Source organism: Scyliorhinus torazame, chromosome 8 (assembly GCF_047496885.1).
Source record: "Scyliorhinus torazame isolate Kashiwa2021f chromosome 8, sScyTor2.1, whole genome shotgun sequence".
NCBI lineage: Eukaryota > Metazoa > Chordata > Chondrichthyes > Carcharhiniformes > Scyliorhinidae > Scyliorhinus > Scyliorhinus torazame.
The window spans coordinates 162,496,311-163,540,996 of NC_092714.1; the positions used below are offsets into that span (position 1 = coordinate 162,496,311).

The window sequence follows — 1,044,686 nt, forward strand, 5'->3', positions numbered from 1 at the left end:
AATATCTTGCCCAATAAAGGAAAGCATTCCATATGCTTTCTTGACGACCTTGTCCCTCTGTCCTGCCACCTCCAAGGATCTGTGGACATTCACGACAAGGTCTCTCACTTCCTGAACCTCTCAATAATTTCCCTTTTCTTGAGTATTTCCTTACTTTGTTTGCTCTCCCCAAATGCATTACCTCACATTTTTCAGGATTGTATTCCATTTGTCACTTCTCTGCCCACTCAACCAACTTGCATGTAGTGGCTAGCCGTAAAAGAGACATGCGTTGGAAGGGTCATGAGACCTGAGCGCCCAATGGGGAACAAGCACGGGATCTCAGTGTAGAGTACGGCCATTTGCAGCCAGTTGTGACCCTAGTGCTGAGAAGGAAGACATTCAACGTATACTTTGAATCTATAATAAACCCATTATTGTTAGTTAGCTAATTGGTTATTGCCAATTGTTGCATTTACTACATTGGTGATGAGGAAAACAACGACACAGATTGTAATGAAAAAAAATGTTTTGAAGGAAAGTTTGGTTGCAGGAGTTGCAGAGTGTTTGGAATATTTTTTCCATTCTAATGTATTAAATCTGAACATTGGTTAGTGTATCTTATGTGTCGCCGCACGGTATACACTACTCGTCAGTTTATGAAACAGAGCTTCATGCATGAAGTAAATTGTCTTTATTCATTTAGCTTTGCAGATGTCCCTTATCAGATGTCAGTTTTCAAACAAACACAGAGTCTTTTTAAACTTTGTTTTGTCCAAGCAAATACAGAGTAGTGAGTTAAATTCAATACAAATTACAACTCTTGATATTTCGTCTAATTGAATACACGATACAGGAAAGTTGAAAATAAAAAACAGAATGGCTGTTCAAAGCGATAGCACAGAAGGGTAGCTTCAGAAGTTGTAGATAGGTGATCCCGGAATGAGATGTTCAAACCGGCACGTATTTTTTAAAGGTTATTGCTGTCACTAATGGTACCCCTTTTTCTGGCTGTGATTGGGTTAAAGTTATTACACAGTTAATTCAATTCGATCAAAATCTGTCCGTCAAATTTTAACATGAGGTGATGAAATGCTCGTTTCTTATGAATCCAATCCGTTTTCATGAAAACTGTTTCTGGGAGTGTTGCCCAGACACTGTGACTTGTCCAAATGTGTCCTTGGTAAGTCTAGCTTTCTTATCTGATGATTCCCATGGGAAACAGCATTTTTACTGTCTTGTTTGATGTTAACACTCTATTTTAAGAAGCCATTTTAAATCTTGGCCTATTTATTCCTTTAATTTGTCATATACTAAAAGGTAGATTCTATACTAAAAGGGTAGATTCTATCAGTCCCCCTTTTTGATTATTCGCAAGGTGAATAAAATGAATCGAAAATGAAATAGAATCAAAGAAGGAAAGGAATAAATGCAATAGGACAGCGATAGGCGTAGAGAGAGACTCATTCACATTGCCTTTAATGGTTCACTTATTTGAGAACAGCCTTTACAACAGAGTGGAAAAAACCTTGCAAGCGTTACAAACACCTTAACAATTCAATGAAACAAATCAAATGATAATATCGTAAAATATTAATACATTAATAATTGAACTTGATAATACATTGATTAAAGGACTTAGTAAAAATTGAAAAATTGCTTAAAACATTGATATACTGATTTCAAAAATTGATTACTGATTTCAAAAATTGATATACTGATTAAAAAATTAATTATTGATTAAAAAATTGATTGCTGATTAAAAATTGATTTCATGATTACATAATTCAGTAATAAAAGGTTAATAATAATTATTTCATGTTTACAAATAAAATGATTACACAGTAAAATAACTGAATTTGAGTATATGATTTAATAATAATTGGTATATGATTCAAAATTGATTATGTAATTCAGTAATAAAATTACGAATCATAATTGATTAATAAATAATTAATATGCGGTAATAATGCAGTAAATAATAGTTCAACAGAAACTTTCCATTTCAAAGTTATTGGGTGGTGGTGCACTGGGTGTGGACTGAATCACTTGAATCATTTGGGCGGTACGGGCTGCCATGCATTGGCATGCACATCTGATGAGCTTGATTTCCGTAAAGGATAAATCCAATGGCGCAAAAGAAGAAAATTCCTTGGATAACGGACCTTCCAGTGCTACCTAACCATCCAAAGAGCCAACCTCAAGTAGTGGAATCAGAGGGGTGTTCAAGTTTCTTAACTTCATTTTGGATGTGTATTGCCAAGTCTTTGGAATGTAGGTGCAACACTTTGCATCAATCAGGGCACAGGTGCCATCTTTTTTGGCTGACATATAGCCAAGTGCCATTTAATTCTGTAAGGTAACAGTTCTGATGGCAAACATTTTGTCAGAAATTCCAATTAAGTCGTTGGAGGTATCATTAGCTACTTGTTCTATTATGTCAGTTAGTTTGTTCAATTCACTGGCCACTCGTTTGTGCCAATGAAAAGGAATAAGGTAAGCAAGAAATTGATCTTTAATGGTGAGCGCACGTTTCTCTCTTTGAACTGGTGTTCCTGGAAGGGTAGAGAGATGACGGATGGGAGGTATGATGTACGCTAAATAACAGGCTCCAGACCAAAGTCTTGGAAGCCAGGGGTAGGCCTCGTTATTACAGACAAAATAAGTTCCATGACAAGGAGTATAACGGGTGATTTCTTCTAAGAGATCTCAAAATGTGGAATTACTCATGAGATTCAGTAAGCTTGTTCGTAAGGAGACACAAGCAATTTTTTGAGCTCGGAATCGAGTACAAGATGTACTTACATGAGAGTAATGGGAGCAATTGCTATATCCCATCCGCATTCCTGCAGGATCGTCACTGACTAAGCATATGGACCCTTTCTGGTCAGTAGACAGGAGGTGAATTTGGGGACAGTTTTTTTTGTGTCATAGTTATGTTGATACCATCCTTCAAAAGAATTCAATGAATATCCGACAGATTCGCAAATTTGGACATAATAATTAATATTAAATGCAATTCTGGTGTGCAAACATTTGTCTACTCCTGCACGGACATGGGAAGAGCGATCAGAGCTCTGAAAAATATACCATTCAGCGGTTTCTGAAATATTAAAAGGAATGGGTATAAAAGAGATTCCTCCCTCTGTGGGTAGGAATTGCAGTACACACCCAGGACCCGGAGATATTAATTTTTTGAGCACACCTGTGAGACATTTGAAGAAAGGTATTGTCATGTACCTGTTTAGTAAAGCTTGCTAAACAGACCAGGCAACTTAAAATTAATAATTTTGCAAAAACTTTAACGGATTACTATTATTCTGATGCGCGCGCTTCACATGTGATGTGTGAATCCAGTGTTTCTTTCCTTGGAGTTTCACAGCCTAATGTGTAGTCAGCAGAATCTGGAATGGGCCTTCCCACTTGGCCCAGAAACGTTCTTTCTGTAATTTGTTTACGTACACTGCCTCGCCGGGGCCAGGCAATGGCCTCTTTCTGGGGGTTCACCCCAGGCTGCGGAAACCTGTTGAGAAGCAGAACCAACAGCATTTGTTAGATTTTGACAATAGATAAGTAATGCATCACTCATTAAATGACAGTCTGCCTTTCGCAAGTCAATCGTTCCTGGCAGGGACATGGGTCTGCCTCTAATGACCTCAAATGGGCTGAGGACTGTTGTTCTGTTTGGTGTTGCTCTGATACTGCACAGTACGAGGGGCAAAGCTTGAATCCAGTTCATTCCTTCTTGGCTGTATTTGGACAGTCGTTCTTGTGTTGTTCCTTGTGTCTTAATAAAGCTCGTAGTCCTAAAGTTGAAGTAGATGCTTTATTGTGAGTTTGTTTCTCTTCAGTGTTTAAACCATGTTACACCTGTGCTGCCAGTCTGTGTCTTGCTACCAGCTCCCGTTCCTGTGAAGTGTGTCCTGACTTCCTGTTTGTCTGTATTTATACCTCTCCCGTGGTCCCTCTAGTGCTTGCTCAGTTGTATTGCATCTACACAGATATACAATCACCATATGTCCCCTTTTTTCTTTGTATATCTTCTGTACAGTGTTAAAAAAAATTGTATGAAACAGATGGATTACTTATGATATGTGTATCTGTACAAGTGATGATGATATTGGATATTTTACAAAGCCAATTAATATTTACGAGTCCAATCTTAATAAAAACATTTATGAGTCCAAACTTGATGAATTTGTTCGTTGAGTTTTTTCTTTTTTGTTGTTGACGTGGTGATATTGATATTGCAACTCCGTTGTGAATGTTGTCGGTGTTCTTGTTTTTAAGTAACCAACTAGCCATCCCGAGGTGTTTGAATGGTCGAACCTCTGATGTTGACTAACATGGGCTTTTTTCTGTGCTTGTGGTATCGATTTAGTGTGTCATCTGCCTTGAAAGCTGGTGTGCTTGCTTGGTCTGGAGCAGATGTGAATTCGTGAGATTCTTTGTCCTGCCATGGCATGTTTGTAGTCTTGTCATTGTTGTGCAGTGTGCTGTGGCATTGTCCTTCATGTGCAGAGTTGTACCATTTTGTACAGGTCGCTGTTTCATTCTTGTTGTTTCTGGCGTTTATGTCTTTGTTGTTTTCGTTGTCGTTCCTGGTGCTGTTTTTGTCGTATCTGTCTTTGTTGTTTTCATTGTCGTCCTTGTTGTTTTTGTCGTGCTTGTTGTTTCTGTTTCTGTTTTCGTCATTCTTGTCGTTTTTCTTATTGTGCTTGTTGTTTCTGCTTTTGTTGTTTTTGTCGTTGTTCTTGTCAAGCTTGTTGTCTTTATTATGCTTGTTGTTTTTGTATGCTTCTTGTTGCTCTTGTTGCGCTTCTTGTTGTTTTTGTTGTTGCTGTTGTTCTTGTTTCTGCAGTGCTTCTTGTGGTTTTTGTTTTTCTTGTTGCGCACAATGAGTGTTCAGTGTGGATAATTTGCGTGATTGTCACAGTTTGTCCTTTGTGGTATCTGTTACATTGAGCGTTTCGACTAGAGAATGGTGAGAATGATCTGATGTTGCATTGATGTTGGTGACATCAGTCATTTGTGGTGGATTTGATTTGTCTTCTTTGCTTCCTTGGTGCTCCTCGTCTGAAGTCATTTGTGGTGGATTTGATTCCTCTTTGCTTTCATGGTGCTCATCCTCTGGAGTCAAAATCTTCACGATTTCATTTTCTTTTTGATCTTGGTGTTCCTCTTCTGGAGTCAAAATCTTCAAGATTTCATTCTCTTGTGGGTCTTGGTGCTCCTCTTCTGGAGTCAAAATCTTCACAATTTCATTCTCTTGTTGGTCTTGGTGCTTCTCTTCTGGAGTCAAAATCTTCATGATTTAATTTTGTTATGGGTCGTGGTGCATCTCTTCTGGAGTCAAAATCTTCAAGATTTCTAATGACGTGGTCGCTCTGTACTCTTGGTGTACCTCTTCTGGAGTCAAAATCTTCAAGATTTCAATTGACGTCTCTCTGGACTCTTGGTGCTCCTCTTCTGGAGTCAAAATTTTCAAGATTTCAATTGACGTGGTCTCGCTGGACTCTTGGGTAGTTTTACGCTGATTGTTGAGTTCTTCTGTACCGACGAGCTGAGATCCGTCAGTCTCGCTGTGATCCTGCACATCCTGTATGTTGATTGTGATCACATTGTCACTGTTTTTGCATGCAGTGGGTAGACTTACATTGTCTTCTTCTTGATTATGTGAGCTTGGTAGACTTTCATAGTCTATTTCTGGTTGCTCTGATCCGGTGGGTAGACCTTCATAGTCTTGATCATGCATAGCGTTCGGTATGGAGTGTTTGCTTGCTTCCATTTTAGAGTCTGTCAACGAGCTGTCTGTGGAGGCTTGCATCGCTCCCTCTGTGAAGTCTTTCATCGCTCTCTCTGTGGAGTCATGCAGTGTTCTCTCTGTGGAGTCAATCTGTGCACTCTCAACGGAGTGGTTCTGTGCTCTTTGTGTGACGTTGTCTTCTTCTTGGGTATTGCTGTCATCCAATGTCTCGACGATTTGCCATGGCATCATGGCATTGGATTCATCTACCATGAGTAGAGTCGTGTTGAGCTTTGCAACTGTGATCAGCATATCCGAATAACTCAGCCAACTCAGCCATGTCTGAGTAGTATTAGAACATAGAACATAGAAAATACAGCACAGAATAGGCCCTTCGGCCCACGATGTTGTGCCGAACCTTTGTCCTAGATTAATCATAGATTATCATTGAATTTACAGTGCAGAAGGAGGCCATTCGGCCCTTTGAGTCTGCACCGGCTCTTGGAAAGAGCACCCTACCCAAACTCAACACCTCCACCCAACACCAAGGGCAATTTTGGACATCAAGGGCAATTTATCATTGGCCAATTCACCTAACCTGCATTGTATTGTTTGAAAAACAAATCAACTTTTTTTGTTTCGGATTTGTTTTCATTCACTTTACTTTGGATGGTGCAGACTGCTTGTTCCAGGGTGTTGTGAAAGTTAATTTCAACTGCTGGAGTTAATTCAGGCATTGTTCTGTCTTTTGAGGTAAGAAAACTGGGTTTTACAGCTTTAAGTGTCTTGCTTTTAATTTTCGGGCATTTCCCTATTAAGTGGGCGTGGTCCGGGTCCTCTGACGTCATGACACTCGTGACGTCATGCGTAGGGCTCGATTGTGCACACGCAAATCGATCTTCCTTTACTCTGCTGTTTTTTTGTACACCGCATGCGCGGCTTGCGCATACGCAGAACCATAGACATTTAACATAGAACAATACAGCGCAGTACAGGCCCTTCGGCCCACGATGTTGCACCGAAACAAAAGCCATCTAACCTACACTATGCCATTATCATCCATATGTTTATCCAATAAACTTTTAAATGCCCTCAATGTTCACTACTGTAGCAGGTAGGGCATTCCACGGCCTCACTACTCTTTGCGTAAAGAACCTACCTCTGACCTCTGTCCTATATCTATTACCCCTCAGTTTAAAGTTATGTCCCCTCGTGCCAGCCATATCCATCCGCGGGAGAAGGCTCTCACTGTCCACCCTATCCAACCCCCTGATCATTTTGTATGCCTCTATTAAGTCTCCTCTTAACCTTCTTCTCTCCAACGAAAACAACCTCAAGTTCGTCAGCCTTTCCTCATAAGATTTTCCCTCCATACCAGGCAACATCCTGGTAAATCTCCTCTGCACCCGCTCCAAAGCCTCCACGTCCTTCCTATAATGCGGTGACCAGAACTGTACGCAATACTCCAAATGCGGCCGGACCAGAGCTCTGTACAGCTGCAACATGACCTCCCGACTCCGGAACTCAATCCCTCTACCAATAAAGGCCAACACTCCATAGGCCTTCTTCACAACCCTATCAACCTGGGTGGCAACTTTCAGGGATCTATGTACATGGACACCTAGATCCCTCTGCTCAGCCACACTTTCAAGAACTTTACCATTAGCCAAATATTCCGCATTCCTGTTATTCCTTCCAAAGTGAATCACCTCACACTTCTCTACATTAAACTCCATTTGCCACCTCTCAGCCCAGCTCTGCAGCTTATCTATATCCCTCTGTAACCTGCTACATCCTTCCACACTATCGACAACACCACCGACTTTAGTATCATCTGCAAATTTACTCACCCACCCTTCTGCGCCTTCCTCTAGGTCATTGATAAAAATGACAAACAGCAACGGCCCCAGAACAGATCCTTGTGGTACTCCACTTGTGACTGTACTCCATTCTGAACATTTCCCATCAACCACCACCCTCTGTCTTCTTTCAGCTAGCCAATTTCTGATCCACATCTCTAAATCACCCTTAATCCCCAGCCTCCGTATTTTTTGCAATAGCCTACCGTGGGGAACCTTATCAAACGCTTTGCTGAAATCCATATACACCACATCAACTGCTCTACCCTCGTCTACCTGTTCAGTCACCTTCTCAAAGAACTCAATAAGGTTTGTGAGGCATGACCTACCCTTCACAAAGCCATGCTGACTATCCCTGATCATATCATTCCTATCTAGATGATTATAAATCTTGTCCCTTATAATCCCCTCCAAGACTTTACCCACTACAGACGTGAGGCTCACCGGTCTATAGTTGCCGGGGTTGTCTCTGCTCCCCTTTTTGAACAAAGGGACCACATTTGCTGTCCTCCAGTCCTCTGGCACTATTCCTGTAGCCAATGATGACATAAAAATCAAAGCCAAAGGTCCAGCAATCTCTTCCCTGGCCTCCCATAGAATCCTAGGATAAATCCCATCAGGTCCCGGGGACTTATCTATTTTCAGCCTGTCCAGAATTGCCAACACCTCTTCCCTACGTACCTCAATGCCATCTATTCTATTAGCCTGGGGCTCAGCATTCTCCTCCACAACATTATCTTTTTCCTGAGTGAATACTGACGAAAAATATTCATTTAGTATCTCGCCTATCTCTTCAGACTCCACACACAATTTCCCATCCCTGTCCTTGACTGGTCCTACTCTTTCCCTAGTCATTCGCTTATTCCTGACATACCTATAGAAAGCTTTTGGGTTTTCCTTGATCCTTCCTGCCAAATACTTCTCATGTCCCCTCCTTGCTCGTCTTAGCTCTCTCTTTAGATCCTTCCTCGCTACCTTGTAACTATCCATCGCCCCAACCGAAACTTCACACTTCATCTTCACATAGGCCTCCTTCTTCCTCTTAACAAGAGATTCCACTTCCCTGGTAAACCACGGTTCCCTCGCTCGACGCCTTCCTCCCTGTCTGACCGGTACATACTTATCAAGAACACGCAGTAGCTGATCCTTGAACAAGCCCCACTTATCCAGTGTGCCCAACACTTGCAGCCTACTTCTCCACCTTATCCCCCCCAAGTCACGTCTAATGGCATCATAATTGCCCTTCCCCCAGCTATAACTCTTGCCCTGCGGTGTATACTTATCCCTTTCCATCATTAACGTAAACGTCACTGAATTGTGGTCACTGTCCCCAAAGTGCTCTCCTACCTCCAAATCCAACACCTGGCCTGGTTCATTACCCAAAACCAAATCCAACGTGGCCTCGCCTCTTGTTGGCCTGTCAACATATTGTTTCAGGAAACCCTCCTGCACACACTGTACAAAAAACGACCCATCTATTGTACTCGAACTATATCTTTTCCAGTCAATATTTGGAAAGTTAAAGTCTCCCATAATAACTACCCTGTTACTTTCGCTCATATCCAGAATCATCTTCGCCATCCTTTCCTCTACATCCCTAGAACTATTAGGAGGCCTATAAAAAACTCCCAACAGGGTGACCTCTCCTTTCCTGTTTCTGACTTCAGCCAATACTACCTCGGAAGAAGAGTCCCCATCTAGCATCCTCTCCGCCACCGTAATACTGCTCTTGACTAGCAGCGCCACACCTCCCCCTCTTTTGCCTCCTTCTCTGAGCTTACTAAAACACCTAAACCCCGGAACCTGCAACATCCATTCCTGTCCCTGCTCTATCCATGTCTCCGAAATGGCCACAACATCGAAGTCCCAGGTACCAACCCACGCTGCCAGTTCCCCTACCTTGTTTCGTATACTCCTGGCATTGAAGTAGACACACTTCAAACCACCTACCTGAACGCTGGCCCCCTCCTGCGACGTCAAATCTGTGCTCCTGACCTCTATACTCTCATTCTCCCTTACCCTAAAACTACAATCCAGGTTCCCATGCCCCTGCTGCATTAGTTTAAACCCCCCCAAAGAGCACTAACAAATCTCCCCCCCAGGATATTTGTGCCCCTCAGGTTCAGATGTAGACCATCCTGTCTGTAGAGGTCCCACCTTCCCCAGAAAGAGCCCCAGTTATCCAAAAATCTGAAACCCTCCCGCCTGCACCATCCCTGTAGCCACGTGTTTAAATGCTCTCTCTCCCTATTCCTCATCTCACTATCACGTGGCACGGGCAACAACCCAGAGATAACAACTCTGTTTGTTCTAGTTCTGAGCTTCCATCCTAGCTCCCTGAAAGCCTGCCTGACATCCTTGTCCCCTTTCCTCCTATGTCGTTGGTGCCAATGTGGACCACGACTTGGGGCTGCTCCCCCTCCCCCCTAAGGACCCGGAAAACACGATCCGAGACATCACGTACCCTTGCACCTGGGAGGCAACATACCAAACGTGAGTCTCTCACGCTCCCACAAAATCTCCTATCTGTGCCCCTGACTATAGAGTCCCCAATTACTAATGCTCTGCTCCTCTCCCCCCTTCCCTTCTGAGCAACAGGGACAGACTCCGTGCCAGAGGCCCGTACCCCATGGCTTACCCCTGGTAAGTCCCCCCCCCCACAAGTATCCAAAGCGGTATACTTGTTTCTCAGGGGAACGACCGCAGGGGATCCCTGCACTGACTGTTTTTTCCCAGTCCCTCTTACAGTTACCCACCTATCTCCAACTAATTCCATCTTCGAATGGTGCGATCTTTTCTTTGAAGTGGGCATGCGCACATCGATCGTCCTTTACTGTGCGCTTTTTTGTCCACTGCGCATGTGCGGCTTCGGTTTCCTGTGCATGCGCAGGCGCAGATTTTCGTCTTTTGTTCCCCGGAGACTGAAATGTGCTCTGACACCATTTTACAGTGTTTTCGAGCGATTTTGCTTTGTAAAACATGAAAGTTATTTTTTTCTTTCGATTTAGACTTTTCACTCGCGATTTTCAGAGTTAGCCCTTTCTGTTCTGGTTTTGATTGTTTAAGTTTTGCATCTGTGCAATTTGGTCTCTGGGCATTGAATGCTTTAAAGCAGCATTGTTACTGATGTCACAGTAATCTTCAAATGTTTTCAGTATTACTTCTAATTTGGTGCTGTCTTCATCTTTCAAGTCTTTAAAGTAATTATAGATTTTTCTAGCTTCCTGTCCCGCTGTTGCGAGTAGCAGCGCTATTTTTGTTGCGTCAGAGACTGCGTTCATATCATTTGCTACGATACAAATCTCGAACATTTGTTTAAAGCTTTTCCAGTTGCTACTTAAATTACCGGTTGTTTCCAGCTGCGGTGGAGATCCAAATTGCAGTAAATCAGCGAAGTCTTCCAACGTCTTTCTTGCCATTTTGGTCTTTCTGTGTCTGCAACTTGTGTAATCTTATAGTAAGCGTTCCAAAGCCAACCCTGGTACCATGTGTTGTTCCTTGTATCTTAATAAAGCTCGTAGTCTTAAAGTTGAAGTAGATGCTTTATTGTGAGTTTGTTTCTCTTCAGTGCTTAAACCATGTTACATCTGTGCTGCCAGGCTGTGTGTTGCTACCAACTCCCGTTCCTGTGAAGTGTGTCCTGACTTCCTGTTCGTGTGTATTTATACCTCTCCCATGCTCCCTCTAGTGCTTGCTCAGTTGTATTGCATCTACACAGATGTACAATCACCACAGTTCTTTTAAGGTCCGGTTCCTGCGTTCCACTAGTCCTGATGATTCTGGATGATAAGGACAATCAAATTCCAATCAATGTTCAGTAATCTGCACACCTCCTGACATACAGCACCCCTAAAGTGGGTTCCATTATCTGAATCAATGATAGCTGATTCTCCCCATCTGGGAATATAGTCTTTGCATAGGATTTTGGCTGTATGTGTGGCTGTATCCTTTATGACTGGAGTAGCTTCTATCCATCTAGAAAATGTATCTACTATCACAAGGACCTCAGTGTATCTTTGGCACGGAGGGAGGGTGATATAATCGACCTGTATGTTCTGAAATGGTCCTGCAGGGGCAGGAGCTCTTAGCTGAGACATTTTCGTGATAGAACAAAGAACAAAGAAAATTACAGCACAGGAACAGGCTCTTTGGCCCTCCCCGCCTGCCCCGATCCAGATCCTTTATCTAAACCTGTCACCTATTTTCCAAGGATCTACTTCCCTTTGTTCCCCGCCCGTTCATATATCTGTCTAGATGCATCTTAAATGATGCTATGGTGCCCGCCTCTACCACCTCCGCTGGCAAAGCGTTCCAGGCACCCACCACCCTCTGCGTAAAAAACTTTCCACGCACATCTCCCTTAAACGTTCCCCCTCTCACATTGAAATCGTGACCCCTTGTAATTGACACCCCCACTCTTGGAAAAAGCTTGTTGCTATCCACCCTGTCCATACCTCTCATAATTTTGTAGACCTCAATCAGGTCCCCCTTCAACCTCCGTCTTTCCAACAAAAACAATCCTAATCTACTCAACCTTTCTTCATAACTAGCCCCCTCCATACCAGGCAACATCCTGGTGAACCTCCTCTGCACCCTCTCTTAAGCATCCACATCCTTCTGGTAATGTGGCAACCAGAACTGCACGCAGTATTCCAAATGTGGCCCAACCAATGTCCTATACAACTGTAACATGACCTGCCGACTCTTGTACTCAATACCCCGTCCGATGAAGGCAAGTATGCTGTATGCCTTCTTGACCACTCTATCGACCTGCGTTGCCACCTTCAGGGTACAATGGACCTGATCTCCCAGATCTCTCTGTACATTAATTTCCCCAGGACTCTTCCATTGACCGTATAGTCCGCTCTTGAATTAGATCTTCCAAAATGCATCACCTCGCATTTGCCTGGATTGAACTCCATCTGCCATTTCTCTGCCCAACTCTCCAATCTATTTATATGTTGCTGTATTCTCTGACAGTCGTCCTCGCTATCTGCAACTCCACCAATCTTAGTATCATCTGCAAACTTGCTAATCAGACCACCTATACCTTCGTCCAGATCATTTATGTATATCACAAACATCAGTGGTCCGAGCACGGATCCCTGTGGAACACCACTAGTCACCTTACTCCATTTTGAGACACTCCCTTCCACCACTACTCTCTGTCTCCTGTTGCCCAGCCAGTTCTTTATCTATCTAGCTAGTACACCCTGAACCCCATACGACTTCACTTTTTCCATCAACCTGCTATGGGAAACTTTATCAAACGCCTTACTGAAGTCCATGTATATGACATCTACAGCCCTTCCCTCATCAATTAACGTTGTCACTTCCTCGAAGAATTCTATTAGGTTTGTAAGACATGACCATCCCTGCACAAAACCATGCTGCCTATCACTGATAAATCTATTTTCTTCCAAATGTGAATAGATCCTATCCCTCAGTATCTTCTCCAACAGTTTGTCTACCACTGAAGTCAAGCTCACAGGTCTATAATTCCCTGGATTATCCCTGCTACCCTTCTTAAACAAAGGGACAACATTAGCAATTCTCCAGTCCTCCGGGACCTCACCCGTTCTCAAGGATGCTGCAAAGATATCTGTTAAGGCCCCAGCTATTTCTTCCCTCGCTTCCCTCAGTAACCTGGGATAGATCCCATCCGGACCTGGGGACTTGGCCACCTTAATGCTTTTTAGAATACCCAAAACTTCCCCCTTCCTTATGCCGACTTGACCTAGAGTATTTAAACATCCATCCTTAGCCTCAACATGTCCCTCTCGTTGGTGAATACCGATGCAAAGTACTCATTAAGAATCTCACCCATTTCCTCTGACTCCACGCATAAATTCCCTCTTTTGTCTTTAAGTTGGCCAATACTTTCTCTAGTTACCCTCTTGCTCCTTATATACGAATAAAAGGCTTTGGGATTTTCCTTTACCCTGTTAGCCAAAGATATTTCATGACCCCTTTTAGCCCTCTTTATTTTGCGTTTGAGATTTGTCCTACTTTCCCGATATGCCTCCAAAGCTTCATCAGACTTATGTCGCCTGAGAGCGGCGCCTCCTCTCCAGGTACCCCGTCCCCTCCCCAGGTACCCCGCCCGGGGGCAGAGTCCCTCCCCAGATACCCCGACCCGGGGGCAGTGTCCTTCCCCAGGTACCCCGACCCGGGGGCAGTGTCCCTCCCCAGGTACCCCGGCCCGGGGGCAGTGTCCCTCCCCAGGTACACCGGCCCGGGGGCAGTGTCCCTCCCCAGGTACCCCGCCCGGGGGCAGTGTCCCTCCCCAGGTACCCCGCCCGGGGGCAGTGTCCCTCCCCAGGTATCCCGCCCGGGGGCAGTGTCCCTGCCCAGGTACCCCGGCCCAGGGGCAGTGTCCCTGCCCAGGCACCCCGGCCCGGAGGCAGTGTCCCTGCCCAGGCACCCCGGCCCGGAGGCAGTGTCCCTGCCCAGGTACCCCGGTACCCCGGCCCGGGAGCAATGTCCCTGCCCAGGTACCCCGGTTCGGGGGCAGTGCCCCCCCCAGGTACCCTGGCCCGGGGGCAGTGTCCCTCCCCAGGTACTCCGGGGCGGGGGCAGAGTCCTTCCCCAGATACCCCGGCCCGGGGGCAGTGTCCCTCCCCAGGTACCCCGGCCGGGGGCAGTGACCCTCCCCAGGTAACCCGGCCCGGGGGCAGTGTCCCTCCCCAGGTACCCCGGCCCGGGGCAGAGTCCCCTTCCCACCCCCCGTCCCGTCCCACAGGGGCAGAGAGCGGGGGGCACAGTTCCTCCCCACGGGGGTGCAGTTTGTCCCGGGTAGGGGGGTGCAGTTTGTTCCGGGGGTAGGGGGGTGCAGTTGTCCCGGGGGTAGGGGGGTTCAGTTTGTCCGGAGGGGGTAGGGGTGTGCAGTTTGTCCCGGGGGGGTAGGGGGGTGCAGTTTGTCCCGGGGGGATAGGGGGGTGCAGTTTGTCCTGGGTGGTAGGGGGGTGCAGTTTGTCCCGGGGGGGTAGGGGGGTGCAGTTTGTCCCGGGGGGATAGGCGGGAGCAGTTTGTCCCGGGAGGGTAGGGGGGTGCAGTTTTTCCCGGGAGGGTAGGGGGTGCAGTTTGTCCCGGGGGTGTAGGGGGGTGCAGTTTGTCCCGGGGGTGGTAGCAGTTGTGTAGGGGTGTGCAGTTTGTCCTGGGGGGGTGCAGTTTGTCTCGGGGGATAGCAGTTTGTGTAGGGGGGTGCAGTTTGTCCCGGGGGGGTTAGCGGGGTGCAGTTTGTCCCGGGGGGGTAGGGGGTGCAGTTTGTCCCAGTGGGGTAGGGGGGTGCTGTTTGTCCCGGGGGTAGCGGGGGTGCAGTTTGTCCCGGGGGCAGGGGGCTGCAGTTTGTCCCGGGGGGGTAGGGGTGTGCAGTTTGTCCCGGGGGGGTAGGGCGGTGCAGTTTGTCCCTGGGGGGTAGGGGGTTGCAGTTTGTCCCGGGGGGGGGGTAGGGGGTGCAGTTTGTCCCGGGGGAGTAGGGGGGTGCAGTTTGTCCCGGGGGTGGTAGCAGTTTGTGTAGGGGGGTGCAGTTTGTCCCGGGGGGGTAGCGGTTTGTGTAAGGGGGTGCAGTTTGTCCCGGGGGGTGCAGGGGGTGCAGTTTGTCCTGGAGGTGTAGGGGGTGCAGTTTGTCCCGGGGGTGGTAGCAGTTTGTGTAGGGGGGTGCAGTTTGTCCTGGGGGGGTGCAGTTTGTCGCGGGGGGGTAGGGGGGTGCAGTTTGTCCCGGGGGGATAGGCGGGAGCAGTTTGTCCCGGGAGGGTAGGGGGGGTGCAGTTTTTCCCGGGAGGGTAGGGGGTGCAGTTTGTCCCGGGGGGGAAGGGGGTGCAGTTTGTCCCGGGGGTGTAGGGGGGTGCAGTTTGTCCCGGGGGTGGTAGCAGTTTGTGTAGGGGGGTGCAGTTTGTCCTGGCGGGGTGCAGTTTGTCCCGGGGGATAGCAGTTTGTGTAGGGGGGTGCAGTTTGTCCCGGGGGGTGCAGGGGGTGCAGTTTGTCCCGGGGGGGTTAGCGGGGTGCAGTTTGTCCCGGGGGGGTAGGGGGTGCAGTTTGTCCCAGTGGGGTAGGGGGGTGCTGTTTGTCCCGGGGGTAGCGGGGGTGCAGTTTGTCCCGGGGGCAGGGGGCTGCAGTTTGTCCCGGGGGGGTAGGGGTGTGCAGTTTGTCCCGGGGGGGTAGGGCGGTGCAGTTTGTCCCTGGGGGGTAGGGGGTTGCAGTTTGTCCCGGGGGGGGGTAGGGGGTGCAGTTTGTCCCGGGGGAGTAGGGGGGTGCAGTTTGTCCCGGGGGTGGTAGCAGTTTGTGTAGGGGGGTGCAGTTTGTCCCGGGGGGGTAGCGGTTTGTGTAAGGGGGTGCAGTTTGTCCCAGGGGGTGCAGGGGGTGCAGTTTGTCCTGGAGGTGTAAGGGGTGCAGTTTGTCCCGGGGGTGGTAGCAGTTTGTGTAGGGGGGTGCAGTTTGTCCTGGGGGGGTGCAGTTTGTCGCGGGGGGCTAGGGGGGTGCAGTTTGTCCCGGGGGGATAGGCGGGAGCAGTTTGTCCCGGGAGGGTAGGGGGGGGTGCAGTTTTTCCCGGGAGGGTAGGGGGTGCAGTTTGTCCCGGGGGGGAAGGAGGTGCAGTTTGTCCCGGGGGTGTAGGGGGGTGCAGTTTGTCCCGGGGGTGGTAGCAGTTTGTGTAGGGGGGTGCAGTTTGTCCTGGCGGGGTGCAGTTTGTCCCGGGGGATAGCAGTTTGTGTAGGGGGGTGCAGTTTTTCCCGGGGGGTGCAGTTTGTCCCGGGGGGGTTAGGGGGGTGCAGTTTGTCCCGGGGGGGTAGGGGGTGCAGTTTGTCCCAGTGGGGTAGGGGGGTGCTGTTTGTCCCGGGGTTAGGGGGGGTGCAGTTTGTCCCGGGGGCAGGGGGCTGCAGTTTGTCCCGGGGGGGTAGGGGTGTGCAGTTTGTCCCGGGGGGGTAGGGCGGTGCAGTTTGTCCCTGGGGGGTAGGGGGGTGCAGTTTGTCCCGGGGGGGTAGGGAGGTGCAGTTTGTCCCGGGGGAGTAGGGGGGTGCAGTTTGTCCCGGGGGTGGTAGCAGTTTGTGTAGGGGGGTGCGGTTTGTCCCGGGGGGGGTGCAGTTTGTCCCGGGGGGGTGCAGTTTGTCCCGGGGGGGTAGCGGTTTGTGTAGGGGGGTGCAGTTTGTCCCGGGGGGTGCAGGGGATGCAGTTTGTCCTGGGGGGGTAGGGGGTGCAGTTTGTCGCGGGGGGGGGGGGTAGGGTCTGCAGTTTGTCCCAGGGGGGTAGGGGGGTGCAGTTTGTCCTCGGCGGGTAGCAGTTTGTGTAGGGGGGTGCAGTTTGTCCAGGGTGGGTGCAGTTTGTCCCAAGGGGGGTAGCAGTTTGTGTAGGGGGTGCTGTTTTCCCGGGGGGTGCAGTTTGTTCCGGGGGGTGCAGGGGGTGCAGTTTGTCCCGGGGGTGGTAGGGGGGTGCAGTTTGTCCCGGGGGGGGGGGGTAGTTTGCCCCGGGTGGGGGGGGTAGGGGGGTGCAGTTTGTCCCAGGGTTGTAGGGGGGTGCAGTTTGTCCTGGGGGGGTGGGTAGGGGGGTGCAGTTTGTCCCGGGAGGGTAGGAGGGTGCAGTTTGTCCCGGGGGTGTAGGGGGTGCAGTTTGTCCCGGGGGGTAGGGCGGTGCAGTTTGTCCCAGGGTGGGGGGGAGGGTAGGGGGGCGCAGTTTGTCCCGGGGGGGGGCAGAGGGGTTGCAGTTTGTCCCGGGGGGGTAGGGGCGTGCAGTTTGTCCCGGGGGGGGTAGCGGTTTGTGTAGGGGGGTGCAGTTTGTCCTGGGTGGGTAGGGGGTGCAGTTTGTCCCGGGGGGGAAGGGGGGAGGGGTGGGTTGGGGGGTGCAGTTTGTCCCGGGGGGGGTAGGGGGGTGCAGTTTAAAAAAAAAAAGATTTAAGTCGCCTACATCTTATGTATGCTTCCTTTTTCATGGTTCCCTAATCTTGCCATTTGTATCCCTCATTTTCACAGGGACATGTCTGTCCTGCACTCTAATCAACCTTTCCTTAAAAGACTCCCACATTTCAAATATGGATTTACCCTTAACAGCTGCCCCCAATCCACATTCCCTAGCTCCTGCCGAATTTTGTTATACTTGGCCTTTCCCCAATTTAGCACTCTTTCTTTAGGACCACTCTCGATAGGTCCAAAGTTGTTCTTTTGACATGTCACACAACGATCCAATACCAATTGTGCAAGTTTTTTGAATCCTTTGCTACACCAACTTCTGTGGAATCGATCCATCTTCTGTTGAGGGGCCAGATGTCGCCACGAATGGATCTGTTGTGCCAGGAATGGCATCAGTGCCTGTGGTGCCACTGGTTTATCAGTCTGAACTTGTCTCCAGATATCATCATCACACTGATCAATACCTGAATCTCGCCATGACCATTTTACTTGTTGTGTCGAGTTTTGTTGCATTTCACGTAGATCTTGTAATAACTTGGTCATTCCTAATTTGTAGATGTTTCTTGGTGGTGCTGAAGGATGCCACTTAGAGGGGCAGCTTTCTTTGCTGCTTGATCTGCAAAACCATTTCCTTTAGCTTCCATCGTCTCTTCTTGAGTATGAGCCTTACATTTGAGAATAGATAGTTCTTTTGGTAAAGCCATTGCTTCCAGAAGGTCTTGTACTTCTTTCCCATTTCGTATAGGTGTCCCTGCTGTGGTAAGGTATCCTCTTTTCTTCCAGAAATAACCAAAATCATAGGCTACTCCAAAACCGTGTCTGGAGTCCAAATAGATGTTTGCTGATTGATCTTTTGCCATCTGACATGCTTCTGTTAGAGCTTTCAATTCGGCCTGTTGAGCTGATGTTCCTTGGGGCAAACTTCCTTCCGCCATTACTTTATAGAGGCTTGTGACTGCCCATCCAGGTTTTCTGACACCTTTATCAATAAAGGAGGAACCATCTGTAAATAGAATCAAATCTGCATTCTGTAGTGGTTGTTCTTCTGCCAGGCCTGCCTCTTCCATTTCTTTTGTTACTTCCACACAGCGATGTCCTTCTTCCTCTCCCCGCTTCTGCACCTCAGGAAGTGGGAGCAAAGTTGACGGATTGACTGGACTTGCTTGGTGGAAGTAAAGGTTAGCTGCTTCCAACACTGCTGTCCATTTGGCTGATAGAATATAGAACGATACAGCGCAGTACAGGCCCTTCGGCCCACAATGTTGCACCGACAAGGGAAGTCAAAAAACAAAAGCCATCTAACCTACACTATGCCATTATCATCCATATGCTTATCCAATAAACTTTTAAATGCCCTCAATGTTGGCGAGTTCACTACTGTTGCAGGTAGGGCATTCCACGGCCTCACCACTCTTTGCGTAAAGAACCTACCTCTGACCTCTGTCCTATATCTATTACCCCTCAGTTTAAGGCTATGTCCCCTCGTGCTAGCCATTTCCATCCGCGGGAGAAGGCTCTCACTGTCCACCCTATCTAACCCCCTGATCATTTTGTATGCCTCTATTAAGTCTCCTCTTAACCTTCTCTGACGAAAACAACCTCAAGTCCATCAGCCTTTCCTCATAAGATTTTCCTTCCCTACCAGGCAACATCCTGGTAAATCTCCTCTGCACCCGCTCCAAAGCTTCCAAGTCCTTCCTATAATGCGGTGACCAGAACTGTACGCAATACTCCAAATGCGGCCGTACCAGAGTTTTGTACAGCTGCAACATGACCTCATGACTCCGGAACTCAATCCCTCTACCAATAAAGGCCAATACTCCATAGGCCTTCTTCACAACCTTATCAACCTGGGTGGCAACTTTCAGGGATCTATGTACATGGACACCTAGATCCCTCTGCGCATCCACACTTCCAAGAACTTTACAATTAGCCAAATATTCCGCATTCCTGTTATTCCTTCCAAAGTGAATCACCTCACACTTCTCTACATTAAACTCCATTTGCCACCTCTCAGCCCAGCTCTGCAGCTTATCTATGTCCCTCTGTAACCTGCTACATCCTTCCGCACTGTCGACAACACCACCGACTTTAGTGTTGTCTGCAAATTTACTCACCTACACTCTGCGCCCTCCTCTAGGTCATTGATAAAAATGACAAACAGCAACGGCCCCATAACAGATCCTTGTGGTACGCCACTTGAACTCCATTCTGAACATTTCCCATCAACCACCACCCTCTGTCTTCTTTTAGCTAGCCAATTTCTGATCCACATCTCTAAATCACCCTCAATCCCCAGTATTTTCTGCAATAGCCTACCGTGGGGAACCTTATCAAACGCTTTACTGAAATCCATATACACCACATCAACTGCTCTACCCTCGTCTACCTGTCCTGTCACCTTCTCAAAGAACTCGATAAGGTTTGTGAGGCATGACCTACCCTTCACAAAGCCATGCTGACTATCCCTAATCATATTATTCCATAGAACATAGAACAATACAGCGCAGTACAGGCCCTTCGGCCCACGATGTTGCACCGAAACAAAAGCCATCAAACCTACACTATGCCATTATCATCCATATGTTTATCCAATAAACTTTTAAATGCCCTCAATGTTGGCGAGTTCACTACTGTAGCAGGTAGGGCATTCCACGGCCTCACTACTCTTTGCGTAAAGAACCTACCTCTGACCTCTGTCCTATATCTATTACCCCTCAGTTTAAAGTTATGTCCCCTCGTGCCAGCCATATCCATCCGCGGGAGAAGGCTCTCACTGTCCACCCTATCCAGCCCCCTGATCATTTTGTATGCCTCTATTAAGTCTCCTCTTAACCTTCTTCTCTCCAACGAAAACAACCTCAAGTCCATCAGCCTTTCCTCATAAGATTTTCCCTCCATACCAGGCAACATCCTGGTAAATCTCCTCTGCACCCGCTCCAAAGCCTCCACGTCCTTCCTATAATGCGGTGACCAGAACTGTACGCAATACTCCAAATGCGGCCGTACCAGAGTTCTGTACAGCTGCAACATGACCTCCCAACTCCGGAACTCAATCCCTCTACCAATAAAGGCCAACACTCCATAGGCCTTCTTCACAACCCTATCAACCTGGGTGGCAACTTTCAGGGATCTATGTACATGGACACCTAGACCCCTCTGCTCATCCACACTTTCAGGAACTTTACCATTAGCCAAATATTCCGCATTCCTGTTATTCCTTCCAAAGTGAATCACCTCACACTTCTCTACATTAAACTCCATTTGCCACCTCTCAGCCCAGCTCTGCAGCTTATCTATATCCCTCTGTAACCTGCTACATCCTTCCACACTTTCGACAACACCACCGACTTTAGTATCGTCTGCAAATTTACTCACCCACCCTTCTGCGCCTTCCTCTAGGTCATTGATAAAAATGACAAACAGCAACGGCCCCAGAACAGATCCTTGTGGTACTCCACTTGTAACTGAACTCCATTCTGAACATTTCCCATCAACCACCACCCTCTGTCTTCTTTCAGCTAGCCAATTTCTGATCCACATCTCTAAATCACCCTCAATCCCCAGCCTCCGTATTTTTTGCAATAGCCTACCGTGGGGAACCTTATCAAACGCTTTGCTGAAATCCATATACACCACATCAACTGCTCTACCCTTGTCTACCTGTTCAGTCACCTTCTCAAAGAACTCTATAAGGTTTGTGAGGCATGACCTACCCTTCACAAAGCCATGCTGACTATCCCTCATCATATTATTCCTATCTAGACGATTATAAATCTTGTCTCTTATAATTCCCTCCAAGACTTTACCCACTACAGACGTGAGGCTCACCGGTCTATAGTTGCCGGGGTTGTCTCTGCTCCCCTTTTTGAACAAAGGGACCACATTTGCTGTCCTCCAGTCCTCTGGCACTATTCCTGTAGCCAATGATGACATAAAAATCAAAGCCAAAGGTCCAGCAATCTCTTCCCTGGCCTCCCAGAGAATCCTAGGATAAATCCCATCAGGTCCCGGGGACTTATCTATTTTCAGCCTGTCCAGAATTGCCAACACCTCTTCCCTACGTACCTCAATGCCATCTATTCTATTAGCCTGGGGCTCAGCATTCTCCTCCACAACATTATCTTTTTCCTGAGTGAATACTGACGAAAAATATTCATTTAGTATCTCGCCTATCTCTTCAGACTCCACACACAATTTCCCATCCCTGTCCTTGACTGGTCCTACTCTTTCCCGAGTCATTCGCTTATTCCTGACATACCTATAGAAAGCTTTTGGGTTTTCCTTGATCCTTCCTGCCAAATACTTCTCATGTCCCCTCCTTGCTCGTCTTAGCTCTCTCTTTAGATCCTTCCTCGCTACCTTGTAACTATCCATCGCCCCAACCGAAACTTCACACTTCATCTTCACATAGGCCTCCTTCTTCCTCTTAACAAGAGATTCCACTTCCTTGGTAAACCACGGTTCCCTCGCTCGACCGTTTCCTCCCTGTCTGACCGGTACATACTTATCAAGAACACGCAGTAGCTGATCCTTTAACAAGCCCCACTTATCCAGTGTGCCCAACACTTGCAGCCTACTTCTCCACCTTATCCCCCCCCAAGTCACGTCTAATGGCATCATAATTGCCCTTCCCCCAGCTATAACTCTTGCCCTGCGATGTATACTTATCCCTTTCCATCATTAACGTAAACGTCACCGAATTGTGGTCACTGTCCCCAAAGTGCTCTCCTACCTCCAAATCCAACACCTGGCCTGGTTCATTACCCAAAACCAAATCCAACGTGGCCACGCCTCTTGTTGGCCTGTCAACATATTGTTTCAGGAAACCCTCCTGCACACACTGTACCAAAAACGACCCATCTATTGTACTCAAACTATATCTTTTCCAGTCAATATTTGGAAAGTTAAAGTCTCCCATAATAACTACCCTGTTACTTTCGCTCATATCCAGAATCATCTTCGCCATCCTTTCCTCTACATCCCTAGAACTATTAGGAGGCCTATAAAAAACTCCCAACAGGGTGACCTCTCCTTTCCTGTTTCTAACTTCAGCCCATACTACCTCGGAAGAAGAGTCCCCATCTAGCATCCTCTCCGCCACCGTAATACTGCTCTTGACTAGCAGCGCCACACCTCCCCCTCTTTTGCCTCCTTCTCTGAGCTTACTAAAACACCTAAACCCCGGAACCTGCAACATCCATTCCTGTCCCTGCTCTATCCATGTCTCCGAAATGGCCACAACATCGAAGTTCCAGGTACCAACCCATGCTGCCAGTTCCCCTACCTTGTTTCGTATACTCCTGGCATTGAAGTAGACACACTTCAAACCACCTACCTGAACACTGGCCCCCTCCTGCGACGTCAAATCTGTGCTCCTGACCTCTATACTCTCATTCTCCCTTACCCTAAAACTACAATCCAGGTTCCCATGCCCCTGCTGCATTAGTTTAAACCCCCCCAAAGAGCACTAACAAATCTCCCCCCCAGGATATTTGTGCCCCTCAGGTTCAGATGTAGACCATCCTGTCTGTAGAGGTCCCACCTTCCCCAGAAAGAGCCCCAGTTATCCAGAAATCTGAATCCCTCCCACCTGCACCATCCCTGTAGCCACGTGTTTAAATGCTCTCTCTCCCTATTCCTCATCTCACTATCACGTGGCACGGGCAACAACCCAGAGATAACAACTCTGTTTGTTCTAGTTCTGAGCTTCCATCCTAGCTCCCTGAAAGCCTGCCTGACATCCTTGTCCCCTTTCCTACCTATGTCGTTAGTGCCAATGTGGACCACGACTTGGGGCTGCTCCCCCTCCCCCCTAAGGACCCGGAAAACACGATCCGAGACATCACGTACCCTTGCACCTGGGAGGCAACATACCAAACGTGAGTCTCTCACGCTCCCACAAAATCTCCTATCTGTGCCCCTGACTATCGAGTCCCCAATTACTAATGCTCTGCTCCACTCCCCCCTTCCCTTCTGAGCAACAGGGACAGACTCCGTGCCAGAGGCCCGTACCCCATGGCTTACCCCTGGAAAGTCATCCCCCCCACAAGTATCCAAAGCGGTATACTTGTTTCTCAGGGGAACGACCGCAGGGGATCCCTGCACTGACTGCTTTTTCCCAGTCCCTCTTACAGTTACCCACCTATCTCCAATCTTTGGTGTAACTAATTCCCTGAAGCTGCTATCTATGACCCCTTCTGCCTCCCGAATGATCCGAAGTTCTTCCAACTCCAGCTCCAGTTCCCTAACTCGGTCTTGGAGGAGCTGGAGATGGCAGCACTTCCTGCAGGTAAAATCAGCAGGGACACGAACTCCTATCTAGATGATTATAAATCTTGTCTCTTATAATCCCCTCCAAGACTTTACCCACAACAGACGTGAGGCTCACCGGTCTATAGTTGCCGGGGTTGTCTCTACTCCCCTTCTTGAACAAAAGGACCACATTTGCTATCCTCCAGTCCTCTGGCACTATTCCTGTAGCCAATGATGACATAAAAATCAAAGCCAAAGGCCCAGCAATCTCTTCCCTGGCTTCCCAGAGAATCCTAGGATAAATCCCATCAGGCCCCGGGGACTTATCTATATTCAGCCTGTCCAGAATTGCCAACACCTCTTCCCTACGTACCTCAATGCCATCTATTCTAATAGCCTGGGTCTCAGCATTCTCCTCCACAACATTATCTTTTTCCTGAGTGAATACTGACGAAAAATATTCATTTAGTATCTCGCCCACCTCTTCAGACTCCACACACAACTTCCCATCCCTGTCCTTGACTGGCCCTACTCTTACCCTAGTCATTCTTTTATTCCTGACATACCTACAGAAAGCTTTTGGGTTTTCCTTGATCCTACCTGCCAAATACTTCTCATGTCCCCTCCTTGCTCGTCTTAGCTCTCTCTTTAGATCCTTCCTCGCTACCTTGTAACTATCAAGCGCCCCAACTGAAACTTCACTCCTCATCTTCACATCGGCCTCCTTCTTCCTCTTAACAAGAGATTCCACTTCTTTGGTAAACCACGGTTCCCTCGCTCGACGCCTTCCTCCCTGCCTGACCGGTACGTACTTATCAAGAACACACAGTAGCTGTTCCTTAAACCAGCTCCACATATCCAGTGTGCCCAACACTTGCAGCCTACTTCTCCAACCTATCCCCCCCAAGTCATGTCTAATGGCATCATAATTGCCCTTCCCCCAGCTATAACTCTTGCCCTGCGGGGTATACTTATCCCTTTCCATCACTAACGTAAACGTCACCGAATTGTGGTCACTGTCCCCAAAGTGCTCACCTACCTCCAAATCTAACACCTGGCCTGGTTGATTACCCAAAACCAAATCCAATGTGGCCTCTCCTCTTGTTGGCCTGTCAACATATTGTGTCAGGAAACCCTCCTGCACATATTGTACAAAAAACGACCCATTCTAATGTACTCGAACTGTATCTTTTCCAGTCAATATTTGGAAAGTTAAAGCCTCCCATAATAGCTACCCTGTTACTTTTGCTCTTATCCAGAATCATCTTCGCCATCCTTTCCTCTACATCCCTAGAACTATTTGGAGGCCTATAGAAAACTCCCAACAGGGTGACCTCTCCTTTCCAGTTGCTAACCTCAGCCCATACTACTTCGGAAGAAGAGTCCCCATCTAGCATCCTCTCCGCCACCGTAATACTGTTTTTGACTAGCAGCGCCACACCTCCCTCTCTTTTGCCTCCTTCTCTGAGCTTACTAAAACACCTAGACCCCGGAACCTGCAACAACCATTCCTGTCCCTGCTCTATCCATGTCTCCGAAATGGCCACAACATCGAAGTCCCAGGTACCAACCCATGCTGCCAGTTCCGCTACCTTATCTTGTATACTCCTGGCATTGAAGTAGACACACTTCAAACCACCTACCTGAACACTGGCCCCCTCCTGCAAAGTCAATTCTGTGCTCCTGACCTCTATACTCTCAATCTCTCGTACCCTAAAACTACAATCCAGGTTCCCATGCCCCTGCTGTATTAGTTTAAACCCCCCCCAAAGAGCACTAACAAATCTCCCCCCCCCAGGATATTTGTGCCCCTCAGGTTCAGATGTAGACCATCCTGTCTGTAGAGGTCCCACCTTCCCCAGAAAGAGCCCCAGTATCCAGAAATCTGAATCCCTCCCGCCTGCACCATCCCTGTAGCCACGTGTTTAATTGCTCTCTCTCCCTATTCCTCATCTCATTATCACGTGGCACGGGCAACAACCCAGAGATAACAACTCTTGTTTGTTCTCGTTCTGAGCTTCCATCCTAGCTCCCTGAAAGCCTGCCTGACATCCTTGTCCCCTTTCCTAACTATGTCGTTAGTGCCAATGTGGACCACGACTTGGGGCTGCTCCCCCTCCCCCTTAAGGACCCGGAAACACGATCCGAGACATCACGTACCCTTGCACCTGGGAGGCAATTTCCCAAACGTGAGTCTCTCTCGCTCCCACAAAATCTCCTATCTGTGCCCCTGACTATCGAGTCCCCAATTACTAATGCTCTGCTCCTCTCCCCCCTTCCCTTCTGAGCAACAGGGACAGACTCCGTGCCAGAGGCCCGTACCCCATGGCTTACCCCTGGTAAGTCCCCCCCCCCACAAGTATCCAAAGCGGTATACTTGTTACTCAGGGGAACGACCTGATGTGACTTGTGATACTCTGTTCGTGGAAAGTAGGGAATGGACTGCATGGGGACATTTAATAGTCAACTGCTGGTCTGAGAAAAGGCCTGCTGTAGTCATTACAGCTTGACAGGTTGCTTCCATGGCTCTGAGGCAGCTGCCATTTGCCAGTGCTACATTGTCAAGTTTGGCAGAGTAATATCCTACAGGTCTTTACTGGTCACCATGTTCTTGGGCTAGTATTGCTGTCATGTCTTTCTCATGAACAAACATAGTGAAAGGCCTTATATTGTGTGGAATGCCAAGTGCAGGTGCTGTGCACAATACACATTTCAGGTTCAAGAATGACTTTCTGGTCCAATGTGAGGATAACTGAGTCTTTTGATTTTCGGTTGGCTTTTAGGAGCCAGCTGAATAAAGGAATCAATCCAATTTCTGTTAAAATTGCAAAGTCCCCAAAATGATCTCACCTCCTGGACAGTTGCAGGTTCTCTGGCGTTTCTTATTGCTGCTGTCCTATCCTGGCTAAATTTTCTTTTACCGTTGGAGATTGTCTGACCTAAGGGAAAATTTGTGCTTTGGCAAGGCTCGCTTTGTGTCCATTGTGACAAAGGTGGTCTAAGAGGGAAGACATGTCTTTCTCATGATCATCCTCATTAATGGAGGCTAGCAGAACATCATCCATGTGTTGGATAATGGTGGAGGGCATATCAGGGAGTTCCCTCAGGTGGTCCTGTAAAGCCATGTGAAAAACAGTTGGGCTGTTGTGAAATCCTTGTGGATGTCTGGTCCATGTGTACTGTTGTTTGTTAACTGTGAAAGCAAACCATGGTTGCACTTCCTTAGCTCGTGGTACTGACCAAAAGCCATTTGCCATGTCTATAACTGAAAACCATTCAAGGTGTTAAGGCATCAAAGATTGTAGAAGGATTGGCTACCAAAGGAGCCTTTCTGTCAATACATTCATTGGCTTTCCGATAATCAATAGTCTGTACTACAGGCAGAATTCCCTCAATTGAGGAGGCATTAATGGGATATTGTAAGGTGGTGGTCCGCCAGTGAAGGATGCTGGCACCATTTTCAAAAGGCCACAGTCATTTTTGTCCTTTGCCCAAATTGGGTGTTGAGAAAGATCATTCCTTTCAAGGCGTCTGAGGGACCATGTAACTTTGCCATTATCTTTTTTAAAAAAAAATAATTTTTATTAAAAGTTGTCATAAAATATCAATAACAAAATGAGAAAGAAAAAAGAACCCAACAAGGTTAGATACAAAACACAATCTAAAAAAGCAACCCCCCAAACCCCTCCCCCCCGTACCTAAATAATAACTTAACATTAACACCCCGACTTAAGACAACAGGTGTGTACACCCCCTCAGACCCTTCCAGTGTAAATAACATAAACAAAAATAAAGTAACCCCACCCCCCGAGCTGCTGCTGCCATTGACCAATGTCTATCGTTCTGCCAGGAAGTCTAAGAACGGTTGTCACCGCCTAAAGAACCCTTGTACCGACCCTCTCAAGGCGAATTTCAACCTCTCCAATTTAATGAACCCTGCCATATCGCTGATCCAGGATTCCACGCTTGGGGGCCTCGTATCTTTCCACTGAAGGAGAATCCTTCGCCGGGCTACCAGGGACGCAAAGGCCAGAATTCCAGCCTCTTTCGCCTCCTGCACTCCCGCCTCCTCTGCCACCCCAAATATTGTGAGCCCCCAGCCCGGTTTGACCCTGGATCCTACCACCCTCGACACCGTCCTCGCTACACCCTTCCAAAATTCCTCCAGCGCTGGGCATGCCCAGAACATATGGGTGTGATTTGCTGGGCTCCCTGAGCACCTAACACACCTGTCCTCACCCCCAAAGAACCTGCTCATCCTTGTCCCGGTCATGTGTGCCCTGTGCAGCACCTTAAACTGTATGAGGCTGATCCTCGCGCACGAAGAGGAAGAGTTCACCCTCCCTAGGGCATCTGCCCACGTCCCCTCTTCGATCTCCTCTCCCAACTCCTCCTCCCACTTACCTTTCAACTCCACCACCGAGGCCTCCTCCTCCTCCTGCATCACCTGGTAAGTTTCCGCGATCTTACCCACTGCCACCCACCCCCCCGAAAGCACCCTGTCCTGTACTGTGTGTGGCAGTAGCCGTGGGAATTCCACCACCTGCCGTCTGGCAAACACCCTTACCTGTAAGTACCTGAAGGTGTTCCCCGGGGGGAGCCCATACTTTTCCTCCAGCTCACCCAAGCTCGCGAACTTCCCGTCCACAAACAGGTCCCCCAACTTTCGTATCCCTGCCCTGTGCCACCCCAAAAACCCTCCACCTGTTCTTCCTGGGGTGAACCGGTGGTTCCCCCGTAATGGGGTCCACGCCGAGGCCCTAACTTCCCCCCTATGCCGCCTCCACTGCCCCCAAATTTTGAGGGCCGCCACCACCACCGGGCTCATGGTATACCTCCTTGGAGGGAGCGGCAGCGGCGCCGTTGCCAGCGCCCCCAGACTCGTACCCACACAGGACGCCGTCTCCAGCCTCTTCCATGCAGCCCCCTCCCCCTCTATCACCCACTTGCGCATCATTGTTGCATTGGCGGCCCAGTAGTACCCACAGAGGTTGGGCAGCGCCAGCCCCCCCCTATCTCTACTCCGCTCCAGGAACACCCTTCTCACCCTCGGAGTCCCTCGCGCCCACACAAACCCCATTATACTCCTGTTAACCAGCCTGAAAAAAGCCTTCGGGATAAACACGGGGAGGCACTGGAACAGGAACAAAAACCTTGGGAGCACCGTCATTTTGATTGACTGCACCCTACCCGCCAGGGACAGCGGCAACACGTCCCACCTCTTGAACTCCTCCTCCATTTGCTCCACCAGCCTTGTAAAGTTAAGCCTATGCAGGGCCCCCCAGCCCCTGGCCACCTGGACCCCCAAATATCTGAAACTCCTCTCCGCCCTTTTTAGTGGGAGCTCGCCAATCCCCCTCTCCTGGTGCCCTAGCTGAACTACGAACAGCTCGCTCTTCCCCATATTGAGCTTGTACCCCGAAAAGTCTCCGAATTCCCTAAGCATCCTCATTACCTCTGGCATTCCTCCCACCGGGTCCGCCACATACAGCAGCAGGTCTTCCGCATAAAGCGACACCCTATGCTCCTCCCCACCCCGCACCAACCCCCTCCAGTTCCTCGACTCTCTCAGTGCCATAGCCAGGGGTTCAATCGCCAGTGCGAAGAGCAGGGGGGACAGGGGACAGCCCTGTCTCGTCCCTCGGTGCAACCGAAAGTACTCGGACCTCCTCCTATTTGTGGCCACACTCGCCATCGGGACCTCATTCAACAGCCTAACCGACCTGACAAACCCCTCCCCAAACCCGAACCTCTTCAACACCTCCCACAGGTACCCCCACTCTACCCTATCGAAGGCTTTCTCAGCGTCCATCGCCACCACTATCTCCGCCTCCCCCTCCCTCGCCGGCATCATGATAACGTTCAAAAGCCTCCGCACATTCGCGTTCAACTGTCTCCCCTTCACAAACCCAGTCTGGTCTTCATGGATGATCTGCGGCACACAATCCTCAATCCTCGTGGCTAAGACCTTCGCCAGTACCTTGGCATCTACATTTAGCAAGAAAATCGGTCTGTAAGACCCACATTGCAGGGGATCCTTCAGGATCAAGGAGATCAGTGCCCGGGACATCGTCGGGGGTACAACTCACCCCTCCCTTGCCTCATTGAAGGTCCTAACTAACAGCGGGCCCAACAGGTCCATATATTTATTGTAGAACTCGACCGGGAAACCATCCAGCCCCGGTGCCTTCCCCGCCTGCATGCTTCCTATCCTATCCCTATGATCAGCTCCTCCAGCCCAATCGGGGCCCCCAGTCCCGCCACCAGTCCCTCTTCCACCTTTGGAAACCTCAATTGGTCCAGGAAACGGCCCATCCCTCCCTCCTCCCGTGGGGGCTCGGATCGGTAGAATTCCTCGTAGAAGTCCCTGAAGACCCCATTGATGCCAACCCCACTCCGCACCACGCTCCCTCCCCTGTCTTTAACTCCCCCGACCTCCCTAGCTGCGTCCCGCTTCCGAAGCTGATGCGCCAGCATCCGGCTTGCCTTTTCCCCATACTCGTAGACCGCCCCCTGGGCCTTCCTCCACTGCACCTCCGCCTTCCTGGTGGTCACCAGGTCGAATTCGGCCTGGAGGCTGCGCCTCTTCCTCAACAATCCTTCCTCAGGTTCTTCCGCATACCTCCCGTCTACCCTCACCATCTCCCCCACCAGCCTCTCCCTCTCCCTCCGCTCCTTGTGGGCCCTGATGGAGATCAGCTCTCCCCTCACCACCGCCTTCAGTGCCTCCCATACCATCCCCACTCGGACCTCCCCGTTGTCGTTGGTCTCCAAGTACCTCTCTATACTTCCTCGGACCCGCTCGCTCACCTCCTCGTCCGCCAACAGCCCCACCTCCAAGCGCCACAGTGGGCGGTGGTCCCTCTCCTCCCCCATCTCCAAGTCCACCCAATGCGGCGTGGCTATTGCCGAATACTCGGTATCCTCTACTCTCGCTATCAGCGCCCTACTCAAAATGAAAAAGTCGATACGAGAATAAGCCTTATGGACATGTGAGAAGAATGAAAATTCCCTAGCCCCCGGCCTTGCAAATCTCCAAGGGTCCACCCCTCCCATTTGGTCCATAAATCCCCTCAACACTCTAGCCGCCGGCTTCCTACCCGTCCTAGACCTGGAGCGATCCAGTGCAGGATCCAACACCGTGTTAAAGTCTCCCCCCATTATCAGGCCCCCCACTTCCAAGTCTGGGATCCGACCCAACATACGCCGCATAAAACCCGCATCGTCCCAGTTCGGAGCATACACATTGACCAGTACCACCCTCTCTCCCTGCAACTTACCACTTACCATTATGTACCTACCGCCATTATCTGCCACAATGCTCGACGCCTCGAATAACACCTTCTTTCCCACCAAGATCGCCACCCCTCGATTTTTGGCATCTAGCCCCGAGTGAAACACCTGTCCTACCCACCCTTTCCTCAGTCTTACCTGGTCTGCCACCTTCAGGTGTGTCTCCTGGAGCATAACCACATCCGCCTTGAGCACCTTCAGGTGCGCGAACACGCGGGCCCGCTTTCCCGGCCAATTCTGTCCCCTTACATTCCAGGTTATCAGCCGGATCAGGTGGCTACCCGCCCCCCTCCCCCGCCGACTAGCCATGACCCCTCCTCGGCCAGCCACGCGCCCGCACCCCACACCCGGCCCGTTCCCCAGAGCGGCATACCCCCGTCTTGACCCACCCGACTCGCTCCAGCTCCTCCTTGATCTTAGCAGCAGCAACTCGATTCCCCCCCCCCCCCCAGCTAGGACCCATCCTAGCTGGTTTACTCCCCCCATTGCACTTCCGCAAGTCAGCTGACTCTTGCTGACCCCAGCCACTCCCCCCATTGTGTGGCACACCCTCCTCTTCCGCTCCCCATTCATAGGCTCGCCCCCTCTGTTCTAAGCGCGGGAAACAATCCTCGCTTCTCCGCCCCCACCTACCAGGCCCCGACATCAACCAAAACAGTGCCCAACCCGTCCCATCCACCCTCCCCAACCCGAAAGAGAAATACACAGAGAAAAAGAAACCTAAAACAATGCAAAGGCCCCTCCCCCGAACAAAAATAGGCATAGCATTCCCACCGCAGTCCCCAATCGCCCATCCCGAAGCTGTGTCCTGCTTCTCGGCCTGAACAAAGGCCCACGCCTCCTCCGGAGACTCAAAATAATGGTGCCGGTCCTTGTAGGTAACCCACAGTCGCTCCGGCTGCAACATGCCAAACTTCACCCCCTTCCTGTGCAGCACCGCCTTCGCTCGATTGTACCCGCCCCTCCTCTTCGCCACCTCCACACTCCAGTCCTGATATATCCGAACCTCCTCGTTCTCCCACCTGCTGCTCCTCTCCTTCTTGACCCACCTGAGCACACACTCCCGATCGACGAACCGATGGAACCGCACCAGCACCGCCCGCGGAGGCTTGTTAGCCTTGGGTCTCCTCGCCAACACTCTATGGGCCCCTTCCAGCTCCAGGGGCCCCTGGAAGGACCCCGCTCCCATCAGCGAGTTTAACATGGTGACCACATAGTCCCCCACGTCCGGCCCCTCCAGCCCCTCCGGGAGGCCCAGAATCCGCAGATTCTTCCGCCTCGACCTATTCTCCATCTCCTCGAACCGCTCCTGCCAATTCTTGTGGAGCGCCTCGTGCGCCTCCACCTTTACCGCCAGGACTAAGATCTCGTCCTCATTGTCAGAGATCTTTTGTTGAGCCTCTCGGATCGCCACCCCCTGGGCCGTCTGTGTCTCCAGCATCTTATCAATAGAAGCCTTCATCGGCTCTAGCAGGTCCGTTTTAATCTCTCTGAGGCAGCGGTGGATACCCTCCTGTTGCTCCTCCGCCCACTGCCTCCACGCTGCCTGGTCTCCGCCCGCCGCCATTTTGTCCTTCTTCCCTCCCTTCTTCTGTTCCACCACCACCTTTTTTGTCACCCCGCTCCTAGTTAAAGCCATATACTGACGGGGAGCTATTATTAACTCCGTCCCACACCGGGAAACGTCAAAAAAGTGCCCTTGGGGGCCCTGAAAAGAGCCCAAAAGTCTCGAGAGGGAATCCTTTTGGCAGTGTCGCTTCACCAATCTGCCCCAAAATGTCTGTGGAAACTCCTGAAAAAGGTCTAAGAGTCCGTTCCAGACGGGAGCTGCCGAATGCGCGACCTACTCCTCCATGGCCGCCACCGGAAGCCTCGTCCCCGCTTCTTCAGTGGCCTTGGTGAGATCTTTTCACAGTTGTTCCCTCTGCTGTTAGAATTCACTTTTGATAAAGGCCCTCAGGTCAGTTTGCAGCTTTAAGCTTGCCCTTCCCCCACCTGCATGCTGGAAGAGGCCCTGTTTATCCTGTTGCAGCCAAATCTTTTACTGTTTCTGCCGGGTCTGGTAGCCAAAAGACATAACATTCCTGGGGGACACTGTCAGGGGAATGTTGCAGTCTTCTTGCCACACCGGGAAATGTCAAACAAATGCCGTGGGGGCCCTGTAAAAGAGCCCAAAAATCCGTCCCAAGCGGGAGCTACCGAATATGCGAGCTAGCTCTGCATAGCCGCACCCGGAAGTCCTCACTTTGCCATTATCAAAGGGAAGGGATGAATTTAATGTACAGAGGATATCCATTAATGCGTTGATATGGGCCAAATTCAAGCAGTAAATGCTGTGTCCGTTGAAGGATTACTAGATCACCTCCCACTGCATATACTCTTTGTTTTTTAAAGGGAAAAATGTAGCATATTCATTCGGGACTCAGGTTAATTGTGCCCCAGTATCAAAAAGGAAATCAATGTCTTGTCCTCCCAGTGATATATACAATCCATCCAAATTGCTTTTAATTAAAGCGTGTAATGCTGTTTGAATGGACTTACTGAGAGTGGGGTCCACTAGTTTTTTGATCTCTCAAGTTGTGGTTGCCTGTGAAACCTGTCAAGTTGTCTGTGAAACCTGTCGTTATCATCATCATCATCATGTCTAGGTGGTGCCCGTGGGTGGGGTCTAGGTTGTTTCTTGTACGTATCGACATCATACTTATTCCTGGGCGGATCCCTATAGTAGTCATGGGGTGGGTCCCGATAGTATGAGTCATGGGGCGGTTCTCTATAGTTATCACGGGGTGTATCCCTGTGATGTGAGTGACGGGGTGTATCATTGTAGTCTTTTCCCTGTAACTCTAGTCGATAGCGACATGTTTGCCCAATGTACTGTTTTACCACAAAAATTGCTTTGACCCAGTTTTCTGGAATCCTTTAATGGAGCAATGAGAGGGCCTGTGGTAGATGCTGCAGTTCCAGCAGCCGGGGTGGATGCTGCAATTCCGGCAGGTGCTGCAGCTTGTGGGGCATCATGATTTCTAACTTCCAAATCTCGTTCAATTTGAATACAGCGTTCTACTAATGCCCTATACGTGGTGCCCACTAGTCCCCAGTCAGGGAACACCAGATTTAAAACGTTAGACAATTCTGGTTTTAAACCATTGACAAAAGCAGTTTTAAATGGTCCCAATGTACTCTGATCCCAAGTCAGTTCTCCTGCTTGAAGTGCGATTCCTGAATGTTCCACCCAAATTGCTCTCAACCTTTCATCATAACCTTGCAGATCTTCTGAAGCTTTCTGAACGCAGGAGGTAATCTTTGTCCAATCGGTTTTGGGTGGATTAAATGCTGTTAACCATTCTTTAATTGACAGCCAGCCCACGTCCAGATTTTGCAAATCATCTCCCAGGGCTCTGAGGATGCCTGTGGAGAGCCGTTTGCTATCTCTGGCACAAATCATTATTGACAAAATCTGAACACCATCCATTGGGTGTAAACTGTACGTGTGTTTTATCCGTTCTAACTCATTCCACATGGCTGAGACCCCCTTTTTGGATGTGGGAGGTCTTTCGACCATCTGTCCACCTTATCAGGGTCAGCTGGAGTCTGTAGCCAGTGCCATGTGCATCGAGATCTGTAGGTGTAAACATTATCAGTGTCTCTCGTTTCCAACGTTTCCACTTCAACTCTTTTAGTTCGTAAAAGTGCCAGTTTACGTATGACAGCTGTGCTGGCACTAGGAATGTCATTTCCATGGTAACCAGAAGCATCAGGGTGACCAGAAGCGTCATCCTCATTACTGTCCTCATCAGAGCTGAAAAGCTCCCTTTGTTCTTGACCACGTGGCGTGATAGCAATCTTTGGAACTGGGATAGATTGTTCAAATGCATTGCATTGTTCAAAAGCATTGCAGCTGCTTTTCGTTTTTGAAGCTTTTAGATCGTTTGTCAATGATGTGGAACGAATTTTCAGGTTGGAGATAGTATTTTCCATACTGGAAATTCTAGTGTCCAGAATACCATTTTCTTTTAAGAGTTGTGCAATTTCTGTTTGGAGGCTGTTATTTTTGGAGAGCAGCTGATTATTTTGTAATGTTAATAGTTGGACTGTGGACTTTGAATGAGAAAATAATTTTTGAATTTCAGTGATTTCACTTTCAAATTCGTATGTTTCCTTCTCTGCATTGGAATTAATGTTTTGAAGAGCTTGGTAATAACCATTAATGTTCTCAAGCTCTGTATTTTTATTTAGGATTTCAGCATTTATGGTTTGAAGGTCAGAGACAGGACTTTGAAGCTCGGCATTAGTGGCCTGAAGGCTGTCATTCTTCTGTTTGAGGTCCGCAATTTATTTTTGTAGCTCACAGTTTTGATGGTATAAATACGACCGAGATTGATGAGAGCACTCGAGTTTGTAATTTGAGTCTTGTAAAAGCGCAGAAGCTGTTTGACGCTCCTTTTTGGCAGCCGTAACAGCGTCAAAGAACAAAGAACACAGAAAAGTACAGCACAGGAACAGGCCCTTTGGCCCTCCAAGCCTGTGCCAACCATGCTGCCCGTGTAAACTAAAATCTTCCACACTTCCTGGGTCGGTATCCCTCTATTCCCATCCTATTCATGTATTTGTCAAGATGCCCCTTAAATGTCACTATCGTCCCTGCTTCCACCACCTCGTCTGGCAGTGAGTTCCAGACACCCACTCCCCTACATGTAAAAAACGTGCCTCGTACATCTCCTCTAAACCTTGCCTCTCGCACCTTAAACCTATGTCTAGTAATTGACCCCTCTACCCTGGGAAAAAGCCTCTGACTATCCACTCTGTCTATGCCCCTCATAATTTTGTAAACCTCTATCAGGTCGCCCCTCAACCTCCGTCGTCCCAGTGAGAACAAGCCGAGTTTATTCAACCGCTCCTCATAGCTAATGCCCTCCATACCAGGCAACATCCTGGTAAATCTCTTCTGCACCATCTCTAAAGCCTCCACATCCTTCTGGTAGTGTGGTGATCAGAATTGAACACTATACTCCAAGTGTGACCTAACTAAGGTTCTATACAGCTGCAACATGACTTGCCAATTCGTATACTCAATGCCCCGGCCAATGAAGGCAAGCATGCCGTATGCCTTCTTGACTACCTTCTTCACCTGTGTTGCCGCTTTCAGTGACCTGTGGACCTGTACACCTAGATCTCTCTGACTGTCAATACTCTTGAGAGTTCTACCATTCACTGTATATTCCCTACCTGCATTAGACCTCCCAAAATGCATTACCTCACATTTGTCCGGATTAGTTCTCATCGCTATCCGCAATTCCACCAACCTTTGTGTCGTCTGCAAAGTTACTAATCAGACCAGTTACATTTTCCTCCAAATCATTTATATATACTACGAACAGCAAAGGTCTCAGCACTGATCCCTGCAGAACACCACTAGTCACAGCCCTCCAATCAGAAAAGCACCCTTCCATTGCTACTCTCTGACTTCTATGACCTAGCCAGTTCTGTATCCACCTTGCCAGCTCACCCCTGATCCCATGTGACTTCACCTTTTGTACCAGTCTGCCATGAGGGACCTTGTCAAAGGCCTTACTGAAGTCCAAAGAGACAACATCCACTGCCCTACCTGCATCAATCATCTTTGTGACCTCTTCGAAAAACTCTGTCAAGTTAGTGAGACACGACCTCCCCTTCACAAAACCGTGCTGCCTCTCGGTAATATGTCCATTTTCTTCCAAATGGGAGTAGATCCTGTCTCGAAGAATTCTCTCCAGTAATTTCCCTGCCATTGATGTAAGGCTCACCGGCCTGTGGTCCCTGAATTATCCTTGCTACCCTTCAAAAACAGAGGAATAACATTGGCTATTCTCCAGTCCTCCGGATCATCACCTGACGACAGTGAAGATCCAAAGATATCCGTCAAGGCCTCAGCAATTTCCTCTCTAGCCTCCTTCAGTATTCTGAGGTAGATCCCATCAGGCCCTGGTGACTTATCTACCGTAATATTTTTCATGACACCCAACACCTCGTCTTTTTGGATCTCAATGTGCCCCAGGCTATCTACACACCCTTCTCCAGACTCAACATCCACCAATTCCTTCTCTTCGGTGAATACTGATGCAATGTATTCATTTAGTACCTCGCCCATTTCCTGTGGCTCCACACATAGATTATCTGGACCACTGGGAGCTCTTCCGGGGCAGGTGTGACCTATATAAGGAGGACGGATTGCATCTAAACTGGAGAGGCATAAATATCCTGGCCGCGAGGTTTGCTAGTGTCACACGGGAGGGTTTAAACTAGTATGGCAGGGGGGTGGGCACGGGAGCAATAGGTCAGAAGGTGAGAGCATTGAGGGAGAACTAGGGAATAGGGACAGTGGGGCTCTGAGGCAGAGCAGACAGGGAGATGTTGCTGAACACAGCGGGTCTGGTGGCCTGAAGTGCATATGTTTTAATGCAAGAAGTATTACGGGTAAGGCAGATGAACTTAGAGCTTGGATTAGTACTTGGAACTATGATGTTTTTGCCATTACAGAGACCTGGTTGAGGGAAGGGCAGGATTGGCAGCTAAACGTTCCAGGATTTAGATGTTTCAGGCGGGATAGAGGGGGATGTAAAAGGGGTGGCGGAGTTGCGCTACTGGTTAGGGAGAATATCACAGCTGTACTGCGGGAGGACACCTCAGAGGGCAGTGAGGCTATATGGGTAGAAATCAGGAATAAGAAGGGTGCAGTCACTACAGGCCTCCCAACAGCCAGCGGGAGATAGAGGAGCAGATAGGTAGACAGATTTTGGAAAAGAGTAAAAACAACAGGGTTGTGGTGATGGGAGACTTCAACTTCCCCAATATTGACTGGGACTCACTTAGTGCCAGGGGCTTAGACGGGGCGGAGTTTGTTAGGAGCATCCAGGAGGACTTCTGAAAACAATATGTAGACAGTCCAACTAGGGAAGGGGCGGTACTGGACCTGGTATTGGGGAATGAGCCCGGCCAGGTGGTAGATGTTTCAGTAGGGGAGCATTTCGGGAACAGTGACCACAATTCAGTAAGTTTTAAAGTGCTGGTGGACAAGGATAAGAGTGGTCCTAGGATGAATGTGCTAAATTGGGGGAAGGCTAATTATAACAATATTAGGCGGGAACTGAAGAACATAAATTGGGGGTGGATGTTTGAGGGCAAATCAACATCTGACATGTGGGAGGCTTTCAAGTGTCAGTTGAAAGGAATTCAGGACCAGCATGTTCCTGTGAGGAAGAAGGATAAATATGGCAATTTTCGGGAACCTTGGATAACGAGAGATATTGTAGGCTTCGTCAAAAAGAAAAAGGAGGAATTTGTCAGGGCTAAAAGGCTGGGAACAGACGAAGCCTGTGTGGAATATAAGGAAAGCAGGAAGGAACTTAAGCAAGGAGTCAGGAGGGCTAGAAGGGGTCACGAAAAGTAATTGGCAAATAGGGTTAAGGAAAATCTCAAGGCTTTTTACATGTACATAAAAAGCAAGAGGGTAGCCAGGGAAAGGGTTGGCCCACTGAAGGATAGGCAAGGGAATCTATGTATGGAGCCACAGGAAATGGGCGAGGTACTAAATGAATACTTTGCATCAGTATTCACCAAAGAGAAGAAATTGGTAGATGTTGAGTCTGGAGAAGGGTGTGTAGATAGCCTGGGTCACATTGAGATCCAAAAAGACGAGGTGTTGGGTGTATAAATATTAAGGTAGATAAGTCCCCAGGGCCTGATGGGATCTACCCCAGAATACTGAAGGAAGCTGGAGAGGAAATTGCTGAGGCCTTGACAGAAATCTTTGGATCCTCACTGTCTTTAGGGGATGTCCCGGAGGACTGGAGAATAGCCAATGTTGTTCCTCTGTTTAAGAAGGGTAGCAAGGATAATCCCGGGAACTACAGGCCGGTGAGCCTTACTTCAGGGGTAGGGAAATTACTGGAGAGAATTCTTCGAGACAGGATCTACTCCCATTTGGAAGCAAATGGACGTATTAGTGAGAGGCAGCGCGGTTTTGTGAAGGGAAGGTTGTGTCTCACTAACTTGATAGAGTTTTTCGAGGAGGTCACTAAGATGATTGATGCAGGTAGGGCAGTGGATGTTGTCTATATGGACTTCAGTAAGGCCTTTGACAAGGTCCCTCATGGTAGACTAGTACAAAAGGTGAAGTCACACGGGATCAGGGGTGAGCTGGCAAGGTGGATACAGAACTGGTAGATGTCATAGAAGGCAGAGAGTAGCAATGGAAGGATGCTTTTCTAATTGGAGGGCTGTGACCAGTGGTGTTCCACAGGGATCAGTGCTGGAACCTTTGCTCTTTGTAGTATATATAAATGATTTGGAGAAAAATGTAACTGGTCTGATTAGTAAGTTTGCAGACGACACAAAGGTTGGTGGAATTGCAGATAGCGATGAGGACTGTCAGAGGATACAGCAGGATTTAGATTGTTTGGAGACTTGGGCGGAGAGATGGCAGATGGAGTTTAATCCGGACAAATGTGAGGTAATGCATTTTGGAAGGTCTAATGCAGGTAGGGAATATACAGTGAATGGTAGAACCCTCAAGAGTATTGAAAGTCAAAGGGATCTAGGAGTACAGGTCCATAGGTCACTGAAAGGGGCAACACAGGTAGAGAAGGTAGTCAAGAAGGCATACGGCATGCTTGCCTTCATTGGCCGGCGCATTGAGTATAAGAATTCGCAAGTCATGTTGCAGCTGTATGGAACCTTAGTTAGGCCACACTTGGAGTATAGTGTTCTGGTCGCCACACTACCAGAAGGATGTGGAGGCTTTAAAGAGGGTGCAGAAGAGATTTACCAGAATGTTGCCTGGTATGGAGGGCATGAGCTATGAGGAGCGGTTGAATAAACTCGGTTTGTTCTCACTGGAACGAAGGAGGTTGAGGGGCGACCTGATAGAGGTCTACAAAATTATGAGGGGCATAGACAGAGTGGATGGTCAGAGGCTTTTCCCCGGGGTAGAGGGGTCAATTACTAGGGGGCATAGGTTTAAGGTGAGAGGGGCAAGGTTTAGAGTAGATGTACGACGCAAGTTTTTTACGCAGAGGGTAGTGGGTGCCTGGAACTCGCTACCGGAGGAGGTGGTGGAAGCAGGGACGATAGTGACATTTAAGGGCATCTTGACAAATACATGAAGAGGATGGGAATAGAGGGATACGGACCCAGGAAGTGTAGAAGATTGTAGTTTAGTCGGGCAGCATGGTCGGCACGGGCTTGGAGGGCCGAAGGGCCTGTTCCTGTGCTGTACATTTCTTTGTTGTTCCCTTGCCTGTCCTTCAGTGGGCCAGCCCTTTCCCTGGCTACCCTCTTGCTTTTTATGTACGTGTAAAAAGCCTTGGGATTTTCCTTAACCCTATTTGCCAATGACTTTTCGTGACCTCTTTTAGCCCTTCTGACTCCTTGCTTAAGGTCCTTCCTACTTCCCTTATATTCCACACAGGCTTCGTTTGTTCTCAGCCTTCAAGCGCTGACAAATGCCTCCTTTTTCTTTTTGATGAGGCCTCCAATATCTCTCGTTATCCAAGGTTCTCGAAATTTGCCGTATTTATCCTTCTTCCGCACAGGAACATGCCGGTCCTTGTCAGATCTTGATTTATCATCAAGCATTCGCTCCCAATCTACGTTATTCAGTTCCCGCCTAATATTGTTACAATTAGCCTTCCCCCAATTTAGCACATTCACCCAAGGACCAATCTTATCCTTGTCCACCAGCACTTTTAAACTAACTGAATTGTGGCCACTGTTCCTGAAATGCTCCCCTACTGAAACTTCTACCACCTGGCTGGGCTCATTCCCCAATACCAGGTCCAGTACAGCCCCTTCCCTAGTTGGACGAACTACATATTGTTTTAAAAAGCACTCCTGGATGCTCCTTACAAACTCTGCCCCGTCCAAGTGGTTAGCACTGAATGAGACCCAGTCAATATTGGGAAAGTTGAAGTCTCCCATCACAACAATCCTGTTGCTTTTACTCCTTTCCATAATCTGTCTACCTATCTGCTCCTCTTTCTCCCGCTGGCTGTTGGGTGGCCTGTAGTAAACCCCCAACATTGTGACTGCACCCTTCTTATTCCTTATCTCTACCCACATAGCCTCGCTGCCCTCTGAGGTGTCCTCACGTAGTACAGTGTGATATTCTCCCTAACCATAGCGCAACCCGTCCACCCCTTTTATATCCCCCTTTATCCTGCCTGAAACATCAAAATCCTGGAACGTTTAGCTGCCAATCCTGTCCTTCCCTCAACCTGGTCTCTGTAATGGCAACAACATCATAGTTCCAAGTACTAATCCAAGCTCTGAGTTCATCTGCCTTACCTGTTACACTTCTTGCATTAAAACATATGCACTTTCGGGCACCAGACCCGCTGTTTTCAGCAACATCTCCCTGTCTGCTCTTCCTCAGAGCCATACTGGCCCTATTCCCTAGTTCTCCCTCAATGTTTTCACCTTCTGACCTATTGCTCCGGTACCCACCCCCCTGCCATACTAGTTTAAACCCTACCGTGTGACACGAGCAAACCTCGCGGCCAGCATATTTATGCCTCTCCAGTTTAGATGCAACCCGTCCTTCTTATCATAGATTATCATAGAATTTACAGTGCAGAAGGAGGCCATTCGGCACATCGAGTCTGCACCGGCTCTTGGAAAGAGCACCCTACCCAAGGTCAACACCTCCACCCTATCCCAATAACCCAGTAACCACACCCAACACTAAGGGCAATTTTGGACACTAAGGGCAATTTATCATGGCCAATCCACCCAACCTGCACATCTTTGGACTGTGGGAGGAAACCGTAGCACCCGGAGGAAACCCATGCACACACGGGCAGAACGTGCAGACTCTGCACAGACAGTGACCCAAGCCGGAATTGAACCAGGGACCCTGGAGCTGTGAAGCAATTGTGCTATCCACAATGCTACCGTGCTGCCCGTAAGATTATACAGGTCACACCTGCCCCGGAAGAGCTCCCAGTGGTCCAGATAACGGAAACTCTCCCTCCTACACCAGTTGTTTAGCCACGTGTTTTGCTGCTCTATCTTCCTATTTCTAGCCTCACTGGCACGTGGCACAGAGAGTAATCCTGAGATTACAACCCTAGAGGTCCTGTCTTTTAACTTTCTGCCTAGCTCCCTGAACTCCTGCTGCAGGACCTCATGCCCCTCCCTGCCTATGTCGTTAGTACCAATATGTACAACGGCGTCTACCTGATTGCCCTCCCACTTCAGGATGCCCGCTACCCGTTCTGAGGCATCCTGGACCTTGGCACCAGGGAGGCAACATACCTTCCTGGAATCTCTTTCACGTCCATAATGTAGCCATCTAAAATGTCTGACTCCCGATTAGAATGGTCAAACCCCGATTTAAAATGGCGAACGGAAGAGGCTGATGGGAAAATCAGCCAACAGGACTCATACGGACAGCTGCTGGTAAAACAGTGTATTCGGATCTGGGGAAGTCAGTCCAGACCGATACCTGCAGCCATCAACATCACAACAACCCAGCCATCTGCATATTAAGCAGCCATCCCCGGGAACAATTGCTACAAATTAGCAACCCAGAAAGCCGACCCAGACCTATCGGCGCCAGCAGGAGCTGACACAAAGAAAGGTAAACGACCATCCCTCGATCAAGGAATCGCTCCAGTATTGGACCATATCGAACCAAGTGATTGGGACCAGGTCCAATCACTTGGAACCAGGTACAAGGTCCGCCCCGAGAGGCAGGAAGCCCCTGGGGACTATAAGAATAGGGGCCAAGTTCAAATCGACCCTTCTTCTCCTGCCCGCAACCTTCGAGACCCTTCTGCAAGAGAACGTAAGTTTTACTCCAGCGATCGCTACCAGATAGGCACTCCTGACTATCGACTTGTACCAGCTTTTGAATCCCGCAGGCTCAGAACCAATTCGAAAGGCCATTCGTCTCCCTGACCTGGTGGGCCATTCCCAAAGTTAGGTATTGGCCTGTTAGTGGTAGGTAGTAGTTTAGAAGTAGAATTACTGTATAAGTATTAATTGGTGTATATAATAAATGAGCGTTGATTTAACTCTTACTAAGCGGTGTGTTGCATTATTAATCATTACTTGGGCTTGAACCACGTGGCGGTATCAGAAACATACCTGGCGACTCATGAGCAAAGGTGACAGAATTAGAGCAAATAAACTAAGGCTAAAACGAGCAACAATAGAAGTGCCTACCTGTGCCCCTGACTATAGAGTCCCCGATGACTATTGCTCTTCTGCGCTTTGACCCTCCCTGCTGAATATCAGAGCCAGCCGTGGTGCCACTGCTCTGGCTGCTGCTGTTTTCCCCTGATAGGCTATTCCCCCCCAACAGTATCCAAAGCGGTGTACCTGTTCGAGAGGGGGACAACCACAGGGGATTCCTGCAGTGACTGCCTGCCCCTTCTGCTGGTCACCCATCTCTCTGCCGGCACCTTGGGTGTGGCCACGTCTCTATAACTCCTAACTATGACGCTTTCTGCCACCTGCATGCTCCTAAGTGCATCCAATTGCTGCTCCAACCGAACCACGCGGTCTGTGAGGAGCTGCCATTGGTTACACTTGCTGTAGATGAAGTCGACCCGAACGCTGGAAGCGTCACAGATCTGCCACATCTCACAGTTGGAGCACTGCACCCCATGAGTGACCAAGCACTAATTAATTAATTGAAAATAAACACTTGAATTATTGTTAGATTGAGTTACAATTAACGATGTGGCCCTTGCGCTAGATGATTTTTACTGTAAAATTAAATGCTAAATACCGATCACTACCCTCAGGTTTAGTTACTCCACTATCTCGTTAATCAATTAGATTTGTTTTGCAATATTTTTTTTTTTTTCAAATTTAACAGATTCCCAACCAGCCAATCAACTTTACTGTGATGTCGCTTCAGTTTCCCCCCCCCCCACACACAATTTGAAAAGGTAGTAAAAATCAGAGTAGCTTCAGAAGTTGTAGATAGGTGATCCCGGAATGAGTTGTTGAAACCGGCACGTATTTTTTAAAGATTATTGTTGTCACTAATGATACCCCCCTTTCTGGCTGTGATTGGGTTAAAGTTATTACACAGTTAATTCAATTCGATCAACATCTGTCCGTCAAATTTTAACATGAGGTGATGAAATGCGCCTTTCTTATGAATCCTATCCGTTGTCATGAAAACAGTTTCTGGGAGTGTTGCCCAGACTCTGTGACTTGTCCAAATGTGTCCTTGGTAAGTCTAGCTTTCTTATCTGATCATTCCCATGGAAACAGCATTTTTACTGTCTTGTTTGATTTTAACACTCTATTTCAAGGAAGCCATTTAAAATCTTGGGCCATTTATTCCTTTAATTTGTCATATACTAAAGGTAGATTCGATACTAAAAATGTAGATTCTATCATAATGGTAGAGCTCAGTAATAGGAAAGGTGCAATCGCAAAGTTGGGGGTTTACTACAGGCCTCCCAACAGCCAGCGGGAGATAGTGGAGCAGACATGCAGGCAGAGTGTGGAAAGGTGTAAAAGCAAAAGTTGTTGTGGTTGATTATAACTTCCCCCATATTGACTGGGGCTCACTTAATGCAAGGAGCTTGGACGGGGCAGAGTTGTAAGGAAGATGCAGAATGGCTTCTTGAAACAATATGTAGATCGTCTAACGAGGGAAGGGGTAGTACTGGATCTGGTATTGGGAAATAAACCCGGCCAAGTGGCTGAAGTTTCAGTAAGGGAGCATTTCGGAAACGGTGATCATAACTCAGTAAGTTTTAAGGTACTGTAGGATAAAGATAAGAGCAGTCCTCAGGTAAATGTGCTAAATTAGGGAAGGCTAATTATAATAATATTAGACAGGAACTTGAGAATCTAGATTGGGGGTGGATGTTTGAGGATAAATCAACATCTGGCATGGAGAGGCTTTCAAATGGGGAGGGTGGTGGTGGACAGACATTCTGGGTGGGATTGACCTGAGGACCGCGGTTCAGCCGCCGCTTATCGCTATGGTTTCCCTCTCCCACCGTCCCCACCTCAGGAATTTGGTGAGACTTTGTGACGGAATGACCAGCTCACATGTGGAAATCACCCAGGTGGACCACGGGAAGTGCTACCGTGGACAGGAGTCAGACGCTGTTAAACAACGCGGAGCACGAGAGCTCATCCTAGACCGTGTTGTCATCATCCTCCATACCATGGGCCTGACCCGCCTGAGGATTGGGAGCCGTTTAGAATTCAGCAAAGAAGGACGAAGGGATTGATTAAGAAGGGGAAAGTACAGTACGAAAGGAAGATTGCAGGGAACATAAAGATTGATACAAAGAGTTTCTACAGATAGAACATAGAACGATACAGCGCAGTACAGGCCCTTCGGCCCATGATGTTGCACCGAAACAAAAGCCATCTAACCTACACTATGCCATTATCATCCATATGTTTATCCAATAAACTTTTAAATGCCCTCAATGTTGGCGAGTTCACTACTGGAGCAGGTAGGGCATTCCACGGCCTCACTACTCTTTGCGTAAAGAACCTACCTCTGAACTCTGTCCTCTATCTATTACCCCTCAGTTTAAAGCTATGTCCCCTCGTGCCAGCCATTTCCATCCGCGGGAGAAGGCTCTCACTGTCCACCCTATCTAACCCCCTGATCATTTTGTATGCCTCTATTAAGTCTCCTCTTAATCTTCTTCTCTCCAATGAAAACAACCTCAAGTCCATCAGCCTTTCCTCATAAGATTTTCCCTCCATACCAGGCAACATCCTGGTAAATCTCCTCTGCACCCGCTCCAAAGCCTCCACGTCCTTCCTATAATACGGTGACCAGAACTGTACGCAATACTCCAAATGCGGCCGTACCAGAGTTCTGTACAGCTGCAACATGACCTCCTGACTCCGGAACTCAATCCCTCTACCAATAAAGGCCAACACTCCATAGGCCTTCACAACCCTATCAACCTGGGTGGCAACTTTCAGGGATCTATGTACATGGACACCTAGATCCCTCTGCTCATCCACACTTCCAAGAACTTTACCATTAGCCAAATATTCCGCATTCCTGTTATTCCTTCCAAAGTGAATCACCTCACACTTCTCTACATTCAACTCCATTTGCCACCTCTCAGCCCAGCTCTGCAGCTTATCTATATCCCTCTGTAACCTGCTACATCCTTCCACACTATCGACAACACCACCGACTTTAGTATCGTCTGCAAATTTACTCACCCACCCTTCTGCGCCTTCCTCTAGGTCATTGATAAAAATGACAAACAGCAACGGCCCCAGAACAGATCCTTGTGGTACTCCACTTGTAACTGAACTCCATTCTGAACATTTCCCATCAACCACTACCCTCTGTCTTCTTTCAGCTAGCCAATTTCTGATCCACATCTCTAAATCACCCTCAATCCCCAGCCTCCGTATTTTCTGCAATAGCCTACCGTGGGGAACCTTGTCAAATGCTGGGGAACCTTATCAAACGCCTTATCAAAAGATACGTGAAGAAAAAGAGATTGGTAAAGAGAAATGTAGGCCTCCTACAGACAGAAACAGGAGAATGCATAATAAGGGACAAAGAAATGGCTGAGCAATTGAATACATACTTTGGTTCTGTCTTCACAAATGAGGACACAAATCAGATCTCAGAAATGTTGGAGAATGAAAGGTTTAGTGAAAGGGAAGAACTGAGGGAGATCAACATTAGTCGAGAAATGGTGCTGGGAAAATTGATGGGACTGAAGGCGGATACATCCCCAGAGCCTGAGAATCTGCATCCCAGTGTGCTTAAGGAGGTGGCTCTGGAATAAGTGGATGCATTGGTGGTCATCTTCCGGGATTCTATAGACTCTGGAACTGTCCCTGCAGATTGAAGGGTAGCTCACGTCACTCCGATATTCAAAAAGGGAGGTAGAGAGAACGCAGGGAATTATAAGACTAACATTGGTCGTGGGGAAAATGCTTGAATCCATTATCAAGGACTTTATAGCGGAACATTGAGAAAGCAGTGGCAGGATCAGTCAGAGTCAGCATGGATTTATGAAGGGAAAATCATGCTTAACAAATCTGTTGGAATTCTTTGAAGAGGTAACCAGTACAGTTGGCAAGGGGGACCCAGTTGATGTATGTTTGGACTTTCAGAAGGGGTTTGACAAAGTCCCACGTAAGAGATTATTGTGCAAAATTAAAGTGCATGGGATTAGGGGAAATGTATTGAGGTTGTTCGAAAACTGGTTGGCAGAGAGGAAAAAAAGAGTAGGGATTAATGGTTCCATTTCAAATTGGCAGGCAGTAACTAGTGGGGTACCACAGGGATCGGTGCTGGAACCCCAACTATTCACAATATATATGAATGATTTCGATGAGGGAACAAAATGTAGCATCTCAAAGTTTACAGATGATACCAAATTAGGTGGGAGGGTGAATTCGAGGATGCAGGGATCCTACAGCAAGATCTGGACAGGTTGGGCGAGTGGACAAATCAATGGCAGATGCAGTATAATTTGGATAAGTGTGAGGTTATTCACTTTGGAAGCAAAAACAGGAAGGCAGATTACTACCTGAATGGTTGTACATTGGGAGAAGGGAATGTGCAAGCGGGACCTGGGTGTCCTTGTGCATCATTTGCTGAAGGTAAGCATGCAGGGGCAGCAGGCAGTAAAGAAGGCTAATGGTATGTTGGCCTTCATTGCGAGAGGTTTCGAGTATAGAAGCAGGGATGTGTTGCTGCAATTGTCGATTTCGGTGGCGTGAGAGCAGCTGGTTAGTCAGTTTCAGCAGGAGCATTGCGGAAGGAGGGTGCTGGGAGGTAAGTCAACCTTTAAAAGTACTTCTCTTTGCAGGGGCAGGCCAGTCGATTTCGGCGGCGTGAGAGCAGCTGGTGAGTGGTGAGTCAGTTTCAGCAGGAGCTGAGACTTTTTCTCTTTTCTTTAAATTAGTTTTTTAGGCGGGATCAGGAAGTCGACCCGCGGACGTCTGGGAAGACCCTCACCAATAAATTCTGGTGGAGAGGAAACCCGAGACACTACACGTGTAGTGTCTCCCACCCGCCCTCCTCCTCTAACCTAATAATAAAACCCATTGGTCTGAGGTAAGTACCATATTTTTATTATATTATTATTATTTTTTATAAAAATTTAATTTAGTTGTTAGCCAGATCTTGGTAGAAAGTTAGAGGAATGGCAGGGAAGGGAGTACAATGTTCCTCCTGCAGGATGTTTGAGGTGAGGGATGCAGTTAGTGTCCCTGCTGATTTTACCTGCAGGAAGTGCTGCCATCTCCAGCTCCTCCAAGACCGAGTTAGGGAACTGGAGCTGGAGTTGGAAGAACTTCGGATCATTCGGGAGGCAGAAGGGGTCATAGATAGCAGCTTCAGGGAATTAGTTACACCAAAGATTGGAGATAGGTGGGTAACTGTAAGAGGGACTGGGAAAAAACAGTCAGTGCAGGGATCCCCTGCGGTCGTTCCCCTGAGAAACAAGTATACCGCTTTGGATACTTGTGGGGGGGACGACTTACCAGGGGTAAGCCATGGGGTACGGGCCTCTGGCACGGAGTCTGTCCCTGTTGCTCAGAAGGGAAGGGGGGAGAGGAGCAGAGCATTAGTAATTGGGGACTCTATAGTCAGGGGCACAGATAGGAGATTTTGTGGGAGCGTGAGAGACTCACGTTTGGTATGTTGCCTCCCAGGTGCAAGGGTACGTGATGTCTCGGATCGTGTTTTCCGGGTCCTTAGGGGGGAGGGGGAGCAGCCCCAAGTCGTGGTCCACATTGGCACCAACGACATAGGTAGGAAAGGGGACAAGGATGTCAGGCAGGCTTTCAGGGAGCTAGGATGGAAGCTCAGAACTAGAACAAACAGAGTTGTTATCTCTGGGTTGTTGCCCGTGCCACGTGATAGTGAGATGAGGAATAGGGAGAGAGAGCATTTAAACACGTGGCTACAGGGATGGTGCAGGCGGGAGGGTTTCAGATTTTTGGATAACTGGGGCTCTTTCTGGGGAAGGTGGGACCTCTACAGACAGGATGGTCTACATCTGAACCTGAGGGGCACAAATATCCTGGGGGGGAGATTTGTTAGTGCTCTTTGGGGGGGTTTAAACTAATGCAGCAGGGGCATGGGAACCTGGATTGTAGTTTTAGGGTAAGAGAGAATGAGAGTATAGAGGTCAGGAGCACAGATTTGACGTCGCAGGAGGGGGCCAGCGTTCAGGTAGGTGGTTTGAAGTGTGTCTACTTCAATGCCAGGAGTATACGAAACAAGGTAGGGGAACTGGCAGCGTGGGTTGGTACCTGGGACTTCGATGTTGTGGCCATTTCGGAGACATGGATAGAGCAGGGACAGGAATGGATGTTGCAGGTTCCGGGGTTTAGGTGTTTTAGTAAGCTCAGAGAAGGAGGCAAAAGAGGGGGAGGTGTGGCGCTGCTAGTCAAGAGCAGTATTACGGTGGCGGAGAGGATGCTAGATGGGGACTCTTCTTCCGAGGTAGTATTGGCTGAAGTTAGAAACAGGAAAGGAGAGGTCACCCTGTTGGGAGTTTTTTATAGGCCTCCTAATAGTTCTAGGGATGTAGAGGAAAGGATGGCGAAGATGATTCTGGATATGAGCGAAAGTAACAGGGTAGTTATTATGGGAGACTTTAACTTTCCAAATATTGAATGGAAAAGATATAGTTCGAGTACAATAGATGGGTCGTTTTTTGTACAGTGTGTGCAGGAGGGTTTCCTGAAACAATATGTTGACAGGCCAACAAGAGGCGAGGCCACGTTGGATTTGGTTTTGGGTAATGAACCAGGCCAGGTGTTGGATTTGGAGGTAGAAGAGCACTTTGGGGACAGTGACCACAATTCGGTGACGTTTACGTTAATGATGGAAAGGGATAAGTATACACCGCAGGGCAAGAGTTATAGCTGGGGGAAGGGCAATTATGATGCCATTAGACGTGACTTGGGGGGGATAAGGCGGAGAAGTAGGCTGCAAGTGTTGGGCACACTGGATAAGTGGGGCTTGTTCAAGGATCAGCTACTGCGTGTTCTTGATAAGTATGTACCGGTCAGACAGGGAGGAAGGCGTCGAGCGAGGGAACCGTGGTTTACCAGGGAAGTGGAATCTCTTGTTAAGAGGAAGAAGGAGGCCTATGTGAAGATGAAGTGTGAAGTTTCGGTTGGGGCGATGGATAGTTACAAGGTAGCGAGGAAGGATCTAAAGAGAGAGCTAAGACGAGCAAGGAGGGGACATGAGAAGTATTTGGCAGGAAGGATCAAGGAAAACCCAAAAGCTTTCTATAGGTATGTCAGGAATAAGCGAATGACTAGGGAAAGAGTAGGACCAGTCAAGGACAGGGATGGGAAATTGTGTGTGGAGTCTGAAGAGATAGGCGAGATACTAAATGAATATTTTTCGTCAGTATTCACTCAGGAAAAAGATAATGTTGTGGAGGAGAATGCTGAGTCCCAGGCTAATAGAATAGATGGCATTGAGGTACGTAGGGAAGAGGTGTTGGCAATTCTGGACAGGCTGAAAATAGATAAGTCCCCGGGACCTGATGGGATTTATCCTAGGATTCTCTGGGAGGCCAGGGAAGAGATTGCTGGACCTTTGGCTTTGATTTTTATGTCATCATTGGCTACAGGAATAGTGCCAGAGGACTGGAGGACAGCAAATGTGGTCCCTTTGTTCAAAAAGGGGAGCAGAGACAACCCCGGCAACTATAGACCGGTGAGCCTCACGTCTGTAGTGGGTAAAGTCTTGGAGGGGATTATAAGGGACAAGATTTATAATCATCTAGAAAGGAATGATATGGTCAGGGATAGTCAGCATGGCTTTGTGAAGGGTAGGTCATGCCTCACAAACCTTATTGAGTTCTTTGAGAAGGTGACTGAACAGGTAGACGAGGGTAGAGCAGTTGATGTGGTGTATATGGATTTCAGCAAAGCGTTTGATAAGGTTCCCCACGGTAGGCTATTGCAAAAAATACGGAGGCTGGGGATTGAGGGTGATTTAGAGATGTGGATCAGAAATTGGCTAGCTGAAAGAAGACAGAGGGTGGTGGTTGATGGGAAATGTTCAGAATGGAGTACAGTCACAAGTGGAGTACCACAAGGATCTGTTCTGGGGCCGTTGCTGTTTGTCATTTTTATCAATGACCTAGAGGAAGGCACAGAAGGGTGGGTGAGTAAATTTGCAGATGATACTAAAGTCGGTGGTGTTGTCGATAGTGTGGAAGGATGTAGCAGGTTACAGAGGGATATAGATAAGCTGCAGAGCTGGGCTGAGAGGTGGCAAATGGAGTTGAATGTAGAGAAGTGTGAGGTGATTCACTTTGGAAGGAATAACAGGAATGCGGAATATTTGGCTAATGGTAAAGTTCTTGAAAGTGTGGCTGAGCAGAGGGATCTAGGTGTCCATGTACATAGATCCCTGAAAGTTGCCACCCAGGTTGATAGGGTTGTGAAGAAGGCCTATGGAGTGTTGGCCTTTATTGGTAGAGGGATTGAGTTCCGGAGTCGAGAGGTCATGTTGCAGCTGTACAGAACTCTGGTCCGGCCGCATTTGCAGTATTGCGTACAGTTCTGGTCACCGCATTATAGGAAGGACGTGGAGGCTTTGGAGCGGGTGCAGAGGAGATTTACCAGGATGTTGCCTGGTATGGAGGGAAAATCTTATGAGGAAAGGCTGACGGACTTGAGGTTGTTTTCGTTGGAGAGAAGAAGGTTAAGAGGAGACTTAATAGAGGCATACAAAATGATCAGGGGGTTGGATAGGGTGGACAGTGAGAGCCTTCTCCCGCGGATGGATATGGCTGGCACGAGGGGACATAACTTTAAACTGAGGGGTAATAGATATAGGACAGAGGTCAGAGGTAGGTTCTTTACGCAAAGAGTAGTGAGGCCGTGGAATGCCCTACCTGCTACAGTAGTGAACTCGCCAACATTGAGGGCATTTAAAAGTTTATTGGATAAACATATGGATGATAATGGCATAGTGTAGGTTAGATGGCTTTTGTTTCGGTGCAACATTGTGGGCCGAAGGGCCTGTACTGCGCTGTATTGTTCTATGTTCTATGTTCTATGTACAGGGCTTTGGTGAGACCACACTTGGAGTATTTGTACAGTTTTGGTCTCCTTCTCTGAGGAAGGGTGTTCTTGCACTCGAGGGAGTGCAGCGAAGGTTTACCAGATCGATTCCAGGGATGCCGGGACTATCATATGAAGAGAGATTGACTGGGTTGGGATTGTTCTCGCTGGAGTTCAGAAGAATGAGGGGGGATCTCATAGAGACTTATAAAATTCTAGCAGGGTAGATGCAGGGAAGATGTTACCAATGATGGGTGTGTCCAGAACGAGGGGTCACAGTCTGATGATTCAGGGTAAACCATTTCGGTCAGAGATAAGGAGACATTTCATCACCCAAAGAGTGGTGAGCCTCTGGAATTCATTAACACAGGAAATAGCTGATGCTAAAACTTTGAATATATTGAAGCGGCGGCTGGATATAGCACTTGAGAATGGGATCAAAGGCTATAGGGAGAAAGCAGGATTAGGTTATTGAGTTGGATGATCAGCCATCATCGTAATGAATGGCAGAGCAGGCGCGAAGGGCCAAAAGCCTCCTCCTACTCCTTTCTTCTATGTATCTATGTACTGCCTTCCCAGGGCACACACCCCGTAGTGAGGCAGGTAGAAATTACTGAGGAGGTTGAAAGAAGTCGGGGGGTTGATGTGAAGGGGGGATGTAGTGTCCGGGCCCCTGGCCAGCCGCTCCCCCAGTCGGTGAACCCAGGCGCACACAATGTCCAGCCTCCCGTGCCTGCCCAGCGCCATGTCCTGTGCATCCTCGCGCTCCCCCTCCCCCACATCGTCCTCGTCAGACGAGTACTGGTGTTCATACTTCTCCTCCAGCACCTCGCACCTCTTTTGCGTGATGTTGTGAATGATGCAGCAGGCCACCACTATGTGGGAGTCGTTCTCAGCATTATACTGGAGTGCGTCTCCAGAGCGGTCCAGGCACCTGAACTGCATTTTCAGGATGCCAAAGCACCACTTGATACATGCTCCTGGTTGCAGCATGAGTGTCGTTGTAGCGGGTCTTCGCATTGGCTTGCAGCCTCCGCAGTGCAGGAGTCAACTTCCCAGTCAGGGGTGCACCGTGAAGAGGCCAGGAACCATCGAGTCTGATAGAATGAAGGCATTGTGCACACTGCCCGGGCAACGAGCGCAGGCGTGCATGATTTACTAGGATGTTGCCGGGACTTGATGGTTTGAGTTATAAGGAGAGGCTGGATAGACTGTGACTTTTTTCCCTGGAGCGTAGGAGGCTTAGGGGTGATCTTATAGAGGTGTATAAAATAATGAGGGGCATAGATAAGGTAGATAGTCAACATCTTTTCCCAAAGGTAGGGGAGTCTAAAACTAGAGGGCATAGGTTTAAGGTGAGAGGGGAGAGATTCAGAAGGGCCCAGAGGGGCAATTTCTTCACTCAGAGGGTAGTGAGTGTCTGGAATGGGCTGCCAGAGGTAGCAGTAGAGGCGGGTACAATTGTGTCTTTTAAAAAGCATTTAGATAGTTACATGGGTAAGATGGGTATCGATGATTATGTGCCAAGTGCGGGCAACTGGGACTAGCTTAATGGTAAAAACTGGGCGGCATGGACTGGTTGGGCCGAAGGGCCTGTTTCCATGCTGTAAACTTCTATGATTCTATGCGCATCTGATTGTCACACACCAATTGCACGTTCATCGAGTGGAACCACTTTTGGTTCATGAAGAGTGGCCTGCCATCTGCAGGTGGACGTAGGGTGACATGCATCCCATCGATCACCCCCTGGACCCGGATGATCTCAGCGATGATGACGAAACTTGCTGCCTGGGCATCCTGGTGGGCTCGGTCCACATTGAACAAAGAACAAAGAAATGTACAGCACAGAAACAGGCCCTTCGGCACTCCAAGCCTGTGCCGACCATGCTGCCCGTCTATACTAAAATATTCTACATTTCCGGGGTCCGTATCCCTCTATTCCCATCCTATTCATGTATTTGTCAAGATGCCCCTTAAACGTCACTATTGTGACGTTTGAAATGAATATTCTGTGCTGACTGGGCTTATAGAGCCTCCGTAACACCCGTGATGCACCTATGAACCGGGTTCTGTGAGATTCCAGACAGGTCCCCTCTCGGTACCTGCAAGGACCCCGTGGCACATACGTTCAGGGTGACCGTCATCTTGACGGCCACTGTGAGCGGGTGCCCATCCCCATTTCCCCGCAGTGCCAGGTGAGTCATGATCTGGCAGATATGTTGCATTGTTCCCCTGCTCAGCCTGAGTCTTCGATGGCATGTCCGATCCGGCAGGTCCTCAAATGATGGGCGCTGTCGGTACATTCAAGGCCTCACTCGGCGCCGCCTCCTCCTCGGCCCATTGGGCAGCTGGCTCTACATACTCCCTGGCTACGTCCCCTTCCTCTGAGACAGGCTACGCTGCTGCATGGTCCTCCACATCGAGCAGCTCCAGTTTGTACAGCCACAGTGCTGCAGCGACTAGGAGAAAGGCCACCATTGCCGGTTGTATGAGGACCTAAGCTATGAGGAGCGATTGAATAAACTCGGTTTGTTCTCACTGGAACGAAGGAGGTTGAGGGGCGACCTGATAGAGGTATACAAAATTATGAGGGGCATAGACAGAGTGGATAGTCAGAGGCTTTTCCCCAGGGTAGAGGGGTCAATTACTAGGGGGCATAGGTTTAAGGTGAGAGGGGCAAGGTTTAGAGTAGATGTACGAGGCAAGTTTTTTACGCAGAGGGTAGTGGGTGCCTGGAACTCACTACCGGAGGAGGTAGTGGAAGCAGGGACGATAGGGACATTTAAGGGGCATCTTGACAAATATATGAATAGGATGGGAATAGAAGGATACGGACCCAGGAAGTGTAGAAGATTGTAGTTTAGTCGGGCAGTATGGTCGGCACGGGCTTGGAGGGCCGAAGGGCCTGTTCCTGTGCTGTACATTTCTTTGTTTGTCTTTGTTTGTATTCCAATATCCATTGTCTGCAGGGGCTGAAGGGCAGACAGGTTAGCATGGTGGGTAACCTGAGCCCAAGCAGGTCTAATGGGTGGCCCTGGATGACACTGCACACCCTGCCCTGCATCCCTGGCCTCCATCGGTGCCCAGCAGCGACCAAAACGCGAGAGAAAGAGAGGTACAGATCAGGGAAAAAGAAAAGGAGAGAGAGGGAAAAGAAAAAGAGAGAGACATTGAACTTCAGAAACTTGCCATCAAACATGACCGTCAGGTAAAATTGGCGAATGTAAAGAGAAAAGTACAGTCTGAGGATAGTGAGAGAGAGCAAGAGCTTCATAGTCGAAGGTTTGATGGGGATCTATTTTAATATGTTCAAGCATTGCCAAGGTTGTATGAGAAGGATGTAGAAGCCTTTTTCATTTCATTTGAGAAGGTGGCTAAACAAATGAAATGGCCACAGGATTCGTTGGTATTGCTGATTCAAACAAAATTGGTCGGTAGAGCTAGTGAAGCGTTTGCATCACTATCAGAGGATATATTTAGGCATATGAGGAGGTGAAAAAAATCCATTTTATGTGCATATGAACTAGTGCCTGAAGACAAAGGTTTAGAAATTTAAGGAAAGAACCTGGTCAGACATCCATAGAATTTGAAGGATCAAACAGAGTAATTTTGATAGGTGGCTAAGGGCTTTGAAAATAGACCAAACTATGAAGCTCTTAGAGAAATGATAATTTTGGAGGAGTTTAAAAATTCATTTCCAGATGTAGTGAGAACTCATTTGGAAGAGCAGAGGGTTAAAACTGTGAGATTAGCGGCAGAAATGGCAGATGATTATGAATTAGTTAATAAATCAAAGTTTGGTTTCCGACATCCAATTTCAGCCTGTGAGGGATAGAAACTGGGGAAAAGAGAAGTACTTAGGTGGTAAAGGAGATGTAATGGGAGATAATAAGGATAGTGTACCTCAGATTAAAAAATAAATCCAGGAGGGTGGAAGAGAAATGAAAAGTTTCAGATGTTTTTACTGCAATAATCTAGGCCATGCAAAGTCACAGTGTTGGGGTTGAAGAAAAGCACTGGGAAAGCTGATGTGGTAAAACAGGATAAGCCAATGGGGTTTGTTCAAGTAGTAAAGGAAAGCCCGATTGAAGCGAAGGAGGTGCAAAAGAATGTACAGCCTGATCAAGAGATGATTGATAAGAAGGTGCCAGATCTCTTTAAAGAATTTACTTGTGTGGGTAAAGTTTACTCATGTGTACCAGGAGGAGTAGGTAAAGAAGGAAGTCAAAATTTTAAGAGATAAGGGAGCTAGTCAATCTTTGATGCGAAGAGATGAGGAGTTATGTAGTTTGGGAGGAATATTGCCAAAAAGGTGGTAATATGTGGAATTCAGGATGAGAAGAATAGTGTTCCGTTACATAGGGTGAGGTTGGAGAGTCCAGTGAAGAGTGATGAAGTGGTAGTAGGAGTAATAGAGAAACTATCTTGTCCAGGAATACAGTTTATCTTGGGTAATGATATATCTTGGGTAATGATATAGCTGGATCACAGGTGGGAGTGATGCCTATTGTGGCTGATAAGCCAGTGGAAAATCAAACAACTGAATTATTGAAGGACGAATATCTTGGGATTTTTCCTGATTGTGTAGTAACATGGTCGCAATGTCACAGGTTTAAGACAAGAGGGGAAATCAAAGAGTGAAGATAAAGTTGAAGTTCAATTATCAGAAACGGTTTTCGGTCAGATGGTTGGAAAAGAACAAGAACAAGGATGAGGGGGATATTTTTGGTTCAGGAAAGTTGGCTGAGTTACAACAGAAAGATATAGAAATAAAACAGATGTTTCAGAAAGCATACATTGAAGAGGAATCTTGAGTGTATACCAGAATACCACGGTAGCATTGTGGATAGCACAATTGCTTCACAGCTCCAGGGTCCCAGGTTCAATTCCAGCTTGGGTCACTGTCTGTGCGGAGTCTGCACATCCTCCCTGTGTATGCGTGGGTTTCCTCCGGGTGCTCCGGTTTCCTCCCACAGTCCAAAGATGTGCAGGTTAGGTGGATTGGCCATGATAAATTGCCCTCAGTGTCCAAAATTGCCCTTAGTGTCCAAAATTGCCCTTAGTGTTGGGTGGGGTTACTGGGTTATGGGGATAGGGTGGAGGTGTTGACCTGGGTGGGGTGCTCTTTCCAAGAGCCGGTGCAGACTCGATGGGCTGAATGGCCTCCTTCTGCACTGTAAATTCTATGATCTATGATTAGAATGTTATTACCTTAAAACTGATGTCTTAATGAGAAAATGGAGACCTTTACATATGCAGGCGGATGAAAAGTGGGCATAAGTTCAAAAAGTGGTGTTGCCGGTTGGTTATAGCAAAGAAATGTCGCGAGTAGCACATGAAGTACCAGTAGGAGAGCATTTGGGAGTAAGGAAAACGCAAGCTAAACTACAAAAACATTTTTATTGGCCTGGACTACATAAAGATGTAGTTAAATTTTGTTGATCATGTCATGCATGTCAAGTGATAGGGAAACCTCAAGCGGTGATAAAACCAGCGCCCTTAATACCCATTCCAGCATTTGAGGAACTTTTTACAAAGGTCTTAATGATTGTGTAGGACCGCTTCCTAAAACAAAAACAAAGAACAAAGAAAATTACAGCACAGGAACAGACCCTTCGGCCCTCCCATCCTGCGCGATCCAGATCCTTTATCTAAACCTGTCTTCTATTTTCCAAGGATCTACTTCCCTCTGTTCCCCGCCCATTCATATATCTGTCTAGATGCATCTTAAATGATGCTATCATGCCCGCCTCTACCACCTCCGCTGGCAAAGTGTTCCAGGCACCCACCACCCTCTGCGTAAAAAGCTTTCCACGCACATCTCCCTTAAACTTTCCCCCTCCCACCTCGAAATCTTGACCCCTTGTAATTGGAAAAATTACTCTTGGAAAAAGCTTGTTGCTATCCACCCTGTCCATACCTCTCATAATTTTGTAGACCTCAATCAGGTCCCCCCTCAACCTCCGACTTTCCTGGTGAACCTCCTCTGCACCCTCCCTAAAGCATCCATATCCTTCTGGTAATGTGGCGACCAGAACTGCATGCAGTATTCCAAATGTGACCTAACCAAAGTCCTATACAACTGCAACATGACCTGCCGACTCTTGTACTCAATACCCCTTCCGATGAAGGCAAGCATGCTGTATGCCTTCTTGACCACTCTATCGACCTGCGTTGCCACCTTCAGGGTACAATGGACCTGAACTCCCAGATCTCTCTGTATATCAATTTTCCCCAGGACTCTTCCATTGACCGTATAGTCCGCTCTTGAATTAGATCTTCCAAAATGCATCACCTCGCATTTGCCTGGATTGAACTCCATCTGCCATTTCTCTGACCAACTCTCCAATCTATCTATAAAAGTGAGAATCAATATCTTTTGACTATAATGGATGTGTCTACTAGGTTTCCAAAAGCCATTCCAGTGTGCAATATTACAGCTAAAAAGATTGTGGAGGGGTTTCTTCAATTTTGTACCAGATATGGACTACCCCCAGAAATATTACATTTTACCTCTAGGTTATTCAAGGAGGTTATGGATAGCAGAGGAGTAAAATAATTTAAATCAACTGCGTACCATCCAGAATCACAGGGAGCATTAGAACGATGGCATCAGATATTAAAGACAATGTTGAGGGCTTATTGTCAAGATTTTCCAGAGGATTGGGATAAGGAATTCCATTTGTACCGTTTGCAATTAGGGATGCACCTAATGAGTCAACCAAATTCGGTCCTTTTGGTCATGAGGTAAGAGGACCACTTAAATTGATGAAGGAGAAATTGGTGAGTGAGCAGTCTGAAACTTTTTTATTGGATTACGTGTCAAATTTTAGGAAACGATTAAATAGATCAGGTGAATTGGCCAGACAACCTTTAAACGTTGCACAGCATGTGATGAAACAGGTAGTGGACAAGAAAGCAAGTTTTGCCAGTGGAGATAAAGTTTTAGTATTGTTACCAGTGTTTGGGGAACCTTTAAAAGCAAGGTTTTGTGGACCTTATCAGATTGAAAGGAAATTGAGTGAGGTGAATTATTTGGCAAGAATGCCAAATAGAAGAAAAACTCACCGAATGTGTCATGTAAAAATGCTTAAAAGGGATTTTGAAAGGGAAGGAGAGCAAAAGGAGGAGGTTTTAGTGATTCCAACTCAAAGTGAAGAACTGAATCCAGATGACTCTGAATTTGACATTCCTCAAATTAAATTGGATAACGAGGATGTTCTTAAAAATTGGGATAAATTATTGAGTGAGCTTCCAGAGGAAAACAAATTGACCTGAAAGAGTTCTTAATATCACATGGGTAATTTTGTGGAAATAAGTTGGGAAGTACTAAAGTGGTTATACATGATGACGATGTTGGAAATGCTGTTCCAATTAAATAACACCCATTTAGACTTAACCCTCCAAAATTGGCACAGGTTCAAAAAGAAATTTAAAGTGTGCCTAAAAATGGCATAAGTGACGTGGGTTACAGCGAGTGGAGCTCACCCATAATAATAATAATCTTTATTGTCACAAGTAGGCTTACATTAACACTGAATGGAGTTAGTGATGGTACCAAAACCGGATGGTTTGTGTGTGGACTATAGAAAGGTTAATGCAGTTACCAAAACAGACTATTATCCTATCCTACGGTTGGAGGACTGCATTGAGAAGGTGGGACAATCAGCTTTTATCTCCAAACTGGATTTACTCAAATGTTATTGGCACCTTAATCGAAAAGGGCGAAGGAGTTTTCGGCTTTTGTGAGTCCAGATGGTTTATACCAATTCAAAGTCATCTGGTAATTTTTAGTCATACATTCTTTATTCAGAGAGTAGTAAGGGCGTGGAACGCCCAGCTTCCAACAGTAGCAGACTCGCCAACACTAAGGGCATTCAAATGGTCATTGGATAGACATATGGATGATCAGGGAATAGTGTAGATGGGCTTTAGAGTGGTTTCACAGGTCGGCGCAACATCGAGGGCCAAAGGGCCTGTACTGCGCTGTAATGTTCTATGGAAAGAACATTTGAAGCATCTGATGGAGTTACTCGATCGAACTTCAGGAGGCGGGTTTGGCGGTAAACCTAGCCAAAAGTGAATTTGGAAAAGCCCAAGTTGCGTTCCTTGGTCATACAATTTGACATGGACGCATGGTCCCTAGGATGTGAAACCAAAAGTTATTGGGAAGTTCCAAATACCCTGACACGAAGGGAAAAAAATTAGATTTCTTGGTTTGAATGGTTTTTACCGTATATTTGTGCTGAATTTTAGCAACGTGGTTGCTTCACTGACGGACTTGCTGAAGCAGCGAAGCAAATTTCAATTGATGGCGGAGTGTCAACAGGCATTTGACGGCCTGAAGGCTGTGTTGACCACTGCTCCTGTGTTGGCCACCCCAAATTACACAAAACCATTCAAGGTGGCTATCAATGCGAGTGATGTAGGCATAGGTGCTGTGCTCTTGCAAGAAGATGACAAAGGAATAGAGCGGCCTATTGGGTATTTTTCCAAAAAATTAAATGATCACCAGAGGAGGTATTCAACAATTGAAAAGGGGACTTTGAGCTTGGTGCTGGCTTTGCAACATTTTAACGTTTATTTACTAGCAATTCAATCTGAAACAATTATATACATTGATCATAATCCATTGACGTTTTTGGAGAGATTCAAGAATAAAAATGCCAGACTGTTTCGATTGAGTTTATTATTACAGCCAATTAAGAGCAGCGCGGTAGCATTGTGGATAGCACAATTGCTTCACGGCTCCAGGGTCCCAGGTTCGATTCCGGCTTGGGTCACTGTCTGTGCGGAGTCTGCACATCCTCCCCGTGTGTGCGTGGGTTTCCTCCGGGTGCTCTGGTTTCCTCCCACAGTCCAAAGATGTGCAGGTTAGGTGGATTGGCCATGATAAATTGTCCTTAGTGTCAAAAATTGCCCTTAGTGTTGGGTGGGGTTACTGGGTTATGGGGATAGGGTGGAGGTGTTGACTTTGGGTAGGGTGCTCATTCCAAGAGCCGGTGCAGACTCGATGGGCTAAATGGCCTCCTTCTGCACTGTAAATTCTATGATAATTTAAAACGTATACATATGGCAGGATGAGAAAACGGGATAGCCGATCCTTTGTCACGAATGTGATGAAGGGAAGCAGGTGCGATGGTGGAAGGCAAAGAACTAAAATGGACTGTATTATTGCAAATGTTTGCCTGTTTTGATGTTTTAAAATATACATAGAACATAGAACATTACAGCGCAGTACAGGCCCTTCGGACCTCGATGTTGCGCCGACCTGTGAAACCACTCTAAAGCCCATCTACACTATTCCCTTATTGTCCATATGTCTATCCAATGACCATTTGAATGTCCTTAGTGTTGGCGAGTCCACTACTGTTGCAGGCAGGGCATTCCATGCCCTTACTACTCTCTGAGTAAAGAACCTACCTCTGACATCTGTCTTATATCTATCTCCCCTCAATTTAAAGGTATGTCCCCTCGTGCTAGACATCACCATCCGAGGAAAAAGGCTCTCACTGTCCACCCTATCCAATCCTCTGATCATCTTGTATTCCTCAATTAAGTCACCTCTTAACCTTCTTCTCTCTAACGAAAACAGCCTCAAGTCCCTCAGCCTTTCCTCATAAGATCTTCCCTCCATACCAGGCAACATTCTGGTAAATCTCCTCTGCCCCCTTTCCAATGCTTCCACATCCTTCCTATAATGCGGCGACCAGAATTGCACGCAATACTCCAAATGCGGCCGCACCAGAGTGTTGTATAGCTGCTACATGACCTCATGGCTCCTAAACTCAATCCCTCTACCAATAAAATCTAACACACCGTACGCCTTCTTAACAACCCTCTCAACCTGGGTGGCAACTTTCAGGGATCTATGTACATGGACACCGAGATCTCTCTACTCATCCACACTGCCAAGAATCTTACCATTAGTCCAGTACTCAAACTTCCTGTTATTCCTTCCAAAATGAATCACCTCACACTTTTCTGCATTAAACTCCATTTGCCACCTCTCAGCCCAGCGCTGCAGCTTCTCTATGTCCCTCTGTAACTTGTAACATCCTTCTGCACTGTCCACAACTCCACCGACTTTAGTGTCATCTGCAAATTTACTCACCCATCCTTCTACACCCTCCTCCAGGTCATTTATAAAAATGACAAACAGCAGTGGCCCCAAAACAGATCCTTGTGGTACACCACCAGTAACTGGACTCCAGTCTGAACATTTCCCACCAACCACCACCCTTTGTATTCTTCCAGCTAGCCAATTTCTGATCCAAACTGCTAAATCACCCTGAATCCCATGCCTCCGTATTTTCTGCAGTAGCCTACCATGGGGAACCTTATCAAACGCTTTACTGAAATCCATATACACCACATCAACCTCTTTACCCTCATCCACCTGTTTGGTCACCTTCTCAAAGAACTCTATAAGGTTTGTGAGGCACGACCTACCCTTCACAAAACCGTGTTGACTATCTCTAATCAAATTATTCCTTTCCAGATGATTATACATCCTATCTCTTATAAACCTTTCCAAGATTTTTCCCACAACAGAAGTAAGGCTCACTGGTCTATAGTTACCGGGGTTGTCTCTACTCCCCTTCTTGAACAAGGGGACAACATTTGCTATCCTCCAGTCTTCTGGCAATATTCCTGTCGACATAGATGACTTAAAGATCAAGGCCAAAGGCTCAGCAATCTCCTCCCTAGCTTCCCAGAGAATCCTAGGATAAATCCCATCCGGCCCAGGTGACTTATCTATTTTCACCCTTTCCAGAATTGCTAACACCTCCTCCTTATGAACCTCAAGCCCTTCTAGTCTAGTAGCCTGAATCTCAGTATTCTCCTCGACAACATTGTCTTTTTCCTGTGTGAATACTGACAAAAAATATTCATTTAGCACCTCCTATCTCCTCGGACTCCATGCACAACTTCCCACTACTGTCTTTGACTGGCCCTACTCTTACCCTAGTCATTCTTTTATTCCTGACATATCGATAGAAAGCTTTAGGGTTATCCTTGATCCTACCTGCCAAAGACTTCTCATGTCCCCTCCTGGCTCTTCATAGCTCTCTCTTGAGGTCCTTTCTAGCTAACTTGTAACTCTCGAGCGCCCTAACTGAACCTTCATGTCTCATATTTACATAAGTCTCCTTCTTCCTCTTGACAAGTGTTTATTGTATGTATGTTTATTGTCAAATGTTAGGAGAGGACAAGCGAAGAGGTGAAAAACGACACCATCTTTGAAGTTGATAGTTTATTTTTTTCTTGGGGGAAGTGTCTTGTGGGTTTCCCTTTGAAAAAGTCTTTTTATAGAATAGAATCATAGAAGTTTACAGCATGGAAACAGGCCCTTCGGCCCAACCAGTCCATGCCGCCCAGTTTTTACCATTAAGCTAGTCCCAGTTGCCCGCACTTGGCCCATAACCCTCTATACCCATCTTACCCATGTAACCATCTAAATGCTTTTTGAAAGACACAATTGTACCCGCTTCTACTACTACCTCTGGCAGCCCATTCCAGACACTCACTACCCTCTGAGTGAAGAAATTGCCCCTCTGGGCCCTTCTGAATCTCTCCCCTCTCACCTTAAACCTATGCCCTCTAGTTTTAGACTCCCCTACCTTTGGGAAAAGATGTTGACTATCTACCTTATCTAACAAAGAACAAAGAACAAAGAAATGTACAGCACAGGAACAGGCCCTTCGGCCCTCCAAGCCCGTGCCGACCATACTGCCCGACTAAACTACAATCTTCTACACTTCCTGGGTCCGTATCCTTCTATTCCCATCCTATTCATATATTTGTCAAGATGCCCCTTAAATGTCCCTATCGTCCCTGCCTCCACTACCTCCTCCGGTAGTGAGTTCCAGGCACCCACTACCCTCTGCGTAAAAAACTTGCCTCGTACATCTACTCTAAACTTTGCCCCTCTCACCTTAAACCTATGCCCCCTAGTAATTGACCCCTCTACCCTGGGGAAAAGCCTCTGACTATCCACTCTGTCTATGCCCCTCATAATTTTGTATACCTCTATCAGGTCGCCCCTCAACCTCCTTCGTTCCAGTGAGAACAAACCGAGTTTATTCAATCGCTCCTCATAGCTTATGCCCTCCATACCAGGCAACATTCTGGTAAATCTCTTCTGCACCCTCTCTAAAGCCTCCACATCCTTCTGGTAGTGTGGCGACCAGAATTGAACACTATACTCCAAGTGTGGCCTAACTAAGGTTCTATACAGCTGCAACATGACTTGCCAATTCTTATACTCAATGCCCCGGCCAATGAAGGCAAGCATGCCGTATGCCTTCTTGACTACCTTCTCCACCTGTGTAGCCCCTTTCAGTGATCTGTGGACCTGTACTCCTAGATCTCTTTGACTTTCAATACTCTTGAGGGTTCTACCATTCACTGTATATTCCCTACCTGCATTAGCCCTTCCAAAATGCATTACCTCACATTTGTCCAGGTTAAACTCCATCTGCCATCTCTCCGCCCAAGTCTCCAGACAATCTAAATCCTGCTGTATCCTCAGACAGTCCTCATCGCTATCCGCAATTCCACCAACCTTTGTGTCGTCTGCAAACTTACTAATCAGACCAGTTACATTTTCCTCCAAATCATTTATATATACTACAAAGAGCAAAGGTCCCAGCACTGATCCCTGTGGAACACCACTGGTCACAGCCCTCCAATTAGAAAAGCATCCCTCCATTGCTACCCTCTGCCTTCTATGGCCTAGCCAGTTCTGTATCCACCTTGCCAGTTCACCCCTGATCCCGTGTGACTTCACCTTTTGTACTAGTCTACCATGAGGGACCTTGTCAAAGGCCTTACTGAAGTCCATATAGACAACATCTACTGCCCTACCTGCATCAATCATCTTAGTGACCTCCTCGAAAAACTCTATCAAGTTAGTGAGACACGACCTCCCCTTCACAAAACCGTGCTGCCTCTCACTAATACGTCCATTTGCTTCCAAATGGGAGTAGATCCTGTCTCGAAGAATTCTCTCCAGTAATTTCCCTACCACTGAAGTAAGGCTCACCGGCCTGTAGTTCCCGGGATTATCCCTGCCACCCTTCTTAAACAGAGGAACAACATTGGCTATTCTCCAGTCCTCCGGGACATCCCCTGAAGACAGCGAGGATCCAAAGATTTCTGTCAAGGCCTCAGCAATTTCCTCTCCAGCCTCCTTCAGTATTCTGGGGTAGATCCCATCCGGCCCTGGGGACTTATCTACCTTAATATTTTTTAAGACACCCAACACCTCGTCTTTTTGGATCACAATGTGACCCAGGCTATCTACACCCCCTTCTCCAGACTCAACATCTACCAATTCCTTCTCTTTGGTGAATACTGATGCAAAGTATTCATTTAGTACCTCGCCCATTTCCTCTGGCTCCACACATAGATTCCCTTGCCTATCCTTCAGTGGGCCAACCCTTTCCCTGGCTACCCTCTTGCTTTTTATGTAAGTGTAAAAAGCCTTGGGATTTTCCTTAACCCTATTTGCCAATGACTTTTCATGACCCCTTCTAGCCCTCCTGACTCCTTGCTTAAGTTCCTTCCTACTTTCCTTATATGCCACACAGGCTTCGTCTGTTCCCAGCCTTTTAGCCCTGACAAATGCCTCCTTTTTCTTTTTGACGAGGCCTACAATATCACTCGTCATCCAAGGTTCCCGAAAATTGCCGTATTTATCTTTCTTCCTCACAGGAACATGCCTGTCCTGTATTCCTTTCAACTGACACTTGAAAGCCTCCCACATGTCAGATGTTGATTTGCCCTCAAACATCCGCCCCCAATCTATGTTCTTCAGTTCCTGCCTAATATTGTTATAATTAGCCTTCCCCCAATTTAGCACATTCATCCTCGGACCACTCTTATCCTTGTCCACCAGTACTTTAAAACTTACTGAATTGTGGTCACTGTTACCGAAATGCTCCCCTACTGAAACATCTACCACCTGGCCGGGCTCATTCCCAAATACCAGGTCCAGTACCGCCCCTTCCCTAGTTGGACTGTTTACATATTGTTTTAAGAAGCCCTCCTGGATGCTCCTTACAAACTCTGCCCCGTCTAAGCCCCTGGCACTAAGTGAGTCCCAGTCAATATTGGGGAAGTTGAAGTCTCCCATCACCACAACCCTGTTGTTTTTACTCTTTTCCAAAATCTGTCTACCTATCTGCTCCTCTATCTCCCGCTGGCTGTTGGGAGGCCTGTAGTATACCCCCAACATTGTGACTGCACCCTTCTTATTCCTGATCTCTACCCATATAGCCTCACTGCCCTCTGAGGTGTCCTCTCGCTGTATAGCTGTGATACTCTCCTGAACAAGTAGCGCAACTCCGCCTCCCCTTTTACATCCCCCTCTATCCCGCCTGAAACATCTAAATCCTGGAACGTTTAGCTGCCAATCCTGCCCTTCCCTCAACCAGGTCTCTGTAATGGCAACAACATCATAGTTCCAAGTAGTAATCCAAGCTCTAAGTTCATCTGCCTTACCCGTAATGCTCCTTGCATTAAAACATATGCACTTCAGGCCACCACTCTATGCCCCTCATTATTTTATAGACCTCTATAAGATCACCCCTAAGCCTCCTACGCTCCAGGGAAAAAAGTCCCAGTCTATCCAGCCTCTCCTTATAACTCAAACCATCAAGTCCCGGCAACATCTTTGTCTTATCACATGGCTTCAGTGATGTAATTTTGTGCGTGGAGCTGGGCTGTGGCTGTGAGGTGAGAAGGGGTTTCACTGCTGTGGACTGCAGAAAGGGAAGTATTTTCTCTGTCGATCTGTTCTCATTTTAAATGTTGTTCCAGTAAAAAGCTTATTGAGTGGTTAACTGCCTTGTTAACTTTAAAGATATAGTTGTTTTCCAGGAGGAGTTTGAATCAGTTGTTTGGAACTGGATCAGAATTTCAGGAAAAGACCAGTCCCATGCAAGTGAAAATACAGTATGCTGGGCCACGCCCTTGAAAAGGGGTTTTAGTTTAATTGGATTCTGTTATTGAATTGGAACAGCTAAGGTTAAGTGTTATACATAGATTACTGTAGCTATGTGGTGTCTTTATATTTGTCATTTATAAATTCTCGCTGTTTTATTTTTACATTTCGATAAATATATGTTAACTACATTCTTAGAATAAACCTTGTTTGGATTAAAGTGTCTAGGAAGTCTGATGAATCACACCTGTAGTGAAGGCTTTTGTGCTCATCATGGCCAAATTCAGGTTGTAGGTCAGATGAACTTCATAACACACTTTGAAATTTCGAAGCTCTGGCCCACAACAACCCTTCCTGCACCAAATAGATGTACCCACATTCATCACAGAGCTTCGGCGGAAAGAGGGAGCTTAGTTGTGAAGATGTTGTCATCTTTTGGGGGACGAGAGTGGTTCAAATGACCGGAGGTATTTGAAATGAGGTCCACAACTTCATACATCACAGCTGAGAAATTGCGGCAACCCACAGCATACCAGAATTACTTGCCTCGGACTATGGAATGGCGTTTACAATTACAGAAGTTCACGACATTTAATGCAATAAAGCATATTTGGACAGCACTATATAACCCCTCATCAAATGGGTTGGCTGAATGCGCAGTTCTACTTTCAAATATGTTATGAAGAAGCAACCACCTGCGTCACTAGGAATTAAGTCAGAAGTCTTACAACACCAGGTTAAAGTCCAACATGTTTGTTTCAAACACTAGCTTTCGGAGCACTGCTCCTTCCTCAGGTTTCTCAACTTCACTTGAGGAAGGAGCAGTGCTCCGAAAGCGAGTGTTTGAAACAAACATGTTGGACTTTAACCTGGTGTTGTAAGGCTTCTTACTGTGCTAACCCCAGTCCAACGCCGGCATCTCCACATCGTGACTAGGAATTAAGATAGCATGGTTCCTGTTAGCCTACAGAACCACCCCACTTTACCACTACTGGTATAGATCCAGCTGAGCTACTGGTTGATCGGTGCTCGTGAGCCATGTTGAGCCTGCTAGTTCCAAATTTGGAAGAGGGTGGAGACAAAGCAGAGTTGCCAGAAAATGTCCCGAGAGCCGTCGCAAGAGCCAGTGTTGCTGCCTCACCCAATTGTGATGTGGCGATGCTGTCGTTGGACTGGGGCGAGCACAGTAAGAAGTCTTACAACACCAGGTTAAAGTCCAACAGGTTTGTTTCGAGTCACTAGTTTCGGAGCACAGCTCCTTCTTCAGGTGAAGGCCCTTAGTGTTGGGTGAGGTTGCTGGGCTATGGGGATAGGGTGGAGGTGTGGGCTTGGGTAGGGTGCTCTTTCAATGAGCTGGTGCGGACTCGATGGGCCGAATGGCCTCCTTCTGCACTGTAAATTCTATGAATGAAGAGGTGGGTTTCAGAAACATATATCGACAAAGTCAAAGATGCGAGATGATACTTTGAATGCGAGTCTTTAAGTCTTTACAGGTCCACTCGGAGCAACTGGAGAGAGGGATAATCACAGGTTAAAGAGGTGTGAATTGTTTCAAGCCAGGGCAGTTGGTAGGATTTCGCAGACCCAGGCCAGATGGTGGGGGGTGAATGTAATGCAACATGAATCCAAGGTCCCGGTTGAGCCCGTATTCGTGTGCGGAATTTGGCTATAAGTTTCTGCTCGGCGATTCTGCATTGTCGCGCATCCTGATGACCGCCTTGGAGAACGCTTACCCGAAGATCAGAGGCTGAATGCCCTTGACTGCTGTGAAGTGTTCCCTGACTGGAAGGGAACATTCCTGCCTGGTAATTGTCACGCGATGTCCGTTCATTCGTTGTCGCAGCGTCTGCAGGGTCTCGCCAAAGTACCACGCTTCGGGACATCCTTTCCTGCAGCGTATGTGGTAGACAACGTTGGCCGAGTCGCACAAGTATGTACCACGTACCCAATTGTTTCAGCAACATGTATTATTGTTTGTCCGAAGAGTGAAGCGGCTGATCAGCTACTGGCAGACCATAAGGCCATAAGACACAGGAGCAGAATGAGGTAATTCGGCAGACTGAGCTGCGAGTCCAGAATTTAAAAAAAATAAAATAAATTGAGAGTGTCCAATTCATTTTTCCAATTAAGGGGCAATTTAATGTGGCCAATCCACCTAACCTGCACATCTTTGGGTTGTGGGGGCGAAACCCACGCAAACACGGGGAGAATGTGCAAACTCTACACGGACAGTGACCAAGAGCCGGGATCGAACCTGGGACCTCGGTGCCGTGAGGCAGCAGTGCTAGCCACTGCGCCACCGTGCTGCCCGCGAGTCCAGAAATAACGTGATGTCACCCATTCATGACTGTTGAAGGCTAACAATCAGTTTGTATGCCTCTGGTGAAAATCTGTTGTTTATCTTTGGATGTAAATGGTGGCTTTTAGTGCCACTGTAAGTACAACTAGTTTTGATGGCTTCCCCTTTATTTTAGGACCAGGCTGGGGAGACAGATCGTCTGCTGGTCCTTGGTTTAATTGATTGTAATGTGTCCTTACCTGCGAGATATGTGGCAGGAGTCTCAGTTCCTGCAGTTAAGTGCCGGCATGAACAGAGAATCCGCGGGAGGTTCACGTCCAGAAAACTGGCATGTACCCTTCCCCGATTCCGGTCCCAGTGAGGGGCTAGCACCAGCACCGTGTGAATCGTCCACGGATCGCGTCGAGAACGGCTGGAGAATGGCCAGGCCCAGGACCGTGCATGCGCACGGCTGATGACCTGCAGCAGTCGCGCCGTACAACATGGCGCCGGCCGTTCGCGGACCCAACCCGCTATCCGTGACCCCCCAGCCTTCGCAAAAACCCTCTCGGCCAGCGGCACGGATCCCGGCCGAGTGTGGACACAGTCCGCAGCCGCCACGCTGAGTTCACGATTTGTGTGACCACACGAGTCCTGCGCCATCAAGAACTCGGCCCATCGGGGACGGAGCATCGCAGGTGGGCCGGCCGATGAGACGCCAATGGCATTGCGACAGCACGCAGCGCAAGTCACGATGACACCGGTTTAGAGGGGGCGGAGATCACAAACCAGCGTGGGGCAACGGAGAATCCTGCCCTTTGTCTTTAAAGTGCTGTTGGAAATTTCCAGAAACTAGCCAACATAATAATAATAATAATTGCTTATTGTCACAAGTAGGCTTCAATGAAGTTACTGTGAAAAGCCCCTAGTCGCCACATTCCGGCGCCTGCTCGGGGAGGCTGGTACGGGAATTGAACCCGTGCTGCTGCCTTCGATCTTAGGTCATAGATCATAGAATTTACAGTGCAGAAGGAGGCCATTCAGCCCATCGAGTCTGCACCGGCTCTTGGAAAGAGCACCCTACCCAGGTCAACACCTCCACCCTATCCCCACAACCCAGTAACCCCACCCAACACTAAGGACAATTTTGGACACTAAGGGCAATTTATCATGGCCAATCCACCTAACCTGCACATCTTTGGACTGTGGGAGGAAACCGGAGCACCCGGAGGAAACCCACGCACACACGGGGAGGATGTGCAGACTCCGCACAGACAGTGACCCAAGCCAGAATTGAACCTGGGACCCTGGAGCTGTGAAGCAATTGTGCTATCCACAATGCTACTGAAAAGCCAGCTATTTAGCCCAGTGTGCCAGCATGTGGATCATGTGACCTGTAGCAGCCAACCACCTGTAGATCAGCAAGGGCCACTTTTTAAATAAACTAAAAGGTAAGGTTGATTAACAGTATATGACCTGTTTAATTGTCTTATATACATGAGGTATATAGAGAGGGTGCAGAAGAGATTTACCAGAATGTTGCCTGGTATGGAGGGCATAAGCTATGAGGAGCGATTGAATAAACTCGGTTTGTTCTCACTGGAACGAAGGAGGTTGAGGGGCGACCTGATAGAGGTATACAAAATTATGAGGGGCATAGACAGAGTGGATAGTCAGAGGCTTTTCCCCAGGGTAGAGGGGTCAATTACTAGGGGGCATAGGTTTAAGGTGAGAGGAGCAAAGTTTAGAGTAGATGTACGAGGCAAGTTTTTTACGCAGAGGGTAGTGGGTGCCTGGAACTCACTACCGGAGGAGGTAGTGGAAGCAGGGACGATAGGGACATTTAAGGGGCATCTTGACAAATATATGAATAGGATGGGAATAGAAGGATACGGACCCAGGAAGTGTAGAAGATTGTAGTTTAGTCGGGCAGTATGGTCGGCACGGGCTTGGAGGGCCGAAGGGCCTGTTCCTGTGCTGTACATTTCTTTGTTCTTTGTTCTTTGACACGAGGCAAAAGTCAGGAGTGTGTTGCAGTATTCACCATTGGATAGAGGCACTTGAAGTAACCAAAATCCATCTTAAATATCCGAATATGGCTGACTGGCTGCAATGTATACGATCTATAGGATGCGCCGCAGCATTCAGCCGAGGCTTTTTGTTCCCTTTCTTGAAAATCAAAGCCATATTAATTTTCATGATTAATGGAGAATGTAATCATTCTTAGATTTATGGGAATTTATTGGAGGCTGTTCCTGTGCTGTAATTTTTCTTTGTTTTTTGTTCTCTTATTTTATTTCGACTTTTAAAAATATGTTCTCTTCCACTTCTGAAGCCTGTCGTTCATGCACATCTATCGTTCTAACAGTAGCAGTGGCAGTTGAGTATGTTGTTCAAGTGTGAGCAGGTTAAAAAATTGTGGAATAGTGTTTTGTGTTACTAAGCTATCAGATATATCGTGAACAATGTGTGCATTGGAAAGAAAGTTTTAATGTGTCTAAACATTGATTACTATCCCTTATCTCTTTTAGGCAATTTTTAATACCAACAGAGAAGGTATGGAAGCATCTTAAAATGAACTCATGAATCTTACAATCTGAAAGTATGAAAAATCCTTTATGCAAACTTTATGTAATTTTTCATTGTAAATTTCACATTTTACTGAACTGCCTTTGTATGTGTGTCATAGAGGTTTACAGCTTGAAAACAGGCCCTTTGGCCCAACTTTTCCATGCCGCTCAGTTTTTAACCACTAAGCTAGTCTTAATTGCCCGCATTCAGCCCATATCCCTCTATAAGCAGCTTTCCCATAAAACTGTCAAAATGCTTTTTAAAAGACAAAATTTTACCTGTTTCTACTACTGCCTGTGGCAGCTCGTTCCAGACACTCACCTGCCTCTATGTGAAGAAATTGAGCCTCTGGACCCTTTTGTATCTCTCCCCTCTCCCCTTAAACCTATACAATCTAGTTTTAGAATCCCCTACTTTTTGGAAAAGATGTTATCTACGCCCCTCATTATTTTATAGACCTCTATAAGTTGACCCATAAGCCTCCTACGCTCCAAGAAAAAAAGTCCCGCCTATTTTGCACTGAGTGCAGAATTTGGTGCATTTTGAGTGCTACAGTAAGAGTTTGGTGACCGAGGGAGTATAAGGCTTCATTTTTATCTAAAGTTTAGTCTTTTATTTAGTTAATTAACTTAAAAGTTGCTGTTTGGTTTAGAAGAAGGTGAATTTTCAATCAGCTTTAAACAGGCTTCTACTTGTGGGCAATTGCAGCTGGAGCTTGTTAATTAGTTAATTGGATTAGGCCAGTTTTCAGAGGCTAGATTCACAGTATAAAAGTGATCCCCAACAGTGCAGACTTTGTTTGCACTGAATGCTGAATTTGGTGCATTTTGAGTGCTATAGTAAGAGTTTGGTGACCGAGGGAGTGCTGAATTTGGTGCATTTTGAGTGCTATAGTAAGAGTTTGGTGACCGAGGGAGTTAGGTGAGGAGGGAGTAAGGTGCTCCTTTCATTTTGTTTCCGACATTTCCGCAAAGAGTGAAAAGAGAGCCAGGAGTTTACAGGAAGTGTAGCTGACTGGGAGCAGAGTCGGAGGGCGGAGATCTAGTTAGTCCACAGGGCAGCTATATTCTGTCAGGTAAGAGGGGATGGAGGCTAGGCCAGTTGCATGCTCCTCCTGTAGGATGTGGGTGGTGAGGGATACCACCGGTGTCCCCGCTGACTATACCTGCGGGAAGTGCACCCAACTTCAGCTCCTCAAAGACCGTGTTAGGGAGCTGGAGCTGAAGATGGATGAACTTCGGATCATCCGGGAGGCAGAGTGGGTGATTGAGAAGAGTTACAGGGAGGTAACCACATCCAAGGTACAGGACAAGAATAGCTGGGTTACAGTCAGGGGGAAAAAAACAAACAGGCAGACAGTGCAGGGATCCCTCGTGGCCATTCCCCTTCAAAACAAGTATACCGTTTTGGATGCTGTTGGGGGGGATGACCTACCGGGGGAAGGCCCTAGCGGCCAGGTCTCTGGCAATGAGTCTGGCTCTGGGGCTCAGAAGGGAAGGGGGGAGAATAGAAAAGCAATAGTTGTAGGAGATTCAATGGTTAGGGGAATAGATAGGAGATTCTGTGGTCGCGAGCGAGACTCCGGAAGATATGTTGCCTCCCGGGTGCCAGGGCCAGGGATGTCTCGGATCGTGTCTTCAGGATCCTTAAGGGGGAGAGGGAGCAGCCAGAAGTCGTGGTGCACATTGGTACCAACGACAGGTAGGAAAAGGGGTGTGGAGGTAATAAACAAGTTTAGGGAGTTAGGCTGGAAGTTAAAAGCCAGGACAGACAGAGTTGTCATCTCTGGTTTGTTGCCGGTGCCACGTGATAGCGAGGCTAGGAAGAGGGAGAGAGTGCAGTTGAACACGTGGCTGCGGGAATGGTGTAGGAGGGAGGGCTTCAGGTATTTGGATAATTGGAGCGCATTCTGGGGAAGGTGGGACCTGTACAAGCAGGACGGGTTGCATCTGAACCAGAGGGACACCAATATCCTGGGAGGGAGTTTTGTAGTACTCTTCGGGAGGGTTTAAACTAATTTGGCAGGGGAATGGGAACCTGATTTGTAGTCCAGCAACTAAGGTAGCCGATATTCAGGACGCCAAAGCGTGTAATGAGGTAGTGGGGAAGGGAACACTAACAAAGGAGAGTACTTGCAGGCACGGAGATGGGTTGAAGTGTGTATACTTCAATGCAAGAAGCATCAGGAATAAGGTGGGTGAACTTAAGGCATGGAACGGTTCTTGGGACTACGATGTGGTGGCCATCACGGAAACTTGGATAGAAGAGGGGCAGAAATGGTTGTTGGAGGTCCCTGGTTATAGATGTTTCAATAAGATTAGGGAGGGGGGTATAAGAGGTGGGGGGGTGGCATTGTTAATTAGAGATAGTATAACAGCTGCAGAAAGGCAGTTCGAGGAGTATCACCCTAATGAGGTAGTATGGGTTGAAGTCAGAAATAGGAAAGGAGCAGTCACCTTGTTAGGAGTTTTCTATAGGCCCCCCAATAGTAGCAGAGATGTGGAGGAACAGATTGGGAAACAGATTTTGGAAAGGTGCAGAAGTCACAGGGTAGTAGTCATGGGTGACTTTAACTTCCCAAATATTGAGTGGAAACTCTTTAGATCAAATAGTTTGGATGGGGTGGTGTTAGTGCAGTGTGTCCAGGAAGCTTTTCTAACACAGTATGTAGATTGTCCGACCAGAGGAGGGGCAATATTGGATTTAGTACTGGGTAATGAACCAGGGCAAGTGATAGATTTGTTAGTGGGGGAGCATTTTGGAAATAGTGACCACAATTCTGTGACTTTCACTTTAGTAATGGAGAGGGATAGGTGCGTGCAACAGGGCAAGGTTTACAATTGGGCGAAGGGTAAATACGATGTTGTCAGACAAGAATTGAAGTGCATAAGTTGGGAACATAGGCTGTCAGGGAAGGACACAAGTGAAATGTGGAACTTGTTCAAGGAACAGGTACTACGTGTCCTTGATATGTATGTCCCTGTCAGGCAGGGAAGAGATGGTCGAGTGAGGGAACCATGGTTGACAAGAGAGGTTGAATGTCTTGTTAAGAGGAAAAAGGAGACTTATGTAAGGCTGAGGAAACAAGGTTCAGACAGGGCATTGGAGGGATACAAGATAGCCAGGAGGGAACTGAAGAAAGGGATTAGGAGAGCTAAGAGAGGGCATGAACAATCTTTGGCGGGTAGGATCAAGGAAAACCCCAAGGCCTTTTACACATATGTGAGAAATATGAGAATGACTGATCAAGGACAGTAGCGGGAGATTGTGTATTGAGTCTGAAGAGATAGCAGTGGTCTTGAACGAGTACTTTTCTTCTGTATTTACAAATGAGAGGGGCCATATTGTTGGAGAGGACAGTGTGAAACAGACTGGTAAGCTCGAGGAAATACTTGTTAGGAAGGAAGATGTGTTGGGCATTTTGAAAAACTTGAGGATAGACAAGTCCCCCGGGCCTGACGGGATATATGCAAGGATTCTATGGGAAGCAAGAGATGAAATTGCAGAGCCGTTGGCAATTATCTTTTCGTCCTCACTGTCAACAGGGGTGGTACCAGGGGATTGGAGAGTGGCGAATGTCGTGCCCCTGTTCAAAAAAGGGACTAGGGATAACCCTGGGAATTACAGGCCAGTTAGTCTTACTTCGGTGGTAGGCGAAGTAATGGAAAGGGTACTGAAAGATAGGATTTCTGAGCATCTGGAAAGACACTACTTGATTAGGGATAGTCAGCACGGATTTGTGAGGGGTAGGCCTTGCCTTACAAATCTTATTGAATTCTTTGAGGAGGTGACCAAGCATGTGGATGAAGGTAAAGCAGTGGATGTAGTGTACATGGATTTTAGTAAGGCATTTGATAAGGTTCCCCATGGTAGGCTTCTGCAGAAAGTAAGGAGGCATGGGATAATGGGAAATTTGGCCAGTTGGATAACAGACTGGCTAACCGATAGAAGTCAGAGTGGTGGTGGATGGCAAATCTTCAGCCTGGATTCCAGTTACCAGTGGTGTACCGCAGGGATCAGTTCTGGGTCCTCTGCTGTTTGTGATTTTCATTAATGACTTGGATGAGGGAGTTGAAGGGTGGGTCAGTAAATTTGCAGACGATACGAAGATTGGTGGAGTTGTGGATAGTAAGGAGGGCTGTTGTCGGCTGCAAAGAGACATAGATAGGATGCAGAGCTGGGCTGAGAAGTGGCAGATGGAGTTTAACCCTGAAAAATGTGAGGTTGTCCATTTTGGAAGGACAAATATGAATGCGGAATACAGGGTTAACGGTAGAGTTCTTGGCAATGTGGAGGAGCAGAGAGATCTTGGGGTCGACGTTCATACATCTTTGAAAGTTGCCACTCAAGTGGATAGAGCTGTGAAGAAGGCCTATGGTGTGCTCGCGTTCATTAACAGAGGGATTGAATTTAAGAGCCGTTAGGTGATGATGCAGCTGTACAAAACTTTGGTAAGGCCACATTTGGAGTACTGTGTACAGTTCTGGTCACCTCATTTTAGGAAGGATGTGGAAGCTTTGGAAAAGGTGCAAAGAAGATTTACCAGGATGTTGCCTGGAATGGAGAGTAGGTCTTACGAGGAAAGGTTGAGGGTGCTAGGCCTTTTCTCATTAGAATGGAGAAGGATGAGGGGCGACTTGATAGAGGTTTATAAGATGATCAGGGGAATAGATAGAGTAGACAGTCAGAGACTTTTTCCCCGGGTGGAACAAACCATTACAAGGGGACATAAATTTAAGGTGAAAGGTGGCAGATATAGGAGGGATATCAGAGGTAGGTTCTTTACCCAGAGAGTAGTGGGGGCATGGAATGCACTGCCTGTGGAAGTAGTTGTGTCGGAAACATTAGGGACCTTCAAGCAGCTATTGGATAGGTACATGGATTACGGTAAAATGATATAGTGTAGATTTATTTGTTCTTAAGGGCAGCACGGTAGCATTGTGGATAGCACAATTGCTTCACAGCTCCAGGGTCCCAGGTTCGATTCCGGCTTGGGTCACTGTCTGTGCGGAGTCTGCACGTCCTCCCCGTGTCTGCGTGGGTTTCCTCTGGGTGCTCCGGTTTCCTCCCACAGTCCAAAGATGTGCAGGGTAGGTGGATTGGCCATGATAAATTGCCCTTAGTGTCCAAAATTGCCCTTGGTGTTGGGTGGAGGTGTTGAGTTTGGGTGGGGTGCTCTTTCCAAGAGCCGGTGCAGACTCAAGGGGCCGAATGGCCTCCTTCTGCACTGTAAATTCAATGATAATCTATGATTAATCTAGGACAAGGGTTCGGCACAACATCGTGGGCCGAAGGGCCTGTTCTGTGCTGTATTTTCTATGTTCTATGTATATTCAGCCTCTCCTTATAACTCAAACCATCAAGTCCTGGCAGCATCCTAGTAAATCCTTTCTGCACTTTTTCTAGTTTAATAATATCTATATATTTTCTGTAATCTGGTGACCAGACTGTACACACTATTCTAAGTGTCGCCTTTCTAACATCTTGTGCAACTTCAGCAAGACGTCCCAACTCCTGTTTTCAGTGTTCTCACCGAAGAAACCAAGCATGCCGGTTGCCTTCTTCACCACCCTGTCCATCTGTGACTCCACTTTCAAGGAGCTATGAACCTGTGCTCCTAGATCTGTGTTCTGTAACTCTCCCCAACTCCTTACCATTAACTGAGTAGATCCAGCCCTGATTCGATCTATCAAAATGCATCACCTCACATTTATCTATATTAAACTTCATCTGCCATTCATCGGTCCATTGGCCTAATTGATCAAGGTCCCGTTGCAATCCTAGATCACCTTCTTAACTGTCCACTATGCCACCAATCTTGGTGTCATCTGCAAACTTACTAGCCATGCCTCCGAAATTCTCATCCAAATCATTAAGATGAATAACAAATAGTGGACCCAGCACTGATCCCTGAGGCACACCACTGGTCACAGGCCTGCAGTTTAATAAACAACCCTCTACAACCACCCTTTGTCTTCTGTCGCCAAGCCAATTTTGTATCCAATTAGATACTTCACCCTGGATCCCGTGAGATTTAATCTTATGCAACAGCCTACCATGCTTACCTTGTCAAAGGCCTTACTAAAGTCCATGTCAGACAATGTCGACTACACTGCTCTCATCTAACTTCTTGGTTACACCTTCAAAAAACTCAATCAAATTCGTGAGACATGATTTTCCACTCACAAAGCCATGCTGACGGTCCCTAATCAGTCACTGCCTCTCTAAATGCCTGTAGATCCTGTATCTCAGAATACCTTCGAACAACTTACCCATCACAGACGTTAGGCTCACCGGTCTGTAGTACCCAGGTTTTTCCCTGCGGTCCTTAAACAAAGTCACAATATTTGTTACCCTCCAATCTTCAGGCACCTCACTTGTGGCTGTCGACGATTCAAATATCTCTGCTCGGGGACCGGCAATTTCCTCCCACAACGTCCTGGGATACATTTCATCAGTTCCCAAGGATTTATCTACCTTGATGCGCTTTAAGACTTGCAGCACCTCTTTCTCTGTCATATATACACTCCTCAAGACATCACAATTTATTCCCCCAAGTTCCCTAACATCCATGCCTTTCTCAACAGTAAAATACCGATGAGAAATATTCATTTAGGATCTCCCCATCTCTTGTGGATTTGCACGTAGATGACCTTGGAGATCCTTAAGAGGCCCTACTCTCTTCCTCATTACTCTTTTCCAGTTTATGTATTTGTAGAAGCTCTTTGGATTCTCCTTTGCCTTATCTGCCAAAGCAATCTCATGTCCTTTTTTTGCTGTCCTGATTTCTCTCTCAATTTGACTCCAACAATCTCTATACTCTTCAAGGGATCCACTTGAACCCAGCTGCCTATGCAAGTCATATGCCTCCTTCTTTTTTCTGACCAGGGCCTCAATATCCCTAGTCATCCAGGATTCCCTACTTCTACTAGCCTTGCCCTTCACTCTAAAAGGAATGTGCTTACCCTGAACCCTGTTTAACACACCTTTGAAAGGCTCCCACGTCCCATCTGCCCCTTTGCCTGCCAACAGCCTTGCCCCAATTTAGAATTATTACTTTTGGGCCAGACCTATCATTCTCCATAGCTATCTTAAAACTAATGGAATTGTGGTCACTGGTCCCAAAGTGATCCCTCACGAACACTTCTGTCACCTTCCCTTCTTTATTTCCAAAGAGGAGGTAAAATTTTGCCCCCTCTCTAGTCGGAATACACCCACTGGTCTGAGCTGGCCGGGGAGGGGGAATGGAATGGTGACCTGGACTCCCCACCCGACTGGGATATGAGCGAAAGTAACAGGGTAGTTATTATGGGAGACTTTAACTTTCCAAATATTGACTGGAAAAGATATAGTTCGAGTACAATAGATGGGTCGTTTTTTTGTACAGTGTGTGCAGGAGGGTTTCCTGAAACAATATGTTGACAGGCCAACAAGAGGCGAGGCCACGTTGGATTTGGTTTTGGGTAATGAACCAGGCCAGGTGTTGGATTTGGAGGTAGGAGAGCACTTTGGGGACAGTGACCACAATTCGGTGACGTTTACGTTAATGATGGAAAGGGATAAGTATACACCGCAGGGCAAGAGTTATAGCTGGGGGAAGGGCAATTATGATGCCATTAGACGTGACTTGGGGGGGATAAGGTGGAGAAGTAGGCTGCAAGTGTTGGGCACACTGGATAAGTGGGGCTTGTTCAAGGATCAGCTACTGCGTGTTCTTGATAAGTATGTACCGGTCAGACAGGGAGGAAGGCGTCGAGCGAGGGAACCGTGGTTTACCAGGGAAGTGGAATCTCTTGTTAAGAGGAAGAAGGAGGCCTATGTGAAGATGAAGTGTGAAGTTTCGGTTGGGGCGATGGATAGTTACAAGGTAGCGAGGAAGGATCTAAAGAGAGAGCTAAGACGAGCAAGGAGGGGACATGAGAAGTATTTGGCAGGAAGGATCAAGGAAAACCCAAAAGCTTTCTATAGGTATGTCAGGAATAAGCGAATGACTAGGGAAAGAGTAGGACCAGTCAAGGACAGGGATGGGAAATTGTGTGTGGAGTCTGAAGAGATAGGCGAGATACTAAATGAATATTTTTCGTCAGTATTCACTCAGGAAAAAGGATAATGTTGTGGAGGAGAATGCTGAGCCCCAGGCTAATAGAATAGATGGCATTGAGGTACGTAGGGAAGAGGTGTTGGCAATTCTGGACAGGCTGAAAATAGATAAGTCCCCGGGACCTGATGGGATTTATCCTAGGATTCTATGGGAGGCCAGGGAAGAGATTGCTGGACCTTTGGCTTTGATTTTTATGTCATCATTGGCTACAGGAATAGTGCCAGAGGACTGGAGGACAGCAAATGTGGTCCCTTTGTTCAAAAAGGGGAGCAGAGACAACCCCGGCAACTATAGACCGGTGAGCCTCACGTCTGTAGTGGGTAAAGTCTTGGAGGGGATTATAAGGGACAAGATTTATAATCATCTAGATAGGAATGATATGATCAGGGATAGTCAGCATGGCTTTGTGAAGGGTAGGTCATGCCTCACAAACCTTATTGAGTTCTTTGAGAAGGTGACTGAACAGGTAGACGAGGGTAGAGCAGTTGATGTGGTGTATATGGATTTCAGCAAAGCGTTTGATAAGGTTCCCCACGGTAGGCTATTGCAAAAAATACGGAGGCTGGGGATTGAGGGTGATTTAGAGATGTGGATCAGAAATTGGCTAGCTGAAAGAAGACAGAGGGTGGTGGTTGATGGGAAATGTTCAGAATGGAGTACAGTCACAAGTGGAGTACCACAAGGATCTGTTCTGGGGCCGTTGCTGTTTGTCATTTTTATCAATGACCTAGAGGAAGGCACAGAAGGGTGGGTGAGTAAATTTGCAGATGATACTAAAGTCGGTGGTGTTGTCGATAGTGTGGAAGGATGTAGCAGGTTACAGAGGGATATAGATAAGCTGCAGAGCTGGGCTGAGAGGTGGCAAATGGAGTTTAATGTAGAGAAGTGTGAGGTGATTCACTTTGGAAGGAATAACAGGAATGCGGAATATTTGGCTAATGGTAAAGTTCTTGAAAGTGTGGCTGAGCAGAGGGATCTAGGTGTCCATGTACATAGATCCCTGAAAGTTGCCACCCAGGTTGATAGGGTTGTGAAGAAGGCCTATGGAGTGTTGGCCTTTATTGGTAGAGGGATTGAGTTCCGGAGTCGAGAGGTCATGTTGCAGCTGTACAGAACTCTGGTCCGGCCGCATTTGGAGTATTGCGTACAGTTCTGGTCACCGCATTATAGGAAGGACGTGGAGGCTTTGGAGCGGGTGCAGAGGAGATTTACCAGGATGTTGCCTGGTATGGAGGGAAAATCTTATGAGGAAAGGCTGACGGACTTGAGGTTGTTTTCGTTGGAGAGAAGAAGGCTAAGAGGAGACTTAATAGAGGCATACAAAATGATCAGGGGGTTGGATATGGTGGAAAGTGAGAGCCTTCTCCCGCGGATGGAAATGGCTGGCACGAGGGGACATAACTTTAAACTGAGGGGTAATAGATATAGGACAGAGGTCAGAGGTAGGTTCTTTACGCAAAGAGTAGTGAGGCCGTGGAATGCCCTACCTGCTTCAGTAGTGAACTCGCCAACATTGAGGGCATTTAAAAGTTTATTGGATAAACATATGGATGATAATGGCATAGTGTAGGTTAGATGGCTTTTGTTTCGGTGCAACATCGTGGGCCGAAGGGCCTGTACTGCGCTGTATTGTTCTATGTTCTATGTTCTATGTTCCCTGCTACCCCAGGGATCCGATTGAACTGTGTGATGGAATGGCCAGATCGCATGTAGGGATCACCCATGTGGATGGTGGAAAGTGCTATAGTGGGTAAGAGAGCACCAGAGCTCATCGCAAAGCGGGTTTGGCCATAATGCTCCATCCCATGGACCAGGCCCAATGTTACTGCCATCCCAGGGCCACCACACCATAGTGCAGCAGGTATGTATCACGGAGGAAGTTGTTGGGGGTGGGGTTGGGTGGACAGTGAGGAAATATGCGGTCGGGATGCGGTGTCCGTGCCCCTGGCCAGTGCCCACCCCCCTGGAGGTGTTCAGAGTGTCCGATGCGCGTTGGCCCAAGTGCACATTTCGTGAAGCTTCCTGTGTCTGCCTGGGCTCCATGACCTGCCCACTCACACCCTCCCCCACATACTCCTCATTGGACGAGGCCTGGTGTTCCTCATCCAACACATCGCCCCTCTGCTCTGCGATGTTGTGGAGGGTGCTGCAGACCGCCACAATGCAGGAGACCCTATCAGCATCGTACTGGAGGGCACCTCCAGAGAAGTCCAGGCACCTGAACTGCATTTTCAGGAGGCCGATGCACCCCTCGATCATGCACCTGGTCGTAGCATGGGTTGTAGCGGGTCTCCTCATCGGTTTGTGGCCTCCGTAAAGGCGTCATCAGCCACGACCGCAGTGGATAGCCCCTGTCGCACAGTAGCCAACCATTACCGCGGCCTGCAAGGCAGCCTCTTGCTGCGCACCCACTGACCACACACCCTGGCCCCTGGTCCTGCAGAGTGACACCGACCGTATGGGCGTGCCCCCAGGGCAACGGCCACAGTATTTCCTACAGGGACCACGGTGCCTACCCCCTGGCAGGGGCAGTGCCAGCCAACAGTACCCTTGGCATCAGGGACCGGTGTGTCACCGACACACAGGGTGTGTGTCACCGACAGGGCCAGGGGTGCCGGGGCGGATCCCGCAGTGCCAACTGGGGCCACCATGTAGCCCGGTGGGCACAGGGGTACTCACCATGATAACATGTTGGCCATTCACCCCCTGCAGACAATTGATATTGGAATTCAACCAGCAATGGTGGGGTTCCTGCTAGTCGCCACAGCCCTGGGGTGTGGTGCTCTGCATGTACACAAAGGGTGAATGTAGAATCAGTACAGCTGAGAGATCACTTGAGGGCAGCACCAACAGGGGTATAGAGGCAGACTGAGTTCCTGTCTCTTCGTGGGTATTGTGACTCGTGATCAGCAGTAGAAAGAGTTAACTCCGAGTGGCAGTGCAGATAATCATAGTGTAATAGTAATTCACCTTGTTTATTTCAGAACTAGTATAAGTATTGGAGATAGAAAGAACTCACAAAATTGTTTGTTACTCATTAAATTATTTGTTCTCATTCAACGACTTTGAGTGTTCATCATCATCAAGTTTAACAGCACATCAATGAGAAGTAAATGAGTTACATATATTATAGTGATATAATATAACATGGGGGATTCGCTGCAGCTGTACGAGCGGGCGCTGCTTGAGGAGGAGAAAGCTGCAGCAACAGAGCGGGCAGCAGAGGGGCAGGTAGCAGCCACCCAGGTTGGAGAACGGGCTGCCCAACAGGCCAAGGAGGAGGAGGTGCCAAGGAGGCACCGCATGAGGCCTCGCGTGTACCAGCACCGCCTGTCATTCGAGGACATGCGGGACCAGGCATGCCGTCGAAGACTCCGGCTGAGAAGAGAGACAGTGCGCCATGTCTGCCAGATGATGGAACACGTGGCACCTTGGGGAATAGGTGAAGAAACCCGCTTCCAGTGGTCGTCAAGGTGACGGTCACAGAATCACAGAGTCATAGATGTTTACAGTATGGAAACAGGCCCTTTGGTCCAACTTGTCCATGCCGCCCAAAACCTTTCAGGTCACCCTGAACCTTTACACAACGCCTTTACACTTCCAGGTGCCAAGTGGGAACCTGTCCGGGATCTCACAGACCTCAGTGCACAGGTGCATCCGTATATGCCCAGGCGGCTCAATACATCCACTTCAATGTGGACCGAGCCCACCTGGATGCCCGGGCAGCGGGGTTCGCCGCCATTAATGGAATGCCTCGGGTCCAGGGGGTAATCGACGGGATGCATTTCCCCCTACGAGCACCTGCGGATAACAGGCCACTGCACACAAACCGGAAGGTGTTCCAATCGATGAACGTGCAGCTAACGTGACCATCAGATGCGCTTCATACATGTCTGTGCCCAGTACCCCGGCAGTGTGTATAACGCTTTCATCCTGGCACACTCAACAATTCCTGACATGTTCGAGCGTGCGCCTCCCTCCCTGACCCGGCTGGGCGGTTGGCTATTAGGAATTGGTAATAAATGCTGGCCCAGCCAGCGATGCCCAAGTCCCATGAACAAATTAAAAAAACACACCTTTGGACTGTAGGAGGAAACCAGAGCAACCAGAGGAAATCCACGCGGACACGGGGAGAATGTGCAAATTCCACACAGACAGTTGCCTGAGGCTGGAATTGAACCTGGATCCCTGGTGCTGAGGCAGCAGTGCTAACCACCGTGCACTTTTATATTAACCAGGAGCTATTACATAGTCCCTTTACACTAGTCATCTTAGGTTTCTCTGCATCTTAATAGCTTGATCATTAGTGTAAGGGTCCTCCCGTTTATTCCCTGTTTATCAAACAGGTATACTGTTTTGATTTTGGAAAAGAGTAAAAACAACAGGGTTGTGGTGATGGGAGACTTCAACTTCCCCAATATTGACTGGGACTCACTTAGTGCCAGGGGCTTAGACGGGGCAGAGTTTGTAAGGAGCATCCAGGAGGGCTTCTTAAAACAATATGTAAACAGTCCAACTAGGGAAGGGGCGGTACTGGACCTGGTATTGGGGAATGAGCCCGGCCAGGTGGTAGATGTTTCAGTAGGGGAGCATTTCGGTAACAGTGACCACAATTCAGTAAGTTTTAAAGTACTGGTGGACAAGGATAAGAGTGGTCCGAGGATGAATGTGCTAAATTGGGGGAAGGCTAATTATGACAATATTAGGCGGGAACTGAAGAACATAGATTGGGGGCGGATGTTTGAGGGCAAATCAACATCTGACATGTGGGAGGCTTTCAAGTGTCAGTTGAAGGTAATACAGGACAGGCATGTTCCTGTGAGGAAGAAAGATAAATACGGCAATTTTCGGGAACCTTGGATGACGAGTGATATTGTAGGCCTCGTCAAAAAGAAAAAGGAGGCATTTGTCAGGGCTAAAAGGCTGCGTCCAGACGAAGCATGTGTGGCATATAAGGAAAGTAGGAAGGAACTTAAGCAAGGAGTCAGGAGGGCTAGAAGGGGTCATGAAAAGTCATTGGCAAATAGGGTTAAGGAAAATCCCAAGGCTTTTTACACTTACATAAAAAGCAAGAGGGTAGCCAGGGAAAGGGTTGGCCCACTGAAAGATAGGCAAGGGAATCTATGTGTGGAGCCAGAGGAAATGGGCGAGGTACTAAATGAATACTTTGCATCAGTATTCACCAAAGAGAAGGAATTGGTAGATGTTGAGTCTGGAGAAGGGGGTGTAGATAGCCTGGGTCACATTGTGATCCAAAAAGACGAGGTGTTGGGTGTCTTAAAAAATATTAAGGTAGATAAGTCCCCAGGGCCTGATGGGATCTACCCCAGAATACTGAAGGAGGCTGGAGAGGAAATTGCTGAGGCCTTGACAGAAATCTTTGGATCCTCAGGGGATGTCCCGGAGGACTGGAGAATAGCCAATGTTGTTCCTCTGTTTAAGAAGGGTAGCAAGGATAATCCCGGGAACTACAGGCCGGTGAGCCTTACTTCAGTGGTAGGGAAATTACTGGAGAGAATTCTTCGAGACAGGATCTACTCCCATTTGGAAGCAAATGGACGTATTAGTGAGAGGCAGCACGGTTTTGTGAAGGGGAGGTCGTGTCTCACTAACTTGATAGAGTTTTTCGAGGAGGTCACTAAGATGATTGATGCAGGTAGGGCAGTGGATGTTGTCTACATGGACTTCAGTAAGGCCTTTGACAAGGTCCCTCATGGTAGACTAGTACAAAAGGTGAAGTCACACGGGATCAGGGGTGAGCTGGCAAGGTGGATTCAGAACTGGCTAGGCCATAGAAGGCAGAGGGTAGCAATGGAGGGATGCTTTTCTAATTGGAGGGCTGTGACCAGTGGTGTTCCACAGGGATCAGTGCTGGGACCTTTGCTGTTTGTAGTATATATAAATGATTTGGAGGAAAATGTAACTGGTCTGATTAGTAAGTTTGCAGACGACACAAAGGTTGGTGGAATTGCGGATAGCGATGAGGACTGTCTGAGGATACAGCAGGATTTAGGTTGTCTGGAGACTTGGGCGGAGAGATGGCAGATGGAGTTTAATCCGGACAAATGTGAGGTAATGCATTTTGGAAGGGCTAATGCAGGTAGGGAATATACAGTGAATGGTAGAACCCTCAAGAGTATTGAAAGTCAAAGAGATCTAGGAGTGCAGGTCCACAGGTCATTGAAAGGGGCAACACAGGTGGAGAAGGTAGTCAAGAAGGCATACGGCATGCTTGCCTTCATTGGACGGGGCATTGAATATAAGAATTGGCAAGTCATGTTGCAGCTGTATAGAACCTTATTTAGGCCACACTTGGAGTATAGTGTTCAATTCTGGTCGCCACACTACCAGAAGGATGTGGAGGCTTTAGAGAGGGTGCAGAAGAGATTTACCAGAATGTTGCCTGGTATGGAGGGCATAAGCTATGAGGAGCGATTGAATAAACTCGGTTTGTTCTCTCTGGAACGAAGGAGGTTGAGGGGCGACCTGATTGAGGTCTACAAAATTATGAGGGGCATAGACAGAGTGGATAGTCAGAGGCTCTTCCCCAGGGTAGAGGGGTCAATTACTAGGGGGCATAGGTTTAAGGTGAGAGGGGCAAGGTTTAGAGTAGATGTACGAGGCAAGTTTTTTACGCAGAGGGTAGTGGGTGCCTGGAACTCGCTACCGGAGGAGGTAGTGGAAGCAGGGACGATAGGGACATTTAAGGGGCATCTTGACAAATATATGAATAGGATGGGAATAGAAGGATACGGACCCAGGAAGTGTAGAAGATTGTAGTTTAGTCGGGCAGTATGGTCGGCGCGGGCTTGGAGGGCCGAAGGGCCTGTTACTGTGCTGTACATTTCTTTGTTCTTTGTTCTTTGATACTGTTGGTGGGGGGGGTAGCCTCTCAGGAGAAGATACCAGCAGCAGCCAGGCCTGTGGCACCATAACTGGTTCTGCTGTAATGCAGGTTCGAGCTAAGTCCAAGCAAGTGATAGTAGGAGACTCAGTCAGGGGCACAGACAGGCATTTTGGTGGCTGCATATGGGCCTCCAGGATGGTGTGTTGCCTCCCTGGGGCCAAGGTCCTGGATGCCTTTAAACGGCCAAAGGGCATCCAGAAACGGGAGGGTAAACAGACAGATGTCATTGTCCACGTTGGTGCCAATGACATAGGCAGGAAAAGGGAAGAGATCCTGCAAAGACAACTTGGGGAGTTAGGTAGGGAGCTAAAAAGCAGGACCTCTCACGTAGTAATCTCGGGATTACTCCTCCGTGCCATGTGCTAGTGAGGCTTGGAACAGGGAGATAGTGCAGTCGAACACGTGGTTAAAGAGCCGGTGTAGGACGTCCGGTGGCGTGTGCGAGCAGGGCGGCCGCAGCAACAAGAGCTCCCGCCGGTGGCCACGATTTGCGGCGATTTCTGGGAAATCCCCGAGACTTCACGCACCCCCCGACTATCGGCGGCCTTTGGGGCCATCACGAGCAGCCAGCGAGGCCGGTTTAAAAACTGCGAAGAACCCCGCGCGGGTGTCGGGCAGCGGGGGCTGAGGCGCTGAGACTGGCGCGGCGTCGAGGTCAGAGCAGCGGGGGCGGAGCTACGAGGAGGCCGAGGCGGCAGGCCCGAGGCCAGGGCACCATAGAACATAGAACGATACAGCGCAGTACAGGCCCTTCGGCCCACGATGTTGCACCGAAACAAAAGCCATCTAACCTACACTATGCCATTATCATCCATATGTTTATCCAATAAACTTTTAAATGCCCTCAATGTTGGCGAGTTCACTACTGTAGCAGGTAGGGCATTCCACGGCCTCACTACTCTTTGCGTAAAGAACCTACCTCTGACCTCTGTCCTATATCTATTACCCCTCAGTTTAAAGCTATGTCCCCTCGTGCCAGCCATTTCCATCCGCGGGAGAAGGCTCTCACTGTCCACCCTATCTAACCCCCTGATCATTTTGTATGCCTCTATTAAGTCTCCTCTTAACCTTCTTCTCTCCAACGAAAACAACCTCAAGTCCATCAGCCTTTCCTCATAAGATTTTCCCTCCATACCAGGCAACATCCTGGTAAATCTCCTCTGCACCCGCTCCAAAGCCTCCACGTCCTTCCTATAATGCGGTGACCAGAACTGTACGCAATACTCCAAATGCGGCCGTACCAGAGTTTTGTACAGCTGCAACATGACCTCCTGACTCCGGAACTCAATCCCTCTACCAATAAAGGCCAACACTCCATAGGCCTTCTTCACAACCCTATCAACCTGGGTGGCAACTTTCAGGGATCTATGTACATGGACACCTAGATCCCTCTGCTCATCCACACTTCCAAGAACTTTACCATTAGCCAAATATTCCGTATTCCTGTTATTCCTTCCAAAGTGAATCACCTCACACTTCTCTACATTAAACTCCATTTGCCACCTCTCAGCCCAGCTCTGCAGCTTATCTATATCCCTCTGTAACCTGCTACATCCTTCCACACTATCGACAACACCACCGACTTTAGTATCGTCTGCAAATTTACTCACCCACCCTTCTGCGCCTTCCTCTAGGTCATTGATAAAAATGACAAACAGCAACGGCCCCAGAACAGATCCTTGTGGTACTCCACTTGTAACTGAACTCCATTCTGAACATTTCCCATCAACCGCCACCCTCTGTCTTCTTTCAGCTAGCCAATTTCTGATCCAAATCTCTAAATCACCCTCAATCCCCAGCCTCCGTATTTTCTGCAATAGCCTACCGTGGGGAACCTTATCAAACGCTTTGCTGAAATCCATATACACCACATCAACTGCTCTACCCTCGTCTACCTGTTCAGTCACCTTCTCAAAGAATTCGATAAGGTTTGTGAGGCATGACCTACCCTTCACAAAGCCATGCTGACTATCCCTGATCATATTATTCCTATCTAGATGATTATAAATCTTGTCTCTTATAATCCCCTCCAAGACTTTACCCACTACAGACGTGAGGCTCACCGGTCTATAGTTGCCGGGGTTGTCTCTGCTCCCCTTTTTGAACAAAGGGACCACATTTGCTATCCTCCAGTCCTCTGGCACTATTCCTATAGCCAATGATGACATAAAAATCTCATGTAGGGAGGGTGCTCCGCGTCGGATGGCTCCAACCTAGGAGGAAGAAAGAAGGCTGAAGCCTGGTCCCAGGGGAGCTCTGGGTGAATGCAGAGGGGAAAGAAAGAAGGTTTAAGGAAGTTTGGTAAAAGTTTTTTATTTCTCTCCCCTTTTTTTTCAAAAAATAATAAGTCAGATTGATGAAGGACAGGAGGGTGAAGGGGGAGAGAGGAGAAAAGAAAGAAGATAAAAACAATAAGCCGCTAAAGGATACGGAGAGCAGCGTCGAAGAAAGGAGGAAACGCGGGTTCGCCGCTGAAGGAGAAGACGAGCAAAAGTGTTGACAGAATGGCGGAAGCTGAACTGCAAGGCGGGAACGCACTACTTACGGTGGAGAAGATGACCAAGGTGATGCCGGTGGAACTGGAAAAACAGTGTGTGAGGCACATGGAGGCCTTGAGGAAGGAGACGGCGGTCGTGTTGAAGTCATTGGTGGAGGAGGCAATCGGCCCGATGAGGGTGGAGGTGGCAAAGGCATCGGCCGAGGTGAAAGAGCAGGGCGAGAAGATGAAGGAGGTGGAGGAAGCCGTGTCACGACACAGCGACCAGGTCACCTCGATGGGGGACGAGCTGCGGAGGGTGGTGGAGGTTAACAGAGGACTCCGAGCAAAGCTGGAAGACTTGGAAAACCGCTCAAGGCGGCACAATTTGAGAATTTAGGCTTGCCCGAAGGGACAGAGGGCCCAAGGCCAATTCAATACTTCGCTAAGAAGTTGGCGGAGCTGATGTGGGAGGGTGAGAGCCCCACCCTGTATGAGCTAGACCGAGCTCATCGGTCATTAAGGCCGAAGCCCAAAGTGAACGAGCCGCCAAGGGCAGTAATTATCTGCTTCCATAAGTTTTGCATGAAGGAGAAGGTATTAAGCTGGGCGAAGCAGAAGCGTGAGGTGCTGTGGGATGATACTGCGGTTCGGATCTACCAGGACTTGATGGTGGAGTTGGCAAAAAGACGAGCGGCGTTTGGGCGAGTGAAGGCGGCTTTGTACAAGAAGGGGGTGCGATTTGGTGTGGTGTACCCGGCGAAGTTTGTGGTGTACCCGGCGAAGTTGAGAGTAACATATAACGCCAAAGACCTTTATTTTGAGACAGCAGAGGCGGCTGAGGAGTTTGTGAGGGCAGAAGGCTTGGGACAGACGTGAAGAGTGGAACTGGAAGAGAGACTGTGGACTGTGTTTGAGCGGCTGGAAAATGTATAAATGTTGCAACTTTCTTTTTACTGATTTGTATTGAAATTTACTTCTCTTTGCATTGTTTACAGAGTTCAACTTAATGGTGTTCTGTGTTGCGACGGTTAAATGTTATGTTAGTGAATTCTAGAGGTTGGATTGTTGGGTTTGTTTTGGTGTTTATTTCTCTGGGACTGGGTGGAAGGGGGCGAGATGTCTTGGTGGGGGGAGCCACCCGCACTAGCTAACTAAAGTCAGTTAGTGAACGGGGGTGAGGTGAGAGGAGGGCTGCGGACGTTGGAGCCTGGATAGCAGGCTTCAATGGGCCTATGAGGCGAGTGAGAGGGGGGCGAAGGGATGGATGTTGGGGGATGTTTTTGTAGGGGGGGTTCTTGGGAGGGGGGAAGGGGTTCAATGTTAACAATGGACAGGGGCGGGCCAGGCTTATGGGGCAGGGCCCGGTGGTATGGTGATGGTGGATAAGAAAGTGGGGGGGTGGGGGGGTGAGAGACCCCAGTCAGGATAGTCACGTGGAACGTGAGAGGGCTAGGAGATCCGGTCAAGAGGTCAAGGGTGCTTGCACATCTTAAAAGTTTGAAAGCCGATGTAGCAACGCTGCAGGAGACTCACTTGAGGGTGAAGGACCAGATGAGACTTAAAAAGGGCTGGGTTAGCCAAGTGTTTCACTCTGGATTTGATGGAAGGGCTCGAGGGGTAGCGGTGTTGGTCAGCAAAAGGGTACGCTTCCAGATGGAGAAGGTGGTGGCAGATCAGGGGGGTAGATATGTGATTGTGGCAGGGGCGCTGGAGGGGAGATTAGTGGCGCTGTTAAGTGTATACGGTCCCAATTGGGACGATGTGGGATTCGCGAGGAACGTGTTTGGGACCATTGCCGACTTGGACACGCATGAGCTGATTGTGGGGGGGGGGGAACTGGAACTTGCTGCAGGAGCCAAGGTTGGACAGATCACGGCCGCGCTCGCTGGTCCCATCAGGGGGGGACGAAGGCGCTGGCTGGGCTAATGGTGGAAATGGGAGGGGTGGACCCTTGGAGGTTCCTGCACCCAAGGAACGGGAGTACTCGTTTTTCTCAGCGGTCCATAAGGTATACTCGCGGATCAACTTTTTTGTGGTGGGGAAGGCTTTGCTGGCTGGAGTCAAGGGGTCGGAATACTCTGCAATTGCAGTGTCAGATCACGCTCCACATTGGGTGGATATGGTGCTGGAGAAGGGGGTAGTGCAGAGACCCGGATGGAAACTGGATGTGGGGCTTTTGGGGAACCAAGTGTTCTGTGAAAAAATTGAAAAGGTAATTAAGGAATATGTAGGTTTCAATTGTACGGGTGAGGTGTCGAAGGCAGTCGTCTGGGAGGCTCTAAAGGCGGTGGTGAGGGGTGAGATAATTTTGTTTAACGCCAGGGTGGACAAAGAGGAGAGGTTGGAGCGGCAGAGGGTAATAGATGAGATGTTGGAGGTAGATAGGAGGTATGCAGAGGATGGGGACCCGGCGAAGCTGGAAAAGAGGAAGGAACTACAGGCGAGCTTCGACCGACTGTCCAGCAGGAAGGCGGTGCGCCAACTGAGACAAGCAAGTTTATGAACATGGAGATAAGGTCCATGTTAGCAAGTCAGCTCCGGACAGAGGCAGCGGCAAGGGAAATTCTTCAGGTGAGGGATCGGACAGGGAAGTTGGTGGTGGCTCCAGTGCTGATTAACAAGGTTTTTGAGGAGTTTTTTGAGAGGTACAAGTCAGAGCCACCCGGGGGAGACCGTGAGATGCAGGAATTTCTAGATGGGTTGGAGTACCCGAGGCTAGGGGAGGGGGACAGGGCTACATTAGAAGGAGCAATCGTGGAGCAGGAGATAAAGGATGCGATTGGGAGGATGCAGTTGGGGAAGGGGCAGGGCTAATGGGTTTCCGGTGGAATATTATAAAAAATTCAAGGATAGGTTGGCACCCCTTATGATGTTTGAGGAGGCGATAGGGAAGGGGGTGTTGCTGCAAACCTTGGGGCAGGCATCAATTTCACTGTTGCTAAAAAAAGATACGGATCCGACGGAGTGTGGGTCGTATCGGCCCATATCACTTCTGAATGTGGACGCAAAAGTGTTGGCGAAGGTACTGGCGGGTAGGCTGGAGGAGTGCCTCCCGAAGGTGATAGGGGAGGATCAGACGGGGTTCGTGAAAGGGAGGCAGCTGTTTTCGAACATTAGGAAGGTTTTGAACGTCGTAATGGCACCGGCGGAAGGGAAGGAAACAGAGGTAGTTGTTGCATTGGACGCTGAGAAGGCGTTTGATCGGGTAGAATGGGGGTACCTGATGGCAGTGCTGGAGCGGTTTGGGATTGGACCAAGATTTGTGAACTGGGTAAAGCTATTATATAAGGAGCCGAAGGCGAGTGTCCGCACAAATAATCTCAGTTCGAGATACTTTTCTCTCCACCGTGGGACGAGACAGGGATGTCCTATGTCCCCCCTGCTGTTTGCACTTGTAATTGAGCCGTTGGCCATCGCATTGAGAAGTTCGGGAGCATGGAAAGGAATAGTGCGGGGGGGGATAGAGCATAGGGTGTCCTTATATGCCGACGACTTGCTGCTGTATGTGTCGGAACCGAGTGCGTCGATAGGAATATTGGAGCTACCGCGGGTATTTGGGTCTTTCTCGGGGTACAAGCTCAACCTGGACAAGAGTGAGTATTTTGTGGTGTCTCGGCCGGGGGTGGGGGCAGGGGTAGGGGGGGGCGGGTGCCATTCCGTAGGGCAGGAACTCATTTTAGGTATCTGGGGTGCAGGTTGCCCGGGAGTGGGGGAGGCTTCGCAGGTGCAACATCACTAGTTTAGTGGGGAGAGTGAAAGCCGATCTGGCAAGGTGGGATGGCCTTCCTCTGTCACTGGCGGGTCGGGTACAGGCGGTTAAAATGAATGTGTTGCCGCGATTTCTGTTTATTTTTCAATGCCTACCGATTTTCCTGCCAAAGTCTTTTTTCAGGGAGATTGAGGGAAGGATTACCTCATTCATATGGGGAGGGAAGGTGGCCAGAGTGAGAAAGGTGCTGCTACAGAGGGGAAGGCAGGCAGAAGGTTTGGGTCTCCCGAACCTGTTGGACTACTACTGGGCGGTGAATGTGGAGAAGGTGCGGAGCTGGGTCAGAGGGGTTGATTCTCAGTGGGTCAGAATGGAGGAGAGTTTGTTCAGGGGGCTGAAGGCACTAGCAACAGCGCCGCTCCCGATAGCTCCGGGGAAATATTCAGGGAGTCCGGTAATAATAGCTTCATTGAAAATCTGGAGGCAGTTTCGCCAACACTTCGGGTTGGGGGTAGGGTCAAGGGAAATGCCGATTCGGGGGAACCACAGATTTGAGCCAGGGAGGTGGGATGGAAGTTTTCGGAAATGGGAAGAGAGGGGGATTAAGACGCTGAAAGATTTGTTTCCGCGGGGTCGGTTTGCAGGATTGAAGAAGCTGGAAGCGAAGTATGGGCTAGAGCAGGGAGAAGTGTTTAGGTACATGCAGGTTCGGAATTTTGCCAGGAAGGAGATACAGAGCTTCCCAGAGGAACTGGCCTCCACATTGCTGGAGGAGGTGTTGACGACAAGGGGACTGGAAAAGGGGGCAGCGTCAGCGGTGTACGGAGCTATTTTGGAAGAGGATAAGGCACCACTGGAAGGGATCAAAGCAAAGTGGGAGGAAGAGCTGGGAGAGGTTATAGAGGAAGGTGTCTTGTGTGAGGTGCTCCGGAGAGTGAATGCCTCCACCTCATGTGCGAGGTTCGGGCTGATACAGCTGAAGGTGGTATGTAGAGCGCACCTCACCAGGGCGAGGATGAGCCGATTTTTTGATGGAGTAGAGGATGTGTGTGAGCATTGCGGGGAGGGGCCCGCTAATCACATTCATATGTTTTGGTCCTGTCCAAAGCTAGGGGAGTACTGGAAGGAGGTGTTTAGGGTAATTTCCAAGGTGGTGCGTGTGAAATTGGACCCGGGTCCCCGGGAGGCCATATATTCGGGGTGTCGGACCAGCCAGGGTTGGAAACGGGTGCGGAGGCAGATATCATAGCCTTCGCCTCGTTGATCGCCCGAAGGCAGATCCTGCTGGGATGGAGAGCAGTCTCTCCACCCAGTGCCCTGGCGTGGCGGGGGGACCTGTTGGCATACTTGACCCTTGAGAAGGTTAAGTTCGAACTGAGGGGAAGCTCAGAGGGTTTCTACAAGTCACGGGCATTATTTATTATGCACTTTCAAGAAGTGGATAACATCGAACATTAATTGGGGGTGGGGGTGGGGGTGGGGTGGGGGGGGTTGGGGGGGGGGGGGGGGCTGTGTAGATGAAGGGTGACTATGGGTAATCCCTGATTCCTTTTTGTCATTTGTTTATGTAAACATGCGGGCTGATGTTTGGGGGTTGGTGGGTGGATGGGATCATTGTTATTGTTATGGGGATTGACATATCTTGCTGATTATTGTTTATTGTTGATGGGTGTAAATGCGGGAGAAAATGTGAAAATGGAGAATAAAAATATATTTAAAAAAAAAAAAAAGAGTTTTTAAAAAAGTAGGTGGGAGGGCTTTAGATATATGGGTCACAAGGATGTCATCTGGGGATGGTGGGACCTGGACAAGAAGGATGGGTTGCCAATGGGGCACCAATGTCCTGGGCGGGAGGTTTGACCGTGCTATTAGGGAGGGTTTGAACTAGTGTGGCAGGGGGTGGGAAACAGAACAGTAGGCTAGTAAGTGTCGAAACTAGGGAACTGAGATAAACATAGCACAGAGTAAGAGCAGGCAGAGGGAAGCCACAGGGCTCAGCGGGACTGTAGGTCTGGAATGCGTTTGCTTCAATGCAAAAAGTATAACAGGTAAGACAGATGAACAAAGAAAAAAGAAAATTACAGCGCAGGAACAGGCCCTTTTACCCTCCAAGCCTGCAACAACCATGCTGCCCGTCTGAACAAAAAACCCCTACTTTTCCAGGGACCATATACCTCCATTCCCATCCTATTCATGCATTTGTCAAGACGCCCCTTAAAAGTCACAATCATATCTGTTTCCACTAACTCCCCCATTTTTTTTTTAGAATATTGTTATTTGCCTTCCCCCAATTTTCACCTCAGGACTACACTTATGTGACTTCCGGTTGCGGCTATGCGGAGCTAAGCCGCACGATTCGGCAGCTCCCGCGAACACGGACTTTCGGGCTCGCTAAAGGAGCCCCAACGGAATTTTTTTTTTACAGCCAACCCGTGGGGAAGAGAGGTCCCCTACTAACCTGTATGGACCGGTCCCGCAGCGAAACGGCCAAAAAAATGCCATTGGAGCAGCTGGAGAAGAGAGGGAAAATAAGCAAAATGGCGGCAGCCGCGGACAAAGAGGAGATGCAGGAATTCATCAAGCGCTGCTTCGAGGAGCTGCGTAAGGAGATGGTGGCGCCTATGTTGGCAATAATTGAAGGACTTCGAGCAACCCAGAAAGCCCACGAGGTGAAGATCCAGGAGATCCAGGAAAAAGTGAGTGAGAATGAGGACGAGCTCTTGGGCCTGGCGGTGAGAGTGGAGCGGCACGAGGCGCTACACAAGGCGTGGGCGGGAAGACTCGAAGACCTGGAGAACAGGTCGAGGAGAAATAATCTGAGGATCCTGGGTCTCCCAGAAGGAGTGGAGGGGACCGATGCCGCGGCATATGCGGGCACAATGATCGGGGCGCTGATGGGCGCGGAGGCCCCCCCCGAGGTTGCTGGAGCTGGAAGGGGCGCACCGGGTGCTGGCGTGGAAGCCCAAGGCAAATGAGCCGCCAAGGGCGATGGTGGTGAGATTTCACCGGTTTACGGACACAGAGAGGGTCCTGAAATGGGCCAAGAAGGAGCGGAGCAGCAAGTGGGACAATGCAGAGATCAGAATATACCCAGACTGGAGCACGAAGGTCGCTAAGCGGAGAGCGGGTTTCAACCGGGCCAAAGCGGTCCTGCATCGGAAAGGAGTGAAATTTGGAATGTTGTAGCCAGCGCGACTGTGGGTTACACATAATGGCCAACACCACTACTTCGAAACGCTCGAAGAGGCGTGGACCTTTATACTAACTGAAAAGTTGGACTCTAATTGAGGGTTTGTGAGGGTGGGAGGTGTCTGAGGGTTGAAATATGATGGATGTCGTATATAGGGGGTCAATCACGCGCAGGAAATGTTATATGGGCTGGGGGAGAGAGACAAGGCCGCGACAGGAGCTGCGCCAGAGGGGGCGGGGCAGTCTTTGGAAAGCGCGGGGTTCTTTTCCGGCGCGCGGGAAGAAAGGCGGGAAGGAGAACGAAGGAACGTATATTGATTGGGAGACTCCCACACGGGGGGGGTCAAAGGGATGGCGGGGGAAGCCGGGGTCAGCAGGTGTCAGCTGACTTACGGGAATGATGTGGGGGGAGCAAAAAAGCTAGACAGGGATCTAGCGGGCGGGAGTGGAGGGGGGGGAGGGGGGGGGGGAAAGGGTTGCTGCTGCACTGGCCGAAAGGGAATGGGACACAGAAGAGGTGGTAGGGACGGAGGTCCCCCGGCTGGGGGACGAGGGTGAGGGAGACGCGGACACGGGATTGGCCCAGAAAAGGAGATGGCTAGTCGGCGGGGGTGGGGGGAGCCCCTCCAATCCGGCTGATAACGTGGAACGTGAGGGGCCTGAATGGGCCGGTGAAGAGGGCCCGAGTGTTCGCGCACTTGAAGGGACTGAAGGCAGACGTGGCAATGCTCCAAGAGACACACCTGAAGGTGGCGGACCAGGTTAGGTTAAGAAGGGGATGGGTAGGACAGGTATTTCACTCGGGACTGGACGCGAAAAATAGAGGGGTGGCAATTCTGGTGGGAAAGCATGTGTCATTTGAGGCCAAGACTATCGTAGCGGATAATGGAGGGAGATATGTGATGGTGAGCGGTAGGTTGCAAGGGACGTGGGTGGTGTTGGTAAATGTATACGCCCCGAACTGGGATGATGCTGGATTCATGAAGCGCATGTTGGGGCGCATTCCGGACCTGGAGGTAGGAGGACTGATAATGGGAGGGGACTTCAACACAGTGCTGGACCCAGCACTGGACCGCTCCAGATCAAGGACGGGAAAGCGGCCGGCGGCGGCCAAGGTGCTCAGGGGGTTTATGGATCAGATGGGGGGAGTGGACGCATGGAGGTTTGCAAGACCGCAGGCCAGGGAATTTTCTTTCTTTTCCCACGTGCACAAGGCTTATTCCCGGATAGATTTATTTGTTCTGGGCAGGGCGCTCATCCCGAGGGTGGAGGGGACGGAGTATTCGGCCATAGCCGTTTTGGACCATGCCCCGCACTGGGTGGAACTGGAGCTGGGAGAGGAGAAGGACCAACGCCCGCTGTGGCGGCTGAATGTGGGACTGATGGCAGATGAGGTGGTGTGTGGGAAGGTGAGGGGGTGTATCGAAAGGTACTTGGAGGCCAACGACAATGGGGAGGTGCGGGTGAGGGTGGTATGGGAGGCGTTGAAGGCGGTGATCAGGGGAGAGCTAATCTCCATCAGGGCTCACAGGGAGAAGACAGGGCATGGAAAGGGAGAGGTTAGTGGGGGAGATTTTGCGAGTGGACAGGAGATACGCAGAGGCCCCGGAGGAAAGATTACTTGGGGAAAGGCGATGGCTCCAGACGGAGTTTGACCTGTTGACCACGGGGAAGACAGAGGCACAGTGGAGGAAGGCGCAGGGGTGACCTACGAGTATGGGGAAAAGGCTAGTCGGATGCTGGCACACCAGCTCCGTAAGAGGATGGCAGCGAGGGAAATAGGGGGAGTCAAAGATGAAAGGGGAGCCACGGTTCGGAGTGCGACGAAAATAAACGAGGTATTCAAGGCCTTTTATGAACAGCTGCACAGATCCCAGCCCCCAGCGGGGGAAGAGGGGATGAGACGATTCCTAGATCAGCTGAGATTCCCGAGGGTGGAGGAGCAAGAGGTGGCTGGTTTGGGGGCACCAATTGGGTTGGAGGAGCTGAGCAAGGGTTTGGGGAGCATGCAGGCGGGGAAGGCCCCGGGACCGGACGGATTCCCGGTGGAGTTCTACAGGAAGTACGCAGACCTGTTGGCCCCGCTACTGGTGAGGACCTTTAATGAGGCAAGAGAGGAGGGGACCCTGCCCCCGACAATGTCGGAAGCGACAATTTCTTTGATCCAAAAGCGGGACAAGGACCCACTGCAATGTGGATCATACAGGCCGATCTCACTCCTGAATGTGGATGCAAAGTTGCTGGCAAAAGTGCTGGCCACGAGGATCGAGAACTGTGTCCCGGGGGTAATCCACGAGGACCAGACGCGATTTGTAAAGGGCAGGCATCTAAACACCAATGTGCGGCGGCTCTTAAACGTGAGAATGATGCCATCGGAGGAGGGAGAGGCGGAGATAGTGGCAGCTATGGACGTGGAGAAGGCCTTTGACCGAGTAGAGTGGGAGTACCTCTGGGAGGTGCTGCGCAGGTTCGGGGTAGGGTTTATCAATTGGGTTAAGCTCCTTTACAGAGCCCTGATGGCAAGTGTAGTGACGAACCGGCGGAGGTCGGAGTACTTTCGACTGTACCGAGGGACGAGGCAGGGGTGCCCCCTGTCCCCCCTGTTGTTCGCATTGGCGATCGAACCATTGGCCATGTTATTGAGGGAATCTAATAAATGGAAGGGGGTGGTCCGAGGGGGAGAAGAGCATCGGGTGTCGCTATATGCGGATGACCTGTTGCTGTACGTGGCGCATCCAATGGAGGGGATGGTGGAGGTCATGCAGACTCTAAGGGAGTTTGGGGAGTTTTCGGGCTATAAGCTCAATGTAGGGAAGAGTGAGCTCTTCAGGCGGGGGACCAAGAAAGAGGGATGGGGGACCTACCGCTGAGGAGGGCGGAGGGGAGCTTTCGGTATCTGGGGATCCAGATAGCCAGGAGTTGGGGGACCCTACATAAACTGAATCTGACGAGGTTAGTGGAGCAAATGGAGGAGGATTTCAAAAGATGGGACATGTTACCGCTCTCGCTGGCGGGTAGAGTGCAGTCGGTCAAAATGGTGGTCCTTCTGAGTTTCTGTTTGTGTTTCAGTGCCTTCCCATCGTGATCACTAAGGCCTTTTTTAAGAGAGTAGGCAGGAGTATTATGGGGTTTGTGTGGGCGAATAAGACCCCGAGAGTAAGGAGAGGGTTCCTGGAACGCAGTAGGGACCGAGGAGGGTTGGCGCTGCCAAACCTGGGGAGCTACTACTGGGCAACAAATGTGGCGATGATCCGCAAGTGGGTTATGGAGGGAGAGGGGGCGGCATGGAAGAGGATGGAGATGGCGTCCTGTAAAGGAACGAGCCTGGGGGCGTTGGTGACGGCACCGCTGCCGCTCTCGCCGACAAAGTATACCACGAGCCCGGTGGTGGCGGCAACGCTAAGGATCTGGGGCCAGTGGAGACGGCACCGGGGTGCAATGGGAGCATCGGTGTGGTCCCCGATCAGGGGTAACCACCGGTTTGTCCCGGGGAAGATGGACGGGGGGTTCCAGAGCTGGCATCGGGCGGGGATTGGAAGAATGGGGGACCTGTTCATCGACGGGACGTTTGCGAGCCTAGGGGCACTGGAGGAGAAGTTTGAGTTACCCCCGGGAAATGCCTTTAGATATATGCAGGTGAGGGCTTTTGTGAGGCGACAGATGAGGGAATTCCCGTTGCTCCGGGCACAAGAAGTTCAAGATAGAGTGATCTCGGGTGTATGGGTCGGGGAGGGCAAGGTGTCGGAAATACACCAGGAGTTGAAAGAAGAGGGGGAAGCGCTGGTAGAAGAGTTGAAGGGTAAATGGGGGGAGGAGCTGGGGGAGGAGATCGAGGAAGGTCTGTGGGCTGATGCCCTAGGTAGGGTTAATTCCTCCTCCTCGTGTGCCAGGCTCAGCCTGATACAATTTAAGGTGGTCCACAGAGCGCACTTGACGGGGGCGAGGTTGAGTAGGTTCTTTGGGGTAGAGGACAGATGTGGAAGGTGCTCAGGGAGCCCGGCGAACCATGTCCATATGTTTTGGTCATGCCCGGCACTGGAGGGGTTCTGGAGGAGTGGCGGGAGCAATATCTCAGGTGGTCCGGGTCAAGCCAAGCTGGGGGCTAGCAATATTTGGAGTAGTGGACGAACCGGGAGTGCAGGAGGCGAAAGAGGCCGGCATTCTGGCCTTTGCGTCCCTAGTAGCCCGGCGAAGGATCTTGCTAATGTGGAAGGAGGCGAAGCCCCCCAGCCTGGAGGCCTGGATAAATGATATGGCTGGGTTCATAAAGTTGGAGAGGATTAAGTTCGCCTTGAGAGGGTCTGCGCAGGGGTTTTACAGGCGGTGGCAACCGTTCCTAGACTATCTCGCGGAGCGTTAGAGGAAGGTCGGTCAGCAGCAGCAGCAACCTTGGGTGGGGGGGAGGGGGGGGAACGTCCTGGGAGTGGGGGGGGGGGGAGAGGGGGGACTACCTGGGAGGGCGGATGAGCAAGACATAACATGAAGGGTTGGGGAAACTGGCACGTACGGTTGAGGGCCAGTGTACAAAGCTGTGTAAATATATCATTTTGCCATGTATGTATCTTGCTCTGCGCGATTTCTCGTTTTTTTTTTGTTACGAGGGGGCGGGGGTGTTATTGTTTGTAAGGGAGAAAAATTGTGTTAAAAAATTTTAATAAATATATTTTTTTGAAAAAAATTATGCTGCCCACTTTCCCCAGGCAGTGGGAGGTGTAGATAGAGTCAATGGATGGTAGGCAGGTTTGTATGGTGAACTGATGCTGACAGGGGTGTGTACAGTACATTGCTTCCTGAAGTCAATGACCAGCTCTTTAGTTTTGCTGGCATTGAGGGATAGATTGTTGTCGCTGCACCACTCCACTAGGTTCTCTATCTCTTTCCTGTATTCCGACTCGTCGTTATTCGAGATCCGACCCACTATGGTTGTATCGCCAGCAAATTTAGATGGAGTTGGAACCAAATTTTGCCACGCAGTCGTGTGTGTACATGGAGTATAGTTGGGGGCTAAGTACGCAGCGTTGCGGGGCCCCAGTATTGAGGACTATTGTGGAGGAGGTGTTGTTGTTTATTCTTACTTATGTGGTCTGTGGGTCAGAAAGACGAGGATCCAGTTGCAGAGTGAGGAGCCAAGTCCTAGGTTTTGGAGCTTTGATATGAGCTTGGCTAGGATTATGGTGTTGAAGGCGGAGCTGTAGTCAATAAATAGGAGTCTGATGTAGGAGTCCTTGTTGTCGAAATGCTCTCTGGATGAGTATAGGGCCAGGGAGATGGGGTCTGCTGTGGACCGGTTGCGGCGGTATGCGAATGCAGTGGATCAAGGCGTTGTGGGAGTATGGAGGTGATGCTCTTCATGATCGACCTCTCAAAGCACTTCATTACGACCATTTATCCCAACCTTCTGCTTTCTGTCAGTCAGCCAATCCTCAATCCAATCTAGCACTCGACCCCAATACCCTGTGATCTCACTTTCTGTATCAATCTTTTATGCGGCATCTTGTCAACTACCTTCTGGAAGTCTAGAACTACCACGTCCATAGATTCTCCATTTTCTGGTTACGACCTAAAAGAACTCAAGCAAGTTTGTCAAGCGTGACTTACCTGTCAGAAAACCATGCTGACAATGGTGGACTGAGCTTTTTCTTTCCAAATGTACAGTCATCTCCTCCTTAATAATGGATTCCAGCATCTTCCACACGAGAGGTCAAGCTAACCGGTCTATAGTTTCCTACTTTTTGCTGTTGTGGGCCAGGGTTTAGAGAGCCCAAAGTGTATCGTGGAGTTCACCTGACCCACAACTGTGAATAGATTGTGGTTATGGAGAAACACACGGGCCTACACTACAGGTGTGATGCACCAGAAATCTACAGTACTTGTAAATTGAAACAATGTTTATTTATGAAACCAGTTAACACTTTATATACCCACAGTAAACATCTTAACAACTATCAAAACCAATAAATCCCCCAAAGAATACAGTACTCTCTAAGTAACTCTTAATCTTTCCTTCCAACATCCACAAGACAAAAATAATCCTCTTTACAGAAACACATCAGGTTTAAATTCTCTACTTAGAGCAGTTATCACTCTGAATTCACCGAATGATCTAGAGATAGTCTTTAGATGGAAAAGAGATCAAAATTACACCTTCTTTGGCTGACTGCAGCTCCAACACTAAAACAAAACTAAATAACAAAGACACACCCAAGCTTTTCCTCACAGCGAAACTAAAAAGCAGGGCCAGAGCTCAGCTCCACCCACACTCTGACATCACTGCAGCCACTTGAGCAGCCAAACATTTCTCAAAGTGACATTCCCATGACACCTCCCCACAAGAAAAATAAATAAACTATCAACTTCAAGATGGTTTCATTTTTCACCTTTTCACTATCCTTTAAGAAATGCAGACTGTAAATATACTTTTTCGTTTCAAAAAAATAACACACGCAAACAGGTCTAATAACACAGTCCATTTTAGTTCTTCTTCCTCCACCGAACTGGATTCTCTTCATCACATTTGAGACAAAGCATCAGCTATCACGTTTTCTCGTCCTGCCACATGTATTATTTTTAAATGAAATGGCTGTAACAATAAACTCCATCGAAACAGTCTGGCATTGTTATTCCGGAATCGCTCCAAAAACGTCAATGGATTATGATCAGTATAGATAATTGTGTCAGATGGATTGCTGGTCACATAAATTTGAAAATGTTGCAACGCAAACACCAAGCTCAAAGTCTCCTTCTCAATCGTAAAACGCTTCTGGTGAGAATTCAATTTCTTCAAAAAGTAACCAATAGGCCACTCTAGCCCTTCGTCGTTGTCTTGTAGAAGCACCGCACCTACACTCACTCACTTGCACCAACGGCCATTTTGAATGGTTTTGTGTAATTTGGGATGGCTAACAGAGGAGCAGTGGTTAACACAGCCTTCAGGCCATCAAATGCCTGTTGACACTGCGCTGTCCACTGGAATTTGTTACGGTTCTTGAGCAATTCCGTCAGTGGTGCGACCACACTGCTAATGTTCGGTCCAAATTTCCGGTAAAATCCACTCAGACCAAGAAATCACAATATTTCCCATTGTGTCGAGCGTATCGGAAACTCCCCAATAACTTTTGTTTTCACACCCTGTGGGACCATTCGACCCTGTCCAATTGTTGGCCAAGGAAAGTGACTTGGGCTTTTCCAAATTCACTTTTGGCTAGGTTTATCACCAAATCCGCCTCCTGAAGTCGATCGAATAACTCCATCAGATGCTTCAAATGTTCTGCCCATGTCTGGCTAAAAATTACCAAATCGTCAATGTATACAGCACAATTGGGTAATCATGGTTAACCGTTGAAATGTGGCTGGGGCATTTTTCATGCCAAATGGCATAACTTTGAATTGGTATATACCATCTGGAGTCACTAAAGCTGAGATCTCCTTCGCCCTTTCGGTTAAAAGTACCTGCCAGTAACCTTGTAAGTAAATCCAGTTTGGAAATAAAATCTGAATGTCCCACTTTCTCAATGCAATCCTCCAAACGTGGGATAGATAAGAGTCTGTTCTTGTGACTGCATTAACTTTTATCTCGTCCACACACAACCGTTGGGTACCGTCTGGTTTAGGTACCATCACGTGGGTGAGCTCCATTGGCTGCAACCCACTTCAATTATGCCATTTTTAAGCATATTCTCAATTTCTTTGTTAACCTGTGCCTATTTTAAAGGGTTAAGTCTATATGGATGTTGTTTGATTGGAACAGCATTTCCCATATCTGTATCATGTGCAGCCATTTTATTGCTTCCCAACTTATCTCCACAAACCTGCCCATGTGATACCAATAACTCTTTTCAGGTCAGTCCGTTTTTCCTCTGGAAGGTAACTCAACAATGTATCCCAATTTTTAAGAACATTATCGTTTTCCGCTTTAATTTGAGGTATGTCAAATTCAAAATCATCTGGATTTGGTTCGTCACTTTGAGGTACAATCATTTAAACCTCCCTCTTTTGCTCTTTCCTTTCAAAGTACCTTTTAAGCATATTCATATGACACACTCGGTGAGTCTTCCTTCTATCTGGCGTTCTTACCACATAATTCACCTCACTTAATTTCCTTTCAATCTGATAAGGTCCACAAAACCTTGCTTTTAAAGGTTCACCTACCACTGGTAACAATACTAAAACTTTATCTCCACTGGCAAAACTACGAACTTTGGATTTCTTGTCCGCTACCCGTTTCATCACATATTTTGTGCATCTTTTAAATGTTGTCTAGCCAGTTCCCCTGCTCTATTTAATTGTTCCCTAAAATTTATTTATTTCGTTATTTTTTTTCATTTTATAAATTTAGAGTACCCAATTATTTTTTTCCAATTAAGGGGCAATTTAGCGTGGCCAATTCACCTAACCTGCACATCTTTGGGTTGTGGGGGTGAAACCCACACAGACACGGGGAGAATGTGCAAACTCCACACAGACAGTGACCCAGGGCCGGGATTTGAACCCGGGTCCTCAGCGGCGTAGTCCCAGTGATAACCACTGTGCCACAGTGCCGCCACATGTTCCCTAAAATTTGACACGTAATCCAATAATGTAAGTTTCATTACTCACTCACCAATTTTTCCTCAATCAGTTTAAGTGGTCCTCTTACCTCATGACCAAACATTTTGCAACCCCGTTTCAGTAATCCCTACCAATTCATACTCATTAGCAGGGCCGGTTTAGCTCAGTGGGCTAGACAGCTGGTTTGTAATGCAGAACAAGGCCAGCAGCGCGGGTTCAATTCCTGTACCGGCTTACCCAAACAGGCGCCAGAATATGGCGACTAGGAGCTTTTCACAGTAACTTCATACTTGTGACAATAAAAGAATATTATTATTTGTCTCTATTTGTGCTGTCATCTCATTGACTTTATTGTGAATACTGCATGTATTTAGGTACAAGGTTTTTAAATATGCCCTACTGATTTGTCTTTCCCTTGCAGGATTTCCTTGTGCACTATGCTTTACACACATTCCAACCTTCTTTATTAATCTCTGATAACACTCAGCCTCATCTCCAACTTTCACTCCAACAGCCACCTTACATTTTGATTTTTTACATTTCTTTTTCCCTCCATAAACATTAGACTGGTCCTGCCTGTTCATTCTATTAACTTCTATCTTCTCACATACTAACCTGCTTTGCTTACCATTAACCATTATACGTCTTGTAGTTTTAATCTTCCCTTCCCCCTTCCTCCCCATTTGCATTTCTCCTGACAGAATATTCTCTGTAACTCCTGCAATGTTCTTTACCATGGCATGAGGAAGTCAGCACACCAAGAAGGACTCAGACAAATGCCTGTCTGCCCACCCACCCCTTCACCCCGTGAATATCAACATTTCAATGCTTTGCTGTTTCTCCCTTTACAGTCTCTTGTCTTTGTGCCATAATCTGGCACTAACTTGAAGTAGTAACTTGAAACATTTTGGAGAATGAAATGGGATAAACTTTAAAGTCAACAGTACAAGTACCTGGGAATAAAATGGAGCAATTATGGTACATAATGTTAAAATTGCCAGATAATGAATTTAACAATTAGAGATAACTACAGCTGCGGGACAATGACATTATACAGATATTAGAGAATGGAATTGAACAATGATTAGGCAAATAAAACTCTTGCTTGCCTGTAATATATTTTTTATGTCAACAGGGCGATGCCAAGTGCTTGATGCATTCCTCCATCGCATTGGCTCCATGGTCACCGATGACCATGTTAATATTTACATTCAAGAAGAGGTAAGACAAAACGTGAACAAATGTTGAATGCATTAAGGCAGATCTCACTAACTATTCTAAAACTGTTTGACCCAGATTCTTGATGATGCTAAGATGCCGTCTTGCTGAGGCATGCCGCCATTAGTTTCAGATGAAGTTTATTTGCAAGGGAAAGAACAAGAAGGAGGAAGAAAATGAATGCACAGACATGATCACTCTGGTGAATGACCTACAAAATGGAAATTAAGATACGGTTAACTGGTCGAAGTTCTATGTTCAGGAGAAAATATGAGGGATAATGATATCAATAGCATGGATTTAGCACTTTTAGCATAGTAGGAATATCTCAAGGTGCTTCAGAGGATTATCAGACAAAATTTGAAATGAGTCACAAAGAGATATTAGGCCAATGCTGCCGGAGACTCGCCTGAGGGTGAAGGACCAAGTGAGACTTAAAAGGGCTAGGTTAGTCAGGTGTTTCATTCTGGATTTCACGGAAGAGCTCGAGGGGTAATGGTCAGCAAAAGGGTACGGTTCCAGATAGAGAAGGTGGTTGCAGATCAGGGGGATAGGTATGTGATTGTGACAGGGGCACTGGAGTGGAGGCTAGTGGCGCTGGTAAGTGTATATGGTCCCAATTGGGATGATGTGTGATTCGCGAAGAAGGTGTGTGGGGCCATCCCTGACTTGGACACACACAAACTGATAGTGGGGGGGGGACTGGAACTTGGTGCAGGAGCCAAAATTGGACAGGTCACGGCCGCGCTCGATGGCCGCGTCAGGGGTGGCGAAGGCGCTGGCTGGGCTAATGGTGGAAATGGGAGGGGTGGACCCTTGGAGGTTTCTGCACCCGAGGGAGCGGGAGTACTCATTTTTCTCAGCGGTCCATAAGGTGTACTCGCGATTGACTTTTTCTTTTTTTAAAAAAATAATTTTTATTAAAGGTTTTCATAAAATATCAATAACAAAATGAGAAAGAAAAAAGAACCCAACAGGGTTAAGTACAAAACACAATCTAAAAAAGCAACCCCCCAAACCCCTCCCCCCGTACCTAAATAATAACTTAACATTAACACACCGACTTAAGACAACAGGTGTATACACCCCCTCAGACCCTTCCAGTGTAAATAACATAAACAAAAATAAAGTAAACCCCCCCCCCCCCACCCCCCGAGCTGCTGCTGCCATTGACCAATGTTTATCGTTCTGCCAGGAAGTCTAAGAACGGTTGCCACCGCCTAAAGAACCCTTGTACCGACCCTCTCAAGGTGAATTTCACCGTCTCCAATTTAATGAACCCTGCCAGGATTCCGCGCTTGGGGGCCTCGTATCTTTCCACTGAAGGAGAATCCTTCGCCAGGCTACCAGGGACGCAAAGGCCAGAATTCCAGCCTCTTTCGCCTCCTGCACTCCCGGCTCCTCTGCCACCCCAAATATTGCGAGCCCCCAGCCCGGTTTGACCCTGGATCCTACCACCCTCGACACCGTCCTCGCTACGCCCATCCAAAATTCCTCCAGCGCTGGGCATGCCCAGAACATATGGGTGTGATTTGCTGGGCTCCCTGAGCATCTAACACACCTGTCCTCACCCCCAAAGAACCTGCTCATCCTTGTCCCCCCGGTCATGTGTGCCCTGTGCAGCACCTTAAACTGTATGAGGCTGAGCCTCGCGCGCGAAGAGGAAGAGTTCACCGTCCCTCGGGCATCTGCCCACGTCCCCTCTTCGATCTCCTCTCCCAACTCCTCCTCCCACTTACCTTTCAACTCCACCACCGAGGCCTCCTCCTCCTCCTGCATCACCTGGTAAGTTTCCGCGATCTTACCCACTGCCACCCACCCCCCCGAGAGCACCCTGTCCTGTACTGTGTGTGGCAGTAGCCGTGGGAATTCCACCACCTGCCGCCTGGCAAACGCCCTTAACTGTAAGTACCTGAAGGTGTTCCCCGGGGGGAGCCCATACTTTTCCTCCAGCTCACCCAAGCTCGCGAACTTCCCGTCCACAAACAGGTCCCCCAACTTTCGTATCCCTGCCCTGTGCCACCCCGAAAACCATCCACCTGTTCTTCCTGGGGCGAACCGGTGGTTCCCCCGTAATGGGGTCCACGCCGAGGCCCTAACTTCCCCCCTATGCCGCCTCCACTGCCCCCACATTTTGAGGGCCGCCACCACCACCGGGCTCGTGGTATACCTCCTTGGAGGGAGCGGCAGCGGCGCCGTTGCCAGCGCCCCCAGACTCGTACCCACACAGGACGCCGTCTCCAGCCTCTTCCATGCAGCCCCCTCCCCCTCCATCACCCACTTGCGCACCATTGTCGCATTGGTGGCCCAGTAGTACCCACAGAGGTTGGGCAGCGCCAGCCCCCCCCTATCTCTACTCCGCTCCAGGAACACCCTTCTCACCCTCGGAGACCCTCGCGCCCACACAAACCCCATTATACTCCTGTTAACCCGCCTGAAAAAAGCCTTCGGGATAAACACGGGGAGGCACTGGAACAGGAACAAAACCTTGGGAGCACCGTCATTTTGATTGACTGCACCCTACCCGCCAGGGACAGCGGCAACACGGTAGTATTCTGCAGCACGGTAGTATTGTGGATAGCACAATTGCTTCACAGCTCCAGGGTCCCAAGTTCGATTCCGGCTTGGGTCACTGTCTGTGCGGAGTCTGCACATCCTCCCCGTGTGCGCGTAGGTTTCCTCCGGGTGCTCCGGTTTCCTCCCACAGTCCAAAGATGTGCAGGTTAGGTGGATTGGCCATGATAAATTGCCCTTAGTGTCCAAAATTGCCCTTAGTGTTGGGTGGGGTTACTGGGTTATGGGGATAGGGTGGAGCTGTTAACCTTGGGTAGGGTGCTCTTTCCAAGAGCCAGTGCAGACTCGATGGGCTGAATGGCCTCCTTCTGCACTGTAAATTCTATGATAAGCTATGAACACGTCCCACCTCTTGAACTCCTCCTCCATTTGCTCCACCAGCCTTGTAAAGTTAAGCCTATGCAGGGCCCCCCAGCTCCTGGCCACCTGGACCCCCAAATATCTGAAACTCCTCTCCGCCCTTTTTAGTGGGAGCTCGCCAATCCCCCTCTCCTGGTCCCCTAGCTGAACTACGAACAGCTCGCTCTTCCCCATATTGAGCTTGTACCCCGAAAAGTCCCCGAATTCCCTAAGCATCCTCATTACCTCTGGCATTCCTCCCACCGGGTCCGCCACATACAGCAGCAGGTCGTCCGCATAAAGCGACACCCTATGCTCCTCCCCACCCCAGTTCCTCGACTCTCTCAGTGCCATAGCCAGGGGTTCAATCGCCAGTGCGAAGAGCAGGGAGGACAGGGGACACCCCTCCTGTCTCGTCCCTCGGTGCAACCGAACGTAATCGGACCTCCTTCTATTTGTGGCCACACTCACCATCGGGACCTCATACAACAGCCTAACCCACCTGACAAACCCCTCCCCAAACCCGAACCTCTTCAGCACCTCCCACAGGTACCCCCACTCTACCCTATCGAAGGCTTTCTCAGCGTCCATCGCCACCACTATCTCCGCCTCCCTCTCCCTCGCCGGCATCATGATAACGTTCAAAAGCCTCCGCACATTCGCGTTCAACTGTCTCCCCTTCACAAACCCCGTCTGGTCTTCATGGATGATCTGCGGCACACAATCCTCAATCCCCGTGGCTAAGACCTTCGCCAGCACCTTGGCATCAACATTTAGCAAGGAAATCGGTCTGTCAGACCCACATTGCAGGGGATCCTTGTCCCGCTTCAGGATCAAGGAGATCAGTGCCCGGGACATCGTCGGGGGTAAAGCTCGCCCCTCCCTTGCCTCATTGAAGGTCCTAACTAACAGCGGGCCCAACAGGTCCATATATTTTTTATAGAACTCGACCGGGAAACCGTCCGGCCCCGGTGCCTTCCTTGCCTGCATGCTTCCTATCCTATCCCTATGATCAGCTCCTCCAGCCCAATCGGGGCCCCCAGTCCCGCCACCAGTCCCTCTTCCACCTTTGAAAACCTCAATTGGTCCAGGAAACGGCCCATCCCTCCCTCCTCCCGTGGGGGTTCGGATCGGTAGAATTCCTCGTAGAAGTCCCTGAAGACCCCATTGATGCCAAACCCACTCCGCACCACGCTCCCTCCCCTGTCCTTAACTCCCCCGATCTCCCTAGCTGCGTCCCGCTTCCGAAACTGATGCGCCAGCATCCGGCTTGCCTTTTCCCCATACTCGTAGACCGCCCCCTGGGCCTTCCTCCACTGCACCTCCGCCTTCCTGGTGGTCACCAGGTCGAATTCAGCCTGGAGGCTGCGCCTCTTCATCAACAATCCTTCCTCAGGTTCTTCCGCATACCTCCTGTCTACCCTCACCATCTCCCCCACCAGCCTCTCCCTCTACCCCCGCTCCCTCCGCTCCTTGTGGGCCCTGATGGAGATCAGCTCTCCCCTCACCACCGCCTTCAGTGCCTCCCATACCATCCCCACTCGGACCTCCCCGTTGTCGTTGGTCTCCAAGTACCTCTCTATACTTCCTTGGACCCGCTCGCTCACCTCCTCGTCCGCCAACAGCCCCACCTCCAAGCGCCACAGTGGGCGCTGGTCCCTCTCCTCCCCCATCTCCAAGTCCACCCAATGCGGGGCGTGGTCCGAAATGGCTATTGCCGAATACTCGGTATCCTCTACTCTCGCTATCAGCGCCCTACTCAAAATGAAAAAGTCGATACGAGAATAAGCCTTATGGACATGTGAGAAGAATGAAAATTCCCTAGCCCCCGGCCTTGCAAATCTCCAAGGGTCCACCCCTCCCATTTGGTCCATAAATCCCCTCAACACTCTAGCCGCCGGCTTCCTACCCGTCCTAGGCCTGGAGCGATCCAGTGCAGGATCCAACACCGTGTTAAAGTCTCCCCCCATTATCAGACCCCCCACTTCCAAGTCTGGGATCCGACCCAACATACGCCGCATAAAACCCGCATCGTCCCAGTTCGGAGCATATACATTGACCAGTACCACCCTCTCTCCCTGCAACTTACCACTTACCATTATGTACCTACCGCCATTATCTGCCACAATGCTCGACGCCTCGAATAACACCTTCTTTCCCACCAAGATCGCCACCCCTCGATTTTTGGCATCTAGCCCCGAGTGAAACACCTGTCCTACCCACCCTTTCCTCAGTCTTACCTGGTCTGCCACCTTCAGGTGTGTCTCCTGGAGCATAACCACATCCGCCTTGAGCCCCTTCAGGTGCGCGAACACGCGGGCCCGCTTAACCGGCCCTTTCAGTCCCCTTACATTCCAGGTTATCAGCCGGATCAGGGGGCTACCCGCCCCCCACCCCCGCCGACTAGCCATGACCCCTCCTCGGCCAGCCACGCGCCCGCACCCCACACCCGGCCCGTTCCCCACAGCGGCATACCCCCGTCTCGACCCACCCCACTCGCTCCAGCTCCTCCTTGATTTTAGCAGCAGCAACTCGATCCCCCCCGGGCTAGGACCCATCCTAGCTGGTTTACTCCCCCCATTGCACTTCCGCAAGTCAGCTGACTCCTGCTGACCCCGGCCACTCCCGCCTCCCCTTCGACTCCTCCCATTGTGTGGCACAACCTCCTCTCCCGCTCCCCATTCATAGGCTCTCCCTCTCCGTTCTAAGCGCGGGAAAAAATCCTCGCTTCCCCGCCCCCCCCAGTCTTCGGCGCGGGAAAGAATTCCGCGCTCTCCACCTACCATGCCCCGCCACCAACCAAAACAGTGCCCAACCCGCCCCATCCACCCTCCCCAACCCGAAAGAGAAAAACACAGAGAAAAAGAAACCCAAAACAATGCAAAGGCCCCCCCCCGAACCAAAAATAGGCATAACATATCCACCGCAGTCCCCAATCGCCCATCCCAACCCTCAGTCTGTGTACTGCTTCTCGGCCTGAACAAAGGCCCACGCCTCCTCCGGAGACTCAAAATAATGGTGCCGGTCCTTGTAGGTAACCCACAGTCGCGCCGGCTGCAACATGCCAAACTTCACCCCCTTCCTGTGCAGCACCGCCTTCGCTCAATTGTCCCCGGCCCTCCTCTTCGCCACCTCCGCACTCCAGTCCTGATATATCCGAACCTCCGCATTCTCCCACCTGCTGCTCCTCTCCTTCTTGGCCCACCTGAGCACACACTCCCGATCGGCGAACCGATGGAACCGCACTAGCACAGTCCGCGGAGGCTCGTTAGCCTTGGGCCTCCTCGCCAACACTCCATGGGCCCCTTCCAGCTCCAGGGGCCCCTGGAAGGACCCCGCTCCCATCAGCGAGTTTAACATGGTGACCACATAGGCCCCCACGTCCGGCCCCTCCAGCCCCTCCGGGAGGCCCAGAATCCGCAGATTCTTCCGCCTCGACCGATTCTCCATCTCCTTGAACCGCTCCTGCCATTTCTTGTGGAGCGCCTCGTGCGCCTCCACCTTTACCGCCAGGACTAAGATCTCGTCCTCATTGTCAGAGATCTTTTGTTGTGCCTCTCGGATCGCCACCCCCTGGGCCGTCTGTGTCTCCAGCAGCTTATCAATAGAAGCCTTCATCGGCTCTATCAGGTCCGTTTTAATCTCTCTGAGGCAGCGCTGTTGCTCCTCCGCCCACTGCCTCCACGCTGCCTGGTCTCCGCCCGCCGCCAGTTTGTCCTTCTTCCCTCCCTTCTTCTGGTCCACCACCACCTTTTTTGTCACCCCGTTCCTAGTTAAAGCCATATACTGACGGGGAGCTATTATTAACTCCTTCCCACACCGGGAAACGTCGAAAAAGTGCTCTTCGGGGCCAGAAAAGAGCCCAAAAGTCCGTTTTTGCGGGAGCCGCCAAATGTGCGACTTAGCTCCGCATAGCCGCAACCGGAATTCTCGAGAGGGAATCCTTTTGGCAGTGTTCGCTTCACCAATCTGCCCCAGAATGTCTGTGGAAACTCCTGAAAAAGGTCTAAGTGTCCGTTCCAGACGGGAGCTGCCGAATGCGCGACCTACTCCTCCATGGCCGCCACCGGAAGCCTCGTCCCTGCTTCTTCAGTGGCCTTGGTGAGATCTTTTCACAGTTGTTCCCTCTGCTGTTAGAATTCAACTTTGATAAAGGCCCTCAGGTCAGTTTGCAGCTTTAAGCTTGCCCTTCCCCCGCCTGCATGCTGGAAGAGGCTCTGTTTATCCTGCAGTTACAGCCAAATCTTTTACTGTTTATGCTGGGTCTGGTAGCCAAAAGACATAACATTCCTGGGGGACACTGTCAGGGGAATGTTGCAGTCTTCCTGCCACACCGGGAAATGTCAAACAAATGCCGTGGGGGCCCTGTAAAAGAGCCCAAAAGTCCGTTCCAAGCGGGAGCTACCGAATATGCGACCTAGCTCTGCATAGCCGCACCCGGAAGTCCGATTGACTTTTTCATGGTGGGGAAGGTGCTGCGGGCTGGGGTAAAAGGGTCAGAGTACTCTGCAATTGCAATATCAGATCATGCTCCGCATTTGGTGGATATGGTACTGGAGAAGGGGATGGTACAGAGACCAGGGTGGAAGTTAGATGCGGGACTGTTGGGGGACCGAGGGTTCTGTGACAAAATTGAAAATGTAATCGAGGAATATGTACGTTTTAATTGCACGGGTGGAGTGTCAAAGGTGGTTGTCTGGAGACTTTAAAGGTGGTGGTGAGGGGTGGAGGTGATCTCGTTCAAGGCTAGGCTAGACAAAGAGGAGAGGTTGGAACGTCAGAGGGTAATAGACGAGATGCTGGAGGTATGCAGTCGGAAAAGAGGAAGGAACTCCAGGCGAGCTTTGACCGACTATCTACCAGAAATGTGGTACGCCAATTGAGGCGAGCAAGGGGGGCAGTTTATGAGCATGGTGAGAAGGGTATGTTGGCGGGTCATCTCCGTAGAGAGGCTGCGGCAAAGGAAATTGTCCAGGTACGGGACAGGGCAGGTTAGTTGGTGGTAACTCCAGATCAGATTACCAAGGTCTTTAAGGAATTCTATGAGAGGTTGTACAGGTCAGAGCCACCTGGGGGAGGCCGGGAGATGCAGGAATTTCTAGATGGGCTGGAGTACCCGAGGTAAGGGGAGAGGGACAGGACTACATTAGAGGGGGCGATAGTGGAGCAGGAGATAAAAGATGCGATTGGCAGGATGCAATCGGGGAAGGTGGCAGGGCCTGATTGGTTTCCGGTGGAATATTATAAAAAATTCAAAAATAAGCTGGTACCGCTGATGGTGGGTGAGACACGATCGATCGGACAAAGACGATAGTTGAATCCAACTGAGGCTTTATTGCTATCAGATGTTAGGCCTCCCACATCAGCTGGTGAAATGGCTGCTGGCTGGAGGACACGCATATTTATACCCCGCCTCCTGGGCGGAGCCAGCAGGCAGGGACTACCGGCGAACCTGTAGTACAGGTCCTACCGTACATCACCAAATACAGGTGCAACAGTGGTTTACCCCTGCTAAAAATTGAGTCCGGCGGGGGTGGCGGATAACTATATACAACAATGAGTTAATATTTACAAGATTTGAGCAAACAAATGTCCTTTGATATCTGGTGGACAGGTCAGAGGTTTAGCCGGTCCGGGGCCTTGATGTTCCTCTGGGAGCGACGCAGTGGAGTCGGCGATGTTGGTGCTGATCTGGTCAATGGTGACTCCGGGAGCGTGCCAAAATCCTCTTCATCGTCGGGCGTGGGCAGGGGGGGGACGGATGGTCCTAGGGAGGGTGCTGTTGGGAGCGATGGGGGAGGGGAGGGTGGCGCCGGGGGCGGCGGGGATGTGGGGGTGGAACCTGCTGGTGCCAGGTCCCTGACGGAGACAGTATCCTGGCGGCCGTCGGGGAAAGCCACGTAGACTTACTGGGGGTTTGCGTGGAGCAAGTGCACCCTCTCCACCAACGGGTCCGCCTTGTGGAGTCGGATGTGCTTACGGAGAAGCACGGTTCCCGGAGCTGCGAGCCAAGTCGGGAGTGACACCCCGGATGTGCACTTCCTGGGGAAGGCAAAAAGACGTTCATGAGGTGTATTGTTAGTGGCAGTGCAGAGTAATGAGCGAATGGAGTGGAGTGCATTAGGGAGGACCTCCAGCGGGAGGCCGGGAGGTTTCTGGACCGTAGGGTCAGCTGGACGGCCCTTCATACCTTCCCATTCTCCCTTTCTACGTGTCCATTTCCCTGGGGGTTATAGCTTGTCATTTTGCTGGAGGCGATACCCCTGCTGAGCAGGAACTGACGTAGCTCATCACTCATGAATGAGGATCCCCTGTCACTGTGGATGTAGGGGGGGGAGGGGTGGGGGGTGGGGGGTGGGTGGGTGGGGGGGCGGGGGGGGGGGATCCATGGGGATTTTGGAGGCCAAGGAGTAAGGAGTTTTCATTATACTCCCATGTGCACAAGGTGTATTCCTGGATAGTCTTCTTTGTGTTGCACAAAAAGCTGCTGGCTGAGGTGGTAGATGTTGAATATTCAGCAATTGTGGTGTCAGACCACGCCCCTCTCTGGGTAGACCTGCAAGTTAACAAAGGAAAGGCCCAGCGCCCGCAATGGATATTAGATGTGGGGTTGTTAGCGGAGGAGGAGGTGTGTGAACGGGTGAGGGAGGCCATTCGGGGATATATAAAGATCAATGACACAGGTGAGGTTTCGGCTGGGGTGGTGTGGGAGGCACTGAAGGCGAATAGGGGGGAATTTACCTCAATTCGGACCCATAAGAAGAATGCTCACTGGGCGGAGTTGGACAGGCTGGTATTTTACAGGTGGACATGAGGTATGCGGAATCTCCAGATGATGTGCTTTTGAAGGAGCGTCAGAGACTGCAGTTGGAATTTGGGTTCCTGTCCACAGGTAAGGCGGAGGGACAGCTAAGGAGGGTAAAGGGCGCGGTCTATGAATATGGGGAAAAAGCCAGCAGGATGCTGGCGCATCAGCTGAGGAAACAGGAGGCGACGAGAGAGATTGGGAAGTAAGAGACACAGGGGGGAAGGTGGCTTTGGATCCGACGGGGGGTGAATGATATGTTTCAGTAATTTTACAGTGGATTGTATAAATCGGAACCCCCAGCTGGGGAGGAGGGTACGAAGCGATTCCTGGGGGGGCTGGAGTTTCTGAGGATATATGAGTTGGTGGAAGGTCTGGGAGCCCCAATTGGGCTTGGGGAGGTTATAGACGGGTTGGGAGCGATGCAATCGGGTAAGGCCCCGGGACCTGATGGATACCCGGTTGAATTTTATAAAACGTTTTCCGGGCTGCTGGGGCCGCTCCTGGTAAAGGCTTTTAATGAGTCCAAGGAGCTAGGAGTGCTCCCCGCAATGTTATCGCAGGCATCGATTTCCCTTATTTTGAAGCGCGATAAGGATCTGTGGCTCGTATCGACCAATCTCCCTGTTGAATGTAGATGCAAAATTGCTGGCAAAGATCTTGGCCATGCGCATAGAGGATTGTGTTTCGAGGGTAGTAGGGGAGGACCAGACGGTGGAAGTACCTGTGGGAGGTTCTGGGAAGGTTTGGGTTCGGACAGGGATTTGTGAATTGGACCCGGTTGCCATATCAGGCACTGGTGGCAAATGTCAGGACCAACCGGGTACGATCAGAGTATTTTAGCCTGTGCAGGGATACGAGACAGGGGTGTCCACTGTCCCCACTACTGTTTGCCCTCGCCATAGAGCCTTTGGCAATGGGGCTGAGGGCATCGAACATTTGGTGGGGGACAGTGAGAGGGAGGGTGGAATGCGGGTCATGCTCGACGCGGATGATTTACTCCTTTATACAACAGACCCATTGGGGGGAATTGCAGGAATTATGGGGATACTGGAGGAATTTGGCCGGTTCTCAGTTTACAAACTGAATATGGGCAAGAGCAAGGTCTTTGCGATCCTGGCAAGGGGGCAGGAGAGGAGACTGAGGGAGATGCCGTTCAAAGTGGTGGGAAGGAGTTTTAGGTAGCTGGGGATTCAGGTGGCAAGGGACTGGGGTCAGCTTCATACACTAAATTTGGGCAGGGTGATTGAGCAAACAAAAGGGGACTTCTGTAGGTAGGACGTTGAAAACAGCGCGAGAAGAGAAAGAGCCGGGACAGTGAAAACAGCGCGAGAAGAGAGAGAGCCGGGATAGTGAAAACAGTGCGAGAGGAGAGAGAGCCGGGACATTGAAAACAGCGCGAGAAGAGAGAGAGCCGGGACATTGAAAACAGCGTGAGAAGAGAGAGAGCCGGGATAGTGAAAACAGTGCGAGAGGAGAGAGAGCCGGGACATTGAAAACAGCGCGAGAAGAGAGAGCCGGGACATTGAAAACAGCGCGGGAGGAGAGAGAGCCGGGACATTGAAAACAGCGCGAGTGGAGAGAGAGCCGGGACATTGAAAACAGTGCGAGTGGAGAGAGAGCCGGGACATTGAAAACAGCGCGAGTGGCGAGAGAGCCGGGACATTGAAAACAGCGCGAGGAGAGAGAGAGCCAGGATAGTGAAAGCAGCGCGAGAGGAGAGTGAGTCGGGACATTGAAAACAGCGCGAGAATAGAGAGAGAGATCCGGGACATTGAAAACAGCGCGAGAAGAGAGAGAGCCGGGATAGTGAAAACAGCGCGAGGAGAGAGAGAGCCGGGATAGTGAAAACAGGGATAGAGAAAGCCGGGAGATTTAAAAAGCGCGGGAGGAGAGAGAGCCGGGAGATTTAAAAAGCGCGGGAGATTTTAAAAGCGTGGGAGGAAAGAGAGCCGGGACATTGAAAATAGCACGAGAGGAGAGAGAGCCGGGAGATTTAAAAAGGGCGGGAGATTTAAAAAGCGCAGGAGCTGCGAGTCAGAGCAGAGATTTAAAAAGATCGCGGCCTAGTTTCGGGAGCCGTTCGGAGGAGGAGGAGCAGTCTCTGTCAGGGAGAGAACCTGAGAACATCTAAGACACTCAGAAGGTAAGTAAGTGATTTTTACTCATTTTTACTTTTATACCTTTTCCAAATTGTGTGTGTCCGGGGGGAAACTGAAGTGACATCACAGAAAAGCTGTGACCTGAGTGGCTGGTTGGGAATCGACACTAAATTAAAAAAATTAAGCATTGGTAACTAATTAAACATAATTACTTAATTATAATATAGAGGGGTATCTAAGCTAGAGATCGGAGAGTACTATATTTAGCTTTTGCATTTCTATTAGAAATCTAGTGCTAGGAAACAGATAGTTAACAGTAACTTCAAAAAAAACCAAAACATTTTAAACTTTTAATTTTAATTAATTGATGCAATGTCAGTTAGAGGGGAGCAGTGCTCTGACTGTGAGATGTGGCAGGTCCGGGAGGCTTCCAGCGTCCCGGATGGCTTCATCTGCAGAAAGTGCACCCAACTGGAGCTCCTCACAGACCGCATGGTTCGGTTGGAGCAGCAATTGGATGCACTTAGGAGCATGCAGGTGGCGGAAAGCGTCATAGATCGCAGTTATATAAATGTGGTCACAACCAAGGTGCAGGCAGAGAAATGGGTGACCACCAGAAGGGGCAGGCAGTCAGTGCAGGAATCCCCTGTGGTTGTCCCCCTCTCGAACAGGTATACCCCTTTGGATACTTTGTTTGCACTGAGTGCTGAATTTGGTGCTTTTTGAGTGCGATAGTGAGAGTTTGGTGACCGAGGGAGTTAGGTGAGGAGGGAGTAAGGTGCTCCTTTCATTTTGTTTCCGACATTTCCGCAAAGTGTGCGAAGAGAGCCAGGAGTTCACAGGAAGTGTAGCTGACTGGGAGCAGAGTCGGAGGGCGGAGATCTAGTTAGTCCACACGGCAGCTATATTCTGTAAGGTAAGAGGGGATGGAGGCTAGGCCAGTTACATGCTCCTCCTGTAGGATGTGGGTGGTGAGGGATACCACCGGTGTCCCCACTGACTATTCCTGCGGGAAGTGCACCCAACTTCAGCTCCTCAAAGACCGTGTTAGGGAACTGGAGCTGAAGCTGGATGAACTTCGGATCATCCGGGAGGCAGAGGGGGTGATTGAGAAGAGTTACAGGGAGGTAACCACACTCAAGGTACAGGACAAGAATAGCTGGGTTACAGTCAGGGGGAAAAAAACAAACAGGCAGACAGTGCAGGGATCCCTCGTGGCCGTTCCCCTTCAAAACAAGTATACCGTTTTGGATGCTGTTGGGGGGGATGACCTACCGGGGGAAGGCCCTAGCGGCCAGGTCTCTGGCACTGAGTCTGGCTCTGGGGCTCAGAAGGGAAGGGGGGGAGAATAGAAAAGCAATAGTTGTAGGAGATTCAATGGTTAGGGGAATAGATAGGAGATTCTGTGGTCGCGAGCGAGCCTCCGGAAGATATGTTGCCTCCCGGGTGCCAGGGCCAGGGATGTCTCGGATCGTGTCTTCAGGATCCTTAAGGGGGAGGGGGAGCAGCCAGAAGTCGTGGTGCACATTGGTACCAACAACATAGGTAGGAAAAGAGGTGTGGAGGTAATAAACAAGTTTAGGGAGTTAGGCTGGAAGTTGAAAGCCAGGACAGAGAGAGTTGTCATCTCTGGTTTGTTGCCGGTGCCACGTGATAGCGAGGCTAGGAATAGGGAGAGAGTGCAGTTGAACACGTGGCTGCAGGAATGGTGTAGGAGGGAGGGCTTCAGGTATTTGGATAATTGGAGCGCATTCTGGGGAAGGTGGGACCTGTACAAGCAGGACGGGTTGCATCTGAACCAGAGGGGCACCAATATCCTGGGAGGGAGGTTTTCTAGTACTCTTCGGGAGGGTTTAAACTAATTTGGCTGGGGAATGGGAACCGGATTTGTAGTCCAGCAACTAAGGTAGCCGATATTCAGGACGCCAAAGCATGTAATGAGGCAGTGGGGAAGGGAACACTGACAAAGGAGAGTATTTGCAGGCACGGAGATGGGTTGAAGTGTGTATACTTCAACGCAAGAAGCATCAGGAATAAGGTGGGTGAACTTAAGGCATGGATCGGTACTTGGGACTACGATGTGGTGGCCATCACGGAAACTTGGATAGAAGAGGGGCAGAAATGGTTGTTGGAGGTCCCTGGTTATAGATGTTTTAATAAGATTAGGGAGGGTGGTAAAAGAGGTGGGGGGGTGGCATTATTAATTAGAGATAGTATAACAGCTGCAGAAAGGCAGTTCGAGGAGTATCACCCTATTGAGGTAGTATGGGTTGAAGTCAGAAATAGAAAAGGAGCAGTCACCTTGTTAGGAGTTTTCTATAGGCCCCCCAATAGTAACAGAGATGTGGAGGAACAGATTGGGAAACAGATTTTGGAAAGGTGCAGAAGTCATAGGGTAGTAGTCATGGGCGACTTTAACTTCCCAAATATTGAGTGGAAACTCTTTAGATCAAATAGTTTGGATGGGGTGGTGTTTGTGCAGTGTGTCCAGGAAGCTTTTCTAACACAGTATGTAGATTGTCCGACCAGAGGAGGGGCAATATTGGATTTAGTACTGGGTAATGAACCAGGGCAAGTGATAGATTTGTTAGTGGGGGAGCATTTTGGAGATGGTGACCACAATTCTGTGACTTTCACTTTAGTAATGGAGAGGGATAGGTACGTGCAACAGGGCAAGGTTTACAATTGGGGGAAGGGTAAATACGATGTTGTCAGACAAGAATTGAAGTGCATAAGTTGGGAACATAGGCTGGCAGGGAAGGACACAAGTGAAATGTGGAACTTGTTCAAGGAACAGGTGCTACGTGTCCTTGATATGATGGTCGAGTGAGGGAACCATGGTTGACAAGAGAGGTTGAATGTCTTGTTAAGAGGAAAAAGGTGACTTATGTAAGGCTGAGGAAACAAGGTTCAGACAGGGCTTTCGAGGGATACAAGATAGCCAGGAGGGAACTGAAGAAAGGGATTAGGAGAGCTAAGAGAGGGCATGAACAATCTTTGGCGGGTAGGATTAAGGAAAACCCCAAGGCCTTTTACACAAATGTGAGAAATATGAGAATGACTAGAGCGAGGGTAGGTCCGATCAAGGACAGTAGCGGGAAATTGTGTTTTGAGTCCGAAGAGATAGGAGAGGTCTTGAACTAGTACTTTTCTTCTGTATTTACAAACGAGAGTGGCCATATTGTTGGAGAGGACAGTGTGAAACAGATTGGTAAGCTCGAGGAAATACTTGTTAGGAAGGAAGATGTGTTGGGCATTTTGAAAAACTTGAGGATAGACAAGTCCCCCGGGCCTGACGGGATATATCCAAGGATTCTATGGGAAGCAAGAGATGAAATTGCAGAGCCGTTGGCAATTATCTTTTCGTCCTCACTGTCAACAGGGGTGGTACCAGGGGATTGGTGAGTGGCGAATGTCGTGCCCTGTTCAAAAAAGGAACTAGGGATAACCCTGGGAATTACAGGCCAGTTAGTCTTAATTCGGTGGTAGGCAAAGTAATGGAAAGGGTACTGAAGGATAGGGTTTCTGAGCATCTGGAAAGACACTGCTTGATTAGGGATAGTCAGCACGGATTTGTGAGGGGTAGGCCTTGCCTTACAAGTCTTATTGAATTCTTTGAGGAGGTGACCAAGCATGTGGATGAAGGTAAAGCAGTGGATGTAGTGTACATGGATTTTAGTAAGGCATTTGATAATTGGAGCGCATTCTGGGGAAGGTGGGACCTGTACAAGCAGGACGGGTTGCATCTTATGCAGAAAGTAAGGAGGCATGGGATAGTGGGAAATTTGGCCAGTTGGATAACGAACTGGCTAACTGATAGAAGTCAGAGAGTGGTGGTGGATGGCAAATATTCAGCCTGGATCCCAGTTACCAGTGGCGTACCGCAGGGATCAGTTCTGGGTCCTCTGCTGTTTGTGATTTTCATTAATGACTTGGATGAGGGAGTTGAAGGGTGGGTCAGTAAATTTGCAGACGATACGAAGATTGGTGGAGTTGTGGATAGTAAGGAGGGCTGTTGTCGGCTGCAAAGAGACATAGATAGGATGCAGAGCTGGGCTGAGAAGTGGCAGATGGAGTTTAATCCTGAAAAGTGTGAGGTTGTCCATTTTGGAAGGACAAATATGAATGCGGAATACAGGGTTAACGGTAGAGTTCTTGGCAATGTGGAGGAGCAGAGAGATCTTGGGGTCTATGTTCATACATCTTTGAAAGTTGCCACTCAAGTGGACAGAGCTGTGAAGTAGGCCTATGGTGTGCTCGCGTTCATTAACAGAGGGATTGAATTTAAGAGCCGTGAGGTGATGATGCAGCTGTACAAAACTTTGGTAAGGCCACATTTGGAGTACTGTGTACAGTTCTGGTCGCCTCATTTTAGGAAGGATGTGGAAGCTCTGGAAAAGATGCAAAGAAGATTTACCAGGATGTTGCCTGGAATGGAGAGTAGGTCTTACGAGGAAAGGTTGAGGGTGCTAGGCCTTTTCTCATTAGAGCGGAGAAGGATGAGGGGCGACTTGATGGAGGTTTATAAGATGATCAGGGGAATAGATAGAGTAGACAGTCAGAGACTTTTTCCCCGGGTGGAACAAACCATTACAAGGGGACATAAATTTAAGGTGAAAGGTGGAAGATATAGGAGGGATATCAGAGGTAGGTTCTTTACCCAGAGAGTAGTGGGGGCATGGAATGCACTGCCTGTGGAAGTAGTTGAGTCGGAAACATTAGGGACCTTCAAGCAGCTATTGGATAGGTACATGGATTACGGTAAAATGATATAGTGTAGATGTATTTGTTCTTAAGGGCAGCACGGTAGCATTGTGGATAGCACAATTGCTTCACAGCTCCATGGTCCCAGGTTCGATTCCGGCTTGGGTCATTGTCTGTGCGGAGTCTGCACGTCCTCCCCGTGTCTGCGTGGGTTTCCTCCGGGTGCTCCGGTTTCCTCCCACAGTCCAAAGATGTGCGGGTTAGGTGAATTGGCCAATGATAAATTGCCCTTAATGTCCAAATTGCCCTTGGTGTTGGGTGGAGGTGTTGAGTTTGGGTAGGGTGCTCTTTCCAAGAGCCGGTGCAGACTCAAAGGGCCGAATGGCCCCCTTCTGCACTGTAAATTCAATGATAATCTATGATTAATCTAGGACAAAGGTTCGGCACAACATCGTGGGCCGAAGGGCCTGTTCTGTGCTGTATTTTCTATGTTCTATGTTCTATGATACTGTCGGGGGGGATAGCCTATCAGGGGAAAACAGCAGCAGCCAGAGCAGTGGCACCACGGCTGGCTCTTATGGTCAGAAGGGAGGGTCAAAGCGCAGAAGAACAACAGTAATAGGGGACTGTATAGTCAGGGGCACAGATAGGCACTTCTGTGGACGTGAAAGAGACTCCAGGATGGTATGTTGCCTCCCTGGTGCCAGGGTCCAGGATGTCTCCGAACGGGTAGAGGGCATCCTGAAGGGGGAGGGCAAACAGGCAGAGGTTGTTGTACATATTGGTACTAACGACATAGGCAGGAAGGAGCATGAGGTCCTGCAGCAGGAGTTCAGGGAGCTAGGCAGAAAGTTAAAAGACAGGACCTCTCGGGTTGTAATCTCGGTATTACTCCCTGTGCCACGTGCCAGTGAGGCTAGAAATAGGAAGATAGAGCAGCTAAACACGTGGCTAAACAGCTGGTGTAGGAGGGAGGGTTTCCGTTATCTGGACCACTGGGAGCTCTTCCGGGGCAGGTGTGACCTATATAAGAAGGATGGGTTGCACCTCAACTGGAGAGGCATAAATATCCTGGCCGCGAGGTTTGCTAGTGTCACACGGGAGGGTTTAAACTAGTATGGCAGGGGGGTGCGCACGGGAGCAATAGGTCAGAAGGTGAGAGCATTGAGGGAGAACTAGGGAATAGGGACAGTGGGACTCTGAAGCAGAGCAGACAGTGAGAAGTTGCTGAACACAGCGGGTCTGGTGGCCTGAAGTGCATATGTTTTAATGCATGAAGTATTACGGGTAAGGCAGATGAACTTAGAGCTTGGATTAGTACTTTGAACTATGATGTTGTTGCCATTACAGAGACCTGGTTGGGGGAAGGACAGGATTGGCAGCTAAACGTTCCAGGATTTAGATGTTTCAGGCGGGATAGAGGGGGATGTAAAAGGGGTGGTGGAGTTGCGCTACTGGTTCGGGAGAATATCACAGCTGTACTGCGGGAGGACACCTCAGAGGCAGTGAGGCTATATGGGTAGAGATCAGGAATAAGAAGGGTGCAGTCACAATGTTGGGGGTTTACTGCAGGCCTCCCAACAGTCAGCGGGAGATAGAGGAGCAGATAGGTAGACAGATTTTGGAAAAGAGTAAAAACAACAGGGTTGTGGTGATGGGAGACTTCAACTTCCCCAATATTGACTGGGACTCACTTAGTGCCAGGGGCTTAGACGGGACGGAGTTTGTAAGGAGCATCCAGGAGGGCTTCTTAAAACAATATATAGACAGTTCAACTAGAGAAGGGGCGGTACTGGACCTGGTATTGGGGAATGAGCCCGGCCAGGTGGTAGAAGTTTCAGTAGGGGAGCATTTTGGTAACAGTGACCACAATTCAGTAAGTTTTAAAGTGCTGGTGGACAAGGATAAGATTGGTCCTAGGATGAATGTGCTAAATTGGGGGAAGGCTATTTATAACAATATTAGGCGGGAACTGAAGAACATAGATTGGGGGCAGATGTTTGAGGGCAAATCAACATCTGACATGTGGAAGACTTTCAAGTGTCTGTTGAAAGGAATTCAGGACCGGCATGTTCCTGTGAGGAAGAAGGATAAATACGGCAATTTCGGGAACCTTGGATAACAAGAGATATTGTAGGCCTCGTCAAAAAGAAAAAAGAGGCATTTGTCAGGGCTAAAAGGCTGGGAACAGACGAAGCCTGTGTGGAATATAAGGAAAGTAGGAAGGAACTTAAGCAAGGAGTCAGGAGGGCTTGAAGGGGTCACGAAAAGTCATTGGCAAATAGGGTTAAGGAAAATCCCAAGGTTTTTACACGTACATAAAAAGCAAGAGGGTAGCCAGGGAAAGGGTTGGCCCACTGAAGGAGAGGCAAGGGAATCTATGTGTGGAGCCAGAGGAAATGGGCGTGGTACTAAATGAATACTTTGCGTCAGTATTCACCAAAGAGAAGAAATTGGTAGATGTTGAGTCTGGAGAAGGGTGTGTAAATAGCCTGGGTCACATTGTGATCCAAAAAGACGAGGTGTTGGGTGTCTTAAACAATATTAAGGTAGATAGGTCCCCAGGGCCAGATGGGATCTACCCCAGAAAACTGAAGGAGGCTGGAGAGGAAATTGTTGAGGCCTCGACAGAAATCTTTGGATCCTCACTGTCTTCAGGTGATGTCCCGGAGGACTGGAGAATAGCCAATGTTGTTCCTCTGTTTAAGAAGGGTATCAAGGATAATCCAGGGAATTACAGGCCGGTGAGCCTTACTTCAGTGGTAGGGAAATTACAGGAGAGAATTCTTTGAAACAGTATCTACTCCCATTTGGAAGCAAATGGACGTAGTAGTGAGAGGCAGCAAGATTTTGTGAACATAAGAACATAAGAACTAGGAGCAGGAGTAGGCCATCTGGCCCCTCGAGCCTACTCCACCATTCAATGAGATCATGGCTGATCTTTTGTGGACTCAGCTCCACTTTCCGGCCCGAACACCATAACCCTTAATCCCTTTATTCTTCAAAAAACTTATCTATCTTTATCTTAAAAACATTTAATGAAGGAGCCTCTACTGCTTCACTGGGCAAGGAATTCCATAGATTCACAACCCTTTGGGTGAAGAAGTTCCTCCTAAACTCAGTCCTAAATCTACTTCCCCTTATTTTGAGGCTATGCCCCCTAGTTCTGCTTTCACCCGCCAGTGGAAACAACCTGCCCGCATCTATCCTATCTATACCCTTCATAATCTTATATGTTTCTATAAGATCCCCCCTCATCCTTCTAAATTCCAACGCGTACAGTCCCAGTCTACTCAACCTCTCCTCGTAATCCAACCCCTTCAGTTCTGGGATTAACCTAGTGAATCTCCTCTGCACACCCTCCAGTGCCAGTACGTCCTTTCTCAAGTAAGGAGACCAAAACTGAACACAATACTCCAGGTGTGGCCTCACTAACACCTTATACAATTGCAGCATAACCTCCCTAGTCTTAAACTCCATCCCTCTAGCAATGAAGGACAAAATTCCATTTGCCTTCTTAATCACCTGTTGCACCTGAAAACCAACTTTCTGCGACTCATGCACTAGCACACCCAGGTCTCTCTGCACAGCAGCATGTTTTAATATTTTATCATTTAAATAATAATCCCTTTTGCTGTTATTCCTACCAAAATGGATAACCTCACATTTGTCAACATTGTATTCCATCTGCCAGACCCTAGCCCATTCACTTAGCCTATCCAAATCCCTCTGCAGACTTCCAGTATCCTCTGAAGGGGAGGTTGTGTCTCACTAACTTGAGAGTTTTTCGAGGAGGTCACAAAGATGGTTGATGCAGGTAGGGCAGTGGATGTTGTCTATATGGACTTCAGTAAGGCCTTTGACAAGGTCCCTCATGGTAGACTAGTACAAAAGGTGAAGTCACACGGGATCAGGGGTGAGCTGGCACGGCGGATACAGAACTGGCTAGGTCATAGAAGGCAGAGAGTAGCAATGGAAGGATGCTTTTCTAATTGGAGGGCTGTGACCAGTGGTGTTCCAGAGATGTACCTTTGCTGTTTGTCGTATCTATAAATGATTTGGAGGAAAATGTAACTGGTCTGATTAGTAAGTTTGCAGATGACACAAAGGTTGGTGGAATTGCGGATAGCGATGAGGACTGTCAGAGGATACAGCAGGATTTAGATTGTTTGGAGACTTGGGAGGAGAGATGGCAGATGGAGTTTAATCCGGACAAATGTGAGGTAATGCATTTTGGAAGGTCTAATGCAGGTAGGGAATTTTCAGTGAATGGTAGAACCCTCAAGAGTATTGAAAGTCAAAGAGATCTACGAGTACAGGTCCACAGGTCACTGAAAGGGGCAACACAGGTGGAGAAGGTAGTCAAGAAGGCATACGGCATGCTTGCCTTCATTGGCCGGGGCATTGAGTATAAGAATTGGCAAGTCATGTTGCAGCTGTATAGAACCTTAGTTAGGCCACACTTGGAGTATAGTGTTCAATTCTGGTCGCCACACTACCAGAAGGATGTGGAGGCTTTAGAGAGGATGCAGAAGAGATTTACCAGAATGTTGCCTGGTATGGAGGGCATTAGCTACGAGGAGTGGTTGAATAAACTCGGTTTGTTCTCACTGGAACGAAGGAGGTTGAGGGGCGACCTGATAGAGGTCTACAAAATTATGAGGTGCATAGACAGAGTGGATAGTCAGAGGCTTTTCCCCGGGGTAGAGGGGGCAATTACTAGGGGGCATAGGTTTAAGGCGAGAGGGGCAAGGTTCAGAGTAGATGTACGAGGCAAGTTTTTTACACAGAGGGTAGTGGGTGCCCGGAACTCGCTACCGGAGGAGGTGGTGGAAGCAGGGACAATAGTGACATTTAAGGGGCATCTTGACAAATACATGAATAGGATGGGAATATAAGAACATAACATAAGAACTGGGAGCAGGAATAGGCCATCTGGCCCCTCGAGCCTGCTCCACCATTCAATGAGATCATGGCTGATCTTTTTTGGACTCAGCTCCACTTTCCTGCCCGAACACCATAGCCCTTAATCCCTTTATTCTTCAAAAAACTATCTATCTTTATCTTAAAAACATTTAATGAAGGAGCCCCAACTGCTTCACTGGGCAAGGAATTCCATAGATTCACAACCCTTTGGGTGAAGATGTTCCTCCTAAACTCAGTCCTAAATCTACTTCCCCTTATTTTGAAGCTATGCCCCCTAGTTCTGCTTTCACCCGCCAGTGGAAACAACCTGCCCGCATCTATCCTATCTATACCCTTCATAATCTTATATGTTTCAAAAAGATCCCCCCTCATCCTTCTAAATTCCAACGAGTACAGTCCCAGTCTACTCAGCCACTCCTCGTAATCCAACCCCTTCAGGTCTGGGATTAACCTAGTGAATCTCCTCTGCACACCCTCCAGTGCCAGTACGTCCTTTCTCAAGTATGGAGACCAAAACTGAACACAATACTCCAGGTGTGGCCTCACTAACACCTTATACAATTTCAGCCGAAACTCCCTAGTCTTAAACTCCATCCCTCGAACAATGAAGGACAAAATTCCATTTGCCTTCTTAATCACCTGTTGCACCTGTAAACCAACTTTTTGCGACTCATGCACTTGCACACCCAGGTCTCTCTGCACAGCAGCATGTTTTAATATTTTATCATTTAAATAATCCCTTTTGCTGTTATTCCTACCAAAATGGATAACCTCACATTTGTCAACATTGTATTCCATCTGCCAGACCCTAGCCCATTCACTTAGCCTATCCAAATCCCTCTGCAGACTTCCAGTATCCTCTGCACTTTTTGCTTTACCACTTATCTTAGTGTCGTCTGCAAACTTGGACACATTGCCCTTGGTCCCCAACTCCATATCATCTATGTAAATTGTGAACAGTTGTGGGCCCAACACTGATCCCTGAGGGACACCACTAGCTACTGATTGCCAACCAGAGAAACACCCACTAATCCCCACTCTTTACTTTCTATTAATTAACCAATCCTCTATCCATGCTACTACTTTCCCCTTAATGCCATGCATCTTTATCTTATGCAGTAACCTATTGTGTGGCACCTTGTCAAAGGCTTTATGGAAATCCAGATATACCACATCCATTGGCTCCCCGTTATCTACCGCACTGTTAATGTCCTCAAAAAATTCCACGAAATTAGTTAGGCACGATCTGCCCTTTATGAACCCATGCTGCGTCTGCCCAATGGGACAATTTCCATCCAGATGCCTCGCTATTTCTTCCTTGATGATAGATTCCAGCATCTTCCCTACTACCGAAGTTAAGCTCACTGGCCTATAATTACCCGCTTTCTGCCTACCGTCTTTTTTAAACGGTAGTGTCACGTTTGCTAATTTCCAATCCGCCGGGACCACCCCAGAGTCTAGTGAATTATGGTAAATTATCACTAGTGCATTTGCAATTTCCCTAGCCATCTCTTTTAGCACTCTGGGATGCATTCCATCAAGTCCAGGAGACTTGTCTACCTTTAGCCCCATTAGCTTGCCCATCAGTACCTCCTTGGTGATAACAATCCTCTCAAGGTCCTCACCTGTCATAGCCTCATTTCCATCAGTCACTGGCATGTTATTTGTGTCTTCCACTGTGAAGACCGACTAAAAAAACCTGTTCAGTTCCTCAGCCATTTCCTCATTTCCCGTTATTAAATCTCCCTTCTCATCCTCTAAAGGACCAATATTTACCTTAGCCGCTCTTTTTTGTTTTATATATTTGTAGAAACTTTTACTATCTGTTTTTATATTCTGAGCAAGCTTACTCTCATAATCTATCTTACTCTTCTTTATAGCTTTTTTAGTAGCTTTCTGTTGCCCCCTAAAGATTTCCCAGTCCTCTTGTCTTCCACTGATCTTTGCTACTTTGTATGTTTTTTCCTTCAATTTGATACTCTCCCTTATTTCCTTAGATATCCAAGGTCGATTTTTCCTCTTTTTACCGTCCTTCCTTTTTGTTGGTATGAACCTTTGCTGGGCACTGTGAAAAATCACTTGGCAGGTTCTCCACTGTTCCTCAACTGTTTCACCATAAAGTCTTTGCTCCCAGTCTACCTTAGCTAGTTCTTCTCTCATCCCATTGTAATCTCCTTTGTTTAAGCACAAAACACTAGTGCTTGATTTTACCTTCTCACCCTAGAGGGATACGGACCCAGGAAGTGTAGAAGATTGTAGTTTAGTCGGGCAGCATGATCGGCACGGGCTTGGAGCGCCGAAGGGCCTGTTCCTGTACTGCACATTTCTTTGTTCTTTGTTGACGTGCTATCGCTGTCATTGGCGGGTAGGGTACGGACTGAAGATGACAGTCCTCCCGAGATTGCTGTTTGTGTTTCAGTCTCCCAATCATCATCCCCAAGGCACTTTTTAGGATGATGAACATGGCGATCTCGGGTTTATATGGGCCAGGAAAGCCCCGAGGGTTAAGAAGATCCTTCTTGAGCGGGGGTGCAGGGAGGGGGCTTGGCCCTTCCGCATTTTATTAACTATTACTGGGCGGCCAATATTTCTCTGGTTAGGAAATGGGTTGTGGGGGAGGGGTCCGTGTGGGAGCGAGCGGAGGCGGCATCTTGCAAGGGCTCGAGTCTGAAGGCTCATTTAACGGCACCTCTGCCGTTCTCGCCGGCTCGGTACTCCACAAACCCAGTATTAGTGGCAGCTCTCTGAGGGTGTGGGCAATGTAGGCAGCACATGAGTCTGGAGGGGGCGTCGGTGTGGTCACCGGTTCGCTCTGGGTGGGGCTGGACGGGGGCTTTAGGAGGTGGCAGCGGGCAGGGATTTGGGGATCTCTTCATTGAGGAGGGCTTCCCAAGCTTGGAAGTGCGAGAGGAGGAATTTGAGTTACCGGGTGGGAATGGATTTCGGTACCTGCAGGTACGGGATTTTGTTCGGAGGCACTCGTCTCCGCTCTCTAAGAGGACAACAGGATAAGGTGATGTCCAAAACAGGGGAGAGGATGGGGAGGGTCTCGGAAATATATAAGGAACTGATGGAGTGGGAAAGGGTCCCAATCGGGGACGTGAAGAGGAAGTGGGCGGAAGAGCGGGGGGGGTGAGTTGGAAGTCGGTTTATGGGAGAAAGCCCTGAGGATAGTCAATACATCCTCGTCGTATGCCAGGCTTAGCCTGATCCAGTTCAAGGTGGTCCACAGGCTCATATGGCTGCTGCCCGGATGAATAGGTTTTTGAGGTGATGGAGGACAGATGTGGGAGGTGCGGGGGAAGTCCGGCAAACCATGTGCATTTGGTTTGGGCTTGTCCGATGCTGAGGGGATTTTGGTAGGGATTCTCAGATGTCATGTCAGAGGTCCTGGAAGGGAGGGTGACTCCGAGTCCAGAGGTGACAATATTTGGAGTGTTGGAAAATCCAGGAGCCGGGAGGGGGGTGGAGAAAGACCGACGTTTTGGCCTTTGCTTTTCTGGTGGCCCGGACACGGATTTTGCTGGGATGGAGGGACTCGGAGCCTACAAAATTGGGGGTGTGGGTCAGTGACATGGCAGTTTTTAAGTTAGCCTTTAGGGGTTCATTACAGGGGTTCGCTCAGAGGTGGCAGCCATTCATCGACTTCTTTAAGGAAAACTGACCGTCAGCAGGAGGGGGGGGGATGTGGGTGGGGGGGGGGTGGAGTTGGGGGGGGGGGGGGGGAGGTAGGAAGTGAACAATAAGGGCAGGTAATCTAATATATGGGTAGCTAGGAGTTAGGGTGGGGGAAGTTCGGTATGTTCTTGTGGGTTTTTTGCGTATGTTGGACAGCTCTGTTGTTTGTAATGTTAAAATGTTAAAATTATAAATGCCTCAATAAAATGTTTTCTAAAAACATTTTAAAAAGGGTGACAAGTGTGAGAAGGGAGATAGTCACTGCAGGACTAGGATGTTGTACCTAACAGTGCGCAGTATATGGAACAAGGTAAAAGAGCTTGTGCACATTGACATTGGCCGGTACGATGTTGTGGGCATCACAGAGACGTGGCTGCAAGGGGATTAGGTCTGGGATCTAAACATCCAAGGATATGTGTCCTCTCGAAAAGACAGGCTGATGGGCAAAGGGGGCGGGGTTGCATTGTTAGTAAGGAATGAAGTTAATCAATAGCAAGGAGCACTATAGGATCAGAAGGCAGAGGGCAGCAGAGCGGAGTTGTAGGGAGTGAATTGTGGAAAGCTGCTGTCGGGTGAGTTTCTAGAACTAATATATTTCAGGCAGTGGCTAAACCCAAGACATTACACAGGTACTGTCTCCCACCCATCCTCCTCCTCTAACCAAAAATAAAAGTCTGTGTGGTGATTTGGTGAGGTAAGCTTTTCTTTCTTTTTCCTCTCTCCACCCTTCCACCACCTCTAACCTGTGGGGAGTGTGAAAATCAGGTCAGCTATTTTTCTCTCTCTGTAATTGTCAAGTGGATAAATGGAAGGGATGGCAGAGAGGGCAGTGCAATGTTCCTCCTGCAGGATGTTTGAGGTGAGGGACACCGTCAGTGGCCCTGCTGAGTTCACCTGCGGGAAGTGCACCCATCTCCAGCTCCTCAAAGACCGTGATAGGGAGCTGGAGCTGGATGAACTGAGGATCATACGGGAGGCAGAGTCGGTTACAGATAGAAGCTACAGGGATGTAGATACTCCTAAGAATGAAGGTAGCTGGGTGACGTTTAAAAGGAGGGGGAAGAAGCAGGCAGTGCAGGGATCCCCTGAGGTTGTTCCCCTCAATAACAGGTATGTCATTTTGGATACTGTTGGGGGGGGGGACCTACCAGAGGTAAGCCATGGTGACCAGGTCTTCGGCACTGAGTTTGTCCCTGTGGCCCAGAAGGGAAGGGGGGAGAGCAGGAGAGCATTAGTTATTGGAAACTCTATAGTCAGAGGTACAGATAGGCGGTTCTGTGGCAACGATAGAGACTCACCGTTGGTGTGTTGCCTCCCGGGTGCCAAGGTCCGTGACGTCTCTGATCGTGTTTTCAGGATCCTTAAGGGGGAGGGGGAGCAGCCACAAGTCGTGGCACACACCGGTACCAACGGCATAGGTCGGAAAAGGGACGGGGATGTAAAACAGGAATTCAGGGAGCTAGGGTGGAAGCTCAGAACCAGGACAGACCGTATTGTCACCTCTGGTTTGCTGCCAGTGCCACGTGCTAGCGAGGTGAGGAACAGAGTGAGAGTGCAGTTAAACACGTGGCTACAGGGATGGTGTAGAAGGGAGATTTCAGTTACTTGGATAATTGGAGCGCATTCTGGGGAAGGTGGGACCTGTACAAACAGGATGGGTTATACCTGAACCAGAGGGGCACCAATATCCTGGGAGGGAAATTGGCTACAGCTCTTTGCGGGGGGGGGGGGGGTGTTAAACTAATTTGGCAGGGGGATGGGAAACTGATTTGTAGTCCAGGAGATAGCGTTGCTGGTGTTCAGGAAGTTGAGGGTAGTGCAGTACTGAGGAAAGTACCAAGGTCACAAAAATGGACCTGCAGGCATGAAGGTGGTTTGAAGTGTGTCTACAATGCGAGGAGCATCTGGAATAAGGTTGGTGAGCTTGAAGCATTGATTGGTACCTGGGACTACGATGTTGTGGCCATTACGGAGACGTGGATAGAACAGGGTCAGAAATGGTTGTTGGAGATTCCGGGGTTTAGATGTTTCAGTAAGATTAGGGAAGGTGGTAAAAGAGGTGGAGAAGGAGCATTGTTAATCAAGGATAGTATAATGGCTGCAGAAAGGCAGTTTGAGGTGTTAGTAGGAGGGTCCGTCTACTGGGTAGTGTGGGCTGAAGTTAGAACATAAGAACTAGGAGCAGGAGTAGGCCATATGGCTCCTCGAGCCTGCTCCGCCATTTAATGAGATCATGGCTGATCTTTTGTGGACTCAGCTCCACTTTCCGGCCTGAACACCATAACCCTTAATCCCTTTATTCTTCAAAAAACTATCTATCTTTATCTTAAAAACATTCAATGAAGGAGCCTCAACTGCTTCACTGGGCAAGGAATTCCATAGATTCACAACCCTTTGGGTGAAGAAGTTCCTCCTAAACTCAGTCCTAAATCTACCTCCCCTTATTTTGAGGCTATGCCCCCTAGTTCTGCTTTCATCCGCCAGTAGAAACAACCTGCCTGCATCTATCCTATCTATTCCCTTCATAATTTTATATGTTCCTATAAGATCCCCCCTTATCCTTCTAAAATCCAGCGAGTACAGTCCCAGTCTACTCAACCTCTCCTCGTAATCCAACACCTTCAACTCTGGGATTAACCTAGTGAACCTCCTCTGCACACTCTCCAGCGCCAGTACATCCTTTCTCAGGTAAGGAGACCAAAACTGAACACAATACTCCAGGTGTGGCCTACTAACACCTTATACAATTGCAGCATAACCTCCCTAGTCTTAAACTCCATCCCACGAACAATGAAGGACAAAATTCCATTCGCCTTCTTAATCACATGTTGTACCTGCAAACCAACTTTTTGCGACTCATGCACGAGCACACCCAGGTCTCTCTGCACAGCAGCATGTTTTAATATTTTATCATTTAAATAATCCCTTTTGCTGTTATTCCTACCAAAATGGATAACCTCACATTTGTCAACATTGTATTCCATCTGCCAGACCCTAGCCCATTCACTTAACCTATCCAAATCCTTCTGCAGAGTTCTGGTATCCTCTGCACTTTTTGCTTTACCACTCATCGTAGGGTCGTCTGCAAACTTGGACACATTGCCCTTGGTCCCCAACTCCAAATCATCTATGTAAATTGTGAACAATTGTGGGCCCAACACTGATCCCTGAGGGACACCACTAGCTACTGATTGCCAACCAGAGAAACACCCATTAATCCCCACTCTTTACTTTCTATTAATTAACCAATCCTCTGTCCATGCTGCTACTTTACCCTGAATGCTATGCATCTTTATTTTATGCAGCAACCTTTTGTGTGGCACCTTGTCAAAAGCTTTCTGGAAATCCATATATACCACATCCATTGGCTCCCCATTATCTACCGCACTGGTAATGTCCTCAAAAAATTCCACTAAATTAGTTAGGCGCGACCTGCCCTTTATGAACCCATGCTGCGCCTGCCCAATGGGACAATTTCCATCCAGATGCCTCGTTATTTCTTCCTTGGTGATAGACCCCAGCACCTTCCCTACTACTGAAGTTAAGCTCACTGGCCTATAATTACCTGCTTTCTGTCTACCTCCTTTTTTAAACAGTGGTGTCACGTTTGCTAATTTCCAATCCTCCGGGACCACCCCAGAGTCTAGTGAATTTTGGCAAATTATCACTAGTGCATTTGCAATTTCCCTAGCCATCTCTTTTAGCACTCTGGTATGCATTCCATCAGGTCCAGGAGACTTGTCTACCTTTAGCCCCATTAGCTTGCCCATCACTACCTCCTTCGTGATAACAATCATCTCAAGGTCCTCACCTGTCATAGCCTCATTGCTATCAATCACTGGCATGTTATTTGTGTCTTCCATTGAAGACCGACCCAAAAAACCTGTTCAGTTCCTCAGCCATTTCCTCATTTCCCATTATTAAATCTCCCTTCTCATCCTCTAAAGTACCAATATTTACCTTAGCCACTCTTTTTTGTTTTATATATTTGTAGAAACTTTTACTGTCTGTTTTTATATTCTGAGCAAGTTTACTCTCATAATCTATTTTACTCTTCTTTATAGCTTTTTTTAGTAGCTTTCTGTTGCCCCCTAAAGATTTCCCAGTCCTCTAGTCTCCCACTAATATTTGCCACTTTGTATGCTTTTTCCTTCAATTTGATACTCTCCCTTATTTCCTTCGATATCCACGGTCGATTTTCCCTCTTTCTACCATTCTTCCTTTTTGTTGGTATAAACCTTTGCTGAGCACTGTGAAAAATCGCTTGGAAGGTTCTCCACTGTTCCTCAACTGTTTCACTATAAAGTCTTTGCTCCCAGTCTACCTTAGCTAGCTCGTCTCTCATCCCATTGTAATCTCCTTTCTCTAAGCACAGAACACTAGTGTTTGATTTTACCTTCTCACCCTCCATCTGTATTTTAAATTCCACCATATTGTGATCGCTCCTTACGAGAGGATCCCTAACTATGAGATCATGAATCAATCCTGTCTCATTACACAGGACCAGATCTAGGACCGCTTGTTCCCTCGTAGGTTCCATTACATACTGTTCTCGGAAACTATCGCGGATATATTCGACAAACACCTCCTCAAGGCTGCCTTGACCGACCTGGTTAAACCAATCTACATGTAGATTAAAACCCCCATGATAACTGCTATACCATTTCTATATGCATCAGTTATTTCTTTGTTTATTGCCTGCCCCACCATAATGTTACTATTTGGTGGTCTATAGACTACTCCTATCAGTGACTTTTTCACCTTACTATTCCTGATTTCCACCCAAATGGATTCAACGTTATCCTCCATAGCACTGATGTCATCCCTTACTATTGCCTGGATGTCATCCTTAAATAACAGAGCAACACCACCTCCCTTACCATACCCTCGGATATTTAACTCCCAGTCGTGACCGTCCTTTAACCATCTGTCAGTAATGGCCACTAAATCATAGTCATTCAAGATGATTTGCGCCATCAACCCATTTGCCTTATTCCGAATACTACGAGCATTCAGGTAAAGTACACTTATGCTGGCTTTTATACCTCTGTTTTGAATCTTAACACCTCAATCAGTAACCTCTCCTCAGTTATATTTCCTCTTATATTTTCTCTTAATTTTCCTTGTCGTTGAACCCATATCTTCATGTAACAACCTGCCGCGTCACTTACTATTTATGTTTTTACTTCCCATTTTATTCCTTTTCGTATTACTGGGCCTATTCACTGAGCTCCCCTCAGTCACTGTACCTTGTACTGTCGCTCTTTTTGATTTTTGATTGTGGCTCCTCTGCCTTACACGTTCCCCCTTACTGCCTTTTGTTTCTGTCTCTGTTTTACTACCTACCAACTTCCTGAATTGGTTCCCATCCCCCTGCCACATTAGTTTAAACCCTCCCCAACAGCTCTAGCAAACCGCCCCCTCCCCTAGGACATCGGTTCCAGTCCTGCCCAGGTGCAGATCGTCCGGTTTGTACTGGTCCCACCTCCCCCAGAACCGGTTCCAATGCCCCAGGAATTTGAATCCCTCCCTCTTGCACCATCTCTCGAGCCACGCATTCATTCTATCTATACTGACATTCCTACTCTGACTAGCTCGTGGCACAGGGCGCAATCCTGAGATTACTACCTTTGAGGTCCTACTTTTTAGTTTAACTCCTAACTCCCTGAATTCAGCTTGTAGGACCTCGGCCCATTTTTTACCTATATCGTTGGTGCCTATGTGCACCACGACAGCTGGCTGTTCACCCACCCACCCCCCCCAGAATGTCCTGCAGCTGCTCAGAGACATCCTTGACCCTTGCACCAGGGAGGCAACATACCATCCTGGAGTCTCGATTGCGTCCGCAGAACCGCCTGTTTATTCCCCTTACAATTGAGTCCCCTATCACTATAGCCCTGCCTTTCTTCTTCCAGCCCTGCTGCTAAGCAGAGCCAGCCACGGTGGCATGAACCTGGCTGCTGCTGCCTTGCCCTGGTGAGCCATCTCCCTCAACAGTATCCAAAGCGGTATATCTGTTTTGCAGGGAGATGACCGCAGGGGACACCTGCACTGCCTTTCTACTCTTGCTCTGTCTTTTGGTCACCCATTTTCTATCTCCCTCAGTAACTTTCACCTGCGGTGTGACAAACACGCTAAACGTGCTATCCACAATGTCCTCAGCATCACGGATGCTGCAAAGTGAGTCCATCCGCAGCTCCAGAGCCGTTAAGCGGTCTAACAGGAGCTGCAACTGGACATACCTCTTGCACGTGAGGGAGCCAGGGACAGTGGCCGTGTCCCCGAGCTTCCACATCGCACACGCGGAGCATGACACAGGTCTAGGATCTCCTGCCATGTCTTAAACCTTCAGTTAACATCAACAACTACAATTCCCCCCAAAAAACATGAAGAAAAGATAAATAAATATACCAATGAAAAGAAAAGGAAAACAAAAAAACTACTTACCAGGGTTAAAAAGCACCTAATTCCCACCTAGCTTCAAATTCCCCAACTCACTCTTAGCTGTGTCTCACTCTGGCTGTGTGTTCTCTGGATCACTGGGAGAACTCACTGAGAGTGAGTTACAAGTTGCTCTTTTAAATTGGCCTGAGTTTACTCTCCTCCCCCACCTGCTTTTAGATCAAAGTAGATTAAGGTGACTGACACTTAACTGCCAACCAGTTATGTGAGTGGGTAGAAATAGGAAAGGAGCAGTCACTTTGTTCGGAGTTTTCTATAAGCCCCCGAACAGTAACAGAGATGTGGAGGAAAAGATTGCAATGCAGATTTTGGACAGGTGCGGTAGTCACAGGGTAGTTGTCATGGGTGACTTTAACTTTCCAAATATTGATTGGAACCACTATAATTCGAATAGTTTGGAAGGGGCTGTTTTTATCCAGTGTGTGCAGGAGGGTTTCCTCACACAATATGTGGATAGACTGACAAGAGGCGGGGCCACATTGTATTTGGTACTGGGTAATGACCCGGGCCAAGTGTTAGATTTGGGAGAGCACTTTGGAGATAGTGACCACAATTTGGTGACTTCCACTATAGCAATGGAGAGGGATAGGAACATACGGCAGGGCAAGGTTTATAACTGGGGGAAGGATAATTACGATGCGATTAGGCAAGAATTGGGGAGCATAAGATGGAAACAGGAACTGTCAGGGATAGGCACAATTGAGATGTGAAGCTTATTCAAGGAGCAAATACTGCGTGTCCTTGATATGTATGTCCCTGTCAGGCAGGGTGGAAATGGTCGAGTGAGGGAACCATGGTTTACAAAGGAGGTTGAATGTCTTGTCAAGAGGAAGAAGGGGGCTTATGTAACGATGATAATGGGGGCTTATGTAGCAAGGATAATCCAGGGAACTACAGGCCGGTGAGCCTTACTTCAGTGGTAGGGAAATTACAGGAGAGAATTCTTCGAAACAGGATCTACTCCCATTTGGAAGCAAATGGATCTATTAGTGAGAGGCAGCATGGTTTTGTGAAGGGGAGGTCGTGTCTCAGTAACTTGATAGAGTTTTTCGAGGAGGTCACTAAGATGATTGATGCAGGTAGGGCAGTGGATGTTGTCTATATGGACTTCAGTAAGGCCTTTGACAAGTACATGGTAGACTAGTACAAAAGGTGAAGTCACACGGGATCAGGGGTGAGCTGGCAAGGTGGATACAGAACTGGCTAGGTCATAGAAGGCAGAGAGTAGCAATGGAAGGATGCTTTTCTAATTGGAGGGCTGTGACCAGTGGTGTTCCACAGGGATCAGTGCTGGGACCTTTGATGTTTGTAGTGTATATAAATGATTTGGAGGAAAATGTAACTGGTCTGATTAGCAAGTTTGCAGACGACACAAAGGTTGGTGGAATTGCGGATAGCGATGAGGACTGTCAGAGGATACAGCAGGATTTAGATTGTTTGGAGACTTGGGCGGAGAGATGGCAGATGGAGTTTAATCCGGACAAATGTGAGGTAATGCATTTTGGAAGGTCTAATGCAGGTTGGGAATTTTCAGTGAATGGTAGAACCCTCAAGAGTATTGAAAGTCAAAGAGATCTAGGAGTACAGATCCACAGGTCACTGAAAGGGGCAACACAGGTGGAGAAGGTAGTCAAGAAGGCATACGGCATGCTTGCCTTCATTGGCCGGGACATTGAGTATAAGAATTGGCAAGTCATGTTGCAGCTGTATAGAACCTTAGTTAGGCCACACTTGGAGTATAGTGTTCAATTCTGGTTGCCACACTACCAGAAGGATGTGGAGGCTTTAGAGAGGGTGCAGAAGAGATTTACCAGAATGTTGCCTGGTATGGAGGGCATTAGCTATGAGGAGCGGTTGAATAAACTCGGTTTGTTCTCACTGGAACGAAGGATGTTGAGGGGCGACCTGATAGAGGTCTACAAAATTATGGGGGCATAGACAGAATGGATAGTCAGAGGCTTTTCCCTGGGGTAGAGGTGTCAATTATTAGGGAGCATAGGTTTAAGGTGAGAGGGGCAAGGTTTAGAGTAGATGTACGAGGCAAGTTTTTTACGCAGAGGGTAGTGGGTGCCTGGAACTCGCTACCGGAGGAGGTGGTGGAAGCAGGGACGATAGTGACATTTAAGGGGCATCTTGACAAATACATGATTAGGATGGGAATAGAGGGATACGGACCCAGGAAGTGTAGAAGATTGTAGTTTAGTCGGGCAGCATGGTCGGCACGCGCTTGGAGGGCCGAAGGGCCTGTTCTTGTGCTGTACATTTCTTTGTTCTTTGTTCCTTGATGAGAAAACAAGGTTCAGTTAGGGCACTTGAGGGATACAAGATAGCTCGGAAGGATCTCAAGAAAGGGCTTAGGAGAGCTAGGAGGGGGCATGAGAAGTCCTTGGTGGGTTGGATCAAGGAAAACCCCAAGGCTTTTTACACTTTTGTGAGGAATAAAAGAATGACCAAGGTGAAGTTAGGGCCAGTCAATGACAGTAGTGGGAACATGTGCATGGAGTCTGAAGATATAGGAGAGGCCCGAAATGAATACTTTTCTTCAGTGTTCACAAAGAAGAGGGGCCATGTTGTTGAGGAGGATAGCGCGATACAGGCTGGTAGGCTGGAGGAGGTAGAGATTCGGAAGGCAGATGTATTAGAAATTTTGAGAAGCCTGAGGATAGATAAGTACCCTGGGCCTAATGGGATATATCCTAGGATTCTTTGGGAGGCGAGGGATGAGATTGCAGAGCCTTTGGCTTTGATCTTTATGTCCTCACTGTCTATCGGAATAGTGCGAGAAGACTGGAGAGAGGTGAATGTTATCCCCTTGTTCAATGAAGGGAATAGGTATAACCCTGGGAATTATAGGCCGGTTAGTCTCACTTCGGTCATAGGTAAATTATTGGAAAGGGTCCTGAGGGGTAGGATTTATGATCATTTGGAAAGATACAGCTTAATCCAGGATAATCAGCACGGATTTGTGAGATACAAGTTTGAGATGCAAGAATACAAGTTTGATTGTATTCTTTGAGGAGGTAACTAAGTACATAGATGAAGGTAGAGCAGTTGATGTTGTATACATGGATTTTAGTAAGGCGTTTGATAAGGTGCCCCATGGTCGGCTCATGCAGAAAGTAAGGAGGCATGTCATAGAGGGAAATTTGGCCGATTGGATCAGTAACTGGCTGTCACATAGAAGACAGAGGGCGGTGGTAGATGATAAATTTTCATCCTGGAGCCCAGTCACCAGCGGTGCATCACAGGGATCAGTGCTGGGTCCTTTGCTATTTGTGGTTTTTATCAATGACTTGGATAATGGAGTTGAAGGTTGGGTTAGTAAATTTGCTGATGGCACCAAGATTGGTGGAGTAGTGGATAATGTGGAGGGCTGTTGTAGGCTGCAAAGAGACATTGATAGGATGCAGAGCTGGGCCGAAAAATGGCAGATGGAATTTAACCCTGATGAGTGTGAGGTGATTCATTTTGGTTGGATAAATTTGAATACGGATTACAGGGTTAACGGCAGGGTTCTGAAGAATGTGGAGGAGCTGAGAGATCTCGGTGTTCATGGCCATAGATCTCTGAAAGTTGCCACTGTTGCTCTCTTTGGTGTTGTCTCTTAATTTGGCTCTGTTTAATTACGTTTGCTCAAGAGTCGCCAAGTATCTTTCGACAGTGCCACAAGGTTCAGAACCAAATACTGACTCGATACACCAGTTAGTAAGTTCAAAAGCAATGCTCATTTATTTACACACAGTGAAATCTACTCATGCATAAAACTCTACAACCTAAACTATCACTATTACTAAAGCCTATACTTAGCTTCGGGTGCCCCCTCAGTCAGAGGAACAATGGCCGTTGCTCGGTTCTGAGGCTACTGGGTTGAGCTGTTTACAGGATAGCAACTAGGAGCGTCTATCTCGTAGCGTGCGTTGACTTGAAACTTACTTGGGCTGGCGTAGCTGCTAGGCTGGTCTCTCTTCGCTGAGAGCCAAGGCCAAAGAAGGGAGATTCTCTCTTGGGGAATACTTTTTATACCCGAAAGGGCTTTGTGCGCTTTTGGGCGGGCCTTGAACTTGGCTTCAATTAATTGGGCCTTTCCCAATCATTCTTATCGATCTTCCTCCAATAGAGGATTGGGTTCCCTGGTTGCTGGGTGTGTCCTAGGTGGCCGTTGGTTTGCTTTGTTTGAGTCTCCTCTGGTGCCGGGGTGTCTGCCTTTACATTGTTTATCTAAATGTTGCCTTTTGTTCCCGGAGATGGCTCATTAATATGTAGATGGCTTAGCAGTACCGGTCCTGTCTGAGAGCCACTGCTCTAATCAACAGACAGACCTTGCACCTGCTTGCTTTTCAGTATTGTCCAATTTTCCCTGCATTCTTTGCAAGTATCCATTTTGTAATCGGGACGTGGCCATCCCAGATGGCTACACTCCCTCCTTGTAATCCTCAACGCGAAGCGTGAAGGATCACATTACTGTGTCGTCTTCATCCTCTGACCAAACGGGGAACCCATACTTAGGCTCTACACTGTCCTATCCTATGCAACACAATTTTACCTAAACCATATGAGGGATGTCAGAGGTCGGTTCTTGACTCAGAGAGTGGTTGGGGCATGGAATGCCCTCCCAGCTATGGTAGTGGAGTTGGACACTTTAGGAACTTTCAAGCGGTTATTGGATAGGCATATGGAATTCACTAAAATGATTGGGAGTAGGTTGATTTAATCTTAGTTTCAGACTAGTTCAGCACAACATCGTGGGCCGAAGGGCCTGTACTGTGCTGTACAGTTCTATGTTCTATGTAAGGCATAGAATCTCTGTGGGTAGAGTTGGGGAATCGCAAAGGTAAAAATACCCTGGTGGGAGTTATGTACAGGCCTCCAGCCCTCAGGAAAATGGCAATGTTACAATAATCATGGGGACTTCAATGTGCAGGTGGACTGGGAAAATCAGGTTGGTCGTTGATGCCAAGAAAAGGAATTTATGGAATGTCTAAAATGTTTTTTTTGGAGCATCTTATGACGGAGCCAACTAGGGAACTGGATTTGATGATGTGTAATGAGGCAGACTTGATTAGGAAACTGAAGGTGAAGGAACCCTTAGGGGAGCTGTGACCACAATATGATAGAATTTACCCTGCAGTTTGAGTGGGAGAAGCTGCAACCAGATGTAACGGTATTCCAATTAAATAAGGGTAACTACAAAGACATGAGGGAGGAGCTGGCCAGAGTTGATTGGAAAAGGAGCCGAGCACGGAAGACAGTGGAACAGCAATGGCAGGAGTTTTGGGGGTATATTCGGGAGGCACAGCAGAAATCCATCCCAAGGAGGAGGAAATATGCTAAGGACAAGGCATCCATGGCTTACGAGGGAAGTCAAAGACAGCATAAAAGCAAAAGAAAAACATACAAAGTGGTGAGGATTAATGGGAAGCCAGAGCATTGGGAAGCCTTTAAAAGCGAGCAGAGAACAACTAAAAAAGCAATAAGGGGAGAGAAGATGAAAAATGAGTGCAAGCTTGCGAGTAATAAAATGGAAGATGGGAAGTTTTTTTTCAATATATAAAGGGTAAGAGATAGGCAAAAATAGACATTGGACCACTGGAAAATGTGGCTGGAGAAGTAAAAATAGGAAACAAATAAATGGCAGAGGAACTGAATAGTTACTTTGCATCAGTCTTCACGTTGGAAGACACCAGTTGGATGCCAGAGCTCCAGGAGAATCAGGGGACAGGTGAGTGCAGTGACCATCATTAAGGAGAAGGTTCTGGGGAAACTGAAAGGTCTGAAGGTGAACAAATCACCAGGACCGAATGGACTCCACCCCAGGGTTTTAAAAGAGATAGCTGAGGATATTGTGGAGGCATTGGTGGTGATCTTTCAGGAATCACTGGAGGCAAGAAGGGTCCCAGAGGACAGGAAAGTGGCTAATGTAACACCGCTGTTACATTAAGAAGGGAGGGAGCCAGAAGTTGGGAAATTGTAGTCGTTTAGCCTGACTTTTGTCATTGGTAAGATTCCATTATTGAAGATGAAATTGTGGAGTACTTGGAAGTGCATGATAAAATAGGACTGAGTCAGCACGGCTTCGTCATGGGGAGGTCATGTCTGACAAAGCTGTTAGAGTTCTTTGAGGAAGTAACAAGGAAGTTAGACAACGGAGAACCAGTGGACGTGATTTATTTAGATTTTCAGAAGGCCTTTTACAAGGTGCCGCATAGGAGACTATTAAATAAGTCAAGTGTTGTTCAGGATAAGATCTTGGCATGGATAGAGGATTGGCTGACTGGCAGAAGACAGAGAGTGGGGATCAAGGGGTCTTTTTCAAGATGGCAGCCGGTGACTAGTGGTGTGCCTCAGGGTCTGTGCTGGGACCACAGCTTTTCACAGTATACATGAATGATCTGACTGAAGGCACTGTTGCTAAGTTTGCAGATGATGGAAAGATCTGTAGAGGGACAGGTAGTATTGAGGAAGCAGGCGGGCTGCAGAAGGACCTGGACAGGCTAGGAGAGTGGGCAAAGAAGTGGTAGATGGAATACAATGTGGAAAAGTGTGAGGTTGTGCACTTTGGAAAGAGAAATGGAGGCATAGACTATTTTCTAAATGGGGAAATGCTTAGGAAATCAGAAGCACAAAGGGACTTGTGACTTGGGAGTCCTTGTTCACGATTCTCTTAAGGCAATTCGGAAGGTAAATGCAATGTTAGCATTCATGTCGAGCGGGCTAGAATACAAGACCAGGGATGTCCTTCTGAGGCTATATAAGGCTCTGGTCAGACCCCAAGTATTGTGAACAGTTTTGAGCCTGTATCTAAGGAAGGGTGTGCTGGCCTTGGAAAGGAAATTCACAAGAATGATCCCTGGAATGAAGAGCTTGTCATATGAGGAACGGTTACGGACTCTGGGTCTGTACTCATTGGCGTTTAGAAGGATGCCCCCTAATCTTGTTGAAGCATACAGGATACCGCGGGGCCTGGATAGAATGGACGCGGAGAGGATGTTTTCACTAGGAGGAAAAACCAGAAGCAGAGGACACGATCTCAGACTAAAGTGATGATCCTTTAAAACAGAGATGAGAAGGAATTTCTTCAGCCAGAGGGTGGTGATTCTGTGGGATGCTTAGCCACAGAAGGATATGGAGGCCAAATCATTGTCTTTAAGACAGAGATAGATCGGTTCTTGATTAATAAGGGGATCAGGGGTTATGGGGAGAAGGCAGGAGAATGGGGATGGGAAAAATATCAGCCATGATTGAATGGCGGAGCAGACTCGATAGGCAGTATGGTCTAATGGAGCGTGCATGACAGTTGCATCCTGAGACACTTGGAGATCCCCCAGGACCACCACTATATGACGGATTGGCTCTTGTGGGATATGGGGTACCCGCCGATGTCCTGGCTGGTGACTCCAGTGTGGAGGCCGGAGACCGAGGCGTAGACCTAATATAACCAGGCCATGTTGTCACCTGTGCTGTCATTGAGTGGTGCATCAAATTGCTCAAATTACAGTTCCGATACTTGGACTGCTCTGCTGGTGCGTGGCAGTACACCACCCAGATGATCTCCTGCTTTGTGGTGGTTTGCTGTGCCCTCCGCAACCTGGCACAGCAGCAGGGCGACATGCTGGAGGAGGAGGGACATGCACCCTTGTCTGCGGAGGGGGCGCCAGACCAGGAGGGGATGATGGACGAGCCCAGGGAGGAGCCGTAGGAGGAGATGGAGCATGGAGGACAGGTGCGGCAATGTTACGGAATGCCCAGAGTTCCAGAGACGCCCTAATCCTCGTCCGCTTCTCATAGGACGAGGTTTTGTCTGCCAGCTCACCCCTCCCCCTTCCCTCATTCCCCTCCTGTCCCCCACCATTCTCCTCCTTTCTCCCCATTCCCTCCTTCCCTCCCATTCCTCTCCTTCCCTGTATTGGCATTGCCAGCTGGTCAACATACAAGGCAGGAGGGTGATGAGCACAGGTAAACTCTGTTTTTGCCAAAGTCTGACTCCTGTCTTTTTGCTGACTGTGCGCTCACACCCATCCTCTGAACGCACTCTAATGATCATCTTAATTATTGTAATAATCTATATTGTCACAAGTAGACTTACATTAACACTGCAATGAAGCTACTGTGTCACATACCTGTTCGGGTACACAGAGGGAGAATTCAGAATGTCCAATTCACCTAACGGCACACCCAGCCCTATTCATCTTGAAAAATCTTCTTTCGTACACCTGGGTGCTTGTGCCAAAATTGGGAAAGCTGTCCCACAAATTAGCAATAAAATATCGTCATACTCATGGAATAATAACTTAAAGATAAGCGGGATTGTCCGCCGGCTGATGCCGGAATCAGGAAATGCGATTGGGCGGAGAATCAGTTCTGACACCAAAATTGTGGCGGGCGGCAGTTTCACGCCAAATCGCAATTGTCCCAGCACTGGTGGCCTTTTTCCTGAAAGTTGCCACCCAGGTTGATAGGGTTGTGAAGAAGGCCTATGGAGTGTTGGCCTTTATTGGTAGAGGGATTGAGTTCCGGAGTCAGGAGGTCATGTTGCAGCTGTACAGAACTCTGGTGCGGCCGCATTTGGAGTTCTGGTCACCGCATTATAGGAAGAATGTGGTGGCTTTGGAGCGGGTGCAGAGGAGATTTACCAGGATGTTGCCTGGTATGGAGGGAAAATCTTATGAGGAAAGGCTGATGGACTTGAGGTTGTTTTCGTTGGAGAGAAGAAGGTTAAGAGGAGACTTAATAGAGGCATACAAAATGATCAGGGGGTTGGATAGGGTGGACAGTGAGAGCCTTCTCCCGCGGATGGAAATGGCTGGCACGAGGGGACATAGCTTTAAACTGAGGGGTAATAGATATAGGACAGAGGTCAGAGGTAGGCTCTATACGCAAAGAGTAGTGAGGCCGTGGAATGCCCTACCTGTTACAGTAGTGAACTCGCCAACATTGAGGGCATTTAAAAGTCTATTGGATAAACATATGGATGATAATGGCATAGTGTAGGTTAGATGGCTTTTGTTTCGGTGCAACATCATGGGCCGAAGGGCCTGTACTGCGCTGTATCGTTCTATGTTCTATGTTCTAAAAGGGGTTCCACTCAATGAACGTGCAGCTGGTGTGTGACAATCTGATGAGCATCATGCACGCCTGCGCCCTATACACAGGCAATGTGCACAACGCCTTCATCCTGGCACACTCGACAATTCTCAGCCTCTTTGAGGCACACCCCTAGCTGGGCGACAGCGGTTATCCACTGTGGTCGTGGCTAATGATGCCTATCCAGAGGCTGCAGTCCGACGTGGAGACCTGCTAATGACGCCCACGAAGACATCATTAACGTGATTGTGCGGTGCTTCGGCATGCTGAAGATGCGATTCAGGTGCCTGGACCCTCTGGAGAGGCCTGCTAATATGGCACTGGGAGGGTTGCAGCAGAGGGGCGAGGTGCTGGAGCAGGAGGATGAACCGTCAGGCCTTGTCCAACGAGAAGGATGTGGGGGAGGCCGATGATGGGCAGGGCATGATACCCAGGCAGGCACGGGAGGCCGGGACCAATGCATATGGGACATTCTGATCGCCTCAAGGTTCACCGATTGGGTAGGGTGGGGGGGATCTGGTCAGGGGTACAGACACCACATTCCACCCCCCCCCAATCTCCGGCCAACCACCCACCCGCTCGCATCTTCCTCCGTGATACCTTCCCGCCGCACTATGGGGGCGGGCCCTGGTTTGGCAGTAACAGCGGGTATTGTCAATGGGATGGAGGATGAGGACGACCCGCTGTGCGATGAGCTCTGGTGCTCTGCTTCATTTGACAACGTCTGACTCCTGACTATGGTAGCACTTTCCACCGTCTACCTGGGTGATATCTGCACGTGAGATGGTCATTCTATCACATAGTCCCATAGATTCCCTGGAGTGGTGGAGGTGGGGATGTGGTGGTGGGGGAGGGGGTATGGGGATGGGGTTGGCTGAACCGTGTTCCCCGAGCCAAGCCCATATCCAACATCCGCCTATCCCCCTGCCTCCCCTCTGCGGCCAGCCCACCCCTCACACCCACCTGACAGAGCACCGAGGCAGGTTATAACATTGTGCACATATATACAGATCCGTGCCATAGCCCCTATCAATAAACTGTGCCCAGTACCCATGCCAATTTAATTGGTGTCTACTTTTCTGGCCTTATGGGCCCTAACGCTACATCTAGATGGATCTCCAGACGGTACATCAGGAGTGGAAGCGGCCTGCTGTGATTCCTGCCCTGCCACCTGGGTTCCCGTCTTCTGGGGCAACAGGGCTGCTGTTCGGGTTTCCCAGGCGACATGGTGCCGCCCTGTTCTGCCTGCTGCTCTCCAGATGCGCCAGGGACAGGAGGGGCGGGAGTGCGAGGTGCTTTGGCGTTCCACCAACTCCCTGCAGGAGTCAGTGACAAAGGCTGCATCACCTCCTCCTCCCTCGGGGTGCCCGATGGCTTCCGGGCCAGTTCATGGGACGGGAGTGCGAGCGGAGTTATCCCCTGAGGCTCTTCCGCCACCTGCGCTTCCAGTCCTGGTGGCCTGCTGCTGTATCAGCCTGGGTCAGAAACTCTTGGCATGGAGCACAGGATCTGGACCATCGCCATTTGGGACTGCGCCACATCGCGCTGCACTGTGCCATCACCTTCTGGGTCTGTACTACATCAGCCAGTGACTGTGTCATCTCCTTCTCGGACTGGGCCATCTCCCTCTGTGTCTGTGCCACGTCGGCCAGTACCTGGGCAATGCCGAAGCTCTCAACCATGGGTCACTGTGACTGGGCCCTGGTGAGGAGCGCCGCTGCAATGTCTAGGTCAATCTGGCTGTGAAAGGGCAGCCCTGTCCGGGCCTTTTCTACCGCCTGCACAGATTGCGCCAGGCCTTGGACATGCTGATCCATGGCCGAAACCCTTGCACCCCCTCCCAAGGCCTCCACCCCAGACCGTGCAGTTTTGGCTTGGGTGGCTCGCATTGCTGGCACCACCTCGTGGTTTTATCCCTGCACCTGCTGGATGCTCGCCAATAACCCCTCATGTAGTTCCTGGCTCTGCAACTGCAACTCCATGATCGATGGAACTATCTCTTGCAGTTGCCCGAAACTCGTTTGTACGGAAGCTAGTCGCTGGGGCCGGCCCGCCCTCCGACCGCCCGACCCTTTGGAAGTTTCTACCTCCATTTGCTGTACCGGAATATGTCTGTGGTGTGCAGCAAAGAGTGTCCCTGGAGCCTCTTCACTAAAGTGTCCAACTAGGGTGAGTGTCTCTGTGATTGTGGAGGGTGTTGTAGACAGCTGTGATGGGAAATCTGTGTCATCCCTGGACTCGACCTGCGGGGTCTCCAGGGACTCGGGTCTAGAGTTTGTGTCCATGTCGGTGTCCTCGTCGCTGGCCAGCACCTGGGGCACTGGCTGTGGCTGGGGGTGGGGGACAACAAAAGCGTTGTCTAACCACCAGCAGGTCTGCAAGACACAAGCCAAGCGCGGGCCGGGGGTTGTGGGGGTGGTGGGTGTGTGTTGGGAAGGAGGGTATGATTGGGACAGGTAGTAGGGGTGGTGTGCGGGTAAGGGGGTGGGTTGACACGAGTCACAGGGAACCATAACTCAGTGGTGTCTCACTTGTTTGACGCCGACCTCCACCCCAGTGACTGCCCTTTCCTCAGGGCCAGCTGCTCTGCTGCGGTGAGGGGCCGCAGGTCCAGCGGTCCTCCTCCAGTCTTTTCCCGCTCCTGGCAGTTGTGGGCGGCCTTCTCCTGGGGGGGAGGGGGAGGGGAGGTTCGGGAAACAGAAAACACCCAGTGCTAGTCAGTCCGACGCATGCTAGGGGTGGGTAGCCGGTGGCTTCAGTGGCCAGCCATCCAGTTATGGCGGCTGGTATGGGTGTCAGCATCTGATGCAAGGTCGTCCTCCGGGTGGAGGGGAGTAGGGTTACGGGTGTGTGGGGTGGGGTTGTTGCCAGGGGCACAGAGTTGCCAACTCTCCCTGGCTGCCCTGAGGAGACTGCTGACCGGTCAGTGTTGCTGATGGTGCTTACAGCCCCTGCCACCTGTGCCCATGAGTGGCGGCGGCTGGCAGCCTCCTTCCCAAGCTGGGGAGGAGACAACTCTCCTCCACAGCATCTAGCTGGGTCTCCAGCTTGGCATCTGGAAAATAGAATGCCACTCTCTTCACTGCCATCTTGTTGGCTGGAAGGTGTGTGTGGAGAGTGAAGTGTGCACACGCAGCTGCAACTTGTGGGGCAGCGCAATGGTTAGCACAGTTGCTTCACGGCACCAGGATCCCAGGTTCGATTCCCGGCTTGGGTCATTGTCTGTGCGGAGTCTGCACGTTCTCCCCGTGTCTGTGAGGTTTCCTCTGGGTGCTCCGGTTTCCTCCCACAGTCCAAAGATGTGCAGGTTTGGTGGATTGGCCATGATAAATTGCCCTTCGTGTCCAAAAAGGTTAAGTGGGGTTACGGGGATAGAACATAGAACAATACAGCGCAGTACAGGCCCTTCGGCCCACGATGTTGCACCGAAACAAAAGCCATCTAACCTACACTATACCATTATCATCCATATGTTTATCCAATAAACTTTTAAATGCCCTCAATGTTGGCGAGTTCACTACTGTAGCAGGTAGGGCATTCCACGGCCTCACTACTCTTTGCGTAAAGAACCTACCTCTGACCTCTGTCCTATATCTATTACCCCTCAGTTTAAAGTTATGTCCCCTCGTGCCAGCCATTTCCATCCGCGGGAGAAGGCTCTCACTGTCCACCCTATCCAACCCCCTAATCATTTTGTATCCACCGATAGGGTGGAGGCATGGCCTTAAGTAGGGTGCTCTTTCCAACAGCCGATGCAGACTCGATGGGCCGAATGGCCTCCTTCTGCACTGTTGATTCTATGATCCTCCTGAGTGTCAATTATGAATCCAGTGAATTCTGCACCGTTTGTTATTGCAATTGATTGTGGTCCACGTGGTGCCGGTGCCAGACCCTTAACGGTCATTGAATTGGTCCTGTTTTAATGTCGTAGCACTGCGCGAATCTTGCTCTGGCGTCAACACATAGTCTCCGGAATGGAGAATTCCACCAGACCCCGGCGTCTTGAAGTGTTTTGTCAGATTTCACAAGGCGTTCTGAGCGTTGCAAGTCGCGCAAGTTTAACGGCCATGTCGCATCACTGAGTCAGGTTCGATCACGCTCCAGGCCCCATAAACGACAATGGCGTACCCAACCGTGTCCACCCTGCTTGTGCCAAAATTGTGAAAACTGACCCACTAATTAGCAGCAACAAAATATTAACTTACTCATGGAATCATACGTTAGAGATGTTCGGCGGGAGTGGGAAGGAGGTTGGCATCAAGGTGCCCCCCCCCCCCACCCTGATGTCAATCACAACCCCAGGTGGAGAGCAGCGAGAAAGAGGATACGGACAGCGACGGGAGCCGCAGCCCAAGACACCATGGAGCACCAGTCCGGGGACGACACTGACTTTCTGGTCACAGCTGGTCACCCTCCACCATCCCAGAGACACTCATCTCGGTTGGGTACATTAGCGAAGAGGCTCCTGGGCACTATTTGATGCGCGCCACACATGCAGTGGTAGAGCAGGTGAAGATAGGAACCCCCGAGTGGGTGGACAGTCGGAGGGCAGCCCGAATCCAGGGTCTAGCTGCTGTCTGGATGGATTTTGGTCTTCTGGAAGGGGCGATCCAACCTACAGTGGAGATGCAATCGCAGAGCCAGGGCTACATGAGGGTGTTGGCAACCATCCAGTGCGTGCAGGTGCAGTTGGAGGAGTCGAACCACCTGCAAGAGCGGGCGGTGGAGCATACTATGTGTGCCATCCAGGCCAACACCGCACGGTCGGCGTCGTGGGTCATGATGTCCAAGGCATGGAGCATTCTGTGCGGGCGGTGGCCGAGGCCCAAGAGAAGGCTGCCCTTTCACAGGCAGCCATGTAATAGGGCTACCTGGACATTGAAGCGGCGCTCCAGAAAGTGGCCCGGTCACAGCAGACCATGGCTCAGGGTGTCGGCGGCATTGCCAGGGAGTTGGCCGACGTGACACAGACCCAGAGGGAGGTGGCGCAGTCACTGCCTGATTTGGCAAAGACCCGGAAGATGGTGGCACAGTCATAGCATGATGTGGCGCAATCCCAGAGGGAGGTGGTCCATGCCTGCAAGCATTGAGACTGGTCGGGACGGGAGCAGTCATCCAGGACTGGCAGCTCCAGGTGGTGGGGGAGCCTCAGAGGTTAGCTCCGCTCATGCCCCCGCCCCATGGAGCAGCATGAGGCCATCGGGCACCCCGAGGGGGGAGGAGGCAATGGGGTCCGGTGACACCCGCGGGGAAGGTGCCAGAACACCGCTGCGCTTTGGGCTACCCCGTCCTGTTCCTGCCGCATTCGATGAGCAGCATGCAGAACTGGGTGACACCACGCCACTTGGGACAGCTAAGCAGCTACCGGGCCCACCCAGACCTCGTCGCTCCAGCAGATAGCCGCCAAAGGGATCCAGGTCACAGGGTAGGAACTGCAGCAGGCCGCATCCATTCCTGATGTACCGCCTGGATATCCACCTAGATGCAGCTTCAGGGCCCAAAAGGCCAGAAAGGTAGACACTAGTTAAGCTGGTAGCGTTAGGGCTAGGGCACAAATGTGTGTATTTATAAATTCACTTGTTCACAATAAACTCATGTTCACAACGTTACAACCTGCCTCGACGCTCTGTCAGAAGATTGTGAGGGATGGGCTGGCCGCTGAGAAGGCCCTGGGGACAGGGTGCTGGGTGAGGGGGGGGGGAGGAATGAGCCAGGGCCCCGTGTTCAGCGTGCATTCACTGCTCCAGCGTCCCCACTCCGACTCCCTCCAACAACCCCATTGTCCCCACCTCCGCCACCCCATGTGATGAAATGACCAGCTCACATGCAGGGATCACCGAGGTGGATGGTGGAAAATGGCACCATGTTAAGGCGTCAGATGTTGTCAAACGGCGAGGAGCACCAGAGCAGATTCCAGATCGGGTCGTCATCATCCTTCACCCCATGGGCCAGACCTGCTGTTATTGCCAACCCAGCGCCCGCACCCTATAGTATGGCAGGTACAAACCACGGAGGGAGCTGCAAGGGTGGGAGGGTGGCACAGGGAGGCTGATCAGAGGACGGGGTGGGAGCACTATGGGGATGAGATGGGATGTTCGTGCCGCTGGCCAGGCCCTCTAGTCACAGAACCTGGAGATGATCAGAGCATGCTATCCATGCCGGTCCAGGCGCACATGTTGTGCGGCCTCTTGTGCCTGCCTGGGCCCAATGTCCTGCCCATCCCTACCCTTCCCCGTATGCTCCTCCTCGAGCATATTACCCCTCTGCTGCGCAATGTTGTAGTGGATGCAGCAGGCCACCACGATATTGGAAGCTCTCCAAGCGTTAACTAGAGGGCCCCTCCATTGCGGTCCAGGTACCTGAATCACATCTTCAGGATGCTGAAGCACTGCTTGATCATGCCCCTGGTCACGACATGGGCTCCGTTGTAGCGGGTGTCCGCGTCTGTCTGGCCTCCGGATAAGATTTTGTCTGCCACAACCACAGCGGAAAACCCCTGTCACCCAGGAACCAATCCCTCAGCCCGGGGTGTGCCTCAAAGAGGTCAGGAACCATCGAGTGTGACAGGATGAAGGCATCGTGCATACTACCCGGGTATCGGGCACAGATATGAATGATGCACATCTCATGGTCATACACCAGCTGCACGTTCATCGAGTGCAACCCTTTTCGGTTTGTGGAGGCCGGCTTGTCTTGGGCCAGTGATCATAGGACGACATGCATCAGTCGATCACGTCTTGGCCTTGGGCATCTTGGCGATGGCAGCGAACCCCGCTGCCCAGGCATCCTGGTGGGCTCGGTCCACATTGAATTTTATGTATTGTGCCGATCAAGCATTTGGGCCTCCGTGATAGTGCAGATGCACCTATGCACCAAAATCTGTGAGATTCTGGACAGGTCCCCACTCGATGCCTGGAAGGACCCAATGACGTAAATGTTCAGGCTGGCTGTCACGTTGATGGCAACCAGGATCGGGTGACCTCGCCCATACCCCCACAGTGCCAGATGTGCTATCATCTGGCAGATATGCCACGTTGTACCCCTGTTTAGCTGGAGTCTTCGATGGCATGCCTGGTCTGGCAGGTCCTCGAACGACAGGCGCTACTGGTTCACACAAGGCATGATGCAGCGTCTCCTTTCCAACTCCTCATCCTCCTTGGCCTCTTGGGCGTCCGGCTCTCCGTAATCACCTGCTGCCTCCGGTTCCTCTGGGGCATGCTCCGCTGTTGCATGCTTCTCCTCGAACAGCTCCATCTCGTACAGCCTCAATGTATCCCCAGGGATGCGGCGACTAGGATGAAGGCCACCATTCTTGGTTGAATTCCGAAGTTCATTACCTGCAGGGGGTGACTGTCTGACATGTTAATGTGCTGCATACCCCCTCCCCGCTGAAACAGGCCTACCGAGCTACACGGTGGCCCCGGTCTGCTCTGCAGACTCTGCCTCCACATGTCCTCCTATGTCTTCTGCTCTATGTCCCCGCTGACTCTGCCCCATCCCCACCTCTGGCCATTCTTACGGCCCGTGTGACTCAACCGTGGACCATGGTGGACGGTCAGTGGGGTGCTCAGCAAGGTGACTGCCTTGTAGGCCCCAGCAATGGCAGTCCATTCCTCGGCCCTGTTTGGGGGGGGGGGTGTCACCACGACCCACAGCCCATCACCTGTTCACCTCCCAATGCCTGTCAGAGGGCCCCCCCCCCCCGCCCCGGCAGGACCGGAAGTCCACAGTCGGGCCTTTTCATGTGTCACCTCCTCTCTTTCCCTCATAAGCCATAGAACATACAATGCAGAAGGAGGCCATTCGGCCCTTCGAGTCTGCATTGACCCACTTAAGACTCACTTCCACCCTATCCCCGTAACCCAATAACCCCCCCTAATCTTTTTGGACACTAGGGACAATTTAGCATGGCCAATCCACCTAACCTGCACGTCTTTGGACTGTGGGAGGAAACCGGAGCACCCGGTGGAAACCCACGCAGACACGGGCAGAAAGTGCAGACTCCTTACAGACAGTCACCCAGCGGGGAATTGAACCTGGAACCCTGGTGATGTGAAGCCACAGTGTTAGCCACTTATGCTACCGTGCTGACCATAGCCAGAAACCAGAAGTGGAACCCGTCGTCGATAAATCCCCCGGCGGAGGCGAAGCATAGAACATAGAACATTGTAGCGCAGTACAGGCCCTTCGGCCCTCGATGTTGCGCCGACCTGTGAAACCACTCTAAAGCCCATCTACACTATTCCCTTATTGTCCATATGTCTATCCAATGACCATTTGAATGCCCTTAGTGTTGGCAAGTCCACTACTGTTGCAGGCAGGGCATTCCACGCCCTTACTACTCTCTGAGTAAAGAACCTACCTCTGACATCTGTCTTATATCTATCTCCCCTCAATTTAAAGGTATGTCCCCTCGTGCTAAACATCACCATCCGAGGAAAAAGGCTCTCACTGTCCACCCTATCCAATCCTCTGATCATCACAGAGGCTCCGAAGAATAACGGATCAGGCCCGGACATGCGAACAGCATTTACTGTACGTGCAGAGTGGAACGCATTGACACCACTGTTGAGGCACAGGAGCCGGCCACGATTTTGGCCTCACGACCGATTCTCCGCCCAATCGCCTTTCCTGATTCTGGCATCGGCCAATGGAGAATCCCGCCCAATATGTCTGACACCACCATCGCCGTCACTGGATATGTTTTGTCCCACCGACAGGACAGACTCACCAAATGTGGAGCCACAGTGGTATACACTTGGGAGGATATTACCCTGGGACTTCTCAACGTTGACACTGGATCCCAATAAGTGACATGGCATCAGGTTAAACATCCGCAAGAAAACCTGCTGATTGCCAACCACCGTTCTCCCTCAACTGATCAATCCGTATTCTTCCATGACGGAAGTTCTGAGGGGCAATTGCACACAATGTTCTCTGAGTGGAGGACGTTTGTATCCATCATCAAGAGTGGTTCGGAGCACCGCTACTGATTGAGCTGGCTGAGTCCTAAAGGGCAGGTGGTGAGGGAACCAGTGAGAGGGAAAGATGTATTTGACCTTGGCAATTTACCTGTCGCAGATGTGTCTGCCTTTTATGTTATTGATAAGAATGATCACCGCGCAGCCCTTCTCACCGTTCTTTCATTGTTGCTGGGTACAAATCATGGAATTCCCTCCCGAACAGCACTGTTAGTGTACATACACCATATGGACTGCAGTGATTGAAGAAGGCAGCTCACCATCACATTCTCAAAGACAATTAGGGGTGGGCATTAAATGCTGGCCTAGTGGCGATGCCCACATACTGCCAATGAATAAATAAAATCTCAAAAGAGAGAGAAGATCAAATTTCCAGAGTTTAGGTTTGAAGGGCTATGGGAGGGTAATGGCATGGAGGGATTTGAGACCAGGATGAGAAATTTCAGTTCCAGGTGTTGCTGGATCCAATGTGGGTCATGATGGGAGAATGGGACTTCATGTGATTTGGGATATATGTGGAAAAGTTTTTGATAAGCTTAGGTTGATGGAGAGTGGAAGGTTTGAGGGCCTGTCTGGAGTCCGTTAGGGTACATAAGAACATAAGAACTAGGAGCAGGAGTAGGCCATCTGGCCCCTCGAGCCTGCTCCACCATTCAATGAGATCATGGCTGATCTTTTGTGGACTCAGCTCCACTTTCCGGCCCGAACACCGTAACCCTTAATCCCTTTATTCTTCAAAAAACTATCTATCTTTATCTTAAAAACATTTAATGAAGGAGCCTCTACTGCTTCACTGGGCAAGGAATTCCATAGATTCACAACCCTTTGGGTGAAGAAGTTCCTCCTAAACTCAGTCCTAAATCTACTTCCCCTTATTTTGAGGCTATGCCCCCTAGTTCTGCTTTTACCCGCCAGTGGAAACAACCTGCCCGCATCTATCCTATCTATTCCCTTCATAATCTTATATGTTTCTATAAGATCCCCCCTCATCCTTCTAAATTCCAACGAGTACAGTCCCAGTCTACTCAACCTCTCCTCGTAATCCAACCCCTTCAACTCTGGGATTAACCTAGTGAATCTCCTCTGCACACCCTCCAGTGCCAGTACGTCCTTTCTCAAGTAAGGAGACCAAAACTGAACACAATACTCCAGGTGTGGCCTCACTAACACCTTATACAATTGCAGCATAACCTCCCTAGTCTTAAACTCCATCCCTCTAGCAATGAAGGACAAAATTCCATTTGCCTTCTTAATCACCTGTTGCACCTGAAAACCAACTTTCTGTGACTCATGCACTAGCACACTCAGGTCTCTCTGCCCAGCAGCATGTTTTAATATTTTATCATTTAAATAATAATCCCTTTTGCTGTTATTCCTACCAAAATGGATAATCTCACATTTGTCAACATTGTATTCCATCTGCCAGACCCTAGCCCATTCACTTAGCCTATCCAAATCCCTCTGCAGACTTCCAGTATCCTCTGCACTTTTTGCTTTACCACTTATCTTAGTGTCGTCTGCAAACTTGGACACATTGCCCTTGGTCCCCAACTCCAAATCATCTATGTAAATTGTGAACAGTTGTGGGCCCAACACTGATCCCTGAGGGACACCACTAGCTACTGATTGCCAACCAGAGAAACACCCATTAATCCCCACTCTTTGCTTTCTATTAATTAACCAATCCTCGATCCATGCTACTACTTTCCCCTGAATGCCATGCATCTTTATCTTATGCAACAACCTTTTGTGTGGCACCTTGTCAAAGGCTTTCTGGAAATCCAGATATACCACATCCATTGGCTCCCCGTTATCTACCGCACTGTTAATGTCCTCAAAAACTCCACTAAATTAGTTAGGCACGATCTGCCCTTTATGAACCCATGCTGCGTCTGTCCAATGGGACAATTTCCATCCAGATGCCTCGCTATTTCATCCTTGATGACAGATTCCAGCATCTTCCCTACTACCGAAGTTAAGCTCACTGGCCTATAATTACCCACTTTCTGCCTACCTCCTTTTTTAAACAGTGGTGTCACGTTTGCTAATTTCCAATCCGCCGGGACCACCCCAGAGTCTAGTGAATTTTGGTAAATTATCACTAGTGCATTTGCAATTTCCCTAGCCATCTCTTTTAGCACTCTGGGATGCATTCCATCAGGGCCAGGAGACTTGTCTACCTTTAGCCCCATTAGCTTGCCCATCACTACCTCCTTGGTGATATCAATCCTCTCAAGGTCCTCACCTGTCATAGCCTCATTTCCATCAGTCACTGGCATGTTATTTGTGTCTTCCACTGTGAAGACCGACCCAAAAAACCTGTTCAGTTCCTCAGCCATTTCCTCATCTCCCATTATTAAATCTCCCTTCTCATCCTCTAAAGGACCAATATTTACCTTAGCCACTCTTTTTTGTTTTATGTATTTGTAGTCAGGCAATAACAGGAAGATTCCAGCAGCAGATGAGCTGAGGCCAGGGCAGCGACGGGTGTTGCTTCAGACGTTGAAATAGGTAGTTTTGCTGATTGAGATATTTTGAGGTTCAACACTTAGCTTAGAGTCTGCACCACACCAGGGATATGAATATTCTGTTTCCGCCTCTGACAGTGGCCAGGGAGAGATGGAATCATAGGGCTGGATTCTCCGATTTGCAGACTAAGTGCTGACGCTGGTGTGGGAACAGTTGGGTTTTAAGCCAGAGAAAACGGCGCAACAGCTGTACCAATCCTCCGTCCGGTGGGGGGCTAGCAGCCGTGCAGCGTAAAGCCCCTTTACCTGCGGATACGGCCGGAGAATTGCCGGGTCAATGGCTGCACAAATGCAGGCCGGCAGCCACGCCGTGCAACATTGCGCCGGCCGGGTGCGGACCCGGCCTGCCAAATAATTTCCCCCTTGCCACCCCCGGACCAGTCCCCCCAGCCCCTGCCGAAGCTCCCCCTGCCAGCAGAATGCCACCCCCCCTCCCTGATTGGCGGCGCTGGACACAGTCCGCAGCCGCTATGCGGGGTCCACAAACAAAGAAAACATAAGTGTTCCACGCGCTTTCGCCGTCGGCGACCGGAGAATCCTGCCCAAGATGTTTTTATATCCTAAGGAATATCTGGTCTTCTCTATGTATTGGAGGAAGTTTCCCCAAATCTATGTGAACAATCTCTTGAAAGATGAACAATTTGATAATACTTAAATTGTACCACATAGGATCATATACTTATCAAAAGAAAAATCCTACTTCACTTTTATTTCTATGAGTTTCTGTTCCAAAAACAGGCTATTAAGAAACTGAATATGATGCTTAATCAAATGTCACGCGAGGACAGGAAAAGGTTCCTATTATCAGCAGAAATGCAACTTCTAATGTGAGTAATTATACACAGCTTATGTTATCTAATCTGTAGATTTCATGTCAGCACAACCGAACATTCTTGAAATGCCAATGCCGTTTGTTTCCAATTTATTGCTTTCCTGTTGTACTTTGTACTTCTGTTGTAATGTCTGAAAATGAGAATGAAAACTGAACTGAGAATTCACAATTCCTTGTTCCGCATAATGAGATTGTACAATTTGCATTGTAGTTCAAATGAAAGTAAAAGGGAAAACACCACAGACAAAGACACTCTGAATGGGTAAGAGTTTCTTGTGGAATAAGAGCATAAGAAACAGAGGCAGGATCAGGCCATCTGGCCCTTGGCCCTGCTTCATCATTCAATAAAATCATGTATAATCTAATTGCGGTCTTAACTCCACTTTCCTGCCTGCTCTACACGCCCCCATAACCCTGGACTCTCTTGTCGAACAAAAATCTGTCTAATTAAGCCTTGAAAATATTCAATGACTCAGTCTCCAGTTTTATCCGTGTCAGAGAATTCTAAAGACTTCAGAGAAGAGTTCCTCCTCACCTACATCATTAAACAGCGGTTCTGAATTCTAAATGTCCTCTGCAAAGGGAATCAATGTCTCAGCATCTACCCTGCGAAACCCCCTCAGAATCAAAGATGCTTCAATAAGATCTCTGTCTTTCTTAAAAATTCCAATAAATATTGACCAAATCTGCTCAACTTTTCCTCATATGACAACCCCTTTATCCCAGGAATCAACCTACACAACCTTCTCTGAACTGCACTGAATGCAATTATGTCTCTCCTTAAGTAAGGAGACTAAAACTGTATGAAGTACTCTGGGTGTGGTCTCATCAATGCCCTGTACAATTGTAGCAAGATTTTATACTCCATTCAACTTGCAATAAAAGCCATTTAATTTGCCCTCCTTAACTTGTTATATCTGCATGTTAATTTTTTAAAAAATGATTCACGTAGGACACTCATCCCTCTACCAAAGCATTCTGCAGTCTCTCCATTTAAATAATATTCTGTTTTTTCTATTCTCTGCACCTAAGTGGACATCTTTCATGTGCAAAACCTTTGCCCATTCTCTTAAACAACCCTTTGTCGACTCTTTGTACCCTCCTCGTCAACTTGCTTTTCTAACCAATCTTTGTATTGTCAGCAAGTCTGCCTATAGTCCTTTCATCCAAGCAACTAATATGGCTTGTAAGTAATTGAAACCCTAGCACTGATTTCTTTGACATTCTATGAACTATAGTTTGCCAATCTGAAAATGAACCCATTTCTTCCAACTCTGTTTTTTCTTTCTGTGCCAAACCTCAATCCATGCGAGTGTATATCATTTCCAACATCATGAACTCTTATCTTGTGCAGTAACCTTTTTATGTGGCAAATTATCAAATTACTTCTTAAAATCTAAATACGCAGCATCTACTTGTTCTCTCCTTTATCTCTGCTCTTTTGTTCCTTTTGTGTCCTTGAATAACCATAATAAAGGAGTCAAAATGATTCCATTTCATAAAACCATGTTGATTCTGCTTGATTCAATTATGATTTTCTAAGTGTCTTGCCACTATGGTAGTGATATCCTTATGCTGCCTGTGCGTAACACAAATCAGATATACAAATATACAAAATAGGAGCAGAAGTATGCCATTTGGCCCTTTAGGTTTGTTCCACCATTCAATAAGATCATGACGGATTTGTTTGTGCTTCGAATTCCACGTTTCATCTGGCCCCTTGTTAGGGCAGGGGGATTCTTGTTAGGCAAGGGAATCAATCTACCTCCGCCTTAAAAATATCCACCGCCATCTAAGGCAGAGAGTTACAAAGTTGCACAGCCTTCTCAAAGAAAAAGAATGCCCCATAATTCTGGACTCACCTATAAGAGGAAACATCCTTTCTAAGTTCACCTTGTCGAGAGCATTCCGGATCATATGTACTTCAATTAAGTCACCCCACATCTTCAGAATTCCAGTGGAAACAAGCCCAGTTTGTCTAACCTTTCCTCATAACGCTGCTGCCTCACAACGCATTTCTGGCCTTGGGTGACTGCCTGTTTGCATGTTCTCCCATGTTCTCCCTTTGTCTGTGCGGGTGTTCTGGTGTTCAGGTGTTCTGGTTTCCTCCCACAGTCCAAAGATGTGCAGCTTAGGTGGATTGGCCAAGTGAATTGCCTTAGTGTCCAGGTATGCAAATTCGGTAGCACGGTAGCACAAGTGGCTAGCAGTGTGGCTTCACAGTGCCAGGGTCCCAGGTTCAATTCCCCGCTGGGTCACTGTCTGTGCGGAGTCTGCACGTTCTCCCCGTGTTTGCGTGGGTTTCCTCCGGGTGCTCCAGTTTCCTCCCACAATCCAAAGACGTGCAGGTTATGTGGATTGGCCAAGCTAAATTGCCCTTCGTGTCCAAAAAGGTTAAATGGGGTTATTGGGTTACGGGGATAGGGTGGAAGTGAGGGCTTAAATGGTCGGTGCAGACTCAATGGGCCGAATGGCCTCCTTCTGCACTGTGTGTTCTATAAGAGTCTATAAGGTTGAGGGGTTATGGGAATAGGGAGGGATGGTCGGAGGAGTGGACCTAGGAAGAGTGCTCTTTTGTAGGGTTGGTGTAGCCTCCTTCTGCAATATAGAGTTTCTATGATTTTATGAAGACAACCCGTTCATTCAGGTGTCAACCTGACCCACCTCCAATGCATTTACATCCTAATTTAAATTAGGAGACCAAAACTGCGCACAGTATTCGCAGTGTAGTCTCACCAATGCCCTGTGTAAATGACACATGACATCCTTACATTTATGTAAAATTTCTCTCATAATAAAGGATAGCATTCCATAAGCCTTATCGATTACTTGTTTATCTGCACACTAACATTTTCTGACTCATGCACTGGAACAGTAATTTTCAAACATTTATTCTGGGGTCCAGTTTTACCAACCGGCCGACCTTCGCAACCCATAAGACCATGAGACGTAGGAGCAGAATTAGGACACTCGGCCCATCGAGTCTGGTCGACCTTTGCGACACACCATTTTCGCATACAATCTCATTTGCTTTGTCATTCAATGTTACATTTCTGCCAAGGACTTAAGCTGATGACTTAAGTTCTCGCTGCATCCTTTGAAAAAGGAGGATATGTGGCGTTTTATGGCAGAAAAATCAGCGCAACACCTGTACCGATTCAGCTACTTTAAATGGGCTAGCACTGTCACCACATGGAACGCAATCAATTCCAGGAAAAACAGTGCCAGATTTGTCAGGTCCGTGATTGGCACTCATGAGATTCACACGCCGCAGGCGCACTTAAAAGGTCGTTCACTGTGCCTGGAAGCAGGTGGCAGAGGTGGTCAGCGCCATGGGCAATGTCGCCGGACTGGCATGCAGTGCGGCAAGAAACACCACAGCCTCCTCAGGGCGGCCAGGGTGAGTAGGCTGCAACCCCCACCCTGTCCCACATGCCAGCGTCCGTGCCATCCGCCATGGCCGCTCTGATGCCACCACCTACCCAACCCCTGGGCTGCATGCGTCGGACCGTCTTTAACGGTGTTGTATGTATTTCTGATAACTGTCTGTGCCCCTTTAAACCAGATGGTGCTGTACACAGGATGCTCAGATCGGTGCGTTCCCAATTGAGGGGCAATTTAGCGTGACCAATCCACCTAACCTGTCCATCTTTGGGTTGTGGGGGTGAAACCCATGCAGACACGGGAAGAATGTGAAAACTCCGGGGCCGGGATCAAACCCGGGTCCTCATTGCCGTAGGCAGCAGTGCTAACCACTGCACCATTGTGCCGCCCCCAGTCTGCCTGTGCAAAGTCAGGTTTTGTTTCCTTTGTCTGAACTCTACACCATAACCCTGGCCGTTGATTAAGGAATATTCTCAGTTTAAACTTCAATTTTGAGCTCAACTCAGCCCTGACACACAGAGTTCCACGTTTACTGACTTTTGAGAAAATGACTTGCTCTTTCACATTCAAGATTTCTTTTCCAGTTCTGATAGCTGTCTGTATTTGGCGTGAATGCCTCTTAAAATCATCTTGCGGTGAGAGAGAGCCTTCAGGGTCCTTACTAGCTGGTTGCTTCACAGAACTGAATAAAAGATTAAATTCTCCAGAAGACCCACCTTTCCTGAAAGTTTCTGACTGGCTTCACCAACCACAGGCTATGATAGGAGAAGGTTGAAAATTACCGATTGGCTGCTTGCCAAGTATATCAAACAACATCACCGGTTCTGCCACAGATGCCACAGTGCATGATTCGCAAAAAGTTGGTTTTCAGGTGCAACAGGTGATTAAGAAGGCGAATGGAATTTTGTCCTTCATTGCTAGAGGGATGGAGTTTAAGACTAGGGAGGTTATGCTGCAATTGTATAAGGTGTTAGTGGGGCCACACCTGGAGTATTGTGTTCAGTTTTGGTCTCCTTACCTGAGAAAGGACGTACTGGCGATGGAGGGTGTGCAGAGGAGATTCACTAGGTTAATCCCAGAGCTGAAGGGGTTGGATTACGAGGAGAGGTTGAGTAGACTGGGACAGTACTCGTTGGAATTTAGAAGAATGAGGGGGGACCTTATAGAAACATATAAAATTATGAAGGAAATAGATAGGATAGATGCGGGCAGGTTGTTTCCACTGGCGGGTGAAAGCAGAACTAGGGGGCATAGCCTCAAAATAAGGGGAAGTAGATTTAGGACTGAGTTTAGGAGGAACCTCTTCACCCAAAGGGTTGTGAATCTATGAAATTTCTTGCCCAGTGAAGCAGTTGAGGCTCCTTCATTAAATGTTTTTAAGATAAAGATAGATAATTTTTTGAAGAATAGAGGGATTAAGGGTTATGGTGTTCAGGCCGGAAAGTGGAGCTGAGTCCACAAAAGATCAGCCATGATCTCATTGAATGGCGGAGCAGGCTCGAGGGGCCAGATGGCCTACTCCTGCTCCCAGTTCTTATGTTCTTAGATCCTAAAGGCGATGAATTGGCCTGGTCCAGGAGGATAGGGAAATTCTTGCTCTGCTTAAAATCTGTAGTTTAACAGAAATCCCAAATGGTGCTGCAAGGTGGTAGCAGCTAACCAGAAGTCTGTAGATCAACGCAGGCAGCAGGACGAGATACAGAGGGGGACACAGGGCAGGCAAAAGGTTTTTACAGCGATATCCTAACACCTACAACAGTGCAGAACCAATGCCCACACCACTCACCTCAATTGACAGCTTGGCATATTTAGATTTTGCCAACAGTGGTGCGGTGGCCAGATTGTCAAAAGCGTCCTGACACGTTATTGTCCACTAAAATATCCTGTGCTTTTTCAGATGTTCTGTCAATGGAGCACAAAACTGCTCACATTTGGCATGAATTTCCAGTAGAAACCACTCCATGCCCATAAATCTCTGCTTCTCTCATGGATGGTATTGTAAACTCCCCAATAGCTTTTGTTTTCACATTCCGTGAGGCCATCTGACCGTGTCCAACTGTGTGGCCCAAGAATGTGGCTTTAGCTTTCGCAAATTCACTTTCAGCCACGTTTACCACCTATCCAACCTCCTATAGTTGCTCGAACAATTACATGTTTCAAATATTATTGTTTGACTGAACACCACCAAATTGTCAATGTACGCTGCACAATTGTTTAGTCCAGAAATGACCTTGTTCATTAATCTTTGGAATGTTGCTGGCGCATTCTTCATTCTAAACATCATGAGTGGGAGTCTCTGTCGGCGAAATCGGGAAAGGCTGAATGTTGGCGCTGTGGCTTAGTTGGTTAAAGCGCCTGTATAGTAAACAGGAGATCCTGATTTTGAATCTCAGCAGTGCCTTTATCAATTTGTGGGCGTCACGGTCGCACAGTTGCTTCACAGCTCCAGGGTCCCAGCTTCAATTTCCGGCTTGGATCACTATCTGTGTGGAGTCTGCCCGCTCTCCCTGTGTCAGCGTGGGTTTCTTCCGGGTGCTCCGGTTTCCTCCCAGAAGTCCCGAAAGACGTGCTGTCAAGTATTTTGGACATTCTGAATTCTCCCTTTGTGTACCCAAACAGGCACCGGAATGTGCTGACACGGGGGGTTTTCACAGTAACTTCATTGCAGTGTTAATGTTAGCCTACTTGTGACAATAAAGATTATTATAAAGCATTGGTTGTGAAGCCAAAATTGTGGCCGGCGCCTGCCAGAATGCCATGCTCCGGTGCCTCAACAGCAACGTCAATGCGTTCTACTCATGTACAGTAAATGTCATTCGCATATCATCAGCGGGACTGACCCGGTATTCTTCGGGGCCTCTGAAATGCTCCACCTCTGCTGGGTGGAATTACCGATGGTGTGTTTCACTTGGGTTTCAAAAATCGGAAACATGCACTGTGCCCGAAGAGGGCGGTAGGACATGCAGAGGCGCGCCCGTGGGCTGCAGAGGGGAACGTCTGCCTGTCTGGGCAGGGCAGTGGGGGGAAATCAGGGGATGGGCCATGGGGTTGGGGTGGACCCCCAAGGGACCGGGGTGTGCAGGCTCGGAACACCATTAATGTGGCCTGCGAGGATGCCATCTTGCTGCACTCACCACTGACTGCCCACCGTGGCCTGTGGTTGTGCAGAGTGACACCGGCTGTATGGGTGCATATACCACACCACTGCTGCATTCCACTCATCCCTCCACCCACCAACACCCCGATCTCCCCCCTCCTCCCAATTGGTCACCACCCGCTGGCGGGGCAGCAGGTGCTACAGGTAGCCCCTGTGAGAGGGCACTGAGGAATGTACCGTTGGCATGGGTAGAACCAGCCACCGGTACCCCTGGCAGCAGGGACGTGCGCCAGGGTCAGAGGCCTCCATGATGAAGGTCACCAATGGGGCAAGGGATGTGGAGGGAAGAGTGGAAGGGGATGGGCAGGAACCTGGTTGGGTATGGGGTACACACCATGGTAACATGTCTGACTTTCACCCCCCTCCAAGCAGTGGACTTCGGAATTCAACCACAAATGGTGGCCTTCATCCTACTTGCCGCAGCCCTGGGGGATGCACTGAGGCTGTATGAGCCAGAGTGGAGGCCCATGCAGCAATGGAACATACCCCAGAGGCACAGGAGCAAGCCGGTGAGGATGAAGAGCCGGCCCCATCAACAGGCCGAGGAAGAGATGGGATGGAGGCACCGTATGAGGGTTTGGATGTCCTGGCAGTGCCCATCATTCGAGGATCTGCCAGACCGGGCTCGCTATCGGAGACTCCGGCTGTGCAGGGGGACAGTGCGACATATCTGTCAGATCATGGTGCACCTGGCACCATGGGGGTATGGGGGAGGACACCTATTCCCAGTGGCCATCAAGGAGACAGTTGCCCTGAATGTTTTCACCACAGGTTACATCGATCTGTTGTTAAGGAAAAGATCTTGAAGTGGGCAAGGCAGACGAGGAGATGTACCTGGGAGGGTAATGAGCTCCGGTTATATCAGAACCTGGATGTGGGACTGGCCAAGAGGAGTGCGGGTTCCAACTGCCCATCTTTAAGAAGGCGGTGAAGTTCGGGATGTTGTACCCGGCCCGCCTCTGGGTGACCCACAATGGTTGTGAGTATTACTTTGTAACACTGGAGGAGGTAATGGAGTTTGCTAGAGACAATGGACTGGTAGGAGAAGGAGAACATTGAACTTTGGAGTAAGTGTTTGGGGATGGTGGTTCTCTCTGCCCCCCCTTGTTGGGAAGTTTTTTATCTACAGTTAGAACATAGAACATAGAACGATACAGCGCAGTACAGGCCCTTCGGGCCACGATGTTGCACCGAAACAAAAGCCATCTAACCTACACTATGCCATTATCATCCATATGTTTATCCAATAAACTTTTAAATGCCCTCAATGTTGGCGAGTTCACTACTGTAGCAGGTAGGGCATTCCACGGCCTCACTACTCTTTGCGTAAAGAACCTACCTCTGACCTCTGTCCTATATCTATTACCCCTCAGTTTAAAGTTATGTCCCCTCGTGCCAGCCATTTTCATCCGCGGGAGAAGGCTCTCATTGTCCACCCTATCCAACCCCCTGATCATTTTGTATGCCTCTATTAAGTCTCCTCTTAACCTTCTTCTCTCCAACGAAAACAACCTCAAGTCCATCAGCCTTTCCTCATAAGATTTTCCCTCCATACCAGGCAACATCCTGGTAAATCTCCTCTGCACCCGCTCCAAAGCTTCCACGTCCTTCCTATAATGCGGTGACCAGAACTGTACGCAATACTCCAAATGCGGCCGTACCAGAGTTCTGTACAGCTGCAACATGACCTCCTGACTCCAGAACTCAATCCCTCTACCAATAAAGGCCAACACTCCATAGGCCTTCTTCAAAACCCTATCAACCTGGGTGGCAACTTTCAGGGATCTATGTACATGGACACCTAGATCCCTCTGCTCATCCACACTTCCAAGAACTTTACCATTAGCCAAATATTCCGCATTCCTGTTATTCCTTCCAAAGTGAATCACCTCACACTTCTCTACATTAAGCTTCATTTGCCACCTCTCAGCCCAGCTCAGCAGCTTATCTATATCCCTCTGTAACCTGCTACATCCTTCCACACTGTCGACAACACCACCGACTTTAGTATCGTCTGCAAATTTACTCACCCACCCTTCTGCGCCTTCCTCTAGGTCATTGATAAAAATGACAAACAGCAACGGCCCCAGAACAGATCCTTGTGGTACTCCACTTGTAACTGAACTCCATTCTGAACATTTCCCATCAACCACCACCCTCTGTCTTCTTTCAGCTAGCCAATTTCTGATCCACATCTCGAAATCACCCTCAATCCCCAGCCTCCGTATTTTCTGCAATAGCCTACCGTGGGGAACCTTATCAAACGCTTTGCTGAAATCCATATACACCACATCAACTGCTCTACCCTCGTCTACCTGTTCAGTCACCTTCTCAAAGAACTCGATAAGGTTTGTGAGGCATGACCTACCCTTCACAAAGCCATGCTGTCTATTCCTGATCATATTATTCCTATCTAGATGATCATAAATCTTGTCTCTCATAATCCCCTCCAAGACTTTACCCACTACAGACGTGAGGCCCACCGGTCTATAGTTGCTGGGGTTGTCTCTGCTCCCCTTTTTGAACAAAGGGACCACATTTGCTCTCCTCCAGTCCTCTGGCACTATTCCTGTAGCCAATGATGACATAAAAATCAAAGCCAAAGGTCCAGCAATCTCTTCCCTGGCCTCCCAGAGAATCCTAGGATAAATCCCATCAGGACCCGGGGACTTATCTATTTTCAGCCTGTCCAGAATTGCCAACACCTCTTCCCTACGTACCTCAATGCCATCTATTCTATTAGCCTGGCTCTCAGCATTCTCCTCCACAACATTATCTTTTTCCTGAGTGAATACTGACGAAAAATATTCATTTAGTATCTCGCCTATCTCTTCAGCCTCCACACACAACTTCCCATCCCTGTCCTTGACTGGTCCTACTCTTTCCCTAGTCATTCGCTTATTCCTGACATACCTATAGAAAGCTTTTGGGTTTTCCTTGATCCTACCTGCCAAATACTTCTCATGTCCCCTCCTTGCTCGTCTTAGCTCTCTCTTTAGATCCTTCCTCACTACCTTGTAACTATCCATCGCCCCAACTGAAACTTCACACCTCATCTTCACATAGGCCTCCTTCTTCCTCTTAACAAGAGATTCCACTTCTTTGGTAAACCACGGTTCCCTCGCTCTACGCCTTCCTCCCTGCCTGACCGGTACATACTTATCAAGAACATGCAGCAGCTGATCCTTGAACAAGCTCCACTTATCCAGTGTTCCCAACACTTGCAGCCTACTTCTCCACCTTATCCCCCCCAAGTCACGTCTAATGGCATCATAATTGCCCTTCCCCCAGCTATAACTCTTGCCCTGCGATGTATACTTATCCCTTTCCATCATTAACGTAAACGTCACCAAATTGTGGTCACTGTCCCCAAAGTGCTCTCCTACCTCCAAATCCAACACCTGGCCTGGTTCATTACCCAAAACCAAATCCAACGTGACCTCGCCTCTTGTTGGCCTGACAACATATTGGGCAAAATTCTCCCCCAACGGCGCGATGTCCGCCGACTGGCGCCAAACACGGCGTCAATCAGAGGGGCATCGCGCCGGTCCAAAGGTGCGGAATGCTCCGCATCTTTGGCGGCCTAGCCCCAACATTGAGGGGCTAGGCCGACGCCGGAGGGATTTCCGCCCCGCCAGCTGGCGGAAATGGCGTTTGTTGCCCCGCCAGCTGGCGCGGAAATGCGGCGCATGCGCGGGAGCGTCAGCGGCCGCTGACAGTTTCCCGGCGCATGCGTGGGAGCGTCAGCGGCCGCTGTCAGTTTCCCGCGCATGCGCAGTGGGGAGAGTCTCTTCCGCCTCCGCCATGGAGGAGGCCGTAGCGGAGGCGGAAGGGAAAGAGTGCCCCCACGGCACAGGCCCGCCCGCGGATCGGTAGGCCCCGATCGCGGGCCAGCCATCGTGGGGGCACCCCCCGGGGTCAGATTGCCCCGTGCCCCCCCCCAGGACCCCGGAGCCCGCCCACGCCACCTGGTCCCGCCGGTAAATACCAGGTTTGATTTACGCCGGCGGGACAGGCAATTTCTGGGCGGGACTTCGGCCCATCCGGGCCGGAGAATCCAGCGGGGGGTCCCGCCAACCGGCGCGGCCCGATTCCCGCCCCCGCCCAACCTCCGGCACCGGAGACTTCGGCGGGGGTGGGATTCACGGCGGCCAACGGCCATTCTCCGTCCCGGCGGGGGGTCGGAGAATGACGCCATGGTGTCAGGAAACCCTCCTGCACACACTGTACAAAAAACGACCCATCTAATGTACTCGAACTATATCTTTTCCAGTCAAGATTTGGAAAGTTAAAGTCTCCCATGATAACTACCCTGTTACTTTCGCTCTTATCCAGGATCATCCTCGCCATCCTTTCCTCTACATCCCTAGAACTATTTGGAGGCCTATAGAAGACTCCCAACAGTGTGACCTCTCCTTTCATGTTTCTAACCTCAGCCCATACTACCTCGGAAGATGAGTCCCCATCTAGCATCCTCTCCGCCACCGTAATACTGCTCTTGACCAGCAGCGCCACACCTCTTCCTCTTTTGCCTCCTTCTCTGAGCTTACTAAAACACCTAAACCCCGGAACCTGCAACATCCATTCCTGTCCCGGCTCTATCCATGTCTCCGAAATGGCCACGACATCGAAGTCCCAGGTACCAACCCATGCTGCCAGTTCCCCTACCTTATTTCGTATACTCCTGGCATTGAAGTAGACACACTTCAAACCACCTACCTGAACACTGGCCCCCTCCTGCGACATAGAACATAGAACATAGAACATAGAAAATACAGCACAGAACAGGCCCTTCGGCCCACGATGTTGTGCCGAACCTTTGTCCTAGATTAATCATAGATTATCATTGAATTTACAGTGCAGAAGGAGGCCACTCGGCCCTTTGAGTCCACACCGGCTCTTGGAAAGAGCACCCTACCCAAACTCAACACCTTCACCCAACACCAAGGTCAATTTGGACATTAAGGGCAATTTATCATTGGCCAATTCACCTAACCTGCACATCTTTGGATTGTGGGAGGAAACCGGAGCACCCGGAGGAAACCCACGCAGACACGGGGAGGACGTGCAGACTCCGCACAGTCAGTGACCCAAGCCGGAATCGAACCTGGGACCCTGGAGCTGTGAAGCAATTGTGCTATCCACAATGCTACCGTGCTGCCCTTGAGAACAAATAAATCTACACTATATCATTTTACCGTAATCCATGTACCTATCCAATAGCTGCTTGAAGGTCCCTAATGTTTCCGACTCAACTACTTCCACAGGAAGTGCATTCCATGCCCCCACTACTCTCTGGGTAAAGAACCTACCTCTGATATCCCTCCTATATCTTCCACCTTTCACCTTAAACTTATGTCCCCTTGTAATGGTTTGTTCCACCCGGGGAAAAAGTCTCTGACTGTCTACTCTATCTATTCCCCTGATCATCTTATAAACCTCTATCAAGTCGCCCCTCATCCTTCTCCGTTCTAATGAGAAAAGGCCTAGCACCCTCAACCTTTCCTCGTAAGACCTACTCTCCATTCCAGGCAACATCCTGGTAAATCTTCTTTGCACCTTTTCCAAAGCTTCCACATCCTTCCTAAAATGAGGCGACCAGAACTGTACACAGTACTCCAAATGTGGCCTTACCAAAGTTTTGTACAGCTGCATCATCACCTCACGGCTCTTAAATTCAATCCCTCTGTTAATGAACGCGAGCACACCATAGGCCTTCTTCACAGCTCTATCCACTTGAGTGGCAACTTTCAAAGATGTATGAACATAGACCCCAAGATCTCTCTGCTCCTCCACATTGCCAAGAACTCTACCGTTAACCCTGTATTCCGCATTCATATTTGTCCTTCCAAAATGGACAACCTCACACTTTTCAGGGTTAAACTCCATCTGCCACTTCTCAGCCCAGCTCTGCATCCTATCTATGTCTCTTTGCAGCCGACAACAGCCCTCCTTACTATCCACAACTCCACCAATCTTCGTATCATCTGCAAATTTACTGACCCACCCTTCAACTCCCTCATCCAAGTCATTAATGAAAATCACAAACAGCAGAGGACCCAGCGGTACGCCACTGGTAACTGGGATCCAGGCTGAATATTTGCCATCCACCACCACTCTCTGACTTCTATCGGTTAGCCAGTTCGTTATCCAACTGGCCAAATTTCCCACTATCCCATGCCTCCTTACTTTCTGCATAAGCCTACCATGGGGAACTTTATCAAATGCCTTACTAAAATCCATGTACACTACATCCACTGCTTTACCTTCATCCACATGCTTGGTCACCTCCTCAAAGAATTCAATAAGATTTGTAAGGCAAGACCTACCCCTCACAAATCCGTGCTGACTATCCCTAATCAAGCAGTGTCTTTCCAGATGCTCAGAAATCCTATCCTTCAGTACCCTTTCCATTACTTTGCCTACCACCGAAGTAAGACTAACTGGCCTGTAATTCCCAGGGTTATCCCTAGTCCCTTTTTTGAACAGGGGCACGACATTCGCCACTCTCCAATCCCCTGGTACCACCCCTGTTGACAGTGAGGACGAAAAGATCATTGCCAACGGCTCTGCAATTTCATCTCTTGCTTCCCATAGAATCCTTGGATATATCCCGTCAGGCCCGGGGGACTTGTCTATCCTCAAGTTTTTCAAAATGCCCAACACATCTTCCTTCCTAACAAGTATTTCCTCGAGCTTACCAATCTGTTTCACACTGTCCTCTCCAACAATATCGCCCCTCTCATTTGTAAATACAGAAGAAAAGTACTCGTTCAAGACCTCTCCTATCTCTTCAGACTCAATACACAATCTCCCGCTACTGTCCTTGATCGGACCTACCCTCGCTCTAGTCATTCTCATATTTCTCACATATGTGTAAAAGGCCTTGGGGTTTTCCTTGATCCTACCCACCAAAGATTGTTCATGCCCTCTCTTAGCTCTCCTAATCCCTTTCTTCAGTTCCCTCCTGGCTATCTTGTATCCCTCCAATGCCCTGTCTGAACCTTGTTTCCTCAGCCTTACATAAGTCACCTTTTTCCTCTTAACAAGACATTCAACCTCTCTTGTCAACCATGGTTCCCTCACTCGACCATCTCTTCCCTGCCTGACAGGGACATACATATCAAGGACACGTAGCACCTGTTCCTTGAACAAGTTCCACATTTCATTTGTGTCCTTCCCTGCCAGCCTATGTTCCCAACTTATGCACTTCAATTCTTGTCTGACAACATCGTATTTACCCTTCCCCCAATTGTAAACCTTGCCCTGTTGCACGTACCTATCCCTCTCCATTACTAAAGTGAAAGTCACAGAATTGTGGTCACTATCTCCAAAATGCTCCCCCACTAACAAATCTATCACTTGCCCTGGCTCATTACCCAGTACTAAATCCAATATTGCCCCTCCTCTGGTCGGACAATCTACATACTGCGTTAGAAAAGCTTCCTGGACACACTGCACAAACACCACCCCATCCAAACTATTTGATCTAAAGAGTTTCCACTCAATATTTGGGAAGTTAAAGTCGCCCATGACTACTACCCTATGACTTCTGCACCTTTCCAAAATCTGTTTCCCAATCTGTTCCTCCACATCTCTGCTACTATTGGGGGGCCTATAGAAAACTCCTAACAAGGTGACTGCTCCTTTCCTATTTCTGACTTCAACCCATACTACCTCAGTAGGCTGATACTCCTCGAACTGCCTTTCTGCAGCTGTTATACTATCTCTAATTAATAATGCCACCCCCCACCTCTTTTACCACCCTCCCTAATCTTATTGAAACATCTATAACCAGGGACCTCCAACAACCATTTCTGCCCCTCTTCTATCCAAGTTTCCGTGATGGCCACCACATCGTAGTCCCAAGTACCGATCCATGCCTTAAGTTCACCCACCTTATTCCTGATGCTTCTTGCGTTGAAGTATACACACTTCAACCCCTCTCCGTGCCTGCAAGTACTCTCCTTTGTCAGTGTTCCCTTCCCCACTGCCTCATTTGAGACAGGCAAATGAGACCATCCTGTCTGTAGAGGTCCCACCTTCCCCAGAAAGAGCCCCAGTTATCCAGAAACCTGAATCCCTCCCGCCTGCTCCATCCCTGTAGCCACGTGTTTAATTGCTCTCTCTCCCTATTCCTCATCTCACTATCACGTGGCACGGGCAACAACCCAGTGATAACAACTCTGTTTGTTCTAGTTCTGAGCTTCTATCCTAGCTCCCTGAAAGCCTGCCTGACATCCTTGTCCCCTTTCCTACCTATGTCGTAAGTGCCAATGTGGACCACGACTTGTTATTTTCCTGTTCCTCTTTGAGGGCGGCTCGGAGGAGAACCCTTTTTCACTCTTTTTTTTTTGCGGGGTTCTCTCGCGAGATGCTGGGTGGGTGCACCCTTTTGTTCCCTGTGTGCTATTCTCCTTTTTCTCTTTCTTTCTTATTGTTATTATTGTTTGCACCATGGGAGAGTGTGAGCGGGGGGGGGAGGGGATTCAGTCGGATGTTCGGCACCATGAGCAGAGGCTGCCAGGCTAGCTGGGTCGGATAATTCATGGGAGCGCAGTGGAGGGTGAGCAGGTGATTAGTGTGTTGGGGGGGGGGTTGGAATTGTTGTTTTATTTGGGGAGGGAGACTGTTCTCAGGGAGCTGTTGAAGTATGATAAGAAGGGGGTGGATGACGGCCATCCGAGGGCGGGCCTGGAGGGTTGCAGAATGCGGGCCGGGGGCTCTCATGGAATGTGAGAGGACTGAATGGGAAGAGGTCCCGCATGTTTGCGCATTTGAGGAGCTTAAAGGCGGATGTGGCATTCTTGCAGGAAATACACCAGAAGATCGAGGATCAGACCCGGCTAAGGAAAGGTTGGATACGTCAAGTCTTCCACTCAGGATTAGATATGAAGATGCGTGGGGTGGTGATCCTAATAAATAAGCGGATAGAGTTTGAGGTGGGGAATATAGTAGCAGCCTTGGATGGAAAGTTCGTAATGGTGAGTAGGAAATTGGAGGGAATGCCAGTGGTCATGGTGAACCTTTATGCCCCAAATTGGGACGATATTGAATTCATGAGATGTGTGCTGGGGAAGATCCTGGGCCTGGACTCGCACTGGCTGATAATGGGAGGGGGTGATTTCATGATGATTATTGAGCCAAAATTGGATCAGTCGAGTCTGCGGTCGAGGAGGGTATTGGCGATGGCGAGGGAATTGGAAGGGTTTATGGAGTGCAAGGGAGGAGTGGACCCATGGGAGTTTGGAAGACCGAGGACGTAGGAATTTTCGTTCTTCTCCCATGTACATAGGGTGTACTCCCAGATCGACTACTTTGAGATGGATAAGATTTATGGCGGGATGGTCGGCTCGGAACACTTGGCGATTATAGTCTCGGACCATGCGCCCCATTGGGTGGATTTGCAACTGGATCGGGGAGTTGGGGCAGCGTGCAGTGGAAATAGACGTGGGATTATTAGCAGATGAAGTTTGTGAGGGGAACAATTCGGGGGTATGTGGAGCTGAATGATACGGGTGAGGTCTCGGCCGCCATGCTATGGGAGGCGCTGAAGGCAGTGGTCAGGGTGGATGTTATATCGATACGGGCGCATAGGGACAAGACGGAGCGGGCTGAGATGGCAAAGCTGGTGGATAAGGTCCAACAGGTTGATAGGAGGTATTCGGAGACCTCGGAGGCTGGGCTGTTGAAAGAGCGGCATAAACACCAGATGGAGTTTGGACCGGTGTCTACAGGTAAGGTAGTAGGGCAACTGAGGAATGCCAGGGGGACAATCTATGAATATGGGAAAAATGAGAGTAGGAGATTGAGGAAGCAGGAGGCGGCGGGCGAGATCGGAAAAGGGAAGGATAGGAGCGGAAATATGGTCTTAGACCGGTGGGAGTGAATGGGGTATTTGAGGACTTTTACAAGAGGCTATATGATTCAGATCCCCCAGCCAGGTGGAGGGAATGAGGCATTTTTTAGATGGGTTGGAGTTCCCCAAGGTGAAGGAAGACCTGGTAGAGGGGCTGAGAGCGCCTGTTGGATTCGTGGATTGGTGGAGGTGATGGAGGGTATGGGGGTGATGCGGACGGGGAAAGCTCTGGTAGAATTTTATAAAAGGTTTTTTAGGGTCCTGGGGCCCCTGTTGGTAAGGGCATTAAATTAGGCAAAGGAGGAGGGGGAGTTTGTTGTTCCTTTGCTCCAACGAGATAGATTCTACACCTAGATACTCACCTTGCAGCTGTCACTGTAATCACAATAATATTTTACCCGTGAAGGACTACTTCTGTTGTTAAATTCATCCGTGTTCGTGAGAATGCTCTGTGCATTCACTTCCTCTTTTTCTCAGCAGAACGCACTTTTGATGTGGTCATGAGCTGTCAATCATAGCTATATGCTTATAAACTTTGAGGTTAGTTTCACAGCAGGGTACTTCAGATCCATTCAAGTGTGAAAGGAAATTAAATTAAACAACCAGACATCTGGCTGTCTGGAAGCTGTCAATCACAGCCGAGTAAAAGTTATTTCTCTGTGATGTGAATAAAATCCTTGCAGATCAAAGGATCCGAGGGTGATTTAAACACTGGTGATGTGGTTTCCTCTTTCGAGGAAATTAGAGCTGCTGCTTTCTCTGCTTGAGGCAGCAGCTGTAAGGGACAAGTGAGTTTTAAAGTAGTGATTTTTTTTTCACTGTTTCTGTCTGGACTGGTCTTTAGCTTCCAGGCAATGTTTTCTGTTGTGGGGGGTTCTCTGTTATAAGGCTCCCTGGTCTCTGTTATAAGGCTGGTGGTCTCCGGTGGGGGCCTCTGGTTAGGGGGGGGTATTGGTGGGAGGGGGTGGATAGAATTTGCATTGTTGGGGAGGGGGGCCTTCTGATTGACTTTGGGGACACTTACCTTGAAGACTCACCCCCTTGGCCCACAGTAAGTCCACCTGCACAAATCCTGGCCCAGAGGACTGGAGAATCCAGTGCCCAGCCAATTAATAGAAAGCAAATGGGTCATTTTGACCCATTTGCATCCTCCCCTTCGCATGGGGTGCAGCCTTCGATACCGCTGTAAGCGGGGGACTGGAGCATCTGAAGTTCTTTTGACGACACTATATTCTTTGCACAATCGTGGATCTCTTGCCGGCATTGGGTAACAGGCAAACCCTGTTTTGTACAATGATCGTGTTTACGACCAGCACTCATTTCCTCTGCTTTTCAGTTTTGCTTTCTACTTTCCTATCTTTCATTTCTATCCCTTTTTCCTTCTCTTGTGTCTCCATGATCAGGTTCCCATCCTCCCTGCCACTCTGGTTTAAACCCTCCGTCACAGTACTAGCGAATGCTGCTGTGAGGATATTGGCCCCAGTCCTGCTGGAGTGCAGTGTGGAAACCTAACATGGCCGTTTTGCAGCCTCATGGGTTACATGACATAAAGTCTTAAAAGGTCCCATTGTGAATTGCTTTACTACCTCATTAATTCAGTCAACAGACAGATGGCCCCCTGTAACGTGATTACGTTGTCTGGAGTTTAATCGGTTTCTTCCAAGATCAATCCATTTTGTATTGAGACACACACACACACCATTGTTCTATAACAGCACCATCGAAACCAGTGACGTCAGTCGATTAGCACGGCCTTTGTATTCCTAATATGTATTCATCTCTAGTATTACTGCAGAGGACATTGACGCCACTGATCACCTCTCCTTTGTATTGGAATTGTACCTTTGTCTCTGTGTAAGCCAACTGAAAGGCTCAGCAATTATCAATGTATCACCTGTGAGGGGGATGGGCTTCTTTACGTCCCTTTTGTTCCTCAGTGTGCCTGCTGCGACCCTTGATTCCAACGGTCTCCTTGTGACAAGTAAAATCATTCAACTTTAACTGTGTGTTATCTGTTACACTTCTTTCAATTGAAACATCTTACTCAGATGTTAAAGATTTCGACAGCAATTTGGAGATTCCACTGAGATCACTTATTCTGACCCCAGTAGGAGCGGACGAAGGTAAGTGCTTGGTGGACGGCTGAGGGGAAAACCCTAAGTGGCTACAAGTATAATTTTATACTTTGGGATTTTCCTAGCGGTTGCCTAGGTCAAGCACATTCTACTCCTGCTGGCTCAGATACAGCGATCAGTAAGAACCAGGGCCTGGTTCCTTTTTTAAAACATTTTCTCTTGCAGATTAAAACAAAGAGAGCAGGGTTTTAGAAAACACAGGTCCTGAAAGTAACTCCACAGTTAAAAAGAGTAAAAGGCTTTGTCACGGACAGCCTACACGTCGAGGGCGTGAAAGAGAGAAAAATATAAAAGGTAACCGTGCGTACTGCAACACGTGTTGGGAACACATTCAAAGTTGGCAGTATTTGTACTGAGGGTTGTCGGGGACACCCAAGAAGGATTCGGCCATAAGTTTAGATAAGTTAGAATTGTATAAGTAAGGACTTGATCTGTAGTGGCGAACAACGTAGATTGTGAATTTATCGTGTAATTAGTGAAAGCATAAGTATTTGTAAGTTATATGTATGTTTAAGAACTGTTGTAACTCCTGTAAACTGCAACAGCCTGAACTAAGGAATAAGCAATACTAGAGTTTAAACTATGTATCACCCCAGGTTGAAATAATGGGAACCGGAGCAAGTAAAACCACCAAAGGGCACACCAGCCAGTTTTATGCTCCAGAATTGTGGCCAGTTATCTGTAGGCCATTTAAAACATTGGGTAAAATGGACAAAAGGGGGGAATAGGCCATTCCTGCCCGACGGATCATTTAACTTAGAAAGACTGGAAGGTCTAGAAGAATGCCTGATGGGTAGGGATCCAGGGCGTAAAGGAAAAAAGGTAAATTGGTCAGCATTTGGGGATTGGAAGAGAGAGGCAGAAAGACGCAGAGAAAAGAGTGTAGAAGATAGCCATAAGGCAACCCCGAATAAGGACAAAAAGGGACACAAAGTTCCAGGAAGATGGCTCAATGCCGAGCCACTGCGCCGCAATGGTCAAGTAGCGATGAGCAAGAAATGCAGCAATATGGTTAGAAGTCCCACCACCATACATGCCACCCCTGCTGCCACTGTCCCAACTGCCTTTAGTTGAGGAAAGCCTCCCAGTGTTACCGCTGCCAACCCCTCCCCCATCAGACAATGCTAGCTTACTAACAAGCGCGCCAAACGGAGCAGAAGGCAGGCAGGAATCATTACCATCCAGCACCACGAGGTTGGGTACACAGTATGGACTGCAAATGCCTTTACGATATTTTCCCAGTGGCCCAGACGGCCAACCAATGCCCTCGCATTGACCATGGACAAATGCAGAGTTGAGGCTTTTGGTGGAGGAAATGGGAAACCCTGAGACTGAGTTCGAGAAAGCACTGGACCAACTTAAAAACATTGTTCTCTGCCATTTTAGATGGAGAAATACTTATTAAGGCTCGGCTAAAGGCCGGTTCAAAGATTTTGAAATCAAATTCCAAGGTTTTAAAACCCATCGAGAGAGCCCAAATGCCTGACCAACCACGACACCATCTGTTAACTTTTGGACAGATTGCTATAAGGCCCTCCATGAAACCTTCCCCAAAATGACAAATTGGTCCAAGATAATGGAGGTGACACAGAGAAAGGACGAAAATGTCCAGGATTATGCCCAAAGGGTAGAGGGACTCATGGAACAATACTCTGGGCTAACTACACCCGCACCAGAAGGGCCCACTCTTAGTGCCATCGTCAACGGTCTGCAACCTGATTTAGGATCTTCCCTGAAATTAATCTGCCTCGGCTGAAAGCAAGAATCCCTAACTAAAGTAGTCACCATGCTCCGAAACATAGAAGAAAGGAGTAGGGAGTCTAAGAGTAAGAATACAGTCCTGTTTGAACGAACTACTGGACTTTTGCAGAAGGTAACGGGAGAATACGCCCAGTTTCCCCAAAACCCACACCACCAACCACAAAGGGGTCGAGGGAGATTTAAACAAAGGAGAGGATTTGGAGGTTACAGGGGACCACGTGGGACACACTGGGCCAGGGAATGCCCACAGACAAGCCATGAGGGTTGTCACAACTGCAGACAACTAGGCCATTGGGTGAATGATTGTCCCCAACTAAAACCCCATTACCAACAGAATTGGAACCAGCATAATGGAAGAGGCTGTGGGAGGGGTGGACACATACCAGCCGCCCGCAGGAGAACTATTCGGTCCAGGATCTCTGGGGCAGGGAGGGTCACCAGAATTGACAACGAGAACTGTCCCTGGTGTCTATAGATCCATATGATGAGCCAACATTAGTGATTAAGGTGAATAGTGCGGCATAAATCAGGATTCACCCAATCTGTGCTCACCCAGGATCATGGAGGCAAACAGAGACCAGTCGCATATTTTAGCACTCAATTAGACCCAGTGGCAAGAGGCTTGACGGGCTGCTTGCCAGCCCTATGCAGTACAACAAGCCCAGGCGATCACCCTGAATCACCAGACCACTCTCCATGTGCCCCACTCCGCCAAACTTCTCACTAAATGCGCAACCCCGCACCTGACCGGAATCCGGCACGGACAATTAGGTATGAGGTAGAACTTTTGACAATCACTAATCTAACTATTAAGCAAAGTACAACCCTCAACCCTGCTACCCTACTACCCAACACTGACGACGGCACACCTCACTGTTGTGAGGCGGTTACCCACCTAGTAACTAAGTCACGTGCAGACCTCGGCGAGGTACCCCTGACCAACCCAGAGTTAACATATTTTGTAGATGGGTCAGCACTCAGAAATCAGAAAGGAAAATGCTGCTCTGGCTATGCTATTGTGTCACCCCATGAAACCATAGAGGCAGCCACCCTTCCAGATACTAAAGATGCAAAATTTGTGACAGCCTTTTACGGGCAATTCAGACCCCAAAGCAATTGGCAACTTTAAAATGCCAGGCCCACAACAGGATATAAAGACAAAATTCCAATAGGAAATGGGAGGGCAGAAGAACCTGCAAAACAGGCAGCATGATCAGACACGTGTGCGCAAGTAACTGCCTATGTTTCAAGAGATACCAAGCCTGTTAATTCCCCACCTACAATTTAAAAAAAATTTAGTGTACCCAATTCATTTTTTCCAATTAAGGAATTTATTGTGGTCAATCCACCTAGCCTGCACATCTTTGGGTTGTGAGGGCGAAACCCGCGCAAACACGGGGAGAATGTGCAAACTCCACACGGACAGTGACCCAGAGCCGGGATCGAACCTGGGACCTCAGCGCCGTGAGGCTGGAGGGCTAACCCACTGCGCCACCGTGCTGCCCCTCCCCACCTATAATTGATGATGTTGTGACCTTCCAGTCCCAGGCAAATCCTGACGAGGTTACAACCTGGGAACAAAATCAATGTACAAAGACCCATGACGGAGTATGGGTTCATCATGACGGCCGCATGGTGGCACCCAAATCTTTACTCCCATGGATTGCCCGATGCGTTCATACATTCACACATGCGGGCAAAGGGGGGATGGCAGACTATATTGCAAAAAACATGGTATGCACTGTGGTGTTGGGTGCTCTGGTGCACAGATGAGCCAACACAGTTGTATGTGGTACAACTCTATTTTATTTTAACTCTTATAATACAGTTCGTTCTGGATACTCTGCACGTGCTGTCTCCCTGAGTGTGTCGTGTAGTAGGTCTGTCCTGGTCCTCCTCTGCAGCTAATACTGACCACCGGGGGTCGTGTCTGTGCTTTTATATCTTTCTGTCATTGGTTGTGGTGTTGTGTGTTCTGATTTGTCTGTTGGTGTGTCTATCATGATGTGTGTGTTTGAATATCATGACATCCCCCCTTTTTACAAAGATATGTGCCTACGTGGTTATAAATATAATCGTGTCGTGAGTGCATCTAAGAGTGTGTGCGTGTGTTGTGTACAGCGTGTGTATATGACGTAACTATTTACATGGGGCGATGTCGGGTGCGTCACACTAACAAGGTTGTACCATAACAAAACATGGATGCGAGAGAAAAAAAAACTTGAACAGTGGTCCGGTCAGACGATATCTGGAACAATAAACAACAACAGGTTATAATACAGAAGTGTTTGACTTTTTGAACGTCTGAACAGCGTTATAAGTCCAGTCTAATGGGTGACCGCCTCAAGAATGGGCTGGTCCTCAAGCCGGTTCAGCTGTGGAGATTTGGGGTCACACTGGTTCACCTTGGACTGTTGGAGGTGATGCTGTTGCCGAAGTCTCTACTTTACCATTTGTTGTACTTCGTGCAGTGCTTGGTTTTTCATTCATGCAAATATGACATTCAACATCTTTGTTAGTGTTGCCTTGGCTGTGGTTTGGTTCTGGTGGCGATGGAAGGGGCATGATCCGTGGCATCTCCACGAAGTCATCCTTGGGAACCAGTGGAGGATCCGGCGTGTGCGTACGGTTCAGTTGCGAGCGTGGAAGGCGGCGCAAAGCTCGCTGATTGCGCCTACGCACCAATCCATCCGCCCTGCATGCCAGGAACAAGGTGGAGTCTTTTTTCTTTTTATGTTTGTGGTGGACGGCATCTTGTAGCCGATGGGTCATTGCCATCGAAGTAGCACCATCACTAATATCATGCAAGGCGATGACTGTGCCAGATGTGGAAGTTGGCCGAGACCGTGCACGCTGGTTCCGACCACCTGCTGTGCCGGAAGGGCGACGCCGCAGAGAAACGTCGAAGCATGTCGCCTTGGAGAGAGAATTGTTGCTCGCATCAACGTCTGGCGATGGCGCGAATTGGTGTGTCCATCTTGGACCGCCGGTGCTGGTTGCCACTGCCGACCCAGTGGGACTGCCACGCGATCCATTCCCTGTCGCTGTGGCATCCGCCGTCACCCTGAGCGTGCCATCACCGAGGCCGCGACACCGCCCGTCCGGAGCAAGGTCTGGCGTGCGCGAATCAGAGTCGGCGCTTGGCTGCTCCCCATCTAGAGTCCGGTCTGCCTTCCGTCGATGCCCCCCGTCCGGAGTCCCAACAGGTTCACTGGAGGCAGCCGAGATTCCCTGAAGCTGCACTTCTGGAGTCGGAACATGCAGGAATGCACCAACCAGTGGAGAGGCTCGAGCCATCGAGGGTGGAAGCGGTGCGCCGCCACCGCAGTCGTCAGTGGTCCCACCGTGATCGTCGAGTGCCTCGGTATGCACTAGGCGAGGTCTGTCACCTTGCACCTTTTGCATGGGAAGTGGGATGCTGTCGTCACTCGTCTCACATCCCGTGGATAGATCCTCATTAGCAGCTTGCTGTTCGCTAGGGTTGGGTAAATTGTCAGAGTTTTCATCTGGTGGTGCACACCATGTCGGTGGACTGTCATTGTCTTGCCGTTGTCCTTCATTTGGGCGTTTCTTCTTTGGAATTGTAAATCTTCCCCCAGACATTGCAGAACCTTGTTTATTACCCCCAAATTCTCCCATATGTATGGTCTCGAATATAGGATCCAATGTTTCTATCGACATTGTACTATTTTCCAAAGAACATTCCGTTTCACTTTTCTTCTCAGGTACCTCATATGTATCTTTGTCTAATGTACATGCCTTCATGGTCTCTGGGTCTGATTTTGCTGGGACTGGCATGGTCACAGTCTCTCTTTTACTGTTCTCAATTGCCCACATTATACTCCCCATACATAACTGCTTAATCACTGGGGTTAGTGTGGTACAATGGATAATCGGGTCGACCTTATCTGCATCTTCACCATTAGTGGAAAGCACACTTGGTTCACTTGAAACTGCTGTGGGTTTTAAATTCGTTATCTGGCTACTCGATGTCGGTGTCCTCAGGATTCTTGCTCCAATGTTCTGCTCATTTATCAGTGGAGTGTGTATAGGTTCAATGCAATTAATGTTCCCCTCAAGGTTTGAAGAGTCATTACTGACTAACTGCTGGTCTCCGAAGTTGGGACTTTGCGGCGTTGTGTTGAAGGGAGACATTTGTCCCTGCTGTAGATATGATTCAGGTTGTGTTATTTCCATTACCTGAGGATCAATGTCTTGTCCATTTTTTCGATCCGTACTAAAACACTGGCAATTCTCAGTCTGCTCCTTGCAAGTTAAACATTCAATTAATTTCTTTAGCAAATCCTCAGCATCCTTCTGTGGCCGTGCAGCATTATTAATCTCTGTTCGGCTATAATGATCCTGAAGGTCAGCGCATAAACCTTTTTTCTTCGGGCTTGGACGAGGCGATTCCTTTGGCTTGACTTCAGTTGGGCTTGAACAGTCTTCAGCGCTGTGCCCTTCATTGTAGCATGAGAGACCGTCATGGTCATGCTGCTGTGTAGTGGAGCATGGTAGGCTGTTATAGCCTTCTTGCTGTTCACGTGAGCATGGCAGACTTGCATCGTCTGCCGCTGGTTGGTCAGGAGAGGTTGCTAGACCCTCATGGTCTTGTTCCTGCAAGGACTGCACATTGGAGTCTTGCGTTGCTTCTATCGTGGAGGCTGTCCACGAGCTCTCTGTGGAGGCTTGTGACACTGGAGTCACTTCTTGTTCGTGCAAGGACTGCGCTCTGGAGTCTTGCGTTGCTTCTATCGTGGAGGCTGTCCACGAGCTCCCTGTGGAGGCTTGTGACTCTGGAGTCACTTCTTGTTCGTGCAAGGACTGCGCTCTGGAGTCTTGCGTTGCTTCTGTCGTGGAGGCTGTCCACGAGCTCTCTGTGGAGGCTTGTGACACTGGAGTCACTTTCTGTTCGTGCAAGGACTGCGCTCTGGAGTCTTGCGTTTCTGCAATTGTGGAGTCTGTCCACGAGCTTGCTGTGGAGGCTTGTGACACTGGAGTCACTTCTGGTTCATGCGAGGACTGCGCTCTGGAGTCTTGCATGTCTTCTTTCATAGAGTCGGGAACGTTGAGCGGGACGTGGACCACGCTCTGTGTGGCAGCAGGGCGCTCTCCGTGTGCTTGTAGCGCTCCCTGTCTGTTAATGTCAGGCTGAAGCATCATCCGGTACTGATAAGTTGGGACGTCATATCTGCTGGATTGAAGATCCTCAAATCCGAAAAATGAATCCGCATCTGCGTCGGATTCAATGTGGGGGCCGCCAATGTGCAACACGAAAGGTTCGTCCGAGTCATAGTCATATAGGACCACGGAGCTATCATTGGGCTCGCGAGGTCCGGAAACACTGTAAAGATCATCATCGAAGTATTCGAGGTCGGAATCATCGGCTTGTGCGTAGGTAACTGCTTGTCGGAGGGTTCTTCAGAGGTCAAATACATCTCCTGGGTCAATTTGCGGCAATGTGCTGTCATTCCAGGTGAGGGAAGGTTGTTTTACAGCTTTAACAGATTTTTTCTTTTTTGATTTGGGACGTTTCCCTTTTAAATTGGATTTGGGACGTTGCCCCTTTAAATTGGTGCAGTCTGGGGCCTCTGACATCCTGACGCTCAGTATGTAGCACGTAGGAAGTGACTGCGCATGCTCAGATCGCTGTTCCTTTACCGATGGCCGTTTTCTTGACTGCGCATGCGCAGCATCTCGCGCATGCGCAAACGAAACTTCCGGTTCTGCGCACTGCTCGCGCAACTGTGTTAGCGTGATACCTTTAGCAAGATGGCCACCGACCTCGACCCAGCCCTCTCTCAGGCCCGGGGTTTCGGCCTCTGGGAATTCGGGCTCCGGGATCCCGGCCACGAGGTGAGTACTGCAGCTTTTCTTACCTTTACTTGCCGATTGGATTGCGTTTTCTTCACAGTACTTGGAGAATTTGTCCAGGACTGCCTGGTAATCGTACCTTTGCTGCCTCCTGAAGAACCTGAACCTTGTGAATATTTCTCTTGCCCTTGCACCGGCGATGGTGAGGAGAAATTCAATTTTTTCGCTATCATCCAGGTCTTGGAGTTCAGCTGCCACCAGGAACAATTCGAACACTTGCCGGAATCGCCGCCAGTTTTCGCGGAGATCGCCGTAGCACTGGAGCGGCTGCGGAACCGGGAGCTCTATCATTTTGCCTGGGTACTGCTGGTTGTCTGTGTACACTGAGGTATGCCGGCAGGTATCGATCCACTCCTGTACCATGTGGTGTTGGGTGCTCTGGTGCACAGATGAGCCAACACAGTTGTATGTGGTACAACTCTATTTTATTTTAACTCTTATAATACAGTTCGTTCTGGATACTCTGCACGTGCTGTCTCCCTGAGTGTGTCGTGTAGTAGGTCTGTCCTGGTCCTCCTCTGCAGCTAATACTGACCACCGGGGGTCGTGTCTGTGCTTTTATATCTTTCTGTCATTGGTTGTGGTGTTGTGTGTTCTGATTTGTCTGTTGGTGTGTCTATCATGATGTGTGTGTTTGAATATCATGACATGCACCAGATATTTCGGCAATTGCAAAACATATTAGTGAACAATGTGTCACTTGCCAAACCATAAATCTGGGAAAAACGAAAAACAGTCTGCCTCCCACCCAAATCCAACAGGACCTTTTGTAAGTTTACAAATGGATTTTATTGAACTACCCCCATGTATGGGTTTTAAATATGTTTTTGTAATTATAGATGTATTCTCTTGGTGGATAGAAGCTTTTCCATGTAAATAACAATGATGCAACTACGGTTGCTAAGCTTTGGTTAAAAGAAATTGTGCCGTGATTTGGCATCCCTGTATCAAGCGACAATGGGTAACATTTCACAGGAACTATTAGACGAGAAATATGTGAAGCTCTACAAATATTTTTTTAAAATGTTTTTATTAGGGTATTTGCAAGTTTTTATAGTAATAACAATAACAGCGACATAAACATGGTACAATAAACCTTTCCACCTCCATCACAATCTTCACACACCCCAACCATAAAACAACAGTGTGTGTCCTCCCCGGCGCCCCTTGGAATTATGCTTCTGCTGACATAATTTCCCCCGAGAAAGTCGACAAACAGCTGCCACCTTCGGGTGAACCCGACCATTGACCTTCGTAAGGCAAAGTTTATTTTCTCGAGGCTGAGAAGCCCAGCCATGTCGCTAACCCAGGTCTCTACACTCGGGGGCTTCGAGTCCCTCCATAGTAATAAGCTCCGTCTCTGGGCGACCAGGGAGGCAAATGCCAAGACGTCGGCCTCTTTCGCCCCCTGCACTCCCGGCTCTTCTGACACTCCAAAGACCGCCACCTCCGGACTTGGCACGCGGGTTTTGAGTACCTTGGACATTGCCTTAGCGAAACCCTGCCAAAACCCTCTATGCTTCGGGCATGCCTAAAACATGTGGACATGATTTGCTGGCTTCCCGCGCACCTCTCACACCTGTCCTTTGTCCCCAAAAACTTGCTCATCTGGGCCACCGAAATGTGTGCCTGGTGGACTACCTAAAATTGTATCAGGTTATGCCTAGCACATGATGAGGATGTATTAACCCTGCTTAGGGCATCCGCCCACAGACCCGCCTCTATCCTTCCTCCTAGCTCGTCCTCCCACTAACCCCTAAGCTCCTCCACCGGAGTTTCATCCGCATCCAAAAGTTCCTGGCAAATATCTGATACCTTCCCCTCTCCCACCCAGGTACTGGAGACTACTCTGTCCCGTATCCCCCATGGCGGCAGCAGCAGGAAGGCCAGAACCTGCCTTCTCAAGAAGTCTCGCACCTGCAAATACCTAAATCCATTCCCTGCTGGCAATTCAAATTTATCCTCCAAAGCTTTCAAGCTGGGGAAGCTCTCGTCTATAAATATATCCTCCAACCTCCTAATTCCTGCCTTTTGCCATCTCAGGAACGCACCATCCAGCCTACCCAGTGCAAACCGATGATTATTATAAATCGGGGTCCAAATCGATGCTCACTCCACTCTCTTATACCTCCTCCACTGACCCCAGATTCTCAGAGCCGCCGCCACCACCGGACTTGTGGAGTATTGGACTGGCGAGAACGGAAGCGATGCCGATATCAGTGCTCCCAAACTTGTGTCTTTACATGACGCCGCCTCCATTCGCTCCCAAACCGACCCCTCCCCCACTACCCACATCCTAATCATGGCTATATTAGCCGCCCAGTAGTAATTGCAAAAGTTCGGCAGCGCCAACCCACCCTCCCCCCGACTGCGCTCCAGCAACACTTTCTTCAATCGCGGGGATTTACCCGCCCACACAAAGCCCGCAATAACCTTATTCACCCACTTGAAAAAGCCCTTGGGATGAAGATGGGGAGGAAAATGGAAATGTGGAGCTTGTTCAAGGAACAGCTACTGCGTGTCCTTGATAAGTATGAACCTGTCAGGCAGGGAGGGAGTGGTCGAGGAGGGAACCGTGGTTTACTAAAGCAGTCGAAACACTTGGAAGAAGGAGGCTTGTGTAAAGATGAGGCATGAAGGTTCAGTTAGGGCGCTCTAGAGTTACAAGTTAGCAAGGAAGGACCTAAAGAGAGAGCTAAGAAGAGCCAGGAGGGGACATGAGAAGTCTTTGGCAGGTAGGATCAAGGATAACCCTAAAGCTTTCTATAGATATGTCAGGAATAAAAGAATGACAAGGGTAAGAGTAGGGCCAGTCAAGGACAGTAGTGGGAAGTTGTGCGTGGAGTCCGAGGAGATAGGAGAGGTGCTAGATGAATATTTTTCGTCAGTATTCACACAGGAAAAAGACAATGTTGTCGAGGAGAATACTGAGATTCAGACTACTAGACTAGAAGGGCTTGAGGTTCATAAGGACGAGGTGTTAGCAATTCTGGAAAGTGTGAAAATAGATAAGTCCCCTGGGCAGGATTGGATTTATCCTAGGATTCTCTGGGAAGCTAGGGAGGAGATTGCTGAGCCTTTGGCTTTGATATTTAAGTCATCTTTGTCTGCAGGAATAGTGCCAGAAGATGGAGGATAGCAAATGTTGTCCCCTTGTTCAAGAAGGGGAGTAGAGACAACCCCGGTAACTATAGACCAGTGAGCCTTACTTCTGTTGTGGGCAAAGGTTTATAAGAGATAGGATGTATAATCACCTGGAAAGGAATAATTTGATTAGAGATAGTCAACACGGTTTTGTGAAGGGTAGGTCATGCCTCACAAACCTTATAGAGTTCTTTGAGAAAGTGACCAAACAGGTGGATGAGGGTAAAGCAGTTAATGTAGTGTATATGGATTTCAGTAAAGCGTTTGATAAGGTTGCCCACGGTAGGCTACTGCAGAAAATACGGAGGCATGGGATTCAGGGTGATTTAGCAGTTTGGATCAGAAATTGGCTAGCTGGAAGAAGACAAAGGGTGGTGGTTGATGGGAAATGTTGAGACTGGAGTCCAGTTACTAGTGGTGTACCACAAGGGTCAGTTTTGGGGCCACTGCTGTTTGTCATTTTTATAAATGACCTGGAGGAGGGCGTTAAAGGATGGGTGAGGAAATTTGCAGATGACACGAAAGTCGGTGGAGTTGTGGACAGTGCAGAAGGATGTTACAAGTTACAGAGGGACATAGATAAGCTGCAGCGCTGGGCTGAGAGGTGGCAAATGGAGTTTAATGCAGAAAAGTGTGAGGTGATTCATTTTGGAAGCAATAACAGGAAGACAGAGTACTGGGCTAATGGTAAGATTCTTGGCAGTGTGGATGAGCAGAGAGGTCTCGGTGTCCATGTACATAGATCCCTGAAAGTTGCCACCCAGGTTGAGAGGGTAGTTAAGAAGGCGTACGGTGTGTTAGCTTGTATTGGTAGAGGGATTGGTAGAGCCATGAGGTCATGTTGCAGCTGTATAAAACTCTGGTGCGGCCGCATTTGGAGTATTGCGTGCAATTCTGGTCGCCGCATTATAGGAAGGATGTGGAAGCATTGGAAAGGGTGCAGAGGAGATTTACCAGAATGTTGCCTGGTATGGAGGGAAGATCTTTTGAGGAAAGGCTGAGGGACTTGAGGCTGTTTTCGTTAGAGAGAAGAAGGTTAAAAGGTGACTTAATTGAGGCATACAAGATGATCGGAGGATTAGATAGGGTGGACAGTGAGAGCCTTTTTCCTCGGATGGTGATGTCTAGCACGAGGGGACATATCTTTAAATTGAGGGGAGATAGATATAGGACAGATGTCAGAGGTAGGCTCTTTACTCAGAGAGTAGTAAGGGTGTGGAATGCCCTGCCTGCAACAGTAGTGGACTCGCCAACACTAAGGGAATTCAAATGGTTATTGGATAGACATATGGACGATAAGGGAATAGTGTAGATGGGCTTTAGAGTGGTTTCACAGGTCGGCGCAACATCGAGGGCCGAAGGGCCTTTACTGCGCTGTAACCAGGGGCTGGTTTAGCTCACTGGGCTAAATCGCTGGCTTTTAAAGCTGACCAAGGCAGGCCAGCTGCACAATTCAATTCCCGTAACAGCCTCCCCGAACAGGCGCCGGAATGTGGCGACTAGGGGCTTTTCACAGTAACTTCATTGAAGCCTACTCGTGACAATAAGCGATTTTCATTTCATTTCATGTTCTATGTTCTATGTTCACTGAAAGACATAGAACATAGAAAAATACAGCTCAGAACAGACCCTTCGGCCCACGATGTTGTGCCGAACCTTTGTCCTAGATTAATCATAGGTTATCATAGAATTTACAGTGCAGAAGGAGGCCATTCGGCCCATTGAGTCTGCACCGGCTCTTGGAAAGAGCACCCCATCCATGGTCAACACCTCCACCCAAGTAAGGGCAATTTGGACACTAAGGGCAATTTATCATGGCCAATCCACCTAACCTGCACATCTTTGGACTGTGGGAGGAAACCGGAGCACCCGGAGGAAACCCACGCACACACGGGGAGGATGTGCAGACTCAGCACAGACAGTGACCCAAGCCGGAATCGAACCTGGGACCCTGGAGCTGTGAAGCAATTGTGCTATCCACAATGCTACCGTGCTGCCCTTAAGAACAAATTAATCTACACAATATCATTCTACCGTAATCCATGTACTTATCCAATAGCTGCTTGAAGGTCCCTAATGTTTCCGACTCAACTACTTCCACAGGCAGTGCATTCCATGCCCCCACTACTATCGGGGTAAAGAACCTACCTCTGATATCCCCCCTATATCTTTCACCATTCACCTTAAATTTATGTCCCCTTGTAATGGTTTGTTCCACCTGGGGAAAAAGTCTCTGACTGTCTACTCTATCTATTCCCCTGATCATCTTATAAACCTCTATCAAGTCGCCCCTCATCCTTCTCCGTTCTAATGAGAAAAGGCCTAGCACCCTCAACCTTTCCTCGTAAGACCTACTTTCCATTCCAGGCAACATCCTGGTAAATCTCCTTTGCACCTTTTCCAAAGCTTCCACATCCTTCCTAAAATGAGGCGACCAGAACTGTACACAGTACTCCAAATGTGGCCTTACCAAAGTTTTGTACAGCTGCATCATCACCTCACGGCTCTTAAATTCAAACCCTCTGTTAATGTACGCTCGCACACCATAGGCCTTCTTCACAGCTCTATCCACTTGAGTGGCAACTTTCAAAGATGTATGAACATAGACCCCAAGATCTCTCTGCTCCTCCACATTGCCAAGAACTCTACCATTAACCCTGTATTCCGCATTCATATTTGTCCTTCCAAAATGGACAACCTCGCACTTTTCAGGGTTAAACTCCATCTGCCACTTCTCAGCCCAGCTCTGCATCCTATCTATATCTCTTTGCAGCCGACAACAGCCCTCCTCACTATCCACAACTCCACCAATCTTCGTATCGTCTGCAAATTTACTGACCCACCCTTCAACTCCCTCATCCAAGTCATTAATGAAAATCACAAACAGCAGAGGACCCAGAACTGATCCCTGCGGTACACCACTGGTAACTGGGATCCAGGCTGAATATTTGCCATCCACCACCACTCTCTTGACATCTATCGGTTAGCCAGTTCGTTATCCAACTGGCCAAATTTCCCACTATCCCATTACTTGCTGCATAAGCCTACCATGGGGAACCTTATCAAATGCCTTACTAAAATCCATGTACACTACATCCACTGCAATACCTTCATCCACACGCTTGGTCACCTCCTCAAAGAATTCAATAAGACTTGTAAGGCAAGACCTACCTCTCACAAATCCGTGCTGACTATCCCTAATCAAGCAGTGTCTTTCCAGATGCTCAGAAATCTGATCCTTCAGTACCCTTTCCATTACTTTGCCTACCACCGAAGTAAGACTAACTGGCCTGTAATTCCCAGGGTTATCCCTAGTCCCTTTTTTGAACGGGGGCACGACATTCGCCACTCTCCAATCCCCTGGTACACCCTGTTGACAGTGAGGACGAAAAGATCATTGCCAACGGCTCTGCAATTTCATCTCTTGCTTCCCATAAAATCCTTGGATATATCCCGTCAGGCCCGGGGGACTAAAGTATTTCCTCGAGCTTACCAGTCTGTTTCACACTGTCCTCTCCAACAATATCGCCCCTCTCATTTGTAAATACAGAAGAAAAGTACTCGTTCAAGACCTCTCCTATCTCTTCAGACTCAATACACAATCTCCCGCTCCTGTCCTTGATCGGACCTACCCTCGCTCTAGTCATTCTCATATTTCTCACATATGTGTAAAAGGCCTTGGGGTTTTCCTTGATCCTACCCGCCAAAGATTGTTCATGCCCTCTCTTAGCTCTCCTAATCCCTTTCTTCAGTTCCCTCCTGGCTATCTTGTATCCCTCCAATGCCCTGTCTGAACCTTGTTTCCTCAGCCTTACATAAGTCTCCTTTTTGCTCTTAAAAAGACATTCAACCTCTCTTGTCAACCATGGTTCCCTCACTCGACCATCTCTTCCCTGCCTGACAGGGACATACATATCAAGGACACGTAGCACCTGTTCCTTGAACAAGTTCCACATTTCACTTGTGTCCTTCCCTGACAGCCTATGTTCCCAACTTATGCACTTCAATTCTTGTCTGACAACATCGTATTTACCCTTCGCCCAATTGTAAACCTTGCCCTGTTGCACGCACCTATCCCTCTCCATTGCTAAAGTGAAAGTCACAGAATTGTGGTCACTATCTCCAAAATGCTCCCCCACTAACAAATCTATCACTTGCCCTGGTTCATTACCAAGTACCAAATCTAATATTGCCTCCCCTCTGGTCGGACAATCTACATACTGTGTTAGAAAAGCTTCCTGGACACACTGCACACACATCACCCCATCCAAACTATTTGATCTAAAGAGTTTCCACTCAATGTTTGGGAAGTTAAAGTCATCCATGACTACTACACTGTGACTTCTGCACCTTTCCAAAATCTGTTTCCCAATCTGTTCCTCCACATCTCTGCTACTATTGGGGGCCTATAGAAAATTCCTAACAAGGTGACTGCACCTTTCCTATTTCTGACTTCAACCCATATTACCTCAGTAGGCAGATACTCCTCGAACTGCCTTTCTGCAGCTGTTATACTATCTCTAATTAACAATGTCACCCCCCCCCCCACCTCTTTTACCACCCTCCCTAATCTTTTTGAAACATCTATAACCAGGCATCTCCAACAACCATTTCTGCCCCTCTTCTATCCAAGTTTACGTGATGGCCACCACATCGTAGTCCCAAGTACCGATCCATGCCTTCAGTTCACCCACCTTATTTCACCTTAAACAGAAATCTGGGGAGGACCGTCATTTTCACAGTCTGTACCCTCCCCGCCAGTGATAGCGGGAGCATGTCCCAATTCTTAAAGTCCTCTTTCATTTTTTCTATGAGCCGGAATAGGTTTAACCTGTGCAGTGCCTCCCATTTCCGGGCCACCTGGATTCCCAGATACTGAAAGCTCCTTCCTACCATTCTAAACGGCAGCTCTCCCAGTCTCTTCTCCTGCCCTCTTTCCTGGATCGCGAACATCTCGCTTTTCACCATGTTCAATTTATACCCCGAAAAATTACAAAATTCCCCTCAAACGGGTCTGAAATATACAAGAGCAGGTCATCTGTGCGCCGCCACCCCCCCCCCCTCCTCCCCTCTCCGAACCAGCACTTTCCAGTTCCTAGAGACTCTTAATGCCATGGCTCTATGGCCTACAAACAGTAACGGGGAGAGGGGACACCCTTGCCTCGTCTGTCGGTGTAGTTTAAAACACCCCGATCTCAGCCGGTTCATATGCACACGTTAGTGGTGCATGATAGAGCAACCGCATCCAGTCAATGAAGCCCTCACCAAACCCAAACCTTCCCAGCGCCTCCCACAGCTAATCCCACTCCACCCGATCAAAAACCTCCGCATCCATCGCGACCACCACCTCAATCTTCCCTCCTTCTGAGGACATCATAATAACATTTAAAAGCCTTCGAACATTGGCCTTGAGTTGCCTAGCTCCAACCCATGGCACCAAACAGCCTGTCTCCCCATTTTTCTATTCCCTCTCCCCCACTTGGACAAACATATTCAAAGCATCACATTCGCCAGTAAACAAACATAAAAAAAAACAGTGAAAAAACAGACACAGAAAAAACAACCACAGAAACCAACCAGTTCCCAGTAAAACAAAGTTAACTTTAGCCATTGAAACAGCCCCTTAATGCACATTGCCCCTTATTGCCCCTTCGGGCAGCACAGTAGCACGGTGGTTGGCACAATTGCTTCACAGCTCCAGAATCCCAGGTCCGATTCCCGGCTTGGGCCACTGTCTGTGCGGAGTCTGCACGTTCTCCCCGTGTGTGCTGGGTTTCCTCCGGGTGCTCCGGTTTCCTCCCACAGTCCAAAGATGTGCAGGTTAGGTGGATTGGCCGTGCTAAATTTCCCTTAGTGTCCAAAATTGCCCTTAGTGTTGGGTGGGGTTACTGGGGGATGGGGTGGAGGTGTGGGCTTGGGTAGGGTGCTCTTTCCAGGGGCCGGTGCAGACTCGATGGGCCGAATGGCCTCCTTCTGCACTGTAAATTCTATGAAATATAACACTACTTATTCAAATCAGCTCAAAAGTGATTTTCAACAAATCGCCACTACAGCGCTCTCCAATGATTCAGTGTCTTTAGTTCACCTCCAGTCTTTTTTTCTTGATGAAAGTCCATACGTCTGGTGTTTCAAAGTAAAAATCCCGTTCCTCATATGTGACCCACAGATGGGCTGGGTACAACATCCTGAACTTCACCCTCTTAAAGAGGGCAGTTTTTTGCCCGATTAAACCCTCTTGGCCAAATCCACGCCCAGGTCTTGATAAATGCGCAGCTCTCAATTCTCCCACTTCCTGCTCCGTTCTTTCTTGGCCCACCGCAGAACGTGTTCCTTGTCCAGGAACCGGTGTAAATGTACCACCATCACCCTCGGTGGCTCGTTCGCTCGGGGCTTCTTCGCGAGGGCTCTGTGGGCTCTCTATCCACTTCCAGGGGCCGAGGGAAAGCCTCAGCCTCCATCAACTTCTCCAGCATGTTTGTCACGTAGACCCTCGCATCGGATCCCTCACTGCCTTCAGGGAGGTCGACGATTCTCAGATTCTGCCTCCTGGACCTGTTCTCCAGGTCCTCCAGCTTCTCCTGCATTCTTTTCTGGCGGTCATTCATCATCTCTACTTTGGTCTCCAGCACAGTTATGTGCTCGGACACCATTTTCTCCACCCCCTGGATCGCATGTCCGTGGGTTTCTTGATTCTGCACCACCTGATCAATCGAAGCCTTGATCGGTTCCAGTATGTCCTTCTTAAGCTTGGTGAAGCAATCTTCAAAAAACTTCACCAGTTGCTCCATCGACCACTGTGTCGTCTCCCCTCGGCCCAGCCTTTCTGCCATGCTTTCCCACGTTGCCAGCTCTGCTCGCGTCTTTCTTGTAGGACTTTGTCTTCTCACACGACCACTTTTGGTCCAATTCCCCATACACCGGAGGGCGATTTCTCCTCAATGTCTCACTCTTCACCGAGTTATCCTATAAAATCCAGAAAAAAACGGGAAAAAAGGTCCAAAAGTCCGTCACAGGCGAGAGCTATCAAATGTGCAACCTACTCCACCATGGTCGTCTACGGAAGTCCGTAAAGCTCTACAAATTAACCAGCACTTTCACTGCAGCTACCATCCACAGTCAGCTGGACTGGTGGAATGATACAATGGAGGTTTAAAAAAATAAGCTAGCAAAGCTGTGCGATGAAACTGGACTAAAATGGGTTGAACTATTGCCTTTGGCACTAATGGTAATAAAGTCAGCAACCAACAGGGCAACAGGACTATCGCCCCATGGGATTGTTACGGGGAGACCTCAGAGACTACGGCAAAGCAAATGGACATTCACAAGATGGACGAAAGTATGCTGAACTACTGTGTTGCCCTAACAAAAAGCATTTCGAGATTTCATTCGCAGGTTAAGGAAGCCCAGGTGGATCCAGCAGAGGGAAAGGCTTTCAAGAGGAAGACCAACCTACACCCAAGGTTTGAGGGTCCATTCCAGATTTTACTGACGACCAACACCGCAGTGAAGGTTAAAGAGCGACCGACATGGATACACGCATCGCACTGCAAAAGAGCCCCCGACCTGGAAACTGGGGGACAGGATTGACAATGCTGGCAATTTTCTGCCTAATGGGACTAAATGGGACAATTACTGGACTACATATGAACACTTTCGTTCATATGTCATCTGTTTATGCAAGAGGAGCCACCCTACCTAACTGTTGGGTCTGTACCCATGTGCCCACACACAGTAAAGGGGGAATACCATCAGACCTATCCCTTTAAGCACCTCACAAATTATGGAGTGGTACCTAGTCCAACACGGCTCCCGCAGAAAGGGGCCAAGAGAAGGGGCCTCCACAAATGGGGATAGCTACAGTCCCGATAGTGAAGGGGACAAGATGATCTGGAGGTCTGCAGGGTACTCGATGGCAGCCTTTTCAGGCTGGTATTAGCCTCAGTACAACACATCCCAGAGGCCGCCTGTCCTCCTCCCCACTAACATCACTGGGCAACGGGCCCCCAAGGGCAGCATATGCCTATACAGGAGTCTGGCTGGTGGGGAAGAAGTTGGTAGTAGCTCTTGCACACGCTTTTTCAACATCTCCCAGAGCTCCTACTCCTCACTCCTTAAAAGACATGACAGGGAAAGGTAACTTGCTGTTCTCCTACAAGTAGAAGGGATAGTCCACTATACGTCATATAATGGGACATACTTTATCTGCAGGTACAGGGCCTACCCCTGGTTACCTATCAACTGGTCAGGATCATGTTATATAGTAATCGTGGTGCCCTATATCTATCACTCACCCTCACTTCCAAGAAAGCTTGCTCATTCCCGAGGCAGGAGAGCCATCACAGAAACAGAGCGTTTCTTTGCAATTTTGTTCCCACCATATGCAGCAGGAAAACTAGCCCGGGAATCAATAAACTTGCCAGCAGCTTTAGAGGTGATAGCAAATAACACTGCAGGGGCATTGGACAAAATCACGACCGAAATGGTTGCCACACGAATGATAGCCCTACAAAATAGGATGGCCTTAGATTTCCTGCTAGCAGAAAAAAGGAGGAATTTGCGCCCTAATAGGGTCAGAATGCTGCACGGATATACCAGACGACTCAGAAAACATTACAAACCTAGCTGCCTACATCAGGAAGGAGGCAGCCAAAATACATGATGGGTCTCCACGGGGAGGTTGGGACAATTGGCTGGAAGATTTGAAATTTGTTAGGTGGCCTGGGCAAGCCATATTGCAAGGCATTACCCTAATAGTGGGGCTATGCATTTGTGTCTACTTCCTTGGAATCGCCATAAAGGGTTGCTGCCACATGGCAACCAAGAGCATAGACCCCCCTGCCCACCACCTAACTGCTGAAATACCCCCAGAAAACCCGTACCTGACTGAACTGAAAAGGATGATACCAGAATAATGTTGTCATAAATATATGACAGAAGGAGGGAATGTGGAAACCTAACATAGCCGTTTTGCAGCCTCATGGGATACATGACATAAAATCTGTCCCATTGTGAATTGCTTTACGACCTCATTAATTCAGTCAGCAGACAGATGGCCCCCCCAATGTAATCTCCAGACAGATTACATTGTCTGGAGTTTAATCGATTTCTTCCAAGATCAATCCATTTTGTATTGATACACACACACCCCATTGTTCTATAACAGTACCATCGAAACCAATGACGTCAGTCGATTAGCACGGCCTTTGTATTCCTAATATGTATTCATCTCTAGTATTACTGCAGAGAACATTGACGTCACTGATCACCTCTCCTTTGTATCGGAATTGTACCTTTGTCTCTGTGTAAGCCAACTGAAAGGCTCAGCAATTATCAATGTATCACCTGTTGGGAGGGGGGTGGGTTTCTTATTGTGTATAAACATTTTTACGTCCCTTTTGTTCCTCAGCGTGTGCCTGCTGCGACCCTTGATTCCAGCGGCCTTTCTCCTTGTGACATGTAAAATCATTTAATTTTAACTGTTATCTGTTACACTTCAGTCTAAAAGCCTTACTCGGATGTTAAAGATTTCAACAGCAGCCAGTTCCATCTTCTCCAGAATTGATCTGAATATGTCAGGAATCTAAATCCCTCCCTCCTACACCATTTCTCCTGTCTACTTTCCTGATCTCACAAGCATAGGATCATAGGAATTAGGAGCACAATTAGGCAATTCAGCCCTTCGAGCCTTCTCTGCCATTCAATCAGATCATGGCTGATCTCTTCCTGGTCTCAAATCCACCATCCTACCTGTTCCCCATATCTCTTTAACCCGTTTAAAATCAGAAATATCTCCTCCTGGAAACCCTTCAATAACTCAGATTCCACCGTACTATGGGACATCAAACTTCACAAGTTCACGAGAAGTGGTCCCTCGTCATCTCAGTTCTAAATCTACTGCCTTTCAACCTAAATTTGTGACCTCTCATTCTAGATTGCCTTACAAGAGGGATCATTTGGGCTATGTTCACTTTGTCAACCTCTTTTAGTATTTTATATACCTCAATCGGTCCCCTCTCATCCTTCTAAACTTCAGCGAGTATAAGCTCCTCATACATCAACCCTTTCATCCCCGGAATCAATGATGAGCCTCCTCTGAATTGCCTCCATTGCCACCACATCCTTCCTCAAATAAGGCGGACAGAACTGGACACAATACTCCAGATATAGTCTCACCACACCCTGTACAAGTGCAATAACACTTCTCCACTTTTATACTCTAGTCCTTTTGCAATAAACGCCAAAATTCCATTTGCCTTTTGCATTACATGCTGTACCTGCATACCAACGTTCTGCGATTCATGAACAAAGACACCCAGATCATTGCTCAGACAGACACATTTTGAATCTGCTTTCCATTTAAGAATTTGCCTTTCCTTTCTATTTTTTTGCTGAATGCATAACCTCACACTTACCTACATTAAACTCCATCTGCCAAATTTTGGCCCAATCTCCTAGCCTATCTATATCCCTCTGTAAAATCTTTATCTCCTCTTCACTGCCTGCTTCCCCATCTATTTTAGTATTGATATGTTCCACTCTGTCCCTGCTTGTTGATCATTTTTATAGATTGCAAACAGTTGAGGTGCGAGGACTGACCCCTGCGACACCCCTCTAGTTACAGATTGTCAGCCAGAGAAGGACCCATTTATCCCAACCCTCTGCTTTCTGTCAGTCAAGTCAATCCTCAATCCAATCTAGTACTCTACCTTCAATCCCATGTGACCTCACCTTCTGTATCAGTCTTTTATGCAACACCTTGTCAAACGGTTTCTGGAAGTCCAGATATACCACATCCACAGGTTCCCTATTATCCACCTTGCTGGATACGTCCTCAAAGAACTCGAGCAAGTGCTGACAATGGTGGATTGAACTTTGTCTTTCCAAATGTTCAGTCATCCCCTGAATGCTGATTGATTCCAGCAACTTCCCCTCCACAGAGGTCAAGCTAACCGGTCTATAGTTTCCAATTTTTTGCCTCTCTCCCTTTTTCAATATGGGCGTCACATTAGCATGTTTCCAATCCACTAGGACCCCCTCCAGAATCCTGAGAATTCTGTAATACTATAACCAATCCATCCACTATCTCTGCTCCCATCTCCCTTAATACTGTGGGGCCGGGTGCAAATCATCAGGTCCCTTATCTCCCTTTAATCCCATTAGTTTATTCAGTACCACCTTTCTAGTGATGATTATTGCACCAAGTTCCTCTGCATTAACTATAGTTTTTGGTTCAGTGCCTCTGCCATCTCTGTGCTCCCCATTATTACCTCACCAGTATCGTCCTCTAAAGGGCCAACATTCACGTTAACTATTCTCTATATATACTCATAGAATCTTTTGGTATCAGTGTTTATGTTTTCGGCTAGTTTCCTTTCGTAGTTCATCTTAGCTCTTTTGATTTTATTTTTAGTTGCCTTTTGCTGAATCTTAAAGTTCTCCCAATCCTCCAGCTTACCACTAGCTTTTGCAGTATGGTATACCCTAGTCTTTGCCTTTGTGTCTTCCTTGACTTCCTTGTTTACCATGGAATGTTTTTCATCCTTTTACGATTCCTCTTCCTCTCAGGAATATACTTTAATTGCGAGGTATTTAATATCTCCCTGAACATCCGCCATTGTCCCTCAACTGTCCTACCCTCAATTATCTGTGCCAAATCGACTTGGGCCAACTCTTTCCTTAGGCCTGTATAATTTCCTTTGCCTAACGTTAAAAATCTAGTATGGCACTCGTGTCTTCTCTCGCTCAATCTGAATTTGAAATTCCAGTTTTAAAAAAATTATTTTACAGGATGTGGACTTTGCTGGTTAGGCCAGCATTTATTACCCATCCCTAGTTGCCCTTCAGAAGGTGGTGGTAATTGCCTTCTGGAACCGCTGGAATCCTTGAGGTGTAGGTAAAGTCACTGTGCTGTTAGGGCGGGTGTTCCAGGATTTTGCCCCAGCGACAGCGAAGGATCGGTAATATATTTCCAAGCCGGGGTGGTGTGTGACTTGGAGGGGAACCTCCAAATGGTGGGTTTCCCAGGTGTCAGCTGCTCTTGTCCTTCTAGATTGTAGTGGCCATGGGTTTGAAAGGTGCTGTCGAATGTTGGTGAGTTTCTGACGTGCATCTTGTAGATGGTACACATCGCTGCCACTGTTCGTCGGTGGTGGAGTAGAGTGGTGGAATGTTTGTGGAAGGGGGAGCAATCAAGCGGGCTGCTTTGTCCTGGATGGTGTTGAGTTTCTTGAGTGTTGTTGGAACTGCACTCATCCAGGCAAGTGGAGAGCATTCCATTACACTGCTGACTTGTGCCTTGTAGATGGTTGACAGGCTTTGGGGGGTCAGGAGATGAGTTCCTCATCGTCGGATTCCTAGCCTTTGACCTCCCTGGTAGCCTCAGTATTAATGTGGCTGGTCCAGTTTTGTTTCTGATCAGTGGAAATCCACAAGATGTTGATTGCGGGGGAATTCAGCAAATGGTAAGAATGTAACTTGCCACTTGTCAGCCCAAGCCTGGATATTGTCCAGGTCTTGCTGCATTTGGACATGGACTGCTTCATTATCTGAAGAGTCACGAATGGTGCTGAACATTGTGCAGGCATCCACAAGCATCCCTACTTCTGTCCTTATGATGGAAGGTAGATCATTTGTAGAAGGGACTTTAGTTGGCGGATTAGTTGCCTTAATACCCTGTATTCTTTCTTAACTGGCTGCTTGACTATATTTTATGGCAATAGGCACTTGGCAAAGCATGATGGGTCAAGAAGTTTTGCATGTAATAGGCAGAAGGTCAGACTATGTAAACAAGTGCACAGCTGCACATTGTTGCTGACAGTAGACAATTATTATTGTTCTTAGGCTAGGAATTCAAGGCCTGTTGTTTAACTCTGCTCGCACTTCTGTCTCTGGGCTTATCAAAGGAATGCCTCGTTTTTCTAAATATTGCTTATTGTACCATATGAAGTACTGCTGTACTCTTGTAAGGTGGGGACAATTAGAAGGACTGTGGTCACTCTAACTCCCTCCACGAACTTCGTATTAAATAAAGGACCTTTGCGAAAACTCGAAGTGCTGACTATTTTTTCCTCAACATCATTAATGGAGCAGCTGAAGATGGTTAGGCCTATTACACTACCTTGAGGAACTCCAGCTATGATGTCCTGGAGCTGAGATGATTGACCTCCAACCACCATAACCATCTTTCTTAGTGCCAGGTATGACTCTAACCCTGATCCCCATTGACTCCAGTTTAGCTCCTTCATGCCAGACTTTGTCAACTGCCTTGATGTCAAGCGCAGTCACTCTTACCTCACCTCTGGCATTCATCTCTTTTGTCCATGTTTGAATCAAGGCTGTAATGAGGTCCGGAGCTGAGTGACCCTGGCTGAACCCGAACGGAGCATCTGTGAGCACGATATTGCTGAGTAGATGCTGCTTGATAGCACTGTTGATGACTCCTTCCATCACTTTGTTTATGATGGAGAGTAGACTGATAGGGCATTAATTGGCTGAATTCGGTTTCTCCTGTATCTTGTGTACAGGACACACCTGGGCAATTTTCAACTTTGCAGGGTAGATGCCAGTGTTGTAGCTGTACAGCTTGGCCAGTTCTGGACCACAAGTCTTCAGTACTATTGCCGGGATATTGTCAGGGCCCATAGCCTTTGCAGCATCCATTGCCTTCAGCCGTTTCTTGATATCACGTGGATGAATCATATTGGCTGAAGACTGACATCTGTGAAGCCGGGGACCTCCAGAGGAGACCGAGATGGATCATCCACTCGGCACTTCTGGCTGAAGATTGTTACGAATGCCTCAGCCTTGTCTTTTGCACATCATTGAGGATGTGGATATTTGCGGAGCATCCTCCTCCAGTGAGTTGTTCAATTGTACACCACCATTTACGACTGGATGTAACAGGACTACAGAGCTTAGATCTGGTGCAATCACTTATCTGTCTTATTTGCTGCTTATGCTGTTTGGCACGCAGATAGTCCTGTGTTGTAGCTTCACCAGGTTGACACCTCATAAGAACTAGGAGCAGGAGTAGGCTCTCTGGCCCCTCAATCTTGCACTGCCATTCAATAAGATCATGACTGATGCCCACGTGGACTCAGCGGCACTTGTCTGCCTGCTCGCCGTAATCTTTTATTCCTTTACTGTTTAAAAATCTATCTACCTTTGCCTTAAAAACGTTTAATGAGGTATCCTCAACTGATTCACTGGGCAGGGAATTCCACAGATTCACACACGACCCTTTGGGTGAAGAAGTTCCTCCACAACTCAGTCGTAAATCTGGTCCCCCTTATTTTGAGGCTATGACCCCTAGTTCTAGTTTCACCCGCCAGTAGAAACAACCTCCCTGCTTCTATTCTATCTATTCCCTTCAGAATTTTATATGTTTCTATCAGATATCCCCTCATTCTTCTAAATTGCAATGAGTATAGTCCCAGTCTACTTAGTCTCTCCTCATAAGCTAATTCTCTCAACTCCGGAATCAACTAGTGAATCTCCTCTGCACACTCTCCAGTGCCAGTACATCCTTTCTCAAGTGAGGAGACCAAAACTGTATCCAGTACTCCAGTTGTGCCCTCACCAGCACGCTATACAGCTGCAACATAATCTCCCTACTTTTGAACTCTATCCCTCTAGCAGTGAAGGACAAAATTCCATTTGCCGCCTTAATTACTTGCTGCACCAATGTTTTACGATTCATGCACAAGGATACCCAGGTCCCTGTTAGAATCTTTAATTTGAAGGGAATTAACTTGCCGAACTACGCCAAGTTGGGGGAAGCTTAGTGATGAATCAAAGTCCTGGCGCAATACGACAAGTTGTAAGATTTGTAATATTTTTGGACTATGCCAAGTTATTGGATTCCTAGTATTATTCGACTGTAAAGTTGAAGGAATTTATATCATTTCCACTATTCGGTTACCAGTAGCACTTTGCGAATACTGGGACTCAGCACAAATTTAAGTTAAAACTTCTCTGGTGCCAAAAAGAATTGTTTTATTTGTAGTTGCTTGATTACAATTTGAAAGTCATTTAAAAAGCAATTCGTAGATAATTCGAAGCTTTCAGAGAATTACAGACATTAACTTTTTTTCTTCGGCAGACAGCTCAAAAGTAACTTTTAAAAGGTCAAAGTCTGGAAATGAAACATGAAGAGAGAGAGAGCTAATCTTCAGCTAAACTCAAACTCAAAGTACAAAACAGACTGACAGAATCAAAGACAGAACCCCCAAAAGACATCTCTAAAATGGCGGGCGGAAACTTTTCAGTTATACACTTTCATATCTGTCTTAAGTCATCTAATCACACCCCAATATAATCCTAATTGGTTTGGGTTAGACTCAAACACATTTGATTTGATGGCAAGCCGTCCATCTTCAATGTGCAACATCAGCTTTTAATTGTTTCATGTCGACATGTTATGGAATGTGATATTCTGCTCATCTTTACCAGCAATAGACTGGTTTTAAGCTAGCTTGGCTAATGTAACAATGGAGACTTCATATCGAGAAAGAATGAGTGAAATATATATATAATTCAATGCTCTTACAAACTGCATTGGACTCCTGCCACCTCGTTGCCATGGAACTCAGTCCTTGTCCTTGACAAGCAGTGTCAAATTGTCTTGCAACTGTGCTGTCATAATCTATGATGGAATTTTATGCTGTTTCATGTATCTATTGAAGACCTGAATTTATGTGTGCTAAAATTCTCATTTTTAAATGAGTATTTAAAACTAGGGCTTAATATTTATGCTTAAACAGCTATCTTTTACCTATACTAGTTGTATTCGAAATACCTGGCTTCTACATGCTGCAATTTTTTACGATTCAAATACCGTTTAGGTGGTACAGGCATAGGGCAGGAATTGGGTCTGTGTAGGGTGGTGTTTCAAATGGTCGGTGCAGACTTGATGGGCCGAATGACCTCCTTCTGCACTGCAGGAATTCTATGATTCTATTCTATGATTATAAGAGTCCATTTTGCTGTTATTCCTTACCAAAATGGACGACCTTACATTTATCCATGATTTGGAGATGCTGGCATTGGACTGCGGTGGGCACAGTAAGAAGTCTTACAACACCAGGTTAAAGTCCAACAGGTTTGTTTCGAATCACTAGCTTTCGGAGCGCAGCTCCTTCCTCAGGTTGAACTCCATCTGCCAGACACTTGGCCACTCACTTAAACTACCTCTATCGCTCTGCAGACTTTCAGTGTTCTCAGCACACTTGGCTCTACCACTCATCTTATTGTCATCTGCGAACTTGGACACATTACATAAGAACTAGGAACAGGAGTAGGCCACCTGGCCCCTCGAGCCTGCTCCGCCATTCAATGAGATCATGGCTGATCTTTGTGGACTCAGCTCCACTCTCCGGCCCGTGCACCATATCCCCGATATCCCACCAATTACACTTGGTCCACAACTCCAGATCATCTACGTAAATTGTAAACAATTGCGGACCCAACACTGATCCCTGAGACACACCACTAGCCACTGATCACAAACCAGAAAAACACCCATTTATTCCCACTCTTTGCTTTCTGTCAGTAAACTAATCCTCTACACCCGTAACGCCATGCACCTTTATCTGATGCAGCAGCCTTTTGTGTGGCACTTTGTCGAATGCCTTCTGGAAATCCAGATACACCACATCCACTGGTTCCCTGTTGTCCACCGCGCTCGTAATGTCCTCAAAGAATTCCACTAAACTAGTCAAACTCCCTTTCATGAATCAATGCTGCGTCTTCCCAATGGGACAATTTCTATCCAGATGCCTCACTATTTCTTCCTTAACAATAGATTCAAGCATTTTCCCCAATACAGAAATGAAATGAAAATCGCTTATTGTCACAAGTAGGCTTCAAATGAAGTTACTGTGAAAAGCCCCTAGTCGCCACATTCCAGCGCCTGTTCAGGGAGGCTGGTACGGGAATTGAATCGTGCTGCGGGCCTGCCTTGGTCTGCTTTAAAAGCCAGCTATTTAGCCCAGTGTCCTAAACCAGAAGTTAAGCTAACTGGCCTATGGTTACCCGCCTTTTGTCTACATTCTTTTTTAAAAAATATATATTTTATTCAAAATTTTTGGCCAACCATAACATAGAACATAGAACAATACAGCGCAGTACAGGCCCTTCGGCCCACGATGTTGCACCGAAACAAAAGCCATCTAACCTACACTATACCATTATCATCCATATGTTTATCCAATAAACTTTTAAATGCCCTCAATGTTAGCGAGTTCACTACTGTAGCAGGTAGGGCATTCCACGGCCTCACTACTCTTTGCGTAAAGAACCTACCTCTGACCTCTGTCCTATATCTATTACCCCTCAGTTTAAAGTTATGTCCCCTCGTGCCAGCCATTTCCATCCGCGGGAGAAGGCTCTCACTGTCCACCCTATCCAACCCCCTAATCATTTTGTATGCCTCTATTAAGTCTCCTCTTAACCTTCTTCTCTCCAACGAAAACAACCTCGAGTCCATCAGCCTTTCCTCATAAGATTTTCCCTCCATACCAGGCAACATCCTGGTAAATCTCCTCTGCACCCGCTCCAAAGCCTCCACGTCCTTCCTATAATGCGGTGACCAGAACTGTACGCAATACTCCAAATGCGGCCGTACCAGAGTTCTGTACAGCTGCAACATGACCTCCTGACTCCGGAACTCAATCCCTCTACCAATAAAGGCCAACACTCCATAGGCCTTCTTCACCACCCTACCAACCTGTGGCAACTTTCAGGGATCTATGTACATGGACACCTAGATCCCTCTGCTCATCCACACTTTCAAGAACTTTTCCATTAGCCAAATATTCCACATTCCTGTTATTCCTTCCAAAGTGAATCACCTCACACTTCTCTACATTAAACTCAATTTGCCACCTCTCAGCCCAGCTCTGCAGCTTATCTATATCCCTCTGTAACCTGCTACTTCCTTCCACCCTATCGGCAACACCACCGACTTTAGTATCGTCTGCAAATTTACTCACCCACCCTTCTGCGCCTTCCTCTAGGTCATTGATAAAAATGACAAACAGCAACGGCCCCAGAACAGATCCTTGTGGTACTCCACTTGTGACTGTACTCCATTCTGAACATTTCCCATCAACCACCACCCTCTGTCTTCTTTCAGCTAGCCAATTTCTGATCCACATCTCTAAATCACCCTCAATCCCCAGCCTCCGTATTTTCTGCAATAGCCTACCGTGGGGAACCTTATCAAACGCTTTGCTGAAATCCATATACACCACATCAACTGCTCTACCCTCGTCTACCTGTTCAGTCACCTTCTCAAAGAACTCGATAAGGTTTGTGAGGCATGACCTACCCTTCACAAAGCCATGCTGACTATCCCTGATCATATTATTCCTATCTAGATGATTATAAATCTTGTCTCTTATAATCCCCTCCAAGACTTTACCCACTACAGACGTGAGGCTCACCGGTCTATAGTTGCCGGGGTTGTCTCTGCTCCCCTTTTTGAACAAAGGGACCACATTTGCTATTCTCCAGTCCTCTGGCACTATTCCTGTAGCCAATGATGACATAAAAATCAAAGCCAATGGTCCAGCAATCTCTTCCCTGGCCTCCCAGAGAATCCTAGGATAAATCCCATCAGGTCCCGGGGACTTATCTATTTTCAGCCTGTCCAGAATTGCCAACACCTCTTCCCTACGTACCTCAATGTCATCTAACCTATTTACCTGGAGCTCAGCATTCTCCTCCACAACATTATCTTTTTCCTGAGTGAATACTGACGAAAAATATTCATTTAGTATCTCGCCTATCTCTTCAGACTCTACACACAACTTCCCATCCCTGTCCTTGACTGGTCCTACTCTTTCCCTAGTCATTCGCTTATTCCTGACATACCTATAGAAAGCTTTTGGGTTTTCCTTGATCCTTCCTGCCAAATACTTCTCATGTCCCCTCCTTGCTCGTCTTAGCTCTCTCTTTAGATCCTTCCTCGCTACCTTGTAACTATCCATCGCCCCAACTGAAACTTCACACCTCATCTTCACATAGGCCTCCTTCTTCCTCTTAACAAGAGATTCCACTTCTTTGGTAAACCATGGTTCCCTCGCTCGGCACCTTCCTCCCTGCCTGACCGGTACATACTTATCAAGAACACGCAGTAGCTGATCCTTGAACAAGAGTATCTTTGTGTACATTGTGTATCTTTTACACAGTAATATAACAATATAAATAACAATGGCCAGTTTTTTAAACAAGAAATAAATAATATATAAACAACATCAAAATTAAAAAACAAAACAAAACTAAATGGCAACTACCTTGTCCAAAATAAATACTCTCCAAAAATACAATTCAGCAGTCCAGTATACAATTACCTATAACAACAACCTATACATATTATACTTATACACTAACATCCCTGAGAGTCCTTCTGGTTCCTCTCCCACCCCCCCCCCCTCCCCCCCTGGGTTGCTGCTGCTGTCTTCTTCTTTTCCATTCCCTCTATCTTTCTGTGAGGTATTCGACGAACGGTTGCCACCGCCTGGTGAACCCTTGAGCCGATCCCCTTAGGGCGAACTTAATCCGTTCCAGCTTTATAAACCCTGCCATGTCATTTCTCCAGGTCTCCACACCCTTGGCTTCCTTCCACATCAACAGTATCCTGCGCCGGGCTACTAGGGACGCAAAGGCCAAAACATCAGCCTCTTTCGCCTCCTGCACTCCCGGCTCTTCTGCAACCCCGAATATAGCCAACCCCCAGCTTGGTTCGACCTGGACCCCCACCACCTTCGAAAGCACCTTTGTCACCCCCACCCAAAACCCCTGTAGTGCCGGACATGACCAGAACATGTGGGTGTGATTCGCTGGGCTTCTCGAGCATCTCGCACACCTATCCTCTACTCCAAAAAATTTACTGAGCCGTGCTCCAGTCATATGCGCCCTGTGTAACACCTTAAATTGTATCAGGCTTAGCCTGGCACACGAGGACGATGAGTTTACCCTACTTAGGGCATCGGCCCACAGCCCCTCCTCAATCTCCTCCCCCAGCTTTTCTTCCCATTTCCCTTTCAGCTCATCTACCATAATCTCCCCCTCGTCCCTCATTTCCCTATATATGTCTGATACCTTACCGTACCCCACCCATGTCTTCGAGATCACTCTATCCTGCACCTCCTGCGTCGGGAGCTGCGGGAATTCCCTCACCTGTTGCCTCGCAAAAGCCCTCAGTTGCATATACTGGAATGCATTCCCTTGGGGCAACCCATATTTTTCAGTCAGCGCTCCCAGACTTGCAAACGTCCCATCTACAAACAGATCTCTCAATTGTGTTACTCCTGCTCTTTGCCATGTTCCAAATCCCCCATCCATTCTCCCCGGAGCAAACCTATGGTTATTTCTTATCGGGGACCACACCGAGGCTCCCGTCTTTCCCCTATGCCGTCTCCACTGCCCCCAAATTTTCAGAGTAGCCACCACCACCGGGCTTGTGGTGTATTTCTTCGGTGAGAACGGCAACGGCGCCGTCACCATAGCTTGTAGGCTAGTCCCCCTGCAGGACGCCCTCTCCAATCTCTTCCACGCCGCTCCCTCCTCTTCTCCCATCCACTTACATACCATTGAGATGTTGGCGGCCCAGTAGTACTCACTCAGACTCGGTAGCGCCAGCACCCCCCCATCCCTACTACGCTGCAAAAATCCCTTCCTCACTCTCGGGGTCTTCCCGGCCCACACAAAACTCATGATACTCTTCTCAATCCTTTTGAAAAAAGCCTTCGTGATCACCACCGGAAGGCACTGAAACACAAAGAGGAATCTCGGGAGGACCACCATTTTAACCGCCTGCACCCTCCCTGCCAGTGACAGGGATACCATGTCCCATCTCTTGAAGTCCTCCTCCATCTGTTCCACCAACCGCGTTAAATTTAACCTATGCAATGTACCCCAATTCTTGGCTATCTGGATCCCCAAGTAGCGAAAGTCCCTTGTTACCTTCCTCAGCGGTAAGTCCTCTATTTCTCTGCTCTGCTCCCCTGGATGCACCACAAACAACTCACTTTTCCCCATGTTCAGTTTATATCCTGAAAATTCTCCAAACTCCCCAAGTATCCGCATTATCTCTGGCATCCCCTCCGCCGGGTCCGCCACATACAACAACAAATCGTCCGCATACAGAGATACCCGGTGTTCTTCTCCTCCCCTGAGTACTCCCCTCCACTTCCTGGAACCCCCTCAATGCTATTGCCAGGGGCTCAATCGCCAGTGCAAACAATAATGGGGACAGAGGACATCCCTGCCTCGTCCCTCTATGGAGCCGAAAATACGCAGACCCCCGTCCATTCGTGACCACGCTCGCCATCGGGGCCCTATACAGCAGCTGTACCCATCTAATATACTCATCTCCAAAGCCAAATCTCCTCAACACCTCCCACAAATAATCCCACTCCACTCTATCAAATGCTTTCTCGGCATCCATCGCCACCACTATCTCCGCTTCCCCCTCTGGTGGGGGCATCATCATTACCCCTAGCAGCCTCCGTATATTCGTATTCAGCTGTCTCCCCTTCACAAACCCAGTTTGGTCCTCATGGACCACCCCCGGGACACAATCCTCTATCCTCATTGCCAATTACCTTGGCCAGAATCTTAGCGTCTACGTTCAGGAGGGAAATAGGCCTATAGGACCCGCATTGCAGCGGGTCTTTTTCCTTCTTTAGGAGAAGCGATATCGTTGCCTCTGACATAGGGCAGCTGTCCCCTTTCCCTCGCCTCATTAAAGGTTCTCATCAGTAGGGGGGCGAGCAAGTCCACATATTTCCTGTAAAATTCAACTGGGAATCCATCCGGTCCCGGGGCCTTCCCCGCCTGCATGCTCCTAATTCCTTTCACTAGTTCCTCCATTTCGATCTGTGCTCCCAGTCCCACCCTCTCCTGCTCCTCCACCTTAGGAAATTCCAGCTGGTCCAGAAAACACATAATTCTCTCCTTCCCATCCGGGGGCTGAGCTTCATATAATCTTTCATAGAATGCCTTGAACACTCCATTCACTCTCTCCGCTCCCCGCTCCATCTCTCCCTCCTCATCCCTCACTCCCCCTATTTCCCTCGCTGCTCCCCTTTTCCTCAATTGGTGGGCCAGCAACCTGCTTGCCTTCTCCCCATATTCGTACTGTACACCCTGTGCCTTCCTCCGCTGTGCCTCTGCAGGACCCGTTGTCAGCAACTCAAATTCTACGTGTAGCCTTTGCCTTTCCCTGTACAGTCCCTCCTCCGGTGCCTCCGCATATTGCCTGTCCATCCTCAGAAGTTCTTGCAGCAACCGCTCCCGTTCCCTACTCTCCTGCTTTCCTTTATGTGCCCTTATTGATATCAGCTCCCCTCTAACCACTGCCTTCAGCGCCTCCCAGACCACTCCCACCTGGACCTCCCCATTATCATTGAGTTCCAAGTACTTTTCAATACACCCCCTCACCCTTAGACACACCCCCTCATCCGCCATTAGTCCCATGTCCATTCTCCAGGGTGGACGCCGTTCTTTTTCCTCCCCTATCTCCAAGTCCACCCAGTGTGGAGCGTGATCCGAAATAGCTATAGCCGTATACTCCGTCCCCCTCACCTTCGGGATCAACGCCCTTCCCAAAACAAAAAAGTCTATTCGCGAATAAACTTTGTGGACACAGGAGAAAAACAAAAACTCCTTACTCCTATGTCTGCTAAATCTCCATGGCTCTACTCCTCCCATCTGCTCCATAAAGTCTTTAAGCACCTTGGCTGCTGCCGGCCTCCTTCCAGTCCTGGACCTCGATCTGTCCAGCCCTGGTTCCAGCACCGTGTTAAAATCTCCACCCATTACCAACTTCCCCACCTCTCGGTCCGGGATACGTCCTAACATGCGCCTCATAAAGTTGGCATCATCCCAGTTCGGGGCATATACGTTCACTAAGACCACCGCCTCCCCCTGTAATTTGCCACTCACCATCACGTATCTGCCCCCACTATCCGCCACTATGGTCTTTGCCTCAAACATTACCCGCTTCCCCACTAGTATAGCCACCCCCCCTATTTTTCGCATCTAGCCCCGAATGAAACACCTGCCCCACCCATCCTTTGCGTCGTCTAACCTGGTCTATCAGTTTCAAATGCGTCTCCTGTAACATAACGACATCTGCCTTAAGTTTCTCAAGGTGTGCGAGTACCCGTGCCCTCTTTATCGGCCCGTTCAGCCCTCTCACATTCCACGTGATCAGCCGGGTTGGGGGGCTCTTTACCCCCCCCCCCCTTGTCGATTAGCCATCCCCTTTTATCCAGCTCCTCACCCGGTTCCCACGCAGCTGTGTCTTCCCCAGGCGGTGCCCTCCTGTCCCGCCCACCCCACCCCATACTAGCTCCCCCTTCTCCCCAGCAGCAGCAACCCAGTAAATCCCCCCTCCCACCCCCCCTGCTAGATCCCCCACTAGCGTAGTTACACCCCCCATGTTGCTCCCAGAAGTCAGCAAACTCTAGCCGACCTCGGCTTCCCCCCGTGACCTCGGCTCGCACCGTGCGACGCCCCCTCCTTCCTGCTTCCCTATTCCCGCCATAATTATCATAGCGCGGGAACAAAGCCCGCGCTTCCCTTTTGGCCCCGCCCCCAATGGCCAACGCCCCCAGCTCCTCCACCTCCCTTCCTCCCTCCCCCACAACCTGTGGAAGAGAGAAAAGTTACCGGGTCGCAGGATTAACAACATAAAAATCATCTCTCCCCCCTTTTTCCCCCCTCTTCGCCCCCCATATTCGCCCCACCACTTTGTCTCAAATGTTCTTTTTTAATAACCCGCTTATTCCAATTTCTCTTCAACAATAAATGTCCACGCCTCATCCGCCGTTTCAAAGTAGTGGTGCTTCCCTTGATATGTGACCCACAGTCTTGCCGGCTGCAGCATTCCAAATTTAATCTTTTTATGAAGCACCGCCTTGGCCCGATTAAAGCTCGCCCTTCTTCTCGCCACCTCCGCACTCCAGTCTTGATATACGCGGATCACCGCATTCTCCCACCTACTGCTCCGAGTTTTCTTTGCCCATCTGAGGACCATCTCTCTGTCCTTAAAACGGAGGAATCTCACCACTATGGCTCTGGGAATTTCTCCTGCTCTCGGTCCTCGCGCCATCACTCGGTATGCTCCCTCCACCTCCAACGGACCCGTCGGGGCCTCCGCTCCCATTAACGAGTGCAGTATCGTGCTCACATATGCCCCGACGTCCGCCCCTTTTGCACCTTCAGGAAGACCAAGAATCCTTACATTCTTCCTCCTCGCATTATTCTCCAGCACCTCCAGCCTTTCCACACATCGTTTATGGTGTGCCTCGTGCATCTCCGTCTTCACCACCAGGCCCTGTATATCGTCCTCGTTCTCGGCAGCCTTTGCCTTCACGACCCGAAGCTCCCGCTCCTGGGTCTTTTGCTCATCTTTTAGCCCTTCAATCGCCTGTAATATCGGGGCCAACAGCTCCTTCTTCATCTTTTTAAGCTCTTCCACGCAGCGTTTTAAAAACTCGTGTTGTTCAGGGCCCCATATTAAACTACCACCTTCCGACGCCATCTTGGTTTTTGCTTGCCTTCCTTGCCGCTGCTCTAAAGGATCCATCGCAATCCGGCCACTTTCCTCTCCTTTTTCCATCTGTATCCAGGGGGGATTCCCTTCTGGTTTACCGCACAGTGCTTTTAGCCGTTAAAATTGCTGTTGGGGCTCTTATTAAGAGCCCAAAAGTCCGTTCCACCGGGAGCTGCCGAAACGTGCGACTTAGCTGGTCATCGCCGCACCCGGAAGTCGTCTACATTCTTTTTTAAACAATTGTGTCACATTTGCTGTTTTACAATCTGTCAGAACCGCCCCTGAATCCAGCGAATTTTGGTAAATTACCACAAATGCATATGCTATTTCCCCCGTCACCTCTTTTAGTACCCTGGGGTGGATTTTCTTCAGGGCCAGAAGACTTGTCCAACTTTAGCCTCATTCGGTTGCCCAACATTACCTCTTTAGTGATAATGATCGCTTCCAGGTCCCCACCCGCCATCGCCTCCTTGCCAACAATTAATGGCATGTTATTTGTGTCTTCCCCTGTGAAGACCGACACAAAATACCTCAACCATTTCCTCATTTACCATTATTAAATCCCCCTTCTTATCCTCTAACGGATCAATGCTTACCTTAGCTACTGTTTAGCGTTTTATATATTTGTAGTAATGGTTGCTATCTTTTTATATTCTGAGCTAGTTTACTCTCATAATCTATCTTACTTTTCTTTATAGCATTTTTAGTGACTTTCTGTTGACTTTTAAAGATTTCCCAATCCTCTTGTTTCCCACTAATCTTTGCCATTTTGTATGCCTTTTCTTCCAATTGATACCCTACTTCATTTCCTCAGATATCCATGGCCGATTATCCTTTTTCCTACAGTTCTTCCTTTTCACTGGTATATACTTTTTCTGAGCACTGTGAAAAGTCTCTTTGAAAGATCTCCACTGTTCCTCAACTGTCCCACCGCAAAGTCTTGGCTCCCAATCTACCCTAGCCAACTCCTCCCTCATCCCATTGTAGTCTCCTTTGTTCAAGCACAAGACACTGGCATTGGGTTTTACTTTCTCACACTCCATCTGCATTTTAAATTCAGCCATACATAATCGCTCCTTCCGAGAGGATCCCTAACTATGAGACAGGAATAATTAACTATAATTATTCCTGTCTCATTACACAAGACCAGATATAGGATCGTTTGCTCCCTCGTAGGTTTCATTACCTACTGTTTGAGGAAACTATCGCGGATACATTCTATGAACTTTTCCTCAAGGCTGCCCTGACCGACCTGGTTTGACCAATCGACATGTAGATTAAAATCCCCCATGATAATTGCAGTACCATTTTTACATGCATTTTTCGGTATGCCTGATGCTGCTACTGGCACTCTTCATTGATGCTATGATTACTCCTTTCAACAGTTTTCTTAACAACAAAACTATTTGTTAACCTTTCTTCATTAGATAATATTAAAACTAAAATAGCCTGCTCCTTGGTTGGCTCCAAAATATATTTCTCTAAGAAATACATGCCATGAATTCGCCCTCAAGTTTGATTAGTCCAGTCAATATGCATATTACAATCACCCATGATTACCGTTTATGAGAAATTTATCTTTCTCATAAACCCTCATTATTTCTTGGTTTATACTATGCCCCACTTTGGAAGTATTGCTCGGAGACCTGTAAATGATTCCTGCCAAGGAGTTTTTTTCCCTTGTTTTCAATTTACACCCAGCTTAATTCAACATTTTGGCCCTCATAATTTCTTAATACAGCCTTGATGTCACCTTTAACCATTAATGCATCTCCACCTGTTCCATCGTGCCTATCCTTTTGGAATACTGAGTACCCTTGGACATTCAACTCTGGAACCATGTTTCAATAATCCCCATCAAATCATCTGTTTGTGCCGTCAGCTCTTTGACCTTATTCCGAACACTGAGTGCATTTGTGTACAAGGTTTTTAAACATGTGCTACTGATTTGTCTTTTCTTGTGCATTATGCTTTTCACACATTCCGACCTCCTTCATTAATCTCTGGTGACCTCCGCCTCATCCCCAACTTTCACTCCCACAGTCACCTTATATTTTGATTTTTTTTACATTTCTCTTCCCTCCGTAGTCGTTAGACTGGTCCTGCCTGTTCATTCTATTAACCTCTACCTTCGCCTCACATGCTGACTTGCTGCTTTGGTTCCCATTAACCATTATACTTCTTGTAGTTTTACCTTTCTCTTATCAACTTCATGTAACACTGGAAGTAATCCTGCGATCGCTATCCTCCAGAACCTGATTTTTAATTTATTTGTTAGCTTCCTATATTTTGCTTGCAGGATCTAATCAACCTCTTTACCTGTGTCACTGGTACCAACATGGACCATGACTTCTTGATGTTCATCCTCCCCCTTCAGAATGTCCTGTAGCTGCTCATTGACATTCTTGATCCTGGCACCAGGGAGGCAACATCCCAGCATAGGCCTACCTGTGCTCACTTTTTCTTTGAAAATCAGGAGCACCACAATTTAGGCAGGCTGATCATCACATTACACAACACGATACTCCTGTTGAGCTGGGAGCCTTGCCTCCCATTCCCATTTCCAGATTGTGCAAAGGTGAGAGCTGTGAAATTTACTCTTGAGCTTTTAATATATTCTGAATAACTTTGACGTATTTATTTTACAGGAATGATTTTGGGAAAAGGATTTTGGATGCTGGTGGTAAGAAATAACATTTTTATTGAAATTATTTTCAGTTAAAGTTGAGAGACAGAAGCAAAATATTTAGTTCCTCAACACTTTAATGAATTCAATATTTTCCAGTAATGCTGGCTGAATGATGTTTTATTTCAAATACTTGGTTTTGGATGTTCGTGTTTCATCAGTAAGCCCTTGAGAAGTCATATGCTGGAATACAGATTAAACCAACCTAAGTACACCAGATCAAGAATCCCTAAAATGTTGACATGCAAGTCTATTAAAGGTTTAGTGCCTTGTCTTAAATACATTAGCACAATTATTATCATTGCAAATCAGCTGCTTTCAAGCTGCTTTATGCAGCAATCCCCATGTGTTTAATCATCATTATTGGACAGAGTTTTCAGCTGTCACTAATTTTGCCCAGTTGTCTTGATGGAAAGCAGGCAACTGGGTATTTAAAGTCGCTTGTGGGATTCACTTGCTGTTGTGCAAAATTGTTGCGCTCATTTAGCAGGAAGAGAGGAATTGGACCCAGAAGAGGTGTTTTTACTTTTTTCATTTTGTACAACCAGAAAAATAGGCCTTGATTTTTTTCGGTGTTGGCAATGGGCGATCTGGATGGGAAAAGCATTGCTGAGGCCACCAACAATAATGACTGCTTTTTTTGCCATATATTCCGAAAAAACTTGCATTCATGTGTTCCATGGTATATCACTGGCGGGTGGCCTCTAATTCACCCACCCCACAATCAAATCAAACACAGGGGCCACCCCAGTGCACAGTTAGCAAACCAGGGAACAGTCTTAACCTAGGTGCATCCCCTGGCATTAAACTGGCAGTACCCTCTTCCCCGTTGATCACTGCACTCATCTTCAAGCTCCTGTGGGATTACTGTTCACAAGGTTCAAGCCTTCTGTGACTAGCTGTGCTTCATGTTGTTCTGACATCACACCGACGTGGATGGAATTTTGACGGGGGGTGGTGGGGGGGGGGGGGGGGATGATTCTGGTGTTTGGGCCTATCATCATATGTTAATTTATTCTATTGAGGTTACCATTGTTGAAAATCAGAAAACTCTGCCCGCCACTGATGAGAGAGGGCAGAATCGCTTCCTACTGAGAACTCATTGTGAAACATGACTTTGGCCTTCTGGCGATAATTTCCGCTCCTGTAGCTGTACCTGCCCGCATGAACGGGTGTGGAAAATCCAGGCCATAGATTCTGAATAAATCAATACTAAAAAGGGTCACATCTTCCAGGGTTCATTCAATTGAGTTCATAAAATCAGAAAAACTTACAGGACAGAAGGAACTTACCTGGCCTGTTATTTATGAGCTGGCTGGTTAAAGAAGCAGAGATGCTTAATTAACATTCCTGCTTTTTGCTTATAACCGGGTACGGTTCACATACGAGCACACACAGTAGGAACAAGATTTTATAACCCTACAGGAGGCCCAGGGATCTGCACCCTCAAAGTCCCTGGGGCCACACCTGAATATGATCTACCCAGATGAGGGGGGCAGAGCCACCCTCTTAAATCAGAGACTGCTGGGACATAAATACCCCAGGCCAAGTGTGCACCGGGAACGGGAGACCCTTCAGGCAGTAGTGGGTGTAAATATATGAGTAAATAATCTAACTTTTTCTACAGTTGTTGCTTCCCAGTGGTCGCTTGCCTGAGACTTTACACTGGCGATGAGGGTAAAGTGGAGTTGCAGGAGACACCACTTCCTCTGGACCAGGCCACCTCGATTTGGCCTCAGGAGGCCTCCTGTCAGGCTGCAGGAATGCCACTTATCGGTAAGCTAGAGGCGTTTGATGGCGAGACTAGGAATTGGAATGCGCTATTTTTTTCGACTGAACAATATTGTCTGGGACGACAGACAGATGGTGATCTTCTAGCGGTCTGCGATGCAGAGATGTACAGCACCATCAAAGGTTTTCCAGACTCGCCCGATACCCGCCGGTTTACGGACTTAGTTACCCTGGTAAGCAATCATTTTGATCCAAAAACATCGCAAATTGACCACTGTTTCCGCTCGACTGCCCAAAACCAAGGGGAATTCTGGCCCGTTTACGGAAACCTGCCGAGTTCTGTGAGTTCGGCCCAATCTTATCTGAGGCATCCGGGGATATGGCAACTCAATGCTTGTTGGGAGAGACGCATCTTGACCTGAAGAAAGCAACCCGGGAGGAGGCTGAATGTGGTGTCCAAGAACTTCGAGGAATGGCCATTCTAAATGGGATCTACTCCCATTTGGAAGCAAATGGACGTATTAGTGAGAGGCAGCATGGTTTTGTGAAGGGGAGGTCGTGTCTCACTAACTTGATAGAGTTTTTCGAAGAGGTCACAAAGATGATTGATGCAGGTAGGGCAGTGGATGTTGTCTATATGGACTTCAGTAAGGCCTTTGACAAGGTCCCTCATGGTAGACTGGTACAAAAGGTGAAGTCACACGGGATCAGAGTTGAGCTGGCAAGATGGACACAGAACTGACTAGGTCATAGAAGGCAGAGAGTAGCAATGGAAGGGTGCTTTTCTAATTGGAGGGCTGTGACTAGTGGTGTTCTGCAGGGATCAGTGCTGGGACCTTTGCTGTCCATAGTATATACAAATGATTTGGAGGAAAATGTAACTGGTCTGATTAGTAAGTTTGCAGACGACACAAAGGTTGGTGGAATTGCGGATAGCGATGAGGACTGTCAGAGGATACAGCAGAATTTAGATCGTTTGGAGACTTGTGTGAAGAGATGGCAGATGGAGTTTAATCCAGACAAATGTGAGGTAATGCATTTTGGAAGGTCTAATGCAGGCAGGGAATATACAGTGAATGGTAGAACCCTCAAGAGTATTGAAAGTCAGAGAGATCTAGGTGTACAGGTCCACAGGTCACTGAAAGGGGCAACACAGGTGGAGAAGGTAGTCAAGAAGGCATACGGCATGCTTGCCTTCATTGGCCGGGGCATTGAGTATAAGAATTGGCAAGTCATGTTGCAGCTGTATAGAATCTTAGTTAGGCCACACTTGGAGTATAGTGTTCAATTCTGGTCGCCACACTACCAGAAGGATGTGGAGGCTTTAGAGAGGATGCAGAAGAGATTTACCAGGATGTTGCCTGGTATGGAGGGCATTAACTATGAGGAGCGGTTGAATAATCTTAGTTTGTTCTCATTGAAACGATGGAGATTGAGGGGCGACTTGATAGAGGTCTACCAAATTGTGAGGGGCATAGACAGAGTGGATAGTCAGAGGCTTTTCCCCAGGGTAGAGGGGTCAATTACTCGGGGGCATAGGTTTAAGGTGCGAGGGGCAAGGTTTAGAGTAGACGTACGAGGCAAGTTTTTTACACAGAGGGTAGTGGGTGCCTGGAACTCGCTGCCGGAGGAGGTGGTGGAAGCAGGGACGATAGTGCCATTTAAGGGGCATCTTGACAAATACATGAATAGGATGGGAATAGAGGGATACGGACCCAGGAAGTGTAGAAGATTGTAGTTAAGTCAGGCAGCATGGTCGGCACGGGCTTGGAGTGCCGAAGGGCCTGTTCCTGTGCTGTACTTTTCTTTCTTTTTTGTTTGTAAACCGTTTGACATCCACCTGGGCATGGAACGCTCCTCTCTCATGCTGTAGTTCTAGACTCCTGCCATTGGAGACTCACTCCAGGAGACCAGGACCAAAGGAAACACTTTCCCAGTGAGAGACGTTGTGTGTCTCCCATACCGGAGACCCCTGACATACGGGACGAATGGACTGATACCAGGAGAAGCCGACGAAACGGTCACCAGTACGGAAGCCCGCCCACCCGCCACCCCGACCCCGATGACTGTTCCTGAGGGTGGAAACTTTCGTAGATGATCAGTTGGAGGAGCCCACCACCTTTATCTTGGCACCATGGGTGGCACCCATCCAAGAGATTGCCTGGATCAACGGTTTCCCAATACAGATGGAGCTTGATACCGGAGCGGCAGTTTCTGTGATCAACCGCCGCATTTATGACCAAATCTGCTCAGGCATATGCTATTTATTATATGACTATTTCTGATAGTAATGCATTGCCTTGTGCAATATCAGTTACACAGAATGATCCTTAACTCGATGTTGAATAACACTCGTAATCTTCCAATTGGAGCAAATACTTTATTGAGTAACGTTAATGAATTAACTGTGACTTTGTTCTCTCACCAATGCTTAAACTAGATGTTACATGATGTGGAGATGCCGGCGTTGGACTGGTTTGTTTCAAACACTAGCTTTCAGAGCACTGCTCCTTCCTCAGGTGGGAGCAGTGGACCTGAGGAAGTTGCAGTGCTCCGAAAGCTAGTGTTTGAAACAAACCTGTTGGACTTTAACCTGGTGTTGTAAGACTTCTCAGATGTTACATGAACAAGATTGACAAAGAAGTAATTCTGATTATTTACACCTGTGCTGAGCTGTCTGTGTCTGGTCACTCGCTACTGTTCCTGTGAAGAGAGTGATCCTTGCTTCCTAGTGCATATCTAGTGCATACATATCTAGTGCTGCCCTCTAGTGATTGCTTAGTTGCAGTGTCTTGCCATTAACCCCTTGTGTACATACAGATATACAGATTACTACAGTTTCTATGATCAACCGCCGCATTTATGACCAAATCTGCTCAGGCATATGTGTTTTGATGTTGCGAGACATCGATGCTCAGCTGGCGACATACACGGGGGAACCATTGAGATCACGGGCACCTTGGAAGTCCCCGTGTAATATGGGGCACTGTCGGCAAACCTCCCATTCGTGGTAGTGAAAGACTTGGGCCGACATTTCCTGAAACCCCTCTGGCAGCAGGTGTGCAGTATGTACCCCAATGGGCTAGACGAGGTATTGGCACACTTCTTCCAAGACGATCTCGGTACCATCCGGGGAGCCTCTGCCAAGATCCCAGTGGACCCAGCGGCACAGCCACGGTATTTTTGGGCCCGCCCCGTCCGCTATGCACTGAAACCAAAGGTTGATGCAGAATTGGACCATCTGGAACGTTTGGGAATCATCTGCCCGGTGCAATTTGTGGATTAGGCTGAGCTGGTCGTGCCGGTAATGAAGCCTGGCAGTTCTCATTGGGGTCTACGGGGGGGGCCTCATTGAGGTCTACAAAATCATGAGAGGTATAGATGGATAGCAACAAGCTTTTTCCCAGAGTGGGGGACTCAATTACTAGGGGTCACGAGTTCAAGGTGAGAGGGGAAACGTTTAAGGGAGATATGCGTGGAAAGTTCTTTACGCAGAGGGTGGTGGGTGCCTGGAACGCATTGCCGGCGGAGGTGGTAGAGGTGGGCACGAAGCGTCATTTAAGATTTATCTAGACAGATACATGAATGGGCAGGGAGCAGAGGGATACAGATCTGGATCGGCGCAGGCTTGGAGGGCCGAAGGGCCTGTTCCTGTGCTGTAATTTTTCTTTGTTCTTTGTTCTGTCCGCTTTTGTACAGATTATAAGATGGCAATCAATCATATATCCATTTTGAATCGTTATCCAGCAGCCAAATTGAGGATCTATACGTGAGGCTCAGCGAGGGGCGTACTTTCACCAAGCTTGACGTGAGCCATGCTTATCTTCATTAATTCTGGACCCGGCCTCGCGGAAATATGTAACCATCAACACACAGGGGTTTGTATGAGTACACCAGGCTGCAATTTGGCCTTTCTTCCGCATGTGCCATATTTCAACAAGTGATGGAGAATATTTACCGAGGATTACCACTGGTAATCAATACTGACCGGTTCCTCTGACTGGGAGCACATGAAAAACTTAAGAACGTACTGCATCGATTTGAGGCAGTCGTGTCCGCCTACAGCATGAAGAGTGCAAATGCTCAGACTATAACAGCTGGACAAGAACGGCTTACCCGATAAGGTATGGGCAATCCGGCAGGCACCCGTACGAAAGGATCAAACAGAACTCCACTTTTTCTTGGACCTGATAAACTATGACTGCAAGTTCATCCCAAACTTGGCAGCGGTGTTGGCCCCGCTGTACCAATTGTTAAAGACGGCCAACATTTTGGGACCCACCACAGCAGATAGAAGTAAAACAACGACTTCATCTTCGGACCTGTTGACTCACTTTGATGCTTCAAAACCTTTATTGCCAACCTGTGATGCTTCGCCCTCCGGCATCTGGGCTGTCTATGCACGCTGAATGGTCGATGGTACGGAGAGGCCATTACGTTTGCTTCTCGCACTTTGGCAGAGTGAAATTACGCTCAAATAGCGAAAGAAGGTTTGCCGCTGGTTTTCGGAGTAAAACGGTTCCATCAGTATCATTCACAGCTTATACGAGCCATTAGCCCGTATTAGGTTTGTTCAAAGAAGATAGGGAAATCTCTCCAGTGGCATCCACCCGCATTCAGCGTTGTGCTTTGCTCTTGACAGCGCACGAGTGCATCTTGGAACATCGACCAAGGATGAAGATTCTGCACGCGGATGCCCTCAGCTGCCCCCTCTCTGCCCACCAGTACGCCAACAGCGCCAGACGAGGTAATCGCTGCTCTACACTTTATAGACTCTGCCTGTGATGGCCGCCCAAACAAAGGCATCGGCACGGACAGACCAACTAATAGCCAGGTTCCGCCACATAGTGTTGTGTGGGGCCCAGCATTGCGCCCTACCACAGGATCCACCACAAAAGTGGCCAAATTCAGCATGGTGGATGGCATCCTACTGTGGGATTCCCAAGTGAGGCCAGGAGGCAATCTTGCAAGACCTCCACAGCGGACACCTGGGCATCTCTAAAATTACATTATGGTCTGAAGCTATGCGTGGTGGCCTGGAATAGACACAGATATTGAAAAGTTAGCAAAGCAATGTACGCGTGGTGGCCTGGAATAGACACAGATATTGAAAAGTTAGCAAAGCAATGTACACGTTAATTGGAACACCAAAAGCACCCCCAGCAGCTCCATTTCGTCCATGGTAATGGCCGGGCCACCTATAGTCCCGCCTCCATGTGGATATCGCGGGCCCTTTTCAAGGGGGCGATGTATCTAATTATCATGGATGCACATTCAAAATGGATGAATGTTCACCGAATGACTTTGATGACAGCATGAGCCACACCAAGCGGCTCTGGCAAACCTTTAGTGTTCAGGAACTCCCGAGCTACTGATATCGGACAATTAAACCGCTTTTACAAGTCCGGAGTTCACCAATTTTCTAAAACAAAATGGGGTCCATCATGTACTAACTGCACCTTACCAACCATTATCTGATGGGTTGGCGAATGAGCAGTGCAGATGTTTAAACTTGGGATGCGAAAACACACCTCAGGCGCCCCAGAAACTCGCCTTGCCTGTTTCCTTTTTTGCTATAGGACCACAGCGCATGCAACCACCGGGGTAGCGCCCGCAGAACATTTGATGGGACGACGGCTGAGCATACAGTTGAGCCTCATTTTGCTGAACATCGAAAGAGGATCCGCGACCAACAGGAACAAATCGAACCAGACCAATTTGGGAATTTTTAGCGGGTAATGCCGTTTACGTCCGGAAATATTCAGACAGAGCATTCTGGATCCAGGGAACGGTAATGAAGTGGTCTGGGCCAGTCTCATATTCTGTACGGTTGCAAGGAAAGGACTCCAACCGATATGTGGACCATCTCCGAAACCGAGCTGTACAGGTGCCCGAGGACTGGCCAAGGCTCCCAAGGCCAGTAGTGCCCCTTCCGCCAGAACAACTGCTGTTGATACCCAGCAAGGCGGCGGAACCCCTCGATTCAGAGATGCGGGAGGTCGACTCATCCGATCCAGAGTCAGATATGGAGACTTTACCCACAGAAGTCGAAACAGATCCGGTGGTGACCACTGGGCAAAGCACAGCAGCACCACTCAGATGTTTGGCCCAAAAACGATGCTCTCCGGTCCGCTATATCCCTCTGAACGGACAGCATGGCGGCGCAGTGGTTAGCACTGCTGCCTGCGGTGCTGAGGATTCGGGTTCGATCCCGGCCCTGTGTCACTGTCTGTGTCGAGTTTGCACATTCTCCCCATGTCTGTGTGCACAAAGATGTGCTGGCTATGTGGATTGGCTACACTAAATTGCCCCTTAATTGGGAAAAAAAATAATTGAAAAAGAAAAAAAAATCCCTCCGGACCTGGAACAGTGGACGCTGGATAGACGCTCCGGGCAAAGAGAGCAAAGGATTTCTCCCCTCCTGTTGTTGAAATGTAAGACGTATTGGACTTGAGGGAGATGGGGGAGGGTTGTATAACTTTACAGGAGGCCCGGGGATCTGCACCCTCGGAATCCCTGTGGCCACACCTGATTATGATCTAACCTGATGAGGGGGACGGAGCCACCCCATTAAACCAGAGACTGCTGGCACATAAATACCCCAAGTGTGGGCCGGCAGAAGTGACCCTTCGGGGATAGGAGTTGTAAATATATAAGGAAATAAATTTAAAATTTTCTACAGTCATCGTTTCCGAGTGGTCGCTTGCCTGAGACTTTACACAGGAGTAGGCTGTTCAATCCCTAGAGCCTGCTACACCACTCAACAAGATCATGGCTGATCTGATTGTGGCCTCAATACCACAATCCTAATCCTCATTCCTCCTCAAGTATTTGTCCAATTACCATTAAAAATTACAGTAAGAAGTCTTACAACACCAGGTTAGTCAACAGGTTTGTTTCGAATCACTAGCTTTCAGAGCACAGCACCTTCCTCAGGTGAATCCATTGTAAGACTGTGCTCACCCCAGTCCAATGCCGGCATCTCCACATCATTAAAAATTAGCAATGGAATGGACTTCCCTAGCTTTTCAGGGAGAGGGCCTGACAACTAAGTGAAAAAAATTCTCTTCATCTCTCCTTTAGATTATTTTCCAATTATTTTAAATCTATGACCCACTTGCAATGATTCTTCTCTATTGACTGTAATAAGATCTCCCAACATCTTGTGTGAGGTCACTCCATTGTTACAAGAACAGTCCTCACTTTCCCAATCCTCATAACTAAATCTGTTAAACATCCTCTATCCTTCCAATCTTCCTTACATTGTTCCTGAAACGTTGGTCCCAGTCTTGCCCATTATACTTCAGCTGAGACCCAACCACTGATTTGTAAAATATTAGCATGATCTCCTTTGATATTATGTTCTATTCTTGATTATTATTCCACTTCCAACTAATACAACTTTTACCAATGTGATCAGAGAAGGAAATGAGTCCTGACCCGGTCTGGGCTACATTGACTCCAAACTTACAGCACAGACACAACCCTTAACTGACCTCTGAAATAGCCCAGCAAACCACTCAGGTGCATTTAACTGTTCGAAAAAGGTGAAAGAAGTATAAAAATGGAAGGACCATCCTACATTGACATAGGCGTCAGAAACAATAAGTGATCCTACCTCTCACTAATATCTGAGGATTTGAGAGACAAAATTGGAAACGTCTCACAGACCAATCAAGCATCAGCCTTACATAGTCACACTCACCGATTCATAGCTTGTAGCCAATGTCCCAGACACCACCTTCACCATCTCTGGGTAAATCCTGTCCCACTGGCAGGACAGACCCACCAGAGGTGTTGACACAGTGGATAGAGTTGGGATGGAGTAACTCTAGGCATCTTCAGTGTTGACTCTAGCCCCCATGAAGTCTGATGTCTCAAGTCAAACATGGGCAAGAAAATCTCCTGCTGATTACCTCCTAGTGCCCTGACGCCACCACGGCCGCCTCACCCCATTGATCAGTACTCCTCCAGGCACATCATTTGGAGGAAATGCTGGCCGCCATTTAGCAGCCATGATAGCCATGGGCACAATTCTCGTGAGATGTTGAAACCGCAAATCTTGATGACTTGCAATCGTAACAGCCCCCCTCTGATGACGCGACTGGATTCACGACCAGGAAGAGTGCAAGCCTTATTTGCATGCATTATCATCAACATGCATCATGACGCAACGTCTGTCCTCTTTGTATCTCCCTACCCAGCTGGTGTGACACCATGTGAATTACTACCGCTATTTAAAAATGGGAACCAAGTGCCATGACCTTCAAAATGGAGGTTGGAGATGAGCACTTATGTCACCGTTATGCTTTAGGGCGTCCAAAGGGAGAGGTCACTGACAGTTCTGAATAAGGGGGGGGCTTATCAAGAAGAGGGTAGCTGTCGGTTCTGTGACTGACCTCATAGGGGTTAGTGAGTTTGATGTGGGGGTATGTGAGTCGGGAGATGGTGGTTGTCTAAGTGCTGGGGTGGTGGTATGGCTCTGTGCCATGGAGTGTGGCCAGCTTAGCTGGATGGGTGGCTACGCACAAGACAATGTTTGTTGGAGCCCCCTTTTTGGGGAGGGGGGAGGAGCAACTGACTGCAACTGAGAAATTACTATCCAGTGAGATTTATTATAGAAGGGTGACAACAATGAACTCCCTGATGGCTGTAGCTTAAGTTACCAGAGTACCTATTAATACAGCCTAACACTGAAGGAGGAACCAATTAAGCTAAGATTCATGCTTGTGACACTGGTTGGCCCTTGGGAGTTAACCCTTTACACCTAGAAGCATCAGCTCACACGGTGCTAAATCCAAGGCTGAGCATCAGCTTTCAATGAAAGGGCTGGCAGACCTAGTGCCACAGAAACAAGGGCCAAGGGGTTGACCTCCCCGCAGCAAACCCCTCCTGCCCCCCTCCCACCAGCCTTCAAAAAGCCCACTTCACTGTCCAGGCGCTACCAGAAAATTAAACTCCCTCCTGACAGAGCCTTCAGTGGCCCCATGTACAGGGAAAGGCATCCCTAGGCTGATGCCCACCTGCAAGGCTGAGTGGGCAAGGGCTCATTCACCGGCCAGTGATGGGAATTGATATCAGTGAGTGCACAAGTGCTGCAGGCGATATCCCTCAACTGGCCGCACCCGGGTAAGAATGGCCAATGGGTCAGGCGTGAGTGGTTAGTGGTAAATTAATCTCTCTCTGTCGAAACCTTTTCAACCATATCTCATATATTGTGATAGAGCCTCTGGCGCTGGCAGTGACACTTAAAGCTTATACTTATAACATGCTGATGGAGACTACTGTTGGTAAGTAAGACGGTGAGGCACCTTTGCCATGTCATTGAGGACTTGGTGCCACGTGGTGCAGGAGGACACCCTTTAGGGTTATTGCTGCACTCAATATTTATGCTCTATTCAGGGCTCCACCATTGCAGTATCTCCCAGACCTCCCCATGTAGGTGGATCAGGGAGGTGATGGAAGCGAGCTTTGCTAGGCGAGCTGCTACATCAACTTGGGGCATTACGGTGGCACAGTGGTTAGCACTGCTGCCTCATAGCGCCAGGGACCCGGGTTCAATGCCAGCTTGGGTCACTGTCTGTATGGAGTTTGTACGTTCTCCCCGTGTCTGCATAGGTTTCCCCCAGATGCTCCCACAATTCAAAGATATATAGGTCAGGTGGATTGGCCATGATAAATTGTCCCTTTGTGTCCACGGATGTGCAGGTTAGGGCACGGGACTAGGGGTGGGAAGTGCTTATGAATAGAGTGCTCATTTAAGGGGTCGGTGCAGACTCGATGGGCCGAATGACCTCCTCTTGCACCGTGAGGATTTTATGAAAAAGAATCTATGAAAATATGAAAATATAACTTTGACTGGCAAGCCAGAACAACACATCTGTGGAGTTCGGGCAGATGATGTGACACAGGTGCAGGACGCCATTGATTACACCCTTGTGTCTGTCCGTTCCCCATGACGCCAGGATGTTCCTTTCATTAATTGTAAGGGTTCCACTCCTTTAATGTTCAACTCACAACTCAGGGAGCTGGTGATGGGGAGTCCCCGAATGTTAGCTGCCAATTTAAAGTAGGAGGATCATGATGACTTGCAGTGAGGAAAGGGCTGCGATGTTCCTCAGAGACACCGACTCCTGTCTGCCTGATGGTAGTTTGCAAAATTCCCTTTGGCTTGAGTCATTTCAGAGTGATAATGCGCAGAGTCACTCAGCTTTCCTGGTGTTATCTCAGAGGGGGTTGAGGGTTTGGTTTGAGGATTCCCTGTAGCACGTCTGAGGCCTGTCAGTATGAAGGAAACACATGCATTGAGATGACATCATAGCATAGATGGAGGGGATGGAGGCAGCGCTGTAAGCTCGATTCCATCACTAACTTTATATATGCCATTGCATTTACCAATGTAGAGATCAGGCAGCCTAAAAATGGTGAACAAATGTGCATCTTAATAAATAGTGATGTAAAATATAAACATACGTCGGTGCCCAAGCTGTGAGATTACAATTCTGTATCCTCTTGCTACGACTTGGTGTCTCCCCAGGATCCACATATGAGCTTGAGGCAGTCTGATGTCTGCATGCCCCACTACCTGAGATGACCTTGGCGGGTGTGCTCTGGAAGGCCGGGACCTGGAGGGCCCCAGCCTACTTGCAGGTGCCACCGTCTGCTATCAGCTGGACTGGTTATGTCTCAGGAAGGGGGCACTCCGAGCTCGTGGGCCCCTAGGATAGAGGGACAGCTGGAGTTCTCTGGCATTGACACTCGTGGATGCCCACCAGTACCTGCACCATGCAGATGCTGCCCCCAACCATCAAAATCATGCCCTAAATCATCAAGTTCATGGCCTGCATTGTGAAACTCATGGCCTGAACCATGCATTGGATTTCTTCCGCCATGGAGTGAACGTCAAGTCCCAGGCTCGCCACTGTGAACACCACTCTTACAGTGTTGGCCTTGCATTGCTGGCACCATCTCCTGCAAAGCACAATTTTGCAATCCAGGGAGTGTCCTGGATATCCTTTCCTGGTATTCCCGAGTCTGCCTATGTACCTCCAGCAGCTGAAGGACGAATGATGCCAGCTGCCTGGGGCACAGCTGAGTCGTGGGATCCAGCAAACCTCCGACTGCCTGATTACTGCGATGTCCATATCTCCACCTGATGTGGATCTGCAGCAGTGATGTGCTCAGCGAGTTGTGATCCAGAAGCTTGTTTGTGTGTGTCTCTGCTGCGGGAGGGTGCAAGTGGCAGCTGTGATGCCTATTCAGTGCCCTCCAACGATATATCTTCTGAACTGGTGTCGAGGCTTGTCACAGGACCCCTGCTGGTAGACGGGAAAGGCTGATCAGGTGATTTTCCTGCAAGAGAAGGGACATAGTATTAGTGGTAAGGGCAAAGGTCTGGGAGGGACAGAACTTACACGAGTTTGTGGTGATGGATGCAAGTGCAGAGCTTTCTCACTTTTCTCGTTCAAGTCCACCTCTCGCCCTGACGAATGTGTGATATAAAATAGTTACTTTAGAGATATTAGTTACTATAATGTAGAGATAGGCCAGTCTCATTCTGGTGAGTTCACAGACAAAGGATTTCAGACCGCATGGCAAAGCAAGGAGGAGGTGTGTCCACCAAAGGAGGAGAAAAGGATGCTGGGTAATAGGGGCCAGAGGAAGGGATTGGAAGTGAGCCAATTAGAGTGTATGGATAGGTCAGGAGTGGTATAGGATGACCTATGGGAATCGTGTATGTGAAACTTGATGCCAGTTGTGTGAGTAGTAGAAATCCCTTTGTCCTACAGACTCACTTGATTCCAGAGGTGTACAGAGCAAGATGTGCTTTGTACTTGCTGTGAATTGAGAAAGGCTTGCAAGCCAAATAAAATAACTAATGCTGTACCTGCAAATCTATCTCGACTTTTATTGAGGCCAGACTGACGGGTAAAGAAATTTGGGATTTGTCATTTGGTGCCGAAAACCCGGGATTTCTCAAGACGGTTCTGACCAACTGCGAAATCAGAATTAGACTGATTATGAACAGGAGGATGGGAAAAAGGGGCCCACAATGTACAGCTGGAAAATGACCGCGCATTGATTTTTCCCCTCTTCTTATCGTCTGATTAGTCTGGTCATTAGTTGGTACGGAAAGATCGTCTCGACGAAATCAAAGGTCAGTCTGGGGATTAGAAATTTAATTGATGGGATTTCATATTGTTGATTCGGCTTGGGTCAGGTTTTGGGTTGATGGGTCATCTAAAACGATGATTCAATTCCAAGTGTAAGTGTTTTTAAGGCTGATGTGACTTCAGTAGATGGAGGTTCAGTTAAGTAAGTGTTTTTAAGGCTGATGTGACTTCAGTAGATGGAGGTTCAGTTAAGTAAGTGTTTTTAAGGCTGATGTGACTTCAGTAGATGGAGGTTCAGTTAAATAAGTGTTTTTAAGGCTGATGTGACTTCAGTAGATGAAGGTTCAGTTCAATAAGTGTTTTTAAATCTGAAGATGATTCAATTCCATGTGTGAGTGTTTTAAATCTATAGTTGATTAAGCTAAAATTGTACCCTTGGACTGTAGTGGCGAAAAACGCAGTTCTGATGACTAGTTGAGATTATGGGGAATTCCTTGGATAGCACAAATGATCCAGGCATGCCACTGCAAATATTATGCGATATGTATCCGGATAAAGCAAAAGATTTCAGGAAAATGTCAGCAACGTTAAGGAGTAAAATGGGGGATGAATGGCCACTAGGGGGCACCAAAGACCTAGATATTATTAAGAAAATTCAGGGACACATCTGGAAAAAGAGTCAAAGTATGAAAGCAAAAGAATTAATTGGATTATGGAGACAATATTGTCAAGAGGAAAGAGATAAGATCATGCTATCCAGTTGGCAGGACAATGCCCTTAAAATGGGAATTCCAATTAGTGAACAGGATAACCAAAAAACATTACAGGTCTTGAAAAAGGAATGTGCATTCAAAAAACGCGCAAGTAAAGACAGGAACGGCTCGGGTCAAACAAAAGATGGGCTACGTAGTTCAATGGCTGGCCTTGAATTGACAGAAAATGATCAATTCGATGATTTAAAAATGTCAGTAAAAGTTCCGACTGCACCTGTAGCATTGTCTACACTAATTCCGGGACCACCAGAGTATAATAATTTATATCCAGTCACTGCTCCCCAGATTCCAATCATGCCAGTAACTCCAGCCCTTTTGGTTGATAGCGTGGGTCCCGATTTACCATCTTCACGATCAGTAGGGGAAGAGGAGCTCTGTTCCGCAAGCCCAGTTAGCTCTAGGACCCGATCTCGGACAGCGAGAGAAGGGCTTGATCCTAACCAGAAACAATTAAGCATACCACCTAAATCCCTTCAGACCAAGGGGAAACCGCAAATTTCGAGAACAAAGGGAGATGCCAGGATTGAAAGAGAAAGAACTCCCTCTAGTGACAGGGAGGGACGTCGAAGTCTTGGAAGAACCAGAGGAAATAGCTAGAGTGCCCCCTGGTGAGACTCGGAGACAGTTGCCGATTAGGAAGATACCAAACCTTGACGCCGGGGCCCAGCCCACGATAGACGTTTATTTCCCATGGACACCCAGTGAGATGATGGCTATTATGGCTACAATCCCAGATAGAAAAGAATCTCCTGCTGCTTTCGTGGATTCCCTGAGAACTACCATCTCAATTTATCAAGCTGATTCTAGGGACCTCTGGGCCCTAGTCCAGCAGGTTTTAACCCCAGCAGAGTACCGCAATTATCTTAATCACTTGAATTATGCTAGCCACGCCGCACTTCAGCAAGCCCATGCGTTAGACGACGATAGACGGACACAAATCCTGAATGCGTTGAATAGCACATTTCAAAAGCCCATAAATATTTCTGCTATCTTAGACCTAAAACCTAAGAAGATTGAAGAGCCAGAGGAATTTCTGAAACGTTTTAATGAAATCTACCGTGGGCAGTCAGGCGACTTGCCATATCAAAATGGTCAGAATTCCCCTCAATATTGTGCTATGTTAATGCATTGCCTACCACCTTCCGTGGCTACTGCTGTGAAATGTAATAACATGAATTGGACAGAGAACGACCCTTCCCAGATGGCAAGGGCAGTCAGATTTTATTGGAAGGAGGGTGTAGGCCAGGAAGGAGGCTCAGTTACAAAGGTTAAGACTGAGTATGTAATGAAAAAGGATGGTCTGCGACCCCAACAAGTGGCAGAAATGGTAGCTTACCAGCTGGAGCCCCAATATTGTGACTTTGGGTGGGTGGATCAGCGAGGGGGAGGATATTAAACCCACCCAAAGGGACCCTCAGCTCCTTTTTATGGCCCACCGTATGCACCAACAGCTTTACAACCGCCGCCCCCTCTGAGGGGCCATTGGTCTACTGGGAGAAGAGGACGGGGCAGATATGGAGGGAGCAATGCATGTTATAATTGCGGCCGTGCAGATCACTGGCAACAGGAATGCCCCTTTAAAAGACAGGCAGCAGAAGGAGATTATCCGGCCCAAAGGAGGGGGTACCCACCAAGGGGAGGACAGACGAGATACACTGACTTCTCCCAGGCAAACCCTTTCCCAACACAGGATTGACTAGCTAATTTAGTCATAAGGACTCTCCAATCGGACAGGGAACCTATTATCTCTCTGCAGATAGGAGATCAACATCACTCATTTGTAATCGACACTGGAGCAGCCATGTCTTCTGTGCAATCAGAACTTCGACTACCATTATCCGACCACACGCAGCATTTGTCGGGGTTCCAAGGACAGGTGTGTGAGTATCCTATTTCTGAACCTGTGACAGTCACTTACGAGAATAAGTCTGCAGATCATCAGTTTGTAGTGACTACTGGATTGGACTGTAACTTGTTGGCCCGAGATTTACTGTGTATCTTCCAGCTACAGCTAGAGTACGGAGACGAAGGGGTAACGGTCCAATCATGGAGGATGAGACAACAGTGCTATATTCTATCACCCCCAGTGGTGGACGTTAGACATTGAACATTCACTGCATCACGTTACCCTGGCCTATGACAGAACCGGACAAAACAGGGAGTTGGAGGACAAATACCGGCCATTAATTTGGACCGAATGGCCAGTCAAAGTTACAGCCACAGTCACGGGAAAAGAAGGTACAGCCGATTTTGTTACAATACCACCACATTTATGGCCACAGTCAGCTTCGGTAAGCCCTCATATTACACGTCAGGTCCACGATCAGTACCATGCCAGGTATCTGGGACCTATGGTAAGGAGGGCAGTGGATCATTCAGTTCCAACAGAGTACGCACTTCAAGTCACGCCAGACGGCACTGCCATAAAATATTTTGAGGTCCCTGAAACGATTAACACTCGACTGCAGCCCCGTCTATGGACAAATTAATCCGAGAGCTGTTGCAACAGGGTATTTTGGTCCCTTGCCAATCAGAATGTAACACCCCCATACTTGCTGTGCCTAAACCAGCCAAGCCAGACCAGTACTGATTAGTACAGGATTTACGTTCAATCAATGCCATCGCACAGCCGTTACATGCTCTCACTCTCCAACAGGATATTACGGTGTATAGCTCCCACTCGGTCATCGCACGACTGAGGCAACAGCAAACTCAGCATCTTACCGCAGCTCGTCAGAATAGGTATGAGATATACCTTTTGAACAATCCACGTCTGACATTTAAACACTGTACCACTATCAATCCAGCCTGTTTTCTTAGTGGTCCCTCTGTCCATGAAGACGCACCTGGCCACGATTGTTTAGCCTTGATTCAGGAAACTACCACAATAAGGGACGATTTGAGTGATATTTCGTCAGAACAACCTGACATGATTGTGTGTGGTCAAATATCCCACCGGGGTTTAGTTAATGACTTACTGCAGGCCCTCCTTATGCCCGCGCAGATTTTCGTCATTAAATGCGCTGCCCACACAAATGGTAAGACCCCAGTTGACGTTGGTAATGAACAAGCAGATTGTGCAGCGCGGACAGCCTGTGGTGGTATGTATTGGGGTCATGTGGGACTGTGAAGCCGTGATGCTATTGGCTGACAGATCCCGGGTCCTGATTGGCTGTTGACTCCTGGCTCCGCCCTGAAGGCGGAGTATAAGAACCCGAGCTTCTCCCCGCCGCTTCATTCTGTTGCTGAACTGCTGGGGACAAGTCTCGCTTAATAAAGCCTCATCGACTTCATCACTTCTCGTCTCTCTCGTAAGTCATTGTGCGCTACACAGCCACGCAAATTCAGCAAGAGATGGTGCCTAAAATGTTAAGTTAGACGAAACGATCTACTATAAATATGTCTGCTTCTGACAAGTCAATGCCAACCATCCAAGACGTCATAAGGTTACAGGAGGACGCTCCTGAGAGTGATAAACAAATGTGGAAACAGTTAGGTTGTACATATGATTCTGTTTCCTCTTTATGGACCACGCCAGCACATCAGACTTGTATGTCTGATGTACTGGCTTTATGGATCACTGAATGTGTACACTTTGCAACTCATTGTGGGGCTCGAGGGACTAGTGATTTGTTGCTGGACACTTGGTGGCACCCTGAAATGCAGGGGTTGGCCCAGAGTATCAGTAATCGGTGTTTGATTTGTCAGCAATATAACACCGGCAAAGGTATCCCTTGTGGGATGGGGCAAACCCCGTTGCCCAGTGGTCCCTTTGAGACGCTACAAATGGATTACATTGAGTTGGAAAGGTGTCAATGTTATAAATATGTTTTGGTCATTGTGGATGGGTTCAGCTGATGGGTTGAGGCGTATCCGACTACCGATAATAAAGCTGCTACTGTGGTTAAAGTTCTGATGCGGGAAATCATTCCCCGGTACAGTATACCAGCTCAGTTGAGTTCTGATAACGGGCCTCATTTTCTTGGACAGATTAACCTGCCTCTCTTCCCCAGTGCTATTTTACAGGTGTGGAGCATGATGGGGTGGCTACGCACCGTCTGTGTGATATTCGGCCTCACCTCGCTTGGAGTGTTATTGGCGACGGACATGGAAAAGGGAAATATTATCTACATTTGTAACCCCAACCAAACTACAAGGACATTTTGTTTATGCAGAGGTGATGTTCTTCGCTGCCCCCATATACGAGGACATGGTATCGACTCATGGAAGGTCATCAGGATAACGGAAAATGCAGGAGTCATGAAGCAATTGCACCGGTCCCGGCGATGGGAAGGGAACATTATATGGACATTGCCTTGTTTTTGGAGTACATGTAAATTTGATTTTGGATGTGTTAAGATTGGTGCGATAAAGGTAACATCAGACCGTCAGGAGAAGGTAGGAAGAGGTTGTGAGAGAGAGAGGGGGACTAGAGAGAGGACGGAGCGTGTGAGAAGGGGAGTACAGCTAGAACGTAGGTTATCAGGAGATACACTTTATTTAGTTAAAGGCAACACTGAGGAAAACCCGGGTAGTATGAATCTCTTCTACCAGATTTACCACTGCTTGTATGGCCACGGACAGGTTGTCGGCTACCCGAACCCCGCAGCGGTGTCTAGGTTATTTTCTGTTTCACCGCTTTGGGGCACTCCCCAAACGGTGGTTCATTGTCAGCGTTCCGAGTCACCGCCCGAGCAAGTCACTCTTCCTTACGATCCGGGTTCAGCACCACCGGCTATTTGCCTTCCCCTTCCTCGGGATAATTCCCACTCACAGTATAATAGGCTGCAACGGTGGAGGGCGTATATGCCTAGCCACTTCACTCCCAATAGAAACTCCGAGTCGTACGAGAATTGTTTCAGCAGTGAAGGATACGGCTGTTTGCTGGTAGAGGTGGAAACGAATATAACATGTCTGTTCCCCACCTGTACGGACAGGAGGTGTCATATCACCCAGGCGTCTGGCCAATGCGTTTGTTACAACACCACTGGCGTTCTATTGAACGCCGGCATCCAGCTCCTTTGTGGCTGGGCGAATGTCTCTCATATCACTGTTGGGACTAGGGCTTTCCGCATTGCTAGGCTGCCCGAATGGGTGTTTCAAAGCTGGATAAACTGGGCTACTGGGGGATCCCTACGCAACTGATATACTGATTGTGATGCTCACCTGTACACGGAACAAGGATACTACTTTTTTTTTTAAAATGGTACAGCAACTAATGTTTTGTCACCCCCATTTCCCCGCCAAATTGCTATTGGTACTCTAGTCCCTACCACAGTCCCCTGCCCCTCGGCGTGGATGCTGCATAATCAGTTAGCATGCCGGGCAGTCTCAGCTGAATTCTGCGAGAACTGGAAAAAACCTCAGATACTCGCACCCAACCGGGGCCCCTCAGCCCGGTGGGGAATTCGGAGCGTCTTGACACTGGGAGGTGTGGGGGGTTCCTTGGCTGTCAGCAATAGGAATTATTTTATTTGTGGCCTTACCATCTTGGGAAATGAAACCTTGGGAGCCCTCGGGGCAATAACCAAGGAATTGTCTCAGCTGCGGTTGTTTGCAATGCAGAACCGGTATGCTCTTGACTATCTTCTGGCCTGTGAGGGTGGGGTATGCGCCATAGTACAGGGCAAGTGTATCATGGGAGTTCAAGACTTAACCGCTAACATCACTAAATTTATGGATCACATACGGGATCACCTGGACGGAATGCAGGATCCTGGCTCTTGGGGTAACTGGGGATTTGGAGGTTGGAAGGACTGGTTGATAAATATGGCCATGTATTTAGCAGTGGCTATTGGCTGCATCTTTGTGGGCCCAGCCATCCTTAAATGTGTGATGGGTAGAATGCGGGGTGCACTGGAACAGATCAACGCCCCTAAAATCTTAGCTGTCAAAATCCATGAGGGTGCAGCAGATGAAGGGGGGGCTACACCAGGAATTGGAAATGCAGCGACGGATCTTTTTACATGAGGGACCGTAGCTATGGATTGGATAGTTCGGTTATCATGGAATGATAAAAGGAGGGAATGACGAATGTGATATAAAATAGTTACTTTAGAGATATTAGTTACTGTAATGTAGAGATAGGCCAGTCTCATTCTGGTGAGTTCACAGACAAAGGATTTCAGACCGCATGGCAAAGCAAGGAGGAGGTGTGTCCACCAAAGGAGGAGAAAAGGATGCTGGGTAATAGGGGCCAGAGGAAGGGATTGGAAGTGAGCCAATTAGAGTGTATGGATAGGTCAGGAGGGGTATAGGATGACCTATGGGAATCGTGTATGTGAAACCTGATGCCAGTTGTGTGAGTAGTAGAGATCCCTTTGTCCTACAGACTCACTTGATTCCAGAGGTGTACGAAGCAAGATGTGCTTTGTACTTGCTGTGAATTGAGAAAGGCTTGCAAGCCAAATAAAATAACTAATGCTGTACCTGCAAATCCATCTCGACTTTTATTGAGGCCAGACTGACGAGGAAAGAAATTTGGGATTTGTCAGCCCCACACAGGCCCATTCTTGTTCCTTCCCTGCAAACCCCAGTGCACTCTCCTCAAAAGGTTTAAGGATCCTGACGTCCACCATCCCACTGTCCATTGTGACTCTTTAATGCTGGTTGTGAGCCAACGTCTTCTGCAGGGAAACAGAGGGGGAGGTTGTAAACAGGTCGTGTGCCAGGTCACATGGCATTGGTGCTTGGCATGTTAGGCACTGTGGGTGAGCAGGGATGAATGATGAGAGGCATCTCAGGGGAAATGATGAAGCGTGTGGGAGTTTGAGTAGTGGGGTCAGCGAAATGGCAGCAAGTTGAGTTCATGTGGCATAGTTAAGGGGTGTATGAATAGAAGAGTGTTGAGATAAAACAAGAAGCACTTACCCTGGCAGCACAGAAGAGGTTGTTCATGTTTTTCTGGCACTGCACCTCCGTTTATTCTGACGTGTGCTCACACACACCAACACACCGTTTCCCATGCAGGGTTGGTAAACTTCTGTAGGGTCTCTTGCCAGCCTTCGGTACAGCGTTGACCTCTCCTCCACAGCATCCAGGCAAGGGCACCCTCAGTGAATTTCTGTGCCAGATTTCTAGCAGCCATCTTCTTTGCTGGGCTGTGAACAAGTGCTGTGGAGCTGTTTCAATGCAGTACCCACTTGATTGAACTGTTCAGATAAAGCCGATTCAGACGCAAAATTCCAGCATCGAACATTACAGCACAGAACAGGCCCTTCGGCCCTCTATCTTGTGCCGAGCATTGTCCGAAACCAAGATCAAGCTATCCCACTCCCTGCCATTCTGGTGTGCTCCATGTGCCTATCCAATAACCGCTTGAAAGTTCCTAAAGTGTCCGACTCCACTATCACAGCAGGCAGTCCATTCCACACCCTAACCACTCTCTGAGTAAAGAACCTACCTCGGACATCCCTCCGATATCTCCCACCCTGAATCTTATAGTTATGCCCCCTTGTAACAGTTACATCCACCCGAGAAAATAGTCTCTGAACGTCCACTCTATCTATCCCCCTCATTATCTGATAAACCTCTATTAAGTCGCCTCTCATCCTCCTCCACTCCAAAGAGAAAAGCCCTAGCTCCCTCAACCTTTCCTCATAAGACCTATCCTGCAAATCAGGCAGCATCCTGGTAAATCGCCTTTGCACCCATTCCAATGCTTCCACATCCTTCCGATAATGAGGTGACCAGAACTGCACACAATACTCCAAATGTGGTCTCACCAGGATCATGTATAGTTGCAGCATAACCCCGTGGGTCTTAAACTCAAGCCCCTGTTAATAAAAGCTAACACACTATAGGCATTCTTCACGGCTCTATCCACTTGAGTGGCAACCTTCAGAGATCTGTGGACATGAACACCAAGACCTCTCTGTTCCTCCACATTCCTCAGAACCCTGCCGTTGACCCTGTAATCCACATTCAAATTTTTTCTACCAAAATGAATCACCTCGCACTTATCAGGGTTAAACTCCATCTGCCATTTTGCGGCCCAGCTCTGCATCCTATCAATGTCTCTTTGCAGCCTATAACAGCCCTCCACCTCATCCACTACTCCACCAATCTTGGTGTCATCAGCAAGTTTACTGACCCACTCTTCAGCTCCCTCCTCCAAGTCATTGATAAAAATCACAAATAGCAGAGGACCCAGCACTGATCCCTGTGGTACACCGCTGGTAACTGGTGTCCAGTCTGAAAATTTTCCATCCACCACCACCCTCTGTCTTCTATGTGATAGCCAGTTACTTATCCAATTGGCCAAATTTCCCTCTATCCCACACCTCCTTACTTTCTGCATGAGCCGACCATGGGGAACCTTATCAAACGCCTTACTAAAATCCATGTATACGATATCAACTGCTCTACCTTCATCTACACACTTAGTTACCTCCTCAAACAATTCAATAAAATTTGTGATGCAAGACCTACCCTTCACGAATCCGTGTTGACTATCCCGGATTAAGCTGCATTTTTCAAAATGGTCATAAATCCTATCCTTCAGGACCTTTTCCATTATCTTCCCGACCACCGAAGTAAGACTAACTGGCCTATAATTACCAGGGTCATTCCTAGTCCCTTTCTTGAACAGAGAAACAACATTCGCCAATCTCTAGTCCTCTGGCACTATCCCCGTTGTCAGCGAGGACCCAAAGATCAAAGCCAAAGGCTCTGCAATCTCATCCCTTGCCTCCCAAAGAATCCTTGGATATATCCCATCTGGCCCAGGGGACTTGTCGATCCTCAAGTTTTTCAAAATTGCTAATACATCCTTCCTCAGAACATCTACCTCCTCCAGCCTACCCGCCTGAATCACACTCTCATCCTCAAAAACCTGGCCCCTCTCCTTTGTGAACACTGAAGAAAAGTATTCATTCAACGTCTCTCCTATTTCTTCTGACTCCATGCACAAGTTCCCACTACTGTCCTTGACCGGCCCTCCCCTCACCCTGGTCATTCTTTTATTTCTCACATAAGAGTAAAAAGCCTTGGGGTTTTCCTTGATCCGACCCGCCAAGGACTTCTCATGCCCCCTCCTAGCTCTCCTACGCCTTTTTTTTCAGCTCATTCCATGCTACCTTGTAACCCTCAAGCAACCCTACTGATCCTTGTTTTCTCTTCCTTACATACTCTTCCTTTTTCCTCTTGACAAGACATTCAACCTCTTTTGTGAACCATGATTCCCTCACACGGCAATTCCTCCCTGCCTGACAGGGACATGCCTATCAAGGACACGCAGTATTTGTTCCTTGAACAAGCTCCACTTTTCATTTGTGCCTTTCCCTGACAGTTTCTGTTCCCATCTTATGCTCCCTAATTCTTGCCTAATCGCATCATAATTACCCCTCCCCCAATTATAAACCTTGCCCTGCCGTATGGCCCTATCCCTCTCCATTGCAATAATGAAAGACACCGAATTGTGGTCACTATCTCCAAAGTGCTCTCCCACAAACAAATCTAACACTTGGCCCGGTTCATTACCCAGTACCAAATCCAATGTGCCCCCCCACTCTTGTCGGCCTATCCACATATTGTGTCAGGAAACCCTCCTGCACACACTGTACAAAAACTGCCCCATCCAAACTATTCGACCTATAGAGGTTCCAATCAATATTTGGAAAGTTAAAGTCACCCATGACAACTACCCTGAGACCTCCACACCTATCCATAATCTGTTTTGCAATTTCTTCTTCCACATCTCTATTACTATTTGGGGGCCTATAGAAAACTCCGAACAATGTGACCGCTCCTTTCCTATTTCTAACTTCGGCCCATATTACCTCAGTCGGCAGATCCCCTTCAAACTGCCTTTCTGCAGCCGTTAAACTATCCTTGATTAACAATGCAACTCCTCCACCTCTTTTACCACCTTCCCTACTCTTACTGAAACATCTATACCCCGGAAATTCCAACAACCATTCATGTCCCGGTTCTAACCATGTCTCCGTAATGGCCACAACATTGTAGTCCCAAGTACCAATCCACGCTCCAAGTTCACCTACCTTATTCCGGATGCTCCTTGCATTGAAGTAGACACACTTCAACCCATCTTTCTGTCTGCCGGTACACTCCTGCGCCCTTGATACCCTCCTCAGTACCTCACTACTCTCGACACTGGCTTCTGGACTACAGCTCCTTTTCCCAGCCCCCTGACAAATTAGTTTAAAACCCCCGAAGAGCCGTAGCAAATTTCCCTCCCACGATATTGGTGCCTCTCTGGTTCAGGTGCAAACCGTCCTGCCTGTACAGGTCCCACCTTCCCCAGAATGTGCCCCAATTATCCACGAACCTGAAACCCTCCCTCCTACACCATCCCTGCAGCCACATGTTTTATGCACTCTCTCCCTGTTCCTCACCTCACTAGCACGTGGCACCAGCAACAAACCAGCGATGACAGCATGGTTTGTCCTGGCTCTGAGCTTCCACCCTAGCTCCCTAAATTCCTGTTTTAAATCCCCATCCCTTCTCTTACCTATGTCGTTGGTACCGATGTGTACCATAACCTGTGACTGTTCCCCCTCCCCTTTAAGGATTCTGAAAACACGGTCCGAGACGTCACGGACCCTGGCACCCGGGAGGCAACATACCATCCGTGAGTCTCTTTCGTTGCCTCAGAACCGTCTATCTGTCCCTCTAACTATCGAGTCCCCAATAACTATTGTTCTCCTGCTCTCCCTCCTTCCCTTCTGAGCCACAGGGACGGACTCAATGCTGGAGATCCGTTCACCGTGGCTTACCCCTGGTAGGTCGTCCCTCTCAACAGTATCCAACACGGTATACTTGTTACTGAGGGGAACGACCACAGAGGATCCCTGCACTGACTGCTTCCTCCCAGCCCCTCTCACCGTCATCCATCTATCTTGATTCTTCGGAGTAAAAGACATCCCTGAAGCTACTATCTATGACCACCTCTGCCTCCCGAATGATCCAAAGTGACCTTCTAGGACTCTTTGTCTCATCCCTCATACCATTATCTTGTCCTTTGATAGAACATTAAAAGGTCGGAGATGACTCATCCATTCCTGACCTTATCTTGTCTTATTCATACCGCCTTGGGTTATGATGAGTTAGCCTTATCAGAAGTTACGGAGGTCAGGCATTTTGTAATAGCTTGATCTTCTCTGATCTTATTCATGCTTTAAGTTAAGCGGAGTCGGCCTTATCGGCCTTACATGGGCCTGGTACATTGGAATGGTTAGAGCAGCATTCCTTACAAAGGGGTCTGATACATTGGAATGGCTAGGTCATCTTTTCTTACATTGTACCAAATAGTTGACCACTTTTCACCTCATGCCATTACTTAATTCGTACAACATCACACGAGTGTCCCAGGATGTAGCCACCATACCATTTTCCATCTTTACCGCCTGCTGTACCTACATGTTTATCTTCAGCAACTGTTGTAAGGGGACACCCAGGTCTCGTTGCACATTCCCCTCTCCAAATTTCTGGCCATTCAGATAATCACCTGTCTTCCCATTTTTACTACCAAAGTGGATAACCTCACATTTATCCAAAGTAAACTCCATGTGCCATTTATTTGCCTGCTCACTCAACTTGCCCGCTAATCACACTGAAAAATCTCTGTATCCTCCTCACAGTTCACTCTCCCAACCAGCTTTGTGCCACCTGCAAATTTGGAGATATTACATTTTGTTCCCTCATCTAAATCATTCATATATGTTATGAATAGCTGGGGTCCCAGCACCGATCCCCGCAGTACCCCACTAACCTCTCATGTGGGACTTTGTCAACTTCATCAACTCCAATAGTTACATCCTCGAAGAGTTCCAGTAGATTTGTCAAGTATGATTTCCCTTTCTTAAATCCATGCTCTCTCTGTCCGACACTGCCACTGTTTTCCAAGTCCTCTGCGAGAAATTCGTGATAATGGATTCTAGAATTTCCCCCATTATCAACGTCAAGCTGACTGGTCTATGATTCCCTGTTTTCTCTCTACCTTCCTTTTAAATAGTGGAGTTTATTGCCTCGCTGAACGGACTGATTTTGCATGTTCAATTCCTATCTATTCAGATGTTGGCGTTGGACTAGGGTGAGCACAGTAAGAAGTCTTGCAACACCAGGTTAAAGTCCAACAGGTTTGTTTCAAACACTAGCTTTCGGAGCACTGCTCCTTCCTCAGGTGAAGGAATTCAACCTGGTGTAAGACTTCTTCCTGTACCTATTCAGATACCTCTTGCAATTGTTTCTTTCCTATCCTGCACTGCTTACCTCTGATAGTCTCAAGGTTCTGTCTTTAGTCCCCCCTCCTATTTCTCATCTGCTTGGCAGCATCTGAAAACATACCATGTCAGCTCCACATCTACACTGACAACACCCAGCTCCATCTCATCACCTCTACCTTTCTTGACTCCAAATTGTCTTTAACTTGTTACACCTTTTATCCAACATACAGTATTTCAATAGATTCCTCCGCTGAAACCCTTGTTGGTGCCCTTGTTGGTCTTTGATACCTCCAGATTTGACAATTCGAAAGCTCTGCAGGCCAGCCGCACACTTACAGCCAATTTTGAAATGTCAAGGCTTAATCAATTAGTGAGGCTGCAAGAGCAGGTCAGTGGCTGGAATTCTGTGGAGAGTAACTGACCTCCTGACTTCCACCATCTATGAGGCACAAGTCAGGAGTGTGATGGAATACTCTCCACTTCCTTGGATTAGGCTAAGCCTGACACACGACGATGATGCATTGACTCCCCTCAGGGCTTTCTCCCAGAACCTGACCTCCAACTCCCCTCCCAACTCTTGCTCCCACTTCCTTTTCACCTCCCCTATTGGAACCCCTTGCCACTCCATCAGTTCCTTATATATTTCCGAGACCCTCCCCAACACCTGCTTTTGACAGCACCTTATCTTGTAGTCCCCTTAGTGGGAGGCGAGGAAAGCCTGGGACCTGTCTCCGGACAAAATCCCACACTTGGAAGGACCGGAACTCATTCCCCCCTGGCAACTCAAACTCCTCCTCAAGCTCTTCCAAACTCGTGAAGCCCTCCTAAATGAAGAGATCTCCAAATCTCTCAATCCCTGCCTGCTGCCACCTCCTTAAGCCCTCGTCCAAACCCCCCCGGAGCGAACTGGTGATTGTCACAGATTGGTGACCACACCGACGCCCCTTCCAGTCCCATGTACTGCCTCCATTGCCCCCACACTCACAGGGCTGCCACTACCACTGGGCGTGTGGAGTACCGAGCCGGCGAGAATGGCAGAGGTGCCGTTAAAGCCTTCAGACTCGTGCACTTGCAAGATGCCACCTCCACTCGCTCCCTCACCGACCCCTCTCCCACTACCCACTTTCTAACCATCGAAATATTAGCCGCCCATTAGGAATTAATAAAGTTTGGAATGTCCAAGCCCCCCTTCCCGCGCCGCTGCTCAAGAAGGACCTTCTTCACCCTCGGGGCTTTCCTGGCACATTTAAAACCCAAGATCGCCGCATTCAGCTTCCTAACAAATGCCTTGGGGATGAAAATTGGAACTCACTGAAACACGAACAGCAATCTCGGGAGGATTGTCATTTTCACAGTCTTTACCCTCCCCACCAATGACAGCGGGAGCACGTCCCACCTTCGGAGCTCGTCTTTCATTTGCTCTATCAACCTGCCCAAATTTAATTTATGAAGCTGACCCCAGTCCCTTGCCGCTTGAATCCCCAGGTACCTAAAACTCCCACCACCTTGAACGGCATTTCCCTCAATCTCCTCTCCTGCCTCCTTGCTTGGATCGTAAACACTTCGCTCTTGACCATATTCAATTTATACCCTGAGAACCGACCAAATTCCTCCAGTATCCCTATTATTCCTGCAAGGAGCAAATCGTCCGCATAACGCTCAACCCTATGTTCCACCCTTCCTCACACTATCCCCCGCCAAATGTTCGATGCTCGCAGCGCCATTGCCAAAGGCTATGTGGCCAGGGCAAACAGTATTAGGGAGAATGGGCACCCCTGTCCCGTCCCCCGACACAGATTAAAATATTCTGATCGAACCCGGTTTGTCTTTATATTCGCCACCGGTGCCTGATAGAGCAACCGGACCCAATCCACAAATCCTGCCCAAACCCAAATCTTCCCAGGACCTCCCACAAATACTTCCACTCCGCCCGATCAAAGGCCTTTTCTGCTTCCATGGCAACCACTACCTCGACCTCCTGCCCCACCGCAGGCATCATTATTACATTAAGGAGCCGCCTAATGTTGGATATCAGGCGTTGTCCCTTCACAAATCCCGTCTGGTCCTCCCATATTACCCCAGGAACACAATTCTCTAACGCGTGGCCAAGATCTTTGCCAGCAATTTCACATCCACATTTAACAGGGAGATTGGCCTAGATGACCCACATCTCTCCGTTTCAAAATAAGGGAAATCGATGCCTGCGATGCACTCCCTGCTCCTTTGACTCATTAAAAGCCTTACCAGAAGCGGCCCCACCAGACCGGAAAACTTTTTATAGAACTCAACTTTGTTTCCGTCTGGTCCTGGGGCTTTGCCCGATTGCATCGCCCCCAACACGTCTATAACCTCCCCAAGCCTGATTGGGGCTCCCATATCCTCCACCAACTCCTCATCTATCCTCCAGCCCCCACAGAAATCGCTTCATACCCTCCTCCCCGACTGGGGGTTTCGATTTATACAATTTACTTTCAAACTCCCGAAACACATCATTCACCACCGCCGGATCTAAAACAACCTTCCCCCTGTATCCCTCACTTTCCCAATCTCTTTTGCTGCTGCTGTTTCCTCAGCTGGTGCTCCAGCATCCTGCTAGCCTTTTCCCCCATATTCATATCCCGCCCCCTTTATCCTCCTCAGCTGTCCCACCGCCATACCTGTGGCCAGGGAAAGGGTTGGCCCACTGAAGGACAGGTGAGGGAATCTATGTGTGGAGCCAGAGGAAATGGGCGAGGTACTAAATGAACACTTTGCATCAGTATTCACCAAAGAGAAGGAATTGGTGGATGTTGAGTCTGAAGAAGGGTGTGTAGATAGCCTGGGTCATATTGAGATGCAAAAAGACGAGGTGTTGGGCGTCTTGAAAAATATGAAGGTAGATAAGTCCTCAGGGCCTGTTGGGATCTACCCCAGAATACTGAAGGAGCTAGAGAGAAAATTGCTGAGGCCTTGACAGAAATCTTTGGATCCTCACTCTCTTCAGGTGATGTCCCGGAGGACTGGAGAATTAGCCAATGTTGTTCCTTTGTTTAAGAAGGGTAGCAAGGATAATCCAGTGAACTACAGGCCAGTGAGCCTTACATCAGTGGTAGGGAAATTACTGGAGACAGGATCTACTCCCATTTGGAAGCAAATGAACGTATTAGTGAGAGGCAGCACGATTTTGTGAAGGGGAGGTCGTGTCTCACTAACTTGATGGAGTTTTTCGAGGAGGTCTCAAAGATGATTGATGCAAGTAGGGCAGTGGATGTTGTCTATATGGACTTCAGTAAGGCCTTTGACAAGGTCCCTCATGGCAAACTGGTACAAAAGGTGAAGTCACACGGGATCAGGGGTGAGCTGGCAAGATGGATACAAAGGTTGGTGGAATTGCGGATAGCGATGAGGACTGTCAGAGGATATAGCAGGATTTAGATTGTTTGGAGACTTGGGCGGAGAGATGGCAGATGGAGTTTAATCCAGACAAATGTGAGGTAATGCATTTTGGAAGGTCTAATGCAGGTAGGGAATATACAGTGAATGGTAGAACCCTCAAGAGTATTGAAAGTCAAAGAGATCTAGGAGTACAGGTCCACAGGTCACTGAAAGGGGCAACACAGGTGGAGAAGGTAGTCAAGAAGGCATACGGCATGCTTGCCTTCATTGGCCGGGGCATTGAGTATAAGAATTGGCAATCATGTTGCAGCTGTATAGAACCTTAGTTAGGCCACACTTGGAGAAGAGTGTTCAATTCTGATCGCCACACTACCAGAAGGATGTGGAGGCTTTAAAGAGGGTGCAGAAGAGATTTACCAGAATGTTGCCTGGTATGGAGGGCATTAGCTATGAGGAGCGGTTGAATAAACTCGGTTTGTTCTCACTGGAACAAAGGATGTTGAGAGGCGACCTGATAGAGGTCTACAAAATTATGAGGGGCATAGACAGAGTGGATAGTCAGAGGCTTTTCCCCGGGGTAGAGGGGTCAATTACTAGGGGGAATAGGTTTTCGGTGAGAGTGGCAAGGTTTAGAGTAGATGTATGAGGCAAGTTTTTTACGCAGAGGGTAGTGGGTGCCTGGAACTCGCTACCGGAGATGGTGGTGGAAGCAGGGACGATCGTGACATTTAAGGGGCATCTTGACAAATACATGAATAGGATGGGAATAGAGGGATACGGACCCAGGAAGTGTAGAAGATTGTAGTTTAGTTGGGCAGCATGGTCGGCACGGGCTTGGAGGGCCGAAGGGCCTGTTCCTGTGCTGTACATTTCTTTGTTCTTTGTTTGTAGAACAGGCTAGGTCATAGAAGGCAGAGAGTAGCAATGGATGGGTGCTTTTCTGATTGGAGGGCTGTGACTAGTGGTGTTCCGCTGGGATCAGTGCTGGGACCTTTGCTGTTCGTAGTATATATAAATGATTTGGAGGAAAATGTAACTGGTTTGATTAGAAAGTCTGCAGACGACACGAAGGTTGGTGGAATTGCAGATAGCGATGAGAACTGTTAGAGGATACAGCAGAATTTAGAGGTTTGGAGACTTGGGCGTAGAGATGGCAGATGGAGTTTAATCCGGACAAATGTGAGGTAATGCATTTTGGAAGGTCTAATGCAGGTAGGGAATATACAGTGAATGGTAGAACCCTCAAGAGTATTGACAGTCAGAAAGATCTAGGTGTGCAGGTGCATAGATCACTGAAAGGGGCAACACAGGTGGAGAAGGTAGTCAAGAAGGCATACGGCATGCTTGCCTTCGTTGACTGGGGCATTGAGTATAAAAATTAGGCCACACTTGGAGTGCAGTGTTCAATTATGGTCTCCACTCTACCAGAAGGATGTGGAGGCTTTACAGAGGGTGCAGAAGAGATTTACCAGGATGTTGCCTGGTTTGGAGGGCTTTAAATATGAGGAGAGGTTGAATAAACTCGGGTTGTTCTCACTGGAACGACAGAGGTTGAGAGGTGACCTGATAGAGGTTGAGAAAATTATGAGGGGCATAGACAGAGTGGATAGTCAGAGGCTTTTTCCCAGGGTAGAGGGGTCAATTACTGGGGGGGGTTAGTTTTTGACACAGGGTAGTGGGTGCCTGGAACTCGCTGCCGGAGGAGGTGGTGGAAGCAGGGATGATAGTGACATCTTGACAAATACATAAATAGGATGGGAATAGAGGGATACGGACCCCGGAAGTAGAAGATTTTAGTTTAGACTGGCAGCATGGTCGGCACAGGCTTAGAGGGCCGAAGAGCCTGTTCCTGTGCATCAGTCTGTACATCTCCACCCACTCAGCTTTCTCCTTATGGGCCCGAATTGAGATAAATTCCCCCCTGATAACCATCTTCAGTGCCTCCCAAATCACCCCCGCCAAAACCTCACCCGTGTCATTAATCCTAATATATCCCCGAATGGCCCCTTCACCACTCACACACCTCTTCCTCCACTAACAGCCCCACATCCAACCTCCATTGCGGTCGCTGGCCCTTTCCTTTGCTAACTTGCAAGTCCACCCAGTGCGGGCCGTGGTCTGACACCACTATTGCTGAATATTGAGCATCTACCACCTCAGCCAGCAGTGTCTTATCCATCACAAAATAGTCTATCCGGGAATACACCTTATGCACGTGGGAGTAGAATGAAAACTCCTTACTCCTCGGCCTCTCAAATCTCCATGGATCGACCCCCCCCCCTCCATGCATTCCATGAACCCCCAGAGCTCCTTCGCCATAGCAGCACGGTAGCATTGTGGATAGCACAAATGCTTCACAGCTCCAGGGTCCCAGGTTCGATTCCGGCTTGGGTCACTGTCTGTGCGGAGTCTGCACATCCTCCCCGTGTGTGCGTGGGTTTCCTCCGGGTGCTCCGGTTTCCTCCCACATTCCAAAGATGTGCGGGTTAGGTGGATTGGCCATGCTAAATTGCCCATAGTGTCCAAAATTGCCCTTAGTGTAGGGTGGGGTTACTGGGTTATGGGGATAGGGTGGAGGTGTGGACCTTGGGTAGGGTGCTCTTTCCAAGAGCCGGTGCAGACTCGATGGGCCGAATGGCCTTCTTCTGCACTGTAAATTCTATGATAATCTATGATAGCTGATACCTTCCCACACCTAGAACGTAACCCGTCCAACCTTGGATCCAAGACCGTATTGAATTCTCCCCCATAATCAGTTGATGTGAATCTAGGTCCGAGGTCTTCCCCAGTACCTGTCTCACAAACTCAGCGTCATCCCAGTTCGGGGCATATATATTCACTAATACCATGACCATTTCCTTGAGCTTCCCACTAACCATAGCATATCTATCCCCCTCTCCCCCCCCCGGGTCTGCTTCTATATTCCCTATCTCGAATGCCACCCTTGTATTAACCAAGATTGCCACCCCCCTCGTTTTAAAGTCTAACCCCGAATGGAACACCTGTCCAACCCATCCCTTCCTTCACCTAATCAGAACTCCCACCTTCAAATGTGTCTCCTGCAACATGGCCATGTCCACCTTCAGTTGCCTCCAGTGCGCAAACACATGGGCCCTTTTGACTGGCCTATTCAGTCCCCGAACATTCCACGTGACCAGCCTAGTCGGGGGGTACGCTTTCCCACTCTCCTGCCGATCAGCCATAACTTCTCCTAGGCTAATCTACGGCTCATGTCCCGCACCTCCCCTGGCCTGCCCTCGGGCAACTACTGTCATCAACCCTCCCCCTCCTCCACCTTGAAAGTCCCCTCCTCATCAGTAGTGTAATCGCCCCCATCCACACCCCCCCCCCCACTCCCACACCCCCTCCCAACATCCCCCCCATCGATCTTCAGCTCACCCCCCACTTTGCTTCCGTGAACTAGCCCGCCCAGCTATCCTGGCAGCTCCCGCCCATGGCGCTTAGCATCCTACCCCCCCACTGATTCCCCTCCCCCAGCTCTTAGTGCAAACCGTCAAAACAAAGGCAAGAAGTAAAAACAAACAAACAATCCCTCCCAAGGACCGAACACAGAGACCCACCTGATCCCTTAACAAAGAACTGTAAACCAGGCTAACTCCAGACGGAACAGAAAAACGGAAAAAATAACTCCGAAAGAAACCCAAACAACAAAAAAACAAAGTTTTTCACAGTGCAACATGCACTCCATTTCTCCTCCATCAAAGTTCAAGGTCCTCCTTCTCTTGCCAGTCCATTCTCCTTCATAAAGCCCACTGCCTTCTCCGCCGAGCCAAAGTATAGCTCCTGGCCCCCAGAGGTCACCCATAGGCGAGCTTTGTACAGGAAACAAAAGATTTAAAAAAATAAATTTAGAGTACCCAATTGATTTTTTTTCCAATTAAGTGGCAATTTAGCGTGGCCAATCCACTTAGACTGCACATCTTTGGGTTGTGGGGGCGAAATCCACGCAAATACGGTGAGAATGTGCAAACTCCACACGGACAGTGACCCAGAGCCGGGATCGAACCTGGGACCTTGGCGCCATGAGGCAGCAGGGCTAACCTACTGTACCACCGTGCTGCCCCTTGTACAGTAAACCAAACTTGATGCCCTTCTTGTACAGGGCCGACTTGACCTTATTAAAACTCGCCCTCCTCTTCGCGAGTTCTGCCCCCAGTTCCTGGTGCACCCGAATCCCGACGACTTCCCCGTTGCATCACCTCGTCTGCCTGGCACACCTCAAGATACGTTCCATATCCAGGAACCGATGCAATTGTACCACCATCGCCCTCAGCGGCTCGCCCCCCTGAGGCTTGCGCATCAGCGCCCTGTGGGCTCGATCCACCTCCAACGGCCGGTCATACGCACCTTCCCCAAGCAGCTTTTCTATCATCTTCCCAACATCCGCAGCCGTTGCTTCGCTTCCCTCCGGCAAGTCCACAATCCGAATGTTGTGCCTATGATAATGGTTCTCCAAGTCCTCCACTTTCTCCAGCAGTCGCTTCAGCTGGTCTTGCATCAGTCCCAGTCTCTGCTGCCATTGAGGTGGACTGTTTCTCAAGCTCCCCCGCCAGCTCCTCCAACCTCCGGATCAACTGTCCCTGGTGCCATATGAGAACACGTTTAAGAAATGGGTGTTCATAAAAATAGCTGTAGTGAATGTGCCTTCAAGAAATGGGTGTTTATCAGTGATGTTGGGTGGAGCTGGGCTATCTGTCTGCTTTTACTTTCGTTTTAGGCTGTTTGCTACAGGGTGTGTTTAGTTTAGTTTTGCAGATTGGAAGCTGCATCCAGCAAAACCAGGTGTAATTCTGATTTCTTTCTGCTGAAAGGAATGTCTTCAAATCACTTGCTAGTTTAAAAGTGATAACTGCTCTCAGTAGTGAATTTAAACTTGATCTCGGTGTTAAAAAGGGTCTTTTGTCTTATGGATGTTTACAAGGAAAGATTAAGGTTTACTTTGTTACGGGCAAGGGTTTAGAGAACCCCAAGTGTATCATAGAGTTCCCCTGACCCACAACTTTTAATAGATTATGGAATGGGGAGCACACGGCCCACTCTACAAGTGTGGTACAGCAGAAATGGAAAAGTATTTTTTTAAAGCAAAACAATGTTTATTCTATGAACAGAAGTTAACCTTTTTAAAACATACAGTGAACATCTCAGCGACCATCAATTCAAATACAACCCCCAAAGAATACAACACTAAGTAATCCTTAATAACTTCCCAAACAACATCCAGAAGACATAAGAAACACCTTTCAACAGAAGCACATGAGGTTTACATTCACTACTGAGAACATTTATAATTCTGAATTCACCAAATGATCAAGAGATAGTCTTTTGATGGCAGAGAGAACAGCAGTACACCTGCTTGGTCTGGCTTCAGCTCCAACACTGAAAACAAAATTGAAACACACCCTGCAGCAAACAGCCTAAAACGAAAGTAAAAAGCTGACAGACAGCCCAGCTCCACCCACACTCTGATATCACTGCAGTAGTAAACACCCATTTCTTGAAGGTACTCTCACTACAGATATTTATATACACACCCATTTAGAAACACCCATTTCTTAAAGGTACTCTTGCATGACAATTTATAGAATATTGTATCTGTGGGGAGGATTGGTGTTGATAGTTGTTAAGATGTTTACTGTGGGTTTATGAAGTGCTATCTGGTTTCATAAATAAACATTGTTTTAATTTAAAAATACTGTAGATTTCTGTTGCATCACGCCTGCAGAGTAAGCCCGTGTGTTCCCCATAACCACAATCTATTAAAAGTTGTGGGTCAGGTGAACTGCATGATACACTTCGGAGTTCTCTAAACCCTCGTCCATACAAAATTGGGGGCTCGACGGGGATAAAAGCCTATCTATTGGATTGGCTTAGTGAACTTAAAGACAGTGAGGGGTGAGCATACTGTGTTTGCTTTTCAAGTGTGGTATTCCAGTTTAAGTAGGGAGTGTGTTGTGGACAATGGCTCTTTCAGAGGCCCTGAAGTTTTTGGGAGTGGAGACGGTCACACTCAGTACCTCACAGACGGAGACACAAAACAGGCTTTTGGATTGGGCAAAATCATTGCAGTTAACATTACATGACAGAATGCAAAAAGATGAGGTACTTACGGCACTCGCTGAGCATTTAAAATTGCCTGAGATACAGTCTGACTCATTGGAAATGGCAAAAAATTTAGTTAAAAATTAAACAACTGGAACATGAGAACTTGAATACGAAAGAGAGAGAGAGGAAAAAGAAAGATAGAGAGAGAGTTTGAACTTCGGAAAAAGACCATGAAATATGACAGCCAGTTAAAATTGGCGGAGATAAAGGGAAACGTACAGTTTGAGGATAGAGAGAAGGACGTCAAAAGTCGAAGGCTTGGTGGGGATCTATTTAAATATGTCCACGCAGTGCCAAGGTTTGATGATAAGGAGATAGAAGCTTTTTTCATTTCATTTGAGAAGGTAGCTAAACAAATGAAATGGCCACAGGACATGTGGGTATTATTGATTCAAACAAAGCTGGTAGGAGGGCAGCACGGTTGCGCAGTGGTTAGCATTGCTGCCTCACGGCGCCGAGGTCCCAGGTTCAATCCCGGCTCTGGGTCACTGTCCGTGTGGAGTTTGCACATTCTCCCCGTGTTTGCGTGAGTTTCCCCCCCACAACCCAAAGATGTGCAGGGTAGGTGAATTGGCCATGCTAAGTTGTCCCTTAATTGGAAAAAAAATGAATTGGGTACTCTAAATTTATTTAAAAAAACAAAGCTGGTAGGTAGGGCTAGTGAAGTGTTTGCATCACTACCGGAGGTATCTGGGATGTCTGAGGAGGGTAAAAAATCCATCTTAGGTGCAATTGAACTAGTGCCTGAAGGCTACAAAAAAAGGTTTAGAAATTTAAGGAAAGAATTTGGTCAAACATACATGATCGGTGGACAAGGGCTTTGAAAATAGACCAAATGCTGACTTCCGGTGGCGGCCATGCACGGGTAGGTCGCGTTTCTGACAGCTCCCGCTGCTAATGGACTAATGGGCCCTTTCAAGGAGCTTTGACAGCCCCTTTTCGACGCAAGCCGGTGGGCAAACAGCGCTAGAAGGCTCCCCACAGCAGTTTATGGAGGGGACCAGACGTAGGACGGCCAAACAAACAACCAGTGAGAAGCAGCGGGAACGGGCGCGAGATCAGAAAATGGCAGCCGGCTTGGATCAGGCAGCGTGGGCCCAGTGGTCGCGGGAACAGCGGGAGTTTCTTAGAAGCTGCTTTGCTTGTCGTGTTGGGGGTTCTGGTCTACAAACAGGTCAACACGGCTGGAGATGGTGTGACTCTATTTTATTAACAACTTAACTGTAAGCTTGGGTACGTGCATTACCAGCTTATCTGTGGACCCTGTCCTATCACTATCTAGGTGAGGCACTCAGCACATGGTGAATGTCTGAGAGGCATGCTGTGAGCTCTGTGCTCTGAGCTGGCTGCTGCTAGAATGAGCGGGAACTCTGGTGTGCCCTGTCTTTATAGTGCGTGTGCTCTCACTGGTGATTGGCTGCGATGTTGTGTATGCTGGTTGGTCCTACTGTATGTCCATCAGTGTGTCAGTGTGTGTGTGATTGCACCATGATATGTTGATGTATATGATGACATCCCCCTTTTCGCAAAGAATATGCCTACATGAGAATAAATAAAGTGTAGTGAGTGTGTCTGATCATGTGTGTGCATTATTTACATCAATATATACATGTGGCGACTTCCGGGTGCGGCTATGCAGAGCTAGGTCGCATATTCGGTAGCTCCTGCTTGGAACGGACTTTTGGGCTCGTTACAGGGCCCGCACAGCATTTGTTTGCCATTTCCCGGTGTGGGAAGAAGGCTTCAACATTCCCCCGACAGTGTCCCCCAGGAAGGGTATGTCTCTTGGTTGCCAGACACGGCAGAAACAGTAAAAGATTTGGCTGCAACTGCAGGATAAACAGGGCCTCTTCCAGCATGCAGGCGGGGGAAGGGCAAGCTTAAAGCTGCAAGCTGACCCGAGGGCCTGTATCAAAGGTGAATTCTAGCAGCAGAGGGAACAACTGTGAAAAGATCTCATCAAGGCCACTGAAGGGACTTCCGGTTGCGGTGATGCCTAGCTAGCCGCACGCTTCGGCGGCTCCAGCTCCGACGGACCTTCGGGCTCTTTTAAGAGTCCCAACGGGGAATTTTTCGACGACGCAACCCGGTGTGGTGTGTGTGAGAAGGGAGTCCCCCCCAAACGAAGGAGGAAAAAACCGGCGGCGGCGGCTGCAGCGCGAGGAATCGTCGACCAAAGGGTCAGAAAGAGAGAAGTACAAGATGGCGGCGGAGAAAGCACAGGCGACATGGGGGCCTGAGCAGGATGAAATTGTGAGACGGTGCATGGAGCTGCTGAAGAGGGAGGTGCTGACCCCGATGCTACAGGCAATTGAGGGGCTCAAGGAGACACTGAAGACCCAGGAGACAGAGCTCCGCGTGGTGGAGCAGAAGGTGACAGATATTGAGGACGAGATCCTGGGCCTGGCGGTTAAGACACAGACGCACGAGGCACTTCATAAAAAGTGTACTGAAAGGATCGAGGCCCTAGAAAACAGAGCGCGAAGGAAGAACCTTCGGATACTGGGTCTCCCTGAGGGTATGGAAGGAGTGGACTGTGGAGCGTACGCAAGTACGATGCTGAGCTCACTGATGGGTGCTGAGGCCCCTACGGGCCCCTTGGAGGTGGAGTGGGCAAATCGGATTCCGGCGGGAAGACCAAAAGCGGGAGAACCACCCAGGGCGATAATCGTGCGATTTTACCGCCTTAAGGATAGAGAAGAGGTCCTGAGATGGGCTAAAAAGGTGCGGAGTAGCAGATGGGAGAATGCAGTGGTACGGGTATACCAGGATTGGAGTGCGGAGGTGGCGAGAAGGAGGGCGAGCTTCAACCGAGCCAAAGAGGTGTTGCATAAAAGGAAGGTGAAGTTCGGGATGCTGCAGCCGGCAAGACTATGGGTCACGTATCAGGAGAGACACCATTATTTCGAGACGGCGGAGGAAGCATGGACCTTCATCAAAGAAGACAAATTGGATCGGAACTGAGGGACTGATGCTGCAGGAAATGTTATTGTTAATGTTATGGTTGAAGTTAATTGAGAAGTAAATTGGGAAGGGGGGAGACATTGGGGAAATGTGGGCGCCGGTGAGGGGGGAAAGACGGGACATAGTTGGAGAATGGGGAAGGGGAGGGGAAAGGGAGCTGCGCCATAAGAGGCGGGTCAGCTAAAGGGATGTTCCCGCGCCAGAAAGAATAAGGCGGGAAGACAGGCGCAAGGCGGATGGGAGTTCCCCACACGGGGGGGTCGAGGAGTGAGCAGGAGTAGCCGGGGTCAGTTGAAGTCAGCTGACTTACGGAAGTAATATGGGGGGAGCAATCATGCTAGAAAGAGATCTAGCGGGGGCGGGGGGGTGGGGGGGAGGGGACAACTGGGTTGCTGCTGCTGAAATCCAAAAGGAAATGGCTAAAGAGTGGGTGGGCGGGGATGGTGTGCGACGCTGGGGGAGCGAGCGGGAGCGCGGAGGCGGGATATGGGACTGGCCTAGAGAAGGTAATGGCTAGTCGACACGGGAGGGGGGCAGGTAGCCCCCTAGTGAGGCTGATCACGTGGAACGTGAGAGGCCTGAACGGACCGATAAAAAGGGCCCGAGTGCTCGCGCATTTGAAAGGACTCAGGGCAGACGTGGTTATGCTCCAAGAGACGCACCTAAAGGTGGCGGACCAAGTTAGGGTAAGGAAAGGATGGGTGGGACAGGTGTTCCACTCAGGACTGGACGCAAAGAATAGAGGGGTGGCCATTTTGGTGGGGAAACGGGTAGCATTTGAAGCAAAGAACATCGTAGCAGATAGCGGAGGTAGATATGTAATGGTGAGTGGCAGGCTGGAGGGAATGGAGGTCGTGTTGGTTAATGTGTATGCCCCAAACTGGGACGATGCGGGATTTATGAGACGGATGCTGGGGCGTATACCGGACCTGGAGGTAGGAAACTTGATTTTAGGAGGGGACTTTAATACGGTACTGGACCCGGGGCTAGATAGATCCAGCTCAAGGACCGGAAGAAGGCCGGCAGCGGCCAAGGTACTTAAGGGGTTTATGGACCAAATGGGGGGAGTGGATCCATGGCGATTTCTTAGACCTAGGGCTAGGGAATTTTCCTTCTTCTCCCATGTCCATAAAGTGTACTCCCAGATAGATTTTTTTTGTTTTGGGAAGGTCGTTGATCTCTAGGGTGGAAGAAGCTGAGTACTCAGCCATAGCGGTTTCGGGTCATGCCCCACATTGGGTGGACCTGGAATTAGGAGAGGAAAGGGAGCAGAGAACACTCTGGCGATTAGATCTGGGACTGATGGCGGATGAGGGAGTGTGTGCAAGAGTGCGGGGGTGTATTAAGAGATACCTGGAGGTCAATGACGACGGCGAGGTCCCTGTGGGAGTGGTATGGGAAGCACTAAAAGCGGTGGTCAGAGGAGAGCTGATCTCCATTGGGGACCACAAAAGGAAAACAGAGGCCAAGGAAAGGGAAAGATTACTGGGGGAGATTTTAAGGGTGGATAGGGAATTTGCAGAGACCCCGGAGGAGGAATTGTACAGGGAGAGGAGACGACTCCAGACGGAATTTGACCTTCTGACCACCAGAAAGGCGGAGGTACTGTGGAGGAAGGCACAGGGGAGGAGGTATGAATATGGGGAAAAGGCTAGTCGCCTGTTGGCTCATCAATTGCGAAAGAGGGCAGCAGCGAGGGAGATAGGTGGAATTAGAGGCGAGAGGGGAGACACGGTGCGAAGGGCAGGAAAGATAAATGAGGTGTTCAAGACCTTCTATGAGGAACTGTATAGGTCTCAACCCCCAGAGGGAGAGGGGATGCGGCAGTTCCTGGACCAATTGAGGTTCCCGAAAGTGGAGGAGCGGGGGGTGGTAGGCCTGGGGGCACCGATTGGGGTGGATTAGGTTATTAAGGGACTGGGAAGCATGCAAGCAGAGAAGGCCCCGGGACCAGACGGGTTCCCGGTGGAATATTACAGAAAATATGTGGACTTGTTGGCCCCGTTGATGGTGAGGACGTTCAATGAGGCCAGGGAAGGGGGGACTCTACCCCCGATGATGTCGGAGGCGACGATACCGTTAATTTTGAAGAGGGATAAAGATCCGTTGCAGTGCGGGTCCTATAGACCCATTTCATTATTGAACGTGGACGCCAAATTGTTGGCAAAGGTACTGGCATCGAGGATAGAGGACTGTGTCCCGGGGGTGGTGCACGAAGACCAGACAGGGTTCGTAAAAGGGAGACAACTGAATGTTAACGTGCGACGACTATTAGGGGTGATAATGATGCCCCCAGTGGAGGGGGAGGCAGAGATAGTGGCGGCAATGGATGCAGAGAAGGCATTTGATAGGGTGGAGTGGGAGTATTTATGGGAAGTGTTAAGGAGGTTTGGGTTTGGGAACGGGTTTATTAGCTGGGTTAGACTTCTTTATGGGGCTCCAACGGCAAGCGTAGTTACAGGTCGACATAGATCGGAGTATTTCCGACTATATAGGGGAACAAGACAGGGATGCCCGCTGTCTCCATTGTTGTTTGCGTTGGCAATTGAACCTCTGGCCATGGCGTTGAGAGACTCCAGGAAATGGAGAGGGGTGATTAGAGGGGGAGAAGAACACCGAGTCTCGTTATACGCGGATGACCTATTATACGTGTCGGACCCAGCGGGGGGATGATAGAGGTTATGCGAATTTTGAGGGGGTTCGGGGATTTCTCGGGGTATAGGCTAAACATGGGGAAGAGTGAATTATTTGTGATACATCCAGGGGACCAGAGTAGAGAGATAGAAGGCTTGCCTCTAAGGAAAGTGGAAAGAAACTTCCGATACCTGGGGATTCAGATCGCTAGGAGCTGGGGAACCTTGCACAGACTTAATCTGACACGGTTGGTAGAACAAATGGAGGAGGACTTCAAGAGGTGGGACATGCAGCCTCTATCGCTGGCGGGCAGGGTGCAAGCAATTAAGATGATGGTCCTCCCGAGGTTCTTATTTGTATTTCAATGTCTCCCTATACTAATCACCAAGACCTTTTTTAATAAAATAGACAGGAGCATCACGAGCTTCGTGTGGGCAGGGAAAGTTCCGAGAGTAAGGAGGGGGTTCCTTCAGCGTAGTAGGGACAGAGGAGGATTGGCACTACCGAACTTGGGCGATTACTATTGGGCTGCCAATGTGACAATGATACGTAAATGGATGATGGAGGGTGAGGGAGCGGCGTGGAAAAGACTGGAGAGAAAGTCCTGTAAAGGGACGAGTTTAGACGGCGCCGCTACCGATCTCACCTAAAAAGTTTAGCACAAACCCGGTGGTGGCGGCAACATTGAATATCTGGGGACAGTGGAGGTGACAGAGGGGTGCAGGGAGCCCTGGTGGGGTCCCCAATCAGGAACAACCATAGGTTCGCCCCAGGAAGAATGGATAGAGGATTTCAGAGCTGGTACCAGTTGGGAATTAGGAGGGTGGGAGATTTATTTATAGATGGGACTTTTGTGAGCTTGGGAGCATTGGAGGAAAAGTATAAGTTGCCCCGGGGAAATTTCTTGAGATATATGCAGGTGAGGGCGTTTACTAGACAACAGGTGAGGGAATTTCCGTTGCTCCCGACACAGGGGATACAGGACAGGGTGCTTTCAGGGGTGTGGGTCGGAGAGGGCAAGGTGTCAGAGATTTACCGAGAGATGAGGGAAGAGGGAGAGGAGTCGGTGGGCGAACTAAAAGGAAAGTGGGAAGAAGAACTAGGGGAGGAGATAGAGGAGGGTATGTGGGCTGATGCCCTAAGCAGGGTAAATTCCTCTTCCTCATGCGCCAGCTTAGCCTGATTCAATTTAAGGTGCTACATAGAGCACACATAACGGGAGCAAGATTGAGCAGGTTCTTTGGAGTGGAGGACAAATGTGGGAGGTGTGGCGGGAGCCCGGCAAACCACGCACATATGTTTTGGGCATGCCCGGCACTGGAAGGGTATTGTAAGGGAGTGACGGGAGTGATTTCGCGGGTGGTGAAGGCCCGGGTCAAACCAGGCTGGGGGTTAGCTCTATTTGGAGTTGCGGAAGAGCCGGGAGTGCAGGAGGCGAAAGAGGCCGACGTTGTGGCCTTTGCGTCCCTAGTAGCCCGGCGCAGGATCCTACTCATGTGAAAGGAGGCGAAACCCCCCGGACTGGAAGGCCTGGGTAAATGATATGGCGGGGTTCATTAAACTGGAGCAGATAAAGTTTGCCCTGAGAGGATCGGCTCAAGGGTTCACCAGGCGGTGGCAGCCATTTCTCGACTACCTAGGGGAACGTTAGAGGGAAGACAGATGACCAGCAGCAGCAACCCAGGGGGAAGGGGGGGGGGTTTAGTTTAGTTTTGGTCAAAGATAATGGGGTTTTGTTACTTGTGTATTGTTAAAAATTTCTGTATTGTTATTGTTGCGTTTGCTTTGTAAGAGGGAAAAATTGTTGTTTGGGAAAAAAATTTCAATCAAACATAATTAAAAAAAAATATATATATATACATGTGGCTATGCTATATACACAGGAATGTGCCAGGTGCAGAGGAAAACTATGTTACACCAAGAACGAAACAAATGCTATTAACAAACGATGAAAAACTCTTAAACAGTACGGCAGAACAGATAAGTGTATGTTTACTGCTCGTCCGGATCAATGCTGTGCACCGACAGCGGCTGGTGCGTTCGACTCGGGGACAGCTTGTTCTTGTTGATGACAGCAATGCGGAAAGGCTCCCTGTCCTCAGTGTCACTGGTCTGTATGATGTCAGGATCGGACTCGGTGAACGTGGGTAGAATTGCCCGAACATTTCTGCGAGGCTGGTTAAACTGTTGCGAGTTGGCAGGCTGAGGTGCTCGACAGCAGGCAGCATAGTGGCCAATCCTGCCACAGCGTAGGCATTGTCGCGCTTTGGCCAGACATTGCCGCTTTAAATGAGCGGAGCCACAGTTGCTGCACGTCATGACGTCAGTGCGTTCGTTGCGCCACTGCGCATGCGCGGTGCGGTCTTGCGTAGTGCTGCGTTCCTCCCCGTCAACGTCCCCTCTTTTGGCGCGTACAAGCACGGGAGGCCTCGGAAAGCGCGCAAAACGGCCACCCTCCTCCGGGATGCGGGCCGGGAGGTACTCGATCGTCTGGATCCGCTCCGCCTCGTGGGGCCCCTGCCGTGCCGTTTCAGCTGCCTGGATGTGTGAGTACCGGCTGGTGGCGTTCTCATGCAGGATGCAGGTCTCGATGGCCGTCGCTAGGGTGAGGTGCTTGATTTTAAGGAGGTGCAGGGTGTCCGACATGAGCCCGAAAACTATCTGGTCGCGTATCATGGAGTCAGAGGTGGGCCCATAGCCGCAGAACTGCGCGAGGATGCGGAGGTGCGTTAAATAAGACTGGAAAGGCTTGTCCTTACCCTAAGTGTGTCAGTGTGTGTGTGATTGCACCATGATATGCTGATGTATATCATGACATTGCTGACCTGAAAACGGAGATGCTGGCCCCAATGTAGGCCTCTACCCAGAAAATGCGGGACAAGGCGATTAAGGCAATTGAGGAAAAGGTCTCCGATAACGAAGACGAGATATTGGGCCTGGCCGTCAGGGTGGATGCACACGACGCCCTACACGAGGTGGCAGGAGAGGCTGGAAGACTTTGAAAACAGGTCCAGGAGGCAGAACCTGTGAATTCTGGGCCTGTCTGAGGGTGCGGAGGGGTTGGACGCGAGCGCATTCGTGACCATGCTATTGGGGTCCCTGATGGGGCCAGAAGCATTCCCTCGGCCTCTGGAACTGGATGGGACAGAGTCCTTGCAAGGAAGCCCAAAACGAATGAACCGCCGATAGCCAATGGTGGTGCGGTTCTACCGCTTCTCAGATAAGGGACGAATCCTGCAATGGGCTAAAAAGGAGCGGAGCAGCAGGTGGGAGAACAGCATAATCCGCACATATATCAGGACCTGGGAGCAGAACTGGTCAAGAGGCGCGCTGGGTTCAACCGGGCTAAGGCGGCTCTCCACAGCAAAGGGGTGAAGTTCGGGCTGCTGCATCCGGCGAGGCTGTGGGTCACGTATCAAGATCGCCACCATTACTTTGATACACTGGATGATGCGTGGAATTTCATCAAGCAAGAAAAGTTGGACTCGAACTAAAGGACAGCCACACTGGGACGTTACTCTGGTGGGGATGGTAATTGCCGATTAGCCGGAGGCTGCGACATTATGTTGTTTGCTCTTACTTTGGTTTGTGACCTGTTTCTTCGGCCATGTTTTCGGCTTTTGCAGAACTCGGCCGCTGGGGGAGGAGGGGGGCTACACGTGGGGCCGCTCTCCTGGCAGCTAGGGCAGTATCTTTGATGGGGCCGGGTAGGGGGCGGAAAATGTTCTTGGGGGCCGTTGAAGCTGATATGTTGGGTTTCCATGGGGGTGAGGGGCCCGCAAAATGAGGCATCTGAGTAATCGGAGACAGAGGCGGGAGCGGCCGGGGTCAGCATGGGCCAGCTGACTCATGGAAGCGTAATGGGGGAGAGCCAGTGTCAAGCGGGTGCTTGACTTGGGAGTTTGGGATCACGGGGTTGCTGAGGGGGGGTGAGGGGGGGGTGGAGAGGGATGCTGCGTGGCTGACAGAAAAGGTGCCAACTTGGGGGAACAGAGGGAGAGTCAGGGGGGGCCTCCAATGGGAGGCTTGAGTAAGCGGGGGACGCGGGCTCGTGGCTGGCCGAAAAAGGGAGATGGCTAATCAGCAGGATTGGGGGGGGTAGGGGCTAGCCCCCCATCCAGACTGGTAGCCCCCCATCCAGACTGATCACGTGGAATGTGCGGGGCCTGAATGGGCCGGTCAAGAGGGCTCGCGTCTTCTCGCACTTAAAAGGGGCTAAAGGCAGATGTAGCCATGCTACAGGAGACGCACCTAAAACTTGCGGACCAAACAAGATTGAGAAAAGGATGGGTGGGCCAGTTGTTCCATTCGGGGCTGGATTCAAAGACCAGAGGAGTAGCAATCCTGGTCAGCAAACGGTCAGGCTTTTGAGGCAGTGAATATTGTAGCTGACAAGGGGGGCAGATACATAATGGTCTGTGGGAAAATGCAAGGGTGGTGGTGCTAGTGAACGTTTACTGGGACGACGTGGAATTTATGAGACGCATGCTGGATAAAGTTCCAGACTTAGACAATCTGATTATGGGGGGTGACCCTGTACTAGACCGGTCAAACCCCAGGTTGGGGAAGCGACCAGCGGCGGCTGAAGAACTGAGGGGATTCATGGAACAGGTGGGGGGCATAGACCCGTGGAGATTGGCCCGACCAAGGGCGAAAGAGTTCTCTTTCTTTTCCCATGTCCACAAAGTCTACTCCCGCATATATTTCTTTGTGATGAGCATGGCATTGATCCCCAGGGTAGAGGGGATAGAAAACCCGGCCATTGCAGTCTCCGATCATGCTCCTCATTGGGTGAATTTGCGTCTTGGGGCGGAGAGAGTTCAGCCCCCACTATGGAGGCTAGATGTGGGGCTGCTGGCAGACGACGAGGTTCATGGGCAGATAAGGAGGAACATCAAGAATTACCTGGAAACTAATGATACGGGAGAGGTAGTGGCGTCCATGGTGTGGGAGGCCCTGAAGGCAGTTATCAGAGGGGAGTTTATCACCATCACGTCTCACAGAGGAAAGAATGAAAGAGCGGAGGGAGAAAGACTAGTCAGGGAGATGCTCAGAGTAGACAAGAGTTAAGCGGAGACCCCCGAGACGGGGCTACTGAAAGAGCACCGGAGGCTGCAGTCGGATTCGACCTGCTGACCACTGGGAAGGCGGTAGCACAACTGAGGAAGGCCAAAGGGGCTGTCTACGAATACGGGGAGAAAGCGAGTAGAATGCTGGTGCACCAACTTCGCACGAGGCAGGCGGCCAGGAAAATTGGGGAAGAATGGGATAAGGAGGGCAACACGGTCATAGACCCAGAGAGGGTGACAAAAGTCTTTAGGGCGTTTTACGGTAAATTGTATGAGACCCTCCCCCCAACAATGTCACAGGCTTCGATTTCACTCATCCTCAAACGAGAGAAAGATCCACTACAGTGTGGATCTTATAGACCGATATCGCTCCTGAATGTCGACGCCAAACTGCTGGCCAAGATCTTAGCTGCTAGAATTGAGGACTGTGTCCCTGGGGTGATAGGGGAGGATAAGACAGGCTTCGTCAAGGGCAGGCAATTGAACTCCAATGTACGGAGGCTCCTAAATATCACCATGATACCCTCAGAGGGAGGGGCGGCAATGGATGCGGAGAAAGCCTTTGACTGGGTGGAATGGGAGTACCTGTGGGAAGTGGTAAGAAGGTTCGGATTTGGTAAGGCATAGGTTGGGTCCAGCTACTCTATCAGGCCCCAGTGGCAAGTGTGTGCACGAACAGGGCGAGGTCGGAACACTTTAGGCTCCACCGGGGGACAAGGCAGGAGTGCCCCCTCTCCCCGTTATTATTTGCCCTTGCGATAGAGCTGCTGGCTATCGCGTTGCAGACTTCAAAGAACTGGCGTGGGTTGGTTCGGCGGGGGGGGGGGGAAGGAACATCGGGTCTCGCTTTATGCGGATGATCTGCTCCTGTATATTTCGGACCCACTAGAGGGGATGGGGAGGTCATGCAGATTCTGAGGGACTTTGGCAATTTCTCGGTGTACACACTAAACGAGAAGAAAAGCAAGATGTTCGTGATCCAATCTAAGGGGCAGGAAAAGGGACTGGGAGAGCTTCCGCTGAAATTGGTCGAGAAGAGCTTTCTGTACCTAGGGATACAGGTGGCTCGAAAGTGGGATGCCCTCCACAAGCTTAATCTATTTCAGCTGGTAGAGCAGATGGAGGGGAATTTCAAAAGATGGGACATTCTCCCGCTATCTCTAGCGGGGAGGATACTGACCATTAAGATGATGGTCCTCCCTAGATTTCTGTTCGTCTTCCAATGCCTTTCCATCTTCATCCCTAAGTCCTTCTTTAAGCGAGTGAACAAGATCATCTCGGGATTCGTATGGGCAAATAAGACCATGCGAGTAAAGGGACTGTACTTGGAGCGCAGTTGAGGAGGTGGGGTGGGATGGCGCTGCCGAACCTTTGCAGTTACTATTGGGCGGCTAACATCGCCATGATTAGGAAATGGGTTTTGGGGGAGGGGTCGACGTGGGAGCGGTTAGATGCAGCCTCATGTAAAGGTACCAGCCTAGGGGCACTTGTAACGACACCTCTGCCGTTCTCGCCGGCCCGCTACTCCTCTAGTCCGGTGGTGGTGGCGGCATTAAAGATCTGGGGTCAGTGGAGAAGGCACAGGGGGCTGGAGGGAGCCTCAGTCTGGACCCCGATACGCAACAATTTGTCCCAGGCAGGATAGATGGAGGGTTTCAAAGCTGGCATAGGGCAGGCATTAAAAGGATGGGGGACCTGCTCATAGATGGGACCTTCCCCAGCCTGAAAACGCTGGAGGAGAAATTCAGCTTGCCCCCTGGAAACGCTTTTTGATACCTTCAGGTACGCTCCTTTCTAAAAAAGCAGGTGGTATCATTTCCGCTGCTACCCCCATGCAGGATACAGGATAGGGTGGTCTCCGGCACCTTGGTAGGGGAGTGGAAGGTTTCGGACATTTACCGGGAACTCCAGGAGGCGGAGGAAGCCCCAGCGGAGGAGCTTAAGGGCAAATGGGAGGAGGAGCTAGGAGGGAGCTGGATGCGGGCCTGTGAGCGGACACCCTAAACAGGGTCAATTCCTCCTCATCATGTGCCAGGCTTAGTTTAATCCAGTTTAAGGTGGTCCACCAGGCACACATGACGGCAACTAGGATAAGCAAGCTCTTTGGGGTTGAGGATAAAAGTGTGAGGTGTGCGGGAAGCCCTGCAGATCATGTCCACATGTTCTGGGCATGCCCGGCTCTTGAGGGAATCTGGCACGTATTTGCTGAGGCGAAGTCCAAGATCTTAGGCACGGGGGGGGGTGCCGAGTCCAGAGATACCGATCTTTGGTGTGTCAGACGATCCGGGAGTTCATGAAGCGAAAGAGGCCGACGTTTTGGCCTTTGCCCCCCTGGTAGCCCGGAGACAGATCCTTTTAATGTGGAGGAACTCAAAGCCTCCGAGTGTAGAGACCTGGGGTAGTGACATGGCTGGGTTTCTCAGTTTCGAGAAAATAAAGTTTGCCTTGACGGGTCCATGGCGGGGTTCTCTCGGAGGTGGCAGCCGTTCCTTGACTTTCTAGGAGACCAGTAAAGGTCAGAAGCAGCAGAATCCTGGGGGGAGGGGGGAATCGTTACTTTGTATTGTTCCTTTCTTTGTATATATGGTCAACATTTGTTTTTTTTCTTTTTTCTGTTATTTGTTGCATACAGTTATGCAAAAATTATGTTTTTTGACAAAAATTTGAATACAAATAATTTAAAAAATAAGAATAGACCAAATGTATGAAGCTCTCCGAGAAATTATACTTTTGAAGGAGTTTAAAAATTCAATTCCTGATGTCGCGAGAACTCATGTGGAAGAGCAGAGGGTTAAAACTGCGAGGTTAGCAGCAGAAATGGCAGATGATTCTGAATTAGTTCATAAATCAAAGATTGGTTTCCGACATCAGTTTCAGCCTGTGAGAGATAGAAATTGGGGACATGAGAAATATTCAAGTGGTAAAGGTAAAGGAGATCTGATGGGAGATAATAAGGAGAGTGTACCTCAGATTAAAAAAGAAATCCAGGAGGGTGGAAGAGAAATGAAAAGTTTCAAATGTTTTCACTATGATAAATTAGGCCATGTAAAATGTCACAGAGTTGGTGGTTGAAGAAAAGCACTGGGAAGGCTGATGTTGTAAAACAGGATAAGACAGTGGGGTTTGTCAAAGTGGTAAAGATACGCCCAAGTCACTTTCGTTGACCAATCAATCGGACAGGGACGAATGGTCTCACGGGTGTGAAAGCAAAAGTTATTGGGGAGTTTCAAATACCCTCAACACGAAGGGAAATAATGCGATTTCTTGGTATGAGTGGATTTGATCGAACATTTGTGCAAAATCTTTGTAGCGTGGTTGCTCCACTGGTGGACTTGCTGAAGAAACTTCGAAAATTTCAGTGGACAGCGGAGTTTCAACAGGCATTTGACTGCCTGAAATCTGTGATAACCAATGCTACTATGTTGGAGAATTACAAGGGACTCTGTAATCAGATTGAACTAAAGTATTTGACTTTAAAGAGAAATACCGAAGCGCAGGGAAATGGATGGATCGTGCAAAGACCTTCTTGTCCAAAGAGACTGTCAATCGTGAAGGATTCTAGTTGGAGGAAGAAGAACGAAAATTGACTCTGTTATTATTAAATGTTTGCGTGTTTTGTTTTGTTAAAAAAAACATATTCATTGTCCATATTTCTTAAAGGAAAATGAAAAGGTGAAAAATTAAACCATCTTGAAGTTGATGGTTTATTTTTTTTCTTGGGGGGAGGTGTCATGTGAGTCCTTTAGGAAATAGCTGTTTATAAAAATAACTAGTGGATGTGCCTTTAAGAAATGGGTGTTTATCAGTGATGTCAGAGTGGGTGGAGCTGGGCTGTCTGTCTGCTTTTACTTTCGCTTTAGGCTGTTTGCTACAGGGTGTGTTTAGTTTGGTTTTGCAGATTGGAAACTGTATCCAGCAAAACCAGGTGTAATTCTGATTTCTTTCTGCTGAAAGGAATGTCTTCAAATCACTTGCTAGTTCAAAAGTGATAACTGCTCTCAGTAGTGAATTTAAACTTGATCTCTCTGTTAAAAAGGGTTTTTTGTCTTATGGATGTTAATAAGGAAAGATTAAGATTTACTTATAAAATATTGTATCTATGGGGAAGATTGGTGTTGATAGTTGTTCAGATGTTTACTGTGGGTTTATAAAGTGTTACCTGGTTTCATAAATAAACATTGTTTTAATTTAAAAGTACTGTAGATTTCTGTTGCATCACACCTGCAGAGTAAGCCCGCGTGTTCCCCATAACCACAATCTATTAAACGTTGTGGGTCAGGTGGACTCCATGATACATTTTGGAGTTCTCTAAACCCTGGTCCATAACACTGGGCTGCCAGTCTCATTTCCAAGCGGTCACCCACCTCCTTGATCGAGTCCACCGCCCGGGCCAGGTCCTCCAAACTTTCCTCCTGCTGCTGGGTGAACTTCTCATTCTGGAAGCTCACCAACAGGCCCATTGACCACTGAGTTGGCACGGCCGGACCCTGCCCTTCCGCCATCTCCGCATCCGTTGTCCGCTCCGCACTTGCCTCAACCAACTGGTTCGCTTTTTTCCGAGCACTTCTGGACCACAGCTCCATAAACTAGGGATCTGTAACTTTGCGCACTGTAAGTTTCTATGATTTAATAAAAAGCAGCCAAAATGTATTCATACTCACAAATGGAACTGCAGAATTTCAACTCATTACATTTCCATTGAAACCTGATCTGCTTTTACTCAATTTCGAAAAGAAACTCCATAAATTAAACACTGAAACATTACAAAACTAAAAAAACTTAACAAAGTTGGAAACTAATGTATACAAATTAAAGTGCTCTGTTCAAGTTTTGAGAAATATTTGATCCAGTTTGTCAATTGACTTCATTCTTTATTACAGATTATAATTTGCAGGTTGCCATAACAGAAAGTCTGTGTAGAATGACATCCGAGACTCAGAGGCAAGAACTGGCTGACCGTTGGTTTTGCATGGATTTCATTGCTGATGCATTTAGAAGAATCAAGGATTCTGAATTTGAAACAGTAAGGACAAATATTTAATAAAATTAGCACATAACTTCAAATATTCAGCAGGCCAATCAACAAAACTGGTGAGAGAAACAAAGTCACCGTTTCAGTTTGATGATGCTTTCCCTATCCTGACTAGCCATATGTGCTGAAAATATCAGTTGCAGAAGATAGAGCTCTGGTTTTTTTGAACTTGAGCAATACTGAGACACATCTATTTAGTTGAGAGCACATTTATTGGTATCGTCACCACACAGGTCATTTATGTATAGAATGCTGGTCTGGAAGGTGGGATGAGGTGGCGGGGGGTGGACTTGCGGGTAGAAGGTGGATGACCTGTGATGACGCTGCTGCAACAATACATGTTGGAGCTGGCGGCCTCGTGAGCACTGAATCCTTTGTCTCTTGTCTCAGATGCAATGCATCTTCTAGCCCTCTCAGCAAATGCTGAAAGCAAACTTTGGAATTCACAGAATAGAGAACTTATGGAAAAGCTTAATTTGTAAGCGACATTCAGTGGCACGAACATACATCAGAATTAAGTAACTGGGCATAATTGGCTTGTCCATCAATGTTTGGGAATGTTTTTAAAAAAAATATATTTTATTAAAATTTTTCAAACAAAAATTTTTCCCGTTTTTACAACTCAACAAGGGATTATACATTAACTGGTAAATAACATTATTTAAATAATATAGTGAACTAACAACAAAAACTAAAAAGAAAAACTAATAGCAAAAACACAGAATAGTGCTCCCCCCCCCTCCCCCCTGGGTTGCTGCTGCTGTCATTTCTATCTTTTCCTTATCGTTCCGCGAGATAGTCAAGGAACGGTTGCCACCGCCAGGAGAACCCCTGAGCCGATCCTCTCAACGCAAATTTTATTCGTTCCAATCTTATGAACCCTGCCATGTCGTTTATCCAGGCCTCCACGCCTGGGGGTTTTGCTTCCTTCCACATGAGTAGAATCCTACGCCGGGCTACTAGGCCAAAATATCGGCCTCTTTCGCCTATAGCTAACCCCCAGCCTGGCTTGACCCGGACCTTCACCACCTTTGAGATTACCCTTGCCACGCCCCCCCAGAACTCATGCAGTGCTGGACACGACCAGAACATGTGTGTGTGGTTTGCCGAGCTTCCCGAGCACCTCCCACACCTGTCCTCCACCCCGAAAAACCTGCTCAGTCTTGCTCTATGTAGGACCTTAAATTGAATCAGGCTAAGCCTGGCACACGAGGACGAGGAATTTACCCGACTCAGGGCGTCCACCCATAGCCCCTCCTCGATCTCTTCCCTCAGCTCTTCTTCCCATTTTTCCTTCAGCTCCTCTATCATCGCCTCCCCCCTTGTCCCTCATCTCCCGGTATATTTCGGACACTTTGCCCTCTCCAACCCATGCCCCCGAAATCACTCTATCTTGGATCCCCTGCGTCGGGAGCTGCGGAAATTCCCTCACCTGTTGCCTCGCAAATGCCCTCACTTGCATATACCGGAAGGCGTTCCCCGGGGGCAACTTATATTTTTCTTTTAGCGCTCCCAGACTTGCAAACGTCCCGTCTATAAACAGGTCTCTCAGCTTCCTAATTCCTGTTCGCTGCCAACACTGGAACCCCCTATCCATCCTCCCTGGGACAAACCTGTGGTTATTCCTTATCGGGGACCACACCGAGGCACCTGTCACTCCCCTGTGTCGCCTCCACTGCCCCCAGATCCTCAAAGTTGCCACCACCACTGGGTTTGTAGTGTACCTTTTCGGGGAGAACAGCAGCGGTGCCGTCACCAGCGCTTTTAGGCTCGTTCCCTTACAGGACGCCATCACCAGCTTCTTCCACGTTGCTCACTCTTCCTCCCTCATCCACTTACAGACCATCGACATATTGGCGGCCCAATAGTAGTCGCTCAAACTCGGCAGCGCCAGTCCCCCTCTGTGCCTACTGCGCTGCAGGAACCCCCTCTTTACTCTTGGGGTCTTTCCTGCCCACACAAAGCTCGTAATGCTCCTGTCTATTTTTTTTTAAAAAGGCCTTTGTGATCAGAATGGGGAGGCACTGAAACACGAAAAGAAACCTCGGGAGAACCACCATTTTAACTGCCTGCACTCTGCCCGCCAGCGACAGCGGCACCATATCCCACCTCTTAAAGTCCTCCTCCATCTGCTCCACCAGTCGCGTCAGGTTAAGTCTATGCAGGGTTCCCCAGTTCCTGGCCACCTGGATCCCCAGGTATCGGAAGTTCCTTTCCACTCTCCTCAGCGGCAGAGCATCTATCCCCCTTCTCTGTTCCCCGGGGTGCATTACAAAAAGCTTGCTCTTCCCCATATTTAGTTTGTATCCCGAGAACTCTCCAAACTCCCTAAGTATCTGCATTACTTCTGGCATCCCCTCTACCGGGTCCGCAACGTATAGCAGTAGATCATCTGCATGGAGCGACACTCGGTATTCCCCTCCCCCTCTAAGCACCCCCCTCCATTTCTTAGAATCCCTCAGCGCTATGGCCAGTGGTTCAATTGCCAACGCGAACAGTAACGGGGACAGTGGACACCCTTGTCTTGTACCCCGATCTTTGCCGGTTTGTGACTACGCTTGCCACCGGGGCCCCATATAAGAGTCTGACCCATCTAATAAACCCCTCACCGAACCCAAACCTCTTCAGCACCTCCCACAGGTAGTCCCACTCCACCCTATCGAATGCCTTCTCTGCATCCATCGCCGCCACTATCTCTGCCTCCCCCTCCGGTGGGGGCGTCATCATCACCCCCAGCAGCCTTCGTACATTAATATTCAGTTGTCTCGGCTTCCGGTTGCGGCGATGACCAGCTAAGCCGCACGTTTCCGCGGCTCCAGCCCGAACGGACCTTCGGGCTCTTTTAAGAGCCCCAACGGGGAATTTTTTCGGGACGAAACCCGGTGTGGGGTGAGACAACAGGGAGTCCCCCCCAACGAAAAAGAAAAATATCGGCAGCGGCGGCCAGATCGCGAAGAATCCTCGAGGACAGGGGCAGAAGAAAAAAGGAGCAAGATGGTGGCAGAGAGAGCCCAGGCGACATGGGGGCCGGACCAAGACGAATTTTTGAGACGGTATGTGGAGCTGCTTAAGAAGGAGGTGCTGGCCCCGATGCTACAGGCAATTGAGGGGCTGAAGGAGACACAAAAGACCCAGGAGCTGGAGCTCCGCGTGGTGGAGCAGAAGGTGACGGACAGCGAAGACGAGATCCTGGGCCTGGCGGTCAAAACGCAGACGCACGAGGCGCTCCACAAAAAGTGCATTGAAAGGATTGAAGTCCTTGAAAACAGATCACGGAGGAAGAACCTTCGAATCCTGGGTCTCCCCGAGGGAGTGGAAGGAGCGGACGGCGGGGCTTACGTGAGCACGATGCTACGCTCGCTAATGGGAGCTGAGGCCCCCTCGGGCCCCTTGGAAGTGGAAGGGGCTCATCGGGTCCCTGCGAGGAGACCAAAGGCGGGAGAACCACCTAGGGCGACGATCGTGCGATTTCATCGCTTCAATGACAGAGAGGTGGTTCTGAGATGGGCCAAAAAGGTACAAAGTAGTAGATGGGAGAATGCGGTGGTATGGGTGTACCAGGATTGGAGTACGGAGGTGGCGAGAAGGAGGGCGAGTTTTAATCGAGCCAAGGAGGTGCTACACAAGAAGAAGGTGAAGTTCGGGATGCTGCAGCCGGCACGACTGTGGGTCACGCACCAGGAGAGGCATCACTACTTCGAAACGGCGGAAGAAGCATGGACCTTCATTAAAAACGAGAAACTGGATCCGAACTGAGGGACTGATGTTAGAGGGGAAATGACAATGCCGATGTATATAGATATGTAAATTGGGGAGGGGGGGACACTAAGAAATGTGGGTGCCGGTGGGGGGGGAAGAAGAGACATAGGCGGGGGATGGGGAATGGGAGTGGGGCGGCAGAGGGAGCTGCGCCACAAGGGGCGGGACAACTATAAAGAACACGGGGCTTACTGTTCTTGTTCCCGCGCCAGAAAGATGATGGCGGGAAGATAGGCGCAAGGTAGATGGGAGTTCCCCACACGGGGGGGTCAAGGAGAGAGCGGGAGAAGCCGGGGTCAGTTGAAGTCAGCTGACTTTCGGAAGCAATATGGGGGAGCCATCATGCTAGATGGGGATCTAGCGGGGGGGGGGGGGGGGGGGGGGGGGGAGGATAACTGGGTTGCTGCTGCAGAAATCAAAGAGGAACTGGTAAAAGAAAGGGTGGTCGGGGCTGGAATACGCCGCCTGGGGAACGGGTGGGTGCGCGGAACCGGGACGTGGGACTGGCCTAGAGAGGGTGATGGCTAGTCGACACGGGAAGGGGGCAGGTAGCCCCCCAGTTTGGCTGATCACGTGGAACGTGAGAGGCCTAAATGGGCCGATTAAAAGGGCCCGAGTGTTCGCGCACTTGAAAGGACTGAGGGCAGACGTGGCTATGCTTCAGGAGACGCACCTGAAGGTGGCGGACCAAGTTAGGTTAAGGAAAGGATGGGTGGGACAGGTGTTCCACTCAGGGCTGGATGCAAAGAACAGAGGGGTGGCCATACTGGTGGGGAAACGAGTGTCATTCGAAGCTAGAAACATTGTAGCAGACAGCGGAGGCAGATATGTGATGGTGAGTGGCAGACTGGAGGGAATGGAGGTCGTGTTGGTTAACGTATATGCCCCGAATTGGGATGATGCGGGATTTATGAAGCGGATGCTGGGACGTATCCCAGACCTGGAGGTAGGAAACCTGATAATGGGGGACTTCAACATCGTGTTGGACCCAGGGTTAGATAGATCTAGATCTAGGACCGGAAGAAGGCCGGCAGCGGCCAAGGTGCTTAGGGGGTTTATGGACCAAATGGGGGGAGTGGATCCGTGGCGATTTGTTAGGCCGAAGGCCAAAATGTTCTCCTTCTTCTCCCATGTTCACAAGGTGTATTCTCGGATAGATTTCTTTGTTTTGGGAAGGTCACTGATCTCGAGGGTGGAAGGAACTGAGTATTCAGCCATAGCTGTTTCAGATCATGCCCCACACTGGGTGGACCTGGAACTAGGAGAGGAGAGGGAGCAGCGTTCACTCTGGCGACTGGATGTGGGATTACTGGTGGATGAGGGAGTCTGCGGAAGGGTGCGGGGATGTATCGAAAGATACCTGGAGGCCAATAATGACGGGGAGATCCGAGTGGGAGTAGTATGGGAAGCACTAAAGGCGGTGGTCAGAGGAGAGCTGATCTCCATCAGGGCCCACAAGGGGAAAATAGAGGCCAAGGAAAGGGAAAGACTACTGGGGGAGATTTTGAGGGTAGATAAAGAATACGCGGAGGCCCCGGAGGAAGGACTATACAGGGAGAGGCGACGACTCCAGATGGAGTTTGACCTGTTGACCACAAGGAGGGCGGAGGCACAGTGGAGGAAGGCACAGGGGATGAGATATGAATATGGGGAAAAGGCGAGTCGCCTGTTGGCCCATCAGCTGCGAAAGAGGAACGCGGCGAGGTAGATAGGGGGAATTAGAGATGAAAAGGGAGCTACGGTGCGGAGAGCAGGGAAGATAAACGAGGTGTTTAAGACATTTTACGAGAGACTGTATAGGTCCCAACCCCCGGAGGGAAAAGAGGAGATGCGGCAGTTTTTGGAATAATTAAGGTTCCCGAGGGTGGAGGAGCAGGAGGTGGAAGGCCTGGGGGCGCCGATTGGGGTGGACGAGGTTACCAAGGGGCTGGGGAACATGCAGGCAGGGAAGGCCCCGGGACCAGATGGGTTCCCCGTGGAATTTTATAGAAAATATGTGGACTTGTTGGCCCCGCTGCTGGTAAGGACCTTTAACGAGGCCAGAGAAGAGGGGACCCTACCCCCGACAATGTCGGAGGCGACGATATCGCTAATCTTGAAGCGGGATAAAGATCCACTGCAGTGCGGGTCCTATAGGCCTATCTCACTGCTAAATGTGGACGCCAAGTTGCTAGCAAAGGTGCTGGCAATGAGGATAGAGGATTGTGTCCCGGGGGTGGTGCACGAAGACCAGACAGGGTTCGTAAAGGGGAGACAACTAAATGTCAACGTGCGACGGCTATTAGGGGTGATAATGATGCCGCCAGTAGAGGGGGAGGCAGAGATAGTGGCGGCAATGGATGCAGAGAAGGCATTTGATAGGGTGGAGTGGGAGTATCTATGGGAGGTGCTGAGGAGGTTCGGGTTCGGGGACGGGTTTGTTAGCTAGGTTAAACTCCTGTATGGGACCCCAACGGCAAGTGTGGTCACAGGTCGGCAAAGGTCGGAGTATTTTCGACTATACAGGGGAACAAGACAGGGATGCCCGTTGTCCCCGTTACTGTTCGCGTTGGCAATTGAACCACTGGCCATAGCGCTGAGAGACTCCAGAAAATGGAGAGGGGTGATTAGAGGGGGAGAGGAACACCGAGTGTCACTCTACGTGGATGACTTACTGCTGTATGTGACGGACCCAGTGGGGGGGATGACAGAGGTCATGCAGATATTGAGGGAGTTTGGAGATTTCTCGGGATATAGGCTTAACATGGGAAAGAGTGAGCTTTTTGTGATACACCCGGGGGACCAGAGTAGAGGGATCGATGGCCTACTGCTAAGGAGAGTGGAAAGAAACTTCCGATACCTGGGGATTCAGATAGCCAGGAGCTGGGGAACCTTACACAGACTTAATCTGACACGACTGGTGGAACAAATGGAAGAGGATTTCAAAAGGTGGGACATACAGCCGCTGTCACTGGCTCCCCGCACCCCTCTCTGTCGCCTCCACTGTCCCCATATGTTCAGTGTTGCCGCCACCACCGGGTTTGTGGTGTACTTTTTCGGTGAGAACGGTAGCGGCGCCGTCACCAGTGCCTCTAGACTCGTCCCTTTACAGGACCTACTCTCCAGCCTTTTCCACGCCGCTCCCTCACCCTCCATCATCCATCTACGTATCATTGCCACATTGGTGGCCCAATAATAATCTCCCAAGTTCGGTAGTGCCAGTCCTCCTCTGTCCCTACTGCGCTGAAGGAACGCCCTCCTTACTCTCGGAACTTTCCCTGCCCACACAAAGCTCGTAATGCTCCTATCTATTTTACTAAAAAAGGTCCTGGTGATTAAAATAGGGAGACATTGAAATACAAATAAGAACCTCGGGAGGACCATCATCTTAATTGCTTGCACCCTGCCCGCCAGCGATAAAGGCTGCATGTCCCACCTCTTAAAGTCCTCCTCCATTTGTTCTACCAGCTGTGTCAGATTAAGTCTGTGCAAGGTTCCCCAGCTCCTAGCGATCTGAATCCCCAAATATCGGAAGTTTCTTTCCACTATCCTTAGCGGTAAGCCTTCTATCTCTCTACTCTGGTCCCCTGGATGTATCACATATAATTCACTCTTCCCCATGTTTAACCTATACCCCGAAAATTCCCCAAACCTCCTCAAGATTCGTATAACCTCTATCATCCCCCCCGCTGGGTCCGACACGTATAGCAATAGGTCATCCGCGTATAACGAGACTCGGTGTTCTTCTCCCCCTCTAGTCACCCCTCTCCATTTCCTGGAGTCTCTCAGCGCCATGGCCAGAGGTTCAATTGCCAGCGCAAACAACAATGGAGACAGCGGGCATCCCTGTCTTGTTCCCCTATATAATCGGAAATACTCCGATATATGTCGACCTGTAACTACGCTTGCCGTTGGTGCCCCATAAAGTAGTCTAACCCAGCGAATAAATCCGTTCCCAAACCCAAATCTCCTTAACACTTCCCATAAATAGAACATAGAACATAGAACATAGAACAATACAGCGCAGTACAGGCCCTTCGGCCCACGATGTTGCACCGAAACAAAAGCCATCTAACCTACACTATGCCATTATCATCCATATGTTTATCCAATAAACTTTTAAATACTCCCACTCCACCCTATCAAATGCCTTCTCTGCGTCCATTGCCGCCACTATCTCTGCCTCCCCCTCCACTGAGGGCATCATTATCACCCCTAATAGCCGTCGCACGTTAACATTCAATTGTCTCCCTTTTACGAACCCTGTCTGGTCTTCGTGCACCACCCCTGGGACACAGTCCTCTATCCTCGATGCCAGCACCTTTGCTAGCAGTTTGGCATCCACGTTCAATAGTGAAATAGGTCTATAGGACCCACACTGCATCGGATCTTTGTCCCTCTTCAAAATTAGCGATATCGTCGCCTCCGACATTGTCGGGGGTAGTGTCCCCCTTCCCTGGCCTCATTGAACGTCCTCGCCAACAACGGGGCCAACAAGTCCACATATTTTCTGTAGAATTCCACCGGCCCCGGGGCCTTCCCTGCTTGCATACTTCCCAGTCCCTTAATAACCTCGTCCACCTCAAACGGCGCCCCCAGGCCTGCCACCGCCTGCTCCTCCACTTTCGGGAACCTCAACTGGTCCAGGAACTGCCGCATCCCCTCCTCTCCCTCTGGGGGCTGAGACCTATACAGTTCTTCATAAAAGGTCTTAAACACCTCATTTATCTTTCCTGCCCTTCGCACAGTGTCTCCCCTTTCATCCCTAATTCCTCCTATCTCCCTCGCTGCTGCCCTCTTTCGCAGTTGGTGCGCCAACAGGCGACTAGCCTTTTCCCCATATTCATACCTCCTCCCCTGTGCCTTCCTCCACAGTACCTCCGCCTTTCTGGTGGTCAGAAGGTCAAACTCGGTCTGCAGTCGTTTCCTCTCCCTGTACAGCTCCTCCTCCGGGGTCTCTGCAAATTCCCTGTCCACCCTTAAAATCTCCCCCAGTAATCTATCCCTTTCCTTGGCCTCTGTTTTCCTTTTGTGGGCCCCAATAGAAATCAGCTCTCCTCTGACCACCGCTTTTAGTGCTTCCCAGACCACTCCCACAGGGACCTCGCCGTCGTCATTGACCTCCAGGTATCTCTCGATACACCCCCTCACTCTTGCACACACTCTCTCATCCGCCATCAGTCCCACATCTATTCGCCAGAGTGTTCTCTGCTCCCTGTCCTCTCCTACTTCCAGGTCCACCCAATGTGGGGCATGATCCGAAACCGCTATGGCTGAGTATTCAGCTTCTTCCACCCTAGAGATCAACGACCTTCCTAAAACAAAAAAATCTATCCGGGAGTACACTTTATGGACGTGGGAGAAGAAGGAATACTCCCTAGCCCTGGGTCTAAGAAATCGCCATGGATCCACTCCCCCCATTTGGTCCATAAACCCCTTAAGTACCTTGGCCGCTGCCGGCCTTCTTCCAGTCCTTGAGCTGGATCTATCTAGCCCCGGGTCCAGCACCGTATTGAAGTCCCCTCCTAAAATCAAATTTCCTGCCTCCAGGTCCGGAATACGCCCCAGCATCCGTCTCATGAACCCCGCATCGTCCCAATTTGGGGCATACACATTAACCAACACGACCTCTATTCCCTCCAGCCTACCACTCACCATTACATATCTACCGCCACTATCTGCTACGATGTTCTTTGCTTCAAATGCTACCCGTTTCCCCACCAAAATGGCCACCCCTCTGTTCTTTGCGTCCAGTCCTGAGTGGAACACCTGTCCCACCCATCCTTTCCTTAGCCTAACTTGGTCCGCCACCTTTAGGTGCGTCTCTTGGAGCATAACCACGTCTGCCCTTAGTCCTTTCAAATGCGCGAGCGCTCGGGCCCTTTTTATCGGTCCATTCAGGCCTCTCACGTTCCACGTGATCAGCCTCACTGGGGGGCTACCTGCCCCCCTCCCGTGTCGACTAGCCATTACCTTCTCTAGGCCAGTCCCATATCCTGCCTCCGCGCTCCCGCTCGCTCCCCCAGCGTCGCATTCCGCCCCCGACCACCCTCTCTTTAGCCATTTCCTTTTGGATTTCCGCAGCAGCAACCCAGTTGTCCCCTCCCCCCCCCCCCCTCCCCCGCTAGATCCCTATCTAGCTTGATTGCTCCCCGCATATCACTTCCGTAATTCAGCTGACTTCAACTGACCCCGGCTACTCCTGCTCGCTCCTCGACCCCCCCGGTGTGAGGGAACTCCCATCCGCCTTGCGCCTGTTTTCCCGCCTTATTCTTTCTGGCGCGGGAACATCCCTTTACCTGACCTGCCTCTTATGGCGCAGCTCCCTTTCCCCTCCCCCTCTCCTTCCCCATTCTCCGACTATGTCCCGCCTCTCCCCCCTCACCGGCGCCCACATTTCCCCAGTGTCCCCCCCCTTCCCTGTTTACTTCTCGATTAACTTTCACCATCCCATTAACAAAAACAATAATAACAACAATAACAGTTCCCTGCAGCATCAGTCCCTCAGTCCCGGTCCAGTTTCTCTTCATTGATGAAGGACCATGCTTCCTCCGCCGTCTCAAAATAATAGTGTCTCTCCTGATGCGTGACCCATAGTCTTGCCGGCTGCAGCATCCCAAACTTCACCTTCCTTTTGTGCAAAACCTCTTTGGCTCGGTTGAAGCTCGCCCTCCTTCTCGCCACCTCCGCACTCCAATCCTGGTAGATCCTTACCACCGCATTCTCACATCTGCTACTCCGCACCTTTTTAGCCCATCTCAGGACCTCTTCTCTGTCCTTAAGGCGGTAGAATCGCACGATTATCGCCCTCGGTGGTTCTCCCGCTTTTGGTCTTCTCGCCGGGATCCGATTTGCCCACTCCACCTCCATGGGGCCCGCAGGGGCCTCAGCACCCATCAGTGAGCTCAGCATCTTACTTGCGTACGCTCCACAGTCCACTCCTTCCACACCCTCCGGGAGACCTAGTATCCTAAGGTTCTTCCTTCGCGCTCCATTTTCAAGGGCCTCAATCCTGTCAGCACACTTTTTATGAAGTGCCTCGTGCGTCTGAGTCTTGACCGCCAGGCCCAGGACCTCGTCCTCAATACCTGACACCTTCTGCTCCACCACGCCAAGTTCAGTCTCCTGGGTCTTTAAAGTCTCCTTAAGCCCCTCAATTGCCTGTAACAACGGGGTCATTACCTCCTTCTTCAGCAGGTCCACGCACCGTCTCACCACCTCGTCCTGCTCAGGCCCCCATGTCACCTGTGGTTTCTCCGCCGCCATTTTGTTCCACTCCCTCTGACCTTCTGGTTGCAGATTCTTCGGGCTGCAGCCGCCGCCGCCGGTTTTTCCCTCCGTCCTTCGGGGGGGACTCCCTTCCCTCGCGCCTCGCACCGGGTTTTTCGGCCGTCCAAGGGGCTTAAAAGAGCCCGAAGTTCCGTCGGAGCTGGAGCCGCCGAAACGTGCGGCTAGCTCATCCCTGCCGCAACCGGAAGCTCCGTGATCAACCATTCCTGATGTTCCCGATTTGCCTTTGTAGATCCCGCAACTGAGGGATGACCAAGTCATCTGGCTGGGGCTCAGCAGAGTCCGAGCCTCAGTAGTCCTCCAGGTGTCAGATCCCCAGGACGTACTGGCTATGAATGCTGTGGATCATCAGAAGTGAGCAGCTCACCAGTCAGTGACCCAGAAGCCTGTCTCCTACTCATTTCCACTAAGGTGTGAGTCTCTACACTGGTGAATGCTGCGGGTGGCAGCTCTGTTTCTCCTCAGTGGTAATGTCAGAATTCGGCAGAGTTGCTCTCCTGGCTGGTCTATAAAGCCGCACTGGCCTGTTGGACTTCCCTGCAAGGGAAGAGAGATGGTGGCACGGTGGCATCGTGGTCAGCACTGCTGCCTCACAGCACCAAGGATCCGGGTTCAATTCTGGCCTTGGATGACTGTCTGTGTGGAGTTTCACTTTGTCTCTGTCTGCGTGGGCTTCCCCAGGGTGCTCTGGGTTCCTGCCACAGTCAAAGACATGGGGCTGGATTCTCCGCACCCCCGCACCGAAATCGCGACCAGCGCGGGGGCGGAGAATCCACTTTCACGCCGTAATCGGACCCGGCGCCGGTTCGGCGATTCTCCGGGCCCCCAAAATCTGGTTCAGCAATTTTCTGGGCCCCGAAAATCGGTGTCACCGCGGAGTACACCGCGCAGCTGGGGAGCCATTGCCAGAGGTCCACCCAGCAATCCTCCGCTCCCGACCGGATAAGTTCCCGACAGTGTGGAACTAACCACCTATTGCCGGTCGGGATGCTGGCTTGGCGGCTGTGGACTCAATCCATGGCCGCCCTGGTTGGGGGCAGGCGAATCGGAGACCAGGAGTGGCCTTATAGGCTGCAAGGGATTCAATGTGCAGGGGTTGAGGCGCGTAGCCGATCGGGGGTTTATTTTTTTGTTTGGCTTCGCGGTCCGAGTCCGCCATGGAGCACAGCGCGCCTTCTGGAGGCCGCCGCCGTGGGCATGCGTGGACTCTGAACCGGAAATGCGAGGGCCCGTTTCTGCAGCAAAAGCTGCGAGATTCACTCCGGGTCCCTGTAGCCCCCTGCAAGGTAATGAATTCGTTGAACTGATTTGTAGGAATTTTTGGAGTAAAACTCCACCGTTTTTACGCCGGCGTGGGGACATAGTTTCATTTTGGTAGAATCCAACCCATGCAGGTTAAGTGGATTAGCCATGCTAAATTGCCCTTTGGTGTCCAAAGATGTGCACCTTAGGTAGGGTTACGTGAATAGGATGGGGGAGTGGGCCTAGGTAGGGTGCTCCTTCAGAGGGTCAGTGTAGACTTGAATGGCCAAATGGCCTCCTTCTGCACTGTAGGGATTCCATGGTATTGTGTATATGGCAGGGGCATGAGGATGGGAGAGTGAAAACTCATGTGAGGCTGGTCAGATGGATGTGTGCGTTGTGGGTCCTCACATGGTTAACTTAATCTGGCTGCAGGGAGGAGGTAATTTATCTTCTTCCTGCATTGTGCCGTGAGCTTGCACTTGCCAATGCTGCCACTGCTTCCCATGTGGGGTTCGTGAACTTGCTGGTTGGACTTCTGCCAAGCTTGAGGGTACAGGATATCCTGCCTCTGCTCCCACCCCATCTAGCATTCTGATGAGTGCTCTCTCTGAAATCCTCAGGGCAGCCATTCGCCGGACTGGACTTGGAAAAAGTGCTGGGATGCGTTTAAATGGGGGGTCGCCCTGACTGAAGATCTCAAGTCAGGGCGGGTGATTCAGTGTCAGCTCCACTGGTGCGGCGTGGAATTTGTGAATTTGTTTTTGCAATTAGGCATAATGCAGCGCGAAATGTCTCCACGATGCTGCTGGTAGGATACTTTGCGTTTTCCTCGTCCGATATGACACTGAGCCATAATAATGGAAAATTCCACCCACAGAGATCATGTTTCGAGTCCGTATGACTTTTCTTTCGAGCTGAAGAGAGCTAGAAATGTGATGAAAAGTCGCACTTCTTTTCTTCTCCAGACCAAATTCTCAACTGCACATCCTGTCAATGTCTCACTCTGCATTCCATTGCTCTGAAAGCTCATCACCACCTTTTTGAGAGCAATTAGGGATGGGCAAAACTGCAGGCCGGTGACACTTACATCCCATTTTGAAGAAAATGTGTGGCAAAATATTGAAAACAATTCTGCATGTGTGAAGGAGCGGGATTCTCCGGTCCTCCAGCTTTTCCGTGGACCTACGTTTTTCGTGGACGGCGCACCCTCGCTAGCAGCGGGATTCTCTGTTCCCACCACCTGCCAATGGGATTTCCCATTGTGGCCACCCCACACCACTGGGAAACCCGCAGGCGTGGGTGCACTGGCAGCGCAATGGAGAATCCCGCCGGGAGTGAATCCAGCCCCATGTTTTTCACAGTAAGTTGCAAAATGATGGAAACTTTCTGGGACGTTTCTCATTGGCAGAACACCATCCTTCGTTTATAAATTTATTCTGCATTCACTTATAAAAAGTACCAGTAACCTCAGCAAGAACATTTGACATTCTAGCTGTGAATGATTTTTTAAAAAAGTGTTGCCATGAATGACAGAATGGGATTGCAGTAATTGCAATGTATATTAAGTAGGGCTTAAGAAGGGTGCTCTTTCCAAGGGCTGGTAAGACTTGATGAGCCGAGTAGTCTCCTGCACTGCGGGGATTCTATGATATAATTTCCTAACGCCTTTATTCGCACTTAAAATTTAGTCGCTCTTATTTTTATAGACACTGAAAAGGTTTGGTATGTTTATGATGGCAGTCATTAGGCACATATCTGATAATTTTTTGTGCTCATTTTCTACTCTTAGTTTTGTCATAAATTGTTTTCCTGATTGGTGAAGTGAACATTTTGAATTATGTCTATATGAAATATTGTATGAATAGAATAAAATCTGGGGTGAGGTAAGGGCATCCAAACTTTACGAAAGGTAAGTCTGATTCTTTGAAAGAGGAAGAGGAAGAGATAACATTTTAAATTTACACTTATTTCTAGGATTGTCGAAGATTCCTAAATCAGGTTAATGGAATGCTTGGAGAAAGGACAAGGTAAAACTGTTTTGGATTTACATTCTTTGCGTGAGTTCTGATAAGCTGGAAATGTGTTTGCATATGTTGGTACACGCTAATTACTTAGGAAAACCTCTGCATTAAATTTTGGTTGTTACTTTACTTACTTCTTGCTCAGATTAAATACATTTTATGACATCTTCTTTGCCCGTTTGTTTAGGATACCTTGCATAGAAATGCAAATAGAAGCAGGAGGAGGCAATTCAGCCCTTCGAGCCTGCTCCGTCATTCATTAGGATTGTGGCTGATCGTCAAGTTCAATATCTTGATCCTGCCTTTCCCCCCATATCGCTTTATCCCTTGAGCCCCAAGAGCTATGTCTTTTGGGGAGAAAAGAGAGACCAAATGTATCCTGCACCCAAAGCTGAACCATGGTAAATTCGCAGCCTTGTTTTGATAGGTATTAATTTACAACTTATTTCCTTCTTGAAATTACACATTGGGCAAAATTCTCTGGGCTAAGGGCTGGATTCTCCAATTTTGAGACTAAGTGCCGACGCCGGTGTAGTAAACCACTGTGTTCTGATATTAGGGGTTGTACGGTAGAACCTGCACTACAGGTTCACCTGGGCCCCTGCATGCTAGCTCCGCCCAGGAGCTGGGTTATAAATATGCGTTGCCTCCAGCTTGCAGCCATTTCGTCAGCTGCTGTGGGAGGCCACACATCTGATACTAATAAAGCCTCAGTTTGGATTCAACTTCGTCTCCAGTCAAATTGATTGTAGCACCATCGATCACACACGAGGCGAGACGTAGAGAACTTCAATCGAGGCTTTATTGAGCAGACTTGTTCAGACTTGTTCCCCAGCAGCTCAGTCACAGAATGCAGCTGCGGGGAGTAAACCGGGTTCTTATACCCCACCTATCTGGGTGGAGCCCAGTAGGCGGCAGATCCAATCGGGACCCAGCATCTGTCCTCCAATAGCTCCTCGGCATTCACGGTGTACCGTATTACCCCTAATACATACCACCACATTCTCCCCTTGTTAAAAAGGAACCCGGCGGGGTGGTGGGTGGTATGGTGGTAGGGGTTTACAGGGTCGGTGCCTTAACCATTGAACTATAGACAACCATGTCGCTTTTACTGGGCCACTGAATTATTCACATTTTACCCGATTAGCAGCGTTAACTATTTACAACAATGCCGCTTTACTGGGCCACTGAATTATCTACATCTTAAGTCGACTCGATGAGTCGAGATGGTGCTCTGGTCGCCCTCTCCGATCGTTGCAGCCCGGGTGTTGGTGATGGTGGGGGTGGTGCTGGCTCGGGTCCGATCGACTCTGGGAGCATCGCGCTGTCCCTCTCTGTTTCCTTACTCCTGGGCGGGCCTGGGAGGAGAACCGATCCCCCCGGGAAGGGGGTGGCTGTGGGGTGCACCGGCGGGAGTGAGGGGGTGGTGATTGGTGTTAGGGGGGTGTGGGGAGCTCCGGCGGGCGCCAGGTCCCGCAGAGAGACCGTGTCCTGTCGGCCGTCTGGGAACACCACGTAGGCGTACTGCGGGTTGGCGTGGAGTAGATGTACCTTTTCCACCAGTGGGTCTGATTTGTGCGCCCGTACATGTTTCCGGAGCAGGATGGGTCCCGGGGCTGCCAGCCAGGTCGGAAGTGACGTTCCAGAAGCGGACTTCCTAGGGAAGACAAGGAGGCGCTCGTGCGGCGTTTGGTTCGTGGTGGTGCACAGCAGGGACCGGATAGAATTAAGGGCATCCGGGAGGACTTCCTGCCAGCGGGAAGTTGGGAGATTCATAGACCGTAGGGCCAGTAGGACGGTCTTCCAGACCGTTCCGTTCTCCCTCTCTACCTGCCCGTTCCCCCGGTGGTTGTAGCTGGTCGTCCTGCTCGAGGCTATGCCCTTGCTGAGCAGGGATTGACGCAGCTCGTCACTCATGAAGGAGGACCCCCTATCGCTATGGATGTAGGCGGGGAAACCGAACAGGGTAAAGATGGTGCTGAGGGCTTTAATGACCGTGGCCGCGGTCATGTCGGGGCAGGGGATGGCGAAGGGGAAACGGGAGTATTCGTCAACGGCGGAAAGAAAGTACGTGTTGCGATCGGTGGAGGGGAGGGGGCCTTTGAAATCCAGACTGAGGCGTTCAAAGGGACGGGAAGCCTTTATCAGGTGCGCTCTATCTGGCCTGAAAAAATGCGGTTTGCATTCTGCGCAGATTTGGCAGTTCCTGGTGACTGTTCGGACGTCCTCGACAGAGTACGGGAGGTTGCGGGCCTTCATAAAGTGGTAGAAGCGAGTGACCTCCGGGTGGCAGAGGTCCTCGTGGAGGGCTTGGAGGCGGTCCACTTGTGCATTGGCACATGTGCCGCGAGATAGGGCAACGGACGGCTCATTCAGCTTTCCGGGATGGTACAAGATCTCATAGTTGTAGGTGGAGAGTTCGATCCTCCACCGCAGGATCTTGTCGTTCTTTATCTTGCCCCGCTGTGCATTATCGAACATGAAGGCTACCGACCGTTGGTCATTGAGGAGAGTGAATCCCCTACCGGCCAGGTAATGCCTCCAATGTCGCACAGCTTCCACTATGGCCTGGGCCTCCTTTTCTACTGAGGAGTGGTGAATTTCTGAAGCGTGGAGGGTCCGGGAGAAAAAGGCCACTGGTCTGCCCGCTTGGTTGAGAGTGGCCGCCAGAGCTACGTCGGATGCGTCGCTCTCGACTTGGAAGGGGAGGGACTCGTCGATGGCGCGCATCGTGGCCTTCGCGATATCCGCTTTGATGCAGCTGAAGGCCTGGCGGGCCTCTGTCGACAGGGGAAAAGTAGTGGACTGGATTAGTGGGCGGGCCTTGTCTGCGTACTAGGGGACCCACTGGGCGTAATAAGAAAAGAAGCCCAGGCAGCGTTTCAGGGCTTTGGCACAGTGGGGAAGAGGGAACTCCATGCGTTCAGGGTCGGGGCCTATCACTCCATTACGCACTACGTAGCCCAAGATGGCTAGACGGTCGGTGCTGAACACGCATTTTTCCTCATTATAGGTGAGGTTGAGGGCGTTAGCGGTCTGGAGGAATTTGCGGAGGTTGGGGTCGTGGTCATGCTGGTCGTGGCCGCAGATGGTGACGTTGTCGAGGTACTGGAACGTGGCCCGTAAACCGTGCTGGTCAACCATTCGGTCCATCTCCCGTTGGAAGACCGAGACTCCGTTCGTGATGCCGAACGGAACCCTTAAGAAGTGGTGTAGCCGCCCGTCTGCTTCGAAGGCAGTATACTTGCGGTCACCGGGGCGAATGGGGAGCTGGTGGTAGGCGGACATACGATCCACGGTGGAGAAGGCCTTGTACTGTGCAATCCGATTGACCATGTCGGATATGCAGGGAAGAGCGTACGCATCTAGCTGCGTGTACCTGTTGATGGTCTGACTGTAGTCTACGACCATCCTTTGCTTCTCCCCTGTCTTCACTACTACCACCTGGGCTCTCCAGGGACTATTGCTGGCCTGGATTATGCCTTCCTTCAGCAGCCGCTGGACTTCGGACCTGATAAACGTCCAGTCCAGGGTGCTGTACCGTCTGCTCCTAGTGGCGACGGGTTTGCAATCCTGGGTGAGGTTTTCAAACAAGGAGGGCGGTTCGACCTTGAGTGTCGCGAGGCCGCAGATAGTCAGTGGGGGTATAGGGCCGCCAAATTTAAATGTTAAGCTCTGGAGGTTGCATTGGAAGTCCAAACCCAGGAGAGTGGGAGCGCAGAGATAGGGGAGGACATACAGCCGGTAATTTTTGAACTCTTTCCCCTGCACCGTTAGGTTTGCGATGCAGAACCCTTTGATTTCAACGGAGTGGGACCATGCCGCCAGGAACATTTTTTGGGTGCTTGGCCGAATTACCAGGGAACAGCGTCTTACCGTGTCCGGATGAATAAAACTCTCCGTGCTCCCCGAGTCGATCAAACACGGCATCTCGTGCCCATTCACCAGCACCTTTGTCGTTGTCGTCTGGAGCGTCCGGGGACGAGACTGGTCGAGGGTCACCGATGCCAAACGTGGTTGGTGCATCAGATTGTTGTCTTCAGGCAGTGTGGAGCCGTCCACGCTGGGGTCCTTGCCTGTCAGCCAAGATGGCGGCGTCCATGGATCGCACGCTGCCGGGGGTGGACAAAATGGCTGCTCCCATGGGTCGCACGCGGCCGGGGGTGGACAAAATAGCCGCTCCCATGGATCGCACGCGGCCCGTGGGTAGGAAGATGGCGGCCCCCGTCCCCCCCTCGTGGCCCCCCCAGGTGGTCTGGGATTCTGGCCGCGCACGCTTGCGGAGGGGTAGGGGTGCCGGGGGGTCGGTCGCGGCGGGGGTCCACGGAGCCCAAGGGGCTGTAGTGCGGTCGGGGGCATAGGCGCGGGCGTTTTGGGGGGCCACGTTGAGGGAGGCTGCAAGGGCCCGTGCCTCTGTCAGTCCGAGAGAGTCTTTCTCTAAAAGTCTCTGGCGAATTTGCGGCGATGCCAAACCTGTTACGTAAGCGTCTCTGATCAGGAGGTCCGTATGTTCATTCGCCGTTACCGCTGGGCAGTCGCAGTTTCTTCCCAGGATCGTCAGCGCATTGAAGAATTCGTCCAGCGATTCCCCGGGGATTTGTCGTCTCGTCGCGAGCTGGTAGCGTGCGTAGACCTGGTTGACGGGCCGAGTGTAGGTCTGTTTCAGCAAGTTGATCGCCGCTGGGAATTCTTCCGCGTCCTCCATGAGTGCGTAGATTTCGGGACTCGCTCTGGAATGCAGGACCTGCATCTTCTGGTCTTCCGTTGGTCTGCCGGGGGCCGTTCAGAGGTACCCCTCAAAGCACGCCAGCCAGTGTTCAAACGGCGATGTTGCGTTAGCTGCTTGAGGGCCGATTCGCAGGCACTCTGGGGCGATCAGGAGCTCCATATTCCTTTTTAAGTCTGCTCAATAAATTGTAGCACCATCGATCACACACGAGGCGAGACGTAGAGAACTTCAATCAAGGCTTTATTGAGCAGACTTGTTCAGACTTGTTCCCCAGCAGCTCAGTCACAGAATGCAGCTGCGGGGAGTAAACCGGGTTCTTATACCCCGTCTATCTGGGTGGAGCCCAGTAGGCGGCAGATCCAATCGGGACCCAGCATCTGTCCTCCAATAGCTCCTCGGCATTCATGGTGTACCGTATTACCCCTAGTACATACCACCACATTGATCGTGCCTCAATTTATTAGTATCAGATTCAGAAGATGGACCTCCGGATTAAACCAGATCACCTGCAGCTGGATCCACACCAAAGCGACGCCAGAAAGGACTTCCTGCACTGGCTGGCGTGTATTGAAGTGTATATCAACGCGGCGCCGACCCCTGTTCCAGAGGCTCAGAAGATTCAAATATTGTACTCCAGACTCAGCTCCAAAGCTGATCCAGGATGCGCCCAATTACGCTGATGCCATGACTCGACTCAAAGAAAATTATGAGCAGAAGACGAACACGTTCTTCGCCAGACACGCGCTCGCAACGTGTACTCAACTACCTGGTGGGTCAATCAAGGACTTCTGGAGGGCCATGATCTCACTAGTGCGGCACTGTGACTGCCACGACGTTACAGCTAAGGAGCACTCAGATGTCCTTATGCGGGACGCTTTTGTAACTGGGATTGGGTCTGATGTTATCAGGCAGCGGCTCCTAGAAGGGGCCATGCGCGACCTCGCAGAGACTAAAATACTAGCGCTTTCCATGACTGTCGCCCTGCGCAATATCCAGTCCTGTGCCCTCAACCGCGCGGCCCACTCCTTCATGGGCCCCACAGGCAGCCGTCCCAGCGGGGGCGCTACCCACCCAATACGCCTGCGCTACGCACCAGCCAGTGATCTCCGGGGGGCCCCAATGCTATTTTTGCGGCAAGCAAAGACACCCCTGCCAACGCTGCCCGGCCTTCCCTGCCCTTTGTAAGGCCTGCGGGAAGAAGGGCCACTACGCAGCGGTGTGCCAGGCCCGCTCAGCGGCCGCGGTCGGCCCCCCACCCCCCTCGGTCACGGACAATGGCCGCCGCTATCCTCTTCTCCTCCCAGGCCATGTGCGAGCAATGGGCACCGCCATCTTCTCTCCCGCACCACACGTACGTTTCATGGGTGCCGCCATCTTGCTCCACCCCCGCAACGTGCGTTCCATGGGCACTGACATTTTGTAATCCCCAGGACCTCCGGGCGCCGCCATCTTGTCCACCCCGCATGACATGGATACCAACAGTGTTTCAGGACCCCAACTCAACGGCTGCCTCACTACCCGACGATCAACCATGGCTCGCATCCATGGCAATCGACCAGTCCTGACCACATACTCGACCAACGCATCCACCAGCGTGAAAGTCAACGGCCATGTGACCTCCTGCCTACTGGACTCTGGGAGCACCGAGAGCTTTGTACACCCGAATACGGTAAGGCGCTGCTCCCTTAAGGTACACCCTACCAATCAAAGTATCTCCCTGGCCTCCGGATCCCATCGCGTAGCGATCCGGGGGTACTGCACGGTCACGCTCACAGTCCAAGGCGTAGAGTTCCACGGTTTTCGCCTCTACGCCTTGGACTCTGCGCTGCACTTATCCTCGGCCTGGACTTTCAGTGCAACCTCCAGAGCCTGACCCTTAAATTCGGCGGACCCTTACCACCCCTCACTGTGTGCGGCCTTGCGACCCTAAAGGTCGATCCTCCTTCCCTCTTTGTCAATCTAACTCCAGATTGCAAACCCGTCGCCACCAGGAGCCGACGGTACAGCACCCAGGATAAGGCCTTCATCAGGTCCGAGGTCCAGTGGTTGCTTTGGGAGGGAGTCATCGAGGCCAGCAACAGCCCCTGGAGAGCTCATGTGGTAGTGGTTAAGTCTGGGGAGAAAAACCGAATGGTCGTGGACTACAGCCAGACTATCAACAGGTACACGCAGCTCGACGCGTACTCCCTCCCACGTATATCTGACATGGTTAACCAGATTACACAGTACCGGGTCTTCTCAACGGTGGACTTGAAATCCGCTTACCACCAGCTCCCCATCCGTAAATCGGACCGGCCGTACACCGCCTTCGAGGCAGATGGCCGGCTATATCACTCCCTTAGGGTCCCCTTCGGCATCACCAATGGGGTTTCGGTCTTCCAAAGGGATATGGACCGAATGGTCGACCGGTATGGCTTGCAGGCCATGTTTCCGTATCTAGACAATGTGACCATCTGCGGCCATGATCAGCAGGACCACAACGCCAACCTCGCTAAATTTCTCCGCACCGCCACTCTCCTCAACTTCACGTATAACAAGGGGAAGTGTGTGTTCCGTACAAACCGCGTAGCCATCCTCGGCTACGTAGTCCAGAACGGCGTTCTGGGGCCCGACCCCGACCGCATGCGTCCCCTCATGGAGCTCCCTCTCCCCCACTGCCCCAAGGCCCTCAAACGCTGCCTGGGGTTCTTCTCGTATTACACACAGTGGGTCACAAACTATGCGGACAAGGCCCGCCCACTCATACAGTCCACTCATTTCCCCCTGACGGCCGAGGCCCAACAGGCTTTCGCCTGGATCAGAGCTGATATTGCCAAAGCCGGAATGCACGCTGTAGACAAAACACTTCCTTTCCAAGTAGAAAGCGACGCATCGGACATCGCCCTTGCCGCCACCCTCAACCAGGCAGGCAGGCCCATGGCATTCTTTTCCCGCACCCTCCATGCCTCTGAAATTCGGCACTCACCGGTCGAAAAGGAGGCCGAGGCTATCCTTGAGGCTGTGCGACATTGGAGGCATTACCTGGCCGGCAGGAGATTCACTCTCCTCACTGATCAACGGTCGGTAGCCTTCATGTTCAACAACACACAGCGGGGCAAGATCAAAAATGATAAAATCTTGCGGTGGAGAATCGAGCTCTCCACCTATAATTATGAGATTAAGTATCGCCCTGGCAAACTCAACGAGGCCCCAGACGCCCTATCCTGAGGTACATGTGCCAGCGCACAGGTAGACCGAGTCCGGGCCCTGCACGACATCCTTTGTCACCCAGGGGTCACTCGGTTGTACCACTTCATTAAGGCACGAAATTTGCCCTACTCCGTTGAGGAAGCAAGAACGATGACCAAGGACTGCCAAGTCTGTGCGGCGTGCAAGCCGCACTTCTACCGGCCGGACCGCGCGCACCTGGTGAAGGCCTCCCGCCCCTTTGAACGCCTCAGCGTGGATTTCAAAGGCCCCCCTCCCCTCCTCCGATCGACACACAGATTTCCTCAGTGTGACCGATGAATACTCCTGGTTTCCCTTCACCATCCCATGCCCCGACATGACGTCTGCCACCGTCATTAAAGCCCTTAATTCTATCTTTACTCTGTTCGGCTTCCCCGCCCACATCCACAGTGGCAGGGGGATCCTCATTCATGAGTGATGAGCTACGTCAGTTCCTGCTCAGCAGGGGTATCGCCTCCAGCAGAACGACGAGCTACAACCCCCGGGGAAACGGACAGGTAGAAAGGGAGAATGGGACGGTATGGAGGGCCGTCCAGCTGGCCCTATGGTCCAGAAATCTCTCGGCCCCCCGCTGGCAAGAGGTCCTCCCTGATGCACTACATTCCATTCGCTCATTACTCTGCACTACTACTAACAGTACACCGCATGAACGTCTTTTTGCCTTCACCAGGAAGTCCACATCCGGGGTATCCCTCCCAACTTGACTCACAGCTCCGGGAACCGTGCTTCTCCGTAAACATGTGCGGCTCCACAAGGTGGATCCATTGGTGGAAAGGGTGCACCTGCTCCATGCAAGCCCACAGTACGCCTATGTGGCGTTCCCCGACGGCCGCCAGGATACTGTCTCCCTCAAGGACCTGGCACCAGCAGGTTCCACCCCCACACCACCACCGTCGCTCCCGGCCCCACCCTCCCATCCCCCGCCGCCCCCATCACCCCCCCAGGACCGTCCGTCCTCCTCCTGCCCACCCCCGTTGATGAAGAGGATTTTGGAACGCTCCCGGAGTCAACTTCGACCACGACAGCACCAACATCGCCGGCTCCACTTCGTTGATCTCAAAGGACCATCAAGGCGCCGGACCGGCTGAACCTTTGACCGGCCCGCCGGAGGACCAGAGACAATTTTTTACTGCTCTGTAAAAATTAAAGATTGCTAATTGTATATAGTTATCCACCACTCCCGCCGGACTCAATTTTAACAGGGGGTGAATGTGGTAAACCACTGTGTTCTGATATTAGGGGTTGTACGGTAGAACCTGCACTACAGGTTCACCTGGGCCCCTGCATGCTAGCTCGGCCCAGGAGCAGGGTTATAAATATGCGTGGCCTCTAGCTCGCAACCATTTCGTCAGCTGCTGTGGGAGGCACACATCTGATACTAATAAAGCGTCAATTTGGATTCAACTTCGTCTCCAGTCAAATTGATCGTGCCTCAGCCGGCGTGGAAACAGTGGCGTTTTACGACAGAAAAAAAACGTGCAACAGCTGTACCGATTCAGCTACTTTCAATGGGCTAGCACCAAGGGGCCAGGTTGCGGGTTTGTGGGGGGAGGGCAGAGTTAGCACCAGGGGCACAGCCCTGCCGACTCACCCTGGTCATCCTGAGGATGTCATGGAGTTTCTTCTTGCACTGCATGCCAGTCCTGGCGGCGTTGCCCACGTCATTTCCCGCCACTGCCACCTGTGCCAGGCACGGCGAACGGCGGCACCTGTCGGCCTTCCTTTAGTGCCGGGGTACGGGGTCATCCATCTCTCCTCCACGATGTCCATGAGGGTGTCCAGCTCAGCGTCGCTGTTCCGTAGTTTTCTCCTTCCAGCCATCTATCAGCCTGGACTGGCATGCAGTGCAGGAAGGAACTCCACGACCTCCTCAGGATGACCAGGGTGAGTAGGCAGGGCTGTGCCCCTGGTGCTAACCCCACCCTCCCCCCACACACCCACAAACCGGACCCTCCCCCTCAGGGGACGGCCAAACCCCCACCCTGCCCCTACATGTCAGCACCCATGCAAGGCACCATGGTTGGGTGCTTTGGCCACTGAGGCCACCATCGACCCAACCCCTGGGCTGCTTGCATCGGAACGTCTAACAGTTGTGCTGTTTGTGTTCGCCCACCACCCTCCAGGAGAAGGCCGTGCACAACAGCCGGAAGCGGGAGAAGACCGTAGGGGGGACCACCAGACCTGCAGCCCCTCACCGTGTCCGAGCAGAGGGCACTGGACGTGGTCGGTGGCCCAGAGGAAAGGGAGGTCGCCGAGGTGGAATTCGGCAGCAGGAAAGCAAGTGAGATCCTGCTTGGTTGCGGATCCCCATGACCACATTTGTGTTTCCCCCACACCCACCCCCTCCCCTATCCCACACCCCCCTGACCCCACACACCCCAACCCCCTCAATGCATCCCACCACTCCCTCACCCCAAACACCCCCAGCCCTGCACCCCACGCACCTCCACCCTCCTCATCCCATGCCACCCCACCCACCTCAACCCGCACCCCCGTCACCGTTCACCTTCCCCACTCCCTCAACCTCGCCCCTACCCCACGACTCCCGGTCCGCTGTGCAATCATGCATGTCGTCTTGTGTCTTACAGGACCTGCTGGAGATGGGGCAGGTCCATCTGGAGCCCCTCCGCCCCCAGCCTGTGCCAGAGCCGGTGACCCCCAGACAGCCGAGCACTGACAGGGAGAGCAGCCCGAATATCAGCCCTCCGCCCAAGACTCCGAAAACCACAGACTTGGGTCGGAGGAGGACATGGACTTTCCATCACAGCTGCCTCCTACACCCTCCACCATCCCAGAGACTATCACCTCGGTTGGGCACATTAGTAAAGAGGCTCCTGGGACACTGTCTGGTGCGCACCAGATATCGCATCCAGTACAGCAGGTGAAGGTAGGAGCAGCCAAGGGGCCGGACGGTCGGAGGGCAGGCTAGCCCAGGAACCAGCTGCCTCCCAGATGGGTACCTGGCTTCTGGAACATCCAATCCCAGTCACTGTGCCGTTCCACCAGAGACCCAGGGACTACAAGAGGGAATGACGGTGGGCATCCAGCACCTGTGGGTGCAGGTGGAGGAGTCCATCCGTGGGCAGGAACTGAGGATGGTGCCGGTCATGCGTGCCGCTTCGGCTGACACCGCATGGGTGGCGTCCGCGGCATTGGGGGCGACGGTTTTGACTATGGATCAGCAAGTCCAAGTCCGGGGGCATTCTGGACATGCGGTGGCCGAGGCCAAGGACAGGGCATGCTAAGGTCCACCGCTGCAATGACCAGGTGGCTCTGGCACATGGCTGACTTGACATTGCAGCAGTGGACCTCAGCATGGCCCAGTCACAGAGGGCCATGGCGCGGAACTTTGGCGGCATTGCCCAGGCGCTGGCCAGCGTTGTGCGACACTGGGCGGGGTGGACCAGTCCCAGAGGGAGGTGGCTCAGACCCTCAGGGTGGTGGCACAGTCGCAGCTTGATGTGGTGTAGCCCCAGTCGTTGATGTCCACTCCCTGTGCTCCGTGGCCATGAGCGGCAGACCCTGGTTGAGACCAGAGTTGGCCTCCAGGACTGGCACGCCAGGTGGTGGGGGAGACTCAGGGGATGGCTCTGCTTGCACCCCTGTCCCATGGAGTAGCCCGGGGGCCATCGGGCACCCCAAAGGAAGAGGAGCTGATGGGGCCCGTGCTGGTGACTGCCACAGAACAGGGCGGCATCACACCACCCGGGACACCCGAGCAGCGGCCGGACCCATCTAGGCCCGGTCGACCCAGGAGCGCCAACAGGAATGCTTGTCACAGGACAGGAGCAGGCCGCTTCCACTCATGCTGTGCTCTCTGAGGAACCACCTAGACGTAGTGTTAGGGCGCGTACGGCCAGAAAGTTAGACACCAGTTAGGTTGGCACGGTGCAGGGCACGGTTCAGTCATAGGGGTTAGGGCACAGGCAGTATATATTTATCTACGATAATCACTTGTTAACACCATTGAATCCTGCCTCGGTGCTCTGTCTGATGGGTGTGGGGGTGGGCTGGCAGGTGGAGGTGGGGGACACAAGTGCAGGCTCTGTGCGGGGAACATGCTCCGATCGTCCCCAGCACCCCCAGCCCAGGAATCGACGGCACCGTTTGGTGGACTGGCCAGCTCGCATGCAGAGATCACCCAGGTGGAAGGTGCTACTGTGGCATCAGTCATTGTATGATATGGAGCACCGGAACTCATCGCATAGCGGGTTGCCATCATCCTCCATCCCATGGACCAGACCCGCTGTCACTGCCAACCCAAGGTCTCCAGCTCGTAGCACCGCAGGTATGTATAACGGAGGGGTGTGCAAGTGGGCGGGTGTGATGTGGTGTCCGTGCCCCTGGCCAGCACCCCACCCCCCACCCCTTCACCTCCACTCCCTCCCTCCTAGTCGGTGGCAAATCTGCAGAATCTGTGGATAGAGTTGATGTATCACAAAGGTAAAACGACCCTGATGGGAGTTATGTACAGGCCCCAAAGCAGTAGTCAGGATGTGGGGCGAAAAAATAAATCAGTCGATAGAAAAGGCATGTAAAAAAGGCAATATCACAATAATTAGGTGGACTGGGAAAATCAGGTGGTAGTGGATCCCAAGAAAAGGAATTTGTGGAATGTTTAAGAGATGTTTTTTTGGATCAGCTTGTGGTAGAGCCCACGAGGGAAGAGGCAATTCTGGATTTGGTGATATGTCATGAGGCAGACTTGATTAGGGAACTGAAGGTGAAGGAACCCTTAGGGAGCAGTGACCACAATATGATAGAATTTACCCTGCAGTTTGAGAGGGAGAAGCTGCAATCAGATGTAACGGTATTACAATTAAATAAGGGTAACTACAAAGACATGAGGGAGGAGCTGGCCAGAGTTGATTGGAGAAGGAGCCTAGCAGGGAAGACAGTGGAACAGCAATGGCAGGAGTTTTGGGGTATTATTCGGGAGGCACAGCAGAAATTCATCCCAAGGAGGAGGAAACGTGATAAGGGGAGGACAAGGCATCTATGGTTGGTGAGGGAAGTTAAGGACAGCATAAAAGCAAAAAAAAAGCATACAAAGTGGCAAGGATAGTGGGAAGCCAGAGGATTGGGAATCCTTTAAAAGCATGTAGAGGACAGCTAAAAAAGAAGTAAGGTGAGAGAATATGAAATATGAGTGCAAGCTGGCTAGTAATATAAAAGAAGATAAGAGTTTTTTTTCAACATATAAAAGGTAAGAGAGGCATTGGACCACTGGAAAACGTGGCTGGAGAAGCAATAATAGGAAAAAAAGAAATGGCAGACAAACTGAATAGTTACTTTGCATCAGTCTTCACGGTGGAAGGCACCAGTGGGATACCAGATCTCCAGGAGAATCGGGGCAGAGGTGAATGCAGTGGCCATCACTAAGGAGAAGGTTCTGGGGAAACTGAAAGGTCTGAAGGTGGATAAGTCACCTGAATCGGATGGACTTCACTCCTGGGTTCTAAAAGAGATAGCTGAGGAGATTGTGGAGGCATTGGTGGTGATCTTTCAGGAATCACTAGAGGCAGGAAGGGTCCAGAGGCCTGGAAAGTGGTTAATGTAACATCACTGTTTAAGAAGGGAGGAAGGCAGAAGGCGGGAAATTAATAGGTCGGTTAGCCTGACTTCGGTCATTGGTAAGATTTTAGAGTCCATTATTAAAGTTGAGATCGCGGAGTACTTGGAAGCGCATGATAAAATAGGACTGAGTCAGCATGGCTTTGTCAAAGGTAGGTCATGTCTGACAAATCTGTTATAGTTCTTTGAGGAGGTAACAAGGACGTTGAACAAAGGAGAATCAGTGGACGTGATGTATTTAGATTTTCAGAAGGCCTTTGACAAGGTGCCGCATAGGAGACTGTTAAATAAGTTAAGAGCCCATGGTGTTAAGGATAAGATCCTGGCATGGATAGAGGATTGGCTGACTGGCAGAAGTCAGAGAGTGGGGATAAATGGGTCTTTTTCAGGATGGCAGCCGGTGACTTGTGGTGTGCTTCAGGGGTCTGTGCTAGGACCACAACTTTTCCCAATATACATTAATGATCTGGAAGAAGGAACTGAAGTTTGCAGATGATACAAAGACCTGCAGAGGGACAGGTAGTATTGAGGAAGCGAGGGGGCTGCAGAAGGATTTGGACAGGCTCGGAGAGTGGGCAATGAAGAGGCAGATGAAGTACAATGTGGAAAAGTGTGAGGTTATGCACTTTGGAAGGAGGAATTTAGGCATAGACTATTTTCTAAATGGGGAAATGCTTAGGAAATCAGAAGCACAAAGGGACTTGGGAGTACTTGTTCACGGTTCTCTTAAGTTTAATGTGCAGGTTCAGTCGGCAGTTGGAAGGCAAATGCAATGTTAGCATTCATGTCAAGAGGGCTAGAATACAGGACCAAGGATGTATTTCTGTGGCTGTATAAGGCTCTGGTCAGACCACATTTGGGCAGTTTTGTGCCCCATATCTAAGGAAGGATGTGCTGGCTTTGGAAAGTATCCAGAGGAGATTCACAAGAATGATCCCTGGAATGAAGAGCTTGTCTTATGAGGAACGGTTGACGACTCTCGGTCTGTACTCGTTGGAGTTTAGAAAGATGAGGGGGTTTCTTATTGAGTTTCTTATTGAAACTTCAAGGATACTGTGAGGCCTGGATAGAGTGGACATGGAGAGGATGTTTCCACTTGTCGGAAAAACTAGAACCAGAGGACACCACCTCAGACAAAAGGAACGATCCTTTAAAACAGTGATGAGGAGGAATTTCTTCAGCCAGGGTGTGGTGAATCTGTGGAACTCTTTGCCGCAGAAGGCTGTGGAGGCCAAAACAATGAGTGTCTTTAAAACAGAGATAGATAGGTTGATTAATAAGGGGATCAGAGGTTGTGGGGAGAAGGCAGGAGAATGGGGATGAGAAAAATATCAGCCATGATTGAATGGCAGAGCAGGCTCGATGAGTCGAATAGCCTAATTATGCTCCAGTGTCTTATATCTCATTGTCTTATGGAGGCGATCAGAGCTTACCATGCGCGCTGGCCCTGGCGATAACGTTGTGCGGCCTCCCACGCCTGCCTGGGCCTCATGCCCTGCTCATCGTCCCCCATCACTGCATCCTCCTCATCGAACGAGGCCTGCCCTTCCTCCTCACCCTTCTCCTCCAGCACATCGCCCCTCTGCTGCGTGATGTTGTGGAGGATGCAGCAGACCACCATGATGTGGGTGACCTTCTCAGCCTCGTACAGGAGAGCCCCCCAGAGCGGTCCAGGCACCTGAAGCGCATTTTCAGGATGCCGATGCATCGCTCAATCACACCCCCAGTTGCTGTATGGCCTTCGTTGTAACAACAGAGCCGACATCTCAGCCGGGTGTGTTGGGGGGGTGTGCCCCTCTAACATGTCAGGAATCACCGAGTGTGCCAGGATTAAGGAGTTATGTGCACTGCCTGGGTATCGGGCGCAGAGGTGCACGATGTGTGGCTGATGGTCCCAGATCAGCTGGATGTTCATTGAGTGGTACCCCCTTCGCTTAGTGTTGAGCAGCCTGTTATCCGCAAGTGCCCGTAGGGGAACATGCATCTTGTCTATCGCCCACTAGACCCGGGGCATCCCGGCGATGGCAGCGAACCTCGCTGCCCGGAAATCCTGGTCCACATGGAACTGGATGTATGAGACGCCTGGGCATATAGGGCCTCCGTGATGGCACGGGTTGCTGCCAGCTCCGCTGCTTCAGCTTCTCCCTTCTCTCCGAGTGTCCTCCGCTCACGCAGCCGCAGGGCATCTTGCACTGCTGCGACCATCACCATGGCGGCAGCATTGCAGTTTGAACGCCAAAAGGCATTGTCTAGGACGTGAAAGGCCAACATGTTAGCATGGCGCACATTCCTGTGCCAAGCCTGCTTCCATGGGCTGGACAGTGGTCCCTGGTTGACATTGCGGGCCCTGCCTACGCATGTTCCACCTCCACGCCCGCACCCCTGCACCGTCGGTGTCCGGCACCTTGGCGCCTGTCTCTGCTGCCAGCGGCACTGTTGCCTGCCACTGCCCTAACTGGGGCTGTAGTGGGTGTTGTCCTGGATGGTCCGCTGACGGGTGACGTAAATGAGAAGGTGAGTTGGGTAAGGAGTTAGAGGCGGGCCTGTGGGAGGATGCTTTGAGTAGAGTCAACACATCCTCATCATGTGCCAGGCTCAGCAGGTTTTTATGGGTGGAGGACAGGTGTGTGATGTGCGCAGGAGGCCCCGCAAACCATGTCCACATGTTTTGGGCATGTCCGAAGCTCAGGGCATTCTGGCAGGGATTTGTGGATGTCAAGTCCACGTTATTAAAAACTAGGGTGGCGCTGATTCCAGAGGTGGCGATTTTTGGAGTGTCTGAAGACCCGGGAGTCCAGGGGGTAAGAGAGGCTGACGTTTTGGCCTTTGCCTCCTTGGTAGCCCTGAGATGGATATTACTAGCATGGAGGGACTCGGAGATCCTGAAATTAGGGGTATGGGTTAGCAACATGGCTGGGTTTCTCAGACTTGAGAAAATTAAGTTCGCCCTGAGAGGATCACCGTTAGGAGGTGGCAGCCGTTTATCGACTTCTTCGGAGAAAAGTAAACTGTCAGCAGATTCAATAAGCGGGGTGGGGGTTAGGGAGTATGCGGGGTAGGGGGAATTAGGCTATTTTTTGTCTAGCTTAGGCAGGAGCAGTGGGAGATGGAATGATGTGTTATGCACTAAACTGTGTTTACATTTGTATTTGTATCTTTTATTGTTATAAAACCACAAATGCCTTAATAAAATGTTTGTAAAATAAAAACTCAGTCCTAATTCTGCTCCCCCTTATTTTGAGGCTGTTCCCCTAGTTCTTGTTTCACCTGCCAGTGGATACAACCTCCTTGCTTCAATTCTATCTATTCCCTTCATAATTTTAGATATTTTTATGTCTCTCCTCATAAACTAATCCTCTTAACTCCGGAATTAACCGAGTGAATCTCCTCTGCAAACCCTCCATTGCCAGTACATCCTTTCTCAAGTAAGGAGACCAAAACTGTACACAGTACTCCAGCTGTGGCCTCACCAGCACCCTATACAGCTACAACATAATCTCCCTGCTTTTGGACTAAGTTATAAGTTGCTGCAACTTTTATGTTGAGAATTTCTTTTATTTTCATTTGCAGTGTTTCCACATTCCCGTGTTTGGAAGTGTTTCTTGGTAAACATGAGGTAAGATGGTCATATATTTCAATGAGCAAACCTACCAATATTATAGTACTTTTGCCAGTTACTAATGTGGATGTTATACCTTTCATGATATTGATACCCCTGCCTAACAGTACTGTCCGTGTGTATTTAAACTCCATCTATTGGCCCAAGACAGTAAAAAAATTACAGAGTCGTGAACACAGCCCAGTCCATCATGCGAACCTGCGTCCCATCCATTGACTCTGGCTACATCTCCCCTTGCCTTGGGAAAGCGGGCCGCATAATCAAAGACCCCTCCCACCCGGGTTATTCTCTCTCCCAGTCGGGCAGAAGATACAAAAGTCTGAGAACATGGACCAATAGATTCAAAAACAGCTTCCCCGCTGTTTCCAGACTCCTGAATGACCCTCTTATAAGCTGAACTGATCTCTCTACACATCTTCTCCACTGTTGTAGCACTATACTCTATGCTTCACCCGATGTCTATGTCTGTGTATTTACATTGTGTATTTATCGTGTGTCCTATGTTTTTTCAAGCATGGAATGATCTGCCTGAACTGTACGCAGAAGAATACTTTTCTCTGTACTTCGGTACATGTGACAAATCTAAATCTAAAAAATCTAAACCCCATGAACTGCAACAACTTTTTAAGGAAATTATGATGGACAATAAAATTTGGCAACATCTCATGAATTAATTAAATGAGAGAGCTTTCTTGTGTGGTACAAAAGGCTGTGCCTCTTCTGGGCATTGCCAAGTTTTTAACTATTGCCCCATTGGTCAGTTAGGCCATGCCTGCAACATTTGGTGGCATGATGATATTTGTTGTAAAGTTTTGAGTGACAATGATACTGTTCATGGAGACAGGCTGGGAAGCAGGAGGCCAATATTTTGAGGCAGGAATCTACAGGGTTGATAGTCAGTTGCCTTCCTAGTTCTCCTGGACAAAGTACGGGGAGACGAATGTCAAGAACGTCCCATCCAGAATGTAGAGAATGTCCCATTCAGAAACCAATTGCGGCCGTCAATGGATACCATTCCACCACCAGTGGTATTTAACCGGCAGCAGGCCGCTTGGACAGACCGACAGTAAAATCCTGGTTCGTGTGTCTGCACCCTGGTACAGGGTATACTTCTACTTGTGCAACCGATACCCAATGCTGGAAACCTCTGACTGCTGTTAAAAGTAATCCCACTTTCAATGTCGCCTCATTAACTGGCCTTTACTCCAGACTCCAAAGCTCTTACCTTTACAGGAGCAGCCCATTGGATTTCGGCGGCAGCGGTGCGCAGGGGCCTTCTGGGAGGTGAGTAGTGAGTTTAAAAGCACTTACCTTTACAGGAGCAGCCCTTTGGATTTCGGCGGCAGCGGTGCGCAGGGGCCTTCTGGGAGGTGAGTAGTTAGTTTAAAAGCTCTTACCTTTACAGGAGCAGCCCATTGGATTTCGGCGGCAGCGGTGCGCAGGGGCCTTCTTGGAGGTGAGTAGTGAGTTTAAAAGCACTTACCTTTACAGGAGCAGCCCTTTGGATTTCGGCGGCAGCGGTGCGCAGGGCCTTCTGGGAGGTGAGTAGTTAGTTTAAAAGCTCTTACCTTTACAGGAGCAGCCCATTGGATTTCGGCGGCAGCGGTGCGCAGGGGCCTTCTGGGAGGTGAGTAGTTAGTTTAAAAGCTCTTACCTTTACAGGAGCAGCCCATTGGATTTCGGCGGCAGCGGTGCGCAGGGGCCTTCTGGGAGGTGAGTAGTGAGTTTAAAAGCACTTACCTTTACAGGAGCAGCCCATTGGATTTCGGCGGCAGCGGTGCGCAGGGGCCTTCTGGGAGGTGAGTAGTGAGTTTAAAAGCACTTACCTTTACAGGAGCAGCCCTTTGGATTTCGGCGGCAGCGGTGCGCAGGGGCCTTCTGGGAGGTGAGTAGTTAGTTTAAAAGCTCTTACCTTTACAGGAGCAGCCCATTGGATTTCGGCGGCAGCGGTGCGCAGGGGCCTTCTGGGAGGTGAGTAGTTAGTTTAAAAGCTCTTACCTTTACAGGAGCAGCCCATTGGATTTCGGCGGCAGCGGTGCGCAGGGGCCTTCTGGGAGGTGAGTAGTGAGTTTAAAAGCACTTACCTTTACAGGAGCAGCCCTTTGGATTTCGGCGGCAGCGGTGCGCAGGGGCCTTCTGGGAGGTGAGTAGTTAGTTTAAAAGCTCTTACCTTTACAGGAGCAGCCCATTGGATTTCGGCGGCAGCGGTGCGCAGGGGCCTTCTGGGAGGTGAGTAGTGAGTTTAAAAGCACTTACCTTTACAGGAGCAGCCCTTTGGATTTCGGCGGCAGCGGTGCGCAGGGGCCTTCTGGGAGGTGAGTAGTTAGTTTAAAAGCTCTTACCTTTACAGGAGCAGCCCATTGGATTTCGGCGGCAGCGGTGCGCAGGGGCCTTCTGGGAGGTGAGTAGTGAGTTTAAAAGCACTTACCTTTACAGGAGCAGCCCATTGGATTTCGGCGGCAGCGGTGCGCAGGGGCCTTCTGGGAGGTGAGTAGTGAGTTTAAAAGCACTTACCTTTACAGGAGCAGCCCTTTGGATTTCGGCGGCAGCGGTGCGCAGGGGCCTTCTGGGAGGTGAGTAGTTAGTTTAAAAGCTCTTACCTTTACAGGAGCAGCCCATTGGATTTCGGCGGCAGCGGTGCGCAGGGGCCTTCTGGGAGGTGAGTAGTGAGTTTAAAAGCACTTACCTTTACAGGAGCAGCCCTTTGGATTTCGGCGGCAGCGGTGCGCAGGGGCCTTCTGGGAGGTGAGTAGTTAGTTTAAAAGCTCTTACCTTTACAGGAGCAGCCCATTGGATTTCGGCGGCAGCGGTGCGCAGGGGCCTTCTGGGAGGTGAGTAGTTAGTTTAAAAGCTCTTACCTTTACAGGAGCAGCCCATTGGATTTCGGCGGCAGCGGTGCGCAGGGGCCTTCTGGGAGGTGAGTAGTGAGTTTAAAAGCACTTACCTTTACAGGAGCAGCCCTTTGGATTTCGGCGGCAGCGGTGCGCAGGGGCCTTCTGGGAGGTGAGTAGTTAGTTTAAAAGCTCTTACCTTTACAGGAGCAGCCCATTGGATTTCGGCGGCAGCGGTGCGCAGGGGCCTTCTGGGAGGTGAGTAGTGAGTTTAAAAGCACTTACCTTTACAGGAGCAGCCCTTTGGATTTCGGCGGCAGCGGTGCGCAGGGGCCTTCTGGGAGGTGAGTAGTTAGTTTAAAAGCTCTTACCTTTACAGGAGCAGCCCATTGGATTTCGGCGGCAGCGGTGCGCAGGGGCCTTCTGGGAGGTGAGTAGTTAGTTTAAAAGCTCTTACCTTTACAGGAGCAGCCCATTGGATTTCGGCGGCAGCGGTGCGCAGGGGCCTTCTGGGAGGTGAGTAGTGAGTTTAAAAGCACTTACCTTTACAGGAGCAGCCCTTTGGATTTCGGCGGCAGCGGTGCGCAGGGGCCTTCTGGGAGGTGAGTAGTTAGTTTAAAAGCTCTTACCTTTACAGGAGCAGCCCATTGGATTTCGGCGGCAGCGGTGCGCAGGGGCCTTCTGGGAGGTGAGTAGTGAGTTTAAAAGCACTTACCTTTACAGGAGCAGCCCTTTGGATTTCGGCGGCAGCGGTGCGCAGGGGCCTTCTGGGAGGTGAGTAGTTAGTTTAAAAGCTCTTACCTTTACAGGAGCAGCCCATTGGATTTCGGCGGCAGCGGTGCGCAGGGGCCTTCTTGGAGGTGAGTAGTGAGTTTAAAAGCACTTACCTTTACAGGAGCAGCCCTTTGGATTTCGGCGGGAACCGGAAGTTCGACCTCTGGCAAGTCCCCCCCCCCCCAATAAATTCTGGTGGAGAGGAAACCCGAGACACTACACGTGTAGTGTCTCCCACCCACCCTCCTCCTCTAACCTAATAATAAGACCCATTGGTGTAAGGTAAGTGCCATATTATATTATATATTATTAGCATTGTGCAGGCCAAGGATTGGAGGTGGAGGAGCAGTCTCTGTCAGCGAGAGAACCTGAGAACATCTCAGAAGGTACGCAAGTGATTTTTACTTTTATACCTTTTTTCAAATTGTGTGTGTCGGGGGGGACAGAAAAGCTGTGACCTGAGTGGCTGGTTGGGATTCTAACCTAAATTTTTTTGACTATTTGGGAACTAATTAAACATAATAACTTAATTATAATTTAGAGGATATCTAAGCCAGAGATCGGAGGATATTAAAGTTAGCTATCGCATTTCTATTAGAAATCTAGTGCTAGGAAACAGATAGTTGACAGTAACTTTGTAATTTAAAAAAAAAAAGTATTTATAAAAAAAAAGACAAATTTTAATTTTAATTAATTGACGCAATGTCAGTTAGAGGGGTGCTGTGCTCTGACTGTGAGATGTGGCAGGTCCGGGAGGCTTCCAGCGTCCTGGATGGCTTCATCTGCAGAAAGTGCACCCAACTGCAGCTCCTCACAGACCGCATGGTTCGGTTGGAGCAGCAATTGGATGCACTTAGGAGCATGCAGGTGGCGGAAAGCGTCATAGATCGCAGTTATGTAAGTGTGGTCACACCCAAGGTGCAGGCAGAGAAATGGGTGACCACCAGAAAGGGCAGGCAGTCAGTGCAGGAATCCCCTGTGGTTGTCCCCCTCTCGAACAGATATACCCCTTTGGATACTGTCGGGGGGGATAGCCTATCAGGGGAAAACAGCAGCAGCCAGAGCAGTGGCACCACGGCTGGCTCTGATGTTCAGAAGGGAGGGTCAAAGCGCAGAAGAGTAATAGTTATAGGGGACTCTATAGTCAGGGGAACAGATAGGCGCTTCTGTGGACGTGAAAGAGACTCCAGGATGGTATGTTGCCTCCCTGGTGCCAGGGTCCAGGATGTCTCCGAACGGGTAGAGGGAATCCTGAAGGGGGAGGGCAAACAGGTAGAGGTCGTTGTACATATTGGTACTAACGACATAGGCAGGAAGAGGCATGAGGTCCTGCAGCAGGAGTTCAGGGAGCTAGGCAGAAAGTTAAAAGACAGGACCTCGAGGGTTGTAATCTCGGGATTACTCCCTGTGCCACGTGCCAGTGAGGCTAGAAATAGGAAGATAGAGCAGACAAACACGTGGCTAAACAGCTGGTGTAGGAGGGAGGGTTTCGGTTATCTGGACCACTGGGAGCTCTTCCGGGGCAGGTGTGACCTGTATAAGATGGACGGGTTGCATCTAAACCGGAGAGGCATAAATATCCTGGCCGCGAGATTTGCTAGTGTCACACGGGAGGGTTTAAACTAGTATGGCAGGGGGGTGGGCACGGGAGCAATAGGTCAGAAGGTGAGAGCGTTGAGGGAGAACTAGGGAATATGGACAGTGTGGCTCTGAGGCAGAGCAGACGGGGAGAAGTTGCTGAACACAGCGGGTCTGGTGGCCTGAAGTGCATATGTTTTAATGCAAGGAGCATTACGGGTAAGGCAGATGAACTTAGAGCTTGGATTAGTACTTGGAACTATGATGTTGTTGCCATTACAGAGACCTGGTTGAGGGAAGGGCAGGATTGGCAGCTAAACGTTCCAGGATTTAGATGTTTCAGGCGGGATAGAGGGGGATGTAAAAGGGGAGGCGGAGTTGCGCTACTTGTTCAGGAGAGTATCACAGCTATACAGCGAGAGGACACCTCAGAGGGCAGTGAGGCTATATGGGTAGAGATCAGGAATAAGAAGGGTGCAGTCACAATGTTGGGGGTATACTACAGGCCTCCCAACAGCCAGCGGGAGATAGAGGAGCAGATAGGTAGACAGATTTTGGAAAAGAGTAAAAACAACAGGGTTGTGGTGATGGGAGACTTCAACTTCCCCAATATTGACTGGGACTCACTTAGTGCCAGGGGCTTAGACGGGGCAGAGTTTGTAAGGAGCATCCAGGAGGGCTTCTTAAAACAATATGTAAACAGTCCAACTAGGGAAGAGGCGGTACTGGACCTGGTATTGGGGAATGAGCCCGGCCAGGTGGTAGATGTTTCAGTAGGGGAGCATTTCGGTAACAGTGACCACAATTCAGTAAGTTTTAAAGTACTGGTGGACAAGGATAAGAGTGGTCCGAGGATGAATGTGCTAAATTGGGGGAAGGCTAATTATAACAATATTAGGCGGGAACTGAAGAGCATAGATTGGGGGCGGATGTTTGAGGGCAAATCAACATCTGACATGTGGGAGGCTTTCAAGTGTCAGTTGATAGGAATACAGGACAGGCATGTTCCTGTGAGGAAGAAAGACAAATACGGCAATTTTCGGGAACCTTGGATGACGAATGATATTGTAGGCCTCGTCAAAAAGAAAAAGGAGGCATTTGTCAGGGCTAAAAGGCTGGGAACAGACGAAGCCTGTGTGGCATATAAGGAAAGTAGGAAGGAACTTAAGCAGGGAGTCAGGAGGGCTAGAAGGGGTCATGAAAAGTCATTGGCAAATAGGGTTAAGGAAAATCCCAAGGCTTTTTACACTTACATAAAAAGCAAGAGGGTAGCCAGGGAAAGGGTTGGCCCACTGAAGGATAGGCAAGGGAATCTATGTGTGGAGCCAGAGGAAATGGGCGAGGTACTAAATGAATACTTTGCATCAGTATTCACCAAAGAGAAGGAATTGGTAGATGTTGAGTCTGGAGAAGGGGGTGTAGATAGCCTGGGTCACATTGTGATCCAAAAAGACGAGGTGTTGGGTGTCTTAAAAAATATTAAGGTAGATAAGTCCCCAGGGCCGGATGGGATCTACCCCAGAATACTGAAGGAGGCTGGAGAGGAAATTGCTGAGGCCTTGACAGAAATCTTTGGATCCTCGCTGTCTTCAGGGGATGTCCCGGAGGACTGGAGAATAGCCAATGTTGTTCCTCTGTTTAAGAAGGGTGGCAGGGATAATCCCGGGAACTACAGGCCGGTGAGCCTTACTTCAGTGGTAGGGAAATTACTGGAGAGAATTCTTCGAGACAGGATCTACTCCCATTTGGAAGCAAATGGACGTATTAGTGAGAGGCAGCACGGTTTTGTGAAGGGGAGGTCGTGTCTCACTAACTTGATAGAGTTTTTCGAGGAGGTCACTAAGATGATTGATGCAGGTAGGGCAGTAGATGTTGTCTATATGGACTTCAGTAAGGCCTTTGACAAGGTCCCTCATGGTAGACTAGTACAAAAGGTGAAGTCACACGGGATCAGGGGTGAACTGGCAAGGTGGATACAGAACTGGCTAGGCCATAGAAGGCAGAGGGTAGCAATGGAGGGATGCTTTTCTAATTGGAGGGCTGTGACCAGTGGTGTTCCACAGGGATCAGTGCTGGGACCTTTGCTCTTTGTAGTATATATAAATGATTTGGAGGAAAATGTAACTGGTCTGATTAGTAAGTTTGCAGACGACACAAAGGTTGGTGGAATTGCGGATAGCGATGAGGACTGTCTGAGGATACAGCAGGATTTAGATTGTCTGGAGACTTAGGCGGAGAGATGGCAGATGGAGTTTAACCTGGACAAATGTGAGGTAATGCATTTTGGAAGGGCTAATGCAGGTAGGGAATATACAGTGAATGGTAGAACCCTCAAGAGTATTGAAAGTCAAAGAGATCTAGGAGTACAGGTCCACAGATCACTGAAAGGGGCTACACAGGTGGAGAAGGTAGTCAAGAAGGCATACGGCATGCTTGCCTTCATTGGCCGGGGCATTGAGTATAAGAATTGGCAAGTCATGTTGCAGCTGTACAGAACCTTAGTTAGGCCACACTTGGAGTATAGTGTTCAATTCTGGTCGCCACACTACCAGAAGGATGTGGAGGCTTTAGAGAGGGTGCAGAAGAGATTTACCAGAATGTTGCCTGGTATGGAGGGCATAAGCTATGAGGAGCGATTGAATAAACTCGGTTTGTTCTCACTGGAACGAAGGAGGTTGAGGGGCGACCTGATAGAGGTATACAAAATTATGAGGGGCATAGACAGAGTGGAAAGTCAGAGGCTTTTCCCCAGGGTAGAGGGGTCAATTACTAGGGGGCATAGGTTTAAGGTGAGAGGGGCAAAGTTTAGAGTAGATGTACGAGGCAAGTTTTTTACGCAGAGGGTAGTGGGTGCCTGGAACTCACTACCGGAGGAGGTAGTGGAGGCAGGGACGATAGGGACATTTAAGGGGCATCTTGACAAATATATGAATAGGATGGGAATAGAAGGATACGGACCCAGGAAGTGTAGAAGATTGTAGTTTAGTCGGGCAGTATGGTCGGCACGGGCTTGGAGGGCCGAAGGGCCTGTTCCTGTGCTGTACATTTCTTTGTTCTTTGTTCTTTGTTCTTTGTCCACAACAATCCTCAGCACAATGGTGCTGCCAGTACTGGAGAGCTGTTGGCCTGCCTTTGGAGATGGGAAATTCTCCCTAACCCTGACCCCAATCAGCTAAGTGACTAATTGCCACAAAATGATGGTGGGATGGGTGATGAGAACTACGGAGGGGTTGCCACCGTCTATCCAGCCAGTGGATGGGCTCAGTGCTGTGAACATTAAATTCCCCCTATCATCTCTGAGACAACTCTAATGCTTTACATTTTTGATTTTTTTAAAATTGAACTATATTTATTTATTAATCATATTATGATAAACAAATAAAATTATTGGATCCTGCAGTTCCAATTGCCAGTAGAATTTCTGTACTGGCAGTCACCATTCTTGTCACTAATTTTAGCTTTCATTGCAGAGCTACGTGGGCTCTACTCCACCTGAAGGGTTCTCCTGTACTGACCTTCATTTAGGCGAAGCTTTTTGTACTACAAAGGCTCCCCTTGCTATGGGGAAGCCCCGCCCAGTTAATGGGGACGTTCGTACTCAGCTGAGGTCGCGGAGAACCTGATGGCCCATACCCCATTACAGCCGCGAGGGTTGCAACACTTCCCAGTAAATTTTGCATTTGTTCACACCAATCCTGCTCCTGCTCCTGCTCAATTTACAGGTTTATTGCAGGTGATGTTTCAGTCCAGTAAATCGAAGCAGATGGAGTTGAAAATAATGAGGCACACAATAATGTGTAGCATTGAATGAGGCCATTCGGCCCATCAAGTCTCTTTTGGCTCTCTGTGGGACAGTCCTGTCAGTCATATTTCCCTACTCTATCCTTGTAGTCCTTTCGTTTATTGCCTTCAAATTTCCATCCATTTTCTTTCTGAAATCATTGATCATCTTTACTTCCACCAGTCTCATGGGCAGCAAATTCCAGGTCAATGCCATTCGCTACGCAGTTCTTCCTTACATTCTTTCTGCATCTCTTCCCCAAAATCTTAATTCTGTCCCCTTCCCAGTCTTTGTGCAATCAACTGATGTGAACAGCTTTTTGTTCGGCCTCATCTAAACCTGTCATGATCTGGTACATGCACCTCTGTCAAACGTCTGCTCAACTTCCTTTTCTTCAAGATGAATGATCACAGCTTCTCCAGGCTAACTTTGTAGCCAAAATGCCTTATTCTTTGAACCATTCTGATAAATCTCCTCTGTACCATCTCAAGGACCTCCGCATTCTTTGAAACTGAGTTGGTCAGAACTAGACACAATACTGTATATTTAGCCTAGACCGCAATCTGGAAAGCACCCTGCAGACCCCAACAGACGGATCCGGCCATCGCCTTAGCCGCAACCGCAACTTCAGAGACATCATCCACTTACTGACCTTCGATCCATCCACACCGTAGCGTGGTCTCGACACCCACCGATCTGTGAAGCCAAACCGCAGCCCGACCCGGAACATTCGACCGCGCAGACCCATCTACCGACGCAGGATCCGCAAGCAAGGCAACAAATCCTCCATCTGCACACCAACCAGAATGAAGAACCTCATTAGACACAACTATACCCATAACACCGCATACTCTCACCTTCTAGGCTCCAAAATAAGCATCACTCCAGGAAGCATGGAAAACGTGCAGGCCTGCAGGTGAGAGTGAAACAACAGGGCCCCAAAGGCCCTCTGCCTAGCTTACTTCTCGCAAATGTCCAAATAGACGAACTTAAAGCCAGACTCACTTTTAAAGAGAACTGAGGGACTGCTGTGTGGTCTGTTTCACGGAGACATGGCTCACTCCTGCTTCACCGGACTGTGCCCTACAACCAGAGGGCTTCTCAATTCACTGAATGGACCGTACGGTGGCCTCAGGCAAGGCGAGGGGAGGTGGGGTCTGCCTCCTAATCAACACCTCCTGGTGCCTAGATGTAGCAACACTGATGAATTTTTGCTCCTCGGACCGAGAATACCTGATGTTAAAATGCCACCCCAACTACCTTCCATGGGAGTTCAGCTCCGTTATCCTGACGGCAGTTTACATCCCATCACATGCGGATGTGAAAATTGCACTGGACGAAATATACACCACCACAAATCGTTGAAACGAAACATCCCGAGCCCATGTTCATCGTGGCTGGGGACTTCAATCAGGCCAAGCTCAAGTACTACAAAGTTACCACCAACACGTCACCTGTTCCACCAGAGGCCCAAACATCCTGGACCACTGCTACACAAATATCAAACATGCCAACCGCTCTATCGCCCGCCCCCATTTTGGCAAATCTGACCACAAGGCTGTGCTCCTGCTCCCGGCTTATAAGCAAAAAGTGAAGCGGGAGAATCCATCCAAGAAAGTTGTGAGTGTTGGTCTGAGGAATCGGATGATCTCCTGCAGGACTGCTTAGAATCAGTGGACTGATCAGTATTTAAAAACTCTGCGATCAGCCTGAACGAGTACGCCACTACAGTAACTGACTTCATTAGTAAGTATGTAGAAGACTGTGTGCCAAAGAAACAAATCCCCGTGTTTCCCAACCAGAAACCCTGGATGAACAGGGATATCCACTGCTTGCTGAAGCTGATCTGAGGCTTTCAAGTCAGGCAACCCTGACCTAAACAAGAAAGCCAGATATGATCTAAAGAGATCCATCAAAGATGCCAAAAGACAGTACCAGACTAAGCTCGAGTTCCAGGCTAGCCACACGGACCCCCGCCGACTATGGGAAGATCTGCAAGACATAACGGGCTACAAGATGAAGGCATGCAAAATCACCGGCTCCAACACACCCTCCCTGATGAGCTCAATGCATTCTATGCACGCTTTGAGCAAAAGGTCAGCGAGAGCACGCCCTCCACCCCAGAAGTCTCGGATGAACTTGTATCTGAGGTCATCATTGCAGATGTCAGAGCAGCCTTCTCGAAGGTCAACCCACGGAAAGTCATTGACCCGGATGGGGTACCCGGACGAGGTCTTAGGTCTTGCATGGATCAGCTGGTGGGGTATTCGCAGATATCTTCAGCCTCTCTTTACAACAATCTGAGGTCCCGATCTGCTTCAAGAAGACGACCAACATCCCTGTACCAAAGAAAAGTCAAGCAGCATGCCTTAATGACTATCATCCAGTAGCTCTGATATCCATCATTATGAAGTGCTTCGAAAGGCTAGTCATGGCACGAGTCAACTCCAGCCTCCCGGATTGCCTTGGTCCACTACAGTTCGCCTACCACTGCAACAAGTCCACAGCATACGCCATCTCCCTGGCCCTGCACTCAACCCTGGAACACCTAGATAACAAAGACGCCTATGTCAGACTCCTATTTATTGACGACAGCTCAGCCTTCAACATTACTATTCCTGCAAAACTCAACTCCAAACTCCATGGTCTGGGCCTCGGCTCCTCCCTTTGCGACTGGATCCTGAACTTCCTAACCCGCAGGCCATCAGTAAGGATAGGCAACAACTCCGCCACAATCATCCTCAACACCGGTGCCCCACAAGGCTGTGTCCTCAGCCCTCTACTATATTCCTCATAAACCTATGACTGTGGATAAATTCCCCTCCAACTCGATTTTCAAATTTGCTGATGACACCACTGTGGTGGGTCGGATCTCAAACAATGACGAGACAGAGTATAGGAATGAGATAGAGAATCTGGTGAACTGGTGTGACGACAATAATCTCTCCCTCAATGTCAACAAAGTGAAGGAGATTGTCATCGACTTCAGGAAGCGTAATGGAGAACATGCCCCTGTCTATATCAATGGGAACAAAGTAGAAAAGGTTGAGAACTTCAAGTTTTTATGTGTCCAGATCACCAACAACCTTTCCGTGTCCCCCATGCCGACACTAGTTCCGAAAGCCCACCAACAACTCTACTTTCTCAGAAGACTAAGGAAATTTGGCATGTCAGCTATGACTCTCACCAACTTTTACAGATGCACTATAGAAAGCATTCTTTCTGTTTGTATTACAGCTTGGTATGGATCCTGCTCTGCCCAAGACCGCAGGAAACTACAAAAGGTTGTGAATGTATCCCAATCCATCATGCAAACCATCCTCCCATCCATTGACTCTGTCTACAATTCCCCTGCCTTGGAAAGGCAGCCAGCATAATTAAGATCCCACACACTCCGGACATACTCTCTTCCACCTTCTTCCATCAGGAAAAAGATACAAAAGTTTGAGGTCACGTACCAACGGATTCGAGCAGCTTCTTTCCTGCTGCTATCAGACTTTTGAATTGACCTACCTCGTTTTAAGCTGATCTTTTCTCTACACACTAGCTATGACTGTAGCATTACATTCTGCAGTCTCTCCTTCCTTCCCTTTGTACGGTATGCATTGTCTGTACAGCATGCAAGAAACAATACTTTTCACAGTATACAAATACATGTGACAATAATAAATCAAATCACATCAGGTTCAGCATAACTTCCCTGCCTTTCTTCACAATACCTGTACTTATAAAGCTCACCAACCCACAGGCTTTGCTAACTATTCTCTAAATATGTTCTGCCACTTTCAAAGATAATACACATGAGAGGGGCAAGGTTTAGAGTAGATGTACGAGGCAAGTTTTTTACACAGAGGGCAGTGGGTGCCTGGAACTCGCTACCGGAGGAGGTGGTGGAAGCAGGGACGATAGTGACATTTAAGGGGCATCTTGACAAATACATGAATAGGATGGGAATAGAGGGATACGGACCCAGAAAGTGTAGAAGATTGTAGTTTAGTCGGGCAGCATGATCGGCACGGGCGTGGAGGGCCGAAGGGCCTGTTCCTGTGCTATACATTTCTTTGTTCTTTGTATGCCTTATTGACTACCTTCTCCACCTGTGTTGCCCCTTTCAGTGACCTGTGGACCTGTACACCTAGATCTCTCAATACTCTTGAGGGTTCTACCATTCACTATATATTCCCTACCTGCATTTGACCTTCCAAAATGCATTACCTCACATTTGTCCGGATTAAACTCCATCTGCCATCTCTCCGCCCAAGTCTCCAAACAATCTAAATCCTGCTGTATCCTCTGACAGTCCTCATCGCTATCCGCAATTCCACCAACCTTTGTGTCGTCTGCAAACTTACTAATCAGACCAGTTACATTTTCCTCCAAATCATTTATATATACTACAAAGAGCAAAGGTCCCAGCACTGATCCCTGCGGAACACCACTGGTCACAGCCCTCCAATTAGAAAAGCATCCTTCCATTGCTACTCTCTGCCTTCTATGACCTAGCCAGTTCTGTATCCACCTTGCCAGTTCACCCCTGATCCCGTGTGACTTCACCTTTTGTACTCGTCTACCATGAGGGACCTTGTCAAAGGCCTTACTGAAGTCCATGTAGACAACATCCACTGCCCTACCTGCATCAATCATCTTTGTGACCTCCTCGAAAAACTCTATCAAGTTAGTGAGACACAACCTCCCCTTCACAAAACCATGCTGCCAATCACTAATTCGTCCATTTGCTTCCAAATGGGAGTAGATCCTGTCTCGAAGAATTCTCTCCAGTAATTTCCCTACCACTGAAGTAAGGTTCACCGGCCTGTAGTTCCCTGGATTATCCTTGCTACCCTTCTTAAACAGAGGAACAACATTGGCTATTCTCCAGTCCTCCGGGACATCTCCTGAAGACAGTGAGGATCCAAAGGTTTCTGTCAAGGCCGCAGCAATTTCCTCTCCAGCCTCCTTCAGTATTCTGGGGTAGATCCCATCAGGCCCTGGGGACATATCTACCTTAATATTTTTTAAGACGCCCAACACCTCGTCTTTTTGGATCTCAATGTGACCCAGGCTATCTACACACCTTTCTCCAGACTCAACATCTACCAATTCCTTCTCTTTGGTGAATACTGATGCAAAGTATTCATTTAGTACCTCGCCCATTTCCTCTGGCTCCACACATAGATTGCCTTGCCTCTCCTTTGGGCCAACCCTTTCCCTGGCTACCCTCTTGCTTTTTATGTACGTGTAAAAAGCCTTGGGATGTTCCTTAACCCTATTTGCCAATGACTTTTCGTGACCCCTTCTAGCCCTCCTGACTCCTTGCTTAAGTTCCTTCCTACTTTCCTTATATTCCACACAGGCTTCGTCTGTTCCCAGCCTTTTAGCCCTGACAAATGCCTCCTTTTTTTTTTGACGAGGCCTACAATATCTCTCGTTATCCAGGGTTCCCGAAAATTGCCGTATTTATCCTTCTTCCTCACAGGAACATGCCGGTCCTGAATTCCTTTCAACTGACTCTTGAAAGCCTCCCACATGTCAGATGTTGATTTGCCCTCAAACATCCGCCCCAATCTAGGTTCTTCAGTTCCCGCCTAATATTGTTATAATTAGCCTTCCCCCAATTTAGCACATTCACCCTAGGACCACTCTTATGGGCGAGGACCACTCTTATCTAATGCAGCAGGGGCATGGGAACCTGGATTGTAGTTTTAGGGTAAGGGAGAATGAGAGTATAGAGGTCAGGAGCACAGATTTGATGTCGCAGGAGGGGGCCAGCGTTCAGGTAGGTGGTTTGAAGTGTGTCTACTTCAATGCCAGGAGTATACGAAACAAGGTAGGGGAACTGGCAGCGTGGGTTGGTACCTGGGACTTCGATGTTGTGGCCATTTCGGAGACATGGATAGAGCAGGGACAGGAATGGATGTTGCAGGTTCCGGAGTTTAGGTGTTTTAGTAAGCTCAGAGAAGGAGGCAAAAGAGGGGGAGGTGTGGCGCTGCTAGTCAAGAGCAGTATTACGGTGGCGGAGAGGATGCTAGATGGGGACTCTTCTTCCGAGGTAGTATTGGCTGAAGTTAGAAACAGGAAAGGAGAGGTCACCTTGTTGGGAGTTTTTTATAGGCCTCCTAATAGTTCTAGGGATGTAGAGGAAAGGATGGCGAAGATGATTCTGGATATGAGCGAAAGTAACAGGGTAGTTATTATGGGAGACTTTAACTTTCCAAATATTGACTGGAAAAGATATAGTTCGAGTACAATAGATGGGTCGTTTTTTGTACAGTGTGTGCAGGAGGGTTTCCTGAAACAATATGTTGACAGGCCAACAAGAGGCGAGGCCACGTTGGATTTGGTTTTGGGTAATGAACCAGGCCAGGTGTTGGATTTGGAGGTGGGAGAGCACTTTGGGGACAGTGACCACAATTCGGTGACGTTTACGTTAATGATGGAAAGGGATAAGTATACACCGCAGGGCAAGAGTTATAGCTGGGGGAAGGGCAATTATGATGCCATTAGACGTGACTTGGGGGGGATAAGGTGGAGAAGTAGGCTGCAAGTGTTGGGCACACTGGATAAGTGGGGCTTGTTCAAGGATCAGCTACTGCGTGTTCTTGATAAGTATGTACCGATCAGACAGGGAGGAAGGTGTCGAGCGAGGGAACCGTGGTTTACCAGGGAAGTGGAATCTCTTGTTAAGAGGAAGAAGGAGGCCTATGTGAAGATGAAGTGTGAAGTTTCGGTTGGGGCGATGGATAGTTACAAGGTAGCGAGGAAGGATCTAAAGAGAGAGCTAAGACGAGCAAGGAGGGGACATGAGAAGTATTTGGCAGGAAGGATCAAGGAAAACCCAAAAGCTTTCTATAGGTATGTCAGGAATAAGCGAATGACTAGGGAAAGAGTAGGACCAGTCAAGGACAGGGATGGGAAATTGTGTGTGGAGTCTGAAGAGATAGGCGAGATACTAAATGAATATTTTTCGTCAGTATTCACTCAGGAAAAAGAGAATGTTGTGGAGGAGAATGCTGAGCCCCAGGCTAATAGAATAGATGGCATTGAGGTACGTAGGGAAGAGGTGTTGGCAATTCTGGACAGGCTGAAAATAGATAAGTCCCCGGGACCTGATGGGATTTATCCTAGGATTCTATGGGAGGCCAGGGAAGAGATTGCTGGACCTTTGGCTTTGATTTTTATGTCATCATTGGCTACAGGAATAGTGCCAGAGGACTGGAGGACAGCAAATGTGGTCCCTTTGTTCAAAAAGGGGAGCAGAGACAACCCCGGCAACTATAGACCGGTGAGCCTCACGTCTGTAGTGGGTAAAGTCTTGGAGGGGATTATAAGGGACAAGATTTATAATCATCTAGATAGGAATGATATGATCAGGGATAGTCAGCATGGCTTTGTGAAGGGTAGGTCATGCCTCACAAACCTTATTGAGTTCTTTGAGAAGGTGACTGAACAGGTAGACGAGGGTAGAGCAGTTGATGTGGTGTATATGGATTTCAGCAAAGCGTTTGATAAGGTTCCCCACGGTAGGCTATTGCAAAAAATACGGAGGCTGGGGATTGAGGGCGATTTAGAGATGTGGATCAGAAATTGGCTAGCTGAAAGAAGACAGAGGGTGGTGGTTGATGGGAAATGTTCAGAATGGAGTACAGTCACAAGTGGAGTACCACAAGGATCTGTTCTGGGGCCGTTGCTGTTTGTCATTTTTATCAATGACCTAGAGGAAGGCACAGAAGGGTGGGTGAGTAAATTTGCAGATGATACTAAAGTCGGTGGTGTTGTCGATAGTGTGGAAGGATGTAGCAGGTTACAGAGGGATATAGATAAGCTGCAGAGCTGGGCTGAGAGGTGGCAAATGGAGTTTAATGTAGAGAAGTGTGAGGTGATTCACTTTGGAAGGAATAACAGGAATGCGGAATATTTGGCTAATGGTAAAGTTCTTGAAAGTGTGGCTGAGCAGAGGGATCTAGGTGTCCATGTACATAGATCCCTGAAAGTTGCCACCCAGGTTGATAGGGTTGTGAAGAAGGCCTATGGAGTGTTGGCCTTTATTGGTAGAGGGATTGAGTTCCGGAGTCGGGAGGTCATGTTGCAGCTGTACAGAACTCTGGTCCGGCCGCATTTGGAGTATTGCGTACAGTTCTGGTCACCGCATTATAGGAAGGACGTGGAGGCTTTGGAGCGGGTGCAGAGGAGATTTACCAGGATGTTGCCTGGTATGGAGGGAAAATCTTATGAGGAAAGGCTGACGGACTTGAGGTTGTTTTCGTTGGAGAGAAGAAGGTTAAGAGGAGACTTAATAGAGGCATACAAAATGATCAGGGGGTTGGATAGGGTGGACAGTGAGAGCCTTCTCCCGCGGATGGATATGGCTGGCACGAGGGGACATAACTTTAAACTGAGGGGTAATAGATATAGGACAGAGGTCAGAGGTAGGTTCTTTACGCAAAGAGTAGTGAGGCCGTGGAATGCCCTACCTGCTACAGTAGTGAACTCGCCAACATTGAGGGCATTTAAAAGTTTATTGGATAAACATATGGATGATAATGGCATAGTGTAGGTTAGATGGCTTTTGTTTCGGTGCAACATCGTGGGCCGAAGGGCCTGTACTGCGCTGTATTGTTCTATGTTCTATGTTCTATGTTCTATGTTATCCTTGTCCACCAGCACTTGAAAACTTACTGAATTGTGGTCACTGTTCCCAAAATGCTCCCCTACTGAAACTTCTACCACCTGGCCGGGCTCATTCCCCAATACCAGGTCCAGTACCGCCCCTTCCCTAGTTGGACTGTCTACATATTGTTTGAAGAAGCCCTCCTGGATGCTCCTTACAAACTCTGCCCCGTCTAAGCCCCTGGCACTAAGTGAGCCCCAATCAAAGTTGGGGAAGTTGAAGTCTCCCATCACCACAATCCTGTTGTTTTTACCCTTTTCCAAAATCTGTCTACCTATCTGCTCCTCTATCTCCCGCTGGCTGTTGGGAGGCCTGTAGTAAACCCCCAACAATGTGACTGCACCCTTCTTATTCCTGATCTCTACCCATATAGCCTCACTGCCCTCTGAGGTGTCCTCCCGTAGTACAGCTGTGATATCCTCCCTAACCAGTAGCGCAACTCCGCCACCCCTTTTACATCCCCCTCTATCCCGCTTGAAACATCTAAATCGTGGAACGTTTAGCTGCCAATCCTGCCCTTCCCTCAACCAGGTCTCTGTAATGGCAATAACATCCTAGTTCCAAGTACTAATCCAAGCTCTAAGTTCATCTGCCTTACCCGTAATACTTCTTGCATTAAAACATATGCACTTCAGGCCACCAGACCCGCTGTGTTCAGCAACTTCTCCCTGTCTGCTCTGCCTCAGAGCCACACTGTCCCTATTCCGTAGTTCTCCCTCAGTGCATGCCTTCATTGGCCGTGGCATTGAGTATAAGAATTGGCAAGTCATGTTGCAGCTGTATATAACCTTAGTTAGGCCACACTTGGAGTATAGTGTTCAATTCTGGCCGCCACACTACCTGAAGGATGTGGAGGCTTAGAGAGGGTGCAGAAGAGATTTACCAGGATGTTGACAGGCATGGAGGGCATTAGATATGAGGAGCGATTGAATAAACTCGGTTTGTTCTCACTGGAACGACGGAGGTTGAGGGGCAACCTGATAGAGGTCTACAAAATTATGAGGGGCATAGACAGAGTGGATAGTGAGAGACTTTTCCCCAGGGTAGAGGGGTCAATTACGAGGGGGCGAGGGGCAAGGTTTAGAGGAGATGTACGAGGCGAGTTTTATACATTGAGGGTAGTGGGTGCCTGGAACTCGCTGCCGGAGGAGGTGGTGGAAGCAGGGACGATAGTGACATTTAAGGGGCATCTGGGAATAGAGGGATACGGACCCAGGAAGTGTAGAAGATTTTAGTTTAGACGGGCAGCATGGTCAGCACGGGCTTGGAGGGCCGAAGGGCCTGTTCCTGTGCTGTACTTTTCTTTGTTCTTTGTTTGTCCCAGGTTCGATCCTGGCTCTGGGTCACTGTCCGTGTGCAGTTTTCACATTCTCCCCGTGTTTGCGTGGGTTTCACCCCCACAACCCAAAGATGTGCAGGCTAGGTGGATTGGCCATGCTAAATGACCCCTTAATTGGGTACTCTAAATTAAAAAAAAAAAAAAAATCCACTGCATTTCTTTCACGAACCTCCTCTCTTACTTCAAGAAATTTTAGTTCGGTTAGTTTAGCATTATCTGCCTTGGAAAAATCCATGCTGGATTTCATTAATTAACTTTCACTGGTAACTGTTTCTGAAACCTTCTAAACAACTGATGTTAAACTGACTGGTCTGTGGTTGTTTGCACCCAAGCCAGAATTCTCCAGCCCTTTGCTGGCAGCATAATTCACTGGCCCCACCAGCAGTGCACCCCTGCTCGCGGCGGCGTGGGATGGCTTTAATGGGTATTCCCATTAAGAAGTCTCACAACAACAGGTTTGTTTCGAACTTGAACATGGTGTTGTAAGACTTCTTGCTGTGCCCACCCTAGTCCAACTACGGCATCTCCACATCACAGGTATTTCCATTGACAGTGGTGGGAACAGAGAATCCGGCCACCAGAGAACGGAGCACTCCCTCCCACTGCTGAGAAACACACAACTGGGAAACCAGAGAATCACGCCCTGTTTCTTGAATAAGAGTCCAACAGAGTCCAAACCTCTAGGAAGATTATCATGAAAAGTAGAAGCTGGTGAATATCATTCAACCCCTCGAATCGGCTCTGCCGTTCATTATGATCATGGTTGACCCCCTATTTCAACGCCATACTCTTATCCTCTCCCCATACCCCTTGGTGCCTTTAGATTTCTGTTTATTTCCTATCTATTTCCTGCTTAGGCTATATTCAGTGACTTGGCCTCCACAGCCTTTTGTGGTAGGGAATTCCACAGGTTCATCATCCTCAGTGAATAAGTTTGTTTGTTTGTTATTTACAGCACACAAGGAGGCCATTCGGCCCATCGTGTCTGCACCGGCTTCAAAAGAGCAACGTAGCTGGCCCCATTCTTCAGCCCTTTCCCCGTAGCCCTCTAAATTCATCACTTTCCAATATATATCCAGCTCTCTTTTGAAACCTCCTATGGAATCCACCTCCATCACTCTCCCAGGCAGCACATTCTAAATCCCAACAACTCTCTGAGGAAATAAATTTCTCCTCATCTCACTCCCAGCTCTCTAGCTGACTATCTTGAAATTATGACCCCTATCACTGACATGCCAACTCGTGGAAACAGAATGTCCTTCTTTACCATGTGAAAATTGTTCTGAATTTTGAACACCTCAATAAGGTTGCCTCTTAATCTGCTCTGTTCCAAGGAGATCAAGCCCAATTTCTCCAATCTTTCCTTGTATCTAAAATTCCTTATTCCGGGTATAATTCCCGTAAATCTCCTCTGCACTCTCTCCAGGGTTTTAACATCCTTAAATAAGGTGCTCAGAACTGACACAATACTCCAAATGTGGTCTGACCATGATTTGTAGGGGTGCAGCATCATGTCCTTGCTTTTATACTCTATGCCTCTATTTATAAACCCAAGGATGCTATAAGCCTTCTTAACACCTGTTTCAACCTTCCTGTCCACCTTCAGAGAATTATGTACTTGAGCCCCGAGGTTCGCCTGCTCCTCTACTACCGTCAAAGTTGTACCATTGAGCCTATATTGTTTCCCCAAGTTTTTCTACCAAAATGCATTCCCTGACATTTTGTTGCATTGAAGTTCATCTGCCAGGTGTCTGCCCATTTGGCCAACTTGTCAATGTCCCTCTGAAGCCGCTCAGCATCATCCCCACAATTCACTATTCTCCCTAGCTTAGTACCATCTGCAAATTTAGAGATTTTGCCCTCAACACCCTCTTCTAAATCATTATTATAAATCAGAAAAAGCAAGGGTTCCAACACTGAGCGCTAGGGAACACCACTTTCAACTCGTCTCCAGTCTGAGAAATGACCATCTATGCCATTACCATCTCTGTTTCCTATCTCAAGCCAACTTCTAATCCATGCTGCCAAGGACCCATCAATCCCAAACATTTTTTATTTGCTAACCATTCTCCCATGCGGCACTGTATCAAATGCTTTCTGAAAGTCCAAATATACAATGTCCACAGCACACCTCGTCAAAGCACTCAATTAAATTTGTCAGACATGACTTGCCCTTGACAAAGCCATGTTGACTGTCTCGTGTTAACTTATTTTTCTTTTAAGTATATTTACCTCATCCCATACTATGGCCTCTGTCAGTTTTCCCACTCTTGATGTCAAGCTGTCGTTTCCTGGGTTATCCTTTGCCTCTTTCTGAAACAACTGCATCACATTTGAAATCCTTCAGTCTCCCGGGACTAATCCTGTGTTCAGAGAGACCTGGAAGATTTCCGGCAATGGCTCCACATCTCAGTCCTTAATAGCCTACCTGGTATCCTGAGACTGTGACCCTTTGTCCCTGATCCCCCAGCCAGAGGAAACATCACCTTGCATCCAGTCTGTCCAGTCCTGTCAGAATTTACAATGAGATCCCCCTCATTCTTCTAAACTCCAGTGAATACAGGCCTACTCCACCTAATCCCTCCTTGTGGGACAATCTTGCCATCCTAGGAATCAGTCTGGTGAACCTTTGTATGTAAATACTACCTCCAAGGCAAGTATTTACTTTGTTCTGTAAGAAGACCAAAACTGCACACAATACTCCAGGTATGATCTCACCAAGGCCCTGTACAGCTGCAGTATGTCCACATGTATGAAGAGGAGCTGAAAAAGGCTGCACTCAGATCCTCTTGCAATGAAGACAAGACCGTCATACCATTTACCTTCTTAATTGCTTGCTGTACCTGTATGCTTGCTTTCAGTGATTGGTGATTGACCCCTTTGTGTGTCAACATTTCCCAATCTATCACCACATAAATAATACACTGCCATTGTGTTTTTCCTACTGAAGTGGATAACATCACATTAATCCACATTATACTGCATCTGCCAATTAATTGCTCAGCCACTCAACTTGTCTAAATCATCTTAAAGTCTCTTAATATTCTCCTCACCACTCACACTTCCACCAACTTTCATGCTGACTTGGAAAAGACCCATTTATTTCTACTCTCTTTTACTCAATCTGTGTCTATATATTGCCCCCAATCCCATTTGCTTTAATTTTGTACACTAGCCACCAAGGTGGGACTTTATCAAAAGGTTTCTGAAAATTCAAATACTTCGCATCTACTGGTTCTTCCTTATCTATAGATACATAGAAGATAGGAGCAGGAACAGGCCTTTTGGCCCTTCCAGCCTGCTCTGCCATTTATCACGATCATCCAACTCAATAGCCTAATCCTGCTTTCTCCCCATAGCCTTTGATCCCATTCTTTCCAAGTTCTATATCTAGCCGCCTCTTGAATATGTTCAGTGTTTTAGCATCAACTACTTCCTGTGGTAATGAATTCCACAGGCTCACCATTCCTTGGGTGAACAAATGTCTCCTCATCTCTGTCCAAAATGGATAGCCCTGAATCCTCAGACTGTGACCCCTGGTTCTGGACACACCCACCATTGGGAACATCTTCCCTGTTTCTGCCTTGTCTAGTCCTGTTAGAATTTTATAAGTCTCTATGAGACCCCACCCCCCTCATTCTTCTGAACTCCAGCGAGAACAATCCTAGTCAATCTCTCCTCATATGACAGTCCCGCCATCCCTGGAATCAGTCTGGTAAACCTTTGCTGTACTCCTCAGAGAAGGAGACCAAAACTGCACACACTATTCTAGGTGTGGCCTCACCTCGGGAATGTATAATTGCAGCAACACATCCTTGCTTCTGTATTCGAAACCTCTCACAATGAAGGCAAACACACCATTAGCCTTCTTTTCTACCTGCTGTACCTGCATACTTACCTTCAACGACTGCCACAAAGGATACCCAGGTCCCATTGCACACTCCCTTCTCCCAATTTACAACCATTCAGGTAGTAATCCTGTTTTTGTGCTACGTACGTCCTCAAAAAACTCCAACAGATTTGTCAAACATGATGTCCCTCTCATAAATCCATGTTGACTTCAATGAGTCGCATTCTAAGTATCATCTTGCATCATTGACTTTGTCTATATATCGGGAATCCACCTCTTCATTCACCTGAGGAAGGAGCTGCGCTCCGAAAGCTAGTGATTCGAAACAAACCTATTAGACTTTAACCTGATGTTGTAAGACTTCTTACTGTGCCCACCCCAGCCCAACGCTGGCATCTCCACATCATAGATTATCAGGCCCTGGGGATTTATCGGCATTCAGTCCCATTAATTTCTTTGGCACTATTTTTTTGGGGAATAATAACTTCCTTTGATTCCTCCTTCTCATTCGACCCTTTGTTCCTTAGCATTCCTGAGAGCTTTTTTGTGTCTTCCTTCATGAAAACACAGTTATTGTTTAATTGTTCTGATATTGTTCTCTGGTATAAATTCTCCCATCTCAGACTGTAAGGGACGTACATTTGTCTTCACTAATTGTTTTCTTTCCATGTACTTACAGAAACGTTTACAGTACGCTTTTATGTTCCTTGCAAGTTTACTCTCATACGCTATTTTTCTCCTTTTAATCAATCTCTTGGTGCCGTGAAGAAGAGTTGGGTGGGAGGGTGAGCTGTGATGAGGATACAGAGATCCTTCAGTGTGATTTGGACAAGTTGAGTGAGTGGGCAAATTAATGGCAGATGCAGTATAATTTGGAGATCTCTCCTCATACGTCAGTCCCACCATCCTGGTAACTGGTGTACGAGGACACCCAGGTCTCATTATACATGCCGCTCTCCTAATTTATGGCCCTTCTCATTTTGCTACCAAAGTGGATAACCGCTCTCACTAATAGTTTCCTTGCTTTTATCCAGTATCATCTTCCCCATCCTTTCCCCCCAACTCACTCTTTCTCTCTCTCTCTCGCCCCCTCCTAAATTCTCTTCAGTTTGACTGACTGAATCTGCAGGTTTGCACAAAGCAACAACAGCTGCTTCTCCCTCTGTTGTCATATCTGGGACTTGACTTTGAATAGTTGCCGATAAATCTTTGTATTTAAAAAATAATAATTTTGTCATTTGTGAAGCATTTTCAAATTACATTTTCCAAAACATTTTGAAAAGTATAACAGGATTTCTGTGATATCATAAACCTATTTAGGTAAATATTTGGACACCCATTTATAGAAATAATCATACACCCATTTATATAGAATGTGGTTACTTAATTACCTGTACATGGCGCAGAGATAAAATCGTTCTCTATGATGTGCTGGTCAGTGCCAGGTATAAATAGATGCAGTGAAATGTAACATGGTAATTTTAAAGTCTAACTGCTGTTTGTTATTTGTTAAATAATTGCAGAGCTGAAGTTCAATTAATATGATTATATTTTAATTATTTTAGCTCAAGATGCCATCTGATGATAAACTGGAAGAATTTTGGATTGATTTCAATGTCGGCAGTCAAAGCATGTCATTTTATGTCATAACTGAGGAAGATGATGAGGTGAGGAGTGGTAAAAGTATTCAATTCGTAAGCACAGTAATTGGGATGAGGGTGCAGAGGAGGTTCACCAGGATGTTGCCTGGTATGGAGGGCGTTAGCTATGAAGGGAGGTTGAGTCGATTAGGATTATTTTCATTAGAAAGACGGAGGTTGAGGGGTTACCTCATTGAGGTCTATAAAATCATGAGAGGTATAGACAGGGTGGATAGCAAGAAGCTTTTTCCCAGAGTGGGGGACTCAATTACTAGGGGTCACGAGTTCAAGGTAAGAGGGGAAAAGTTTCAGGGAGATATACGTGGAAAGTTCTTTACGCAGAGGGTGGTGGTTCCCTGGAAAGCATTGACGGCAAAGGTGGTAGAGGCGGGCACGATAGCGTCATTTAAGATGTATCTAGACAGATACATGAATGGGCAGGGAGCAGAAGGATACAGATCCTTATAAAATAGGTGACAGTTTTAGATAGAGGATCTGGATTGGCGCAGGCTTGGAGAGCCGAAGGGCCAGTTCCTGTGCTGTAATTTTTCTTTGTTCTTCTTTGTTCTTTGTATAAGAAAATGAAAAATTGGGCTAAATAATGTAAAGCTCAAAAATTCTGTTTCTGGCAAAATTAAACAAAAGTACTGGATGTTGAAGTCTCAGGTTTGACCCCCAATAATAAAGATCTTAAATAGGTGAGGACTTGAAAATTCAATAGAATGGAAGGAATCAAGCCAGGGTAAAATAGAAGCAAAGTAAAAACTGTGGGCAGGATTCTCCATCGGACAACTCCGGAACCAAGAAACGTGATTGGGTGGAGAATCGGTCGGGACGGGCGCTGGGGGCACGCTAGAATTCCATGCTCTGTTGCTGACAGCGGCGCCAATGTGTTCTCCTCCGCATGTACAGTAAATGCCATGAGCATATCATTAGCAGGCCTGACTCAGTATTCTCTGGTGCAACCACGCTGCTCTGCCTCCGCTGGGGGGAATTACCAACGGTGTGGTTCACTGTGATTTAAAAAATCGGAAAACAGGCGTGTGATCAATGAGGGAGAGAGAGGAGGTAGGACATGCAGAGTCACGATTGTGGGCTGCCGCTCCTGCTTCTGGCAGGGCTGGCTTTGGGGGGTGCTTTTGCCAGTCCCAGGGGGCAAGGGATGGGCCGTGGGGTCAGGGTGACTCCACCACAGGACGGGGTGTCCAGGCACGGACGGCCATTGTCATGGCCTGCAAGGCAGCCGTCTTGCTGCACACCCCACTGACCACTGTGGCTCCTGGTTTTCCAGAGTGACACCGGCCACCACCCCCCCCAAACAACACCACCACCTCCACCACCACCACCACCACCACACACACACACACACCAACTTGTTTCCTGACCTCTTTGAGGTGCTGCCCCTGGTTGAAGGTTTGGCTCCTGGGAGACAAGGATTATCCATTGAGGTCGTGGCTAATGATACCTATCTGGAGCCCAGAGACCACCGTGGATGCCCGCTACAACAACACCCATGCAGTGACCAGCGGCGTGATCGAGCGGTGCTTCAGCATCCTGAGGACACGCTTCATGTGCCTGGACTGCTGTGGAAGGGCTCTCCAGTGTAGTGTGAGGAGGGTCTCTTACGTCGTGGTGGCCTACTGAGTCCTCCACAACATTGCATAACAGAAGCACAATGTGCTGCAGGAAGGTGATGCACGCTGGTCCTCGTCCAATGAGGAGGACAAGGATGGGCAAGACATGGGCCCGGGCAGGTATGGGAGGCCACATAACGTGTGCGCCAGCGTTTGGGTGCTAGGAGATGATGCAGGGTGGGGGTTCGGTTGACCCCCGTGAGGGGGGAATGTTACATGCGTGTGGGTCGTGTGTCAGTGCTAGGGACTCTGCTGCCTACTCACTCTGGCCTGTGCAGTTTCTTTGCAACACTGTTGACTGGGGCCCTGGCGGTGTTGCCCATGACGCCCAGGTCCGGTGCACGTCGACGGATGGTAACCTCTCCCCACCTGAGAGTATAGAGTGGCCCACCTCTCCTCCACCACATTCAACAAGGTCTCGAGTTCACCCTCTGTGAACTCTTTTTCTCTGTGCTGCTCTTTTTGTGCCATCTTGTTGGTTCGGAAGAGTGTGTGTGGGGAGTGGAGTGATTATATGCGGCTGCAGCTTGTAAGCCTCTCGAGTGTCAATTACTACTCTGGCAAATCGGACACCGTTTTTCATTGGAATCGGTTATGTTTCACGTGGTGCTGGTGCTCGTCCGTTTGCGGTCGATTAATTGCTCTGGTAATGGCGTCTATTTGCTGCACCTGGGTGCCATCCGGCGGCAGTCCACCCAGGGCAACGGCCACAATAGTCCCCATGGGGGCCGCAGTGCATACCCCTGGTGAGGGAAGTGGCATCAGGGATGGGCGCCAGGACCAAAGGTACACATGGTGCCAGCCACCGACGGGGCCAGGGGTGTGGGAATGGGGGGGGGGGGAGCCCGCCGTGCCAACTGGAGCCACCATGTGGCCCAGTGGACCTGGTTGAGCACAGAGTTACGCACTATGCCAACATGCCTTTCACCTCCTGCAGAGAAAGGATATTGGGATTCAACTGGCAATGGGGGCTTTCCTGCTAGTCACCGCAGCCCTGGGGGATGCCCTGCAGCTGTACGAGCTGGAGCTGCTCGAGGAGGAGGAAGCTGCAGCAGCAGAGCATGCAGCAACAGAGCAAGCAGCAGCAGAGCATGCCACGGAGGAGTAGGTGGCAGCTGCCCAGGATGTAGAGCGAGCCATCCAAAAGGTCGAGGAGGAGGAGGTGCTAAGGAGGCATGGCATGATGCCTTGTGTGTACCGGCACTGCTTGTCATTCGAGGACCTGCCGGACTGGGCATGCCATCGAAGACTCCAGCTGAGCAGAGAGAAAGTGTGACATACCTGACACCCGAGGGGGTATGGGGGAGAACACCCTCTCCCGGTTTGCCATCAAGGTGACGGTCGCCCTGAACCTTTTCGCCACGGGGCTTTTCCTTGTGCCGAGTGGGGACCTGTCCGGTTCCTCACAGATGCATCTGCGCCCTCACTGAGGCCCTATATGCCCAGGGGGCTCGATACATCCATTTCAATATGACCAAGCCCACCAGGCTGCCCAAGCAGCGGAGCTCGCCACTATCGTCGACATGTCCAGGGGGTGACCGACGGGATGCATGTGGCCCTACCAGCACCTGCAGATAACAGGCCCCTCCACACAAACCAAAAGGGTTAACACTCAATGAAAGATATGTGACCATCAACTGCGCATCATTTACCTCTGCGACCGATACGCAGGCAGTGTGCACGACGCCTTCATCCTGGAGGTTCCTGACATGTTCGAGATGCGCCCTGGCTGAGGGGTGGCTCCTGGGCGACATGGGTTATCCACTGCAGTCGTGGCGGATGACACCTAGCTGAAGGTCACAGACCGACGCGTAGACCCGCGACAGTGGCACCCATGCAGCGTCCAGGGGTGTGATTGAGTGGTGCTTCGGCCTCCTGAAGATGCGGTTCAGGTGCCTGGACTGCTCTGGAGGGCCCCTCCAGTATGATGCTGAGAGGGTCGCCCGCATTGTGGCGGCCTGCTGCGTCCTCATCCGACGGATGCGGGGGAGGCCTGTATGGCATGCATTGTCGGCGCCACCTCCTGCTCCTGCACACAGTTGGATTCCTCCAACTGCACTTGCAGGTTCTGGATGCTCGCTGATAACCCCTCATGTGGTCCCTGGCATTGCAATTACATCTCCACGATTGACAGGACTGCCCGTTCTAGAAGCTCGAAACTTATCTCGACGGCAGCTAGTCCCTGTGGTCGGCCTGCCCTCTGACCGTCCGTCCCCTCGCGTATTCCAACCTCCACCTGCTGTATCGGAGCAACTGTGTTGTGAGCACCAGGTAGTGTCCCAGGAGCCTCTTCACTAAAGTGCCCAACCAAGGTGAGAGTCTCTGGGGTGGTGGAGGGTGTTGGAGATAGCTGTGAAGGGAAATCACAGCCATCCTCCGAGCTCCTGTATCTCCAGAGTCTTAGGCGGAGGGCAGGTGGCCAAGATGCTCCCACCGCTGCTTGGCTCACAGGTGAACTCTGGCTGTGGCACTGGCTGGGGGCGGGGGATGCCAGGTTAACCCGCCCCGTGACCAGAAGTTCCTGTAAAACGCAAGACAAGAAGCATGATTAGACTCCGGGGTGGTGAGCATGAGGGTCGGGGTGGGGGTGGTGGAGGATGAGGGTGGTGCGGGGGTGAGGATAGTGCAGGGATGAGGGTGGTGTGGGGGTGAGGGTGGTGTGGGGATGAGGCTGGTTTGAGGTGAGGGTGAGGGTGGTGTGGGGGTGAGAGTGGTATGGGGTTGAGGGTGATGAGAGGGTGGTGTTGGAGGGGGGTCTGTTGACACACTTGACATGGGAAACCGCAACTAAGTGGGGTGTCACTTACTCGCCCGCGGCCGAACTCCAGCTCGGTGACCATCTTTCCTCTGGGCTGCTGACCATGTCCAGGGCGCTCTGCTTTGCCACAGCGAGGAGCCGCAGGTCTGGCGGTCCCCCTCCTGTCTTCTCCCATTTCCGGTGGTTGTGCGCGGCCTGGTCCTGGCGGCTGGGGGGAGAGAAGTGACACAGAAAACCACAGTGTTAGACATATGCATCAGAAGGGGTGGGTAGTTGGCGGCCTCAGTGGCCAGGGCACCCAGACTTGGTGGCCGGTATGGGTGCCGGCATTTGGTGCAGGGTGGGGATTTTGCCGCCCTCCAGGTTGGGGGAGTGGGGATAGGGCTACGGCTGTGTGGGAAGGGGGTTGGTGCCAGGGGCATAGTGCTGCCTATTCACCCTGGCAGCCCTGAGTAGGTCGTGCAGCTTTTTACGGTACTGTTGGCCGTTCCGGATGACGTTGCCCATGGCACTGACCGCCTCTAATACCTGCGCCCAGGCACAGCGAACGGCAGTGGCTAGCAGCCTTCTTCCCAGGCCGGGGTACAGAGTCATTCTCCTCTCCTCCGTGGTCTCCAGCAGGGTCTCAAGCTCTGCATCTGCGAAACGTGGGGTTGGCTGGGTTGATGTGTGTGGGAAGTGGAGTGTGTACATGCGACTGCAGCTTGTCAGCCTCCTGAGTGTCATTCGTGGAACCTGCCTATCCGGCATCGTTTCTCATTAGAATCGATTTTGTTCCACGCGGTGCAGGGTGGGGGTTGTGTGCTCTCCATGTTAAGGGGGTTAGGGTAGGGTTATAGCTGTGTGGAAAGAGGTTGGTGCCATGGGCATAGTGCTGCCTATTCACCTGGCGGCCCTGAGTAGGTCGTGCAGTTTTTTACGGCACTGCTGGCTGGTCTGGATGACGTTGCCCACGGCACTGACCGACTGTACCACCTGTGCCCAGGCACAGCAAATGGTGGTGGTTGGCAGCCTTCTTCCCGGGCTGGGGTACAGGGTCATCATCCTATCCTCCATGATGTCCAGAAGGGTCTCAAGCTCTTGTGTCTGCGAAATGTGGAGTTGGCTGAGATGATCTGTGTGGGGAGTGAAGTGTGTATATGCGGTTGCAGCTTGTCAGCCTCCTGAGTGTATATCACAAAATTGGCGAATCTGGCATCGTTTCTCATTAGAATCGATTGTGTTTCACGTGGCGCCTGTGCTAGATGCATAACAGCAGCAGAATCTGTCCAGGTGTGGTGCCAGTTTTGCTGTCGGGATAGGCCACAAATACTGCATTGGCGTCCACACTTAGGGCTGGATTCCCCAATTCTGCGGCTATATCTGCAGGATCCGTCTGGTCTTACAACCAAAAAGTCAACGATGCCCCCGCACCGATTCTCCGCCCGGTGGGGGGCTAGCAGCGGCGCCACGTAAAGCCCCCGGCTTTCCCTGCGGATACAGCCACAGAATGGCTTGGTCCGTGACCGCGCATGCGCACGGCGATGGCCTGAGGCGGTCGTGCCCTCCGGGCGCGGACCTGGCCTGCCAAAAATTGGCCCCCTGTAACCTCTCTCGTCACCCCCAGACCACCTCCCCCCAGCCCCCACCGAAGTCCCAACTGCCAGCTTTCGGCTTCCCCCGACTGTGGCGGCGTTGGACATAGTCTGCAAGCCGCCACGTGAGGCCCCTGAAAAGTGAGAGGACACATGACCAATGCCGTCGGGGACTCGGCCCATCGGGGGCGGAGCACGGGAAATGGGCCTCAGGTGACGTCCTGAGGCCGACCCGACGGCATGCGGCGTAATCCTTGAGTATACCTTGAGGAAACCAGAGCACCCGGAGGAAATCCACGCAGATACGGGGAGAACATGCAGACTCTGCACAGACAGTTACCCAAGTTGGGAATCGAACCTGGGACCCTGGAGCTGTGAAGCAACTGTGCTAACCACTGTCCTATTGTGCTGCCCCTAGTTCCAGAGTAAAAATGGATTCTCCGGCCGAACGCGATTTTGGCGTCGGCTACCGGAGAATTTAGCCCTTTGTCTCAGAAACGGAGAATCCCGCCCTTAGTTTCTGAAACGGAGAATTTCACCGTGTGGCTTTAAGGAAAAGGGGCGGGATTCTCAGTGGGCCGCCGACAAAATTGGGAAAGGCGATTGGGTGGAAAATCAGTCGTTAAGCCAACGTGTGCACCAGGTCCGCCGTGCACGGGAAGCTTCAATCTGTGCGGTGTTGACCTGGGTGGCATGCATGGTCGGCACCACCCCCAGCTCCTGCAGGTGATTCAACTCCTCCAACTGCCCTTGCAGTTGCTGGATGGTTGTTGACATCCATTCATGCAGTCCCTGGCTCTGTGATATCAACTCCACTATCGATGGGAACGCCCTTTCCAGAACCCTGAAACCTGTGTGGATGGCAGCTAGCCCTGTGGTCGGCAGTCCTCCGACCATCCGGCCCACTCCTGGGTTCCTACCTCCCAGCTGCTGTACCACTGCCACCCTACCCCAACAGCATTCTTCCTCTGCCCCTCACTTTCCTCCCCCCCCCCCGCCACACATACACACACATTGCCCCTCCACCCCCACCAAAAGCACACCACCCACTCCACTCCCACCACCACCACACTGCCCAGGCCACCACCACCCACAACTCCAATCCTCAGTCCAATCATGCGTAATGTGTGACAGGGTTACCTGTCGACATCCTTTTGGTGCCCCCTGACCTCAACCATAACCCCAACCCCAGTAGGCGAGCAGTAAGGAGGAGGAGGACATGGATGTGAGCCCTCGACCCGCAGCCGATGACACCCCGGAGCACCAGGGAGGATGCTGACTTCCTATCATAACTATCTCCCGGTTCCTATCTGTGGGACCTCACGTGGTGGCTTGCAGACTGTGTCCAGCGCCGCCACAGTTGGGGGGAGACAGCTGTGATAGGAACCGGGAGACAGCTATGATTGGAAGTCAATCTTGACCATCCCAGCGACACACATCTCTGTTGGGCACTTTAGTGAAGAAGCTGCTGTGGCACTATCTTATGTGCATCACACATGTGCTACAGTACAGCAGATGGAGGTAAGAACCCCCGAGGGGGCAGACGGTCGGAGGGCGGCCCAACCCAGTGTCTAGCTGTCGTTCGGATGGTTTCAGGCTTCTGGAATGGGCGGCCTCATCTACTGTAGAGGTGCAGTCTCAGAGCCAGGGACTACATGAGGGGATGTTGGCAACCATCCGGGGGCTGCAGGTGCAGTTGGAGGAGTCCAAATGCCTGTAGGACGAGCAGATCGTGCCGGCCATGTGTGCCACATGGCCAAACACCGCTTGGCTGCCATCCGCGCTGGAGTCCTTGGAAGCGAAGGTTTCGGCCATTGTTCAGAATGTCCAAGGCACTCGGTGCGGACGGTGGCTGAGGCCAAGGACAGCCATGTGCCAGGGCGCTCCTGAACGTGGCCCAGTCACAGCAGGCCATAGCTGAGGGCGCTTCGTGGCTTAATGTAATCCGTGGCTTTCATAGATTATCATAGAATTTACAGTGCAGAAGGAGGCCATTTGACGCATCGAGTCTGAACCGGCCTTTATAAAGAGCACCCGACTGACGCCCACGTATCTACCACGTAACCCAGTAACCCCCACTTAACATTTTTTGGACACTGAGGGCAATTTAGCATGGCCAATCCACCTAACCCGCACGCACATCTTTAGACCGTGGGAGGAAACCGGAGCACCCGGAGGAAACGCACACAGACTCGGGGAGAACGTGCAGATTCCGCCCAGACAGTGACCCAAGCCGGGAATCGAACCTGGGACCCTGGAGCTGTGAAGCAACTGTGCTAACCACTGTGCTACCGTGCTGCCCTATTGGGTGGTCCATGCCTCGACATTCCGATCCCATAATGCGTCATCCCAAAGCCCATCCCCTGGTCATCACGCCACCCCCTGCTGTCCCCAGTCCCTCACCCCTCCCCCCCCCCCACGCACCCCTCTGGGCCTCACAGAGGCCCCCGCCGGCAGCCTATGCATGACCGACCTTCTCTCTCCCTCATTTGTCATGGCACCTGTTTCCCGATTTTGAAAACCGCAAGTGAAACCCACCGCAGTAATTTCCCCCGACGGAGGCGGCACATTGAAGAGAACACTGGGTCAGGCTCGCTAATGCTCTGCAAATGTACGTGTGGAGTGTAACACGTTGATGCTGCTGTTGAGGGACCGGACGGCATGGCATTCTGCCGCGCACTTGGCGCCCTCCATGATTTTGGCTTCATGACCGATTCTCTGCCCAATTGCCGTCCCGATTTCTGCGTTGGCCCACATGAACCCTGCCCATGTTGTTTGTTCACGGTATGGGCGGCACGGTAGCACAGTGGTTAGCACTGTTGCTTCACAATGCCAGGGACCCGGGTTCGATTCCCGGCTTGGGTCATTATCTGAGCTGAGTCTACTCCCCGTGTCTTCGTGGGTTTCGTCCGGGTGCTCCGGTTTCCTCCTTCAAGTCCTGAATGACATGCTTGTAAGGTGAATTGGACATTCTGAATTCTCCCTCAGTGTACCCGAACAAGTACCGCAGTGTGGAGACTAGGGGATTTTCACAGTAACTTCATTGCAGTGTTAATGTAAGCCTACTTGTGACACTAATAAATATTATTGTTCATTTAACCCTGATAGATTATCAGTTGCAATGTTGAAAATATGTGTCATAACTCCCATGAGGACCATTGGGAAACCATCATTGATCTCCCCTTGGAACCCATGGAGTGCTCATGGAGCTCCTCAGGCAGGGGATAAGAACATAAGAAGAACATAAGAACTAGGTGCAGGAGTAGGCCATCTGGCCCCTCGAGCCTGCTCCGCCATTCAATGAGATCGTGGCTGATCTTTTGTGGACTCCACTCCACTTTCCAGCCCGAACACCATAACCCTTAATCCCTTTATTCTTCAAAAAACGATCTATCTTTATCTTAAAAACATTTGATTAAGGAGCCTCCACTGCTTCACTGGGCAAGGGATTCCATAGATTCACAACACTTTGGGTAAAGAAGTTCCTCCTAAACTCAGTTCTAAATCTACTTCCCCTTATTTTGAGGCTATGCCCCCTCGTTCTGCTTTCACCTGCCAGTGGAAACAACCTGCCCGCATCTATCCTATCTATTCCCTTCATAATTTTATATGTTTGTATGAGATCCCCCCTCATCCTTCTAAATTCCAAAGAGTGCAGTCCCAGTCTATTCAACCTCTTCTCATAATCCAACCCCGTCAGCTCTGGGATTAACCTAGTGAATCTCCTCTGCACACCCTCCAGCGCCAGTACGTCCTTTCTCAGGTAAGGAGACCAAAATTGAACACAATACTCCAGGTGTGGCCTCACTAACACCTTATACAATTGCAGCATAACCTCCCTCGTCTTAAACTCCATCCCTCCAGCAATGAAGGACAAAATTGCATTTGCCTTCTCAATCACCTGTTGCACCTGTAAACCAACTTTTTGCGACTCATGCACTAGCACACCCAGGTCTCTCTGCACAGCAGCATGTTTTCATATTTTATCATTTAAATAAAAATCCCTTTTGCTGTTATTCCTACCAAAATGGATAACCTCACATTTGTCAACATTGTATTGCATCTGCCAGACCCTAGCCCATTCACTTAGCCTATCCAAATACCTCTGCACACTCCCAGTATCCTCTGCACTTTTTGCTTTACCACTCATCTTAGTGTCGTCTGCAAACTTGGACACATTGCCCTTGGTCCCCAACTCCAAATCATCTATGTAAATTGTGAACACTTGTGGGCCCAACACTGATCCCTGAGGGACACCACTAGCTACTGATTGCCAACCAGAGAAACACCCATTAATCCCCACTCTTTGCTTTCTATTAATTAACCAATCCTCTGTCCATGCTACTACTTTCCCCTTAATGCCATGCATCTTTATCTTATGCAGCAATCTTTTGTGTGGCACCTGGTCAAAAGCTTTCTGGAAATCCAGATATACCGCATCCATTGGCTCCCCGTTATCTACCGCACTGGTAATGTCCTCAAATAATTCCACTAAATTAGTTAGGCACGACCTGCCCTTTATGAACCCATGTTGTGTCTGCCCAATGGGACAATTTCCATCCAGGTGCCTCGCTATTTCTTCCTTGATGATAGTTTCCAGCATCTTCCCTACGACCGAAGTTAAGCTCGCTGGCCTATAATTACCCGCTTTCTGCCTACCTCCTTTTTGAAACAGTGGTGTCAGGTTTGCTAATTTCCAATCCGCCGGGACCACCCCAGAGTCTAGTGAATTTTGGTAAATTATCACTGGTGCATTTGCAATTTCCCTAGCCATCTCTTTTAGCACTCTGGGATGCATTCCAGCAGGGCCAGGAGACTTGTCTACCTTTAGCCCCATTAGCTTGCCCATCACCACCCCCTTAGTGATGACAATCATCTCAAGGTCCTCACCTGTCATAGCCTCATTTCTATCAGTCACTGGCATGTTATTTGTGTCTTCCACTGTGAAGACCAACCCCCAAAACCTGTTCAGTTCCTCAGCCATTTCCTCATCTCCCATTATTAAATCTCTCTTCTCATCTTCTAAAGGACCAATATTTACCTTAGCCACTCTTTTTTGTTTTATATATTTGTAGAAACTTTTACTATCTGTTTTTATATTCTGAGCAAGTTTGCTCTCATAATCTATCTTACTCGTCTTTATAGCTTTTTTAGTAGCTTTCTGTTGCCCCCCAAAGATTTCCCAGTCCTCCAGTCTCCCACCAATTTTGCCACTTTTTATGCTTTTTCCTTCAATTTGATACTCTCCCTTATTTCCTTTGATATCCACGGTCGATTTTCCCTCTTTCTACCGTCCTTCCTTTTTGTTGGAGGCTTACCACCTGGGACCCGTTATGAGCAACGGTTAAAATCAGGCCCAGATCAGGGCCTGATGAGATATGTCCTCCCAGCTAGAATTGCACCTAGAGTGAGATGCTGTGCTATGCAGACCATTGTAAATAAATCTATCTTACTTTTACTGTCAGCCTCCTCTGCATCATTATAGAATGGTTGGATTCTGGGAATCAGGGGTTATGGGGGGAAGGCAGGAGAATGGGGATGATAAAAATATCAGCCATGATTAAATGGCGGAGCAGACTCGATGGGCCGAGTGGCCTAATTCTGCTCCTATGTCTTATGGTCTTATGTGCATCTTGCTGCAATCTGCTGCTGGATAACTGTTTCCTTAAAAATATGCTGGAGCTTCTTTTTCTGGTCACACTGTCGAGGCTATAACTGTTGAAAAGGAGATAGAACACAAAGTGAGGGAGCATCAATAAATATCACTTGCCACTTATAAACCTGAACAGGTTATTAAAGTGGAACATCATAGCAGGTTAGGTGAATTGGCCATGCTAAAAATTCCCCTTAGTGTTCAAAGATGTGCAGGTGAGGTGAGCTTATGGGGATCGGGCCAGGGGAGTGGGCCATGGTGGGGTTCTCTTTCAGAGGATTGATGCAGACTCAATGGGCCAAACGACCTCTTTCTGCACTGTAGGAATTCATTGTTTTATGAAACTACCGCTTAAGTTAGAGCAAACCGGTTTGAAGAGAAATGTGCCAAGCTCACTTAATTGTGGAGTAAAACTGACATCAATAATTGCTCATGCTGCGTGAAACTTATATCTCAAGGATTATAATGGTAAATATTGGTAAAGTTTAATATACTCAGCGAGAAGTTGAGAAGCAAAAAAAAGGCTGTTATCATTGGTAAGGGCAAGGGCGACTTTTGTAAAATTTAATGTAACCGAGCAGATTCAAAATGAGCAGCTGTAGTTTGTAAAGGGAGGCGGTTGGGGATGGGATTTTCATAGCTAGAATTAGGTGGAATATCTTTTGGAATAAAGTTATGGAATGATACATCTTTATTATATTCTAATGAACTTTGAGTAGGTCAGAACTGGACACTTGGAATAATTTTCTCCCTTTCATTCCAGGAACCAATGTGGGAGACTGTTTGTTTACCTGAAGAGGATGTAGAAAGTTACAGTGTTGAAGGTATAGATGAACAAAGATTGGGTATTAATCTAGTTCACGCATTCTAGTCATTTCCATGCCCTGGCAACCCTGCCCTTTTGGATGTTAGCAAGACCATGCAATGTATTAACATTTTCCCAGACCCGGATGGCTTCATCTGCAGAAAGTGCACCCAACTGGAGCTCCTCACAGACCGCATGGTTCGGTTGGAGCTGCAATTGGATGCACTTAGGAGCATGCAGGTGGCGGAAAGCGTCATAGATCGCAGTTATGTAAATGTGGTCACACCCAAGGTGCAGGCAAGAAATGGGTGACCACCAGAAAGGGCAGGCAGTCAGTGCAGGAATCCCCTGTGGTTGTCCCCCTCTCAAACAGGTATACCCCTTTGGATACTGTCGGGGGGGGATAGCCTATCAGGGGAAAACAGCAGCAGCCAGAGCAGTGGCACCACGGCTGGCTCTGATGTTCAGAAGGGAGGGTCAAAGCGCAGAAGAGCAATAGTAATAGGGGACTCTATAGTCAGGGGCACAGATAGGCGCTTCTGTGGACGTGAAAGAGACGCCAGGATGGTATGTTGCCTCCCTGGTGCCAGGGTCCAGGATGTCTCCGAACGGGTAGAGGGCATCCTGAAGGGGGAGGGCAAACAGGCAGAGGTTGTGTACATATTGGTACTAACGACATAGGCAGGAAGGGGCATGAGGTCCTGCAGCAGGAGTTCAGGGAGCTAGGCAGAAAGTTAAAAGACAGGACCTCTAGGGTTGTAATCTCGGGATTACTCCCTGTGCCACGTGCCAGTGAGGCTAGAAATAGGAAGATAGAGCAGCTAAACACGTGGCTAAACAGCTGGTGCAGGAGGGAGGGTTTCCGTTATCTGGACCACTGGGAGCTCTTCCGGGGCAGGTGTGACCCATATAAGGACGGGTTGCATCTAAACCGGAGAGGCATAAATATCCTGGCCGCGAGGTTTGCTAGTATCACACGGGAGGGTTTAAACTAGTATGGCAGGGGGGTGGGCACGGGAGCAATAGGTCAGAAGGTGAGAGCATTGAGGGAGAACTAGGGAATAGGGACAGTGTGGCTCTGAGGCAGAGCAGACAGGGAGAAGTTGCTGAACACAGCGGGTCTGGTGGCCTGAAGTGCATATGTTTTAATGCAAGAAGTATTACGGGTAAGGCAGATGAACTTAGAGCTTGGATTAGTACTTGGAACTATGATGTTGTTGCCATTATAGAGACCTGGTTGAGGGAAGGGCAGGATTGGCAGCTAAACGTTCCAGGATTTAGATGTTTCAGGCGGGATAGAGGGGGATGTAAAAGGGGAGGCGGAGTTGCGCTACTGGTTCGGGAGAATATCACAGCTGTACTGCGGGAGGACACCTCAGAGGGCAGTGAGGCTATATGGGTAGAGATCAGGAATAAGAAGGGTGCAGTCACAATGTTGGGGGTTTACTACAGGCCTCCCAAAAGCCAGCGGGAGATAGAGGAGCAGACAGGTAGACAGATTTTGGAAAAGAGTAAAAACAACAGGGTTGTGGTGATGGGAGACTTCAACTTTCCCAATATTGACTGGGACTCACTTAGTGCCAGGGGCTTAGACGGGGCGGAGTTTGTAAGGAGCATCCAGGAGAGCTTCTTAAAACAATATGTAGACAGTCCAACTAGGGAAGGGGCGGTGCTGGACCTGGTATTGGGGAATGAGCCCGGCCAGGTGGTAGATGTTGCACAAGGGGAGTATTTCGGTAACAGTGACCACAATTCAATACGTTTTAAAGTACTGGTGGACAAGGATAAGAGTGGTCCTAGGATGAATGTGCTAAATTGGGGGAAGGCTAATTATAACAATATTAGGTGGGAACTGAAGAACATAGATTGGGGGCGGATGTTTGAGGGCAAATCAACATCTGACGTGGGGGGCTTTCAAGTGTCAGTTGAAAGGAATTCAGGACCGGCATGTTCCTGTGAGGAAGAAGGATAAATACGGCAATTTTCGGGAACCTTGGATAACGAGAGATATTGTAGGCCTCGTCAAAAAGAAAAAGGAGGCATTTGTCAGGGCTAAAAGGCTGGGAACAGACGAAGCCTGTGTGGAATATAAGGAAAGTAGGAAGGAACTTAAGCAAGGAGTCAGGAGGGCTAGAAGGGGTCACGAAAAGTCATTGGCAAATAGGGTTAAGGAAAATCCCAAGGCTTTTTACACGTACATAAAAAGCAAGAGGGTAGCCAGGGATAGGGTTGGCCCACTGAAGGATAGGCAAGGGAATCTATGTGTGGAGCCAGAGGAAATGGGCGAGGTACTAAATGAATACTTTGCATCAGTATTCACCAAAGAGAAGAAATTGGTAGATGTTGAGTCTGGAGAAGGGTGTGTAGATAGCCTGGGTCACATTGAGATCCAAAAAGACGAGGTGTTAGGTGTCTTAAAAAATATTAAGGTAGATAAGTCCCCAGGGCCTGATGGGATCTACCCCAGAATACTGAAGGAGGCTGGAGAGGAAATTGCTGAGGCCTTGACAGAAATATTTGGATCCTCACTGTCTTCAGGGGATGTCCCGGAGGACTGGAGAATAGCCAATGTTGTTCCTCTGTTTCAGAAGGGTAGCAAGGATAATCCAGGGATCTACAGGCCGGTGAGCCTTTCTTCAGTGGTAGGGAAAATACTGGAGAGAATTTTTCGAGACAGGATCTACTCCCATTTGGAAGCAAATGGACGTATGAGTGAGAGGCAGCATGGTTTTGTGAAGGGGAGGTCGTGTCTCACTAACTTGATAGAGTTTTTCGAGGAGGTCACAAAGATGATTGATGCAGGTCGGGCAGTGGATGTTGTCTATATGGACTTCAGTAAGGCCTTTGACAAGGTCCCTCATGGCAGACTAGTACAAAAGGTGAAGTCACACGGGATCAGGGGTGAGCTGGCAAGGTGGATACAGAACTGGCTAGGTCATAGAAGGCAGAGGAGTAGCAATGGAAGGATGCTTTTCTAATTGGAGGGCTGTGACCAGTGGTGTTCCACAGGGATCAGTGCTGGGACCTTTGCTCTTTGTAGTATATGTAAATGATTTGGAGGAAAATGTAACTGGTCTGATTAGTAAGTTTGCAGACGACACAAAGGTTGGTGGAATTGCGGATAGCGATGAGGACTGTCAGAGGATACAGCAGGATTTAGATTGTTTGGAGACTTGGGCGGAGAGATGGCAGATGGAGTTTAATCCGGACAAATGTGAGGTAATGCATTTTGGAAGGTCTAATGCAGGTAGGGAATATACAGTGAATGGTAGAACCCTCAAGAGTATTGAAAGTTAAAGAGATCTAGGAGTACAGGTCCAAAGGTCATTGAAAGGGGCAACACAGGTGGAGAAGGTAGTCAAGAAGGCATACGGCATGCTTGCCTTCATTGGCCGGGGCATTGAGTATAAGAATTGGCAAGTCATGTTGCAGCTGTATAGAACCTTAGTTAGGCCACACTTGGAGTATAGTGTTCAATTCTGGTCGCCACACTACCAGAAGGATGTGGAGGCTTTAGAGAGGGTGCAGAAGAGATTTCCCAGAAGGTTGCCTGGTATGGAGGGCATTAGCTATGAGGAGCGGTTGAATAAACTCGGTTTGTTCTCACTGAAACGAAGGAGGTTGAGGGGCGACCTGATAGAGGTCTACAAAATTATGAGGGGCATAGACAGAATGGATAGTCAGAGGCTTTTCCCCAGGGTAGAGGGGTCAATTACTAGGGGGCATAGGTTTAAGGTGAGAGGGGCAAGGTTTAGAGTAGATGTACGAGGCAAGTTTTTTACGCAGAGGGTAGTGGGTGCCTGGAACTCGCAACCGGAGGAGGTGGTGGAAGCAGGGATGATAGTGACATTTCAGGGGCATCTTGACAAATACATGAATAGGATGGGAATAGAGGGATACGGACCCAGAAAGTGTAGAAGATTGTAGTTTAGTCGGGCAGCATGGTCGGCACGGGCTTGGAGGGCCGAAGGGCCTGTTCCTGTACTGTACATTTCTTTGTTCTTTGTTATTTGTTCAGACTGACCATAAACCTAACCATAAACCATAACACACCTAAGATCCCAACAGGAATTCGATGTTCAATGTAGGAAGAGGATCCTGTAAATGACACGGCAGAAGTGATTCCTCTTCAAAAAGTCCTTGTGTGCAAAGCACTTTGGGATGTCAAATTGTCATGAAAGTCATTTTTTTTCTTTGAAAAGAGCCATTCAAATTTGTTGGAGCAATGCCTTGTGAACTCGTTGAAATAAATTTAAAATGAGATTTCTTTGAAGTCGTTTTTCAATGTCTGTCTGTTTATTTGTATAGGATTAAGAGGCCTTAAGAGGATTAAAGGTTTCTTCTGTGGTTCTTTCATTGGCATGGGCGCATGGAAGATGTGAGGGGGCATGAGGTGGATGGAGAAGTCATAGGGTATGGATATTGGGCCGAATGATAAAATTTGGCTGATACCTGTATATGGAGCCAGGTCTTATAACATACCAGCCTCGCCAACGTGCCTCCTTAGTTGCTGCTTGGGAGGTGGAAGACCTGACTTAATCCTTCACCTGATTTCTGAAGACCAAAACACTGGGTGAATATTGTTTTTGTTTGTCCTGTGTCCTTTTTATCCCTGTCCTGCTGTCAGTCTTCTGGTTAAGATGCTACAACGCTGCTACACTATCTGGGATTTATGCTTAAACTACAGCTTTTAGGCAGAGTTGAAACCCCTATCGTGATGGACCCCTTTAGGTTCTGTGGTAGAACCGGTGATGATGATTTGATCAACTGGGCAAGCAGTCAGTCGGAAATACGCAAGTTCCGATTCGGGCCTGCGATGGTGGGGTCAGACAGAACATTCCAGAAGGAGGGGAGATCTTGTGAAGAGTGCCATATTATTTTGGGTGTGTGCTGTGAAGAGATTCAGACACAAAGCAGGTTTTAAATCTCTCTCTCTATCTCCCTGCCAGCTAATTTAGAGAGTGTTCTACAACCTACAGTTTCAGATTCGATACATGATTAGGAGATCAATGGCTACCAAGAACTCTGTCGGCAGCAAAGAACCATTTCAAAACTACTAATCCTTTTTCAGTTTAAACCTTTCCCTTTTGCTGGTGAGTGTATTTGCAGAGATCTTCACCACCTCACTCCTCCGCTCTGAGGTCCCCACCTCCTTCAAGAAGACCACCAAAATGCCAGTACCAAAGAAGAACAAGATAGCCTGTCTCAAAGGCTACCAACCGGTGGCCCTAACATCTATTATCATGAAATGCTTCAAGCGGCTAGTCATGAGACCGATCACTGCCAGCCTCCCAGATGGTCTTGATCCACTGCAGTTTGCCTATCACCGCAACCGGTCCATAGCAGATGCTACTCACTGGCTCTAAAATCAACACACGAACACCTTGACAACAAGGACACCTATGTAAGACTGCTGTTCATAGACTACAGCTCCGCCTTCAACGCCATTATCCCAACAAGATTAATAACCAAACTCCGCAATCGTGGACTTGACCCCTCCCTGTGCAGCTGGATCCTCGACTTCCTCACCAACAGACCGCAGTCTGTCAGGATAGGTAACAGCACCTCCTCCACAATAGTCCTCAACACTGGAGCCCACAAGGATGAGTGCTCAGTCCTCTACTGTACTCCCTATACACACATGACTGTGTGGCAAGATTTAACTCGTACTCAATCTATACGTTTGCGGATGATATGACTGTGGTTGACCGTATCTCAAACAAAGACAAATCAGACAACAGGAGGGAGATAAATCACTTGGTTGCATGGTGTAGCGACAACAACCTCTCTCTAAATGTTGGAAAGACCAAGGAACTGATCATCGACTTCAGGAAGCGTAGCATGACACACACTCCCGTCTACATCAATGGCTCGAAATGGAGATGGTCGATAGCTTTAAGTTCCTGGGGGTTACCATCACCAACAGTCTGTCCAGGTCCACTCACTTTGATGCAACAGTCAAGAAAGCCCAACAACATCTCTACTTCCTACGGAAGCTAAAGAAATTTGGCATGTCTGCATCGACTCTCACAAACTTCTGCAGATGTGCGACAGAGAGCATCCTATCCGGCTGCATCACAGCCTGGTTTGGCAACTGCTCGGTCCAAGACCGCAAGAAACTGCAGAGTATGGTAAACTCAGCCCAACGCATCAAACAAACTTGCCACCCCCAAATTGATTCTGTATACACCTCCCGCTGCCTCAGGAAGGCAGACAGCATTATCAGAGACTCCTCCCACCCAGGCATTTCCTTCTTCCAGACCCTTTCATCGGGCAGAAGGTACAGAAGTCTGAGGACTCGCACATCCAGACATAGGAACAGCTTCTTCTCCACAGCTACAAGACTCCTCAACGACTCCCCCTTGGACTGATCTGTTCCCTGTAAGAACACTATTCACGATGCCCTATGCTGCTCTTGCTCATGTATTTGCTTTGTTTGGCCCCTTGTTCTGCACTGTAACCAATCACTGTTTGTCGATGTACCATTTGTCAATGTTCTCTGTTGATTATTCTTTTGTCTACTATGTACGTACTGTGTACGTTCCCTCGGCCGCAGAAAAATACTTTTCACTGTACTTCGGTACATGACAATAAATCAAATCAAATCCCCCCATTCCCGCCGTGTGTGTGTCTGTCTTGTGGGTCTGGATGGAGAGTGGGTTTTGGGATTAGGTCGATTATTAGATTATTGTTCTGTTATTACTTTATATATTAATCTTTTCTCTTGTTATTAATAAATAGTTTGTTAACGTTTTTACTTATAAATCTGCAGCTGGATTCTCTGCCCCCGATACCAATTTTTTAATCCCCCGCCACCCGAAAATCGGGGTACTCGTGGACTATACCGCGCCGAGTATCCACCGCCTCAGGCCATTGCCTGAGGCCCGCCCCACGATGCTCCATCCCCGACTGACCAAATTCCCGACGGCGTGGGACTCTCATGTTCCCAGCCATACATGAACCTCGCGAGGCGGCTTCGGTCTCAGTCCAGGGCTGCCACAGACGGGGGAGGGCTGATTGGCGGGCAGGGAGTGCTTCATGCGGGTCGGAGCGGCCGATGTGGGGCACCATTTTGCCGGTCCAGGTCGCGGGCTGAGTCCACCATGCGCATGTGCGGCCTCTGACCTGGAAATGTGGGGGGCCGTATCGGCAGCTGGAACTGCGAGCTCCACGACGGCTCCATGCTAGCCCCCAGCATAACAGTGAAAATGTGGCCTTTCGCGGCAGTTTTCCTGGCGTAAAAGACCACAGTTTTCACGACAGCGTGGGGACTTAGTCCCCAAAACAGAGAAACCAGCCCCAGGTGTCTGCATCTCATTGGAGCAGTCTAGGGCCCAAATCTCGTTAAGTTAATAATAATTGGACTTCCGGTGGCGGCCATGGAGTAGGAGGTCGCCCATTTGGTAGCTCCCTCTCGTGATGAACCTTTTGGACCTTTCCCCCCAACTTTTTTTGAATTATATTTGAAAAATCAGGAGTGGATGGGACAGTGAGGAGGAATCCCACATCAGTATATCGACCACCAGAAGTGGTCATATAAGAAGGAAAAACCGAGTAGAGAAGGTACGTGTAAAACCCACAGCACAGAAAAACATGGCGGAGGTGCAGGTTACTGGCTCAGCGGCCCAGTGGTCAATGGAGCTGCTGGTGAAATTTATTCAGGAGGGTTTCGCCAAGCAAAAGGAGGAAGGTCTAGACCCGATCAAGTCATCGATCGACCGGGTGGAGTAGGGGCTGGAAGCCAAGGTAGGCGAACCAGAAGGTTGAGGACCTCATGGTCGAGCACGAGGAACACCTAACTGAGCTGGAGTTACAGGTGGGGCTGATGAGGGATCAACAGAAAAGGCTGCAGGAGAAGGTGGAGGACCTGGAGAACAGGTCCCATCGACAGAACCTGAGGATCGTCGGCCTCCCTGAGGGCTGCGAGGGAATGGACGCAAGGTCCTATGTGGAGAATATGCTCGAGAAATTAATGGGGGATGGGACTTTTGCTCGACCCTTGGAAGTGGATAGAGCCCACAGAACGCTTGTGAGGAGACCGCGTGTGAATGCACCGATTTCTGGATAAGCAAAAGATTTTGCAGTGGGCCAAGCGGACACGGAGCTGCAAGTGGGAGAGCAGCATCTACCAGGACCTGGGTGCGGATCTGGCCAAAAGAAGAGCGGCATTCAACCGAGTAAAATGGGCCCTTTTCAAGAAGAATGTGAAGTTTGGGCTGCTATATCCACCTTGTTTATGGGTCACTTTTGAAGATCAGGAACTCTATTTTGAGTCGCCGGACGAGGCGATGGATTTTATTAAAAGCAAAGGGCTGGCTGGTGACAGAGGACACAGCTCTTGGGACGGGTAATGCTGTATCAATTTTGTTAGACTTATTCTCGCTTTTGAACTGTATGTGAAATGTGTTTTATATTGATGTTTGGGTTGTTGCTCAGTTTTGTAAGTTAACCTGGCGCTGGTGGGGATCTTCTTTGTCTTTTCCTTGTGTTTGGCTGGAACTGTGTTTTTTGAATATGTATGTCCGAGCGGGAGGGGGGGGGGAACATTAGTGGGTAGGATGTTTAGCCCTATGGTGGGGGAGCTACCAGGCTAGCCGGACGGGCTAGCTCACGGGAGCGCAGTGCGGGGTGAGCAGATGATAAGTTTGCTAAATGGAGTTGGAATTGTTGTGCTGTGAATGAAGGCGGGGGGGGGGGGGGGGGTGCGAGATGGGAATTGCTCTGCTGTCAGGGGAGGGATTGTTGCTGGGAGACAAATGGGAGGTCAAGGACGGAGGGTGCTGAAGAGCGGGCCTGTGGGAGCTTGAGGCTGGTCTAAGAATGGTGATGACCGATCGGCAGGGGAGGTGGGGGCTCCTGGTCAGGCTGATCACGTGGAACTTTAGAGGGCTGAATGGGCCGGTTAAGAGGGCTCACGTATTCGTGCATTTGAGCGGATTGAAGGCGGGCGCGGCAATGCTACAGAAGACACACCTGAGGGTAACAGGTCAGACCAGATTGAAGAAGGGGTGGGTCGGCAGGTATTTTGCTTGGGTTGGACTCCAAGACACGAGGGGGATCGTGATCCTGATTAATAAACTGGTGTCATTTGAGGCGGGGAAAATAATTGCGGATATGGGGGGCAGGTATATCATGGTCAGCGAGAAGCTGGAGGGGACACCGGTGGTGCTCGTGAATGTCTACGCACCAAACTAGGATGATGCGGAGTTTATAAGACGGATGTTAGGAAGGATCCCGCACCTCGATTCACACAAGCCTGATCATTGGGGGGGGAGGACTTTAATATGGTCATTGATCCAAGGTTGGACCGGTCGAGTTCAAAGACAGGGAATCGCAAAGGAACTAAAGGGGTTCACGGAGCAGATGGGTGGGGTAGACCCATGGAGGTTTGGTCGGCCAAGAGCGAAGGAGTTTTCTTTCTTTTCGCATGTGCATAAAGTATACTCCCGGAACAATTTTTTTTTCCTGAACAAGGGGTGGTTGATACCGTATTCGGCGATTGCTGTGTCGGATCATGCCCCACATTGGGTGGATTTACAGGTGTGCAAAGAGGGGGGCCAGCGACCTCAATGGAAATTGGGCGTAGGACTGTTAGCGGATGAGGGAATGTGCGGGCGTGCAGACCAGCTAAGGAAAAGGGAAGTGGCCAGGGAGATAGTTAGAGTGAAGGACAGAGCCGGGAACACGGTCTTGGATCCAGCAGGGGTGAACCTGCTGATTTAAGGAGTTTTACAGCCGGCTATATGAATCGGAACCACAGCTGGGGTAGAAGGAATGAGGCAGTTTCTGGGAGGGCTAGAGTTTCCGAGGGTGGAGGAAGGGTTGGTGGATGGTCTGGGAGCCCCGATCGGGATTGAAGAAATAGCAGAGGGGCTAGAGGCCATGCAGTCGGGTAATGCCCCGGGACCGGAAGGCTACCCAGTGGAATATTACAAAAAGTTCTTTGAGATGCTGGGCTCACTGCTGATGAGGAGATTTAATGAGGTAAGGGAGCGGGAGTTCTTCCCCCAATGTCACAGGCCTCGATCTCGCTGATCCTGAAGTGGGAGAAGAACCTTTAGCTATGTGGGTCATACAGGCCAACCTCCCAATTGAATGTTGATGCCAAACTTGTGGCCTCAAGGATAGAAGATTGTGTCCCAGAGGTGATAGGGGAGGACCAGACGGGGTTTGTTAAGGGCAGACAGCTAACGGCCAGTGTTAGAAGGCTCTTAAACGTGATCATGATGTCCCTAGAGGGGAGGGAGTTGGAAATAGTGGTCGCGATGGACGCAGAAAAGGCCTTCGACTGGGTGGAATGGAACTATTTGTGGGAGGTGTTTGGGCAGTTCGGGTTTGGGCGGGGCTTTATTGATTGGTTCCGGTTGTTGTACCAGGCACTGGTGGCGAGTTTACGAACGAATCGGTTGACGTCGGACTATTTTAAATTGCACCGGGGGACTAGGCAGGGATGCCCCCTCTCCCCCTTTGGCCATAGAGTCACTGGCGATGGCGCTTAGAGCTTCAAGGGCTGGAAGGGGTTGGTCTGAGGGGGGTAGAACACAGGGTCTCGCTACACGCCGACGACCTGCTCCTGTATATTTCCGACCCATTAATGGGGATGGGAGAGATTATGAGGATTTATGGGGAATTTGGCCGGTTTTCTGGGTACAAATTGAATATGGGAAAAAGCGAGATGTTGCCGATCCAGGCAAGGGGGCAGGAGAGGAGATTGGGAGAGCTGCCGTTCCAAGTAGTGGGAGGGAGCTTTCATTATTTGGGAATGCAGTTGGCATGGGACTGGGGGCTGTTACATAAGCTAAATTTGACCCGGCTAGTAGAACCAGATGAAGGACATTCAAAGGTGGGACATGCTCCCGCTGTCACTGGCAGGGGGAGTGCAAACAGTGAAAATAACGGTCCTCCCGAGGTTTCTGTTTGTTTGTCAGTGCCTCCCCATCTTTATCCCAAGGGCCTTTTTTAAAGAGTAAACAAGGTGATTTTGGGTTTTGTGTGGGCGGGTAAAACCCTGTGAATGTTCCTGGAGTGTGGCCGAGGGGAGGGTGGATTGACGCTGCTGAACTTTAGCAACTATTACTGGGCGGCAAATATAGCCATGATTTGGAAATGAGTAGTGGGGGGGGGGGGGGGGGGGGGGTACTCTACAAGCCCGGTGGTAGTGGCGGCCCTGAGAGTCTGGGGGCAGTGGAGGAAGCATATGAGAGTGGAGGGAGCATCGGTCTGGGCTCCAATCGGCAATAACCATCGGTTTGTACCGGGAAGGCTGGATGGGTGGGTTTCGGAGATGTCAGAGAGCAGGGATTGAGAGGTTGGGAGATTTATTTATAGATGGGAGCTTCTCCTGTTTGAAGGATTTAGAGGAGAAATTTGACTGCTCAAGGAAATGGATTCAGATATCTGAAGGTACGGGATTTTTTGAGAAGGCAGGATTCGACCTTTACGCTCCTAACGCCACGGAGGATACAGGACAGAGTAGTTTCCAGAACGGGGGTGGGGGAAGGGAAGGTTTCGGATATTTATAAAGTACTCATGGAGTCATGGAGGAAACACAGACAAAGGAGCTAAACCGCAAATGGGAAGATGAGCTAGGGAGGGAGATAGAGTCAGGTCTTTGGGCGAATGTGTTAAGCAGAGTCTACACGTCCTCATCATGTGCCAGGCTCAGCCTGATTCAATTTAAGGTCGTTCACCGGGCACACATGGCGGTGGCCCGGATGAGCAAGTTTTTTGGGATAGAGGACAGGTGTACGAGATATGCGGGAGGGCCAGCAAACCACGTCCATATGTTTTAGGCATGTCCGAAGCTTAGGGGATTTTGGCAGGGTTTTACAGATTTCATGCCAACGGTCTTAAAAACAAGGGTAGTGCCGAGTCCAGAGGTGGCGATTTTTCAGAGTGTCAGAAGATGCAGGAGTCCAGGGGGTGAGAGAGGCTGACGTATTGGCCTTTGCCTCCTTGGTATCCCGGAGACGGATATTGTTAGCGTGGAGGGACTCGAAGCCCCCGAATTCAGAGATCTGGCTTAATGACATGGCTTGGTTTCTCAGACTCGAGAAAATAAAGTTTGCCCTAAGAGGGTCAATGCTAGGTGGCAGCCGTTTGTCTACTTCTTTGGAGAAAACTAACTGTCAGCAGAGGTGGGGCGGGGTGGGGGGGGGGGGGGGGTGGGGGGGTGGAGGAGAGAGAGAGAGAGAGTTAGATTATTGTTTAGAGGAGGTGGGACTTGTGAGGGAGGTGGTCTATGCACTTTGTTTATATTTGTATTTGTACTGTTTACTGTTATTATTATAAAATGTTTTTTAAAAAAAAAGGTAATAAGAATTATTTGTTAATTCACTTACAATGCCACCCCGGGTCGAGGGGGGCTAGAACTGACCGTGCACTCGCCCAGGGTGGCGTGACATAAATTGGTGTTCTGGTCCGGATTTTAAACTTTAGATGGCGAATTTGGGGTACAGAGTAAATTATACAGAGACAGCAGGTTTGTAATAAGGTAACATGATGGCGATGGAAACTGCAAAACATTGCCTTCAGGCCGAACACTTATCGCTAGTTTACTTATTGGAGCTTCATAAAGACAAGCTTGTCGAGTTGGCTTACAAATGGTGGTACTACTAAAGTTACAAAGGTAGAGGTAGTTGATGCGATTGCTAAGCATTTAAATTTGATACAGATGCCAGGAGCACAGGAAAGCAGGGTAGTGTCGCATAAGAGACTTCGGCAAATGGGGAAAGGGAGCTGGAGAGAACCCGGTTACAATTTGAGCATGAAAGGGAATTTTTAAAAATGGATATGAAGCAGTAAGAAATGGAAATGAGGAGAGAGGAAAGAGAAAGAGTTCCAGTTTGCGATAATGGCACAGAGTGGAAAGCTGCCAGAACGTAGAGGGGAACTTGTCCTAGAAAAGAACTGAGTGGTGATAAGTTTAAATTTATACAGGCTCTCCCAAAATTTGAACATGGAACATACACGTACAGCACGGAACAGGCCCTTCGGCCCTTGATGTTGTGCTGAGCATTGTCTGAAATCAAGATCAAGCTTTCCCACTCCCTGTCATTCTGGCGCACTCCATGTGCCTATCCATGGAACATGGATAGAGAAGGAAGCAGAAACGTCCTTTAGGGCTTTTGAGAAAATAGCAACCCAATTGGAGTGGCCCAGCAGAGTAAGTTGATAGGGAGGGCACAGAAAGTTTATGCCACCTTGTCAGAACAGGAGTCTAGAGATTATGACACAGTAAAAAAGGCCATTCTGGATGCATATGAATTGGTTCCCAAAGGATACAGACAAAAATTCCGGAATTTGAAGAGACTGTCGGGACAGACCTATGCAGAACTTGAGAGGTTAAACAGAACAATTTTGATAGATGAAAATGGTTTATTGTCACAAGTAGGCTTCAAATGAAGTTACTGTGAAAAGCCTCCCAGTCGCCACATTCTGGCGCCTGTTTGGGGAGGCTGGTACGGGAATTGAACCCGCGCTCCTGGCCTGCCTTGGTCTGCTTTCAAAGCCAGCGACTTAGCCCTGTGCTAAACCCTATGCTAAAGATGGGAGTTGCGACTACCTATGAGGCTCTGAGACAGCTTATTCTCTTGGAGGAGTTTAAGAATTCCTTACCCTCGATAATTAGAATCCATGTTGAAGACCAGAATATGCAAACTGCTAGGCTAACAGCAATTATAGCTGACGATTACAAACTAATCCATAAATTTAAACTTTTGTTCCATCACCACCATCATTTTCAAAAGGATAAGAAGTGGGAGAGTGAGAGGATGGCAGGTAGCCATGTTAGGGAATGGATAGCTGGGAAGGCGCCGAGATCTCCACTTCAGACCAGGAAGGAAGGTACTGGTGGTGTAAGTGAGAGTTGGAAGCCGAGGTGTTACCCTTCTAATAAGGCAGGACACAACTGGAAGTTGCAGGGAAAGTCCAGGGAAAGTCGTTGTTCGGAAGGAGGATTCTGAGAAAGGAATGAAAGTGGAGAACTCTTCAGTTGCGCTAGCTGGATGCAGGAGACCAAAGGTAAACACTGCTATGGGAGCCGGTGTATAGAATGAGGTAGATGTAAGTTATACTGGTTTTGTGTCTAAGGGAAAAGTAATGCCATTTTCCTCGACAGAGGTAGCCAAACATGTAACAATTTTAAGAGACACCGGGGCTTCTCAAACTCTTGTACTGGAGAAGGATTTGATTTTTCCTCAAGAGCACTCAGTGAAAGCTGAGGTATTGGTAAATGGGATGGGTGGAAGTTGTATCCCAGTTCCATTGTATAATGTGCAGTTGGAATGTGATTTTGTATCAGGTCAAGTAGTTATTGGAGTAGTTAAGGAATTCCCAGTGGAAGGAATAGACTTAGTTCTGGAGAATGAAGGTTGTAGCTTCACCAATGCTTAGAGAGTCTGAAGGAAGTACTGCAGTTAGCCCCTGAAATTCCTACTGAAGGGCATGCAGGAGCTAGGAGGACTCATTGGGCAGTAGAGGACTTGGAGAAAGTGATGTTTACAGACTATGCTACCAGCACAGTAGCATAGTGGTTAGCACTGTGGCTTCACAGTGCTAAGGTCCCAGGTTCGAATCCGCTGGGTCACTATCTGTGCGGAGTCTACACGTTCTCCTCGTGTCTGCCTGGGTTTCCTCCGGGTGTTCGGTGGATTGGCCATGCTAAATTGCCGTTAGTGTCCAAAAGGTTCAGGAGTGTTATGGGCCAGGGTTTAGAGAACCCCAAAATGTGTCATGGAGTTCACCTGACCCACAACTTTTCAGAGATGGTGGTATGGGGAGCACACGGCCCACTCTATAGGCATGGTACAGCAGAAATGGAAAAGTATTTTTTGAAGCAAAACAATGTTTATTCTATGAATTCAAGTTAACCTTTTTAAACCAAACAGTGAACATCTTAGCAACCATTAATTCAAATACAACCCCAAAGAATACAACACTAAGTAATCCTTTAAGCTTTCCATTTAACATCCATGCGACTTAAAAACAAAACCTTTAACAGAAGCACATCAGGTTAAAGTCACTACTGAAAACATTTATAACTCTGAATTCACCAAATGATCAAGAGGTAGTCATTTCATGGCAGAGAGATTAACAGTACACCTGCTCTGTCTGGCTTCAACTCCAACACTGAAAAAGAAACTAAAACACACCCTGCAGCAAACAGCCTAAAACGAAAGTAAAAAGCTGACTGACAGTCCAACTCCACCCCCTCTCTGACATCACTGCAGTAACAAACACCCATTTCTTAAAGGTACTCTCACGACAGATATTATACACACCCATTTATAAACACCCATTTCTTAGAGGTACTCTCACATGACACCTCCCCCAAGAAGAAAAAAATAAACTATCAACTTCCAAGATGGTTTCATTTTTCACCTTTTCACTATCCTTAAAAAATGCGCACAGTAAATATACATTTTTGTTTAAAAAAAACCACACGCAAACAGGTAGAATAATATAGTCCATTTTTGTTCTTCTATCTCCAACTGAAATCCTTCCTGATTGTCAGTCTGTTTGAACAAGAAGGTCTCTGCACGATCCATCCATTCCTCTACGCCTCAGCATGTCTCTTTAATGTCAGATACTTTAGTTCAATCTGATCACAGAATCCCTTGCAATTCTCCAACACATAAGCATTGGTTATCACAGCTTTCAGGCAGTCAAATGCCTGTTGAAACTCCGCTGTCCATTGAAATTTTTGACGTTTCTTCAGCGAGTCCATCAGTGGAGCAATCATGCTACAAAAACTTTGCACAAATGTTCGATCAAATCCATTCATGCCAAGAAATCGCATTATTTCCCTTTGTCTTGAGGGTATGAAAACGTTGTTCTTTGAAAACTCCTCAATAACTGTTGGTTTCACATCCCGTGTGACCATTTGACCCTGTCCGATTGTATGGCCAAGAAAAGTGACTTGGGGTTTTCGAAATTCACTTTCGGTTAGGTTTATCACCAAACTCGCCTCCTGAAGTCGATCGAATAACTCCATCAGATGTTTCAAATGTTCTGTCCATGTCTGGCTGAAAATTACCAGATGGTCGATGTGTACCACACAATTGGGTAATCCTGAAACAACTTTGTTTGTTAACGGTTGAAATGTGACTGGGACGTTTTTCATGCCAAATGGCATAACTTTGAATTGGTATATACCATCTGGAGTCAAAAGCTGAAATCTCCTTTGCCCTTTCGGATAAAGGTACCTGCCAGTAACCTTTAAGTAAACCCAGTTTAGAAATAAAAGCTGATTGTCCCACTTTCTCAATGCAATCCTCCAAACGCGAATAGGATAAGAGTCCGTTCTTGCAACTGCATTAACCTTTCTATAGTCTACACACAACCGTTGGGTACTGTCTGGTTTAGGTACCATCACTATGGGTGAGCTCCATTAGCTGCAACCGACTTCAATAATGCCATTTTTAAGCGTACTCTCAATCTCTTTGTTAACCTGTGCCAATTTTAAAGGGTTAGGTCTGTGTGGATGTTGTTTGATTGGAACAGCATTTCCCACATCTACATCATGTATAGCCATTTTAGTACTTCCCAATTTATCTCTACAAACATGCCCATGTGATATCAATAACTCTTTCACGTCAGTCCGTTTTTCCTCTGGAAGGTAACTTAACAATTTATCCCAATTTTTAAGAACATCCTCATTTTCCAATTTAATTTGAGGTATGTCAAATTCACAGTCATCTGTATTTGGTTCGTCACTTTGAGTTAGAATAATTAAAACCTCCTCCTTTTCCTCTCCTTCCCTTTCAAAGTACCTTTTAAGCATATTCACATGACAGACTTGATGAGTCTTCCTTCTATCTGGTGTTTTTACCACATAATTCACCTCACTTAATTTCCTTTCAATCTGATAAGGTCCACAAAATCTAGCTTTAAAGGTTCACCTACCACTGGTAGCAACACCAAAACTTTATCTCCAATGGCAAAACTACGAACTTTGGATTTCTTGTCCGCTACCCGTTTCATCACATTTTGTGCAACTTTCAAATGTTGTCTCGCCAATTCACCTGCTCTATTTAATCGTTCCCTAAAATTTGACATGTAATCCAATAATGTAACTTCCGATTTCTCACTCACCGATTTTTCCTTAATCAATTTAAGTGGTCCTCTTACCTCGTGACCGAAAATTAGTTCAAAAGGACTGCATTTGGTTGACTCATTAGGTGCATCCCTAATTGCAAACAGTACGAATGGAATTCCTTTATCCCAAACCTCTGGATAATCTTGACAATAAGCCCTCAACATTGTCTTTAATGTCTGATGCCACCTTTCTAACGCTCCCAGCGATTCTGGATGGTATGCAGTTGATTTGAATTGTTCTTTCCTGAGATATCCATAACTTCTTTGAATAACCTTGAGGTAAAATTTGATCCTTGATCCGATTATATTTCTGTGGGTAGTCCACATCTCGTAAAGAATTGAAGTAACTCCTCCACAATCTTTTTAGCTGTAATATTACTCACTGGAATAGCCTCTGGAAACCTAGTAGACAAAGATATTGGTTCCCACTTTTTATTTTAGGAAGCGGTCCTACGCAATCAATTGGGACCCTTGTAAAAGGATTCACAAATGCTGGAATGGGTATTATGGGCGTTGGTTTTCTCACTGCTTGAGGTTTCCCTATCACTTGACATGTGTGACATGATCGACAAAATTTAACTACATCTTTATGGAGTCCAGGCCAATAAAAATGTTTCTGGATTTTAGCTTGAGTTTTCCTTATTCCCAAATGACCTCCCACTGGTACCTCATGTGCAACTCGCAACACCTCCTTTCTATACCCTACCGGCAATGCTACTTGATAAATTTCTGCCCACTTTTCATCCACCTGCATATGTAAAGGTCTCCATTTTCTCATCAAGATATTACTTTTACGGTAATAACACTCTGGTATACAATCAGATTCCTCTTCCGTATATGCTTTCTGATACATCCGTTTTATTTCTACATCTTTATGTTGTAACTCTGCCAATTTTCCTGAACTTTTCAACCATCTGATCAAAAATCGTTTCTGATAATTGCACTTCAATCTCATCTTCACTCTTTGATTTCTCCTCTCGTCTTAACCTGTGACTTTGCGACCTTGTTACTACACAATCCAGAAAAATCCCAGGATATTTGTCCTTCAACACTTCAGTTGTCTGATTTTCCACTGGCTTAGTTTGCAGATGACACTAAGATTGGTGGAGTAGCAGATAGTGAAGGGGACTGTCAGAGAATACAGCAGAATATAGATAGATTGGAGAGTTGGGCGGAGAAATGGCAGATGGAGTTCAATCAGGGCAAATGCGAGGTGATGCATTTTGGAAGATCCAATTCAAGAGCGAACTAGCCGGTAAGTGAAAAAGCCCTGGGAAAATTGATGCACAGAGAGATCTGGGTGTTCAGGTCCATTGTACCCTGAAGGTGGCTGCGCAGGTCGATAGAGTGGTCAAGAAGGCATACGGCATGTTTTCCTTTATCGGAAGGGGTATTGAGTACAAGAGTTGGCAGGTCATGTTACAGTTGTATAAGACTTTGGTTCGGCCACATATGGAATACTGCGTACAGTTCTGGTTGCCACATTACCAAAAGGATGTGGATGCTTTGGAGAAGGTGCAGAGGAGGTTCACCAGGATGTTGCCTGGTATGGAAGGCGCAGCTATGAAGAGATGCTGAGTAGATTAGGATTATTTTCATTAGAAAGACGGAGGTTGAGGAGGGACCTCATTGAGGTCTACAAAATCATGAGAGGGATAGACAGGGTGGATAGCAAGAAGCTTTTTCCCAGTGGGGGACTCAATTACTAGGGGTCACGAGTTCAAGGTGAGAGGTGAAAAGTTCAAGGGAGATATGCGTGGATAGTTCTTTACGCAGAGGGTGGTGGGTGCCTGGAACGCATTGCCGGCGGAGGTGGTAGAGGTGTGCACGATAGCGTCATTTAAGATGTATCTACACAGATACATGAGTGGGCAGGGAGCAGAGGGATCCAGATCCTTAGAAAATAGGCAACAGTTTTCGATAGAGGATCTGGATCGGCGCAGGCTTGGAGGGCCGAAGGGCCTGGTTCTGTGCTGTAATTCTTCTTTTGTTCTTTATCAACCACAGTAGGCATCACTCCCCACCTGCGATCCAGCTACATCATTACCCAAGATAAACTGTATTCCTGGACAAGATAGTTTCTCTATTACTCCTTCTACCACTTCACCGCTCTTCACTGGACTTGCCAACCTTACCTTATACAATGAAATACTACTCCTCTCACCCTGAATTCCACATATCACCACCTTTTCTGGCAACTTTCTTTCCAAACTACATAACTCCTCATCTCTTACCATTAAAGATTGACTAGCTCCCGTATCTCTTAATATTGTGACTTCTTTACATGCTCCTCCTGATACACATGAGTAATCTTTACACAAGTAAATTCTTGAAAGACATCTGGCACCTTCTTATCAATCACCTCTTGATCAGTGAAAACATTTGAAATTTTTCATTTCTTTTCCACCCTCCTGGATTTCTTTTTTAATTTGAGGTACACTCTCCTTATTATCTCCCATCAGATCACAGTTACCTTTACCACTTGAGTATTTCTCCTGTCCCCAGTTTCTATTCCTCACAGGCTGAAACTGATGTCGGAAACCAAATTTTGATTTATGAACTAATTCATAATCATCTGCCATTTCTGCTGCTAATCTCGCAGTTTTAACCCTCTGCTCTTCCACATGAGTTCTCACTACATCATAGAACAATACAGCGCAGTACAGGCCCTTCGGCCCACGATGTTGCATCGAAACAAAAGCCATCTAACCTACACTATGCCATTATCATCCATATGTTTATCCAATAAACTTTTAAATGCCCTCAATGTTGGCGAGTTCACTACTGTAGCAGGTAGGGCATTCCACGGCCTCACTACTCTTTGCGTAAAGAACCTACCTCTGACCTCTGTCCTATATCTATTACCCCTCAGTTTAAAGTTATGTCCCCTCGTGCCAGCCATATCCATCCGCGGGAGAAGGCTCTCACTGTCCACCCTATCCAACCCCCTAATCATTTTGTATGCCTCTATTAAGTCTCCTCTTAACCTTCTTCTCTCCAACGAAAACAACCTCAAGTCCGTCAGCCTTTCCTCATAAGATTTTCCCTCCATACCAGGCAACATCCTGGTAAATCTCCTCTGCACCCGCTCCAAAGCCTCCACGTCCTTCCTATAATGCGGTGACCAGAACTGTACGCAATACTCCAAATGCGGCCGTACCAGAGTTCTGTACAGCTGCAACATGACCTCCCGACTCCGGAACTCAATCCCTCTACCAATAAAGGCCAAAACTCCATAGGCCTTCTTCACAACCCTATCAACCTGGGTGGCAACTTTCAGGGATCTATGTACATGGACACCTAGATCCCTCTGCTCATCCACACTTTCAAGAACTTTACCATTAGCCAAATGTTCCGCATTCCTGTTATTCCTTCCAAAGTGAATCACCTCACACTTCTCTACATTAAACTCCATTTGCCACCTCTCAGCCCAGCTCTGCAGCTTATCTATATCCCTCTGTAACCTGCTACATCCTTCCACACTATCGACAACACCACCGACTTTAGTATCGTCTGCAAATTTACTCACCCACCCTTCTGCGCCTTCCTCTAGGTCATTGATAAAAATGACAAACAGCAACGGCCCCAGAACAGATCCTTGTGGTACTCCACTTGTGACTGTACTCCATTCTGAACATTTCCCATCAACCACCACCCTCTGTCTTCTTTCAGCTAGCCAATTTCTGATCCACATCTCTAAATCACCCTCAATCCCCAGCCTCCGTATTTTTTGCAATAGCCTACCGTGGGGAACCTTATCAAACGCTTTGCTGAAATCCATATACACCACATCAACTGCTCTACCCTCGTCTACCTGTTCAGTCACCTTCTCAAAGAACTCAATAAGGTTTGTGAGGCATGACCTACCCTTCACAAAGCCATGCTGACTATCCCTGATCATATTATTCCTGTCTAGATGATCATGAATTGTATTTTTAAACTCCTCCAAAAGTATAATTTCTCTGAGAGCTTCATACGTTTGGTCTATTTTCAAGGCCCCTATCCACCTATCAAAATTACTCTGTTTGAGCCTTTCGAACTCCATGTATGTTTGACCAAATTCTTTCCTTAAATTTCTAAACCTTTGTCAGTAGGCTACAGGCACTAGTTCATGTGCACCTGACATGGACTTTTTCACCTCCTCATACGTCCCAGATACCTCCTCTGGTAGTGATGCAAACACTTCACTAGCCCTACCTACCAGCTTTGTTTGAATGAGTAATACCCACATGTCCTGTGGCCATTTCATTTATTTAGCTACCTTCTCAAATGAAATGAAACAGGCTTCCACTTCCTTCTTGTCAGACGTGCAGGTTAGGTGGATTGGCCACGATAAATTGCCCTTAGTGACCAAAACGATGGGGTTATTGGATTACGGGCTAGGTTGGAAGTGAGGGCTTAAGTGGGTTGGTGCAGACTCGATGGGCTGAATGGCCTCCTGCACTGTATGTTCTATGTTCTAACTACCTTGTCAGATGTTTAACGGTTAAATTGTTTGTAATGTGGAAACTGGGCAGGGGATTGGATTGGGGCTAGTTTAGAGATGCATGTGTGGATGTTATTTGTCTTGGAAACCTCGTCATGAAATGTCCATGTCCTGATGTTTCATTCTTTTAGGAGGGAGGTATGTTTAGATACTGTTGTGAAACCCTTTTTGTCTGTCCTGTGTTCTCCTTTTTACCCCCACCCTGCTGCCTGTCTTCTGGTTAAACTGTTACAACATTGCTACACCATCTGGGATTTCTGTTGAAACTACAGAGTTGAAACCCCTGTTGTGATGGACCAAGCCAGGACACCCCCTTTCGGTTCTGTGGTAGAACAGGTGATGATGATTTGATAGACCTGGCAAGTTGCCAGTCGGAAATATACAAGTTCCTATTTGGGGCCTGTGATTGGTGGAGCCACATAGAAAGTTCCATAAGGAGGGCGGATCGTGTGAAGAATGCCAAATTGTTTTGGGTATGTGCTGTGAAGAGATCCAGGCACGAGGCATGTTTTAAATCTCTCTCTCTCTGCCTGCTTAAGAGAGATACAGTTCGATATATCTGCCAAATGATGACACACGTGGCACTGCAGAGGTGTGGGGGAAGGACACCCGCTCCCGGTGGCTGCCAAGATGGCAGTCGCCCTGATCTTTTCATAGAATTTACAGTGCAGAAGGAGGCCATTCGGCCCATCGAGTCTGCACCGGCTCTTTGAAAGAGCACCCTACCCAAGTCCACACCCCACACCCTATCTTTTATGCCATGGGGTCCTTCCAGGTGCCAAGTGGGGACCTGTCAGGGATCTCACAGACCTCGGTGCACTGGTGCAGCCGTGCCGTCTCGGACGGCCTATGTGCCCAGTGGCCCAATACATCCATTTCAACGTGGCCTGAGCCCACCTGGATGCCTGAGCCGCGGGGTTTGCTGCCTTCGACGGGATGTCCCGGGTCCAGAGATGATCGACAGGATACATGTCCCTCAACTAGCACCTGCAGATGACAGGCTGCTCTACACAAACCGAAAGGGGCACCTTTCAATGAACGTTCAGCTGATTTGTGACCATCAGCTGCGCACCATTCATCTATGCATCCGACACCCGGGCCTTCACCTTGGCATTTTTGAGACGCCCTCCGGCTGGGGGTTGGCTCCTGTGTTATTCAGTATATGTCGTGGCTGATGACACCAGACCGATGGGGGACCCGCTACATTGATGCCCCTGCAGCAACCAGGAATGTGATGGAGTGGTGCTTCGACCTCCTGATGATGTTGTTCAGGTGCCTGACCGCTCTGGAGGGGTCTTCCATTATGACCTTCAGAGGGTCTCCCACATCATGGCGGGAATGGAGCACAGAAGGCTATGCAGTGGTGGGACTGGAGAATGGGCAGCAGAGCAATGCCATGACTGGAGCATGGAGAGCAGAATAATGGTGGGACTGGAACATGGAATGTGGAGCAATGGCTGGACTGGAGCCTGGAAAGCAGAGTCATGGTCGGAATTGAGCACGGAAAGCAGAGTAATGATGGGACTGGGGACCGGAGAAGAGAGCGTGGTGCAGAACAACAGTGGGACTGGAATGCTGGGAGCAGGGCAATGGCTGAACTGGAGCATGGAGAGCAGAGCAATGGCAGGACTGGAGAACGGAGAGCACAGCAATGGCGGGAATAGAACAAAACAAAGAACAATACAGCATAGGAACAGGCCCCTCGGTCCTCCAAGCCTGTACCGGCCATGATACCATGTGTAGCACCATCGATCACACACGAGGCGAGACATAAAGAACTTCAATCGAGGCTTTATTGAACAGACTCGTTCCCCAGCAGCTCAGTCACAGAATGCAGCTGCGGGTATTAACCCAGGTGCTTATACCCCGCCTATCTGGGTGGAGCCCAGTAGGCGGCGGATCCAATCGGGATCCAGCATCTGTCCTCCAATGGCTCCTCGGCATTCATGGTGTACCGTATTACCCTAAATACATACCACCACATTCTCCCCTTGTTAAAAAAGAACCCGGCGGGGTGGTGGGTGGTATGGTGGTAGGGGTTTACAGGGTCGGTGCCTTAACCATTGAACTATTCACAATCATGCCGCTTTTACTGGGCCACCGAATTATTCACATTTTACCCGATTTGCAGCGTTAACTATTTACAACAATGCCGCTTTACTGGGCCACTGAATTATATACATCTTAAGTCGATTCTATGAGTCGAGATGGTGCTCTGGTTGCCCTTTCCGATCGTCTCAGCCCGGGTGGTGGTGGTGGTGCTGGCTCGGGTCCGGTCGACTCTGGGAGCATCGCGCTGTCCCCCTCTGTTTCCTTACCCCTGGATGGGCCTGGGAGGAGAACTGATCCCCCCGGGAAGGGGGTGGCTGTGGGGTGCACCGGCGGGAGTGAGGGGGAGGTGATTTGTGTTGGAGGGGGGGGGGGGGGAGCTCCGGCGGGTGCCAGGTCCTGCAGAGAGACCGTGTCCTGTCGGCCGTCTGGGTACGCCACGTAGGCGTACTGCGGGTTTGCGTGGAGTAGGTGTACCTTCTCCACCAGTGGGTCTGATTTGTGCGCCCGCACATGTTTCCGGAGCAGGATGGGTCCCGGGGCTGCCAGCCAGGTCGGAAGTGACGTTCCGGAAGCGGACCTCCTAGAGAAGACAAGGAGGCGCTCGTGAGGCATTTGGTTAGAGGTGGTACACAGCAGGGACCGGATAGAATCCGGGAGTACTTCCTGCCAGCGGGAAGTTGGGAGACTCCTAGACCGTAGGGCCAGTAGGACGGTCTTCCAGACCGTTCCGTTCTCCCTCTCTACCTGCCCGTTCCCCTGGGGGTTGTAGCTGGTCGTCCTGCTCGAGGCTATGCCCTTACTGAGCAGAAATTGACGCCGCTCGTCACTCATGAAGGAGCACCCCCTGTCGCTATGGATGTAGGCGGGGAAACCGAATGGTAAAGATGGTGCCGAGGGCTTTAATGACCGTGGCCGCGGTCATGTCGGGGCAGGGGATGGCGAAGGGGAAGCGGGAGTATTCGTCAACGACGTTAAGAAAGTATGTGTTGCGATCGGTGGAGGGGAGGGGGCCTTTGAAGTCCAAACTGAGGCGTTCAAAGGGACGGGAAGCCTTTATCAGGTGCGCTCTATCTGGCCTGAAAAAATGCGGTTTGCATTCTGCGCAGATTTGGCAGTTCATGGTGACTGTTCGGACGTCCTCGACGGAGTAAGGGAGATTGCGGTCCTTTATGAAGTGGTAGAAACAAGTGACCCCCGGGTGGCAGAGGTCCTCGTGGAGGGCTTGGAGATGGTCCACTTGTGCGTTGGCACAAGTGCCGCGAGATAGGGCATCGGACGGCTCGTTCAGCTTTCCGGGACGGTACAAGATCTCATAATTGTAGGTGGAGAGTTCGATCGTCCACCGCAGGATCTTGTCGTTTTTTATCTTGCCCCGCTGTGCACTATCGAACATGAAGGCTACCGACCGTTGGTCAGTGAGGAGATTGAATCTCCTACCGGCCAGGTAATGCCTCCAATGTCGCACAGCTTCCACTATGGCTTGGGCCTCCTTTTCTACTGAGGAGTGGCGAATTTCTGAAGCGCGTAGGGTCCGGGAGAAAAAGGCCACGGGTCTGCCCGCTTGGTTGAGCGTGGCCGCCAGAGCTACGTCGGACGCGTCGCTCTCGACCTGGAAGGGGAGGGACTCGTCGATGGCGTGCATCGTGCCCTTGGCGATATCCGCTTTGATGCGGCTGAAGGCCTGGCGGGCCTCTGTCGACAGGGGAAAAGTAGTGGACTGGATTAGTGGGCGGGCCTTGTCTGCGTACTGGGGGACCCACTGGGCGTAATAAGAAAAGAAATCCAGGCAGCGTTTCAGGGCTTTGGTACAGTGGGGGAGATGCGTTCGGGGTCGGAGCCTATCACCCCATTACGCACTATGTAGCCAAGGATGGCTAGACGGTCGGTGCTAAACACGCATTTTTCCTCGTTGTAGGTGAGGTGAGGTTAGCGGTCTGGAGGAATTTGCGGAGGTTGGCGTCGTGGAGCTGCTGGTCGTGGTCGCAGATGGTGACGTTGTCGAGGTACGGGAAAGTGGCCCGTAAACCGTGCTGGTTGACCATTCGGTCCATCTCCCGTTGGAAGACCGAGACTCCGTTCGTGACGCCGAATGGAACCCTTAAGAAGTGGTATAGCCGCCCGTCTGTTTCGAAAGCAGTGTACTTGCGGTCACTGGGGCGAATGGGGAGCTGGTGGTAGGCGGACTTAAGGTCCACGGTGGAGAAGACCTTGTATTGTGCAATCCGATTGACCATGTCGGATATGCGGGGAAGAGGGTACGCATCTAGCTGCGTGTACCTGTTGATGGTCTGACTGTAGTCTACGACCATCCTTTGCTTCTCCCCTGTCTTCACTACTACCACCTGGGCTCGCCAGGAACTATTGCTGGCCTGGATTATGCCTTCCTTCAGCAGCCGCTGGACTTCGGACCTGTTCTTATCAAAGCGCATAACCTCACAAATTTCCACATTTTATTCCAGCTGCCACATCTTTGCCCACTCTCCCAGCCTGCCCAAGTCCTTCTGCAGCTTCCCTATGTCCTCAACACGACCTATCCCTCTACATGGGCGAGATTCTCCGACCCCCCGCCGGGTCGGAGAATCGCCGGGGGCTGGCGTGAAACCCGTCCCCGCCGGTTGCCGAATTCTCCACCACCGGATATTCGGCGGGGGCGGGAATCGCGCCGCGCCGGTTGGCGGGCCCCACCCCCGCGCGATTCTCCGGCCCGAATGGGCCGAAGTCCCGCCGCTAAAATGCCTGTCCCGCCGGCGTAGATTAAACCACTTACCTTACCGGCGGGACAAGGCGGCGCGGGCGGGCTCCGGGGTCCTGGGGGGGCGCGGGGCGATCTGGCCCCGGGGGGTGCCCCCACGGTGGTCTGGCCCGCGATCAGGGCCCACCGATCCGCGGGCGGGCCTGTGCCTTGGGGGCACTCTTTCCCTCCCGCCTTCGCCATGGTCTCCACCATGGCGGAGGTGGAAGAGACTCCCTCCACTGCGCATGCGCGGGAATGCCGTCAGCGGCCGCTGACGCTCCCGCGCATGCGCCGCCCGGAGATGTAATTTCCGCGCCAGCTGGCGGGGCACCAAAGGCCTTTTCCGCCAGCTGGCAGGGCGGAAATTCGTCCGGCGCGGGCCTAGCCCCTTAAGGTTGGGGCTCGGCCCCCAAAGTTGCGGCGCATTCCGCACCTTTGGGGCGGCGTGATGCCCGACTGATTTGCGCCGTTTTGGGCGCCAATCGGCGGACATCGCGCCGTTTCCGGAGAATTTCGCCCCTGATCTTTGTATCATCTGCAAACTTAGCAACGATGCCCTGAGTTCCTCTTTTCAGATTATTAATGTGTAAACTAAGCAGTTGTGGTCCCAACACTGACCCCTGCGTAACACCACTAGTCACCAGCTGCCATCTTGAAAAATATACCGTTATCCGCACTCTCTATCTTCTGCCAGTCATCCAATACTGTATCTATATCAACATTCTGGGAGTTACCATGACCAGAATCTGAACTGGACTAGCCATATTAATACCGTGGCTACCAGGCATGTCAAAGACGAGGAATCCTACGGCAAATAACTCATCTCTTGTCTCCCAAAAGCCTGTCCCCCATCTATAAGGCACAAGTCAGGAGTTTAATGGATTATGCTCCACTTGCCTGGATGAGTACAGCTCCAACAACACTCAAGAAGCTCGACAAAGCAGCCCGCTTGATTTCTACCCCTTGCACAAACATTCAATACTTCCACCACCAGCGAACAGTGGCAGCTGTGTACCAAGTACAAGATGCACTGCATTAACTCACCTGGGTTCCTTCGACTGCACCTTCCAAACCCATGACCACTACCATCTAGAAGGACAAGAGCAGCAGATACCTGGGAACCCCACCACTTGCGGTTCCTCTCGAAGTCATAAGCCCGACTTGGAAATATATTGTCGTTCCTTCACTGTTGCTGGGTCAAAATCCTGGAACTCCCTTCCGAACGGCACTGCGGGTTTACCTACACCTCAAGGACTACAGCAGTTCAAGAAGACAGCCCACCACCACCTTCTGAAGGCAAGTAGGGATGGGGAATAAATGCTGGCCAAACCAGTGACGTCAACATCCGGTAAATGATTTTTTTAAAAAGAGCACCCTTCAGAGAGAGATCCACAGCTGGAGAGGTATAGGGAGGAAATTTCCAGAATTTGTGGCTTAAGCAGCTGAAGGCATTATCACCAATGGTGAAGTGATCACTGCTTTGTTTTTCTGTGTGTGACTCTCCCATATTTTATCTTGCATTATTTCTGGAATTTAACTAATTTTAATCTGTTTTTTTGACAAAATAGTGAAAAATGAGAAGAGATTGCTCGCTGTTGACCTGAACATCCCTGTCAGAATTGGAAACATTGAAGGAAACCAGATACAGATATCCTTTGATCTGAGTTTGGACATCTTCAATACTGTTCAGAAAGTTTATGGTTCCCTTAAATTCAAGGTACGCTCCACTGCTATAGACATCTTGCAATTTTAAAATATTTACTTGGTGTGTTCCCTGAAGTTTGTGAGGATATTTTTAGACAGGAGACATGGGGCGGGATTCACAGTTGGCTGACGCTGAAATTGGGAAACTCCACTGGACGGAGAATAGGGTCCGACGCCAAAATCGCGGCTGGCGCTGATTTGACGCCAAATCGCAATTCTCCGTTACATTGACAGCGGTGTCAATGTCGTCTGGAATGCATGTACAATAAACACCGTTGGCATATCATTAACAGGCCTGACCCAGTATTATTCGGGGCTTCCGCGATTCTCCACCTCCGATGGGCCAAGTTCCCGACGACGCGGTTCACTTGTGCTTTTAAAAATCGTGAAAAAGGCATTGTGGTTGCTGAGAGAGATGGTACAAAAAGTGTCCAACATCACTAACTATTGCTGATAGTTGTGCCGCTGACCGGAGGGGCTTCTGACAGGGCTGGGGAGAGTAGCGGGGGGTGGCCAGGAGGTGGGCTGTGGCGTTTGGGTGGACGGGCACGGAACACCATTGCCGCAGCCTGCAAGGCAGCCATGCAGCTGTGCACACAACTAACAGCCCACTGTGAACTTAGGGCCACAGGTCTTATCGGTGACCCCGCAGGTCACTCCCCTAGTTGCACTCTGACCCCAGCCGACCCATCAACTGTATAGATGTGCTCCAGCACAACCAGTGCCTTCTTCTTGGCTGGGATGAGTTTGTGTGGGGATTGTAATGTGTATATGTGACTGCAGCTTGTCAGGCTCCTGAGTGTCAATCACGGACCTGGCGAATCCCGCACTGTTTTTCATTGGAATCGATTGTGTTCCACATGGCACCAGTGCTAGTCCCTCCACAGTTGCTGAATCGACCCAGGTTCGTGTTGACGTCAACGTTTAATGTCAGAAACGGAGAATCCTGCCTATGAGTTTTGTGGAATTGTGGAGACTCCACAGACCTTTAATAATAGTCTTTTGGGAGTACAGAGCTTGAGTATTGCTGGAAAAAGCACATATATTTTTGAAGATCTCAAATGGTCCTAAGGTCTGCTCATGGTGGATATTCAGTGAATTGGCATGGCCAATATTGGTGGCTAAGGGCATTAAGTTAATAAGTTGGCATGGGGAGTATTATTCCGACACCCTGGTCTAGTGTGCGGTCAATTCCAGCCCCACAGACCCCTGAGTCTCAACAGAAGTGAATTAACCAATAATTTGTGTATAGTTTATGACATACTTGACCCTTGAATGCTCCAATAACTTACAGGGACCAGATTTGTGAGTGGAACACACAATAAAACTGTTTATTTGTAACAAAAATAGAGATTAGACGTACCATGATTATCAGAAAATATTGGGCAGCTAATCTATTTCTCTTCCCCCACCCCCCTTTTAACTGTTTCACCCTCTATCCAAAGACACCCAAGCAGACACACACCAGGGAAAGGTAGAGCGGTAAAATAATAGAGATTAAAATGGAGGAAAGAGAAAAAAGTGACCATGGGCGGGTTACTCCGACCCCGTGACGAGTCGGAGAATCGCCGGAGGGCCGTGCGAATCGCGCCATGCTGCCCCGATGCCGGGATGCGATTCTCGGGCCGGCCTCCTTTGTTCCGCGCGGGCCGGCCTCCTTTGTTCCGTGCCGCGACTGTACTCCTGCGCCATGTTGGGTCGGGGCCGGCGCGGGCAAGGGAGACACCGTACAAGCATGGAAATCGCGCTGATGGGACTGCGCATGCTTGGGTTTGCGCATCTCCTGGCGCCCTTTCCACAGACGGATCAACAGATGGAGCAGCGTGAACCGCTCCAGCGCCCTGCTGGCCCCCTGCTGATCCTGGGGCCGTGTTGACTCCGTCGAGAAACGCGACGACGTTCCCGACGGCGTCAACACTTAGCCTCAGGATCAGAGAATCCCGCCCCTTGTTTCTGATACTAAAATTGTTGTATTCGGCTATCTTCCCAGGACGCGGAACCAGTTGAATTGCTAATGAGGTTCTTCTAGTTGAATCATTCAGGCAGGACTCTCATGGTGCGGGATCCCCTCTAGGGAGTCTCTTTAACTGAGGTTAACTTGGCCCTTCAAACAGAAGATCCACCTCAGGTCTGTTTAATTCTGCCTCGTCTCCACCTCCAGTGGAGTAGCTATCAGCCTCACTGAGATCTTGAGAGTTTAATAACGTTTTCAAACAACACAAGCATTGAGTGTTAGGTAAGATGGAGGAATTTAAAGTAACTGGCTGGTTGCCAGCCAAGTCTATAAAAATGTGTCATCACTGAGGCCAAACCAAGCAATGCATCTCACAAGGGGCATTCTGAGGCCAGATCAAATGGTTCATCTTGCTGGGAGCTTCAGTAGTCATCCATATACAAAAGTTGTAACCAAAGTAACAGAAAATAAAGGGAATACACAAGGGAAACCAGGTTGAAACAGGATGATCCTGTTTACCTCGCTCACTGTCTAGGGACATGAAATCGATTTGCATCTCATGAATGCTCATTAAATATACTGCTCACTGGAATTAGTATCACTTTCCAATCTTGCATCACACCAATGGGAATTCACATCAGTCTGTTTCAGATTTGAAAAAGAGTGATGTGCAGTGGCCAGCTCTCACTTTACTTGTCTCTTCAAGGTGAGTGCAACATTCAACACTGCTGCTCTGGTTTTGGATTGAATTGGATTGGATTTGTTTATTGTCACGTGTACCGAGGTACAGTGAAAAGTATTTTACTGCGAGCTGCTCAACAGATCATTAAGTACATGAAAAGAAAAGGAAATAAAAGAAAATACATAATAGGGCAACACAAGGTACACAATGTAACTAGCATCGGCATCGGATGAAGCATACAGGGGTGTAGTGTTAATGAGGTCAGTCCATAAGAGGGTTGTTTAGGAGTCGGGTAACAATGGGGAAGACGCTGTTTTTTAGTCTGTTCGTGAGTTTCTCAGACTTCTGTATCTCCTGCCCGATGGAAGAAGTTGGAAGAGTGAGTAAGCCGGGTGGGAGGGGTCTTTGCTGCCCGCTTTCCCCAGGTAGCGGGAGGTGTAGATGGAGTCAATGGATGGGAGGCAGGTTCGTGTGATGGACTGGACTGTGTTCACAACTGTCTGAAGTTTCTTGCGGTCCGAGCAGTTGCCACACCAGGCAGTGATGCAGTCAGATAGGATGCTTTCTATGGTGCATCTGTAAAAGTTGGTAAGAGTTAATGTGGACATGCCAAATTTTCTTAGTTTCCTGAGGAAGAATAGGCGCTGTTGTGCTTTCTTGGTGGTAGCGTCGACGTGGGTGGACCAGGACAGATTTTTGGTGAGGTGTACCCCTAGGAATTTAAAACTGCGAACCATCTCCACCTCGGCCCCGTAGATGATGACTTTGCTTCCTGAAGTCAATGACCAGCTCTTTAGTTTTGCTGGCATTGAGGGAGAGATTGTTGTTGCTGCACCACTCCACTAGGTTCTCTATCTCTCTTCTGTACTCTGACTCGTCGTTATTCGAGATCCAGCCCACTATGGTCGTATCGTCAGCAAATTTGTAGATGGAGTTGGAACTCAATTTTGCCACGCAGTCGTGTGTGTACAGGGCGTAGAGTAGGGGGCTAAGTACGCAGCCTTGCGGGGCCCCGGTATTGAGGACTATTGTGGAGGAGGTGTTGTTGTTTATTTATTACTGATTGTGGTCTGTGGGTCAGAAAGTCGAGAATCCAGTTGCAGAGTGAGGAGCCAAGTCCTAGTTTTTGGAGCTTTGATATGAGCTTGGATGGGATTATGGTGTTGAAGGCGGAGCTGTAGTCAATAAATAGGAGTCAGATGTAGGAGTCCTTGTTGTCAAGATGCACTTTGTTGCAATGCCAGTGGAACCCCACACTCGATGGGTGACTCCAAAGTCCATGAGGACACCAGTGCAGCAGCTCTCAGGCAGGGCTGTTGTCATGTGAGAGTACCTTTAAGAAATGGGTGTTTAAGAAATGTACCTTTAAGAAATGGGTGTTTATCAGTGATGTCAGAGTGTGGGTGGAGCTGGGCTGTCTGTCAGCTTTTTACTTTTGTTTTAGGCTGTTTGCTGCAGGGCGTGTTTTAGTTTAGTTTTCAGTGTTGGATCTGAAGCCAGACCAAGCAGGTGTACTGCTGTTCTCTCTGCCATCAAAAGACTATCTCTTGATCATTTGGTGAATTCAGAATTCTAAATGTTCTCAGTAGTGAATGTAAACCTAATGTGCTTCTGTTGAAAGGTGTTTCTTCTGTCTTCTGGATGTTGTTTGGGAAGTTATTAAGAATTACTTAGTGTTGTATTCTTTGGGGGTTGTATTTGAATTGATGTTTTAAAAAGGTTACATGGGGCGGGATTCTCCCATACACGGCGGGGCGGGGGTCCCGGCGTGATGGAGTGGCGGGAACCACTCCGGCCTCGGGCCGCCCCAAAGGTGCGGAAGTCGCTGCACCTTTAGGGGTAAAGCCCTCACCTTGAGGGGCTAGGCCCACGCCGGAGCGGTTTCCACTCAACCGTCTGGCGGGAAAGGCCTTTGGCGCCACATCAGCCGGGGCCGAAAGGTCTTCGCCGGGCGACGCAGGTCCGCGCATGCGCGGGAGCGTCAGCGACTGCTGACGTCATTCCTGCGCATGCGCAGGGGAGGGGGTCTCTTCCGCCTCCGCCATAGTGAAGACCATGCGAAGGCGGAAGAAAAAGAGTGCCCCCACGGCACAGGCCCACCCGCGGATCGGAGGGCTCCGATCGTGGGCCAGGCCACCGTGGGGGCACCCCCTGAGGCCAGATCACCCGCCGCCCCACCCCAGGACCCCGGAGCCCGCCCGCGCCGCCTTGTCCCGCCTTTCAAAAGGTGGTTTAATACACGCTGGTGGGACAGACATTCCAGCAGCGGAACTTCGGCCCATCGCGGGCCGGAGAATCGGCGGGGGTGGGCCCGCCGAATCTCTGGTGGCGGAGACCTCAGGACATGGCGGGGGCGGGATTCACGCCAGCCCCCGGCGATTCTCCGACCCGGTGGGTGTTGGAGAATCCCGCCTCTTGTGTTCATAGAATAAACATTGTTTTGGTTTAAAAAATACTTTTCCATTTCTGCTGTACCACCCTATAGAGTCAACCGTGTGCTCCCCATACCTCAATCTATTAAAAGTTGTGGGTCAGGTCAACTCCATGATACACTTTGGGGTTCTCTAAACACTGGCCATAACAAATTGGGGGCTCGAGGGTGATAAAAGTCTATCTATTGGATTGGCTTAGTGAACTTTAAGACAGTGAGGGGTGAGCATAATTTGGTTGCTTATCAGGTGTGGCATTCCAGTTTAAGTAGGGAGTGTGTTGTGGATAATGGCTCTTTCAGAGGCTCTGAAGTTTTTGGGGGTGGAGACAGTCACACGCAGTACCTTACGGACAGAGACAAAAAGCAGACTGTTAGATTTGGCAAAAACATTGCAGTTAACATTACCGGACAGAATGCAAAAGGTGAGGTAATTATGGCGGTGGCTAAGCATTTAAAATTGCCTGAGATACAGTTTGACTCATTGAAAATGGCAAACAATTCAGTTCCAAATTAAACAAATGGAACATGCGAAATAATTAAAGGAGCTTGAATATGAAAGGGAGGAAAAAGAAAGAGTGAGAGAGAACATAGAACATTGAACGATACAGCGCAGTACAGGCCCTTCGGCCCATGATGTTGCACCGAAACAAAAGCCATCTAACCTACACTATGCCATTATCATCCATATGTTTATCCAATAAACTTTTAAATGCCTTCAATGTTGGCGAGTTCACTACTGTAGCAGGTAGGGCATTCCACGGCCTCATTACTTTTTGCGTAAAGAACCTACCTCTGACCTCTGCCCTATATCTATTACCCCTCAGTTTAAAGCTATGTCCCCTCGTGCCAGCCATTTCCATCCGCGGGAGAAGGCTCTCACTGTCCACCCTATCTAACCCCCTGATCATTTTGTATGCCTCTATTAAGTCTCCTCTTAACCTTCTTCTCTCCAACGAAAACAACCTCAAGTCCATCAGCCTTTCCTCATAAGATTTTCCCTCCATACCAGGCAACATCCTGGTAAATCTCCTCTGCACCCGCTCCAAAGCCTCCACGTCCTTCCTATAATGCGGTGACCAGAACTGTATGCAATACTCCAAATGCAGCCGTACCAGAGTTCTGTACAGCTGCAACATGACCTCCTGACTCCGGAACGCAATCCCTCTACCAATAAAGGCCAACACTCCATAGGCCTTCTTCACAACCCTATCAACCTGGGTGGCAACTTTCAGGGATCTATGTACATGGACACCTAGATCCCTCTGCTATCCACACTTCCAAGAACTTTACCATTAGCCAAATATTCCGCATTCCTGTTATTCCTTCCAAAGTGAATCACCTCACACTTCTCTACATTAAACTCCATTTGCCACCTCTCAGCCCAGCTCTGCAGCTTATCTATATCCCTCTGTAACCTGCTACATCCTTCCACACTATCGACAACACCACCGACTTTAGTATCGTCTGCAAATTTACTCACCCACCCTTCTGCGCCTTCCTCTAGGTCATTGATAAAAATGACAAACAGCAACGGCCCCAGAACAGATCCTTGTGGTACTCCACTTGTAACTGAACTCCATTCTGAACATTTCCCATCAACCACCACCCTCTGTCTTCTTTCAGCTAGCCAATTTCTGATCCACATCTCTAAATCACCCTCAATCCCCAGCCTCCGTATTTTCTGCAATAGCCTACCGTGGGGAACCTTATCAAACGCTTTGCTGAAATCCATAGACACCACATCAACTGCTCTACCCTCGTCTACCTGTTCAGTCACCTTCTCAAAGAACTCGCTAAGGTTTGTGAGGCATGACCTACCCTTCACAAAGCCATGCTGACTATCCCTGATCATATTATTCCTATCTGGATGATTATATATCTTGTCTCTTATAATCCCCTCCAAGACTTTACCCACTACAGACGTGAGGCTCACCGGTCTATAGTTGCCGGGGTTGTCTCTGCTCCCCTTTTTGAACAAGGGACCACATTTGCTATCCTCCAGTCCTCTGGCACTATTCCTGTAGCCAATGATGACATAAAAATCAAAGCCAAAGGTCCAGCAATCTCTTCCCCGGCCTCCCAGAGAATCCTAAGATAAATCCCATCAGGACCCGGGGACTTATCTATTTTCAGCCTCTCCAGAATTGCCAACACCTCTTCCCTACGTACCTCAATGCCATCTATTCTATTAGCCTGGGTCTCAGCATTCTCCTCCACAACATTATCTTTTTCCTGAGTGAATACTGACGAAAAATATTCATTTAGTATCTCGCCTATCTCTTCAGACTCCACACACAATTTCCCATCCCTGTCCTTGACTGGTCCTACTCTTTCCCTAATCATTCGCTTATTCCTGACATACCTATAGAAAGCTTTTGGGTTTTCCTTGATCCTACCTGCCAAATACTTCTCATGTCCCCTCCTTGCTCGTCTTAGCTCTCTCTTTAGATCCTTCCTCGCTACCTTGTAACTATCAAGCGCCCCAACTGAAACTTCACACCTCATCTTCACATAGGCCTCCTTCTTCCTCTTAACAAGAGATTCCACTTCTTTGGTAAACCACGGTTCCCTCGCTCGACGCCTTCCTCCCTGCCTGACCGGCACATACTTATCAAGAACACGCAGTAGCTGATCCTTGAACAAGCTCCACTTATCCAGTGTGCCCAACACTTGCAGCCTACTTCTCCACCTTATCCCCCCCAAGTCACGTCTAATGGCATCATAATTGCCCTTCCCCCAGCTATAACTCTTGCCCTGCGGTGTATACTTATCCCTTTCCATCATTAACGTAAACGTCACCGAATTGTGGTCACTGTCCCCAAAGTGCTCTCCTACCTCCAGATCCAACACCTGGCCTGGTTCATTACCCAAAACCAAATCCAACGTGGCCTCGCCTCTTGTTGGCCTGTCAACATATTGTGTCAGGAAACCCTCCTGCACACACTGTACAAAAAACGACCCATCTAATGTACTCGAACTATATCTTTTCCAGTCAATATTTGGAAAGTTAAAGCCTCCCATAATAACTACCCTGTTACTTTCGCTCTTATCCAGGACCATCCTCGCCATCCTTTCCTCTACATCCCTAGAACTATTTGGAGGCCTATAGAAGACTCCCAACTCTCCTTTCATGTTTCTAACCTCAGCCCATACAAAGCTGGTCTTAAAATAAAAATGGTGCACCACCACCTTGAATCAATGAAATAATGGGGCAGTTTGAAATCAAAACTAAACTTCTTTCCAGGAGCGATGAGTGGCACTGTAAGGAATGCACGGATGGACTTTCAGGGGGCACCCTCAAATCTCTTAGAGGCACAACATAGAAATAGATTGTTGCGGAGAAAAGTATAGCTATTCCCACGAGCACGAGAAACCAGATGAAGACTTGGGAGTTCCAAACAAGGCCTTTATTGCGAGCTATAGCTTGGGCTGCTGATGTTCCAAGTAGGCATGTCAAAGAGCCCTGATTCAAGGATTACAGACATGTATGCTCCAGATTTGATCAAAAGAAATTAGCATACGCAAGTTGTTACAAGTTATCTATGCCCAGTCACGACTCGATTAGTTTTACATCATACATAGTATACGAGAGCAATTATCCAATTATAATAATCTTTATTTGTGTCACAAGTAGACTTACATTAACACTGGAATGAAGTTACTGTGAAAATCCTCTAGTCGCCATACTCCGGTGCCTGTTGAGGGACACTGAGGGAGAATTCAGAATGTCCAAATCACCTAACAAGCATGTCTTTCGGGACTTGTGGGTAGAGACTAGAGCACCCAGAGGAAACCCGCACAGACAGTGACCCAAGCCGGGAATCGAATCCGGGTCCCTGGTGCTGCGATGCAACGGTGCTAACCACTGTGCTACTGTGCTGCCCATCACACATGCACGCCTCCTTATTAAGAATACATTTCTCGGTATCAGACCTGTTGCATCAATTACCTCCCTCTCTGAATCCCCTAACCTATAATGTCTATTTCCTAAGGTAGAAAATGTTGCAGCAATCAACAGTTCTTTGTGATTATGCCACCTTCTCTGTCTACATCCAGATAATTTGGCACCAGTGCAAACGTGAATGCTCCCACATCTGGGGCTTCCATTTACTGGGACCCCATCACCTGCAAAATGTATTCTTGGGGTTGTTTCCCACAGCTAACATCTTCAGCTAAGCAGCTTATGTGACACAAATTGATACAAAATAATTTTAAAATGTTTTTTAAAAATGTTTTTATTCTCCATTTTCACATTAACCCCTTCATTGTGGATAACTAGAAGTTTAAAATAAATTCTGTTGTAATGTGGAAAACTACACCCATTCATAGACTAAGAGCTGCAAGAAAATCTGGAAAACTTCCTTGAGACAGTGGCATTGGAGCCAAAGCCTGTTCATATTTTTATATTTTTATGGAGCTAAAACCTATTGCTGTGCAGTAACAAGAGACTGCTTCACAATATATTGCATTAACACATAGGAATGTGAAATTGGGATTCAGGAAATCATTAAGGAGGCACAGATGTTGCATATCTGGCAGATCATCAATGAAAATATCTCAAGTGCTTTCCTCAATTGGCATTCAGAATGGACCAAAGAGTATCCAACCGTGACTCATGTGCAAGTCAATGATAATCTAAGATTGTCACCAGGACTTTAACCTGGTGTTGTAAGACTTCGTACTGTGCTCACCCCAGTCCAACGCCGGCATCTCCACATCAAATCTAAGATTGGACAGTGAACAAAGAAAAATTACAGCACAGGAACAGGCCCTTCGGCCCTCCAAGCCTGCGCTGATCCAGATCCTCTATCTAAATCTGTTGCCTATTTTCTAAGGATCTGGATCCCTCTGCTCCCTGCCCATTCATGTATCTGTCTAGATACATCTTAAATGATGCTATCGTGCCCGCCTCTACCACCTCCGCCGGCAATGCGTTCCAGGCACCCACCTCCTCTGCGTAAAGAACTTTCCACGCATATCTCCCTGAAACTTTTCCCCTCTCACCTTTAACCCGTGACCCCTAGTAATTGAGTCCCCCACTCAGAGAAAAAGCTTCTTGCTATCCACCCTGTCTACACCTCTCATGATTTTGTAGACCTCAATGAGGTCCCCCCTCAACCTCCGTCTTTCTAATGAAAATCATCCTAATCTACTCAACCTCTCTTCATAGCTAGCGCCCTCCATACCAGGCAACATCCTGGTGAATCTCCTCTGCACCTTCTCCAAAGCATCCACATCCTTTTGATAATGTGGCGACCAGAACTGTAAGCAATATTCCAAATGTGGCCGAACCAAAGTCTTATACAACTGCACATGACCTGCCAACTCTTGTACTCAAGTGAATTTGGTAAAATGCCGTATCTCATTAATGGATTCAAACCTCCTCCAACCTCTGTGAGATTGAGATTTGAGGATGATTCTCCCAAAAGGGAACAAAGTGTTTAGCTGCGTGTTTCCCGACACATGCAGTGCTGAGAAATACATGGGGCGGGATTCTCCGACCCCCCGCCGGGTCGGAGAATCGCCGGGGGCTGGCGTGAATCCCGCCACCGCCGGTTGCCGAATTCTCCGGCACTGGATATTCGGCGGGGGTGGGAAATGCGCCGCGCTTGTTGGCAGGCCCCCCCCCGGCGATTCTCCGGCGGCGATGGACCGAAGTCCCGCTGCCGGAATGCCTGTCCCGCCGGCGAGAATCAAACCACCTCTCTTACCGGCGGGACAAGGCGGCGCGAGCGGGCTCCGGGGTCCTGGGGGGGCGTGGGACGATCTTGCCCCGGGGGGTGCACCCACGGTGGCCTGTCCCGCGATCGGGGCCCACCGATCCGTGGGCGGGCCTGTGTCGTGGGGGCACTCTTTTCCTTTCGCCTTCGCCATGGTCTCCACTATGGCAGAGGCGTAAGAGACCCCCTCCACTGCGCATGCGCGGGGATGCCGTGTGCGGCCGCTGACGCTCCCACGCTCCGCACGGCAAAGTCAGTTTCGCACCAGCTGGCGGGGCACCAAAGGCCTTTCCCGCCAGCTGGCGGGGCGGAAATCAATCCGGCGCAGGACTAGCCCCTCAAGGTTAGGGCTCGGCCCCTCAAGATGCGGCGGATTCCGCACCTTTGGGGCAGCGCGATGCCGGACTGATTCGCGCCGATTTTGGGGCCGGTCGGCGGACATCGCGCCGATTGCAGAGAATCCCGGCCATGGTTAGTCAACGCGACTTGCATTGACTAAGGGGCCTGAACGGGGAACGCGCAGCTGAGGCTGTACATATTCCAGTTTTGTACAGTGGGGAGCTCCGCTCGACGGAACTCCCCATTGCAACGAAAGATTGGGACACCATTTTTAAATGGCTTCCCGACCTCCCCAGAGCAAGATGGGATTGTCTCTGTTCTGCCTGGTCCCCGTTTGTGGAGACCATTGCTGAACAGCACTCACCAAGGACTCTTTAGGCGAAGGAATTGAATCCAAAGCCTCAAGTACCTTGGGAATCTACACATTAGCATGCGGCTTACTGCCTCGCTCTAATATGCAGATTTGGTAAAAAGTAATCCTGCTCATCGTGGGCGAGATTCACATCGCAATGTCTCGCAAGATAGCATTGAATTTCGCGGGGCGTTGTGAGCCGGGTAGATCATAGGTGCAGGGTCTCCTGGCTTTTAACGGCCCCGCTGCGGCACGGCGCACTGCTTTTTGGGTGCACCGTGGCCTTTGGATCCCTAAGTCTCAGAGTTGGCATTTTGGTCACCTTGATCTGTGAATTAGCGTGTCGCAGCAAGGCCCAGGACAGGGCTGCCCTCTCACAGGCAACCATGTGCCACAGCCACCTGAACATTGCAGCGGCGCTCCTCAGTATGGCCCAGTCACAGCAGGCCATGGCTGGGAACGTCGGCAGCATTGCCCAGGCGCTGGCCAGCATGGCGCAGACTTAGAGGGAGGTGGTCCAGTCACTGGCTGATGTGGCACAGGCCCACAGAGTGGTGGCACTGTCGCAGAGTGATGTGCAGCCCCAGACGGAGATGGTCCGCTCCCTGTGCTCCATGGCCACGAGCGTGCGGGCCTCCAGGGCTGGCAGCGTCAGGCGGTGGGGGAGCCTGAGGGGATGGCTTTGCTCGCACCCCCGTCACATGGAATAGCCTGGGGGCTATCAGGCACTCCGAGAGAGGAGCAGGTGATGGGGCCTGTGCCGGTGACCACCCCCCCCTCCCATAAAAAACCATAATGGGAGTTATGTACAGGCCTCCTAACAGTGGTCAGGACCGGGGGCACAAAATGCACCACGAAATAGAAAGTGCATGTCAGAAAGGCAAGGTCACAGTGATCATGGGGGACTTCAATATGCAGGTGTACTGGGTAAATAATGCTGCCAGTGGACCCAAGGAAAGGGAATTCATTGAATGTTTACAGGAAGGGTTTTTGGAACAGCTTGTGATGGAGCCCACGAGGGAACAGGCCATTCTGGACTTAGTGTTATGTAATGAGCCAGACTTGATTAAAGATCTTAAAGTAAGGGAGCACTTAGGAGGCAGTGATCATAATATGGTCGAATTCAATCTCCAATTTGAAAGAAAGAAGGTAGAATCAGATGTAAAGGTGTTACAGTTAAATAAAGGTAACTACAGGGGCATGAGGGAGGAACTGACGAAAATCAACTGGGAGCAGAGCCTAGTGGGAAAGACTGTAGAACAGCAAGGGCAGGAGTTTCTGGGAGTAATTGAGGACACAGGACAGAGGTTCATCCCAAAGAAAAGAAAGGTTATCAGAGGGGGGATTAGGCAGCCATGGCTGACAAAGGAAGTTAGGGAATGCATCAAAGCAAAAGAGAAAGCCTATAATGTGGCAAAAAGTAGTGGGAAGTCAGAAGATTGGGAAGGCTACAAAAACAAACAGAGGATAACAAAGAGAGAAATAAGGAAAGAAAGGATTAAATATGAAGGTAGGCTAGCCAGTAACATTAGGAATGATAGTAAAAGTTTCTTTAAATACATTAAAAACAAACGGGAGGCAAAAGTTGACATTGGGCCGCTCCAAAATGACGCTGGTAATTTTGTGATGGGAGACAAGAAATAGCTGAGGAACTGAATAAGTACTTTGCGTCAGTCTTCACAGTAGAACACATGAGTAATATCCCAACAATTCCGGAGAGTCAGGGGGCAGAGTTGAATATGGTAGCCATCACAAAGGAGAAAGTGCTAGAGAAACTAAGAGGTCTAAAAATTGATAAATCCCCAGGCCCAGATGGGCTACATCCTAGAGTTCTAAAGGAGCTAGCTGAAGAAATAGTGGAGGCGTTAGTTATGATCTTTCAAAAGTCACTGGAGTCAGGGAAAGTCCCAGAGGATTGGAAAATCGCTGTTGTAACCCCCCTGTTCAAGAAGGGAACAAGGAAAAAGATGGAAAATTATAGGCCAATTAGCCTAACCTCGGTTGTTGGCAAGATTCTAGAATCCATTGTTAAGGATGAGATTTCTAAATTCTTGGAAGTGCAGGGTCAGATTAGGACAAGTCAGCATGGATTTAGTAAGGGGAGGTCGTGCCTGACAAACCTGTTAGAGTTCTTTGAAGAGATAACAAATAGGTTAGACCAAGGAGAGCCAATGGATGTTATCTATCTTGACTTCCAAAAGGCCTTTGATAAGGTGCCTCACGGGAGACTGCTGAGTAAAATAAGTGCCCATGGTATTCGAGGCAAGGTACTAACATGGATTGACGATTGGCTGTCAGGCAGAAGGCAGAGAGTTGGGATAAAGGTTCTTTTTCGGAATGGCAACCGGTGACGAGTGGTGTCCCGCAGGGTTCAGTGTTGGGGCCACAGCTGTTCTCTTTATATATTAACGATCTAGATGACGGGACTGGGGGCATTCTGGCTAAGTTTGCCGATGATACAAAGATAGGTGGAGGGGCAGGTAGTATGGAGGAGGTGGGGAGGCTGCAGAAAGATTTAGACAGTTTTGGAGAGTGGTCCAAGAAATGGCTGATGAAATTCAACGTGGGCAAGTGCGAGGTCTTGCACTTTGGAAAAAAGAATAGAGGCATGGACTATTTTCTAAACGGTGACAAAATTCATAATGATGAAGTGAAAAGGGACTTGGGAGTCCTAGTCCAGGATTCTCTAAAAGTAAACTTGCAGGTTGAGTCCGTAATTAAGAAAGCAAATGCAATGTTGTCATTCATCTCAAGAGGCTTGGAATATAAAAGCAGGGATGTACTTCTGAAGCTTTATAAAGCATTAATTAGGCCCCATTTAGAATACTGTGAGCAATTTTGGGCCCCACACCTCAGGAAGGACATACTGGCACTGGAGCGGGTCCAGCGGAGATTCACATGGATGATCCCAGGAATGGTAGGCCTAACATACGATGAACGTCTGAGGATCCTGGGATTATATTCATTGGAGTTTAGGAGGTTGAGGGGAGATCTAATAGAACCTTACAAGATAATGAATGGCTTAGATAGGGTGGATGTAGGGAAGTTGTTTCCATTAGCAGGGGAGACTAGGACCCGGGGGCACAGCCTTAGAATAAAAGGGAGTCACTTTAGAACAGAGATGAGGAGAAATTTCTTCAGCCAGAGAGTGGTGGGTCTGTGGAATTCATTGCCACAGAGGGCGGTGGAGGCCGGGACGTTGAGTGTCTTTAAGACAGAAGTTGATAAATTCTTGATTTCTCAAGGAATTAAGGGCTATGGAGAGAGAGCGGGAAAATGGAGTTGAAATGAGCCATGATTGAATGGTGGAGTGGACTCGATGGGCCGAATGGCCTTACTTCCACTCCTATGGCTTATGGTCTTATGGTCTTAAAACAAATTCCACTACCTGGGGAACCAAATTGCCCATGACTGATCAGAGATCCATAAATGGAACCTGACAAGTCTGGTGGAAGAGGTAAAAAAGGACCTGCAGAGGTGGGACAGACTCCCACTCTCCCTGGCAGGGAGACCATAAGACGCAAGACATAGGAGCAGAATTAGGCCACTCGGCCCATCGAGTCTGCTCCGCCATTCAATCATGGCTGATATTTTCTCACCCCCATTCTCCTGCCTTCTCCCCATCACCCCTGATCCCCTTATTAATCAAGAACCTATGTATTTCTGTCTTAAAGACACTCAGTGATTTGGCCTCCACAGCCTTCTGCGGCAAACAGTTCCACAGATTCACCACCCTCTGGCTGAAGAAATTCCTCCTCATCTGTTTTAAATGATTGTCCTTTTAGTCTGAGATAGTGTCCTCTGGTTCTAGTTTTTCCTGCAAGTGGGAACATCCTCTCCACGTCCACTCTATCCAGGCCTTGCAGTATCCTGTAAGTTTCAATAAGATCCCCCCTCATCCTTCTAAACTCCCCAACGAGTAAAACCCAGTGTCCTCAACCGTTCCTCATTTGACAAGCTCTTCATTTGCCTTCTTTTTTTTTTAATAAACATTTTATTATGTCTCATGGAAAGGTATGCAAGCGGGCAGTGTGGGACGTGAGGGGTTGTGGGTTTGAATTGTGGTTTCCGCGGCCCTGGCCAGCACCCTCCCTCCATCCACTCCCTCCCAGTCAGTGAACCTGGAGGCGATCAGAGCTTCCTTTGCGCACTGGCCCTGGTGCTCATGTCGTGCGACCTCCTCTGCCTGCCTGTCCTGCTCATTGTCCCCCTCCTCTGCAGCCTCCTCATTGGGCGAGGCCAGCCCCCCTCCTCCTCCTCCAGCACATTGCATCTCTGCTGTGCGTTGTGGAGAATGCAGCAGATCGCCACAATGCAGGTGACCCTCCCAACATCATACTGGAGGGCCCCTCCAGAGCGGTCCAGGCACCTGAACCGCATCCTCAGGAGTCCGAAGCACCGCTCAATCACACTCGTGGTCGATGTATGGCCGTCGTTGTAGTGGGTGTCCACGTCAATTTGTGGCCTCTGGATAGGTGTCATCAGCCACGGTCGCAGTGGGTAACCCCTGTCACCCAGGACCAATCCCTCAGCCGGGGAGGGGTGCCCTCGAACATGTCAGGGACCTCCAAGTGTGCCAGGATGAAGGAATCATGCACACTGCCAGTGTATTGGTCGGAGAGGTATATGATGCGCAGCTGCTGGTCACTGGCCAGCTGAACGTTCATTGAGTGGTACCCCATTCGGTTCGTGTAGAGCGGCTTGTTATCCGCAGGTGCCCATAGGGCCACCTTCATCCCTTCTATCGCCCCCTGGACCCGGAACATCCCAGCGATGGCAGTGAACCCCGCTGGCTGGGCATCCTGGTGAGCTCGGTCCACATGGAAATGGATGTGTTGCTCCGCCTGGGCATACAGGGCCTGCAAGACGGTATGGACGCACCTGTGCACCGAGGTCTGTGAGATCCCAGACAGGTCCCCACTCGGCGACTCGAAAGATCCCGTCGCGTAGAAGTTCAGGGTGATCGTCACCTTGACCGTCTCCTGGAGCATCCTCTCCCATACATCTGCCGTGTCAGGTGTGCCATCATCAGGCAGATGTGTCGCACTGTCTCTCTGCTCATCCGGAGTCTCCGACGGCATGTGTGGTCCGGCCGGTCCTCGAATGACAGGCGGTGTAAATACACATGGGGCCTCTTGGCACCTCCTCCTCCTCGGGTTGTTGGGGGGCTGGCCCTCCAGTCTCATCGGCCGCCACCTGCCGCTCTGCAGCCCGGTCCTCTGCTGGCCGCTCTGCTGCTGCCCGCCCTGCTGCTGCAGCTTTCCTCTCTTCTCTGAGCGGCTCCCACTCAGGCAGCTGCAGGGCATCTTGCAGAGCTGTGACCATCAACCATTGCTGGTTGACTCCATTAGACATTGTCTGCAGGGAGTGATAGGCTAACATGTTAGCATGGCGCATATTCCCATGCCCAACCAGGTTCGATGGTCGACACGGTGGCCCCGGTTGACACTGCGGGCTCCGCCCCTGCATGTCTCACCCCTGCCCGTCGGAGTTGTGCCCCATGGGGGCCCCTTGGTCATAGCTGCCAGGAGTATCATTGGCTGGCCCTGTTCTCACTGGTGGCTGACGACATGTGGCCCTGGGTGAGTGGTGCCCAATTGGCCGGGATGTTTAGTCCGTGGTGCATGCGCTGTGGGGGGGGGGGGGGGGGGTGTGGGGGGGGGGGGGGGGGCGCACCCATACGGCCGGTGTCATTGTGTAGACCCAGGGGCCAAGGTGGGTGGTCAGTGGGTACGCAGCAAGATGGCTGCCGTAATGGCGGTCGGTGCCTGGGCACCACCCCAGTCCTGTGGAGGGGCACCCTGGCTGCTCGGCCTGTTCCCCCCCCCCTCCCCTGACCCTGGCAGGGCCCCCCGCGACCCCAGCCAACACGACCAGTGTCCAGGCTGGCGGCCCACAGTCACTCCATTCCGTGACTTACCTCCTCTCTCGCTCAGCAGCCACAACGCCAGGTTCACGACTTTTGAGACCACAAGTGAACCACGCCGTCGGGTACATGCCGCATCGGAGACGGTGAATCTCAGAGGCCCCGGAGCATAGGGTGTCAGGCCTAATCATATGCCGACTGTACTTTAATGCTGCAAAGCGAGCAACGGATTTACGCCTTTTTCGGTGTGCCGGAGAATCCCGATTTGGTGTCAAACCGGCGCCTCCGCAATTTTGCCATCGGAGGCAATTCTCCGCCCAATCGCATTATATGATTTAGGCTTCGGCAGGTGGAGAATCTGGCCCCTATGTTTTTGGCCTTAACTACTTCCTGTGGTAATGAATTCCACAGGCCGACTACTCTGGGTGAAGAAATTTCTCCTCATCTTTGTCCTAAATGGTCTACTCTGTATCCTCAGACTGTGACCCCTGGATCTGGACACTAACCATCAGGAACATCCTTCCTGCATCTACCCTGTCTCGTCCCGTTAGAAATTTACAAGTTTATATGAGAACCCCTCCTCATTCTTTTGAACTCCGGTGAATACAATCCAAAGTGACTCAAGCTCTCCTCATATGTCAGTCCAGCCATACCAGGAATCAGTCTGTTAAACCCTCAGAGCAAGAACATCAGATAAAGAGACCAAAATTGCACACAATATTCCAGGTGTGGCCTCACTAAGGCCTTGTATAATTGCAGAAAGACATCTCTGCTCCTGTACAAAGAACAAAGAAAAGTACAGCACAGGAACAGGCCCTTCGGCCCACCAAGCCTGTGCTGACCATGCTGCCCATCTAAACTAAAATCTTCTACACTTCCTGGGTCCGTATCCCTCTATTCCCATCCTATTCATGTATTTGTCAAGATGCCCCTTAAATGTCATTATCGTCCCTGCTTCCACCACCTCCTCCGGCAGTGAGTTCCAGGCACCCACTGCCCTCTGTGTGAAAAACTTGCCTCGTACATCTCTTCTAAACTTTGCGGTATCACCTTAAACCTATGCCTCCTAGTAATTGATCCCTCTACCCTGGGAAAAAGCCTCTGACTATCCACTCTGTCTATGCCCCTCATAATTTTGTAGACCTCTATCAGGTCGCCCCTCAACCTTCGTTGTTCCAGTGAGAATAAACCAAGCTTATTCAACCGCTCCTCATAGCTAATGCCCTCCATACCAGGCAACATCCTGGTAAACCTCTTCTGCACCCTCTCTAAAGCCTCCATATCCTGTTGGTAGTGTGGCGACCAGAATTGAACACTATACTCCCAAGTGTGGCCTAACTAAGGTTCTACACCGCTGCAACATTAATTGCCCATTCTTATACTCAATGCCCCGGCCGATGAAGGCAAGCATGCCGTATGCCTTCTTGACTACCTTCTCCACCTGTGTTGCCCCTTTCAGTGACCTGTGAACCTGTACACCTAGCTCTCTCTGACTGTCAATACTCTTGAGGGTTCTACCATTCATTGTATATTCCCTACCTGCATTAGACCTTCCAAAATGCATTACCTCACATTTGTCCGGCGGCAGCGGTGCGCAGGGGCCTTCTGGGAGGTGAGTAGTGAGTTTAAAAGCTCTTACCTTTACAGGAGCAGCCCTTTGGATTTCGGCGGCAGCGGTGCGCAGGGGCCTTCTTGGAGGTGAGTAGTGAATTTAAAAAGCCTTGCCTGGTCCCGTGTCTGTTCTTTTCTGTTTTATTTGTTTTTATATAAGGCGGGAACCGGAAGTTCGACCTCTGGCAAGTCCCCCCCCCCCCAACCAATAAATTCTGGTGGAGAGGAAACCCGAGACACTACACGTGTAGTGTCTCCCACCCGCCCTCCTCCTCTAACCTAATAATAAGACCCATTGGTGTAAGGTAAGTGCCATATTATATTATTATATTATTAGCATTGTGCAGGTCAAGGATCGGAGGTGGAGGAGCAGTCTCTGTCAGCGAGAGAACCTGAGAACATCTCAGACACTCAGAAGGTAAGAAGGTAAGTAAGTGATTTTTACTTTTATACCTTTTTTCAAATTGTGTGTGTCGGGGGGAAACTGAAGTGACATCACAGAAAAGCTGTGACCTGAGTGGCTGGTTGGGATTCTAACCTAAATTTAAAAAAAAAATTTGAGTATTTGGGAACTAATTAAACATAATAACTTAATTATAATTTAGAGGATATCTAAGCCAGAGATCGGAGAGTATTATAGTTAGCTATCGCATTTCTATTAGAAATCTAGTGCTAGGAAACAGATAGTTGACAGTAACTTTGCAATTTAAAAAAAAAGTATTTAAAAAAAAAAAAAGACAAATTTTAATTTTAATTAATTGACGCAATGTCAGTTAGAGGGGTGCTGTGCTCTGACTGTGAGATGTGGCAGGTCCGGGAGGCTTCCAGCGTCCCGGATGGCTTCATCTGCAGAAAGTGCACCCAACTGCAGCTCCTCACAGACCGCATCGTTCGGTTGGAGCGGCAATTGGATGCACTTAGGAGCATGCAGGTGGCGGAAAGCGTCATAGATCGCAGTTATGTAAATGTGGTCACACCCAAGGTGCAGGCAGAGAAATGGGTGACCACCAGAAAGGGCAGGCAGTCAGTGCAGGAATCCCCTGTGGTTGTCCCCCTCTCGAACAGATATACCCCTTTGGATACTGTCGGGGGGGATAGCCTATCAGGGGAAAACAGCAGCAGCCAGAGCAGTGGCACCACGGCTGGCTCTGATGTTCAGAAGGGAGGGTCAAAGCGCAGAAGAGTAATAGTAATAGGGGACTCTATAGTCAGGGGCACAGATAGGCGCTTCTGTGGACGTGAAAGAGACTCCAGGATGGTATGTTGCCTCCCTGGTGCCAGGGTCCAGGATGTCTCCGAACGGGTAGAGGGAATCCTGAAGGGGGAGGGCAAACAGGCAGAGGTCGTTGTACATATTGGTACTAACGACATAGGCAGGAAGGGGCATGAGGTCCTGCAGCAGGAGTTCAGGGAGCTAGGCAGAAAGTTAAAAGACAGGACCTCGAGGGTTGTAATCTCGGGATTACTCCCTGTGCCACGTGCCAGTGAGGCTAGAAATAGGAAGATAGAGCAGACAAACACGTGGCTAAACAGCTGGTGTAGGAGGGAGGGTTTCCGTTATCTGGACCACTGGGAGCTCTTCCGGGGCAGGTGTGACCTGTATAAGATGGACGGGTTGCATCTAAACCGGAGAGGCATAAATATCCTGGCCGCGAGGTTTGCTAGTGTCACACGGGAGGGTTTAAACTAGTATGGCAGGGGGGTGGGCACGGGAGCAATAGGTCAGAAGGTGAGAGCATTGAGGGAGAACTAGGGAATAGGGACAGTGTGGCTCTGAGGCAGAGCAGACGGGGAGAAGTTGCTGAACACAGCGGGTCTGGTGGCCTGAAGTGCATATGTTTTAATGCAAGGAGCATTACGGGTAAGGCAGATGAACTTAGAGCTTGGATTACTACTTGGAACTATGATGTTGTTGCCATTACAGAGACCTGGTTGAGGGAAGGGCAGGATTGGCAGCTAAACGTTCCAGGATTTAGATGTTTCAGGCGGGATAGAGGGGGATGTAAAAGGGGAGGCGGAGTTGCGCTACTTGTTCGGGAGAATATCACAGCTATACTGCGAGAGGACACCTCAGAGGGCAGTGAGGCTATATGGGTAGAGATCAGGAATAAGAAGGGTGCAGTCACAATGTTGGGGGTATACTACAGGCCTCCCAACAGCCAGCGGGAGATAGAGGAGCAGATAGGTAGACAGATTTTGGAAAAGAGTAAAAACAACAGGGTTGTGGTGATGGGAGACTTCAACTTCCCCAATATTGACTGGGACTCACTTAGTGCCAGGGGCTTAGACGGGGCGGAGTTTGTAAGGAGCATCCAGGAGGGCTTCTTAAAACAATATGTAAACAGTCCAACTAGGGAAGGGGCGGTACTGGACCTGGTATTGGGGAATGAGCCCGGCCAGGTGGTAGATGTTTCAGTAGGGGAGCATTTTGGTAACAGTGACCACAATTCAGTAAGTTTTAAAGTACTGGTGGACAAGGATAAGAGTGGTCCGAGGATGAATGTGCTAAATTGGGGGAAGGCTAATTATAACAATATTAGGCGGGAACTGAAGAACATAGATTGGGGGCGGATGTTTGAGGGCAAATCAACATCTGACATGTGGGAGGCTTTCAAGTGTCAGTTGAAAGGAATACAGGACAGGCATGTTCCTGTGAGGAAGAAAGATAAATACGGCAATTTTCGGGCACCTTGGATGACGAGTGATATTTATTGTAGGCCTCGTCAAAAAGAAAAAGGAGGCATTTGTCAGGGCTAAAAGGCTGGGAACAGACGAAGCCTGTGTGGCATATAAGGAAAGTAGGAAGGAACTTAAGCAAGGAGTCAGGAGGGCTAGAAGGGGTCATGAAAAGTCATTGGCAAATAGGGTTAAGGAAAATCCCAAGGCTTTTTACACGTACATAAAAAGCAAGAGGGTAGCCAGGGAAAGGGTTGGCCCACTGAAGGATAGGCAAGGGAATCTATGTGCGGAGCCAGAGGAAATGGGCGAGGTACTAAATGAATACTTTGCATCAGTATTCACCAAAGAGAAGGAATTGGTAGATGTTGAGTCTGGAGAAGGGGGTGTAGATAGCCTGGGTCACATTGTGATCCAAAAAGACGAGGTGTTGGGTGTCTTAAAAAATATTAAGGTAGATAAGTCCCTAGGGCCTGATGGGATCTACCCCAGAATACTGAAGGAGGCTGGAGAGGAAATTGCTGAGGCCTTGACAGAAATCTTTGGGTCCTCGCTGTCTTCAGGGGATGTCCCGGAGGACTGGAGAATAGCCAATGTTGTTCCTCTGTTTAAGAAGGGTAGCAAGGATAATCCCGGGAACTACAGGCCGGTGAGCCTTACTTCAGTGGTAGGGAAATTACTGGAGAGAATTCTTCGAGACAGGATCTACTCCCATTTGGAAGCAAATGGACGTATTAGTGAGAGGCAGCACGGTTTTGTGAAGGGGAGGTCGTGTCTCACTAACTTGATAGAGTTTTTCGAGGAGGTCACTAAGATGATTGATGCAGGTAGGGCAGTAGATGTTGTCTATATGGACTTCAGTAAGGCCTTTGACAAGGTCCCTCATGGTAGACTAGTACAAAAGGTGAAGTCACACGGGATCAGGGGTGAACTGGCAAGGTGGATACAGAACTGGCTAGGCCATAGAAGGCAGAGGGTAGCAATGGAGGGATGCTTTTCTAATTGGAGGGCTGTGACCAGTGGTGTTCCACAGGGATCAGTGTTGGGACCTTTGCTGTTTGTAGTATATATAAATGATTTGGAGGAAAATGTAACTGGTCTGATTAGTAAGTTTGCAGACGACACAAAGGTTGGTGGAATTGCGGATAGCGATGAGGACTGTCTGAGGATACAGCAGGATTTAGATTGTCTGGAGACTTGGGCGGAGAGATGGCAGATGGAGTTTAATCCGGACAAATGTGAGGTAATGCATTTTGGAAGGGCTAATGCAGGTAGGGAATATACAGTGAATGGTAGAACCCTCAAGAGTATTGAAAGTCAAAGAGATCTAGGAGTACAGGTCCACAGGTCATTGAAAGGGGCAACACAGGTGGAGAAGGTAGTCAAGAAGGCATACGGCATGCTTGCCTTCATTGGCCGGGGCATTGAGTATAAGAATTGGCAAGTCATGTTGCAGCTGTATAGAACCTTAGTTAGGCCACACTTCGAGTATAGTGTTCAATTCTGGTCGCCACACTACCAGAAGGATGTGGAGGCTTTAGAGAGGGTGCAGAAGAGATTTCCCAGAAGGTTGCCTGGTATGGAGGGCATTAGCTATGAGGAGCGGTTGAATAAACTCGGTTTGTTCTCACTGGAACGAAGGAGGTTGAGGGGCGACCTGATAGAGGTATACAAAATTATGAGGGGCATAGACAGAGTGGATAGTCAGAGGCTTTTCCCCAGGGTAGAGGGGTCAATTACTAGGGGGCATAGGTTTAAGGTGAGAGGGGAAGGTTTAGAGTAGATGTATGAGGCAAGTTTTTTACGCAGAGGGTAGTGGGTGCCTGGAACTCGCTACCGGAGGAGGTAGTGGAAGCAGGGACGATAGGGACATTTAAGGGGCATCTTGACAAATATATGAATAGGATGGGAATAGAAGGATACGGCCCCAGGAAGTGTAGAAGATTGTAGTTTAGTCGGGCAGTATGGTCGGCACGGGCTTGGAGGGCCGAAGGGCCTGTTCCTGTGCTGTACATTTCTTTGTTCTTTGTAAACTCCATCTGCCATCTCTCCACCCAAGTCTCCAAACGATCTAAATCCTGCTGTATCCTCTGACAGTCCTCATCGCTATCCGTAATTCCACCAACGTTTGTGTCGTCTGCAAACTTACTAATCAGACCAGTTACATTTATATATACTACGAACAGCAAAGGTCCCAGCACTGATCCCTGCGGAACACCACTAGTCACAGCCCTCCAATCAGAAAAGCACCCTTCCATTGCTACTCTCTGCCTTCTATGACCTAGCCAGTTCTGTATCCATCTTGCCAGCTCACCCCTGAACCTGTGTGACTTCACTTTTTGTATCAGTCTGCCATGAGGGCCCTTGTCAAACGCCTTACTGAAGTCCATATAGACAACATCCACTGCCCGACCTGCATCAATCATCTTTGTGACCTTTTCGAAAAACTCTATCAAGTTAATGAGACAAGACCTCCCCTTCACAAAACGGTGTAGATCCTATCTCGAAGAATTCTCTCCAGTAATTTCCCTACCACTGACGTAAGGCTCACCGGCCGGTAGTTCCCTGGATTATCCTTGCTATCTTTCTTAAACAGAGGAACAACATTGGCTATTCTCCAGTCCTCCGGGACATCCCCTGAAGACAGTGAGGATCCAAAGATTTCTGTCAAGGCCTCAGAAATTTCCTCTCTAGCCTCCTGTAGTATTCTGGGGTAGATTCCATCAGGCCCTGGCGACTTATCTACCTTAATATTTTTCAAGACGCCCAACACCTCGTCTTTTTGGATCTCAGTGTGACCTATGCTATCTACACACCCTTCTCCAGACTCAACATCCACCAATTCCTTCTCTTTGGTGAATACTGATGCAAAGTATTCATTTAGTACCTCGCCCATTTCCTCTGACTCTACACATAGAGTCCCTTGCCTATCCTTTAGTGGACCAACCCTTTCGCCGGCTACCCTTTTGCTCTTTATGTACGTGTAAAAAGCCTTGGGATTTTCCTGAACCCAATGACTTTTCGTGACGCCTTTTAGCCCTCCTGACTCCTTGCTTAAATTCCTTCCGACTTTCCTTTTTTTCCACACAGGCTTCGACTGTTCCCAGCCTTCTAGCCCTGACAAATGCCTCCTTCTTCTTTGTGATGAGGACTACAATATCTCTCGTTATCCAAGGTTCCTGAAATTTGACGTATTTATCCTTCTTCCTCACAGGAACATGCCGGTCCTGAATTCCTTTCAACTGACACTTGAAAGCCTCCCACATATCAGATGTTGATTTACCCTCAAACATCCGCCCCCAATCTTGGTTCTTCAGTTCCTGCCTAATATTGTTAGAATTAACCTTTGCCCAATTTAGCTCATTCACCCTAGGACCACTCTTATCCTTGTCCACCAGCACTTTAAAACTTACTGAATTGTGGTCACTGTTCCCGAAATGCTCCCCTACTGAAACTTCTACCATCTGGCCGGGCTCATTCCCCAATACCAGGTCCAGTACAGCCACTCCCCTTGTTCGACTATCTACATGTTGTTTTAAGATGCTCCTTACAAACTGCCCCGTCCAAGTTCCTCGAACTAAGTAAGTCCCAGTGAATATTGGGTAAGTTGAAGTCTCCATTCACAACAACCCTGTTGCTTTTACTCCTTTCCAAAATCTGTCTACCTCTCAGCTCTTCTATCTCCCGCTGGCTGTTGGGAGGCCTGTAGTAAACCCCCAACATTGTGACTGCACCCTTCTTATTCCTGATCTCTGCCCATATAGCCTCACTGCCCTCTGAGGTGTCCTCCCGTAGTACAGCTGTGATATTCTCCCTGACCAGTAGAGCAACTCCACCATCCCTTTTACATCCCCCTCTATCCTGCCTGAAACATCTAAATCGTGGAACGTTTAGCTGCCAATCCTGTCCTTCCGTCAACCAGGTCTCTCTAATGGCAACAACATTATAGTTCCAAGTACTAATCCAAGCTCTAAGTTCATCTGCCTTACCCGTTATACTTCTTGCATTAAAACATATGCACTTCAGGCCACCAGACCCCCTGTTTTCAGCAACAGCTCCCTGTCTGCTCTTCCTCAGAGTCATGCTGCCCCTATTCCCTAGTTCTCCCTCAATGTTTTCACCTTCTGACCTATTGCTCCGGTACCCACCCCCCGCCATACTAGTTTAAATCCTCCCATGTGACACTTGCAAACTTCGCGGCCAGGATACTTATGCCTCTCCAGTTTAGATGCAACCCGTCCTTATACAGGTCACACCTGCCCCGGAAGAGCTCCCAGTGGTCCAGATAACGGAAACTCTCCCTCCTACACCAGCTGTTTCGCCACGTGTTTAGCTGCTCTGTATTCCTATTTCTAGCCTCACTGGCACGTGGCACTGAGATTTCCACCCGAGAGGTCCTGTCTTTTAACTTTCTGCATAGCTCCCTGGACTCCTGCTGCAGGTCCTCATTCCCCTTCTTGCCTATGTCGTTGGTATCAACGAGCTCTGCCTCTTTGCCCTCTCCCTTCAGGATGCCCGCTACCCGTTCTGAGACATCCTGGACCCTGGCACCAGGGAGGCAACATACCATCCTGGAGTCTCTTTCACGTCCACAGAAGTGTTGCTAACTTTCTCCTTGGTTCAATTGCTCTGTTTTATTACCTTTGCTCTCGAGTCGCCAGGTATCTTTATGATCCAGCCACGAGGTTCAAGTCCGAGTAATGATCAATAACACAATACACCGATTAGTAAGATTCAAATCAAAGCACATTTATTATACACAGTAATCGCTACTCATGCACAAATTCTACGTCTAAGCTACTTCTACAACTAACAGGCCTATACTTAACTTTGGACTGGTCCACCAGGTATGGGGAACAAATGGCCTTTCGTTCAGGTTCTGAGTCTGCGGGATTCGACGTTGGTACGGATTGGTAGCTAGGAGCGCCTATCTCGTAGCGAGCGTTGAATTAAGACTTACTTTGTTCGGTGGTCACTGCACCGGTCACGGTCAATGTTGGTTTGTGTTGCTGGGTGACCCGGGCAGGACGAAGAGGTGAAGAGAGAGCGATTTGAACTTGGGACTTAACTCTTCTTGTCCCCAGGAGCTTCCCGCCTTTCGGGGCGGACCCTGTACCTGGTCCCAAGTGATTGGACTTTGTCCCAATCGCTTGGTTCAATTTCTCCAATACTGGAACGGTTCCCTGATCGATGGGCGGTCTTGAGGTGCTCGTTCACCTCCTTTGTGTTGGCTCCTATTGGCGCCGGGGAGTCTGGCTTTGCTTTGTGTGTCCCAAATGTTACTTACTGTTCCCGGGGATTGCTCATCAGTGTGCAGATGGCTAGGCTCTGGGTACTGTGGGGAAATGAATCATTAACGGCTAGGGGGCTTGAGGTCGCGTTCACGCGCAACCAAATGTCCATTATCACGATGCACAATCCGGAGGATGTCCTCATGGTGTGTCTTCTTTCACGTCTCTTCTCTTCTCTTCCCTTCTCTTCTCCGGTCCTGGAGCTTCTGTGGAAACAAGCATAGTGTCTGTAACTATCTTGGTTTAACATCTCGTACGATAGTTTGTCCTTTAGTGCCAATTACTCCCTTTATAATTGGTCACTATGTGTGATTCCCTCGTTTTTTCCCAAAAAACGAATTTTAGGACAAGACACTTCCAAATAATGAAAGCCGTCTCGCAGACTGTGCGGTTTACCATCCAAATGTTTCAGGATGTAAATAGCATGTGGTTGGCAACCTAAGGGTTACCTGAAACCAAACAAAACTTTTTGAACTAAAATTTCCAAAATGAGGTGCGTATGGGCCGCGACGGGTAAGAGTTGGATGGAGTCCCCGGGTAGGACGGCTACCAATGCCGTATCTCCCCTACCCGAGCGTAGCTGACCAGAGGGGAGGTTCCCAGGCAGGGCAGGTCCCAAGCCGTTTCTCCACTGCCTGAGCAACCGACAAGAACGGGCAAGAAATGTAGTCATCGTGGGGGGCTGCCGTAGTGGTTCTTCCCTCGAACCAGAAGGGCAGTTACGAACGGGCGTGTGGTATCTGGCGACAGACTAGTTCTGCTGAACTGGAGTCTGGGACCTTAACAAGTCTTTGCAGACAAACTAGTTCCTCTGAACTAGCGTCTAGCCAATAGCAAGTCTCTGTGGGCAAGTCCTCAGAGGTTTCAGCCGAAAAGGCGTGGGGCCGTGAAAAATATTTTGCGGTCTGATAAACAACATTTAACAAAACACTACAAACAACATAAAACATGCTGCAGGTTCCATCAGAAAGGACACCATTTTCTCCCAAGCGGTTCCTTTTAAAACATCATCTGGACACCTCAGTTATCGGTTGCGAACAGGGTCGCAAAGGGGTTCTCGTTTTGGGAGTCAGACTCAAGGTCGTCATCTTCTCCTGGATGCCAAACTCTTGAATGTATTAAGGTTGATCAGGCTGCATGGTGTGATTTGGGGTCGCTCTCGTCGTTTCGGACGAGTCTGTATGAGTTGTCTCTGTGGTGGTGTCTAGTTGTGTGGGAACGGAATCGGGGTCGTTATGGTAGGTCAGTGGTCGGTGGTGGGGTTTGTTTAGGAAAGTGATCATGAAGGGATCACTCGAATGGTAGTCGGATTCGCTGGGTGTGGGCCCTGTTGCATGGGGATAGTAGGGAGGCGTGCTGTGGCTATCGTCCGAGTCACAGTCGCTGTCTCTGTTGCTGCAGTCGGTGGGCGTTCCGGGGCGGAGTGTATATTTCGGGCGTGGAGTCGAGGTCGAGTCCGTGGCTGGGCTGGACGTGTTGGGGGATGGTAGGGTTACGTTGGCTGTGGGCGGGGTGTGGTGTGCTGCGTTGAGCATGACGTGGTGTGAGTGGTTAGACTGTGTTCCATATGCCTTCTGCTGGTTGATATGGAACCACGCAGTCTTTCCGTTGGGATACTTTATCTTGTATACGGAAGGGCTTACTTTGTCCGCAATGCAGTACACACCCGAGTACTTTGATAACAGGAATGTGCTGGGGTTGTATACGGAGAGCATGACTTGCTGTCCTATACTGTACTCAGTCGCATGCACTTTCTTGTCGAAACAAGCCTTGCGCTGTTTCTTTCGTGTGCCCAATTTCACTGCGGCTCCTAGCCGAGCCGTTTTAACATTCTCCACTAATTGCTCTACTGCTTTCTCGTGTGTGAGGACCGTCACCTCAGGTCAGGTCTAAACCTAATAAAAATTCTGTGCCTTTCATGGGGCGTCCGGTCATGAGGGTGTGTGGGGTGTAACCTGTGGAAGTTGAAACTGTACTATGCAAAAACATCAGCGCAAAAGGGAGGACTGAGTCCCAAGTGGTGTTGTTTTGTTGGACCATTTTTCTGAGGGTGGATTTTAGGGTCCGATTCATGCGCTCCACGATACCACTCGACTGTGGGTGGTATGCTATGTGGAATTTTTGGGTGATGCCAAATATCGTGAGGACGTTCTTCATGACACGTCCCGTAAAATGGGAACCTTGGTCGGATTCAATGCTGCGGGGGAGTCCCCATCTTGTAAAGTGGGTCAAAATCTTGGCTGTGGTCTTTGCAGTGTTTGTCCTGGATGGGAATGCTTCCACCCATTTTGTAAACATGTCTATCACCACGAGTACATATTTATAACCATTCCTGCAAGGGGGCAATGGTCCTATGAAATCAATCTGGAGGTTAGTCCAGGAGCCATTAACGGGTCGGGTGTGACAGAGTTGAGTCTTTTTGGCATATCTGTCCGGATTATTCTGGGCACAGATAAGACAATTCTCGATGTAGTGATTAACATCGTCCTTTAAATTCGGCCAGCAACAAAGCTGCTTGAGGTGGGCTGTAGTGGGATCGATTCCCTGATGTCCATGACCGTCATGGAATAAACAAATCAGTTAATTCTTGTCCTGTTCAGGAACCACATAAAGGGTGTCTTTTAACACCACACCGTCGTATGTGGTCAGAGCATTTTTAAATCTCTTGTAGGGTGCTGGATAGTTTCCTTTTAAAACCTACCTGAGATTGCTGTCCTGCTTCTGGGCCTCCACTAGATCCTCGATCCTAGTCTGCGAGACCTGAACTGCATTCACTGGTGCGCTTTCGGGGGGTGTCCAAAAATATCCATGCCTGGAACCTGCTTTAGCCAGTGCATCGGCTTTTACATTTCCAGGGGGGGAGAAACGATGGTGACTTCGAACTTTGACTATCCCAAAAGTCCTGTTTTGTGCTCTCTCTAAAATGTGACGGAGCAATGGGGCTGAGGGGAGGGGTTTTCCGTCTGCGGAAACAAATCCTCTTGCTTTCCACAGGGGCAGGGATTCCGTGAGGCTGTTGCAGACATGGAGGCTGTCCGAGTATACGTCTGCTGGGCTGGGGAAGGAATCTGGGCGTTCCACTATATATGCGATGGCCGCAAGTTCTGCTGCCTGCGCGCCTAAGTGGCCTGGAAGTTTGAATGATATTTCCTCTAGGGCGCGTCCCTGCGCGTCCTCAACATAAATACCTCAACCTGTTATGCGCTTCCCATCCAATACTGTGGAAGATCCATCCACATATATCCTTATGGGCTCACACGTGTCTGTGTGCTGGGGCTCTGGGTTGAACTACCTATCTTTCTGGGAGGTGTTTTAGCAATAAAGGGGCCTGTTTTGTGGTGTGGAGAGATAATTTCACATTCATGGGGGGTTCCGGGGTACTGTAAGTTGTCGGCTAAAAAGGTGTGCGTCTTTGTCCGTTTAACAGTGATGTCCCGTCCCTGCAAGAGAAGGGTCCATCTAGCTGCTCTAATCTGGCTTACTGTACTGTCCTTGAGTCGTCCGTCCAGTAAAAGTTGGGTGGGGGTGTGTTCAGTGAGAATTGTGATGGGGTTCAGTCCGGTAATATACGAAAAATACTGAACTGCCCAAAATACTGCGAGCAGGTGCCTCTCACAGGCTGAAAATCCCTGCTCCACAGCATCCAAAATTCTGGAGGTGTAAGCTACGGGCCTTAACTGGTCGTGCCGTTCCTGGAGGAGCACGGCCGAAAGGGTGCGGTCTGTGGTTGCTACCTCTATAGCGTAAGGGGATAGCGGGTCTGGAACTTGTAGTGCGGGGGCTGCTATGAGTGATTGCTTCAACGCATCCACAGCATCCGTATGCTGCGGAAGCCATTCCCAGGGGGCTCCTTTCTTTAGGAGGTCTGAGAGGGGTGCTGCCTTGCTGGCAAAACCGTCAATGTGGTTTCGGCAGTAGTCAACCAGTCCTAAAAACGACCGGAGGGCTGAAACGTTCTGGGGAAGGGGCAATTTAGCAATCGAGTCAATCCTTTTATGCTCGATCTCGCATTTACCATGTGTGATAATTGTTTCCAAATATATCACCTTATCTTCCAAAATCTGGGCCTTTTTGGGGTTGACTTTACAACCAATTGAGTGTAAGAGTTCCAGGAGTTCGGACAGAAGCTCAATGTGCTCTTCCTTGGTGGCTGTCTGCAGTGGTAGGTCGTCTACGTACTGGACCAGACATTCGGGGCGAGAGAATTTGGCTAAACCATTTGCCAGTTGTCGGTGGAAAATGGAGGGGGAGCTGTGGAATCCTGGTGGCAGGCATGTCCACGTGTATTGCTGATTTTTAATGGTGAAGGCAAATTTGTAATGGCACGCCTTTGCCAATGGAATGGACCAGAATCCATTACTGACATCCAAAACCGTAAAGAATCGGGAATTGAGTGCCTGCTTGAGCATGGTCTCGGGACTTGTGGCTACTGTGGGGTCTGCTGCGGGGGTGATTTTGTTGAGTTCCCGGTAATCGATGGTCAGTCGCCATGATCCATCGGGCTTTCTCACTGGCCAAATCGGAGCATTATTAGTGGAGGCTACTGATCTAAGTACGCCCTTCGCTAATAAGCTATCGATTACCTTTGCGATTTCTCCCTCTGCCTCTTCATAGAATCATAGAATTTACAGTGCAGAAGGAGGCCATTCGGCCCATCAAGTCTGCACCGGCTCTTGGAAAGAGCACCCCACCAAGGTCCACACCTCCACCCTATCATCATAACCCAGTAACTCCACCCAACACTAAAGGCAATTTTGGACACTATGGGCAATTTAGCATGGCCAATCCACCTAACCCGCACATCTTTGGACTGTGGGAGGAAACCAGAGCACCCGGAGGAAACCCAAACCCACGTGCAGACTCCTTGGGAAAATCCATATTGTTTTTGGGGTCTAGGGTCAGGTCCTGTAATTTGGACGGAGCAAGTCATGCGGCCACAGTCGTGTTTGTGGGTCGCGAATGCTGCCCTGTTCTTTTGCAGAACTGCCCTAACCTGCTTGTCCGTACTAAGCGTGGTCGGGTTGAACCAAAATTCGCCTACTGCGCTAATTTTATTCGCGTATTCTCCTATGTTGAGCGTTGCGGGGGCTCTTGCAGACTTTGCCATTTTTCAGACACACTGGTTGACTGGATCAAATGATAAGTTGTGGGAATTCATAAAATCGATTCCCAGAATGTGTTCTGCTGTGTGGGGCAGATCGACTAAGACTACGGGGTGCTTGGTGGTGATGTTACCGATTTGAATGGGTACAGTGCCTGTGATGTGTCCCTGCTGTGAGTGGCCTGTAAAGCCGCTGAGGGTGATGGTGGCTGTAGTGGGCCACGTGTCCTTTTGGAACATGGTGGAGGAGTTTATTGTGGTGCGGGACCCTCCTGTGTCCCAGAGAAATTTGATGGGCTGTCCCCGAATTTTCGCTGCAACTACCGGTCGTCCGGACCTATCCCAAAGGGTGTCGCAGACCCAACTGGGGAAGCCCGAACACCGTCAGTCCGTTCCGGTCAGGTCTGTCTGATCTGAACGGGCGCTAACACTATGAATGGGCTCTGTCTTCTTCTTACTCAGAGTGCCCGTCTGCTGGGCTCTCTGTGGCTTTCTAGGGGCATTGCATTCCCTTGCAAAGTGTCCCAACTGTCCACAGTTGTAACACTCCTGTGACTTGGGTGGGGGGCTGTTCTTTCCTTCATTTACACATGCGGGGTTCTGGTGTGTTTTTACTGCCTGTATATCTGCGCGGCCTGCTTTTCCTCGGGATTCTTGACTGCGGGTTTGCTTTGTTTAGATTGCTCCCAAGCGCGGGACAATCTCTTCACTACCCACTTCTCGTTATGGGCCTCCTCTGAGGGATCAAAACTCGCGCAAGCTTTCTGTCCTGTTTCTGTGGCATGGGAGATAAGGGTGCGGGTCCATTTGGCCATGTTGTCTGGGGACAAATGGGCGCGGTCTAAGTCTCCAAAGACTGCTGCAAAATGGATCCACAGGCGTCCAGCAAACGCTGTGGGGTGCTTGGCTTTCTTTTGCCTGCATTTGTTGAGGCCATCTACGGGGTCACCCCGGTTATACCCGATCGCATCCAGGATCGCGGTATGCATTTCTGCAAGGGTGCCTCCTCCTATATTCTGTGGGTCGGAAGGGCTGCTGCTACTGAAAGATCTAAACTTAAAACTGTGAGCTTTACATGCTCTCGCTCATCCAGGCCGTACATGGTCGCCTGATGCTTTACTGTGGCAAAGAAATGGTGGGGGTCTGAGGTGGGGAGGAACGGTGTGATCTTATCGCACGCGTCCTGTAATTGGGTCACTGTTAAGGGGGTGGAGTATAGAAATTCCGCATCGTCCGATGTGGCTGTGCGGTGGGTGGTGACTGGGTTCATTGGAGCCTGAACTATCTGCTCTGTGGGGGGTTGGGGCGCTTTGCTCTTTTGTGGCTTTCCCTGAGCACATGTTCCCTGAACATATCTCTGCGCTGTCTCGTTTAATTCTTCCCAATCAGGGCCGTCTTCCTCATCTAACTTTGCTCCAAAGGTTTCCTGGAATCCTTTCTGAACTGAAAGCAGCGATTGCAGCTCTGCAATCTGCCTCCGGCACTTTGCGTGATCTAGCGTGCTTTGTCTTTGCTCTGTGGTGGCAGCATGGAGTGCTCTTAACGCTGCCTTTAGGTCGCTGCACTGTCGCTGCAATGCTTCTACCTGCTTTTCTGTTTCTTCACGTACCAGGACTGCACGTTGCGTGTCCTGATAGGCCTTTTCATATTGAGACTGGAAGCTGCTTAAGTGCGCCAGACAAGACTGGTGTGCCCTTTTGGCATCCTCCACCTCTCCATCTTTTGCTGCCAATTTCCTCCTTAATTCTAGGTTCTCTCTTTCTACCTCGCTTACATCGACCTTACTCATTCGATGTATGCCCTCTACTTCTTTCCGGAGCGTCCTAACGACCTCCTCTGTACCTCGCAATTGTGCCAAGCAGGACATGATTGCCATCGGCTTGCGAGCTTTCCCTAAGCTCTTTTTGTGGATCTCGCTCAGGTTCTTCCACCAAGTATGTCCTATACTCCCGGGGCCTGATTCCTCGTTGTTACAGAATTCGCTCCAAAGGGCCCATCCTTTCCCTTTGAGGTACTTCCTGATTTATTTCTCCCAAATGGAACATTGTCCCACTCTACTGCTGCTGGTCGCTGCAACCGCAAATTCCTCTGGTTTCATGAGGCGCTGCATTGCCAGCATTACCATCTTTCCTATCCGAATGCTGCTCTTCAAATTTCGGACAGGGGTATTAAGGCGGTGCTGTAAATACGGGTACAGCTTTCGCTACTTTCCGAAGTACAAACTCCCAACAGTTTTGTCGCAACAAAAAAATCTATCCGTTTTACCTTATTGCCCTGTTAGTTACGCATGCATACACACAGTTCCGAATTATGAGTATTGATCAGAACTGCTTGAACGCAGTTTTCTGTTCCCAATTGGATCTCTAATTCAAATTCTGGGTTCTCCCGGAGTGGTTATGCCACATCTAGATCGGGTTGCTAACTTTCTCCTTGGTTCAATTGCTCTGTTTTATTACCTTTGCTCTCGAGTCGCCAGGTATCTTTATGATACCGCCACGAGGTTCAAGTCCGAGTAATGATCAATAACCCAATACACCGATTAGTAAGATTCAAATCAAAGCACATTTATTATACACAGTAATCGCTACTCATGCACAAATTCTACGTCTAAGCTACTTCTACAACTAACAGGCCTATACTTAACTTCGGACTGGCCCACCAGGTCAGGGGAACAAATGGCCTTCCGTTCGGGTTCTGAGTCTGCGGGATTCGACGTTGGTACGGATTGGTAGCTAGGAGCGCCTATCTCGTAGCGAGCGTTGAATTAAGACTTACTTTGTTCGGTGGTCACTGCACCGGTCACGGTCAATGTTGGTTTGTGTTGCTGGGTGACCCGGGCAGGACGAAGAGGTGAAGAGAGAGCGATTTGAACTTGGGGCTTAACTCTTATAGTCCCCAGGGCTTCCCGCCTTTCGGGGCGGACCCTGTACCTGGTCCCAAGTGATTGGACTTTGTCCCAATCGCTTGGTTCGATTTCTCCAATACTGGAGCAGTTCCCTGATCGATGGGCGGTCTTGAGGTGCTCGTTCACCTCCTTTGTGTTGGCTCCTACTTGCGCCGGGGAGTCTGGCTTTGCTTTGTGTGTCCCAAATGTTACTTATTGTTCCTGGGGATTGCTCATCAGTATGCAGATGGCTGCTACATTGTTATGGAGATGGTCGCTGGTATTGATGTTGTCTGGCCTTTTGCAGAGTTTTAATGCACAGTAAATCTGCACCTACCAGTTTCTGTCTTGTTGGCTGACTTTCCCATCAGCCTTTGCCGTTCGCCATTTTAAATCGGGAGTTGGCCAATTTAGGTGGCTACAGAAGCGCCTATCTATGCCCCTGACTATAGAGTCCCCTATGACTATTGCTCGTCTGCGCTTTGACCCTCCCTACTGAACATCAGAGCCAGCCGTGGTGCCGCTGCTCTGGCTGCTTCTGTTTTCCCCTGTGAGGCTGTTCCCCCACCAACAGTATCCAAAGCGGTATACCTGTTCAAGAGGGGGACAACCACAGGGGATTCCTGTACTGACTGCCTGCCCCTTCTGGTGGTCACCCATCTCTCTGCCTGCACCTTGGGTATGGCCACGTCTCTATAACTCCTATCTCTGACGCTTTCCGCCACCTGCATGCTCCTAAGTGCATCCAATTGCTGCTCCAACCAATCCACGTGGTGATGAGGAGCTGCCATTGGTTACACTTGCTGCAGATGACTGGAACGCTGGAAGTGTCACAGATCTGCCACATCTCACTGTTGGAACACTGCACCCCGCTGAGTGACATTTAAGCACTAATTAATTAATTTAAAATAAACACTTGAATTATTGTTCAATTGTTCCTCGATCCTCTTGCTATGAAGGCCAACATACCATTTGACTTCTTTACTGTCTGCTGTACCTGCATGCTTACCTTCAGTGACTGGTGTACGAGGACACCCCGGTCTCGTTGCACATTCCCCTCTCCTAATTTATGGCTCTTCAGATAATAGTTTGCTTCTCATTTTTGCTATCAAAGTGGACAATCTCGCATTTCTGCAAATTATACTGCATTCATCTGCCCACTCACTCAACTTGTCCAAATCACACTGAAGGATCTCTGCATCCTCCTCACAGTTCACCTTCTGACCCAACTTGCAAATTTGGAGATATTGCATTTTGTTCCCTCATCTAAATCATTAATATATAATGTGAATAGCTGGGGTCCTAACACCAATCCCTGCGGTACCCCACTGGTCACTACCTTCCAATTTGAAAAACACCAGTTAATACCTACTCTTTGTTTCCTGTCTGCCAACCAGTTTTCTATCCATCTCAATACACTACCCCTACCCCACACACTTTAATTTTACACACTAATCCCTTATGTATGACTTTGTCAAAGGTTTTCTGAAAATCCAAATATACCACATCCACTGGCTCCCCCTCGTCAACTTATGCTTTGGCACTACCAGGGAAGAGACAGAACTGGAGCTAATTGTTCAACTCTGCAGAGCAGCCCTCACACGATATTGTGTGGCAGGTATTAAGGATTACAAATTAATTTAGCACATATTTCCAATAATGATTTCAACACATCTCCCTGACATCACATAAGCGTCCAGAAACTACCATGAGTGAGGTTGACATCACATAACAGTCTCATAAAGGGAGGCGATCACTGAGTGGGAGGATAGGTCACACTCTCAGTAGGCGGACGCATTGCGTTATATAATGACCAAAACATTCAAGTTGACATTAAGTGTGTTTTCAAAAGTGCAAGATTCATCCAACGATTAAACACCAGTGACCCAGAAGTGATGTTCATATTTCTTAACTTTCCCATCAGTATCGTTATGTCTGGGTGCAGCTCTGACAGAATTGGAGGCAGCAGACTGACTGCTATACCTTGTTGTCAATGATGACCTTGGCAGGCATACTCAATGCCACGGCCGATGAAGGCAAGCATACCGTAAGCCTTCTCCACCTACATTGCCACTGACAGTGACTTGTCGACCTCTGCATCCAGATCCCTCTACCTGTCAATACTGTCATCGGAGGGTCCCTTTAAGAAAGGGTTTTGTCTTATCACATAGCTTCAGTGATGCCATTTTGTGGGTGGAGCTGAGCTGTGGCTGTCATTTACTTTCGCTTTCATTTTTGACTGCTGTGGACTATAGACAGAGAAAATAAGTGTTTTGGCCTTTCTCTCTCTATTTTAAAGAGTTGTTCCAGAATATAAACCATTGATTATAGTTACCTGATTTGGTAACTTAAAAGATATAGTTTGCTTTCCGGAAGGTTTTTTTTAGCATGCTGATGAGACCGGATCAGAATCTCAGGGAAAGCCAGTCTTATTCAAGTGAGAATGCAGAGTGCTGGGCCACACCCTTGAAAAGGGGTTTTTGGTTTATGGGATTTTGTTTTTGAGTTGGAACAGTTATGGGGAATTCATTAAGTGTTATGCATAGATTACTGTAGCTGTGGGGTGTCTTTATGTTTGCAGTTGATAAAAATTCTTGCTGTGTGTTTACAAATATATATGTTAATTAAGTTCTTAGAAGAAGGCTTATTTTGATAAAGTGTCTGGGAAGACTGTTGAATCACACCTGAAGGAAGGCTCTTGTGCTCATCCTAGCCAAATGGAACATGAAGGTTGCAGGTCAGGTGGACTTCATAATATACTTTGGAGGTTCTAAGCCCCGGCCCATAACAATACTCTTACGGGTTTTTCCATTTATTGTATATTTCCCACCTGTATTAGACCTTGCACAATGCATTACCTCACATTGTCTGGATTAAACTCCATCTGCCGTCTCTCCGCCCAAGTCTCCAAACGATCTAAATTCTACTGTATCCTCTGACAGTCCTCATCGCTATCCCCAATTCCCCAAACCTTTGTGTTGTCTGCAAACTTACTAATCAAACCAGTTACATTTTCTTCCAAATCATTTATGCATACTACAAACAGTAAAGGTCCCAGCACTGATCCCTGCAGAACACCACATGTGTTCCATTCAGAAAATCACCATTCCACCTGCACATTTTTTGACTGTGGGAGGAAACCGGAACACCTGGAGGAAACCCATGCAGACATGGGGAGAAAGTACAATCTCCACACAGACGGTCACCCGAGGCCAGAATTGAACCCGGGTACCTGGAGCTGTGAGACAGCAGTGCGAACACTGTGCCACCGTGCCGCCCATCCACCACCTTCTCGAGGGAAATTAAGGAGGGTCAATACATTCTGGCAGCATTCATCCCTTGAACGAATAAAAAATGGGCTCAACCATTCTTTCTGGGAGCAGTTTTAATAATAATAATCTTTATTATTGTCACAATTAGGCTTACATTAACACTGCAATGAAGTTACTGTGAAAATCCCCTAGTCGCCACACTCCGTCGCCTGTTCGGGTACACAGAGGGAGAATTCAGAATGTCTAATTCGCCTAACAAGTACGCCTTTTGGGACTTGTGGGTGGAAACCGGAGGACCTGGAGGGAACTCATGCAGACACGGGGAGAACATGCTCTGCACAGATAGTGACCCAAGCAAGAATCAAACCCATGACCCTGGCGCTGTGATGCAACAGTGTTAACCACTGTGCTGCCCAGTTTTTCTCGCATACTCTGTTCTTGTTTCAAATTCCAGGATCCAGAGTATTTTCCTTGTCCTTTCTGGGAACATGTTCTAATTGCTGTTGCCTTCTGAGTAAAGAATTGCAATCTAACTTTTCCTGTCAACAATTGCAGATTATAATCTACACTCAAGAAACAGCTGCTTCAATGGAATGGTGGCAGGGGTTGTATTATAGATGAAGGTCCTTCTTTATCTGACCTTTTTTGTGAGATATGTTGGGCGGGATTCTCTGTCGGCCGCACCGGAATCGGGAAACATGATTGGGCGGAGAATCGGTTCCGACACCAAAATCGCGTAAAATCGCAATTCTCTGTTCCCTCGACAGTGGCGTCAATGCATTCCAGAACAGATGTACATTAAACACCCTTGGCATATCATCAGCGGGCCTGACCCGGTGTTCCCCAGGGCCTCTGCGATTCTCTGCCTCTAATGGGCTGAAATCCTGACGGCGAAGTTCACTTGTGCTTTTAAAAATCGTGAAATAGGCACTGTGGCTGCTGAAGGAGAGAAAGGGGGGTATGGAAAGTGTCCAACATTGCCATAGTTTGCTGATAGTTGTGCCGCTGGTCGGGGGTGTCTGCTGGGGTGGGGGGCTTCTACCAGGGCCAGGGTGGAGTAACAGGGGGTGGCCAGGAGGTGGGATGGGGGTGGATAGGCATTGAAGACTATTGCCATAGCCTACAAGGCAGCCATGCAGCTCCGCACGCCGCTAACTGCTCATTGTGAACTTTGGGGCCACAGGCCATCTGGGTGTCCCCCAGGCCACCCCCCTAGGTGCCCTCTGTCCCAGCTGACCCATCAGCCTCATGGGGTGCTCCAGTGCAACCAGTGCCATGTTGTGAGTGTTATGTGTCTATGCAGCTGCAGCTTGTCAGCCTCTCGAGTGATAATCACGGACCCGGTCAATCAGGCACTGTTTCTCATTGGAATCGATTGCATTCCATGTGGCACCAATGCTACCCCCTCAATGGTTGCGGAATTGGTCTAGGTATGGCGGCAGTTCTGCTGTCGTGCAAGTCCGCAAATCCTGCTCCGACATCAACACTTAGGGCGGGATTCTCCGCTTCCAAAGCCAAAATTGCGAAACACGATTGTGTGGACAACCGCCTCCGATGCCAAACCGCAGTAGGCGCCGGTTTGACGCCAAATCGGGATGCTCTGGGACCCCGCAAATGGTGTAAATGCGTCGCTCGCCGTGCAGTGTTCACGTACAGGAGACATATCATTAGCGGACCTGACACACTATTCTCCGGGGCCTCTGAGATTCACCGCCTCCGATCGACCGAGTTCCCGACAGCATGGTTTCTGTTGCCCTTTCTAAACCACAATGTGTCTTAATTCGTATACGGTGGACAAATGACGATGAGACTCAGTTTATAAAACAGAACAATATTTATTCATGTGCACACAATGGTTATGGTAATTCAATCACACACTCCCAATGTTCGGTTACACTATACCCCAATAGTTCCAAGATCTTAACTTTAACTTGGCATTGACTGACGAGCACTAGGCAAATGCAGGCCTGTTATCTGTAGTTCCGGTCTTGTAGTCCTCTGTCAGTTGGCTATCAATCTGATTCTCTTCTGGCACAGGTAGTATGGATGGTCTCCTTCGTCGGCCGGTGGAAGTCACCGTTGTTAGTTACTGCTGCTCAAGAGAAAGAATGAATCCGTGCAGTAACTCTTATGCTGTTTGAATTTCGTGACTCTTTTGGTGGGCTGTCTCTGGGTCATTTGTCAATCAATTGATCAGGGCTCGATAAGCCTGATCGATAAAGTCCAATCAGGGGCTGCCACATCAATTTTGGGGTGGTCACTCGGTGGCCATACTTGAGGTGTTGGAAACATGTAGGCCCTTCCAAATAAGTTAGGCGCCACTGTGTCTGGTAAACAATTGTGATTAACAAGACAGCTCTATTGATTCTGTTGGTGGCATGGAGATGGCCCTTTACTTATGTTATTTACATCAAGCTGTGAATTTGTTTGAAGTCTGCAAAGCCATTTCCTGTAGCTTTATTTGATCTGCCTGAAGCCTGCTTGTCCATACCCTTGACCACTTTTCCCAGCATCCCTTACTGAACGCCATTTTAGGTGGCCACATTTCAAAAATCGAGAACCTGTCTTTGAGGCTGCTGAGCGAGAGAGAGGAGGTAGGACACGGAGTGGAGTAACTCAGGGCTACCAGCCAGGAGACCGGCCGTGCTGGCTGGGATAGGGGGCCCCCTGCAAGTGCTGGGGGAGAGGAGGCGGGGAGGGGGGGAGATCAAGCTGAGTAGACGGCGTCAATCTTGCTGCGCACCCACTCACCATCCAACTCGGACCCTGGTTCTACACAGTGACACCGGCCGTATGTGTGCGCCCATCTCTGCATCCCACCCCCCACCACAGCGGGCCCCCCCACACCCTCAAACACCCCACCCAACTGGCAGCCACCCACCGGGAGACCTGGCAGTAGAGATGGGCATCAAGACCGGCGGCACCGACGGTGCCAGATACTGACGGTGCGGCGGTGGGGGAGGGACATGCGTGGGCGGAGCCCGCATTGCCAACCGGGGCTACCATGCAGACCACCGAACCTCGTTGGGCACGGGAGTATGCACCATGCAAACATGTTGGCCTTTCACCCCAAGCGACAATGGTGTTTGGCGTTCAACCAGCAATGGTCGCCACTGTGGTGATAGTCGCAGCTCTGCGAGATGTCCTGCGTCCACGTGAGTGGAAGCCGCTCGGAGTGGAGGAGGAAGCTGCAGAAGCAGGTGGGCGGCAGCGGAGTGGGCAGCAGCAGGGCGGCCAGCAGAGGACCGGGCTGCAGAGGAACTGGCTGCAGAGGGGTAGGTGGCGGCCACACAGACTGGAGGGCCGGCTACCCAACAGGGTGAGGTGATGCCAAGGAGGCGCCGCTTGCCGTCTCGTGTGTACTGGCGCCGCTTGTCATTTGACCTGTGATGATCGCCCTCAACCTCTACGCAACGGGGTCCTTCCAGTCGCCGAGTGGGGTTCTATCCGAGATCTCACATACCAGGTGCATCTGCGCCATCACGGAGGCCCAAGATGCCCAGGCAGAGCAAAACATAGAACATAGAACAGTACAGCGCAGTACAGGCCCTTCGGCCCTCGGTGTTGTGCCGACCTGTGAAACCAATCTAAAGCCTATCTACACATTCCATTATCATCCATATGTTTATCCAATGACCATTTAAATGCCCTTAATGTTGGCGAGTCCACGACTGTTGCAGGCAGGGCATTCCACACCCTACTACTCTCTGAGTAAAGAACCTACCTCTGACATCTGTCTTATATCTATCTCCCCTCAATTTAAAGCTATGTCCCCTCGTGCTAGCCATCACCATCCGAGGTAAAAGGCTCTCACTGTCCACTCTATCTAATCCTCTGATCATCTTGTATGCCTCAATTAAGTCACCTCTTAACCTTCTCTCTAACGAAAACAGCCTTAAGTCGCTCAGCCTTTCCTCATAAGATCTTCCTTCCATACCAGGCAACATCCTGGTAAATCTCTGCACCCTTTCCAATGCTTCCACATCCTTCTTAAAATGCGGCGACCAGAACTGCACGCAATACTCCAAATGCGGCCGCACCAGAGTTTTGTACAGCTGCAACATGACCTCATAGCTCTGAAACTGAATCGCTCTACCAATAAAAGCTAACACACCGTATGCCTTCTTAACAACCCTATCAACCTGGGTGGCAACTTTCAGGGATCTATGTACATGGACACCGAGTTCTTTCTGCTCATCCACACTACCAAGAGTCTTACCATTAGCCCAGTACTCTGTATTCCTGTTACTCCTTCCAAAATGAATCACCTCACAATTTTCTGCATTAAATTCCATTTGCCACCTCTCAGCCCAGCTCTGCAGCTTATCTATGTCTCTCTGTAACCTGCAACATCCTTCCGCACTGTCCAGAACTCCACCGGCTTTAGTGTCATCTGCAAATTTACTCACCCATCCTTCTACACCCTCCTCCAGGTCATTTATAAAAGTGGCAAACAGCAGTGGCCCCAAAACAGATCCTTGTGGTACACCACTAGTAACTGAACTCTAGGCTGAACGTTTCCCAACAACCACCACCCTCTGTCTTCTTACAGCTAGCCAATTTCTGATCCAAACTGCTAAATCACCCTGGCTCCCATGCCTTCGTATTTTCTGCAATAACCTACCGTGGGGAACCTTTTCAAACACTTTACTGAAATCCATATACGCCACATCAACTGCTTTACCCTCGTCCACCTGTTTGGTCACCTTCTCAACGAACTCAATAAGGTTTGTGAGGCACGACCTATCCTTCACAAAACCGTGTTGACTATCCCTAATCAAATTATTCCTTTCTAGATGATTATAAATCTTATCTCTTATAAACCTTTCCAAGACCTTGCCCACACCAGAAGTAAGGCTCACTGGTCTATAGTTGTCTCCAGGGTTGTCTCTACTCCCGTTCCTGAACAAGGGGACAACATTTGCTATCCTCCAGTCTTCTGGCACTATTCCTGTAGACAATGACGACATAAAGATCAAAACCAAAGGCTCAGCAAAATGATATTCATTTAGCACCTCTCCTCTCTCCTCGGACTCCACAGACACCTTCCCACTACTGTCCTTGACTGACCCTACTCTTACCCTAGTCATTCTTTTATTCCTGACGTACCTATAGAAAGCTTTAGGGTTATAGAACATAGAACGATACAGCGCAGTACAGGCCCTTCGGCCCACGATGTTGCACCGAAACAAAAGCCATCTAACCTACACTATGCCATTATCATCCATATGTTTATCCAATAAACTTTTAAATGCCCTCAATGTTGGCGAGTTCACTACTGTAGCAGGTAGGGCATTCCACGGCCTCACTACTCTTTGCGTAAAGAACCTACCTCTGACCTCTGTCCTATATCTATTACCCCTCAGTTTAAAGCTATGTCCCCTCGTGCCAGCCATTTCCATCCGCGGGAGAAGGCTCTCACTGTCCACCCTATCCAACCCCCTGACCATTTTGTATGCCTCTATTAAGTCTCCTCTTAACCTTCTTCTCTCCAACGAAAACAACCTCAAGTCCATCAGCCTTTCCTCATAAGATTTTCCCTCCATACCAGGCAACATCCTGGTAAATCTCCTCTGCACCCGCCTCCACGTCCTTCCTATAATGCGGTGACCAGAACTGTACGCAAAACTCCAAATGCGGCCGTACCAGAGTTCTGTACAGCTGCAACATGACCTCCTGACTCCGGAACTCAATCCCTCTACCAATAAAGGCCAGCACTCCATAGGCCTTCTTCACAACCCTATCAACCTGGGTGGCAACTTTCAGGGATCTATGTACATGGACACCTAGATCCCTCTGCTCATCCACACTTCCAAGAACTTTACCATTAGCCAAATATTCCGCATTCCTGTTATTCCTTCCAAAGTGAATCACCTCACACTTCTCTACATTAAACTCCATTTGCCACCTCTCAGCCCAGCTCTGCAGCTTATCTATATCCCTCTGTAACCTGCTACATCCTTCCACACTATCGACAACACCACCGACTTTAGTATCGTCTGCAAATTTACTCACCCACTCTTCTGCGCCTTCCTCTAGGTCATTGATAAAAATGACAAACAGCAACGGCCCCAGAACAGATCCTTGTGGTACTCCACTTGTAACTGAACTCCATTCTGAACATTTCCCATCAACCACCACCCTCTGTCTTCTTTCAGCTAGCCAATTTCTGATCCACATCTCTAAATCACCCTCAATCCCCAGCCTCCGTATTTTCTGCAATAGTCTACCATGGGGAACCTTATCAAACGCTTTGCTGAAATCCATATACACCACATCAACTGCTCTACCCTCGTCTACCTGTTCAGTCACCTTCTCAAAGAACTCGATAAGGTTTGTGAGGCATGACCTACCCTTCACAAAGCCATGCTGACTATCCCTGATCATATTATTCCTATCTAGATGATTATAAATCTTGTCTCTTATAATCCCCTCCAAGACTTTACCCACTACAGACGTGAGGCTCACCGGTCTATAGTTGCCGGGGTTGTCTCTGCTCCCCTTTTTGAACAAAGGGACCACATTTGCTATCCTCCAGTCCTCTGGCGCTATTCCTGTAGCCAATGATGACATAAAAATCAAAGCCAAAGGTCCAGCAATCTCTTCCCTGGCCTCCCAGAGAATCCTCGGATAAATCCCATCCGGCCCAGGGGACTTATCTATTTTCACACTTTCCTGAATTTCTCACACCTCCTCCTTCTGAACCTCAAGCCCATCTAGTCTAGTAGCCTGTATCTCAGTATTCTCCTCGGTAACATTGTCTTTTTCCTGTGTGAATACTGACGAAAAATATTCATTTAGTATCTCGCCTATCTCTTCAGACTCCACACACAACTTCCCATCCCTGTCCTTGACTGGTCCTACTCTTTCCCTAGTCATTCGCTTATTCCTGACATACCTATAGAAAGCTTTTGGGTTTTCCTTGATCCTACCTGCCAAATACTTTTCATGTCCCCTCCTTGCTCGTCTTAGCTCTCTCTTTAGATCCTTCCTCGCTACCTTGTAACTATCCATCGCCCCAACTGAAACTTCACACCTCATCTTCACATAGGCCTCCTTCTTCGTCTTAACAAGAGATTCCACTTCTTTGGTAAACCACGGTTCCCTCGCTCGACGCCTTCCTCCCTGCCTGACCGGTACATACTTATCAAGAACACGCAGTAGCTGATCCTTGAACAAGCTCCACTTATCCAGTGTGCCCAACACTTGCAGCCTACTTCTCCACCTTATCCCCCCCAAGTCACGTCTAATGGCATCATAATTGCCCTTCCCCCAGCAAGAACTCTTGCCCTGCGGTGTATACTTATCCCTTTCCATCATTAACGTAAACGTCACCGAATTGTGGTCACTGTCCCCAAAGTGCTCTCCTACCTCCAAATCCAACACCCAAAACCAAATCCAACATGGCCTCGCCTCTTGTTGGCCTGTCAACATATTGTGTCAGGAAACCCTCCTGCACACACTGTACAAAAAAGGACCCATCTAATGTACTCGAACTATATCTTTTCCAGTCAATATTTGGAAAGTTAAAGTCTCCCATAATAACTACCCTGTTACTTTCGCTCTTATCCAGGATCATCCTCGCCATCCTTTCCTCTACATCCCTAGAACTATTTGGAGGCCTATAGAAGACTCCCAACAGTGTGACCTCTCCTTTCATGTTTCTAACCTCAGCCCATACTACCTCGGAAGATGAGTCCCCATCTAGCATCCTCCCCGCCACCGTAATACTGCTCTTGACTAGCAGCGCCACACCTCCCCCTCTTTTGCCTCCTTCTCTGAGCTTACGAAAACACCTAAACCCCGGAACCTGCAACATCCAGTCCTGTCCCTGCTCTATCCATGTCTCCGAAATGGCCACAACATCGAAGTCCCAGGTACCAACCCATGCTGCCAGTTCCCCTACCTTGTTTCGTATACTCCTGGCATTGAAGTAGACACACTTCAAACCACCTACCTGAACACTGGCCCCCTCCTGCGACGTCAAATCTGTGCTCCTGACCTCTATACTCTCATTCTCCCTTACCCTAAAACTACAATCCAGGGGCGAAATTCTCCATTATCGGCGGAAAGTCCGCCAATCGGCGCAAAAAACGGCGCAAATCCCACTTGCGTCACGTCATAAAAATGGGCCGATAGTCTGCGGCCCGAAATGGGCTAGCAGCGACGTAACGGGATCCGCGCTTGCGCAGTGGTTCACGCCGTGCAGCGTCATACGCGCTGCACAGCGTGACGGCTCATAAGGCCGCGCAGCTCCCCCCCACCCGACCGGAACAGCCGACCGCAACACCCGACTTGATGGCTGGCCGTCGCTCAGCCCCGAGGTTTGAGTCACGCGATGTGGAGGCGCTCCTGGACGCGGTGGAGCAGAGGAGGGACGCCCTGTATCCCGGGCACGGCCGCAGAGTTGCCCCACGCCACAGCCGGCGTCTGTGGAGGGAGGTGGCAGAGGCCGTCACCGCTGTGGCCCTAACACCACGGACAGGCACCCAGTGCCACAAGAAGGTGAACAACCTCGTCAGAGCAGGCAGGGTGAGCCTCCCCCATATCCCCCATATCCCCCCTCCCCCAAATCCCCCCCTCCCCCATATCACCCCCTCCCCCATATCCCCCCCTCCCCCATATCCCCCATATCCCCCCTCCCCCATATCCCCCATATCCCCCCTCCCCCATATCCCCCCTCCCCCATATCCCCCCTCCCCCATATCCCCCCTCCCCCAAATCCCCCCCTCCCCCATATCCTCCCCTCCCCCATATACCCCCTCCCCCATATCCCCCCTCCCCATGTCCCCCCTCCCCCATATCCCCCCCTCCCCCATATCCCCCCCTCCCCCATATCTCCCATATCCCCCCTCCCCCATATCCCCCCTCCCCCATATGCCCCCTCCCCCATATCCCCCATATCCCCCCCTCCCCCATATCCCCCATATTCCCCCCTCCCCATATCCCCCATATCCCCCCTCCCCCATATCCCCCCTCCCCCATATCCCCCCTCCCCCATATCCCCCATATTCCCCCCTCCCCCATATCCCCCCTCCCCATATCCCCCATATTCCCCCCTCCCCCATATTCCCCCCTCCCCCATATTCCCCCCTCCCCCATATCCCCCCTCCCCCATATCCCCCATAACCCCCCCTCCCCCATATCCCCAAGTGAATCCAGCCCTAACCTTAACCTCTGCAATGCACGCGCAACCGATGGCGTGCATTCATATACCTGCCTAACACTGTTGCCTTTTACCCCTGCCACCACCCCCCCCCCCCCCCAGGAGAAGCGCGCACACAACAATAGGGAGCATGTGAGGACTGGAGGAGGGCCCGCTGATGAGAGGCCACTGACCGTACACGAGGAAAGGGCCCTGGAACTGGCTGGCAGACCTGAGGACCGGGAGGTTGCTGATGCAGAGGTCGGGGCCCCACGAGCAAGTGAGCCACCAACAGCCCGTCCCCATATCCCCCCTCCCCTATATCCCCCTCCCCCGTATCACCTGATCACTGCCTGATGTCTAACCATGCATGCTTCATTGTGTATCGCAGGACCAAACGTCCAGGCACCCATCCCCGCAGATGCAGACCGCCCGCAGGATGCCCCTCGGAGACCACGGGAGACGGAGAGACCCACACCCTCCAGCATGCGACGCCCGCAGGATGCCCCTCGGAGACCACGGGAGACGGAGAGACCTGGAGCAACAGGGAGACGACACCCCCGTCACGTGCGGGAGCGACCACCCAGCGATGAGGGGGGCAGCCACAGGCCCCCGTCACATCCGAGCCAGGACACCACTACCCAGGACACCACTATCCAGGACACCCCTACCCGGGACACCACTACCCAGGACACCCCTACCCGGGACACCACTACCCAGGACACCCCTACCCGGGAAGACGAAATACCGGACAGTGACTCAGAGTGGATGGGTGGAGACGAACCCCCACCCCAAAGTGCCATGGACTCAGAGTGGGACGAAGAGCACGACACAACGCCACTGCTGTCACCAATACCCTCCACCATCGCAGAAACACTCACCACGGTTGGGCACTTTAGTGATGAGGCGTCTGGTACACTCACTGGTGCGCACAACACAGCCGTCCCGGTACAGCAGGTGGAGGTAGGAGCAGCAGAGGGACCGGGCGGTCGGAGGGCAGCCCAGGCCAAGCGAACATCTGCCGCCCAGATGGATCCCGGGTTCCTGCAATTACCACACCCACACATAGATCCGATGCAACCACCGACACGGAGACGAGCGAATAGGGTGACGGGTGGCTTGCGGCGGCTGCGGTCGCAGGTGGAGGAGTCCACCCGCGTCCAGGAGCTGGGAGTGGTCCCGGTCATGCGTGCCACCCAGGCTGACACCGCACGGGTGGCGTCCGCGGTGGAGGCAATGGGTGCGACGGTGTCAGACATGGGGAACGGTTTGCGAGGCCTGGGGCCTTCCGTGCAGGCGGCGTCTGTGGCCCAGGAAATGGCTGCCCTCTCACAGGAGGCCATGAGCCAGTGCCAGCGCCAGATGGCAGAGGCGCTCAACGCCATAGCCCAGTCTCAGCAGGCCATGGCCCAGTCTCAGCAGGCCATGGCCCAGTCTCAGCAGGCCATAGCCCAGTCTCTGCAGGCCATGGCCCAGTCTCAGCAGGCCATAGCCCAGTCTCTGCAGGCCATGGCCCAGTCTCAGCAGGCCATCGCTGAGGGCATCGGCGCCAGTGGCCATGTGCGAGCTGGCGTCGCACTGTCGCAGACAGGGTTCGACAACCCCCTGGGCTCCATGGCTGCAAACCTGCAGACCCCCTGTCGATACCAGCACGGGCCTCCAGGACTGGCAGCGCCAGATGTCGGGGGCGCGTCGGATGGCCAGTCCGTTCGCATCCCCCACCCATGTAGAGGCCTGGGGGCCATCGGGCACCCCGAGGGAGGAGGAGGTGGTGTGGTCCATCCTGGCTCCCTCTGTAGGGGAGGTCCCGGTACACCGCGACACCTCGGACTCCCCCCCTTCCGTCCCAGGTGCATCGGGTGGGCAACGGGCAGGACAGGCTGGCAGCTCGCCATCCCAGTCGCCCGGGCCGCAGCCTGGCCCATCTAGGCCAGGACGCCCCAGGAAACGGCCGCCAAAGGGATCCAGTGTCAGAGGGCAGGAATCACAGGAGTCCACCTCCAGTTCTGCTGTACCGTCTGGGGATCCACGTAGACGTAGTCAAAGGGCCCGTAAGGCCAAACAATTAGACACTGAGTAAGTTGGCACGGGTGCAGGGCACAGATGAGTTTTAGGGGCTAGGGCACGTGCATGAACTCCTTTGGTTATTAAAGTCAATGTTACACCTACCGAAGCTGCCTTTGTGCTCTGTCCAAAGTGTGCGGGGGTGTCATGTACGTTGAGCGCAAGTGTGTGTGTGAGGGGTGGTCTTACCTCAGCCCCAGGTGAGTCTGCCCCCTTCCCCCTGGGCCGCCATCAACATCCCCCGGGCAGAGGACGGGACCGTGCGCTGCAGTGTCACAGCCGCATGCAGGGATGGTCCGGGTGGATGGTGGTACTGTGGCCATGGGTCAGACATAGTCCAACGATGTAGAGCCAGGAGCTCATCGGAGGCGGGTTGTCATCATTCTCCATGGCCTGCGATAGACACGCGTCCACCCGCAACTGGGTGAGCCCGGCCCGTTGTGCCGCTGGTGGATCGGCAATTGGGGGTGGGGGGGTGGTGTGCATGCGGGTGGGGTGTGTGGGGTTGGGGAGGGGGGTGAAGGTGCTGGGTGGGTGGATGGGTGGGGGGTGTGGGTGGTCGGCTGTTGTCATGGTGTGCGGTCTGTGGCCATACTACCCGATTCCCACGCCCATCTAGTCAGTGAAGCGGGCGTCTATCAGTCTGTCCCGTGCCCGCTGGGCCAGCCGGTAACGGTGGACAGCCACCCGCCTGTGTCTACCCCGTCTGCCCTGACCATTGCCCCCATCCCCCTCATCTGGGGAGGACTGGGCCTCTTCCTGCTGCTCCTCCACTCCGCCCTCCTCTGCCTGCGGCACATCGCCCCTCTGCTGGGCTATGTTGTGCAGGACGCAGCACACCACAATGTTGCGGCCGACCCTATCTGACCGATACTGGAGGGCGCCCCCAGAGAGGTCCAGGCACCTGAAACGCATCTTCAGCACGCCAAAGCACCTCTCGATCACTCCCCTTGTCGCTACATGGGCATCATTGTAGCGGTTCTCCGCCTCATTGCGTGGCCTCCGTATAGGCGTCATCAGCCACGATCGCAATGGGTAGCCCCTGTCGCCCAGCAACCAGCCCCTCAGCCGGGGATGGCGTCCCTCGTACATGCCGGGGATGGATGACCGCGACAACACGAATGAGTCGTGTACACTGCCTGGGTGACGGGCGCAGACGTGCAGGATCATCATGCGGTGGTCGCAGACCACCTGTACGTTCATTGAATAGGTCCCCTTCCTATTAGTGAACACGGCCCTGTTCTCTGCAGGTGGCCGCACGGCGACGTGCATCCCATTGATCGCGCCCTGGACCATGGGGAACCCGGCAACGGCAGAGAAGCCCACGGCCCGGGCATCTTGGCTGGCCCGGTCCACGGGGAAGCAGATGTAGCGGTGCGCCATGGCATAAAGGGCATCTGTCACTGCCCGGATGCACCGATGCACCGATGTCTGCGATATGCCGGACAGGTCCCCACTCGGTGCCTGGAATGACCCCGTTGCATAAAAGTTCAGGGCCACCGTAACCTTGACGGACACGGGGAGAGGGTGTCCCCCGCCAGTGCCACGCGGTGACAGGTGTGCCAGCAGGTGGCAGATGTGTGCCACGGTTTCCCGGCTCATCCGGAGTCTCCTCCTGCATTCCCGGTCCGTGAGGTCCTGGTATGACTGCCGGGGCCGGTACACACGGGGCGCCCTCGGGTGCCTCCGTTGCCGTGGGGCCGCGACGTCCTCCTCCCCCTCCTCGTCCTGTCGGTCAGGTGTCCCTCCAGCCTGGGCGGCTTCCGCCTGCCCCTCTGCGGCAGCATGCGCCGCCTCTCTGGCACGCTCCTCCTCCTCCTCCTCCTCATCCAGGGCAACATAGACATGAGCGGCTGCCACCACGGCGGCCAACATCGCTGGATGGTCTGAAAACATGACGGCCTGGTGGGGGGGAGGGGAACGACGACATGTCATCATTGCCCATATCCCCTCCTCCCCCCAGCCAGGTGGCATGGACCGCATGGGTCCAACTGTTGGAGGCTGGCACCTGGCCAGGTGGACCAACTCATTTGCCCTCCCATCACCCACCCCGGCACGGACCCCCCCCCCCCCCAACCTCCACCCCGGCACGGACCCCCCCCCCCCCCCCAACCTCCACCCCGGCACGGACCCCCCCCCAACCCCCAACCTCCACCCCGGCACGGACCCCCCCCCCCAACCTCCACCCCGGCACGGACCCCCTCCCCAACCTCCACCCCGGCACGGACCCCCTCCCCAACCTCCACCCCGGCACGGACCCCCTCCCCAACCTCCACCCCAGCACGGACCCCCCCCCAACCCCCAACCTCCACCCCGGCACGGACCCCCCCCCCCAACCTCCACCCCGGCACGGACCCCCCCCCCAACCCCCAACCTCCACCCCGGCACGGACCCCCCCCCCCAACCTCCACCCCGGCACGGACCCCCTCCCCAACCTCCACCCCGGCACGGACCCCCTCCCCAACCTCCACCCCGGCACGGACCCCCTCCCCAACCTCCACCCCAGCACGGACCCCCCCCCAACCTCCACCCCGGCACGGACCCCAACCCCCAACCTCCACCCCGGCACGGACCCCCCCCCCCAACCTCCACCCCGGCACGGACCCCCCCTCCACCCCGGCACGGACCCCCCCCCCCAACCCCCAACCTCCACCCCGGCACGGACCCTCCCCCCCAACCTCCACCCCGGCACGGACCCCCCCCCAACCCCCAACCTCCGCCCCGGCACGGACCCCAACCCCCAACCTCCACCCCGGCACGGACCCCCCCCCCCAACCTCCACCCCGGCACGGACCCCCCCCCCCAACCTCCACCCCGGCACGGACCCCCCCCCAACATCCACCCCGGCACGGACCCCCCCCCCCCAACCTCCACCCCGGCACGGACCCCCCCAACCCCCAACCTCCACCCCGGCACGGACCCCCTCCCGGCACTCCCCCGGAGCCCAGCCTACTCTAACCACCCCCCCCCTCCCCCGCCGCACACACACACACACAAGCCGAGACACACCTCTCCTCACGCAATCAGTCTGCGGCCACGCCATTTCCTGCCCAGACCCAACCCCCCAGGCCGTCACTCACCTCCTCGCTGGTCGGCGTGAGCCTGGAGCACCGGGTCACGCCGATGAAAAGGAGGTTTGATTCACGTCGACGTGAACGGTCATCACGTCGACGGGACCCCCCAACCTCCACCCCGGCACGGAACCCCCCCCCCCCCCAACCTCCACCCCGGCACGGACCCTCCCCCAACCCCCAACCTCCACCCCGGCACGGACCCCCCCCCCCCCAACCTCCACCCCGACACGGACCCCCTCCCCAACCTCCACCCCGGCACGGACCCCCTCCCCAACCTCCACCCCGGCACGGACCCCCTCCCCAACCTCCACCCCAGCACGGACCCCCCCCCAACCCCCAACCTCCACCCCGGCACGGACCCCCCCCCCAACCTCCACCCCGGCACGGACCCCCCCCCCCAACCCCCAACCTCCACCCCGGCACGGACCCCCCCCCCCAAACTCCACCCCGGCACGGACCCCCTCCCCAACCTCCACCCCGGCACGGACCCCCTCCCCAACCTCCACCCCGGCACGGACCCCCTCCCCAACCTCCACCCCAGCACGGACCCCCGCCCAACCCCCAACCTCCACCCCGGCACGGACCCCAACCCCCAACCTCCACCCCGGCACGGACCCCCCCCCCAACCTCCACCCCGGCACGGACCCCCCCCCCCCAACCTCCACCCCGGCACGGACCCCCCCCCAACCCCCAACCTCCACCCCGGCACGGACCCTCCCCCCAACCTCCACCCCGGCACGGACCCCCCCCCCAACCCCCAACCTCCGCCCCGGCACGGACCCCAACCCCCAACCTCCACTCCGGCACGGACCCCCCCCCCAACCTCCACCCCGGCACGGACCCCCCCCCCCCCCAACCTCCACCCCGGCACGGACCCCCCCCCCCCAACATCCACCCCGGCACGGACCCCCCCCCCCCCAACCTCCACCCCGGCACGGACCCCCCCCCAACCCCCAACCTCCACCCCGGCACGGACCCCCTCCCGGCACTCCCCCGGAGCCCAGCCTACTCTAACCACCCCCCCCCCCTCCCCCGCCGCACACACACACACACAAGCCGAGACACACCTCTCCTCACGCAATCAGTCTGCGGCCACGCCATTTCCTGCCCAGAGCCAACCACCCAGGCCGTCACTCACCTCCTCGCTGGTCGGCGTGAGCCTGGAGCACCGGGTCACGCCGATGAAAAGGAGGTTTGATTCACGTCGACGTGAACGGTCATCACGTCGACGGGACTTCGGCCCATCCGGAAGGGAGAATATCGGCAGGCCGAAAATCGGCTGCCTTGCGCAGACCCGTGACATTCTCCGCGGCAGCGGCGCCATTAACGCCCCGCCGACTTTTCTCCCTTCAGAGACTTCGGCGGGGGCGGGATTCACGGCGGCCAACGGCCATTCTCCGACCCGGCGGGGGGTCGGAGAATGACGCCCCAGGTTCCCATGCCCCTGCTGCATTAGTTTAAACCCCCCCCAAAGAGCACTAACAAATCTCCCCCCCAGGATATTTGTGCCCCTCAGGTTCAGATGTAGACCATCCTGTCTGTAGAGGTCCCACCTTCCCCAGAAAGAGCCCCAGTTATCCAGAAATCTGAATCCCTCCCGCCTGCACCATCCCTGTAGCCACGTGTTTAATTGCTCTCTCTCCCTATTCCTCATCTCACTATCACGTGGCACGGGCAACAACCCAGAGATAACAACTCTGTTTGTTCTAGTTCTGAGCTTCCATCCTAGCTCCCTGAAAGCCTGCCTGACATCCTTGTCCCCTTTCCTACCTATGTCGTTAGTGCCAATGTGGAACCACGACTTGGGGTTGCTCCCCCTCCCCCTAAGGACCCGGAAAACACGATCCGAGACATCACGTACATTTGCACCTGGGAGGCAACATACCAAACGTGAGTCTCTCACGCTCCCACAAAATCTCCTATCTGTGCCCCTGACTATCGAGTCCCCAATTACTAATGCTCTGCTCCTCTCCCCCCTTCCCTTCTGAGCAACAGGGACAGACTCCGTGCCAGAGGCCCGTACCCCATGGCTTACCCCTGGTAAGTCCCCCCCCCCACAGGTATCCAAAGCGGTATACTTGTTTCTCAGGGGAACGACCGCAGGGGATCCCTGCACTGACTGCTTTTTCCCAGTCCCTCTTACAGTTACCCATCTATCTCCAATCTTTGGTGTAACTAATTCCCTGAAGCTGCTATCTATGACCCCCTCTGCCTCCCGAATGATCCGAAGTTCTTCCAACTCCAGCTCCAGTTCCCTAACTCGGTCTTGGAGGAGCTGGAGATGGCAGCACTTCCTGCAGGTAAAATCAGCAGGGACACTAACGGCATCCCTCACCTCAAACATCCTGCAGGAGGAACATTGCACTCCCTTCCCTGCCATCCCTCTAACTTTCTACCAAGATCTGGCTAACAACTAAATTAAATTTTAAAAAATAGTAATAATAATAATAAAATATGGTACTAACCTGCTCCGCTCCCGCTGAAATCGACTGGCCTGCTCCTGCAAAGACAAGTGTTTTTAAAGGAGAGACTTACCTCCCAGAAATCACTTGCGCACTGCTCCCGCTGAAATTGACTAACCTGCTCCGCTCCCGCTGAAATCGACTGGCCTGCTCCTACAAAGACAAGTGTTTTTAAAGGAGAGACTTACCTCCCAGAAATCACTTGCGCACTGCTCCCGCTGAAATTGACTAACCTGCTCCTCTCCCGCTGAAATCGACTGGCCTGCTCCTGCAAAGACTAGTGTTTTTAAAGGAGAGACTTACCTCCCAGAAATAACTTGCGCACTGCTCCCGCTGAAATTGACTAACCTGTTCCGCTCCCGCTGAAATCGACTATCCTTGATCCTACCGACCAAGGACTTCTCATGTCCCCTCCTGGCTCTTCTTAGCTCTCTCTTTAGGTTCTTCCTAGCTAACTTGTAACTCTCGAGCGCCCTAACTGAACCTTCACGTCTCATCTTTACATAAGCCTCCTTCTTCCTCTTGACAAGTGATTCAACTACTTTAGTAAACCACGGTTCCCTCACTCGACCACTTCCTCCCTGCCTGACAGGTACATACTTATCAAGGACACGCAGTAGCTGTTCCTTGAACAAGCTCCACATTTCCATTGTGCCCATCCCCTGCAGTTTCCTTCCCCATCCTATGCATCCTACCTCTTGCCTCATCGCATCATAATTCCTTTCCCCCAGCTATAACTCCTGCCCTGCGTTATATACCTCTCCCTTTCTATCGCTGAAGTAAACGTAACCGAATTGTGGTCACTACCTCCAAATCTAACACCTGGCCTGGTTCATTACCCAGTACCAAATCCAATGTGGCCTTGCCTCTTGTTGGCCTATCTACATACTGTGTCAGGAAACCCTCCTGCACACATTGAATAAAAACGGACCCATCTAAAGTACTCGAACTATAGCGTTTTCCCGTCAATATTTGGAAAGTTAAAGTCCCCCATAACAACTACCCTGTTGCTTTTGCTCCTATCCAGAATCATCTTTGCAATCCTTTCCTCTACATCTCTGGAACTTTTCAGAGGCCTATAGAAAATTCCCAACAGGGTGACCTCCTTTCCTGTTTCTAACCTCAGCCCATACTACCTCATCGTCTACACGAGTCCTCATCGAACGTCCTTTCTGCCACCGTATTACCATAAGACCGTAAGACATAGGAGCGGAAGTAAGGCCATTCGGCCCATCGAGTCCACTCCACCATTCAATCATGGCTGATTTCAACTCCATTTACCCGCTCTCTCTCCATAGCCCTTAATTCCTCGAGAAATCAAGAATTTATCAACTTCTGTCTTAAAGACACTCAACGTCCTGGCCTCCACCGCCCTCTGTGGCAATGAATTCCACAGACCCACCACTCTCTGGCTGAAGAAATCTCTCCTCATCCCTGTTCTAAAGTGACTCCCTTTTATTCTAAGGCTGTGCCCCCGGGTCCTAGTCTCCCCTGCTAATGGAAACAACTTCCCTACATCCACCCTATCTAAGCCATTCATTATCTTGTAAGGTTCTATTAGATCTCCCCTCAACCTCCTAAACTCCAATGAATATACAAACAAAGAACAAAGAAATGTACAGCACAGGAACAGGCCCTTCGGCCCTCCAAGCCCGTGCCGACCATACTGCCCGACTAAACTACAATCTTCTACACTTCCTGGGTCCGTATCCTTCTATTCCCATCCTATTCATATATTTGTCAAGATGCCCCTTAAATGTCCCTATCGTCCCTGCTTCCACTACCTCCTCCGGTAGTGAGTTCCAGGCACCCACTACCCTCTGCGTAAAAAACTTGCCTCGTACATCTACTCTAAACCTTGCCCCTCTCACCTTAAACCTATGCCCCCTAGTAATTGACCCCTCTACCCTGGGGAAAAGCCTCTGACTATCCACTCTGTCTATGCCCCTCATAATTTTGTATACCTCTATCAGGTCGCCCCTCAACCTCCTTCGTTCCAGTGAGAACAAACCGAGTTTATTCAATCGCTCCTCATAGCTTATGCCCTCCATACCAGGCAACATTCTGGTAAATCTCTTCTGCACCCTCTCTAAAGCCTCTGGTAGTGTGACGACCAGAATTGAACACTATACTCCAAGTGTGGCCTAACTAAGGTTCTATACAGCTGCAACATGACCTGCCAATTCTTACACTCAATGCCCCGGCCAATGAAGGCAAGCATGCCGTATGCCTTCTTGACTACCTTCTCCACCTGTGTTGCCCCTTTCAATGACCTGTGGACCTGTAATTCCAGGATCCTCAGACGTTCATCGTATGTTAGGCCTACCATTCCTGGGATCATCCGTGTGAATCTCCGCTGGACCCGCTCCAGTGCCAGTATGTCCTTTCTGAGGTGTGGGGCCCAAAATTGCTCACAGTATTCTAAATGGGGCCTAACTAATGCTTTATAAAGCTTCAGAAGTACATCCCCGCTTTTATATTCCAAGCCTCTTGAGATGAATGACAACATTGCATTTGCTTTCTTAATTACGGACTCAACCTGCAAGTTTACCTTTAGAGAATCCTGGACTAGGACTCCCAAGTCCCTTTGCACTTCAGCATTATGAATTTTGTCACCGTTTAGAAAATAGTCCATGCCTCTATTCTTTTTTCCAAAGTGCAAGACCTCGCACTTGCCCACGTTGAATTTCATCAGCCATTTCTTGGACCACTCTCCTAAACTGTCTAAATCTTTCTGCAGCCTCCCCACCTCCTCCATACTACCTGCCCCTCCACCTATCTTTGTATCATCGGCAAACTTAGCCAGAATGCCCCCAGTCCCGTCATCTAGATCGTTAATATATAAAGAGAACAGCTGTGTCCCCAACACTGAACCCTGCGGGACACCACTCGTCACCGGTTGCCATTCCGAAAAAGAACCTTTTATCCCAACTCTCTGCCTTCTGCCTGACAGCCAATCGTCAATCCATGTTAGTACCTTGCCTCGAATACCATGGGCCCTTGTTTTACTCAGCAGTCTCCCGTGAGGCACCTTATCAAAGGTCTTTTGGAAGTCAAGATAGATAACATCCATTGGCTCTCCTTGGTCTAACCTATTTTTTATCTCTTCAAAGAACTCTAACAGGTTTGTCAGGCACGACCTCCCCTTACTAAATCTATGCTGACTTGTCCTAATCTGACCCTGCACTTCCAAGAATTTAGAAATCTCATCCTTAACAATGGATTCTAGAATCTTGCCAACAACCGAGGTTAGGCTAATTGGCCTATAATTTTCCATCTTTTTCCTTGTTCCCTTCTTGAACAGGGGGGTTACAACAGCGATTTTCCAATCCTCTGGGACTTTCCCTGACTCCAGTGACTTTTGAAAGATCATAACTAACGCCTCCACTATTTCTTCAGCTAGCTCCTTTAGAACACTAGGATGTAGTCCATCTGGGCCCGGAGATTTATCAATTTTTAGACCTCTTAGTTTCTCTAGCACTTTCTCCTTTGTGATAGCTACCATATTCAACTCTGCACCCTGACTCTCCGGAATTGTTGGGATATTACTCATGTCTTCTACTGTGAAGACTGACGCAAAGTACTTATTTAGTTCCTCAGCTATTTCCTTGTCTCCCATCACAAAATTACCAGCGTCATTTTGGAGCGGCCCAATGTCAACTTTTGCCTCCCGTTTGTTTTTAATGTATTTAAAGAAACTTTTACTATCATTCCTAATGTTACTGGCTAGCCTACCTTCATATTTGATCCTCTCTTTCCTTATTTCTCTCTTTGTTATCCTCTGTTTGTTTTTGTAGCCTTCCCAATCTTCTGACTTCCCACTACTCTTTGCCACATTATAGGCTTTCTCTTTTGCTTTGATGCATTCCCTAACTTCCTTTGTCAGCCATGGCTGCCTAATCCCCCCTCTGATAACCTTTCTTTTCTTTGGGATGAACCTCTGTACTGTGTCCTCAATTACTCCCAGAAACTCCTGCCATTGCTGTTCTACTGTCTTTCCCACTAGGCTCTGCTCCCAGTTGATTTTCGTCAGTTCCTCCCTCATGCCCCTGTAGTTACCTTTATTTAACTGTAACACCTTTACATCTGATTCTACCTTCTTTCTTTCAAATTGGAGATTGAATTCGACCATATTATGATCACTGCCTCCTAAGTGCTCCCTTACTTTAAGATCTTTAATCAAGTCTGGCTCATTACATAACACTAAGTCCAGAATGGCCTGTTCCCTCGTGGGCTCCATCACAAGCTGTTCCAAAAAGCCCTCCTGTAAACATTCAATGAATTCCCTTTCCTTGGGTCCACTGGCAGCATTATTTACCCAGTCCACCTGCATATTAAAGTCCCCCATGATCACTGTGACCTTGCCTTTCTGACATGCACTTTCTATTTCGTGGTGCATTTTGTGCCCCCGGTCCTGGCCACTGTTAGGAGGCCTGTACATAACTCCCATTATGGTTTTTTTGCCTTTGTGATTCCTCAACTCTACCCACACAGACTCCACATCATCTGACCCTATGTCATTTAGTGCTGTTGATTTAATTTCATTCCTAATTAACAAGGCAACCCCGCCCCCTCTGCCCACCTCCCTGTCTTTTCGATAGGGTGTGAATCCCTGGATGTTTAAATGCCAGTCCTGAACCCCCTACAACCATGTCTCTGTGATGCCTACCACATCATACCTGCCAGTCACAATCTGGGCCACAAGCTCATCTACCTTGTTCCGTACACTGCGTGCATTTAAATATAGCACCTTTAATTCTCTATTGACCGTCCCTTTTTGATTTCTTAGTGTGGTGGACCTTGGTTTACTGAGCCTTTCCATACACTGTGTCATATTTTGTGGGATGGGGACTATCGTAACCTCTCCTGAGTTTTGTCTTTTCGTGCTTTTTTGTATCCCTAAGCAGCTACGCTTCCCACTGATTACTTCACCTCTTGATTCCCTGACTTTCCCTTCCCCCCCCCCAATCTTTAGTTTAAAGTCCTATTGACCACCCTATTTACTCTTTTCGCCAGAACACTGGTCCCAGCTCGGTTCAGGTGGAGACCATCCCAACGGTATAGGTCCCCCCTGTCCCAAAACTGATGCCAGTGTCCCATGAAAAGGAACCCCTCTTTCCCACACCACTCTTTCAGCCACGTGTTAACTTCCCTGATTCTTGCCTCCCTATGCCAATTTGCACGTGGCTCGGGCAGTAATCCGGAGATTATGACCCTTGAGGACCTGTTTTTTAATTTGAATCCTCGCTCTTTATAATCTCTAAACAGGTCCTCTTTCCTAGACTTGCCTATGTTGTTGGTACCGACATGGACCACAACAACTGGATCCTCCCCCTCCCTCTCCAGTATCCTTTCAAGCCGGTCAGAGATGTCCCGCACCCTAGCACCGGGCAGGCAACATACCATGCAGGACTCTTTATCCTGCTCACAAAGGATACTATCTATCCCCCTAATAATAGAATCCCCTACAACTACAACTTGCCTATTTACTCCCTCCCCTTGAATGGCCTGCTGAACCATGTCAGCTGACTCATCCTTCCTGCAGCCCTGTTCGCCATCCACACAGGGAGCAAGTGCCTCATACCTGTTGGACAGAGTCAAGGGCTGAGGCTCCCGAGTTCCTGACTGCTGGTTCCCTTTACCTGCCTGACTTGCAGTCACACCCTGCTGTCCCTGGCCACTGGCAGGATTTAAACTACTTACTCTGACAGGTGTGACTGCCTCCTGAAACACAGTGTCCAGGTAAGTCTCCCCCTCCCGGATGTGCCTCAGTGTTTGAAGCTCAGACTCCAGCTCATCAACTCTGAGCCGGAGCTCTTCGAGCAGCCAACACTTACTGCAGATGTGGTCGCTGCAGCTCGCAATGGGATCTGCCAGCTCCCACATCAAGCAGCTCAAGCACATCACCTGACCAGCCATCACTAATTAATTAATTAGTTTAATTTAAGTTTACGAGTTTAGCTGTGTTTTTTTTTTAAATTTGGGGCAGATTTGCTGTCAACCACTCAGATCACAGCTTCCCTCTGACGTCACTTTTGGGAAAAAAACTGGAAAACAGGAAGTTACCGTTAGGTTTTTATACTCACAGAGACTGCTCCTCCTCCTCCGAACGGCTCCCGAACTTAGGCCCGAAGAAAGAGAGAGAACAAAACAGTAGGGAAAAAGCACCTTTTCCCACTCTTCACCGAATTACCTCACTGCACCAAATTACCAAATTCTCACTCGGTCTGTATCTCTCTCACTCAGGCTGTGACTCCTTGACCTGCGCAATGCTTACTAATGTGCACTTTCTGTCTGTCTTTTATACAGACTTTAGGATGACTCACACTAAAACATCAAAGAGAAGAAAACAATGTGTACCTTTGTGCCCCTTAACAGGCCTCAGGTGACTGCCGGATAACTGCCTCTCAGCAATTAGGGTGGGGGCAGCTTCAGCCAATCAGACACTAATCTACACTGCACTTTTAACTGAAAAACAGCAAAATTAGATTAACCACTTACCTTTCCTGGTTACCTCACTGCACCAAATTACCAAATTCTCACTCGGTCTGTATCTCTCTCACTCAGGCTGTGACTCCTTGACCTGTGAAATGCAGCTACTGCGTGTCCTTGATTACTGTCCTTGACTAACAATGCCATGCCTCCCCCTCTTTTACCACCTTCCCTGAGCTTACTGAAATATCTAAACCCCGGGACTGCAACAACCATTCCTGTCCCTGCTCTATCCATGTCTCCGAAATGGCCACAACATCGAAGTCCCAGGTACCAATCCATGCTGCTAGTTCACCCACCTTATTCCGGATGTTCCTGGCGTTGAAGTAGACACACTTCAAACCACCTTCCTGCCTGCTGGTACACTCCTGCAACCTTGATACCTTACTCATGACCTCACTACTCTCAACCTCCTGTATACTGGAGCTACAATTCCGGTTCCCAACCCCCATTTCCCAACATTCATTTTGATGTAGACCGAGCCCACCAGGATGCCCGAGCAGCGGGTTTCGCTACCATTGCCGGGATGCCCCGAGTCCAAGGGGCGATAGACGGGATGCATGTCACCCTTCAGGCACCTGCAGATAACAAGTCGCTCTACACTAACCGAAAGTGGTTCCACCCAATGAACATCCAGCTGGTCTATGACCATAGGCTGTGCACCTCTGCGCCTGATACCCGGGCATTGTGCACGATTCCTTCATCCTGGTACACTCATAGAACATAGAACATAGAACAATACAGCGCAGGACAGGCCCTTCGGCCCCCGATGTTGCACCGAAACAAAAGCCATCTAACCTACACTATGCCATTATCATCCATATGTTTATCCAATAAACTTTTAAATGCCCTCAATGTTGGCGAGTTCACTACTGTAGCAGGTAGGGCATTCCACGGCCTCACTACTCTTTGCGTAAAGAACCTACCTCTGACCTCTGTCCTATATCTATTACCCCTCAGTTTAAAGTTATGTCCCCTCGTCCCAGCCATATCCATCCGCGGGAGAAGGCTCTCACTGTCCACCCTATCCAACCCCTTGATCATTTTGTATGCCTCTATTAAGTCTCCTCTTAACCTTCTTCTCTCCAACGAAAACAACCTCAAGTCCATCAGCCTTTCCTCATAAGATTTTCCCTCCATACCAGGCAACATCCTGGTAAATCTCCTCTGCACCCGCTCCAAAGCCTCCACGTCCTTCCTATAATGCGGTGACCAGAACTGTACGCAATACTCCAAATGCGGCCGTACCAGAGTTCTGTACAGCTGCAACATGACCTCCCGACTCCGGAACTCAATCCCTCTACCAATAAAGGCCAACACTCCATAGGCCTTCTTCACAACCCTATCAACCTGGGTGGCAACTTTCAGGGATCTATGTACATGGACACCTAGATCCCTCTGCTCATCCACACTTTCAAGAACTTTACCATTAGCCAAATATTCCGCATTCCTGTTATTCCTATTACTCGGCAGTCCCTGACATGTTCAAGGAGCACACCCCCGGCTAATGGGTTGGCTCCTTGGCAACAGGGGTTACCTGCTGCGGCCATGGCTGATGGCACCTATCCGGAGGCCACAGACTGACGCGGAGAACCGCTACAACGATGGCCATACAGTGACCAGAAGTCAGATCGAGCGGTAATTTAGCATCCTGAAGATACACTTCAGGTGCCTGGACCGCTCTGGAGGGGCCATCCAGTATGCTGCTGAACAGGTCACCTGCATCGTGGTGGCCTGCTGCATCCTCCACAACATCGCGCAGCAGAGGGGCGATATGCTGGAGGAGAAAGATGAGGAGGAAGTGCAGGCCTCATTCGACGAGGGGAATGCGGGGGAGGGGGATGATGAGCAGGACATGGGGCCCGGGCAGGCAGGGGCGGCCGCGCCCCATTATCGCCAGAGCCAACGAGCATGGGATGCTCTGATCGCCTCCAGGTTCCCCGACTAGGAGGGAAGGGGAGAAGGTGCTGGCCAGGGGCACAGACCCCACGGGCTGGATTCTCTGCGCTCTGAGGGGTGTGATGGAGTTGTGGATTGAGGGGGGTGTGGGTGTCCACATGCGTGTCATGGGGATCCGCAAATAAGTTCACTTCCTCGCACGCCGCCGAACTCCACCTCGGGGACCTCCCTTTCCTCCGGGCCGCTGACCACATCCAGTGACCTCTGCTCAGGCATGGTGTGGGGTTGCAGGTCTGCTGCTCACCTTCCAGTCTTCTCCCACTCCCGCCAGTTGTGTGCAGCCTGGGTGCGGGCGGGGGGGGGGGGGGAGGCCGAACACAAACAACAACACCGTTAGATGGTCCGATGCATGCAGTCCAGGGGTTGGGTGGATGGTAGCCTCAGTGGCTTGGGACCTGGCCATGGCGGATGGAATGGGTGCTCGCATGTGGGGCAGGGTGGGGGAGGGGCCAAGTTACGGGTGTGTGGGGGGGGGGGGGTGGTGTTAGTGGTAGGGGCATGGAGCAACTCACTCACCCTGGCTGCGTTGAGGAGCTCGTGGAGTTTTTTGCGGCACTGCATGCCAATCCGGGCGAAATTGCCCACGGCGCTGACTGCCGTGTTTGCGTGGGTTTGGTCCCCACAACCCAAAGATGTGCAGGGTAGGTGGATTGGCCACACTAAATAGCCCCTTAATTGAAAAAGATGAATTGGGTACTCTAAATTTACATTAAAAAAATGTTTTTAAACATTCAAATTAGATAGGCTACAATCTAAATTGTCCATTAACATAAGAATTTCCGGAATAGTAAACAATTCCTTTGGGAAATTGAGGATTGTTTTGTTCATTTCCAGGGAATGGCAATGAAAGACAGGATTTCTGAAGTAAAAACAGCAGTCCATGTGATCTTTGATGGGAATAGTTCACAGGTAATGTTTCTTCAGTCAAAAAGTTTTTTTCAATACAATGGCGATTGTCGTGTTGGGTGTTCCGCTATACAGACGAACCAACACGGTTGCAGATGGTACAACTCTGTTTCATTACTATCAATAACAACATCTGTAAACTTATGACTGTGGTTCGTTCTTTACCCTTTAACCTGTGGACCCAGCCCTAACACTATCTTAGAGAGACATTCAGCACATGGTGTATGTCTCAGTGGCTTGCTGTGAGCTCTGTGCCCTGAGCTGTCTCCTGCTGGAATGAGCGGGAACTGTGGTGTTCCCCGTTTTATAGTGCGTGTGCTGTTGCTTGTGATTGGCTGTGATGTTGCGTGTGTGTTGATTGGTCCGTTGATCTGTCCATCAGTGTGTATGTGTGTTTGCACCATGATGTTTATCTGAATATCATGACAGCGATCATAATTTGAAACATTTCAGCTTCATTTGATAAGGTTAAAAGGCCAGTCATTGGGGCAGAATACATGAGAGTGTCTGTGAAAGGCTGTTATCTCTGAAGGAGAAGAGATGAAATCCCTCTTGAGGAAGACCAAGTTTAAAGGACTTTTTTCTGGCTCAGTGATCGCTGAGGAAATGTTGAGGATCTGTTTTGATTGTGTCTGCCATTTAAAAGGCATCTTGTGTGTTCAGTTGCACTTTGCTTGCTAATTTATGTTTAACTCTTGTTAATTCTTAATGTTAGTTTATCGGATGGAGAATTGCGACTGCATTGTTCCCTCATTTTTGGATTATTGACTGCTTTGTCTGCAATCTATTTTGCTTGATTAAAGCCTTGGAATCTTGGGCGAGATTTTCCTTTGCTTCCTGCAGAGTGGGATCTTTCGGTCCTGTCAGTTACCCAGCGGCAGGATTGGCAAGGATTGCAAAACTCAGCAGACATCAAAGGACTGGAAGACCTTACCAGCAGCCAGGAAAGCAAAGAACAATACAGCACAAAAACAGGCCCCTCGGCCCTCCAGGCCTTCGCCGACCGTGGTACCTGTCTAAACTAAAATCGTATGCACTTACGGAGTCCATATCCTCCCATTCCCACCCTTTTCATATATTTGTCTATTTGCCCCTTAAATACCGCTATTGGCTATTGTACCTACTCCCACCATATCCCCGGGCAGCGTGTTCCATATATTTACCACCCTCTGTAAAAAAATCTTGCCTTGCACATCTGTTCTCAACTTGTCCCCTTGCATTTTAAACCTATGTCCCCTCGTACTTTACTCTCCTATCCTCAGAAAGAGCATCAGACTATCCACTCTGTACATGCCACTCATAATCACGTAGACCTCTATCAGGTCCCGTCTCAACCTCCTTCATTGCAGTGAGAACAGACCAAGTTTAGCTAACCTCTCCTCATAACTAATGTCCTCCATTCCAGGCAACATCAAAGTAAACCGCTTCTGTACACTCTCCAAAGCATCCACATCCTTCTGGTAGTGTGGCGACCAGAAGTGTGCACAATATTCCAAATGAAGCCTAACTGAGGTCCTGTATAGCTGCTACATGACTTCCCAATTATTAAACTCAATGCCCTAACCGATGAAGGCCAGCATGCCGTATGCCTTATCCACATGCATTGTCACTTTCAGTGATCGGTGGACATGCACGCCCAGATCTCCCTGCCTGTCAATATTGCGCACAATTCTGGTTACCACACTACCAGAAGGATGTGGAGGCTTTGGAGAGGGTGCAGAGGAGGTTTACCAGGTTGTTGCCTGGTCTGGAGGGTGTTAGCTATGTGGCGAGGCTGAATTGATTTGGACTGTTTTCATTAGAAGGACGGACGTTGAGGGGTCACCTGATAGAGGTCTACAAGATTATATGGGGCATGAATAGAATGGATGGGCAAGCACTCTTTCAGGGTGGAGGGGTCAGTCATCAGGGGGCATAGGTTTAAAGCCCATGGGGCAAAGTTTAGAGAAGATGTGCGAGGCAGGGTTTTTACGCAGAGGGTGGTGAGTGCCTGGAACGTGGTGCCAGGGTAGGTTGTGGAAGCAGATACATGAACGGCATTCAAAAGGCATCTTAACAAACACATGGATAGGATGGGTACAGAGGGATACGGCACAAAGAGATGCTGAGGGTTTTGGCAAATGTTAGTATCATGGCCAGTACAGGCTTGGAGGACCGAAAGAGCTGTTCCTGTGCTGTATTGTTCTTTGTTCTATGGATGTTTGACCAGGTTGACTTTAGGCACTGGTTCATATGCACTTAAGGTGGATTTTGTCACCTCCTCATACATCCCAGATACCTCCTCTGATAGTGATGCAAACACTTCACTCTCTCTACCTATCAGCTTTGTTTGAATCAGTAGTATCCACATGTCCTGTGGCCATTTCATTTGTTTAGCCACCTTCTCAAATGAAATGAAAAAGGCTTCTACATCCTTCTCATCAAGCCTTGGCAATGCTTGGACATATTTAAATAGATCCCCACCAAGTCTTTGACTACAAAACTCTAGCTAGCTCTTTCTCACTATCCTCATCATTATCCTCAGACTGTACTTTTCTCTTTACCTCTGCCAATTTTAACTGACGTTCATTTTTCATGGCCAGTTTCTGAAGTTCAAAGTCTCTCTCTTTTTCTTTTTCCTCTCCTTTTCTTTTTCTCTGATCTGTACCTCCCTTTCTCTCGCTTTTTGTTCTGCTTGGGCTATTCTTTCTTTTTCCCTTTCCTCTCTCAACTTCTCTTTTTCCCTTTCCTCTCCTTTACTTTCTCCTCTCCCTCCTTTTCTTTCTCCCATTCCTCTCTCTCCATTTCTTTTTCCCTCATTTCGAATTCAAGCTGCTATAATTATTTTTCATGTTCAAGCTGTTTCATCTGTAATTGAATTCTTGCCATTTCCAATGACTCTGACTGTGTCTCAGGCAATTTGAAATGCTCAGCTACCGCCACAATTACTTCTCCTTTCTGTACTCTGTCAAGCAATGTTAACTAATATTTTTACCAATTCTTAAAGCCTTGTTTTTGGCACCGTTTGTAAGGTTCTTTGCGTGACCTTCTCCACCCCCAAAAACTTCTGAGCCTCTGAAAGCGCATTGTCCACAACACTCTCCCTATTTAAACTTGAATACGACACCTGAAAAGCAAACACAAATCTGCTCAGCCCTCACTGTCTTTGAGTTCACTGAGCCAACCCAATCACGAAAGATAGACTTTTACCCGATGAGTCATCAATTTGTTATGGGCCAGGGCTTAGAAACTCCAAAGTGGATTATGAAGCTGGGGGAAGCACAAGTGGATAGCACTGTGGCTTCACAGCGCCAGGGTCCCAGGTTTGATTCCCTGCTGGGTCACTGTCTGTGTGGAGTCTGCACGTTCTCCCCGTGTCTGCGTGGGTTTCCTCCGGGTGCTCCGGTTTCCTCCCACAGTCCAAAGACGTGCAGGTTAGATGGATTGGCCATGATAAATTGCCCTTAGTTACCAAAAAGGTTAGGAGGAGTTATTGGGTTACGGGGACAAGGTGGCAGTGAGGGCTTAAGTGGGTCGGTGCAGACTCGATGGGCCAAATGGCCTCCTTCTGCACTGTATGTTCTATGTTCTAAGCTCACCTGACCTATAACGTTTATGTTGAATTTGGCTAGGATTAGCACATGAGCCTTCACTTCAGGTGTGATTCATCAGACTTCCTCGGCGCTTTTATCAAAACAAAGTTTATTATAAGAATGTCGTTAACATATATGATTTGTTATAAATTACAAACATGAAAAAACACATAACAGCTGCAGTAATCTATGTATGTAACGCTCAATGAATCCTCCTTAGCAGCTGTTCTAATTCAATACAAAATTCAACAAACCAAAACCCCTTTCAAGGACGTGGCCCAGCACACTGTAATCTCACTTGAATGGGACTGGCCCTTTCTCTGAGATTCTGATCCAGTTCCAATCAGCGGATTCAAAACATCTTCCGGAAAGCAATTCTATCTTTAAAGTTACCAAGGCAGTTTGCCACGCTCAATGTGCTTTCAGTTCACTGGAACAGCTTTAAAATAAAAACAGAGGAAACAAGGAAACACTGCTTTGTCTTCTGCTGTCCAAAGCAACAAAACAAAACTGAAACCCAAACAGTAAACCCCCTCTCATCTGACAGCTCCACTCACAAATGATATCACTGAAGCCATGCTACAAGACATGTGATAAGACCAAACCTTTCTTAAAGGGACACACATGACATGCCAGACAGGAATAAACAGCTGTTGCAATTCCTCCATGCGTTCCTTGAATGTTTATCATTGCATATCCATTGTCATCTCTTTTAGTAACTCTCCCCAATCTATCAAGGCCAACTCTTGCCTCATATCTTCACAGTTTCATTTATTCTGATTCAGCACCGAATCAACTACTTCACTTTCCACCTTGATAAAAAGTTCTATCATGTCATGGTCACTCGGGCAGCACGGTGGCGCAATGGTTAGAACAGCTGTCGCATGGCGCCGAAGTCCCAGGTTTGATCTCGGCTCTGGGTCATTGTCCGTGTGTGTTTGCACATTCTCCCCGTGTTTGTGTGGGTTTCACCCCCACAACCCAAAGATGTGCAGGGTAGGTGGGTGGGCCATGGTAAATTGCCCCTTAATTGGAAAAAATGAATTGGGTACTCGAAATTTATTTAAAAAAATATGTTATGGTCGCTCATCCTAAAAGGGTCTCGCAAAGCTAGATTGGTAATGATTCCCTTCGTATAACACAGTACGCTGTATAAGAAGGCCTGATTTTGAGTTGGTTCCTCCACATATTGGTCAAGAAAACCATCCTGTATACACTCGGATACTCATGGAAAAGGATGAGTGTTGTCCTATGGTTAAGTACTAAATTGGGGGAAGGCTAACTACAACCAGATGAGGCAGGATTTGGAGGCTGTTGTTTGGGAGAGTCTGTTTGAGGGTAAATCAACATTTGGCATATGGGAGTCTTTTAAGGAGCAGTTGGTGGGAGTGCAGGACAGGCATGTGCTGGTTAAAAGGAAGGGCAGGAAAGGCAGGGTTCGGGAACCATGGATGACCTGGGAACTTGAGAATATTGTCAGAAAGAAAAAAGATGCATCTGTGAGGTACAGGCAACTAAAAGCACTTGAGGAACACAAGGAAAGTAGAAAAGATTTCAAGTAGCGAGTTAGGAGGGCAAAAGGGGGTCACAAAATGTCCTTGGCAGACAGGATTGAGGAGAATCCTGAGGCATTTTATATGTATATTAGGAACAATAGGGTAGCTAGAGAAAGAGTTGGCCCACTCAAGGACAAAGGAGGGAAATTATGTGTAGAACCAGAGGCAGTAGGTGAGGTCCTTTCATGAGTATTTTGCATCGATATTCACAAAGGGAGGGACACGTTGATTGGTGGTATCTCAGAGGGATGTGTAAACACTTTAGAACAGATCGTTATTCCGAGGGAGGAAGTGTTATATGTGTTAAAAAGCATTAAGATCGACAAATCCCCAGGGCCAGATGGCATCTATTCCAGATTTCCGAGGGAGGAAGTCGTGGGCCTCTGACAGAAATCTTTGTCTCCTCATTGGCCACAGGTGAGATCCCAGAGGATTGGAGGATAGCCAATATTGTACCGTTATTTAAGAAGGGTTGCAAGGATAATTTGGGTAATTATAGGTCAGTGAGCTTGACTTCAGTGATAGTGAAATTGTTGGAAAAGATTCTCAGAGATAGGTTCTATGCACATTTGGAAGTGAATGGTCTTATTAGCAACAGACAGCATGGTTTTGTACGAGGGAGGTCATGTCTCACTAATTTGATTGAATTTTTTGAGGAGGTGACAAAAATGATTGATGAGGGAAAGGCTATGGATATTGTCTACATGGACTTTAGTAAAGCATTTGATAAGGTCCCTCATGGCAGGCTGGTGCAAAAGATTAGATCACATTGGGTCAGTGTGGTGAACTAGCTGCATGGATCCAGAACTGGCTTGGCCAGAGAAGACAGAGGGTAGCAGTGGAAGGGTGTTTTTCCGAATGAAGGTCTGTAACTAGTGGTGTTCCGCAGGGACCAGTTCTGGGACCTCTGCTCTTTGCAATATAAAAACTGACTTGGAAAAAATGTAGCGGATCTGATTAGCAAGTTTGCGGATGATACCAAGATTGCAGAAGTTGCGGACAGTGATGAAGATTGTCAGAGAATACAGCAGGATATAGATAGGCTGCAAAATTGGGCAGAGAAATGGCAAGATTGGGCAGAGGGCAGCACGGTAGCACAAGTGATTAGCACTGTGGCTTCACAGCGCCAGGGCCCCAGGTTCGATTCCCCGCTGGGTCACTGTCTGTGCGGAGTTTGCACGTTCTCCCCGTGTGTGCGTGGGTTTTCTCCGGGTGCTCCGGTTTCCTCCCACAGTCCAAAAGACGTGCAGGTTAGGTGGATTGGCCATGCTAAAATTACCCGTAGTGTCCATAAGGGTTGGGAGGGGTTATTGGGTTGCGGGGAAAAGGTGGAAGTGAGGGATTAATGTGGGTCGGTGCGGACTCGATGGGCCGAATGGCCTCCTTCTGCACTGTATGTTCTATGTAATCTATGTAATCTATGTAATGCATTTGGGGAGATCCAGTTCAGGTGGGAGCTATAAAATAAATGGCAGTACCATCAGGAGCAGAGAGGCACAGAGAGATCTGGGAGTGCAGGTCCACAGATCCTTAAAAGTGGCAGCACAATGGTGGTAAAGAAAGCATATGGCATGCTTGCCTTCATAGGACGAGGTATCGAGCATAAAAGCTCAAAAATTATGTTACAGGTATATGCGAGACCCTATATACATTGGTTCGGACACATTTGGAATACTGTGTTCAATTCTGGTGATCGCATTACCAGAAGGACGTGGAGGCTTTGGAGAGAGTAAAGAAAAGGTTTACCAGGATGTTGCCTGGTATGGAGGGTATTAGCTATGAAGAGAGATTGAATAAACTGGGATTGTTCTCCCCAGAGAGACAGGCTGAGGTGCAACATGATAGAAATTTATAAAATTATTCGGGGTACAGATAGGGTGAACAGCTGGAGGCTTTGTCGCAGGGCGGAAATGACAATTACAAGAGGGCACAAGTTCAAGGTGAGGGGGGAAGGTTCAGTGGAGGTGTGCGGGGGAAGTTTTTTACACAGAAGGTGGTGGTGGCCTGGAGTGAACTGCCAAGTGAGGTGGTTCAGGCAGGTATGTTAGCGACCTTTAAGACTTATCTGGATAGGCACATGAACAGACGGGGTATAGAAGGATACAGGCGGCTGGTCTAGATAGGACACGTGATCGGCGTAGGCTTGGAGTGCCGAATGTCCTGTTCCTGTGCTGTAGTGTTCTTTGTTCCTGGTGTTCCTCCTCTACGTTACTGTGGCTCATTTGATATGCCCAATCTTTGTGCAGATTAAAATCACCCATAATCACAGATATTCCCTTATCACATGCATCTCTAATTTTCTGTCTAATGCCATTCCCAACATCAACACTGCAGTTGGGGGTCTACATATGACGCCCACTAGTGTTCTTTGCCTCTTGGTGTTTCTCAACTCTGCCTATACAGACTCCACATTGTCAGAGCTAATATCCTTTCTCACTCTTGTGTTAATTTCCTCTTTAACCAGCAATGCCACTCCACCACCTTTTCCTTTTTGCCTGTCCTTCCTAAATACTGATTACCCTGGGACATTCAGCACTCGCGCCACGTGGAATTAGTGCAATTCCAATGCACTCTGTTATGTCATTAATTGGGGTCAGGAATGGCATTCCAGAGCCTGACAAGCTGCAGTCACATATAAGCACTCCTCTCCCCACACAGTGTCATTCCAGCCAAGAAGATGGCACTCCGGAGAGTGGCCCCTAGGTTCGCAGACGGAGCTTGAGCTGCATGCCATGGAGGAGAGGCAGCACACTTTTTTCTATGGCTTGGGAAGGAATCTGGCACCTGCCAATACCAACTGTGTCTAGGTAGAGGTGGCAGTGCCCATGAGCCCCAACATGAGGTCCGGACAGCAGTGCCGAAAGAAGCTGCAAATCGATTCAGGGTGGACTGGTAGGCAGTGCTGAGTGAGGATGGGCAATCGTACATGCCAGCCAGGGTGAGTAACCACTGCCCTGGCACCACACCCGTTCCACACTTCCGTAACCCCCCTTGCCCCCCCGATGGCGACAAAAATGCATCGGCCGGCAGTCCACTTGCAACCTGCCCTACACCACATGCCAACACCTATACCGCCTGCCCATGGACTGCTAGCTGCCTGCGCCCAAGTGCCTCAAACTGTATATTATCGCCCCCCTCCCCCCCCCCCTTCCCAGGAGAAGTAGATATGGTGAAGTAGCCCACAACCGCCTGGAGCAGGAGAAGACCGGTGGGGGCCAGCTGGATCTGCGGCTCTTCATCGTCGCAAGCTGTGGGTGATGGACCTGTTCGACAGGGTGGGAGAGCGGGCAATCGCAGAGGTAGAGGTCGGCATGGGACAACCAAGTGCCAAGTGAGCCCAGAATGCGTTGTGATGGCCCTTTGGCAGGTGAGTTACCTTTCATCCCTACACCATATCTACTTGCAATCTGACCATGTGTCCTGTCTTGTGTCTTGCAGGGTCACCTCCTGACGAGGCGGGACTGTCTGGGTTCCTTCGGCCCCTGCAGCAAATTTGCGACTCACCTGGGGACGAGATGGTACTGTCCAGGGCCCTCACCCCTAACCGCAACCCCGCAACACCCCGGAGCACCAGCCTGGGGATGACACCGAGTTCTCGCCATTGCTGTCGCCACCCCAGAGACACTCACCTCGGTTGGGCACTGGAGTGAAGAGGCTCCTGGGGCATTCTCTGGTGCGCATGACACACATGCTGTGGTATCAGGTGGAGGGAGGATCCCCTGAGGGGATGGACAGTCAGATGGCGACCCATCCCCAGGGCATCGCTCGCGCCCAGACAGTTCTAGCACTTCTGGAAAGAGCTGTCCCATCTATGTTGGAGATGTAGACGCAGAGCTCGGGATTACATGAGGGGGTGTCAGCAACCATCCAGTGCCTGCAGGTGCAGTTGGAGATGTCCAATCGCTTTAGGAGCAGGAGGTGCTGCGGCAAATGTGTGCCACCCAGGCCAACACCCCACAGGTGATGTTTGCAGTAAAAGACTTGGGTGCGAGGGTCATGGCCATGGGTCAGAATGTCCAATTCCTGGGGCACAGTGTATGGGTGGTGGCTGATGGGCAGCACAGGTGGAATCCCCCCACCTGTCCCTGGCTCATCCGATGGGTAGCGGGCAGAACAGGCTGCTGGAAAACCACCTGTGACACCTGGAAAACTGCTCGACCCATCCAGGCCCGATCACTCCAGAGGACGGCCACCAAAGAGGACCCAGGTCACAGGGCGAGAAACACAGCAGGTTGTATCCGCGTCTGATGTACTGTCTGGGAACCCACCTAGATGGAGAATTAGGACTTGTAAGATCAGAAAGATAGGCACTAGTTTAGTTGGCATCAGTGCAGCACACATTATAGCGTTCGGGGCTAGGGCACAATTATTGTACATAGCGCTGTCACAAATAAACACATGTTCAGCGGTGTTCAGAACTCGGCACCATGTTGTACGGCCCTGCCTGATGAGTGACCCATCATAGCTCACCACTCCCAGGACCAACCCCTCCCATGTAGGTCTGGGTCCGTATGATGGAATGCCCAGCACACCTGGGTGGACCGTGACAATGTGGCAGGAGTCAGACTCTGTCAAACGATGTGCAACACCAGAGCTCATCGCACTGTGGGCCTTCTACATCCTCCATCCCACGGACCAGACTCGCTGATACTGCCAACACAGGGTCAACACCCTGTGGTGAAGTTGGTGGAATGTTCGAAGGGGGGTGAGGGGATGGAGTGCAGAAGGGGGAACGGGGGTAAAGTGTGTGTGGCCGTTGGGATGTTGAGGAGTATGTGGGGGTAGAACGGGATGCACCCTAGTCAGCGAACCTGGTGGCGATCAGGTTGCCCCATCTGTGACAGCCAAGGCGCACATGTCGTGAGGCCTCCTGTGCTTGCTTGGGCTCAATGTCCTGCTCATCCTTGCCCTCATCTGCATCCTCCTCTTCGGACGAGGCATAGCGTCCTTCCACCTTCTTCTCCTCCTCCAGCATGTCGCTCCTCAGGACGCATGCATTGTGCCCTCTGCCTGGACATGCACGATGTGCAGCCTGTGGTCACACACCAACTGTACATTTATGGAGTGGGAGCCCATCCAGTCGATGACTGACACCCCCTCCTGCGCCGGTGCTTGTGAGGCGACATGTATCCCAGCGATCACCCCCTGGACCAGGGGCATGCCAGCAATGGCGGAGGATTCCGTTGCCCGGGCGATCTGGTGAGCTAGGTCCACATTGAAGTTGATACATTGTGCCGCCCGGGCATATAGAGCAACCATGACGGCACCAATGCACCTGTGCACAGGCGTCTGCGATATCCCAGACAGGTCCCCATTCAACGACTGGAAGGACCCCATGGAGTAAAAGTTCAGAGCGACTGTCAACTTGACGGCTACTGGGAGCAGGTATCCTCCCCCAAATCCCGTGGTTCCAGGTGAGCCATAATCCGGCAGAGATGTCACACGGTCTCTGCTCAGCCGTGTTCGACGGTGACACTCAATTCGACAGGTCATTGAATGTCAGGCGCTGCCGATATGCACGAGGCCTGATGCTGCGCCTCCTTCCCACCTCCTCCTTGAACTGTTGGGCGGTCGACTCTCCAGTCTCGCCGTCTTGCTCTTGTTCCTCCAGGGCAGGCTCCTGTTCTGCAGGGTCCCCCCCTAGCAGCTCCTGCTCATTCAGCCTTAGTGCATCCGCAAGATTCGTTATAGCCAAGCAGATGGCAACTATTCCTGGCTGGACTCCGAAATCAATTGTCTGCAGGTGGTAAAGGGCATGTTAGCATGGTGAGTATTCCTGTGCCCACTCAGGCCAAATGGGTTACATGGTGGCCCTGACCTGCATTTCAGCCCCGCATGGCCCCGTGAGTTGGCCTTGATAGATTGAGGAGAGGTACTTAAAGGAATGACAGTGGATAGACAATGGGAAACATTCAAGGAACGCGTGGGAGAACTACAGCAACTGTTCATTCCTGTCTGGCACAAAAGCAAACGGGTTAAGAGGGACAATCCATGGCTTACAAAGGAAATTAGAAATAGTATCCGATACAAGGAAGAAGCATACAAATTGGCCAAGAAAAATAGTAGGTCTGAGGATTGAGAGCAGTTTAGAATTCAGCAAATAAGGATGAAGGGATTGAATAAGAAGGAGAAAGTATAGTACAAAAGGAAGCTTGCAGGGAAAATAAAGATTGACACTAAGAGTTTCTATAGATATATGTAGAGAAAGAGATTGGTAGGCCCCCTACAGACAGAAACTGGGAATGCATAATAAGGGACAAAGAAATGGCTGAGCAATTGAATACATACTTTAGTTCTGTCTTCACAAATGAGGACACAAATCAGAACCCAGAAATGTTAGAGAATGAAAAGTTTAGTGAGAGGGAAGAACTGAGAGAGATCAACATTAGAGAAGGTGCTGGGAAAATTGATGGGATTGAAGGTGGATAAAACCCCAGGGCCTGAGAATCTGTATCCCAGAGTGCTTAAGGAGGTGGCTCTGGAGATAGTGGATGCATTGGTGGGCATCTTCCAGGATTCTATAGACTCTGGAACTGTCCCTGCAGATTGAAGGGTAGCTCACGTCACTCCGACATTTAAAAAGGGAGGTAGAGAGAAAGCAGGGAATTATAGACCAGTCACCCTAACATACGCGGTAGTGGGGAAAATGCTTGAATCCATTATCAAGGACTTTATAGCGGAACATTGAGAAAGCAGTGGCAGGATCAGTCAGAGTCAGCATGGATTTATGAAGAGAAAATCATGCTTGACAAATCTGGTGGAATTCTTTGAAGAGGTAACCAGTACAGTTGACAAGGGGGAGCCAGTCGATGTGGTATATTTGGACTTTCAGAAGGCATTTGACAAAGTCTCGCATAAGAGATTATTGTGTAAAATTAAAGCGCATGGGATTGGGGGAAATGTATTGAGATGAACAGAAAACTGGTTGGCAGAGAGGAAACAATGAGTGGGGATTAATGGGTCCTTTTCAAATTGGCAGGCAGTAACTAGTGGGGTACCACAGGGATCGGTGCTGGGATCCCAGCTATTCACAATATATATTAATGATTTGGATGAGGGAACAAAATGTAACATCTCAAAGCTTGCATATGATACCAAATTAGGTGGGAGGGTGAATTGTGACGAAGTTGCAGGGATCCTACAGCAAAATCTGGACTGGTTGGGCGAGTGGGCAAATCAATGGCAGATGCAGTATAATTTGGATAAGTGTGAGGTTATTCACTTTGGAAGCAAAATCAGGAAGGCAGATTACTACCTGAATGGTTGTAAATTGGGAGAGGGGAGTGTGCAGCGGGACCTGGGTGTCCTTGTGCACCATTCGTTGAAGGTGCAGCAGGCGGTAAAGAAGGTGAATGGTATGTTGGCCTTCATTGCGAGAGGTTTTGAATATAGAAGCAGGGATGTGTTGCTGCAATTGTACAGGGCCTTGGTGAAGCCACACTTGGAGTATTGTGTGCAGTTTTGGTCTTCTTCTCTGAGGAAGGATGTTCTTGCTCTCGAGGGAGTGAAACAAAGGTTTACCAGACCGATTCCAGGGATGGCGGGACTATCATATGAAGATTGATTGATTGACTGGGTTGGGATTATTCTCGCTGGAGTTCAGAAGAATGAGGGGGGATCTCATAGAGACTTAGAAAATTCTAACAGGACGAGGGTAGATTCAGGGAAGATGTTACCAATGATGGTTGTGTCCAGAACCAGGGGTCACAGTCTGAGGATTCAGGGTAAACTATTTCGGACAGAGATAAGGAAACATTTCTTCACACAAAGAGTGGTGAGCCTGTGGAATTCATTACCACAGGAAGTAATTAATGCTAAAACTTTGAATATATTCAAGAGGCGGCTGGATATTGCACTTGAGGAGATCAAAGGCTATGGGGAGAAAGCAGGATTAGGCTATTGAGTTAGATGATCAACCATGATCGTGGTGAATGGCGGAGCAGGCTCGAAGGGCCAAAAGGCCTCCTCCTGCTCCGATCTTCTATGTATGTACCCCCTCCCAATCCGAGCCCCACTCCCAGCCGTTCCCTCTGACACTCTACATTCCGCAATACGCCCCTTGACCCCTCGATGCATGGTACTGGGGGGCCTTTAATCCCGCCACCTGTCCCTGACGGCAGAGGTACCGGTGGGTGGCGCTACCCATGTCAAGGATACGCTCTGTGGACCCCGTCCTGCGCCTCATGTCGGGTCTATCTGAGGTGTCCTCCTTGGGTGAGCCATGGGATACCCTGCCAGCAGGGTGGCACTTGACTGTGGGATGGGGTAGGCACTTTGTGCCACTGACTGGCACCATGCCTGGTGGCATGCGTGGAGGCATGGCCCATGGATGGGGCTGAGCGAAGCGAGTGGATATCCATTGGGACCTTCCCTGTGGGTTCTATATGAGAAGCTCGAGTTCTGCCTACCTGTCGGGACGGGATGGCTGGGAGCAGAGACGCAGTGGGCATGTGGGGCTTGTGGGGCTTGGTGATGGCCTGTGGTCCTGCAGGTGGGGCTTCTGCACTGGGAAGCAGAGTGTGCCAGAGTGGATGCCAAAGGCCCCGGTGCATGCGTCCGTTGTTCGGGATGCACTCTGCACTTCCACTGCTCCCCCTGCAGTGGGGCAGCGCCTCTGATGGATGCACTGAGGTGAGTGCCAGCACTCACAGTTGCGCCTTTGGAAACTTCTTTCCTCCTCTCTCTCCCTCAGCAGCCATGGTGCCCGGTCGCTGTTTTTAAATACCACAAGTGAATCGAGCTGGCAAGTCGAGCCCGTCAATGTTTTAAAAAATATATATTTTTATTCTCCTTTTTCACATTTTCTCCCGCATTTACACCCATCAACAATAAACAATAATCAGCAACAGATATGTCAATCCCCATAACAATAACAATGATCCCATCCTCCCACCAACCCCCAAACATCAGCCCGCATGTTTACATAAACAAATGACAAAAAGGAATCAGGGATTACCCATAGTCACCCTTAATATACACAGCCCCCCTCCCCTCCCACCATCTCCCCCCCCCCCCCCCACCCCCTCCCCGCAACTAATGTTCGATGTTATCCAGTTCTTGAAAGTGCAGAATAAATAGTGCCCATGACTTGTAGAACCCTTCCGAGCTTCCCCTCAGTTCGAACTTAACCTTTTCAAGGGTCAAGTATTCCAACAGGTCCCCCCGCCACGCCAGGGCACTGGGTGGAGAGGCTGCTCTCCATCCCATCAGGATCCGCCTTCGGGCGATCAACGAGGCGAAGGCTATGATATCTGCCTCCGCACCTGTTTCCAACCCTGGCTGGTCCGACGCCCTGAATCTGGCCTCCCGGGGACCCGGGTCTAGTTTCACACGCACCACCTTGGAAACTACCCTAAACACCTCCTTCCAGTACTCCCTTAGCTTTGGACAGGACCAAAACATATGACGTGATTAGCGCCCCCCCCCCACCACAACGCTCACACACATCTTCTACTCCTTCATAAAATCGGCTCATCCTCGCCCTCGTGAGGTGCGCTCTATATACCACCTTCAGCTGTATCAGCCCCAACCTCGCACATGAGGTGGAGGCATTCACTCTCCGGAGCACCTCACACCAGACCCCCTCCTCTATAACCTCTCCCAGCTCTTCCTCCCACTTTGCTTTGATCCCTTCCAGTGGTGCCTTATCCTCTTCCAAAATAGCTCCGTACACCGCTGACACTGCCCCCTTCTCCAGTCCCTTTGTCGTCAGCACCTCCTCCAGCAATGTGGAGGTTTGTTCCTCTGGGAAGCTCTGTATCTCCTTCCTGGCAAAATCCCGAACCTGCATGTACCTAAACACCTCTCCCTGCTCCTGTCCATACTTCGCTTCCAGCTCCCTCAATCCTGCAAACCGACCCCGAAGAAACAAATCTTTTAGCTTCTTAATTCCCCTCTCTTCCCAATTCCGAAAACTTCCATCCCACCTCCCTGGCTCAAATCTGTGGTTCTGTGGTTCCCCCGAATCGGCATTTCCCTTGACCCTACCCCCAACCTGAAGTGTTGGCGAAACTGCCTCCAAATTTTCAATGAAGCTATTATTACCGGACTCCCTGAGTATTTCCCCGGAGCTATCGGGAGCGGCGCTGTTGCTAGTGCTTACAGCCCCGACCCCCCCCCCCCCCCCCCTGCACAAACTCTCCTCCATTCTGACCCACTGGGAATCAACCCCTCTGACCCAGTTCCGCACCTTCTCCACATTCACCACCCAGTAGTAGTACAACAGGTTCGGGAGACCCAAACCCCCTGCCTGCCTTCCACTCTGTAGTAGCACCTGTCTCACTCTGGCCACCTTCCCTCCCTATATGAACGAGATAATCCTTCCCTCAATCTCCCTGAAAAAAGACTTTGGCAGGAAAATCGGTAGGCATTGAAAAATAAACAGAAATCGCAGCAACACATTCATTTTAACCGCCTGTACCCGACCCGCCAGTGACAGAGGAAGGCCATCCCACCTTGCCAGATCGGCTTTCACTCTCCCCACCAAACTAGTGATGTTGTACCTGCAAAGCCTCCCCCACTCCCGGGCAACCTGCACCCCCAGATACCTAAAGTGAGTCCCTGCCCTACGGAATGGCAGCCCCCCCACCCCTGCCCCCACCCCCGGCCGTGAGACCACAAAATACTCACTCTTGGCCAGGTTCAGCTTGTACCCCGAGAAAGACCCAAATACCCACAGTAGCTCCAATATTCCTCCTATCGACACACTCGGCAGCAAGTCGTCGGCATATAAGGACACCCTATGCTCTATTCCCCCCCCCCGCCCCCCGCACTATTCCTTTCCATGCTCCCGAACTTCTCAATGCGATGGCCAACGGCTCAATCGCAAGTGCAAACAGCAGGGGGGACTTAGGACATCCCTGCCTCGTCCCACGGTGGAGAGAAAAGTATCTCGAACTGATATTGTTTGTGCGGACACTCGCCTTTGGCTCCTTATATAATAGCTTTACCCAGTTCACAAATCTTGGTCCAATTCCAAACCGCTCCAGCACTGCCATCAGGTACCCCCATTCTACCCGATCAAATGCCTTCTCGGCGTCCAATGCCACAACTACCTCTGTTTCCTTCCCTTCCGCCGGTGCCATAACGACGTTCAAAACCCTCCTAATGTTCAAAAACAGCTGCCTCCCTTTCACGAACCCCGTCTGATCCTCCCCTATCACCTTTGGGAGGCACTCCTCCAGCCTACCCGCCAGTACCTTCGCCAACACTTTTGCATCCACATTCAGAAGTGATATGGGCCGATACGACCCACACTCCGTCGGATCCTTATCTTTTTTTAGCAACAGGGAGATCGATGCCTGCCCCAAGGTTTGTGGCAACACCCCCTTCTCTATCGCCTCTTCAAACATCCCCACCATCAGGGGTGCCAACCTATCCTTACATTTTTTATAATATTCCACCGGAAACACATCTGGCCCTGCCACTTTCCCCGACTGCATCCTCCCAATTGCATCCTTTATCTCCTGCTCCAATATTGCGCCTTCTAATGTAGCCCTGTCCCCCCCCCCTAGCCTTGGGTACTCCAACCCATCTAGAAATTCCTGCATCTCACGGTCTCCCCCCCGGGTGGCTCTGACCTGTACAACCTCTCAAAAAACGCCTCAAAAACCTTGTTAATCAGCACTGGAGCCACCACCAACTTCCTTGCCCTATCCCTCACCTGAAGAATTTCCCTTGCCGCTGCCTCCCTCCGGAGCTGACCTGCTAACATACCTGCCTTATCTCCATGTTCATAAACTGCACCCCTTGCTCGTCTCAGTTGGCGCACCACCTTCCTGGTGGACAGTCAGTCGAAGCTCGCCTGCAGTTCCTTCCTCTTTTGCAGCTTCGCTGGGTCCCCATCTTCTGCATACTTCCTATCTACCTCCAACATCTCATCTATTACCCTCTGCCGCTCCAACCTCTCCTCTTTGTCCACCCTGGCCTTAAACAAAATTACCTCACCCCTCACCACCGCCTTTAGAGCCTCCCAGACGACTGCCTTCGACACCTCACCCGTACAATTGAAACCTACATATTCCTTAATTACCTTTTCAATTTTCTCACAGAACACTTGGTTCCCCAAAAGCCCCACATCCAGTTTCCATCCCGGTCTCTGCGCTACCCACTTCTCCAGCACCATATCCACCCAATGTGGAGCGTGATCTGACACTGCAATTGCAGAGTATTCCGACCCCTTGACTCCAGCCAGCAAAGCCTTTCCCACCACAAAAAAGTTGATCCGCGGGTATACCTTATGGACCGCTGAGAAAAACGAGTACTCCCGTTCCCTTGGGTGCAGGAACCTCCAAGGGTCCTCCCCTCCCATTTCCACCATTAGCCCAGCCAGCGCCTTCACCCCCCCCTGATGGGACCAGCGAGCGCGGCCGTGATCTGTCCAACCTTGGCTCCTGCACCCAGTTCCAGTCCCCCCCAACAATCAGCTCATGTGTGTCCAAGTCGGGAATGGCCCCAAACATTTTCCTCGCGAATCTCACATCGTCCCAATTGGGACCGTATACACTTAACAGTGCCACTAATCTCCCCTCCAGCGCCCCTGCCACAATCACATAGATACCCCCCTGATCTGCCACCACCTTCTCCATCTGGAAGCGTACCCTTTCGCTGACCAACACCGCTACCCCTCGAGCCCTTCCATCAAATCCGGAGTGAAACACTTGGCTAACCCAGCCCTTTTTAAGTCTCACCTGGTCCTTCACCCTCAAGTGAGTCTCCTGCAGCATTGCTATATCGGCTTTCAAACTTTTAAGATGCGCAATCACCCTTCACCGGATCTCCTAGCCCTCTCACGTTCCACGTGACTATCCTTACTGGGGGTCTTTCACCCCCCCCGCCCCACCTTTCTTACCCACCATACCATACCATCGGGCCCTGCCCCATAAGCCTGACCCGCCCCTGTCCATTGTTAACATCGAACCCCTTCCCCCCCCTCCCAAGAACCCCCCCTACAAAAACATCCCCCAACATCCATCCCTTCCCCCCCCTCTCGCTCGCCTCGTAGGCCCATTGAAGCCTGCTATCCAGGCTCCAACGTCACCCCCGTTCACTAGCTGACTTTAGTTAGATAGCGCGGGTGGCTCACCCAGCCAAGACATCTCGCCCCCTTCAACCCAGTCCCAGAGAAAGAAACACCAAAACAAACCCAACAATCCAACCCCTACAATTCACTAACATAACATTTAACTGTTGCAACACAGAACGCCATTAACTTGAACTCTGTAACAATGCAAAGAGAAATAAATTGCAATACAAATCAGTAAAAAAGAAAGTTGTAACATTTAAACATTTTCCAGCTGCTCAAACACAGTCCACAGTCTCTCTTCCAGTTCCACTCTTCACGTCTGTTCCAAGCCTTCTGCCCTCACGAACGCCTCAGCCGCCTTCGCTGTCTCAAAATAAAAGTCTTTGGCGTTATATGTTACTCTCAACTTCGCCGGGTACACCATACCAAATCTTGTACAAAGCCGCCTTCACTCGCCCAAACGCCGCTCGTCTTTTTGCCAACTCCACCGTCAAGTCCTGGTAGATCTGAACCGCAGTACCATCCCACAGCACCTCACGCTTCTGCTTCGCCCAGCTTAATGCCTTCTCCTTCATGCAAAACTTATGGAAGCAGATAATTACTGCCCTTGGCGGCTCGTTCACTTTGGGCTTCGGCCTTAATGACCAATGAGCTCGGTCTAGCTCGAACAGGGTGGGGCTCTCACCCTCCCCCATTAGCTCCGCCAACTTCTTCGCGAAGTATTGCGTTGGCCTTGGGCCCTCTGTCCCTTCGGGCAAACCCACAATTCTTAAATTGTGCTGCCTTGAGCAGTTTTCCAAGTCTTCCAGCTTTGCTCGGAGTCCTCTGTTAACCTCCACCACCCTCCGCAGCTCGTCCCCCATCGAGGTGACCTGGTCGCTGTGTCGTGACACGGCCTCCTCCACTTCCTTCATCTTCTCGCCCTGCTCTCTCACCTCGGCCAATGCCTTTGCCATCGCCACCCTCACCGGGCCGATTGCCTCCTCCACCAATGATTTCAACGGGACCACCGTCTCCTTCCTCAAGGCCTCCATGTGCCTCGCAAACTGTTTTTCCAGCTCCACCGCCATCACCTCGGTCATCTTCTCCACCGCAAGTACTGCGGCCCCGCCTTGCAGTTCGGCTTCCGCCATCCTGTCAACACTTTTGCTCGTCTTCTCCTTCAGCTGCGAACCCGCGTTTCCTCCTTTCTTCGACGCTGCCCTTCGCATCCATTAGCGGCTCATTGTTTTTATCTTCTTTCTTTTCTCCTCTCTCCCCCTTCACCCTCCTGTCCTTCATCAATCTGACTTATTCTTTTTTTGAAAAAAAAGGGGAGAGAAAAAAAAACTTTTACCAAACTTCCTTAAACCTTCTTTCTTTCTCCTCTGCATTCACCCAGAGCTCCCCTGGGACCAGGCTTCAGCCTTCTTTCTTCCTCCTAGGTGGGAGCCATCCGACGTGGAGCACCCTCCCTACATAGTGCCGTGGCCTCGGGCCTGCCGCCTCGGCCTCCCTGTAGCTCCGCTCCCGCTGCTCTGACCTCAACGCCGTGCTGGGCCCAGCGCCTCAGCCCCCGCCGCCCAACACCCGCGTGGGGTTCTTCGCTGGTTTTTAAACCGGCCCCGCTGGCTGCTCGTGACGGCCCCAAAGGCAGACGATAGTCGGGGGGGGGGGGACGTGAAGACTCGGGGATTTCCCCGAAATCGCCGCGAATCGTGGCCACCGGCGGGAGCTCTTATTGCTGCGGCCGCCCTGCTCTCCCACGCCACCGGAAGACCACCTTCTACATTTTTGATATATCGAATGCCGGGCCAGTCAATGTTATGTTAATGAGCACCACTGTACGTTTTGCATGCCAACGCCAGCACGGGGCATGGAACACATTCATGCCATCATTGAGACACCGGAGTGTGGCACTCTATTTGGCATACGCCACCAACCCCGTCTTTCGGCTAACGCTCAGTTCTCCGCTGGATTGCGCTTCGCGAATCTAATGTCGCTGGACAGAGAAACCCGCCGTTGTTTTTCGGATGAGACGTAAAATAAGTCTTCATCAGCTCCAGGTGGAAAAGATCGCCACATACTATATTTGAAGAAGTTTAGTGGAATTATCTCTTGCGTCCTGGTTAATAAATATCCCTCAATATTCTCCAAAGCATCTTACTTTGGTCATTTACATTGTGGTATCGGAGATTTCGAAGTGTGAAGTGGCTGCCGGTGTTTTACACATTGCAACAGTGACTGCACCTCAAAAAAACAAGGTGTAAAACATTTTGACACATTATATTTAAAATCGCCTGCTTGAATTAATTAGGAGCAAATTAGAATAAAGTTATTGGGGAGACCCAATGATTTATATTACTTTCTGAAAATAACAGGTCTTGGTTGCTGAAAGCCAACTTTCAACGCCGCTCCGTAAAGAAACAGAATATGAAAAGAAAACTCACACCAAGACAGTTATTTTGCCAGGGATACGGACTGAACCTGAACAGGTCTCAATGTCTCCACCAAAGGTAAGTCGTCCATATTTTTTCATCATCTACTATGGGGCCAGTAACATTTGTGAATGCTGTTACTTTTTAAATTCTAATCCAGCACAACCATACCTTTGATCAGACATACTAACGTCTTCACTGGTGCAAAAAAGGCTAAAAGGTGACGAAGGACAGACAATTCCTTCACCTTGCACCACTGGGAGTGACAGGACAATTGATCGTGCAACGTTTGACCGGGCTTCAATGCCTCGCACTTCCAGTGTGACGTTTTGTGAGGAGAAAGGCGTGTATTAGGGCCGTACCCAGTGTGTGTCGGAATGACTTAAATGTCCAACTAATTTATGCAACTCATGGATCCCTAATTTGAGCAATGAGGTCCCAGATCATTCTGTCAGCAGCAAGTTTTCTGTAAGGTGGGCTCTGCACTAGTGTTTTGGGGCAGGAACCCAAATTCTAGATAAGGTGATTATTAAGAGTTTTTACCATTGCTACATGTTTGGAAGCAGTATGGTTTTGGAGGTTATGTCCAGTTCCTTGATTTTCTAGGTATTGTTGGGGAGGAGAGAGAAATCGATGACCTGCCCACACATAGTGGCAGCAGTGGTAGTGCCTCTACGTTTGCAGCAGCAAACATAGAACATAGATTATCATAGAATTTACAGTGCAGAAGGAGGCCATTCGGCCCATCGAGTCTGCACCAGCTCTTGGAAAGAGCACCCTACCCAAGGTCAACACCTCCACCCCATCCCCATAACCCAGCAACCCCACCCAACGCTAAGGGCAATTTTGGACACTAAGGGCAATTTATCATGGCCAATCCACCTAACCTGCACATCTTTGGACTGTGGGAGGAGACCGGAGAACCCGGAGGAAACCCACGCACATACGGGGAGGATGTGCAGACTCCGCACAGACAGTGACCCAAGCCGGAATCGAACCTGGGTCCCTGGAACTGTGAAGCAATTGTGCTATCCACAATGCTACTGTGCTGCCCTTACATAGAACATTACAGCAGAGAACAGGCCCTTCGGCCCTCGATGTTGTGCCGAGCATTGTCCGAAACCAAGATCAAGCTATCCCACTCCGTCATTCTGCTGTGCTCCATGTGCCTATCCAATAACCGCTTGAAAGTTCCTAAAGTGTCCGACTCCACTATCATAGCAGGCAGTCCATTCCACACCCTAACCACTCTCTGAGTAAAGAACCTACCTCGGACATCCCTCCTATATCTCCCACCCTGAATCTTATAGTTATGCCCCCTTGTAACAGCTACATCCACCCGAGGAAATAGTCTCTGAACGTGCACTCTATCTATCCCCCTCATTATCTTATAAACCTCTATTAAGTTGCCTCTCATCCTCCTCCGCTCCAAAGACAAAAGCCCTAGCTCCCTCAACCTTTCCTCAAGATGGAGCAAAGGTTGCAGAAAGAGAAAGCTCTGTGCCAAATTGGAGTTGGAGTCTTCCATGACGATTGACAGTGATGGGGGGCTGTTTGGTAGGTCAACTAATGCACCAGCTCAATGGTCTCCTGTATATTGCTCACATTTGAGGGCGGCACGGTAGCACAGTGGTTAGCAATGTTGCTTCACAGCGCCAGGGGCCCGGGTTCGATTCCCGGATTGGGTCACTGTCTGTGCGGAGTCTGCACGTTCTCCCCGTGTCTGCGTGGGTTTCCTCCGGGTGCTCTGGTTTCCTCCCACAAGTCACGAAAAATGTGCTTGTTCGGTGAATTTGACATTCTGAATTCTCCCTCAGTGTACCTGAACAGGCGCCAGATGTGGTGAAGAGGGGATTTTCACAGTAACTTCATTGCAGTGTTAATGTAAGCCTACTTGTGATACTAATAAAGATTATTATTATTCATTAGCACTCATCTGTGACCTTGCTGGCAAATTATCCATCCATTACTCCTAGCCCGGCTGCAGCTCACTCATGGCCGGATGACTCACTGTGTGCTTATCCCAACTCTATACTTGCCTCCAAATTCCACGCTGTAGCAGGACCTGAGCTGGTGACTCAGAATATCAGACCAAGCGACAGAGCCTTATCATTATTGCTGTTGCTCTCTTTCCTTTTTGGGGGTGTTATGCCTGTACAGGTGGCAGGCAGTTCTTAGGCCGGCAGGAACTGAGACAGGAAAGGAAAGTGTTATGGAAGGTGGATCGGTACCCCCTCCACTTGTCAATGAGATTTCCCATTGAAGCCACCCCACGCCACTGAGAAACCCATGGGCAGGGGTGCGCTGCTGGCGGGAAAGTGAATTGCAACGGCCAGAGAATTCCGGCCGAGATATCAAGATGAGGATGTTCCGGGAATAAAGAGGTGACAAAAGGCATTGTCAATGTTTTCAGCGAGATGCAGCATAGTGATTAGCACAATTACTTCACAGCTCCAAGGTCCCAGGTTCGATACCCAGCTTGGGTCACTGTCTGTGCGGAGTCTGCACGTTCTCCCTGTGTGTGTGTGGGTTTCCTCCGGGTGCTCCGGTTTCCTCCCACAGTCCAAAGATGTGCAGGTTAGGTGGATTGGCCAGGCTAAATTGTCCTTAGTGTCCAAAATTGCCCTTAGTGTTGGGGAGGGGTAACTGGGTTATGGGGATAGGGTGGAGGTTGTGTGCTTGGGTAGGGTGCTCTTTCCAAGAGCCGATGCAGACTCGATGGGCCGAATGGCCTCCTTCTGCACTGTAAATTCTATGACAATTCTATGCCATTTTGACTTTGCAGCTTGTTCCATAAAATGACCATTGTTTAAGTGTCACTGTATTCATGTGGCATTTCTGCTATCACTGAACAGTCTGAGGTATGTGACGGCAACAAGAAATGGGTGTGAATATTGGTCCGATGAGGTGGAGTACTTGATGTTAGGTGTTAGGCATGATAACTGAATGCTCGTAATGCTGGTTTTTGGAAAGAGGATGTGATACATTCAGCAATGTCAAAGGTTGATATTTAAAAAATTATTCGTTTTGTTACGACACTCTGGGTGCGTGCGCGCTCAGTTCCAGTCCCACAGACCCCGAAGTTCCAACATAAATGAAATAACCAATAATATGTGTTTTCCTCAGATTTTTAACCCTTGACTGCTCCAATGTGTTACAGACACCTAATTTATAAGTAAAACATTAGCAAACTGTTTATTAATAAGAGGGAAAGATGAATATGTAAAGAAATAGGAGGGCAATGGTCTACTCATCCACCTGATCCCAAAATCCCGCCCCACCCTCCACCCAGACACACACAAGATGACACACGGAAAGGGTTGGAGACAATTCTTTTTAAAAATGGGGATTAAGGGAAAACATTTGACATTCATCTTCGCTGCTGAGGTCGTGGTCTGGGAAACAGATTTGATCAAGAGGTTCAGCTCAGCACAGTTCCATCCTCTGACCACTGGGTGACGTTTTACACAAGTGTTCCATGTCTGTGCTCTCCTGCCCTTCTACCATCCGTTGGAGCTAGGCACAGGGTATTCAGGTCCATTCAATTCTGGCCTTTGGCCACCAGATGGAGATATGCCTCTCGGATGAATGACTACAGCTTCCTTCCTTGGTGAGAAACGGCTTTCAATGTTCCACACCCTTCACAGTTCTGACTGCTGTCTGTTTTTTAATCAGAAGAATCTCCGTCGATCTAGCTGGAATGCCTCTTAAAATTGCCTGGCAAAGAGAGAGGGGGAGAGAGAGTCTTCAAGCTGCTGCCTAGCTGCGTACTTTCACAGAACCGAAGACAAAATGGAGCCCTTCACCTGCCCCAGATGTTACTGAAAACCCCACCAATCCTGAACAAAAATCTGTCCAAGGCCCAGATGCCAAATGAGCTGATTGCTTGCTTGCCAAGTCTATCAAACTGACATCACAGCTCTGCATAGAACGTAAAGGGGAAGTCCAGATTAGTCCATTAGATCTGGGATATTTCAGTTTTCCTAAAGTCTTTTGTTTGAGCAGAAATCCCGATGGTGCTGCAGCTAACCTGAAGACTGTATATTGAAGTCAGGCAGCAGGACAAGAGGTGGTGTTGGACTGGGGTGAGCACAGTAAGGAGTCTTACAACACCAGGTTAAAGTCCAACCTTTAACCTGGTGTTGTAAGACGTCTTACTGAGCAGGGCAAGGGTTAATAGAAGATACATGTGATAGGTACACTCACCTGCTGTTAGAGAGTGAGTTCCATTATTTTGACCCAGCAACAGTGAAGGACAACCGATAAATTTCCAAGCCAGGATGGTGAGTGACTTGGATGGGAAATTCCAAGCGGTGGTGTTCCCATGTAACTGCTGCCTTTGCCCTTCTTGGTGGTAGTGGCCGTGGGTCTGAAAGGTGCTGCCTAAGGGGCCATGGTGAGTTCCTGCAGTGCATCTTGTAGCTGGTACGCATAGCTGCCACTGTTCGTCGGTGGTGGAAGGAGTGAATGTTTGTGGGAAGGGTGCCAATCAAGTGGGTAAGCGGATATCATATAAAGATTCATTCCCTAACCTTGACCATCATTTGAGGTTATACAAAGATGCATATTAATCTTCTACTGACACTGATAACAGGCCCTCACTCAAAATACCAGGAACTAATCTCCTGACCGCCTCCTCCCACTCCTATTTGAAGTTGTCTCTTGAGAGACACTTAGCCACCCGTCATGCCCACCTGCACTATGGAAGCCTCCAATGTTGCATCATTCACACTTGAGCCCTCATTGTTACTTGCTGTGTCAGAGAATTCCCAAACCTGGTTAGGAAATTGTTATAACCTGCCTACTTACCATTGGCTGGGGACTAATGACTATCCCACAATCCTGTGGGAGTATGAGCTTCCCCAATGAAGGGGGCGGAGAAACCACTAGTAAACTCCTAGTATAAATAAAGCTGGCCAGTTCAGGAACCAGCAGGAAGGAGTATGTAGCAAGGGAAGTTACTGCTACTGTTATGTATATATGTTATAGTAAATAAATGTTATTACTTTGTATCCTTAAAATTCGCGCTGGATTCTTCGTGGCCCTTACAAAAGAAATATTAGGTATTTTGTATCTAACAGAAATTAACATGTTATTAGGCTCCCTTGCTGAGAGATAGTGAAAGCCAGAAAGAACAAGAAGACAACAAGGTGAGACCCACTCAGCCGGATGCTACAAACATTGCAAATCCCAATCCCTATGCATGAAAATCTGGCAACTTAATTCCTAGCCCTCACGTTGTGTTTTATTATACTGAATAATAAAATATCATTCCTCCTGATCTGGGAAACGGGTAGCAAGCGATCATTATTTTAAGATTACCATCAACAGAGTGAGGAAAAAGGTTTTGAGGATGTTTCATGGAGCAGGAAATATGCTTCCACAGAGTGCATTTGAGGTAAGAGTGTTGTGACATCATGGGCTAGTGCGTGGTCAATTCCAGCCCGATAGGCCCTGGAGTCCCAACATAAGTAAATTAACTAATCATTTGTATATTTTCCTGATATCGTTGACCCTCAATTGTGCCAATGACTTACAGGCACCTGGGGCGGGATTCTCCGCAATCGGCGCGATGTCCGCCGACCGTTGCCAAAAATGGCGCGAATCAGTCCGGCATCGCGCTGCCCCAAAGGTGCGGAATTCTCCGCATCTTGAGGGGCCGAGCCCTCACCTTGAGGGGCTAGGCCCGCGCCGGACTGATTTCCGCCCCGCCAGCTGACGGGAAAGGCCTTTGGTGCCCCGCCAGCTGGCGCGGAAATGACTTTGCCGCGTGGCGCATGTGCGGGAGCGTCAGCGGCCGCTCACGGCATCCCCGCGCATGCGCAGTGGAGGGGGTCTCTTCCGCCTCCGCCATAGTGGAGACCATGGCGAAGGCGGAAGGAAAAGAGTGCCCCCATGGCACAGGCCCGCCCGCGGATCGGTGGGCCCCGATCGCGGGACAGGCCACCGTGGGGGCATCCCCCGGGGCCAGATCACCCCGCGCCCCCCCAGGACCCCGGAGCCCGCCCGCGCCGCCTTGTCCCGGCGGTAAGAGAGGTGGTTTGATTCTCGCCGGCGGGACAGGCATTCCAGCAGCAGGACTTCGGCCCATCGCGGGCCGGAGAATCGCCGGGGGGAGGCCCGCCAACCGGCACGGCGCGATTCCCACCCCCGCTGAATATCCGGTGCCGGAGAATTCGGCAACCGGCGGGAGCGGGATTCACGCCAGCCCCCGCCGATTCTCCGACCCGGCGGGGGGTCGCAGAATCCCGCCCCAGATTTGTCAGCAAAACATTTAAAAAACTTTATTGATAACAAGAGAAGAGTTAAACATGTAATGGTGCAGGGAAGGGAAGAATATAATTCAGTTTGAGAAAAAGAGTGGGTCTGAGACTAGTTTTGTAAACTTACATTAAAGCATTTATAAGGGCATGAAAGCAGAGCTAGCTGAAGTGAATTGGTAGCTTAAGTTAAGGAATAGGTCAGTCGAGATGCCGTAGCAGATATTTAAGTAGTCGTTTCAGAATACACACAATAGACACATTCCAACGAGAAATAAAAATTCCAAGGGGAGGATGCACCATCAATGCTTAAGCAAAAAAGTTAAAGATAGTATCAGACTTAAAGAGAGAGCATTTAAGACCATAAGATCATAAGAAATAGGAACAAGAGTAGGAAGTATGGCCTCGTGCCTGCTCTGTCATTCAATAGGATCATGGCTGATCCAACATTCCTCACGTCCACTTTTCCGTATAACCATTGATTCCCTTACAGATCAAGAATCTATCTATCGCAGCCTTAAAGACACAAGGGTCGGAATTCTCCGTTTGCGAGACAAAGGGCGTGATTCACCGTTGACCTACACCAAAATCACAAAACACGATTGAGTGGAGAATAGCCTCTAACACCAAAATCGTGTTAGGTCGAGATTTGACAGCAAATCGCGATCCTCCGGCACCCCGCAAATGGGATAAATGCGTCGCTCGCTACGTGGCGTTTAAACACTGTTAGCATATCATTCGAGGGCCTGATCTCCTATTCTCCGGGGCCTCCGCGATTCACCGCATCCGATGGGCCGAGTTCCTGACGGGTTCACTTGTGGTCTCAAAAATCGTGAACGTGGCGCCGTGGCTGTTGAGAGAGAGAGAGGATGTAGGAAATGGAGTGGAGTGACTGAGGGCTGCCGACCCTGACATTAGCAATGCTGGCTGGGGGAGGGGGGGGTGCTGCCAGGGCCGAGGGAGAGGAGGGAACAGGCCGAGCAGCCGGGGTGCCCCCCCCCCCCACAGGATTGGGGCGGTGCACAGGCACCAACTGTCATTATGATGGCCATCTTGCTGCTCACCCACTGACCACCCCCCTCGGCCCCTGCTTCTACACAGTGACACTAGCAATATGGGTGTGCTCAAACCCGCACTCCACCCTCCCGCCACAGCCCCCCGCCACCCCAGGCCCCAAACATCCCACCCAACCGGCCGCTAGCCACCCGCGGATGACCCAGGGCCACACCCATGACAGCCCCCACGGAGGGCAGTGCCAGCCAATGGTACCCTGGCATCAAGGACGGGCGCTTGGACCAGGGGCCCCTATGGTGCTGGACACCAACGGGGCAGGGGTTAGGGGGTGGGGACATGCGGGACCGGAGCCCACACTGCCAAACTGTGTAACCTATGGAACCTGGTTGGGCAGGGGGTACGCACCATGCTAACATGATGGTCTTTCAGACCCTGCAGACAATGGCGTCTGGAGTTCGACCAGCAATGGTGGTCCCTGATGATGGTGGCAGCACTGCGAGATGCTCTGCGGCCGCATGAGTTGGAGCCACTCGAAGAGGACGGGAAAGCTGCAGCAGCGGAGCAGGCAGCAGCAGAGCGGGATGCAGCGAAACGGGTTGCAGAGGAACAGGCTGCAGAGGATCAGGTGGCAGCCGCACAGGCTGGACGGCCAGGCGCCCAACTGGCCGAGGAGGAGGAGGTGTCAAGAAGGCGCCACATGAGAACATGAGAGCATAAGATTTAGGAGCAGGAGTAGGCCATCTGGCCCCTCGAGCCTGCTCCGCCATTCAATGAGATCATGGCTGATCCTTTGTGGACTCAGCTCCACTTTCCAGCCTGAACACCATAACCCTTAATCCCTTTATTCTTCAAAAAACTATCTATCTTTATCTTAAAAACATTTAATGAAGGAGCCTCAACTTCTTCACCGGGCTAGGAATTCCATAGGTTCACAACCCTTTGGGTGAAGAAGTTCCTCCTAAACTCAGTTCTAAATCTACTTCCCCTTATTTTGAGGCTATGCCCCCCTAGTTCTGCTTTCACCCGCCAGTGGAAACAACCTGCCCGCATCTATTCTATATATTCCCTTCATAATTTTATATGTTTCTATAAGATCCCCCCTCACCCTTCTAAATTCCAACGAGTACAGTCTCAGTCTACTCAACCTCTCCTCGTAATCGAACCCCTACAGGTCTGGGATTAACCTAGTGAATCTCCTCTGCACATCCTCCAGCGCCAGTACGTCCTTTCTCAGTTAAGGAGACCAAAACTGAACACAATACTCCAGCATAACCTCCCTAGTCTTAAACTCCGTCCCTGTAGCAATGAAGGACAAAATTCCATTTGCCTTCTTAATCACCTGTTGCACCTGAAAACCAACTTTCTGCGACTCATGCTCTAGCACACTCAGGTCTCTCTGCACAGCAGAATGTTTTACTATTTTGGCATTTAAATAATAATCCCTTTTGCTGTTATTCCTACCAAAATGGATAACCTCACATTTGTCAGTTTGTCACATTTGCCAGACCCTAGCCCATTCACATAACCTATCCAAATCCCTCTGCAGACTTCCAGTATCCTCTGCACTTTTTGCTTTACCACTTATCTTAGTGTCGGCTGCAAACTTGGACACATTGCCCTTGGTCCCCAACTCCAAATCATCGATGTAAATTGTGAACAATTGTGGGCCCAACACTGATCCCTGAGGGACACCACTAGCTACTGATTGCCAACCAGAGAAACACCCATTAATCTCCACTCTTTGCTTTCTATTAATTAACCAATCCTCTATCCATGCTACTACTTTACCCTTAATGCCATGCATCTTTATCTTATGCAGCAAACTTTTGTGTGGCACCTTGTCAAAGGCTTTCTGCAAATCAAGATATACCACATCCATTGGATCCCCGTTATCTACCGCACTGGTAATATCCTCAAAAAATTCCACTAAATTAGTTAGGCACGACCTACCCTTTATGAACCCATGCTGCGTCTGCCCAAAGGGACAATTTCCATCCCGATGCCTCGCTATTTCTTCTTTGATGATAGATTCCAGCATCTTGCCTACTACCGAAGTTAAGCTAACTGGCCTATAATTACCCCTTTTCTGCCTACCTCCTTTTTTAAACAGTGGTGTCACGTTTGCTAATTTCCAATCCGCCGGGACCACCCAGAGTCGAGTGAATTTTGGAAAATTATCACTAGTGCATTTGCAATTTCCCTAGCCATCTCTTTTAGCACTCTGGGATGCATTCCATCAGGGCCAGGAGACTTGTCTACCTTTAGCCCCATTAGTTTGCCCATCACTACCTCCTTAGTGATAACAATCATCTCAAGGTCCTCACCTGTCATAGCCTCATTGTTATCAGTCACTGGCATGTTATTTGTGTCTTCCACTGTGAAGACCGACCCAAAAAACCTGTTCAGTTCCTCAGCCATTTCCTCATCTCCCATTATTAAATCTCCCTTCTCATCCTCGAAAGGACCAATATTTACCTTAGCCACTCTTTTTTAAAATATATTTGTAGAAACTTTTACTATCTGTTTTTATATTCTGAGCAAGTTTACTCTCTTAATCTATCTTAATCTTCTTTATCGCTTTTTTAGTAGCTTTCTGTTGGCCCCCTAAAGATTTCCCAGTCTCCCACTAATCTTTGCCACTTTGTATGCTTTTTCCTTCAGTTTTATACTCTCCCTTATTTCCTTGGATATCCACGGTCAATTTTGCCTTTTCTATCGTCCTTTCTTTTTGTTGGTATAAACCTTTGCTGAGCACTGTGAAAAATCGCTTGGAAGGTTCTCCACTGTTCCTCAACTGTTTCACCATAAAGTCTTTGCCCCCAGTCTACCTTCGCTCGTTCTTCTCTCATCCCATTGTAATCTCCTTTGTTTAAACACAAAACACTAGTGTTTGCTTTTACCTTCTCACCCTCTATCTGTATTTTAAATTCCACCATATTATGATCGCTCCTTCCGAGAGGATCCCTAACTATGAAATTATTAATCAATCCTGTCTCATTACACAGGACCAGATCTAGGGCCGCATGTTCCCTCGTAGGTTCCATTACATACTGTTCCAGGAAACTATCGCGGATACATTCTATAAACTCCTCCTCAAGGCTGCCTTCACCGACCTGGTTAAACCAATCGACATGTAGATTAAAATCCCCCATGATAACTGCTGTACCATTTCTACATGCATCAGTTATTTTTTTGTTTGTTGCCTGCTCCACCGTAATGTTACTATTTGGAGGCCTATAGACTACTCCTATCAGTGACTTTTTCACCTTACTATTCCTGATTTCCACCCAAATGGATTCAACCTTATCCTCCATAGCACCGATGTGATCCCTTACTATTGCCCGGATGTCATCCTTAAATAACAGAGCTACACCACCTCCCTTACCATCCACTCTGTCTTTCCGAATAGTTTGATACCCTCGGATATTTTACTCCCAGTCGTGACCATCCTTTAACCATGTTTCAGTAATGGCCACTAAATCATAGTCATTCACGATGATTTGCGGCATCAACTCATTTACCTTATTCTGAATACTACGAGCATTCTGGTAAAGTACACTTATGTTGGCTTTTATACCTCTGCTTTGAATCTTAACTCATTGATCAGTAACCTCTCCTAAATTATATTTCTTCTTAACTTTTCTCCTAATTTTCCTTGTCGTTGAACCCATATCTTCATTTAACAACCTGCCGCATCGCTTACCATTTATGTTTTTACTTCCCAATTTAAACCTTTTAGTATTACTGGGCCTATTCACTGAGCTCCCCTCAGTCACTGTACCTTGTACTGTCGCCCTTTCTGATTTTTGACTATGTCTTCTCTGCCTTACACTTTCCCCCTTACTGCCTTTTGTTTCTGTCCCTGTTTTACCACCTTCTGATTTCCTGCATCGGTTCCCATCCCCTGCCAAATTAGTTCAAACCCTCCCCAACAGCTCTAGCAAACATTGGTTCCAGTCCTGCCCAAGTGCAGACCATCCGGTTTGTACTGGTCCCATCTCCCCAGAAGCGGTTCCAATGCTGAAGGAATTTGAATCCCTCCCTCTTGCACCATCTCTTGAGCCACGCATTCATCCTGTCTATCCTGACATTCCTACTCTGACTAGCTTGTGGCACTGGTAGCAATCCTCAGATTACTACCTTTGAGGTCCTACATTTTAGTTTATCTCCTAACTACCTGAATTCAGTTTGTAGGACCTCATCCCGTTGTTTACCTATATTGTTGGTGCCTCTGTGCACCACGACAGTTGGCTGTTCACCCTCAACCCCAGGTTGTCCTGCAGCCGCTCCGAGACATCCTTGACCCTTGCACCAGGGAGGCAACATACCATTCTGGAGTCTCGATTGCGTCCACAGAACCACCTGTCTGTTCCCCTTACGATTGAGTCCCTTATCACTATGGCTCTGCCATTCTTCTTCCTGCCCTGCTGCGCAGCAGAGCCAGCCACAGTGCCATGAACCTAGCTGCTGCTGCCTTCCCTTGGTGAGCCATCTCCCTCAACAGTATTCAAAGCGGTATATCAGTTTTGCAGGGAGATGACCGCAGGGGACACCTGCACTGCCTTCCTACTCTTGCTCTGAGGCCTCGGGTGTACCGGCATCGCCTCTCATTCGAGGTCCCGCAGGCATGCCATCGGAGACTCTGGCTGAGCAGACAGATAGTGTGACACATCTGCCAGATGATGGCACACCATGCACCGCGGGGGTATGGGGAAGGACACCCGCTCCCGGTGAGCGTCAAGGTGATGGTCATCCTGAACCTCTCTGCCAAGGGGTTCTTCCAGTCGCCGAGTGGGGACAAAGAACAAAGAACGATGCAGCACAGGAACAGGTCCTTTGGCCCTCCAAGCCTGCACCGACCATGGTTCTTGCCTAAAATAAAACTGTCTGCACTTATGGAGTCCGTATCCTTCCATTCCCACCCTATTCATATTTTTGTCTAGATTTTCCTTAAATGCTGCTATCATACCTGCTCCCACCACCTCCCCAGTCAGCACGTTCCATATATTTACCACCCTTTGTGCAAAAAACGTGCCTAGCACATCTCCGTGGGGCACCACGGTAGCATAGTGGTTAGCACAATGGCTTCACAGCGGCAGAGTCCAAGGTTCGATTCCCGCTTGGGTCACTGTCTATGCTGAGTCTTCACGTTCTCCCCGTGTCTTTGTGGGTTTCCTCCGGGGGCTCCGGTTTCCCCCCACAGTCCAAAGATGTGCAGGTTAGGTGGATTGGCCATGCTAAATTGCCCTTAGGTTAGATTGGGTTGCAGGGTTACGGGGATAGGGTGGAGGTATGGGGTTGAGTAGAATGCTTTTGCCAAAGCATCCGGTGCAGTCTCAATGGGCCGAATGGCCTCCTTCTGCACTGTAAATTCTATGATATCTGTTCTATCTGTTCACGCACTTTACACCTGTGTCCCCTCGTACTCACTCTCCTACCCTAGGAAAGATCATCTGACTATCCACTCTGTCCATGCCACTCATAATCATGTAGACCTATGTCAGGTCGCCTCTCAACCTCCGTCATTCCATTGAGAACAGACCGAATTTATCTGACCTCTCCTCCGAGCTAATGGCCTCCATGCCAGGCAGCATCACAGTAAACCAGTTCTGTACCCTCTCTAAAGCATCCACATCCTTCTGGTAGTGTGGTCACTAGAATTGTGCACAATATTCCAAATGAGGCCCAACTAAGGTCCTGTACAGCTGCAACTGGACTTGCCAATTTTTATATTCAATGCCCTGACCGATGAAGGCCAACGTGCTGTATGCCTTCTTGACCACCTTATCCACATGCGTTGCCACTTTCAGTGATCAGTGGACATGCACGGCCAGATCTCTCTGCCTGTCAGTACTCGCAAGATTTCTACCATTTTTTGTGTAATTCCTACATGCATTGGATCTTCCAAAGTGCTTTATCTCACACTTGTCCGAATTATACTCCATCTGCAATTTCTCCAACCAGTTTATAAGACTCCAACCAGTTTATATCCTGCTGTATCCTCTGACAGTCCCCATCACTACCCACAACTCCACCTGTCCGGAATCTCACAGAGCTCAGTGCACAGGAGCATCCACGCCGTCACGGAGTCCCGATATGCCCAGGTGGATCAATACATCCGTTTTGATGTGGACCGAGCCAACCAGGATGCCCGGGCAATGGGGTTCGCCACCATCACCACGATGCCCCGGGTCCAGGGGACGATAGACAGGATGCATGTCGCCCTATGGGCACCTGCGGATAACAAACTGAAAGAGGGGGGTGTTCCACTCAATGAACATCTCTCAACATCAGCTGCGCATGGTGCACCTCTGTGCCCGATACCCGGTCAGTGTGTACGATTCCTTCATCCTGTCGGCGATCCCTGACATCCTCGATGTTAGAGAGGCACCCCCCCCCCCCCCCCTACTGAGGTGTTGGCTCTTGGGTGACAGGGGTTAGACGCTGTGGCTTGGCGCATGACACCTATCCGGAGGCCACAGACCGACATAGATACCCGCTATAACGACTCCCATACAGCGACCAGCAGTGTGATTGTGCAGTGCTTCGCCGTTCTGAAGATGCTGTTCAGGTGCCTGGACCGCTCTGGATAGGTCTACCAGTACGAGGCTGAGAGGGTCGCCCGCATCATGGCGGCATGCTGCATCCTTCACAATATCGCGCAGCAGAGGGGCGATGTGCTGGAGGAGGAGGAAGGACAGGCCTTGTCCAACGAGGAGGATGCGGGGTAGGGGGACAATATATAAGAACATAAGAACTAGGAGCAGGAGTAGGCCATCTGGCCCCTCGAGCTTGCTCCGCCATTCAATGAGATCATGGTTGATCTTTTGTGGACTCAGCTCCACTTTCCGGCCCGAACACCATAACCCTTAATCCCTTTATTCTTCAAAAAACTATCTATCTTTGAGCAGGACATGGGGCCCAGGCAGGCGGGGGAGGCGACACGAAATGTACGCCAGGGCAAACGCGCACGGGACGTTCTGATCGCCTCCAGGTTAATCGACTTGGAAGGGGTGGGGTGGAGAGGCGCGGGGCTGGCCAGGGGCATGGGCACCACATCCTAAACCCACTCCCCTTTACTTCCCATACCGCCAAACCGCCCACTTGCACTCCCCTCTGTTAGACATACCTGCGTTGGGGGCCCTGGGTTGGCAGTGACAGTGGGTCTGGCCCATGGGATGGAGGATGATTACTATCCGCTCTGTGATGTGCTCTGGTGCTCCGCATTGTACGACAACATTTCCTGTCAACGGTAGCACTTTCCATCGTCCACCTGGGTGATCCCTGCATGTGAGCTGGCCATTCCATCCCAAGGTTGCACCGAATCCCTTGGTTGCGGGTGCTGGTGATGGTTCGAGTGCAGGGGGTGGGGGAGGAGGGTGGGAAGCACAGTCTTCCCGCAGGGCCTGTACCCCCCACCGGGCTAGCCTGGACCAGCCCACACCTATCAGACAGAAACTGGGACCGGTTGTAATGGTGGTAACAAGTGTATATTTTCAACAAATACATAAAGTCTGTGCCCTCGCCCCTATGATGAAACTGTGCCCTGCACCTTGTCATGTGAGAGTACCTTTAAGAAATGGGTGTTTATAAATGAGTGTGTATATACATATCTGTAGTGAGTGTTCCTTTAAGAAATGCGTGTTTATTACTGCAGTGATGTCAGAGAGGGTGTGGAGCTGGGCTGTCTGTCAGCTTTTCACTTTCGTTTTGGGCCGTTTGCTGCAGGGTGTGTTTTAGTTTCGTTTTCAGAGCTGGATAGCTGCAGTCACAGCCAGAAGGTGAATTAGAGTCTCCCTCTGTAATCTAAAGAATGTAAATCGATCCTTTGGTGATTTAAAACTAACAACTGCTCGCAGTAGTGACTTTAACCTGATGTGCTTCCGTTTAAAGTTTTTTAATTAAATCTTCTGGATGTTAAAAGGACAGCTTAAGGATTACTTAGCGTTGTATTCTTTAGGGGTATTTGAATTAATGGTTGCTAAGATGTTCACTGTTTGTTTCAAAAAGGTTAACTTGAATTCATAGAATAAACATTGTTTTGCTTAAAAAAATACTTTTCCATATCTGCTGTACCACACCTGTAGAGTGGGCCGTGTGCTCCCCATCCCACAATCTATTAAAAGTTGTGGGTCAGGTAAACTCCATGATACATTTTGGGGTTCTCTAAACTCTGGCCCATAACAACCTGTGTCAACTTAACTGGTGTCTAACTTTCTGGCCTTACAGGCCGCAACACTACACCTAGCGGGTTCCCCAGACGGTACAGCAGGAGTGAAGGCAGTCTTCTGTGACTCCTGCCCTGCAACAAGGGCCCCCGTTGGGGCGACCCGGCCTGGATGGGCCCGGCAGCCCACAAGATGCACCAGGGAGAGGGGGGTGGGGGAGGCCGAGAAGCTGCGGTGTTCCGGCTCCTCCACTGCGGGAGTCACCGGCACGGGCCTCATCACCAACTCTTTCCTCGGATGCCCAGGGTACATAGAAGATAGGAGCAGGAGGAGGCCTCTTGGCCCTTCAAGCCTGCTCCACCATTTATCACGATCGTGGCTGATCATCCAACACAATAGCCAAATCCTGCATTCTCCATAGGCTTTGATCCCATTCGCCCCAAGTGCTATATCTAGGGTCTTCACGCTCATGTTCATGGAGCACAGAGTGTGGGCCATCTCCATCTGGGACTGCACCACATCACGCTGTGACTGTGCCACTATAATGTAGGTCTGCGTCAGATCAGCCAGTGACTGGGCCACCTCCCTCTGGGACTGGGCCACCTCGTCCAGTGTCTGCGCTATGCCAGCCAGCACCTGGGCAATCCCGCCGACGTTCCTAGCCATGGCCTGCTGTGACTAGGCTATGCTGAGGAGTGCCGCTGCAATGTCCAGGTGGCTCTGGCACATGGCTACTTGTGAGAGGGCAGCCCTATCCTGGGCCTTGGCCACCGCTTGCACAGAATGTCCCAGGCCTTGAACAAGCTGATCCATAGCCGAAACCATTACCCCCAATGCCTCCACCGTGGATGCCACCCTTGCGGTGTCGGCCTGGGTGGCACGCATGGCCGGCACCACCCCTGCTCCTGCACGAGGTTGGACTCCTGCACCTGCGCCCGCAGGTGCTGGATGCTCGTTGTCATCCCGTCTTGTGGTCCCTGTCTCTTGGAATGCATGCACTGTGGTTGGGACTGGATATTCCAGAAGCCCGGGATCCGTCTGGATGACAGCTGGTTCCTAGGGCTGGTCTGCCCACCGACCGTCCGGCCCCTTGGGTACTCCTACCTTCACCTGCTGTACTGAATGCGCTGTGTGGTGCGCACCAGATTGTGTCCCGGGATCCTCTTCAATAATGTGCCCAATCGAGGTGATTGTCTCTGGGATGGTGTAGGGTGTAGGAGACAGCTCTGACGGAAAGTCAGTGCGATCCTCTGACCCGAACTCAGGGGTGTCCTGAGTATCAAGTTTTTCCTGGAATTGATTGCGTTCCATGTGACGACGGTGCTAGCCCATTTTAAGTACGTGAATCGGTGCAGGTGTTGCGCCACACATCCTAAGTGTAGGATGTGTGGAGTTTTACCACAAAAAAATCGGCACAACACCTGCACCTGTCCAGCAACGTCTCCAGGACTGGCAGCACCAGGTAGCGGGGGAGCCTCAGGGGATGGTTCCATTCGCACCACTGTCCCATGGAGTAGCCTGGGGAGGTGGAGGTGATAGGGCCTTTGCTGGTGACTCCCGCAGGGGAAGTACTGGAACACCGCAGCACCTCAGACTCTCTCTCCCTCCTGTCCCTGGTGCATCTGGTGGGCAGAGAGCAGAACGAGGTGGCGCCATGTCACCCGGGACACCCGAGCAGCGGCCAGGCCCATCGAGGTATGGTCGCCCCAGTAGACGTGCGCCAACGGGGGGACCCTTGTCATAGGGCAGGAGTCACAGCAGGCCACCTCCATTCCTGTTGTATCTTCTAGGTAACCACCTAGACGTAGCGTTAGAGGCCGTAAGGCCAGGACGTTAGACACCAGTTAGGTTCAGTAAGAAGTCTTAGAACACCAGGTTAAAGTCCAACAGGTTTGTTTTGAATCGCTAGGTCCTAGGATGAATGTACTAAATTGGGGGAAGGCTAATTATAACAATATTAGGCGGGAACTGAAGAACATAGATTGGGGGCGGATGTTTGAGGGCAAATCAACATCTGACACGTGGGAGGCTTTCAAGTGGCAGTTGAAAGAATTCAGGACCGGCATGTTCCTGTGAGGAAGAAGGATAAATACGGCAATTTTCGGGAACCTTGGATGACGAGAGATATTGTAGGTCTCGTCAAAAAGAAAAAGGAGGCATTTGTCAGGGCTAAAAGGCTGGGAACAGACGAAGCCTGCGTGGAATATAAGGAAAGTAGGAAGGAACTTAAGCAAGGAGTCAGGAGGGCTAGAAGGGGTCACGAAAAGTCACTGGCAAATAGGGTTAAGGAAAATCCCAAGGCTTTTTACACGTACATAAAAAGCAAGAGGGTAGCCAGGGAAAGGGTTGGCCCATTGAAGATAGGCAAGGGAATCTATGTGTGGAGCCAGAGGAAATGGGCGAGGTACTAAATGAATACTTTGCATCAGTATTCACCAAAGAGAAGAAATTGGTAGATGTTGAGTCTGGAGAAGGGTGTGTAGATAGCCTGGGTCACATTGAGATCCAAAAAGACGAGGTGTTGGGTGTCTTGAAAAATATTAAGGTAGATAAGTCCCCAGGGCCTGATGGGATCTACCCCAGAATACTGAAGGAGGCTGGAGAGGAAATTGCTGAGGCCTTGACAGAAATCTTTGGATCCTCGCTGTCTTCAGGGGATGTCCCGGAGGACTGGAGAATAGCCAATGTTGTTCCTCTGTTTAAGAAGGGTAGCAAGGATAATCCCGGGAACTACAGGCCGGTGAGACTTACTTCAGTGGTAGGGAAATTACTGGAGAGAATTCTTCGAGACAGGATCTACTCCCATTTGGAAGCAAATGGACGTATTAGTGAGAGGCAGCACGGTTTTGTGAAGGGGAGGTCGTGTCTCACTAACTTGATAGAGTTTTTCGAGGAGGTCACTAAGATGATGCAGGTAGGGCAGTGGATGTTGTCTATATGGACTTCAGTAAGGCCTTTGACAAGGTCCCTCATGGTAGACTAGTACAAAAGGTGAAGTCACACGGGATCAGGGGTGAGCTGGCAAGGTGGATACAGAACTGGCTAGGCCATAGAAGGCAGAGAGTAGCAATGGAAGGATGCTTTTCTCATTGGAGGTGGTGTTCCACAGGGATCAGTGCTGGGACCTTTGCTCTTTGTAGTATATATAAATGATTTGGAGGAAAATGTAACTGGTCTGATTAGTAAGTTTGCAGACGACACAAAGGTTGGTGGAATTGCGGATAGCGATGAGGACTGTCGGAGGATACAGCAGGATTTAGATTGTTTGGAGACTTGGGCGGAGAGATGGCAGATGGAGTTTAATCCGGACAAATGTGAGGTAATGCATTTTGGAAGGTCTAATGCAGGTAGGGAATATACAGTGAATGGTAGAACCCTCAAGAGTATTGAAAGTCAAAGAGATCTAGGAGTACAGGTCCACAGGTCATTGAAAGGGGCAACACAGGTGGAGAAGGTAGTCAAGAAGGCATACGGCATGCTTGCCTTCATTGGCCGGGGCATTGAGTATAAGAATTGGCAAGTCATGTTGCAGCTGTATAGAACCTTAGTTAGGCCACACTTGGAGTATAGTGTTCAATTCTGGTCGCCACACTACCAGAAGGATGTGGAGGCTTTAGAGAGGGTGCAGAAGAGATTTACCAGAATGTTGCCTGGTATGGAGGGCATTAGCTATGAGGAGCGGTTGAATAAACTCGGTTTGTTCTCACAGGAACGAAGGAGGTTGAGGGGAGGCCTGATAGAGGTATACAAAATTATGGGGGGCATATACAGAGTGGATAGTCTGAGGCTTTTCCCCAGGGTAGAGGGGTCAATTACTAGGGGGCATAGGTTTAAGGTGAGAGGGGCAAGGTTTAGAGTAGATGTACGAGGTAAGTTTTTTACGCAGAGGGTAGTGAGTGCCTGGAACTCGCTACCGGAGGAGGTGGTGGAAGCAGGGACGAAAGTGACATTTAAGGGGCATCTTGACAAATACATGAATCGGATGGGAATAGAGGGATACGGACCCAGGAAGTGTAGAAGATTGTAGTTTATTCGGGCAGCATGGTCGGCACGGGCTTGGAGGGCCGAAGGGCCTGTTCCTGTGCTGTACATTTCTTTGTTCTTTTGTTGTTCTTTGCTAGCTTTCGGAACACTGCTCCTTCGTCAGGTGAATGAAGAGGTGGGTTCCAGAAACATTTATACAGACAAAATCAAAGATGCAAGATTTGAATGCCAGTCTTTGCAGGTAATTAAGTCTTTACAGGTCAAGACGTAGCAACTGGATAGAGGCCCTCCAAGCCTGCGCCGATCCAGATCCTCTATCTAAAACAGTCGCCTATTTTCTAAGGATCTGTATTCCTCTGCACCCTGCCCATTCATGGATCTGTCTAGATACATCTTAAATGACGCTATCGTGCCCGCCTCTACCACCTCCGCTGGCAATGTGTTCCAGGCACCCACCACCCTCTGCGTAAAGAACATTCCGCGCATATCTCCCTTAAACTTTTCCCCTCTCACCTTGAACTCGTGACCCCTAGTAATTGAGTCCCCCATTCTGGGAAAAAGCTTCTTGCTATCCACCCTGTCTATACCTCTCATGATTTTGTAGACCACAATGAGATCCCCCCTCAACCGCCGTCTTTCTAATGAAAATAATCCTAATCTACTCAACCTCTCTTCATAGCTAGCGCCCTCCATACCAGGCAACATCCTCTGCACCTTCTCCAAAGCATCCACATCCTTTTGGTAATGTGGCAACCAGAACTGTACGCAGTATTCCAGATATGGCCGAACCAAAGACTTATACAACTGTAACATGACCTGCTAACTCTTGTACTCAATACCCCTTCCTGAAGGAAAGCATGCCGTATGCCTTCTTGACCACTCTATCGACCTGCGCAGCCACCTTCAGGGTACAATGGACCTGAACACCCAGATCTCTCTGTACATCAATTTTCCCCAATTTCTATTTACCGTACAGTTCGCTCTTGAATTGGATCTTCCAAAATGCATCACCTCGCATCTGACAGTCCCCTTCACTATCTGCTACTCCAGAAATCTGAGTGTCATCTGCAAACTTCCTAATCAGACCACCTATACCTTTCTCCAGATCATTTATGTATATCACAAACAACAGTGGTCCCAGCACGGATCCCTTTGGAACACCACTGGTCACAGTTCTCCATTTTGAGAAACTCCCACTACTACTCTCTGTCTCCTGTTGCCCAGCCAATTCTTTATCCATCTAGCTAGTACACCCTGGACCCCATCAGACTTCACTTTCTCCATCAGCCTACCATGGAGAACCTTATCAAATGCCTTACTGAAGTCCATGTATGTGACATCTACAGCCCTTCCCTCATCAATCAATTTTGTCACTTCCTCAAAGAATTCTATTAAGTTGGTAAGACATGACCTTCCCTGCACAAAACCATGTTGCCGATCACTGATAAGCCCATTTTCTTCCAAATGGGAATAGATCCCATCCCTCAGTATCTTCTCCAGCAGTTGAGGCCGTACTCGTGTGTGCGGAATTTGGCTATAGGTTTCTGCTCGGCGTTTCTGCGTTGTTGCGCGTCCTGAAGGCCGCCTTGGAGAATGCTTACCCGGAGATCATAGGCTGAATGCAGTTGACTGCTGAAGTGTTCCCCGACTGGAAGGGAACATTCCTGCCTGGCGATTGTTGCGCGATGTCCGTTCATCCGTTGTCGCAACGTCTGCATGGTCTCGCCAATGTCCAACACTTCGTGACATCCTTTCCTGCAGCGTATGAGGTAGATAACGTACCTGGTGGGTGGTATTCTCACGTGTAATGGTGGTACCCGGGTGTCACGTCTTGCAGAGATTGCCATGGCAGGGTTATGTGGTATCGTGGTCGCTGTTCTGAAGGCTGGGTAGTTTTCTGCAAACAATGGTCTGTTTGAGGTTGGGTGGTTGTTTGAAGGCAAGTAGCGGGGGTGTGGGGATGACTTTGGCAAGATGTTTGTCTTCATCGATGACGTGTTGAAGGCTGCGAAGAAGCTGTCGTAGTTTCTTTGCTCCGGGGAAGTACTGGACAACGAAGGGTACTCTGTCGGTTGTGTCCCGTGTTTGTCTTCTGAGGAGGTTGGTGAGGTTTTGTGCTGTGGCGCGTTAGGTTATCCGTGGGCTTGCGGTAAAGTGAAGTGCTGAGGTGACCGTCCTTGATGGAGATGAGTGTGTCCAAGATTGCAACTGATTCTGGAGAGTAGTCCATGGTGAGTCTGATGGTGGAATGGAACTTATTGATGTCATCGTGTAGTCGTTTCAGTGATTCTTCGCCGTGGGTCCAAAGGAAGAAAATGTCATTGATGTATCTGGTGTATAATGTCGGTTGAAGGTCCTTTTTTTAAAAAAAATATTTTTATTAAGGTTTTTTAACAACACAATTTTTCCCCTTACAAACAGTAACCCCCCCCCCCCGCCCCCGGTAACAAAATAACGCAAAATCTCCCTGAGCAAGATATATACATGGCAAGATGGTATATATGGTATATTTACATAGCTTTATACACTGGCTCTTGGCCGCACGTACCGTTTCCCCCCACCCTCCATGCCATCTCCCGCTCGTCCATTCCCCTCAAACAATCTCTCGTTTCCGCCCCCCCCACCCCTCCCCCAGGGTTGCTGCTGCTGCTGACCGACCTTCTTCTAACGCTCCGCGAGATATTCTAGGAACGGTTGCCACCGCCTGTAAAACCCCTGTGCAGACCCTCTCAAAGCAAACTTAATTCTCTCCAATTTTATGAACCCCGCCATGTCGTTAATCCAGGCCTCCAGGCTAGGGGGCTTCGCCTCCTTCCACAATAGCAAGACCCTTCGCCGGGCTACTAGGGACGCAAAGGCCAGAATTCCGGCCTCTTTCGCCTCCAGTCGATTTCGGCGGCGTGAGAGCAGCTGGTTAGTCAATTTCAGCGGGAGCATTGCGGAAGGAGGTTGCTGGGAGGTAAGTCAACCTTTAAAAGCACTTCTCTTTGCAGGGGCAGGCCAGTCGATTTCGGCGGCATGAGAGCAGCTGGTTAGTCAGTTTCAGCGGGAGCATTGCGGAAGGAGGTTGCTGGGAGGTAAGTCAACCTTTAAAAGCACTTCTCTTTGCAGGGGCAGGCCAGTCGATTTCGGCGGCGTGAGAGCAGCTGGTTAGTCAGTTTCAGCGGGAGCATTGCGGAAGGAGGTTGCTGGGAGGTAAGTCAACCTTTAAAAGCACTTCTCTTTGCAGGGGCAGGCCAGTCGATTTCGGCAGCGTGAGAGCAGCTAGTTAGTCAGTTTCAGCGGGAGCATTGCGGAAGGAGGTTGCTGGGAGGTAAGTCAACCTTTAAAAGCACTTCTCTTTGCAGGGGCAGGCCAGTCGATTTCGGCGGCGTGAGAGCAGCTGGTTAGTCAATTTCAGCGGGAGCATTGCGGAAGGAGGTTGCTGGGAGGTAAATCAACCTTTAAAAGCACTTCTCTTTGCAGGGGCAGGCCAGTCGATTTCGGCGGCGTGAGAGCAGCTGGTTAGTCAATTTCAGCGGGAGCATTGCGGAAGGAGGTTGCTGGGAGGTAAGTCAACCTTTAAAAGCACTTCTCTTTGCAGGGGCAGGCCAGTCGATTTCGGCGGCGTGAGAGCAGCTGGTTCGTCAATTTCAGCGGGAGCTGAGAATTTTTCTTTTTTTTTTAAATTAGTTTTTTAGGCGGGAACTGGAAGTCGACCCGCGGACGTCTGGGAAGACCCTCACCAATAAATTCTGGTGGAGAGGAAACCCGAGACACTACACGTGTAGTGTCTCCCACCCACCCTCCTCCTCTAACCTAATAATAAAACCCATTGGTCTGAGGTAAGTACCATATTTTTATTATATTATTATTATTTTTTATAAAAATTTAATTTAGTTGTTAGCCAGATCTTGGTAGAAAGTTAGAGGAATGGCAGGGAAGGGAGTGCAATGTTCCTCCTGCAGGATGTTTGAGGTGAGGGATGCAGTTAGTGTCCCTGCTGATTTTACCTGCAGGAAGTGCTGCCATCTCCAGCTCCTCCAAGACCGAGTGAGGGAACTGGAGCTGGAGTTGGAAGAACTTCGGATCATTCGGGAGGCAGAAGGGGTCATAGATAGCAGCTTCAGGGAATTAGTTACACCAAAGATTGGAGATAGGTGGGTAACTGTAAGAGGGACTGGGAAAAAACAGTCAGTGCAGGGATCCCCTGCGGTCGTTCCCCTGAGAAACAAGTATACCGCTTTGGATACTTGTGGGGGGGGGGACTTACCAGGGGTAAGCCATGGGGTACGGGCCTCTGGCACGGAGTCTGTCCCTGTTGCTCAGAAGGGAAGGGGGGAGAGGAGCAGAGCATTAGTAATTGGGGACTCTATAGTCAGGGGCACAGATAGGAGATTTTGTGGGAGCGTGAGAGACTCACGTTTGGTATGTTGCCTCCCAGGTGCAAGGGTACGTGATGTCTCGGATCGTGTTTTCCGGGTCCTTAGGGGGAGGGGGAGCAGCCCCAAGTCGTGGTCCACATTGGCACCAACGACATAGGTAGGAAAGGGGACAAGGATGTCAGGCAGGCTTTCAGGGAGCTAGGATGGAAGCTCAGAACTAGAACAAACAGAGTTGTTATCTCTGGGTTGTTGCCCGTGCCACGTGATAGTGAGATGAGGAATAGGGAGAGAGAGCATTTAAACACGTGGCTACAGGGATGGTGCAGGCGGGAGGGTTTCAGATTTTTGGATAACTGGGGCTCTTTCTGGGGAAGGTGGGACCTCTACAGACAGGATGGTCTACATCTGAACCTGAGGGGCACAAATATCCTGGGGGGGAGATTTGTTAGTGCTCTTTGGGGGGGTTTAAACTAATGCAGCAGGGGCATGGGAACCTGGATTGTAGTTTTAGGGTAAGGGAGAATGAGAGTATAGAGGTCAGGAGCACAGATTTGACGTCGCAGGAGGGGGCCAGCGTTCAGGTAGGTGGTTTGAAGTGTGTCTACTTCAATGCCAGGAGTGTACGAAACAAGGTAGGGGAACTGGCAGCGTGGGTTGGTACCTGGGACTTCGATGTTGTGGCCATTTCGGAGACATGGATAGAGCAGGGACAGGAATGGATGTTGCAGGTTCCGGGGTTTAGGTGTTTTAGTAAGCTCAGAGAAGGAGGCAAAAGAGGGGGAGGTGTGGCGCTGCTAGTCAAGAGCAGTATTACGGTGGCGGAGAGGATGCTAGATGGGGACTCTTCTTCCGAGGTAGTATTGGCTGAAGTTAGAAACAGGAAAGGAGAGGTCACCCTGTTGGGAGTTTTTTATAGGCCTCCTAATAGTTCTAGGGATGTAGAGGAAAGGATGGCGAAGATGATTCTGGATATGAGCGAAAGTAACAGGGTAGTTATTATGGGAGACTTTAACTTTCCAAATATTGAATGGAAAAGATATAGTTCGAGTACAATAGATGGGTCGTTTTTTGTACAGTGTGTGCAGGAGGGTTTCCTGAAACAATATGTTGACAGGCCAACAAGAGGCGAGGCCACGTTGGATTTGGTTTTGGGTAATGAACCAGGCCAGGTGTTGGATTTGGAGGTAGGAGAGCACTTTGGGGACAGTGACCACAATTCGGTGACGTTTACGTTAATGATGGAAAGGGATAAGTATACACCGCAGGGCAAGAGTTATAGCTGGGGGAAGGGCAATTATGATGCCATTAGACGTGACTTGGGGGGGATAAGGTGGAGAAGTAGGTTGCAAGTGTTGGGCACACTGGATAAGTGGGGCTTGTTCAAGGATCAGCTACTGCGTGTTCTTGATAAGTATGTACCGGTCAGACAGGGAGGAAGGCGTCGAGCGAGGGAACCGTGGTTTACCAAGGAAGTGGAATCTCTTGTTAAGAGGAAGAAGAAGGCCTATGTGAAGATGAAGTGTGAAGTTTCGGTTGGGGCGATGGATAGTTACAAGGTAGCGAGGAAGGATCTAAAGAGAGAGCTAAGACGAGCAAGGAGGGGACATGAGAAGTATTTGGCAGGAAGGATCAAGGAAAACCCAAAAGCTTTCTATAGGTATGTCAGGAATAAGCGAATGACTAGGGAAAGAGTAGGACCAGTCAAGGACAGGGATGGGAAATTGTGTGTGGAGTCTGAAGAGATAGGCGAGATACTAAATGAATATTTTTCGTCAGTATTCACTCAGGAAAAAGATAATGTTGTGGAGGAGAATGCTGAGCCCCAGGCTAATAGAATAGATGGCATTGAGGTACGTAGGGAAGAGGTGTTGGCAATTCTGGACAGGCTGAAAATAGATAAGTCCCCGGGACCTGATGGGATTTATCCTAGGATTCTATGGGAGGCCAGGGAAGAGATTGCTGGACCTTTGGCTTTGATTTTTATGTCATCATTGGCTACAGGAATAGTGCCAGAGGACTGGAGGACAGCAAATGTGGTCCCTTTGTTCAAAAAGGGGAGCAGAGACAACCCCGGCAACTATAGACCGGTGAGCCTCACGTCTGTAGTGGGTAAAGTCTTGGAGGGGATTATAAGGGACAAGATTTATAATCATCTAGATAGGAATAATATGATCAGGGATAGTCAGCATGGCTTTGTGAAGGGTAGGTCATGCCTCACAAACCTTATTGAGTTCTTTGAGAAGGTGACTGAACAGGTAGACGAGGGTAGAGCAGTTGATGTGGTGTATATGGATTTCAGCAAAGCGTTTGATAAGGTTCCCCACGGTAGGCTATTGCAAAAAATACGGAGGCTGGGGATTGAGGGTGATTTAGAGATGTGGATCAGAAATTGGCTAGCTGAAAGAAGACAGAGGGTGGTGGTTGATGGGAAATGTTCAGAATGGAGTTCAGTTACAAGTGGCGTACCACAAGGATCTGTTCTGGGGCCGTTGCTGTTTGTCATTTTTATCAATGACCTAGAGGAGGGCGCAGAAGGGTGGGTGAGTAAATTTGCAGACGACACTAAAGTCGGTGGTGTTGTCGACAGTGTGGAAGGATGTAGCAGGTTACAGAGGGACATAGATAAGCTGCAGAGCTGGGCTGAGAGGTGGCAAATGGAGTTTAATGTAGAGAAGTGTGAGGTGATTCACTTTGGAAGGAATAACAGGAATGCGGAATATTTGGCTAATGGTAAAGTTCTTGGAAGTGTGGATGAGCAGAGGGATCTAGGTGTCCATGTACATAGATCCCTGAAAGTTGCCACCCAGGTTGATAGGGTTGTGAAGAAGGCCTATGGAGTGTTGGCCTTTATTGGTAGAGGGATTGAGTTCCGGAGCCATGAGGTCATGTTGCAGCTGTACAAAACTCTGGTACGGCCGCATTTGGAGTATTGCGTACAGTTCTGGTCACCGCATTATAGGAAGGACGTGGAAGCTTTGGAGCGGGTGCAGAGGAGATTTACCAGGATGTTGCCTGGTATGGAGGGAAAATCTTATGAGGAAAGGCTGATGGACTTGAGGTTGTTTTCGTTAGAGAGAAGAAGGTTAAGAGGAGACTTAATAGAGGCAGACAAAATGATCAGGGGGTTAGATAGGGTGGACAGTGAGAGCCTTCTCCCGCGGATGGAAATGGCTAGCACGAGGGGACATAGCTTTAAACTGAGGGGTAATAGATATAGGACAGAGGTCAGAGGTAGGTTCTTTACGCAAAAAGTGGTGAGGCCGTGGAATGCCCTACCTGCAACAGTAGTGAACTCACCAACATTGAGGGCATTTAAAAGTTTATTGGATAAGCATATGGATGATAATGGCATAGTGTAGGTTAGATGGCTTTTGTTTCGGTGCAACATCGTGGGCCGAAGGGCCTGAACTGCGCTGTATCGTTGTATGTTCTATATGTTCTACTGTGTGTGGAATTGACTGGTTAAAATATTATCTGGACTCTTTGAATGCTGAAAATCGTAACAAGGTTAAGGAATTTGAAAGTTCCACAAGTTTCAGGTTTGGGGATGATAATACTCTGAATACTCTGTGGGCTTGGGTAGGGTGCTCTTTCAAAGAGCCGGTGCAGACTCAATGGGCCGAATGGCCTCCTTCTGCACAATAAATTCTATGATTCTATGAAGTCGCTGAAAAAGTCGGGACACTATTCTATTCCAATACTGACAAATAATATTTAAGGTGCAGTTGTTAAGGATGTGTTATTGGCAGCTGGAAATGGGACTTTAGCTGATAAAAAGTGTGTTGTATTAAAACTGCATAGGCAATTTGCGCATCCGTCTCCTCGGAGGCTGAAAAATGTATTAATAGATGCAGGGATAAGGGATGAAGACTATACTAAACTGATAGAAATGGTTAGTGATCGCTGTGAAGTTTGTAGGAAGTACAGAAGGCCACCATCACGACCAAAAGTAACTCTACCTTTGGCCAGGGATTTTAACGACATTGTGGCCATGGACCTTAAGATCTGGGGTAAAGCTAACAATACATTTATTTTACATTTTGTAGATTAGCAATCAGAGTTAGTCAATCAATGATTGTACGAAGTAAAGAAACAAGAGTAATTCTGGATCAGATCGTGGAAAAAATGGACAGGGACAGGAATGGGCCCACCGGCAAAATTCCTCACAGACAACGGGGGAGAATTTGCGAATGATGAGTTTCGGAAAACCTAAATATCACAGTTATGAATACGGCTGCAGAAAGCCTATTTAGTAATGGTGTGTCTGAAAGAAACCATGCAGTAATAGATGACATACTCCAGAAAATGTTGGCAGATAGACCAAATTGCAAGTTAAATTCAGCCTTAGCATGGGCGGTACATGCAAAATATCTGTTGCAGATTGTTGGGGGCTATAGTAGTGTTTGGTAGAAATCCTAAAATTCCATCCATTTTGGATGACCAACCTCCAGCTTGGGAAGGGACTACAATTAGCTCTGCCTTTGCTGAGCATTTAAATGCATTACATAGCAGTCGAAAAGCTTTTTATGAGGTAGGAGTCTCTGAAAGAATTTTCAGAGCTTGAAGAAATGCCGTTTTTAAGCAATACCATAGTATACTATAAGAGACACAATTTGAATGAATGGAAAGGCCCAGGGAAGATCATAGGCATAGATGGCAAAACAATTATTTTGCAACATGGCAATAGACTGTTAGGGTACATTCATCAAAGAACAAAGAAAGGTACAGCACAGGAACAGGCCCTTCGGCCCTCCAAGCCTGTGCCGACCATGCTGCCCGTCTAAACTAAAATCTTCTGCACTTCCGGAGTCCGTATCCCTCTATTCCCATCCTATTCATGTATTTGTCAAGGTGCCCCTTAAATGTCACTATCGTCCCTACTTCCACCACCTCCTCCGGCAGCGAGTTCCAGGCACCCACTACCCTCTGTGTAAAAAAGCTTGCCTCGTACATCGCCTCTAAACCTTGCCCCTCGCACCTTAAACCTATGCCCCCTCGTAATTGACCCCTCTACCCTGGGGAAAAGCCTCTGACTATCCACTCTGTCTATGCCCCTCATAATTTTGTAGACTTCTATCAGGTCGCCCCTCAACCTCCTTCGTTCCAGTGAGAACAAACTGAGTTTATTCAACCGCTCCTCATAGCTAATGCTCTCCATACCAGGCAACATCCTGGTAAATCTCTTCTGCACCCTCTCTAAAGCCTCCACATCCTTCTGGTAGTGTGGCGACCAGAATTGAACACTATATTCCAAGTGTGATCTAACTAAGGTTCTATACAGCTGCAACATGACTTGCCAATTTTTATACTCAATGCCCCGGCCAATGAAGGCAAGCATGCCGTATGCCTTCTTGACTACCTTCTCCACCTGTGTTGCCCCGTTCAGTGACCTGTGGACCTGTACACCAAGATCTCTCTGACTGTCAATACTCTTGAGGGTTATACCATTCACTGTATATTACCTACGTGCATTCGACCTTCCAAAATGCATTATCTCACATTTGTCTGGATTAAACTCCATCAAGGATAATGGAATAATAGGCACAGATTACAAATTTTCAAATTTAGACCGAGTAGACAGAAATGTGAGGCACCAGGGTCATTTGTTACGCACATGTTACAGAATCACGAGGACCAGTTAACCGAGAGTTTCTGTAGAGGAACTCAATACTTCTGATGAATTAGAACAGGCCATTTTTCCGATAGGACAACTACCAAAAGTTGTTGCAAAAGTGACATACTTGCCTGAAGGGTCTCGTCGATGGAAGGATGCAACTGTTGTTAGTCGAGCAGGGAAGACCACTGAAAAGTATAAACATTGGTTGAATGTACAGCATTCAGGGGAGGGTGTCAAGACAATGGATTGGGAACACAAAATTCCAAAATGGAGGGCACAGAAACGCAGTGCCAGTTCAGATAGTACATCGGATTCTGAACATGTTCGCAGGAAAAGTTTGAGAACTATTGAAAGGACATCCCACAGCGTAAGGGAAAGATCAAGCAGTAGCAGCACAGAATGAGATACCAGACGGGATAGGGGATGTAATTTGTCAAGGAGTCGGAACATGGATAAAACTATGAATGCTACTAGGAGTAGAAGCCCACATGCACATGAGATTTTGGTGGCCTCCAAGCAATTGGATGAAAAAGTTATCAAAGATGCCAAACAGCAAGAACTGCATAGTTGGAGTGAATTTGGGGTGCACACGGAAGTACCAGATAGAGGACAAAGAGCTCTATCTCACAGATGGATTTGCATGGAAAAGGTTCTTCCAGATGGAACTTATAAGGCAAAGGCCAGGCTTGTGGCAAGGGGATTTGAAGAAAACTTAGAAGATCAGGCATTAAGGGTAGGTTCGCCTACGGCAGGAAAGGTTATTTTAAAAATCTTCTTGGCTCTATTAGCCACAAAGGCATGGGAATGCAAATCTATGGATATAAAAGCTGCCTTTTTGCAGGGGCAGCAGCTTCAGAGAGACATTTTCTCCGTCCTCCTAAAGAGGTAGCTGACCCAGAAGGGGTATTCTGGAAGTTGAACAAATATATATATGGATTAAATGATGCTTCTAGGGTCTGGTATTTTTTGGTAAGGTCAGTTTTGTTAAAGTTAGGCTGTTGCCAGTTGAAAGCAGATCCAGCAATGTTTTACTGGCACCATGAGGGAAATCTTTCTGGCATGTCAATGATTTTTTGTGGGGTGGGACTAGTGATTTCAAGGCTATTGTAATCTCTGGTTTGAGGAAAGAATTCAGGGTTGGAAGTCAGGCTTCCGGTGCATTTAAATATATTGGACTGGAAATCGGACAAACTAAGTTACGGGCAACTTTACGTCAACAATCTTATTTGGAGAGCATCAGCCCAATGTCAGTTAGTCGCAGTCGGGTTTCACAAAAAGATGCAGTGGTTTCAAAGATGGAAGAAGAGCAACTGCAAAGTTTAATTGGGCAACTGAATTGGTTAGGTAGACAGACTGGACCGGACGTTAGTTTTGATGTCATAGAGTTGAGTACAAAAATGAATGATTTGTAAGTGGAAGACATAATGAGTGCAAATAAATGTTTGGTCAAACTAAAAATGCAGGAGTGTGTTTTGAGGTTCCCGGTTTTAGGTGATCTGATGCACTTGAAACTCATAGTTTATCGTGACGCGTCCCATGCAAATATATGTGATGGGATTTCAAGCGCAGGAGGTTTCATAATTTTCCTTCTGGGGGAGAATGGTAAATGTTGCCCTCTTGTGTGGGAAACAAAGAAAATAAGGAGAGTGGTCAAAAGCACTTTGGCTGCTGAGACTTTAAGCTTTGTTGGAGGTGGTGGATGTTAGATGTTTAGCTGCTGTTGTATAAAGAGTCAAAAGTTCTTCTCCTTTTCACAAACACCTTTATTTCACTTTAACAGACTACACAAAACTCTATCTTCACATAACCTGACACAAAGGCCACCTGAAGCCTCTTTACATATCAATGTCACTTATTGGATACTTAACATAAATGAACGACTAATTGGTATGTCTCTTAACCCATTGCTTAACAGTCTTCCCTTCCTTGTAGAAAAAAAAATTAGGTGAAAACAAAATTACAAGAAACTCAAAAAACACACGCAATTTCCCAACATCTCTTTTTTTTTCATTTTGTTTTGGAAGAAAAAACAAACAAACAGGCGCCCTTCATTAACAATATCCAAAGGTTTCTGTGAGCCAGCCCCTCTTTTTGTAAAACAGTCTGACAATTGATAGCTACTGTCGACCCATTTAATTTTTGATATTTCGCCTCTGTCCAACATCTGCTTCAAACTTGCGATGTCTATCCTTCACCTTTTTTCATTGACACTTTTTGTAGAGTGCACGTTTTCCCATAGGGATTTATTATCAATGCATTTAAATGCTCAGCAAAGGCAGAGCTAATTGAAGTCCCTTCCCAAGCTGGAGGCTGGTCATCTAAAATGGATGGAATTTTAGGATTTCTCCCAAACACTAATTGATAGGGACTATAGCCCCCAAACATCTGCAATGAATTATTTGCACGTACCGCCCATGCTAAAGCTGAGTTTAGCTTGCAGTTTGGCCTATCTGCCAAAAATGTTCGGAGCATGACATCTATTACCGCATGGTTTCTTACACACACCATTACTAAATGGGCTTTCAGTAGCCGTATTCATAACTGTGATATTCACGTTTTCACACATATCCCTAATCTCATCATTCGCAAATTCTCCCCCATTGTCCGGAAGGAATTTTGCTGGTGGGCCCATTCCTGTACTGATTCATTTTTCCACGATTTGATTCAGAATTACTCTTTTCTTTACTTCGTACAATCGTTGATTGACTAAATCTGGTTGCTAAATCTACAAAATGCAAAATAAATATATTATTGGCTTTACCCGGGTGGAACAAACCATTACAAGGGGACATAAATTTAAGGTGAAAGGTGGAAGATATAGGAGGGATATCAGAGGTAGGTTCTTTACCCAGAGAGTAGTGGGGGCATGGAATGCACTGCCTGTGGAAGTAGTTGAGTCGGAAACATTAGGGACCTTCAAGCAGCTATTGGATAGGTACATGGATTATGATAAAATGATATAGTGTAGATTTATTTGTTCTTAAGGGCAGCACGGTAGCATTGTGGATAGCACAATTACTTCACAGCTCCAGGGTCCCAGGTTCGATTCCGGCTTGGGTCACTGTCTGTGCGGAGTCTGCACGTCCTCCCCGTGTCTGCGTGGGTTTCCTCCGGGTGCTCCGGTTTCCTCCCACAGTCCAAAGATGTGCAGGTTAGGTGAATTGGCCAATGATAAATTGCCCTTAATGTCCAAAATTGCCCTTGGTGTTGGGTGGAGGTGTTGAGTTTGGGTAGGGTGCTCTTTCCAAGAGCCGGTGCAGACTCTAAAAGGGCCGAATGGCCTCCTTCTGCACTGTAAATTCAATGATAATCTATGATTAATCTAGGACAAAGGTTCGGCACAACATCGTGGGCCGAAGGGCCTGTTCTGTGCTGTATTTTCTATGTTCTATGTTCTATCCCAGATCTTAAGGTCCATGGCCACAATGTCGTTAAAATCCCTGGCCAAAGGTAAGGTTACTGTCGGTTGGACTGGTGTCCTTCTGTACTTCCTACAAACTTCACAGCGATCATCCCTGCATCTTTTAATACATTTTTCAGCCTCCGAGGAGACGGATGCGCAAATTCCCTGTGCAGTTTCAATACAACAAGCTTTTTATCAGCTAAAGTCCCATTTTCAACTGCCATTAACACATCCTTAACAACTGTACTTGAAATATTATTTGTCAGTAATGGAATACAATAGTGTACCGACTGTGTAAATTGTAAGTCCACCGTTCTTCCAAAAACTGTTGCCTTATCCTATTCCATATCCAGTTTCAAGTGTGATTTCTTCATCGATGGTCTGCTCAGGAGCAAAGGTCTCACTTGATACAACATCCGTGCTAATGAAATTATTCACTCCGGCAATATTGAAAAGGATCACCACTCTTTTCAGCGATTCCAGAGTATTATCCCCAAACCTGAAACTTGTGGAACTTTCAAATTCCTTAACCTTGTTACGATTTTCAGCATTCAAAGATAATATTTTAACCAGTCAATTCCACACACAGTAGATGTGCAGCCACTGTCGAATACAGCACAATTGAAGGATTCTGCAACCAACACCCTCATTACCGGCGTAAAACTGCTTGTTAATAGGACAATGCCTTCTTTCTGGTCACTATCTTTTTCCTCTTCTGGCTCTCCCGTGTCATATAAAAGAACAAAGAACAAAGAAAAGTACCGCACAGGAACAGGCCCTTTGGCCCTCCAAGCCCGTGTCGACCATGCTGCCCGTCTAAACTAAAATCTTCTACACTTCCTGGGTCCGTATCCCTCTATTCCCATCCTATTCATGTATTTGTCCAGATGCCCCTTAAATGTGACTAACGTCCCTGCTTCCACAACCTTCTCCGGCAGTGTGTTCCAGGCACCCACTACCCTCTGTAAAAAACTTGCCTCGTACATCTACTCTAAACCTTGCCGCTCGTACCTTAAACCTGTGCCCCCTAGTATTTGACCCCTCTACCCTGGGGAAAAGCCTCTGACTATCCACTCTGTCTATGCCCCTCATAATTTTGTAGACCTCTATCAGGTTGCCCCTCAACCTCCATCGTTCCAGTGACAACGAACCGAGTTTATTCAATCGCTCCTCATAGCTAATGCCCTCCATACCAGGCAACATCCTGGTAAATCTCTTCTGCACCCTCCACAAAGCCTCCACATCCTTCTGGTAGTGTGGCGACCAGAATTGGACACGATATTCCAAGTGTGGCCGAACTAAGATTCTATACAGCTGCAACATGACTTTCCAATTCTTATACTCAAATGCCCCGGCCAATTAAGGCAAGCATGCCGTATGCCTTCTTGACTACCTTCTCCACCTGTGTTGCTCCTTTCACTGACCTGTGGACCTGTACACCGAGATCTCTCTGACTTTCAATACTCTTGAGGGTTCTACCATTCACTGCATATGTCGTTTCAAACACTATTGTATTGTGTTGGACAGTTGAAAGCATAATGGTATTGAGAGTCACATCAAAAACATCGATTTATCATATCCCGGGCATTTCTGCGATTCATCTTCCTATTGTCGGTTCGAATTGGGTTTCTGTCTTCATAATTTCTGGTTCCCGATCTCCTTCTATACTCTTGGAACCTATTTGTAGCTGTGCGATTTTGCCATCCTGTTAGTAGTGTGTCTTCCATATTCTGCTTTGTTGCAGACTGACCTATTTGTGTCATCAGAGCCATCGGAATCGAATGTTCCCCCAGAAACTTTTTAAAGCTTCTGATAGAATAAGGTATCCTTATCCGCAAACTGAACTCCTGTCAAAACCAGGAGCCTTTCAATGTTGCTCACTTTAGCACAGTCAAGTAATTTAAAGGCCAACACAGACTGTGGATATTCCAGGTTGTGTATCTGCAGCCTTTTATATAGTCTGCCAGATTCCATTATATAGTCTTCCATGAAGAATTCCTCTATTTTCCGGAACCTATCAAAATCCGACCATGCTTCATCCGCACTTAGCAAGTTATCCTTTTTATAACTTTGCTTCGGATTTTACTGTCATAAGGTAGAGAAAGAGCCAATGCCATACCTTGTTTTCTCTTTCCCAAGGCAGTATGATCCCAAGGGATCGTACGATCCCCTTTCAGAAAATATGGAGGGGGTAGTCTTTTCCGGCCATCTTTATCCTAGATCCAGCCATATATCTTTTTTTTTCTTCTCACCCACTCCTTGGTTTTGTCTGAAAACGTTGTATCTTTCAACCCTTCACATTTGCACAGCAACCGTCCTCTGCTACCATTTGTTAGACATTTAGCTGCTGTAGGAGAAAGAGTCAAAGTTCTTCTCCTTTTCACAAAAACCTTTATTTCACTTTAACAGACTCTGCACAAAATTTTATCTTCACATCACCTGACACAAAGGCCACTTGCAGCCTTTTTACATATCCGTGTCAATTATTGGATACTTAACATAAATGAGAACTAATTGGAATGTCTCTTAACCCATTACGTAACAGTGGATATGGCCTTTTATATATCTCAGATATTGACAGACATTTTTGGATTAGGAGATTTGGATAACATACCCATTGAGTGTCACATTGATAATAAATCCCTGTGGGAAAATGTGCACTCTACAAAAAGTGTCAATGAGAAAAGGCTAAGGATAGACATCGCAAGTTTAAACCAGGTATTGGACAGAGGGGAGATAGCAAAAATTAAATGTGTCGACAGTAGCTATGAATTATCTGACTGTTTAAAGAAAAGAGGGGCTAGTTCACAGAAACTTTTGGATATTGCTAATGAAGGGCACCTGTTTCTGTGACTGTTTGTTTTGGGGGGTTTTTCCTTCCAAAAATGAAAAAAAAGTGAGGGGGGAAATTGCGTGTGTTTTTGAGTTTCTTGTAATTTTGTTTTCACCAAATTATTATTTTTTCTCCAAGGAAGGGGAGACAGTTAAGGAATGAGTTAAGAAACATTCCAATCATATGTCTCATTGGACCAATAATTGGCACTGATATGTAAAGAGGCCACAGCTGGCCTTGGGAGCATGTGATGTAATGAAAGAGTTTGGTGCTGAGTGTGTTCAAAGGAAAAAGAAAGGCTTTTGGGAAAAGGAGCAGAACTCTTGAGTCTTGAATCAACCGCAGCCAGAGGCTAACACCGATCACCGCCCGCGGCGGCTCACCAGCTCTAGGCTTCTGGCTCGGACCTATGTGCTCTGTCAACTTCAGGCGCCATATCTAGCACCCCTTCATCACGAGTCCCGCCGACATCTTCGAGACGTACCTCGTGGCACTCACAGCTTCCACTCCTTACGGTAGACATTGGTCAATGGCAGCAGCAACTGGGGGGGGGGGGGGGGTGGTTTACTTTATTTCTGTTTCTATTATTTACACTGGAGGGTCCAGGGGGTTGTATATACCTGCTGTGTTAAGTCGGGGTGTTAATGTTAATTTATTATTTATGTACAGGTGGGAGGTGGGGAGGGAGGGTTGCTTTTCTAGACCGTGTTTTGTACTTAACCCTGTAGGGTTCCTTTTTCATTTTGTTATTGATATTTTATGAAAACCTTAATAAAAATTATTTTTAAAAAACCCAAAAACTTCCACTCCTTCAGGGGGGCCCATTATTTGCAGGTTCTGTCTTCTACATAGATACATCGAAGATAGGAGCAGGAGGATGTCTTTTGGCCCTTCAAGCCTGCTCCGCCATTCATCACAATCTAGCTGCCTCTTGAATATATTCAATGTTTTAGCATCAACTACTTGCTGTGATAATGAATTCCACAGGCTCTTTGGGTGAAGAAATATCTCATTATCTCTGTCCGAAATGGTTTGCCGTGAATCCTCAGACTGCGATCTCTGGTTCTGGACACACCCATCAGTGGTAACATCTTCCCTGCATCTACCATGGAAAGTCACGTTAGAATTTTACAAGTCTCTATGAGATCCTCCCTCATTCTTCTGAACTCCAGCAAGAACAATCCCAACCTAGTTAATCTTTACTCATATGACAGTCCCGCCATCCCTGGAATCAGTCTAGTAAACCTTCATTGCACTCCCTTGAGAACAAGAACATCCTTCCTCAGAGAAGGAGACCAAAACTCCACACGGTATTCCAGGTGTGGCCTCAAAGAACAAAGAACAAAGAAATGTACAGCACAGGAACAGGCCCTTCGGCCCTCCAAGCCCGTGCCGACCATGCTGCCCGAATAAACTACAATCTTCTACACTTCCTGGGTCCGTATCCCTCTATTCCCATCCGATTCATGTATTTGTCAAGATGCCCCTTAAATGTCACTTTCTTCCCTGCTTCCACCACCTCCCGCGGTAGCGAGTTCCAGGCACTCACCACCCTCTGCGTAAAAAACTTACCTCGTACATCTACTCTAAACCTTGCCCCTCTCACCTTAAACCTATGCCCCCTAGTAATTGACCCCTCTACCCTGGGGAAAAGCCTCTGACTATCCACTCTGTCTATGCCCCTCATAATTTTGTATACCTCTATCAGGCCTCCCCTCAACCTCCTTCGTTCCAGTGAGAACAAACCGAGTTTATTCAACCGCTCCTCATAGCTAATGCCCTCCATACCAGGCAACATTCTGGTAAATCTCTTCTGCACCCTCTCTAAAGCCTCCACATCCTTCTGGTAGTGTGGCGACCAGAATTGAACACTATACTCCAAGTGTGGCCTAACTAAGGTTCTATACAGCTGCAACATGACTTGCCAATTCTTATACTCAATGCCCCGGCCAATGAAGGCAAGCATGCCGTATGCCTTCTTGACTACCTTCTCCACCTGTGTTGCCCCTTTCAATGACCTGTGGACCTGTACTCCTAGATCTCTTTGACTTTCAATACTCTTGAGGGTTCTACCATTCACTGTATATTCCCTACCTTCCAAATGCATTACCTCACATTTGTCCGGATTAAACTCCATCTGCCATCTCTCCGCCCAAGTCTCCAAACAATCTAAATCCTGCTGTATCCTCCGACAGTCCTCATCGCTATCCGCAATTCCACCAACCTTTGTGTCGTCTGCAAACTTACTAATCAGACCAGTTACATTTTCCTCCAAATCATTTATATATACTACAAAGAGCAAAGGTCCCAGCACTGATCCCTGTGGAACACCACTGGTCACAGCCCTCCAATTAGAAAAGCATCCTTCCATTGCTACTCTCTGCCTTCTATGGCCTAGCCAGTTCTGTATCCACCTTGCCAGCTCACCCCTGATCCCGTGTGACTTCACCTTTTGTACTAGTCTACCATGAGGGACCTTGTCAAAGGCCTTACTGAAGTCCATATAGACAACATCCACTGCCCTACCTGCATCATCTTAGTGACCTCCTCGAAAAACTCTATCAAGTTAGTGAGACACGACCTTCCCTTCACAAAACCGTGCTGCCTCTCACTAATACGTCCATTTGCTTCCAAGTGGGAGTAGATCCTGTCTCGAAGAATTCTCTCCAGTAATTTCCCTACCACTGAAGTAAGGCTCACCGGCCTGTAGTTCCCGGGATTATCCTTGCTACCCTTCTTAAACAGAGGAACAACATTGGCTATTCTCCAGTCCTCCGGATCATCCCCTGAAGACAGCAAGGATCCAAAGATTTCTGTCAATGCCTCAGCAATTTCCTCTCCAGCCTCCTTCAGTATTCTGGGGTAGATCCCATCAGGCCCTGGGGACTCATCTACCTTAATATTTTTTAAGACACCCAACGCCTCGTCTTTTTGGATCTCAATGTGACCCAGGCTATCTACACACCCTTCTCCAGACTCAACATCTACCAATTTCTTCTCTTTGGTGAATACTGATACAAAGTATTCATTTAGTACCTCGCCCATTTCCTCTGGCTCCACACATAGATTCCCTTGCCTATCCTTCAGTGGGCCAACCCTTTCCCTGGCTACCCTCTTGCTTTTTATGTACGTGTAAAAAGCCTTGGGATTTTCCTTAACCCTATTTGCCAATGACTTTTCGTGACCCCTTCTAGCCCTCCTGACTCCTTGCTTAAGTTCCTTCCTACTTTCCTTATATTCCACGCAGGCTTCGTCTGTTCCCAGCCTTTTAGCCCTGACAAATGCCTCCTTTTTCTTTTTGACGAGGCCTACAATATCTCTCGTCATCCAAGGTTCCCGAAAATTGCCATATTTATCCTTCTTCCTCACAGGAACATGCCGGTCCTGAATTCCTTTCAACTGCCACTTGAAAGCCTCCCACATGTCAGATGTTGATTTGCCCTCAAACATCCGCCCCCAATCTATGTTCTTCAGTTCCCGCCTAATATTGTTATAATTAGCCTTCCCCCAATTTAGCACATTCATCCTAGGACCACGCTTATCCTTGTCCACCAGTACTTTAAAACTTACTGAATTGTGGTCACTGTTACCGAAATGCTCCCCTACTGAAACATCTACCACCTGGCCGGGCTCATTCCCCAATACCAGGTCCAGTACCGCCCCTTCCCTAGTTGGACTGTCTACATATTGTTTTAAGAAGCCCTCCTGGATGCTCCTTACAAACTCCGCCCCGTCTAAGCCCCTGGCACTAAGTGAGTCCCAGTCAATATTGGGGAAGTTGAAGTCTCCCATCACCCTGTTGTTTTTACTCTTTTCCAAAATCTGTCTACCTATCTCCTCTATCTCCCGCTGGCTGTTGGGAGGCCTGTAGTAAACCCCCAACATTGTGACTGCACCCTTCTTATTCCTGATCTCTACCCATATAGCCTCACTGCCCTCTGAGGTGTCCTCCCGCAGTACAGCTGTGATATTCTCCCGAACCAGTAGCGCAACTCCGCCTCCCCTTTTACATCCCCCTCTATCCCGCCTGAAACATCTAAATCCTGGAACGTTTAGCTGCCCTTCCCTCAACCAGGTCTCTGTAATGGCAACAACATCATAGTTCCAAGTACTAATCCAAGCTCTAAGTTCATCTGCCTTACCCGTAATACTTCTTGCATTAAAACATATGCACTTCAGGCCACCAGGCCCGCTGTGTTCAGCAACTTCTCCCTGTCTGCTCTGCCTCAGAGCCACACTGTCCCTATTCCCTAGTTCTCCCTCAATGCTCTCACCTTCTGACCTCTTGCTCCCGTGCCCACCCCCCTGCCATACTAGTTTAAACCCTCCCGTGTGACACTAGCAAACCTCGCGGCCAGGATATTTATGCCTCTCCGGTTTAGATGCAACCCGTCCTTCTTATACAGGTCACACCTGCCCCGGAAGAGCTCCCAGTGGTCCAGATAACGGAAACCCTCCCTACTACACCAGCTGTTTAGCCACCTGTTTAGCTGCTCTATCTTCCTTTTTCTAGCCTCACTGGCACGTGGCACAGGGAGTAATCCCGAGATTACAACCCTCGAGGTCCTGTCTTTTAACTTTCTGCCTAGCTCCCTGAACTCCTGCTGCAGGACCTCATGCCCCTTCCTGCCTATGTCGTTATTACCAATATGTACAACGACCTCTGCCTGTTTGCCCTCCCCCTTCAGGATGCCCTCTACCCGTTCGGAGACATCCTGGACCCTGGCACCAGGGAGGCAACATACCATCCTGGAGTCTCTTTCACGTCCACAGAAGCGCCTATCTGTGCCCCTGACTATAGAGTCCCCTATTACTGTTGTTCTTCTGCGCTTTGACCCTCCCTTCTGAACATCAGAGCCAGCCGTGGTGCCACTGCTCTGGCTGCTGCTGTTTTCCCCTGATAGGCTATCCCCCCCGACAGTATCCAAAGGGGTATACCTGTTCGAGAGGGGGACAACCACAGGGGATTCCTGCACTGCCTGCCTGCCCTTTCTGGTGGTCACCCATTTCTCTGCCTGCACCTTGGGTGTGACCACATTTACATAACTGCGATCTATGACGCTTTCCGCCACCTGCATGCTCCTAAGTGCATCCAATTGCTGCTCCAACCGAACCATGCGGTCTGTGAGGAGCTCCAGTTGGGTGCACTTTCTGCAGATGAAGCCATCCGGGACGCTGGAAGCCTCCCGGACCTGCCACATCTCACAGTCAGAGCACAGCACCCCTCTAACTGACATTGCGTCAATTAATTAAAATTAAAATTAAAAAAAAAATTTTTTAAATATTTTTTTTTAAATTTCAAAGTTACTGTTAACTATCTGTTTCCTAGCACTAGAATTCTAATAGAAATGCGAAAGCTAAATATAGTACTCTCCGATCTCTGGCTTAGATATCCCTCTAAATTACAATTAAGTAATTATGTTTAATTAGTTACCAATGCTTAATTTTTTTAATTTAGTGTAGATTCCCAACCAGCCACTCAGGCCATAGCCTTTCTGTGATGTCACTTCAGTTTCCCTCCGACACACACAATTTGAAAAAGGTATAAAAGTAAAAATGAGTAAAAATCACTTACTTCCCTTCTTACCCTCTGAGTGTCTTAGATGTTCTCAGGTTCGTTCCCTGACAGAGGCTGCTCCTCCTCCTCCGAATTATACAGGGCGTCACCAAGGCCCTGGAAATTGCAGCAACACATCCCTGCTTCTGTACTCGAAACCTCACACAATGAAGGCCAATAGACCATTAGCCTTCTTTACCGCCTGCTGTATCTGCATGCTTCCCTTCATGGACTGGTGCACAGGGACACCCAGGTCCCGCTGCACACTCCCCTCTCCCAATTTACAGCCATTCAGGTAGTTATCTGCCATCCTGTTTTTGCTTCCAAAGTGAATAACCTCACACGTATCCAAATTATACAAATCTGCCATTGACTTGCCCACTCGCCTAACCTGTCCAGATCATGCTGTCAGATCCCTGCATCCTCGTCACAGTTCACCCTCCCACCCAACTTGGTATCATCTGCAAATTTTGAGATTTTACATTTTGTTCCCTCTTCCAAATGATTAATATATATTGTGAATAGCTGGGGTCCCAGCACCGATCCCTGTAGTACCCAATTTGAAAAGGACCCATTAATTCCTACTCTTTGTTTCCTCCCTGCCAACCAGTTTTCCATCCACCTCAAACTTTTCCCCAATCCCATGCCCTTTAATTTTGCACAACAATCTCTTATGCAGGACTTTGTCAAGCGCCTTCTGAAAGTCCAAAATATACCACATCGACTGGCTCCCCCTTGTCAAGTATGTACTGGTTACATAGAACATAGTACAGAAGGAGGCCATTCGGCCCATCAAGTCTGCACCAACCTCACTTCCACCCTATCCCCGCAACCCACAGCAGGGGCATGGGAACCTGGATTGTAGTTTTAGGGTACGAGAGATTGAGAGTATAGAGGTCAGGAGCACAGAATTGACGTCGCAGGAGGGGGCCAGTGTTCAGGTAGGTGGTTTGAAGTGTGTCTACTTCAATGCCAGGAGTATACGAAATAAGGTCGGGGAACTGGCAGCATGGGTTGGTACCTGGGACTTCGATGTTGTGGCCATTTCGGAGACATGGATAGAGCAGGGACAGGAAAGGTTGTTGCAGGTTCCGGGGTTTAGGTGTTTTAGTAAGCTCAGAGAAGGAGGCAAAAGAGGGGGAGGTGTGGCGCTGCTAGTCAAAAACAGTATTACAGTGGCGGAGAGGATGCTAGATGGGGACTCATCTTCCGAGGTAGTATGGGCTGAGGTTAGAAACAGGAAAGGAGAGGTCACCCTGTTGGGAGTTTTCTATAGGCCTCCAAATAGTTCTAGGGATGTAGAGGAAAGGATGGCGAGGATGATCCTGGAGAAGAGCGAAAGTAACAGGGTAGTTATTATGGGAGACTTTAACTTTCCAAATATTGACTGGAAAAGATATAGTTCGAGTACATTAGATGGGTCGTTTTTTGTACAATGTGTGCAGGAGGGTTTCCTGACACAATATGTTGACAGGCCAACAAGAGGAGAGGCCACATTGGATTTGGTTTTGGGTAATGAACCAGGCCAGGTGTTAGATTTGGAGGTAGGTGAGCATTTTGGGGACAGTGACCACAATTCGGTGATGTTTACGTTAGTGATGGAAAGGGATAAGTATACCCCGCAGGGCAAGAGTTATAGCTGGGGGAAGGGCAATTATGATGCCATTAGACATGACTTGGGGGGGATAGGTTGGCGAAGTAGGCTGGAAGTGTTGGGCACACTGGCTATGTGGAGCTTGTTTAAGGAACAGCTACTGCGTGTTCTTGATAAGTACGTACCGGTCAGGCATGGAGGAAGGCGTCGAGCGAGGGAACCGTGGTTTACCAAAGAAGTGGAATCTCTCGTTAAGAGGAAGAAGGAGGCCTATGTGAAGATGAGGAGTGAAGTTTCAGTTGGGGCGCTTGATAGTTACAAGGTAGCGAGGAAGGATCTAAAGAGAGAGCTAAGACGAGCAAGGAGGGGACATGAGAAGTATTTGGCAGGTAGGATCAAGGAAAACCCAAAAGCTTTCTATAGGTATGTCAGGAATAAAAGAATGACTAGGGTAAGAGTCGGGCCAGTCAAGGACAGGGATGGGAAGTTGTGTGTGGAGTCTGAAGAGATAGGCGAGATACTAAATGAATATTTTTCATCAGTATTCACTCTGGAAAAAGATAATGTTGTGGAGGAGAATGCTGAGACCCAGGCTATTAGAATAGATGGCATTGAGGTACGTAGGGAAGAGGTGTTGGCAATTCTGGACAGGCTGAAAATAGATAAGTCCCCGGGGCCTGATGGGATTTATCCTAGGATTCTATGGGAAGCCAGGGAAGAGATTGCTGGGCCTTTGGCTTTGATTTTTATGTCATCATTGGCTACAGGAATAGTGCCAGAGGACTGGAGGATAACAAATGTGGTCCCTTTGTTCAAGAAGGGGAGTAGAGACAACCCCGGCAACTATAGACCAGTGAGCCTCACGTCTGTTGTGGGTAAAGTCTTGGAGGGGATTATAAGAGACAAGATTTATAATCATCTAGATAGGAATAATATGATTAGGGATAGTCAGCATGGCTTTGTGAAGGGTAGGTCATGCCTCACAAACCTTATCAAGTTCTTTGAGAAGGTGACTGAACAGGTAGACGAGGGTAGAGCAGTTGATGTGTATATGGATTTCAGTAAAGCGTTTGATAAGGTTTCCCACGGTAGGCTATTGCAGAAAATACGGAGGCAGGGAATTGAGGGTGATTTAGAGATGTGGATCAGAAATTGGCTAGCTGAAAGAAGACAGAGGGTGGTGGTTGATGGGAAATGTTCAGAATGGAGTTCAGTTACAAGTGGCGTATCACAAGGATCTGTTCTGGGGCCGTTGCTGTTTGTCATTTTTATCAATGACCTAGAGGAGGGCGCAGAAGGGTGGGTGAGTAAATTTGCAGACAACACTAAAGTCGGTGGTGTTGTCGACAGTGCGGAAGGATGTAGCAGGTTACAGAGGGACATAGATAAGCTGCAGAGCTGGGCTGAGAGGTGGCAAATGGAGTTTAATGTAGAGAAGTGTGAGGTGATTCACTTTGGAAGGAATAACAGGAATGCGGAATATTTGGCTAATGGTAAAGTTCTTGGAAGTGTGGATGAGCAGAGGGATCTAGGTGTCCATGTACATAGATCCCTGAAAGTTGCCACCCAGGTTGATAGGGTTGTGAAGAAGGCCTATGGAGTGTTGGCCTTTATTGGTAGAGGGATTGAGTTCCGGAGTCATGAGGCCATGTTGCAGCTGTACAAAACTCTGGTACAGCCGCATTTGGAGTATTGCGTACTGTTCTGGTCACCGCATTATAGGAAGGACGTGGAATCTTTGGAGCGGGTGCAGATGAGATTTACCAGGATGTTGCCTGGTATGGAGGGAAAATCTTATGAGGAAAGGCTGATGGACTTGAGGTTGTTTTCGTTAGAGAGAAGAAGGTTAAGAGGAGACTTAATAGAGGCATACAAAATGATCAGGGGGTTAGATAGGGTGGACAGTGAGAGCCTTCTCCCGTGACTGGAAATGGCTAGCACGAGGGGACATAGCCTTAAACTGAGGGGTAATCGATATAGGACAGAGGTCAGAGGTAGGTTCTTTACGCAAAGAGTGGTGAGGCCGTGGAATGCCCTACCTTCAACAGTAGTGAACTCGCCAACATTGAGGGCATTCAAAAGTTTATTGGATAAGCATATGGATGATAATGGCGTAGTGTAGGTTAGATGGCTTTTGTTTTTTGACTTCCCATGTCGGTGCAACATCGTGGGCCGAAGGACCTGTACTGCGCTGCACCGTTCTATGTTCTAACCCAATAACCCCTCCTAACCTTTTTGGTCACTAACGGCAATTTATCATGGCCAATCCACCTAACCTGCACGTCTTTGGACTGTGGAAGGAAACCGGAGCACCCGGAGGAAATCCATGCAGACAGGGGGAGAATGTGCAGACTCCGCACAGATAGTGACCCAGCGGACAATCGAAGCTGGGACCCTGGCGCTGTGAAGCCACAGTTATATCCACTTGTGCTACCGTACTGAATTCCAACAGATTTGTCAAGCATGATTTTCCCTTCATAAATCCATGCTGATTCTGACTGATCCTGCCACTGCTTTCTAAATGTTCCGCTATAAAGTCCTTGATAATGGATTCAAGAATTTTCCCCACTACCGATGTGAGGCTTACTGGTCTATAATTCCCAGCTTTCTCTCTACCTCCCTTTTTGAAAATCGGAGTGACGTGAGCTACCCTCCAATCTGCAGGGACTGTTCCAGAGTCGATAGAATCCCAGAAGATGACCACCAATGCATCCACTATTTCCAGAGCCACATCCTTAAGCACTCTGGGATGCAGATTCTCAGGCCCTGGGGATTTATCCGCCTTCAATCCCATCAATTTTTCCCAGCACCATTTCTCTGCTAATGTTGATCTCCCTCAGTTCTTCCCTCTCACTAAACCTTTCATTCTCCAACATTTCTGACATCTGATTTGTGTCCTCTTTTGTGAAGACAGAATCAAAGTATGTGTTCAATTGCTCAGCCATTTCTTTGTCCCTTATCCCTTTGTCCCTAGAGGCAATATTCTGCTCCTCCACCTTTTCCCTCAACGTTTTACAGAGGTCTCCTAGGAGCTCCGGCTCCAGAGCCACCACACGATCGCTGTGGTCCGAGATCACTCCTTCGAGACCCCGAATCTGTGACCCCTGCACCTCCAAACACCTCTCCACCCGTTCCAGAGAACTCTTCAGGGGTGCCACAGCTTCTTAGATGGCCTATGCGTGATCCTCATGCATTTCCTTTCTCTGCTGATGGAATTCCGCCTTGATAAAAGCCATCAGCTGCTGCATCTGGGCCATCCAGCTTGCATCAGCCCTTCCCCCGCCTGCATGCTTTAAGTGGCTGTTGCTGCTGCATTTAAACATTTTCTGCCGGGTCTGGTAACCAGCAGACATACTTCTCCTCCAACGTTCACCTATGCCTTTACATCAAAATTCCATCCTGTATTGGGGAAAAATAATTATTTTCTGTCCTTTAAGCAGGAGCTGCCATGTATGTGACTACTCACTCGATGGTCACAACCGGAAGTCCCGTTTGTGCAGCTTCCGGCACTGCTAGCCGGTCCTGGTGGTGGGCTCACAGCGCTCACAACCTCTGCCACCTGCGCCCAGGCCTGGTGTATGGCAACGGGTGGCAGCCTCCTTCCCACCCTGGGGACAGGGTGGCCCGGCTCTCCTCCACGCCATCAGCAGAGTCTCCAGCACCGCATCTGCGAACCGAGATGCTGCTCTTCATGCTGCCATCTTGTTGGTCAGGATGAGTGTGGGTGGAGTGTTGGTATGCGACAGTAGATTGTCAACCTCTCAAGAGGCAAACCTGACCCCGGCCAATCGGTCGGTCATTGTAATTGCTCGAGTTCCACATGATGCCGGTTCTAGACCATTTACCGATCATGGATTGCTCTGGGACCGGCACCACTTTTGTGGTTGCAGAAGTCCACCGATTCAGTCCTATCGCCAACCTTAGTCTCTGAAATGGAGAATCCGGCCCTGTGTTCTATCGCTGGAACTGAGTTGCATCTGATGGAGTGCAAATCAGGGAGTGGGCCACAATCTTTAGCTATGCAAATCTTTGCATGACGAAGCTTGCGAGGGGTTCACTAGGGAATCCGGCTATCGACCGCCATGATGAGTGGGAAGACGATACCGAGATCCTGTGGCAACGCCCCCCCGCAATGCAATTCAGCTCCCCCCCCCCACCTGCACAGCGATGATTGAGTCCGCTGCCTGGGAGTAAGGAACCTGAATATTTTCTCTCTCCTCTTTCTCTGCCAGATGATTTTAAGAGGCATTCTGGACAAATCTGTGAAAACTTTCTTGTTTAAGGGGTACAGACCTCCCCACCAGTATGGGGATGACGCCCCCCCCCCTGCGCCCCACCAGAGACTCCCTATAGTGATCCCCTATGTAAAGGGAGCCCCACAAAGAACCCCTACAGAGACTCCTAAATAAACATATCTCCACAGAGATCCGCTAAATAAAGAGACCCCAATCCCTGCAACCTTCAGCCCCAGCCTGTCTTGCAGAAAGACAGAAAGATTAACTGTCATAACAAAGGGTAAATGAGCAGTTTAAGGGCATGTAGGTCTATGTCTATATAGAGTGGCCATGGAGAGGATGTTTCCACTTGTAGGAAAAACTAGAAGCAGAGGACACAATCTCAGACTAAAGGGACAATCCTTTAAAACAGAGATGTGGAGGAATTTTGTCAGCTAGTGAAGAAATTCCTCCTCATCTCTGTTTTAAACGATTGCCAGTGATTCAGATAGTGAATCACTGAGTGTCTTCAAGACACAGATAGATAGGTTCTTGATTAATAAGGGGATCAGGGGTTATTGGGAGAATGGGGATGAAAAAAATATCAGCCATGATTGAATGGCGGAGCAGATTCGATGGGCCAAGTGGCTTAATTCTACTCCTATGTCTTATGGTCTTATGCCAGTTCCTAATCCCTCCCTAATAATTCGATGGGCCGAATGGCCTCCTTCTGCACTGTAAATTCTATGATCTATGATAATAGGTGATTAACACGCTTGCTACCCTACAACGAACAAGACATTTGGCAGCATGATGAAGTGGCTGTCACACATTTGGTGCTGCTGAGTCCTTAAACCCAAACTTCTGTCTGATTTCCTTCTGCACTCCCATACTTACACAGCCTAATGCTGTTAGGTAAAGGTGTGGATAGTGATTTTCTGCCCAACATCACCCCCAGCAGGATGTGATTTTAGTGTCTGAGTCACAGTGTCAAGAGTAGCTCTAATCTGAAACTTGCAATATATCAACAGTCAGGCTCAGTGTTGAAATTTGGGGCAGTTTTAAAGTTTTTTCAGTTTGATGAATTGATTGGAATTAACATTTTGTGTTTTTGTTTTAATTTCAGAAACTTGCTCCTTATAAACAGAAGACATCAGAAGTTTCAATGATTGTAACTGATACAGAAATGCTGGCCACCAAGAGTGCGTATATGTCAGTAAATTGTAAGTTCACCACCACATTTTATTGGCATTCATCATTGGAAATTAAAGATTTAAAGTTCTGATCGCTGCCTGCGCCCCTTAAACAAGAAAGTCTTCACAGATTTGTCCAGAATGCCTCTTAAAATCATCTGGCAGAGAAAGAGGAGAGAGAAGGTATTCAGGGTCCTTACTCGCTGGCTTTCCTCACAGAACTGAACAAAAGATAGCAGTCTCCAGAAATCCATATTCTTTCCTGAAAGTTTCTGACTGGCTTCACCAGGCCCCGATAGGAAAAGGCTGAAAATTCTACATACACTGTTTGGCTGCTTGTCAAGGTTCTGCCACAGAACCTGAAGGGGGTGTTTTATGACTAGCTCATCAGAATGGGGAGGAGGGGCGGGCGGGGGTTCCAGTATCCAAAGGCTGCAATTTAAACAGAAGTCACAAAGGGTGCAGGAAATTTGTAGTAGCTAACCAGAAGAATATAAATCAGATCAGGCACTCAGTCGGGCATCAAAAGGGAACACAGGACAGACAGACCATATCTTAACAGCAGCCCTGTGTCAGTGAATGAGCAGGACTATGTCAGCGGAGAGGCAGCACTGTGTCAGCGGAAGGGTGCCACTGAGTCATTGAGTGACAAGCACTGTCAGCGAAAGGGCACTACTGTGTCAGTTAATGAGCAACACCATGTCAACGGAGGGGCAGATCTGTGTCAGCGAAAGAGCAGCACTAGGTCAGTGAATGAGCGGCACTTACGGACAGAGGCTAAAAACAGGCTTTTAGAGTTGGCAAAAACATTGCAGTTAACATTACATGACAACATGCGAAAATATGAGGTAATTATGGCAGTGGCTCAGCATTTAAAATTGCCTGAGATACAGTTTGTCTTATTGGAAATGGCAAAAATTCAGTTACAAATTAAACAAATGGTATATAAGAAAGAATTAAAGCAGCTTGAGTATGAAAGAGAGAGAGGGAAAAGAAAGAAGATAGAGAGGAATAAGAAAAAGAGAGAGAAGAAAGGAAAAGAGAAAGAATAGCCCTAGCAGAAAAAAAAGGAAGGGAAAGGGAGATACAGATCAGGGAAAAAGATAAAGAGAGAGAGTTTGAACTTCAGAAAATGGCCATGAAACATAAAATCATAGAATTTGCAGTGCAGAAGGAGGCCATTCGAGTCTGCACCAGCTCTTTGAAAGAGCACCCTACCCAAGCCCACACCTCCACCGTATCCCCATAACCCAGTAACCACACCCAACACAAGGGCAATTTTGGACACTAAGGGGCAATTCAGCATGGCCAATCCACCTAACCTGCATATCTTTGGACTGTGGGAGGAAACCGGAGTACCTGGAGTAAACCCACGCACACACGGGGAGAACATGCAGACTCCGCACAGACAGTGACCCAATCCGGGAATCGAACCTGGGACCCTGGAGCTGTGAAGCAATTGTGCTAACCACTATGCTACCGTGCTGCCATGACAGTCAGTTAAAATTGGCGGACGTAAAGGGACAGGTACAGTTGGAGGATAGTGATGAGGATAGTGAGAAAGAGCGTCATAGTCGAAGGCTTGGTGAGGATCTATTTAAATATGTCCACGCAGTGCCAAGGTTTGATGAGAAGGAGGTAGAAGCCTTTTTCAATTCATTTGAGAAGGTAGCTAAACAAATGAAATGGTATTACTGATTCAAGCAAAGCTGGGAGGCAGGGCTAGGGAAGTGTTTGCATCACTATCGGAGGAGGTACCTGGGACGTATGAGGAGGTGAAAAAATCCATCTCAGGTGTATGTGAACGAGTGCCTGAAGCCCACAGACAAAGGTTTAGAAATTTAAGGAAAGAATTTGGTCAAACATACATGGAGTTTGAAAGGATCAAACAGAGTAATTTTGATGGGTGGATAAGGGCTTTGAAAATAGACCAAACGTATGAAGCTCTCAGAGAAATTATACTTTTGGAGGAGTTTAAAAAAATCAATTCCTGATGTAGTGAGCACTCATGTGGAAGAGCAGAGGGTTAAAACTGTGAGGTTAGCAGCAGAAATGGCAGATGATTATGAATTAGTTAATAAATCAAAGCTTGGTTTCCGACATCAGTTTCAGCCTGTGAGGGATAGAAACTGGGGACATGAGAAATACTCAAGTGGGAGAGTCAAAGGTGATCTGATGGAAGATAACAAGGAGAGTGTACCTCAGATTAAAAAAGGAATCCAGGAGGATGAAAGAGACATGAAAAGTTTAAAATGTTTTCACTGTAATAAACTAGGCCATGTAAAGTCACAGTGTTGGTGGTTGACGTAAAGCACTGGGAAGGTCGATATGGTAAAACAGGATAAGACAGTGGGGTTTGTTAAAGTGGTGAAGGAAAGCCCAAGTGAAGCGAAGGAGGTGCAAAAGATTGTACAGCCTGATCAAGAAGTGATTGATAAGAAGGGGCCAGATGTCTTTAAAGAATTTACTTGTGTGGGTAAAGTTTACTCATGTGTATCAGGAGGAGCAGGTAAAGAAGTCATAATTTTAAGAGATACGGGAGCAAGTCAATCTTTAATGGTGAGAGATGAGGAGTTATGTAGTTTGGGAGGAACATTGGCAGAAAAGATGATAATATGTGGTATTCAGGGTGAGAAGAGTAGTGAAGAGTGGTGAAGTGGTAGTAGGAGTAATAGAGAAACTATTTTGTCCAGGAATACAGTTTATCTTGGGTAATGATATAGCTGGATCTCAGGTGGGAATGATGCCGATTGTGGTTGATAAGCCAGTGGAAAATCAGACAACTGAAATGTTTAAGGACGACTATCCGGGGATTTATCAGGATTGTGTAGCAACAAAGTCACAGGTTAAGACATATAGGCACCAACGCTATAGGTAAAACACGGGATGAGGTCCTACAACATGAATTTAGGGAGTTAGGAGTTAAACTAAAAAGTAGGACCTCAAAGGTAGTAATCTCAGGATTGCTACCAGTGCCACGTGATAGTCAAAGTAGGAATGACAGGATAGCTAGGATGAGTACGTGGCTTGAGAGATGGTGCAAGAGGGAAGGTTTCAAATTCCTGGGACATTGGGACTGGTTCTGGGGGAGGTGGGACCTGTACAAATCGGACGGTCTGCATCTGGGTGGGACCGGAACCAATGTTCTCGGGGGTGTGTTTGCTAGTGCAGTTGGGGAGGGTTTAAACTAATGTGGCAGGGGGATGGGAACCGATGTAGGAAGTCAGTGGGGACGGAAACAAAAGGCAGGAAGGGAGAGTGTGTAAAGCATGACCAGAGAAAGCAGGGCAGAGAGCAAGGAAAGTCTACATTAAACTGCATTTATTTCAATGCAAGGGGCCTGACGGGCAAAGCGGATGAACTCAGGGCATGGATGGGCACATGGGACTGGGATATTATAGCTATGACTGAAACATGGCTAAGGGAGGGGCAGGACTGGCAGCTCAATGTTCCAGGGTACAGATGCTATAGAAAGGATAGAACAGGAGGTAAGAGAGGAGGGGGAGTGGCGTTTTTGATTAGGGAGAACATTACGACAGTACTTAGAGGGGATATATCCGAGGGTTCGCCCACTGAGTCTATATGGGTGGAACTGAAAAATAAGAAGGGAGAGATCACCTTGATAGGACTGTACTACAGGCCCCCAAATAGTCAGCGGGAAATTGAGGAGCAAATATGTAAGGAGATTACAGATATCTGTAAGAAAACTAGGGTGGTAATAGTAGGGGACTTTAACTTTCCCAACATTGACTGGGACAGCCATAGCATTAGGGGCTTGGGTGGAGGGAAATTTGTTGAGTGTATTCAGGAGGAATTTCTCATTCAGTATGTGGATGGACCGACTAGAGAGGGGGCAAAACTTGACCTCATCTTGGGAAATAAGGAAGGGCAAGTGGCAGAAGTGTTAGTGAGGGATCACTTTGGGACAAGTGACCATAACTCCATTAGTTTTAAAATAGCTATGGAGAATGATAGGTCTGGCCCAAGAGTTAAAATTCTTAATTGGGGCAAGGCAAATTTTGATGGTATCAGACAGGAACTTTCAGAGGTAGATTGGGGGAGACTGTTGGCAGGCAAAGGGACAGCTGGTAAATGGGAGGCTTTTAAAAATGTGTTAACCAGGGTGCAGGGTAAGCACATTCCCTTTAGAGTGAAGGGCAAGGCTGGTAGAAGTAGGGAACCCTGGATGACTCGAGATATTGAGACTGGTCAAAAAGAAGAAGGAGGCATATGACGTACATAAACAACTGGGATCAAGTGGATCCCTTGAAGAGTATAGAGATTGTCGAAATAGAGTTAAGAGGGAAATCATGAGGGCAAAAAGGGGACATGAAATTGCTTTGGCAAATAATGCAAAGGAGAATCCAAAGAGATTCTACAGATACATAAAGGGGAAAAGAGTAACTAGGGACAGAGTAGGGCCTCTTAAGGATCAACAAGGACATCTATGTGCAGAGCCACAAGAGTTGGGTGAGATCCTGAATGAATATTTCTCATCGGTATTCACGGTGGGGAAAGGCATGGATGTTAGGAAACTAAGGGAAATAAATAGTGATGTCTTGAGAAGTGTGCATATTACAGAGGAGGAGGTGCTAGAAGTCTTAAAGCGCATCAAGGTAGATAAATCCCCGGGACCTGATGAAATGTATCCCAGGATGTTGTGGGAGGCTAGGGAGGAAATTGCAGGTCCCCTAACAGAGATATTTGAATCATCGGCAGCCACAGGTGAGGTGCCTGAAGATTGGAGAGTGGCGAATGTTGTGCCCTTGTTTAAGAAGGGCAGCAGGGAAAAGCCTGGGAACTACAGACCGGTGAGCCTAACGTCTGTAGTAGGTAAGTTGCTAGAAGGTATTCTGAGAGACAGAATATACAGGCATTTAGAGAGACAAGGACTGATTCGGGGCAGTCAGCATGGCTTTGTGCGTGGAAAATCATGTCTCACAAATTTGATTGAGTTTTTTGAGGGGGTGACCAAGAAGGTAGATGAGGGCAGTGCAGTAGACGTTGTCTACATGGACTTTAGCAAAGCCTTTGACAAGGTACCGCATGGTAGGTTGTTGCAGAAGGTTAAAGCTCACGGGATCCAGGGTGAGGTTGCCAATTGGATTCAAAATTGGCTGGACGACAGAAGACAGAGGGTGGTTGTAGAGGGTTGGTTTTCAAACTGGAGGCCTGTGACCAGTGGTGTGCCTCAGGGATCGGTGCTGGGTCCACTGTTATTTGTGATTTATATTAATGATTTGGATGAGAATTTAGGAGGCATGGTTAGTAAGTTTGCAGATGACACCAAGATTGGTGGCACAGTGGATAGTGAAGAAGGTTATCTAGGATTGCAACGGGATCTTGATCAATTAGGCCAGTGGGCCGACGAATGGCAGATGGAGTTTAATTTAGATAAATGTGAGGTGATGCATTTTGGCAGATCGAATCAGGCCAGGACCTACTCAGTTAATGGTATGGCGTTGGGGAGAGTTATAGAACAAAGAGATCTAGGAGTACAGGTTCATAGCTCCTTGAAGGTGGAGTCGCAGGTGGACAGGGTGGTGAAGAAGGCATTCGGCATGCTTGGTTTCATTGGTCAGAACATTGAATACAGGAGTTGGGACGTCTTGTTGAAGTTGTACAAGACATTGGTACGGCCACACTTGGAATACTGTGTGCAGTTCTGGTCACCCTATTATAGAAAGGATATTATTAAACTAGAAAGAGTGCAGAAAAGATTTACTAGGATGTTGCCGGGACTTGATGGTTTGAGTTATAAGGAGAGGCTGGATAGACTGGGACTTTTTTCCCTGGAGCATAGGAGGCTTAGGGGTGATCTTATAGAGGTCTATAAAATAATAAGGGGCATAGATAAGGTAGAGAGTCAACATCTTTTCCCAAAGGTAGGGGAGTCTAAAACTAGAGGGCATAGGTTTAAGGTGAGAGGGGAGAGTTTCAGAAGGGCCCAGAGGGGCAATTTCTTCACTCAGAGGGTAGTGAGTGTCTGGAATGTGCTGCCAGAGGTAGTAGTAGAGGCGGGTACAATTGTGTCTTTTAAAAAGCATTTAGATAGTTACATGGGTAAGATGGGTATAGAGGGTTATGGGCCAAGTGCGAGCAACTGGGACTAGCTTAATGGTAAAAAATGGGCGGCATGGACTGGTTGGGCCGAAGGGCCTGTTTCCATGCTGTAAACTTCTATGATTCTATGATTCTAAGACAAGAGGAGAAATCAAAGAGTGAAGATAAAGGTGAACAAAGAACAAAGAAATCTACAGCACAGGAACAGGCCCTTCGGCCCTCCAAGCCCGTGCCGACCATGCTGCCCGACTAAACTACAATCTTCTACACTTCCTGGGTCCATCTCCCTCTATTCCCATCCTATTCATGTATTTGTCAAGATGCCCCTTAAATGTCACTATCGTCCCTGCTTCCACCACCTCCTCCGGTAGCGAGTTCCAGGCACCCACTACCCTCTGCGTAAAAAACTTGCCTCGTACATCTACTCTAAACCTTGCCCCTCTCACCTTAAACCTATGCCCCCTAGTAATTGACCCTTCTACCCTGGGGAAAAGCCTCTGACTATCCACTCTGTCTATGCCCCTCATAATTTTGTAGACCTATCAGGTCTCCCCTCAACCTCCTTCGCTCCAGTGAGAACAAACCGAGTTTATTCAACCGCTCCTCATAGGTAATGCCCTCCATACCAGGCAACATTCTGGTAAATCTCTTCTGCACCCTCTCTACAGCCTCCACATCCTTCTGGTAGTGTGGCGACCAGAATTGAACACTATACTCCAAGTGTGGCCTAACTAAGGTTCTATACAGCTGCAACATGACTTGCCAAGTGTTATACTCAATGCCCCGGCCAATGAAGGCAAGCGTGCCGTATGCCTTCTTGACTACCTTCTCCACCTGTGTTGCCCCTTTCAATGACCTGTGGACCTGTACTCCTAGATCTCTTTGACTTTCAATACTCTTGAGGGTTCTACCATTCACTGTATATTCCCTACCTGCATTAGACCTTCCAAAATGCATTACCTCACATTTGTCCGGATTAAACTCCATCTGCCATCTCTCCGCCCAAGTCTCCAAACAATCTAAATCCTGCTGTATCCTCTGACAGTCCTCATCGCTATCCGCAATTCCACCAACCTTTGTGTCGTCTGCAAACTTACTAATCAGACCAGTTACATTTTCCTCCAAATCATTTATATATACTACAAAGAGCAAAGGTCCCAACACTGATCCCTGTGGAACACCACTGGTCACAGCCCTCCAATTAGAAAAGCATCCTTCCATTGCTACTCTCTGCCTTCTATGACCTAGCCAGTTCTGTATCCACCTTGCCAGCTCACCCCTGATCCCGTGTGACTTCATCTTTTGTACTAGTCTACCATGAGGGACCTTGTCAAAGGCCTTACTGAAGTCGATATAGACAACATCCACTGCCCTACCTGCATCCATCATCTTAGTGACCTCCTCGAAAAACTCTATCAAGTTAGTGAGACACGACCTCCCCTTCACAAAACCATGCTGCCTCTCACTAATACGTCCATTTGCTTCCAAATGGGAGTAGATCCTGTCTCGAAGAATTCTCTCCAGTAATTTCCCTACCACTGAAGTAAGGCTCACCGGCCTGTAGTTTCCTGGATTATCCTTGCTACCCTTCTTAAACAGAGGAACAGCATTGGCTATTCTCCAGTCCTCCGGGACATCCCCTGAAGACAGTGAGGATCCAAAGATTTCTGTCAAGGCCTCAGCAATTTCCTCTCCCGCCTCCTTCAGTATTCTGGGGTAGATCCCATCAGGCCCTGGGGACTTATCTACTTTAATATTTTTTAAGACACCCAACACCTCGTCTTTTTGGATCTCAATGTGACCCAGGCTATCTACACACCCTTCTCCAGACTCAACATCTACCAATTTCTTCTCTTTGGTGAATACTGATGCAAAGTATTCATTTAGTACCTCGCCCATTTCCTCTGGCTCCACACATAGATTCCCTTGCCTATCCTTCAGTGGGCCAACCGTTTCCCTCGCTACCCTCTTGCTTTTTATGTATGTGTAAAAAGCCTTGGGATTTTCCTTAACCCTATTTGCCAATGACTTTTCGTGACCCCTTCTAGCCCTCCTGACTCCTTGCTTAAGTTCCTTCCTACTTTCCTTATATTCCACGCAGGCTTTGTCTGTTCCCAGCCTTTTAGCCCTGACAAATTCCTCCTTTTTCTTTTTGACGAGGCCTACAATATCTCTTGTTATCCAAGGTTCCCGAAAATTGCCGTATTTATCCTTCTTCCTCACAGGAACATGCCGGTCCTGAATTCCTTTCAACTGCCACTTGAAAGCCTCCCACATGTCAGATGTTGATTTGCCCTCAAACATCCGCCCCCAATCTATGTTCTTCAGTTCCCGCCTAATATTGTTATAATTAGCCTTCCCCCAATTTAGCACATTCATCCTAGGACCACTCTTATCCTTGTCCACCAGTACTTTAAAACTTACTGAATTGTGGTCACTGTTACCGAAATGCTCCCCGACTGAAACATCTACCACCTGGCCGGGCTCATTCCCCAATACCAGGTCCAGTACCGCCCCTTCCCTAGTTGGACTGTCTCCATATTGTTTTAAGAAGCCCTCCTGGATGCTCCTTACAAACTCCGCCCCGTCTAAGCCCCTGGCACTAAGTGAGTCCCAGTCAATATTGGGGAAGTTGAAGTCTCCCATCACCACAACCCTGTTGTTTTTACTCTTTTCCAAAATCTGTCTACCTATCTGCTCCTCTATCTCCCGCTGGCTGTTGGGAGGCCTGTAATAAACCCCCAACATTGTGACTGCACCCTTCTTATTCCTGATCTCTACCCATATAGCCTCACTGCCCTCTGAGGTGTCCTCCCGCAGTACAGCTGTGATATTCTCCCGAACCAGTAGCGCAACTCCGCCTCCCCTTTTACATCCCCCTCTATCCCGCCTGAAACATCTAAATCCTGGAACGTTTAGCTGCCAATCCTGCCCTTCCCTCAACCAGGTCTCTGTAATGGCAACAACATCATAGTTCCAAGTACTAATCCAAGCTCTAAGTTCATCTGCCTTACCCGTAATCCTTCTTGCATTAATACATATGCACTTCAGGCCACCAGGCCCGCTGTGTTCAGCAACTTCTCCCTGTCTGCTCTGCCTCAGAGCCACACTGTCCCTATTCCCTAGTTCTCCCTCAATGCTCTCACTTCTGACCTATTGCTCCCGTGCCCACCCCCCTGCCATACTAGTTTAAACCCTCCCGTGTGGCACTAGCAAACCTCGCGGCCAGGATATTTATGCCTCTCCGGTTTAGATGCAACCCGTCCTTCTTATATAGGTCACACCTGCCCCGGAAGAGCTCCCAGTGGTCCAGATGAAGTGAAATTATCAGAAACGATTTTTGGTCAGATGATTGAAAAAGATCAAGAACAGGTGGAGGATGAGGCAGATATTTTTAGTTCAGGAAAATTGGCGGAGTTACAACAGAACGATGTAGAAATAAACCGGATGTATCAGAAAGCATACACGGATGAGGAATCTGAGTGTATTCCAGAGTGTTATTACCGTAAAAGTGATGCCTTGATGAGCAAATGGAGACCTTTACATATGCAGGCGGATATAAAGTGGGCAGAAGTTCATCAAGTAGTTATGCCGGTAGGGTATTGAAAGGAGATGTTGCGTGTTGTACATGAGGTACCAATGGGAGGTCATTTGGGAGTAAGGAAAACTCAAGCTAAAATCCAAAAACATTTTTATTTACCTGGACTACATGAAGATGTAGTTAAATTTTGTCATTCATGTCACACATGTCAAGCGATAGGAAAACCTCAAGCAGTGATAAAATCAGCGCCCTCAATACCCATTCCAGCATTTGAGGAACCTTTTGCAAGGGTCTTAATTGATTGCGTAGGACCACGTCCTAAAACAAAAAGTGGAAATCAATATCTTTTCTCTATAATGGATCTGTCTACTAGGTTTCCAGAGGCCATTCCAGTGCGTAATATTACAGCTAAAAAGATTGTGAAGGAGTTACTTAAATTCTTTACTCGATATGGACTATCCACAGAAATACAATCGGTTCAAGGATCAAATTTTACCTCAAGGTTATTCAAGGAAGTCATGGATAGCTTAGAAATAAAACAATTTAAATCAACTGCGTACCATCCAGAATCGCAGGGAGCATTAGAAAGGTGGCATCAGATATTAAAGACAATGTTGTGGGCTTATTGTCAAGATTATTTAGAGGTTTGGGATAAAAGAATTCCATTCGTACTGTTTGCAATTAGGGATGCACCTAATTAGTTACCCAAATTTAGTCCATTTGAACTATTTTTTGGTCATGAGGTAAGAGGACCACTTAAATTGACGAAGGAAAAATTGGTGAGTGAGAAATCAGAATTTAAATTATTGGATTACGTGTCAAATTTTAGGGAACGATTAAATAGAGCAGGGGAATTGGCTAGACAACATTTAAAAGTTGCACAACATGTGATGAAATGGGTAGTGGACAAGAAATCCAAAGTTCGTAGTTTTGCCTGTGGAGATAAAGTTTTAGTATTGTTACCAGTGGTAAGTGAACCTTTAAAAACAAGGTTTTGTGCACCTTATCAGATCAAAAGGAAATTAAGTGAGGTGTATTATGTGGGAAGTACGCCAGATAGAAGGAAGACTCATCGCGTGTGTCATGTGAATATGCTTAAAAGGTACTTTGAAAGGAGGAGGTTTTAATGATTCTAACTCAAAGTGACGAACCAAATCCAGATGACTGAATTTGACATACCTCAAATTAAATTGGAAAATGAGGATGTTCTTAAAAATTGGGATAAATTGTTGATTTATATTCCAGAGGAAAACGGACTGACCTGAAAGACTTATTGATATCACATGGGCAAGTTTGTGGAGATAAGTTGGGAAGTACTAAAATGGCTATGCATGATGTAGATGTGGGAAATGCTGCTCCAATTAAACAACATGCATATAGACTTAACCCTTTATAATTGGCACAGGTTCACAAAGAGATTGAAAGTATGCTTAGAAATGGTATAATTTAAGTGGGTTGCAGCCAATGGAGCTCACCCATAGTGATGGTACCAAAACCGGACTGTACCCAACGGTTATGTGTGGACTATGGAAAGGTTAATGCAGTTACAAGAATGGACTCTTATCCTAACCCACGTTTGGAGGATTGCATTGAGAAAGTGGGACAATCAGCTTGTATTTCCCAATTGGATTTACTCAAAGGTTACTGGCAGGTACCTTTATCCGACAGGGCAAAGAAGATTTCAGCGTTTGTGACTCCAGATGGTATGTACCAATTCAAAGTTATGCCATTTGGCATGTAAAACGTCCCAGCCACATTTCAATGGTTAACTAACAAAGTTGTTTCAGGATTACCCAATTGTGCTGTATACATCGACGATCTGGGAATTTTCAGCCATACATGGAAAGAACATTTAAAACATCTGATGGTGACATTCGATCGACTTCAGGAGGCGGGTTTGGTGATAAACCTAGCCAAAAGTGAATTTGGAAAAGCCCAAGTCACTTTCCTTGGCCATACAATCGGACAGGGTCGAATGGTCCCACGGGATGTGAAAACAAAAGTTATTGGGGAGCTTCCGATACCCTCGACAGAACAGGAAGTAATGCGATTTCTGGGTATGAGTGGATTTTACCGGAAATTTGTACCGAATTTTAGCAGTGTTGTCACCGCACTGGCGGACTTGCTGAATAAGCGTATCAAATTCCAGCGGACATCGGAGTGTCGACAGGCATTTGACGGCCTGAAGGCTGTGTTAACCACCGCTCCTGTGTTAGCCATCCCAAATTACGCAAAACCATTCAAAGTGGCTGTTGATGAGAGTGATGTGGGCGTGTGTGCGGTGCTTCTACAAGACGACGACGAAGGGCTAGAGCGGCCTATTGGTTATTTTTCAAAACAATTGAATTCTCACAGAAGAAGTATTCCACGATTGAGAAGGAGACTTTGAGCTTGGTGCTTACCTTGCAACATTTTCAAATTTATGTGACCAGCAATCCGCCTGACACAATTGTCTATATTGATCATAATCCACTAACGTTTTTGGAGTGATTCCGGAATAACAATGCCAGACTGTTTCGATGGAGTTTATATTGTTACAGCCATTTTATTTAAAAATAATACATGTGGCAGGAGAAAACGTAATAGCCGATACTTTCTCAAGAAAGTGATGACGAGTTACAGGAAGAAGAACTAAAATGGACTGTTATTATACCTGTTTGTGTGTGTTGTTTTTTGAAACCAAAAGTATATTAACTGTCTGCATTGTTTAAAAGAAAGTGAAAAGGTGAAAAATGAAACCATCTTAAAGTTGATGGTTTGAACATGTGGGGAATGCTTCGCCCATTTTGTAAATGTATCTATAACAACCAGCACATACTTGAAACCGTTTCTGCAGGGGGGTGGAGGGGACCAATGCAGATTTATTTCAGGGAACTTCTACAGGTCGGTTGTGTCTTAATTGTCTCTTCTTTGCATAATGTTCTGGATTGTTCTGAGCGCAAATGAGGCAATTTTCAACATAATGTGGGACATTGCTTTTCAATTCGGGCCACCAACACAAAGGTCTTACATGGGCAATGGTGGTGTCTATGACCTGATGTCCGTGTCCGGCATGGAATTGGTAGATTAACTGGTTTCTGTCTTGGGTGGGGACCACATAAATTCGATCCTTTATAACTATTCCGTCCTGTATTGTGAGTGTGTCCTTCCATTTATCATTGGGGGCTGGGTAGGTGCCATTCAGTACCTGTTTAAGGGAGTAGTCTGCTTTCTGGGCTTGGGATAAATCTTCAGTATTGGTTTGGGAAAGGTGGATGGAATACACCTGTTCTTCGGGTAGTTACGAGATGTGACCATTGCGTGATCCTGCTTCAGCTAAGGCGTTGGCCTTGTGATTACCGGGTGGGGAGATGCGGTGATTCTCTTTACTTTAATGATGCCGTATGTGCGGCCGGTGGCTTCTTTAAGAATGTATTTCAGTAAAGGGGCAGAGGGTATGGGTTTTCTGTCGGCGGATACAAAACCTCGAGATTCCCATAGGGGGAGGAATTCTGTTAAACTGTTGCAGACATACAAGCTGTCTGAGTGTATGTCCGCAGGTGTTGGAAAAGTGTCCGGGTGATTAACTACATAAGCTATGGCTGCGAGTTCTGCTGCTTGCGAACCTAAGTGGCCGGGCTATTTTAAAGAGACCTCTTCTAGTGGGCGTCCCTGTGAATCCTCCATATAAATCCCACATCCCGTGATTCTTACACCGTCCTCAACAGTGGAGGAGCCATCTACATAGATTTTTACTGTGTCCTGTGTCCTGACACTACAACCACCAGCTTACAGGTACATAGAACATAGAACGATACAGCGCAGTACAGGCCCTTCGGCCCACGATGTTGCACCGAAACAAAAGCCATCTAACCTACACTATGCCATTATCATCCATATGCTTATCCAATAAACTTTTAAATGCCCTCAATGTTGGCGAGTTCACTACTGTTGCAGGTAGGGCATTCCACGGCCTCACCACTCTTTGCGTAAAGAACCTACCTCTGACCTCTGTCCTATATCTATTACCCCTCAGTTTAAAGCTATGTCCCCTCGTGCTAGCCATTTCCATCCGCGGGAGAAGGCTCTCACTGTCCACCCTACCTAACCCCCTGATCATTTTGTCTGCCTCTATTAAGTCTCCTCTTAACCTTCTTCTCTCTAACGAAAACAACCTCAAGTCCATCAGCCTTTCCTCATAAGATTTTCCCTCCATACCAGGCAACATCCTGGTAAATCTCCTCTGCACCCGCTCCAAAGCTTCCAAGTCCTTCCTATAATGCGGTGACCAGAACTGTACGCAATACTCCAAATGCGGCCGTACCAGAGTTTTGTACAGCTGCAACATGACCTCATGACTCCGGAACTCAATCCCTCTACCAATAAAGGCCAACACTCCATAGGCCTTCTTCACAACCCTATCAACCTGGGTGGCAACTTTCAGGGATCTATGTACATGGACACCTAGATCCCTCTGCTCATCCTCACTTCCAAGAACTTTCCCATTAGCCAAATATTCCGCATTCCTGTTATTCCTTCCAAAGTGAATCACCTCACACTTCTCTACATTAAACTCCATTTGCCACCTCTCAGCCCAGCTCTGCAGCTTATCTATGTCCCTCTGTAACCTGCTACATCCTTCCGCACTGTCGACAACACCACCGACTTTAGTGTCGTCTGAAAATTTACTCAATCACCCTCCTCTAGGTCATTGATAAAAATGACAAACAGCAACGGCCCCAGAACAGATCCTTGTGGTACGCCACTTGTAACTGAACTCCATTCTGAACATTTCCCATCAACCACCACCCTGTCTTCTTTCAGCTAGCCAATTTCTGATCCACATCTCTAAATCACCCTCAATCCCCAACCTCCGTATTTTCTGCAATAGCCTACCGTGGGAAACCTGATCAAACGCTTTACTGAAATCCATATACACATCAACTGCTCTACCCTCGTCTACCTGTTCAGTCACCTTCTCAAAGAAATCGATAAAGTTTGTGAGGCATGACCTACCCTTCACAAAGCCATGCTGACTATCCCTGATCATATTATTCCTATCTAGATGATTATAAATCTTGTCTCTTATAATCCCCTCCAAGACTTTACCCACAACAGACGTGAGGCTCACCGGTCTATAGTTGCCGGGGTTGTCTCTACTCCCCTTTTTGAACAAAGGGACCACATTTGCTATCCTCCAGTCCTCTAGCACTATTCCTGTAGCCAATGATGACATAAAAATCAAAGCCAAAGGCCCAGCAATCTCTTCCCTGGCTTCCCAGAGAATCCTAGGATAAATCCCATCAGGCCCCGGGGACTTATCTATGTTCAGCCTGTCCAGAATTGCCAACACCTCTTCCCTACGTACCTCAATGCCATCTATTCTAATAGCCTGGGTCTCAGCATTCTCCTCCACAACATTATCTTTTTCCTGAGTGGATACTGACAAAAAATATTCATTTAGTATCTCGCCTATCTCTTCAGACTCCACACACAACTTCCCATCCCTGTCCTTGACTGGCCCTACTCTTACCCTAGTCATTCTTTTATTCCTGACATACCTATAGAAAGCTTTTGGGTTTTCCATGATCCTAGCTGCCAAATACTTCTCATGTCCCCTCCTTGCTCGTCTTAGCTCTCTCTTTAGATCCTTCCTCGCTACCTTGTAACAATCCTTCGCCCCAACTGAAATTTCACACCTCATCTTCACATAGGCCTCCTTCTTCCTCTTAACGAGAGATTCCACTTCTTTGGTAAACCACGGTTCCCTCGCTCGACGCCTTCGTCCCTGCCTGACCGGTACGTACTTATCAAGAACACGCAGTAGCTGTTCCTTGAACAAGCTCCACTTATCCAGTGTGCCCATCACTTGCAGCCTACTTCTCCAACCTATCCCCCCCAAGTCATGTCTAATGGCATCATAATTGCCCTTCCCCCAGCTATAACTCTTGCCCTGAGGTGTATACTTATCCCTTTCCATCACTAACGTAAACGTCACCGAATTGTGGTCACTGTCCCCAAAGTGCTCTCCTACCTCCAAATCCAACACCTGGCCTGGTTCATTACCCAAAACCAATCCAAAGTGGCCTCGCCTCTTGTTGGCCTGTCAACATATTGCGTCAGGATACCCTCCTGCACACATTGTACAAAACACGACCCATCTATTGTACTCGAACTATATCTTTTCCAGTCGATGTTTGGAAAGTAAAAGTCTCCCATAATAACTACCCTGTTACTTTCGCTCTTATCCAGAATCATCCAGAATCCCAACAGGGTGACCTCTCCTTTCCTGTTTCTAACCTCAGCCCATACTACCTCGGAAGAAGAGTCCCCATCTAGCATCCTCTCCGCCACCGTAATACTGCTCTTGACTAGCAGCGCCACACCTCCCCCTCTTTTGCCTCCTTCTCTGAGCTTACTAAAACATCTAAACCCCTGAACCTGCAACATCCATTCCTGTCCCTGCTCTATCCATGTCTCCGAAATGGCCACAACATCGAAGTCCCAGGTACCAACCCATGCTGCCAGTTCCCCTACCTTATTTTGTATACTCCTGCCATTGAAGTAGACACACTTCAAACCACCTACCTGAACACTGGCCCCCTCCTGCGACGTCAAATCTGTGCTCCTGACCTCTATATTCTCATTCTCCCGTACCCTAAAACTACAATCCAGGTTCCCATGCCCCTGCTGCATTAGTTTAAACCCCCCCAAAGAGCACTAACAAATCTCCCCCCCAGGATATTTGTGCCCCTCGGGTTCAGATGTAGACCATCCTGTCTGTAGAGGTCCCACCTTCCCCAGAAAGAGCCCCAGTTATCCAGAAATCTGAATCCCTCCCGCCTGCACCATCCCTGTAGCCACGTGTTTAATTGCTCTCTCTCCCTATTCCTCATCTCATTATCACGTGGCACGGGCAACAACCCAGAGATAATAACTCTGTTTGTTCTCGTTCTGAGCTTACATCCTAGCTCCCTGAAAGCCTGCCTGACATCCTTGTCCCCTTTCCTACCTATGTCGTTAGTGCCAATGTGGACCACGACTTGGGGCTGCTCCCCCTCCCCCTTAAGGACCCGGAAAACACGATCCGAGACATCACGTACCCTTGCACCCGGGAGGCAACATACCAAACGTGAGTCTCTCTCGCTGCCACAAAATCTCCTATCTGTGCCCCTGACTATCGAGTCCCCAATTACTAATGCTCTGCTCCTCTCCCCCCTTCCCTTCTGAGCAACAGGGACAGACTCCGTGCCAGAGGCCCGTACCCCATGGCTTACCCCTGGTAAGTCCCCCCCCTCCACAAGTATCCAAAGCGGTATACTTGTTACTCAGGGGAACTCAGGGGATCCCTGCACTGACTGCTTCTTCCCAGTCTCTCTTACAGTTACCCATCTATCTCCAATCTGTGGTGTAACTAATTCCCTGAAGCTGCTATCTATGACCCCATCTGCCTCCCGAATGATCCGAAGTTCATCCAACTCCAGCTCCAGTTCCCTAACTCGGTCTTGGAGGAGCTGGAGATGGCTGAACTTCCTGCAGGTAAAATCAGCAGGGACGCTAACGGCATCCCACACCTCAAACATCCTGCAGGAGGAACATTGCACTCCCTTCTCTGCCATCCCTCTAACTTTCAACCAAGATCTGGCTGACAAATAAATCAAAAAAAAAAGAAAAAATTATAATAAAATATGGCACTTACCTCACACCAATGGGTTTTATTATTAGGTTAGAGGAGGAGGGCGGGTGGGAGACACTACACGTGTAGTGTCTCGGGTTTCCTCTCCACCAAAATTGATTGGTGAGGGGGGGAACCTTCCCAGAAGTCCTCGGGTCGAACTTCCGGTTCCCGCCTTAAAAAAATAAAGTTTAAAAAAAAAAACAGCAAAGAAGATCAGAAACGGGACCAGGTAAGTGTTTCAAACTTAAATACTCACCCACCGGCAGCCCCCGCACGCCGCTCCCGCCGAAACACCAAGTGCTGCTCCTGCAAGTAAAGTGAATTTAAACTTAAATACTCACCCTGGTAGTTGTCGTGTCTTGGGAAAAAAGGGTCCTGTGTGGGGTTTGGCTGAAATTACCTGGCATTCATGTGGGTCCCTGCGTATTGCAAATTGTCTGCCAAAAATGTGTGGGTCGTGGTGTGCTTCACCAAGATGTCCCTGCCTTGTAGTAACAGTGTCCAGCGAGCTGCTCTGATCTGGCGAACTGAACCATCTTTTAGTCTGCACTGAGTGCTGAATTTGGTGCTTTTTGAGTGCTATAGTAAGAGTTTGGTGACCGAGGGAGTTAGGTGAGGAGGGAGTTAGGTGCTCCTTTCATTTTGTTTCCGACATTTCCGCAAAGAGTGCGAAGAGAGCCAGGAGTTTACAGAAAGTGTAGCTGACTGGGAGCAGAGTCGGAGGGCGGAGATCTAGTTAGTCCACAGGGCAGCTATATTCTGTCAGGTAAGAAGGGATGGAGGCTAGGCCAGTTGCATGCTCCTCCTGTAGGATGTGGGTGGTGAGGGATACCACCGGTGTCCCCGCTGACTATACCTGCGGGAAGTGCACCCAACTTCAGCTCCTCAAAGACCATGTTAGGGAACTGGAGCTGAAGCTGGATGAACTTCGGATCATCCGGGAGGCAGAGGGGGTGATTGAGAAGAGTTACATGGAGGTAACCACACCCAAGGTACAGGACAAGAATAGCTGGGTTACAGTCAGGGGGAAAAAAACAAACAGGCAGACAGTGCAGGGATCCCTCGTGGCCGTTCCCCTTCAAAACAAGTATACCGTTTTGGATGTTGTTGGGGGGGATGACCTACCGGGGGAAGGCCCTAGCAGCCAGTTCTCTGGCACTGAGTCTGGCTCTGGGGCTCAGAAGGGAAGGGGGGAGAATAGAAAAGCAATAGTTGTAGGAGATTCAATGGTTAGGGGAATAGATAGGAGATTCTGTGGTCGCGAGCGAGACTCCCGGAAGGTATGTTGCCTCCTGGGTGCCAGGGCCAGAGATGTCTCGGATCGTGTCTTCAGGATCCTTAAGGGGGAGGGTGAGCAGCCAGAAGTCGTGGTGCACATTGGTACCAACGACATCGGTAGGAAAAGGGGTGTGGAGGTAATAAACAAGTTTAGGGAGTTAGGCTGGAAGTTAAAAGCCAGGACAGAGTTGTCATCTCTGGATTGTTGCCGGTGCCACGTGATAGCGAGACTAGGAATAGGGAGAGAGTGCAGTTGAACACGGGGCTGCAGGAATGGTGTAGGAGGGAGGGCTTCAGGTATTTGGATAATTGGAGCGCATTCTGGGGAAGGTGGGACCTGTACAAGCAGGACGGGTTGCATCTGAACCAGAGGGGCACCAATATCCTGGGAGGGAGGTTTTCTAGTACTCTTCGGGAGGGTTTAAACTAATTTGGCAGGGGAATGGGAACCGGATTTGTAGTCCAGCAACTAAGGTAGCCGATATTCAGGACGCCAAAGCATGTAGTGAGGCAGTGGGGAAGGGAACACTGACAAAGGAGAATACTTGCAGGCACGGAGATAGGTTGAAGTGTGTATACTTCAACGCAAGAAGCATCAGGAATAAGGTGGGTGAACTTAAGGCATGGATCGGTACTTGGGACTACGATGTGGTGGCCATCACGGAAACTTGGATAGAAGAGGGGCAGAAATGGTTGTTTGAGGTCCCTGGTGAGAGATGTTTCAATAAGATTAGGGAGGGTGGTAAAAGAGGTGGGGGGGGTGGCATTATTAATTAGAGATAGTATAACAGCTGCAGAAAGGCAGTTCGAGGAGTATCACCCTATTGAGGTAGTATGGGTTGAAGTCAGAAATAGGAAAGGAGCAGTCACCTTGTTAGGAGTTTTCTATAGGCCCCCCAATAGTAGCAGAGATGTGGAGGAACAGATTGGGAAACAGATTTTGGAAAGGTGCAGAAGTCATAGGGTAGTAGTCATGGGCGACTTTAACTTCCCAAATATTGAGTGGAAACTCTTTAGATCAAATAGTTTGGATGGGGTGGTGTTTGTGCAGTGTGTCCAGGAAGCTTTTCTAACACAGTATGTAGATTGTCCGACCAGAGGAGGGGCAATATTGGATTTAGTACTGGGTAATGAACCAGGGCAAGTGATAGATTTGTTAGTGGGGGAGCATTTTGGAGATAGTGACCACAATTCTGTGACTTTCACTTTAGTAATGGAGAGGGATAGGTACGTGCAACAGGGCAAGGTTTACAATTGGGGGAAGGGTAAATACGATGTTGTCAAGACAAGAATTGAAGTGCATAAGTTGGGAACATAGGCTGTCAGGGAAGGACACAAGTGAAATGTGGAACTTGTTCAAGGAACAGGTGCTACGTGTCCTTGATATGTATGTCCCTGTCAGGCAGGGAAGAGATGGTCGAGTGAGGGAACCATGGTTGACAAGAGAGGTTGAATGTCTTGTTAAGAGGAAAAAGGAGACTTATGTAAGGCTGAGGAAACAAGGTTCAGACAGGGCATTGGAGGGATACAAGATAGCCAGGAGGGAACTGAAGAAAGGGATTAGGAGAGCTAAGAGAGGGCATGAATAACCTTTGGCGGCTAGGATCAAGGAAAACCCCAAGGCCTTTTACACATATGTGAGAAATATGAGAATGACTAGAGCGAGGGTAGGTCCGATCAAGGACAGTAGCGGGAGATTGTGTATTGAGTCTGAAGAGATAGGAGAGGTCTTGAACGAGTACTTTTCTTCTGTATTTACAAATGAGAGGGGCGATATTGTTGGAGAGGACAGTGTGAAACAGATTGGTAAGCTCGAGGAAATACTTGTTCGGAAGGAAGATGTGTTGGGCATTTTGAAAAACTTGAGGATAGACAAGTCCCCCGGGCCTGACGGGATATATCCAAGGATTCTATGGGAAGCAAGAGATGAAATTGCAGAGCCGTTGGCAATGATCTTTTCGTCCTCACTGTCAACAGGGGTGGTACCAGGGGTTTGGAGAGTGGCGAATGTCGTGCCCCTGTTCAAAAAAGGGACTAGGGATAACCCTGGGAATTACAGGCCAGTTAGTCTTACTTCGGTGGTAGGCAAAGTAATGGAAAGGGTACTGAGGGATAGGATTTCTGAGCACCTGGAAAGACACTGCTTGATTAGGGATAGTCAGCACGGATTTGTGAGGGGTAGGTCTTGCCTCACGAGTCTTATTGAATTCTTTGAGGAGGTGACCAAGCATGTGGATGAAGGTAAAGCAGTGGATGTAGTGTACATGGATTTTAGTAAGGCATTTGATAAGGTTCCCCATGGTAGGCTTATGCAGAAAGTAAGGAGGCATGGGATAGTGGGGAATTTGGCCAGTTGGATAACAAACTGGCTAACCGATAGAAGTCAGAGAGTGGTGGTGGATGGTAAATATTCAGCCTGGATCCCAGTTACCAGTGGCGTACCGCAGGGATCAGTTCTGGGTCCTCTGCTGTTTGTGACTTTCATTAATGACTTGGATGAGGGAGTTGAAGGGTGGGTCAGTAAATTTGCAGACGATACGAAGATTGGTGGAGTTGTGGATAGTGAGGAGGGCTGTTGTCGGCTGCAAAGAGACATAGATAGGATGCAGAGCTGGGCTGAGAAGTGGCAGATGGAGTTTAACCCTGAAAAGTGTGAGGTTGTCCATTTTGGAAGGACAAATATGAATGCGGAATACAGGGTTAACGGTAGAGTTCTTGGCAATGTGGAGGAGCAGAGAGATCTTGGGGTCTATGTTCATACATCTTTGAAAGTTGCCACTCAAGTGGATAGAGCTGTGAAGAAGGCCTATGGTGTGCTCGCGTTCATTAACAGAGGGATTGAATTTAAGAGCCGTGAGGTGATGATGCAGCTGTACAAAACTTTGGTAAGGCCACATTTGGAGTACTGTGTACAGTTCTGGTCGCCTCATTTTAGGAAGGATGTGGAAGCTTTGGAAAAGGTGCAAAGAAGATTTACCAGGATGTTGCCTGGAATGGAGAGTAGGTCTTACGAGGAAAGGTTGAGGGTGCTAGGCCTTTTCTCATTAGAACGGAGAAGGATGAGGGGCGACTTGATAGAGGTTTATAAGATGATCAGGGGAATAGATAGAGTAGACAGTCAGAGACTTTTTCCCCGGGTGGAACAAACCATTACAAGGGGCCATAAATTTAAGGTGAAAGGTGGAAGATATCGGAGGGATATCAGAGGTAGGTTCTTTACCCAGAGAGTAGTGGGGGCATGGAATGCACTGCCTGTGGAAGTAGTTGAGTCGGAAACATTAGGGACCTTCAAGCAGCTATTGGATAGGTACATGGATTACGGTAAAATGATATAGTGTAGATTTATTTGTTCTTAAGGGCAGCACGGTAGCATTGTGGATAGCACAATGCTTCACAGCTCCAGGGTCCCAGGTTCGATTCCGGCTTGGGTCACTGTCTGTGCGGAGTCTGCACGTCCTCCCCGTGTCTGCGTGGGTTTCCTCCGGGTGCTCCGATTTCCTCCCACAGTCCAAAGATGTGCAGGTTAGGTGAATTGGCCAATGATAAATTGCCCTTAATGTCCAAAATTGCCCTTGGTGTTGGGTGGAGGTGTTGAGTTTGGGTAGGGTGCTCTTTCCAGGAGCCGGTGCAGACTCAAAGGGCCGAATGGCCTCCTTCTGCACTGTAAATTCAATGATAATCTATGATTAATCTAGGACAAAGGTTCGGCACAACATCGTGGGCCGAAGGGCCTGTTCTGTGCTGTATTTTCTATGTTCTATGTCTGCCATCTAACAAGAGTTGAGTGGGGATGTGCTCGGTCAAGATCGTGACTGGGTTGAGGCCTGTAATATAAGCAAAATACTGAACTGGCCAAAAGACTGCAAGCGAGTGTCGCTCACAGGCGGAAAATCCTTGTTCTACGGGGTCTAAAACTCTAGAAACATAGGCTACCGGTCCAAATCGGTCATGGCGATCCTGTAGGAGCACTGCTAATAGGGTTCGGTCGGTGGTTTCTACTTCTATGGCATAGGGCAAGTCAGGGTCGGGGATTGTAAAGCAGGAGTGTAAAGCAGGGCAGCACGGTAGCATTGTGGATAGCACAATTGCTTCACAGCTCCAGGGTCCCAGGTTCGATTCTGGCCTGGGTCACTGTCTGTGCGGAGTCTGCACATCCTCCCCATGTGTGCGTGGGTTTCCTCCGGGTGCTCCGGTTTCCTCCCACAGTCCAAAGTTGTGCAGGTTAGGTGGATTGGACATGATAAATTGCCCTTAGTGTCCAAAATTGCCCTTAGTGTTGGGTGGGGTTACTGGGTTATGGGGATAGGGTGAAGGTGTTGACCTTGGGTAAGGTGCTCTTTCCAAGAGCCGATCCAGACTAGATGGGCCAAATGGCCTCCTTCTGCCATGTAAATTCTATGATAATCTGTGAGGAGCTGTGGAGTTTTATATCGTCTATGGCGTCTGTGTGTTGTGGCAGCCAAATCCATGGGGTGTTCTTTTTCAGAATCTTTGAGAGTGGGGCAGCTTTGGTGGCAAAATTAACTATGTAATTCCTACAGTATCCCACTAAACCTAGGAATGAACGGAGTGCACTTACATTGCGGCGCAGGAGAAATTTCACAATGGAGTCAATTCACTTCTGTTCAATTTCGCGTTTGCTGTGGGTGATAATGGTTCCTAAGTACAGTACCTATTCCCTCAGTATCTGTGCCTTTTTGGAATTTACATTACATTTGATGGATTGGAGCAGGGTTTGTAATTCCGCTAACAGAGCCCCATGCTCTTCCCTGGTATTGGTTTGCAGGAGCAGATCATCTACATACTGAACTAGGCATTCGGGGCAGGAGAATTTCGAGAGACCAGCGTCTAGCTGTTTGTGGAAAATGGAGGGGGAGTTATGGAATTCTTGGGGAAGACATGTCCATGTGTACTGTTGGCCTTGAAATGTGAACGCAAATTGATAATGGCAAGCTCGATCCTGGGGAATGGACCATTGCTAATTTCCAGCACAGTGAAATACTTTGCTTGCACCCCCTGCTTAAGCATGGTCGTGGGACTCATGGCAACGGTGGGGGCTGTTAAAGGGGTAACTTTATTTAGTTTGCGATAGTCAATTGTGAGTCGCCATGAACCGTCTGAATTCTTTATGGGCAAATTGGGGCATTATTACTGGAAGCTACGGGTCGAATCACTCCCTGTTTTAACAGACTGTTAATGACTTTTAAAATTTCGCTCTCAGCCTGCTGTGGGAATCCGTACTGTTTCTGAGGTTAAACCTAGTACCCTACTGAGCAAATCCTGTTTTCGTAATCTCCTACTGAGAGCGTGGAGGGAGCTCTGGCTGTTTTGAACATCTGCCAGACACACTTGTTTACGGGGTCGAAGGAGAGATTATGAGAGTTCATGAAATCTATACCTAGGATGTGTTCTGCGGTTGGGGGTATGTCAACTAAAACAACAGGGTGTTTAGTGGTTACATTTCCTATCTAGACGGGTATGGGGGCTGTGATGTATCCCTCTTGCATGTGTCCTGTGAATCCACTGAGTGTAATGGTATCTGTGGTTGGCCAGGGTGTTTTTTGGAACAGGTTTGAGGAGTTTAGTATGGTTCAGGACCTTCCTGTGTCCCAGAGAAAATCTACTGCATGTCCCGGACTGTGCCTGTCATCCGACATTATCCCAATGCGAGTCACAGACCCATTTTGGAGACTCTGGACACCGGCAATCTAAGGAGTTATAAGCGAGGTTGTCTGAGCGGGCATTTACGTTATGCATGGGGCGAACGTTGCCTTCTAGCTGTCGTGGCTGGCGATCGTGGTGTGGCCTATTGTTTCTGGTTGGGCTGTTGGGGTCGTTGATTGGGTAGGGGGTTTTGTCTGCAATCGCGGGCGAAATGTCCTACTTGTCCACAAGTGTAACACGAACCTCGTGGTGCGTGAATTGGTCCTTGTGCTCTGGGGTGCTGTTCTCGGGGGTAGTGTTCCTCTCTTAGCCCTCATTTGTCCATGCGGGTTCCTGGCTAGCTCTAACGGGCTACATTGTGGCTTCTACTTTGCCTTGATCCATCTGATCCTGAAGGGACTGTTCCCATGCCCGAGATGGGCGTCTGAGTGCTGTCATGTGAGAGTACCTTTTAGAAATGGGAGTTTATAAATGGGTGTGTATTTGTATTTGTAGTGAGAGTGCCTTTAAAAAAATGGGTGTTTATTACTGCAGTGATGTCAGAGAGTGGGTGGAGCTGGGCTGTGTGCCAGCTTTTTACTTTCGCTTTAGGCTTTTTGTTGCAGGGTGGGTTTGGTTTCATTTTAGTTTTGGAGAAGCTGAAATCAAAGCAGGATGTGTATCAATCTCTGCAAGCTTATGAATGTTCATTTGGGGTTTTCAAATGGATAACTGCTCTCAATAGTGAATTTAAACCTGATCTTTGAGTTAAAAGAATTTTTTGTCTTCTGAATGTTGTTTGGGATTTTACGAAGGTTGACTTAGTGTTGTATTCTTTGGAGGTTGTATTTGAATTGTTGGTTGCTAAAATGTTCACTGTATGTTTTAAAAAGGTTAACTTGAGTTCAGAGAATAAACTGTGTTTTGCTTTAAACAATATTTTTTCCATTTCTGCTGTACCACTCCTGTAGAGTGGGCCGTGTGCTCCCATACCACAATATATTAAAAGTTGTAGGTCAGGTGAACTCCATGACACACTTTGGGGTTCTCTAAACCCTGGCCCATAACAGTATCCAAATCTCATTGTGTGTGGTATCTGCCGGGTCATAATTTGCGCAAGCCCTTTTACCTGCTTCAGTGGCATGTGAAATTAAAGTACGGGACCATTTAGTGGTGTCTTCATCATCTAAGTGAGCGCAGTCTAAATTTCCATATACTGCCTTGAAATGAACCCAGAGACGACCGGCAAAGGCGGTCGGGTGTTCTCCTTTTTTTTCTCTGCATTTGTTTAAACCCTCTACCGGGTCCCCTTTGTTGTATCCGATAACGTCTAATATTGCAGTCTTCATTTCCTCTCGGGTTCCTCATCCTACGTTTTGGGGATCTGGCAAAGCTGACTGTACCGACTGGCTGAGACTCATTATGATCAATTTTACCTCCTCCCTCTCATCTTATCCGTACATAACTTTTTTGTTGGCGCACCTCCTCAAAAAAGCTATGCGGGGCTGTGGTGGGCTGAAATGGAGTGATTTTAATGCAAGCTTCCCTTAACTGGGTTACCGAAAGTGGGGTGTTGTAGATGATATCTGGACCTGTCTGATCCCTTATCCTTCTTTCTGTGGTGACCGGATTCATGGGTGTCGGGGCAGCTGTGTGGGGTTGGTGCGACCTGTGCAGCCGGTGCTGCTGGTGCCTTTCTTTTTGGGCTGCGTGGCGGTTGACTGCACGCTGTGTGTCTTGATAGGCCTTGTTGTACTTGGTTTGGAAGCTGCTAAGGTGTACTATGCAAGACTGGTGGGCGAGTTTAACATCGGCGATTTCCCTGTCTTTAGCAGCGTCTTCTCCCGGAGTTCCTCAATAATTTTCTCGCTTTCCTGACTGTTTCCCTCATTCTCCTCTTCCTTCTCTACTAACTGACTGTGGAGCATCTCGATTACCTCCTCTGTGCCTCGCAACTGTGCCAAGCAGCACACTATTGCCATTGGCTTTGTGAACTTTACTGCGTTTTTCTTGTTGACCTCACATAAATTATCCCACCAAGTTTATCCTATCCTTCCTGGAACTGACTCAGTATTTTTACAAAAATTCGACCAAAGGGGCCATCCTTTCCCCTTTAAATGGTTTAGCTCACTGGGCTAAATTGCTGGCTTTTAAAGCAGACCAAGGCAGGCCAGCAGCACGGTTCGATTCCCGTACCATCCTCCCCGAACAGGCGCCGGAATGTGGTGACTAGGGGCTTTTCACAGTAACTTCATTGAAGCCTACTCGTGACAATAAGCGATTTTCATTTCATTTCATTTCATTTCAATAGATCCTCACATATGGGGCACTGCTCTGATTTGTTGACAACTGTGACCTCGGGTTCCTGCTGTGGATTCATCATTTTCTCTAGCATCTCTTCTCTACTTATAATTTGGAACAGGGGGCATAAGAAGTCGATCGAACAACGGGTACGGCTTACGGCTATATTCCGGTTCACAATCCCTCTAGATTTGCATGCAAGTCTGACGAGTTTACCTTACCCTTCCCTGTTAGTTACGCATGCGGTTAGTGCACACTTCTGAAATTCGGTTATTTGGTCGATATGAAACTTACTCTCGTGGTTCGTTTTTTCTTTTCCCAATTGAATTCAAAGCTGAAGGCTCACTCTCGGAGTAACAAAGTCACTTCTAATCGAGATCCCGTCAGAGTCGCCAATAAATGTTGACTTCTTTATTTCTATGTGAACCAACCACAAGCTGTTTCTTATATTGATCGAATGACCACACAACCAATATATTAGTCTAAAAGACAGTTTAGTAACAAACACACTTGTTTATATGCAATGATTCACGCGGCTACGCACTAAACTAAACCTAATAACTGAGATGACCTTTACTGAACTTCGGGGTGACCGGCTCTGTGCGGGAGTTAAGGCCTTTATCTGTGTCCACATGGGTTGGTTGGAAATCTTCACGTTCGTCTCGGCTGGGCTCGTCCTTCAGGTAGCGATCGCAGGTCCTTGAACTTGGCTGGTTGATATGCTGCACTTGGTTGCACACAGGCTGGTCCAAAAGAGGCCGATCCCTAGTGTGCTCTCTTTCGCGCCCTTTTGGGCGGTCCTAACTCCAGCTCCAATAGATCGATAGGGTTTTGATCACCCTCATTGATCCTAGCCAATTAAGGGGCGGATACCTCGGTGGCTGAGCGGGTCCTAGCTATCATTGTTCCAGGCATGTAGGCCTTTCCAAATTAGGGGAAGTGGCGCTGGTTAGTCTGCTACTATTGTAGTTCCTTGATTCAAACTCTATTGGCCTGGGGAAAACTTGGGTACAAGTTTCGGTCAGGTCTGGCTTCTTTGCACAATACACAGAGGCTGTATTCTTGTCTGTGTCCAGGTTGACCACAATTCCCATGGTCCTTTGCAGGCTGCCATCTTAGATGGTGACATGTGTCACCGGAGGAGCAGCACTATGCCAGTGAAGGGCCACCACTGTGTAATTGAATGCGCAGTACTTTGTCAATGGAGTGGCAGCAATATGTCAGCAGAGTGAGAGCACTGTGTCAGTGAAGGAGCAGCATTGTGTCAGCGGAGTGGCAGCACTGTATCAGTGAATGGACAGCCCTGGGTCAGTGAATGTCCAGCACTGTGTCAGTGGAGGGACACCACCAGTGAATTTGCAGCACTTTGTCAGTGGAGTTGCTCATTCACTGACACAGTGCTGCTCATTCAATGACAAAGTGCTGACACAGTGTTGTTCAAACCGTGAGATAGTGCTGCTCATTTACTGATGCAGTGAACAAAGAACAAAGAAATGTACAGCACAGGAACAGGCCCTTCGGCCCTCCAAGCCCGTGCCGACCATGCTGCCCGACTAAACTACAATCTTCTACACTTCCTGGGTCCGTATTGCTCTATTCCCATCCTAGTCATGTATTTGTCAAGATACCCCTTAAATGTCACTATCGTCCCTGCTTCCACCACCTCCTCCGGTAGCGAGTTCCAGGCACCCACTACCCTCTGCGTAAAAACTTGCCTCGTACATCTACTCTAAACCTTGCCCCTCTCACCTTAAACCTATGCCCCCTAGAAATTGACCCCTCTACCCTGGGGAAAAGCCTCTGACTATCCACTCTGTCTATGCCCCTCATAATTTTGTAAACCTCTATCAGGTCTCCCCTCCACCTCCTTCGTTCCAGTGAGAACAAACCGAGTTTATTCAATCGCTCCTCATAGCTAATGCCCTCCATACCAGGCAACATTCTGGTAAATCTCTTCTGCACCCTCTCTAAAGCCTCCACATCCTTCTGGTAGTGTGGCGACCAGAATTGAACACTATACTCCAAGTGTGGCCTAACTAAGGTTCTATACAGCTGCAACATGACTTGCCAATTCTTATACTCAATGCCCCGGCCAATGAAGGCAAGCATGCCGTATGCCTTCTTGACTACCTTCTCCACCTGTGTTGCCCCTTTCAATGACCTGTGGACCTGTACTCCTAGATCTCTTTGACTTTCAATACTCTTGAGGGTTCTACCATTCACTGCATATTCCCTACCTGCATTAGTCCTTCCAAAATGCATTACCTCACATTTGTCCGGATTAAACTCCATCTGCCATCTCTCCGCCCAAGTCTCCAAACAATCTAAATCCTGCTGTATCCTCTGACAGTCCTCATTGCTATCCGCAATTCCACCAACCTTTGTGTCGTCTGCAAACTTACTAATCAGACCAGTTACATTTTCCTCCAAATCATTTATATATACTACAAAGAGCAAAGGTCCCAGCACTGATCCCTGTGGAACACCACTGGTCACAGCCCTCCAATTAGAAAAGCATCCTTCCATTGCTACTCTCTGCCTTCTATGACCTAGCCAGTTCTGTATCCACCTTGCCAGCTCACCCCTGATCCCGTTTGACTTCACCTTTTGTAGTAGTCTACCATGAGAGACCTTGTCAAAGGCCTTACTGAAGTCAATATAGACAACATCCACTGCCCTACCTGCATCAGTCATCTTAGTGACCTCATCGAAAAACTCTATCAAGTTAGTGAGACACGACCTCCCCTTCACAAAACTATGCTGCCTCTCACTAATACGTCCATTTGCTTCCAAATGGGAGTAGATCCTGTCTCGAAGAATTCTCTCCAGTAATTTCCCTACCACTGAAGTAAGGCTCACCGGCCTGTAGTTCCCGGGATTATCCTTGCTACCCTTCTTAAACAGAGGAACAACATTGGCTATTCTCCAGTCCTCCGGGACATCCCCTGAAGACAGTGAGGATCCAAAGATTTCTGTCAAGGCCTCAGCAATTTCCTCTCCAGCCTCCTTCAGTATTCTGGGGTAGATCCCATCAGGCCCTGGGGACTTATCTACTTTAATATTTTTTAAGACACCCAACACCTCGTCTTTTTGGATCTCAATGTGACCCAGGCTATCTACACACCCTTCTCCAGACTCAACATCTACCAATTTCTTCTCTTTGGTGAATACTGATGCAAAGTATTCATTTAGTACCTCGCCCATTTCCTCTGGCTCCACACATAGATTCCCTTGCCTCTCCTTCAGTGAGCCAACCCTTTCCCTGGCTACCCTCTTGCTTTTTATGTACGTGTAAAAAGCCTTGGGATTTTCCTTAACCCTATTTGCCAATGACTTTTCGTGACCCCTTCTAGCCCTTCTGAGTCCTTGCTTAAGTTCCTTCCTACTTTCCTTATATTCCACGCAGGCTTCGTCTGTTCCCAGCCTTTTAGCCCTGACAAATGCCTCCTTTTTCTTTTTGACGAGGCCTACAATATCTCTCGTTATCCAAGGTTCCCGAAAATTGCCGTATTTATCCTTCTTCCTCACAGGAACATGCCGGTCCTGAATTCCTTTCAATTAACACTTGAAAGCCTCCCACATGTCAGATGTTGATTTGCCCTCAAACATCCGCCCCCAATCTATGTTCTTCAGTTCCCGCCTAATATTGTTATAATTAGCCTTCCCCCAATTTAGCACATTCATCCTAGGACCACTCTTATCCTTGTTCACCAGTACTTTAAAACTTACTGAATTGTGGTCACTGTTACCGAAATGCTCCCCTACTGAACCATCTACCACCTGGCCGGGCTCATTCCCCAATACCAGGTCCAGTACCGCCCCTTCCCTAGTTGGACTGCCTACATATTGTTTTAAGAAGCCCTCCTGAATGCTCCTTACAAACTTTGCCCCGTCTAAGCCCCTGGCACTAAGTGAGTCCCAGTCAATATTGGGGAAGTTGAAGTCTCCCATCACCACAACCCTGTTGTTTTACTCTTTTCCAAAATCTGTCTACCTATCTGCTCCTCTATCTCCCGCTGGCTGTTGGGAGGCCTGTAGTAAACCCCCAACATTGTGACTGCACCCTTCTTATTCCTGATCTCTACCCATATAGCCTCACTGCCCTCTGAGGTGTCCTCCCGCAGTACAGCTGTGATATTCTCCCGAACCAGTAGTGCAACTCCGCCTCCCCTTTTACATCCCCCTCTATCCCACCTGAAACATCTAAATCCTGGAACGTTTAGCTGCCAATCCTGCCCTTCCCTCAACCAGGTCTCTGTAATGGCAACAACATCATAGTTCCAAGTACTAATCCAAGCTCTAAGTTCATCTGCATTACCCGTAATACTTCTTGCATTAAAACATATGCACTTCAGGCCACCAGACCCGCTGTGTTCAGCAACTTCTCCCTGTCTGCTCTGCCTCAGAGCCACACTGTCCCTATTCCCTAGTTCTCCCTCAATGCTCTCACCTTCTGACCTCTTGCTCCCGTGCCCACCCCCCTGCCATACTAGTTTAAACCCTCCCGTGTGACACTAGCAAACCTCGCGGCCAGGATATTTATGCCTCTCCGGTTTAGATGCAACCCGTCCTTCTTATATAGGTCACTGCTCATTCACATAGTGCTGCCCCTCCCCGACACAGGCTGCCCATGCGCTGACACAGTGCTGCCCATCTGCTGACACAGTGCTGCCCATCTGCTGACACAATGCTACCCACCTGCTGACACAGTGTGGCCTACTTACTGACAAGAGTGTCGCTCATTCACTGACACAGTGCTGCTCATTCATTGTCAGAGATGCACCTTCGCTGACACAGTGCTGGCCATTTACTGACACATTGCTGTCCCTCCACTGGCACAGTGCTGTTCCTTCACTGACAGTGCTGTTCATTCACTGATGTAGTGCTGCTCATACACTGACACAGTGCAGCCACTCCATTGACAAAGTACTGCGCATTCAATGACACAGTGGTGGCCCTCCACTGGCAGAGTGCTGTCCCTCCGCTGACACGTGTCGCCATCTAAGGTGGCCACCTGCAAAGGACCATGGGAATTGTGGTCAACCCGGACCGTTTTATTTCTACATCATTTTGCTATAATTCCGCCAATGTTCTTGAACTAAAAATATCTGCCTCATCCTCCACCTGTTCTTGTTCTTTTTCAACCATCTGATCAAACATCGTTTATGATAATTGCACTTCAACTTCATCTTCACTCTTTGATTTCTCTTCTTGTCTTAACCTGTGACTTTGCGACCTTGTTATGACACAATCTGGAAAAATCCCAGGATATTCGTCCTTCAACACTTCAGTTGTCTGATTTTCCACTGGCTTAACCACAGTAGGCATCATTCCCAGCTGCAATCGAGCTATATCATTACCCAAGATAAACTGTATTCCCAGACAAGATAGTTTCTCTGTTACTCCTACTACCACTTCACCACTCTTCACTGGACTTTCCAATCTTACCTTATATACTCCTCTCACCCTGAATTCCACATATTACCAACTTTTCTGGCAATCTTCTTCCCAGACTACATAACTTCTCATCTCTTACTATTAAAGATTGACTAGCTCCCGTATCTCTTAAAATTGTGATTTCTTTTCCTACTCTTCCTGATACACATGAGTAAACTTTACCCACACAAGTAAATTATTTAAAGACATCTGGCACCTTCTTATCAATCACCTCTGGATCAGGCTATACAATCTTTTGCACCTCCTTCGCTTCACTTGGACTTCCTTTACCACTTTAACAAACCCCACTGTCTTATCCTGTTTTACCACATCAGCCTTCCCAGGGCTTTTCTTCAACCACCAACACTGTGACATTACATGGCCTAGTTTATTACAGTGAAAACATTTGAAACTTTTCATGTCTCTTCCGCCCTCCTGGATTTCCTGTTTAGTCTGAGGTACACTCTCCTTATTATCTCCCATCAGATCTCCTTTACCTCTACCACTTGAGTATTTCTCTTTTCCCCAGTTTCTATCCCTCACAGGCTGAAACTGATGTCGGAAACCAAGCTTTGATTTATGAACTAAGTCATAATCATCTGCCATTTCTGCTGCTAACCTCACAATTTTAACCCTTTGCTCTTCCACATGAGTTCTCACTACATCAGGAATTACATTTTTAAACGCCTCCAAAAGTATAATTTCTCTGAGAGCTTCATACGTTTGGTCTATTTTCAAAGCCCCTATCCACCGATAAAAATTACTCTGTTTGATCCTTTCAAACTCCATGTATGTTTGACCAAATTCTTTCCTTAAATTTCTAAACTTTTGTAGGCTTCGGGCACTAGTTCATATGCATCTAAGATGGATTTTTTAAATCTCCTCTGATAGTGATGCAAACACTTCACTAGCTCTACCTACCAACTTTGTTTGAATCAGTAATATCCACATCTCCTGTGGCCATTTCATTTGTTCAACTACCTTCTCAAATGAAATGAAAAAGGCTTCTTCCTCCATTTCATCAAACCTTGGCAATGCTTGGACATATTTAAATAGATCCCCACCAAGCCTTCGACTATGACGCTCTTTCTCACTATCCTCATCACTATCCTCCAACTGTACGTTTCCTTTTACGTCATGTTTCATGGCCAATTTCTGAAGTTCAAACTCTCTCTTTTTCCCTTTCCTCTCTCTCTTTTTCCCTTGCCTCTCTCTCTCTCTTTCCCTTTCCTCTCTCTCTTTTTCCCTTTCCTCTCTCTCTTTTTCCCTTTCCTCTCTTTTACTTTTTCCTCTCTCTTTTTTTCTTTTTCCCTGATCTGTACCTCCCTTCCTCTTTCATTTTGTTCTGTGAGGGCTATTCTTTCTTTTTCTCTCATTGCGTATTCAAGCTGCTTTAATTCTTTTCCATGTTCAAGTTGCTTCATCTGGAACTGGATCTTTGCCATTTCCAATGAGTCAGACTGTATGTCAGGCAATTTTAAATACTCAGCTACCGCGGTAAGTCCCTCTTCTTTTCGTATTCTGTCAGGTAATGTTAACTGCAATGATTTTGCCAAATCCAAAAGCCTGTTTTTAGTCTCTGTCTGTAAGATACTGCGTGTGACCTTCTCTACCCCAAAAAACTTCAGATCCTCTGAAAGAGCCATTGTCCACAACATACTCCCTACTTAAACTGGAATACCACACCTGAAAAGCAAACACAATATGCTCACCCTTCACTGTCTTTAAGTTCACTGAGCCAATCCAATAGATAGACTTTTATTCCCCTCGAGCCCCCAATTTGTTATGGGCCAGGGTTTAGAAAGCCCCAAAGTGTATCATGGAGTTCACCTGACCCACAACTTTTAATAGATTGTGATTATGGGGAGCACATGGGCCCACTCTGCAGGTGTGATGCAACAGAAATCTAAAGTACTTTTAAATTCAAACAATGTTTATTTATGAAACCAGTTAACACTTTATAAACCCACAGTAATCATCTTAACAACTATTAACACTAATAAATCCCCCAAAGAATACAGTACTCTATACGTAACTCTTAATCTTTCCTTGCAACATCCATAAGACAAAAAAGAACCCTTTTTACAAAAGACATCAGGTTTAACTTCTTTACTGAGAATAGTTACCACTTTGAAATCACCAAATGAACATTCTTTAGTTTGCAGAGATGCACGCATCTTGCTGTGACTGCAGCATCTCCAAAACTAAAACAAAACTAAACACACCCTGTAGCAAACAGCCTAAAGCAAAAGTAAAAGCAGACAGACAGCCCAGCTGCACCCACACTCTGACATCACTGATAAGCACCCATTTCTGAAAGGTACATCAACTACAGATATTTTTATAAACATCCATTTCTTAAAGGTACTCTCACATGACACAGTGAGGATTATTAACACTGCTAACTTTGAGTTTGATACTAATTCTGAAAAGCAAACATACATGTAAGAATTAAACTACACTCACTAACACTCTCTCTATCGACTAATTATAACTATTATAACTTAACTAACTCTGCACTACACTATAAATATTATTTTCGTTGGCTGCAGTCTAATCTCCTCCCCTTAGCTTAAGAACCAATGCAATTTATAGTACTGTCCCGTAGCTCCCTCAAGTGCCTAGGCTTACCATAACATTAACTCTTCACATGCTGTACATTTGTATAATGACACACTCTTTACCAAACTTTTGTCTCTGAATGGTATCATCGCCTAATTAATCGAGGCTGTTTGGAGCTGGGGATAAGGAATATTTCTGCTGAGCTGACTAGCCTGCATTTTGTGTGTGTCTGTGGTTAAGTCTGGTTAGTTTAAGTCCCATCATGCTTTGCGTACAAAGTTCCCAGTTCGCATACCCAGAAGTGTGTTATCTGCTATTCAGTTATATGTTTTTCCGCTACTGATCCTGTCGGCCTTGTTCATTTAACAATCTAAATATAGAAGCACATGCGGACTAATATAATACTGTGTTTAAACATTTATCAATAGAAGTATAGAGGTGTATGCTGAGTTATATACTACTGTCTCTTACTTACTTTAATCTAATGTCTGTTCACTAAACCTCCTTTCACAGTTATACTTCGAGATTTGATTACAAGAAATTAGCAGATACCAATCATTTGTTACTAGTTATCTCTGTACAATCTTGACTATTTATTACGGTCACATCATGCATAGTATATGAAAATAATTTACCAATCACATTAAAGGTCCGTATGGTTAATTACACTATCCAATCATTCCAAAGGCACATCTGTTGTCTTGCAATTAGTGATATTGGTGGTCCAATATCTGGGGTGTAGCCATCAATTATCTCCCTTCCCTTATTGCTATCAGCAGGTCTATTGGAGCCTTCACAATGGTATCCTGTTACACACTGTAGAATATACCTTGAATTGTAACATATGCAGTCTCTGCCTGAAAGCTGGCCCCTGAGACAAATACTGTCCTTGTAATATCTGTTGCAATTGACAATTTCCACAGTCGGAATCGAAGAATTTAACTGACTCAGTAAAATGGATGCCCAAACTGCCCTCTTCGGTGCCAACTAACTTTTAAATTTATTATTAGCAACTCCAGGAAGAAAAAATAAAGTGAAGCCTCCTTTGGAAATGAAGAACTCATCAGGAAGAAGTAAAACATTTGAAGTTAGATTGCAAGATCCAGAACCAGGAAATACTGTTCATCTAACACCTTCTGGAAAGGGTGCAACTAAGCATTTTGAAGAAAAAAGTTGTAAGGTACAGATGCAAAATAGAACTTAAGTTGCATTCCACCAAACAAAAATGAGGGTTTATTGAATTTGAATTATGGCAAGGATTTTCCGGTTCCTTGTGATGTGCTTTCCGCCGAAGTCTATGGCGTTTTATGTGGCTCACCTCTACTGGTGGCAGGAAACCTGCCACAGGGTTCATGTCTCGCAGGACCGGATGTTTCAGCCTTGTTAAAATCCCAATGAGAACCATAGAACATAGAATATTACAGCGCAGTACAGGGCCTTCTGCCCTCGGATGTTGCGCCGACCTGTGAAACCACTCTAAAGCCCATCTACACTATTCCCTTATCGTCCATATGTCTATCCAATGACCATTTGAATGCCCTTAGTGTTGGCGAGTCCACTACTGTTGCAGGCAGGGCATTCCACGCCCTTACTACTCTCTGAGTAAAGAACCTACCTCTGACATCTGTCTTATATCTATCTCCCCTCAATTTAAAGCTATGTGCCCTCGTGCTAGACATCACCATCCGAGGAAAAAGGCTCTCACTGTCCACCCTATCCAATTCTCTGATCATCTTGTATGCCTCAATTAAGTCACCTCTTAACCTTCTCTCTAACGAAAACAGCCTCAGGTCCCTCAGCCTTTCCTCATAAGATCTTCCCTCCGTACCAGGCAACATTCTGGTAAATCTCCTCTGCACCCTTTCCAATGCTTCCACATCCTTTCCATAATGCAGCGACCAGAATTGTACGCAATACTCCAAATGCGGCCGCACCAGAGTTTTGTACAGCTGCAACATGACCTCATGGCTCCGAAACTCAATTCCTCTCCCAATACAAGCTAACACACCGTACGCCTTCTTAACAACCCTCTCAACCTGAGTGGCAACTTTCAGAGATCTCTGTACATGGACACCGAGATCTCTCTGCTCATCCACACTGCCAAGAATCTTACCATTAGCCCAGTACTCCGTCTTCCTGTTATTCCTACCAAAATGAATCACCTCACACTTTTGTGCATTAAACTCCATTTGCCACCCCTCAGCCCAGCGCTGCAGCTTATCTATGTCCCTCTGTAACTTGTAACATCCTTCCGCACTGTCCACAACTCCCACCGACTTTAGTGTCATCTGCAAATTTACTCACCCATCCTTCTACGCCCTCCTCCAGGTCATTTATAAAAATGACAAACAGCAGTGGCCCCAAAACAGATCCTTGTGGTACACCACTAGTAACTGGACTCCAGTCTGAACACTTCCCATCAACCACCACCCTTTGTCTTCTTCCAGCTAGCCAATTTCTGATTCAAACTGCTAAATCTCCCTGAATCCCATGCTTCCGTATTTTCTGCAGTAGCCGACCGTGGGGAACCTTATCAAACGCTTTATTGAAATCCATATACACCACATCAACTGCTTTACCCTCATCCACCTGTTTGGTCACCTTCTCAAAGAACTCAATAAGGTTTGTGAGGCACGACCTACCCTTCACAAAACCGTGTTGACTATGTCTGATCAAATTATTCCTTTCCAGATGATTATACGCCCTATCTCTTATAAACTTTTCCAAGATTTTTCCCACAACAGAAGTAAGGCTCACTGGTCTATAGTTACCGGGGTTGTCTCTACTCCCCTTCTTGAACAAGGGGACAACATTTGCTATCCTCCAGTCTTCTGGCACTATTCCTGTAGACAAAGATGACTTAAAGATCAAAACCAAAGGTTCAGTAATCCCCTCCCTAACTTCGCAGAGAATTCTAGGATAAATCCCATCTGGCCCAGGGGACTTAGCTATTTTCACACTTTCCAGAATTATTAACACCTCCTTATGAACCTCAAGCCCTTCTAGTCTAGTAGCCTGAATCCCAGTATTCTCCTCGACCACATTGTCTTTTTCCTGTGTGAATACTGACGAAAAATATTCATTTTACACCTCTCCTATCTCCTCGGACTCCAAGCACAACTTCCCACTACTGTCCTTGACTGGCCCTACTCTTACCCTAGTCATTCTTTTATTCCTGACATATCTATAGAAAGCTTTAGGGTTATCCTTGATCCTACCTGCCAAAGACTTCTCATGTCCCCTCCTGGCTCTTCTTAGCTCTCTCTTTAGGTCCTTCCTAGCCAACTTGTAACTCTAGGTCCTTCCTAGCCAACTTGTAACTCTAACTGAACCTTCATGCCTCATCTTTACATAAGCCTCCTTTTTATGACAAGTGTTTCGACTGCCTTAGTAAACCACGGTTCCCTTGCTCGACCACTTCCTCCCTGCCTGACAGGTACATACTTATCAAGGACACGCAGTAGCTGTTCCTTGAACAAGCTCCACATTTCCATTGTGCCCATCCCCTGCAGTTTTCCCCTCCATCCGATGCATCCTAAATCTTGCCTCATCGTGTCATAATTGCCTTTCCCCCAGATATAACTCTTGCCCTGCGGTATATACCTATCCCTTTCCATCACAAAAGTAAACGTAATCGAATTGTGGTCACTATCACCAAAGTGCTCACCTACCGCCAAATCTAATACCTGTCCTGGTTCATTACCCAGTACCAAATCCAATACGGCCTTGCCTCTCGTTGGCCTATCTACATACTGTGTCAGGAAACCCTCCTGCACACATTGGACAAAAACGGACCCATCTAAAGTACTCGAAGTATAGCGTTTCCAGTCAATATTTGGAAAGTTAAAGTCCCCCATAACAACTACCCTGTTGTTTTCGCTCCTATCCAGAATCATCTTTGCAATCCTTTCTTCTACATCTCTGGAACTTTTCGGAAGCTTATGGAAAACCCCTAACAGGGTGACCTCTCCTTTCCTGTTTCTAACCTCAGCCCATACTACCTCAGTAGACGAGTCCTCATCAAACGTCCTTACTGCCACCGTACTACTGTCCTTGACTAACAGTGCCACCCCTCCCCCTCTTTTACCACCCTTCCCTGGGCTTATTGAAATATCTAAACCCTGGCACCTGCAACAACCATTCCTGTCCCTGCTCTATCCATTTCTCCGAAATGCCCACACCATCGAAGTCTCAGGTACCAACCCATGCCGCAAGTTCACCCACCTTATTCCGGATGCTCCTGGCATTGAAGAAGACACGCTTTAAACCACCTTCCTGCCTGCCGGTACACTCCTGCAATTTTGAAACCTTACTCATGACCTCACTACTCTCAACCTCCTGTATACTGGAGCTACAATTCAGGTTCCCAAGCCCCTGCTGAACTAGTTTAAACCCTCCCGAAGAGCATTAGCAAATTTCCCCCCCAGGATATTGGTACCCCTCTGGTCCAGGTGAAGACCATCCCGTTTGTAGAGATCCCACCGACCCCAGAATGAGCCCCAATTATCCAGAAATCTGAATCTCTCCCTCCTGCACCATCCCTGTAGCCACGTGATCAACTCCTCTCTTTCCCTATTCCTCGTCTCACTATCACGTGGCATGGGTACCAACCCAGAGATAATAACTCTGTCCTAGATCTAAGTTTCCATCCTAGCTCCCTGAATTCCTGCCTTACATCCCTTTTCCTACCTATGTCGTTTTGCACCTATGTGGACCACGACTTGGGGCTGCTCCCCCTCTCCCTTAATGATCCCGAAAACACGATCCGAGACATCACGCACCCTGGCACCTGGGAGGCAACACACCAACCGCGAGTCTCTCATTCCCACAGAATCTACGATCTATCCCCCTAATTATGGAGTCTCCAATGACTAATGCTCTACTCCTCTCCCCCCTTCCCTTCTGAGCAACAGGAACAGACTCTGTGCCAGAGACTTGCACCCCATTGCTTACCCCTGGTAAGCCCCCCCCCCCTAACAGTATACTTGTTACTAAGGGGAATGACCACAGGAGATCCCTGTACTGACTGCTTCCTCCCAGCCCCTCTCACCATCACCCATCTATCTATATTCTTCGGAGTAACTACATCCCTGAAGCTTCTATCTATGACCACCTCTGCCTCCCGAATGATCCGAAGTTCATCCAGCTCCAGCTCCAGTTCCCTAACGCGGTTTCTGAGGAGCTGGAGATGGGTGCACTTCCCACAGATGAAATCAGCAGGGACACTGTCGGCGTCCCTCACCTCAAACATTCTGCAGGAGGATTATTGCACTACCATGCTGCCTATCAGTGATAAGTCTATTTTCTTCGAAATGTGAATAGATCCTATCCCTCAGTATCTTCTCCAACAGTTTGCCTACCACTGACGCCAAGCTCACAGGTCTATAATTCCCTGGATTATCCCTGCTACCCTTCTTAAACAAAGGGACAACATTAGCAATTCTCCAGTCCTCCGGGACCTCACCCGTGCTCAAGGATGCTGCAAAGATATCTGTTAAGGCCACAGCTATTTCGTCCCTCGCTTCCCTCAGTAACCTGGGATAGATCCCATCCGGACCGAGGGACTTGGCCACCTTAATGCCTTTTAGAATACCCCAAACTTCCCCCTTCCTTATGCCGACTTGACCTCGAGTATTTAAACACTCATCCCTAACCTCAACATCCGTCATGTCCCTCTCCTTGGTGAATACCGATGCAAAGTACTCATTAAGAATCTCACCCATTTCCTCTGACTCCACGCATAAATTCCCTCTTTGAGTGGGCCAATCCTTTCTCTAGTTACCCTCTTGCTCCTTGTGTACAAATAAAAGGCTTTGGGATTTTCCTCAACCCTGTTAGCCAAAGATATTTCATGACCCCTTTTAGCCCTCTTTCTTGCGCGTTTGAGATTTGTCCTACTTTCCCGAGATTCCTCCAAAGCTTCATCAGTTTTAAGTCGCCTAGATCTTATAGAAAATAGAACATAGAAAAATACAGAACAGAACAGGCCCTTCGGCCCACGATGTTGTGCCGAACCTTTGTCCTAGATTAATCATAGAGTATCACAGAATTTACAGTGCAGAAGGAGGCCACTCGGCCCACCGAGTCTGGAAAGAGCACCCTACCCAAGGCCAACACCTCCACCCAACACTAAGTGCAATTTTGGTCACTAAGGGCAATTTATCATGGCCAATCCACCCAACCCGCACATCCCCGGACCACGGGAGGAAACCGGAGCACCCAGAGGAAACCCACGCACACACGGGAAGGACGCGCAGACTCCGCACAGACAGTGACCCAAGCCGGAATAGAACCTGGGACCCTGGAGCTGAGAAGCAATTGTGCTATCCACAATGCTACCCTTTGTCCTTCCCCTTAAGAACAAATTAATCTACACTATATAATTCTACCGTAATCCATGTACCTATCCAATAGCTGCTTGAAGGTCCCTAATGTTTCCGAATCAACTACTTCCACAGGCAGTGCATTCCATGTCCCCACTACTCTCTGGGTAAAGAACCTACCTCTGACATCCCCCCTATATCTTCCACCATTCACCTTAAATTTATGTCCCCTTGTAATGGTTTGTTCCACCCGGGGAAAAAGTCTCTGACTGTCTACTCTATCTATTCCCCTGATCCTCTTATAAACCTCTATCAAGTCGCCCCTCATCATTCTCCGATCTAATGAGAAAAGTATGTATGCTTCCTTTTTCATCGTAGCTAGTCTCACAATTCCACCTGTCATCCATGGTTCCCTAATCTTGCCATTTCTATCCCTCATTTTCACAGGGACAGATCTGTCCTGTACTCTAATCAACCTTTCCTTAAAAGACTCCCACATTTCAAATGTGCATTTACCCTTAAACAGCTGCTCCCAATCCACATTCCCTAGCTCCTGCGGAATTTTGTTATATAGAACATAGAACGATACAGCGCAGTACAGGCCCTTCGGCCCACGATGTTGCACCGAAACAAAAGCCATCTAACCTACACTATGCCATTATCATCCATATGTTTATCCAAGAAACTTTTAAATGCCCTCAATGTTGGCGAGTTCACTACTGTTGCAGGTAGGGCATTCCACGGCCTCACTACTCTTTGCGTAAAGAACCTACCTCTGACCTCTGTCCTATATCTATTACCCCTCAGTTGAAAGCTATGTCCCCTCATGCCAGCCATTTCCATCCGCGGGAGAAGGCTCTCACTGTCCACCCGATCTAACCCCCTGATCATTTTGTATGCCTCTGTTAAGTCTCCTCTTAACCTTCTTCTCTCCAACGAAAACAACCTCAAGTCCATCAGCCTTTCCTCATAAGAATTTCCCTCCATACCAGGCAACATCCTGGTAAATCTCCTCTGCACCCGCTCCAAAGCCTCCACGTACTTCCTATAATGCGGTGACCAGAACTGTACACAATACTCCAAATGCGGCCGTCCAGAGTTTTGTACAGCTGCAACATGACCTCCTGACTCCGGAACTCAATCCCTCTACCAATAAAGGCCAACACTCCATAGGCCCTCTTCACAACCCTATCTACCTGGGTGGCAACTTTCGGGGATCTATGTACATGGACACCTAGATCCCTCTGCTCATCCACACTTCCAAGAACTTTCCCATTAGCCAAATATTCCGCATTCCTGTTATTCCTTCCAAAGTGAATCACCTCACACTTCTCTACATTAAACTCCATTTGCCACCTCTCAGCCCAGCTCTGCAGCTTATCTATATCCCTCTGTAACCTGCTACATCCTTCCACACTGTCGACAACACCACCGACTTTAGTGTCATCTGCAAATCTACTCACCCACCCTTCTGCGCCTTCCTCTAGGTCATTGATAAAAATGACAAACAGCAACGGCCCCAGAACAGATCCTTGTGGTACGCCACTTGTAACTGAACTCCATTCTGAACACTTCCCATCAACCACCACCCTCTGTCTTCTTTCAGCTAGCCAATTTCCGATCCACATCTCTAAATCACCCTCAATCCCCAGCCTCCATATTTTCTGCAATAGCCTACCGTGGGGAACCTTATCAAACACGTTACTGAAATCCATATACACCACATCAACTGCTCGACCCTCGTCTACCTGTTCAGTCACCTTCTCAAAGAACTAAATAAGGTTTGTGAGGCATGACCTACCCTTCACAGAGCCATGCTGACTATCCCTGATCATATTATTCCTATCTAGATGATTATAAATCTTGTCTCTTATAATCCCCTCCAAGACTTTACCCACTACAGACGTGAGGCTCACCGGTCTATAGTTGCCGGGGTTGTCTCTGCTCCCCTTTTTGAACAAAGGGACCACATTTGCTATCCTCCAGTCCTCTGGCACTATTCCTGTAGCCAATGATGACATAAAAATCAAAGCCAAAGGTCCAGCAATCTCTTCCCTGGCCTCCCAGAGAATCCTAGGATAAATCCCATCAGGCCCCGGGGACTTATCTATTTTCAGCCTGTCCAGAATTGCCAACACCTCTTCCCTACGTACCTCAATGCCATCTATTCTTATAGCCTGGGTCTCAGCATTCTCCTCCACAACATTATCTTTATCCTGAGTGAATACTGACGAAAAATATTCATTTAGTATCTCGCCTATCTCTTCAGACTCCACACACAACTTCCCATCCCTGTCCTTGACTGGTCCTACTCTTTCCCTAGTCATTCGCTTATTCCTGACATACCTATAGAAAGCTTTTGGGTTTTCCTTGATCCTACCTGCCAAATACTTCTCATATCCCCTCCTTGCTCGTCTTAGCTCTCTCTTTAGATCCTTCCTCGCTACCTTGTAACTATCCCTCGCCCCAACTGAAACTTCACACCTCAACTTCACATAGGCCTCCTTCTTCCTCTTAGCAAGAGATTCCACTTCTTTGGTAAACCACGGTTCCCTCGCTCTACGCCTTCCTCACTGCCTGACCGGTACATACTTATCAAGAACACGCAGTAGCTGATCCTTGAACAAGCCCCACTTATCCAGTGTGCCCAACACTTGCAGCCGACTTCTCCACCCAACCCCCCCCAAGTCACGTCTAATGGCATCATAATTGCCCTTCCCCCAGCTATAACTCTTGCCCTGCGGTGTATACTTATCCCTTTCCATCATTAACGTAAAAGTCACGGAATTGTGGTCACTGTCCCCAAAGTGCTCTCCTACCTCCAAATCCAACACCTGGCCTGGTTCATTGCCCAAAACCAAATCCAACGTGGCCTCGCCTCTTGTTGGCCTGTCAACATATTGTGTCAGGAGACCCTCCTGCACACACTGTACAAAAAACGACCTATCTAATGTACTCAAACTATATCTTTTCCAGTCAATATTTGGAAAGTTAAAGTCTCCCATAATAACTACCCTGTTACTTTCGCTTTTCTCCAGGATCATCCTCGCCATCCTTTCCTCTACATCCTTAGAACTATTTGGAGGCCTATAGAAAACTCCCAACAGGATGACCTCTCCTTTCCTGTTTCTAACCTCAGCCCATACTACCTCGGAAGATGAGTCCCCATCTAGCATCCTCTCCGCCACCATAATATTGCTCTTGACTAGCAGCGCTCACCTCCTCCTCTTTTGCCTCCTTCTCTGAGCTTACTAAAACACCTAAACCCCGGAACCTGCAATATCCATTCCTGTCCCTGCTCTATCCATGTCTCCGAAATGGCCACAACATCGAAGTCCCAGGTACCAACCCATGCTGCCAGTTCCCCTACCTTATTTTGTATACTCCTGGCATTGAAGTAGACACACTTCAAACCACCTACCTGAACACTGGCCCCCTCCTGCGACGTCAAATCTGTGCTCCTGACCTCTATACTCTCATTCTCCCTTACCCTAAAACTACAATCCAGGTTCCCATGCCCCTGCTGCATTAGTTTAAACCCCCCCAAAGAACACTAACAAATCTCCCCCCCCAGGATATTTGTGCCCCTCAGGTTCAGATGTAGACCATCCTGTCTGTAGAGGTCCCACCTTCCCCAGAAAGAGCCCCAGTTATCCAGAAATCTGAATCCCTCCCGCCTGCACCATCCCTGTAGCCACGTGTTTAATTGCTCTCTCTCCCTATTCCTCATCTCACTATCACGTGGCACGGGCAACAACCCAGAGATAACAACTCTGTTTGTTCTAGTTCTGAGCTTCCATCCTAGCTCCCTGAAAGCCTGCCTGACATCCTTGTCCCCTTTCCTACCTATGTCGTTAGTGCCAATGTGGACCACGACTTGGGGCTGCTCCCCCTCCCCCTTAAGGACCCGGAAAACACGATCTGAGACATCACGTACCCTTGCACCTGGGAGGCAACATACCAAACGTGAGTCTCTCACGCTCCCACAAAATCTCCTATCTGTGCCCCTGACTATCGAGTCCCCAATTACTAATGCTCTGCTCCTCTCCCTCCTTCCCTTCTGAGCAACAGGGACAGACTCCGTGCCAGAGGCCCGTACCCCATGGCTTACCCCTGGTAATTCCCCCCCCCCACACAAGTATCCAAAGCGGTATACTTGTTTCTCAGGGGAACGACCGCAGGGGATCCCTGCACTGACTGCTTCTTCCCAGTCCCTCTTACAGTTACCCATCTATCTCCAATCTTTGGTGTAACTAATTCCCTAAAGCTGCTATCTATGACCCCCTCTGCCTCCCGAATGATCCGAAGTTCTTCCAACTCCAGCTCCAGTTCCCTAACTCGGTCTTGGAGGAGCTGGAGATGGCTGCACTTCCTGCAGGTAAAATCAGCAGGGACACTAACGGCATCCCTCACCTCAAACATCCTGCAGGAGGAACATTGCACTCCCTTCCCTGCCATCCCTCTAACTTTCTACCAAGATCTGGCTAACAACTAAATTAAATGTAAAAAAAATAAATAATAATAATAATAATAATACAATATGGTACTTACCTCACACCAATGGGTTTTATTATTAGGTTAGAGGAGGAGGGCGGGTGGGAGACACTACACGTGTAGTGTCTCGGGTTTCCTCTCCACCAGAATTTATTGGTGAGGGACTTCCCAGAAGTCCACGGGTCGAACTTCCTGTTCCCTCCTTAAACAATAAACTTTAAAAAAACAACAGCAAAGAGGGACCAAAAACGGGACCAGGTAAGTGTTTACTTAAATACTCACCCACCAGCTGCCTCTGCGCTCCGCTCCCGCTGAAACTCCAAGATCTGCTCCTGTAAGGTAAGTTACTTTAAAATTTCAGTACTCACCCACCAGCAGCCTCTGCACTCCGCTCCCGCTGAAACTCCAACTGATTTCCCCTGCAAGGTAAGTTCTTTTAAACCTAAATACTTACCGGCAACCCCTGCACTCCACTTCCCAGAAGTCTGCGGGTCGAACTTCCTGTTCCCGCCTTAAACAATAAACTTTAAAAAAACAACAGCAAAGAGGGACCAAAAACGGGACCAGGTAAGTGTTTACTTAAATACTCACCCACCAGCTGCCTCTGCGCTCCGCTCCCACTGAAACTCCAAGATCTGCTCCTGTAAGGTAAGTTACTTTAAAATTTCAGTACTCACCCACCAGCAGCCTCTGCACTCCGCTAAGCACGTCATCAGCGTAAGCCGAGCAGAACCAGCCCTGACAACCTCCTCCGCAGGAGGCGCAGAAAAGGCTCCACACATACAGAATAAAGTTGGCCAGACAACGGGCAGCCCTGACGCACCCCTCTCCCAAAGCAAAGGGGTGCCGTCAGGGACCCGTTAACCTTAATCAGACACTCTGAGGCGGCGTACAGTAATCCGATCCAGGCGACAAAGTGCGTCCTGAACCCGAAAGCTCGCAGAGTACCGAGCAAATACCCGTGCCCCACCCTGTTGAACAACTTCTCCTTGTCAAGAGACAGGAAGGCGCTCGACATACCAGTCCTCTGGGTAAAATGAATAATATCCTGGACCAGATGGATGTTATAAATGGTTCGGTCCGGGACTGTGTAGGACTGGTCAAGGTGAATCATGTGGTCCAGCACGGAGCCAAGGCGTAAAGACATCGCCTTGGCAATGAATTTGTAGTCCATGCTGAGGAGGGAGACCGGTCGCCAGTTTTTAAGTAGGAGGAGATCTCCCTTCTTGGGCAGCAGGTCAATGACGGCCCTACGCCACGAAAGGGGCATCTCCCCAGTCGCAATACATTCCCTCAGGACCCCCGCATAGTCGCTCCCCAGGACGTCCCAGTACGCCCTGAAGAACTCCACGGTCAGTCCGTCCAGCCCTGGGGTTTTGCCCGTGACAAGATGTCCAGGGCGCCGGTCAGCTCTTGGAGATTGATGATGTGATCGAGCCTCCCGGCGCTCTCCGGGCCGACCTGCGGCAGGTCCTCCCACAGAACTCTGCAAGCATCCTAGCTGGATGGATCCAGAGGGAAGAGGTCGGAATAAAAGACCCAATCAAGGTCCTGATCCCCTCCGGATCCGAGACGAGGAACCCGTCGTCGACCAGCAGGGTAGAAGAAGGGGGAGGGAGCCGCGGTCCATGTCCGTCAGGGGAGGGATCCGTGAACTCACGTACACGCCGCGGGACCCAGCAAGTTGCAGGTCCCGCAGCGCCCTTCTTCTCTCTGTACACCTGCCCCAGGGCCAGGTCCTCATCAGGCTGAGCAAGACGTGACTCCAGACCGAAGAGTTCCTCAGCCAATTTGGCGATCGTGGAGTTCCGCCCCGCCGTAGACCCCTTCGTGTACCCCTGACAGAAGGCGCGGACGTGAGTGTTGCCCACGTCCCACCATAGCCTCAAGGAGGGGAAGCTACCCCGCTTCCTTCTCCAACCGGCCCAGAAATGGCGAAACGAGTCCAGGAACCGCTCGTCCTCCAGCAGCAGGTTGTTAAAGTGCCAGTACGCGGACCGTCAGACACGGGACGGGGCGAGCCAGGTGGTGATGCGAGTACGGCACCTGCTCCACAGAGGCCGTCGGAACGCTGGGCAAGTATGTCTTGGAAATATAAAGACGGTCGATTCTGGACGCTCTGAACGGAGGGCGCACAAAGGTGTACACCCGCAATTCAGGATGGAGATTCCGCCAGACGTCCACCAAGTCGAAGGACCTAACCAGCTCCCACAACTTCACCACCGCCGGTGAGCTTCGCTGGACTCCATGGCGGTCCTTGTCCTGGAGGGTGCAATTAAAATCCCCTCCCAGGACGATGCACTCGCCCACCAGGATGGTGCCGAGAAGAGTGGACACTTTTTCGTAGAAAGTCGCCTGCGGCGGCCCAACCAGGGGAGCGTAGACATTCACAAAGTGAAGCACCACATCCCCGTCGCGGACTGTTAAGTGCAACAGATGGCCTGGCACTGGCTCCTTGACCCCCAAGATCTCCGGCTGAAATTGTGGAGCCAACAAGATAGCCACCCCGCCCGAATGTGGGGCCAAGTGACTCATGAAGACTCCTCCTTGCCACTCCAGGGTCCACTGAGCTTCGTCACCCGGAATGGCGTGGGTTTCCTGCAGGAAGCACACCCCGTACTTTCCGTCCCGAAGGATAGTGAACAACTGGAAACGGCGATGTGCGTCCTTGCTGCCATTGATGTTGAGGCTGGCTATGGTTACCTCCATGTCAGTAATAGTGTTTATCCGTCACCAATCACCTCAGTGCACAGAGGGAGTAGAGGTTCAACGCACCCTCCACTCCTTCAGGAGCCCCGCGAGGAACAGAACAGCTTGGCGCTGCTCCCCCTGGTCCTGATCGAATTCCCGCGCCTCTTCAGCCCTGCAGGGACCGAATCAAAGTCTTATGCCGCAGCCCCAGCTGGTCCCACTCCCACTTCAGGCAGAGGGGAGGGAGGACAGAAAGTTGGGCCTGCAGCCCTGGATGGTCCCACTCCCACCCAGGTAGAGGGGTGGGAGTACAGAGGCAGGCAGCAGGGTCTTCACCCCAGGAGGGGGCCTGCAGCAATAGGCCCCAGGTAGCCCCACTCCCACCTCAAGCAGAGGGGTGGGAGGACAGAGGCAGGCAGCAGGGCCTTCACCCCAGGAGGGGGCCTGCAGCACCAGGCCCCAGGTAGTCCCACTCCCACCACAGATACAGGGCTGGGAGGACAAAAGGTGGGGCAGGTAAAGTTGGGGATTAGGCAGGAGACTGTGGAGCATTCACCTACAAGTTGTCTGTTTAGTAGAAGGTGAATTTTCAATCAGCTTTAAACAAAGGTTCTACTTGTAGGTACTTGCAGCTGGAGCTTGTTAATTAGTTCATTGGATTAGGTCAGTTTTCAGAGGCTAGATTCACAGTATTAAAGTGAGCCAGCTACAGTGCAGACTTTGTTTGCACGGTGTGCTGATTTTGGGTGCATTTGAGTGCTATAGTGAGAGTTTGGTGATGGGAGAGTGCTGAATTTGGGTGCATTTGAGTGCTATAGTGAGAGTTTTGTGACTGAGGGAGTTAGGTGAGGAGGGTGCAAGGTGCTCCTTTCATTTCATTTCCTCAAAGAGCGAGAAGGGAGTCAGGAGTTTACAGAGAGTCAGCTGACTGGGAGCAGGGTCAGAGGGCGGGGTTCCAGTTGGTCCACAGGGCAGCTATATTCTGTAAGGTAAGAGGGGATGGAGGCTAGGACAGTTGCATGCTCCTCCTGTAGGATGTGGGTGGTGAGGGATACCACCGGTGACCCCGCTGACTATACCTGCGGGAAGTGCACCCAGCTCCAGCTTCTCAGAGACCGTGTTAGGGAACTGGAGCTGGAGCTGGATGAACTTCGGAACATCCGGGAGGCAGAGGGGGTTATGAAAAAGAGTTACAGGGGGGTAACCACACCCAAGGTACAGGACAAGAGTAGCTGGGTTACAGTCAGGGGAAAGAAAACAAACAGGCAGACAGTGCAGGGATCCTCGTGGCCGTTCCCCTTCAAAACAAGTATACCGTTTTGAATGACCTACCGGGGGAAGGCCCTAGCTGTCAGGTCTCTGGCACTGAGTCTGCCTCTGGGGCTCAGAAGGGAAGGGGGGAAAATAGAAAAGCAATAGTAATAGGAGATTCAATGGTTCGGGGAATAGATAGGAGATTCTGTGGTCGCGAGCGAGACTCCCAGAAGGTATGTTGCTCCCAGGTGCCAGGGCCATGGATGTCTCGGATCGTGTTGAGAAATCTTAATTCTTTACCCGTCAGTCTGGCCTCAATAAAACTCAAGATGGATTTATTATTTTTATTTGACTTGCAAGTCTGACTCGTTTCACACAGACACAGAACGCATGCTGCCTCCTGCGTCTCAAGAATCGAGTGAGTCTGTAGAACAAAGAAATCTCTACCAATACATTCAAATTGCATCAAGTTTCACATACACGATTCCCATAGGTCATCCTATACCCCTCCTGACCTGGCCATACATCTTAATTGGCTCACTTCTCATACTTTCCTCTGGCCTCCTATTACCCAGCATCCTTTTCTCCTCCTTAGCTGGACACCCCTCCCCCTTGCTTTGCCATGCGTTCTGAAATCCTTTGTCTGTGAACTAACAGAATTAGACCGGCCTATATCTACATTGCAGTAACTAATATCTCTAAAGTAACTATTTTATATCACATTCGTCAGTGTCTTCAGGATCCTTAAGGGGGAGGGGGAGCAGCCAGAAGTCGTGGTCCACATTGGTACCAACGACGTAGGTAGGAAAAGGGGTGTGGAGGTAATAAACAAGTTTAGGGAGTTAGGCTGGAAGTTAAAAGCCAGGACAGACAGAGTTGTCATCTCTGGTTTGTTACCGGTGCCATGTGATAGTGAGGCTAGGAATAGGGAGAGAGTGCAGTTGAACACGTGGCCGCAGGAATGGTGTAGGAGGGAGGGCTTCAGGTATTTGGATAATTGGAGCGCATTCTGGGGAAGGTGGGACCTGTACAAGCAGGACGGGTTGCATCTGAACCAGAGGGGCACCAATATCCTGGGAGGGAGGTTTTCTAGTACTCTTCGGGAGATTTAAACTAAACGACTGGGAACCGGATTTGTAGTCCAGCAACTAAGGAAATGATAGTCAGGATGCCAAAGCGTGTAGTGAGGCAGTGGGGGAGGTAACACTGACAAAGGAGAGTACTTGCAGGCACGGATATGGGTTGAAGTGTGTATACTTCAACGCAAGAAGCATCGGGAATAAGGTGGGTGAACTGAAGGCATGGATCGGTACTTGGGACTACGATGTGGTGTCCATCGTGGAAACATGGATAGAAGAGGGCAGAAATGGTCATTGGAGGTTCCTGGTTATAGATGTTTCAAGAAGATTAGGGGGGGTGGTAAAAGAGGTGGGGGGGTGGGGTGGCATTGTTAATTAGAGATAGTATAACAGCTGCAGAAAGACAGTTTGAGGAGGAACTGCCTACTGAGGTAGTATGGGTTGAAGTCAGAAATAGGAAAGGAGCAGTCATCTTGTTGGGAGTTTTCTATAGGCCCCCCAATAGCAGAGATGTGGAGGAACAGATTGGGAAACAGATTTTGGAAAGGTGCAGAAGTCACAGGATAGTCGTCATGGGTGACTTCAACTTCCCAAACATTGAGTGGAAACTCTTTGGATCAAATAGTTTGGATGGGGTGGTGTTTGTGCAGTGTGTCCAGGAAGCATTTCTAACACAGTATGTTGATTGTCCAACCAGAGGGGAGGCCATATTGGATTTGGTACTTGGTAATGAACCAGGGCAAGTGATAGATTTGTGAGTGGGGGAGCATTTTGGAGATAGTGACCACAATTCTGTGACTTTCAACAAACCAAGAACAAAGAAATGTACAGCACAGGAACAGGCCCTTCGGCCCTCCAAGCCCGTGCCGACCATGCTGCCCAACTAAACTACAATCTTCTACAATTCCTGGGTCCGTATCCCTCTATTCCCATCCTATTCATGTATTTGTCAAGATGCCCCTTAAATGTCACTATCGTCCCTGCTTCCACCACCTCCTCCGGTAGCGAGTTCCAGTCACCCACTGCCCTCTGTAAAAAAATTGCCTCGTACATCTCCTCTCAACCTTGTCCCTCACACCTTAAACCTATGCCCCCTAGTAATTGACCCCTCTACCCTGGGGAAAAGCCTCTGACTATCCACTCTGTCTATGCCTCTCATAAATTTGTAGACCTCTATCAGGTCGCCCCTCAACCTCCGTTGTTCGAGTGAGAACAAACCGAGTTTATTCAACCGCTCCTCATAGCTAATGCCCTCCATACCAGGCAACATTCTGGTAAATTTCTTCTGCACCCTCTCTAAAGCCTCCACATCCTTCTGGTAGTGTGGCGACCAGAATTGAACACTATACTCCAAGTGTGGCCTAACTAAGGTTCTATACAGCTGCAACATGACTTGCCAATTCTTATACTCAATGCCCCGGCCAATGAAGGCAAGCATGCCGTATGCCTTCTTGACTACCTTCTCCACCTGTGTTGCCCCTTTCAATGACCTGTGGACCTGTACTCCTAGATCTCTCTGACTTTCAATACTCTTGAGGGTTCTACCATTCACTGTATATTCCCTACCTGCATTAGACCTTCCAAAATGCATTACCTCACATTTGTCCGGATTAAACTCCATCTGCCATCTCTCCGCCCAAGTCTCCAAACAATCTAAATCCTGCTGTATCCTCTGAGAGTCCTCATCGCTATTCGCAATTCCACCAACCTTTGTGTCGTCTGCAAACTTACTAATCAGACCAGTTACATTTTCCTCCAAATCATTTATATATACTACAAACAGCAAAGGTCCCAGCACTGATCCCTGCGGAACACCACTGGTCACAGCCCTCCAATTAAAAAAGCATCCTTCCATTGCTACTCTCTGCCTTCTATGACCTAGCCAGTTCTGTATCCACCTTGCCAGCTCACCCCTGGTCCCGTGTGACTTCACCTTTTGTACTAGTCTACCATGAGGGACCTTGTCAAATGCCATCGCTTTAGTAATGGAGAGGGATAGGTGCATGCAACAGGGCAAGGTTTACAATTGGGAGAACGGTAAATACGATGCTGTCAGACAAGAACTGAAGTGTAGAAGTTGGGAACATAGGCTGTCAGGGAAGGACACAAGTGAAATGTGGAACTTGTTCAAGGAACAGATACTACGTGTCCTTGATATGTATGTCCCTGACAGGCAGGGAAGAGATGGTCGAGTGAGGGAACCATGGTTTTTTTTTAAAAAAATTTTTATTTAAATGTTTACATATTTTCAACAAACCCCCCCCTTACAGAGATAAGAAAAAAACAAAGAACACATAAATAAACATCTTATAGCTCTGTCACGTATTCCCCCAATATACAAGCCCCCCATTAAACGATAATAAACACAGTAGTAAACACAAAGTACCCCTCCCCCCTCTGGGTTGCTGCTGCTACTGTCCACCACCTAACGCTCTGCGAGAAAGTCGAGGAACGGTTGCCACCGCCTGAAGAACCCTTGCACAGATCCTCTTAAGGCAAATTTTACCCTCTTCAATTTAATAAACCCTGCCATGTTGCTGATCCAGGCTTCCACACTTGGGGACCTCGCATCCTTTCACTGTAGCAGAATCCTCCGCCGGGCTACCAGGGACGCAAAGGCCAGAATACCGGCCTCTTTCGCCTCCTGCACTCCCGGCTCGTCCGATGCCCCAAATAGTGCGAGCCACCAACTCGGCTTAACCCGGGTGTTTGCCACCTTAGACACCGTCCTCGCAACGCCCCTCCAGAACCCATCCAGCGCTGAGCACGCCCAGAACATGTGGGCGTCATTTTCTGGGCTCCCTGAACACCTCACACACCTGTCCTCTACAGCCTTGCCCCAGTCATATGCGCCTTGTGCAGAACCTTAAATTGTATCCGGCTAAGCCTGGCACACGAGGAGGAAGAATTTACTGTACCCAGGGCATCCGCCCATGTACCCTTGTCTATCCCCTCCCTCAGCTCCTCCTCCCATTTACCTTTCAGCTCCTCCACCGAGGCCTCCTCCTCCTCCTGCATGTCCTGGTAGATCGCCGAGACCTTGCCTTCTCCAACCCACACCCCCGAGAGCACCCTATCCTGGATCCTACGTGCTGGCAGCAGCGGGAATTCCCTCACCAGCCGTCTTACAAACGCCCTTACCTGCATGTACCTAAAGGCATTTCCAGGGGGGAGACCGAATTTTTCCTCCAATGGCCCATGGCTCACAAACGTCCCATCGATAAACAGGTCCCCCATCCTTCTAATACCTGCCCTGTGCCAGCTCAGGAATCCCCCATCCATTCTCCCCGTGACAAACCGATGGTTCTCTCGGATCGGGGACCACACCAAAGCCTCTGCCTCCCCCCTGTGGCGTCTCCACTTCCCCCAGATTTTGAGCGTCGCCGCCACCACTGGACTCGTGGTGTACCTTGTCGGCCGGAGCGGCAGCAGCGCCCTCACAAGCGCTCTCAGGCTCGTGCCCACACAGGGCGCTTTCTCCAGCCTCTTCCACGCTGCCCCCTCCCCCTCCATTACCCACTTGCGTATCATCGCCACATTGGCAGCCCAGTAGTACCCACACAGATTAGGCAGCGCTAGCCCACCTCTGTCCCTCCTCCGTTCCAGAAACACCCTTCTCATCCTCAGGGTCTTTTTCGCCCATACAAACCCCATGATGCTCCTGCTGACCCGCTTTCAAAGGGCCTTGGAAATCAGGATGGGGAGACACTGGAATATAAAAAGGAACCTCGGGAGCACCGTCATCTTCACCGACTACCCTACCCGCCAGGGAGAGCGGCAGCATATCCCACCTTTTAAACTCCTCCTGCATCTATTCCACCGGCCTCGTCAAGTTGAGCTTGTGTAGGGCCACCCAGCTCCTGGCCACCTGGATCCCTAGGTACTGAAAACAGTGGAAGCTCGTCCATCCCCCTTCCCTGGTCCCCTGGGTGTATCACAAATAGCTCACTCTTCCCCATGTTGAGCTTATACCCGGAAAAGTCTCCAAACTCCCTGAGGATCCGCATCACCTCCGGCATCTCCCCCCACCGGGTCCGCCACAGACAGTAACAGGTCGTTGGCATACAGCGATACCCGGTGTCCCCCCCCCCCAGCATCAGCCCCCTCCAGTTCCTGGAGACCCTCAAAGCCATCGGCAAAGGCTCAATTGCCAACGCAAATAGCAGGGGGGGATAGGGGGCACCCCTGCCTCTTCCCCCGGTACAGCCGAACGTATTCCGACCTCCTCCGATTTGTGGCCACACTTGCCACCGGGGCTTCGTACAGTAACCTAACCCAACTAACGAACCCCTCCCCGTACCTCCTCAACACTTCCCACAGGTACCCCCACTCCACCCTATCGAAGGCCTTCTCCGCATCCATCGTCGCCACTATCTCCGCTTCCCCCTCCACTGCAGGCATCATGATTACATTTAGGAGCCTCCACACATTGGTGTTTAGCTGCCTTCCCTTCACGAAACCAGTGTGGTCCTCGTGGATCACCCCCGGGACACAGTCCTCAATTCTGGTAGCCAACACCTTCGCATCCACATTGAGGAGCGCGATTGGCCGATATGACCCACACTGTAAAGGGTCCTTGTCCCGCCTCAAGATCAGCGAGATCAGTGCCCTGGACATCGTCGGGTGTAGGACCCCCTCCTCCCTCGCCTCATTGAAAGTCCTCACTAGTAGTGGGCCCAACAGGTCCATATACTTTCTGTAAAATTCCACCGGGAACCCATCTGGCCCCATTGCCTTCCCCGCCTGCATACTCCCCAGCCCCTTAGTCAGCTCCTCCAGCCCTACCGGTGCCCCAAGCCCCGCCACCTGCCCCTCCTCTACCCTCGGGAACCTCAGCCGGTCCAGAAAACGACGCATCCCCCCCTCCTCCGTCGGGGCTCAGACCTATACAGCCCCTCATAAAAGTCTCTAAATACCCCATTTATTCCCACCGCACTCCTCACCATGTTCCCCCCTTTATCCCTAACTCCCTCAATCTCCCTCGCTGCCTCCCGCTTCCATAGCTGGTGTGCCAGCATCCGGCTAGCCTGCTCCCTGTATTCATACTCCGCCCCTTGCGCCTTCCTCCACTGCACCCCCACCTTCTTGGTAGTCAACAGGTCGAACTCGGCCTGGAGGCTTCGTCGCTTCTTGTGTAGTCCCTCCTCGGGTACCTCTGCATACCTCCTATCTACCCTTAAAATCTCCCCCACCAACCTCTCCCTCTCTCTCCTCTCCTTCCCCTCCTTGTGGGCCCTAGTGGTTGATTAGCTCTCCCCTAATTACCGCCTTCAGCGCCTCCTAGACCACCCCTACCTGCACCTCCCCATTATCGTTAACCTCTAGGTATCTTTCAATGCACCCCGGATCCGCCCGCTCACCTCCTCATCTGCCAGCAAAGCCACATCCAGGCACCACAACAGGCGCGGGTCCCTCTCCTCCCCTAGCTTGAGCTCCACCCAGTGCGGGGCATGGTCTGAGATGGTTATGGCCGAATACTCCGTGTCCTCCACCCTCGGGATCAGCGCCCTGCTCAAAACGAAGAAGTCAATCTTCAAAGAGTAGGCTTTATGGACATGGGAAAAGACTGAGAATTCCCTGGCCCCCGGCCTAACAAACCTCCATGGGTCCACTCCTCCCATCTGGTCCATAAACCCTCTCAACACCTTGGCCGCCGCCGGCCTCTTGCCCGTCCTGGACCTAGAGCGGTCCAATGCTGGATCCAATACCGTATTAAAGTTCCCCCCCCATTATCAGGCTCCCTGCCTCCAGGTCCGGAATCCGGCCCAACATGCGCGGCATAAATCCGGCATTGTCTCAATTCACCAAGACCACCCGCACCCCCTGCAGCTTACCACTCACCATCACGTACCTACCTTCATTGTCTGCCACAATGCTCAGCGCCTCAAACGACACCGACTTCCCCACCAAAATCGCCATCCCTTAATTCTTTGCGTCCAATCCCGAATTGAAAACCTGCCCTACCCACCTCTTTCTCAGCCTAACCTGGTCTGCCACCCTCAGATGCGTCTCCTGGAGCATGACAACATCTGCCTTCAGTACCTGCAGGTGCGCGAACACTCTTGACTGGCCCGTTCAGGCCTCTCACATTCCAAGTTATCAGCCGGATCCCCCCCCTGCCGATTAGCCATCTCCCTTTCTAGGCCAGCCATGTGCCTGCGCCTCCCGCACTCTCCGTTCCCCCCAGCGGCAGACCCCCGCCCCGACTCTCTCTTCAGACTCCAGATCCCCTTTGGCCAATGCAGCAGCAACCCAGTTTCCTCCCCCCCCCCCCCCCTCCTCCCCTAGCTGTGTTGCTCCTCCCTTAGCAAAGTAAGTCAGCTGACCCCGGCCGCTCCCGCCACTCCATCGGCCCTCCCAGTGTGAGGATCTCTCCTCACCCCTCCTGTCCATCAGCGGGCGCTCCTCTCCAGCACCACCCCTCCCCCTGACCCCGCCCACTTCCTTCCCTAGGGTGGGAAAAAGCCCGCGCTTTCCACCAAGCCGGCCCCGCCCCTCTTGCGCAGCTCCCTTTCGCGGCCTGACCCCAGCTCCCCCACCTCGGGCCTCCCCTCTCCCCTCCCCCCCAATGGGGCCCCTTCTTCCAACCACCGACGCCCACACACGCACCAAATCCCCACTATGAACCATTTCACCCTACCCCACCCAGCACCCAAAAAAGAAACCCAGTACCAAACAATAGAACATCCCCCCAAAACACAACAATCACACCAACCCCCTCTCGACATCCCCTCGCAACCGACCCTCAATCCGAGTCCAACTTTTCGACTTGGATAAAGTTCCACGCCTCCTCCGGCGTCTCGAAGTAGTGGTGGCGGTCCTTGAAAGTGACCCACAGTTGCGCCGGCTGCAACATTCCAAATTTCACCCCCTTCCGATGCAGAGAAACCTTAGCCCGATTGTACCCGGCCCTCTTCTTGGCCCCTCCGCGCTCCAGTCCTGATGTATCCGGACCTCTGCATTCTCCCACCTGCTGCTCCGCTCCTTCTTTGACCTCCTTCGGGCACACTCCCTGTGCACGAAGCGGTGGTACCAGCACCGCCCGCCGCGGCTCGTTGGGCTTGGGCCTCCTCGCCAGGACTCGGTGGGCCCCCGCCAGCTCCAGGGGCGTCGGGAAGGCCCCCGCGCCCATCAACGTGTTCAGCATCGTGACCATGTATGCTCCAACATCTGACCCCTACACTCCTTCCGGGAGACCCAGAATCGCAGGTCCTTCTGCTCGACCGATTCTCCATGTCCTCGAACTTCTCCTGCCATTTCTTATGCATCGCCTCGTGCACCTCACCGCCAGGCCCAAGATCTCGTCTTCGTTCTCCGAGGCCTTTTGCCGCACCTCCTGGATCGCCGCCCCTTGGGCCTTCTGGGTCTCGAGCAGCTTGTCTATTGAAGCCTTCATCGGCTCCAACAGCTCTGCCTTCAATTCCGTGAAGCAGCGCTGGAGAAACTCCTGCTGTTCCTGCGACCACTGCGCCCACGCTGCCTGGTCGCCACCCGCCGCCATCTTGGTTTTCCTCCCTCGCACTTTTCGCTGCACCAAAACTACTTTTGTCACCGCTCCTCTCCTGGTCCAATCCATACAGTGCCGGGGAAATGTTACTGTCACCTTCCCACACTGGGAACCGTCGAACGAATGCCGCTGGGGGCCCTAAAAAGAGCCCAAAAGTCAGTTTCTGGCGGAAGCTGCCGACTTAGCTCCGCATAGCCGCAACCGGATGTCCCGAGGGAACCATGGTTGACAAGAGAGGTTGAATGTCTTGTTAAGAGGAAGAAGGAGACTTATGTAAGGCTGACAAGGTTCAGACAGGGCGCTGGAGGGATACAAGATAGCCAGGAGGGAACTGAAGAAAGGCATTAGGAGAGCTAAGAGACGCATGAAAAATCTTTGGCGGGTAGGATAAAGGAAAACTCCAAGGCCTTTTACACATATGTGAGAAATGTGAGAATGACTAGAGCGAGGGTAGGTCCGATCAAAGACAGTAGCGGGTGATTGTGTATTGAGTCTGAAGAGATAGGAGAGGTCTTGAACGAGTACTTTTCTTCAGTATTTACGAATGAGAGGGGCCATATTGTTGGAGAGGACAGTGTGAAACAGACTGGTAAGCTCGAGGAGATACTTGTTAGGAAGGGAGATGAATTCTTCATTTTGAAAAGCTTGAGGATAGACAAGTCCCCCGGGCCTGACGGGATATATCCAAGGATTCTATGGGAAGCAAGAGATGAAATTGCAGAGCCGTTGCAATGATCTTTTCGTCCTCACTGTCAACAGGGGTGGTACCAGGGGATTGGAGAGTGGCGAATATCGTGTTCAACAAAGCGAATAAGGATAACCCTGGGAATTACAGGCCAGTTAGTCTTACTTCGGTGGTAGGCAAAGTAATGGAAAGGGTACTGAGGGATAGGATTTCTGAGCACCTGGAAAGACACTGCTTGATTAGGGATAGTCAGCACGGATTTGTGAGGGGTAGGTCTTGCCTCACAAGTCTTATTGAATTCTTTGACGAGGTGACCAAGCATGTGGATGAAGGTAAAGCAGTGGATGTAGTGTACATGGATTTTAGTAAGGCATTTGATAAGGTTCCCCATGGTAGGCTTATGCAGAAAGTAAGGAGGCATGGGATAGTGGGAAATCTGGCCAGTTGGATAACGAACTAGGTGTTCTATCTATAAGTCTGTGCTTTTTGGCAAAGTCCAATGGAACTTTATTAGTCAGCTGTAGTGTCCACGGCAAACTGTATTTTCAATACAACATTAAGAGAATTCCGACTAGCCTTTTAACAAGCGAGCCAGATTGATTGTCGTTAGCGAATGCAGTGGTTGAGTTTTAAAATACAGATCGTGGTAACTCTGCAAATCATAATACACAGTATAAAATGACTGAGTGATTTAAACAAAAGAATGATGGCGATTTAGCTAAAGCAAGCAAGGAAAATAGGTTTCAGAAAGAGATAGATTGATTCCGGAATGGATTTATCCATCCCGACAAGTGATTCTTAAGGAGATTATTATTTTATGGTTCCGCCTTCTTTACAGCTGTGATTGGCTTCAACTAATTTATAATTCATTCAATTCGGCCGAATTGTCTGTCCGCCAATTTAAGAGGGATATGTATTTAAATAAAGTAGTGTGATATTGGTGTGAATTTCTCATTCCATCGCTTGAGAAAAACACATTCTTCTCTCGGACTTATCACCTTAGACTGGTCGTTACCATAGAAACGGAATTGCCCATTCTTTCACACAATAGGGCCTTTTAGCTATTTGATGTCACTGTTCTTACAATCTTAAGCAAGTCTCAAGCAACTTGCAAAATGTTCCCAGATATTCAGCTTCCCTTATTGTCATGGTTAATATGATTTAGTTAATTACTCTTAATGAGTTCTTAATTAAACCTTTTACCTATATCATCTGTAGCTAACTAGAAAGCCAATTTCTATCACTTGCCCATGTTTAACTTGAAGCCATGAGAATTCATGGGGTCCAGAATCGATGTTGAGGACTCCCAGGGCAACTCCCTCCCAAATGTATGCCACTGTACCGCCATCCTGCTGGTTCTGTCCTGCCAGTGAGACAAGACATACCCATAAATGCTGATAGTCGTGCCTGGGGCATTATCTGCAAGGTATGATTCTGTGAGTATGACTTCTGTTGCTGAACTAGTCTGTGAGACAACTCCTCTAACTTAAGCGCAAGCTTAATAAGGAGGACTTTGTAAGGTCGGCAGGGCCTTAGTTTGCCGTTGTTGTTTCCAGTGCCTCGTTCGATGCCAGGTGGTCCTGTTTCATCCCTTTTTTGTGTTTTTGTAGAGGTTGAATACAATGAGTGGCTTGCTTGCCCATTTCAGAGGGCATTTAAGAGTCAACCACATTGTTGTGGATCTGGAGTCACATGTACGCCAGACCAGGTGAAGATGGCAGATTTCCTTCAATAAAGGACATGAGTGAAACAGATTGTTTTTTACGACAATCGATAATGGCTTCATGGTCATCGTTAGATCATGGCTTAGAAGAGAAATTAAAGACCGTATATGACTCAAGGAAGAAGCATACAAATTGGCAAAGGAAAACAACAGGTCTGAGGATTTGGAGCAATTTAGAGTTCTGTAAAGAAGGACCAAGGGATTGATTAAGATGGGGAAAATAGAGTACGAGCGCAAGCTTGCAGGAAACATAAAAACTGACTGTAAATGTTTCTATAGGTATGTGAAGAGAAAAAGACTGATGAAGACAAATGTATGTCCCTTACAATCAGAAGCAGGGGAATGTACAATAGGGGACAAATAAATGGCTGAGCAACTAAAACATACTTGGATTCTGTCTTCACGTCTGAGGACAATAATCAAATCGCAGAAATTTTGGGGAACTCCGGGTTTAGTGAGAGGGAGGAACTGAAGGATATCAATATTAGTAGAGAAATTGATGGGATTGAAGGCTGATAAATCCCAGAGTACTTAAGGAAATGGCTCCAGAAATAGTGGATGCATTGGTGGTCATCTTCCAGGATTCTATAGACTCTCGAACAGTTCTTTGGTACCGTAGGGATCGGTGCTGGGACCCCACCTATTCACAAAATATATCAATGATTTAGACGAGGGAACAAAATGTCATATCTCCAAATTGCAGGTAACACCAAGTTGTGTGGGAGGGTGGGATGTAGAGATGCAGAGATCCTTCACTGTGATTTGGACAAATTGCGTGAGTGGGCAAATGAATGGCAGATGCGATATGATTTGGAGAAATGCCAGGTTATCCCTTTTGGTAGCAAAAATGAGTAAGACTATTGCCTGAATGGCCATGAATTAGGAGAGGGAATGTGCAGCGAGACCTGGGTGTCCTTGCACACCAGTCACTGAAGGTAAGCATGCAGGTACAGCAGGCGGTAAAGAAGGCCAATGGTATATTGGCCTTCATAGCGAGAGTATTTGAATACAAGAATATAGAATCATAGAATTTACAGTGCAGAAGGAGGCCATTCGGCCCATCGGGTCTGCACTAGCCCTTTGAGATTGATGGAATTGAAGGCTGATAAATCCCCAGGGCCTGATAATCTCCATCCCAGAGTATTTAAGGAAGTGGCTCCAGAAATAGTGGACGCATTGATGGTCATCTTCCAGGATTCTATACACTCTAGAACAGTTTGTGGGCACCGTAGGGATCAGTGCTGAGAGCCCAGCTATTCACAATATATGTTAATGATTTGGATGGGGGAACAAAGTGTAAGGTCACACCTCCACCCTATCCCCGTAACCCCACCTAACATTTTTTCGGACACTAAGGGTAATTTATCATGGCCAATCCATATAACCTGCACATCTTTGGACTGTGGGAGGAAACTGGAGCATCCGGAAGAAACCCACTCAGACACGGGGAGAAGGTGCAGACTACGCACAGACTGTGACCCTAGCCGTGAATCGAACCTGGGGGACCCTGAAGCAACTGATGTCTTGCTGCAATTATATAGGGCCATGGTAAGGCCACACCTGGAATATTGTGTGCAGTTTTGGTCTCCTTATCTGAGGAAGGATTTTTTTGCTCCAGAGGGAGTGCAGCAAAGGTTTAACAGACTGAATCCCGGCAAGGCGGGACTGACGATGAGGAGAGATTGACTAGGTTAGGACTGTATTCGCTGGAGTTCAGAAAAATGAGAGGGGGAGAATCTCATTGAATCCTATAACATTCCAACAGGACGAGGCAAGGTTGATGCAGGAAGAATGTTCCTAATGGTAGTTGTGTCCAGAACCAGGGGCGAAATTCTCCCCCAACGGCACGATGTCCGCCGACTGGCGCCAAAAACGGCGCCAACCAGATGGGCATCGCGCCGGCCCAAAGGTGCGGAATGCTCCGCATCTTTGGGGGCCGAGCCCCAACATTGAGGGGCTAGGCCGACGCCGGAGGGATTTCTGCCCCGCTAGCTGGCGGAAATGGCGTTTGTTGCCCCGCCAGCTGGCGGAAATGGCGTTTGTTGCCCCGCCAGCTGGCGCGGAAATGCGGCGCATGCGCGGGAGCGTCAGCTGCCGCCGACAGTTTCCCGCGCATGCGCAGTGGGGAGAGTCACTTCCTCCTCCGCATGGTGGAGGCCGTGGCGGAGGCGGAAGGGAAAGAGTGCCCCCACGGCACAGGCCCGCCCGCGGATCGGTGGGCCCCGATCGCGGGCCAGGCCACCGTGGGGGCACCCCCCGGGGTCAGATCTCACCGCGCCCCCCCCAGGACCCCGGAGCCCGCCCACGCCGCCTGGTCCCGCCGGTAAATACCAGCTTTGATTTACGCCGGCGGGACAGGCAATTTCTGGGCGGGACTTCGGCCCATCCGGGCCGGAGAATTGAGCGGGGGGTCCCGCCAACCGGCGCGGCCCGATTCCCGCCCCCGCCCAATCTCCGGTACCGGAGACTTCGGCGGGGGCGGGATTCATGGCGGCCAACGGCCATTCTCCGACCCGGCGGGGGGTCGAAGAATGACGCCCCAGGTGTCATAGTCTTAGGATACGGGGCAGACCATTGCGGACAGAGATGAGGAGAAATTTCTTCAGCCAGAGAGTGTCGATCTGTGGAATTTGTTACCACAGGAAGTAGTTGAGGGTTCGACAGATAAAAGCAATTAAGCCTGATTTTTAACTTTATTTATAAGTGGTATCTGAGAGATGTTGGTTTGCTTAACTGCAATATATATTGGCAGGTGTAGGGAGTAAGTTAAGTTTTTTCTTTTTCTTAAGAACTGTGATAACAGTTACCTGTAAAGCTATTTATTTATTACTAATGTGGTTAATTCTGTGTTTGGGTTAAAGTTTGTTTTAACCTAGGTTCAATGTTATCACTCCTGTGGTGCAGTCACCTTTCCTCACAGTTTTACAAATTGCAAATAGTAGGGTTCTCATCCAGGATCCTAACACATGCAAATAGTTATGTATTGCAGAGGTGCACTTAGCTTCACCAGGTTGACACCTCAGTTTTTGTTTTAAGGTATGCTTGTTTTCCTGAATTTCTCATTGAACCACGGTTGATTCATAGAACAATACAGCACAGCACAGGCCCTTCGGCCCACGATGTTGTGCCGACCATCACAAAGCCACGCTGACTATCTTTAATCAAGCTATGTTTTTCTAAAAAATCATAAATCCTATGTCGTGTTGGGTGTTCTGGTTCACAAACAAGCCAACAATGCTGGAAGTGGTGAAACGCTATTTTATTAACTGTTCAACTATGCTAACATACTGTAAACGTGGGTATAAGCAATACCAGCTTAACTGTGGACCCTTTCCTATCACTAGCTATGGTGAGGCCCTCAGCACATGGTGAATGTCTGTGATGCAGGCTGTGAGCTCTGTGCTCTGAGCTGGCTGCTGCTAGAATGAGCGGGAACTCTCCTGTCCCCTGTCTTTATAGTGCTTGTGCTCTCACTGGTGATTGGCTGCGGTGTTATGTATGCTGGTTGGTCCTACTGCATGTCCATCAGTGTGTGTATGTGATTGCACCATAATGTACTGATGTATATTATGACATCCCCCTTTCTTACAAAGAACATGTGCCTATGTGAGAATAAATAACGTATAATGAGTGTATCTGACTATGTGTGTGCAGTATTTACATAACTATGTACATGAGGCTAGTCTATATACACGGGAAGGTGCCTGGTGCAGAGAAAAGAAAAACAAGGTGTTACACCAACAACAAAACTAATAACGAATGCGATAAACAAACTAGTGAAATGCTGAAACAGGAAGAAAGAACAAAGCATTGAGTCCAACATTGTAAGGCTCATAAATCAAGTCTCTGAGGTGGGCGACGAATTCGGGTTGACCGCCTCAAGGGTGGGTCAGGAGCCACCGGCTGAGGATCGGGCCGGGCCACGGCCAAGTGAGGATGCAGAGTATCCGGAAACTCTACAAAGTCCAGGTCGGGGACAACAGGAGGGCGTGGCACCGGTGGAGGATCGCGTAGCGAGCGTGGAACCAGACGGAGGGCATGCCGATTGTGGCGGCGAATGGAGCCATCAGCAGACGAACCAGGAATGAGCGGGGAGCCACTAGCCAAAGAACCACAGCAGTCGCAGACCAGCCACCCTCCGAAAGATGGATTCGGACGTTGTCACCTGGCGCCAGAACAGGAAGATCAGTCGCTCGAGCGTCATGCGCCGCCTTGTGCTGCCCGCGAGACTGTTGCATCCGCTGAAGGACCGGAGCATGGTCGAGGTCTGGGACGTGAATGGATGGTACAGTGGTCCTGAGGGTGCGACCCTTCAGCAGCTGGGCTGGTGACAGGCCCGTGGACAGTGGAGCCGAGCGATAGGCCAACAAGGCGAGGCAGAAGTCGGATCCTGCATCAGCAGCCTTACAGAGGAGCCTCTTTACGATGTGGACACCCTTTTGTGCTTTGCCATTTGACTGGGGGTGCAGGGTACTGGACGTCATGTGTACAAAGTTGTACCTGCTGGCGAAGTTAGACCATTCCTGGCTCGCGAAGCCACAGTGAGTGGGATGCCGTGACGAGTAAAGGTCCCTTTGCAGGCACGGATAACAGCCGATGACGTGATGTTGTGCAGGCGTACAACCTCGGGATAGCTGGAAAAATAATCAACTATGAGAACATAGTCCCTGCCGAGCACATGGAACAGGTCCACGCCTACCTTAGACCAAGAGGACGTGATCAACTCATGGGGCTGAAGGGTCTCCCGTGGTTGTGCCGGCTGGAACCGCTGACAGGTGGGGCAATTGAGCACAGTGTTGGCAATGTCCTCATTTATGCCAGGCCAGTAGACAGCCTCTCGGGCCCTACGTCGGCACTTCTCTACGCCGAGATGGCCCTCGTGCAGCTGCTCTAAAACCAGGTGATGCATTCTGTGTGGGATCACGATGCGGTCCAGCTTCAGGAAGATGCCATCAACGACTGCCAGATCGTCTCGAATATTATAGAACTGCGGGCATTGTCCCTTGAGCCATCCGTCAGTCATGTGGCGAATCACACGTTGTAGCAGGGGGTCAGCCGCAGTCTCACAGCGACTGTGGATGAGGCGTTCATCCGTGGCCAGCAGATTGGCGGCGGTGAAGGCCACATGGGCGTCGACTTGGCAAACGAACCCCTCTGGGTCGGATGGAGTGGTGACTGCCCTGGACAGAGCATCGGCTAGGATCAGGTCCTTACCCGGTGTGCACACGAGCTGGAAATCGTATCTCCGGAGCTTGAACAGAATGTGTTGTAGGTGAGGGGTCATGTCATTGAGGTCTTTTTGGATGATACCAACCAGCGGGCGATGGTTGGTTTCCATAGTGAACTGGGGAAGGACATACACGTAGTCATGGAACTTGTTGACACCGGTCAACAGGCCTAGGCACTCCTTCTCGATTTGCGCGTAGCGCTGCTCTGTGGGGGTCATGGCCCGTGACGCATAGGCAACAGGAGCCCATGACGAAGCGTCATCTCGTTGCAGGAGCACCGCCCCTATGCCAGATTGGCTACCGTCCGTTGATATTTTCGTCTCCCTTGCACCGCCAATACCGGGGCAGTGGTCAGCTTGACCTTGAGCTTCTCCCATTCACGCTGGTGGGCGGGAAGCCACTGGAAGTCTGTCGTCTTCCTAACTAGGTTGTGGAGAGCCGTGGTGTGGGAAGCGAGGTTAAGGATGAACTTTCCTAGGAAGTTGACCATTCCTAAGAACCGGAGCACCGCCTTCTTATCCGCCGGCTTCTGCATGGCCGTGATGGCTGCCACCTTGTCCGCATCCGACCGCACACCTAACCGAGATATGTGGTCTCCTAAAAACTTGAGTTCGGTCTGGCCGAAAGAACATTTGACTCTGTTGAGGCGCAGGCCTTGGTCCCGTATTCGCTTAAAAACCCGTTGGAGGTGACTGATGTGCACCTGCGGGGTGATGGACCAGATGATGATGTCATCCACATAGATGCGCACACCCTTGATGCCCTCCATCATCTGCTCCATGATGCGGTGGAACACTTCAGATGCTGATATGATTCCAAATGGCATTCTATTGTAGCAGTACCTGCCAAATGGGGTGTTGAAAGTACACAGCTTTCTGCTGGACTTGTCGAATGGAATCTGCCAGAAGCCCTTTGATGCATCCAGCTTGGTGAATATGTTGGCTCGAGCCATCTCGCACGTGATCTCCTCACGCTTGGGGATAGGGTAATGTTCACGCATGATGTTACAATTTAAATCCTTCGGGTCGATACAGATCCGGAGCTCGCCGGAAGGCTTCTTGACACACACCATGGAACTGACCCAGTCGGTTGGTTCCGTCACTCTGGAAAGCACTCCTTGGTCCTGGAGATCCAGTAGCTGCAGCTTGAGGCGGTCCTTGAGGTGTGCCGGGAGTCTGCGAGGTGCATGAACCACAGGCGTGGCGTCCTGTTTGAGCAGGATTTTGTATGTGTAGGGAAGTGTGCCCATGCCCTCGAAGACATCTTTCATAGAATTTACCGTGCAGAAGGGGGCCATTCGGCCCATCGAGTCTGCACCGGCTCTTGGAAAGAGCACCCTACCCAAGGTCCACACCTCCACCCTATCCCCATAACCCAGTAACCCCACCCGACACTAAGGGCAATTTTGGACACTAAGGGCAATTTATCATGGCCAATCCACCTGCACATCTTTGGACTGTGGGAGGAAACCGGAGCACCCGGAGGAAACCCACGCACACACGGGGAGGATGTGCAGACTCCGCACAGACAGTGACCCAAGCCGGAATCGAACCTGGGACCCTGGAGCTGTGAAGCAATTGTGCTATCCACAATGCTACCGTGCTGCCCTAAGTTTTCTGAGTTACAAAACCAGGGCTCAGAGTGTGGGTCAGGGGCGAACCCCTAATCCAGCTCCTCGCCTGCTCCAAAATACTAATTCAAATTGAATCCAATTCATGGTCCCCACAGTACAGACCTACCAGAGCTGAACCAAAGGCTCAATCTACATGACACTTGATCTTAGCCAAAAGGCCGAGAGATTGATACGATCTGAAGAGAAACCAAAGTGTATTCGGTGTTGAGTGATGATGGCACTTAGTTGCGTCCTGAAGTCCGCATCTTGGAAGTCAGACGTGTCCTCTGGAGAGAGGGAATATACGCGCTGCACGAGGTTGAGCAGCTTGCACACCTGTGCGCCTAGCAGGGAGTCCTTTGAGGATCTCGAAGGGTAGGGTGACTTTTCGCGAGTTGTGCGTCACCTCGAGTTGGCATGACCCGGTGGCGGGGATGACGTTACCATTATAATCGACCAGTTGGCAATTGGATGGAAGAATTGTTGGTTTGACCCCCAGGGTTTGAAATGCTGACCATGCGAGGAGATTGGCGGAAGCACCAGTGTCCAGATGGAATCTGATCTGGGATCGGTTGACCGTCAGGGTGGCACACCACTCGTCGTCCGGATCAACGCTGTGCAGGGGCTGGTTTAGCACACTGGGCTAAATCGCTGGCTTTGAAAGCAGACCAAGACAGGCCAGCAGCACGGTTCAATTCGCATACCAGCCTCCCCGAACAGGTGCCGGAATGTGGCGACTATGGGCTTTTCACAGTAACTTCATTTGAAGCCTACTTGTGAAAATAAGCGATTTTCATTTCATTTCACCAACAGCGGCTGGTGCTTTCGATTGGGGGACAACCTGTTCTTGGTTATGACAGCGACTCGAAAAGGCTCCCTGTCCTCTGTGTCACTGGTCTGCATGAAGTCAGGATCGGACTCGATGAAGGTGGGTTGGATTGCCCGAACATTCCTGCGAGGCTGGTTAAATCTTGGCGAGTTGGCAGGCTGGGCTGCTCGACAGCAGGCAGCATAGTGGCCAAGCCTGCCACAGCGTAGGCACTGGTGCGATTTTGCAGGGCATTGCCGCTTTAAGTGGGCGGAACCACAGTTGCCGCACGTCGTGACGTCAGTGAGTTCGTTGCGCCACCGCGCATGCGCGGTACGGTCTTGCGTGGTGCGGCCTGCGCATCGCGTTCCTCCACGTCACCATCCCCTCGTTTGGCGCGTACAGGCGCGGGAGGCCTCGGAAAGTGCGCAAAATGGCCGCCCTCCTCCAGACTGCGGCCCGGGATGTGTTCGATCGTTTGGACCCGTTCCGCCTCATGGGGCCCTTGCCGCGCCGTTTCAGTTGCCTGTATGTAGGAGTACCGGCTGGTGGCATTCTCATGCAGGACACAGGTCTCGATGGCAGTCGCCAGGGTTAGTTGCTTAACTTTAAGGAGCTGCTGACGCAGGGTGTCCGACATGACCCCAAAAACAATCTGGTCGCGTATCATGGAGTCGGAGGTGGGCCCGTAGCCGCAGGATTGCGCAAGGATGCGGAGGTGTGTTAAATAGGATTGGAAAGGCTCATCCTTACCCTGCAAGCGCTGCTGGAACAGGTATCTTTCGAAGCTTTTGTTGACTTCAACATTGAAGTGCGTGTCGAATTTGAGGAGAACCGTCTTGTACTTGGTCTTGTCCTCGTCGTCCGCGAATGTCAGGGAGTTAAAGATGTGGATGGCATGTTGCCCAGCCGTGGAGAGAAGAAGGGCTATCTTCCTGGTGTCTGATGCATTCTCCCTCGAGGAAGAGTTGGAAGCTCTTCCTCGTGGCCTCGAGGAAGAGCTGGAAGCGCTGTTTAAATGTCTTCCAGTTTACCCCGAGATTGCCAACGATGCGGAGCAGCGGCGGCGGGTTGATGTTCTCCATGATGTGGGATGCCGGAATGCTGAGAAGTTGCAGGTAGGTCTCACAAGTGCTAGATTGCGGCCACTTCTTGTACCATGTCGTGTTGGGTGTTCTGGTTCACAAACAAGTCAACAATGCTAGAAGTGGTGTGACGCTATTTTATAACTGTTCAACTATGCTAACATACTGTAAACGTGCGTATAAGCAATACCAGCTTAACTGTGGACCCTTTCCTATCACTAGCTATGGTGAGGCACTCAAGCACATGGTGAATGTCTGTGATGCAGGCTGTGAGCTCTGTGCTCTGAGCTGGCTGCTGCTAGAATGAGCGGGAACTCTCCTGTCCCCTGTCTTTATAGTGCTTGTGCTTTCACTGGTGATTGGCTGCGGTGTTATGTATGCTGGTTGGTCCTACTGCATGTCCATCAGTGTGTGTATGTGATTGCACCATAATGCACTGATGTATATTATGACATCCTATATCTCAGAATCCTTTTCAATATTTTGCTCACCACACCGCAAGACAGGCCCAGTAAACGATTTAAAATGCCCCCTCGCCACAGCCCCTGTTTTATAAGTTCCTGACCCTGGATAGATTGGGGGGATATGCTAGGCCAGGAAGTTACAAATTATGGTTGTCTGTGGTTTTGTTCTGCTAGCCGACAGTGCCAACACGGATGCCCAATTTTGAGTTGCGAGATGTGTGCGAAATCTATCCCAATCTGCTGCTGTGCTGGGATTTGAACCCATTACTGAGTTTCGGTGACTTTCCCACTATGTTTTCACCCCTTACCCCATAATCCACCCAAAGTAACAATTGATATTAATAATCTTTATGTTTCTTTTTCCTAGAATGCAGCAGCTTCAACAGCCACCAAAAAAAACATGACTGACTCAGAAAATGCTAACTTACAAAGTTTCAGACAACCTGAGAAGGTACAAGTACTGGTTACACTGGGGTGATCTACCCCAGAATACTGAAGGAGGCTGGAGAGGAAATTGCTGAGGCCTTGACAGAAATCTTTGGATCCTCACTGTCTTCAGGGCATGTCCCGGAGGACTGGAGAATAGCCAATGTTGTTCCTCTGTTTAAGAAGGGTAGCAAGGATAATCCCGGGAACTACAGGCCGGTGAGCCTTACTTCAGTGGTAGGGAAATTACTGGAGAGAATTCTTCGAGACAGGATCTACTCCCATTTGGAAGCAAATGGACGTATTAGTGAGAGGCAGCATGGTTTTGTGAAGGGGAGGTCGTGTCTCACTAACTTGATAGAGTTTTTCCAGGAGGTCTCTAAGATGATTGATGCAGGTAGGGCAGTGGATGTTGTCTATATGGACTTCAGTAAGGCCTTTGACAAGGTCCCTCATGGTAGACTAGTACAAAAGGTGAAGTCACACGGGATCAGGGGTGAGCTGGCAAGGTGGATACAGAACTGGCTAGGTCATAGAAGGCAGAGAGTAGCAATGGAAGGATGCTTTTCTAATTGGAGGGCTGTGACCAGTGGTGTTCCACAGGGATCAGTGCTGGGACCTTTGCTCTTTGTAGTATATATAAATGATTTGGAGGAAAATGTAACTGGTCTGATTGGTAAGTTTGCAGACGACTCAAAGGTTGGTGGAATTGCGGATAGCGATGAGGACTGTCAGAGGATACAGCAGGATTTAGATTGTTTGGAGACTTGGGCGGAGAGATGGCAGATGGAGTTTAATCCGGACAAATGTGAGGTAATGCATTTTGGAAGGTCTAATGCAGGTAGGGAATATACAGTGAATGGTAGAACCCTCAAGAGTATTGAAAGTCAAAGATATCTAGGAGTACAGGTCCACAGGTCATTGAAAGGGGCAACACAGGTGGAGAAGGTAGTCAAGAAGGCATACGGCATGCTTGCCTTCATTGGCCGGGGCATTGAGTATAACAATTGGCAAGTCATGTTGCAGCTGTATAGAACCTTAGTTAGGCCACACTTGGAGTATAGTGTTCAATTCTGGTTGCCACACTACCAGCAGGATGTGGAGGCTTTAGAGAGGGTGCAGAAGAGATTTACCAGAATGTTGCCTGGTATGGAGGGCATTAGCTATGAGGAGCGGTTGAATAAACTCGGTTTGTTCTCACTGAAACGAAGGAGGTTGAGGGGCGACCTGATAGAGGTCTACAAAATTATGAGGGGCATAGACAGAGTGGATAGTCAGAGGCTTTTCCCCAGGGTAGAGGGGTCAATTAGTAGGGGGCATAGGTTTAAGGTGAGAGGGCCAAGGTTTAGAATAGATGTACGAGGCAAGTTTTTTACGCAGAGGGTAGTGGGTGCCTGGAACTCGCTACCGGAGGAGGTGGTGGAAGCAGGGACGAGAGTGACATTTAAGGGGCATCTTGACAAATACATGAATAGGATGGGAATAGAGGGATACGGACCCAGGAAGTGTAGAGATTGTAGTTTAGTCGGGCAGCATGGTCGGCACGGGCTTGGAGGGCCGAAGGGCCTGTTCCTGTGCTGTACAATTCTTTGTTCTTTGCGATAGTTACTTGCGCAACTCTTTTCCTCCACTTTGAGCCCCAGTAATATTGAGTTTTGATGGGCACTTATTCTGAATTTATTTCAAGTGACAATTCTTCATGTGTGAGCTCATTAATAAATTCTAAAAAGCTATTAGGAAAACGCACTTAGATCTATCCCACTTGGATTTTCCCCTTTGACGACAAATTTTGCCTGAATTTCCCTCTTTGACTACACATCTTGCCACCTGACGCTCTAGCTCTTCTCCAACCATGATTGAATTTCTTTGGTTAGAGCTTGTTCGAAATGCATGGCAGTATCTCCAAGTGACATTTGGAATGCATATGTAAACTATGGCTCAAGGTTGGTGAGGTGTATCCCAAATACTCAGGTGAGAAAATTATTTTGTAGCGATAATGACTGTTAGGATATTCATAGAATTTACAGTGCAGCAGGAGGCCACTCGGCCCATCCAGTCTGCACCAGCTCTTGGAAAGAGCACCCTTACCCAAGCCCACACTTCCACCTTATCCCCAAAACCCAGTAACCCCACCCAACACTAAGGGCAATTTATGGACACTAAGGGCAATTTAGCATAGCCAATCCACCTAACCTGCACATCTTTGGACTGTGGGAGGAAACCGGAGCACCCGGAGGAAACCCACGCACACACGGGGAGAACGTGCAGACTCCGCACAGACAGTGACTCAAGCTGGGAATCGAACCTGGGACCCTGGAGCTGTGAAGCAATTGTGCTAACCACTATGCTACCGTGCTGCCCATAAATGATATTGTCTGTCTATCCTATGTTCCCTTTTAATTACTGTCCTGCTCCCTGTTCTGATATACATTCTTCGGGTTAACTTCTGCAAAGTCACTGCACCCTTTGGGATTTTTATTTATATTGAAGTCTTTGGACACTGGGAAAACCTCCCCTTTCAGATGGGCTGGTCTGAAAACATCCCCTTTGGGTTCTGTGGCAGAATCTCTGATGTTGTTTGATAAACTTTTTAAAAAATATATTTTATTGAGGTATTTGAAATTTTTTTATCACAGTAATATAAACAATTTCATCAATATGGTAACGTAAACATTTCCCCCCCCCCCCCCCCCCCAGCCCAATCTTCATGCATCTCAACCATATGGTAGGCTACTGCAGAAAATACGGAAGCATGGGATTCAGGGGGATTTAGCGGTTTGGATTACAAATTGGCTAGCTGGAAGAAGACAAAGGGTGGTGGTTGATGGAAAGTGTTCAGACTGGAGTCCAGTTACTAGTGGTGTACCACAAGGATCTGTTTTGGGGCCACTGTTGTTTGTCATTTTTATAAATGACCTGGAGGAGGGCGCAGAAGGATGGGTGAGTAAATTTGCAGATGACACTAAAGTCGGTGGAGTTGTGGACAGTGCGGAAGGATGTTACAAGTTACAGAGGGACATAGATAAGCTGCAGCGCTGGGCTGAGAGGTGGCAAATGGAGTTTAATGCAGAAAAGTGTGAGGTGATTCATTTTGGAAGGAATAACAGGAAGACAGAGTACTGGGCTAATGGTAAGATTCTTGGCCGTGTAGATGAGCAGAGAGATCGCGGTGTCCATGTACATAGATCCCTGAAAGTTGCCACTCAGGTTGAGAGGGTTGTTAAGAAGGCGTACGGTGTGTTAGCTTTTATTGGTAGAGGGATTGAGTTTCGGAGCCATGAGGTCAAGTTGCAGCTGTACATAACTCTGGTGCGGCCGCATTTAGAGTATTGCGCGCAATTCTGGTCACCGCATTATAGGAAGGATGTGGAAGCATTGGAAAGGGTGCAGAGGAGATTTACCAGAATGTTGCCTGGTATGGAGGGAAGATTTTATGGGGAAAGGCTGAGGGACTTGAGGCTGTTTTTGTTAGAGAGAAGAAGGTTAAGAGGTGACTTAATTGAGGCATACAAGATGATCAGAGGATTGGATAGGGTGGACAGTGAGAGCCTTTTCCCTCGGATGGTAATGTCTAGCACGAGGGGACATAGCTTTAAATTGAGGGGAGATAGATATAAGACAGACGTCAGAGGTAGGTTCTTTACTTAGAGAGTAGTAAGGGTGTGGAATGCCCTGCCTGCAACAGTAGTGGACTCACCAACACTAAGGGTATTCAAATGGTCATTGGATAGACATATGGACGATAAGGGAATAGTGTAAATGGGTTTTAGAATGGTGTGGTGGTATGTATTAGGGGTCATGTGAGACTGTGAAGCCGTGATGCTATTGGCTGACAGATCCCGGGTCCTGGTTGGCTGCCGACTCCTGGCACCGCCCTGAAGGCGGAGTATAAGAACCCGAGCTTCTCCCCGCCGCTTCATTCTGTTGCTGAGCTCCTGGGGTCAAGTCTCGCTTAATAAAGCCTGAATCGACTTCATCACTTCTCGTCTCTCTCGTAAGTCATTGTGCGCTACAATTTATTAAGCGAGCTTAAAAGACTATGGAGCTCCGGATCGCCCCGGAATGCCTGCAGATCAGCCCCCACGCAGCGAACTCGGCAGCAGTATTTAAACACTGGCAAGCATGCTTTGAAGGCTACCTCCGAACGGCCCCCGGCCGGATCACAGAAGACCAGAAAATGCAGGTCCTGCATTCGAGGGTAAGCCCGGAAATTTACCCTCTCATAGAAGACGCAGAGGATTTCCCGACGGCGCTTGCATTGCTGATTGGCATCTACGTTCGGCCCGTTAACCAGGTCTACGCACGCCACCAACTCGCGACGAGACGGCAAAGTCCCGGAGAATCGCTAGAAGAATTCTACGCCGCGCTGCTAATTTTGGGATGGGGCTGCAGCTGCCCGCCGGTGAACGCGATCGAACACACGGACATGCTAATTCGCGATGCATTTGTGGCAGGTATGAACTCTCCCCAAATCCGCCAAAGACTTTTAGAAAGAGTGTCGCTAGGACTCTCAGAGGCACGGGCCCTTGCAGCTTCCCTAGATGTGGCCTCGCAAAACGCCCGCGTCTACGGCCCCGACCGCGCGGCAGCCCCTTGGGCTCCGTGGACCCCCTTCGCGACAACCCCCCCTCGCAAGCTTGCGCGGTTAAAGCGCCAGACCATCCCGGGGGGACCCGCTGCTATTTCTGCGGACAAGCGAAACACCCCGGCAGCGCTGCCCGGCCCGCGCAGCTATTTGTAAAAGCTGCGGCAAGAAGGGCCATTACGCGGCAGTGTGCCGGTCCCGGGGGGTCGCCGCAATCCCCGGAGAAGAACGAGCCCAGCACATCCCAAACGCTCCCTAACCCCACCAGCGCCCCATGTGCGACCCGTGGGTGCCGCCATTTTGGGTCCCGGGCACCACGAGGGGAGGATGGACGCCGCCATCTTGTGACCCCCCAGCCACGTGCGATTCATGGGGGCGGCCATTTTGTCCACCCCCGACCACATGCGATCCATGGGGGCGGCCATTTTGTCCACCCCCGGCCGCGTGCGATTCATGGACGCCACCATCTTGGTTGACAACAAAGGACCCCAGCATCGACGGCTCCACGGGGTCCGAAGAAGACGCCGCGACACTACTACCACGACTGGCTTCGGTGACACTGGATCAATCGCGGCCCCGGACGCTCCAGACGACGACAACAACGGTGCTGATCAACGGATACGAGACGCCATGCCTGATCGACTCCGGGAGCACTGAAAGTTTTATTCACCCAGACACGGTAAGATGCTGTTTTCTGACCATCCATCCAAGCACGCAAAAGATTTCCCTAGCTGCAGGATCCCACTCCGTAGAGATCAAAGGGTTCTGCATCGCGAACCTAACGGTGCAAGGGAGGGAGTTTAAGAACTACAGGCTCTACGTCCTTCCCCAACTCTGCGCGCCCACATTACTGGGATTAGATTTCCAGTGTAACCTGCAGAGCCTAACATTCCAATTCGGCGGCCCAATACCCCCACTCACTATCTGCGGCCTCGCAACTCTCAAGGTTGAACCGCCGTCCTTGTTTGCAAACCTCACCCCGGATTGCAAACCCGTCGCCACTAGGAGCAGACGGTACAGCGCCCAGGACCGGATATATATTCGGTCTGAAGTCCAGCGGTTGCTGAAGGAAGGCATAATCCAGGCCAGCAATAGTCCCTGGAGAGCCCAGGTGGTAGTAGTAAAGACCGGGGAGAAGCAAAGGATGGTCGTAGACTATAGTCAGACCATCAACATGGTACACGCAGCTAGATGCGTACCCTCTCCCCCGCATATCCGACATGGTCAATCGGATTGCCCAGTATAAGGTCTTCTCCACCGTGGACCTCAAGTCCGCCTACCACCAGCTCCCCATCCGCCCAGGTGACCGCAGGTACACAGCCTTCGAGGCAGACGGGCATCTATACCACTTCCTAAAGGTCCCATTTGGTGTCACAAACGGGGTCTCGGTCTTCCAACGGGAGATGGACCGAATGGTTGACCAGCACGGGTTGCAGGCCACGTTCCCGTATCTCGACAAAGTAACCATCTGCGGCCACGATCAGCAGGACCACGACGCCAACCTCCAAAAGTTCCTCCAGACCGCTAACGCCCTGAACGTCACATACGACGAGGAAAAGTGCGTTTTTAGCACAAACCGGTTGGCCATCCTGGGATACGTAGTGCGCAATGGGATAATAGGCCCCGACCCCGAACGCATGCGCCCCCTTATGGAATTTCCCCTCCCCCACTGCTCCAAAGCCCTGAAACGTTGCCTGGGTTTCTTTTCATATTACGCCCAGTGGGTCCCCAGTATGCAGACAAGGCCCGCCCGCTAATACAGTCCACTACCTTCCCCCTGTCGACAGAGGCTCGCCAGGCCTTCAGCCGCATCAAAGCGGATATCGCAAAGGCCACGATGCGCGCCATCGACGAGTCCCTCCCCTTCCAGGACGAGAGCGACGCATCCGACGTAGCTCTGGCGGCCACCCTTAACCAAGCGGGCAGACCCGTGGCCTTTTTCTCCCGGACCCTCCACGCCTCAGAAATCCGCCACTCCTCAGTGGAAAAGGAAGCCCAAGCCATAGTGGAAGCTGTGCGACATTGGAGGCATTACCTGGCCGGCAGGAGATTCACTCTCCTCACCGACCAATGGTCGGTAGCTTTCATGTTCGATAATGCACAGTGGGGCAAAATTAAAAATGACAAGATCTTAAGGTGGAGGATCGAGCTCTCCACCTTCAACTATGAGAAGTTGGAAAGCTGAACGAGCCGTCCGATGCCCTATCCCGCGGCAAATGTGCCAACGCACAAATAGACCGCCTCCAAGCCCTCCACGAGGACTTCTGCCACCCGGGGGTCACTCGATTCTACCATTTCGTAAAGTCCCGCAACCTCCCCTACTCTGTGGAAGAGGTCCGTACAGTCACCAGGAACTGCCACATCTGCGCAGAGTGCAAACCGCACTTTTTCAGGCCGGATAGAGCGCACCTGATCAAGGCTTCCCGCCCCTTTGAACGCCTCAGTTTGGATTTCAAAGGGCCCCTCCCCTCCACAGACCGCAACGCATACTTCCTGAACGTGGTGGACGAGTACTCTCGTTTCCCCTTCGCCATCCCCTGCCCCGACATGACAGCGGCCACAGTCATTAAAGCCCTTGGCACCATATTCACACTGTTCGGTTGCCCCGCGTATATCCATAGCGACAGGGGGTCCTCCTTCATGAGTGATGAGCTGCGCCAGTTCCTGCTCAGCAAGGGCATAGCCTCGAGCAGGACAACCAGCTACAACCCCTGGGGGAACGGGCAAGTAGAGAGGGAGAACGGCACGGTCTGGAAGACCGTCCTACTGGCCCTACGGTCCAGGGATCTCCCAGTTTCCCGGTGGCTGGAGGTCCTCCCGGATGCTCTCCACTCCATCCGGTCGCTGCTGTGTACCACCACTAACCAAACGCCTCATGAGCGCCTCCTTGTCTTCCCCAGGAAGTCCTCCTCCGGAACGTCGCTGCCGACCTGGCTGGCGGCCCCAGGACCCATCTTGCTCCGGAAACATGTGCGGGCGCACAAATCGGACCCGTTGGTCGAGAGGGTTCACCTTCTCCACGCGAACCCGCAGTACGCCTACGTGGCGTACCCCGACGGCCGACAGGACACGGTCTCCCTGCTGGACCTGGCGCCCGCCGGAAACACACACACACCCCCGACACCGATCATCCCCTCCCTGCCACTGGCGCACCCCGCGACCGCCCCCTTCCCGGGGGGATCGGTCCTCCTCCCGTGCCCGCCCAGGAGTAAAACAGGAACAAACATCGAAATGCTCCCGGAGACGACAACGCCTGAACAAGCACCTGCACCACCACCGGGGCTGAGGCGATCGACGAGGAAGACCAGACCGCCCGCTCGACTCGTGGAATCCGCGTGACACCAAGAATGTTGTTGTAACAAAAAAAATTTTTTTTGCTAATATTGTAAATAGTTTTCACAAACTTGTACATAGCCCAGTGTAGGGCTAAAACTGTAGTAACATGTCCGAAATTTTCCTTCCAGGGCCAGCCTTGTAAACCCCTACCACCATGCGAACCACCACCCCGCCGGCTTCCTTTTTAACAAGGGGTGAATGTGGTGGTATGTATTAGGGGTCATGTGGGACTGTGAAGCCGTGATGCTATTGGCTGACAGATCCCGGGTCCTGGTTGGCTGCCGACTCCTGGCTCCTGAAGGCAGAGTATAAGAACCCGAGTTTCTCCCCGCCGCTTCATTCTGTTGCTGAGCTGCTGGGGACAAGTCTCGCTTAATAAAGCCTGAATCGACTTCATCACTTCTCGTCTCTCTCGTAAGTCATTGTGCGCTACAAGTGGTTTCACGGGTCGGCGCAACATCGAGGGCTGAAGGGCCTATACTGCGCTGCAATGTTCTATGTTCTATCCCCCCCCCCTTGGAATACTGCATCTGCTGACATTTAAATTTTCCCCGAGAAAGTCGATGAACAGCTGCCACCTCCGGGTGAACCCTAACATTGACCCTCTTAAGGCGAACTTTATTTTCTCGAGACTGAGAAACCCAGCCATGTCCACTAACCCAGGCCTCTACACTCGGGGGCTTCGAGTCCCTCCACATTAACAAGATCCGTCTCCGGGCTACCAGAGAGGCAAAGGCCAAGACGTCGGCCTCTTTCGCCCCCTGAACTCCCGGCTCTTCCGACACTCCAAAGATCGCTACCTCCGGACTCGGCACCGCACGTGTTTTTAGCACTGTGGACATTGCCTTTGCAAAACCCTGCCAAAACCCTCTAAGCTTCGGGCATGCCCAAAACATGTGGACATGATTTGCTGGGCTTCCCGCGCACCTCGCACACCTATCTTCTACCCCGAAAAACCTGCTTGTCCTAGCCGCTGTCATGTGTGCCTGGTGGACTATCTTAAATTGTATCAGGCTAAGCCTGGCACATGATGAGGAGGTATTAACCCTGCCTAGGGTATCCACCCATAGACCTGCCTCTATCTCTCCTCCTAGCTCGTTCTCCCACTTGCCCTTAAGCTCCTCCACCGGGTTTCCTCCTGGTAAATATCCGATACCTTCCCCTCTCTCACCCAGGTGCTGGAAACTACCCTATCCTGTATCCCCCCGTGATGGCAGCAGTGGAATGGCCGGCACCTGTTTTCTCAGGCAGTCTCGCACCTGCAAATACCTAAAACCATTCCCTGCTGGCAATTTAAATTTATCCTCCAAGGCTTTCAAGATGGGAGAGCTCCCGTCTACAAATAGATCCCCCATCCTTCTAATTCCTGCCCTTTGCCAACTCCGGAACCCGCCATCTAGCCTACCCTGTACAAACCTATGGTTATTATAAATCGGGGTCCAAATCGATGCTCCCTTCACTCTCTTATGTCTCCTCCATTGCCCCCAGATTCTCAGAGCCGCCACTACCACCGGACTTATGGAGTATTGGGCCGGCGAGAATGGAAGAGGTGCCGTTATCAGCGCTCCCAAACTGGTGTCTTTACTTGATGCCTCCTCCTACTGCTCCCATGCCGACCCCTCCCCCACTACCCACTTCCGAATCATGGCGATATTAGCCGCCCAGTAGTGATTACAGAAGTTCGGCAGTGCCAACCCACCCTCCCCCTGATCTTATTCACCCGCTTGAAAAAGGCCTTAGGGATGCAGATGGGGAGGCACTGAAAGACAAACTGAAATCTGGTGAGGACCATCATTTTCACGGTCTGTATTATCCCCGCCAGTGAGCATGTCCCATCTCTTTTTTATTTAAAAATATATTGTATTCAAGATTTTTTGGCCAAACATAACAGTACGTAGTGTTTCATTTAAACAACAATAAAGCAATATAAATAACAGTGGCCAGTTTTAAACAAATAAATAAATAATATATGAACAGAAACAAAAACCAAACTAAATGGCAACTGCCTTGTCAAAAATAAATACTCTCCAAAGATACAATCCAACAGTCCAATATACATTACCTAAAACAAGTGCCTATACATATACAACAACATCCCTGAGAGTCCGTCCGATTCCTCCCCCCCCCCCCCCCTCCCCCCTGGGTTGCTGCTGTTGTCTTCTTCTTTTCATTCCCTCTATCTTTCTGTGAGGTAGTCGACGAACGGTTGCCACCGCCTGGTGAACCCTTGAGCCGAACCCCTTAGTACGAACTTAATCCGTTCTAACTTTATAAACCCTGCCATGTCGTTTATCCAGGTCTCCACACCCGGGGGTTTGGCTTCCTTCCAGATTAACAATATCCTGCGCCGGGCTACTAGGGACGCAAAGGCCAAAACATCAGCCTCTCTCGCCTCCTGCACTCCCGGCTCTTCTGCAACCCCAAATATAGCCAACCCCCAGCTTGGTTCGACCAGAACATGTGGGTGTGATTCGCTGGGCTTTTCGAGCATCTCGCACACCTATCCTCTACCCCAAAAAATTTACTGAGCCATGCTCCAGTCATTGGCGCCCTGTGTAACACCTTAAATTGTATCAGGCTTAGCCTGGCACACGAGGACGATGGATGGTTCCAGGTGGAAAGCGATGCGTCTGACATTGCCCTGGCAGCCACTCTTAACTAGGCAGAGAGGCCTGGCGCCTTTTTTTCCCGTACCCTCCATGCCTCCAAAATTCAACACTCCTCTGTTGAAAAGGAGGCGCAAGCCATTGTGGAAGCTGTGCGGCACTGGAGGCATTACCTGGCCAGCAGGAGATTTACTTTCCTCACAGACCAACGGTTGGTTGCTTTCATGTTCAACAACACGCAGCGGTGCAAAACTAAGAGCAACAAGGTTTTGCGGTGGAGGATCGAGCTCTCCAACTATAGCTATGACATCTTGTATCGTCCTGGGAAGCTCAATGAGCCCCCAGATGCCCTGTCCAGTGACACCTCCGCCAACGCACAGGCTGACCGGTTATGGGCTATCCACAACGATCTCTGTCACCCGGGGGTCACCCGGCTTCTTCACTTTATCAAGGCCCGCAACCTGCCCTATTCCACAGAGGAGATCAAGGCCATGACCAGGGACTGCCAAGTCTGTGCGGAGTGCAAGCCGCACTTCTAACGGCTAGACAAGGCCCACCTGGTGAAGGCCTCCCGCCGTTTTGAACACCTCAGTATGGATTTCAAAGGGCCACTTCCCTCCATTGATCGTAACGCGTACTTTCTCAACATTGTTGATGAGTACTCACATTTTCCTTTCGCCTTCCCATGCCCTGACATGACGTCTGCCACAGTCATCAAGGCCCTGCGCAGTATCTTCACCCTGTTCGGTTTCCCCACTTATATTCACGATTCATGAGCGATGAGCTGCGTCAGTACCTGCTCAGTAAGGGCATCGCCTCGAGCAAGACTACCAGCTACAACCCCAGGGGAAACGGGCAGGTGGAGAGGGAGAATGCTACGGTCTGGAAGGCCGTCCTTCTGGTCCTATGGTCTAGAAGTCTCCAAGTCGCCCGCTGGCAGGGGGTCCTCCCTGACGCGCTCCACTCCATCCGGTCACTGTTGTGTACTGCCACTAACGAGACCCCTCACGACCGTCTGTTTGTCTTTCCCAGGGCGTCGATCTCCGGGGCCTCGCTTCCTACCTGGCTCACGACTCCTGGGCTGGTACTCCTCCGGAAGCACGTGAGGAGCCATAATAACCTTCAAAAATTCCTCCGCCCGCCCGACTCCTTAATTTGACATATAATAAGGAGAAATGCGTTTTCCGCACAACCTGGCTAGCCATCCTCGGCTATGTCGTGGAAAACGGAGTCCTAGGGCCTGACCCCGAACGCATGCACCCCCTCCTGCAACTCTCCCTCCCCCACTGCCCCAAGGACCTGAAAAGGTCGACTCCTTGGTCGAGAGGGTTCACCTCCTCCATGCGAACCCTCAGTACGCATAAGTGACACACCGCGACGGGCAGCAGGACACAGTCTCCCTCAGGGACCTGGCCCCCTGCGCCCACCATCACCTCACTGCTTCCTTCTACCTCCCCATCTACCCCATCAACTCATCCGGGGTCCATTAGCACCGCCCCTGCACCGTCACCCTGTTCGGGACCCTGTTGTTAGGACGGCGTGCTCCCGGAGTCGAAGGTCTCGACGTCAGCGCCTACACTGCGACGTTCACAGCGGACAATACACCCTCCTGTGAGACCGAACCTGTGAGTCCACTTCACCCCCGCTGGACTTTTTTTTTTAACAGGGTTAGCCACATATGGCTGTTGTATATATTATTGTATTTACTCACTGTTACTGTTGTTGTGTTGATGTTGTTGTTGGCTCCGCCCCTCTGAGAAGGTATATAACCCATCGATCCGGGACAGCCTCTCAGTGCGGGAGAAGCTACCGGTGGGCACATTCCAGCTGATTAAAACTGCAGTTCTTGTTAACTACCGTTTCGACTGGATTGATTGGTATCAAGCTGCCAGAGTCTTGTACAGCAATCAGACAACTAAAAACTGCTGAATTCCAGGATCAGAGCTGTATTGTTCTCACAAGGAGGCAAAAGCTCCATCTGGTGGTAGAAAGGCAGAATTTCATCGACCTGAGCATCCTGTGCATAGCGCCATCTGTGGCCGGCAGTGAGATCTGCACTGACCTGGTGTTCTCTTTTTTTTAGAAAATATTTTATTGAGGCATTTATAATTTAAATATTTTAACATTCTAAACATCAGAGCGGTCCAACACACGCAAAAAACCCATAACATCACACCCAACTTCCCACGCCCTAACTCCTAGCTACCCATACATTAGATTTCCTGCCCTTATTCTTCACATCCATGCCTCCCCTTTCTTCCCCATCCCCTTCCCCCCCACTTGCTGATGGTTAGTTTTCCTTAAAGAAGTCGATGAACGGCTGCCACCTCCGAGTGAACCCCTGTAATGAACCCCTAAAGGCTAACTTAATCTTCTCTAGCCTAAGAAATCCTGCCGTGTCACTGACCCACACCCCCGACTTTGGGGGCTTCGGGTCCCTCCATCCCAGCAAAATCCGTCTCCGGGTCACCAGGGAGGCAAAGGCCAAAATGTCAGCCTCTCTTCACCCACTGGGCTCCTGGATCTTCCGACCCTCCAAATATTGCTACCTCCCTTCCAGGACCTCTGACATGACTTCTAAGAATCCCTGCCAAAATCCCTTCAGCTTCGGACAAGCCCAAAACATATGTACATGGTTCGCCGGACTTTCCCCACACCGCCCACATCAGTCTTCCACCTCCTCAAAGAACCTACTCATCTGGGCCACAGTCACCACAGTCATATGAGCCCTGTGGACCACCTTGAACTGGATCAGGCTAAGCCTGAGGATGCATTGACTCTCCTCAGGGTCTTCTCCCATAGCCCGACTTCCAACTCCCCTCCCAACTTTTCCTCCCACTTCCTCTTCACCTCCCCGATTGGGACCCCTTCCCACTCCATCAGTTCCTTATATATTTCCGAGATCCTCCCCTCCCCAACCCCTGTTTTAGACCTCACCTTATCCTGTAGTCCCCTAGAGAGAGGCGAGGGAATCCCGTACCTGCAGGTACCGAAGTCCGTTCCCACCCACTACTCAAACTCCTCCTCTAGCTCCTCCCGGCTTGGGAAACTCTCCTCAATGAAGAGATCCCCAAATCTCTCAATCCCTGCCCGCTGCCAACTCCTCATGTCCCCGTCCAGCCCCACGGAGCAAACCTGTGATTATTACAAATCGGTAACCACACCACTCCAGTCTCATGTGTTGCCTCCATTGCCCCCATACTCTCAGGACTGCCACTAGCACTGGAATTGTAGAGTAATGAGCCGGCAAGAACGGCAGAGTTGCCATTAACAGAGCTTTGAGACTTGTGCCCTTGCAAGTTGCCGCCTCTACTCGCTCCCACACCGATCCATCCCCCACTACCCATTTCCTGATCATTGAAATATTGGCCGCCCAGTAATAGTTAATAAAGTTCGGAAGGGCCAAGCCTCCCTCCCCCGCTTAAGAAGGATCTTCTTAAACCTCGGGGCTTTTCCAGCGCATATAAAACCCGAGATCGGCGCGATCATCTTCCTGTAAGAATGCCTTGGGGATGAAAATTAGGAAACACTGAAACACAAACGACAATCTCGGGAGGATTGTCATCTTCACAGTCTTTACCCTCCCCGCCAATGACAGCGTGAGCACGTCCCATCTACGGAAGTCCCCTTTCATTTGCTCAATAACCCTGCCCAAATTTAGTTTATGAAGCTGACCCCAGTCCCTTGCAACCTGAATCCCCAGCTACCTAAAACTCTTTCCAAGTACTTTGAATGGCATCTCCCTCAGTCTCCTCTCCTGCACCCTTGCCTGGATCGCAAAAACCTCATTCTTGCCCAGATTCAGTTTGTATCCTGAGAACCGGCCAAATTCCTCCAGTATTCCCATAATTCCTGCAATTCCCCCTCCAGCGGGTCTGTTATATAAAGGAGTAAACCATCGGCGTAGAGTGAGACCCTATGTTCCACCCCCCCCCCCCCCCCCTCTCACTGTTCCCCCTCCAAATATTTGATGCTCTCAGCGCCATTGCCAAAGGCTTTATGGCCAGGGCAAACAATAGTGGGGAGAGTGGACACTCCTGCCTTGTTCCCCTGCACAGACTAAAATACTGTGATCGAACCCGGTTGGTCCTTACATTCGCCACCAGTGCCTGATATAGCAACCGGACACAATCCACAAATCCCTGCCCGAACCCAAACCTTCCTATACATCCCAGAGGCAGCACGGTAGCACAGTGGTTAGCACAGTTGCCTCAGAGCTCCAGGGTCCCAGGTTCGATTCCGGCTTGGGTCACTGTCTATGCGGAGTCTGCACGTTCTCACCGTGCCTGCGTGGGTTTCTCCAGGTGCTCCGGTTTCCTACCTGATATACCTTCAATTCACAGAGAGGCAGAGAGAGCGAGTGAACATAAGGCTTTATTAGTCGTGAACTTGCCTAGCCAGAGTCGGTTGTGCAGATAAGTGCCACCCGCAGGTGGCCGGGTTATATATGGCCCAGGTGAGGGCGGAGCCAGAGGTGGAGCCCACCGGGGTTACAGTTCAGTACCTGGAAGCAGCTCGTATCACCACTTCCAGGTCATAGGTTACATTAGGTGGACAAGGGAAACAGTGCCATGCATTATGGTGAATACATTCACCGTACTCCCACAGTCCAAAGATGTGCAGGTTAGTTGGATTGGCCATGCTAAATTGCCCTTAGTGTCCAAAATGGTTAAGTGGGGTTACAGCGTTACAGGGATAGGGTGGAGGTGTGGACTTGAGTAGGGTCGTCATCCCAAGGGCCGGTGCAGACTCGATAGGCCGAATAGACTCTTTTTACACTGTAAATTCTATGATTCTACAGTCATCTTGAAAGGAATAATTTGATTAGAGATAGTCAACACGGTTTTGTGAAGGGTAGGACGTGCCTCACAAACCTTATTGAGTTCTTTGAGAAGGTGACCAAACAGGTGGACGAGGGTAAAGCAGTTGATGTGGTGTATATGGATTTCAGTAAAGCATTTGATAAGGTTCCCCACGGTAGGCAATTGCAGAAAATACGGAGGCATGGGATGAAGGGTGATTTAGCGGTTTGGATCAGAAATTGGCTAGCTGTAAGAAGACAAAGGGTGGTGGTTGATGGGAAATGTTCAGCCTGGAGTTCAGTTACTAGTGGTGTACCACAAGGATCTGTTTTGGGGCCACTGCTGTTGTTATTTTTATAAATATGTTATTTATTGTTCTATGTTCTAAATGACCTGGAGGAGGGCGTAGAAGGATGGGTGAGTAAATTTGCAGATGACACTAAAGTCGGTGGAATTGTGGACAGCGTGGAAGGATGTTGCAGGTTACAGAGGGACATTGATAAGCTGCAGAGCTGGGTTGAGAAGTGGCAAATGGAGTTTAATGCAGAAAAGTGTGAGGTGATTCATTTTGGAAGGTGTAACAGGAAGACAGAGTACTGGGCTAATGGTAAGATTCTTGGTAGTATGGATGAGCAGTGAGATCTCGGTGTCCATGTACATAGATCCCTGAAAGTTACCACCCAGGTTGATAAGGTTGTTAAGAAGGCGTACGGTGTGTTAGCTTTTATTGGTAGAGGGATTGAGTTTCGAAGCCATGAGGTCATGTTGCAGCTGCACAAAACTCTGGTGCGGCCGCATTTGGAGTATTGCGTGCAATTCTGGTCGCCGCATTATAGGAAGGATGGGGAAGCATTGTAAAGGGTGCAGATGAGATTTACCAGGATATTTCCTGGTATGGAGGGAAGATCTTATGAGGAAAGGCTGAGGGACTGGAGGCTGTTTTTGTTAGAAGAAGGTTAAGAGGTAACTTAATAGAGGAGCACAAGATGATCAGAGGATTAGATAGGGTGGATAGTGAGAGCCTTTTTCCTCGGATGATGATGGCTAGCACGAGGGGACACAGCTTTAAATTGAAGGGAGGTAGATATAGGACAGGTGTCAGAGGTAGGTTCTAGCTCCCTGATTACCTGTGTTACATCCCCATCCCTTTTCCTACCTACGTCGTTTCTGCCAATGTGGACCACGACTTGGGTCTGCTCCCCCTCCCCCTTAAGGATCCCCAAACCACGATCCGAGACATCACGGACCCTGGCACCTGGCAGGCAACACACCAACCGCGAGTCTCTCTCGTTCCCACAGAATCTCCTATCTGTCCCCCTAACTATGGAGTCCCCAATGACTAATGCTCTACTCCTCTTCCCCCTTCCCTTCTGAGCAACAGGGACAGACTCGGTGACAGAGACTTTACCCCTGGTAAGTCGTCCTCCCCCCCCACCAGTATCCAAAGCGGTATACTTGTTACTAAGGGGAACGACCACAGGGGATCCCTGTACTGACTGCTTCTATCTATGACCACCTCTGCCTCCCGAATGATCCAAAGTTCATTCAATTCCAGCTCCAGTTCCCTAATGTGTTTTTTGAGGAGCTGGAGATGGGTGCACTTCCCACAGGTGAAATCAGCAGGGACACTGACAGTGTCCCTCACCTCAAACATTCTGCAGGAGGAACATTGCACTGCCTTCACTGCCATCCCCTCTGGATAACTTGCGGATAAAACAAGAAAAAGTAAATGCAGCGCTGCCAACGTCGGGGGAGGGCCTAACTGCGGGCAGGGGTGGAAATGTTCGGGGGTGGGATCACTGTGGTGGGGCGGTTGGGCTTGCGAGCCGGCTAAAGTGGGAGACTATTTCGTTGGCCAGGTCCGCGAGCGGCATCCGCCATGAAGCATGGCACGGCCGCTGTAGGCTGCCGGCGTGCGATTGTGCGGCCACGGACCTGGCAACTCTCCAGGCCGTATCGGCAGCTAGAGTCGGGTGCTCTACGCTGCCTGGCTGCTAGCCCCCCCGGAACAGGGAATCGGTGGCTATTTTGCAGCAGTTTACCTGGCCGTTTTCACACCGTTGTGGGGACTTAGTCTCCAGAATGGAGAATCCAGCCCCAGGTGTCTGTAACTCATTCGAGCAGTTGTAGCCATCTGGGATGGCCACTTCCAGAACACAAAATGGACTTGCAAAGAATATAGGGAACTGTGGACAATGGTAGAAAACAAGGAGGCACAGAAGCCTGAATGGGGAAACAGCTCCCAGACGGAATTGAAACTATAGGTCAATTAGCATATTGATGGCCCATCTCCGGGAACAAAGGAATTACACTCAAGTAACCGATACTATTACAGACATCCTGGCGCCAGTTCCTCAACCGAAAAGCACAAACAAAGCCAGGCCAACGGCCACCCAAGACACGCCCAGCCATCAGGGCACCCACCCCGTTACTGGTCAAAATCGATAGCAATGATCGAGAAGCGGACCAATTAATTGGGACCAAGTTTAAGGCCCGCCTAAAAGTTCGCAAAACCTTTCCAGGTATAAGAAGGAACCCCCACGAGAGAATCACTCTCTTGGACTTGGCTACTTGGCTCTCAAAGCAGAGAGACCCGTCCACCAGCATCACCAGAAGCAAGTAAGTTCAAAGTCAACGCTCGCTACCAGACGGACGACCTTAGCTGTTCTCCTGTACCTCTTCGAACCCAGGAACCTCAGATCTGAACAACGGCCATTGTTCCTCTGACTGAGTGGGCACCCGAAGTTAAGTATAGGCGTTAGCGTTAGAGATAGTTAGTTTGTAGTACTTTGTGCATGTGTAGATCCTACTATGTGTGTAAATAAATAGTATTGACTTTGAACTAACTAACTGGCTCTTTGATCAGTATTCGGGTTTGAACCTTATGGCGGTATCGAGAGATACCTGGCGACTCTGAAACATAATTAGGATTAAGGAAGGCGACCATATTAACCGCCATAATTATAACCAGATAAACAGAGCAACACAGTCAAGGGTTAAAGATCTTCGGAAAATACAAATTATTGGTTAATTCATTTATGATGGCATTCCAGAGTCTGTGGGGCTGGAATTGACTGTGCACTTGCCCAGGGTGTTAGACGTTTAACTGTTGTAGTATAAAGAGTCAAAGGTTCTGCTGCTTTTCCACAAAACACCTTTAATTTCCTTCAACAGATTTTGCACAAAACTCTAACATCACATCACCGGACACAAGGGCCACCTGAAGCCCCTTTACATACCAGTGTCAATTATTGGATGCTTAACATAAATGAGACAACTAATTGGAATGTCTCTTAACCCATTACTTAACACAGGGTGTCGTATCATGGCGACCTGGGCGCAATTCAGCGACCACATTGCGCCCAGAGGGGATCAGGGCACGCCGGGTGAATAGCGGGAGAAGGCAAACTAGAGAATCCGGCCAGGCGAGAACCATTGTACGATTCTCTCGGCTCACCCCCACTGGGGAGTTTCAGGTCTCGGCCAAAAATGGCGAGAATATAATTAACCCTAATTTGCATTCATTTCAATCTCATTCACAAAACTGAAGTCAACTGCAGCGGCCTACCGGGGATTCCCCTCTCCCCAGCGAGAAGTCACGCGGGCATTGTTTAGTATGCCTTTTAAAAAATGATAAACAGGCGCAAAGGCTACTGAGGGGAAGTGAGTAGCCCCTCACTTCCATTTTTTGGCTTGCAGCTCAAGGGAACTGGAGCTGCTGGCTTTGTGCTCAGGGGAGGGGGTTAGCTTGAGGGGCTTTGCATCTGTGAGGCCTTCAAGCTACCTTTAAATACTTTCTAGACCCAATTCAGGGGCAACCACAGGTTCAGCCTGTCTGTCCGATAAAATTCTTCCAGGCCAGTCCCCTGCTGCAGTTTCTCTCCTGAAAGTCAATTTCACCCCCTTTGACTGTGAGCAGCCTCTAACTTCATTGCTGAATGCTATTTCAAATAAGGAATTAGCCTTGTTAGTTGTGAAAACACCTCACACCCCTCAACACTCAAGTGCCTCCTCGAAGGCATACGTGCCACGTCTCAGAGCATGATTAGTACACTACATGTGCAGCAAACGTTGATGCCTGAGCAATGTGCCTGTACTCTAGGAGTGTCAGTACCATAGATGCCAACAATCAAACACTAAAGAGCAGAGTTTCACCACTGAGGATTCAAAGGGTAAGTGTGTGAATGAGTGGAGGGCAGCTGAGCACTGCCTTCCTAATGGCCCTGGCAGAGGTCGAGGGCTGATCTGGCTGGGGGATGAGTGTGCAGGGTGAGGCTTGCCAGCACAACTGGTTGCTGGCTTGCTCTCTGAGAGAAGGCAAGAAAGTCATGATCAGGGTGAGGCTTGGGGAATTTGAGGGTCTCGGGATGAAAGCCGGAATGGATTGTTGATCTCTCTCCTCCAATTCCTTCCAGATGAAACTATGTTTGCTGGTATGGATCACGCAAAGTCTGCCCTCACTGTGTTTGGCAGCTGAAGTGGGTAGACGCTGTGGAAGCCAACAGTGAAAAAGGATGCTGGAGGTTGCACCCCATGTATAGCGGCTGTCGCACACCCTGAAGAGTCAGACACCCATTAGGCTGATGAGGGAGCCAGAAGGGGAGGCCAGTAATGGCCCAAGGTGTACATGTGTCATTGGTCATTCCATGAGCTGACGGACACCATGTGCCACAGAAGACTCCGTCTCAGCAGAGGCAGTGTGGAACCTGTGCCACGTCCTCGCGGATATGGCGCTCAGTAGAGGATGGGGACTCCCGCTCCAGGTAGCTGTGAGGTCACCGTAGCCCTCAACCTCTATGGTCATTCCAGAGCTCGAGGGGCACCGATGTGGCATATCCCAATCTTCTGCCCACAGGTGCATCTTGGAGGTGATGGATGCTCTGTATGCCTGGGCATCAGATTATACCAACTTTGACCTGGACCAGACCCACCAAGATGCCCTTCCTGCAGGAAATACTGATATCGCAGGTATGCCCCAGGTGAAAGGGGTGATCTATGGCAGGCATGTCACCCTGCGAGCATCGGGGAATCAGGGACAACCCTATATTAACAGGAAGGGGTTTCACTCCCTGAATGTTGAAATTCTGTGCATCCACTGCCTCAGAACCATGCAAGTGCGTGCCCACTACTCTGGGAGCATCTATGACAGTTACATCCTGGGGCATTTGGGGATCCCCGGTGTCTTTAAGGATCACTCCAGGATGGTGCGTTGGTTGTGGGCGACAAGGAATGCACGCTGAGGACAGGGCTTATGGCACTGGTCTGGAGGCCTGAGACTCAGGCGGAGACGCGATACAATGAGCCCCATGCTGCCACCCGTGCTGTCATTGAGCAGTGCTTTGGGCTGCCGAAAAGGCGTTTCTGATGCTTTAACCCTCATGTAAACTCCCTCTTTGTAGTGGTCTGCTGTGCACTCCGCAATCTGGCACAGCAGCGGGTTGACATGCAGGAGAAGGAGGAGGAAGTGGAGTGACAAGCGGCCTCATCTGAGGAGGAGGTTGTCCAGGAGGGGATGGAGGACGAGTCCGAGAAGGAGCCTGAGGATGGAGCACAGGCTGCAGTGTGGATCTGACATATGAGGAGGATCAGGGAGGACCTTATTGCCTCCAGAATCTCCAAGGACGATGTTGTGTCCATCAGCTCAACACCCTTTTCCTTCCCCCCCCCCCCCCCCCCAGCCACAATCTCCCTCCCATCATTACCCATTCTCCAACCCCCTTAACATCCCCTCCCCCCTCCCCTAGGACCCTGTTTTCTCCTCCAAGGGTCTTGTAACATCACTCCAGGGTGATGGGCTTGTGTTGGCACTGTCAGCGGGTCACTATACAGAGCAGGAGAATGCTGGTCACTTGCTGTGAGGAAAGCTCTGGTACATCTCAGTTTCTGCTAAAGTCCGATTCCTATCTTTCTTCTGACAGCATGCTCACACCCATACTCTGAACAGGATCTGCATCGGTACCGTTGTGTCCAGGGGGAGAGGGGTAAAAGGAGCGGCGGGCAGTAGTGGCTGGGGGTGCGGGCAGGCCTGCTGTGAAGATTAACGTGACAGATGCTTCACATGGATGAGGTCTGACATGTTTTAAAAGTGAACATTTGACTGTGCCAGATTTCCATTCCCCCGAGCTACAGATAGTGACCAGTGCCTATTCAGTGCTCCTCACTCTTCTTGCTTTTTTGTGGTCTCGTGCTACATCTAGGTGTGTATCCAGGATACACATCAACCTGCTGCTTTCCGCGCCCTGTGATCTTTGATGCCTTTGGCAGAAGTCCTTGATGTGTTGGTGACGAATGTGATATAAAATAGTTACTTTAGAGATATTAGTTACTGTAATGTAGAGATAGGCCAGTCTCATTCTGGTGAGTTCACAGACAAAGGATTTCAGACCGCATGGCAAAGCAAGGAGGAGGTGTGTCCACCAAAGGAGGAGAAAAGGATGCTGGGTAATAAGGGGGCCAGAGGAAGGGATGAGAAGTGAGCCAATCAGAATGTATGACCAGGTCAGGAGGGGTATCGGATGACCTATGGGAATCGTGTATGTGAAACTTGATACCATTTGAATTTATTTGCAGAAATCCCTTTCTTTGTTCATTCGCTTTCCGGGGTGTAGGAGACTGGATGTGTCCTATGCTTCTGTGAAATGAATCAGGCTTGCAAGCCAAATAAAATAACTAATGCTGTACCTGCAAATAACATCTCGAATTTTATTGAGGCCAGACTGACGGGTAAAGAAATTTGGGATTTGTCATTGGGTGTTCTGGATCACAAACAGGTCACCAACACTGGAAGTGGTGCAACTCTATTTTATTATAAGGTTAACTATATTAACATACTTGAACTGTGGGTAAATGCAATACCAGCTTTAACTGTTGACCCTTGCCTAGTCTTAACCAGATGATGCACTCAGTACATGGTGAATGTCTGTGTTGCAGGCTGTGAGCCCTGTGCTCCGAGCTGGCTGCTACTAGAATGAGCGGGAACTCTCCTGTCCCCTGTCTTTATAGTGCGTGTGCTCTCACTGGTGATTGGCTGCGGTGTTGTGTATGCTGATTGGTCCCACTGCATGTCCACCAGTGTGTGTGTGTGTGTCTGCACCATCATGTACTGGTGTATATACAGTCCTCTGGAGGGTCTGGAGCCGAAGGTTCCTGTCCGACTTACCAGTGTCACTGCCGTCACTGTGCCACCCTGTTCTGCTTGCTACTCTTGAGGTGCGCCGGTCTCAGGAGGGGGGGATTCGAAAGAATTGGAGACAGGTGGCAGGCTCCGGGTTGCCCTGCAGTACTTCCTTCCTGTAGTGCTACGGGCATTTGATGGAGTGAGCTTCAGAGGCCTCAGAGTCATCTGGCGCTGCCCGTCCTGGAGGCTCCCCATTGTCTGTACCATGGTGTTGATAGCCTCAGCGATGGTCCTCAGTTTCTGTGCCATACTCTGCAGTGCTAAGCAATGTACACCTGTGTCTGGGACACGTCCTTCAGGCATTGGGATATGATGTTGAGGCCCTCAGCCATGGTTGTCACAGACTGAGCCATCTCTTGGAGATGATGACTCAAGACCCGGACACATGCTCCAGGTTTTCCACGGCGGTCAAAACCCAAGCAGTGCTGGCCTCGGTTCCACGTATTGTCGGCATCATCTCCTGCAACTGCAGTCTTTAGAACTCGTCCAATCGGCCTTACAGTCACTGGAATGTGGCTGACACCCCTTCCTGAATCTCATGGCTGTGTCGTTTCATTTGCAACTGCTCTGGGAGAACTTTTCCAAAGGCTTTGCACCTGGCTATGACCCAGTTGTGCCCTGGGATCCGGCAGATGTCTGACTATCGTCTCCTTGGATATTCCTGCCTCCACCTGATGTGCATCAGCAACTGTTTGGTGCTCATCAGATTGTGCTCCAGAGGCCTGTTCACTAATATCGGCCAACTGAGGTGTGTGTTTCTGCTTGGGTGGAAGGTGGGGGTGATAGCTGTGATGCCTCACCAGTGATCTACCCTCTGAGTGGTCTCTTTAGTGGCGGGGAGGGGAATGACTCTGGTTGGTCCGGCTCATCAGATGGTGATCCCGCAAGACAATGGACATGCGGTCAGTGAGAGGAAAGGACATTTTGTTTGACATGAACAACTCACGTGAACCAGGTTATCTGAATGAAGAGGTAGTGGATCTTCACCTCTGGCGAAGGTCAATCTCAATGTCGGTGTGTGAGGACTGTACCTGGACATGAAGGGGTTGTGCTCGTGGGTACCAGGGGGTTCTGAGGTACATGCTTGAAGATCGGATGTGGGGAGAGTGTTAGGTGTCAGCCAGCGGAGCCATTGGTCTTCTGGCATTGGACTGCGTTCCTTCTTATCATGCTGCCTGCACTGACAACCACTGTCTCCCAGGTGGCATTGCTCACCCTGCTGCTGGTTCTCCGGCCCCCTTGGAGGAAAGGGTGGCCCGCCCTCTCATCCACAGCATCGAGAAGCCTTGTGAGGTTGGCTTCCCCAAAGCAAGGTGCAAGCTTCCCCCTTGTAAATGGAAAACTGAGGCATAAGTTGGGTGAATCAGACGGCGAGGGAACCAGGCATGATGAGAATCTTGAGGTGGGCTCATTTTTCGCATGAAGTGCCGTTGAATATTCCCAAAGCGGCCGTCGCGAAATTCATCATCAAGCACACCCAAAACTGGACTTTGATTCGTGCCCCTGGTTCAAATAAGAGTGGTTAGATCCTTCATTTTCCTGCATCGAAAATATTTAGGGAAGATATCATTGTTAGAAAACAGAATTGAATTGGATGATCAAAGACATGGATTATGAAACAATGGAGGTGCTGTGACACTACTTAGTGTGTGTATAAGGGCCCTTCCTGTTGATTCCCATATTTCCCATTTCTTTATTTTTGCTGTTATCATTTTGATCCATGGATGCTTAATGGTCATATATCTTTAAGTCGAGCAGAGGAAGTGAGGAATTCAAAAGCTGCAAAAGAGAACACTGCTGGCCTTCGGACAGCAGAACCAGGGTTGATCTCCTGGCTTTGTGGTAATGGTAGAGTGGTGGATGTGACAGCCATGAGGTTCTAAATTATGGCTGAATACTTTTCTGCTGTTGCTGATGGCCCACTAGTCAGTTTGGAATTGATCCCATTTAGCATGGTGCTAGTATCACACAAAATAATTTTTGTTGCGCCAGAGACTGCTTTCATATTATTTGCTATGATACATATCTCGAACATTTGTTTAAAGCTTTTCCAGTTATTACTTAAATTACCAGTTGTTTCCAGCTGCGGTGGAGGTCCAAATTGCAGTAAATCAGTGAAGTCTTCCAACGTCTTTCTTGCCATTTTGGTCTTTCTGTGTCTGCCGCTTGTGTAATCTTATAGTATGCGTTCTGAAGCCACTCGTGGTACCATGTGTTGTTCCTTATGTCTTAATAAAGCTCGTAGTCTTGAAGTTGAAGTAGATGCTTTATTGTGAGTTTGTTCTCTTCAGTGTTTAACTTAATGTTATATCTGAGTTGCGTGCCTGTTCTGCTCCCAGCTCCCGTTCCTGTGAAGTGGCCTGACTTCCTGTTCGTGTCTATTTATAGCTCTCCCAAGTGTACTCTTCAAGTGTACCAGTTGCCACGTCTCTCACCTCAGTTTGGTGACATCTTCTTTTGTAAAGACGGTTGAAAGTATAATTTAAAATTACTGTTATTACACCTGCCTCCACGTGCAAGTCCTCTTTTTCATCCCTAATCCCTCCTTTGCTTTTACCACCCTTCTATTATTTAAATGCGTATAGAAGACCCTGTATTCCCTTTTATGTCAGCTGTCAGTCTCTCTTCATGCTCTCTCCTTGCTTTCTGATTATCTTTTTCACTTCCCTTATGGTTCTTCTGTATTCAGCCTGATCCTCCATTGTATTTTCTACCTGACATCAGTCGTAGATGTACTTCATCCTTTTCATCTTCACCTCTATCTCTCATATTATCCAGGATGATCTGGATTTATTTGTCCTACATTTCAGGTTCAAAGGCATATAACTTGAAATTGTCATCAACACTATCTGTGCAGTTACAATGATGGGCCAAGTAGCTTCCATCTGTACTGTGAAATTCTACGGTTTCTTTTCTAAAGGCAAGGGGAGGCAAACGAGTAATACAAAGAAGACTGTGGAATCCACCATGGGATGGTGCAGGAGGGAGGGTTTCAGATTTCTGGATAATTGGGGCTCATTCTGGGATCGGTGGGACCTCTACAAACGGGATGGTCTACACCTGGACCAGAGGGGTACCAATATCCTGGGGGGGAAATTTGCTTATACTCTTCGGGAGGGTTTAAACTAGTTCAGCAGGGGCTTGGGAACCTGAATTGTAGCTCCAGTATACAGGAGGTTGGGAGTAGTGAGGTCATGAGTAATGTTTTAAAGTTGCAGGAGTGTACCGGCAGGCAGGAAGGTGGTTTAAAGTGTGTCTTCTTCAATGCCAGGAGCATCCGGAATAAGGTGGGTGAACTTGCGGCATGGGTTGGTACCTGGGACTTCGATGTTGTGGCCATTTCGGAGACATGGATAGAGCAGGGACAGGAATGGTTGTTGCAGGTGCCGGCGTTTAGATATTTCAGTAAGCTCAGGGAAGGTGGTAAAAGAGGGGGAGGGGTGGCATTGTTAGTTAAGGACAGTATTACGGTGGCAGAAAGGACGTTTGATGAGGACCCGTCGATTGAGGTAGTATGGGCTGAGGTTAGAAACAGGAAAGGAGAGGTCACCCTGTTAGGGGTTTTCTACAGGCCTCCAAAAAGTTCCAGAGATGTTGAGAAAAGGATTGCAAAGATGATTCTGGATAAGAGCGAAAGAAACAGGGTAGTAGTATGTAGATAGGCCAACGAGAGGCGAGGCCGTATTGGATTTGGTACTGGGTAATGAACCAGGACAGGTGTTAGATTTGGAGGTAGGTGAGCACTTTGGTGATAGTGACCACAATTCGATTACGTTTACTTTAGTGATGGAAAGGGATAGGTATATACCGCAGGGCAAGAGTTATATCTGGGGGAAAGGCAATTATGATGCGATGAGGCAAGACTTAGGATGAATCAGATGGAGAGGAAAACTGCAGGGGATGGGCACAATGGAAATGTGGAGCTTGTTCAAGGAACAGCTACTGCGTGTCCTTGATAAGTATGTACCTGTCAGGCAGGGAGGATGCGGTCGAGCAAGGGAACCGTGGTTTACTAAGGCAGTCGAAACACTTGTCAAGAGGAAGAAGGAGGCTTATGTAAAAATGAGACATGAAGGTTCAGTAAGGTCGCTCGAGAGTTACAAGTTAGCTAGGAAGGACCTAAAGAGAGAGCTAAGAAGAGCCAGGAGGGGACATGAGAAGTCCTTGGCAGGTAGGATCAAGGATAACCCTAAAGCTTTCTATAGATATGTCAGGAATAAAAGAATGACTAGGGTAATAGTAGGGCCAGTCAAGGACAGTAGTGGGAAGTTGAGCTTGGAGTCCTAGGAGAGAGGAGAGGTGCTAAATGAATATTTTTCGTCAGTATTCACACAGGAAAAAGACAATGTTGTCGAGGAGAATACTGAGATTCAGGCTACTAGACTAGAAGGGCTTGAGGTTCATCAGGAGGAGGTGTTAACAATTCTGGAAAGGGTGAAAATAGATAAGTCCCCTGGGCCGGATGGGATTTATCCTAGGATTCTCTGGGAAGCTAGGGAGGAGATTGCTGAGCCTTTGGCTTTGATCTTTCAGTCATCTTTGTCAACAGGAATAGTGCCAGAAGACTGGAGGATAGCAAATGTTGTCCACTTGTTCAAGAAGGGGAGTAGAGACAACCCTGGTAACTATAGACCAGTGAGCCTTACTTCTGTTGTGGGCAAAATCTTGGAAAGGTTTATAAGAGATAGGGTGTATAATCATCTGGAAAGGAATAATTTGATTAATCATAGTCAACACGGTTTCGTGAAGGGTAGGTCGTGCCTCACAATCCTTATTGAGTTCTTTGAGAAGGTGACCAAACAGGTGGATGAGGGTAAAGCAGTTGATGTGGTGTATATAGATTTCAGTAAAGCGTTTGATAAGGTTCCCCACGGTAGGCTACTGCAGAAAATACGGAAGCATGGAATTCAGGGAGATTTAGCAGTTTGGATCAGAAATTGGCTAGCTGGAAGAAGACAAAGGGTGGTGGTTGATGGGAAGTGTTCAGACTGGAGTCCAGTTACTAGTGGTGTACCACAAGGATCTGTTTTGGGGCCACTGCTGTTTGTCATTTTTATAAATGACCTGGAGGAGGGCGTAGAAGGATGGGTGAGTAAATTTGCAGATGACACTAAAGTCGGTGGAGTTGTGGACAGTGCGAAAGGATGTTACAAGTTACAGAGGGACATAGATAAGCTGAAGCGCTGGACTGAGAGGTGGCAAATGGAGTTTAATGCAGAAAAGTGTGAGGTGATTCATTTTGGAAGTAATAACAGGAAGACAGAGTACTGGGCTAATGGTAAGATTCTTGGCAGTGTGGAAGAGCAGAGAGATCTTGGTGTCCATGTACATAGATCCCTGAAAGTTGCCACTCAGGTTGAGAGTGTTGTTAAGAAGGCGTACGGTGTGTTAGCTTTTATTGGTAGAAGGATCGAGTTTCGGAGCCATGAGGTCATGTTGCAGCTGTACAAAACTCTGGTGCGGCCACATTTGGAGTATTGTGTGCAATTCTGGTCGCCGCATTATAGGAAGGATGTGGAAGCATTGGAAAGGGTGCAGAGGAGATTTACCAGAATGTTGCCTGGTATGGAGGGAAGATTGTATGGGGAAAGGCTGAGGGACTTGAGGCTGTTTTCGTTAGAGAGAAGAAGGTTAAGAGGTGACTTAATTGAGGCATACAAGATGATCAGAGGATTGGATAGGGTGGACAGTGAGAGCCTTTTTCCTCGGATGGTGATGTCTAGCACGAGGGGACATAGCTTTAAATTGAGGGGAGATAGATATAGGACAGATGTCAGAGGTAGGTTCTTTACTCAGAGAGTAGTCAGGGTGTGGAATGCCCTGCCTGCAACAGTAGTGGACTCGCCAACACGAAGGGTATTCAAATGGTCATTGGATAGACATATGGACGATAAGGGAATAGTGTAGATGGGCTTTAGAGTGGTTTCACAGGTCGGCGCAACATCGAGGGCCGAAGGGCCTGTACTGCGCTGTAATGTTCTATGTTCTATAAGCAGGACACAGAGACATTAGATAGAAATTAATTAACAAAGGTTTATTATGATACAAATCCAAACTCCTCCACTCCCCTAAGGGTCTCCTTCCCCGACCTGCACCCCTATTAAGAGGAAGCCCACCCTCTTAAAGGGGCAGTTCATATTCCAGGGAGGTCATAGGAAATTATATGGTTCTGATCCTGCGACCTCCAATGAGGTCACGACAAAAACGTTTATTTATAATACGTACAATTTACAAAGGGGCCCTCACCGGGTCTTCTCTCTCTGCCAGTTAGTTCCCATCTGGCCGACCTTATATGCAAAATGGCATCAGCTCTGTAGATAGCGGGGGAGCTCATACTCCTCGATCCACATGGGGAAAACAATCAACCCAGCCCTGTGTGTTCCATGCAGGTTATGACAATTCCCACATGGAAATTGGATATCAATTCAGGAGTACTGCTGTTGATTAAATCCATTACTTTCCAACATGTTTAGTAAGGAAAAAAATTCTTGCCTGTACTCTCAACTATCTTTTCCCTGCCATATTATCTGTTAAATAATTTACATGCACTAATTTCGGACCATTATCACCCAATTTGGAAAATTATTGCCGTTGCTTCACAGTTGCTGGGGAATTACCAGAACACCAGTTTGAAAACCAGTGAACAACATTTCACTTTTGCTCTCTTTGACTGTAATGATGAAACCAAAATCAACATAAACTAAACATGAATTAACAGGGAAATGATGGTTATTATAATTATACATTAAATAACATATAACAAGGGTGACACAGTGGTTCGCGCTGCTGCCTCACAACTCCAGGGTTCAATTCCCCGGGTGACTGTCTGTGTGGAGTTTGCACTTTCTCCCCGTGTCTCCGTGGATTCCCTCTGGATGCTCCAATTTCCTCCCATAGTCCAAAGATGTTAGATGGATTGGCCATGCTAAATTGCCCCTTAGTGTCCAAGAAGGTCGGGTGGAGTTATGGAAATAGGGTGGAAGCGTGGGCTTAAGTCGAGTGCTCTTTCCAAGGGCTGGTGCAGACTTATAGAACATAGAACATAGAACAATACAGCGCAGTACAGGCCCTTCGGCCCACGATGTTGCACCGAAACAAAAGCCATCTAACCTACACTATGCCATTATCATCCATATGTTTATCCAATAAACTTTTAAATGCCCTCAATGTTGGCGAGTTCACTACTGTAGCAGGTAGGGCATTCCACGGCCTCACTACTCTTTGCGTAAAGAACCTACCTCTGACCTCTGTCCTATATCTATTACCCCTCAGTTTAAAGTTATGTCCCCTCGTGCCAGCCATATCCATCCGCGGGAGAAGGCTCTCACTGTCCACCCTATCCAACCCCCTGATCATTTTGTATGCCTCTATTAAGTCTCCTCTTAACCTTCTTCTCTCCAACGAAAACAACCTCAAGTGCGTCAGCCTTTCCTCATAAGATTTTCCCTCCAGACCAGGCAACATCCTGGTAAATCTCCTCTGCACCCGCTCCAAAGCCTCCACGTCCTTCCTATAATGCGGTGACCAGAACTGTACGCAATACTCCAAATGCGGCCGGACCAGAGTTCTGTACAGCTGCAACATGACCTCCCGACTCCGGAACTCAATCCCTCTACCAATAAAGGCCAACACTCCATAGGCCTTCTTCACAACCCTATCAACCTGGGTGGCAACTTTCAGGGATCTATGTACATGGACACCTAGATCCCTCTGCTCAGCCACACTTTCAAGAACTTTACCATTAGCCAAATATTCCGCATTCCTGTTATTCCTTCCAAAGTGAATCACCTCACACTTCTCTACATTAAACTCCATTTGCCACCTCTCAGCCCAGCTCTGCAGCTTATCTATATCCCTCTGTAACCTGCTACATCCTTCCACACTATCGACAACACCACCGACTTTAGTATCATCTGCAAATTTACTCACCCACCCTTCTGTGCCTTCCTCTAGGTCATTGATAAAAATGACAAACAGCAACGGCCCCAGAACAGATCCTTGTGGTACTCCACTTGTGACTGTACTCCATTCTGAACATTTCCCATCAACCACCACCCTCTGTCTTCTTTCAGCTAGCCAATTTCTGATCCACATCTCTAAATCACCCTTAATCCCCAGCCTCCGTATTTTTTGCAATAGCCTACCGTGGGGAACCTTATCAAACGCTTTGCTGAAATCCATATACACCACATCAACTGCTCTACCCTCGTCTACCTGTTCAGTCACCTTCTCAAAGAACTCAATAAGGTTTGTGAGGCATGACCTACCCTTCACAAAGCCATGCTGACTATCCCTGATCATATCATTCCTATCTAGATGATTATAAATCTTGTCCCTTATAATCCCCTCCAAGACTTTACCCACTACAGACATGAGGCTCACCGGTCTATAGTTGCCGGGGTTGTCTCTGCTCCCCTTTTTGAACAAAGGGACCACATTTGCTGTCCTCCAGTCCTCTGGCACTATTCCTGTAGCCAATGATGACATAAAAATCAAAGCCAAAGGTCCAGCAATCTCTTCCCTGGCCTCCCATAGAATCCTAGGATAAATCCCATCCGGTCCCGGGGACTTATCTATTTTCAGCCTGTCCAGAATTGCCAACACCTCTTCCCTACGTACCTCAATGCCATCTATTCTATTAGCCTGGTGCTCAGCATTCTCCTCCACAACATTATCTTTTTCCTGAGTGAATACTGACGAAAAATATTCATTTAGTATCTCGCCTATCTCTTCAGACTCCACACACAATTTCCCATCCCTGTCCTTGACTGGTCCTACTCTTTCCCTAGTCATTCGCTTATTCCTGACATACCTATAGAAAGCTTTTGGGTTTTCCTTGATCCTTCCTGCCAAATACTTCTCATGTCCCCTCCTTGCTCGTCTTAGCTCTCTCTTTAGATCCTTCCTCGCTACCTTGTAACTATCCATCGCCCCAACCGAAACTTCACACTTCATCTTCACATAGGCCTCCTTCTTCCTCTTAACAAGAGATTCCACTTCCCTGGTAAACCACGGTTCCCTCACTCGACGCCTTCCTCCCTGTCTGACCGGTACATACTTATCAAGAACACGCAGTAGCTGATCCTTGAACAAGCCCCACTTATCCAGTGTGCCCAACACTTGCAGCCTACTTCTCCACCTTATCCCCCCCAAGTCACGTCTAATGGCATCATAATTGCCCTTCCCCCAGCTATAACTCTTGCCCTGCGGTGTATACTTATCCCTTTCCATCATTAACGTAAACGTCACCGAATTGTGGTCACTGTCCCCAAAGTGCTCTCCTACCTCCAAATCCAACACCTGGCCTGGTTCATTACCCAAAACCAAATCCAACGTGGCCTCGCCTCTTGTTGGCCTGTCAACATATTGTTTCAGGAAACCCTCCTGCACACACTGTACAAAAAACGACCCATCTATTGTACTCGAACTATATCTTTTCCAGTCAATATTTGGAAAGTTAAAGTCTCCCATAATAACTACCCTGTTACTTTCGCTCATATCCAGAATCATCTTCGCCATCCTTTCCTCTACATCCCTAGAACTATTAGGAGGCCTATAAAAAACTCCCAACAGGGTGACCTCTCCTTTCCTGTTTCTAACTTCAGCCAATACTACCTCGGAAGAAGAGTCCCCATCTAGCATCCTCTCCGCCACCGTAATACTGCTCTTGACTAGCAGCGCCACACCTCCCCCTCTTTTGCCTCCTTCTCTGAGCTTACTAAAACACCTAAACCCCGGAACCTGCAACATCCATTCCTGTCCCTGCTCTATCCATGTCTCCGAAATGGCCACAACATCGAAGTCCCAGGTACCAACCCACGCTGCCAGTTCCCCTACCTTGTTTCGTATACTCCTGGCATTGAAGTAGACACACTTCAAACCACCTACCTGAACGCTGGCCCCCTCCTGCGACGTCAAATCTGTGCTCCTGACCTCTATACTCTCATTCTCCCTTACCCTAAAACTACAATCCAGGTTCCCATGCCCCTGCTGCATTAGTTTAAACCCCCCCAAAGAGCACTAACAAATCTCCCCCCCAGGATATTTGTGCCCCTCAGGTTCAGATGTAGACCATCCTGTCTGTAGAGGTCCCACCTTCCCCAGAAAGAGCCCCAGTTATCCAAAAATCTGAAACCCTCCCGCCTGCACCATCCCTGTAGCCACGTGTTTAAATGCTCTCTCTCCCTATTCCTCATCTCACTATCACGTGGCACGGGCAACAACCCAGAGATAACAACTCTGTTTGTTCTAGTTCTGAGCTTCCATCCTAGCTCCCTGAAAGCCTGCCTGACATCCTTGTCCCCTTTCCTACCTATGTCGTTGGTGCCAATGTGGACCACGACTTGGGGCTGCTCCCCCTCCCCCCTAAGGACCTGGAAAACACGATCCGAGACATCACGTACCCTTGCACCTGGGAGGCAACATACCAAACGTGAGTCTCTCACGCTCCCACAAAATCTCCTATCTGTGCCCCTGACTATAGAGTCCCCAATTACTAATGCTCTGCTCCTCTGCCCCCTTCCCTTCTGAGCAACAGGGACAGACTCCGTGCCAGAGGCCCGTACCCCATGGCTTACCCGGTAAGTCGTCCCCCCCACAAGTATCCAAAGCGGTATACTTGTTTCTCAGGGGAACGACCGCAGGGGATCCCTGCACTGACTGTTTTTTCCCAGTCCCTCTTACAGTTACCCACCTATCTCCAATCTTTGGCGTAACTAATTCCCTGAAGCTGCTATCTATGACCCCTTCTGCCTCCCGAATGATCCGAAGTTCTTCCAACTCCAGCTCCAGTTCCCTAACTCGGTCTTGGAGGAGCTGGAGATGGCAGCACTTCCTGCAGGTAAAATCAGCAGGGACACTAACCGCATCCCTCACCTCAAACATCCTGCAGGAGGAACATTGTACTCCCTTCCCTGCCATTCCTCTAACTTTCTACCAAGATCTAGCTAACAACTAAATTAAATTTTTATAAAAAATAATAATAATATAATAAAAATATGGTACATACCTCAGACCAATGGGTTTTATTATTAGGTTAGAGGAGGAGGGCGGGTGGGAGACACTACACGTGTAGTGTCTCGGGTTTCCTCTCCACCAGAATTTATTGGTGAGGGTCTTCCCAGACGTCCGCGGGTCGACTTCCTGATCCTGCCTAAAAAACTAATTTAAAGAAAAGAGAAAAAGTCTCAGCTCCTGCTGAAACTGACTCACCACTCACCAGCTGCTCTCACGCCGCCGAAATCGACTGGCCTGCCCCTGCAAAGAGAAGTGCTTTTAAAGGTTGACTTACCTCCCAGCACCCTCCTTCCGCAATGCTCCCGCTGAAACTGACTAACCAGCTGCTCTCACGCCACCGAAATCGACTGGCCTGCCCCTGCAAAGAGAAGTGCTTTTAAAGGTTGACTTACCTCCCAGCACCCTCCTTCCGCAATGCTCCCGCTGAAACTGACTAACCAGCTGCTCTCACGCCGCCGAAATCGACTGGCCTGCCCCTGCAAAGAGAAGTGCTTTTAAAGGTTGACTTACCTCCCAGCACCCTCCTTCCGCAATGCTCCCGCTGAAACTGACTAACCAGCTGCTCTCACGCCACCGAAATCGACTGGCCTGCCCCTGCAAAGAGAAGTGCTTTTAAAGGTTGACTTACCTCCCAGCACCCTCCTTCCGCAATGCTCCCGCTGAAACTGACTAACCAGCTGCTCTCACGCCGCCGAAATCGACTGGCCTGCCCCTGCAAAGAGAAGTGCTTTTAAAGGTTGACTTACCTCCCAGCACCCTCCTTCCGCAATGCTCCCGCTGAAACTGACTAACCAGCTGCTCTCACGCCACCGAAATCGACTGGCCTGCCCCTGCAAAGAGAAGTGCTTTTAAAGGTTGACTTACCTCCCAGCACCCTCCTTCCGCAATGCTCCCGCTGAAACTGACTAACCAGCTGCTCTCACGCCACCGAAATCGACTGGCCTGCCCCTGCAAAGAGAAGTGCTTTTAAAGGTTGACTTACCTCCCAGCACCCTCCTTCCGCAATGCTCCCGCTGAAACTGACTAACCAGCTGCTCTCACGCCGCCGAAATCGACTGGCCTGCCCCTGCAAAGAGAAGTGCTTTTAAAGGTTGACTTACCTCCCAGCACCCTCCTTCCGCAATGCTCCCGCTGAAACTGACTAACCAGCTGCTCTCACGCCGCCGAAATCGACTGCGTAGTAAATGCGGGAAGGGAGAATCTCGGGGGCCACCACACCGGAAAACGGGCTGGCGGGACTGAATCCCGCCCCTGAACTTGATGGGCCGAAAGGCCCACCCTTTGCACTGTAAATTCTATGACAAAAAAGATCTTGTGGATTTACTACGCAATCCACTCAGCATATATGGCATCAATTTCAGCTGTGCAGTTTTTCAAAGCTCTCCTGCGGGTTCCTCCGCTTCACCGGCAGCGCACCTACGCTCCTGGGTTTCATGACGGAAAACCCTATTGGCCGGCTGCGGGAAGGGAGAATCTCGGGGGCCACCACACCGGAAAACGTGCTGGCGGGACTGAATCCCGCCCCTGAACTTTCTATGGCAAAATTCCAACTCTTTTCCTTTGATGATTGAGCCTGATCCTCAGTTGTCAGCAGCACCTAACCAACATTAGTATTTTCCAAAATGGTACATGCCCACAGAACTTCCTCAACTGCTCTTTTTTGGCCTGGATCCACGTGACAGAACAGCTGCTGAAATGGTGTACTTACTGGTTCCCACATGGACCAACCTCGATCATCTTCAGCCAGATTGTACTGCACCAAAGAACAAACAAAGAACAAAGAAATGTTAAGCTCATGAACAGGCCCTTCGGCCCTCCAAGCCCGTGCTGACCATGCTGCCCGACTAAACTACAATCTTCTACACTTCCTGGGTCCGTATCCCTCTATTCCCATCCTATTCATGTATTTGTCAAGATGCCCATTAAATGTCACTATCGTCCCTGCTTCCACCACCTCCTCCAGTAGCGAGTTCCAGACACCCACTACCCTCTGTGTAAAAAACTTGCTTCGTACATCTACTCTAAACCTTGCCCCTCGCACCTTAAACGTATGCCCCCTCATAATTGAGCCCTCTACCCTGGGGAAAAGCCTCTGACTATCCACTCTGTCTATGCCCCTCATAATTTTGTAGACCTCTATCTGGTCGCCCCTCAACCTCCTTCGTTCCAGTGAGAACAAACCGAGTTTATTCAACCGCTCCTCATAGCTAATGCCCTCCATACCAGGCAACATCCTGGTAAATCTCTTCTGCACCCTCTCTAAAGCCTCCACATCCTTCTGGTAGTGTGGCGACCAGAATTGAACACTATACTCCAAGTGTGGCCTAACTAAGGTTCTATACAGCTACAACATGACTTGCCAATTCTTATTCTCAATGCCCCGGCCAATGAAGGCAAGCATGCCGTATGCCTTCTTGACTACCTTCTCCACCTGTGTTACCCCTTTCAGTGACCTGTGGACCTGTACTCCTAGATCTCTCTGACTTTCAATACTCTTGAGGGTTCTACCATTCACTGTATATTCCCTACCTGCATTAGACCTTCCAAAATGCATTACCTCACATTTGTCCGGATTAAACTCCATCTGCCATCTCTCCGCCCAAATTTCCAAACAATCTAAATCCTGCTGTATCCTCTGACAGTCCTCATCGCTATCCGCAATTCCACCAACCTTTGTGTCGTCTGCAAACTTACTAATCAAACCAGTTACATTTTCCTCCAAATCATTTATATATACTACAAACAGCAAAGGTCCCAGCACTGATCCCTGTGGAACACCACTGGTCACAGCCCTCCAATTAGAAAAGCATCCTTCCATTGCTACTCTCTGCCTTCTATGACCTAGCCAGTTCTGTATCCACCTTGCCAGCTCACCCCTGATCCCGTGTGACTTCACCTTTTGTACTAGTCTACCATGAGGGACCTTGTCAAAGGCCTTACTGAAGTCCATATAGACAACATCCACTGCCCTACCTGCATCAATCATCTTAGTGACCTCCTCGAAAAACTCTTATCAAGTTAGTGAGACACGACCTCCCCTTCACAAAACCATGCTGCCTCTCACTAATACGTCTATTTGCTTCCAAATGGGAGTAGATCCTGTCTCGAAGAATTCTCTCCAGTAATTTCCCTACCACTGAAGTAAGGCTCACCGGCCTGTAGTTCCCTGGATTATCCTTGCTACCCTTCTTAAACAGAGGAACAACATTGGCTATTCTCCAGTCCTCCGGGACATCACCTGAAGTCAGTGAGGATCCAAAGATTTCTGTCAAGGCCTCAGCAATTTCCTCTCCAGCCTCCTTCAGTATTCTGGGGTAGATCCCATCAGGCCCTGGGGACTTATCTACCGTAATATTTTTTAAGACGCCCAACACCTCGTCTTTTTGGATCTCAATGTGACCCAGGCTATCTACACACCCTTCTCCAGACTCAACATCTACCAATTCCTTCTCTTTGGTGAATACTGATGCAAAGTATTCAATTAGTACCTCGCCCATTTCCTCTGGCTCCACACATAGATTCCCTTGCCTATCCTTCAGTGGGCCAACCCTTTCCCTGGCTACCCTCTTGCTTTTTATGTACGTGTAAAAAGCCTTGGGATTTTCCTTAACCCTATTTGCCAATGACTTTTCGTGACCCCTTCTAGCCCTCCTGACTCCTTGCTTAAGTTCCTTCCTACTTTCCTTATATTCCACACAGGCTTTGTCTGTTCCCAGCCTTTTAGCCCTGACAAATGCCTCCTTTTTCTTTTTGACGAGGCCTACAATATCTCTCGTTATCCAAGGTTCCCGAAAATTGACGTATTTATCCTTTTTCCTCACAGGAACATGCCGGTCCTGAATTCCTTTCAACTGACACTTGAAAGCCACCCACATGTCAGATGTTGATTTGCCCTCAAACATCCGCCCCAAATCTAGGTTCTTCAGTTCCCGCCTATTATTGTTATAATTAGCCTTCCCCCAATTTAGCACATTCATCCTAGGACCACTCTTATCCTTGTCCACCAGCACTTTAAAACTTACTGAATTGTGGTCACTGTTCCCGAAATGCTCCCCTACTGAAACTTCTACCACCTGGCCGGGCTCATTCCCCAATACGAGGTCCAGTACCGCCCCTTCCCTCGTTGGACTGTCTACATATTGTTTTAAGAAGCCCTCCTGGATGCTCCTTACAAACTCTGCCCCGTCTAAGCTCCTGGCACCACTCAGAATTGAGTTCAAATAGCACCATGTCTTTTTCATCTGGTTTCAACGAGTATCATAGAACATAGAACAGTACAGCACAGAACTGACCCTTCGACCCTCAATGCTGTGCTGAGCTTTGTCCGAAACCAAGATCAAGCTATCCCACTCACTGTCATTCTGGTGTGCTCCATGTGCCTATCCAATAACCGCTTGAAAGTCCCTAAAGTGTCCGACTCCACTATCACAGCAGGCAGTCCATTCCACACTCTAACCACTCTCTGAGTAAAGAACCTATCTCGGATATCACTCCTATATCTCCCACCCTGACGAGATGTTGGGCGACTTGAAAAATATTACGGTAGATAAGTCCCCAGGGCCTGATGGGATCTACCCCAGAATACTGAAGGAGGCTAGAGAGGAAATTGCTGAGGCCTTCACAGAAATCTTTGGTTCCTCACTGTCTTCAGGTGATGTCCCCAAGGACTGGAGAGTAGCCAGTGTTGTTCCTTTGTATAAGAAGGGTAGCAAGGATAATCTGGGGAACTACAGGCTGGTGAGCCTTACGTCAGTGGTAGGGAAATTACTGGAGAGAATTCTTCGAGACAGGAGCTACTCCCATTTGGAAGCAAATGGACGTATTAGTGAGAGGCAGCATGGTTTTGTGAAGTCTGTCTCATTAACTTGATAGAGTTTTTCGAAGAGGTCACAAAGATGATTAATGCAGGTAGGGCAGTGGATGTTGTCTATATGGACTTCAGTAAGGCCTTTGACAAGGTCCCTCATGGTAGACTGCTACAAAAGGTGAAGTCACACGGAATCAGGGGTGAGCTGGCAAGGTGGATACAGAACTGGCTAGGTCATAGAAGGCAGAGAGTAGCAATGGAAGGGTGCTTTTCTAATTGGAGGGCTGTGACTAGTGGTGTTCCGCAGGGATCAGTGCTGGGACCTTTGCTGTTTGTAGTATATATAAATGATTTGGAGGAAAATGTAACTGGTCTGATTAGTAAGTTTGCAGATGACACAAAGGTTGGTGGAATTGCGGGTAGCGATGAGGACTGTCAGAGGATACAGCAGGATTTATATCGTTTGGAGACTTCGGCGGAGAGATGGCAGATGGAGTTTAATCCGGACAAATGTGAGGTAATGCATCTTGGACGGTCTAATGCAGGTAGGGAATATACAGTGAATGGTAGAACCCTCAAGAGTGCTGAAAGTCGGAAAGATCTAGGTGTACAGGTCCACAGGTCACTGAAAGGGGCAACACAGGTGGAGAATGTAGTCAAGAAGGCATACGGCATGCTTGCCTTCATTGGCTAGGGCACTGAGTATAAGAATTGGCAAGTCATGTTGCAGCTGTATAGAACCTTAGTTAGGCCACATTTGGAGTATCGTGTTAAATTCTGGTCGCCACACTACCAGAAGGATGTGGAGGCTTTAGAGAGGGTGCAGAAGAGATTTACCAGGATGTTGCCTGGTATGGAGGGCATTAGCTATGAGGAGCGGTTGAATAAACTCGGTTTGTTCTCACTGGAACGACGGAGCTTGAGGGGCGACCTGATCGAGGTCTACAGAATTATGAGGGGCATAGACAGAGTGGATACAGATACAGGGCATAGGTTTAAGGTGAGAGGGACAAGGTTTAGAGTAGATGTAAGAGGCAAGTTTTTTACACAGAGGGTAGTGGGTGCCTGGAACTCGCTGCCGGAGGAGGTGGTGGAAGCAGGGACGACAGTGACATTTAAGGGGCATCTTGACAAATACATGAATAGGATGGGACCAGAGGGATACGGATCCAGGAAGTGTAGAAGATTGTAGTTTAGTCGGGCAGCATGGTCGGCACGGGCTTGGAGGGCCGAAGGGCCTGTTCCTGTGCTGTACTTTTCTTTGTTCTTTGTTCTTTGTTCTGAACCTTATAGTTATGCCCCCTTGTAAGAGCTACATCCACCCAAGGAAATAGTCTCTGAACGTCCACTCTTATCTTTCCTCCTCATCATCTGAGAAACCTCTATTAAGTCGCCTCTCATTCCCCTTCGCTCCATTGAGAAAAGCCCTAGCTCCCTCAACCTTTCCTCATAAGACCTACCCTCCAATCCAGGCAGCATCCTGGTAAATCTCCTTCGCACCCTTTGCAATGCTTCCACAGCCTTCCTATAATGAGGTGACCAGAATTGCACACAATACTCCAAATGTGGTCTCACCAGGGTCTTGTACAGTTGCAGCTAACCCCACGACTCGTAAACTCAAGCCCCCTCTTAATAAATGCTAACACACCAAAGGCCTACTTCACGGCTCTATCCACTTGAGTGGCAACCTTCAGAGATCTGTGGACATGAACCCCAATATCTCTCTGTTCCTCCACATTTCTCAGAACACTGCCGTTAACCCTGTAATCCGCATTCAAATTTGTCCTACCAAAATGAATCACCTCGCACTTATCACGGTTAAACTCCATCTGCCATTTATCGGCCCAGCTCTGCATCCTATCAATGTCTCTTTGCAGCCTACAACAGCACTCCTCCTCATCCACTACATCACCAATCTTGGTGTCATCAGCAAATTTACTGACCCATCCTTCAGCCCACCTCCTCCAAGTCATTTATAAAAATCACAAATAGCAGCGGACACAGCACTGATCCCTGTGGTACACCGCTGGTAACTGGTCTCCAGTCTGAAAGTTTTTCATGTACCGTCACTATGTGATAGCCAGTTACTTATCCAGTTGACCAAATTTCCCTCTATCCCACACCTCCTTACTTTCTTCATGAGCCGACCATGGGGAACCTTATCAAATGCCTTACTGAAATTCATGTATACGACATCAACTGCTCTACCTTCATCGACTTAGTTACCTCCTCAAAGAATTCAATCAAATTTGTGAGGCAAGACTTACCCTTCACAAATCTGTGTTGACTATCCCGGATTAAGCTGCATCTTTCCAAATGGTCATTGATCCTATCCTTCAGGACCTTTTCCATTAACTTACCGACCACCGAAGTAAGTCTCCCCAGAAATCTTAAGTTTCCATTTCTATTTGCATATTAGTTTTAGCTTTCCTAAAAGCCTGAAGGTTCAATTTCTCTTTCAGTTTATGCCCCAAAGTATACAGGGAGGGATTCTTCGACCCACCAGCCCCCTTTGCCGGCTCGGCATGCACCTGCTGACAACGGGATTCTCCGTTCCCCCAGCTGGCCAATGAGGTTTCCCATTGTGGCCACCCCCACACCGTCAGAAAACCCGCAGGCGTGGGTGCGCTGCCAGTAAAGTGGAGAATTCCGCAGACAATCTGTGAAACCGCTAGTCCTATCATGTACCAGCAGAAAATACTGTGAATTGCATTGCTCCTTATTTATCAGCAGATGAGGATTGCTTTCATCACTATCTAAGCTTTGTTCAATTCTAATTAAAATTGTATCATCTTTATCTATTATAGAAGATAACTGCCCGCAGAGTTGCAGAAATACTACAGGAGGAAGAGAATGAAAGTTTAATACCACAGACTGCATTGATAGGTAAAGAAAGCTCAAATTCATGTTGACTTTTGGAACTGGTTATATATCACGCATTTGTAATTAATATTGAGCTCATCTTTCAGACAGACCGAATGATATTGTTCCTGACTCTCAGCCTGTGGTGTTGAAAGAAAAGCCTTTGTAAGTTGTCATATGTGTTACTTAAGTCCTTTGAAAGTCAAATTTAAGTTCATTTTTAATGGATATATGTCGCTCTTTACTGTAAAATGTGTAGTTCTCTGTAAACGCACTCTCCACATGTTATACTTACAAGTTTGGGTTGTCAATGGGAATAAATAACACTCACTTTAAGGAATTTTGGTTGATTTCCTGGGAAGCATTTGCTTTAAATCAAAATGTGGAGATGCCGGCGTTGGACTGGGGTGAGCACAGTACGAAGTCTTACAACACCAGGTTAAAGTCCAACAGGTTTGTTTCGATGTCACTAGCTTTCGGAGCGCTGCTCCTTCCTCAGGTGAATGAAGAGGTCTGTTCCAGAAACACATATATAGACAAATTCAAAGATGCCAAACAATGCTAGGAATGCGAGCATTAGCAGGTGATTAAATCTTTACAGATCCAGAGATGGGGTAACCCCAGGTTAAAGAGGTGTGAATTGTCTCAAGCCAGGACAGTTGGTAGGATTTGGCAGGCCAGATGGTGGGGGATGAATGTAATGTGACATGAATCCCAGGTCCCGGTTGAGGCCGCACTCATGTGTGCGGAACTTGGCTATAAGTTTCTGCTCGGCGATTCTGCGTTGTCGCGGGTCCTGAAGGCCGCCTTGGAGAACGCTTACCCGGAGATCAGAGGCTGAATGCCCTTGACTGCTGAAGTGTTCCCCGACTGGAAGGGAACATTCCTGCCTGGTGATTGTTGCGCGATGTCCGTTCATTCGTTGTCGCTGAATGAACGGACATCGCGCAACAATCACCAGGCAGGAATGTTCCCTTCCAGTCGGGGAACACTTCAGCAGTCAAGGGAGACTTCGTACTTTAAATCAAAGATGATATTAGGAACATAGGAATTAGGAGCAGAAGTAGGCAATTTAGCCCATCGAGCCTGCTCCACTATTCACTCATATCATGGCTGATCTCTTTCTGGTCTCATGTCTACCTCCTTACCTGTTCGCCATATCCCTTTAACCCGTTTTTCTTTTTCACCAGAAATATATCTATCTCCTACTTGAAGCTATTTAATGACTCAGACTCCACTGCAATATGGGGCAATGAGTTCCACAAATTCATCACCCTCTGCCAGTAGTTCCTCCTCATCTCAGCTCTGAATATACCACCTTTCAACCTATATCTGTGACCTCTCATTCTACATTCCCCACAAGGGGGAACATTTGATCTCCGTTTACTTTATAAATCCCTTTTAGTATTTTATATACCTCTCACACTCGAAGAACTCATATTTTTAATTGTCACTTTATTGCTTTGACCTTGTTTCATTTTTGTCTCAAACTTTATTTTGCAATTCATTTTTTTTAAATAAACATTTTATTGAGGCATTTATGGTTTTATAACAATAAAAGATACAAATACAAATGTAAACATAGTTCAGTGCGTAACACATCCCTCCATCTCCCACTGTTCCTGCCCAATCAAGACACAAAATAGCCTAACTCCCCCCATCCCCCCTTACTCACCTCCCCCCTTATTGAATCTGCTGACAGTTTTGTTTTCTCCGAAGAAGTCAATAAACGGCTGCCACCTCCGAACGAACGAACATTGATCCTCTCAGAGCGAACTTCATTTTCTCAAGTCTGAGAAACCCAGCCATGTCACTAACCCATATCCCTGATTTCGGGGCTTCAAGTCCCTCCACTCCAATAAGATCCGTTTCCAGGCCACCAAGGAGGCAAAGGCCAAAAGGTCAGACTCTCTCACACACTGGACTCCTGGGTCTTCCGACACTCCAAAAACTGCCACCTCTGGACTTGGCGCCACCCTTAGTACCGTGGACATGACATCCGCAAATCCCTGCTAGAATCCCCTAAGCTTCGGGCATGCCCAAAACATGTGGACGTTGTTTTCGGGCCCTCCTGCACACCTCACTCACCTGTCCTCCATCCCAAAAAACCTGATCATCCGGGCCACTGTCATGTGTGCCCAGTGAACCACCTTGAATTGTATCAGGCTGAGCCTGGCACATGATGAGGACGTGTTGACTCTGCTACGAGCATCCTCCCACAGGCCCGCCTCGAACTCCTTACCCAGCTCATCTTCCCATTTACGTTTTATCTCACATATCTGGGTTTCCTTCCACGCCATAAGTTATTTATAGATTTCTGATACCTTCCCCTCCCCCACCCCATTTTAGAAACAACCCTGTCCTGTATCCCCTGCGGCGATAGAAGCGGAAAGGTCGAAACCTGCCTTCGCACAAAATCCCTTGCCTGCAGATACCGAAATTCATCCCCTCCCGGCAATTCAAACTCCTGCTCCAAATCCTCCAAATAGGGAAAGCTCCCATCAGTAAGCAGATCCCCCAGCCTCTCAATCCCTGTTCTCTGCCACCTCCGAAATCCCCCATCCATCATCCCCGGGACAAACCGGTGATTACCACAATTTGGAGCCAACACCGCCGAACCCTCCACTCCCATCTGCTTCTGTCACTGTCCCCAAACTCTCAGGGTCGCCACTACCACTGGGCTTGTGGAGTACCAGGCCTGCGAGAATGTTGAGGAGCCGTGACCAATGTCCCCAAACTTGTGCCCTTACATGAGGCCACCTCCACCCGCTCCCACACAGACCCCTCCCCCACCACCCATTTCATTAATCATGGCGATATTTGCCACCCAGGAGTAGTTCCTAAAGTTTGGCAGCGCCAGCCCTCCTCCCCCCCCCCCCACCCCCGGCTCCTCTCCAACAGCACTTTCCTTTCTCGCGGGGTTTTACCCGCCCACACAAACCCAGATATCACCCGCTTAAAAAAGGCTTTTGCTATAAAAATAGGGAGGCACTGGAAAAGAAACAAAAATCTCGAGAGGACTGTCATTTTTACAGTCTGTACCCTCCCTGCCAGTGACAACAGGAGCATGTCCCACCTCCGAATGACATCCTTCATTTGTTCGATTAAACGGGCCAGATTTAATTTATGTAGCTGCTGCCAACCCCATGCCACCTGAATACCCAAACAGCGAAAACTCCCTCCCACCACGGCAACTCCCCCAGTCTCCTCTCCTGCCCCCTCGCCTGGATCACAAAAACCTCGCTTTTACCCATATTCAATTTGTACCCCGAGAACCGGTTAAATTTCCCTAAGATCCGCAAAATCTCCCCCATCCCCAGTAAGGGTCAGAAATATATAGGAGTAGGTCGTCTGCATATAACGAGACCCTGTGTTCCACCACCCCCCCACCCACCGCACTCACCCCTTCCAGTTCTTTAACTCTCTTAGTGCCATCGCCAATGGCTCTATAGCCAAGGCAAATAACAGTGGGGAGAGGGGACATCCTTGCCTTGTCCCCCGGTGCAGTTTAAATTAGTCCGAACTCACCTGGTTCGTCCGCACACTTGCTATCGGTGCCTGGTACAGCAACCAAGCCCAGTCAACAAAACCCTGCCGAAACCCAAACTGTCCCAGGAACTTCTACAAATAATTCCATTTCACCCAGTTGAAGGCCTTCTCCGCGTCCATAGCAACCACCACCTCCGCCTCGCCTCCCCCCTTGGAGGGCATCATGATCACATTAAGGAGCCTTCTAACATTGACCATTAGCTGCCTGCCTTTAACAAACCCTGTCTGGTCTTCCCCTATCACACCTGGAACACAGTCCTCTAACCTGAAGGCCAGAATTTTGGCCAGCATTTTGGCTTCGATATTGGTCTGCATGACCCACATTGCTCTGGGTCTTTCTCCCACTTCAGGATCAATGAAATTGAAGCCTGTAACATTGTTGGGGGAAGAACGCCCATTCCCTTGCCTCAATAAATGCCCTCACCAGCAGCGGGCCCAGCATCCAAGAGAACCTCTTGTAAAATTCCACTGGGTAGCCGTCCGGTCCCAGGGTCTTGCCCAACTGCATGGCCTCCAATCCCTCTTCTGCAATCCTGGCATGGCTCCCAACCCTTCCTCCACCTTCGGAAACTTCACCCCTTTCAAAAACTGCCTCATTCCCTCCACCCCATCTGGGGGCTCCGATTTGCACATCCGACTGCAAAATTCCTTGAACACCCCATTCACCCCCGCTGGGTCCAAGGCCGTGATCCCCCATCTGGTCTTCACTCTTCCTATCTCCCTGGCTGACTACCTTTTCCTTAGCTGGGATGCTAGCATCCTACTGGCCTTCTCACCATACTCATATACCGCCCCCCTCGCCTCCCTCAGCTGCCCCACCATTTTCCCTGTGGATATCAGACCAAACTTCACCTGAAGCTTCTGCTGCTCCTTCAACAGTCCCACTTCCGGGGCTTCAGAATACCTTCTGTCCACCTGGAGTATCTCCCTAACCAGCCTATCCAGCTCTGCCTGCTACACCTTCTCCCTATGAGCCGACATCGAAATTAGCTCCACCGTAACCATTGCCTTCACCGCTTCCCATGCCGTTGCTGCCGAAACATCCCCTGTATCATTTATCTCCAAATACATCTGGATGGCCTCCCTCACCCGCCTGCACATCCCCTCATCTGCTAACAGTCCTACATCCAATCTCCATTGCGGGCGCTGACCCCCCTCCTTGCTCACCCGTAAATCTACTCAGTGCAGGGTATGGTCCGAAACAACAATCGCCAAATACTCAGCATTTACCACTCCCGACAGAAAAGCCCTGTTCAAAATGACAAAAATCAACCCAGGGGTACACTTTGTGAACATGGGAGAAAAAGGAAAACCCCTTCGCTCTTGGCCGTCCGAACCTCCACGGATCTACCCCCCCATCTGTTCCATAAACCCCTTTAGCTCCTTCGCCGCAGCTGGCACCCTCCCTGTCCTTGAACTCAACCGATCCAACCTCGGATCAATGACCGCATTGAAGTCCACCCCCATGATCAACCTATGCGAGTCCAGGTCCGGAATCTTCCCTAATACCTGCCTCATAATCTCATTGTTGTCCCAATTTGGTGCGTGAATATTCACTAACACCACCGGCATCCCCTCCAACGTCCCACTTTCCATGACATACCTACCCCTGAGTCTGCCACTATATTCCCAACCTCAAATTGACACCTGCTTATTGATCAAAATCGCAACCCCTCTAGTTTTAGAGTCCAGCCCTGAATCAAATACCTGCCCAACCCACCCCTTCCTCAGCCTAGTCTGATCCACTAACCTCAGATGGCTCCTGCAGCATTGCCACGTCCGCCTTCAACCTCTTCAAATGCGCGAACAGGTGAACACTCTTGACCGGCCCATTCAGCCCTCTCTCATTCCATGTGATCTGCCTGGTCTCTCCCCCCAACCCCTTTCCCTCGCCGATAAACCATCACCTTTCTTAGGTCAGACTCCAAATCGCGTCCCACGCCTCCTCAGGCCCGCCCTCGGGCACCCACCGTCATCGACCTCCAATTTGTCTCCAAGCGCCAGTCCCTCCCCCGTCAGCAGAACAATTCCCCCCTCCCCCCCCATTAGCAAAACAAAAATACGAACCCCCATATCAAACTGGTCACCTGCTCGCCCCCCAGTGCGCTTCTGTGAGGTAACCCGCCCTGCTTGCCCATGGCGCGAAGCATCCTACACCCCTCCCCCCCCCACACTGACATCCCTCCCCCCGGCTCAAACGTACATATGCAAAGCATAACAATCCCCAACAAACACAAAGAAGAAAATTCCACCCACCATCCCCCAACAAGAACAAAGTTAACCCGCATACAACACTGAGCAACGGCCCAAAAATTGGTACAAAAACTCTGCATACGTAGCCCAAAGAGAAAAGAAATTTAGCAGCATAGGTACAGAATTACTCGCCCCGAAGTTCAATGTCTTCCATCACCTGCCATTTCCCTGTCCTTAACAAAGTCCATCGCCTCATTCGGCGATCCAAAATAAAGTTCTTGACCCTCGCAAGTGACCCACAAACGAGCTGGGTACCACATGCCGAACTTCACCCCCTTGAAGAGGGCTGATTTAACTTTGTTGAAGTTCACCCTTTGGCCAGTTCCACACGCAAGCACTGGTAAATACGCAGCTCATTATCTTCCCATTTACAGCAGCTCGGCTGCCTGGCCCACCTCAAGATCTGTTTCTTGTCCAGGAACCGGTGCATTTGTACCACCATCGCCCTTGGCGGCTCATTCATCCGCGCCTTCCTCGCAAACGCTCCGTGCGCCCTGTCCACCTCCAAGGGTCAAGTAAATGCAGCTTCTCGAACATACGCGCCACATATGCCCCTGCATCCGATCCCGCGATGCCCTCCGGGAGGCCAACCATCCTCAGGTTCTGCCTGTGCGACCTGTTCTCCAGATTCTCCACCTTCTCCTGCAGCCTTTTCTGGTGGTCCCTCATCAGCCCCATCTCCGCCGCCATTGAGGTGAGCTGGTCATCATGCTCAGCCACCGCCTCTTCCACCTTCTAGATCGCCTGTCCCTGGGCTTCCAACCTTTGCTCCACCCGGTCAACCCCCGCCTTGATCAGGTCAAGGTACTCTTGTCTTTGCTTGCCGAAGCACTCCTGAAGGAACTCCACAAGGTGCTCCGTTGAACACTTGGCCGGCAATCCCAGTCCCTGAGCCTCTGCCATGTTTTCCTGTGCTGCAGACTCCACTCCCTTCTTTGCCCAACAATCTTTCTTTTGCAGACCACTTCTGGTCCACGACTCCAGAAACTGGTGGTGGAATCTCTCTCTACTTCACCGATCTCCAATTTTACCGATCAAATCTCCCATAGATTGGGGGGAAAAAGATCCCAAAGGTCCATCACAAGCGGGAGGTACCAAATAAGCGATCTCTCACTCCATGGCCGCCACCGGAAGTCTCTTGAAATTCATGTTTCGCAAAACCTTAGCTTTCAGAAATATGCTCATTAGACCCCCAGTTAGAATAAAATGAAAATGTGGCACCCCAAATGAAAAGCCTGGACAAGCCTGATCTACAAGATGCCATGCAGCAACTTACCAAGGCTTCTCTGTCAGTACCTTCCACACCCGCGATCTCAAACAATGAGAAGGACAAGAGCAGCAGATACATGGGAACACAACCACCTACAACATGCCATCCATGTAACTCACCATCTTGACTTGGGACTATATTGCCACCCCTTCACTGTCCATGGATCAAAATGCTGGAACTCCTTTCCAAATAGCACCATGGGTGTACCTACACCGCATGGACTGCAGCAGTTCAAGAAGGTGGCTAACTACCACCTTTTTAATGGCATTTAAAATGTGGTGGGAGGCACTGAGGACCAGAGCGACCTTGGTGTACAAAGCGACCTTAAGATAGCAAGGCAGCTGGATAAAGTGGTTGAGAAGGCATATGGTATACTTGCCTTTATTAACTGAGGAATTAATTTAAAGGGCAGGGAAGTTATGCTGAAACTGTATAAAATGTTGGTGTGCCGTTCTGGAATCCACATCATAGGAGGGATGTGGTAGCACTGGAAAGGATGATTTACCAGGACGTTGCCTGAGCTGGAGAGTTTTAGTTTTGAAGAGAGAATGGGTAGACTGGGCTTGTTTTCCTTGGAGCAGGAGAAACTGTGGGGGGAAATGATTGAGATGTATAAAATTATGAGTGGCATGGATAGAGTAGACAGGAAAAAAATGTTTCCCCTTGGTGGATGGATGTCTAGAGGGGATGTGAGGAAATACCTTTTCACCCAGAGGGTGGTGGGGGTCTGGAACCCACTGCCTGAAAGGGAGTGCGACATTTAAGAAGTATTTCGATGTGTGATGCCAAGGCATACAAAGCTATGGACCAAGTGCTGGAAAATAGGATTCAGATAGTTTTTGACCGACACAGACATGATGGGCCAAAGGGACATTTATCATAGAATTTATAGTGCAGAAGGAGGCCATTCGGCCCATCGAGTCTGCACCGGCTCTTGGAAAGAGCACCCTACCCAAGGTCAACACCTCCACCCTATCCCCATAACCCAGTAACCCCACCCAACACTAAGGGCAATTTTTGGACACTAAGGGCAATTTATCATGGCCAATCCACCTAACCTGCACATCTTTGGACTGTGGAAGGAAACCGGAGCACCCGGAGGAAACCCACGCACACACAGGGAGGATGTGTAGACTTCGCACAGACAGTGACCCAAGCCGGAATCGAACCTGGGACCCTGGAGCTGTGAAGCAATTGTGCTATCCACAATGCTACCATGCTGCCCACATTTCTGTGCTGTAGACATTTCGGGATGGACAATAAATGCTGACGCAGCCACGAATGCCCAAATGCCATGAAGGAATTTTTTTAAAATTCTGATTCGGGTGGTTCCGTTATCAATTTCTGATTGGTTTACAAGGCTGATGATCATCCATTAATGCCACTTCCTGTTGTCTCCTGGCTGACCCTCTAATGTGACAGTTACTTGTCAAACCATTCCCCTCATTATTGGTGGATTCTCCGTTGCCTGACGCCGATATCGTAATCGGACCTTTTGATGCCGAAATCAGGGGCGGTGCCTGTTTTCAGATGCTCTGCCCCCTCCAAAACAGCATCATCGGGGAGTACACCGCATGCCGTTGCGACCGCCTCAGGACGTCAACTGGAGGCCCTCCCCTGATGCACCGGCCCCGATGGGCTGTCTTCCCGATGGCGCAGGACACGTGTGCACTGCGTTTTCGGCAAACTCGTGTGGTGGCTGCGGACTGCTTCGGTGGGGGCTGGTGGGACTGGTGGAGGGGTGGGGACACACCTAGATGTAGTGGTAAGGTAGGAGGGCAAAGCACATTGAGGATCACTAAGGGCACCGGGGTGGGGTGAGGGATCTGGGGCTGTGGGAGGGGCAGCATCATCGGGAGGGCGGGGAATTGCCAAACACGATAAACACCATTGTGTACAACCAGTATAATGCCTCTGTCACCTTTTTCCGCAATGTGGGCTGACTTCTGAACCCTTGGTTCAATTCTCCAGGCACCTCCCCCTCCCGTGGCACCCACCCACCCTCCAGACGTGGACATGTCCCTAGAGCTGTGTCCCTGGGTGTTCGGATGTTGCCTGTTGCATATGTGGTGCTCCCACCCGCAGTGTTCAAGCACAGTGTCCAGTCATCAAGGTGTGATTGGAATGCTAGGCAATGACTCCCACATGCTACATGGCCTGCCGACCCACGGGAATCCACTTGGCATGTGTGAAGTGTTCAGTTAACCACGATTACCAATTCCCTATTAGCGATAGCCTTCAGCCACACAGCCAGAGGCTTCAACAGTTGGCAGGACTTATGGATGGTCGTTGGGGTAGAGGGGCAGGGACTGGGGTTGCCCCAGGAATGGGTACATATGATCCAGGGGTTGGCAGGGTGGTGCCTCGAGCGGTTGCCCTCCCATCCAGTGCACCCCCACCCTCCCATGGTGGCCCACCCCTGCAGAAGTTCTCCCATCCCCAGCCAAATGTCCCCCATCCCCCACCGAGCACTGGGCTCTTTGCCTGCGAGTACATATGGGTACTTCCCTTGGCTCCCCACAGAAGCCTTTCCACCAGGTTCACGTTTTTCGAAAGAGTACTCATCGGCGCCAGTGTGACCACTTGCTGGGGAGGCCGCTGAATGACGTGAAGCCGTTGAATAAGGGGTGGCTCTCGTTAATTGCATGGATATTGATTAAGTGGTGATAATTGGTTTCTTGCCATGCTCCAGCGAAATCCCGGTTTCGCTGAGAGTGGGCCGGTTGCATCGCAAACTATTTGGCGCCTTCAACATGTCATCGATGAAGACGAACATCTTGCCAAGCTCATCCCCACACCCCCACTACTTGCCTTCCAACAACCGTGCAACCTCAAACAGAACATTGCTTGCAGCAAACTACCAAGCCTTCAGAATAGCGACCACGACACCACACAACCCTGCCATGGCCAACACTTGCAAGACGTGCCAGATTATCGACATGGGTACCACCATTACATGTGAGAACACCGCCCACCAGGTACGTGGTACATATTCGTGCGACTCAACCACCGTTGTCTACCTCATATGCTGCAGGAAAGGATGTCCCGAAGCGTAGTACATTGGCGAGACCATGCAGACCCTGCGACAACGGACGAACAGACATTGCGCGACAATCGCCAGGCAGGAATGTTCCCTTCCAATCAGGGAACACTTCAGCAGTCAAGCGCATTCAGCCTCTGATCTTCGGGTAAGCGTTCTCCAAGGCGGCCTTCAGGATGCGCGACAACGCAGAATCGCCGAGCAGAAACGTATAACCAAATTCCGCACACATGAGTACGGCCTCAACCGAGACCTTGGATTCATGTCGCATTACATTTACCATCTGGCCTGGGCTTGCAAAATCCAACCAACTGTCCCGGCTTGAGACAATTCACACCTCTTTAACCTGTGATTATCCCTCTCTCCAGTTGCTCTGTCTGGATCTGTAAAGACTTAATTACCTGCAAAGACTTGTATTCAAAGTATCGTCTTGCATCGTTGACTTTGTCTGTATATATGTTTCTGGAACCCACCTCTTCATTCACCTGAGGAAGGAGCTGTGCTCCGAAAGCTAGTGATTCGAAAGAAACCTGTCGGACTTTAACCTGGTGTTATAAGACTTCTTACTGTCCTTTTACAATACTATGGGTTAAAAGGATTAAACTAATTTAGTGAGAGACAGCATGGTTTTGTACAAGGGAGGTCATGTCTCACTAATTTCATTGAATTTTGTGAGGAGGAGGTGAGGTAATTGATGAGGGAAGGGCTGTGGATGTTGTCTACATGGACTTTAGTAAAGCATTTGATAAGGTCCCTCATGGCAGGCTGGTGCAAAAGATCAAATCACATAGGGTCAGGGGCGAACTAGCTGGATGGATTCAGAACTGGCTTGGCCATAGAAGACAGAGGGTATCAGTGGAAGGGTGTTTTTTTCAAATGGATGTCTGTAACTAGTGATGTTCCGCAGGGATCAGTACTGGGACCTCTGTTCTTTGTAATATATATAAATGACTTGGAAGAAAACGTAGTGGGTCTGATTAGCAGGTTTGTGGATGATACTAAGATTGCAGGAGTTGCGGATAGTGATGAAGATTGTCAGAGAATACAACGGCATGGTAGCACAGTGGTTAGCACAGTTGCTTCACAGCTCCAGGTTCCCAGGTTCGATTCCCAGCTTGGGTCACTGTCTGTGCGGAGTCTCCACGTTCTCCTCGTGTCTGCGTGGGTTTATTTTGGGTGCTCCGGTTTCCTCCCACAGTCCAAAGATGTGCAGGTTGCGTGGATTGCCCATAATAACTTGCCCTTAGTGTCCAAAAAGGTTAGGTGGGGTTACGGGGATAGGGTGAAGGCATTGGCTTAAGTAGCATGCTCTTTCCAAGAGTGGGTGCAGACTCGATGGGCCGTTGGCCTCCTTCTGTGCTCTATATTCTATGAACAGGATATAGATAGACTGCAAAATTGGGCAGAGAAATGGCAGATGGAATTTAACCCGGACAAATATGAGGTGATGCATCTTGGTAGGTCCAATTCAGGTGGGAGTTATAAAATAAATGGCAGAACCATCAGGAGCATAGAGACACAGAAAGATCTGGGCTTGCAGGTCCACAGAAATGTTAAAAGTGTCAGCAGAGGTGGAAATGGTGGTAAAGAAAACATATGGCGTGCGTGGGTATAGGACAGGGTATTGAGTACAAAAGCTCGAAAATAATGTTCCAGTTATATTGAACGTTGGTTCGGCCACATTTGGAATACAGTGTCCAATTCTGGTCACCACACTACCAGAAGGATGTGGAGGCTTTGGAGAGAGTACAGAAAAGGTTTACCAGGATGTTGCCTGGTATAGAGGGTATGAGTTATGAGGAGAGATTGAATAAACTGGGATTGTTCTCCCTCGAGAGATGGAGGTGACCTGATAGAAGTTTATAAAATTATTAGGGGTCTAGTTAGGGTGAACAGTTGGAGGCTTTTTCCGAGGACGGAAATGATAATTACAAGGGGGCACAAGTTCAAGGTGAGGGGGGAAAGGTCCAGCGGAGATGTGCGGGGGATGTTTTATACACAGAGGGTGGTGGTGGCCTGGAATACACTGCCAGGTGAGGTGGTTGAGGCAGATATGTTTGATACCTTTAAGATTTACTGGACCGGCACATGAACAGACGGGCTGTAGAATGATATAGGCCGTTGGTCGAGATAGGACTCGTGACCGGCACAGGTTTGGAGGGCCGAAGAGCCTGTTCCTGTGCTGTATTGTCCTTTGTTGACATGTTTAACACTTCATAGCTGTTTGCTTTACTCAATCGACCTTTCATTTTTTAAAATTTAGAGTACCCAATTATTTTTTTCCAATTTAGTGTGGCCAATCCACTAACCCGCACGTCTTTGGGTTGTGGGGGTCAACCCTACCCAGACAGGAAAAGTGCAAACTCCACACAGATAATGACCCCGGGCCAGGATCAAACCTGGGTCCTCAACTCTGTAGGCAGCAGTGCTAACCACTGTGCCACCATGCCATCCACAATAGGCGTTTCTAAATCTCCTCTGAGTCATGGTTATGGTCCCTGTACCACTGATAAGTTTAAGGCCTTTAATGGAATGGTCCCAGACTTGGACTGCTCAACCTTAATGGCTTTGCAGCATTTGCTTTGTTGCTGAACCGTAAAGGATTAACTTAAAAAAAAATTTTTAGAATACCCAATTTTTTTTTTCCAATTAAGGGGCAATTTAACGTAGCCAATCCACCTAACCAACACACCTTTGGGTTGTGGGGGTGAGACCCACGCTGACACGGGGAGAACAAAGAACAAAGAAAAGTACAGCACAGGAACAGGCCCTTCGGCCCTTCAAGCCCGTGCCGACCATGCTGCCCGTCTAAACTAAAATCTTCTACACCTCCCTCTATTCCCATCCTATTCATGTATTTGTCAAGATGCCCCTTAAATGTCACTATCGTCCCTGCTTCCACCACCTCCTCCGGCAGCGAGTTCCAGGCACCCACTACCCTCTGTGTAAAAAAACTTGCCTCGTCCATCTCCTCTAAACCTTGACCCTTGCACGTTAAACCTATGCCCCCTAGAAATTGACCCCTCTAACCTGGGAAAAGCCTCTGACCAAATGTGGCCTAACTAAAGTTCTATCCGCAATTCCACCAACCTTGGTGTCGTCTGCAAACTTACTAATCAGACCAGTTACATTTTCCTCCAAATCATTTCTATATACTACGAACAGCAAAGGTCCCAGCACTGATCCCTCCATTGCTACTCTCTGCCTTCTATGACCTAGCCAGTTCTGTATCCACCTTGCCAGCTCACCCCTGATCCCGTGTGACGTACCATGAGGGACCTTGTCAAAGGCCTTACTGAAGTCCACATAGACAACCTCTACTGCCCTACCTGCGTCAATCATCTTTGTGACCTCTTCGAAAAACTCGATCAAGTTATTGAGACACGACCTCCCCTTCACAAATGTGGAGAATGTGCAAACTCCATACGGACAGTGAACCAGGGCCGGGATTCGAACCCTGTTCCTCAGCGACGTAGGCAGCAGTGCTAACGACTGTGCCACCGTGCTGCCCCTCGTAAAGGTTTGACTGTACACGGTTTGAAACCATGTGGTGTTTCTCACTTCTTAAGTAGGGATGCAACTGTTAACGAAGAGCTCGACATACAAAGATACTAAATAAGAGCAGAAATAGGCCATTCAGCCCTTTGAGCCTGCTCTTCCATTTGATAACATTCCCATGTACCCTGATAACCTTTGATTTTCTTGCCGAACAGGAATTTATCTACCTCCGCCTTTGGTCGAGTTCCAAAGCCGCACAACCTTCGGAGAAAGACAATTCTCTTATCTCAGTATCACACTGTACCAGTGTCCTAAACTGACAACAGGATATCATTCTGGGTTAAATTATAAATGTACTTTTATTATTGATCATTCCACATTAAATTACAACTTGTTTGTAAATAGTTACAAAAACTAAACTTTTCTAAACCATGTGACTGCTTGCCTGTGATGTTACTTTACTTCTGGAGCTGCCTGATTTTCTTTTTCATTTCCCAACTCTGAGTTTAATTTGTTTGTTAATGAGTTTGAAGCGAGATAAAAGAAATAATGAACCAATCATGTCCATGTGTTCCTCTGATGTCAAGTGTTGACTCTTGTTCTCTGATTGTTAATCATTCTCACTGACTCCTGTTGACTCGCTGAAGCTGTTTTTAACTATGGATCTTTGACACTGTTCTTACTAAGTATTGCTCTCGAACTTCGAGCATTACGTGGTGTCAGATTCTTTCCTTGTTATAGTTTCTCTGCTTCATTCAGTGATTTTACCTGATGTTAAAATTAAAATTATGCTTTAAATTTAACTAAACAATTCATTTTTTAAAAAACATTTCTAGATTACCTGGTCTTTTAGAGAGTGTGCACAAAGACCTGAGATCTTTTTCCAAGAAGAAGTGCTGGGTTTCTGACAGTCCTGCTTCAAGTTGTAGTACTTTGGAAAGACAAGCTTCACGCATGAAATACACTTTCCAGTTTGGTAATGCATAAATGACATTATCTGTTTATATTAGTATCGGTTTTATATTTTTTTAACTATGTTAGATGAAGCGAACATTTGTATTTTTGCTCAGTGCAGTTGAAATATTAGAAGTGGAATTTTGTTGGTTATAAATCTATTCTGCTGAGTACAGAAGGTTCATAAATTTAGTAATGTGTGTGTAAATTAATAGTGTTTGCTGATTAGATTGATGTTGATTTGAATTTTCAGTGGTTCTACAGTTCGGAGGCTTGGCTGGTTTAATCAACTGGGTGCAAGTTGCTCTGCAATTTGTTTCTACTAATATGCATAAATATTAAAAAGTTAAGGTAAATGTTCTTTATTTTTCAAGGAGTGCAGAGCCATAAAAACGTTTAGAATAGGAGGAACCATTTCACTCAAATTTCTGAATTTAGGTTACCTTTGGATGATTTTATGCAGTCTGGATTTTTTCCATGAATTCATCTTTCCTTTCAGTAATTATCTGATTTTTTTTACCATGTTGTAATCGATTTAGTATCAGTCATGATGTCTGGCAAAACATTCTACATTTCAGGAACTCAGTTTTCCCCAAGAATGGAAAGAAAATGGGAAAATACTTTGATTTGCTGTCACCTATTTTTGTCTGGTACTAAAAGTTAAAATTAGCCCTACTCTGCAAAGAAACTTTCTTCTAATCCCCCCTTGTGCATTGCCTTGTACTAATTTCACTTGTGAAATAAATAACTTATTTAGCCATAGAGAAGCATCGGTTTGCAATAACTGCCCACCAGGGACTAACAGCACTTAAAGTTTATTGGCAAAAGTAAGAAGCTCTCGCATGCTATGTGTCTGCCCACTCCCAAGGGAGAACTCCCGCATTCCAGACATTTGGCTCCTTTTGTACCAAAGTCATCCCAGCATCCATGTGTTGAAGTCAATAATTTCCTGCTTCTGGACTGTAGTAGAAAGATTCAACAACGCTCGTTATGGCAAAATAACAAGGCTTTATTTACGACAAGACTGTATGCAGTAATGGCTGAAACTTGAGGTCAGATTAAACTAATGTGGCAGGGGGATGGGAACCGATGCAGGAAGTTGGAAGGTAGTAAAACAGGGACAGAAACAAAAGGCAGTAAGGGGGAAAGTGTAAGGCAGAGAAGCCATAGTCAAAAATCAAAAAGGGCGACAGTACAAGGTACAGTGACTGAGGGGAGCTCAGTGAATAGGACCAGGAATACTAAAAGAAATAAAACGGGAAGTGAAAACATGAATGGTAGGCGATGCGGCAGGTTGTTACAGGAAGATATGGGTTCGACGACAAGGAAAATTAGGAGAAAGGTTAAGAGGAAATATAACTTAGGAGAGGTTACTGATCGAGGTGTTAAGATTCAGAACAGAGGTAAAAAAGCCAACATAAGTGTACTTTACCTGAATGCTCGCAGTATTCGGAATAAGGTAAATGAGTTGATGGCGCAAATCATCGTGAATGACTATGATTTAGTGGCCATTACTGAAACATGGTTAAAGGATGGTCACGACTGGGAGTTAAATATCCAAGGGTATCAAACCTTTCGGAAGGACAGAGTGGATGGTAAGGGAGGTGGTGTAGCTCTGTTATTTAAGGATGACATCCGGGCAACAGTAAGGGATGACATCGGTGCTATGGAGGATAAGGTTGTATCCATTTGGGTGGAAATCAGGAATAGTAAGGCAAAAAAGTCACTGATAGGAGTCATCTATAGGCCACCAAATAGTAACATTATGGTGGGGCAGGCAATAAACAAAGAAATAACAGATGCATGTAGAAATGGTACAGCAGTTATCATGGGGGATTTTAATCTACATGTCGATTGGTTTAACCAGGTCGGTCAAGGCAGCCTTGAGGAGGAGTTTATAGAATGTATCCGCGATAGTTTCCTAGAACAGTATGTAATGGAACCTACGAGGGAACAAGCGGTCCTAGATCTGGTCCTGTGTAATGAGACAGGATTGATTTCAAGAGTATTGAAAGTCAAAGAGATCTAGGAGTACAGGTCCACAGGTCATTGAAAGGGGCAACACAGGTGGAGAAGGTAGTCAAGAAGGCATACGGCATGCTTGCCTTCATTGGCCGGGGCATTGAGTATAAGAATTGGCAAGTCATGTTGCAGCTGTATAGAACCTTAGTTAGGCCACACTTGGAGTATAGTGTTCAATTCTGGTCGCCACACTACCAGAAGGATGTGGAGGCTTTAGAGAGGGTGCAGAAGAGATTTACCAGAATGTTGCCTGGTATGGAGGGCATAAGCTATGAGGAGCGATTGAATAAACTCGGTTTGTTCTCACTGGAACGAAGGAGGTTGAGGGGCGACCTGATAGAGGTATACAAAATTATGAGGGGCATAGACAGAGTGGATAGTCAGAGGCTTTTCCCCAGGGTAGAGGGGTCAATTACTAGGGGGCATAGGTTTAAGGTGAGAGGGGCAAGGTTTAGAGTAGATGTACGAGGCAAGTTTTTTACGCAGAGGGTAGTGGGTGCCTGGAACTCGCTACCGGAGGAGGTAGTGGAAGCAGGGACGATAGGGACATTTAAGGGGCATCTTGACAAATATATGAATAGGATGGGAATAGAAGGATACGGACCCAGGAAGTGTAGAAGATTGTAGTTTAGTCGGGCAGTATGGTCGGCACGGGCTTGGAGGGCCGAAGGGCCTGTTCCTGTGCTGTACATTTCTTTGTTCTTTGTTCTTTGATTCAGGATCTCATAGTTAGGGATCCTCTCGGAAGGAGCGATCACAATATGGTGGAATTTAAAATACAGATGGAGGGTGAGAAGGTAAAATCAAGCACTAGAGTTTTGTGCTTAAACAAAGGAGATTACAATGGGATGAGAGAGGAACTAGCTAAGGTAGACTGGGAGCAAAGACTTTATAGTGAAACAGTTGAGAAACAGTGGAGAACCTTCCAAGTGATTTTTCACAGTGCTCAGCAAAGGTTTATACCAACAAAAAGGAAGGGCGGTTAAAAGAGGGAAAATCGACCGTGGATATCTAAGGAAATAAGGGAGAGTATCAAATTGAAGGAAAAAACATACAAAGTAGCAAAGATCAGTGGGAGACTAGAGGACTGGGAAATCTTTAGGGGGCAACAGAAAGCTACTAAAAAAGCTATAAAGAAGAGTAAGATAGATTATGAGAGTAAACTTGCTCAGAATATAAAAACAGATAGTAAAAGTTTCTACAAATACATAAAACAAAAAAGAGTGGCTAAGGTAAATATTGGTCCTTTAGAGGATGAGAAGGGAGATTTAGTAATGGGAGATGAGGAAATGGCTGAAGAACTGAACAGGTTTTTTGGGTCGGTCTTCACAGTGGAAGACACAAATAACATGCCAGTGACTGATGGAAATGAGTCTATGACAGGTGAGGACCTTGAGAGGATTGTTATCACCAAGGAGGTAGTGATGGGCAAGCTCCTGGGTAGACAAGTCTCCTGGGCCTGATGGAATGCATCCCAGAGTGCTGAAAGAGATGGCTAGGGAAATTGCAAATGCACTAGTGATAATTTACCAAAATTCACTAGACTCTGGGGTGGTCCCGGCGGATTGGAAATTAGCAAACGTGACACCACTGTTTAAAAAAGGAGGTAGGCAGAAAGCGGGTAATTATAGGCCAGTGAGCTTAACTTCGGTAGTAGGGAAGATGCTGGAATCTATCATCAAGGAAGAAATAGCGAGGCATCTGGATGGAAATTGTCCCATTGGACAGACGCAGCATGGATTCATAAAGGGCAGGTCGTGCCTAACTAATTTAGTGGAATTTTTTGAGGACATTAACAGTGCGGTAGATAACGGGGAGCCAACGGATGTGGTATATCTGGATTTCCAGAAAGCCTTTGACAAGGTGCCACACAAAAGGTTGTTGCATAAGATAAAGATGCATGGCATTAAGGGGAAAGTAGTAGCATGGATAGAGGATTGGTTAATTAATAGAAAGCAAAGAGTGGGGATTAATGGGTGTTTCTCTGGTTGGCAATCAGTACCTAGTGATGTCCCTCAGGGATCAGTGTTGGGCCCACAACTGTTCACAATTTACATAGATGATTTGGAGTTGGGGGCCAAGGGCAATGTGTCCAAGTTTGCAGACGACACTAAGATAAGTGGTAAAGCAAAAAGTGCAGAGGATACTGGAAGTCTGCAGAGGGATTTGGATAGGCTAAGTGAATGGGCTAGGGTTTGGCAGATGGAATACAATGTTGACAAATGTGAGGTTATCCATTTTGGTAGGAATAACAGCAAAAGGGATTATTATTTAAATGATAAAATATTAAAACATGCTGCTGTGCAGAGAGACCTGGGTGTGCTAGTGCATGAGTCGCAAAACGTTGCTTTTCAGGTGCAACAGGTGATTAAGAAGGCAAATGGAATTTTGTCCTTCATTGCTAGAGGGATGGAGTTTAAGACTAGGGAGGTTCTGCTGCAATTGTATAAGATGTTAGTGAGGCCACACCTGGAGTATTGTGTTCAGTTTTGGTCTCCTTACTTGAGAAAGGACGTACTGGCACTGGAGGGTGTGCAGAGAAGATTCACTAGGTTAATCCCAGAGCTGAAGGGTTTGGATTACGAGGAGAGGTTGAGTAGAGTGGGACTGTAATCGTTGGAATTTAGAAGGATGAGGGGGGATCTTATAGAAACATATAAGATTATGAAGGGAATAGATAGGATAGATGCGGGCAGGTTGTTTCCACTGGCGAGTGAAAGCAGAACTAGGGGGCACAGCCTCAAAATAAGGGGAAGTAGATTTAGGACTGAGTTTAGGAGGAACTTCTTCACCCAAAGGGTTGTGAATCTATGGAATTCCTTGCCCAGTGAAGCAGTAGAGGCTCATTCATTAAATGTTTTTAAGATAAAGATAGATAGTTTTTTGAAGAATAAAGGGATTAAGGGTTATGGTGTTCGGGCCGGAAAGTGGAGCTGAGTCCACAAAAGATCAGCCATGATCTCATTGAATGGTGGAGCAGGCTCGAGGGGCCAGATGGCCTACTCCTGCTCCTAGTTCTTATGTTCTTATGAGAGCAATTATTACCATTGCTGATTCCTTCGCAAGATTTTCACAGAGAATCAGCTCAGTATTTATACATTATCATTATCAAGATTGCATGACTACAGCTCAGTCAGGAATTCGATCGGAAGTAGAAACGGAAGCAATGTCATGAAACAGGCATAACCTTGCTGATCTTCTATTACTCTTTATCTCATCACTCATACCATTATCTTGTCCTTTGATGGAACATTAAAAGGTCGGAGGAGACTCATCCATTCCTTATCTTGTCTTATTCATACAGCCAAGTTAGCCTTATCAGAAATTACAGAGGTCAGGCATTTTGGAATAGCTTGACCTTCTCTGATCTTATTCATGCTTTAGGTTATGCGGAGTCAGCCTTTCTTACATTGTACCAGGTAGTTTGACCAGTCTTCCCATTGACCAATTTTCCCATCATGCCATTACTTTATTCGTACAACATCACACATGTGACCACCTGATCTACATCTTTCACATTTAAGTTGAGACAACCATTAGTACTGAGGTGTAACAATGTCGGATAACTGTCACAATACTAAACTACTAACAACATGCAAAGTTGAACAGGGTGAATACAGATAACTTTTAGCATTGTGCAAAACGGCAATTGGACTGCAGGAGCTTGTGCATAGTCCATCGTTTCCTCCCCCCAGCTTTTAAAAGTCAAAGACTAATTCATCACATAGTCCTTGTACCTTGGGCTGGATTCTCCATTTGGGAGATTATTGCTTCCCACCGGAGCTGAATTGCTCTAGTTTTACGATCCCCTTGTGATCGTAAAGCAGGATGAAATTCAGTGTTCCATGCCATGCAAATTTATGTTTGGCGTGGAATGTGTGGGATCCCAGGGATTCCCCAATATCCGGCTGCCACGTTGAGTGGGTAACCTGATAGTGAGCCGATAACCCCCCGCCCCCGGCACCCCGCATGGCAAGTCGGCCCCGACCCCCAGCACGCTCCACAAATGGACCCCGACTCCAACCCACCCAGCCAAGGCTGCCCCCCCCCCCCCCCCGGATTGCCTGGCTGCACCCCCCAGCCCAAGTACGGGGATGACCCGACCTGCCTCCCCGGGACCACTGCAATAGGGGGATACCCCAGGCACCCCTGTAATAGGAGGACCCCCTCTTCGACCCCTGAAACAGAGGGACCCCCCCCTCAGGGATCCCTGTTACACGGGTCCCCCCCACGCGGACACCGCCATACGCAGACCCCCCCCCACACACACACACACAGACTCAACCACCCAACGCCCAAAAGAGACCCCTGTCTGGAAGCTAGAATTTATGAATATTGGTTTGTGAATGACAGCTTATAAAAATCATCTGAAGGTTTGATACATTCATATCCTTTCATGCTTCAGTGGGCTAAGTGGTGATACCCAATGTTTGTAAACATTGAACATAGAACATAGAACATAGAAAATACAGCACAGAACAGGCCCTTCGGCCCACGATGTTGTGCCGAACCTTTGTCCTAGATTAATCATAGATTATCATTGAATTTACAGTGCAGAAGGAGGCCATTCGGCCCCCCGAGTCCGCACCGGCTCCCGGAAAGAGCACCCCACCCAAACTCAACACCTTCACCCAACACCAAGGTCAATTTGGACATTAAGGGCAATTTATCATTGGCCAATTCACCTAACCTGCACATCTTTGGATTGTGGGAGGAAACCGGAGCACCCGGAGGAAACCCACGCAGACACGGGGAGGACGTGCAGACTCCGCACAGTCAGTGACCCAAGCCGGAATCGAACCTGGGACCCTGGAGCTGTGAAGCAATTGTGCTATCCACAATGCTACCGTGCTGCCCTTGAGAACAAATAAATCTACACTATATCATTTAACCGTAATCCATGTACCTATCCAATAGCTGCTTGAAGGTCCCTAATGTTTCCGACTCAACTACTTCCACAGGCAGTGCATTCCATGCCCCCACTACTCTCTGGGTAAAGAACCTACCTCTGATATCCCTCCTATATCTTCCACCTTTCACCTTAAATTTATGTCCCCTTGTAATGGTTTGTTCCACCCGGGGAAAAAGTCTCTGACTGTCTACTCTATCTATTCCCCTCATCATCTTATAAACCTCTATCAAGTCGCCCCTCATCCTTCTCCGTTCTAATGAGAAAAGGCCTAGCACCCTCAACCTTTCCTCGTAAGACCTACTCTCCATTCCAGGCAACATCCTGGTAAATCTTCTTTGCACCTTTTCCAAAGCTTCCACATCCTTCCTAAAATGAGGCGACCAGAACTGTACACAGTACTCCAAATGTGGCCTTACCAAAGTTTTGTACAGCTGCATCATCACCTCACGGCTCTTAAATTCAATCCCTCTGTTAATGAACGCGAGCACACCATAGGCCTTCTTCACAGCTCTATCCACTTGAGTGGCAACTTTCAAAGATGTATGAACATAGACCCCAAGATCTCTCTGCTCCTCCACATTGCCAAGAACTCTACCGTTAACCCTGTATTCCGCATTCATATTTGTCCTTCCAAAATGGACAACCTCACACTTTTCAGGGTTAAACTCCATCTGCCACTTCTCAGCCCAGCTCTGCATCCTATCTATGTCTCTTTGCAGCCGACAACAGCCCTCCTTACTATCCACAACTCCACCAATCTTCGTATCATCTGCAAATTTACTGACCCACCCTTCAACTCCCTCATCCAAGTCATTAATGAAAATCACAAACAGCAGAGGACCCAGAACTGATCCCTGCGGTACGCCACTGGTAACTGGTATCCAGGCTGAATATTTGCCATCCACCACCACTCTCTGACTTCTATCGGTTAGCCAGTTCGTTATCCAACTGGCCAAATTTCCCACTATCCCATGCCTCCTTACTTTCTGCATAAGCCTACCATGGGGAACTTTATCAAATGCACACATTGAACACATCAAAGCGATGAAAGTACACTAAAGTGAGTTGGGATGGTCTCTCATCGTGACCTTGACATTGTGGACCTCGTGGTATGCCAAAGGGGCACCGGATGTCCCGTTGGCCCACCGCAAGGTCTGCCACATCAGCTTCGCAATTGCTGAGACCACAAGTGAACCTCGACCACGTGATTCCTGGCTGCAGGGACCGGGGAATCACGGGAAGGCGGAGCATAGGGCGCCAGGCCCGCTAAATACTTACATTTATTCACATGTTTCCGCTGGCATGCGGTGTGGCACTCAAGGGGTTGGACCATGGCGTTCTGGTCAGCGCCCGGCTCCCATCCTACAATTGCCCCAACGCCCGATTCTACGTCCCATCGGGGAACGCATTCTGGGCGCCCTGAGAGTGGAAAATCCAGCCCCTTGTACGTGGTTTAGTAATGCGCCCTGAATGTGTTACTGTGCCAGTTGGCTGTTCTTGTGATGTCCTCAGGTTGGTGTCCTCAGTGTAGATGGCATTAGAAACATGGAAGAAAAAAACATAGAAAAAATAGGAGCAGGAGGTGGCCATTGGTCCCTTCAAGTCCGCTCCGCCATTCATTATGATCATGGCTGATCATCTAACTCAATAACCTAATTCCGCTTTCACCAATATCCTTTGATTCCCTTTGCCCTAAGTGCTATATCTAACTGCTTCTTGAAACCAAATAGTTTTGAACTGAACTACTTCCTGTGGTAAAAATTCCACAGGCTCACCACTCTCTGGGTGAAGAAATATCTCCTCATCTCTGTCCTAAATAGTCTACCCCATATCCTCAGACTGTGATCCCTGGTTCTGGACACACGCACCATCGGGGACATCCTTATTGCATCAACCCTGTCTAGTCCTGTTAGGATATTATAGGTTTCTATGAGATCCCCCCCCGTCATTCTTCAGAGCTCCAGCAAATACAACCCTAACCTATTCAATCTCTCCTCATACATCAGTACCGCAATTCCACAAATCAGTCTCGTAAACCTTCGCTGCACTCACTCTATAGCTCACACATCCGTCCTCAGGTAAGGAAACCAAAAATGCACTCAATATTCCAGGTCTGGCCTCACCAAGGACCTCAAATCCTCTCATAATGAAGGCCAACATACCATTTGCCTTCTTTACCGCCTGCTGCACCTGCATGCTTACCTTCAGTGACTGGTGTACGAGGACACACAAGTCTCATTGCATGTTCCACTCTCCTAATTTATGGCCATTCAGATAGTAGTCCACCTTCTTGCTTTTGCTACCAAAGTGGATAACCTCGCATTTATCCAAATTATACAGCATCTACCATTCAATTGCAAACTCACTCAACTTGTCCAAATCACAGTGGAGGATCTCTGCATCCTCCTCACAGCTTACCCTCCCACCCACCTCCGTGTCATCTGTAAATTTGGTGATATGGCACTTTGTTCCCTCATCTAAATCATTAATATATGTTGTGAATAGCCGGGGTCCTAGCACCCGTCCCCGCGGTACCTCACTAGTCACTGCCTGCCAATTTGAAAAAGATTTGTTAATTCCTACTCTTTGTTTCCTGTCTATACCCAATTTTCTATCTCAATACTGTCAGGGGAGTGTCCCTTTAAGAAAGGTTTTGTCTTATCACATGGCTTCAGTGATGTCATTCTGTGGGTGGAGCTGGGTTGTGGCTCTGAGTTTTTACTTTCGCTTTGAGTTTTGGAATGGTTTGAACTGCACAGGTTGAAAGAAGTGTCTTTCTCTATCTTCCTTTTAAAAGCTGTTCCACACTGTTTGGTAACTTAAAAGAGATAATTGCTTTCTGGAAGGAATTCAAATCTGCTGTTTGAAAAGGGGTTTCTGGTTTTACTTGGATTTTATTGTTGAATTGGAACAGTTACGGGGGAATTCATTAAGATTATACATCGATTACCGTAACTATGTGGGGTCTCTATGATCATAATTGATAAAAAAATTCTTGATGTGTGTGTTTAAACAAATGTTAACTAAATTCTTAGAATAAAGCTTGCTTTTTTGATTAAAAGTGCCTAACAAGTCCATTGAATAACACTTGAAAGGCAGGCTCTTGTGCCCATCCTAACCAAATTCAACAAAAAATTATAAGTCAGGTGAACTCCATAATATACTTTGAGTTTTTTTAAACCCTGGCCCACAATTGGGTGCTCGTCCGGGATAAAAGTCTATCTTTTGTGATTGGGTTGGCTTAATGAACTTAAAGACAAGTGATGGGTGAGCATATTTGTGTTTGCTTTTCGGGTGTTGTATTCAAGTTTAAATAGGGAGTGTGTTGTGGACAATGGCTCTTTCAGAGGCTCAGAGGTTTTGGGGGTGGAGAAGGTCACACGCAAACATTGCAGATAACATTGCCTGACAAAATAAGAAAAGAAGTATGTTCGTAATTGAGATGGTTGCTGAGCATTCAAAATTAGCCTGAGATACAGTCAGAATCATTGGAAATGGCAAGAATTCAATTACAGATCAAGCAGCTTGAATATGAAAAATAATTAAAGCAGCTTGAATACAAAAAATATTGAAGCAGCTTGAATTCAAAATGAGGGAAAAAGAAGAGAGAGAGGAAAAAGAAAAAGAGACAGACTTTGAATTTCAGAAACTAGCCATGAAACGTGAACATCAGTTAAAATTGGCAGAGGTAAAAAGAAACGTACAGTTTGAGGATAGTGATGAGGATATTGAGCAAGAGCGTCATAGTCAAAGGCTTGGTGGGGCTTTATTTAAATATGTCCAAGCATTGCCAAGGTTTGATGAGAAGGATGTAGATGCCTTTTTCATTTCATTTGAGAAGGTGGCTAAACAAATTAAATGGCCACAGAACATGTGGGTATTACTGATTCAAACAAAGCTGGTAAGTAGAACAATCAGAGGAAGTATCTGGAAATACGAGGAGGTAAAAAAAATCCATCTTAGGTGAATATCAACTAATGCTTGATGCCTACAGACAAAGGTTTAGAAATTGACAGAAAGAACCTGGTCAAACATACATGGAGTTTGAAAGGATCAAACAGAGTAATTTTGATCGGTGGATAAGGGCTTTGAAAATAGACCAAACTTATGATGCTCTTGGAGAAATGATAATTTTGGAGGAGTTTAAAAATTCATGATGTAGTGAAAACTCATGTAGAAGAGCAAAGGGTTAAAACTGACATTTGAAACATCTGACGGAGTTATTGAATCAACTTCAGAGGCTGGTTTTGTGGTAAACCCAGCCAAAGGAGAGTTTGGAAAAGCCCAAGTCACGTTTCGTGGCCATACAATTGGACAAGGACAACTGGTCCCACGAGATATGAAAACAAGTTATTGGGGAGTTTCCAATACCCTCGACACAAAGGGAAATAATGACATTTATTGGCATGAGGGGTTTTTACCGTAAATGTGTGCCAATTTTAGCAGCATAGTTGCTCCACTGACATACTTGCTGAAGAAGCTTAGCAGATTTCAGCGGACAGCGGAGTGTCAGCAGGCATTTGAAGGCCTGAAGGCTGTGTTAACCACTGCTCCTGTGTTGGAGAATTACAAGAGGCTCTGATTGAACGAATATACCTGACCTTAAAGAAAGATGCCGATGCAGTAGAGAAATGGATGGATATGCAGAGACCTTCTTGTCCAAGGAGACTGTCAATCAAGTGGGATTCCAGTTGCAGTATGACAAAGAACTGAAATGGACTAACTTATTGAAAATGTTTGCCTGTTTTATTTTTGTTTGAAAAATTTATGTTTATTGTCAATTGTTATTGATGGAAAGTGAAAAGGTGAATAATGAAACCATCTTTGAAGTTGATGGGTTTTGTTTCTTGGGGGGAGGTGACATGGGAGTGTCCCTTTAAGAAAGGTTTTGTCGTATTACATGGCTTCAGCGATGTCATTGTGTGGGTAGAGCTGGAATGCGGCTCTGTGAGTTTTTACTTTCGCTTTGAGTTTTGGACTGGTTTGAACTGCACAGGTTGAAAGAAGTATCTTTCTCTATCTTCCTTTTAAAAGCTGTTCCAAACTGCTTGGTAACTTAAAAGAGATAATTGCTTTCTGGAAGGAATTCAAATCTAATGTTTGAAAAAGGGAACAGAGTATCTATAACAACAGTCTTATATAACTGAGAATGCCGTGTGTTGGGCCACACCTTTGAGAAGGCGTTTCTGGTTTTATTTGGATTTTGTTATTTCAATTGGAACAGTTAAGGGGGAATTCATTCAAGGTCATACATAGATTACTTTAGCTATGTGGGGTCTTTATGTTCGTAATTGATCAAAATTCTTGCTGTGTGTGTTTTGTTGACCCCCACTGGTTTCTGCCTCAGTGAGGTAACGTAATATCTGACAGAATAACACTCTGAGTCAAATATGCAAGTAAATCTCTCTTCATTGCTAATACTTACACACACACAGTTACGTATAATTGCTTACTAGTTTTAAGACTCACTACTAAAAGCATAAAAGATACTCCCCCTTCAAGGCTTGGCAAGGCGCTTGATCGGCGGTTGTCTCTGTTCACTGAGCCCTTGCTCAGATTTTTCGTTCCTTTTGTGACTGTTGGTCCCGGGTTGCATTGCCTTTGTGAATTCTGGTGTCCATTCTTACACCTTTTCTTCATGAAGGTCTGTTTACACTTCTGTTATTCGTTAACTGTTGCGGTTAGCTATTTTATGCTTGTTCAAGCAGTTTAATCTTTGCACATTGACTTACTTCCTCTGAGCAGAGGTTGATGCAATGTCGTACCTGGTGGCTCAAGACATTGTATTGTTCAGTCTTATGACATATCAGGTCAGGACTGCCTTTTTAAAAATCTTGTGGCCTTGTTGTCATGATATTCAAACACACACATCATGATAGACACACCAACAGACAAATCAGAACACACAACACCACAACAAAGAACAAAGAACAAAGAAATGTACAGCACAGGAACAGGCCCTTCGGCCCTCCAAGCCCGTGCCGACCATACTGCCCGACTAAACTACAATCTTCTACACTTCCTGGGTCCGTATCCTTCTATTCCCATCCTATTCATATATTTGTCAAGATGCCCCTTAAATGTCCCTATCGTCCCTGCCTCCACTACCTCCTCCGGTAGTGAGTTCCAGGCACCCACTACCCTCTGCGTAAAAAACTTGCCTCGTACATCTACTCTAAACTTTGCCCCTCTCACCTTAAACCTATGCCCCCTAGTAATTGACCCCTCTACCCTGGGGAAAAGCCTCTGACTATCCACTCTGTCTATGCCCCTCATAATTTTGTATACCTCTATCAGGTCGCCCCTCAACCTCCTTCGTTCCAGTGAGAACAAACCGAGTTTATTCAATCGCTCCTCATAGCTTATGCCCTCCATACCAGGCAACATTCTGGTAAATCTCTTCTGCACCCTCTCTAAAGCCTCCACATCCTTCTGGTAGTGTGGCGACCAGAATTGAACACTATACTCCAAGTGTGGCCTAACTAAGGTTCTATACAGCTGCAACATGACTTGCCAATTCTTATACTCAATGCCCCGGCCAATGAAGGCAAGCATGCCGTATGCCTTCTTGACTACCTTCTCCACCTGTGTAGCCCCTTTCAGTGATCTGTGGACCTGTACTCCTAGATCTCTTTGACTTTCAATACTCTTGAGGGTTCTACCATTCACCGTATATTCCCTACCTGCATTAGCCCTTCCAAAATGCATTACCTCACATTTGTCCAGGTTAAACTCCATCTGCCATATCTCCGCCCAAGTCTCCAGACAATCTAAATCCTGCTGTATCCTCAGACAGTCCTCATCGCTATCCGCAATTCCACCAACCTTTGTGTCGTCTGCAAACTTACTAATCAGACCAGTTACATTTTCCTCCAAATCATTTATATATACTACAAAGAGCAAAGGTCCCAGCACTGATCCCTGTGGAACACCACTGGTCACAGCCCTCCAATTAGAAAAGCATCCCTCCATTGCTACCCTCTGCCTTCTATGGCCTAGCCAGTTCTGTATCCACCTTGCCAGTTCACCCCTGATCCCGTGTGACTTCACCTTTTGTACTAGTCTACCATGAGGGACCTTGTCAAAGGCCTTACTGAAGTCCATATAGACAACATCTACTGCCCTACCTGCATCAATCATCTTAGTGACCTCCTCGAAAAACTCTATCAAGTTAGTGAGACACGACCTCCCCTTCACAAAACCGTGCTGCCTCTCACTAATACGTCCATTTGCTTCCAAATGGGAGTAGATCCTGTCTCGAAGAATTCTCTCCAGTAATTTCCCTACCACTGAAGTAAGGCTCACCGGCCTGTAGTTCCCGGGATTATCCCTGCCACCCTTCTTAAACAGAGGAACAACATTGGCTATTCTCCAGTCCTCCGGGACATCCCCTGAAGACAGCGAGGATCCAAAGATTTCCGTCAAGGCCTCAGCAATTTCCTCTCCAGCCTCCTTCAGTATTCTGGGGTAGATCCCATCCGGCCCTGGGGACTTATCTACCTTAATATTTTTTAAGACACCCAACACCTCGTCTTTTTGGATCACAATGTGACCCAGGCTATCTACACCCCCTTCTCCAGACTCAACATCTACCAATTCCTTCTCTTTGGTGAATACTGATGCAAAGTATTCATTTAGTACCTCGCCCATTTCCTCTGGCTCCACACATAGATTCCCTTGCCTATCCTTCAGTGGGCCAACCCTTTCCCTGGCTACCCTCTTGCTTTTTATGTAAGTGTAAAAAGCCTTGGGATTTTCCTTAACCCTATTTGCCAATGACTTTTCATGACCCCTTCTAGCCCTCCTGACTCCTTGCTTAAGTTCCTTCCTACTTTCCTTATATGCCACACAGGCTTCGTCTGTTCCCAGCCTTTTAGCCCTGACAAATGCCTCCTTTTTCTTTTTGACGAGGCCTACAATATCATTCGTCATCCAAGGTTCCCGAAAATTGCCGTATTTATCTTTCTTCCTCACAGGAACATGCCTGTCCTGTATTCCTTTCAACTGACACTTGAAAGCCTCCCACATGTCAGATGTTGATTTGCCCTCAAACATCCGCCCCCAATCTATGTTCTTCAGGTCCCGCCTAATATTGTTATAATTAGCCTTCCCCCAATTTAGCACATTCATCCTCGGACCACTCTTATCCTTGTCCACCAGTACTTTAAAACTTACTGAATTGTGGTCACTGTTACCGAAATGCTCCCCTACTGAAACATCTACCACCTGGCCGGGCTCATTCCCCAATACCAGGTCCAGTACCGCCCCTTCCCTAGTTGGACTGTTTACATATTGTTTTAAGAAGCCCTCCTGGATGCTCCTTACAAACTCTGCCCCGTCTAAGCCCCTGGCACTAAGTGAGTCCCAGTCAATATTGGGGAAGTTGAAGTCTCCCATCACCACAACCCTGTTGTTTTTACTCTTTTCCAAAATCTGTCTACCTATCTGCTCCTCTATCTCCCGCTGGCTGTTGGGAGGCCTGTAGTATACCCCCAACATTGTGACTGCACCCTTCTTGTTCCTGATCTCTACCCATATAGCCTCACTGCCCTCTGAGGTGTCCTCTCGCTGTATAGCTGTGATACTCTCCTGAACAAGTAACGCAACTCCGCCTCCCCTTTTACATCCCCCTCTATCCCGCCTGAAACATCTAAATCCTGGAACGTTTAGCTGCCAATCCTGCCCTTCCCTCAACCAGGTCTCTGTAATGGCAACAACATCATAGTTCCAAGTAGTAATCCAAGCTCTAAGTTCATCTGCCTTACCCGTAATGCTCCTTGCATTAAAACATATGCACTTCAGGCCACCAGCCCCGCTGTGTTCAGCAACTTCTCCCCGTCTGCTCTGCCTCAGAGCCACACTGTCCATATTCCCTAGTTCTCCCTCAACGCTCTCACCTTCTGACCTATTGCTCCCGTGCCCACCCCCCTGCCATACTAGTTTAAACCCTCCCGTGTGACACTAGCAAATCTCGCGGCCAGACCAACCAATCACAGACAAAGACAGGAAACATATAAAGCACAAACACGACACCTGGTGAACAGTATTAGCTGGAGACAAGGACAAGGACAGACCTGCTACACGACACACTCAGGGAGACAGCACGTGCAGAGTATCCAGAACGAACTGTACATAAGAGTTAAAATAAAATAGAGTTGTACCACATACAACTGTGTTGGCTCATCTGTGCACCAGAGCACCCAACACCACACTTGTGACCTGTAATGTCAGCAGGATCCGTTTTAGTTCTGTGGCTTTCTGACCTGTAATGTCAGCAGAAGCCATTTTGGTCCAGTAGAACCTTTGCCCAAGCCCTGAGCCTACATTCCCCCCTTTGATCCATTTTTATACATGTAATTTATAATTTGGATCACATTAATATAATTGTAAAGCAGAGATTTCAATCAAATACAAATATTCATTCAGCGTATTTTGACGCCTGGTACCGGGGCAGTCCCTGCACCATAGTACCTCCCAAGTATTGCAGTATCCCGCGCAGCATTTAAACAACAACCATACAACAATTAATACTGTAGCCAGAAAGAAGGAGGTTTCCTGGTCCCGTGGTGATTGGGCATGTAAGTTCCTTCAAGCATCCCGGTGAAATTGAATCCTGCCATTTCCCATTCTTTTATATCTTGAGTCTGATCTACGGAATAATGCGTCCAATTGTATCTTGACCTTGACGACTGTGGTCCTGGTGAGTTAGCCAGTACCCCATTTAAGTCAGGTTAAAGGGGGATAGGTCTTAAGGGGATGCCTCCTTGTGAGTGGCTTGGGATATGAGTACAAATCCAACATTTGGATTGATTTATTCTTCGGGCATAGGAATACGACATATATAGTAATGTATTGGCATGCAGTCCACACGTCACATAATAAGTACATAGAATCAAAATACACAAAAGCATTACCGTCTTCATCCTCCAGGTCAATTTATTCTCAATTTTAACCGTTATCCAGAATTTAAACAACATCAAGGTTAGTTTCTGCTCCTATTCACAGATGCATCTGATTGAACATTTTACTTAGCCCAGAGTCTGACTCATTGTCAGAACTATGGTCTGATTGAGGGTGCACAGTTTCCTCCGTGCTGACCAGCCGGCCTTGGACACGTGCCCATTCTTGGGATATTTCTGAATGTCTAACCACCCATCTTCGTTGTTTCCGAGTCAATTTAGCCCTTTGATTTGCTTGGGTCTGATTAGAGCTTGGTGCTGGGGCTACTTGGGCACAGGTTGATTAAGCTGTGGTACCACCGGTATCGCAGGCCCAGGTTGTAGGGTCAGTGCATCACACCATACATGATATAGCTGATTGCTTTGTCTACCGAATTCCTTCATCTGATTCATGTGGTGCCTCCCGTTTTCCCAGGGGCCACCAGTGTTTTATACACTGACGGGCTTATTTTATCCAAAATGCAGTGTGGTTCATGATACCTCGGCGACAAAAATGCCCCTGGCTGATATACTTGTGTCATAATTTGTTGGCCCACATCGTACTCAATGGGTTTTACTTTCCCATCAACGTTCTGTTTCTTTCTTTGCCCAATTTTAACTGCAGCCGTTAGGTTGGCTTCTTGTACATTCTTTATCAATTGTTGTACAGGTTTTTCGTAACTAATTGCATCTAACTCAGGCTCGGATAGGTCAAGGCCTAACAAGGCTTCAATCCCTCTCATGGGTCGCCCGGTCATCAAGACATGGGGAGTAAATCTGGCTGAACTGGATACTGTGTTCCGGACTAACATTAGTACAAACGGAAGTATCACATTCCAAGTGGTGTTATTTTGTTGGACTGTTTTCCGAATCATAGTTTTTAGGGTGCGATTCATTCGTTCTACGATACCACTGGACTGTGGATAATATGCAATGTGGAACTTTTTTTTGCACTGAGTGCTGAATTTGGTGCATTTGAGTGCGATAGTGAGAGTTTGGTGACCGAGGGAGTACAAGGCTTCATTTTTATCCAAAGTTTAGTCTTTCTTTTATTTAGTTAATTAACTGAAAAGTTGCTGTTTGGTTTAGAAGAAGGTGAATTTTCAATCAGCTTTAAACAGGCTTCTACTTGTAAGCACTTGCAGCTGGAGCTTGTTAATTAGTTAATTGGATTAGGCCAGTTTTTCAGAGGCTAGATTCACAGTATAAAAGTGATTCCCTACAGTGCAGACTTTGTTTGCACTGAGTGCTGAATTTGGTGCATTTGAGTGCGATAGTGAGAGTTTGGTGACTGAGGGAGTGCTGAATTTGGTGCATTTGAGTGCGATAGTGAGAGTTTGGTGACTGAGGGAGTGCTGAATTTGGTGCATTTGAGTGCGATAGTGAGAGTTTGGTGACTGAGGGAGTGCTGAATTTGGTGCATTTGAGTGCGATAGTGAGAGTTTGGTGACTGAGGGAGTGCTGAATTTGGTGCATTTCAGTGCGATAGTGAGAGTTTGGTGACCGAGGGAGTTAGGTGAGGAGGGAGTAAGGTGCTCCTTTCATTTTGTTTCCGACATTTCCGCAAAGAGTGAGAAGAGAGCCAGGAGTTTACAGAAAGTGTAGCTGACTGGGAGCAGAGTCGGAGGGCGGAGATCTAGTTAGTCCACAGGGCAGCTATATTCTGTCAGGTAAGAGGGGATGGAGGCTAGGCCAGTTACATGCTCCTCCAGTAGGATGTAGGTGGTGAGGGATACCACCGGTGTCCCCGCTGACTATACCTGCGGTAAGTGCACCCAACTTCAGCTCCTCAAAGACCGTGTTAGGGAACTGGAGCTGAAGCTGGATGAACTTTGGATCATCCGGGAGGCAGAGGGGGTGATTGAGAAGAGTTACAGGGAGGTAACCACACCCAAGGCACAGGCAAGAATAGCTGGGTTACAGTCAGGGGGAAAAAAACAAACAGGCAGACAGTGCAGGGATCCCTCATGGCCGTTCCCCTTCAAAACAAGTATACCGTTTTGGATGCTGTTGGGGGGGATGACCTACCGGGGGAAGGCCCTAGTGGTCAGGTCTCTGGCACTGAGTCTGGCTCTGGGGCTCAGAAGGGAAGGGGGGAGAATAGAAAAGCAATAGTTGTAGGAGATTCAATGGTTAGGGGAATAGATAGGAGATTCTGTGGTCGCGAGCGAGACTCCCGGAAGGTATGTTGCCTCCCGGATGCCAGGGCCAGGGATGTCTCGGATCGTGTCTTCAGGATCCTTAAGGGGGAGGGGGAGCAGCCAGAAGTCGTGGTGCACATTGGTACCAACGACATAGGTAGGAAAAGGGGTGTGGAGGTAATAAACAAGTTTAGGGAGTTAGGCTGGAAGTTAAAAGCCAGGACAGACAGGATTGTCATCTCTGGTTTGTTGCCGGTGCCACGTGATAGCGAGGCTAGGAAGAGGGAGAGAGTGCAGTTGAACACGTGGCTGCAGGACTGGTGTAGGAGGGAGGGCTTCAGGTATTTGGATAATTGGAGCGCATTCTGGGGAAGGTGGGACCTGTACAAGCAGGACGGGTTGCATCTGAACCAGAGGGGCACCAATATCCTGGGAGGGAGGTTTTCTAGTACTCTTCGGGAGGGTTTAAACTAATTTGGCAGGGGAATGGGAACCGGATTTGTAGTCCAGCAACAAAGGTAGCCGATATTCAGGATGCCAAAGCGTGTAATGAGGCAGTGGGGAAGGGAACACTGACAAAGGAGAGTACTTGCAGGCGCGGAGATGGGTTGAAGTGTGTATACTTCAACACAAGAAGCATCAGGAATAAGGTGGGTGAACTTAAGGCATGGATCGGTACTTGGGACTACGATGCGGTGGCCATCACGGAAACTTGGATAGAAGAGGGGCAGAAATGGTTGTTGGAGGTCCCTGGTTATAGATGTTTCAATAAGATTAGGGAGGGTGGTAAAAGAGGTGGGGGGGTGGCATTATTAATTAGAGATAGTATAACAGCTGCAGAAAGGCAGTTCGAGGAGTATCACCCTATTGAGGTAGTATGGGTTGAAGTCAGAAATAGGAAAGGAGCAGTCACCTTGTTAGGAGTTTTCTATAGGCCCCCCAATAGTAGCAGAGATGTGGAGGAACAGATTGGGAAACAGATTTTGGAAAGGTGCAGAAGTCATAGGGTAGTAGTCATGGGCGACTTTAACTTCCCAAATATTGAGTGGAAACTCTTTAGATCAAATAGTTTGGATGGGGTGGTGTTTGTGCAGTGTGTCCAGGAAGCTTTTCTAACACAGTATGTAGATTGTCCGACCAGAGGAGGGGCAATATTGGATTTAGTACTGGGTAATGAACCAGGGCAAGTGATAGATTTGCTAGTGGGGGAGCATTTTGGAGATAGTGACCACAATTCTGTGACTTTCACTTTAGTAATGGAGAGGGATAGGTACGTGCAACAGGGCAAGGTTTACAATTGGGGGAAGGGTAAATACGATGTTGTCAGACAAGAATTGAACTGCATAAGTTGGGAACATAGGCTGGCAGGGAAGGACACAAGTGAAATGTGGAACTTGTTCAAGGAACAGGTGCTACGTGTCAAACAAAGAACAAAGAAATGTACAGCACAGGAACAGGCCCTTCGGCCCTCCAAGCCCGTGCCGACCATGCTGCCCGACTAAACTACAATCTTCTACACTTCCTGGGTCCGTATCCTTCTATTCCCATCCTATTCATGTATTTGTCAAGATGCCCCTTAAATGTCACTACCGTCCCTGTTTCCACCACCTCCTCCGGTAGCGAGTTCCAGGCACCCACTACCCTCTGCGTAAAAAACTTGCCTCGTACATCTACTCTAAACCTTGCCCCTCTCACCTTAAACCTATGCCCCCTAGTAATTGACCCCTCTACCCTGGGGAACAGCCTCTGATTATCCACTCTGTCTATGCCCCTCATCATTTTGTATACCTCTATCAGGTCTCCCCTCAACCTCCTTCGTTCCAGTGAGAACAAACCGAGTTTATTCAACCGCTCCTCATAGCTAATGCCCTCCATACCAGGCAACATTCTGGTAAATCTCTTCTGCACCCTCTCTAAAGCCTCCACATCCTTCTGGTAGTGTGACAACCAGAATTGAACACTATACTCCAAGTGTGGCCTAACTAAGGTTCTCCTGCTACTGTCCTTGATATGTATGTCCCTGTCAGGCAGGGAAGAGATGGTCGAGTGAGGAAACCATGGTTGACAAGAGAGGTTGAATGTCTTGTTAAGAGGAAAAAGGTGACTTATGTAAGGCTGAGGAAACAAGGTTCAGACAGGGCATTGGAGGGATACAAGATAGCCAGGAGGGAACTGAAGAAAGGGATTAGGAGAGCTAAGAGAGGGCATGAACAATCTTTGGCGGGTAGGATCAAGGAAAACCCCAAGGCCTTTTACACATGTGAGAAATATGAGAATGACTAGAGCGAGGGTAGGTCCGATCAAGGACAGTAGCGGGAGATTGTGTATTGAGTCTGAAGAGATAGGAGAGGTCTTGAACGAGTACTTTTCTTCTGTATTTACAAATGAGAGGGGCGATATTGTTGGAGAGGACAGTGTGAAACAGATTGGTAAGCTCGAGGAAATACTTGTTAGGAAGGAAGATGTGTTGGGCATTCTGAAAAACTTGAGGATAGACAAGTCCCCCGGGCCTGACGGAATATATCCAAGGATTCTATGGGAAGCAAGAGATGAAATTGCAGAGCCGTTGGCAATGATCTTTTCGTCCTCACTGTCAACAGGGGTGGTACCAGGGGATTGGAGAGTGGCGAATGTCGTGCTCCTGTTCAAAAAAAGAACTAGGGATAACCCTGGGAATTACAGGCCAGTTAGTCTTACTTCGGTGGTAAGAAAAGTAATGGAAAGGGTACTGAAGGATAGGATTTCTGAGCATCTGGAAAGACACTGCTTGATTAGGGCTAGTCAGCACGGATTTGTGAGGGGTAGGTCTTGCCTTACAAGTCTCACTGAATTCTTTGAGGAGGTGACCAAGCATGTGGATGAAGGTAAAGCAGTGGATGTAGTGTACATGGATTTTAGTAAGGCATTTGATAAAGTTCCCCATGGTAGGCTTATGCAGAAAGTAAGGAGGCATAGGATAGTGGGAAATTTGGCCAGTTGGATAATGAACTGGCTAACCGATAGAAGTCAGAGAGTGGTGGTGGATGGCAAATATTCAGCCTGGATCCCAGTTACCAGTGGCGTACCGCAGGGATCAGTTCTGGGTCCTCTGCTGTTTGTGATTTTCATTAATGACTTGGATGAGGGAGTTGAAGGGTGGGTCAATAAATTTGCAGACGATACGAAGATTGGTGGAGTTGTGGATAGTAAGGAGGGCTGTTGTCGGCTACAAAGAGACATAGATAGGATGCAGAGCTGGGCTGAGAAGTGGCAGATGGAGTTTAACCCTGAAAAGTGTGAGGTTGTCCATTTTGGAAGGACAAATATGAATGCGGAATACAGGGTTAACGGTAGAGTTCTTGGCAATGTGGAGGAGCAGAGAGATCATGGGGTCTATGTTCATCCATCTTTGAAAGTTGCCACTCAAGTGGATAGAGTTGTGAAGAAGGCCTATGGTGTGCTCGCGTTCATTAACAGAGGGATTGAATTTAAGAGCCGTGAGGTGATGATGCAGCTGTACAAAACTTTGGTAAGGCCACATTTGGAGTACTGTGTACAGTTCTGGTCGCCTCATTTTAGGAAGGATGTGGAAGCTTTGGAAAAGGTGCAAAGAAAATTTACCAGGATGTTGCCTGGAATGGAGAGTAGGTCTTACGAGGAAAGGTTGAGGGTGCTAGGCCTTTTCTCATTAGAACGGAGAAGGATGAGGGGCGACTTGATAGAGGTTTATAAGATGATGAGGGGAATAGATAGAGTAGACAGTCAGAGACTTTTTCCCCGGGTGGAACAAACCATTACAAGGGGACATAAATTTAAGGTGAAAGGTGGAAGATATAGGAGGGATATCAGAGGTAGGTTCTTTACCCAGAGAGTAGTGGGGGCATGGAATGCACTGCCTGTGGAAGTAGTTGAGTCGGAAACATTAGGGACCTTCAAGCAGCTATTGGATAGGTACATGGATTACGGTAAAATGATATAGTGTAGATTTATTTGTTCTTAAGGGCAGCACGGTAGCATTGTGGATAGCACAATTGCTTCACAGCTCCAGGGTCCCAGGTTCGATTCCGGCTTGGGTCACTGTCTGTGCGGACTCTGCACGTCCTCCCCGTGTCTGCGTGGGTTTCCTCCGGGTGCTCCGGTTTCCTCCCACAGTCCAAAGATGTGCGGGTTAGGTGAATTGGCCAATGACAAATTGCCCTTAATGTCCAAATTGCGCTTGGTGTTGGGTGGAGGTGTTGAGTTTGGGTAGGGTGCTCTTTCCAAGAGCCGGTGCAGACTCAAAGGACCGAATGGCCTCCTTCTGCACTGTAAATTCAATGATAATCTATGATTAATCTAGGACAAAGGTTCGGCACAACATCGTGGGCCGAAGGGCCTGTTCTGTGCTGTATTTTCTATGTTCTATGTACAGATTGGTCCCTAATAAGGTCCTGATGTGTTGCATGACTTGGGCTGCAACGTGCGTGCCTTGATCCGATTCAATGCTGCGAGGCAAACCCCACCTGGTGAATATTTAGAACATCGAAGAACATAGAACATACAGTGCAGAAGGAGGCCATTTGGCCCATCGAGTCTGCACCGACCCACCCAAGCCCTCACTTCCACCCTATACCCATAACACAATAACCCCTCCTAACCTTTTTGGTCACTAAGGGCAATCTATTATGGCCAATCCACCGAACCTGCACGTCTTTGGACTGTGGGAGGAAACCGGAGCACCCGGAGGAAACCCACGCAGACACGGGGAGAACGTGCAGACTCTGCACAGACAGTGACACAGCAGGGAATCGAACCTGGGACCCTGGCGCTGTGAAGCCACAGTGCTATCCACTTGTGCTACCATGCTGCCCATCTGTTGCACCTGTCTTTGAGTCAATTTAGCCCGATGATTTGCTGGGGTCTGATTAGAGCTTGGTGCTGGGGCAACTTGGGCACAGGTTGATTAGGCTGTGGCACCACCGGTATCGCAGGCCCTGGTTGTGGGGTCAATGCATCACACTTGTTGTACCAATACGTTTGCTGTGACCTTTGCGGTATTAGTTCTGGTGGGAAAAGCCTCTTCCCATTTGCTAAAGGTGTCTATTATTACTAGAATATACTTATACCCTCCTTTGCAAGGTGGCAAGGGTCCTACGTAATCAATTTGCAAATTTGTCCATGGGCCCTCTACCTGCCGGGTGTGCCATAGTTCCACTTTCTTTGCATAGTGGTCTGGATTGTTTTGTGCACACACTATACAATTCTCAATGTAATGCTTCACCTCTTTTGCATAATGTGGCCACCAGCATGAATTCCTAATTTTATCGGTGGTGGTGTCAATGCCCCGGTGCCCATGCCTGTGATGGCATTAGTATAGAACTTGATTTTGGTCCTTCTTTCAGAATTAAACCGTTCTTTATTTCTAATTTCTCCTTCCAATGTTTATATGTCTTCTAATTTGACCTGGCTGGTACTTACAGTGTCTATTTGCCCCATTGCTTCTGAGATTGGGGGTTGCCAGAGGAACCCTTTTTGGGCTCCTTCTTTGGCTAGTTCATCAGTCCGTATGTTGCCGGCTGGGGATGACTTGTGATGTGCCTTAACTTTAATTATGCCATATTGCTTCCCTTTGGCCTTTTCCAATATGTATTTTAGTAAAGGGGTTGAGGGTAGTGGTTTCCTGCCTGCTGAGACAAATTCTCAAGCCTTCCAAAGGGGTAGAAACTCTGTTAGACTATTACACACATACATGCTGTCGGAGTAGATGTCTGCTGGGGTCGGGAAATAACTTTGGTAAGGCCACATTTGGAGTACTGTGTACAGTTCTGGTCGCCTCATTTTAGGAAGGATGTGGAAGCTCTGGAAAAGGTGCAAAGAAGATTTACCAGGATGTTGCCTGCGATGGAGAGTAGGTCTTACGAGGAAAGGTTGAGGGTGCTAGGCCTTTTCTCATTAGAGCGGAGAAGGATGAGGGGCGACTTGATAGAGGTTTATAAGATGATCAGGGGAATAGATAGAGTAGACAGTCAGAGACTTTTTCCCCGGGTGGAACACACCATTACAAGGGGACATAAATTTAAGGTGAAAGGTGGAAGATATAGGAGGGATATCAGAGGTAGGTTCTTTACCCAGAGAGTAGTGGGGGCATGGAATGCACTGCCTGTGGAAGTAGTTGAGTCGGAAACATTCGGGACCTTCAAGCAGCTATTGGATAGGTACATGGATGACGGTAAAATGATATAGTGTAGAGTTATTTGTTCTTAAGGGCAGCACGGTAGCATTGTGGATAGCGCAATTGCTTCACAGCTCCATGGTCCCAGGTTCAATTCCGGCTTGGGTCATTGTCTGTGCGGAGTCTGCACGTCCTCCCCGTGTCTGCGTGGGTTTCCTCCGGGTGCTCCGGTTTCCTCCCACAGTCCAAAGATGTGCGGGTTAGGTGAATTGGCCAATGATAAATTGCCCTTAATGTCCAAATTGCCCTTGGTGTTGGGTGGCGGTGTTGAGTTTGGGTATGGTGCTCTTTCCAAGAGCCGGTGCAGACTCAAAGGGCCGAATGGCCTCCTTCTGCACTGTAAATTCAATGATAATCTATGATTAATCTAGGACAAAGGTTCGGCACAACATCGTGGGCCGAAGGGCCTGTTCTGTGCTGTATTTTCTATGTTCTATGTTCTATGTTCTATGCTGTAGCAGCAAGCTCCGCTGCTTGTGCACTCATAGTTGTCGGCAACTGAAGAGAAAGTTTGTGTATGACGTCGCCTGTCACTGTCTCCACATAAATCCCACATCCTGTTTTCTGTGTGTTGTGTTGTGTTGTTGACAATGGCTCTTTCAGGGGCTCAGAAGTTTTTGGGGGAGGAGAAGGTCACACGCAGTACCTTACGAACAGAGAGTAAAAAAAGGCTTTTAGATTTTGCAAAGACATTGCAGTTAACGTTACCTGACAGCATACAAAAAGAACAGGTACTTACGGCGGTAGCTGAGCATTTAAAATTGCCTGACTCATTGGAAATAACAAAAATTCAGTTACAGATGAAACAACTTGAACATGAAAAATAATTAAAGCAGCTTAGATTCAAAGGTACATAGAACATACAGTGCAGAAGGAGGCCATTTGGCCCATCGAGTCTGCACCCCACTAAAGCCCTCACTTCAACCTTATCACCAAAACCCAATAACCCCTCCGAACCATTTTTGGACACTAAGGGCAATTTAGCATGGCCAATGCACCTAACCTGCACGTCTTTGGACTGTGGGAGGAAACCGGAGCACCCGGAGGAAACCCACGTAAACACGGGGAGAACGTGCAGACTCCGCACAGACAGTGACCCAGCGGGGAATCAAACCTGGGACCCTGGCGCTGTGAAGCCACCATACTAGCCACGTGAGCTGCCGTGCTGCCCTTGAATACGAAATGAGGGAAAAAGAAAGAATAGCCCTCGCAGAACAACATGAAAGAGAAAGGGAGATCCATGACAGTCAGTTGAAATTGGCGGATGTAAAGGGAATCGAACAGTTTGAGGATAGTGATGAGGATAAAGAGAAAGAGCGTCATAGTCGAAGGCTTGGTGGGGATCTATTTAAATATGTCCGAGCATTGCCAAGTTTTGGTGAGAATGAGGTAGAAGCCTTTTCATTTCATTTGAACAGGTAGCTAAACAAATGAAATGGCCACTGGGCATGTGGGTATTACTGATTCAAACAAAGCTGGTAAGTAGGGCGAGTGAAGAGTTTGCATCACTATCAGAGGAGGTATCTGGGACATATGAGGAGGTGAAAAAATCCATCTTAGGTGCATATGAACTAGTGCCTGAGTCTGCAGACAAAGGTTTAGAAATGTAAGGAAAGAATAGTCGATTTCGGCGGGACAACAGCTGGTGAGTCAGTTTCAGTGGGAGCAGTGCGGAAGTGGCTGCTGGGAGGTAAGTCTCTCCTTTAAAAGCACTTGTCTTTGCAGGGGCAGGCCAGTCGATTTCGGCGTGAGAACAGCTGGTGAGTCAGTTTCAGCGGGAGCAGTGCGGAAGTGGCTGCTGGGAGGTAAGTCTGTCCTTTAAAAGCACTTGTCTTTGCAGGGGCAGGCCAGTCGATTTCGGCGGGAGAACAGCTGGTGAGTCAGTTTCAGTGGGAGCAGTGTGGAAGTGGCTGCTGGGAGGTAAGTCTGTCCTTTAAAAGCACTTGTCTTTGCAGGGGCAGGCCAGTCGATTTCGGCGGGAGAACAGCTGGTGAGTCAGTTTCAGCGGGAGCAGTGCGGAAGTGGCTGCTGGGAGGTAAGTCTGTCCTTTAAAAGCACTTGTCTTTGCAGGGGCAGGCCAATCGATTTCGGCGTGAGAACAGCTGGTGAGTCAGTTTCAGCGGGAACAGTGCGGAAGTGGCTGCTGGGAGGTAAGTCTGTCCTTTAAAAGCACTTGTCTTTGCAGGGGCAGGCCAGTCGATTTCGGCGTGAGAACAGCTGGTGAGTCAGTTTCAGCGGGAGCAGTGCGGAAGTGGCTGCTGGGAGGTAAGTCTGTCCTTTAAAAGCACTTGTCTTTGCAGGGGCAGGCCAGTCGATTTCGGCGGGAGAACAGCTGGTGAGTCAGTTTCAGCGGGAGCAGTGCGGAAGTGGTTGCTGGGAGGTAAGTCTGTCCTTTAAAAGCACTTGTCTTTGCAGGGGCAGGCCAATCGATTTCGGCGTGAGAACAGCTGGTGAGTCAGTTTCAGCGGGAGCAGTGCGGAAGTGGCTGCTGGGAGGTAAGTCTGTCCTTTAAAAGCACTTGTCTTTGCAGGGGCAGGCCTGTCGATTTCGGCCTGAGAACAGCTGGTGAGTCAGTTTCAGCGGGAGCAGTGCGGAAGTGGCTGCTGGGAGGTAAGTCTGTCCTTTAAAAGCACTTGTCTTTGCAGGGGCAGGCCAGTCGATTTCGGCGTGAGAACAGCTGGTGAGTCAGTTTCAGCGGGAGCAGTGCGGAAGTGGCTGCTGGGAGGTAAGTCTGTCCTTTAAAAGCACTTGTCTTTGCAGGGGCAGGCCAGTCGATTTCAGCGGGAGTGGAGCTGGCTGGTTAGTCAATTTCAGCAGGAGCTGAGAATTTTTCTTTTTTTTAAATTAGTGTTTTAGGCTGGAACAGGAAGTCGACCCGCGGACGTCTGGGAAGACCCTCACCAATAAATTCTGGTGGAGAGGAAACCCGAGACACTACACGTGTAGTGTCCCCCACCCGCCCTCCTCCTCTAACCTAATAATAAAACCCATTGGTCTGAGGTAAGTACCATATTTTATGATATTATTATTATTTTTTATAAAAAATTTAATTTAGTTGTTAGCCAGATCTTGGTAGAAAGTTAGAGGAATGGCAGGGAAGGGAGTGCAATGTTCCTCCTGCAGGATGTTTGAGGTGAGGGATGCAGTTAGTGTCCCTGCTGATTTTACCTGCAGGAAGTGCTGCCATCTCCAGCTCCTCCAAGACCGAGTTAGGGAACTGGAGCTGGAGTTGGAAGAACTTCGGATCATTCGGGAGGCAGAAGGGGTCATAGATAGCAGCTTCAGGGAATTAGTTACACCAAAGATTGGAGATAGGTGGGTAACTGTAAGAGGGACTGGGAAAAAGCAGTCAGTGCAGGGATCCCCTGCGGTCGTTCCCCTGAGAAACAAGTATACCGCTTTGGATACTTGTGGGGGGGACGACTTACCAGGGGTAAGCCATGGGGTACGGGCCTCTGGCACGGAGTCTGTCCCTGTTGCTCAGAAGGGAAGGGGGGAGAGGAGCAGAGCATTAGTAATTGGGGACTCTATAGTCAGGGGCACAGATAGGAGATTTTGTGGGAGCGTGAGAGACTCACGTTTGGTATGTTGCCTCCCAGGTGCAAGGGTACGTGATGTCTCGGATCGTGTTTTCCGGGTCCTTAGGGGGGAGGGGGAGCAGCCCCAAGTCGTGGTCCACATTGGCACTAATGACATTGGTAGGAAAGGGGACAAGGATGTCAGGCAAGCTTTCAGGGAGCTAGGATGGAAGCTCAGAACTAGAACAAACAGAGTTGTTATCTCTGGGTTGTTGCCCGTGCCACGTGATAGTGAGATGAGGAATAGGGAGAGAGAGCATTTAAACACGTGGCTACAGGGATGGTGCAGACGGGAGGGATTCAGATTTCTGGATAACTGGGGCTCTTTCTGGGGAAGGTGGGAACTCTACAGACAGGATGGTCTACACCTGAACCTGAGGGGCACAAATATCCTGGGGGGGAGATTTGTTAGTGCTCTTTGGGGGGGTTTAAACTAATGCAGCAGGGGCATGGGAACCTGGATTGTAGTTTTAGGGTAAGGGAGAATGAGAGTAGAGAGGTCAGGAGCACAGATTTGACGTCACAGGAGGGGGCCAGTGTTCAGGTAGGTGGTTTGAAGTGTGTCTACTTCAATGCCAGGAGTATACGAAACAAGGTAGGGGAACTGGCAGCATGGGTTGGTACCTGGGACTTCGATGTTGTGGCCATTTCGGAGACATGGATAGAGCAGGGACAGGAATGGATGTTGCAGTTTCCGGGGTTTAGGTGTTTTAGTAAGCTCAGAGAAGGAGGCAAAAGAGGGGGAGGTGTGGCGCTGCTAGTCAAGAGCAGTATTACGGTGGCGGAGAGGATGCTAGATGGGGACTCTTCTTCCGAGGTAGTATGGGCTGAAGTTAGAAACAGGAAAGGAGAGGTCACCCTGTTGGGAGTTTTTTATAGGCCTCCTAATAGTTCTAGGGATGTAGAGGAAAGGATGGCGAAGATGATTCTGGATAAGAGTGAAAGTAACAGGGTAGTTATTATGGGAGACTTTAACTTTCCAAATATTGACTGGAAAAGATATAGTTCGAGTACAATAGATGGGTCGTTTTTTGTACAGTGTGTGCAGGAGGGTTTCCTGAAACAATATGTTGACAGGCCAACAAGAGGCGAGGCCAAGTTGGATTTGGTTTTGGGTAATGAACCAGGCCAGGTGTTGGATTTGGAGATAGGAGAGCACTTTGGGGACAGTGACCACAATTCGGTGATGTTTACGTTAATGATGGAAAGGGATAAGTATACACCGCAGGGCAAGAGTTATAGCTGGGGGAAGGGCAATTATGATGCCATTAGACGTGACTTGGGGGGGGATAAGGTGGAGAAGTAGGCTGCAAGTGTTGGGCACACTGGACAAGTGGGGCTTGTTCAAGGATCAGCTACTGCGTGTTCTTGATAAGTATGTACCAGTCAGGCAGGGAGGAAGGCGTCGAGCGAGGGAACCGTGGTTTACCAAGGAAGTGGAATCTCTTGTTAAGAGGAAGAAGGAGGCCTATGTGAAGATGAGGTGTGAAGTTTCGGTTGGGGCGATGGAGAGTTACAAGGTAGCGAGGAAGGATCTAAAGAGAGAGCTAAGACGAGCAAGGAGGGGACATGAGAAGTATTTGGCAGGAAGGATCAAGGAAAACCCAAAAGCTTTCTATAGGTATGTCAGGAATAAGCGAATGACTAGGGAAAGAGTAGGACCAGTCAAGGACAGGGATGGGAAATTGTGTGTGGAGTCTGAAGAGATAGGCAAGATACTAAATGAATATTTTTCGTCAGTATTCACTCAGGAAAAAGATAATGTTGTGGAGTAGAATGCTGAGCCCCAGGCTAATAGAATAGATGGCATTGAGGTACGTAGGGAAGAGGTGTTGGCAATTCTGGACAGGCTGAAAATAGATAAGTCCCCGGGACCTGATGGGATTTATCCTAGGATTCTCTGGGAGGCCAGGGAAGAGATTGCTGGACCTTTGGCTTTGATTTTTATGTCATCATTGGCTACAGGAATAGTGCCAGAGGACTGGAGGACAGCAAATGTGGTCCCTTTGTTCAAAAAGGGGAGTAGAGACAACCCCGGCAACTATAGACCGGTGAGCCTCACGTCTGTTGTGGGTAAAGTCTTGGAGGGGATTATAAGAGACAAGATTTATAATCATCTAGATAGGAATAATATGATCAGGGATAGTCAGCATGGCTTTGTGAAGGGTAGGTCATGCCTCACAAATCTTATCGAGTTCTTTGAGAAGGTGACTGAACAGGTAGACGAGGGTAGAGCAGTTGATGTGGTGTATATGGATTTCAGTAAAGCGTTTGATAAGGTTCCCCACGGTCGGCTATTGCAGAAAATACGGAGGCTGGGGATTGAGGGAGATTTAGAGATGTGGATCAGAAATTGGCTAGCTGAAAGAAGACAGAGGGTGGTGGTTGATGGGAAATGTTCAGAATGGAGTTCAGTTACAAGTGGCGTACCACAAGGATCTGTTCTGGGGCCGTTGCTGTTTGTCATTTTTATCAATGACCTTGAGGAAGGCGCAGAAGGGTGGGTGAGTAAATTTGCAGACAACACTAAAGTCGGTGGTGTTGTCGACAGTGCGGAAGTATGTAGCAGGTTACAGAGGGACATAGATAAGCTGCAGAGCTGGGCTGAGAGGTGGCAAATGGAGTTTAATGTAGAGAAGTGTGAGGTGATTCACTTTGGAAGGAATAACAGGAATGCGGAATATTTGGCTAATGGTAAAGTTTTTGGAAGTGTGGATGAGCAGAGGGATCTAGGTGTCCATGTACATAGATCCCTGAAAGTCGCCACCCAGGTTGATAGGGTTGTGAAGAAGGCCTATGGAGTGTTGGCCTTTATTGGTAGAGGGATTGAGTTCCGGAGTCATGAGGTCATGTTGCAGCTGTACAAAACTCTGGTACGGCCGCATTTGGAGTATTGCGTACAGTTCTGGTCACCGCATTATAGGAAGGACGTGGAAGCTTTGGAGCGGGTGCAGAGGAGATTTACCAGGATGTTGCCTGGTATGGAGGGAAAATCTTATGAGGAAAGGCTGATGGACTTGAGGTTGTTTTCGTTAGAGAGAAGAAGGTTAAGAGGAGACTTAATAGAGGCATACAAAATGATCAGGGGGTTAGATCGGGAGGACAGTGAGAGCCTTCTCCCGCGGATGGAAATGGCTAGCACGAGGGGACTTAGCTTTAAACTGAGGGGTAATAGATATAGGACAGAGGTCAGAGGTAGGTTCTTTACGCAAAGAGTGGTGAGGCCGTGGAATGCCCTACCTGCAACAGTAGTGAACTCGCCAACATTGAGGGCATTTAAAAGTTTATTGGATAAGCATATGGATGATAATGGCATAGTGTAGGTTAGATGGCTTTTGTTTCGGTGCAACATCGTGGGTCGAAGGGCCTGATCTGCGCTGTATTGTTCTATGTTCTATGACACCTGCTAGGCTCCTTTTCCAATCAACTCTGGCCAGCTCCTCCCTCATGTCTTTGTAGTTACCCTTATTTAATTGTAATACCGTTTACATCTGATTCCAGCTTCTCCCTCTCAAACTGCATATTGTGGTCACTACTCCTTAAGGGTTCCTTCACCTTAAGTTCCCTAATCAAGTGTGCTTCTTTACACATCACCAAATCCAGAACTACCTGTTCCCTAGTAGGCTCTGTCACAAGCTGCTCCAAAACACCATCTCTTAGACATTCCACAAATTCCTTTTCTTGGGAATCACGACGAACCTGATTTTCTCTGTCCACCTGCATATTGAAGTCGCCCATGATTAATGTGATATTGTCTTTTTTGAATGCCTTTTCTATTTCCTGATTTATTTTCTGCCCCACATCCTGACTACTGCTAGGGATCCTGTACATAACTCCCATCAGGGTCTTTTTCTTTTGCGATTCCTCAACTCGAACCACAAAGATTCTATGCTTTCTGATCCTACATCACTACTTGTTATCGATTTAACTTCATTCCTTACTAACAATGCAACCCTGTCGCCTTTGCCCTGTCCTTTCGATAGGACTTGTATATTTAGATCCCAGCCCTGATCCCCTTGCAGCAACGCCTCTATGATGCCCACAACATCGTACCGGCCAATTTCAATGTGCGCGTCAAGCTCATTTACCTTGTTGCGTATACTGTGTGCATTTATAATAATAATAATAATCTTTATTGTCACAAGTAGGCTTACATCAACACTGCAATGAAATTACTGTGAAAAGCCCCTAGTCGCCACATTCCGGCGCCTGTTCGGGTACACCGAGGGAGAATTCAGAATGTCCAAATCACCTAAAAGTACATCTTTCGGGATTGTGGGAGGAAACCGGAGCACCCGGAGGAAACCCACGGAGACACAGGGAGGACGTGCAGACTCCACACAGACAGTAACCCAAGCAGGCAATCAAACCTGCGATCCTGGAGCTGTGAAGCAACAGTGCTATCCACTGTGCTACCGTGCAGCCCTTTAGGTACATGACAAAGGAATTGATGGCAATGGGAGAGATGATTAAAGTGGTGATCCAGGTGGTGGTCAAGGTGGCAGTGACCGAGGTGTTGATTGTCATGCAGATAGTGATATAAGGAATGGGGAAGAAACTGGAAGCTCGGGAAAACGATCCTCGAGCTTGAAAATGAGTTGACGGACCAGAGCGACAGGATTGTTGCTCTGGTGGCTGAAATAAAAAGGTTGGTGGCGACCCAGGGAAGCCTGAAAGGGAAGGCCAAGGACCAGGAGAATCGGTCTCGGCTCCAGAATATCCGGATTTTTGGCCTGCCAGGGGCTCGAGGGCCTGCCAGGGGATCGAGGGTGGGGTGTGACAGACTATATGGCCCAGATACTGGATAACCTAGTCAGGAGGGACAACGTCCCCAAGCCACCAGAGATCGACAAGGCACTCCGTTCACTGCAACCAAAACCCAAGGCGGGGGAGCAGCCAAGGGCAATAATTGCCAAATTACATAGATACCAGGATCTGGAGAAGATCAAAGTCGAACAGCTGGGAAGGATATAGAATATGAGTGTGAAACCAAGGGTCATCCGGACTCGAAACGTTAGCTCTTTTCTCTCCCTACAGCCAGACCTGCTGAAATTTTCCAGCATTTTCTCTTTGGTTTCAGATTCTATCCGCAGTAATTTGCTTTTATATGAAATGCGAGTGCACCAGGACATCGGGGCAAACCTGGCAAAGTGCAGGGCCGAGTTCAACCAGGCAAAAATCGGCCCTGTACAAAAGTGGAGTGAAATTTGGAATGCTATTCCCAGCCAGGCTCGGGGTTACATTCCAAAACAAGGAACAATATTTCAACACCCCGGCAGAGGCAGATGAGTTCCTGCGGACGAATGGCCTGGACAAGGGGCAGACAAGGCAGCGTTGAGGACGAAGCAAAGGAAGAAAAGAGAAAAGAACTGTGAAGGACTTGAACAATGTTTGCGTGGGACAGCACTGCTTCACTTTGAGCAAAAACATCAGGTCACTTGAAAGGGTTGGGCAGCGGAGCATAGGAGAGGATGAAGATGAGACAGGGGGATAGCTATCTGGCATGCAGAGAAAGTGGTACGATCAGCCCCGGGAGGGGGTCCACTACATTAGCGGGGAATGCTAGCGCTAGGAAGCATGAAAGCAAGGTGGCCACAGCGCACATCCTGACAGGGACCGAGTGTCTGACAAGGGGTGGGTGGAGGGAACCACAGGGGCAGGGATGGGAATATAAGGGGGGAAATCGGGAGGGGGGACAAAGGGGAGGGAGGGGGGTTGGAGAAAGTGCGGGCAGAGGTTAGAAGAGGGACCACAAGGGGAATATGCGGATAAGAGAGAGATGGGTTTCAGATCGGCTTCAGCAATTAAGGTGCAGGTTGAAGGAACACGATGGCGCTGAAAACAGCCACTTTGGAGGGTCCCAGAACAAAGGAAAACCATAGAGTGTAGGAGCGCACCCACATGGCGGCCATGTTCGTTGCCCCCTGAACGCACGGGTTCAGCCTCATGGTGAGAATGGCGACGGTGTCCATTTTGGACGGCCCCTTAACAAATGGGAACACTGGAGCACAGGAGCACATCCACGAGGTAAGTATGATTGATCCTGCAGGATGAGGAGGGGGACAAGAGTCTCTATCAGGTTTATTACCTGGATCATCAGGGGACTTAAAGGCCCAATGGAAAGGTCCAAAGTCTTTGCCTGTAATGTTCTTGTCGGATGGCCTGATTTATTACAAGAACACTTGTAGCTACAGCTATAAATGATTTATTAACATTAAATGTGGGTAAACTTTAGACAAGACAACAGATGATAAACAGTAAAATAATGCCAAGCAACCTCTCTTCAACTTCCTCCAGCCAGTCTGAGGTCAGCTGACTATGACATTCACTTCTACACTCGTGAGACTCCTAGTGGTCAGTTGATGAATTACAATACAACCATGATATAACTACATCCCCTTTCCTTTGAAAGAGTACATTAATACATTATCATCAGTATATTTACATGTTATATCATGAGGTTATGAGTATTAATTTAAATTTTTTTTTTAAACTGGTTTAGCAACTATACATAAAATATAATATAAGCACAGCAAGCATAATATGTACAAATAGTCCAAATCTACAAATTGAGTCGATCAAGTTTTCTTCTGACTCTTGTTGATCTTCTCAAAGTTTGACGTTGCTGCTCAGAACTTGTGGATTCAATGTTCTCCATGACATTCTCATGTTCAGGAACTGCTGAACTGTCTGACATTGCAGCTTGTGTTGATTCTGATGTAGATTCGTCATCCATCACATAGTTGTGAACGTCTTCTCTGGTTTTCAAGAGCACACAACAATTTCTTCTTCAAGCCAACAAATCCTCTGTCTGTACATTGTAGGAACAATTAACTACTTCTTCAAGTACAATGGCTTTTCTCGACCAATTACCCGAATCTTCTACTCTCACAATGTCATCTTTACTCACAGGTGGTAAAGCTCCAGACACTCTATCATATAACTGCTTATTTTCGTTTTAATATTTTGCATTTCAAAGAACAATAAAGCATAGGAACAGGCCCTTCGGCCCTCCAAGTCTGCGCCGACCATGGTACCTGCCTAAACTAAAACCGTCTGTACTTACGGAATCCGTATCCTTCCATTCCCACCCGATTCATATGCTTGCCTAGATGTCCCTTAAATGCCACTGTCGTACCTGCTCCCACCACCTCCCCAGGCAGCACGTTCCGTATATTTACCACCCTCTGTAAAAAACTTGCACATTGGTTCTATACTTTTCCCCATGCACTTTAAACCTATGTCCCCAGTACTTGACTCTCCTACCCTCGGAAAGAGCATCTGACTATCCACTCTGTCCATGCCACTCATAATCTTGTAGACCTTTGTCAGGTCGCCTCTCAACCTATATCATTCCAGTGAGAACAGACCAAGTTTATGTAATCGCTCCTCATAGCTAACGCCCTCCATACCAGGCAACATCCTAGTGTCACACGGGAGGGTTTAAACTAGTATGGCAGGGGGGTGGGTACGGGAGCAATAGGTCAGAAGGTGAGAGCATTGAGGGAGAACTAGGGAATAGGGACAGTGTGGCTCTGAGGCAGAGCAGACGGGGAAAAGTTGCTGAACACGGGTCTGGTGGCCTGAAGTGCATATGTTTTAATGCAAGGAGCATTACGGGTAAGGCAGATGAACTTAGAGCTTGGATTACTACTTGGAACTATGATGTTATTGCCATTACAGAGACCTGGTTGAGGGAAGGGCAGGATTGGCAGCTAAACGTTCCAGGATTCAGATGTTTCAGGCGGGATAGAGGGGGATGTAAAAGGGGAGGCGGAGTTGCGCTACTTGTTCGGGAGAATATCACAGCTATACTGCGAGAGGACACCTCAGAGGGCAGTGAGGCTATATGGGTAGAGATCAGGAATAAGAAGGGTGCAGTCACAATGTTGGGGGTATACTACAGGCCTCCCAACAGCCAGCGGGAGATAGAGGAGCAGATAGGTAGACAGATTTTGGAAAAGAGTAAAAACAACAGGGTGGTGGTGATGGGAGACTTCAACTTCCCCAATATTGACTGGGACTCACTTAGTGCCAGGGGCTTAGACGGGGCGGAGTTTGTAAGGAGCATCCAGGAGGGCTTCTTAAAACAATATGTAAACAGTCCAACTAGGGAAGGGGCAGTACTGGACCTGGTATTGGGGAATGAGCCCGGCCAGGTGGTAGATGTTTCAGTAGGGGAGCATTTCGGTAACAGTGACCACAATTCAGTAAGTTTTAAAGTACTGGTGGACAAGGATAAGAGTGGTCCGAGGATGAATGTGCTAAATTGGGGGAAGGCTAATTATGACAATATTAGGCGGGAACTGAAGAACATAGATTGGGGGCGGATGTTTGAGGGCAAATCAACATCTGACATGTGGGAGGCTTTCAAGTGTCAGTTGAAAGGAATACAGGACAGGCATGTTCCTGTGAGGAAGAAAGATAAATACGGCAATTTTCGGGAACCTTGGATAACGAGTGATATTGTAGGCCTCGTCAAAAAGAAAAAGGAGGCATTTGTCAGGGCTAAAAGGCTGGGAACAGACGAAGCCTGTGTGGCATATAAGGAAAGTAGGAAGGAACTTAAGCAAGGAGTCAGGAGGGCTAGAAGGGGTCATGAAAAGTCATTGGCAAATAGGGTTAAGGAAAATCCCAAGGCTTTTTACACGTACATAAAAAGCAAGAGGGTAGCCAGGGAAAGGGTTGGCCCACTGAAGGATAGGCAAGGGAATCTATGTGTGGAGCCAGAGGAAATGGGCGAGGTACTAAATGAATACTTTGCATCAGTATTCACCAAAGAGAAGGAATTGGTAGATGTTGAGTCTGGAGAAGGGGGTGTAGATAGCCTGGGTCACATTGTCATCCAAAAAGACGAGGTGTTGGGTGTCTTAAAAAATATTAAGGTAGATAAGTCCCCAGGGTCTGATGGGATCTACCCCAGAATACTGAAGGAGGCTGGAGAGGAAATTGCTGAGGCCTTGACAGAAATCTTTGGATCCTCGCTGTCTTCAGGGGATGTCCCGGAGGACTGGAGAATAGCCAATGTTGTTCCTCTGTTTAAGAAGGGTAGCAAGGATAATCCCGGGAACTACAGGCCGGTGAGCCTTACTTCAGTGGTAGGGAAATTACTGGAGAGAATTCTTCGAGACAGGATCTACTCCCATTTGGAAGCAAATGGACGTATTAGTGAGAGGCAGCACGGTTTTGTGAAGGGGAGGTCGTGTCTCACTAACTTGATAGAGTTTTTCGAGGAGGTCACTAAGATGATTGATGCAGGTAGGGCAGTAGATGTTGTCTATATGGACTTCAGTAAGGCCTTTGACAAGGTCCCTCATGGTAGACTAGTACAAAAGGTGAAGTCACACGGGATCAGGGGTGAACTGGCAAGGTGGATACAGAACTGGCTAGGCCATAGAAGGCAGAGGGTAGCAATGGAGGGATGCTTTTCTAATTGGAGGGCTGTGACCAGTGGTGTTCCACAGGGATCAGTGCTGGGACCTTTGCTCTTTGTAGTATATATAAATGATTTGGAGGAAAATGTAACTGGTCTGATTAGTAAGTTTGCAGACGACACAAAGGTTGGTGGAATTGCGGATAGCGATGAGGACTGTCTGAGGATACAGCAGGATTTAGATTGTCTGGAGACTTGGGCGGAGAGATGGCAGATGGAGTTTAATCCGGACAAATGTGAGGTAATGCATTTTGGAAGGGCTAATGCAGGTAGGGAATATACAGTGAATGGTAGAACCCTCAAGAGTATTGAAAGTCAAAGAGATCTAGGAGTACAGGTCCACAGGTCATTGAAAGGGGCAACACAGGTGGAGAAGGTAGTCAAGAAGGCATACGGCATGCTTGCCTTCATTGGCCGGGGCATTGAGTATAAGAATTGGCAAGTCATGTTGCAGCTGTATAGAACCTTAGTTAGGCCACACTTGGAGTATAGTGTTCAATTCTGGTCGCCACACTACCAGAAGGATGTGGAGGCTTTAGAGAGGGTGCAGAAGAGATTTACCAGAATGTTGCCTGGTATGGAGGGCATAAGCTATGAGGAGCGATTGAATAAACTTGGTTTGTTCTCACTGGAACGAAGGAGGTTGAGGGGAGACCTGATAGAGGTATACAAAATTATGACGGGCATAGACAGAGTGGATAGTCAGAGGCTTTTCCCCAGGGTAGAGGGGTCAATTACTAGGGGGCATAGGTTTAAGGTGAGAGGGGCAAGGTTTAGAGTAGATGTACGAGGCAAGTTTTTTACGCAGAGGGTAGTGGGTGCCTGGAACTCACTACCGGAGGAGGTAGTGGAAGCAGGGACGATAGGGACATTTAAGGGGCATCTTGACAAATATATGAATAGGATGGGAATAGAAGGATACGGACCCAGGAAGTGTAGAAGATTGTAGTTTAGTCGGGCAGTATGGTCGGCACGGGCTTGGAGGGCCGAAGGACCTGTTCCTGTGCTGTACATTTCTTTGTTCTTTGTTCTTTGTTAAACTGCTTCTGTGCCCTCTCCAAAGCTTCCACATCCTTCCGGTGACAGAATTGTACACAATATTCCAAATGAGGCCGAACTAAGATCCTGTACAGTTTAACATGACTTGGCAATTTTTATATCAATGCCCCGACCGATGAAGGCCAACATGCCGTATGCCTCATTGACCACCTTATCCACATGCGTTGTCACTTTCAGTGATCGGTGGACATGCACGTCCTGATTTTTCTGCCTGTCAGTACTCACAAGAGTTCTACCATTTATTGTGTAATTCCTACATGCATTGGACCTTCCAATGTGCATTACCTCACACTTGTCCGGATTGTCCGTGCAGGACAGCACGGTAGCATTGTGGATAGCACAATTGCTTCACAGCTCCAGGGTCCCAGGTTCGATTCCGGCTTGGGTTACTGTCTGTGCGGAGTCTGCACATCCTCCCTGTGTGTGCGTGGGTTTCCTCCGGGTGCTCCGGTTTCCTCCCACAGTCCAAACATGTGCAGGTTAGGTGGATTGGCCATGATAAATTGCCCTTAGTGTCCAAAATTGCCCTTAGTGTTGGGTGGGATTACTGGGTTATGGGGATAGGGTGGAGGTGTTGAGCTTGGGTAGGGCGCTCTTTCCAAGAGCCGATGCAGACTCGATGGGCCGAATGGCCTCCTTCCGCACTGTAAATTCAAAATTCTATGTAAACACCATCTGCCATTTCTCTGCCAAAGACTCCAACCAGATTATATCCTGCTGTATCCTCTGACAATCCTCTTCACGATCCAGAACTCCTCCAATTGTTTTGTTATCTGCGAACTTACTAATCAGACCAACTACATTTTCTTCTAAATCATTTATATACACCACGAACAATAAAGGTCCCAGAACTGATCCCTGTGGAATGCAGCTAGTCACAGCCTTCCATTCAGAAAAGTATCCTTCTATTGCCACACTCTGTCGCCTGTAACTAAGCCAGTTCTGTATCCAACTTGCCAGTTCGCCTCTGATCCCATGTGACATCACCTTTTGTACCAGTCTACAATGATAAGACCATAAGACATAGGAGCGGAAGTAAAGCCATTCGGCCCATCGAGTCCACTCCACCATTCAATCATGGCTGATTTCAACTCCATTTACCCGCTCTCTCTCCATAGCCCTTAATTCCTCGAGAAATTATATACCTCCTTGATGATATACCTTGTCAATGCTTTACTGAATCAGGGGTGAGCTGGCAAGGTGGATACAGAACTGGCTAGGTCATAGAAGGCAGAGAGTAGCAATGGAAGGATGCTTTTCTCATTGGAGGGCTGTGACCAGTGGTGTACCACAGGGATCACTGCTGGGACCTTTGCTGTTTGTAGTATATATAAATGATTTGGAGGAAAATGTAACTGGTCTGATTAGTAAGTTTGCAGACGACACAAAGGTTGGTGGAATTGCGGATAGCGATGAGGACTGCCAGAGGATACAGCAGGATTTAGGTTGTTTGGAGACTTGGGCGGAGAGATGGCAGATGGAGTTTAATCCGGACAAATGTGAGGTAATGCATTTTGGAAGGTCTAATGCTGGTAGGGAATATACAGTGAATAGTAGAACCCTCAAGAGTATTGAAAGTCAAAGAGATCTAGGAGTACAGGTCCACAGGTCACTGAAAGGGGCAACACAGGTGGAGAAGGTAGTCAAGAAGGCATGCTTGCCTTCATTGGCCGGGGCATTGAGTATAAGAATTGGCAAGTCATGTTGCAGCTGTATAGAACCTTAGTTAGGCCACACTTGGAGTATAGTGTTCAATTCTGGTCGCCACACTACCAGAAGGATGTGGAGGCTTTAGAGAGGGTGCAGAAGAGATTTACCAGAATGTTGCCTGGTATGGAGGGCATTAGCTATGAGGAGCGGTTGAATAAACTTGGTTTGTTCTCACTGGAACGAAGGAGGTTGAGGGGCGACCTGATAGAGGTCGACAAAATTGTGAGGGGCATAGACAGAGTGGATAGTCAGAGGCTTTTCCCCGGGGTAGAGGGGTCAATTACTAGGGGGCATAGGTTTAAGGTGAGAGGGGCAATGTTTAGAGTAGATGTACGAGGCAAGTTTTTTACACAGAGGGTAGTGGGTGCCGGAGGAGGAGATGGAAGCAGGGACGATAGTGACATTTCAGGGGCATCTTGAAAAATACACGAATAGGATGGGAATAGAGGGATACGGACCCAGGAAGTGTAGAAGATTGTAGTTTAGTCGGGCAGCATGGTCGGCACGGGCTTGGCGGGCCGAAGGACCTGTTCCTGTGCTGTACATTTCTTTGTTCTTTGAAGTCCATAGGTGCAACATCTACTGCCTTTCCCTCATCTATCATCTTTGTCACTTCCTCAAAAATCTCAATCAAATTAGTGAGGCACGACCCCCCCTTCACTAACCATGCTGCCCATCACTAATAAGTCCATTTGTTTCCAAATGTGAGTAAATCCTATCTCTAAGAATCTTTTCCAATAGTTTTCCTATCACTGACGTAAAGCCTATAATTTCATGGGTTATCCCTGCTGCTCTTCTTGAACAATGGAACAACATTGGCTACTCTCCAGTCATCTGGAACTTCAGCTGTTGTCAATGAGGATACAAAGATAACGGTCAAGGCCTCAGCAATTTCTTCCCTTGCCTCCCTCAGACTTCTTGCCTAGATCCCATCAGGCCCTGGGGACTTATCTACTTCAATGCTTTTTAAGATGCCCAACACCTCCTCTTTCTTAATATCAACATGACTCAGAATATCTATACACTCTACCCAATACTCCTCATACACCAAATCCTTCTTTGGTGAATACTGAGGCAAAGTATTCATTTAGTATCTCCCCCATTTCCTCTGGTTCCATTGTTATTGTCACAGTACTCCAAATGGGGTCAGATCAGAGCCTTATAGAGGCTCAGAAGTACATCCCTGGTCTTGTATTCTAGCCCTCTTGACATGAATGTTAACATTGCATTTGCCTTCCTAACTGCCGACTGAACCTGCACGTTAACCTGAAGAGAATCCACTGTCTTCCCTGTGTGAAGGGCCAGGGTTTAGAGAACCCCAAAGTGTATCATGCAGTTCATCTGATCCACAAATTTTCATAGATTGTGGTATGGGGAGCACTCGGCCCACTCTAAAGGAGTGGTACAGCAGAAATGGAAAAGTATTTTTTTAAAGCAAAACAATGTTTATTCTATGAATTCAAGTTAGCCTTTTTAAAACAAACAGTGAACATCTTAGCAACCACTAATTCAAATACAACCCCCAAAGAATACAACACTACGTAATCCTTTCAGCTTTCCTTTTAACATCCAGAAGACTTAAAACACCTTTTACCAGAAGCACATCAGGTTAAAGTCACTACTGTTATTAGTTTTAAATCACCAGGATCGATTTACAGATTTTAGATTACAGAGAAAGACTCTAATACACCTTCTGGCTGTGACTGCAGCTACAGCTATCCAGCTCTGAAAACGAAACTAAAACACACCCTGCAGCAAACAGCCTAAAACGAAAGTAAAAAGCTGCCAGACAGTCCAGCTCCATCCACTCTCTGACATTACTGCAGTAATAAACACCCATTTCTTAAAGGTACTCTCACTACAGATATGTATATGCACACCCATTTATAAACACCCATTTCTGAAAGGTACTCTCACATGACACCTCCCCCAAGAAAAAAAAACCCATCAACTTCAAGATGGTTTCATTTTTCATCTTTTCACCATCCTTTAAGAAATTCACACAGTAAATATACTTTATTGTTTCAAAAACAACACATGCCAACAGGTATAATAATATATTCCATTTCTTTTTTTTTCTTCCTCCAACTGGAATCCCTCTTGATTGACAGTCTCTTTGAACAAGTAGGTCTCTGCACAATCCATGCATTTCTCTACGCCTCGGCATTTCTCTTTAAAGTCAGATACTTTAGTCCAATCTGATCACAGAGTCTCTTGTAATTCTCCAACACAGGAGCATTGTTTATCACAGTTTTCAGGCAGTCAAATGCATGTTGAAACTCCGCTGTCCACTGGAATTTGTTACGCTTCTTGAGCAAGTCCATCAGTGGATCAATCACGCTACACTTTTGCACAAATTTTCGATCAAATCTACTCATGCCAAGAAATCGCATTATTTCCTTCGTCTTGAGGGTATCGGAAACTCCTCGATAACTGTTGGTTTCAGATCCTGTGTGACCATTCGACCTTGTCCGATTGTATGGCCAAGGAAAGTGACTTGGGCTTTTCCAAATTCACTTTTGGCTATGTTTACCACCAAACCCGCCTCCTGAAGTTGATCGAATAACTCCATCAGATGTTTTAAATGTTCTTTCTGTGTCTGGCTGAAAATTACCAGATCGTCGATGTATCCCGCACAATTGGGTAATCCTGAAGATCCAGCAGAGGGCAGTAGAGCAGAGCTGCTGATTGGTGTTGCAAAGGAAATTTGCATACCTCCGTCGTGGTCACCCTAACTTGAAGGTGTACCTGAGCTAAAGACCCTAGCTGTTCGAGTGAAGACAAGCATCCAGCAGAGGGCAGTAGAGCGGTGCTGCTGATTGGTGTTGCAAGGGAAATTTGCATACCTCCGTCGTGGTCACCCTAATTTGAAGGTAGTTTGTGGAGGAGCTGTTGGCAAGTGACACTTAAACCTGAAACACTTCTTCAGTGTTTCCCTCCCTACCCACTCCTCTAACCAAAAAAAAACAACTGCTGTAAAGATCAAGAGGCTCGAGGTCAGGAATAAGTTGAACCGTGACGCCACAGCCTGCAGGTAAGGGATTGGCTGGCGACTGGTAAGTAGTTTTTCTTTTATATTCCCTCAGGTGTTATCGTGCAGGGCGCAGAGGTTGCTGAGTGAGTGCTTGCTGAGAAGGGGAGTGAATAACAGGTAAGCTCTTTCTTTCTTTTTCTTTTTTTATCTAGGGGGATGGCAGGGAAGGTAGTGCAATGTTCCTCCTGCAGAATGTTTGAGGTGAGGGACGCCGACAGTGTCCCTGCTGATTTCATCTGTGGGAAGTGCACCCATATCCAGCTCCTCAGAAACCATGTTAGGGAACTGGAGCTGGAGCTGGATGAACTTCGGATCATTCGGGAGGCAGAGGTGGTCATAGATAGAAGCTTCAGGGATGTAGTTACTCCGAAGAATAAAGATAAATGGGTGACGGTGAGAGGGGCTGGGAGGAAGCAGTCAGTACAGGGATTCCCTGTGGTCGTTCCCCTTAGTAACAAGTATACCGCGTTGGATACTGTTGGGGGGGTGGGGGGGGGCTTACCAGGGGTAAGCCATGGGGTGCAGATCTCTGGCACAGAGTCTGTCCCTGTTGCTCAGAAGGGAAGGGGAGAGAGGAGTAAAGCATTAGTCATTGGAGACTCCATAGTTAGGGGGATAGATCGGAGATTATGTGGGAACGAGAGAGACTCGCGGTTGGTGTGTTGCCTCCCAGGTGCCAGGGTGCGTGATGTCTCGGATCGTGTTTTCGGGATCCTTAAGGGGGAGGGGGAGCAGCCCCAAGTCGTGGTCCACATAGGTACCAACAACATAGGTAGGAAAAGGGATAGGGGTGGAAGGCAGGAATTCAGGGAGCTAGGGTGGAAACTTAGATCGAGGACAAACAGAGTTATTATCTCTGGGTTGTTACCTGTGCCACGTGATAGCGAGATGAGGAATAGGGAAAGAGAGGAGTTGAACGCGTGGCTACAGGGATGGTGCAGGAGGGAGAGTTTCAGATTTCTGGATAACTGGGGCTCATTCTGGGGTCGGTGGGACCTCAACAAACGGGATAGTCTTCACCTGGACCAGAGGGGTACCAATATCCTGGGGGGGGAAATTTGCTAATGCTCTTCGGGAGGGTTTAAACTAGTTCAGCAGGGGCTTGGGAACCTGAATTGTAGCTCCAGTATACAGGAGGTTGAGAGTAGTGAGGTCATGAATAAGGTTTTAAAGTTGCAGGAGTGTACCGGCAGGCAGGAAGGTGGTTTAAAGTGTGTCTTCTTCAATGCCAGGAGCATCCGGAATAAGGTGGGTGAACTTGCGTCATGGGTTGGTACCTGGGACTTCGATGTTGTGGCCATTTCGGAGACATGGATAGAGCAGGGACAGGAATGGTTATTGCAGGTGCCGGGGTTTAGATATTTCAGGAAGCTCAGGGAAGGTGGTAAAAGAGGGGGAGGCGTGGCATTGTTATTCAAGGACAGTATTACGGTGGCAGAAAGGACGTTTGATGAGGACTCGTCAATTGAGGTAGTATGGGCTGAGGTTACAAACAGGAAAGGAGAGGTCACCCTGTTAGGGGTTTTCTATAGGCCTCCGAAAAGTTCCAGAGATGTAGAGGAAAGGATTGCAAAGATGATTCTGGATAGGAGCGAAAGCAACAGTGTAGTTGTTATGGGGGACTTTAACTTTCCAAATATTGCTATAGTTCGAGTACTTTAGATGGGTCCGTTTTTGTCCAATGTGAGCAGGAGGGTTTCCTGACACAGTATGTAGATAGGCCAACGAGAGGCGAGGCTGTATTGGATTTGGTACTGGAACCAGGACAGGTGTTAGATTTAGAGGTAGGTGAGCACTTTGGTGATAGTGACCACAATTTGATTACCTTTACTTTAGTGATGGAAAGGGATAGGTATATACCGCAGGGCAAGAGTTATATCTGGGGGAAATTATGATGCGATAAGGCAAGATTTAGGATGCATCGGATGGAGAGGAAAACTGCAGGGGATGGGCACAATGGAAATGTGGAGCTTGTTCAAGGAACAGCTACTGCGTGTCCTTGATAAGTATGTGCCTGTCAGGCAGGGAGGAAGTGGTCGAGCAAGGGAACCGTGGTTTACTAAGGCAGTCAAAACACTTGTCAAGAGGAAGAAGGAGGCATATGTAAAGATGAGACATGAAGGTTCAGTAAGGGCGCTCGAGAGTTACAAGTTAGCTAGGAAGGACCTAAAGAGAGAGCTAAAAAGAGCCAGGAGGGGACATGAGAAGTCTTTGGCAGGTAGGATCAAGGATAACCCTAAAGCTTTCTCTAGATATGTCAGGAATAAAAGAATGACTAGGGTAAGAGTAGGGACAGTCAAGGACAGTAGTGGGAAGTTGTGCTTGGAGTCCGAGCAGATCGGAGAGGTGCTAAATGAATATTTCTCGTCAGTATTCACACAGGAAAAAGACAATGTTGTCGAGGAGAATACTGAGATTCAGGCTACTAGACTAGAAGGGCTTGAGCTTCATAAGGAGGAGGTGTTAACAATTGTGGAAAGGGTGAAAATAGATAAGTCCCCTGGGCCGGATGGGACTTATCCCAGGATTCTTTGGGAAGCTAGGGAGGAGATTGCTGAGCCTTTGGCTTTGATCTTTAAGTCATCTTTGTCAACAGGAATAGTGCCAGAAGACTGGAGGATAGCAAATGTTGTCCCTTTGTTCAAGAAGGGGAGTAGAGACAACCCCGGTAACTATAGACCAGTGAGCCTTACTTCTGTTGTGGGCAAAATCTTGGAAACATTTATAAGAGATAGGGTGTATAATCATCTGGAAAGGAATAATTTGATTATACATAGTCAACACGGTTTTGTGAAGGGTAGGTCGTGCCTCACAAACCTTATTGAGTTCTTTGAGAAGGTGACCAAACAGGTGGATGAGTGTAAAGCAGTTGATGTGGTGTATATGGATTTCAGTAAAGCGTTTGATAAGGTTCCCTACGGTAGGCTATTGCAGAAAATACGGAAGCATGGGATGCAGGGAGATTTAGCAGTTTGGATCAGAAATTGGCTAGCTGGAAGAAGACAAAGGGTGTTGGTTGATGGGAAGTGTTCAGGCTGGAGTCCAGTTACTAATGGTGTACCACAAGGATCTGTTTTGGGGCCACTGCTGTTTTTCATGTTTTTAAATGACCTGGAGGAAGGCGTACAAGGATGGGTGAGTAAATTTGCAGATGACACTAAAGTCAGTGGAGTTGTGGACAGTGCGGAAGGATGTTACAAGTTACAGAGGGACATAGATAAGCTGCAGCGCTGGGCTGAGAGGTGGTAAATGGAGTTTAATGCAGAAAAGTGTGAGGTGATTCATTTTGGAAGGAATAACAGGAAGACAGAGTACTGGGCTAATGGTAAGATTCTTGGTTGTGTGGATGTACACAGAGTTCTCGGTGTCCATGTACATAGATCACTGAAAGTTGCCACTCAGGTTGAGAGGGTTGTTAAGAAGGCGTACGGTGTGTTAGCTTTTATTGGTAGAGGGATTGAGTTTCAGAGCCATGAGGTCATGTTGCAGCTGTACAAAACTGGTGCGGCCGCATTTAGAGTATTGCGTGAAATTCTGGTCACCGCATTATAGGAAGGATGTGAAAGCATTGGAAAGGGTACTGGGGAGATTTACCAGAATGTTGCCTGGTATGGAGGGAAGATCTTATGAGGAAAGGCTGAGGGACTTGAGGCTGTTTTTGTTAGAGAGAAGAAGGTTAAGAGGTGACTTAATTGAGGCATACAAGATGATCAGTGGATTGGATAGGGTGGACAGTGAGAGCCTTTTTCCTCGGATGATGATGTCTAGCACGAGGGGAGATAGCTTTAAATTGAGGGGAGATAGATATAAGACAGATGTCAGAGGTAGGTTCTTTACTCAGAGAGTAGTAAGGGCATGGAATGCCCTGCCTGCAACAGTAGTGGACTCGCCAACACTAAGGGTATTCAAATGGTCATTGGATAGACAAATGGACGATAAGGGAATAGTGTAAATGGGCTTTAGAGTGGTTTCACAGGTCGGCGCAACATCGAGGGTTGAAGGGCCTGTACTGCGCTGTAATGGTATATGTTCTATGAAACAATTTTGTTAGTTAACCGTTGAAATGTGGCTGGGGCGTTTTTCATTCCAAATGGCATAACTTTGAATTGGTATATACCATCTGGAGTCACAAAAGCTGAAATCTCCTTCGCCTTTTCGGATAAAGGTACCTGCCAGCAACCTTTAAGTAAATCCAGTTTGGAAATAAAAGCTGATTTTCCCACTTTCTCAGTGCAATCCTCCAAACGTGGGATAGGATAAGAGTCTGTTCCTGTAACTGCATTCACCTTTCTATAGTCCACACACAACCGTTGGGTACTGTCTCGTTTAGGTACCATCACTATGGGTGAGCTCCATTGGCTGCAACCCACCCCACTTCAATTATGCCATTTTTAGGCATACTTTCAATCTCTTTGTTAACCTGTGCCAATTTTAAAGGGTTAAGTCCATATGCATGTTGTTTGATTGGAAAAGCAATTCCCACATCTACATCATGTATAGCCATTTTAGTACTTCCCAATTTATCTCCACAAATATGCCCATGTGATATCAATAACTCTTTCAGTTCAGTTCATTTTTCTTCTGGATTATCCCAATTTTTAAGAACATCCTCGTTTTCCAATTTAATTTGAGGGATGTCAAATTCCAAGTCATCTGGATTTGGTTCGTCACTTTGAGTTAGAATAATTAAAACCTCCTCCTTTTTCTCTCCTTCCCTTTCAAAGTACCTTTTAAGCATATTCACATGACACACTCGGTTAGTCTTTCTTCTATCTGGTGTTTTTACCACATAATTCACCTCAATTAATTTCCTTTCAATCGGATAATGTCCACAAAACCTCGCTTTTCAAGGTTCACCTACTACTGGTAACAACACTAAAACTTTATCTCCACTGGCAAGAGTACGAACTTTGGATTTCTTGTCCGCTACTCGTTTCGTCACATTTTGTGCAACTTTTAAATGTTGTCTAGTCAATTCACCTGCTCTATTTAATCGTTCCCTAAAATTTGACATGTAATCCAATAATGTAATTTCCGATTTCTCACTCACCAATTTTTCCTTAATCAATTTAAGTGGTTCTCTTACCTCATGACCAAAAATTAGTTCAAAAGAACTAAATTTGGTTGACTCATTAGGTGCATCACTAATTGCAAACAGTACGGATGGAATTCCTCTATCCCAATCCTCTGGATAATCGTGACAATAAGCCCTCAACAATGTCTTTACGTCTGATGCCACCTTTCTAATGCTACCTGCAATTCTGGATAGTATGCAGTTGATATAAATTGTTTTATCCTAAGCTAGCCATAACTTCTTTGAGTAACCTTGAGGTAAAATTTAATCCTTGATCCGATTGTATTTCTGTGGGTAGTCCATATCTGGTAAAGAATTTAAGTAATTCCTCCGCAATCTTTTTAGCTGTAATATTACATACTGGAATGGCCTCTGGAAACGTAGTAGACACAGCCATTATAGTCAAAAAATATTGATTCCCACTTTTTGTTTTAGGAAGCGGTCCTACCTAATCAATTAGGACGACCCTTGGAAAAGGTTCCTTAAATGCTGGAATGGGTATTAAGGGCGCTGGTTGTATCACTTCTTGAGGTTTCCCTATCACTTGACATGTGTGACATGATTGACAAAATTTAAGTACATCTTTATGTAGTCCAGGCCAATAAAAATGTTTCTGGATTTTAGCTTGTGTTTTCCTTATCCCCAAATGACCTCCCGCTGGTACCTCATGTGCAACTCGCAACACCTCCTTTCTATACCCTACCGGCAATACTAGTTGATGAACTTTTGCCCACTTTTCATCTGCCTGCATATGTAAAGGTCTCCATTTTCTCATCAAGACATTACTTTTATGGTAATAACACTCTGGTATACACTCAGATTCCTCTTCCACGTATGCTTTCTGATACATCTGTTTTATTTCCACATCTTTCTGTTGTAACTCCGCCAATTTTCCTGAACTAAAAATATCCGCCTCATCCTTCACCTGTTCTTTTCCAACCATCTGATCAAAAATCGTTTCTGATAATTACTCCTCAACTTCATCTTCATTCTTTGATTTCTCCTCGTCTTAACCTGTGACTTTGCGACCTTGTTACTGAACAATCCGGAAAAATCCCAGGATATTCGTCCTTCAATACTTCAGTTGTCTGATTTTCTACTGGCTTATCAACCACCATAGGCATCACTCCCACTTGTGACCCAGCTATATCATCACATAAGATAAACTGTATTCCTGAACAAGATAGTTTCTCTATTACTCCTACTACTACTTCACCACTCTTCACTGGACTTTCCAACCTTACCTTATATAATTGAACACTGCTCCTCTCACCCTGAATTCCACATATTACCACCTTTTCTGGCAACATTCTGCCCAAACTACATAGCTCCTCATCTCTTACCATTAAAGATTGACTAGTTCCTGTATCTCTTAAAATTGTAACTTCTTTACCTACTCCTCCTGATACACATGGGTAAACTTTACCCACACAGGTAAATTCTTTAAAGAGATCTGGCACCTTCTTATCAATCACCTCTTGATCAGGCTGTACAATCTTTTGCACCTCCTTCGCTTCCCTCGGGCTTTCCTTTACCACTTTCACAAACCCCACTGTCTTATCCTGTTTTACCACATCAGTCTTCCCAGTGCTTTTCTTCAACCACCAACACTGTGACTTTACAAACCTAGTTTATTACAATGAAAACATTTGAAACTTTTCATTTCACTTCCACCCTCCGGGATTTCTTTTTTAATCTGAGGTACACTCTCCTTATTATCTCCCATCAGATCACCTTTACCTTTACCACTTGAGTATTTCTCATGTCCCCAGTTTCTATCCCTCACAGGTTGAAACTGATGTTGGAAACCAAGCTTTGATTTATAAACTAATTCATAATCATCTCCCATTTCTGCTGCTAATCTTGCAGTTTTAACCCTCTGCTCGTCCACATGAGTTCTCACTACATCAGGAATTGAATTTTTAAACTCCTCCAAAAGCATAATTTCTCTGAGGGCTTCTTACGTTTGGTCTATTTTCAAAGCCCTTATCCACCTATCAAAATTATTCTGTTTGATTCTTTCAAACTCCATGTATGTTTGACCAAATTATTTCCTTCAATTTCTGAACCTTTGTCTGTAGGCTTCAGGCATTAGTTCATATGCACCTAAGATGGATTTTTTTCACCTCCTCATACGTCTCAGATACCTCCTCCGGTAGTGATGCAAACACTTCACTAGCCCATATCTACCAGCTTTGTTTGAATCAGTAATACCCACATGTCCTGTGGCCATTTCATTTGTTTTGCTGCCTTCTCAAATGAAATGAAAAAGGCTTCTACCTCCTTCTCATCAAACCTTGGCAATGCTTGGACATATTTAAATGGATTCCCACCAAGCCTTTGACTTTGATACTCTTTCTCACTATCCTCATCACTATCATCTAACTGTATGTTTCCCTTTACCCCTGCCAAATTTAACTGACTATCATGTTTCATGGCCATTTTCTGAAGTGCAAACTCTCTCCCTTTATCTTTTTCCCTGATCTGTATCTCCCTTTTTCTTCCTTTTTGTTCTGCTAGGGCTATTCTTTCTTTTCTCCTTTATTCTCTCTCTTCTTCCTCTCCCTCTCTTTCTTTTTCCTCTTTCAAATTAAAGCTGCTTAAAAAAATGGGGGAAAAAAAGGAGACTTATGTAAGGCTGAGGAAACAAGGTTCAGACAGGGCATTGGAGGGATACAAGATAGCCAGGAGGGAACTGAAGAAAGGGATTAGGAGAGCTAAGAGAGGGCATGAACAATCTTTGGCGGGTAGGATCAAGGAAAACCCCAAGGCCTTTTACACATATGTGAGAAATATGAGAATGACTAGAGCGAGGGTAGGTCCGATCAAGGACAGTAGCGGGAGATTGTGTATTGAGTCTGAAGAGATAGGAGAGGTCTTGAACGAGTACTTTTCTTCTGTATTTACAAATGAGAGGGGCGATATTGTTGGAGAGGATAGTGTGAAACAGATTGGTAAGCTCGAGGAAATACTTGTTAGGAAGGAAGATGTGTTGGGCATTTTGAAAAACTTGAGGATAGACAAGTCCCCCGGGCCTGACGGGATATATCCAAGGATTCTATGGGAAGCAAGAGATGAAATTGCATAGCCGTTGGCAATGATCTTTTCGTCCTCACTGTCAACAGGGGTGGTACCAGGGGATTGGAGAGTGGTGAATGTCGTGCCCCTGTTCAAAAAAGGGACTAGGGATAACCCTGGGAATTACAGGCCAGTTAGTCTTACTTCGGTGGTAGGCAAAGTAATGGAAAGGGTACTGAAAGATAGGATTTCTGAGCATCTGGAAAGACACTGCTTGATTAGGGATAGTCAGCACGGTTTTGTGAGGGGTAGGTCTTGCCTTACAAGTCTTATTGAATTCTTTGAGGAGGTGACCAAGCATGTGGATGAAGATAAAGCAGTGGATGTAGTGTACATGGATTTTAGTAAGGCATTTGATAAGGTTCCCCATGGTAGGCTTCTGCAGAAAGTAAGGAGGCATGGGATAGTGGGAAATTTGGCCAGTTGGATAACGAACTGGCTAACCGATAGAAGTCAGAGAGTGGTGGTGGATGGCAAATATTCAGCCTGGATCCCAGTTACCAGTGGCGTACCGCAGGGATCAGTTCTGGGTCCTCTGCTGTTTGTGATTTTTATTAATGACTTGGATGAGGGAGTTGAAGGGTGGGTCAGTAAATTTGCAGACGATACGAAGATTGGTGGAGTTGTGGATAGTAAGGAGGGCCGTTGTCGGCTGCAAAGAGACATAGATAGGATGCAGAGCTGGGCTGAGAAGTGGCAGATGGAGTTTAACCCTGAAAAGTGTGAGGTTGCCCATTTTGGAAGGACAAATATGAATGCGGAATACAGGGTTAACGGTAGAGTTCTTGGCAATGTGGAGGAGCAGAGAGATCTTGGGGTCTATGTTCATACATCTTTGAAAGTTGCCACTCAAGTGGATAGAGCTGTGAAGAAGGCCTATGGTGTGCTCGCGTTCATTAACAGAGGGATTGAATTTAAGAGCCGTGAGGTGATGATGCAGCTGTACAAAACTTTGGTAAGGCCACATTTGGAGTTCTGGTCGCCTCATTTTAGGAAGGATGTGGAAGCTTTGGAAAAGGTGCAAAGAAGATTTACCAGGATGTTGCCTGGAATGGAGAGTAGGTCTTACGAGGAAAGGTTGAGGGTGCTAGGCCTTTTCTCATTAGAACGGAGAAGGATGAGGGGCGACTTGATAGAGGTTTATAAGATGATCAGGGGAATAGATAGAGTAGACAGTCAGAGACTTTTTCCCCGGGTGGAACAAACCATTACAAGGGGACATAAATTTAAGGTGGAAGATATAGGAGGGATATCAGAGGTAGGTTCTTTACCCAGAGAGTAGTGTGGGCATGGAATGCACTGCCTGTGGAAGTAGTTGAGTCGGAAACATTAGGGACCTTCAAGCAGCTATTGGATAGGTACATGGATTACGGTAAAATGATATAGTGTAGATTTATTTGTTCTTAAGGGCAGCACGGTAGCATTGTGGATAGCACAATTGCTTCACAGCTCCAGGGTCCCAGGTTCGATTCCGGCTTGGGTCACTGTCTGTGCGGAGTCTGCATGTCCTCCCCGTGTCTGCGTGGGTTTCCTCCGGGTGCTCCGGTTTCCTCCCACAGTCCAAAGATGTGCAGGTTAGGTGGATTGGCCATGATAAATTGCCCTTAGTGTCCAAAATTGCCCTTGGTGTTGGGTGGAGGTGTTGAGTTTGGGTAGGGTGCTCTTTCCAAGAGCCGGTGCAGACTCAAAGGGCCAAATGGCCTCCTTCTGCACTGTAAATTCAATGATAATCTATGATTAATCTAGGACAAAGGTTCGGCACAACATCGTGGGCCGAAGGGCCTGTTCTGTGCTGTATTTTCTATGTTCTATGTTCTATAATTCTTTCTCATGTTCCATTTGTTTAATGTGTAACTGAGTCTGTACCATTTCCATTGAGTCAAACTGTATCTCAGGCAACTTTAAATGATCAGCCACCGCCATAATTACCTCATCTTTTCATATTTTGTCAGGTAATGTTAACTGCAATGTTTTTACCAAATCTAACAGTCTGCTTTTAGTCTCTGCCCGTAAGTACCGCGTGTGACCGTCCCCTCCCCCAAAAACATCAGAGTCTCTGAAAGAGCCATTGTCCACAACACACTCCCTACTTAAACTAAAATACCACACCTGAAATGCACGCACAATCTGCTCACCTCTCACTGTTGTTAAGTTCACAAAGCCAATCCAATAGAAAGACTTTTATCCCCCTCGAACCCCCAATTTGTTATGGGCCAGGGTTTAGAGAACCCCAAAGTGTATCATGGAATTCACCTGACCCACAACTTTTAATAGATTGTGGTGTGGGGAGCACACGGCCCACTCTACTGGTGTGGTACAGCAGAAATGGAAAAGTATTTTTTAAAGCAAAACGATGTTTATTCTATGAATTCAAGTTAACCTTTTCAAAACAAACCGTGAATATCTTAGCAACCATTAATTCAAATACAACACCCAAAGAATACAACACTACATAATCCTTTAAGCTTTCCTTTCAACATCCATAAGTCTTAAAACACCTTTTACCAGAAGCACATCAGGTTAAAGTCACTACTGTTATTAGTTTTAAATCACCAGGATCGATTTACAGTCTTTAGATTACAAAGAGACTCTAATACACCTTCCTGATGTGACTGCAGCTATCCCGCTCTGAAAACAAAACTGAAACACACCCTGCAGCAAACAGCCTAAAACGAAAGTAAAAAGCTACCAGGCAGCCCAGCTCCACCCACTCTCTGACATCACTGCAGTAATAAACACCCATTTCTTAAAGGTACTCTCACATGACACCATACATAGATTCCCTTCAATAACCCATGGTGGGAAAAGCGGTGCTAACCACTGTGCCAACCCTCTACCTCTTGCACAGAGCTGCGCCAAATCCTAACTTAGAGTGATATTTTTGTTATTTCACTGTTATTGTGTCAAAAATCTGGAACACTCCGAAACAGCACGATGTGTGTCCCTACAGAAGATGGACTGCAGTGGTTTATCACTGCTTCCTTCTTGCATCTCAATAGTAGCTGGTTTAGCAGAGGGCTAAAGAGCTGGCTTTGAAAGCAGACCAAGGCAGGCCAGCAGCATGGTTCAATTCCCGTACCAGCCTCCCCGAACAGGTGCTGGAATGTGGCGACTAGGGGCTTTTCACAGTCACTTCATTTGAAGCCTACTTGTGACAATAAGCGATTTTCATTTCATTTCAATTTATATTGATATTGCATCAGTCGTGTAATAAAATGTCCGAAGACACATCGCAATAGCATTGACAAGTAAAATTAGACAGCGAAACACATCAGCCAAATGCTCGGTTGACATATTAGGTATTCAGTAGTAAGAGAGATAGTTTTAGAGTTGTAAAAATAGTGTGGTGTTGATCAGTTTTGATTTTTCCACTAAATATTTGAACTTTACATTTCAAAAAGCTGCGCTTTAAAGTTTCAAATCAATTAGACTGAACATAATCTTGGACAACTTTGTGATCAAAGTTTACTTGACATTATTTTCCTCCTTTTTCAAAACAGATGACAGAAGAATTAAACATCAAACATTTTACTCAATATTTGATGAAAAATCACCATGTCAGGATCATCGGAATAAATTACAAACAGTGGAGCAGCTACTGACAGACAAAGCAGAAAAGGTAACTCCAGAAGAAAGACAGAACAAATGTGGAACATATTTGAATGATATTAAGAAAAGAATACAGCTAACTGTTGATGGAAAATTGCTTCCTTCAAGTCCAAAAGATGAATTTCCAAAAATTGAAAGAGTCTGTCTCCACTCTGTCTGTGAGACAGAAAATATGGCTTCAGGTGCCTCCATGAAAAGATTAGTCATGACGAACCAAATATTGGATGGGATCTGCCATGGTGCTGGATCTAAAGAGCAGAAAATCCCACTGAGGGGCAACTATTCCAAGAGATGTGATTTGGATTTGACTTGCAAACATCGACCAAAAGATGATGAGGTAATGTGTGAGTTAGATAACTCCTGCCCATCAATATTAGTAGTGATCCAGTTTTCGCAGTAATATGTTGCACTTTACAAAGTCTGTTTATTCAAATTGCCTGCTGATTTTCTTCCTTAGCCATGGATTGTCTTTTGTGTCTTCCACGGTAGAAATAGTCAATTATTTTCTCAGCCATGCCCTCCATCTCCTTGTCTCCATTTTCTATATATAACTATATTTATACACCTATCCAAGACTTTTGGAATCTCTTTGACAACCAAAATCGAGAATGGCGATTGGGCGGAGATTCGGTCGTGAGCCCAAAATCGTGGCCGGCGCTCGGTTGCTATGCTTTGGTGTCTCGACAGCGGCGGCAAAGCGTTCTACTCCGCAAGGACAGTAAACGCTGTCCGTACAGCATGAACGGGCCTGACTTGGGAATCCCCGGGGCGTCTGTGATGCTCCGCCTCCGCCGGGAGGAATTGCTAACAGCGAGGCTCACTTGTGGTCTCAAAAATCGGGGCACAGGACTTCCAGTTGCGGCGATGCGGAGCTAAGCCGCACATTTCGGCAGCTCCCGCCATAACGGACTTTTGGGCTCTCCGGAGGAGCCCCAACGGAAATTTTTTGATCAAATCACGTGTGGGAAGGTGAAGTAAGGTCCCCCTTCCGTCGTATGGTGGGGATTAGCAGTGGAGCGGCGGAAAAAGAGGCTTTGGAGCAGCGGCAGATACGAGGGGGAAAAAACAAGATGGTGGAGGATGGAGATCGAACAGCATGGGGGCCGGACCAGCATGAGTTTCTCAGGCGCTGCGTGGAGGAGCTTAAAAAGGAGGTGCTGGCGCCAATGCTGTTGGCGATCGAAGGGCTGAAGGAGACCCAGAAGGCCCAGGCGGTAGAGCTCCGAGAGGTGAGGGATAAAACTAACGAGAACGAGGACGAGATCTTGGGCCTGGCGGTGAAGATGGAGGCGCACGAGGCGGTGCACAAGAGGTGGGCCGAGAGATTAGAGGTCCTGGAGAACAGGTTGAGGAGGAAGAATCTCCGGATTCTGGGTCTTCCCGAAGGAGTGGAGGGGGCTGATGCCGGGGTGTATGTGAGCATGGTGCTCCATTCGCTGATGGGTGCGGAGGCCTCTCCGAGCCCCCTGGAGCTATAAGGGGCTCACCAGGTCCTGGCGAGGAGACCCAAGGCTGGCGAGCCGTCAAGGGCGATAGTGGCGAGGTTCCACCGCTTCGCGGACAGAGTGTTCTGAGATGGGCCAAGAAGGAGCGGAGCAGTAGATGGGAGAATGCGGTGATCCGAGTCTACCAGGACTGGAGCGCGGAGGTGGCAAAGAGGAGAGCTGGCTTCAACCGGGCCAAGGCGGTGCTGCATAAAAAAAGGGGGAGATTCGGAATGCTGCAGCCAGCGCAACAGTGGGTCACTTATCAGGACCGACACCACTATTTCGAAATGCCAGAAGAGGCTTGGACCTTTATCCAAACGGAAAAATTGGACTCGAACTGAGGTTGTGGGGGAGATGTTGACTGTATACAGGGTTGTAAATATGGGTAAAGAATGTTTCATGGATGGGACGATGGATGGGGATGGGGGAAGAGTTTTTTTTGGATGGGACAGTGGGGAATGTGGGCGTCGGTGCTCGAGGGAGGTGAGACTCGGGGATGGGGGAATTGGGATAAGGCCGCAACAGGAGCTGCGCCACAGGGGGCGGGGCTGGCTCCGGAAAGCGCGGGCTTTTTCCCACGTTGGGGAGGGGGTGGGATAGAGGAGCGCAAGGAGGAGGGATTCCCACACCGGGGGGGGGGGGGTCAACGGGAAGGCGGGGGAAGCCGGGGGCAGCTGACTTAAGGAAGTATTATGGGGGGAGCAAAAGAGCTAGATTCGGATCTAGCGGGGAGGGGGAGATTGGGAGACAATAGGGTTGCTGCTGCACTGGCCGAGGGGGAACTGAAAATGGAAGAGGTGGTCGGGGCGGGGGTTCCCCTTCTGGGAGACTGGAGGGTGCGGGGGATGCAGGCACGGGGCTGGCCTAAGATAGGAGATGGCTAGTCGGCAGGGGGTGGGTGGGTAGCTTCCCATTCCGGCTGATCACGTGGAATTTGAGAGGCCTACATGGGCCGGTTAAGAGGGCCCAAGTGTTCGCGCACTTAAAGGGACTGAAGGCAGACGTGGTCATGCTTCAGGAGACACATCTGAAGGTGGCAGATCAGGTCAGGTTAAGGAAGGGATGGGTAGGACAGGTGTTCCATTCGGGGCTGGATGCGAAGAATAGAGGGGTGGCAATACTGGTGGGGAAGCGGGTGTCGTTTGAGGCCAAGAACATAGTAGCGGACAATGGAGGCCGATACGTGATGGTGAGCGGTAGGTTGCAGGGGACGGGGGTGGTATTGGTAAATGTATACGCCCCGAATTGGGACGATGCTGGATTCATGAAACGGATGTTGGGGCGTATTCCGGACTTGGAGGTAGGAAGCTTGATAATGGGTGGGGATTTCAACACGGTGTTGGACCCAGCACTGGATCGCTCCAGATCTAGGACCGGAAAGAGGCCGGCTGCGGCCAAGGTGCTCAGGGGGTTTCTGGTTCAGATGGGGGGAGTAGATCCGTGGAGATTTGCCAGGCCTTTGGCCAGAGAATTTTCTTTTTTCTCCCATGTACATAAGGCCTACTCCCGGATAGATTTTTTTTGTTCTGGGCAGGGCATTGATCCCGAAAGTGGAGGGAACGGAGTACTCGGCCATAGCCATTTCAGACCACGCCCCGCACTGGGTGGAACTAGAGCTGGGGGAGGAGAGGGACCAATGCCCGCTGTGGCGGTTGGATGTGGGACTGCTGGCAGACGAGGAAGTGTGTGGGAGGGTGCGGGTTGCATCAAAAGGTATCTGGAGGCCAACGACAACGGGGAGGTGCAGGTGGGAGTAGTATGGGAGGCGCTGAAGGCGGTGGTCAGGGGAGAGTTAATCTCCAGCAGGGCTCATAGGGAGAAGAGAGAGGGCAGGGAAAGGGAGAGGTTAGTGGGGGAGATTTTAAGAGTGGACAGGAGATATACAGAGGCCCCTGATGAGGGACTACTCAGGGAGAGACAAAGTCTCCACACGGAGTTCGACCTGTTGACCACAGGGAAGGCAGAGGCACAGTGGAGGAAGGCACAGGGGGCGATGTATGAGTATGGGGAGAAGGCGAGCCGGATGCTGGCACATCAGCTCCGTAAGAGGATGGCATCGAGGGAAATAGGTGGAGTCAAGGATGGCAGGGGAACTACGGTGCAGAGTGCGGTGAAAGTGAATGAGGCATTCAAGGCCTCCTACGAGGAGCTGTATAGGTCCCAGCCCCCAGGGGGGTCAAAGAGATGCGACGATTCTTGGACCAACTGAGGTTCCTGAGGGTGGAGGAGCAGGAGGTGGCTGGTTTGGGGGTGCCAATTGGGGTGGAGAAGCTGGTTAAAGGACTGGGGAGCATGCAGGCAGGGAAGGCCCCGGGACCGGATGGGTTCCCGGTGGAGTTCTATAGGAAGTATGTAGACCTGTTAACCCCGTTGCTGGTAAGGACCTTCAATGAGGCAAGGGAGGGGGGACCCTGCCCCCGACAATGTCGGAGGCGACGATCTCTTTGAACATGAAGCGGGATAAGGACCCACTGCAATGCGGGTCATATAGGCCGATCTCGCTCCTCAACGTAGATGCTAAGTTGCTTGCAAAAATGTTGGCTACGAGGATTGAGGACTGTGTCCCGGGGGTGATTCACGAGGACCAGACGGGATTTGTAAAGGGCAGGCAGCTAAATACCAATGTGCGAAGGCTCCTAAATATGATAATGATCACATCGGTGGAGGGAGAGGCGGACTATGGCAGCTATGGACGCGGAGAAGGCCTTTGACCGAGTAGAGTGGGAGTATCTCTGGGAAGTGTTGCGGAGGTTTGGGGAGGGGTTTATCAGTTGGGTTAAGCTCCTATATAGAGCCCCGGTGGCGAGTGTGGTTACGAATTGGCGCAGGTCGGAGTATTTTCGGCTATACCGAGGGACGAGGCAGGGGTGCCCCATGTCCCCCCTGTTGTTTGCATTAACAACTGAACCCCTCCACCCTACAAACTCCGCATCCCAGCCTCCACCCCGCCACCCACCTTCCATCCTCCACCAAACCAACTCTGCCCCCCACCACACCCGATCGCCAACCGCTGGTGAAGCACGCGGCCCACTCAAGGGCAACGTCCACAGTAGCCCCTACATGAGGGCGGCGGAGTGGGGCCGTGGAGCATACCGCTGCCACGGGTAGTGCCAGCCAACAGTACTCTTGGCAGCAGGAACTGGTGCCAGAGTCAGTTGCCCACATGGTGCAGGGCACCAACAGGGCTAAGGGTGGGGGGGGGGGGGGGAGAGAAAGAGTACCAAGGGGAAAGGCCTGGTGTTGGTGTGGGAATGTGGGGCTAGAAGGGGACATGCGAGGGCAGAGCCCGCAGTGTCAACTGTGGGCACCATGTAGTCCGGTTAGACACGGCGGTATGCAGCATGCTAACATTTCGGCCTTTCACCCCCTGCAGACAATGGACATTAGAATTCAACCAGCCAGCGTGGCCTTTCTGCCAGTCGCTGCAGCCCTGGGGGATGCCCTGCGGTTGCATGCGCTGGTGCAGCTCGAGGAGGGGGAAGCTACAGCAGTGGAGCGTGCAGCAGTGGAGCCTGCCCCAGAGGAACAGAAGACAGCCGCCCAGGATGGAGAGCCGGCTTCCCAACAAGCCAAGGAGGAGGCGCAAATGAGACTCGCGTGTACCGGCAGCGGCTGTCATTCAGGACTGCTGGACCGGACATGTCGTCGTAGACTCCGGCTGAGCAGGTGTTCAGTGCAACATACCTGCCAGATTAGGCGCACCTGGTACCCTGGGAGAATGGGGGAGACACTCGCTCCTGGTGACGGTCAGCATGAACATTTACACCACGGATCCTTCCAGACGGTGTGTGGGGACTTGTCTGGATCTCACAGAGCTTGGTGCACAAGTGCAGCCGCACTGTCACGGAGCCCTATATGCCCAGTCCGCATAATACATCCATTTTAATGTGGACCAAGCCCACTAGAATGTCCAGGCACTGGGGTCCGCCGCCATTGCCGATATGCCCAGGTCCAGGGCGTGATCACAGGATGCCTGAAAAGGCATCAGTACGCCAGGTTTAACCTTGTGAATTGGACACTTGGCGCCAACCTATCCCTTGCCACAGGTAAACACCAAGTGAACAGTCAGGCAAAGTCAACATGATTTTATGAAATGGAAATCATATTCAACTAATTTAAGCAGGGTGGATAAAGGGGGAAAATAGATGTGTACAGGTACTTGAATTTCAAAAGGCATTTAATCAGGTGTCACATCTAAGATTATTGCACAGAATAAAAGTTTGTAGAACATTGGTTAGCAATCAGCAAGACACAAAAGTCTTCGAGCCCTGGAATGATCCTGGGGCATAGAAATTCAGGACTGCGGTGACCTTGACGCCACCGGGAATGGGTATCCTCCTCCTCCGCATGATGCCAAGTCCGCAAGGACATGGCACCGGTGCCGCACTGTTTTCTTGGTGAGGCGGAGCCACTGCAGCACACACTGCCCGTCATCTGTTCCAAAGACCAGCGACACTTGTACACCTTGGGCCATTGCCAACCTCCCCCTCTGGATCCTTCCCTGGCATAATGGGGGCGGCCAAGTCCTCAGGATGTGGTGTGGGGCCCTGCACATGGGCCGCTTCGAGCCTCTGTTGATGCTACGGCCGGCGCCTTCTCTGGCGTCTGTCCACGAGGGCAGCCTCCTCGGATCCAAGATATCATCCATCCCATAATATCTGTAAGGAATTGGAGAGGGTGTGAGACTGACAACCAGTAGTGTCTTACACTCCGGGACCCCCCATTCCTCCACCCCTCCTCCCACCGCACCACACCACTTCCCCTGCCATCTGCCACGCCTTGTCCCCCCCCCCCCCCCCCACCGGCCGCACCGGTGGTCCCCGGTCGTCAGACTCCAGACCCTGTACCCCAGACACTTGCAAGTAACGTTACCTGGACTGGGCGGGTGGAATTCTCCATCCTGGCAGACCCATTTCCTGGTGCGGCCGCGCCCCCGTCGGCAGCGGGGTTTCCCATTGTGACTACCCACACACCGTCGGGGAATCTGTGAACGTGAGTGCGCTGCAGGAATAAGCGGAGGATCCCGCCGATGGAGAATCCCACCCTATGAGTTGACACCATACAGAATCGGCAGACTTCTATGACAGAAATAACCGTGCCGCTCTCGGAGCAATTGAACAACCATTAACCAGCCAGGGGCTGCATGAGGGATTATCAGCAACCATTAGTGAGCTAGCAACAACACCACATGGAACACAATCATTGAGAAATGATCCACTGAGAAACGGTGTTAGACATGCCGAAGTAAGGATTGACACTCGGGTGGCTGACAAGCTGCAGTTGCATATTTTCACTTCACTTCCCACACACATCGATCCCAGCCAACAAGATGGCAGCACGGAGAGTGGCAGCCTGGTTTGCCGACGCAGAGCTGGAGAGCCTACTGGATGCCATAGAGAAAGTGGGCTACCCTGTACCCCAAGGTGGGATGGAGGCTGCCACCTGCCACCATACACCTAGCCTGGGCGCAGGTGGCAGATGCCGTGGGCACCACCACCAGGACCAGACAGCAGTGCTGCAAAATATTGCACAACCTGTTTAGGGCAGCCAGGCTGAGTAGACATCACAGTGCACCTGGCACCGAGCCCCTTCCCACACACCCGTAACCCCTCCCCATCCCCACCCAGAGGGCGAAAGGACCCCACCCTCCGGCAGTGAACGTGAACCCCACCCTGCACCACATGCCAGCACCCATACCAACACCCATCAACCCCACACCAGCTACACACCACCCTCACACTCCTACACCATCGCCCCAACCTGCAATCCCATCCTGCATCATGTATTGTCTCTTGCAGGACCATCTGGTGATGAGACGGGCCCTTCTGGTGTCCCTCGCCCCCGAGCCCAACCCCAATTCAACCCCAGGCATATAGCAGCGAGGAAGAGGACACAGTGAAGGGAGCCCTTGAACTGCAGTCCGGGACACCCCGGAGCACCACTCCGAGGACACTGACTTCATAGAACATAGAACATACAGTGCAGAAGGAGACCATTTGGCCCATCGACCCACTTGAGCCTTCACTTCCACCCTATCCCCGTAACCCAATAACCCCATCTAACCTTTTTGGACACTAAGGGCAATTTATCATGGCCAATCCACCTAACCTGCACGTCTTTGGACTGTGGGAGGAAACCGGAGCACCCGGAGAAAACCCACGCAGACACAGGGAGAACGTGCAGACTCCGCACAGACAGTGACCCAGCGGGGAATCGAACCTGTGACCCTGGTGCTGTGAAGCCACAGTGCTAGCCACTTGTGCAACATCTGCCCCTTCCTGACACCGCTGTCTCCAACATCCTCCACCATCCCAGAGACACTCACCTCAGTTGGGCACTGTTATATTACCTTGTGTAATATCTTGTTACTCATTTGCTTTCTGCCAGAATGGTTGTTTGTATTTTGTTCAGAAACACTCGACGTCTCCAAGTAAAGGAAATAATATTTATCGAGTAACGATAACAAATTAACTATGAATTTGTTCACTCTCCAATAACTAAACGAATAGATTAGATGAACTAGATTAAATATAAATACATCAATGACTAACTACACCTGCGCACTATCTCTTTCTACCTCTGATCACAAGACACTTCAGACACGAAGAGGTGGGAACTCACACTGAGTCTAGTTTTTATACCCTGTCTCATGATGCCATTAGTGGTTATCTAGCTGTTGTTACTATTAACCCTTTACATACATACAGATATGCAGATCACAGCAGGCACTTCACCGAAGAGGCTACTGGAGCACTATCTGGTGCGCACCACACACGTGCTGCAGTACATGTGGAGGTAGGGACACACAAGGGGGCGGACAGTCAGAGGGCGGTCCAACCCCAGGGACAAGCTGCCGTCCGGGCTGAATTCGGGCTTCTGGAAAGGGCGGACCTATCGGTAGTGGAGATGCAGTTGCAGAGCCAGGGGCTGCATGAGGGATTATCAGCAACCATCCAGCACCTGCAGGTGTTGTTGGAATAGTCAAACCGCCTGCAGGGGCATGAGGCGGTGCCAACCATGCGTGTCCTTCAGGCTGACACCGCACAGGTGGAGTCCGCAATGGAGGCCTTGGCGGTGATAATATCGGCCATCATTCAGGATGTCCAAGGCCGGGGCACTTTGTACGGGCGGTGGCCGAGGTTCAGGACAGGGCTGCACAATCACAGGCAGCCTTGTGCCACCTGGATATTGAAGTGGCGTTTCTGAGCATGGCCTAGTCACAGCGGGTCATGGCGGAGGGCGTTGGTGACATTTCCCAGGTCTGAGCCAGGCATAGAGGGATGTTACCCAGCATTGGCTGATGTGTCACAGACCCAGAGGGATGTGATATAGTCACTGGGTGATGTGGTACAGTCCCAGAGGGAGGTGATACAGTCCCTGTGCTCCATGGCCACGAGCATCGAGATCCAGGTCGAGACGGGAGTGGGCAGCCAGGTGGCGGGGGAGCCTTAGGGGCTAGCTCCACTTTAACCCCAATCCCAAGGAGTAGTCTTGAAGCATTCGGGCACCTTGAGGGAGGAGGAGGTGATGGGCTGGCGACCCCAGCAGGGGTAGTGCCGGAACACCACAACTCCTAGGATTCCACACCCCTTCCTGTCCCTGGCGCATTTGATGAGCAGCGGACAGAACAGGGCAGCGCCACACCAACTGGGACACCCGAGCGGCAGCGGGACCCATACAGGCCCGGTCATCTCAGAAGATGGCCACCGAAAGGGATGCAGGACACAAGGCGGGATCTGCATCAGGCCGCCTCCCCTCCACTCTTGATGAACCGCCTGGGGATCCAGCTGGTACAGCAAAAATGGGAGAATCTCAGCAGGTATGACAAAGAATCATCCATACTTGAAATGTTAGCTGCCTTTTCTCTCCACAGATGCTGTAAGACCTGCTGAGATTGTCCAGTGTTTTCTGTTTATGGTTCAGATTCCAGCATCCGCAGTAATTTGCTTTTATCACCTAGGCGTAGTGTTAGGGCCCACAAGGGGCAATTGTGCACAGTGCAAGATATAGTATAGCGATAGGGGCTAGGGTACAAACATGTGCATATATGTTCACTGTTTCACAATAAACATCTGGTCACATTTCAACCTGCCTCGGTGCTCTGACAGAAGAGTGTGAGAAATAGCTGGGCTGAGAGATGAGCAAATGTTGGGGGTGGTTTGGGGCAGGGACTCCAGTTCAGCCACCGCTCACCACTCTGGTACCCACCCCCACCCCTGTCAACCCAACAGTTTGGTGAGACCGTGTGATGGGACAGCCAGCTCACTTGCAGGGATCACCCAGGTGGTCAGTGGAGAGAGTTACCGTGGGCAGGAGTAAGACTTTGTCAAACGGTGCAGAGCACCAGAGCTCATCGCATAGCGGGTTGTCATTATCCTCCATCCCAGGACCAGACCCGCTGTAACTGCCAACCCAGCGTCCGCAATCTGCAGTGAGGCAGGTACGAATCACGGAGAGAAGTGCAAGGAGTGCAGGAGGAACAGAGGGTGGCACAGGGATGCTGTTCATGGGAGGAGGTGGTCGGCCTAGGGGGCTGTGGGGATGGTATGGGATCTCCTTGCCGCTGACCAGGCCCCTGGAGGCTATTAGAGCGTTTTGTGTGCACGAGCTTAGGCACACATGTTGTGCAGGCATGGCCTGCCCATTCTCGCCCTGCCCTGCATCATCCTTGTCGAACTTGCCGTTCATCCTCCTCCTCCAGTATGTCGCCCCTCTGCTGCATGATGCTTTGGAGGATGCAGCAGGCCACCACGATGTGGGAGACCCTCGCAGTGCAATACTGGAGGACCCCTCCAGAGCAGTCCAGGCACTTGAACTGCATTTTCAGGATGCCGAAGCACACCCTTGATCATGGCATGGACGTCATTGTAGCAGGTCCCCACGCCAGTCTGTGTCCTCCGGATAGGCATCATCAGCCACAACTGCAGTGAACAGCCCCTGTCGCCCAGGAGCAAACGGCTCAGCCGGGGGTGCACCTTGAAGAGGTCAGGAACCATCGAGTATGCCAGGATGAAGGCATCCTGCACACTGCCCAGGTATCAGGTGCAGACATGCATGATTTTCATCTCATGGTCACACACCAGCTGCACCTTCATTGAGTGGGACCCCTTACTGTTTATGAAGACCAGCCCGCCATGGGTCGGTGCTCGTAGGGGGACATGCATCCCATCGATGACGCCCTGGACCTGGGGCATCTCGGTAATGATGGCGAACCCCGCTGCACGGGCATCCTGGTGGACTTGGCCCATTGAATTTGATTTATTATGCCAATGGGCATACAGAGCCTCCGAATGGCACAAATGCATCTATGCACCGAGGTCTGTGCGATCCCTGACCAGGTCCCCACTAGAAGAACCCCGTGGCGTAAATACAGGGTGACCGTCACCTTGACGGCCACCGGTAGCGGGTGACCTCCACCATGCCCCCACGGTGCCAGGTGCACCATGATCTGGCAGATATATCGTACTGTCGGTCTGCTCAGCTGGAGTCTTTGATGGCATGCCCGGTGTGGCAGGTCCGTGAAGGACAGACGCTGCCAGTACATATGAGGCCTCATGCGGTGTCTCCTTCCAACCTCCTCCTCGGCCTGCTGGGCTGACGACTCTCCATCCTCACCGGCTGCCTCTTGTTCTCAGGGCAGGCTCCGTTGCTCCATGGTCCTCTTCATTAAGTAGCTCCTGCTCACTCGCCCAGCCCCAGAGTGTCCTCCAGGGCTTCAGTTGGCAGCATAAAGGCTACCATCCCCGGTTGGATTCCGATAGCCACTGTCTGCAGGGAGAGACAGTCAGACATGTTAGCATGGTGCGTACCCCCGTGGCCAAGCAGGGCTACACAGTGGCCCCGGTCTGCACTGCACACGCTGCCCCCGCATGTCTCCCTCACTCCCCCGCCTCCCCCATCCACACACCCTGCCATTCCTCCTGACACTCTGCCCTCTGCACCCCTGGCCCCTTCGGTGCCCAGTACTGTGCACGCCTCTGGAACTGGCAACTGTCCCTCCTGCAGGGGTCCTGTGGTGCTACCCGTGCCAGCCGTACACTCCACAGCCCACATCCGGAGCCCTCCTGCAGGACATTGCCTTTGGGTGTCCCAAAGGCAGGTGACGCCTGGTTGGGGGGGGTGGGGTGTTGTCGTTGGCGTGGTGGGAGGGGGGGGGGTTGCTGTGGTGGGGTGGAGGCGGGTGGCTGGGGTGCGGGGTTGTTGAGTTGGAGGTTGGGGTGGAGTGCGGGGGTTGTGGGATGGGTCCACCCATACGGCTGGTATCACTCTGCACAACTATGGCCCATGGTAGGTGGTCAGTCGGTTGTGCAGCAAGATGGCTGCCTTGCAGGCTGCAGCAATGGCGGCCCGTGGCTGAACGCCCCGATCCCGAAGTGGGTCACCCCGATCCCAAGGCCCATTCCCTGGTCACTCCCTTATCAGCCCCCCCCCCACCCCCCCACTGCTGCACCCCACTGGGCCTGGCATAGCCCCCTCCCAAACCTCTGCCTCCCCACCCCCGCAGCCAGCCCTGCCAATGGCAGGTCTAACAGTCCACGGTCATGCCTCAACACATCCTTCCTCTTCTCTCTCTTATCAGCAACGGCACCTGTTTACCGATTTTTGAAACCACAAGTGAAACACACCGACTGTAATTCCTCCCGGCAGAGGTGGAGCATCGCGGAGGCCCCAGAGAACACCGGTTCAGATCTGCTAATGATATGCAGACGGCATTTATTGTATAACGTGCTGTCGAGGCACCGGAGCATGACATTCTATCAAGCGCCTGGCACAGCCCACAATTTGGCCTCACGACCGATTCCCGCCCAATCACCTTTCCCGATTTCGGCATTGGTTGTCGGAGACTCATGCCCAGTGTCTATAGAATTCTCTTTTTAACATTTTTAGCCATAGTTTTTTTGTACCCTATTTGCTGATAGCCCTTGTACCTTCCACTTTTGCTTTCTACTTTTCTGACTTTCATTTTTATCTTTATCTTTATTTCCTTCTCATTTCCCCCTCAAATCTTCATTCCACGCCACTCTAGTTTAATCCTAAAAAACAGAGCAAGCAAATACTTCCAAAAGGTCCTGGTCCTTCTGAGGTATAATCTGTGTAGCTTGTACAGGTCCCTTCTTACCCAGAATCAGTTCCAACACCCCAGGAATCCAGGTCTGGTCTCCTATTCCTATTCTTACTGCCTTTTCAGTCCTGTTTTTAAATTTATTTCCTAATTCTCTCTTCTTACCTATGTCATTGGAACTGAAATGGACTACTACCTCTGGCTGTTTGCCCTCCACTTTCAGAATGTCCTGCAGCTGCTCATTGACATCCTTGCTCCTGGCACGAGAGAGGCAACACACTATCCTAAACTCATATCTAAATCCCCTATCATTATTGTTCTCTGTTGCAGAGTGTTATTATTATGCATTTTTATTTAAATCCATTGCTGTGTCATCAGTAAATGCTGTTACTGATATTCTGAGGTTTAATTAGCTGCTCTTACTTTTGAGTTCATTCTCTATTGTAAACTTTGTTATCTTTATATATTAAAGAAGATTAACTTGTCACGCTTTTTCGACAACCTTTTTGTGGTCAAGTTATCACACTTTTTCCTTCCCTCCTGTGCATCGGAGCCACTTGTGGTGCCACAGACATGGCTCTTGCTGCATTCCCTGTGAAACCACCTCTCCCAACAGTGTCCAAAGTGGAAAACCTGGTAGCGAGGGACATGGATCCAGTCCTGCATTAACGTCCTCGTGCTTTTTCTCTGTCTAGTGGTCACTTTCTGCCTGTGTACTCTTTATCCTCTATCTTTATATGTGGTCACCCTGGACATTGGAAGTGCCCCTAACTTCCCCCATCACACCACATGGTTGAGTTGCCGTCATGACTTAACTTTAAATTACCCACATTACTTTTAGTTCCTCTAGTTTAAAGTATATTACCGACAGTAGAAATACTCACCAGGTCTCCACTGTTCATTCTGAGGAAAGGTAGAAAATGAAAGGATTACCTTGTTCCTCCCTCACCGATCTTCTTGCAGTCCAAAGCAGCATCGAGTGCAGATCTCACCTTCCTCACAGCAAAATTCATCCTTTGATCAACAATGCTGCAGTTAATCAGCTTTATTTGTTATACCCCTTGCATTTAAATGTACAGCTTTTAAAACGGTCGAATTCCTGTGCTGTCCCTGCATGTAAATCTCCCTGCAAGGACATTTGTCCCAGTCCAGGTACGGAGTAAGCAAGATACAAAATCATTTCAGTGGCAGGAAACAAAGGTCGCAATTTAACAGGGGAGGTTCTAATTGCTGTAGTGTGATTGTTGATAGGGTGCTTCCCGACGACCAGGCCGGCGAGACCACTGCCGATATTTAACTGCACTTAGTGCCGGAAATTATCAGCCACAGGCTCCATGCCGGAGCTAGCTGTCCTGCCAACTGATTCGCCTTGACCGCGCCTGGCAGCTCCCTGTCGACAAGGGGGAGCTACACAAACGTTGAACAAACTCCACTCAGCTGGCGACCATGACAACACGGAAACCACGTTTCAGGGACGCCAACCTGGCCAGTTGCTGGATACGTGAATGCGAGACAGGACATTCTGCTCCCACCAAGGGGGTCGGAGGACCAGCCAAAGAGTCGCAAATGCCACCTGGGGGGAGGCAGCTCTCATTTTGGGCAGCGTCACGAGGAAGATCGCTTTCCAGTGTCATAAGAAGACGTCCACAGGTCACGAGGGGAAGTGAACACTGGTCCCTCTGACCACCCACCCCCCTAACAAGTCAACGGCTGGGACTCGTACCCCCCATCATCCCCACCATGACCTATCTCTGGGGAGACGGTTAGACCATAGGAGGCCGTTAGATCGGGCTTCCATCTCGCAAATGAAGAGATTTGGGCATATCCTGCGATCTAACCGGCCCGTGCGGATCCTCAGTGGCTCAATGTGGCCGTAAAAGCACGCCAAAGTGTGATTGTTGATAGGTGTTTTTGCCACTGGAATGCAGTTTCAGTGGGGTTCCACCGGACCCAGTAATAGGCCCCTGAATTTTGTGATATATGCAAACGATTTGGACATAAACTTTGGAGGAATGATCAAGAAGTTTGCAGACGATACAAAAATTAATTGCCCTCTTAAGGGTATCAATTTGCCCATGGGATGCAGACCACACACCTATCCCAGCACTAGTAAAATTGCTGGGCCCACCCCACACGTTGCCAGCTGTCTTTCAAGTTTTCACCACCTGAAACCCATTGGTTAGTTAGCCCAACATCCACCCCATATCATCCACCACAATAATTTTATCTACCCTGTGTATTCCCTCTTGAAAGTTTTGGGAGAGTGAGGAGAAATAGTCCAGCAACTTGGAGTGATTCACTATCCATGGGCTATCTCTTCATTACCCCAAAATGCTGGATGATTTACACAATAATGGCACAAGCAATTGTCATTATTGTAGCAGCAAAATCTGGGTCAATTTATTCCTCTCCTTAGCGAATCCCAAACTAAAATTGGAGCTTAGTCGTTGAAAACAGGAAACTTTCTTTTTGGCCAAAGTGTATAAGAGATCTGGATCTCTCTGTTAAAGATTATGGATGCTGGATCAACTAAATTGTGATGATCAACTTGCTAGATAAACATATAAAGAGATATAGTGATAAGGCAGGTAAATGAACTTAAAGTTCAGATCAGCCATGATCTAACTAAATGGTGGAACAAGTTTGAGTGGCTGAATGGCCTAACATTGTTCCTACGTTCCTACAAAAAAAGAGTCACCTATACATTGGGCAATTAGAATAAAGAATATGAAGCGTTCCGATGGAAAGGACCAAAGTTATGAAGTGTCTTCACAACGTAAATCAGGAAAAACTACTTCTGCTGTGCAATGCATTGGTAATTCTTGATAGCTTTTACACAGGAATTCCTTTGAAATGTGAAAATAAAACTTTAGCAAAAGTCTGGGGAGGCGATGATGAATTGGTCTAAGGGATAAGTGTTTCAAAGGTTCTACAGATGTGAATAAACCATCCTTCACTGTGAAATGTGATCATTTTGTGAAAAAATCTTAGCACGATAAAATCCCTACAGTGCAGAAGGAGACCATTCGGCCCATTGAGTCTGCTCCGGCCCTTGGAAAGAGCACCCTACTTAAGCCCATACCTCCACCCTATCCCTTTAATCCAACCTAATCTTTTGGACACTAAGGGGCAATTTAGCATGGTCAATTCACCTAATCCGCAGATCTTTGGACTGGGAGGAAACCGGAGCACCCGGAGAAAACACATGCAGACACGGGTAGAATGTGCGGACTCCACACAGACAGTTAACCGATGCCGGAATTGAACCCAGGTCCCTGCAGCTGTGAGGCAGCAGTGCTAACCACTGTTAGGGAGAATTACTGTCTCCCTATTGTTCTGCAGGGGAACAATTTTTCTACCTCTTTTCTCCCTCATTGTCTTTTTATGGTGAGTTGCAACCTGTAAAAGCTTGTTGGGTTTTTTGATAACTAACCATGTGACAGTTACCCATTCAATTTAGGATAAGGGATCTTTGTTGAAAATATCAATATGTTTGGAGGAGGCTAGTACATATCTTTCCCAGCCTGGCTACCGTAATGGGACTTTATGACATGTGACTGTGTACAGGGTCCCCGGTGATGTAGGCAATGGAGGAAACCTACTGCCGAACCCCACACATATGATATTTGTCGCATTGCAGATTTTCAAGATCCCAGACGTTTAAGTGAGATTTAATACTGAATGGTATTAGCGTAACTTTAGTTGTAATAATTTTCTCTTTTTCTTATGATCCTTATTTAATTTGAACTTGAATGGTGTAACCCCTGTGTTTTGCAGTGGAAAAATGGCATTCGGAAAGAAAGCACGATTTCTGAAACAATGATCAGTGCAATTGCTGCAAAATATACAAATGAGCAAAAGTCAAAACTTCTGAATGAAGATGTAAATCTTCTTAATAGGTAAGGTCAGTGAGAAAACTGAATCGAAAGATAACTGGACTGGGCATTAGAAATATATACGTATTTAATACATTTATCATATTTTTAAAGGAGGCTTTGCAAAGATGGCGGTGAAGGTGCAATTGCATCTTCATCGATGTCCAATGACCTGTGTCCTGGTGCTATCATCCTCAACACATTGAAAAAGTTGAACCTGGCTCTAATAAATGCTTTGGGCAAGCATGCAGTGAACAGTGTTTCTATTTACATTTTAAATGGCAACCCTCGTGTTTTATTGGATCAATGGCCCCAGCATGTGTTGGAATGGCAGCTTCTTAGTCAACTTCTAGTATTGGCTGTTTATGGTACACCAACATAACTTAATGTCCAGAATTAATTAATTTATATTGTTAATATGGTTCTTCTATATTCCTTAATGTTAATTGGTGCCATGGTTTCGGTTTTACATCTGTGATTATTGCAAGCAATAACCTTACATTGTTTTTCAATTTCTCATAATTTTTATTTGTTAAAAAGCCATAACCGAGAACATTGTCTAATTGTCTACCTGTTACTTTTCCTGTTACTTCCTGTTACCTTTCCTGTTACTTTTTTCCTATCCCATTTTGCAATCATGCTTTGTTGATCTGCTTAAAGTAAAACCTGAACTGAAGAGGTAGGGAATGTATAATTTGTGAGTGGGGAATGTGGTAATATACGTATAGGCATATCTATGTATAATTGTACAGAGTTGTACCAATGTATATATTTGTATATAATAGCACCACTGTATATAGACACTAACCAATACATGTACGGACAGTTATGACCTCCCTCCAGCAGGAGGAACCAGGCACCGGCACAGACATACATATTTTGGGGGGAGACGGGCACTTGGTAATAGGATCTCCTTCCATCGTTTTTACAGTAATAGAGACGGAATCCTTGGTGCACAGAAATTCATGGTTACCATCGAGAATAAATACTTGTCGCAATCACATTGTTGTGTTCTGCATGTACGTCATGATCAAGGAAGCACCAGAACACAACATGGTACCAGGAGCAATGAAGAACTAGAGGTAACCACAGCAAGACAGACTACACGGCACGGTAGAAGAAACCAGACTTAACAACCGCTCCACAAACCTGGTGATCTAAGGAGGTACGACTTCACGCAACGCAAGACTGTGAAGTGCGAGATGGATGGTTTGAAGGTACCACACCGGCTTCAATTCTCCTGCAAACTGGACTCAAACTGGCGTGGTTTCAAGCAGCAGTTTGAACTCTTTCTTTGCCCCATGGCCTACAGGCGCTGCCTGATGAAAGGCGCATTGCATTGCTGCAATCAACAGCAGGTTTTCAAACACTTCAACAATACAATGCATTTGGCTTTGAGAACGGCCAACAGAGCTACGAGGAGGTGATTCAACGCTTTGATTGCTACTGCTCCCCTAAAAGCAATGACACTTTTGAGCGATACGGATTCCGATCCCGCGCCAAGAAAGTCAGTTTTGCGATGGATCTGCGATTAAAGGCCCGGTCGTGCACTTTTGGACAGTTGCAATCCTCAATGATCCGAGACCAAATGGCTTATGGAATCTTGGATCGTGCACTACGAGAACAGTTGTTAAAGGAAGACAACTTTACACTGGATGCCGCTATCAGGATATGCCAGCCAAGTGAGCTCTCTGCGCAGCGGATCGCGGCCTTCAGCATAGCCAGTGCTGATGCCAATCCGAGAAATGATTCTGGCGCCACAAATGCTGAGACGCAGTTAAGTAAGAAGCGAGGTCTCGATGTGGGTGGCCATTTTGAGCGCGCTGGTATGCAGCCGAACACACACCGCTCCACACTGGCGAAAGAAAAGTGCTCGTGATGGAGCGGCTATTTAGAACATCACAAGAAATGTGGTCTCGCTGGGGGTGGCCATTTTGGGCAGCGGGTCCCATCCACCATTTTGTGCCCGAGCTGTGGCAACAGACACTCACTGAAGCGATGTCTTGCTTTTAAAAAGAACTTACCAGTATGGCAGGGAGAGCATTACAGAAGAACCCAGATATGCGTGGAAAGTTCTTTACGCAGAGGGTGGTGGGTGCCTGGAACGCATTGCCGGTGGAGGTGGTAGAGGCGGGCACGATAGCGTCATTTAAGATGTATCAGGACAGATACATGAATGGGCAGGGAGCAGAGGAATACAGATCCTTAGAAAATAGGCGACAGTTTTAGATAGAGGCTCTGGATCGGCGGAGGCTTGGAGGGCCGAAGGGCCTGTTCCTGTGCTGTAGTTTTTCTTTGTTCTTGTTTTAAATCAGGACGAAAGGGTCAATCACCGGGCTGCTTTGGATATGGTTACAAAAAATGAATCGAGCGATTTCGTCGGCCTGGGCAAAGAAGTGGGCAAAGAAGTCACAGTGAGGCAAATATGGGAACCATCAAGGACAATCCCGGTAATGCTCAATGGAGCGGTCATCAAGTGCAGGTTTAAGGCCCGTGTGGAAAACTTTAGAGGAGGTGTGCGGGGCAGGTTTTTTACACCGAGGGTGGTGAGTGCCTGGAACGCGTAGCCAGGGGAGGTTGCCAGGGGAAGCAGATACATTAATGGCATTCAAAAGGCATCTTGACAAATACATGAATAGGATGGGTATACAGGGATACGGAAGAAGGAGGTGCTGAGGGTTTTAGCCAAGGTTTGTATCTCGACCAGTACAGGTTTGGAGGGCCAAAGGGCCAGTTCCTGTGCTGTATTGTTCTTTGTTGTTTCTTTGCAAGCTTGGTACGGGTGCGAGAGCCAACCTGATTCCGCTCTCGGTGGTGCAGCAGCTAAAGGTAGTACCTCACATTGATCCGGCAAGAATGATTCTCAAGGACTACAATGGGCATCAGATCACGACTGCAAGCTGGATGTTACCATTAAAAAGGTAACACATAAGATACGATTCTCCGTGATAGCAACGGAGCGTGAATCGCTCATTAGGGTGCAGGCCTGTGAAGAGCTTGGGCTAGTCAAGAGGTTGTACACTGCAGATGGCATGGTACCTACCTGACACGCCTTAGTGGAGGCCATCTCCAAGACACATCTGGAGGTATTTCAGGGGTTTGGCACCCTACTGTTCACCTACGGTAGCACAGTGGTTAGTGCTGTTGCTTCACAGTTCCAGGGTCCCAGGTTCAATTCTCGCCTTGGGTAGCTGTCTGTGCAGAGTCTGCATGTTCTCCCTTTGTCTGAGTAGGTTTTCTCCGGGTGCTGCAGTTTCCTCCCACAGTCCAAAGATGCGCAGGTTAGGTGGAGGGCCATACTAATTTGCCCTTAGTGTCCAAAAAGATTAGATTGGGGTTACTGGGTTACAGGGCTGGGGTGGAGATGTGAGCTTAAATGGGCCAGTGCAGACTCGATGGGATGAATGACCTCTTTCTGCACTGTGAATTCTATGGTTCTATGATGCCGCATACAACTGAAGTAAGACGCGAGACTGGTGGTGCATGCGATGGGTTCCTGCCCCGCTGAGGGAGAAACTCAAGGCTGAGCTACAGCGGATGATAACCTGGATGTCATCAGGGGCATTGAAGAGCCCATGGACTGGGTGAACGCGATGGTATGTGTCAAGAAACGGAACGGGGACCTGAGAATTTGCATGGACCCCAAGGACCTCAATTTGAACATCAAAAGAAAGCACTCTCACATCCCAAAAAAGGAGGAAATTGCATGTGAGATGGCTGGGGCGACATGTTTCAGCAGGCTGGACGCGTCGCAGGGCTTCTGGCAGGTCAAGCTTGATGATGCAAGTACAAGACTGCACTTTCAATTTGCCCTTTGGCCAGTACTGTTTTCAGCGGATGCCCTTCGGAATTATCTCTGCATCGGAAATATGTCATCGGGCCATGGAACACATAGTGGAAGGGCTATCGTGTGTCCGTGTATACGTGGATGCCATCAGAATCTGGGGATCCACGGGTGAGGAACATGATGCACGACTCTTGCAGGGTCAGTAAAAATAGCCTTAAACTTAATCAGGCGAAATGCCAAGTTGGCCATCAGGCTTCTTGGAGACAAAATATCACCGAAGGGGTTACATGCAAGATGATGAGAAATTCAAGGCCATCATTAACATGCTGAGGCCCACTGATAAAAAGGATGTACTGCGAATTCTGGGTATAATCCTTGGAAAATTCATTCCCAACCTTGCTTCCAAAATGTCCTAGCTCAGGAAGTCCATGAAGAAGGATGCAGTTTTCTAGTGGTCGCCGAATCATGAGCAGGAATGGAGAGCGCTCTGCGTCTCCCTAACAATGGCGCCGTGCTGGCCTTTGTCGACCTGGCCTAGGAAACAAAAATCTCCACAGATGCATCTCAAGACGGGATGTTACAAATGAATGAGAGTGGGGATTGGCTGCCGGTCGCAAATGTCTCGAGGTCCTTGACGGACACAGTGCGCAGGTATGCATAAATCAAGAAAGAATGAATGGGATTTGTCACGGGGCTTGAAAAGTTTCACAATTACGTGTATGGGCTTCTCACATTTTTGGTTGAGATGGACCACAGGCCGCTGGTCATGATAGTCCACAAGAACCTATGCCAGATGTCCCCGCGGATACAATGGCTCATGATGAAGCTTCAGCGGTATGGCTTCAACTTGATCTATTACACCCGCAAATGTTTGGCTGTCGCTGATGTCGGAGCTTTTCCAAGGCCTGAGTATTGAGCTAGCTTTTCCGTGGGTTTCCTCCCTTAAGTTACAGCTAACTGAACACACAGATCTGCAGACGTACATCAACTCCAGCTAAGACGGCTTTATTATTCCCACCTTGGTCCCTGTACATGGGAGAGAGATCTGGATAAATGCCAAAATTACTCTGTCTGACACTGGTACAAACACATCAATTATAGAGTTTTCCAAAAATCAATAGCCCTCCCCAGTTGGACTTGATACAATCCTTGGAGCTGTCAATTTTTTATTGACCAGTAAAATTTACTCTGAGCAAAATGATGACTTGTGATCAGTTCATGATTTAACCCCATCTTGCCACCTGTTGTTTACTAGGATCCTGTGTCCATCATCAAGTTGTTTTTCTGACATTCCTATCTTGGGTCTCGCAGCCAGTTCCTGCCTACCTCATTGTTCATCCGCAAAGCCTGAGGATAGATAAGTCCCATTGGGTCTGATGGGATATATCCTAGGATTCTTTGGGAGGCGAGGGATGAGATTGCAGAGCCTTTGGGTTTGATTTTTATGTCCTCACTGTCTACAGGAATAGTGCCAGAAGACTGGAGAGAGGCTGGAGAATGTTGTCCCCTTGTTCAAGAAAGGGAATAGGTATAACCCTGGGAATTATAGGCTGGTTAGTCTCACTTCGGTCATAGGTAAATTATTGGAAAGGGTCCTGAGGGATAGGATTTATGATCATTTGGAAAGATACAGCTTAATCCAGGATAGTCAGCACGGATTTGTGAGGGGTAAGTCTTGCCTCACAAGTTTGATTGTATTCTTTGAGGAGGTAACTAAGTACATAGATGAAGGTAGAGCAGTTGATGTCGTATACATGGATTTTAGTAAGACGTTTAATAAGGTGCACTACGGTCGGCTCATGCAGAAAGTAAGGAGGCATGGCATAGAGGGAAATTTGGCCAATTGGATCAGTAACTGGCTATCACATAGAAGACAGTGGGTGGTGGTAGATGGGTAAATGTTCATCCTGGAGCCCAGTCACCAGCGGTGTACCACAGGGATCAGTGCTGGATCCTCTACTATTTGTGATTTTTATCAATGACTTGGATGATGGAGTTGAAGGTTGGGTGAGTAAATTTGCTGATGTCACCAAGATTGGTGGAATAGTGGATAATGTGGAGGGCTGTTGTAGGCTGCAAAGAGACATTGATAGGATGCAAAGTTGGGCTGAAAAGTGGCAGATGGAGTTTAACCCTGATGTGAGGTGATTCATTTTGGTAGGACAAATTTGAATGCGGATTACAGGGTCAACGGCAGGGTTCTGAAGAATGTGGAGGAGCAGAGAGATCTCGGAGTTCATGTCCATAGATCTCTGAAAGTTGCCACCAAAGTGGATAGAGCTGTGAAGAAAGCCTACAGTGTGTTCGCATTTATTTACAGCGGGATTGAGTTTAACAGCCGTGAGGTTATGCTGCAACTGTATAAGACCCTGGTTAGACCACATTTGGAGTATTGTGTGCAGTTCTGGTCACCTCATTATAGGAAGGATGTGGAAGCATTGGGAAGGGTGCAAAGGAGATTTACCAGGATGCTGCCTGGATTGGAGGGTAGGTCTTATGAGGAAAGGTTGAGGGAGCTAGGGCTTTTCTCATTGGAGCGAAGGACGATGAGAGGTGACTTAATTGAGGTGTATAAGATGATGAAAGAGATAGAGTGGAGTTCAACGACTTTTTCCTCGGATGGATGTAGCTGTTACAAGGGGGCATAACTATAAGGTACATGGTGGAAGATATAGGAGGGATGTCAGAGGTAGGTTCTTTACTCAGAGTGGTTGGGGCGTGGAACGCACTCCGAGCTATGGTAGTGGAGTTGGACACGTTAGGAACTTTCAAGCGGTTATTGGATAGGCATATGGAGTGCACTAGAATGATTGGGAGTAGGTTGATTTGATCTTAGTTTCAGACTAGTTCGGCACAACATCGTGGGCCGAAGGGCCTGTACTGTGCTGTACAGTTCTATGTTCTAAAACATGTATGACGTTATGGCTCTTATACATTTCAGGAAGTCCTCCTCCATCGCATTGCTACCAGTTTGATTAGTCCAATCAATATGCAGATTTAGGTCACCCATAATAACTGCTGTATCCTGACTGCACGCATCTCTAATTTCCTGTTTGATGCCACCCCCTAACCTCACAATTCCCACTAACTTTTTTTGCTCTTTGGTGTTCCGCAGCTCCACCCATACAAATTCCACACGGTCCAGGCTAATGTCCTTCCTTACTATTGCGTTAATCTCCACTTTAACCATAAACACTACCCCACCTCCCTTTCCTCTCCTTCTATCTTTCTTGAATATTGCATACCCCATCCTTGGTCACCCTGGAGCCAGGTCTCCGTGATCCCAATTACATTATATCCGGTAATGATTGTCAACACAGTTAATTCATCAACCTTATTACAAATGCTCCTTTCACTGAGTCACAGAGCCTTCAGCCTTGGTTTTTTGACATTTATTACCCTTTTAGAATTATGATGTAATGTGGCCCTTTTTGATTGTTTTCTTTGGTTTCTCTGCCTTCCACTTTTCCTTTTACTGCCTTTTATTTCTGACGCCATCCTACTTCCCTTCGACTTCCTGCATCGGTTCCCATCCCCCTGCCAAATTAGTGTAAACCCTCCCCAACAGCACTCCCCCAGGACATTGGTTCCGGTCATGCCCAGGTGCAGACCGTCTGGTTTGAACTGGTGCCAACTCCCCCAGAAGCAGGTCCAATATCCCAAGAATTTTAATCCCTCCCTCTTGCACCATCTCTCAAGCCACACATTCATCTTAGCTAACATACCATTCCTCCTCTGACTAGCACATGGCACCGGTTGCAATCCTGAGGTTACTACCTGTGAGGTCCGGTTTTTTAGTTCAACTCCTAACTCCCTAAATTCAGCTGGTAGGACTACATCCCATTTTGTACCTATATCGGTGGTGCCTGTATGCACCAAACAGCTGGCGGTTCACCTTTCCCCTCAAGAATGCCCTGCAGATGCCCCGAGACATCCTTGACACTTGCTCTAGGGAGGCAACACACCATCCTGGAGTCTTGTTTGCAGAAACGTCTATCTATTCATCTTACAATTGATTCCTCTATCACTATCGCTCTACCACCACAGTGCCATGAACCTGGCTACTGCCGCCTTTCCCTGGTGAGCCATCACCCCCATCAGTCTCCAAAATGGGGTTGCGAAGGCTCCCATGAAGGAGGCTATGGGCAAAATGGAGCGGGGGCTTGAGGCCCAAGAGGCAACATCGCGAGACCTCGAGAAAGCCGTCATGGATCAGGGTGATTGGATTCTAGCTCTCAAAACAGGTGGCGAGGCTGGTCAGGGCGCAGAAAGGGCTGAAGGAAAAAGACGACAATCAGGAAAACATCACATCGGCAAAACCTGCGATCGTGGGGCTACCAGAGGGCACGGAGGGGAGGAACCCCACGGAGTATGTTGCAGCGATGCTCGGGAAGCTGGTTGGCAAGGAGGGCTGCGCAAAGCTCCCGGAGGTAGTTCGCTCCTACAGGTCGCTTCGGCAATGGCCCAAGTCTGGTGAACCACTGTGGGTGTTGATTGTGAGTCTCCGCATATACCAGGATGAGGAGCGGATCCTGAGGTGGGTGAAAAGCGCAAAGTGTACAAGTGGGAAGGACAATCCATTCATTTGTACTTGGACATTGAAGCAGACGTGGCCTAACGACAGGCAGAATTCAACGGCGCAAATCCGCACTGTATAAAAGAATGGTGCGATTTGGCATGCTCTACCCCAGCAAGCTATGAGTCATCTATCAGTTTAATGAGTACACTTTGATGCCCCAGAGGAGGCCAACAGGGTTGCGCAGAAAAATAAACTGGGGAAACAGCAGTAGAAGGCAAGAATTGTGGGCTTTTGGGACTCGAGCGGGACAAGGGTGACCACATGCGGGGTTACGGAGGGTGGGTAAGTGGGAGAGAAGTAGACAGAGGTAAACTGGGAAACTCGATCATTGAAGGGAGGCATTATACTGAAAAGGCTGGTGTATAGAGGTACAGCGAAGGAGGAGGCCACGGCGCACCTCCCAGGAGGGAGGTAGTGCCTGGCAGGAAGGGGAGGAAACACAGATATTCAGGGGAGACAAAGAGCAGGAAGGGAGATAATTGGTGGGGGGAGAATTGAGGGGGATGTAGAGCATAAGGAGGGGGGTGCCCCCCGGGTAGAGCGATGTTTATAACAGGTCCCACATGGAGACACTAAAAAAGAGGACGTAGACAGCAGCCATTTGAACCGTCTGAGAGCGAGAGTGACAATATTGAGTTCTTTACCCGTCAGCCCAGCCTCAATAAAACTAGAGATGGATTTGTAGGTATAGTATTATTTATTTTTAACCAACTTACAAGGCTGACTCGCTCCACAGAGATTCAGAACACACAAGCGGTCTCCTGGAGCTCCAGAACCGAGTGAGATCGGAGACAAAGAAATCTCTGCAAACCTCATTCAAATGGCATCAAGTTTCACATACAAGATTCTCATAGGTCATCCTATACACCTCCTGACCTGGCCATATATCCTGATTGGCTCACTTTGCATTCCTTAACCCTGCGCCTTTGTTACCCAGCATCCTTTTCCCCCTCCTTGCCATGCTTTCTGAATCCCTTTGTCCTTTGTTTGTGAACTCACTACTATCAGACTGGCTCACATCTACATTATTGTAACGAATATTTGAAATAACAATTTTATATCACATTCGTTTGTTCAATTCCTCATTCCTCCTTTTATCATTTCATGATAACCTATCGGTCTAATCCGTAGCTACGGCCCCTCATCTAAGAAGATCTGTCGCTGCATTTCCAATTCCTGTTGCAGCACCCCGTCATCCGCTGCACCCTCGTGGATCCTAACAGCCAAGATTCTAGGGGCGTCTATCTGTTCCAGTGCACCCTGCATTTTACCCATCACGCATTTAAGGATGGCCATGCCCACAAAGATGCAGCCAAGTGCCACTGCTAAATACATGGCCATATTTATCAACCAGTCCTTCCAACCTCCGAATCCCCACTTACCCCAATAGCCAGGGTCCTGCATACCATCCAGGTGATCCCGTATGTGATCCATAAATTTAGTGATGTTAGCGGTTAGGTCTTGAACTCCCATGATACACTTGCCTTGCACTATGGCGCATACCCCACCCTCACGGGCCAGAAGATTGTCAAGAGCATACCGGTTCTGCATGGCAAACAACCGCAGCTGAGACAATTCCTTGGTTATTGCCCCGAGGGCTCCCAAGGTTTCATTTCCCAGGATGGTAAGGCCACAAATAAAATAATTCCTATTGCTGACTGCCAAGGAACCCCCACACCTCCCAGTGTCAAGACGCTCAGAATTCCCCATCCGGCTGAGTGGCCCCGGTTGGGTGCTCGAACCTGAGTTTTTTTCTAGTTCTCGCAGAATTCGGCTGAGACTGCCCGGCGTGCCAACTGATTGTGTAGTATCCACGCAGAGGGGCAGGAGACTGTGGTAGGGACTAGAGTCCCAATAGCAATTTGGCGGGGAAATGGGGGTGACAAAACAGTGGTCGCTGTGCCATTAAAAAAAAGTAGTATCCTTGCTCCCTGAACAGGCTAGCATCACAATCAGTATATCGGTTGAGTAGGGATCCCCCTGTAGCCCAGTTTATCCAGCTTTGGAACGCCCATTCGGGCTTCCTAGCAATGCGGAAAGCCCTAGTCCCAACAGTGATATGAGAGAAATTCGCCCTGCCACAAAGGAGCTGGAGGCCGGCGTTCAATGGAACGCAGGTGGTGTTATAACAGACGCATTGGCCGGACGCCTGGGTGATATGACACCTCCTGTCCATACAGGTGGGGAACAGACCTGTTATATTTGTTTCCACCTCTATCAGCAAACAGCCGTACCCGTCACTGCTGAAACAATTCTCGTACGACCGGGAGTCTCTATTGGGAGTGATGTGGCTAGGTATGTACGCCGTCCACCGTTGCAGTTTATCATAATGTGAGTGGGAATTACTCGAGGAAGGGGAAGGCAAATAGCCGGTGGTGCTGAACCCGGATCGTAAGGAAGAGTGACTTGCTCGGGCGTTGGCTCGGAACGCTGACAATGAACCACCGTTTGGGGAGTGCCCCAAAGCAGTGAAACAGAAAATAACCTAGACACCGATGCGGGGTTCGGGTAGCAGATCTCCTGATAACCTACGTTCTAGTTTTACTCCCCTTCTCACACGCTCCGTCCTCTCTCTAGTCCCCCTCTCTCTCTCACAACTCTTCCCTACCCTCTCCGTACAGTCTGATTCATTTTGGAAGGAATAACAGGAAGACAGAGTACTGGGCTAATGGTAAGATTCTTGGCAGTGTGGATGCGCAGAGAGATCTCGGTGTCCATGTACATAGATCCCTGAAAGTTGCAACATAGGTTGAGAGGGTTGCTAAGAAGGCGTACGGTGTGTTAGCTTTTATTGGTAGAGGGATTGAATTTCGGAGCCATGAGGTCATGTTGCAGCTGTACAAAACTCTGGTGCGGCAGCATTTGGAGTATTGCGTGCAATTCTTTTTCCTTGGATGGTGATGTCTAGCATGAGGGGACATAGCTTTAAATTGGGGGGACATAGATATAAGACAGATGTCAGTGGTAGGTTCTTTACTCAGAGAGTAGTAAGGGCGTGGAATGCCCTGCCTGTAACAGTAGTGGACTCGCCAGCACTAAGGGCATTCAAATAGTCATTGGATAGACCTATGGACGATAAGGGAATAGTGTAGATGGGCTTTAGAGTGGTTTCACAGGTCGGCGTAACATCGAGGGGCGAAGGGCCTGTACTGCGCTGTAATGTTCTATGTTCTATGACTTTACCTTTATGGCACCAATCTTAACACATCCAAAATCAAATTTACATGTACTCCAAAAACAAGGCAATGTCCATGCAATGTTCCCTTCCCATCGCTGGGACCGGTGCAATTGCTTCATGAGTCCCGTATTGTCCGTTAACCTGATGACCTTCCATGAGTCGATACCATGTCCTCGTATATGGGGGCAGCGAAGAACGTCACCTCTGCATAAGTGAAATGTCCTTGTAGTTTGGTTGGGGTTACAGATGGAGGTGATATTTCCCTTTTCCATTTCCGTCGCCGATGTCACTCCAAGCGAGGCGAGGCCGAAGATTACACAGGCGGTGCGTAGCCACCCCATCATGCTCCACACCTGTAAAACAGCACTGGGGAAGGGAGGCAGGTTAGTGACCGACCTTTTTACAGTGGTGGAGGTGGACCCAAGCACTCCGCCCCTCCACTTTAACTGCAGTGGGGGTGGTAAGGAGAACTTGGAAGGGCCCCTCCCAACGTTGCTCTGACCCTTTCTGAGTCCAATTTTTGACCATGACATAACTACCAGGCTGCACTGAAAGCGAGCTATGTAATGGGGACGGTGATGGGTGAGCCGCGCGGACCTGGCCATGGAGCTCCATGAGGACCTTAGTGAAGGCTAGAACATAGGTAGTCATTTCTTCAGTCATATAGTGAAACTGAACCAGTCTGGGAACATGCCGGTTCTAGGAAGTTCTAAGGGACCTGCCATAAAGGATCTCAGCAGGAGAGAGCCGGGCCGGTCCCGCAGGTGTAACCCGCAGCTGGAAGAGGGCAACGGAGAGCAACTTAAGCCATGCCAGTCCCGTGTCTGCTCTTACTTTAGCCAATTTAGTTTTGAGGGCCTGATTGTGTCTCTCAACCAACCCGGCCGCCTGAGGTCTGTACGCACAGCTGGCGTATGCCCAACTGGGAGCAGAACTCCTTGTTAATCTGTCCAATAACATGAAGCCCGTTATCAGAACTTAATTGAGCTGGTATGCCGTACCGGGGAATAGTTTCCCACATCACAACTTTAACCACAGTAGCAACTTTATTATCGGTAGTCGGATACGCCTCAACCCATCTGCTGAACACATCCACAATGACCAAAACATATTTATAACATTGACACCTTTCCAACTCAATGTAATCCATTTGGAGTGTCTCAAAGGGACCACTGGGCAACGGGGTTTGCCCCATACCACAAGGGATACCTTTGCCGGTGTTCTATTGCTGACAAATCAAACACCGATTATTGATACTCTGGGCCAGCCCCTGCATTTTAGGGTGCCACCAAGTGTCCAGCAACAAATCACTAGTCCCCTGAGCCCCACAATGAGTTGCAAAGTGTACACATGCGATGACACTTGAACCAGTACATCAGACATACAAGTCTGATGTGCTGGCGTGGTCCATAAAGAAGAAACCGAATCATATACCGCATGGTAGGTTGTTGCAGAAGGTTAAAGCTCACGGGATCCAGGGTGAGGTTGCCAATTGGATTCAAAATTGGCTGGACGACAGAAGACAGAGGGTGGTTGTAGAGGGTTGTTTTTCAAACTGGAGGCCTGTGACCAGTGGTGTGCGTCAGGGATCGGTGCTGGGTCCACTGTTATTTGTGATTTATATTAATGATTTGGATGAGAATTTAGGAGGCATGGTTAGTAAGTTTGCAGATGACACCAAGATTGGTGGCACAGTGGATAGTGAAGAAGGTTATCTAGGATTGCAACGGGATCTTGATCAATTAGGCCAGTGGGCCGACGAATGGCAGATGGAGTTTAATTTAGATAAATGTGAGGTGATGCATTTTGGCAGATCGAATCAGGCCAGGACCTACTCAGTTAATGGTATGGCGTTGGGGAGAGTTATAGAACAAAGAGATCTAGGAGTACAGGTTCATAGCTCCTTGAAGGTGGAGTCGCAGGTGGACAGGGTGGTGAAGGCATTCGGCATGCTTGGTTTCATTGGTCAGAACATTGAATACAGGAGTTGGGACGTCTTGTTGAAGTTGTACAAGACATTGGTACGGCCACACTTGGAATACTGTGTGCAGTTCTGGTCACCCTATTATAGGAAGGATATTATTAAACTGGAAAGAGTGCAGAAAAGATTTACTAGGATGTTGCCGGGACTTGATGGTTTGAGTTATAAGGGGAGGCTGGATAGACTGGGACTTTTTTCCTTGGAGCGTAGGAGGCTTAGGGGTGATCTTATAGAGGTCTATAAAATAATGAGGGGCATAGATAAGGTAGATAGTCAACATCTTTTCCCAAAGGTAGGGGAGTCTAAAACTAGAGGGCATAGGTTTAAGGTGAGAGGGGAGAGATTCAGAAGGGCCCAGAGGGGCAATTTCTTCACTCAGAGGGTAGTGAGAGTCTGGAATGGGCTGCCAGAGGTAGTAGCAGAGGCGGGTACAATTGTGTCTTTTAAAAAACATTTAGATAGTTACATGGGTAAGATGGGTATAGAGGGTTATGGGCCAAGTGCGGGCAACTGGGACTAGCTTAATGGTAAAAACTGGGCGGCATGGACTGGTTGGGCCGAAGGGCCTGTTTCCATGCTGTAAACTTCTATGATTCTATATGTACAACCTAACCGTTTCAACATTTGTTTATCACTCTCAGGAGCGTCCTCCTGTAACCTTATGACATCTTGGATGGTTGGCATTGGCTTATCAGAGGCAGACCTATTTGTTGCAGAACGTTTAGTCTGACATAATATTTTAGGCACCATCACTTGCTGTGCAGCACAGACAGCCGCGCAAATTCAGTCTGCTGTTCATTACCAACGTCAACTGGGGTCTTACCGTTTGTATGGGCAGCGCATTTAATGATTGAAATCTGCGCGGGCATAAGGAGGGCCTGCAGTAGGTCATTAACTAAACCCCGGTGGGATATTTCCGTGTCGGCCGAGGTAAGGAATCCCCTATTCTTCCAGAGCTGTCCGAAGTCATGAACTACCCCGAAGGCGTATCGTGAGTCAGTGTAAATATTTACCAAGATCTGCCCCAAGTATACATGCACGGATAAGGGCAAAAAGTTTGGCTTGTTGGGCTGAATAAGGGGTCTGAAAAGCGTCCGCTTCTAGTGTCAGGCCATCCTGATCCACGATTGTGTAACCGGACAGTCTCCGACCAGTGGGGCTTATTAATGCACTACCATCAACAAGCTTAATCATGTCAGGTTGATCTAATGGAATATCGCTCAGATCTTCCTTTATTGTGGTAGTTTCCTGAATCATGGCTAGACGTGGCCAAGTGCCTCTTCATAGTCAGGGAGACCGCTGAGAAAACAGGCTGGATTGATAGTGATACAGTATTTAAATGTCAGACGTGGATTGTTTAAAAGGTATATTTCATACCTATTCTGACGAGCTGCGGTAAGATGTTGAGTCTGCAGTTGCCCCAATAGTGCGATGACCGAGTGGGAGCTATACACAGTAATGTCCTGTTGGAGAGTTATATTGGCAGCAGCCTGCAAACTATTGTATATCGCTGCCAGGATCTGTGTGCAAACAGGGTGGCCCAACGCCACTGGACCAAGTTTGGAAGAGTAATATGCCACGGGTCGGTGCTTATCCCCATGTTGTTGGGTGAGTACCGCGATTGAACACCCTTCCAGAACAGTACAGTATATCTGGCCAACAATAACAGCCCAATCCAGTAGTCACCACAAACTGATGATCTGTAGACTTATTCTCACAAGTGACTGTCACCGGTTCAGAAATAGGATACTCACACACCTGTCCTTGGAACCCCGACAAATGCTGGGTGTGGTCGGATAGTGGTAGTCGAAGTTCTCATTGCACCGAAGACATGTTTGCTCCAGTGTCGATTACAAATGGGTAATGTTGATCTCCTATCTGCAGAGAGATAATAGGTTCCCTGTCCGATTGGAGAGTCCTTATGACTAAATTAGCTAGTCAATCTTGTGTTGGGAAAGGATTTGCCTGGGAGAAGTTGGTGTACCTCGTCTGTCCTCTTCTTGGTGGATACCCCTTCCTTTGGGTCGGGTAGTCTCCTTCTGCTGCCTGTCTTTTAAACGGGCATTCCTGATGCCAGTGATCTGTACGGCCACAATTAAAACATGTATTGTTCTCTCTATATCTGCCCCGTCCTTTTTTCCCAGTAGACCAATGGCCCCTCAGAGGGGGCGGCAGTTGTAAAGCTGTTGGTGCATATGGTGGGCCATAAAGAGGGGCTGAGGGTCCATTTGGGAGGGTTTGATATCCTCCCCCTTGTTGATCCACCCACCCTAGGTCACAATATTGGGGTTCCAGCTGGTACGCCACTGTATCTGCCACTGGTTGGGGTCTCAGATCATCCTTTTTCATTGCATACTCAGTCTTAATCTTTGTAACTGAGCCTCCTTCCTGGCCTACACCCTCCTTCCAATAAAGTCTGACTGCCCGGGCCATCTGGAAAGGGCCGTTCTCTGTCCAATTCATGTTATTACGTTTCACGGCAGTAGCCACGGAAGGTGGTAGGCAATGCATTAACATAGCACAATATTGAGGGGAATTCTGACCATTTTGGTACAGCAAGTCACCTGACTGCCCACGGTAGATTTCATTAAAACATTCCAGAAATTCCTCTGGCTCCTCAGTCTTTTTAGTTTTGAGGTCTAAGATAGCAGAGATGTTTATGGGCTTTTGAAATGTGGCATTCAACGCATTTAGGATTTGTGCCCATCTATCATCGTCCAAGGCATGGGCTGGCTGAAGTGCGGCGTGCTAGCATAATTCAAGTGGTTGAGGTGACTGCGGTACTCTGCTGGGGTTAAAACCTGCTGGACTAGGCCCCAGAGGTCCCTTGAATCAGCTTGATAAACTGAGATAGTAATTCGCAGATAGTCCACGAAAGCAGCAGGAGATTTCTTCCTGTCTGGGATTGCAGCCAGAATAGCCATCATCTCACTGGGTCTCCATGGGAGATAAACGTGTATCGTGGGCTGGGCTGCTGCTGTTGCAGCATCAGGGTTGGGTATTTTCCGAATTGGCAACTGTCTCAGAGTCTCACTAGGGGGCGCTTTAGCGGATTCCTCTGGCTCTTCAAAGACTTCAACGTCCTTCCCTTCTGATAGGGGGAACTCAGGCTCCTCAGAACTATTCCCGCCCTCTTTCTTTCTTTGTTCTCATACTTTTCTGTCCTACCATATCGGTCTGAAGGGATCTAGGTGTTATGCGTAATTGTTTCTGGATAGGATCAGGCCCCTCTCTCATTGTCCGAGATCGGGTCCTCGAGCTAACTGGTCTTGTGGAACAGAGCTCCCCTTCTCTAACAAACGGTGAAGGTGCAGAAATAGGAGTCAAACTATCAACCGAAGGGACTGGAGAGGCTGGCATGATTTGAATCTGGGGAGCAGTGACTGGATATAAATTATGATACCCTGGTGGTTCTGGAATTAGTGCAGACAATGCTACTGGTGCAGTCGGGACTCTACCCGACATGGTCTAATTCTCTAGGTCATCAAAGAACATAGAACGATACAGTGCAGTACAGGCCCTTCGGCCCACGATGTTGCACCGACATGGGAAGTCAAAAAACAAAAGCCATCTAACCTACACTATGCCATTATCATCCATATGCTTATCCAATAAACTTTTAAATGCCCTCAATGTTGGCGAGTTCACTACTATTGCAGGTAGGGCATTCCACGGCCTCACCACTCTTTGCGTAAAGAACCTACCTCTGACCGCTGTCCTATATCTATTACCCCTCAGTTTAAGGCTACCATCTGCCTCTTTCAATGCAAGGCCAGCCATTGAACTACGTAGCCCATTTTTTTTACTCGAGTCTGCCCCGCTAGGTGTCTCCCTCTCTTTACTTGCGCGTTTTTTGAATGCACACTCCTTTTTCAAGATCTCCAGAGTTTTCTGGTTCCCCCCCTTCACTAATTGGAATCCCCATTTTAAGGGCATTTTCTTGCCAACTTGATAACATGATCTTATCCCTCTCCTCTTGACAATATTGTCTCCATAATCTAATTAACTCTTTGGCTTTCATACTTTAGCTCTTTTTCCAGATTTCACCCTGAATTTTCTTAATGATGTCCAGATCTTTAGTGCCCCCTAGTGTCCATTCGTCACCCAATTTCTTCTTTAAAGTTGCTGACATTTTCCTAAAATCCCTCGCTTTATTTGGATAAATATCACATAATATTTGCAATGAACTGTTTGGATCACTCGTGTTATCCAAGCAATTCCCCATAATCTCTAACTAGTCCTCAAGACTGCGTTGTTCGCCACTACAGTCCAAGGATACAATTTAAGCTTAATCAACTATAGTTTCCAAAACACACGTGGATCTGAATGTCCTTCCGATGTCCCATCAATTCCACAATCAACCCGTAACTGAACTATCAATATTATGATATCCAATCAATTTTTTCTAACCCTCATCGCACAAAACACACGTGGAACTGAACCGTCCTTCCGACGTCCCATCAATTCCACAATCAACCCGTAACTGAACTATCAATATTATGATATCCCATCAGTTTTTTCTAACCCTCAGTCGTACCTACATCGACTGAATTTAAAAAAAAATTCTAATCCCCGGACTGACCTATGATTTCGTCGAGACGATCTTTCTGTACCAACCGCGAGTGACCAGACCAATCAGACCACGAGAAAAGGGGAAAATCAATGTGGTCATTTTCCAGCTACCATTGTGGGCCCATTTCCACTTTCCTTGTCCAACATCAGTCTAATTCTGATTTTGTGAAGGGGAGGTCGTGTCTCACTAACTTGATAGAGTTTTTCGAGGAGGTCACTAAGATGATTGATGCAGGTAGGGCAGTAGATGTTGTCTATATGGACTTCAGTAAGGCCTTTGACAAGGTCCCTCATGGTAGACTAGTACAAAAGGTGAAGTCACACGGGATCAGGGGTGAACTGGCAAGGTGGATACAGAACTGGCTAGGCCATAGAAGGCAGAGGGTAGCAATGGAGGGATGCTTTTCTAATTGGAGGGCTGTGACCAGTGGTGTTCCACAGGGATCAGTGCTGGGACCTTTGCTCTTTGTAGTATATATAAATGATTTGGAGGAAAATGTAACTGGTCTGATTAGTAAGTTTGCAGACGACACAAAGGTTGGTGGAATTGCGGATAGCGATGAGGACTGTCTGAGGATACAGCAGGATTTAGATTGTCTGGAGACTTGGGCGGAGAGATGGCAGATGGAGTTTAACCTGGACAAATGTGAGGTAATGCATTTTGGAAGGGCTAATGCAGGTAGGGAATATACAGTGAATGGTAGAACCCTCAAGAGTATTGAAAGTCAAAGAGATCTAGGAGTACAGGTCCACAGATCACTGAAAGGGGCTACACAGGTGGAGAAGGTAGTCAAGAAGGCATACGGCATGCTTGCCTTCATTGGCCGGGGCATTGAGTATAACACTTGGCAAGTCATGTTGCAGCTGTATAGAACCTTAGTTAGGCCACACTTGGAGTATAGTGTTCAATTCTGGTCGCCACACTACCAGAAGGATGTGGAGGCTTTAGAGAGGGTGCAGAAGAGATTTACCAGAATGTTGCCTGGTATGGAGGGCATAAGCTATGAGGAGCGATTGAATAAACTCGGTTTGTTCTCACTGGAACGAAGGAGGTTGAGGGGCGACCTGATAGAGGTATACAAAATTATGAGGGGCATAGACAGAGTGGATAGTCAGAGGCTTTTCCCCAGGGTAGAGGGGTCAATTACTAGGGGGCATAGGTTTAAGGTGAGAGGGGCAAAGTTTAGAGTAGATGTACGAGGCAAGTTTTTTACGCAGAGGGTAGTGGGTGCCTGGAACTCACTACCGGAGGAGGTAGTGGAGGCAGGGACGATAGGGACATTTAAGGGGCATCTTGACAAATATATGAATAGGATGGGAATAGAAGGATACGGACCCAGGAAGTGTAGAAGATTGTAGTTTAGTCGGGCAGTATGGTCGGCACGGGCTTGGAGGGCCGAAGGGCCTGTTCCTGTGCTGTACATTTCTTTGTTCTTTGTTTGTTGATTTCGCAGCGGGCCGGTGACCGTCTGGAGAAATCCCGGGTTTCGGCACCAAATGACAATATTGAGTTCTTTACCCGTCAGTCCGGCCTCAATAAAACTCAAGATGGATTTGTAGGTATAGTATTATTTATTTTTAACCAACTTGTAAGGCTGACTCGCTCCACACAGATTCAGAACACATAAGCGGTCTCCTGGAGCTCCAGAACCGAGTGAGATCGGAGACAAAGAAATCTCTGCAAACCTCATTCAAATGGCATCAAGTTTCACATACAAGATTCTCATAGGTCATCCTGTACACCTCCTGAACTGGCCATATATCCTGATTGGCTCACTTTGCATTCCTTAACCCTGGGCCTCTTGTTACCCAGCATCCTTTTCCCCCTCCTTGCCATGCTTTCTGAATCCCTTTGTCCTTTGTTTGTGAACTCACTACTATCGGACTGGCTCACATCTACATTATTGTAACTAATATTTGAACTAACTATTTTATATCACATTTGTTTGTTCAATTCCTCAAGAGCAGGCCTGGACGAACACAGCCAGGCCCACAGGGCAAGTGTGGCTGACCCCACAGGAGGGTGGGACAGAGCCTCCACCATTATGATAGTTACATGGAATGTGAGAGGTTTCAACCGGTCAGTGAAAAGATTCAGAGTCCTCGCCCATCTCAAATGGCTGAGGATGGCCGTAGCTTTCTTACAGGAGGCGACCTAAGAGAAAGTGATCGACGAGAGGAAGACTGAGTGGGATAAATGTTTCATGCATGTTTTTACACTGGGGCAAGACAGTTACACCCCACCTTTTAACAGGACAGTTGCTTTTATGATGATGAACATGGTGATGGACCCAAGGGGATGTTTTGTTATGGTCAGCTGGACCCTGGAAGGGGCCTGGGAAGTTCTGGTAAATATATGAGCCCCAAACTGGGACGACCCGGAGCTCATCAAGAAAACTGTAGCCAGAATCCCTGACCGAGACATGAGGGTGGAGGAGGGAATGCATGCAGGACCCAAAAATGGACAGATCCAACCCTAGGATGGGAAACATGTCAGAAAAGACATGAGAACTAAACACATTTATGGAGCGGGAGGGGGGGGAGGGACCCATGGCGGTTCAGTCACCTGGGGGGAAAATAATTCTCCTCCCACATGCACAATGCCTACTCTCGTATAGACTTTTGCATTGTAGGAAAAATGGTGCTTCCAGGAGGAACAAAGAACAAAGAAAAGTACAGCACAGGAACAGGCCCTTTGGCCCTCCAAGCCCGTGGCGACCATGCTGCCCGACTAAACTAAAATCTTCTACACTTCCTGGGTCCGTATCCCTCTATTCCCATCCTTTTCATGTATTTGTCAAGATGCCCCTTAAATGTCACTGTCGTCCCTGCTTCCACCACCTCCTCCAGCAGCGAGTTCCAGGCACCCACTACCCTCTGTGTAAAAAAACTTGCCTCGCACATCTCCTCTAAACCTTGCCCCTCTCACCTTAAACCTATGCCCCCTAGTAATTGACCCCTCTACCCTGGGGAAAAGGAGTAAGGGCAGAATAATCGGCGATCGTAATTTTTGACCATGTGCCCCACCACTTGGACATGAGGTTGTAGAAGGGCCGGGCCCAATGACCTCCATGGTGGATGGACACATCCCTCCTCGCCGATAAGGTATTCTGTACAAAATAAAATCCCAAGCCATCGATGCACATAACCTGCAAACCAGAATGTGGAGGTCTACCCTTCCATGTTCTGGAAGGCACTGAAGGTGGTGATCAGGGGGGAAATAATAAACTATAGTGCCCTTCGGGATAAAAAATAAAGGATTGTTGGCACTGTAGCACAGTGGTTAGCACTGTTACTTCACAGCTCCAGGGTCCCAGGTTTGATTCCCGGCTTGGGTCACTGTCTCTGCGGAGTCTGCACATTCTCCTCGTGTCTGAGTGGGTTTCCTCTGGGTGCTCGGGTTTCCTCCCACATTCCAAAGATGTGCAGGTTATGATCACCAGGCAGTGACTGATCGACTCCATACTGGAGGTGGATCCGTGGTATTCCAGGGTCCCAACCGTGGAACTGCTGGTGGAGAGGTAAAAGCCACAGATGAAATTTGATCTGCTCTCCACGGGGAAAGCATTCCACCAGCTCTGCCAGTCACAGGGGGTCTTTTACGAACAAGGCCAGTCGCAGGCTGGCACACCAACCAGGGAAGTAGGCTGCCACGAAAGAAATAGTGCAAGTCAGGGACAGGAATGGTCGGTTGGTTGCAGCCCCGAATGAGGTTAATGAGTCCTTTGCAAACTTTTACCAATGCCTGCACACGTTTCAGCCCTCAGAAGGGTACTTGGAGATGAAACAATTCCTCGATGGACTGGACATACCAGCGGGGAGGACAAGAAACAAGGGCTGGCAGCACCGTTATGGCATGATGAGATCATGGAATGCATTAACTCTATGCAGTCAGGAATGAATGCAGTATGCGGATGAATGCCACCAGCTCGGAGTACTTTTGGTTGCACAAGGGAACGAGGCAGGGATGCCCGTTTACCCCACTCCTGTTTGCACTGGCAATTGAGACACTCGCAATCGCCCTGAGATCGGCGGAGTGGTGGACCGTCATTCGGAGGGAGGCAGGGAGCACATAGTTTCACTCTATGCAGTTGACCTGCTCCTCTACATGTGAACCCTCTGGCCAGCATGGGAAAGGTAACGGAGGTCCTCAGAGAGTTCAATGCCTTCTCAGGTTACAAACTCAACCTGCGGAAGAGCAAAATCTTCCCGGTGAACCCCCAAGTGGGAGGAGTGGAGCTGGAGGAACGACCATTTAAGATTACCAAAATCAAGTTCGGGTACTTGGGGATACATAAGTTCCACAAGCATAACCTCTCCTGCCTGATGGAGAAGGTGAAGAAGGACCTACAAAGATGGGATTCACTCCTGCTATCGCTAGTGGGAAGGGTACAGACAATTAAAATGAACGTGCTGCCAGGTCCTCTTCATATTCAGATCCCTCTTGATCTACGTCCCCAAATCCTTCTTCACCAGGATTGATAAGATATTTATGGCCTTTGTCTGGGTGGGGGGGGTGGGGGTGGGGGGGGGGGGGGGGGGGGATCCCTCGGATACAAAAAGCCATCCTGCAAGAAGGCATCACTTGGGAGGCCTGGTCCTGCCAAACCTCCTATTCTCCCACTGGACGGCAAACAGAGCGGGTGAGGGGATGGCTGAAAGAGCCGGAGGCGGACCTGGTTCAAATGGAGAAGGTATCCTGCAGGGGGATGTCTCTCCGGCTTCTGGGCCCCCTGCAGACATACAGACATACGGTGGTAGTAGTCACATGAATGACCTGGAACCAGTTCAGGCGCAACTTCAATGCTTGCCTTCATTGGACGGAGCATCGAGTTAAATAAACTGGCAAGTCATGCTACAGTTGTACAGAATCTTGGGAAGGCCGCACTTGGAATATTGCGCACAATTCTAGTCGCCGCACTACCAGAAGGATCTGGAGGCTTTGGAGAGGGTGTTGAGGAGGTTTACCAGGATGTTGCCAACTCTGGAGGGTGTGAGCTATGTGGAGAGGCTGAATAGACTCTGACTGATCTTATTAAAAGAGGGGGTTGAGGGGTGACCTGACAAAGGTCTACAAGATTGTGAAGGGTATGGCTAGAGTGGATGGGCAGGCACTCTTTTCCAGGGTGGAGGGGTCAGTCACCAGGGGGCATAGGATTAAGGTGAGTGGGGCAAAGTTTAGAGGAGATGTGCGAGGCAGGTTTTTTACGCAGAGGGTGGTGAGTGCCTGGAACGCGTTGCCAGGGGAGGTTGTGGAAGCAGATACATTAATGGCGTTCAAAAAGCATCTTGACAAACACATGGATAGGATGGGTACAGAGGGATACGGCACAAGAAAGTGCTCAGGGTTTTTGCAAAGGTTGGTATTAAGACCGAAACAGGCTTAGAGGGCCGAAGGGCTTGTTCCTGTGCTGTATTGTTCTTTGTTCAACCTCGGTGGTATGTCTATAAAGGCTCCCATATGCAATAACTATAAGTTCACACCGGCTAGGATAGACACCACGTTTAAGACATGGAAGGAGGACAGAGGGGCCTTGAGGGTGAATGAACTGTACAGGTACGGTAGGCTGGAGACCCTGGGGGAACTATAAGAGAAGCTCCAACTCCCGAAAGGGACAAGCTTCGATTCATGCAGCTGCACGGTGTTCTCCGCAAAGAGACAAAGACTGTCCCCCAGCTACCCGGACACATATTTCTGGACATGATGATAAGGCTGGACTGGTTAGGGGGAGACAAATGTGGTTACATGTACGGATAACTCATAGAAAACGTCAAGACCCTACTAGACGAAATGGGACGGAAATGGGGAGAAGAGCTGGGCAGGGAGGTAGTGTGGAAACCCAAACTTGACTGTCTGAAGCATCATGGGATACATGACATAAAGTCTTAAAGAGCCTCATTTTAAATTGCTTTCTGTACCTCATTAATTCAGTTGGCAGACAGATGCCCCCCCTGTAACATGATTACATTGTCTTGAGTTTAATCGATTTCCTGACTAGATCAATTCAGTTTGTCTGGTGACACACACACACCATTGTTTAAACAGGCCCATCGGAGCCAGTGACGTCAATCGATTAGCACGGCCCTTGTATTGCTAATGTATATTCATCTCTGTAGAATTACTGCAGTAGACATTGACATCATCTGATCATCCTTTGTATTGGAATGGTACCTTTATCTCTGTGAGCCAACTGAAAGGCTCAGCAATTATCAATGTATCACCTGTGAGGGAGGGTGGGGTTCTTTTGTGTATAAAGATCTCTACGACTCTCATGTTCCACAGAATATGCCTGCTGCGACCCTTGATTCCAGCAGCCTCTCTCCTTGTTGCAAGTAAAATTGTTTAAACATTAACTGTGTTGTTATCTGTTACGCTTCTTTCAGTCTAAAAGTCTTATCGGATGTTAAAGATTTCAACAGTAATTTGGAGGTTCCACTTAGATGGCTTATTCTGACCCCAGTAGGAGCGGACGAAGGCAAGTGCTTGGTGGACGGCTGAGGGGAAAAACCTAAGTGGCCACAAGTATAATTTTATACTTTGGGATTTCCTCAGCGGTTACCTAAGTCAAGCACATTCTGCTCCCACTGGCCCAGATACTGCGATCAGTAAGATTCTGTACTCCAGGACCTGGTTACTTTTTAAAAACATTTTCTCTTGCAGATTAAAAACAAGAGAGCAGGGTTTTTGAAAACACAGGTCCTGCAAGTAACTCCACAGTTAACAGGGTAAAAGGCTTTGTCGCAGACAGCCTACACGTCGAGGACGTGAAAGAGAGAAAAATGTAAAAGATAAAAGGCTCTGCCGCGGGCAACCTTGCGTACTGCAACACGTGTTGGGAACACATTCAAAGTTGGCAGTATTTGAACTGAGGGTTGTCGGGGACACCCAAGAAGGATTCGGCCATAAGTTTAGATAAGCTAGAGTTGTAGTAAGATCTCTATCTATTGTGGCGAACAACGTAGATTGAGAATTTATTGTGCAATTGTTAAAGCATAAGTATTTGTAAGTTGTATGTATGTTTAAGAACTGTTGTAACTCCCGTAAACTGAAACAGCCTGGACTAAGGGATAGTGATACCAGAGTTTAAATTACTTATTACCCCAGGTTGAAAGAATGGGAACCGGAGCAAGGAAAGCACCACCAAAGGGTACACCAGCCTATTTTATGCTCCAGAACTGTGGCCAGTCATCTGTAGGCCATTTAAAAAATTGGGTAAAATGGGCAAAAGGGGGAATAGGCTATTCCCACCCGATGGGTCATTTAACTTAGAAAGAATTTCATGCCTAGAAGAATGCCTGATGGGTAGGGACCAAGGGCGTAAAGGAAACAAAAAGGTAAATTGGTCAGCATTTGGTGATTGGAAGAGAGAGGCAGAAAGACGCAGCGAAAAGAGTGTAGAAGCTAGCCATAAGGCAACCCCGAATAAGGAGAAAAAGGGACACAAAATTCTAGGACAGATGGCTCAGCGCTGAGCCACTGCGTCGCAATGGTCAAGTAGCGATGAGCAAGAAATGCAGCAAAGTGGTTAGAAGTCCCACCACCCCCGCCACCGCTTCCCCAATTCCCCGTCGTTGAGGAAAGCCTGCCAGTGTTACCGCCGCCACCCCCTCCCCCATCAGACAATGCTAGCTTACTAACGAGCGCGCCAAACGGAGCAGAAGGCAGGCAGGAACCATTACTATCCAGCACCACGAGGTGGGGTACACAGTATGGACTGCAAATGCCTTTACGATATTTTCCCGGTGGCCCAGATGGCCAACCAATGCCCGCGCATAGACCATGGACAAATGAAGAGTTGAGGCTTATGGTTGAGGAAATGGGACTGAGTTGAGAAAGCACTGGACCAACTTAAAACCATTATTCTTTGCCATGAACCTAGCATTTTAGATAGAGAAATACGTATTAAGGCTTGGCTAAAGGCCGGTTCAAAGATTTTGAAATCAAATTCGTAGGTTTTAAAACCCATCGAGAGAGTCCAAATGTGGGACCAACCACGATGCCATCTGTTAACTTTTGGACAGATTGATACGAGGCCCTCCACGATACCTTCCCCCAAAATACGAATTGGTCCAAGATAATGGAGGCTACACAGAGAAAGGACGAAAATGTCCAGGATTATGCCCACATGGTAGAGGGACTCGTGGAACAATACTCTGGGCGAACTAAACCCACATCAGAAGGGCCCACTATTAGTGCCATCGTCAATGGTCTGTGACCTGATTTAGGATCTGCCCTTAAATTAATCTGCCTGGGCTGGAGGCAAAAATCCCTAACTAAAGTAGTTTCCATGCTCCGAGACTTAGAAGAAAGGAGTAGGGAGTCTAAGAATAAGAATACAGTCCTGTTTGAATGAACTACTGGGCTTTTGGAAAAGGAAACAAGAGAATACGCCCAGTTTCCCCAAAACCCACACCACTAACCACAAAGGGGTCAAGGGAGATTTAAACAAAGGGGCCCAGGAGAGGATTTGGAGGTTACAGGGGACCACGTGGGACACAGACAGACAATGAGGGCTGCCACACCTGTGGCCAACTAGGTCACTGGGCCAGGGAATGCCCACAGACAAGCCAGGAGGGTTGTCACAACTGCGGACAACTAGGCCATTGGGCTGAGGATTGTCCCCAACTAAAACCACATTACCAACAGAATTGGAACCAGCATAATGGAAGAGGCCGTGGGAGGGGTGGATACATACCAGGCTGCCCGCAGGCCAACTATTCAGTCCAGGATCCCTGGGGCAGGGAGGGTCACCAGGATTGACGACGAGAACTGCCCCAGGTGTTTATAGATCCATATGATGAGCCGACGTTAATGATTAAGGTGAATAATGAGGAAATTCCTTTTTTGGTAGACACCGGGTCCACTTTTTCCATGCTAAGCAATGAACACTCAGTAGGAAAGGATTGCTCAAACAACTACCTAACAGTTACCGGAGTGTCAGGCACACCACAACGCCTACCACTTTCAGCCCCACCACCCGTGGAGGTTAACGCCCATAGTGAGGAACAGACATTCCTATTATCTAAAGAGGCCCCAGTCAATCTATGTGGCAGAGATCTCTTGTGCAAAATGAACGCTAGCATCATATGCTCAGCAGAAGGAATAGAGATTCAAGTCCCAGTTGACCGCTGTGGCGCCTACCCCCTTCACCATAATGATCATCCTATTTTGTACGCCTGGGGTAACTTAGAGCCCAATCCGAGGTTCCAGACTTCCGTGTATCGTGGGATCGCTTCAGCGCCATCAGGCCCCAACAACCCTAGCTATCCCAGGTACCCCTCTCCCTGTGGTCCAGCCATCCCAATGAGGTAGGGAAGATGTTTACGGCACCCCCACATAAAGTTGTCTTGGACACTTCCAGGCCCGTCCCACAGAAGAACCAATAGCGAAAGAGAAAATGCTGGAAAATCTCAGCAAGTCTGGCAGCATCTGTAGGGAGAGAAAAGAGCTAACATTTCGAGTCCGATGACTCTTTGTCAAAGCTAACAGACAGAGAAAGTGGGAAATATTTATACTGTGGAGTGAGAATGAATGATGAGTCATAGCCACAGAAACCCAGGGAAACCGGGTGCTTATGGCCACAGAACCCAAGGGGAAAGAGTGCCAATGGCAGTCCCCAGAGAGGACAAAAGATGTGAAAGGTCAAACAGCAGGGAAACTAACATCAGAGGATGAACTCTTAATGTGGGGGAGGGGAAGGGGGAAGCAAAGAGGAGAAAGGTGAAGGAAAGGTGGATAAGATTGGGGGGGGGGGGGGGGAAATTAAATGTATATTAAGAACGAAAGAAATGGTAAAAGACAGTTAAAATGAAATTAAAACAAATGGGTCAAGGTGGGGTAGAGCTGATCATCTGAAGTTGTTGAATTCGATGTTCAGGCCGGAAGAATGCCTAGCCAGAAGATGAGATGTTGTTCCTCCAGTTTGCATTGTGCTTCACTGGAACATTGCAGCCGGCCAAGAACAGACATGTGGGCATGGGAGCAGGGTCTTTTGTTAAAATGGCAAGCAACAGGAAGGTCACGGTCCTGAATGCGCACAGACCGAAGATGCTCAGCAAAGCAATCACCCAGTCTGCGTTTGGTCTCTCCGTTATAGATTGGGAGCAGCGAATGAGGTAGACCAAATTGGAAGAGATGCAAGTGAAATGCTGCTTAACCTGGAATGAGTGTTTTGGGCCTGGGATGTTAAGCATGGAGGAGGTAAAGGGGCAGGTGTTACATCTTCTGCGATTGCATGGGAAGGTGCCATGGGTGATGGAAGAGATACTGGGTATGGTGAAGGGGTGGACTAGATTGTTTCAGAGGTAACGGTCTCTGCAGAATGGTGACAGAGGGAGTGAAGGGAAGATGTGTTTGGTGGTGGCATCACGCTGGAGTTGGCAAAAATGGCGGAGGATTATGCTTTGCATACGGAGGCTGGTGGGATGAAATGCGAGAGCGAGGGGGACTCTATCCTTGTTCTGGGAACTGAACTGAAGAACCAATAGCCACTGTCCCAAGTTGCGGATCAAGATATCGCTCCCGTAATAAAGCCACTACTCCAGCAAGGCGACGTAGTGCCTACTAGCAGCCCTTGTAACATCCCTATCCTGCCAGTCCAAAAGACAGGTAGTGACAAATGGCGTTTTGTACAGGATCTCAGGGCCGTAAATGAATCAGTAGTGCCAAACCCAGCGACCATTCTTACCAGTATTCCCGTAAGGTCACGCTACTATACTGTTATTGATCTATGCTCCGCAGACTTCTCGGTCCCCATACATCAGGACTCGCAATTTCTGTTCGCTTTTACCTACCGTGGCCAGCAGTACACCTGGACTAGATTACCCCAAGGATACACTGAAAGTCCTACAATATTCTCGCAATGCCTAAAAAGAGATTTAGAAGATTTAGCATTTCCCGCAGGGTCCACCCTAATCCAATATGTCGATTATCTACTCATAGCATCACCCAGTAAAAGGGCTTGTGAAACAGTTCTATTATGCGCCCTCGCAAGAAAGGGACATAAGGTATCAAAAGCAAAATTGCAATTCGTATCAGAGAACATAGAACAATACAGCGCAGTACAGGCCCTTCGGCCCACGATGTTGCACCGAAACAAAAGCCATCTAACCTACACTATGCCATTATCATCCATATGTTTATCCAATAAACTTTTAAATGCCCTCAATGTTGGCGAGTTCACTACTGTAGCAGGTAGGGCATTCCACGGCCTCACTACTCTTTGCGTAAAGAACCTACCTCTGACCTCTGTCCTATATCTATTACCCCCCTCAGTTTAAAGTTATGTCCCCTCGTGCCAGCCATATCCATCCGCGGGAGAAGGCTCTCACTGTCCACCCTATCCAACCCCCTGATCATTTTGTATGCCTCTATTAAGTCTCCTCTTAACCTTCTTCTCTCCAACGAAAACAACCTCAAGTCCATCAGCCTTTCCTCATAAGATTTTCCCTCCATACCAGGCAACATCCTGGTAAATCTCCTCTGCACCCGCTCCAAAGCCTCCACGTCCTTCCTATAATGCGGTGACCAGAACTGTACGCAATACTCCAAATGCGGCCGTACCAGAGTTCTGTACAGCTGCAACATGACCTCCCGACTCCGGAACTCAATCCCTCTACCAATAAAGGCCAACACTCCATAGGCCTTCTTCACAACCCTATCAACCTGGGTGGCAACTTTCAGGGATCTATGTACATGGACACCTAGATCCCTCTGCTCATCCACACTTTCAAGAACTTTACCATTAGCCAAATATTCCGCATTCCTGTTATTCCTTCCAAAGTGAATCACCTCACACTTCTCTACATTAAACTCCATTTGCCACCTCTCAGCCCAGCTCTGCAGCTTATCTATATCCCTCTGTAACCTGCTACATCCTTCCACACTATTGACAACACCACCGACTTTCGTATCGTCTGCAAATTTACTCACCCACTCTTCTGCGCCTTCCTCTAGGTCATTGATAAAAATGACAAACAGCAACGGCCCCAGAACAGATCCTTGTGGTACTCCATTTGTGACTGTACTCCATTCTGAACATTTCCCATCAACCACCACCCTCTGTCTTCTTTCAGCTAGCCAATTTCTGATCCACATCTCTAAATCACCCTCAATCCCCAGCCTCCGTATTTTTTGCAATAGCCTACCGTGGGGAACCTTATCAAACGCTTTGCTGAAATCCATATACACCACATCAACTGCTCTACCCTCGTCTACCTGTTCAGTCACCTTCTCAAAGAACTCAATAAGGTTTGTGAGGCATGACCTACCCTTCACAAAGCCATGCTGACTATCCCTGATCATATTATTCCTATCTAGATGATTATAAATCTTGTCTCTTATAATCCCCTCCAAGACTTTACCCACTACAGACGTGAGGCTCACCGGTCTATAGTTGCCGGGGTTCTCTCTGCTCCCCTTTTTGAACAAAGGGACCACATTTGCTGTCCTCCAGTCCTCTGGCACTATTCCTGTAGCCAATGATGACATAAAAATCAAAGCCAAAGGTCCAGCAATCTCTTCCCTGGCCTCCCAGAGAATCCTAGGATAAATCCCATCAGGTCCCGGGGACTTATCTATTTTCAGCCTGTCCAGAATTGCCAACACCTCTTCCCTACGTACCACAATGCCATCTATTCTATTAGTCTGGGGCTCAGCATTCTCCACCACAACATTATCTTTTTCCTGAGTGAATACTGACGAAAAATATTCATTTAGTATCTCGCCTATCTCTTCAGACTCCACACACAATTTCCCATCCCTGTCCTTGACTGGTCCTACTCTTTCCCTAGTCATTCGCTTATTCCTGACATACCTATAGAAAGCTTTTGGGTTTTCCTTGATCCTTCCTGCCAAATACTTCTCATGTCCCCTCCTTGCTCGTCTTAGCTCTCTCTTTAGATCTTTCCTCGCTACCTTGTAACTATCCATCGCCCCAACCAAAACTTCACACTTCATCTTCACATAGGCCTCCTTCTTCCTCTTAACAAGAGATTCCACTTCCTTGGTAAACCACGGTTCCCTCGCTCGACGCCTTCCTCCCTGTCTGACCGATACCTGGGCCATGAGCTTTTCCAGGACACCCGCCTGCTATCCCAAGATAGGATTGGAGCCATATGCTCAGCCCCATTGCCGACGACTAAAAGGGAAATGAAACATTTCCTCAGCATGGCAGGCTAATGTCGCCAATGGATGATCAATTACTCTGAGCTAGTCAGACCTCTCTTGGATCTTGCTATGCCAGCGCGACCTGAAACCTGAACGTGGACCAAAGACGCACAGAATGCCTTTCTAGTGTGAAAACAGGGTCTGACCTCTGCCCCTGCTTTCGGCCTCCCGGACTACACCAGACACTTAAACCTTTTCATGCACTACAAATCCAGATTCGCCCAATCTGTGCTCACCCAGGATCACGGAGGCAAACAGAGACCAATTACTTATTTTAGCACTCAATTAGATCCAGTCGCAAGAGGCCTGCCGGGCTGCTTGCCAGCACTAGCCGCTGCATATTATGCAGTACAACAAGCCCAGGTGATCACCCTGAATCACCACACCACTCTACATGTGCCCCACTCAGTTGAAATTCTCCTCACTAAATGCACAACCCAGCATCTGACTCCAGCACGGACAATTAGGGATGAGATAGTGTGGTGAATGTATAATTATTGATAATTCACCAGTGCACTGTGTTATGTTATTAACCCTGTGGGCTCTACCTATGGGCCACCCACAGGGGATATGTTGGGGCATGTACGGGCTCCGCCCATGGCTCCACCCCCTTTTACAGGAAGTATAAGAGCTGCTGACCTGCGGGGCTTCCTTCAGTGTTGTACCGGTCACAGGCAGGCTCAGTTCTAAGCTGATTAAAACCACGGTTTACTTCTCCATGTGTCTTCGAGTGAATTGATGGTCGCATCAGGTAGAACTTTTGACAAACACTAATCTAACTATTAAGCGATGTACAACCCTCAACCCAGCTACCCTACGACCCAACACTGAAGATGACACACCTCATTGTTGTGAGACGGTTACCCACCTAGTAACTAAGCCACGCGCAGACCTTGGTGAGGTACCCCTGACCAACCCAGAGTTAACATATTTTGTAGATCTCAGAAATCAGAAGGGAAAATGCTGCACTGGCTATGGTATTGTGTCACCCCATGAAACCATCGAGGCAGCCACCCTTCCAGATACTTTTTCAGCCCAACAAGCTGAAGTGTTTGCCCTGGTACGAGCCTGTATATTAGCCACTGCAAGACCGTAAATATTTATTGGGATTCACGGTATGCCTTTGGGGTGGCCCATGATTATGGACAGTTTTGGAAATTCAGGGGATTTCTAACATCATCAGGCTCCACTATTAAAAATGCAGAATTAGTAGACAATCGTTTATGGGCAATTCAGACCCCAAAGCAATTGGCAATTTTAAAATGTCAGGTCCACACAGGATATAAACACGAAATTTCAATAGGAAATGGGAGGGCAGATGAAGCTGCAAAACAGGCGGCACTATCAGACATGTGTGCGCAAGTAACTGCCTATGTTTCAAGAGATACTAAGCCTGGATTCCCCACCTACAATTGATGATGTAGTGACCTTCCAGTCCCAGGCAAATCCTGATGAGGTTACAACCTGGGTACAAAATCAATGTACAAAAACCCCTGAAGGAGTATGGGTTCTCCATGACAGCCGCATGGTGGCACCCAAATCTTTACTCCCATGGATTGCCCGATGCGTTCATACATTCACACATGCGGGCAAAGGGGGGATGGCAGTAAAGGGGGAATACCACTAAGACCTATCCCTTTAAGCACCTCACAAACTGTGGAGTGGTACCGATTCCAAAACGGCTCCCGCAGAAAGGGGCCAAGGAAAGGAGCCTCGACAAATGGGGATAGCTACAGTACTGATAGTGAGGGGGACTTGATGACCTGGAGGTCTGCAGGGTACCCGATGGCAGCCTTTTCAGGCTGGTATCAGCGTAAGTACAACACATCTCATAGGCCACCCGTCCTCCTCCTCACTAATATCACTGGGCAAGGGGCCCCCAAGAGCAGCATATGCCTATACAGGATTCTGGCTGGTGGGGAAGAAGTAGGTAATAGCCTCTGCACACGCTCGTTCAACGTCTCCCAGAGCTCCTACTCCTCACTCCTTAAAGGACTTAAGAACATGACAGGGAAACGTAAATTTGCTGTTAGCCTACAAGTAGAAGGGATAGTCCACTATACGTCATATAATGGGATATACTTTATCTGCGGGTACTGGGCCTACCCTGGTTACCTATCAACTGGTCAGGATCATGTTAGCTAGTAATCATGGTGCCCTATATCTATCACTCACCCTCACTTCCAAGAAAGTTTGCGCATTCCCGAGGCAGGAGAGCCATCACAGAAACAGAGGGTTTCTTTGCAATTTTGTTCCCACCATATGGAGCAGGAAATTTTTTTTAAACCTTAACTGAAGAGTAATAGTAATAGGGGACTCTATAGTCAGGGGCACAGATAGGCGCTTCTGTGGACGTGAAAGAGACTCCAGGATGGTATGTTGCTTCCCTGGTGCCAGGGTCCAGGATGTCTCCGAACGGGTAGAGGGCATCCTGAAGGGGGAGGGCAAACAGGCAGAGGTCGGTGTACATATTGGTACTAACGACATAGGCAGGAAAGGGCATGAGGTCCTGCAGCAGGAGTTCAGGGAGCTAGGCAGAAAGTTAAAAGACGACCTCTCAGGTTGTAATCTCGGGATTACTCCCTGTGCCACGTGCCAGTGAGGCTAGAAATAGGAAGATAGAGCAGCTAAACACGTGGCTAAACAGCTGGTGTAGGAGGGAGGGTTTCCATTATCTGGACCACTGGGAGCTCTTCCGGGGCAGGTGTGACCTGTATAAGAAGGACGGGTTGCATCTAAACCGGAGAGGCATAAATATCCTGGCCGCGAGGTTTGCTAGTGTCACACGGGAGGGTTTAAACTAGTATGGCAGGGGGGTGGGCACGGGAGCAATAGGTCAGAAGGTGAGAGCATTGAGGGAGAACGAGGGAATAGGCACAGTGTGGCTCTGAGGCAGAGCAGACAGGGAGAAGTTGCTGAACACAGCGGGTCTGGTGGCCTGAAGTGCATATGTTTTAATGCAAGAAGTATTACAGGTAAGGCAGATGAACGTAGAGCTTGGATTAGTACTTGGAACTATGATGTTGTTGCCATTACAGAGACCTGGTTGAGGGAAGGGCAGGATTGGCAGCTAAACGTTCCAGGATTTAGATGTTTCAGGCGGGATAGAGGGGGATGTAAAAGGGGAGGCGGAGTTGCGCTACTGGTTCGGGAAAATATCACAGCTGTACTGCGAGAGGACACCTCAGAGGGCAGTGAGGCTATATGGGTAGAGATCAGGAATAAGAAGGGTGCAGTCACAATGTTGGGGGTTTACTACAGGCCTCCCAACAGCCAGCGGGAGATAGAGGAGCAGATAGGTAGACAGATTTTGGAAAAGAGTAAAAACAACAGGGTTGTGGTGATGGGAGACTTCAACTTCCCCAATATTGACTGGGACTCACTTAGTGCCAGGGGCTTAGACGGGGCGGAGTTTTTAAGGAGCATCCAGGAGGGCTTCTTAAAACAATATGTAGACAGTCCATACTGTCTACATATTGGCGGTACTGGACCTGGTATTGGGGAATGAGCCCGGCCAGGTGGTAGATGTTTCAGTAGGGGAGCATTTCGGTAACAGTGACCACAATTCAGTAAGTTTTAAAGTACTGGTGGACAAGGATAAGAGTGGTCCTAGGATGAATGTGCTAAATTGGGGGAAGGCTAATTATAACAATATTAGGCGGGAACTGAAGAACATAGATTGGGGGCGGATGTTTGAGGGCAAATCAACATCTGACATGTGGGAGGCTTTCAAGTGGCAGTTGAAAGGAATTCAGGACCGGCATGTTCCTGTGAGGAAGAAGGATAAATACGGCAATTTTCGGGAACCTTGGATGACGAGAGATATTGTAGGCCTCGTCAAAAAGAAAAAGAGGCATTTGTCAGAGCTAAAAGGCTGGGAACAGACGAAGCCTGCGTGGAATATAAGGAAAGTAGGAAGGAACTTAAGCAAGGAGTCAGGAGGGCTAGAAGGGGTCACGAAAAGTCATTGGCAAATAGGGTTAAGGAAAATCCAGAGGCTTTTTACACGTACATAAAAAGCAAGAGGGTAGCCAGGGAAAGGGTTGGCCCACTGAAGGATAGGCAAGGGAATCTATGTGTGGAGCCAGAGGAAATGGGCGCGGTACTAAATGAATACTTTGCATCAGTATTCACCAAAGAGAAGAAATTGGTAGATGTTGAGTCTGGAGAAGGGTGTGTAGATAGCCTGGGTCACATTGAGATCCAAAAAGACGAGGTGTTGGGTGTCTTAAAAAATATTAAGGTAGATAAGTCCCCAGGGCCTGATGGGATCTACCCCAGAATACTGAAGGAGGCTGGAGAGGAAATTGCTGAGGCCTTGACAGAAATCTTTGGATCCTCGCTGTCTTCAGGAGATGTCCCGGAGGACTGGAGAATAGCCAATGTTGTTCCTCTGTTTAAGAAGGGTAGCAAGGATAATCCCGGGAACTACAGGCCGGTGAGCCTTACTTCAGTGGTCGGGAAATTACTGGAGAGAATTCTTCGAGACAGGATCTACTCCCATTTGGAAGCAAATGGACGTATTAGTGAGAGGCAGCACGGATTTGTGAGGGGGAGGTCGTGTCTCACTAACTTGATAGAGTTTTTCGAGGAGGTCACTAAGATGATTTATGCAGGTAGGGCAGTGGATGTTGTCTATATGGACTTCAGTAAGGCCTTTGACAAGGTCCCTCATGATAGACTAGTACAAAAGGTGAAGTCACACGGGATCAGGTGTGAGCTGGCAAGGTGGATACAGAACTGGCTAGGCTATAGAAGGCAGAGAGTAGCAATGGAAGGATGCTTTTCTCATTGGAGGGCTGTGACCAGTGGTGTTCCACAGGGATCAGTGCTGGGACCTTTGCTCTTTGTAGTATATATAAATGATTTGGAGGAAAATGTAACTGGTCTGATTAGTAAGTTTGCAGACGACACAAAGGTTGGTGGAATTGCGGATAGCGATGAGGACTGTCGGAGGATACAGCAGGATTTAGATTGTTTGGAGATTTGGGCGGAGAGATGGCAGATGGAGTTTAATCCGGACAAATGTGAGGTAATGCATTTTGGAAGGTCTAATGCAGGTAGGGAATATACAGTGAATGGTAGAACGCTCAGGAGTATTGAAAGTCAAAGAGATCTAGGAGTACAGGTCCACAGGTCATTGAAAGGGGCAACACAGGTGGAGAAGGTAGTCAAGAAGGCATACGGCATGCTTGCCTTCATTGGCCGGGGCATTGAGTATAAGAATTGGCAAGTCATGTTGCAGCTGTATAGAACCTTAGTTAGGCCACACTTGGAGTATAGTGTTCAATTCTGGTCGCCACACTACCAGAAGGATGTGGAGGCTTTAGAGAGGGTGCAGAAGAGATTTACCAGAATGTTGCCTGGTATGGAGGGCATTAGCTATGAGGAGCGGTTGAATAAACTCGGTTTGTTCTCACTGGAACGAAGGAGGTTGAGGGGAGACCTGATAGAGGTATACAAAATTATGAGGGGCATAGACAGAGTGGATAGTCAGAGGCTTTTCCCCAGGGTAGAGGGGTCAATTACTCGGGGGCATAGGTTTAAGGTGAGAGGGGCAAGGTTTAGAGTAGATGTACGAGGCAAGTTTTTTACGCAGAGGGTAGTGGGTGCCTGGAACTCGCTACCGGAGGAGGTGGTGGAAGCAGGGACGCTAGTGACATTTAAGGGGCATCTTGACAAATACATGAATAGGATGGGAATAGAGGGATACGGACCCAGGAAGTGAAGAAGATTGTAGTTTAGTCGGGCAGCATGGTCGGCACGGGCTTGGTGGGCTGAAGGTCCTGTTCCTGTGCTGTACATTTCTTTGTTCTTTGTTCTTTGTTTGTGTTGTTATCTGTTACACTTCTTTCAGTCTAAAAGTCTTACTCGGATGTTAAAGATTTCGACAGTAGGCAGAGGATTCTGGATCGCGATGCTGTACAGAATTAATTCTACCTCCTCATGTGCAGGGCTAAGCCTGGTGGTGTACATCGTGCACCTAACCAAGAAAAGGATGAGCGGATTCTTCCTGGAGGTGGAGAGCAAGTGCAGCGGCGTCTGGCCAACCTCACCCACAGGTTCTAGTCGTGCCTCAGACTCAATAGGTTCTGGACAGTCTTCTTCGAGGTCATGTTCAGGGTTGTGTTGATTAAAATGGAGCCATGCCCACTTGTGGTCATCGGGGTGTCAAATCTCCAGAGCCTCTTCATAGGGAAAGGGGCGAATGCCCTGGCCTTCGCCTCTCTGATCACCCAGCAGAGACTTCTGCTAGGATGGAAATCAGCAGCGCCACCCAGAGCCTCGGAATGGCCCTCAGATTTAGCTGAATTCCTGAAGCTATAAAAAATAAAATTGTCAATCAGGGGATTGGATTGGATTTGTTTATTGTCATGTGTACCGAGGTACAGTGAAAAGTATTTTTATACGTGCAGTTCAGACAGATCATTCCATACAAAAAAAAGCATAATATGCAAACATAAAATACATAATGTAAATACATGGACACAGGCATCGGGTGAAGCATACAGGAGTGTAGTACTACTCAGTAGAGAAGATGTGTAGAGAGATCAGTTCAATCCATAAGAGGGTCATTTAGGAGTCTGGTTACAGCGGGGAAGAAGCTGTTTCTGAATCTGTTAGTGCGTGTTCTCAGACTTCTGTATCTCCTGCCCGATGGAAGAAGTTCGAAGAGTGAATATGGCAGGTGGGAGGGGTCTTTGATTCTGATGCCTGCTTTCCCAAGGCAGCGGGAGGTGTAGACAGAGTTAATGGATGGGAGGCGAGTTCACATGATAGACTGGGGATGCTCACGACTCTCTGTAGTTCTTAGTCTTGGGCCAAGCAGTTGCCATACCAAGCTGTGATGCAGCCAGATACGATGCTATCTGTGGTGCATCTATAAAAGTTGGTAAAAGTCAATGTGGACATGCCGAATTTCCTTAGTTTCCTGAGAAATAATGATAATAAGTACAGGCACTGTTGTGCTTTCTTGATCCGAGGAGAGATTCTACGAAATGTGGAGGCTTAACCAACCTTTCCGAGGACCTGTTCGTAACCAGTAACTAGGGGAAGGGGACAGAAACAGGAAGGGAGGTGGGGCACAGAGGGGGGAGGGGGAAAATTGCTGAGCAGAAGGGAAATACACAACATAGTGGAGAGACGGATAGGTTGGCTTTATGCCTGAAGGGACATGGACCCCTCCCAAATGTAAAAAAAGGGGAAGCAGAACATCCTACTCACCCGTTAAAATCAATGATTTGACATGACTCTTATCATGATAAATGTAAATAAAAATGTTTTCTGTGTAAGTATGTACACCACTGTAAATAAGGAAACCTGATTACGAAGATTATGGTCAGAGACGTGGTGAAAACCTGTGATATATATGTTGTTGATGTGGTTGTTATTCAAGTCCTGTGTTAAAATTCCAATAAAAATACTTAAAAAACAATGACTGGACAGCCAAGGGCCAAAGGTTTCTGGAATTTTAATAAGAATTAATGGTTAATTCACTTTTATTGTGACTCCGGGTCACATGGGGCTGGAATTGACCACGCACTTGCGCAGTGAGCCGTAACATAATTTGGGGGCTCGGCCGGGATTTCTGGAATGCTAGACAATGAATTTAGGTTACAGTGTAAACTTATAAAGATACCAGGTTTGTAGTGATATAACAGGATGGCTCTGGAAGCTGCTAAGCATTTTCTTCAGGTGGCTGACTTAACTCTGGTTTATTTAAAAGAACTTTGCAAAGTTAAACTAGTCGAAATAGAGGTACTTGCTAGAGCGAAGAAGGTGGAGTTAATTGAAGTGATTGCTCAACAATTAAATTTGAAAGAGAGCCTGGGAACACAGGTGTGCCCATTAAGTAGTTTAACATCAGGGATATTTTGTGGTGGGGATGTTGAGCTGGAGAGAGTTGTAGCCATCTGGGATGGCCACGTCCCGATTATAAAATGGACACTTGCAAAGAATGCAGGGAAAATTGGACAATACTAAGAAACAAGCAGGTGCAAGGTCTGTCTGTTGATTAGAACCTTAGGCTCTCAGACAGGAGAGAAACTGCTAAGCAATCTACATACTAATGAGCCATCTCCGGGGACAAAAGGGAAATATTTAGATACACAATGTTAAGGCAGACACCAGGCGCCAGAAGAGATTAAAACAAAGCAGACCAACGGTCACCTAGGACACGCCCAGCAATCAGGGAACCACCCCTCTATTGGAGGAAGATCGATACGAATGATTGGGAAAGGCCCAATTAATTGAGGCCAAGTTCAAGGCCCGCCCAAAAGCGCACAAAGCCTTTTTTAGTATAAAAGGTATTCCCCAAGGGAGAATCTTTCTTCTTTGGCTTTGGTCTCAGCGAAGAGAGAGACCAGCCTAGCAGCTACATCAGACCAAGTAAGTTCCAAGTCAACGCACGCTACGAGATAGACGCTCCTAGTTGCTACCCTGTAAACAGTTTATCCCAGCAGCCTCAGCACCGAGCAATGGCCATTGTTCCTCTGACTGAGTGGGCACCCGAAGCTAAGTATAGGCTTTAGTAATAGTGATAGTTTAGTTTGTAGAGTTTATGCATGAGTAGATTTGACTGTGTCAATAAATGAGCATTGCTTTTGAACTTACTAACTAGTGTATCAAGTCATTGATCAGTATTCGGTTCTGAACCTTGTGGCGATTTAGACTCGATTTAGAAGTGGCCTAACCACTCCGAGAGAACCCAAATTTGAATTGAGAATCCAATTGGAAACAGAAAAACCACAAGCATAAAACAGTACTGATCAAGCCCCTGAGATTCGGAAGTGTGTTAATGCATGCGTACTAACGGGGATATAAGGTAAACCTGAGAGATTTTGTTGCGTAAAACTGTCAGGAATTTTGTAGGCCGGAAATTAGCGTAAGCCGTACCCGTGTTTACATCACCACTTTATCACCTCCTGTTCCAAATTCAGTAGAGAACCTAGATAGAGGAAATGGCAATGAAGGCAATGGAACGCCTTATGAACCCCAAGGAATTCGAGGTCTCAGCGATCAGTAGAGTGGGACAGTGTCCCGTTTGGGAAGGTGAGATCAAGAAATATCTCAAAGGGAAAGGATGGCCCCTTTGGAGTGAATTCTGCAATAATGAGGAAACAGGTCCCGGGAGTATAGGACATACTTGGTGGGAGAACCTGTCAGAGACACACAAGAAGAGCTTAGGGAAAGCTCGCAAGCCGATGGCAATCATGTCCTGGCACAATTGCGAGGCACAGAGGAGGTCGTTAGGACGCTCCGTAGAGAGATAGGGGAGAGAGACAGCAGTGGTGAGGTAGACGTGAGTGAGGTAGAGAAGGGGAATCGAGATTTAAAAGAGCAGTTAGCAGCAAGGGACAGAGAGGTGAATGATGCCAAGCGGGTACATCAGTCTTGAACATTTGAACAGTTTTCAGACGCAATATGATAAGGCCTACCAGGACACGCAACGTGCGGTCTTGGTAAGACAAGAGATAGAACAGCAAGTGGAGAAATTGCAGAACAGTGCAATGATCTGAAAGCAGGCCTACGAGCACTCCATACTTCCACGACGGAACAAAGGCAGAGCTCCGTAGACCATGCAAAGTGCCGGAAGCAAATTTCAAAATTGCAATCTCTGCTTTCCGTTCAAAATGTATTTCAAAGTACATTGGGACCCCAATTAGGTCAGGAAAACGGCCCCGATTGGCAGGAATTGAACGAGACTGCCCATAGATACGTACATGGGACATGTACGCAGGAAAAACCCCAGAAAAGGAAAGCGCCCCAACCGAACAGGCAGAACACACCCCCATGAACCCTGTAGCCACACACCGCAGGGCCGCAGGAGAAGGAGAAGCAGATTTCCTTCACACAACACACTGCAGGATGTTTGAGGTGAGGGATGCAGTTAGTGTCCCTGCTGATTTTACCTGCAGGAAGTGCTGCCATCTCCAGCTCCTCCAAGACCGAGTTAGGGAACTGGAGCTGGAGTTGGAAGAACTTCGGATCATTCGGGAGGCAGAAGGGGTCATAGATAGCAGCTTCAGGGAATTAGTTACACCAAAGATTGGAGATAGGTGGGTAACTGTAAGAGGGACTGGGAAAAAACAGTCAGTGCAGGGATCCCCTGCGGTCGTTCCCCTGAGAAACAAGTATACCGCTTTGGATACTTGTGGGGGGGACGACTTACCAGGGGTAAGCCATGGGGTACGGGCCTCTGGCACGGAGTCTGTCCCTGTTGCTCAGAAGGGAAGGGGGGAGAGGAGCAGAGCATTAGTAATTGGGGACTCTATAGTCAGGGGCACAGATAGGAGATTTTGTGGGAGCGTGAGAGACTCACGTTTGGTATGTTGCCTCCCAGGTGCAAGGGTACGTGATGTCTCGGATCGTGTTTTCCGGGTCCTTAGGGGGGAGGGGGAGCAGCCCCAAGTCGTGGTCCACATTGGCACCAACGACATAGGTAGGAAAGGGGACAAGGATGTCAGGCAGGCTTTCAGGGAGCTAGGATGGAAGCTCAGAACTAGAACAAACAGAGTTGTTATCTCTGGGTTGTTGCCCGTGCCACGTGATAGTGAGATGAGGAATAGGGAGAGAGAGCATTTAAACACGTGGCTACAGGGATGGTGCAGGCGGGAGGGTTTCAGATTTTTGGATAACTGGGGCTCTTTCTGGGGAAGGTGGGACCTCTACAGACAGGATGGTCTACATCTGAACCTGAGGGGCACAAATATCCTGGGGGGGAGATTTGTTAGTGCTCTTTGGGGGGGTTTAAACTAATGCAGCAGGGGCATGGGAACCTGGATTGTAGTTTTAGGGTAAGGGAGAATGAGAGTATAGAGGTCAGGAGCACAGATTTGACGTCGCAGGAGGGGGCCAGCGTTCAGGTAGGTGGTTTGAAGTGTGTCTACTTCAATGCCAGGAGTATACGAAACAAGGTAGGGGAACTGGCAGCGTGGGTTGGTACCTGGGACTTCGATGTTGTGGCCATTTCGGAGACATGGATAGAGCAGGGACAGGAATGGATGTTGCAGGTTCCGGGGTTTAGGTGTTTTAGTAAGCTCAGAGAAGGAGGCAAAAGAGGGGGAGGTGTGGCGCTGCTAGTCAAGAGCAGTATTACGGTGGCGGAGAGGATGGTAGATGGGGACTCTTCTTCCGAGGTAGTATTGGCTGAAGTTAGAAACAGGAAAGGAGAGGTCACCCTGTTGGGAGTTTTTTATAGGCCTCCTAATAGTTCTAGGGATGTAGAGGAAAGGATGGCGAAGATGATTCTGGATATGAGCGAAAGTAACAGGGTAGTTATTATGGGAGACTTTAACTTTCCAAATATTGACTGGAAAAGATATAGTTCGAGTACAATAGATGGGTCGTTTTTTGTACAGTGTGTGCAGGAGGGTTTCCTGAAACAATATGTTGACAGGCCAACAAGAGGCGAGGCCACGTTGGATTTGGTTTTGGGTAATGAACCAGGCCAGGTGTTGGATTTGGAGGTAGGAGAGCACTTTGGGGACAGTGACCACAATTCGGTGACGTTTACGTTAATGATGGAAAGGGATAAGTATACACCGCAGGGCAAGAGTTATAGCTGGGGGAAGGGCAATTATGATGCCATTAGACGTGACTTGGGGGGGATAAGGTGGAGAAGTAGGCTGCAAGTGTTGGGCACACTGGATAAGTGGGGCTTGTTCAAGGATCAGCTACTGCGTGTTCTTGATAAGTATGTACCGGTCAGACAGGGAGGAAGGCGTCGAGCGAGGGAACCGTGGTTTACCAGGGAAGTGGAATCTCTTGTTAAGAGGAAGAAGGAGGCCTATGTGAAGATTAAGTGTGAAGTTTCGGTTGGGGCGATGGATAGTTACAAGGTAGCGAGGAAGGATCTAAAGAGAGAGCTAAGACGAGCAAGGAGGGGACATGAGAAGTATTTGGCAGGAAGGATCAAGGAAAACCCAAAAGCTTTCTATAGGTATGTCAGGAATAAGCGAATGACTAGGGAAAGAGTAGGACCAGTCAAGGACAGGGATGGGAAATTGTGTGTGGAGTCTGAAGAGATAGGCGAGATACTAAATGAATATTTTTCGTCAGTATTCACTCAGGAAAAAGATAATGTTGTGGAGGAGAATGCTGAGCCCCAGGCTAATAGAATAGATGGCATTGAGGTACGTAGGGAAGAGGTGTTGGCAATTCTGGACAGGCTGAAAATAGATAAGTCCCCGGGACCTGATGGGATTTATCCTAGGATTCTATGGGAGGCCAGGGAAGAGATTGCTGGACCTTTGGCTTTGATTTTTATGTCATCATTGGCTACAGGAATAGTGCCAGAGGACTGGAGGACAGCAAATGTGGTCCCTTTGTTCAAAAAGGGGAGCAGAGACAACCCCGGCAACTATAGACCGGTGAGCCTCACGTCTGTAGTGGGTAAAGTCTTGGAGGGGATTATAAGGGACAAGATTTATAATCATCTAGATAGGAATGATATGATCAGGGATAGTCAGCATGGCTTTGTGAAGGGTAGGTCATGCCTCACAAACCTTATTGAGTTCTTTGAGAAGGTGACTGAACAGGTAGACGAGGGTAGAGCAGTTGATGTGGTGTATATGGATTTCAGCAAAGCGTTTGATAAGGTTCCCCACGGTAGGCTATTGCAAAAAATACGGAGGCTGGGGATTAAGGGTGATTTAGAGATGTGGATCAGAAATTGGCTAGCTGAAAGAAGACAGAGGGTGGTGGTTGATGGGAAATGTTCAGAATGGAGTACAGTCACAAGTGGAGTACCACAAAGATCTGTTCTGGGGCCGTTGCTGTTTGTCATTTTTATCAATGACCTAGAGGAAGGCACAGAAGGGTGGGTGAGTAAATTTGCAGATGATACTAAAGTCGGTGGTGTTGTCGATAGTGTGGAAGGATGTAGCAGGTTACAGAGGGATATAGATAAGCTGCAGAGCTGGGCTGAGAGGTGGCAAATGGAGTTTAATGTAGAGAAGTGTGAGGTGATTCACTTTGGAAGGAATAACAGGAATGCGGAATATTTGGCTAATGGTAAAGTTCTTGAAAGTGTGGCTGAGCAGAGGGATCTAGGTGTCCATGTACATAGATCCCTGAAAGTTGCCACCCAGGTTGATAGGGTTGTGAAGAAGGCCTATGGAGTGTTGGCCTTTATTGGTAGAGGGATTGAGTTCCGGAGTCGGGAGGTCATGTTGCAGCTGTACAGAACTCTGGTCCGGCCGCATTTGGAGTATTGCGTACAGTTCTGGTCACCGCATTATAGGAAGGACGTGGAGGCTTTGGAGCGGGTGCAGAGGAGATTTACCAGGATGTTGCCTGGTATGGAGGGAAAATCTTATGAGGAAAGGCTGACGGACTTGAGGTTGTTTTCGTTGGAGAGAAGAAGGTTAAGAGGAGACTTAATAGAGGCATACAAAATGATCAGGGGGTTGGATAGGGTGGACAGTGAGAGCCTTCTCCCGCGGATGGATATGGCTGGCACGAGGGGACATAACTTTAAACTGAGGGGTAATAGATATAGGACAGAGGTCAGAGGTAGGTTCTTTACGCAAAGAGTAGTGAGGCCGTGGAATGCCCTACCTGCTACAGTAGTGAACTCGCCAACATTGAGGGCATTTAAAAGTTTATTGGATAAACATATGGATGATAATGGCATAGTGTAGGTTAGGTGGCTTTTGTTTCGGTGCAACATCGTGGGCCGAAGGGCCTGTACTGCGCTGTATTGTTCTATGTTCTAACACCGTTAACCGTGACCCAATTATGGGACGCGTGTGGAAAAATTACACCGTTCCTTCCCACATCAGACCCCCACCAATTTTTCGCGAAAGTCAAACAACAGGCTACCATGTACGGCCTGGACGAAAAGGAGCAAGTGAAGTTCACAGTTCGAAGCCTCGACCCTTCAGTCGTGGCAGCCCTTCCCGACGCACAGAATGTTGGCGATCAGCTTTAACAGAGGAGACCTAAATAAGTGTAGGGAAAAGAAGACAGAGCACCCCACAGCGTTTGCTGGACGTTTGTGGATTCACTTCACCGTAGTTTTTTGAGAGTTAGCCCACGCTCATTTGTCCCCAGATAATATGGCCAAATGGACCCGAATTCCAGTCTCCAACGCCACCGAAGCAGCACGAAAAGCTTGCGCAAATTATGACCCCTCAGATGAGGCCCACAATGAAAAATGGGTATTGAAGAGATTGTCCCGCGCTTGGGAGCAATCAATTGCAGGCAAAACCACATTTATAACACCCGACGAAGAGCAGGCAGAGATGAATCCAGTTAAAGCACACCAGAAGCCCGCATGGGTAAATGAGGGCAGGAACAGCAAACCCCAGCCCAAAGCTCAGGAATGTTACAACTGTGGACAGCTAGGACATTTTGCACGAGAGTGCAATGCGCCCCAGAAGCAGCAGAGAAACCAACAGACAGGCACCCTAAACAGGAATAGGGCAAAGCCAATCCATAGTGTTAGCGCCCATTCAGAGAATGCAGACATGAACGGCACCGACTGACGGTGTTCGGGCTCCCCAACTTGGGTCTACGACACCCTTTGGGCCAAGTCCGGTAGACCGGTAGTTGGAGGCAAAGTTCGGGGACAACCTGTAGAATTTCTTTGGGACATGGGAGGATCCCGCACCACACTCAATTCCTCCACGATGTTTCAGCGAGACACGTGGCACACAACAGACACCATCACACTCAGTGGCTTGACAGGCCATTTACAACAGGGACACATCACAGCCCCTGTAGCAATACAGATAGGGAACATCACAACTAAGCACCCCGTAGTTTTAATTGATCTGCCCCAGACAGCAGAACATATCCTTGGGATCGATTTCATGAGCTCCCATAACCTTTCTTTTGACCCAGTTAACAAGTGTGTTTGGAAAATGGGAAAGGCAGCACGAGCCCCCGCCATGCTCATAGTAGGAGAGTACGTAAACAGGATTAGCTCAGTAGGAGACTTCTGGTTCGACCCTCGAACCATTAGTGCAGCCAAACAGGTTAGGGCAGTCCTGCAGGAACATAAAGCAGCATTTGCACAGCACAAGCATGATTGTGGCAATTTGGCTGGCTTTGTGAACATTATAGGTCCCGATCCTAAACCCCAGAAGCAGTATGGATTTCCCCAGGAAGCTCCAAAGTAATAGAGAGTTTGTTGGATCAAGGCGTACTCAGATCAGTAGCCTCCACAAACAACGCACCAATTTGGCCCGTCAGGAAACCGGATGGATCATGGCGATTGACCATTGATTACCGGGAACTGAACAAAGTAACCCCAGCAGCAGCCCCCACCGTAGCCACGAGTCCCGAGACCATGCTCAAACAGGGACTCCAGTCAAAATGTTTTTCGGTTTTGGACATTGGTAATGGCTTTTGGTCCATTCCATTGGCTAAAGCGTGCCAGTATAAATTTGCCTTTACATTCCAAGGGAACAGTACACGTGGACGTGCCATTCACAAGGCTCCCACAACTTCCCCTCCATTTTCCACCGACAGCTGGCAAATGGTTCAGCAAAGTTTTCCCGCCCCGATTGTCTGGTCCAGTACATAGACGACTTGTCACTACAGACAGATACAAAGGGAGAGCACATTTCGCTTCTAACCGAACTCCTAGCACTCCTTAAAGAAATTAGTTGTAAAGTCGACCCCAAGAAGGCACAGTGATCACTCGTGATAAACATGAGATCGAGCAAAAGAGAATTGACTCGATCGTCAAATTGCCCCTTCCCCACAATGTCTCAGCCCTCCGGTCATTTTTAGGACTGGTTGGCTACTGCCGAAACCATATTGACAGTTTCGCCACTAAAGCAGAGTCCCTATCCGACCTTCTCAAGAAGCAGGCACTTTGGGAATGGCTTCCACAGCATACAGATGCCGTGGACGCTTTAAAAAGAGCACTCAGCACATCCCCTGCACTACAGGTCCCAGATCCACTTTCCCCGTACGCTATCGAGGTAGCAAGCACCGACCGAACCCTTTCGGCCGTACTCCTCCAGGAACGCCATGACCAGTTACGCCCTGTAGCATACGCCTCACGCATGTTACACCTCATAGAGCAAGGATTTTCAGCCTGTGAAAGGCACCTGCTCGCAGTTTTTTGGGCAGTAGAATACTTTGCCTACATTACAGGACTCAACCCCATCACCATCCTCACAGAACACACCCCTACACAGCTATTATCATAGAATCATAGAAGTTTACAGCATGGAAACAGGCCCTTCGGCCCAACCAGTCCATGCCGCCCAGTTTTTAACCATTAAGCTAGTCCCAGTTGCCCGCACTTGGCCCATAACCCTCTATACCCATCTTACCCATGTAACTATCTAAATGCTTTTTAAAAGACACAATTGTACCCGCCTCTACTACCTCTGGCAGCCCATTCCAGACTCTCACTACCCTCTGAGTGAAGAAATTGCCCCTCTGGGCCCTTCTGAAACTCTCCCCTCTCACCTTAAACCTATGCCCTCTAGTTTTAGACTCCCCTACCTTTGGGAAAAGATGTTGACTATCTACCTTATCTATGCCCCTCATTATTTTATAGACCTCTATAAGATCACCCCTAAGCCTCCTACGCTCCAAGGAAAAAAGTCCCAGTCTATCCAGCCTCTCCTTATAACTCAAACCATCAAGTCCCAGCAACATCCTCGTAAATCGTTTCTGCACTCTTTCTAGTTTAATAATATCCTTTCTATAATAGGGTGACCAGAACTGCACACAGTATTCCAAGTGTGGCCGTACCAATGTCTTGTACAACTTCAACAAGACGTCCCAACTCCTGTATTCAATGTTCTGACCAATGAAACCAAGCATGCCGAATGCCTTCTTCACCACCCTGTCCACCTGCAACTCCACCTTCAAGGAGCTATGAACCTGTACTCCTAGATCTTTTTGTTCTATAACTCTCCCCAACGCCATACCATTAACTGAGTAGGTCCTTGCCTGATTCGATCTGCCAAAATGCATCACCCCACATTTATCTAAATTTTACTCCATCTGCCATTCGTCGGCCCACTGGCCTAATTGATCAAGATCCCGTTGCAATCCTAGATAACCTTCTTCACTATCCACTGTGCCACCAATCTTGGTGTCATCTGCAAACTTACTAACCATGCCTCCTAAATTCTCATCCAAATCATTAATATAAATCACAAATAACAGTGGACCCAGCACCGATCCCTGAGGCACACCACTGGTCACAGGCCTCCAGTTTGAAAAACAACCCTCTACAACCACCCTCTGTCTTCTGTCGTCCAGCCAATTTTGAATCCAATTGGCAACCTCACCCTGGATCCCGTGAGCTTTAACCTTCTGCAACAACCTACCATGCGGTACCTTGTCAAAGGCTTTGCTAAAGTCCATGTAGACAACGTCTACTGCACTGCCCTCATCTACCTTCTTGGTCGCCCCCTCAAAAAACTCAATCAAATTTGTGAGACATGATTTTCCACGCACAAAGCCATGCTGACTGCCCCAAATCAGTCCTTGTCTCTCTAAATGCTTGTAGATCCTGTCTCTCAGAATACCTTCTAGCAACTTACCTACTACAGACGTTAGGCTCACCGGTCTGTAGTTCCCAGGCTTTTCCCTGATGCCCTTCTTAAACAAGGGCACAACATTCGCCACTCTCCAATCTTCAGGCACCTCACCTGTGGCTGCCGATGATTCAAATATCTCTGTTAGGGGACCCGCAATTTCCTCACTAAACAAAGAACAAACAAAGAAATGTACAGCACAGGAACAGGCCCTTCGGCCCTCCAAGCCCGTGCCGACCATACTGCCCGACTAAACTACAATCTTCTACACTTCCTGGGTCCGTATCCTTCTATTCCCATCCTATTCATATATTTGTCAAGATGCCCCTTAAATGTCCCTATCGTCCCTGCCTCCACTACCTCCTCCGGCAGTGAGTTCCAGGCACCCACTACCCTCTGCGTAAAAAACTTGCCTCGTACATCTACTCTAAACTTTGCCCCTCTCACCTTAAACCTATGCCCCCTAGTAATTGACCCCTCTACCCTGGGGAAAAGCCTCTGACTATCCACTCTGTCTATGCCCCTCATAATTTTGTATACCTCTATCAGGTCGCCCCTCAACCTCCTTCGTTCCAGTGAGAACAAACCGAGTTTATTCAATCGCTCCTCATAGCTTATGCCCTCCATACCAGGCAACATTCTGGTAAATCTCTTCTGCACCCTCTCTAAAGCCTCCACATCCTTCTGGTAGTGTGGCGACCAGAATTGAACACTATACTCCAAGTGTGGCCTAACTAAGGTTCTATACAGCTGCAACATGACTTGCCAATTCTTATACTCAATGCCCCGGCCAATGAAGGCAAGCATGCCGTATGCCTTCTTGACTACCTTCTCCACCTGTGTAGCCCCTTTCAGTGATCTGTGGACCTGTACTCCTAGATCTCTTTGACTTTCAATACTCTTGAGGGTTCTACCATTCACTGTATATTCCCTACCTGCATTAGCCCTTCCAAAATGCATTACCTCACATTTGTCCAGGTTAAACTCCATCTGCCATCTCTCCGCCCAAGTCTCCAGACAATCTAAATCCTGCTGTATCCTCAGACAGTCCTCATCGCTATCCGCAATTCCACCAACCTTTGTGTCGTCTGCAAACTTACTAATCAGACCAGTTACATTTTCCTCCAAATCATTTATATATACTACAAAGAGCAAAGGTCCCAGCACTGATCCCTGTGGAACACCACTGGTCACAGCCCTCCAATTAGAAAAGCATCCCTCCATTGCTACCCTCTGCCTTCTATGGCCTAGCCAGTTCTGTATCCACCTTGCCAGTTCACCCCTGATCCCGTGTGACTTCACCTTTTGTACTAGTCTACCATGAGGGACCTTGTCAAAGGCCTTACTGAAGTCCATATAGACAACATCTACTGCCCTACCTGCATCAATCATCTTAGTGACCTCCTCGAAAAACTCTATCAAGTTAGTGAGACACGACCTCCCCTTCACAAAACCGTGCTGCCTCTCACTAATACGTCCATTTGCTTCCAAATGGGAGTAGATCCTGTCTCGAAGAATTCTCTCCAGTAATTTCCCTACCACTGAAGTAAGGCTCACCGGCCTGTAGTTCCCGGGATTATCCCTGCCACCCTTCTTAAACAGAGGAACAACATTGGCTATTCTCCAGTCCTCCGGGACATCCCCTGAAGACAGCGAGGATCCAAAGATTTCTGTCAAGGCCTCAGCAATTTCCTCTCCAGCCTCCTTCAGTATTCTGGGGTAGATCCCATCCGGCCCTGGGGACTTATCTACCTTAATATTTTTTAAGACACCCAACACCTCGTCTTTTTGGATCACAATGTGACCCAGGCTATCTACACCCCCTTCTCCAGACTCAACATCTACCAATTCCTTCTCTTTGGTGAATACTGATGCAAAGTATTCATTTAGTACCTCGCCCATTTCCTCTGGCTCCACACATAGATTCCCTTGCCTATCCTTCAGTGGGCCAACCCTTTCCCTGGCTACCCTCTTGCTTTTTATGTAAGTGTAAAAAGCCTTGGGATTTTCCTTAACCCTATTTGCCAATGACTTTTCATGACCCCTTCTAGCCCTCCTGACTCCCTGCTTAAGTTCCTTCCTACTTTCCTTATATGCCACACAGGCTTCGTCTGTTCCCAGCCTTTTAGCCCTGACAAATGCCTCCTTTTTCTTTTTGACGAGGCCTACAATATCATTCGTCATCCAAGGTTCCCGAAAATTGCCGTATTTGTCTTTCTTCCTCACAGGAACATGCCTGTCCTGTATTCCTATCAACTGACACTTGAAAGCCTCCCACATGTCAGATGTTGATTTGCCCTCAAACATCCGCCCCCAATCTATGCTCTTCAGTTCCCGCCTAATATTGTTATAATTAGCCTTCCCCCAATTTAGCACATTCATCCTCGGACCACTCTTATCCTTGTCCACCAGTACTTTAAAACTTACTGAATTGTGGTCACTGTTACCGAAATGCTCCCCTACTGAAACATCTACCACCTGGCCGGGCTCATTCCCCAATACCAGGTCCAGTACCGCCTCTTCCCTAGTTGGACTGTTTACATATTGTTTTAAGAAGCCCTCCTGGATGCTCCTTACAAACTCTGCCCCGTCTAAGCCCCTGGCACTAAGTGAGTCCCAGTCAATATTGGGGAAGTTGAAGTCTCCCATCACCACAACCCTGTTGTTTTTACTCTTTTCCAAAATCTGTCTACCTATCTGCTCCTCTATCTCCCGCTGGCTGTTGGGAGGCCTGTAGTATACCCCCAACATTGTGACTGCACCCTTCTTATTCCTGATCTCTACCCATATAGCCTCACTGCCCTCTGAGGTGTCCTCTCGCTGTATAGCTGTGATACTCTCCTGAACAAGTAGCGCAACTCCGCCTCCCCTTTTACATCCCCCTCTATCCCGCCTGAAACATCTAAATCCTGGAACGTTTAGCTGCCAATCCTGCCCTTCCCTCAACCAGGTCTCTGTAATGGCAACAACATCATAGTTCCAAGTAGTAATCCAAGCTCTAAGTTCATCTGCCTTACCCGTAATGCTCCTTGCATTAAAACATATGCACTTCAGGCCACCAGACCCGCTGTGTTCAGCAACTTCTCCCCGTCTGCTCTGCCTCAGAGCCACACTGTCCATATTCCCTAGTTCTCACTCAACGCTCTCACCTTCTGACCTATTGCTCCCGTGCCCACCCCCCTGCCATACTAGTTTAAACCCTCCCGTGTGACACTAGCAAATCTCGCGGCCAGGATATTTATGCCTCTCCGGTTTAGATGCAACCCGTCCATCTTATACAGGTCACACCTGCCCCGGAAGAGCTCCCAGTGGTCCAGATAACCGAAACCCTCCCTCCTACACCAGCTGTTTAGCCACGTGTTTGTCTGCTCTATCTTCCTATTTCTAGCCTCACTGGCACGTGGCACAGGGAGTAATCCCGAGATTACAACCCTCGAGGTCCTGTCTTTTAACTTTCTGCCTAGCTCCCTGAACTCCTGCTGCAGGACCTCATGCCTCTTCCTGCCTATGTCGTTAGTACCAATATGTACAACGACCTCTACCTGTTTGCCCTCCCCCTTCAGGATTCCCTCTACCCGTTCGGAGACATCCTGGACCCTGGCACCAGGGAGGCAACATACCATCCTGGAGTCTCTTTCACGTCCACAGAAGCGCCTATCTGTTCCCCTGACTATAGAGTCCCCTATAACTATTACTCTTCTGCGCTTTGACCCTCCCTTCTGAACATCAGAGCCAGCCGTGGTGCCACTGCTCTGGCTGCTGCTGTTTTCCCCTGATAGGCTATCCCCCCCGACAGTATCCAAAGGGGTATATCTGTTCGAGAGGGGGACAACCACAGGGGATTCCTGCACTGACTGCCTGCCCTTTCTGGTGGTCACCCATTTCTCTGCCTGCACCTTGGGTGTGACCACACTTACATAACTGCGATCTATGATGCTTTCCGCCACCTGCATGCTCCTAAGTGCATCCAATTGCTGCTCCAACCGAACCATGCGGTCTGTGAGGAGCTGCAGTTGGGTGCACTTTCTTCAGATGAAGCCATCCAGGACGCTGGAAGCCTCCCGGACCTGCCACATCTCACAGTCAGAGCACAGCACCCCTCTAACTGACATTGCGTCAATTAATTAAAATTAAAATTTGTCTTTTTTTTTATAAATACTTTTTTTTTTAAATTACAAAGTTACTGTCAACTATCTGTTTCCTAGCACTAGATTTCTAATAGAAATGCGATAGCTAACTATAATATCCTCCGATCTCTGGCTTAGATATCCTCTAAATTATAATTAAGTTATTATGTTTAATTAGTTCCCAAATAGTCAAAAAAATTTAGGTTAGAATCCCAACCAGCCACTCAGGTCACAGCTTTTCTGTCCCCCCCGACACACACAATTTGAAAAAAGGTATGAAAGTAAAAATCACTTGCTTACCTTCTGAGATGTTCTCAGGTTCTCTCGCTGACAGAGACTGCTCCTCCACCTCCAATCCTTGGCCTGCACAATGCTAATAATATATAATATAATATGGCACTTACCTTACACCAATGGGTCTTATTATTAGGTTAGAGGAGGAGGGTGGGTGGGAGACACTACACGTGTAGTGTCTCGGGTTTCCTCTCCACCAGAATTTATTGGGGGGGGGGGGGGGACTTGCCAGAGGTCGAACTTCCGGTTCCCGCCGAAATCCAAAGGGCTGCTCCTGTAAAGGTAAGGTTTTTAAACTCACTACTCACCTCCCAGAAGGCCCCTGCGCACCGCTGCCGCCGAAATCCAATGGGCTGCTCCTGTAAAGGTAAGGTTTTTAAACTCACTACTCACCTCCCAGAAGGCCCCTGCGCACCGCTGCCGCCGAAATCCAATGGGCTGCTCCTGTAAAGGTAAGGTTTTTAAACTCACTACTCACCTCCAAGAAGGCCCCTGCGCACCGCTGCCGCCGAAATCCAATGGGCTGCTCCTGTAAAGGTAAGAGCTTTTAAACTCACTACTCACCTCCCAGAAGGCCCCTGCGCACCGCTGCCGCCGAAATCCAATGGGCTGCTCCTGTAAAGGTAAGAGCTTTTAAACTAACTACTCACCTCCCAGAAGGCCCCTGCGCACCGCTGCCGCCGAAATCCAAAGGGCTGCTCCTGTAAAGGTAAGGTTTTTAAACTCACTACTCACCTCCCAGAAGGCCCCTGCGCACCGCTGCCGCCGAAATCCAATGGGCTGCTCCTGTAAAGGTAAGAGCTTTTAAACTAACTACTCACCTCCCAGAAGGCCCCTGCGCACCGCTGCCGCCGAAATCCAAAGGGCTGCTCCTGTAAAGGTAAGGTTTTTAAACTCACTACTCACCTCCCAGAAGGCCCCTGCGCACCGCTGCCGCCGAAATCCAATGGGCTGCTCCTGTAAAGGTAAGAGCTTTTAAACTAAACTAGCCTCACACAACATCCTGGGATACATTTCATCAGGTCCCGGGGATTTATCTACCTTGATGTGCTTTAAGACTTCTAGCACCTCCTCCTCTGTAATATGCACACTTCTCAAGACATCACTATTTATTTCCCTTAGTTTCCTAACATCCATGCCTTTCTCCACCGTGAATACCGATGAGAAATATTCATTCAGGATCTCACCCAACTCTTGTGGCTCTGCACATAGATGTCCTTGTTGATCCTTAAGAGGCCCTACTCTGTCCCTAGTTACTCTTTTCCCCTTTATGTATCTGTAGAATCTCTTTGGATTCTCCTTTGCATTATTTGCCAAAGCAATTTCATGTCCCCTTTTTGCCCTCCTGATTTCCGTCTTAACTCTATTTCGACAATCTCTATACTCTTCAAGGGATCCACTTGATCCCAGTTGTTTATGTACGTCATATGCCTCCTTCTTCTTTTTGACCAGAGTCTCAATATCTCGAGTCATCCAGGGTTCCCTACTTCTACCAGCCTTGCCCTTCACTCTAAAGGGAATGTGCTTACCCTGCACCCTGGTTAACACATTTTTAAAAGCCTCCCATTTACCAGCCGTCCCTTTGCCTGCCAACAGTCTCCCCCAATCTACCTCTGAAAGTTCCTGTCTGATACCATCAAAATTTGCCTTGCCCCAATTAAGAATTTTAACTCTTGGGCCAGACCTATCATTCTCCATAGCTATCTTAAAACTAATGGAGTTATGGTCACTTGTCCCAAAGTGATCCCTCACTAACACTTCTGTCACTTGCCCTTCCTTATTTCCCAAGACGAGGTCAAGTTTTGCCCCCTCTCTAGTCGGTCCATCCACATACTGAATGAGAGATTCCTCCTGAATACACTCAACAAATTTCCCTCCATCCAAGCCCCTAATGCTATGGCTGTCCCAGTCAATGTTGGGAAAGTTAAAGTCCCCTACTATTACCACCCTATTTTTCTTGCAGCTATCTGTAATCTCCTTACATATTTGCTCCTCAATTTCCCGCTGACTATTTGGGGGCCTGTAGTACAGTCCTATCAAGGTGATCTCTCCCTTCTTATTTTTCAGTTCCACCCATATAGACTCAGTGGGCGAACCCTCGGATATATCCCCTCTAAGTACTGCCGTAATGTTCTCCCTAATCAAAAACGCCACTCCCCCTCCTCTATTTCCTCCTGTTCTATCCTTTCTATAGCATCTGTACCCTGGAACATTGAGCTGCCAGTCCTGCCCCTCCCTTAGCCATGTTTCAGTCATAGCTATAATATCCCAGTCCCATGTGCCCATCCATGCCCTGAGTTCATCCGCTTTGCCCGTCAGGCTCCTTGCATTGAAATAAATGCAGTTTAATGTAGACTTTCCTTGCTCTCTGCCCTGCTTTCTCTGGTCATGCTTTACACACTCTCCCTTCCTGCCTTTTGTTTCCGTCCCCACTGACTTCCTACATCGGTTCCCATCCCCCTGCCACATTAGTTTAAACCCTCCCCAACTGCACTAGCAAACACACCCCCGAGAACATTGGTTCCGGTCCCATCCAGATGCAGACCGTCCAATTTGTACAGGTCCCACCTCCCCCAGAATCGGTCCCAATGTCCCAGGAATTTGAAACCCTCCCTCTTGCACCATCTCTCAAGCCACGTATTCATCCTAGCTATCCTGTCATTCCTACTCTGACTATCACGTGGCACTGGTAACAATCCTGAGATTACTACCTTTGAGGTCCTACTTTTTAGTTTAACTCCTAACTCCCTAAATTCAGCTTGTAGGACCTCATCCCGTTTTATACCTATATCGTTGGTTCCTATATGCACCACGACAACTGGCTGTTCACCCTCCCCCTCCAGAATGCCCTGCAGCCACTCCGAGACATCCTTGATCCTTGCACCAGGGAGGCAACATACCAACCTGGATTCTCGTTTGCGGGCGCAGAAACGCCTGTCTATTCCCCTTACAATTGAATCCCCTATCACTATAGCTCTGCCACTCTTTTTCCCGCCCTTCTGTGCAGCAAAGCCAGCCACGGTGCCATGAACCTGGCTGCTGCCACCTTCCCCTGGCGAGCCATCTCCTCCAACAGTTTCCAAAACGGTAAATCTGTTTTGGAGGGAGATGACCGCAGGGGATCCCTGCACTGCCCTCCTACTCTTCCTCTGTCTGTTGGTCACCCATTCCCTATCTGCCTCAGTAATTTTAATCTGCGGTGTGACCAACTCACTGAATGTACTATCCACACCTTCCTCAGCATCTCGGATGCTCCAAAGTGAATCCATCCGCAGCTCCAGAGCCGTCAAGCGGTCTAACAGGAGCTGCAGTTGGACACACTTCTTGCAGATGAAGGAGTCAGGGACACCAGAAGGGTCCCTGACTTGCCACATCTCACAAGAGGAGCATGACACGGGTCTGAGCTCTCCTGCCATGACTTAAACCTGAAGTTAAATTTGAACTACACTACACAGCTAAGAGAAAGTCAAAGAGAGAGAAATCACTTACCAGTCACAAGCCAATCACTTACCTGCTGGCTGTGATGTAATTGCTCCCGAGACTCCTTCACGAGTCTGCTTCTCTGCACCTCCTTAAGATGAGCACCAAATTCCCTTAACTAGTTAATTAATTTACTTAATTAATTGGATTTTTTGGGGGGGGAAAGTCACCCCCAAACACCAAAAAACACAGCCCTCACTCACCTCTTACCCAAACTCAGCCTTACCCAAACTCAGATACACTCTGTTTGCCTCCAGCACTCTGTTTCTAAAGGCACTTCAGCCACACCCTTTTTATCCTTCCTGATTTACAGTCAGCCAATAGGCCTGCTCCCGAAACTGATCTCCCGAAACTAACAGCTGACCTGCAAGGTAAGGAAGTTGTTAAGCAGTACTTACCTCACTCAGGCCGCGACCTTTTAAACTGTCCACTCTGCCTCGCAGCTCCCGCGCTTTTTCAATCTCCCGCGCTGTTTCCAAAGTCCCGGCTCTCTCTCTCTCCCGCTCCCAGCTGACCTGCAAGGTAAGGAGATTGTTAAGCAGTACTTACCTCACCCAGGCCGCGACCTTTTAAACTGTCCGCTCTGCCTCGCAGCTCCCGCCCTTTTTCAATCTCCCGTGCTGTTTCCAAAGTCCCGGCTCTCTCTCCCGCTCCCAGCTGACCTGCAATGCAAGCTATTGGCCGACTTAAAGATGGCACAGTCAGCCAAATCCGCGCAGCCCGTTGGACCCTTCTTTTACAGGGACGGGACATTACAGTAAAACGAACCAAGACCCACACCTTCCTTGCCGATAATTTGCAGTATGCAGGCACCCCTCATAAATGTGAGATCATCACCACAAAACAGAACACAGGCCCATTTATTCCCAAAACACCTCCCAGGACACAGGTAGTACACCCCAGAGACCCCAGCCCACAGACACGTGCGCACTCCTGGAGATTTATGTGGATGGCTCCTCCACAATGTTAAATAGAAAGAATTACCGGTTGCGGTATATATGTAGAGGACGTGCAGGGACGCACCCTAGATGAAATTTCATTAAAGTTGCCAGGACACTTAGGCTCGCAGGCAGCAGAACTCGGAGCAATTGCATACATTGTAAACCACCCTGACTCGTTCCCAACCCCAGCAGACATTCCTACCACTCTGGGAAACAAGACAATTTGTTTCCGTGGACAGTAAACCCCTACCCTCAGCCCCATTACTCGGGCATATCTTAGAGACAGCGAAGGACAGGAAATACGGAATAATTAAGTTTCGCAGTCATCACCGTTCCCCCCGCCCCCCCCCCCCCCCATGTAACGTTAAAGCAGGCACCGTAGCGAAGGCAGGCTTCAGGCATGGTTATTTTTGGAACCCCCCGAAAGCACCCCAGTACACGCAGTTCAGGTCTCATAGACCAACATTCAGGATCTAGCGAAGGCACAGAAAGAGGACGAGAAACTCAGGGAAGTCTTAAAGAGAACCTTCCCAGCCTCGTATGATAAATACAGAAACGCAATCACCACACACGATGGTGTGATTTTAAAGGATGGCATTTATATAGTTCCCAGCCAGGACAGGAACCAGATAATTTGTCAGTTCCATGACAATCATGGACACCAAGGAATTGAACCCACCCTAGCCCACCTCAGACCGCTCTGCTGGTGGCCTGATTTAAAAACCGATGTAACGCTTTACATTGAGAATTGCTTAATCTGTGCCCAGAACAATCCGGACAGTTATGTTAAAAAGGCTCAACTTAGTCATACCCGCCCCGTTAATGGACTCTGGACAAATCTCCAGATAGCTTATATCGGACCCCTACCCCCCCTGCAGAAATGGTTACAAGTATGTGTTGGTGGTCATAGACACCTTCACAAAATGGGTGGAAGCATTTCCATCAAGAACTAATACGGCCAAGACGACGGCTAAAATATTAACACACCACATCTTTACAAGATGGGGCCTCCCACGCAGTATAGAGTCTGATCAAGGCTCCCATTTCACAGGACGTGTAATGAAAAACGTCCTCACGATTTTCGGCATTCAACAAAAGTTTCACATTGCATACCACCCCCAGTCTAGTTGTATTGTAGAGAGTTTGAATAGGACATTAAAAACCACCCTCAGGAAGATGGTTCAGCAGAATAACAGCACCTGGGATTCAGTTCTCCCATTTGCTTTAATGTTTTTAAGAAACATGGTATCCACGTCCACTGGATACACCCACACCCTCATGACCGGACGCCCCATGAAAGGCACTGAGTATTTATTAGGACTGGATTTGGCCAGCCCCGCAGTTACAGCCCTCACGCATGAAAATGCGGTTAAACAACTGGTACAGAACATAAAGGCACAGCCCAACTCGCAGCAGCAGTGAGACTTGGAACCAGGAAGAAATAGAGCAAGGCTTGTTTCGACAAAACAGTACACGCCACTGAGTTTACAGTAGGGCAACAAGTTATGCTTTCCCTTTACAACCCCAGCTCATTCCTTTCGCCAAAATTTTCCGGACCGTACTCCATTTCGGACAAAGTCAGCCCCTCAGTATACAAAATAGCCTATCCCAATGGTAAGTCTGCGTGGTTTGATATAAGCCAGCTCAAGGCTTATGGCTCGCAGAATAACCACACACACCAGATCCTGCTCGCAGCAGCAGAGGAGCACGCCCCGCCCACAGATGACGTATTCCCACCCTCCCCCACCCAGTCCAGCCCGCCCTCAGACACGACTTCAACTCCGCATCCAGAGGCACGACTCCGCCTCTCCCTTCCTTCAACCAGCAGTGACAGTGACAGCGATCACGATGACGATAGCCATAGCATACCACGTTACAACTATACCCCTGCACCAGACCCCACTCTCAGCGATTCCAAGCATGATTCCACTGACCCATTTGAGATTATTTATATCAAAGCCCCTGACCCAGACCCACCGCCCGACGATTACGGATTGAAGCATAGTAGCTCCAACCTCGACACACGATTCTGGCACCGAGACAATTCGTTCAGGCTCATCCGGAACGATGAGATGGACCCTAATTCGCCCCAAGCAGCTTTAGCACGGTTACTACAGTCAAGAGTTTGGCAGCCGGGAGAAGATGATGACTTAGAGTCTGACTCCCACCAAATGAATCCCTTTGCGACCCTGTTCGCTATTGAGCAGTGAGGTGTCCAGATGATGGAGAAAAAAGGAACCGATGGAGAGATATAGTGTCCTTTCTGATGGAACCTGCACCATTTTCGTTGTATGTTTGTTCGTTCGTGTTAACGTTAAGTGTTGTTCGTAAACCCGAAAGTTTTCACGGCCCCACGTCACCACTCCTTTGACGCCCAACGCCTGTTAGAGGAACAAGTTTGTCCCCAGACAATAGTTCAGAGGAACTAGTTTGTCGACAGACACGACTCATAGTTACTCTCCTGATTCGAGAGGAAGCCGCCACGACGACCACATTCTTACCCGTTCTTGCCGGTTGCTCAGGCAGTGGAGAAACGGCATTTGTCCCCACCCTGCCTGAGGACCCCCCCTCTGGTCAGCTGTAGAGCACATACCGCATTGATCACTGTCCTACCCGGGGATTCCACCCATTTCTTACCCGCCGCGCGCGGCCCATACACACCCCATTTTGGCTCGTTACGTTCGAAATTCTTTTGTTTGGTTTTGGCAACCCTTAGGTTGCTTCCCTATGCTATTTACGTTCTCAAACACTGGGATGGTAAATCACACAGGCTGCGAGACGGCTCGCAGTACGGCAGTATTTTTCTTAGATGTCTACTCCAAATATTCGTTTTTTTTTTAAATGAGGGAGTCACAGGTGGTGACCAATTATAATGGGAAATTGGCAATAAAGGACAGACAGACAGACATACGAGATCTTAAGCAAGATGATAACAGAAATTATGCTTGTGTTCACAGAACACCGGAACCTCAGGAACCCCAGAGGAAGACAAAGAAGACGACCGACAAAGAACAAACAAAGAACAAAGAAATGTAAAGATGAAGACAGCCTTCATGTTCACATGAATCTTCGCGGGATCCCTTCAGTTGCGCGCAGACGCTACCCCCTGACCTCTACCACACAAACCGTAAATGATTCTCACCCCTACAATACACGGAACCCCGAGATAACTAGCACAACGACAGCTAGCAATACCCCGACCTGGTGTGATAAGTTTATCACCTGGTACTCACTCTCATATGCAGTCGAAGCACTCGTAGTGCTGCCGATACTTTGAGGTGTCGTGCAAACGTTTAGAGTTAGGAAATGGCGAAAGAGAGCATATCGCTCTCGCACCCCGGTATACAGGTTTAGGTCCCCCATTTTCGGATTTCACCAGACCCCCGAACCCATTGGGACATCCGTTTTGTTTTGTGTATTCTGTGGAATAAAGAGATGTAAACCTCTGTGTCTGACTGCCAGGCCAGAGAAATTTGTGTGCTGCTATTTTGTACAGGTTAAGATGTATAGATTTTTGGATTGTTTGAATGAGGATAGTTTATTGAGAATAGTTAGAGGTTCCAGTTTTTTTATTTTTCTGTAATGCATGTATTAATGTCATAGCGCCCCGTAGAGTTTTATGATAATGAATGTATTTAAAATGGTTTAGGTAAAATTGTGTTGCATAGGATAGGACAGCGTAGAGCCTAAGTATGGGTGCTCCGGTTGGTCAGAGGATGAAGACGACGTAGCAGTGTGATCCTTCACGCTTTGCATTGAGGATCACAAGGAGGGTGTGTAGCCATCTGGGATGGCCACGTCCCGATTATAAAATGGACACTTGCAAAGAATGCAGGGAAAATTGGACAATACTAAGAAACAAGCAGCAAGGTCTGTCTGTTGATTAGAACCTTAATCTCTCAGAAGGAGAGAAACTGCTAAGCAATCTACATACTAATGAGTCATCTCCGGGGACAAAAGGGAAACATTTAGATACACAATGTTAAGGCAGACACCCCGGCGCCAGAAGAGACTAAAACAAAGCAGACCAACGGTCACCTAGGATACGCCAGCAATCAGGGAACCACCCATCTATTGGAGGAAGATCGATACGGATGATTGGGAAAGGCCCAATTAATTGAGGCCAAGTTCAAGGCCCGCCCAAAAGTGCGCAAAGCCTTTTTTAGTACAAAAGGTATTACCCAAGGGAGAATCTTTCTTCTTTGGCTTTGGCTCTCAGCGAAGAGAGAGACCAGCTTAGCAGCTACACCAGACCAAGTAAGTTCCAAGTCAACGCACGCTACGAGATAGACGCTCCTAGTTGCTAACCTGTAAACAGCTCAACCCAGCAGCCTCAGCACCGAGCAACGGCCATTGTTCCTCTGACTGAGTGGGCACCCAAAGCTAAGTGTAGGCTTTAGTAATAGTGATAATTTAGTTTGTAGAGTTTATGCATGAGTAGATTTGACTGTGTGTAAATAAATGAGCATTGCTTTTGAACTTACTAACTGGTGTATCGAGTCATTGATCAGTATTCGGTTCTGAACCTTGTGGCGGTTTCGAAAGATACCTGGCGACTCTTGAGCAAACCTAATTAAACAGAGCTAAATTGAGAAACACAGCCAAAGATAGCAACAGAGTTCAGTTGCTGTTAGAGCATGAAAGGGAATTTAAAAGAATAGAAATGGAGATGCAGTGAAAGGAAAGGGAGCTGATGCAAAAGGATCCGATCGGCCGAATGGCCTTACTTCCGCTCCTATGTCTTATGGTCTTATGGTCGACCAAAAGGAATAGAGCTGAGGCATATGGAAAAAAGACAACACATGGAGATGGAAATGAAGGGGTTGGAAAGAGGGAGGAAAATATAAAGAGAGAGAAAAGAAAGGAGAGAGGAAAAAGGAAGAGTGAGGGTGGAAAAATAAAAAGAGAGAGGAAGAGGAAAAAGCAAGAGATAGATTTATATCTTAGGGCACTACTAATGAGTGGGGGTTGCCAAAAAGTGGAGGGGTACATAAGCCTCAAACGGAACCCAGTAGCGGAATGTTTAAATTTATACAGGCCCTCCTGAAATTCGATGAGAAGGAGGCAGAAACCTTTTTTAGGGTTTTTGAGAAAATAGTAAACTAAATGCGGTGGCGAAAAGAAAAATGGACTTCATCCCTGCAGGGTAAACCGATGGGGCGGGCACAGAAGGTTCATGCTTTCCTCTCAGAGCAGGAGTCTGAGAATTATTACACGGCAAGAAGGGTTATTCTGGATGCAAATGAATTGGTTCCAGAAGCATATAGGCAAACGTTTTGAAATTTAAAGAGACAGCTGGGACAGACGTAGTCAGAATTTGAAAGGGTTGAGCAAAATAATTTTGATAGGTGGGTCTGAGCATTGGGAGTTGCAACAACCTATGAGGCTCTTATAGAGGTTATTCGCTGAGACAAATTTAAAATCCATACCTCCTAAAGTAAGAACCAATGTTGAAGACCAGAGAGTGAAGGTTGCAGGGCAGGCAGCAATTATCATAGAATCATAGAATTTACAGTGCAGAAGGAGGCCATTCGGCCCATCTAGTCTGCACCATAGAATCATAGAATTTACAGTGCAGAAGGAGACCATTCGGCCCATCGAGTCTGCACCGGCTCTTGGAAAAAGCACCCAACTTAAGCCCACACCTCCACCCTATCCCCGTCACCCAGCAACCCCATCTAACCTAAGGGCAATTTAGCATAGCCAATCCACCTAACCACATCTTTGGACTGGAAGGAAACCGGAGCACCTGGAGGAAACCCACTCAGTCACTGGGAGAATGTGCAGACTCCGCGCAGACAGTGACTCAAGCCGGGAATCGAACCTGGGACCCTGGAGCTGTGAAGCAACTATGCTAACCACTGTGCTACCATGCTGCCCAATTATGGCTGATTCTGAACTGATCCATAAATTTAAACTTTTGTACCATCACCTCCATAATTTTTAAAAGGATAGGAAGTAGGAGAGTGAAAGGAAGGCCAAGGTAGGGAACGGATTGCTGGGATCTCCTCTTGAGATGTCCTCAGACCAGGAATGAAAGGGCTAAGGGTGGAGGTGAGACTTGAAAGCTTGGTGTTATCATTATGACATGGTGAGACACGTTCATTCAGCATGTTGGAAGTTGCAAGGAAAGCCCATGGGTTTGTGGAGGTCCATAAGGAGGATTCTGAAAAGGGAACAGAAATGGAGAACACGACAGAGCAGACTCCAGCTTTAACTTTACTTAGAAGACCTGAGGGGAACACAACAGTGGGAGCAGGTGTGAGGAATATGAGAGATAGGCCAAGTTTATGTCTAAAGGGGAGCTCACCCCATTTTCCTCAACTGATGTAGCCAAACCCATAACTATCTTAAGGGACACAGGCGCTACTCAACGTCATAAACTGGAGAAGGATTTTTGTTCCCTCCAGAGAGGTCAATGATAACTGAGGTAGTATTGAAGGGGATAGGTGGAGATATATCCCAGTCCCATTGTATAAAGTAGTCGATTGGGAGCTCCTGGGTGGTTGGGATCTGGACAGGGTGGTACCTTGGCACCCCTGATGCCACTGTGACATTGCCAGCCTGGCACCCTGGCAGTGTCATCGGGGCAACCTGGATTGAAACCCTGCTCATTGGGAGTGCTGGGTAGGTCCAGAGGTCTCGGTGGAGGTTGGCGGGGGGGGGGGGGGTCTCTGGCAAGCAGAGCTCATTGTGCAGTAAATGAGACTAAGGGCAACCTCGGTGGGCCATTCCTTGCCAAGGCCCAGGAATGAATCAGAGTGCCATTTAATATCGGGGCCGTTCTGACACTGCAAATGCCCCAAAACACCCAGTTAATTGCACCCAACATGGAACTCTGTTTCATTTCCGTTAAATCACGCCAAAGTCTGTGCAAGCTGATTAGCGTCCTGATTATTAAATCATATTAACCAAGTAAAATTAAGTAATGCGTGCAATTTGTACATGACATATTTCAGTAATGGTCTAATCAACTGGATATTTTCTGTCAACAGCACAGCTGATGTTTACAGTTTTGTTGCCAGTTCAACAGATGAACCCACTATCACACTGGGGGTAAGTGTTCACAATTCTAACAGTTCACATATTGTCAAGTTTCCAGTATTCTTTAAACGAGAATGATTGTAGAAGGGCAGTAAGTTAGAAAATGTTTTTATAGGATATTAAAAATTATCTTGCATCTGATGCTATTAAACACTACAAAAGAGAATCAATATTCTCATTTTGACTCTCTCCGCCACCTCAAATTCACACCTAAGCATACCTCACACAGCAACATATTGGGAGATCACAGGTTTCTGAATTCATACAATCTAACAGGTAAGCAACTACCTATGAGGCTCTAAGAGAGGTCATTCACTCAGACACATTTAAGAATCCCTATCTCCTAAAGTAAAGGTTCCTGGAGTGAAGGTTGCAGGGCAGGCAGCAATTATGGCTAATCCATGAATGTAAACCTTTGTACTATTGCCTTTTCTGTGGCTCTGCTGTAACTATGGCAATCAATGAGGTTGGCCTCCTTCCTTTGATATCTATATTCTAATGCTCAGAGTCGCCAGGTATCAAATGAACAAAGTTCAACCGGCTATCGATCAAAGAGCCAAACACCAGTTAGTTAGTTCAAGGTCAAAGGTACTTAATTTACACACACAATCAATCATGCAACATAACACTACTAGTTGACTACACCTATCGACTAAGACAACCTGTACTTAACTTCAGGCACCCGGCTTAGGTCAGAGGAACAGTGACTGATGTTCGATTCTGGATCTATCGGGTCTGAAGGAGTAACTGCTGCTCAGCTAGGCTCATCCGTCTGGTAGCGGGCATTGAACTTGAACTTGCTTCTGGTGGTGCTGCGATTGGAGATGGTCGTTGCCAGGGCACCAGGTCCAAAAGAGGACAAACACATGGTGGACTCTCTTCTGCTTGGGGGTTTTCGCGCTCTTTGGGCTGTCCTTCAGTTTGGACCCCACTAATTGGGTGATCCTGATCACTATGTTCGATTCGAACCAATAAATAGGCGGGTACCTGGATGGCTGGGTGTGTCCCAAGCAGTCACTGAACCTGTTGTTTACACTTCCCTAAAACAGGGAGTGGCGCCGAAATATCTGGGATTGTACCAGTCGCTCAAGTACCAGTCCTTTGGCTGGTGGAGATGGGCCATCAAATGCTAATCGGTCCATCAAATGCTAATTGGTCCGGGTTTCGATACCGTCTGGATTCCTTACTCCGCAAATGGCCACCAAGTGGCCATCCCAGATGGCTACACTCCGTCCTCTTGATCCTCAATGCGAAGCGTGAGGATCACACTACTGGGTCTTCTCCTGTTCTCTGACATGCCGGGTACCCTCAATCAAAAATAGGTTCTACCCTACTCTGTCCTATGGGTCAAAATAGTTACCTAAGTTTCCCTAACACAACACATATTCTAAAAATTCCTAAGGGGGCATATAACATTCAAACCTACATTCCAGTCTCCTTACACAAAAAGGGGAACCTCTAACTCTCTAACTAGACTACACTCATGCTGCTATTTAACAATCAAAGAACTTATCTTACAATACAAAAAATATAACCAATAGCAGCATCACATTCCTACTTATCAAATGTCCATGTATAAAGAAGTAACTTTATTAAAGAAACAACAACCGCGGAATTTATTAGGGAGGAAGGGTTTAGAAAGAGTGTGGGGTTTGCTGGAGTCCGAGGGAAGGGAATAGGTGTATACTGGAGTCTGATCTCCATTTCCGAAGTCTGATTGTCTGGATGCCACTGCACAATATAGCTAAGACCAGTAGGGTCTACTGATTCTCACACCAAGTGGGGGTATCAGTGGCTGGGTCTATGTGTGGTGTAGTGTCCGGGCTGGGAGTGTTGTGTTGGGTAGTCGTGTCAGGGGCTTGTTTGGTGAGGGAGGTAGGGGTGGGTAACGCACGCAGCTGTATTGTTCCAGCGACGATCATGATGCAGATCTCCGGGTTCGTCTTCATCTTGTCCGTGCTTTTCTCCATCTTCAGGTATCTTCGTATCTTCCTGGGGGTACAAGCATAATATCTGTTATTATCTTGTTGCTTAATATTTCGTTTGTCTGTCTGTTTCTCCTTAACGTCAATTTCCCATTTAGAATCGTCACCATATGTGACTCCCTCATTTTTAAAAAAAATGTTTAAACAACCATTTGGGAGACAAGACATCTGAAAAAAAAATTCTGTCACAGTGCGAGCACTCTCGCAGGCTGTGTTTGATGGGCTGAGTGGGCGGACAATTTCTCTGTCCTCTGCAAACTCATTTTCCAACCAAGTGATTTGAACATGTAAATAGCAGGTGGGGGGGGGGGGGGGGGGTAGCAACCGAAGGGTCACCGGAAAGGGGCAAAAGTTGTGGCAAAAGTGCATTCTTTAAACTACAGATGTGAAAAGAACAGCAAAAGAGTTTCGTAAACAATTCTCCGAATGGGGTGCGTATGATCCGCGGCAGGGCAAGAATGGGTGGAATCCCCGGGTAGGGCTGTGATCAGTGCCGTTACTCCACTACCCGAGCTTGGCTGACCAAATGCATAGGGGGTCCTCAGGCAGGGAGGGGATCAGTGCTGTTACTCCACTGCCTGAGTGACCTTCCAAGAGCGGTAAGAATTTGAGGATATATGGGCTCCAACAAACTTGTTTCTTTAACTGCCATTTGGCGTCAGAAGAGTAGTCATTACTGTATCAAGAAATTATTCGTGAGGCCGACACACAAAATCGTACAAGAAAAAACGTACAACATTAAAACTAAAGAAGAAGAGCAGGCAGGTTCCATCAGAGAATAGGACACCATAAATCTCAGTCGGTTCCTTTCTCTCATCATCTGGACACCTCAAGGTTCCATTCCAAAAAGGGTCTCAAAGGAGTTAGCATGGTGAGAGTCAGACCCGGAGTCATCACCATCTCTCGGGTGCCAAACTTGTTCCTGGAGTTTCAGTGCCAATGCAGCGTGTGCCGATGTGGGTCCATTTCATCATTCCATGTCAGACGACAGGAATTATCGTGGTGCCAGTGTTTCAATTCTGTAGGGCGGTAGGGGCAAGGGGGGTGTCGCTATCGTTTGGTGGTGGGTCAGGTTCCGGTAACAGCAAATAAATCGTCTCTAAGGGGCTGAACATATCATGGTCAGTGTCGCTGGGGCTGTAGTGACTGGGGCCTGGCCTGTGTGTCCAGTGTTCGGGTCTCTCAGGGTCGTCAGTTGTGCTGTCGCTGGCAGCCGAATCAAGCGTTAGGGTGAAATTTGATCCTGGGGGCAGGGGTCAAGGTCCTGTCTGTGGACGTGCTGTTGCTGCTGGCGGAGGGGGGGATTGGGTTGTCAGTTGGTGGGTCTCTGTTGTCTGCCATTGCCAATGAGAGGTGGTGCGAGTGGCTGCACTGCGTTCCATAAACCTTAAGCTGGTTTACATGGAACTGACTTTCCATTCGGATATGTGATTTTATAAACTGAGGGGCTTACTTTGTCAGAGATTGAATCGGGTCCTGCAAATTTAGGGGAGAGGAATGAGCTGGGGTTGTAGAGGGAGATTATGACTTATTGTCCAACTGTATACTCTGTCGGGTGTACTGTCTTATCAAAGCAGGCCTTACTCTGTTTTCATTTAGCGCCTCGTCAAACAGCTGCAGCGAGCTGTGCTGCTTTAATATTCTCTAACATGTTTTGGACCGCTTTGCCATGGGTCAGGGCGGTGACTGCGGGGCTGGCCAAATGAAGTCCAAATAAATACTCGGTACCCTTCATGGGTCGTCCAGTCATGAGGGTATGGGGGGTGTAACGTGTCGAACTCGACAATGTGTTTCTGATAAACATCAATGTGAATGGGAGCACTGTGTCCCATGTCGTGTTGTGCTGCTGCACCATTTTCCTAAGTGTGGCCTTTAGTGTCCAATTCATGCATTCCACAATGCCGCTGGACTGCAGGTGATAGGCAATGTGAAACTTCCATTTTATACCAAAAATTGTCATGACATTTTTCATGACCCTGCCTGTGAAGTGCGAACCTTGGTCCGACTCATTACTACGGGGGAGTCCCCATCTGGTGAAAATTTGCTCGGTTCGGATCTTTGCCGTGGCCTTGGCAGTATTAGTTCTCGAAGGGAAAGGTTCGACCCATTTCGTAAATGTGTCAATGACAACCAACACATATTTGTATCAATTTCTGCAGGGGGGCGGGGAGGGGACCAATATAGTCTAACTGCAAGTTTGTCCATGGGTGTGTCGTAGCTGGGCCTTTTTCGTATATCTCTCCGGGTTCTCTGCACAAATCAAGCAATTCTAAACGTAATGGGATATGTTGGTTTTTAAATCAGGCCACCAGCAGAGGGGTCTGAGGTGGGCAAGAGTGGATTCTATCCCTTGGTGTCCATGTCCGTCATGGAATTTGCAAATGATCTCTTTCCTGTCCTGGTGTCCTGGGTGGGGACTACATAAATGCCGTCTTTTGAAACGATTCCCTCATGGATCGTTAAAGAATTTTTAAACTTTTCGTAGAGAGCTGGGAAGTTTCCTTTTAAAACTTCCTTTAATGTCTCATCTTCCTTCTGTGCTTGGGCTAAGTCTTGAATGTTGGTCTTTGAGACCTGAACCGTGTGTACTGGGGCACTCTCAGGGGTTGCCAAAAGTGGCCATATCGTGAGCCTGCCTTCGCTAGGGTGTCTGCTTTCACGTTACCGGGTGGGGAGGAACGATGGTGACTTCTAACTTTAACTATTCCATATTTTCCATCTTTAGCTGTCTGGAGGATGTGATTGAGTAATGGCGCTGAGGGTAGAGATTTTCCATCTGTTGGGGTCGGGAACGAATCGGGGTGCTGGACGATGTAAGCAATGGCTGCTAACTCGGCTGCCTGCGAACCTAAGTGTCCAGGCAACTTTAATGCGATCTCTTCTAAAGCGCGTCCCTGCACGTCCTCTACATAAATACCACATCCTGTGATTCTTTTTACATCAAGGACTGTGGAGGAGCCATCTACAAAAATTCTCAAAGCTTTGTCTGTGGGTTGGGTCGTCTGTGGTCGGATGCCTGTCTTTTCGGTACTGTCATGTGAGAGTGCCTTTAAGAATTGGATGTTTAAGAAATGTACCTTTAAGAAATGAAGCTGATCATATTATGAAAGTGATGTCACAGGGGGCATCACAGCTCACTTCTGCTTTTTGGGTGTTTTAGTTTCAGTTTGAAGAAAGCTTGGGTGTGGCTGTAAGCTGCATTGCTGGTGATCTCTGCCATGAAGGACTATCTCGTAATCATTTGGTGAAATCGGAATTGTAAAAAAGGTCTCAGTATTGAATATAAATCTAATGTGCTTCAGTTTGAAGGATTTGTTAAGTCTTTTGGATGTGTAAAGGAACAGTTTGCAGAATTGGGAAGTGTATTATTTTCGGGGTTATCTTTGAAGCAAGGGGTGTTAAGAGATCCAATGTTTATTTAAAAGGTTAATTTGAGTTCATGGAATAAACATTGTTTTGTTTTAAAAACCACGTGTCCATAATTGGACCTACACCTAGGGAACAAGCCGTGTGCTTCAAAAGCAACAATCCATTAATGGTGGGGCTGGTTGAACTCCATGATACATTTTGGGGTTCTGAAAACACCTCTCCCATAACAGTACCAACTTAGGAACAAAGGGGCCTGTGCTGTGCTTGGGTGCTAAGATCTCGCATTCCTGTGGGATTCTTGCATAGTGTCAATTGTCGGTCAGAATCGTGTGCGTTTTTGTCCGTATTACGGTAATGTCGCGTCATTGTAGGAGTCAGGTCCATCGCGCTTCTCAAATTTGGCTGACTGCCGTCTTTTAGTCTGCCATCTAATAAAAGCTGTGTCGGGGCGTGCTCGGTCAAAATGGTTATGGGGTTGAGTCCGGTTATGTACGAGAAGCATTGTACCGCCCAGAAAACTGCTGGCAGGTGCCTTTCGCAGGCTGAAAATTCCTGCTCTACTGGATCTAAAACTCGTGAGGCATAGGCTACGGGTCTTAAACGATCATGCCTTTCCTGTAGGAGTACGGCCGAAAAGGTTCGGTCGGTAGTTGCTACCTCTATCGTGTATGGGGAGTGTGAATCTGGGGCTTGCAAAGCGGGGTCTGTGCTTAGGGCGCGTTTCAATGCATCCACGCGTCCGTGTGCTGTGGAAGCCATTTCCATAGATCCTGTTTCTTAAGGAGCTCGGAAAGTGGGGCTGCTTTTGTGGCGAAACCGTCTATGTGATTTCTACAATAACCAACCAGTCCTAAAAATGACCAGAGTGCTGTAACGTTTTGGGGCAAGGGCAATTTTACAATCGAGTCTATGCGTTTATGTTCAATTTCACTCTTACCATGCGTGATGACCGTACCTAAATATGTGACTTTTTCTGGAGGATTTGGGCCTTCTTGGGGTTAATTTTGCATCCAATTTCTGTGAGTAGTCCTAATAATTCCGAAAGAAGCGAAATGTGTTCTTCCTTGGTGTCAGTCTGCAGGAGCAAGTCGTCCACATACTGAACAAGGCATTCAGGGTGGGAAAATTTTGATAAGCCGTTCGCCAATTGTCTGTGGAAAATGGAGGGGGAGCCTTGTGGAAGGCACGTCCATGTGTACTGCTGTGCCTGGAAAATGAACGCAAATTTATAACTGGCATGCTTTGTCCAGTGGTATGGACCAAGAGCCATTGCTGATATCCAAAACCGTGAAAGATTTTGACTGGAGCCCCGTTTTAACATGGTCTCGGGACTCGTGGCAACGGTGGGGGCTGCTAAGGGAGTCACTTTGTTTAATTCCCTATAATCGATGGTCAGTCGCCATGAATCATCTGGTTTCCGTACGGACCAAATCGGAGCATTGTTCATTGATGCTACGGGTCGAATCACTCCTTGGTTTAATAAATTCTGGATTACTTTGGCAATCTCTCCCTCGGCTTGCTTGGGAAAGCCGTATTGTTTCTGGGGCTTCGGATCAGGACCCGTAATGTTAACCACTCCTGGGATTTTGCCGCAGTCGGCTTGTGCTGGACAAACAATGCTTTATGTCTTTTCAAGACTTCTCTAACCGTCTTGTCTGTGGTAATGGTTTGTGAATCAAACCAGTACCCTCCTACTGAGCTAATTGTGTGTGTGTAGTCTCCTACTGTGAGCGTGGTGGGGGCGCGCGCTGCTCTGGCCATTTTCCACACACATCTATTAACGGGGTCGAACGAAAGGTTGTGTGCACTCATGAAATCTATTCCTAAGATGTGTTCTGCTGCCTGGGGAAATCTACCAAAATGGCCGAGTGTTCCGTTTTAATGTTGCCAATCTGTACATCCACAGGGGCTGTGATGTGTCCCTGCTGGAGGTGACCTGTAAAGCCACTAAGGGTAATGGTGTCCATAGTGGGCCATATATCTCTCTGGTACATCGCGGAGGAGCTTAACGTGGTTTGGGACCCTGCTGTGTCCCAAAGGAACTCTACTGGGTGCCCCCGGACTGTGCCTGCAACTACCGGTCTACCGGACTCATCCCAAAGGGTATCGCAGACCCAAGTTGGGGAGCCCGAACACTGTCAATCGGTGCCGTATATGGCGTAATTATCTGCTCAAACGCGAACACTGTGGATGGGTCAGGCATTGTTCCTAGGGGGGGCATTTGTGTGCTGATTCCGTTGCTGTTTCAGGGGGCATTGCATTCTCGCGCGTAATGTCCCTTGTGTCCACAATTATAACATTCAGGCGCTTCAGGGTGCTGTGCGGTACCTCAGCCTTCATTGACCCATGCGGGGTCTTGGTGTGTCCTTACTGGATTCATTGTGGCGTCTACTCTTTTGTGCTCTGTCTTTCTGTGTAGGGTCTGTTCCCAAGCTCTGGATAAGCGCTTCAGTACCCACACTTGATTGTGTGCTGGGTCTGAGGGGTCGTAACTAGCACATGCCTTCTGTCCTGCCTCTGTGGCATGGGATACTAGAGTACGGGTCCATTTGGCCTTATCGTCTGCTGATAAACGGGCGCAGGCTAATTCACCGAATACAGCGGTAAAGTGGATCCAGAGGCTGTTGGATGCTCTCCCTTTTTCTGTCTGCACCGGTTGAGTCCTTCGACCGGATCTCCTCTATTGTAGCCAATGGCGTCTAAAATGGCTGTTTTCATGCCTTGGAGGCTGCCTCCTCTTACATTTTTTGGGTCGGGAAGGGCTGAACTAACTGACGGGTCTAGGCTCATCACTTATGAGCTTTACCTCTTCCTGCTCGTCTGAACCGTACATGAGGGTCTGTTGCTTAACTAGTTTGAAAAGTGGTGTGGGTCTGATGTGGGGTGGAAAGTCTCAATTTGGTCCCGGGCGTCTCTTAACTGGGTGATGGTTAATGGGGTTGTATACCAAAATCGGGTTGGTCTTCTGTGGTGACCCTGCGCTGTGTAGTGATGGGGTTCATTGGGTTGGGTGTTGCCTGTACTTTTCTTTTCGGGGCCTGGGGGTCTCTATTCTGATATTCTATCTCACTCACATACCGTTGAGCAGTTTCACTGAGTTCCTGCCAATCGGGGCCATCCCCCTGATCTAGCTGTGGATCAAAGGTGTCTCTGAACCCATTCTGAAAAGATAGCAGTGATTGCAATCTTGCAATTTGCTGCCTGCACTTGGCATGATCCACCGAACTCTGCCTCTGTTCCGTGGTGGAACTGCGGAGTTCTCGGAGGGCTGCCTTCAAATCCTTGCATTGTTTCGTCAACTGTTCTACCTGGTTCTTTGTTTCTTCTCTTACCAGTACCCCATGTTGCGTGTCCTGGCAGGCCTTAACATATTGCATCTGGAAGCTGCTGAGGTGGACGAGACAAGATTGGTGTGCCCTCTTGACATCATCCATCTCCTTTTCCTTCGCCTCTAGCTGCTCCCGGAGTTGCACATTTAATCTCTCACTTTCACTAATGTTTCCTTCTCTACTTCTCTCCTTTTCCTCAAGCTGTCTACGGAGCGTCCTCACGAACTCCTCTGTGCCAAGCAGGACACGATTGCCATCGGCTTATGAACCTGAGTCAAACTCTTCTTGTGGACCTCGGTCAGGCTGTCCCACCAAGTCTGTCCTATGCTGCAAAATTCCGACCATAGGGGCCATCCTTTCCCCTTTAGGTATTTCCTAATCTCTTCCTCCCAAATGGGACACTGTTCTGATCTGTTGGTCGCTGCGACCTTGGACTCTTGTGGATGCATAAGGCGTTCCATTGCCTTCATGGCCATCCCTATAATTATTTCTGTCTCTACTGGGAATTTGGAACAAGGGGCAATAAAGCGGTGGTGCAAACACGTGTACGGCTCAAGCTATTTTCCGGTTTACGCAACTCCCGAAAGTTTTACGCACCAAAATCTATCGAGGTTACCTTATATCCCTTTGTTAGTACGCATGCAAATTAAGCACTTCCGAATTTTGGAGGTTTGATCGATGCTGGTTTTGCTTGTGGTTTCTTTTACTTTGCCAATTTGGATTTCTAATTCAAACGCTTTTGTGGGTTCTCTCAGAGTGACACGGTCACTTCTGGGTCGAGTCCCGTCAGATGTCGCCAATAACTGTTGCCTTTTCTGTGGCTCTGCTGTAACTATGGCAACCAGTGAGGTTGCCCTCCTTCCTTTGATAGCTATATTCTAATGCTCAGAGTCTACAGGCATCAAATGATACCACCACAAGGTTCAACCGGCTATCGATCAAAGAGCCAAACACGTTAGTTAGTTCAAGGTCAAGGGTACTTTATTTACACACACAATCAATCATGCAACATAACACTACACCTATCGACGAAGACAACCTGTACTTAACGTCAGGCACCCAGCTTCGGTCAGAGGAACAGTGACCGATATTCGATTCTGGATCTATCGGATCTGAAGGAGTAACTGCTGCTCAGCGAGGCTCATCCGTCTGGTAGCGGGCATTGAACTTGGACTTGCTTCTGGTGGTGCTGCGATTGGAAATAGTCGTTACCGGGGCGCCAGGTCCAAAAGAGGACGAACACATGGTGGACTCTCTTCTTATGCTTAGGGGTTTTCGCGCTCTTTCGGGCAGTCCTTCAGTTTGGACCCCACTAATTGGGTGATCCCTGATCACTATGTTCGATTCGAACCAATAAATGGGTGGGTGCCTGGATGGCTGGGCGTGTCCCAAGTGGTCACTGACCTTATTGTTTACGCTTCCCTAAAACAGGGAGTGGCGCCAAAATGCCTGGGACTGTGCCGGTCGCTCAAGTACCAGTCCTTTGGCTGGTGGAGATGGGCCATCAAATGCTAATCGGTCCATCAAATGCTAATTGGTCGGGATTTCGATACCGTCTGGATTCCTTACTCCGCAAATATACATTTTCAGGCTGTGAGCCTGCCTGAATCTCGCATTGTCCATTTTAGCCGCTTTGTTTTGCGAGCTTCTCTGTTCCTGGTTGTAAGTGGCCATCCCAGATGGCTACAGTACCATCACCCATAATTTTTAAAAGGATGGGACGTGGGAGAGTGAAAGGGAGGCCAAGGTAAGAATGAATTGCTGGGAATGCTGAGATCTCCTCAGACCAGGAAGGAAGTGACTGAGGGTGGAGGTGAGACTTGGAAGCCTAGGTGTTACCATTATGACAAGGTGGGACACATACATTCAGAATGTTGGCAGTTGCAAGGAAAGCCCATGGGACTTGTGGGGATCCATAAGGAGGATTCTGAAAAGGGAACAAAAGTGGAGAACACTACAGAGCAGATTCTAGCTTTAACTGGACTTAGGAATTACAGGCCAGTTAGTCTTACTTCGGTGGTAGGCAAAGTAATGGAAAGGGTACTGAAAGATAGGATTTCTGAGCATCTGGAAAGACACTGCTTGATTAGGGATAGTCAGCACGGATTTGTGAGGGGTAGGTCTTGCCTTACAAATCTTATTGAATTCTTTGAGGAGGTGACCAAGCATGTGGATGAAGGTAAAGCAGTGGATGTAGTGTACATAGATTTTAGTAAGGCATTTGATAAGGTTCCCCATGGTAGGATTCTGCAGAAAGTAAGGAGGCATGGGATAGTGGGAAATTTGGCCAGTTGGATAACGAACTGGCTAACCGATAGAAGTCAGAGAGTGGTAGTGTTTGGCAAATATTCAGCCTGGATCCCAGTTACCAGTGGCGTACCGCAGGGATCAGTTCTGGGTCCTCTGCTGTTTGTGATTTTCATTAATGACTTGGATGAGGGAGTTGAAGGGTAGGTCAGTAAATTTGCAGACGATACGAAGATTGATGGAGTTGTGGATAGTAAGGAGGGCTGTTGTCGGCTGCAAAGAGACATAGATAGGATGCAGAGCTGGGCTGAGAAGTGGCAGATGGAGTTTAACCCTGAAAAGTGTGAGAACAAAGAACAAAGAAATGTACAGCACAGGAACAGGCCCTTCGGCCCTCCAAGCCCGTGCCGACCATACTGCCCGACTCAACTACAATCTTCTACACTTCCTGGGTCCGTATCCTTCTATTCCCATCCTATTCATATATTTGTCAAGATGCCCCTTAAATGTCCCTATCGTCCCTGCTTCCACTACCTCCTCCGGTAGCGAGTTCCAGGCACCCACTACCCTCTGCGTAAAAAACTTGCCTCGTACATCTACTCGAAACTTTGCCCCTCTCACCTTAAACCTATGCCCCCTAGTAATTGACCCCTCTACCCTGGGGAAAAGCCTCTGACTATCCACTCTGTCTATGCCCCTCATAATTTTGTATACCTCTATCAGGTCGCCCCTCAACCTCCTTCGTTCCAGTGAGAACAAACCGAGTTTATTCAATCGCTCCTCATAGCTTATGCCCTCCATACCAGGCAACATTCTGGTAAATCTCTTCTGCACCCTCTCTAAAGCCTCCACATCCTTCTGGTAGTGTGGCGACCAGAATTGAACACTATACTCCAAGTGTGGCCTAACTAAGGTTCTATACAGCTGCAACATGACTTGCCAATTCTTATACTCAATGCCCCGGCCAATGAAGGCAAGCATGCCGTATGCCTTCTTGACTACCTTCTCCACCTGTGTTGCCCCTTTCAATGACCTGTGGATCTGTACTCCTAGATCTCTTTGACTTTCAATACTCTTGAGGGTTCTACCATTCACTGTATATTCCCTACCTGCATTAGCCCTTCCAAAATGCATTACCTCACATTTGTCCGGATTAAACTCCATCTGCCATCTCTCCGCCCAAGTCTCCAGACAATCTAAATCCTGCTGTATCCTCAGACAGTCCTCATCGCTATCCGCAATTCCACCAACCTTTGTGTCGTCTGCAAACTTACTAATCAGACCAGTTACATTTTCCTCCAAATCATTTATATATACACTACAAATAGCAAAGGTCCCAGCACTGATCCCTGTGGAACACCACTGGTCACAGCCCTCCAATTAGAAAAGCATCCCTCCATTGCTACCCTCTGCCTTCTATGGCCTAGCCAGTTCTGTATCCACCTTGCCAGTTCACCCCTGATCCCGTGTGACTTCACCTTTTGTACTAGTCTACCATGAGGGACCTTGTCAAAGGCCTTACTGAAGTCCATATAGACAACATCTACTGCCCTACCTGCATCAATCATCTTAGTGACCTCCTCGAAAAACTCTATCAAGTTAGTGAGACACGACCTCCCCTTCACAAAACCGTGCTGCCTCTCACTAATACGTCCATTTGCTTCCAAATGGGAGTAGATCCTGTCTCGAAGAATTCTCTCCAGTAATTTCCCTACCACTGAAGTAAGGCTCACCGGCCTGTAGTTCCCGGGATTATCCTTGCTACCCTTCTTAAACAGAGGAACAACATTGGCTATTCTCCAGTCCTCCGGGACATCCCCTGAAGACAGCGAGGATCCAAAGATTTCTGTCAAGGCCTCAGCAATTTCCTCTCCAGCCTCCTTCAGTATTCTGGGGTAGATCCCATCAGGCCCTGGGGACTTATCTACCTTAATATTTTTTAAGACACCCAACACCTCGTCTTTTTGGATCACAATGTGACCCAGGCTATCTACACCCCCTTCTCCAGACTCAACATCTACCAATTCCTTCTCTTTGGTGAATACTGATGCAAAGTATTCATTTAGTACCTCGCCCATTTCCTCTGGCTCCACACATAGATTCCCTTGCCTATCCTTCAGTGGGCCAACCCTTTCCCTGGCTACCCTCTTGCTTTTTATGTACGTGTAAAAAGCCTTGGGATTTTCCTTAACCCTATTTGCCAATGACTTTTCATGACCCCTTCTAGCCCTCCTGACTCCTTGCTTAAGTTCCTTCCTACTTTCCTTATATGCCACACAGGCTTCGTCTGTTCCCAGCCTTTTAGCCCTGACAAATGCCTCCTTTTTCTTTTTGACGAGGCCTACAATATCACTCGTCATCCAAGGTTCCCGAAAATTGCCGTATTTATCTTTCTTCCTCACAGGAACATGCCTGTCCTGAATTCCTTTCAGCTGACACTTGAAAGCCTCCCACATGTCAGATGTTGATTTGCCCTCAAACATCCGCCCCCAATCTATGTTCTTCAGTTCCCGCCTAATATTGTTATAATTAGCCTTCCCCCAATTTAGCACATTCATCCTCGGACCACTCTTATCCTTGTCCACCAGTACTTTAAAACTTACTGAATTGTGATCACTGTTACCGAAATGCTCCCCTACTGAAACATCTACCACCTGGCCGGGCTCATTCCCCAATACCAGGTCCAGTACCGCCCCTTCCCTAGTTGGACTGTTTACATATTGTTTTAAGAAGCCCTCCTGGATGCTCCTTACAAACTCCGCCCCGTCTAAGCCCCTGGCACTAAGTGAGTCCCAGTCAATATTGGGGAAGTTGAAGTCTCCCATCATCACAACCCTGTTGTTTTTACTCTTTTCCAAAATCTGTCTACCTATCTGCTCCTCTATCTCCCGCTGGCTGTTGGGAGGCCTGTAGTATACCCCCAACATTGTGACTGCACCCTTCTTATTCCTGATCTCTACCCATATAGCCTCACTGCCCTCTGAGGTGTCCTCTCGCAGTATAGCTGTGATATTCTCCCGAACAAGTAGCGCAACTCCGCCTCCCCTTTTACATCCCCCTCTATCCCGCCTGAAACATCTAAATCCTGGAACGTTTAGCTGCCAATCCTGCCCTTCCCTCAACCAGGTCTCTGTAATGGCAACAACATCATAGTTCCAAGTAGTAATCCAAGCTCTAAGTTCATCTGCCTTACCCGTAATGCTCCTTGCATTAAAACATATGCACTTCAGGCCACCAGACCCGCTGTGTTCAGCAACTTTTCCCCGTCTGCTCTGCCTCAGAGCCACACTGTCCCTATTCCCTAGTTCTCCCTCAATGCCCTCACCTTCTGACCTATTGCTCCCGTGCCCACCCCCCTGCCATACTAGTTTAAACCCTCCCGTGTGACACTAGCAAACCTCGCGGCCAGGAGGTTGTCCATTTTGGAAGGACAAATATGAATGCGGAATACAGGGTTAACGGTAGAGTTCTTGGCAATGTGGAGGAGCAGAGAGATCTTGGGGTCTATGTTCAAGTGGATAGAGCTGTGAAGAAGGCCTATGATGTGCTCGCGTTCATTAACAGAGGGATTGAATTTAAGAGCCGTGAGGTGATGATGCAGCTGTACAAAACTTTGGTAAGGCCACATTTGGAGTACTGTGTACAGTTCTGGTCACCTCATTTTAGGAAGGATGTGGAAGCTTTCGAAAAGGTGCAAAGAAGATTTACCAGGATGTTACCTGGAATGGAGAGTAGGTCTTACGAGGAAAGGTTGAGGATGCTAGGCCTTTTCTCATTAGAACGGAGAAGGATGAGGGGCGACTTGATAGCGGTTTATAAGGTGATCAGGGGAATAGATAGAGTAGACAGTCAGAGACTTTTTCCCCGGGTGGAACAAACCATTACAAGGGGACATAAATTTAAGGTGAAAGGTGGAAGATATAGGAAGGATATCAGAGGTAGGTTCTTTACCCAGAGAGTAGTGTGGGCATGGAATGCACTGCCTGTGGAAGTAGTTGAGTCGGAAACATTAGGGACCTTCAAGCAGCTATTGGATAGGTACATGGATTACGGTAAAATGATATAGTGTAGATTTATTTGTTCTTAAGGGCAGCACGGCAGCATTGTGGATAGCACAATTGCTTCACAGCTCCAGGGTCCCAGGTTCGATTCCGGTTTGGGTCACTGTCTGTGCGGAGTCTGCACATCCTCCCCGTGTCCGCGTGGGTTTCCTCCGGGTGCTCCGGTTTCCTCCCACAGTCCAAAGATGTGCAGGTTAGGTGGATTGGCCATGATAAATTGCCCTTAGTGTCCAAAATTGCCCTTGGTGTTGGGTGGAGGTGTTGAGTTTGGGTAGGGTGCTCTTTCCAAGAGCCGGTGCAGACTCAGGGGGCCGAATGGCCTCCTTCTGCACTGTAAATTCAATGATTATCTATGATTAATCTATGTTAGGAGACCCGAGGGGGACACAGCTGTGGGAGCAGGTGTGAGAAATGAGGCAGATGAGAGATAGGCCGAGTTTATGTCTCAAAGGGAGCTCACCCCATTTTCCTCAACTGATGTAGTCAAACCCTTAACCATCTTAAGGGACACAGATGCTACTCAAACTCTCAAACTGAAGAAGGATGTTTGTTCCCTACGCAGAGCGTAGTAGTGAAGGGGATAGGTGGAGATACATCCCAGTTCCATTGTACAAAGTAGTCAATTGGAAGCCCCTGGGTGGTTGGGATCTGGACAGAGTGGTACCTTGGCACCCCTGATGCCACTGTGGCACTGCCAACCTGGCAGTGCTACTGGGGCAACCTGGCAGGGGCACAGCCAGGGTGCCAGGTTGTTAGTGCCCAGGTGGCATCTTGCCCATGCTGGGGATCTGGCTTGGGGCTGCCACATCCAGTGTCCCCCTGTGAGCTGAGCACCAGAGTTATTATCTCTGGGTTGTTACCCGTGCCACGTGATAGCGAGATGAGGGATAGGGAGAGAAAGGAGTTGAACACGTGGCTACAGGGATGGTGCAGGAGGGAGGGTTTCAGATTTCTGGATAATTGGGGCTCATTCTGGGGTCGGTGGGACCTCTACAAACGGGATGGTCTGCACCTGGACCAGAGGACTACCAATATTCTGGGGGGGAAATTTGCTAATGCTCTTCGGGAGGGTTTAAACTAGTTCAGCAGGGGCTTGGAAACCTGAATGGTAGCTCCAGTATACAGGAGGTTGAGGGTAGTGAGGTCATGAGTAGGGTTTCAAAGTTGCAGGAGTGTACCGGCAGGCAGGAAGGTGGTTTAAAGTGTGTCTTCTTCAATGCCAGGAGTATCCGGAATAAGGTGGGTGAACTTGGGTTGGTACCTGGGACTTCGATGTTGTGGCCATTTCGGAGACATGGATAGAGCAGGAACAGGAATGGTTGTTGCAGGTGCCAGGATTTAGATATTTCAGTAAGCTCAGGGAGGGTGGTAAAAGAGGGGGAGGGGTGGCATTGTTCGTCAAGGACAGTATTACGGTGGCAGAAAGGACGTTTGATGAGGACTCGTTTACTGAGGTAGTATGGGCTGAGGTTAGAAACAGGAAAGGAGAGGTCATCCTGTTAGGGGTTTTCTATAGGCCTCTGAAAAGTTCCAGAGATGTAGAGGAGAGGATTGCAAAGATGATTCTGGATAGGAGCGAAAGCAACAGGGTAGTTGTTATGGGGGACTTTAACTTTCCAAATATTGACAGGAAACGCTATAGTTCGAGTACATTAGATGGGTCCGTTTTTGTCCAATGTGTGCAGGAGGGTTTCCTGACACAGTATGTAGATAGGCCAACGAGAGACGAGGCCATATTGGATTTGGTACTGGGTAATGAACCAGGACAGGTGTTAGATTTCGAGGTAGGTGAGCACTTTGGTGATAGTGACCACAATTCGATTACGTTTACTTTAGTGATGGAAAGGGATAGGTATATACAGCAGGGCAAGAGTTATATCTGGGGGAAACGCAATTATGATGCGATGAGGCAAGACTTAGGATACATCGGATGGAGAGGAAAACTGCAGGGGATGGGCACAATGGGAATGTGAAGCTTGTTCACGGAACAGCTACTGTGTGTCCTTGATAAGTATGTACCTGTCAGGCAGGGAGGAAGTGGTCGAATGAGGGAACCGTGGTTTACTAAAGCAGTCGAAACACTTGTCAAGAGGAAGAAGGAGACTTATGTAAAGATGAGACATGAAAGTTCAGTTAGTGCACTCGAGAGTTACAAGTTAGTTAGGAAGGACCTAAAGAGAGAGCTAAGAAGAGCCAGGAGGGGACATGAGAAGTCTTTGGCAGGTAGGATCAAGGATAACCCTAAAGCTTTCTATAGATATGTCAGGACTAAAAGAATGACTAGGGTAAGAGTAGGGCCAGTCAAGGACAGTAGTGGGAAGTTGTGCTTGGAGTCCGAGGAGATAGGAGAGGTGCTAAATGAATATTTTTCGTCAGTATTCACACAGGAAAAAGACAATGTTGTTGAGGAGAACACGGAGATTCAGGCTACTAGACTAGAAGGGCTTGAGGTTCATAAGGAGGAGGTGTTAACAATTCTGGAAAGTGTGAAAATAGATAAGTCACCTGGGCCGGATGGGATTTATCCTAGGATTCTCTGGGAAGCTAGGGAGGAGATTGCTGAGCCTTTGTCCTTGATCTTTAAGTCATCTTTGTCTACAGGAATAGTGCCAGAAGACTGGAGGATAGCAAATGTTGTCCCCTTGTTCAAGAAGGGGAGTAGAGATAACCCCGGCAACTATAGACCAGTGAGCCTTACTTCTGTTGTGGGGAAAATCTTGGAAGGTTTTGTAAGAGATAGGATGTACAATCATCTGGAAAGGAATAATTTGATTAGAGATAGTCAACAGGGTTTTGTGAAGGGTGGGTCGTGCCTCACAAACCTTATAGAGTTCTTTGAGAAGGTGACCAAACAGGTGGATGAGGGTAAAGCAGTTGATGTGGTGTATATGGATTTCAGTAAAGCGTTTGATAAGGCTCCCCATGGTAGGCTACTGCAGAAAATACGGAGGCATGGGATTCAGGGTGATTTAGCAGTTTGGATCAGAAATTAGCTAGCTGGAAGAAGACAAAGGGTGGTGGTTGATGGGAAATGTTCAGACTAGAGTCCAGTTACTAGTGGTGTACCACAAGGATCTGTTTTGGGGCCACTGCTGTTTGTCATTTTTATAAATGACCTGGAGGAGGGCGTAGAAGGATGGGTGAGTAAATTTGCAGATGACACTAAAGTCGGTGGAGTTGTGGACAGTGTGGAAGGATGTTACAAGTTACAGAGGGACATAGATAAGCTGCAGCGCTGGACTGAGAGGTGGCAAATGTAATTTAATGCAGAAAAGTGTGAGGTGATTCATTTTGGAAGGAAAATTAGGAAGACTGAGTACTGGGCTAATGGTAAGATTCTTGGCAGTGTGGAGGAGCAGAGCGATCTCGGTGTCCATGTACATAAATCCCTGAAAGTTGCCACCCGGGTTGTTAAGAAGGCGTACGGTGTGTTAGCTTTTATTGGTAGAGGGATTGAGTTTAGGAGCCATGAGGTAATGTTGCAGCTATACAACACTGTGGTGTGGCCGCATTTGGAGTATTGTGTGCAATTCTGGGCGCCGCATTATAGGAAGGATGTGGAAGCATTGGAAAGGGTGCAGAAGAGATTTACCAGAATGTTGCCTGGTATGGAGGGAAGATCTTATGAGGAAAGGCTGAGGGACTTGAGACTGTTTTCGTTAGAGAGAAGAAGGTTAAGAGGTGACTTAATTGAGGCATACAAGATGATCAGAGGATTGGATAGGGTGGACAGTGAGAGCCTTTTTCCTTGGATGGTGATGTCTAGCACGAGGGGACATGCCTTTAAATTGAGGGGAGATAAATATAAGACAGATGTCAGAGGTGGGTTCTTTACTCAGAGAGTAGTAAAGGCGTGGAAGGCCCTGCCTGCAACAGTAGTGGACTCGCCAACACTAAGGACATTCAAATGGTCATTGGATAGACATATGGACAATCAGGGAATAGTGTATATGTGCTTTAGAGTGGTTTCACAGGTCGGCGCAACATCGAGGGCCGAAGGGCCTGTACTGCGCTGTAATGTTCTATGTTCTATGAGAGCAGCTCAGATGCCAGCCCTCCACCCGAGATGCAGGGCACCCCAGAGCTTGAGTCTAAGGATGACACTGACTTCCCGTCACAGCTGTCTCCAACACCCTCAACCATCCCAGAGAAACTCACATTGGTAGGGCACTTTAGTGAAGAGGCTCTTGGGACACTAACTGGCCTGCACCACATAGCTGATCCAGAACAGCAGGTGGAGTTAGGCACATCCGAGGGCCAGACGGTGGGAGAGCAGGTGTACCCCAGGAACTAGCTGGCGTCTAGATGGGTTTCGAGCTTCTGGAACGGACAGTCGCAGAGCCAAGGACTACCTGAGGGATTGTCGGCGAGCATCCGGTCCGTGCAGGTGCAGTTTGAGGAGTCCAACCACATGCAACTGGTAGTTCCGACCATGTCATGCCAATCAGGCCAACACCGCATTGCTGGCATCTGTGGTTGAAGCATTGGGGGCGAGGGTTTTGGCTATAGATCAGCATGTCCAAGGCCTGGGCCATTCTGTGCAAGCGGTGGCCATGGCTCAGGACAGGGTTGCCACCACACAGGCAACCATATGCCAGTGTCACCTGAAAATTGCAGCTGTGCTTCTGAGCGTGGCCCAGTCACAGCAGGCCATGGCTGAGAACGTCGGCGGCATTGCCCAAGTGCTGGCCGACGTGGCACTGGCACAGAGAGAGGTAACCCAGTCCCTGAGGCAGATGGCGCAATCACTGGCTGATGTGACACAAACCCAGGATGTGGTGGCACAGTTAATGGGTGATGTGGCGCAGTCCCAGAAGAAGCTGGTCCACTCTTTGCTCCATGGCCGCAAGCATGCAGATCCTGGTCAAGACGAAAGCAGGCCTCAAGGACTGTCGGTGCCATGAGGTGGGGGGAGCCTCAGGGGTTAGCTCGCGGGATTCAGCCAGGTCCCACGGGGTGCTGGAGTCAGAATCCTGCCCACAAGGGGCGGGACCAACTTCGACAAACTTACCCAGCATCCATTGGCATCCCACAATTCTCCAGCGTCCCAGCCATGCTGCAGCCGGGCACCGTTCAGCACTGGTCCACACAAACGTGGACCAGGCGTAATGGCACCCGGGATGATGGGGTGTCTCCCTGGCCATCGGAGACCCTTGGGTGGTCAGGGTCAGTGCAGGATGGTCCCCTGGTCCTCCCCATGGAATTCAAGCACTTTGACACTGCCCAGCTGGCACCTTGGCACTGCCACTGCCAACATGCCCAGATGACACTGCCAAGCTGGCAGGAGCATTGCCTGCATGCCAAGGTGGCACTACAATGTTGCTCAGATGCCTGGGCGGCACTGCCAAGGGTCAGGGCCCAAAGAGGGCCATGCACATGAAAGCAAGGTGGGGGGGGGTTTGAAGAGTGGTGATGTGCAGGGCAGGTAAGTAGGTTTGGGAGCTGAAGTTGGGGTTCCTGGAAGGGTGGGGTTGCTGTTAGAGGTGTGGGGACTCCTGAAGTTGGGGGAAACCCAGGGACCCCATCGTGGTGTGCCTCACTTCGGGGGTGTGGGGCAGTGCCCATGTGCGTGGGGGTGACATTGCCCATGTTTTCAGGCTCTCACTGGGAGTCTCCGTCTCTCACTCCAGAAGACTCTCACCGGATCACTCCCGCTATCACTCTCTACAGCTCTCACTGAGTGTCTCCCACTGGTTCTCTCCCTCTCTCACTCTGAGTCTTTCACTTGATCTCTCCTCTGCTTGCTCACTGTGTCTCGCCACCTCTTGTTCTTTAAAGCTCGCAACAACAAGGACTCCTACGCCAGATTCTATTCATTGACTACAGCTCCCCCTTCAACACCATAATACCAGCCAAGCTCATATCAAAACTCCCAAAGATAGGAATTGGCCCCTCCCTCCCATAGACCACAATCAGTAAGGATAAACAACAATACCTCCTCCATGATAGTCCTCAGTACCAGGGCCCTGCAAGGCTGCGTACTTAGCTCCCTACTATATTCGCTATACACACACGACTGTGGAGTAAAGTTTGGCACCAACTCCATCTACAAGTTTGCTGATGACACAACAGTAGTGGGTCAGATCTTGAACAACGATGAGTCAGAATACAGGAGAGAGAAATACAGGTGGGAGAAATGGGTAGGGGGAAGGGAAAGGGGAGGAGGGAATGGGAGCGGGGCAATTACGGACGAGGCCATATCCTATGTGAAGCGTGCAAGGGTCTACCTGGCCCTCCGTGCTAAACGGACCCTCACCGCTGCCACATCTTCTCCATCCCACGGCTGGCCTGTGGGACCTCCCCGGCTCGTCTTCCAGCTCCTCAACGCCCTCCTCCTCCTCCTCGGTGGTCAAATGTTCCTCCATCTCCAGCACATCACCCTGCTGCTTTGCCAGGTTGTGGAGGGCACATCAGACCACCACAAAGTGAGCGACCCTCTGAGAGATGTACTGCAGTACACCACCAGAGCGGTTGAGGCATCGGCACCGCATTTTGCACCGCATTTTGCACCGCTCAATGACAGCCTGGGTGGCCGCTTTTGTGAGAGCCACAAGAATCCAACACGAGTTGAAGAATAGAAAGAAATAACATTTATTTACAAGAACATATATATATATATACACTCAACAGCAGCAGCAACTCCCTTGCTGCTCACTCCTCTCTAGCTGGTTCGAAACTGGTCAGCTCTATTTATGCAGGGAATCTGCTCATGATTTTTCCGCCCCCCCCACCTCATTGGGGAAGCTCACATGTTCCATAAGGATTGTGGGATTGCCATTAGTCCCCAGCCAGTGGTAAGCAGCAGGTTATAACATCCGTCCCCCCCCCCAAAGTCCAAGGAATCCACCGAAGGCCCTGGCGAAGGAGAACGTCGTACTCGTTTTGCCGCAGGCCGGACACCATTTGCACGAGGTGCTGGATCGGGTGGCGTGTAACGAGACGGAGAACGGTGCTTCCATGATGACCGGCGTAACGGTTGTACATCCACGGCCCGTGGGCCCGAGGACTCCCCCTCTGAGGCATCCTGTGTCTCCATCTTGGAGTCGGAGTCCGCGGAACTCCTAACGGAGTCCACTGCCTCCGTCATCTCGCCGTTTCTAACTTCACGTGTTTCTGCAACGACCTGCGCAGGTTCTGTGTGCGGCACCAGAGGACGATTGTGAGGAATACTGTGCCTGGTCTCTGTGGCTGTAGAAATGAGCTCCGGGAGCAGGGAATCTTTGGAAGAGATGGTCTTCTGGACCAAACGTGGTCTACATGCTTGTGCTGGTGACAGCCCTGGGTTTGCACCTGGTAAGAGATAGTGCCTGTTCGACGAAAGATAACGCCAGGGACCCACTGGGCACCACCAGCAAAATTTTGAATGAACACTGGGTCACCGAGTGCAAACTGCCGAATCGGCCGATGCCGAGAAAACCCATGTCCCTGCCGTTCTTGAGTGCGCCGTACTTTTGCGCCAATGTCCGGGAAAACCATGCTGAGGCGGGTGCGAATTTTCCAGCCCATTAGGAGTTCCGCGGGAGCTACCCCAGTCACCGCATGTGGAGTGGTCCTGTATGAAAACAAAAAACAAACCAGTCTCGTGTCCATAGACCCGGAAGACTGCTTCTTGAGGCCCCGTTTGAATGTCTGCACTGCGTGCTCCGCCAACCCATTGGAAGCCTGGTGGTATGGAGCGGTGCGGATATGGCGTATGCCGTTCATCTTCATGAACCTCGCAAACTCCTCACTTGTGAACGGAGTGCCGTTGTCTGGGACCAGCGCCTCGGGGAGGCCATGCGTACTGAAAGACAAACGCATCTTCTTGATTGTTGCGCAGGACGTTGTTCCCACCATTTTATGCATCACTAACCATTGAGACTGGGCATCGATTAATAGAAGGAACATGGATCCTTGAAAAGGGCCGGCAAAATCCACATGCAAGCGCGCCCTGGCCATTCCCAGTGATGTAGGGGCACGGCCGGCGGAAGCTTCTGATGCTCCTGACAAATGGAGCAGATTTGGGCCACTTTCTCAATGTCGGTGTCGAGGCCTGGCCACCAGACATAACTCCGGGCCAACATTTACATTTTGGTCACACCCGGATGCCCATTGTGCAAGTCCCTTAGGATCAGCTCCTGTCCTTTTTCCGGGACAATCACACGGGTCTCCCACGCTAAATTCTGACAGCTTGAAGAAAAATGCCCGCAACTCGCCTGAGAGCTGTCTATGCTGTCCACCATACAGGACTATGTGCCGAACCTTTGACAGGACTGGCTGCGTCTGGGTCCACTCACGGATCTGTGATGCCGTGACAGGCAAGGAGTCCATAAAATTTAGGGTTGCAACCACCTCACCGGTCGTGGGGGTCGACATGGGGCCGGTCAATAAAGGCAATCGGCCCAGTGCGTCGGTATTCGTTATCTGGGTTCCTGGTTTGTGCTCCAGAGAATACTCGTTGGCAGTGAGCAACAAAGCCCAGCGCTGGATCCGTGCAGAAGCAAGGGGCGGTATTGGCTTATCCTCTCAGAAAAGTCCCATCAGAGGCTTATGATCAGCCACGAGAGTGAAGTGGCGGCCATACACATACTAGCGGAAGCGGTTCACCGCAAAGACTACCGCCAGGCCCTCCTTCTCGATCTGCGCGTACTTCTTTTCCGCTGCAGTCAATGTGCGGGAGGCGAAAGCTATCGCCCGCTCGGACCAGTTCTCCATCTTGTGGGATAAGACAGCCCCAATACCATATGGGGATGCATCACACGTGATGATCAAAGGATCATAGTGGGTTAGTAACCCAGACGACAACAATTGTTGTTTTACCCGCCGGAAAGCGGTTTCTTGCGGCTGACCCCAAACCCAGGTGTGATTCTTCTTTAGCAGAAGGTGCAAGCTGGCAACGTAGTTGCCAGATTGGGGAGGAACTTCCCGTAATCATTTACGAGGCTGAGAAAAGAACAAAGATGCGAAATGTCAGTCGGGGGTGGGGGGGCCAATTGAATTCTCTTGACAGGGTGCAAACCTTCGCGGTCCACCCGATAACCCAGGTAGACTACTTCCTTCGCCTGAAGGGCGCACTTTGTACGTTGTAAACGGACTCCAGCCTCTGAAAAGTGTCTGCGGACAGTCTCCAAATTTTCCAAATGTTCCTGCTCTGACGTCCCTGTAATCAAAACATTGTCTAACTAGACAGCGACACGCGGTAAACCTCTCAAGATGCTCTCCATGATGCGTTGATAAATAGCGCAGGCAGAGGATACCCCATTGGGGAAGCTCATACTCTCTAAGGATTGTGGGATTGCCATTAGTCTCCAGCCAGTGGTAAGCAGTCAGGTTATAGGTTATAGTCAGGTTTGTTTTATCGGGTCTCCGCATTGATTACCAGGCTCCGCACTGATGTTATTAGCCAGGTTCTCAGCGTTATCCCTGAACCATCAAGAGCCTACCAGCCATCCTGGGATGGTCCTCGAAGAGGTCAGGAATGTCCAACTGCCCAGGATGGAGCTCTCTGCCTTCTATGACCTAGCCAGTTCTGTATCCACCTTGCCAGCTCACCCCTGATCCCGTGTGACTTCACCTTTTGTACTAGTCTACCATGAGGGACCTTGTCAAAGGCCTTACTGAAGTCGATATAGACAACATCCACTGGCCTACCTGCATCAATCATCTTAGTGACCTCCTCGAAAAACTCTAGCAAGTTAGTGAGACACGACCTCCCCTTCACAAAATCATGCTGCCTCTCACTAATACGTCCATTTGCTTCCAAATGGGAGTAGATCCTGTCTCGAAGAATTCTCTCCAGTAATTTCCCGACCACTGAAGTAAGGCTCACCGGCCTGTAGTTCCCTGGATTATCCTTGCTACCCTTCTTAAACAGAGGAACAACATTGGCTATTCTCCAGTCCTCCGGGACATCCCCTGAAGACAGTGAGGATCCAAAAATTTCTGTCAAGGCCTCAGCAATTTCCTCTCCAGCCTCCTTCAGTATTCTGGGGTAGATCCCATCAGGCCCTGAGGACTTATCTACCTTAATATTTTTTAAGACACCCAACACCTCGTCTTTTTGGATCTCAATGTGACCCAGGCTATCTATACACCCTTCTCCAGACACAACATCTACCAATTTCTTCTCTTTGGTGAATACTGATGCAAAGTATTCATTTAGTACCTCGCCCATTTCCTCTGGCTCCACACATAGATTCCCTTGCCTATCCTTCAGTGGGCCAACCCTTTCCCTGGCTACCCTCTTGCTTTTTATGTACGTGTAAAAAGCCTTGGGATTTTCCTTAACCCTATTTGCCAATGACTTTTCGTGACCCCCTTCTAGCCCTCCTGACTCCTTGCTTAAGTTCCTTCCTACTTTCCTTATATTCCACGCAGGCTTCGTCTGTTCCCAGCCTTTTAGCCCTGACAAATGCCTCCTTTTTCTTTTTGACGAGGCCTACAATATCTCTCGTTATCCAAGGTTCCCGAAAATTGCCGTATTTATCCTTCTTCCTCACAGGAACATGCCGGTCCTGAATTCCTTTCAACTGACACTTGAAAGCCTCCCACATGTCAGATGTTGATTTGCCCTCAAACATCCGCCCCCAATCTATGTTCTTCAGTTCCCACCTAATATTGTTATAATTAGCCTTCCCCCAATTTAGCACATTCATCCTAGGACCACTCTTATCCTTGTCCACCAGTACTTTAAAACTTACTGAATTGTGGTCACTGTTACCGAAATGCTCCCCTACTGAAACATCTACCACCTGGCCGGGCTCATTCCCCAATACCAGGTCCAGTACTGCCCCTTCCCTAGTTGGACTGTCTACATATTGTTTTAAGAAGCCCTCCTGGATGCTCCTTACAAACTCCGCCCCGTCTAAGCCCCTGGCACTAAGTGAGTCCCAGTCAATATTGGGGAAGTTGAAGTCTCCCATCACCACAACCCTGTTGTTTTTACTCTTTTCCAAAATCTGTCTACCTATCTGCTCCTCTATCTCCCGCTGGCTGTTGGGAGGCCTGTAGTAAACCCCCAACATTGTGACTGCACCCTTCTTATTCCTGATCTCTACCCATATAGCCTCACTGCCCTCTGAGGTGTCCTCCCGCAGTACAGCTGTGATATTCTCCCGAACCAGTAGCGCAGCTCCGCCTCCCCTTTTACATCCCCCTCTATCCCGCCTGAAACATCTAAATCCTGGAACGTTTAGCTGCCAATCCTGCCCTTCCCTCAACCAGGTCTCTGTAATGGCAACAACATCATAGTTCCAAGTACTAATCCAAGCTCTAAGTTCATCTGCCTTACCCGTAATACTTCTTGCATTAAAACATATGCACTTCAGGCCACCAGACCCGCTGTGTTCAGCAACTTCTCCCTTTCTGCTCTGCCTCAGAGCCCCACTGTCCCTATTCCCTAGTTCTCCCTCAATCCTCTCACCTTCTGACCTATTGCTCCCGTGCCCACCCCCCTGCCATACTAGTTTAAACCCTCCCGTGTGACACTAGCAAAGTCTCGCGACCCTCCTGCAAGACAGACACAAGGTAAGGGTTAGTGGGGATAAAATAAACAAGTATTAAATGGTAGGTTTGAAATTATTCTTCAGTACTGCCGTTGCAGCCTCTGGGAAATAGATTTGCTCAAGGACCTTTGGGTCAGTGCAGTTCCATGTTTCCGCCACCAGATGAAGATGGATACAAGGATTTTCAGGTCAGCGCAATTCCAATCGCTGGCCACCAGGCGATGCTCTACACAGGATGTTCAGATTAGTGCTCTTCTACCACCAGATGGACCTTTTGCCTCCCTGTGTGATTAATACACCTTTGACCCTAAAACTAGCAGTCTATTTTGTACAAGACTGGCGGATTCATCACAAATGCTCACACTATAAGCTTCAATTTCAAGCTCTTCCCAGCCCTTCAGTCGCAGAGTTAAAGGTTACAGACCTGGTGAGTGACTTGTTTTCTTTACTCCAGAAGCCTTCCACAAATTTGAGTGTTGTTTTCCTTCTCAGAACTGGCTTTGAGGTTTGAAATATTGCCTGGGCGAGAGAGAAAGTGCCGCTGAAAGTGCCACCCAGCTGCGAACTGGCTGAAAACCTCTCAGGACTGAGGACAAAAATAGAGCTCTGTTCAAGACCCGCCTTCTTTCTTGAAAGTTTCTGACTAGCTTCACCAATTAGAAGCAACAATAGGAGATGCCGGAGAATCCTATATTCACCGATTGGCTGCTGGTCATGACTATCACATCGACATCATGGGTTCTGCCACAGAAAAAAAAGGGCGGTTTTGGGTCAGTCCATCAGAGCAAGGATATTCCAGGTCTGCCTAAAATCTGTAGTTTAAACAGAAATCGCAAATGGTGCAGGAATGTTGTAGCAGCTATCCAGAAGACTAGATCAAACCAAGCAGCAGGACAGGGATAAACAGAAACACAGGGCAGACAAAAGGGTTTTACCACACTATCCCAATACTAGCCAGGAGAACTCGGGCAACTCTGAGCTTCATTTGACATCATTGAGTAAATTCAACTTGCAGTTTATGAAACAATATAAGACACTGTAGGGAGGAGCTAATACCTTGAATGGAAGAAAATAAGTGAATATAAAAACATAGATTTAATCCTAGTGCTCTACTTTTCCTAGATGAAATACAAGACAGTGTCTGAACGAATCTATGCAAATAAAAGGTATGTAATAAATTTTACAGTTTTAATGTTCCTGTTGATTTTGAAACATCACCATGTGAGATTGAATGAACAAATATTGCAAAATCAAGTCAATTCACATGAGGTGTTTAGAGGTTGGTACCCTCACAGCAAGTGAGAACTAATGATTTGTAAAGGTTGTGGGTATGAAGTTCCAAAGTTCACTTTTTTATCCATTCAGGGGATAGGGATATCACTGGTCAGGATTAGCATTTATTTTTAGTTAAGAGTCCACTACATTGATGTGGATCTTGAGCCATGTTTGTGGCTGGAAAAATGGTTCAGGAGGGAGGGCTTTAGATCCTTGTGTAACTGGGACCAACCATAGGTGAAGTGGGACCGATACAGACCAGACAGGTTGCACCTGAGCAAAGCTGAGACAGTGTTCCTTGTGGCGAGTTTTCCAAGTGCTATTGGGGAGGATTTTCACAGACTTGGCAGGGGTATGAAAACCAGGAGGTAATTGCCATGTGGAAATATTATATTGTGACTCGAACAGAGATCTGGTTTAAACAAGGACAGGGCTGGGTGTTCAATATTCCTGGATGCAAGATGTTCAGCAAAAATAAGAAAGGAAGAAAAGAGGGAGAGATAGTGGTATTGAATAAGGAAAATATTGCAGTGTTAGAGAAAGAGGATGTTCTGAAGGGATCAAGGGCAGAATCTATTTGGCTAGAGCTAAGGAACAAAAAAGGTGCAAGTACATTGCTTGGTGTAGTTTTAAAGCATCAACTTGTATTTGGAGGAACACCTTTGCAAAGAAATGTGGAGGAGCTGCAAGAATTAGAGAATACTTGTAATTAGACATTTTAGTTAGGATTTAAACTTGGAAAGTGGTAATCTAAAGGGAAGACAAGGGCAAGAGTTCCAAGTAGGTGTTCAGGAAATTTTTCTTCAGTGTGTTCCCACTCCAGTGAGGAAGGAGACACTGCTGGATCTGGTTCTTGGAAATAAGGTGGGTCAAGTAGATCAAGATCAGTAGGCCAACATTTAGGGGATGATATTCATTGTATCATGTATTTTCGGCCGACCCGTTGGCGGTCGTTTCCCTCACAATCATGGGTGACCGCCGTCAGGCTTGGTGTGTCTTCAGATGACAGAGGAGCCCGATTCTGGATCCACCAGTTCTTCTGTGGTAGGGGGTTCTTCTGTGGTAGGGGGTATGTTGTTACACAGAGGAAGTGGAATATGGTGCGCTTGGTTAGCTCTCCTCTCTTTCCTCTGTCACCGCCATTCTGCCTTGCTGTCAAGTGGCTGAGCCTCAAAACAGTCTGTGCCTTCATGGAATGGGTAGAACCATGCCAAATGAGCTGTAGCTTTATCCTCCCAGCCAGTAATCTACATGCTTTGGGGTGGTCTTGAGAAGATCCTTCTATATTTTTGTTTGGTCGCTCTTAGAACGTTGGCAGGAAAATGGTAACTGAGCAATTGGCTACCTTGAAAAAGAGATGATTTGTGCAAAGTCAAGATATATTCCCTTAAAAGAGAAAGTTAGGGCAACAAATACAGAGCTCCCTATATGAAAAATGTGATTGTAATTAAGATAAAGAAGAAAAATTGTGCTTATGACAGATAGAAAATCTAATAGAGGACCAAGGTTCAAAAAGAATATAAAGGTTCAAAAAAGTGGTTAAGAAGCAACTAACAGAAGGAAAGAAGAATTATTAAAAGGTATTTAGAGGACATGAGGAAGAACTTTTTTACGCAGAGTGTAGTGAGAGTCTGGAATTCCCTGCCCAAGTTGGTGCTGGCTGCAAAGACCCTAAACTCTTTTAAAAAGTACCTGGATCTATACCTTAAGTGCTGTAAGATACAGGATAATGGACCAGGTGCCAGAAGGTGGGATTAGAAAGGACACTTAAGTGTCCTCGGGCTGGCATGGGCAAGACGGGCCGAATGGCCTCCTTCTGTGCTGTAACATTTCTATGATTCTATTCCAGGTTTCTAAAAGAGACTGGCAGCAAGCATAAAAGTGAATCCCAATGTCTTCTGTTCAAATATAGAATTCCAACAGTGCAGGAAGGAGCACTCTACATAAGCCCACTCCACTGTGCTATATTTCTGTACCCCACCTAACCTGCACATCTTTTATGACGCCAAGGCAATTTTGCTTGGCCAATCCACCTAACCTGCACATCTTTGGACTGCTGGAGGAAACCGGAGCACCCAATGGAAACCCACGCAGACATGGGGAAAAGCTGCAAACTCCACACAGTCACTCAGGCCGGAATTGAACCCGGGACCCTGGTGCTGTGAGGCAGCAGTGCTCATCAATGTGCTACTGTTCCGCCCTATATAAATGGTAAAAGAATCGTAAAAGAAGGAATAAGGCCGATTCTAGATAACAAAAGTGATTTACACATGATTGCAGACGACATAACTGAGGCACTAAATTAATACTTTGCATCTGTTTTTAAATGCCTTCTCTTTTCCCGACCTGCAAAGAATGCATTTCGGAGTACTGCCAGCAATGCTTGCTATCTACCTGGCCACAGCTGCCATTATGGATGCACGGAGGTGGCATAGGGCCAGCTCGGGGAAGACCCTGGACATGAGGAGCCTGCCCCAGAAGTGTCAGCGGTCCAAAGGAGGCACTGCATGAGGGCATGTAAATTGCATTGGTGCCTGTCCTTCGAGGAGTTGCAGGACTGCGTATGCCATCAAAGTCTTTGGCTAACCAGTGAGACCTGCCAGGTGGCCCACCTGGCATGAAAGGGTATGGAGTAGGACAACCTCTCCCGGTGGTCGTCAAAGTGACACCCTGAACATTTATGCCACTGTGCCTTTGCAGGAGCCGAGTGGGGTGTCTCAGACATCAGCACACAGGTGCATCCGCGCTGTTACGGATGGCCTTTGCACCCAGGCAGCGGACTATATACACTTCAATCTGGCCCAAGCACACCAGGATGCCCTGGCAGCAGGATGTGCTGCCATCGTTGGCATGCTCTCGGTCAAAGGGGTGATTGATGGCACTATGAGCGCCGGATCATCGGTGGGAGGGGGGGGGGGGGGGGGGGCCCTTCATCAATTAGAAGGGCTTCCAAACCCTGACCACTAGCTGCACATCATGCATGTCTGTGCTCAATACCCAGGCAATGTACATGATGCATACATCCTAGCGTACTTGTTGGTTCCCGGCACCTTTGAGGTGTTCCATCAGGTGAGGGTTGACTTGTGGGTGATGAGGACTAATCTCTGAGGTCTTGGCTTATGGCGCCTGTCCGGAGGCCCCAGACCGACGCGGCGACCAGTTATAATGATGCCCATGCACAAACCAGGAGCATTATTGAACGGTCCATCCGCATCCTCGGGATGCACTTCCAATGCCTTGACTGCTCTGGGGGTGGTCCTCAACATAGCCCAGGGGGGTCTCGAACATAATGCTGGCCTGCTGCACCCTGCGCAGCAGGGAGGGGACAGACTGGAGGAGGAGTAAGAACCGGGTATGGAGCCCGAGCTGGCAGGAAAGGCCGCCCAACGTGTGTTCCAGGGCCACTACAAATGGGACAACCTCATCACTTCCTGGTTTGCCAACTAAGAGGCCTGGCCACCATCAACTCCATCGCCTTTCCCACCTCTGCAAAACCATCCCCCCCTCGCTGCCAAATGGCACCCCTGTCCCCATAACTGCTTACAGACTTCGATCCTCCCTTCACTGCACCTTCCCTGTCACACTGACCTTCACTCCATGCTACCGCCCCAGCTCCGTCTCCCCCTACAAGGTCCTACCAACATCACCTCAGGTTATTGACCCTGGGCAGGCAGTATCACTGGATCTTGTCCACAGCACAGAGGATGAGCTCCGCTGCTCCTCATCGTCTGACAAAATCAGACTCCTGCTTTCAGGATCACATTCCTCTGTCCATATGGATATTCCCTGGATGTGTGCTGGCCAATCCACCTCACGGGCCCATATAATCTTTCAGGGGGTGGGGTGAGGTCAGGTATGGAGATGTTGTGTGATGACGGCTTGCTCACTGGGTAAGGTATCATACAAGGCGGCCTCATACTTCTGGTCCTGTTACCTGCAATCTCTAAGGATGACCCTAGGTGGACCATTCACGTGTCCTGGGGGCCCTAACCCGCCCTATCCTCTAACAGCCCTCCCCACCCCCACAGCCCCCAACTGACATATTCTCTGCATCCAGCCGAGCTCATCCCTTTCACCCTTCAGACAGAAGATTGAAGTAGGTTGGAATGTTGGTGAAAAGGTGTTTACTTGTGACTATATACATTGATGTGCCCTGATCCTCACCTCTAACCTCTGTGCTGCATCCGTGCCAACTTGACTAATATCTAATGTTCTTATCTTACATGTTCTTATACTCCCCTAGGTGTGACCCAAGACAGCACATCAGAGGTGAAGGAGGCCTGCTGCATTTCTTGCCCTCTGACCTGAGATGCCCTTGGTGGCCATTCTCTGGAATGCTGGAACCTGGATTGACCTGGTGTCACAGATGGTGAGGTGCCACCCTGTACTGCCCGCTGCTCATGAGATCCGCCAGTGTGAAGGGGGGGGATTCACTGCGGGTGGTGCCGGCATGGGCCCTTCACTTCCCCCTCCCTAGGGGTGTTCAATGGCTCCCAGGCTACTCCATGGGAGGGGGGGGGGGTTGAGGCCAGATTGAGCTCCAGAGGCTTCATGGTCACCTGCCACTGCGCACCCTTGTGTGCACCAGGGCCTTGATGCCTTCAACCATGTAGTATTAAGATTTGGTCATGTCCCTCAGCGACTGAGTCATATCCCTCACTGCCTTGGTCATGTCCCTCTGGGACTGTGCCACGTACCTCTGTAACTAGCCCAGGTCAGTCACTGCCCGGCCACCACCTTGGATGCCCTCAGACATGACCCTTTGTGCATGGGCCAAGCTCTGGAACGTTGCAGCAATGTCCATGTGGGCCAGGGACATGTCTGCCTGTGACTGGGCTCACCTGTCCTGAGCCTCAGCCATCAACCTCACAGTTTTCCCCAAGCCTTGGATGTCTTGACCAATGGCTCTGATGTCTTTTCTCAGACCTTACACCATGGACGCCTTGTTAGCCTGGGCACCACACATTGTCGGCACAATCTGCTGCACCTGAAGATGGTTGGACACCTCCAGCTACACTTGAAGGTGCTGGAAAGTTGCTGACACCCTATCCTGTAAATCCTGGCTCTGCGTCTGCATTTCCACCAGTGGTGGAATTATTCTTTCGAGAACCGCGATACCTATCCAGATTGCAGTTGCAAGCTGGGATCGGATAGCCCTCCAACTGCCTGCTCCCATGGGTATCCCGCCTGTTGCGATAACAGACCAGACCCAAACAGTGGCTGGGACACTGGACAGAAACCCCAATTATTTTAATTTTGTAAGCCTGCGAGGAAAGGATACCTTGCTCCAAAAGTAATTGGCCAATCTACCTAACTTGCACATATTTGGACTATGGGAGTAAACTGGAGCATCCCCAACGAAACCCACACAGTCACCCGAGGCTGGAATTGGCAGCGTGAGACATCAGTGACACCTTGCTGCCCTTTGTTGAGCAATTGCTTTAAAGAAAAGCTCTAAATTCTGCCAGAACCATGCAGAAACTGTGGCTGTATTACTTCAGAATCTGCTTTCAGCTTCTATTCAGACAAGTTTGAACTTCTTTGAAAGTCAGCTAACATATCTACGGACATATCTTTAACTGAACTGCAGAGAGAAAACTGCTTGACTCCTGTTCATAGATTCATCTGGAACTCCACTAACCTGCTTTATGCAAAATGCCTGATAACATAGCTCCATCCAGTAACGACATCATCTTATCAAGTTGGTACCAAGGGGTACACAAGATGACGCTGGAGCATGACGACTCTCTGCGAGCTCTCGCAAACAGATCCCACAGAAAAATACTTTTCACTGTACCTCGGGACACATGACAATAAACAATTCCAATCCATTCTGAAATTTATTTAACTCTATGGGAATCCCCTTAATCCAAACAGAATTGCATTAGCTGAAGCAATTTACAATGGCTTAATTGCAATCCTGGATCCTAAACCTTTGTTCTCTTTCAAATTCGTATTTATTTTTAAACATGATTGCAGCAGTCAAATACTAACTCATCAGGCAATACACCTGAAATTCCTACATTCATCACACTACCTCCACCTGATGTGCTGCACCATAAGGTAACCCAGGAGCCTCATCACTAAAATGCCCCACTGAAGTGATGGTCTCTACAATGGTGGAGGGTTCAGGTGACAAGTGACAAAATGTTGTCGTCTTCCCCAGAGTGGTGCTCCAGGGATTTGCTGGGGATGTGTCTCGGGGCAATGTAACCCAGACAGGTCAGCGTGGCCTGACGGTGATCCTGCAAGACAAAAGACAAGGAAACATGGTAAGATTTTGGAAAAGAGTGGTCTGGCGGAGGTGGGTGACTCACTTGTCATAGGCACCTCATTTTGCATTGGCAACTCACTTGGTTGTCGGATGTCAACCTCCGCATCTGACTCCAGTGCCCTCTGCTCTGTGGGTGTGAATGCTGTGAGGTCTGGAATGCTCCGCTCCCGACAGTTGCGGGCTTCCTTTTCCTTGGGGACACATAAAGGACATGGCGAGATGCATGGAGGTGAGTTACACAGGGACATGTGTGTGCAAGACACCTGACTAAAAAGGATAATGCAGGTTTGGGGGTTTGGTGCAGGGTGGGATATAAGGGAGAAGCAGGCAGGTGGGTTTTTATTGTGCTGTCAGGATTGGGGGTATGATGTAAGGAATGAGGGACAGGAGTGATATCGGGAACAGGGGTAGTAACTCACCCGAGATGCGCTAAAAAGGTCATTCATCTTCTTCCTGCACTGCGTACCGATCTGCCTGGTAAACCTGGCGCACTCACTGCCTCATCCACCTCCTCTCAGGTCTGGTTCACAATGGCGTGCTGGAGCCCCCTGCCACACTGGGGAAGAGGGTGTCCCACCTCTCCTCTACTGCATCAAGCATCCTGTTGAGTTCCGGGTCCTGAAACCAAGGGGTTGGGGGCGGGGGGGAGGGCACTTTGTCCTGCCATCTACTTAGCTGGAATGAGAGTGTGTAGAGTGGAGTGCTTATAAGCAGCCCCAGCTTACAGAATTTACAGTGCAGAAGGAGGCCATTCGGCCTATCGAGTCTGCACCGGCCCTTACAAAGAGCACCCTACTGAAGCCCAAGCATCTACCCTATCCCCGTAACTCAGTAACTCCCACTTAACATTTTTTGGACACTAAGGGCAAATTTATCATGGCCAATCCACCTAACCTGCACATCTTTGGACTGGGAGGAAACCGGAGCACCTGGAGGAAACCCACGCAGACACGGGGAGAACGTGCAGACTCCGCACAGACAGTGACCCAGCTGGGAATCGAACCTGGGACCCTGGAGCTGTGAAGCATCTGTGCTAACCACTATGCTACCGTGCTGCCCTACTTGTCAAGCTCTACATCACCAATTCCGGGCCCAACCAATCAGATACCAGCAGGAATGGGAATTTCTCTAAATTAATGTGGGCAGACTGCTGGTCCATTAGCATGTCCAAATTGCTCCCCAAATAGCGGACCCAACGGGAATGCAAATTCAATTCAGTCCCGGAGTCAACAGTTAGGACAGTTGTGTAGAACCTCGGTACGGCAGCACTTGGAATATTGCGCCCAATTCTGGTCACAACACTGCTAGAAGGATGTGGAGGCTTTGGAGAGGGTGCAGAGGAGGTTTACCAGGATGTTGCCTGGTCTGGAGGGTGTTAGCTATGCAGAGAGGCCGAATAGACGCAGACTGTTTTCAATAACACTATGGAAGTTGAGGGGTGACCTGATAGAGGTCTACAAAATTATGAGGGGCATGGATAGAGTGGATGGGCAGTCTCTCTTTCCCAGGGTGGAGGGGTCAGTCACCAAGGGGCATAGGTTTAAGGTCCATGGGGCAGAATTTAGAGATGTGCGAGGCAGATATTTACACAGGGTGGTGAGTGCCTGAAACGCGTTGCCTGGGGAGGTTGTGAAAGCAGATACATTAACGCTGTAAAGCGATACAGCACAAGAAGTGTTGAGGGTTTTGGCCAAGATTGGTATCATGACCGGTACAGGCTTGGAGGGCCAAAGGGCCTGTTCCTGTGCTTTGTTCTTTTGTTCTTTGTTGACTCCCAGTTTGGGAGACCCTCCGGAGGTGATTTGCAACTGGTTTATCATAGATCATAGAATTTACAATGCAGAAGGAGGCCATTCGGCCCATCGAGTCTGCACCGGCTCTTGGAAAGAGCACCCTACCCAAGGTCAACACCGCCACCCTATCCCCATAACCCAGTAACCCCACCCAACACTAAGGGCAATTTTGGACACTAAGGGCAATTTATCATGGCCAATTCACCTAACCCGCACATCTTTGGACTGTGGGAGGAAACCGGAGCACCCGGAGGAAACCCACGCACACACGGGGAGGATGTGCAGACTCCGCACAGACAGTGACCCAAGCCAGAATCGAACCTGGGACCCTGGAGCTGTGAAGCAATTGTGCTATCCACAAGGCTACCGTGCTGCCCTGGGATCCCCCTGGGAGCACAAACTGGCAAGAAATTCAGTATTTCCACTAACCTTTGTGTCGTCTGCAAACTTACTAATCAGACGAGTTACATTTTCCTCCAAATCATTTATATATACTACAAACAACAAAGGTCCCAGCACTGATCCCTGCGGAACACCACTGGCCACAGCCCTCCAATTAGAAAACTACCTAGGCCCACTCCCCCATCCTATCCCCACAACCCAACCTAACCTGCACATCTGTGGACACAAAGGGGCAATTTCAGCATGGCCAATCCACCTAATTTGCACCTTGTATTGTGGGAGGAAACTGGAGCACCCAGAGAAAGCTCACACAGACTTGAGGAGAATGTACAAACGCCACACAGACAGCCACTCAAGTTTGAATTGAACCCAGGTCCCTGGCACTATGAGGCACTGTCTTGGATTACTCCAAGGGTTCTTTGTGATTTGGACACAATGTAATAAAGAGAACACAACATAAGTTTGTCTATTCTACTTTAGTGATAAGAATAATATGATCTAAGAATATAATATTATAAGATAAGAATACAACACAAGAATCTCTCGCCCATCAGCTCGTCGGGGACCCCAGTGTCGATGGCTGCTTTGAGATTCAGCTCCTGGCACCTGTCGCAACTCAGGTCCGAGGTGAAGTCCAATGAACAAGCAGAAGGGCCTCATAGTTATATAGTGGAGTAAACAAGTCTAGGAGAGATAAGTGCTGGGAAAGTCAGCAAGATGTTGCAAATAGTTGGATAACAAGTATTAAACAAGAGTAGCTTGGTATGCGAACGCCGAAGTTTGGACATCTGGCGCTTATGTCCCAGTCAACATCCTGGCCCTGGAAGGCTGCCAGGTATCCTCAGTGGACAGAATTAACCCATCCCTTCCAGACACCAGTGCTAACCATTGTGCCACCCAGCCCTTGAGGTGTAGGTACAACCACATTTAGGGAGGGGGTTCAAGACTTTAACTGAGTGACAGTGAAGGAACAACTATTTCCAAGTCAGGATGGTGAGTAGCATGGAGGGGAACGTCCAGGTGGTGGTGTTCCCAGGTATCTGTTGTTTGTCTTTTTCGATGTTAGTGGACCTGTGTTTGGATGGTGCTGCCTAAGAAGCCTTGGTGAGTTCCTGCAGTGGTAGATGGTACATGCAGCTGCAACTGTGTGTCGGTGGTGGAAGGAGTGAATGTTTGTGGAAGCAGGAAGTAACAATCAAGTGGGCTGCTTTGTCTTGAACACATGAATCAGAAATTAAACAATAATAATGGAAGGTTGGGAAAATAATTTTTTGCTGCATGTAGTTGACAAAATCGAGACAAAGGTGGGTCAGTAAGGAGGCTAAGAGAACCCCCATAAAAGCAAAAATAAAAGGTACAAGGAAATTATGGCAGAGAATCAGACAAAGGCAACTACAGGTAACTAAAGAAAGTAGGAAACAGCGATATGAAAAGCAGTAAGTTTGAACTGTTAATAGTGGATGTAGGATTAAAGAACAAGTGGACCGAGTATGATAAATTATCAAGATGTAGTGAATAGTATGTCAATTCCTCATTTACTTCACAAAGAGTATTAGATGAATTCCAGTGACAGTAAATTGGGTTGTGTAATTTATATCCAATGGACTTGAGGCAAAAAATATTAACAAGTATGAGTAAATATCCAAAAGATTCCTGGATAATAAAATATTCTTAAAATAATTGAGGAACGATGTTGTGACAAGAGGAGCCATTACAATATTTTTTGAAATGAAGAAGAGAGTCAATGCAAAGGATTTGTGCATAATTGATTAATTTGGATGATTAAGATAAAATTAGAAGCTGACAAAAATGCAGAAGTACAAAGTTCGTAAGCCTTGAACAGTGTCCTCCCACACCTTGTCCCAAAATGAATTTGTGAAAATGGTTCCTGGCGCAGCACGTGATTGAAGGGGCTGGATCAATATATAAAAGATGCTGTTTATTAATGTGGATTTTTCATTTCATTCTGCTTCCCTTCCCAAATTGGAGAGTTTTGGGGGGAAAATTGTGAGTTGATGGTTTGGGCTTTATTGTCCAGAGAGCCTTTTCTTGTTATGTATTTTAATTGTTTTTTGTAAATGTTTCCAGAGAAACAGAGAAGAAAAATATGAAAAGTAGCCTTACAAAAAAAGAAGTACGCAAGGTAGGTTGATTTATGTTCATAACATGCTATTCAGAAATATGTAATAATGAAAAAACACTTCAGGAACTTCAAAATGTTCCAAAATGCTTCAGAGCCAATGAAGTACCATTTATAGTGCAGTCACTGCTGTAATGCTGCAAACACACCAGCCAATTTCACTATATTAGACACATTCTGCAATTTGTGCCCAATAAAAGTCCATAAGCTGCAATGTAACAATGATCAGATCTTTTTTTTATGATGTTCATTGAGAAATAGATATTGGAACGGATATGAGGAATAACTCCAGTTCTCTTTTTTGAAATAGTGTCATATGACTTTTAACAACTACCTCAGAGGGAAGACAGAGCCTCAGCTTTGACAAAGAGTCATCCACACTCAAAACAATAGCTCCCTTCTCTCTCCACAGATGCTGTCAGACCTGCTGAGGTTGTCCAGTAGTTTCTCTTTTTGCCTCAGTTTAACATCTTATCTGACAATGCAACATCTCTGACAATGCAGTATTCCCTCACTTTCGCAGCACTCGCTACTCCTGTGGAGTGTCAGCCTCAATTTTTGCATTCAAATCCTGGTGTGGGATTTGAACCAAAAACATTTTGACCCAGACACACCACTGCATTCTACTAAACCCGGCTGACACCTATTCATTGCAAACTGAAATCCATTCATTCGCCAGTATTTATAATGCTGGAAAATTTACATTCACATGATTTCGCGTACAATGAGAAAGAGTTTTTGAAATCTAATTGCATCAGTTGAGCTGGAGAATGTTTCTTGTCCCACTTGGGAATTAATTGGGAATGGCAATATAGTTAATCTCTTTACAATTACTTCAATTCGAAGAATATAAACAATTATTTGGGATATAATTCGTAGTCACGTGGAAATATGTGGGTTGATTAGGAAGAGACAGCATGGATTTCTAAAGGGGAAATCATGTTTAACTAACTTGCTTGAGTCTCTTAAGGAGTTGACAGAAAGTGTTGATGAGGATAATGTTGTTGATGTGGTGTACTTGTAAATTCAGAAGTCATTTCATACAGTGCCACATAACAGACTTGAGAGAAAAGTTGTAGCTCATGGAATAAAATGAACAGTAGCAATATGGATACAAAATTAGCTGATTAATAGGATGCAGAGAATAATGGTCAATGGATACCAGAGGTTGGTATTGGACTCAGATTCCAAATTATTTGCAAAAGAAGCAAATATGATGGGAGAAAAAACGTTTTCACACAATGAGTGGTTTGGGTCTGGAATGAACTACCTGGATGTGTAGTTGGGCAGGTTCAATTGAGGCATTCAAGTGGATATTAGATGACTATTTGAACAGAAACAATGTGCACGGATATGGGGAATAGGCACGATATGGGGGAACAGGCACGATATGGGGAAAAGGCACAGATATGGGGAAATGCAGACACAATAGGCCAAATGATCCTCTTGAGACTGAGGCCGAGATTTTGCATCCCTGTTTACAGCAGGTGTAAATGGAATGGCGGTGCAAAATATTACAATTGCCAAAAATGTGATTTGTGCCAACAGAATTTTCTGGAGGGATTGTCCCCTTGCCCTGCCAATGAGATTCCACCAGGCTACATCGGGAACCACATTTGCTTTAAATGCCTTGGCACAGCAATCATCCCCGCACGTTGAAAATTCCGCATATGGCGATCGGCGTCACATTGGCGCCATTTTTTCAAAACATGAAACTGCCAAACTTGAATCCCTACAGTTCAGAAGGAGACCATTAGGCCCATCGACTCTGCACTGTAGCCATGTAAAATGGCTGACTCCCGATTAGAATGGCCAAACCCCGATCTAAAATGGCGAACGGAAGAGGCTGATGGGAAAATCAGCCAACAGGACTCAAACAGACAGCTGCAGGTAAAACAGTATATTCGCCTCTGGGGAAGTCAGTCCAGACCGATACCTGCAACCATCAACATCACAACAACCCAGCTATCTGCATATTAATCAGCCATCCCCGGGAACAATTGCTACATATTAGCAACATAAAGCTGACCTAGACCTTTCGGCGCCAGCAGGAGCTGACACAAAGAAAGGTAAACGACCACCCCTCGATCAAGGAATCACTCCAGTATTGGAGCATATCGAACCAAGTGATTGGGACCAAGTCCAATCACTTGGAACCAGGTACAAGGTCCGCCCCGAGAGGCGGGAAGCCCTTTGGGACTATAAGAATAGGGGCCAAGTTCAACTCAACCCTTCTTCTCCTCTCCGCACCCTTCGAGACCCTTGCTGCAAGAAGACCGTAAGTTTTACTCCAACGATCGCTACCAGATAGACACTCCTGACTAGCGACCTGTACCAGCTTTTGAATCCCGCAGGCTCAGAACCCATTCGAAAGACCATTTGTTTCCCTGACCTGGTGGGCCATTTCCAAAGTTAAGTATTGGCCTGTTAGTGGTAGGTAGTAGTTTAGAAGTAGAATTATTGTATAAGTATTAATTGCTGTATATAATAAATGAGCGTTGATTTAACTCTTACTAAGCGGTGTGTTGCATTATTGATCATTACTCGGACTTGAACCACGTGGCGGTATCAGAAAGATACCGTGAAACAGACTATCCAGAGGCCTTGTTCATCGTGACCAGGGACGTCAACCAGGCCAACTTCAAGAGTGTACTGCCAAAATTCCACCAAACATCTGCCCCACCAGCGGCCCCAAAACCTTTGACCACTGCTACACAAACATCAAGGCCGCCTATTGCTCCATCCCCCGACCACATTTTGGAAAATCGGGTCACAAGGTGGTGCTCCTTCTCCCAGCATATAAGCAGAAACTGAAGCGGGAGAATCCGATTAAGAAGGACATGCAATGCTGGTCCGAGGCAACGGAAGAGCTCCGGAGCGACTGCTTGGAGTCAGTGGACTGTTCCATATTCAAGAACTCAGCGGCCAAGCTAAACAAGTATGCAACCACAGTCACAGACTTCATCAGTAAGTGTGTCGAAAACTGCTTGCCAAAGAAGGTTATAAAGTGGGTTCCCCAAGCGGAAACCATTGTTTAACCAGGAGATCCACTCCCTGCTGAAGTCCAGGTCTGAGGCATTCAAGACGGGTGATCGGGACCTATACAAGAAATCTAGGTATGACCTCTGAAAGCCATCAGGGATGCCAAAAGCCATCAGGGATGCCAAGAGACAATACCAGGCTAAGCTAGAGTCCCAGACGCATGACATGGACTCTCGTCGGTTGTGTCACGTCTTAAAAATGCTAAAAAGCGAAGCGGATTAGAACAGAGCACCCGTCCCCGACAAACTCAACGCAGTGTCTCCAGCCGCCGCTCCAGCTCTGAAACGCGAGCTTCCAGGAGCTGCAACTGGAGACACTTCCTGCACACATGCTGACCCTGGGGACTGGAACTGTCCCCAGTCTGCCACATGGAGCAAGAGGAGCAGACCACCCCTTGGAGCTGTCCTGCCCTGAATTATTCCTTTAAATTAAACATTTGAAATTAAACATTAGAAAGGTGTTTTTGTGTCAGATTAAATCCAATCCCCGTGTACTATTTAATTAGATTTTTTTTTTAAACTGAGTATTGTCCCTCTTGATCTGACAACAAATTAAAAAGTTATTTAATTGAAATTTAAAAAGTTATTCAAATCAAATTAAAAATATTCATTTAAATGAACCCAAAATAGTTATTTAAGTCAAATTTAAAAATTTTTAAATAGTAATTCAAATCAATTTAAAAATGGTAATCTAAGTCAAATCAAAACTAGTATTTAAATCAGGAACTCATCAGCCACAGCTGCAGCGGATAATCCCTGTTGCCCAGGAGCCAACCCCTCAGCTGAGGGAGTATCTCAAAGGTGTCGGGAACCGTCGAGTGTGCTAGGATGAAGGCATCGTGCACATTGCCTGGGGATCGGGCGTAGATATGCATAATGTGCAGCCGCTGGTCACACACCAACTGCACGTTCATCAAGTGGAACCCATTTCAGTTCACGATGTGCGTTCCTTTTTAAAAAAATATTTAGAGTACCCAATTCATTTTCCCCAATTAAGGGGCAATTTAGCACGGCCAATCCACCTACCCTGCACATTTTTGAGTTGTGAGGGTGAAACCCACGCAAACATGGAATGTGCAAACTCCACACAGACAGTGACTCAGAGCTAGGATCGAACCTGGGACCTCGATGCCATGAGGCAGCTGTGCCACCGTACTGTCCCATGAAGTGCACTCCTAATGTGGCGGTGCTCGTGGAAGGATATGCATCCCATCGATTACCCTCTGGACCTGGGGCACCCTGATGATAGCGGCGAATCCTGCTGCCCGGGCAACCTGGTGTGCTTGGTCTCCATTCAAGTGGATGTATTGTGCTGCCCAGGCATATAGGGCCTCTGTTATGGTGGCGATGCACCCGTGCACCGAAGTCTGTGAGATCTCGCATGTCTCCCCCAGAAACCCCCTCCCAGTTCCACCCCTGCCATTTCGCTGACTCATTGCCATCTGTACCCCACCCCTTGTCCTGTCAGTGCCTGGCACTGTGACTCTGACACTCCTCCCTGCTGGTTGGGGTACTGGCCCCTTCCGCAACCCATGCCAGTGGTACGCTCTGTGGCCCCTGTCAATCCCTCTCCTGTGGGATCTACTGTGGGCGCCTCCTTGGGTGGGGCGCATGATGCCCCACCAGCAGGGTCGTGTTCAGTTGTGGGGGGTGGTGTCGGATGGTGACGCTCTTGCCAACCAGGTGTCACGTTTGGCGGTCAATGAGGTGCGCAGCCGGAAGACTGCCAATGGCCGTCCGTGCCTGGACACGGAGGGAGGGATACCTGGTCCTCACGGCCCATCCCCTGCTGGGCCCCGCTACTTCCTCTTGCAGATTCATCCTCCCAAGCCAGCAGCAGGACTAGAAGCTCACAGCTGCGCCTTTGGGAATTTGATTTTTCTTCCCTCTCTCCCTCAGCAGCCTGTTTCTCGATTTTAAATACCACAAGTGAATCTCACTGTCGGTAATTTCACCTGGTGAACGTGGAGCTTCGCTGGAAGCCCGGAGAATACTGGGTCGGGTCCGTAAAAATATCTGTCAATAGCCTTTACTGTATAATTTGCATACCCACACATTCATGCCACTGTCAAATCACCGGAGCATGACATTCCTTTGGGCATCTGATGCCAGCCTCGATTTTCGGCTGACATGGGATTCTCCGCCCGATTGCATTTCACGATTCCAGCGTCGCTGGAAAGAGGATCCCGCTCTTTATTTTAGCTTGGCTTCTGATTTCTGTCATAATATACATCAGTACATTATGGTGCAATCACATACACACATTGATGGACATGCAGTAGGACCAACCAGCATACATAACACCGCAGCCAATCACCAGTGAGAGCACAAGCACTATAAAGACAGGGGACAGGAGAGTTCCCGCTCATTCTAGCAGCAGCCAGCTCAGAGCACAGAGCTCACAGCCTGCATCACAGACATTCACCATGTGCTGAATGCCTCACCATAGCTAGTGATAGGAAAGGGTCCACAGTTAAGCTGTTATTGCTTATACCCACGTTAACAGTATGTTAGCACAGTTGAAGTTAATAAAATAACGTTACACCACTTCCAGCATTGTTGGCTTGTTTGTGAACCAGAAAACCCAACACAGCACGGTAGCATTGTGGTTAGCACAATTGCTTCACAGCTTCAGGGTCCCAGGTTCGATTCCCAGCTTGGGTCACTGTCTGTGCGGAGTCTGCACATTCTCCCCGTGCGTGCGTGGGTTTCCTCCGGGTGCTCCGGTTTCCTCCCACAGTCCAAAGATGTGCAGGTTAGGTGGATTGGCCATGCTAAATTGTCCTTAGTGTCAAAAATTGCCCTTAGTGTTGGGTGGGGTTACTGGGTAATGGGGATAGGGTGGAGGTCTGGGTTTGGGTAGGGTGCTTTTTCCAAGAGCCGGTGCAGACTCGATGGGCCGAATGGCCTCCTTCAGCACTGTAAATTCTATGATATGATTTAAACAACAATTTCTTGCCATGCTGGATACTAGGTGAGCTGACATGAAGAGGGTTGCGGTCATGGATTGAAATGAATTGGCACCAAGTTGGCATACAGCTAAAGGATTTAGATTTGTTGTCACATGTATTGAGGTACAGTGAAAAGTATTATTTACGTGCAGTACAGGCAGATTGTTCCACACATTAAAAACATAGGACATACGATAAATACACAATGTAAATACATAGACATCGGATGAAGCTTACAGAATATAGTGCTTCAACTGTAGAGAAGATGCATGGAGAGATCAGTTCAGTCTAAACAGGGCCATTCAGGAATCTGGTGACAGCGGGGAAGAAGGCCTTTTTTAATCTGTTGGTGCATGTTCTCAGACTTTTGTATCTTCCGCCCAATGGAAGAACTTGAAAGAGAGATTAACCTGATGCGGAGGGATCTTTGATTATGCTGCCTGCTTTCCCAAGGTGCAAACAGAGTCAATGGATGGGTGGCGAGTTCCCGTGATGGACAGGACTATGTTCACGACTCTGTCGTTTCTTATGGTCTCGGGCTGTGCAGTTGTCATACCAAGCTTTGATGCAGCCAGATAGGATGCTTTCGATAGTGCAGCTATAAAAATCAGGAAGAGTCAATGTAAACTTGCTGAATTTCCTTAATTTTCTGAGGAAGGAAAGGCGCTGTTGTGCTTTCTTGTTCGTAGCCTCCCGTGGGTGAACCGGGACAGTTTGTTGGTGATGATTACATATAAAAATTTGAAGCTGTCAACCATCTCCACCACGGCACCATTGATGCAGACACACGGAGAATTGTGAAGTCCGTGGCCACACAGGCTCACGGCGGCAGACTGCGTTCAGCGATCGGCCGGAGAATCCCCGTTCACGACCAAATCGGGGGCGGCACCGCTTTCACGATACTCTGCCCCTTCCAAAGCGGTGTACGACATAGCGACAGCTTGAGGCCCGCACCCCGTGCTCTGCCCCCGACCGGTCGAGTTCCCGGGGGCGTCGGTCACGTGTGGTCTCATCCGTCGGGAACTCCCATGGTAGCTGCGGACTCAGTCCAGTGCCGCCACAGCAGGGGAGGACCGATCCACGGGGAGGCAAGGGACTGTTTGCCAGGGACTGGGGGCGCTGTTGGTGGTGGTCCGGGGCGCGTGAGCCAGCCGCTGCAGTCCGCTGCCGTGCACATGCACGGCCACGGACCTCGCAATTCTTTGGGCAGTATCGGCAGCTAGAGCTGGGTGCTCTACGCTGTCATCATGCTAGCCCCCATTTACACGGAGGATTGGTGGCCGTTTTGCGCCGAATTTTCTATGCTCATTTCGAGCAGGATATCAATGAACCATTGTCAACTGCCTCAACAGACTCGGACACACCCATACCTACTATCAGAGCCTCAGATTTTAGATCAGCTTTTTTGAAAGTGAATGCTCGGAAAGCAATGGGCCCTGACAGAATCCACCGCCGTGCACTCCGATCCTGCGTGAACCAACTGGCGGGTGTGTTCACAGACATCTTCAACCACTCCCCACTCTCTTCTGAGGTAACCAGCTGCTTCAAGAAGATCACTCTCAAACCGGCGTCAAAGAACCATGCAACATGCCTCAACGACTACCTACTCGTGCCCCGACATCTATCATTATGAAGTGCTTTGAGAGGTTAGTGATGAGACACATCGGGCTGGATTCTCCGATTGTGAGGTTATGTCTTCAGTTGCAGCTCCTGGAAGCTCGAGTTTCAGAGTTGGAGCGGCGGATGGAGACACTGTGGAGCATCCGCGAGTCAGGGAGCATCGTGGATAGCACATATAGAGAGGTGGTCACACCGCAGGCTCAGACTCCGCAGGCAGGAAGGGAATGGGTGACCACCAGACAGAGCAAGAGAGTAAGGCAGGTAGTGCAGGAATTTCCTGTGACCATTCCCCTGCAGAACAGATATACCGCTTTGGATACTGTTGAAGGGAATGGCCTCTCAAGGGAAAACAGCAACAGCCAAATTTGTGGCACCACGGTTGGTTCTGCTGCAGAGGGGATGGGTGATAAGCGTGACAGTGCAATAGTTATAGGGGATTCAATTGTAAGGGGAATAGACAGGCGTTTCTGTAGCCGCAAATGAGACTCCAGGATGGTGCGTTGCCTCCCTGGTGCTAGGGTACAGGACATTCTGGAGGGGGAAGGTGAACAGCCAGTGGTCGTTGTACACATTGGTACAAACGACATAGGTAAAAAAAGGGATGAGGTCCAAAAAGCAGAATACAGGGAGCTAGGAAGGAAGTTAAGAAATCGGACCTCAAAGCTAGTGATCTCAGGATTACTACCGGTGCCACGTGCTAGTCAGAGTAGAAATGACAGGATATATAGGATGAATACGTGTCTGAAGGGATGGTGTCGGGGAGGGTTTCAGATTCCTGGGGCATTGGGACCGGTTCTGGGGGAGGTGGGACCTGTACAAACTGGACGGGTTACACCTGGGCAGGACTGGAACAGATGTCCTAGGGGGGCTATCTGCCAGACCCTAGCCCATTCATTTAACCTATCCAAATCCCTCTGCAAACTTCCAGTATCCTCTGCACTTTTTGCTTTACCACTCATCTTAGTGTCGTCTGCAAACTTGGACACATTGCCCTTGGTCCCCAACTCCAAATCATCTACGCAAATCGTGAACAATTGTGGGCCCAACACTGATCCCTGAGGGACACCACTAGCTATTGATTGCCAACCAGAGAAACACCCATTAATCCCCACTCTTTGCTTTCTATTAATTAACCAATCTTCTATCCATGCTACTACTTTACCCTTGCCATGCATCTTTATCTTATGCAGCAACCATTTGTGTGGCACCTTGTCAAAGGCTTTCTGGAAATCCAGATATACCACATCCATTGGCTCCCCGTTATCTACCACACTGGTAATGTCCTCAAACAATTCCACTAAATTAGTTAGGCTCGACCTGTCCTTTATGACCCCATGCTGCATGCCCAATGGGACAATTTCCATCCAGATGCCTCGCTATTTCTTCCTTGATGATAGATTCCAGCACCTTCCCGACTACCGAAGTTAAGCTAACTGGCCTATAATTACCCTCGTTCTGCCTACCTTCTTTTTTGAACAGTGGTGTCACGTTTGCTAATTTCCAATCCACCGGGATCAGCCCAGAGTCTAGAGAATTTTGGTGAATTATCACTAGTGCATTTGCAATTTCCCTAGCCATCTCTTTTAGCACTCTGGGATGCATTCCATCGGGACCAGGAGACTTGTTTACCTTTAGCCCCAAGAACTTGCCCATCATTACCTCCTCAATGATAACAATCATCTCAAGGTCCTCACCTGTCATTGCCTCATTTCCATAAGTCACTGGCATGTTATTTGTGGCTTCCACTGTGAAGACCGACCTAAAAAACCTGTTCAGTTCCTCAGCCATTTCCTCATCTCCCATTATTAAATCTCCCTTCTCATCCTCTAAAGGACCAATATTTTCCTTAGCCACTCTTTTTTGTATTATATATTTGTCGAAACTTTTACTGTCTGTTTTTATATTCTGAGCAAGTTTACTCTCATAATCTATCTTACTCTTTATAGCTTTTTTAGTAGCTTTCTGTTGCCCCCTAAAGATTTCCCAGTCCTCTAGTCTCCCACTAATCTTTGCCACTTTGTATGCTTTTTCCTTCAATTTGATACTCTCCCTTATTTCCTTCGATATCCACGGTCGATTTTCACTCTTTCTACCGTCCTTCCTCTTTGTTGGTATAAACCTTTGCTGAGCAGAGTGAAAAATCGCTTGGAAGGTGAAAATGAAATGAAAAATGAAATGAAATGAATGGAAATGAAAATGAAATGAAATGAAAATGAAAATCGCTTATTGTCACGAGTAGGCTTCAATGAAGTTACTGTGAAAAGTCCCTAGTCGCCACATTCCGGCGCCTGTTCGGGGAGGCTGGTACGGGAAATGAACCATGCTGCTGGCCTGCCTTGGTCTGCTTTAAAAGGCAGCGATTTAGCCCAGTGAGCTAAACCAGCCCCAGGTTCTCCAGTGTTCAACTGTTTCACCATAAAGTCTTTGCTCCCAGTCTACCTTAGCTAGCTCTTCTCTCATCCCATTGTAATCTCCTTTGTTTAAGCACAAAACAGTACTGTTTTAATTTACGTTCTCACCCTCCATCTATGTTTTAAATTCCACCATATTGTGATCGCTCCTTCCGAGAGGATCCCTAACTATGAGATCATTAATCAATCCTGTCTCATTACACAGGACCAGATTTAGGACCGCTTGTTCCCTCGCAGGTTCCATTACATACTGTTCTAGGAAACTATCGCGGATACATTCTATAAACTCCTCCTCAAGGCTGCCTTGACCGATCTGGTTAAACCAATCGACATGTAGATTAAAATCCCCATGATAACTGCTGTCCCATTTCTACATGCATACATTATTTCTTTGTTTATTGCCTGCCCCACCATAATGTTACTATTTGGTGGCCTACAGACTACTCCTGTCAGTGATTTTTTTCACGTTAGTATTCCTGATTTCCACCCAAATGGATTCAACCTTATCCTCCATAGCACCAATGTCATCCCTTATTATTGCCCGGATGTCATCCTGAAATAACCGAGCTACCACCACCTCCCTTACCATCCACGCTGTCCTTCCAAATAGTTTGATACCCTTGGATATTTAACTCCCAGTCGTGACCATCCTTTGACAATGTTTCAGCAATGGCCCCTAAATCATAGTCATTGACGATGATTTGCGCCATCAACTCATGTACTTTATTCCGAATACTACGAGCATTCAGATAAAGTACACTTAAGTACACTTAAAGCAAAAAATGCAGAGGATACAGGAAGTCTGCAGAGTGATTTGGATAGGTTAAGTGAATGGGCTAGGCTCTGGCAGATAGAATACACTGTTGACAAATGTGAGGTTATCCATTTTGGTAGGAATAACAGCAAAAGGGATCATTATTTAAATGATAAAATATTAAAACATGCTGCTGTGCAGTGAGACCTGGGTGTGCTTGTGCATGAGTCGCAAAAAGTTGGTTTACAGGTGCAACAGGTGATTAAGAAGGCGAATGGAATTTTGTCCTTCATTGCTAGAGGGATGGAGTTTAAGACTAGGGAGGTTATGCTGCAATTGTATAAAGTGTTGGTGAGGCCACACCTGGAGTATTGTGTTCAGTTTTGGTCTCCTTACCTGAGAAAGGATGTACTGGCGCTGGAGGGTGTGCAGAGGAGATTCACTATGTTAATCCCAGAGCTGAAGGGGTTGGATTACGAGGAGAGATTGAGCAGACTGGGACTGTACTCGGAATTCAGAAGGATATGGGGGGATCTTATAGAAACACATCATAGAATTTTATCGTAGCATTTACAGTGCAGAAGGAGGCCATTCGGCTCATCGAGTCTGCACCGGCTCTTGGAAAGAGCACCCTCCCCAAGCTCACACCACCCCCAGGTCCTACATAGTAGTAGGAGATTCAATGGTTAGGGGAATAGATAGGAGATTCTGTGGTCGCGAGCGAGACTCCCGGAAGGTATGTTGCCTCCCAGGTGCCAGGGCCAGGGATGTCTCGGATCGTGTCTTCAGGATCCTTAAGGGGGAGGGGGAGCAGCCAGAAGTCGTGGTGCACATTGGTACCAACGACGTTGGTAGGAAAAGGGGTGTGGAGGTAACAAACGAGTTTAGGGAGTTAGGTTGGAAGGTAAAAGCCAGGACGGACAGAGTTGTCATCTCTGGTTTGTTGCCGGTGCCACGTGATAGCGAGGCTAGGAATAGGGAGAGAGTGCAGCTGAACACGTGGCTCCAGGAATGGTGTCGGAGGGAGGGCTTCAGGTATTTGGATAATTGGAGCGCATTCTGGGGAAGGTGGGACCTGTACAAGCAGGACGGGTTGCATCTGAACCAGAGGGGCACCAATATCCTGGGAGGGAGGTTTTCTAGTACTCTTCGGGAGGGTTTAAACTAATTTGGCAGGGGAATGGGAACCGGATTTGTAGTCCAGTAACTAAGGTAGCCGATATTCAGGACGCCAAAGCGTGTAATGAGGCAGCGGGGAAGGGAACACTGACAAAGGAGAGTTCTTGCAGGCACGGAGATGGGTTGAAGTGTGTATACTTCAACGCAAGAAGCATCAGGAATAAGGTGGGTGAACTTAAGGCATGGATCGGTACTTGGGACTACGATGTGGTGGCCATCACGGAAACTTGGATAGAAGAGGGGCAGAAATGGTTGTTGGAGGTCCCTGGTTATAGATGTTTCAATAAGATTAGGGAGGGTGGTACAAGAGGTGGGGGTGTGGCATTGTTAATTTGAGATAGTATAACAGCTGTAGAAAGGCAGTTCGAGGAGTATCTGCCTACTGAGGTAGTATGGGTTGAAGTCAGAAATAGGAAAGGAGCAGTCACCTTGTTAGGTGTTTTAGAATAGAATAGAATAGAATAGAATTTACAGTGCAGAAGGAGGCCATTCGGCCCATCGAGTCTGCACCAGCTCTTGGAAAGAGCACCCTACTCAAGGTCAACACCGCCACCCTATCCCCATAACCCAGTAACCCCACCCAACACTAAGGGCAATTTTGGACACTAAGGGCAATTTATCATGGCCAATCCACCTAACCTGCACATCTTTGGACTGTGGGAGGAAACCGGAGCACCCGGAGGAAACCCACGCACACACGGGGAGGATGTGCAGACTCCGCACAGACAGTGACCCAAGCCAGAATCGAACCTGGGACCCTGGAGCTGTGAAGCAATTGTGCTATCCACAAGGCTACCGTGCTGCCGTCTAAGCCCCTGGCACTAAGTGAGTCCCAGTCAATATTGTGGAAGTTGAAGTCTCCCATCACCACAACCCTCTTGTTTTTACTCTTTTCCAAAATCTATCTACCTATCTGCTCCTCTATCTCCCGCTGGCTGTTGGGAGGCCTGTACTAAACACCCAACATTGTGACTGCACCCTTCTTATTCCTGATCTCTACCCATATAGCCTCACTGCCCTCTGAGGTGTCCTCCCGCAGTACAGCTGTGATATTCTCCCGAACCAGTAGCGCAACTCCGCCTCCCCTTTTACATCCCCCTCTATCCCGCCTGAAACATCTAAATCCTGGAACGTTTAGCTGCCAATCCTGCCCTTCCCTCAACCAGGTCTCTGTAATGGCAACAACATCATAGTTCCAAGTACTAATCCAACCTCTAAGTTCATCTGCCCTACCCGTAATACTTCTTGCATTAAAACATATGCACTTCAGGCCACCAGACCCGCTGTGTTCAGCAACTTCTCCCTGTCTGCTCTGCCTCAGAGCCCCACTGTCCCTATTCCCTAGTTCTCCCTCAATGCTCTCACCTTCTAACCTATTGCTCCCGTGCCCACCCCCCTGCCATACTAGTTTAAACCCTCCCCTGTGACACTAGCAAACCTCGCGGCCAGGATATTTATGCCTCTCCAGTTTAGATGCAACCCGTCCTTATATAGGTCACACCTGCCCCGGAAGAGCTCCCAGTGGTCCAGATAACGGAAACCCTCCCTCCTACACCAGCTGTTTAGCCACGTGTTGAGCTGCTCTATCTTCCTATTTCTAGCCTCACTGGCACGTGGCACAGGGAGTAATCCCGAGATTACAACCCTAGAGGTCCTGTCTTTTAACTTTCTGCTTAGCTCCCTGAACTCCTGCTGCAGGACCTCATGCCCCTTCCTGCCTATGTCGTTAGTACCAATATGTACAACGACCTCTGCCTGTTTGCCCTTCCCCTTCAGGATGCCCTCTACCCGTTCAGAAACTTCCTGGACCCTGGCACCAGGGAGGCAACATACCATCCTGGAGTCTCTTTCACGTCCACAGAAGCGCCTATCTGTGCCCCTGACTATAGAGTCCCCTATTACTATTGCTCTTCTGCGCTTTGACCTTCCCTTCTGAACATCAGAGCCAGCCGTGGTGTCACTGCTCTGGCTGCTGCTGTTTTCCCCTGATAGGCTATCCCCCCCCGGCAGTATCCAAAGGGGTATACCTATTCAAGAGGGGGACAACCACAGGGGATTCCTGCGCTGACTGCCTGCCCTTTCTGGTGGTCACCCATTTCACTGCCTGCACCTTTGGTGTGACCACATTTATATAACTGCGATCTGTGACGCTTTCCGCCACCTGCATGCTCCTAAGTGCATCCAATTGCTGCTCCAACTGAACCATGCGGTCTGTGAGGAGCTCCAGTTGGGTGCACTTTCTGCAGATGAAGCCATCCGGGACGCTGGAAGCCTCCCGGACGTGCCACATCTCACAGTCAGAGCACTGCACCCCTCTAACTGACATTGCGTCAATTAATTAAAATTAAAAGTTTTTTTTAAAAAAATGTATATATATTTTTTTAAAGTTACTGTTAACTATCTGTTTCCTAGCACTAGATTTCTAATATAAATGCGACAGCTAAATATAGTACTCTCCGATCTCTGGCTTAGATACCCCTCTAAATTATAATTAAGTAATTATGTTTAATTAGAAGAAGTGGGGACGAGGCTTCCGGTGGCGGCCATGGAGGAGTAAGTCGCGCATTCGGCAGCTCCCATCTGGAACGGACTCTCAGACCTTTTTCAGGAGTTTCCACAGACTTTTGGGGGCAGATTGGTGAAGCGAACACTGCCAAAAGGATTCCCTCTCGAGACTTCCGCTTGCGGCTATGCGGAGCTAAGTCGCACATTCGGCGGCTCCCGCAAAAACTGACTTTTGGGCTCTTTTCAGGGGCCCCAATGGCACTTTTTCGACGTTTCCCGGTGTGGGAAGGAGTTAATAATAGCTCCCCGTCAGTATATGGCTTTAACTAGGAGCGGGGCGACAAAAAAGGTGGTGGTGGACCAGAAGAAGGGAAGGAAGAAGGACAAAATGGGCGGAGACCAGGCAGCTTGGAGGCAGTGGGCGGAGGAGCAACAGGAGGGTATCCAGCGCTGCCTCAGAGAGATTAAAATGGACCTGCTAGAGCCGATGAAGGCTTCTATTGATAAGCTGCTGGAGACACAGACGGCCCAGGGGGTGGCGATCCGAGAGGCTCGACAAAAGATCTCTGACAATGAGGATGAGATCTTAGGCCTGGCGGTAAAGGTGGGGGCGCACGATGCGCTCCACAAGAAATGGCAGGAGCGGTTCGAAGAGATGGAGAATCGGTCGAGGCGGAAGAATCTGCGGATTCTGGGCCTTCCGGAGGGGCCGGACGTGGGGGCCTACGTGGTCACCATGTTGAACTCGCTGATGTGAGCGGGGTCCTTCCAGGGGCCCCTGGAGCTGGAAGGGGCCCATAGAGTGTTGGCGAGGAGGTCCAAGGCTAATGAGCCTCCGCGGGCGGTGCTGGTGCGGTTCCATCGGTTTGTCGATTGGGAGTGTGTGCTCAGGTGGGCCAAGAAGGAGAGCAGCAGCAGGTGGGAGAACGCGGAGGTTTGGATATATCAGGACTGGAGTGCGGAGGTGGCGAAGAGGAGGGCCGGGTCCAATTGAGCGAAGGCGGTGCTGCACAGGAAGGGGGTGAAGTTTGGCATGTTGCAGCCGGCGCGACTGTGGGTTACCTACAAGGACCGGCACCAATATTTTGAGTCTCCGGTGGAGGCGTGGCCCTTTGTTCAGGCCGAGAAGCTGGACACAGACTGAGGGTCGGGATGGGCGATTGGGGACTGCGGTGGATATGTTATGCCTATTTGGGGTGGGAGGGCCTTTGCATTGTTTTGGTTTTCTTTTTCTCTGTGTTTTTCTCTTTCGGTTTGGGGAGGGTGGATGAGGCGGGTTGGGCACTGTTTTGGTTGGTGGCGGGGCCTAGTAGGTGGAGAGCGCGGGCTTTTTTCCCGCGCCGAAGGCTGGGAGGGGCGCGGAAGCGAGGATTGTTTCCCGCTCCTAGAACGGAGGGGGGAGGGGGAGAGCCTGTGGATGGGGAGCGGGAGAGGAGGGTGTGCCACACAATGGGAGGCGTCGAAGGGGAGGCGGGTGTGGCCGGGGTCGGCAGGAGTGTCGGCGGGGGGGGGGCGGGGGGGAATCGAGTTGCTGCTGCTAAGGTCAAGGAGGAGCTGGAGCGAGTGGGGGTGGGTCGAGACGGGGGTATGCCGCTAGGCCCCCTGATCCGGCTGATAACCTGGAATGTAAGGGAACTGAAGGGGCCGGTTAAGCGGGCCCGCGTGTTCGCGCACCTGAAGGGGCTCAAGGCGGATGTGGTTATGCTCCAGGAGACACACCTGAATTTGGCAGACCAGGTAAAACTGAGGAAAGGGTGGGTAGGTCAGGTGTTTCATTCAGGGCTAGATGCCAAAAATCAAGGGGTGGCGATCTTGGTGGGAAAGAAGGTGTCATTCGAGGCATCGAGCATTGTGGCAGATAATGGCGGTAGGTACATAATGGTAAGTGGTAAGTTGCAGGGAGAGAGGGTGGTGCTGGTCAATGTGTATGCTCCGAACTGGGACGATGCGGGTTTTATGCGGCGTATGTTGGATCGGATGGTGGATCGGATCCCAGACTTGGAAGTGGGGGGCCTAATAATGGGGGGAGACTTTAACACGCTGTTGGATCTGGCACTGGATCGCTCCAGGTCTAGGACGGGTAGGAAGCCGGCGGCGGCTAGAGTGTTATTGGGATTTATGGACCAAATGGGAGGGGTGGACCCTTGGAGATTTGCAAAGGGCTAGGGAATTTTCATTCTTCTCACATGTTCAGAAGGCTTATTCTCGAATCGACTTTTTCATTTTGAGTAGGGCGCTGATAGCGAGAGTAGAGGATACTGAGTATTCGGCAATAGCCATTTGGACCACGCCCGCATTGGGTGGACTTGGAGATGGGGGAGGAGAGGGACCAGCGCCGCTGTGGCGCTTGGAGGTGGGGCTGTTGGCGGACGAGGAGGTGAGCGAGCGGGTCCGAGGAAGTATAGAGAGGTACTTGGAGACCAACGACAACGGGGAGGTCTGAGTGGGGATGGTATGGGAGGCACTGAAGGCGGTGGTGAGGGGATAGCTGATCTCCATTAGGGCCCACAAGGAGCGGAGGGAGCGGGGGGGAGAGGAAGAGGCTGGTGGGGGAGATGGTGAGGGTAGACAGGAGGTATGCGGAAGAGCCTGAGGAAGGATTGTTGAGGAAGAGGCGCAGCCTCCATGCTGAATTCGACCTGGTGACCACCAGGAAGGCGGAGGTACAGTGGAGGAAGGCCCAGGGAGCGGTCTACGAGTATGGGGAAAAGGCAAGCCGGATGCTGGCGCACCAGCTTCGGAGGCGGGACGCAGCTAGGGAGATTGGGGGAGTTAAGGACAGGGGAGGGAGCGTGGTGCGGAGTGGGGTTGGCATCAATGGGGTCTTCAGGGACTTCTACGAGGAATTGTACCGATCCGAGCCCCCACGGGAGGAGGGAGGGATGGGCCGTTGCCTGGACCAATTGAGGTTTCCAAAGGTGGAAGAGGGACTGGTGGCGGGACTGGGGGCCCCGATTGGGCTGGAGGAGCTGATCAAACGGATAGGAAGCATGCAGGAGGGGAAGGCACCGGGGCCGGACCGTTTCCCGGTCGAGTTCTATAAAAAATATATGGACCTGTTGGGCCCGCTGTTAGTTAGGACCTTTAATGAGGCAAGGGAGGGGGGGGCTTTACCCCCGACGATGTCCCGGGCACTGATCTCCTTGATCCTGAAGCGGGACAAGGATCCCCTGCAATGTGGGTCTTACAGACCGATTTCCTTGCTAAATGTAGATGCCAAGGTGCTGGCGAAGGTCTTAGCCACGAGGATTGAGGATTGTGTGCCGCAGATCATCCATGAAGACCAGACGGGCTTTGTGAAGGGGAGACAGTTGAACGCGAATGTGTGGAGGCTTTTGAACGTTATCATGATGTCGGCGAGGGAGGGGGAGGCGCAGATAGTGGTGGCGATGGACGCTGAGAAAGCCTTCGATAGGGTAGAGTGGGTGTACCTGTGGGAGGTGCTGAAGAGGTTCGGGTTTAGAGAGGGGTTTGTCAGGTGGGTTAGGCTGTTGTATGTGGTCCCGATGGCGAGTGTGGCCACAAATAGAAGGCGGTCCGAGTACTTTCGGTTGCACCGAGGGACGAGACACGAGTGTCCCCTGTCCCCCCTGCTCTTCGCACTGGCGATTGAACCCCTGGCTATGGCACTGAGAGAGTCGAGGAACTGGAGGGGGTTGGTGCGGGATGGGGAGGAGCATAGGGTGTCGCTTTATGCGGACGACCTGCTGCTGTATGTGGCGGACCCGGTGGGTGGAATGCCAGAGGTAATGAGGATCCTTAGGGAATTCAGGGACTTTTCGGGGTACAAGCTCAATATGGGGAAGAGCGAGCTGTTCGTAGTTCAGGTAGGGGACCAGGAGAGGGGGATTGGCGAGCTCCCACTAAAAAGGGCGGAGAGGAGCTTCAGATATTTGGGGGTCCAGGTGGCCAGAAGCTGGGGGGCCCTGCATAGGCTTAACTTTACAAGGCTGGTGGAGCAAATGGAGGAGGAGTTCAAGAGGTGGGACGCGTTGCCGCTGTCCTTGGCGGGTAGGGTGCAGTCAATCAAAATGACGGGGCTCCCAAGGTTTTTGTTCCTGTTCCAGTGCCTCCCCGTGTTTATCCCGAAGGCTTTTTTCAGGCGGGTTAACAGGAGTATAATGGGGTTTGTGTGGGCGCGAGGGACTCCGAGGGTGAGACGGGTGTTCCTGGAACGGAGTAGAGATAGGGGGGGGCTGGCGCTGCCCAACCTCTGTGGGTACTACTGGGCCGCCAATGCGACAATGGTGTGCAAGTGGGTGATGGAGGGGGAGGGGGCTGCATGGAAGAGGCTGGAGACGGCGTCCTGTGTGGGTACGAGTCTGGGGACGCTGGCAACGGCGCCGCTGCCGCTCCCTCCAAGGAGGTATACCACGAGCCCGGTGGTGGTGGCGGCCCTCAAGATTTTGGGGCAGTGGAGGCGGCATAGGGGGGAAGTTGAGGCCTCGGCGTGGACCCCATTGCGGGGGAACCACCGGTTCGCCCCAGGAAGAACAGTTGGAGGGTTTCCGGGGTGGCACAGGGCAGGGATATGAAAGTTGGGGGACCTGTTTGTGGACGGGAAGTTCGCGAGCTTGGGTGAGCTGGAGGAGAAGTACGGGCTCCCCCCGGGGAACACCTTCAGGTACTTACAGGTAAGGGCGTTTGCCAGACGGCAGGTGGTGGAATTCCCGCAGCTACTGCCACACACAGTACAGGACAGGGTGCTCTCGGGGGGGTGGGGGTGGGTGGAGTGGGGAAGATCTCAGAAACCTACCAGATGATGCAGGAGGAGGAGGAGGAGGCCTCGGTGGTGGAGTTGAAAGGTAAGTGGGAGGAGGAGTTGGGAGAGGAGATCGAAGAGGGGACATGGGCAGATGCCCTAGGGAGGGTGAACTCTTCCTCTTCATGCGCGAGGCTCAGCCTCATACAGTTTAAGGTGCTGCACAGGGCACGCATCACCGGGACAAGGATGAGCCGGTTCTTTGGGGATGAGGACAGGTGTGTTAAGTGCACAGGGAGCCCAGAAAATCACACCCATATGTTCTGGGCATGCCCTGCGCTGGAGGAATTTTAGAAGGGCGTAGCGAGGACGGTGTCGAGGGTGGTAGGATCCAGGGTCAAACCGGGCTGGGGGCTCGCAATATTTGGGGTGGCAGAGGAGCCGGGAGTGCAGGAGGCGAAAGAGGCCGGAATTCTGGCCTTTGCGTCCCTGGTAGCCCGGCGAAGGATTCTCCTTCAGTGGAAAGATGCGAGGCCCCCAAGCGTAGGATCCTGGATCAGCGATATGGCAGGGTTCATTAAATTGGAGAGGGTGAAATTTGCCTTGAGAGGGTCGGTACAAGGGTTCTTTAGGTGGTGGCAACCGGTCTTAGACTTTCTGGCAGAACGGTAGACATTGGCCAACGGCAGCAGCAGCTCGGTGGGGGGGGGCGGGGTGGGGAGGTTTACTTTATTTTTGTTTATGTTATTTACACTGGAGGGTCTGAGGGGATGTATACACCTGTTATGTTAAGTCGGGGTGTTAATGTTAATTTATTATTTATGTACAGGCGGGGAGGGGTTTGGGGGGTTGCTTTTTTAGATTGTGTCTTGTACTTAACCCTATTGGGTTCTTTTTTCTTTCTCATTTTGTTATTGATATTTTATGAAAACCTTTAATAAAAATTTTTTTTTTTTAAAAAGTACCCCCGACAGCTGATACGTGCAAGACCTGAGTGCTCGTCCGGGTACCCCATCCATGCCAGCGGCTTTCCGTGGGTTGATCTTCGAGAAGGATGCTTTGACATCTGCAATTTTGACCTCAGATACAAGTTCATCCGAAGCTTCCAGGGTGGAGGGCGTGCTCTCGCTGACCTCTTGCTCAAAGCGGGCATCGATTGCGTTGAGCTCATCAGGGAGGGGTGCATTGGAGCCGGTGATTTTACATGCCTTCATCTTGCAGCACGTGATGTCTTGCAGTCCTTGCCATAATTGGCGGGGTCCGTGTGGCTAGCCTGGGATTCGAGCTTGGTCCGGTACTTGGTCTCTTGGAATCTTTGATGGATTTCCTTAGATCATATCTGGCTTTCTTGTAAGCTCAGGGTTGCCTGACTTAAACGCCTCAGACCTAGACTTCAGCAAGCAGTGTGTATCCTTGTTCATCCAGGGTTTCTGGTTGGGAAACATGCGGATTTGCTTCTTTGGCACACCGTCTTACTAATAAAGTCAGTTACTGTAGTGACGTACTCATTCAGGCTGGTCGCAGAGTTTCCAAATATTGACTCGTCCAATGACTCTTTGTTCTTTGTTTGTTCTGTATTCCAAAGAACCAAAGACCAAACCTAAATTTCTTCAAACCAATTTACAGTCCTGTTTGTTTACATTTCAAGAAATGTTACTTTTTTATCCTGTCTAAATAAGATTTTACATTGCATTTTACATTTTTAGTTGTCGCTTCTCTTGTGCAATCCCACTTTTGGTCACAACAGGATTTGTTTCCAGTGTGTGAGGTGCTGGAGTACATTTAATACTTAAGAGTAACATGTTGGGAGGAGGGAATTAGGAATGGAATTATAAGGCACTTAGGTCTCACATGCAAAGGCCCAGTAAGTGTTGGGTTCCTAGACTCAACACAGGAAGAGAGCACGATGTAGACCTGAATTGGTGAAATGGGTTAGGATTTCAGTCGGTGTGCTGTTGGGTTACTATTAAGATAGGATGGGTACGTATTGTTCAATTTAATTTTTCAGAATTGCTGTTTTTTGGTTTGTATAATTCTATCAATAACTTTGTTTTAAAGTACTTTTTAATTAACGTACAGAGCAATATCATTGATATTATTGATATATAAGTAGTATTAAAGGTGAATGGATTGTTACCCATGATTTTGCAATTAATAGCAGATTGATTGGTTTAATAATAGAATAATTGTCATGTTGCATCAAAATTTTAGTTATAATTATTGTCTGGTTTGCTGTAGTGTAACAAAAGTTTCCCACGTCGCCCGGGAATGAAGATCTCCATTGGCCTCGGGCGAGATTCTCCGATCGCTAGGCGGATGCAATCGGAGAATCCCATCCTTGGTTACCCATATGAGCAGCTAAACTTTATTACCTGAATGTGTTTGTTGCTTCCAAACACACAACTGAAAAAACAAACCAGATATCCTGCTAATAAACTACTTTTGTATCATAATTAATATTCTCCTTTGTAGTCTTCAGGTTGCAGGAAAAAAAAGTACTTCTCCATTGATACCGACACAGATGGCAAAACTGATGTAAGTTGGCTACGTGAGTCTAACAGGAAGATTAAGCCCAAACTAGTGGTTTACACCAGACAAAAGAAAGAAAACAAAGCTGAGAATTTAGGCAAAGGTAAGATGAATTAAGTTTTGTCTGCCTTACTATATGTCATGATCTCTCTCATACCTGCTCATTCATTCATTCTCTCTATTCAAAATTACATTTTGTAATGATCAAGTAATTGCAGGTGAGCAAATCTGTTTTTTACTCACATCTGTACAATCTAACTTCAAAAGTTTTCTTCAAAATAATTTTCAAAAACAACTGTGCACAAACTGCTGGAAGCTGAAATGATTTTCCTTCAGTGCAGCTGATGAAACCTTACTGATGTATCCTGCATGATATGATGTACTGCACATGCTCAATCTGTAAAGTCTGGTCAAAAAGATCAAGACGAAGGGCAGGTGTAGAATCCGCCAAAGTAGCCCGCATAGACACGCACGTAGAAAACAAAGACTGGGTCTATTTCAATGTACAATAACCTCCACTCCCCGAAGGGTCTCTCTCCTCGACCTGCACCCATGTCAGGGTTTTACTGCCCCCCCCCCCCACCCCCCCCCCCCCCCCCCCCCGCCCCCGGCCCGGGAGAAGTTCATATTCTGTGGAGGTCACGGGAATTCTGATAGTCTTAATTCTGTGACCTCCACGGGGTTATAACAGCAGGGTTTTTGAAGCAGTCATGTAAACCACAAATGAGGTATTAAAAGAAAACTCAATTAATAAATGTATGCCATCATGCTCAGATTACTTTGAAGGGAATGAGAAAAGTTGTGAGGCAAAATACACATTTTAAAAAATAATATTTTATTAAAGATTTTAAAATCGTTTTCGGTGGCGGCATGCAGAGGGGAAGTCGCATTTTGGGTGGCTCCTGTTTGAGGCGTTCTTTTTGGAGTTTTAAAGTCCGGTCCTGGGGGCAATTTGCGAATGATTGGGTGTAGGAATATACAAGGAAGGCAAAGGATGTCAAAAGGACTAAGGAAAACAACCGTGAAGAAGGGAGTGATGGAGTGTTCACCGTTGAGTGAGAGAGCCAGCCAGGGAGCTAGCAAGATGGCGGAGGCTGGGCTGCCGGTGGGGCCGCACTGTTCACAGCAGAAAGGATGACTGACGTGATGTCTTTGGAGCTGGAGAAGCAGTTTGCGAAGCACATGGAGGCATTGAGGAAGGAATGGCTTTGAGGGCGTTGGTGGAGGAGGCAATTGCCCCGGTGAGAGTAGCTGTGGCGAAGACAAACCGAGGTAAGGGAGCAGGGCGAGAAGATGAAGGGAGTGGAGGACGCCACGTCGCAGCACAGCGATCAGCTCACCTCGATGGGGATGAACTAAGGAAGGTGGTCAAGGCCAATAAGGGACTTCGAGCAAAGCTGGAGGACTTGCAGAACTGCTCAATGTGGCAAAATTTGAGGACTGAGGGCCTACCCGAGGGGGTTAGAGGGCTCGAGGCCGACAGAGTATTTCGCGAAGATATTGGTGGAATTGATGTGGGTGGGTGAGGAACCCTCTCGGGTTGAACTGGACTGAGCCCATCGGTCACTGAGGCCGAAGCGAAAGTTAAATGAGCCGCCAAGGACAGTGATCATCACAAGTACCACATGAAGGAGAAGGTGTTGAACTGGGCGAAGCAGAAGCAGGAGGTGCAGGGGCTGGTGCTGGTGTTCGTATTTACCAGGACCTGACGGTGGGGCTGGCAAAGAGGTGAGCGGCTTTCGGCCGGGTGAAGATGGCATTATATAACAGCGAGGTGCGATTTGGAGTGGTGTACCCTGCGAAGCTGAGGGTGACCTACAATGCCAGAGATTTCTACTTCGAGACAGTGGAGGCGGCGGAGGCGTTCGTGAAGGCAGAAGGCTTGGGACAGAAGTGAAGAATGGGACTGAAGAGGGGTTGTGGACTGTGAAACGGGAGTTAGGAAAGTGTATAAATGTAGTTTTGACCAATATATATTTTTTTTACTTCATGCTGTTTTCGAGGTTAAGTTATTCTTTGTTGCAACGGTTTTATTTTATTGAAATGTTTGGGTTTGATTGTTCTTCCTGGGACTGGGCAGGAGGGCGGGAGGGAAAGCCTGGGTGCGGGCCCCCACGCTAGCCAACCTAAGTCGGCTACTGAACTGAGGTGCGGGGAGGGGCTGCGAACATTGGAGCCTGGCGAGCAGGTTTTGATGGGCCGAGGAGGGGTGAAAAGGGCAGGAGGGGATCGAGACTGGATGAGGGTTTTCCGAGAGGAAGTGCAGGGGGGGATTCTGGGAGGGGGTTCGATGTTAACAATGAATAGGGGCGGGTCAGGCTCATGGGGCAGGGCCTGGAGTTATGATCATGGTGGATAAGAAGGTGTGAGACCCCCGGTTAGGATAGTTACGTGGAACTCGAGTTATTTGGGAGGCCAGTCAAGAGATCAAGGGTGCTTGCGTATCTGAAAGGTTTGAAAGCCGATGTGGCGATGCTATAGAAGAGTCACTTGAGGGTGAAGGATCAGGTGAGGCTGGGTTAGCCAGGTATTTCATTTGGATTTGATGACAGGGCTCGAGAGGTAGCGGTACTGGTAAGCAAAAGAGTACGTTTCCAGATGGTGAACGTGGTTGCGGAGCAGGGAGGGGAGGCTGGTGGCGCTGGGAGACGTGTATGGTCCCAACTGGGATGCTGTAGGATTTGTAAAGAAGGTGTGTGGGGCCATCTCCGACCTGGATTCACCTGACTTGATAGTGAGTGGAGATTGGAGCTTGGTGCAGGAGCTGAGAATGGACAGGTCACGGCCGCTCTTGCTTGTCCCGTCAGGGGGGGAGGCAAAGGCATTGGCTGGACTAATGGGAGGGGTGGATCTTTGGAGGTTTCTGCACCTGGGGGAGGGGGAATACTCTTTTTTTTTCTCCTCGGTCCATAAGGTTTATTTGCAGATTAACTTTTTTATGGTGGGGAAGGCGTTGTTGGCTGGAGTCAAGGGGTCAGAATATTCAGCAACTGCGATATCAGATCATGCACCATATTGGGTGGATATGGTGTTGGAGAGCGGGCAGTGCAGAGGCCAGGGTGGAGGTTGGATGTAGGGCTGTTGGAGACCGAGGGTTCTGTGATAAGATTGGGAAAGTAATTGAATTACTTTCAATTAAGGGGTTTAATTGTACGGGGAGGTCTCGCAGGTGGTGGTTTGGGAAGCTCTAAAGGCGGTGGTGAGGAGTCAGGTGATCTTGTTTCAGGCAAAGGTGGATAAGGGGGAGAGGGTGGAGCGTAATAGATAAGATGTTAGAGGTAGACAGGAGGTATGCAGAAGATGGGAACCAGCGAAGTTGGAAAAGAGGAAGGAGTTGCAAGCGAGCTTTGACCAGCTGTCTACAAGGAAGGCAGTGAGCCAACTGAGGCGGGCGAGGGGAGAGGTTTACGAATATGGAGAAAAGGCCATGTTAGTAGGCCAGCATCAGAGGGAGACAGCAGCGAGGGAATTTGTTCAGATGGGGGATAGGGCAGAGAAGTTGGTGGTGGCTCCGGATCAGATTAATAGGGTCTTCTTTGTTCATTACCATAGGGTGTTTGAGGAGTTTTACGAGAGATTGTATAGGTCGGAGTCAACTGGGGAGGATCGGGAGAGGCAGGAATTCCTGGATGATTTGGAATACGCAAGGTTGGGGGAGGAGGATAGGGCCATACTGAAGGAGGTGATAGTGGAGCAGGAGATAAAAGGTGCGATTGGGAGGATGCAGTTGGGGAAGGTAGCAGGGCCAGATGGGTTTCTGGTGGAATATTGCAAGAAATGTAAAGGTAAGTTGGCGCTGGGATGTTTGAGAAGGCGATAGGGAAGAGGGTATTGCCACAGACTTTGGGGCAGGTATCAATCACCTTGTTGCTTAAGAAGGATAAGGATCCGACAGAATGTCGGTCATATAGAACATACAGAACATAGAACATACAGTATAGAAGGAGGCCATTCAGGCCATCGAGTCTGCACCGACCCACTTAAGCCCTCACTTCCACCCTATCCCCGTAACCTAATAACCCGTCCTAACCTTTTTTTTGGTCACTAAGGGTAATTTATCATTGCCAATCCACCTAACCTGCACATCTTTGGACTGTGGGAGGAAACCTGAGCACCCGGAGGAAACCCACCGAGACACGGGGAGAACGTGCAGACTCCGCACAGACAGTGACCCAGTGGGGAATCAAACCTGGGACCCTGGCGCTGTGAAGCCACAGTGCTACCGTGCTGCTCTTATCTCCCATATGGGCCCATATCACTTCTGAATGTGGACGCAAAGGTGTTGGCGAAAGTATTGACGGATAGGTTGGAGGAATGCTTCCCGAAGGTGATGGGGAAAGATCAGACAGGGTTTTGTTGTGTTATGTACTCTGGGATAACACAGGCTGCAACTCGATGCAGCTTTGACCAAAGGATACTCCAGACTTTGAAGTAAGTTCAGTGTGATTTATTGAACCATTAGCACATTCTCTATGAGTTCGACTTTCCTGCTAATCTTGCTATAGTAACTCAGTCTAACTAACCACTCTGCTCTAAGCCATGTGGTGGGTGTGATGCTTCTGATTTGCCCCTGTCCTACTCTCTAAGTGTCGCCTGTGGAAAGAGACAGAGCATGTATACCCTGTCCTTATATATGGGTTGTGTAATGCCCCCTTGTGGTTATGTCATCTCTGGGTGTCTTGACTGCCCATTGGCCGTGTCCTATTCTATGTGTTCATTAGCTGTGTGTCTGCATGACATGACATCTCTGGTGCTCCCTCTAGTGTTTACTTAGTCGTAGTGTATTTACATTAACCCCTTGTGTATTTACAGTGATGCATATCACCACATCCCCCCCTTTTTTCGTGTTACATATTTTCTGTTCAGTGTTAAAGAAAAATTGAACAAAAACAGGTAAATAAGTGATGACATGTACAAGTTATGATGACTGTGACGACTATACAAGATCAAAGAATAGTTATGATGACATGGAGGATCATAAAATACCATATAATAGTTATGATGACGTTGAGGATTATACAATACCAAATAATAGTTATGAGTCCAAAGTTCATGAATTTACACAGTCGAGTGGCTTTCTTGTGCTGTTATGGAAGTGTTGATGTTGATGTTGTCATTCCCTTGTGAATGCCGTCAGTGTCCTGGTGTTTACATAACCAAGAAGTCATCAGGAGGTGTTCAAATGGTCAAATCACTTCATTGTCTAAGGTGGACTCTTTTTTTTTATGCTTGTGGTAGCAATTCTTGATGACATCTTTCCTGAAAGCTGGTTTGCTTGTCCGTAGTGTAGCAAACGTGAATTGGTAAGATGCGTTGACATGCCATGGTATGTTTGCACTCTCGCCATTGTTATGAGCTGAGCAATAACATTGTCCTTCATGGGCAGGGTCGTATCAGTTGTTGTTCTATTGTTGTTGTCATTATTGTTATTGACGTGCTTGTTGTTGTGTTTGGTGCCTCTGGTACGCTTCTTGTTGTTGTCTTTGTTGTTGTTTTTGTTGTGTTTGTCGTGGAGTCTGTCAACGAGCTAGCTGTGGAGGCTTTCTGTGTTCTCTGTGTGGAGACGTGCAGTGGTCTCGCTGTGGAGCTTTTTTTGAACATTAGGAGGGTATTGAACGTGGTTATGGCACTGGCTGAGGGGAGGGAGACAGAGGTGGTTGTGGCATTGGACGCGGAGAAGGCATTTGACCAAGTAGAGTGGAGGTTTTTGATGGTGGTTCTGGAGCTGTTTGGGATTGGGTCACAATTTGTAGATTGGGTAAGATTACTGTATAGGGAGCCGAGGGAGAGTGTCCGCATGAATAACATAAATTCTGTCCTCCCAATGGAGCCGTTAGCCATTGCATTGAAGAGTTTGGACGAGTGGAAAGGGATAGTGCGGGGTGGGGGGGGTGGGGGAGTGGCAGAGGTAAAGCATTGGGTCTCTATATGCGGACAACTAGCTATTGTATGTAATGGAACCGAGTGTATCAATGGGTGGCATATTGGAGCTGCTTCGAGTGTTTGGGTCCTTTTCGGGGTATAAGCGAAATGTAGATAAAAGTGAATTTTATGTTTTGTCTCGGCCAGGGGTGGGGAGGCTACCATTCCGTAGGACAGGGATTCACTTTAGATATCTGGGGGTGCTGGTGGCACGTGATTGGGGAGGGCTCCGTAGGTATAACATTACTAGTTTGGTGGGGAGAGTGAAGGCAGACTTGGTAAGGTGGGATGGTCCTCCTCTATCGCTGGCAGGTCGGGTGCAGGCAATTAAAATGTTTGTGTTGCCTCGATTCTTGTTTATTTTTCAGTGGCTGCTGATCTTCCTGTCAAAGGCATTTTTCAAGGAGGTTGAAAAGATGATTACATTGTTTATTTGGGGGGGAAAAGGTGGCTAGGATTAGGAAGGTGCTGTTGCAGAGAGGACGGCAGTCAGGGGGGTTGGGGCTCCCGAATTTACTATATTATTACTGGGCGGTGAATGCTGAGAAGGTGAGGAGCTGGGTTAGAGGGGGAATCTCCCAATGGGTTAGAATGGAGGAGGGTCTGTGCAGGGGGTCGGTGCTTATGGTGTTGGCAACTGCGCCGCTCCCAATGGCCCCGGGGAAATACTCGGGGAGTCCAGTGGTGATAGCGACGCTGAAAGTCTAGAGGCAGTTGCGCCAGCACTTTAGACTGGGGGCGGGGTCAAGGGAAATGCCGTTTCAGGGGAATCTCAGATTTGAGCCAAAGTAGTGGGATGGGTGTTTTCGGAGATGGGAAGAGAAGGGAGTAAAGGCACTAAAAGATTTGTTTCTGGGGTGCCGGTTTGCGGGACTGAAGGAGCTGGGGACAAAATATGGGTTGGGGCAAAGGGAAATGTTTAGGTATATGCAGGTCCGAGATTTCGCTAAGAAGAAGATACAGAGCTTTCCGATGGCCCTCCATACTGTTTGAGGAGGTGCTGACGACAGGGGGAATAGAGAAGGGTGTGGTGTCAGCGATTTATGGCGCGATTCTGGGAGAAGAGAAGACACCGCTGGAGGGGATTAAGACAAAGTGAGAAGAGTTGGGAGAGGGCATGGAGGAGGTGTTGTGGTGTGAGGTGCTCCGCAGGTTGAATGCTTCATCTTTGTGTGCGAGGTTGGGGCTGATACAGCTGAAGGCGCTGTATAGGGCGGACCTCACAAAGTCGAGGATGAACCGACTCTTTGAGGGGGTAGAGTTCATTTGTGAGCGTTGTGGGGGGAGCCCCACAAACCATGTTCATATGTTTTGGTCCTGTCCAAATCTGGAGGGGTATTGGAGGGAGGTCATCAGGATGATTTCACAGGTGGTGCACATGAAGCTTGCACTGAGTCCTCTGGAAGCCATATTCGGGGTGTCGGATCGGCCGGGTTGGAAGCAGGTGCGGAGGCAGATATTTTAGCTTTCGCCTAATTGATTACCCGAAGACGGGTCCTTTGGTACAGGTCAGCTTCTCCATCCTGTGCCCTGGTGAATTCAAATTTCACCACCTGCCAAGGAGGGATTCAAACCCAGGTCCCAGAACATGACCCTGAGACTCTGGATTACTAGCCCAGCACCAATATCACTACACCAAAGAACAAAGAACAATACAGAACAGGAACAGGCCCTTCGGTCCTCCAAGCCTGCACCAGTCATGATACCACCTTGGCCAAAACCCTCAGCACTTCCTAGTACAGTATCCTTCTATACACATCCTATCGATGTATTTGTCGAGATGCCTTTTGAATGCCGTTAATGTATCTGCTTCCACAACCTCCCCTGGCAACCCGTTCCAGGCACTCTCTTACCCTCAGGTAAAAAACCTGCCTCTCACATCTCTTCTAAACTTTGCCCCACGGACCTTAAACCTAAGGCCCCTGGTGACTGACCCTTCCACCCTGGGAAAGAGTGCCTACCCAGCCACTCTATCCATGCCCCTCATAATCTTGTAGACCTCTATCAGGTCATCCCTCAACCTCCATTGTTCTAATGAAAACAGTCCGAGTCTCTTCAGCCTCTCCGCAAAGCTAAAACCCTCCATACCAGGCAACATCCTCGTAACCCTCCTCGGCACCCTCTCCAAAGCCTCCACATCCTTCTGGCAGGGTAGCGGCCAGAATTGTGCGCAATATTCCGAGTACGGCCTTACCAAGGTTCTGTACAACTGCAGCATGACTTGCAATGCCCAGTCCAATGAAGGCAAGAATTCCATATGCTTTCTCGACTACCTTGTCCACTTGTGTTACCAATTTCAAAGATCTGTGGATCTGCACGCCCAGATCTCTCTGACTTTTTATATTCCCAAGAGTTTTGCCATTTATTGTATATTTCCTCCCAAAATCCATTACTTCACATTTGTCTGGATCAAACTCCATTTGCCATTTCTCTGCCCAAGTCTGCAACCTATCTATGCACTGCTGTATCCTCTGACAATCCTCAACACTATCTGCCACTCCATCAACCTTGGTGTCATCCGTGAATTTACTAATCAGACCAGCTACATTTTCCTCCTAATCATTTATGCATACTACAAACAACAGATGCCCCAGCACAGATCCCTGTGGAACACCACTAGTCACAACCTTCCATTCAGAAAAACATTCTTCTACTGTTACCTTTTGCCTTCTGTGACCGAGCCAGCTCTTTATCCATCTTGCCACCTCACCTCTGATCCCATATGTCTTCACTTTTTGGACCAGTCTGCTTTGAGGCACCTTGTCAAGGCTTTATTGAATCCATGTAAACAACATCAACTGCCCTCCCCTCACCAATCATCTTTGTCACCTCCTCAAAAAACTCGATCAAGTTAGTGAGGCATGACCATAAAACCATGCTGTCTATCGCTAATGAGTCAATTTGTTTCTAAATGGGTATAACCCCTTTCCCTGAGAATTCTCGCCAATAATTTACCTACTACCTACGTGAGGCTCACCGGCCTATAGTTTCCAAGATTATCCCTGCTACCTTTCTTAAACAGCGGTACCACATTAGCTATTCTCCAATCCTCTGAGATTTCACCTGTAGCCAATGACAACACAAAGATGTCAGTTAAGGCCCCAGCAATTTCCTCCCTTGCTTCCCTCAGTATTTTGGGGTAAATCTCATCTGGCCCAGGAGTCCTATCTACCTTAATGTCTTGTATTACACCCAATACCTACTCCTTTTCAATATCAACATGACCCAGACTGTCCACACACCCTACCCAAGAATCATCTTCCACAAAGTAATTTTCTTTGGTGAACATTGATGCAAAGTACTCATTTGGTACCTCGCTCATTTTCTCTGGCTCAACACATGAATTTCCCCCACTGTGCTTAATCCTTTCCCTGGCCACCCTCTTGCTTTTTACATATGAATAAAAAACTTTGGGATTCATCTTAATCCTACTTGCCAAGGACTTTTCATGACCCTTCCTAGCCCTCCTAATTTTCCGCTTAAGTACCTTCCTACTTTCTTTATACTCCTCAAAGGTTTTGACTGTCCCCACCCTTCTAGACCGTACAAAAGCCTCCTTTTTCTTTTTGACCAGATTCACAATAGAATAGTACAGCACAGAACAGGACCTTCGGCCCTCGATGTTGTGCCTAGCATTGTTCGAAACCAAGATCAAGCTATCCCACTCCCTGTCATTCTGGTGTGCTCCATGTGCCTATCCAATAACTGCTTGAAAGTTCCTCAAGAGTCTGACTCCACTATCACAGCAGGCAGTCTATTCCACACCCTAACCACTCTCTGAGCAAAGAATCTACCTCGGACATCCCTCCCATATCTCCCACCCTGAATCTTATAGTTATGCCCCCTTGTCATCTTTGTCTACAGGAATAGTGCCAGAAGACTGGAGGATAGCAAATGTTGTCCCCTTGTTCAAGAAGGGAAGTAGAGACAACCCAGGTAACTATAGACCAGTGAGCCTTACTTCTGTTGTGGGCAAAATCTTGGAAAGGTTTATAAGAGATAGGATGTATAATCATCTGGAAAGGAATAATTTGATTAGAGATAGGCAACACGGTTTTGTGAAGGATAGGTCGTGCCTCACAAACCTTATTGAGTTCTTTGAGGTGACCAAACAGGTGGATGAGGGTAAAGCAGTTGATGTGGTGTATATGGATATCCCTCATTATCCAAGGCTCCCTAAACTTCCCATTCTTGTCCGTCATTCTCTTAGGAACCTGATTATCCTGAATCTTAATCAGCTGTCGCTTGAAAGACTCCCACATTTCCGATGTTGATTTACCCTCCAACAGCCGCACCCAATCCAAATTCTTCAATTCCTGCCTAATGCTATCGTAATTTGCCTTTCCCCAGTTTAGCACCTTGACGCGAGGTTTACGCTCATCCCTAACCAAAAGTACCCAAAAACATACGGAATTGTGGTCACTACTCCCAAAATATTCCAGATGGGTCTGTACTTTGGTTAATATATCTTATGCGTCACCGCACTCATATATCACTCGACAGATCTTGGAATTGAGCTTCATGCGTGAAGTAAATGATCTTTTATTCAGTTAGTTTCAGATGCCTCTTGATCAAGTTCGTTTTCTTGCAAACACTGAGCTTTTTAAAGTTTGTTTTGTCCAAGCAAATACAGAGTACTGAGTTAAATTCAATACAAATTACAGCGCTTGATAATTTCTTCTAATTGAAGACACGATACAGAAAAGTTGAAAATAAACAAAATGGCGGTTCAAAGCGAAAGTGCAGAAAGTAGCTTCAGAAATTAAGTCAGATGATTCCGGAATGAATTGTTCAAAACCGGCAGTACTTTTTAAGATTATTGTTATCACCAATGTCTTTCCCCTTTCTGGCTGTGATTGGGTTAAAGTTATTACAGTTAATTCAATTCGATTGGGATGTCTGTCCATCAAATTTTAACATGGGGTGATTGAAATACGTCTCTCTCATCCGTTGTCATGAAAGGTGTTTCTGGGAATATAGCCTAGAAACTTAAATTAGCAAAATATGTCTTTGGTCTGTCTGGCTTCATTATCTTGATGATTCTCATGGATTTCAACAGTTTTTTACTGTTATGCTTGAAATGTGTGTTTTTACCAAACCATTTTAAGAAGCCATTTTAAATCTTGGCTCATTTATTCCTTTAAACTTGTTATATCCTAAAAAGGTCGATTCTATCGGTTCCCCCCTTTTGATTATTCGAAAGGTGAATGAGACGAATCAAAATGAAATAGAATTAAAGAAAAAAAGGAATAAATGGAATAGGACAGTGGTAAGCATAGAGAGAGACTCATTCATATTGCCTTTAATGGTTCACTTGTTTGAGAACAGCCTTCAACAACAGAATCGGAAAAGCCTTGCAAGTGTTACAAACATCTTAATAATTCAATAAAACAAATCAAATGATAATATCGTAAAATATTAATAATTGAACTTGATAATATATTGATTAAAGGACTTAGTAAAAATTGAAAAATTGCTTAAAACATTGATATACTGATTAAAAATTGATATTGTAGCCATCTGGGATGGCCACGTCCCGGTTACAAAATGGACACCCGCAAAGAATGCAGGGAAAATTGGACAATACTAAGAAACAAGCAGGTGCAAGCTCTGTCTGTTGATTAGAACCTTAAACTCTCAGACAGGACAGAAACTGCCAAGCAATCTACATACTAATGAGCCATCTCCGAGGACAAAAGGGAAACATTTAGATACACAATGTTAAGGCAGACTCCCCGGCGCCAGAAGAGGCTAAGACAAAGCAGACTAACAGTCACCAGGACACGTCCAGCAATCAGGGAACCACCCCTCTATTGGAGGAAGATCGATACGACTGATTGAGAAAGACCCAATTAGTTGAGGCCAAGTTCAAGGCCCGCCCAAAAGCGCGCAAAGTCCTTTTCAGTATAAAAGATATTCCCCAAGGGAGAATCTTCCTCCTTTGGCTTTGGCTCTCACCGAAGAGAGAGCAGCCTAGCAGCTACAGCAGACCAAGTAAGTTCCAAGTCAACGCACGCTACGAGATAGACGTTCCTAGTTGCTACCCTGTAAACAGCTCAACCCAGCAGCCTTAAAACCGAGCAACGGCCATTGTTCCTCTGACTGAGTGGGCACCCGAACCTAAGTGTAGGCTTTAGTAATAATGGTAGTCTAGTTTGTAGAGTTTATGCATGAGTAGATTTGATTGTGTGTAAATGAATGAGCATTGCTTTTGAACTTACTAACTGGAGTATGGAGTCATTGATCAGTATTCGGTTCTGAACCTTGTGGCAGTGTCAAAAGATTCCTGGCGACGCTTGAGAAAACGTGATTAAACAGAGCCAAATTAAGAGCCAACCAAAGAGAGCAACATTTACTGGCGACATCTGACGGGGCTAGACTTAAGAAGTGGCCTAACCACTCCGAGAGAACCCAAAATTTGAACTGAGAATCCAATTGGGAACAGAAAGAAAAACCACAAGCGTCAAACAGTACTGATCAAGCCTCTGAGATTCGGAAGTGTGTTAATGCATGCATACTAACAGGGATATAAGGTAAACCTGAGAGATTTTGTTGCGTAAAGCTGTTGGGAGTTTTGTAGGCCGGAAATTAGCGTAAGCCGTACCCATGTTTACATCACCACTTTATCACCCCCTGTTCCAAATTCAGTAGAGAACCTAGATAGAGAAAATGTCAATGAAGGCAATGGAATGCCTTATGAACCCCCAGGAATTTGAGGTCGCAGCGACCAGTAGAGTAGGACAGTGTCCCGTTTGGGAAGATGAGATCAGGAAATATCTCAAAGGGAAAGGAGTGAATTCTGCAATAATGAGGAAACAGGTTCCGGGAGTATAGGACATACTTGGTGGGGCAACCTGTCAGAGATCCATAAGAAGAGCTTGGGAAAAGCTCGCAAGCCGATGGCAATCGTGTCCTGTTTGGCCCAATTGCGAGGCACAGAGGAGGTCGTTAGGACGCTCCGTAGAGAGATAGAGGAGAGAGATAGAACCAGTGAGGTAGACGTGAGCGAGGTAGAGATGGAGAATCGAGATTTAAAAGAGCAGTTAGCAGCAAGGGACAGAGAGGTGGATAATGCCAAGAGGGCACATCAGTCTTGTCTCACGCATTTGAACAGTTTTGAGACGCAATATGATAAGGCCTACCAGGACACGCAACGTGCGGTCTTGGTCAGACAAGAGACAGAACAGCAAGTTGAGAAATTGCAGAAACAGTGCAATGATTTAAAAGCAGCACTACGAGCACTCCATACTTCCACAATGTAACAAATGCAGAGCTCCGTAGACCACGCAAAGTGCCGGAAGCAAATTTCAGAATTGCAATCTCTGCTTTCTGTTCAAAATGGATTTCAAAGTACATTCGGACCCCAATTAGATCAGGAAAACGGCCCCGATTGGCAGGAATTGAACGAGACTGCCCATAATTACGTACGTGGGACATGTACGCAGGAAAAACCCCAGAAAAGGAAAGCGCCCCAACCCCCAACCAAACAGGCAGAACACACCTCCATGAATCCTGTGACCACACACTGCAGGGCCGCAGGAGAAGGAGAAGCAGATTTCCTTTACACAACCCCGTTAACCGTGACTCAATTATGGGACGCGTGTGGAAAAATTACACCGTTCCTTCCCACATCAGACCCCAACAATTTTTCGCGAAAGTCAAACAACAGGCAACCATGTACGGCCTGGACGAAAAGGAGCAAGTGAAGCTCACAGTTTTAAGCCTCGACCCTTCAGTCGTAGTTCCCGACCCACAGAATGTAGAAGGAGGCACACTCCAAGCGATGCACACAGCGATCCTTGATGCGATCGGCTTTAACAGAGGAGACCCCGTAGAAGGCCTAAATAAGTGTAGGCAAAAGAAGACAGAACACCCCACAGCGTTTGCTGGAGGTTTGTGGATTCACTTTACCGCAGTGTTTGGAGAGTTATCCCGCATCCATTTGTCCCCAGACAATATGGCGAAATGGACCCGAATTCTAGTCTCCAACGCCACATAAGCAGGACGAAAAGCTTGCGCAAATTATGACCCCTCAGATGAGGCCCACAATGAAAAATGGGTTTTGAAGAGATTGTCCCGTGCTTGGGTGCAATCAATTGCAGGCAAACCCACATTTATAACACCCAATGAAGAGCAGGCAGAAATGAACCCAGTTAAAGCACACCAGAACCCCGCATGGGTAAATGAGGGCAGGAACAGCCAACCCCAGCCCAAAGCTCAGGAATGTTAAAACTGTGGACAGCTAGGACACTTTGCACGAAAGTGCAACATGCCCCAGAAGCAGCAGAGAAGCCAACAGACAGGCACCCTAAACAGGAATAGGGCAAAGCCGAACCATAGCGTTAGCGCCCGTTCAGAGAATGCAGACATGAACGGCACCGACTGACGGTGTTCGGGCTCCCCAACTTGGGTCTGCGACACCTTTTGGGACAAGTCCGGTAGACCGGTAGTAGCTGGCAAAGTCCGGGGACAACCCGTAGAATTTCTTTGGGACACAGGAGGGTCTGCACCAACTCAATTCCTCCACGATGTTCCAGCGAGACACGTAGCCCACAACAGACACAATCACACTCAGCGGTTTTACAGGCCATTTCCAACAGGGACACATGACAGCCCCAAAAGCGATACAAATAGGGAACATCACTACGAAGAACCCCGTAATTTTAGTTGATCTGCCCCAGACAGCAGAACATATCCTTGGGATCGATATCATGAGCTCTCACAACCTTTCTTTCGACCCAGTTAACAAGTGTGTTTGGAAAATGGCAAAGGCAGCACAAGCCTTTTACACATATGTGAGAAATATGAGAATGACTAGAGCGAGGGTAGGTCCGATCAAGGACAGCAGCGGGAGATTTTGTATTGAGTCTGAAGAGATAGGAGTTCTTTTCTTCTGTATTTTCAAATGAGAGGGGCCATATTGTTGGAGAGGACAGTGTGAAACAGAGTGGTAAGCTCGAGGAAATACTTGTTAGGAAGAAAGATGTGTTGGGCATTTTGAAAAGCTTGAGGATAGACAAGTCCCCCGGGCCTAACGGGATATATCCAAGGATTCTATGGGAAGCAAGAGATGAAACTGCAGAGCCGTTGGCAATGATCTTTTCGTCCTCACTGTCAACAGGGGTGGTACCAGGGGATTGGAGAGTGGCGAATGTCGTGCTCCTGTTCAAAAAAGACTAGGGATAACCCTGGGAATTACAGGCCAGTTAGTCTTACTTCGGTGCTAGGCAAAGTACTGGAAAGCGTACTGAAGGATAGGATTTCTGAGCATCTGGAAAGACACTGCTTGATTAGGATTTGTGAGGGGTAGGTCTTCCCTTACAAGTCTTACTGAATTTTTTGAGGAGGTGACCAAGCATGTGGAAGAAGGTAAAGCAGTGGATGTAGTGTACATGGATTTTAGGAAAGGCATTTGATAAGGTTCCCCATGGTAGGCTTATGCAGAAATTAAGGAGGCATGGGACAGTGGGAAATTTGGCCAGTTGGATAACAAACTGGCTAACTGATAGAAGTCAGAGAGTGGTGGTGGATGGCAAAATTCAGCCTGGATCCCAGTTACCAGTGGCGTACCGCAGGGATCAGTTCTGGGTCCTCTGCTGTTTGTGATTTTCATTAATGACTTGAATGAGGGAGTTGAAGGGTGGGTCAGTAACTTTGCAGACAATACGAAGATTGGTGGAGTTGTGGATAGTGAGGAGGGCTGTTTTCGGCTGCAAAGAGACATAGATAGGATGCAGAGCTGGGCTGAGAAGTGGCAAATGGAGTTTAACCCTGAAAAGTGTGAGGCTGTCCATTTTGGAAGGACAAATATGAATGCGGAATACAGGGTTAACGGTAGAGTTCTTGGCAATGTGGAGGAGCAGAGAGATCCTGGGGTCTATGCTCATACATCTTTGAAAGTTGCCACTCAAGTGGATAGAGCTGTGAAGAAGGCCTATGGTGTGCTAGCGTTCATTAACAGAGGGATTGAATTTAAAGAGCCGTGAGGTGATGATGCAGCTGTACAAAACTTTGGTAAGGCCACATTTGGAGTACTGTGTACAGTTCTGGTTGCCTCATTTTAGGAAGGATGTGGAAGCTTTGGAAAAGGTGCAAAGGTGATTTACCATGATGGTGCCTGGAATGGAGAGTAGGTCTTACAAGGAAAGGTTGAGTGTGCTCGGCCTTTTCTCATTAGAACGGAGAAGGATGAGGGGCGACTAACTAGAGGTTTATAAGATGATCAGGGGAATAGATAGAGCAGACAGTCAGAGGTAGGTTCTTTACCTAGATAAGGTAGATAGTCAACATCTTTTCCCAAAGGTAGGGGAGTCTAAAACTAGAGGGCATAGGTTTAAGGTGAGAGGGGAGAGATTCAGAAGGGCCCAGAGGGGCAATTTCTTCACTCAGAGGGTAGTGAGTGTCTGGAATGGGCTGCCAGAGGTAGTAGTAGAGGCGGGTACAATTGTGTCTTTTAAACATTTAGATAGTTACATGGGTAAGGTGGGTACAGAGGGTTATGGGCCAAGTGCGGGCAACTGGGACTAGCTTAATGGTAAAAACTGGGCGGCATGGACTGGTTGGGCCGAAGGGCCTGTTTCCATGCCGTAAACTTCTATGATTCTATGATTTACCCAGAGAGTAATGGGGGCATGGAATGCACTGCCTGTGGAAGTAGTTGAGTCGGAAACATTAGGGGCCTTCAAGCAGCTATTGGATAGGTACATGGATTACGGTTGAATGATATAGTGTAGATTAATTTGTTCTTAAGGGCAGCACGGTAGCATTGTGGATAGCACAATTGCTTCATAGCTCCAGGGTCCCAGGTTCGATTCCGGCTTGGGTCACTGTCTGTGCGGAGTCTGCACGTCCTCCCCGTGTGTGCGTGGGTTTCCTCAGTGTACTCCGGTTTCCTCCCACAGTCCAAAGATGTGCAGGTTAGGTGGATTGGCCATGATAAATTGCCCTGAGTGTCCAAAATTGCCCTTAGTGTTGGGTGGAGGTGTTGACCTTGGGTAGGGTGCTCTTTCCAAGAGCCGGTGCAGACTTGATGGGCCGAAATGCCTCCTTCTGCACTGTAGATTCTATGATAATCTATGATTAATCCAGGACAAAGGATCGGCACAACATCGTGGGCTGAAGGGCCTGTTCTGTGCTGTATTTTTCTACGTTCTATGAGCCCCCGCCACGCTCAAAGTAGGAGAGTACGTAAATAGGATTAGCTCAGTAGGAGACTTCTGGTTCGACCCTCGAGCCATTAGTGCAGGCACACAGGTTAGGGCAGTCCTTCAGGAACATGAAGCTGCATTTGCACAGCACAAGCACGACTGTGGCAATTTGACTGGCTTTGTGAACATTACAGGTCCCAACCCTAAGCCCCAGAAGCAGTACGGATTTCCCCAGGAAGAAGAGGGAGAAATCTCCAAAGTAATAGAGAGTTTGTTGGATCAAGGCGTACTCAGATCAGTAGCCTCCACAAACAACGCACCAATTTGGCCCATCCGGAAACTGGATGGATCATGGCGACTGACCATTGATTACCGGGAACTGAACAAAGTAACCGCAGCAGCAGCTCCCACCGTAGCCACGAGTCCCGAGACCATGCTCAAACAGGGACTCCAGTCAAAAGAAATTTCGGTTTTGGACATTAGTAATGGCTTTTGGTCCATTCCATTGGCTAAAGCGTGCCAGTACAAATTCGCCTTTATGTTCCAAGGGCAACAATACACATGAGTGTGCCTTCCACAAGTCTTCCACAACTCCCCCTCCATTTTTCACCGACACCTGGCAAATGGATTAGCAAAAGTTTCCCGCCCCGATTGTCTGGTCGAGTATGTAGAACATAGAACATAGAACGATACAGCGTTGATGTTGCACCGACATGGGAAGTAAAAAAACAAAAGCCATCTACCGACACTATGCCATTATCATCCATATGCTTATCCAATAAACTTTTAAATGCCCTCAATGTTGGCGAGTTCACTACTGTTGCAGGTAGGGCATTCCACGGCCTCACCACTCTTTACGTAAAGAACCTACCTCTGACCTCTGTCCTATATCTATTACCCCTCAGTTTAAGGCTATGTCCCCTCGTGCTAGCCATTTCCATCCGCGGGAGAAGGCTCTCACTGTCCACCCTATCTAACCCCCTGATCATTTTGTATGCCTCTATTAAGTTTCCTCTTAACCTTCTTCTCTCTAACGAAAACAATCTCAAGTCCATCAGCCTTTCCTCATAAGATTTTCCCTCCATACCAGGCAACATCCTGGTAAATCTCCTCTGCACCCGCTCCAAAGCTTCCACGTCCTTCCTATAATGCGGTGACCAGAACTGTACGCAATACTCCAAATGCGGCCGTACCAGAGTTTTGTACAGCTGCAACATGACCTCATTACTTCGGAACTCAATCCCTCTACCAATAAAGGCCAACACTCCATAGGCCTTCTTCACAACCCTATCAACCTGGGTGGCAACTTTCAGGGATCTATGTACATGGACACCGAGATCTCTCTGCTCATCCACACTTCCAAGAACTTTACCATTAGCCAAATATTCCGCATTCCTGTTATTCCTTCCAAAGTGAATCACCTCATACTTCTCTACATTAAACTCCATTTGCCACCTCTCAGCCCAGCTCTGCAGCTTATCTATGTCCCTCTGTAACCTGCTACATCCTTCCGCACTGTCGACAACACCACCGACTTTAGTGTCGTCTGCAAATTTACTCACCCATCCTTCTGCGCCCTCCTCTAGGTCATTGATAAAAATGACAAACAGCAACGGCCCCAGAACAGATCCTTGTGGTACACCACTTGTAACTGAACTCCATTCTGAACATTTCCCATCAACCACCACCTTCTTCTTTCAGCTAGCCAATTTCTGATCCACATCTCTAAATCACCCTCAATCCCCAGCCTCCGTATTTTCTGCAATAGCCTACCGTGGGGAACCTTATCAAATGCTTTACTGAAATCCATATACACCACATCAACTGCTCTGCCCTCGTCTACCTGTTCAGTCACCTTCTCAAAGAACTCGATAAGGTTTGTGAGGCATGACCTACCCTTCACAAAGCCATGCGGACTATCCCTAATCATATTATTCCTATCTAGATGATTATAAATCTTGTCTCTTATAATCCCCTCCAAGACTTTACCCACAACAGACGTGAGGCTCACCGGTCTATAGTTGCCGGGGTTGTCTCTACTCCCCTCCTTGAACAAAGGAACCACATTTGCTATCCTCCAGTCCTCTGGCACTATTCCTGTAGCCAATGATGACATAAAAGCCAAAGCCAAAGGCCCAGCAATCTCTTCCCTGGCTTCCCAGAGAATCCTAGGATAAATCCCATCAGGCCCCGGGGACTTATCTATTTTCAGCCTGTCCAGAATTGCCAACACCTCTTCCCTACGTACCTCAATGCCACCTATTCTAATAGCCTGGGTCTCAGCATTCTCCTCCACAACATTATCTTTTTCCTGAGTGAATACTGACGAAAAATATTCGTTTAGTATCTCGCCTTTCTCTTCAGACTCCACACACAACTTCCCATCCCTGTCCTTGACTGGCCCTACTCTTACCCTAGTCATTCTTTTATTCCTGACATACCTATAGAAAGCTTTTGGGTTTTCCTTGATCCTACCTGCCAAATACTTCTCATGTCCCCTCCTTGCTCTCTTTAGATCCTTCCTCGCTACCTTGTAACTATCAAGCGCCCCAACTGAAACTTCACTCCTCATCTTCACATAGGCCTCCTTCTTCCTCTTAACAAGAGATTCCACTTCTTTGGTAAACCACGGTTCCCTCGCTCGACGCCTTCCTCCCTGCCTGACCGGTACGTACTTATCAAGAACACGCAGTAGCTGTTCCTTAAAGAAGCTCCATATATCCAGTGTGCCCAACACTTGAAGCCTTCTTCTCCAACCTATCCCCCCCAAGTCATGTCTAATGGCATCATAATTGCCCTTCCCCCAGCTATAACTCTTGCCCTGCGGGATATACTCATCCCTTTCCATCACTAACGTAAACGTCACCGAATTGAGGTCACTGTCCCCAAAGTGCTCACCTACCTCCAAATCTAACACCTGGCCTGGTTCATTACCCAAAACCAAATCCAATGTGGCCTCTCCTCTTGTTGGCCTGTCAACATATTGTGTCAGGGAACCCTCCTGCACACATTGTACATAAAACGACCCATCTCATGTACTCGAACTATATCTTTTCCAGTCAATATTTGGAAAGTTAAAGTCTCCCATAATAACTACCCTGTTACTTTCGCTCTTATCCAGAATCATCTTCGCCATCCTTTCCTCTACATCCCTAGAACTATTTGGAGGCCTATAGAAAACTCCCAATCGGGTGACCTCTCCTTTCCTGTTTCTAACCTCAGCCCATACTACCTCGGAGGAAGAGTCCCCATCTAGCATCCTCTCCGCCACCGTAATACTGTTTTTGACTAGCAGCGCCACACCTCCCCCTCTTTTGCCTCCTTCTCTGAGCTTACTAAAACACCTAATCCCCGGAACCTGCAACAACCATTCCTGTCCCTGCTCTATCCATGTTTCCGAAATGGCCACAACATCGAAGTCCCAGGTACCAACCCATGCTGCCAGTTCCCCTACCTTATTTCGTATACTCCTGGCATTGAAGTAGACACACTTCAAACCACCTACCTGAACACTGGCCCCCTCCTGCGAAGTCAATTCTGTGCTCCTGACCTCTATACTCTCAATCTCTCGTACCCTAAAACTGCAATCCAGGTTCCCATGCCCCTGCTGTGTTAGTTTAAACCCCCCCAAAGAGCACTAACAAATCTCCCCCCCAGGATATTTGTGCCCCTCAGGTTCAGATGTAGACCATCCTGTCTGTAGAGGTCCCACCTTCCCCAGAAAGAGCCCCAGTTATCCAGAAATCTGAATCCCTCCCGCCTGCACCATCCCTGTAGCCACGTGTTTAATTGCTCTCTCTCTCTATTCCTCATCTCATTATCACGTGGCACGGGCAACAACCCAGAGATAACAATTCTGTTGGTTCTCGTTCTGAGCTTCCATCCCAGCTCCCTGAAAGTCCCCTTTCCTACCTATGTCGTTAGTGCCAATGTGGACCACGACTTATGGCTGCTCCCCCTCCCTCTTAAGGACCCGGAAAACACGATCCGAGACATCACATACCCTTGCACCTGGGAGGCAACATACCAAACGTGAGTCTCTCTCGCTCCCACAAAATCTCCTATCTGTGCCCCTGACTATCGAGTCCCCAATTACTAATGCTCTGCTCCTCTCCCCCCTTCCCTTCTGAGCAACAGGGACAGACTCCTTGCCAGAGGCCCGTACCCCATGGCTTACCCCTGGTAAGTCCCCCCCCCCACAAGTATCCAAAGCGGTATACTTGTTACTCAGGGGAACGACCGCAGGGGATCCCTGCACTGACTGCTTCTTCCCAGTCCCTCTTACAGTTACCCATCTATCTCCAATCTTTGGTGTAATTAATTCCCTGAAGCTGCTATCTATGACCCCCTCTGCCTCCCGAATGATCCGAAGTTCATCCAACTCCAGCTCCAGTTTCCTAACTCGGTCTTGGAGGAGCTGGAGATGGCTGCACTTCCTGCAGGTAAAATCAGCAGGGACGACTTGTTACTACAGACAGACAAAGGGAGAGCACATTTCGCTTCTCGCTGAACTCCCAGCACTCCTAAAAGAAATTGGTTTAAAGTCAACCCCAAGAAGGCCCAGATTCTGAAAGAAAAAGTGATTTACTTGGGAACAGTGATCACTCGTGATAAACACGAGATCGAGCACAAGAGAATTAACTCCATCATCAAATTGCCCCTTCCCCACAATGTCTCATCACTCCGGTCATTTTTAGGACTGGTTGGCTACTGCCGAAGCCATATTGACGGTTTCGCCACTAAAGCAGCGCCCCTATCCGACCTTCTCAAGAAGCAGGCACCTTGGGAATGGCTTCCACAGCATACAGATGTCGTGGGCGCTTTAAAAAGAGCACTCAGCACAGCCCCCGCACTACAGGTCCCAGATCCACTTTCCCCATACACGATTGAAGTTGCAAGCACCGACCGAACCCTTTCGGCCGTGCTCCTCCAGGAACGCCACAACCAATTACGCCCCGTCGCATACGCCTCACGCGTGTTAGACCCCGTGGAGCAAGGATTTTCTGCCTGTGAAAGGCACCTGCTCGCAGTTTTTTGGGCAGTGCAATACTTCGCCTACATTACAGGACTCAACCCGATCATCATCCTCACAGAACACACCCCGACACAGCTATTGTTAGACGGCCGACTTAAAGATGGCACAGTCAGCCAAATCCGCGCAGCCCATTGGACCCTTCTTTTGCAGGGACGGGACATCACGGTAAAGAGTACCAATACGCACACCTTCCTTGCCGATAATTTGCAGTATAACGTGAGATCATCACCACCAAAAAGAACACAGGCTCTTTATTCCCAAGACACCTCCCAGGAAAACAGGTAGTACACCCCAGAGACCCCAGCCCACAGACACGTGCGCACCCCTGAGGATTTATGTGGATGGCTCATCCACAGTGTTAAATGGAGAGAGAATTACCAGTTGCGGACAAAATGTAGAGGACGCGCAGGGAGGCGCCCAAATGAAATTTCCTTAAAGTTGCCAGGACACTTAGGCTCGCAGGCAGCAGAGCTGGCAGCGATTGCATATATTGTAGACCACCCAGACTCGTTCCCGACCCCACCAGACATCTATTCAGACAGCTTGTATATCTGTAATAGTTTGACAGAGTTCCTACCACTCTGGGAAACAAGAGGATTTGCTTCTGCGGACGGTATACTCCTTCCCTCAGCCCCATTACTCCGCCATATCTTAGAGACAGTGAAAGATAAGCAATACGGAATAATTAAGGTTCGCAGTCATCACCGTTCTTCCCCCCCTGGTAACGTTAAAGCAGACGCCCTAGCGAAGGCAGGCTCCAGGCATGGTTATTTTTGGAACCCCCCCAAAAGCACCCCAGTACACGCAGTTCAGGTCTCACAGACCAACATTCAGGATTTAGCGAAGGCACAGAAAGAGGACGAGAAACTCGGGGAAGTTTTAAAGGGAACCTTCCCAGCCCCGTATGACAAGTTTAGAAACGCAATCACCATACACGACGGTGTGATTTTAAAGGATGGCATTTATATAGTTCCCAGCCAGGACAGGAACCAGATCATTTGTTAGTTCCATGACAATCATGAACACCAAGGAATGGAACCCACCCTGCCCTGATTTAAAAACCGATGTAACGCACTACATCGAGAATTGCTTAATCTGTGCCCAGAACAATCCGGACAGATATGCTAAAAAGGCTCAACTTAGTCATACCCGCCCCGTTAATGGACCCTGGACAAATCTCCAGATAGATTATGTAGGACCCCTACCCCGGTGCAGAAATGGTTACAAGTATGTGTTGGTGGCCATAGACACCTTCACGGAATGGGTGGAAGCATTTCCATCACGAACTAATACGGCCAAGACGACGGCTAAAATATTAACACACCACATCTTTACAAGATGGGGCTTCCCACGCAGTATAGAGTCCGCCCAAGGCTCCCATTTCACTGGACGTGTAATGAAAAACGTCCTCACGATTTTCGGCATTAGACAAAAGTTCCATATCGCATACCACCCCCAGTCAAGTGGTATTGTAGAACGAATGAATAGGACATTGAAAGCCACCCCCAGGAAAATGGTACAGCAGAATAATAGCACCTGGGTTTCAGTACTCCCATTCGCTTTAATGTTTTTAAGAAACACGGTATCTACATCCACAGGATACACCCCCCACACCCTCATGACTGGACGTGCCATGAAAGGCACTGGGTATTTATTAGGACTGGATTTCGCCAGCCCCGCAGTTACAGCCCTCACGCATGAAAATGCAGTTACACAACTGGTACAGAACATAAAGGCAACCCAACTCGCAGCAGCAGTGAGACTTGGAATCAGGAAGAAACAGAGCAAGGCTTGTTTCGACAAAACAGTACACGCCACTGAGTTTACAGTAGGGCAACAAGTTATGCTTTCCCTTTTCAATCCCAGTTTATTCCTCTCCCCAAAATTTTCCGTACCATACTCCATTTCAGACAAAGTCAGCCCCACAGTTTACAAAATAACCTATCCAAATGGTAAGTCTGCGTGGTTTCATATAATCCAGCTCAAGGCTTACGGCTCGCAGAATAACCATACACACCACATCCTGCTCGCAGCAGCAGACGATCATGCCCCGCCCACAGATAACGTATTCCTACCCTCCCCCAACCACTCCAGCCCACCCTCGGACATGACTTCAACTCCACCCCCAGAGGCACGACTCCGCCTCTCCCTTCCCTCAACCAGCAGCGACAGTGATAGCGATCACAATGACGACAGCCACAGCACACCATGTTACGACTATACCCCTGAACCATGCCCCACTCCCAGCGAATCCGAGCATGATTCAACTGACCCATTTGAGATCACTTATATCAGAGCCCCTGACCCAGACCCACCGCCCGACGATTACAGATTGAAGCATAGTAGCTCCAACCTCGACACGCGATTCTCGCACCGAGACAATTCGTTCGGGCTCATCCGGAATGATGGGATGGACCCCAATTCGCCCCAGGCAGCTTTAGCACGGTTACTACAGACAAGAGTTTGGCAGCCGGAAGACGATGATGACTTAGAGTCTGACTCCCACCAAACAAATCCCTTTGCGACCCTGTTCGCGATTGAGCAGTGAGGTGTCCAGATGATGAAAAAAAAAAGGAACCGATGGAGAGATACGGTGTTCTTTCTGATGGAACCTGCACCATTTTTGTTGAATGTTTGTTCGTTACTGTTCACGTTAAGTGTTGTTCGTAAACCCGAAAGTTTTCACGGCCCCACGTCACCACTCCTTTGAAGCCCCCTGGCTGTTAGAGGAACTAGTTTGTCCCCAGAAACCTGTTAATGGAACAAGTTTGTCTCCAGACAATAGTTCAGAGGAACTAGTTTGTCGACAGAACACGACTCATAGTTGCTCTCCTAATTCGAGAGGCAGCCCCCTACGACGACCACATTCTTCCCCGTTCTTGCTGTTTGCTCAGGCAGTGGAGAAACGGCATTGGTCCCTGCCCTGCCTGAGAACCCCCCTCTGGTCAGCTATGCACGCGTAGAGCACATATGGCATTGATCGCCGTCCTACCCGGGGATTCCACCCCATTTTGGCTCATTACGTTCGAAATTCTTTTGTTTGTTTTCAGCAACCCTTAGGTTGCATCCCTATGCCATTTACGTTCTCAAACACTGGGATGGTAAATCACACAGGCTGCGAGACGGCTCGCAGTACGGCAGTATTTTTCTTAGATGTCTGGTCCAAATATTCAGTTAAAAAAAAAAATGAGGGTGTCACAGATGGTGACCAATTATAATGGGAAATTGGCAATAAAGGACAGACGGACAGACAGACGAGATCTTAAGCAAGATAATAACAGAAATTATGCTTGTGTTCACAGAACTCCAGAAACCCAGGAACCTCAGAGGAAGACAAAGAAGATGACCGACAAAGATGAAGACAGCCTTCGTGTTCACATGGATCTTAGCGGGATCCCTTCAGTTGCGTGCGGACGCTACCCCCCTGACCCCTACCACACAAACCGTAAATGATCCTCACCCCTGCAATACATGGAACCCCAAGATAACTAGCCCAGCAACAGCTAGCAATACCCCGACCGAGTGTGATAAGTTTATCACCTGGTACTCACTCTCATATGTAGTCGAAGCACTCTTAGTGCTGGCGATACTTTGCAGTGTCGTGCAAACGTTTAGAGTTAGGAAATCGCGAATGAGAGCATATCGCTCTCGCACCCCGGTATACAGATTTAGATCCCCCATTTTTGGATTTCACCAGACCCCCAAACCCATTGGGACGGATTAAAGAGTATCCATTTTCTTTATGTATTCCATGGAATAAAGAAATGTAAACCTCTGTGTCTGACTGCCAGGCCAGAGAAATTTGTGTGCTGCTATTTTGTACAGTTTAAGATGTACAGATTATTTTTGGATTGTTTGTATTTTTGGATTGTTTGAATGAGGATAGTTTATTGAGAATAGTTAGAGGTTCCAGTTTTTTATTTTTCTGTAATGCATGTATTAATGCCATAGCGCCCCGTAGAGTTTTATGATAATTAATGTATTTAAAATGGTTTAGGTAAAATTGTGTTGCATAGGATAGGACAGTCTAAATACGGGTGCCCCGGTGGTCAGAGAATGAAGACGACATAGTAGTGTGATCCTTCACGCTTCGCGTAGAGGATCACAAGGAGGGCGTGTAGCCATCTGGGAATGCAGAAAGAATGCAGAGAAAATTGGACAAAACTAAGAAACAAGCAGGTGCAAGCTCTGTCTGTTGATTAGAACCTTAAACTCTCAGACAGGACAGAAACTGCCAAGCAATCTACATACTAATGAGCCATCTCCGGGGACAAAAGGGAAACATTTAGATACACAATGTTAAGGCATCCTCCCCGGCGCCAGAAGAGGCTAAGACAAAGCAGACTAACACTCACCAGGACACGCCCAGCAATCAGGGAACCACCCCTCAATTGGAGGAAGTTCGATACGACTGATTGAGAAAGACTCAATTAGTTGAGGCCAAGTTCAAGGCCGGCCAAAAGCGCGCGAAGCCCTTTTCAGTATAAAAGATATTCCCCAAGGGAGAATCTTCCTCCTTTGGCTTTGGCTCTCACCGAAGAGAGAGAGCAGCCTAGCAGCTACAGCAGACCAAGTAAGTTCCAAGTCAACGCACGCTACGAGATAGACACTCCTAGTTGCTACCCTGTAAACAGCTCAACCCAGCAGCCTCAGAACCGAGCAACGGCCATTGTTCCTCTGACTGAGTGGGCACCCGAAACTAATAATGTTGTCTAGTTTGTAGAGTTTATGCATGAGTAGATTTGATTGTGTGTAAATAAATGAGCATTGCTTTTGAACTTACTAACTGGTGTATCAAGTTATTGATCAGTATTCGGTTCTGAACCTTGTGGCGGTGTCGAAAGATACCTGGCGACCCTTGAGCAAACGTGATTAAACGGAGCCAAATTAAGAGCCAACCAAAGAGAGCAACAATATACTGATTAAAAATGGATATCATGGTGACAGAATTAGTAATAAAAGGTTGATAATTATTTCATGTATACAAATAAAATGATTATGTAGTAAAATAACTGAAATTGAGTATATGATTTAGTAATAATTGGTAAAATGATTATCAAAATTGATTATGTAATTCAGTGATAAAATTATTAGTCATAATTCATGAAAAATTATTAATCATGAAATAATAATGCAGTAAATAATAAATCAACAGAAACTTTCCATTTTCATGTTATTGGCTGGTGGTGCATATGGAATACTATGAACACCGTGGATTGGTGGAGCACTATGCGTAGGCATGCATTAGCCAAAGTATCCGGTCAGCAACATCAGAACGTAAATGATAAGTCCAAAAAATGCAAAAATAGGAAAAGTCCCTGAATAATGTTAATTTCTGTGCCACCAAACCATCCGGAAAGCCAACCCCAAAGAGTGCAATCAAAGGGTTGGTCAAGTTTTTTAAACTTTGTATTGGATGTATATTGCCAAGTCTTTGACATCTTCTGAATTATCTGGGACGTATGTGCAACATTGTGCACCAAAGCCTGCTGAAATGGTTAATTTCCATGCAGAAACAAAAGGGGCATTGAGTGGGCGGAGAATTTGGAATGATGCCATCTGTTTCCCTCTGTTGATGAACATGTTTTTTTTATATCATTCAAATGGACTGGGAGTAAAAGTTGGATTGCTGCCAACTTGTCCTTATCAACTGTCTTGGAACAAACTTATCTAAACATCGGTTGATTAATCCTAGCAATTTTAAGTTCTTTTTTTGAGAAAATCAGAATTTCAAATTGCATAAAGTTTAATTTACTATCCTAACTTAATTTTAAACATTATTTAGAATTAAACACAATTAACTGTTGCTAACTCGCGAGTACAAGGGAAAGGATAATAAATGAATGAATGTATTTTTGCAGCTTATCTGTATTTGTCCCTATCAATTTGCTCTGAATGCCCTTGGTTTATGTCATAATATACATCAGTACATTATGGTGCAATCACATACACACACTGATGGACAAGCAGTAGGACTAACCAGCATACATAACACCGCAGCCAATCACCAGTGAGAGCACAAGCACGAAAAGACAGGGGACAGGAGAGTTCCCGCTCTTTCTAGCAGCAGCCAGCTCAGAGCACAGAGCTCACAGCCTGCATCACAGACATTCACCATGTGCTGAGTGCCTCACCATAGCTAGTGATAGGAAAGGGTCCACAGTTAAGCTGGTATTGCTCATACCCACGTTTACAGTATGTTAGCATAGTTGAACAGTTCATAAAATAGCGTTACACCACTTCCAGCATTGTTGGCTTGTTTGTGAACCAGAACACCCAACACGACATGGTACAAGGAGTGGCCGCAATTTAGCACTTGTGAGACCTACCTGCAACTTCTCAGCATTCCGGCATCCTACAGCATGGAGAACATCAACCCGCCGCCGCTCCGCATCGCTGGCAATCTCGGGGTAAATTGGAAGATATTTAAACAGCGTTTCCAGCTCTCCCTCGAGGCCACGGACAGGGAGACTGCATCGGACACCAGGAAGATAGCCCTTCTCCTCTCCACGGCTGGGCAACATGCCATCCACATCTTTAACTCCCTGACATTCGCGGACGACGAGGACAGGACCAAGTACAAGACAATGCTCCTCAAATTAGACACACACTTCAGTGTTGAAGTCAACGAAAGCTTCGAAAGGTACCTGTTCCAGCAGCGCTTGCAGGGTAAGGACGGGCCCACCTCCGACTCCATGATACGCGACCAGATTGTTTTTGGGGTCATGTCGGACACCTTGCATCAGCAGCTCCTTAAAGTTAAGCAACTAACCCTAGCGACTGCCATCAAGACCTGTGTCCTGCATGAGAATGCCACCAGCCGCTACTCCTACATACAGGCAGCTGAAACGGCGCGGCAAGGGCCCCATGAGGCGGAAAGGGACCAAACGATCGAACACCTCCCTGGCCGCAGTCTGGAGTAGGGCGGCCATTTTGCTTGCTTTCCGAGGCATCCCGCGCCTGTACGCGCCAAACAATGGGACGGTGACGTGGAGGAACGCGATGCGCAGGCCCGCACCACGCAAGACCGTACCGTGCATGCACGGTGGCGCAATGAACGCACTGATGTCACGATGTGCGTCAACTGTGGCTCCGCCCATTTAAAGCGGCAATGCCCTGCAAAATCGCGACAGTGCCTACGCTGTGGCAGGCTTGGCCACTATGCTGCCTGCTGTCGAGCAGCCCAGCCTGCCAACTCGCAACGATTTAACCAGCCTCGCAGGAATGTTCGGGCAATCCAACCCACCTTCACCGAGCCCGATCCTGACTTCATGCAGACCAGTGACACCGTGGACAGGGAGCCTTTTCGAGTCGCTGTCATAACCAAGAACAGGTTGTCCCCGAATCGAAAGCACCAGCCGCTGTTGGTGCACAGCATTGATCCGGACGACGAGTGGTGTGCCACCCTGACGGTCAACCGATCCCAGATCAGATTCCCTCTGAACACTGGTGCTTCCGCCAATCTCCTCGCATGGTCAGCATTTCAATCCCTGGGGGTCAAACCAACAATTCTTCCATCCAATTGGCAACTGGTCGACTATAATGGTAACGTCATCCCCGTCACCGGGTCATGCCAACTCGAGGTGACGCACAACTCGCGAAAAGTCACCCTACCCTTCGAGATCGTCGGCTTCTCAAAGACTCCCTGCTAGGCGCACAGGCGTGCAAGCTCCTCAACCTCGTGCAGCACGTACATTCGTACATTCCCTCTCTCTAGAGGACATGTCTGACTTCCAAGATGTGGACTGCAGAGCGCAACTAAGTGCATTCATCACTCAACACCGAGATGTCTTCGAAGGCATGGGCACACTTCCCTACACATACAAAATCCTGCTCAAACAGGACGCCACGCCTGTGGTTCGTGCACCTCGCAGAGTCCCAGCACCCCTCAAGGACCGCCTCAAGCAGCAGCTGCAGGACCTCCAGGACCAAGGAGTGCTTTCCAGAGTGATGGAACCAACCGACTGGGTCAGTTCCATGGTGTGCGTCAAGAAGCCTTCCGGCGAGCTCCGGATCTGTCTCGACCCGAAGGATTTAAATCGTAACATCATGCGGGAATATTACCCTATCCCCAAGCGTGAGGAGATCACGTGCGAGATGGCTCGAGCCAACATATTCACCAAGCTGGATGCATCAAAGGGCTTCTGGCAGATTCAATTGGACAAGTCCAGCAGAAAGCTGTGTACTTTCAACACCCCATTTGGCAGGCACTGCTACAATAGAATGCCATTTGGAATCATATCAGCATCTGAAGTGTTCCACCGCATCATGGAGCAGATGATGGAGGGCATCGAGGGTGTGCGCGTCTATGTGGACGACATCATCACCTGGTCCACCACCCCACAGGATATATCAGTCGCCTCCAATGCGTTTTTAAGCGAATACGGGACCAAGGCCTGCGCCTCAACAGAGCCAAATGTTCTTTCGGCCAGACCAAACTCAAGTTTTTAGGAGACCACATCTCCCGGTTGGGTGTGCGGCCGGATACGGACAAGGTGGCACCCATCACGGCCATGCAGAAGCCGGCGGATAAGAAGGCGGTGCTCCGTTTCTTAGGACTGGTCAACTTCCTAGTCCCAGCACCCCTCATGGACTGCCTCAAGCAGCAGCTGCAGGACCTCCAGAACCAAGGAGTGCTTTCCAGAGTGACGGAACCAACCCACTGGTCAACTTACTCGGAAAGTTCATCCCTAACCTCGCTTCCCACACCACGGCTCTCCGCAACCTACTTAAGAAGACGACGGACTTCCACTGGCTTCCACCAGCGTGAATGGGAGGAGCACAAGGTCAAGCTGACCACCACCCCGGTATTGGCGTTTTTCGATCCTGCAAGGGAAACGAAAATATCAACGGACGCTAGCCAATCTGGCATAGGGGCGGTGCTCCTGCAACGAGATGACGCCTCGTCATGGGCCCCTGTTGCCTATGCGTCATGGCCCATTACCCCCACAGAGCAGCGCTATGCGCAAATCGAGAAGGAGTGCCTAGGCCTGTTGACCGGTGTCGACAAGTTCCATGACTACGTATATGGTCTTCTCCAGTTCACTGTGGAGACCGACCATCGCCCGCTGGTCGGCATCATCCAAAAAAACCTCAGTGACATGACCCCTCGCCAACAACGCATTCTGCTCAAGTTCGAGATACGATTTCCAGCTCGTGTACACACTGGGTAAGGACCTGATCATAGCCGACGCTCTGTCCAGGGCAGTCACCACTCCATCCGACCCAGAGGGGTTTGTTTGCCAAGTTGACGCCCTCATGGCCTTCAAGGCCGCCAATCTGCCGGCCACGGATGAACGCCTAATCCACATTCACCGTGAGACTGCGGCTGACCCCCTACTACAACGTGTGATGCGCCACATGACTGACGGATGGCTCAAGGGACAATGCCCGCAGTTCTATAATATTCAAGACGATCTGGCAGTCGTTGATGGCGTCCTCCTGAAGCTGGACCGCATCGTGATCACACACAGCATGCATCACCTGGTTTTGGAGCAGCTGCACGAGGGCCATCTCGGCATAGAGAAGGGCCGACGGAGGGCCCGAGAGGCGTCTACTGGCCTGGTATAAATGAGGACATTGCCAACACTGTCAGCGATTCCAGCCGTCCCAACCACGGGAGACCCTTCATCCCCATGAGTTGGTCACGTCCCCTTGGTCTAAGGTAGGCGTGGACCTGTTCCATGCGCTCGGCAGGGACTATGTTCTCATAGTTGATTATTTTTCCAGCTATCCCAAGGTTGTACGCCTGCGCGACATCACGTCATCGGCTGTTATCCGTGCCTGCAAAGAGTCCTTTGCTCGTCACGGCATCCCACTCACTGTGATGTCGGACAATGGCCCCTGCTTCACGAGCCAGGAATGGTCTAACTTCACCAGCAGGTACAACTTTGTACACGTGACGTCCAGTCCCATGCACCCCCAGTCAAATGGCAAATCAGAAAAGGGCGTCCACATCGTAAAGAGTCTCCTCTGCAAGGCTGCTGATGCAGGATCCGACTTCTTCCTCGCCTTGCTGGCCTATCGCTCGGCTCCACTGTCCACGGGCTTGTCACCAGCCCAACTGCTGATGTGTCGCACCCTCAGGACCACTGTACCGTCCATTCACATCCCAGACCTCGACCATGCTCCGGTCCTTCAGCGGATGCACAAGACGGCGCATGACGCTCGAGCGACTAATCTCCCTGCTCTGGCGCCAGGTCACAATGTCCGAATCCATCTTCCGGAGGGTGGCTGGTCTGCGACTGCTGTGGTTCTTCGGCTGGTGGCGCCCCGCTCATTCCTGGTTCGTCTGCCTGATGGCTCCATTCGCCGCCGCAATCGGCATGCCCCTCGTCTGGTTCCACGCTCGCTACGCGATCCTTCACGGGTGCAACACCCTCCTGTTGTCCCCGACCTGGATTTTGTAGAGCTTCTGGATACTCTGCATCCTCCTCACTTGGCCATGGCCCTGCCCGATCCTCAGCCGGTGGCTCCTGACCCACCCTTGAGGCGGTCAACCCGAATTTGTCACCCACGTCAGAGACTTGATTTATGAGCCTTACAATGTTGGACACAATGCTTTGTTCTTTCATCCTGTTTCAGCATTTCACTAGTTTGTTTATAGCATTCGTTACTAGGTTTGTTGTTGGTGTAGCACCTTGTTTTTCTTTTCTCTGCACCAGGCACCTTCTCGTGTATATAGACTAGCCTCATGTACATAGTTATGTAAATACTGCACACCCATGGACAGATACACTCATTACACGTTATTTATTCTCACATAGGCACATGTTCTTTGTAAAAAAAGGGAGATGTCATAATATACATCAGTATATTATGGTGCAATCACATACACACACTGATGGACATGCAGTAGGACCAACCAGCATACATAACACCACAGCCAATCACCAGTGAGAGCACCAGCACTATAAAGACAGGGGCAGGAGAGTTCCCGCTCTTTCTAGCAGCAACCAGCTCAGAGCACAGAGCTCACAGCCTGTATCACAGACATTCACCATGTGCTGAGTGCCTTACCATAGCTAGTGATAGGAAAGGGTCCACAGTTAAGCTGGTATTGCTTATACCCACGTTTACAGTATGTTAGCATAGTTGAACAGTTAATAAAATAACGTTACACCACTTCCAGCATTGTTGGCTTGTTTGTGAACCAGAACACCCAACACAACAGTTTAGAGTTTGCAAAATTGGTTTTTCACAGACAGCGAGTTTAGCTTTGATATAACTCTCTAACAGTGTTGGAAAACATGAAACTGAAAATTAATATTGTGGCAAACATTTTACAGTTTCTGATTTTGTTACCTGTCGTGTAATGCCTCTTGCTGTAATCCTTTTGTGTACCAATTTTTCCAGGAATTCCAGCTATTTTTAGCAGCTGCTATTTCGGACTGGGGCTGAAGTCTGTTATGGTTTTTAACTTGTAAGCTACAGTCTAGTTTAATCCAGTGTTCTATGAAAGTCCTGAAGGTAGTACCCACTAGCTCCCAGTTTAAAGCTGTTCAGTTCTGGTCTTAAAACAGCGACAAAAGCGGTTTTGATTGGTCCTAATGTACTCATATCACAGTTTTCCACTCTTGGCTGGAGTTCCATTCTGGAATGCTCCTTCCAAACTGTTTCAAACATTTTGCCATAGTCTGTGAGATCTTTTAAATGGTTTTGAACAGTTTTGGGTTCGACTTTTTCGTAACTAACATTGTTCAATTGAACAGGCTTCCTTTGTTTAACAATCTCGGAGTCTGTTGAAGCTGCCATGAAGCTTTTGAATCGGGATTAGCAGCATGTTTTTGTCGGTCTCAGAGTGAGATAACAGCTTGTTCAATGTCATGGGCTGATCTGCATCTGCCTCTGGCAGAGTGGTTTGTTTTGGAGAATTGAGATATAGCTGAGGTTTTGATGGCAAAGCCATCAAAAGAGGGATTTGATGGCTTTGCCAACTTTCCTCTCTGTAACATTTTATGACCTTGCGTACGCTGAAGGAATATTCGGGCAGTTTTCCCCAAAATTCTCTTTACATTTGCAAGGGACCATCTGCTCTAGGTAATGTTGTTTTTTCAGTCAATTTCTGCATTTACTTCGGACAAATTAAACTGTTAGATTTGAGATCTCTGAACAAATTTTCACGAGAGACATCTGGCTCCCCCTTCTGGTTGTGGATAGATCTGCTACACTTTTTGAAGTAACAGGAGTTTTAAAATGACTGTCGTCCCCCATAACTTCAACTTTGAAGGAGCAGGAACTTTTATTTTCTCGCCCCCTTGTAACCCTTCAATTAAACGTGGAAGAAGTAGGGATGATGTACTTTTAACTCTCTTTTAACTCTCCCGAAAAATATGAATAAAGTAATCGCAACACGGACTTATCTCAGTTCCTCTCACAGGATTCCTTTGCTGGTGGGGAGATAGGGCAGGCCGTTGAGCGTGAAATGAGGCAAAGTAAGAGCCTTACCTCAGTCCAGCCGATGTTCGGATCGAAGTCTTCCGATCATCTGGTCTAGTCTGGTCTGTGATTTTCTGGGGCCCTCTGGCAGGGACTGCCTTCGGGCCGCACCGTTTGTTTGTCCGACTCGTAAATTCTCCCTCTTATCGGTATGCCAACTACGCCAATTAATAGGTCTGTACTTAGGTTAATATATTTTATGTGTCACCGCACTCATCCATCACTCGACAGAATTTGGAACTGAGCTTTATGTGTGAAGTAAATGATCTTTTATTCAGTTAGTTTCAGATATCTCTTGATCAAGTCAATTTTCTGGCAAATGCAGAGTTTTTTAAAGTTTGTTTTGTCCAAGCAAATACGGAGTACTGAGTTGAATTCAATACAAATTACAGCTCTTGATAATTTCTTCTAATTGAATGCATGATACAGGAAAGTTGAAAATAAACAAAATGGCGGTTCAAAGCGAAAGTGCAGAAAGTAGCTTCAGAAATTAAGTCAGATGATTCTGGAATGAATTGTTCAAAACCGGCAGCACTTTTTAAGGTTATTGTTATCACCAATGTCTTTCCACTTTCTGGCTGTGATCGGGTTAAAGTTATTACAGTAAATTCAATTCGATTGAGATGTCCGTCCATCAAATTTTAACATGGGGTGATTGAAATACATCTCTCTCATGAAGCCTTATCCGTTGTCATGAAAGCTGTTTCTGGGAATATAGCCCAGAAACTTAGCAAAATGTGTCCTTGGTCTGTCTGGTTTCATTATCTTGATGTTTCTCATGGGATTGAGCAGTTTTTTACTGCCATGCTTGAAATGTGGGTTTTTAACAAACCATTTCAAGAAGCGATTTTAAATTTTGGGTCATTTATTCCTTTAAACGTGTTGTATACTAAAAAGTCAGATTCTATCAGTTCCCCTACTGAAACCTCAACCACCTGACCAGGCTCATTCCCCAGTACCAGGTCCAGTACTGCCCCTTCTCTAGTTGGGCTATGCACACATTTCATCAAGATGCCTTCCTGGATACACCTTACAAACTCTTCCCCATCCAAGCCACTAGCACCAAGTGAGTCCCTGGTAATATAGGGGAAATTAAAATCCCCTATCACAAAACCCTGTTACTTTTGCACCTATCCAAAATCTCTCCACCTATCTGCTCCTCTGTCCCTCACTGGCAGTCTGTGATAAACCCCTAACATTGTGATTGCTCCATTCCTGTTCCTCCGAGGTGTCCTCCCGCAGTACGAGCCCTCCGATGTGTCCTCCCGCAGTACGGCTATAATATTCTCCTTAACCAGTAATGCTACTCCCCACCCCTTTTACATCCCCCACCATCTATCCTGAAGCATCTATATTCTCCAACGTTCAGCTGCCAAGCCCGTCCTGCCTTTAATCATGTTTCTGTGATGGCCACAACATCATAGTTCCAAGTACTAATAAGTGCTCTAAATTCATCTTCGGGGTCATAGTTTGTGGCCTAGGGGTGCCTTTCAGGACTGAGGTGAGAGTGATGAATCTGTAAATTCACTACCACTAAAAGTAGTTATGACAAAAACATTATGTCATTTCAAGAAGGAATTAATATAGATTTTGGGGCGAAAGGAATCAAGGGGTATGGGGGAAGGAAGGATCAGAGTATTGAACTCTATGATGAGCCATGATCATAAAGAAGGGCCAAATGGTCTCATTCACTTCTATTTCTATGTATGTTTCTATGTAAAGTAGAGGCCTCACCAGTGACACTATCAGCTAGCCCATCCCTCAGGATCACGAGATTTATCCAAGCGTTGCCTGTCCACCGCATCCCTGCTCCCATCTGTTCTGCCCCAGCCAGGCTTCACAATGCCAGGGTCCCAGGTTTGATTCCCGGCTTGGTCACTGTCTGTGTGGCGTCTGCTTGTTCTCCCTGTGTCGATGTGAGTTCCCTCCGGGTGCTCCGGTTTCCTCCCACAAACTGATTGGCTGTTGCGGGGAAAATTTGCATCAGTGCATTGCGGTCACTGTATCTAGAAGGGGTTTATGGAGGAGCTGTTGTCAAGTGACAGTTAAACCCCAAACACTTCTTCAGTGTCTCCCTCCCTACCTTCTCCTCTAACCAAAAAAAAACCAATCACTGTAAGGATCCCAGCCGAGTAAAGATCAAGAGGGAGACCCAAGGGCAGGTAGAAGTAGAAAGAAGTTGAACCGTGACGTCACAGCCAGCAGGTAAGTGATTGGCTGGTGACTGGTAAGTAGTTTTTCTTTTCCCTGAGGTGTGTTGATAAGGTAAGTTTTTTCTATTTCTATTTTTTTTTATCGTGTGATTGGTAACAATCTTTCTTTTTTTTTTCCTTTTTCATTTATCATTTGATATTATAGTTGGACTAAGTTAAGCTCAAGATTAAAAATGGCAGGAGACCTGTGTTATGCTCCTGTTGCTCAATGTGGAAGCTCAGGGACATGGCTGATGTCCCTGGCTCCTTCACGTGCTGCAGCTCTTGTTAGACCGCATGACGGCTCTGGAGCTGCGGATGGACTCACTTTGGAGCATCTGCGATGCTGAGGAGGTGGTGGATAGCACGTTTAGCGAATTGGCAGAGAAAAAGCAGGGCAGCAGTGCAGGTGTCCCCTGCGGTCATCTCGCTCCAAAACAGGTATACCGTTTTGGTTATTGTTGGGGGAAATGGCTCACCAGGAGTTGGCAGCAGTAGCCAAGTTCATGGCACCGTGGCTGGCTCTGCTGTACAGAAAGACGGGAAAAAGAGTGGAAGTGCTATAGTCATAGGGGATTCAATTGTAAGGGGAGTGAATAGGCGGTTCTGTGGTCGAAAACGAGACTCCAGAATGGTATGTTGCCTCCCAGGTGCAGGGGTCAGGGATGCCTCAGATCGGCTGCAGAACATTCTGAAGGGGGAGGGTGAACAGCCATTTGTCGTGGTGCATATAGGCACCAATGATATAGGTAAAAAACGGGATGAGGTCCTACAATCAGAATTTAGGGAGTTAGGAGCAAAGTTAAAAAGTCGGACCTCAGAGGTAGTAATCTCAGGAGTGCTACCAGTGCCACGTGGTAGTCAGAGTAGAAATGAAAGAATAGGCAGGATGAATGCGTGACTTGAGAGATAGAACATAGAACAATACAGCGCAGTACAGGCCCTTCGGCCCACGATGTTGCACCGAAACAAAAGCCATCTAACCTACACTATGCCATTATCATCCATATGTTTATCTAATAAACTTTTAAATGCCCTCAATGTTGGCGAGTTCACTACTGTAGCAGGTAGGGCATTCCACGGCCTCACTACTCTTTGCATAAAGAACCTACCTCTGACCTCTGTCCTATATCTATTACCCCTCAGTTTAAAGCTATATCCCCTCGTGCCAGCCATATCCATCCGCGGGAGAAGGCTCTCACTGTCCACCCTATCCAACCCCCTGATCATTTTGTATGCCTCTATTAAGTCTCCTCTTAACCTTCTTCTCTCCAACGAAAACAACCTCAAGTCCATCAGCCTTTCCTCATAAGATTTTCCCTCCATACCAGGCAACATCCTGGTAAATCTCCTCTGCACCCGCTCCAAAGCCTCCACGTCCTTCCTATAATGCGGTGACCAGAACTGTACGCAATACTCCAAATGCGGCCGTACCAGAGTTCTGTACAGCTGCAACATGACCTCCCGACTCCGGAACTCAATCCCTCTACCAATAAAGGCCACCGCTCCATAGGCCTTCTTCATAACCCTATCAACCTGGGTGGCAACTTTCAGGGATCTATGTACATGGACACCTAGATCCCTCTGCTCATCCACACTTTCAAGAACTTTACCATTAGCCAAATATTCCGCATTCCTGTTATTCCTTCCAAAGTGAATCACCCTTCTCTACATTAAACTCCATTTGCCACCTCTCAGCCCAGCTCTGCAGCTTATCTATATCCCTCTGTAACCTGCTACATCCTTCCACACTATCGACAACACCACCGACTTTAGTATCGTCTGCAAATTTACTCACCCACCCTTCTGCGCCTTCCTCTAGGTCATTGATAAAAATGACAAACAGCAACGGCCCCAGAACAGATCCTTGTGGTACTCCACTTGTGACTGTACTCCATTCTGAACATTTCCCATCAACCACCACCTATATCTATTCCTGTAGCCAATGATGACATAAAAATCAAAGCCAAAGGTCCAGCAATCTCTTCCCTGGTCTTCTTTCAGCTAGCCAATTTCTGATCCACATCTCTAAATCACCCTCAATCCCCAGCCTCCGTATTTTTTGCAATAGCCTACCGTGGGGAACCTTATCAAATGCTTTGCTGAAATCCATATACACCACATCAACTGCTCTACCCTCGTCGACCTGTTCAGTCACCTTCTCAAAGAACTCAATAAGGTTTGTGAGGCATGACCTACCCTTCACAAAGCCATGCTGACTATCCCTGATCATATTATTCCTATCTAGATGATTATAAATCTTGTCTCTTATAATCCCAAGACTTTACCCACTACAGACGTGAGGCTCACCGGTCTATAGTTGCCGGGGTTGTCTCTGCTCCCCTTTTTGAACAAAGGGACCACATTTGCTGTCCTCCAGTCCTCTGGCACTATTCCTGTAGCCAATGATGACATAAAAATCAAAGCCAAAGGTCCAGCAATCTCTTCCCTGGCCTCCCAGAGAATCCTAGGATAAATCCCATCAGGTCCCGGGGACTTATCTATTTTCAGCCTGTCCAGAATTGCCAACACCTCTTCCCTACGTACCTCAATGCCATCTATTCTATTAGCCTGGGGCTCAGCATTCTCCTCCACAACATTATCTTTTTCCTGAGTGAATACTGACGAAAAATATTCATTTAGTATCTCGCCTATCTCTTCAGACTCCACACACAATTTCCCATCCCTGTCCTTGACTGGTCCTACTCTTTCCCTAGTCATTCGCTTATTCCTGACATACCTATAGAAAGCTTTTGGGTTTTCCTTGATCCTTCCTGCCAAATACTTCTCATGTCCCCTCCTTGCTCGTCTTAGCTCTCTCTTTAGATCCTTCCTCGCTACCTTGTAACTATCCATCGCCCCAACCGAAACTTCACACTTCATCTTCACATAGGCCTCCTTCTTCCTCTTAACAAGAGATTCCACTTCCTTGGTAAACCACGGTTCCCTCGCTCGACGCCTTCCTCCCTGTCTGACCGGTACATACTTATCAAGAACACGCAGTAGCTGATCCTTGAACAAGCCCCACTTATCCAGTGTGCCCAACACTTGCAGCCTACTTCTCCACCTTATCCCCCCCAAGTCACGTCTAATGGCATCATAATTGCCCTTCCCCCAGCTATAACTCTTGCCCTGCGGTGTATACTTATCCCTTTCCATCATTAACGTAAACGTCACCGAATTGTGGTCACTGTCCCCAAAGTGCTCTCCTACCTCTAAATCCAACACCTGGCCTGGTTCATTACCCAAAACCAAATCCAACGTGGCCTCGCCTCTTGTTGGCCTGTCAACATATTGTTTCAGGAAACCCTCCTGCACACACTGTACAAAAAACGACCCATCTATTGTACTCGAACTATATCTTTACCAGTCAATATTTGGAAAGTTAAAGTCTCCCATAATAACTACCCTGTTACTTTCGCTCATATCGAGAATCATCTTCGCCATCCTTTCCTCTACATCCCTAGAACTATTAGGAGGCCTATAAAAAACTCCCAACAGGGTGACCTCTCCTTTCCTGTTTCTAACTTCAGCCCATACTACCTCGGAAGAAGAGTCCCCATCTAGCATCCTCTCCGCCACCGTAATACTGCTCTTGACTAGCAGCGCCACACCTCCCCCTCTTTTGCCTCCTTCTCTGAGCTTACTAAAACACCTAAATCCCGGAACCTGCAACATCCATTCCTGTCCCTGCTCTATCCATGTCTCCGAAATGGCCACAACATCGAAGTCCCAGGTACCAACCCATGCTGCCAGTTCCCCTACCTTGTTTCGTATACTCCTGGCATTGAAGTAGACACACTTCAAACCACCTACCTGAACACTGGCCCCCTCCTGCGACGTCAAATCTGTGCTCCTGACCTCTATACTCTCATTCTCACTTACCCTAAAACTACAATCCAGGTTCCCATGCCCCTGCTGCATTAGTTTAAACCCCCCCAAAGAGCACTAACAAATCTCCCCCCCAGGATATTTGTGCCCCTCAGGTTCAGATGTAGACCATCCTGTCTGTAGAGGTCCCACCTTCCCCAGAAAGAGCCCCAGTTATCCAAAAATCTGAATCCCTCCCGCCTGCACCATCCCTGTAGCCACGTGTTTAAATGCTCTCTCTCCCTATTCCTCATCTCACTATCACGTGGCACGGGCAACAACCCAGAGATAACAACTCTGTTTGTTCTAGTTCTGAGCTTCCATCCTAGCTCCCTGAAAGCCTGCCTGACATCCTTGTCCCCTTTCCTACCTATGTCGTTAGTGCCAATGTGGACCACGACTTGGGGCTGCTCCCCCTCCCCCTAAGGACCCGGAAAACACGATCCGAGACATCACGTACCCTTGCACCTGGGAGGCAACATACCAAACGTGAGTCTCTCACGCTCCCACAAAATCTCCTATCTGTGCCCCTGACTATAGAGTCCCCAATTACTAATGCTCTGCTCCTCTCCCCCCTTCCCTTCTGAGCAACAGGGACAGACTCCGTGCCAGAGGCCCGTACCCCATGGCTTACCCCTGGTAAGTCGTCCCCCCCACAAGTATCCAAAGCGGTATACTTGTTTCTCAGGGGAACGACCGCAGGGGATCCCTGCACTGACTGCTTTTTCCCAGTCCCTCTTACAGTTACCCACCTATCTCCAATCTTTGGTGTAACTAATTCCCTGAAGCTGCTATCTATGACCCCTTCTGCCTCCCGAATGATCCGAAGTTCTTCCAGCTCCAGTTCCCTAACTCGGTCTTGGAGGAGCTGGAGATGGCAGCACTTCCTGCAGGTAAAATCAGCAGGGACACTAACTGCATCCCTCACCTCAAACATCCTGCAGGAGGAACATTGCACTCCCTTCCCTGCCATTCCTCTAACTTTCTACCAAGATCTGGCTAACAACTAAATTAAATTTTTATGAAAAATAATTATAATATAATAAAATATGGTACTTACCTCAGACCAATGGGTTTTATTATTAGGTTAGAGGAGGAGGGCGGGTGGGAGACACTACACGTGTAGTGTCTCGGGTTTCCTCTCCACCAGAATTTATTGGTGAGGGTCTTCCCAGACGTCCGCGGGTTGACTTCCTGTTCCCGCCTAAAAAACTAATTTAAAAAAAAGAAAAATTCTCAGCTCCTGCGGAAATTGACTAACCAGCCAGCTCCACTCCCGCTGAAATCGACTGGCCTGCCCCTGCAAAGACAAGTGCTTTTAAAGGTTGACTTACCTCCCAGCAACCTCCTTCCGCAATGCTCCCGCTGAAACTGACTCACCAGCTGTTCTCACGCCGAAATCGACTGGCCTGCCCCTGCAAAGACAAGTGCTTTTAAAGGTTGACTTACCTCCCAGCAACCTCCTTCCGCAATGCTCCCGCTGAAACTGACTCACCAGCTGTTCTCACGCCGAAATCGACTGGCCTGCCCCTGCAAAGACAAGTGCTTTTAAAGGTTGACTTACCTCCCAGCAACCTCCTTCCGCAATGCTCCCGCTGAAACTGACTCACCAGCTGTTCTCACGCCGAAATCGACTGGCCTGCCCCTGCAAAGACAAGTGCTTTTAAAGGTTGACTTACCTCCCAGCAACCTCCTTCCGCAATGCTCCCGCTGAAACTGACTCACCAGCTGTTCTCACGCCGAAATCGACTGGCCTGCCCCTGCAAAGACAAGTGCTTTTAAAGGTTGACTTACCTCCCAGCAACCTCCTTCCGCAATGCTCCCGCTGAAACTGACTCACCAGCTGTTCTCACGCCGAAATCGACTGGCCTGCCCCTGCAAAGACAAGTGCTTTTAAAGGTTGACTTACCTCCCAGCAACCTCCTTCCGCAATGCTCCCGCTGAAACTGACTCACCAGCTGTTCTCACGCCGAAATCGACTGGCCTGCCCCTGCAAAGACAAGTGCTTTTAAAGGTTGACTTACCTCCCAGCCACCTCCTTCCGCAATGCTCCCGCTGAAACTGACTCACCAGCTGTTCTCACGCCGAAATCGACTGGCCTGCCCCTGCAAAGACAAGTGCTTTTAAAGGTTGACTTACCTCCCAGCAACCTCCTTCCGCAATGCTCCCGCTGAAACTGACTCACCAGCTGTTCTCACGCCGAAATCGACTGGCCTGCCCCTGCAAAGACAAGTGCTTTTAAAGGTTGACTTACCTCCCAGCAACCTCCTTCCGCAATGCTCCCGCTGAAACTGACTCACCAGCTGTTCTCACGCCGAAATCGACTGGCCTGCCCCTGCAAAGACAAGTGCTTTTAAAGGTTGATTTACCTCCCAGCAACCTCCTTCCGCAATGCTCCCGCTGAAACTGACTCACCAGCTGTTCTCACGCCGAAATCGACTGGCCTGCCCCTGCAAAGACAAGTGCTTTTAAAGGTTGACTTACCTCCCAGCAACCTCCTTCCGCAATGCTCCCGCTGAAACTGACTCACCAGCTGTTCTCACGCCGAAATCGACTGGCCTGCCCCTGCAAAGACAAGTGCTTTTAAAGGTTGACTTACCTCCCAGCAACCTCCTTCCGCAATGCTCCCGCTGAAACTGACTCACCAGCTGTTCTCACGCCGAAATCGACTGGCCTGCCCCTGCAAAGACAAGTGCTTTTAAAGGTTGACTTATCTCCCAGCAACCTCCTTCCGCAATGCTCACGCTGAAACTGACTCACCAGCTGTTCTCACGCCGAAATCGACTCGAGGTGCAAACAGATGTGGTGCAGGAGGGAGGGGTTCAGACTTTTGGGACATTGGGACCGGTTCTGGGGGAGGTGGGACTACTACAAATTGGACGCTCTACATCTGGGCCAGACTGGAACCAATGTCCTTGGGGGTGCTTTTGCTAACGTTGTTGGGGTGGGTTTAAACTAATGTGGCAGGGGGATGGGAACCAAAGGAGGAGGTTAGTGGACAGTAAGGAGGTAGTAAATTAAAGCCTGTAAGGAACTAGGTCATGAAGTCAGCATGACTAAGGGGAAGAGTAGGCAGGGAGCAGATGATGAATGCAAAGGGACTGGTGTATGAGGTGCATTTGTTTTAATGCAAGAAGTGTAGTAGGTAAGGCAGATGAACTTAGCACTTGGATTAGCACCTGGGAGTATGATGTTATTGCTATTACTGAGACTTACATAGATTACATAGAACATACAGTGCAGAAGGAGGCCATTCGGCCCATCGAGTCTGCACCGACCCACATTAATCCCTCACTTCCACCTTATCCCCGCAACCTAATAACCCCTCCCAACCCTTATGGACACTACGGGTAATTTAGCATGGCCAATCCACCTAACCTGCACGTCTTTGGACTGTGGGAGGAAACCGGAGCACCCGGAGGAAACCCACGCGGACACGGGGAGAACGTGCAAACTCCGCACAGACAGTGACCCAGCGGGGAATCGAACCTGGGACCCTGGCGCTGTGAAGCCACAGTGCTAATCACTTGTGCTACCGTGCTGCCCATAAATGAAAATCGCTTATTGTCACAAGTAGGCTTCAAATGAAGTTACTGTGAAAAGCCCCTAGTCACCACATTCCGGCGCCTGTTCAGGGAGGCTGGTACAGGAATTGAACTGTGCTGCTGGCCTGCCGTGGTCTGCTTTCAAAGCCAGCAATTTAGCCCAGTGTGCTAAACAGCCCCATACTTGGTTGAGGGAAGGGCATGATTGGCAACTAAAGATCCCAGGATATCGATGCTTCAGATGGGATAGAGAGGGAGGTAAAAGGGGTGGAGGAGTTGCATTACTGGTCAGAGAGGATATCACAGCTGTGCTGAAGGAGGGCACTATGGAGGACTCGAGCAGTGAGGCGATATGGGCAGAGCTCAGAAATAGGAAGGGTGCGGTAACAATGTTGGGGCTGTACTACAGACCTCCCAACAGCGAGCGTGTGATCGAGGTGCAAATATATAAATATATAGAAAGATGTAGGAGCAACAGGGTGGTGGTGATCGGAGATTTCAATTTTCCCAACATTGACTGGGATACATTTAGTGTCAGAGGTCTAGATGGAACAGAATTTGTAAGGATCATCCAGGAGGGTTTTCTAAAGCAGTATGTAAATAGTCCAACTCGGGAAGGGGCCATACTGGACCTGATATTGGAGAATGAGCCCGGCCAGGTGGTTGAAGTTTCAGTCGGGGATTACTTTGGGAATAGTGATCACAATTCCGTATGTTTTAGCATACTCATGGACAAAGATGAGAGTGGTCCTAAAGGAAGAGTGCTAAATTGGGGGAAGGCCAACTATACCAAAATTCGGCAGGAGCTAGGGAATGTGGATTGGGAGCAGCTGTTTGAAGGTAAATCCACATTTGATATGTGGGAGGCTTTTAAAGGGAGGTTGATTAGAGTGCAGGACAGACATGTTCCTGTGAAAATGAGGGACAGACATGGCAAGATTAAGGAACCATGGACGACAGGTGAAATTGTGAGACTAGCTAAGAGGAAAAAGGAAGCATACATAAGGTCTAGGCGACTGAAGACAGACAAAGCTTTGGGAGAATATCGGGAATGTAGGACCAATATGAAACAAAGAATCAAGAGGGCTAAAAGGGGTCATGAAATATATTTAGCAAACAGGGTTAAGGAAAATTCCAAAGCCTTTTATTCATATATAAGGAGCAAGAGGGTAACTAGAGAAAGGATGGGCCCACTCAAGGACAAAGGAGGAAAGTTATGCATGGAGTCAGAGAAAATGGGTGAGATTCTTAACGAGTACTTTGCATCGATATTCACCGAGGAGAGGGACATGACGGATGTTGAGGTTCGGGATAGATGTTTGATTACTCAAGTCGGCAGAAGGAGGGAGGATGTGTTGGGTATTCTAAAAGGCATTTAGGTGGACCAGTCCCCAGGTCCGGATGGGATCTACCCCAGGTTACTGAGGTTGTCCATTTTGGAAGGACAAATATGAATGCGGAATAGAGGGTTAACGGTAGAGTTCTTGTCAATGTGGAGGAGCAGAGAGATCTTGGGGTCTATGTTCATACATCTTTGAAAGTTGCCACTCAAGTGGATAGATCTGTGAAGAAGGCCTATGGTGTGCTCGCGTTCATTAACAGAGGGATTGAATTTAAGAGCCGTGCGGTGATGATGCAGCTGTACAAAACTTTGGTAAGGCCACATTTGGAGTACTGTGTACAGTTCTGGTCGCCTCATTTTAGGAAGGATGTGGAAGCTTTGGAAAAGGTGCAAAGGAGATTTACCAGGATGTTTCCTGGAATGGAGAGTAGGTCTTACGAGGAAAGGTTGAGGGTGCTAGGCCTTTTCTCATTAGAACGGATGAGGGGCGACTTGATAGAGGTTTATAAAATGATCAGGGGAATAGATAGAGTAGACAGTCAGACACTTTTTCCCCGGGTGGAACAAACCATTACAAGGGGACATAAATTTAAGGTGAAAGGTGGAAGATATAGGAGGGATGTCAGAGGTAGGTTCTTTACCCAGAGAGTAGTGGGGGCATGGAATGCACTGCCTGTGGAAGTAGTTGAGTCGGAAACATTAGGGACCTTCAAGCAGCTATTGGATAGGTACATGGATAACGGTAAAATGATATAGTGTAGATTTATTTGTTCTTAAGGGCAGCACGGTAGCATTGTGGATAGCACAATTGCTTCACAGCTCCATGGTCCCAGGTTCGATTCCGGCTTGGGTCATTGTCTGTGCGGAGTCTGCACATCCTCCCCGTGTCTGCGTGGGTTTCCTCCGGGTGCTCCCACAGTCCAAAGATGTGCAGGTTAGGTGGATTGGCCATGATAAATTGCCCTTAGTGTCCAAAATTGCCCTTGGTGTTGGGTGGAGGTGTTGAGTTTGTGTAGGGTGCTCTTTACAAGAGCTGGTGCAGACTCAAAGGGCCAAATGGCCTCCTTCTGCACTGTAAATTCAATGATAATCTATGATTAATCTGGGACAAAGGTTCGGCAAACATCGTGGGCCGAAGGGCCTGTTCTGTGCTGTATTTTCTATGTTCTATGAAGTGAGAGAGGAAATAGCTGGGGCCTTAATAGATATCTTTGCAGCATCCTTGAACACGGGTGAGGTACCGGAGGACTGGAGAATTGTTCATGTCATCCCCTTGTTTAAGAAGGGTAGCAGAGATAATCCAGGTAATTATAGACCGGTGAGCCTGACATCAGTGGTAGGGATGCTGCTGCAGAAGATACTGAGGGATAGGATCTATTTCCATTTGGAAGAAAATGGGTTTATCAGTGATAGGCAACATGGTTTTGCGCAGGGAAGGTCATGTCTTACCAACTTAATAGAATTCTTTGAGGAAGTGACAAAGTTGATTGATGAAGGAAGGCCTGTAGATGTCATATACATGGACTTCAGTAAGGCATTTGATAAGGTTCCCCATGGTAGGCTGATGGAGAAAGTGAAATCTTATGGGGTCCAGAGTGTACTAGTTAGATGGATAAAGAACTGGCTGGGCAACAGGAGACAGAGAGTAGTAGTGGAAGGGAGTTTCTCAAAATGGAGAACTGTGACCAGTGGTGTTCCACAGGGATCCGTGCTGGGACCACTGTTGTTTGTGATATACATAAATGATCTGGAGGAACGTATAGGTGGTCTGATTAACAAGTTTGCAGATGACACTAAGATTGGTGGAGTCGCAGATAGTGAAGGGGACTATCAGAGAATACAGCAGAATATAGATAGATTGGAGAGTTGGGCGGAGAAATGACAGATGGAGTTCAATGCGGGCAAATGCGAGGTGATGCATTTTGGAAGATCCAATTCAAGCGCGAACTATACGGTAAATGAAAAAGCCCTGGTGAAAATTGATGTACAGAGAGATCTGGGTGTTCAGGTCCATTGTACACTGAAGATGGCTGCGCAGGTCGATAGAATGGTCAAGAAGGCAAACGGCATGCTTTCCTTCATCAGAAGGGGTATTGAGCACAAGAGTTGGCAGGTCATGTTACAGTTGTATAAAACTTTGGTTCGGCCACATTTGGAATACTGCATACAGTTCTGGTCGCCACATTACGAAAAGGATGTGGATGCTTTGGAGAAGGTGCAGAGGAGGTTCACCAGGATGTTGCCTGGTATGGAGGGCGCTAGCTATCAAGAGAGGTTGAGTAGATTAGGATTATTTTCATTAGAAAGATGGAGGATGAGGGGGGACCACATTGAGGTCTACAAAATCATGAGAGGTATAGACAGGGTGGATGGCAAGAAGCTTTTTCCCAGAGTGGGGGACTCAATTACTAGGGGTCACGAGTTCAAGTTGAGAGGGGAAAAGTTTAAGGGGATATGTGCGGAAAGTTCTTTACGCAGAGGGTGGTGGGTGCCTGGAACGCATTGTCGGCGGAGGTGGTAGAGGCGGGCATGATAGCGTCATTGCAGATGTATCTAGACAGATACATGAATGGGCAGGGAACAGAGGGATACAGATCCTTAGAAAATAGACGACAGTTTTAGATAGAGGATCTGGATCGGAGCAGGCTTGTTCCTGTGCTGTAATTTTCTTTGTTCTTTGTTCTGGATGACTTGCTCTTAGGTCATTTGGACATTCTAAATTCTCTCTCGGTGTTACGCGCACAGGCGCCGGAATGTGGCGACTAGGGGCTTTTCACTATAACTTCATTGCCGTGTTAATGTAAACCTACTTGTGACTTTTAAGATTATTGAAACCTCTCTGTTACAACTTGTGTGTTACACACCACGTCACTCTACAACCAAGCTCCCAGCAAACACAGGCCTTCCTCACTCAGCCCAGCTGTAGGAGCAGCTCGTACACAAGCCTCTTCGTATGGAGGTGTTAGACTCAAAAAGCAGTGAAGGATGAAGAGTAGGTAGTGCTGTTCATACACTTTACAGCCGAGAGAAGGAATCAGTTAGCCTTCACTCAAGGAATCAGCTTGTCTCGGCTTACAAGTATGGAAGCAAAGTTTATATAACTTTCAGACCTTTATTATCCCTCCCATTGGCCTGTGTGTAGCGATATGCATCACAGTAGATACACAAGGGGTTAATATAAATACACTACAACTAAGTAACCACGAGAGGGAGCACCAGAGCTGTATATAGTAGACAAACAGGAAGTCATGGGGCACTCTTCGCAGGAACGGCAGGTAGTGAGCAGGACACAGGCAGACAAATCTCATGTAACATCTAGTATAAGCTCTGGAGAGAGAACAAACTCACACAATAAAGCATTCACTTCAACTGGAAGACTACGAGCTTTATTCAGACACAAGGAATAATACATGGTACTGGGAGACTCCAGGAATACTTACTGGTCAGATTACACAAGATGCAGACAAAGAAAGATCGAAAACAGAAGAAAACTCTTACCGGACATTCGATGTGGGGAGACTTCGCTGATTCAATGGAACTCGTTGGAACTTCACCGCAGCTGAAAACAGCAGGTAATTTAAGTCATAGATCGATAATTTTTAAACAAATGTTCGAAATATATATCGTAGCTAATGATTTGAGCACGGCCTCGGAAGAAACGAGAATAGCCCTGCTACTAGCAGGACATGAAGCTGGAGAAATCTATAACTACTTTAATTACTTGAATAGTGTAGATGGGCTTTAGAATGGTTTCACAGGTCGGTGCAACATCGAAGGCCGAAGGGCCTGTACTGCACTGTAATGTTCTATGTTCTAAAGGTGAAGATAACACCAAATTAGAAGTAATACTCAAAAAATTTGAAGACCACTGTGACACGAGTAACAATGCTGCTTTAAGACATGCAATGCTCGGAGACCAAATTGCACAGGGAATGAGTGATGCGAAATTCAAACAATCACTATCAGAACAGAAAGGTTTAATGCTGGAAATCCCGATTGACAAGTGCAGATCGCAAGAAAAAAATAACATTAAGTGTATACCTAGAAAGAACACCAAAAAACTTCTTCTCCATGGTTCTAAAGAAGTTAACATGGCATCGGATCACATTTTAAATTGCCCAGGGAACAAAAGACGCAAATCTGCTTCTGCGCATGCGCAGGAAACCGCAGCCATGCATGCGCAGTTGAAAATAGCCGTTTTGGATGAAGATCGTTCTGCGCATGCGTAGTTGAACAAAAAGAGCGGACAGTTCGAAGATGGATCTGCACATGCACACGCCGCACATGCGCAGTTTACCAAAAAGTGCACAGTAAAGGAAAATCGATTTACGCATGTGCAATCGTTTCCTTACGCTTTACGTCACGAGTGCCATGACGTCAGAAGACTCAGACCAGTCCTCTTAAAGCAACACTGCCCGAAAATTAAAAATAAGAATTTTAAAGCGACCAAATTTTTTAAACCAAATTTTTGTACCTCGAAAGACAGAACAATGCCTGAGCTTCAACCAGCAGTTGAAAATAAACTCCGCAGCACCCTGGAACAAGCAGTTTGCACCACCCAAAGTGAAGAGCACAATGACAAATCCGAAACCAAAGAAAATGATTTGTTCATTGAACATGAAAAGCACAATAACAAATCCGAAACAAAAAAAGATGATTTGTATATTGAAGAATACTACTCAGATATGTCTGAGTGGTTCGGATATGATCATAAAAGCATCAGCGACGCGGTTGAAAATCTCAACACGACTCTACTCATTGTAGGTGAATCCAGTACCATGATGCAATGGCAGATCGTCGATACATTGGATGACAGCAACCTGTCAAATACCCAAGGAGAAAACGACGCCACACAGCGAGTACTGACCAACTCCGTTGAGAAAGCATAGATCAACTCCACAGAGAGAACACTGCCGACTCCACACAGAAAGTGATGGAAGACTCCACAGAGAGAGCGATGCAAGCCTCCACAGAGAGCTCGTTGACAGACTCCATAATGGAAGCAATTAAAGACTCCAGAGCGCCAACCGTGCACCAAGAAGACCATGAAGGTCTGTCCACCTCATTTTAGCAACCAGAAGAAGACTATGAAAGTCTACCCAGCTCCTTTAATCAACAAGAAGACAATGAATGTCCACCCATTGTATGTGAGAACAGTGACAATGTGATCGCAATCAGCATATACGATGTGCAAGATCACAGCGAGACTGACAGATCTCAGCTCGTCTGTACAGAAGCACTCAACAATCAAAGTAAAACTACTCATGAGTCCAGTAAGACCACTTCAATTGAAACCTCATCTACTGCAAAGTACCCACAAGAAAATGAAATCTTGAAGATTTTGACTCCAGAAGAGGAGCACCAAGAAACCAAAGATGATTCAAATGAACCAGAAATGACTCCAGAAGAGGAGCACCAAGAGATCACAGATGAAGCAGATCAACCAGAAATGACTCCAGATGAGGAGCACCAAGGAAGCAAAGCGGAATCAAATCAACCACAAATGACTGATGTCATCAAGATCAATGCAACATCAGATCATTTTCATAATCCTCAAGAAGAAATGCTCAGTGAAACATCAGATACCACAAAGGACACTGACACCAATAACTTTGAGAATGACTCAAATTATCCACACGGAACAGTCATTGAGCGCAACAAGAACAACAAAAACCAGAAACAAGAACAACAGCAACAACAAAGACAACAAGAAGCACAACAAGAACAACAACAAAACTACAAGCACAACAAAAACTGCAAGAACAACAACAAAAACAACAAGAAGCATAACAAAGACAACAACAGCAACAACAGGCACAACAAAAACTACAAGAACAACAACGAAAACAGAAACAACACACACGACAAAAACAACAAAGACAGAAACGACAGAAACAGCGACAATGAAACAACGACCTGTACAACATGGTACAACTCTGCACATGAAGGACAATGCAACAGCACACTCCAAAACAATGACAAGAGTAGAAACATACCATGGCATGACAACAAATCTCACAAATTCACATTTGCTCCAGAATAAACAAGCACACCAGCTTTCAAGGCAGATGACACACTAAATCGATACTACAAGCACGTAAAAAAGTCCACATCAGTCAACATCAGTGGTTCGACCATTCAAACACCTCATGATGACTTGTTGGTTACTTAAACACAAGAACACTGACGACATTCACAAAGAAATTACAATTTTAACATCACCACGTCAACAACAAGAAGAAAAAAAAACTCGACCGAATAAATTCATAAAGTTAGATTCATAAATGTTTTTATTAAGATTGGACTCATAAATATTAATTGGCTCTGTATAATCATCAATATCATCGCAACTTGTACATATCATAATTTATCTACCTGTTTTGTCCAATTTTCTTTAACAAAGTACAGAAAATATATAAAAGAAAAAATAGGGGATGTAGTGATATGCATCACTGTCAATACACAAGGGGTTAATGTAAATGCACTGCAACTAAGTAACCATGAGAGGGAGCACGAGAGATGTATATAATAGACAAACAGGAAGTCAATGGGCACTCTTCACAGGAACGGCAGCTAGTGAGCAGGACACAGGCAGACAGCTCTCATGTAACATCTAGTATAATCATAGAATTTACAGTGCAGAAGGAGGCCACTCGGCCCATCGACTCTTGGAAAGAGCACCCCACCCAAGGTCACCACCTCCACCCCATCCCCATAACCCAGTAACCCCACCCAACACTAAGGGCAATTTTGGACACTAAGGGCAATTTATCATGGCCAATCCACCTAACCTGCACATCTTTGGACTGTGGGAGGAAACCGGAGCACCCGGAGGAAACCCACGCACACACGGGGCGGATGTGCAGACTCCGCACAGACAGTGACCCAAGCTGGAATCGAACCTGGGACCCTGGAGCTGTGAAGCAATTGTGCTATCCACAATGCTACCGTGCTGCCCTTTGGAGCTTTGGAGAAAGAACAACTCGCACAATAAAGCATCTACTTCAACTGTAAGTCTATGAGCTTTATTCAGACACAAGGAATGATACGCTGTGCTCCAGAACAAACTCACACAATGAAGCATCTACTTCAACTAGAAGGCTATGAGCTTTATTCAGACACCACGAATAATATACTGTGCTCCAGTCTTTCTTTCAAATAATTTTCATCCACGGCTTGACTCATGACGTGACATTTCAAGTGTTCGATTAGTCCTGTGACCTATTTTGATGATGAAAGGTCAAGTAGGTCAGATACAATTGTTAGCCTGACAATCCTTCAAGCCTGCTGAGAAGCTGAGGTAATCTGCCTTGGGCCATGAAAAACAGGGTACGTCTGTGCCTAATTCCATTATCAGCTACTTCACTATGAGGCTTGGAACTTGGAAGAGGGACTTTACTTTTCAGACAAAGTATAGTTTGGTAAAGGCCTATAACTTCTGAATATTACACAGTACTGATACCGAAAAGGTTAAAATGCAAATCATACTGAAGATTATGTTGAGCACAGCAATCAGCACTGTTCAAAATGCATACATGATGTTGAATAACAATGTTCCAAAGAATCAGACTATTTTCAATTAATCACATACTGTTACAAAGTTTAGTTCTAATACAAAGTTAAAAAAGTAATTGTTTCTTGAGGTAAACTAATGTGAAGCATATCAGTTGTTCAAACAAAGAGCAAAGAAAAGTAAAGCACAGGAACAGATCCTTCGGCCCTCCAAGCCTGTGCCGATCAAGATGCCCTAACTAAAAACAAAACCTTCTGCCCTTACTTTGTCCGTAACCCTCTATTTTCCGCCTATTCATGTATCCATGCAGATGCCTCTTAAATGTGCCTGCTTCCACCACATCCTCTGGCAGCGCATTCCAGGCACCCACCACTCTTTGCGAAAACCTACCCTGCACATCTCCCTTAACCTTTCCTCTTCTCACCTTGAATCTGTGCACCCTTGGAAAAAAACTCTGTCTGTCTCTCGTAATTTTGTAGACCTCTATCAGGTCTCCCCTCAGACTCTGTCTTTCCAGTGAAAGTTTTATTAAACCTCTCCTTGCCTACAGCCTCGAGACCAGGCAACATCCTGGTGAACGGTTTTTTGTACTCTCTCCAAAGCTTCCACGTTCTTCTGATAATGTGGTGACCAGAACTTCCCGCAATACTCCAAATGCGGTCTAATCAAGGTTTTATACAGCTGCAACATGATTTCCCAACTCCTGTACTCAGTGCCCAGCTGATGAAGGCAAGCATGCCATATGCCATATGAATCACCTTGGAAACCTGTGTTGCCACTGATAGGGAACTGTGGACCTGCACGCCCAGATCCCTCTGCATGTTAATGTTCCTCAGAGTTCTGCCATTTACAGTAAAATTCATACCTACAGTTGATCCTCCAAAATGCATCACCTCGCATTTGTCTAGATTAAACTCCATCTGCCATTTCTGTGCCCAAGTCTCCAATCTATCTATCCTTGTCATGCGTCTTCCTTTGTACCCACAGTCTCCTGTTGATTATTCCTTGTGTACAGACCAAATGTGAGCATTCCAGTCCTTGAAGGACTGAGACACCTATGGTGATTTTCCATGCTTCGTTAGTTTGGTCTCAGGCTGTTAATCAATGATTATCTCAAATTGGTTCGCAGGTCTTAACTCAGTGTTTGTCAGGAACAGTGTTTGGCTTAGAGGAGGCCTCATTTAATTGGGCCCATTTAGAGGACATGTTTTGGAGGACAACCTTGCGGTTTCTCTTATTCCAGACAGAGGTTTCTATTGGATGGCCATGAGTTATATTTGGTGACCAAAAGGATAACTTTTGCAAAGCAGAAGTTCATATCAGATGGACATGAGTTATGTCTGGTGGTGAACAGGACAAATGTTAACAAAGCAGAAGTTAATGTCAGATGGCCATGAGTTATGTCTGGGAGTGAGCATCGCAAATAAGGGTCAGATTGCCCTGAGTTAGATCTGATTTCCAGGTATTGTCCAAGATGGAGTTCTGCCAAATCGGCGGAATCTCAATCTGCTCTGACCGGTTCAGAAGGGGGAAATAAACTTCAAATCCTTCAGCGGTTACTGGCAGCACATGTTGTCCATCCCCACCACACACCTGTGGCTCCCCTGGCACTGTGGGGCATTGGAAGAAGACACCCACTCCCAGTAGCCATTAAGGCGAATGTAGCCCTGAACGTCTATGCTTCCAGCTCATTCCAGGTCTGAAGCAGGGACCTCGCAAATCCACACACATGTGCACCTGAGCTGTGGGACACCCCGGGCATCGGACTTCATCACCTTCAGGTTAAAGTCCAACAGGTTTGTTTCAAACCTGTTGGACTTTAACCTGGTGTTGTAAGACTTCTTACTGTGCTCACCCCAGTCCAACACCGGTATCTTCACCTTCAATCTGGACCAGTCCCATCAGGATGCCAAGCCGAAGGATATAATTCACCTATTTCAGCAATGACTGCCTCTGTCACCTCCTCTCTGTCATTGTTCAGGGGGGCAGGCTTGAGTCTGTGGCCCACCCTGGAGAGATGGTGTCCCTCCTCTCCTCAATGACATGGAGCAGTGAGTTCACTTCAGATTCCCGAGATCTGGGGAGAGTGGAGCACTTATAAGCAACTCCAGCGTGTCAGGTTCTTTAATGCGAATTACGACCCCAGCGAATCCAATGCCAGCGGCGATGGGAATTGCTTTCAATACACATTGATAGAGTGCTGGCCCATTTGCATCTCTTGAATTTTGGATCAAATAGAGCCCCGAGCGGTCACGTGCGTTGCATGAGATTCAGTTCAAGTGAGAACACATAGGGCACGACTTAACAGAAATGTTTCGCAGTGCGGCAGTGACCTGGAACTGTTGCGAGCTTCCCGGCAAGGCCGTCACCCGTATAAAACGTTAATTGGGCCACTTAATGATGCACCACGGGCTTCTCACCATAAGAGCAAACCACAGACAGCGTGCAGCCATGCCACTGCACAGACCAGCACCACGATTTGGGGAAGCCAAGAATTAAAAAGGCAGGTGACAGAGGTTTGGGGGTCATGCTTTCAGATTGGATCCCAGACCCTCTACCTCAGACACATGCTGGTAACATTACCTGCTTCTCTCCCTTGTGCACACACCCACCTTCTGGTTGCGGGAATGTCCCCGGTGTTGAGGTCCAGTCCCTGGGTGTTTGGATGTTGAGTGCTGCTTCTGTGGTATTGAAGCCTCCATTGTTCAGACAATATGTCCAGCCCTCACAGTCTGATTGGGATGTGAGGCAATAACTCCTAACTGCAACTTGGCACGTCTACCCACAGGAATCCACTTGGGAGCTGTGAAGTGCTCACGTTACTACAATAGCCAATTCCCTATTCGCAGTAGTCTTCAGCTGCACACCTAGAGGCCACCACGGTCAATTGGAGTTATAGGTGGTCAGTGGGATGGACAGGCAGGCTGGAGTCATCCCTGTTATGGATACACATGATCCAGGGGTGGCATGGCCTCAGTCCAGGGGAGACCCTCCCTCCCTCCCTCTCCTCCCCCACTGATGGTGGCACACCACCCACTCCAACCCCTTCCAACCAGCCACACCCCCACCCCTCCCGAGCATTGGGGCAGCAACCTCCGGGCCCACTGCCCGGGATCAAAGATGGCTACTTACTTCCTCAGATCCCGATAGCAGCCATACCACCAGCTTCACGTTTTAAAAAAGGTATACCAATTGGTGCACGCGTGACCACTTGCCGGGGGGGGGGGGCGCTTAGAACACGGAGGCCATTAGATAGGGGTCATTTCAGTTAATTGTATGGAAATTGGCTTTAATTGGTTTCATGCCACGTCTTGGCGGGAATTCATAATTCATCAATGACAAGGGCTGCTTAGACCGCAAACCGATTGTAGCCCGGTGCGGTTCCTGATTTCGGCCTCTCTCACGATCTAACGGTTGCGTCGCACTTTCGCGGCGGTGTGGCACAGCAGTTAAATTGCTCCGTGAACAAAATGGAGAATCCAGCCCAGTCTCCCCTGACAAAACCATGCTGACTATCCTTAGATTGATCACTTCATCTCGCAGTGGAGATTAAATCTGCCCCTCAGAATTACTTCCAATCGTTTCCCAAACACTGACCCACTCACTGGCCTATAATTACCTGGCTTATCCCTACTCCCCTTCTTGAATAATAGTACCACATTAGCTGTCCTCTGACACCTGTCCTGTGTTTAGAGGGGATTTGAAAATTATCGTCAGAGCCCCTGCAATCTCCTCCCTTGCCTCCTCAAGCAGCCTGTGACGCTTCTCATCTGTGCCCGGATATTTATCCACTTTTAGGTCTGCTGAAACCGCTCACACTCCTCCCTCCCAATGCTAATTTATTCAATTTTATCATAGTCCTTGTTGTGTTATACTTCTTCATGTAGCATAAGCTGCTTCCTTGGTGTATACTCTGACAAAGGAAGGTTCAGACTTAGAGATAGGTTCAACACATTTATTGAACAGTTAACAATTCTCCTCCTTGAGTTCGACTCTCCTGCTAATCTTACTATAGTAACTCAATCTAACATAACATAATTTAATGACAGACAGCAGAGCTAGTCAGGGAGGCAGGAATGATTGATATCAAGACATTAAATGTGACATGCATGGTTCGTTTGAGGAGTGATCTTTGAATCAGATGCACATTGTACGTACGGAACATCTAGGAGGTTACATGCCCCAAAGGCCGTATTAAACGCACCCTGCTGCCCTCATATCAAATCATTGTGGTCATCTGGGATTCAGTAAACTTCTTCCAGGACCAAAAGGAGGACATGTTGGGGGACATTTTCTGAGACTGGACTATGATATAAATTATAAGTGGCTCTGGAACTACATTTGTGCTCCTACATTACTTTTGAATAGTTCTGATGAGACAAAAGGTACTCATTGGCTTAGATGCCCGTTTAGAAGAGGCAATTTGTAGAAATAGTGTATACACAATGCTTGTTAATATCAGAAAGGGCACAAAATGGCTATTAGCTATTAAAGCAAATGGGCAGCACGGTAGCATAGTGGTTAGCACAATTGCTTCACAGCTCCAGGGTCCCAGGTTCGATTCCCGGCTTGGGGCACTGTCTGTGCGGAGTCTGCACATCCTCCCCGTGTGTGCGTGGGTTTCCTCCGGGCGCTCCGGTTTCCTCCCACAGTCCAAAGATGTGCAGGTTAGGTGGATTGGCCATGCTAAATTGCCCTTAGTGTCCAAAATTGTCCTTAGTGTTGGGTGGGGTTACTGGGTTATGGGGATAGGGTAGGGGTGTGGGCTTGGGTGGGGTGCTCTTTCCAAGAGCCGGTGCAGACTCGATGGGCTGAATGGCCTCCTTCCGCACTGTAAATTCTAATAATTCTAAAGACACAAAATGGCCGAACAAGCCACATTCCTGAACAATAAGTTACAAATTGTGTAAACTACCTCATGAGAACCAAGCGTGGGTACTTATAGGGAGTATCTCAACAACTGCTGATAACAGCTTCACAGAACAAGGAATGCAATGTATCCATAATACATCAAGGTCCCCAGCTGTAGACAGGACATATCCTGTGTTAGTTTTGAATAACTTATGTATGAAGTTAGGGACGGGTAAGACCCACTTGAACCATATATGTGATAACTGGGATGCTAAGAAAATTGATTGACTGCATGTAATAAAATGTGATGCGAATATAGTTGATTGATTGTATGTAAATGAGAATACAACTCATTCCGGGCCCCTTGAATCTGTACATTAACCCATGTGAGGCTTAGCTCAAGTGAGAAAGAGTGCTGTCCAGAAGGCTGCGGAGCCTCATGCCTTTCTCCCAGAATTCTGATATAATAAACTGCTTCTGTACTCATCCTCAGGCCTTCGTGCAAATATTTTCACCTCTAACAGTCCCACATGGCGGGACCTGGCTGATAGGTGGGGGCACTCCTTCCTTCTGCGCCGGCCTCTATAGGGCTCCGCCATGGCCGGTGCGGAGAAGAACCCTCCTGCGCATGCACAGGGACACGCCGGCCGGTCTGCGCATATGGGGAACCACACAGGCGGTTCTGCGCATGCGCCAACTCGCGCCGGCCCTTTGGTGCCGGTTGGCGTGGTGCCAACCCCTCCGGCGCCACCCTAGTGTGGAGGATTACGCAAATTCCGGTTGGCCCGACGCTGGAATGGTTTGCGCCGTTCTTGCCGCCGGCCTTGGGCCACCCCGTATAGCGGGAGAATCCCACCTCTAGTCTTCCACTTAGGGAGAGCAGTCAGGCACTGGTGTGCCTCCGCACCCAGGTGGGGACCTTCTGCCTTCGGACCCTGCAGCGATACCTCTGTGTCGAGCCTTCTCTACGATGTTGTGTCTTGGTGACGTATTTCTTCCGCCAGGTGCACTGCCTCAATTATGACGAACAGCTCTTGCTCATAGACATTTGGGGCATTTGTTACTCCCCCCAGGTGCTACCCATCTTTTACCAGGAACTGTTCAAAGTTTGGAACATGGTTGCCTCGTGTCACAGCTCTCCCCCGCCAGGAGTGGTGCCTATCGCCAAGAAGTCACTACTCAGGAATCCGCACCTCCACCGGTACCATTTGAGGTTCCGCTGGAAATTGCGCCGGATAGGATCATATTCACTGGAGTTTTGAAGAATGAGGGGGGTCTCATAGAAACCTAGAATTTCACACAGGACTCAACAGGGTAGATGCAGGAAGTATTTATCCAATTGTGGGGGAGTCCAAAACCAGCGGTTATAATCTGAGGTTACGGGTAAACCATTTAGGACTGAGTGGAGCTATTTCTTCACCCAGAGAATGGTGAGCCTATGGAAATCTCTTCCACAGAAAGCAGTTGAGGCCAAAATATAGCTCGTGGGGCTAAAGGGATCAAAGGAAATGGCGGGAAAGCATTGGATGATCAGCCGTAATCATATTGAATGACGGAGCAGGCACAAAGGGCAAAATGGCTTACTCATGCTCCTATTTTCTCGGTTTCCATATCGGGAAAGAGGGTAACCAGGGAACGAATAGGGTCCATTCGGGATCAAAGTGGCAATCTGTGGAGTCAGAAGACATAGGTGAGGTTTTAAATTAGTTTGGATGGATTGGATTTGTTTATTGTCACGTGCACCGAGGTACAGTGAAAAGTATTTTTCTGCGAGCAGCTCAATGAGATCATTAAGTACAACACATGAAAAGAAAAGCTTAGTACGATTATAAGATATGTAAAAAGAGGATCTGTTCAGCCGAGCTCGCAGAGAGTTGGCTCCGGCGCCAACTTGTGAGGCTTCGAATTTGTGTTGACTATGGAGAAGGACAATGTAACTGTAGAAAGTAGGGAGAGGACTGTGGTGATATGCATCACTGTAAATACACAAAGGGTTGATGCAAATACACTCAGACTAAAGGTTTATCAGACCAGTGGGCTGATAAATGGCAGATGTAGTTTAATTTGGATAAATGTGAGATGATGCATTTTGGTAGATCAAATCAGGCAGGACCTACTCAGTTAATGGTAGGGAGTTGGGGAGAGTTAGAGAACAAAGAGCTCCAGGGGTACAGGTTCATAGCTCCTTGAAGGTAGAGTTGCAGGTGGACAGGGTGGTGAAGAAGGCATTCAGAATACTAGGTTTTATTGGTCAGAAGATTGAATACAGGAGTTGGGACGTCTTGTTGAAGTTGATTTGATTTGATTTATTGTCACATGTCCCAAAGAACAGTGAAAAGTATTTTTCTGCGGCCGAGGAACGTACACAGTACGTACTTAGTAGACACAAGAATAATCAACAGGGAACATTGACAAATGGTACATTGACGAAACAGTGATTGGTTACAGTGCGGAACAAGGGGCCAAACAAAGCAAATACATGAGCAAGAGCAGCATAGGGCGTCATGTTGTGCACGACATTCGTCAGATCACACATGGAATACTGTGTTCCGTTCTGGTCACCCTATTGTAGGAAGGATTTTGTTAAACTAGAAAGAGTGCAGAAGAAATTGCTACTAGGACTTAATGTTCTGAACTATAAGGAGAGGTTGAATAGGCTGGGACTTTTTTCCCTGAAGGCTTAGGGGTGATCTTATAGAGGTTTGTAAAATAATGAGGGGCATAGATAACGTGCATAGTCAACATATTTTCCCAAAGGCAGAGGAGTCTAGAACTGGAGGGCATAGGTTCAAGGTGAGAGAGGCCTCTGTCAGTTTTTCTTGTCTTATGAGTCTTCTTCCGGTGGCAGGGCATACGGTCGAGGGGTGGGAACAGGGGCATCATGTGCTCGGCACTGGGGAGCAGGGGGATGGTGTTCATATCCCTCCTCTCCAAGGACTGGCACCCATTCCGGGCGAGGGAAACCTCCATTGTTGGAGATCCGCCCCCGGGTTCGTGACTTAATTAAGATGCCCACCTGGTCGAGGTCGCGTGCTCCATCGCCGGCATCCTTGGAGACCCACTTTGATGTGACGGCAGGCCCAACACCTGACGTCGAGGCATCAACGGATCCAAAATAATGCAGGTTGTCGGCAGGGCGGGATGGGGTGACTTTCCCCAAGCCAGTGATCAAGGGTATCAAGGTTGTGGGGTTGGGTGTTTAGGGGACCCACCTCTACTTAGCCTTGTTCCATGCCCTCTGGTCCTGCGAACACTTCCTCCCTCTTGGCCGGCAGCTGAAATCTCATGAGCCGCTGACGTGGCCTCCCCATGCAGTGGCAGTGGTGGTGTTAGTTGGGAGGGAGGGGGTGACAGTGCCCTGGCGTTTGTGGTGGCCTTCGGGGCAGGGCAATTATTTCTAAAATGCCTGCACACCGTCTGTGGACCAGAAGACGCGGTAGTTTTTTTTCCCCCGCAGGGGATCTCAAAGCCCTCTCTAGGCCCTCCTCCTGGGCCAGGTGAACAAAGACCTGGCATAGGAAGGAGAAGATGTGTTTGAGGAGGCGCATCTGTGATACTGAGCGGGAGCGTCACCGCCCCAGCTGTACCTCCCCCAGCAGATGGAGATGGGGGAGGAGGAGTTCGTAGAGGTGAAGGGCAGGACATTGGAGTAGATGACCCTCTCTGCGGGGCCAACAATGGGAGCTCCACTAGACAGGTCCCAGCCAACGTGGGCCCCTTTTCTAGGACAAGGTGGACTGCTTTGCCGTATATTGTTGAGGTTGCTGCAATGCTGATGAACCAACTACTTCTGTTATTACACAGATGCAGATCTCGATCGGCATGGTGGGGTGAGTGTAGCACTTCACCCCAAGCCTTAGCATCAGTAATCAAAATGGTGACTGGGCCATGGGAACAGTGGAGTCTTGGAGGCCACCACTCCTGCATGGGTGGCTTTAGAGGGCCCTGCCACCGGCATAGACGGCATTGCCGCCATCTGGCCAGTGCTACACAAACTTGAGAGGACTTGGGAATATGGTGGACAATAGTGGGAGAGGCGAGGTGTCAGTGGAACTCTCCGACTCTTGATAAGCGTGGGGGGGGGAGGGAGAGAGAGAGAGTTACTGAGGGAGGAGAGGGTTGGGAAGCACAGGAGGTTGGGGCACAAGAGGATGGGCCAATGCCCCAAGTATGATGGAGAAAAAGGGCCGGGGGCTGGCCTCCCAAAAAAGTCTTCTGCTCAGCGGTGGGTGGGAGGTGGGGGTCAGGGTCTTCAGCCCAACAGGGGCCCAGCAAAATAGTAAACAGATGTTATCTTGTCTCACTCCCATCTCTGTCTTAACACAATAACCACTCCTTTGGTGGGTCGGAGGACAGGGTCACACAATCCCATCTGTCCCACTCCGACCCGTCTCAACACAATTGGCAGATGAAAACGGAAAAGTCCAAATACACCAACCATCCTCTTCTCTTCCCCCCCTTCCAGATGTTGTAACAGCCTCTCTTTTCTCCCTCTGTAGATGGCTGGGTGGCCTCCAGGCCTCGGATTGTGCAGGTGAACAAGTAGCAAACAGTCCCACCCCCTCCTCTGTTGCAGGCTGTAGGAATGCAGGCAGGGTGGCAGGCAAGCAGTTTTAAAATCCGGCCCCACGCTGGAGCCCAGGCCGAAGCCATATCTGCAGAACGTCCTCTCCCTCCTCTCTCTCTCACAGCTCCCTGTAGTAGTCGTTCAGCAGTGGAATGGAATTGAGAGCAAGGAGAGAGAAAGAACTCCCCTTCCTCTGTTCCTTGTTCAAAAACAGGCAGCAGCAAATCTCTCCTTTCTTCGGTGTCTGCTTTCCAGGTTGTAGAAAACAGCAGACTGCAAAGTTTGCAATCCACAGGCAGGAGCAGTCAGCAGATACACCCTGCACAACCACTTGGGATGTGTGAAGTGCTCACTTAACTATGATTGCCAATTGCCTGTTAGCAATAGGCTTCAGCTGCCTGGCCAGAGACCTCCCGGGTCAGCAGGAGTTCTGGGTGGTTGGTGAGGCAGGTGGGCAGAGGCTGGAGTTGCCCCCGGAACAGGACTACATGATCCAGTGGTTGGCATGCTGGACGTGTGGGCGTGGAAACGCCCATTACCCCCCAGTCCAGCCCAGGCCATTGGCGGCCAATCCCCTGCTCCGCATGCCCCCCCTCCACCGACTGACCGAGGCTCGACTCCCGGGTGCTCCCCCACCCTCACCCCTGCAAGCACAGGGACTAAACCCCTGTGCCCCTGTGAGTGAAGATGGCTACACACCTCCTCACGTCCCCGCAACAGGCCTTCCTTGAAAAGGAGTACTAATCGGCGCCCGCATGACTACTCGCTTCGACGCCATTGGATCAAGTGCTGCTGTTAGATAGGGGCCGCTCCCGCTAATTGTATGGAGATTGGGCTTAAGTGGTGATTATTGGTTTCTTGCCACGGCAGGATCCAAATTTCACCAACGGAGGTGGGCCAGTTAGATCGTAAACAGATCAACGTCCTGCGCGGTTCTCGATTTTGGCCTCTTCCATGATTTAACGGTATCGTTGCTTATGTACAACGAGACCATTAATTTGCGCCCGATATCTTACTAGTAGGCTTCTATTCTTTATATGTAAGAGATTGTTGAACTGCTGGCTTAATTGGTCCTTTTTAGACTCTTGTCAATTTTGTACGTATTTTTAACCATTGTGGTGAATATTTTAATATTGAATCTAGAAATAAGGACTTTGTGGTGCATCCTTGTAACTTTCTAAATTTTGCAATGATATTTTTTTCAGAAAAAGTGGCAACACCACACAGGAAGCATTGTGACAAAAAGTCTATACCTGCAATGGTAGGTTTTTAGTTTTTTAGAAAGGAGTAAAGAAGTATGATAATGATTGCCTTTAATGTTTTAATGAAGTCTGGGAGAAATATAGGGGGGAATCTTTGCAGAATTTGGTAAAGTGTCAGGCTCAGACAGAAAACTGCCGTTGCACTCTCCAGTTGCATAGGGCAGTTTTCTCTCCAAATCTTGAGTCGCTTAGACCAAAGAAAATGTGTGGGCATGGTTTACACCTTCCCTCTGACAGGGCAGGGTTTCGTAGATGTGGCAACTAACTTCAAACAGATCAGGGTGTCACCTTTAAAGCGAGCCTGATATTCATTGTGGGCTAATGACCCCCCAGCCCCATCACGGAGGTATTGGGGGTTTCTCCAACCCCCCCCCCCCCCCCCCCCCCCAATGCTCCTCACTGACTTTCCTCCCCTGTTGACATGGAACCTCCCCCACCAACACTGCAGGAGGATAGCCGGCACTCCTCCCCACACCACAAATCAATACATCCCTCCCCCCTAATGGGGGGGCCTCCTGGCATTGTGCCCCCAGCACATGTCCCCTTCTTCCCTACACCCCGCCCCCCCCCTCTCAGATGTGCTTCACTGCTCCAGGGTCCCAGGTTCGATTCCTGGCTCTGGGTCACTGTCTGTGCGGTGTATGCACATCCTCCCGTGTCTTCCCACAGTCCAAAGATGTGCGGATTAGGTGGATTGGCCATGCTAAATTGCCCTTAGTGTCCAAAAAGGTTAGGTAGGGTTCCTGGGTTACGGGGATAGGGTGGAGGTGTGGGCTTAGGTAGGGTGCTCTTTCCAAGGGCCGGTGCAGACTCGATAGGCCGAATGGCCTCATTCGGCACTGTAAATTCGATGTCCCTGTCTATCTCTGTGCCTTCGGAGGGATCCCCTCGACTGCTTCACACTAGGGGCAACCCAGACTATTTAGTATGGGGGGAACATGTAGTCCGCTAACAATATTTAAATTGATTACAATGTATTAATGTGAGGTACACGCCCTTTGACGGTGTTACTCCAGTGACATCGCCGGCGAGGGGTTTAGGAAAATCGGGAAACTTGATCTCCGGCGAGAATCGCGGTTTTCGATTCTCATGAGATTTTGCACCTGCGCCAATGACCCTGCAGACGGCAAGTGCGGGGTCAAAATCACCTCCATGCTGACATAATTGTTTATACCTGCTATGGATCCTCCTGCCTCTTTGACAGAGGAATGTTCAGCAATTGAAGAAAGAGTGGTTTACAATCTCGATTTGTGTCACCTCATGTGTGAGGTTTGCCAAGACTCTGGGCGCGATTCTCCACACCCACGCCTGTTGGGAGAATCGCCTGGGCCACCAAAATTTTGGGGGACGCCGGTCCGACGCCCTCCTGCGATTCTCCCAAGCGGCGGGAATGGCCCGGTCGAGTTTCGCAGGCCGGAGAATCGCCGGAGACACCCAAAATGGCAATTCTCCGGCACCCCCGCGATTCTGAGGCCCGGATGGGCCGAGCTACCAGGCCAAAACAGCGGGTTCCCCCCGGCGCCGTCCACACCTGGTCGCTGCAGTCGTGGGCGGTGCGTGAACGCTGGGGGGGGGGGGCCTGTGGGGGGGGGGGGGCGAGGGGGGATCCTGCACCAGGTTTCACCTGCAATGTGGGGTGGCCCGCGATCGGTGCCCACCGATCGTCGGGCCGTCCTCTCTGAAGGAGGACCTCCTTCCTTCTGCGGCCCCGCAAGATCCATCCCCCATTTTCTTGCGGGGCGGGTTTGGACAGGACGGCAACCACGCATGCGCGAGTTGGCGCCGGCCAACCCGCGCACGCGCGGATGACGTCCGTTATGTGGCACCGGCCGCGTCATCTGTGCGGCACCGCTTTTACGCGGGCGACAAGGCCTGGCGCGGGTAGATGACGCGGCCCCGATACTGGCCCATTGTCAGGGCCTGAATCGGCCGGGACCGGGGCCGTTCCGCGCTGTCGTGAACCTCGACGGCGTTCACGACGGTGCGGCCACTTCGGCGTGGGAGTGGAGAATCGCGCCCTCTATTTACATAACCTATCACAAATACTGCATTTCAAGCCACTGGTGCAGAAGTGGATGGAAGCATTGGCTTTGCACCACGCTCACTTGTCCTGAAGGCACTTGTCTCTGTTCTCCTCAAATGTTTAAATTGTTTGATGATAATTTTTCATTTAGATCTGTCCAAAGTTGTTTTTCTCATGTATCGGAATCCAGCTTGCTCGCCCTTAGATTGACTTTCAGATTGTCTTATACCCAATATAGGTATGTCCTGTGGTGTCATTCCCATGCTCAGTTGTCTTTGGTCTACGGAAATGCATCATGCAAACCACATGATCAACCCATCGAAGCTGAGCTCAATGCTGAGTATGCAATCCAAGCTCAATTGTTATGGTTCAGAGAAGCTCTAATAAATTACAGGCCCCAGATTTTCAGTAAACCATTGACAAACTGTTTATTCATAACAAGGAAAAGAATGATATGGCTTGCTTCTTGGCCTTTTGACTAAGATTGAGCATGAGGTCAGGTGTAATGCCTGCTAGCACGAGGGGACATAGCTTTAAACTGAGGGGTAATAGATATAGGACAGAGGTCAGTGGTAGGTTCTTTACGCAAAGAGTGGTGAGGCCGTGGAATGCCCTACCTGCAACAGTAGTGAACTCGCCAACATTGAGGGCATTTAAAAGTTTATTGGATAAGCATATGGATGATAATGGCATAGTGTAGGTTAGATGGCTTTTGTTTCGGTGCAACATCGTGGGCCGAAGGACCTGTACTGCGCTGTATCGTTCTATGTTCTATCTCTTGTGGGGACCATGAATTGGATTCAATTTGAATTGGTTTTTGGAGCTGGATGAGGGGTTTGCCCCAATCCACTCTGAGCTTTGGCTTTGTAACTCTGATAAAGGAATATAAATAAATAAACAAACAAACAAAGAAATATATAATGGTAAGAATTGAACAATGGTCTGCTAATCTACTGTTCCCCAAACCCCTTCGCATCCCCATCACCCAGCCACACACAAGACACATATGGTAGGAGTAGGGAAAGGATTGAAAATAACAGGGATCAAAAGGCGTAAGATGGTTCTTTGTAGCCAGCGATCGCCCAATGGTGGTCTTCAACCAGAACCTGTAGGCTGTAGAATGCTCTCTGGTAAGTCACTTTCACTTTTCTTTTCTTTTAAATTGAGTGTACCCAAATCATTTTTTTTCCAATGAAGGGACAATTAAAAGTGACCAATCCACCTACCCTGCATATCTTTAGGTCGTGGGGGCGAAACTCACGTAAACACGGGGAGAATGTACAAACTCCACACGGACAGTGACCCAGAGCCAGGATCGAACCTGGGACCTCGACGCCGTGAGACAGCAGTGCTAACCACTGCGCCACCATGCTGTTCCCACTTTCACTTTTAACAATCATGTCTTCACACTGAGAATTCCCCCCTGTCTGAGGTTGGATCAGTCCTGACAGGCCTCCAACAGATTGACTTCCAGTCAAGTGAGATAATTTTAGAATTCTCTGACTGAGAATTTAAATGAAGATTGTCCATCCACGGCACACATCGACTCCTTGTCTGCCATTTTTGTAGATCAATATTACTTGCAGTGGTACTTCCACAGGTTAAACTGACTGCCGAAAGAAAAGGGATGTTATCCCGAACTCACAGGAAGAATCCAGCAGGGGAGAGAACATTTGGAGCATGGCTTCACAGTTCTGAACCATGGAATCATAGAATCCCTACAGTACAGAAGGAAGCCATTCAGCCCATCGAGTCTGCAACGGTCCTGATTCCAAGGAGCACCCTACCTCGGCCCCATCCCCCCGCCCCCCCCCCCCCACCATCCCTGTAGCCCCACCTAACCTTTTAGGCAATATTAGAATGGCCATTTCACCGAACCTGCACGTCTTTGGATTGTGGGAGGAAATCAGAGCACCCGGAGAAAACCCATGCAGACACAGAGAGAACATGCAACCTTAAACTAATTAAACATAATTAATTAATTATCTAATCATAATTTAGAGGGGTATCTAAGCCAGAGACCAGAGAGTACTGTATTTAGCATTTACATTTATAGTAGAAATCTAGTGCTAGGGAACATATAGTTAACAGTAACTTTAAAAAAATTTTTTATTTATTAATTAGTTAACGCAATGTGAATTAGAGGGGTGCAGTGCTCTGACTGTGAGATGTGACAGGTCCGGGAGGCTTACAACATCTTGGAATACTTCATCTGCAGAAAGTGCACCCAACTGAGGCTCCTCACAGACCGCATGGTTCGGTTGGAGCAGCAGTTGGATGCACTTAGGAGCATGCAGGTGGCGGAAAGCGTCATAGATAGCAGTTATGTATATGTGGTCACACCCAAGGTGCAGGCAGAGACATGGGTGACCTCCAGAAGGGGCAGGCAGTCAGTGCAGGAATCCTCTGAGGTGTCCCCCTCACCAACAGGTATACCCCTTTGGATACTGTCCGGGGGAATAGCCTATCAGGGGAAAACAGCAGCAGCCAGACCAGTGGCACCACGGCTGGCTCTGATGTTCAGCAGGGAGGGTGAAAGCGCAGAAGAGCGATAGTCATAGCGGACTCTATAGTCAGGGGCACAGATAGGCGCTTCTGTGGACGTGAAAGTGACTCAAGGATGGTATGTTGCCTCCCTGGTGCCAGGGTCCAAGATGTCTCAGAACGGGTAGCGGGCATCCTGAAGGGGAAAGGCAAACAGGCAGAGGTCGTGGTACATATTGGTACTAACAACATAGGCAGGAAGGGAAATGAGGTCCTGCAGCAGGTGTTCAGGGAGCTAGGCAAAAAGTTAAAAGACAGGAGCCCTAGGATTGTAATCTCGGGATTACTCCCTGTGCCACGTGCCAGTGAGGCTAGAAATAGGACGATGAAGTAGCTAAACATAGAACATAGAACGATACAGCGCAGTACAGGCCCTTCGGCCCACGATGTTGCACCAAAACAAAAGCCATCTAACCTACACTATGCCATTATCATCCATATGCTTATCCAATAAACTTTTAAATGCCCTCAATGTTGGCGAGTTCACTACTGTTGCAGGTAGGGCATTCCACGGCCTCACCACACTTTACGTAAAGAACCTACCTCTGACCTCTGTCCTATATCTATTACCCCTCAGTTTAAAGCTATGTCCCCTCGTGCCAGCCATTTCCATCCGCGGGAGAAGGCTCTCACTGTCCACCCTATCTAACCCCCTGATCATTTTGTATGCCTCTATTAAGTCTCCTCTTAACCTTCTTCTCTCCAACGAAAACAACCTCAAGTCCATCAGCCTTTCCTCATAAGATTTTCCCTCCATACCAGGCAACATCCTGGTAAATCTCCTCTGCACCCGCTCCAAAGCCTCCACGTCCTTCCTATAATGCGGTGACCAGAACTGTACACAATACTCCAAATGCGGCCGTACCAGAGTTTTGTACAGCTGCAACATGACCTCCTGACTCCGGAACTCAATCCCTCTACCAATAAAGGCCAACACTCCATAGGCCTTCTTCACAACCCTATCAACCTGGGTGGCAACTTTCAGGGATCTATGTACATGGACGCCTAGATCCCTCTGCTCATCCACACTTCCAAGAACTTTACCATTAGCCAAATATTCCGCATTCCTGTTATTCCTTCCAAAGTGAATCACCTCACAATTAGCCAAATATTCCGCATTCCTGTTATTCCTTCCAAAGTGAATCACCTCACACTTCTCTACATCAAACTCCATTTGCCACCTCTCAGCCCAGCTCTGCAGCTTATCTATGTCCCTCTGTAACCTCTACATCCTTCCACACTGTCGGCAACACCACCGACTTTAGTGTCATCTGCAAATTTACTCACCCACCCTTCTGCGCCTTCCTCTAGGTCATTGATAAAAATGACATACAGCAACGGCCCCAGAACAGATCCTTGTGGTACGCCACTTGTAACTGAACTCCATTCTGAACATTTCCCATCAACCACCACCTATGGGCTGAGGTCTTCTTTCAGCTAGCCAATTTCTGATCCACATCTCTAAATCACCCTCAATCCCCAGCCTCCGTATTTTCTGCAATAGCCTACCGTGGGGAACCTTATCAAACGCTTTACTGAAATCCATATACACCACATCAACTGCTCTACCCTCGTCTACCTGTTCAGTCACCTTCTCAAAGAACTCGATAAGGTTTGTGAGGCATGACCTACCCTTCACAAAGCCATGCTGACTATCCCTGATCATATTATTCCTATCTCGATGATTATAAATCTTGTCCCTTATAATCCCCTCCAAGACCTTACCCACTACAGACGTGAGGCTCACCGGTCGATAGTTGCCGGGGTTGTCTCTGCTCCCCTTTTTGAACAAAGGGACCACATTTGCTATCCTCCAGTCCTCTGGCACTATTCCTGTAGCCAATGTGGCTAAACAGCTGATGTAGGAAGGAGGGTTACAGTTATCTGGACCACTGGGAGCTCTTCTAGGGCAGGTGTGACCTGTATAAGAAGGACGGGTTGCATCTAAACAGGCGAGGCATAAATATCCTGGCCACGAGGTTTGTTAGTGTCACACGGGAGGGTTTAAACTAGCATGGCAGGGGGGTGGGTACCGGAGAATAGGTCAGAAGATGAGAAAATTGAGGGACATCTAGGAAATAGGGCCACTATGGCTCTGAGGAAGTGGCCTGAAATGCATATGTTTTAATGCAAGAAGTATAACAGGTAAGGCAGATGAACTTAGAGCTTGGATTAGTACTTGGAATATGATGTTGTTGCCAACTACAGACACCTGGTTGAGGGAAGGACAGGATTGGCAACAAAACATTCCAGGATTTAAATGTTTCAGGCGGGATAGAGGGGGATGTGAAAGGGGTGGAGGAGCTGTGCTACTGGTTAGGGAGAATATCACAGCTGTACTGCGGGAGGACACCTCAGAGGGTAGCGAGGCTACATGGGTAGAGATCAGGAACAAGAAGGGTGCAATCAGAATGTTGGGGGTTTACTGCAGGCCTCCCAACAGCCAGCGGGAGATAGAGGAGCAGATAGGTAGACAGATTTTGGAAAGGAGTAAAAACAACAGGGTTGTTGTGATGGGAGACTTTAACTTCCCCAATATTGACTGGGACTCATTTAGTGCTCGGGGCTTGGAGTTTGTAAGGAGCATCCAGGAGGGATTAAAACAATATGTAGATAGTCCAACTAGGGAAGGTGCTATACTGGATCTGGTATTGTGGAATGAGCCCGGCCAGGTGGTAGAAGTTTCAGTAGGGGAGCATTTCGGGAACAGTGACCACAATTCAGTAAGTTTTAAAGTGCTGGTGGACAAGGATAAGAGTGGTCCTCGGCCGCTGAGGAGGGCGGAGGGGAGCTTTCGGTACCTGGGGATCCAGATAGCCAGGAGTTGGGGGGCCCTACATAAACTGAATCTGACGAGGTTGGTGGAGCAGATGGAGGAGGACTTCAAAAGATGGGACATGTTACCGCTCTCGCTAGCGGGTAGAGTGCAGTCGGTCAAAATGATGGTCCTTCCGAGGTTTCTTTTTGTGTCTCAGTGCCTTCCCATCGTGATCACCAAGGCCTTTTTTAAGATAGTAGGCAGGTGTATTATGGGGTTTGTGTGGGTGAATAGGACCCCGAGGGTAAGGAGAGGGTTTCTGGAACGCAGTAGGGACCGAGGAGGGTTGGCGCTGCCGAACCTAGGGAGCTACTACTGGACAGCAAATGTGGCGATGATCCGTAAGTGGGTGATGGAGGGAGAGGGGGCGGCATGGAAGAGGTTGGAGATGGCGTCCTGTAAAGGAACGAGCCTGGGGGCGCTGGTGACGGCACCGCTTCCGCTCTCACCGTCAAAGTACACCACGCGTCCGGTGGTAGCGGCAACGCTAAAGATCTGGGGCCAGTGGAGACGGCACAGGGGTGCAATGGGAGCCTCGGTGTGGTCCCCGATCAGGGGTAACCACCGGTTTGTCCCGGGGAGGATGGACGGGGGGTTTCAGAGCTGGCATCGGGCGGGGATTAGAAGAATGGGGGACCTGTTCATCGATGGGACGTTTGCGAGCCTGGGGGCACTAGAGGAGAAGTTTGAGATACCCCCGGGAAATGCTTTCAGATACATGCAGGTGAGGGCGTTTGTGAGGCGGCAGGTGAGGGAATTCCCGTTGCTCCCGGCACAGGAAATTCAAGACAGGGTGTTCTCGGGTGTATGTGTCGGGGAGGGCAAGGTGTTGGCAATATACCAGGAGATGAAAGAAGAGGGTTTAGCGTTGGTAGAAGAGCTGAAGGGTAAATGGGAGGAGGAGTTGGTGGATGAGATTGAGGAGGGGTTATGGGCTGAGGTCCTAGGTAGGGATAATTCCTCCTCCTCGTGTGCCAGGCTCAGCCTGATACAATTTAAGGTGGTTCACAGAGCGCACTTGACGAGGGCGAGGTTGAGTAGGTTTTTTGGGGTAGAGGACAGATGTGGAAGGTGCTCAGGGAGGCCGACGAGCCATGTCCATATGTTTTGGTCATGCCCGGCACTGGAGGGGTTCTGGAGAGGAGTGGCGGGAACAATATCTCAGGTGGTGAAAGTCCGGGTCAAGCCAAGCTGGGGGCTAGCAATATTTGGAGTAGTGCAGGAGGCGAAAGAGGCCGGCATTCTGGCCTTTGCGTCCCTAGTAGCCCGGCGAAGGATCTTGCTAATGTGGAATGAGGCGAAGCCCCCCAGCGTGGAGGCCTGGCCAAACGACGTGGCTGGGTTCATTAAGCTGGAGAGGATAAAGTTTGCCTTGAGAGGGTTCTACAGGCGGTGGCAACCGTTCCTAGACTATCTCGCGGAGCGTTAGAGGAAGGTCGGTCAGCAGCAGCAGCAACCCAGGGGGGAGGGGGGGGTGATGTCCTGTGAAGTGGGGGGGGGGGGGGGAGGGGGGTTTGCCTATGGGGTGTTTGAGCAAGCGAACACATGAAAGATTTGGGAAACTGGCATGTACGGGAGGGAGCCAGTGTACAAAGCTCTGTAACATATCGTTTTACCATGCATATATCTTGCTTTGTGCGTTTTCTTTCTATTTTGTTACAAGGGGGGGGGATTTATTGTTTGTAAGGGTGAAAAACTGTGTTAAAAAACTTTAATAAACATATTAAAAAAAAAAGAGTGGTCCTCGGGTGAATGTGCTAACTTGGGGGAAGGCTAATTATAACAATATTAGGCTGGAACGGAAGAACATAGATTGGGGGCAGATGTTTGAGGGTAAATCAACATCTGACATGTGGGAGGCTTTCAAATGTCAGTTGAAAGGAATTCAGAACCGCATTTTCCTGTGAGGCAGAAGGATAAATATGGTAAATTTCGGGAACCTTGGATAACGAGAGATATTGTAGGCCTCGTCAAAAAGAAAAAGGAGGCATTTGTCAGGGCTAGAAGGCAGGGAACAGACGAAACCTGTGTGGAATATAAGGAAAGTGGAAAGGTACTTAAGCAAGGAGTCAGGAGGGCTAAAAGGGGTCACGAAAAGTCATTGGCAAATAGGGTTAAGGAAAATTCCAAGGCTTTTTACACGTACATAAAAAGCAAGAGGGTAGCCTGGGAAAGGGTTGGCCCACTGAAGGACAAGGGAGGGAATCTATGTGTGGAGCCAGAGGAAATGGGTGAGGTACTAAATGAATACTTTGCATCAGTATTCACCAAAGAGAAGGAAGTGGTGGATGTTGAGTGTGGAGAAGTATGTGTAGATAGCCTGGGTCACATTGAGATCCAAAAAGATGAGGTGTTGGGCGTCTTGAAAAATATTAAGTTGATTAAGTCCCCAGTGCCAGTGAAGGAGGCAAGAGAGGAAATTGCTGAGGCCTTGACAGAAATCTTTGGATCCTCACTTTCTTCAGGTGATGTCCCGGAAGACTGGAGACTAGCCAATGTTGTTCCTTTGTTTAAGAAGGGTAGCAAGGATAATCCAGGGAACTACAGGCCGGTGAGCCTTATGTCACTGGTAGGGAAATTACTGGAGAGAATTCTTCGAGACAGGATCTACTCCCATTTGGAAGCAAGTGGTCGTATTAGCGAGAAGCAGCACGGTTTTGTGAAGGGGAGGCTGTGTCTCACTAACTTGATAGAGCTTTTCGATGAGGTCACAAAAATGATTGATGCAGGTAGGGCAATGGATGTTGTCTATATGGACTTCAGAAAGGCCTTTGACAAGGTCCCTCATGGCAGACTGGTACAAAAGTTGAAGTCACACGGGATCAGAGGTGAGCTGGCAAGATGGATACAGAACTGGCTAGGTTTTGAAGGCAGAGAGTAGCAATGGAAGGGTGCTTTTCTGATTGGAGGGCTGTGACTGGTGGTGTTCCGCAGGGATCAGTGCTGGGACCTTTGCTGTTCGTAGTATATATAAATGATTTGAAGGAAAATGTAACTGGTCTGATTAGTAAGTTTGCAGACGACACAAAGCTTAGTGGAATTGCGGATAGCGATGAGGACTGTCAGAGGATACAGCAGGATTTAGATCGTTTGGAGACTTGGGCGGAGAGATGGCAGATGGAGTTTAATCTGGACAAATGTGAGGTAATGCATTTTGGAAGGTCTAACACTGGTAGGAAATATGCAGTGAATGGTAGAACCCTCAAGAGTATTGACAGCCAGAGAGATCTAGGTGTACAGGTCACTGAAAGGGGCAACACAGATGGAGAAGGTAGTCAAGAAGGCATACGGCATGCTTGCCTTCATTGGCCAAGGCATTGAATATAAAAATTGGCAAGTTATGTTTCAGCTGTATAGAACCTTAGTTGGGCCATACTTGGAGTATAGTATTCAATTCTGGTCGCCACACGACCAGAAGGATGTGGAGATTTTAGAGAGGGTGAAGAAGAGATTTACCAGGATGTTGCCTGGTATGGAGGGCATTAGCTTTGAGGAGAGGTTGAATAATCACTGGAACGACAGAGGTTGAGGGGCGATCTGATAGAGGTCTACAAAATTTTGAGGGGCATAGACAGGGTGGGTAGTCAGAGACTTTTTCCCAGGGTAGAGGGGTCAATTACTAGGGGGCATAGGATTAAGGTGCGAGGGGCAAGGTTTAGAGGAGATGTACGAGGCAAGTCTTTTTACACAGAGGGTAATGGGTGCCTGGAACTCGCTGCCGGAGGAGGTGGTGGAAGCAGGGACGATAGTGGCGTTTAAGGGGCATCTTGACAAATACATGGATAGGATGGGAATAGAGGGATACGGACCCCGGAAGTACAGAAGATTTTAATTTAGAAGGGGGCCGAAGAGCCTGTTCCTGTGCTGTACATTTCTATGTTCTTTGTTCTCCACGCAGACAGTTACTCAACATCGGAATTGAACCCAAGTCCCTTGTACTGTGAGGTAGCAGTGCGAACCACTGTGCTTCTGTACTGCCCCTGGATAGAAATGACGACTTGCCCACAGCTCCTCTCATAGGTTACTTTCCCAGGCTAACTTGAAGCATTTATATTGCCAGGCCTAAAGCTGATAGAGAGTCTTGCTGTGTGCTGCTTTCCAAGTCTGCAGAGAACTGAGATCAAAATGGAGCTCGCCTGTGTTTTCCAGAATCTTCAAGCAACTCACTGACAATCTCATCCAATCCTAATTGAGAACAAAAGATGTCCCACAGTGTCAGAGGCATCCATTGGCTGCTTGCCAAGTCCATCAAAATGACATCACGGGCTATGCCACAGAGCAACAAGGGGAGACTTGGACATTAAACTAGGAGTGTTTTCAGTTTGACCAAATTGACCAAAGTCTTTAAAATGAAAACTGCAATGTTGTAGGACAGAAATTTTTAACAAAGAAACATTGAACAGACAAAGAATTAACAAGTTCCTTACATACCTCTCCCCGCTAAAAGAATGACATTTCAGGACACTGACATTTTTCTCTTGAGGTATACAAGACATACTTGTCTAAACTACCCAATTGTATAAGTCCCTTCCCCCCTTCATACCGTAACAAGTAACTGTTGCAATAGTAAAGTCCAATGAAACAGTCTTGCGTTCCGGGTGTCGAACTTCTCAATAAACGGCAGTGGGTTGTGATCAGTTTAAACCAAACTCTGGGCATTGCCATGGCCGTTAAACGCTTCAGAGTGCCGCAGGACAAGCAGCAAGGCCAAGACTTCCTTATCAATGGTGGAATACTTCCTCTGGCACAAATTGAGTGTTTTCGAGAGATACCCACTGGCCTCTCTATCCCAGTATCATCGTCCTGCAGTGACACTACCCCCCCCCCCCCCCCCCCCCAGGTCACTGGCATCGGTAACCAGTTTAAATGGCCTAGTAACCCTCCCCTCCCCCTCTGGGTTGCTGCTGCTGACCACCTCTTAAGGTTTCGCCAGAAAGTCTAGGAACGGTTGCCACCACCTGAAGAACCCTTGCACAGACCCTTGCAAGGCAAACTTTGCCCTCTCCAGTTTAATGAACCTTGCCATGGCGCTGATCCAGGCTTCTACGCTTGGGGGCCTCGCATCCTTCCACTGTAGCAGAATCCTCCGCCGGCTACCAGGGACGCAAGGGCCAGAATACTGGCCTCTTTCGCCTCCTGCACTCCCGGCTCGTCCGATACCCCAAATAATGCTAACCCCCAGCTCGACTTGACCCGGGTGTTCACCACCTTAAACACAGTCCCCTCAAAGCCCCTCCAAACCCATCCAGCGCCGGACACGCCCAGAACATATGGGCGTGGTTTGCTGGGCTCCCCGAGCACCTCACACACCTGCCCTCTGCCCCCAAAAACCTACTCAACCTCGCCACTGTCATATGCGCTCTGTGAAGAACCTTAAATTGTATCAGGCTAAGCCTGGCGCAAGAGGAGGAAGAATTATCCCTACCCAGGGCATCAGCCCACAGACCCTCATCTATCTCCTCCCCAAGCTCCTCCTCCCATTTACCCTTTAGCTCCTCCACCGAGGTCTCCTCCTCTTCCTGCATCTCCTGATAGTCCGCCGAGACCTTGCCTTCTCCAACCCACAGCCCCGAGAGCACCCTATCTTGAATCTTACATGCTGGAAGCAGCAGAAATTCCCTCACCTGCCATCTCATGAACGCCCTCACCTGCATGTACCTGAAGGCATTTCCAGCGGGCAGCCCAAATTTCTCCTCCAGCACCCCAAGGCTCGCAAACGTCCCATCTATAAACAGGTCCCCCATTCTTTTAATTCCTGCCCGATGCCAGCTCAGAAACCTCCCATCCATTCTCCCCGGGACGAACCGATGGTTCTCTCGGATCAGGGACCAAACCGAGGCTCTTACCCCATGCCTGTGGTGCCTCCACTACCCCCAAATTTTCAGAGTCGCCGCCACCACCAGACTCGTGGTGTACCTTGTCGGCGGGAGCGGCAGCTGTGCCTTCACCAGCGCTCTCAGACCCGTGCCCACACAGGACGCCATCTCCAGCCTCTTCCACGCTGCCCCCTCCCCCTCCATTACCCACTGACGGATCATCGCCACATTGGCAGCCCAGTAGTACCCACATAGATTGGGCAACGCTAGCCCTCCTCTGTCCCGGCTACGCTCCAGAAACACCCTTCTCACCCTCGGGGTCTTATTCGCCCACATGAATCCCATGATGCTCCTGCTGACCCGTTTAAAAAAGGCCTTCGGGATCAGGATGGGAAGGCACTGGAACACAAAGAGGAACCTCGGAAGGACCGTCATTTTCACCGACTGCGCTCTCCCCGCCAACGACAGTGGCAACATATCCCACCTTTTAAACTCCTCCTCCATCTGCTCCACCAGCCGCGTCAAATTGAGTTTGTGCAGGGCCCCCCAACTCCTAGCCACCTGGATCGCCAGGTACTGAAAGCTGCTTTCCGCCCTCTTCAGCGGAAGCTCGTCTATCTCCCTTCCCTGGTCTCCTGGGTGTATCACAAAGGGCTCACTCTTCCCTACGTTAAGCCTATCTCCTCCACTGGGTCCGCCACATACAATAACATACAGCAACACACGGCGTTCCTCTCCCCGCCGAACCAGTCCCCTCCAGTTCCTGGCCTCCCTCAGTGCCATGGCCAAAGGCTCAATTGCGAATGCGAACAACAAGGGGGATAGGGGACACCCCTGCCTCGTCCCCCGGTACAGCCAAAAGTATTCCGACCTCCGCCCGTTCGTGGCCACACTCGCCACCAGGGCTTCATAAAGTAGCCTAACCCAACTGATGAACCCCTCCCCGAACCCAAACCTCCTCAGCACTTCCCAAAGATACTCCCACTCCACCCTATCAAAGGCCTTCTCCGTGTCCATAGCCGCCACTACCTCCGTTTCTCCCTCCACTGCAGGCATCATAATTACGTTGAGGAGCCTCCGCACATTGGTGTTCAACTGCCTACCCTTCGCAAATCCCGTCTAGTCCTCGTGAATCACCCCCGGGACACAGTCCTCAATTCTGGTAGTCAGCACCTTCGCCAACAACTTCGCGTTGACGTTGAGGAGCGAGATCGGCCTGTACGACCCACACTGTAATGGGTCCTTGTCCCGCTTCAGGATCAGCGAGATCAGCGCCCTGGACATTGTCGGGGGCAGGGCCCCCCCTCCCTCGCCTCATTGAAAGCCCTCACTAGTAGTGGATCCAACAGGTCCATGTACTTCCGGTAGAATTCCACCGAGAACCCATCTGGCCCCGGTGCCTTCCCTGCCTGCATGCTCCCCAACCCCTTAACCAGCTCCTCCAGCCCAATCGGTGCCCCAAGCCCAACCACCTGCTCCTCCTCCACCCTCGGGAACCTCAGCCGATCCAAAAATCGGCACATCCCCCCCCCCCTCCCCGTCGGGGGTTCAGACCCATACAGCTCCTCATAAAAGTCCCTGAATACCCCATTTATTCCCACCGCACTCCGCACCGTGTTCCCCCCTCTGTCCATAACTCCCCCAATCTCCCTCGCTGCCTCCCGCTTCCGAAGCTGATGTGCCAACATCCGGCTCGCCTTCTCCCCATTTTCGTACACCGCCCCTTGCGCTTTCCTCCACTGCACCTCTGCCTTCCTGGTAGTCAACAGGTCGAATTCGGCCTGGAGGCTTTGTCGCTCATTGAGTAATCCCTCCTCGGGGACCTCTACATACCTCCTATCCACCCTTAATATCTCCCCCACCAATCTCTCCCTCTCTCTCCTCTCCTTCCTCTCCTTATGGGCCCTAGTGGAGATTAGCTCTCCCCTGACCACCGCCTTCAGCGCCTCCCGGACCACCCCCACCTGCACCTCCCCATTGTCGTTAGCCTCAAAATATCTTTCAATGCAACCCCGGATCCGCCCGCTCACCTCCTCATCCGCCAACAGTCCCACATCGAGGCGCCACAGCGGGCGCTGGTCCCTCCTCCCACAACTCCAGCTCCACCCAATGCGGGGCATGATCTGAGATAGCTATGGCCGAATATTCCTTGCCCTCCACTCTCGGGCTTAGTGCCCGACTCATAATGAAGAAATCTATCTGGGAGTAGGCTTTATGGACGTGGGGAAAAAAGGAAAATTCCCTGCCCCCGGCCTGGCAAACCTCCATGGGTCCATCTGGTTCATGAACCCCCTAAGCACCTTGACCGCCGCCGGCCTCTTACCCGTCCTGGACCAGGAGCGGTCCAATGCTGGGTCCAACACCGTGTTGAAGTCCCCCCCCCCCCCATTATCAAACTTCCTGTCTCCAGGTCCGGAATCTGACCCAACATGCGCCTCAAGAATCCGGCATCGTCCCAATTCGGGGCGTATACATTCACTAGTACCACCCGCACCCCCTGCAGTTTACCACTCAACATCATGTACCGACCTCCATTATCTGCCACGATGTTCAGCGCCTCAAACGACACCCACTTCCCCACCAAGATCGGCACCCCTCGATTCTTCGCATCCAACGCCGAGTGGAAAACCTGTCCTACCCACTCCTTTCGCAGCCTTACCTGATCTGCCACCTTCAAATGCGCCTCCTGGAGCATAACCATATCTGCCTCCAGTCCCTTCAGGTGAGCGAACACACGGGCCCTCTTGACCGGGCCGTTCAGGCCTCTCACATTCCAAGTTATCAGCCGGATCAGGGGGCTTCCCCCCCCCCCCCGCCCCCCCTGCTGACGAGCCATCTCCCTCCCTTTCTAGGTCAGCCACATGCCCACGCCTCCCGCACCCTCCATTCCCCCAGGCGGCAGACCCCCGCCCCGACTCTCTCTCCGAACTCCAGCTCCCCTTTGCCCAATGCAGCAGCAACCCAGTCGCGCCCCCCCCCCCCCAGCCAGCGCCCCCCCCCATCTGTATTGCTCCCCCCATGGCACTCCCGTAAGTCAGCTGACTCCTGCTGACCCCGGCCTCTCCCACCACTCTGTCGACCCCCCAGTGTGAGAATCTCTCCTCCCCCTCCTGGCAGTCAGCGTGCGCTCCTCTCCAACACCGCCCTTCCCCCCGGCCCCACCCCCTTCCTTCCCTAGCGCAGGTAAAAACGCGCGCTTTCCACTAAGCCGGCCCCGCCCTCTCTGGTGCAGCTCCCTTTTGCGGCTTTATCTCAGCTCCCCAACCTCAGGCCTCCCATTCCCCCTCTCCCCGGGGGGGGGGGGGGCATCCTTCCAACCACCGACGCCCACACTCTCACACAATCCCCACTTTGAACCATTTACCTAACCCCACCCACACCAAAGAAAACAGAACAGAACATCCCCCAAAATACAATAACCCCCCCTCGACACCCTCTCCCAACAAACCCTCAGTTCGTGTCCAACTTTTCGGCCTGGATAAAGGTCCACGCCTCCTCTGGCATCTCAAAGTAAACGTGACCCACAATCGCGCCGGCTGCAGAATCCCGAATTTCACCCCCTTCCGATGCAGAACCGCCTTAGCCCGGTTGTACCCGGCCCTCTTCTTGGCCACCTCCGCGCTCCAGTCCTGATATATACGGATCTCTGCGTTCTCCCACCTGCTGCTCCACTCATTTTTAGTCCATCTCAGGACACACTCCCTGTCCACAAAGCCTTGGGCCTCCTCGCCAGGACTCGGTGAGCCCCATCCAGCTCCAGTGTCCTCGGGAAAGCTCCCGTGCCCATCAGCGTGTTCAGCATCGTGACCACGTATGCTCCAGCATCCAACCCCTCCACCCCCTCCGGGAGAACAAGAATCCGAAGGTTCATCCTCCTCGACTGATTCTCCATGTCTTCAAACTTTTCTTGCCATTTCTTGTACAGCGCCTCGTGCGCCTCCACCTTCACCGCCAGGCCCAAGATCTCATCCTTGTTCTCCGAGGCCTTTTGCCGCACCTCCCGGATCGCCGTCTCTTGGGCCTTCTGGGTCTCGACCAGCTTATCGATCGATGCCTTCATCGGCTCCAGCAGCTCTGCCTTCAGGTCCGCAAAACAGCGCTTGAGGAACTCCTGCTGCTCTTGCGAACATTGCGCCCACACTGCCTGGTCTCCACCCACCACTATCTTGGTTCCCTTCCCTTGCACTTTTCGCTGCGACCAAAATCACTTTTTTCACCGCTCCACTCCTGGTCCAATCCATACAGTGCTGGGGGAAACGTACTGTCGCCTTCCCACACTTGGAACCGTCGAACAAATGCTGCTGGGGTCCCTAAAAAGAGCCCAAAAGTCCGTTTCTGACGGGAGCTGCCGAACGTGCGACTTACCTCAGCATTGCCGCAACCGGAAGCCCCACAAACTGAGTTTTTTCAACCTCTCCTCAGAGCTAATGCCTTCCATGCCAAGCAACATCCTGGTAAATCTCTTCTGTACCCTCTCAAAAACCTCCACATCCTTCTGGTAGTGTGGCGACCAGAATTGAACACTATGGGCGGGATTCTCCAATAATGGGGCTTTGTCCCCACGACCGCGAGAAAACGAGCGTGAATCACTCCGGACTTTTTTCCAGAAAGTCCTGGGTGTTTCTCCATTATTAAGGGGGCTTGCAGGGCCCTGCAGTAGTCCACGCAGCTCCGACTGCCGATACGGGGCCCTGCACTTCCGGCCGCGGGTCCGCGTATGTGCGACATGGTGGACCCACACAGCGGGCCGGCGCTGAAGAAGTAGGTTACCTCCCCAGATCGCCGCACCTGCCAATTGGTGGCCCCCGATCGCTGGCCTGGCCGTCGTGGAGGCGCCCCCGGTGATGGATTCCCCCACCCCCCACCAGGATGGCCATCGCGACTCCGAGTTCCCGCCGTGTGGAACCATACATGAACCACGCCGGCGGGAACTCAGCCGGTCGTCCACGAAGAATCGCCGCTGGGGCCTCTCAACGACACTGGGCCCTGAGTCTCGGGGAATCCCGGCCAATATTCCAAGTGTGTCCGAACTAAGGTTCTGTGCAGCTGCAGCATGACTTGCCAATTTTATACTCAATGCCCCAGCCGATGAAAGCAAGCATGTCGTATGCCACCTTGACTACCATCTCCACCTACGTTGCCACTTTTGGTGACCTGTGGACATGTACACCCAGATCCCTCTGCCTGTAAACACAGGGTTCTGCCATTTTCTGTATATTTCCCACCCGTATTACACCATCCAAAATGCAACGTGACCGAGACTATCGACATACCCTTCCCCAGACTCATCATCCACCAAGTCCTTCTCTTTGGTGAATACTGATGCAAAGTACTCATTCAGTGACATTTGGGCAGCACGGTAGCACAACAAAGAACAAAGAACAAAGAAATGTACAGCACAGGAACAGGCCCTTCGGCCCTCCAAGCCCGTGCCGACCATACTGCCCGACTAAACTACAATCTTCTACACTTCCTGGGTCCGTATCCTTCTATTCCCATCCTATTCATATATTTGTCAAGATGCCCCTTAAATGTCCCTATCGTCCCTGCCTCCACTACCTCCTCCGGTAGTGAGTTCCAGGCACCCACTACCCTCTGCGTAAAAAACTTGCCTCGTACATCTACTCTAAACTTTGCCCCTCTCACCTTAAACCTATGCCCCCTAGTAATTGACCCCTCTACCCTGGGGAAAAGCCTCTGACTATCCACTCTGTCTATGCCCCTCATAATTTTGTATACCTCTATCAGGTCGCCCCTCAACCTCCTTCGTTCCAGTGAGAACAAACCAAGTTTATTCAATCGCTCCTCATAGCTTATGCCCTCCATACCAGGCAACATTCTGGTAAATCTCTTCTGCACCCTCTCTAAAGCCTCCACATCCTTCTGGTAGTGTGGCGACCAGAATTGAACACTATACTCCAAGTGTGGCCTAACTAAGGTTCTATACAGCTGCAACATGACTTGCCAATTCTTATACTCAATGCCCCGGCCAATGAAGGCAAGCATGCCGTATGCCTTCTTGACTACCTTCTCCACCTGTGTAGCCCCTTTCAGTGATCTGTGGACCTGTACTCCTAGATCTCTTTGACTTTCAATACTCTTGAGGGTTCTACCATTCACTGTATATTCCCTACCTGCATTAGCCCTTCCAAAATGCATTACCTCACATTTGTCCAGGTTAAACTCCATCTGCCATCTCTCCGCCCAAGTCTCCAGACAATCTAAATCCAGCTGTATAGCAAGTGGATAGCACTGTGGCTTCACAGCGCCAGGGTCCCAGGTTCGATTCCCCACTGGGTCACTGTCTGTGCAGAGTCTGCACGTTCTCCCCGTGTCTGCGTGGGTTTCCTCCGGGTGCTCCGGTTTCCTCCCACAGTCCAAAGACGTGCAGGTTAGGTGGATTGCCCTTAGTGTCCAAAAAGGTTAGGAGGGGTTATTGGGTTATGTAGATAGGATGGAAGTGAGGGCTTAAGTGGGTCGGTGCAGACTCGATGGGTCGAATGGCCTCCTTCTGCACTGTATGTTCTATGTTCTATGTTCCCGAAACTTGCCATACTTAACCTTATCCCTCGCAGTAACATGCCAGTCCTGAATTCCTATCAACTGCCATTTGAAACGTGCCAGATGTTGATTTACCCGCAAACATCCGCCCCCAATCTAGATTCCTCATTTCCTGCCGAATATTGTTATAATTAGCCTTCTACCAATTTAGCACCTTCACCCAAGGACCACTCTTATCTTTATCCAACAGTGCCTTGAAACTTACTGAGCTATGGTCATTAATTCTCCCCTACTGAGACTTTGACCTCCTGGCCAGGCTCATTCCCCAATACCAGATCCAGTACAGCGCCTTCCTTAGTTGGTCTATCTACATATTGTGTCAAGAAGCCCTCCTGGATGCTCCTTCTAAACTCTGCCCCATCCAAGCCCCGAGCACTAACTGAGCCCCAGTCAATATAGGGGAAGTTAAAATCACCCACCACAACAATCCTGATGCTTTTGCACCTTTCTAAAATCTGCCTACATATCAGCTCCTCTATCTCACGCAAGCTATTGGGTGCCTGTCGTAAACCCCAACATTGTGACTGCACCCTTCCTATTTCTGAGCTCTACCAAATTACCTCGCTGCATGAGCCCTCTGAGGTGTCCTCCTGCAGTACAGCTGTGATGTTCTTGGGCGTGAACCCAATCATGTCATTAGGGTGGGCTCGGGAAAATATTTGTTCCAAAACTCGCATCCAGAAAGCTTGTTTTTAGCGTCTCTGCGAGATTTAGCAGCCATTAAGGCGAATGGGCCCATAAATCCCGCCCATTGTCTTTAGACTTGTCTTTTTAACATTTTCACCCATAGTTCTTTGTACAATTGCCCTATTTGTTGCTAACCCTAATTTATCGTCTTCCACTTTTCCTTTCCACTTTCCTGTCTTTATTTCCCTCTATTGTGTCTCCCCACTCTGGTTCCCATCCCGCTGCGATTGCAGTTTAAACGCTCACTAGCAAATTCCTCTGCGAGGATATTGGTCCTGGTTCATAGAATCATAGAATTTACAGTACAGAAGGAGGCCATTTGGCCCATCGAGTCTGCACCGGCCCTAGGAAAGGGCACCCTACCTAAGCCCAATCCTCCACCCTATCCCCTTAACCCAGTAACGCCATCTACCCTTTTTGGATATGAAGGGTAATTTATCATGGCCAATCCACCTAACCTGCACATCTTTGGACTGTGAGAGGAAACCAGAGCACCCGGAGGAAACTCATTTAGACACGGGGAGAACATACAGACTCCACACAGACAGTGACCAAAGCTGGGAATCGAACCTGGGACCCTCGAGCTGTGATATAATTGTGCTAACCTCTATGCTACCGTGCCGCCCGGTTCTGCTGGTGTTTAACACGTCCAACTGGTACAGGTCCGATCTTTCCCAGAATCAATCCCAATTTCTAAATGTGGTAGCGAGGAAGAATTGCCACGAGCTTACTGGCGCTCGGCCCAGCGAAACCAGCAACGCAATTCAATGTTAATTGGTCCACTTAACGAGGCTTCATGGGCTTCTCGCTGCAAATAACGCCTCGCCAGCTTATTCGCTGGGACCGCGCTCGCCAGCCCCTGGCTAACAGGGTTGAGTGGCACTTAAATTGCACTTGCTCAGCCAACCACAGCCAGCTCGCAATAATGACACAGAGCAGATCAACTCCAAGATTCAGGGACGCTGACCTGGTGAGGCTCCCGGATGCGGTGGAGACCAGGAGGGATGTCCTGTTTCCCTGGGTTTCCCAGAGGGTGTGCCGTATGGCAGCCAATGCTCCCTGGGATGAGGTGGCAGCAGCCGTTCGTTCCAACAATATGACCAAGAGGACTAGCCTCCAGTGCAGGAAGAAGGTTAACGATCTCCAAGACCAGGGCATCATACGAAGGTCACAGAGCCAACAGACTGGGTCAGCTCCATGGTCTGCGTAAAGAAGCCATCAGGGGAGCTTCGCATTTGTATTGACCCCAAGGATCTAAACCGCAACATCATGCGGGAGCATTACCCAATACCAAAACGTGAAGAGTTGACCAGTGAGATGGCTCATGCCAAATTCTTTACTAAGCTGGACGCCTCCAAGGGTTTTTGGCAAATACAGCTGGACGCGTCCAGTCGCAAGCTGTGCACGTTCAACCCCGTTCGGTCGCTACTGCTACAACCGGATGCCTTTTGGGATCATATCTGCTTCCGAAGTATTTCACCGCATCATGGAGCAGATGATGGAGGGCATTGAGGGGCTGCGAATATACGTTGACGATGTAATTATCTGGTCCACAACGCCCCAGGAATACATCGCTCGCCTCAGGAAGGTATTCCAGAGAATTCATGAACATAGTCTCCAGCTCAACAGGTCCAAGTGGTCATTTGGTCAATCGGATATTAAGTTCCTGGGTGACCATATCTCGCAGCAGGGCGTGCGGCCAGATGCCGACAAGGTCTCGGCGATCAACGCCATGAAGACCCCGGATGACAAGAAGGTGGTCCTCCGCTTCCTCGGGATGGTCAACTTCCTCCGGAAATTCATTCCCAATATGGCATCCCACACCATGGCCCTCCGCCATCTCGTCAAGAAGTCGACGGAATTCCAGTGGCTGCCCACGCATGAAGAGGAATGGCGTGAGCTGAAAGCAAAACTCACCACAGCCCCGATTCTAGCGTTCTTCGACCCAACCAAGGAAACCAAGATGTCGACTGATGCAAGCTAGGACGACATTGGAGCGGTGCTCCTTCAGCGAGATGACTCCTCGTCCTGGGCTCCAGTGGCGTATGCCTCCAGGGCCATGATGCCCACTGAGCAACGGTACACTCAGATTGAGAAGGAGTGTCTGGGCTTCCTGACAGGGATAGTCATGTTTCACGACTACGTTTACGGCCTGCTAAAATTCACGGTAGAGATGGCCACAGGCCTCCAGTCCATATAATCCAAAAGGATTTAAATGACATGACACCTCAGTTACAGCAAATTCTTCTTAAGCTACGCCGCTACGACTTTGAACTAGTCTACACACCAGAGCTGATCGTTGCAGATGCCCTATCCAAGTCCATTACCACACCATGTGAACGAAGTGACTTAATCTGCCACATAGAAGCGCAAGTGCAGTTGTGTGCCACCAACCTTCCGGCCTCTGACGAACGGGTGGTCCAAATTCGTGAGGAGACGGCCAAGGATCCTCTGCTGCAGTGTGTGATGCAGCACCTTACCAATGGCTGGCAGAGGGGACAATGTCTCCAGTTCTATAACGTAAAAGACGACCTGACGGTGGTGGAGGGAATCCTTCTGAAACTCAACAGGTTCGTAATTCCTCAGGGCATGCGGGCGATGGTGCTGGGCCAACTCCATGAGGGTCACCTTGGGGTTGAGAAATGCCGACCCAGAGCTGGGGAGTCCTCAACTGCCCTACCTGTCAGAAGTTTCAACCAGCTGAACCCAAGGAAACGCTGCAACAGCACAAGTTCGTGACCTCTCCGTGGTCCAAAGTAAGTGTAGACCTTTTCCTGAACCCAAGGAAACGCTGCAACAGCACAAGATCGTGACCTCTCCGTGGTCCAAAGTAAGTGTAGACCTTTTCCACGCCAAGGGGCGTGACTACGTATTCCTGGTCGACTACTTCTCCAGTTACCCAGAAGTGGTGAAACTGTCTGACCTCACGTCGAAGGCAGTAATCAAAGCCTGCAAAGAAACGTTCGCCAGGCATGGGATTCCGCTCACGGTAATGAGCGACAACGGTCCTTGCTTTTACAGCCAGGAATGGTCTGATTTTGCACAGTCCTACAACCTCCGTCACGTAACCTTCAGTCCCCACTACCCGCAGTCAAACGGGAAGGCCGAAAAAGGGGTCCATATTGTAAAGCGGTTGCTGTGCAAAGCTGCAGACTCAAGCTCCGACTTCAACCTGGCGATGCTGGCATACAGGGCAACCCCACTGTCCACTGGGTTGTCTCCAGCGCAGATGCTCATGAATCGCACTCTGAGGACCACAGTTCCAGCCATCCATGTTCCAGACCTTGACCAGCTCACGGTCTTACAGAAAATGCAGCAGTCACGGGCCCAACAGAAGGCCACATATGATGCTCATGCCACGGATCTACCCGAGCTGGCCCCAACTGATCATGTTCGTGTCTAGTTGCCTGAGGGCGGCTGGTCAGCCACAGCTGTTGTGATCAAACAAGTGGCCCCAAGTTCGTTCCTTGTCCGCATGGCTGATGGTTCCCTGCTACGGCGCAACAGACGGGCACTGCGAGGAGTTCCACGCCCGCTACCTGACCGAAGTGCCCCGTCGCCTACGATGCTCCCTCCGGACTTACTCTGCCTCAAGACCACCGATCTACCAGCAATCCTGCCGGCTTATGTGGCCACCGCGATGGCAGCAATACAGCCTATCCACGTGCAGGCGGCTCCTAATCCACCTCTGCGGCGATCGACAAGAATTCGTCGCCCACCACAAACACTGAATCTGTAGACTGAACGTTTGTACATTTTGTGACTTCATCGATTTAACCTCTGTAAGTATTGTTTTGTTTGCCATATTTCTGCACTATCGACACCTTCCTATGTATATACATTCATTTAGACACCTTTTGTACATAGTCAGGCATATATATATATATATATGCACGCACACGTTAGTATTTATTTATCTAAAAAAAAAGGTGGGGAGATGTCATAATATCCACTCATGTATGTAATGAGATGCAGACAGGCAGTGATTGACACACAGGATGACCAGTAAGCACACAACACAGTGCAGCCAATCACCAGACGCGACACTACCATTATAAAGCCAGAGGGCACTAGGTTTCCCGCTCTCTCGGGACACAGCCACTGAGACAATCAGAGTCCACGAGCTAGCAAGTGCAAACACCATGCGGTAGCTAGTAAGTCTGGTCAGGCTACTAAAAGGTCTCCAGTCAGTTCAGTATAGTGTCGACCCACAGCTGAATATGTATATCAGTTCTATCGTTGAATAAAACAGTGTTGGATCTTCTCCAGTGTTAGACGTCTGTTTCTAGCTTCCCTGCATCGAGTGCAGTCCACATCGAACCTACCTGTCTAACACATCAATCCCTACCCTCCACCAGCGCAGATACACACACCTAGGTTAGTGGTCAGTCTTCTGGGGCACTATCTGGTGAGCACCACACTCCTATTGATGTACATCAGGTGGAGGCAGGAACGCCCAGGCAAGACAGCAGTCAGAGGTCTGCTGGATCCCAGGACCCAGCTGGGTCCCAACCTGATGCTGAGCCTCTGGAGGTGGGTTACCTGGAGCTGATGGAGACAATAGGGAGCAAGCAGGGCATTCAGAGGGAGATGTCAGCGTCGCTCCAGCAGATCTATAGCTGACTGAAAATGTCCCAAAGATTACGGCTGCAGAAGATGGCGCCGGCAAACACTGCTAAGGTGGCAACCGCAGTGGAGAGCCTGGTGCACTGCTTCGGCACCATGAGTGAAGGTGTCCAAGGCATCGCACAGTCAGTGATGGCCACGGCAGAATGTCTGACTTAGACTATAAAACATAGGAGCAGAATTAGGCAACTCGGCCCATCGGGTCTGCTCCACCATTCAATCATGGCTGGTATTTTTCTCATCCCCATTCTCCTGCCTTCTCCCCATAACCCCTGATCCCCTTATTGATCAAACAGATCCATCTCTGTTTTAAAGACGCTCAGTGATTTGGCCTCCACAGCCTTCTTGCTGGGGGATATCACCCAGAGGACTAGCCTCCAGTGCCTTATTGCCTTCTTGCTGGGGGATGTCACCCAGCACCATGCCGACCTTGATGAAGTTCTACAGGACTGCCCCACTCTCAGATGGCCGAGGCGCTGCAGAGTATGTCCCAGTAACTGAGGAGCATTGCTGAGGACGTCGATACCATGGTGTGGACCATGGGGAACCACCTGGTGGCAGAACCATATGATGCAGGGGCAGCCGGGGCTCAAACCAGCTGCCCCTCCATCCCAAGGTGAACCCCAGGGTCCTTAGGGCACCGATCGCGAGGAGGGGCGCTGGGTGCCAGGCCAGGCCCGTTCCATGGAGTGGCGACGGTGACCACCAGCTCCTCTGAGTTCCACCTCTCTGATAAGGTGTCTCTCGCAGTCAGCACACGGGACAGTGTGGCACGGCTGTGCATGTGCTGCTGACAAGTCAGCCTGGGCCCTCCGGCCCCAGAGCCCACAGAGGACACCAACAAGGGGTATCGAGGACCACAGGATGAGATAAGCAGCTGGCTGCCACCACCTCTGATGTGCAGTCTGGGGAAACACAAAGACGTAGTGGTAGAGCTACAAGGGCCAGGCACATTGAGGATCACTGAGGCACCGGGGGTAGGGAGGACCGGGAGGATTTAAACTAGTATGACAGGGGGTTTACATCAGGGGGTTAGATAGGGTGGACAGTGAGAGCCTTCTCCCGCGGATGGAAATGGCTGGCACGAGGGGACATAGCTTTAAACTGAGGGGTAATAGATATAGGACAGAGGTCAGAGGTAGGTTCTTTACGCAAAGAGTAGTGAGGCCGTGGAATGCCCTACCTGCTGCAGTAGTGAACTCGCCAACATTGAGGGCATTTAAAAGTTTATTGGATAAACATATGGATGATAATGGCATAGTGTAGGTTAGATGGCTTTTGTTTCGGTGCAACACCGTGGGCCGAAGGGCCTGTACTGCGCTGTATCGTTCTATGTTCTATGACAGGGTGTTTGGAACCAGAGCGTTGGGAACCAGAGCGTTAACTTAGAAAGTTTAATAACTGTCGGGGAAATAGAGAACAAAAATAAGAGAGCAATAACATCACCCTGTCTGCTCAAACACAGTGGTTTTAAGTGCTCTAAGTTTCAATATTTCAGAGGTATAGCAGGTAAGGCAGACAAACTAAGAGCACTTACTAGTACTTGGAACTATGATGTTGTGGCCACCACAGAAACATGGTTAAAGGACAGGCAGGATTGGCAGCTGAACGTTGGAGGATATAGATTTTAGGAGAGATAGAGGGGGATGTAAAAGGGGTGGGGGAGTAGCATTACTGGTTAAGGAAAATATTATAGCCGTGCGGGAGGACACCTCGGGGGGCTCATACAATGAGACAATCTGGATAGAGCCCAGGAACAGTTGATTAGGATTCATGATAATCTTGTTCCGGAGAAAGTGAAGGATATGTATGGGACTTTTAGGAAGCCTTGGATAACGAGGGATATTGAGAACTTTGTCAAGGAGACAAAGTCTAGATGTGTGGGGACAGTTGAAATCCTTGAGGAGTATAAAGAAAGTAGGAAGACAGCACAGCTGCAGAAAAGGAGGGAGTCCAGGAGGGTTTGTCTACTTAGTCAGTATGGATGGAAGTTAGAAACAAGAAAGGAGCAGTCACTTTATTAGGAGTTTCCTATAAACCCCTCAGTAGCAGCAGAGAGATGGAGGAAAAAATTGGGCAGCAGATCTTGGAAAAGTGCAGAAGTAACAGAGTTGTTGTCATGGGTGACTTCAACTTCCCTAATATTGACTGAAACCTCCTTCGTGCAAATGGTTCGGATGGAGCAGATTTTGTCAGGTGTGCCCAAGAAGGATTCCTGGCTCAATATGCATATAGGCCGACTAGGGGGAGGCCATATTGAATTTGGTGCTTGGCAACGAACCAGGCCAGGTGTCAGATGTCTCGGTGGGAGAGCATTTCGGTGTCACTGCCACAACTCCTTGACCTTTACCATAGTCATGCAGAGGGATAGGAAAAGAGACTTGGGAAGGTATTTAATTGGGGGAGGGGAAATCATACTGCTATTAAACAGGAGCTGAGGAGCATAAATAAGGGGCTGTTTAGCACAGGGCTAAATCGCTGGCTTTGAAAGCAGACCAAGGCAGGCCAGCAGCACGGTTCAATTCCTGTAACAGCCTCCCTGAACAGGCGCCGGATTGTGGCGACTAGGGGATTTTCACAGTAACTTCATTTGAAGCCTACTTGTGACAATAAGCGATTTTCATTTCATTTCAACAGATGTTCTCAGGGAAATGCACAACAGTAATGTGGGGGTTGTTTAAGGAGCACTTGCTGCAAGTGATGGATAGTTTTATCCCACTGAGACAAGGAAGGAATGGTAAGGAGCCTTGGATAACAAGAGAAGTGGAGTTTCTAGTCAAGAGGAAGAAGGAAGCTTACGTAAGGTTGAGGAAGCAAGGATCAGGCACGGCTCTAGAAGGTTACAAGATAGCCAGAAAGGAACTCAAAAATGGACTTAGGAGAGCTTGAAAAAGCCCTGGCGGGAAGGATTAAGGAAAACCCCAAGGCGTTCAAAACTTATGTGAGTAATAAGAGGATGATCAGAGTGAGAGTAGGTCCGATCAGGGATAGTGGAGGGAATTGTGCCTAGAGACTGAGGAGGTAGGGGTGGCTCTAAATTAATATTTTGCTTCTGTATTCAATAGAGAGAGGGACCTTGTTGCTCGTGAGAACAGTGTGAACTAGATCAATAGGCTCAAACAGGTTGATATTAAGAAGGAGAATGTGCTGGTAAATTTGAAAAGCATCAGGATAGATAAGCCCCCTGGGCCAGACAGAATATACCTAAGGTTTCTACGGGAAGCGAGGGAGGAGATTGCTGCGCCGTTGTCAATGATCTTTGCGTCCTCACTCTCCACTGGAGGAGTACCGGATAATTGGAGGCGAATGTTGTTACCCTGTTCAAGAAAGGGAATAGGGAAATCCATGGGAATTATAGACCAGTCAGCCTTACATCTGTGGTGAGCAAAATACTGGAAAGGATTCTGAGAGATAGGATTTATGATTATTTAGAAACACATAGTTTGATTGAAGATAGTCATCATGATTTTGTGAGGAGCAGGTCATGCCTCACAAGCATCATTGAATTCTTTGAGGATGTGACGAGACACATTGATGAAGGTCGGGCAATGGATGTGGGGTATGTGGATTTGATAAGGTTTTGATAAGGTTCCCCATGGTATGCTCATTCAGAAAGTCAGGCGGCATGGGATACAGGGAAATTTGGCTGTCTGGATTCAGAAATGGCTGGCCTAAAGAAGTCAGCGAGTGGTAGTGGATGGAAAGTATTGCGCCTGGAGGTCAGTGACCAGTGGTGTCCTGCAGGGATCTTTTCTGGGACCTCTGCTCTTTGTCATTTTTATAAATGACTTGGACACTTCCGGTTGCGGCCATGCCTGGATAGGTCGCACGTTCGGCAGCTCCCGCCGGGAACGGACTTTTGGGCTCTCTAGAGGGGCCCCAACGGCACTTGTTCGACGGCTTCCAGTGTGGGAAGGTGACAGCAAGGTCCCTCCGACAGTATATGGATTGGACCAGGAGTGGAGCGGTGAAAAAAGGGATCTTGGAGCAGCGAAAGGTGAGAGGGAGAAAAAGCAAGATGGCGGAGGGTGGAGACCAAGCAGCATGGGCACAGTGGTCGCGGGAGTAGCGGGGGTTTCTTAAACGCTGCTTTGAGGAGCTGAAAACCAAAATGCTGGCGGCAATGAAGGCGGCGATTGAGAAGCTAGTGGAGACCCAGAAGGCCCAATGGGCGGCGATCCGAGAGGTGCGGCAAAAAGCCTTGGAGAACGGGGACGAGATCTTGGGCCTGGCGGTGAAGGTAGAGGCACACGAGGCGCTGCACAAGAGGTGGGCGGAAAGATTTGAGGACCTGGAGAATAGGTCGAGGAGGAAGAATCTTCGGATTCTGGGTCTCCCTGAAGGAGTGGAGGGGCCCTATGCCGGGGCATATGTGAGCACGATGCTCAATTCGCTGATGGGCGCGGGAGCCTTCCCGAGGCCCCTGGAGCTAGATGGGGCGCACCGGGTCCTGGCAAGGAGACCCATGGCCAACGAGCCGCCAAGGGCTGTAGTGGTGAGGTTTCACCGCTTTATGGACAGAGAGTGTGTCTTGAGATGGGCCAAGAAAGAGCGGAGCAGCAGGTGGGAGAACACGGAGATCCGAATCTACCAGGACTGGAGTGCAGAGGTGGCCAAGAAGAGAGCTTTAATCGGGCTAAGGCGGATCTCCATCGGAAGGGGGTGAAGTTCGGTATGCTGCAGCCAGCGCGATTGTGAGTCACATTCCAGGATCGGCACCACTATTTCGAAACGCCTGAGGAGGCTTGGAGTTTTATACAGACTGAAAGGTTGGACTCAAATTGAGGGTTTGCTGTTGTGGGGGGGATGTTTGCTGTATATATGGTTTTAACTACGTGTAGGGAATGTTCCCTTTGTTGGGTGCTGGATGGGGATGGGTGAAAGGATTTGATGGGGAGACTGTGGGAGAGTGTGGGCGTCGGTGTTAGAGGGAGAGGAGGCCCGGGGATGGGGAATTGAGGTAAGGCTGCAACAGGAGCTGCGCCAGAGGGGGCGGGGCCGGCTCAGGAAAGCGCAGGCGTTTTCCCGCGCTAGGGAAGGACAGAGGTGGGGGTTGGAGGGGGGGGTGGTGGTACTGGAGAGGGGCGCACACTGACTGCCAGGGAGGAGGGGGAGAGGGGATTCCCACACTGGAGGGGTCGATGGAAGGCGGGAGAGGCCGGGGTTAGCAGGAGTCAGCTGACTTACGGGAGTGTTATGGGGGAAGCAAAAGAGCTAGATATGGATCTAGCGGGGGGAGGGGGGGGGAGAGGGGGGTATAGGGTTGCTGCTGCATTGGCCAAAGGGGAACTGGAAATAAGAGAGGTGGTCTGGGAGACTGGAGGGTGCGGGAGACGCGGGCACGTGACTGGCCTAGAAAAGGAGATGGCGGGGGGGGGGGGGGTGAGCAGTCCCCCAATCCGGATGATAACTTGGAATGTGAGGTGCCTGAATGGGCCGGTTAAGAGGGCCCGAGTGTTCGCGCACATTTGAAGGTGGCAGATCAGGTCAGGCTGAGAAAGGGATGGGTAGGACAGGTATTCCATTCGGGGCTGGATGCGAAGAACAGAGGGGTTGCAATACTGGTGGGGAAGCGGGTGTCGTTTGAGGCAAAGAATATTGTAGTGGATAATGGAGGTCGATATGTGATGGCGAGCGGTAGGTTGCAGGGGGTGCGGGTGGTACTGGTAAACGTATACGCCCCGAACTGGGATGGTGCGGGATTTATGAAGCACATGCTGGGTCGGATTCCGGACCTGGAGGTAGGAAGCTTGATAATGGGGGGGGATTTCAACACGTTGCTGGATCCAGCATTGCATCGCTCTAGGTCCAAGGCGGGGAAGAGGCCGGCTGCGGCCAAGGTGCTTAGGGGGTTTATGGACCAGATGGGTGGAGTGGATCCATGGAGGTTTGCCAGGCCCCTGGCCAGGGAATTCACATTCTTTTCCCATGTACATAGAGCCTACTCCCGGATAGATTTTTTTGTTTTGAGTAGGGCGCTAATCCCAAAAGTGGAGGGAACAGAGTATTCGGCCATAGCCACCTCGGACCACACCCGGCACTGGGTGGAGCTGGAGTTAGGAGAGGAGAGGCATCAGCGCCCGCTGTGGCGTCTTGATGTGGGATTATTGGCGGATGAGGAGGTGTGCGGGAGGGTGCGGGGGTGCATCGAGTGATATTTGGAGGCCAATGACAACGGAGAGGTGCAGGTGGGGGTAGTCTGGGAGACGTTGAAGGCGGTGGTCAGGGGAGATTTGATCTCCATCAGGGCCCACAGGGAGATGAGAGAGGGCAGGGAGAGGGAGAGGTTGGTGGGGGAGATCTTAAGGGTGGACAGGAGATATGCAGAGGCCCCCGAGGAGGGACTACTCAGGGAGCGGCGAAGCCTCCAGGCGGAGTTTGACCTGTTGACCACAGGGAAAGCAGAGGCACAGTGGAGGAAAGCACAGGGGGCAACGTACGAGTATGGGGAGAAGGCAAGCCGGATGCTGGCACACCAGCTTCGTAAGAGGGAGGCAGCGAGGGAGATAGGTGGAGTTAAGGATAGTGGGGGGAATACGGTGCGGAGTGCGGTGAGAGTAAATGAGGTATTCAAGGACTTCTATGAGGAGCTGTACAGATCTGAGCCCCCAGCGGGGGAAGAGGAGATGCGACGATTTTTGGATCAACTGAGGATCCCGAGGGTGGAGGAGCAGGAGGTGGCTGGTTTAGGGGTGCCAATTGGGTTGGAGGAGCTGGTTAAAGGATTGGGGAACATGTGGGCGGGGAAGGCCCCAGGGCCAGATGGGTTCCCGGTCAAGTTTTATAGGAAATATGTGGACCTGCAAGGCCCGTTGCTAGTGAGGACTTTCAATGAAGCAAGGGAGGGGGGGACCCTGCCCCCGACAATGTCCGGGGCGCTGATCTCTCTGATCCTGAAGCGGGACAAGGACCCACTGCAATGTGGGTCGTATAGCCCGATCTCGCTCCTCAATGTTGCTGGCAAAAATGCTGGCTACGAGAATTGAGGACTGTGTCCCGGGGGTGATCCGTGAGGACCAGACGTGATTTGCAAAGGGCAGGCCGTTAAACACTAATGTGCGGAGGCTCCTCAACGTGATTATGATGCCATCGGTGGAGGGAGAAGCGGAGGTAGTGGCAGCTATGGACGCGGAGAAGGCCTTCGACCGGGTGGAGTGGGAGTATCTTTGGGAAGTGTTGTGTAGGTTTGGGTTTGGGGAGGGGTTAATCAGCTGGGTCAGGCTGCTATATAGAGCCCCGGTGGCGATTGTGGCTACGAATCGGCGGAGGTCGGAGTACTTTCGGCTGTACCGAGGGACGTGGCAGGGGTGCCCCCTGTCCCCCTTGTTGTTTGCATTGGCAATTGAGTTTTTGGCCATGGCACTAAGGGTAGTCCAGGAAATGGAGGGGATTGGTCCGAGGGGGAGAGGAACATCGGGTGTCGCTGTATGCGGACGACCTGTTGCTGTATGTGGCAGATCCAGTGGGGGGGATGGCAGAGGTCATGCGGATCCTAAGGGAGTTTGGGGACTTCTCGGGCTATAAGCTCAACGTAGGGAAAAGTGAGTGGTGCATCCAGGGGACCAGGGAAGGGGGAATAGACGACCTACCATTGAAGAGGGCGGAAAGGAACTTTCAGTACTTGGGGATCCAGGTGGTTGGGAGTTGGGGGGCCCTGCACAAGCTCAATTTGACGCGGTTGGTGAAGCAGATGGAGGAGGATTTCAAAAGATGGGATGTGCTGCCACTCTCGCTAGCGGGCAGGGTACAGTCGGTTAAAATGATGGTCCTCCCGATGTTTCTCTTTGTGTTCCAGTGCCTTCCCATTATGATTACCAAGGCTTTTTTTAAACAGGTAGGTAGGAGCACCATGGGTTTCGTGTGGGCAAATAAGACCCCGAGGGTAAAGAGGGAGTTTCTGGAGAGTAGCAGGGACAGGGAGGGCTAGCGCTGCCGAATCTGTGCGGCTATTATTGGGCAGCCAACGTGGCGATGATCCGAAAGTGGGTAATAGAGGGAGAGGGGGCGGCGTGGAAGAGGTTAGAGATGGCGTCCTGCAGGGGCACGAGCCTGAGGGCGCTGGTGACGGCACCGCTGCCGCTCTCGCCGACAAGGTACACCACGAGTCCGGTGGTGGCAGCAACGTTGAAGATCTGGGGGCAGTGAAGACGGCATAGGGGAGAGGTGGGAGCCTCGGTTTGGTCCCCGATTCGGGAGAACCATCGGTTCGTCCCGGGAAGGATGGATGGGGGGTTTCGGAGCTGGCATCGGGCAGGGATTAGAAGAAGGGGGGACCTGTTTATAGATGGGACATTTGCGAGCCTAGGGGTGCTGGAGGAGAAGTTTGGGTTACCCCCGGGAAATGCGTTCAGGTATATGCAAGTGAGGGCATTTGTGAGGTGGCAGGTGAGGGAATTCCCGTTGCTCCCGGCACAGGGGATTCAGGACAGGGTGATTTTGGGTGTATGGGTCAGAGAAGGCAAGGTTTCGGCGATTTATCAGGAGATGAAAGAAGAGCAGGAGGCCTCGGTAGAGGAGTTAAAGGGCAAGTGAGAGGAGGAGCTTGGGGAGGAGATAGATGAGGGTCTGTGGGCTGATGCCCGGAGTAGGGTTAATTCCTCTACCTCTTGCGCCAGGCTCAGCCTAATACAATTTAAGGTTATTCACAGAGCGCATATGACAGGGGGGAGGTTGAGTAGGTTCTTTGGGGTGGAGGATAGTTGTGGGAGGTGCTCGGGAAGCCCGGTGAATCACGTCCACATGTTCTGGTCGTGCCCGGCACTGAATGGGTTATGGAGGGGTTTCACGAGGACTATGTCCAAGGTGGTGAAAGTCCAGGTCAAGCCGAGCTGGGGGTTGGCACTATTTGGGGTAACGGATGAGCTGGGAGTGCAGGAGGCGAAAGAGGCCGGTTTCCTGGCCTTTGCGTCCCTGGTAGCCCGGCGGAGGATCTTGCTATTATGGAGGGACGCAAAGTCCCCCAGTGTGGAAGCCTGGATAAATGACATGGCAGGGTTCATTAAGCTGGAGAGGATAAAGTTTGCCTTGAGAGGGTCTGTGCAGGGGTTCTTCAGGCGGTGGCAACCTTTCCTAGACTATCTCGCGGAGCGTTAGGAGGAGGTCAGCAGCAGCAACCCAAGGGTGGGGGGGTCTCTTTCGAGGGGAGTATTTGGGTGGGTGGGGGGCGTCTTCCCCAAATGTACCTTTGAAAGTCATATGGGGGGGTTACTATATACGGGGGACAACCCAATGTATAAGTTTTGTATTATTTTCGATTGTTGTGTTTGTGCACTTTTTTCTTTTTGTTATGGGGGGGGTGGGTTGTTAAAAACTTTGTTGGAAAAATCTGAATAAACATATTTTTTTTTAAAAAATGACTTGGATGAGGAAGTGGAAGGGTGGGTTAGTACGTTTGCCGATGACACGAAGGTTGGTGGAGTTGTAAATAGTGTTGAGCGCTGTTGCAAGTTACAACAGCTCATTGACAGGATTCAGAGTTGGGCTGAGAAGTGTCAGATGGACTTCAACCTAGATAAATGTGAAGTAATTCATTTTTGAAAGTGGAATTTGAATGCTGAATACAGGGTTAAAGGTGGATTCTTGGAAGTGTGGAGGAACAGAGGGATCTTGGGTTCCACAGACATAGATCCCTCAAAGTTGCCATCCAGGTTGATAGGGTTGTCAAGAAGACGTATGGTGTGTTGGCTTTCATTAACAGAGAGATTGAATTTAAGAGCCGCAAGGTTTTGCTGCAGCTTTATAAAACCCTGGTTAGAACGCACTTGGAATATTGTGACCAGTTCTGGTCGCCGCATTGTAGGAAGGATGTGGATGCTTTGGAGAGGGTGGAGAGGAGACAGGATGCTGCCTGGACTGGAGGGCATGTCTTATGAAGAAAGGTTGAGGGAGTTAGGGCTTTTCTCACTGGAGAGAAGAAGGATGAGAGGTGACTTGATAGAGGTGTACAAGGTGATGAGAGGCATGGATAGCCAGAGACTTTTCCCCAGGGCGGAAATGGCTATCACGGGGGATATAATTATCAGGTGATTGTAGGATGGTATAGGGGAGATGTCAGAGGTAGGTTCTTTATCCAGAGAGTAGTGGTTGCATGGAATGCACTGCCAGAGGAGTCAGAGCCATTAGGGACATTTAAGCGACTCTTGGACAGGCACAAGGACAGCAGCAAATCGAAGGGGTGTAGGTTAGATTGATCTTGGGTTAGGATAAATGGTTGGCACAACATCGTGGGCCGAAGGGCCTGTACTGTGCTGTACTGTTCTATGTTCTATTACTTAAGCGGGAAATTCGGAGGGCTAGGAGAGGTCATGAAAAGGATTTGGTAACTAGGATTTTGGTGAATCCCAAAGCTTTTTATTCATAAGTAAAAAGCAAGAGTGTGGCCAGGGAAAGGATTGGACCACTTAAAGACAGTGTAGGGAATCTATGTGTTGAGCCAGAGGAAATGGGCATGGTACTGAATGAGTAAATCAGTGTTCACCATAGAAAAGGACTTCGTGGAAGATGATTCTTGGGTAGGGTGTGTGAATAGTCTGGGTCATGTTAACATCAAAAAGGAGGAGGTATTGGATGTTTGTAAAAGATATTAAGGTAGATAAGTCTCCTGGGCCTGATCAGATTTAGAACATATAGAACATAGAACGATACAGCGCAGTACAGGCCCTTCGGCCCACGATGTTGCACCGAAACAAAAGCCATTAACCTACACTATGCCATTATCATCCATATGTTTATCCAATAAACTTTTAAATGCCCTCAATGTTGGCGAGTTCACTACTGTTGCAGGTAGGGCATTCCACGGCCTCACTACTCTTTGCGTAAAGAAACTACCTCTGACCTCTGTCCTATATCTATTACCCCTCAGTTTAAAGCTATGTCCCCTCGTGCCAGCCATTTCCATCCGCGGGAGAAGGCTCTCACTGTCCACCCTATCCAACCCCCTGATCATTTTGTATGCCTCTATTAAGTCTCCTCTTAACCTTCTTCTCTCCAACAAAAACAACCTCAAGTCCATCAGCCTTTCCTCATAAGATTTTCCCTCCATACCAGGCAACATCCTGGTAAATCTCCTCTGCACCCGCTCCAAAGCCTCCACGTCCTTCCTATAATGCGGTGACCAGAACTGTACGCAATACTCCAAATGCGGCCGTACCAGAGTTCTGTACAGCTGCAACATGACCTCCTGACTCCGGAACTCAATCCCTCTACCAATAAAGGCCAACACTCCATAGGCCTTCTTCACAACCCTATCAACCTGGGTGGCAACTTTCAGGGATCTATGTACATGGACACCTAGATCCCTCTGCTCATCCACACTTCCAAGAACTTTACCATTAGCCAAATATTCCGCATTCCTGTTATTCCTTCCAAAGTGAATCACCTCACACTTCTCTACATTAAACTCCATTTGCCACCTCTCAGCCCAGCTCTGCAGCTTATCTATATCCCTCTGTAACCTGCTACATCCTTCCACACTATCGACAATACCACCGACTTTAGTATCGTCTGCAAATTTACTCACCCACTCTTCTGCACCTTCCTCTAGGTCATTGATAAAAATGACAAACAGCAACGGCCCCAGAACAGATCCTTGTGGTACTCCACTTGTGACTGTACTCCATTCTGAACATTTCCCATCAACCACCACCCTCTGTCTTCTTTCAGCTAGCCAATTTCTGATCCACATCTCTAAATCACCCTCAATCCCCAGCCTCCGTATTTTCTGCAATAGCCTACCGTGGGGAACCTTATCAAACGCTTTGCTGAAATCCATATACACCACATCAACTGCTCTACCCTCGTCTACCTGTTCAGTCACCTTCTCAAAGAACTCGCTAAGGTTTGTGAGGCATGACCTACCCTTCACAAAGCCATGCTGACTATCCCTGATCATATTATTCCTATCTAGATGATTATAAATCTTGGTACGAAGTCTTACTACACCAGGTTAAAGTCCAACAGGTTTGTTTCGATGTCACTAGCTTTCGGAGCTCTGCTCCTTCCTCAGGTGAATGAAGAGACCTCTTCATTCACCTGAGGAAGGAGCAGCACTCCGAAAGCTAGTGACATCGAAACAAACCTGTTGGACTTTAACCTGGTGTTGTAAGACTTCGTACTGTGCTCACCCCAGTCCAACGCCGGCATCTCCACATCATTATAAATCTTGTCTCTTATAATCCCCTCCAAGACTTTACCCACTACAGACGTGAGGCTCACCGGTCTATAGTTGCCGGGGTTGTCTCTGCTCCCCTTTTTGAACAAAGGGACCACATTTTCTATCCTCCAGTCCTCTGGCACTATTCCTGTAGCCAATGATGACATAAAAATCAAAGCCAAAGGTCCAGTAATCTCTTCCCTGGCCTCCCAGAGAAACGTAGGATAAATCCCATCAGGACCCAGGGACTTATCTATTTTCAGCCTGTCCAGAATTGCCAACACCTCTTCCCTACGTACCTCAATGCCATCTATTCTATTAGCCTGGGTCTCAGCATTCTCCTCCACAACATTATCTTTTTCCTGAGTGAATACTGACGAAAAATATTCATTTAGTATCTCGCCTATCTCTTCAGACTCCACACACAACTTCCCATCCCTGTCCTTGACTGGTCCTACTCTTTCCCTAGTCATTCGCTTATTCCTGACATACCTATAGAAAGCTTTTGGGTTTTCCTTGATCCTACCTGCCAAATACTTCTCATGTCCCCTCCTTGCTCGTCTTAGCTCTCTCTTTAGATCCTTCCTCGCTACCTTGTAACTATCCATCGCCCCAACTGAAACTTCACACCTCATCTTCACATAGGCCTCCTTCTTCCTCTTAACAAGAGATTCCACTTCTTTGGTAAACCACGGTTCCCTCGCTCGACGCCTTCCTCCCTGCCTGACCGGTACATACTTATCAAGAACACGCAGTAGCTGATCCTTGAACAAGCTCCACTTATCCAGTGTGCCCAACACTTGCAGCCTACTTCTCCACCTTATCCCCCCCAAGTCACGTCTAATGGCATCATAATTGCCCTTCCCCCAGCTATAACTCTTGCCCTGCGGTGTATACTTATCCCTTTCTATCATTAACGTAAACGTCACCGAATTGTGGTCACTGTCCCCAAAGTGCTCTCCTACCTCCAAATCCAACACCTGGCCTGGTTCATTACCCAAAACCAAATCCAACGTGGCCTCACCTCTTGTTGGCCTGTCAACATATTGTGTCAGGAAACCCTCCTGCACACACTATACAAAAAACGACCCATCTAATGTATTCGAACTATATCTTTTCCAGTCAATATTTGGAAAGTTAAAGTCTCCCATAATAACTACCCTGTTACTTTTGCTCTTATCCAGGATCATCCTCGCCATCCTTTCCTCTACATCCCTAGAACTATTTGGAGGGCTATAGAAGACTCCCAACAGTGTGACCTGTCCTTTCATGTTTCTAACCTCAGCCCATACTACCTCGGAAGATGAGTCCCCATCTAGCATCCTCTCCGCCACCGTAATACTGCTCTTGACTAGCAGCGCCACACCTTCCCCTCTTTTGCCTCCTTCTCTGAGCTTACTAAAACACCTAAACCCCGGAACCTGCAACATCCATTCCTGTCCCTGCTCTATCCATGTCTCCGAAATGACCACAACATTTACACCAGAATAGAACAAAGAACAAAGAAATGTACAGCACAGGAACAGGCCGTTCGGCCCTCCAAGCCCGTGCCGACCATGCTGCCCGACTAAACTACAATCTTCTACACTTCCTGGGTCCGTATCCCTCTATTCCCATCCTATTCATGTATTTGTCAAGATGCCCTTAAATGTCACTATCGTCCCTGCTTCCACCACCTCCTCCGGTAGCGAGTTCCAGGCACCCACTACCCTCTGCGTAAAAAACTTGCCTCGTACATCTACTCTAAACCTTGCCCCTCTCACCTTAAACCTATGCCCCCTAGTAATTGACCCCTCTACCCTGGGGAAAAGCCTCTGACTATCCACTCTATCTATGCCCCTCATAATTTTGTAGACCTCTATCAGGTCTCCCCTCAACCTCCTTCGTTCCAGTGAGAACAAACCAAGTTTATTCAACTGCTCCTCATAGCTAATGCCCTCCATACCAGGCAACATTCTGGTAAATCTCTTCTGCACCCTCTCTAAAGCCTCCACATCCTTCTGGTAGTGTGGAGATCAGAATTGAACACTATACTCCAAATGTGGCCTAACTAAGGTTCTATACAGCTGCAACATGACTTGCTAATTCTTATACTCAATGCCCCGGCCAATGAAGGCAAGCATGCCGTATGCCTTCTTGACTACCTTCTCCACCTGTGTTGCCCCTTTCAATGACGTGTGGACCTGTACTCCTAGATCTCTTTGACTTTCAATACTCTTGAGGGTTCTACCATTCACTGTATATTCCCTACCTGCATTAGACCTTCCAAAATGCATTACCTCACATTTGTCCGGATTAAACTCCATCTGCCATCTCTCCGCCCAAGTCTCCAAACAATCTAAATCCTGCTGTATCCTCTGACAGTCCTCATCGCTATCCGCAATTCCACCAACCTTTGTGTCGTCTGCAAACTTACTAATCAGACCAGTTACATTTTCCTCCAAATCATTTATATATACTACAAAGAGCAAAGGTCCCAGCACTGATCCCTGTGGAACACCACTGGTCACAGCCCTTCAATTAGAAAAGCATCCTTCCATTGCTACTCTCTGCCTTCTATGACCTAGCCAGTTCTGTATCCACCTTGCCAGCTCACCCCTGATCCCGTGTGACTTCACCTTTTGTACTAGTCTACCATGAGGGACCTTGTCAAAGGCCTTACTGAAGTCCATATAGACAACATCCACTGCCCTACCTGCATCCATCATCTTTGTTACCTCCTCAAAAATCTCTATCAAGTTAGTGAGACACGACCTCCCCTTCACAAAACCATGCTGCCTCTCACCAATACATCCATTGGTTCCAAATGGGAGTAGATCCTGTCTCGGAGAATTCTCTCCAGTAATTTCCCTACCACTGAAGTAAGGCTCACCAGCCTGTAGTTCCCTGGATTATCCTTGCTACCCTTCTTAAACAGAGGAACAACATTGGCTATTCTCCAGTCCTCCGGGACATCCCCTGAAGACAGTGAGGATCCAAAGATTTCTGTCAAGGCCTCAGCAATTTCCTCTCCAGCCTCCTTCAATATTCTGGGGTAGATCCCATCAGGCCCTGGGGACTTATCTACCTTAATATTTTTTAAGACACCCAACACCTCGTCTTTTTGGATCTCAATGTGACCCAGGCTATCTACACACCCTTCTCCAGACTCAACATCTACCAATTTCTTCTCTTTGGTGAATACTGATGCAAAGTATTCATTTAGTACCTCGCCCATTTCCTCTGGCTCCACACATAGATTCCCTTGCCTATCCTTCAGTGGGCCAACCCTTTCCCTGGCTACCCTCTTGCTTTTTATGTACGTGTAAAAAGCCTTGGGATTTTCCTTAACCCTATTTGCCAATGACTTTTCGTGACCCCTTCTAGCCCTCCTGACTCCTTGCTTAAGTTCCTTCCTACTTTCCTTATATTCCACGCAGGCTTCGTCTGTTCCCAGCCTTTTAGCCCTGACAAATGCCTCCTTTTTCCTTTTGACGAGGCCTACAATATCTCTCGTTATCCAAGGTTCCCGAAAATTGCCGTATTTATCCTTCTTCCTCACAGGAACATGCCGGTCCTGAATTCCTTTCAACTGACACTTGAAAGCCTCCCACATGTCAGATGTTGATTTGCCCTCAAACATCCGCCCCCAATCTATGTTCTTCAGTTCCCGCCTAATATTGTTATAATTAGCCTTCCCCCAATTTAGCACATTCATCCTAGGACCACTCTTCTCCTTGTCCACCAGTACTTTAAAACTTACTGAATTGTGGTCACTGTTACCGAAATGCTCCCCTACTGAAACATCTACCACCTGGCCGGGCTCATTCCCCAATACCAGGTCCAGTACCGCCCCTTCCCTAGTTGGACTGTCTACATATTGTTTTAAGAAGCCCTCCTGGATGCTCCTTACAAACTCCACCCCGTCTAAGCCCCTGGCACTAAGTGAGTCCCAGTCAATATTGGGGAAGTTGAAGTCTCCCATCACCACAACCCTGTTGTTTTTACTCTTTTCCAAAATCTGTCTACCTATCTGCTCCTCTATCTCCCGCTGCCTGTTGGGAGGCCTGTAGTAAACCCCCAACATTGTGACTGCACCCGTCTTATTCCTGATCTCTACCCATATAGCCTCACTGCCCTCTGAGGTGTCCTCCCGCAGTACAGCTGTGATATTCTCCCGAACCAGTAGCGCAACTCCGCCTCCCGTTTTACATCCCCCTCTATCCCACCTGAAACATCTAAATCCTGGAACGTTTAGCTGCCAATCCTGCCCTTCCCTCAACCAGGTCTCTGCAATGGCAACAACGTCATAGTTCCAAGTACTAATCCAAGCTCTAAGTTCATCTGCCTTACCCGTAATACTTCTTGCATTAAAACATATGCACTTCAGGCCACCAGACCCGCTGTGTTCAGCAACTTCTCCCTCTCTGCTCTGCCTCAGAGCCCCACTGTCCCTATTCCCTAGTTCTCCCTCAATGCTCTCACCTTCTGACCTATTGCTCCCGTGCCCACCCCCCTGCCATACTAGTTTAAACCCTCCCGTGCGACACTAGCAAACCTCGCGGCCAGGATATTTATGCTTCTCCGGTTTAGATGCAACCCGTCCTTCTTATATAGGTCACACCTTCCCCGGAAGAGCTCCCAGTGGTCCAGATAACGGAAACCCTCCCTCCTACACCAGCTGTTTAGCCACGTGTTTAGCTGCTCTATCTTCCTATTTCTAGCCTCACTGGCACGTGGCACAGGGAGTAATCCCGAGATTACAACCCTAGAGGTCCTGTCTTTCAACTTTCTGCCTAGCTCCCTGAACTCCTGCTGCAGGACCTCATGCCCCTTCCTGCCTATGTCGTTAGTACCAATATGTACAACGACCTCTGCCTGTTTGCCCTCCCCCTTCAGGATGCCCTCTACCTGTTCGGAGACATCCTGGACCCTGGCACCAGGGAGGCAACATACCATCCTGGAGTCTCTTTCACGTCCACAGAAGCGCCTATCTGTGCCCCTGACTATAGAGTCCCCTATTACTATTGCTCTTCTGCGCTTTGACCCTCCCTTCTGAACATCGGAGCCAGCCGTGGTGCCACTGCTCTGGCTGCTGCTGTTTTCCCCTGATAGGCTATCCCCCCCGACAGTATCCAAAGGGGTATACCTGTTCGAGAGGGGGACAACCACAGGGGATTCCTGCACTGACTGCCTGCCCTTTCTGGTGGTCACCCATTTCTCTGCCTGCACCTTGGGTGTGACCACATTTACATAACTGCGATATCTATGACTCTTTCCGCCACCTGCATGCTCCTAAGTGCATCCAATTGCTGCTCCAACCGAACCATGCGGTCTGTGAGGAGCTCCAGTTGGGTGCACTTTCTGCAGATGAAGCCATCCGGGATGCTGGAAGCCTCCCGGACCTGCCACATCTCACAGTCAGAGCACTGCACCCCTCTAACTGACATTGCGTCAATTAATTAAAATTAAAATTTTTAAAATAAATTTTAAAAATATATATTTTTTTAAAAATTTCAAAGTTACTGTTAACTATCTGTTTCCTAGCACTAGATTTCTAATAGAAATGCGAAAGCTAAATATAGTACTCTCCGATCTCTGGCTTAGATACCCCTCTAAATTATAATTAAGTAATTATGTTTAATTAGTTACCAATGCTTAATTTTTTTAATTTAGTGTAGATTCCCAACCAGCCACTCAGGCCACAGCTTTTCTGTGATGTCACTTCAGTTTCCCCCCGACACACACAATTTGAAAAAGGTATAAAAGTAAAAATGAGTAAAAATCACTTACCTTCTTACCTTCTGAGTGTCTTCGATGTTCTCAGGTTCTCTCCCTGACAGAGACTGCTCCTCCACCTCCGAACCTTGACCTGCACAATGCTAATAATATAATATAATAATAATATAATATGGCACTTACCTCACACCAATGGGTCTTATTAGGTTAGAGGAGGAGGGTGGGTGGGAGACAATACACGTGTAGTGTCTCGGGTTTCCTCTCCACCAGAATTTATTGGTTGGGGGGGGGGGGGGGGGCGTGGTCTTCCCAGAAGTCCGCGGGTCGAAAAAAATAAAACAGAAAAGAAGTGTTTTTTTTAAAGGATAAACTGACCTCCCAGAAATCACTTGCGCACCGCTCCCGCTGAAATCGACTGGCCTGTTCCTGTGAAGGTAAGTGTTTTAAAAGGATAAACTTACCTCCCAGAAATCACTTGCGCACTGCTCCCGCTGAAATACTGAGGGAAGCAAGGGAGGAAATTGCTGGAGCCTTAACTGACATCTTTGTATCCTCATTGGCTACAGGTGAGATCCAAGAGGACTGGAGAATAGCTAAAGTGATTTCGCTGTTTAAGAAAGGTAACAGAGATAATCCAGGAAACTATAGACTGGTGATCCTCATGTCGGCAGTGGGTAAATTATTGGAGAAAATTCTCAGGGACAGGATTGAGAGCCATTTGGAAACAAATGGACTCATTAGCGATAGACAGCATGGCTTTGCGAAGGGGAGGTTGTGCCCCACTAACTTGATAGAGTTTTTTGAGGAGGTGACAAAAGTGATTGATGAGGGGAGAGCAATGGAGTTGTTTACATGGACTTCAGGTGCCTCATGGCAGACTGGTACAAAAGGTGAAGTCACACGGGATCAGACGTGAGGTGGCAAGATGGATGCAGAATTGGCTTGGTCACAGATGGCAGAGGGTATCAGAAGAAGGATGTTTTTCTGAATGGAAGGCTGTGACCATTGGTGTTGCACAGGGCTGGGGCCTCTGTTGTTTGTAGCATACATGAACAATTTGGAGAAAAATGTAGCTGGTCTGATTAGTCAGTTTGCGGATGACACCAAGATTGGTGGAGTGGCAGATAGTGTTCAGGATTGTCAGAGGATACAGCAGGACCTAGATAGGTTGGAGATTTGGGCAGAGAAATGGCAAATGGAGTTTAAACAAGACAAATGTGAAGTAATGCATTTTGGTAGGTCTAACATAGAGGGGAAATATATCGTAAATGGCAAAACTCTTAGGAATTTAGAAAGTCAGAGAGATTTTGGCGTAAAGGTTCACAGACCTTTGAAAGTGGCAACACAAGTGGACAAGGTAGTCAAGAGAACATATGAAACGCTTGTTTTCATTGGACGGGGCATCGAATATAAAAACTGGTAAGTCATGCTGCAGTTCTATATAACCTTGGTCAGGCTGCACTTGGAATATTGCGCACAATTCTCGTTGCCACACTACCAGAAGGATGTGGAGGCTTTGGAGAGGTGACAGAGGAGGTTGACCAGGATGTTGCCAGGTCTAGAGGATGTTAGGTATGCGCAGAGGCTGTTTAGACTCGGACTGTTTTCATTGGAACGATTGAGGTTGAGGGGTAACCTGATCGAGGCCTACAAGTTTATGAGAGGCATGGATCGAGTGGATGAGCAGGCACTCTTTCCCAGGGTGGAGGGGTTAGTCACTAAGGGGCAAGATCCATGCTGCAAAGTTTAGAGGAGATGTACGAGGCAGGTTTTCTACAGAGGTTAGAGAGTGCCTGGAACGCGTTGCCAGGGGAGGTTGTGGAAGCAGATACAAAACGGCGTTCAAAAGACATCTTTACAAATACATGGACAGGATGTGTATAGAGGGATACAGTACTAGGAAGTGCTGAGGATTTTGGCCAAGGGTGGTATCATGACCAGTACATGCTTGGAGGGCTGAAGGGCCTGCTCCTGTGCTGCATTGTTTTTTGTTCTTTGAGGGATTAGGGGGTAGGTAGGGGGTGGGTTCCGGAGTGGGGTATTGTACAGCACATTAAACAACTTTTTGCACAACCATTATGTCACTTTCTCTGTCACTCTGTCAATTTCTTCTGACCCCACTGACCCCAACTGACCTTTGCCCATGTCTCCAGACACCCCCCCCCCCCAACCCCCACTCCCCATGGCGCTCACCCAGCCTCCATCTGTGGACATGTTCCCAGAGCTGTGTCCAATCTCCTGGGTGTTTGGCTGTTTGCTGCTGCACGTGTGGTGTTGCCTTCTGCAGTGTTCAAGCACAGTTTCCAGGCATCAAGGTGTGACTGGGATGCGAGGGAATGACTCCCACATGCAACATAGCCCGCCCACCTACGGGAATCCACTTGGCTTGTGTAAAGTGCTCATTTAACCATGATTGCCAATTCCCTATAACGATAGCCTTCAGGCGCATGGTCAGAGGCCTCAGCAGTCGGTGGGTGTTGTGGGTGATCACTGGGGCAAACAGGCATGGACTAGTGTTATCCCGGAATGAGGTTGGGATCCAGGGTGGCATGCTGATGCCGTGGGCGATTGCCCCCCGGTTGTCCCCCAGCACCTCCGCTCCCCCACCCCCCCCCATGGTGGTCCACCCCTGCGGAGTGTCCCCCACCGAGCTCTGGGGTGGCAATCCCAGCACCCCCGGGCTCTTTGCCTATGAGTAAAAATGGCTACTCACAGTTTTGACAAAGAGTCATCTGGACTCAAAACGTTAGGGCCTCATTCTTCCAGCGGAGCGGGCAGAGAGGGGAGCGATTTTTGGAGGGGACAGCTGGAAGGTAAGCTGCGTTTTTGATTTTTAACTTACTTTTTCGGAGCAGGAAACCGGAAGTCGGCCGTGGGGAGACCTGGGAAGATTTGTATTTTCTTTAAAAAGGCACTTACCTCCGCGGTTTCGGCCTCATTTTTCCAGCGGAGCGGGCAGAGAGGGGAGCAATTTTTTGGAGGGGAGATCAGGGGCGTCATTCTCCGACCCCCCGCCGGGTCGGAGAATGGCCGTTGGCCGCCGTGAATCCCGCCCCCGCCGAAGTCTCCGCTCCCGGAGATTGGGCGGGGGCGGGAATCCGGCCGCGCCGATTGGCGGGACCCCCAGCTGGATTCTCCGGCCCGGATGGGCCGAAGCCCCGCCCAGGAATTGCCTGTCCCGCCGACGTAAATCAAACCTGGTATTTACCGGCGGGACCAGGCGGCGTGGGCGGGCTCCGGGGTCCAGGGGGGGGCGCGGGGCGATCTGACCCCGGGGGGTGCCCCCACGGTGGCCTGGCCCGCGATCAGGGCCCACCGATCCGCGGGCGGGCCTGTGCCGTGGGGGCACTCTTTCCCTTCCGCCTCCGCCACGGCCTCCACCATGGCGGAGGCGGAAGAGACTCTCCCCACTGCGCCTGCGCGGGAAACTGACAGCGGCCGCTAACGCTCCCGCGCATGCGCTGGGAAACTGACAGCGGCCGCTGACGCTCCCGCGCATGCGCCGCATTTCCGCGCCAGCTGGCGGGGCAACAAACGCCATTTCCGCCAGCTGGCGGGGCGGAAATCCCTCCGGCGTCGGCCTAGCCCCTCAATGTTGGGGCTAGGCCGCCAAAGATGCGGAGACTTCTGCACCTTTTTGCCGGCGCGATGCCCGTCTGATTGGCGCCGGCTTTGGCGCCAGTCGGCGGGCATCCTGCCGTTGGGGGAGAATTTCGCCCCTGGAAGGTAAGCCGAGTTTTTGATTTTTAACTTACTTTTTCGGAGCAGGAAACCGGAAGTCGGCCATGGGGAAACCTGGGAAGGGTGTATTACCCAAGAAATTTGAACGGTGAGGAAACCCGAGACACTACACGTGTAGTGTCTTCCACCCTCCCTCCTCCCCTGACCTAAAAAAGAAGACTCAAGTACTGTGAGCAGGTAAGCTATTTACTTTTTTTTTTCTTTTTCACTGGAAGACTAAGTAGAGGTGATGGCGGCTAGGGCAGTGGAATGTTCCTCCTGCAGAATGTTTGAAATAAGGGAGACCACCGGTGTCCTTGCTCCAGCTCCTCACAGACCGTGTTAGGGAACTGGAGCCGGAGCTGGATGAACTGAGGATCATTCGGGAAGATGAGGGGGTGATAGATAGAAGCTACAGGGCCATAGTTACACCTGAGAACAAAGGTAGCTGGGTAACAGTTAGAGGTGGGAAGAGGAGGAAGCAGTCAGTGCAGGGATCCCCTGTGGTTGTTCCTCTCAACAATATGTATACCGCTTTGGATACTGTTGGGGGGGATTACTTAGCAGGGGTAGGCTGCAGTGACCGGGTCTCTGGCACGAGGTCCGGCTCTGGGGCTCAGAAGGGAAGGTGGGAGATTAGGAGAACACGAGTTATAGGGGACTCAATAGTTAGAGGTTCTGTGGGCACGGGCGAGACTCTCGGATGGTTTGTTGCCTCCCGGGCGCCAGGGTCCATAACGTCTCGGATCGTGTCTTCAGGATCCTTAAGGGGGAGGGGGAGCAGCCAGAAGTCGTGGTGCACATTGGTACCAACGACATAGGTAGGAAAAGGGATGTAATAAACGAGTTTAGGGAGTTAGGCTGGAAGTTAAAAGCCAGGACAGACAGAGTTGTCATCTCTGGTTTGTTGCCGGTGCCACATGATAGCGAGGGTAGGAATAGGGAGAGAGTGCAGTTGAACACATAACTGCAGGAATGGTGTAGGAGGGAGGGCTTCAGGTATTTGGATAATTGGAGCGCATTCTGGGGAAGGTGGGACCTGTACAAGCAGGACGGGTTGCATCTGAACCAGAGGAGCACCAATATCCTGGGAGGGAGGTTTTCTAGTACTCTTCGGGAGGGTTTAAACTAATTTGGCAGGGGAATGGGAACCCGATTTGTAGTCCAGCAACTAAGGTAACCGATGTTCAGGACGCCAAAGCATGTAGTGAGGCAGTGGGGAAGGGAACACTGACAAAGAAGAGTACTTGCACGCACGGAGATGGGTTGAAGTGTATACTTCAACGCAAGAAGCATCAGGAATAAGGTGGGTGAATTTAAGGCATGGATCGGTACTTGGGACTACGATGTGGTGGCCATCACCGAAACTTGAATAGAAGAGGGGCAGAAATAGTTGTTGGAGATTCCTGGTTATAGATGTTTCAATAGGATTAGGGAGGGTGGTAAGAGAGATGGGGTGGGGGGTGGAATTGTTAATTAGAGATAGTATAACAGCTGCAGAAAGGCAGTTCGAGGAGGATCTGCCTACTGAGGTAGTATGCGTTGAAGTCAGAAATAGGAAAGGAGCAGTCACCTTGTTGGGAGTTTTCTATAGGCCCCCCAATAGCAGCAGAGATGTGGAGGAACAGATTGGGAAACAGATTTTGGAAAGGTGCAGAAGTCACAGGGTAGTAGTCATGGGTGATTTCAACTTCCCAAATATTGATTGGAAACTCTTTAGATCAAATTGTTTGGATGGGGTGGTGTTTGTGCAGTGTGTCCAGGAAGCTTTTCTAACACAGTATGTATATTGTCCGACCAGAGGGGAGGCCATATTGGATTTGGTACTTGGGAATGAACCAGGGCAAGTGATAGATTTGTTAGTGGGAAAGCATTTTGGAGATAGTGACCACAATTCTGTGACATTCACTTTAGTAATGGAGAGGGAGAGGTGCGTGCAACAGGGCAAGGTTTGCAATTGGGGGAAGGGTAAATACGATGCTGTCAGACAAGAACTGAAGTGTAGAAGTTGGGAACATAGGGGGTGAGATTCTCCACTCCCACGCCGGTTGGGAGAATCGCCTGGGCCGCCAAAATTTCCCGGGACGCCAGTCCGACGCTCTCCCGCGATTCTCCCAAGCGGCGGGAACGGCCCGGTCGAGTTCTGCGGGCCGCAGGCCGGAGAATCGCCAGAGACACCCAAAATGGCGATTCTCCGGCACCCCTGCTATTCTCAGGCCCGGATGGGCCGAGTGGCCAGGCCAAAACGGCGGGTTCCCCCCGGCGCCGTCCACACCTGGTCGCTGCCGTCGGGAACAGCGCGCGAACGCTGGGGGGAACAGCCTGCGGGGGCGAGGGGGGATCCTGCACCGGGGGGTACCTCAAATGTGGGGCGGCCCGCGATCGGTGCCCCATCTTCTTGCGGGGCGGACTTAGAGAGGACGGCAACCACGAATGCGCGGGTTGGCGCCGCCAACCTGCGCATGCGCGGATTGGCGCCGCCAACCCGCGCATGCGTGGATGACGCCAGTTATGCGGCGCGGGCCGCGTCATCTATGCGGCACCGACTTTACGCGGGCGACAATGCCTGGCGCGTGTAGATGACGCGGCCCCGATCCTAGCCCATTGTCAGGGCCTGAATCAGTCGGGATCGGGGCCGTTTCGCGCCGTCATGAACCTCGACGGCGTTCACGACAGTGCGGCCACTTGGGCGCGGGAGTGGAGAATCCCACCCAGGCTGTCAGAGAAGGACACAATTGAAATGTGGAACTTGTTCAAGGAACAGATACTACATGTATGTCCCTGTCAGGCAGGGAAGAGATGGTCGAGTGAGGGAACCATGGTTGACAAGATAAGTTGAATGTCTTGTTAAGAGGAAGAAGGATGTAAGGCTGAGGAAACAAGATTCAGACAGGGCGCTGGAGGGATACAAGATAGTCAGGAGGGAACTGAAGAAAGGGATTAGGAGAGCTAAGAGAGGGCATGAAAAATCTTTAGCGGGTAGGAGCAAGGAAAACCCCAAGGCCCATTGCACATATGTGAGAAATATGAGAATGACTCGAGCGAGGGTAGGTCCGATCAAGGACAGTAGCGGGAGATTGTGTATTGAGTCTGAAGAGATAGGAGAGGTCTTGAACGAGTACTTTTCTTCAGTATTTACGAATGAGAAGGGCCATATTGTTGGAGAGGACAGTGTGAAACAGACTGGTAAGCTCGAGGAGATACTTGTTAGGAAGGAAGATGTGTTGGGCATTTTGGAAAACATGAGGATAGACAAGTCCCCTGGGCCTGACAGGATATATCAAAGGACTCTATGGGAAGCAAGAGATGAAATTGCAAAGCCGTTGGCAATGATCTTTTCGTCCTCACTGTCAACAGAGGTGGTACCAGGGGATTCAAGAGTGGCGAATGTCGTACCCCTGTTCAAAAAATGGAATAGGGATAACCCTGGCAATTACAGGCCAGTTAGTCTTACTTCGGTGGTAGGAAAAGTAATGGAAAGGGTACTGAGGGATAGGATTTCTGAGCATCTGGAAAGACACTGCTTGATTAGGGATAGTCAGCACGGATTTGTGAGGGGTAGGCCTTGCTTCACAAGTCTTATTGAATTCTTTGAGGAGGTGACCAAGAACGTGGAGAAAGGTAAAGCAGTGGATGTAGTGTACATGGATTTTAGTAAGGCATTTGATGAGGTTCCCCATGGTAGGCTTATGCAGAAAGAAAGGAGGCATGGGATAGTGGGGAATTTGGCCAGTTGGATAACAAACTGGCTAACCGATAGAAGTCAGAGAGTGGTGGTGGATGGCAAATATTCAGCCTGGAGCCCAGTTACCAGTGGAGTACCGCAGGGATCAGTTCTGGGTCATCTGCTGTTTGTGATTTTCATTAATGACTTGGATGAGGGAGTTGAAGGGTGGGTCAATAGATTTGCAGGCGATACGAAGATTGGTGGAGTTGTGGACAGTGAGGAGGGCTGTTGTCGGCTGCAAAGAGACATAGATAGGATGCAGAGCTCGGCTGAGAAGTGGCAGATGAAGTTTAACCCTGAACAGTGTGAGGTTGCCCAATTTGGAAGGACAAATATGAACGGTTAATGGTAGGGTTCTTGGCAACGTGGAGGAGCAGAGAGATCTTGGGGTCCATGTTCATAGATCTTTGGAAGTTGCCACTGAAGCGGATAGAGCTGTGCAGAAGGCCTATGGTGTGCTAGCGTTCATTGGCAGAGGGATTGAATTTAAGATCCATGAGGTGATGCTGCAGCTGTACAAAATCTTGGTAAGGCCACATTTGGAGTACTGTGTGCACTTTTGGTCGCCTCATTTTAGGACGGATGTGGAAGCTTTGGAAAAGGTGCAAAGGAGATTTACCAGGATATTGCCTGGAATGGAAAGTAGGTCTTACGAGGAAAGGTTGAGGGTGCTGGGCCTTTTCTCATTAGAACGGAGAAGGATGTGGGCTGACTTGATAGAGGTTTATAAGATGATCAGGGGAATAGATAGAGTAGACAATAAGAGACTATTTCCTCGGGGGGAATAAACCATTACAAGGGGACATAAATTTAAGGTGAATGGTGGATGATATCGGGGGGATGTCAGAGGTAGGCTCTTTACCCAGAGAGTAGTGGGGGCATGGAATGCACTGCCTGTGGAAGTAGTTGCGTCGGAAACATTAGGGATCTTCAAGCGGCTATTGGATAGGTACATGGATTACGTTAGAATGCTGGGGTGTCGATTGATTTGTTCTTAATCTGGGACAAAAGTTCAGCACAACATCGTGGGCCAAAGGGCCTGTTCTGTGCTGTATTTTCTATGTTCTATGTTAGCTCTTTTCTCTCCCTACAGATGCTGCCAAATCTGATGAGATTTTCCAGCATTTTCTCTGTGGCTACTCACCTCCTAGTAGTGTACATGGATTTTGGTAAGGCATTTGATGAGGTTCCCCATGGTAGGCTTATGCAGAAAGAAAGGAGGCATGGGATAGTGGGGAATTTGGCCAGTACTCACCACACAAGCCCTTCCACCAGGTTCACGTTTTTAAGGAGTACTAATTTGCGCCAGTGTAAACACTTACTGGGGAGGCCGCTGGATGAAGGGAGGCCAGCGGATATGGGGTCGCTCTCGTTTATTGTATGGAAATAGAGCGTAAGTGGTGTTAATTTGTTTCTTGCCATGCTACGACGAGTTCCCGATTTTCCCTATTCGAGCGGGCCGGTTGCATTGCAAACTGTTTGGCGCCCAGCCCGAACATCGATTTTGGCCTCTCCTGCTATTCACCGGCCTCATTACGCTTGAGCGAGAGCGCAATGAGGTTGGAGACTCACACCCATCAGTGTCCAAAACTGAAAACCTGTTGGAAAGGGTCCTGGAGGCAGGAGACTCCTTCACTACCTTTTGCCATGTCTGTTGAATATCTTTCTCTATCAGCCTGTGCACTCTTTACCTGTAGGTGTTATCCATCCTTGCAGATCCCATCCTTGCAGATGCTCCACAGTGACTCCAATCACAGCTTCAGCTCGGAAACGTGGTTTTTGAATAGCTGCAGCTGGAGACACTTCCTGCACATGTTGTCACACTGGAGTCAATAAATCCCACTTGCGGGAGCCTCCGCCGCCCAAAAACACGTGGCAGGTTGGTCCGTAAATCCCGCCATATGGTGAAAGGCTAATGAATTGTAGTGCATTTCGAATATCAACTCTCTTTTTTCAAAACAAATAACATTTTACAGTGTTTATTCTAATCTCTTAATACCAGTCTTATATGTGCTACAAAGGTGATAATATCACAAAATCTGAATATAAGAATTGAGCTGAATTATTTTTCTGTATACCAACTGAGCATATGGTTAACATAGGCTTTTAGATGCTGAAATGAAAAAAAATGAAAACCGCTTATTGTCACAAGTAGGCTTCAAATGAAGTTACTGTGAAAAGCCCCGAGTCGCCACATTCCGGCACGGAATAGCTTCATTGCTGAGTTAGAATTCCATCACGGCAGGTGGTGGAATATAAATTCAATTTATTAATAAAAGTCTGGAATTGATGGTTGGACGCAATAACGATGATGTTGAAAGCACCATCAATTGTTGTTAAAACTCCATTTGATTCACAATGTCCTTTCGGGAAGAAAATCTGCTGCCCTTACCCAGTATTGATGTGTGACTCCAAAGCTACAACAATTTGGTTGACTCTGACACTGCCCTCTGAAATGGTCCAGAAAATCAGTCCCAGCAAAGAGGGAAGGATAATAAATGAACAAAGAACAATACAGCACAGGATCAGGCCCTTCGGCCCTCCAAGCATGTACCGGTCATGACACCACCGGTAATGACACCACCCTTGGCCAAAGTCCTCAGCAATTCCTCGTGCCGTACCCCTCCATACACATCCAATCCATGTATTTGTCGAGATGCCTTTCGATCGCCGTTAATGTATCTGCTTCCACAACCTACCTGGCAACGTGTTCCAAGGACTCACCACCCTCTGCGTAAAAACCTGCCTCGCACATCTCCTCTAAACTTTGCCCCACGGACCTTAAACCGATGCCCTCTGGCGACTGACCTTCCACCCTGGGAAAGAGTGCCTGCCCATCCACTCGATCCATGCCTCTCATAATCTTGTAGGCCTCTATCAGGTTACAACTCAACCTCCTTCGTTCTAATGAAAACAGTCTGAGTCTATTCAGCCTCTCTGCAACATCCTGGTGAACCTCCTCTGCACCTTCTCCAAAGCCTACACATCCTTCTGGTAGTGTGGCGACCAGAATTGTGCGCAATATGCCAAGTGCAGCCTTAGCAAGGTTCTATACAACTGTAGCATGACATGCCAGTTTTTATACTCGATTCCCCATCCAACGAAGGCAAGCATTCCATATGCTTTCTTGACTATCTTGTCCACTTGTGTTGCCACTTTCAAAGATCTGTGGACCTGCACGCCCAGGTGTCTCTGACTTTCTATATTCATAAAGGTCTATTTCCCCTCTATTTTAGACCGACCAAAATGCATTATCTCACATTTGTCCAGATTAAACTCCATTTGCCACTTCTCTGCCCAAGTCTCCAACCTATCTTTGTCCTGCTGTATCCTCGGACAATCCTCAACTCCACCAATCTGCCACTCCACCAATCTTGGTGTCATTTGCAAAATTACTAATCAGACCAGCTACATTTTCTTCCAAATCATTTATGTATACAGCAAACAACAAAGGCCCCAGCACCAATCCCTGTGGAACACCACTAGTCACAACCTTCCATTCAGAAAGATACCCTACTACCCTTTGCCTTCTGTGACCGAGCCAGTTCTGTATCCATCTTGGCACCTGACCTCTGATCCCTTATGACTTCACCTTTTATATCAGTATGCCATGAGGCACCTTGTCAAAGATTTTACTTAAGTCCATGTAAACAACATCCACCACCCTCTCCTCATCAATCATCTTTGTCACCTCCTCAAAAAACTCAATCAAGTTAGTGAGGCATGATCTCCCCTTCACAAAAGCAGGCTGTCTGTCGCTAATGAGTTAATCTAATTTCAAATGTCTGCATCCTATTAAATCATTTTAAACTGTTACTGTTTTTTTTGCTGTTTTATATTTTCAGAGGTGTATTGTAAATCAGCTTTTTAAAAAATATTATTTTTATAGAGGCCAACTGAGAAGATCAGTTCAGGTCAACCTGAAAGGAAGCAGAGAATGTGTCCACGGAGATCAGCTGCAACACAACCATGTTACAAAGAAGCTTCAGAATCTGAGTTTGATAGTCGGGAAGAATCTCTCAGCTCCTCTCCTAAACGAGAAAGGAATTTAACTTCGGTAAAAAAAAAATGTGTACATTTTGTCAAAGAATATATATAGAATAATGGGAACTCCGAAGCATCATAAGTGAAAATTGAGTTTTCCTTTCCCTCTACCCATCCCCTTCCTGTGGCTGAAGCACATACTGGGATACTTTTTGATGTGTGAAAGTGACAGGGATCACAAATCTAATGAATAATTTTCCAAACTCTTATCCTCAATCCCTATTGTGAGACCGCTACTAGAGGCATACAATCTGGAAATTTATTACAATGTGCAAAGGTGGTGGCGCAGAGGTACTGTTGCTGGACTAGTAATTCAGAGGCCCGGGCTAATGGTGTGGGCATACAGGTTCAAATCCGATAGATCAGATGTCCTGCCACATCCAGTCATGAATGATGATATACAATTGACCAACTAACTGAAGAAAGAGATTTCACAATTCCCCACATCCGCAATGATAGGGGGACCCAACACCATAAGTGCAAAAGATAAGGCTGAATCATTTGCAACAAACTTCAGCCAGGAGGATGATCCATTTTGGCTGCCTGCGGAGGTCTCCAGCATCACAGAAGTCAATCTTGAGCCAATTTGAGTCAATCCTCATGATACAAAGAACAAAGAAAATTACAGCACAGGAACAGGCCCTTTGGCCCTCCCAGTCTGCACCGATCCAGATCCTTTATCTAAACCTGTCACCTATTTTCCAAGGATCTACTTCCCTCTGTTCCCCGCCCGTTCATATATCTGTCTAGATGCATCTTAAATGATGCTATTGTGTCCGCTTCTACCACCTTCGCTGGCAAAGTGTTCCAGGCACCCACCACCCTCTGCGTAAAAAACGTTCTACGCACATCTCCCTTAAACTTTCCCCCTCTCACCTTGAAATCGTGACCCCTTGTAATTGACAGCCCCACTCTTGGAAAAAGCTTGTTGCTATCCACCCTGTCCATACCTGTCATAATTTTGTAGACCTCAATCAGGTCCCCCCTCAACCTCCGATTTCCAATGAAAACAATCCTAATCTACTCAACCTTTCTTCATAGCTAGCACCCTCCATACCAGGCAACATCCTGGTGAACCTCCTCTGCACCCTCTCTAAAGCATCCAAATCCTTCTGGTAATGTGGCGACCAGAACTGCACGCAGTATTCCAAATGTGGCCTAACCAAAGTTCTATACAACTGTAACATGACCTGCCGACTCTTGTACTCAATACCACGTCCCATGAAGGCAAGCATGCTGTATACCTTCTTGACCACTCTATCGACCTGCGTTGCCACCTTTAGGGTACAATGGACCTGAACTCCCAGATCTCTCTGTACATCAGTTTTCCCCAGGACTCTTCTATTGACCGTATAGTCCGCTCTTGAATTAGATCTTGCAAAATGCATCACCTCGCATTTGCCTGGATTGAATTCCATCTGCCATTTCTCTGCCCAACTCTCCAATCTATCTATATTTTGCTGTATTCTCTGACAGTCCTCCTCGCTATCTGCAATTCCACCAATCTTAGTATCATCTGCAAACTTGCTAATCAGACCACCTATACCTTCATCCAGATCATTTATGTATATCACAAACAACAGTGGTCTGAGCACGGATCCCTATGGAACACCACTAATCACCTTTCTCCATTTTGAGACACTCCCTTCCACCACTACTCTCTGTCTCCTGCTGCCCAGCCAGTTCTTTATCCATCTAGCTAGTACACCCCGAACCCCATACGACTTCCCTTTTTCCATAAACCTGCAATGGGAAACTTTATCAAATGCCTTACTGAAGTCCATTTCTAATGACATCCACAGCCCTTCCCTCATCAATTAACTTTGTCACTTCCTCAAAAAATTCTGTTAGGTTTTTAAGACATGACCTTCCCTGCACAAAACCATGTTGCCTATCACTGATAAGTCTATTTTCTTCCAAATGTGAAGAGATCCTATCCCTCAGTATCTTCTCCAACAGTTTGCCTACCACTGACGTCAAGCTCACAGGTCTATAATTCCCTAGATTATCCCTGCTACCCTTCCTAAACAAAGGGACAACATTAGCAATTCTCGAGTCCTCCGGGACCTCACCCGTGCTCAAGGATGCTGCAAAGATATCTGTTAAGGCCCCAGCCATTTCGTCCCTCACTTCCCTCAGTAACCTTGGATAAATCCCATCTGGACCTGGGGACTTGTCCACCTTAATGCCTTTTAGAATACCCAAAACTTCCCCATTTCTTATGCTGACTTGACCTAGAGTATTTAAACATCCATCCCTAGCCTCAACATCCGTCATGTCCCTCGCCTTGGTGAATACCGATGCAAAGTACTCATTAAGAATCTCACCCATTTCCTCTGACTCCACGCATAAATTCCCTCTTTGGTCTTTGAGTGGGCCAATCCTTTCTCTAGTTACCCTCTTGCTCCTTATATACAAATAAAAGGCTTTGGGATTTTCCTTAACCCTGTCAGCCAAAGATATTTCATGACTCCTTTTAGCCCTCTTTATTGCGCGTTTGAGATTTGTCCTCCTTTCCCGCTATTCCTCCAAAGCTTCATCAGTTTTAAGTCACCTAGATCTTATGTATGCTTCCTTTTTCATCTTAGCTAGTCTCACAATTCCACCCGTCATCCATGGTTCCCTAATCTTGCCATTTCTATCCCTCATTTAGACAAGGACATGCCTGTCCTGCACTCTAATCCACCTTTCCGCGATGGGGGATCACCATCAAATGTGGATTTACCCTTAAACAGCTGCTCCCAATCCACATTCCCTAGCTCCTGCCGAATTTTGTTATACTTGGCATTTCCCCAATTTAGCACTCTTCCTTTAGGATCACTCTCGTCTTTGTACATGAGTATTCTAAAACTTACGGAATTGTGATCGCTATTCCCAAAGTAATCACCGACTGAAATTCAACCACCTGGCCGGGATCATTCCCCAATACCAGGTCCAGTATGGCCCCTTCCCGAGTTGGACTATTTACATACTGCTCTAAAAAACTCTCCTGGATGCTCCTTACAAATTCTGCTCCATCTACGCCTCCAACACTACATGAGTCCCATTCAATGTTGGTGAAGTTGAAATCTCCCATCACGACCACCCTATTGCTCCTACATACAGATCTTGGAGTTCAGGTCCATTGTCCCCTGAAGGTGGCAACGCAGGTCGATAGAGTGGTCAAGAAGGCATACAGCATATTTGCCTTCATGGGACGTGGTATTGAGTACAAGAGTCGGCAGGTCATGTTACAGTTGTATAGGACTTTGGTTAGGCAACATTTGGAATACTGCATGCAGTTCTGGTCGCCACATTACCAGAAGGATATGGATGCTTTAGAGAGGGTGCAGAGGAGGTTCACCAGGATGTTGCCTGGTATGGAGGGTGCTAGCTATGAAGAAAGGTTGTTTTCATTGGAAAGACGGAGGTTGAGGGGGGACCTGATTGAGGTCTACAAAATTATGACAGGTATGGACAGGGTGGATAGCAACAAGCTTTTTCCAAGAGTGGGGCTGTCAATTACAAGGGGTCACGATTTCAAGGTGAGAGGGGGAAAGTTTAAGGGAGATGTGCGTGGAAGGTTTTTTACGCAGAGGGTGGTGGGTGCCTGGAACACTTTGCCAGCGGAGGTGGTAGAAGCGGACACAATAGCATCATTTAAGATGTATCTAGACAGATATATGAACGGGCGGGGAACAGAGGGAAGTAGATCCTTGGAAAATAGGTGATTGGTTTAGATAAAGGATCTGGATCGGTGCAGGCTGGGAGGGCCGAAGGGCCTGTTCCTGTGCTGTAATTTTCTTTGTATTTGTTCTTTGTATCATGCGGCTGAAGGCACTAGATACTGTAAAGGCTTTGGATCAGAACAACATTCTGGCAACAGCACTGAAGACCTGTGCTCCCTTGATTAAGAAAGCTTTTCCAGTACAGCTGCAACTACTTGGCAAGGTGGAAAACTGCCCGGGTACGTCCTATCCACAAGGAGCAAGACAATTGCCGTGCTATCAGACCACTGCCGATCATCAGCAAAGTTATGGAAAGGAACCCCCCCAACATGTGAGGCTTTGATAAACTAAATAAAGATAAAGGGCGGTATCTCTGCTTGCTGATGCCGAAAACGCAATTGGGTGGAGAATAGGTTCCAACGCTAAATCGCGGGTGGTGATTTGGTGCCAAATCGTAATTTTCAGTCACCTCGACAGCGGCACGAATGCATACCAGAATGTATGTACAGTAAATACCATTTGCATATCATTAGCGGGCCTGATCTGGCATCCTCGAGGGCCTTAGCGAATCTCCTCCTCCGATGGGCTGAGTTCCCATCGGCGCTTTTTAATTGTGCTTATAAAAATTGTAAAACCGACGTTGTGGCTGAAAGAGGAGGAAGGACATAGAGAGGAGTGACTGTGAGCTGCCGAGCCGGACACAGGCTGGGCTGGCTAGGGTGGGGAGGTGGGGGGGGGGGGGGGGGAGGAGGAGGGCCCTGCCAGTGACGGGGGAACAGGCCAAATGGCTGTGGGTGATCCCCCATCGGTGGCCCACCCAGGGCTGCACCCACAGTAGCCCCTACAGGGCCGCGATGCATACTCCTGGTGAGGGCATAGATCATAGATCATAGAATTTACAGTTCAGAAGGAGGCCATTCAGCCCATCGAGTCTGCACCGGCTCTTGGAAAGAGCACCCTACCCAAGGTCAACACCGCCACCCTATCCCCATAACCCAGCAACCCCACCCAACACTAAGGGCAATTTTGGACACTAAGGGCAATTTATCATGGCCAATCCACCTAACCCGCACATCTTTGGACTGTGGGAGGAAACCGGAGCACCCGGAGGAAACCCACGCACACACGGGGAGGATGTGCAGACTCCGCACAGACAGTGACCCAAGCCAGAATCGAACCTGGGACCCTGGAGCTGTGAAGCAATTGTGCTATCCACAAGGCTACCGTGCTGCCCTGCAGTGCCAGCCGATGGTATCTTTGACATCAGGGATGGGCCCTGGGCTGGGAGGGGGGCATGTGGGGGCAGAGTCTGCAGTGCCAACCAGGGCAACCATGTAGCTTGTTGGACCTGGTTGGTCGTGGGGGTACGCACCATGCTAACATGCCGCATTTCACCCTCCGCAGACAATGGATTTTGGAATTCAACCGGGCAGCACGTTGGGTCACTGTCTGTGCGGAATCTGCACATTCTCCCTGTGTCTGCGTGGGTTTCCTCCGGGTGCTCCGGTTTCCTCCCACAGTCCAAAGATGTGCAGGTTAGGTGGATTGGCCATGATAAATTACCCTTAGTGACCAAAAAGGTTAGATGGGGTTATTGGGTTACGGGGCAGGGTGGGAGTGAGGGCTTAAGTGGGTCGGTGCAGACTTGATGGGCTGAATAGCCTCCTGCACTGTATGTTCTATGATCCATGATAATAGTGGCCTTCCTGCTAGTCGGCGCATCCATGAGGAATTCCCTGCGCCTGTACAAGCTGGAGCTGCTCAAGGAGGTGGAAGCTGCAGCAGTGGAGTGTGCAGCTGTGGAAGAGGTGGCAGCTGCCTGGGCTGGAGAGTGAGTCGTCCAACAGGCCGAGGAGGAGGAGGTGCCAAGGAGGTGTCGCTTGAGGCCCTGCCTATACTGGTACTGCCTGTCATTTGAAGACCTGTCGGACCAGGCATCCCGTAAAAGTCTCCAGCTCAGCAGAGAGACAGTGTGACATATCTGCCGGATGATTCCATTCCTGGCAATGCTGGGGTATGGGGGAGGACACCCACTCCAAGTGGCTATCAAGATGATGGTCAGTTTGAACGTTAATGCCACAGGGTGCTTCCAGGTGGTGATCTGTCCGGGATCAGACCCCAGGGCACATGTGCATTCGCGCCATGACTGAGGCCCTTTATGCCCATGTGCTCAATACATCCATTTCAATGTGGACCGAGCTCACCAGACTGTCCGACCGGCATCGCTGGGATGCCCTGGGTCCAGGGGGTGATCAATGAGATGCATGGCACTCTACGAGCACCAGCAAGTGACAGGCCGCTCTACACAAACTGGAAAGGTACCACTTGATGAACCTGCAACTGTTATGTGACTATCAGCTGTGCATCATACACATCTGCTCCTAATACACGGGCAGTGTGCACGATGCCTTCATCCTGGCACACTCGACGATTCCTGACATATTTGTCACGCCCCTCCCCCACAACCCTGGCTGGGGGGTTGGCTCCTGGGTTTATCCGCTGTGGTCGTGGCTGATGACACCTGACACTTATCCAGAGGCCACTGACCAACGTGGAGACCCGCTGCAACGACACCCATACAACAACAAGGAGCGTGATTGAGCGGCGCTTCGGCCTCATGAAGATGCGCTTCAGGTGCCTGGACCGCTCTGGAGGGCCCCTCCAGTATGACGCTGGGAAGGTTGTCCGCATCATGGCGGCCTGCTGCATCGTCCACAACATCGCACAGCAGGGAGGCGCTGTGCTGGAGGAGGAGGATTAATGGCAGGCCTTGTCCAATGTGGAAGATGCGGAGGAGGGCAAGGTGGAGCTCAGGCAGGCACGACGTGTGCGCCAGGGCCAATGCACACGGGATGCTCTGATCGCCTCCAGATTCACCAACTAAGGGAGATGGGAGTGGGTTTGGTGGAGGGGTGGGCTGGGGCACGGACCCAATCCTCCCCCACACCCCGTCACTCTCTCTGCGGTCACCCCCTCCATGATACATACCTGTTGCACTACGGGTTGGGAGTCATGGTTTGGCAGGCACAGTGGGTCTGGTCCATGCGCTGGACAATGATGACAACCTGCTCCGCAATGGGCTCTGGTGCTCCACATCATTTCCTGCTCACAGTGGCACTTTCCACCTTCCACCTAGGTGATCCTTGCATGCGAGCATGCGCCAGGAGGGGTGGAGTGTGAGGTGCTGCTGTGTTCCTGCACCTCCCCTGCAGAAGTAACTGGCACAGCCCCCAAAAACTCCTCCCCTCCGATGACCCCGGGCTACGCCATGGGACGGGGGTGCGGGTGGAGCTAACCCTTGAGGCTTCCCCTCACATGGTGCTGCCAGTCCTGGAGTCCCACTCTCACAGCCATGGAGCAAAGGGAGTGGACCATCTCCATCTTGGATTGACTGTGCCACAACCCTCTGGTTTGTGTCACATAAGCCAGTGACTTTGCCAGCTGATTTGATTTGATTTATTGTCACATGTACCGAAGTACAGTGAAAAGTATTTTTCTGCGGCCAAGGGAACGCACACAGTATGCACATAGTAGACCAAAAAAGAATAATTGACAGAGTACATTGACAAATGGTACATCGACAAACAGTGATTGGTTACAGTGCGGAACAAGGGGCCAAACAAAGCAAAAACATGAGCAAAAGCAGCATAGGTCATCGTGAATAGTGTTCTTGCAGGGGTCAGATCAGTCTGAGGGAGAGTCGTTGAGGAGTCTAGTAGCTGTGGGGAAGAAGTTGTTCCTATGTTTGGATGTGTGGGTCTTCAGACTTCTGCATCTTCTGCCTGATGGAAGGGTCTGGAAGAAGGCAAATCCTGGGTGGGAGGTGTTTCTGATAATGCTTCCTGAGGCAGCGGGGAGGTGTAGAAAGAATAAATGTGAGAGGGACAAACTTGTGTGATGCATTGGGCTGTGTTAACCACACTCTGCGGTTTCTTGTGATCTTGGGCCGAGCAGTTGCCATACCATCTCCCTCTGGGACTGGGCTACCTCCCTCTGTGTCTGTGTCACATCAACCAGAGCCTGGGCAATGTCACTGACGTTCCCAGCCATACCCTGCTGTGACTGGGCGACGCTCAGGAGTGCCGTTGCAATTTCCAGGTGGCTCTCGCACATGATGAGACGGCAATCCTGTCCTGGGTCTAGGGCCAGTGCCGGCACAGAATGATCCAGGAGGGTGATCCATGCTGATCCATAACCACGACCGTCGGCCCCAAAGCCTCCATTTTGCGACACTCATGCGGTGTTGGCCTGGGTGGCGCGCATGGTCGATACCACCTCCTGCTCCTGCACACAGTTGGACTCCTCCAGCTGCACCTGCGCTAAATGCTCGGCGACAACCCCTCATGTAGTCCCTAATTTTGCGACTGCATCTCCACTATAGATGGGGCTGTCTGTTGCAGAAACCCAAGACCCGTCTGGACAGCAGCTAGTTCCTGGGTCAGCCTGCCCTCCCACAGTCCGCCCTCTCGGGTTTTCCTGGCTACACCTGCTGTACAGCTGTGTGGTACATAGACACATAGAAGATAGAAGCATGTGGAGGCCTTTTGGCCCTTCGAGCTGCTCCGCCATTTATCACGATCATGGCCATCATCCAACTCAATAGCCTAATCCTGCTTTCTCCCCATAGCCTTGATTCCATACGCCTCAAGTGCTATATCTAGTCGCCTCTTGAAAATATGCAATATTTTAGCATCAACTACTTCCTGTGGTAATGTATTCCACAGGCTCACCACTCTTAGGGTGAAGAAATATCTCCTGGTTCTAGACACACCCACCATTGGGAACATCACCCCTGAATCTACCCAGTCTGGTCCTGTTAGAATTTTATAAGTCTCTATGATATTCCCCCCTCATTCTTCGGAACTCCAGCGAGAACAATCCTAACCTAGACAATTTCTCCTCATATGCCAGTCCCGCAATGCCTGGAATCAGTCTGGTAAACTTTTGCTGCACTCCCTCGAGAACAAGAACATCCTTCCTCAGAAAAGGAGACCAAAACTGCACACAATATTCAGGGTGTGGCCTCACAAGGCCCTTCATAATTGCAGCAACACATCCCTACTTCTGTACTTAAAATCTCTCGCAATGAAGGCCAACATACCATTAGCCTTCTTTACTGCCTGCCGTACCTGCATGCTTACCTTCAACGAATGGTGCACAAGGGCACCAGATCCCGCTGCACACTTCCCTCTCCCAATTTACAACCATTCAGGTAGTCCAAAGTGAATAACCTCACACTTACCCAAATTATATTGCATCTGCCATTGATTTGCCCACTTGCCCAACCTGTCCAGATCAAGTTGTAGGATCTCTGCATCCTCGTCACAGTTCACCCTCCCATCAAACTTGGTATCATCTGCAAACTTTGAGATGTTACATTTTGTTCCCTCATCCAAATCATTAATATATATTGTGAATAGCTGGGGTCCCAGCACCCTACTAGTTACTGCCTGCCAATTTGAAAAGCACCCATTAATTCAGTTTTTGTTTCTTCTCTGCCAACCAGTTTTCTATCCACCTCAATACACTTCCCCTAATTCCATGCACCTTAAATTTGCACAATAACCTCTTTTGCGGGACTTTGTCAAATGCCTTCTGAAAGTCCAAGTATACCACATCGACTGGTTCCCCCTTGTTAACTGTACTAGTTACATCTTCAAAGAATTGCATAAGATTTGTCAAGCATGATTTCCCCTTCATAAATCCATGCTGACTGACTGATCCTGCCACTGCTTTCTAAATGATCCGCTATAAAGTCCTTGATAATGGATTCAAGAATTTTCCCCACTACCGATGTTAGGCTTACTGGTCTATAATTCCTTGGTTTCTCTCTACCTCCCTTTTTGAATATTGGAGTGACATTAGCTACCCTCCAATTGGTAGGGGCTGTTCCAGAGTCTAATGAATCATGGAAAGTGACCACCAATGCCTCCACTATTTCCAGAGCCACCTCCTTAAGCACTCCAGGATGCAGATTATCAGACCGTGGGGATTTATCCGCCTTCAATCCCATCAATTTGCCCAGCACCGTTTCTCTACTAATATTGATCTCCCTCAGTTCTTCCTTCTCACTAAACCTTCATTCTCCAACATTTGAGGTATCTGATTTGTGTCCTCTTTTGTGAAGACAGAACCAAAGTATGTATTCAATTGCTCAGCCATTTCATTGTCTCTTATTATACATCCCCCTGTTTCTGGCTGTAGGGGCCTGCATTTGTCTTTATCAATCTCATTCTCTTCACATAGCTATAGAAATTCTTCGTGTCAATCTTTATGCTCCCTGCAAGTTTACTTTGGTACTGTATTTTCCCCTTCTTAATCAGTACCTTGGTCCTTCTTTGCTGAATTCTAAACTGCTCCCAATCCTTTAGACTTCTTATTTTTCTTGGCCAATCTGTATGCTTCTTCCTTGGATCGGATATTATTTTTAATTTCCTTTGTATGCCATGGATTGGCCCTCTTACCCATTTTGCTTTTGTGCGAGACAGGAATTAACAGTTGCTGCAGTTCCCCCTTGCGTTCCTTGAATTCTTGCCATTGCCTATTCACTGTCATCCTTTTAAGTAACTCTCCTCAATCTATCAAGGCCAAGTCATGCCTCATAGCTTCATAGTTTCCTTTATTAATATTTAGCAACCTAGTGTCCGAATCAACGGCTTCAGTCTCCATCTTGAAAATAAATTCTATTATGTTATGGTCGCTCATCCCCGAAGGATCTCGCACAGCCAGATTGGCAATAAATCCATTCTGATTACACAGTACCCAGTCTAAGATGGCTTGCTCTCTAGTTGGTTCCTCCACATATTGGTCAAGAAAACCATCCCGTATACACTCCAGTGCGCACCAGATAGTGTCCCAGGAGCCTCTTCACTAACATGCCCAACCGAGTGTGTGTCTCTGGGATGGTGGAGGGTGTTGTAGATAGCTGTGATGGAAAATTACTGTCATCCTCCGACCCAAGCTCCGGGTGCATGTTTAGACCGGAGTGGGGAGTGGGGATGGGCTTGTGGGTGGAGTTGGTGGTGCGTGGGTGGTGTAGGGTGAGGGTGAAGTGGAGGTAGTTTAGGGTGAGGGTGGTGAAGGGTGTGGGGGTGAGGGTCGTGTGGGGGTGGTTTTGGGGTGGGATTGACACATGTGTCATGGGGAACCGTCCGGGCAGCACGGTAGCATTGTGGATAGCACAATTGCTTCACAGCTCCAGGGTCCCAGGTTCGATTCCGGCTTGGGTCACTGTCTGTGCGGAGTCTGCACATCCTCCCCGCTTGTGCGTGGGTTTCCTCCGGGTGCTCCGGTTTCCTCCCACAGTCCAAAGATATGCAGGTTAGGTGGATTGGCCATGATAAATTGCTCATTAGTGTCCAAAATTGCCCTTAGTGTTGGGTGGGGTTACTGGGTTATGGGGATAGGGTGGAGGTGTTGACCTTGGGTAGGGTGCTCTTTCCAAGAGCCGGTGCAGTCTCGATGGGCCGAATAGCCTCCTTCTGCTCTGTAAATTGTATGGAAAACCGCAACTAAGTGGGGTCTCACTTCCTTGCCCATGTTCGAACTCAAACTCAGCGACCTACCTATCCTCCGGGCCACCAACCGCGTCCAGGGGTCTTTGCCGTGGTGAGGGGCCACAGGTCTGGCGGTCCCCTCCGGAGGTTGTGCGTGGCCTTCCCTTGGCAGGGGAGGCAGAAACAGAAGGCAACGGTGTTAGACAGTCTGACTCATGCAGCCCAAGGGGTAGCCTGTAGCCTCAGTGGCCAGGGCTCCCGGCTGTGACGGCCTGTCTGGGTGCCGGCATGTGGGGCAGAGTTGGGGTTCGGGCTGCCCTCCAGGTTTTGGGAGGGTAGAGTTATGGGTGTGTGGGACAAGGGTTAGTGCTGCCAATTCATCCTGGCCACCCTGAGGAGGTTGTGTAGTTTCTTCCGGCACTGTTGGCTGGTCCGGATGATGCTGCCCACGCCGCTGGCAGCCTCCTTCCCGGGCCGGCGTCCAAGAGGGTCTCCAGCTCGGTTTCTGCGAAACATAGAGTTGCGCGTCTTACTGCCATATTGTTGGCTGGAATGGTGTGTGTGGGGAGTGAATTGTGAATATGCAGCTGGAGCTTGTCAGTCACAAAACCAGCGAATCTGGCACCGTTTCTCATTAGAATCGATTATGTTCCACGTGACGATTATGTTCCCCTCGACGTTAGCAGAATCGGTCCAGGTATTGCACCCGTTTTGTTGTCGTTTAAAACCACGGAGTGTTGCGGTCAACACTTAGACTCAGAAATGGAGCATCCCTACGAGAATATTGCAAAGGGCCTCATAACAGAGGGTAATTATTTAATTATAATTACCCGGAGCGGTTGAATAAACTTGGTTTGTTCTCACTGGAACGAAGGAGGTTGAGGGGAGACCTGATAGAGGTATACAAAATTATGAAGGGCATAGACAGGGTGGATAGTCAGAGGCTTTTCCCCGTTGTAGAGGGGTCAATTACTAGGGGGCATAGGTTTAAGGTGAGAGGGGCAAGGTTTAGAGTAGATGTACGAAGCAAGTTTTTTACGCAGAGGGTAGTGGGTGCCTGGAACTCGCTACCAGAGGAGGTGGTGGAAGCAGGGACGATAGTGACACAGTGAATGGCAAGAGAAGCCAAAAATTAGAACCGCACCAAGCGCCAAACAGTTTGCGATGCAACCGGCCTGCTCCCGCTGCAGCATGGCGAGAAACCAATTATCACCACTTAAATCCTATTTCCGCACAATTAACGGGAGCCGCCCATATCCAAAGGCCTCCCGTGATTCATCGGCCGCCCCAATAAGTGGTCACACTGGCACCGATTAGTACTCCTTTTTAAAAACGTGATCCTGGCAGAAGGGTTTCTGTGGGGATCTTTGGTCACAGGCAAAGAGCCCGGGGGCTCTGGGTTTGCCACACCATTGCTTATCGTAGTGATATAATTTACCGACTGACCGCTTGTATTATCATTAGCACTTAAGTGAATGTTAGAGTCAGTTGACCTCAGACTGACTACGGATCAGACAGACATAGTGGTTTGTGCATGTTCATACTGTTATTCATCTGTTGTTTTATATATATTTGACACAGTTAATGTTAACAAATCATTTATAGTGTTAGTCACAAGTGTTCTTGTGATATAGGCCATCCGACAAGAAAATTACATGGTACGAGGAGTGGGGTTGAGTTTAGGGTAACAATTCCGAGCAAAGTAAATTTTGAAATGAAAAAAAATGAAAATCACTAATTGGCACAAGTAGGCTTCAAATGAAGTTACTGTGAAAAGCCCCTAGTCGCCACGTTCCGGTGCCTGTTCGGGGAGGCCGGTAACTTTTTCCTTTGCATCTGGAAAAAAACTTGCCAAACACTGGACACTGCCTTAATTTGTGTCTTAGACCACATCTTTTACACATAAATACTTGGTCCTGATCTTTCACCTATGTGTTGATGTGCGAGGAGCTGCAGGAACTTTCCAGCCTTTTTATTTAAGTTTCCCACCTGTTTCTGAAAAGGCCAGCAACCGGAATGCTTTTCCAAGAAGACGCCTCCATTACTAGAAACATTTTAGAATGATGTGCTGCTGGCTCGTGAGCCTAACAAATCATTTTTTTAAAATTTAGAGTGCGCAATTATTTTTTTCCAATCAAAGGGCATTCTAGGGTGGCCAATCCACCTACCCTGCACATCTTTGGGTTTGGGGGAGAAACCCACGCAGACACAGAGAGAATGTGCAAACTCCACAAGGACAGTGACCCAGGGCCGGGATTCAAACCCAGGTCCTCAGCTAACCACTGTGCCACCGTGCTGCCCCAGCCTGACAAACCTTAACTGTTTGTTCCAAAGACAGCTCCGATTCCCTCAGCAACCGTTCTTATTTTCATTCACACCAAACACAATTTGGTCCTGAATCATGGAAGCTTCTACTGCAGAAAAATTACAGGTTTTAGCTTTTAACTTTAAATCAGTAATGAAGAACAGATATGTAAACAGATTCTGGATAGATGTAGAAATAATAGGGCTGTTGTAGTGAGAGACTTCCACTTTCCTAATAATGAGTGGAAATCCTTTCAGGTTAGGGGTCTGGATGGTGAGGAATTTGTTAAGTGTGTCCAAGAAGGTTTTTTGGGACAATATGTGGATAGTCCGACTAGAGAGGGGGCGATATTGGACCTAGTACTACGAAAGGAGCCCGGCCAGGTCATCCGAGTGACCGCAATTCCGTAAGCTTTCAGATACTCATGGAAAAGGACGAGTGTTGTGTTCGGTTTAAGGTGCTAAATTGGAGGAAGACTAACTTTTTATTATAAACTTTATTGTCACAAGTAGGCTTACATTAACACTGCAATGAAGTTACTGTGAAAGACCCCTAGTCGCCACATTCCAGCGCTTGTTCGGGTACACAGAGGGAGAATTCAGAATGTCCAAATTACCTAATAGCACGTCTTACAGGACTTGTGGGAGGAAACCGGAGCACCCGGAGGAAATCCACGCAGACACGGGGAGAATGTGCTGACTCCGCACAGACAGTGACCCAAGACGGGAATTGAACCTGGGACCCTGGCGCTGTGAAGCCATAGTGCCAACTACTATGCTACCCTGCTGCCCACGATACTACAACCAGATTAGGCAGGATTTGGAGGCTGTTGTTTGGGAGAGGCTGTTTGAAGGTAAATCCACATTTGGCATGTGGGAGTCTTTTAAGGAGCAGATGATGGGACAGGCATGGGTAGGTAAAAAGGAAGTACAGGAAAGGCAGGATTTGGGAACCATGGATGACCAGGGAAATTACAAATCTTGTCAAAAAGAAAAAGGATGCATACATGAGGTTCAGGCAACTAAAAACAGATGAAGCACTTGAAGAATACAAGGAAAGTAGAAAATAGCTCAAACAGGGAATTAGGAGGGCAAAAATGGGATCACAATATGTCCTTGGGAGACAGGATTAAGGAGAATCCCAAGGCATTTTATACATATATTAGGAAAAAGAGGGTAGCTAGAGAAAGAGTTTGTCCACTCAAGGACAAAGGAGGGGAATTATGTGTACAAATAACAAAGAAGAACAAAGAAAAGTACAGCACAGGAACAGGCCCTTCGGCCCTCCAAGCCCGTGCCGACCATGCTGCCCGTCTAAACTAAAATCTTCTACACTTTCTGGGTCCGTATCCCTCTATTCCCATCCTATTCATGTATTGGTCCAGATGCCCCTTAAATGTCACTATCGTCCCTGTTTCCACCACCTCCTCCGGCAGCAAGTTCCAGGCACCCATTACCCTCTGTGTAAAAAACTTGCCTCGTACATCTCCTCGAAACCATGCCCCTCGCACCTTAAACCTATGCCCCCTTGTAATTGACCCCTCTACCCTGGGGAAAAGCCTCTGAGTATCCACCCTGTCTATGCCCCTCATAATTTTGTAGACCACTATCAGGTCGCCCCTCAACCTCCGTCATTCCAGTGAGAACAAACCGAGTTTATTCACTCGCTCCTCATAGATAATGCCCTCCATACCAGGCAACATCCTGGTAAATCTCTTCTGCACCCACTCTGAAGCCTCCACATCCTTCTGGTAGTGTGGCGATCAGAATTGCACACTATGCTCCAAGTGTGGCCGAACTAAGGTTCTATGCCGTATGCCTTCTTGACTACCGTCTCCACCTGTGTTGCCCCTTTCAGTGACCTGTGGACCTGTACACCTAGATCTCTCTGACTTTCAATACCCTTGAGGGGTCTACCATTCACTGTATATTCCCTACCTGCATTAGACCTTCCAAAATGCATTACCTCACATTTGTCCGGTTTTAACTCCATCTGCCATCTCTCCGTCCAAGTCTCCAAACGATCTAAATCCTGCTGTATCCTCTGACAGTCCTCATCGCTATCTGCAATTCCACCAACCTTTGTGTCGTCTGCAAACTTACTAATCAGACCAGTTACATTTTCCTCCAAATCATTTATATATACTATGAACAGCAAAGGTCCCAGCACTATCCCTGCGGAACATCACTAGTCACAGCCCTCCAATTAGAAAAGCACCCTTCCATTGCTACTCTCTGCCTTCTATGACCTAGGTAAGAAGTCTTACAACACCAGGTTAAAGTCCAACAGGTTTGTTTCGATGTCACTAGCTTTCGGAGCGCTGCTCCTTCCTCAGGTGAATGAAGAGGTATACCTCTGCGCTCCGAAAGCGAGTGACATCGAAACAAACCTGTTGGACTTTAACCTGGTGTTGTAAGACTTCTTACTGTGCTCACCCCAGTCCAACGCCGGCATCTCCAATTCTATGACCTAGCCAGTTCTGTATCCACCTTGCCAGCTCACCCCTGATTTTGTACCAGTCTACCATGAGGGACCTTGTCAAAGACCTTTCTGAAGTCCATATAGACAACATCCACTGCCCTACCTGCATCAATCATCTTTGTAACCTCTTCGAAAAACTCAATCAAGTTTGTGAGACACGACCTCCTCTTCACCAAACCAAGCTGCCTCTCACTAATAGGTCCATTTGGTTCCAAATGGGAGTAGATCCTGTCTCGAAGAATTCTCTCCAGTAATTTCCCAACCACTGACGTAAGGCTCACCGGCCTGTAGTTCCCTGGATTATCCTTGCTTCCCTTCTTAAGCAAAGGAACAACATTGGCTATTCTCCAATCCTCCGGGTCATCACCTGAAGACAGTGAGGATCCGAAGATTTCTGTCAATGCCTCAGCAATTTCCTCTCTAGCCTCCTTCAGTATTCTGGGGTAGATCCCATCAGACCCTGGGGACTTATCTACCTTAATATTTTCAAGAAGCCCAACACCTCGTCTTTTTGGATCTCAATGTGACCTAGGCTATCTACACACCCTTCTCCAGATTCAACATCCACCAATTCCTTCTCTTTGGTGAATACTTATGCAAAGTATTCATTTAGTACCTTGCCCATTTACTCTGGATTCACACATAGATTCCCTTGCCTATCCTTCAGTGAGCCAACCCTTTACGTGGCTACCCTCTTGCTTTTTATGTATGTGTAAAAAGCCTTGGGATTTTCCTTAACCCTATTTGCCAATGACTTTTTGTGACCCCTTCTAGCCCTCCTGATTCCTTGCTTAAGTTCGTTCCTACTTTCCTTATATTCTACACAGGCTTCTTCTGTTCCCAGCCTTCTCGCCCAGACAAATGCCTCCTTTTTATTTTTGACAAGGCTCTACAATATCTCTCATTATACAAGGTTCCCCAAATTTGCCGCATTTATCCTTCCGCACAGGAACATGCCGGTACCTGAATTCCTTTCAACTGACATTTGAAAGCCTCCCACATGTCAGATGTTGATTTACCTCAAACATCCACCCCCAATCTAGGTTTTTCAGTTCCCGCCTAATATTGTTATAATTAGCCTTCCCCCAATTTAGCGCATTCACCCGATTTCCACTCTTGTCCCGCAGCATTTTAAAACTTACTGAATTGTGGCCACTGTTCCCGAAATGCTCCCCTACTGAAACCTCTACCACCTGGCCGGGCTCATTCCCCAATACCAGGTCCAGTACCGCCCCTTCCCTGGTTGGACTGTCTGCATATTGTTTTAAGAAGCCCTCCTGGATGCTCCTTACAAACTCTGCCCCGTCCAGGCCCCTAACACTAAGTGAGTCCCAGTCAATATTGGGGAAGTTGAAGTCTCCCATCACAACACCCCTGTTGTTACTCTTTTCCAAAATCTGTCTACCTATCTGCTCCTCTAGCTCATGCTGGCTGTTGGGAGGCCTGTAGTAAACCCCCAACATTGTGACTGGACCCTTCTTATTCCTGATCTCTACCCATATAGCCTCACTGCCCTCTGAGGGTCCCGCTGCCCGCTGCTCCCCTAGTACAGCAGTGATATTCTTCTGAACCAGTAGCGCATCTCCTCCACCCCTTTTACATCCCCCTCTATCCGGCCTGAAACATCTAGGGCGCGATTCTCCACTCCCACGCCGGTTGGGAGAATCGCCTGGGCCGCCAAAATTTCCAGGGACGCCAGTCCAACACCCTCCCGCGATTCTCCCAAGCGGCGGGAACGGCCCGGTTGGGTTTCGCAGGCCGGAGAATCGCCGGAGAAACCGAAAATTGTGATTCTCCGGCACCCCCCGCTATTCTGAGGCCCGGATGGGCCGAGCGGCCAGGCCAAAACGGCGGGTTCCCCCCGGCGCCGTCCACACCTGGTCGCTGCAGTCGTTGGCGGTGCGTGAACGCTGGGGGGGGCGGCCTCTGGGGGGGCGAGGGGGGATCCTGCACCGGGCTTCACCTGGAATGTGGGGTGGCCCGCGATCGGTGCCCACCGATCGTCGGGCAGTCCTCTCTGAAGGAGGACCTCCTTCCTTCCGCGGCCCCGCATGATCCGTCCCCCATCTTCTTGTGGGGCGGACTTAGAGAGGACGGCAACCACGCATGCGCGGATGACGTCCGTTATGCGGCGCCGGCCGCGTCATCTATGCGGCGCCGCTTTTACGCGGGCGACAAGGCCTGGCGCGGGTAGATGACGCGGCCCCGATACTGGCCCATTGTCAGGGCCTGAATCGGTCAGGACCGGTGCCGTTCCGCGCCGTCGCGAACCTCGACGTCGTTCACGACGGCGCGGCCACTTCGGCGTGGGAGTGGAGAATCCCGCCCCTAATTCCTGGAACGTTTAGCTGCCAATCCTGTCCTTCCCTCAACCATGTCTCTGTAATGGCAACAACATCATAGTTCCAAGTACTAATCCAAGCTCTTTTGGATTAAAGGTTATAGGCCAGAAGAAAGAAAGAGGACAAAACAGGAGCGAAAAAGCACCTTCTCCCACTCTGCACCAAATTACCTCACTGCACCAAATTACCAAGTTGCAAATCCCACTCTGGATGTGTCTCACTCAGGCTGTGTCTCCTTGATTTGCGCAAAGCTTACTGAGTGTGCTTTCTGTCTGTCTTTTATACAGACCTCAGCTAACCAGGGTGACTCACACTACTTAAGTTTCAAAGAGAAGAATACAATGTGCACCTTTGTGCCCCTAAACAGGCCTCTGGTGACTGACAGATAACTGCCTCTCAGCAATTAGGGTGGGGACAGCTTCCAGCCAATCATACACGAAGATACACGTTGCACTTTTAACTGAAAAACAGCAGAATTAGACTTACCACTTACCTTTCCTGATTACCTCACTGCACCAAATTACCAAGTTGCAAATCCCACTCTGGATGTGTCTCACTCAGGCTGTGTCTCCTTGACTTGCGCAAAGCTTACTGAGTGCGCTTTCTGTCTGTCTTTTATCCAGACCTATGTAGAACCAGAGGAAATAGGTGAGGTCCTTACTGAGTATTTTGCATTGGTATTCACAAAGTCGAGGGTGATTGGTGGTGTCTCAGAGGGATATGTAAACACTTTAGAATAGGTCGTTATTACGAGGGAGGAAGTGTTAGGTGTGTTAAAAACCATTAAGGTAAACAAATCCCCAGGGCCAGATGGCATCTATCCCAGATTACTGAGGGGGACAAGAAATTTAATCGCTGGGCCTCTAACAGAAATCTTTGTGTCCTCGTTAACCACAGGTGAGATCCCAGAGGATTAGAGAATAGCCAATGTTGTACCGTTATTTAAGAAGGATTGCAAGGATAATCCGGATAATTATAGGCCAGTGAGCTTGACGTCAGTGATAGTGAAATTGTTGGAAAAGATTCTCAGAGAAAATGATTGATGAGGGAAGGGCTGTGGATGTTCTCTCCATGGACTTTTGTAACACATTTAATAACATCCGTCATGACAGGCTGGTGCAAAATATTTAATCACATGGGGTCAGGGGTGAACCAGCTGGATGGATTTAGAACTGGCTTGGTCATAGAAGACAGAGGGTTGTTCTGGACCAGGGTTTAGAGAACTCCAAAGTATATCATGGAGTTCACCTGACCCACAACATTTAATAGATTGTGGTTATGGGGAACACAAGTGCTTACTCTGCAGGTGTGATGCAACAGACATCAACAGTACTTTTAAATTAAAACAATGTATTTATGAAACCAGTTAAAACTTTATAAACCCATAGTAAACATCTTAACATCTATCAACACCAATCCTCCCCACAGATACAATATTCTATAAGTAAACCTTAATCTTTCCTTATTAACATCCATAAGACAAAAGACCCTTTTTAACAAAGAACAAAGAAAAGTACAGCACAGGAACAGGACCTTCGGCTCTCCAAGCCCGTACCGACCGGAAACTAAAATCTTCTACACTTTCTGGGTCCGTATCCTTCTATTCCCATCCTATTCATGTATTTGTCAAGATGCCCCTTAAGTGTCACTATCGTCCCTGCTTCCACCACCTCCTCCGACAGCGAGTTCCAGGCACCCACTACCCTCTGTGTAAAATACTTGCCTCGTACATCTCCTCGTACACCTTGCCCCTCGCGCCTTAATCCTATGCCCCCTAGTAATTGACCCCTATACCCTGGGGAAAAGCCTCTGACTATCCACACTGTCTATGCCCCTCATAATTTTGTAGACCTCTATCAGGTCGCCTCTCAGGTCGCCTCTCAACCTCCGTCGTTCCAGTGAGAACAAACCACATTTATTCAATCGCTCCTCATAGCTAATGCCCTCCATACCAGGCAACATCCTGGTAAATCTCTTCTGAACCCTCTCTAAAGCCTCCACATCCTTCTGGTAGTGTGGCGACCAGAATTGAACACTATACCCCAAGTGTGGCTTAACTAAGGTTCTATAAAGCTGCCACATTACTTGCCAATTCTAGTACTCAATGCCCCGGCCAATGAAGGCAAGCATGCCGTATGCCTTCTTGACTACCTTCGCCACCTGTGTTGCCCCTTTCAGTGACCTGTGGGCCTGTACACCTAGATCTCTCTGACTTTCAATACTCTTGAGGGTACTACCATTCACTGTATATTCCCTCCTGCATTAGACCTTCCAAAATGTATTACATTTGTCCGGATTAAACACCATCTGCCATCTCGCCGCCCAAGTCTCCAAACGATCTAAAAACTGCTGTATCCTCTGACAGTCTTCATCGCTATCCGCAATTCCATCAACCTTGCTGTCGTCAGCAAACTTACTAATCAGACCAGTTACATTTTCCTCCAAATCATTTATATATACTACGAACAGCAAAGATCCCAGCACTGATCCCTGCGGAACACCACTAGTCAGAGCCCTCCAATTAGAAATGCATCCTTCCATTGCTACTCTCTGCCTTCTATGACCTAGCCAGTTCTGTATCCACCTTGCCAGCTCACCCCTGATCTCGTGTGACTTCACCTTTTGTACCAGTCCACCATGAGGGACCTTGTTAAAGGCCTTACTGAAGTATATATAGACAACATCCACTGCCCTACCTGCATCAATCATCTTTGTGACCTCTTCGAAAAACTCTGTCAAGTTAGTGAGACACGACCTCCCCGTCACAAAACCAAGCTGCCTCTCACTAAGACGGCCATTTGCTCCCAAATGGGAGTCGATCCTGTCTTGAAGAATTCTCTCCGGTAATTTCCCTACCACTGACGTAAGGTTCCCTGGATTATCCTTGCTACCCTTCTTCGACAAAGGAACAACATTGGCTATTCTCCAGTCCTCCGGGACATCACCTGAAGACAGTGAGGATACAAAGATATCTGTCAAGGCCTCAGCAATTTTCTCTCTAGCCTCCTTCAGTATTCTGGGTAAGATCCCATCCGGCCCTGGGGACTTATCAACCTTAATATTTTTCAGGACGCCCAACATCTCGTCTTTTTGGATCTCAATGTGACCCAGGCTATCTACACACCCTTCTCCAGACTCAACATCCACCAATTCCTTCTCTTTGGTGAATACTGATGCAAAGTATTAATTTAGTACCTCGCCCATTTCCTCTGGCTCCACACATAGATTCCCTTGCCTATCCTTCAGTGGGCCAACCCTTTCCCTGGCTACCCTCTTGCTTTTTATGTACGTGTCAAAAGCCTTGGGATTTTCCTTAACCCTATTTGCCAATGACTTTTCGTGACCTCTTCTAGCCCTCCTGACTCAGCCAACAATCTAGGTTCTTCAGTTCCCGCCTAATATTGTTATAATTAGCCTTCCCCCAATTTAGCACATTCACCCTAGGACCACTCTTATCCTTGTCCACCAGCACTTTAAAACTTACTGAAATGTGGTCACTGTTCCCGAAATGCTCCCCTACTGAAACTTCGCCCACCTGGCCGGGCTCACTCCCCAATACCAGGTCCAGAACAGACCCTTCCCTAGTTGGACTGTCTACATATTGGTTTAAGAAGCCCTCCTGGAGGCTCCTTACAAACTCTGCCCCGTCCAGGCCCCTAGCACTAAGTGAGTCCCAGTCAAGATTGGGGAAGTTGAAGTCTCCCATCACAACAACCCTGTTGTTTTTACTCTTTTCCAAAATCTGTCTTACCTATCTGCTCCTCTATCTCCCGCTGGCTGTTGGGAGGCCTGTAGTAAACCCCCAACATTGTGACTGCACCCTTCTTATTCCTGATCTCTACCCATATAGCCTCGCTGCCCTCTGAGGTGTCCTCCCGCAGTACAGCTGTGATATTCTCCCTAACCAGTAGCGCAAGTCCTCCACCCCTTTTCCATCTCCCTCTATCCCGCCTGAAACATCTAAATCCTGGAACGTTTAGCTGCCAATCCTGTCCTTCCCTCAACCAGGTCTCTGTAATGGCAACAACATCATAGTTCCAAGTACTAATCCAAGCTCGAAGTTCATCTGCCTTACCCGTAATACTTCTTACATTAAAACATATGCACTTCAGGCCACCAGACCTTCTGTTTTCAGCAACATCTCCCTGTCTGCTCTTCCTCAGAGCCATACTGTCCCTATTCCCTAGTTCTCACTCATTACTTTCACCTTCTGACCTATTGCTCCGCTACCCACCCCCCTGCCATACTAGTTTAAACCCTCCCGTGTGACACTAGCAAACCTCGCGGAGGTTTTAACACACAGATCAGGTTTAAATTCACTACTGAGAACAGTTACCACTTTGAAATCACCAAATGAACATTCTTTAGCTTGCAGAGATTCAATATACATCTGGCTGTGACTGCAAACTTCTCCAAATCTAAAACGAAACTAACCACACCCTGTAGCAAACAGCCTAAAGCGAAAGTAAAAGCAGACAGACAGCCCAGCTCCACCCAATCTCTGACATCACTGATAAATACCCATTTCTTAAAGGCACATCCACTACTGCTATTTTTATAAACACCCATTTCTTAAATGGACTCTCACATGACAGGGTAGCAGTGGAAGGGTGTTTTTCTGAATGGAGGTGTGCAACCAGTGGTGTTCCACGGGAATCAGTACTGGGACCTCTGCTGTTTATAATATATATAAATGACTTGGAAGAAAACGTAGCGGGTCTGATTCGCATGTTTGTGGATGATACTAAGATTACAGGAGTTGCGGATAGTGACGAAGATTGTCAGAGAATACAACAGGATATAGATACGCTGAAAAACTGGGTAGATAAATGGCAGATGGAATTTAACCCGGACAAATGCGAGGTGATGCATTTTGGTAGATCCAATTCAGGTGGGAACTATAAAATAAATGGCAGAACCATAAGGAGCATAGAGTCACAGAGAGGTCTGGGCGTGCAGGTCCACAGATCCTCAAAAGTGACACAGGTGGAAATGATGGTAAAAAAAGTAAATGGCATGCTTGCCTTCATAGGGCGGAGTGTCGAGTATAAAAGCGCGAAAATGATGTTCCAGTTATCTAGAAACTTCAGTTAGGCCACATTTGGAATACTGTGACCAATTCTGGCCACCACACTATCAGAAGAACGTGGAGTCTTTGGAGAGAGTACAGAAAAGGTTTACCAGGATGTTGCCTGGTATGGGGTATTAGTTATGAGGAGAAATTGAATAAACTGGGATTGTTCTCCTGAGAGGAACGGAGGCTGAGGGGCGACCTGATAGAAGTTTATAAAATTATTAGGGGTTTAGATTGGGTGAACAATTGGAGGTTTTTTCCCAGTGCGGAAACGACAATTACAAGGGGGCACAAGTTCAAGGTGAGGGGGGACAGATTCAGTGGAGATGTGTGGGGAAATTTTTTACACAGAGGGTGGTGGTAGTCTGGAATGCACTGCCAAGTTAGGTGGTTGAGGCACATACGTTAGTGACCTTTAAGACTTATCTGGATAGGCACATGAAGACGGGGTATAGAAGGATACAGGCGGTTGGTCTAGATAGGACATGTGATCGGCGCAGGCTTGGAGGGCCGAAGGGCCTGTTCCTGTGCTGTATTGTTCTTTGAAATGATCGCTAGACTCTTCTGTCTTCTGTAAACGTGATCTAAACACATAGCGTTCATAAAATTCATTCTTTCTGGGGGTGCAATGTCCTCAAATCTTCAAATTACTTTGGCTGTGGCTGGACTGTGGCAACTAGGGGCTTTTCACAGTAACTTCATTTGAAGCCTACTTGTGACAATAAGCGATTTTCATTTCCTTTTTTATTTCATTTCATTTCATTTTCATTTTTTCAAAATTTTTACTATCTTCATCTTTTGCAAATTTAGACGTATTAAACACAGCATTTGCTGCTGTTAGGAGCATCATTACCTTATGCGAATCTAATTGATCACCTAAATTTACTGCAGTAAGAAACAGATTAAATTTTGTTTCAACACACGCCATTGCTGACCACATGACCATGAATTCTGAGACTCACTGGTGGCTTCATGCAGTCTGCAAAATCTTCAAATATCTGTGGATCTCGTGACAGGTGTCACTCGATGATGTGATAGTTTTTTCTCAGTGTTTGTTACCATCCAGCCCTGGCACCATGTAATGTTCTTATCGGATGGCCTTATTTATATTACAAGAACACTTGTAGCAAAAGCTACAAATGATTTATTAACATTAACAGTGGGTCAAATACATATAAAACAATAGATGAAGAACAGTATGAACATGCACAAACCACTATTTCTCTCCCACCTGCCTAGTCAGTCTGAGGTCACCTGACTCCAACATTCACTTATATACTCATGGTTGGCGGGGGATGGGGGATCTTCGGCTTGGAGAGCACCCTCCCCAGGAATGGCTGCCATGGGAAGAGGGTTGGGGGGGTGACGCTGGGGGGAGGGCGGGGGGGGGGAATCGCTTGTGGCTCCACCATGCCAACCCCTGGATCATGTGTACTCATTCCGGGGGCAATCCTTGTCCCTGCCCCAACGACTACCATAGCTCCCACTGACTGCCGAGGCATCTGGCCATGCGGCCAAAGGCTATTGATAACAGTAATTTGGCAATCGTGGTTAGGTAAGCCATCACAAAACCCATCAGACCCGGGTAAAACCCAGAAGGGGAGGCCCGCAACGGCCCAGGTTGTACAAACATTGCTGGTCATTTGAACAGATGACGGACAATGCGTGCCGCAGGAGGCTCCCCCTCAACAAGGAGACGGTCTGGCACTTGTGCCATGTCCTTGCAGACTCAGCACCACTGCCGTTCTGAACCTTTACGCCTCGAGATCCTTCCAGGGCTCGAGAGGGGACCTGTGTGGCATCTCAAAGGTCACAGCCCACAAGTGCATCCGACAGGTCACGGATGCCCTTTTTTCCCACGCGGAAAACTATATAAATTATGGACATGGACCAAGCCCAACAGGATACCCGGGCAGCAGAATTCTCTGCTATCGTTGAATGCCCCAGGTTCAGGGGGTGATAGACTGCATGCATGTCACCTTGTGCACACCGGGCCATCTGGGAGTGCCCTACATGAACAGGAACGGTTTCCATTCTCGGAACATACAGCTCGTGTGTAACCACCACATGCAGATCATCCATGTGTATGCATGCTTCCCAGGGAGTGTGCACAACAGCTACATCCTGGGGCAGTTAGACATCCCTGGCCTCTTCAAGGACTATTCGAGGATGGGCTCTTGGGAAATAAGGAGTACCCGCTGAGGACCTGGCAAATGATGCCAATACAGAGCTGGATTGAAGCGGAGACCCGGTACAATGAGGCTCATGTGGCCACCCGGGCTGTCATTGAGCCATGCATCAGACTGCTCAAAATGTGGTCCATTGAGGGGGGCCTGCTGCGGCTGCGGGTGCATGGGCAAGGGAGGGTCGCTCATTGTGGGTGGTCTGCTCTGTCCTCCACAACCTAGCACAGCAGCGGGGGGGATGTGCTGGATGTTGGGGATGCGGAGCATGTGCCCACCTCCGAGGAGGAGGACGAGGATGATGAGGAGGCGCCAGACAGTAGGGACTAAAGGACGAGCCTGGGGATGAACTGGAGGACCAGCCAGAGGCTGCAGGGAGGCAGCAGCGGCGAGGATCTGGCAAGCCCAGAGGGCCAGGGAGGCCCTGATACTCATCCACTTCACGTTGGGCATGGCCTGGTCCATCATCACTACTTAGCCACCCCCACCCTAATTTCCCACCCTCCCAGGCTATGTGCCACATCACTCCAGTGTGCTGGGACTGTGTCGACACCATCAGCGGGTCACTGCCGAGGACAGGGGGGGTGATGATAACCCACAGAGAGCTGAGCGCCAGTGTTCCTCCATCTATGTCAGTCTGATCCCTGCCTGTCTGCAGAGTGCTCGCTCACACTCATCACCTGCATGTGGTGTGCCCGAGGAAGGAGAAATGCCGAGAAAATGGGTCAAGGGTTTGAAGGTAAAGTGACAATAACGTAATGTATGAAAGAGCCGTCATACTGCTTGTGGCCAAGGGTTCTTAATGTGTCACAGGTATCCAACAATTGGACGGCACAGTGGCAGAGTAGTAAGCATTGCTGCATCACAGCTCCATGGACCTGGGTTCAATTCCGGCCTCGGGTGACTGTCTGTGTGGAGTTTGCACTTTCTCCCCGCGTCTGCATGGATTTCCTCCGGATGCTCCGGTTTCCTCCCACAGTCCAAAGATATACTGGTTAAATAGATTGACCATGATAAATTGCCCTTAGTGAGCAAAAAAGGTTAGGAGGGGTTGTTGGGTTACGGGGATAGGGTGGAAGTGAGGGCTTACGTGGGTTAGGTAGGGTTACTTGGTTACGTAGATAGGGTGCTCTTTCCAAGGAGCGGTGCAGACTTGATGGACTGAATGACCTCCTGCACAGTAGGGATTCTATGAATGCCACACTTTTCCGATGGTGCCTCCCACTCTTCCCCCCCACCCCTCTCGCACTTCCCCCTTCCTCCGGTGTTTCAATGATCCACAACATGCTTAGCCATCCTTGCTCTACCGCAACGTCGAGGTGTGTTCCCAGGATGTACATCGGAGGTGGAGGCAGCCAGCTGCTTACCATGTCCCATGGCCTTCGATGCAGGCATTCTCTGTTGACTCTGGGGTCAGAGGTCCCCGGCGCACTTGTCGAGGGCACATGCACAGCCTGTTCCATTAGAGGGGTAGAACTCAGGAGAGCTCATGGGACCCTATGCAACGGGTCTGGGTTGGCACCCATCACCCCCTCCTTCCACTTGGTGCCTATAGGCCCCAGGGTTCACCTCGGGACGGAGGGGCAAGTGGTTCGAACTCTGGTTTCCCTGCGTCATCTGCCTCTGCCAGACGTGGCGGATCCCTGATGTCTGCACCATTGTATCGATGCCCTCAGTGATGCTCCTCAGTGATTGGGCCATGCTCTACAGTGCCTCGGCAGTGCCCACCTGCGACTGGGACAAGCTCCGCAGCGCCTCTTTCCATTCCCATATGAAAGTGGGAAACGTCCCACAGCACCTCATAAGGTCCGCCTGGAACTGGGTCACATCCCGCAGTGAGTCAGACATTCTGCCAAGGCCTTTAGCCATAGCCGCCACCGACTGTGCCACACATTGGACACCTTCACACATGCTGCTGACGTTGTGCACCAGGCTTTCCACTGCGGTCGCCATCCTAGCAGTGTTGGCCTTGGTGCCACTCATTGTCGGCGACATCTCACACGCCCTTAGCCTTTGGGTCTCCTCCAATTGGCTATGGACCGGCTGGAGTGTCGGTGACATTTCCCTCTGAATGTCCCAGCCACTGCCTAACGGCTCCATCAGCTCTGGGTATACTTGTTTCATCGGCTCAGCATCTGGTTGGGATGCAACTAGAACAAGAAGAAAGAACAAAGAAATGTACAGCACAGGAACAGGCCCTTCGGCCCTCCAAGCCCGTGCCGACCATGCTGCCCGACTAAACTACAATCTTCTACACTTCCTGGGTCCGTATCCCTCTATTCCCATCCTATTCATGTATTTGTCAAGATGCCCCTTAAATGTCACTATCGTCCCTGCTTCCACCACCTCCTCCGGTAGCGAGTTCCAGGCACCCACTACCCTCTGCGTAAAAAACTTGCCTCGTACATCTACTCTAAACCTTGCCCCCCTCACCTTAAACCTATGCCCCCTAGTAATTGACCCCTCTACCCTGGGGAAAAGCCACTGACTATCCACTCTGTCTATGCCCCTCATAATTTTGTAGACCTCTATCAGGTCTCCCCTCAACCTCCTTCGTTCCAGTGAGAACAAATCAAGTTTATTCAACCACTCCTCATAGCTAATGCCCTCCATACCAGGCAACATTCTGGTAAATCTCTTCTGCACCCTCTCTAAAGCCTCCACATCCTTCTGGTAGTGTGGCGATCAGAATTGAACACTATACTCCAAGTGTGGCCTAACTAAGGTTCTATACAGCTGCAACATGACTTGCCAATTCTTATACTCAATGCCCCGGCCAATGAAGGCAAGCATGCCGTATGCCTTCTTAACTACCTTCTCCACCTGTGTTGCCCCTTTCAATGACCTGTGGACCTGTACTCCTAGATCTCTTTGACTTTTAATACTCTTGAGGGTTCTACCATTCACTGTATATTCCCTACCTGCATTAGACCTTCCAAAATGCATTACCTCACATTTGTCCGGATTAAACTCCATCTGCCATCTCTCCGCCCAAGTCTCCAAACAATCTAAATCCTGCTGTATCCTCTGACAGTCCTCATCGCTATCCGCAATTCCACAAACCTTTGTGTCATCTGCAAACTTACTAATCAGACCAGTTACATTTTCCTCCAAATTATTTATATATACTACAAAGAGCAAAGGTCCCAGCACTCATCCCTGTGGAACACCACTGGTCACAGCCCTCCAATTAGAAAAGCATCCTTCCATTGCTACTCTCTGCCTTCTATGACCTAGCCAGTTCTGTATCCACCTTGCCAGCTCACCCCTGATCCCGTGTGACTTCACCTTTTGTACTAGTCTACCATGAGGGACCTTGTCAAAGGCCTTACTGAAGTCCATATAGACAACATCCACTGCCCTACCTGCATCCATCATCTTTGTGACCTCCTCAAAAAACTCTATCAAGTTGGTGAGACACGACCTCCCCTTCACAAAACCATGCTGCCTCTCACTAATACGTCCATTTGCTTCCAAATGGGAGTAGATCCTGTCTCGGAGAATTCTCTCCAGTAATTTCCCTACCACTGAGGTAAGGCTCACCGGCCTGTAGTTCCCTGGATTATCCTTGCTACCCTTCTTAAACAGAGGAACAACATTGGCTATTCTCCAGTCCTCCGGGACATCCCCTGAAGACAGTGAGGATCCAAAGATTTCTGTCAAGGCCTCAGCAATTTCCTCTCCAGCCTCCTTCAGTATTCTGGGGTAGATCCCATCAGGCCCTGGGGACTTATCTACCTTAATATTTTTTAAGACACCCAACACCTCGTCTTTTTGGATCTCAATGCGACCCAGGCCATCTACACACCCTTCTCCAGACTCAACATCTACCAATTTCTTCTCTTTGGTGGCTACCCTCTTGATTTTTATGTACGTGTAAAAAGCCTTGGGATTTTCCTTAACCCTATTTGCCAATGACTTTTCGTGACCCCTTCTAGCCCTCCTGACTCCTTGCTTAAGTTCCTTCCTACTTTCCTTATATTCCACGCAGGCTTCTTCTGTTCCCAGCCTTTTAGCCCTGACAAATGCCTCCTTTTTCTTTTTGACGAGGCCTACAATATCTCTCGTTATCCAATGTTCCCGAAAATTGCCGTATTTGTCCTTTTTCCTCACAGGAACATGCCGGTCCTGAATTCCTTTCAACTGACACTTGAAAGCCTCCCACATGTCAGATGTTGATTTGCCCTCAAACATTCGCCCCCAATCTATGTTCTTCAGTTCCCGCCTAATATTGTTATAATTAGCCTTCCCCCAATTTAGCACATTCATCCTAGGACCACGCTTATCCTTGTCCACCAGTACTTTAAAACTTACTGAATTGTGGTCACTGTTACCGAAATGCTCCCCTACTGAAACATCTACCACCTGGCCGGGCTCATTCCCCAATACCAGGTCCAGTACCGCCCCTTCCCTAGTTGGACTGTCTACATATTGTTTTAAGAAGCCCTCCTGGATGCTCCTTACAAACTCCGCCCCGTCTAAGCCCCTGGCACTAAGTGAGTCCCAGTCAATATTGGGGAAGTTGAAGCCTCCCATCACCACAACCCTGTTGTTTTTACTCTTTTCCAAAATCTGTCTTACCTATCTGCTCCTCTATCTCCCGCTGGCTGTTGGGAGGCCTGTAGTAAACCCCCAACATTGTGACTGCACCCTTCTTATTCCTGATCTCTACCCATATAGCCTCGCTGCCCTCTGAGGTGTCCTCCTGCAGTACAGCTGTGATATTCTCCCTAACCAGTAGCGCAAGTCCGCCACCCCTTTTACATCTCCCTCTATCCCGCCTGAAACATCTAAATCCTGGAACGTTTAGCTGCCAATCCTGAACTTCCCGCAACCAGGTCTCTGTAATGGCAACAACATCATAGTTCCAAGTACCAATCCAAGCTCTAAGCTCATCTGCCTTACCCGTAATACTTCTTGCATTAAAACATATGCACTTCAGGCCACCAGACCCGCTGTGTTCAGCAACTTCTCCCTGTCTGCTCTGCCTCAGAGCCCCACTGTCCCTATTCCCTAGTTCTCCCTCAATGCTCTCACCTTCTGACCTATTGCTCCCATGTCCACCCCCCTGCCATACTAGTTTAAACCCTCCCGTGTGACACTAGCAAACCTCGCGGCCAGGGATCTAGGTCCTGGGATCCAGCAGACCTCCGACTGCTGTCTCGCCTGGGCATTCCGACCTCCACATGAGTGTGGTGCTCGCCAGATTGTGCCCCAGAACCCTGTCCACCAATGTTTCTCACCGAGGTGCATATATCTTTGCTGGTGGTGGCTGGAGATTACAGCTGTGCCGCATCAATCGTGACATCGTCAGAGCTCTCCTCGGAGGGGGTCTCGGAGGCCACCCCGGATGGGCTGACGCCATTGGCTGGAGGACCTGTGAGAGAATAGACATGTGGTCAGTGGCGGGATGTGCCAGTCAGTATGACAATAAAAACTCGCGTTTGACAGTTTCTCCGGGTGGGTCTCAGTGGATCCCACCTCCGCACTGCAGTGTGTGCCAACCTCTTGCATTGGTGACGGCTCTGTGCTTGGCCACCCCAGTCAACTCCAGGGCCCTTTCCTCAAAAATGGTGAGGATACTTATGTCCAGCATCTCTCTGCCAGCCTGGGCTCTCTCCCGGCGATTGTGGGAGAGCTTCTCCTGCAGAGACACAGAGAGGGCATCGTCAGCCACACGCATGGTTTACAGTGCTGTAGGGGAGGCTGTGAAGGAAGGGTTGGAGGGGTGTTGAAGGGAGAGGGGGATGAAGGGAGAGTTGGGGGGTGCATGGACGGTTGGGGGGGGATGCTTCCCTGGAGGCGTATAGGTCTCAGGGGAGGGGGGTGGCATTGGTGTTTACTCTTAGAACATACAGTGCAGAAGGAGGCCATTTGGCCCATCGAGTCTGCACCGACCCATTTCAGCCCTCACTTCCACCCTATCCCCGTAACCCAATAATCTCTCCTAACCCTTTTGGTCACTAAGGGCAATTTATCATGGCCAAGCCACCTAACCTGCACGTCTTTGGACTGTGGGAGGAAACCGGAGCACCCGGAGAAAACCCACGCAAACACGGGGAGAACGTGCAGATTCCGCACAGACAATGAATTGAACCTGGGACCCTGGCGCTGTGAAGCCACAGTGCTATCCACTTGTGCTACTGTGCTGCTCTACTCATTCATGTTGCCGGTGTAGTTCATTGACCTTCTTCCTGCACTGGAGGCCAGTCCTCCTGGTCATACTTCCTAAGCTCATGGCCGCAGCCACTTCATCTCAGGCTGCATTGCCTGCCCTGTGACTCACCCTCTGGGACCCTTGGGGGGGAACAGGACATCCCCCCTGGCCTCCACAGCATCCAGGAGCCTCCCCAAGTCTGCTCCTAAAAATCTTGAGGCAAGTCTTGCCGGCGCCATCGCTGTAAGCTGTGCATGTGCTGTTTACGTGCTGTTCGACCTTGTTCGCGGGAGGCTGGCAAGTGTGTTCCCGGTGAATTGGCTGGCTGGGAAGCTCATGGCAGTTCCTGCTCTCTGCCACACTGAGAAATCTTTCTGGAGAATCGCCCCCAGGATAATTTTTTTCTTTCAGAGTGTTGTGTGACTTTAGAATTCTCAAGGCGGTGGATGTGGGATCATTGAAAATGTTAAGGCAGAGATAGACAGATTTTTGTTAGGCAAGGGAATCAAAGGTTATCAGGGTTAGATGTGAATGTGGAACGCAAACAGATCAGCCATGATCTTACTGAATGACCGACCGGGCTCTCAGAGCCAAATGGCCTACTGCTGCTCCTATTTCAAAAGTTCATAACTTGTAAAATTTTGAAGGGAAAATGAACCAGGGAGTACTCCAAATGAAATACAGCTGTTCATTTTAGAACAAGTGTGGACAGTAGATATAATGCATTCATTTTCATATTATTATAGGTGTCCTCAACAATTTGTACTAATTTTTGTATTCCAGCCAAAAGAAGCTAAAAAGGTTTTTAAGAACTTCACGAGGAAATCTAACTTGCCCAATATTTCTATGAAATATCATGAACTATCAGAAGTTTCATCACATTCATTCACTAATACTTCATCAGTTGAGAAGATCAGGTGTAAGTTTTCTTCAGATTGTGACGAAAAACATGCGTACATTTGTATATAAAATCAAATCTGGTTGTTGATGTGTTGGGTGTTCTGGATCACAAACAGGTCACCAACACTGGAAGTGGTGCAACTCTATTTTATTATAAGGTTAACTGTATTAACATACTTAAACTGTGGGTAAATGCAATACCAGCTTTAACTGTTGACCCTTGCCTAGTCCTAACCAGGTGATGCACTCAGCACATGGTGAATATCTGTGTTGCAGGCTGTGAGCTCTGTGCTCCGAGCTGGTTGATACTAGAAAAAGCGGGAACTCTCCCGTCCCCTGTCTTTATAGTGCGTGTGCTCTCACTGGTGATTTGCTGCGGTGTTGTGTATGCTGATTGGTCCCACTGCATGCCCATCAATGTGTGTGTGTGTGTCTGCACCATGATGTACTGGTGTATATTATGACAGTTGTCTTCTGCTTGTTTACAGCATAAAATATCCATGGACTTAGATTCTAGATTGACTAGGTAATATGTGTAATATGAATAGGGCAGCAACGCAACACAGTTGTTAGCACTGCTACCTCACAGCGCCAGGGACCCGAGTTTGAATCTGGCCTTGGCTGACTGTGAAGTTTGCACGTTGTCCTCCTGTCTGTGTGGATTTCCTCCGGCTACTCCTGTTTCCTCATACAGTCCAAAGATGTACAGGTTAAGTGATTGGCCATGCTAAATTGCCCCTCAATGTTCAGGGATGGGCAGGTTTGGTGGGGTTACAGGGATAGGGTGGGGGTGTGGGTCTAGGTAGGGTGCTCTTTCAGATGTTTTGTGCAGATTCGATGGGCCGAATGGCCTCCTTCTGCACTGTATGGATTCTGTGGAACTCAAATAGATTTTGGTTAATTATTCATGTCTTTTTGGATATTTTTTATCCAGCATGCCCAGTTTTTCTATCTTTTGAGGAATGTTTACAATATCTGCTCTGCAATATTTACTCCGCTTAACTAATAAACCGTTGAATGTGGCCAATTCCTGCCATCGTAGCGATATCGTCTCTCTGACTGCTCGGTTTCCTCGCCCTTACCTCCTCCCTCAGACTTCACCATTCCCGCCATTGCTTCCCCCTGCTCTCATAAAAGAACAAAGAACAATACAGCACAGGAACAGGCCCTTCGGCCCTCCAAGCTTATACCGGTCATGAAACCAACCTTTGCAAAAACCCTCAGCACTTTCTTATGCCATATCCCTCTATACCTATCCTATTCATGTGTTTGTCAAGATGCCTTTTGAACGCCGTTAATGTATCTGCTTCCACAACCTCCCCTGGCAATGCGTTCCAGGCACTCACCACTCTCTATGTAAAAAACCTGCCTCGCACATCTCCTCTAAATATACAATCATGGTAAAACTCTTAGAATATAGAAAGTCAGAGAGATCTGGGCGTGTAGGTCCACAGATCTTTGAAAGGGTCAACACAAGTGGACAAAGTTTAGAGGAGATGTGCGAGGCAGGTTTTATATGCAGAGGGCAGCGAGTACCTGGAACGCATTGCCTGGGGAGGTTGTGGAAGCAGGTACATTAACGGCGTTCAAAAGACATCTTGACAGACACATGGATAGGATGGGTACAGAGGGACACGGGCCAAGGAAGTGCTGAGGTTCCTTCAAAGGAAAGGTTGGTATCATGATCGGTACAGGCTCGGAGGGTCTTGTTCTTTGTAATAAATTTTCTGTACATTTATAAGCTGTGTTAACATCCAAATAATTAATGCAAACACTATTGCCCATTTTCATCCCTTTCGAGTGATTACTAGTAAGGCATGTTGATCCTTTTTGTTTAATATTCGTTGGGAGGCTAATATATTTAGGATTTCTATTAGGGTTATATTTAAGTTGGTGCCGTCCTGTAAAGGTGTTTAGTGGATAGCCTGCAGATTTCCATAAGTTAATACATTTCTTTAAATAAATCTTGTGCCTTCCTTTTTCACATGAATATGCTCCAGAATGGACCACTACAGAGTGAGGGACACTTTGATAGATGTGCCATTCTGCTGTTTCTGAAGCATTAAAGGGGATAGTTAAGAATGGGATGCCTTCTCCTGAGTTAGTAGGGGTTCCAATGCATACCCAACACTTAAAAATGTTGAAATTTTTAGCATATATCTTAGATGTGTAAAGGAACTGTATTTAGCTTTCACATTTATAGTAGAAATCTACTGCTAGGAAACGTATAGTTAACAGTAACTTTTTTTTTAACTCTTAAAATTAATTCACTAATAAATTGGCGCAATGTCAATTAGAGGGGTGCAGTGCTCAGACTGTGAGATGTGGCAGGTCCGGGAGGCTTCCAGCATCTCGGATGGCTTAATCTGCAGAAAGTGCACCCAACTGGAGCTCCTCACAGACCGCATGGTTCGGTTTGAGCAGCAGTTGAATGCACTGAGGAGCATGCACATGGTGGAAAGCGTCATAGATAGCAGTTAGATAGCACCCAAGGTGCAGGCAGAGAAATGGGTGACCACCAGAAATGGCAGGCAGTCAGTGCAGGAATCCCCTGTGGTTGTCACCCTCTCGAACAGGTATACCCCTTTGGATTCTGTCGGGGGGGATAGCCTATCAGAGGAAAACAGCAGCAGCCAGAGCAGTGGCACCATGGCTGGCTCTGTTCAGAAGGGAGGGACAAAGTGCAGAAGAGCAATAGTCATAGGGGACTCTATAGTCAAGGGCACAGATAGGCACTTCTGTGGACGTGAAAGAGACTCCAGGATGGTATGTTGCCTCCCTGGTGCCAGGGTCTAGGATGTCTCCGAACGGGTAGCGGGCATCCTGAAGGGGAGGGCAAACAGGCAGAGGTCATTGTACATATTGGTACTTACGACATAGGCAGGAAGGGGCATGATGTCCTGCAGCAGGAGTTCAGGGAGCTAGGCAGAAAGTTGAAAGACAGGACCCCTAGGGTTGTAATCTCGGGATTACTCCCTGAGCCACGTACCAGTGAGGCTAGAAATAGGAAGATAGAGCAGCTAAACAGATGGCTAAACAGCTGGTGGAGGAGGGAGGGTTTCCATTATCTGGACCACTGGGAGCTCTTCCGGGGCAGGTGCGACCTGTATAAGAAGGATGGGTTGCATCTAAACTGGAGAGGCATAAATATCCTGGCCGCGAGGTTTGCTAGTGTCACACGGGAGGGTTTAAACTAGTATGGCAGGGGAGTGGACACCAGAGCAATAGGTCAGAAGGTGAAGGCATTGAGGGAGAACTAGAGATTAGGGCCAGTATGGCCCTAAAACAATATGTAGACAGTCCAACTAGGGAAGGGGCTGTACTGGACCTGGTACTGGGAAATGTGCCCGGCCAGGTGGTAGAAGTTTCAGTAGGGGAACATTTTGGGAACAGTGACCCCAATTCAGTAAGTTTTAAAGTGCTGGTGGACAAGGATAAGAGTGGTCCTAGGGTGAATGCGCTAAATTGGGGAAAGGCTAATTATAACAATTTTAGGCAGGAACTGAAGAACGTAGATTTGGAGCGGATGTTTGAGGGTAAATCGACATCTGACAAGTGGGAGCCTTTCAAGTGTCAGTTGAAAGAAATTCAGGACCGGCGTGTTCCTGTGAGGAAGAAGGATAAATACGGCAAATTTCAGGAACCTTGGATAACGAGAGATATTGTAAGCGTTGTCAAAAAGAAAAAGGAGGCATTTGTCAGGGCTAGAAGGTAGGGAACAGACGAAGCCTGCGTGGAATATAAGGAAAGTAGGCAGGAACTTAAGCAAGGAGTTAGGAGGGCTAGAAGGGGTCATGAAAAATCATTGGCAAAAAGGGTTAAGGAAAATCCCAAGGCTTTTTACACATACATAAAAAGCACGAGGGTAGCCAGGGAAAGGGTTGGCCACTGAAGGATAGGCAAGGGAATTTATGTGTGGAGCCAGAGGAAATGGGAGAGGTACTAAATGAATACTTTGCATCAGTATTCACTAAAGAGAAGGAATTGGTGGATGTTGAGTCTGGAGAAGGGTGGGATAGATAGCCTGGGTCACATTGAGATCCAAAAAGACGAGGTGTTGGGCGTCTTGAAAAATATTAAGGTAGATAAGTCCCCAGGGCCTGATGGGATCTACCCCAGAATACTGAAGGAGGCTGGAGAGGAAATTGCTGAGGCCTTGACAGAAATCTTTGGATCCTCACTGTCTTCAGGTGATGTCCCGGAGGACTGGAGAATATTCAATGTTGTTCGTTTGTTTAAGAAGGGTAGCAAGGATAATCCAGGGAACGACAGGCCGGTGAGCCTTACGTCAGTGGTAGGGGAATTACTGGAGAGAATTCTTCGAGACAGGATCTACTCCCATTTGGAAGCAAATGGATGTATTCGTGAGAGGCAGCATGGTTTTGTGAAGGTTAGTGTCTCACTAACGTGATAGAGTTTTTCGAAGAGGTCTCAAAGATGATTGATACAGGTAGGGCAGTGGATGTTGTCTATGTGGACTTCAGTAAGGCCTCATGGTAGACTGGTACAAAAGGAGAAGTCACACGGGATCAGGGGTGAGCTGGCAAGGTGGATACAGAACTGGCTAGATCATAGAAGACAGAGAGTAGCAATGGAAGGGTGCTTTTCTGATTGGAGGGCTGTGACTAGTGGTGTTCCGCAGGGATCAGTGCTGGGACCTTTGCTGTTCGTAGTGTATATAAATGATTTGGAGGAAAATGTAACTGGTCTGATTAGTAAGTTTGCAGACAACACAAAGGTTGGTGGAATTTCAGGATAGCGCTGAGGACTGTCAGAGGATACAGCATGATTTAGATCGTTTGGAGACTTGGGCGGAGAGATGGCAAATGGAGTTTAATCCAGAAAAATGTGAGGTAATGCATTTTGGAAGGTCTAATGCAGGTAGGGAATATACAGTGAATGGTAGAACGCTCAAGAGTATTGAAAGTCAGAGAGATCTAGGTGTACAGGTGCACAGGTCACTGAAAGGGGCAACACAGGTGGAGAAGGTAGTCAAGAAGGCATACGGCATGCTTGCCTTCATTGGCCGGGGCATTGAGTATAAGAATTGGCAAGTCATGTTGCAGCTGTATAGAGCCTTAGTTAGGCCACACTTGGAGTATAGTGTTCAATTCTGGTCGCCACACTACCAGAAGGATGTGGAGGCTTCAGAGAGGGTGCAGATGAGATTTACCAGGATGTTGCCTGGTATGGAGGGCATTAGCTATGAGGAGCGGTTGAATAAACTTGGTTTGTTCTCACTGGAACGACAGAGGTTGAGGGGCGACCTGATAGAGGTCTACAAAATTATGCGTGGCATAGACAGAGTGGATAGTCAGAGACTTTTCCCCAGGGTAGAGGGGTCAATTACTAGGGTGCATAGGTTTAAGGTGCGAGGGGCAAGGTTTAGAGTAGATGTACGAGGCATCTACCAGTGGATGCCTGGAACTCGCTGCCGGAGGAGGTGGTGGAAGCAGGGACGATAGTGACATTTAAGGGGCATCTTGACAAATAGGATGGGAATAGAGGGATACGGACCCAGGAAGTGTAAAAGATTGTTGTTTAGTTGGGCAGCATGGTCGTCACGGGCTTGGAGAGCCGAAGGGCCTGTTCCTGTGCCGTACTTTTCTTTGTTCTTTGTTCTTTGAATGTGTTCTCATTCAGTTCTGGTGCAACATTTACAAAGCCAATCAAATAACTGAAAATGAATATTACGAGAAACATTTTACAGATATTAATACTTATACGCGTGCTTCACATATGATGCGTGGATCCAACTTTTCTTTCCTTATAACTTTACAGCGGATTGGGTGGTGAGAAGGATTACGAATGTGCCTTCCCACTTCGATTCTAGTTCTTTCTGTAGCTTTTTGACGTAAACATCTTCACCGGGCACCAGGTCGTGCCCACCTTCTGGAGGATCTCCCCACGCAGCTAACGCAGTTGAGAGGCAGGACTAACAGCGTTTGTTAGATTTTGACAGCAAAGTATCACTCATTAAATGATAGTCTACTTTCCGCAAATCAATAGTTCCTGGCAGAGACATTGCTCTGCCTGTGATGATTTCAAATGGACTCAGGCCTGTTGTGCTGTTGGTGTAGCTCTAATACTGCATCATACTATTGGCAAAGCTTGGACCCAATTCATGCCTTCCTGGCTGCATTTAGAAAGGGTGATGTAATCTACCTGTATATCCTGGAACGGTCCTACAGGAGCAGGAGCTCTTAATTGAGGCATTGATGTCATAGGTCCCAAGTTATTCTTTTGACAGGTAACACACTGGTTTGATACTAATAGTGCATGTTTTTTGAATCCTTTACCACACCAACTTCTATGGAATCGATCCATCATTTGTTGAGGTGATAGATGTCCCCATGAATGAATTTGTTGAGCTACGAATGGCATTAGTGATGTGGTGCCACTGGTTTATCGGTTTGAACTTGTCTCCAAATATTGTCATCATAAGACTGAATACCTGATTCTAAACATGTCCATTTTTCTTTGTTTGTACAATCATGTTGCGTTTCACGTAAATACTGTAATAAGCTGGCTACTCCCAATTTGTCAATGTGAATGAATTCCTTATGCCATTGAGAGGCAGCTTCCCTTGCTGCTTGGTCCACAAGAGCATTTCCTCTTGCTTCCATAGTGTCCTCAAACAAAGAACAAAGAAATGTACAGCACAGGAACAGGCCCTTCGGCCCTCCAAGCCCGTGCCGACCATGCTGCCCGACTAAACTACAATCTTCTACACTTCCTGGGTCCGTATCCCTCTATTCCCATCCTATTCATGTATTTGTCAAGATGCCCCTTAAATGGGCCATGAATATGGGCTTTACATTTTAAAACTGATACTTCTTTTGGTAAGGCCATAGCTTCTAGAAGATCTCGTACTTCCTTACCATTTCAGATAGGTGTACCTGCTGTTGTGGGAAATCCTCTTTTTCTCCACAGATGGCCAAAATCATGTGCTACTCCAAAACCATATCTGGAGTCAGTATAGATGTTAGCAGTTTTATCTCTTGCCACATGAATGCTTCTGTTGGTGCTTTTAATTTGGCCTGCTGAGCTGATGTACCTGGGGGCAAACTTCCTTCAGCTAATATTTCATACAGGCTTGTGACTGCCCACCCAGATTTTCTGATACCCTTGTCAATAAAAGAGGAACCACCAGTGAATAGGACTAAATCTGAGGTCTGTAGTGGCTCTTCTTCTATTTAGCATACTTCTTCCGTTTCCTCATTTATTTTCACACAGTCGTGCCCTTCTCCCTAGCCTCCCCTTTGTTCCTCGGGAAGCGGGAGCAACGATGATGGGTTTACAGGACTGGCTCTGTGAAAATATAGGTTGGGTGCTTCCAAAACTGATGCCCATCTAGTCCATCTAGCTGATGTAACTTGTGATACTTTGTTCATGGACAGTAGAGAATGGACTGAATGTGGACATTTAATGGTTAACTTTTGGTCCAGGACAAGGACTGATGTTGCCATTACTCGACATGTGGTTTCCATGGCTCGTAAACAGCTGCCAAATGCTAATGCCACATTGTCAAGTTTAATGGAGTAGTATCCAACTGGTCTTAACTGATCACCATCTTCTTGGGCTAGTACTGCAGTTATGTAACCATCTTTTTCATGAACAAACAGGGTGAAAGGTTTTCCATTGTTTGGAATACTTAAGGCTGGTGTACTTTGGAAAAGCTAGCTTTGTGACCATTATCACTAAGGAGGTTCAGGACCAGTCGTAGGTCTTTTTCGTGATCATCTTTATTGATGGAGGCTATCAGAACGTCATCTACATACTGGATAATGGTGGAAGGCAGATCAGGCAGTTGCCTGAGATGATTCTGTAGAGCCATGTGGTAAACAGTTGGGCTATTGTGAAAACCTTGCAGTAGTCTTGTCCATGTGTACTGTTGCTGATTGACGGTAAAAGCAAACCATGGTTGTACATCCTTAGCTAGTGGTACTGACCAGAAACCATTTGCCATGTCAATGACTGAAAACCATTGAAGGTCAGGTGTTAAAGAGTTAAAGATTGTAGCCGGGTCTGCCACCAAAGAAGCTTTCCTGACAATGAATTGATTCGCTATTCTGTTGTCAATAGTTAGGCGCCATGTGCCATTAGCCTTTTTTACAGGCCATACAGGGCTGTTAGATGAACTGTGAATGCGTACTAAAATTCCCCTCTCTTCAAGTTGTTTTATTATAGGTAGAATGCCTTGAATTGAAGTTTTGTTAATGGGGTATTGTTTGGTGCAAGGTGGAGCGGATCCAATGAAGGCGACTGGTTCCATTTTTAAGAGGTCACAATCATTTTTGTCGTTGGCCCAAATTGGGTGATTTTGTATCTCATTCTTTTTGATGTGTCTAATGGACCAGATGATTTTTCCATTATCGAAATTAAGTGAACAATTTAGTTGAGATAAGGGCCGGGATTCTCCTCTACCCGGCGGGGCGGGGGAATCTGGCGTGATGGAGTGGTGGGAACCACTCCGGCGTCGCGCCGCCCCAAAAGTGCGGAATTCTCTGCACCTTTAGGGGCCAAGCCCTTACCTTGAGGGGCTAGGCCCTCGCCGGAGTGATTTCCGCCCCGCCGGCTGGCGGGAAATGCCTTTGGCGCCAAACCAGCCGGCGCTGAAAGGACTTCGCCGGGCGACGCATGCGCGGGAGCGTCAGCGGCCGCTCACGGCATCCCCGCGCATGCGCTGTGGAGGGGGTCTCTTCCGCCTCCGCCATAGTGAAGACCATGGCGAAGGCGGAAGAAAAAGAGTGCCCCCACTGCACAGGCCCACCCGCCGATCGGTGGGCCCCGATCGCGGGCCAGGCCACCGTGGGGGAACCCCCCTGGGGCCAGATCACACCGCGACCCCCCCAGGACCCCGGAGCCTGACCATGCTGTCTGCTCCTGCCGGTAAGGTAGGTGGTTCAATCCACGCCGGCTGGCGAGGGTTGACAGCGGCGGGACTTCAGCCCATCGTGGGCCGGAGAATCGCCGGGGGGAGCCCGCCGACCGGCGCGGCGCGATTCCCGCCCCCGCCGATTCTCTGGTAGCGGAGAATTCGGGACACGGCGGGGCGAGATTCACGTCAGCCCCCGGCGATTCTCCGACCTGGCGGGGGGGCGGAGAATCGCACCCAAGATGTCCATACCTAGAAGTGCTTGTGTTACCGGACCTACCCAAATTGATGCCATCAGTTGATGTGGTCCAAATTCTAACAGCAATAGAATTTGTTGGACGGTAAAAGAATCTCCTCCTGCAACAAAAGCATTAATGTTTCCTGCAGTTAGGGGAAACAAAGCAGCATAGCTCTGAATAACACAGGTAAGTTCAGCTCCAGTGTCAAAAAGAAAATTGATATGAAAACCTCCCACTCTTAGCGAAATATATAGTCCATCCTTTTTCTGTTCCAAAAGTGCATGTAGAGAAATATGAAAAGAATCACCAAGAGAGAACATAGAACATAGAACAGTACAGCACAGACCAGGCCCTTCGGCCCTCGATGTTGTGCCGAGCATTGTCCGAAACCAAGATCAAGCTATCCCACTCCCTGTCATTCTGGTGTGCTCCATGTGCCTATCCAATAACCGCTTGAAAGTTCCTAAATTGTCCAACACTACTATCACAGCAGGCAGTCCATTCCACACCCTAACCACTCTTTGAGTAAAGAACCTATCTCAGACATCCCTCCTATATCTCCCACCCTGAACCTTATAGTTATGCCCCCTTGTAACAGCTACATCCACCCGAGGAAATAGTCTCTGAACGTCCACTCTATCTAACCCCCTCATTATCTTATAAACCTCTATTAAGTCGCCTCTCATCCTCATCCGCTCCAAAGAGAAAAGCCCTAGCTCCCTCAATCTTTTCTCATAAGACCTACCCTCCAAGAGTGGGGTCCATTATTTTTTGAAGAATCAAACACAGAACTCCTTTGAGCTAGAGTTAAGCTCCATTTAAGCTCCATCAACATTTCATTTGTGTCATTGTTGTCATTGCGTACGTCCCTATGTGGGGACGGCTGGGAGGGTCTAGAATCCCTGTACGCAAGTCTGGGTGTGTTTTGTTGGAACGTAACTCTGGGTGTGGCTTGTTTATACGTGTTACGTGACTGGCCAGCAGACTGGACACGGGGCGGAAACGTGTTGTATGAGTCATTGGACACCTCATTATTATTATTTTGGTGTCATCAGCAAATTTACTGACCCATCCTTCAGCCCCCTCCTCCAAGTCATTGATAAAAATCACAAATAGCAGAGGACCCAGCACTGATCCCTGTGGTACACCCCTGGTAACTGGTCTCCAGTCTGAAAATTTTCCATCCACCACCAGTTACTTATCCAATTGGCCAAATTTCCCTCTATCCCACACCTTCTTACTTTCTTCATGAGCCGACCGTGGGGAACCTTATCAAACGCCTTACTAAAATCCATGTATACGACATCAACTGTTCTACCTTCATCTACACACTTAGTTACCTCCTCAAAGAATTCAATCAAATTTGTGAGGCAAATTGTTGACAATCCCGGATTAAGCTGCATCTTTCCAAATGGTCATAAATCCTATCGTTCAGGGCCTTTTCCATTAATTTACAAGTGACTTTTTCCCAGGGCGGAGGGGTCAATTACTAGGGGGCATAGGTTTAAGGTGCGAGGGGCAACATTTAGAGGAGATGTACGAGGCAAGGTATTTTACACAGAGGGTAGTGAGCACCTGGAACTCGATGCCGGAGGAGGTGGTGGAAGCAGGGACGATAGTGATGTTTGAGGGGCATCTTGACAAATACATGAATGGGATGGAAATAGAGGGATGCGGACCCTGGAAGTGTAGAAGATTTTAGTTTTGACGGGCGCAGGCTTGGCGGGCCGAAGGGCCTGGTCTTGTGCTGTACTTTTCTTTGTTCTTTGTTCTTTCTTCTGGTGTTGTGAGACTTCTTACTGGAAATGTATCGCCGTTCCTTCACTGGGGCAACATTCTGGAACTCCCTCCCTAACAGCACAGTGGGTGTACCTGCACCTCAAGGACCGCAGCGGTTCAAGAAGGTAGCTCGCCACCACCTTCTGAAGGGCAACTCGGGATGGCGTAACCAGCGATGCTCACATTCCATAAATTAATTGAAAAAATGATATGGATGGCAGATTTCCTTCCCAAAAGGACATCAGTGAACCAGATGTTTATGACAGCAATCAGTGATAGTTTCATGGCAGAATTGTTTTTTAAAAATTCATTCATGGGATGTGGGTGTCGCCGGCAGGGCCAGCAGCTATTGCCTATCCCTAATTACCCTTGAGAGGTTGACAGTGACTCGTCTTTTTGAACCAATGCAGCCCAGGTACACCCATAGTGGGTGGCAGGGAGATCCAGAATTTTGACCCAATGACAATGGAAGGGCGATATATCTGTTTTTAAGGGGTTCTGTTCTTTATTCAACAGTAGAGACAAAGGATAAAAAGGCTGCTATTCCTTTATGTTACTTAACCAGTCAGTCAGAGTTTGTAACAGAGGTGTTGCTTTTTCACAGTGAAAGAGGGGGAAAATCTCCCAAATGCCTCTGATGATGGCACCACATAATCATGTGACACATGACAAAGAGATCCATTGGTTACAATACATAACAATTCCCAAGTCAGGAATGTGAGTGGTTTCGAGGGGAACCTCCAGGTGGTGGTGTGTTATAACCCGTACAAGACTTACGGGGATGGACCAATTAGCCTCCCCGTGAGCCTCATGTAATACGAGCTTCCCCGAGGCTTGGGAGCCCATCAACAGTGTAATGGACTCTTGCATAAACCCAGATGGGAGCCAGGTGGGCGAAGTCCCGGCAGAGACCTGGAGGATAGTGTGCATAGAGTTTACTTTGCACTAAAATAAGTTCATTTATGCTTCTCTTTGTGGACTCTTCTGTGGCCACTAAACTGGCGACAAGGATAAAAGTGGAGCTACAGTTGGTGCTGCTAACTATTGGAAGAATGGTCATCTCCTGTCACACTGCCAGTATAAGGTTTGCACTGATTTGAAAATGCCACGCTTTGGAAGACTTAGTGTGTTTGATGCTGGCATGAGATTGGGCGCAATACAAAGAGCGTATGCTCTTTTCTTTCAGGACTAACGCGATAAGTGGTGATGTGCGACAGACAGTAATACCCTTGACAGGCTGTGTGATAAGAAACTTTACGTACTCCACAGGCCCGGACTCCAAGACTTTTGAAGAACTGGTAGCACTAGTGGCGAATCATTACGACCCCAAGCCATCGTTCATCATGCAAGATTACCAGTTTAACATGGCTGAGAAGATCCCAGGGGAGTCCATTAATGAGTTCTTAACCCGATTTAGGAAACTAGCTGAGTTTTGTGACTGCGGTCTTCCCAATTTGGTTTGTGGCGTGAACAATATGGCGACCCAACGAAAGACCTTAAGAAGGTCATAGAAATTTCTCTTTCAAGAGAAAGTGCAGAAAAGGGAGTACAGGAACTCCAAGGAATGGAAGTGAACAGTGTGGGATATGTTCCCTTTCGGGGTTCAGTGCCCCCCAGAATAGGAAACCCTGGATCCACATTTTGGGGAGAACACTGCTGAGGCTGCAGCCGGTGATCAAGTTTGCATTAGCGAGGCCAGATACGTCCCCCGAATCCGTAGTCGGAGACAACAGGCAATATGGGGCATGCAGCTGGAGACACCTTGGGGAGCGAAAGCCACAGAAAGGCCACCAAACCCGCCGCTCCACCTGAGGTCGGCATCAACCCAGAACCCACACTTTTCATTTGGAGCAGCCCAATGATGAATACATGCAGCTGAACTGCATTGTGGTACCCCCCTCACTCAACATTGCTCCCATTCGGATCATCATTCAGGTAACGGTAAACAATCACCCTCTCATAATGGAATTGGACACGGGAGCTGCTGTCTCGGTCATAGGTAAACAACATTTGAAAAAATTCAGTCCGGAGTACAACGGTTGACTTATGTGATATGGAGGCAAAACTAGCAACTACATGGGGAGCCACTTGCCATAGGTGGGATCATGACCCTGGTGACTTACAGGCAGCAGATTATAAGGCTAACATTGATTATAATGAAAAGACAAGATCCTAGTCTGTACAGGCCACGATTGGCTGCAGCGCCTTCACTGTGTTTGGCAGCAAATCATTCAGATGAGTGCTGGAGGCCCCAATGAGATGTTGGAGAAATACACCAAAGTTTTACAAACTGGACTGGGATAAATCAAGTTAGCCACGGCAAAATTTTGCGTCACCCTTAAGCACATCCTAAATATTTCCGGACCCGCCCGGTCCCCTATGCGCTACTGGTGAAGGTTGAGGCAGAGCTCAACCAATCTTGGGATTGTTCTACTGGTAACATTCGCTGATTCAGCAGCACCCATTATGCACGTCCTTAAAAATTGCGGCGACTATACATTGGCAATGAATAGGGCCTCCTGTCATGTGAGGGTCCCGTTCAAAAAAGTGTGTTTATCAAATAGCTGCAGTGATGTCATTGTGTGGGTGGAGCTGAGTTGTGTTTCTGGCTTTTTACTTTTGGTTTGAGCTGGAAGCTGTTTTTTGGCTCTGAGGTTTAGTTTCATTTTCAGTTGGGGAGCTTTATTCAAACCAAGGAGATGTTCTCTCTCTCTCTCTGCCGACTAAAGAATGTCTCCAGAACACTTCATGATTTCAAAGTAATACCCGTTTCTGTAAGGAATGCAAACCTACTGTCTTTGTTAAAAAGACTTATAGATGTTGTCAGGAAAGTTATTAAGGGTTACCTATAGAGTATTATATCTGTGGGGATTTTCTGTGTTGGTAGGTGACAAGATGTTTACTGTGTGTTTATAAAATGTTATCTGGATTCATAGAATAAACATTGTTTTTGTTTAAACATACTTTAGATCTCTGTTACATCACACCTGTAAAGTGGGCCCATGTGCTCCCCGTAACCAAAATCTATTAAAAATTATAGGTCAGGTGAACTCCATGATATACTTTGGTGTTCTCTAAACCCTGGCCTTGGAAGCAAATGGACGTATTAGTGAGAGGCAGCATGGTTTTGTGAAGGGGAGGTCGTGGCTCACTAACTTGATAGAGTTTTTTTAGGAGGTCACCAAGATGATTGATGCAGGTAGGGCAGTGGATGTTGTCTATATAGACTATAGACTTCAGTAAGGCCTTTGACAAGGCCCCTCATGGTAGACTAGTACAAAAGGTGAAGTCACACGGGATCAGGGATGAGCTGGCAAGATGGCTACAGAACTGGCTAGGTCATAGAAGGCAGAGAGTAGCAATGGAAGGATGCTTTTCTAATTGGAGGGCTGTGACCAGTGGTGTTCCGCAGGGATTAGTGCTGGGACCTTTGCTGTTTGTAGTATATATAAATTATTTGGAGGAAAATGTAACTGGCCTGATTAGTAAGTTTGCACAAAGGTTAGTGGAATTGCGGATAGCGATGAGGACTGTCAGAGGATACAGCAGGATTTAGATTGTTTGGAGACTTGGGCGGAGAGATGGCAGACGGAGTTTAATCCGGACAAATGTGAGGTAATGCATTTTGGAAGGTCTAATGCAGGTAGGGAATATAGAGTGAATGGTAGAACCCTCAAGAGTACTGAAAGTCAGAGAGATCTAGGAGTACAGGTCCACAGGTCACTGAAAGGGGCAACACAGGTGGAGAAGGTAGTCAAGAAGGCATACGGCATGCTTGCCTTCATTGGCCGGGGCATTGAGTATAAGAATTGGCAAGTCATGTTGCAGCTGTATAGAACCTTAGTTAGGCCACACTTGGAGTATAGTGTTCAATTCTGGTCGCCACACTACCAGAAGGATGTGGAGGCTTCAGAGAGGGTGCAGAAGAGATTTACCAGAATGCTGCCTGGTATGGGGGGCATTAGCTATGAGGAGCGGTTGAATAAACTCGGTTTGTTCTCACTGGAACGACGGAGGTTGAGGGGCGACCTGATAGAGGTCTACAAAATTATGAGGGGCAAAGACAGAGTGGACAGTCAAAGGCTTTTCCCCAGGGTAGAGGGGTCAATTACTTGGGGGCATAGGTTTAAGGTGAGAGGGGCAAGGTTTAGAGTAGATGTACGAGGCAAGTTTTTTACACAGAGGGTAGTGGGTGCCTGGAACTCGCTACCGGAGGAGGTGGTGGAAGCAGGGACGATAGTGACATTTAAGGAGCATCTTGACAAATACATGAATAAGAACATAAGAAGAACATAGGAACTCGGAGCAGGAGTAGGCCATCTGGCCCCTCGAGCCTGCTCCACCATGCAATGAGATCATGGCTGATCTTTTGTTGACTCAGCTCCACTTTCCGGCCCAAACACCATAACCCTTAATCCCTTTATTCTTCAAAAAACTATCTGTCTTTATCTTAAAAACATTTAATGAAGGAGCCTCAACTGCTTCACTGGGCAAGGAATTCCATAGATTCACAACCCTTTGGGTGAAGAAGTTCCTCCTAAGCTCAGCCCTAAATCTACTTCCCCTTATTTTGAGGCTATGCCCCCTAGTTCTGCTTTCACCCGCCAGTGGAAACAACGTGCCCTCATCTATCCTATCTATTCCCTTCATAATCTTATATGTTTCTATAAGATCCCCCCTCATCCTTCTAAATTCCAACGAGTACAGTCTCTGTCTACTCAACCTCTCCTCGTAATCCAACCCCTTCAGCTCTGGGATTAACAAAGTGAATCTCCTCTGCACACCCTCCAGTACCAGTACGTCCTTTCTCAAGTAAGGAGACCAAAACTGAACACAATACTCCAGGTGTGGCCTCACTAACACCTTATACAATTGCAGCATAACCTCCTTCGTCTTAAACTCCATCCCTCTCGCAATGAAAGACAAAATTCCATTTACCTTCTTAATCACCTGTTGCACCTGTAAACCAACTTTTTGCGACTCATTCACTAGCACACCCAGGTCTCTCTGCACAGCAGCATGTTTTAATATTTTATCATTTAAGTAATAATCCCTTTTGCTGTTATTCCTACCAAAATGGATAATCTCACATTTGTCAACATTGTATTCCATCTGCCAGACCCTAGCCCATTCACTTAGCCTATCCCAATCCCTCTGCAGACTTCCAGTATCCTCTGCACTTTTTGCTTTACCACTTATCTTAGTGTCGTCTGCAAACTTGGACACATTGCCCTTGGTCCCCAACTCCAAATCATCTATGTAAATTGTGAACAGTTGTGGGCCCAACACTGATCCCTGAGGGACACCACTAGCTACTGATTGCCAACCAGAGAAACACCCATTAATCCCCACTCTTTGCTTTCTATTAATTAACCAATCCTCTATCCATGCTACTACTTTCCCCTTAATGCCATGCATCTTTATCTGATGCAGTAACCTTTTGTGTGGCACCTTGTCAAAGGCTTTCTGGAAATCCAGATATACCACATCCATTGGCTCCCCGTTATCTACCGCATTGTTAATGTCCTCAAAAAATTCCACTAAATTAGTTTGGCACGACCTGCCCTTTATGAACCCATGCTGCGTCTGCCCAATGGGAGAATTTCCATCCAGATGCCTCACTATTTCTTCCTTGATGATAGATTCCAGCATCTTCCCTACTACCGAAGTTAAGCTCACTGGTCTATAATTACCCGCTTTCTGCCTACCTCCTTTTTTAAACAGTGGTGTCACGTTTGCTAATTTCCAATCCGCCGGGACCACCCCAGAGTCTAGTGAATTTTGGTAAATTATCACTAGTGCATTTGCAATTTCCCTAGCCATCTCTTTTAGCACTCTGGGATGCATTCCATCAGGTCCAGGAGACTTGTCTACCTTTAGCCCAATTAGCTTGCCCATCACTACCTCCTTGGTGATAACAATCCTCTCAAGGTCTTCACCTGTCATAGCCTCATTTCCATCAGTCACTGGCATGTTATTTGTGTCTTCCACTGTGAAGGATGGGAATAGAGGAATACGGACCCAGGAAGTGTAGAAGACTGTAGTTTAGTCGGGCAGCATGGTCAGCACGGGCTTGGAGGGCCAAAGGGCCTGTTCCTGTGCTGTACATTTCTTTGTTCTTTGTTTGTTGGCCCATAACAACCTCCCGATTGAATAGATATCTGATGCCGTGAATCAAAGACTTGTATGCAAAATTGGCTGGAGGTCATTCATTTATAATGTTTGACATGAGTCATGCCTATCTTCAACTGGAATTAGACCCTGAGTCCAGACAATACATGACTATAAATGCCCATAGGTACGTTTATGAGTATACTCGATTGCCCTTCGGTGTATTGTCAGCCTACGCCATTTTCCGGAAGTGTCATGGAAAACATTTTGAGGGGCCTGCCACATGTGGTGGTTTATTTGGATGACGTACTGGTTATGGGTGCGACAGAGTGAGAACACTTGAGCAACTTGAAAATTGATAGTCCACAGTTTTTCAGAGTCGTGTGTCCGCATCAGAAGAGAGAAATGTGTCTTCTTCACTAGGGAGGTCATTTACCTGGGTACCGTGTAGACTAGGATGAACTATACCCAGTAGAAGAGAAGGTGTGAGCAATTCACCAGGCCCCCACGCCACAGAACACAACCGAGCTGCATTCATTTCTGGGGCTCATGAATTATTACGGAAAATTCATCCCAGGACTCATAACCTTGCTACCCCCGCCTGCACATCCTGCTGAAAAACACCCAGCCATGGGCGTGGAGAGCACTACAGGAAGAGGCAAATAACGTGAATCAAAGACGCAATTGACTTCATCCGGTCTGCCGATGCACTATGATCCCACCAAACTATTGGTAGACACGTGCAATGCCTCACAGTACAACATTGGTGCTGTGTCGTCAAACCACATGGATGACAGTAGAGAACAGCCAATTGCATTTGCCTCCAGAACACTGACAGCGGCAGATAAACTGCACGCAAATCGGAAAAAAAGTATTGCCCGTAGCTTTTGCAGTCAAAAAGTGCCATCAATACGTGTATAGGCTTCATTTTACGATGCTGACGGCCACAAACCGTTGTTGGGACTCTTCAAGGTGGACAAGGCTATTTCACTATTGCGTTAGCCCGTATCCAGAGATGGGCCCTCCTACTGATGGTGTATGAGTATGCATTTAAGCACCGACCATATGCACAGATCGCGAATGCGGATGCTTTGAGAAGACTTCTTCAACCGACATAAGCCACGATTCTCCCCAGAGCATTGTAGCCACATTAAACTTAATGTATACGTTGCCAGTCACAGCGACCCAAAACGTGAGTGGATGCAAACAGATCCTTTATTGTCCAAGATGCACCATATCATGCTCTGTGGTGGTCAACACATGCCCAACGCGATTCAGGCTTTTTCAACTAAAATTACAGAGTTCAATATCAAAGACGGCATCCTTTTTTGGGAACCCACGTTGTGGTCTATACAAGGGTCAAGATTTTATATCAAGAGATCTACATAGCGGGCATATAGACATATCAAAAACGAAAATGCTTGCTCAAAGTTACATTTGGTGGCCAGGCCTGGATGCGGAGATAGAGTGGCTGGCTCAGCAGTGCTGCGTTCTCTAGGAGCAGGAGAAGCTCCCGGCCGCTGTGCCTCTTCGCGCATGGCCCGAGTGGTCTTGGGTACGGCTTCATGTCGACTTTCCCAGTCCTTTCCAGGGCTCCATGTTTCTAGTTGTGGTGGTGCCCATTCAAAATGGCTATAGGTCCACAGGATGTCGTATACTACTTCAAAGATGACGCTTGAATAACTTTGACTCTTGTTCAGTACAGGGTATCCCGGAGGTGTTGGTCACTGACAATGGCATGGCTTTTACGAGCAAAGAGTTTGAGAATTTCATGAAGGCAAATGGAGTGGGGCAGTTCCGCACAGCCCCATACCAACTCGCTTTGAATGGGCTGGCCGAAAGTGTTGTGCAAATGTTTAAAAGAGGCGTGAAGAAACAGACCTCAGGGTCTCTCAACACACAACTGGCCTGATTTTTATTTTATCACTGTACCACCCCATATGCTGCGACCGGTGTAGTCTTAATGGGTTTAAGACTTCGGATCCACCTCAGTTTCACGTTCCCAGATATTGGGAGGAAACCGTCACCGCAGTTTCCAATGTAGACTGTGTCACGTGGTGCAAACTGTCTGGTCTGTGTCTGCCTGTCCAGGCAACGACTCTGCTGTCCCTGACTGCAGAGTCGTTGCCTGGACAGGCAGACACAGACCAGACAGTTTGCACCACGTGACACAGTCTACATTGGAAACTGCGGTGACGGTGCCAAATGGGTCCCAGGAATGATAGTTCGACAGACAGGGCCAGTTTCATACCAGATTCGAGCTCAGAACTGAGTGATGAAGAAACACGTAGACCATCTTAGACATAGGAGACCAGCTCTATGTGAAATTGTAATTCCACCCAACACTAAGGGCAATTTTGGACACTAAGGGCAATTTAGCATGGCCAGTCCACCGAACCTGCACATCTTTGGACTGTGGGAGGAAACCGGAGCACCCAGAGGAAACCCACGCACACACGGGGAGAACGTGCAGACTCCGCACAGACAGTGACCCAAGCTGGGAATTGAACCTGGGACCCTGGAGCTGTGAAGCAATTGTGCTAACCACTATGCTACCGTGCTGCCCTGGGATGGGAGCCGAGTAGGAGTAGTTACGGCTGAGACCTGGAGTGTAGTGTGTATATTTTGGAATCAAATAACTTTCTTTATGCTTCTCGTTGTGGAGTCTTCTTTGGCCACTTTCCACAGACCTGCTTCCCTTGTCTTCCTATATCGTAGTGGGATTGAAGGGTGCTGTCTGAGGAGCCTTTGTGAATTCCTGTAGTGCGTCTTGTAGATGGTACACACAGCTGTCAATGTGCATCGATGGTGGAGGGACTGAATGTGTGTGGCTGGGGTGTCGAGCTTCTTGAGTGTTGTTGGAGCTGCACTCATCCAGGCAAGTGGAGAATATTCCATCACACTCCTGCGTTGTGCTTTGTTGGTGGTGGACAGTCTTTGGAGAGTTGGGAGATGAGTTATTCACCACAGGATTACCAGCATCTCGTACTTTCCTGTAACCACAATATTTGTATGGCAAGTCCAGTTCAGTTTCTGATCCACCACCCAGGCTGTTGATTGTTGGGGATTCAGTGATGTCAATGCCATTAAATGTCAAGGGGTCATCGTTTGATCCTCTCTTGTTGGTGATGGTCATTGCCTGGCACTTGTGTGGCACAAATGTTACTTGCAACTTGTCAACGAGGCCTGGATATTGTCCAGGTCTTGCTGCATTTAGTCATGGACTGCTTCAGTATCTGAAGAGTTGCGAATGGTGCTGAATATTGTGCAATAATCAGTTAAAATCTCCACTTTTGACCTTATGATGGAAGAGGGTCATTAATACTGCTGCTGAAGATAGTTGGACCCAGGACACAGTCCTGAGGAACTTCTGCAGTGATGCCCTGGAGCTGAGATTATTGACCTTCAAACACCACAACCATGTTTCTTTGTGCCACATATTACTCCTTGATGCCATACTCAGTCAAATCCTGCTTTGATGATGTCAAGAGCAATGACTCTCACCTCACCTTTGGAATTCAGCTCTTTTGACCATGTTTGAACCAAGTCTGTATTGAGGCCAGGAGCTGAGTGACTCTGGCAGAACTCAAACTGAGTGTCCGTGAGCAGGCTATTGCTGAGTAATTGCCACTTGATAGCGCAGTTAGCAACTCCTTCCATCACAGGCTTCACAGGCGGCATTTTAGATAATGTATTCATCACAAGGGCCACTGAAAATGAAGACATGGACCATCTGGACGAGGTTCTCAGACGCTTTTCTAAGTTGTCTCAATTCAGGACCTTGCTCGTGACTCACCTGAGAAGGAAACCATGATACAGTTGGACTGCATTAAGGCCCCTAAAGTGGTGCCGTTGCAAGTTTAACTCTGGTCAATGGGCATCCCCTGGTGATAAAGATAGACACAGGGCCTGTGTCTCTGTCATCAGTCAGCAGACCTTTCCCGGCTTTGCATAGGAATCCTGCCATTGAACCTGCGCAACACCAAGGCCAGATTGGCAACGTATACTGGGTCCTCTGCTGTTTGTGATTTTCATTAATGACTTGGATGAGGGAGTTGAAGGGTGGGTCAGTAAATTTGCAGACGATACGAAGATTGGTGGAGTTGTGGATAGTAAGGAGGGCTGTTGTCGGCTGCAAAGAGACATAGATAGGATGCAGAGCTGGGCTGAGAAGTGGCAGATGGAGTTTAACCCTGAAAAGTGTGAGGTTGTCCATTTTGGAAGGACAAATATGAATGCGGAATACAGGGTTAACGGTAGAGTTCTTGGCATTGTGGAGGAGCAGAGAGACCTTGGGGTCTATGTTCATACATCTTTGAAAGTTGCCACTCAAGTGGATAGAGCTGTGAAGAAGGCCGATGGTGTGCTCGCGTTCATTAACAGAGGGATTGAATTTAAGAGCCGTGAGGTGATGATGCAGCTGTACAAAACTTTGGTAAGGCCACATTTGGAGTACTGTGTACAGTTCTGGTCGCCTCATTTTAGGAAGGATGTGGAAGCTCTGGAAAAGGTGCAAAGAAGATTTACCAGGATATTGCCTGGAATGGAGAGTAGGTCTTACGAGGAAAGGTTGAGGGTGCTAGGCCTTTTCTCATTAGAGCGGAGAAGGATGAGGGGTGACTTGATAGAGGTTTATAAGATGATGAGGGGAATAGATAGAGTAGACAGTCAGAGACTTTTTCCCCAGGTGGAACACACCATTACAAGGGGGCATAAATTTAAGGTGAAAGGTGGAAGATATAGGAGGGATATCAGAGGTAGGTTCTTTACCCAGAGAGTAGTGGGGGCATGGAATGCACTGCCTGTGGAAGTAGTTGAGTCGGAAACATTAGTGACCTTCAAGCAGCTGTTGGATAGGTACATGGATTACGGGAAAATGATATAGTGTAGATTTATTTGTTCTTAAGGGCAGCACAGTAGCATTGTGGATAGCACAATTGCTTCACAGATCCATGGTCCCAGGTTCGATTCCGGCTTGGGTCATTGTCTGTGCGGAGTCTGCACGTCCTCCCCGTGTCTGCGTGGGTTTCCTCCGGGTGCTCCGGTTTCCTCCCACAGTCCAAAGATGTGCGGGTTAGGTGAATTGGCCAATGATAAATTGCCCTTGGTGTTGGGTGGAGGTGTTGAGTTTGGGTAGGGTGCTCTTTCCAAGAGCTGGTGCAGACTCAGGGGGCCGAATGGCCTCCTTCTGCACTGTAGATTCAATGATAATCTATGATTAATCTAGGACAAAGGTTCGGCACAACATCGTGGGCCGAAGGGCCTGTTCTGTGCTGTATTTTCTATGTTCTATGAACCATTAGAACCACCGTGACCCCAGTGACAGTCAGACTGGCTCTGAAAGTGGTGCAAGGGTCAGGACCCAACCTATTGGGACGTGATTGGCTGTGAATATTCCACTTTGATTGGCAGCAGATTTTCTGGTTGGGCACCGGAAACCTGTATGAGATCCTTGAAAAGTATCGGAGGTATTCAAGGAGCGTCTGGGCAGGATAAAATGAGCCACGGTATACATTTACATTGATCCAGAAGCCCAGCCTAGATACTTCAGGGTATGACTGGTCCCTTGCTCACAAAGGTGGATATGAAGTTGGAGAGCTTGGGCATCTTACGCCCAAAGAATAAACAGAATAAGCCCCACCAGTGGTTCCAGTGATGATGTGGGTAAATCAGTTCACCTCTGCGGGGATTGTAAACTGACTGTAAACCCCATATCACGCATGGAGGATTCCAGTATGGAAAACTGGCTGGGGGATGCTCATTCACCAAACTGGATATGAGCCACACATACCTTCAGTTAGAACTGAACACCACATCTCAGAAGTATGTGACTGTAAATACCCATACAGGGCTGTCAAAATACACTCGCCTTCCCTTTGGAGTCTCTTCTGCCGACTCAGAGGTTGATGGAAGGCATCCTCCAGGGGCTACCCAAAGTGGCGGCATTTTAGATGATGTATTCATCACAGAGGCCACTGAAATAGAACACATGGACAATCTAGAAGAGGTTCTCAGACGCTTTTTCAACTAGACATCTGCCTGAGGAGAGGCAAGAGCGTCTTCCAAGCAAAGGCTGTGGCATACTTGATGTGGAGATGCCAGCGTGGGACTGGGGTGGGCACAGTAAGAATAGGAGCTGCGCTCTGAAAGCTAGTGATTCAAAACAAACCTGTTGGACTTTAACCTGATATTGTCAGACTTCTTACTGTGACATACTTAGGTTATCGGGTAGATAAAGACAGCTAACATCCTGTGGAGGAAGAGACTCAGGCCATAAAAGCGGCCCTGACTCCACAAAATGCCACGGATTTGAGATCATTTCTGGGACTCGTAAATTATTATACAACATTTATTCCAACCGTGGCCATCCAGCCAGCACCCCTTCATGTCTTGTTGAAAAAGAACCACAGGTGGGTTTGGGGAGCTCCAGGAGAGGCAAGAGGCTGCATTCGCAGGAGTAAAGAGACAGCTGTTATCCTCCCAGCTGCTGGCCCACTATGATCCGGGATCAGAGATGAGTAAGATGGATACAGAAGATGTGGTGTGAAGATGTGGTGTGAAGTTTCAGTTGGGGCGCTTGATAATTACAAGGTAGCGAGGAAGGATCTAAAGAGAGAGCTAAGATGAGCAAGGAGGGGACATGAGAAGTATTTGGCAGGTAGGATCAAGGAAAACCCAAAAGCTTTCTATAGGTATGTCAGGAATAAAAGAATGACTAGGGTAAGAGTAGGGCCAGTCAAGGACAGGGATGGGAAGTTGTGTGTGGAGTCTGAAGAGATAGGCGAGATACTAAATGAATATTTTTCGTCAGTATTCACTCAGGAAAAAGAGAATGTTGTGGAGGAGAATGCTGAGACCCAGGCTATTAGAATAGATAGCATTGAGGTACGTAGGGAAGAGGTGTTGGCAATTCTGGACAGGCTGAAAATAGATAAATCCCCGGGGCCTGATGGGATTTATCCTAGGATTCTCTGGGAAGCCAGGGAAGAGATTGCTGAGCCTTTGGCTTTGATTTTTATGTCATCATTGGCTTCAGGAATAGTGCCAGAGGACTGGAGGATAGCATATGTGGTCCCTTTGTTCAAGAAGGGGAGTAGAGACAACCCCGGCAACTATAGACCGGTGAGCCTCACGTCTGTTGTGGGTAAAGTCTTGGAGGGGATTATAAGAGACAAGATTTATAATCATCTAGATAGGAATAATATGATTAGGGATAGTCAGCATGGCTTTGTGAAGGGTAGGTCATGCCTCACAAACCTTATCGAGTTCTTTGAGAAGGTGACTGAACAGGTAGACGAGGGTTGATGTGGTGTATATGGATTTCAGTAAAGCGTTTGATAAGGTTCCCCACGGTAGGCTATTGCAGAAAATACGGAGGCTGGGGATTGAGGGTGATTTAGAGATGTGGATCAGAAATTGGCTAGCTGAAAGAAGACAGAGGGTGGTGGTTGATGGGAAATGTTCAGAATGGAGTTCAGTTACAAGTGGCGTACCACAAGGATCTGTTCTGGGGCCGTTGCTGTTTGTCATTTTTATAAATGACCTAGAGGAGGGCGCAGAAGGGTGGGTGAGTAAATTTGCAGACGACACTAAAGTCGGTGGTGTTGTCGACAGTGCGGAAGGATGTTGCAGGTTACAGAAGGACATAAATAAGCTGCAGAGCTGGGCTGAGAGGTGGCAAATGGAGTTTAATGTAGAGAAGTGTGAGGTGATTCACTTTGGAAGGAATAACAGGAATGCGGAATACTTGGTTCATGGTAAAGTTCTTGGAAGTGTGGATGAGCAGAGGGATCTAGGTGTCCATGTACATAGATCCCTGAAAGTTGCCACCCAGGTTGATAGGGTTGTGAAGAAGGCCTATGGTGTGTTGGCCTTTCTTGGTAGAGGGATTGCGTTCCAGAGTCATGAGGTCATGTTGCAGCTGTACAAAACTCTGGTACGGCCGCATTTGGAGTATTGCGTACAGTTCTGGGCACCTCATTATAGGAAGGACATGGAAGCTTTGGAACGGGTGCAGAGGAGATTTACCAGGATGTTGCCTGGTATGGAGGGAAAATCTTATGAGGAAAGGCTGATGGAGTTGAGGTTGTTTTCGTTAGAGAGAAGAAGGTTAAGAGGAGACTTAATAGAGGCATACAAAATGATCAGAGGGTTAGATAGGGTGGACAGTGAGAGCCTTCTCCCGCGGATGGAAATGGCTAGCATGAGGGGACATAGCCTTAAACTGAGGGGTAATAGATATAGGACAGAGGTCAGAGGTAGGTTCTTTACGCAAAGAGTGGTGAGGCCGTGGAATGCCCTACCTGCAACAGTAGTGAACTCGCCAACATTGAGGGCATTTAAAAGTTTATTGGATAAGCATATGGAGGATAATGGCATAGTGTAGGTTAGATGGCTTTTGTTTTTTGACTTCCCATGTCGGTGCAACATCGTGGGCCGAAGGGCCTGCACTGCGCTGTATCGTTCAGTTTTGGTCTCCTTATTTGAGAAAGGACGTACTGGCACTGGAGGGTGTGCAGAGGAGATTCACTAGGTTAATCCCAGAGCTGAAGGGATTGGATTACGAGGAGAGGTTGAGTAGACTGGGACTGTACTCGTTGGAATTTAGAAGGATGAGGGGGGATCTTATAGAAACATATAAGATTATGAAGGGAATCGATAGGATAGATGCGGGCAGGTTGTTTCCACTGGCGGGTGAAAGCAGAACTAGGGGGCATAGCCTCAAAATAAGGGGAAGTAGATTTAGGACTGAGTTTAGGAGGAACTTCTTCACCCAAAGGGTTATGAATCTATGGAATTCCTTTCCCAGTGAAGCAGTAGAGGCTCCTTCATTAAATGTTTTTAAGATAAAGATAGATAGTTTTTTGAAGAATAAAGGGATTAAGGGTTATGGTGTTCGGGCCGGAAAGTGGAGCTGAGTCCACAAAAGATCAGCCATGATCTCATTGAATGGCGGAGCAGGCTCGAGGGGCCAGATGGCCTACTCCTGCTCCTAGTTCTTATGTTCTTATGTTCTTATGTTCTATGTTCTATGTAGAACTAGCTCAGTCACAGAAGGCAAAGAGTCGCAGTAGAAGACTGTTTTTCTGAAGGTTGTTACTGGTGGTGTTCCACGGGGATCTGTGCTGGGGCCCCTGTTGTTTGTGGTGTACATAAACGATTTGGAGGAAAATATAGCCGATCTGATTAATAAGTTCGCTGATGACACCAAGATTGGTGGAGTGACAGCTAATGTTAAGAAGATACATCAGGACATAGATAGGTTGGAGACTTGGGCAGAGAAATGGCAAATGAAGGTTAATCCGGACAAATGTGAGGTTTGCTTTTTGGTTGGTCTAACATAGAGGGGAAATATACCTTATATGGTAAAACTCTTAGGAATATAGAAAGTCAGAGAGATCTGAGCGGCAGGTCTTTGAACGTGGCAACACGAGTGGACAAGGTAGTCAAGAAAGCATACGGGATGCTTGCCTTCATTGGACGGGGCATCGAGTATAAAAACTGGCAAGTCATGCTACAGTTGTATAGAACCTTGGTAAGGCCGCACTTGGAATATTGCGTTCAATTCTGGTCGCCATACTACCAGAAGGATGTGGAGGGTTTGGAGAGGGTGCAGAGGAGGTTCACCAGGATGTTGCCTGGTCTGGAGGTCTGAAGGAGCTATGTGGAGAAGCTGAATAGACTCAGACTGTTTTCATGAGAAAGAGGGAGGTTGAGTGATGACCTGATAGAGGTCTACAAGATTATGAGGGGCATGGATAGATGGATGGGAAGGCAGTCTTTCCCAAGGTGGAGGGGTCAGTCACCAGGGGACATAGGTTTACGGTCTGTGTGACAAAGTTTTGAGGAGACGTGTGAGGCAGGCTTTTTATGCCGAGGGTGATGAGTGCCTGGGACGTGTTTCCAGGGGAGGTTGTCGAAGCATATACAGTAACGCCGTTCAAAAGGCATCTTGACAAATGCATGGATAGGATGCGTATCGAGGGATACGGCCCAAGGAAGTGCTGAGGGTTTTGGCAAAGGTTGGTATCATGACCTGTACAGGCTTGGAGGGCCGAAGGGCCTGTTCCTTGTTCTTTGTTCTTTGACTAGGGGAGGAGGGGGGTTGCTGGCCTAGGCACGGACACCACCATCCCACACCCACACCTCCAAACCCCCTCACCTCCCACACTACCAAGCCACCCACATGCACACCCCCTCCATGCCAAATACCTGTGGCGCGACGAGCTGGGGGCACTGGGTTGGCAGTGACAGCGGGTCTGGTCCATGGGATTATCATAGATTATCATAGAATTTACAGTGCAGAAGGAGGCCATTCGGCCCATGGAGGATGATGGCAACCTGCTCTGCGATGAGCTCCGTGCTCCACATCGTCTGACTTACACTCACAGTAGTACCTCCCACCTGGGTGATGGCCAGTCCATCACCCATGGGACCTTCACTCGTCTCACACCCATCAGACAGAGCACTGAGGCAGGTTTGAATGGTGTTAACAGTTGTTTATTGTAAATAAATATATACAGTCTGTGCCCTAGCCCCTGTAACTTAACTGTGCCTTGCACCCATGCCAACCGTGGTTATACTGCAACTATACATGACCCTGGTGAGACCACATGTGGAGTATTGTCTGCAGTTCTGGTCACCTCATTATAGGAAGGGTGTGGAAGCATTGGAACGGGTGCAAAGGAGACTTACCATGATGCTGCCTGGTTTGCAGGATAGGTCTTATGAGGAAAGGTTGAGGGAGCGAGGGCTTTTCTCTTTGGAGCGGAGGAGGATGAGAGGCGACTTAATAGAGGTTTATAAGATAATGAGGGGGATAGATAGAGTGGACGTTCAGAGACTATTTCCTTGGGTCGATGTAGCTGTTACAAGGGGGCATAACTATAAGATTCAGGGTGGGAGATATAGGAAGGATGTCCGAGGTGGGTTCTTTACTCAGAGAGTGGTTAGGGTGTGGAATAGATTGCCTGCTGTGATAGTGGAGTCGGACACTTTAGGAACTTTCAAGCGGTTATTGGACAGGCACATGCAGCACACCAGAATGACAGGGAGTGGGATAGCTTGATCTTGGTTTTGGACAATGCTCGGCAAAACATTGAGGGCCGAAGGGCCTGTTCTGTGCTGTACTGTTCTATGTTCTATGTATGTAACCTAACTAGTGTCTAACTTTCTGGCCTTACGGGCCCTAACACCAGGTGGTTCTCCAGACCATACAGCAGGAGTGGAGGCAGCCTGCTCTGACTCCTGCCCAGCGACAAAGGTCCCCGTTGGCGAGCATCCCCTGGGGCGACCTGGCCTAGATGGACCCGGCCGCTGCTCGAGTGTCCCGTGTGGCGTGGTGCCATCCTGTTCTGCCCGCCACCCACCAGATGCACCAGGAACAGGAGGTGGGGAGTCCGAGGTGCTTCGGTGTTCTGGCACCTCCCCGCAGGAGTCACCGGCACGGGCCCTATCACTTCCCACTCCCTCGGGTGCCCGGTGCTCCCCGGGCTACTCCATGGGATGGGGGTGCGTGCGGAGCCATCCCCTGCGCCCCTCCCCTTCCCCGCCCACCGCCACCTGGCGCTGCCCTTCCTGGAGGCCCGCTCTGTTCTCGACCAAGGTCTGCACGCTCGTGGCCATGGGACACAGGGAGTGGACCTTCACCGTTTGGGACTGCACCATATCATGCTGCGACTGTGCCACCACCCTATGGGTTTCTGCCTCATCAGCCAGTGACTGGGCCACCTGCCTCTGGGTCTGGGCCATCTCTCTCTGGGACTGTGCCACCTCCCTCTGGGTCTGGGCCATCTCCCTCTGGGACTGTGCCACCTCCCTCTGGGCCTGGGCTACCCGCCCAGTGTCTGCGCAACACCGGCCAGTGCCTGGGCAATGTCGTCGACGTTCCCAGCCATGGCCTGCTGAGACTGGGCCATGCTGAGGAGCGCTGTTGAAATGTTCAGGTGGATCTAGAACATGGCAGCCCTGGCCTGGGCCTCGGCCACAGCCTGCACAGAATGCCCCAGGTGTTGGCTTGAGGAGTGTGCTGGGTTTTTTTTTTCAATCGTTTTTTGTTTTCAACAAAAGTTTTTTTCTGACAATTTTCTTTCTAACTTTACTAAACCTAACGAAAACCCTTCGGCAATCACTCTTGCTACCATTTTGTGTTCTTTGTATTCTTCAGGATGGTGAAGGTTGTAGTGTTGACAAAGAACAGCAAGCAGTGTTTAAGAAACAAAGCTAATTTATTACTTCATTAGATTTGAACATTTCCTAAGGAATTAGATGAGGAAAGAATACACTACACTTCTACAATATTAAACTATGCTATCAGCTAAACTCTCTCACATCCACTCAGCCTGGCTCCCTTCAATTCTCTCCCAGATCTCGAGGAGGCATGTGATATGGTTGCTCTATAGCACCATCTAATGACTAGAGTAGTAACATTACATTAACCCTTTATGTTCCTTACAATATCCACATATTGTGACAGAACCTGCCTCCGTGCTCTGTCAGAAGGGTGAGGGGTGGGCTGGTCTGGACTGGTTGCAGAAGGAGTGTGGAGGGGTGGAATTGGCGGACGTTAGATGTAGGCTGGGCTCAGGAACCACAGTTCAGCCAGCGCTCACCTCTCCGGAATCCCACTACCAACTCCTCCCCCACCGTCCCCACATCTACCACCCCAGGTATTCGATGGGACACTGTGATGGAATGGTCAGCTCGCATGTAGGGATCACTCATGTGGGCGGTGGGAAATGCTACTGTGGGCAGGAGTCAGACGTTGTTGAATGATGCAGAGCACCAGATCTCATCGCAGAGCGGGTTGTCAGTATCCTTCATACCATGGACCAAACCTGCTGTTACTCTAACCCCTGTAGTGCTGCAAGCATGTATCACAGAGGAGATTGCAAGGGGGGTGGGCGAAGGGACGGGTGTCAGGGTGGGATGCAGTGTCCGTTCCCCTGGTCAGTACCCATCTCCCACTGTCGGTGAACCCTGAGGCAATCAGAGTGATCCGTGCGCATTCTCCCTGGCGCATACGTTGTACGACCTCCTGTGCTTGCCTGGCCCCATATCCTGCCCACCCTGCCCCGCCCCCACATCCTCCTCATTGGATGAGGACTGACATTCATCCTCTTCCCCCAGCACGTCACCCCTCTGCTGCGCAATGTTGTGCAGGATGCAGCAGGCCGCTATGAACCGGGTGACCCTCCCAGCGTCATACTGGAGGGCCCCTCCAGAGCAGTCCAAGCACCTGAACCACATCTTCAGGATGTTGAAGCACCGCTCGACCATGCCCCTGGTCGCAACATGCGCGTCATTGTAGCAGGTCTCCGCTTTGGTCTGTGGCCGGATAGGCGTCATCAGCCACAACCATAGTGGATACCCCCTGTCACGCAGGAACCAACCCCCTAGCCAGGGGTGCACCTCAAAGAGGCTGGGAATCATTGAGTGTGCCAGGATGAAAGCGAGTGCACATTGCCTGGGTATAGGCGCAGACATGCATGATGCACATCTGATGGTCCCTCTCGGTGCCTGGAAGGACCCTGTATCATAGAGGCTCAGGGTGACCGTTAGCTTGACAGCCACCGGGAGTGGGTGTCCTCTTCCATTCCCCTGCAGTGACAGGTGTGTCATGTTCTGTCAGATATGTCACACCATCCCCCTGCTCAATCGGAGTCTTCGACGGCATGCCCGGTCTGTCAGGTCCTCGAATGACTAGCGCTACCGGTACACGCAAGGCGGTACACGTGAGGCCTCATTCACCACCTCCTTTGCACCTCCACCTCCTTGGCCTATTGGACGGCCGGCTCCCCATCCTCAGCGGCTCTGGGGCACGCTCTGCTGCTGCAGGTGCCGCTGCTGCGTGCTCCACTGTGACACGGTCCACTGCTGCACAGTACGCTGCTGTAGCCTTCTCTTCCTCGAGCAGTTCCAGCTCGTACTGCCGCAGGGCAACCCCCCAGGGCTGCGCCGACGAATGCCACCATTGTTGGTTGAATACCAACATCTAATTTCTGCAGGGGGCGAAAGGCAGACATGTAAGCGTGGTCCCCATGTCCAACCAGGTCCACCGGACTCCACGGGCCCGGTAGGCACTGCGGACCCTACTGCCCCCCACTTCTCTCTGTACCCCGGGCACTGTTGGTCGCTGGAATCATAGGGGCCTCTGACCCTGGCACTCTTCCCTGCTGACAGGGGTTATGTTGGTGCCTGGCCCATGCCAATGATACGCTCTGCGGCCCCTGCCCGGTTGGGGCTAATGTAGGCGTTACCTGGTGGGCTGCGTAATGCCCCGTGGCAGGTGGCGGCTAGTTGTAGGATGGGGTGGTATGGCGGAGGTTGGGGAGCAGGGTAAAAGTATAGTCGGCATGTCATTAGCGGACCTGACATCTTATGCTCCGGGGCCCCTGCGATTCACTGCTTTCGATTTCCCGACAGCGTTGTTCACTTGTGGTCTTAAAAGTCGTGAACCTGGCATCCTGGCTGCTGAGCGAGAGAGAGGAGGAAGGATATGGCGTGGAGTAACTGTGGGCTGACGGCCCGGACACCGGCCGTGCTGACTGCAGCGGGGGAGGGGGAGGGCGGGCCGAGCATCCAGGGTGCCCCCTGCCATCTTGCTGCACACCCACTGACCACCCACCCTGCCCCTGGTTCTACACAGTGGCACTGGCCGTATGGATGCACCCAACCACCCCCGCCACAGCGCGCCCCCCCCCCCCCCGGCCTAGTGCACCCCGCCCAACCGGCAGTGGTGCGGGGGTAGGTGGGGGGAAGGGGACATGCGTGGGTAGGGCCCGCCGTGCCAACCGGGGCCACCGTGTAGCCAATGGTGCCTCGATGGGCATGGGAATATGCGCCATGCTAACATGTTTGCCTTTCACCCCCTGCAGACAATGGCTTTCGGACATGAACCCGCGATGCTGGCCACTGTGGTGATGACTGCAGTCCTGCGAGATACCCTGCGGCCGTGTGAACATCGACCGCTCAGTGAGGAGGGGAAAGCTGCAGCAGAGGAACGGACTGCAGCGGAACAGGCTGCAAAGAAACGGGCTGCAGAGGGGCAGGTGGCGGCCGCACAGGCTGGAGGGCTGGCCGCCCAACAGGCCGAGGAGGAGGAGGACGTACCATGGAGGCGCTGCGTGTACCGGTGCTGCATGTCGTTCGAGGACCTGCTAAGACGGCATGCCGACGAAGATTGCGAGTGAGCAGAGGGACTGTGCGACACATCTGTCAGATGATGGCATACCTGCACCGCAGGACACCCGCTCCCAGCATGTGGTCGAGTGGTGCTTCAGAGTCCTGAAGCTGTGCTTCAGGTGCCTGGACCACCCTGGAGGGGCCTCCAGTACGAGGCTGGGAGGGTCGCCCGCATCATGATGGCCTGCTGCGTCCTCCACAACATTGCTCAGCAAAGGGGCGATGTGCTCAAGGAGGATGAGGAGCAAGGGCAGACCTCGTCAGGTGATAAGGATGCGGGGGAGGGGGATAATGAGCGGGACATGGCAGGCACGGGAGGCCGCACAATGCCATCGCCAGGGCCAGCGTGTACGGGACACCCTCGTCGCCTCCCATTCCACCGACTAGTGGGGGAGGGGGATTGCTGGCTAGGGGCACAGACACCAGCATCCCACACCGACATCAACACTCGCCTGAGGCTGATAGGGTCGCCCGCATCGTGGTGGCCTGCTGCATCCTCCACAACATAGCACAGCAATGTGCTGGAGGAGGAGGATGAGAAGGAAGGGCAGGCCTCGTCCGACGAGGAGGTGCAGGTGAGGGGGACGATGAGTAAGACATGGGGCCCAGCCAGGCACAGGAGGTCGCACAACCGCATCGCCAGGGCCAGCGCACATGGAACGCTCTGATCGAGACATGGTTCACTGACTGGGGGGATGCTGGCCAGGTGCACGGACACCACACCCCAGACCCACAACCCCTCACCACCCACAGCACCAAACTGCCCGCATGCACTCCCCACTCCTTGATGCAGAACTGCGGCATGATGAGCTGGGGGCCCTTGCTTTGCGGTAACAGCGGGTCTGGTCCATGGGATGGAGGATGATGACTACCCACTCAACGATGAGCTCCAGTACTCCATATTGTATGAAAATGCCTGACTGATGCCCATTGCAGCATCTTCCACCTAGATGATCCCTGAATGCGAGCTGGCCAGCCCATCACACGGTCCCGTCGGATCCCTGTGGTGGGGGTGGGAGGACGGTCTACCCACGGGGCCTGCACCGGTCCCTCACCCCCCACTCCCCATTCCAGCCCTGACCAGCCCACCCCCACACACAGACTGAGCACCGAGGCAGGTTTCAACATGTGTTTATTGTGGAGAAATGAAATTTCTGTCCCCTAGACACTATAACACAACTGTGCTCTGCACCCGTGCCAACTTAACTGGTGTCTAACTTTCTGGCCTTACGGGCCCAACACTACGCCTAGGTGCTTTCGCAGACGGTACAGCAGGGGTGGAGGCTGCCTGCTGTGACTCCTGCCCTGCAACAAGGGTCCCCATTGGCGTTCGCCACCTGAAGCAACCCGGCTTGGATGGGCCCAGCCGCTGCCCGAGGGTCCCGTGTGGCGTGGTGCCGCCCTGTTCTGCCCGCTGCCCACCAAATGCACCAGGAGCGGGGGGCGGGTGGGGGTCCGAGGTGCTGCAGTGTTCTGGCACCTCCACTGTGGGAGGCACCGGCACGGGCCCGGTCACCTCCTCCTCCAGTGGGTGCCCGATGGCCCCCGGGCTACTCCATGGGATGCGAGTGGAGCCATATCCTGAGGCCCCACTGCCATCTGGCGTTGCCAGTCCTGGAGGCCTGCTCTGGTCTCGACCAGGATCTCCACGTCCGCGGCCATGGAACTCAGCAGCCTGGGAAATTCCACCGATCTTCTCAGCCATGGCCTGCAGGTGCTGGATACATACATAGAAGATAGGAGCAGGAGGTGGCCTTTTGGCCCTTCGAGCCTGCTCCACCATTCATCACAATCATGGCTGATCATCCAACTCAATAGCTTTCTCTGGTGCTTTCTCCCCATAGCCTTTCTCCCCCTGGGCTTTGATCCCATTCTCCCCAAGTGCTATATCCAGCTGCCTGTTGAATATATTCAAAGTTTTAGCATCAATTACTTCCTGTGGTAATGAACAGGCTCACCACTCTTTGTATGAAGAAATTTCTCCTTATCTCCGTCCGAAATGGTTGACCCTGAATCCTCAGGTTGTGACCCCTGGTTCTGGACACACCCATCGTTGGTAACATCATCCCTGCATCTACCCTGTCTAGTCCTGTTAGAATTTTATAAGTCTCTGAGAGATCCCCCATCATTCTTCTGAACTCCAGCGAGAATCCAATCCAATCGGTAAGACTGTTCCTTTTAAATTTCAGGAGTTTAAATTAATTTTAATTAATCTAGAATTGTGCAGTGTAGGTTAACAAGGGCTGCCCCACCCACTCACATAACAGGTTGGCAGTTAAGTGTCAGTCACCTTAATCTACTTTGGTCTAAAAGCAGGTGGGGGAGGGGAGTCAACTCAGGCCAATTTAAAAGAGCAACTTGTAACTCACTCCCAGTGAGTTCTCCCAGTGAGCCAGAGAAGACACGGCCAGAGTGAGTTTGGGAATTTGAAGCTCGGTGGGAATGAGGTGCTTTTCAACCCTGGTAAGTGACTGGTAAGTAGTTTTTCTTTTCATTGTCTAATTTTATTTATTTTTTCTTTCGTTTTTTGGAATTGTAGTTGTATAAGTTTGCCTAAGGTTTAAGACATGGCAGGAGATCCCAGACCCGTATCATGCTCCTCATGTGTGATGTGGGAGCTCAGAGACACGTCCACTGTCCTTGGCTCCTTCACGTGCAAGAAGCATGTCCAGTTGCAGCTCCTGTTAGATCGCTTGACGGCTCTGGAGCTGCAGATGGACTCACTTTGGAGCATCCGTGATGCTGAGGATGTCATGGATAGCACGTTTAGCGAGTTGGTCACACTGCAGGTGAAAGTTATTGGTGGAGATAGAAAATAGGTGACCAAAAGACAGAGCAAGAGTAGGAAGGCAGTGCAGGTGTCCCCTGCGGTCATCTCCCTGCAAAACAGATATACCGCTTTGGATACAGTTGAGGGAGATGGCTCACCAGGGGAAGGCAGCAGCAGCCAGGTTCATGGCACCGTGGCTGTCTCTGCTGCGCAGCAGGGCAGGAAGAAGAATGGCAGGGCTACAGTGACAGGGGACTCAATCGTAAGGGGAATAGATGGGCGCTTCTGCGGATGCAATTGAGACTCCAGGATGGTATGTTGCCTCCCTGGTGCAAGGGTCAAGGATGTCTCGCAGAGGCTGCAGGACATTCTGGGGGGGGGAAGGGTGAACAGCCAGCTTCTGTGGTGCACATAGGCACCAACGATATAGGTAAAAAATGGGACGAGGAACCTACAAGCTGAATTCAGGGAGTTAGGAGTTAAACTAAAAAGTAGGACCTCAAAGGTAGTAATCTCAGGATTGCTACCAGTACCACGAGCTAGTCAGAGTAGGAATGTCAGGATGGGTAGTGTGAATGCGTGGCTCGAGAGATGTTGCAAGAGGGAGGGATTCAAATCCCTGGGGCATTGGAACCAGTTCTAGGGGAGGTGGGACCAGTACAAACCGGACGGTCTGCACCTGGGCAGGACAGGAACCGATGTCCATGATGTTTGCACGAACTGTTGGGGAGGGTTTAAACTAATGTGGCACGGGGATGGGAACCGATGCAGGAAGTTGGAAGGTAGTAAAACAGGGACAGAAATAAAAGGCAGTAAGGGGGAAAGTGTAAGGCAGAGAAGCCATACTCAAAAATCAAAAAGGGCGACAGTACAAGGTACAGTGACTGAGGGGAGCTCAGTGAATAGGCCCAGTAATACTAAAAGGAATAAAACGGGAATTAAAAACATTAATGGAAAGCGAAGCGGCAGGTTGTTACATGAAGATATGGGTTCAACGACAAGGAAAATTAGGAGAAAAGTTAAGAGGAAATATAACTTAGGAGAGGTTACTGATCGAGGTGTTAAGATTCAAAACAGAGGTAAAAAAGCCAACATAAGTGTACTTTACCTGAATGCTCATAGTATTCGGAATAAGGGAAATGAGTTGATGGTGCAAATCATTGTGAATGACTATGATTTAGTGGCCATGGTTAAAGGATGGTCACGACTGGGAGTTAACTATCTGAGGGTATCAAACTATTCGGAAGGACAGAGTGGATGGTAAGGGAGGTGGTGTAGCTCTGTTATTTAAGGATATCATCCGGGCAATAGTAAGGGATAACATCGGTGCTATGGAAGATAAAGTTGAATCCATTTGGGTGGAAATCAGGAATAGCAAGGCGAAAATGTCACCGATAGGAGTAGTCTATAGGCCACCAAATAGTAACATTATGGTGGGGCAGGCAATAAACAAAGAAATAACGGATGCATGTAGAAAGGGTACAGCAGTTATCATGGGGGATTTTAATCTACGTGTCGATTGGTTTAACCAGGTCGGTCAAGGCAGCCTTGAGGAGGAGTTTATAGAATGTATCTGCGATAGTTTTCTAGAACAGTATGTAATGGAACCTACGAGGGAACAAGTGGTCCTAGATCTAGTCCTGTGTAATGAGACAGGATTGATTCATGATCTCATAGTTAGGGATCCTCTCGGAAGGAGCGATCACAATATGGTGGAATTTAAAATACAGATGGAGGGTGAGAAGGGAAAATCAAACACTAGTGTTTCGTGCTTAAACAAAGGAGATTACAATGGGATGAGAGAAGAACTAGCTAAGGTAGACTGGGAGCAAAGACTTTATGGTGAAACAGTTGAGGAACAGTGGAGAACCTTCCAAGTGATTTTTCACAGTGCAGGGAAAACCAACCGTGGATATCTAAGGAAATAAGGGAGAGTATCAAATTGAAGGAAAAAGCATACAAAGTGGCAAAGATTAGTGGGAGACTAGAGGACTGGGAAATCTTTAGGGGGCAACAGAAAGCTACTAAAAAAGCTATAAAGAAAAGTAAGATAGATTATGAGAGTAAACTTGCTCAGAATATAAAAACAGATAGTAAAGGTTTCTACAAATATATAAAACAAAAAAGAGTGGCTAAGGTAAGTTTTGGTCCTTTAGAGGATGAGAAGGGAGATTTAATAATGGGAGATGAGGAAATGGCTGAGGAAGTGAACAGGTTTTATGATTCGGTCTTCACAGTGGAAGACACAAATAACATGCCAGTGACTGATAGAAATGAGGCTATGACAGGTGAGGACCTTGAGATGATTGTTATCACTAAGGAGGTAGTGATGGGCAAGCTAATGGGGCTAAAGGTAGACAAGTCTCCTGGCCCTGATGGAATGCATCCCAGAATGCTAAAAGAGATGGCTAGGGAAATTGCAAATGCACTAGTGATAATTTACCAAAATTCACTAGACCCTGGGGTGGTCCCGGCGGATTGGAAATTTGCAAACGTGACACCACTGTTTAAAAAAGGAGGTAGGCAGAAAGCGCGTCATTATAGGCCAGTGAGCTTAACTCGGTAGTAGGGAAGATGCTGGAATCTATCATCAAGGAAGAAATAGCGAGGCATCTGGATGGAAAATGTCACTTTGGGCAGACGCAACATGGGTTCATAAAGGGCAGGTCGTGCCTAACTAATGTAGTGGAATTTTTTGAGGACATTACCAGTGCGGTAGATAACGGGGAGCCAATGGATGTGTATCTCTGGATTTCCAGAAAGCCTTTGACAAGGTGCCACACAAAAGGTTGCTGCATCATGGCAGTACTTAGAGGGGATATGTCCGAGGGTTCGCCCACTGAGTCTATATGGGTGGAGCTGAAAAATAAGAAGGGAGAGATCACCTTGATAGGACTGTACTACAGGCCCCCAAATGGTCAGCGGGAAATTGAGGAGCAAATATGTAAGGAGATTACAGATAGCTGCAAGAAAAATAGGATGGTAATAGTAGGGGACTTTAACTTTCCCAACATTGACTGGGACAGCCATAGCATTAGGGGCTTGGATGGAGGGAAATTTGTTGAGTGTATTCAGGAGGAATTTCTCATTCAGTATGTGGATGGACCGACTAGAGAGGGGGCAAAACTTGACCTCGTCTTGGGAAATAAGGAAGGGCAAGTGACAGAAGTGTTAGTGAGGGATCACTTTGGGACAAGTGACCATAACTCCATTAGTTTTAAGATAGCTATGGAGAATGATAGGTCTGGCCCAAGAGTTAAAATTCTTCATTGGGGCAAGGCCAATTTTGACGGTATCAGACAGGAACTTTCAGAGGTAGATTGGGGGAGACTGTTGGCAGGCAAAGGGACGGCTGGTAAATGGGAGGCTTTTAAAAATGTGTTAATCAGGGTTCAGGGTAAGCACATTCCCTTTAGAGTGAAGGGCAAGGCTGGTAGAAGTAGGGAACCCTGGATGACTCGAAATATTGAGACTCTGGTCAAAAAGAAGAAGGAGGCATATTACGTACATAAACAACTGGGATCAAGTGGATCCCTTGAAGAGTATAGAGATTGTTGAAATAGAGTTAAGAGGGAAATCAGGAGAGCAAAAAGGGGACATGAAATTGCTTTGGCAAATAATGCAAAGGAGAATCCAAAGAGCTTCTACAGATACATAAAGGGAAAAAGAGTAACTAGGGACAGAGTAGGGCCTCTTAAGGATCAACAAGGACATCTATGTGCAGAGCCACAAGAGTTGGGTGAGATCCTGAATGAATATTTCTCATCGGTTTCACGGTGGAGAAAGGCATGGATGTTAGGAAACTAAGGGAAATAAATAGTGATGTCTTGAGAAGTGTGCATATTACAGAGGAGGAGGTGCTGGAAGTCTTAAAGCGCATCAAGGGAGATAAATCCCCGGGACCTGATAAAATGTATCCCAGGATGTTGTGGGAGGCTAGGGAGGAAATTGCGGGTCCCCTAACAGAGATATTTGAATCATCGGCAGTCACAGGTGAGGTGCCTGAAGATTGGAGAGTAGCAAATGTTGTGCCCTTGTTTAAGAAGGGCAGCAGGGAAAAGCCTGGGAACTACAGACCGGTGAGCCTAACGTCTGTAGTAGGTAAGTTGCTAGAAGGTATTCTGAGAGACAGGATCTACAAGCATTTAGAGAGGCAAGGACTGATTTGGGGCAGTCAGCATGGCTTTGTGCGTGGAAAATCATGTCTCACAAATTTGATTGCGTTTTTTGAGGGGGTGACCAAGAAGGTAGATGAGGGCAGTGCAGTAGACGTTGTCTACATGGACTTTAGCAAAGCCTTTGACAAGGTACCGCATGGTAGGTTGTTGCAGAAGGTTAAAGCTCACGGGATCCAGGGTGAGGTTGCCAATTGGATTCAAAATTGGCTGGACGACAGAAGACAGAGGGTGGTTGTAGAGGGTTGTTTTTCAAACTGGAGGCCTGTGACCAGTGGTGTGCCTCAGGGATCGGTGCTGGGTCCACTGTTATTTGTGATTTATATTAATGATTTGGATGAGAATTTAGGAGGCATGGTTAGTAAGTTTGCAGATGACACCAAGATTGGTGGCACAGTGGATAGTGAAGAAGGTTATCTAGGACTGCAATAGGATCTTGATCAATTAGGCCAGTGGGCCGACGAATGGCAGATGGAGTTTAATTTAGATAAATGTGAGGTGATGCATTTTGGCAGATCGAATCAGGCCAGGACCTACTCAGTTAATGGTATGGCGTTGGGGAGAGTTATAGAACAAAGAGATCTAGGAGTACAGGTTCATAGCTCCTTGAAGGTGGAGTCGCAGGTGGACAGGGTGGTGAAGAAGGCATTCGGCATGCTTGGTTTCATTGGTCAGAACATTGAATGCAGAAGTTGGGACGTCTTGTTGAAGTTGTACAAGACATTGGTACGGCCACACTTGGAATACTGTGTACAGTTCTGGTCACCCTATTATAGAAAGGATATTATTAAACTAGAAAGAGTGCGGAAAAGATTTACTAGGATGTTACCGGGACTTGATGGTTTGAGTTATAAGGAGAGGCTGGATAGACTGGGACTTTTTTCCCTGGAGCGTAGGAGGCTTAGGGGTGATCTTATAGAGGTCTATAAAATAATGAGGGGCATAGATAAGGTAGATAGTCAACATCTTTTCCCAAAGGTAGGGGAGTCTAAAACTAGAGGGCATAGGTTTAAGGTGAGAGGGGAGAGATTCAGAAGGGCCCAGAGGGGCAATTTCTTCACTCAGAGGGTAGTGAGTGTCTGGAATGTTCTGCCAGAGGTAGTAGTAGAGGCGGGTACAATTGTGTCTTTTAAAAAACATTTAGATAGTTACATGGGTAAGATGGGTATAGAGGGTTATGGGCCAACTGCAGGCAACTGGGACTAGCTTAGTGGTAAAAACTGGGCGGCATGGACTGGTTGGACCGAAGGGCCTGTTTCCATGCTGTAAACTTCTATGATTCTATAAGATAAAAATGCATGGCATTAAGGGTAAAGTAGTAGCATGGATAGAGGATTGGTTAATTAATAGAAAGCAAACAGTGGGGATTAATGGGTGTTTCTCTGGTTGGCAATCAGTAGCTAGTGGTGTCCCTCAGGGATCAGTGTTGGGCCCACAATTGTCCACAATTTACATAGATGATTTGGAGTTGGGGACCAAGGGCAATGTGTCCAAAGTTGCAGACGACACAGAGGTGAGTGGTAAAGCAAAAAGTGCAGAGGATACTGGAAGTCTGCAGAGGGATTTGGATAGGCTAAGCGAATGGGCTAGGGTCTGGCAGATGGAATACAATGTTGACAAATGTGAGGTTATCCATTTTGGTAAGAATAACAGCAAAAGGGATTATTATTTAAAAGATAAAATATTAAAACATGCTGCTGTGCAGAGAGACCTGGGTGTGCTAGTGCATGAGTCGCAAAAAGTTGGTTTACAGGTGCAACAGGTTATTAAGAAGGCAAATGGAATTTTATCCTTCATTGCTAGAGGGTTTAAGACTAGGGAGGTTATGCTGCAATTGTATAAGGTGTTAGTGAGGCCACACCTGGAATATTGTGTTCAGTTTTGATCTCCTTACTTGAGAAAGGACGTACTGGAGGGTGTGCAGAGGAGATTCACTAGGTTAATTCCAGAGCTGAAGGGGTTGGATTACGAGGACAGGTTGAGTAGACTGGGACTGTACTCATTGGAATTTAGAAGGATGCGAGGGATCTTATAGAAACATTAAAAATTATGAAGGGAAGTGCTCATGCTTTCTCCGATTCGTACTTCTTTGAAAAATGCAAACCTGGCGGAAGGGCTTCTGTGGGGTGCCAAGGAGGTAAGTAGCCATCTCACAGGCAATGAACCTGGGGCTGCTGGGCTTGCTACCCAAGTGCTCGGTTGGGGGTGGGGGCCCTCCGCAGGGGTGGGTTACCATAGGGTTGGGATGGTGCTTTGGGGAGATGGGAAAAGGGTCCAGGGGTTAGTCCGCTAGGAAGCGACAGAGGCTCATCATGGTTTTGCGAAAAGATAATGAATGTGTTGTACAAACCCCACTCCCGATGGTGTTGCACACCTGCCAACCCCACCCCCCCTCTCCACACCCCCACCTTTCTCCAACCCCCCCCACTCCCACACCCACCCCCACCCCCGGTTCCCTCAGTGCTCCTCGACGTGCTTGACCCTCTTAGCTCTACCACTATGTCCCGGTGTTTCCCCAGGATGCAAATCAGAGGTGGAGGCTGCTTACCTTGTCCTGTCGCCTTTGATGCCCCTGGTGGGCGTGCTCTGGGACCTGAGGACCCCGGACCACTTGTCAATGGCGCATGTCCAGCCGTGCCACCTTGTCCCGTGTGCTGACTGCAAGTCGCAACCTCATCAAAGGGGTGGAACTCGGGGAGCTGGAGACCACAGTTATCACTCCATGGGACGGGTCTGGCTTGGCACCCATAGAACATAGAACAGTACAGCACAGAACAGGCTCTTCGGCCCTCGATGTTGTGCCGAGCATTGTCCGAAACCAAGATCAAGCTATCCCACTCCCTGTCATTCTGGTGTGCTCCAGGTGCCTATCCAATAACCGCTTGAAAGTTCCTAAAGTGTCCAACACCACTACCACAGCAGACAGTCCATTCCACACCCTAACCACTCTCTGAGTAAAGAACCTATCTCAGACATCCCTCCTATATCTCCCACCCTGAACCTTATGGTTATGCCCCCTTGTAACAGCTACATCCACCCGAGGAAATAGTCTCTGAACGTCCACTCTATCTATTACCCCCTCATCATCTTATAAACCTCTATTCAGTCGCCTCTCATCCTTCTCCCCTCCAAAGAGAAAAGCCCTAGCTCCCTCAACCTTTCCTCATAAGACGTATCCTGCAAACCAGGCAGCTCCTTGGTAAATCGCCTTTGCACCCTTTCCAATGTTTCCACATCCTTCCTATAGTGAGGTGACCAGAACTGCATACAATACTCCAAATGTGGTCTCACCAGGGTCATGTATAGTTGCAGCATAGCCCTACGGCTCTTAAACTCAAGCCCCCTGTTACTAAACGCTAACACACTATAAGCCTTCTTCACGGCTCTGTCCACTTGAGTGGCAACCTTCAGAGATTTGTGGACATGAACCCCAAGATCTCTCTGTTCCTCCACGTTCCTCAGAACCCTGCCGTTGACCCTGTAATCCACATTCAAATTTTTTCTACCAAAATGAATCACCTCGCACTTATCAGGGTTAAACTACATCTGCCATTTTTCAGCCCAGCTCTGCATCCTATCAATGTCTCTTTGCAGCCTACAACAGCCCTCCACCTCATCCACTACTCCATCAATCTTGGTGTCATCAGCAAATTTACTGACCCACCCTTCAGCCCCCTCCTCCAATCATTGATAAAAATCACAAATAGCAGAGGACCCAGCACTGATCCCTGTGGTACACCGCTGGTAACTGGTCTCCAGTCTGAAAATTTTCCAGCCACCACCACCCTCTGTCTTCTATGTGATAGCCAGTTACTTATCCAATTGGTGAAATTTCCCTCTATCCCACCCCTCCTTACTTTCTTCAGAAGCCGACCATGTGGAACCTTATCAAACGCCTTACTAAAATCCATGTATACGGCATCAACTGCTCTACCTTCATCTACACACTTAGTTACCAAAGAATTCAATCAAATTTGTGAGGCAAGACTTACCCTTCACGAATCCGTGTTGACTATCCCGGATTAAGCTGCATCTTTACAACTGGTCATAAATCCTATCCTTCAGGACCTTTTCCATTAACTTACCGACCACCAAAGTAAGACTAACCGGCCTATAATTACCAGGGTCATTCCTATTCCCTTTCTTGAACAGAGGAACAACATTCACCACTCTCCAGTCCTCTGGCACTATCCCCGTGAGGACCCAAAGATTAAAGCCAAAGACTCTGCCATCTCATCCCTTGCCTCCCAAAGAATCTTTGGATATATCCCATCTGGCCCAGAGGACTTGTCGAACCTAAGGTTTTTCAAAATTGCTAATACATCCTTTCTCAGGACATTTACCTCCTCCAGCCTACCCACCTGTATCACACTCTCACCCTCAAAAACATGGCCCTTCTCCTTGGTGAACACTGAAGAAAAGTATTCATTCAACGCCTCTCCTATTTCTTCTGACTCCATGCACAAGTTCCCACTACTGTCCTTGACCGGCCCTAACCTCACCCTGGTCTTTCTTTTATTTCTCACCCAGAACCCCCTCCTCCTGAACAATGCCTTTAGGGCCCTGGGGTTCACATTGGGATGGGCTGGTTCGAGCCTCAGCTGCCCCTGCATCAACTGGCTCTGCAAGCCCTGGCGGTTCCCTATGGTCTGCATGGGCGCCCTTAGGATGGCAGCCGGTGACCAGTGGTGTGCCTCAGCAGTTGGTGTAGGGGCCACAACTTTTCACAATATACATTAATTATCAGGAAGAAGGAACTGAAGGCACTGTTGCTACGTTTGCAGATGATACAAAGATTTGTAGAGGGACAGATAGTATTGAGGAAGCAGGGGGCTGCAGAAGGACTTGGACAGGCGAGGAGAGTGGGCAAAGAAGTGGCAAATGGAATACAATGTGGAAAAGCGTGAGGTTATGCACTTTGGAAGGAGGAATGGAGGCACAGACTATTTTCTAAATGGGGAAACGCTTCAGAAATCAGAGGCACAAAGGGACTTTGGAGTTCTTGTTCAAGATTCTCTTAAGGTTAATGCCGAGTGGCCTAATTCTGCTCCTATGTCTTTTGATGCTCCTCAGTGACTGGGCCATGCTCAGCAATGCATCATCCATGCTTACCTGCGGCTGGGAAAAGCTCCACAGCACCTTGGCCATGTCCATCTGAGAGTGAAACGTGTCCTGCAGAATCTCATCAAGGTCGGCATCCCCAGCGAGTCAGACATTCTGCCGAGTCCCTCAGCCATGGCCGCCACTGCGATGACTTGGACACCTTCACTCATGGTGCCAACTCTACACTGTGGTTGCTACCTAGCAGTGTTCGCCTCAGTGCCATGCATTGCCAGCGACATCTCCTGCCCCCCTAGCCTCTGGGGCTCCTCCAAGCGGCTATGGATCTGCTGGAGTGATCCTGAATTCACCCTCTGAACGCCCAGGTTGGTCCCTATCATCTCCATCAGTTCCGGGCACCACTTCACCACAGGCTCAGCATCAGGCAGTGGCATAGTGGTATTGTCACTAGACTAGTAATCCAGAGACCCAGGATAATGATCCGGAGACCCGGGTTCGAATCCCACCATGGAAGCTGATGGAATTTAAACTCAATAATATATCTGGAATTTTAAGTCTAATGATGACCGTGAAACCATTGTCAATTGTCGTAAAAATACATCTGGTTCGGTAATATCCTTGAGGGAAGGAAATCTGCCATCCTTACCTGGTGGCCTACATATGACTCCCGACCCACAGCAATGTGGTTGACTCTTAAAAGCCCTCTGCAATGGTCTAGCAAGCTATTCAGTTGTATTCAACGCTACAAAAACGGAAAATAGAAATGAAGCCGGACGGACTGCCCTGCCGGTTTTCGAACCAGGCACCGAAAACAACAACGGCAAAGCTAGCCCTGTCGACCCTGCAAGGTCCTCCTCACTAACATCTGGAGGCTTGTGCCAAAGTTGGGATAGCTGTCTCACAGACTAGTTAAGCAACAGCCTGACATAGTCATACTCACAGAACCATACCTCACAGACAATATCGCAAACAGCACTATCACCATTCCTGGGTATGTCCTGTCTCACTGGCAGGACAGACGAAGCAGAGGTGGCGGCACAGTGCAGGTGGTGGGAATTGTCCTGGGAATCCTTAACATCAACTCTGGACCCCATAACATCTCATGGCTTCAGTTTAAAAATGGGCAAGGAAACCTCTTGCTGATGGCCACACACCGGCAACCATCAGCTGATGAATCAGTACTCCATGTTGAACACCACTTGGAGGAAGCACTGATGGTGGCAAGATCGCAGAATGTGCTCTGGGTGGGAGACTTCAATGTCCATCACCAAGGGTGGCTTGGTAGTACCACCACAGACTGAGCTGGCCGGGTACTAAAGGACATAGCTGCCAGACTGGGACTGCAGCGGTTGGTGAGGGAACCAACAAGAGGGAAAAACATACTTGACCTCAACCTCACCAATCTGCCTGCTGCAGATGCATCTGTCCATGACAGTATCGGTAGAAGTGACTACCACACAGTCCTTGTGGAGACAAAATCCCATGGGGCAGCACGATGACATAGTGGTTAGAACTGCTGCCTCACAGCTCCAGGGTCCCGGGTACAATTCCGGCCTCATAGAACTGTACAGCAAAGTACAGGCCATTCGGCCCTCGATGTTGTACCCAACTAGTCTGAAACTAAGATCAAATCAACCTATTCCCAATCATTCTAGTGCACTCCATATGCCTATCCAATAACCGCTTGAAAGTTCCTAAAGTATCCGACTCCACTACCATAGCTGGGAGTGCATTCCACGCCCCAACCACTCTGAGTAAAGAGCCTACCTCTGACATCCCTCCTATATCTTCCACCATGAACCTTATAGTTATGCTCCCTTATAACAGCGATATCCACCCGAGGAATAAGTCACTGAACGTCCATCCTATCTATCCCTCTCATCGTCTTATACACCTCAATTAAGTCACCTCTCATCCTCCTTCGCTCCAATGAGAAAAGCACTAGCTCCCTCAACCTTTCCTCATAAGACCTACTCTCCAATCCAGGCAGCATCCTGGTAAATCTCCTTTGCACCCTTTCCAATGCTTCCACATCCTTCCTATGATGAGGTGACCAGAACTGCACACAATACTCCAAATGTGGTCTAACCAAGGTCTTGTACAGTTGCAGCATAACCTCACGGCTCTTAAACTCAATCCCCCTGTTAATAAATGTTAACACACTATAGGCTTTCTTCACGGCTCTATCCACTTGGGTGGCAACTTTCAGAGATCTATGGACATGAATTCCAAGATCTCTCTGCTCCTCCACATTCTTCAGAACCCTGCTGTTAACCCTGTAACCCACATTCAAATTTGTCCTAATAAAATGAATCACCTCACACTCATCAGGGTTGAACTCCGCCTGCCACTTTTCAGCCCAGCTCTGCATCCTATCAATGTCTCTTTGCAGCCTACAACAGCCCTCCACATTATCCACTACTCCACCAATCTTGGTGCCATCAGCAAATTTACTAACCCAACCTTCAACTCCATCATCCAAGTCATTGATAACAATCACAAAAAGCAGAGGACCCAGCACTGATCCCTGTGGTGCACCGCTGGTGACTGGGCTCCATGATGAAAATTTACCATCTACCTCACCACCCTCTGTCTTCTATGTGATAGCCAGTTACTGATCCAATCGGCCAAATTTCCCTCTATGCCATGCCTCCTTACTTTCTGCATGAGCTGACCATGGGCACCTTATCAAACGCCTTACTAAAATCCATGTGTACGACATCAACTGCTCTACCTTCATCTATGTACTTAGTTACCTCCTCAAAGAATACAATCAAACTTGTGAGGCAAGACTTACCCCTCACAAATCTGTGCTGACTATCCTGGATTAAGCTGTATCTTTCCAAATGATCATAAATCCTATCCCTCAGGACCCTTTCCAATAATTTACCTATGACCGAAGTGAGACTAACTGGCCTATAATTCCCAGGGTTATACCTATTCCCTTTCTTGAACAAGAGGACAAAATTTGTCTCTCTCCAGTCTTCTGGCACTATTCCTGTAGACAGTGAGGACATAAAGATCAAAGGCAATGGCTCTGCAATCTCATCCCTCGCCTCCCAAAGAATCCGAGGATATATCCCATCGGGCCCAGGGGACTTATCTATCCTCAGGCTTCTCAAAATTTTGAACACATCTTCCTTCCCAATATCTACCTCCTCCAGCCTACCAGCCTGTATTGCACTATCCTCCTCAACAACATGGCCCCTCTCCTTTGTGAACACTGAAGAAAAGTATTCATTTAGGGCCTCTCGTATCTCTTCAGACTCCATGCACATGTTCCCACTACTGTCCTTGACCGGCCCTAACTTCACCTTGGTCATTCTTTTATTCCTCACATAAGTGTAAAAAGCCTTGGGGTTTTCCTTGATCCTACCCGCCAAGGACTTCTCATGCCCCCCTCCTAGCTCTCCTAAGCCCTTGAGCTCCTTCCTAGCTATCCTGTATCCCTCAAGTGCCCGAACTGAACCTTGTTTTCTCATCTTCCATAAGCCCCCTTCTCCCTCTTGACAAGACATTCAACCTCTTTTGTAAACCATGGTTCCCTCACTCGACCATTTCCTCCCTGCCTGACAGAGACATACGTATTTGCTCCTTGAACAAGCTCCACATCTCAATTGTGCCTATCCCTGACAGTTCCTGTTTCCATCTTTTGCTCCCCAATTCTTGCCTAATCGCATCGTAATTACCCTTCCCCCAGTTATAAACCTTGCCCTGCGTGTGTTCCTTTCCCGCTCCATTGCTATAGTGAAAGTCACCGAATTGTGGTCACTATCTCCAAAGTGCTCTTCCACAACCAAATCTAACACTTGTCCCGGTTCATTACCCAGTACCAAATCCAATGTGGCCCTGCCTCTTGTCGGTCTATCCACATATTGTGTGAGGAAACCCTCCTGCACACACTGGATAAAAACAGCCCCATCCAAACTATTCGAATTATAGTGGTTCCAATCAATATTTGGAAAGTTAAAGTCACCCATGACAACTACCCTGTGACTACTGCACCTATCCAAAATCTGCATTACAATCTTTTCCTCCATATCTCTGTTACTGTTTGGGGGCCTATAGAAAATTCCTCACAAAGTGACCGCTCCTTTCCTATTTCTAACTTCAGCCCACACTACCTCAGTAGACAGATCCTCCTCAAACTGCCTTTCTGCAGCCATTATACTATCCTTGATTAACAGTGCGACTCCTCCATCTCTTTTACCACCTTCCCTAATCTTACTGAAACATCGAAACCCCGGACCCTCCAACAACCATTCCTGCCCCTGTTCTATCCACATCTCCGTAATGGCCACAACATCGTAGTCCCAGGTACCAATCCATGCTTCAAGCGCACCAACCTTATTTCTGATGCTCCTTGCATTGAAGTAGACACACTTCAAACCACCTTCATGCCTGCAGGTCCACTCTTGTGACCTTTGTACCTTCATCAGTACTGCACTACCCTCAACTTCCTGAACTCCAGCAATGGATATTGGCGGAGGTGCAGGTTCCTGAGCAGCGGCTCCCTTACGACAGCCACTACTCCTGACGGGGGAGAGCTGCGTCGCGTGGCGACCGTGTTCCATACTTTGAGAAGGTCCTGGTACTAGACAGGCAGCGCCAACAAAGTGTTCCGAAGACCTTTTTGGTCAACGAACAGGAGTTGCACATCGTAGTTCAGGCCGTGCACCTGGCGGAAGAAATACGTCACCAGGGCACACCATCGTGGAGGAGGCTCAACATACAGGTATCGCTGCAGAGTCTGAAGGCGGAACGTCGCGACCTGGATGTGAAGGTACCCCAGCGCCAAATCGCCCTCCGCAATCGGGAGACGCAAGACCTCCGCGGCAACCCAGTGCAATCCTTTGTCCCTGAAGAACCAAATCAGAGTCCTCTGGATGCATGTGACAAAGTCAGGGGGAGGGGTCAAAGTGACCAGCCGGTACCACAGCATGGAGGAGATCAGCTGGTTTATGACGAGAACTTGACCTCTGTGGGATAGCACTCGGAGCAGTCCTGTCCAGTGTCCCAGTGTAGCCATCTGGGATGGCCACTTCCAGAACACGAAATGGATGCTCACAGAGAATGTAGGGAAATGTGGACAATACTAGACAACAAGCAGGCACAGAGCCTGAATGTATATTTGGGAAGCAGTTACCAGACGGAATTGATACACTGGGTCGATTAGCATACTGATAGCCATCTCCGAGGAACAAAGGACTAACACTCAGGTAGTTAATACTGTCATAGAACATAGAACATTACAGCGCAGTACAGACCCTTCGGCCCTCGATGTTGCGCCGACCTGTGAAACCACTCTAAAGCCCATCTACACTATTCCCTTATTGTCCATATGTCTATCCAATGACCATTTGAATGTCCTTAGTGTTGGCGAGTCCACTACTGTTGCAGGCAGGGCATTCCACGCCCTTACTACTCTCTGAGTAAAGAACCTACCTCTGACATCTGTCTTTTATCTATCTCCCCTCAATTTAAAGGTATATCCCCTCGTGCTAGACATCTCCATCCGAGGAAAAAGGCTCTCACTGTCCACCCTATCCAATCCTCTGATCATCTTGTATGCCTCAATTAAGTCACCTCTTAACCTTCTTCTCTCTAACGAAAACAGCCTCAAGTCCCTCAGCCTTTCCTCATAAGATCTTCCCTCCATATCAGGCAACATTCTGGTAAATCTCCTCTGCACCCTTTCCAATGCTTCCACATCCTTCCTATAATGCGGCGACCAGAATTGCACGCAATACTCCAAATGCGGCCGCATCAGAGTGTTGTATAGCTGCAACATGACCTCATGGCTCCTAAACTCAATCCCTCTACCAATAAAAGCTAACACACCGTACGCCTTCTTAACAACCCTCTCAACCTGGGTGGCAACTTTCAGGGATCTATGTACATGGACACTGAGATCTCTCTGCTCATCTACACTGCCATTAGCCCAGTACTCAGCCTTCGTGTTATTCCTTCCAAAATGAATCACCTTACACTTTTCTGCATTAAACTCCATTTGCCACCTCTCAGCCCAGCGCTGCAGCTTATCTATGTCCCTCTGTAACTTGTAACATCCTTCCGCACTGTCCACAACTGCACCGACTTTAGTGTCATCTGCAAATTTACTCACCCATCCTTCTGCACCCTCCTCCAGGTCATTTATAAAAATTACAAAGAGCAGTGGCCCCAAAACAGATCCTTGTGGTACACCACTAGTAACTGGACTCCAGTCTGAACATTTCCCATCAACCACCACCCTTTGTCTTCTTCCAGCTAGCCAATTTCTGATCCAAACGGCTAAATCACCCTGAATCCCTCCGTATTTTCTGCAGTAGCCCACCATGGGGAACCTTATCAAACGCTTTACCGAAATCCATATACACCACATCAACTGCTTTACCCTCATCCACCTGTTTGGTCACCTTCTCAAAGAACTCTATAAGATTTGTGAGGCACGTGGCAAATGGACTCCCTCCCGGAGGAGCTAAGGCCCTTCAGCTGGAGCCGGACCAACATTCTTTACTTGGGAGTCCATCTCTGCCTGGCAGAGGAAGCCTGGCCGGCACGTGGGTGGGCCCTCAGGGGTCACATCTCCACCCGGCGCTGGGCCTCCGTGCTCGTCAGACGACGGCAGCCCGGGCACCTCGGCGGCCTTGGAGGCCTCCCTTGCTTTCTTTTCAACGCGGCTGGGCGTCAGGGTGATGGGAGTAAACACAGGGGATACCCAGACCCGTTCGCCTGATGAGGGGGTAACGAGATCCACCACCTCCTCCAGCCCGGGCAGGCGCCGCTTGCGGGTGGCAGGCTCATCCTGCTGCGGGGCCTCCACCGCTGGAGGGTCCTCGGCAGCGACCCCCACCCCCCGCATCGCCCAAATCCTGGGACTGTCGTGAGGAAGGAACAGCCTCCAGCTCTGGGCCTTACACAGGCTCCCCACCACCCTCTGGAGCCCATGTGGTGGTCTCTCCGGGCCCCTCGTGTTGTTGCCAGGCGGCGGTATCCCGAGGAGAGGCTACGGCCTCTGAATTGGTTGGGATGGGCACGGGATCAGTACTCGGGATGGGGCCAAGTTGTGGATGGACCCGGTCCGACCGCCGTGCAAGAAGAGGTGGTAGAGGAAAGGGTGGCAGTGCCGACCGCGGCCGCCCTGGAGATGGTGTTGGCGGCGGCCGTTAGGGTGGGGCAGTTCCTGCGAATATGCCCCAGCCCTCTGCAGGACTGGCATCGCATGCCATCTGCAGACCAGAACACTTTCTGGTCCTCCCCTTGGTGGGAAACCACAAAACCTCCCTCTGTGACCTCCTCCCGGGTCAGGCGGACAAAAAAAACCTGACGCCGGAAGGAGTATACATGACGGAGGGAAGGGTCCCGCAGGCCGTGTGTCAGCGGCGCCACCCCGGACCTGGCCTTCCCCAATAGGTTGAGATGAGGGAGGAGGAGCTCGGTGGGGAGGCAGGGCAGAACGTTTGAAAGAACGACATGTTCTGCGTGACCTCCAGCGGCTCCACCGCCACGTGTGTCCCGACTACCGTGAGCTCCCTTTCCAGTACACGGTGGACCGCCTGCTTGGCCCGCAGGAAAAACACGTACATCCTGGAGGCGGCTACGATGGCCGAAGGGCCGACGACCCCGTCCGTCGCACGAGTGCACGCCTCGATAGTCACGGTGGGGTGGGCATAACATTTAACCCCAAGTTGCCGCGTTAGTAGGCGGAACGGCGAGGGGGCCGCCGAGGCAGTGGAAGGTCGAGAGGCTGCCGCCCCCACATAGGTTCTTGGCCGCCCTGCACCTGCCAGAGTGGAGGATGCCCGTGGGGTACTGGCCATGCCCACACCTGGTACGGCACGGCCGGGTAACTGAGATCAGGGTAGTAGGGGAAGGGTAGGGGGGGTTGGTGATGATGGATGCGGCACTACAGCAGCAGGTGCCACAAGAGAAGGTGCTGCAGGGCAACAGCAGAGCAGGGCAGCGTTCTTCAGCCCTGGAGGGGCCTAAAACAATGTCCCAGGCTGCCCCACACCCGCCACAGGTGGTGAACAAAAGGCAGGCGGACGGCGCTCTTTAGCCCTGTGGGGGCCCGAAACAACGTCTTTTGTCTTCACAGCAGCCCTAGGTGGTTCCACTTCCATCTCAGGCAGAGGGGCAGGTGGACAGAGGGCAAGGTCTTCACCCCGGGAGGGGGCGCACCAACAGGCCCCAGGTGGTCCCACTCCCACCTCAGGCAGAGGAGTAGGAGGACAGAAGGCAGACAGCAGGGCCTTCACCCCAGGAGGGAGCCTACAGCAAAAAGCCCCAGGTGGTCCCACCTCCACCACAGACACAGGGTTGGGAGGGCAGAAGGTGGGGCAGGTTGGGTTGGGGTTTGGGGAGGAGGCAGAAACCACAGGAAGCAAAGCAGCAGCTCCACTTCCTCACAAGGTCAATTGAGCTCTGAGTCCAAGCTGAAGCTCTTACTTTGGTTAATTCACTTCAAAGTTGCTGTTTGGGTTGAGACCTTTTATATGGTCTCACTAGTCTAATTGAAAAATATGTATGTTTATGTGTTTTGTCTTTTTTATTTGTTTATTTTTTTGTGAATCTATGACCTGTACGTTTATCTACACTTACAGGAGTTAAGCCAGCATCCGCCACTTACACTGGTGTGATGCTGAGTGTGACAACCAAGCAAAAGAACATAAAGGAACTGATGGATAAAACAAAAGTGGTGAGTGCCCCAAAACAGCGAGTGGAGCACAGCCCAAAAAGAACGAGAAAGGAAACAAAAACTTATCAAAACACGTCAAATTAAAGTTTGAAAATCGGGGTCAATAAGGCAATGCAACCGCTGTGGTACCCACCGAGCACAGAAGGCCTCGAGTGTGCCCGTGGGCACCGCATGCTCCCGCTCCAGGGACACCCGGCCGCGAACAAGGCCGCGGAAGATGGACAGACAGTCAGGCTTGATGACCCCCTCAGTCGCCCGCTGCCTGGACCTATAAATAGCAAGTTTGGCCAGGCCCAGGAGCAGGTTCACGAGGAGGTCCTCCGTCTTCCCTGCCCCCCTCCGCACCAGATATCCGTACATCAGGAGCGTGGGGCTGAAGTGCAAAGAAAAGCTGAACAATAACGCTGTCAAGAAACCAAAAGGGGAGTGCAGCCTAGGACAGACAACATACACATGCTCCACGGTCTCCACCAGGCCGCAAAAGTGGCAGGTCTCTGGCAAAGCCGTGAAGTGGTTCAAACGATGGTTGCATGGCACTACCATGTGCAGCACCTTTCGCAGCACCCTCCACCTCAGGTCCCCTTGTTTTATGGGGAGGACACCTGTGACAGTTGAGTATTCTATCTAAGATCTTCCTGATTAGTCGAGGTTGTAAGCTACCAGACAAGGTCTTGTGAATATCTAAAGTAAGACTCGCTACATGGGAATTCTAACTATAGTATACACAATGTGCCTTGCGTTCACTACCTTCAGTGTACAGGTTAGTTTTTTACGCAGAGGGTAGTGGGTGCCTGGAACTCGCTACCGGAGGAGGTGGTGGAAGCAGGGACGATAGTGACATTTAAGGGGCATCTTGACAAATACATGAATAGGATGGGAATAGAGGGATACGGACCCAGGAAGTGTAGAAGATTGTAGTTTAGTCGGGCAGCATGGTCGGCACGGGCTTGGAGGGCCGAAGGGCCTGTTCCTGTGCTGTACATTTCTTTGTTCTTTGTTGTTCTTTGTTAGACTATGACTTAGATGCTATCTTTTCCTTAACCTCGACTAAATATTTCTAATTCTTGAGAGCCAGGCACGGGCAAGTGACCCTTCAGATAGCCTCAAAGGGAGATAATATGATGAGTCACTCTTATTTATTAAAATAGACAAGGATCTGTATGGTAAAATAAATACGCAATTTATTTAAAGATAAATTTATTGATAAATGATACAGTTTGACAATTACAGGATATGTGATGAGTTAGCCTGTGAACTCCTTAATTACAGAATTGCTTAAGCTATAAATATTTCATACTTACAACGACTAGTCGTCTCGGAGTTCGACACTCAAACAAGAGTAGACCTCCACGAGTAGAGATAGCAGTTTAAACACCCAGTAATCTCCTAAATAGCTCTCCAAGCAAAACTCTAAACTTTTGCAGCTTTTGCTTAAATATTTATATCCTTTTCTTACTTAGGGAGTTTGACTCCCCAGTTATTTCGAGAGAAAGAATAGTCTCTCTTTTGGTCGGCAAGACCTTGGTTTCTAAGGAGGTCTAACAAGACACTAGATAGGAGGTTGATACCTCCGGTAGCTATCTCCAGAAAATCACCAGCCTCCCTTCTTGGCAGAGTCTTTTGCCAAGCAGTAGCCCCCACAGTGGCAAGGCATTACGGAGTGTGGCGAGCAACACGGGCCCACTGGCTAGCCCAAGGCTCGAGTCGATCCCACCCCCAGGATCGTCCTCAGGCGGGGTCCCTCGCAGGCTCCTCCCGCGGTCTGGGTCCGTGGACGGCGACGGCTCCAACCCCTCCCTAGCCGCCAACACCGGGCCTAATGAGAGATCCGGGAAGATCTCCGGAAATAGCTCCGGGATGGATCCTGGGCTCCCTGGCATCATCTGCTTAGGCGTAGAGCCTTCTTCGCCGCCACCCGCCCACGACCCGAGTATGTAGGGGCTTTGGTGGCTGCCGCCGGCCTCCGGCGATGAACAGAAGGCGGTGACCGGGGAGTAAAACGCCACCAGGCGGAACGAGCCCTCGGGGGTCACATCTCCGCCCGGCCCCGGCTCTCCCTGCTCGGGGGATGACAGCAGCCCAAACGCCTTGGGGGGCCTCGGAGGCCTCCCTAGCTTTACTCTTCTTTTTAATTGGGCTGGGTGTGAGGGGGATGGGAACAAGCACCGGAGTCACCCACCCCTGCTCGCTCGGGGAGGAGGCAGCGAGATCCACCACCTCCTCCTGCCCGGACAGGCGGCATTTGCGGGGAGGGGGTGGGGCGGGATCGCCTTACGGCACGGCCTCCATCGCCAGAGAGTCCTCCGCAGAAGCCCTCTCCCCCCCCCCCCCCCCCGCCACATCGCCTGGCCCCTGGGACTGTGAGGCGGTTGGGTCCCCCTCCGCCTCGGGGCCGTATCCAGTGTCACCACCGCCCTCTGGAGCCCGGTCGGTGGTCTCTCCGGGCCCCTCAGGTTGTTGCGGGACGGCGGAGACTGGAGGTGGCAATTAGACGTTCTCCAGCTCAGGGCCGGACGCAGGATCCCTGTCTCCCTCTGGAGCCTGGTCGGTTGTTTCTCCGGGCCCCTCAGGTTGTTCCAGGGAGGCGGTGTCCCGAGATGGGGCTCTGAGCTGGACTGGATGGGCACGGGGACAGCGGCCAGGGCCAGGCCTAGGTCTAGGTCTTGGAGGGCCCGGTCCGACTGTTAGACGTTTTAGTTGCTGTGATATGAAGAGTCTAAAGTTCTGTTCCTTTTCACAAACACACATGTATTTCCTTCCAACAGCTTTTGCACAAATCTCTCACTATACATCACCTGACAGAGGCCACCTGAAGTCCCTTTACATATCAGTGTCAGTTAATGGATACTTAACATAAATGAGACAACTAATTGCAATGTCTCTTAACCCATTACTTAACAGTCTCCCTTTGGAGAAAAAAAAATAATTAGGTGAAAAGAAAATTTCAAGAAACTCAAAAACACACACATGATTTCCCCCTTTTTTTGGGGACGAGAAAAAAAAACAGTCACAGAAACAATCGCCCTTCATTAACAATATCCAAAAGTTTCTGTAAACACGCCACTCTTTTCGTAAAACAGTCTGACAGCTGATAGCTCCTGTCCACCCATTTAATTTTTTGTTATTTCCCCTCTGTCCAACATCTGCTTCAAACTTGCGATGTCTATTCGTAACCTCTCTTCATTGATATTTTTTATAGAGTGCACATTTTCCCACAGGGATTTATTGTCAATGTGACAGTCAATAGGTATATTACCCAAATCCCCTAATCCCAAAATTTCTGTCAATATCACGCTTGTATAAAAGGCCATATCCACCGCCTCTACAAGGCTTAACGTCTCAGCAGCCAAAGTGCTTTTTACCACTCTCCTTATTTTCTTTGTTTCCCACACAAGCAGGCAACATTTACCATTGTTCCCCAAAAGGAAAATTATAAAACCTCCTGCGCTTGAAACCCCATCACATAAATTTGAGTAGGACGCATCACTATAAACTATGAGTTTCAAGTGCCCAAGGTCACCTAAAACCGGGAACTTCAAAACACACTCCTGCATTTTTAGTTTGGCCAACGCTTTATTTGCTCTTATTATGTCTTCCACTTTGGGATCATTCATTTTTGTACTCAACTCTAAGACATGAAAACTCACGTCCGGTCTAGTCTGTCTACCTAACCAGTTCAGTTGCCCAATTAAACTCCGCAGTTGCTCTTTTTCTATCTTGGAAACCATTGCGTCTTTTTGTGAAACTCGGCCACGACTAATTGCTATTGGGCTGATGCTTTCCAAATAAGATTGCTGACGTAAAGTTGCCCCTAACTTAGCCTGTCCAATTTCCAATCCAATATATTTAAATGCTCCGGAAGCCTGACTTCCAACCCTGAATTCTTTCCTCAAACCAGAGATTCCAATAGCTTCAAAATCACTAGTCCCACCCCACAAAAAATCATCGACATGCATCATAAATATGCCAGAAAGATTTCCTTTATAGTGCCAGTAAAACATTGCAGGACCTGCTTTCATCTGGCAACAGCCTAACTTTAACAAAACTGACCTTACCGAAAAATACCAGACTCTAGATGCATCATTTGTTCAACTTCCAGAGTATCCCTTCTGTGTTAGTTGCTTCTTTAGGAGGACGGAGAAAAATGTCTCTCTGGAGCTGATGCCCCTGCAAAAAGGCAGCTTTTATATCTATTGATTTGCATTCCCATGCCTTTGTGGCTAATAGAGCCAAGAAGATCTTTAAAATAACCTTTCCTGCTGTAGGTGAATCTACCCTTAAATCCTGATCTTCTAAATTTTCTTCAAATCCCCTTGCCACAAGCCTGGCCTTTGCCTTGTAAGTTCTATCCGGATGAATCTTTTCCATGCAAATCAATCTGTGGGATAGAGCTCTTTGTCCCCTATCCGGTACTTTCGTGTATACCTCAAATTAACTCCAACTATGCAATTCTTGCTGTTTAGCTTCTTTGATAACTTTTTCATCTAATTTATTTGAAGCCACCAAAATCTCACGTGCATGTGGGCTCCTACTCCTATTAGTATTCGTAGTCTTACTCATGTTCCGAGATCTTGATAAACTACGTCCCCTCTCCCGCCTGGTATCTCATTCTGTACTGCTACTGCTTGATCTTTTCCTTCTGCTGTGGGATGTCCTTTCAGTAGTTCGCGACCTTTTCCTGCGGAGCTGTTCACTATCCGATGTACTATCTGAACTGGCACTGCGTTTCTGTGCGCTCCATTTTTGAACTTAGTTTTCCCAATCCATTGTCTTGACTCCTTCCCCTGAATGCTGTACATTCAACCAATGTTTATACTTTCCAGTGGCCTTCCCTGCTCTACTAATAACAGTTGCATCCTTCCATTGACTAGACCCTTAAAGTATGTCACTTTTGTACCAACTTTTGTCAGTTGCCCTTTTGGAAAAATGGCCTGTTCTAAATCATCAGAAGTGTTGTATTCCTCCATAGAAACCATGTCTATATCAGTGAATTGGTCCTCATAGTTCTGTAACACATGCGTACCAGAGGACTCTGGTTCCTCGTCATGTCTGTCTACTCTGTCTAAATTTGAAAATTTGTAATCTGCACCCATTATCCTTGATGAATGTACCCTAACAGTTTGATTACCATGTTGCAAAATAATTGTTTTGCCATCTGTGCCGATAATCTTCCCTGGGCCTTTCCATTCATTAGAATTGCCTCTCTTCTAGTATACCATGCCTCCTTGCTGAAAAACGGCGTCTGATGGCCGTACATTATGCCTTAAAGCTCTGCGAATTCTTTCAGAGACTTCTGCTTCCAAAAAAGCTTTTCTACTGCTATGTAATGCATTTAAATGTTCAGCAAAACCAGAGCTAATTGTAGTCCCCTCCCAAGCTGGCGGCTGGTCATCCAAAATGGACGGAATTTTAGGATTTCTACCAAACACTAATTGATAAGGACTATAGCCCCCAACCATCTGCAATGAATTATTTACATGTACTGCCCATGCTAAAGCTGAATTTAGCCTGCAATTTGGTCAATCTGCCAAAATTTTCCGAAGCATGTCATCGATGACAGCATGATTTATTTCACAGACACCATTATTAAATGGGCTTTCTGCAGCCATATTCATAACTTTGATATTCATGTTTTCACACTTATCCCTAAACTCATCATTAGCAAATTCTCCCCCATTGTCCGTAAGGAATTTTGCCGGTAGACCCATTCCTGTCCCTATCCATTTTTCCACGATTTGATCCAGAATTACTCTCTTTTCTTTACTTCGTACAATCGTTGATTGACTAAATCTGGTTGCTAAATCTACAAAATGCAAAATAAATATATTATTTGCTTTATCCCAGATCTTAAGGTCCATGGCCACAATGTCGTTAAAATCCCTGGCCAAAGGTAGGGTTACTCTCGGTCGTGCTGGTGTCCTTCTGTACTTACTACAAACTTCACAGCGGTCACTAACCTGTTCTATCAGTTTAGTATAGTCGTCATCCCTTACCCCTGCATCCTTTAATAAATGTTTCAGCCTCCGAGGAGACGGATGTGCAAATTGCCTATGCAGTTTTAATACCACAAGCTTTTTATCAGCTAAAGTCCCATTTTCAACTGCCATTAACACATCCTTAACCACTCTATTTGAAATATTATTTGTCAGTAATGGAATACAATAGTGTCCCGACTGTGTAAATTGTAAGTCCACCGTCTTTCCAAAAACTGTTGCCTTATCCTGTTCCATATCCAGTTTCATGTGTGCTTTCTTCATCGATGGTCTGCTCAGAAGCAAAGGTATCTCACTTGATACAACATGAAATGATTCACTCCGGCAATATTGCAAGGGATCACCACTCTTTTCAGCGACTTCAGAGTATTATCATCCCCAAACCTGAAACTTGTGGAACTTTCAAATTCCTTAACCTTGTTTTGATTTTCAGCATTCAAAGAGTCCAGGTAACATTTTAACCAGTCAATTCCACACACAGTAGATGTGCAGCCACTGTCCAATACAGCACAGTTGAAGGATTCTGCAACCAACACCCTCATTACCGGCGTAAAACTGCTTGTCAATAGGACAATGCCTTCTTTCTGGTCACTATCCTTTTCCTCTTCTGACTCTTCCGTGTCATGTGTCGCTTCAAACACTCTATCATAACGAGTTGGACAGTTGAAAGCATAATGGTCTTGAGAGTCACATCGAAAACATTGATTTATCATGCCCCGTGCATTTCTGGGGTTCATTTTCCTATTGTGGGTTCTAACTGGGTTTCTGTCTTCATAATTTCCTTGTCTCGGTCTCCTTTTAAAGTCTTGAGCCCTGTTCATAGCCATACGATTTTGCCATCCTGTTAGTAGTGTATCTTTCATATTCTGCCTTATTGCAGGCTGACCTATTTGGGTCATCAGAGCCATTGGAATCGAATGTTTCCCCAGAAACCTTTGTAAAGCTTTTGTCATCTGTTCGAATAAGGTATCCTTGTCAGTAAACTGAACTCCTGTCAAAACCAGGAGCCTATCCATGTTGCTCACTCTAGCACAGTCAAGTAATTTAAAGGCCAACACAGACTGTGGAAATTCCAGGTTGTGTTTCTGCAGTCTTTTATATAGTCTGCCAAATTCCATTATATAGTCTTCCATGGAGATATCCTCCATTTTCCGGAACTTATCAAAATCCGACCATGCTTCATACGCACTTAACAAGTCATCTTTCTTATAAATCTTATCCATATAATGTAATAAAGTCTCCAGACCTTCTTCTGAGTCTAACTCTTCCAATTCCAGCTCAGAAAGCACTTTGTTTCGGATTTTACTGCCATATGGTAAAGAAAGAGCCAATGCCATACCTTGTTTTCTCTTTCCCAAAGCAGTTACCTTAGTCCACATAACTACTGCACTTCTCCATTGGTCGTACAATTCCCTTTCAGAAAATAAGGGAGGATACTCATATCCAGCCATCTTTATCCTCGGTTCAGCCATATATCCCTTTTTTTTTTCTTTTCTCACTCACTCCTTGGTTTGATCAGGAAAAGTTGTATCTTTCAACCCTTCACATTTACACAGCAACCATCTTCTGCTACCAATTGTTAGACGTTTTAGTTGCTGCGAGATGAAGAGTCTAAAGTTCTGTTCCTTTTTCACAAACACACATTTATTTCCTTCCAACAGCCTTTGCACAAATCTCTCACTATACATCACCTGACAGAGGCCCCTGAAGACCCTTTACATATCAGTGTCAATTAATGGATACTTAACATAAATGAGACAACTAATTGCAATGTCTCTGAACACATTACTTAACACCGATCACCGTGCCGCTGCGCCTTTTGCTTTTCTCGACTGTCGCTGGTCAAGCGGAGGCTCCCCCTCACCCCCGCCAGCAGCCGCGGTGTTGTCATGGGCAGACGAAAACCTGATGCCGGAAGGAGTATACATGACGGAGGGAAGGGTCCCGCAGACCGAGCATCAGCGGCGCCACCCCCTTTCCAGGACATGGCAGACCGCCTGCACGGCCCGCAGGAAAACCACTGCCTTCCCGTGCATCCTGAAGGCAGCTACGATAGCTGAGGGGCCGACGACCCCAGCCATCGCTCGGGTGCACGCCTCGATGGTCATGGTGGGGTGGGCATAACATTTGACCCCAAGTTGCTGCGTTAGTAGGCGGAAGGGCGAGGGTGCCGTGGAGGCAGCGGAAGGTTGAGAGGCTGCCACCCCCGCATAGGTTCTTGGCTGCCCTGGCCCCGGCAGAGTGGAGGATGCTCCTGGGGTACTGGCCATGCCCACCCCTCATACGGCACGGCCGTGTAACTGAGACCAGGGTAGTAGGGGGGGAAGGGTGGAGGGGGGTGGGGGATGGATGTGGCACCACAACAGCAGGTGCCACAAGGGAAAGGTGCTGCAGAGGACAGTAGAACGGGACAGCGTTCTTCAGACCTGGAGGTGCCTAAGGCAATGTCCCAAGCTGCCCACACCCACCACAGGTGGTGAAAAGGCGGGTGGGTGACGCTCTTCAGCCCTGTGGGGGCCCGAAACAAAGTCCGTTGTCTTCACAGCAGGCCTAGGTGGTCCTACTCCCACCTCAGGCAGAGGGGTGGGAGGACAGAAGGCAGGCAGCAGGGTCTTCACCCCAGGAGGGAGCACAGCACCAGGCCCCAGGTGGTCCCATTCCCACCTCAGGTAGAGGGGTGGGAGGACAGAAGGCAGGATCTGCAGCCCTGGATGGTCCCACTCCCACCTCAAGCAGAGGGGTGGGAGGACAGAGGCAGGCAGCAGGGCCTTCACCCCAGGTGGGGGCCTACAGCAATAGGCCCCAGGTGGTCCCACTCCCACCACAGACACAGGGTTGGGAGGACAGAAGGTGGGGCAGGGTAGGGTTGTGGGTTGGGGAGGAGGCAGAATCAACAGGAAGCAAAGCAGCTATGAGCCCTGAGTCCAAGCTGAAACTCTTACTTTGGTTAATTCACTTCAAATTGTTGTTTGGGTTTTGAAGAAGGTGAGCTTTCAATCAGCTCTAAACAGAGGTTTGACTTGCAGCTGGAGCTTGTTAATTAGTTAATTGGATTAGGCCAGTTTTCAGAGGCGAGAGTCACAGTGTAAAGGTGAGCCAGCTTACAATGCTGACTTTGTTTGCACTTCGGTGAGGAGGGAGCAAGATGCTCCTTTCATTTCATTTCCTACACTTCCTCCATGAGCGTGAAGGGAGCCGGGAGTTTACAGAGAGTGCAACTTACTGGGAGCAGAGTCGGAGGGCGGTGTTTCAGCTGGTTCATGGGGCAGCTACATTCTGTAAGATCAGGGGGATGGAGGCTAGGGCAGTTGCATGCACCTTCTGTAGGATGTGGGTGGTGAGGGATACCACCGGTGTCCCTGCAGACTACACCTGCGGGAAATGCACCCAATTCCAGCTCCTCAAAGACCGCATTAGGGAACTGGAGCTGGACCTGGATGAACTTCGGATCATCCGGAAGGCAGAGGGGGTGATAGAGAAGAGTTACAGGGAGGTAGCCACACCCAAGGTACAGGACAAGCTGGGTTACAGTCAGGGGAAGGAAAATGAAGGGGAAGAAGTGCAGGGATCCCTCGTGGCCATTCCCCTTCAAAACAAGTATACCGTTTCGGATTCTGTTGGGGGGGGGGGGGGGGGATGACCTACCGGGGAAAGGCCCGAGCCGACAGGTCTTTGGCACTGAGCCTGGCTCTGTGGCTCAGAAGGGAACAACAACAAAGAACAAAGAAATGTACAGCACAGGAACAGGCCCTTCGGCCCTCCAAGCCCGTGCCGACCATGCTGCCCGACTAAACTACAATCTTCTACACTTCCTGGGTCCGTATCCTTCTATTCCCATCCTATTCATGTATTTGTCAAGATGCCCCTTAAATGTCCCTATCGTCCCTGCTTCCACTACCTCCTCCGGTAGCGGGTTCCAGGCACCCACTACCCTCTGCGTAAAAAACTTGCTTCGTACATCTACTCTAAACCTTGCCCCTCTCACCTTAAACCTATGCCCCCTAGTAATTGACCCCTCTACCCTGGGGAAAAGCCTCTGACTATCCACTCTGTCTATGCCCCTCATAATTTTGTATACCTCTGTCAGGTCTCTCCTCAACCTCCTTCGTTCCAGTGAGAACAAACCGAGTTTATTCAACCGCTCCTCATAGCTAATGCCCTCCATACCAGGCAACATTCTGGTAAATCTCTTCTGCACCCTCTCTAAAGCCTCCACATCCTTCTGGTAGTGTGGCGACCAGAATTGAACACTATACTCCAAGTGTGGCCTAACTAAGGTTCTATACAGCTGCAACATGACTTGCCAATTCTTATACTCAATGCCCCGGCCAATGAAGGCAAGCATGCCGTATGCCTTCTTGACTACCTTCTCCACCTGTGTTGCCCCTTTCAATGACCTGTGGACCTGTACTCCTAGATCTCTTTGACTTTCAATACTCTTGAGGGTTCTACCATTCACTGTATATTCCCTACCTGCATTAGACCTTCCAAAATGCAAATGGAAGGGGGGAGAATAGAAAAGCAATAGTGATAGGAGACTCAATGGTTTGGGGAATGGATAGGAGATTCTGTGGTCGCGAGTGAGACTCCCTGAAGGTATGTTGCCTCCCAGGTGCCAGGGCCAGGGATGTCTTGGATCAAGTCTACAGGATTCTTAAGGGGGAGGGGGAGCAACCAGAAGTTGTGGTGCACATAGGCACCAACGACATAGGTAAGAAAAGGGAGGAGGATCTAAAAAGTGATTTTAGGGAGTTAGGTTGGAAGCTAAAGAGCAGGACAAGCAGAGTAGTGATCTCAGGATTGCTACCGGTGCCACGTGCAAGTGAGGCAAGGAACAGAGAGCGAATGCAGCTGAACACGTGACTACAGGGCTGGTGCAGGAGGGAAGGCTTCAGATATGTGGATCATTGAGGTATCTTCTGGGGAAGGTGGGACGTATACATGAAGGACGGATTGCACCGAAACTGGAAGGGTACCAATATCCTGGGTGGGAGGTTTGCTAGAGCTCTTTGGGAGGGTTTAAACTAGTTTGGCAGGGGGATGGGAACCAGAATTATGTATCAGAGGATAGGATAGCTGTTGAACAGGCAGAAATAGTATGCAACAAGTCTGTGAAGAAGGATAGAGAGTTGATAGGGCAAAGTTACATTCAGTGGAATGGGTTAAAGTGTGTCTGTTTTAATGCAAGGAGTGTCAGGAATAAGGAAGATGAACTTCGAGCATGGATCAATGCTACGATGTTGTGGCCATTAAGGAGACATGGATTTCACAGGGTCAGGAATGATTGTTAGGTGTTCCGGGGTTTAGATGTTTTCAGAAGAATAGGGAGGGAGGTAAAAGAGGAGGGGGAGTGGCACTTTTAATTAGGGAGTGCACCACAGCTGCAGAAAAGGAGATAGTTGAGGCGAGTTTGCCGACTGAGTCAGTATGGGTGGAAGTCAGAAACAAGAAAGGAGCAGTCTCTTTATTGGGAGTTTTCTATAGACCCTCCAATAGCAGCAGAGAGATAGAGAAACAGATTGGGCAGCAGATCTTGGAAAAGTGCAGAAGTAACAGAGTTGTTGTCATGGGTGACTTCAACTTCCTGAATACTGACTGGAACCTCCTTAGTGCAAATGGTTTGGATGGAGCAGATTTTGTCAGGTGTGTACAGGAAGGATTCCTGACTCAATATGTAGATAGGCCGACTGGGGGGGGCGGGGGAGGGGGGCGGTGGTGTATATTGGACTTGGTTCTCGGCAATAAACCAGGCCAGGTCTCAGTGGAAGAGCATTTCGGTGACAGTGACCACAACTCCTTGACCTTTACCATAGTGATGGAGAGGGATAGGAATAGACAGTATGGGAAGGTATTTAATTGGGGGAGGGGAAATTATACTGCCATTTAACAGGAGCTGAGGAGCATAAAGTGGGAACAATTGTTCTTGGGGAAATGCACAACAGTAATGTCGGGGTTGTTAAAGGAGCACTTGCTGCGAGTGCTGGATAGTTTTGTCCCATTGAGACGAGGAAGAAATGGTAAGGTGAAGGAACCTTGGATGACAAGAGAAGAGGAGCTTCTAGTCAAGAGGAAGAAGGAAGCTTACGTAAGGTTGAGGAAGCAAGGATCTGACTTGGCTCTAGAGGGTTACAAGGTAGCCAGGAAGTAACTTAAAAATGGACTGAGGAGAGCTCAAAGGGGGCATGAAAAAGCCCTGGTGGGAAGGATTAGGTAAAACCCCAAGGCGTTCTACACTTATGTGAGAAATAAGAGGATAATCAGAGTGAGAGTAGGGCCGATCAGGGATAGTGGAGGGAACTTGTGCCTAGAGTCTGAGGAGATGAGGGAGGCCCTAAATGAATATTTTGCTTCAGTATTCATGAGAGAGAGGGACCTTGTTGTCCATGAGAACAGGGGGAACCAGGTTGATAGACTCGAACAGGTTGATATTAAGAAGGAGGATGTGCTGGAAATTTTGAAAAGCATCAGGATAGATAAGTCCCCTTGGCCTGACGGGATATACCCAAGGTTACTACAGGAAGCGAGGGAGGAGATTGCTGCGCCGTTGGTGATGATCTTTGCGTCCTCACTCTCCACTGGAGTAGTACCGGATAATTGGAGGGAGGCAAATGTTGTTCCACTATTCAAGAAAGGAATAAGGAAATCCCTGGGAATTACAGGCCCATCAGTCTTACATCTGTGGTGAGCAAAATATTGGAAAGGATTCTGAGAGATACTGGGCGGGATCCTCCACCCCCACGCCGAAGTGGCCGTGCCGTCGTGAACGCCATCGAGGTTCACGATGGCGCGGAACGGCCCCGGTCCCGACCGATTCAGGCCCTGACAATGGGCCAGTATCGGGGCCGCGTCATCTACCCGCGCCAGGCCTTGTTTCCCGCGTAAAAGCGGCGCCACATAGATGACGCGGCCGCGCCGCATAACGGACATCATCCGCGCATGCGCGGGTTGGCCGGCGCCAACCCACGCATGCGTGGTTGCCGTCCTGTCCAAATCCGCCCCACAAGAAGATGGGGGACGGATCTTGCGGGGCGGCGGAAGGAAGGAGGTTCTCCTTCAGAGAGGACAGCCCGACGATCGGTGGCACCGATCACGGGCCACCCCACATTTAAGGTACCCCCCGGTGCAGGATCCCCCCTCACCCCCCCACAGGCCGCCCCCCCCAGCGTTCACGCACCGCCCACGACTGTAGCGACCAGGTGTGGACGGCGCTGGGGGGCACCCGCCGTTTTGGCCTGGCCGCTCGGCCCATCCAGGCCTGAGAATAGCGGGGGTGCCGGAGAATCGCCATTTTTGGTGTCTCCGGCGATTCTCCGGCCTGCGGCCCGCGAAACTCGACCGGGCCGTTCCCGCCGCTTGGGAGAATCGTGGGAGGGCGTCGGACCGGCGTCCCCAGAAATTTTGGCGGCCCAGGCGATTCTCCCAACCGGCGTGGGAGTGGAGAATCGCGCCCAGGATTTATGATTAATTAGAAAAACATAGTTTGATTAAAGATAGTCGGCTTGGCTTTGTGAGGGACAGATCATGCCTCACAAGCCTCATTGAATTCTTTGAGGATGTGTTGAGACACTTTGATGAAGGTCGGGCAGTGGATGTGATGTCTATGGATTTCAGTAAGGCATTTGATAAGGTTCCCCATGGTAGGCTCATTCAGAAAGTTAGGGGGCATGGGATGCAGGGAAATTTGGTTGTCAGGATACAGAATTGGCTGGCCGAATGAAGACAGCGAGTGGTAGTGGATGGAAAGTATTCCGCCTGGAGGTTGGTGACCAGTGGTGTCCCACAAGGATCTGTTCTGGGATCTCTGCTCTTTGTGGTTTTTATAAATGACTTGGTTGAAGAAGTGGTAGGGTGGGTTAATAAGTTTGCCGATGGTTGGGGGAGCTGTAGATAGTGTTGAGGGTTGTTGCATGTTACAACAGGACATTGACAGGATGCAGAGCTGGGCTGAGAAGTGGCAGATGGAGTTCAACCTTGATAAATGTGAAGTGATTTATTTTGGAAGGTCAAATTTGAATGTTGAATACAGGGTTAATGGCAGGATTCTTAGAAGTGTGGAGGAACAGAGGTATCTTGGGGTCCAAGTACATAAATCCCTCAAAGTTGCCACCCAGGTTGATAGGGTTGTTAAGAAGGCGTATGGTGTGTTGGCTTCCATTAACAGGGGGATTGAGTTGAAGAGCCGCGAGGTTTTGCTGCAGCTTAACAAAACCCTGGTTCGAACACACTTGGAATATTGTGTCCAGTTCTGGTCGCCTCATTATAGAAAGGATGTGGATGCTTTGGAGAGGGTACAGAGGAGATTTACCAGGATGCTGCCTGGACTGGAGGGCATGTCTTATGAAGAAAGGTTGAGGGAGCTAGGGCTTTTCTCACTGGAGCGAAGAAGGCAGAGAGGTGAATTGATAGAGGTGTACAAGGTGATGAGAGGCATGGATAGAGTGGATAGCTAGAGACTTTTCCCCATGGTGGAAATGGTTGTCACGAGGGGACATAATTTTAAGGCGATTGGAGGAAGGTATAGGGGAGATGTCAGTGGTACGTTCTTTGCACAGAGAGTGGTGTGTGTGTGGAATGCACTGCCAGCAGAGGTGGTGGAGTCAGAGTCATTAGGGACATTTAAGCAACTCTTAGATAGGCACATGGATAGCAGTAAATTGAAGGAGTGTAAGTTAGGTTGATTTTAGATTAGGATAAATGTTCGGCACAACATCATGGGCTGAAGGGCCTGTACTGTGCTGTACTGTTCTATGTTCTATCTGTACCCCTTTAAAGCTGCTAACCATCTCCACCTCGGCCCTGTTGATGCTGACAAGGGTGTGGACAGTACTTTGCTTCCTGAAGTCAAATGACTGTGAGATGTGGCAGGTCCGGGAGGCTTCCAGCGTCCCGGATGGCTTCATCTGCAGAAAGTGCACCCAACTGGAGCTCCTCACAGACCGCATGGTTCGGTTGGAGCAGCAATTGGATGCACTTAGGAGCATGCAGGTGGCGGAAAGCGTCATAGATCGCAGTTATGTAAATGTGGTCACACCCAAGGTGCAGGCAGAGAAATGGGTGACCACCAGAAAGGGCAGGCAGGCAGTGCAGGAATCCCCTGTGGTTGTCCCCCTCTCGAACAGGTATACCCCTTTGGATACTGTCGGGGGGGACAGCCTATCAGGGGAAAACAGCAGCAGCCAGAGCAGTGGCACCACGGCTGGCTCTGATGTTCAGAAGGGAGGGTCAAAGCGCAGAAGAACAACAGTAATAGGGGACTCTATAGTCAGGGGCACAGATAGGCGCTTCCGTGGACATGAAAGAGACTCCAGGATGGTATGTTGCCTCCCTGGTGCCAGGGTCCAGGATGTCTCCGAACGGGTAGAGGGCATCCTGAAGGGGGAGGGCAAACAGGCAGAGGTCGTTGTACATATTGGTACTAACGACATAGGCAGGAAGGGGCATGAGGTCCTGCAGCAGGAGTTCAGGGAGCTAGGCAGAAAGTTAAAAGACAGGACCTCGAGGGTTGTAATCTCGGGATTACTCCCTGTGCCACGTGCCAGTGAGGCTAGAAATAGGAAGATAGAGCAGCTAAACACGTGGCTAAACAGCTGGTGTAGGAGCGAGGGTTTCCATTATCTGGACCACTGGGAGCTCTTCCGGGGCAGGTGTGACCTGTATAAGAAGGACGGGTTGCATCTAAACCGGAGAGGCATAAATATCCTGGCCGCGAGGTTTGCTAGTGTCACACGGGAGGGTTTAAACTAGTATGGCATGGGGGTGGGCACGGGAGCAATAGGTCAGAAGGTGAGAGCATTGAGGGAGAACTAGGGAATAGGGACAGTGTGGCTCTGAGGCAGAGCAGACAGGGAGAAGTTGCTGAACACAGCGGGTCTGGTGGCCTGAAGTGCATATGTTTTAATGCAAGACGTATTACGGGTAAGGCAGATGAACTTAGAGCTTGGATTAGTACTTGGAACTATGGTGTTGTTGCCATTACAGAGACCTGGTTGAGGGAAGGGCAGGATTGGCAGCTAAACGTTCCAGGATTTAGATGTTTCAGGCGGGATAGAGGGGGATGTAAAAGGGGAGGCGGAGTTGCGCTACTGGTTCGGGAGAATATCACAGCTGTACTGCGGGAGGACACCTCAGAGGGCAGTGAGGCTATATGGGTAGAGATCAGGAATAAGAAGGGTGCAGTCACAATGTTGGGGGTTTACTACAGGCCTCCCAACAACCAGCGGGAGATAGAGGAGCAGATAGGTGGATAGATTTTGGAAAAAAGAGTAAAAACAACAGGGTTGTGGTGATGGGAGACTTCAACTTCCCCAATATTGTCTGGGACTCACTTAGTGCCAGGGGATTAGATGGGGCGGCGTTTGTAAGGAGCATCCAGGTGGGCTTCTTAAAACAATATGTAGACAGTCCAACTAGGAAAGGGGCGGTACTGGACCTGGTATTGGGGAATGAGCCCGGCCAGGTGGTAGATGTTTCAGTAGGGGAGCATTTCGGTAACAGTGACCACAATTCAGTAAGTTTTGAAGCACTGGTGGACAAGGATAAGAGTGGTCCTAGGATGAATGTGCTAAATTGGGGGAAGGCTAATTATAACAATATTAGGCGGGAACTGAAGAACATAGATTGGGGGCGGATGTTTGAGGGCAAATCAACATCTGACATTTGGGAGGCTTTCAAGTGGCAGTTGAAAGGAATTCAGGACCGGCATGTTCCTGTGAGGAAGAAGGATAAATACGGCAATTTTCGGGAACCTTGGACGACGAGAGATATTGTAGGCCTCGTCAAAAAGAAAAAGGAGGCATTTGTCAGGGCTAAAAGGCTGGGAACAGACGAAGCCTGCGTGGAATATAAGGAAAGTAGGAAGGAACTTAAGCAAGGAGTCAGGAGGGCTAGAAGGGGTCACGAAAAGTCATTGGCAAATAGGGTTAAGGAAAACCCCAAGGCTTTTTACACGTACATAAAAAGCAAGAGGGTAGCCAGGGAAAGGGTTGGCCCACTGAAGGATAGGCAAGGGAATCTATGTGTGGAGCCAGAGGAAATGGGCGAGGTACTAAATGAATACTTTGCATCAGTATTCAACAAAGAGAAGAAATTGGTAGATGTTGAGTCTGGAGAAGGGTGTGTAGATAGCCTGGGTCACATTGAGATCCAAAAAGACGAGGTGTTGGGTGTCTTAAAAAATATTAAGGTAGATAAGTCCCCAGGGCCTGATGGGATCTACCCCAGAATACTGAAGGAGGCTGGAGAGGAAATTGCTGAGGCCTTGACAGAAATCTTTGGATCCTCGCTGTCTTCAGGGGATGTCCCGGAGGACTGGAGAATAGCCAATGTTGTTCCTCTGTTTAAGAAGGGTAGCAAAGATAATCCCGGGAACTACAGGCCGGTGAGCCTTACTTCAGTGGTAGGGAAATTACTGGAGAGAATTCTTCGAGACAGGATCTACTCCCATTTGGAAGCAAATGGACGTATTAGTGAGAGGCAGCACGGTTTTGTGAAGGGGAGGTCGTGTCTCACTATCTTGATAGAGTTTTTCGAGGAGGTCACTAAGATGATTGATGCAGGTAGGGCAGTGGATGTTGTCTATATGGACTTCAGTAAGGCCTTTGACAAGGTCCCTCATGGTAGTCACACGGGATCAGGGGTGAGCTGGCAAGGTGGATACAGAACTGGCTAGGCCATAGAAGGCAGAGAGTAGCAATGGAAGGATGCTTTTCTAATTGGAGGGCTGTGACCAGTGGTGTTCCACAGGGATCAGTGCTGGGACCTTTGCTCTTTGTCGTATATATAAATGATTTGGAGGAAAATGTAACTGGTCTGATTAGTAAGTTCGCAGACGACACAAAGGTTGGTGGAATTGCGGATAGCGATGAGGACTGTCGGAGGATACAGCAGGATTTAGATTGTTTGGAGACTTGGGCGGAGAGATGGCGGATGGAGTTTAATCCGGACAAATGTGAGGTAATGCATTTTGGAAGGTCTAATGCAGGTAGGGAATATACAGTGAATGGTAGAACCCTCAAGAGTATTGAAAGTCAAAGAGATCTAGGAGTACAGGTCCACAGGTCATTGAAAGGGGCAACACAGGTGGAGAAGGTAGTCAAGAAGGCATACGGCATGCTTGCCTTCATTAGCCGGGGCATTGAGTATAAGAATTGGCAAGTCATGTTGCAGCTGTATAGAACCTTAGTTAGGCCACACTTGGAGTATAGTGTTCAATTCTGGTCGCCACACTACCAGAAGGATGTGGAGGCTTTAGAGAGGGTGCAGAAGAGATTTACCAGAATGTTGCCTGGTATGGAGGGCATTAGCTATGAGGAGCGGTTGAATAAACTTGGTTTATTCTCACTGGAACGAAGGAGGTTGAGGGGAGACCTGATAGAGGTCTACAAAATTATGAGGGGCATAGACAGAGTGGATAGTCAGAGGCTTTTCCCCAGGGTAGAGGGGTCAATTACTAGGGGGCATAGGTTTAAGGAGAGAGGGGCAAGGTTTAGAGTAGATGTACGAGGCAAGTTTTTTACGCAGAAGGTAGTGGGTGCCTGGAACTCGCTACCGGAGGAGGTGGTGGAAGCAGGGACGATAGTGACATTTAAGGGGCATCTTGACAAATACATGAATAGGATGGGAATAGAGGGATACGGACCCAGGAAGTGTAGAAGATTGTAGTTTAGTCGGGCAGCATGGTCGGCACGGGCTTGGAGGGCCGAAGGGCCTGTTCCTGTGCTGTACATTTCTTTGTTCTTTGTTGACCAGCTCTTTAGTTTTGCTGGCATTGAGGGATAGATTGTTGTCGCTGCACCACTCCACTAGGTTCTCTATCTCTCTCCTGTATTCTGTCTCGTCGTTGTTCGAGATCCAGCCTACTATGGTTGTATCTTCAGCAAGCTTTTGGATGGAGTTGGAAACAAATTTTGCCACGCAATCGTGTGTGTACAGGGAGTATAGTCGGGGTTTACATACACAGCCTTGCGGGGCCCAGTATTGAGGTCTATTGTGGAGGAAATGTTGTTGTTTAGCAGGAGCAGACCTGTGCTAAGGGCTAGTTTGACCTGAGAGAGAAAAGTGAGGAGTCACTGCACGTTCATCTGAATGACCAAACTTAAATGAGTTCAGTGTATCCCAGTCTATTGCCTAGGCCAGGTCATAATACCATGTTCCTTTCCGTGCAGGAACATCACCCGAACGGCCTTGCTCATCCCACTGCCCAGTTTTGACACGTCGTCAGAGGATGTGTCTGAGGACACCAAAGATGCGTCACAGCTATCACCCGCACCATGCACCAGTGCAGAGAATACATTTTGGTGGGTCATCTTAGCAGACAGGGTCACTATCTGGTGATCATCACACAGCTTCTGGTGCATATCAGGTGGAGACAGAAACATCCCATGGATTGGACTGTTGGTCTTCTGGATCCCAGGACTTGGGTGTGCCACAGCCAGGTGCCGTGCTTCTGGATACCTCAGAGGCTTGAGACGCAAAGGCAGAGCATTAATACCAGAATGGTGTGTCAGAAAATCTCCTGGGACTGCAAGTCCGAATGGAGAAGTCCAGCAGGCGTCATATCCTCCTGTTCCTCATGCCAGGCCATTAAAGCAGAAGAGGGGACAGCAAATAAACACACGGCTGTCAGGCATAGGCAGCTACCAGCAGGAGTGAGCAGTAAATGCTACCTGCAGCCACCTGAGCCGTGATTTCCAACCAAGAAAATTAAAGTAAAGAATTTAAAGGACAAAACAAAAGGGGCTGCCCTGATAAAGGCAGTGCCCAAACTAAAACACAGATCAACAGGAACTTAAAGCACCCCAGGCCCCGCAGTGCCCACAGGGCATGGAAGGCCATAATGGTGCCTGTGGGAACCGCATTCTCCCTCTCCAGGGATAGCCAACTGTGAATGAAGCCACAGAAGAGGGGCATATAGTCAAGCTGGACGACCCTGTCGATCACCCACTGCCTGGACCTATTAATGGCAAGTTTCACCAAGCCTCGGAGTAGCTTCATGAGGTGGTCCTCCTCCTTCTCCGCCGCTCTCTGCACCAAGTACCTTACATCAGGAACGTTGGACTCAAGTGCAAACAAAACTTTAATAAAAGTGTTGACAGGAAACTAAAAAACCTAAATTATTTAACACAAACATGGTCCACAGACTCCACAAGGCTGCAAAAAAGGCAGGCATCAGGGGAGTCAGTGAACCGATGCCGACAGTGGTTGCATGGTACTTCTGCATCCAACACCCTCCATCCCAGGTCGCCAAAATTGAACGGGAGGACTCCTTCATAGGCGGACCTCCAGTGGGGACCACCGCCACCGGATGGCAACAAGGCATGCCAGGGGCAAGGAGGTGAAAGGTGTGCAGCAGGAGCCTATATCCTCCCGAGTTTCAGTGCTCTCTCCTCAAAGGAATCTTCAGGTCTGGCATCCCACCGCCTGTCTTCTCTCGCTCATGTCTGTTGTGAGCGAGCTTATCCGGCAGGAAAACAAATGGGGATGATGCTGGCTGGCCACTTGGCGGGTCGGATGTTGATGACACTTGGCGTGTCTGGGCACAAAGCTTAAGCATGGAGGGTTTGTGAGGAGAGGAGTCCCAGGGGTGCAAGGACGTTTGTGGGAGGTCTGGTGCTTGGGCCCTGCATGTGGGCTCAGGGTTATATTCTGAGGGGTGACACCAAGATGGAGTGCAGAGGCTACAGGGAGCATGTACCCTGGGGTAGGCCGTTCATCTTCTTATGGCATTGCACCTTCATAGTCATACAGCACAGAAAAGGCCCTTTGGCTCATCACATCTGTGCCGATAGAGGCCTACAAGATTATGAGGTGCATGGATAGGATGGATGGGCAGGCACTCTTTCCTAGGATGGAGGGGTCAGTTACTGGGGGGCATAGGTTTAAGGTCCATGGGGCAAAGTTTAGAGGAGCTGTGCGAGGCAGGTTTTTTTCATAGAGAGTGGTGAGTGCCTGAAACGCGCTGCCAGGGGAGGTTGTGGCAGCAGATACATTAACGGCGTTCAAAAGGCACCTTGACAAATACATGAATAGGATGGATATAGAGGGATACGGCATTAGGAAGTGCTGGGGGTTTTGGCCAAAGGTGGTATCATGACCGGTACAGACTTGGAGGGCTGACAGGCCTGTTCCTCTGCTGTATTATTCTTTGTTCTTGTTCTTTGGATGTGGGCATTGCTGGCTAGGCCAACATTTACTGGCCATCACTAATTCGCTTGAGAAGGTAGTCGTGAGCTGCCTTCTAGAACCGCTGCAGTGAACATGTAAGTACACCCACAGTGGTTTTAGGGAGGGAGTTCTAGGATTTTGACCCAGACACAGTGGATGGGATATATTCCCAAATCAGATGGTGAGTGGTTTGTAGGGGATCTTCCAGGTGGCGGTGTTCTCCTGCGCTTGCTGGCTTTTTGTTGTTCAATATGGTAATAATCGTGAGTTTGGAAGGTGCTG

General features: G+C 48.8%; 4 protein-coding genes, 2 long non-coding RNA genes and 1 other non-coding gene across 7 annotated transcripts; 4 read left to right on the forward strand and 3 right to left on the reverse strand.

The window, feature by feature from the left end:
• Positions 1–18,028: 18,028 nt before the first annotated feature.
• Positions 18,029–18,550, reverse strand: LOC140428890 (ribonuclease H-like). The gene has a single exon (XM_072515537.1). It carries the CDS (start codon positions 18,548–18,550, stop codon positions 18,029–18,031), a length of 522 nt encoding a protein of 173 aa, XP_072371638.1.
• Positions 18,551–34,842: 16,292 nt separating this feature from the next.
• On the forward strand, positions 34,843–608,280 carry LOC140428891 (synaptonemal complex protein 2-like). Its single transcript, XM_072515538.1, has 18 exons — positions 34,843–34,988; positions 71,842–71,912; positions 105,949–106,034; positions 158,950–159,038; positions 215,571–215,605; positions 267,456–267,598; positions 281,855–281,907; positions 299,003–299,048; positions 323,438–323,539; positions 335,895–335,955; positions 363,874–364,022; positions 428,219–428,293; positions 448,803–448,937; positions 496,994–497,090; positions 532,552–532,721; positions 566,862–566,945; positions 608,057–608,135; positions 608,219–608,280. The coding sequence occupies exons 3-18, from the start codon at positions 105,993–105,995 to the stop codon at positions 608,278–608,280; spliced, it is 1,422 nt and encodes a 473-aa protein (XP_072371639.1). The 5' UTR covers positions 34,843–34,988; positions 71,842–71,912; positions 105,949–105,992.
• Positions 164,755–164,828, forward strand: trnat-agu (transfer RNA threonine (anticodon AGU)). Its single transcript has one exon. It is a non-coding gene; the product is annotated as a tRNA-Thr (tRNA).
• LOC140428790 (uncharacterized) lies at positions 228,876–236,688 on the forward strand. The gene is made up of 2 exons (XM_072515478.1): positions 228,876–228,983; positions 234,401–236,688. Exons 1-2 carry the CDS (start codon positions 228,931–228,933, stop codon positions 235,368–235,370), a joined length of 1,023 nt encoding a protein of 340 aa, XP_072371579.1. The 5' UTR covers positions 228,876–228,930; the 3' UTR covers positions 235,371–236,688.
• LOC140428235 (uncharacterized) lies at positions 452,175–462,375 on the reverse strand. Its single transcript, XR_011948736.1, has 2 exons — positions 462,185–462,375; positions 452,175–452,576 (listed from the first exon to the last, which is right to left on the reverse strand). It is a non-coding gene; the product is annotated as an uncharacterized lncRNA (long non-coding RNA).
• Positions 608,281–678,131: 69,851 nt separating the features above from the next.
• On the forward strand, positions 678,132–846,477 carry LOC140428791 (uncharacterized). The gene is made up of 7 exons (XM_072515479.1): positions 678,132–678,790; positions 694,780–694,901; positions 759,493–759,553; positions 787,138–787,181; positions 797,848–797,902; positions 819,535–819,694; positions 844,998–846,477. The coding sequence occupies exons 1-7, from the start codon at positions 678,626–678,628 to the stop codon at positions 845,039–845,041; spliced, it is 651 nt and encodes a 216-aa protein (XP_072371580.1). The 5' UTR covers positions 678,132–678,625; the 3' UTR covers positions 845,042–846,477.
• Positions 684,100–692,476, reverse strand: LOC140428236 (uncharacterized). Its single transcript, XR_011948737.1, has 2 exons — positions 691,936–692,476; positions 684,100–684,598 (listed from the first exon to the last, which is right to left on the reverse strand). It is a non-coding gene; the product is annotated as an uncharacterized lncRNA (long non-coding RNA).
• Positions 846,478–1,044,686: the final 198,209 nt, after the last annotated feature.

Bases quoted from the DNA above. Each gene is read 5' to 3' on its own strand.
- LOC140428791 (XM_072515479.1), top strand. From the start codon at position 678,626: ATGGCTTCAGGTGCCTCCATGAAAAGATTAGTCATGACGAACCAAATA. The intron at 678,791-694,779 runs GTAATGTGTGAG...TGTGTTTTGCAG, and splicing joins ATCGACCAAAAGATGATGAG to TGGAAAAATGGCATTCGGAA. The intron at 787,182-797,847 runs GTATGTAATAAA...AAATGTTTCCAG, and splicing joins CGAATCTATGCAAATAAAAG to AGAAACAGAGAAGAAAAATA.
- LOC140428891 (XM_072515538.1), top strand. From the start codon at position 105,993: ATGGTCACCGATGACCATGTTAATATTTACATTCAAGAAGAG. The intron at 428,294-448,802 runs GTAATGTTTCTT...TGAAAATAACAG, and splicing joins TTGATGGGAATAGTTCACAG to GTCTTGGTTGCTGAAAGCCA. The intron at 566,946-608,056 runs GTACAAGTACTG...TATCTATTATAG, and splicing joins GTTTCAGACAACCTGAGAAG to AAGATAACTGCCCGCAGAGT.
- LOC140428790 (XM_072515478.1), top strand. From the start codon at position 228,931: ATGGCAAAGCAAGGAGGAGGTGTGTCCACCAAAGGAGGAGAAAAGGAT. The intron at 228,984-234,400 runs GTAATAGGGGCC...TTGTTTATGCAG, and splicing joins GGAGGAGAAAAGGATGCTGG to AGGTGATGTTCTTCGCTGCC.
- LOC140428890 (XM_072515537.1), bottom strand. From the start codon at position 18,550: ATGGAAGAGGCAGGCCTGGCAGAAGAACAACCACTACAGAATGCAGAT.